Source organism: Chiloscyllium punctatum, chromosome 45 (assembly GCF_047496795.1).
Source record: "Chiloscyllium punctatum isolate Juve2018m chromosome 45, sChiPun1.3, whole genome shotgun sequence".
Taxonomy (NCBI): domain Eukaryota; kingdom Metazoa; phylum Chordata; class Chondrichthyes; order Orectolobiformes; family Hemiscylliidae; genus Chiloscyllium; species Chiloscyllium punctatum.
Genome location: NC_092783.1, coordinates 10,254,615 through 11,408,047, shown reverse-complemented (window position 1 = coordinate 11,408,047; position 1,153,433 = coordinate 10,254,615). Strand labels below are relative to the sequence as shown.

Here is a 1,153,433-nt window from a genome sequence, read left to right as displayed (position 1 = left end):
GCTGGAGAAATCTGCATTCATCCCTTGTTGTTGGAGGGTTCCTAGGCGGAAGATAAGGCGCTCATCCTCCAGGCATCGTGTTGCCATGGTCTGGCGATGGAAGAGGCCGAGGACCTGCATGTCCTTGGTGGAGTGGGAGGGGGAGTTAAAGTGTTGAGCCACGGGGCGGTTGGGTTGGTTGGTGCGGATGTCCCAGAGGTGTTCTCTGAAACGTTCTGCAAGTAGGCGGCCTGTCTCCCCAATGTAGAGGAGGCCACATCGGGTGCAGCAGATTCAGTAAATGATGTGTGTGGAGGTGCAGGTGAATTTGTGGCGGATATGGAAAGATCCCTTGGGGCCTTGGAGCGAAGTGAGGGGGGAGGTGTGGGCGCAAGTTTTGCATTTCTTGCGGTTGCAGGGGAAGGTGCCAGGAGTGGAGGTTGGGTTGGTGGGGGGTGTGGACCTGACGAGGTAGTCGCAGAGGGAGTGGTCTTTTCGGAACGCTGATCGGGGAGGGGAGGGAAATATATCCTTGGTGGTGGGGTCTGTTTGGAGGTGGCAGAAATGACGAAGGATGATACGATGTATCCGGAGGTTGGTGGGGTGGTAGGTGAGGACCAGTGGGGTTCTGTCCTGGTGGCAATTGGAGGGGCGGGGTTCAAGGGCGGAGGAGCGGGAAGTGGAGGAGATGTGGTGGAGGGCATCGTCGATCACGTCTGAGGGGAAATTGCAGTCTTTGAAGAAGGAGGCCATCTGGGTTGTTCGGTATTGGAATTGGTCCTCCTGGGAGCAGATGCTGAGGAGGCAAAGGAATTGGGAATATGGGATGGTGTTTTTACAGGGAGCAGGGTGGGAGGAGGTGTAATCCAGGTAGCTGTGGGCGTCAGTCGGTTTATAATAAACGTCTGTGTTGAGTCGGTCGTCTGAGATAGAAATAGAGAGGTCTAGGAAGGGGAGGGAGGAGTCTGAGATGGTCCGGGTAAATTTGAGGTCGGGGTGGAAGGTGTTAGCAAAGTGGATGAACTGTTCAACCTCCTCGTGGGAGCACGAGGCAGCGCCGATACAGTCATCGATGTAGCGGAGGGAAAGGTGGGGGGGGGTGGTGCCAGTGTAGCTGTGGAAGATGGACTGTTCCACATATCCTACGAAGAGGCAGGCATAGCTGGGGCCCATGTGGGTGCCCGTGGTTACTCCTTTGGTTTAGAGGAAGTGGGAGGATTGGAAAGAGAAGTTGTTCAGAGTGAGGACCAGTTCAGTCAGTCGAAGGAGGGTGTCAGTGGAAGGGTACTGGTTGGTACGGCGGGAAAGGAAGAAGCGGAGGGCTTCGAGTCCTTCGTGATGGGGAATGGAGGTGTACAGGGACTGGATGTCCAAGGTGAAGATAAGGCGTTGGGGGCTGGGGAAGCGAAAATCATGGAGGAGGTGTAGGGCGTGGGTGGTGTCCCAAACGTAGGTGGGGAGTTCTTGGACTAAGGGGGACAGGACCGTGTTGAGGTATGCAGAGATGTGTTCGGTGGGGCAGGAGCAGGCTGAGACAATGGGTCGGCCGGGGCAGTCAGGTTTGTGGATTTTGGACAGGAGGTAGAAACGGGTAGTGCGGGGTTGTGGGACTATGAGGTTGGAGGCGGTGGATGGGAGATCCCCTGAGGTGATGAGGTTATGGATGATCTGGGAGATGACGGTTTGGTGGTGGGAGGTGGGGTCATAGTCAAGGGGGCAGTAGGAGGAGGTGTCCGCGAGCTGGCATTTAGCCTCAGCAATGTAAAGATCGGTGCGCCAAACTCCCACCAGAATGGCAGGGATAAGGTCATTTCCCTCACCAGGATGCGAGGTTCCATTGTATGGACTCAATTACTCCAATGGGGTAGTTCCTGAGGCCTGGAAAAAGTTGAAGAAATACAGCAGGCAATTTTGTTTTACTGTAAGAGAGAGTAAAGGGCTATACTCTTTTTGATAAATTTATGATATATTTACAAAAGGTAATCAAACCTCCCTGAGACTGATTTCCTCCCTTGTGGGCTGTTGTGTAGCCTAATTGTTTCATAATTGGACAAGTTGGTGGAGTGGGCGAATAGATGGCAGATAACGTTCAATGCAGAGGAGTGTGATGTGATGTACTTTGTTGGGAAGAATGTTGAAAGACAGTATGAAATAAGGGCTACAATTCTAAATGGGTGCAGGAGCAGAAGGACATGGGTGTATATGTGCACAGAGCGTACAATCCCTACAGTGTGGAAACAGGCCATTTGGCTCATTGAGTCCATAGCAACCCTCTGAAGAGACCCATCCCATAAATTTCTACATTCCTCATGACCAGCACATCCCCGTGACACTATCGTTAATTTATAAAGGCCAATCCACCCCAACATGCACATCATTGGACTGTGGGAGAAAACCCACACAGACAGAGGGAGAATGTGTAAATTCTGCACAGACCGTCACTTGAGGATGGAATTGAACCTGGGTCTCCAGTGCTGTGAGGCAGCAGTGCTAACCACTAAGCCACTGTGCCTCCCTGTTTAAGGTAACAGAACAAATGGAGAGCTGTTAATAAAGCATGCAGTATTCTCAGATTTATAGAGTACAAAAGCAAGGAGATGATGCTGAATTTGCATATTGTGTGCGATTGTGGGTGTCACATTCTAGAAAATATGTGAATGCATTGGAGAGAGTGCAGAAGCAATTTACAAGAATGGTTTCAGGATTAAGAATCTTCAGTTCTGAGGATAGATTGAAGACGTTGGGACTGTTCTCCTTGGAGAGTAGAAGGCTGAGAGGAGATTTGAAATTATGAATGGGTTGGATCGAGTAGATAGGGAGAAGCTGTTTCTGTTCATGAAAGTAACAAGAACCAGAGGCTATAAATTAAGGTGGTGTGCAAAAGAAGCACAGGTAATGTGAGAAAAAATCTTTTCCACTCAACAAGTAGTTAGGGCATGGAACATACTGCCTTGATAAGTAGTGAGGGTCGATTAAATTGGGACATTCAAAAGGGCATTGGCTATAAATAGTGTGCAAGGGCTGGAGCAAAAGCAGGAGATTGGCACAAGCTACTAATGCTCTTTTGAAGAGCTAGTGTAGGCACAATGGGCTGAATGGATTCCTTCTATGTCATACCAACTCTATGACAATTCCTGTTGGTCCATGCAGAACTCTCGCTGCACTCAGTGACTTGGGCCCTTGGCAGCTAATTTATATTTTCAGGTGTAGCAGGTGGAATGACTTTTTAAATGTCTTCAAACCTACATGAGTTAGCAGAACAAACAAGCTTGCAAAATTCCTCCGGCAGTTCCATCCCCTTTAAAATTGTCTCTGACTCTGACAGGAAGCAGCTGAGCTATTATTAGTGTGAAGCCCAGATCTGCTTTCTTTCACCAGTCATCAAAACATGCCAGATAAAATGTTAGTGATCTAATTGATTCAACAGATGGTAATAAACTGGAGAAGTTATGAGTACTGAGAAAAAAAATGCAAAGTTTGTTGCCTAGCTCTATTTCTGAAGATGTGGTCTCAGTTACCCTAATGGTTAATGTTGTTGGGCAGCTCAGAACTATGTGAGCAAGATCATGCGACAGACTCAATGACTGGATTGTGATTGTGATTGGGTTCATGTCACACTACAGGTGACCCCACTACAATATACACACGCATTCTCACATACACGCACATACACACACACCCTCTCATAGGCTTATACTCCATCACACTCATACTCACTGTACCAAGTTTGCACACATGCAAACACACACTCTCTCACATGCAATCACACTCACATGCACATACTCACATGCGCGCACTCACTCTCTTTCTCTCTCTCATGCACGGACACACATATATAAGTCAATGGAGTGAATTTGTATTTGCAGAATTATATTTGTGGATACATTCTATTTTGCTCAAAAAATACACAATCTGCAGGCAGTCAATCCATGTAATATTTTGTAAATTCCTCTTTGGAAATAGAACCAGTCTGACTCAAGAGTGGGATACAGACAGACTCTAACCTCACACCTTTAATGCATTGTCTGAGCTGAGATGTTACTTTTTTTAATATAAACTTTTAAGTTATTTTGCGAATGTGATTTGAAAGAAGTTCTGGGATTTACACATTAATGAACCAAAACCTGCAACCCATTCTAAAAGATGAAAGACTTAACAACAATCCGGTTTTGTTCAATACATCACTTCAGTTGCATGACATTGTAATCTTTTGCTATAAATTCTGCATCTTATGGTCCTGCTCCACAACTACCTGATGAAAGAGCAGCAGTCTGAAAGTTAGTGTTTCCACATAAACCTGTTGGACTATAACCTGGTGTTGTGTGATTTTTAACTTAGATTCTGATTGGCAGACAACTTAATTTTATTTTAAAATCAGCCAGCAAACCTTGGATTGAAGAAACAACATTTTAAGAAACAACATTCTAAAATGGTGGGCTGAGAGTAACATGGATCTTGCAGATTGCAGACTGCATGGTGCTCTTGAGATTGCAGACTGACTTCTGGATTTCTTACAGTTATTACATTTCAAAAGTTTCTGATTTTTATGCACAATGCACAGTTCACATTCTGATGAGCTGCCTTCCCAGCAATAAGATTGGGACCAAAGTAGATGGGAGGACAGCAAAGACACCTCATTCTCATGGGCTGGCAGGCACCTTCTGAGACCTGGGACATTCCTCTTGACCTCATTCATCAATCCAATGAGTACAGTGTCTGTGATAGAAACATGGGGTCTCAAATTAAGATCAGGATTGGCGCAGGCAGTATCTTTCCCTCCCTCATTGCCATTTACGTTGTTCCATCTCTTAGCAGAGTGAGCTGACATCCAGGTATCCGATATATCCTGCCAAATGTACGGCAAGACACCAATGAATTACCCCCAGTTTATAACGCACTGTACTTTATAATGGCCAATGGAACATTATGCACATGTATATTTAATAGCTTTCTTTATGATTTGAAGGACACTGCATAAAGTCCTTAGGAAATTTTTTGACAGTAAAGGTAATTTTATTTGAAAATTAAACTTATTTTAGAATACTTCAGGAATCAAATTAGATGCAGATTTTGTGCTTTAGCAGAGACAGTAGATTTTATAAATTCATTCACAGTATGTGACCATTGTCCATGTCTAATTGCCCTTGAGGAGATGGTGGTGAGCTGCCCTTGCTTTTGCCTTCTTTGGGGTTGAGGGGCAACCACAAAACTGTTAGGGTGGGAGTTCCAGAAGGTTGACCCTGCGACAATGAAGGCATGGTAATATTGTTCCCAGTCAAGATGATGTGTGGCTTTGATGTGAATGAGCAGTAATAGTTCAAAACCTCTGGTTCCTGAACTATTGTAACATATCTCATTCACTTATACATCAAACTGTAATTATAAATTAGATGAGAAGTAGTTTGGTATGCTTGCCTTTATTGATCAGTGATATGAGCATAGGAGTTGGGAGGCTATGTACAGGACAATGATAAGGATTGGGATATTGCATTCAATTCTGGTCTCCCACCTTTGAGAAAGATGTTGTTAAACTTGAAAGGGTTCAGAAAGGATTTACAAGGATGTTGCCAGGATTGCTGGGTTTAAGCTATAGGGAGAGGCTGAACAGGCTGGGGCTATTTTCCCGGGAGCATCAGAGACTTAGGGGTGACCTTATAGAGGTTAATAAAATCATAAGTGGCATGGATAGGGTGAACAGCCAAGGTCTTTTCTTGCAGAGTAGAGCAATCCAAAACTAGAGGGCATCGGTTTAAGGTGAGAGGGGAAATATTTAAAAGGCACCTAAGGGGCAATGTTTTTACTTAGAGGGTAGTGCGTATCTGGAATGAGCTGCCAGAGGAGGTGATGGAGACTGGTACAGTTACAACATTTAAAAGGCATCTGGATGGATATATGAATAGGAAGGGTTTAGAGGGCTATGGCCCAAATGCTGGCAAATGGGACGAGATTAATTTAGGATCTCTGGTCAGCACAGAAACATAGAAATATAGAAGAAAGGAGTAGGAGGCCATTTGGCCCTTCAAGTCTGCTCCACCATTCATCATGATCATGGCTGATCATCCAACTCAGTAGCCTAATTCTGCCTTGTCCCCATAAACTTTGATCCCTTTCACTCCAAGTGTTATATCGAGCTGCCTCTTGAATACATTTAATATTTTGGCATCAATTACTTCCTGTGGTAATGAATGCCACAGGCTCACTACTGTTTGGGTGAAGAGAAGTCTCCTCATCTCTGTCCTAAATGGTCCACCTCAAATCCTCAAACTGTGACCCCTGGTTCTGGACGCACCCACCATCAGAAACATCCTCCCTGCATCTACACTTTCTAGTCCTGTTAGAATTTTACAAGTCTCGATGAGATCCCCCATCACTGATCTGAACTCCAGCCAAAACAATCCTAACCTAGTCAATCTCTCCTCTTACATCAGTCCTGCTATCCCTGGAATCAGCCTGGTAAACTTTGCTGTACTCCCTCGAGAGCAAGAGCATCCTTCCTCAGAAAAGGAGACCAAATCTACACACGGTATTCTAGGTGTGGCCTCACCAGGGCCCTGTATAACTGCAGCAGCACATCCTTGCTCCTGTACTCAAAACCTCCCGAAACGAAGGCCAACATACCATTTGCCTTCTTTACTGTCTGCTGCACCTGTATGCTTACCTTCAGCAACTGGTTAACAAGGACATTCAGATCCTGCAGCACACTCCCCTCTCCCAATTTACAGCTATCCAGGTAGTAATCTACCTTCTTGTTTTTGCTTCCAAAGTGAATAACGTTGCATTTATCCAAATTATACTGCATCTGCCATTGGTTTGCCATTTACCCAACCTGTCCAGAACATGCTGAAGGAACTCTACATCCTCATCACAATTCACCCTCACCTTCCCCCCACCCACCCTAATTTGGTATCATCTGCAAATTCTGAGATGTTACATTTTGTTCCAAATCATTAATATATTTTGTGAATAGCTGGGGTCCTCACACTGATCCCTGTGGCAGCCCACGAGTTACTGCCTGCCAATTTGAAAAGGACCCATTAATTCCTATGCTGTGTTTCCTCTCTTCCAACCAGTTTTTTTATCCACCTCAATACACTTCCCCAATCCCATGCACTTTAAGCTTGCACAATAATCTCTTATGTATAGACAAATTGGATTGAAGGATCTGTTTCTATGCTGTACATCTCTATGGCTCTATGACTGAATCAGACAATATTAACAATCCATTAACAATCAAATTATCTTTGACCAAGATGATTTCTGAACAAAAAGACAATTACATCTCTGTTGCAGACTGCTTGTCTTGTATCTTGATACATATGAATGACAACCTACATTTTTCAAATCATTGAAAATAAAGACAATAACTTCTGTTTCAGAACACTCTGGATGAGATACATTTTCAGGGCAATGACAGATTCTTGTATTACCTGCGCAATTTTCAAAGTTTCATTGGATTCACTCATTCAAGACTAATATTAATTTATCAAGCATGCTTTGCACCCATGTTAATCTAACCAAAAGATTTTAACAAAAATGATTCAAAATTGTGGAAAGGAGGTAGTGAACTATTTAAAAGCAAAAACGAAATGTGACAACAACAAATTGCCTGAAATACAGCAAAATGCCTGAAGACACTTCACAGGGGAGTTAGCAACAACATTTGACACTGACCCACAGAAAGAGACAAGATGCCAAAGACTTGAACAAAGTTAGGTTTTAAGGAACATTCTAAAATAGGAAGGAGAGGTATAGAGGCAAAAATATTTAGAGAGTATTTCAGTGCTTAAGATGTCATTAGCTAAGGGCATGATTATTAATGATGGAGAGATTAAAGACAGGAATGCTCAAGAGAAGAGGATTAAATTTCTCAGAGGGCTGTGAGGTGAAAGAGATTGTCAGGGAGGGGCAAATCATTTAAAACAAGGCTGATAATGTTAAAATTGAGGCATTGTGTAACTGGGAGCCAGCATTGGTCAGCGAGCAAGAAGGTGGGGGGTGAACAAGACTTTTATGAACGTGACACTTTATAAACTGGTTACGCTTTAACATTTAACTTAAAGGATAATCAAATACCCTGAGTAAAGGTGCAATGGCCTCACATTACACTTCAGCCCAGTGACAGGTCCATGTGATTTGCTTGTTAAGGGGAAAGAGGCTGAAATCTAAAGAAAATCAAGTGCCAGTTTTCATACCTTAACACAAAAGAAGAGCTGCTGGTTTTCTGGATACACAGACATTGAGCTCCAGAGAGGGAGAGACAGAGGCAACAGCTCTGAGGAAAATCAGAGTTAAAGATTATTTTAAATTACCCACCTGGCAGGATGCTGATGAGAATGGTTCCTCTGTTCAAACAAATGGAAGATTTGGGGACCAAGGAGTGACCTGAGATGCTTTGCTGCTGGAAGCTGTTTCAGAGATAATCAGACGAACAGAGCTGAACAACTTTCAAAGGACACTGGAAAACTGACTTCAGTTTGGCAGGGAGAAGGGAACTGGAGGAAAAGTTGGTTGAAATTCAGAACTTATCCTTCAAGGTACATACATGCTGAGATCATGATGTAACATAGAAACAGGTAGAAACATATTTTTGTTAAGTTATTTTGTTATTAGCTACCTCCTTCAGAATTCTGGGGTGTCATCCATCTGGTCTGGATGATTTATCCATCTTCAATCCTTTCATTTTCCCAGCACCTTCTCCTTAGTGATGGCTACTACATTCACCTCTACTCCCTGGCTGTCTTGAAGTTCTGGTATGCTGCTGGTGGTCTTGCATTGTGCAAACTAATGCAAAGTATCTATTCAGTTCCTCTGCCATATCTTTGTTCCTCATTGTTACTTCTCCAGCCTTACTTTCCAGCATCCAAAGTCCACTCTTGCATGTCTCTTACCTTTTAAATGTCTAAAGAAACTTTTGCAAACTTATTTTATATTACTAGCTAGCTTACTCTCATATTTAATCTTCTCCTCACTTATTGTTCTTCTGGTGATCTTCTGCTGGTTTTTAAAGGCTTTCCAACTACCCACTGGGCAGCATGGTGGGCCAATAGTTATCACTGCTTTTTCACATCACCAGGGAATTGGGTTCAATTCCAGCCTCAGGTGACTGTCTGCGTAGAGTTTACACATTCTCCCCAGGTCTGCGTGGGTTTCCTCCCACAGTCCAAAGACATGCAGGTTAGGTGGATTAGCAATGCTAAATTGCCCATTGAGTGGGTTAGCCCAGGGAAATATAGGATTAGGGAGTGGGTCTGGGTGGGATGCTCTTCAGAGGGTCAGTGGAGACTCAATGGACTGGATGGCTTACTTCCAAACTGTGGGGATTCTAATGGAGGAAAGTATTTTTCTTTAGCTTGGCACGTTTGTTGTCGAGCAGCAATTGTCTGTTCTATGTTGATTCTAACTTCTTTGTTACAGAACAACCTTACACAAAACATAAAAATTAGGAGCAGGAGTAGGCCATTCAACCCTTTTATCATACTCTGCCATTTAATGTGACATGGTTAAACCTCTACCTCAATGTTAAATTCCCACTGTCTCAACATACTGCTTGATGCCTTTAAAATCAGACAAAAACGATCTATTTCTTTCTTCAGTGAAACTTGTCCTGCATTTCCTTCCATCGGTTGTTGGGAAATACACATTTTTTTAAAACAATGATCACTCTCTGAGGAAATCGTAACAGCTTGGTGTGACCTGGGAAATGGGAGACAGAGTTTTTGATGGCTGCAAAATTAACTCAACATCTGAAAGAAAACTTCAACACAGCTTCAAGCTATTTTTTCTGAAGGTGGGTATGGTAGGTTGATGGAAAGGAACAGGCAATGGTAGTGACGCTGAAGGTCGAGGGAATGTGCCTGGTCTTTTCCCTGCTCAAAATAATCATCAGACAGCATCAAGGGTGGCATGCAGATTGCCTGACACTTGTCTCCCAAACCTGGATATTGATTTGGTTCTGCACCAGGCTATTGGGTAATTGCACATGAGGATCCCTCAGCAATTCTATAAACATGATTTAAATTTTAGTCAGACCAGGGGAGGTTTTCCTCCTTGATGCATTTCTGAGTGATTGCAAAACCAGCTGGAGCTGACATTTTGCTCTTCAATTGTAAAAGTGCATCAAATAGTTTGACTTTTAAAGTCAACAGCATTTGCACCAAATCCCCAGTCATGCATCAAATTAGTAATGTGGATTTCTAAACCTCTGGCTTTGAAAATGCAATTGGCAACTAATGAACTTGACCATCCTGAATGCATCATCAGCCTCTTCCAGCTATTCATGAAGCCATTTGCCAATAAAAGAGAGGAATGCCGCACACAAAATTTTGCAAATTACATGGCAATATTACCAGATGTTAATCAGACTTTACTGCCAAAGTATTCAGATTCCTGTTTGTACAAGCTTTGGACATCAAAGGGAGCTGACTTAGATATTACCATACCAGCTGTAGGAGCCCTGCTGCTTCAAAACACAGCCAACAAACTGCTTATTGAAAGATTTCTTAATGTGTTTTTCCTGTTTTGATATAGTTTGGATTTTAAGTTGTAAGTAATGATGGTAGATTAACTTGGAACAATATCCTATGCTAACCTAGCACTTTGATCATGAGATGCGAAACACCTTTGAGATTTTACTAGATCAAAGCTGCAGGTTCATGTTATTGTTATATTGGCTGATCTCATTTCAAGCTTGAGTCATATTAGTTCATCAGTTCAGGCTTTTGATGCAGACTGTCTCTTGCACATCTTCAGATGTCAGTGTTTGAATTATATTACAATGAATTATCAGGTTGTTGTGGCATGCCCTTTCTGGGGCACAAGTTCCAAGTTCAAATCCCCATCTGTCCTATAAGTGTGTCATAACGTGTCTGAACAGATTGATTAAAAATATTAAATTCATTATTTTCTGCATTTTGAAGTCTAAAATTAAAAATTCCATTTATATTTGGAATAAGTAATTTAACATAACTTCAGCTAAAATACCACATAATGGATGTCTCAACGGTTAGCACTGCTCCCTCGTGGGACCTGGGTTCAATTCCACTTCTGGGTGACTGTGTGGAATTTAGAGATTCTCCCTGGGAATGCATGAGTTTTCTTCAGGTGCTCTGGTTTCCTTCCACAGTCCAAAGGTGTTCAGGTTAGGTGGATTGACCATGGTACATTGCCTGTAGTATGCAAGGATATACAGGCTAGGTTGGTTGGCCATGAGAAGTCCAGGGATTGGGGTGGAGTGCTCTTCAAAGGGTCAGTGTCGACTTGATGGCCTGCTCCCACACTGTAGGGATTCTTTAATTCAGCCAAATGACACAAGCTTCCTTACACTATTACCTGTCAGCAGAATTTCAAAATGACCTGAATCAGAGATTCCTAAAATACACTAGTCGAATGTAATCTGAAATGTAAGAAATATACAACAGAAAGGAATACGTTCACGAAAGCTTTCTTGAAAGAATCACTTCCAACAACTAACTATTATGTCAGGCCTAAAAGTGAGGATAATTCCCTTCGGAGCAGATCGGATTTTTTTTGTGTTATTACGTTTTGTTAGGCCCACTGCAAAGGCACATGTGAGTGAAGCATCAAATTTTATGGGCAGGCAGGAAGTTCTGTCCATGCTTGGACTTTCCAGACTCTAGCTTCTGGGCATGATGTTTAAAAAACACGTGGAAAGTCAGTCGTCTTCCCTAGGGATAGCAACAACAGGCCATCCTGAGAGATGAAGGCAGTTCAATAAGAGGTGGTTGTGGACCCGGTGCCTGTGGACAATGTCCCATAACCTTGGCACCAAGACTACAGGAACATGAATGGTCAGCTGCAATCTGTCAGTGTGTGTATCACTGTCAACACAATGCTTTCTGTCTGAGTCAGCATGTACATTTGTCCCAGCAGAGGGCAGTCTCACAGGAGTTTGGGCGTCTGGCATCTCCATCAGATGCCTCATTTTCAATCAATGTCTGTCATTTTATTGCAGCTCCCAATGCAGCACCACAGTGGTACTGCCTCCCACACAGGAAAAGCTGGTGGAGATAGGTTGAATTAAGGCAGTTGAATGGGCATTGGATGATTATTTGGATACAAATGGTGTGCAAGGATATGGAGAAAAGACAGGAGGTTATCATTGGATTATAGAACTAGTGCAGCCAAGATGGGCCAAGTGGTATCCTTCTATGCTTTGACAATTCTGAGAGTCTGTGAGATCTGCCAGGGTTCACATCGAAAACACAAAAGAAGCAACAGCAGTCAGCAGCTCATGCATCTTTAGGCCACTGATCTTTCATTCAGAACTTGAACTTACACATCTGATAGCTTTTCATCAAAGGGTTACTCAGAACAAGGATACAACCACAGAATATGGACTCAGGATGAATACATCCCTCAGGCATATATATCATACAATGGTGTATTGGTTTCTACAACTGCAATTTGTTGACAACAATTTATATTCAGTTGTTGTTCCCTTTGAGATTTGGTATTCATATAAGTCTGCCCCGATGAGTAAATGATAAAAAGTTTTAACAAGTACGTCTCTTTTTCTCAGCAAAACTCAAGTTCTGTGTTACTGAGCAACTACTGTGACATAATTGATGATTACCTGGGAGAGGTGTCTTGGAAGCATTGAGGAGTATGTTCCAAAAATCATGGAAAATTGAATATATTCTGAGGTCAGGAAGCATTATGACTGCATTATAGGGATTTTCTGAGGAAAGAATCTGATGATGGAGAGAAAAGCCCCTGGTTTCCTAGGTTACAAATTAATTTGAGGAAGAAAGGAAGAGTCCGGTAAAAACGGCTTTGTGGAAAAAGAGTGGAATGAAGTGTCAGGTCCAAGGCAGATTAGATTAGATTAGACTCCCTACAGTGTGGAAACAGGCCCTTCGGCCCAACCAATCCACACTGATCTTCTGACGAATAACCCACGCAGACCCATTTCCCTCAAACTAATGCACCTAGCACAATGGGCAATTTAGCATGGCCAATTCACCTGACCTGCACATCTTTGGACTGTGGGAGTAAACTGGAGCACCCAGTGGAAATCCACGTAGACACGGGGAGAATGTGCAAACTCCACACAGTCACCCGAGGCTGGAATTGAACCTGGGACTCTGGTGCTGTGAGGCAGCAGTGCTAACCACTGAGTAATGTTACTCTTTTTCACACCATCTGACCCTAGTCCTAAAATTAGTCCCAATCGTTAGCTTTTGCCTCTGGTCTGTCTGTAGCTTTTCTTGTATGTTCCTGCCTATTTTCGTGAATGTCCACTGCTTTCGATTTTGCATTCTGTCTTGGTATGCACCCTGGGGAACAGACCATTAAAGCGATTAGTGCAGAGTAGCAAATGTACAGATTCAACTGTCTGTAAAAACAAATTTAATTTAGGAAGGGAAATCTATTTCATGCAAGACTCTAAATTTGCTTAACTTTCCACATATGAATGCAAGAAAAATTCTTTAACCATTAAAAATGTCAAAGAAATTCAACTTTACACTCAACTTTTTAATTAGTGAAAAATAAAATTATTTTTAACATTCTTTGCAGAGAGTCAAGAAGCAGAACCATTGCTGGTGATAATTAAATAGGTGTTAATAATTTATGGCTTGTTAGACTGAGCATGTTTTAAAAGAAGATTTGTTTAAATTTTAAGTGAGACCTGTCTGAAGTAAACCATTAAGAATTCAGTCTTCAGGTTTCTCGCTATTGTTCTGGAATAGGCAAAGGACTTGTAAACTCTCACGCTATGAGGGGACACATCATTTTTTAATTTCAAAAATATGCTTTATTCATAAAAATCTTTATATATAATACACATACAGTCACTAAAGCAGTTCAGTTATGTACAGTCTTAGCATATTGAGGAGAAATTAACATTGGAATTTGACTCTCCCGACAGTCCCAAAAGCCCAAGGCATTTCTTACTTAAATAAGATATATTTGAGACACTGGGAGGGTTCGATAACTGAACAGACCCTGATTAGCCTTTAGCAGTAAGACATTTGACAGTGGTCTTTCCCCAGTGTACCTTGGCTTTAATACATCTCTCAGCACACAGTCCCTGGACCTTGGAATATGCCAGTGTGCAGCACTCAGTTGAAGTCAACTTCTTATTCTGCAAGACCAACTTCTTATTCTGCAAGTTCTGGGGGCAGACCAAAGAGTATCTTTCACAGAGTTGCCTCCAGGCACAGTCAATGTTTGTCTTGGTATGCATCCCGGGGAACAGATCATAGAGCACAGAGTCCTGTGGCACAGAACTGCTTGAAATGAACCTCACGAAAAACCACTGCATTTCTCTCCAAACCTCCTTTGCAAAGCCACATTCCAGCAGGAGAATACTCAAGGGCAGTGTGCAGTGGTGCAGAGAGTCCAGGTGGACATGAAGGATCTCACAGTACATGCCTTTCTCACCACCAACCAAGTGATGTGAGAGGACACATCATTTCGTTCTTCAACTCCTGCATGACAAGACAATCTGCAAAGACAAGATACCGAAAGATGCAAAACGTAGGCATTTTTATTTGTGAAATATACACTAATAAGAATTCATTTAACATCTTATTTTAGCATGTAATTTCAGTGATTGAGGAAAAATGGGAGAACTTGTTTTGGAAGAGCATTTTTATCATTTTGATGCACTAACAGAGTTTACATTGGCAACTTCAATGTTAAATATTTAAAAGAGAAACAAAAAGTTATTCAAAGAAAGCATTTTATTTTTGGCCAGGACTCTTCTTACATGATCTTTAAGAATCAAAAGAACAGGACTAGGTGTTGTGCATTCGGGCCTTCAATCAAGTCTATTCAATGTGATTCTGGCTGAACTTCTGCCTCAGCCACACTTCATCACCTTCTCCACATTTCTTTGTTCCACTGAGAAATCAAATCTATCTATCTTGTACATGCTCGACAAAAGCATTCACAGCTCACTGGGCAGAGAATTTCACAGATTCCTGGAATGAGTTGGCTGCCTTATCAGGAAAGGATGGAGAGGCTAGGCTTGTATCTGTTGTAGTTCAGAAGAGGAAAAAGCAAGTTGTTTGACATATATAAGATCCCCAAGGATCAAGGTAGCACAGTAGCATTGCTGCCTCACAGAAACCAAGTTCAATTCCACCCTCAGTTGACTGTCTGCGTGGGTTTCCTTCAGGTGCTCCAGTTTTCTCCCATACTCCAAAGATGTTCAGGTTAAGTGAATTGGCCGTGATAAATTGCTCGTAGTGTCTAGGGATGTGCATGTAAAATGGATTAGTCATAGGGTTACAGAAATAGGGTAGTGGGGGTGGGTATGGGTAGGATGCTTTATGGAGGGTCAGTGTGGACTGGATGGGCCAAACTGTAGGGATTCTATGGAGTTCTTGAAGTGGGTCTTGTTTCAGAGACAAGAGTACCACAATTGAGTCAATATTGGTGCTGAAAATCACCCAGTACCCATGTGATTATATTTCATTAAGGGTCAGTCTCTTGAAGAGATAGTTACAGGAGAATGTGGCCTTCAACCTCAGGTAAAGGATTCTTTTATTCTGAATGCTAGAAGTCAGCCTGCCAGCTAGTCAACAAACACTGGATAAAAGAAATCTCTCACTCTGGGTGCTGCCAAACAGCCAGCATCAAAAGGAAACAGGAAAAAGAATTTCATCAATGCTGTCAAGTCAACAATCCAAAAATGGACCACTCTTCCTCATATTCCCCAACTCCCTCCCCTCAACAAAAGAAGGATTCTGGGTAATCCAAGATGGAGAAAGAGAAAAAATTGTAGCTGTCAGAGCTGTTTCTTTTTTGAGGTATTTTAGGTGTTGGACTGATTTCCTCAAATTCCAAGAGCAGTAATTACTGTTTTATAAGCTGCTGTATTGTTTTGGAACTTGCAGGAACAAAAGAGCAAAACAACAGCATTTTTAAAAGTAGGAAGAGAAACAAAGGCAGTGACCATATGGTCAGTGAGAGAGAGAGAAAGAAATCTTCACTGCTGACTGGCACAGTAATGAATCTGCATAGTTACTGCCTTTGTTATTTGAGTTCAAGTATTCCTGGACATTGGAGTGCATCTAGAAAAATTAACAAACAGCAAAAATCACAGCTGACCTTGGAAGAACCTGTATGGAAGAGCTCACAGCATAGGAGCAGATAAGTGCATGGTTTTTAAGTGTAACCTTGCTGTCCTCTTGGGTTCTTTTTGGTTACATGTTTTAATTGAGATCTGTCTCAGAATTAAAGATCTAATACATAGGTACTGTGTTAACCTGGAGCAGTAAGACTGTGCTATTTTCTGGGACTACAGATTGTTAAAGTGCAAAGATAGCCTATAGTAAAGTGATGTGTTCTTCCTGTCAGGTGTGGGAGTTTAGGGATAATTTCCATGTTACTGATGATTATGTCGGCAGTAAGTGTGTTTGGTTGTGAATCTTATCAGATCACATGGATCAGTTAGGGTGGCAGTTAGAGGCAATGAGGAATTTACAGGAGCTAGGGAATGTGATGGATAGCAATTATAGGAAGGGACAAAAACCACAGATACAGTCAGATAGATGGAGAAAGGTTGGAGAAGGAGGCAGGTAATGCAGGAGTCCCTTTGGCTAGCCTCATCTCAAACAAGTATGCTGGTTTGGAAAATGTAGGGGGTGATGGACTCTCAGGGGAATGTAGCATGACCAGTTAAGTTTCTGGTACCGAAACTGCCTCTAAGGTAATGAGGGGTACGTCGAGTTCCAAGCAATCAAATGTGATAGAGGATTATCTAGTCAGAGACATAGACAGACATTTCTGCAGCCAACAGCAAGAAATCAGAATGGTGTGCTTCCAAATCAAGGATATCTTTGAGAGAGTGCAGAATATTCTCAAAGGATAGTGGGACCAGCAGGAGGTTGTTGTACACATTGGAACTAATGACATAGGAAGGAAAAGCATGAGATTCTGAAGAGTGAATATAGAAAGTTAGGCAGGAATTTAAACAGGAGTTCCTTGAGGGTAGTAATATCTGAATTACCCAGTGCTATGAGCTAGTGAGGGTAGGAAAAGGAGGATAGAGCCGATGAATGAGTGGCTGGGGAGATGGTGCAAGGGAGAAGCGTTCACATTTTTGGATCATTGGAATCTCTTCTGGGTAGAAGTGAGCTGTATAAGAAGGATGAATTGCACCTGAATTGGAAGGGGACTAATATACTGGCAGGGAGATTTGCTCGAGCTTCTCGGGAGAATTTAAACTAGTAAGAAGGGGAGATAATGAAGAAAGTGATCAGTCTGAGACTGGTACATTTGGGAAAAGAGCCAAGTCAAACAGTCAGCGTAGGCAGGGACAAAGCAGAGAACAAGGTTGGACTGATAAATTAAACTGCATTTTTTTCAATGCAAGAGGCCTAACAGGGAAGGCAGATGAACTCAGGGCATGGTTAGGAACATGGGACTGGGATATTGTAGCAATTACAGAAACATGGCTCAGGGATGGGCAGGACTGGCAGCTTAATGATCCAGGATATAAATACAAGAGAAAGGATAGAAAAGGGGGCAAGAACAGGAGGAGGAGTGGTGTTTTTGATAAGGGAAAGCATTATGACAGTACTGAGGGAGGATATTCCTGGGAATATGTCCAGGGAAGTTATTTTGATGGAACTGGGAAACAAAACAGGGATGATCACCTCATAGGAATTGTACTATAGACACCCTCAATAGTCAGTGGGAAATTGAAAAACAAATTTGTAAGGAGATCTCAATTATCTGTAAGAATAATAGAATGGTTACGGCAGGGGATTTTAATTTTCCAAACTTAGACTGGGACTGCCACAGTGTTAAGGGTTTAGATGGAGAGGAATTTGTTAAGTGTGTACAAGAAAATTTTCTGATTAAGCATGTGGATGTAAAGAGAAGGTGCAAAACTTGACCTATTCTTGGGAAATAAGGCAGTGAAGTGACTGAGGTGTCAGTGGGGGAGCACTTTGGAGCCTGCGACCATAATTCTATTAGTTTAAAAATAGTGATGGAAAAAGATAGACCAGATTGAAAAGTTAAATTCTTAAACTGGAGGAAGGCTAAATTTGATGATATTAGGCAAGAACTTTCAAAAGCTGATTGGAGGCAGATGTTCACAGGTAAAGGGACAGCTGAAAAATGGGAAGCCTTCAAAAAGGGACAAGAGTCCAGAGACAGTATATTCCTGTTAGGGTGAAAGGCAAGGTTGGTAGGTGTTGGGAATGCTAGATGACCAGAGAAATTGAGGTTTGGTTAAGAAAAAGAAGAAAACATATGGCAGCAGAGATCGAGTGAATCCTTCGAAGAATATAAAGGCCATAGGAATATACTTAAGAGGGAAATCAGGAGGGCATAAAGGGGATATGAGATAGCTTTGATAAATGGGATTAAGGAGAATCCAAAGGAATTTTATTATTATATTAAGGACAAAAGGGTAGCTAGGGAGAGAATAGGACCCCTCAAAGATCAGCAAGGCGGCCTGTGTGTGGAACCGCAGGAGATGGGGGAGATACTAAATGAATATTTTGCATTAGTGTTTAGTGTGGAGAAGGACATGCAAGATATACAATGTTGGGAAATAGATGGCGACATCTTGAAAAATTCTGAGAACAGCAACAAGAGATCGTCATTGATTTAATTGGCCTGACTAAAGCACATGATCTCATCTTTTTGGATGTCAGTCCTGCAACTATCTTGATTGGGAGAATTGAAATAGATGCTCTCAAAACCTGGATTGATGTCAAGCACTGCTGTTTAATACCGCCAGTGCTACTTACAATCTACCACCCAGTAGTTATTCAAAGATCAACAGCCCTCTAGTATGAGTATTAAATACCACCAAGATGGAAAACTCTTCTACTTTTTTTGGTTCTGTTCCAACACTAAACTGATCAGCTTAGACGTACAGGGCCTATAGATTGTATGCGGCTGCAGAACCATTGCACACTGTACACCAGATTTGCAATTTGCTCTCAATTTCTTCAGTTCTGAATTTTAGATATTCAGCCTTTTTTGATGGTTGTCAAAATCAATATTTACATCAGCCCAGACCTGCTCAGTCATCTATTCCATTTTCCATTGTTGTTGATAGAGTGTCTCAGGAATATGTTGAACATGTTGAACAAAGTTTGCAGATCACACAAAGATGAGCAGTAGAGCAAAGTGAGCAAAGGACACTGAAAGTCTGCAGAGGGATATCCATAGGTTGAGTGGTCAAGAGTCTGACAGATGAAGTACAATGTTGGTAAATGTGAGGTCATCCATTTGGTAGAGTAACAGCAAAATGAACTATTACTTAGATGATGAAAAATTGCAAGATGCTGCTGCTGCTCATAGGGACCTGGATGTCCTTGTGCATAAATCGCAGAAGGTTGCTCTGCAGGTGCAGCTGGGAATTAAGAAGGCAAATGGAATATTGCCCTTCATTGCGAGAGGGATGGTGTTTAAAAACAAGGAGGTTATGTTGCAGCTGTAGAGGGTGCTGGTGAGGCCATACCTGAAGTACTGTGTACAGTTTTGGTCTCCTTATTTGAGATAGGATGTACTGGCATTAGAGGGGATGCAGAGGAGGTTCACTAGGTTGATTCTGGAGTTGAGAGGATTGGCTTATGCAGAGAGATTGAGTAGACTGTGACTATACTCATTGGAATTTAGAAGAATGAGGGCTATTTCACAAAAACATATATCACTATAAAGGGAATAGATAACATAGAAGTAGGGAAGCTGTTTCCACTGTCGGGTAAAACTAGAACTAGGGGGCATAGCTTCAAAAATAAGGGGGGACAGATTTAGGACTGCATTCAGGAGGAAATTCTTCACCCAAAAAGTTGCAAATTTGCTGAATTCCCTGCCCAGTGAAGCAATCAAGGCTATCTCATTGAACGTTTTAAAAGCAAAGGTAGATTTTTGAACAGTAAAGGAATTAAGGGTTATGGTAAGAAGGCAGGTAAGTGGAGCTGAGTCCTGGAAAAGATCAGTCATGACCTTATTTATTGGCCGAGCAGGCTCAAGGGGCCAGATGACCTATACCTGCTCCTATTTCTTATGTTCTTATTTCACAAAACGTGGCAACTCCCTCATTCAAAGATTACCATTGACAGAGAAATCCAACAGCAGATCAACTGTGCTAACTCATTTGTATTCATAGACTTACATCAAAGAAAGCTGATGTTTTCATAACCACTTGGTTCTGTCAATATAACTGTAAACTTGCAGGAGTTGAACTGTGATAATTATAGCTTGTGGAAACAGACATGCAGCATTAATATTAAGTCAACCAACAGTGAATTAGAAACCACCCATCTTTTGGAACTGCAGGTTGGAGTTGCCCACAAGTTTTGAGGAGAGTTTAATCAAATTAGAACTATTTTCTCTAGAACTTTGAAGGTTAAGGGGTAATCTGATCAAAGTCTTCAAGATAACAACAGGAAAAGACAGGATAGATAAAGATAAACTGTTTCCACTGACTGGGGATTCTAGAAATCGGCAACATAGTCTGAGAATTAGGGCCAGACCATTCAGGACAGATGTTAGGAAGCACTTCTACACACAAAGGGTGGTAGATTCCACCAATGGCAATGTATGCTGGATCAGTTGTCAATTTTAAATCTGAGATTGATACATTTTTTGGTAAGCAAAGGTATTAAAGGATATGGGTCAAAGGCAGGTATATGATAATCTCAGCCATGATCTCACTGAATGATGTTAAAATTCACACAACACCAGGTTATAGTCCAGTAGGTTTATATGGAAGCACTAGCTTTCAGAGCACCGCTCCTTCATCAGGTAGCTATGGAGCTACTTTGGAATTCCTACTTTGGAAACAGTTTTGTCAAGAATGTGACTTGAAAGAAGTTCTGGAATTTATAGGTTAATGAGCCAAAACCTGCAACCCATGCTCAAAAATGAAAGACTTAACAGCAATCTAGGTTTGTTCAATATATTGTATCAGTTGCATGTATGATACTATGATCTTTTGCTATAAATTCTGTGTCTTATAATCCTGCTCCAAAGCTACCTGAGGAAGGAGCAGTGCTCTGAAAGCTAGTACTTCCAAATAAACCTGTTGGACTTTCAACTGGTGTTGTGTGATTTTTAAACTTTATCCACCCCAGTCCAACACCGGCAACACCTAATCATCACTGATGGAACAGACTCAAGCAGCTGAATGGTCTATTTCTGTGCCTACGTTCCTAATCAGGAGAGTTGTGTCATTTGGACCCCTTCTGTCTCCTCAAAAGTTCAGATATACATCTACAAAAGCGCAATCATCTGTTTCTCCTTTTGTGTTTAGATTTTAAACTTAACACTTGATCTGCACCCCTGGTCTCCGTGGTTATAAGGCCCAATGGCCAACTGTGGCACAATTATTATTACTCCGTTCCTTTGAATTACAGAGACAGTTTAAAGCATAGCTACCTTGCAAAACCTCATATATCTAACACAAACAACTTTGACATGACTTCTCATGGAAAAATACCTTCTGTGAAATAGCAAGAAATGAAACACAACTTTTTATATGTCATTAAAATAAAAGCCAAGTTATGCAGATGCTGGAGATCTGAAACAGAAACTGAAAGTGCTGAAGAAACGCAGCAGGTCTGGCAGCATCTGTGGAGAGAGGGACAGCTAATACTTCGAGTCCAACATAACGGAAGAAGGGACCTAAAATTTTCTGAAGTTATCCCCAATACCTCAGACGAAATCAGATTATTTCTAAACTCTTAAGTCCTAAAAAATGCCAAATTTGACTGTATGGAGTTACATGCTGACGATTGTCTGTAACAGAGAACCACAACAAACCCAGGATAGATAGAATAAATTGCTCGGACTTTGCTGAAAGTGCCTCCTATCAGACTGCAGGTAAAAATGAAATCCGGCTGTGATTTTATTTTCTCCACAATTAGAAAGCTAGGTGAAGCTCATTAAGTAAAGGCGTTTCATGTTGCAACTATCAAAAGTGAAATCAAACCCTGAATAGCAGCTTCAGAAAGAGCATCCTGGAGATTTAAAATAAGTTCTTTGTGAGTGACCATGATTAGATCTGAGTTTACAAAGCACTAATGAAGCTTTTTTTCTGTGAGAACCACTTAGATCTTAGATTAATGCATTAACTCTGGATTCTCAGGAACTACTAATGAGAACAGCACCCAGCCTCAGGGATGAACAGCCCAAAGTGGTGAACAGAATTCAGTTAAACTGAATTAAGTGTGAACTTTCGTGATCTCAGTTCCATGGTAAATTAAATTGTTTTTCCAATTCTACTTAAAATCTTCAAAGCAGTAATGAACACATTTGAAACAGGACTGCATTCTGAAGGAACAAACATTTAACCCTGCCTTGGTTAATCTGTAACCTTTTCAGCATTTAAAATGGGACAGAATACCATGTCAGTCATTCTAAAACAATGAAGACTGCAGCATATTGCATGATCCCAGGTGTATAGTCACTTAAGTACTTTTTGAAACATAGTCCCTAAATAAGGAGCCTTGGTGAGTTTCTGCTCTTGTAGGTAGTACACATTGCTACTCCCTGAGGCACTGGATGTCTGTGGATGTAGGATCAATCAAGTTGGGCTGCTTTCTCCTGGATGGTCATAGAGTCATAGTCATAGAGATGTACAGCATGGAAGCAGACTCTTCGGTCCAACCTGTCCATGCCGACCAGATATCCCAACCCAATCTAGTCCCACCTGCCAGCACCTGGCCCATATCCTTCCAAACCCTTCCTATTCATATACCCATCCAAATGCCTCTTTGCAATTGTACCAGCTTCCACCACATCCTTTGGCAGCTCATTCCATACACATACCACCCTCTGCGTGAAAAAGTTGCCCCTTCGGTCTCTTTTATATCTTTCTCCTCTCACCCTAAACCTATGTCCTCTAGTTCTGGACTCCCCCCCCCCCCCGACCCCAGGGAAAAGACTTTGCCTATTTACTCTATCCATGCCCCTCATAATTGTCTTGAATTCTGTTGGAGCTGCACCCAAGCAAGTGAAGAATATTATACCACATTCCTGACTTCTGCCTTGTTGATGTCAGGCAGGGATTGTGAGTCGCTCGTTAAGATTCCCAGCCTGTGACCTGCTCTTGTAGTTGCAGTACTTTTCGGACAAGACCAATTCAATTTCTGGGCGAGAGTGAGGACTGCAGATGCTGGAGATCAGAGTCAAGATTAGAGTGGTGCTGAGAAAGCACAGCAGGTCAGGCAGCATCCGAGGAGCAGGAAAATCAATGTTCAGGCAGAATTCAAGACAATTGACACCATCCAGGAGAAAGCAGCCCACTTGATTGATCCTACATCCACAGACGTCCAGTGCCTCAGGGAGTAGCAATGTGTACTACCTACAAGAGCAGAAATTCACCAAGGCTCCTTATATAGGGACTACATTCCTGATGAGGGGCTTTTGCCCAAAACGTCGATTTTCTTGGTCCTTGGATACTGCCTGACGTGCTTTGCTTTTCCAGCACCATTCTAATCTCAGTTCAATTTCTGGTCAATTGTAACCCCTAGGACATTGATAGTGGGATATTCAGTAATGTTGATGCCATTGAATGTCATGGTGGAAAAGTTAGTACACTCTTGCTGGAGAAGGTCATTGCCTGGTAGCAACGTAGCACAAATGTTACCTGCCACTTTTCAGCCAATTAGGACAGGGGCTGATTCTGTGTCTGAGGAGTTGTGAATGTTGCTGAATATTATGCATTCAACAGCGAACATCCCCACTACTGACCACGTGATAGTTAGGGTCATTGATGAGGTAGCTGAATATGGTTGAGCCTAGGACATTATCCTGAGGAACCGCTGGAGAGATAACTTGAAGCTGAGATGACTGACCTTCTACAACCATAACCATCTTCCTTTGTGCTGGGTATGAATCCAACCAGCAGAGAGTTTTCCCCCAATTTCCAGTGATTCCATTTTTGTTAGGGCTCTTTGATTCCATACTCAGTCACATGCAGATCTGATGTTAAGGGCCATCACTATCACCTCATGTCTGGGATTCAGCTCTTTTCTCCATGTTTGAATAAAGGCTGTAATGAGATTAGTAGTTGAGAGGGCTTGGCAGAACCTAAACTGGGCATCAGTGAGCAGGGTTATTGCTGAGCAAGTAGGAGGCAATGGCATAGTGGTATTATCACTGGACTCTTAATCCAGAGACCCAGGTAATGTTCTAGGGACCGGAGTTCCAATCCCACTCTGGCAGGTGGTGGAATTTGAGTTCAATTTAAAGGAAATCTGGAATTAAGAGGCTAAATAATGACCATGAATCCATTGTCAATTGTCAGAAACCCATTTGGTTCATGAATGTCTTTTAGGGAAGGAAATCTGCCATCCTTACCTGGTCTGGCCTCAATGTGACTCCAGATCCACAGCAATGGGGTTGACTCTTACCTGTGCTCTGGGCAATTAGGGATGAGCAATAACTGCTGGCCTAGCCAGTGATATCCTCATCCCATGAATGAATTTAATAAAAAAAAATCTGCTGCTTCCACCACTTTACTGTTGGCCGTGATTAGATTTGTCCTACTTTTTGATTAAGAACATACTTGTGCAATTTTCTATGTTGTCAGATATATGTCAATGTAATTGCTGCACTGGAATAGCTTTGCTAAGGGAGCGGCATGTTTTAGAGCACTGTTCTCATGTACTATTGCTGGAAGGTTTTCAGGAACCACACCTTTGCAATATCCCATACCACCAGTTTTTTCCTGATCTCATGCGAGTGAAAATTGTTACGAATGCTTCAGCCTTATCTCTTGCGCTGATATGGTGGGCTCTTCCACAGTACCTCAGGGATGCCCAATCTTGAGTTGCTTGATCTGTTTGAAGTCTATCCCATTTAGAATGGTAATAGTGCCACACAACTCGATGGAGAGTATTTTCAATGTGAAAACAGACTTTATCTTCAAAAGGACTGTACTTGTACTGATACTGTCAGGAACAGATACACGTATGGCAGTCAGAGTGGTGAAGATGAGGTCAAGTATGTTTTTCCCTCTTCTTGGTTCCCTCATCACCTGCTACAGGCCCACTCTAGTAGCAGGCCCACTCTAGCAGCAGGCCCAGTCTAGCAGCTATGTCCTATGGACCCAATCAGCACTGCTGCTATCGAACCACTCCTGATGGTGGACATTGAAATCCCCCATCCAGAATACATTTTGCAACCTTGCCATTCTCAGTGCTCTCTCCTAATGTTGTTCAACATGGAGGAGTGCTGATTCATGAATCAAGGGAGGACAGAATGTTATAATCAGCAGGAAATTTCCTTGTCCATGCTTTCACATAATGCCATGAGAATTGATTGGACCTGGAATCAATGTTGAGGACACCCAGGGAACTCACCCAGGGGCTGCATACTATTTTTTGTCACTTTGCTGGCCCTGTCCTGCTCAGAGGAACATAGAATCTCTACAGTGGGGAAGCAAGCCATTCAGCCCATGGAGTCCACACTGATCATCTGAAGAGCATCCACCCAGACCCACACTCCTCTACCCTATCTTCATAACCACTGCATTTACCACTGCATTTAATTCACTTAACCTTCACAAGTTTGGACCATCAGAGAAAACCCACACAGCCATGGGGAGAATGGGCAAATTGCACAAAGACAGTTGTCCAAGGATGGAATCAAATCTGGGCACTCTGCACTGTGATGATGCAGTGTTCACCACTGACTGCTGCCCCTAGTTAGTGGGACTGAAATAGTTTCCAATACAATTACACAAAATTTTGAATAAAGTTAAGATTTTTTTGTTCTCTGGCATAAAAGATATACATATTGCTACCCTCATCATCACTGCTGTCTTTTCAAAATATATAATTGTGTATAATATATATAATGTATATCCTCTGATTGATTATTTAATATATTAAAGACATTTCCAACATCTGAGGAAAGAGAAATTTTTTTTCTATTTTAGTTTGATAAAAAGGTGCAACTAAAGATGCATTCTAATTTATTCTTTGCACACTACTTCATTGTTCCTGTTTTGAAAATCAGCAGCTCAAAATCTGAGTGAATGGATAACTGCTTTGCACTACCTTGGATATGACTGAGCTGTGAGGAGTTCATTGATGGTTCTCTTGTTCGATCTTGCCTGTCAGAGTTAACTGCTGGAGATAAGATGACTAGGACAGGGACAGAATAGAAGTGTGTGATAGAATCAATCAAAACAGAAATAGGTTTTGTAACAGGGTCTGTCTACTGAGGATTCACAGCTCTTCATGAAACCCTTTGATTGTGCACTTGAGCAAACCAGATTGTATTTACTTATATCAGCCATGACAGTCAATCACTTCACAAGCAGTTGTTTTTCAGACAGATAACAACTAAAGCTAAAGAATTACATCAACCGTTTTTTGAAAACTAAGAATCCTGATTATGAGGATAAATAACACACAGTTAGGAAGTTAAATTGCAAAATGAATCTCTAGTTTTCAAGGGATTTGGATATTTAGAAGCAAAACCAAACTAGCATATCATGTAAGGATCATATTAGATTCATTAGTCAATATTACCCAAAGGCTAAATTCTCAACTCGATTTAATTGCACGTAAATTATTCTATCCCCATAGCTGAAGAGTTAAGCTGCTCAGAAGCCAGAGATTGCACAGTGGTAATTAAAATTTTATATTGAGATTCCTTGATCATCACAGCAGTCTCTATAGCTCAATCATTGGGAAAACGACTGCTAATTCTTAACAATAGAAAAATAATCCATTGGGCTTGACCAGAAGTGGTTAATAACCTTGAACTCTGACAATTAACATACATAAGAAATTTCACTCCAGATGTGACGAAAAGCTAGCTCCAAGCATTCTGACCAGTCGAGACAGATGGTATCACTGCAAAGTTGAGACTTGTTAATTAATTCGTACACTAATCACAAGATTTTATGGATTTCAAATGATCACGTAAAAATAAAGAGCAGCTGATAATTGTTTCAAAAAAATGTGATGTTGAATGCTCTCACAGTCAAGAACAGTCATGCTAAGAGAGATATTAAAATTTTATCTATAATAAACCAGAAACAAAATCGCATTAGAGCTTTCTAATCTAGCTCTAACCACAGAAATGTTGAAATCTTAGAAAATCCATTTCCTTCGAATGCTACTGGCTAAGAGTGTGATTGCTTAATTTTCATGTAGATGCGATTTTTTTTTAATAACTGTGAAATGAAAAGAAATCTTCCTCATCAATTTGTGTGAGGATAATTATTCCTGTAACAATATTTGTTTAAAGAACAAGGGATTGCAGTTTTAATTAAGCAGTTAAGAGAACTAGCCAAGTGGATCATAAACTAAATTATCTGTTGTAGACCATTCTCTGTGTTTTTCTCTCAACTATATTAGTTTTACCTTGAAGGGACAGTATTGACTCACTGGTGTACTGTAAGAGAGTAGAAGAAAGCGGGTGAAATAATAATTGAAAAAGAGTTCTGAGTGTGACAAACAAGAAGATGGACTTTTTTTTAAAGCACCTTACCATGTCACTGGAAAAGATTTCACATGATTCAGATGAAGAATCATTTTGAAGTGCAGTAAATGTTGTCCATTTTGGACTTTTGTCTACTGGACCCACAAACCGCAGATGAGATGTAAAGCCATTTAAATCTATTTGTGGCTGTCAATAAGGCGTCAGCCATGATACTGACCTGCTCTTTCTGCATTATTCAGGTAGAATATTGATCAGCCACTGTTTCAGCTGAATACAATGACAAAACCCAACACAATCAGTTCCAAAGCAGCCTATTTCTAAATTGTAGGATTACGAGCTCAAGGACAATAGCTTGTTTATTTAAATATTTGAATCGGTTCACTTTGCTTCCCTTCCAGCTTTAACCCTAAGCAACAGACTTTCCAAGCTATAGTAATTGAAATGAGGGTAGGTGGATACCATTGACTATGAGATCCTTGTTTGAGGTTGTTAACCTGGGTCAATCAGGGAGTCCTGACTGACAGATCTCAACAGGCGATTCAGAGAGTCTCCTCATCCTAGGGATTAGGTCTGAACTAGTTTGTCAGAGACTATGTACTGTGCACATGTAAATAAAGGGTGACTTGGTGATGGGATACTGATCTCTGTCCAGTTAATTTACAAGGCTTTGGGAAATTTAGCATTTAGAGGAAGAGAAGGGAGCAAGTGGAGAGGTAAATGTTTTTCCAACACTGCTTGTGGGTCAAGAGGAGTCAGAGTGCTACTTCCCAGTCTACCAAACTAAGCTGTTATCCTCTCTCTCAGAGGTTCCTACCCCACCATTTATTTCCACAACCTTGGCCCAATCTCTTTCTTTCTGAAGTCTTCTAAACACCTATCTCTACTAATCATCCAACTCTCCATACTTTGCTGTACACGACCTTTCTTATAATCTCTAGCCTGGCTGCTGAAAACCGGCATCCTCTGCGTTTCTTTCATTCTTCTGCAGAATGCTGAACTTCCTTATTGTGTTAAAAAACTAAAAATGGAATTTCTAAAAATGGAAGTGCTCAGCAAGTGAGGACAACAGCTGAAGACAGCAAAACTAAACCAATGTTTTATTAGAATGACTTCTAATCAGAAATGGAAAAAAGTTAAGAGATGTAACAGGACCCTCAGTCAGTGCTTGGACTTAAGGAGAATATTTCCTTGAGGAAATATTGAGCAATTTGGGCCTATGCTCATTGGAGCAAGGATGCAATGGCTGAGTAGTATTGTTGCTAGACTACTAATCCAAAAACTCAGTTACTATCCCAGGAACCTGGGTTCAAATCTCACCACGGCAGAAGAATTCAATTGTAAAAAATCTGGAATTAAGAGTCTAATGATGCCCATTAATCCATTGTTGATTGTTGGAAAAAAACCCATCTGGTTCACTAGTGTCCTTTAGAGAAGGAAATCTGCCATCTTTACATGATATGGCCTACATGTGACTCCAGACCCACAGCAATGTGGTTGACTCTTAACTGTCCTCTGCGTAATTAGGGATGAACAATAAATCCTTGCCTAGCCAGAGATGGCCACATCCCCATGAGTGAATCAAGAAAATGAAGTTTGAGTGGGCTTTTTTTTTAATTCACAGAATGTGGACTAGGTCAGCATTTATTGAGGATGGGTAAGAGTTAACCAACCCCTTGCTGTGGTCTGGAGTTGCATGTAGGCCAGACCAGGTAAGGAGGGCAGTTTCCTTCCCTAAAGGACATTAGCGAACCAGAAGGGTTTTTCCAACAATCGACAATGGATTAATGGTCATCAAGCTGACCTTTCCTGATGAAGAGCTTATGTTTGAAACATTGATTCTCCACCTCCTCGGATGCTGCCTGACAGGCTGTGCTTTTCCAGCACCACACTCTTCAACTTTGAACTCCAGCATCTGCAGTCCTTGCTTTCTCTCTGGATTAATAAATCAATGCTAACACCACTACACCACCACTTTTCCAATGCTCCCTGTTCAACACGGAGCTCAGGTGGTCAATCAGACAGACTTGCAGGTAAATAAATCTATTCACAAGAAAAACACTCAGACTATGGAGTTAAAATGCCATACAGTTTGGAAAAAAGTAGATAATTGTGCCCCAGCTGTTTGTCACTTACAAATTTCACTCCATAATATGAGCTTCTCAGTTTGAATGAAGGACAGCATCATCTGTTACATTGGTTGGCCATGTGAAACTGCTTATAGCATCCAGAAATGTGCAGGTTAGGTCGATGGGTCATGGGAAAGACAAGGTTACAGGGATGGGGTGGGTCTGGGTGGGATGCTCTTCAGAGGATCGGTGTGGACTCGATGGGCTGAATGGCCTGCTTCCACACTATAGAGATTCTATGATCTGATAATGTAGTCATTGCTCAATCCTACTTCAGGAAACCAGTGACATGATCTCCTTATTCTAAGTAGAGTCGATTTCATAGAATTTCATAGAATCATCTGGCAGCTCATTCCGTACAAGCACCACCCTCTGCATGAAAAAGTTGCTCTTTAGGTACCTTTTAAATTTTTCCCCTCTCACCCGCAACCTATGCCCTCTGGTTTTGCACTCACCCAAACCGGGGAAAAGACCTTGTCTATTTACCCTGTCCATGCCCCTCGTGATTTTATAGACCTCTATAAGGTCACCCCTCAGCCTCTGACACTCCAGGGAAAAAAGCCCCAGTCTATTCAGTCTCTCTCTATAGCTCAAATCCTCCAACCCTGGCAATATCCTTGTAAATCTTTTCTGAACCCTTTCAAGTTTCACATCATCCTTTCTATAGGAGGCAGACCAGAATTACACACAATATTCCAAAAGTGGCCTAACCAATGTCCTGTACAGCTGCAACATGATCTCCCAACTTTTCTACTCTGACCAATAAAGGACAGCATACCAAACACCTTTATCATTATTCTATCTACCTGTGACTCCACTTTCAAGGAACTATGAACCTGCACTCCAAGATCTCTTTGTTCAACAACACTCCCCAGGACCTTATCGGTAAGTGTATAAGACCTGCCATGATTTGCCTTTCCAAAATACAGCACCTCACATTTAGATTGAACCACAAAGTCAAAATGTCTGACTTGGGGATGACAGTGCAAGTAATGATGCCAAGCTAGTACATACCGGGGCCCTTGAGATGTGCATTCTTGCTTGAGCTCTGGTTGCAACATTTTCCAGAATAAAATGAAACACGGAACAGCTCCTGAAAATGAGGGGTAGTAATACACAAAAGAAGAGACCACAATATTCAAATTTAAGCCACATATATATTCACCATTAGGAAAGCAAGTGACAGCCAAACAATGAAGATTCTTCAAGATTCTGTGCACATCGCAAAATGACAGGTGACTTGCGATGGTGGTGTGCAGAAAGAAAATAATGATATTAAACAATCTTCCTGAAACCATAGTACTTGATTCGAAACAAAACATGTTACATAATTGCTGAGGCTTGAAGATATTAACTGAGTTATCGAACAAGAAAATTAAAGCTCGTATGAGCACTCGATAATCTAGGACCATTAGTGTGATTTGTATATTAATGAATTAATGATATAAATTTGCTCAGCTATTGTTTGTTAATACAGTCAAAATTCAATGTTAAGAAGATAAAAATTTAAAGTTCATTGATAAAAGGAAAGTTTACAGAGTGGCCATCACTTATAATCTATTATTGTAACAAGATTATGCAAAATGATGCAGGCATTGGAGCTGATAGAAAATAATGATCTTTTGTTTTGTTTGAGTTTAGTTAGAGAGTATTTCTTAATAATTTCAATATTTGATATTGCCAACAACAAGAAAGATGGATGATGTAAGTAAATACCAAGAAATCTACTGGCTTGTCCAAATATGTTAGTGTACTTTCTTGTACCAGATATGGCATCAAACAGTGTAAAGTTCTCATCCGAATCCTGTTGATTCATTTTCACTTGGGTTCCTTGATCTCAAATCCTGCCTTGCTGACAAGGCAGTCAATCCCACCTCACCTTTTAGAGTCATAGTCATAGAGATGTTAGCATGGAAACAGACTCTTCGGTCCAACCCATCCATGCCGACCAGATATCCCAACCCAATCTAGTCCCACCTGCTAGCACCCGGCCCATATACCTCCAAACCCTCCCTATTCATATACCCATCCAAATGCCTCTTAAATGTTGCAATTGTAACAGCCTCCTCCACATCCTCTGGCAGCTCATTCCATACACGTACCATCCTCTGCGTGAAAAAGTTGCCCCTTAGGTCTCTTTTATGTCTTTCCCCTCTCACCCTAAACCCATGCCCTCTAGTTCTGGATCCCAATCCAAGGGAAAATACTTTGTCAATTTATCCTATCCATGCCCCTCATAATTTTGTAAACCTCTATAAGGTCACCCCTCAGCCTCCGACGCTCCAGGGAAAACAGCCCCAGCCTATTCAACCTCTCCCTGTAGCTCAGATCCTCCAACCCTGGCAACATCCTTGTAAATCTTTTCTGAACCCTTTCAAGTTTCACAACATCTTTCCAATAGGAAGGAGACCAGAATTGCACGCAATATTCTAACAGTGGCCTAACCAATGTCCTGTACAGCTGCAACATGACCTCCTGATGAAGGAAAGCGTACCAAATGCATTCTTCACTATCCTATCTACCTGCGACTCCACTTTCTAGGAGCTATGAACCTGCACTCCAAGGTCTCTTTGTTCAGCAACACTCCCTAGGACCTTACCATTAAGTAGCTTCGAAATCGACGTTTCGGGCAAAAGCCCTTCATCAAGGGCTTTTGCCCGAAACGTCGATTTCGAAGCTACTTGGATGCTGCCTGAACTGCTGTGCTCTTCCAGCACCACTAATCCAGAATCTGGTTTCCAGCATCTGCAGTCATTGTTTTTACCTTACCATTAAGTGTATAAGTCCTGCTAAGATTTGCTTTCCCAAAATGCAGCACCTCGCATTTAGCTGAATTAAACTCCATCTGCCACTTCTCAGCCCATTGGCCTATCTGGTCAAGATCCTGTTGTAATCTGAGGTCACCCTCTTCGCTGTCCAATACACCTCCAATTTTGGTGTCATCTGCAAACCTACTAACTGTACCTCTTATGCTCGCATCCAAATCATTGATGAAAATGACAAAAAGTAGAGGGACCAGCACCGATCCTTGTGGCACTCCACTGGTCACAGGCCTCCAGTCTGAAAAACAACCCTTCACCACCACCCTCTGTTTTCTACCTTTGAGCCAGTTCTATATCCAAATGGCTAGTTCTCCCTGTATTCCATGAGATCTAATCTTGCTAATAAATCTCCCATGGGGAACCTTGTCGAACGCCTTACTGAAGTCCATATAGAACATATCTTGAGTTCAGCAATTTTATCTTAGAACAAGGCTGTAGAGGTTTGGTGGTGAGTGACGTTGTTGGGTTCCAGGAGAGCCTCAGTAAGCAGATAATTGCTGTTTAAATGCTGTTCGATAACTGTGAATGACATCTGCCATCACTTTGCTGATGATCAAGAATAGATTGATAGGCACTAATTTGTCGAGTTGGATTTCATTTGGTTTTTGTGTACAGAATATACTTCGCAATGTTCCATTGTAACTGAACTGGAACAGCTCAACTAGGGGAGCAGCAAGTTCTGGAGCACATGTCTTCATTACTATTGCCAGAATGTTATTAGGGCCACCAGCCTTTGTCGTATCCAATGCCTCTAACTGTTTCTTGATATCATGTGAGGTAAAATGAATTGGCTGAAGACTAGCATCTGTGATCTTGGATATTATAAATGTGAAGATAGAACCTTATGTCTACAAGGACTGCATGATGGTCATTCCTACTGGCACTGTCAGAGACAGGTGCCTCTGCAGCCAGCAGATTGGTAAGGGTGAGGTCGTTTGTTTTTCCCTCTTGTTGGATCCCCCACCACCTGCGACAGACCCAGTCTAGCAGTTATGTCCTTTAGGACTTGACCAGCTTAGTCAGTGATTGTGCTGCTGATGTACTCTTGAAGTGGTGAGTCATGGGCCATTTTTGACATTGAAGTCCCCGGCCAAAGTACATTGTGTATCCCCGTCACTCAGCAAGTGCGACGAAGTGCATGGCTGGGAGTAGGGGAGATAGAGATAGAGACAGAAAAATGATACCTGCAAATTACCTATAGATTTCATTGCCCTTTGTTTGACCTAATGTCATGAGACTTCATAGGGTTTGGAGTCAATGTCAAGATCTCTCAGTGAACTCCCTTCTGACTGTCTACCACTGCGCAGCCCCCTCTGCTGGGTCTGTCCTGCTGGTGTGACAGGACATATCCGGGGATGATAACGGTGATGTCTGGGACATTTTTTGTAAGGTATGATTACATGACTGTTGCTTGACTAGACTGTCGGCTATGCCTGTCTCTTCATCAGATATGTGGAACAATCAACTTTCTGTAGCTACAACCAGCACCATTCCCCACCTTTTCCTCCGCTACATTGATGAATATATCGGCGCCAACTTATGCTCCCACGAGGAGGTTGAACAGTTCACCAACTTCACAAACACCTTCCACCCCGGCCTCAAATCACCTGGACTATCTCAGACACCTCCCTCCCCTTCCTGGACCTCACCATCTCCATTTCCGGTGATCGACTCAACATGAATATCTACTTCAATCCTACCGACACCCACAGCCACCTGGACTAAACCTCCACCCAGCCCCCCCTCCTGTAAAAATGCTATCCCTTACTCCTAATTCCTCCTCCTCTGCTGTATCTGCACCCAGGAAGACCAATTCCACTCCGGAACATCCCAGATGGCCTGCTGCTTCAAGGACCACAATGTCCCCTCCCACATGGTCAACAATGTCCTGCAGCACATCTCCTCCACTTCCTGCACCCCTGCCTTGAACCCCAGCCCTCCAAATGCAAAAAGGATAGAACTCCCCCGGTCCTCACCTTCTACTCCACCAACCTCCAGATACAACACATCATCCTCTGCTATTTCCACCACCTATAGTCAGGTCCCACCACAGAGATATATTTCCCTCCCCACCTCTTTCAGCATTCCAGAGAGACCATTGCCTCCGCGACTCCCTTGTTAGGTCCACGACCACCACCAACCCACACTCCACTCCCGGCACCTTCCCCTGCCACCACAAGAGGTGTAAAACCTGCGCTAACCACCCCCCCCCCCACCCCCCGACCTCCATCCAAGGCCCCAAAGGATCCTTCTATATCCGCCAGAGATTTTCCTACCCATCCAAACACCTCATCTATTGTGCCCATTGCTCTCAATATGGTCTCTTCTACTTTGGGGAGACAGGATGCCAATTCATGGAACATTTCAGAGAACATCTCTGGGACACATGCACCAACAACCCCACCGACGTGGGACCAGACACTTTAACTCACCCTCCCACTCCACCAAGGACATGCAAGTCCTGGGACTCCTCCACCGGCAAACCTTAAATACCTGATGCCTAGAGGAAGAATGCCTCATCTTCCACTTTGGGACCCTCCAACCACACGGGATCAATTTGGATTTCACCAGTTTCCTCATTTCCCCTCCACCCCACCTTATCCCAGATCCAACCGTCCAACTGGGCACCGCCCTTTTGAACTGTCCTATCTGTCCAGCTTCTTTCCTACGTACCTGCTCCACCCTCCGCTTTGACCTACCATCATCACCCCCACCTTCACCTATCTATTACATCCCCAGCTACCTTCCCTCCCAGCCCTTCCCCTCTCCAATTTTCCCTTGGCCTCCTTGGGTCCCCCCACCCCCCAACATTCCTGATGAAGAGCTTATGCGTGAAATGTCGACTTCCCTGCTCCTCGGATGCTGCCTGACCAGCTGTGCTTTCTCAGCGCCACACCTTTTGACTCTGCTCTCTACCATCTGCTCGTCTGTGAGACAGCTGTCCCAATTATGGCACTAGCTCCCAGATGTTAGTAAGGAGGAATCTACAGGATCGACAGGGCTGCGTTTATGTTTCAAATACAGAAACTGTTGGAAAAGCTCAGCAGGTCTGGCAGCATCTGTGAAGAGAGGATGGACCTGAAACATTAACCCTGATCGCTCCTCACAGATGCTGCCAAGCCTGTTGAGCTTTTCCAGCAATTTCTATTTTTGTTTCTGATTTACAGCATCCTCGGTTCTTTTGGTTTTTATTCTGTGTTTATGGTTTATAGTGCCTTAGTCGATGCCAGATGGATAATTTGGTTTCATTTTCTTTTTATTAAGAGGCTGATTCAACTGAATGGCTAGCTAGGCCATTTCAGAATCTACCATGCTGCTGTGAGTCTGGAGTCGCTTGTAGGCCAGATTTAAGGATGGAGGTTTCAATCCCTAAAGGATGTTAAGGTTTTTATGAAAATCGACAACGGTTTTCTGGTCATCATTTGGCTTTTAATTCTGGATTTTTATTGATTTCAAATCCTACCATCTGGGATTCAAACCTGGATCCCCAGAAAATTACTTGGGTTTCCTGGATTTTTAGTCCTGCAACAATAACACTAGGCCATCACCAGCCTGTAATTTAACCAGATTTAATGTATTTTTTAAAACATTAATAGAAGCAATAGATAATGTTCTCATTCAGCTTCTTGCTGCATGCCACGTATTTCCTTCATTAGTAACTTAAATAAGGGTGCGTGATAGATTCTTATAAAACTTTAACAGTTAATCCAAATTGGTACTCATGGGATTAGGTTGAAGCTGTTCTAATATGAATGCTTCATGAAACTAATTTTCGCTCGTGCAATTTAACACTGTCAGGTCACAAGCTCCAAGTTAAAATGTGGCTATTGAGCCCACACTGCCATTTGTTGCATCAGTTGATTCAGTTTACTCTAACAGAGCCTGGCACCCAGGAGCACTGTCCTAGGCAATGAACCTCCTCATTGCTTAGGTATGTACATTGTGGTGGCTACCATGAACATTGTCTCAATCTAAGGAAAAAGACACAGAATCAATTAGTAGGGATCACACTAGAGAGAAAATAAAACTCCAACTTCCACTCAGTACCTAAAAATAGTGGCCTTCTGTCAACATGCAGCAAAATGAAAATGACCCAACATTGCATGAAATTGAATGTCTTTAAGTGTGATGTACTAATCATCTGAGATATTGGAAATAAAGTTAAATCAGCTGGATTCTTAACAATGTAAGGTTGTGGCTGCTTTTCAGCAACAGTTGGTTTGACCTGTGTTCACCTCTGTTTGGATGGTGAAAAGATTGACATGTCACATTCACATCTTCCAGGAGCTACCCAAACATTGTTCTGTCTCAATTTGTGGAGGGGAGCCATCAAAGACCTCATTTACTTTGAGAGATGCAATGATTCAGTTCCGTTGAGTAGGCATATCATGCGATTTTCTTGAATACACATTTGGGTAGCACAAGCATTAGAGCTGAGGATATCAGTGATTGTCCCAGCTCTTGTTGGCCCAGTCTTTATATCACAAGATGGCTGCAGAGAGCAAAGCTCCATTACAAGTTCTCCACTGGTGCAAAGGATATGTCCTTCATCACTGACAGGAAACTGTTAACTTGGCCTGGCGCCTGCTTTTTTCCCCAGTATCTCTACTTTCATTTTGTAAGGCCTCGTGTCTCCTGTATAGAGACAGTTTGAAAACAAACTTATCAAATGTATTTAAATAGTCCCAACAATATTCATAAATATGGAAAACAGTTTAGTAGCACTAAAATGCTATGGTAAATATTGTAAAACGAACCATGCAAACTTCGAACAATTCCTTAACTCATGAATTTGTATTTGCTCGCAATATGAATGTATACAAAGAAAATATGAGGAAACTGGTGCATGAGATAGTTTATACTTGAAAGAGTGAATTGACACCTATCATGATGGAAAGTACTGGGAAAAGATAACCAAGTTTTTGTCTTTGTTATCAATGCTATGTGAGAGTGTTTCAGTTACTTTCATGCGAACTCCCTCTTTAATTTGAGTCTGATGTCTCACAAGAAACTATCATATATCTTAGATGTGATGTAAGTAGCTATTAAATACTATGTAATAGACCTATTTACAGTTTATAAAGAATGAGCTTATCTTCTGTTGAAGACTTTGTGTGGGCATCCTTCCCCATTTGATTCCGGTGACTTCGCGTAATACCAGCAAGAAGGATTAGTGACTATGAACATACCCCAAAGTTCCACGTTATAATAGAAGCCACAGGACAAACCTTAAGCAATGATATTAGAAGCTTAGATAACAAATGCAAACACAAGCGGACAATCTTGTCTTGTGCAACACTGTAAACAAGTGATAGCAAATCAGCAACCCATAATTATCCCTCCTTTTCTTCATTTCCCATTTTATACTTTCTCACAATGTTAAAATTGTCTCTAAACATTCCAGCACTCAACGAGCAGCAAATGACAGAATTTCAGCCTGGTAGGAAATAAACACTGACCCTCCTCAGCAGTGTTTTAAATACCACTAGAGCTACCATCTTATATACATCACATCAGAATATACTGCATTCCTTCGCTTTTCTGATATTGCAAACTTTTGAGTTTTTTAATTTCAAAAGTGGAAATAAATTAAAATCAGCATAATTTGACCTTCAAAGATAGACTTCATGTTAGGAAGACATGAGTGAAATTGAACTTGAGAGAAGGATCATTACTCCTTCAAATTTTAAGATCTTGCTCCCAAGAAATTGTTCATGTCAACTGTGTCAAACATATTTGTTCTTTAAGCCTTTGGGACTGGGGTTTTTTTGGCTTATGTCTCTGTAGAGCATGGTGTAAGGGAATCATTGAATTCACAAAACAACCCTGTAGATATTGCTTTTTGCACTGTAATTTTATAGACTCTGACATTTTACATGCCAGAATGCTTGCAACCATTTTAAGCCTCATTAAGGCCCCAGACTTGATGCAAAAATATTCAAATGAGTTCATAGAACAATTTGTGAACTGAAGAGCTGATCAACAAAATGAGAAAGACAATCATAAAATAATTTATGGAGCTATTTGAATAAAATGAAAAATAATAAATGTCTGGAATTAATTACAAGACAGTACCAAAACTAGGAGATTCAGGCAGTGCCATCGACTGAGAGGAAGGCTCAAGTGCCTTATTATATTTTTTTATTTGTTGCTGGGACGTAGGAAAATTTGAGAAAGTTACCTTTTTTTTCTTAGGCGAAAGTGAGGACTGCAGTTTTTTAGATTAGATTAGATTAGATTACTTACAGTGTGGAAACAGGCCCTTCGGCCCAACAAGTCCACACCACCCCGCCGAAGCGTAACCCACCCATACCCCTACATCTACATTTACCCCTTCACCTAACACTATGGGCAATTTAGCATGGCCAATTCACCTGACCTGCACATCTTTGGACTGTGGGAGGAAACCGGAGCACCCGGAGGAAACCCACGCGGAGAACGTGCAAACTCCACACAGTCAGTCGCCTGAGGCGGGAATTGAACCCAGGTCTCTGGCGCTGTGAGGCAGCAGTGCTAACCACTGTGCCACCGTACCGCCCAGTTGCTGGAGTTGAGAGTGTGGTGCTGGAAAAGCACAGCAGGTCCTTTTTTATTGCCCAGCTTTAGTTGTCTTGAGAAGATAGTAAGAACATAAGAACTAGGAGCAGGAGAAGGCCATTCAGTCCCCCGGGTCTGCTCCACTATCTGATAAGATGATGACTGATCTCATCTAGAACTCACAACTTTCCGGCCCACTCTCCATAACCCCTCAACCCATCCCTAAGTATAATTTCCATAATGATGGGTCTCCTACTAACATCATCAAGACACCAAATGACAAAGAGTTTGCACACAGGTCTCAGAAATTCCAGCCAGTTTAGCCAGTGATTGTTCAGGATTAGCATTATATATCCTCATCAGGGTTGGTATGTGACATGTGGAGTAAAGGTTGCAATGCTGGAAGCTGACTGTTGGATAGAATTGCCAGTCCATTACACCAAATAAGTTGCTGTTCATGATGAAGGTTACAGCCACTATCATCTTCAAATTATGGAAATGACAGGGTCTGTTTGGTCTGGTATAGTAGAGGAAAACCACTACCTGGTCTAATTAGGAGAATCTCTTGTAGTTAACAAGATATAGTTTATAGCATGTAAGCAACTAGTTACTCAATACATTGATATGATAGACATTGTACAGAGACTTTACGGAGGACCAGATGGTAAGCCATTCACGATCACCAGTTGTTCTCCTCACTAATCCATATGATATCAGCACAGGATGCTGTTTATGGAGCTCCTTATTATTTATCTTTTCCCAGATCCATATACAAGTGAAGTTGAAGTAACCTTGTTGAATTGCCAGAGTGTGTACTAGAGATTGTACATACTGCACACATGGTGTCCCAATGGTGGAGAAAGTGGATATTGAGTTCACTGGCAGAGGCAATGATAAAGCCATGAGAGTGCTATGCTACTTCAGTGCTGCTATGGTTTTGCCCATCGAGTAAATGATAGTACACAATTAGTTTCCTGGTTGTAGGCGATGAGCACAGAGAAACCTAGAATAATTGGAGGTCCCACACAAGTTGGAGGTCAAAGTGAATGCTGATTGAAAAGTGTGGTGCTGGAAAAGCATAGCAGGTCAGCAGCATCCGAAGAGCAGGAGAATTGATGTTTCAGGCATAAGCCCTCTATCAGGAATGTGGGATGCGGGAAAGGGGGCTGAGAGATAAATAGGAGGGTGGGAGTGGGGCTGAGGGCAAGTTCGCTGGGAAGGTGATAGGTGGATGCAGGTGGAGGGTGATTGTGATAGGTCGGAGGGGAGGGTGGAGCGGATAGGTATGAAGGAAGATGGACAGGAAGGACAAGCCAAGAAAGTGGTGCCGAGTTGGAGGTGGTTTGGATCTGGAAGGAGGTGGAGGGGGTGGAGATTTGGAAACTGGTGAAGTTGATGTTGAGGCCATGTGGTTGAAGAGTCCCAAGGTGGAAGATGAGGTGTTCTTCCTCCAGTCATCAGGATTTGGCAATAGAGGAGCAGAATGTATGTGGGGCAGGAGCAGGTGGAAACAATACGTCGACTGGGGCAGTAAGGTTTGTGGATTTTGGATAAGCTCCACCAAACCTATCTCCTCATACCTCAACACCACCCTGTCCCTCTTTGTCCAAGAACTCCCACATACATTCAGGACACCATGCCCTCCACCTCCTCCATGACTTACATTTCTCCTGCCCCCAAGTTCTCTGTTTCTTCCTCTCGCGACAACCTAACCAGCACCCCTCCATCGACACACACATTAGATTGGCGGGACTAATCCTCACCCTCAACAACTGCTCCTTCAGATCCTCCACTTCCTCCAGACCAAAGGGATAGCATTGGGCACCCACATGGGCTCCAGCTATGCCTGTTCCTTTGTTGGATACATGGAACAATCCATCTTCCGCAGTTACCCTAGTATCATCCCCTATCTCTTCCTCCAATACATTGATGACTGTATCAGCGCCACAGTGTGCTCCCACGAGGAATTTGAACAGTTCATCAACCTCACTAACACCTTCCATCCGGACCTCAAGTTCACCTGGATCATTTCAGACACGTCCTTCCCCTTCCTGAACCTCTCCATCTCCATCTCTGGTGACCGACTCAACACGCACATCCATTTCAAATCCAATGACACCCACAGCTACCTGGACTACACCTCCTCCCACCTCCCCGCCCATTCCCCCCTAATAGAAATGCTATCCCTTACTCCCAATTCCTCCGCCTCTGCTGCATCTGCTCCCATGAGGAGCAATTCCACTCCAGGACATCCCAGATAGCCTTCTATTTCAAGGGCCATAATTTGCCCTCCAAAGTGATCAACAATGCCGGCTAGCGCATCTCCTCCACTGCCCATACCCCTGTCCTTGAACCTCACCCCTCCAAATGCAACAAGGTTGAAATCCCCCGAGTCTCGACTAACCTCTAGATACAGCGCATTGTCCCCTGCCATTTCCGTCACCTACAATCAGACTCCAAAGCAGAGATATATTCCCCTCCCCACCCCTACTTATGTTCCACAGAAACCATTCACTCTGCGATTCCCTTGTTAGGTCCATGCCCCCCACCAGCCCACCTTCCACTCCCGGTACCTTCCCTTGTTACCACAAGAGGTGTAAAACCTGCTGCCACATCTACCCTCTTACCACCATCCAAGGCCCCAAAGAATCTTTCCACATCCAGCAGAGATTTTCCTGCACATCTAAACACCTTATCTACTGTGTCTGTTGCTCTCAATGTGGTCTCCTCTATATCGGGGAGACAGGACGCCAACTCATGGAATGTTTCAGGGTACATCTCTTAGACACATGCACCAAATAACCCCACCACCCTGTGGCCGACCACTTCAACTCTCCTTCCCATTCTGCCAAGGACATGCAAGTCCTGGCCCTCCTCCATTACCAAATCCAAGCCTCATCTTCCGCCTTGGGACTCTTCAACCAGATGGCAACAACTTCACTAGTTTCCAAATCTCCCACCGTCCACTTCATCCCAGATCCAACCATCAACCCAGCACTACCCTCTTGAACTGTCCTACCTGTCCAGTTTCCTTTCCACCTATCCATTCCACCCTCCCTTCTGACCTATCACAATCACCCCACACTTGTATCTACCTATCGTCTTCTCAGTTACCTTCCATCCCAGCCCCACCCCCACCCTCTTATTTACCACTCAGCCCCATTCCTGATGAAGGGCTTATGCCTGAAACACCAACTCTCCTGCTCCTCGGATGCTGCCTGACCGGCCGTGCTTTTCCAGCGCCACCCTTTTTGACTCTGAGTCTCCAGCATCTGCAATCCTCACTGGATTATAAATACTGGACCTGTAAGGAAATGTCATGAGTCAGCACAAAAAAAAGATCAAAATGGCTAACAGAAAGCTAATCATTCTCAAGTGTGGAAGCTCTACATTTTAGCTACGCCACAGTGATAAAGCAACACTTGATGCATTGTGAGGAGTTCTGTACATTGTGGAGTTGTCAGTGAAGAATCTTATCTCTGACCAAATGACCTTAGGAAGGTCCTGAGGACATTCACACCAAGGGCATTTCCCCGAGGAATCCGTGCAATGATGTGCTGGACCTGTAATGATTGGCCTTTAACAGTCAGAATAAACATTGTGTCAGCTATGTCTGCAGGCCTGTGACCCAGAGTGATCTCAGTTATGTTAGAGTTTCATGCTGTCCATACTCAGAGGACCACCTATTGAACTAGAAAATGAGAATGATGCTTTGAAATCATTCCTATCTCCTGTTATTTTAATTTACATTTGGCTTGTGCAGTTACATTTCAGTCCCAAACTTATTTTTATCATCAATACCCTGACAAAACAAATTCTGTGGTGAGAACAAACAAGCCTTTCTGAAGAGACTTTCAAATAGAAAAATGCTCCAGAACGCTGAGGTTAGAGCTATTTTAGGAAGAGTGGTCATTGGATGTTAAGGAAGTTCCTAATGACAGGAGAGAGATGGAAGAGTTCAGGAAGATATTCCCTCTGTATAAGATCTAGGCAGATGAAGGTAAGGCAGCAATGAATGGGAGGAGGTCAGACAAGAGAAAAGGTTGAAAGAATAGTATACACATAGAAGGTAGTTTTAGGGCTAGGTGAGTCACAGAAAAATAAGGAAAGGCAGGACAATCAAAAGATTTAAACCAAATGATATAAATATTAAAATTGAAACATTAGAGATCAGAAATTAATTAAGGTCGTTTATAGGGCTGTTGAGTGAGCAAGGTTCATGATAGGGCATGAGAGAATAGAGGTTAGTGGCTGGGCAGGTGACCACTGGAATAGTCAAGAGTGAAGGTGAAAAAGCATGGGGTAGAGCAGAGACAGAGGAAGTGCGAATGGGCAGTCATATAAACATACCAAATAGGAGCACAAGTAGACCATTCAGCCCCTTGAACCTGCAGCATCATTCAATAAGATCATAACTGATCTGTGTATGTTTTGAACTCCGCAACCCCACCTCGTGTCAATTACCCATAATTCCCTTTGTCCCAAGGTCACATATATATCTGAGAGAAAAAAAATCACATAATCTCTTTCTTGAAAAGACATCTCCAAATTTTAAAACACTAGCCCCCAGTTCTGGACTTACATTCACCTTGTCAAGACTATTCAGGATATTATACATTTCAATCAAGTCACCTGATACTCTTTGAAATCCCAGTAGAAACATCTCCAGGCTGTTGAACCTATCCTCTTAAGAAAACACACTGATTAAAGGTATCAACCCAGTAAACTTCTTTTGAATTGTGTCCAATGCATTTGCAATCTTTCTTAAATAAGGAGACAAAACTGTTTGGTGTATGCAAGAGATGATCTCACCAATTCACTGTATATTAAAGTATAGCATACTTTTAAGTTCAATGCATCTTGTAATAAGGAATAGCATTAGCTTTAAATAAAGTTCTGAAGAAGGGACACTGGACTAATGCTATTTGCTCTCCACAAATGTTGCAAGACCTGCTGAGTTTCTCCAGCAATTTCTGTTTTTTTGTTCCATTGGCTGCCTTGATTATGTGCTGTCCCTGCATAGTTATCTTTAGTGATTCACGCACTAGAACACCTAAATATTTCTGCAACCCAGAATCCTGAAATCCAGTGGTTCATTATTGTAGTGTCCTTACCTCTGGACCAGAAGGTCTATGTTCATGCCCCATCTGTTGCAAAGAGCATTCTTTCAATCAACTCTGAACAAGTTGATTGAAAGAAAACTTCTTCTCCTTGTATAATTTCTTCTTATTGTGGTCACTGCCTATCTCACTTGTTTTCTGCCTTCCTCCCTTCCTGATTAGAGGTTTTATATTTGCTACTTCCCACATGGAACCTTCCTCTAACCTAGCAAATCTGGAAAATTAGCACCAACACATCCACAACCTCATTCACAATTCCTTTGAAGATCCTAAGATGAAGTCCATCTGGAGCTGAAGATCTATCAGGCCAAAACTCCATCAGTATATTTACTAATATTTATTTTAGTTTAATTTCACTTAAGGTGAGAAAATATGTACAGAACTAAGCGTTCAGAATCTCAATGTTAAAAAAGTCTTTTCAAGTTTCACCTCAAATGGTGACCTCAGAATCTTGGCATTCAACAGCCACTACCTTATTTCCATTTCATTAATGTCCAAACATGTCTTATTTATACATCACTTCCAATTTTCTGCTCTTTCCCCAAGGAACTAGCCCAGGCAAACTCCCATCAGAAAAACCAGAGCAACTAACTTGGTTGCTGCAGCTTGCCAAATGCTTGTCCCAGCCATTGTGTGACTTCACAACAACATCCCTTCATGCTGCATGACTACCATCCTCCTTAACGCTACACCTACGCAAATCACATCAATCAGCATCATCACACCTGCTCTTGGACAAACTCACACATTACTTCAAGTCTTCAACACTTTGGAGTTCAGGGATATGTCAGACTTCTATAGCTCTGCCAGGTCAACAAACAAACACACGCACATCTCATGTATAAACACATGATGCACCTTATGGCTCAGAGCTTGTTTTCCTCAAGCTCACCGACTTATTTAGTATCTGATAGCCTTTGTACACTTCACATTGATTTCTTAATGCTCCCTCACTCACTTCAGCCCTGACCTACAGTCTGCAAGCCTCCATGTGGGTCACAATGTTTTCTCTGCACACATCATTTTCAGTGCCCTGTCATAGGTGACAGCCTCTCTGCCTTTTATTGCTGTTTACTCAGGCAGCTGTCACAGGACGGGGGAAACACTGAATAATCTTGTGTACATTGCTACAGCAATGCCACACCTGCGGCAGTTACACACAGCAAAACACACAAGCAAATGGCTACATCTGAAAGTCAAAGGAGTGCAGTCCTTAGTGGGGGACTATGCTCAGTTAAGGTGTGGAGGCATAGTCAGTCAACAGGCTCATGTGATTACAGTCCAAAAGATTGGCCATGATCAGTCAGGCATTTGGCCTTGCATGAGTCTGGAATCGTCGGCCATGCAATCTGGGGTTTGGGCCTTGTCAGTGCTGCAGGTGAAGTGTGAGCAGGAACCACAGGAAGGTGAGTTGAGATGCTGGCTGCGGGGTGGGTCAGTTTGTCTTGCAATGAGACAGAGGGAGGGTTGATTATGATGGAGTGTGACTTCTGCAAGCTCCTGATTGTGGTGAGCATGTCTACTTCTCTGGTCATGTGATTCCAAGAAAAGTAACCCTTAAGCTCAGTTGCAAAGTTAATGAGATGGGCATCCAGTGGCTCAATGGTTATCACTGTTGCCCCGCAGTGCCAGGGATACAGGTTTAATTCCAGACTTCTGTGCCTGTCTGTGTGGAGTTTGAATGTTCTCCCTGTGTCTGTGTGGATTTCCGCCGGGTATTCCAGTTTCTTCCCACGTCGAAAGATACTCAGGTAAAGTGGATTAACCATATTTAAAAATTGCCCATAATGTTCAGGGATGTGCAGGCTAGGTGGATTAGCCATGGTAAATGTGGGATTTTGGGGATAGGGTGTGGCCTTGGTTCTGGGTGAGATGCTCTTCGGAGGGTCAGTGTAGACCCGATGGGCTGAAAAGCCTCTTTCCATTCTTACTGATTCCAAGAGTGGAAGACTGAGTAAGGAAAAAAGTCACTGTGCACTATGATGTACTGACGGCCATGAATAGCACTTGACAAAATACTGGCTGAACATGGAAAAATTCTACACTTAGTTATGTATAATGTGTATTGTGTTGTGGTTCTGTTCGCTGAGCTGGGAATTTGTGTTGCAGACGTTTCATCCCCTGTCTAGGTGACATCCTCAGTGCTTAGGAGTCTCCTGTGAAGCGCTTCTGTGATCTATCCTCCGGCATTTGTAGTGGTTTGAATCTGCCGCTTCCGGTTGTCAGTTCCAGCTGTCCATTGCAGTGGTCGGTATATTGGGTCCAGGTCGATGTGCTTATTGATTGAATCTGTGGATGAGTGCCATGCCTCTAGGAATTCCCTGGCTCTTCTCTGCTTGGCTTGTCCTATAATAGTAGTGTTATCCCAGTCGAATTCATGTTGCTTGTCATCTGCGTGTGTGGCTACTAAGGATAGCTGGTCGTGTCGTTTCGTGGCTAGTTGGTGATCATGGATGCAGATCTTTAGCTGTCTTCCTGTTTGTCCTATGTAGTGTTTTGTGCAGTCCTTGCATGGGATTTTGTACACTACATTGGTTATGCTCATGCTGGGTATCAGGTCCTTCGTTCTGGTGAGTTGTTGTCTGAGAGTGGCTGTTGGTTTGTGTGCTGTTATGAGTCCTAGTGGTCGCAGTAGTCTGGCTTTCAGTTCGGAAATGCTCTTGATGTATGGTAGTGTGGCTAGTCCTTTGGGTTGCGGCATGTCCTCGTTCCGTTGTCTCTCCCTTAGGCATCTGTTGATGAAATTGCGCGGGTATCACTAAGAAACGATAAGAACACAATCATACTACCAGCAGACAAAGGCAGAATGATGATCATCCTGGACAAAGCAGACTACATCCAATAAGCGCAACAACTACTTACAGATACCAACACCTACCAAAAGAGGGAGTTTGACCCCACCCCACAGCTCACCAATAGGATAAACAACACACTGAGGAACCTACAGAAAAACGGACAGATAACCAGGTCTGACCTACAAAATAATAAAACCTGAAAGCAACAACACCCCCAGATTCTATGGACTACCTAAAGTGCACAAACCAGACATCCCACTCAGACCCATAGTATCACTACCAGGGACACCATCACACAAACTGGCACCATCACACAGCAGAAACTGAAACACCTGATCAGTGGATCCAGACAATCTATACAATCAACACAGGAATTCTTGGACATCATCAGAAATATACACATAGACAAGGAAGAAACCATGGTCTCATTCGATATCACGGCACTGTTCACCTCTATCGACAAAACCCTAGCCAGAGAAACAATAGCCAACCTGCTGGACAGACATAACAGACAACAGGACAGTGAACCTATCAACAAAGACGGCATACTTAAACTACTGGACCTGTGCCTCACAACACACTTCACATTCAACAACCAAATATATGAACAAATCAACCACACACCCATGGGCTCACCGATCTCTGGACTCATAGCAGAAGCTGTAATGCAAAGATTAGAACAAACAGTCTTACCACAAATTCAACCCAAACTCTGGGTCAGATATGTAGATGACACCTTTGTAATCATTAAAAACACAGAAAAAGAGAACACACACCAGATCATCAACGCCACACTCACAGGAATCCAATTCACTAGCGAGGAAGAAAAGGACAACCAACTCCCATTCCTAGACGTGATGGTACAGAGAACACCGAATGGAGAATTCACCACAAAGGTATACAGGAAAGCCACACACACAGACCAAGTCCTGAACTATGAAAGCAACCACCCCAACACACACAAAAGAAGTTGCATCAAGACACTGTTCAAAAGGGCCACAACACACTGCAGTACACCAGAACTGCAAAAAGAGGAAGAACACCTCTACAATGTATTCGCCAAAAACGGATACCCCCGCAATTTCATCAACAGATGCCTAAGGGAAAGACAATGGAACGAGGACATGCCGCAACCCAAAGGACTAGCCACACTACCATACATCAAGAACATTTCCGAACTGACAGCCAGACTACTGTGACCACTAGGACTCATAACGGCACACAAACCAACAGCCACGCTCAGACAACAACTCACCAGGATGAAGGACCCGATACCCAGCATGGGCAAAACCAATGTAGTGAACAAAATCCCATGCAAGGACTGCACAAAACACTACATAGGACAAACAGGAAGACAGCTAACGATCCGCATCCATGAACACCAACTGGCCACGAAACGACACGACCAGCTATCCTTAGTAGCCACACACGCAGATGACAAGGAACATGAATTCGACTGGGATAACACTACTATTATAGGACAAGCCAAACAGAGAACAGCCAGGGGAATTCCTAGAGGCATGGCACTCATCCACAGATTCAATCAATAAGCACATCAACCTGGACCCAATATACCGACCACTGCAACCGGAAGCGGCAGATTCAAACCACTACAAATGCCGGAGGATAGATTACAGAAGCGCTTCACAGGAGGCTCCCAAGCACTGAGGATGTCACCTAGACAGGAGACGAAACGTCTGCAACTCAAATTCCCAGCTCGGCGAACAGAACCACAACAACGAGCACCCGAGCTACAAATCTTCTCATAAACTTTGAATGTGTACTGTGGTTTCATTTGTGCTATTGAGGACATGTATCCTATCGTTCAGAGAGCAGACTAAAAGATTATCTCGTGAGATGAGACCAATTGTAAGCCAATAAAATTATTTAACATACAAATGCACAGAATACAAATTTCATAGTAAACTTTGGTCAAATAGCTTATTGTACCCTATAACACAGAAAGTAAAAAAATTGGCAATTGGTTCTCTGATTAGATGCCAACTCACTTGGTAAGTCAGCAACATCTGAAGTGATTAGCATTAATCTTTATAGTACAACACCGTACTGTCTCACCTTGGCCCCCTTCCTCTCTTTCAAAGATTGGCCCAACAAGCTGGCGATCTTTCAACAAGTTGACCTGCAGATTGCAACAATCTGTTAACTCTTTAATTAATAAGGGAAACCTATCAACACGTAGAAATATTCGAGAAAATTTGCAAATATATGTTTTTTCTAATAATATTCCCATTGTACCAATGTACATTACACTGTTCAACCATGTATATTTCAAAAACATGACTAAACCATTACAGAAAGGCTCAAGTGAGATCACTGTCTCCACGTTCCAGTATAAAATCAATGAGGAATTAGGAACATGGGAAATTGGAGCGGGGTGGACAATACAACATATCATGGTTGAACTTTTGACACAACTCCAATTCTTGTCAAATCCCTTGGATTTCTGAGAAGCTACAAATCCGTGCACCCTCGATGTAAATGTACTCAATACTAGAGCATCCACAACCCTCTGGGGTAGAGAATTCCAAAGATTTACAACAACCCTTCGAATTGAGAGATTTCTCCTCATCTCAGTCCTAAATGATACTTTGTCTTAGACTGTGTACCCATGTTCTAGACTCCCCCAGCAAAGGAAACAAGTTCTGTGTCTTCTTTAAAATCTTGTGTACTTCAATTAGATCTCTTCATATTCTTCTAAACTGCAGAAAGTAATTGCTGAAGTATTGTCTTTGGGCTGTCTTTCTTTGAATCTGTGGTTGTCCTCAGTTCCCACATTCACCACTTGATTTGTTCCAAAAAGTAATAGATGTATGTCTCAGCTGCAACAGGGCAATGTTTCTGTGGTTCCTTAGCTCCCTTACAACCCCTACAGTGGTACGGATGATGTATGATTTCTCATGGTTCACATTGCCATGAACAATTGTACTTTCTCCATTTATATCCCTGATCCAATTGTAATGCACAGTCTGTTATGTATAATCAGATTGCCCTTTATCATGTACCATTTGGAAATCATGGAGATTTAAGCATAGAACCAATTACTTAGGCATGATAGGGAGCTAACTGTTTACCTTTCTGAAAGTGCTAGACCATGGTAGAGTAGCAGTGCTGTTTAGAAGTAGGAATTCTTCTTCAAGTGGGAATTCTTTACCAGTTCTGACCCCATACTCAGCATCCCCACCCTTAACGCCATCTCCAACCCCACCTACACCGGCACCATCACATTTGCAGGAACCACGGTGAACTTCTGACATTCTCAATCCCAGATTGACTGAAGTTGGCACTCACAAACTGTGACCTGTTGTCATAAAAGAGATGTCATGAAAAACAAAATTCTTGTGTGAGCTTGAGAAAAACTGCTTCTGCAGTCACCTTTTGTGACTTCTTAACCTCAATACATCATGAGAAGTAATTAATCATTTGAGGTAAAGACTTATAGTCAAAAACAAATCTATGTCCGCACATTCCCAAGGTCTGTTAGAGAATTTGGTGGGTGTTAAGTGTTCCCTTTGTTTTACAGCCTTCGGATGACAACTGGCAATGGATTCTTCAATGTCCCTGGAAATTCTGTTCTGCCCCCTGAGCTATTGTCCAGCACTTAGTGATTCCCATGTGTAATGTTAAAATATCTCCTATGTTTGAAATATGTATTCATGGTGAACCCATTGTGTCTTTGGAGCAGCCATTCCTGAGTTTAATATCAGCGAATGTTAACACATTCCCGGTCTCTTGATTTATTTTTGCTGAATCTGGCTTAACCAGGTGAGCCTTATTGGGCACTGCGCTGCTATGGACTGGACATATTACTGAAGTTCTCGGCTAAAGTCTACATCACAACTGGCCAAGCTATCAACCATCGATCTGGAAGGTACATCTGTCATCATCTTCCCTACATGCAAACTGTTTTGTAAGTAATTTTTATAAGATTGAAACCTTCGGAGGCATTCTTGCAAGTTCCTTCTTGCCCAGTAGAGAAACTAATATTTGTGATTCATTTCCAGCCCAATGATGTAGTCTTGTTGAGTAAAGGATATGAAATTTAATGCATTCTTGCACAGCCTCAACTGTTTCAGTTTATGTGATTATTATTTCAAGTGGTGTGTCATTAATGGCTGCCACAGGCTACACACAGAGGCATTTAGGACAGCAGAAGGGGTCACACAACTAGGTCAAGCTAGTGAGAACACTGACTTTTTTCTCCAGTTGCATATCTCCACAAATCCTTTCTTCCATATGAAAAAACTAAAAATGCATTCAGTAATATTTGCAGTGACAAATTTTTCAAATTATGGTCAACAACTCCAATAACCATGAACTAACAGAAGTGTATTAACTCCAGTCAGTTAAACCTGTCAGTCTTTGCACATGCAGATCTCCTCATGGTACATTGTTGATGGCTGTTCCTCTTGTACCAGTTCAATACTAGGGTGATATCTCTTCTCCAGGGATTGCCATTCATGTGGTGAGTGTTGTTGCTGTGGTAACCATTCCTGTTGCTCTCTTTCCATTGCTGAGGGAGAATGGAGTTCTGGGGCCAATGATCATCCTGTGCAGGAGACGATATCAATTTTTTCTAATCCACTGCCGACAGTAAGTGAAGAGCTTCTCTATCTGTCTGCATATACCTGTGGCTGCAATGATACATGCAATTGTTCACCATGGACAATCAAGGTGGCAACTGCTCTACACAAGTCGATCCAGTGGTTTTATCAAAGTAAGATTTGACTTTCGCTGTTTCTGATTGACTGACTGTCACACAAGCCTATTACTATCTCTGACCTCAGTAGCTTTTTTCACTATTGACAAGTAGTTTGGGTATCAAATGACATTAGACTTTGGATTAATTACTTTCCTATGCCTTCAATATGTGTATTTTCCATTTAAGGAATGTCTTGTCAAGTCTATGCTCGATTTGCATGATTGCTTTACAATCTCTTTGACAAGTTTCACTGTCACCCCAGCCTCTCCATCAGGGATAGTGTGGAGATGATATAAGGCGATGGATTTCCAATTCTTTATGAAGTGGCTGAAATCCTCCCTTGTACTTAAGGGCCAATATCACTCATCACATTGTCTGGAATACCATATCAACTGACTTGTGCTTTTAAATATTCTACATTCTCACCAATAGTCATTGAAGTCAGAATAGTCATCTTCAGGTAATCATTTCCTGTCAGTGTGAAGTGATCTACCCCTAGCTTCTCCCATGGTCTGTCTGGGTTGTCATGTATCATAAGTGGCTGTCTAGCTTGCTCAGCTTGGTATTCAGTCTTAGCACAGCATTGGCTAATGTGGCCCTTCCTCTCATTGCTTGTGTTTGGCCAGTAGGGCACTTCTTTTGCTTTGCTCAGACTTGACTCAATTCCTTGATGGCTTTCATGAAGACAGGTCAGTATCTCATCCCCTTAGAAATTATCAGAGAATCCCAACAGGGTGTGGAAAGAGGACATTCAGCCCATCAAGTCTGCATTGACCCTCTGCAGAGCACCCCATCCAGCCTCGGCCCTCCACCCCATTCCTGCAACTCTGTATTTACCATGGCTAACCCGCCTGGTCTGCACATCCTTGGACAGTACAGAACAATTTAGCATGATCAGTCCACCTGACCTGCACATCTTTCGACTGAGAGAGGAAACCGGAGCACCCAGAGGAAACCCACACAGACACGAGGAGAACTCCACACAGACAGTCACTCAAGGTTGAAATCAAACCTGGGTCCCTGACATCATAAGGCAGCTGTGCTAAGCACTGTGTCACCATGCCACCCATTCCTTGGAACCTATTTTCTTTCTAGAAAATGCCATCTTGGGTTACCACTTCATCTCTGTCTGTCCATTATGGTAAGCTGGTGTGTCCTTGATGCTCTTCGGCCATTTTTCCATCACAATTTGCTGCAGTACTTGGAGAATTGCACCTGTTGCTCAGTTTGTTTGATTTGAGCAGTTTGGTACCTGTTAGATTCGACGTCCCTGCTGGGTTAATAACTTCAACAGCATGTCAAACTATTGCTTTTCTTTGATCCTGGAAGATTGCATCCTCTGCTTTCACATCTTCAAATTTCCTCACAGGGAATCCTCCACTCAACAATTTGATAGTAATTTACATTTTTTTCCCTTGCTTATATTTCACAATCGCATCATATCTCTGAAAACAAAATTATGTTCTTTGCAGATGCTTTGGAGCAGATAGAAGTAGATTGAGGAAGATGCTTTGGAGTGGCTTGTGGTAAGGCTCCATTGTCATTTTGTCTCTCCTAAACAGGTCTTGCTTAAAGTTTTACCCAGCAAAGAGCCAGGCACCTTTCTCTATCTGGGAGAAGCATTGTTCAGTTTGTTTAACCCCCTGGATACAAATACAACTGGACATCTAGCTGAGTAATGGCTTCTCCAAGCCCTGTCTCCCTGGGATCACACTGCAATCTGACTTCCTCATCGACATTGTTCGACCACAGCACTGGATTGTCATTGTGAGTTGTTTGACTTTAGTGAAAGGTGCTTCTTGTTCTATGACCCAAAACCACTGCACATCTGTAACATTGAGCTTGCATCGAGGCTCACACTCAGGTGAAAATATTATTAAGAATTTTGCTTTATGGCTCACAAATCCAATGATTTATTGCACTGCTATTGGTTAGTCCATCTCTACTAAAGCTCTCATCTCAGGATCCTGCTGAAGTCTTTTGTTGTCAGTACGTGACCAACTATTTAATTTCAGGCATCTTCTATTGCATCTTTTTCTTGTTTAACGTCAGATTCATTTTGTGAACTATTTCTAGTACCAGATTCTGATTGCGATCTTTGAGTCTTTTTCCAATGTGCCTCAACATCAAAAGACTAGCAGATCATCCACAAGAGCTTCCACTCCAGGGAGATCACTCACTATCTCAGGCTGTCAGCGTTGATACTTTTCTGGAGCTTCTGCAAACATCGAATGTCATGTGCAACCATCTGTACCTCCCAAATGACGTGTAGTTAGAAATAATGGAGCAAATCCATTCGGAAGGAGCATCATACCAGATTCAAAACATTAACTCTGCATTTCTCTCCACAGATGCTGCCAAATCTGCTGAGCTATTCAACGCTTCCTTGTCCCTATTTCAGATCTCTAGCACCCACATTATTCTGCTTTTATAGAATTATTGGGAGCATGGAAGAGTTGTAATTAGCGGAATTCCACAGGGAACAGTACTGGGACCATAATTATTTGCAATATATATTAATGAGTTATACGATGAGGTGAATGCACCATCGCCATGACACATAAATACTTGGAAAGATAAATGTTAAGGATAACGCAAAGAATCCACAGAGGGATAGAACAGGTAAGGTGAGTGGGAAAAGTATTTGTTGATTGTATATAATGTGGGAAAATGTGAGGTTATGCATTTTGGCAGAAATAATAGAAAAACAGAATTTTATTTAAATAGAGAAAATCTGCAGAAAACTCCAGTACAGAAGGATTTAGTGTTCCACATATAATTTACACAAAGCTAGTCTATAAGTTCAGTAGACAAATGGAATGGTAGAGAAGCATTGCTAAACATATACAAGCCATGAAATGGATCACACCTGGAAGAAATAATGAGAACAGTTTTGGTCTTCCAATCTAAGGAAAGATACATCGGCATTGGAATCATATCCTAATGCAACTGACTTCATCAGTAGAAAAGGCTTTCACTCCATCAATTTGCATGAGATCTGTAATCATCAGTACCACCACTTACAGGCCTGTGCTCAGTACCTTGAGAGATGTTATGATGCCTATATTATTAAGAATGCTCATGTTCCTGCTTCATTCAGCCCAATGCATTACAGGGATGGTTACTGGAAGACAAGGGCTCACATCTGTACTCTGCCTGATGGATCCATTACTCAACCCTGTGTCCACTATCACTTTATATCCCACCACTGCCACAAACCACACCCCACTCCCACAACTATAGTATAAATGGTGCTCCCTCCACACAGTTCAGATGAAGAGTCATCTAGACTCAGAGCATTAGCTTATTCTCTCTCCATGGATGCAGTCTGACCCATTGTGATCTCCAGATTTGTTGCTTTCTGGTTTTTTTTTTGTTCCTCAATGAGATCTGGACTGAAATAAAACTTGTCGCACTCCTTCCAGACCGTAATGGTAGAGTTGCCACTTTGCTCAGGTTTTTAACAAAATAATAATTCCTTATATATATCACAGATTTGCCCTGAGTGTAAAGAAAATCCATATTCAGCCTTTTTATCTCCTTTCATTTCCGTAGCAATTGGATATTGAAACTGCACAATCATTTTAACTCACCCTGTAATTCAAAGTCCAATGCTTTTTTATAAAACTTCTTCCTTGCTGCTCTGACGTAGTTTGCTCTTTTGCAGCACAGAAAATCCACACACCTTCAGTTCACCGTTGCTGCCATCACGTTTCAAGTGATGAGTCTTTAATGGCTGCCATAGATTGCACAAAGGGGCACTTACAGCAGTGATAGGGGTCACATGACTACAACAAGCTAGCCAGTACATGAAGTACAAATGCATTTCCTCAAACAAAAATGTCACACATTAATATTGAGACTGGTAGGAGCATTCTAGCCCCCAGATCAATTCACCACAAGCTCCTTCTTTACCCTGACCTATCACATCACCACAGTGGATGATACATTTTGCAGCCCATCAGCCTCTTTCAGACTCATATGCATGGACAATTTTCACGCCAACAGCCAATAGAGACCAAAACAGTGCACAGTACTCCAGGGGCAGAACTTTGCAAGGGGTGACAGGCAACAGGACCAATTAATTCAGTGGTGACCCATTTGTCCCTAGTCTCAGCGATGAATGGCCATTTGCAATGTTCAGCTGGCAGGCGGAGGTTGGAGAATGCAGGTGATTTCTAGTAGTTTATTGGGACTTTGGCTGCAAAAGGTCCTTTTTCTTGATCAGAAACACCCCTTTGCATTCCCATCAAAGGTCCTGTCCCTTCTTAGAGGTGTCCTCCACCCCTACTCTCTAAACTTCATGTTCTCAATCTATTAAGATCCCAGACATCCCATCTCCAGCCAATTATTCAACTTGAAAGCATTATATAGTTGCAAGTCAGCCACACAAAGCGAGTGTTGGCTCTCAGCCGACTATTTCAGTGGTGCAATGAGAAACATTGCCTCCCCTTCAGGTGTGTGGGCTTCACAAAATCCTTGTGCAATTGTAACAATATTTCCATGTACTTATACTTCAATCCCTTTGCTATGAAGGCCAACATGCTAACTTTTTACTGTAAACACATCCTGACTTAGTGTGTTCTTTCACCAAGCATCAGGGTCTTTGTAAACATAAAGTTTCACACCTTCCAAACATATTCTGGTTTTCCATCCTTGTTTGCAAATTGACTAGGTTCACTCTTCCTTATCTTACAGTCCGTCTGCCACCTTGTTGCTAAAAACATGATTTTGGGCAGAAACCTTAACCAGTTTGACTCAATGCCACAAATTACAGTACAGGGTACTTGAAAACAGCTTATTTATCCCTTCACTCTGCTTCTGGTCCATTAGCCCATTCTCTAGCCATGACTCATCTATTGCACGCAGCTCCATTATCTTGTAAAGCTATTACACTTTTGAACGTCAGTCGCTGAAACCATTCTAGAATCTGATGAATTTTGGAAAATCATAACTGGTTCAACACCTCTCTAGTGTGTAGAACATTAGATCCTAAGGATTTGTCAGCTTTTGTTACATTAAGCTTCTGCTGATATTAATTACGTAATTCTCATCTGATGAATCCATTGATACCCTCTGTTCCTGCTATGCAGTTGCAACATTCATTATTTCCCAAGATAATTGCTTCCGTCTCTACTCTGAGGATACAAACATTTGCTGTTGCTGCTTTAAACCAACCAACAGTTACAGACGTACAATCACGGGTCAAATCGACTCTGTCATCCATTATTACCTTGTGATCTCAGTCAGACATACCTGCACAGTATCTCCACAAAGCCTTGGAATATGTGAAACAATATTCAGCTCAGATGTATAAACACAACCCATACTGGTGATCACTCTATCCCTTCCTGATGTATATTATGCCCCCTGGAAGTAATTCTTTGCATTACTGGACCGTTCATATTTACTTGCATCTCAGCAAAATACAACAGTAGCCTCTGAGATGCAAATCATGAGACCGCATACATTCTAAAATTAGCACAAGTGTGGATAAATACTTACAAGGCCAGTGGGAAAAACTGCTTATTCTATGACTAACCAACAATGCAGTGATATTTCAGCTCAAACATAGTTGAGAGCGAGCCACCCCTTTCTGAGAACTACTAAATTCAGAAAAATAAATATAAAAACATGTATCACTAGTCTCATAAATCTTAGACTAGAGGAATCCTTAATGTAAACAGACTGCAACAACATGAAATTCAACACTTCCATAGTGATCATTGGTGATTTTACAAAGGCCTTTTTAACCTAAAAGATATATTTGTACTCATTTGCGTAATTAACATTTATTGTTTCTCATTAATTTTATCACAAAATTGAGTTAAAACAGTTGTCAGGAAACTCAGATCAACACTAAAGTTATTGGAAAAATGGGATTTACAATAACATGTCCAATTTTTAAGAATCACAAATACAAACAATATCTTTCTCACGACACTCTCTCAGGATTGCTCCTTGATTCTGTACACAGTGAGCTCTTGATTACAATCACACTGCTCTGATCAAAGGCCAGTTGAGACTAGTCATTGTACCACAAGAAATGGAGGAAAATTGCTAAAGCCATTTCTTTTATCAAATACAGCATTAAAAATTTTTTTGAAGTCATTAACAGTTGGTCGGGATGTGAGAGTTGGACGAGGATTTTTAGGCCAATTAGTTTCAACGCAGCTGGAAGTTTTTCAATGTAAAATTTACTGGCCAGCAATGTAAACTATTTTATGACATTCTTTCTTAAAGCAAAAATATTTTTGCTTAGCAAATGTCTATTTAGAATGCCACTTTTTAAGGAACAGATTAGCAGTATTAAATGAAGATTAGCTGTACTTCTGTTCAAAAGACATCTTTGATTTGATAGTTGGAGGTGGTGATGGCAATGCCAATTAGTAACATTCCGTTATTCTCTTTCCCTGAGCAGCAAGATAGGAAGATGAAAAAACTCTATCTGGGACAGAGCACATACACTACTGTAAGAGCTATGTTTAAATTGTAAGGTTTGCAGAGGATACAAACGAACTCAAAATGGTCACAGTAGTCATAGAGATATACAGAATAGAAACAGACCCTTCCATCCAACTCGTCCGTGCTGACCAGATATCCCAACCCAATCTAGTCCCATTTGCCAGCACCTGTAGCCAGAACATGAGTGTTAATACCCTTGGCTCCTTAGTGGAATGGACAGAATTCATGTAATCCATTCAGTACTCAGCACATTTGTATGCAGGAGGTGTGTATTTTCTTAGCTGCATGGTATGAATCCCAAGCTAAATATCTTCAGCAGTAAGCTTTTGTGTGTTTAAAAACAAGGAAGGTTATTATTTTCATACATGTATCTGTAAAAATCCTGCACTGTTTCACTCAGTCATCTCACACACACTCTTACAAAATCTCAAAGGTTAAATATGCATATAATATTAGAGTTTTTAGTTATATCAGCAATTTCTTTCATGGCAAGGCTGTAGTTTCTTAGGTGAAATTGATGCTTTAAAATTGAAGTGAGGGTCTTGTGAAGTGAAAGACTCTCAATAAGCCACGAGATTTCCTGAAATCTAATTTCTATGTGGTCAGTTCTCAACTGTAATTGGGACTGGTTGGGAGAATCCTCTCTTTGTTGGGGTCTCCCTTTCGAGATATTGCTATTTAAGATATTACTATTAGTTACATTGCCTGTTTGCAGCTACCTCAATGCTTTTGTTGGAACTCCGACTGGAGACAGCTTCTTGCTCATTTTAAAAGGAGAAAACAAATTGTTCCCTCATCATGTGACTTTCCATATATTAAAATGCAGTTTCCAACTGAGGGGATGGTTTATCTTGGTAGCACATGCTATGTTATTGTTTAACATTTTGACAGTTTGAGACAGTCTGTGTTTGAATGGCCTATTCAATTTTACAGTATCTTTTTGGATTAGTTTCAGGAAAAGGCAAGATTCCAAATCTGTGTAGAATTTTCCTTTTGTTTCTCTTGAGACAAAGGAAATGGTTACAAACCACAAAAGAGATCAGATGGACCTCAGACATAGTTTGCAGTCTCCGGTGTTTATTTTTAAAATAAAGAAAGATCTTTGAAGTTCAGAATATACTGGAGCATGCCGTGAGGAGATCATATTTGCAAAAAGTGATTCTGTGGTGTACAGCCAAGTTTATAAGCTGTTTACTCTTCTACTTTGCAATTTATAGTTAAGAGAGGAATGTCAAAGTCATTTGCTGTAATGTGCAGCACTCCCAGAGGAGACACCAATGAAAGAATGTAAAGGGTTAGTCAATCTAAAAGAATCAAAGAAAGCTAAAGTCAAAAATCAGATGGAATATACCTTGGAGTACATCAAGAAAATTGATGGCTATTTGTTAGTGGGCATCTTTCTGAAATCCTTATTGAAGGAACTGTGCCTGGAAATACAAAAAAGGAAACATAATGGTAAGCTCTAAAATGGACAAAGGTAACCCAGGAAATGATAATCTAGTCAGCCTGATATCCATTCTAGGGTAAGGTTTTGTAGATACCTGAAGGAAGAAATGAGCAACTGAATGAAGGAATACAGATTTATAAAAGATGACTAACTTGGTGTGATTTGCAAGAGGTCATGTCTGTTGGATCTATTGAGGAAATAACATCTTTGCAGTCAGCTGTAATTCACGTGGTTAAAGATCACACAATATCAGGTTATAGTCCAACGGGTTTAATTGGAAGCACTAGCTTTCGGAGTGCTGCTCCCTCATCAGGTGGTTGTGACAACCTCAGCAAATCACTAACGGCAATATTGGTGCCTACAGGTTACATAACTGACTATGAAAAGGGGACAGAAATAAAGCTCTCCAGGTTTATATATCATACTAAATTAGAAGGAATTGCAAACAACAGGGAACAGGTTGGTTAGATACAGAAAGCCCTGATTGGATGGTGAAACTGGCTTGGTATCCAATAGATGTAATTTAGTGTGATAACAGGAAATGGTAATAAACATTGGAAATGCAAGCTACATGATATTTTCCAGGAACTAGCACAGGAGGGAGATTTATTGGGGCTCATGCGTAACTCACTGAAACTATCAGTATGTAGCAGCACTCCATTCTGCAAGTGGAATCGAGAGCTGTATGGCCAGAGAAATAGAAAACAAATCCCAGTAACGTATTTTCAATTTGTGCAGCGTGCTAGATGATTTTGTTTGAGCAATTGTGCCTGGTCTGCTTGTATTGCCATTGTTTGTATTATGTAAATTCTAAAGCCTTTTCTTGTCGGAAAAATGGCAATTATGTAACCAAAAAAAAAATTGATTAAGTAAGCACCAAAGCTATGAGGAGAGGATCAGAACTTTTACAATGGTTAACAGAGAGCTTAAAGGTGTTTTTATTTAGTTTTGATTTCTCTCCACAGATGGTGCCAGACCTGATGAGGTTTTCCAGCAATCTCTATTTTTGTTTTTATTTAAAGGTGTTCTCAAGGATAAAGGTAAGATAAACAGCAAAATGTTCATATTGCAGATATTCTGACAAGTGGCACAGTCCCAAACTTAGGAGAATGATTATAATTTTATTATTTTCCATACAGCCAAGTCTGTATGGTGCTATGGATGTGTTGTTAAGACAGAGAGTCATCAGGACTTGGAGGTGCTGGTGTTGGACTGAGGTGGACATGTTCCTTCATCAGGAACTTACAACCACCTGATGAAGGAATAGCGCTCCGAAAACTAATGCTTCCAAATAAACCTGTTGGACTATAACCTGGTGTTGTGTGATTTTTAACTTAAGACAGAGGGGGCTGATCATGTTAACTAGTTTACCAGAGTTAAGAAAATAACCCAACAAAAACATGTTATGGTGCATGCCATTGTTAAGAAAATTTCCTTTTTTGGCCTGAATGAGATTTGGGTCATTGATATATTAAATAAAGAATAGATTAGATTCCCTACAGTGTGCCCAACAAGTCCACACTGACCTTCTGAAAAGTAACCAGACTCATTTCCCTACATTTACTCCTGACTAATGCACCTAACACTATGGGCAATTTAGCATGGTCAATTCACCTGACCTGCATATCTTTTGGAACATGGGAGGAAACCCATGCAGACACAGAGAGAATGTGCAAACTCCACACAGACAGTCTCCCAAGGTGTGAATTGATCCCAGGTCCCTGGTGCTATGAGGCAGCAGTGCTAACCACTGAACCACCATGTCACCCATAAAGCTTTGATGAAGTTAAATGAAAAAGACATAAAACACCTATAACTCCCAGGAACATCCATGCTGTTCAAGATATTGATTAGGTAGGCCCTTCAGCTAGAGAGTAAACTGAAGCAGCCAGCAGAGTTGTAACAGTTTGAATCAATGGAATAGAAAGTAATTAGTGCATTTCAGTAATAGAGGCACCTTTGAAATTTGAAAACTTTGGGCAGAATGTTCCCAAAATCAGGACCACTGTGGCCAATGGTGCAGATAATAAAATATGGCGAGATCACAAAAATTAGATTCTCCCTGGTGAGAGGAAGAGTCTGATTTTCCACCCAAGCTTTTAGCGACAAGATGAGCATCGCGTTAATGACCAATGGCAGGTCTTTTTGCAAACATTAACATCTCTGAATTTAACAAGAAATTCTTGAGAAATGTCTTCCCACAGAGACTGGTGAGAATGTGGACCTCGCTTCAACAGGGAGTAGTTGAAACAAGCAGGAGAGATGTACTCAAGGGAAATGAGGTAAGCAGACGCAAAAGAGACTTGTTCTCAATTAGCTTTTTCTCACTTGAGTGCTCATCAGCTAATGTTCTGAAAGATAAGAGAAATACTCAAACAGATACATAGCAAATCATAGTACTATATATGGTGCACATTTTGAGGGAGTATGAACTGGTCAATGGCTTATCATAGAGTACACAGGAAGCATTAACAAGAATGATAAGCTACACCAAATTAGACAGAATATCCATTGCAGACCATGTAGGTCAGAAATAATATGACTTTTAATGACAAACTGAGGTATAAGGCTCTTGACTGCACTTTTATAGTCTCAAGTTCCTGTTATGGGCATATACTGAATTAAGATTCTGCAACCAAGTCTCAATGCTGTGCTTTACCATAGTCAATGAAGAGCATCTCATTGGCATCTGTGGAGAGAAGTCCATATCAAATATCAACCATCTTTACCTCTCTTTGGCCAGGTTTTTTTTCATATTCTTACATGGGATGATGATGTCACTGGCTAAGGCAGCATTTATTGTCCGGAGTCAAATGCATTGCGGTGGGTCTGGAGTCATATATAGGCCAGAACAGGTAAGGATAGCAGATTCCTTCCCTAACAGACATTAGAGAACCAGATGGGTTTGTCCAACAATTAACAATGGATTCGCAGTCATCATTAGACTCATCCTTCCAGATTTTACTGAGTTCAAATTACAGCATCTGCTATGGTGGGATTTGAACTCAGGTCCTCAGAACATTTCCTGTGTCTCAGGATTTACACTACACCATTGCCTCCCCAACAAATCAACAATACGATGACCAATTTGTGATCAATCTGAACCATTTTGCCGATAAACTCAAACTAAAATTCATCTTCCATGAAGAAAAGTGGGTCCAGCAAAACCAGATAATTTGCAATATTTTAAATTGTTAGGAACTTACTCAGAGAGGAATTTTATGGTGACCGTTTGCTCTTCTTTGGGAACACACCAATTCACTACCGCCCTCAACTGGTGAACCAGGAAATGTTTTCTCTACCAATAGAACAGACTTTGGGATGTGAAATGAAAATCAAAAATTAAACAGTTTAATGTATGGCTGCTGCTGGAAGTTCATTGAACTACGATGAGCATGTTTCAGTTTTTTGAGTTAATGTCAGAGGCCTGACCTCAACATGAAATTGCCGGGCCAAAGACATCAAAACAAAATTCTGTGTGGCAGCCTTATCATGTACCTATCCCCAAACAGAAAGGAAATTCTCACGGATTCAAGAACTTCTGCCTTTGCACCCTCAGAATTCATGTGTTCAAAAAACGTTATGGATTTTCATCTTTAAAATGTTGGATTGTTGATTACAATTTAAACTCGCAAGCTTTTAACTCAAAAATAACTAATGGGTTGAAGTTGATATTTCCATGAATGACAATATGAAGATAGATATAGATTTGGTTCAATTTCAACTCACACTTCTTCAGACTGAATAGCCAGGGAGCATATTCACTGTCTCAGTAACAAAGTGGTTGATGGGTTGATCTGTTCATCAATAAGACGGAATTGAGAGCAATGCTTGTAAAACTAGTCCTCCAGTACAAAGCCAAAAATCTCACAACACCAGGTTATAGTCCCACAGGTTTATTTGGATGCACTAGCTTCTGGAGTGCTGCTCCTTTATCAGGCAATCACCTGAACCACAGGGCTGGAAATTCCGCCCCCTGATAATGCATGGCTAATGTGATCCAGACAGCTGTTCATTACACATTGGCACCACCTGGGAGGAGCTGCTGGTAATGCACCCACCTGACACCCAGATCGCAGAGGGGCCAAAACATAGTAGAGAGATGGCAAGGCCATAATTGTAGGGTGGGAGTCGCTGGTGGGGGAGACGGCAACTTCCCACCCCTTCCCACTTGCCAGTTCCTTCAATAACGTATTGAGTGCCATTGAACAAGGGACTCTCCATGCCCTCTACCACCAACTGGGACATTGCAAAGCACTCTGACAGGTCTTGCTATTTGGACTTCTCGCATGTGAGTCCCCATTGGCTGGACTCCAGTAGTGGCAAGATGAGGCCCTGAGGTGAGCCTTAATTGGACATGTGGGGGTGAGTAGACTTTGAAACCAACTATCCCTGATCCATCAGGTTTACTCTGGATGTCAATAACCCAAGGCATTTCCAACAGTGGAATATATCCAATATTCTTTGTTAAAGCAAAGCACCTACAAAAGGTACTGCAAAATTCTTATCCATACAATGCTTACAGTAACAAGTCAATCTTCTTCCATGGACTTGTCAGATCAAGGCTGATGATCAGCCTTCTCCATCTCAATGTCCCTTCATTGGTTAATTGACCTTCCTCCCCCACCTGGCTAAATTGTTACAGTGAGGCAAACTGTTTTAGGTTCTCTCCGTACAAAGAAACTATTCATTCAAAGTCTTTAACAATATCCAGTCTCCAGAAAATGATCTGTTTGACCACTGACAAACATCACAAACATGTCATGTATGCCTTGTTGGTTTCATCAATTAACTTATTAAAAGACACTTATCGTTTGCCTTTTATAACTTTTGACATAATACTTTAGTTTCCACTCACTATTATGACATCCAATCAACTGTATGATATTTACACAGCATAATTCCATTACAAATTCAGCCGATAAATAGTTTACATGATCACATCCAATTCTCTGTGTCTGTTTTAAAGAAAACTTCAGCTTTTTCCAGAGTTACTGTGACTGTATCTGCTGATTTACAAGGTTTGGTGTAATCAAATACACATATTCCATTAGACTAACACAAGCACTTCCAAATTTTGAGACCTTTCTAATCATTAGGTCATCATCAAGTTTCATATTTCTTCTTCTCATTTCATTATAGCTTAATTTCAGCGAACCCAGCAAATTCTAGGTTAATATCGACAGACTTCACTCAGTGGAGGTCTGGGAAGGCCATTAGCAACATGAATGGAGCACAGATATATGTCGATATGCCCAGCAGTCTAACGGTGGAGTGGAAAGATTTGAAAAAATTCCAATGAAAAGGATTCATGGTGGGGCATGGGCTGCATGGCTAACAGAATAAAATGAAAGCTGAACTGTAATTTTCCAAAGTAAAACCATACTGAACAGCAACTTCCCTGTAGGAACTGTGTCCACACTTATGACAGCAGTTGATCGATGAGGATGGGTTAAAGTTGAGCATCAGCAGTGTGGAATGGCTGTCTCTGTGACTCTTGTAGAGAACACAGTTTATTAAGGTGGGACACATACAAATCCCCTTTAACAAATGAGATCAAAATCTGTCTGCAAAGAAATAGCCTCCATGTTTCAGTTACAGCAGGGGTCAAACACCTGCCGTTTAAACTTGGATTACGCTGCAATAATATATTTAGGATTATTTGAGGATTCTGTTTATACTGAATGAAAAAGGTGAATGTTTAACAAAAAGAAAATCTTACCAAAAGTGAAAGTATGTGTATTGCTTTGTTTGGTGTTTTGTCATCAGATCGTTTACACAATGCAGAATATCCAATTCAACAGATGGTGATGGAGACGCTTTTCTTGAAAGAGCTCTTCTGATCCAGAGTGTGATCCGTATAATGTTGCTGAAGCTAAGACGCTTCAGAATAAAATTGATCAACTCTTTGCACCTGATGCCAAAGACGTTTTGAGAAAGTTGGTAAGGACAAGCCAGGGAACATTAGAGGGGTGAGCTTGACGCGTTGTTGGCAAGTAATTGGAGGGAATTGTGAGGAACAGGATTTACACATATTTAGAAAGGCAAGAACTGATTAGGGATAGTCAATATGGTTTTGTGTGTGGGAAATCGTGTCTCACAAACTTGGTTGAGTTTTGTGAAGAAGTAACAAAAAGGATTGATGAGGGCAGAGCACTGGACGTGATCTATCTATATTTGGTAAGGCGTTCAACAAGGTTCCCCATGGGAGACTGGTTAGTAAGGTTAGATCTCATGGAATACAAGGAGAACTAGCTATTTGGATACAGAACTAACTCGAGGGCTGTTTTTCAGACTGGAGGCCCGTGACCAGTGGAATGCCAGAAGCATCGGTGCTGGATCCACTGCTTTTTTATCATTTACATAAATGATTTGGATGTGAACATAGGAAGTATACTTAGTAAGTTTGCAGATTTCATCAAAATTGGAGGTGTAGTGGACAGCGAAGAATGTTACCTCAGATTTCAACAGGATCTTGATCAGATGGGCCAATGGGCTGAGGACTGGCGGGTGGAGTTGAATTTAAATAAGTTTGAAGTGTTGCATTGTGGGAAAGCAAATCTTAGCAAGACTTATATACTTAATAGTAAGGTCCGAGGAAGTGTTGATGAACAAAGAGTCCTTGGTGAAAAAGTCTACAGCCTTAAAACATGTCTGTAAACATTTAGATTAAAATATAATGCTGCATTATAGAACACATTTGCTGCACACTAGAAAATAGGCAGAAAGGCTCAGAAAAAGATGGGGGAGCTCAAGGTAGGCAGAAGATACAATGTATGCACCAAGGTATGCACCAAGTGATAACTGGATGCTCGAAGGAAGTTAAGAACACTTGCCTTAACATCAGTGAATCTGTGTAAACAGGACATCAACTGATAACATTCACGACTTTCCCTTGTGAAATTAATGACAGTGTTTGATTCTGACCCTGAAACAAAATTCGGTACTATCAAAAGCCTTGTAATTGAGGGTCAGGTCCTGTCAATTATAATAGATTCTTATTACTCCTTGCAAGCAAGGCAGACACAGAAGGAAAAACATCTTTGCTGTTACAAGTCCCTAACTTGAGAGTTCAAAAGGACACTAGAGAGAGAGAGAGAGACTATTTTAATGCTGAGGCTGCTGAAGCCAGTAGAATATTAACTCTTAATGTTTACCTGCTATGGATTGAACGTAATTGCATTTTTGAGATTTTATGATGATATTGAGTAGCCATTACCAGTTATTACATACAAACTGTGTAAAAGTTAATATTGATGAAGCCTTAACTCACTTGCTGTTCTTGCAGAACACTCTACTGACCTTACAGACTTAAAAATCTAACTAATCAGATCTTATGTCTTATTAAATTTGAATCACAACTCTGAAGAGAAAGCATGTTTAATTCAAAGACATGTTTAAATGCAACTTTATGGTAACATCTCAGCCTCAGGTACAGCATGATTCAGTGCTTAAAAAGGAGTATGCTCCTAGCTTAGAAATTATTCTAGGCCTAACATTGTGTGTCAGGAAGCCATTTTAGGGTCAAAAGTTTGCCCACCTTGTTAAGAAGCCATTTTGTAAAACAATTGTATCTGACATGCGAGCTGTGCAAGGTTAACTTATGAATTCTCCAATTAGCTCAGACTGGTACCTCTTTAATGATAGGAGTATATCTCTGTGGCAGACACCTAACTCAGCTGGGTATGTTTTTCCCACCTGATGAATGGCTTAGGGCCTGTGGGAGTGATTAGTCAAGTGTATGCAGACCTGTCAATTAACTTTTTTTCCTTACAAATTATTGTGTTTCACTGTTATCTGTTTAATTAAGAACATGCAATGTTTTCTAAACTTCTGTATAAAGGAAGCCACTTTGTATCAGTACATTGGAGTAGCCTGCTGAGGCATTTGAAGAACTGGGACCCTATGCTCCTAGGTTATTAGAACCTAGTTAGTTTAGCTTAGAGGTATCAGTGTTATGTTGTAAAAGTGATGCTATTGGTAAATAAAGGGGATGACTAAAATTAAGAGGTTTTTATTCCAGACTTCCAAAGAGTACAATCTCCAGGACGAACCAAGCAAGAGAGGCTTACAGGTCTGAGTCCACAAAGGATTCACTGGGCCATCTCAAATCTGTACTTTAACATTCGAGTGCAGGTTCATAGTTCTTTGAAAGTAGAATCACAGATAGATAGGATAGTGAAGGTGTTTGGTATGCTTTCCTTTATTGGTCAGAGTATTGAGTACAGGAGTTGGGAGGTCATGTTGCGGCTGTTGGTGAGGCCACTTTTCAGAATATTGCCTGCAATTCTGGTCTCCTTCCTATTGGAAGGATGTTGTGAAGCTTGAAAGGGTTCAGAAAAGATTTACAAGGATGTTGCCAGGGTTGGAGGATTTGAGCTATAGGTAGAGGTTGAAAAGGCTAGGGCTGTTTTCCCTGCAGTGTTGGAAGCTGAGGGGTGATCTTATAGAGGTTTCTAAAATCATGAGAGGCATGGATAGGATAAATAGACAAAGTCTTTTCCCTGGTGTGGAGGAGTCCAGAACTAGAGGGCATAGGATTAGGGTGAGAGGGGAAAGATATAAAAGAGACCTATGGGACAACTTTTTCATGCAGAGGGTGGTGCGTGTATGGAATGAGCTGCCAGAGGAAGTGGTGAAGTCTAGTACAATTACAACATTTAAAAGGCATCTGGATGGGTATATGAATAGGAAGGGTTTGGAGAGATATGGGCCAAGTGCTGGTAGGTGGGACTATATTGGATTGGGATACGTGGTTGGCATGGACGAGTTGGACCGAAGGGTCTGTTTCTGTGCTGTACATCTCTATGGCTCTATGATTCTATAATGATTTTGGTGGTTTTAAAACAATTAAGTTGCGTTTAATGGTACCTTTGTGCAAATATTTCATTAAACAAACTGTGCCATTTCAAATTAATATGCATGATTTATGTTCTGCAATTTTTACATATTTCCACATGGTGACCACCCACACACACAACAGTTCACTCAGAACGCAAATTAATCACCATTTTTGGAAGGATTTTTTTGTGGTTTCAAATGTTGATTTTTTTTCACCACAATCTACGATATCCTTACGACTAAAACTCACTAACTCCTGAATGATAGCTCTATCATTTCACGCGTCTTTAATGTAAAAAAGTAATGGGTAAGTACATCATTCTCAAGTTGTTAGAGTGACTTCAGTGCAGAGCTGATTGGCACAGACTACACTAATATAACCTGTGGGGACCAGGAAGCATGCTCAGATTTCTGCACTGAACTACACATCTGCACATTCCTATCAGGTTTTCTCCATTAATATATTGATGAGCATACATCGCTTCACTGTTGTTTTCATTGTATATTCTGGGCCATCGTCTATGAGATATTTTGCTGTGATCAGGTGGAATCAAAAGCACAATATTGTATATATGAGTCATGATGTGGAAGAGCCGGTGTTGGACTGGGGTGTACAAAGTTAAAAATCACACAACACCAGGTTGTAGTCCAACAGGTTTAATTGGAAGCACACTAGCTTTCGGAGCGACGCTCCTTCATCAGGTGATAGTGGAGGGCTTGATCGTAACACAGAATTTATAGCAAAAATTTGCAGTGTGATCTCACTGAAATTATACATTGAAAAATTGATTGCCTGTTAAGCCTTTCATCTGTTAGAATACAGCGAGAGTTTCACTTCTTTCATGTGTAAATCACAAAACCCTTTTTTTTAAAGTTGCATTCTCGGGTTCGCTGTTAACAATGGTGATAGCTAGACAATATGTTGAAGGTGTTAGCCCCCTGTGTTCTCTGTCTATGACCTGATGTTTAGATTGATTCTAATCTAAAATGTGAGATAACAGAGTATTACATAAATTCATGCAGTTTTTAAGCTCAGAGTTCTACATGAATGCATGTAGTTTTTGAATAAAGTGCAATGTAACTCTGCAAGTACAAAAAAATTCACAATACAACATATATGTGTGCATGTGGGTCTTTGTCTGTGTGTGTGTCTGTCTGTGGGGTGGGGGTTATGAGTGTGAGAAAGTGTGTGTGTGTGTGTTGTGAGTGCAGAGTGTCTTAAGTCTGTGAGGGGGTGCATGTGTGGGAGTGTGTGTGTCTATAAGGGTGTATGTGGGTGTCTGTGTGCGTGTCTGTGTGTACCTGTATCCATGTGTATGTGAGAATATGTGTGTGTAGGAATATCTGTGTGTGTGTAGTGCAATGGTGGTCCCCTGTAATGTGACATGAACCCAAGGTCCTGGTTGAGGCCCTCCCTATGGGTACCGAACTTGTCTACCAGCCTCTGCTCGACCACTTTCCTCTGCTGCCTGTCCCGAAGTCCACCTTGGAGGATGGTCACCCGAAGGTCCGAGGCTGAATGTCCTGGACCACTGAAGTGTTCCCCAACTGGGAGGGAACCCTCCTGTCTGTTGATTGTTGTGCGGTGCCCATTCATCCGTTGTCGTAGCCTTCGCTCGGTTTCCCCAATGTACCATGCCTCCGGGCATCCTTGCCTGCAACGTATAAGATAGACAATGTTGGCTGAGTCACATGAGTACCTGCCATGTACAAGGTGGGAGGTGTTCCCATGCGTAATAGTGGTATCCATGTCCACAATCTGACACGTCTTGCAGCGTCCACCCTGACAGGGTTGTACGGAGTTGTCCTGAGAGCCGGGCAGTTTGCTACGAACAATGATCTGTTTGAGGTTTGGCGGTTGTTTAAAGGCAAGCAGTGGAGGTGTGGGGAAGGTCTTGGTGAGGTGCTCATCCTCATTGATAATGTGCAACCCATAGGAACGGCCTCAACCGGGTCCTTGGGTTCATGTCACATTACAGGTGATCACCATTGCACTATACACACACACACACGGACACACACACAGATATTCCTACACACACACACTCTCACATACACACGCACACAGACATCCACACACACCCTTATAGACACACACACACTCCCACACATGCACCCCCTCACAGACTTAAGACACTCTGCACTCACTACACACACACATACACACTTTCTCACACTCACAACCTCCACCCCAGACAGACACACACACACACAGACAAAGACCCACATGCACACATATATTTTGTGTGGTGAATTCTTTTGTACTTGCAGAGTTACATTGTACTTTGCTCAATAACTGCATACATTTATGTAGAACTCTGAGCTTAAAAACTGCATGAATTTATGTAAAACTCCGTTATCTCACTTTTTAGATTAGAATCAATCTAAACATCAGGTCACAGACAGAGAACACAGGGGGCTAACACCTTCAACATATTGAGGTAAAAACAATGACTGCAGATGCTGGAAAACAAATACTGGATTAGTGGTGCTGGAAGAGCACAGCAGTTCAGGCAGCATCCAACGAGCAGCGAAATCGACGTTTCGGGCAAAAGCCCTTCATCAGGAATAAAGGCAGTGAGCCTGAAGCATGGAGAGATAAGCTAGAGGAGGGTGGGGATGGGGAGAGAGTAGCATAGAGTACAATGGGTGAGTGGGGGAGGAGATGAAGGTGATAGGTCAAGGAGGAGAGGGTAGAGTGGATAGGTGGAAAAGAAGATAGGCAGGTTCGACAAATCCGGACAAGTCAAGGAGACAGTGCTGAGCTAGAAGTTTGAAACTAGGATGAGGTGGGGGAAGGGGAAATGAGGAAGCTGTTGAAGTCCACATTGTTGCCCTGGGGTTGAAGTGTTCCGAGGCGGAAGATGAGGCGTTCTTCCTCCAGGCGTCTGGTGGTGAGGGAGCGACGGTGAAAGAGGCCCAGGATCTCCATGTCCTCAGCAGAGTGGGAGGGGGAGTTGAAATGTTGGGCCACGGGGCGGTTTGGTTGATTGGTGCGGGTGTCTCAGAGATGTTCCCTAAAGCGCTCTGCTAGGAGGCGCCCAGTCTCCCCAATGTAGAGGAGACCACATCAGGAGCAACGGATACAATAAATTATATTAGTGGATGTGCAAGTAAAACTTTGATGGATGTGGAAGGCTCCTTTAGGGCCTTGGACAGAGGTGAGGGAGGAGGTGTGGGCACAGGTTCTGCGGTGGCAGGGGAAAGTGCCAGAATGGGAGGGTGGGTCGTAGGGGGATGTGGACCTGACCAGGTAGTCGCGGAGGGAACGGTCTTTGCGGAAGGCGGAAAGGGGTGGGGAGGGAAATATATCCCTGGTGGTGGGGTCTTTTTGGAGGTGGCGGAAATGTCGGCGGATGATTTCCACATCTATCAAAGTTTTACTTGCACATCCACTAATATCATTTATTGTATCCGTTGCTCCCGATGTGGTCTCCTCTACATTGGGGAGACTGGGCGCCTCCTAGCAGAGCGCTTTAGGGAACATCTCTGAGACACCCGCACCAATCAACCACACCGCCCTGTGGCCCAACATTTCAACTCCCCCTCCCACTCTGCCGAGGACATGGAGGTCCTGGGCCTCCTTCACCGCCGCTCCCTCACCACCAGACGCCTGGAGGAAAAACGCCTCATCTTCTGCCTCGGAACACTTCAACCCCAGGGCATCAATGTGGACTTCAACAGCTTCCTCATTTCCCCTTCCCCCACCTCATCCTAGTTTCAAACTTCTAGCTCAGCAGTGTCTCCTTGACTTGTCCGACCTGCCTATCTTCTTTTCCACCTATCCACTCCACCCTCTCCTCCTTGACCTATCACCTTCATCTCCTCCCCCACTCACCCATTGTACTCTATGCTACTCTCTCCCCACCCCCACCCTCCTCGAGCTTATCTCTCCACGCTTCAGGGTCACTCCCTTTATTCCTGATGAAGGGCTTTTGCCCGAAACATCGATTTCGCTGCTCATTGGATGCTGCCTGAACTGCTGTGCTCTTCCAGCACCACTAATCCAGTACCTTCAACATATTGTCTAGCTATCACCATTGTTAACAGCTAACCCAAGAATGCAACTTTAAAAAAAAGGGTTTTGTGATTTACACATGAAAGAAGTGAAACTATCGCTGTATTCTAACAGATGAAAGGCTTAACAGACAATCAATTCTTCAATGTATAATTTTAGTTATATCACACTGCAAATTTTTGCTATAAATTCTGTGTTATGATTGAGCCCTCCACAATCACCTGATGAAGGAGCATCACTCCGAAAGCTAGTGTGCTTCCAATTAAACCTGTTGGACTATAACCTGGTGTTGTGTGATTTTTAACTTAATACTGTATATAAGTTCCTTATTTTCTTTAATCACAATGGGATGATCCTGATTTGTAAATCACATTTTACTGAGGTTGTAAAACCAGAACTAAAATATTGAAGTGTTCAGGAAGAATATAAAGGTTAGAATCTAATATTCAAGCGCAGGTAACGATGATAAGGAGCTTTGCTGTGACAATATAACATCCAAAACCCCAGACTGGTGTTGGGTAGCTCCCCCCTGTTTAGCTTACTAGTTTTCAAATGATCTTTTCATGGCTGATCTTAAGTGATTTCTAGCCCAATAAACAGATTTTAATTTTTTGTCATCTCCCTCTGCTCTCATTAGGAGTTTCAAAATGCTATGACATTAAGTGACATTATCTCCCCCATAAAAGCCATTAAGTGCATTCCAGTAGAAAGCACAGAGCTAGCTGCTACTATAGTCATTAGGGCTGGAGAATGAAAAACGGTTTCATTCGATTGTAGTTTCTCTGTGAATCCATGGGTGACCAACTTGAAGGTAAACAATGAAAGTTGTTAAAAAAATATTTGCATTAGAATGACTCATTCGGGGAACCAAAGCGGATCAATTCAAATGAGCGATAGGTAACAATGCAAACTTTCATAATTTGGATGAATGAAATATTAATTATTGTGAATGATGAAACTCTAGAGCAGTAGAAAAGGCTGCTGTGCACATTTCTGTTGTAAAATACAAGTTTCGCATTTAGTAACCTTTGTTTAAGAGTTTTGTAGACTGTTTAGAAAGCAACAGGAAATTTGGCAGGTATTCATGACTACAAAGTAAAGGTCTTTCGCACTTAAGTAAATATATACTAATTATGTTCATGTTTGCACAACTCTCGGGTTGTTTTAATTCAGAACGGTTCAACAGGAGGGCATACAAGTATGTAATCACTGCCCAATCTAATTACAGTACATCACTGATGTCAATGTGTACACCACACAGGCTTATTTTAATCAGACAGAGAAATAGACTTCCATGTAGCAATTCAATGGTTGTTGATAACACCCAAATCAGCATGATGCCAAACTGAAGAACACTTAGTGAAGAAGAAACAATCCCTATTGTAAAAGATCTGTATTGTTCTTTCAGAAACAGCTTGCATGTATTTAATTATTCAAAATGCTGTTACAGTTATTCAGGCAATATTTCTAACAACCCTCCACCACCACCCTCTGTCTCCTACCATCAAGCCAGTTTTGTTTTGAATTGGCAAGCTCTCCCTGAATCCCATGTGATATAACTTTATTAACGTTACAAAGGGATAGAAGCCTTCACAAAATCTGACACATCCTCATTTAATGATGACAAAGTTTTTTCTTCGTGTAGATGCTACAAAAAAAAATCAGTTTTCTTCAGACAATGTTATAGGGTCATGTGCTGCGAAGGATGGCTGGCCTCTTTCATTCTTGCTTTTGTAACAAAAATGGCCATTGATCACACAGTCGATAATGTAAAGAACATATATTTTTAAATGTGACTTCCTTTTTATGATGCAATCCTGGAATCTGCAATTGGGATGGAGGGAACCTGTCCTGTACTGGAGGTTGTTGGTCTTGTAGTTTTGGTCAGATAACCTCAGATAATCCATGGCTAGATGACCTAGATGCAGGTTCACCCTTCTCAGCTTGAACTTCCACAGGGCTGAGGTTAGTGGGCACCTCTGGAGTGTCCTATGGGGGGGGGGGGGGGAGGGGGGGAGGAGACTTTTAAAGAGCTTGCATATGGTTCCTCCTCCAACTGGGTGCCAACTGGCACCACTCTGTCTCCTTGTGGAGAAGGGGAACCTAGGGTGAGGGCAAAGTCCCTTGGCCCCATTGCTCTACTGTTGGCACTATGCCCTAACGCTTACAGCAATGGAGTTGCAGGTCTTTGCACATATTTGGCAGATAGTGAGTGTGCTGGATCCCTAGCTCCCCATGGCAATTGTAACCCACCTATGGAGATAACCAGAGGCACCATTGTAAAGATAGTGGTGTTGGTTGGTTCCTTTAAGCTTTAATCCAGTTTTGAGAAGTGCTTCCAGTAAACCTGCCTCCTACTCCTGTATCAGCTTCTGCACATTGATAAAATCAACAATGGTCTACACGGTGAGGTCATCTCCTTCCTGGGCTGTCTGGTCTCCAGCAGCACTGAGTGTCTGCAATCTGGGCATTTCTCCCATGGCCAGCCATGGAGATATGAAGTGATGTTCTCACCAGCATGTGCCCCCAGGTCTAACCTAAATGACCTAGAGGTGACAGCTTCTGAGCTGACCGGCATTGTAGAAGACAGCCTTGCTAGCGCTTGGTCTGAAGGGTCTGTACCTTCTTCCTCAGAGGTGGAGCAGATGGTAGCTGTGGGACCTGATCTCATCAGACCAGGGGTGCAGTGTATGTCACACATGCCTGAAAAGCACAAGAAAGGGAACAAGGAGTAGATGCTTGGGCGTTTTAAGATTACATTCACAGTAGTGGTAACACAAATGCAGTGCAGCTCCTGGGAATGAATCTTCTTTGTTTGCTGGGATGGGGCACCCTCAGCGTCATCAAATGAGTGGTTAGATAGTGTCCCATTAAGACTAATGCGCTCTGCTTTTAGCGGGTGAGCACACAAATGTTGGGCACTCCACCGTCCACCTCGGCCCTCTGTCCCTGTTGTGGGCCGTGTTCTCCGGGAATGAGACAAGGGCAGTGACCGAGTAAGATGGAAGTGCCAGCACAGTTGGATGTGTAGAGACCATGTGGTATTAGGAATCTGGGAGGATGGGGTGGATGAGATCCATCAAGAAAAGATGCTTCATCCAACAATAGTAGATCCTGTGCCTTGATGGGAGGAGCATGCCTGAGCAGAGTTAAAGTGAGTGTGAGGGAGCAGAGGGAAGGTCGTGGCACTTAATCTTATGAAGTGAAGAAGATAATTTTCCTGCTTTCCACATTGTTGGGTGTCCCTCTGGGCTGTGAAAATAGGTGACCTAGAAGGCAACTTCAGATCAAGTTGGGTCTGGGGTCATGGTCTTCTCTGGCAGTCCTGAAGAAAGTGGATGACCTTTCTCTGCAATGTCTCAAACATCAGGACCTCCATTTCCCTGGTAGCATGGTGGGGTGCCAACTTCCATCTGTTGACCATCTCTGGGACATTTTATAGAGAGAATGAAGATAGGAACAGCAGTAGGCCATTCAACCCCTCACACCAGTTCTCCTATTCAATATGATGATGGACGACCTTCGAGATCAATATCTGCCCTCCGTCATATCTCTTTATCCACAAGATCTATACCTACTTCCTTCATGAAAACACATAATGTTTGGCCTCAACCACTTTTTGTGATAAATGCATTCCACAGGCTCACCACTCTCTGGGTGAAGAAATTTCTCCTCATCCCAGTCTGAAAAGGTTTTTGCCTTATCTTAAAAGTATAATCCCTGGCTTTGATCTCCCCCAACACTGGGAACACCCTTCCTGCAACTAACCTGTTTAGTCTTGTTAGAATTTAATTGGTTTTTATCAGATAACCCCTCATTCTTTGAAACTTCAGTGAATACAATCCTAACTGACTCAATCTCTGCTCATACATCAGTTCTGCCAACCCAGGAATCAATCTGGTAAACATCCTTCCTCAGATAAGGAGTGACCAAAACCACACACAATCATCCAGGCATAGCCTTACCAATGAGGAGAAAGTGAGGACTGCAGATGGTGGAGATCAGAGCTGAAAATGTGTTGCTGGAAAAGCGCAGCAGGTCAGGCAGCATCCAAGGAACAGGAAAATCGACGTTTCGGGCATAAGCCCTTCTTCAGCCTGCTGGACACACTTTCCTCATTCCTGAAGAAGGGCTTATGCCCGAAACATCGATTCTCCTGTTCCTTGGATGCTGCCTGACCTGCTGCACTTTTCCAGCAACACATTTTCAGCTCTGTAGCCTCACCAATGCCCTGTATAATTGTAATAAGACATCCTTGTTCCTGTACTGGAATCCTCTCACTGTGAAGGCCAACATACACTTTGTTTTCTTTACTGCCTGCTACATCTGCACACTTAGCTTCAGCGAGGACACTCAGGTTCTTTAAACATTCCCCTCTCTCAATTTACAGCCATTCAAAAAATAATCAGCTTCCTATTTTTGCGAAAATTGATAACTGCATGATAATGCATCTGCCAGGACCTTGCCCACTCACTCAGCCTTTCCAAATTACACTGCAATATCTCACCCTCTCACCCAGCTTTGTGTCATTGCATTAATTCCCTCATCTAAATAATTTACGTGTGAATAACTGGAATCCATGTATGGATCCTGTGGAACCCCTCTATCCACTGCCTGCCATTCAGAAAATGACCCATTTATTGTTACACTTGGTTTCCTGTCCACGAACCAATCCTCTAGCCATCTCATTGCACTATTCCCAATCCCACACGTTTTAATTTCACACATTAATCTCTTATGTGGGACTTTGTCAAAAGCCTTCTGAAAATCCAAATAAACTACATCCACTGGATCTTCCATAATGCTTCAAAGTGATGCTGTCTGTGAGGACACTCTTCCCAGATTCTTCCCATAATGCAACTGAGAAGGACTATTCCTGGCTGCCAGTGTTTAACCTGATGTACACCTGGGCTTTCAATATGGCATCGGTGGTGGTGTGGCTGCAGCGGTCATCTCTGCTGCTGGTGAGTGTAAGACAGTAAGAGAGCAGCATCATGGGAGCGTAGTGCTTACATAACAAGGTGAGCAGCACAAAACTGAGCAAAATACGTGCTGGAACTCACAGACAGAAACTCTCTGTGAAACTCCCTGAAATTGACGCTTGGCTAAAGTTAGGGAAAATTCAACCTGTTGTGTTTCATTTGAAAGGTCCTGCCAGGTGACATTGTGCAATTTCAAAGAAAAGCAGAGGAGTTCTGATATCCTGGGCAATGTTAATCTCGCAATGAAAATGAAAAAAATTATAATGTGCTCATTGTCACAATACTGTTTGTGCAAACTGACTCCATGTTTCTCTCATAGTTGTGAGTATACCTCAAAACTACTTGGCTGGCTGCAATGCATTTTGGAATGTACTGAGGACCTGAAAGGTAATATGTGAACAATACGGTTCGTAAAGTCTCAAAACATCATGCCATTTTACAGATGCCAGACAATACAATTCAAGCAATTTTGTTTCATTTTCCACCTCACAGATCTATATTTAATCCAAATATTTAGCCTATATTTTCGACTTGATCAAATACTTCATATAAATAAACTAACAGCATTTTACTATAACAGTCAGTATAGGTAGAAGTCAGTAATAGGAAAGGAGCAGTCACTTTATTGGGTGTTTTCTATATATCCCCCCAATAGCAACAGAGAGATGGAAGAAAGGATTGGACAGCAAATCTTGGAAAGGTCCAGATGTAACAGTTGTCGTTTTGGGTGACTTCTACTTCCCCAATATTGATTGGTACCTCCTTAGTGCAGACGGTCTGGATGGAGCTGATTTTGTCAAGTGTGCCCAGGAGGGATTCCTGACTCAATATGTAGATAGGCTGACAGGGGGGAGGCCATATTGGATTTGGTAGTAGGCAACGAGCCAGGCCAGGTGTCAGACCTCTCGGTGGGAGAGCATTTTGGTGACAGTGACCACAACTGCCTCACATTTACCATAGCCATGGACAGGAATAGGGGCAGACAGCCATGGGAAGATATTTAATTGGGGGAGGGGAAATTATACTGCTATTAGACAGGTGTGTGGAGTTTAAATTTGGAACAGTTGTTCTACAGGAAAGGCACAACAGAATTGTGGAGGCTGTTTCAGAAGCACTTGCTGTGAGTGTTGGATAACTGTGTCCCACTAAGACAGGCAAGCAATGGTAAGGTGAAGGAGCTTGGGATGACAAGAGAGGAGGAGCTTCTCGTCAAAAGGAAGAAGGAAACTTTCTTAAGGTTGAGGAAGCAAGGATCTGGCACAGCTTTAGAGGATTACTGGGTAGTTAGGAAAGAACTCAAAATGGACTGAGGAGAAGTAAGAGGGGGCACATAAAAGCCTTGGCAGGAAGGATTAGGGAAAACCCAAAGGCATTCTGCACATTAGTGACAAATAAGAGAATGATCAGAGAGAGGGTGGGGGCCTATCAGGAATAATGGAGGGAGCTTGTGCCTGGAGTCTGAGGAGGGAGGGGAGGACCTAAATGAGTTTTTTGCTTTAGTATTCACCTTGTTGATAGTGAGAACACTGTGGACCAGGTTAATAGGCTTGAAAAGATTGATGTTAAGGAGGTGGATGTTCTGGAAATTCTGGGAAGCATCAAGATGGATAAGACCCCGGGGCCAGACCAGATATATCCAAGGTTACTACGGGAAGTGGGGAATGAGATTGTTGCGCCTCTGGCGATAATCCTTCCATCCTCACTCTCCACTGAAATAGTACCAGATGATTGGAGGGAGGCTATTGTTGTTCCTATGTTCAAGAAAGGAAATAGGGAAACCCCTGGGAATTACAAACCAGCCAGTCCTCCATCTATGGTAAGCAAGGTACTGGAAAGGATTCTGAGAGATTCAGTTTATAACTATTTGGAAAAACATCATCTGATTAAAGATAGTCAGCATGGCTTTGTGAGGGAGAGGTCATGTTCATAAGACTTATTGAGTTCTTTGAGGATGTGGTGAGACAAGTTGACGAAGATTGAGCAGTGGATATGGTGTACATGGATTTCAGTAAGGCATTTGATAAAGTTCCCCACAGTGGGCTCATTCAGAAAGTTAGGAGGTATGGGATAGAGGGAAATTTGGCTATCTGGATACAGGGTGGCATAGTGGCTCAGTGGCTAGCACTGCTGCTTCACAGCACGAGGGACCCAGGTTCAATTCTGGCCTCGGGCAACTGTCTGTGTGGAGTTTGCACATTCTCCCTGTGTCTGCGTGGGTTTCCTCCAGGTGGTCGGGGTTTCCTCCCACAGTCCAAAGATGTGCAAGTCAGGTAAATTGCCCATAGTGTTAGGTACATTAGTCAGAAGGAAATGGGTCTGGGTGGATTACTCTTCAGAGGGTCAGTGTAGATTTGTTGGGCTGAAGGGCATGTTTCCACACTGTAGGGAATATAATCTAAAAGAAGACAGTGAGTGGTGGTGGCTATGGAAGTGAAGTGAGTTGACATGGGACATGCTGACATGGGGCACACAGACACAAAATGGCCACTGAACCATACATTGGTCACTTAGCACACAAAGTAGCCACAGAGCCATTACATGGAAAAATACAGCAAAGCATACACAGATACTGCCTGAGGCTAACAGGATACTGTCACAATAGACACAGACCGTAGGTGATTAGTTTAAGGCGGGTGGGGGTAAGAATGCACATCAGTAACGTCTATTGCCTGCTGAAGTGTCTGAGTCCAGCTACCACCTTTAACTACCTGACACTGCTTGTATACAAGTGTTAATACTTCAGATCTGCAGTAATGGAAAATGATCTTCCTTCTCAGGAAGAATGATCATGACCACTGAAACTGACAGTGATTTTGTAATGTTTTCTGAAAACAAACCATGCTGTACAAACAAAGACTCCATACTTGGGCTATTGTACCACAAAATGTATAAAATATCATGACATGTGCTCCGAGAGTGAGGGGAGGCTCACAGCTGACAGCCATGGGAACATCTCTCTCTCTCCCCTGAGCTCCGTACAATAAACTCTGTTGTTGAATCCCGATTCAGACTCTGAGACTGATGATTTTCCCCACAACAGGTAAGCATGTGGTGTTTTGGCTTTCATTAACAGGGGGTTTGAGTTTAAGATTCTCGAGGTTTTGCTGCAGCTCTACAGAGCCTGGTTATACCACACCTGGAACATTATGTCCAGTTCTGGTCACCTCATTATAGCAAGGATGTAGATGCTTTCAAGAGGGTGCAGAGGAGATTTACATGAATGCTGCCTAGATTAGAGGGCTTGTCTTATGAAGAGAGGTTAAGTGAGCTCAGGCTTTTCACATTAGAGAGAAGAAGGAGAAGACGTGACTTGATAGAGGTGTACAAGGTAATGATAGGCATAGATAGAGTAGATAGCCAGAAACATATCTCCAGGGCAGGAATGGCTGTCACGAGGGGTCATAATTTTAAGGTGATTGGAGGAAGGTATAGGGGAGATGTCAGAGGTAGGTTGTTTACACAGAGAGTGGTGGGTGCATGGCAGCGGTGGCAGTAGAGTCCGAGACATTAGGGACATTTAAGTGGCTGCTGGACAAACACACGGATGGCAGTAAATCGAGGGGTGTGTAGGTTAGATTGATCTTAGATTAAGATAAATGCTCGACACAACATCGTGAGCCAAAGGACCTGCACTGTGCTGTACTGTTCTATGTTCTATAAAAATACACTTTCCATTGAAGCCAGTTTTGATGCAATACCCAAGCAGTGCAAAAAGGTAAATAGAGCTATGGCAATGTTAGAAAAATGCTAATTCATAATTTGGGAATGAAGTCACAATTAATTAATTTTATCAGGGAACAGATCTTTGTTTTTGCCTCTAGGCCTCTTGTAACCAATAGGACACAATCTAGTCCACAGTTAGATGTGATTAATGACTCGTTCATAGTTATGCACTTCCTATAATTCTATTTAATTCTGTCTATTCACATGTTACAATCAGCCTGTGCAATGGTGCACAAACAAATTTCAGATATAATGTGTTGCAGACCTGAGGTTATTCTGCGTGATTTAAATTGTTTTCCACATTGCTGCATATACAGGATTGATGCATAAGACTGAAAGAGTTTACTGGAGTCTGAGACACAGTGCAGCAGCTGTATGAGAGGAGAATATCAACAGCTGCTGGCTGCTGAGGAGGTTAGGAGGAGCCTTAATATCGTTCACTTAACAACAAAATATAAAATCAAATGTTTCCAGTTGATAATCTTTCATCTATTCATTTTACTGCTTTCAGGTCTGTCAATCACAACAATAATGCTGCAAACACATGCCTTAGTTTCAGCATAGGATGGTTTTCAATCTTCCACCACACAGTCAGTTGCCAGTGGGATTAAGCTTCCTCCTCCTCCTCCTCCTCCTCACGATCATCACGCAGACGGCTTGGTGAAGTCTGGAACTCATCTGTAGCTGACTTTCATCAGCATCCAGTCAAGCAAAGTCACTGAGTGGTCCAGCACAGAAACAGACCCTTCGATCCAATCAGTCCATGCCCAACATAATCCCAAACTAAGCTAGTCTCATCTGTCTGTTCCTGGCCCATATCCCTCCAAATCTTTCCTATTGATGTGCTTATCCAAATGTCTTTTACACATTGTAATTGTACCCACATCCCCCACAGTCACTGGAATTCATTCCACACATGAGCCACCCTCTGTGTAAAAGATTTGCCCCCATGTATTTTTTAACACTCTCCTCTCACCTTAAAAATATTCCCTAGTCTTGAAATAGCCTGATGTATTTGTAGCTATCTGCATGCATAAAATGCCACTGTTCTGGTTGCAGTTCATTGAGCAAATAAATGTCAATATTTAAACTTATCTTCAACCAAACAAGAAGTTAATAAATATATTTAGAATACTGTACATCATCTCATTATTGAGTTCAACTCAAATTCACCACCGAGTATTGAACAGGAGCTACAAACATGTACTGAACCTTGTTAATCTAAAGGACAGTGCTACATGAGGAATATAGATGTTTCTTTCATCTGTCATGACCACATATTATTTTGGGCTGTAGAAAAGATACTGCTTTAAACCAAGGAAACTGTGAAAGTAGTTGTTTGCAGTTTAAATGAAAAACCAGTTACTGGAAATCATTGTGTGTGTTGTATCCACAATGTTGGCTCACTCAAGAAGTGGGAGAGGAGGCTAGACACTTCATCTTGGTGGTTGTGTATGCAGGGGCAGTTTTGCCCAGTGACAAAGTTTTGATTAGTTTTACAACCAGGACCAATTGTGTTTTCAGGAATGCTCAGCATAGTAACAACCTTTTGATTTGTTCCTGGATAAGTGGCTACAGCTTTGTATTTGGATAATGCAGCAGAAACATCCAGACAATGATGAGGAAAGTAACTTACTTTTTTATCTGAGTGGAGTAGTAAAAAAAATCCTGAGCAAATTGCTACTCTCTCTCTCTACAAATTCTCTTCTTGAAAGGAATAAAAGGGAAAACCATCTTCAGAGACACTGAAAGAGTGACTCATCAATGAAAGATTGAGAATATGGTTTAAGGTGTGTATAACCTGTGTCTTCATCAAAGAATCAAAAGGGACCTGAAGGAAAACAATTTATCAACGCCTGTAATCCAGACTGCTCCAGAGTTTTGCTGACAACTTCTTTTGTTCCTTCCCCAGACATAATACTTGTGTTTTGTCTCTTTGTGTGTCTGTTTGTATGTGTAGGAGAACTTTTTAAAAGGGATAGAAGTTAAGTCACTGAGAGTTATCCGTAACCAATTCATCTTTCTTTTCTGACATTGGTTAAAAATAATCTGTTTGTAGTAAATAGCAGCTTTCCTATTAAATGCAGCAACCTGACAAGTGTTTCCTTTTATCCTGGATTCATCAGTTGGGTCAACTGCGGACTTTGGGTTATTTGATTGAAGGAAAATAAGAGAAATATTTACTGGTTAAAAATTAAAAGAGCGGTAGCAATTTTTTTCTAAATTAAGAACTAGCAAAAACAAATAGAGAGCAGGGTGAGGCAATGTGTTGTAACTGCATGATGTGGGAGTTGGTGGACCCCCTTAAGGTTCATAGTGACCACATCTTGTAACAGGTGTTGGTTGCTTGAGGAACTCCAGCCCAGAGTTGGTAAACTGGAATCTCTGCTTCAAATAATACGACATATCAGGCAGGGGGAGAGTTACCTGGATGCTGGGTTTCAGGCAGCAATCACACCCCTTAGGTTAACTAACTCAAATTTAATAAGTGGTCAGGAACAGGAGGGTGTGACTACAAGCGAGGCAGATAGAAGGATCCAGGATGTAATGCTGAAGGAGCCTCAACCTAACTTGTCAAACAGGTTTGAGGTTCTTGCTCTCTTTGTGGACAAGAGTGGGACTATAAGGACATTGAACAAATTGACCACAGCACAGCGTTCAAGAGGGGAGAAAACGTAGAGAAACGTAGTTGCAATTGGGGATACTATAGTCAGGGGATTAGACACTGTTCTCTGTCGCCAGAATCGACAGCCAAGTGGGAGGGAAAAGATCCCTTTCTCATGGACCACGTTGGTACCAATGACATAGGTAGAAAGAGGAAAGTAGGGTTCCACTTGTATCATGCTGAGCCCAGAGGTGAATTGCATTACCAGAGCTATGGATAAGACTTTAAACTGAACAGTCAGGGGTGGGTTCAGTTGCATGGAAACTTATGTAAAATGTTAGAGGCCGGATGACTTAGGAGAAGTTATTAAAGATTCTAGAACAAGAAATAAGACAGACAGTATGGAGAGGGTCAAGAATCTAATTTCAGGCACAGCAGAGAAGGGGACAACTATGAGAAAAGGGACAATCAATGCAGGACTGAGGGTGTTGCGTTTAAATGAATGTGATATATGAAACATTGAGCTTGTAGTTGGCGGGTGCGATGTTGTGGGTACCGTAGAGATGCTGCTGCAAGGGGATCAGGGCTGGGAGCCAAATGTTGGGGGATAAAGCTCTATCAAAAGGACAGGCAGATGGACAGAGGGGGTGAGTTGCCTTATTAGTAACAAACTAAATTAAATAATACCAAAAACTGATTTAGAGTCTTTGTGGTAGAGTTCAGAAACCATAAAGGAAAGAAGACATTGATGGACGTTGTGCACAGGTCTCGTAGCAGTAATCAGGATGTGGGAAAGAAAATAAATCAGGAGATAGAAATGGCAAATAAAACAGACACTACTATGAGTAATCCAAGATGGAGGATGGGAAAAATTTCTGGCTGGAAGAGCAGCTCATTTTTTTGAGGTAGTTTAGGTGTTGGAGGTGATTTCCTCGAATTCCAGGAACAGCAATTACTGTTTTTTATACTGTTGCGTTGTTTTGAAACTTTGGGGAAAAAAAGTCAAAACAACAGCAGTTTTAAAAGGGAGAAGCGCAGACACAGGAAGCACATGGTGAGAACAGTGCAGGAGAGAGAGGGAGAGAGAGAGAGAGAGAGAGGGAGAGAACCTGAACAGTTACCGCCTTTGTTGCTTTAAAAGGGAGAAGCGCAGACACAGGAAGCACATGGTGAGAACAGTGCAGGAGAGAGAGGGAGAGAGAGAGAGAGAGAGAGAACCTGAACAGTTACCGCCTTTGTTGTTTGAATTCGTGTATTGCTGGACATCGGAGTGCGTCTGGGAAAATTAACAAACGGTGAAATTCACAACTAATCTTGGAGGAACTGTTGGGCGAAGTTCACAGCACAGAATCAGATAAATTAATTGCTGTATTAAGTCTGTCCAAGAGAAAGGCTGTATTAGTGAGTACAGTGAGTTCTTTCTTGATTATATATTTTTGGAGATAACTCTCTTGATTAAACTTAAAATATAAGCCATAACTATTAATTTAACCTGGGGCAGTGTTTGTAGAGGAATAAGACGGTGTTATTTTCTGGTTCTGTAGATTGTGAAGGAGCAAAAATGGCCTTTGCAGTGATATGCACTCCTTGTCAGATGTGGGAGTTTAAAGAGAGTTTAAGGGTTACTGTGGATTATATCTGCCATAAATGCTGTTGGATGCGAATCTTATCAGATCAAGTGGATCGGTTGAAGAGACAGATAGAAGCGATGAGGAATTTGCAACAGCAACAGTATGTGATGGATGGCAGTTATAGGAAGGGGGGAAAGTCTCAGATACAGTAACATAGATGGGTTAACTCCAGGAAGGGTAAGAGAGGTAGGCAATTAGTGCAGGAGTCTTTTGTGGATATACCCATTTCAAACAGGTATGCTGTTTTGGAAAATATAGGGGGTGATGGATTCTTAGGGGAACATAGCATGAACAGTCAAGTTTCTGGTATTGAGACTGGGTCTAATGCAACGAGGGGTATGTCGGCTTCCAAGAGATCAATTGTGTTCGGGGATTCTGTAGTCCGAGGTACAGACAGACATTTCTGTGGCTAGCAGATAAAAAGCAGAATGGTGGGTTGTTTCCCTGGTGCCAGGACCAAGGATGTCTCAAACAGGGTGCAGAATGTTCTCACAGGGGCCAGGGGCCAGCAGGGGGTCATTCAACACATTGGAACCAACGACATAGGAAGGGAAAAGGTTGAGACTCTGAAGGGAGATTACAGAGAGTTAGGCAGAAATTTAAAAAGGAGGTCCTCAAGGGTAGTAATATAGGGATTACTCCCAGTGCTACGAGCCAGTGAGGGCAGCAATAGGAGGATAGAGCAGATGAATGCATGGCTGAGGAGCTGGTGTATAGGAGAAGGATTCACATTTTTGGATCATTGGAATCTCTTTTGGGGTAGAAATGACCTGTACAAGAAGGACGGATTGCACCTAAATTGGAAGGGGACTAATATACTGGCAGGGAAATTTGCTAGAACTGCTTGAGAGGATTTAAACTAGTAAGGTGGGGGGTGGGACCCAGGGAGATAGTGACGAAAGAGATCGATCTTTGACAGGTACAACTGAGAACAGAAGTGAGTCAAACAGTCAGAGCAGGCAGGGGCAAGGTAGGACTAATAAATTAGCTGAATGTTCCAAGATACAAATGCTACAGGAAGGAGAGAAAGGGAGGCAAGAGAGGAGGGGGTGTGGCATTTTTGATAAGGGATAGCATTACAGCTGTGCTGAGGGAGGATATTCCTGGAAATACATCCAGGGAAGTTAGTTGGGTGGAACTGAGAAATAAGAAAGGGATGATCACCTTATTGGGATTGTATTATAGACGCCCCAATAGTCAGAGGGAAATTGAGAAACAAACTTGTTAGGAGATCTCAGCTATCTGTAAGAATAATAGGGTAGTTATGGTCGGGGATTTTAACTTTCCAAACATCAACTGGGACTGCCATAGGGTTAAAGATGGAGAGGAATTTCTTAAGTGTGTAGAAGAAAGTTTTCTGATTCAGTATGTGGATGTATCTACTAGAGAAGGTGCAAAACCTGACCTACTCTTGGGAAATAAAGCAAGGCAGGTGACTGAGGTGTCAGTGGGGGAGCACTTTGGGGCCAGCGACCATAATTCTATTTGTTTTAAAATAGTGATGGAAAAGGATAGACCAGATCTAGAAGTTGAAATTCTAAATTGGAGAAAGGCCAATTTTGATGGTATTAGGCAAGAACTTTCAAAAGCTGATTGGAAGCAGATGTTCGCAGGTAAAGGGATGGCTGGAAAATGGGAAGCCTTCAAAAATGAGATAACAAGAATCCAAAGAAAGTATATTCCTGTCAGGGTGAAAGGAAAGGCTGGTAGGTATAGGGAATGCTGGATGACTAAAGAAATTGAGGGTTTGGTTAAGAAAAAGAAGGAAGCATATGTCAGGTATAGTCAGGATAGATGGAGTGAATCCTTAGAAGAGTATAAAGGAAGTAGGAGTTAACTTAAGAGGGAAATGAGGAGGGCAAAACAGGGACATGAGATAGCTTTGGCAAATAGAATTAAGGAGAATCCAAAGAGTTTTTACAAACATATTAAGGACAAAAGGGTAACTAGGGAGAGAATAGGGCCCCTCAAAGATCAGCAAGGCGGCCTTTGTGTGGAGCCACAGAAAATGGGGGATTTACTAAATGAATATTTTGCATCAGTATTTACTGTGGAAAAGGATATGGAAGACATAGACAGTAGGGAAATAGATGGTGACATCTTGCAAAATGTCCAGATTACAGAGGAGGAAGTGCTGGATGTCTTGAAACGGGTAAAGGTGGATAAATCCCCAGGACCTGATCAGGTGTACCCCAGAACTCTGTGGGAAGCTAGAGAAGTGATTGCTGGGCCTCTTGCTGAGATATTTGTATCATTGATAGTCACAGGTGAGGTGCCGGAAGACTGGAGGTTGGCAAACGTGGTGCCACTATTTAAGAAGGGCGGTAAAGATAAGCCAGGGAACTATAGGCCCAGTGAGCCTGACCTCAGTGGTGGGCAAGTTGTTGGAGGGAATCCTGAGGGACAGGATGTACATGTATTTGGAAAGGCAAGGACTGATTCGGGATAGTCAACATGGCCTTGTGCATGAAAAATCATGTCTCACAAACTTGAATGAGTTTTTTGAAGAAGTAACAAAGAAGATTGATGAGGCCAGAGCAGTAGATGTGATCTATATGGACTTCAGTAAAGCGTTCGACAAGGTTCCCCATAGGAGACTGATTAGCAAGGTTAGATCTCATGGAATACAGGGAGAACTAGCCATTTGGATACAGAACTGGCTCAAAGGTAGAAGACAGAGAGTGGTGGTGGAGGGTTGTTTGTCAGACTGGAGGCCTGTGACCAGTGGATCGGTGCTGGGTCCTCTACTTTTTGTCATTTACATAAATGATTTGGATGCGAGCATAAGAGGTACAGTTAGTAAGTTTGTGGATGACACCAAAATTAGAGGTGTAGTGGACAGCGAAGAGGGTTACCTCAGACTCCAACAGGATCTGGACCAGATGGGCCAATGGGCTGAGAAGTGGCAGATGGAGTTTAATTCAGGTTAATGCGAGGTGCTGCAGTTTGGGAAAGCAAATCTTAGCAGGACTTATACACTTAATGATAAGGTCCTAGGGAGTGTTGCAGAACAAAGACACCTTGGAGTGCAGGTTCATAACTCCTTGAAAGTGGAGTCGCATGTAGATAGGATAGTGAAGAAGGCGTTTGGTATGCTTTCCTTTATTGGTCAGAGTATTGCGTACAGGAGTTGGGAGTTCATGTTGCGGCTGTACAGGACATTGGTTAGGCCACTGTTGGAATATTGCATGCAATTCTGGTCTCCTTCCTATCGGAAAGATGTTGTGAAACTTGAAAGGGTTCAGAAAACACTTACAAGGATGTTGCCAGGGTTGGAGGATTTGAGCTACAGGGAGTGGCTGAATAGGCTGGCGTTGTTTTCCCTGGAGCGTTGAAGGCTGAGGGGTGGCCTTATAGAGGTTTACAAAATTATGAGGGGCATGGATAGGATAAATAGACAAAGTCTTTTCACTGAGGTCAGGGAGTCCCGAACTAGAGGGCATAGGTTTAGGGTGAGAGGGGAAAGATATAAAAGAGACCTAAGGGGCAACTTTTTCATGCAGAGGGTGGTACGTGTATGGAATGTGCTGCCAGAGGAAGTGGTGGAGGCTGGTACAATTGCAACATTTAAGAGGCATTTGGATGGGTTTTTGAATAGGAAGGGTTTGGAGGGATATGGGCCGGGTGCTGGCAGGTGGGACTAGATTGGGTTGGGATATCTGGTCGGTATGGACGGGTTGAACCGAAGGGTTTGTTTCCATGCTGTACATCTCTATGACTCAATGACTCTCCAATAATCATGGGGAGCTCCAACTTACGGGTGGATTGGGAAAATCAGATTGGTCACTGATCCCAAGAAAAGAAATTTGGGGAATGTCTACAAGAATGAGTGGTAGATCCCACTGGAGAACAGGCAATTCTGAATTTGGTGATTTTTAGTGAGGTAGGCTTGATTAGGTGGCTTAGGGTGAAGGAGCACTTAGAGGGCAGTGACCATAATATGATAGAATTCACCGTGTGGTTTGTGATGGAAAAGCTGGAATCAGATATAACAGTAGTACAACTGAGTAAAAGTTAAAAGACGTGAGGGAGGAGCTGGCCAGAGTTGATTGGAAGGGGAGTCTTCCTGATGAAGGGCTTTTGCCCAAAACATTGATTCTCCTGCTCCTTGGATGCTGCCTGACCTGCTATGCTTTTCCAGCACCACACTCTCGACTCTGATCTCCAATGTCTGCAGTGCTCACTTTCTCCCAGTCGAGCAGGGAAGACAGTGGAGCAGCAACGTCAGGAGTTTCTGGGGGTAATTCAGGAGGCACAGCAGAAATTCATCCCGAGGAAGAAGAAACATACTAAGGGGGATGATGGGGCAACCATGGCTGACAAGGAAAGAAGATGGACACATTGAAGCAAAAGTAAAGCAGACAATGTGGTGAAGGTCAGTGGGAAACCAAAGGATGGAGAAGCCTTTAAACACCAGCAGTGGATAAGCTAAAAAAAAACAATAAAATGGGAAGAAGATTAAATATGAGGGTAAGCCAGCTAGTAATATAAAAGAAGATTGCAAGAGTTTTTTTTAGACATCAAAAGGTAAGAGAAAGGAAAAGGTAGACATTGGACTGCTGAAAAATGAGGCTGGAGGAATAGTAATGGGGAACATAGGAATGGCAGAGGAATTGAGTAACTACACAAGAGGTGGTGCTGGAGGTCTTAAAATGATAAACCCCCAGGACCTGATCAAGTGTATCCCAGAACTTTGTGGGAAGCAAGGGAAGAGATTGCTGGATCCCTTGCTGAGATATTTGTATCATCAGTAGCCACATGTGAGGTGCTGGAAGACTGGAGAGTGGCTGATGTGGTGTGATTATTTACGAAAGGTGGTAAGGAAAAGCCAGGGAACTATAGATTGGTGAGCCTGACATCACTGGGGGGTAAGTTGTTGGAGAGGATTCTGAAGGACAGGATTTACATGTATTTGGAAAGGCAAGGACTGATTCAGGTTAATTTCTGTGCATGGGAAATCATGTCTCACTAACTTGACTGAGTTGTTTGAAGAGGTGAAAAAGAAGTAAAATGAAGGCAGAGCATCAGACATTGTCTATATGGCCTTCAGCAAGGTGTTCGATTAACTTCCGCATGATAGACTGGTTAGTAAGGTTAGATCACACGGAATCCAGGGGCAGCTAGCACTTTGGATACAAAATTGGCTTGAAGGCAGGAGACAGAGGTGGAAGAGGGTTGTTTTTCAGACTGGAGGTTTGTGACGACAAGGATTTGTGCTGGGTCCACTGTTGTTCATCATTAATATAAACAACCTGGATGTGATTATAGGAGGTTTGGTTAGTAAGTTTGCAGATGACACCAAAATTGATGCTGTAGTGGACAGTGAAGAGGATTATCTTAGACTACAGTGGGCCCATGGTCAGATGGGCCCATGGGTCGAGGAGTGGCAGATGAACTTTAATTGTGATAAATGTGAGGTGTTGCATTTTGGAAAGGCAAATCAGGACAGGACTTATACTCTTAATGGTAAGGTCCTGCGGAGTCTTGCCAAACAAAGACATCTAGGGATGCAGATACATAGTTCCTTGAAAGTGGAGTCACAGGTAGACATGATGGTGAAGGCAGCATTTGGCAAGTTTGCCTACATTGGTCAGAATATTGAGTAAAGGAGTTATGATGTAATGTTGCAGCTGTACAGGACTTGGTCAGGCCACTTTTAGAACACTTTTCAATTCTAGTCTTGTTGCTATAGGAAAGATGTTGTTAATTTTGAAAGGATTCAGAAAAGATTTACAAGAATGTTGCCAGGATTGGAGGGCTTGAGTTCTTGGGAGAGGCTGCAGAGGCCGGGGCTTTTCCCTGGAGCATTAGTGGCTAATGGGCAATTTTATAGAACATAACAGCTCAGTACAGGCCCTTCGGCCCTCGATGTTGCCCTGACCAATCTGAAGCTCATCTATCTTACACTATTCCAGTTGCATCTATATGTTTATCCAATGACCATTTAAATGACCTTAAAGTTGGTGAGTCTACTACTGTTGCAGTGTGTTCCACACCTTAATACTCAGTAAAGAAACTCCCTCTGACATCTGTCCTTTATCTATGACCCTTCAATTTAAAGCTATGTCCCCTTGTGCTAGCCATCACCATCTGAGGAAGAAAGGTCTATCCACGCTATCTCATCCTCTGATTATCTTGTATGTCTCAATTAAGTCACTCTCAACTTTCTTCTCACTAATGAAAAAAGCCTCAGGTCCCTCAGACTTTCCTCATAAGACCTTCCCTGTATACCAGGCAACATCCTAGTAAATCTCCTCTGAACCCTTTCCAAAGCTTCCACATCCTTCCTAGAATGTGGTGACCAGAACGATATGCAATGCTCCAAGTGCAGTGCACCAGAGTTTTGTACAACTGCAGCATGACCTCATGGTCTGAAACTCAATCCCTCCACCAATAAAAGCTAACACACTGTATGCTTTCTTAACAACCCTATCAACCTGGGTGGCAACTTTGAGGGATCTATGTACATGGACACTGAAATCTCTCTGCTCATCTACACTACCAAGAATCTGACCATTCGCCCAGTACTCCTTATTCCTGTTCCTCCTTCCAAACTGAATCACCTCACACTTTTCAACATTAAACTCCATTTGCCACCTCTCAACCCAGCTCTGCAGCTTATCTATGTCCCTCTGTAACTGGCAACATCCTTCAGCACTATCTACAACTCCACCAACCTTAGTGTTGTCTGCAAATTTACTAACTCATCCTTCTGCATCCTCATCTAGGTTATTTACAAAAATAATAAAAAATAGTGGCCCCAAAACAGATCCTTGCGGTACACCACTAGTAACTGAACTCTAGGATGAACATTTCCCATCAACCACCACCCTCTGTCTTCTTTCAGCTCGCTAATTTCTGATCCAATCCACAAAATCACCCTCAATCCCATGCTTCCATATTTTGTGCAATAGCCTAATGTGGGGAACTTATCACATGCCTTACTGAAATCCATATATACCACATCAACCGCTTTACCCTCAGCCACCTGTTTGGTCAAAGAACTCAATAAGGTTTGTGAGGCATGATCTACCCTTCACAAAACTGTATTGACTATCCCATATCAACTTATTCTTCTCTAGATGATTATAAATCCTATCTCTTGTAACATTTTCCAACACTCTATCCACAACCGAAGTAAGCCGCACTGGTCTATAATTACCAGTGTTGTCTCCACTCCCCTTCTTGAACAAGGGGACAACATTTGCTATCCTCCAGTCTTCTGGCACTATTCCTGTAGACAATGACAACATAAAGGTCAAAGCCAAAGGCTCTACAATCTCTTCCCTGGATTCCCAGAGAATCCTAGGATAAATTCCATCCGGTTGAGGGGCTAAACTATTTTTACACTTTCCAGAATTGTTAACACCTCCTTGCAAAAAATCCCATCTAGTCTAGTAGCCTGCTTCTCAGTATTCGCCTTGACAACATTGTCTTTTTCCAGTGGGAATAATGATGAAAAATTAATTTAGTGCTTCCCCTACCTCCTTGAACACCATGCAAAACTTCCCATTACTATCTTTGATTGGCTCTAATCTTTCTCTATCATTGTTTAATTCCTGATATACCAATAAAGCTTTAGGGTTTTCCTTGATCCTACCTGCCAACAACTTCTCATGTCCCCTCCTGGCTCTTCTTAGCTCTCTTTAGGTCTTTTTGGCTAACTTGTAACACTCAAGCATCCTAACTGAGCCTTCATGTCTCATCCTAACATAAGCCCTTTTCTTCCTCTTGACAAGAGATTCAACTTCTTTAGTAAATCATGGCTCCCTTGCTTGACCACTTCCTCCCTGCCTGACAAGTACATACTTATCAAGGACACGCAGTAGCTGTTCCTTGTATAAGCTCCACATTTCAATTGTGCCCATCCCCTGCAGTTTCCTTCCCCATCCTATGAATCCTAAATCTTGCCTAATTGCATCATAATTGCCTTTCCCCCAGCTATAACTCTTGCCCTGCGGTATATACCTATCCCTTTCCATGGTGAAAGTAAACATAACCAAATTGTGGTCACTATCACCAAAGTGCTCACCTACCTTCAAATCTAACACCTGGCCAGGTTCATTACCTAGTAACAAATCCAATGTGGCTTGTCTACATACTGTGTCAGGAAACCATCCTGCACACTTTGGACAAAACCTGACCCATCTAAAGTGCTTGAACTATAGTATTTCTAGTCAATATTTAGAAAGGTAAAGACCCCATAATATCGACCCTGTTACTCTCTCTCCTATCCAGTTATCTTCGCTACCCTTCCCTCTATATCTCTGGAACTATTCAGAGGCCAATAGAAAACTCCAAACAGGGTTACCTCTCCTTTCCTGTTTCAAAGCTCAGTCCATACTATCTCAGTAGATGAGTCCTCAAACATCTTTCCTGCCACCGTAATACTGTCCTTGTCTAACAATGCCACACCCCACTTCTTTTCCCATCTTCTCTGTTCTTACTGCAACGTCTAAATCCCGGAACCTGCCACAACCATTCCTGTCCCTGCTGTATCCATGTCTCTGAAATGGCCACAACATCAATGTCCCAGGTACCTACCCATGCTGCAAGTTCACCCACCTTATTCCGGACACTCCTGGCATTGAAGTAGACATATTTCAAACCACCTTCCTGTTTGCCAGTGAACTCTTGCGACCTTGAAACCATATCTCTGACCTTAATACTTTCAACCTCCTGGACACTGAAACTACAATTTAGGCACCCATCCCACTGCTGAACTAGTTTAAATCCTCCTGAGTAGGATATTGGTACCCCCTGGTTCATGGGTAGATCATTCTGATTGTAAAAGTCCCACCTCCCCAGAATGAGCCCCAATTATCCAGGTATTGGAAACCCTCTCTCTTGCATATCCCTATAGCCACGTGTTCAACTCCTCTTTCTCTCCCTATTCCTCACCTCGCCAGCACGTGGCACGGCAACGTATCAGAGATAACATCTCTGTTTGTTCTAGCACTAAGCTTCCACCCTAGCACCCCAAATTTCTGCCTTAAATCCGTTAGTATCTATGTGGGCCAGGACCTGGGGCTGCTCCCCCTCACCCTCAAGGATCCCAAAAACACGATCCGAGGCATCACAAACCCTGCACCAACCGTGAGTCTCTCTCGTTCCCACAGAATCTCCCATCTGTCCCCCTAACTATGGAGTCCCCAGTGACTAATGCCCTGCTCCTCTCCCCCCTTCCCTTCTGAACAACAGGGACAGACTCTGTGCCAGAGACCTGTACCCGATGGCTTATCCCTGTTAAGTATGCCCCGCCCAAACAGTATCCAAAAAGGTATACTTGTTATTGAGGGGAACGTCCACTGGGGTTCTCTGCAATGCTTGCCAGTTCTTTTTCCATCCCCTTATAAAATCATGAGGGGCATGGATAGGGTGAATATTCAAGGTCTAGTTCCCAGGGTAGGGGAGTCCAAAACTAGAGGGCAAAGTTTTAAGGTGAGAGGAGAAAGATTTAAAAGGGTTCTGAGGTGCAACTTTTCATGCTGAGGGTGGTGCAGAGATGGAATGAGCCACCAGACGTGGCGGTGGAGACTGGTACAGTTACAACTTTTAAAAGCCATCTCAGTGGGTACATGAATAGGAAGCATTTAGAGGAATATGGGCCAAATGCTGGCAAATGAGACTAGATCAGTTTAGAATATCTAGTTGGCATGGTCAAGTTGGACTGAAGGGTCTGTTTTGGTGCTGTATGACTCTATGACTCTATAAGTACTTTCCTTCATGGTGGAAGGCATACCTGAACTTCAAGAGAGTCAGGGAGCAGAGGTGAGTGCAGTGGTTATCAGTAGGAAGAAGCTGCTGGGAAAGCTAAAAGGTCTGAAAGTAGACAGATCACCCAGAGGAGATGGACTACAGCCTAAGGTTCTGAAAGGGACTGCTAAGGAGATTGTAGAGGCATTGGTGATGATCTTTCAGGAAACACTGGAGTCAGGGAGGATTCCAGAGGACTAGTGAATGACTAACATAACACCCCTGTTTAAGAAGGGTGGGAGGCAAAAGACAGGAAATTATAAGCCAATTAGTCTGACCTTGGTCATTAAGATTTTAGAATCCATTATTAAGGATGTGATTGTGGAGTGTTTGAAACTCTGCAGAGCTTTGGTGGGGGTGGTGGGGAGGAGGCGCATGCCTGAGAAATCAGTTGGAATTCTTTGAGGTAATAGCAAGCAAATTAGACAAAGGAGAAATTGTCAATGTGATTGATTTGGATTTAGGGCACGTATACAGGATGACTGAAAGAAGGCAGAGAGTACCTTTTTCAGAATGACAGCCGGTGACTGGTAGAGATCTACAGAGGCCAGCGTTAGGACTATTCACATTATATCTTAACAACCTGGGTGAAGGAACTGAGGGCATTTTGTTAAGTTTGTAGATGACTCAAACATAGGTGGAAGGACAGGTAGTGTTAAGGAAGCAGGGAGGCTGCAAAAGGACTTGAACAGACTGGGAGAGTGGGCAACAAGTGGAATATGGAATACATTGTGGCAAAGTGTGAGATTATATTCTTTGGTCAGGAGAATAGAGGTATAGACTATTTTCTAAATGGAGAAAGGCTTTGGAAATCTGAAGCACAAGGGGACTTGGGAGTACAAGTTAAGTATTCTCTTCAGGTTAACATGCAGATATAATTGTCTGGAAGGCAAATGCAATGTTAGCATTCATGTTGTGAGGACTAGAATACAAAAGAGCAGAATACTGCTGAGACTGTATAAGGTTCTGGCCAGGTCACATTTGGGATATCATGAGCAGTTTTGGGTCCCCTTTATTAAATAATGCGCTGCCCTTGGAGGTGGTCCAAAGGAGGTTTACAAGAATGATCCTGGAGATGAAGGGCTTGTCATATGAAGAGCGGTTCAGGACTCTTGGTCTGTGCTCATTGGAGTTTAGTAAGATGAGAAGGAAACTCATTCAAACTTACAGAATAAAGTACTGAGAGGCCTGGATAGAGTAGACATGGAGAAGAGAGACTAAGACCTGAAGGCAGAGCCTCAGAATGAAGGGACAAACCATTAGAACAGAGATCAGGAGGAACTTCTTCAGCCAGAGGGTGGTGAATCTGTGGAACACATTGCCACAGAAGGGTGTGGAGCCAAGTCACTGAGTGTATTTAAGACAGAGATAGATAGGTTCCTGATTAGAAGGGGATCAAAGGTCACAGGAAGAAGCCAGGAGAATGGGGTTGAGAATCATATCAGCTACATCAGTACTGTAGATGGAACAATGGTTCAGCAGACCCAATGGCCTAATTCTGCTCCTGTATCTTATGCTTTTAAGGTAGTGCTAGGTGGTGCATGAAATGCCTGCCAATATTTGGCCAATAAAGATTGCAGTTCTCTTCAAATTACAGAAGTACACAATCAACACGTTTCCTACAGCATTTTGCTGCAGTAACACTGGTTTGCAAGTTATAGCTGTTCATTCTTTGGACGCAGGGTTACTCTGGACAAATAAGGTGCGCCTTTAAAATTACAAGTAGTTATTGATATAGGCTCAGGAGTGGCTTTAAAACAAAATAAAGGTAGTGGCCTGGTGCTGTTATTGCTGCACTGTTAATCCAGGGACCTAGGTTCAAATTCTGTCTTGGTAGGTGGTGGAATTTGAACTCAGATTTTTTCTTAAAAATCAGGAATTAAGCCTTTAATATGACAATGAATCTATTGTCAGACAAACCCATCTGGTTCACTAATGCCCTTTGGGGAAGGAAACTGCCATCCTTACTTGGGTCTGGTCTACATGTGACTTCAGACACACAGCAATTTGGTTGACTGTTACTGCCCTCTGGGCAATTAGGGGTGGGAAATAAATGCTGACCTGGCCAACAATGCCCCCGCACCCCAAGCATGAATGAAAAAGAACTAGCCGCTTCGTGACTGTGGGCTGCTCCAAGACCTGCCAAAGCCAATTGCTCCTTTCTAACACCTGCCAAAATTGATTTAAATTGCCCCAAGGCAAGAGGGTGTCGAATCTTTACACTGGGTAAATCCTGTGGATACATTTGTAATCTGCAATAGCTGAAAATGGAGTTCCTAAATGCTAATTAGAGACTTCAAAAAACTTAAAGACTAAAATAAGACACTTGGATAATTTCATCAGATGTAAATTGTGAAACTCCAGCACTATAACAATGGCCTGAATCTCAGAAGGAGTGTATGGTTTTGCCATTATTGTATTTATACACCCAGCAAGTCAATGTACCTCTGATTTTGATGTACATGGACATTCTGCAAAGGGAACTGACGCTTGGAAAAAAAACAAAAGGCATGTAGAAGTGCTTAGCAGAATTTAGTGAATTCATTATGTATTAGTCACAACCAATTGAAAGACATATTATAAAGTTATTTAATCTCATTGCAGCAAATTTGTTCACTGGTAACATACAAACATAGTCCTTAGAGAATAGCTGTGTACAAAATTAAAGGTTACACATGAAAGACACAGTGCAAGGAATTCTTCTTTTGTACAGAATGTTCCCAAATAATACAAATACAATAAATTCTTACCACTAGCAAAATAACTTCACACATTTTTTGAGAAGATGGCCTTTCAGCTGGTCCACCTTGTCCTTTACAGAATACCACCACACTTACACAGGAACCTTTTCAGACAATTAAAATCCAATTAAAATGTGGTAAGAATTATGTCATATACAAGATTTCACACAAACAATGTACATTAGTCACTGCTTATGTTCATAATGAAATTAATTTGCACATTAAAAATGAATGTGTTAAAGTAGACTATATGAAACTGCCTGCATATTCTCACAAAAACATCATATTAATCCACATGTAGGATAATGGCACTAATGAACAATCACTTAAAGATAAAGGTAAGATTCTTTTAAAATTTAAATTACTTGCTTGTTACATCTTGTAAAATAATGCAGGAATGAACATCCTGTTTGGGTTTATTTAGGAAATAATATCTTTAATAACTATAGTATTTTTCATAATGAAGTGATCAAATCTTGAATTAAAATCCCGAAATTGGCTTTCTCTGTAACATGTGCTTTATTTATTGAAATTATGTGCTATTATGTATGGGTGGTTATTCAACACACTAATACTTTACATATTATGTTACTGCTCAATATAATGGCATGTAAGATTATTGCAACAGACTGTGGACGGAATCTTTGAAAAGTCTTTTTTAATACAGACTCAGTGCTAAGGATTCATAGAGTGAGTTATGGCCTCTCTATGAATTTGAGTTACAATGTTAAACTGTACCCTGAAAGATGATAAAGCTTATGTTCATGATATCGCTATTTTTAAATCTTTCACATTGGTTTGAATTTCTAAGACAAGAAAGAGAGGTCCACTAGTGCGCAACTAGTTGATTTCTGCTTTCCAGATGCATATATTTATTTGCGATTTCCCAACAATGGATCAGCTAGAATAAGTACTTTCCAACAAGGGACAAAGATAAGGTATTGAAACAGGGTTCTATGAGTGATCAGGCAGATATGATGGAATAAAAGAAAAACATATATAAAGTCAGATAAAGCAAGAAACATGCCAAGTTGCAACATTTGTGAATGAATATGAAAAGGAAAATAAGATTGGTAGCAAGTAGTAGGGAGGGAGTTCAACTAGGGACAAAGTGGGTTGTATATGCTTAGCCGTAGGGTAGAATCATTAACGAGGACTCTGTTCAATGTTAACTAAGAAAGTTATGCTGACAAAATATCTGTAGAAGTAGAGGCAGTAGAACATGGCACCTTTACACTGCTCCTTTTCTTCTATTGGAGGACATGGCCTAATTGTTTGTCCGTTGAGGCCTGTATGAAAAGGTCGGTGCTCATTCTGCCCAATGAAGGAAGTGGAAGGAGGGTGTGTGTTGGAGGGGGGTGTTTAGGGGTGGGTGGGGAATGTGGAAATGTGGGAGGGGAATATGTGGCCATGGTGAGATTTGAAGTTAAGGACATGGATATGGGAGTTGGTGAATGGAGATGGAAATCTGAAGGTTGTCGAAGACAGGGGAAACATGGAGTAGTGAGTGAAGGCAGAAAGAAATTCAATTCAAATCCTCTCACTTCTCTCTGCTCCAACTGAAGCTCCCCTACCTCAATTCACTCAACAACTAAAGGTTCCCTGCAATTCCATGCAACAATACAATCCACCCAACCATTCAGCTTAGGTATCACAATGTGAAAACTGGGGAACACCAGGAAGAATGTTTAAGAAGCCCTCTGGTTGAGGTACTAGAATCATAGAATCCTTACGTTGTGGAAGCAGGCTATTCAGCCCATCAAGTCCACTTGTCCCTCTAAAGAGCATCCCACTCCTCTATCCTTTAACCCTGCATTCCCCATGACTAATCCACCTAACCTACACATTTTTGGACTGTGAGAGGAGACTGGAGCACCCAAAGGAAATTCCACACAGGCAGTCTCCAGAGGCTGGAATTGAACCTGGGTCCCTGGTGTGGTGAGGCAGTAGTGCTAACCACTGCCACAGGTAAGATGAAAATTGATAGGCAGGATGAAACTGGCTGTGCTTAAAGCGGATGAGCTGCCTGGTCTGGGTGGCTTGTATTTGTGATTGCTAAAGCAAGCGGAAGCAGAAATGGGGGAAGGACTTGCTATGATCTCCCAAGACTCACCTAGGCACCAAATCAATGAGGAGGAAATGTGGGCAAGACTGAGGAGGTGCCAGGTACTGGGGAGCAGAGGTTGTGACACTCTTATTCAGGAAAGGGTATAAGGGCCTAGTGAATACAGGCCACTCGGTATTACATTAGTATTGTCCACGATGTGGGTAATGAACAAGCAAATGGAGGAGTTTGAGAGTAAACATAGATTTGCATAAGCGGTATCAAGATGTACTAATCTAACTGATGATGCAAACGCTATGAACTTACTGATAAATTTGTGGAGAATGAAGAAGGGAATGCAATGGATGACATCTGTATGGGTTTTAAGAAATTGTTTAAATCATAACTAAAAGGCTTGTTAGTGAAATGGAGCAGGAGGGTGGATGTCAGCTTGAATCAAAAATTGGCTTCAGGACAGGAAACAGTGAGTCATGGTACATGATTCTTTTTCAGACAGGAGAGTGATGCATATTGCTGTTTCCCCAATGGGTAGTGTTGGGACCACTGCTTTTATTGAAATATAGAAAAAAAGTGTCAGAATTGCCAGTGGCGCTAAACCTGAAGAAATGTCAAAAAAGACATTTGTGTAGGTACCTGAATAGGAAAGATTTGGAGGGATATGGGCTAAACGCAGGCAAGTAGGACTAGTTTAGTTTGGGAAATTTGGTTGGCATGGACTGGTTGGACTGAAGGCTGTGTTTCCTCCTGTATGACTTTATGACTCAATAATGAGAATGTTTCAATTGGCATCAAAAGGCAGACTAACAGAGGGATCTAGATGTTTGTGTGCACCAATCATTGAAGGTGGCAGTGCATATTGAGTCAGTAGTTATCAAAGTAAGTGGAATCTTCAGCTTCCTCAATCGGGATATTGATTATTAAAAGAGGGAAGTTATGCTGAAGCATATAAAACTTTGGTTAGGCCACAATTACAACTGCATCAGGTTCTGGATACCACACATCAGGAAGAGACCATAAGACCATAACACATAGGAGTGGAAGTAAGGCCATTCAGCCCATCGAGTTCCACTCCACCATTCAATCATGGCTGATGGGCATTTCAACTCCACTTACCCGCATTCTCCCTGTAGCCCTTAATTCCTTGTGACATCAAGAATCTATCAATATCTGCCTTGAAGACATTTAGCGTCCCGACCTCCACTGCACTCCGCGGCAATGAATTCCACAGGCCCACCACTCTCTGGCTGAAGAAATGTCTCCACATTTCTGTTCTGAATTTACCCCCTCTAATTCTAAGGCTGTGTCCACGGGTCCTAGTCTCCTCGCCTAACGGAAACAATTTCCTAGCGCCCACCCTTTCCAAGAGCGTGAATTATGCCACAGGAATTAGATTAGATTCCCTACAGTATAGAAACAGGCCCTCTGGCCCAACAAGTCCACACCGACACTCCAAAGAGTAACCCACCCAGGCCTATTCCCCTAGCCTATATTTACCCTTGACTAATGCACCTATCACTATGAGCAATTTAGCATAGCCAATTAACCTGACCTGCACATCTTTGGATTGTGGGAGGAAACCCAGAGCACCTGGAGCAAACCCATGCAGACAGTCGCCCGAGGCAGGAATCAAACCCGGGTTCTCGCGCTGTAAGGCAGCAGTGTTAACCACTGAGCCACTGTGCCACCCTGGATCTTAGTTGGTTAGGCTGGAAAAGCTGAAGCTTTTCTCCTTGTAGAAAAGGAGATTGAGTAAAAAAGTTCTTTGAGATATAGAAGATGATGATAGGTTTACATATGGTAGACTGTGATTCCCATGACCACATCAAGAGACAGAGATTTAAGGTTTTTGTGTGCAAGTGAGACATGAAGAACAATTTTACAAAGTGAATGATAGAGGGGATGGAAACAACAGTGATCAATGAATTCAGTCAGTCGGGCACTTGAGGGAAGTAAGCTCACATGGCTCTGCGGAAAATGGAACTGATTGGATTGCACTGCAAAGAGCTAGCACGGACTTGAATAAAAGCAAAATACTGTGAATGCTGGAAATCTGAAACAACAGACACAAGAAATGTTCAAGAAACTGAGCAGGTCTGCGGAGAGAGCAACAGAGTTAATATTTTCAGTCCAGTATGACTCTATTTTCAGAACAGAGCCACACCTCTGTTTCTCTCTCTACAGATGATGCCAGAGTTGCTGAGTTTTTCCAGTAGTTCCTCTGTTGATGTCAGCATGGACTTGATGAGTTAAATCACCTGTCCCTTTACTGTGACAATGACTTAAGTTCATCTATCAAGTAAATGAATCATACCAGCCAGGAAGGACCCAATCTGTGCTGTGTTAGATCTTAAACGGACACTAATAGAAGTGTTACATTTCTGCTGTGCAACTCTGGTTTAGGAAAAAAAAACAGCTCAAATTCCTACATCCACTCACTATGGGCAAGCCAAGTGAGAAGTGGATTGTTGCAAAGAGCAGGCTTGTTCCCTACAAATTGTACTGTCACAATTCAAAAACTCTTCAATATGCATTGTATGAATCTGACAATCTAAACCATTACCTTACAGATGCTGAATTATGGGGTCCACATTTTTGTTAATTTAATGTATAATGAAGTAAATGCACAGCTTTGTGTCTGCTTTGTCTTCACCAATTAGTTTTGAGATAAGGGATAATTGGAACTTGCAGTATTACAGTGGAATATACTACATCTTCTAATACCTTGTCCATGGCATCACAATTGAAAGATAACCGCTGGGGAGTCTGCATGTAGTTGTTTGCAGTGTTTACAAGGGCACAGCATGGCATTTACACAGTACAGCAACTCTTTCCGAAATTTAGGTTGTGTACATGCATATAGGTACATATTGATAGCCATATTGGTCAAGTCAAGCATAGACCCAATATCAGCAACAACGTTAATGGTTTGTGAATAGTCCGTCCGGTCAATATTGTAATATGTTATACGGAGGATAAGCTGTGTGACTAGTCTTGTTGCACACAAGAGTGCGAAACTCATTGAGACTGTGATCAGGAGGACAACAGATTTCCTTTTCTGAGCCCTGAAATAAAGAGAACCTGCTGAATTGACCTTTCCCTTCACTGCACAGGAATGGTGCACCTTATTACTTTGCATAATTAACCTAAGTGTCAAGCCATTCAATGTGAAAATAATTATAAGTGGAACAATATAATCTAAAATTGTTTGAAACCACACGAGACTGTGCACAAACAAATGTGAGATATTTCGTTTGTAAACACATACATATAGAATTTCAAGGGTCTCAGTAACATTGTTAGAAATCTGTATAGCCTGGGAATGATTGGACCAAAAATATGGCACAGCCAGCAAATAACTTAAGACAAAAGTGAGACTTATAACCATGATGGTGCATCGTGCTGTACATAACTTAGTTTTGAGTCTAAAAGTACTTATAGCGATGAAACGTTCAACTGTGAAGGTCACTATAAGCCAGACAGAAGCATTATATGCACCATAATTAAAAATGTCCCTGATAGCACACCATGGATCTCTTGCCCAAAATGGTTCAAGGATGTGGAATTTGAGGACTAGCTCAATTATTACAATAGAAATAAGCACCAGGGTGTCTGCAACTGAAATTGCCATCAAGTAATAAGTGCTTGATTTGGAAAGCATACAGTTTCTTTGCCAGAATGTTAAGAAGGTCACAATGTTTGCTGAAAAATATAGAAAATATAAAAATTAACACAATATTTAACACTATATCACAAATCTTACAGTTCAGATTTTAAAAACACTTGTCAAATCTGCAGTCCTAAATAATTTAATTCCGATACAGTACTGCACTACTAAAATCACATTCCTATTAGGAGACATTAAACTGAGACTCTGCCTATCCCACGTTAATGCTTCAGGTGGGAATGAAGATGCTAGACCCAAGTTAAAGAAGATAAAGGTTCACTCGGTAATACAATACTGACCAATATTCTTACCTCAACACTAACAAGTTTCAACATATTGATTTTTATTGGAATTGACTATCACAAGAAAGTAAATATTTGCTGTGTTCACCCAGAGTAAGAGAGTCACTTTATGATACCTCCAAGAACATGGTAATGCCTGGCATAAATGTAAGTCTGCAGGACTTTGTAATGATTTCCCTTTTGTCAAAATTACTACCTATTGATGAGCACAAAATCTCATGATTATATATAATTACAATTGGAATAATTATGGGACGTAACTGGAATAGTGTTTTTATTGAGCATTCAATTATAGCCTGTGAAGGAGAGCAATCTGCTAGTTTGCAGAATACAGATTAATTTGTTTAAACTCATAATAATCTTTTTAAAACCATAAAAAAAAGGTTATATCAGTTTCAAGTAGTGTAATTGGTATTTTCTGTTGCTACATTGAGTCATTTTACCATGGAAGCAATACGTATAAATATGAATGTCAATAATGTTTCTTGTGAATTAGTCTTGATTAAAAACTACTTTTGGTATGATCCATCTTTGATGTGGTACGTAGAGGCATCACTACTCTTTAGGAGGGACAACCAGAGGGGACACAGTGAAAAGGACATCCTCAAAACATCACAAAGATTCAATGAACGGATTTCTCATTTCTAACAGTACAATACTTGAAAAGTTTGTGTTACAATACTTGAAAAGTAGTGGAATACATCTGTAATGATTTCAAATCCTCTTCAAACACTAATTACTTTTTAAATCCTGCTGCAGTATCACTTCCAGATTTATGTATCAAAAGCATCTCAGGTATTTTTAGAGAATGGCCTTCATTTAGCTGAGCTATTTGATTCATGCAGTTTATTTAACATGGTAATCATACCCATTAGTATTGAAGATTTATCATGGTGACCGAATTAACTTTACCCAAAAGACAAGTTAAACTTTAAATAGCTGCAAAGGCACTGGAGCACCATATTGCTGAGTTTGCTGTTGTGTTAATGCTTTGAAAAGCAGGGAATAGTTAACCCCCAACTCCAGATTCTCGCTGTGAAGCTGGTGGATTTGCCGCATATGGAAAACGACTGTTCAGCCCTGCATCCGTTTCAATGGTTCACCCACGCTGTAAATGCGCTTTTTCTAAATAAAGGTAAAAATGAATCAGCCTGGGCTGCAGACATTTTTGCAAGAGCTATTATGTAATTGCATGGTCATGGGGGTCACAGTGGTCTATAGCCTTCTGCCTATTGCATCTTTGTGGCCAGAAATAAACACCTAATTATTCTAATCTCATTGCAAACCTATCAGTTGCCTGAATTGTCTACATAAAAGGTACCTACAAAGATACAGCATTATTTTTGTAACAAAGCTAATTACATCAACATTTTCCCAGGCAGACAGATACTTACATGGAATTCCAATCAAAGCAAGGAGAGGGTAGAAGACTTTTTGCAGGTTTATCATCCAATGTTGCTCATCCATTTTTAACAATAATTCTCCCAGTTTTGAGAAGGCACGTGTATGTTCAGTGTTCCTCTACAACCTTGTCATTTTTGATATTTAAGACACTTTATTGCTTTATTTCATTTTGTCATTTCTCTCAGTAAACAGAACAATGTTAGCTTTAATTTTGATACCTGCACGTAAGTAATGGGCAGTCATCTGTGAATTCAAATGTTAATGATTACCAGGATAATCATTAAATTCGACAACTTAATGTAAGATTTCCAATGTAATTATATCATAAAGTTCCTCTTGATTAAATTCACTCAAACTGTGCCATCTTCTTATTGCTGAGTATTCCTGGCTACAGATGTTGTGGTAATAAATTGCATATTGTGTGTCTTTCAAACAATTTCCTTTACTCTGGCTTTATTTTTCAGTCTCTCCTCTACTTTATTCCGGATATTGAAAGTTCAGTTTTCAAGTAGCCAAGTTACATTGTACAATGGCTCACTGAAACACGATAAACATCTCCAATAATGAAGAGAATGAATGAGGTCACTTTTAAGAAGGTATCTGTATCGAGATGGGAAACAGGTTGCTTTTCATGCATCTACTGGAAACTTCTAGAGGAAGACAATTATTTGGGTTAAAGACAACTGTTTCAAATTTCAGAATCATAACGAAATTCACATCCTCCTCAGTCAAATACTTGATTACTTACAATGATGCTGTGTGCAATTATTGTAATTTATAGAATCCCTGCAGTGTGGAAGCAGGTCATTTGGCCCATTGAATCCACACCAACCTCTGAAAGCATCCCATCCAGACTCATCCCATCCTTGTAACCCTGCATTTCCAATGGCAAATCCATTTAGCCTGCAGATTCCTGGACACTATAGGCAATTTAGCATGGCCAATCCACCTAACCTACACATCTTTGGGCAGTGGGAGGAAACCCACAGAGACAAGGGGAGAACATGCAATCTCCACAGAGACAGTCACCCACGAGGCTTTGTTCTTCGCAGCCTGCAACACATTATCAATGAGGATGAGCACATCACCAAGACCTTCCCCACACTTCCACCGCTCGCCTTTAACCACCAAACCTCAAACAGATCATTGTTCGTAACAAATTGCTGGCTTTCAGGACAACACCATGCAACCTTGTCATGGTGGAAGCTGTAAGACGTATCGGAATGTCGACACGGATACTACCATTATGCGGAGGGACACCTCCCACCATGGACGTGGCAGGTATTCATGGCTATCTCATACACTGCAGGTAAGGATGCCCTGAGGCATGGTACATTAGCAAGACCAAGCAGAGGCTACAGCAACAGATGAATGGACACCGCACAATTATCGACAGACAGGAGCGTTCACTCCCAGTTGGAGAACACTTCACTGGTCCAGGACATTCGACCTCAGACTTTCGGTGACATCTTCCAAGGTGGACTTTGGCACAGGCAACAACGGAAAGTGGCCAACCAGAAGCTGATAACCAAGTCTGGCACCCATGGGGATGGCCTCAAATGGGACCTTGGGTTCATGTCACACTACAGGTGACCCCACTGCACTATACACACACACACACACAACACACACACACACACTCACACTGACACTGACCCTCTCTCATATGCTCACACATACCCTCCCACACTCACACGTGCATCCTCTCACAGACTTATACCCCTTTACGCTCTCACACAGACATACACTCTCACAGACACCATAACCACCAGCCACCACCTCCTCCCCCGCAGCCCCCCCCGCCCACCCATATGCAGACATACATATATAAGTCTGTGGGGTGAATTTGTACTTGCAGAATTACATTTTACTTTGCTCAAAAACTGCATGAATCCATGTAAGATTCTGTAAATACATCTTTTTAGATTAGAATCAATCTGCCCATTGTGGCACAGACAGTCTCACACAGGGCAGCTCACAACCTAAATGCATTATCTGGGCTGACAATGACACCAATTGTAAAAGTTCACTTGAGAATGTAACTTAGAGTCATAGAGACATACAGCATGGAAACAGACCCTTCGTCCAACCCGTCAATGCCGACTAGATATCACAACCCAATCTAGTTCCACCTGCCAGCACCCGGCCCATATCCCTCCAAACCCTTCCTATTCATATACCCATCCAAATGCCTCTTAAATGTTGCAATTGTACCAGCCTCCACCACATCCTCTGGCAGCTCATTCCATACGCTTACCACCCTCTGCATGAAAAAGTTACCCCTTAGGTCTTTTTTATATCTTTCCCCTCTCACCCTAATGCCCTCTAGTTCTGGACTCTCCAACCCCAGTGAAAAGACTTTGCCTATTTATCCTATCCATGCCCCTCATTATTTTGTAAACCTCTATCGGGTCACCCTCAGCCTCCGACCCTCCAGGGAAAACAGTCCCAGCCTGTTCAGCCTCTCCCTATAGCTCAACTCCTCCAACCCTGGCAATATGCTTCTAAATCTTTTCTGAACCCTTTCAAGTTTCACAACATCTTTCCGATAGGAAGGAGACCAGAAGTGCAAGCAACAATCCAACAGTGGCCTTAACCAATGTCCTGTACAGTCGCAACATGACCCCCAACTCCTGTACTCAATACTCTGACCAATAAAGGAAAGCATACCAAACGCCGCCTTCACTATCCTATCTACCTGCGACTCCACTTTCAAGGAGCTATGAACCTGCACCCCAAGGTCTCTTTGTTCAGCAACACTCCCTAGGACCTTACCATTAATTGCATAAGTCCTACTAAGATTTGCTTAGGTGAGGAGATTGGCTGAGGCTCCATGTGCCTGCTCGAAGATTCCATGCAGGGCAGTTACCCAACATTCTGGCATTTATTCTGTCAACCAGCATCACAAGAATAAATTATCAGGTCATTATTAAATTGCTATTCCTGGGAATTTGATGAGTGCAACCACATCCTTCTTAACAGTGTGGTGACCAGAGCTGCACACAGTACTCCAGCTGTGACCTTACTAACATTATAAACAACTCCATTAGACAGCTCCCTGCTCTTTTATTCAATGCCTTAACTAATAAAAGCAAATAACCCATTTGCCACCTTTAACCCCCTTATCTACCGGTCCTGTTGCCTGCAAGGATCTATGGACATGCACACCAAGGTCCCTCTGATTGTCTGGACTTCCTAAGGTCCTACATTCAATATATACTCCTTTTCCTTCTTAGTCCTCCCAAAATGAATTACCTCACACTTTTAGAGTCATACAATCATACAGCATGTAAACCCTTCAGTCCAACTCATTCGCATCAACCAGACAGCCCAATCTGACATCATTTTGTTTGCCTGCACTTGGTCCATATCCCTCTAAACCCTTCCTATTCACATAGCTATCCAGATGCCTTTTAAATGTTCTAACTGTACTAGCCTCCACCATTTCCTCTGAATGATCATTTCATTTCATAGACACCTCACCCTCTGCATGAAAAAGTTATCCCTCTGGTCCTTTTTACAGAATTAAATTATTTTTCCACTGTTCAGCACATCTGTCCAGCCCGTCTCTACTGTCCTCTGGTCTAAGGCTTTCCTGCTCGGTTTTTACCACATCACCACTTTTCATGACTGATCATAACTCGTAAATCAATGTCTAAATCATTAATATACAGCAAAGCAGCATCTCCGGGACACCCACACCAGTCAACAACACTGCTCCATGGCTGAACATTTCAACTCCCCCTCCCACTCAGCCGAGGGCTTGCAGGTCCTGGTCCTCCTCCACCGCCACTCTCTCACCACCCGACGTCTGGAAGAAGAATACTCATCTTCTCTTCGGAACACTTCAACCCCAGGGCATCAATGTGGACTTCATCAGTTTCCTCATTTCCCCTTCCCCCACCTTACCCCAGTTCCAACCTTCCAGCTCAGCACTGTCCTCATGACCTGTCCTACCTACTAACCTTCCTTCCCACCCATCCGGTCCACCCTCCTCTCTGACCTAACACCTTCATCCCCCCTCCATATACCTGTTGTACTCTTAGCTACCTTCTCCCCAACACCATCCCTTGCCATTTATCTGTCCACCCCAGAGGCTCCCTGCCTCATTCCTGATGAAGGGCTTTTGCCCGAAACGTCGATTTTCCTGCTTCTCGGATGCTGCCTGACTTGCTGTGCTTTTCCAGAACCACACTGATCTTGAAAAGTGCAACAATGCAGGCTCTCTGGGCCATTTGTCAACGAACAAATGCAACATGTCAGAGGCCAATTGGGAGATGCCACTCACGTGGCCAGGTGCAGTTTGAAAGGAGCGAGTGGCAAGGAAGTTCAATCCTGTGGTGATCTATAGCACCACAGCACTTCCTCCAATACTGCATGGCTGCAGACCTGTCTGCAGAGGGTGTTAGGGGAAGGCAATAGTGTCCTGAGCCCTGAGAAGCTGCCTTTCATATTGGCACTCACTTATCTGCAGGTAGCTACTGCACCTTCAGTCGAAGCTGTCGTAGATTGCTTGAAGGTGCTGAAGACCCTGGGTCTCCTCTCCGGGCACTGCTCAATGCTCCACAGCTAGAACGCCCTGAATCTCGGATCTCAGTATCTGTTATTCTTGGCCATCCTGTCTCCTTTCCATCCTCCTTCTCCATATGCTGACTCGGAGTCAGTATGGCTGCGGGACACAGCTGGCCATTCACTTTGCATTGAAGGAGGGAGTTGTCAACAGCAGGAAAGAGACATCCTGCCTCCAACATTTGTACGCATCTTCAACTGAACTGATAACTTTAAAGGAGAAACTTACTGTACAGTTATCTCAGTTAACAATATGAAAGTGAAAAAATGACAACTGAAGTGACAATACATTTGTTTAAGTTTTTTTTCAGTTTAATGTTGTTTTCAATAGACTTCACGCAGGGTAGCCCCTACTCCCATGTTCCTCATGCCTCTGCTCCCACATTCAGTACTCGTGGCTTTCCTCTGGTTCCTGACTAACCTGATCCCCAGGCTTCTACATTCCGCATTCTCACTTTAAATGTTTCGCTTGTCTGCTTTCTCCCTGCTGCTGTTCTCAACTCGCACTGAAGTTCTGCGGTCCACCTCGTGGCCGAATTTGATCTGTGCAAGTCATTCTACCCGCATTGACCAATGTCTGCCACTAGAGGGAACACGACCAGTTAAAATATCATCATGAGAATTTAAATTTTATATATAGTACCTACATCAGCTGGATTGTTTGTAAATAGCCAAGTTCTGTACACATGGGGATGGCTTCAGTTGGGACCTTGGGTTCATGAACTATACACTCATTGACACACACTCCTTCAGATCCATGCGCTCACACAGATCCTCTCTCATACACAAGCTCTCTCTTATACACTCTCATACACACCCACACATGCGGCCTCTCTCAGACTTATGCCCCTTTACCCTCTTACAGACACTCATACTTCCTCTCCACCCCAAACACACACACAGGTTTGTGGGTGAACTTGTACTTGCAGAATTATATCTTGGTTAAAAACTGCATGAATCCATGTAAGATTCTGCAAACCATTTTTTTAAGAAATAAAATCAGTCTGAACATTGGAGCACAGACAGCCTCACATAGCGCATCTCACACCTTCAATGCATTATCTGAAACAACATGGTACCTATGGGAAAGTTCATTTGTGAATGTAACATTAAAAAAAAGTTCTGCAATTTACATATGAAAGAATTGAAACCAATATGGTCATTCTTAAAGATGAGAGACTTAAACAATCCAGGTCTTTTTCAATATATAATTTCAGTTGCAACACACTAAACTTTTGCTATAAATTCTGTCTTGTGATCTTGTACTCCACAACCACCTAATGAAGGAGCAGCGCTCCAAAAGCTAGTGCTTCCAAATAAACCTGTTGGACTATAACCTGCAATTTTCATCTAATAATGCTACCCATTATAAGTTTTATTTCTCTGTTTTATCATCATCCATCCCTTTGTCTGCACACCTGTTCTTTTTCTTCCCCCTGCTGGTCTCCATCTCTACCTATCATTCACTTCTTGTCCTCCCTGCTCCCCACCCAGTCTTCAGCATAGGTGCCATTGCCTCTTGACAAATCTGAAGAAATATCACAACCTGAAACATTAACTCTGCTTGCTCTACAGATACTTACCAGCAATTTGTTTTGTTTGTGATTTCCAGCAGACCCAACTCTTGATGGATCAAGCAGCAAAGGGATCTGGCTGTGTATGTGCACATGGCATCCTAGACTTGGTTATTAGGGGCACAAAATACAAGATTAACGTTAAACCTATATAAAAAACCAGTTGACCTCAACTGGAATATCATGTTCAGCACTGGGTACCACATGTTAGGAAAGATACAAAGACATCAGAGGCAGTAAAGATTCATGAGAATGGGTCCGGGAAGGAGGAACTTCAGATGTGTCAAAAGATTGACTGCGTTCCTTGGTAAAGGTCAAGAAGAATTTTTAGAGGTATATAAAATTAAACTGCTCCCATTGGTCCACACAGAAGCAGTGGGGTCATATGAAAAACGTTTCTTCTAAAACTCAGATCACGGCTCAGCTTCCAGCATAAACTGTGGGAATGCTGCACACTCTGCTTCACAGAAACCCGGCTCAACCTATCCATTCCTGACTGCGCACTTCAGGCTGATGGTTTTTCGATCCATCATATGGACCGTACAGTGTCCTCTGGTAAGACAAAGGGTGGAGGGATTTGCTTTTAACTCAACAACTTGTGGTGCACAGACATTGCAACCCTGGGCAGCCATTGCTCCCCAAACCTTGAATTCCTCACCATCAAATGTCATCACTTCTACATACCACAGGAATTTACCACTGCTATACTAACTGCAGTGTACATACCGCCACAAGCAAAGGTTGAGGAAGCTCTGAATGTGTTGTATTGCACCACTAATACCCTGGAGACAGAACAGCCTGAAGCCCTGTTTATTGTAACTGGCGACTTCAATCGAGCCAGTCTAAGGAAGGTGTGTTGTCCAAGTACCACCAGAACATTACCTGCCACACCAAGGACCCAAACATGTTCGGCCACTGCTACACCACTGTGAAGGATGCCTACCGCTCCATCCTCCCACCCTCATTTCAGGAACTCCGACCACAATGGAGTGTTTCTTCTCCCGACTTACAGGCAAAACCTTAAGCAGGAGATCTCCTCGTGGATATAGGTCCAGTGCTGGTCGGAGGAGGAGGCAGAAGATCAACTCTGGTGCTGTCTGGAATTGGCAGATTGGGCCTTTTTCAAACAGGCCGCAGGTACATTGGATAAATACCACACCACTGTCACAGACTTTAACAGCAAGTGTGTGGAGGACTGCATACAGAGGAAGTCAATCCGGGTGCTCCCCAACAGGAAACCCTGGATGAATCAGGACACAACAGAACCTGGTAAAAACCAGGCATGAGGCCGTCAGATCAGGAGACCCACTCAAATATAACGAATCTAAGTATGACCTTCGCAGAGCCATTAAGCCAACCAAGGAACAATACTGATCCAAACTAGAGACGCCCGGTGACTGTGGCAAGGATGGAATGATATCACAGGTTCTAAAAAGAGACTGTACAAGATAGCAGATGATGACACACCCCTCCCAGATCGTCTCAACGCCTTCTATACCTATTCCAACAAGTCCTATCCCAACAGTCACTGCATCAGAGGTCAGATTAGTTTTCCTTCGTGTGAATCCAAGGACAGTGATGGGATCAGACGGAGTACCAGGCCGTGGACTCGGAGCACGCACAGATCAACTGGCAGTTGTCTTCTCAGACATCTTCAACCTCTCCCTGAAGTAGGCCACCTGGTATGGTCCCTGGTATGTTTCAAGAGGGCCAACATCATCCCTGTGCCTAAGAAGGCGAATGCAGCATATCTTAATGACTACCGCCCAGTGGCCCTAACTTCGGTGGTCATGAAGTGACTTGAAAAACCGGACATTGCATTAATCAACTCCGGCCTCCCCACTACTCTTGACCCACTCCAATTTGCCTATTGGACCAACAGATCCACATCAGATGCCATATCACTTATCCTTCATGCCTCCCTAGAACATCTTGACACCAAGAACAGCTATGTAAGAATCCTAATCACTGACTACAGTTCAGCCTTCAACATTATTATCCTCTCAAGACTGATTATAAACTTAGTGATCTCTGACTAAGCCCCACTCTCTGCAATTGGATCCTCAGTTTCCTGACCCACAGGCCACAAACAGTGAAGATTGGGAGCAATATTTCATCTTCACTAACACTCATCCGGAGCCCCCCAAGGGTATGTACTCAGCACCCTATTGTATTCGCTGTATATCCATGACTGCGTCACCAAATACCAGACTAACGCCCATTTACAAGTTCACTGATGACACCACCATAGTCGGTTGAATTTCAGATGGTGATGAAACAGATTATAGACGGGAAGTGGAAGACCTGGAAATATGGTGCAAGGAGAACAACCTAGCTCTCAATGCCAGCAAAACCAAGGAACTCATTATTGACTCTCAGCAGGCTGTTACTCATGTCTCTCTTCACATTAACAGCACAGAGGTGGAATGAGTGTCAAGCTCCTACGAGTGGTCATCAACAACAAGCTTCCTTGGACTCTTCATGTGGACGCACTGGTTACAAAGGCCCAACAATGTCTTTTCTTTCTCAGACAGCTGAGAAAATTTGGCATGATGGCGAATACCCTTGTCTACTTTTACAGGTGCACCACCAAAAGCATTCTATCTGGATGTATCACCTACCTGGTATGGCAACTGTACCATTCAAGATCGGAGACTGTTACACAGAGTGGTGAACTCGGCCTGGACAATCACAACGGCCAACCTCCCATCTGTAGAATCCATCGACCAGGCCCGTTTGTCAAGGAAAGGCTGCCAGCATTCTCAAAGATCCATCCCACCCTGGCAATGTTTTCCTACAACCTCTACAATTGGGGAGAGGATACAGAAGCCTGAACACATGCACCAACCAGTTTCAAAACAGTTTCTACCCTACTGTTGTTAGAAAACGAAATGGACTCAAACTCTTAGCATTTGCCTGTGCCTGTGTTTTTGCCACTGTTTACTATTATTTACCTATGCTATTTAACTATATGATTCTCACAAGACAATGCTTTTCACTGTGCCTTGGTGCACATGACAATAAATTCAATTCAATTCTAAGTGGCATGGATCTAGAAATGCACTGCCTGAGTGTGTGGTGCAGAAACAGTCAATTGAGGTTTTCAGAAAGTGAATTGGCTTATTTATTTGAAAGAAAAAAGTAGCAAGACTATGGGAAAAAGACCAGGGTGTGATAAGGTGAATTCTTCCTTCAGAGAAACCAGTACAGACATTATTTGTCTCCCTTCTGTACCATAACCATTCTGAGTATTGCTTCATATTTGTAATTGCTCATGGATGCAAATTTGAAGTTAAATCTTCAGAAACAATATTTAGGTTTAATCTATTGAACTGAAGTGAAAAACAGTGAGAAACAATGCCATTGATTATTGTGCTTACAAGATTGCAAGCCAGAATTGATTACATACTCTTTTTGCTGATGAACACTAAACCAACCCAACCTTAAAAATACTTCAGAAACAAATTACCAAAATACCTTTGTATTTGCAATCAACATTCTAAGAAATACACACGGATTAGAAAAAATGTAGTTTATAATACGGCTATTGATTCATGTCAGTTCACAAGAAGCTGTGATTCTTTAACAGAGATCTTCTAAACGCTTTCCTTTAAGCAGTAACTTCAAATTCTTGTTTCTGAACTTTACTAACAAATGATGTCAAATTTTGCAATACCTGCTACCATGCAGTGCCTATGCAAGTGATAATTTCCATCAGCATGACGCGACTGTCAGCCCAAAAAGACCTTTTGCCTGCCACACAATTGAGCAAGACTATGTATGATTAGATTACATTACAGTGTGGAAACAGGCCCTTCGGCCCAACAAGTCCACACCGACGCGCAACCCACCCATTCCCCTACATTTACCCCTTACCTAACACTACCGGCAATTTAGCATGGCCAATTCACCTGACCTGCACATCTTTGGACTGTGGGAGGAAACTGGAGCACCCGGAGGAAACCCATGTGAAATATAAATTTCTCATAGCATATAGATTGCACATCTAATCAAATCAAACAAACAGTCTGTTACTTCTGTTGCTCATAATAATCACATCGTACTTAGTCAGCCTGCACTTGCAAAACCAAAAATACGCTATTAGTTGTGACTGAACAATTGGGCAGCATTTACTGAACAATACTCATTGCATCAGTAGCTACAATACCATAATTTAAGACGATCAGAGATCATACTGTGGCTGATTTACATTTGCGAGAACATATTAATATACAAGTCAGGAGCAGCAGCAGGCCTTTCAACCCCTCAAGACTGCTCTGTGTTACACCTCAACAAGGTATCACATTGGAAATCAAGTCCCACTATTCCTGGGTTCATCACAAACTTTAAAAATTTTACAGAAGGTAGAACGTAGCCCAGTGAAGAGCACATTGAAATAGAGGTAATGAAGGCATGAATACAGGATTCAGCAAAAAAATAAGCTACAACTGGGACAAATGGGGACAATACGGGGGGGTGGAGGAAATAAGCAGGAACACAAAGACAGGCTCATCTTGAGGGTGAAAGGGACATTAATGGTGCAAACATTCACCATAGCGTCCAGAATTGTGCAGGCTAAATGGAATAGCCATGTAAAATGCAGCATTACAGATATAGAATAGGGGTTAGGTCCGGGTGGGATGCTCTTTGGAGGGACAGGATGAGCCAAGTAGCCTTCTTCCACACTGTAGCATTCTATTCAATTATTTTATGCTTTAATACCAGATTGATGCAGGAAGTGACAGAGTCAGTAATTAGGGAATGCAGTTTGAAGAGGGGACTAAGAACACTGATTGAACATTGGATTGTGTTGGTATCAAGGCCTTGGTCTTGAATAAGCCCACTGATCACTTGCCAAGCATTAACTATATAAAAGAATAAAACTTGCATGAATTTCACAGCAACTTAATACTACCTGTACATCTATTGGGTATGAGGTGACTGTACTTCAGACTAGAGAAACTATATATGAGCAGATGGCCATATTAGTTCTGTGGGTGTGTTGTGCTACACAGCAATAATCCCTCATTAATTGGCTGTCCTCTGAAATCTTTCAGTAAAAACAAAGTCAACAAGGTCCTACCAGATATAGGCTGCTCTCTCATTCGAGAGATAACTGATGGTGGTTAAACCAGAGGATCATTATACCTCAAGAGGAGAGGTTGAGAAGAAGTATGCTTCATGGTAACCTTAGCCAGTGCGGGAATTGTACCCACGCTGTTGTCATCTCTCCGCAGTGCAACTGTGTTAACTGACCCCAATCTTTCAAGAAAGCAACTATAAAATCAAATTTTAAAATCTATAGATGACAAGGTATTGGAAACAGTACCAGTCTGCCATCTAGGGATCACTTTAACTGATCATAAATTGTTTATTCAAACACGTGTACTTATAAAACTACTGAAATATTGTTTCATACTGCTATTGAAGGCAGTGTGATGAATTTCCTCAATAGCAATCGAATTAAAGAAAATTTACATGCTTAGATTTTTTTTCTCGAAAACTTGAATTTTCTCTCCCATTTTCATTTGAAGGAGAGAACGGATGTTGTCAAAAATTTAGTGTTAACAAGAAAACAAATAACTTGTTAATAAGATGTGGTCCCGATATTTGTAAACCTGATGATTTTTCCCCCCAGTAGGGAAGCAGGGCTGCTTCCATTGAAATGTTGTGCTCCACAGTAGTAGACAATATATTGTAACAAAAGTAAAAGAATTTACAAGCTCACACAATCTTATGCAAGCTTTATTAGGCTCATGAAATTGTACACAGTGTAAAAATGCAATCTATTCCTTCTGAAAATGATTTAGTTTTGCACAGAAACAGTTCAACTTTTGAAAAGTGTAACTTATTTTAAAAAAAAATGAACAGTAGGTTCACTGACTATGAAAGAAACAAATCCAAGAAATGATTTCAGGCAACCAAGCTCACTAGATGACAACCTACATCAAGATAAACATTTACTTAAAGTCCAGTTGAGGGAATCAGGTTATACTTCAGTAGATTTTACAGTACAGAAGCAATACATTGTGAGCAAATTGAACAGGTTGATCAATTCATGGATTCTGCCTCACTTATAAATATGTAGTGCTGTATTATTCGATGTTCAACAACTTAGGTCTACAAAGTATTTTCCCCACATTTGTTTCTATCCACCGAGTATATTCATTAAACATGAACTTACAGCAAGGCAACTTATTGAAAGAGACTATTTCCATTGGTGTGAAAATCTCAATTTTAAATGGGCATAGGCATTAAAATTAACTATCCAAAAATCTATTGTAGTTATTTTTAATGATCATACTTACATTCCTCCAATCAGCTCCCCTCACCAAGGAAAAGTGAATGAGTGTTTTATGTTTTTGAAAATACTAAATCTCAACTCAAATGCCAAAGTGGCAGAAAACCTGGAATGCTGTATCACAGAAAATTAAAAATACAAGTATGTCCTCTTGTTACCTCAAAATGCACCACCACCATGTAAGCTGTAAAAAAAAAAATTCATGGCTACAAATTGTTAAATTGAGCCTTGCTATTTGAAGTGCAAAAATGGATGAGCACAAGAATATTCAGATTAAAAAGACATCTTATCAAAGCAACTGGAAAATTTCTTCAAAAAAGCAAGTTCCATGTTAAATATATTATTCAGATAACTTATTTGAATATCTTGAAGATAGTGTTGCACATGGGGACCTGGTTCTCATTTAACTTAAAAATTCAATACTTGCAAGTATGAGCAATCAAACATTTCATCAAAAATGAGTTCCACTACGTTTCAATGTTTAGAATGCTTACAAGAAAAATTTAAATAACAAGAATTACATTGTTGGCAGAAACTTCACATTCATCAAGACTTTCAGCAGTTTTCAGCTATGCTGTTTTAATCGATCAATATTTTATCTTTCCCAGCAGAAAATTGTATAGTTTAATTGACAGTCTATGCTTTAAAGGCTATCACTTAAAAATAAGACTGTTATTGATATTTTCCCCTATTCACAATGCAATAATTTAAATGCCAGTCTCAGGGAACTTAGTTTCAGTAACAGAAAGAGAAATCTGAGTCAAGTGATAAGTAGAAAATTGGCACAGTAATTTTAAGAACAGGTTCACTGATTTTAAACATAGCAAAGGCCAAATAGTTTCTCCTAAAGAGAGAGTCTTTAAACATGGGCATTAACGTATGCACGTTTGTTTTGAGACCACTATTTATAATCAATCCAGAAATTAAAATTATCTTTCAGCATGCTGTTTATGCATATTTAATGAGAAATAATGCTTTAAGAACAGACGCAGAAACTACATTGGCTCTAACACAAATAACAAACTCAAAATAATTTAACTCTTAAGTTTTCACACATTGGTTTAAATGTTCATTTGGGATAAAAATGTTACTTTACGTTTCAGACTACACTGAAACATTTATATTATTAAATCCAAACAAGCTGAAATTCGTCTGTGTATATATTGGTTTTGCTTCGGAAAACAATTTTTTTTTGTCTTCAAATATTAACAAGAAACAATTATTTTCATCCATGATACTGCCTTCAATGATTATCTTTGAATTCCATAATTCCACACCTACAGAAACAAAGCCTGTTTACAAATGTAATGCCAACTTGGAAATTAACTTATTTTACTTCATTTATGGCATGTCAAATAACATTCCAAATTAGATAATCAGAATATTAATGTGCCATTACGCATTCATGTTTTAGTCTTTAGAGGATTTAAAACAGGTTTTCTGATTCAAACAATGAACTGCACCAAGCGACTATTTTGTAGTTGAAATAAGATTTGCAACCCACAAGCTTAGTTATTTTTAGAGATCTGAAAGTGTAAAACAAAAATCAGCATTTCTCAGATTGTGTATATATCAGCCACTCTTGATAATTCCTGCCCAGTGACAGTAAATAAAACTTGACATCTAACCTTTCTTTCTGAGCAAGGATCGATAAATATTTATCACTGCTCCATACTACCTATAATATGATAAGACAATTCATCTGTCAAATTACTCTACACAGCAACTAAACTGCTGATGGATTATGAAACATTCCTCCACTGTACTTGATGGAAAGTAAGAATAACTATGCCATTTTTTTTTGAGTGGGTAATATGAAAGTTTACTTCCTTACAATTAAATTTTTTTTTGAACATTTCTAAATAGGAGGGTGACGAACTAATTGCACCTTCTCCAGGTGTAATCTGGTGAACACTCCATCACTTAAACACTTGCTTTCAATTTCGTTCAATTCTGACTCTTCAGAATTAAAATGGTAGGTTGGGGGCGGGGCGCGGGGTTGGAGGGCAACATGGTCTGAAATTGAAACAGTGCTCATGCAAGAATTTTCTCAACAATAAATTGACTGCAAAGACTAATTTTTCTTGTGAGTCATAATAATCTGATACAGTGATTTTAACCTGAGTTAAATTTAATGCTCTCAGCAAAAACTCAGCTCTGTTTCTAGACAGTACTGCAACCTATTTTACAACAGTCTTTAATGGAACATTTTACAAACAGAATATTTTATATTGGCCGTCATTCAGATAAATATATGTAGTGCATTGAATGAATGCATTCTAAATGAGAGGCAAATATATGTAAGCAACTGTCCTGCCCATTGTAAATTACCGCAAGTGTTTGAAAAACAACTTCATACATTCAAGTCAAAAGTGGTCTGCACCACATCTTAGATATTCTGCAATATAAAATAAAAGCAAGTTGTGGTGTTGAACTGTGCCTTTATCTAAATTAAGATTACTTTTCTGTTTCTCAGATGTCATACTCCAATTAGTGTCAACACTTGAGCTTTCAACTTTTAGACTTCTGTTGCTAATCTTACCTTTATATAACAGAAACATAGAAATCTCAAAAAGCATTAAACTGTTGTTCTTAAAACTGAACTCATTTTCTGTATCTACCATGCAAAGCACTTTCCAGAACCCATTTTGTGTCAGCAGTTTCATATGATGTTGTGAAACAACACTAAATGCTGGCAGAAAAGGGAAACTGTGGATGCCACCAGTCCAGTAAGCGCACACTATGCACAGGGTCCAAAACAACTTGGAGTCCTTGGTCCTTTTTTGGCTTCTTTCCATGTGGAAGTGGAGAATCTTGGAACAACATCCTGACACGGTGGTGCCTCATATCAGTACTTACACTTATTGTAAACTGCAAGAGAAAAGAAAATAACACAATCTATCATGCTTTTCAAAATTTCAATGCCCCAAAGTGCATAACAGTCAATTAATACCCTGAGGCTGAGTCACTAGCGTAATGCAAGGAAAATCTGTATGACTTGTCATATTATAAAAGAAAGATAGTGTTCCAATCCATTCTGCTGAATACAAGTTTCGTAAAATAATTTCAGATGCAATGTGACTATCCTTTCAAAACATAAATCAAATGCTGACATTTGGCCTTCCATAGCTGGTTTCTCTTATGAATGGCATAGACGTCGACTCCAATAAGATGATTATGCGTCCTAAATTTGGAGGAACCATAAATATCCTGGCAAAGCGAGTCCTAAACAAATAAGGAACCTCCAATAAGCTTATATCATTGTTAAAATAAGACAAATTTGTTGAAGCTTTTCATCTTGCACTCAGCAAAACCATTTGCAAGAATACCAATGTAAAGAGGTACAGCAATTTCATACTGTACAAGAAAATGTGTTGATTCATTGGAAAATAGGTTCTGATTAGTAGAGACATTGCTATGAAGAATGCACCAGTTAGAAGATGAATGAGAGTTAACTGCTAAGGCTTTTACTTTGACTAAGTAATGTGGGCGGCATGGTGGCACAGTGGTTAGCACTGTTGCCTCACAGCGCCAGAGACCCAGGTTCAATTCCCGCCTCAGGCGACTCTGTGTGGAGTTTGCACATTCGCCCCGTGTCTGCGTGGGTTTCCTCCGGTTTCCTCCCACATTCCAAAGATGTGCAGGTCAGGTGAATTGGCCATGCTAAATTGCCCGTAGTGTTAGGTAAGGGGTATGGGTGGGTTGCGCTTCGGCAGGGCGGTGTGGACTTGTTGGGCCGAAGGGCCTGTTTCCACACTAAGTAATCTAATCTAATCTAATTCATTCATTCCTCAGAGTAATAATAGGATGCTTGTCATCTATTTTGTTCAATTAAACCAGGTGTCATAGGTATATAATTTCTTAAACACATCAGTATGCACTTCTCATACAAAACAAAATTATTGTTTGTTTACATTGGTATGCTTAGGAATTTTCTTGATGAGTAGAAAATGTGTCTTTATCAGCAGTATATAAATTCTGTACTACCAAATGACAATCTCAGATTAGGGTGTAGCTTTGCTCGCTGAGCTGTAAGTTTGATATCCAGACATTTCATTACCTGGCTAGGTAACATCAGTGGTGACCTCCAAGTGAAGCGAAGCTGTTGTCTCCTGCTTTCTATTTATAATCTTTCTCCTGGATGGGGTTCCTGGGGTTTGTAGTGATGTCATTTCCTGTTTGTTTTCTGAGGGGTTGATAGATGGCATCTAGATCGATGTGTTTGTTTATGGTGTTGTGGTTGGAGTGCCAGGCCTCTAGGAATTCTCTGGCATGTCTTTGCTTAGCCTGTCCCAGGATAGATGTGTTGTCCCAGCCGAATTGGTGGTTTTTTCCCTGCGTGTGTAGGGCCATGAGGGAGAGAGGGTCGTGTCTTTTTGTGGTGAGCTAGTGTTCGTGTATCCTGGTGGCTAACTTTCTTCCTGTTTGTCCTATGTAGTGTTTGTGGCAGTCCTTGCATGTAGACGATGTTGATTTTGTCCATGGATTGTACTGGGTCTTTTAAGTTTGTTAGTTTTTGTTTGAGAGCGTTGGTGGGTTTGTGTGCTACTAGGATTCTGAGGGGTCTTAGTAGTCTGGTTGTCATTTCTGAAACTTCTTTGATGTATGGTAAGGTGGTTAGGGTTTCTGGCTGTGTTTGGTCTGCTTGTCGTGGTTTGTTCTCGAGGAATCTGCACACTGTATTTTTTTTGAGTATCCGTTCTTCTTGAATACGTTGTATAGGTGGTTCTCCTCTGTTTTCTGAAGTTCGCCTGTGCTGCAGTGTGTGGTGTCTCGTTGGAATAGTGCTCTGATACAGCTTTGTTTGTGTGTGTTGGGATGGTTGCTGGTGTAGTTAAGTATTTGGTCAGTGTTTGTCGGTTTTCTGTATACGCAGGTTTGTAGTTCTCTGTTGTACTTTCTTTTGACTGTGACGTCCAGGAATGAGAGTTTGTTATCGGTTTCTTCCTCGTTGGTGAACTTTATGCCTGTGAGGGTGTTGTTGATGATGTTAAACGTCTCTTCTATCTTGTTTTGTTTTGTGATGACAAAGGTGTCATCTACGTAGCGGACCCAGATTACAGAATGTAATCTCAGATTACATTTAGGATTTCTATTTTGTATCATTATACAAGATAAATTTTAGTCACATTGGATGATTTCCATAGCAGACTGAAGTGACAAACAGATTAATTCTCTTTAATGATTATACATGAATAAAAGTGATACACAGTTGTTCAAATTAGCTTTAACAAAACAATATTTCAAGAACTTGGGTGCGCTTGACATCTGTTAGCCATTTAATGTTCTTTTCTTAATCCTTGTATGTTCACAGTCGATAAAAATGAAAACATTTTCCAAGTTTGCAATTCTCAAATCCGTTTTGATAGGACATCATTCTTTAAAAAAGCTTTATGAAATTTAGTATGAAGAAAGAAGCCATAACATCTAGAAAATAAAACTGTCACATGAAACAAAACCTTGAAAAGTTAGTATGAATCAAGTACTTTCAACTCCATATATAATGAAGTTTTTCTACGATAGGAATTTGTTATTTTCCTGATTATCTCATAACCTCAAGAAAACACGTGTGAAAGGTTTTCATTCAAAGATTTGGACTAAGTGATTAAGAAGGACGACATATCATTGAAAAATAGCCAGATTCCCCTGTAATAATTTTCCTTCCACAAATTATCCTTGAAATTGTAGTCAGTTTAATATGTTCTTTAATAACAGAAAGATGAAAGAAACAATACCAATTCTTATTGTAAAAAGTTTTATCATGCAGATTATTTTGTTTTGGAATATTAAAATGCTCTTACCAATGCTAGAGTCATTCCCATAACCACTGGCGTGAAGATGAAATTGAGAGTGGTTATCTGCAGCAAGTAGCAGTCTTGGTCAGGATTTGTGTGCACCTCTTTATACTGTCTTGGAAATTGAAGCCCATTTCGAGACCCATTTTTCAACTTGGGAGACTGAAGGACATAAATTAAGATATATACAAGTCATTTAAAACCAAATTGTTCCCATTGAAAACTCTAGGTCATGTACGGTAATATGGGAATCAAAGGTTTGACAGCAAATTTTGGAACATAAAACCAAAACCTCTCTGATCTGGTGAAACAGAAATAGGAATTTTGTGGATGATTTTTCCTCCTAGTCCGGGAGTGAAGAAACCAACAGTAAGATCTTACAGTGAGGTCAGCTAATACTTTGCAAAGTTGGATTGTAAGTCTCAGGCACGCATTGCATAAACCCACTGATCTAATGGGGAACTAGAAAAAGTTATCTGAAGTTCACAAAACAAGACAGTTTAGGATTTATACACAAGAACAATCTACCAATCATCAGAAATTGAGGTCACAGAGTCATAGTGTTATACAGCATGGAAGCAGACCCTTCCATCCAACTCATCCATGCTGACGAGATATCCTAAACTGCTCTAGTTCCATTTGCCAGCATTTGGCCCATATGTCTCTCAGCCCTTCTTATCCATATACCCAATGAGATGCCTTTTACATGTTGTTATTATACCAGCATCCAACACTTCTGCTGCAGCTCATTCCATATATGCACCATACACTGCATGAAAAGGTTGCCCCTCAAGTTCCTTTCATATCTTTCCCCTCTCCCCTTAAGCTTACGCTCTCTAGTTTTGGATTCTCCTCTCTTGAGCAATTCACCCCATCCATGCCCCTCATAAACCTCTATGAAGTCACCCCTCACTCTATTCAGCAAAAGCTCCCCCAGCCTATTCAGCCTCTTCCGAGAGCTCAAACCCACCAATCCCAGCAACAACCTTGTAAATCTTTTCTGAACCTTTTCAAGTTTAACAACACCTATCCCAAAGCAGGGAAACCAGAACTGAACACAATATTCCAGGAGTGGCCTAACCAATGTCCTATACAGCTGCAACATGACATCCCAACTCCTGTACTCAATGCTTTTAAAACTGAATATTTCAAGTATTCCCTATGTAGTTTGAAATATCACTTAACTGTTGTTACAGCAGGAACACAGAAAATGAAAGATTTAGAAGAAATTAACCATTAAAAACAAAACTTTAAAGGCATACCTGCTTTTTGAATTTGTAGTTGAATTCCCATCTTTGGTCTGATCTATTTCCAGTCCCCTTCTTGCACCAGTAGAGCAAGCACTGAAAATAGAACATATGATGTGCTTCATGACAAAATGTTGGATTCACATGTTAATCACATACAAACTTGTATTTTTAAATCAAAAAAAATTTGTAACTGCACAATAGTGTGCAAACTGTATTAATGTTATGCATTAAGAAAATCATTAAAAAATAGATGCTTTGGTCTTAAAAGATGCGTTGAGCTTGGTGGTTAGCTTTTGTGAATTAGCAAACTTCTGTAACCAATCGGTACAAGAATTTGTATAACTTAATTGGCCCCTTTTACTACAAGTTAGCCCTGCATCAAAAGTTTGCTTTAATTAAAACGTAAAATGGATTTGTTTTAAGTTTCAACAAATCTTTCAACAATACAGAAAAAATGTCTCATTCATGAATAAAAGATTAAGGAAGTAGTGTAATTTTAAAAATGCATGTCATAAAACTGTTAATTATTCAAAGTTCAGTACTGACTGCATTTGGAAAAGTACAATTTAGTGATTTTTTAAAAACCTAGCTCACAATTAATTTCCTCTAATGTAGATTTTTACGAAGAATATAGAGGGAATGCACAATTTAATACATCAATCACTTCATAGATATTTTTTGTAATTGCAACATTTAAATGCTATTTTAATGCATTTTTTTTTCAGTATATTAACTTCTAATAATTAAACTTCTTCAAGCAAAATAATGTCATTTCCATAACTAGATCTATCAGAAAAATGCAAAATCTGCATTTTGCAATATATTGTTAAACTAACCTAATGAAGAACACCTTGGAGTTCTTTTTAAAATCACAAGCAAAAAGGTTTAATTTAGTTGATCAGCGTTCACTGTATCAAGCAATAGTAAATATCAAAGGATTAAGTTTTGACTTACGCTACAATTCTGTAATGTATTTGGAGTTGACTCAGGAATTGCAGGTTTTTCTGATATGCGCATACGAAATGGCTCATACATGTGATACAGAGAACGGATCACACAGGCACGCAGTGAACCCAACTTTCCTATGACTTCGCGTTGCAAACGTACAGGCAAGTAAACATCTGAACAGTAGTACCTACACAAGAAGTACATTTGTGGATCAGTTAAGTGAAAGCATAGCAAAATGTCATGTTTAACTGACGTTAAAATGTAGATTCTTAATATACATATATATTGCTTAATAAACAGATACTCACCAAATAATTAATTGGTAAAATGTCTGGGAGGTACTCTGAAACAATGACTACTAAATTCTAAATTGTAGCCTTCAATTAGAAAACATTTTTTAAAAAGCCTTCAGAATAAGTCTTTTTATAACCTGTAACATGGAAAATATACATCTGCACAAACTAATTTTTGACACAAATGACTTTTGCACAATAAGCAAAACAGATCCTTTGATCCTTGGGACCAAATACTAACACAGCTCTATCTCAGGGACAGAACTTTGTTTTCTGCAATTATAGATACTAACTAGAGAACAGTCCATTTGACAGAATTTCTTTTAAAAATAGCAGATACTACAGCAATTTTGAGCATAAAGGTATGTGAAAAGACAGCTGATGATTCTAAGGAATATTTAATTTATGTTCATTCTAAAACTTAGTGCACAGTTAACCATTAAGATGGAAAAAATAGCACTTCACTATATTTTCTTAACCAGAGACCAAACAATCCAAAGCTTGTATCAACAAGTCCCTACTTATGTCCTAATTATGTTAACAAAAATTGCTTCCTAACAACTGCACTGAAATCCAAAACATTAAATTTCTAACAATCACTTATATTTCTTAAAATGTTCAGAAACATCCCTTCAATGCAAAGAGATTTTTAAGCAAATACTTCTTTAAATAAAACCCACAAGTCTGGAATGACAGCACAAAGCACATGTCCTGTACCCACTGAACATGATGCTTAAAACCTCCAATAGAATTGTTGATTATTCAATTAGTCAGTAAGGCCATCAGTCAAAATGAATTTAACTGGCAGAATGTATGTGGTAGTGATTCAATCAACTATTTAATGTTAAAGGGGAAGGGAAATGAAAATGTAATCTTATTAAAAATGATGATTTGGTTTAAATGCCCTCATCACTCTGACAATATATTTCCAGCACATTCTACACTGGGGGAAAAAAAAGGAAGCTTGATTATACTTAAGTTTGTAAAGGAACATTGGCTTCAATTGGTCCAAAGCAAGACAGTCCATAATCACCCTTGTGGGTGAGTACAGAACTATGGGACAATTTAAAAATAAGAGATCACCTGTTTAAAGTGGAAATACAGAGAAATCTTCTGAGAGGTGTTTGTCTGTGGAATTTGTTTCTCCAGACAGTGGTGGAGCCAGAGTCACTGAATATTTTAAAGGCTGAGTTGCTAACGTTCTCTTACGGATAAGCCAGTCACCATAAATATAGAGGGGCATATTCAGATCAGTCTTGATTTTATGAAATGGTGGAACTGGCTTGAGGGGCTGAACTTGCTCCTAATTCATACATTCCTATGCAACTATCACTGAAAGTTGTGCAGCTGCAGAATATTAATAATTAAAATAGACCAATTAAATCCATACAGAAAATATCCTGGGTCTGACCTGGATGAACATATTCAGTTTTAAAAGTGTCAAACAATGTATTTCAATAAAGAATTGGGTAAAGGTTATACTGCAAGCGATCAACACAAAAATTAAATTTATTTGCAGAACTCAGTTCAAATCTGCAATCACAGTCCCTGGAAGTTCAAAGCATTCTAAAACAGAATCGATTAGTTTGCGTGCAAATCAAAAGATGAAACGTGACCAAATATTTAAAATTTTGATGACCTAATCTTAAAATAGTTAAAAATGTATAAGAGCATATAAAGAATTGATTCAACTTGTAGCAAAACATTTCTTAGTTTGTAGGTCCATTGAGGTGTACTAAACATAGGGATATTATTCCCTCTAACAGCAAAGATAAATAACTAAAAGATTACACATATCCGAAATGCAAGTTTCACAAGAAACGGGAAGCTGCATTTACAGTCATTCAGACAATGAGGATTCCAAGATAACCAAACAGATGGATATGTTTTGATATGGATTTTTTGCCCTTTGGACCATTTCACGGAACTAGCCCTGATTTGTCTTTTTGCACACAAGACCTCAAGAAATAGGAACAGAAGTAGGCTATTTGACCCCTTAAGCCTACTCTGTCATTTAATAGGATCATGGCTGATCTGACATTCCACACATCCACTTTCCTGCCTTTTCCCTGTAACCCTTGATTCCCCTACGGATCACGATTCTCTCTGTCTTGAATACATACATAAGTTCTGCCCCCACAGTTTCCTGTATCAAGGCATTCTAAAGACTTACAACTCTCAGAGAATAAATTCCTCCTTATCCCTGTCTTAAATGTCACCCTTTTATTTTGAGACAACACTCTCTGGCCCTAGACTCTCCCATGCTCTCCCAGCATTTACCCTGTCAAGCCCCTTAAGAATCTTACATGTTTCAATGAGATTAACTTTCACTCTTCTAAATTCCAGTCAGTAGAGCTCCAACCGGTTTAATATTTGGTTATAAGCTAATCCCTCCATAGCAGGGATCATCCTCGTGAACATTCTCTGAATTGCCTCGAATAAAATGATATCTTTCTTTAAATAAGGGAACCAAAAATGATCAAAGTATTCCAGATGTGATCTCACCAGCACCTTGCAGAGTTACAGCAAGATTTCCCAAATCTAATACTCCAAACCTCCCTTGAAGTAAGATCCAACATTCTTTCACCTTTCTGATTATATCACCACTGTGCGCGTGGTTGGATGTTTAAGATGGTCCAAGCATCTAATTAGACAATTTGATTTAGATCAATTGAATTTGCCCTATTGTTGAAGAAAATTCTAATAAAAAATTTAAAAAGACAATATTCCACAAAGATAAAATTTGAGATACTGAGCCCTTGTGAGAAAATTGAAAGGAGACTGAAAGCTAGATCAAGCATAAAGCTTTTCTGGATATTGCAAAAGACAGCAGGAGAAGCAGAGAGGAAAGGGAATTATGGGAATAGGTTGCAAAGAATAGTGCCGAAAGGTTGCTTTGCCACTGAAAGTGGAGGAAAGACAATGGTGATGCACTGAAGTTCAAATGAGCTTTGTGTAAAGGGACAAAAACAGAAATCATGGGAGAAACTCAATAAATAGTAAACCCGAGAAGGAGAAAAGCTGATAATGGGGACCACAAGTACTTGAAAATGGATTGGCTGTGCTAAAAGCAGCCCATGGCATGCCAGGGCCTGGCTTGTGGGGGTAGATGGAGAAAATGGAAAGAGGTGTATCAAGCATTCACATTATTGAACTCGATACTGAAACACAAAAACTGCAGGGTCCTCTAGCAGAAGATGAGATGCTGTTCTTCCCGCTTGTGCTGAGCCTCACTGGAGCAGACACAAGACTGAAATCTGGGCCAGTGAACACATTTGCACATTGAAGTGGTACGCAAATGGAAACCTCAGGCCAATTTTATGGAAAGAACACAGGTGTTCTGCAAAGTAGTCACCCATTCTGCACTTCATCTCCCCAGGGTAGAATACATCACATTGTGATCAATGAATACAGTAGAATAGATTTATTGAAGTGCAGATAAATCATTGCTTTACCTGGACGGTGTCTGGAGCCTCTGCTACATTTCCTGCGATGGCATGGGAAGATGCCATGGGATTAGTGGTCCACTAAGTCCCAGAGGGAAGAATCTCTGCAAAATCGTGATAAGGGAGGGAGGAGAGTATGGGTCAGGTGGTGGCATGTACTGGAGGTGGTGGAAATGGTAGCTTATGACCCTTTGTATGTGGATACTGGTGGGATGGGGAATAACGATGAGAGATTCTATCGATGCATGGGAGGGAAGAGAAAGAATGAGGGCAGGAATGCAGGAAATGGGTCAGACAAAGCTAAGGGCCCTGTCAGCCAAGATGGCAGGGAATCCTTGATGCAGGAAAAAGTTGGACATTTCCGAGACCCTCACAGAAAGTGGAATTATCAGAATAGAATGGATTCCGGACTCAAAACATTAACTCTTTCTCTACAGATTCTGACAGACCAGAGTTTCTCCAGCAATTTGTTTTTGTTTCAGATCTTCAGCATCTGCAGTTCTTTGTTTTATTCACGTAAAGTTTAGAGGGTTGTGATCAGAATGATTTTAAATTCTAGATGTTCTTAAGAAAAGAAGGTCAGTAAGGATTGGACTTGACAGTCATGGGGCAGTTAATGTTGTTTAAAATGCAAAGGCAGGGTTCTCAGCATGTTGGAAATTTGGAGGGAATGCACACCAAGTAAGGCACTGGAGAAACCATCTGGACAGAGTCATACAGTGCGGCAACAGTCCATGCCAAATATAATCCCAAATTAAACTAGTCTCACCTGCCTGCTCTTAGTCTATGTCCCTCCAAACCTTTCCTATTCATGTACTTAACAAAGTGTCTTTTACACATTGTAACTGTGCCTACATCCACTACTTCCTTAGGAAGTTCATTTCACGTGCAAACCACCACCTGTGTAAAGAATTTGCCTCTCATGTCTTTTTTTAAATCTCTCTCCTCCCACCTTCAAAATGTGGTCCCAATCTTGAAGTCCCATCCTAGGGAAAAGACACTTACAATTAACACTATTGTAGCCCTCACGATTTTATAAACCTCGATAAGGTAACCTCTCAACCTCCCCCATTTCAGTGAAAAAAGCCCAGCCACTCTTTATAATTCAAACCTTCCACACTCAGCAACATCCTGGTAAATTTCTTCTGAGCCCTCTCTAGCTTAGTAATATTATTCCTATAACTGGGAAACCAGAGTATTCCAGAAGAGGCCTCAGCAACGTCCTGCGTAACCTTAACATGACTTCCCAATTCCTGTATTCAAAAGACTGGGCAATGAAGGCAAGCATGCTAAATGTCTTTTTAACCATCTTGTCTATGTGATAGAAACTTCAAACAATTATGTATCTGAATCCAAGGTTCCACCATTAATTGTACAAGCCCTGCCCTGGTTTGTTGTACCAAAATGCAAAACTGTGCAATTATCCAGATTGAATTCCATCTGCCATTTTTTCATGGGACACGGCTTTTGGCAGCAGTAGTTGAAAATTGTGAAGGTGTTTGTGATCTAGGATTCGAAATTCAACTTTGTACTGAAGGAACTGGAGCTGCAGTTTCTCACAGATTAGTTCAAATAATCATGTAAAAAAACTACAAGGGTATCCGGTATTGAGGTTGCACTGACATTTAGGAGAGGACAAAAAGGGATAGGCTTTAGTCTTGCCAATATGCCACCCAGAGAAATATTTATTCATCAACAACAGTGTTTGATAATTCACCCCCACAACAATCTTAACATTAAGAAAATGGCGGAAAAACAGAGCTGGATGTCTCTTCACTGTGGTTTGCACTTATAATTTCAAGTACATTATATTCAGAAACAAATTGATGCAAACAATTTACAAATGTACCTGAATCTTCAACATGATTGGTTTTGTAAGTCTGTGATAAATGGTTGTAGTTAGTGAGTTTTGAGAAAATTTGTAGCTCGAGTTGAGGTTCTGGATGTAGGGTTGCTCACGAGCTGGAAGATTTTCTTTCAGATATTTCATCACCATACTAGGTAACATCTGCAGTCAGCCTCCGGATGAAGCACTGGTGGTATAGTATGCTTTCTATTGATATGTTTGAGTTTCCTTGGGTTGATGATGTCATTTACTATGGTGACATCATTTCCTATGGTGATGTCATTTCCTGTTCTTTTTCTCAACAAACGCATCGAATTGGATCTCATTTACCACCCCTGAGAAAAAGAACAGGAAATGTCATCACCACATTAAATGACATTGGAATCCAATGAAACCCAAACACATAAATAGAAAGCGGGCTACACCACCAGTGCTTCATTCAGAGACTCGCTGAAGATGTTACCTAGTATGGTGACAAAACGTCTGAACACAAACCTTCCAGCTCAGCGAGTAAACCTGCATCCAGATGGTTATAGTTGTTGTTCACATGGTGTACTTAAAATCCAACTTAAAAAGCAAATTTTTATGTCCTTTCTTTGTGCCCCTGTAATAACAACTTCAAAGATCATCTCAGCAATTAGCAACAGTTCTCTCAACACGAAGAAATCAATGCATCTTACCTTCTGTATAACCTGGTCCAAAATGCAGCAGTACAGGTAACAGTCCAGGCATTTTTACAAATGAGAGCAAACTTGGCAACGTCCTCAGGTCGTATGTAGGATGCCAGAAATAACCAAATATCTATGGGGTACTGCTGCCCACAGTCTTCAACATTCTCTATTGGGGAAGGGAAAGAAAACATCAGTTCATTCCAGCAAGTAAAATCATATTACTCAGTGATGTCACAGCAATCAGGTGGTACAGCATGCTGCAACATTTTCTTGCATTTTGCTCCGCACAAGATCAGAGTTCAACTGTTTTTCATACTGCATTACCGTACGTCTGACAACAGTAGTCAACAGTCATTTGGAGATTAAACAATTTACCTGCTGTGCCAAACAACCACTTTTGTTCAATACTGCCTCTCAATTATGATGGAAGTTTGAGCATGCTACTTGAATTACAGGTGAAGTCCAATGGACAAGAAAACGACTGCATAGATTTTAAAAATTTTTGAAATGGATATGCATTAAAGCATGAGAACTTCCAACAGTGCAAAACTGGGAATCTATAGTCTATGAAATACCAAAAATCTTAAATAATATTGTCTGCTATCAGGATTTGTATAGCACAGCTGGTTTTGATTTGGAGGCATGGGATAGGTTGAAGACCTCATCAAACTGAACTGCATAAACCATAACTAGTCAATGGTTTAACCAGCTGCAGGGATGGAAAGACAGAAGGAAACATAGGGAGCTGCCTGTGAGCAAGGAATTAATCAGGCTTCACTTCAGGTACCTTTTATGCAATGAATGCCTGTGCAAGGAAATATGCAATTCAAACAGTGACCACAGTAATTGACATATGACTCTAGTATTAAGTGTAACAAATAAGAGAGGAGAGTTTTATTGCCCTTATTATAAAATGGACATTATAATTTGGGGGAAACAAGCTTGTCTTGGGAGGGTCTGGAGCAAAAATTATAAAATCTTGAGATATAAATATTGATAAAAGGGAACAAAAAGTTGAATCTTTTTGTCTTACACTCAACAGAACTAATATGCAAGAAATAAACTTGAAAGGAGAGATATACCATTTTATACAGCATGAAAAGAGGGTGCTGACCAGTAAGGATGCTACAAAATCTATCTTATTGGCGACCTCGTGAATAATGCCTTTGTAATTTGTTTACTGTGTAAACTTATCAATGAGATTGTACACATCAGGATTATCTCTCTCTGACGATACCTTGATCAAATCTTCACTTGTTTATTACGAAAATGCTAGAAAGGACCTATACAATTACTGTTGGCATTGACCGGTGCCCAATCTACCTCAGATTAAATTGGAAGGGGAAGATGTTTCAAAAATCTGAACAACAGGTGAAGCTTGGTGTCTCAAGCTGCTACTCTACAGGGTGTGCCTTTCTCCACGAACAGCATGCTGCTGTCAAGCCAAAGTATATTTTGCCTTTCACACAAATGAGTTATGTAACAAGAGTTTCCGTGCTGGTGTGATGCCAGATATGCAGACTGTACATCCCAGTTGGTGGCCGACCAAAACAAAAATAATAATTCTCGTTGACCATTCACAGCTGGCAACCATTCATGATAACCAGCCGTGCTTGCAAGTCACAGAAAAGTACATCTGCCATTAGACGCAATTCTGCTCTTGAAAATCATTTACTAAATAATCCAGACTGTGCTAAGAGTTACACCAGAAACCAATTTAAGATCATCAGCCTACAGCTTCCTATGCTAGAAGTTATATACATCAATAGTCAGGACTCTGTTTTATGCAGGCTAAAGGAATTTGCATATACATCATATCTTTTTCCATAAGAGAGGTCAAGGAGAGAGCCAGACTCTGCAACATCCCCATGTCATCACCCTGACCAATCAGAATCTACCTGCCTGGTCTGAGAATCAAGGCTGATAGGTTAACTATTCTTGCTTCATCTCCATGCCAACAATGGCCCAACTAATCAGCATACTCTTTCTCATGCTGAAAAAAGGAACACCATTTTATATCAGTCTGTTTCTTGGGTCCTAGTTGTAACAAGTACAAGACGAGTTAAAGCTTCAATGTCTTGTCTCCCTGAGGTAGTTTAAGTTTGTTACTACCAAGTATTTGTTTATTTTGTACTCTGTCACAAAGTGGTTAGACAAAGTTATCTGCGAAATGTGTGTTTATCTGAGGCACAATGGATGACAGAAAGGAGGGTTTCCAGGGCTTGTTAGGTAAAGAGAAAGGAACCCCATACTCCATGGAATGATATCCTAAGCTGCATGAATAAAGTGTGTTCCCTATGTCTGTTGATTGCCAGAAGTGTGTCGCAAGACCAAAGCAGAGGAGGAGACTGATGCAAATATAATTTGTGCAACATACACAATAGTGCATCAGGAGTTTTGGGCAGTCAATATATTGCATTCAGTGTATGACAAGGGGAAAATCTTAACTTTAATTGAAAATATAGCATCTGGACTTTCAGACAAATTTCTAGCTTTGTTTACAATTTGTTGTTGCGATATGAGAGTGTATTACCTTGCTGTCTTTTGCTTTTCTTCTTCCTAGAAACCTTCAAGTCATTTGAGTGACCATCAACATCTACTTCATCACTGCTGTCACAATCCAAATGATCCACAGAAACAGAGGAAAGAGCCTCTTCTGTCACAGGGACTTGAGAAGCTTCCAAACCACATAATAACTTTACTGAAATAAAACCAAATGAAATATTAGGAATCACTCATCAATGAACTATAAAAACATGAAATTTCCCAGGGTTTACAAATTTTATTTCATGCAAAACATTTTTAAATGTACGTGATCTAATTAAAGCTAGCAGTGTCACCAATATTTCAGTGATAAAGACAGTATTAATTTTTTTGTGTCTTATCCATATTGACTCTGAAAGCACACAAGGGTATACCTATAGAGGACCCTCTCTAGTGCCCTTGTCTGAGTCTGCAAAGAGAACCTTGAAAATACCCAAGATGCTAAAATTTCAGAGGTTATAGGACAGTCACCAACATTTGATAGCACAAATTAAACATATTATATTTCAATAGAAGGAGACTTATTTGTATACAATTTTTTCTAAGGAATTCTGATTCCAACTTAAATAAACATAATTCTATACAGGAAACAATCACAAATTAATCAAAATTGGCTGATTTTATTTATTTAAAACATAAGACTTAAAATGCAATCTTATACAAGTATTGTCACAGCTGTTAGCAAAATATACATTCAAATGAAACTATAAATGTGTACATGATAAGGCACTTTAACTGATATTTTCAGTGAACTGAAATTTAACAATTTCACTTTACAGTAAAAAAAACTGTTACGATTTTGAGAGAATGGCAAATAAAACTGTTTTCCAATCTTTTGTTCAATACCAGATTTAGTTCTGTAGATCCAAGCCTACAAATAAAGAAAATCCTGAAAGATACCTACTTAAGCCATACATAAAACGTCCAGCCACTCAACAGGAGCTTATCAGCAGGTTTACAGCATGTCAAGATAAATGCAGGATGTTCGCAATGACCGAGGAGTTCCGAGTTGGGGAACTACGGTTTAAGAATATGGATTAGGCTATTTAGGACCGAGATGTGAAGAAATGTTTTCAGCCAGAGTGGTAAGCCTGTGTATTTCTCTGCTACAGAAATCAGTTGAGGCGAAAGCACTGAATGTTTTCAAGAAAAAGAATCAGCTATTGCTCTTAGGGTTAAAGGGAGCAAAAGGTCTGGGGAGAAAGCGGGTAGAGGGAACTGAGTTGGATGATTAGCCACCATCATATTGAATGGCCCACTCCTGCTTCTATTTTCTATGTTCCTATAAGACTTTTACCATTGAGTGCACTATCAACCTTAAGTTGCACAAATACTCAGGGCCTTTTGCTGAAGTGTACTATGAATTTGAAACAACAACCATAAGCTTAACTCTGACAAGAGCTTTGTTACTTTCTTTAGTTACCTGGCTAGAACAGAATTTGACTATTGCTGAGAAAGATATGCTGTGGACACTTTTTTTTCTTGCTTTCATCAGGATATATGCAAGAGTTCTAAATTTCAAAGGGAATAGCAAATATATCCATGAGAAAAAGCTCCTGATTGGTTGACAGGTTGGTTCTGATTGGTTGAGGTGTCAACATAGAGAACATGCTAGAGAACAGATATCTGCCAACCTTTTGCTTAAAAATCAAAAAAGGAAAATCAACATGGGGTGGTTAAGGTTCTGCCGTGAGGAATTTACCAGGGAAATATTGTCCACATGTTGTTGTTTAACTGAAAAAAGACAATGCTTCGACATATTCATTCTGTTTGCAGAAGTACACATTGTACCCAACTATCGTTTGTTTGTAAAAGCCCAGAATATGGTACCCAACATTAATTGCAACGGTGTGATTGGGTAACACTGACTGAACACACCAGTTAAAACTGACACAGTACTAACACCTAATTTAAGATTATCAGTTTGGGTTTACACTGGATTCACTTACACTTGGTAGATTCCTTTCCCACGTGGTTGAAGACGCCCTCCAATGCATCTCGTCCACATCCCGCCCCTCCGCCCTCAGATCCCACCCTTCTAACCGTAACAAGGACAGAACCCCCCTGGTGCTCACCTTCCACCCTACGAACCTTTGCATAAATCACACCATCTGAAGACATTTCCGTCATCTCCAAACTGACCCTACCACCAGGGATATATTTCCCTCCCTACCCATTTCCGCTTTCCGCAAAGACCATTCCCTCCGTACCTACCTGGTCAGGTCCACGCCACCCAACAACCCACCCTCCCTTCCTGGCACCCTCCCCAGCCACCGCAGGAATTGCAAAACCTGCACCCGCACCTCCTCCCTCACCTCCATCCAAGGCCCTAAAGGAGCCTTCCACATCCAAAGTTTTACCTGCACATCCACCAATATCATTTATTGTCTCCTCTACATTGGTGAGACAGGATGCCTCCTAGCAGAGCACTTTAGGGAACATCTCTGGGACACCCGCATCAATCAACCACACCGCCCTGTGGCCCAACATTTCAACTCCCCCTCCCACTCTGCAGAGGACATGGAGGTCCTGGGCCTCCTCCACCGCCGCTCCCTCAACACCTGACGCCTGGAGGAAGAACGCCTCATCTTCCGCCTCGGAACACTTCAACCCCATGGCATCAATGTGGATTTCACCAGTTTCCTCATTTCCCATTCCGCCATCTCACCCCAGCTCCAACCTTCCAGCTCAGCACCACCCTCATGACCTGTCCTACCTGCCTATCTTCCTTCCCACCTATCGATTCCACCCTCCTCTCTGACCTATCACCTCCATCCTCACTCCCATTCACCTATTGTACGCTATGTTACTTTCTCCCCACCCCCACCCAGCTTCTATTCCTGATGAAGGGTTTTCGCCCGAAACGTCGATTTTCCTGCTCCTCGGATGCTGCCTGACCTGCTGTGCTTTTCCAGCACCATTCTAATCTAGACTTTGGTTTCCAGCATCTGCAGTCCTTGTTTTTACCTAGTGCTACATATATTTAGACAGAGGACCCAAACACTGCAAACAGCATGTGTCTAGGCATTAAGCCTTTTTCAATTAAACAAGAGTCTCAGGAGTAACTGATCTCTTACGCATTCCCCATGCCAGTAGCTCAACCAGTGCAAATATTCTGTGGCAATACTTCAACCAGAATCTATCTACCCACCAATCAACACACTATTCACATGCAGTATTGATTTAGTATTCTTGTGTCAGTCCTGATAAGTATAAAATGAAAAGCTTCAACAGGAGTCACTTTATTATGAATACAACTTATCAAAAGAAACCCAAGATTAGCACTCAGATAATATGTATTAAGATAATATTCCCTCCTTCAAATAATGTGTTCACATTTGTTGAGCAATTGCAATCCACAAAATTAGATTCTTCACCTTCTGATTTTTAATTTTTTTTTGTATGCCATGTGAATATCACTGGCAAGGAAAATATTTGTTGTCCATCCATTTCAGAAGGTAATTAAAATAGTGTATAGTTGAGACCAGGTAAGGATAGCAGATTTCCTTCCAAGGAATAATATTGAACCAAGTGAACTTTTATGACAATAGTCAGATATGTAACGTAAACTATTACTGTGACTAACTTGCTTTTCTAAAATTTTATCAATTGAATTTAAAGTCCAGTAGCTACAGCATTAGCCTGAGTCTCTGGAATTTGATCCAATCATCTGATTCTACCACTATGCCACTGTCTTCCTATTTAATTCTTACACTACTCATACACACCTAGAGCTTCTGGGTTTCATATGGATAACTTACGAATTTAAACTACACACAGTGGACCACTTCTGTACAGGAGACCTTCTCTTCCACTGTCAAACTTCAACAGCCCTCTACATGCTCCCAACTCAGCACATCGCTGACTCAATCATTACAAGGGGGGGGGGAGACAATGGCCTACCAGTATTATCGCTGGACTGTTAATCCTGAGACCAAGGTTTGAATTCTGCCATGGCAGATAGTGGAATTTGAATTCAATAAAGACTAAGGTGCCTGCATCGCGGACTGCTCAACAAGCAACAGAACAATAGTTAATAATTTACATAAACCACTATGATACGCCCTAATACACTGAACACAACCATTGTGGTCTATGCCAGGAATTCCTAGTTTTAACATTGTCCTGGAGGGAAGGAACAGCACAGCAGAACTACAACCTATTCAAGTATAACCACTGAATTAAGTTGATATGATTTTAAACAAACAGTGAACTACACTGGTCATTCAACAATACCAAGAGTATATCTATCCAAGTCACAAGACCATAAATTCAAGCCCAATCTAGAAGCTTCAGAACATTGTTCAGGTTAACATTCAACCATAAAACTCAAAGTACTACATAATTGCCAATGTCATGCTTCGTATGATATATTAAACCCAGGATCTAACTGTCTTCTTAGGTGCATACAAAAAAAAACCCAAGGCAGTATTTCAGGAGGAGGCGGCAATTCTCCTCATGCTGTGGTCAATATATCATGCACAATATAAATTACAACAGGTTATGCAGTCAGTCATTCACATCATGGCTCTTTGTCGAAGCTGGTTTTATGCAAACTGGCTGCCAGATTTCTTTCTCACCAAAGTGACATGATAGAATAAAAAAAACCTGTTAATGTATCACATTAGAACATTTTAAGGTTGTGAGCGATCTATATCAATAAAGTTCTTTTCTTTTAGGCTATAACATATTTTTGACAGAACACTAAATGATATAAATTTCATTTGGGGGGGAAAATGCCTCTCTCTTAAATGGTGAGGACTAGATAATTCGTTCACTTTTACACATATAGCTTGTGATAACTTATTCAGTTATCAATTTTAACCAAGTTTAATGAATAGAAGCAGAATGCAACTAGAAATATAAAACTACAAATTAAAGAGTTAGAAGTTTTACAAAATCTTAAATCATGCTTTGAAAAATATTCATACAAACCAACCTTCTTTCTGAATTGCATTCGCTACAGCTTTCTTTATTCTACCAGTCTTCACAATAGCTGGATCTGAATCGGCATAATCTGCCACAGTAACTGCAGTGGGAAACAGAAGCTAAATATTTAAACTGTAATAAATTAATACAGGAAATGAAAATGCTAAATCAAACACTTCCTGCTGAAAATACAATTACAAGTGTAATTGAGGCTCTCAATGAAGTTTGCAGAATAGGAGAATACATTTGGCAGGCTACCAATCTTACTACATTTTCCCAAGTCTCATTTGGTTCTGTCAAATGGTCTGTTACTCATCTTTTCTCTTCTGGATACAAACATTTGGAATTGGGCAGACATGCCAAATATCTCTCCCTCAGGTTAGTGAAATTGGTATTCATTTCTTAAAAGACAAATAAATGTGGAGGCATCATTAACAAGAACTAGTTGACTGAATTGAACACCATAGGAAATGAAAACAATTTTTTGCATCAAAGACATTGAATCAGTCTATTACTGACAATCCAGTATTCATTGATTATGCAGATCACCTTAACCATAATCTAGAAAATGCCAGTACTTAACAGTTTTAATAGTTGCAATTGCAGGGATTCATTTTAAAGTTACAATAAAACTACCCTCTCCATCTATTTAAACAGGATCCAAACCACTGCTGCGATCTTTTACTATAGAGTAAAATAAAACGATCTAAACTGAACAGTTCACTATTAAAGGGCAAAGTTAAGAAAACATAGAAGACCACATTCAATGAGGTTGATGTTGATTATAAAAATTAAATTGAATCTTGTCTGACTACATCAATACCACAACCTCAATCTTCATTCCAACAAAAAGCATGAAACTAAAAAGGTATAAACCGAATGTAATAGAACTGTATTAAAACAGAGAATATCAGTAGTTCAGAAACACTGCTTTTATATCTTTGGCATCAGAACTCCTTGACTGTGTAAACAATATAATTCAATTAACAGAGTATACATTATTAATTAGCAATGGACTGTGGAGTTGGTCTGTAATTAATTAATAATAAATTATAATCATAAAACATTTTGATCTTATTTGTGTCTCTCAATATAGAAATGTTAAGTTATCCATTTTCAACACACTACCTGAGAGCACAAAATGGTGTTGGGTTAGGTAACCATAAATAAAGTAGCCAACAATATACAGCACTTTTAATGCAATAAAAGATCTCAAATTCCTTCACGGAAGCCTTATCAGAAAAACCTTGAGAGAGATATTAGGATAGGAGGCAAAAACTCATCTCTGATCAAGTTTTAAGGTACGCCTTAAGGAAGGGAGAGATTGAGAAAGTAATAAAGGGACAGATATCCAGAGTATAGGTCCTAAATAGCTCAAGGCACAGCCAAAATAAACAAAAGCAAAAACTGCTGGAAAAACTCAGCGGGTCTGACAGCATCTGTGGAGAGAAAACAGAGTTAACATTTCAGGTTTGATGGCCCTCCTTCAGAACTGATTGCAGCTAGCAATAGGTGGTAAATGCTGAACATGGGTGGGGGATGACAGAGAAAGAGAAAAACAGAGCCCAGAGGGAGGCAAAGACACTTGGGGAAAGGGATGAATAATGCTATGTCAGGGAGAAAGAAAAGCTGATAATGAGGACCATAAGCAAATAAAAATTGATTGGCTATGCTAAAGCCAGCCAATGTCATGACAGGGCCTGAGATGTGGGAAGTGGGCAAAGGACAAGCAAGCTGGTGTTCAGGTTCTAAAATAATTAACTCAATATTGAGTCCTAAAGTCAGCAAGGTAGCCAAGTGGAAAATAAAATACTGTTCTTTCAGCTTATACTAAGCCTCACTAGAACACTGCAAGGGGCCAGAGACAGAAATTTGGTCAGGGAACACTGGTGTATTGAAACAGCTGGCCACTGGAAACTCAGTCATTTTTGCAGTCAGAAAATAGGTGTTCTCCAACACCGAAGGGCCCTAATAACCACAATGATGGGGAATACACAGTTGAGGAAAAAGGTGGACATTTCTGAGGCTTCTGCTGCAGAAAGTGGCATCATCAGATAGGTATGATGATGGAGAAACTGGGAGAGTGGAAAGGAGTTTTTACAGGAAGCAGGATGTGAAGATGTATAGTCAAGCATCTCTGGGAATCAGTTCATTTGTAGTTGATATGCAGCCAGCCTATCCCCAGAAATGGAAACCAAGACGTCGAGAACAGAAAGAGCAAAGTCAGAAATGGACTAGATTAAGATGACAGCCGGGTAGAAATTGGAAGTAAAATTGATTTTTTTTCCAATTCCGGAGAAGAAAGGGAAGCAGCACCAATTATGTCATCAATACACCAGATAAACAGTTGCTGGGAGGGAGGTGAGTAAAATTGGAAGAAGAATGTTCCACATAACCTACAAAAAGACAGGCACAACTGTGGCCCAGAGGAGTACCCACAACCACACCTTTGATCTGAAGAAAATGAGAGGAGTTAAAGGGTAAATTGTTCAAAGTGAGTACATACTCCACCAGGTGGAGGAGAGTAGAGGATGATGGGGACAGTTCAATCCTTTTATCCTGGAAGAAGCAGAGACCCCCCGGACCATCCTGATGGCATTTGGACATGCAACGGTATTACACATCCATGGTGAAGAGGAGACAGATGGTGCCTGTGAACAATAAATTCTGAAACTGATGTAATGCATCAGAGGACTGGACAAAGGGAAAAAGAATTGAGTCAATGTTGGAAGAGGCAAGTTCCTGGAGCAGAATAGGCAGAAAAAAAACAGAACTGTCTATGCAGTTGTTTGTGGATTTTGGGAAGAAGGCAGAAGCAGGCTGTACAGGGTTGATGTAATACATGTTTGGAGGCTGGTGGTGGAAGTGGTGGGGTCCCCAAGTAAGATGGATGACCATCACAGACACAACAGCCTGTTGTTTATTAATGGGGTCATGGTCCAGGGCACGATAGGAGGTTGTATTCAAGAGCTGGCATTCAACCTCCGTAATGTAGAGATCAGGGTTGGATCTGAGAGCATGAGTACAGTCAGAGAGAGGCAAGTTCAAATGGACAAGGGAGGCTGAGAAATTCAGGTGATTGATGTTGACAGTACTCAATAAACAGGTTGAGTGTAGACAAGTGGTATGGGGAAAGAGACCTTTTGTCCAAAAAAATGAGGAAAAGGCATTGGAAGTGTTCAACATTGTCATGCCCAAAATTCACTGAAGTGGGGTTGCAGAGGGATGAAACTAAGACCGTTGCTGAATACAGAACATTCAGCATCAATGAGCAGTACACCAGGAGGGACAGTAAATATCTGATAAGTTGTGAGGTGAAAAGGGAATGGTCAAAGAAAAGTTGGGTTTTGAAATCGGTCATACTTGATAAACTGTGGAACTAACAGGAAGCTGTGGTGCTGGGAGATCAGAGATATGCAGGATTTGAAATAAAGATAAGAATTTTAATATTGAGGTGCAATGGGACCAGGAACTGTTGGACGTGTGTGACCTGTGAGCATTAGCATTTAGAGCTCTGGATGAGTACAAGTTGCATAATCTAAGGAAAGTAAAGCAAAGCAACAATAACAGAAAATGTTGAAAATACTCAGTAGCGCAGGCAGATAATGAAAATAAAGTTGATATTTCAGGAAAAGGGCTTTTTAACAGAACTGGGACAGGTTAGAAATTTAAAAAGTGAAAAGTGGCAGTGTTGGATAAAGAACAAAACAGAGATCAGATGGAAGAAAGAAGGAAAGAATCACTACTCCATTCCCCCCCCCCAACAAAGTGGAAGTTACTGTTTGTAATTCTGCTTTTGTTTCTTTCAGCTCCTTGAAATTCATGCTTTGTTCCTTTACTTAACTCTCAGAAAACTGACAGGCCTGAAGACAGAGAACATGAAGATGATGTTTCCACTGAGATAAGACTAGGACCCAAGGGCACAATACTAGTGCAAAGAGAGGACCCTCTCTTTGGTTACAGGGAGAAGACAGGAGATTAGAGTTGTGAAACATATCAGTTACGACAAAACGGCGAGGTAAACTCGATGAACCAAATTGTCTAACTCTTCTCCTTTATATATGGTTTCATTACCATTTTCGTCCGCTTTGCCCGATCAGATTTGTGCCATTTCATTTCACCTAACATTCCCTCCATCATCTTCTTTCCACAGATGCTGTCAGACCTGCTGAGCATTTCCAGCTCATTGTGTCTTTGCGAAACTACGCCTGCCTCTCTCCTCAAAAGGTTTCTTTCGTGCAGATTGCACAATCAGGCGGGCAGTTTCACTGTGGAGCATTTCCTGGCAGAAGGACAAATCATTTACCGATGATACCTGCTTGCTGGCTCGGAGTGTCGTTGTTTCTCAGACCCATGAGCACAGCAGGAACCTGTCTGTCCCAGGCTTTACAACCAAAGCAGCAACCGAACTTGACAAGGGGGGGGGGCTCAGCTCCCTGACTGACGGCTCCTCTGTCCAATCGGAAACTTCAGAGAACAATGGACACCAATCCCAACCAATCGGGCTACGCTTTGTATAACCCCGCCCACCCCGCGCCAACAGGTTTGGATGCACTTGCAGCCGCCGCCCTCCCCCTTGAATCCCATCCCCGTTTCAATTCGCTTTCTCTCAACCTGTTTCAGAAGAAATGTTTCCGCGGTATTTCAGCCGTTTTCTGTTCCCTTTCTTTGGCATGGCGACGACAACACGAGACCGAAACACGCTATCGAGAGTTCTTCCATGTTGCGGAACCGGCAGGAGAAAAGGAAAGAAAAGAGAAAGTGATTGAGTGAATAAAAGTCACTCCCCCGGGATCTTCAGCCATATTGGAACTGAGCCTCCCGTCAGCCACCGCGCCACATCCACGGCGCCTGCGCCGAGCACCGCTGACGTCACTCGGACAGTCTCCCCTCACTGCAATGAAGATGTGCGTTCGTCTAGCGCCTGTCAAGTACTTTTGAACACACCAGGAGTAGTAGGAGCAAGAGAAAAGTATGTGGCTCCCGCTGTGCCAGTCAATTAAGCGAAGAACCACAGGGGCTGGAAATCTGAAATAAGAACAGAAATTGCTGGAGAAACTCAGCAGGTCTGGCAGTATCTGTGGAGAGAAGGAGAAAGTGAGCACTGCAGATCAGAGTCGAGAGTGTGGCGCTGGAAAAGCACAGCAGGTCAGGCAGCATCAGAGTAGCAGGAGAATCGATGTTTCGGACCGGAGCCCTTCATCAGGAAAGGAGAGAAGACAGAGATAAAAAGACGAAAGCGAAGGAAAAAGTAGTATTGTTGCTGAGGACAGAGGATGCATTTCTTTCTCTCTCTGGGGCTCAGTCTCCACCTAACTGCTTATAACCCACCCCTCACCCCCGCCCCCCCCCCCAAAATTGCTAAAGAGACTCAACAGATCTCACAGCATCTGTGAAGAGAAAACAGAGTGAATGTTTGAGTCTAGTAACCCTTCTCCAGAATTGATAGCATCTAAAAAAATGCTGTATTGATGCTGATGACTGGCGGGGGTGTAGGGGTGCTGGTGGTTAGCAAATAGGTGGATCCTGAATTCAAAGACAGTGGGGGAAAAGGAAAACACCTGTGTCATTAGCATCAATATCACATTTTTCTAGATGCTGTCAGTGCTGAAGAAGGGGTTGAAACATTGACCTGGTTTCCTCTTCCACAGATGCTACCAGTCCTGCTGAGTTTCTCCAGAAATTTCTGTTTTTGATCACTGTTGATGTTGGCCAAGGTGAGGGAAGAAGCTTTGAAATTACCCTCGGATTGTGTGATGGCAAGGGGGCACTATCCAAGTGTGCAGATGTTGAAGGGAGCAAAGATTGCTGGTGAGCTGCTGCATCTGGATGTGGATGAAGAGAGTCCAGAAAGGAGAACGCAATCCATGGGTATGGAAATTAAAGATCGCCAAAAGAGAAGGTTCACAATGATTAGATCAGGGAATCCCTACAGTGTGGAAACAGGCCGTTAGACCCAATAAGTCCACACCAACCCTCCAAAGAGTATTCCACCCAGACACATTCCCCTATCTTTTAATTTATATTATCCCTAACCTACACATCCCTGAACACTATGGGTAATTTAGCATGGCCAATTCACCTAACCTGCGCATCTTTGGACTATGGGATGAAACCAGAGCACCTGGAGGAAACCCACACAGACATGGAGAGAATGTGCAACTCCACATAGACAGTTGCCTGAGGCTGGAATTGAACCTGGGTCCACTGTGAGGCAGCAGTACTAACCACTGAGCCACAGTGCCATGATTATTCTAGCAGCAAACATCCTGGGATGGCCTCAAATACTTGTAAAATCTGGCATGGTTGATCAGCCTGATCATGGGCTTCATTTTCTAGACACTCCCTAAGTCCTTTGATTTAGAGTCATAGAGGCTCAGCATGCAAACAGATCCTTTGGTCCAATTCGACCATGCCAACCAGATAACATAAATTAATCGTGTCCTATTTGCCAGCATTTGTCCCCTCTCCTCCTAAACCCTTCCTATTTATGTGTCCATCCAGATTCCTCTTCAATGTTGTAAACTGTACTAGTCTCCACCTCCTCCTCTGGTAACTCATTCCATTCACACACCACCCTCTGAGTGACAAAGTTGCCCCTTAGGTCATTTTATGTTTCCCCCTCATCCTAAACCTACACCCTCTAGTTTTGGACTTCCTTACCCTTCAGAGGCAAAAGAAATTCATCTCAGCCTTAAATATACTCATGTATTATACATTGTCAACTCTCTGGAGAGAGAATTGTAGTTTCATAAACTTTGCAAGAAGAAATTTCTCTTCATCTCAGTCCTAATGATAGGGGCTTTATCTTGGAACCTTGCCCCATTGTTCTCGATTCTCCAGCAAGGGCAAGCAATATCTCAATGTCTAATCTGTCAAGCTCTTTATATTCTTGAATGATTTAGAAGTAGGTCACCCCTCATTATTCTTGTCTCCAGAGAATGTAGATTTAATTTAGTCAGCCACTTATAGTGAACCTTCATTGTATTGTCTTCAAATATATCCTTCCTTATGGAATCACAATATTCCAGGTGTCATTTCACCAACATCCTGTACAATTGTACTCCGGTCTTTTTGAAATAAATATCAACATGCCATTTGGCTTTCTAATTGCATAGGTATATCCCAGTGTCCTGGAACATGAACATTATGATCATGTAACCTCACCCTTTCCCACACGATGCTCCATCTGCCACTATGTTACCTGTCTGTATCTCTTTGCATCCTCTTCATAGCTTGCATTCCTACCGAGCTCTGTATCATCAGCAAATTTAGATGTATTACTCTCTGAGTGTGTTTGGATATTTTCTAAGCAATCTGCTCAAACATGTTATTACACACTTCTGGAGCAAATGAGACTTGAACTCAGGATTCCCAGCCCAGGAAATTTAGATGTATTACTTCCTGAGTCCGTTTGGATATTTTGTAATCAAACTGTTGAAACATGTTATTACACACCTCTGGAGCAAGTGAGACTTGAATTCAGGATTCTAACCACTTCACCACAAGAGGGCCTGCTTGTGTCTGTCTAAGTCATTAATGTAGACTGTAAACAGCTGATATCCCAAAACAGATCCTTGCAGTACTCTGTCAGGAACGTTTGCTAATCTGAAAATGCCCATTTTATCGTTGCACTCTGCTTTCTGTCTGTTAACTGATCTGCTTTCCATGCTAATGTACCACCCCCAAATCCATAAGTCACTTTAACCTGCATATTAACCATTTGTGTGAAGATACAAAATGACTGTACGGCTATTTCCAAGTTCCCCATAATTTCTTCCAGTTCTGCTAATAAAGAACCAACATTTATTTTAACTATTCTCTTTCATTTTATATACTCTTAAAAGCTGTAATACCATTTTTATATCCTTAGCTAGTTTACTCATTCCATGTTTTCCTATTTTATAAATTCTTTGGTGGCCTTTGATGGTCTCCAAAACATTCCATATCCTCATATTTACTTTCTGTGACATTATAAACTAAATGTAATACCATCTTTCATTTCTCTCAAGACATGGATGAATCTTTATTGATTCAAATTGTTTCTTCAAATGTTTCGTACAATTCAGTTACTGCCATATTTTAAAGTCAATTTACCCAATAAATATTAGGCAGTTTCTCCCCCATACCTTTTTAGTTGCCTCCATTTAAAATTAAGATTATTGTAGTTTACATAATGTTGTAATGTAGGAAACATGACATGCAATTGGCACACAGCATTGCTCCCACAAAAGCAATGTGATAATTTAGATAATCAGTTTCTGTGACGTTGATTAAAGGACAAATATTGTCCAGGATGTGTATTTCCCTGCCCTGATTATTTGGCCCTTCAGTGCCCTGATTGGCCATTGGTCAAATGCTCTAATTGGCTAATCAGGGGTTCTGGGGATGTGCTCAGTTTGAAAGTGTATTTGTGTACGTGCATGGCATTGGTGATGTTAAAAAATGTATACCTTTTACTAAACTCTGTCACTTTGGAAAATTAGCTCAAAAATCGCTTGGAAAGGGAAGGTGAACTTGAACATAAAATGTTTAATGAATTAATCAGTGTTAGTGGCACTGCTGGTAATTATTGTAAATCACACAGGTTTAAGGCATAGGTTTAAGGTGATAGGGGAAAGTTTTAAAAGGAACCTAAGAAGCAACGTTTTCACACAGAGGGTGGTGCTTGTATGGAATGAGCTGCCAGAGTAAGTGATGGAGGCTGGTACAATTATAACATTTAAAAGGCACCTGGATGGGTACATGGATAGGAAGGATTTAAAGGGATATGGGACTAGATTAATTTATGATATCTACGCGGCATGGATGAGTTGGACCGAAGGATCTGTTCCCATGCTATACATCTCTATGACTCTAATTACTTTTTTATATGCTGGATCTGTGAGTCGCTGGGGTGGTTTGTTGGAGTTGTAACAATATAAGAATTATGGGTGTAACCCTATGGGAGCAGCTGGGGCTAATCATATAAGGGCAGGAGAGAGAGAGTGAGAGAGGCAGAGAGGGAAATGGAGATGGTGGGAGATGGGTTTGGAAATTGTTTGGGTATAGAATCAATTGTGCCTTGTGTCTTTGCAGTTGGTAAGCAGCTGCAGTGAAGCTTGAGGATTTTGGAGATAGGGTTTACATTCAGTCATGTTCGAGGAGATGGTGCATGTCTCTCTTTAAGAGATGGAAATTCATGGATAGGATTTGCCTGAAACATTTTCTCATTAAATATGGTTTGTTTCTTTCTCATTATTCTTTAAAAAGATTTTACAAGATTTTGAAACACACAAAAGAAATGTTAACATCTAATTTTCTTTTGTTTTACTAATAAAAGAAAAATACTGTCAAAGCTTTTCATCTTGCACTCGTCAGGACAGAATAACAAGAGTACCAAAGCTCAAATGAAACAACAATTTGAAAGGGAACAACAATTAATCCTCCATAAATTGTTTCAGAACCATTACTTTATACAAAAGCTCTCTCCAAATGTTTTTCCCATAGTTATCAATTATATATTAGTGCATTTAATTACTTTTACAATCACCATTCATCCATCTTCCCTAAGTTTCTGACTTCACTAATGAAGGCAGTCTTCAAGTTACCCAATTCTTCCAGAATTCAATTCTTTCTGACATGGAAGATTGGTAAGCTTTTGGTTTGAGGATTATTGATTCTGATTTTGATGTTTTCCAAATCGCTTATGCACTGGAGGATCTTTTACGTTGGATGACTTTTATGGAGGATGTTGTTCCGGCTGAACCCAATCATTTGCCCATTATTTGAAGAAGAGTTGATTTCCTGATTTCCCTTTGAAGGTGAAATCTTACCTGTTAGCTAAGTTGGTTCTTCCATAACATCACCTGGTGGATCTTCTGTAGCCAAAACAGATGATTTTACATTTCTTCAGGATAAAATGGATGTTTTCCTGCCTTTCAAGCTCTAAACATAAAACACACCCTTTACACTTTTTTTTAAAAGACTAAACATCTATGGCTCTACTTCAGTTAAACTCTTTCTTAAAATCTTTTGACTTTGCCCTTTTAATTTTGTTGCGTGGTCACCAGTAGACTCGCTTTTTATTCCAGATTTTCACAGAATTCAAATATTAGCATCTCCTATGGTGACATCCAAACAGTCACTGAATTAAAATCCACAGTTTTTCCATAGCAATCCTCCTTTTAAAAAAAAGCACATTTTGGAATTAAAAGTTAAAAACAATGCCTTAGAACATTAGCTTGGGGTTCTGGATTCACTAGTATAGTGATAACACACTGCACCATTGCCTCCGCATTTGCAATGGCGATTACTGGCAGAGCTGACATTGATGGATGAACAGATGGTTTCTGGATTCTTTGGTTTGCAGATGGATTGAAAATCTTTACTTTTGATGCCTTTGGAGTGTGATTTGGAGCTAGAAGCGGTTCTTTGCTGTTATGTTTCTTTTTTAAATGGCTTGTAGCTCGAGGAGTAAGAGTCTTTATTAGCAACATAAGGATTAGTAAGGAATCATTTTTCGACTGTGACCTCGACAGCATGCAAATACTCGAATGCAGGCTGATACATGCAAGAGTATTCAGTCGGACTAGCCCACTACAGTAGAGTTGAAACTGGCTTTTTAACCTCTGTCCTTGTGTATTCTTCAAAAAGAGAAACATCAAATGTGTCTGCAGTTGGGTCATAATCTGCAGGGTGTGGCTTATTGTTGACCAGAGGATCGCCTGCCCATTGCTATCTTTGTGTTCACAAGAAGTAACAGCCCAGTCTTTTTGATGCTTCCCTGATGATTACATGGGCTTCAGATGGGACATAACCAAACAGTCACTGAATTAAAATCCACAGTTTTTCCATAGCAATCCTCCTTTTTAAAAAAAGCACATTTTGGAATTAAAAGTTAAAAACAATGCCTATTAATATTCATAGATTATCATCCATTATCTTAACAAGAAGAAACATTTCCCCTTGAAGGAGGGATCATTGACCAGGCGGCATCAATCTAGTGTAAGCGGCAGAAAGGTTAGAGATGAAAGGAAAATGGGAGATGGGAATCTGGGACTCTGCCTGTAAGGATGGTAGAAGCATAAACCTTCAAAATGTTTAAGAAGTATTTCAGTATGTACTTGCAATGCCAAGGTATACAAGGCAATATGAGCCAAGTGTTCAAAAGTGAGATTAGAATAAATAGAATTGTTTTTGACCAGCAGGGATAAAATGGGCTGAAGTGCCTAATATGTGATATAGATCTCTATGGCTGTATGATAACAGCAAGCACTCCCTTTTATGTCTTCTCTTTTCAGAATTGTTCCAATTGTCTTTGCACCATTGTCCTCAGGGATTTTTAAATCTACTCCTGGAGTTTTCATTTGCTCCACTGTTTCCCTCGCGCACACTGTTTTCCTTGCACTTCTTACTAGCTTTGAGATGAAGCTAGTCTTCTGGAGTACTTCTTTATTCCTGTTGCTGCTCTCACGAGTACTCATGACTGCTTGTGGTTTTTTCACATTTTTGTTGCTCACTGTCTGTGTCTTTTTAAAGCAGACTGTTCTTAAGTGTTCAATTCACATATCTTGATTTTTTTTCTTCTGGGTCAAATGGATTGTCTCCACTGTTGGCACCCTGGCAGCTGATAAAGGGAGTTCACTGCCATCACTCCTCCTTTCTGAGCTGAGTCTAAGAACCGGTATAATTATCAATGGCACAGAATAGGTTACTAAAAAAATTTTAAAAAGAAAAGGCATTTGACTTATATAGCAAGTATAGTTTATTGCATGATGGCTATAGGTATAAGCAACATGAGTGAGTCAGTCAAGAGGCAGTTAAATCATATGTGTCTCTGTCAGGACCCTTGTGCAAAACTAACTTGCAACAGGGCCATTGTGGAACAGCTTTTGAAAGCTGAGTTTCAATGCCTTTACTGATCAGGCCATATCATGTAATCATCCCAAACAGGGTATCTTCCATCATAGTCGGATACTGTCTCCACCACAATCTCAGATCCCAAATTAGGCAATGTATTGGCTGAGGAAGAGATGTAGGATATTACAATTAGTCCCTGAGGTTCCCATTATTTGGTACTGTTCTAAATGGGATAACCCATATCATTAAGTGAGGACGGATGAACTTCTTTATCTTGTTCATTCACCAACTCTCTCAGTCGGTCACAAGATTAAATTAAACAAGAATCTCTTATCTTGTGGATATTTCCCTCCCAGTTCAAAGGAATTTATGTTTTAACAGGAGTCAATTTAACCAGACAGTTTTGAGTTGACAAAATGTGAGTTTCTTTGTTATGAAACATGAGATGAAAAAATAACACAACACACAAGCACAAAGATTGGAAAGCAAGTGCAAAAGCACATAGATATACAATTCTGTCTCTGAGTCATTCATGAAGAGTGGGTTTGATATAGGTAGGAGATAGTGAGGACTACAGATGCTGGAGAGTCAGAGTTGATGATGTATGGCACTGGAAAAAGCACAGCAGATCAAGCAGCATCTGAGGAGCAGGAGAGTTGCCATTTTGAGCAGGACACCTGATCAGGACTGTTATAGGCTGCATTGGTAGTTGAACAGTCACTTTCAAGGTTCTTGGCTTTGCAGGTTAATTTAAATTCTTTTGTTGTGGTTTCTTTTACAGCGGCAGGCTGGCAGCATTCAGAATGAGAGAGAGACTTCTTTTCCTTTTCTTTGCCTGCAATAAGTTTATCAGTCTCTAAATATGATAAGAAATAAAAACACAATACACATTCATGCAGGTTAGAAATAAGAAGTGTGTCCAAAAATGATAAATTTAAAGAATATATAAATCAGTCATTGGGTCATTCTTGATGAGTAGATAATGGAACACTGATAGTTGAACAGTCAATTTTAAAATTCTTGGCTTTGCATGTTAGCCAAAGTTCTTTTATTGTGTTTCCATTTGAACTGGTTTACTGACTGAATGGCACTCAGAATGAAAGAATCCTTTACATGTAACATAGGAGTGACTTATGGTTAGCTCACCAACTGTGACTTTCACAGCACAACGTCAAATCCAAGCTACAAATACCTCAGCTCGCCAGCTAAAAGAAGTACTTCAGCCCACCAGCAGGCACAGATCAGTGTTGAAGTTCATTTCTAACCCCTGTCTAGTGTATTCTTGAAAGGGGAAAATGCAAATGTTTATCCTCCAAACCCCTGTACAATATTCACAGATATTCACAGAGTTCAGTTTGTAGTGCATTTCTCTCTGTGAATCTTCATTGGCAACTAAAGGTGTGAACTCCATAATTCCTCTCCAGATTGCCAGTATAGTCATTATTTGGCTGTGTCTTTGCTTTCTAAAAAAAACACATGTTGCAATTAAAAGTTCAGTGTGTCTATGGATGATATTTAGTCATGATCCATGAACATGACAAGGAGCTAAAGAAAATCTCTGACGAGGAAAATTAAGCTGGAGGTCCCTGAGACGGGCTAGGATAACCATTAAACACAGGAAGACAAGACAATGGTCCAGAAGACTCGAGAGGCCACCTGCTTCCAGGATGACTGAGCTGGGTTGAGATTCTCTCTGTTCCTGTCAGAATTTCATTGTGTTTTGGCTTTCAGCCTACTTGCTGTATGACACATTCCTTGAGGATTGAGGGTTTCATTTAGATTTATATATGCAATGAAACGACTTTTCCTTTCAACTGTGATTCTTATCTCTGCTGTAAAAGCTTAAAGTGTATGTTCAAATTATGCTTTGGACTAGTGAGAGAGCTAAAGCAGTTGTATTGAATCCTTTCTAACCACATGCATTGAAATGATTGCATTAAAATGGGTCTTTGATTCAAAAACATATGTGTCACATTAGAGATTTCACTCTCTGGTGAATACTACTAAGTTGTCCCACATCCTGAGACTGCTTATTATGTGCCTTATGCCCTCACTATCTCTGTAGTGCTGCAGAATGCCATGAGTCTTCACTATTCAATGAGCATCCTCACTGACAATACCTCCGCTACTAAAGGCTATAAAGCTTTCGATTTCTTCAAGACTTCTGGCTTCCATCTTCCTCCAAAAAGTGCAGACTGCAACCTTTGAACATCTCAGGCTCTTGTTACTCACCTATTGTTGCCCTTAGTGTCCAAAAGACAGAGAGCAGAATTAGGCTATTTGGCCTTTTTTCACAGCTGATCTGTTTTTCAACCCTATTCTCCTGCTTCCTTCTTACCAATTAAGAGCTGATCCATCTCTCACTTAATACACTAAAGTACTTGGCCTCCACAGCCCTCTGCAGCAAGCCATTCCACAGATCAACCACCTTCTGGCTGAAGAAATTCCTCCTCATCTCGGTTCTAAAGACATCTCGGTGCTGTACCCTTGGGATGTAATCTTTCCTACTAATGGAGACATTTTCTTCATGTCCACTCCATCCAGGCCTCTCAGTATTCAATAACTATCAATCAGATCTCTCCTCATCCTACTAAACTGCATTGAGTAAAGACCTAGAGTCCTCAACCACTCCTCACATGACAAGCCTTTCAATGCCAGGCTTATTCTTATAAGCCACCTTTGGATATCCTCCAATGCCAGCACATCGTTCCTTAGAAATGGGGACAAAAATTGTTCACAATATTCCAAACTGGTTTGACAGAGTCTTATACAGTCTGAGCAGTATATTTCTGCCCTTGTATTCTAGCCCTCTTGAAATGAATGCTAATGTTGCATTTGCCTTCCTAACTGCCAACTGTACCTGCATGTTAACCTTAAGAGAAGCCTGAATTAGAACTCCCAAGTCCATTTTTGCTTCAGATTGCCAAAGCCTTTCCTCATTTAGATAATAGTCTACTCCACTATTCTTCCTACCAAGTGCATAACCTCACATTTTCTCATGTTGTCTTCAATCTACCAATTCTTTATTCACTCTCCTAGCCTATGCAAGTCCTGCTGCAGTCTTCTCGCCTCCTCAACACTACCCATTCCCCCATCTATCCATTTATCATCTGCAAACTCAGCAACAATGCCCGCAGTTCCTCTGTCCAGATCATTAATGTATAACATGAATAGTTGTGATCCCAACATGGGCACCTTTGGTGTTCCAATAGTATCGGTGGCCATCAAATGGCCAATGGGCTGAGGAGGGACAAATGGCATTTAATTTAGATAACTATGAGGTGTTGCATTTTGTGAAAGCAAATCTTAGCAGAACTTGTACAATTAATGGTAAGGTCCTAAGGAATGTTGCTGAACAATGAGACCTTGGAGTGCACGTTCATAGCTCCTTGAAAGTAGAGTCACAGGTAGATAGAATAATGAAGAAAGTGTTTGGTATGCTTTCCTTTATTGGTCAAAGTATTAAGTATAGGGAGGTCATGTGGTGGCTGTATAAGACTTTGATTAGGCCACTTTTGGAATATTGCATGTAATTCTGGTCTTCCTACCAGAAGGATGTTGTGAAACTTGAAAGAGTTCAGAAAAGATTTACAAGGATATTGCCAGGGTTGGAGGATTTGAGTTACAGGGAGAGGCTGGGGTTGTTTTCCCTGGAGCATTGGAGGCTGAGGGGTGACCTTATAGAGATTTATAAAATCATGAAGAGCATGGATAGGATAAATAGACAAAGTTTTTTTCCTGGGGTAGGGCAATCCAGAACTAGAGGGCATAGGTTTAGGGTGAGAGGGAAAGATAGAGATCTAAGGGGCAACTTTTTCACGCAGAGGGTGGTGGGTGTATGGAATGAGCTGCCTGAGGAAATGGTGGAGGCTGGTATAATTGCAACATTTAAAAGGTCTCTGGATGGGTATATGAATAGGAAGGGGTTGGAGGGGTATAGGCCGGGTGCTGGAACATGGGACTAGATTAGGTTGGGATATGTGGTTGGTATGTATGAGTTAGACCGAAGGGTCTGTTTCTGTGCTGTACATCTCTATGACTCTAAATTACTTTCACTGGCTCTACTCTGTCTAACCTGCTCATTACCTCGTCAAAGAATTCTAACAGGTTTGTCAGGCATGATCTCCCCTTGATGAAGCCGTGGTGACTTCACCCTATTCTACTGCGCACTTCCAAATACTCTGCAATCTCACTCTTAGTAATGGATTCTAAAATCTTACCAACAACCAAAGTCAGGCTATTCAGCCTATAGTTTCTTCTTAAACAAGATGTTGCATTAACCATTTTCCAGTATTGTGGGACCCTCCCTGATTCCAGTGATTACTGAAAGATCACCACCAGTGCTTCTACAATCTCTGCAGCTATCTCCTTCAGAACTGTTGGGTCTAATCCACCTGGTCTGGGTGATTTATCCACCTTCAGAGTTTTCAGCTTCTCCAGCACTTTCTCCTTAGTGATAGCCATTACACTCACTTCTGCAGCTTAACTCTCTTGATTTTCTGGTACACTATTATCCACCATGAAAACAATGCAAACTATCTAGTCAGTTCCTCTGCCATTTCTTTGTTTCCCTTTAGCATTTCTCCACCCTCATTTTCCACTGCCCAATGTCCTCTCTTGCCTCTCTCTTACATGTTAGATAGCTGAAAGAAATCTCCTGTAATTTTTAAAATATTAATAGCTAGCTTGCTCTCATATTTCATCTTCTTCTCCATTATTGCTTTTAAGTTACCTTCTGCTGGTTTTCAAAGGCTTTCCAATCCTTCAGTTTGGCACTAATACTCACCATATTGTATGCTTTTTCTTTTGCTTCATGCTGTCCCTGACTTGCTTTGTCAGCCATGGTTTCCTCATCCTCTCCTTAGTATGTTTCTTCTTCCTTGGTTTGAATTTCTGCTGTGCCTCCTGAATTACCCCCAGAAGCACCTGCTGTTACTGCTCCACTGTCTTCCCTGCTGGATTCCCCTTCCAAACAACTCTGGCCAGCTCCTCCCTCATGTCTTTGTAGTTACGTTTCCTCAACTGTACTACCATTACATCTGATTCCAGCTTCTCCCTCTCAAACTGCAGCGTGAATTCTATCATAGTATCATCACTACTTACTACTTAAGCACCCTAATCAAATCTGCCTCATAACACATCACAAAATCTAGAATTGTCTGTTCCCTAGAGGGCTCTATCACAAGCTGCTCCAAAAAACCCATCAATGACATTCTATGAATTCCTTTCCTTGGAATCTGAAACCAACATGATTTTCCCAGTCCACCTGCATATTGAAGATGCACATGATGATAGTAATCACGCCTTTCTTACATGCCTTTTCTATCTCCTTATTTAATTTCTTTCCCACATCCTGACTACTGCTAGGGGGCCTGTACATAATTCCCATCAGGGTCTTCTTTGCTGTTCCTCAACTCTACTCACACAGATTCTATGCCTTCCGATTCAATACCACTTCTTGTTACTGATTTAATTTCATTTTTTTTAAACTAACATTTAAGCCTGCACTCTCTGCCTATCTGTCTGTCCTATTGATAGGATGCGTATCTTTGGATATTTAGTTCCCAGCCCTGCTCCCCTTGCATTCATATCTCTGTGATACCTATAACATCGTACCTGCCAATTTTAATCTGTGCTACAAGCTCATTTACCTAGTTTTGCACTTAAGTACAACACCATCAGTCCTGCATTGACTGCTCCCCTTCTTGTAGTTTTTCCCTCATCTGCTGAGCCTGAAGATAGTTTCCTGACCTATTACTGTTCTGGAAACTTTAATAACCTCTGCTGAGGCCTCCCCTCTTTTAACTTTTTCCATAATATTCCATGCAATTGAACCCACCCATCCTATGTCCACCCCCATGTCCCCATCCCACTCCCCACCTAAGACTAATCTGCATCATCTTGACTAAAGTCCTCAACTTACAGGTGCATGTTCCATGAGTGTTTCAGGTGATCTTACATTACCTACTTTTCTTCTTATAAGAGATCCTTGCACATCCTTTCAGTTGTGAAAAATGACAGGATTTTCCACTTTGTAGAACCTTTGCATCTCGTAATGGTAAAATAATACTAAATAAAACATTAGTATATAAAATTGACAAAAGTGCAGACTATAAACAATGAACATCCATACTCAGAAAGTATTCATTTCTTTGCCCTACCATTATGTCGACATGTCTGCAGCTGGTTGGAGGGAGCCTGCTGACCGGTGACTTTGAAGACTTAGGCAGGTGTTCATTGCCTTTGACTGGTCCCTGTGTTCTGAACTTCTTCAGCTTTAGCCACTAGAGACAGTGGGTCAACTGGCAGAGTGACGTCAGACTGTCCTGAGAAGAAGTTGCTGTGGTGCCCATCACTCTTCCTTCATGTCTCTGCCTGGTGGCATCACCCCATCTCCTTAAGAAGAAGAGTCACTTCAATTGAGATTAAGGTACTTTTTCTTTTCTTGTCTTGCCATTGATGCTAAACACACATGGCTAGAGCATGGGAGTGCAGAACAGAGCACTTATCTGGCACATTGAGTATTCTGTCAGACCTGGGTCTCCAAAGCAGCTGACATCTTTTTCATGGAAACAGTTGAGCACTTGCATGCCAGAGCCACCACAGTAAGGAGAGATCCTCCATCTTTCCAGCTTCAATGCCCCGATGGACCCTCTTCAGGTTCACCATGTCACTAATGGCCAAAAACTGGGTCTCTGCATGGGGCTGTGTAGGTACCAGGTCTCTAGCTGTCCTTTTGTGCCAGAGACCTCCAGTATTTCTTCCCCAACCAGCAGCCAACACATGTCAGCGCTTGCTCCTGTTCAATTTAGCTAACGTACTCACTGAGGTGACTGTCCCTGTGCTAGTGGAGGATGCAGGTGACCACCTGGCAGTAGATTTTGTAAGGGTAAGATATTAAAAGGGGTATGAAAGTTAAAGTGAGGACATATTTCTATTGTGTGCATGGGTTCCTTCAAGTCAGATGAGATCTAATATGGATAAGGAGATCCACATATAATCCTTTCTCTCATTGCAGGACAAATTAGCACACAACTGTGTGGAGGGGCCAAGACGAACAGAGACATAGCAGACATCAATATCCTTACCCCTTTGAGAAATATGCTATCCAGTTGGCTCAGGATGACCACGACAATTCTTGTGACAATGGTGAGACAGTAATGGGTGAGGAACCCCATAAGCAACATTACCCTCTATTCTTCTCAGATGTACATTGGTCTGCTCCAGCTATTTTGCATCTTCACTAATTAATACTTCTTTTTCTCATCTGCAGCAATAAGACTGAAATTATCAATAAAGAATGGATGAACCATTCTTAAAAGCAATTTGCACCATATTATGCATCCAGAAATGGATTTGGTGTAAAGTCCTTTGGGACATCCAATGGTCACGAAAAGCATAATATAAATGAAAGTCTTTCTTCCTGTTATTCTAGGGATATTATGTAGATGTCATTCTACCCAGTGATGCTCCTTTCAGGAGGCATTTGTGTTAATCTTAAAACCTGCACGTTTGTCGAAACATAACTTTATGAATGTCCATTTGCAACAGTCCAAATAATTCTGAGAATTCTGCAAGGAATGTTTCTTGAAAGGTTACCTACAGATACTGATGGCTCTATTCACAAGTTTTTTGCCAAGTGTGCTCCTGAGTCATAAGGGCAGGTGTCTCAGTTTAGTTGTGTTACTCCACAACTGAATTTCTTGCTAAAATTCTCTGTTGAGGTTCACACAAAAAGGATGTCCAAGTGAAAGAGGTGCAGAAGGAAAGATGCCAAGTTCATTGTCAATAGATATCATCAAGGGAAGGGATGGGGGTATAATAGTTAGTCGTAAAGATCTTCTCTAAATATTTTCCAAAGCCAAAATATCATGCACCATATCAGGAGATCAGAATTTCACAAAACATACTACATGAAAACTAACCAAGGACAAAACACCATATTTGGTTTTATACTCAATTGTCTTGTGAATGCAACTCAGTATCTTTCAATATCATGAACTCTGACACCAGCTCCATAATCTCCCTATTCTCTGTAAGCGAAATCATATTGGGCTGTCCACATGGAAAATGCCTGAATCATCTGATTTAAGTTGGAATCTACCTTTTTGACTTAGGTCTGACTTTCCTAACATTGGAGTACCTGGAATAGAGGTATTGGGTATACATAAGAGGGGGCAACTGAGTGTCCAACTGAGGAGGATGGGAGAGGGCCTTTGGGAGTGCTCAGCAGTGCAAATCAGGGGAAGTTGAGCGTGCAGTGTTGGGGTTGGGATGGAGATGGTTTCTGTCTCTGCAGAAGGAAGTGTGTGTGAGATCCCAGTGGAGGGATTGGGTCTGTCTTAAAGGTGGGGTGTTGGAGTCAGCATGAATGAATGTGGTGTCAGCAGGATAGACTGAGGGGTTAGCTTTTTGGTTAGCAGTTACAGCAGGTTTTAAGCTTCTCCTTTTAGAGCCTTACTACTGAGGTAAGCATGTCAGAAATACCCCCAATCCTCTGATGCGAACTCAGAGGTTGCGACCTTTTCAAAGAGCTCCAAGCACAGGAGAATTGCCAACCTGATTTTTGAATTTTCTGGGCAGTTACCACATAGTCAGTGCATCAGGGATACCAAGAAGTCCCAATGTGCATCTTTCAGGTTCCGTGTAGTCACCAGTTATCTGGAAATTGCAACATTTGGGCCAATTTTTAAATTCAGACATTCCCCTAGCACACTGAGGCCAATCTGTAGTGTTACAGAAATCTTTCTACCATCTGCAAACCTACAGATTATGCCCAAAGTATATTTTTAGGTCATTTATAAACATAATAAAAGCATTTCCCTCACAAAATATAATTGTAATACTTCTAAGTATGTAACAAATTCTTAATCCACTGCACGGGCTTCACAAAACATATCCATTGCATCGCACTAAATGAAAGGCTTTCTGAAAATCCAGATAGATTATACCCATGTGGATATTCCATCTACCAATCTAATAACATCTTCAAAAGATTTTGTCAAACTTGTTAGACCTTTCTAGAGGGTCTTTTCCATAGGCCCATATTATAGACTCCTCTTTGTAGATAATAACATACCAATAATTCTTGTGTTCTCTAATTACATGTCACTATTGATGAAATAATGAATACTTGAAGAATCTATCTTACATTCTTAGTATTATAAATATTCACTTACCATTGCCAAATGTAAAAAACCTTAAATTACTTCCTGAAAATTGGTTTCAATGATCAAATATGACAAGATATCAAGTAAAACTATTTAAATGCTCTTGATATTTTGCAAAGTCTTGCTTTTATAGAAGACTAATTTAAACCATAAAAAGCAACTAAATTGTTAGTGTTTCTGAAGATGTGATCTATAAAATCTCCTAAATAAGCTCACAACCGCTTTCTTTCACAACCGATCACATACAATGCAACTAAAACTATCCTTCATTTCAGAATAGTCAACTTCATTGCCTATTGAAATTTCATCACTAAAAAGAAACTACTTATGAGGTCCTGTGGGAAAATTACCATTGATTTAAAATAATTATTCTCTCAATATTCTCAAGTTGTGTAACACTATTCATCATTAAAGTAATCAGCATTTGTTTTTTTTCAAATAACCATAGCATAACTGATACTTGTAAATGGCACAAAGCAAATGTACTATGTACAACACTGTTCAGTTGCATTGACTGTAATAATGAAAATATCAACCTTGATAGCACTCGCAGTGATAATGAGAAATGAAATAGCTAATGCATCACCTGCTTAAGAATGACACAGGAATAAAATACTAAATCAGCACAATATTAGAGAACACAGGTAGGAACTGTCCTTACCACAAGAACAATTATCCTTCATTGTGAAATTCGGGGCATTGCCCTAATCCTAACCCTAACCCTGAATTTCTTTGCAACTTCTTCTTTGCAAAGCGCCACATTTGACTTCTGTGGGATCTCAGGGTCCCCATAACATAGCTGCATCCAGCAAGTCATTGACGTCTTTCTTCCAGAGTTGATGATTTGAGCTCCTTTGATACAGACAGAAAGGGTGACAGCATTTGCCTCAGCCTCAGGAATACCCCAGATGCTGAGTGCAATTGGTTGCATGCACATTGTAGTTTTGGGACTACACATGAATGCTGAAAGGCATGTGGATTCTAGTGTGATGTAGGGTATCAATCATTGGTGGTTTGTGGTTGGAGTAGAATGCTGCTATCAGTCCTCTTTCCCATAGTTGGTTTAAGTTCAGGTTTCAGTGGCTTGTGATGGAGGATGGACCACAAATAATCAAATGTAATTTATTACATTATAGTAATAATATATAAACTATGTTATCTCCTTGGTGTTTTAATTTTAACAAGAAGTATAGAGGACATGAGAACCTCCATCAGGAGACTGCCTGAATGCAATTGGTACTGCACTCTGAGCTCACTTGAGATTAAACGCTAACCCTTTTTCAGAACCACTGCCTTATACATCATGTGCACCCAAGCCTTTATTTTCTCTTTGTCAATTCATTCCATAATTATGCATGTAATTATGCTACATTCACCACTACCTCTGCTTCAACAACACACCTCAAGTCTCAAACTTCTCAAATTCGAGTGTTCTGGATTTTTCAAAATTCTTCCAAAATACATTCATTTTGGACTTGAATCATTTGTTTTAAGGGTTGCTGACCTTGACTGTCATGTTTCTGTAATTTCTCTACTGCAGGATCTTTTATCTCATGGATGTTCTCTGTAGAGGAAGGACATTGTTCTTTGTAGACATTGTCATTTGTTCATTACCTTATCTGGAGGATCTTCAATCTTGTGAATGCCCATCATGGAACAGAGTTGTGCTGGTGAAACAAGTATTCTCTTCCTTGTAGTTTCCTGGATTTCTGAATCAGGCAATCTATTTCTAATTGAAAAAGGAGATTTCTTTTTTAGCAGTGTCCTCGATGATTAGCCTAGGCAGCTTCTTCTTTTGTCCAAAAAAAGGAAGCTAATGGATGTGGGTTTGCTCGGTGAACTGGAAGGTTCCTTTTCAGACTTTTCATCACCATACTAGGTAACATCTTCAGTGAGCCTCCGGATGGAGCAGTGCTGGTGTTTCCTGCTTTCTATTTATGTTGGGGTTCCTTGGATTGGTGATGTCATTTCCTGTGGTGACATAATTTCCTGTTATTTTTCTCAGGGGAGTGGTAAATGGGGTCCAAGTCGATGTGTTAGTTGATAGAGATCCAGTTGGAATGCCATGCGTCTAGGAATTCTTGTGTGTGTCTCTGTTTGGCTTGTCCTAGGTTGGATGTATTGTCCCAGTCGAAGTTGTGTCCTTCCTTATCTGTATGCAAGGATACCAGTGAGAGAGGGTCATGTTGTTTTGTGGCTAGTTGATGTTCATGTATCCTGGTGGCTAGTTTTCTGCCTGTTTGTCCAATGTAGTGTTTGTTACAGGTCTTGCACGGTATTTTGTAAATGACATTAGCTTTGCTTTTTGTCTGCATAGGGTCTTTTAAGTTCATGACCTGCTGGTTTAGTGTGTTGGTGGGTTTGTGGGCTACCATGATGACAAGGGACCTGAGTAGTCTGGCAGTCATTTCTGAGATGTCTTTGATATAGGGGAGAGTGGCTAGGGTTTCTAGATGCGTTTTGTCTGCTTGTTTGGGTTTGTTGCTGAGAAACTGGTGGACTGTGTTCATTGGGTACCTATTCTTTTTGAATATACTCTGTGTGTGATTTTCCTCTGCTCTGCATAGTTCTTCTGTGCTGCAGTGTGTGGTGGCTCGTTGAAATAATGTTCTGATGCAGCTTTGTTTGTGGATGTTGGGATAATTGTTTCAGTAGTTCTCTTCCCTAGATCTCCTCTAGCCTCTCTCCCCTACATCAAAGATATCTCAGAAATGACTGCCAGACCACTCAGACCCCTTAGCATCATGGTAGCCCACAAAACCATCAACACACTAAAACAGCAACTAATGAACTTGAAGGGCCCTATACAGACAACAAGCAAGTTATTTACAAAATACCATGCAAGAACTGTAACAAACACTACATTGGGCAAACAGGCAGAGAACTAGCCACCAGGATACATGAATATCAACTTGCCACAAAGCAACATGACCCTCTCTCACTAGTATCCTTACATACAGATAAAGAATGACACCACTTCAACTCGGACAACACATCCATCCTAGGACAAGCCAAACAGAGACACGCCCGAAAATTCTTCGAAGCATGGCATTTCAACCGGCACTCAAAAAACAAACACATTGACTTGGAACCCATTTACCAACCCTGAGAAAAAGACAGGAAATGACATCACCACCAGAAATGATGTCACTGCAGGAAATGACATCACCAACCCAAGGATCCCCAAACATATAAATAGAAAGCAGGAAACACCAGCAGTGCTTTGTCTGGAGGCTCACTGACGATGTTACCTAGTATGGTGATGAAACATCTGAAAATCAACCTTCCAGCTCAGTGAGTAAACCTACATTCAGAACCTCAACCTGAGCCACAAATCTTCTCAAAACTTGATATGCAGCTTATGTTTCTCAAGTTGCTGATCATGCTGGAAATCTTCAGTCACTCTTTGTTGTTGTTGTTAAACTGGTGAAGTAGAGCTTTTCAGATTCTTAATCATTTTACAGGAGGCTAACTGTTCACTCAACACTAACTCTTTCACTGTAATTGACTGTTCTGTTGTATCAACATGTTTCACATGCTGTTGTGTTGTTTGGAAAGCTTTGGTTGAAAGTTTCTCTTGTGGATATGAAACAATTCTATTATGCCAACATAGGCAATCTTCAGCAGCAGCTTTATTCAGACACCAATATGTGATTTTTGCAGCTTCAGTCTTTTTAGAGTTAGCTATTAACCTTAATAAGCCTATGATGTATTCCAATTTTTTTTTATGGTTCATTGGGTTTCTGAAACAACTGTACTTGTTGACTCAGTTTTGTTTTTATTGACTCATGGGATGTGAGTGTTGCTGGTTGACCTGCATTTCTTGCCTGTCCTAATTTGCCCCTGAGAGAGTGGTGGTGAGCTGCCCCTGGTTCGAGAAAACTTGAGATGTTTAAATTGATTATGCAAGATTATAATTTAAAGGAGGAAAACATGGAATTGAGTTACCACCATTAAGTGAAGATTCAGTTTAGAATAAAAACAAACTTGAGTTACAGGAAGCAGAGAAGGGGTGAAACAGTTGAATTGAAAGAAAAAGAGAAGAAAAGAGCAGTGGAAAGAGAGGAGAATGAAAAGAGGAATGGAAATAAGAAAGCTTGAATTGGAAAGAAAGGTGAAGTAAAACCAAGAGTAATAGAAAAAAGAAAGAAAATAAGAAAGATCATTGGAAATAATTTTGAATTAAGAAAGCATGGACTGCAAAGGATAGGAAAATCACAAAATGCACTTAAGGTAGAGAAAACCTTGGAAAAAAAGGAAGTAGTGACTCAGAGGAAGATTCTGATTCCAATGAGGGGTTGGATTTCACTAGAAATCTGTGTGCAGTGCCTAAATTTAAAGAGGATGGAGTTGAAAAATATTTTGTTTAATTTCAAAAGATAGCTTAGCTTAGAAAATGAAGTGGCCTAAAGATAAATGGACCTTAAGATTACAGAGTGTTTTGATGGATACAGCTATAATAAGCACACCAACTAGTCAGAAAAGCAATCTGCAAACAAGGAAAATGGTGAAAAGACCAATCCTCAATGCTTTTGAGTTTGACTTGTAAGTTTGTCAATTAAAATTTAGAACTATAAGAGAATCTGAATCAGACATTTATACAACATGCAAGAGAAAAAAATATATGCTATAGGTTCGGTGCTTTCAATCAGTAAAGTAAAAAAAAATTTTAAGAATGTGAGTGAAATTATGATTATGGAAAAATTCAGAAATGGCATTCTGGTAACTATTAAGAATTATGAAGATGAGGATCAATTATCAAAGATCTGAGCAGCAGCAATTCTGTCAAATGCGTATGGTATCTCACACCAACAATGTAAATGCTGTGCTATAACATAAGTTGTAAGACTGGGCACAGTAAAGGTAGTTGTTGGAAGCTAAATGGGAGACTGATTACTGTAGTAGGAATGGCTAAGGCATCCTCAGAAAAGTTTGAATATGGCAAGGAAGTGGGTATTAAAATTGTAACAGTGATACAGATAGCGTATGTTCCCTAGGCGAAAGTGAGGACTGCAGATGCTGGAGATTAGAGTCAAAATTAGAGTGGTGCTGGAAATGCACAGCAGGTCAGGCAGCATCTGACGAGCAGAAAAATCGGTGTTTTGGGCAGGAGCCCTTCATCAGGAATAAGGCTGGAAGCCTTGGGGGTGGAGAGATAAATGGGAGGGGGTGGGACTGGGGAGAAGGTAACTGGGAGTGCAATAGGTGGCTGCAGGAAGGGGTAAAGGTGAGAGGTCAGAGAGGAGGATGGAGCCAATAGGTGGGAAGGAAGATTGACAGATGGGACAGGTCATGAGGATGGTGCTGGGCTGGAAGTTTGGAACCGGGCTAAGGTGTGGGGAGGGGAAGTGAGGACACTGGTGAAGTCCACATTGATGCCCTGGGGTTGAAGGATTCCGAGGCGGAAGATGAGGCCTTCTTCCTCCAGGTGTCGAGTGGTGAGGGTGTGGTGGTGGAGGAGGACCAGGACCTGCATATCCTTGGCAGAGTGGGAGGCGGAGTTGAAATGTTTGGCCACGGGGTGATGGGGTTGATCAGTGCAGGTTTCCCGGAGATGTTCCCTGAAGTGCTCTGCGAGCAGGCGTTTAGTCTCTCCAATGTAAAGGAGACCGCATCGGGAGCAACAAATACAATAAATGACATTTGTGGAAGTGCAGGTGAAACTTTGGATGTGGAAGTCTCCTTTGGGACCGTGGATGGAGGTGAAGGGGGTGGGGGTGGGCCGTGGGCGCAGGTTTTGCTTTTCTTCCCACATATGTTCAGGACACCACCCTCGAGGCTTCCAGCTTCATTCCTGATGCATGGCTCCTGCTCCTTGGATGCTGCCTGACCTGCTGTGCATTTCCAGCACCACTCTAATCTTGAGCGTTTGTGCCCTTACAACATAGTACGAAAGGAGAGATGACTTACGACAGTTCAGAACTCCACTGGGAACTGTGAATATTTTAGTTTGAAGGGACAGTGATTTCCCAAAGGAGGTGGTTATAGTAGTAGAGATAGCCTGAGGATGATGTATTAGAGAAATGTTGGCTGCATTTATACTGACAGAGTGGAGAAGAACTTTCTATTGATAATGCTATACATTCCTCCAGGTGGCTGAGACTGACCTATCCCAGGTGGCATCCCGAGACCAGACTGGCATGGCTTAGTGTCGTGAATTCTACTACTGGTCCTGATGGAAAAGGAAGTCCCACCTCTGAACCACCCCATACACAGGACTTCCACATCCCTGCCCACAAAATGGGGTGCCAGTTTCCCTCTGTCTATCATGTCTGGGACAAATGTTAGGCAGCGTGCAATACAGCTATGGAATGAAATGTTTGTCAGAATGGACAGCGGCCTTGTTTAGATGACCGGGGTGCGGGTGCAAGGGACGCCTGTGAATTATAGGATATCCGCTGAGTAGTGAAACTTTCTGGGAAGGGAGCATGATGAGAGTGGGTCAGAATCAGATGCCATGGGTTGGGTAGGACTGAGCCAGCGATTAACCAGGGTAGGACTGGACTCCGTGACTGAGCTTCCACAGTCTTCTGGAATAGATGATTCCAAACACCCTCTGAGGGAAAGAATGTCTCCTCATCTCAGTCGAAAATGGCTTGGCCCATATTCTCAGACTGTGCATCTGATTCTGCATCCTTAATCCAGGAGAAACATCTACCCTGTCAAACCTTCTAAGAATATTGCATCCTTCAATGAGATCACGTCATATTCTTATGAACTCCAGAGACTAAACTAATTATATAAATAAAGTATATTAATTTAATCTTTTATCATAGGACCATTTCATGTTGCTTTATTTTTAAAAAAGCTAATCACAAAATTTAAGAACAAAAGTATATCTGAACATAGGAATAATAAAAATGAATAATCTAATAAATGAAATTTAAATAACTTAAATAATTTATATCATTTTCAGATAATTAGATTTTAATAAAGCATTTTCTCTTTGGACTGCAACACTGGGACCATCCAATGTTATGAAAATAAAATAGTTGTCCAAAGCCTACAAATGTAAAATGTATGGCATGTGTACAATATTCATTTGCAAAATTAATTTTAACATTGATATCCATAATTCATTTAGCAGCAGCACAGGTTACAATTGTAATTCCAGTGAGTTATGTCATCTAATAATGAATCATATTGTGTTTTTAGCTGATCCACATAAATTATCAAAGACATGTTATGCATTGAAGTTATTAGCCCAGTAACTGACACATAACTGAGCTTGTTAATTGTGTAAATGGCATATAATTCATTCACATCATATTTGTGATAAAACTTTGAAATTTGCCTTGCAGGTCGCATAACTTCAGTAATTATCTGGAAGTGTTACAAAACACCATGTACTGTCTGAGTGCTGATGGTTTGCAAAATACAAAAGAAACTCTGGTATCTTTTTAAAACACCCATGGATCTTTGAACGTCTAGGTTGCTCTGCTATAATGCTACAACTGTGTTCCTCTGTGACCCCGTGCTGTAGAAAATCGTGCTGTAGAAAACCACTGTAGAAAATTGCTCTGTACAAGATTGCTATAGAAAATCGCATTATCGTGATATCCAAAAGGCATCCACAATTCATCAAATGCATTCTAGCCAATTTGTGTTAATGGAATGCAGGTTATTACTGGAATGACATGTAATGTTCACATGGTCTAAGGTCAGATATCACAGGCTCCAGTTTTGTTTCAGGTCCAGACTTTGGCTTCCAACCCAAGAACAGAGATCCCACCCCCACCACAAGCACAATGGCCCTTGCACGAGCACACAAATCCCCTAAAATTCCAGGCCATAAGACATAGGAGCAGAAATTAGGCCACTCAGCCCATCAGGTCTACTCTATCATTCGATCATGGTTGATAAGTTTCTCAACCCTATTGTCCCGCTTTCTCCCCATCACCCTTGATCCCCTTGACAATCAAGAAGCTACTTGGATGCTGCCTGAACTGCTGTGCTCTTCCAGCACCACTAATCCAGAATCAAGAACCTATCTATCTCCGTCTTAAATATACTCAATGACCTGGCCTCCACAGCCTCCTGTGGCAGTGAATTCCATAGATTCACTACTCTCTGGCTGAAGAAGCATTTCCTTATCTCCATTTTAAAAGGTCTTCCCTTTACTCTAAGGCTGTGCCCTCGGGTCCTACGCTCTCCTACTATTGGAAACATCTTTCCAACATCCAAGGTATCCAGACCATTCAGTATCCTGTCAATTTCAATTAGATCTCACCTCATCCTTCTAAACTCCATTGAATATATACTGAGAGTCCTCAAGTGTTACTCATACGTTAGGCGCTGATTATTTGGCTTTTTGGCACCATCCACTCTGCCCCAATGCTCACCATCAAATGTTGAAAGCCTTTATACCTTTTAATCATTCACAGGATGTGGGCATTGGTGTCTGGGTCAGCATTTATTGCCCATTCTCTAATTGCCCTTGAGAAGGTGATGGTGAGCTGCCTTCTTGAGTCATTGCATTTCTTCACTGTATGTAGACCCACAATGTGATAACGAAGGGAATTCAAGGATCTTGTCCCAAAATGATTTTGGCAGTGAAGAAACAGTGATATATGTCCAAGTAAGGGTGGTGAGTGGCAAGGAGGGGAACTTGCAGGTGTGCCCATCTATCTGTTTCTCTTGTTCTTCGAGATGATAGTAGTCACTTGGTGAATTTCTGCTGCACATCTTGTCGATAAAGTGTGGCACTGGAAAAAGCACAGCAACATGGGTTGAAAAAGAACATAATAGGCCATTCACCTCTTTTAAAATTCAACTTGGATTTATTGGAAGCTATAACTTCATGCAGATTTCAAATAAGCCAATACATAAATAGCAATTTTAATATTTAATTTTCAGCTATACTTATTTTGTTTTTCTGGAGCCCTTTTCTAAAGTCTTAACTTCTACACAGAATACACTGCCTCTTCAGAGGTCAGTTTCCACTCTTGGTAAGTGGAGATATAATTGAAATAAGTGAATTCAAGATAGTGACAAAACATACTCGTAAATATACCTGGTTGAAAATGCTAACATTAAAATAAACACTTGATCAATATATTTAAGCTATAGGGAGAGGCTGAACAGGCTGGGACTGTTTTCCCTGAAGCATCGGAAGCTGATGGGTGACTTTATAGAGGTTTTTTAATTTTATGAGGGGTATGGATAGGATAAATAGACAAAGTCTTTTCGCTGAGGTGGGGGAGTCCAGAGCTAGAGGGCAAAGGTTTAGGATGAAAGGGGAAAGATATAAGAGGCAACTTTTTCACTCAGAGGGTGGCACGTGTATGGAATGAGCTGCCAGAGGAAGTGGTGGAGGCTAGTACAATTGCAACATTTAAAAGGTATCTGGATAGGTATATGAATAGGAAGGGTTTGGAGGGATATGGGCCAGGTGCTGGCAGGTGGGACTAGATTGGGTTGGGATATCTGGTCGGCATGGATGAGTTGGATTGAAGGGTCTATTTCCGTACTGTACATCTCAATGACTTTATGACTCTATAAGTCAGGCAGCATCTGAGGAGCAAGAAAGTCGATGTTTTGGTCTTAACCCTTCATCAGGATGGCAATACTAGGTCCATCCAATGTTATGAAACATCTTGTGCACAGTGCTGGTACTGAGCATTGGTGATGGAGTGAATGTTTGAGGATGTAGTGACACAGTGGGTTGCTTTGTCCTGGATGATATTTAGGTTCTTGAATGTTGTTGGAGTTGCACTCTTCCAGGCAGTGGACAGCATTCCTGCCTTGTGCTTGTAGATGGTGGACAGCTTTGAGCAGTCAGGAGCAGTTGCTTGCTCATTACACATTTCTAGTCTCCAACCTGCTCTTGGAACACAGTACATAGAACAGTACAGCACAGGAACATGCTCTTTGGCCCAACATGTCTGTGCTACCCTCAACTTATGTCCATCTTTATCCCTCTGTTCTCTGCTTGTTCATGTGTCTGTCCAAAATGCCTCTTAAACTTTTCTGTTGTGTGTGCTCCTGGAGCAACTGTATTTAAATGGCAAGTTCAGTTGAATCTTTGGTCAGTGGTAACCCCCAGGATATTGATAGTGGGGGATTCAGTGATGGTAATGTCATTGAATGTCAAGTGATGAGGGTTAGATTTTATATTGCAGGAGATGGTCATTACCTGGCATTTTCATGGTGTGAATGTTACCTGCCACTTGTCAGCCCTAACCTGGATACTGTCCGGTCTTGCTGCATTTTGATGTGGACTATTTCAGTATATGAGGAGTCATGAATGATGCTGAACATTGAGCAATCATCAGTGAACATCCCCGCTTCTGCCCTTTTGATAGAAGGAAGGTCATTGTTGAAGCAGCTAGAAATGGTTGAGCCGAGGATACTATCCTGAGGAACCTCTACAGACATGCCCTGGAATTGAATTGACTAACCTCTAATGACCACAAACATCTCCCTTTTGTTTCAAATATGACTGAAATCTGAAGAAAGTTTTTAACCGCTGATTCCCATTAACTCCATTTTGCCAGCTCTCCTTGATGTCACACCTAATCAAATGATGTCAAGGCAATTAGTCTCACCACCATCTTGAATTCAGCTTCTTTGTCCATGTTTGAATATGGTCAAATGATGAGATCAGGAGCTGAGTGGCCTTGGTGGAACACAGAATGAGCATCAGTGAGCAGGTTATTGCTGAGAAGGTGCTGTTTAATGGCACTATTGATAACAACTTTCAACTCTTTACTGACGATCTAGAGTAGTCTGATGGGGACTAAATTGCTTGCCTTGGATTTGTCCTGCTTTTCGTGTGCAGGATGTACCTGCAAGTCATGGCTACACTGGAACAGCTTTATCAGAGGTGTGCCAAGTTTGGGACACATATCTTCAGTACCATTGCTGGTATGTTGTTGGGGCCTACAGCCTTTGTAGTACACAGTGGGTTAAGCCATTTCTTGATATCATGTGAAGTGAATTGAATTGGTTGAAGACCAGCTGGCAACTGTGATGCTGCTTGGCAGTTGTGGCTGAATATTGTTGCAACTGCTTAATCCTTATCTTTTGCACTGTTCCCCGTGCTTCATGTGGTTGATACACAGCATATTGCATCTCAGGTTCAGGCTGAAGTCTTTGAATTATTTTTGTTCCACTTCCTGTGTGGTATCATTGGAGCTTATACCAATCAATACAATGGGAATACCACCATCTTCCGCTCTACGCCAGTCACCATCCTATCTTAGAACAAAGAAAATTTACAGCCTAGGAACAGGTCCTCCAAGCCTGAGCCTATCCAAATGTACTGTCTAAACCTATTGGTCAATTCCTAAGCATCTGTACCCCTCTGCTCCCAAACCTACTCATACATCTGTCCAGATGCATCTTAAATGAATCTACTGTGCCTGCCTCTACTACCTCTGCTGGCAACACGTTCCAAACGCCCACCACCCTCTGTGTGAAGTACTTGCCATGTGTATCCCCCTTAAACTTTCCACCTCTCACCTTGAAAGCATGATCTCTTGCTATTGAATCCTTCAGCCTGGGAAAAAGTTTGTCTCTATCTACTCTGTCTATACCCTTCATAATTTTGTAAACCTTAATCAGGTCCCCCTCAATTTCCTTTTTTCTAATGAAAATAAACCTAACCTACTCAACCTCTGTTCATAGCTAGCACCTTCCATACCAGGCAACATCCTCGTAAACCTTTTCTGCACCCTCTCCAAAGTGCCCATATCCTTTTGGTAATGTGGCGACCAGAACTGTACACAGTACTCTAAATGTGGCCGAACCAATGTCTTGAACAATTTTAACATGACTTGCCAGCTCTTATACTCAATACCCTGCCACTGAAGGCAAGCATACTATATGTCGTCTTGACCACTCTATCCACCTGTGCAGCAAACTTCAGGGTACAATAGACCTGCACTCCCAGATCTGTAAGTAATCTAATCTAATCTCTCTGCCCATCAATTTTTCCCAAGGCTCTTCTGTTCATTGTATAATTTGCTCTAGAATTAGTCTTGCCTAAATGCATCACCTCTCATTTAACTGGATTGAAAACCATCTGCCACTTGTCTGCCCAACTCTCCAGTCTATCTATATCCTCCTGTATTTTCTGACAGTCCCTTATGCTTTCTGCTACTCCACCAATCTTCGTGTCATCTGCAAACTTGCTGGTCATACCAACAGTGCCCTCTTCTAGATCATTTATGTATATTACAAACAACAGTGGCCCCAACACTGACCCCTGTGGAACACCACTAGTCACCCTTCTCCATTTCGAGAAACTCCCTTCAACTACTACTCTCCATCTCCTGTTGCTCAACCAGTTCTTTATCCACCTAGCTGGAACACCCTGCACATAATGTGACTTCACTTTCTCAATTGGTATACCATGGGGAACCTTATCAAACGTCTTACTAAAGTCCATGTGTCTGACATCAACAGCCCTTCCTTCATCTATCAACTTGGTCATTTCCTCGAAAAACTCTATTAGGTTGGTAAGGCACAATCTCCACTGAACAAAACCATGTTGCCTATCACTGATAAGGCCATTCTTTTATAAATAGATCTTATAAATATAAATAGATCCTATCCCTCGGTACCTTCTCCAGCAACTTTCCCACCATTCACATCAGGCTCACTGGTCTGTAGTTACCAGAATGTCCGGCACCTCACCTGTATTTAAGGATGCCACAAAGATATCTTTCCGGCCTCAGCTATTTCCTCTCTCACCTCCCTCAGCAACCTGGGATAGTTACCATCCAGTCCTGGGGAGTTGTCCACCCTAATAAGTATCTCTCGCCTCCCCAACACATCTTCCCTACTTGTATCAATGTGATCCAGACTAATCAAACTTCTATCTCTAATCTCAACGTTCATCATGTTCCTCTCCTCAGTGAACACTGATGCAAAGTAATCATTCAGAATCTCACCCATTCACTCAGGTTCGAAACACAGCCTTCCTTCGTTATCCTTTAGTGGACCAATCCTTTCTCTAGTTACCCGCTTGCTTCTTAAATAAGAATAAAATGCTTTGGGATTTTCCTTAATTCTGCTCACTAAAACAATTTCATGACCCCTTTTAGTCTGCTTGATTCCTTGTTTAAGACTTGTCCTACTCTTCCGATATTCCTCCACGGCCTGTTCTGTTCTTAGCTGCCTAGACCTTATGTACGTTTCCCTTTTCATCTTGGCTAGTTGTACAATTTCTCCTCTCATCCATGGTTCACAAATCTTGCCCTTCCTATCCTTTGCCTTCAATGGGACATGCCTATCCTGCACCATCTTTAACCTATCTTTAAAAGCCTCCCACATCTCAAATGTGGACTTCCCTTCAAATAGCTGTATCCAATCCACATTTCCGAGCTCCTGCATAATTTTGATATAATTGGCCTTGGCCCAGTTTAGTACTCTTACCTTAGGACTACTCTCTTCTTTATCTATGAGTATTCTAAAACTTACAGAATTGTGGTCATTGTTCCCAAAGAAATCTCTCACTGCAACTTCTACCACCTGTCCTGGCTCGTTCCCCAGTACCAGGTCCAATATGGCCCCTCCCTCGTCAGACTATTGACATACTGCTCTAGAAAACACTCCTGGACGCTTGTTAAAATTCTACTCCATCCAGATCTCTGAAACTAAGTGTATCCCAGTCAATGTTGGGAAAATTAAAATCTCCCATCACCACTACCCTATTGCCTCTATGTCTTTCCATAATCTGTTTACCTATTTGTTCTTCTACCTCACGCTCACTGTTGGGAGGCCTGTAATACAGAGCTTAAAAATGTGTTGCTGGAAAAGCGCAGCAGGTCAGGCAGCATCAAAGGAGCAGGAGAATCGAAAAGCGCAGCCTGACCTGCTGCGTTTTTCCAGCAACACATTTTTAAGCTCTGATCTCCAGCATCTGCAGTCCTCACTTTTTCTCCTAGGCCTGTAATGCAGCCCCAACAATGTAACTGCACCCTTCTCATTTCCCAGCTCCACCCATAATGCCTCACTATCCACGATTTCCATAATGTGCTCCTTTAACAGAGCCGTGATATCGTCCCTGACCAGCAATGCAACTCCACTCCCCCCCCACTTTTTGCTTCCCTCCCTGTCCTGTCTGAAGTGTCTATATCCTGGAACATTTAGTTGCCAATCATCATGCCCTTCCTTCAACCAAGTCTCTGTGATTGCAATAATGTCAGACTCCCAGGCACCAATCAAAGCCCTAAGTTCATCTGCCATACACCCTATACTCCTTGCATTAAAAAAGCTGCATTTCAGGCCACCAGTTTTTTTGCGCTCATCTGCTCTCTGCCTCTTCTTCCCTTTATTAATGCTATCTTCATAATTCTTAGAGTCATAGAAATGTACAGCATGGAAGCAAAATCCTTCGGTCCAACTTGCCCATGCCGAACAGGTATCTGAAACCAGTTTAGTCCCATTTGCCAGCATTTGCCCCATACCCCTTTAAACCCTTTTGATTCATATACTTCTCTAGATGCCTTTTAAATGTTGTAATTGTACCAGCATCCACTACTTCCCCTGGCAGGTCATTCCATACACTCACCACCCTCTGCATGAAAAAGTTGCCCCTTAGGTCCCTTTTAAATTTTCCCCCTCTCACCTTATGGGGCAGCACAGTGGCTCAGTGGTTAGCACTGATGCCTCACAGCACCAGGGTCCTGGGTTCAATTCCAGCCTCACCTACCTAGCTCTGTATACCCTTCAGCCACATGGCCTCCTGCCCCCCTTGTCCATGTTGCATCTTACACCCTTGAACAACCTGGCACCCTGTTCGCTCACCCACCTGTCAACTTTCCCTCCTTATCCCTGACCCACATACCTGACAGCTGATGTCCACACTTACCGACATAGTTATCTTTACTCAGTAGCTGTTGAAGTGGCTGCAGGATATTTAAACCGCAGAATATGAAATTGTTACAACTGAAAAGGCATGGGTGATTTCCCCACGGATTTTCTCTCCTTGCTGGCTGCAGGTATTCCTGGATTGGTTTTTTTTTGTTTTACAGGACAAAACCTGGAAGTTAAAGATTATAACTGATCAAAATGTAAGTTTTTTTTTGTCTGATTTCTTACCCAGTATCATTGCACTGGATAATCTGGTATGGGGTCTTTGGAAAAAAGTAATATTAGAGCTTGGATGTACAGTGAGAGATGTGATTAGAGTTTCAGGAGATTTGGGGCTCTGACAGGGTCGATCGAGGGCAAAAGTAAAATAAACGTTCCCAGCATTTCCTCTGCAATGAGATGAAGGAAGTCCAAGATAAGAAAATGCATTTTGAATGAGGAGACACTGAATGCAGTGATAGGAGGACAATTTAATTAAATACGAAAAGGTATACTTAACAAAATAGGGCAGTCAGTATCCTAGTTCATGCAGTTCTTACTACCTGATGTCTCTACAGACAGGTTGAGACTTCTGTCCTTCTCTCTCTCTGTTTTCAATTTTCTTGCTGCTCCAAAATTACTGTTGTAGTTTATTGTTACGATTCATATGTCAATGGTTACAACCTGAACAAGATGTCTTCAACACCAAAACAGCCCACTGTTAATTTTTTTTTCATATGCTGTACTTTATAATCTTCTTACACATATAATTATAGCTTCAAAGTCTATTGATCTATATATTGCAGAACATGTTATTTAATCACAACTGGCAACATCTTGACCAACTGTCCCTAATTCCTTTTTTCTAAGTTCCACTATCAGATCATTGTATTTATCCCTGTTACTCTCTGATTTTGGTTTCTCAAGTCACACAGACAAAACTCAGTGGAATATACATCTAAGCTGAACTGTTCAGCTACCAGGAACTCATATAAGATATTTTAAAAATACAAAAAGTACAAAAGATACAAAAATATTCACACTTCTTGCACAGCACCAACAGTTGTGATGTAGTGAGAGGGACTGATGATCGGGAATTGTGGACCAAATAGTTAATTCAGCTTTTTTGACTCCATTTCAAGAAAGTGGTTTAGAAACGTTTGGTGCTGAGCTTAGACAAGATCCCCAGTGAGTAGTGACTCAAAGATGGAAAGAGAAGTTTTTTGTGTGTGCTCACAATATGGGTATAATGAGTTTGTGTAGTTATTTTTGATGTATGCAATTCAAGTACAGGTTACCTCAGGTAAAAGCTACTGATTGAGTCACCATTGCACAATTCCAGAGTCCAAACTGAGTTGGGAAGTGAGATGGGATCTATTTAAAAAAAAACCCATCAGAAAGAGTGTTTCATTGTACATTGTGTGCTACACATTTCCAAATTATTTATAAAAATGGTGGATAAAGGACCAATTTTAATGGAACAAAACTTCCCACCCAGTAAAAATTATCAATTACAGGATACTGTCAGTGTTATAAAATTAGTAACGTTTAGATATGATGAATCCTTCCAGAATACCTCCATTGGAGAGATAGACTCTTAAGACTTACAGCTGATTACAGCTCAAATTAGCCCATCATGTCCATACCATCAACAAACTTATGCACTAATCCCATTTCATACCTCTTGTCCTAAAGCTCTGAGGTCTATGGCAATACAATTGCATACCTAAGAATTACTTAAATATTTGGACAGTTTCTGTCTCATGCACTCTTTCAAATATTGAAAAGAATTGGAAACCAATTCTGGAATCCTTCTTGATATCCATATCAGAAATTTTTGAGCCCCTTCAGTACATAACAGAAATTTAAACAAGGGGAGATATGTTCATTTTAAAACAAGATATACTCCTATACCCAAATAATGTGGCTCTCTTATTCCTACCTAGACTTGAGGCATTCTATAATCAGTTAGCACAGAAAGTATTGTGGACACCAAAAGCAATATTATTGTTTAATTGATGTCATTTTTGCTATTGCATTTCAAACCTATTATTCAATCAGATTCCTTTATTTGTGTGCTCTTGCGTTATTGCTGTTACTGATGCTTCTTCTTGACATTAAGGAAGTTTGATGCCAGTCTTTCGGGTCAATGCACAGAAGAGTCCCAGTGAAGATCGTGACTCATAAGACTATAAGACAATAAAGCACATGATCAGAAATAAGTATTCTGCCCACCAAGTCTGCTCCACCATTAAATGAGATCACTGCTGATCTGAGAATCCTGAATTCCACTTTCCTGCTTTTTTCCATAAGCTCCAATTTCCTTATTGATTAAAAATCTATCTATACCTAATGACTCAGCCTCCAGAGTCTTCCCTGGGAAAAATATCCACAGATTCAATACCTACTGAGAAAAGAAATTCCTCCTTGTCTCTGTGCTAACTGGGTAATCTTTACTCTGAATTTTATGTCCTCTGCTCAGAGACTCTCCCACAAGGAGGCAAAAAAACCTCTTCACATCTTACCTGTAAGAGTGTTGTATGTTTCAACAAGGTTACCACTCATTCTTCTAAACTTTGTGTACAGGCCCAATGGACTCAAACCTCTCCTCAAAGAAACCCCCTCATACCTGGGAACCTAGTGAACTCTCTGTGGACTGCTTCCATGCCAGTACAAAGCAAAACAGAACTCTTCACAGTTATCTATGTTTGATGTAATTAATGCCTTGTACATTTTTATTAATGTTTCTTTTATTTTATCCTCCATTCCCTTTGAAATAAAGACCAATATTTGAATTCCCTTCCCTCTTGCCTACTGAACTTGTATCCAAGTTTTTTGTGACTTATTAATGATGACTTCTAAATCTCTTTTAGCTGAAGCTTTTCAGTCTTTCTCCATTTAAACAATATTCTATTCCTCTGTTCTTCCTGACAAAGTGCATAAGCTCACATTTTCCCACATTATATCCCAGTTGCTCTACCTTTGCACACTGCCCTCTCCCTCTGTAAGTTCTTTGTGTCATCCTCACTACTCGCCTTCCCATTATTTTTGTGTTGTCTGCACACTTGTCTGGAGTACATTTGCTTCCTATATCCATGTCGCTAATATAAATTGTAAATAACTGACGCACCATTAATTACAGGTGACTATTTTGAAAATGCCTTCCTTATTCCAACTGTCTGTCTTCTATTAGTTGGACAATTCTTAATCCATTAATATACTACCTTCAACATAATGAGCTCTTCTCTTATTAAGTAGCTTAGAATACAGTACCTTATCAAATGCCTTTTGGATATCCAAACATATTATGTCTACTAATTTGCCTATTTGCATACTGCTTGATACTTCTTCACTGAATTATAATAAATGTGTCAGACATAATTTCCCTTTCAATGAATCTATGCTGTCTCTGCTTGATGACATTATGTGGTTCTACATGCTTTCCTTTGTAATGGAACATTTTCCCAATGCCAGATATTTAGCTATTGTGGTTCTGTTCGCCGAGCTGGGAATTTGTCTTGCAAACGTTTCGTCCCCTGTCTAGGTGACATCCTCAGTGCTTGGGAGCCTCCTGTGAAGCGCTTCTGTGCTCTTTCCTCCGGCATTTATAGTGCCTGTCTCTGCCGCTTCCGGTTGTCAGTTCGAGCTGTCCACTGTAGTGGCTGGTATATTGGGTCCAGGTCGATGTGTTTGTTGATAGAGTCTGTGGATGAGTGCCATGGCCTGGACACATCGACCTGGACCCAATATACCGGCCACTACAGTGGACAGCTCGAACTGACAACCGGAAGTGGCCGAGACAGGCACTATAAATGCCGGAGGAAAGAACACAGAAGCGCTTCACAGGAGGCTCCCAAGCACTGAGAATGTCACCTAGACAGGGGACGAAACGTTTGCAAGACAAATTCCCAGCTTGGCGAACAGAACCACAACAACGAGCACCCGAGCTACAAATCTTCTACCAAACTTTGAAGATATTTAGCTAACTGATCTATACAGTACTTAACTGTTTTTGTCTCCTTACTTTTTGAATAAGGGTTTACCACTAGCAGTTTTCTAATCCTTCAAGGCTTTTTCAGAATCTATGGATATAGAAGATTACTACTAGACTATCCTTTGTCTTTGTAGCTACTTGCTTTAATATCCTGGGATGTATCCTATCAGTTCCAGAGGACTTAATGGATATACTTTTCTAGTATATTTTCTCCAGAGATAGTTATTGTGTTTATTTCCTCCCTACTTTTGGCCATGACTATTTTAGTATTTTTTGGAATGGTATTTGTGGCTACTATTATGAAGACTGACGCAAAGTATTTATTGAATTCGTCTGCCATTTTTTAGTTCCAGTACTATCTTTTCAGCCTCCATCTGTAATGGACCAATGTTCATTTTAGCACATAGAACAATACAGCACAGGATTTTGGACTCCCTCTTTTCTTTTTATTTACTTAAAGAAGCTCTTGTTGTTCATCTTCGTATTACATTATTAGCTTACCCTCAAATATTATTTTCTCTTTTTAAAATTGTTTTTTAGTTCATTTTTAAATCTTTTCAATCCTCTGGCTTACTATGAATCTTTGCCACATTGTATGCTTTTTCTTTCAATTTGATGTTATCCTTAATTTCCCTGATTAATCTTCCTAGAATCCATCTTTCTCACTGGGATACAGATATCCCCCACTTTTCAAAAGTTTGCTTTATGCAATTTCGCTTTTACAAATGACTTACATTACTTATTTCTGCAAATCTGATGATGATATTCCCTTTAACAAAAAGTGGCGATACTTTTTTCCATATAAATTATGGACCTTTGCCTTACGAAAGGTTTCCTGGGAATACTCCACTTTCGGATAGTGGGGCTACCTGTATTGTGAATCATGAACTGTTTTAATAAATATTTGCTGTTGTTTCTCAACCACCTTTGCTGCTAAACTGCTTTTTCAGTCCACTCCAGTTAACTCCACTCTCATTCCTTTGTTATTACCCTTATTTACGTTTATCACAGTTGTTACTAACTCAGGTTTCTCTGCTTTATACCAAATACGATCTATTGGTATTACTGATACTGGGGGATCTCTTACTCTGAGATAATTTATTAAGCCTCCCTAATTTCAGGTTTAATCAAGGGTCTGAGTAAAAGCTCCCCAAGAGATAATTTTGTAACACAATGATGATATCCCTACCTCTGAGCCAGGAGACCTGAGTTCAAATCTCACCTACTCTAGAGGTGAACAGGTTGATTTAAAAATAAGTACCGAACATTTCTCAACAGCTTGAGTCAATCATGTCAAATCAAATCTAAAATCTCCTCTGATATAGCTGTTGGGGTGCAGTGGCAGTGTCCCCACCTCTGAGCCAAGAGGCCAGAATTCAAGTGCCATCTGCTCTAGAAGTGTATTATAAACACTTCAGAACAAGTTGATTACAAATGTATGAGGTCCTGTGGCAATGCTCCTATTTCTGAGACAAGAGGAGCTGGGTGCAAATCCCACATCCTCAAAAGGTGTGACATAACATCTCCAGAACATGTTGAGAGAATGTTGAGAAAGCTCCCTGAAGGTGAGAGGTAAAGATAGGGCCACAGTGAGAAGGAAGGGGCGAGGCTAGGTCAAGGCATTCTGAAGAACAATCACCGGACCTGAAACGTTAACTTTGATTTTTCTGCACAGATGCTGCCAAACCTGCTGAGCTTTTCCAGCAACCTCTATGTTTGTTTTGGACAAATAGGGCAGGTTTAGAGGGATATCGGCCAAGTGCTGGCAAATGGGACTAGATTAGTTTCAGATACCGAAGACCATATGGGCAGCATTTGTGTCACATGGCCCAGACCAATACAGTTAAAAATCTCAACTCCAGGTTGTAGTCCAACAGATCTCATCTGTGCTGTGCACCTCAATTAGCAGAATTTCCCTTCCCTGGAGATGGCAAACAATTGTGTGAGGTGGTCCTGTTGTAAGGCAGCAACCCCACCCCCCCCCCCCCCCCTCCTCCTTTGCATTTCACTAATTCAGTTCTGAGAGGAAGGTCCATTGAGGACTTTCTTGACTCATTACAAACTAAGGTCTCTGTGGTAAAATACTGCTCACTGAAGGGCCTGAATTCACTAACTCCCCAATTACTACTTTCTTGATAGGTCAGAATCATAGAATCTCTGAAGTGTGGTAAATTTGGCCCAACAAATGCACACCAACTCTCTGAAGAGAAACCACCCAGACCCATTCCCTTACCCTATTACTCTACATTTACCCCTGACTAATGGACCTAAATTACACATCCCTGAACACTATGGGCAACTTAGCATGACCAATTCACCTAACCTGCACATCTTTGGATTGTGGGAGGAAACCCACGCAGACATGGGGAGAATGTGCATACTTCACACAGATAGCCACCCAAGGCTGGAAACGAAACCGGGTCCCTGGTGTTGAGGTAGCAGTGCTAACCACTGAGCTGCCCCAAAAGATGGCTAGTTTCCCAACAATGTTAAGGGAGTAGTATATTCATATTTTGCTGTATTTCTTTTGTATCCTGTAATGCTGTGTAGCCCTTGCCATATGCGACGGGAGTCTGTCTAGTAGGTTTGGATCTCTAACTTTGTCTGGTTCTGCTTCTTGGTATCTCTGATGGATTTGTGGAGGTCTTATCTGGATTTCCTGAATTGATCTGGGGCATTTGACATGGATGCTGCCCATTTGGTCTTCAGTAGAATGAGAAGTTCCTGGTTCATCCAAGGTTTATGGTTGAAGAGCACTGGGATTGACTTCTTTGCTAAGCAGTCCTCCACATATTTGTTGATGAGGTCTGTGATGGCGGTGGCGTATGCGTCTGTGTTTTTGCTGAGTACTTGAATACATTTTAATCCACCAATTCGAAGCAATTCTGGACACGATCTTCCACACCAGCATTGTACTTCCTTTTGTGAAGATCCTCCTGTTTCAGCTTCTGCTTATAAGCTGGGAGGAGAAAAACAGCGCTGTGATCTGATTTTCCAAAGTGTTAGCAGGAGATGAATGGTAGGTATGGTTGTGTAGCAGTGCTCCCAGATGTTCAATTGTCTTATGGGGCAGGAGATACTTTGGCAGCACTCAAAGGATCAGGACAGGGTCCTCTGCTTTTTGTCATGTAGAGATGATCTGGATGTGAACAGAGTAGGTACAGTTAGCAAGTTTGCAGGTGACACCAAAATTGGAGATGTAGTGGACAGCAAAGAAGATTACCTCAGAGTACAATGGGATTTTGATCAGTTGGGCCAATAGGCTAAGGAGTGGCAGATGGCGTTTAGTTTAGATAAATGTGAGGTGCTGCATTTTTGATGGATATATGAATAGGAAGGGTTGAGAAGGATATGGGCCAAGGGCTGGCAAATTGGGCTACATTAATTTAGTCGATCTGGACTTCATGGACCAGTTGGACTACAGGGTCTGTTTCTGTTCCGACATCTCTCTGAATCTATGAAAAGGACACGAATAGGGTGAGGAGGGGGCGAGGGATATGACGAGGGGCGGAGCGAGATGATGGAAGAGGCGGGGCTATGCGGAGGGGGCGGGGAGAGGTGAAGGAGTGGATGAGACAGATGTGGAGGGGAGGGGCGGGGTGGGAACAAGGAGGGGTAGGGGGCGGGGCGAGGTGGTGGAAGGGCTGAGTTATTATCGAGTCTGCGCAGAGCATCGTGGTGACGCAAAGTTGGCTTTTGGGGGCGTGCATGAGGGACGATGCGCAAGCGCGGGTAGGCGAGCCCGAGCGCATGCTCAGTGGCTGCCGGCTGAGTCGTGGAGCAGCGCGAGCGAGGCTCACGGTGAACGGTGAAGCTGAACTGAGGAACCGGCTTAATTGATGTCGAGAGAGCCACGGGGATTATCGATACTGCGTTTTTTTTAATTTCTGAAGCGGCCGGGTTTTTTTTTAATTGTGTGTGTGTGTGTGGAGGAGGAGCGGGGTCGCTGAGGGAGGATGATGTGCGAGGTGATGCCCACCATCAGCGAGGACACCCTCACCCAGAGGGGCTCCCAGAACGGCGCCGAGGACGCCAATTTCGAGCAACTGATGGTGAACATGCTGGACGAGCGGGACAAGCTGATGGAGACCCTGCGGGAGACCCAGGAAACTTTGTCCCTCACTCAGGAGAAGATGCAAGAGGTAGCCCACGAGAGAGATCTGCTGCAGCGCCAGTTGAATTCAGCTTTACCTCAGGTAACGGTCCGGGGCGGGCGGCTTTCTGCTGCCGCCGCCGATGGCACTTCATTTATTTTTACTCTTTTTTTTTTGGCAAAAAATATAAATCACCAGCCGCAGCAAAAATCTTGCAAGGGGGAAAAATTGCAGCGTTCTGGGATGACAACTAGGTGCAGAGACCGCAAGGGAATTATTTTGTTATTTGTGCATTGCCTCATTATATAACGCTGAAATGATGCTATGTTGCAGCACCGAGTGTGTGAGCAATATGGGACCATCAGTGATCCATATGAGTATTGAGCAACAATGTTCAGTATATTATATGGGTGATTGCACCTCTTTTCTCGAGTCTATTTTGATTAATGGGAATCTGTTTGTAGGTGATTTGTGTCAGCTTTCTTAGACTTTGTCGGTCTTTTTTATTTAGATCAGTGTAGGAATCTCTAAAGGTAGTCTATTGTGTTTTGCACCTGTCTTCAGGTAAATGAGTGGACCAAGGGGACTTGACCTAACGGATTTTAAACTATTAAATACCTGTCAGTGGCATGTCTTCACGCTACCACTAGGGGGCTGGAAGTAGAACAAGATTTGTTTGTGAATGCTACAAATCATTATTTCCTTTAAATTTATGTTCGAATTTCACTTTGTCAGATTCAGCAATTTAAAGAATTGTTATTGTTTTCACTCTGGCTTTAAATTAATTATTTGTGTATCTATGTAATAGAAAATAAGTTAAGGTCCATTCTATTGATCATATTGCAGTGTTGTTTGTCTGTGTATATACAGATGTATGTACTCAATACAATAATTCCTATGCATTTTCAGATAGGAAGTGAGCCTAATATCAGTAGACTGTAAAATAGCTTACTTAATTTTTATTTTCAATAAAACTGACTTTTTGTTGAGCAAGAATTATTTTGTAAAGGATTGCTTTATTGAAAGCAAAACCTATTAGGATATCATTTTGACATGGAGCACCATGTTCCCAATGAGTCCTTGGTGGTAGCTCATATCATATGGAGAAGCAACACCAACTGAGGAGTGATCCTGGAATACAATAAAACCAATTGCATCAAATTAGAGCAATAAAGATATAATATGGAAAATGATGAACATTTGTGACTGTTGTCAAGGTTAGAACATGTTTCAGGTTACATAAACTGTGTACTGCACCAATTTGTCCTCTCATGGTCTTGGATGAAAGAAAGCTCTCTTTCTTTTCCATCATTTCATTGTTGTGTATGAAACTGTCATGTCTTATGCTTGTATTGGATTCAACTGAGGCAGAACACAGCATGGGAAATGTTCTGTGACTGTCCTCCAAAGTGTACAAGAGAGAATACACAACATGAATTTCCTAAAGACTGACACCTTTAACTGATACTTAAATATAAAGAAAAGACAGCAGTTCATCTGAAACTCAATCATCTGTGGTATACTGTCTTATTAGCAGCAAAACTTTGGAACTATAGATCTTGACAGTCACCTGCATACTCAGTGGAACTCTATCAAGCAGCCTAGTTGATGAACATGGATATCTTTTCCTCGAAGGAAGAAGATCTGGATATAAATTTGTGACAAGCTTAAATTGACTCAGTGCAAATGAGAACCTAAGGTACTTGTGTTCATAAACAGACATTGAAAATAATTGAGGAGATTAATGGAAACTATGAAGATTTCATGGCTGGGAAAATAGCGATCTCTTATACCACTCGTTCAATTCATCATCTTGAACATTTTATGTTCAATTTAATGCTCTTGATTAAGCCAAGTTCTTTGTGTTCCTAACACACACTTTTTATTGTCGCGTCTTTGTTTTTAACACTTCTTATTCACATATATGTATATCCACTTGAATGAGTGGTTAACAATTTATTTAGTCCTGGTTTCTAGCCCACATGCTCATGCATATCTTCACCTTGACAGCTATTTATTTTATGATGTATTTTGGTTTGGCTCCAATTTCTGTCTGCCTTTCTATTGCTGTACTGCTTCTCACCACTACTGACCACCTCCTTCTCCAAAAACAAAATTCTGGTTTTGATTCATGTTGCATTGTTCCTCATACTTTAATCCTGATACATATGTGAAAGTATGGCTATCATATAGGTAGTCATTTGGTATTACAAAACCTTTTAGTATTGTTAAAAATAACGCTTCTGTCAAAGTTTTTCATATTGCATTTATCAGGGCTATATGTAAAAACACCAATGTGAAGGAAGACGACATTTAGGCTGTATGAGAGGTGACTGCTTGGCAAGTGAACTGCAGAAATTTGTCATGGAGAATATACCAGTTAATGATAACTGACAGATGATTGCCAAAATTTGTTGACATTTTAAACAAGGTAGGCTGACTGTCAATAAAGCATTGTCGCCTACTTTGCATTGTTCGATCAGAAACTGTATATTAATGTATGTATCTTCTAACGCTTGCAAATGAATTACAATGAGTCTGACTAACAATCCTAAATTGGTTTCAGGTTGATTCTTTGCACACTCAGAATTATTTAGCAAATGTTGTTCAATCACAGAATTGCATCTGATGTTTAGACACTGCTTTGAGTTTTGCAAACATTGGCTGATTAGATATGGTCAGTATCTCAGCTGTTCCTAACATTCTAAGTGATGTGCTGTGTCATATGATCCACCAGTCTTTGGAACATACAGCTTACATACCTAGAATCATATAAGCACTGACGTACATATGCCACAACTAATTTGTATGAAAGGCAGAATGTCTTTTTTTTTGACTTGGCAGCAGAATCACCACTTGTTAGGGACTGTGGTAGCATTCTCACACTGCTAGCTTCACAGCATCCATCCTTTTGAGACAGCATACGCTATGGTACTCTGGGATAGATTGCCACTCTCCAGTGTCAGTCTTAGGACTGTTTATGAGTTTGGTAGAGAATTTCATGGCTGATGTTCCAGGGTAAATGATTCCTTAACCTTTTCCAGAACCATGCAGGAATTATTGATGGCACTGAAATGTACACAGATCATATATCAGCAAGGAAACGGACCCGTCAGTCCAACTCATCAATGCTGACCAGATATCTGAAATACGTCTAGTCCCATTTGCCAGCACTTGGCCTACATCATGTACCCATCTTATTCATGTACCCATCCAGATACCAGCCTCCACCACTTCCTCTGGCAGCTCCTCCCATATACACACACCACTCTCTGCATGGAAAAGTTGCGCCTAAGATCCCTTTGAAATCCTTCCCCTCTCACCTTTAAACCTACGTCCTCTAGTTTTCCCAACCCAGGGAAAGACCTTGTCTATTTACCCTATCAATGCCCCTCATGATTTTATAAACTTTTGTAAGGTTACTTCTCAGCCTCTGCTCCTCACCCTCTTCCTATAGTTCAACCCAGGCAACACCTTCCTTTAATCTTTTCTGAACCCTTTTCAAGTTTCAGTTTCCTTCCTGTAGAAGAGAGACCAGAATTGCACGCACAATTCCAATAATGGTTAATGAATGCCCTGTACAACTGGAATAAGATCTCCCAATTTCTATACTCAGTGCAAGCATATCAAACATCTTCACTATCCTATTTACATGTAACTCCACTTTCAAGGAACTATGAACCTGCTCCCCAAGGTCTGTTTGTTTGGCAACACTCCCCAGGATCTTATTAAATGTAACTTGGAAATTCTCCCCAATCTGCCACATCCAACAGAAACAGCATCACTCTACTGAAGACCATCTTTGCACCTTAACAATTTACAGACCCAGAAAATAGCATAGTCTTATTGCTCTAAAAACACTGCTTCATGCTAGATTAATACCTATGCTTTTATAGTTTTAAAGTTTAATCAAGCGATCAATCTCAATATATAATCAAAAAACCCCACTCTACTCACGACTATAGATTTAGAAAACTAGTAATGTTGCACTAGAAAAAGCTAACTTCACCTGGTTTGTTTAAACTTTTTGATGTACCTTGCCATTCCAGGATAATGTGAGGTACACTACATATTTGTTAGAACCAAAAGAGATGGCCTTAGGCCTGTTTAGTGAGTTTGTGATTACACAGCAAGAAATTTATTGTATCAAACGGCATATTTCTTTGTGGCTGTTCACAAAGGTGGAAACTAATATCAAAGTGACAAAGCCAGCTGAGCAGTGTGATTTTCAGGTGATCGCAAAAACCTTGTCAATTGGTGGGGTAAAAGGAGTGCTGATGTAGATTACAGTAAACTTCGCTGAGAAGTTCAGACATGCCAGTAAGGAAAATGGCGAAGGTGAAATGTTTTCAGAACTTTCCAATTAGTATACTGTTGGGCAGGGAAAAGAAATGTGAAGAGAGAGACTTTATTGTTTAGCACTAAGGTATTACAGATACACAATCCTTTATCTGAAATCTTGAGATCTGAAAAGCTGCAAAATCCAAAGTCTTTTTCATGATGGTTTTTTTTTCTCCATCAGAGTTGTTTAGCGTATAAACACTTAACCCAACTCCACACCCACTTGACTCACGCAGGTGTCAATTCTGTCTCAGGGCTTGTAGTACTCACAGGTGCATCTGCTGTTTGGTAAGATTTTTAAAAATTTCACCGTGAAACTGTCACTTATTCCGTAATCTGAAAATTTCCAAATTCTGAAAACTAGCTGGCCCCAAGTGTTTCTAATAAAGGATTGTGTACCTGCACGTGCATTTTATGATTAAAAATGTATAGATGTTATTTTTGTAATTTGGATTTTTAAAATCGAGGCAGATGGATTTTGGGTTCAGTTTTGTGAAGATGAACTTTTTTTAGGATGTCAAAGTGTTAGAAGGTTGGAGGGAGATATTTAACCAGATCTAATCCAGTCCCTAAATAGATGCTTTGAGATTTTCACTGCATGTAATCTTCTAAGTTCAGAAAAGACCTCTTCTTACTCCAAATCTCATTGATTTTTCTCCTGAACATCGTTCCAATCCTAAATGTTCATAATTTAAACATGTGTCTACTAATGTCGAAATTGTCTCTGCGAAGAATGGTCATGCTTTTTTTAAAAACAGACTAATTAAAACATTTTGAAGTAGTTCAGAATAGTTTAGAGTAGTTTAGTAGATGGTTTTGGAATTGTGGTCTAGAGTTCGTGTGGTGATCTGCTGGCCTCATGTACGGTGCTTGTCGTGAAACAAAACATCTGGGAAAATGTACAGCTTGAGTTTCTAGCTATTTAATTTTCAGTGACAAATAGTATTCATAGAAACATCAGTAAAATGGTCACCCTTGTTAATGTTGATGTTAATGAGTTGCCATATCATCGTTTAACTGTGATTAAATCAAAGCCTGCATTGTCACTTATGTTTTGCTTTTTAAATGTTTTACAGTAAGTCATTCAATTCCTGTAGCAAGGCATTTTTAAAAAGGTTTTTGAGAGTTTTAGGCTTTGCTAGCATGGCTGGCATTTGTTTCTCATCGTTTGATTGCCCTTGAATTGATTTGAGATGGCAAAGAGAGCTGGGGTAGTTTAAAATCAACACATTGCTGTCGGTCTGGAGAACAATATAAGTCAGATCAGATAAAGGCAGTAGGTTTACTGCCCTGAAGGATGTTGGTGAACCAGATGTTTTTTTGACAATCAGTAGTAACATAGTTGCTATTAATGAATCTCTTCCAAACCTGTCATCTCTGCATTTATGAGAATGATGGGGAAGAAAATTAAAATTTGGGGCGACACGGTGGCACAGTGGTTAGCACTGCTGCCTCACAGCGCCGGAGACCTGAGTTCAATTCTCGCCTCGGGCAACTGTCTATGTGGAGTTTGCACATTCTCCCCGTGTCTGCGTGGGTTTCCTCCGGGTGCTCCGGTTTCCTCCCACAGTCCAAAGATGTGCAGGTCAGTGAATTGGCCATGGTAAATTGCCCATAGTGTTAGGTGAAGGGGTAGATGTAGGAGAATGGGTCTGGGTGGGTTGCTCTTCGTAGGGTCGGTGTGGACTTGTTGGGCCGAAGGTCCTGTTTCCACACTGAGTAATCTTAAAAAAAAATCTGCAATAAGTTTTGCTGTTAAAAATTATATTTTTATTATACAACTATTCATGAAGTATAACCTTTTGGAAGTATGTCAATGCACATTTTGATAAGTTTCTCATCTAAAATTACTTGAGCCCGTGGTGTTGGTGGTAACATATTGGCACATTTAGAGAATTGGCTTATGAGCAGGAAACTGCAGTTGGGGATCAGGGTTCATTTTCGGGTTGGTAACCTGTGACCAGTGGGGTTCCCTAAGTATCAGTGCTGAGACTGCAACTGTTTACAATATATATTAATAGTTTTGAAGGACGAAAGCAAATGTACTTTAGCCAAATTTGTAGATAGCACGACAATAAGTGGAAAGGGGATACAGTTTACAGAGATATTGATAGGTTAAATAAGTGGGCAAGACTTTGGCAAATGAAGTATAATATGGGAAAATGCAAAGTTGTTCATTTTGGAAGGGAGAACAATAGAACAGAATATTATTTAAATGGAAAAAAACTGCAGAAAGCAGCAACATAAAGACACTTGTGATATAACAGCTTGCACACAGGTGCAGCAGGTAATCGGGGAAGCACATGGAATGTTAGCTCTTATTTAAGGGAGGGTGAGAGTATAAGAGTAGTGACATCTTACTGCAACTACACAAGGTGCTGGTGAGACCAGATCAATAGTACTGTGAGCAGTTTTGGTCCCCATATTTTAAGGAAAGGTATCATTACATTGGAGACATAGTCATAGAGATGTACAGCATGGAAACAGACCCTATGGTCCAGCTTGTCCATGCTGACAACCCAACCCAATCTAATCCCACCTGCCAGCACCCGGCCCACATCCCTCCAAACCCTTCCTATTTATATACCCATTCAAATGCCTCTTAAATGCTGCAATTGTACCAGCCTCCACCACGTCCTCTGGCAGCTCATTCCATCCACGTACCACCCTCTGCGTGAAAAGGTTGCCGCGGTCTCTTTTATATCATTCCCCTCTCACCCTGAACCCATGCCCTCTAGTTCCGGACTTCACGAACCCAGGGAAAAGACTTTGTCTATTTATTCTATCCTTGCCCCTCATAATTTTGTAAACCTCTATAACTTCACCCCTCAGCCTGCGACGCTCCAGGGAAAACAGCCCCAGCCTCTTCAGCCTCTCCCTATAGCTTAGATCCTCCAACCCTGGCAACATCCTTGTAAATCTTTTCTGAACCCCTTCAAGTTTCACAACATCATTCCGATAGGAAGGAGACCAAAATTGCACACAATATTCCAACAGTGGCCTAACCGATGTCCTGTACAGCTGCAACATGATCTCCCGTACTCCTGTACTCAATACTCTGACCAATAAAGGAAAGCATACCAAACTCCTCCTTCACTATCCTATCTACCTGCATTTCAGAGAAAATTCATTAGGATTATCCCAGTAATGGAGAGATTGTCTTATGAGTGAAGATTAAACTGATTGGGATTCTACTCATTGGGGTTTACAAGAATAAAGTGTGATCTCTTTAAAATATTCTTAAAGAGCTTGACAGGGTAAATGCTGAGAGAATGTTTCCCCTTATGGGAGAGTCTAGGACCAGAGGGTATAGTTTGAGATTAATGGGGTGCCAATTTAAGACTGAGATATGGAGGGTTTTCTTCTGAGTGTTGAGAGTCTTTGGAACTCCTTGCCATAGAGAGTTGTGGGGACAGAGTCCTTGTATATTTAAGGCTGAGATAGATTCTTGATCAGTAGGAGGAAGAAAGGGTTTTGGGGGAAAATGCAGGAAGGTAGATGTGAGGAATGACTGATCAGCAGTGATTCTATTGAATGGTGGCACAAGCTCAAATGGCGAAATGGCCTGCTCCTGTTCCTATTTGTGGTCATTTTAGGCTAACTCTGTTTCTCTTCACAGATGCTGCTGGACCTGCTGAGATTTTCAGCATTTATTGTTTATTTTCATTTGAATTTGAAGTTTTTCTTTTCTTTGGGTTTGGAATTGAATTTTCCAATTCCTGACAGTTGTTTTTGAATATTTAGATTAGAATTTGGTACTGTGACTGCAATATGCATGTTGGAATTAATTTTTATACATTTTCTCTCTTTTGTTAACCTTCAGTTCAGAAGGCATCATTCAGCTGAATTCAGATCAGTTTTAGAATTATGTAACTCTTAACGATATGAATTTAACTAAATGATACAGTTTTGTACAAGGCTCGATTCCCAAAATTCTTCATAGATAGCAGGACAAGTTGAAAAGACAGCTCAAAAAGTTATAGGAATTGTTAACTTTAGACAGACAGAACAAAATGTCTGAAGTCATGCTAAACCTTTTCAACATTGGTTTAGCTCCAGCTAGAGTATTGTGATTAGTAAAGTAGCTCCAGCTACTTTAAGAAGGACCTCAAGGCCTTAGAGCAGGTGCATATGAGATTTAGTATAATATTTAACCAGAGAGGAAAATTGTCAGCTATGTGGAGAGAAACGGAGTTCTTCTCTTTGGAGCTTTGAAGATTATGGAGGCATTTAAGAAATTCAAAATCATGAGGGGTTTAACAGAATAAGCAGGAAAAATTATTTTCACTGGCCTGGAGATTGGTTTAAGCTAATTGTCAAAAGAATCAGAGGTGGGAGAAAGTGAGGACTGCAGATGCTGGAGATCAGAGTTGAAGAATGTGTGCTGGAAAAGCACAGCCAGTTAGGCAGCATCTGAGGAGCTGGAGAATCATCAGGAATTCCTGAAGAGCTTATGCTCAAAATGTTGAAGGACATCTGCTTGAAACGTCGATTCTCCTGCTTCTTGGATGCTGTCTGACTGGCTGTGCTTTTCCAGCACCAAACTCTTCTAAAAGAATCTGAGGTGACAGAGAGAAAAGATCTTTTACACAGCAGGTATGATTTTAACTTGTGGTAATATAAAGAAGTCAATCAATTTTCAAATGACAATTGTATAAATACTTCAAAAATTGAAAGAATTGCATGGTACGAGAATAGGAATAAGGTAGCAATTAAATAACTCATCTAGGTGAGGTCTTACTTAGGGTCCATGAACTGAGGTGTATTTCCTGACTTTGTTATCCTAGCTCTCCTAACGTTGAGGTTCTGAAAGCTGTTGTGATAGTCTAGATCTATAAAAGCAGTCAAACTTTTATTTCTCCACAGGTCCTTGTGTCTTCATTTAGAAAATGTTCTTCTATATCCGATTTGGATCCAAAGTGGTTAAACTGCATTTCCTGACATTGCTTCATTTTAACTAATCTATTTCCCTTCATAATTTCCTGATTCCAGTTATTACTTACTGTGTGTTCTAAATTAATGTCATCAGCAAATTTGTTATATGATTTACCACATACTTATACATTGAAAAGCTGAGAACTCAGTGTAGATCCTAGGAATCATTGTAATCCTGTCCATCTATTCCTTCCTTTCTACCATTTTCTTAACCATAACCAACCCATGTTATGATGTGATATTCAATTCCAAACTTTTTTGATTTTTTTAATGGCCCTCTTGGGCTTTTTGAAGCCCATAATGACAATAGGCTTAACATTTCTTCATCTATCATGTTAATCACCTAGTCAAAATAAAATTGACTAATTAATCAGCCATGATTTACCATTTAAGGAAGAAATCAATGCTGACTCTTAAATCCGCTTCTACTTGTCTGTTGCTCTGTCTCTTCTGAGAGATTTCTGCAACTTTCTCACAAGTCATGTTTAATTGATGGTCCTTTAGGTACTTAGGATTTTCTACACTCCTTTTGAACATTGGAATAACGTTTGTAACCTTCTAATCCAAAGGCACTTCCTAACTGTGAAGGTTAGGGAAATTATGAATAGTACATCAACAATTTCTTCATACATTTCTTTCTAGGATCCGAAGAATTAACTTGTCAACCCACGAATCTAAATTGAACAGTTGGGAGCATCAGTGATTTCATGGTGGTTAATAGATGAAATTTACCACAGGTGATTTGATAGTGGGAAATGCTGTTTGGTTGTGTGACAGCACTTCCGTACATAAAAATAAATGAACAGGAGGCCCTGGTTCAAGTCCCACTTGCTTAATATTTACCTCCCTTGGTATTCATTTTTGTGTTGGAGAAAGAGCATAAAAAATTGGTGTTCATTTAATAAATCTAACATACTCTCATTGCCTATTTAGCTGGTCTGCACCTGTTTACTGCTCAGTATTTATAAAGATTTTTGCAAAAAGTTTTTAATTTATTGAGCATACCTTTTATTACATTTTGCCCCTATTACTATGATAGCTGCATAAAGAGAGAGCACGATACCAAAAACACAACATTTTCCACATATGTCAATAGCTTTCAATTTTGCTGCTGCTTTGGACACTCCTTCACTACTCATTTGTCATATTGTTTGACATTCAGTACTTGATGAGCAGAAATTGTCTTGGAGCTGCAACACAAACTGTTTCCTTTCCACTGTTCCTTAAACTGACATAGATCGTTTAGTTTGACTTTAAGATGGCTTCATGTGCCTTGCCATTAACTTTCCAAGCCTTCTCCAGTACTTCCGGCCTTTGAGGTCTTAGATTTGTGCTTCTTTTCATTCTTTATTTCAGTTGCATCACAGTTGTCAGTCAGTTGACTAGGCCTTGAACTCAGGAATACACTCCCTGTCTTCCCTTTTCTCTCCCTTCCTTTTAGATTCTCCTTGAAGACCTATCCCATTGATCAAGTCTATGATACCTCCTAGTTTTTAGTGTCAGAATAAGAAGTGCCTTTATTAATATTGCTCTTGTCCAAGTATCTTGGGGCATTTTGAAATGAACGATCTAAATGTGAGTTTTATCTGTGCTTTCTTCAATTGTTTAAGGATTTTTTATTTTTATTGTAGGCTAGGGAGTTGAGTACAAGAAATCACAGTCTGAGAATGACAGGTCCGTCATATAGAATTTAATCAAAATATTTCCTCAGAGTTGTCTACTGTGAAGGGTATTTCCATCTATTTAAGTCAGAGATAAATAGATTTTTGGACATTTGGAATCCAAGGGATAATGTTGGTAGGTGTAGCTGAGGTAGAAAATTAGCTGCAATCTTAGAATGGTGGGACAGGCTTTTGGGGGACTTGTATTTCTTTTTTATCTCTCCTCGTCCAGTCCACTAAATTTCCATTTTCCTTTGCATTTTTCAGCTATTTTTAGCTTGAAGCTGTGGCTCACATTATTTGTTGAGCAACATTGCTTAATTCTGTGAACCATCTGCCCTTTTAAGGATATGCAATGGTTTTTGGTATCATACCTTTACATATTCAGAGTGTTTTAGGTTTACTTTGATTGCAGGTTTGCCCTACCCCTAGCTATCAGCTCAGTTCATTTTAGTAAATAAATTTCTTGTCCTTCAGATTTTTTTTGTAAATTTAAAACTCTCAACTGTCCATCCATCTGCCAAACTTATTAACACATTCAGTCATATTGCTTTTTCCTGATTTAAGACAAAGAATTGAACAATTTCAAAAATCGAGTGTAGTCTATTTCCAAGCATATTAATTCTGCACACTCTCCTGAGTTTTATACTTGTACATCTTCTCTTTGACTTAACAAGCAAAAAGGAACTTGCACCTTTTTGCAGTTTTATTTGTACAGTTTTCACTGCTGTCATTGTTTTCTGTAATGATGCTCATCTCTCCCCAGTTTCTTTGTCCAGTTGAAAGATACTGTTAGTTCCCAGCCATGTAATGTGCAGTTACATCTTCAAAAACAAACAATATAGTCAAAGACTCATCTCACCTCATTACACTCTCTCACCCTCTTCCGTTGGGCAGAAGATATAAAAGTTGGAATACATGTTCAATCAGATTCAAGAACAGCTTTTTCTCCGCCGTTACCAGACTTTGGAACTGACCTCTCAAATGTTAATTTTAACGCTGCTTCTTTCTGCACCTTCACTGTGCCTGTAACACTGCATTCTGTATTGCGCTATCTGCCTGTATTGTATGCAAAATAAGACTCTTCGCTATCTTGTTACATGTCATAACAATAACTCAAACTCAAATGATCTGGAGATGCTGGTGTTGGACTGGGGTGGACAAAGATAAAAATCACACAACACCAGGTTATATTGCAATAGGTTTATTTGGAAGCACTTGCTTTCGAAATGCTGCTTCTTCGCCACCTGATGAAGAAGCAGCGCTTTGAAAGCTAGTACTTCCAAATAAGCCTGTTGACTATAACCTGTTGTTATGATTTTTTAACTTGGTCAAACTCAAATAATAGCTAATACCTCATAATCTTTAAGATGAATATGGACTTCTAACTATTTAATTTGTTGTGCAAAGTGAAAGCTGTCCCCACCGAGCTAATACATTGCTTTTTCTCCCCCTCACTTCTGACTTGCACTTGGATTGTCCCTGCGACAACAGAATTTTTAGTTCGGTCGAGTCAGAACTAAAATAATAAATGTAGATCACAAAGTACGGAAAGTGGACCGGGAGAGATGTTTGAATATGTTGAGCATGAGACACTGGTGGAAGCAGTATGTCATTTCTCTGCATAAAAACCGACCTTTCGGTCCAACTTGTCCATGTCAATCAGATATTGTAAATGATTCTAATCTACCTCTGTTTGCCAGCATTTGGCCCATTTCTCTCTCAACCTTTCCTGTACTAATCCAGATAGCTTTTAAATGTTGTAATCGGATCACCCTCTACCACTACCTCGGCAGCTCATTCTTTACATGCACCCTTGCATGAAAAGGTTGCCCCTTAGGTCCCTTTTAAAATCTTCCCCTTTACCCTAAACCTATCTTGGACTCCCTTATCTTGGGGGAAAATTCTTGTCTATTTACCCTATTCATGCCCCTCATGATCTTATAAACCTCGGGTCATCTCTCAGCCCCTGATACTCGATGGAAAATAGACCCAACCTGTTTAGCCTCTCCCTATAGTTCAAACCCTCCAACTGGAGGAACATTCTTACAATCTTTTCTGAACCATTTCAAGTTTCACAACTTTTTCTTTCTTATAGCAGGGAAATGAGAATTGAATGCAGTATTCCGAAAGTGACCTAACCAATGACCTGTACAGCCACAACATGACCTTCCGACTCCTATACTCAACGCATTGACCAATAAAGGCAAGCGTAACAAACACCTTCACGAGCTTCTCCATTTTTGATTCCACCTTCAAGGACCTAAGAACCTGTATCCCATGGTCTGTTTGTTAGGCAACACTTCGCATGACCCTACCATTAAGTGTATATGGCCTGAGCAAGAGTCACCGGACCCAATGCATTAACTCTGATTTCTCTTCACACATGCTGCCAGACCTGCTGAGCTTTTCCAGAAACTGTTTTGTTTTTGACTTACAGCATTCACAGTTCTTTCAATTTTTATGTCCTGCCTTGATTTTTCTTAGCAAAATGCAATACTTCACATTTATCTGAATTAAACTCCATCTGCTACCCCTTGGCCCATCTGTTCATGGTCCCATTGTATTCTCAGGTAACACTTCTGACTGTTCATTACAGCACCAATTTTGCTGTCTACTGCATATTTATGAATGATACCTCCTATTTTCACATTCAGATTGTTTATATGAATGATAAAAAGCACTGGACCCAGCACTGATCCTTGTGGCACACCACTGGTCACAGTCCAAAAAGCAACCTTCACCACCACTCTGTCTCCTACCTTTAAGCCAATTTTATATCCAAATGGCTAGCTCTCCCAGGATTCCTGATGATCAACATTGCTACTGAGTCTACCATGTGGAGTCTTTTAGAATGCTTTGCTGAAGTCTATATAGACTACGTCCACCGCTCTGCCTTCATCAACCAGCTTTGTCACTTCTTCAAAAACTCAAATCAAATTAGTGAGACACAATTTCCCACACTACAAGCCATGCTGATTTATCCCTTATCAGTCCTTGCCTATCCAGATGCATGCACTATAGTATAATCCCAATGTAGTGATCATCCCTTTCTTATTATCCAGTTCAACTCTGATAACTTCACTGGATGTTCTTACAGGAATATCCTCCCTAAGTACAACCCTAACCAAAAATGCCACACCCCTCCTCCCTTGAAACCCCCCCCCCCCCCCCCCGCCTCACACGCTCACTATCCATCCTGTAGCATCTATACCTCGGAACATTTAAGCTGCCAGTCCTGTCCATCTCTGAGCCGCATTTTTGTAATAGCCATGATATCCTAGTCCTATGTTTCCAACCATGCCAAGTTCATTTGCCTTGCTTGTTAGGTCTCTTGTATTGAAATAATATCAGTTTTCTGGGCCTCTGGCCTTTATTTACCTATGGATTGTGATGTGCGTGAGAACCAAAGGTCTTGGTAAAGAGGATGCCAGTAGGCACAGCAGCATCTTTTGAAGACATACCAATATATCACCAAGCTCACTTTCCTTCACCTGGATTTTGCAGAGATAAAAGCATCTCCAGCCTCTTCCGAGGAAGCCCATGATGTCTTAAAGGTTTTTGTGGGAAATATTATAAGGGATTCTGTCCCCTACCATGAAAATGCTGTTATTCATTGTTTCCCTGGATGCAGCTTATTTCCTCAAATGCCAGGAATGAATTCTCTAGATTCAGTGGTTGAAAACGTGTTTTAAGAATAAATTGCTGGTTCAGTTGTACCAGCAGATGGGGCTATAGAACATGCTTATCCCAATTTGCCTGCAGTTGAAGGCTATGCAGTTGTGAATAAATTACTTTGGCCTTTTTTCCTAGTTTAATTTGACATTTTTATTTATCCCTTTTGGAACAATTTTTGCAACCTCTGATCTGAATTGGTGATCATAAGTTCTATTTGTTTTACATCATAATAAATTTGATTTCTGTAATTTGCAAACAGCATTTGAGGCCATTTGTATTCGTTTTTCCTGACCTGACTTCCCTGTACACTAACACTGTTAAAAAAAGTTATTTGTTCTGAACTAAATGCCATAGCTCCATATGTAATACAACACTGCTTCCAGGGAAGATGGACAGTGAGCCTCATTTGTACATCAGCTTGTAATTTTTCTTCTTAAAATGTACTCTATTCTGTTGTGAATGAGGAGAAGCAAAAAAGTCTAGTGTTCTAAAAGTAACATGGCACAGAGGGGAAATTTACCTGCACAAGTCATTAAATTTGGCAGGATGGGCAAAGCATACTAAAGCTTCTGAGTTTTATGAATATGGTCTTGAGTACAAAAGCAAAGAGCGTTATTTGTGCACATCACTGGCTAGGCCAGCATTTATTGCCAGTCCCAAATTGCCGAGTTCCACATGCAATAAAATGCTGGTTCAGTCTAAACCAGAAGTTCTGACTAATTCTGGGCACCACTACTTGGATATGAAGGAATTTAAATAAGAATGGTTCCATGGATGAGAGATTTCAGTTACATGGTGAGATTGGAGAAGCTGACTTCTCATTGAAGAAAATATTTGAGGGGAGCTTTGATAAGAGGTGTTCAAAATCGGAAGTCTGGTGTGGGTAGATGGGAAACTGTTTCTAGTTATGTAATAGTTGAGAGCGAGGAAAATGATTAAAGGTGAGGCCAAAAGATCCAAAGGCATGTGAGAAAAACTTTATGTAGTGTGCAGTTAAGATCTGCATGCACTTCCTGAGAGCATGACTTTCAAAAGAGAATTTGATAATTATTGGAGGAGAAAATAATTGCAGGACTACTGGATGATACTAGCTGAGTTCTACGTGGAGAGAGCTAGCACAGAGAGTAGACCAAATGGCAGCCTGTGCTGTAGTTGTTTGAGATTACTCACGATAGTTGTCAATCCTGACATAGTTTCCAGTGCAATGTAATGGAAAAGCCAGCCAACACTTCACTCTTTGAAAACCTTTCATAATTGTGGAAAAAAAACCCTTGTCGCAATCCCCCTTAATAATCTGTTTCTTAAAGTTTTAATTGTTTTGTTATTTTTTTTGTAACTTGTCATTAACAACATCCTGCTGTTTGGAGAACCTGTAATACTTTAATCTTTTCGTAAATTTCATAACATTGCCAGGATGATTTGCCTGTAATTGTAAAAGTTACATGTTAAAGTCGTCAAACAAGTTAACGAGTGGGCAATGGTGTAAAAGGTAAACATGAAAGTGAACAATTCATAGCTCAATATGTTGAATGAATTTTAAGCCACGAATTGCTAAGTGGCCGCTCCAAATCTAGATGTTTGGAGTTTCATGATTGTGGATTATGTAAAGCAGAGACATGTCAGAGGACATGAAGTTTAAAGTGATCTGTTAAGTTATCACTGTTGCAAGTGGATGAGCAATTGGTTTTGCAGTGGTATGGATCAAGAATATCAATCATGTTGCTTCTTTCTTCCGTCTGTACCCAGCACGTTGCATGGGCACATCTTCATATCGGAGGTGATGGACACCAACAGGTTTTACAGTTCAAGGTGAAACAGTTGGGTTGAAAGCGCTGGTGTTGTCAGCTTTGCAGCTTCTGCTACTGGCATATGAAATGTGAGAATGAAGGCATTCCACTGTTCAGCTCTGATATCATTTATGATGCAGTGTTATAATGTAACTACAGATAGGCATCAGTGATGTAACGAGCCACAAAACTTTGAAAATCTGAAATCCTTGAGCAAGGATGCTTTTTTTTATATATTTACTGTGGGTCATAATTGTAAAAGCATTTAATTTTGAAAAGTGAGCATTCATGGCCATTTCTTTAAAAAGAGTTAAATTTGTGGTTTACAACTATTGAAATTGTTCACATATAATGAATGGGATTGGAAAGTATTGGTGCACATTTGATTTTGTTTTGATATTTTTGTAGCAAGCTTTTTGTTTTCTTGTCAGTAGAAATTAACTTACTGCGAATCCTCTTCAAATGATGCCTACCTTGAAGAAGTTCTCTTGTCTCTACAAGGATCTCAGTGAGTCTCTCACTGCACCCCCAGGTCATCTCCTCTGCCCTGAAGCTCTTCAATCACGTCCTGAAACAGACTCGCTACCACAGCTGCATTTCCTTCCTCAGGGTTTATTCCTGATGAAGGGCTTTTGCCTGAAACATTGATTTTCCTAATCCTCCAATGCTGCCTGATCTGCTGTGCTTTTCCAGCGCCACTCTAATCTTGACTCTAATCTTCAGTATCTACCCCCACCCATTGTCTAATGTAGTCTACAATCACCATCAGTCTGGCCCAAAACAGCAGCAGCAGAAGCATGCAGACCATGGAATTATAATCTTAACTGGTTTCCACCCTGAATATACCCATTAAGTTGCTGAGATCAACGTTTATTTTTCTGTTTGTCAGCTTTGAATTCTGCAAGATAAAATTAGTAATTTGAATAATTTATGTAAAGCATGCCAAAATTGTTGAAAGCAAATGTCAAATGGATTTTTTGATGGTAGGGAAGAGTGTAAACAAGGTGAGAGAGAATTTGAGTTGAGGTGGCTGAAGGCTGTGCTGAAATCTGTAGTGTGAGTAAAACCTCCATAGAGCTAACTAAGATTATAGAAATAATGACCAAAGGTATGGATTAATTTGAAAACCATGCTAAAGGTTTTGATTCATGTACTGGGAATGACAAGGACTTAGAACAAGTAGGCAAGCATGGGACAGTGCCCATTGCAAAGTTTGTGTTTGAAATATGAGTAGTTTGTGCATGTTTAGATATTACATTGCCTTGTGCAAATTAGAATTTGTGTTGGATTGAATTAGGAAGGCTATCTTGGAAGGAGATAGTGAAATTAAGCTATGGGTGAAAAGGAAATACTTCTGTTGTATGAGACTTTGCTCCAGTGTATACTTAGTGGTCACTTGCAATCTGTTCAGTGACTGATTTCTCTGAAACTGAAGATTGGGAAATTGGTTGGCACACTGAAATGAGCCTTATTTTTAATCTGACCATTCCACTCGATTTGGTCACTTTTATCGTTGCTTTCTATGATTTATTGATGTTTTTAGATTTTCTTCCATTTGCTCAATAATGGCAGGCTATGCTCAGCATTACACAAATATCGGGCTATACTGCATCTAATAATGGTTAATGAGTTTGCAAAGTGGGTGTTTGGCTGATTTTACCCCCTGTCTCTCCCAATCAGCCATTTTACAGCAGTGTTTGAGAACATACTAAAGACTTCCGTTATTTGCTGCATAGCAGCTTCTTTTAGAAAAGGCTGCTGTAGTCTACACTCAAATTAAGCATCAGCTAGTTAGTGATTTGCTTCTGCTATTATCAGAAGAACTGTGATGTTCCCCTGAACCTCATTTTCCAAGCAATCAGCCCTTCACATTCAAAAGATTATCCTCATTGCTTTTGCAACCTGTAATGTGATGACATTATTAAATACACCTTCTCTTTCAGCATTTCAAAGAGACCATTCCCTCCAGGGTAATCTCTTCCGTAGCATTCCAGTGCCATCCTCTCCCACGATGCCTTTCTATGTAAGTACAGGTGATGCAACCCTCCCCTTTTACTTCCTGTCTAAAGCCCAAATGCTCCTTCCAGGTGCGACACTGAAGTAAGAGATGTCACATCTATTCTATTTGCTGCAAGTGATGCAGTCTTCTCTACTTTGAGAAGAACAAATACATAATGAGTGGATTTACTGACCCTAAATTATGACAGAGGTCGACCCAAAATTTAACTCATTATTGGGACCTTTGCTACATTTAGATTACATTTAAATTTAGAACCTCAGCAAAACTTATTCACATTTAGAGAAATTCTAGAATCCAGGGAGCTAGCCCAAAGAAGCTAAACAGGGTGACTGGTTCATCAATGGAAAATGTGATTGAATAAGTACATTTGATGTTGAAATAGCTGATACACTCACTGGTCATAAATAGCACCGACTTCAATACTGTCAATCCAGTTTGTTTGCTTCCAAGGCTTGTGTCCAACCTCTCCTGGAATCCAGGTCTTGAGCTCATCATGTTTAAAAAAGCAATGCTGCATTTGCATTTTATAGTTTATGGCCATATAATCATGCATGTAAGGTGTTGAATGCACAATGAACTAAATGATAAATTCTGCTATGGATGTGCATATGTAGAGTTGATCCATTTATGATCTACATTTTTGCAAATTGTTGTAATAATTACTGAATTGGTTCTAGTTCTATTTAGTATGTCTTGTAGGGAATCAATAAAAATCAGTTGAGGAGAATAGATGTCATTGTAATTATTTTTGATTTTTGGATTCAGATTTGGGTAATATTAAGTTATTACATCTAACCCAAGTCAGAATGTTGAGCTCTCATTGGCTGTCATGACCATGTCATGATTGAAGTGGGTTTCCTCTGGGTGCTCCGGTTTCCTCCCACAGTCCAAAAAATGTGCAGTTTAGGTGAATTGGCCATGCTAAATTGCCCGTAGTGTTAAGGTGAAGGGGTAAATGTAGAGGAATGGGTCTGGGTAGGTTGCTTTTCCGAGGATTGGTATGGACTTGTTGGGCCGAAGGGCCTGTTTCCACACTGTAAGTAATCTAATCATAAACTCAAATGCAATTTGCCTTCTATGTTTCCAATTGTTGAATTCTTTTGTTATTGTATTTTTGCAGAGGGACTCTTTGTAAATTATTGTGACAGAAAGAAAAGAATAAAAACCTGAACTATGTTCTTATCAACTGTCGATAAGAAACAAATATGAATTAAATCTGAAAAGACATTTAGTCTTTCCTTTTTAAATCTGCTTTGAAGTGGTCATGAAATCCAGTTTCATTAGTAGTTAGGAATGCTGAGCAGGTGTGGTGCATTCCTGAAACTGAGATTACTCAATAGGTACTGCTAGATCTACTGAGTATGTCCAACATTTTCCATTTTTATTTAAGAATATAGATTCATTTCCTACATGTGCAGCTTAATAATCCCATTTCAGATCTCTTTCAAATCATTGTTTCTAACTGGCAACTAATGATGCAATAATACTCTTGATGTCCTGAAATTTGATGCACTAAGCAGGTCAAGATGTAGGCAAGAGGTCAAGGATAGAGTCTCGATATCATTGAAGCAATATTTGTGTCATCTTGACATATCCAGTGAAGGTAATGGTATGAGAAAAGGTATTCTGGTTGTATTTTACAGGGCAGAAAGAGGGAAGCCATTCAAATGATTGTATGCATGCTGGCTTTCAGAAGGCCAGCAATTTAAGAATCCTTTCTCTTGCCTTTCTCTTGCGTTCCTGTTTAAAATAAACTATTCTGTTTGATGCATGCATTTGATAGTTAGGAAGGTGTCTTAATCTCAATTTATCTAAAGTTAATTAGATTGCAATTTATAGTAATCAAGTAGGAAGAGTAGCAATCTTCAGAGTTAACAGCAGGACTAAGAGTGGTTTCAATAGCAATTATAATAGAGATGACTGGTCAGATGGTGTGCTGCATTGGCAGCTTCTGGACAAGAAGGTGATTCACAGTGAGCACATCTGCAGAAGTGTTTGCAGTTGGAGAGACTTCAGTTCTGTTTTGAAGAGCTGGAATCTGAGCTCCAGTAATTGCACCATATAAAAGAGGAAGGAGGATTACCTGGTTATTTTGGTCTCTGAGACAGGCACATCCTTTAGATGAGGTATTTCAAACTTTGCTATGATCAAGATTGGGAGGGCATGGTGATCAAGGGGGCAGCTCTTAAGTTGAGTCCTTGCAATTGTCCAACAATAATGAGATTCCTGCCACATGTGTGGATGAGTGTGCGAACTGTAGGGAGGATGAATGATCTGACCATAGCATTAGTACAGGGAGCTATTCAAGTGGGAGAAGAAATAGGAATGTAATAGAGGTAGGAGACTGTGTGGATGAGTGGATGGACACTTTTTGTTCTACAGCCATTGGTTTGTGTTCAAAGGTTATGCTGTCTGCCCGGTGCTATGGTTAAGGACATCTCCTTGGGATTGAAGAAACCTTGGTTTGAGTGGGGAGGGTGCTGTTCTTGTCCACATTGGTACTAATGATAATGCTAAGACTGAAAGAGATTCTGCTGAGAGATTGTGAACAGTTAAGAGTTAAACTTTAAATACCAAATCTTGAAGGTGATATTCTCAAGCCTAGTACGTGAGTTACAGGAATATTTGCATAGCATTTTAAAAAAAAGTCAGAGTTAATTGCATGCCTTTAAGGTTTATGTGGAAGGAATGGGTTTTAGTTCATAGAACACTGGTGTCAGCCCTGGGATAGAAGAGAACTGCTCTGGTCAGACTGGCTTTGCTTGAACCATGTCAGGACCAGTGACCTGGCAAGTTGAATAACTTGGCTTGAAACAAATTCAGAGACTAGGATTTAGGAGAGGCAAAACATAGGCTTTTAAAGTGAAAAGGTTATGGCAGCATTGTAGGGCAGCTATTTTGATGACATTGAGTGTACAAGCATTAAATCGATCAGAAAATAAGGTCAAAGTGGGGAGAAAACAGTAAAAAGCAAAATTAATGGCTCTTCACTTGAATGGACACATTATTCAGAACAAAATAAATGAATTAACTTCACAAATAGACCTTTAAATAGGCATGATCTTATAGCCATCATGGAGACCAAGTTGCAAAGAGATCAAAGCTGGGATTAATTAAATAAAGCAATTAAATTAATTAAATGTTCAGAGGTTTGTGACCCATCAGGAGGTAGCTTTGTTAGTATGATATGGAATAAGTTTGTTGGGAAGAACTGATTTTTGGACTGAAGAATGTAGAATCCTTCATGGATGGAGGTAAGGAATAACAAGAGGAAGAAGACACTGGTTGGAGTAGGTTATAGGCTCCCTAACAGTAGCTATTCAGTAGGACTGAGAATAAATCAGGAGATGAGGACATGCAAAGGAGGCAGTACATTAGTCATGGGTAACTTTCATCTCGTACTTTGGAAAAATCAAATTGGCAGAGGTAGCCATCTTGTGTATTTGGATCCAACCAGGCTATTTTAGATCTAGTAATGTGTAATGAAGCAGATTTAATAGATGATCTGAAGAGAAAAATCCCCAAGAGGACAGTCCATAACATGACACTGTGTTTTGAGAAGGAGAAACTTAGGTCAGAAACCACTTAAATAATGTAGTTACATGTGAATGAGGGCAGAATTGTACGGGGCTGACTGGGAAAGAAGTTTAGCAGAAAAAAACATAAAATTGCCATACTTACTACAAGACTACTCTCTTCTTAAAGAAAGATGATTGGTGGTGGTTTAACCTGAGGGTCACCATGCCTCAAGTGAAGGGAGAGGTTGAGAAGGAGAGTCCTTCATGATAAATTCAATTCCAACAATGACTGAGGTTATGCTGTTTGGCATAGCAACATGAACCAGCTGACCAGCCAACTGAACTAACAATCCCTTCTTAGCAGAAAAGACATTTGAGGAAGAATGCCAGATGTGGAAGAAAATAGTTCATGACTGACAGCAAAGACATGCCCCAATGGGATAGGAGGATTCTAGGAAGGGGACAAAACAACCATGGTTAACCAGGGAAATTTAATAATAGTTTCACATTGAAAGAAAACAAAATGTGGTAAAAGATTAATAGTAAATCAGAGATTGGGAATGTTTTTTTTTAAAACCAGTAAAAGGGGTACAAAATAAATGGAGAAAATAAACTGAAGGCAAACTAACTGGTAACACAAAGTTTGATTTTTATCTTTTGCAGTAGTCTTCACAGTCAAGGACAGTAATAGTATTCCAAAAATTCTGTATTCACTCATGGACATGGCTGTCACTGGTTGGCCAACTTTTATTGCTCATCTCTAGTTGCCTTTGAACTGAGTGGCTTGCTAGGCCATTTCATAAAGCAGTTGAGAGTCAACCATACTGATGTGGATTTGGAGTTGTGTGAGCCAGACCAGGGGAGGATGGCAGATTTCCATCCCTGAAGGACATTAGTGAACCAGATGGGTTTTTCTAACAAATAACAATGGTCTTCAGTCTGTTTTTAATTTTGGATTTTATTCATGGCTGACAAGGCAAATTAGGGATAACAATAGATCCAAGGAAGGGGCGTACAAATGGCCAGAAAAAGCTGCCGACCTGAGGATTGGGAGCAGTTTAGATTTCAGCAAAGGATGACAAAACAACTGATTCTACAGGAGAACAGTAGAGTATGAAAGCAAGCTTGCTGGGAACATGGAAACTGATTGTAAGAGGTTCTATAAGTAAATAAAGAGAAAAAGATTAGTGGAGATGAACGTAAATGGGGAAACTATAAAGAGGAAACCAAAGAAATGACAGACCAATTAAATATATACATCAGTTCTGCCTTCATAAAAGAGGCAACTAATGTATGAAAAATGTTGGGAATACTGAATCTAGCAAGAGGGAAGAACTGAAGGAAATCTTAATTATTGGAAAAATGGTATTTGGGAAATTGGGAATTAAGGTGGTTAAATCCAGGGTCTGATAATCCAGAATACTTGAGGAAATGGCCCTAGAAATAGTTGATGCATTGGTGGTCACCTTTACAAGATTCTATAGACTTTGGAAAGTGCCTACAGGTTGGAGGATAGATAATGTTTCAAAATGAGTTAATAATCTCACTATTTTAAACATGAGGTTGTGAAAAAATAGAACTATAGACCGGGTTAGCTTATCATAATTAGTAGTGCAAATGCTGGAGTCCACTTATTAAAGGTTTAAAACCAAAGCACTTGGGGGAAATAGTGACAGTATTCAGCAAAAATTTGAGAAATCCATTTGGTTTGACAAATCTACTGGAATTTTTTTGAGGATGAAACTAGTAAAATTGATAAGGGGAGCTACTGGATGTGGTTTAGTTGGAATTTGATAAGAGATGCGTATGCAAAATTGAAGTGCATGATGTTGGAGTAGTGTACTGACATGGATAAAGAACTTCACTCTGATTTGGACAAGTTGAGTGAGTGGACCACCGCATTGCAGATGAAGCATAATATGGCTAAGAGAGGAAAGTGGGATCTCATATCAGCCACTTTCTCATTGGCTCAGTGGACTGAATGGACATCTTATCCTGTGTCTTCTGGCCTTGAAAGACATATTAGCTGAAGCTACTTACGAAGCAAATAGTTAATCAGTGCATTGCTCAATGTTAAGGAGAAATATTAGAACTGTTAATTTTTTATTATGAAATGAATTCTAGTTTTAATCTTTATATGACTGAAACCTGTCCTATGGTAATCTCTATTGTACCACCTTTTTATATCTTGAATGTACTCTTTATGTTCTTGATAATGTCTTGTGTTGAGTTGGTTTGATATGTCTAAAAGAATGTCCTTGATAAACAGAAACAAAGGGAATGATATTTTATACAAGCTTTATTAAAAAGAGAATGTAGATCTCATTGTTATTTGGCTAAATAGGTTACTTTAATAAAATATGCTTACACGTTGGAATTAGAAACTATCACCGGATGGCCACATACTGTTACTTTTTCATTTTCCATTTCTGTATGTTATCCATGTGTTTTCTTTTAAATTACAAGACAACCTTTACTGATCAGTTCCAGTAGAGACTCGACAATATGTTGAATTCTCCATCATCTCTGGAACCAAGTAGGAAAGCAGCAGAATTACCAGCAAAGAGCTCGAAGAAGGATGTCATAGATCATAGAGATGTGCAACATGGAAGCAGACCCTTTGGTCCACCTCATCCATGCCGACCAGATATCCTAAATTAATCTACTCCAATCTGCCTGTACTTGGCACATATCCCTCTTAAACTTTTCCTCTTCATGTCCCCGTCCAGGTGATTTTTAAATGTTGTAATTGTACCAGCCTCCACCACTTCCTCTGGCAGCTCCTTCCAAACAATCATCACTCTTTGCTTGAAAGTATTGCGCCTTCCCCCAGGGAACATACCTTGTCTGTTTACCCTTTCCATGTGTCTCATGATTTTATAAACCTCTGTAAGGTAACCCCTCCGCCTCTGACACTCCAGGGAAAACAGCCCCAGCCTATTCAGCTTCTCCCTATAGCAGAAACTCTCCAACCCTCGTAACATCCTTGTAAGTCTTTGCTGAAGATTTATTGGAAGCAAATGACCAATGGCAGTAACAGCTGCTATGTGTATTCTTTGTCAACAGTTAAGTTTGCAATATGCATGCAAATGTGAATTGTTTTCATGCTGGTAAGGACATTAGGGATTTTTCAAAATGCTCTTCTTCAAAATAACATAGTGGGACCTTACACAGCCCTATTGGGGATGTATCATCTCCCATCTGAAAGGCAGTACCTTGAACATCATCATTTTCCTTCAGTATAGAGGTGTTGGTGTAGATTGTTCTCTGGTCACTGGAGCTAGACTTTCATATGATTTCAAAGCTCTAGCTGTATGATGACACTTTACTAGCAATTTCATATCAAGATGTATGAATACTCTGGTTTTACATTTACAGTATTTTCATTTTATTCCACAATAAACTGTCATTGACTTGATAGGTTGAATCTAGTTTAATCTTAGATATTTGATTTAACCCAACACAACAACTTTAGTGGTTTATTATGTGCAATGTATGAATTAACCGATTATAAATTAAGTACATCACAATACAATTTATCTGTGACCTGTGTCAACTTGTCAAAAGAAACCTATAAACTTAATGAAGCAAGTTGCCAAGGAAAAGATTTTACACTGAAGGAAATGCACTGCACAAGCATGCCATATGGCTCTAAATTTCAATAGAGTAGCTGAGTTAGGTACATCAAACTCTCCAGCATATGGAGTTCATCCAGCATATGTTCACCTTCACCCTGAAAGTCCCAGCTTAACATTGTTTCATTATGTTTAATAAGATAAGATTGATAGACTACATTCCAAGAAACTTTAATTTCAAGGAACTAGAAAAGCCCCAAGAGATTTTGAACTCTCAAATGAATTCCCTTCCAACTGTCTAGATTTTTCTCCCATGTGTTGTTCTACATCACACTTGCCTCAAATCATTGCTTCCTTAATTAAATTGATTTACAACTGCACAAATCAACAGTTGTAGCATGTGACATTCCTGTCTTGAGGATTGGAAGGAGAACAGCATTTTTCATTTTAAAGTGCAGTGCTAGTATTATAGAGGATGGTTGTCCTTGAACAATGTAGGATATTGTATACATTCTTGATTCCACCAACTGCTGGCTACAGAAGTGGGCAATCAAAATGCACTACTTTTCCAACCCTCAGCAAAATTTTATTATCCAAATCCTGCCATATGTTTTAATATTATTGAACAAAAATGTTTTTTTTAATGAGATGTGCAAGGTGGTTTGCATTGTGAATGCTGCAGCATCTTTATGCAGGAATATCTTTCCTTTTTTTTAGTTGACAAGTTCCTAGCCATTGACTGTAATTTAGATTGATAAGACTAATTCAAATGAGACGTTGAGTTACTGCAACAAATACTTAATTGGCTTAACAGCCTGTATGACATGAGGACTTGTGCTCATTTCATCAAGCTACACTTGGCAAGGATTCCTAGTTTGTGTCAGGTGACAGGCACACACACGCACACGCGCGCTTTTAGCGAAATTAAAAAAGATGCTGCATTATCAGTTTTAAGCTTTAGTACATGTCAGTGGGGAAAAAAAATGCTAAAGGTGGGATAGTGGCCATTGGCAAGTAATTTACATCTGTCTGGTACACCTATTTTGAATGGCATTTGTTCAGGGTAAATAGTAGATGAAGGGATTTTACTTTGTATGCAAAGGAGTCTACACTTACCAGCATCAAGTGGAGTTTGGAACTTCAGTTCCATATGTTTTCTTGGACTAGCAGAACATTTTGTTGAATTTTCAAACTTTCTTTTCCAAGCTGGTTGGTGATCTATCAGTTTGCTAAATAGTAACATTAGTCATGATATTGTTGTCAACTGTGAAGGAATATTATTCTTTGCACCTTGTGCTGAAACTGCTCTTTTTAAATGGTGTCTTGATGTCATTGAGTGACAGATCTGATGATCTATGGCATGTCAGGATTAAAAAATAACATTGGTCTTGAACCTGTTAGATTGAAGTAAGATGTAATTGGGAGAGAGAACGCTGGATGAAACAATAGTTAAACAGGGAAGCCAAGATGCTACTGTCTTAGTTACTCAATAGTGAACACTGAAACCCTCACTGTTAGTATTACCCTACAACTCATCCTAGTGTTTTTGACATTGAATGGAGGCTAGAGAGTAATGTTTTGGACTGTTCAAAGCTTTGCACCATTTATTTAAAGGTTTAAACTGAAGATGCATCTTTGATATTGATGACATTGTTGCTCCTAATACCAATCGGTGTAAATTGATCTCCAGTGAATGCTGGAATATCTTGTAATCGAATCAAACTAAAGTACCAGAAAACTTTAGGTGGTTTTGCATGAAGGTTGCTGTACCTGCTTAAAGCGGTGTTCATCCATCACCAAGCCCAGAGTTGGATAAATCCTTTTCTGAAAGAACTAGCATTGCAAGGTAGTTAGAGCAATGCTTTGAGTTTTTTTGGTTACAGCCTCCTTTATCACTTGAAAGTTAATGTGACCTTGGTTACAAACAAAAATCATAATTACAGTATTGTGACATTCAGAAGATAATTATCAAAGTTTTCATATTATGGAACAATGTATCATACATCACACTAATATGAAAATCTTTTGAAAATCCAAACCCTCAGTGACTGGTGCTGCCAGTCATTGAACTTGTGTCTGTCTCTGCTGCTGCTGCTCTTGGAACTATTTGATTATAGGTGCATAATTATATCACATTATGCTTCACTAGATCCACAGTAGCCAAAGTGTCCGATGCCAGCACTTGTAGTGGGTTGAAAGCTCCCTTTGCTGCTGATTTAAAATTATCTTATTCGTTATGATCCCATTTGTTGACTTGTTATTCTAACTGGGATTGCGTCGCATAGTTTGGGAACATCTGAGTTAGAGTAAAGTTGAGCGAGTACAATATTTATTCTCTACATGACCTGAATTTGACATATGATGTGTAGATAATACTAACCCTCATAAAGCATAATGGTTAAATTTAATGAGGTAACTAAAAGAATAAAGGATTGAAATGTTATTTGTAAGTGGGTCGAAATGGTATGAGTATATAAGGGATCTGACTAAGAGTTATAGTATGCTAGAAGAACGGTGAACGTATTTAGTCAATGATATTGATCAAGCTGATGCTGAGGTTAAAAGAATTCTGGGTCTGATAGATTGTGCAGTCATTTGTAAAGTAACAATCAATAAAGATAACACCGTGCTGAGCCAAATTTAGAGAGTATGGTGAAGTCGCCGAGCTAAGGCTGCCACGAAAACTGCTGGAACTCAGTACATGATAACTTACTTATCAAGACTGAACATTTCAATGTTGGGTAAGTTAAAATCCTTATCTTCACTTTGTAAGAAAATGTACTGACTTACAGTTACAGATAACTGTAACTTTAACAGTAAATTTAAAATAAAATCAGACTTAGAAATCAAACGCTGAAGCACTTTGAAGAATAGTTTATACATGATTTGTGACTTAAAGAAACAGAAGAAGACATCAATTTATATTGAGCCTTTTGTGTCATCAAGCAGTCCCAAGTATGTACTGGTCAATAAGTTAATGTTGTTCTGTCTTATTTCTTGATAAACTAACGTGTGGTGAAAGCTTGCTTGTGAAATACTTTGTGTTGTGGGTGTTATAGTCATTTGTTGCTTTTGTTATGAATTGATCATTTAAACCATGATACTGAGGAGCCCAGAAGATGATCAATGGATGAAGAACTGTCCTCATGCTGTCTAATTATAGGCATTGTGCTAAATTTTGATCACAAATTCTCTATGCTGATTTAAAGTTGGAAATTGTTTGGTCCATGAAGTTTTTAATGACCAGGATATTTTCACTAATTGCTGGTATCTGGCTTATTAATCTGGAATTTAGTAATTTTTGTGATAGAAAACAAATTTGATTTTATGCTTCAATCATCCCTATTCATGTTGCTGAAGTTTTAACTCTTTCACCAATCTGCAATTAGGAAAACACATGAAGTAATAATCACTTCCAGTATGTTCCTGTAGTTTAAGTTACTGACTAAAACTGGCAGTATAAAGGTTACAACTGAGTTAATACAACACCTGGGCAGTCCTTGTATTTAATATGTTAAAGGTGAAGAACTGTTCTCTAATATATCTTTATAAACAGATATAAAATTACAGTAAGAGTTTGACTTCAAGTATAGCTACCCAACTTGGCACAAACCACTGAACCATTAGGTGAGACATGAATACATGGAAATTGTGATCTATTTATTTTAACAGCAGAAACATACTAAATTGGACGACATCTAAAAATGTGAGGATATAGACTACAATTTTTTTCATTTCATGCTTAAAGCTGCTCTACATTGTCGTGCTGTTTGAGTGGGATGGTGGTGCATTTATCACTTATAAGTAGTTAAAATGTGAAAAATGAACCAAGGAAGATGGTGCATCTGTGAAAAATAGCAGTACTGCAGTCATCTTCACACCTTGTGTACAATTGCGTAGGTTGAAATATTCATGGATTTTTAATTTAGAAAATGCATTCACTTGATAATGAAGAAGAAACCAACTGGATGTCTAATATCATTGCAGGAACACACACATTACAACCAAAGTGTGTTCTAAAAGCATGCCATGGCATGAGTACTGTACCATGGTAACCTAAACTTGAGACTATATTTTTGTGGTATTCATATCATGTAATTATTTAGCCAATCTTTTTGGGGGGTGTGAGCTGAAAAATAGTCTCCACTTCCCAATTAATTCTTCTGAATTAAACTTGTGCCTTTTTGCTTCAATTTAGAGAGATAGAAGACATTGTAAATCTGGTCCAATCAGTTGAAATATATTTGCTGTTAGCGAGTTTTGAGAAGATTTATTGCACAGGTTGAGGTTCTGGATGTTGGTTTGCTAGCTGAGCTGGAAGATTCATTTCTAGACATTTCATCACCATATTAAATAACCTCTTCAGTGGGATTCCTGCTTTCTATTTATATGTTTGAGTTTCTTTGGGTTGGTGGTGTCATTTCCTGCAGTGGTGTCATTTCCTGTTCTCTTTCTCAGGGGGTAGTAGATGGGGTCTAACTTGATGTGTTTGTTGATAGAGTTTTAGGAATTCTCGTGTGTGTCTCTGTTTGGCTTGTCCTAGGATGGATGTGTTGTCCCAGTCGAAGTGGTGTCCTTCCTTATCTATATGTAAGGATACCAGTGAGAGAAGGTCATGTCATTTTGTGGCTAGTTGATGTTCATGTATCCTGGTGGCTAGTTTTCTGCCTGTGTCCATTGTAGTGTTTGTTACAGTCCTTGCATGGTATTTTATAAATGACATTTAGCTTTGTTTGTTGCCTGTATAGGATCTTTCGAGTTCATTAGCTGCTGATTTAGTGTGTTGACAGGTTTGTGGCTACCATGATGCCAAGGGGTCTTAGTAGTCTGGCAGTTGTTTCCAAGATGTCTTTTGATGTAGGGGAGAGTGGCTCGGGTTTCTGGATGTGGTTTGTTGCTAAGAAATCGGCAGACTGTTCATTGGGGACCCAGTCTTCTTGAATACACTGTGTAGGTGATTTTCCTCTGCTCTGCATAGTTTCTCTGTGCTGCAGAAATATTGTAATTTAATATTTGGTCTGTATGTGTTGTTGTTCTGTAGACGCTGGTTTGAAGGACCCAAAGACACACACACCAAATACCACTAACTTCATCAGCAAGGACAGTATCGTCAAGCTAGTGCACCTATGCCTTACCACACACTTCGCCTTCAACTACAAAACCTACAGACAAACCAACTGAACACCCATGGGATTTTCTATATCAGGGTGCTTAGCAGAGGTAGTAATGCAGAGACTTGAACAAACAGCTGTGCCAACCATCCAACCCAAACTTTGGGTCCGCTATGTGGATGACACCTTTGTCATCACTAAACGACACAACTTAGAGGAAAACCTTCAAGACCCTCAATAATACTCTAACTGGCATAAAGTTCACCTAAGAGGAGGAAAATAACAACAAACTACCATTCCTAGATGTCACAGTAGAGCAAACAGTCAATGGGGAGCTTCAAACCAGCATCTACAGGAAAACAACACGTACGGACCAAATGTGGAACTACAGAAGCAATCATCCCAACATTGACAAACAAAGTTGCATTAGAACATATTTCAATGAGCCACCACACACTGCAGCACAGAGGAACTACGCAGAGCAGAGGAAAATCACCTACACAGTGTATTCAAGAAGACTGGGTACGCAATGAACACAATCCGCTGATTTTTTTTTTCTCTCAGCAACAAACCCAAACAAGCAGACAAAGCACATAGATTAGATTAGTTCCAGTGTGGAAACAGGCCCTTCGGCCCAACAAGTCCACACCGCCCCGCCGAAGCGCAACCCACCCATACCCCTACATCTACCCCTTACCCAACGCTACGGGCAATTTAGCATGGCCAATTCACCTGCCCTGCACATCTTTGGACTGTGGGAGGAAACCGGAGCACCCGGAGGAAACCCACGCAGATACTGGGAGAATGTGCAAACTCACACAGTCAGTCGCCTGAGGCTGACTGTGTGGAGTTTGCACGTTCTCCCCGTGTCTGCGTGGGTTTCCTCCGGGTGCTCCGGTTTCCTCCCACAGTCCAAAGATGTGCAGGGCAGGTGAATTGGCCATGCTAAATTGCCCGTAGCGTTGGGTAAGGGGTAGATGTAGGGGTATGGGTGGGTTGCGCTTTGGCGGGGCGGTGTGGACTTGTTGGGCCGAAGGGCCTGTTTCCACACTGGAACTAATCTAATCTAATCTAATCTAATCTAATCTAATCTAATCTAATCTAATCTAATCTAATCTAATCTAATCTAATCTAATCTAATCCAGAAACCCTAGCCACTCTCTCCTACATGAAAGACATTTCGGAAGTGACTGCCAGACTATTCAGACCCCTTGGCATCATGGTAGCCTACAAACCTACCAGCAACTAATGAACTGTTCTTCCTGAGTGGGTAACTCTCATGGAGTAGTGTCAGAAGTAGGACCTTTAACTAGTTCAGCCCTGTCTCCTGTGTTAACTTGGTCAACTTATTCTTTTAGAGTGCTGTTTGCTCTCTCCAGTATTCTGGCTGCCTTTGGATGGTGCATGCAGTGGAACTGTTGCAATATAGAGACAGCTCTTTGCAGATCTCCTCGTTTATTTTAGCTACAAAGTGTGGTCCATTGTCCAAGCTTATTGTTTCTAGAAGTCCACAATGGGGAATAATTTCCCTCAATATTTTTACCACTATTGTAGCAGTTGGGATTGCTTCAGTCCATCTACTAAATACATTGTTAAAAGTATTATTTACTAATAGTAATGTACTGTAGGTAATTCCATAAAATCAATTTGGAGACAAACAAATGGCCCATTAAGCAAGGTGGCAATTTCAGAACCACAGGGCATCCCTTTTCCAGCATTAATCATTTTACAAGTTAGGCATGCTTTAGCTCATTTCTCAGTTGCTTTCTGGAAATCTGCGTGCCACCAGGTTTGTAATATGGTATTAACCATTCCTTTCATGCCCTAGTGCATACAGTTATGCACATAATCAACTAAGATTGGTCGGAGCAAAGAAGGAACACAAACTTGTCCTGCAGCGGTCACCCATAGCTCGGTTTGAGTGTCAAAGGAGCACCCAATTGGAGTCCATAGTTTGTGCTCCTCAGCAGGGATGTCCCCCTGTAATTTCTGTTTTTCGCCGAGGGTTTGGCATACCTGTCCTGATACTGTTTCTAACCAGGTTTTGCCAGGAACCCAGTGGAACCACAAGTATGCAGTGTAAGGCCACCTGCTTGGCAGCAGTGTCTACCTCCTCATTGCCTTTGGAGACGGTATCTGTTGTACCAATATGAGCCGAACATTTGATTACTGCTGGACTGGTTGGCAGTTGCAAAACCTGCAAGACCTTATGCACAGAAACCACATTACTAACAGGTTATTCCGTGGATGTTAAAAATCCTCTCTGTTCCCACAAGGCTCTGTAATCATGGTCCACACCCAAAGCACAACGAGAGGCAGTATCTATATATTTGCTGATTTTTCTCTTTGCTAAGTTAGGGCAAACAAACTCAGCTTTCTGTGCTGTCAGCAGAGTTTTAAAAGTTGCTTGCTCAACAATCTCCGAATCGGTAGAAGAAAGTGAGGACTGCAGATGCTGGAGATCAGAGTTGAGATTGTGATGCTGGAAAAGCACAGCACGTCAAGCAGCATCCGAGGAACAGGAGAATTGATGTTTCAGGCATATGTAGTGATGAAGGGCTAATGCCCGAAACATCGATTTTCCTGCTCCTCAGGCGCTGCCTGATCTGTGATTTTCCCGCACTACAATCTCCGAATTAGTGGTAACTGCATATTCTGAACAACAAGGTCCTTTCCTATGGAGGGCAAAAAGTTCAGTAATACTGCATTAATTTGGCAGCTGGACACGCTGTCGCGCCAGACAAGCATATCGTCCACATATTGTACTACTGTCAATCCCTGCGGTAGTTCCAAGGTCATGATAAGGACACTTGGCTGTCCAATGGCCATATCTCCCACAGTTAAAACAAGGGCCTGCCATTTGTCTCTGGGAGGATTTCACTGTCTTGTTCTCAGTCCTTAAGGTTCAGTACTGGGGCCTGCTTGTCCCACTTTCCAGGGTCCCCTCAGGAAAGGATTACTCAGCGGTGGTTGCTGGGCGGCATCTGCAGTAGGTTTCACCCCCAGTGGGTATCCTGGTTCCAGTCAACCTCCGTCGGGGTTGGCACACTGCATATAGGGATCACAAGGTTGCTAGACATATTTACCTGTAAGTTGGATTGTACTTTGGGCTTGTTCTGGCATCCAGTAGAGACCACTGCTGGCCTCATTTACGATCTGGAAGTCCTTGAACCAGTCCTAATTGTTTGTTCGGATCATGTCAGCGATACCAGAAAGATTACAGCGTAAAAGCATCATGTTAAACAGAGGTGAGTCACCTTCGTAGTTAAAGGCTTCATCACCTGCAAATGTTCTGTAAAAGACATCAAACCGCTCCTAATAATCAGTTCCCAACTCTCCAAGGTTTGGTTTGCATTCCAGTGCTTTACTAATGTTTACAGGTTGTATGGCTCATTCTAATGACTAGATTAAGTGGTCTGCCTGGGCATCCTTGTTAGGGAATCTCTCCTTCAAGTCCTCATAACTACGGACTGGCCCCATGCCATCCTGGCCCATCTATTCTTGCCGCTTGATAACTACTTAGGATAGGATCATACAGCAAAGAGCAAACAAGTCCTGAGGAGTGGCATTCTACATCTGTGTTGTCCTTCAGACTTTTTGAGCAAATTGGGCTGGTTTCCTCTTGTGATCAGGGGCTTGGTTCATTATCATTTCTTGAGGTTTCCAGGAGACACAAACTCCAATTATTGGTTTCTGATCATGAGCAGCAGCTCTGAGCGTTGGTAACTGTCGTATTGGACACTGCAATTGGGGTCCAGACTAGAGTCTACTAACCCTAGTACAAAGATCAGACTGGTCCTCCTCAGAATCCTCATGAGAGGATTTCTTTCGAACCTGTTTTCTGGGGTTTATTTTTACCCGTTCGGCCACACAGGATCCCTCAGGAGCCTTATATGGTGGTGTGGATGGTGCAGTATGTATGGGCGGGTAAACGTATGGAGTGGGCATTCTAGGAGAACATACCCATTCCTTATCTCTATTGGTATCATCCCTCTCATCAAAAAGGGTCTTTATGCCAGACATGGCTTTGGGATCTCGAGAAGAATTGGATTCATTTTACAGCACTGCTGCTTTGATCCTTTTACCTTGCTCACCCTTAGTGTCTTTACTCTGTTTCTCCTTTTCCCTTTTTCACCTCCCATCTACCCATTCACACTTAGCTTTTGGGGGAGTTCCATCTGCTGTACACACCTCTGTCTACCTATCACATGCATTATTCCTCCATCTGGCCAGTAAAGTCTCTTTCCATTTACTGTCGGCTTTACCCTTCCATTCTTTAATAATTTCCACTTTTCTCACAGTTTTTCTTCCAAATTAGGTTTACCGCCTGTTCGTAAGAGGCCGCAACCCAGGTTCCTAGTTTCCTGACCTATGCAGAGGATACAGAACCATTGTTTCATGCATGGTTACAATCTGTTTACAATAGCACTTAAAAGGATGGGTGTCTTCGTATCTCCTTCAATACTTGAATATTGTTCAATGTCACCCCCACATCTTCATCAGTTTTCTCAGATTTTAGAACATTTACCAAAATTTAATTCAAACAGGATTGCATTTCCAAAATTCCAATTTTCACGAAGTACATTTACAATGAGAAAATTGTATCATTCGGAATTAAAGATTAGCTTCCATATCAAAACAGTATTTGGAAACTCACTCCAGCCAAATGTACAAATTTCCAAAATGTACACTTAATTCAAAACATTCTGGAATCTAGAGTTCCAGGGGATAAAACTAAACAAATATCATACAAGGCCACATGTAATCACCAATGAAAAAAAGTACATTCAAGATAGATCGCAAGGAGTTAACACTTAATTCAGTGAACGAAACATCAATATCTCTCGCTCTCTCGCTCTCGTGTGCTCTCCCTTCCCCACCCCTTGCCCCCTCCCTTCCCCCCTCCCTTCCCCCCTGCCCTCTTTCTTCCCTCCTCCACCCCCCTCCCCGTGTGTTTCCTTTGCCTTTTTGCTTTACTCAAAATTTCCACCAATTGTTTTATGCCATCACAATTAAATGTACCATCACGTGGAAATGGCTTCTCAGTTCTTTGTTTCCATTTCACCCATCTCTCCCTCTTTCTGTCGCCCTCCCTCTCTGTCTGTCTCGTATATGGACATCACAATCATGCAACCATTCAAACTGGGTGTCATTTCATTCACATATTACAATTTACCAAAATGTCCAATTTCTCAGAAAGACCTCTAACCTCTATAAATCATTTTCCTCATTAGGTATTCTCTCACACATAGTCTGAAAGGTAATCCTGTTTCCAACTACATAGAACGACTGTCCCATTGTACCTTTATGACTACTTGTTCTACTATATATAAATTTTCAACTGGCTATATCAATACTACGGAGTGAGAATTTTACCGAGCCTGCCTCCTTTTTTCCATAATCTCATAATTTCTATCACCCAGATCCGAAGGAGGCAGCTCTCTGAGCCAAATCCATCAGATAGTGACGACCACCTCGCTGACTGGGGTCCCCAGTCCTAACTCGTTACAGATACTCAAAAAATACAGTGCGCAGATTCCTCAAGAACAAACCACAACAAGCAGACCAAACACAGCCAGAAACCCTAACCACCTTACCATACATCAAAGAAGTTTCAGAAATGACAGCCAGACTACTAAGACCCCTCGGAATCCTAATAGCAAGAAACCACCAATGCTCTCAAACAAAAACGAACAAACTTAAAAGACCCAGTATGACCCATGGACAAAACCAACGTCGTCTACAAAATTCCATGCAAGGACTGCCACAAACACTACATAGGACAAACAGGAAGAAAGTTAGAAAGGATACACTAACACCAGCTAGCCAAAAAAAGACACAACCCTCTCTCCCTCGTAGCACGACACATGGATGAAAAAAAACCACCATTTCGACTGGGACAACACATCTATCCTGGGACAGGCTAAGCAAAGACATGCCAGAGAATTCCTAGAGGCCTGGCACTCCAACCACAACACCATAAACAAACACCTAGATCTAGATGCCATCTATCAACCCCTCAGAAAACGAACAGGAAATGACATCACAAACCCCAGGAACCCCATCCAGGAAAAAGATATAAATAGAAAGCAGGAGAAAACAGCTTCGCTTCACTTGGAGGTCACCACTGATAATGTTACCTAGCCAGGTAATGAAACGTCTGGATAGCAAACCTACAGCCCATTAGGAAGCACTGTCTATCAAAGGTAACTTTTCATGTGAAACCTACTTGCAGTAAAAAATAGGAAGACAACCCAGGGCGATCAGCAGCCTGAAGATTGAAGACAGTGGGGAAGACAGAGACTGTGTGGTTTTGAGATTCAGTTAATGTAATGTTTAATACGTGTGCTATTGGAGCAGCATTTTATTTGAGCTGGGGTCAGATAGTAAGTAGTTAAGAAAAAGGGGGCTTGGATTTGTGAATAGTTGTTGTTTAGTGCTCCCCATTAGAGCTTTAAAAAATTGTTACTTTGCTTTAGTGGAATTTAGGAATTCTCTGTCCTCATACGAACAGATTACGAGGTGAGGCATGCTTTTCTGGGTGTCTGGTTTAATTAACAGAAGGATTCGACTTTGGCATCGTAACACAACACTTTCTACATTAGCTATCAGTTGCTATGTGTCCACTCATTCTGCCAGCCTGTCCCTTGTCTTGCAGAATATTACAGTGGTCTTCACAGCTCTTCCAAGTTTTATGATTTGCAATTTTGAAATTGTACCTGCTACTCTTAGGAGTCATTTAATTATAAATTATGGACCACAGTGGAACTGGTAGTAACCCTGGGGGATCCTCACTGTTAACTTGTCTACGGACCAAACATTGATTGTTCACCATGACTGTTTCCTGTTACTCAGGAAAAATTCTATCCATGCTGCCACAAACCCTGTAATTCATTGGTTTCAAATTTGATAGTAATTCTATTATGTGGCCCCTTATCAAATACCTTTTGGAAATTCATAGGCTGCTCATCAACCATCTTTGTTAATTCATCAAAAAATTTAATTAAATTCACTAGAAGTGTGACAATGGTAGTGAAACTGAACTAACAATATTCAACTTCCATCATTTCACCTTAGGCTTTCAAAAACAAAATGTGGCTTTAAAAATTATGTTGATAAAACCTGTCTGCTGTGTCCACCTGACAAGCCAGAGCAGTCCATGTAAAAATTACAAAATCAGTGGCCTTTGATTACCATTTTGCCGTCCCCTAGAACTGATACTCTTGTGAATTGATGCGTGTGAAACAAAATGTCTTTTTTCAGCAATGTTCAAATTGAATTTTATCAAGGGGCACTGAAATTCAGTAGAACATCAAGAATTCTGCATCTCTTATTTACTTACACTTGTATGATAACCTCCACAGTCGAGCTAGATGTGAAACATACAAAAGAACCATATTTCAATTGCTTGCTTGGATCTACAAAGCAAGGGGGTAAAAAAGCAAAAAAAGCAATGTGGACTGATGACTGCAAGGATACTGGAATTCCTTTTCTCCCCCTCTCTATCGTGTAAACCAGCACCATTGATAAAGCAACCTGGAAGCATCTTCATTCATTGATAACTCAAGGTCTGCAAACTTCATCAGTGCTGCAGAAACAAGATAACAGTTAAACAATTGGACTTGTGCCTTATCATTCTCACAATCCAATGGACTATTAAAGAGCTGGAACTGCATTTTGCCTTTACCTTCCTGTCAGAACTAGACTCCCTTCAGTATTACCACCCATTGTTCCTTTGTAGTTTAACCTGCAAGTCCTTCATTCCAATTAAACTGGGACAGATCTGTTCCCAACTAAAATGAGCTCTCCCCTGCAAGTTTTTAAATATAATACAGATTGCTCCTTGTGCTTTTCCATAGGTAGTCCAAATTTTGTAAAAATTTAGAAATCACACAACACCAAATCACAGTCCAACAGGTTTAATTGGAAACACAATAGCTTTCGGAGCACCACTCCCTCGTCACAACCACCTGATGAAGGAGCAGGGCTCTGAAAGCTAGTGTGCTTCCAATTAAACCTTTTGGACTATAAACCTGGTGGTGTGTGATTTTTAACTTTTGTACACCCAGTTCAACACCGGCATTTCCAAATCACAAATTTTGTAAGTGTGACTGATGAGTAATCCTTACATGTTCCCTAACTGATATTTGATCCATTTAACCAACTAGATCTGCTTCTGGGGAATACTGTACCCCCTTTCTGTTAGGCTACAATACTGGTCAAGGAAATTCTCAATACATCCATGAAATTCTTCTATCCATTAACTTTTTAAAAAAACATTATTCGTTCATGGAATATGGGCATTTCTAGTAAGGCAGTATTCATTCTGCATCTATAATGACAGTCCTATTTCTGTGGGTCTGGAGTCTTATCTAGACCAGACCAGGTAAATAAATCACGTTTCTTTCATTAAAAGATATAATTGAAGCAGATGAGGGTTTAGGGCAATTGATGGTAGTTACTTGGCTGTCATTAGTTTAGCTTTTCATTCCTGATTTTTAAAAAATTTGCATTTCTCTATCTGTTTGAGTAGTATTCACACCCAACTATGATCTCAGTCTGAATTAGGATAATTAAACTCAGCCATCTTCACCATTGTTCAGTTTTGTAATGACTCTGCAACTTTGCCCATTATCATTCTGAATAGTTAAAGGCCTATAAAATAGACCCAGTTGTGTAATATCTCTACTGTTCTATTAGGTCAAGCTAAATAAATTCTGCCCTTGACCCCTTCACAATGTCTCCTCCCTCCACTGCTATATTCTCCATAAATAATAAACTGCTACTACCTCTTCAATCTTTCCTTTCCTATTTTTCTTGAATATTTTACACCTAGGGATATTTATCACCCTGCTGCTGCTTTTTTAAAAGCTGAGTTTCTCTTATTGCTACAGGAGCATATTACAGTGTCATGCACTTATTTGCACCTAATTCTCAAGCATTATTCACCACACATATATTTCAAACATGCACTGTAAATTTTGTTTTGCCATTATTGCATTCCCTCTTAATTTGACCCTACCTAATTCATGCATCTGCTTTAGTACAGTTTAATGAAGTAACCAAGGCTTTGAATTGCATTCATTTGTTTTTGATAAAAATAAAACATCTTACAGTTTCCTACTCTAGTGCTAATCCCATACATCTTGTTTCTCTTCCATAATGCTTACCCTCAAGCTGGAAGGCAAAATGACAGCCACATATAAATTGTGCAAAAGAATTAATGGTATGGGGGGAGGGGGAGAAAGAGGGAATATGTGTGTAAATGTAATGCAGTAGGAACTGCTGGAGTGTCTACTTGCCAATTTTTGAAATAAAATTGGTCATTTGTGCCGCTATGAGTAGCTGTTGGAAACTCACTTAGCCAGCAGCATTTATGATTAATGACTAAGAGTTAAGTTGTTTCTTGGAATCTTTATTTTGAAAACTCAAGTAATGGATTTCTATATGAAACCTTGATACTCAATCGATTCAAGCGAATATTTTGCTTTTTACAGAAACCTGACTTTGGTAATTTTTCAAAAGTTACAGGCATTATGTTGTAGTTGGCAGCATTGATAAATATGATGTGGAGGAGCTGATGTTGGATTAGGGTGGACAAAGGTTAAAAATCACAAACACAAGATTATAGTCCAACAGGCTTGTTTGGAAGCGCTAGCTTTCAGAGTGCTGCTTCTTCATCAGGTAGATGATTGGAAGATGGCTGTTGTAACCCCCTTGTTCAAGAAAGGATCAAGGCAAAAGATGGAAAATTATAGGCCAATCAGCTTAACCTCGGTTGTTGGTAAAATTCTAGAATCCATCATTAAGGATGAGGTTTCTAAATTCTTGGAAGAGCAGAGTCTGATTAGAACAAGTCAACATGGATTTAGTAAAGGGAGGTCATGCCTGACAAACCTGTTGGAATTTTTTTGAAGAGGTAACAAGTAGGTTAGACCAGGGAAACCCAGTGGATGTGGTCTATCTAGACTTTCAAAAGGCCTTTGATAAGGTGCCACACGGGAGGCTGCTGAGCAAGGTGAGGGCCCATGGTGTTCGAGGTGAGCTGCTGGGATGGATTGAGGATTGGCTGTCTCACAGAAGGCAGAGAGTTGGGATAAAAGGTTCTTTTTCAGAATGGCAACTGGTGACGAGCGGTGTCCCGCAGGGTTTGGTGCTGGGGCCACAGCTGTTCGCATTATATATTAATGATTTGGATGAGGGAACCGGGGGCATTCTAGCGAAGTTTGCCGACGATACGAAGTTAGGTGGACAGGCAGGTAGTACTGAGGAAGTGGGGAGGCTACAGAAGGATCTAGACAGGTTGGGAGAGTGGTCCAGGAAATGGCTGATGGAATTTAACGTGAGCAAGTGCGAGGTCTTGCACTTTGGCAAAAAGAATAAAAGCATGGACTACTTTCTAAATGGTGAGAAAATTAATAAAGCCAAAGCACAAAGGGATCTGGGAGTGCTAGTCGAGGATTCTCTAAAGGTAAACATGCAGGTTGAGTCTGTGATTAAGAAAGCGAATGCAATGTTGTCTCTTATCTCAAGAGGGTTGGAATATAAAAGCAGAGATGTACTACTAAGACTTTATAAAGCTCTGGTTAGGCCCCATTTGGAGTACTGTGTCCAGTTTTGGTCCCCACACCTCAGGAAGGACATACTGGCACTGGAACGTGTCCAGCGGAGATTCACACGGATGATCCCTGGAATGACAGGTCTAGCATATGAGGAACGGCTGAGGATACTGGGATTGTATTCGTTGGAGTTTAGAAGATTAAGGGGAGATCTAATAGAGATGTACAAAATAATGCATGGCTTGGAAAAGGTGGATGCTAGGAAATCATTTCCGTTAGACGAGGAGACTGGGACCCGTGGACACAGCCTTAGAATTAGAGGGGGTCATTTCAGAAGAGAAATACGGAGACATTTCTTCAGCCAGAGAGTGGTGGGCCTGTGGAATTCATTGCCACGGAGTGCAGTGGAAGCCGGGATGCTAAATGTCTTCAAGGCCGAGGTTGATAGATTCTTGTTGTCTAGAGGAATTAAGGGCTACGGGGAGAACGCTGGTAAGTGGAGCTGAAATGCGCATCAGCCATGATTGAATGGCGGAGTGGACTCGATGGGCCGAATGGCCTTACTTCCACTCCTATGTCTTGTGGTCTTATGGTCTTATGTGGAACTGGATCCTGCTCCACAGCTACCTGATGAAGGAGCAGTGCTCCGAAAGCTCATGCTTCAAAATAAGTCTATTGACTATCTCCTGATGTTGCGTGATTTTTAGTATTAAGAATATTATTGTTTGAAGATCAGGATAATGTGTGCAGATCCTATGCAAGAACATTTTAACATGACATTGGCTTCAAAATCTCCAAGGGATCAGAACTGGATCAGCAGAGAACTGGGTTACTCAGATTCTTAACATTGTGAGGATGCATTCCCAAAAACATTGTTGGCTATGAGTTAGCCTCTCAACCAAAATCCTAGCATGTAACATGCTATCCTAAAGGAGAGGGAATCGGTATAGAAGGAAAGCTGAAATAAAACTGAGATTGCACTAGACTTTGGCTTTAAACAGGAATTTGAAAATATTTTGTGCCAGTTTTTCAATCATTCAGGATAGATTATTGATGAATTTTGTTAAGTAAGCAGAACTAGCTAAAAACTTGCTGATGTCAAGAAAGCGCTAGTCAATGTTACTCGGACTGAAGAAGGATACTTCTTCCCTTCCAAAAATATTTTGCAGCTGGATACTTAATGGCTGTAAATCTTCCAAAGTTTATGATCGCATGTGCTTTGTGGGCTTTGTAAAGAGGGCCTTGAGTTCAATGTGCTGTAATTTTTTTCCCTTTGAGTGCTATGAAATGTTAGGAATATATACATAATATTACGATACCAAAGAGAGAGGTTCAGTGAGCTTGGCTATAGGCAGTTAATAAAACTAGTCAAAAAGGCTATATTGCCAGATTGCTGCTATGCAATTCCAGTTTGATATAGTTTCTTGCTGGAATTTCTGCTTCAAGTATAATACATGTAACATTTGCTAATCAGAGCACATGAATCACTGCAGTTTTAAGAAGTGCTACTTGACCTGAGACAGAATGGAAACGGAAGAAAACAAGAGTGTTTCTGCACAGTTCTCCATGTAAGAAAACACTTGTGCAATGTCTGGTCTGTTATCCACACCTGTGAACATAATGTTTGACAAGTAAAGCAGCAAGATTTTCTTGAACTTGTATTCTGGGCACGTTGTTGTTTATTGACTTGTGTTGGGCAATCTATTTTAATGTCAATTCAATAAGTTGTTAAGCAGGGTATTTAACAAAGTCGTCTTTTACGCTTTGGATCATTGCGCAATAAATCAACAACCAGTCAACTTTGAATTTTGTGTTAAAGAATTTAAGATGCATTTGAAGTAGATTCAATGCTGCTGCATCAGGCTGACAATCATGATGAATAATCAAATAATTTTATTCAGTCTGTTCAGATATGTTTAGACAAACGCTTGGGGCAGGTAGGACCTGAACTTGGGTGCCATTTTTCAGGAGGTAAATAATTAGTTAATTACTTAGTTTATTCCCTGCAGCTATGCTTGTTGAGCTGTCAGCTGGGCCTCGTAATCGTGTAACATTCAGCTTTAATTGGGGCTCTTATGGTGCATTGGTAATCTCCCTATCTCTGGGCCAGATAGTCCTTAGTTCAAGTCCCAGTTGCTCCAAACATGTGTCTGAACAGGTTGATTAGAAAATATCTGGCTTTCTAAGTGTGAGTGGTTGTTGATTATTAAAATCATTACTTCTGAGAAGCTGGTGTTTCAGATACAAAAACTGAGCAGTGTAAATGTCGAACTTGTGTGAAGTTAACATATAGTAACCTAAATCTCTGTCAAATTCTGATCAAATTCAAAGATTTAAGGTAAAGGGGAAATGTAAAGGGGCAATTTGTCTCTCTCTGCTCCTGTCTCCGTCTTTACATTCTCAGGCAAGTAGGAAGTACTTTCTCATGTAGCAGCAGTGGTTCAAAAAGCCTAATCTGGAACAGTGATCTCAGGACAGCTTTAGTTTCTGTAATAGGAGTCAGCATGCTAAGAGTCACCAATCCTTAAAAAGAGCAGAGGTGCAAAAACGTTGGTACCAATAAAAACTGCCTTGGAGAGTGAATCGAGTTTGAATGTAGTTTTACTGAAAGTTAATATCATGTTTATTGAGGGGTTGCTGAAAAATGGAGAGGTTGGATCTTGGCATCAGATGATACCAGGTTATCTTTGACCATAGATTGCTAAAAGAAAGGGATGTGCTCAATAATACCCTCATCCCAAGCACTTCATACTGCACAAAGTGACTCTGTCATGACGTCTTCTACACTCTTTGGGCTTTAACATCAACTTAATATTATTTACTGCAAACTGAGCAGTTTCTGGCATGGATAAAAGCCCAGACAGAACTGCCAAGTGTACTTAACATGGACTCTTGAAAATGCTGTTGAGTCTGTCATCTGATTGAATGAATTTCCACTGTGATGGCTGACTAATTTAGAGCATCATCGACTATAACGTTTTGCCACTGCCACCACAAAGTGTATCATTTCTCTCCTCTTTCAGTATTCCAAACCGATCAAGTCCCTCGTCTACTTCTCAATAACCTCTAACATCTCGCCTCTATTTGTATATTCCCACATAAGGACAGAACTTGCAACAGTGGTTTTTGCACCATCCTCCTTTTTGTCATTGGGTATCATTGATCGTAACAATCAAAAAGTTCCTGGGTGACAAGGGCTGAACTGGCTCGTCTTTACTTATCTGCTCCCTTGGTTAGTTGCAACAACATTAACTTGAAAAAGATCCCTTTTCTTATGGGTACCTTTTCCCAGACCAGTTTAATTTGTTTAAAAAGGAAACCAATTTAACCAGGCTTTCTTGACTGTACAAGAGGGGGAATTTTAGTACTAGATATGAAAGAAAGCACTGTTCAATCTTGCAGATTAGGAATGAAAAGTGGGTGCAAAATAAAAGATTAAAATTTGTATGGATCAGTTTCCCTGGGTTGTTTGTGAAAAGTCAATTACAATGGCCATTGGCTCATCACGCCTGCGCCGGTTCTCTGCACTTGGTGCCAATTTCTTGTCTTTTCCCCATAAGTCTGTATGCTTTGTCTATTTAAAGTATCAATCAATATAAACTTGTATTCCTCTTGATTCTCAAATGTATTTACTGTGTCATAAGTACACTTTTTTCCTTCTTTTTAACGTTTCACTCCTTTGTCCTCCCTTTCATATTTGAGGAATTAAACCCTGATTACACCATTGTTCAGCTACTGGTTTTCCCACCAGCCTTGGTTCCAGGCAGTTTTGTTCTTGCCTCATTGAAGTTGGCTGCTGGCCTGTTGATTAATCCTCCTCTCGATTGACCAATGTTATTTTCAACTATCCTCCTAAACCTGTGATACAATGATCATTGACCGCTAAACCTTCCCCATGCTAACTTTGTCGACATCATCCACCACTTTCCCAGGAGCCAGGTCTATCAGTGTCTCCTTTCTAGTTGCACCTGGGGGGACACTGCTGCAGAAATTTTCCTGAACGCTTTGTAAGAATGCCTGACCCTCACTGCCATTTGTGATACCATGATTCAGTCGATATTTGGATAATTCAGGTTTCTCACTTATAACTGCTCTATGATGTTCACATTTGAAACTCCTGGCAGATCTGTTTCTCTGTATCCTCCCCACTAGCTGGTAATCTTTATATTGCACCAGACAATGTAATAGTTGATAACGTATGGAGCTGGAAAAAGCACATCAGGTCAAGCAGCACAGAGGAACAGGGGAGTTGGTGTTTCTGGTCGGAACCTTTCATCAGGTTTCATCAGTCCTGGTGAAAAATAGCTCTAGCCAAATTGACATGATCTTTGAAGTGTCCTATTTTTTTTTCCACAATTGCAATACTTTCCTTAATCAAAAATGCAACTCCATTTTTTTTTCTTCCCCTTCCTGAAATTTTTGGAACACTGCCTAACCAGGAATATTTAACATGCAGGGCTATCTTCCTCAACCAGGTATCTGTTATGGCCACAACCATCCAATCCGACATAATTTTGTGTCTGTAATTCCCCAATCTTACTAACTCTAGTCCGTTCTCTACTACTATGCATGCAACCCTAATTTAGATTTCAGTACTTTTTCCTGTACTCTGACTCCACTTATTAACTTATTGCTCCAATTTAAGTGCCATCCGCGTCTCCAGCATTTTGTGCACCATGGTATTACTTTGTAATATTTCCTCTGGTTCCCACATCCCTTTTGAGTTTCTTTAAGCCCTCTCCATAGTTGTCGTCATCAGCAATTATTCACCAATGAGTATGATTGTTCACCTCAAATTCTGTGTTACTGGTGGGTTCTGTGGGTCCTTGTGGCTGATGAGCCCAATCCAAGAGCCATATCTCTGACCATGCAGTTGGCAGGTCCTTCCAGGCGGTGAGAGATAATTGACCGCCCTTTCTCCAGTTCTTTTTTTCTATAGTTCTACCTCGTAACAAATGTCATTAGACTCATCTGTGGCATCAGGGGTTGGAGCGTAGTCACTCATGACTATTATCTGCTGGTTCTTGGCAAGCTGCAAACAGACAGTCATGAAGTGATTGTTGATGCCAATAGGGAGATCAGAGAGTCAGTTGACAATTTCATTTTCGGTAGTGAATCCAGTTCCACATGTCCTGGATTGATCCTCGGGTTTTCCTTTCCAGAAGAAGGTGCATCACCTTTTCCTTCAGCTGTCTTTGCCAAATCTTTGATGTCCTGTAGCAGATTTGATGTTGAAGTGCCTGAGCTCATGGGTAACAAGGACAGTTCTTTGTTCTGAATAATTGTTTTTCTCCATATCTGTGAGGGTTTGTACATTCCAGGTTTGGAGATTTGACTGGTCTTCAAACCACAGGTAGATGAGCCTGCTGAATGTGGGTTTCCAGCCAGGTTGGTGACAGAACAGATTATTTTAGGGCACCTTTTCTCACCCTATGTCGGGTGGGCAGAGTGAATTTTGACGAGGGCGGCTCAGTCATGAAGTAAACTGCTAAAATAGTCTTCTGCTCCTATTCTAAGTGGGAAATTACTGAGTGAGTCAAACTCCACCTTGTATATGCTGGTCTGAATCTAGAAATTTCAGATCTCTTGATCACACTGTCTTTTGTTTAATTTCAAAAAAATATACTTAAAAATATTTTGATCTGTACAATTGGTCATGCCATACATACGTAAACATTTCATTTCTTTGCATACAGCGATAGAGTAATCATTCATATATACAGATCTGTACGTTTTACTGTCCATATATTTAGCTGAGGTGTCAGCGGAGCCCATTTACTGTGTGGGCCCCCTGTTCTTTGGCAGGCGGATGTTACACGGTGGTCTTTCCCCACCGTGCCTTGGCAGCAGCTGCTCCAAGCTTCAGCGTGTCCCTCAACATGTAGTCCTGGATCTTGGAATGTGCCAGTCTGCAACACAGTCGGGGTCAACTCCTTCAGCTGGAAGATCAACAAGTTTCGGACAGACCAAAGAGCATCTTTCCCCGAGTTGATGATCCTCCAGGCACAGTTGATGTTTGTCTTGGTGTGCGTCCCAGGGAACAGACCGTAGAGCACAGAGTGTCACATCACGGAGCTGCTCGGGACGAACCTCGACAAACACCACTACATTCGTCTTCAGACTTCCTTTGCGTAGACACGTTCCAGAAGGAGGTGTGTGACAGTCTCGTCCTCTCCGCAACCGCTTCGTGGGCAGCGTGCGGTGTGGTAGTGTGTCTGGGCTTGCATAAAGGATCTCGCAGGAAGAGCCCTTCTCACCATCAGCCAAGCCATGTCTTGATCACACTGTCCCTGTTGGCAATCACTACAGGGCTTGTTTTGTATTTGTGTGGTGGGTGGATTGAATTCCTCTGGGTAGATGTTTGTGTGACGTCTTTTAACATGAGAATACTGTCACATATTAGGCAGACACATGGTCCTTCACTGAAAGTAAATTCAGTTTCTGTGGCAAGGAAACTTCAACAATCTAGGAACTGTTTCAGAATGTTTCAAAGTGATCCAAATTGGGTTTAACTGAACATCTGCAATCTGACTCTCACCACGAAGGTTTCAGAGGAGACATTACCACCAGCTACAGAGACCCACACTCACTCTGTATCATCCATTTGTTTGTCCTCTGGGACTGGGACGATATGACTCAGTGACAGCTAACACACAAGTCAACCTATACATAGTACACACACTCTCACACATAGTATATAATCAGCTCTCTTTCATACAGACCAATTTACAATGACTAATATATACACATGCATAACAACTACAATCCACTTGCAGTATTGGGAGAGTGAGAGACAGACTGCCCCACACAACCCCAGTAAAACATCCCCTGAGGCAAAGATTTCACGTTACCCAGTTTACAAAAATTCCCCTTCTCACCCCTGTAAGAGAAGTTTAAACCATCACTGTCAGCCTGGGTAAGAAAACTGATATCCTTATTTCCTGTTCCCTAATGGTTGCAAGTTCTCCCTGCTGCATATTGCCCCTTTGTCAAGATGGCAACATTTAATGCAGATCTCCTATCAGCATGGGAATGAGAGGCATTGAGTAGAAGGAAAAATGAGCGAGGTTGAAATTATTTTCTTAGAGAAGACTGAGAGGAGATTTAATAGAAATTTTCAGAATCATGAGGGATCTGAACAGAGTAGGTGAGAAACCAGTCTGGCTCATAAATGGATCAGCAAATAGAGGGCACAATTTGAAAGTGTTTTGCAAAAGAAGCAAATAAGAGGCGATAAGAAACATTTTCACGCAATGTTTATTTCTGGTCTGGAATACATTGCTTGGAACTGCAGCGGCAGCAGATTTATTTGAGGCGTTTGAGAGGGCCTTAGATGTTTGCTTAAGTAGGCTCAATGTGAAGGGTTCCAGAGAAAGGGCAGGGGACTCGAACGGATTGAAAGTAATTGATTGGAGGGCCAGTGAAGCCAAAATGGGCAGAATATCCTTTTCCTGCAGTAGTTTGTTCTGAAAATTACTTTCCTAGCTTACTGACAGTTGTTATAAAGAGTCAGCAGACTATAAACGTTAACTCTGTTTTCTTTTACAACAGATGCTGCCAGATCTGAGTATCTCCAGCAGTCTGTTTTTGTTGTCTGGGATTTTGGGGCCGGCCTGGATAAATCAGGTGGAGCGTTTGGTTCTCCAGAGGTGTGATTGCACTTCTGACTCCCTAACAAAGAGTTGACAGAGTAGATGGGAAAAATGAGGAGAAAGTCAAGAGGGAGAAACAGCACAGTGTGGTAATGGAGCCCGCATGGACTGTGAGGACTTACAAACACTTGGTGGGTGTCCAGACACTAACTAGATGCTACAGGTTCCCATTTGTGACAAACATACTATTTTGTATTACTTCTATCATTAATATAGGCACTGTGGTATGGTTACTTAAGACTTTTCACTGTATTTATCATGTAAATGTACGTGTGACAATAAATTCCTATTCTAATCTGTTTCCTTACTGCTACAGCCTTCATCAGCCCTTGATATCACATGAATATCTTTCATCTGGATTACTGTTAAGGCACTTTGTCTGGTTCCTCCCATCTGACCTTATCCGTCATGGTGCCCCTAGGAGTTGAGAAAGCCTGATGGCATCACTTTCGGGATCAACCAAACACTCGAGTCAAGGTGGAAAGGCTTCTGTAGTGAAGGCATTGACAGTGGCACAGTTGATTTAGGGACTCTTAGCTTTTGCAACTTAGCTGAAATCTTTTGGTCAAGATTAGAGTGGTGCTGGAAAAGCACAGCAGGTCAGGCAGCATCCGAGGAGTAGGAAGATCGACGTTTTGGGCAAAAGCTCTTCTTTTGGCGGCTGGTAACGCCACTCAGCAAGTGCTTATCTTGTCCTGTTTCCTTCTGACTGGTTTCTAGCTGATTGACATCTGGCGCACAGACCAGTGAAGTAATTTTATCTGTGAGGCAGGGATGACCAGCATTCCCTCAAATTTTCTTTCAAGGTGTTTGCGCCTCTTAAGGTCCATGCGTGGCAGCAACTTCCAGAACCAGTAGTCAATGCCATGATTGGCGTATTAATGCCAATCGGCAGGTATGGAACTTAGAGGGAATGTTAGTGATGAGCAGTTCTTCAACTATGACCTTCACACATGTTACTAATGCTCAAATCCTGTTTAGAACACCTGGACCTCTGTTTTCTTGTGCATTCTCTCTGAGCATACCACCTCTTCTGCTCTGCAAAGACCAGGGTTGTCAGCATTTAACTTTTTTTTTGCATATTTATGGAAGGTGTAAGAGACAGTGTCTTTTTAATTTCTGAATTAAGGACTGAAAATGAGAAAATTGAGCATTGCTTTTGAGGTTGTCTGATATATTTAAGACAATGTTATTTTTGGAGACATTAAATGCAAATAACGTGACATTTTTGTTGAGGGACCAGGAATGTTCAACAGCAATCACCTCCTGGTCTGGCTGATATTTAACCCTGTGAGGAAATTGAAACAGTGAGGCACAGTGTCATTTAGAAAGTGACTTGCATGTATATTTTTCTCTGCAAAGTTGCTCTCTCCACTTGGAAAGAGCAGAAAAGTGACGTTCAGAAAAGCTGGAAGAAATAATTCTAAAACCCCAAGACAAAATGACCCTAGGTCCAAACAAGCAATCTTTGAACTACAGACTGTTTGTTGCTGTTCGGACAGCATTGAGACGTCCACAAAAGAAATGAAAGGTTTGGAGACCAATTTATCTAGTTTTGTGATTTGAACTGGTAATAAATCTGTGTTCTCCTGACTTCCCCCTCCTTTACTCATTGTTTTTGTGCTTTGCCTGTTTTTTATTTTTATTTACAAATTTTAAACGTGGAAATGTTTAAGATGCGTAAATTGTAATCCTGTTCTTTTACACTTCTTATTAAAGTTAGGAGTGTTTCAGTAAAATTACTTTTGATGTTACTGATGTAACCTGGTGTAGTTTATATTGATCTGTTGTAGCAGTCAGAGGCAAATTGACATTTTCATTCATTTTGTAAATTTTCAACATTTATGGTGACTTTGGGACGAGCGGAACTTGAAATGTAATTTATAAGTCATAATTTATTATTTTTATAAAAGTTATGAAATGTTATAATTCTTTGAACTTTATTTCCCAGTAACTATGGACTTGACTCTTTATGCCTCTAGATCATTCAAAAGTCTCTGAAATATGAATCCAGTCACACAAACACTATGGTGCTAGATCTAATGTGACTCATTGCATTGATGTGAACTGATATTCATAACATGTTGCACCTAATGGCATGCTTTAATTATGAAATTCCAACCACGACAATTCAATTCTTCTTGCCCTTTCAGCCTTTCAATTTTTTTCTGAAGACATGTCACACGGTCAGTTGCACTGTGGGCATTGTTTTGAGCTTGGATATGAAGCACCTAGTGGAATTTTCAGTTGGCATCAGCTTAATGTAAGGCTTGTGTGAAGAAACTAACTAAATTACACAGCTAAACTGAAGTATTGATCAACATTTTGAATTTCTTTTAAAATTTTTAAAGGGTGTTAAAAATCCTACCAGTTAGTTAACAAAAAAAAATTGCAGGTGTCAATTAACTATCAATTAATTACCTGAATATAGATCTAATTAACGAACTCAAAAATATACTGTACTTGCTGAACCACAAAGTACTTTTTGTTGCACAAAGATGTCTTTACCTTGAATCAGAATCATTGAGGATGGAGGGTGGCAAAGACATATGGAGTCAGGGTTGGAGTGGGTGGAGTGTGTAGGGGCAGTTGATGGAAGGATCTAGACTATTTGCTGTGGACGTCAGTCGCACTTTGTAGAAAAGTTCAGTCATAACAATGTTGGAATTATTGATAATGTTGGAAAGGAGACCTAGTTGGGATAGAGAATGAGAATCCACAGAAACTGATTTTTCCATTGCTCATAGGTGGAAGCGATAAAAGCATGGAAGAGAGGAAGTGTAAAATATCAATTTAGAGAATTCAGGAATTAGGGGACCGGTGAGGTCATTTGTAAAAGGGATATAATGTCCCACATGATAGAGCTCTTGTAATGCAATAGTTCTGACCCTACCTCTGAGCTAACAGACCTGGGTTCAAGTCCTACTTGCTGTTGAACTGTGTAATAACATTTCTGAACATCGAAGATTTAAAAAAAAATGTCCCACATGATCTGTTCCCTTTCTGGGTATTGAAATGAAGCACTGATTTGTTAGGATCATAAAGATGAGGGAATCAAAATTTGTTGTTTTGATCCATGATAGAATTAAAAACATAGAGAAGAGTGTACAATGGATCTTGCTTTGAAAGTAGCAGGAAATTAAGAATATTGTAATTTCTGGATTATTAATGTATAAATTAACAATGGGATAAACACATTTGAGAGAAGAACATTTGGCAGAAAGATTCGGAAAAAGAGGGGCTCCAGGAAAAGGCAGACTTGTTGATGGAGGCACTGGACTTTCCAAGGAAGTGGAGTAAACCAGAAAAGAACAGCAAAATAACTAATCAAGAAAATAATTATGCTAAACTGTTCAAATCCTAATGCCAAGCAGGTCGTAAACCAGGGTTTCAAGAGTGTAGGTGAGACACTTCCTAGTTCCCTTTTAATTTTTTAATAGCAAGCGACTGGGCATGTTGTAAATCTTAAATAACTACAGGACATTCTGAAAATTTTCAGATGATTGGACAACATCTTGGGAAATAGAAGAGATATTTTTGTATAGATGTAAAGTCGCTGAAACATTAGTGCTGTTTCTTTCCTCGTACATTCTGCCTGACCTGGTGAGTATCTCTAGCACTTTGTTTTTATAATTTTCCAAAGTTTGATTTTTGTGTTCTACCTTTAGATTGGAAAATTTCACCATTTAACTAAGGCAAAAGGAACAACCAGGTAATTATAGATCAGTTAGCCTAACATCTGTTGTCGAGCGTAATTTCCAGCAGGAGTCTATAATTAAGAATAGAGTGGCTGAATACCTTAAATTTTCAGCTGCTCAGAGAGAGACAGCATCAGTCTATAAAGGGTTTGTCATGCCTAATGAAATTGAATTTTTTTTTCCCAAGAGGCAACTGATGTTATGTTTATGCACTTCCATAAAGCATTTGACAAGATTCCTCCACGAAAGTTGACGCTCATGGGATTGAATACAAATTATTGACCGAGCAACAGGAGACAATGTTTTTTCATTCATGGATGAGGGCATCTCTGGCTAGTCCGAGATTTTGTTTTTGCTCATCCCCAATTGCCCAGACGGCAGCTGAGAGTCAATCACATTGTTATTGAGTCACATGTAGGCCAAACCAGGTAAGGATGGCAGATTTCCATTCCTCCGTGGCTTTGGTTCACTAATGAGCTTTTCCTAACAAATGGCAATGGTTTCATGATCATCGTTAAACTCTTAATTCCAGATTATTATTGAATTAATCTAATATAGTGGGATTTGAACGCAGGTCTCCAGAAGGTTACTTGGGTCTCTAAATGATTGGTCTAGTGACAATACCAAATCGACCATTGCCTACCCTGCTTTTAAGCAGATTCAGCAGGTACCCAGGCCAATAAGATGTGACTAGTGTACTGAAAGGATTTATGTTCAGTCCTCAACAATTTACATAGTTTTATATGAACTGAATAACAATAGAAAGCCAAATGTACAAATTTACTGATTTCAAAAATAAGTGGAGTTGTAAGTCCTTCAGATAGAAGCATAACATTTCAAAGAAATGTTTATGGATTAAGTGGGTAAAACTGGAAAATGGATTTCTAAGTAGGTAAGCTGTGACTTTGGACATAAGTGAGTGAAGTACATTTATAATGAGTGTAAACTAGGAAAAGTTTTGGCTCAAAGAAATTTGAAGGTCTAGATAGATGAATTATTTAAATGTCGTGAGTTGGCACAAAAATAATTTTAACAAAGCTAATGGAATGCTGGCCATTATTAATGCTGGCAAGATCGTAACTAGAGAACCTGAACATTAGCATTGGGAGGGAATGCAGTGTAGAGACTTGGACTCCCAAGAGTTAAATTTTGAGCAGATTTTACACAAGTGTTCTACTGTTTGGAATTCAAACACTTAATGGGAACAGATAGGATACAGAGAGAAATTATTATTGATACTTTGGGAATCAAAGTCAGAGTCTCAAAGTTCATGCTGAATGTTTCAAAAATGAAATTGTGGAACACCTCTACATGTAAAATGAATGTTACCCAGAAATGGTCAGAAATACTCTAGGTCAGTTGTAAATTGGTACACTATAATGATACAGCATTAATTTAAACATTAAACAGATTTATGACAAAAAATTTCATTTCATTGAGCATGAAGTTTGAATTAAATGGCGATTGTTTGTTTGTACAGTAAGGCTGTATCTGACTTAGTTTTGAGCTTTAATAATCGTCTGGATTTGAACACGGAGAATGTGGGGCAGTGGACCAAAAATCCAGAAACTTTTTTGCAAATGTCCTGGAGACGTGGGTTTGAATTCCACCATGGCAGCGTTCAATAAAATCTGGACTTTAAAACAAAAGTTAGCCTGATGGTGCCCATATAACTGCTGTTGATTGTGAAAGCTTATATGGTTTACTAAACTTTTTTTTGGCTGATGGGATTTACTTTAGAAGATTAACTTGGTGCCACGATACTGTTTGGGAATCCCTTTCTTCAGGCTGAGAAGATGACTACATAATCCTCCTAAATAAGGCTTGCTACGTGAGAGTATCAAGCACTGCTGTTGAGAGATTTGCACTGATAACAATCATAAAATGGTGTAGAAAGTAATTTGTGAAGTCTTAATAATTGTATTTGCACTGCTAAGTTACCACTATTCTGTTGTTCTAATTCATTTTAATTCTAATTTATTCTATTTTCATAAAATGCTGATTGTTCAGCCAGTTCGTGAAAGAATTTTACATTTGTGCTACTTCAGCTATGGCATAACTATTGCATGAATGACATGAACTGATCCATATGTAATGTGAATTATTTTAAAACGGGGTGATGATGCAAATGGTAAAATGTATTTCTGATATCAGAGGCAAAACAGTGAAAGAAGTTGAAAGATAATTATTTTCAAAACTTAATTGAAGCATTTAAGGTGCTCTGGGAAAGTGGAGTGAAAGTAGTTTAATTACTAAAAATAAGTGACTTCTTTGTTTTGTTGGATTTGGAAAAAAATCCTGCTTATCACTACTCCATAGTAATTTAATCACTTGCATTTGACTGTGGTTGAATAATATTAGTGCAGAGAGTATTTCTTAGCTTGGTGAATTCTTCATAAATATCTATATACTTCAAAGTAACCAACTTGCACCAGATATTGTATATGGTGCGTGAAACACAATGAGAATGTCCCACTTTTTTTGGGGGTAGGTTGATCATGCTTAATTGTAGAACCTGAGGATTTTCAGACACAACGTAATTTAAGGAACGCCTCATCTTCGCCTCGGAACACTTCAACCCCATGGCATCAGTGTAGATTTCACCAGTTTCCTCATTTCCCTTTATCTCCCCCCACCCCCCCACCCCCCCACCTAACCCCAGCTCCAACCTTCCAACTCAGCACCATCCCCATGACCTGTACTACCTGCCGATCTTCCTTTCCACCTATCCACTCCACCCTCCTCTCTGACCTATCACCTCCATCCACTTATTGTACTCTCTGCTACTTTCTCCCCACCACCACCCCCCTCTCATTTATCTCTCCACCCTGGAGGCTTCCTGCCTTTATTTCTGATAAAGGGCTTTTGCCTGAAACATCGATTTTCCTGCTCCTCGGATGCTGCCTGACCTGCCGTGCTTTTCCAGCACCACTCCAATCCAGACTCTGGTTTCCAGCAACTTCAGTCCTTGTTTTTACATAATTTAAGGAACAGCAAGTAATATGAGAAAAATAACTTGAACTTTTACTCAGGTTGTGAAAGGAATTTTCACCAGTAGATGTGTCAGCACCATCTTATTACACAGAATACAGCAAACTTTTGCAAACCATTTTCTATCTTTAGGAGTTCTTTTGTTATGTAAAATCATTTAGTTATTTCGAAATATCCATGTTTTCTGACCATGTCAGTGCCACTTTGTGCTCCAAATCTCATCTTGTTTCTTGCCCTTGCTCCCCAACTCATTAGCTTCCTTCCTCCTCTTAGCCCGCCCCCTCAACATACTTGATGAAAGTTAATTATAGAATTTTGGTTGACTGCTTAACCGCCTTATAAAAACATTTTGATGTGACCTAAATTAGTTATGATTTCAGGCTGTTTGTACCAAATTTTACCTTTGTCTCTTTCATATTGTGCAATATCCACCAGAACGACAAACAAATGAAGCGCAGACAAATGGATTAGGCTTCACAAATGCACAGCCTAGACATCTGAACAGGATTAGAAACCCTATTTTCAATCAGACTCAAATATGTAACATAACTTTTGATGGTGTCCTTCATGCAAATGGCAGGGGGATTCCCAGTTAAGGCAGTCTAAATGAGCTCAGACATCCATGTAGACGTATAGATTGGCATTGAAACCACGTGCCACTTCTGACATAATGCTGTATTCCAAGGCGGAATGGTCCAGCCTCATTTTGACAACAGTTAAAAGGGGGTAAGTGATCTGGTGGGGGAATGTTGTAGGGTGATGGCAAGTGTGTGTCTGATGGATGACAAGTTGGTGGTTAGGTGATGGGTAAATGGCTGAGTACACAGGTAGGTTGGGGTGGATCAGGTCATTGAATGGTTCTGGGGACTGGAGTGAGGAATTGGGTCAGGTTGGATGTTAGATGATGGGCAGGTCGACTTGAGTTGTGGGAGTTTGCGCTGATGAATCAGAGTGGCAGGAAGTTGTGGGAGCAATTGAATGATTGGAATGGCTAATTGTGTACACCAAGAGTTAATGGTGGTTTACTACTAATATTTCCTGACAAGCTATCCAGGTAAGTGAAAACACAAATGCTAGAAATCACAGTGGGACAGACTAAATCCATTGCGAGAGAGAAACCTAATGTTTTGAGTCGAGATGGCTCTTCGTCAGAGCTGAAGAAAGTGGGTAAGTGAGTTCGAACCCATAAGTCTTTGGCTTTAACACAGAAGTGGTGATATATTTGGAAGTTTGCAAACGATAGGTAATTTCCCTTTGGAAGTTTTAACTTCCTATGTTTTCAGTGTTTGAACATTTTTTGTGATCCTGATGAGCATTTCCAAGTTATTTCCAAGTATCTGGAGGCTGGAAGCTTTCAGCTATAATTTCTGTCTGAGAAGAGATGTATACTAGATGGAACAATGTAGCTGGTGGAAATTCACTTTTCTTTGCCGTAAAGGACTTTTAATCAACCACAGAAAAAGCAGCATTTGGACCTAGTTTGCCATACAACATCTGTTTTGTAGTAAACCTAATGAAGGTTTTAAACAATTATATCATTCTTCCTTTTGAATCAATGAAGTTAAACTGTCTTGAGTGCATAAGAATACTGTCAGACAAGGGTCAGAGAGCTTGCTGCTGTTGTAGCATTTCGACTCTTAAAAAACATCTTTATTGGACCTGTTGCAAGGCCATATAAAGATCTAGAGTAGAAGTGCATCAGCTGTCCCACTAGTGCAATTGATCTAAATATATTGTGCTGTAAGATTTGAGTGACAAAAGCAACATCGGTCAGATTTGGGACTGTTTTATTTCAGTCTGTCAGTACTACATGGACTAATATTGGCACTAGGAGTTGATAGCAATTCATGGAGAACACAGATCGAGACGATGTATCCAAGCGGCAACAAAGTCATCGCTATTTCCAGGTTTGGCTATGAACTAATGATTAAGTGTTCAGTATGGGAAGATTTGTTTAAAACTCGTAATTCAACATTGCGATGATAAATTGTCTAAACAAATGGAAATTCTAACCAATATGAGCACCACCTATAAGGAAGTGGAGAATACCTTTGGCATTTATTCCTCCTTCAGCCATGAACCTAATTACATTACTAACAGGCAAGTAGTGGTGGGGAAAACAGTAACCGTTAGTCACAGGTACTCTGCGAGAGTACAGGATCTAAATAGAATTGAAATAAATACTGCATAAAAGAAGATAATGAATTGCTATTCTGATTTAAAAAAGATCTTGTGATGTAATGTTGAGATTGAAATAAGTCTAAATACATTTGACCAATTCATTGCAGTGGCGAAGAAAAAATTATTTCTTTTAAATTCAGTGGTGTGAAATTGTTGTCTTTGATTAGTGGTTGCAAAGCCAAATGATTGCCTCCCTTTTTGCTGAGTTTTAAAGTGTTTAGTCCACTAGTTAGTCTGTATAAGGGACACTCCTTGGTAATGTGCATCATTTTTGTCTGCACAAGTGCATAAGGGTTTGTACTGAAGTCTCAGCTATGGGTTGAGTGCAGAGGTGCCCTGACCTGTCCTCAACCTGTTTAGCAGGGACCACCCCAACCATTCTCATTGAATTGATGCAGTAGGATTATTTGGTCTAGTTTATCTTGATATGGATTCAAAGGGAGAAAAAAGAAATATCTTTAAAAATGTGCAGAGACTTGCTCAGTTCATTGCAGTCTCGAATCCTGCTGGCGAAAATTTCAATTTACGTCATGATTTCTACAGTTGGGAAAGATTTGTTGTCGTGTAGCTTTTGCTGATAATGAGGCTGGGCAGACTTGTTTCTGCGCATTGAGTGAGGCTAGTGAAGGTGTTTCTGCCTGTTGAATAAGAGATATGGGAGGCTGTGCCCTTGGTGTGAAGGGGATGCTGTAGGTAAAGGCAAAAATATTGCCTTCTTATGCTCTGAAAGGAAAAATTGAATATAGCTGAGTGGCTGACTCAGGATATTGTTAATACTATTCTCTTAAGAGCTGTGGATGGAGTAAACTTCCCTAGTGCATTTACCAGACCAGAAGTTCATAGCACAGCCTTACAAAGCTGTAAAAATGGTTGTATACTATGCAGGTCTTGAATGTTAAGTTTTAATTAATTGGACTTAAAGATAAAAATGAAAGGCCCATTCCCAGGGTTTAAATTCCATGGTGGCCTCCATCTGTGTTGGTAAGGTGCTAATTCATTTTGTTCTCTAATATTATGACAGAATAACCTTTGGTTGTCTGAACATAAGTTGTCCGAATAAGATCTCTGGGTCCCTGTGCATGCGTTTCAATTCAAGTAGGAAAATTCCATTCCTTATCCATTTAGTGCATTGTTTTGTAAATTTGAACAGTAATATAGATGCAAGTATGCTTTAATAAATAATTTAACTTCAAATATATACTTGAGATGTGACATTAGAGTTAAGTCTTAAACTTTTTACAAAGGCTGTCTGATACTTATTCTCCCCAATGACAAAGGTTTGTGACTGTGAACACAGAAGAACAACATATATGCAAGCCCGAGCTGTGCACACTGACTGCAAAATTCCCTCTCAACATTGACTCGCTATGTTTTGCAAGACCAACAATTTTTTTCCTCCACTCGTTTTCTGGAGAGTTAAGTCAAAAGCTTTTTCGTTTCTGTTGCTTTTTCCTCCCATAGTTCCATGACAAACAAAAAGTAGTTCAATATCTTTGAGCTGACACGAAAATTTAATGTAACTTTTTTTGATGGGGAGAGCAAATTGTAGTGAGTTAGTACACGTGAAAATAAACAGGAAAATCTGAGAGGAAGAAACATGAGGGAAACATTATCTACCCCCCCCCCCCCCCCCCCCCCCCACCTCCCTTTAAAAAAAAGTTGATGGGAGGATGGAAACTGAAGTCAATGAAAAAGTCTTTCCCCTTCTCTTGTGTTCTCCCTGTATTTTGCACCTCCTGTGTCTAAGAGCTCAGTGGTCACTGAGAAGGGTGGGACAACATTTGGTTAATGTGGATGGTGGGACGCCACCGAACAAAGATGATAGCTGCTGCTGAGGACCGGGATAAAACGGAGGAAAATGGCAGTGAAAAATTTCACTTATTTCAGACAAATTCTAGTCAAAAAGTGATTTTGTTTGTAAAATGTCATGCTTTTTAGTAATATCCAGTGTTTGTACACATTTTGTCGATTGAATTAAATAAAACTCTGTAACCGTGCTTTTTTATGGAGTTATGTTCAGTATGGCTTCCTTTTGTTAATGATCAAATCAGTTATCTGAACAAAATACTTGCTATCCGCCTCGTTTGGATAATAGTGTTTGTTCTATAATTTTTATTTCATGAACAGAAAAATGTCCTTAGCAAGCTGACTTGGACTTGAGTTAAATGCTAGTAGAAAGTGAGCACTGCAGATGCTGGAGATCAGAGTTGAGAATGGGGTGCTGGAAAAGCACAGCAGGTCAGGCAGCATTCATGGAGTGAGAGAATCGACGTTTCGGGCATAAGCCCTTCATCAAGAATTTTTCCAGCACCACACACATCGACACTTAAGTTAAATGTGCCGAAAGCAATTTGTTCTACCTGCAACAGTCTGAGACTGGGATTGTTATGCACAGTTTTTAACACTCCTAACAACTAATGAAATTTAAAAGAAAAAAAGTTAGCTTTGTCCCTGGGTTTTAATCAACTTCAGAGCAAGATGGGGTTGGGGAGTATATCAGCAATGATCTGATGGCAGAGCAGACTCGGTGAGCCAAATGGCCTAATTCTGCTCCTATATGTGGGCGGCACAGTGGTTAGCACTGCTGCCTCACCGTGCCAGAGACCTGGGTTCAATTCCCGCCTCAGGCAACTGTCTGTGTGGAGTTTGCACATTCTCCCAGCGTCTGTGTGGGTTTGCTCCGGTTTCCTCCCACAGTCCAAAAATGTGCAGGTCAGGTTAATTGGCCATGCTAAATTGCACGTAGTGTTAAGTGATGGGGTAAGTGTAGGGGAATGGGTCTGGTTGGATTGCTCTTCGGAGGGTCAATGTGGACTTGTTGGGTTGAAGGGCCTGTTTCCACACTAAGTAATTTAATCTAATCTAATCATATCTTAAATTATCCAGGGGCTGACTAATAGGTATGGAATTATTTCTCTCTCGACTCTGATCTCCAGCATCTGCAGTCCTCATTTATGCCTATGGAATTAGTTAAGCAGAGCTCCATGCCCTTGAGAACAGACTGAAATGCTTTTGAAGAGAAAGACCTCATACATCTAGGTAAAGTTACCGAACATTCTTACTGGTGAGTGTTTAGATGCCCTGAAAATGACTTAGCTGCAGCTAACCTGGACAGATGCATGAGTAGGTGGGGAGCAGAGGAATACAAATGCTTAGGAAATGGGTGACAGGTTTAGACAGTGGATTTAGATCGGCTCAGGCTTGGAGAGTTGAAGGGCCTGTTCATGGGCAGTAAGTTTTCTTTTGTTCTTTAACGTTTTGCTAATCCTTCATTACAGAGCAGTAATATCAGGTGTTTGGAGTTCTACCCTTTTTGGCTTAGATTCTTTCTGCAATCTCTGTTGCTATTGCAGTTGGAATGTCCCTGCTCTGGTTAGAATTCACTTCACCCTTGTGACCCCTGTCGCTGAGGACATTCACCCCTGTTCCTGCTGCAGTAGTTAGAACGCCCTTGCAGTTCCTGTTGTGGTTAGAAACCTCTGCTCGCTGGTTTCCAGGAGAAAGTGTGGTTGATCCAATTTCAGCAGAGGCAGCAAAACTACCTTTGCGTATGACCATGTGCATACAATAACCATGGAAATGAGGGCACCTAAATTAGAGTCTTACAAATGCAAGAAAAATGAAACAGCTGAATTAATCTATTGAGCCATTTAAACCTGCTCCACCATTCAGCAAGATCACCCAACTTTATCTTCACACATTATCAATTCCCTTTGCATGCAAATCTGTTGCTCTTTCCCTTTAATATACTCAACAGAGAGCATCCACAACTCTGTGGTAAAGAAAGGGAAACTTGCACCTGTGGCTTTGAAGAACAGAATGTCCCAATGTGCTCTACGGTATTGAGATGTACAGCATGGAAACAGACCCTTCGGTCCAACCCATCCATGCCGACCAGATATCCCAACCCAATCTAGTCCCACTTGCCAGCGCCTGGCCCATATCGCTCTAAACCCTTCCTATTCATATACCCATCCAAATGCCTCTTAAATGTTGCAATTGTACCAGCCTCCACCACTTCCTCTGGCAGCTCATTCCATACACGTACCACCCTCTGCGTGAAAAAGTTGCCCCGTAGGTCCCTTTTATATCTTTCCCCTCTCATCCTAAACCTATGCTCTCTAGTTCTGGACTCACTGACCCCAGGGAAAAGACTTTGCCTATTTATCCTATCCATGCCCCTCAATTTTGTAAACCTCTTTAAGGTCACCCCTCAGCCTCCGACACTTCAGGGAAAACAACCCAAGCCTGTTCAGCCTTACCCTATAGCTCAAATCCTCCATCCCTGGCAACATCCTTGCAAATCTTTTCTGAACCCTTTCAAGTTTCATAAATCTTTCCGATGGGAAGGAGATCAGAATTGCACGCTATATTCCAACAATGGCCCTAACCAATGTCCTGTACAGCCGCAACATGACCTCCCAACTCCTGCACTCAATACTCTAACCAATAAAAGAAAGCCTACCAAACGCCTTCTTCATATTAGGTATGTTTGCACTGTGTATCTCAGTTTTACAGCCAAGAAATAGACTTCTCAATTCGAGCAACATTGAAACTCATGTTTCTTTTCAATGTGCATCTCCTCCCAGTTCCCTTTTACCTAACCCCATCAGTATATTCTTCCTAAGACACTATGATATTTAGCTTTCTCCTAAATGCACCAATGCTGTTCACCTGAACTACTAATTGGGCCAGTATTACCACATTCTAACCATTCTTTGGGTAAAGAGGTTTCTCCTGAATTGCCAATTAGATCTATTATCACATTTTAAAAGTATTTATAATCCTTCACTTTGCTTTGCCCCGCAATTTGATACAGTTTTCCCGCATTTGCCCATCAAACACCACCTTGAGTTTTATGATCTATTAGGTCGTCATTCATTCTTTTTTCTGGTATAACGTACCGTAACTAGATCATTTTTTTTTAAAAATGGAAGTGCTTGTTCAAATAGGAGGCCTGTGACTAGCAGCATGGGAGTTTGGGCAGCATTTGTTGGATATCCCGAATTGCCTTGAAAGGATGGTGATGAGATGATTTTAACCACATGTACCATTGACAGCCTCCGGTGAGGTGCTGCAAAACTGGAGGAGAGCTAATATTGTGCCATTATTTTTAGAAAGGCTGCAAGGAAAAGCCAACGAACTGTAGACCAATGAGCCTAATGTCAGTAGTGGGTAACTTGTTGGAGCTGATTCTGAGAGAATCTACATGCATCTAGAAAGGCAGGGCTGATTAGGGATAGTCAGCATGGCTTTGTATGTGGGAAATCGTGTCTCACTAAATTGATTGAGTTTATCGAAGAGGCGACATGAAGATAGATAGATGAAGGCAGACCAGTAGACATTGTTTACATGGGGTTTTAGCAAGGCCTTTGACGAGGTTCTGCAGGGGTAGACTAGTTAGTAAGGGTAGATCACAGGGCATCCTGGGAAAGCTAACCAATTGGATACAAAATTGGCTCGAAGATAGGAGACAGATGGTGGTGAGAAAAGGTTGCTTGTTCAAATAGGAGGCCTGTGACTAGCAGTGTGCTGCATGGATTGGTGCTGGTTCCACTGTTATTTGGATGAGAAGATAGGTGTGGTTGGTAAGTTTGCAGATGATTGTATAGTGGGCAGTGAAGAAGTTGCCTAAGAGTATAATGGAATCTTGATCAACTGAGCCAGTGGGTCCATGAATGGCAGATGGAGTTTAATTCAGATAAATACGAGGTGTTGCATTTTGGTAAGACTGACCAGGGCAGGGTTTGCGCAGCTAATGGTACTGTTATTGAACGGAGTGACCTGAGTGCAGGTACATAGTTCCTTGAAAATGGCATCACAGATAGATAGGGTGGTGAAGAAGACATTTGGCATGCTTGCCTTCACTGATCAGTGCATTGAGTATAGGAGTTGGGACATCATGTTGTGGGTGTCCATAACATTGGTTAGGCCACGTTTGGAGTACTATGTACAGTTCTGGTCACCTTGCTACAGGAAGGGTGTTGTTAAATTGGAAAGGATACAAAAAGGATTTGTGAGAATGTTACTGAGACTGGAGCATTTGATTTGAAGGAGAGGCTGGCACTTTTTTGCCTGTAGTGCAGTCGTCCAGGGCAGTGGGTGACTTTGTCGAACCTTGTGAAATCATGAGAGGATCAGATCAGGCCTTTCCCCTTGGGTAGGAAAGTCCAAAGCTAGAGGGCTTAGGTTCAAAATGAGAGGGGAAAGATTTAAAAGGGACCTGAAGGACACTTTGTTCACACAGAGGGTGGTGTGTATATGAAACTTGCTGTTGGAGGAAGTGGTAGAGGCAGTTGCAATTACAACATTTAAAAGACATTTGGGCAGGTACATAATAGACAAGGTTTACAGATATGGTATAGTTCACTCTCACTCTGTTGTTAGGAAGGGAGCTCCAGGAATTTGACAGTGACGGTAAAAGAACTGTAATATTCATCTTTGTGATGAATATAACAGTCCACTCTAGAACATATAAAAACAAAATATTGTGGATGCTGAAAATCTGAAGCAATCACAGAATGCTGGAGAAACTCAGCAGGTCAGGCAGATCTGTGGAATCAAACAGTTAACATTTCCAGCAGTCATACAACATTGGAAGCAACAAGTCGATTTCTTTCTACAGATACTGCCAGACATTTTGGTATCATCTTTGCATTTGTATTTACAATGCAGTTATAAGACTCCTTTACTTTAAGAATCAACTGTTCGTTGCTTTAGAAAGTTGGTGTCCCCAGAAGCATTACGTAATATTCATCCACTGATGAAATACAGAATCACTGATTTTAAGATCTTTTTATGAATAAAGACTGTAAAAAAAGACTGATTTGTAATTTAGCTGCAATTTATTTTCAGATTTCCAATTGATAGCATATCCAACTGTTTGGTGCTTTCAGTAGTCAAAAAAGAATAATAAAACATTTGACTCTGCATTCAGATGCCCTTTGTCTCTGATGTACATTTGACCTGAAGTAAAGCTGATCATTCTGTAAAAGTGCATATTACTTTTTAAATAGATGGAGTAATCTCAAGCTTTCCGGCTGCCAAGCCTGTGTTCATTAGATGTTCTCCTGAAAAAGAATTTCCTCTCTACCGTAGGGGTGCATAGTGTGTACAGTATATAGGCTAGAGGATGAGTTTTGTGTTGTGTACACACTAATACTGTATGATATGTGATCTGTCTATAATACATAATGAGATCATATGACTTTGAGCTTAGAGGTCCCATGGTGAAAACTGAATACATGTGCACAGCAGGCAACAGTCTGAAAGGGTGGAAAAGCAGTAAAAGGTTTCAAATTCTTAGTTTTGTTCATAGGACAGTATGTTTGCTTTCTTCACAGCATTGTACAGTTTTGCATTTCATCTATACATTGAGCAAAAATGGTTTTATTTTTTATATTTTAATAAGCCCTGATTTTTAAGATTGATAAACTAATGGCATGGAAAACCAACATTTACATTTATATTGCTAAAGTTTTATTTTTCAATTTCGTTTACACCCTATATGCTACAGTTGGTGCAATATCAAGTAATGCTTAGTTGTTTGGTAATAAGAAACTTGAGCATTCCTGAAATAAGGCTTTTTGAAGCTTTTTGTCTTGCATACATCAAGAGACTTCATTTAAAAATATCAATTCAAACATTTAAACGTTCAACCAAACATATTGCATGAGAGGAGAATGCTGATTGCTTGTCAGGTGGACTCTAGTGGAGGCTATGGAGAATACACTGATTAATGATTGCCAGGTAACTACAGATGTTTCAATTTTAATGCAGGCAACTTGTGACGAGTCGGGCATGTTACTCTGAGAAATGATTTGGCGAGGCTTGACAAATATGTGTTTTTTCCCATCAATATTAAAGTTTTAGTGCTTGAAACTGGGCTGGGTTAAGGGTATTTTTTTCGCTTGCGAGCTTTCAGCCCAAATTGTGGGAGGAAGGTGATGTGATCTACTTTGTCCATGTGATAAATAATCATTCATGTACCACTTGCATTGATGGTCTGTGGTGGTGCCTCTTTGTAGTCATTTTTTTACAGTAGCTAAGTTTCAAGTACCCAGCTCTGCAATTGGATCCTCGGTTTCCTGACCCACCCACCACAATGAGTGAAGATTGGGACAATATTTTATCCTCACACTTGACACTGGAGCCCCCTAGGGTGCATACTCAGCCCCCTACTGTACTCACTGTATACCCACAACTTCATCGCCAAATACCAGACTAATGTCATTTACAGGTTCGCTGATGACACCACTATCGTCAGTTGAATCTCAGATGGTGATGAAACAGACTACAGGCAGGAAGTGGAAAACCTGGGAAAAATGGTGCACTGAGAACAACCTAACTCTCAATGCTGGCAAAACCAAGGAACTCATTATTGACTTTCAGCAAGATGTTATTCATGTCCCCCTACACATTAACAGCACAGAGGTGGAACAAGTAGAGAGTGTCAAGCTCCTGGGAGTGGTAATCCACAACAAGCTTTCTTGGATTCTTCATGTGGATGCGCTGGTTACAAAGGGCCAAAAACGCTGCCGCCTCAGGCCGTTGAGGAAATTTGGCATGATGGCGAATACCTTTACCAACTTTTATAAGTGTGCCATCGAGAGCATTCTGTCTGCATGTATCACTACCTGGAATGACAACTGTACCATTCAAGATCAGAGAAGGTTACAGAGAGTGATGAACCCAACCCGGGCAATCACTAAGGCCAACCTCCCATCTATGGAATCCATTTACCAGGCCCGCTGTCAAGGAAAGGGCGCTAGCGTTCTCAAAATCCATCCCACCCTGGCAATGCTTTTCTACAACCTCTACCATCAGGGCAAAGATACAGAAGCCTGAACACATGCACCAGCTGGTTTCGAAACAGTTTCTATCTTACTGTTGTTAGAATACCAAATGGACACTCAAACTCTTAATGTTTGCTTGTACCTATATTTTTGTCTTTGCTGTGGTTTACCTATTATTTACTTATCTATGCTACCTAACTCTCTGATCTGCTTGTATTGCTCGCAAGACAAAGTGTTTCACTGTGCCCTTAGTACATGTGACAATAAATTCAATTCAGTTTACAAATGGAAATCAGTATGCTTCTCTAGCTTTTTCAGAACTTCTTCATATTTTCCTTTGCAAGATAAAAAAATAAAAGAAATTGTGTAAATCTAAACTGTAATGAAAGTTTCAGTACAGAATGCTATGATTAGAATATTAGAAAGGTATTACAGAACTTGAAAACCAAGAGCTGCATAATATTGAGCTGTGCACTAGTGTTATTTTATGGAAATTCTAAGAGGGATCATTTCAGACTGAACAGCACCAAGTATCTTTTGAGTTAAGGAAAATTCTGCTCAGCAACAGCCCTCTGAGCTACAGAGTATTAATAAGTTGTGTGTGCCAAGAGCAGCAGAGTTAAAAACTTTCAGAGCCATTAGACAGAAAGCGTCTGTCTGTCTGTCTATCTGTCTCTGTCTCTGTCTCTGTCTCTGTGTCTGTCTGTGTCTGTCTGTTTCTCTCTCTCTCTGCCTCTCTCTCTCTGCCTCTCTCTCTCTCTCTGCCTCTGTTTCTCTCTCTCTCTGCCTCTCTCTCCCTCTCTCTCTCTCTCTGCCTCTGTTTCTCTCTCTCTCTGCCTCTCTCTCTCTCTCTCTCTCTCTGCCTCTCTCTCTCTCTCTCTCTCTCTCTGCCTCTCTCTCTCTCTCTCTCTCTCTCTCTGCCTCTCTCTCTCTCTCTCTGCCTCTCTCTCTCTCTCTGCCTCTCTCTCTCTCTCTCTCTCTCTCTGCCTCTCTCTCTCTCTCTCTCTGCCTCTCTCTCTCTCTCTCTCTCTCTGCCTCTCTCTCTGCCTCTCTCTCTCTGCCTCTCTCTCTCTCTCTCTGCCTCTCTCTCTCTCTCTCTCTGCCTCTCTCTCTCTCTCTCTCTCTGCCTCTCTCTCTGCCTCTCTCTCTCTCTCTGCCTCTCTCTCTCTCTCTCTGCCTCTCTCTCTCTCTCTCTGCCTCTCTCTCTCTCTCTCTGCCTCTCTCTCTCTCTCTCTGCCTCTCTCTCTCTCTCTCTCTGCCTCTCCCTCTCTCTCTCTCTCTCTCTGCCTCTCTCTCTCTCTCTGCCTCTCTCTCTCTCTCCTCTCTCTCTCTCTCTCTCTCTCTCTCTCTCTCTCTCTCATCTCTCTCTCTCTCCTGCCCCTCTCTCTCTCTCTGCCCCTCTCTCTCTCTCTCTGCCCCTCTCTCTCTCTCTCTCTGCCCCTCTCTCTCTCTCTGCGTCTCTCTCTCTCTCTCTCTCCGTCTCTCTCTCTCTGCCTCTCTCTCCGTCTCTCTCTCTCTGCCTCTCTCTCCGTCTCTCTCTCTCTGCCTCTCTCTCCGTCTCTCTCTCTCTGCCTCTCTCTGCCTCTCTCTCTCTCTCTCTCTCTCTCTCTGCCTCTGCCTCTGCCTCTGCGTCTCTCTCTCTCTGCCTCTGCCTCTGCCTCTCTCTCTCTCTCTCTCTCTCTCTCTCTCTCTCTGTCTGCCCCTCTCTGGGCGGGTGGGGGAGAGAGAGAAAAAGATAGATAGAAAGCCCAAGACAGCTAAAAAGACCATTCATGCAAGACCCAAGTTCATTTGATCCAGCATTGAGTCAAAGGATGTCTGTCACTCTATAGGCATCCTGAAGAAGGGTTCCACCCGAAATGTCGACTTCTCCACCTCCTGATGCTGCCAAGTCAGCTGTGTTCTTCTAGCCTCCTGCCTGTCTATTTTGTCACTCTACAGAAAACAGTGTATCATCATTTCAAAAAGACTCTCAAAAATAACTTTGTGCTTTTGACATTTGATCTTCAGAATTTTGTTTAGCTTGTACATGCTCTGTTTGCTCATTGTATTTGTGCTAAACTGTCTTTTGTCTGTCTAAATCATGATTGAGTTTGTGCTTTGGGATTTGAAGGTGTAATACAAATGCTTGATTTTCACTGCTCTTGCTAAAGTATGTTACAATGAATTATTACTTTTACTGTTACTAAAGGAACCTGGTGTGAAATGCTTTGACCTGAGTTGTCGTTGGTCAGGTAAATTATTCATTTTGGTGGTGGAATTGAGATGTTATATATTTTGGCATGGCTTGTGAAAATGCAGAGCATGATCATTGGTTCACTCTTCCCAGTTAAATTGTGACAATCCTGCATTTCCAAAACATCAATATAAGACAGAGTACAGGTGAATGGATAGCTTGGATGGTTACCAGTGTTCCTTTGTTGTCAGTATCAAAATCCTGGAATTCTCGCATTGAGCATATTGTGGAAGTGCCTTCACTACTGTAGTTCAAGAGGTGGCGCACTATGCAGACAAAAGATAAACAAAAGAGCTGGTCTTGCTATGATCCAGAGTGTTCTCTTAAAAAAAAATGAGAAGATGAATGGAAATCTACAACAAAGCATCATCGATTCATTCTGGTATCAAAAAATGATTATTTTTTCATGACATCCACTGAGAAGGTGATTTGACCTAAATCTTTTTGATTACCGCAGGAGTTATTTTGACTGATGAGAGTAATACTTGTCCAATTTAACAATTTCATTTTTCATTTGGTGTGGATTTTATATATAATATGTGGATTTGTCAGAAAGTTAACAAAAACACCCGAAACATAACAGGCTACTGGTTAATGAGTGATGCTGCACTCTGAGTGATTGCTAAGTAGAGCTTTTAGATGCATCTGGGCTCTTGACTAGTGACAATGATGTGTATGTAAACTAACTATATTTTTACACTCCCATTTAAAGTCGTATCTTCTGTCCTTGTGTTTAGACTTTCATCATAAATTTGGATATAAAGACATGACATTTCCTTGTAAAACTACAGACTCGGGGAGCATCTGAGGAGCATGACAGTCAACGTTTCAGGCATAACCGTTCATCAGAACTGGATGAAGGATTATACCTGAAACATCAACTCTCTTGTTCCTCAGATGTTGCCTGATCTGTGCTGTTTTCAGCGATACACTTTATTGACTCTGACTTCTCCAGCATCTGCAGTCCTTGCTATTTCTTCGACTACAGACTCTCATGTAATTGGACAATAGATATGATATGACTACACTTTTTAGAAAGCCATTGGGGAGAAGTTTACAGATGCCTGGGAGGAGGCATAGGCGAGAGCACTGAAGTGTGTGGGTTGGGGTGTGTCTAACAGAGCAGATCTGTACCTGACAAAATCAATATGCTGAGCCCAGACGGTGGGGAGGATGGTAAAAGTGATTGTATGAAGCGGTAGGGTGATCAGAGTAAAACTGGGGTAACAGTGATGGGGACTGGTGAGGGGAGTGGTGGGTGAAGTAAAGCCGTGGAAGAGAGGGGTTTGGAGGAAAGGGAAGAGAAAAGGAGGAAAAAACTGGGATGGGATGGGAGTACAGTGAGCAAATTGAAATTATTTTCTTAGCATAATTCTTATCATTTAAGAATATTGGTTTCTGACCCAATATTCAAAAATTGATATAACTGTGCACTAACTATTTTTTAAAAAAAGCAAGGTCTTTTGTTTTAGACTGACAAAGGATGCATGTCTGTTTGTACATAATATATATTATGCACAAAATATTTGTGCTGTTGTCTTCCACGTCAGAAAAGTGTACTTATTCTGGAAATTTAAATTTATGTCCAACATACAAATAAATGACGGGTCACTTGTCAGATATTATGTATTAATAAAATGGCAACGGAGCCACCATATTTAAAAGTGGGAATAAAAGTTTGCATGTAACCTATGTATGAATAGTTTAATGTTTCCATTAAGCCAGTGTCTCAATTTGATAGGAGTTGCTGGTTAACAATGCAATCAAAATCTGTTTCTAATGTTTTAACAGACGTTTATATATTTAATTCTGAAACATGTTAATTATCTTTTAACTGTTTAAACTATATTATTCAAAATGTTTACCTTGAACATTGAGAGTTTGCCTAAATATTTGAGCAACTTTTATAATGATCCTGGCTGATGTGAGATTGTTACGTTGCCACACTATTGAGGTCGGGAATGGCCCAGTGTTATTGCTAGGCTATTAATCAAGAAACTCAGCTGATGTTCTGGGGACCCAGGTTCAAACCTGCCAATGCAGGTGGTAGAATTTGAATTCAATAAAAAAAATTCTGGACTTAAGAATCTCCTGATGACCACGAAATCATTGTCAATTGTCGGAAAAAAATATCTGGTTCACTAATGTCCTTTAGGGAAGGAAATTTGCCATCACCACCTGAACTGGCCTACATGTGACTCCAGATGCATGGCAATATGGTTGACTGTCAGCAGCCCTCTGGTTTGCTAGGTCACTTCATTCAGTTCTACTCAATCGCTGCAAAGCCTCAAATAAATGAAACTAGATGGATCACCTGGCATCTACCTCTGCACTGGAAAAGACTATGGCAGAAACAGCCCTTTCGACCCTGCATAGTCGTCCTCACTGCCATCTGAGGGCGAATGCCAACATTGGGAGAGGTGTCTCGCACACTAGCCAAGCAACAGACTAACATAGTCATACTCAAGGAATCATGCCTTACAGATAATGCCACAGACACCATCAACACCATCCCTGAGTATGTGCTGTCCCATCGACCAGACAGACTTGACGAAAGTGGTGGCACAATGTATATAGTCGGACAGGGGTTGTTCTGGGAGTCTTCAATATTGACTCAGGACCTCCTGAAGTCTCGTGGCTTCAGGTTAAACCCTCCTGCTGATTACCACATACTCAGTGTCATAGAGATGTACAGCATGGAAACAGACCTTTCGGTCCAACCCATCCAGGCCGACCAGATATCCCAACTCAATCTAGTCCCACCTGCCAGGACCTGGCCCATATCCCTCCAAACTCTTCCTATTCATATACCCATCCAAATACCTTTTTAAATGTTGCAATTGTACCAGTCTCCACCACTTCCTCTGGCAGCTCATTCCATACACGCACCACCGCCCATGTGAAAAAATTGATCCTTTGATCTCTTTTTTATTTTACCCCTCTCACCCTAAATCTGGTTCTGGACTCTCCGACCTCAGGGAAAAGACCCTGTCCATCTGTCCCATCCACGCCCCTCACAATTCCGCAAACCTCTACAAGGTCACCCTTCAGCCTTTGACGCTCCAGGGAAAACAGCCCCAGACTGAAGGAAGAATGAGGGGTAACTCGGCAGGTGTACAAGATGATGAGAGGCATAGATAGAGTGGACAGCCAGAGACCCGTTCCCAGGGTGGAAATGGCCATAACGAGGACGCATAATTTTAAGGTGATTGGAGGCAGGTTCTTTGCACAGAGAGTGGTGGGCGCATGGAATGCATTGGCAGCAGTAATAGTAGAGTCAGATTCTTTCAGGACATTTAAGCAACTCTTTGATAGGCACAAGGATGACAGTAAAATGTAGGGTATGTAGATTAGTTCGATCTTCGAATAGAATAAAAGATCAGTACAATATCGTGGCCAAAGGGCCTGTACTGAGCTGTACTGTTCTATAAACTGCTTTTTTACTATGTCACACCATAGCTACATACAAGACATTTGCCACAAGGCTTCTAGTGGCATATTCCTATATTCTAATTGCAATTTGCGGTGTAAATTTGGCAGTGACACATCTGAATGAACATCAGATAAAGGGAAAGACACCACAGAGGGTGATAGAGTTGGATTCTCCTTAGAGAGACACAACTAGTATTGAATTCAATCTGAGGGGCCCCATGCCTTGGGTGAGGGGAGAGATTGAGAAGGCGGGTCTTTCATGGTGACCTCAGTGCCGCCTTTGTGGGCGGCACGGTGGCAGAGTGGTTAGCACTTCTGCCTCACAGCGCCTGAGACCCGGGTTCAATTCCCGCCTCAGGCGACTGACTGTGTGGAGTTTGCACGTTCTCCCCGTGTCTGCGTGGGTTTCCTCCGGGTGCTCCGGTTTCCTCCCACAGTCCAAAGATGTGCAGGCCAGGTGAATTGGCCATGCTAAATTGCCCATAGTGTTAGGTAAGGGGTAAATGTAGATGTAGGGGTATGGGTGGGTTACGCTTCGGCGGGGCGGTGTGGACTTGTTGGGCCGAAGGGCCTGTTTCCACACTGTAAGTAATCTAATCTAATCAAATCTAATCTAATTGAACCCGTGCTGTTGGCCTCGCCCTGCATTTCAAACCAGCTGTCTGTGAGCTCAATGACTCTTATAAAAATTATCATCAGCTGCAACAAATTCTGGGCCATTATGAGCATGTGGAAATTAGTAAATCAAGACAACTATGTCACAGATCATAATTGGTATTGCTCACAGTTTGTTGGATATTACATTTTATTTATGACTGAAAGTTATATAGGACCATGCTAAGAACAACCTGTGTTTAAATGGGCCTTTGAGGCTAAAAGTTCTCATTGATGTATCTTAGCAGCTCCAGGCTTATCTACAAACTTCAATTTCCACAGCTAATCATGTGTAATTGGCCTCAGCATGAAATAATTGCCTTTGTTTCTTCTTTTTTAAACACTTTTTTTTGTAGTGTGATAGATACTGTCAGAACTTTTAAATTTAATTAAAGAATCTTCCAGGACATTGCCTCATGATTAGTCACAGAATATACTATTTTATAACAGCAGGAATATTACAGCATAAGGGATGCTATACTGTGGAGCTATGTGTCACTGCCAAGTCCCTTTAGAAATCAAGGAGTTGCTGGATGATAAAAGACCACAGGTTCATCCAGTTCCTTCTCCCATAAATCGTAGCTGCATGATTCAGTGGTAATGAAGCTACTGACTAATCATAGCAATAAATCTCAATCAATTTAAAAGCACAATCTCTATTAATTAGTCTACAAGGGAAGTGTAAATGATGTAAAGAAAACACCAGTGAGAGGGAGCTTTGGAAACCCATGTATCCAAAGGTACCTGTTCCTCTCGAGCATGTAACACTTACCATTTGTCATCTCTCGAATTACTCGTATTATATGCCAACATATTACTTTTTGAAACAGAACTATCCAATTTGCAATTGAATGAATCAAAACTAATTCCTTCCATCAACTCTGTCGTCCTCCAGCTGATGAATCAGTACTCTTTCATGTTGAACAACACTTAGTGGAAGCACGGAGGATAGCAAGGGCACAAAATATACTCTGGGTAGAGGATTTCCATGTCCACCACTAAGTGTGGCTTAGCAACAGCACTAATCATTGAGCTGGTCGGGTCCTAAAGGACATAACTACTAGACTGGGACTGCAGCAAGTTGTGAGGGGACCAATAAGAAGGAAAACCATGCTTGACCTCATCCTTATCAATCTGCCAGTTGTAAATGCATTTGTCCGTGACCATATCGGTAAGAGTCCACCGCACAGTCCTTGCGGAGAGGAAGTCCGCCTTCACATTGAGAATAACCTCCATTATGTTGTGTGGCACTATTACTGTGCTAAATGTGACAGTCTTTGAACAGATCTCGCAACTCAAGACGGCATCCTTGAGGTGCTGTGGACTATCAACATTAGCAGAATTGTACTCCAGCATAATCTGTAACCTGGCATATTCTCCACACAATCATTACCATCAAGCCAGGGATTAACTCTGGTTCAATGGAAAGTGCGGGAAGGCATGCCAGAAGCAGCACCAGGCAGATCTGAAGTTGAACTGTCAATCTGGTGAAGCCACCAAACAGGACTACTTGCATGCTAAACAAATTAAGCAGCAATTGATAGCAGAACTACGCAATCCCATAACCAACGGATCTCCAGTTATGAATGGTGCTGGATAACTAAACAACTCACTGGAGGAAGAGGCTCCACAATTATCCTCATCCTCAATGATGGTGCGGCCCAGCACATCAGGTAACACTGAAGCTTTTGCAGCAATCTTCAGCCAGAAGTGTCTACCTCTTTCAGTGGTCTACAGCATTACAGATACCAATCTTGAGCCAATTTGAGTCACTCCACACATGATATCAAGGAATGGTTGGAGGCACTGGATACTGCAAAGGCTATGGATCCTGACAACATTCCACAATAGTACTGAAGACTTGTGCTCTGGAACTTGCTGATCCCCTAGCCAAGTTGTTCCAGTATAGTTAGAATACTGGTACTACCCAACAATGTGGAAAATTGCCCAGGTATGTCCTGTACATAAAAAAACAGGAAAAATCCAATCTGGCCAATTATCACTCCATTGGTCCACTTTCAGTCATCAGTAAAGTGTTGGAAAGTGTCATCAACAGTGCTATCAAGTTGCACCTGCTCCGTGACACCCAGTTGGTTCAGCAAGAGCCACTCAGCTCTGGACCTCATTCCGGGCTTGGTCCAAATGTGGACAAAAGAGCTGAATTCCAAAGATGAGGTGAGAGTGATAGCCCTTCACATCAGGGCTGCATTCAACTGAGTATGGCATCACAGAGCCCTAGCAAAACTGGAATCAATGGTATCAGGGGCAATCACCCTGGTGGTTGGAGTCATACCTGGCACATAAGATGATGATTGTGGTTATTGGATGTCAGTCATCTCAGCTCCAGGATGTCTCTGCAGGAGTTCTTCAGGATAGTGTCTTAGGCCCAGCCATCTTCAGTTGCTTCTTCAGTAACCTTCCCACATCATAAGGTTGGATGTGAGGATGTTCGCCGAAAATTCCTCAGTGTTCAGCACTATTCGTGACTCCTCAGATACTGAAGCAGTCCATGTTCAAATGCAACAAGATCTGGACAATATCCAGGTTTAGGTTGACAACTGGCAAGTAACATTCATACCATACAAATGCCAGACTATGACTGTCACCAGTAAGAGACAATCTGACCACCATCCCTTAGCATTCAACTGTGTTACTGTCACTGAAGTCCCCCACTATCAACATCCTGGGGGTTATCATTGACGAGAAGCTCAAGTGAACTCACCACATAAATACAGTGGCTACAAGAGCAGGTCAGAAGCTACAAACACTGCAACGAGTAACACTTATAAAGATAGGAGCAAAAGGCCATTTAGCCCTTCGAGCCTGCTCTGCCGTTCATCACTATCATGGCTGATCATTCAACTCTATAGCCTAATCCTGCTTTCTCCCCATAACTCTTGATCCCATTTGCCCAAGTGCTATATCCAGCTGCCTCTTGAATACATTGTGTTTTGGCATCAATTACTTCCCGTGGTAATGAATTCCACAGGCTCACTACTCTTTTTGGGTGAAGAAATACCTCCTCATCTCCGCCCTAAGTGATCCATCCCAAATCCTCCGTCTGAGACCCTTGGTTCTGGATGCACCCACCATCTAGAACCTCCTCCCTGCATCTACCCTTTCTAGTCTTGTTTTTTGAGTTTTGATGAGATCTCTCCCTCACTCATCTGAACTCAAGCCAAAACAATCCTAACCTAGTCAATCTGTCCTTTTTGCATCAGTCCCACTATCTCTGGAATCAGCCTGGTAAAGCTTTGCTGTACTCCCTACAGAGCAAGAGCATTCTTCTCCTCAGAAAAGACTACCAAATCTGCACACAATATTCTATGTATGGCCTCACCAGGGCCCTGTATAACTGCAGCAGCACATCCTTGCTCCTGTACTCAACCTCCTGCAATGAAGGCCAACATACCATTTTCCTTCTTTACTGTCTGCTGCACCAAAATGCTTGCTTTCAGCAACTGGCGCACAAGGACACTCAGATCCTGTGGTGTGCACCCCTCCTCCCCCACCTTCCCCAATTTACAGCCATTCAGGTAGTAATCTGCCTTCTTTTTTTTGCTTTCAAAGTGAATAACTTTGCATTTATCCAAATTATACTGCATCTGCCATTGATTTGACCACTTAACCAACCAGTGCAGATCATGATGAAGGACCTCTGCATCCTTGTCACAGTTCTGAGTTCCACAAGCCATAACCCAAGCGGAAGTAGGCCGTTTGAATAATTCAGCAGCCTTGATAGGCCAATGGTATCATGGCTTATCTGAGAATCCTCAAGTCCACATTCGTATTTTATCCTCATAACCTTTGATTCCATCACTGATTGATTTAAAAATATGTCCATTCCAGCTTGAATATATTTAACAACCCAGCTTTGACAGCCCTATGGTAAAGAATTCCAGATTTGTTACTCTTTCAGAGGAAAAAAAGAAATTGTCCTTGTATCTCCATTTTAAATGGGTAGTCCTAGATCTCCAACAAGGGGAAACAGCCTCTCTGTATCTACACTGTCAAGTTCTATAAACACCTTGCATGTTTTGATAAGGTCTCCTCTCAATCTTCTGAACTCCATGAGTTCAAACACAACTGACTCCCCCTTTCCCTCATAAAACAGTCCCTCCATACCTAGGATCAAACGCATGCCCAGACTCCGAGACCTCCTACTGTGCTCCCTGCTCTGCATCTGGATCCCCAACTTCTTGACCAGATAAATTTGCTGATTACACCACTGTAGTAGGTCAGACCTCAAATAGCAACAAGGCAGAGTACAGCGATAGTCAGCTTAGTGGCATGGTGTAAAGACAGCAACCTCTCCCTCAGTGCCGGCAAAATGAAAAAGCCGTTTGTTGATTTCAGGATGTGGAGAGAAGGATGTGCCTGTATCAATGGTGCTGAGGTGGAGGTGGTCAAGAGCTTGAAGTTCCAAGGAGTAAATATTGCCAATACTTTATCCTGGTCCATCCATGTCGACGCTACAGTCAAGAAAGTATACTAATGCCTATACTTCCTCAGAGGGCAAAGGAAATTCAGGATGTCCACAATGACTCGCCAATTTTTTTGATGCACCATAGCAAACATGCTATCTAGATGCATCACGGCTGGTATGGCAACTGCTGTGCCAAAGACTACAAGAAATTAGAGTCCTGAATTCAGTCCAGTCCCTCATGAAAACTTGTCTTCCATTAATTATTTTTTTCCTACACTTCCTGGTTTCTCAGGAAAGCAGCCAACATAATCAAAAACCTCACCGACCCTGGTTATACCCTCTTCTGTCATCTTCCATCAGGTAAAAGATACAAAAGTTTAAAAACACGTAATAATGGATTTGAGAACAATTTCTTCTGCATTGTTACCAGATTTGAGTGGACCTCTCACATATTGGCATTGATCTTTCTCTGCACCTTTTCTGTAGCTGTAAAACTATATTCTCTGTTCTGTTCTATTACTCTGATGTCCTTATGCAAGATATGATTTGTCTGGGTAGCATGCAAAACAATACTTTTCACTGAATTGCAGTACCTTTGACAATAGTAAATCAAATTAAATCAAAATGAGCCTTCTGTGTACTACTTCCAATGCTACTATCTACCTCCTTAGACAAATGGGCCAAGACTATTTACAGAATTCCAGGTGTGTGCTGACTATTACCTTGTAAAACTTTAGCAAAACCTCCCAGTTGTTATCCTGCATTCATTTTGACACAAAGCCCACCTTTGCATTTGCATGCCTTATTACCCACTGAACCTGGATGCTAGCTTTCAGTGATTCATGAACAAAGACACCCAGTTCCCTCTTTGCTGTAGCTTTGAGGCTTTCCCTAGTTATATAATATTCTTCTGTTCTATTCTTCCTTCCAAAGTGCATTATTTTACATTTTCTCAAGTTACAGGTTGCCATCCGAAAATGCTCTCTTTTTAGTCCAACTCTACCTTTAATGAGTTAGCCCAATTCTGTCCCTGCATAATCATCCAATACATCACCTAAACATATTCAGTTCTTATTTATTAAGTTGCTTTTTGTGCTGTACCATATCCTATGCCTTTTGTAAATCTAGACATATAAAATTTATTGGTTTCCCTTTATCCTGCTTCTTAGCTTTAGACAGAATTATAATGAATTTGTAGGGTATAATTTGTCCTTCAAGAAGCCATGATAATTTTACCTGATTTTAGTATGTATTTCCAAATGCTGTGCTATTACATCCTTTATAATAGACTCTGACATTTTCCTAATAAAGATGTGAAGCTAACTGGTCTATAGTTACCTGTTTTATGTCTCCCCCTTCCAAGGTTGCTAGATTGGCATTTTTCCAATTCTCTGGAATCTTCTCCAAATCTCGGTTCAATGGTAGACAGTCTCAGTTGCTGCCTTTCTTGTAATGTTGTGACTTATTGGATAATGAAGTCGGGTTTTGACCTTGTGATCTGAGATGTTGGTGCAAGAATGTGAGCCATATAGCTGGGTATGAGACATTCCTTTCTACTGTTGCTAACAGCATTCTTTAGGATTGAGATTTTGCTGGGTTACACATTATACTGGTGTAGTTTGCGTGAAATCAGTCAACTTGGCACAAAAGATCGGGGAATTTTAAACATGAGTGAGTTACATGTTCTATTCTCAGTGCTGTTCAAGATTCAGCTAGCTTAGGTCAGGTGCCACCCACAAAACTGGCCACGTTGCCCAAGTCAACATTGTGAAATTTAGCAACAGTGCGTCGAAGAAAACATTGTAATTTTGTTCTTTTTTAAGTGCAGGGTGCAAAAAGTCAGTGGTTAGTGGTGAATGGAGGTGTTGGCATCATGATAATGTCACTGTGTTATTAATCCAGACACCCAGACTCTGAGGATACAGGATCAATGGCTTTATTTTTAAAGGAAAATAAAAATAAGGAAAGAGATATTGAGAGGAAACAATATTGGACTTTATTCTGACTTTATTCTGTGCCATGTGATGTCATTCCTTCCTCTATGCCACTGGAATTTTTGAAAGAGAATGCAAACATTAAATGAAATGCAAATTGAACTGCCACATAGGATGGATAGATTCGTGACCAAGTGATCAAGTGCCTTAATCTGTCAATGAGTTGTAAGACTAAAATTTGATCTAGTGGTGACGTTTTTTTTGTGTTCAGCTTTGCAAATCCATATTCACCTTGCTCTCAGCTCCCTATTTCCTTTGCTGTACCGGTCTCTCCTGATACTGATGTAGTCCTTTTAGATAAATTGTCCCAAGATTTTATTGTATAGTTTTTCATCAAATGGACACAAGACAGAAGTTAGGAAATGGTAAACAGGAAAGATTGTCGTAGAAGTGTGAAATACTTTTGATAAGGAAAAAAAAAACACTCAACCAATTAATAAACTTGCATCTGAGACACATTTGTATTGGAGAAAAGGAAGAAGTTGTATTGTACCAAAGCAGAAAGACGGAAATGTCAACCATGATTTTAGTGAATGAGGGGCAGAATAACATATTTCTGTTTCGTGTGTTCTTTTATGAAAATTGTTAAAACTAACCAAGCATGACTCCATCTTGCAGTATATAGTATTTCATTGCTCAGTAAAAGGAAGATGAAGAATTGAGGAAAAGAACAGTTCAAAATTGTCTTCTGACATGATTCAACAAGGTACGTATTTGATGTGACCTCTCTCACACTCCACAAATAGCAGCAAATGGGATGGAGTGTTGTAACACCAAGGAAGCTCTGTTTACTTGTGTAATTATAAAATTAGATTAGAGCAGTGCTGGAAAAGCACAGCAGTTCAGGCAGCATCCGAGGAGCAGGAAAATCAACGTTTTGGGCAAAAGCCCTTCATCAGGAATAGAGGCAGAGTGCCTGCAGGGTGGGGAGATAAATGAGGAGGGTGGGGGTGGGGAGAAAGTAGCATAGAATACAAAAGGTGAACGGGGGTGGGGATGGAGGTGATAGGTCAGAGAGGAGGGTGGAGAGCATAGGTGGAAAGGAAGATAGGCAGGTAGGACAAGTCATGGGGACAGTGCTGAGCTGGAAGCTTGGAACTGAGGTGGGGGAAGGGGAAATGAGGAAACTGGTGAAGTCCACATTGATGCCCTGGGGTTGAAGTGTTCCGAGGCAGAAGATGAGGCGTTCTTCCTCCAGGTGTCGGGTGGTGAGGGAGCGGCGGTGAAGGAAGCCCAGGACCTTCCAGTCCTCGGTTAAGTGGGAAGGGGAGTTGAAATGTTGGGCCACAGGGCGGTGTGGTTGATTGGTGCGGGTGTCCCAGAGATGTTCCCTAAAGCGCTATGCTCGGAGGCGTCCAGTTTCCCCAATGTAGAGGAGACCGCATCGGGAGCAATGGATACAATAAATGATATTAGTGGATGAGCAGGTAAAACTTTGGATACGGAAGGCTCCTTTAGAGCCTTGGATGGAGGTGAGGGAGGAGGTGTGGGCGCAGGTTTTGCAATTCCTGCGGTGGCAGGGGAAGGTGCCAGGACGGGTGGGTAGGTTGTTGGGGGATGTGGACCTGACCAGGTAGTCACTGAGGGAATGGTCTTTGCAGAAGGCGGAAAAGGGTGGGGAGGGAAATATATCCCTGGTGGTGGGGTCAGCTTGGAGGTGGCAGAAATGTCGTCTGATGATTTGGTTTATGCGAAGGTTGGTAGGGTGGAAGGTGAGCACCAGAGGGATTCTGTCCTTGTTACGGTTGGAGGGATGGGGTCTGAGGGCGGAGGTGCAGGATGTGGATGAGATGCGTTGGAGGGCATCTTTAACCATGGGGGAAGGGAAATTGCGGTCTCTGTGTTATTGTCCGAAATATCGATTTTCCTGCTCCTTGGATGCTGCCTGAACTGCTGTGCTTTACCAGCACCACTCTAATCTAGAAACTGGTTTCCAGCATTTGCAACCCTTGTTTTTACCTAGTTGATTTTAACCTTACTGCGAATCTTCTTGCAAGGATGCCTGCCTTGAAGAAGTTTTCCTCCTCTCTCTACAAGAATCTCAGGGAGTCCCCCTCCCACTGCAACTCCCAAATCATTTCCTCTGCCCTGAAGCTCTTCAGCCATGTCCTGAAACAGAGTCGCTAGCTCAGCCACATTTGCTTCCTCAGTGCCTGCCTCCATAACCAACTCATCCCTCACAGACTCTGGACCACCTTTAAACCAGCAGAGTTCGGATCCAAACAGGACAAACCGTACAGACTACGGATTCAAAACCACCAGAAACGGTTCTCCTTCAAGATGCTTTGCTCCATGCTCGCAGTAATCTGCCGGCACCTAACCTCTCTACAGTCAGCCCTGTCTCAGCTGAGGGCCACACTCTCTCAGAATAGCAAAAGACCCCTCCTTTTACTATATTCTCAGGATAATTCATACTCACAACAAACGGTATTTCAACACCATCCCGAACATCAAAAACTGTAAGTACAACGAACTTTTATCTGCCCACCTCCATAACCAGCGCTCTTCAAACCTTCCAGCAGATTCCCCCGGCCTCTGGAACTGCTCTGACGCCATTAGCCATGTGGCTGGTGCAGCTACCACCCCCACGGTGATCTATGACGTCACTTCTGCCCATCATGGCCGCTTCCATAGCCACTTCCGCCCCCCTCAATTCCTCATGCACCACACGTGACATCACTTCTGCCCCTCACTTAATCGCTGATGTCACACGCTCAGTAACTTCCGCCCCCCCCCCACTGCCGTGTTTGCAACCACTTCCACCCCCACCAACGCCACTCACTTGCATTCTGCTAACACGCCCCCCACAGATTCCACTGTCACCATCCCCGCCCCCCAGAACCCTGAGGGGAACACCACCCCTGCTCAAGACTCCACCCCCATTTCCCCCACCATCACACCCACTCCAGTTACAGGCTGCACCCCCACTCCCAACTCCACACTCGCACCAGGTCCCAGCTCCCAGCCCTGCCGAGTTTTCACCATCCCTCCAGACCTCCCTTTCACTGAGGATGAACGATCAGTCCTCCGCAAAGGACTCACCTTCATCCCCCTCTGCCCACGCATCAATGAATTTAATACACATTGAACACATTTACAATCAGGACTCCCGCCCACCTTCCGAGGACCCCTTCGCCTGCCTCCAACACGCTCCATCCACCTGGACATCCCGTGCTGGCCTATTACCCGCCATCAATCTCTTTATTTCCAACTGCCGCCAGGACATTAACCACCTCAATCTGTCTACCCCCCCTACTTCACCACCCCTCCAACTGTAACAAGGACAGAACCCCCCGGTGCTCACCTTCCACCCTACCAACCTTCGCATAAACCAAATCATCCGACGACATTTCCGTCACTCCCTCACCACCCGACGCCTGGAGGAAGAACGCCTCATCTTTCGCCTGAGAACACTTCAACCCCAGGGCATCAATGTGGACTTCACCAGTTTCCTCATTTTCCCCTTCCCCCACCGCACCCCATTTCCAAGCTTCCAGCTCAGCACTGTCCCCATGACCTGTCCTATCTGCCTATTTCCTTCCCACATATCGACTCCACCCTCCTCCCTAACCTATCACCTTCATCCCCACTCCCACTCACCTATTGTACTCTATGCTACTTTCTTCCCACCCCCACCCTCCTCTCATTTATCTCTCCACCCTGCAGGCACTCTGCCTCTATTCCTGATGAAGGGTTTTTGCCCGAAACGTCAATTTTCCTGCTCCTCGGATGCTGCCTGACCTGCTGTGCTTTTCCAGCACCACTCTAATCTAGAATCTGATTTCCAGCATCTGCAGCCCTTGTTTTTACTGAATTATAAAACTACTGTGGGAACTTTCATGGCAGATTTTGTATATAGTCACATTGTTCCAACCCTTTCTTATTTATTTGTTCTTTGGTTTCCATAATTGATAACAACACATGCTTGAAAGCCGTAATATTGAAGACCAAGCAATGATGGCAAGATGAAATCTTATTTTCTACTGATACAAGTCTCTAACTTGGTCCTTTTTACTTAAAATAAACTGGTGACACTTCTATCTGCTGCTGTAGAAACAACATTTTCAAAAATTGATACTTCATAGAAGTACATCATGGGGCCAATTTACTATTTTACAATTTAGTGGCTATTTGGGGGCTTGCTAAATGTGTATTCATTCCAAAGACAACTATACACATGACCTTGGCATTGGTTTCAAGCTACCTGCCTCTTGCTATAATTATCGCAGGCTGACAATAGAAGAGTTAGAACTGGGGCTTCCACAAGAGTGTCGGAACTGGCAGGTGGTGTGACAATTTCCACTTTGTTGATCACAGCAGAGAAATGTCTGGTCAAGCTGAGGGGCAAATATGTTTATATTCCTAGCACATAAAGCTGTAGTGTCTGAAATAATCTATTAAATATCGAATTGCAATGTGGTGAGGCTATTACATTTTCACATCATTTTACTCAATTATAGGGATATTTAACTTATCCTCATTTAGAACTTGTAGTAATATTTTCATCTGTAGCTGCCTCAAAATACTATTGGATTATAATGTAATTCAAAAATGGAAATCAAAACTTCTATTAACAATAGATGTTTATGCTTTTTGGGAAGAATAATAATCAATAACTCTGCACACTTTTCAATGTGGGAAATTCATGCAGGGAAGATTCAATACTTAAGATCCCTTTCAGCCACAACTTTGCATTCGACCTGCCTGAGGTGGAGTGCCAGTGTTGGACTGGGATGGGCAAAGTCAGAAGTCACAAGACACCAGGTTAAAGTCCAACAGGTTTATTTGAAATCACAAGCTTTGGGAATACTGCCCCTTCACCTGATGGAGCAGTGCTCTGAAAACTTGTGATTTCAATTAAACCTGTTGGACTATAACCTGGTGTCATGTGACTTCTGACTTTGCGTTTAAAACTAACCATTTTAGAAAAAAACATCATTCTTCCATCAAACATTTCCTAAAATTTGGTCTTGTGATTCTTACTAAGATCAGACTTCTAACCAAAACTTGAACTCTTGACAATGGATCCTGTCCATTTCTTTCTTTGGGTTGCTGTCTCATTTCTGCTCAATTTATGTTATTGTCCCGTGCTGCTTGCCTGCAGTCTATATCATAAGTTGTGTCATGGATATTCCGTTCTTTTTCTTCATGCTTTCAGCCACCTGGTGGTTTGCAGATGGAATATCAAATTTTCATCTCGTCTACACCCCTTTTAATATTATATGATTTCCTCATGGACTGCTGAGAATTGTTACTCATTCTATAAACCGTCCAGTGGTTTGAAATGTTGGATGCTGTTCTGATATGATTCTGAGGTCGTGCAGTTGTAAAATGCCTATCAACTGCTTGGCTAGGTTCTGCTTCAGATACACTTGTGATGAAAAAAACCTGAATGCCTTCTCAAAGCATTACCCTGATCTGTTTGTATTTTTTTAATACTTTGCCTTGAAAACCTTTTTCATAGTATAAATGGATGCATCGCTTATTTTTCTGATTGTCTCAATTCTGAAAATTCAAGTAAAAGGAATTACTTATATTTTTTTCAGGGGATGTGGGTGTCACTGGGCAGGCCAGTATTTATTTCCCATCCCTAATTGCCCTTGAGAAGGTAGTGGTGAGTTGTCGTCTTGGACCATCACCAACCATGTGCCACATGTAGACCCACAATGCCATTAAGGAGGGAGTTCCAGTGGCACTGAAGAAAGTGATTTATTTTCAAGTCATGATGGTGAGTGACCTGGAAGGCAAATTTCAGGTGGTGGTGTTTCCATATATCTGCTACCCTTGTCCTTCTAAATGTAGTGGTGTGGGTTTGGAAGGTGCTGTCTAAGGTGAATTCCTGCATGCATCGTGCTCGTGCACAGTTCTGGCACTCCGATTACTGGTGGATGGGGTGAATGTTAATGTGGTGCCAATCAAGTGGGCTGGTTGTCCTGGATGGTGTCAAGCTTCTAGATTATTCTTAGAACTACATTCATCCAGTCATCTGGGAATTATTTCATTACACTGCTGTCTTTTGATAGTAAAGGATTCAGTGACAGTCATGCCATTAAATGCTAATGGGCCATTGTTGACTCTCCCTTGTTGGAGATAATCCTTGTCGAGAGAATGGAGCTGAAAAAGCACAGCAGTTCAGTCAGCACCCGAGGAGCAGGAGAATCGACGTTTCGGACATAAGTCCTTCATCAGGAATTAATCATTACATGCTAGGTGCAAATGCTATGTGGTACATGTCAGCACAAGTATGGATATTGTATGGGTTTTGCTACATTTGTGCATGGACTGCTTCAGTATCTGAGGAATTGTGAAATGTATTTACCTTATGATGGATTGAAGGTCATTAATGAAGCAGCCAAAGATGATTGGGCCAGGACACGACTCTGAGGAACTCCTTGGAGCTGAGCTAACTGAGCTCAATCACTACAAACATTGCCTTTTGTATCAGGCAACCAGAGAAGAGATTTAAGTCCTGCTCCAGAGACTTGGAGTCAAGTTTTACCGGAGCATCAGAAACCAAAGCGTAACTGTTGGAACCTTTGGAAATTATGATGCACAAATCTATGTGGGAATTGCCCAAGAAATTTAAACATCAATGGGAACTTCCATTGTTCCCTGGGACCATTTGGAAATGTTTCAGACTTGAACTCAAAGTAAGAAACTTGAGACAGCTCCGTGTACTGAGATTAAAACCTAGCCTAAAACATGGCAAATATACAATTGGCTCACTAACAGCACGTTGAACCCAACCTGATGTGGTTACCCTTTCTGACCACCTAATTCCCCTCCAGACCAAAGTATCTCCTCCAGACTCACTGACTGATCTTGTGAAGAAATCTGACTTAGCAATCACCTTCAATCTGACTATCTGCTCCTTGATCTGATTACGCTTCACAACCACAAGATTCATCTCATGACCTGATGAACCATTGACTCAAGAATTATAACTTCTCCCCACTCTGCAACCCCTTCCCATGCACCGTTTGAAGTGACAGTTGGGTTTATCACAAGAAAACTGAGCAGCAGTGAAGGATGGGGAGTTTGTAAATGAAGCACCAACCTACCTGCTGTTGTCATTGCTCAGAAGGTTTGGCCATGTGCTCATAATCTAGGCTCATCTTTCAAGGAAAGACCCTGCTGTGTGTGTGTGTGTGTCATGCAGTTTGGACTTTTCAAAGAAATATTAATCCTAGCCTATCTGCTTGGACATAAGTAGAGATATGAGATTTCTTTGAAGGTTAGCAGGATAATTCTTTCTCTTTTCTAGCCAAAATCAATCCAAATCACAAACAGATTGTTTTGACATTTATTTAATTGTTTTTGAAGTCAGATTGCAATATGACTAACTTTATTTTATGGACTCACAAAACAGAAACCTTTTGGCACATTAATATTGTCAAAGTTTCAATATAAATGAGTATGAGTATGATTGTGCATGTTTTCAGTATTCACAGATTGTTTGATGCCTTGGAAATGAGGAAGAATGGCAGGCATGGTCAGTGACTCAAGCAGAGTCATGGAGATGTACAGTCCAACCAGATATCCTAAATTAACCTCATCCCATTTGCCAGCATTTGGTCCATATCCCTCTAAACTCTTCCTATTCATTTACCCATCTAGATGCCTTTTAAATGTTGTAATCATACTAGCCTCCACCACTTCCTCTGGCAGTTGATTGCATACACGTAGCATCGTCTACGTCAAAAAGTTGCCCTTTAGGTTGCTTTTAAATTTTTCCCCACTCATCTTAAACCTATGCCATCTAGTTTTGGACTCCCTACTCTGGGGAAAAGACCTTGACTATTTACCCTATCCATGTCCCCCATGATTTTATAAACCTCGATAACATCACCCCTCAGCATCCGAAGCTCCAGGGAAAATAGCCCCAGTCTGTTCAGCTTATTCCTACAAGTCAAGCTCTCTAATTCTGGCAACATCCTTTTAAATCTTTTCTGATCCCTTTCAAGTTTCACAACATCCTTACCAAAACAGAATTGAATGCAATATTGTAAAAGTGGCCTATCCAATGCCTTGTACAACCACAACATGACCTCCCAATTCCTATACTCAATGCAACGTTGACTGGAAATATTGAAAAGAAATTAGTTGGACCCTGATTTCCTTAATTGTTCCAAGAGAACTGACATAGTAATTTATTTGCACAGTGAGAAGTCTCGCAAAGAATAATGTCACGTTTTCAATCATTAAGGGGAGAAATGAACGAACTAGTCGAAGATTGGACTGACTATGCTGTGAGGTCTTCAATACCTCTGAATAAATAAGCACAAACATTTACTGAAGTGGAGGTGTTTTTTGATTTTTGAAGTAAGTGCAGAAGCTCATGCAAATAATATGACCTAGAGCAACGAGATGTTGGCACATAATACTGAATGTGTGTGTGTGTAAAAGGAAAGCCTGATCTGAAGAAGCAAGTAACTTTCCAAGCGAATTCCATTAATAGATTAAACTTCATTATGTTGTAGATTTGAATTATCACCAACTAACTGCCAGAGAATTATTTTAATATCAGTATAGTGCTCTGGGATTCAAATAAGTTAACTGGCCCAGTTGAACTGGTTGCAAACTGGAAATTGAGACAGCTGTCCCAACTGAATTAGATTAGATTACTTACAGTGTGGAAACAGGCCCTTTGGCCCAACAAGTCCACACCGACCCGCTGAAGCGTAACCCACCCAGACCCATTCCCCTACATTTACCCCTTCACCTAACACTACGGGCAATCTGGCATGGCCAATTCACCTAACCTGCACATTTTTTGGATTGTGGGAGGAAACTGGAGCACCCGGAGGAAACCCACGCAGACACTGGGAGAATGTGCAAACTCCACACAGTCAGTTGCCTGAGGCGGGAATTGAACCTGAGGCGGGAATTGAACCCGGGTCTCTGGCGCTGTGAGGCAACAGTGCTAACCACTGCTGCCCACTAATTGTTCCTAGTTACCCATTGAGCTGATGAAATCCTCACCAATTTGTGAAACTGAAAACCCCGGTGACTTGTTAAAATTGAACTGGTGGTGATTTGATAAAAAGAAAATCTGGTGATTCTCATAATTAGATTTTAATCAGATGGTACTTTACAGAGAGTGAATCATGCACGATGCAATGCATTCTGTGATCTGAAGCTTGTGTCGAGAGCAGTCTGGTAGTGAGTCATGGGGATTGTGTGTTTCAGCATGATTACATTTTCATGTGCTACCCACGTGCTGCTCACTGGGAGTGCTGGATCATAGGATCACTTCTGATTTGTAGAATGTAACTGAACTGTATAGAGTAATGGCTATCATTGGTTTTTGGGTCAGCATTTGTCATGATGGAAATATATAAGAGTTTCAAAGGAAACTGAAAGCTGGAACTGCAGAAAAGTATTGTGAGATCTTGGGTGAATATCCATTGTTCGAGCGGGTGGAATTGTTTAGTCTAATAAACAAATTACAGAGGAATCTGTGTTATTTGGCATTCGATTAACCAAATTTTGGATTATCTGAACCAGGTTGCAAGGTCCAATGTTATCCGGCACTCGGTTATTCAGCATTCGATTTAATCGAACGATATACTCCTCGCCCGTATCCTTTGGATGACTGAGGTTGCTCTGTAATCATTATTGTGCATTTCCATGAAAAATGTCCAAGTGTTTACTATTTTGTGGTTTATCTAGTTGTGGGTTGGCAGTAGCACAACATCAGAGCAAACCGAATTCACAGGCAGTAAAGTCTTTGATTTTCACTAAGTAAAAAGAATCCCAAATTATTTAAATTTACATATACTGAGAAAAATCTGTTAAGTGCAGGACCTTAAAATGCATAAAGAGAAGAAAATATATGCTCCACATTTTCAATATAGATGTATGTGAATTAGCAAATTATTTGTCCAGTGTATCTCATCTCGAGGACTCTGTCACAAGCCTTGGCTAATTCCATCGAAAGACAAATTTTTAAATCTTAAAAACAATTCTCTGAACTATTGGTTTGCAGTTTTTAATGTTGCAATTGCTACTTAAGATGAATAGTTTTTGAGTTAGGATTTTACAGAAATTGAGTGTGCTGTTGAGTATTTAGGCAACATCAAAGGTACAGGAACTGAATGGGAAATATAGCTCCTTCACCTGTTGAATGTTATTTGTCACACTCTGAACTCTTTATCATTGCCATCTACTGATCTGGCCTTCTGTTTCCCTGTTGTATCTGAGGAAGTCTTCTGCCCTTGCTCTGACCTCTTATTTCTCTATCAAATCTGAGAATCCAACTTCAGTGCCAAGTACAATGTGTTCCACTCTTTTACTGAGTCTGAAGAAAGTGTGTTCCCACTGCTCTTCGTTGTTATTTGATCTACTTAATATTTTGAAGATTTTTTCTCCTCTTGGATCCTGCTGTGTTCAAAGCAGCACGACGCACATATGCAGCTAAATTCCTGAGGTTTATGTGACAAGCAGATGCTGTTCCAGTTTAGTCTTTCAGTCAACACTTCAGTGGCACCTTTTAAGGTGATGAGATGATTTCCATAAGTGACTCTGCTATGGATCACAAATGTCATACTGTCCATCTATTGTACATTGTTTAAGGTTTCCCATCTGAATCCTAATTTGTTAATTTTCCAATCATGCTAAATTGAGCCTTTTTGCAATTAACATTTATTGAAATAGTAGCTTTTTTTCAACTATGTTACACTCTTTCGCTCCCCCATCAAAAAAGTGCTTTGAAATGTGATCTACTTCAATGTTGATAGTTAGCTTTAGTGAATAAATCACTTGAGATAAGATTGTACAGACTATAAAAGTTCTGCCCCTAATCTGTGCGACCTTAGCTGGTCTCTGAATTGATATTTAATGCCCTTCAATAGTTATAGAATCATACAGCCTTTCATGCAAAAGTTTCATTTGCCTACGTTTTGCCTATTTCCCTCTAAACCTTCCCTATTCATGTACCTGTCCAAATGTCTTTAAATGTTGTAACTGTACTTTCATCTATCACTTCCTCTAGTAGTTCATTCCATATATGCACCACACTCTGTGAAAAAGTTGCTTTTAAGACCCTTTTGAATCTTTCACCTGAAATCTATACCTTCTCGTTTTGAACTCCCTTACTCTCGGGGAAAAAGACCTCTTCAATTCACCTTATCTATGCCTGTCATGATTTTATAAAACTCTACAAGATCATCCCTCCTAACTCCAGGGGAGAAAATCCAAGCCTCCCCTTTTAACTCAAACACTCCGGTCCTAGTTAAATCCTTGTAAATCTTTTCTGCACTTTTGTCAATTTAATAATACTAGCTTTGAGAGGGACATAAGAATTGATTTGATTTTTATCCACTAACTTTGAGAAATTTCACTTCTACGAATAATTCACTCTCCACCACCCCAAAGTGAAATGATCTCAAACTGCTTGCAAGAGGAATTGATCTCCTGAGAGGCCTAATAGCTTGACATATTGTGAATAAACATGTACTTTGTGTAATTGATAGATCTGTGGCCCTGTTTCTAATATGAAATAGAACCCTATCAGTTAAAGGCAGACAATGCGATAGAAGATCTGTTAATGGTCAGCTTTTTAAAGTCAAGTCCATTACGTTGCACCTGTTCAACATGTCATTTGCTTTGAAATAATTTACATAATGTAGTGAGCTGTTTGGAAAGCTGAAACTGTTGAAAGTGTATAAATGACTGATTGCAGTGCTGTGCTCTTTCTGTTGGGAACGCAGGCAGCAGAAAGTTATCATGGAGTCCTAGAATTGCACAGCATGGAAATAGACTCTTTGGGGTCAAGAGTGTGGTGCTGGAAAAGCACAGCAGGTCAGGCAGCATCCAAGGAGCAAGAAAATCAACGTTTTGGGCAAAAGCCCTTCATCAGGAATGATGCTGGCAGCCTCGGGAGTGGAGAGATAAATAGGAGAGGGGTGGGGCTGGGGGGGAGGTGGCTGAGAGTGCAATAGGTGGATGGAGGTGGGGGTAAAGGTGATAGGTCGGAGGGGAGGGTGGAGCGGATCAGTGGGAAGCTAGATAGATGGGACGGGCCATGAGGATGGTGCTGACCTGGAAGTTTCGAATTGGGGTAAGGTGGGGGGAGGGGAAATGAGGAAACTGGTGAAATCCACATTGATACCATGGGGTTGGAGGGTCCCAAGGCAGAGGATGAGGCGTTCTTCCTTCAGGCGTCAGGTGGTAAGGGAGTGACGATGGAGGAGGCCCAGGACCTGCATGTCCACAGCAGAGCGGGAGGGGGAGTTGAAGTGTTTGGCCATGGGACGGTGGGGTTGATTGGTGTGGGTGTCCTGGAGATGTTCTCTGAAGCACTCTGCAAGTAGGCATCCTGTCTCCCCAATGTAGAGGAGACAGCATCTGGAGCAACGGATTCAGTAAATGACGTGTGGAAGTGCAGGTGAAACTTTGGATGTGGAAGGCTCCTCTGGGGCCTTGGACGGAGGTGAGGGGGAAGGTGTGGGCGCAGGTTTTGCAATTCCTGCAGTGGCAGGGGAATGTGCCTGGAGGGTGGCTTGTTAGGGGGCATGGACCTGATGAGGTAGTCACTGAAGGAACAGTGTTGACGAAAAGTGGATCGAGGTGGGGAGGGAAATATATTTGTGGTGGGTGGGGTCTATTTATAGGAGGCAGAAATGTCAGTGGATGATGTGATGCATACAGAGGTTGGTGGGGTGGAAGGTGAGGACCAGGGGAGTTCTGGTCCTTGTTGCATTTGGAAGGGTACGGTTCGAGGGCGAATGTGTGGGATGTGGATGAGATGCGCTGGAGGAAAAATTGCAGTCTTTGAAGAAGAAGGCCATCTGGTGTGTTCTGTGGTGGAACTGGTCCTCCTGGGAACAGACTCTTTGGTCCAACTCATCCGTACGTAACGGATATCCTAAATTAATCTCGTCCCATTTGACATCATTTGGTCCATATCCCTTCTCATTCATGTACCCATCCAGATGCCTTTTAAATGTTGTAATTGTACCCACCTCCATTACTTTCTCTGGCAGCTCATTCATGCACATCCCTCTGTATTTTCCCTTGGGTACCTTTTATATCTTTCCCCTCTTACCTTAAACCTATGCACTCTAGTTTTGGATTTTCCTACCTGTGGAAAAAGACCTTGGCTATTCACCTTATCCTTGGCCCTCATGATTTTATAAACCTCTATAAGGTGTCCCCTCAAACTCGGATGCTCCAGGGAAAATAATTTCAGCCTATTCAGCCTTTCCCTCCAGCTCAAACCCTCCAACCTTGGCAATATCCTTGTAAATCTTTTCAGAACTCTTTCAAGTTTCACAACATCTTTCCTATAGCAGGGAGACCAGAATTGGTTATGCGACTTTTGGGATACTGCATTCGATGTCCTATACAGCTGCAGCATGACATCCCAACTCCTATGCTCAATGCACTGGCCAATAAAGACGAGCATACGAAGCGCTGCTTTTACTACCCTGTCTACCTGCGACTCCACCTTAATGGAACTATGAACCTGCACCCCAAGGTCTTTGTTCAGCAACACTCTTTACCATTAAGTGTATAAATCCTGCAGTGTCCTGGCAGTGCAGTTTTATAATTCTGTTCATCACTTTTTAATCTACCTGCACAGTCTGGGTTCAGGTATTAACATGAGCATCCCACCTTCCAACCTCTCCCTTTTGCCTGAGGTGTGGTGACCATCAGGTTCAACTCCCCAGCAGTCGTCTCTCTCGCTCTGTCTCTCTCGCTCTGCTCTATGTCCTGAATTTGGGAGAGCTCATGCTGTCAAGAGAATGTTAATGTATGAGAGCGACATTGTGATTTCCTGATGGTGGAATAGCTAGCTAATCCTAATCTTCAGGCATCACCCATATATCTCATCCAATTGCTATGATTCTGAGACTGACCACAGCACATGGAGTTATATGGGATAATAATTCAGGCGGGGAAGGCCAACATAGTATTCGGCTCATTAAACTTGAGTTTGCCAGAATGTAGGGCTAAACTGAGTCCTTATCATTTCCAAAACAAAATGCACCATGAGGTGTAAGTTTCATTTTAATACATGGACGTAGGGACCATTATTATTAATTCATGATCTGTTAATTTCATTTTGGCTTTTGGGTTGTGGAAAACTCTGCTTTTCAGGAGCTGGGTAATGTTTCATTTCTTATTATGGTACATATGGATTTGGGAACTAAAATCCACAGTGGGACTCACCATTCCTCGGTGATATTTCTGTTTCAAAATTGGTTTGTCTCTCTATTGACATTGTGGAAAATGTTAACATTGGAGATTGAGTGCAACCTTGCAAGAAAATAAATGAGTTTCCACCTATTCTTGACATATTGAATCTCCAATAGCCCCTTTGCCAATTTTGCTTTATTCTAATCAGTTTTCAACTACATGTACTTCCATTGTTTTGTTTTGAAAAGAAATGTTTGACCTTCAATTTTTTCTTTCAAACGTGTTATTGTGAGATTTGTTTCTTGTGTGAATAATGAAGTGTTTGACCCTGGGGAGATTTAATAAAGTCTTAGTAGTTCATGCCAAGGCTTTTATTGGGCTCTTAAAGATGAACATAACTGAACTTTAGAATTGAATTTGAAATAAAATATTAAGGACTGTGCACCCTTGCTATAACAGAGCAGCTGACGGGCAATTACAGAATCCAAGTGATATTGCCTTTTGAAAACAAGAAATTCACTGTTCATGAACTGCAGTTAAGGCAGTTTATGTAAAGCTTCACCATGCATTAAAATGTTGGTTTTTAATATAGCCTGTATAATAGATGTAGGTTTGCTTGCTGAGCCGGAAGATTCATTTCCAGATGTTTCATCACCATACTAGGCAACATCTTCAGTGGGCCTCCGGGCGAAGCACTGCTGATAATTCCTGCTTTCTATTGAAATGCTTGGGTTTCTTTGGGTTGGTGATGGCATTTCCGGTGGTGATGGCATTTCCTGTACTTTTTCTCAGGGGGTGGCAAATGGGATCCAAGTCAATGTGTTTGTTGATAGAGTTCCGGTTGGAATGCCATGCTTCTAGGAATTCTCGTGCATGTCTCTGTTTGGCTTGTCCTAGGATGGATGTGTTGTCCCAGTCCAAGTGATGTACTTCCTTATCTGTATGTAAGGATACTAGTGAGAGAGCGACATGACCCTCTCTCACTAGTATCCTTACATACAGATAAAGAAGTACATCACTTGGACTGGGACAACACATCCATCCTAGGACAAGCCAAACAGAGACATGCACGAGAATTCCTAGAAGCATGGCATTCCAACCGGAACTCTGTGAACAGACATGTTGATTTAGACCCCATCTACCACCCCCAAGAGAAAAGGAGCAGGAAATGACATCATGGCAGGAAATGAAATCACTAGCCCAAAGGAACCCAACAAAGAAACAGAAAGCAGGAATTATCAGCAGTGCTTCGCTTGGAGGCCCACTGAAGATGTTACCTAATATGGTGACGAAATGTCTGAAAATGAGCCTTCCAGCTCAGCATGCAAACCTACATCCAGAATCTCAACCTGAGCTGCTAGGTTTGCATAATAATTGACTTGCCATGTATTTTCAATTAATATTTGTAACTAACATTGTGTATGTGCAATTTATCATAACCTCAAACAGTAGTATTCTTCTTCCTTTCTATCACCATTAAGGAAATATTTCAACTGGTTTGAGGTTTACTGCTTGAAACACAGATTTATAATTTGTCACTCCCACACCATGAACCATGAAAATCATTGTTAACTTAAAAGTGGCAATAAAACTTAGTTGATGTTAACAGTGATACAGAAAAAAAGTATTTGAAATGGAAGACCCACTGGGAAATTTGTGGGCAGGTGAATGTAATTAGACAAGTGGGATATTATATTTGTTTGTGATAAATATGCAGTATTATAAATCATTGGAGCGTGCTCTTAGCTGCATTATGAACAGAACTGAATTACAGAAAAGAGAGCTTAGAGAAATTGTAGGCTCTGGCCTTCTGATATCCGGATAATCCAGAAAGTAATTGAGGTATCTTTAATGTTCACATATATATAGCCAGGGCAATAAAGTATGATAGCCAGCAAAAGTCATGCGTTTAGTGACTGTGCAATTCACAATTGAAATCCTTGACTCTTAAAGTTCAAAATCATTTGATATATTGAATGTGACTTTCTTCTCCAGAGAGCTTTACACATTTTTGCTTTTCACTTCTCACATTTGTTGTATTTGGGGTTGACTACCAGTTCTAAATTGACAGAGCAATTGCAAAACCTATATACAGCAAAACACTCCAGCTAAGTGTGAACGTATCCTGAGAAAGTTGATTAAACTTGGTTCACCACAGTAAGAATACATGAACTCGAAAACTACAGAGAAAGACAACAGTACATTCTTGGTGGAAAGGGTTCAAACTATGGAGAAGCTTGTAATTTTCAACTTTACTTATTGGAAGGGTGACTTATCTGGGTGGAACAATTTCTTCAGTGAACATAAAACATTAAATAATGTAAGTCTGCTGTGATCTTTTGTTCAAAATGCACCAAAGTGGACCAGAGGATATGATTGAAAATTAGAAATGCAAAACATCATTTTAAAAAAAAAACAGAATTGCCTTTACTCAAAATTGAAAAATAAAATCTAACTGGCCTGGTAGAAAAAGCAAAATTATGATTGCTAAAATTTAAACTTGGGCATTCACTGCTTTTGTGGATATAAGTCATTCTGTGGTGCTTCCAATGTCTTTTGATATGGACTGGCCCAGACCCCCTCAAAAAAGGTACCCTAGACCATAGCGTTTTCTTGTTTTAATGGCAAACGTAAAGTGCTGTATTCCAGATGCAATTTGGTTGGTCAAACTGCTCGACGTTAAGCAGAACACAATTTATTCAAACACCTAGAGACCCTATAACCTATAGAGTTATAGGGTCTCTATGACTCTATAACTGCAGTTGAAAATACAACAGAAGAAATAACTTGAAATAACTTAACTCTGTTGGAAAACTTAGCAGAACAATAGATACTCTAACTGTTACTAAGTAACTGTTCCATTATAGTTGCCCCTTTGTTCCTTTTTATATCTTTCCCCTCTTACCCCGAATCTATGCCCTCTAGTTCTGGACTCCCCCACCCCGAGAATAAACTTTATCTTTCTATTCTATCCATGCCCTTCATGATTTTATAAACCTCTATAAGGTCACCCCTCTGCCTCCCATGTTCCAGGGAAAACATCCCCAACCTGTTCAACCTCTCCCTATAGCTCAAATTCTCCAACCCAGGGAACATCCTTGTAAATCTTTTCTGAACCCTTTCAAGTTTCACAACATTCTTCCGATAGAAGGGAGACCAGAATTGCATGCAGTATTCCAAAAGTAACCTCAGCAATGTCCTGTACAGCCACAACATGACCTCTCAACTCCTATACTTAATGCTCTAACAAATAAAGGAAAGCGTACCAAACACTACCTTCACTGTCCTTGTGCTTAAAATTATTATTTTAAATTTAAAATTATTTTTGCCAGATATTGTCCAACTAAGCTAGTATAATAAAGAATTCTTTTTGCTTTCACTGAACAGTAGTAGGTCAAATCCTGAAGACTTCATTTGCTTGGGCAGAAGTGATACTGTGATGAAAGATATAAACAAACAATGTTTGGGGTTTTAATTTAACAGCAGAATATTGTAGAGCTTGTCATGCTATATATTTTTGCTTATTTTTCACATTTCAGATGTATTGCATGTTTGCATTAGTGAATTTCTGCACATGATTAAAACATGTATGTAAATTTTAGCTGATCATATCGGAAAGGTATAGCTTTATACTTACATTCCAGATGCACCAAGATCTGTACAATATCAAAACGTGGGCTGGAAAGTGGCATGTAACATCTGTGCCACACAAATTACAGATCTCCAATAAGAGAAACTCTGATCACTGACCGTTGACATTCAGTAGTGTTAACATCACTGGATTCCCCACTATCAACATCCTGCAGGTTACAATTGCCGAAAAACTGAACTGAAAATGTGTTGCTGGAAAAGCACAGCAGGTCAGGCAGCATCCAAGGAGCAGGAGAATCGGCGTTTCGCGCATGAGCCCTTCTTCAGGAATGAGGAAAGTATGTCCAGCAGGCTAAGATAAAAGGTAGGGAGGAGGGACTTGGGGGCCTGCTGGACACACTTTCCTCATTCCTGAAGAAGGGCTCATGCCCGAAACGTCGATTCTCCTGCTCCTTGGATGCTGCCTGACCTGCTGCGCTTTTCCAGCAACACATTTTCAGCTCTGATCTCCAGCATCTGCAGTCCTCACTTTCTCCTTAAAAACTGAACTGGACCAGCTGTGTATATTTTGCAGCTCAGGGGCTAGGAAGCCTGCAACATGTAACTGTCCTACGTCCACAAGTCAGAAAATCAAAAGTGTGATGGAATACTGCCCACTTGCCGGGGTGAGTGCAGCTCCAACCACATTCAAGTAGTTTGATACCATCCAGGGCATTACAGCTGCTTGATTGGCATCAAATCCACAAACATTCACTTCTACCACTGACACTCAGTTATGTTGTATGTACTACCTGCAAGATGCACTGTAGCAATTCACCAAAGATCCTTAGATATCGCCTTCCAAACCTATGACCACTACCATCTGGAAGGATAAGGGCAGCAGGTACATTGGGGCACCCATACTTGAAAGTTCCTCTCCAAGCAGCTCCTCATCCTGACCTGGAAATATATCACCATTCCCTCGCTGCGCTGTATCAAAATCCTGGAATTCTCTCCCTAACAGCATTGTGGTCTACCTACGGCACATGGACTGCAGCGGTTCAAGGACAACTGCCCATGTCCCATAAGTGAATTTTACAAACATGCTGTGTTAGAACTAATAATTCAAATTTTGTGGAAGCAGGCCATCTTGTGGCACACCCCATTTTGATTTTTCTTCCTCCTCTTCAGTTTCACTAAGTTTCTGAAAGTGCAAACTGGAAAGTAAAAAGAAAAATAGTGTTCGAGATTTAACTTTAACAACTATGCACTCTGAGTTGTATTGTCATCCATGCTATGTGTTACCTTGATTTTTAAAAAAAAATCATGTTTCTGGACTTCTCGAACGGTCTGCATTGAGTTTACAAGGTTGCCTGACAGCATGCTATCGCCTTGCAACCTGCATACACAAAGGAGTTGTTTTCTTTAGGCCTATTTACAATTAATCTGTTTTACAATTTTTAAATAAACGTACCCACAGAATTAATCAATCCCTACATGATTGATCATTAGAACATTATAATTAACATGACCTGGTAAACAGTAGTTGGAAAATATTGCTGATGAGACCTTTCATGCTTGAACAGTCAGCAAGCATGTTGACCCACAGGTAAAACACATTCTGTTGACAGCTTTAAATTGTTCTGAACTGCATATGACAGCCTTTGATGTCTTTGTCTTTGTTTGTTGTATTATTTTGAAGTCACAGCTTGCTGATAAGCAAATAAATAATTTATCAACAGACCAATCTAACTCCTGTGAGAAGGACCACATATAATGCATGTGATAACCAGTTGGGGGAAATCAAAAGCATTTTATCAGAATGTCCACTAAAATTTCCTTTGTGGGTAAGTCGCAACAAGTTACCTTATTAAGAAAACACACAGACAATCAAGTACTGAAATAACAGTTTAAACTTTGTTGTATGTAGCAACCAAAATAAGACCCTGCAAGGAAGTAAATTAAGCCCCTGAACCCAACTTGACTATTAAGTGTTTGGTAATGGAGCTTCGCCATGATTCCACCTACAGTGTCTGTCTCTGGAAGTGTCCAGGGTTCAATACTTGTGCAGTGTTCTGTGGAGTTCTCCAAAAGGGGGAGTTCTAATGTTAGATTCTTATACAGATTTTCATGCTTCAGGTTAATGTGATATATTGATGGTTTTGTGAAGTCCTTCCATTCAAATTATTGCAAGTTTGCAGCTTGCCTTCTTATCAGAAGTAGTTTTCTGGTGCCTTGTTACACTTGGCATTGACTGTGTGTTTGAAGACAGAAATGTCCTGCAATTAACTCGTTAAATTCTTCTGCAGGGCAATCCTTGTTCTTGTGGCAAAGAACAGTCAGTTTATCAAGCAGGTGTCAATGCAGTTTTGTTCATATAGTTTTGACTTCCAGACATGGCAAATTGCTTTCAATTTCTGTCTAGGTTTGTTCCCATCCTTCTTAGTTTATTCTAGACAGTTGTTATTGCTGCTGCATTTTATGTATAACAGTTTATCTTTTGTTGATTCATTCAATCAATGAACAGTTATTAAAGTTCTGAAGTCTATAATGTCACACTTTTTAAAATGAGAACACAGCCAACATCGGAACAGAATTTAAAATGTTTGAACAGTGTTTCGAGCTATGGTTTTAGATTTGGATGGCTCCACTGCAGGAAAACAAGATTTCAAAGTTTGCTAGGCAATTGGAGATGAAGTCTTAACGTGTCGGGGGTCCCCAAAAGATTTTGATCACATTAGAAGACCAGTACAGGGTCAGATTAAACTTCATTGACTAGAATTAATGTTCTTTGGACAGAAGCTGACAGAATTACTAAACCGCTTTGTGAGCTGATGGAGAGAAAATGGCTTAGTGATTTTTTTTAGATTTGGAGTTAGCAAACAGGATCGATGAGTTTATGGCAGCATCAATCCATGTCAACATTTCTCAGAAACAAACTGAGACAAATGAGACAAACTGAATGCTTACTGCATCAACAAGTTACTGAAGAATTGACCTGAGTATGAAGTGATCCTCTCAGGCTGAAGCTTACAGGTCTTAAGTACAGACTTGATGGCTGACAAAATCACTCAACCCCCAAACATAATAAGATATGTGGAAGTTGTGATTTTCCGCATATACGAAGGAAATTCCCTGCCTTCAATCAGCTTTTCAAGATGTGGCAGAAAAGGCATTGGCAGAGGCATTACACTTGAGTAAACACTGATGCAGCTACAACGATCTGTGCACCAACACACCGTGCATGAGAGGTGCCTTCAAGCAATAATGAAGACCATAAAGCGATCGAAAAACCAGAAACTGATGACATACACACTGAGTCAAAGAGAGATGATCATGTATTTCATGGCAGCTGTCAATGTCATCACATCGTTTGAAATGTCTGTTTTAAAAAAAAATCAAATGTTCTCTCCTTATAAAACATTTTGGCATTCATTTTTGGCTAAGTTTGACGTGGGCAAGTGACAAAAATGCTACACCGGTGAATTCTTTGAAAAGATGTATCCGCTGACATAGGAAGTTATGATGAAACCAATGAATGTTGAACTTTTAGTACAGGTAGAATTAGTGAACTGATGTGCAGGATCAATAGTGTCAGAAGTACAGTCAATCTGCCTAGTCACTGCAGATGCTCGACATCATAGACACTGCTGGACGAGCAATGACAGTGTGCTGTGATCTAACGCTTACCACCTGCCCGTGCAATCAGTCCGATATCAGTCAACAAATCAATTTCTGAAACTTCACCTTTCACTTCAATTTGTAACTTAACATCAAGTATCTGGAATGTTAAAAATAAAATTAGCAGTTTCAATTAAGCTGCTACATTGGGTTGCTCTTGTGTTTTTCAATTACAATGACATATGATTCAAGTACAGTGTTACTTAAAAGACAAATTGAGGATAATGCTAAATGCAATGGAGCGAGGTACAATTGTTAGATTACGGGGGCACAGAGACTGATGTAGCTCAATAGCATGCATTAGAAGAATGTCTTGACTCTCAACTAAACTGTAGCAGACTAGTTTTAAAAATGCACTTGCTGAACTAAATATGAAATAAGAATGAAATACACCTTTCTTTTGAATAAGGAGAACTTTGATCTTAGCTTTGTGACATGGAAAAAATATGGTAGTTCAAGAAGGAAATGTTGAACTACTGGAGTCCGATGTACAGCACGGAAATGGACACTTCAGTCTAACTCCTCTATGCTGACCAAATATCCTAAACTAATCTAGTCTCACTTACTAGCACTTGGCCCATATCCCCTAAACCAGTCTTGCTCTGATTTTTGCCTTTCCAAAATGCATCATCTCACATTTCTCTAAATTAAACTCCATCTGCAACTCGTCAGACAATTGTTCCACCTGATCAAGATCCCATTGCACTCTGAGATAACCTTCACTGTCCACTACACCTCCAATTTTGGTGTCATCTGCAAATGTACTAACTATAGCTGCTATGTTCACATCCAAATCATTTATGTACACAATGAAAAGTAGTGAACCCAGCGCCGATCGTTGTGTAACATCACTGGTCATAGGCCTCCAAAGACAGCCCTCCACCACCACCTTCTGTCTTCTACCTTTGAGCAAGTTCTGTATCCAAATGGTGAATGCTCCCTGTATTCCATGTGATCTAACCTTACCAACCAGTCTGCTACAAGGAACCTTGTTGAACACCTTACTGAAGTCCATACAGATCACGTCCACGACTCTGTCCTCATCAATCCTCTTTGAACATTTTGAAGAAGTAACAATCAAGTTAGTGAGATAAGATTTCCCTTGCACAAAGCCATGTTAACTATCCATAATTAGTCCGTGTCTTTCCAAATACATGTAAATCCTGTCCCTCAGGATTCCATCCAACAACTTGGCCACCACCAATGTCAGACTTACCAGTCTATAGTCCCTGGCCTTTCCTTACCACTTTTCTTAAATAGTGGCACTTTGTCAGCCTACCTCCAGTCTTCTAGCACCTCATTTCTGACTATTGATGATTCAAGTATCTCAGCAAGGGGCCCAGCAATCACTTTCCTACCTTCCTGCAGAGTTCTAGGGTACACTTAATCAGGTCCTGGAGATTTAAGACATTCAGCACCACTTCCTCTGAAATATGGATGCTTTTCAAGATAGGGTAACCTGGAGGTTTATAAAATCATGAGGGGCATGGATAGGATAAATAGACAAGGTCTTTTCCCTGGGGTGGGAGAGTTCAGAACTAGAGGGCATAGATTTAGGGTGGGAGGGGAAAAATTTAAAAGGGACCTAAGGGGCAACTTTTTCACGCTGAGGGTGGTACGTGGAAGGGGTGAGCCGTCGGGGGAAGTGATGGAGGCTGGTACAATTACACCATTTAAAAGGCATCTGGATGAGTGTATGAACAGGAAGGCTTTAGAGGGATATGGGCCAAGTGCTGGAAAATGGTACCAGATTAGTTTAGGATATCTAGTTGGCATGGCCAAGTTGGACCAAAGGGTCTGTTTCTGTACTGTACATTTCTATGGCTCTGTGACTCTGTAATGACTCTGGACTCTTGTTATCTCATTTCTGAAGGCTTCCCATTTTTTAGCAGTCCCTTTACCTGCAAACATCCGCCTCCCAATCAACATTTAGAATATTGTGTCCAGTTTTGGGCCCTACACCTCAGCAAGGACATACTGGCACTGGAGCGTGTCCAGCGGAGATTCACATGGATGATCCCTGGAATGGTAGGCCGAACATATGGTGAATGGCTGAGGATTCTGGGATTGTATCAATTAGAGTTTAGAAGGAAAGAGAGAGGCCTTCCTCTGGCTGTGTGGGGGCCTGCTGAGGGAGACAGAGTGGGAAGAAGCTGCTGCGGGACATTCTTGTGGTTAGCAATCCTTTGAACACTGATGGAAATTCAGTTCTTGGCTTCTGTTTCCCGCTGTTTGTTGCGAATAGACTTTGAATCTTTGGAAAATAACGGACAGTAGAAACAAATGTGATAATCCCGGAAAGGCTTAACTATAGCAGTCTGAGGATAAGCGTCTCAAAAGTGTTTGAAATCATGCCCAGTGTTAGTCTTTTAGCAGTTAGTGTGTTGGGAGCTGGATATTGAACTGTGTAACCATTCCGTTTGTGGAGCTGTGCATATATTGGTTAGTTTATGTTAATCCAGGTAAAAAGCTTTAAAATTTCGCAAACAGAAGACGACTGGTAGGAGCCCAGGGCTAGAGTGGAATGAGGCTCCGCTCTGTTCACCTTGCCTTGTTTAAAAATAAAGAATTATCATGGTCATGATCTGAATATTGCATTGATCATTTGATGTGACTGAGGTATCAGTGGAGGAGCACTTTGGGCCCAGCGACCATAATTCTATTAGATTTAAAATAGTGATGGAAAAGAATAGGCCAGATCTAAAACTGAAGTTCTCAATTGGAGAAATGCCAATTTCGATGATATTAGGCAAGAACTTTCAAAAGCTGATTGGGGGCAAATGTTCGCAGGTAAAGGGATGGCTGGAAAACGGGAAGCCTTCAGAAATGAGAACACGAGAATCCAGAAAAAGTATATTGCTGTTAGGGTGAAAGGAAAGGCTGGCAGGTATAGGGAATGTTGCGTGATGAAAAAAATTGAGGGTTTCGTTAAGACAAAGAAGGAAGCATATGTCAGGTATAGACAGGATAGATTGACTGAATCCTTAGAGTATAGAGGTAGTAGGAATATACTTGAGGGAAATCAGGAGGGCAAAAAGGGGACATAAGATAGCTTTAGCAAATAGAATTAAGGAGAATCCAAAGGATTTTTACAAATACATTAAGGACAAAAGGGTAACTAGGGAGATTCTGGATTAGTGGTGCTGGAAAAGCACAGCAGTTCAGGCAGCATTCGAGGAGCAGTAAAATCGATGTTTTGGGTAAAAGCCTTTATCAGGAATACAGGCAGAGTGCACTCTGCCTGTATTCCTGATGAAGGGCTTTTGCCCAAAACGTCGATTTTGCTGCACCTCGGATGCTGCCTGAACTGCTGTGCTTTTCCAGCACCACTAATCCAGAATCTGGTTTCCAGCATCTTCAGTCATTGTTTTTACCTGGTATCTAGGGAGAGAATAGGGCCCCTCAAAAATTAGCAAGGCGGCCTTTGTGTGGAGCTGCAGAAAATCGGGGAGATACTTAACAAGTATTTTGCATCAGTATTTACTGTTGAAAAGGATATGAAAGATATAGAATGTAGGGAAACAGATGGTGACTTTTTCAAAAGTATCTTTATCACAGAGGAGGAAGTGTTGGATGTATTGAAATGATGAATGTGGATAAATCCCCAGGACCTGATCAGGTGTACCCTAGAATGCTGTGGGAAGCTAGGGAAGTGATTGCTGGGCCTCTTATTGAGATAGTTGTATCACGGACAGTCGCAGTTGAGGTGCCAGAAGACTGGAGGTTGGCTGACCTGGTGCCACTATTCAAGAAGGGCGGTAAGGACAAGCCAGGGAATTATAGATCAGTGAGCCTGGCGTCGGTGGTGGGCAAGTTGTTGGAGGGAATCCTGAGGGACAGGATGTACATGTATTTGGAAAGGCAAGGACTGATTAGGGATAGTCAACATGGCTTTATGCATGGGAAATCATGTCTCACAAAACTGAGTTTTTTGAAGTAACAAAGAGGATTGATATGGGCAGAGTGGTTGATGTGATCTATATGGACTTCGGTAAGGTGTTCGACAAGGCTCCCCATGGGAGACTGATTAGCAAGGTTAGATCTCATGGAATACAGGGAGAACTAGTCATTTGGATACAGAACTAGCTCGAAGGTAGAAGGCAGAGGATGGTGGTGGAGGGTTGTTTTTCAGACTGGAGGCCTGTGACCAGTGGAGTGCCACAAGGATCGGTGCTGGGTCCACTATTTTTCATCATTTACATAAATGATTTGAATGTGAGCAGTTAGTAAGTTTGCAGATGACACCAAAATTGGAGATGTAGTGGACAGTGAAGAAGGTTACCTCAGATTACAACAGGATTTTGATCAGGTGGGCCAATGGGCTGAGAAGTGGCAGACAGTGTTTAATTCAGATAAATGCGAGGTGCTGCATTTTGGTAAAGCAAATCTTAGCAGGACTTATACACTTAGTGGTAAGGTCCTAGGGAGTGTTGCTGAACAAAGAGACCTTGGAGTGCAGGTTCATAGCTCCTTAAAGTGGAGTCACCGGTAGATGGGATAGTGAAGGTGTTTGGTATGCTTTCTTTTATTGGTCAGAGTATTGAGTACAGGAGTTGGGAAGTCATGTTGCAGCTGTAAGGGACATTGCTTAGGCCACTGTTGGAATATTGCATGCAATTCTGGTCTCCTTCCTATTATAAAGATGTTGTGAAACTTGAAAGGGTTCAGAAAAGATTTACAAGGATGTTGCCAGGGTTGGACATTAGGCTATCGGGAGTTGCTGAACAGGCTGGGGCTGTTTTCCCTGGAGCGTCGGAGGCTGAGGGGTGACCCTATAGAGATTTACAAAATTATGAGGGGCATGGATAGGATAAATAGATAAACTCTTTCCCTGGGGTCAGGGAGTCCAGAACTAGAGGGCAGAGGTTTAGGATGAGAGGGGAAAGATGATATAAAAGGGACCTAAGGGGCAACCTTTTCACGCAGAGGGTGGTACGTGTATGGAATAACTGCCAGAGGAAATAGTGGAGGCTGGTACAATTGCAACATTTAAGCGGCGTTTGGATGGGTATATGAATAGGAAGGGTTTGGAGGGATATGGTCCAGGAGCTGTCAGGTGGGATTAGATTGGGTTGAGATATCTGGTCAGCATGGACGTGTTGGACCGAAGGGCCTGTTTCCATGTTGTGCATCTCTCTGACTCTATGACGGTAAATCCATATGCTGTATGTATACAATATTGCAAAGCTGCCTATCTGTCGGTTAATTTGCTGTGGGTTCGTAAGTTGAACACAACTTAGTTGTTTGATGTTCGTTTTATAATTTTATAATTGTTATGGATTATAAATGTTAAGAGTTAATTAATCCATAATGAGCAATTATTATATACCATTATTATATAACACACTACATTGTGTTGCTTTCTGGGCCATAGGCATTGAATAGTATTGCAGGAGCATATGTCTCCTTTCTGAAATGGTACTTAGGCTGCTAAATGCATACTCTCACATGAATTGTGAATGAGAGTTAGAGTTGTTCAATTTTATGAAACTCATGGCAGGGTTGAAGAGAATTTCTCATCTTTTGTGAGGCTTATAGCAAAACAGCAGAAAGAGTCTTGAAATGTGGCAATTGGTAATTCATGGAATATCTCTTATGGGACACAGGTTGGTGGATGATGTTCACGAGAATGTCAGTTGCCTTTAAACTACTTCACTTCAGGATATAGGTTTCTGTGCAGGTGTTTAAATGACTGGTGCTGGAAAGAATGTGATTCTTTAAGAACTACTTTGTATTTCAATTGGCCTTTCATTTATGAATTAGCATGGCAAAGTATTTGTTGAATAGCATCTTAAAGTCACTTTTAGTTCCCTGTTGCACAAATGTCTTAATTTTGTTTCAGATGAGAATTAAGATTACTGTGCTCTAGGTTATCCTCATGCTGCAATCATTTTTTGTTTTTGATATAATGGAGACTCTGACTCTATAAGCATATTGAACAGTTTAAATGAAAACTTCAGCGTATTTTGAAAACTGTTTTAAAATTGATAGATTATGCATGCTGTCTTTAGCAACTAATTAGTTTTGTTAGTTCACCAAGGAAGGGCCAACAAAAACATAAAATAATTTATGTAAATTAGTTGCATTGAAAGAACAAATTAACATTGCTTTTTTTTCCCATTTCAATTGAGAATTGCAATACTTGATAACTAATAAATTCTTGTTGGCTTGTGTTACAAGATGGTTTATCTGATTTTAAAAAATTACCTACATATTTTAATGTTAGAGTATAGGTGGTTAATTTGTGTTTCTGATGCCAATATCAGTCCAACTTCATTAGAGATCTTGGCCATTATGTATCTGCCAAACTAGAAAAACGGACTGAACAGGATAGGATGGCATATCCTCAAAGATCTGGCAACTAAAGAACACCCTTGATTATAAGCTTATAATGTGGAAACATAGTCCCTTAAGTATTTGAGCTGTCCCAACAGGTTGTTACAATCTCCTGAAGCAGAATACAAGTACAAATGGAGAAATTCAAATGCAAAAGGCATAAAATTGTTGGGAAGTACCTAAGGTGTTTGATGAAGGGTAGAGGAAATCTGGAACCCTTTCCCCAAAAAGGAAGTTAGAGCTAATATTAGTAGATTCGGTTTGGCAAGACTGCAGAACCAAGATGAATACATGGAGACCACAATAAACTGTGATCTAATTGTGTGGAGGAACAGTCCTAAGGAGCTAAAAGACTGATCTCTTGTTCTGATCAAAAAAGTCACCTTCTGTTATTTTTGTTCTTCTTTGAAATGTGGGCATCACTGGCGAAACTAGCATTTGTTGTCCATCCCTACTAGCCCTTGACCCGAATGATATGCAAAACTATCTCCGAGAATAATTAATCAATCATTTGCAGTGGGCCTGGAATCATTTTTCGGCTAGTCCAGGTGAGGATGACATCAGTGAACCAGATTGGAGTGTAAAATAACCAGTGTTTCCTTTGGGTGGCACAATTACTGAGACTGGTATTCTACTCATGAATGATGGTGGTGGGAAGAAAAAACAATTCCTCACAATGTTCCTATCTTCATTGGTGAGACAATCAAGCATGTAAGTGCAAATGATAAGGCTGAAGCATTTGCAAACATTTTTAGCCAGTGGGTACCGAGTTGGTGATCCCTCTCTTAGCTTCCCCCTGAGGTCCCAGGCTTCACCAACACCACACTTCCAACAATTCAATGCACCTCATGAGCTATCATAAAATGGCAGAAGATACTGGTTTCTGCAAAGGCAATTGACCCTGGCAACATTCCAGTAAAAACACTAAAGACATGCTTCAGAACTAGCCAAGCTGTTTCAGTACGGTTACAATACTCGCACGTAACCAGCAATGTTGAAAATTGTCCAAGTACATTCTACTCATAAAGAGGTCAAACCCAAACCAGCCAACTACGACCACATCAGTCTTTTGTCAATCGTCAGTAAAGTGATGGATGGTGTTATTGTCAGTTCTGTGAAGTGGTACTTAGTGAATTAACAAGAAAATAAATCCACATAATATTAGTTGAATATAAATTCCATTTGTTGGCACAGTGGGATATTAACTTGCATCCCCAGCACAACCAACCTATTCTCACGTACTTATGGTCCCCATTATCAGCTTTTCTTTCTCCCTGGCAGACTATCATGCAGAACTTTGTCTCTCTAACTGTCCAGTCTGTCTGGGCTCCATTTCTGTCTATCCACTCACTCCTTTCTGCTGCTTCTCCTCCAAAGACACTCTCTTCACTATATCTAGCTACTATTAGTTCTGAAGAGATTCACTGCACTCAAAAGATTAATTATGCTTTCTCAATACAGATTCTCCCAGATCTGCTGAGTTTCTCCAGAATTTTTTGTTTTTGTTTCGGATTTCCAGCATTCACAGTTCTTTGTTTTATTTAATGATCCCAGGCAACCTGTTACCCCATTGTTTTGAAGCTGCCCTGTGTGTTCGCTCCTTAAAAGCACACACAAGTACTTAAAATATTCTGGCCTGGCAGCATCTTTGGAGTTACAAATAATGTTTCAGTTTGAACACTCATTTATCAAAAATCTTGGAAGCATTGCTTCTATTTTTATTTCAGAATTGCAGCATCCACTGTCCTTTTCTCTTTCCTCCTTATTGCAACAGTGACCAGCGTTCACAACTACCTGATTAAGGAACAGCGCTCCGAAAGCTAGTAATTCGAAATAAATCTATTGGACTACAACCTGGTGTTGTGATTTTTAATCCTTCTTTCAATAGTGGCAGCTTAATTAATTCATAAATCTTCAACTTCCACAAGGCAATTTTTCTACATTAATCCAAAGCAACACAAACAAAATGCCACACACAATTAAGTGTAGCACAAGTCAAGTTTCTGCAATCTTGTTTGCCAGTTTAAAAGTGTAGAGAAGCTGGCTGTGCCCACAAAACTACTCCATGCTATCATGGAGATTGAATTAATAATTTCTTCAAGTTTTTAATAATTGTGTTGCCTTGTGGGATTTGAGGTCGACCCTTAAAACTGAAATGCAGTTTTATTCGCTTAGGTGCAAGACCATTAATGGACTCTTCAAAGCTTTTCAATAAAAGTTTTTTTAAAATTTTGTTAAATTCATGACTCTACAACAATATAATAGAAAATTACTCCATTTAAAAAAATTGATTTCAATTATTTAATTTCAAATTACTCGCATATATAGTTGGTTCTGATATAATGTGATAATTCCATTCTTGTGCGATTTTATAAGAAAATTGAGCAGTAGCCGCGCCATTTAAATTAATGGGACTGTAATCGTATAACAGGCAATACAGGTAAGGAAAATTCAAGTTCGAAAATAACTGCCTAAATTATTCAATCATGTCATAGCCAATTTGCATTGAAGAAATATGCGTTATAGCAGAATCTGTTGTCGTGGAATGAAGCTAATTCTTTAAAAAACCCATTTCCAGTTCTCTGATCAAAGTGCAGCAAGTTACCGTGTATATGTCACGAAATATTTTTCAAACAAAATTGAAATTAAAATTACATTCTAAAAAGCTGATGGCTCTCAACAAATTTTCCGGTTGATATGCAAATGATCTGGAATCGTGATCTCAAGAAAATTATTCATTAAAAGTGGCTCAATTTTGGATGAAATTTAGATCTAGATAATTAATTGTGCCTTTAAAAAAGGTATATCAACCACTGTGAATTGCAACCAACTGATCATGTGAAATTAAATTGAGAGTAGTGCTGACTCATTAAGCACTCATGAATTTAGTGGTTGGAGTGACTCAGTTCTCAGCAATCAACCTTTACTGTCAGTTGTCCATAAAACTAATGAACATGCAGAACAAATCTGAGTATACTTGGCACTTTCCTTTAGCCTCTACTTTCACCTTGCAATATACATATAAATTTAGACTGGGAACATGGTTTGCAAATGAAAGAAATTCTCCAGATGAGAGTTACCCACTTTATCACTTGTGCCCTTTGGTACAGGGCTGTGTGCATATTGATGAACATGATGCATATGTGTGTGAGAGAGACCCCTCTCTGTTGGTTTTTCAAAAAAAAGCAAAGGAGAATGTAGATTGAAAGCAGCTATCTTTACTATACCACACAGAATATGTACAGAAACCAGCCATTCAACCCACTGATCTCTGCTGGTGCCTGTGCTCCACATGAAGCTACAACTTCATTTCAAAGTAACATCATGTCATTTCGACTTTTTTTTCTCCTTTGTGTTTGTCAAGCCGATCCTTAAATGTATTTATACAATATACCTCAATTACTTTGTGCAGTTACAAGCTCCACGTTCTCTAGGCAAAGACGTTTCTCCTGCATTTGGGTAATTCACTGTACTTATAGTGAATTTTAATTGAAATGGTGCCCCTTTTTCACTGCTGCTTGGCAACGGTTGTATGGCATAGTAATATTATCTGAATGAATTTGCATTTGAATTACCCATCACCCAATGATTTCTCTTTTTCACTGTTGGCTAAAAACGAACAGAACTGTTAACATTCCATTTGCAGTCTGTGGAGTTTCCTCATTGTGTAATGCTCTATTTTGTTACAAGTGCACTGTCATACTATGTTACCCTATGATTGGAAATTGAAGTTATGCAGTTGCTAAGTACTGGGTTTGCAACACTTGAAATACATTGCTTTTGGTTTGAAAGTCTGAACTGCTTTACTTGCCAGAATAGTGAAAAATGTATCAAATAAATGTCAAATAAAATCTATCTTGGAACGGTTATCCTAGCTCCTCGCAAATCAAAAGGCCCTCATGAACCATATCCCTTCCATTAATTTCTACATACACAACTGCTGCAGAATATGCACTGGTGTTTTATTGACCCATAATAAAGTAATGCTATGTCAAACATACCTCCAGTTTAAATGGCGTGATGTTCTTTCCCCGTAGTGTTTATACTTTATTCACATCAGGTTCACTGTTTTTATTTTTGCTTTTGGTCAATGTTTACATTTGGTAAAAACGGATTAGTTTTCAATCATTGTAGCTTTGTACTTTTTTTTAAACTCACAGGAGACCCATGTTGGTCAATTATAATGGGGTTAACAAAAGAATAAACTGAAAATGATGTTAAAAAACCTGAATGCTTCCAGTGATGATGCAGTGTGTGTTTGCATCCTTTAAATGTGGAAATTATTTCCAATCCATTTAACTGTACAGATCTTGATATTTATAGCTGATGGCATGTTTCTGCAGAGCTAAATAACCATTTCATTTGGGATTTCAGGGCCAAGAATATGTACGACAGCAAACCTCATATACAATATTGCAGTATAGTATGGAACAACAAGTTTTCTTCTCATTTACTCAGATTATGCAATTCCTTTGGGGAGCAAATGTGTTAACAGCTGAATGCTTTGGAAACTGTTCACTTTATCATCATGCTTTTGCAACAGCTGGTCCAACTTTAAAATAACTGGTTAAATTTAAGACATGAATTACAACTGTTTGGTGCCTGAATAACATAAGGAAGTTGCTCACAGGCATTTCTGGGATATGGGTTAACCTGGTCAGCTTCCGGCAGGAAGGCTACATTTTATTTACGTTATTGTTGGGCAGTATGACTTGTAACAAACTAGGAAGGTAAATGCAGCAATAATTTGAGGGTCAAAAGATTGATAAGATTGATAAGCTTGTGATCCCTGCCCAGTTTATGTGTTGACAACCTTATTTGGGGTTTGGTCAGCTCAGTTGGCTAGATGGCTGGTTTCTGATGCAGAGTGACTCCAACAGCGTGGGTTCAATCCCTGCACTGACTGAGGTCACCATGATGGCCTTTCCTTCCCAACCTCTCCCCTCACTTGAGGCGTGGTGATCTTCAGGTTAAACAGCACCAGCCGCGTGTCTCTAATGAATGAGAAGCTGTAATTTTGAATACTTTTGGTAAGAGAGCTTTGCTTATACTCTGGGTTGTGTAATTTTTGTTACATGAACTTCAGTAAACTGGCTAAAGAATGCATTCCTAGACATACTAAGTGAATTAGTGTCTCTCTGAACTTGGCTAGCTTTCAGATTTATTTAAGTTGCTTTCCTGTATCCATACTGATCTCAAGAGAAGGATTCCAGTTTTGGTGTTTCCTGAGATGATTCTCCCAACCCAACATACTTATGGATATGAATAAATAGCACTCATCAAACCGCCCAATCAATGACTGGCAATTTTTTTTAATCTGACGGAAGAGCAAGCTATAATAATGATGGTGACATTCCTTTCAGTGTTTGGAATTTGGTAGTGTCTCAGGTTTAAATTTAGTTTTCCAGCTGGTGACAGAGTCTAATGTTATTACTATCATCTCTTCATGGGATCACTTCGCCTAAGAAAACAGGACTGGACAATCAAGAATCTCTACCAGTGCCTTAACCCTAATACATATTTATTTTTGTTTTATATTCCTTGAGTCAAGTTGTGTTGTTGTTGTAAAGTCATGTTTTATGTCGAAAGGCTGAAAGCAGCAGCTAAGTATCAAGACAGAAAGCAGTATTTAAAAGGTTGCATCTCCTGACACCTCCAAAAGGTTCATAATTAAACATGCAGTCTTTGTAAAGCAGCCTTCCAGTAAGATGTGGTGGAACCCAAATAAGCACAACGGTTGAGTGAATGGGGTAGGATGATGACACTCTCAGTACAGGGAAAGTGAGTAGAGGTGTTTTATGCAGGCATACTGAACATGTTTCGGGTGTGTCAGTAGATATTCTGTATTCAAAAAAGAAATGACTCGTAGTAACTTGAAAGGAGGTTGAATATTTTCCTCTTATAAAATCTGAAGTTATGAAAATGGAGTCAGGCTTTCTGGAAGAATCTAATGAGAGACAAACACCTCGAATGTGAATGACATGTCTTATGATCCATTCACAAACCGTCTAAGCAGCACTTGTGTGTCCAGCTGTGTGGAACAAGCTGTTAAGTGTAAGCACTTCAGACAATTGGCAAGAAAGGAGCTCGTCAAACCACATGATCATGCCTAAAACATGGACCTGAAATCAACTTTCTGCATGACCATGTTTGAAAAGCTGTGAAGTTTGGAGAGAGAATCAATTGATTAAAGTGACTCTCTTGTTTTTGTGTTTTAGGAAAGTTTTTTTTCCCACTCTAGGCCAGTCGGAACACAAAAAGAAGACCCAGAAGGAAGATCATGAGCTGACAGACAACCTTTGTTTCTTTCTGTCTCCATCCATCTTGCAAATTTGAGCCCTGTCTGTTGTTTGACCAACCACCTGCCATGGGCAGTGTTATTTGAGGGGAAAAAAAATCAACCCGACAGTTGCTGACTCCAGGGGATCAAATAAGAAGCATACATCAACTTGTTTGAATCAACTTGGTGCAGAATTAGGATAGTCCATTGAACACAGTCTATAGCCATTCAAGGCATCAATTTGGCAAATCCACATACCACTGATTTTGTTTTTGATATTTAATTATTGCCTGTGTAGTTTAAACTTAGTTGTGCATGTGAACTTTTGAATGTACGTGAGAGAAAAGGTTTTTTATTACTATCTAGATCGGGCATTATGTACAGTAGATGCTATGTATTTTAAAATGTACAAGAAGACTTGTCTGTACGTTTACTTTAGTCACAACATTTAAACAATAAAACACTCCATTAGTAATGATAACCTGTTGTGATCAAACAATAGATAGAAGGATGAGAGCTATGCTACCACTTGTCATCTGATCATAAAAGTGTGCCATTTCTGATGATGCTATTTTATTTTCTTGGCTAAGCTTTAGTGCTCATCAAAGTGAGCAACCTTATGTTAAGGGCTAATTGCTAGTGTCATTACAGCATATGACTGGGTCATATACAATATGGGGTTGTGTGCTCTTTGCTCTGACACCTTAATCTTGCTTTATCTTGGAGTATTCTTTAATTTTGTTCCTCTTTGCAGCCTACCTGCAATCTATATATTGTGAAAATAGCTCCTCCACTAAGAAATACATTAAATTTCCCACACATTTCACAATCCTTACAGCTCCGAGGATGCAGAAGAGTCTTTACTCCTAACTTTTACCCTCATCTCCATCAACCCGCTTGTTTTAAGTTCGATTATCACAAGTAATCGGAATGAATTAATCATTGCCAAGTGTGCATTATTGCTAAAGAGTAAGTTTGATTTATAGTTATGACATGGAGGAAATTTGGTGATGTTAGAATTGCAAAGCAGCTACTCCAGCACAGTTTTGTGTGTTATCTGGCAATGTTCAACAGTTGGACAATCCCATAAAATGTTCATGTAAGCTTCAACTACATAGAAAACAAATTATACTGAGCAGCCTGCAAGATTTATTTGATGCACTCTGCTACTGGAATAGACTCCTCTTCATTTTATAAAATGAAATTCTCTTTTTTTTCTTGATGCATCCTTTCTAGAGGTCTTTACCATCCATGGATTGAAAGAATAGGAATGGAACAAAGTTCGTAGCATTCCAGGCTTCTGTCACCTTGTGGAGTTCACACAGAATATCCTGTGTTGTTGCCTCAGTCTGGCCCAATTAAGTTGAATATTTGGTCGGTGCGCTGTGTAAACCACTAAGCTCTGTTCTTGCTGAATGGGTTTATAGTAAGCATAACATACAGGCCAGAAGCCTATACTTTGTCATTCCACAGCCAATATTCCCTCCTAAAATTAAATTGTTGCTGGTGGCCTTTTTTGTCATTGTGCTATCCCACGAAAAATGGCCTTCACAATAGCTTCCAGACTGCTGCAGGTCTGCGTTCTCCAAATGGGGGACTTTGACTGTAGCAGTCGGTAGTAGTATAGTGAATACCAATGTGACCATATCCTCTGCACTGTAATTTTAGCTTATGTTGGTGGATGTGCTAAATTAACACAACTTCCTTTTCAGAATTAGGACTGAGTCAATTAGAACATTGGTATTTACACATTTGAGGGCTGGGGAAATTAAAATATCAAGGGAGGAAAATCACATTTCCAGTTAGGGCGGCACAGTGGCTTAGTGGTTAGCACTGCTGCCTCACAGCACCAAGGTGCCAGGTTTGATTCCAGCCTCTGGCGACTGTCTGTGTGGAGTTTGCACATTCTCCCAGTGTCTGCGTGGGTTTCCTCCCACAGTCCAAGGATGTGCAGGTCAGGTGAATTGGCCATGCTAAATTGCCCACAGTGTTTAGTCCATTAGTCAGAGGGAAATGGGTCTGGGTGGGTTACTCTTCCGAGGGTCGGTGTGGACTTGTTGGGCCAAAGGGCCTGTTTCCACATTGTAGAGAATCTAATCTTCAGTTTCCTCTTTCCAGTCACATTACCAATAGGTAATTTGTATCTCACTTCAATATTTCAGTGTTAAAACTGTATATTAGACAGTCTTAAACTCTACAGAAGTATACACAACATGAAAGAAACGTGTGCTAAAAATGAACCTTTTTAAAACTGAACAACGTGGAATAGAATCATTTCGTTTCTTGAGTTGCCAACTTTCCAAAAGAGTTAGCTGTGTAACTTTACCATTTTAAAAGTTACGGATTCTATTTCTGTCATTGTTTCTTATAGAGTGTTCCATTTTCTAACAATTCAATTTTATTTTATTCATTCATGGTATGTGATCATTGCTAACAAGGCCAGCATTTATTGCTCATTCCTTACTGCCTAAAGTGTGATTAAGAGTCACCCACATTTTGCTGTGCGTTTGGAGTCATATGTAATTCCAACCAGGTAAGGACAACAGTTTCCTTCTATGAAGAACATTAGTGAATCAAATGGTTTTTTTGCCCAATGATTGACAGTGGTTTTGTGCTGAGCATTAAACTCTCAATTCTATATTTTTATTGAATTCAAATTCCAACATTTGCCATGGTTAGATTCAAACTCAGGTTCTGAGAGCATAACCTGTGTCTCTGCATTAATAGTCCAGCAGGCCATCACCTCCCAAAGTGTGCACTATAACAATTGAATTTCTTGTTGTCTTTCAGTCATGATTAGCTTGTGCTCGAGCTGCAAACTCACCAACCAGTGAAATAACTTCCCATGATTTGATCCAATGTAAAAATTCCTCAGGTTTGAATATCTTTTTCTCTGTTTTCTCATTTTCTTCTCCTTTTCTTACGAGTCTACTTATAGCTACAGCCCCTCATGTCTGTTATATTGAAGCTTCAGTTCCCTGTCCTTAGCTTTCACACAATTCCAAAAGTAAAATGCCAGATACTGAGTGCAATACTCAATCACAATGAAGAAAATGATTTACATTAATTTAATTACACTTCTGTGCTTTTGCATTCATTTTTGTTAAAAAGCTGAAAATCTCACATGCTTATTTGTTTTGAACAGTCTTGTTTTGGCCGAATAAATTTTAAAAATATGCTGTTATGCATGCTGTGCTTCTGTTACTTTTGTATTTTTATTTTGTTATTCAATCGTAGGAATACATCCATTATTGTTTTTGAGAAGATGTGACACCACATGGACTGCAATAGTTTGATAAAAGGGATAAAAATCACACAACACCAGCTTAAAGCCCAACAGGTTTAATTGGAAGCACTAACTTTCAGAGCGCTGCTCCTTCATCAGGTGTCCACATCATCTGATGAAGGAGCAGCGCTCCGAAAGCTAGTGCTTCCAGTTAAACCTGTTGGACTATAACCTGGTGTTGTGATTTTTAACTTTGTACACCCCAGTCCAATACTGGCATCTCCAAATCATTGATAAAAGGACTTATCAGCAACTCAAAAGCAATTGGGTGGACTAACAAACTCTGGTCTTGCAGGTGATGCTGACATCTCATGAATGAACCAAAGATCATCTTGAATGTTATGGGTTTGGAATGTCTTGTTGCAGTAGGCTAGGCGAGTTGCTGCATACATCGTGTACATGATGCACATTCTTGTCAATGGTGGATAGGATTGCATTCAGAGGGGCTGCTTTGTCCCGAATGATGTGGAGCTTCTTGTGTGTAGCTGAGCTTCATTTGTCAGGGCAAGTGGAAAGCATTCTTTTACGCACCTGACTTTTGCCTTGTAGATGGTGGACAGGCTTTGGGGAATCATAGTGAGAGTTGCGAGGTACAAGACTTCCAGCTTCTGATTGTTGTTGTAACCATTGGTATGTGTAGGCTGGTCTACTCATGTTTTAGGTCAGTCGTAACCCTCAATGTTAATAAGGAAATCAGTAATGATAATACTGTTGAATGTGAAGGGAAGATGTTTGGGCTGTCATTAATTTGAAGTGGCCTAGTGGTGGTGTGGCACAGATGTGTTGCCACTTAGTGTCTGAAACCTGAACGTTGATCTGATCTTGCTACATGTGGACATGGGCCACTTTAGCATGTTTAGATGTGCAAATTGAACTGAATACTGCAATTATCAGCAAATAGCTCCAATTCCAACTTAATGTTGAAGGAAAGACCATTGGTGAAGGAGCTGAACAATATTTAGTCTACAACATCACTCTTCAGAACACCTGCACTGACTTGGGGTTGAGATGATTGGCCTCCAATAGTCACAATTACCTTCTTGAATATGATTGCATCCAGTGGTGAATTTCACCCTTACATCCACTCTGACTTCAATTGCGCAAAGGCTTCTTGATGCCAGAGGCAATCACTGTGAGCTTACCTCTATAATTCAGCTGTTCTGATCATGCTTGGACTGAGATTGCAAGAAGGTATGGTACCAAGCTGTTCAGGCAAAAACAAACTGAGCATGAGTAGGTGAAACAGTGCTGTGTGGTGGCCATTAACGATCAATAATACTTTCCATTACTTTGATGATTGAAAATAGAACAAAGGGGTGATGTTTGGCTGGACAATGAGTCCTTTTTTTAATGATCAGGACATATATAGACTGTTTTCCAGATCAATAGATTCATGCCAGTATCGTAGCTGTACAACTTGGCAAGTGGGCCCAGTTAGTTTTGGAGCACAAGTGTTCATTAGAGTCACTGGAATGTTGTCAAGATCCATTACCTTCATGATATGTATGCATTTAGCTGTTTCTTGATATCATGTAAAGGAAATTGAATTGGCTGAAGACTGGCACCTGTGGTGTTGGGGGTATTAGTAGTAGGCGGAAATGGGCCTTCTGCTTGATACTTTCAGCTGAAGTAAATGTCTTTTGAACTCTCATATTGCTGTCAACATCCATAAATGGAGCTGGTAGTATTGCAGAGCTTGGAACAGATCCGTTCATTGTGGGATTCCTTAGCTATCTATAGAATGCTGTTTCTGCTCTTCAGTCTGCACGTAGTTCAGAGTTGAAGCTTCATCAGCTTAATTCCTCATTTTTAGTAAAGTCCAGTGATGCAACTGACATTCTTTCCTACATTTCCCCTTTAAACCAGTGTTGCTTTCCTGGCTTGGTGACACTATTCAAACGAGAGATATTCTCAGATGCAGGATATACTTGATGTTGACTAAAATTCTGTTGCAGTTGATGATTCAAAGCACTTGTGATGACCAGTTTTCATCATTAGCTCTGCTTTGAATCTATCCCATTTCACAGTATAGTACAGGTAGGCAACACTTTATCTGAAATCTGAAAAGCGAATTTCTTTTTGTGAAATTTTTTTCTCATTTACAAGGTTGTTTGGTGCGCAAACAGTGAACCCAACCCCATATCCACTCGATGCGTGTCACTCAGATGCGAAGTGGAGAGAGGTGGCCCAGTGCTGGCAGGCTTCAATTCTGTCTCGGGGTGCGTAGTACTCAGTGAGTCTGCTTTTCAGTAAGAATTTTTAAAATTTCACCATCAAACTGTCACTTATTCAGAAATTCAAAAAATTCCGAATTCCAAAAACCAGCTGGTCCTGAGTGTTTCTGATAAAGGATTATGTACCTGTACAACCTCAACGCAATAAAGAATACAATGTCAAGAAGAGGTTTTATCTCCACAAAGACTGTGTAATGATTGCCCTTGTCAATACAGTAATTGACATATACACTTGGTGAATTAGTGAGGTTGAGGTCAAGTAGGTTTTAAGCCCAGACTGTAAGCTGTGTCCTTCCGGACTCAGCCAGCTCAGTAATAGTAATGCTATGGAATCACTTCTGATGCTTTTTCAAGTTTTATGACCATATTTAAATTACATCTTTACCTCCTCCCAAAATTGTACACTGTTGATACTGAGCCTTGAATGTCACCTGATCTGAATCTGCTCAATCTATTGTGGTATTTGTATTTTCCTTACAGTCCACATTATCAACAATCAACTGTCTTCTCCACAGTGTCTTTTGTTCTGAGTGTTTAATTGCAATGTGACTCGTTTACATCAGTTTCTCCAATAAATGTAGACATGGAATTAATGCAAACTATCAATGGGAATTAAGCACAAACTGAGCAATGTTAAAATGTCCTTGAGTGTGCAGGGCAATGGTTCCAGCACAGATCCATAGAGTACATCTGATTGCATCATCTTGCCCCTCTGTGCACGTACTCGTCCAAACAAAATTAACAATTATTATCCATCATCATATCCTTACTGTTGTACCATTCTTTTAAATGTTGTGTGTGGTTTCAATTTTATCAAAATCCCTTTTGAACCTGTGAATAACATGCATGATATATTATTTAATACAATCCAGTGTTTCCTTTGGGGACTATCTTAAATATATCAGCCACTATTTGCTTTTCACATCCATATTGCTGTTTCCTAACCCACACATATTAGGCTGGCTGTTTTACCCATTCCTGGTGGATAGAACTTTAAATAATTCTGGGCTGACCTCTTTCACTCTTTCTGAACAACAATGCTTGACTGACAATTCTTCAGTTTTCTGCCACAACCTGTTTATCTCAGGTTGTTTGAAAGATTATAACCAAGCTACTGCTTTTTACATTTGGCGCTTTCATGAGATAGATGCCACAAAGGTCTGGTGAAGCACTGCTTCCTTATCCATTTCAGCTAAGTGTTCTGCACCCTACTCTTCTATCCTTTCATTTCTAATGCTGAACTCTTCTTGAATGTCAATTTTTCATTGTTCTTTTAATTTACTTTTCAACCTTCTGTTGATGTTTTAACATTTGTCCTTCCTTTTTTATAATTGGTTTGATATTTCTTTTGTAGTGACTGTACTTCTGTCGAGTGCCATGTTTAAAACTCATAATCATAATTTACTAATCCAAATAACCTTTTATTTGTGTGAAATCCAGCCTATCCCCTGTTCGTGATTTTTCTGCATTGCAATTATTTTACTGGTTTTTTCATTCCTAGCTTATTTGTATGCCCAAGTGCAAGGTATTACTGGGTTCAGGAATTGCTGCTTACCATCAGATCACCAGGCTGGGCGATTAATCCAGACTAATATCCCAGGATGAGAGTTCAAATTCCACTGTGGCATTCTGACATGCCTGTTTGTGAGCACCATGAAAACAAAACATAATAAAAGTATTTCTTGTGTGGGCCAGTGCATCACACCTTTTTGGTGATTTTCAGCATTCAGTTTTTTTTTGTTTATGGTGCATCTGTCACGCATGTATTTCATAATGTGTCCATGTTTGAAAATAATGCAACTTGATACCAAACCCAAGATATGCACACAGTTCAGGCGACAGACAACTTGAGTTTTGAAAATGGTAGCTCGTGGAATTTCTGATTCCAAAAATTATTTGCTCAAATGACCTGCAGGAACAGAGTAAAGCTGAAAAGTGAATAAGTGTTTGGGAAAGGTTTGAGACAGCCACCACTTGTGCTTCGATTCATTTCCACCTCTTTTTGATGTACTTGACACTTGGAATTCAACAAGTGTCCAGTTTATTACACTAAGAAACTTCGTACAGATTATGTAACTTTTCAGTTTGAATGCTTTTCTCATTAAAACTGGTAACATGTGCATGATCCAAGTACATGGAGCAAGTAATATATGCTATGACCGTGCTTGCATAATTGGGTCATTTTTCTTTTGGGGCATTATGCATTCCAAAAAAAGGGAGAGATGTAGTTGGATCATTTTCTTGCCAGAAGACCCATCTCATGAACTGTCTTGTGCTGCAACAGGTACAATTATTTTAATGAGAACTTATTTCTTCCACCACTCCTCATGCTCGATACTTATGTCACATTTCATTATAATTTTAGGTTTATTATCTTGCATGTGGGGAAATATCTGCTGTAGAGTTCATTGGCAAAGTCGATTTAGATTGCAATCCCCTACGAGTTTCTTTTATCACAGAGAATCAATATTCAGATCAGTCTTATCATTGTCAGTGCTACAAGTATCTTGCTGTCATTGTTTTAAATCACCTAATGAAGATTAAATTTAATGCACCTGAAATAAAACTTGTCCTAATTACCATTTAAATCTTCAGATTGTAATCTCTCAAGCCATATATATTTTCCACAAAACCTGATTGTTTCTAAGTTTGTACATGGCTTGTAATTGTAAGGGAGTTTGTAAGTTTGTGTTGTGATCTATGTACCAGTGTTTCATGTACCAGCTTTATGAATTGTATTAATTTTAATTTTTTAAAGAAAGTGTTTGTTGTTTATGGGCAATGTGGCACTATTGGCTTTCCTAGCATTTATTGCTATCTGCAATTGCCAAGAAGGCAGTTAAGATTCACAGGTTAGCCAGACTAGGTAAAGATGGCAGATTTCTTTTTTATTCCAGATGTTTATTGTATTCAATTTTAACCATCTGCCACAGTGGAATTTGAACTCTCTTCCCAAAATATTAGTCTGAATTAATCATCCAGTAACATCACTACTTCACCACCCCTGAATGGATTACATAGCACATTTGGCACCTAGCCTATCCATTTTGTTGTTGATAACTTGCTTAACACATTTTCCTATTTCTTTAAATAGAATGTGACAAGGATAGTGGCATATTAGATACATTGCACGCGCAACAATTAGCTGAATGATGAAACATGTGCAGTGCATCAGATCAAGAATGCTGAACAGATTGATCCATGCTATTTAGCAATAGACCCATCCAAGTTTGCATTTATGAATGCAGTGCATGAACTGGCCTTGCATGGTGTAGGTAAATAAATCAGGAATGCATTAGAACTGTCATGGTTCGCAGAGGCAGCACCTTGAGGATAATTATGGATGGGCAATAAATGCCAATAATGCTCACATTCATGACTGATAGAAAGAAATTAAGTGCTCCAGTTCTAGTGACAGTACATTCATCTAACACATTTATTCTGTGCTAAATTCACATGTTCTCCACAAATTTGTTCATGTTTAGCTTTTACCCATTTCTTGAAAACACGCTTTAAAATCTACCTTTTGTATAATTTATATGCCTCAAAAAGCTAGTTTGTGTATGTGCAGTAACTTTATAAAATGAATTAAAATGTCAAGTCCCCACTGAAACTTTAGTTCCAGCTTTTTTCACAGTTTTGTTTATTTTTTGACTCCACAAATCTGACATGGTGAGTATTAACAACAAATAGTTCCATCATATGAGCCATAATCATAGAGACGTACAGCACAGAAACAGACCCTTCGATCCAACTTGTCCATGCCGACCAGATATCCCAACCTAATCTAGTCCCATTTGTCAGACTTGGCCCATATCCATCTAAACCCCTCCTATTCATATACTTATCCATGTGCCTTTTGAATGTTGCAATTGTACCAGCCTCCACCACTTCCTTTGGCAGGCCAATCCATACACGCACCACATTCTCAATGAAAACATTGCCCCTTTGTATCTTTCCCCTCTCACCCTAAACCTATGCTGTCTAGTTCTGGACTCCCCCACCCTAGGGAAAAGACTTCATCCTATCCATGACCCTCGAGATTTTATAAACCTTTATAAGATCACCCCTCAGCCACTGAACCATTAAACACAGGTTCAACATTTGTCCAAGTATCTCCTTTGTTTCTTGGTATCAGTTTTTGTTAGCATTCCTGTAAAATGCAGTTTTGCCATTTTAAAAGTGCCGTATAAATGCCAAGTTTTTGTTGTAAAGTCATTTTTTATTCTCATCTAATGTGATCGGATTTTTAGACTCGATTTGAACTTACTGTGTTTTATGTATCACAAATGTGAGTTACAATCAGTCCTCTGATCTAGTGCCTTGTCTGAAAATTAGAAACAAGCATTTGAACTTCTGTTAATAAAGTGCTCTACTTAATGTAACTTTGATTCGTTGGGAAAGGAGTTAGTCTTGGATCTTGTGAGTTAGAAACGATGGCTGTGTTTAACCCTCTCTAATCTGGTTCTTTCTGCTAATTTCTTTGAAACAAGGTCCTCAGCTGAAAGGCACTCTAACTGTCCTTCTGGCACTTCTATTTTTGATTCTTAGTCCAAATTATTTAGAAAATTTGAATAAAGGCAAAACAGTGCAGATGCTGGAATCTGAAACAAATACATGGAATGCTGCAGAGACTCAATATTGGCAGCATCTCTAAAGAAATACTTAGTACTTCAAGTTGAGTATACTCTTCAGCACTTGAAGAAATATCATTCTGGATTGGAACCGTTAAGCCTGTTTCTTTCTCCACAGCTGCCCTCAGTCCTGCTCCAACATTTTTTGTGATTTTAGAGCATTCTTCAGAGGATTTAGAATGCAGGGCATTCTGGAGGAGGTGGTAAAATAACAGAGGTCTATCTTGATACCACTGACATGGGTACAAAGAGCTGGATGTGCTGGAAGTAGTATATTGGGAGCTAAGAAATAAAAACTCCTCAAAGGTTGTAATCTCAGGAATACTTACAGTTCAATATTTAGATCGTTCAGGCATTGAGACTGATTTCTGGGAAAGGTGCAATCTGTCTAAGCTGAACCCGTAGGAGGATTGGGATCAATACCTTCAGTATCTTCACTAGTACTTTGGAGAGAGTTTAGATTAGAATGGAAAGTGGATGGAAACCCGAGTGGGAGGCAAGATTGAGGGGAAAAAAGATGGAAATGAACGAGAGAAAGATGGAAATGTAGGTGAAGGGATGAGGAAATGAGGGCCATAGTGTAAAAATGTCAAAAGATATATCTAAAGATACCATATTTGAAAGTGCAATGAGGTAGAGAAATTAGCAGTGACATGGATATAAATGGACATGATGTGTTTGCAATTATGGAGATATGATTGTGGGGTAACCAAGTCTGGAACTATACTTCAAAGAGTTTTCAATCTTTCGAAAGAATATGCAAAAATGAAAAGGCGATGGGATGCTATTTGTTGAAAGCTTAAATCAGTGCACTAGGAGCAAAGGTATTGAAGATGTTCAATCAGTTTGAAACCATGAAGTGACAATGAGTGAAGACTAGAGTTGGGGTTATCTTGTAGGCCTGCAAACAGTTATGGTAAGGTAAGATAAGTGATGGTATTAAATAGGAAATAAAAGATTCTTTCAACAAGAGTACGGCAGTAATCATAGGTGACTGTGATTTACATCTGACACACTAAAAATAATAATGTGTCAGATGAGGTCTTGGAGTGGATACAAGACTTGTTTTTTAGACTAATACATTGAGGAGCCAGCGACGGAACAGATTTTCCTAGATTTAGTTGTGGTCAATAAGAAGAAATTAATTAATTTTTTTGTTGCGTGAGGTCCTTTATGAAAAAGTGACCATAACATGATATTCTTTAGTGGGATAGAAAGCGAATCAGTCCAACCTGCAGTTAGGGCCCTAAATCTAACGAAAATAAACCATGAAGGTATGAGGGGTGAGTTCACTGCCTATCCACTGTCAAACCTCTTAATAATGTTCCCTGGTCTACTGCAATGGTTAATATTTAAGGAGCACATGCATGCATTGCAACAGTTATACAGTCCTTTTAGGTATAAGAACAGAAGAGAAAAAGTGGTCCAACCATAGCTAACAAAAGATAGTATTATATCCAAAGTGGACTTCTATAAAGTTGCTAAAGAAAGTAGCAATCCTTAGGACTGGGAATCATTAGAACTCAGCAAAGAAGGACCAGAAGTTTGATTGAGGAGACAAATAGAGTATGAGTCAATTTGAATAAACATTAAAAGCTGAATGTAAAGCTTCTATAACTACGTAAAGAGAAAAAGATGAATGAATACAAATGTAAGTCACCCAGAGTCAAACAGGCGAATTGATCATGAGCAAGGAATGGTAGGGAAATTAGATAACCATGTTAAATTTTACTTGACAGAAGACAAATACTATGAGGAATGCTTGGGAAGAAAGAGTCTTTTGTGAAGGAGGATTTTAAGGAGATTAATATTAGTGAACAAATGGTGCCTGAGAAATCAATGGGACTGAAAGCTGATAAATCCCAGGGTCTGACAATCTACATCCCAGCCTCCTAAAGGAGGTGGCCATGGAAACGGTGCATACGCTGCTTGTCATTTTTGAAATTTTTGTAGATTCTGGAATAGTCCTCGCAGATTAGAGGCCAACACATGTAAAGCATAGTACCCCTCCCCCATTTAAATATGGAGGAGGGAGAAAACTAAAAAATACACACCAGTAAGCAAAATATCGGAGTTTATTGTAAAGTGTGTGAAAGCAGAAAACAGCAATGAGTTTGCACAAAGCCAATGTGAATTTATAAAGGGCAATATTGTATTTCATAGAATTACTGGAATTTTTGAGAACATTATAGGTGAAGGATAACCAGTGTATGTGATGTATTTGATTTTCAGAAAACTTTTTGAAATTTCTAAACTGATTAGTTGGAAAATCAATAAGGTGGCAATATGCTTGGATTGAGAATTAGTCAGCAGACATGAAACTGAAAGTAAGAATAAATGTGTCATCTTCAGAATGGAATGTCATGACAAGTGTGCTTGGCTTCAGCTTCTTATAATAGGTACCAAGCATTTGGAGGAGGAAATCAAATGTGATATTTTCATATTTGGTGATGATGCAAAAGTAGTGATCATTTAAAGAGGCTTATGGGTGATTAATCATGAAGTTTAGTGAGTAGGCAAATACACAGCACATGGAGTATTAGATGGATAAGCATGCAATTATTAATAGATGAGGGTGTCCTTGTACATTATCGGCAAAAGCGAGCATACTGGTGCAGCAAAAAATTAGAAAGGTGAATTGTGTGTAGGCTTCATTACAAGAGGGTTGAGTATAGGATTAAGGAAGTTTTAGTCAGCTGTAGAGGCCTTGGTGAGACTACACCCAGAGATTGATGTGCAATTTTAGTCTTATTACCCAAGAAAATATATACTTGCTGTAGGAGTGCGGTGGAAGTTCACCAGACTGATGCCTGGGATGGCAATCATGTCAAATGAGGAGAGATTGGATCAACTGGATCCATATTCACTGGAGTGTAGAAGAACAAAAGGCATCTGATTGAAATATAAAATTCTGACAGGCCTAAGTAGGATCAAGGATGAGATTTTCCCTGACTGGGAGGTTTAAAAGGTGACAACCTTGGGATACATGGTAGATCATTTTGGACTGGACTATGAGAAATTTCTTCACTCAGACAGGGGTGAACCTGTGAAATTCTCTACCACAGAAGCCTGTCGAGGCCAGGGTATAGAATACGGTTAAGCAATCTATTTTTTGAGGCTAATGGTGTCAAGGGGTATGAGGAGAGAGTGGGAGTATGGACTGAAACAGACAATCAGCCATGAATGCTGGAGCAGACTTGATGAGCCAATTGACCTCCTACTGCACCTGTTTTCTGTATTTCTAAATGTCTAATACATAAGCTGAACACCATGTTTGAATCAATCATGAAGCAATAAATCATGCTAGTATCAGATATTCAGCACTATTTTGAGTGAAATGGTTCACAACTCTGCCAAATTGGGAACACAAAAATGAAAAATCAGCAAGGGTTGTAGCATGAGATTCACTTTTTCTAAACTGAAATTATGATTTTCATCTTGAGGCATCAAAATTCACGTTTCCTTTGTTATTCACACTTGTATAAAATTTCACATAGTTGGAGATGAAAGATTTTCCTACCAGTTAACCTGATTGGAAAGAAAATGAAGCTTAACTCCAGCATCCACATTGAAGTGGATTTCGACCATTGCTTTATGAGCAGCACATCAGAAATAAGAGATAATAAACCAGTGACAGTGAAAGCTAGACTTGTTTTGTCCATGCCTATTTTTCTCACCATCCTGAAATATGGTATTCAGTGAAAAAGCAATTGATGAAAGCAACCATTTCACAGAGAGGAACAAAGAACAATACAGCACAGGAACAGGTCCTTCAGCCCACCACGGCTGCGTTGACACATGACGCCTCTTTTAAACTAAAAACCTTTTGTTTCTACATAGCCTGTATCCCTCCATTCCCTGCCTATTCATATATCAGTCAAGATGTCTTTTAAATGTTGCTGTTGTATCCACCTCCACTACTTCCTCTGGCAGTGCATTCCAGGCACTTACCACCCTCTGGACAAACAAAAAACCTGCCTCTCACATCTCCTTTTAACTATTCACCTTAAACCAATGTCCCCGAATAGTTGACATTTCTGCCCTGGGATAAAGGTTCTGACTATCCATTCTATTCATGCCCCTCATAATTTTGTAAACTTCTTTCAGCTTACCCCTCACCCTATGAAGTTCAGTTTGAAACAAACCAAGTTTGTTTAATCTGTCCTCATAGGTAATACTTTCCAAACCAAGCACTATCCTGATAAACTGTTTCTGTACCCTCTCCAAAGCCTCCAAATCTTTCTGGTAGTGTGACGACCAGAACTGTACCAACATGCCAAATGTGGCCTAAATGAAGTTCTGTACAGCTGCAATATAACTTGCAATTTTTATTCTCTGCCCAGAAAGGTGAAGGCAAGCATGACATATGCCTTCATTATCACCTTATCCACTTGTGTTGCCACTTTCAGGGAACTGTGGACCTGTACATCTAGATCCCTCTGTATGTTGATGCTATTAAAAATACTGACATTTATGTATACTTGTCTTCTGCAATACATCTTCCAAAATGCATCAAACTCCATCTGCCATTTCTCCTCCCAAGTTTGGACCCTATCTATATCCTGTTGTATCTTCCAGCAATCCTCCTCACTGTCTGCAGCTCCCCTCAATCTTTGTGTTGTTTGCAAACTTACTAATCAGGCCACCTATATTCTGCTACATTTTACAAATAACAGGGGTCCTTGTGTTGATCCCTGTGAAACACCACTGATCACAGATCTCCAGTCAGAAAAAAAAACCCTCTACCGCTAAACTCTCTTTTTGTGACTAAGCCAGGTCTGAATCCATCTTACTAGCTCACCATGGATCCCATGTGATTTCACCTTTTGTATCAGCCTCCAATGAGGGACCTTGTCAAAGGTCTTGCTAAAGTCCATATTGACAACATCTATCACTTTGGTCTTATCTATTTTAATGCTTTTTAAAACGCCCAACATCAGCTTTTTTTATATTGACATAGCTTCCTGAGACTCACCATCCACCATGTCCTTCTCCTTTGTGAATACCGATGCAAGGCATTCATTAAGGACTTCCTCACACTCCGTGCATAAATTCTCTGATTTGTCCTTGAGCAGATCTGCTTGTTCCTTAAATATGTATAAAATGCCCTGAATCTGTTTATCAAAGACATTTCATGGCCCTTTCTCGCCTTTCTGATTCCTTATTTGAGTTCTTTCCTGCTGTCTTTGTATTCTTTTCAGGGCTCTGTCTGCTATGCTTATCCTTCATTTTCACAGGAACGTGCTGGTCTTGAACTCTAGTCAACTGGCCTTTCAAACATGCTAGATGTGGTTTTACCTTCAAACAGCTGTCCCCAGCCTGCATTCCCCAGTTCCTACCTAATATTGTGATGTACAAAGCTAAAAATCTCTCAACATCAGGTTATAGTTATGAAGGAGAGGCGCTCGGAAAGCTAGTGCTTCCAATTAAACCTGTTGGACTACAACCAGGTGTTGTGTGAATTTTAATTTTGTACACCCCAGTCCAACACCGGCATCTCCAAATCAATATTGTGATGGTTAGCCTTCCCCCAAATTAGTACTTTCATCTGAGGACTGCTCTTGTTTCTTATCCAGAAATTAACTTAAAGCTTACAGAACAGGAGCTTAAAGCTTAAAGCTCACTGTTCCCGAAGTGCTCCTCCAGTGAAACTTCAATCACCTGACTGGGCTCATTCCTTAATATCAGCTCTAACATTGCCCCTACCCTGTTTGGATTATGTACAACTGGTTTGAAAAACTATCCTGAACATACTTAACAAATTCTCCCCCATCCAAGTCCCTGGCTCCAAACTATTCTCAGACAATATAGGGGAGGTTAAAGTAATCTATCACAGCAACCCTGCTGTTTTCATATTTTCCCGTAATTTGTCCACATGTCTGGTTGTCTATCACCTGCTAGCTGTTGGGAGGCCTGTATTACAATCTGATCAAAGTGATTGTCCTCCCACAATACAGGTGTGATATTCTCCCTAATCAGTAACTTAACTCCCCCACCTCTTTTACATACCTCTCCATCATTCCTGGAACCTCTCAATTCTGGAATGTTAAGCTCCTAGTCTGGTCCCTCCCTCAGTTAAGTCTCTTTAATTTCACAATATCACGGTTATATGTATTAATCCAAGCTTGAAGTTCGTCTGCTGTTACTCTGGTTCTCCTCACATTAAGACAAATACACTTCGGCCTGCCAGTCCTGCTGTGTTCAATAACCTCTCCCTTTCTGTTCTTTTTTTCCATCTTACTGGCCTTAGTCTCAGGCTCCTTGGTTGTTTAGCTTGCTGACTACAGCAATGGTTCCTTTCTTCCCCCCCCCAACCTCCCCAACACACTTCCAAGTGGCACTAGCAAACCTCTCAACCAGGATCTTGGTACCACTGCAGTTTACGTGTGACCCATTCTTCTTTTACAGGTCCCAGCTGCCTTAGAAGGCATCCCAATGATCTACACATATGAAGCCCTCCCTCTAACACCAACTCTTTAGCCACATATTAACTGTACTATCTTCCTATTTCTAGCGTCACTGGCATCTGGTAAAGGGAGTAATTCCTGAGATACAACCCTAGATACCCTGCCTTTCAAAATCCTGCTTAACTCTGTGTCATTAGTATCAATATAGAGCACAACATCTGGCTGCTCACACTCTTCCTTTAGAATAACCTGTATCTATTCAGAGATATCTTTGACTCTGGCACTCAGGAGGCAACATACCATCCTGGAATCCCTTATGTGGCCATGGAACCACTTATCTGTATCCGTGATTATAGTCTCCTATCGTGACACTCACCTACTCTTCGATCCTTCCTGCTGTACAACAGAGCCAGGTCATGGTAACGCAGCTCTGGCGGCTGCTTTCCATTTCCATCTAGCACATGAAGTAAACTTTATAGGTTGCTGCTGCACACTATTCCCTCTCCCTGTTTATGTGCCACTTGGGCTCACCTTGGCATTCTGATTTGTTGCAAGGTAGTGAGGGATCTCCCATGGAGGACTCTGTGGGAGTCCTCCCAAACTCCACTGGGGACCTGGGGTAGAGGATATTGTACGCAGCAGTCCTGCACAATCATAGATTGAACCAGTTTATGGACTCCCAGCCCACTTGCTTATTTTACAGTTCTGTGGAGTCTGTGGTTGTGAGCCATTGCGCCCCCTTTTGTTTTGTAACTTGGCAGATGTTCTATTCTTTTGGTTGCCATTCAGCCCCATTCTCTTGATCTTCAGGCACTTGGTGTGGAGGGAGGTGGGCAAGCCAGTGGACCTCCTCATGGTCGTCTCCGGGGCCTGGCCAGGGTAGTCATTACCAGGTTCAGGCACTGTACAGTTGTAGGGGAGTCATTGTTCCTGATTGCGTGGCCTTCTTACCCGCCTATGTGCGGACCCAGGTATCCTTGGAAAAGAAGCACATGTCTACCAATGTGCTTAATGCTTTTTGAAAGAGATGGGCACCGTGGGCGGTGGAATGCCTTCTTTCCTCCTTTGGCTCAATTTTAGTTTAATCCCTTCCCCTCTCCCTTTTGTCATTGCACTGCCCTGACAGGCTTGGCATGTCAATTGGTAAGTGAATTAGAATCACGTATGCTGTAGTTCTGGATGATGAAGGAAAGAAGTAAAATGGGAGATTTGGCTGTGGGAAAAGCATTCAGTGGTATGGAAATCATGTCTGGATATATATATAAAAATGTAGCAGTGGCAATGATCATGGCTTCTGAGTAGTCAATCTTAGAAATTGCTTCCAGCTGATTGTCAATTCATTTTAACTTGCCCCCCCATGGCCACTTCAAGCAGATGGGTTGGTAATTTTCAGCTGGATAGGTTTGTAAAGATGGAAGATGAACAGTAAACATCTGAAATCTTGTCAAGCTAGACCATTCTTGTTGAAAAAACGAACGTATCACGTTTACAAGAAACAATATAAAGGTGAGCTTTCCCTTTTTCACATGGTTTCTGGAAGCTGTGTGGGGTATATAACCGCATGTGTTTTTTATAGACCTTACTTTGTTAAAAAACAGTACAGATTCTACCTGCACTCACTCTCTTGTATTGCTTATATCAGAAACAAGACTGTAGGGAATAGTACTGCATGCTATCTATATGATAATGTTCTGTGCCCTAGCAGCTATTCTACTGCCATTATTTCTGAGGTGAAACTGTCTGAATAGTTGAGATCCTGCTGATTGCTACAGGAATGTAAAACCTATTCTTTAATTCAAGAACTGTATGGTGTAATAACCAGTAAATGCACTCTTCAGCTACTGTCTTTGATATAATATAAGATTTTTGACAAGGGTTGCAAATCTTCCATGTTGAATTTGATTGACTTGGCTGAACAAAATTGGTGTTTGGTTCATGCGGAACCTTCTATGCATACCCTGCAGTTATTTATCATGTTTCTTTAAATATATATGTGACCTGCAGCCTTCTGAAGTGTATAAATCTTGCAAATGTTGGTACGTGTATATTAACCTTTGCTGAGCAGCTTTATTTAGTATCGAATTGCAGTCTCGTTTAAGCCTCTATGCTAGACGACTTGTCATGGCTTGAAAATGTTATGCTAAGTTCAGTGCCCACCCCTGTGTCCTCTTCTAGCTGCCACCATTTCCTGGTCATGGATTGAGTGAATTAACCCACGGTTCACTTGAAATTGATTTGAATTTGGCTGTACTTGCCAAGAAACCTGCAAAGTAGTTAAGACAGATGGTAGAGAAGGAAAAAAATGCCACCTTTCTGCAATAGTGTGATTTGTTTGAGGTTTATGTGAGTACAAGGACTTGGGGAAGAATTTTAGATTAAAGTTTTTATCGAATCTACTACAGGATGACATCATTGGTTATGAGGCAAAGAGTTTTTTTTAGCTTATGAAATATACACTAACAACTGAAATGTGATCAGGATGCGTTTTCTACTGGACGATCAGATATCATCACATTTCAAGTGTTCCAGGAAATATCTTTTTTATTCCATTTTATCCCTGTCCCTCTCCTGAATTCAGAAGTATGTTTTGATCTGACACTGACCCAGTCTCAGTGCCACACTGTTTTGAGTCCTGCTGTCTAGTCCAATTTGTTCAACACTTTGAGTCCGTGGTCACATTGTCACTTCTGGAAAATACTGCACATTGGACTAAAAGAAGGAATTCTTGTTATGCTGAGCATGTTTTTGAGTCATTAGATTATACTTCACTGAAGTTTTACCTTACAGCATTTCTTTGTTTGGCTACACCTATATATTCCTTGTATTTCTCCATTAAAAACACAATGTAGGCAGTCCAAAAGAGATTCCGTGGACAGATTCCTGGATGATTGAATTAATTTATAAAGAATGGCTAAATGAGTTAGACTTCTGTTCGTTAAGACTTTTAGAAGCATGAGGAGTGCTCTTATTTGAAACGTAAAAACAAAACTGAGGGGACCTTACATGCCAAATATTGAGAAGATGTTCCCATTTATGGAGAAATCTGAAACGAGGGGACATAGTTACAACAAGAAAACACTCAAATGCATAATGGCAACGGCAGCAGCTCTGCCCAGGATGGTAAGAAACTACAGAAGATTGTTTGCATAGCCCAGACCATCACAGAAGTGAACCTTCCATCAATGGATTTCATTTACACTTGTCATTGCTGTAAAAAGGCTACCAACATCATCAAAGACCCCTCTCACTCTTTAATGCTCTGTTCCAACCTCTTCTGTCAAGCAGAAGATGCAGAAGCTTGAACATGCACCAACAGGTTCAAGAACAGCTTCTTCCTTGTTATTAGACTGCTGAATGGACCTCTGTCACATCAAATAATGTTGATCTTGCTTTGTGCACCTCCTGTGCAGTTGTAACGTTGAATGCCTTGCTCTGTCTAAGCACTGTATGATCTGTATGTCTATGTTTGCTATTGAGGTGATGAGAATCCAGAGAAAGTATATTCCTGTTGGGGTGAAAGGAAAGGTTGGTAGGTTTAGGGAATGCTGGATGACAAAAGAAATTGAGGGTTTGGTTCAGAAAAAGAAGGAAGCATATGTCAGGTATAGACAGGATAGACTGAGTGAATCCTTAGAAGAGTATAAAGGCAGTAGGAATATACTTAAGCGAGAAATCAGGAGGGCAAAAAGGAGACATGAGATAACTTTTTGGCAAATAGAGGTAAGGAGGGTCCTAAGGGTTTTTACAAATACATTAAAGACAAAAGGGTAACTAAGGAGACAATATGACCCTCAAAGATCAGCAAGGCAGCTTTTGTGTGAAGCCACAGTATTTTTCATCAGTATTTACTGTGGAAAAGGACATGGGAGATATGGAATGTAGGGAAATAGATGTTGACATCTTGCAAAATGTCCAGATTACAGAGGAGGAAGTGCTGGATGGCTTGAAACGCATGAAGGTGGATAAATCCCTAGGACCTGATCAGGTGTACCCTAGAACTCTGTGGGACGCTAGTGAAGTGATTGCTGGGCCTCTTGCTGAGATATTTGTATCATTGATAGTCACTGGTGAGTTGCTGGAAGTCTGGAGGTTGGCTAACATGGTGCCACTGTTTAAGAAGGGTGGTAAAGACAAGCCAGGGAACTATAGATCAGTAAGCCTGACGTCAGTGGTGGGCAAGTTGTTGGAGGGAATCCTGAGGGACAGGATGTACATGTATTTGGAAAGGCAAGGACTGATTCGGGATAGTCAGCATGGCTTTGAGAGTGGGAAATCATGTCTCACAAAGTTGATTTTGTTTTTTGAAGAAGTAACAAAGAGGATTGATATGGGCAGAATGGTAGATGTGATCTATATGGACTTCAGTAAATCGTTCGCCATGGTTCCCCATTAGATCTCACGGAATACAGGGAGAACTAGCTATTTGGATACAGAACTGTCTCAAAGGTAGAAGACAGAGGGTGGTGGTGGAGGGTTGTTTTTCAGACTGGAGGCCTGTGACCAGTGGAGTACCACAAGGATTGGTGCTAGGTCCACTACTTTTCATTTATATAAATGATTTGGATGCGAGCAAAAGAGGTGTAGTTAGTAAGTTTGCAGATGACACCAAAATTGGAGGTGTAGTGGACAGCGAAGAAGGTTTCCTCAGATTACAACAGGATCTTGATCAGATGGGCCAATGGCCAATGAGACGTGGCAGATGGAATTGAATTCAGATAAATGCGAGGTATTGCATTTTGGTAAAGCGAATCATAGCAGGATTTATACACTTAATGGTAAGGTCCTAGGGAGTGTTGCTGAACAAAGAGACCTTGGAGTGCAGGTTCATAGCTCTTTGAAGATGGAGTCGCAGGTAGATAGGATAGTGAAGAAGGCGTTTGGTATGATTTCCTTTATTGGTCAGAGTATTGAATACAGGAGTTGGGAGGTCATGTCGCTGCTGTACAGGACATTGGTGAGGCCAATGTTGGGACATTGTATGCTATTCTGGTCTCCTTCCTATTGGAAAGATGTTGTGAAACTTGAAAGGTTTCAGAAAAGATTTACAAGGATGTTGCCAGGCTTGGAGGATTTGAGGTATAGGAAGAGGCCGAACAGGTTGGGGCTGTTTTCCCTGGAGCGTCGGAGGCTGAGGGGTGAACTTATCGAGATTTACAAAATTGAGGGGCATGGATAGGATAAATAGACAAAGTCTTTTCCTTGAGGTAGGGGAGTCCAGAGCTAGAGGGCATGGGTTTAGGGTGAGAGGGGAAAGATATAAAAGAGACCTACGGGGCAACTTTTACACACAGAGGGTGGTACGTAAATGGAATGAGCTGCCAGAGGATGTGGTGGAGGCTGGTACATTTGCAACGTTTTAAAAGGCATTTGGATGGGTATATGAGTAGGAAGGACTTGGAGGGATGTGGGCCGGGTGCTGGCAGGTGGGACTAAGTTGGGTTGGGATATCTGGTTAGCATGGACGGTTTGGACCGAAGGGTCGGTTTCCGTGCTGTGTATCTCTGACTCTATAACTCTATGCTATTATCTGCCTGCGCTGCTTGCAAAGCAAAACTTTTCACTGTACTTAGGCAAGTGACTACAATCAAATCAATTAAATCTGAGCTGTGATGGAATTGAATGTCTTAGAGGGCAGTCATGATTCGGAGATGCTGGTGTTGGACTGGGGTGTACAAAGTTAAAAATCACAACACCAGGTTATAGTCCAACAGGTTTAATTGGAAGCACACTAGCTTTTGGAGTAACGCTCCTTCATCAGATGACAATCACCTGATGAAGGAGTGTCGCTCCGAAAGCTAGTGTGCTTCCAATTAAACCTGTTGGACTATAACCTGGTGTTGTGATTTTTAACTTAGAGGGCAGTGATTGTCAGAAATTCTTTACCTTGGAGTTGTGAAGGCTAGATCACAAAGTATTTGAAGAGGAGTGAGATAGTTTTGAAGTGTTGATGAGTTGAACACTGAGCTAGCACAACAGAGGAATTGAAGCCTGTGGCAGATCAATCATGATCATATAAAAAGGCAGAGCAAGTTTGAGGAACTATTAATGCACTCCTGCGGCTATATCTTAGATTCCTGTGAAAGATTTGAGAAGGATAAAAAGAGAAATTTATTAGAATGGTTCCATATATGAAGGGTTATAGTTTGGTCCACAGATTAGCAGAGCCCAGGTTTATTTTGCTTGCAACGTACTTTCTAAGCAATAGCGAAAATGCAGAAGACAGAATTTTTCTTGGATATTTTAATTGGAATTTCATGATGCTGCTAATGTGTGCATTGGAAATGGGTATCTGGCAGCATTTATACTGTTAGCTATTGTTGAAATTCTCTGTAGTATAAAATTGAATTGGATTTCAGAAAAATACAGGATTTGAATGGAACTTAGTGCATTTTGTTGAATATAATTTATATAAACATTGAATAACATTCTAAAATTAAAGCTTAAACATCAATAGTGCAGCAACCTTCACATTTCAGTTATTCAGTTAAACATGCTTTATTGGGTGTATTGTTTATGGTGACAGGACTCAAAAGTTGGAACAAAGTTAATTATTCATTCACTTAGAGGCTAAGATATGAAGTAATTTTGAAAATGCACAAGATGTGAGTAAAATTTAAGATGCTATTTCAATCTGGCAAGGTTACAGTAGGATTAAACAGTAGATACCCACAATGTGTGACTTTTGTATTTTTCCCTTTCTTATGTACAATCACTTTTTAAACCATATTCTCCAATGCCGATACGTTCTTTTTTAAAACCGGGACCAACTCGACACAGTACTCCAAGTGCAGCCTCACCAACACCCTTTGACAAGACTTCGCTAATTTTATTCTCCAACATCCCCTATGAATAATGGCCAAAACTGCTGCCTAAATCACTTGTTGAATCTGCATGCTAACTTTGTGTTTCACGCACAGGAACACTCAGACATCCCTGTGTGCTGCCACTTTGTTTTGGCATCACTCCATTTAAATAATAGTCAGCTTTTTGATTATTCTTACTGAAGTGCAAGTCCTCATGCACACTTACATCAAACTCCATCTGCCATATTTTTTGCCCTCTCTCTCCACCTGTCTTGTAGGTTCTTTACAGCTTCATTACAACATGCCATCCCACCTTTTTTTTTGTTATCAGCAAATTTGGAGAAATTACGCTCTGCCTTGTCTTCCAAGTTATGACTGTAAATTGGAAATCATTGATTCTTTAGAACTGATCATTGTGGTACTCCATGAGTTATGTCTTTCAAACATGAAAAAGACCCATGAATCCTCAGTCATCTTCTATGTTGACCAACTCTTAATCCATGCTAATGCCGTATCCCCAGTACTGTGAGTTCCTGTCTTTTCCAATAACCTTTTTTGTGGCACTTCACTGAATGCCTTCTGGAGTTCCAAATATACTGTATCGACCATTTGTCCTTGATCAATTCTGCGTGTCCTATCCGCAAGGAACACCGGCAAATTTATCAAGCATGACTTCCTTTCATAAAATCATGCTGACTCTGATTGCATGAGCTTTCCCAAACATCCTGCAGCTTCAGCATTTCCCCAACAACAGATGTCAGGCTAACTGTCTTATAATTTCCTGATTTCTGTCTTCCTCCCTTCATGAACAGGGACATCACATTAGCAATTTTCTAAACTGCTTCAAATTCCCAGAATCTAGTGAGTTCTAGAATATTGCAACCAATGCTTCCACTATCTCTGAATGCACTTCCTGTAAACCCCTTGAATGCACGCCACTTGGTCCTGGCAATCTTTGTGCCTTCAGTCCTATTAGTTTAAGTAGTTGCCTCACATTGATAGAGATTGTTACAAGATCTTTCCTCCCAAAAATATCTTGTTTATCCTTGTCTTCATCATGAGGACCACTTCAAAATATTGATTTAATTATCTGCCATTTCAGAGTTTTTATAAAGTTACTGTTTAATAATTCTGACCAGTTTATTTTCACCATCAATTTTCTCAATTTTTATGAAGGTTCCTAAAAACATTCCCAATTCTATCGCCTACCGTGAATTTCAGTGCTTTATATGCTTTAGTTTTTGATTAGATGCTTCACTTGGCCACCTTTATTAACCTTGTCTCAACAGGTCCTCCTTTTTGGCTGGAATACATTTTTGCTGAGCTTTCTAAAATATCTGCTGAAATGTCTGCCACTTTAGTGTATTTTCCCAGCCTGATTTGTACACATCTTCACACTTCTGAAGCTATCTTTATTTAAGACACTGCTTTGAGACCTAAGTTGCTGTCCTGCAAACTGAGTTTATAATTCTACTGAGAATGTGTATAGGGTATAAGCAAGCAGGGAAAGAGTTAAGTTCAGAGTTTTGTGAAACAAGAGGTTCAGCTGAGCATGACTCCGATCAGATAAAAGCTTACAGTTAACAATGGAGTGCTGCAGGGAAGGGTAATGGGTTAACAAGGTGGAAAGCTGTCATTATGTAGAGCCATTTCACAGTATTGAAAGCATGAAATGTCAGTTAACAAGGTGAAAAGTATTCATTATGTGAAATCAGTTCTTCATTGTGTAAAAGCAGATGGCTTAATCTTTACTATTGACATGTGCTGATTGTATTGGTCACTCAATCAATGAGTATATTGCCTTATCTGGATGCTCCTCTCTGTAAAATGACTATATAAGTTCATTGAGAAACTGCTGTTCCAGAGAAGACTGAACACATGGGCGATCATTCTCTCTCCCTCCAGGGCCCGTAATAAAGATGAGGGAGTTAAAACTACACTCTGTCTCTGAGCATTTTGCTTCAACTGAAGAGGGAAATGAGATGACAATATTGGCGTAGTTGGCAGGATACAAACCAATAGTACGATCAGATGGTGTCAGCGGCCGCTGGAACATCAATGTCTCGAGATGGGAGGGCCCACAAGATAAGATTTTACACCTTTGTCCCTCTTGATATTCCTGTGCCCAGAGACGATCTCCTAGCTCAATCACTCTCTATTCTACAAAATTCCTCGAATGGTAATTAGTTCAGTCGAGAGACACAGTTTCGCAAGCGCGCTGGCAGGTGGAGGTTCGAGTCCTTTGTGCTGCATTGCGGGTACAGGGGTGTAATTGAGGTTCGAGTCCTCTGCGCGATTCTGGGGTTTGAATCCCCTGGGTGGGTGTAATTGAAGTTCGACTCCTCTGCACAGTACTGGGATCGAGTCCCCTGGGGTTGGTTTGGTTTAAGTTTGAGCCCTCTGTGAGGTATTGGGGTTCGAGTCTTCTGGGTGGGTTGATTTGAGGTTCAAGTCCTTCGTGCTGTGCTGAGGTTTGGGCTTTCTGTTTTTTAAGTGAACTTTGAGCTCTGTGTTTAAGCGAGGTTTGAGCTCTCTGTTTAATTGGGGTTTGAGTTCTCTGCATTTAAGTGGGATTTGGGTTCTCTGTTTCATTGGGGTTCGAGCCCCTGTGAGGAGTAAAGTGAAAAAGGGGTTAAAGTCCCCGAGTTGCAAAATTGAGGCTCAGCAAGTCTGTGTTCTGGGGGAAGAGAGTGGCTTGGATTGCGATGCCATGTGGTCCGTTGTGAAGGCTTTCTCTTTTGAAAGTGTAATTTCAGTTAGAGTATGCAAAAACAAAATGAAACGAAGGTTGTACTAATACTTTGGTTGAAAAAGGAAAGTTTCAATGTAAATTGTGCTATACTGAGAGTGATGTTTTAAAATTTTGGTTTGTTAAAATCCTGGTTCAGGAAATCCTTTTATGTAACTGTTTTGCCTTGTTTGAATTAGGATCTCAATTCAGTATGTTTTGTGGGCTATATAATGGGGCAGATTTTGTTTTTACATTGATTTTGTACACATTATGTCATTTTTAAAATGATCAAACTTGTAACCTTAAAGCAAATTGATTGAGTGCCTTGAGCCCCTGATTTGTTTGAAATTCTACAATGCCTGTTTAAACAAAAAACAGTTGGGTTAGTGGTCATGCTTTAGCCAGATGACAGTAATGTAATAAAATATCTTTGCTGTGTTTCTAATGAAGAGTGTATTTTTGAATTTAATGTTTTAAGATTCAAGAGAATATTAGAACTTGAGGCTGACCTGTTTCAGTTCTTCTAATTATTGTTGAGATTTCATTGGCCCCCTTCATATTGCAAATTCAAAGCATGTCGATCTTTATCAAAATTGCCACCATAATTTCGACTGTTTTATTTGGGGAGTTTCATTTGGAAAACATATTTTAAAATATTCAGCATTTGTTTTCCACGAATATTTGAGATTTAAATCTGAACTGAAACTGTCTCTTCATTTGCTAAAGCAGAGGAAAGATTTTGTTTTCTTACTGTTCCAGACTTTTGAAATACTTTTTCTGACAGCTGTCACATTAGCCAAGTATCAATTTATTAAAGGAAAATAATTGTTGAAGAACCTGAATGGGGTCCCCCAAGGGTTTAATTTTAGGACCATTGATTGTTGTTTATAATTGACTGAATTGTTTAGGCAGTACAATTTAGAAGTTTATGGATTGTATAAAACTTGATAATGTCATAAATAGTGAACAGCATAACCGACTGCAAGATTTCAAAGACTGTTGAAATAGGCAGACACGATTTAGTGTAATTAAATGTGTCACTATCTTGATATTGATAAACACCTTGGTAAGGAGGGAATGAGAGAGGAAATGCAAAGATACTTTCAGTAGCGAACATCGTCTCTAGAGTTTCTCCATTCACAGGTAAAGCATGCCTTCAGATCGCTACCCACCCCTCCACAACCTGATCCAACAGATTCAATCAGATCCTCAATCATGAGCATGAAAAGTGAAGAAGCTAACAACAGTGAAGAGTTTGGTACGCTTTTTGTTAGAGGCCTTCCTACAGACATGAAACCATGTGAGCTTTATCTTGTCTTTCGATCATTTAAGGGATATGAAGATTTCACTGACCCGGCTAATGTCATAACCACCACTTGTTAAATTTAACAGAACAGTGGGAGCAGAAATAGCAAAAATGCTGCATTCACCTAGCCTGAAGTTGCAGCTGCTGCACTGCGCGCACAGATGCACTGGTATCCTCCATCTGAAGCATCTCTGGAAGAATGGAAGTCTTGTCAGTTTTGTGAAGCATTTAACTGTCCTTATCCAAGAATTCAGATTTCTCCGTGGAGTGGTGTACAAGGACAGACTGAATTTTGTTCAGAGAACTGGCTCATTTCCACTCCACTTGGAGTGAAAACTTCCATTTTACCTTTGGTCTTGTGTTTTGATCGTCAATATGCAGGTTACCCCTCTCAATTGACTCTCAATTGCCCTCTGAAATGGCCAAGCAAAGCATTCACTGGTACCAATTGTTACAAAGTCTCAAAGAAGTGAAACCAGATGGATCACCTGGCATTGACGTAGGCACCGGAAAATACAGCAGAAATGGCCCTGCTGAACCTGCAAAGTCCTCCTCTTTAACATCTGTAAGCTTCTACCAAATTTGGAAGAGCTGTCTCACAGACTAGTCAACCAACTGCCTGACATAGTCATACTCTCAGAATCATACCTTAGAGACAAGGTCCCAAACACAACCACCACCATCTCTGGATATATCCTGTCCCGCTGGTAGGACAGACCTGACACAGGTGGTGGCACAGTGGTGTATAGTCGGGAGGGAGTTATTGTGGGAGTCTTCAACATTGACTTAGGACCCCATGAAATCTCATGGCTTCAGGTTAAACATGGACAAGAAAACTTTCTGGGCCGAGAGTGTGGTGCTGGAAAAGCACAGCAGGTCAGGCAGCAATAAGAGGAGCAGGAGAATCGACATTTTGGGCATAAGCCCTTCATCCATTCCTGATGAATGGCTTGTGCCTGAAACGTCAATTCTCCTGCTCCTCAGATGCTGTCTGACCTGCTGTGCGTTTCCAGCACCATACTGTCTAGTCTCCAGCATCTGCAGTCGTCACTTTCTCCTACAAGGAAATTTCCTCCCTCAGCTCATAAATCAGTACTCCTCCATGTTGAATAACACTTAGAAGAACACTGATGATGGCAAGGGCACAAAAAGTACTCTGGGTGGGAGATTTTAATGTCTATCACCAAGATTGGCTTGGTAGCAGTACTACTGATTGGGTCCTAAAGGACATAGCTGCTAGACTGGGTCAGTGGCAGGTGGTGAAGAGCCAACAAGAGTGCATAACATTCTTGACCTCATCTTTACCAATCTGCCAGCTACAAATGCATCTGTCTACGACAGCATTGGTAACAGTAACCATTGGACAGTCTTTGTGGAAGCAAATTCTTGTTTTCACATTGAGAATGACCTCCATCATATTGTGTGGCACAGACTTCAAAATGGGATAGACTTGAACAGATCTAGCAATTTAAGACTGGACATCCACGAGGAGCTGTGGGCCATGAGCAGCAGAATTGTCCTCCAGTGCAATCTGTAACCTCATGGCCCAAAATATCCCTGTGCAACTACTACCATCATTCCAGAGGTTCAGCCTTGGTTCAATGGAGAGTGCAGGAGTGCATGCAAGGAGCAGCGAATAAAGAGTTGAGCTGGAAAAAGTACAACAGGTCAAGCAGCATCAGAGGAAAAGTGAGTCAACATTTCAGGCAGCACCAGGCATACGTGAAGATGAGGTCTCACCTTGGTGAAGCCACTAAACAGGACTGTTTGCATGCCAAACAGTGTAAGTGGCAAGTGATTGATAGAACTAAGCAATCCCATAATCAGTGGATCTGATCTAAGTCCTGTCACATCCAGTCATGAATGCTGGCAGATGATTAAACAATTCACTGGAGGAGGAGACTTCACAAATATCCCCATCAATGATGGAACAAAAGGTACGGCTGAAGTTTTCACAGCAATCTTAAGCCAGAAGTGCTGAATGGATGATCCATCTCAGCCTCCTCCCCAAGGCATTTTGGGCATAAGCTATTCATCAGGAATGGATTAAGGGCTTCTGCTCGAAACATCGATTTTCATGCTCCTATTCCTGATGAAGGGTTTATGTCCGAAATGTTGATTCTCCTCTTTGGATGCTGCCTGACCTGCTGCGCTTTCCAGCACCACAATCTTGACTCTGATCTCCAGCATCTGCAGTCCTCACTTTCTCCTCCTCAAGTGGTCTCCAGCATTACAGATAACAGTCTTTAACCGATTCGATTCGAACCACATGATATCAAGAAACATTTGGAGGCAGTAGATACAGCAAAGGCTCTGGGCCCTGACAATGTTCAACAATATTATTGAAGATATGGGCTCCAGAAATTGCTGTTTCCCTAACCAAGCTGTTCGAGTGCAGTTACAACATTGGTAGCTACCCAACCATATGGAAAATGCCCAGGTATGTCCTGTGCATAAGGCAGATCAAATCCAACCTGGCCAATTACCACCCCATCAGTTTACTGTCGATTATTAGTAAAGTGATGGAAGATGTCATCAACAGTGCTACCTAGCAGCACCTGCTCAGCAATTACCTTCTCAATGACATCCAGTTTGGGGTCCACCCGGGCCACTCAGCTGGTGGACTTCATTGCAGCCTTGATTCAAACATGGACAAAAGAGGTGAATACCACAGGTGAGGTGACAGTGACAGCTCTTGATATTAAGGCAATCTTCGACCAAGTGTGGCATCACAGATCCCTTGCAAAACTGGAATCATTGGGTATCAGGGAGCAAACTGTCCAGTGATTTGAGTCATACCTGACACAAGGAAGATGGTTGTGTTGTTGGAGATCAGTCATCTCCGCTCCAGGAGTTCCTCAGGGTAATGTCCTAGACCCAACCATCTTCAGCTGCTTTGTCAATGACCTTCCCTCCAGCAAAAGATCAGAGGTGGGAATGTTCGCTGAGGATTGTACACTGTTCAGCATCATCCACGACTCCTCAGACACTGATGTAGTCCATGTCCAAATGTGACAAGATATGGACAATATCCCGACTTGGGCTGACAGCTGGCAATTAACATTTGCACCACACAAATGCCAGGCTATGACCATCACTGATAAGAGACAATCTCACCAGTGCTCCTTGACATTCAGTGCTGATGGCATCACCGAAACCCCCACGATCAACAACCTGGGCGCTATAATTGATCAGAAACTCAATTGGATTCACCACATAAACGTAGTGGCTACAAGAACAGGTTAGAAGCTCGGAATACTGTGGCATGTAACTTACTTCCTGACTCCCCAAAGCCTGCCCACTATCTGCAAGGCATGAATCCAGGGTGTGATGGAATACTCCTCACCTACTTGGATGAGTGCAGCTGCAACAACACTGAAGAAGCTGGACACCATCCAGGACAAAGCAGCCTGCTTGACGCTATATCCACAAGCATCATCTCCCTCCACCAACGACGCTCAGTAGCAGCAGTGTGTACTAGTTACAAGGTGCACTGCAGAAATTCATCAAAGATCCTCAGTTCCAAACCCACGACAACTCCCATCTAGATGCACAAGTGCAGTAGATATTATGGGAACACAACCACCTTCAAGTTCCCCTCTAACCCACTCACCATCATGATTTGGAAATCTATCGATATTCCTTCACTGTTGCTCGGTCAAAATCCTGGAATTCCCAACCTAATGGAATTGTGGGTCAACCTGTAACAGATGAACTGTAGTGGTACAAGAAGGCAGCTCACCACCACCTTCTCAAGGGCAACTAGGGACGAGCAATAAATGCTGGCCAGCAAGTGAAGCTGACATCCCACAAAATGAATTTAAAAAAACCTGTCTATCATGTCCCCATCTCTTGCATTGTGTTTCTTCTTGGTTGTCTGTTATCATTTATATCTCTGTCTACATTGTTTAAGAAACTAAGAACTTTTGTATGATCTGCATAATACAAAATTGTGACTGTCCTTGTAGACTATTCATGTGTAAATATTGGTCCTCATGTTGAACCTTGGGAAATGATGCTCCTATCCAAAAAATCTGTCATTCACCACAACTGTTCTGTTTCCTTTCGCTGATATTCTTTATGTTGTTGCTTCATCTTTTTATTTAGTTTGGCTTGTGGGCAAGATTTAATTCGAACACCTGATATGTTATCAGACACCTTTTGAAGGCCCTGATGTTCAATTGAGCTACACTTGCCCACCCTTGCTGTTAGCTCATCAAAGAAGGAGAAAGGAAAGCAAGTTGGAATAGCAATGCAGAAGTCACTTGTTCTGCTCTGAATTGGCCAGTATTCTTTAGTGTAGGTTCTCCATGTTGCCTGGTGCTACAAAGGATTTTGTCCTGAATTAAATGTTTCTGTTCTGTTTTTACTGAGTGCCTTTCAGAGGATTTTTATCCATCACTCCTGTACTCAAATGCTTAATGTTCTGTTTTATCATCCATAAAAGGATGAGTGTTGAATCTTGTGGTTCAGCAGTGAAATTTCTTTTGGGAGAAAGTAAAATAAGGAATAATCCAAAACATTAATACAGAACAACCTTGGTTATCCACACGTCAATTATCCACATTTCAGATTATCTGAACAAGATCGCCATGTCCTGTAAATGCTTCCTTTGCTTATAATCAAATCAGTTAACTGAACAAAATACTCCCTGCCTGTCCCATTCGGATAATCGAGGTTCTGTATTCTCCATTTTCACAAAATCTTTGGCTGTACATTTTGATGCCATATGTCCTGGTCTGAATGCAAATGATTGCATTAGTTCCCTGTTGATCATGCTTGAGGACCAGCCTCTTGTAAGTGAATGCTTTTGATTTTATGTACATTATTGATTCAACATAGCTATCCTTCACATTCATCATTTTGGTGAAAAAATAATCTTGTTTTTATTGGAAAATTTATTGTGATTTTTGATGTACAGCCGGTTCTGCTGTAATGTGTATTTCTTCAATGCAAATTGGTTATAGTATGATTGAAAAATTTAGACCATTATTTACAGAATGCAAATTTTACTTGCCTGTATTGGGTATAACTCGATTCCGGACCCATTCGTTTAAATGGTGCTCCTATTCTGCAATTTTCTTATAACATGGAATCACATGCAATTAGAACTATCACGTTACATCAGAGCCAACTGTATTCTGTAAGCTTCTCCCTACCTCAGATCTATTGACTGACATTCACTGTGGGAACAATATTTCAATCAAATCTATCTTGGTCAAATTATACATTTCCTGATGAAGGGCTTTTGCCCGAAACGTCGATTTCACTGCTCCTTGGATGCTGCCTGAACTGCTGTGCTCTTCCAGCACAACTAATCCAGTATTAGGTTTTCAGCATCTGCAGTTATTGTTTTTATCTCTTAGACATTTAGTGTGTTGTGTGTGAATAGAATGCTGTGAAATCATGCAGATTGAGTACTGATCGAAAATAAGGACCTTGAATTCAAGTGTGTTTCCAGGAGTACAGAACTTTACGAAATATATGAATTATTGGTTTTAATCATGCAGCCACCAAGTTGAAACTGTGGAAAAGTAGTAATACCAGTTAGGGAGCTTGCAAATTCATTACCAAGATTTCAATTTGGTTCCTCAGGCAATGAAGTGGATTGGAAAAATGCCACAATAGTGGATCGTTTGTAGCCCAATTATAGACTTGATTGAGGAGCTTATCATTCTGTTGTCTTTCATAATATCCAACATCTCAAGTGTGCTCAATTACCCAGCAGTCACTATATAACAGGGAAATATCCGAGCAGTGAGTTGACAGGTGGAATTAAATCTTAGCAATTCAGTGGTCATTTATGTTATTTGTCATGCATATGTAATTGTAATCCTGAAACGTAGTTATCCACAGTTAACTGAAAATCCTATCCGGCCTGGGGCTGACTTTTCAAATCATTTGTTTCTATTTGCTAATAATTCTCCTTGGAGCAAAAAGAAAATGTTAACTTGAGTTTGAATTTACATTGTTGTTCAGTTTTATGCAGGGAAATAGAACAGATGAACGTCATGTTTCTAATTGGTCTAATGTTTGTAGACCAGGGTATACCTGTATAACAATAAGCTGCACCAATCTCCATACACATATCTATCTCTCAAATATAAAGCCAATATGCTGTTTTGCTGCCTGTTGGGATCTAGCAAGGAAATGGCTTTTTGATTATGTCTTCAATGGTGTTGGCTCTCGGTCCTATTTGATGCTTCTGTGCTGCTGACAATTCATGGTCTAGAGGTATAGAACAGAAATTGCTATGCAGTACAGGAGCTGCACCAAGTTAAAGTCCATCTAAGCTATATCGCCTAGAAGAGTAAGAAGGAAAGATGATGCTAAAGGAGCTATGCTGGAATGGAGGGTGGAATGTAATGGTATATAATTAAATATCACAAAAAATTGCTAGACTGATGTTGACAGTCAGGAGAAGCACACACTGAGACTCCGAGGAGCAGAACAGAAACACTATTGAAAAGCTTTGTTCTGTATAATGTATATGTTTGGGAATGAGAATTAATCTAATTGAAAGATGAACTGAGGATGCAAGATACTTAAAACATAATTGTTTTAGTGAGGGAGTACAAGTTGTGGCCATCCAATGCCCTATGTGGCCAAGAGTAAAAAGAATCCAGAAAGGGACAAGCAGCTAGCAAGAGGCTTAAGAGTCGCACAATCCAGAGACTCAGCTACAGCACTCTGAGGCATGTTTGCTTTGAGATGTCTCAAAGCAGAAGCGATGAAGAAGTGAACAAGATGGAGTGATAGAGGTGCTATATGGAAAATGTCCATGTGAAAGACAGTGATATTCAAACAGATTTTATCAAGCAGTGTTCTGTTTAATTTATTGAATGTGAATGAACCTAGATTTAAAAACTTTGAAACCATTAGCTGTGAGAAACACTTGTAAATTAAATTGAATATGTGATAAACGTAATTTGCATTCAGCAAGGAAGGAGAATGTGGCTGGAGAATGCACAGTTCTCAATTTCCTATTAGCTCCCCTGTGTTCATGATGCTGTATGATGAGCGGTAATACAGCAAACCGGTAAAAACAATGACTGCAGATGCTGAAAACCAAATTCTGGATTAGTGGTGCTGGAAGAGCACAGCAGTTCAGGCAGCATCCAACGAGCAGCAAAATCAATGTTTCGGGCAAAAGCCAAAGGGCTTTTGCCCGAAACGTCGATGATGCTGCCTGAACTGCTGTGCTCTTCCAGCACCACTAATCCAGTATACAGCAAACCGGTCATACATTGCATGTTATTCTATGTACAATGTTGAGGTTGTATGCTGCTCTGAACGCATTGTTCAAGGTTAAATCTAGGTTGTTTGAGGATTTTCTCATACAAGTGAGTGGTTTAGTGATGTTAACAGCTAAGAACTATTCATTTGCGTTCAGAAAATGTGTGAACAGTATTGTACAACACTTCATTCTGAGGCCTTACTGCAAGCTCCTGCTGCTATGGAATCTCTGCTGTTTATATTTGAATTCTGTGGCATTGATACCTGTAGATACAGAAGTGAATCCTTTGATTCATTTGGGCCTCTGTATCCTTGTACTTAAGGGAACAGCATCTCTTGAGCCTTTATATTTATGTGTGACCCACTGGATAAGGCATTCTCTTCTGAAAATTCTAGTGTTAATTGTGGGATTTAAATCTTTTTTCAAATATTTATTGAAAGTTTGGGTTTCTGGTTTTTGAGTTAGTAACAGGTAAATGTTCTGTGACTGAATTAACTTGTAAGTATTCCTTTACCAATGTTGATTTTTGTTGAGGGTCAGCTTACAGGTGAATGGCTTTTGTACATCACTGATGGACCTTTCCAGGGTCGCAAAAAATTGTAAAATAAACATTATAAATAATGTGCCCTCAAGGATTGTTTGAGATTTCTAAATCTCATTCTCTTTATGATTAACGAAAAAAATCTAGTTCAGAGTGGTGGTGGTGGGGTGGGGCACTTTTGGTTTCAGCTATTGCTTTGAGTAGAACATAAGACCAGAAGGCATAGGAGCAGAATTATACCATTTCGCCCAATGAGTCTGTTTTGCCATTTGATCATGGCTAATATGTTTCTCAACCCCATTCTTCTGCTTTCTCCCTGTAACCCTTGATCCCCTTACTAAACAAGATCCAATCTATCTCAGTCTTCAATACACTCAGTGACTTGGCCTCACAGCCCTCTGTGGCAATAAGTTCCACCTTCTGAAGAAATTCCTTCTCATATCAGTTCCAAAAAGTCATCTGAGACTGTGTTCTCAGGCCCTAGTATCTCCTGCAATTGAAAATAGCTTCTTGGTGACCATTCTATCCAGGCCTCTTAGTATTCTGTAAGTTTCATCAGATTCCACCCTCTCTCTCCCCCCCCCCCCCCCCCCCCCCCCCCAACCTTGTGTTTCTAAACTATATCTAGTACAGACCCAGAATCCTTAGCTGCCCCTTATAGGTTAAGCCCTTCATCCCCAGGATTGCTCCTGTAAACCTCCTCTGGACTCCCTCCAAGTTAGCACATCTAATCTTAGGGCCCAAAACTGTTCTCGATATTCCAAATGTGGTCTGACCAGAACCATATACAGCCTCAGCAGTACTTTTCTGCTGTTGTATTCTAGCCCTTTTGAAATGAATGCTAACTCCTGATTTTGATTTCCTAATTGCCAACTGAACCTGCAAGGTAACCTCAAGAGAATCCTGAACTAGGACTTCTAAGTCCCTTTGTGCTTCAGATTTTCAAAGCCTTACTCCATTTATAAAATAGTCTCATTCTTTCTACCAAAGAATGCTTAACCTCACACTTTCCCACCTTGTATTCCATCTGCCATTTCTTCATCCACTCTCCCAGCCTTTCTAAGTCCTTCTGTAGTCTCCCTGCTATCTCAACACTACCTGCCCCTCCACCTATATTTGTGTCATCTGCAAACATAGCAACAATACATCAGTTCCTTCATTCTGATCATTAATGTATAAAGTGAACAGTAGTGTAGGCAATGCCGACTCCTGCGGAGCTCTACTAATCACTGGCTGCCATCCTTTTTGCCTACTCTCTGCCTTCTGCTAATCAAACAATTCTCTATCCATAACAGTACTTTGTCCCCAACACTATGAGTTTGATTATATTTAGTAGCCTCCTATGCAAAATCTTGTCAAAGACCTTTGGATAATCCAAACATATCATGTCCATTGGCTCTCCTTTGTCTAACCTGCTCTTGCCTTCTGAACGAATTTTAACAGATTTGTCAGGCATGGCCCTCCCTTGACAAAGCTATGCTGACTTCGCCCTATTTTACCATGACTTTCTAGTACTCCGCAATCTCATCCTCAATAATGAACTCTCAAACCTTACCAACAACTGAGGTCAGACTAACTGGCCTATAGTTCCCTGTCTTCTGCCTCCCTTCCTCCTTAAACAGCAGTGTTGTATTAGCCATTTCCAATCCTCTGGGATTTTTTTCTGCTTTCAGTGACTCCTGAAAGATCACCACCAATGCCTGCACAACCTCCTCAGCTATCTCTGTCAGAAGTCTGAGGCATAGTCCATCTGGTCTGGGTGATTTATTACACCTTCAGACCTTTCAACTTCCCCAGCACCTTCTCCTTAATGATAGCTACTGCACTCTGACTCTCTCAAACTTCTGGAATGCTGCTGGTGTCTTGCTCAGTTCTTCTCTAAATCACTTAATACTCACTTCAAATACATGCTCTCTGGTCTGAGACATGTAAGCCAAAATTTGTAGCTTTGTTTGCTTGTTTCAGTGAGATGCCACTTCATTAATACTAAAACAAATCAAAAGATGATCTATCAAGCCTGAAATCTGACTTGTCTGATAATAACATCAGCTGGGATCAGAACACAATTAGCACCTTAGGGACATGTGGATAAGTGTAAAATATTCCAAATGCTGGAAATCTGAAAAGCAAGTAAGTACTGCAGAAACTCGGTAGATCTGTTGAGGGAGAAACAGAATTAATGTTTCCAGTCCACTATGACTCTTCTTTGGAACTTTGAATTTTCTCTTTCTGCTTCAGTTTTTCCTGGGGAAATGGAAACCAAGTCTGGGCTGACGGTCCATTTCAGTACTGAGTCAGTCCTGCACTGTTGAGGTATCAGCTGCTGGATGATGTGTTAACTGTGGCCCTGTCTTTTCTTCTTAGGTGATGGTTTAAAAGTAAAGGAATGTTTTGAAGAAGAGCCGGGAATTAGTCCACAGATTGGGCAAAAATTATTTCTCAATCGAGGTCATTAACACAGATTAATTGATCATTATCATATTGCTGTTTATGGGAGCTTGGTTTTCCAGATTGGCTACTGCATTTCCTCCAGAACAACGGTGACTGCATTTGAAGAAAATAAACTACAAGGCTGTCAAACACTTTGGGAAATCCTGAGGCTGTGAAAGGTGATGCATAACTGCTGAATCACCATTCACCACCCTACGGAACTGCACAATATTATCCCTTGCTCTAGACTTTGAATAGTTATGACAGCAGGAAAGAAAAGCTAAAGGCCTGTCAGTATTATGAGAATGGACCGTGAGGAGAATGATTAACTTCACACAGTGAGACACTTCTGTGTGCTGGTTGAGGAATGCATTTTTTGGAGGCTGACTTATTATCCTTGTAAAACTTCGTCCATCAGCAAACTACTGATGAATGTTTGCATGTGTAGTTCTTGATATTAATATAGAGTTGCACGCAATGTTATTTTAAATGATATTATTGTGGATTTCACTGCACTAATTTGCTTTCTTTTCCCTCCATATCTGTCCTTCTGCCTGGCTGATTCCAAAACTGAATTGTTGCCTCTGTCCGTCTCATTTTCCATTGGGTTTCAGGTACGTGTCATCTCATAAAAGAATACATTTTTAACACATGCCCTGTATGAATGTTTTTTTAAAAGACGCATTGCTCATCAAGGTCTAATGCTCATTTTCATTGAAATTCTTGGCGTGCAAGACCTTTGAAGTTTGCTGTATTTGCATTCGATTACTGAGGTGTGAAACTGTAGTGTTGTAAATGTACTGGTTCACTATTAAACACACAGTATCTCCATGTTTCATCCATGAAGATGGAAACTAGTTTCAATTCTTTTCTTATTGATCTTTTGGAGGAAGGAGCTTTGGAAGTGACAGCAAGACAATTTGGTAACATTGGAGAAAATTTTCTGTTTGTGTTAATTCTGTTATAGTCTATTTGATCTAATTAATTAAGAATGCACTCACTGGGCTGCTTGCTGATCAAGTATTTTCAGCACATTCCTTTTATCCCCCAATTCTTACAACGTTCTCAACCGCAGCCTTGTGCTTTAAATGTAATTCCAGACCTACAGGAGATAGGTTACAAGAAATCTGTATATCACCTGACAGATTGCTATTCATTATTGGACAGATGATGGGCGGTTCACCAATTCACAACATCTGGGAAATTTGAATTCAGTTCATGAAATAAACATGAAAGAAAAGAATTGTATCAGTACTGGTGTCCATGAAATTGCCAGATGATCTCTTCAATACAAACTGGTTCATCAATGTCCTTAAAGGAAGAAAATCTGTCATGCGAGATCACTCTAGATCTGCATCCATATGGTTGATGCCTAAATTCCCTCTGGAATAAACCAGGAATTCACTCAATTATTGCAACTGTTAGAAAAAGCTATTATGAGAATAGCATTGCACTTAAATCAACAGATGACCAGCCACAGCCAAAGGTCACACATAGACCAGTCTAATGTAATGTTGCCCTTATTTACAAGTATAAAAGAAAGGCAGTGATGCTACACCTTGACAAATTATTGGTCAGACCACATTTGGAGCTTTCTGTCCTGTTCTGGGCACCGTATTTAAGGAAAAATGTTAAAGCTCTGGAGAGAGTTCAAAGGAGGTTTACTAGAACGATACCAGGAGTGATGGATTTTAGATACAAGGATAGCTTAGAGAAATTAGGTGTATTCTTCTTGGAGCAGAGAAGATTAAGACGTGACCTATTTGTGGTAATTGAAATTCTGATTATTATTTTGACAGGGTAAAGAAAGAAAGATATTCTCTTTTCACTAGTTGGTAGGTCAGCAACTAGGGGTTGTCAAGCAAGCACAGTGAGATGAGGAGAAATGTCTTTACTCAGTTGTTAAGATTTGGAATGCACTGCCAGGGAGATTGATGGAGGTAGATTCCATAAGAGGTTTCAAAAAAGAGCTGGATATATATATATTTAAGTGATGAATTCTCAGGGCTGGAGAATGGGAATAGCTGGCTATCTGTTTTGGGAGGTGGTACAGACATGATGGGTTGAATGACCTTTCAACCAATGTCCCAGCCTCTTCATTGACCGTTTTTATATATTTCCTGGCCACTGGCAGAACAGACCCAATGGGTCCATGTGGGAGTGATTACCCCTGGGCCTTCTCAGCATTCACTCCAGATCCTGTTCATTCTTGGCATCAGGTTCAAATGGGAACAAAGGACCCTTGGAGTTTCCTGCTAAGTATAATCTTCTGCCCTCCTTCAGGTGATCAATGAGTACCCCTCCACTCTGCAGCTCCACATGGGCACAGAATAGTTGCTTGCTGGTGGGGGCACTTCAATTCTCATCACAGTATGTGGTTCTCTAGCACCATGACTGACAGAATTGGATGAATCCTGAAGGATTAGGTGAGTGGCAGGTAGTGAGAGAACAACCACAAGGTCAAGACCTAAGTGACCTCATCCTCACTGTTGCACCTGTTGCAGGTGCGGTCTGTTTCTGATGTTCATATTCAATGTTGCAGTGTGATAATAATATGGTGCTAAATAGGATATATTTAGATTAGGTCATCCATTAGGTCATCCATCCAGTGGAAAGGGCATCCATAAGTTGTTGTAATAGGTGGATGCAGGTAGGTGTTATTATGATTAGTTAGTGGGAAGGGTAGAGTGGATAGCTGACTAGGAAGATGGACAGGTTAAGTTAGGTCAGGTAAGGGAGATGAGGGTGAAGGCTGGACATGGGATAAGGCTGGCGGTGGAGGGAGTTTGAAACTGGTGAAGTCAATATTGAGGCTGTTGGGCTGTGAGCTACCCAAGCGTAATATACTTATCAGCATTCCACCTACCCTACCTTACCCTACCCTCAGCCCCACTCCCCTCCCTCTATTTAATTCTGGGCTCCCCTTCCCCTCCCTAGTCCTGACGGAGGGTTTCTGCCCAAATGTTGACTTTCCTGCCCCTCTGATGTTGTCTGACCTGTTGTGCTTTTCCAGCTTCACATCTATTGACACTGGCTTCCAGCATCTGCAGTCCTTACTATCTCCAAGTTGCAGAGAAGCTAAATGTTTACTTTCTGTTTGTTTTCAATGAGAAAGATACAAGAAGTTTCCTAGGATTAGAGATCCAATTGCCGAAAGAGAATAAGGAGTTGAAGGAAGTTGCTATTAGTAAGTACATTAATGCATGTGTCAGCCCACTATTTACAAGGGTGAGAAGGAGAAAACTGGGACCTACAGACCTGTTAGCATGACATTAGTAGTAACAGGTTGAAAGTGAGGACTGCAGATGCTGGAGATCAGAGTCAATAGTGTGGTGCTGGAAACGCACAGCAGGTCAGGCAACATCCAAAGATCAGGAGAATTGATGTTTCGGGCATACGCCCTTCATCAGGAATGAGGCTTATGGGCCGGGGGGAGGGGGGAGTTGAGAGATAAATGGGAGGGAGGTTGGGTTAGGGGGGGGGAAGGTAACTGAGAATGCAATAGGTAGTTGAAGGCGAGGGAGAAGGTGATAGGTTGGAAAGGAGGGTGGACCGGATAGATGGGAAAAGTGATGGACAGGTCGGGAGGGCGGTGCTGAGTTGGGGGCTTGGTACTGGAATAGTGCGGGAGTGGGGGGGGGGGGGAATGAGGGAACTATTGAAATCCATGTTGATCCTGTGTGGTTGCAGGGTCCCAAGATGGAATATGAGGTTTGGCGATGGAGGAGGCCGAGGGCTTGCATGTCCTTGATGGAGTGGGAGTGGGAGTTGGAGTTGAAGTGTTCAGCCACAGGACGGTGGGATTTGTGGGTGTGGGTGTCCCAGAGATGTTCTCTGAAACGATCCGCAATAGGCGTCCTGTCTCCACAATGTAAAGGAGACCTCATCGGGTGCAATGGATACAGTAGGTGACATTGGTGGAGGTACAGGTAAATTTCTGTTGAATGTGGAAGGATCCTTTGGGGCCTTGGACGGAGGTGAGGGGATGGTCTGGGTGCAGGTTTTGCACTTCCTGCAGTGGCAGGGGAAGGTGCTGGGAGTGGAGTGTGGGTTGGTGGTGTGGAGGGAAATCTATCTCTTGGTGGGATCCGTTTAATGTGGCGGAGGATGATGCAATGTATCCGGAGGTTGGTGGGGTGGAAGGTGAGGACCAGGTGGTTTCTGTCCTTGGTGTATTGGGAGGGGTGGTGTTCAAGGTCAGTGGTGTGCTGGAGGGCATCGTTGAACACGTGGGAAGGGGAATTGCGATCTTGGATTGTCGATCACGTGGGAAGGGGAATTGTGATCTTGGAAGGAGGAGGCCATTTGGGATTTTCTAAGGTGGAATTGGTCATCCTGGGAATGGATGCGGTGAAGGTAGAGGAATTGAGAATAAGGGGTGGCGTTTTTACAGGAGGTAGGGTGGGAGGAGGTGTAGTCTAGGTAACTGTGGCAGTTGGTGAGCTTGTAGATGTCAGTGTTTAGTTGGTTGCTGGACATGGAGGTGGAGGGGTCCAGGAAGGGGAGAGTGGTGTCCAAGATGGTCTGGGTGAATTTGAAGTCGTGGTGAAAGGTGTTGGTGAAGATGATGAACTGTTCAACCTCATCGTCATCGATGTAGCGGAGGAACAGGTGGGGAGGGTGTGCCGGTAACTGCGGAAGATGGACGATTCCATGTACCCAACAAGGAGGCAGGTATAGCTCGGTTCCATGCAGGTGCCCATGGCTACATGTTTGGTTTGGAGGAAGCGGGACCATTGAAAGGTGAAGTTGTTAAGTGTAACGACCAGTTCAGCCAGGCAGATGAGGGTGTCGGTGAAAGGGTATTGGTTGGGATGGTGTGAGAGGAAGAAACGGAGGGCTTGGAGGCCTTCGTTATGCCAGGTGGATGTTTAGTAGCAGTAAGTGCTTGAATCTATTATAAAGGATTTGATAAGTGGACACTTGGACAAAAATAATTTGATTGGGATTAATCAGCATGGATTTGCAAATGGGACACCACCTTTGACAAGTTTGTTGCAGCTTTTGAGGCTCTTACTAACAAAATTAATAAAGGAAAGTTGATGGACAGAATACTTTCTGTTAGCTTTTGCTAAGGTCCCTCACAGGAGGTTGTTAGCAAAATTGAAGCACATGGCAACGGCGTTGACGTACTTGCATGGACAACAGCTTGGCTGACAGGCTGAAGAAAGCGAGTATAAATAAATGGGTCATTCTTACATTGGCAAGCTATAACTAATGCGATGCTGCTGTTCATAATTTATATGTAGGAACCAAATATATTTCTGTATTTGAGGATGATGCAAAGCTAAACAAGTGAGTGTTGTGAAGAAGATATAAGGAGGATTTGGAAAGGCTTAACGAATGAGCAAGAGCAAAGCAGATAGAATTGAAAAAATGACAGGCTGTGCACTTTGTTGGAGGAACAGATGTGCATACTACTTAAATGAAGATATGCAAAAGGGCATAGGTGTCTCTCTTAATAAAACACGGAAGGTTAACATGCATGTGCAGGAAGCTATTAGGAAGGCTAATGGAATAGAAGATGGGTTAGGAGCAGGAGTAGCCCATTAGGTCCCTGGAGCTAGCTCCACCATTCATTACCCTAATTCCATCCTCCCCACGAATACCTTTGATGCCCTTAGCCACAAGAGCTGTATCTGCCTCCTCCTGAAAAAGTAATATTTTGGTCTCAACCGCTTTTCTGTGGTTTATCAATTTCACAGGTTCACAACTCTGGGTGAAAAAATCTCCACATCTCTAAACAGTTTGCCCTTATCCTTAAACAATGACCCCAGTTCTGAATGTCTCCACCACGAGGAACAGCCATCCTGTATCTAACCTGACTACTTCTGTCAGAATTTTATAGGTTTCTGTGAGATCACCCCTCATTCTTCAAAACTTCAGTGAACACACTCCCAGCTGACTCAATATCTGCTCATGTGACAGTCCTGCCATCCCAGGAATCAATTTGGTAAACCTTTGTTGTATTCCCTCTCTAACAAGTACATTCTTCCTCAGATAAGGAGACCAAAACTGCACACAGCATTCCAGGTGTGACCTCACCAATGCCCTGTATAATTCTGTAAGATACCTTTCTTCCCAAATTCTCTCACTACGAAAACCGACATATAGAACAAAGAACATAGAACATAGAACATAGAACATTACAGCGCAGTACAGGCCCTTCGGCCCTCGATGTTGCGCCAATCAAAGCACACCTAACCTACACTAAGCCACTATCCTGCATATACCTATCCAATGCCCGCTTAAATACCCATAAAGAGGGAGAGTCCACTACTGCTACTGGCAGGGCATTCCATGAACTTACGACTCGCTGAGTGAAGAACCTACCCCTAACATCTGTCCTATATCTACCCCCCCTTAATTTAAAGCTATGCCCCCTTGTAATAGCTGACTCCATACGTGGAAAAAGGTTCTCACTGTCAACCCTATCTAACCCCCTAATCATCTTGTACACCTCTATCAAGTCACCCCTAAACCTTCTTTTCTCCAATGAAAACAACCCCAAGTGCCTCAGCCTTTCCTCATAGGATCTTCCTACCATACCAGGCAACATCCTGGTAAACCTCCTCTGCACCCGTTCCAGTGCCTCCACATCCTTCCTATAGTATGGCGACCAAAACTGCACACAATATTCCAGATGCGGCCTCACCAGAGTCTTATACAACTGCAGCATGACCTCAGGACTCCGGAACTCAATTCCTCTACCAATAAAAGCCAGTACGCCATATGCCTTCTTCACTGCACTATTTACCTGGGTGGCAACTTTCAGAGATCTGTGTACATGGACACCAAGATCCCTCTGCTCTTCCACACTACCAAGTATCCGACCATTAGCCCAGTACCCCATCTTTTTGTTACTCTTACCAAAGTGAATCACCTCACACTTAGCTACATTGAACTCCATTTGCCACCTTTCTGCCCAGCTCTGCAGCTTCTCTATATCCCGCTGTAACCTGCCACATCCTTCCTCACTGTCTACAACTCCTCCGACTTTCGTATCATCTGCAAACTTGCTCACTCAACCTTCTAACCCTTCCTCCAGGTCATTTATAAAAATGACAAACAGCAATGGTCCCAAAACAGATCCTTGCGGAACACCGCTAGTGACGGCACTCCAAGATGAACCTTTGCCATCAACTACTACCCTCTGTCTTCTTCCAGCCAGCCAATTCCTAATCCAAACCTCCAACTCACCCTCGATGCCATATCTCTGTATTTTCTGCAGTAGCCTACCATGGGGGACCTTATCAAACGCCTTACTAAAATCCATATATACCACATCTACCGCTTTCCCCTCATCTACCTCCTTAGTCACCTTCTCAAAGAATTCAATAAGGTTTGTGAGGCACGACCTGCCCTTCACAAAACCATGCTGACTATCCTTGATCACATTATTCTTATCCAGATGTGCATAAATCCTATCCCTTACAATTCTCTCTAAGACTTTGCCCACAACAGAAGTGAGACTCACTGGCCTATAGTTACTAGGATTATCCCTACTCCCCTTCTTGAACAAGGGAACCACGTTTGCTAGCCTCCAGTCCTCTGGCACTACTCCTGTAGACAAAGAGGACACAAAAATCAAGGCCAACGGCTCTGCAATCTCCTCCCTTGCTTCCCAGAGAATCCTAGGATAAATGCCATCAGGCCCAGGGGACTTATCTATTTTCACCCTTGCCAGAATTTCCAACACCTCTTCTCTACATATCTCAAAGCCATCCATTCTACTTATTCGTACCTCAGTATTCATATTGACAACAATGTCCTGTTCCTGAGTGAATACTGATGAAAAGTATTCATTCAGTGCCTCCCCAATCTCTTCAGCCTCCACACGCAGCTTCCCATTACTATCCTTGATTGGACCTATTCCTACCCTAGTCATTCTTTTATTCTTAACATACCTATAGAAAGCCTTAGGGTTTTCCCTAATCCTACCAACTAAGGACCTCTCATGTCCCCTCCTTGCTGCCCTTAGCTCTCTCTTCAGGTCCTTCCGGGCTACCTTATAACTCTCAATCGCCCCTATTGAACCTTCACGCCTCATCTTTACAAAGGCCGCCCTCTTCCATTTAACAAGGGATTCCAATTCCTTATTAAACCACGGCTCCCTCACACGACCCTTTCCTCCCTGTCTGATAGGTACGTACTTATCAAGGACACTCAATAGTTGCTCCTTGAACAAGTTCCACATATCAATTACGCTCTTGCCTTGGAATCTACTTTTCCAATCCACACATCCTAAGTCATGCCTCAACGCATCATACTTTCCCTGCCCCCAGCTATAACTCTTGCCCTGTAGTACACACTTATCCCTCTCCATCACGAGTGTAAAAATCACCGAATTGTGGTCACTGTCCCCAAAGTGCTCACCTACCTCTAGTTCTAATACCTGGCCTGGTTCGTTACCCAGAACCAAATCCAGTATGGCCTCACCTCTTGTTGGCTTATCTACATATTGTGTCAGGAAACTCTCCTGCACACATTGCACAAACACTGACCCATCTAACGAACTGGAGCTATAGCTTTCCCAATCAATATCAGGAAAGTTAAAGTCTCCCATAACAATCACCCTATTACTGTCACTCTTCTCCTGAATCATCTTCACAATCCTTTCTTCAACGATTCTAGGACTATTAGGAGGCCTGTAAAAGACTCCTAACAGGGTGACCTCACCTCTCCTATTCCTAACCTCAACCCAAACTACCTCAGATGGCAAATCTTCGTCCATCTTCCTTTCCACCGCTGTAATACTGTCTTTGACAAGCAAAGCCACACCCCCCCCTCTTTTACCCCCACCTCTGACCCTACTAAAACATTTAAACCCTGGAACCTGCAACAGCCAATCCTGTCCCTGATCTAGCCATGTCTCCGTAATAGCCACAACATCGAAGTCCCAGGTACCAACCCACGCTGCGAGTTCACCTACCTTATTTCGTATACTTCTGGCATTAAAGTATACACACTTCAAACCACTCTTCTGTTTACAGGCACCCTCCTTTAAGATTGATGCCATATTCCTAACCTCCCTACACTCCAGGTCCTGCACCCTAAAGCTACAGTCTAGGTTCCCATGCCCCTGCAGAGTTAGTTTAAACCCCCCCCAAGAGCACTAGCAAACCTCCCCCCAAGGATACTGGTGCCCCTCAGGTTCAGGTGCAGACCATCCTGTTTATAGAGGTCCCACCTTCCCCAGAAAGAACCCCAGTTATCCAAGTACCAAAATCCCTCCCTCCTGCACCATCCCTGTAGCCACGTATTTAACTCTTCTCTCTCCCTATTCCTCGACTCTCTATCACGTGGCACGGGTAACAAACCAGAGACAACAACTCTGTTCGTTCTAACTCTGAGCTTCCAACCTAGCTCCCTAAAAGCCTGTCTAACATCCTCAGCACTCCTCCTACCTATGTCATTGGTGCCAATATGGACCACGACTTCAGGCTGCTCCCCCTCCCCCTTAAGGACCCGGAAAACACGATCAGAGACATCACGTACCCTTGCACCTGGGAGGCAACATACCAAACATGAGTCTCTCTCGTTCCCACAAAACCGCCTATATAGTTTGTCGTCTTTCCTGCCTGCTGCACCTGCACCCCTACTTTCAGCGACTGGTGCACAAGGACTCCCAGACCTCATTGAGCATTCCCCTCTCTCAGTTTACAGCCATTCAAATAATAACCTGCTTCTTATTTTTAGGACCATAGTGGAAAACTTCACATTTATCCATACATTGCATCCGCCAGGCATTTGCCTACACACTTAGCCTGAACAAATCATGCTGCAACATCTCTGCATCCTCCTCACAGTTCTACCTTCCACCCCACTTTGTGTCATCTGCAAAATTTGAGATAATACATTTAGTTCCTTCATCTAAATCATTAATACGCATTGTGAGTCGCTGGGGTCCTCGTACTAATCCCAGTGTTACCTCATGAGTCACTGCCTGCCAATCGGGAAAAGACCCATTTATTCCTCCTCTTTGTTTCCTGGTTGCTAACCAATTTTGTATCCATTTCAGTCCACTAATCCTAATCTGATGCACTTTAATTTTACACATTAATTTCTTGTGTGGGACTTTGTTGAAAGCCTTCTGAAAGTCCAAACATACCACATGCACTTGCTCCCTCTGATGAAAGCATCTGTCACAAGAGGATTTGAGGACAGGCATAATGGATAATGAATTCTTGCCTCAGTTGTAAATCGCCAGAGTCTTACCAGAACACTGAATTGCTGTCTCATTAGAGAGAGATAACTGGTGGTGGTTTATCCTAATGTTCACCACACCTCAGGTGAGGGGGTGGGTTGAGAAGGAAAATCCTTCATAGCAGCCTAAGTCAGGGTATGCAACCACAATTGTACAGAAGCTGTTCAGACTGCACTTTGAGTACTCTGTGCAGTTCTGATCACCTTATCTTAGGAAGGATACTATAGAGGATGTGCAAACAAGGGTCACTGGATCTATTCCCAGGAACATGGGGCCTATGAAGAGAATTTGACCGATTCTGGATTGTTTTCTGTAGAGTTTTGAGGAATGAGAGGTGATCTCATCAAACCTATAAAATAAATAAATGGTACATGCAGATAGCAGGTCCCCGCTGGTACTGGCATCTAAAACCAGGGGGCACAATTTAAAAATAAGGAGGGTGCCTCTTACGATTGAGGGATGAAGAGAATTTGTTTTATTATTTTGGAATTAATTGGAATTCTCTCCTGTGGGCTGTAAAAACTCAATCACTAAGTTTGTTTAAAGTAACAATTGACAGATTTCTGATCAGCAATGGTATGTAGGCTTATGGGGATACTGCAGGTTAAAGGTACTGAAATTTTCAATTATTCGCGGTCATTGTAAATGGTGGAGTAGCTTTAACAGGCTCAATGGTCTACGTCTGTTCTTTAAATGCTGTCAACCTCATAGCAAAGCTCTGATACCATTCACACGTGAGATCAGTGCAGGCCTACACTTGAGGGAGAACTCCTTTACACAATGCTTTTCTTTTTTGCATTACGTTTTGGCTGAACATTTGCAGATATGTGACCGTTTTAGTGAATGTCATCTTGTGCAATGAAATTCAAAGATTTGAATAGTTGCCACTATCCGTCTGTTTAACTTGACAATAAGTGGTTATCTTCTGAAGCATGGTGTTGAGAATGCACTAATTGGAACAACTGTTATCATTTGAGGTCTTTTTATTCAATTTTTTCCTGTGGAATTTTAAATATGGTAACTAACATTTCAAGGGAGTAGCTTTCTCTACACATTGACATATCTGTTTAATCTGCTGCATTGGTACAGCAACTTGCAGCTTTTGATATTTAAAGGATGGTGAGTCATCCATTTCTGCTGAACTAGCTTCAACACATTTCTGCCATTCCTATGGAGCAGAAGAAGCACTGTTAATGAACCACCTATGGCTATTTGAGAACTGAAAGTACATGAGTAATTGTATAGAACTACCATGAATGAAAGCCAATATCAATATTTTTTCCTTTGTCAAATCAAAATATTTCAACATCTGCAAGATTATTAAAACTTTGGACCATTTAGTTTATATTACTGGTGGCAAGAAAATTTGAATTATAATTCGTTCTTTCATTGTGAACAGAAATGCACTCATGTCTCTGTTTTATTTCCTTTGAAAGCTTGGGAAAGGATTACATTTAAAAAACTTCGAGAAATTTGACATTTCACGCCAGCTGAGAACCTGGGCCTAAAGGCAAACCATCCCACCAGGCTGTTTGATCACTGGCCTTTTGTTTTCTTGGCGTACTTAAGATTTTGGGCAGTGGATATGCCCTGGATTTTTTATGCTTGGAAAACCGTATGGTTTTAATGTAAAACCTGAAGTTATACCAAGGTAACCATCCTTTCCATAGAAGCATGCTTGTTTTCTGCCTCATGTTTTGAATAAATGTTCTCTGTATTCCTCTGGAATGCTCTTCAAAATGATTTATTTGGAAAACACTCTTTGCTCTGGTTGTGAACATGGATTGCTCACTAATGTAGCTGGTTCTCTTTCTATGGAGTCTGTCTGGGGCGGCCTTGAGGAATTTTGTTTGCATGATTTCTTTGGGTAATTAGATCACAGAGGATGTGACTAAGAAGATATAGTTGTCCACTTCTGCTCCATCTGTCTGTCCAATATTGAAAGTGGCCAGGCTGATGAAATGATGAGGCTGATTATTTTGCTTAATGTCAAATTCTTTATCTTTTGTGTTGATTTTGCATCTTGCAGTGTTTGAGCTGACTCAAAAACCTTATTTCATTGTAACGAAAGAATTGCAAACAACAAATTTTATATATATATCAATATATATTATATATATAGTCCACAAAAATGCTTTTTATAATTGTTACCATGGAAACTGTCCATCAAACTCTGGAAAAAAATGCTGATAATCTTCAGACAGCCATGTTGCAAGTATGTTCCAGAATGTTAATTAGAAACCTATGGATGGTTCAACTATCTGTGCCATGTTATACTTGGTCCCACAGTATCCTGATACTTGACCAGCGTATGGGACTCCGAAAGACACTCAACCTTGAGTTACTGTTCTGGCTATGAACTAAATATTGCCTGTGGTGACAAAAACATATCTCAAATATTGGTAATAGAGGGTGCATCTTTTTTCACATTACTTTCCTGACTTGCTGTGTGTGTTCACTGGCAGAAGGTGTCCTAACAGTCCTGCTCGACCTAGCAGTGATTAGTGCCATTCACAACTAAACGGAGGAAGGGCTGATCACAAGTGTGAGTGATAAACCGTATATCAAGTAAATTGGATTTCCTAAAATTAAATTGGCAGTTTCTTGGTAAAATTTCTGTTAACAATTGTGATAATTAAAGAACACTGTTATTTTACTAAATGAGGGTGGTTTTGTGTTTTCTTTACTGTTGCTATGGAAATGCAGTTTCTGGTGACTAACTGTAATGGTTCAGCTGAATCTGAATCAGTGTGGTGTGTAATGTTAGCCGAAATGCAGCTGCTGTACACTGTGACATTAATTACTGGGCTTGCATGTGTTGAACATCCTGCAGACTATTGGAATCTAGGTCAGCGCATGCACACCATAAGCAGGTCGTTGAGATATTCCAACTGCTGCATTTCAGATGCTACATCATTGACCAGCCTTGACTACAATAAAAAAAAATCTGATCATGGCTTCAAGTAAAATTAAAATTAAAATCTGTTACCAGCTCCCAAAAATATAACTTTATTCAAAATGGACCTCATTGTGTAGAATAGAGATCTTAACTTCTGTTGTACCTACACCTCTCCACATTAACTGCTGTTGAACAAAACCCTGCTTAATTCCTGTGTATGTTGTATCAAGGGTCAGCCTTTCTGCTGTGCAACCTGTCTGGTAGAATGAGTTTGACCAGTTCTTACAATTCCCATTTCTCCAAATTGTCTTCACAAACTGTATATCACCGCAAACCATGCAACTGAAAACTGTGCAAAAAAGAACCCATTTCTGTCACATGCCCAGAATATCCTGAAAAGCTCTACTGCTGGGATATCTTTGAAGTTCTGTGACTGCTAAGCAGGCAAACATTGAAACCGCTTCTGCACATTATATACAACAAGCAGCAAGGAGATGAAAGACTCAAGTACTTAATCTGTTTTGGTGTTGATGGTTCAGAGAGAATTGTCTATTCTAGAGAGTTCCTGTTTTTATCAATAGTCAATTTTAATTGTTCTCTGATCCACATAAGCTGATGTGGCCAAGGGTTAACATCCGATGTTATGCCACAAAACTGTATTGTCAGACTAGAATTTGTACCTGCTGTAGAACCGATATTTGTCTGATTCTAAGGCCAGTGTGCTACCAATTGAGCTGAATTGACGATAGGCAGCCACAACTTCTGGAAAAAAAAAGCATTTTGATCATCTCTTGCTATGGATGATGAGTTTGCATTAAAATGATAAAAGTGTCTTGGCAAGATGGCGGCGATTCAGTAGAACCGCTGTGGACAGCTCTGGAATACTGGAATTTTTTGCCATCCCTGGCCAACTTATGTGGTGGAATTATTAGTTTAAAACCTTATAGAACACCTATTTGTTAATATGTGGGAGTGGGAAGGATGCCAAAGGGAAAAGGAGCAAGCAAACAGCAGCAGGGAGGACACTCCCCTGCAGCACCTACCACACCAGGGACTGCAGCAGCAGCCGCTCCTGAGCACCCCCCCCCCCAACCCACCGCGGACCTGACATACTCACAGAAATTGGCTGTGGCAATGGAGAGACTTACCTTGAAAGTTGGGGCTGTGATTGAGGAGATCTGCGGGGAGATTCGTGTCCAGGTCCAACCTATTGCATCCATACTACAGAAGCATGAGCAGGAGATCCAGGGCCTCGGGGAGAGGCTGGAGGAGGTGGAGGATTGAAGTAAGGCCTCAGAAGCTGCGATGGAGTCCTCGTCCAGTTGGATCCAGATGCTGGTGCAAGAGGTGCAGGCCTTGCAAGACTATATCGATGACCTCGAAAATCGAGGTCGGAGGATAAATATCCGAATTGTCAGGCTCCCTAAAGGTGAGCAGCCAGTCAGCTTCTTTGAGAGCTGGCTGCTGAAGTTTTTGGGCCTTCACATCGAGTCCAGCAGGCTGCAGATTGAAAGGGCTTATCAAGTTAGTGTACAGGTCAGGCCCAGTCAGCGCCCCGCTCAGTCCAAGTGCACTTCCACTCATATAATGACAAGCAAAAAGTCATAGAAGCTTCCAGATCCCTGGGAAAAGATCTGCAGGCACTGCTGTACAAGAGGTCAAAAATCATATTTTTCCAGGATTTCTCTGCAGCTGTAATTCGAAAGAGGAAGTCCTTCGATGAAATTAAAAAGAGGCTGAGGAACCTGGGCATCCAGTACTCCATGAGATACCCCGCAGTGCTCCATTTCAGCCACAAGGACTCAGTTTATACATTTGACTCAGCGGATAAAGCTAAAAACTTTGTAGACACTTTAAAGTAGAAGGATTGGCCTGAAGAATACAGTTAATGTTTGTTCCGTTTTCTATCTTTCCCCATGTTTTCACTTCCTTTTTTTTATTCCTTTCTTTCTCCCTAATAATTTCCTTTTTGGAAAGTGGGGGAAAGACCTTGGAATAAGTTGTTCCTTTTTTTTAACAACTGGATTTTCTGATGAGAAATTTTGTGGATATTCTTTGTTGTCTCTTCCCCTTTTTGTTTGTTCTGTTTTTCTTTTAGTCACAAGTAGGGGTGACATGAGCCAGGGATGGGTGGAGAGCTCAAGCTGACTTTGTCTTTCTTCTGTTGATTTAAGGATCATCTCCTTGTTTTTTTTCTGGCCTAAGGCTGGGGCACAGTCCGGGTTTGAAGCAGCTGTGAAGGAGGGGATTGGATAGGGTGAGTGCCCCCTATGGGCAGGGGGGAAGAGTGTTCTATTCAAGGTTTTATAGTTGGTTTTCTTTGTAGTTTTTTGGTAGTAATAGTTGTTTATAGTTATGATAGAGTAGTTTTTAGTTCTTCGACTGAGTCTTTATTTACTTACGCTCGGTGCTTTGTACGCAGGATTCTCCCTCTGAGGGGTTCAAGGGTCACTCGAAAGGGGATATGGCTAAGTGTCTTATTAAATGGTGCATCTGGAACATTAAGGGAAGTCATTCGCCTGTTAAAAAGAAAAGAAGTGCTTTCTAGCCTTAAGAGGGAAAGTGTTGATATCGCTTTGTTGCAGGAAACCCATCTTGATGATGCAGAACACCTGAAATTACAAGAGGTGAGTTATGACTGGGTATTCTTTTCATCCTTTACTGCTAAAAGTAGGGGAGTGGCGGTACTTATCCAGAAAAATCTGCCGTGCACATTATTAGAGCAGGTGAAAGATGAGCAGGGACGGTTTGTGATACTTAAAGCCCTGATACATGGGGGTCAGGAATATGGCATTTTAAATGTCTATTGTCCTCTGGCGCATCCCCTCAAATTTTTGATTAGTGCCATCTCTAAGTTGAGTGCTTTTGGAACACGGCACATTATTATAGGGGGGTTAATTGTCTTTTGGATCCGACAGTGGACAGGATGCCTTGTGAGCCCCCAACTATTTCTTCGCAGGCCAAGCAGGTGGTTGACTTATGCGAGGAGTTGGGGCTGGTAGATATTTGGAGATGTCTACACCTACTGGGAGGGACTTCACCTTTTTTTTCAAACCCACATAAATGTCACAGGAGGATTGACCTCTTTCTGGCTCCCTCGGCCCTTCTGGATTCAATTATGGGTTGTAAAATTGGGAATGTAGCTATCCCTGATCACGCAGCAGTATATTTGGAGGTTAAGGCCAAGAGTGAAGGGCTAGGTTTGTGGCACTGGCGTTTAGACTCTTTTCTCCTTAAGGATTCCAAATTCGTGGAATACTTTTTGAAGGAGTTTCAGGAATTCTTGACTATCAACTCAGGCACGGCTAGTGTTCCGTCTACACTATGGGAAACTGCTAAGGCCTTTGCTAGGGGATTAGCTATTTCCTATTCGGCTAGCCGGAAACAACAGAAGGAGGAACAGCAGCGTCTACTTGAGACATGGTTGAAAGCTGCTGAGGCAGCACATATTGCGTGGCCTTTGTTGACTAAGATACAGCGGATCACGGTCCTCCGGGCTCCCTTGAATTCAATACTGACACAAAACGCAAAGAAAGAACTTGCTTTTGCTAGACAAAGGCTGTTTGAATATGGGGATAGGCCAGGGAAGTATTTAGCATACCGGACTAGGAAAAAGCATGCTCCCCAATCCATGATTGCAATCAGAGATAATGCTGGGGTCCTTGCATGCGATGCTAGAAAGATTAATGAGGCTTTTCAAAGCTTTTACTCTGAATTGTATCAGTCTAAAGGTTGCGAGGGCAGGAGGGCTAAGATCGAGACCTTTTTTTAAGGACTTGGACCTCCCAGGGTAACCTTGGAACAGGCCTCTCTCCTTAATGCCCCCTTGACAGTTCAGGAAATACAGGACGCAACTAGGCAACTTCAGAGTGGGAAAGTGCCTGGGATTGTGTCAGGGCCGATGTTGGAGATGTACAATCACTCCTATATGCATGAATACCTACCACCATCTTTGAGAGAAGCTAATATTTCCTTAATCCTTAAGTAAGGGGAAGGTTCCTAAGGAATGTGTCTCATATAGGCCCATCTGACTATTAAAATCAGATTTCAAGATTCTGTCCAAGATCCTGGCGCTGAGATTGGAAAGGGTATTGTCCCATATTATTAAAGACGACCAGACAGGCTTTATAAGGGGCTGTAGATTCTCTAATAATATTAGAAGGTTGCTGAATATGGTCCAAGTTTGTCAGTTACGATCGATTCAGGGATTGGTGATTTCCTTAGATGCAGAGAAAACATTTGACAGGGTGGAATGACCATATCTTTTTTATGTCTTAGAACAGTTTGGGTTGGATGGGGTCTTTGCTAGGTGGGTGGAGGTTTTATATCGCCACCCTCTGGCCGCAGTCATCACCAACTGGGTGAAGTCTGGGAATTTTAGGATTGGTAGGGGTAGTCGGCAAGGCTGCCCTCTCTCACCGCTGTTGTTTACATTGGTGATAGAGCCGCTGGCAGAGGCCATTCATCACAACGTCCACATAACTGCTCCGGAATTGGGATCGAGGGTACACAAGATTACACTGTGTGCGGATGATGTCCTTCTGTTTTTATCAAACCCGATGACCTCTGTACCCCATTTGATACAATGTATCAATTCATTTGGGGCTATTTCAGGATATAAGATTAACTTTGCAAAATTAGAGGCTATGCCTTTGGGGAACCTTAAGGATGTGCCAGAAGTTGAAGGTGGCCCAAAGTTCCCTTTTAAGTGGTCACGGGCAGGGTTCTGATACCTAGGCATTTTTATTACCCCCAAGTTTGATCTGTTATTTCAGACTAACTTTGCTCGCTTGACAATATTAGGCACGATCCCGGAGATGGGAGGCTCTTCCAATTTTGTGGCTGGGCCGAATATCTCTCATTAAGATGAATGTTCTTCCTTGTTTGCTTTATCCCATGCGTGTACTCCCTATAATGTTTCCCAGGTCAACGCTGCGGATGCTGATGGGTGGTTAGGTTCCTTTGTTGGGCATGTTGGGGGGCCCCTCATCAAACTTACTAAATTGCAGTTGCCTCAAGGAAGGGGAGGAGTTGATTTCCCAGACATCAGGAGGTATCGTTCGAGTTCCCTGCTGTCCTTTGTCTGTGATTGGGTAGGTACCGATCCAAACTCAATATGGCTGGATATCGAGGCCTCTCCGGCAAAGTGCCCTCTTATTAAAAGCAAATTACTACGGATGCTGGAATCTCAAACCAAAGGAGAAATGCTGGAAAATCTCAGCAGTTCTGGCAGCATCTGTAAGGAGAGAAAAGAGCAGATGCCTCGAGTCTAACTGACCCTTAATCAAAGCATTGACAAAGGGTCAGTTAGACTCGAAACGTCAGCTCTTTTCTCTCCTTACAGATGTTGCCAGACCTGCTGAGATTTTCCAGCATTTCTCTTTTGCCCTCTTATTAACCTGTTGTTCATGGCTAAGATGAGGACAGTTATGGACCACTGCCGAAACCCCATTGTTATTAATACAGTCGAGGCATGGAGGGCGATGCGTCAGAGTGAGGGTTGTTTATCCAAGACTTCGCCACTTACACCTGTAGTTGGCATGCCAGAGTTCAAAATGTGTTGCTGGAAAAACGCAGCAGGTCAGGCAGCATCCAAGGAGCAGGAGAATCGACGTTTCGGGCATGAGCCCTTCTTTAGGAATGAGGAAAGTGTGCCAAGCAGGCTAAGATAAAAGGTAGGAAGGAGGGACTTTGGGGAGGGGCGTTGGAAATGCGATAGGTGGAAGGAGGTTAAGGTGAGGGTAATAGGCTGCAGTAGGGGTGGGGGCGGAGAGGTCAGGAAGAAGATTGCAGGTTAGGAAGGTGTTACTGAGTTCGAGGGTTGGGACTGAGACAAGGTGGGGGGAGGGGAAATGAGGAAACTGGAGAAATCTGAGTTCATCCCTAACCAACTTACCATGCCAGAGTTCTGACCAGGAATGGTGGACTCAAGGTTCAAACTATGGGCAGCAAGAGGAGTTTTTAGTTTGGGAGACTTGTTTGAGGGGGAGGTTATGATGTCTTTTGAGCAACAAAGCCGCAAATACGGTTACCCAGCAGAGATCTTTTCCGTTTTTTTTCAGGTTAGGGATTTCATCCAGAAGAAAACTACGCTTCTCACTAAGCCCTATAAGCCCGATACAGAGAGGATGTTGCTTCACTCCACAAGCACCCTTTAGGTTAGTGCCCCCTATCGCCTGCTGGGTGGCAGGGCCTGGCAGGGTATTAACTGGTTATGTGAGGTCTGGAAGCAAGAGCTAGGAGTGGAGATCTCTTCTGAAGCATGGGAGAACATATGGGAGAATACTCGAAAGGTCTCAATCTGTAATAGGACATGCGCTACGCAGTTAAAAGTTCTGCACAAAGCTCATCTGGCACCAAACCATCTGGTGAAGTTTAAAAAAAAAGAGGCATCTTCAGTGCCCTCCAAATGTAAATTTAAGTGTAGGTACTCTTACACATTTTCTTCTGGACACGCCACAGGCTCTGTGTTTATTGGAGCACTGTGGCGGGAGAGAGAGGATGGGTATTGAGGACTGAAGTCAAAGTAGACCCGATATTTCTCCTCTTAGGTCTACCAAATTTACTATCTTTTTAGATGGGCATGGGAAGAAACTATTTAATATTCTTGCATACTGTGCATGGAAGAATATTCTGATGAATTGGGTGTCTGACAACCCTCCGAGCTTGCTGGGAAGGCAGAAATTAATTATGGGGCACATTTCCTTGGACTTATTTGCAAACAATGGTGCACCACACAACAGACCATCTTTTATAAGACATGGCAGCCCTACTTGAGTTATTTGGATATATATTTGTCAGTCATCTTAACAAGGGCATTTGTTTAACCAACATGGTAAGATTTGCCAAGCCCTGGGCCTTGGAGGGGGTCTCCTGAGTTAATACTGGTATATATACAATGCTCCCATTCCTTTGTTTGGGATCTTTGTGCCGAGCATAGCTGTTCTGTATTTTGTGGTTTTTTTTAATGTTGCTTTGCACAGTGTTAGGGTTTGTTTTGTATTATAGGGTAGGTTAGTAGTTAGTAGACAGTAGTTGTATTGTAATTTGTGGTTTTCTTTTTATTATACTGATATTTGCTATTGATTGTATTTTTCAATAATTTTATATGTTTGTAAAGTTAACAAAATTTGCTAATAAATATATTTACAAAAAGTGATAAAAGTTATGATAATTCAGAAGGTGTTGCTCTGAGACCTTGTTCTACACTTTAACTTGATGTGCAATGCTCTTTATCGTGCATTATAGACACTATTTCAATTTTTTGCTTTAGTTTGTGTTAAGATATTTTCATCGAAGCACTGCTTTCAAGGATTTTCTATCTAGGATTCTGCAGTGAAGTTTGATATCCAGTGGGGATGGTTGGGGTTGAGTTCACAGAACTTGTAGTGCAACACTTGAGCCCTTTTTAACTGTGATTTCACAAGCACACCGAGCTCTAGCTGTCATGCTATCAAGCTGAAGCAGCATGAGGCAGCTTCCCTGAGGCAATTCTGCAACAGTTGCTTGGATTCAGAGCAAGAACTGTTTCTGAGTGGAGCAGCTCAATTCCATCGATTTCACTTTGCTGCAGCAGGAAATTGATGCTCAATTGCATTTGGGGAGTGGGGGCTGCAGGGAAGGGATGTTAATATTTCCCTAGGTTAAGGATTATTTTTCCTTCAGAATCTAAGACTAGCATTGACAAAAATTAAAGCCAAGTTTACGCATGTTGTTAGTGAGCCTCCATTTTCTTTGACATTTCTGATTGATAAAGGAAAACAGAATGTGACTTTACCATCAGATTTCCACTGAGTGAGGTAGTTATTTTCTGTAGCCTACCTTCAGTTCCAGACTGAACTGGATAATTACTTTGGGGTTCATGCTCTTGGTCCTTTTTCTTTCTTTCACTTGCTTAATTCCTTGACTGAGACAGTTACCGTGATATTTGGAACATATGATACTTCACAACTTCTGTTGAATATTTTTCCAAAGTGTTTAAGATGGCCACCCGACGGGACCACCTTGTCAACACAATCACAGCAAGATTTGGATGGAGTGAGATTCGTTTGCTGATGGCAGCAGTATTCAGCTATGTGATGAATGGGCTAATGAAACCAATGACAATCTCAAGTCAAGCCAAAATAAGCTCATTTTTATTCCACTCTGTTGTTTCCATGTGGACCACACTGGCAATCTTTTCCCACAAGCAAGCTAGCTTATTTTGAATATGGATTGCTGTTTTACATTTCCCTGGCATGAGGTTTGGAGCCATGAACTTATGACTTTGAGACGAGAATGCTACAAATAACACACACATCACATCAAGCGTAAAAATCACACTGTACATTTTTTATGTTACTTTTCCTGAAATATTTTATCCTCCGCACCATCTCCATTCACCCTTCCATCACTCCCATGTCTCTGAGCTCCATTTCCAATGTATAAGCCTGTCCTCCTTAATTCCACTGTTTGGTTGTAATAGAATATCATTTTGGTTGGACTCTGGACTGCTTTAAACCCAGGGCATTCGGTAAGAGAAGTTTTTTTAGTTTCATGAACAGGTCACAGGAGCACATTATAGATAAAACTCAATGTTACATTATTGAAGCAGTGAGGGAGTATTCCAGACAGAATGGCACCATGTGTGTTAGTTCAGGGCAGTTTTGCTCAGAGACAGTCTATAGATTGACTATTCAATTGGGACCAGTTGTTGTGAGTTCAGAAGGACTCAACATAGTAAAAACCACTTGATTGTTTCCTGGGCAGATGGCCACTGCCTTGGGTGTGGACCATACAGCAGAAACATCCAGCCTGCCTTTCTCTTTCTCTCCCTCTTCCTTCTGAGTGGAGAAAATCCTTTGTAGCTTCCCCTCTCCTTCACCTTTCTCTGTAAATTGTTCACTCTATTGAAAGAAAGAATGAGAAAAAACCTTCAAAAGCAGTGCAAGAGCAAATCCTCAACCTGTAAATGAAAGACTGTGAATCAGTGTGTCCATAACTTCGTATCATTAGCAAAGAGCCTTAAGGAATCAAAAGGACCTGATAGAAAACAAAGTCACCAATATCTCTGATCTGGACTGGTGCCAGAACTCCCCATCTCTGACATTTTTTCCCTTCACTACCCATTATATTTGTGTCCTGTCTATACGTGCCTTTGTTTGTTTGTATGTATCAATGTGGGAATTTTAAGAAGAGGGTAGAGTTTAATTTATCGACTAATAAGTTAGCAATTTGTGTTTTGGTTTTGCCATTGCTTTTAAACAGTTTTGTTCCAAGAAATCTTCTTGATGATAGAAAACTCTGGTGTGTATACTCCAGAATTGATTAAGCATAGGTGGTTGAATCAAATGTTCACATCTGTGCCAACAGTGGGAACAGAGAAAGCAAATTACTGCAGATGCTGACATTTGAACTGAAAACAAAAGCTGCTGTATAGCATAACAGGTTGGGTAGCATCCATGGATAGAGAGAGAGCAAACTAACATTTTGAGTCTAGATGACTCTTCATTTGAACTCTGGGGCTCTTGATCAAGACTCATCTAGACTTGAAATGTTAGTTTGCTCTCTGTCCATGGTTGCTGCCTGATTCACTGTGATCTCCAGCATTTTTTGTTTTCAGCATGGGAATTGTGTGGTTTAGTTTCTAGCACACTATCCTGCTGAGTCACAACAGTAATCAGAGCATTGACAGCAATGACCTATCTTCCTGATCCTTCACTATTTTCCCTCTATAATGTCACCCCTCAGCCTCTGAAGCTCCAGGGAAAACAGCCCCACTCTATTCAGCCTCTTGCTACAGCTGGGACCCTCCACCCCTGGCAACATCTTTGCAAATCTTTTCTGGATCCTTTCAAGTTTCACAACATCCTTCCTATAGGAGGGACACCAGAATTACACCAGAATTCCAAAAGTGCCTTAACCAATGTCCTGTACATAGCTTAAAAATGTGTTGCTGGAAAAGCGCAGCAGGTCAGGCAGCATCAAAGGAGGAGGAGAATCGACGTTTCGGGCATAAGCCCTTCTTCAGGAATAAGGAGGGTGCGCCAAGCAGGCTAAGATAAAAGGTAGGGAGGAGGGACTTGGGGGAGGGGCGTTGGGAATGCGATAGGTGGAAGGAGATTAAGGTGAGGGTGATAGGTCGGAGAGGGGGTGGGGGCGGAGAGGTCGGGAAGAAGATTGCAGGTCAAGGAAGCGGTAAAACCGCATACTTGTTTGAGATGGAAATAGCCACAGGAGACTCCTGCACTACCTGCCTCCCTCTCCTACCTTTCCTGGAGGTATCCCATCTACCTGACTATATCTGTGGTTTTTCTCCCATCATATAACTGCCATCCATCACATCCCTTAGCTTCTGTAAATTCCTCATTACCTCAAACTGCTGCTCTAACCAATCCATGTGATTTGATAGGATTCCACAACCAAACACACTCACTGCAGACATAATCATTAGTAACATGGAAACTCTCCCTAATCTCTTACATTTGACAGGGAGAGCACTCTACCAAAGGCCAGCTTTGTACCTTAGTCTCTGATTTGGTTTGTTTCCTACCTAGGTCATCTTTATCATCAACCAAACCATCTGTTGGAGCTATATTGATCATAACCTATTGGGTATGGAGCTAGCTTCCAACATTTATTCTTCCCAAGAGAAAAAAAATCACTTGCACCTCCGGTGTTATCTACCTTCTTCCTCATTAGGATCTTTCTTAAACTAAATACATCATTCATTCTCCTCCATTTCCTGTCTCTGAACGCTCCATGATTATTATATCTGTACAATAAATAGTTAGTGCTCAGGAAGCTTTATCCTTTTGATCGGAAGCTGAAAGTCGATGTCACATTCAGAAGACTAAATATCCATTTTGTTTTTGAGGCTTGGAGTGAAAAGATAAAATTAAGATGAGACTTAATATCTCATTACTCTTGAGTAGAAATTATGTTTAAAACACAGCTGGTGCTGTGAAAGACCTGAGCAATTCTGAGTTTGACAGTGTACTTCACCATCTTTGTTCTCTTCAGTGGTTTTTTGAATAATTGCACTTAGAGATGTTTACAATAGCAATATCAGAGAAAGTTATGGTTTAAAATTAAGGTAATCTGGTAGAATTATGTAATTTCTGCAGCAGTTATAGTTTGTGTCAGTTGTGAAATGGGTTTAGCTCAGCATCAAAAATTGTGTTGCCTCACCGAAGTGTCACAGGTTTGAGAGGGAAATACTGTTCTTTAACTGTTACATTATAGACCTATCCACTTTGGAGTAAGATTAAAGATTTCCGGGCTGTCAGTAAGATGCCCTGACAACTTAATAAAGTTGCTTTTAATATCAGACATGACTGGTGAGCCTCTGGTCTCTGAGTCTGTCACCCATCCTCACTGCCACCTCCCATTGTCTCAGTGAGTGTTGAGTCTTGTAGTACAGAACTTTGCATCACCTCTTCCCCCATCTCCCCCTACACAGCTGACCAAATCTTAATCTGTGCTTTATAAAGTTGACTTTTCTAGAATTCTTCTGATAACTTCAACCTTATTTTACACAAGTTACATGTTGTTCAAATGATTGCAGCCTTGATTCTTATGAAATACCAAAGTCGAGCATTATGTCACTCATTCTGAGCTTCAGTTTTTCCCTGTGCTATAAATTTACGTCGTCCTTTTTGAATCCTTTATGGGCTGATCTCACACTCCCTTAATCTCCTCCAGACTTGCAGTGCATACAATGTCATCCAGACTCGAAACATTAGCTTGCCTTTTCTCCATGGATGCTGCCTGACCCACTGTGATATCAGCATTCTTTATTTTCAAGGTGTTCTTATAATTGTCACTGTCCTTAAGTCCACTTTTACCTTCAGCTTTAATGCTCATGATGTGAACAAACTGTACCCAGTTCCCTTCCCCTCATCCTTTTTAGGCATCTCCATATCACTACTGCCACTCTTTCTGGATGCTTGAGTTCTTGATGTGAATCAAAGGGCTAACATGTCCTCCTACAACTGAAGAAAACTGTGTGCTGTAATTTGGTTATTTATCAGAATGGTTTGCAGTATTATACCTTGTTTGCAGGGCATAATTCCAATGGAAAACCAGTATGAATTGGTCTTTATTCTTATGATGAATGTGAAAAGTTTAAACATTTTCGTTCTTTCGTGTATCAGATCTATTCAATTTCTTGTGAGCCCACATGATTGTTTTTGAAGTGGAGAGTGAAGAAGTGGCATAAATGTAAGTCTTTTGTTAAAATTCTTTCCTCTGAAGTAGAAGGATTAGGATTCAAGCCTCATACCATGTACAGAAATCAAAGCTGATGCTGTGGTGTAGTACTGCTGTGAGTCTTTTGCATGGGAATGCTAAACGGAGGTTCCAGGTGAATGTAAAATATCCCCCAGTGTTATTTTGAAGATGATATCCCCAGTGTCTTGCCCAATGTTTATCACTCAGTCAACATAACAAAAACAGACTATCTGGTCATTATCGCATTGCTATTTATGGAGCTTGCTGTGTGCAAATTGCCTGTTGCGTTTATGTGTTGCAATAATGATTATATTTTGAAAGTACTTTACTGTCTACAAAGTGTTTTGAGATGTCCAGTCATTGTGGAAGTTGTACAAATAAGTTTTTTATTATCAATGCTCCACAGTGTGGAAACAGGCCAGTTGGCCCAACAAGTCCACACCAACCCTCTGAAGAGCATCTCACCTAGACCCATCCCTGTACTGTTTAATCATACCAGTTGTGCCTAGTTAGACGTGGGAAATGTTAAATGCTGAGTTTTCCCAGTGGCGCTGTCGAGAAGGCTGGGTTGTTGTGTACCATCTGCTTCTGTATCCAAAGAAGCCAGGCATACCAATCACCCAGGCATTCTACATGAGAAGTTTGTCATGTAAAAATAGCACAGCAAATAAGCAGAAAGCGAGGATGTTATTTCTGAAATTGATGTAATTCCTCCAGTGCTGCTCATAGTGTGCAACACATTCACACTTTGTTCAATATGCAGTGGCCAGAGTCTGCAAAAAGGCAGTTATGCCAATTATGATAGTTGCAGTGTTCTAACTACAGTGTGAAATAGTTTGCATGCTCACCAAACCATTAACTATCAGTTTGAGTTGGAATTTTATTACAAGTAAGGCACTAGGGAGACCAGTTACTTCATTTGCTTGCACTGTGTGAACCACACAGGAGTTGAACGTTGTGTTTGAGCAATGAAGCAACACCAATGCTGATTCTTTCATCTGAGAACAATGTAATTCATTCTCAGTTCTCTCCCACACAACCTCACATTTAACAAAAAATGCCCTCGTCTAGAATTGGTAATTCCAATGTTAACTGAACATCCCATTGATACTTATGTCCAATAAACTTTAAAACAAAAGGGCTAATTTAGCTTGAACTAGCAAGAATAGTTGAATTATTCAGTTGAATGCAGAGCTCTACTTTGGCATACTGATCAAGCAATCCACATTTTGTCTCGAATGTTCTGGTAATACACACCTTTTTAAAAGTTCATTCATGGAATGAGGGCATTGCTGGCTAGGTCAGTATTTATTGCCCATCCCTAATTACCCAGAGGGCAGTTAAGAGTCAACCACATTGCATGAGTCTGGATGCACATGTAGGCCAGACCAGGAAAGGACATTAGTGAACCAGATGGGTTTTCTTGACAGTTGACAATGGATTCATGGTCATCATTAGGCTTTTGATTCTAGAGTCTAAGAATAACTGCAAAATCTCAATTCCAGATTTTTCTGTTATTGAATTCAAATTCCACCATCTGCCATGGTGGGAATCGAACCTGGGTCCCCAGAACATTCCTGGGTTTCTGGATTAATTGTCCAAAGATAATACCACTAGGCTATCGCCTCCCTAATGTTGTGCAAGTGCAAACTATTTTCTAAATGAGGAATTCCTGCATCACAAAATAGTTCAAGACCAATAAAAATTCTCATTTGGAGAAGCTGGTGTTTTCAAAATGAAGAAGGTGAAATTTGTAATTTTGAGCATCGTGCTGGCATGGAATTAACTGAAAAGAGTAATTTATATTTAATAGTTTGAAGATGCATTTCAGTGAAACACATTTTCCCGAGATAAACTAATTGTTTTGATTTGAAGGAAGGTATTAATAAACTTATGAACAATGAACAGCTTTGCAGAACTGTAGACATTGTCCCATTCCATTTTGATTACTTTTATTTGTCAGATTTGTGCAAGGTGTTGGTGTGCAGCTGCAGGCTATAAGCAGAGGTTCAGAAGTTGATTAAAACGGATTTTGAGAAATGGTTGGACAGTGTAGTTGTCCAACTGTGTATTGTCATTGGTTTATTGTTTTTAGCATTTTGAAAATACAATAAAATCTAAATGTAATTGAAGATTTTGTGCTGGTCAATTCACCTTGAGCAGAACTGCATGGTGTTGGGTCGGAAGATCACTGATAGCAAGCAACAACAAGTTATATAAATATATAAATGCGTAACCTCATGTTACTTACGAGTACACTATTTTAACAACAGGACAGGGTTACATGTGTGTCTCATGATCAGAAAGAAAAGCTTTCAATAAGTATTGCAAACCCACTTGATGGATGCACTCTCCAATGTGAAGTTTGAGAAGGAAATCCTCAAATGGATCCAAGTACATCAATATCACTTATGCATTTTCTGTCGATGGATGGGAAGAGGAACGTCATCAGATCCATCTTCTATTTTATTTGGAAATCAAAAATGGGCTGTTTTCGGGGAACAAAATGAATAAACCTTTGGATAGAGGGAGTGAAAACCTACCCAATATTGCTGTCATTCTGATGCCTTTGTCTGCATGCTTGTATGCACGCATGTGTTCAAACACTAGGTATCACTATGTATTGCGATTGTGTATTACCAGAACATTCGAGACAAAATGTGGATTGCTTGATCAGTATGCCAAAGTAGAGCTCTGCATTCAACTGAATAATTCAACTATTCTTGCTAGTTCAAGCTAAATTAGCCCTTTTGTTTTAAAGTTTATTGGACATAAGTATCAATGGGATGTTCAGTTAATATCCATTATGGAAAAGTTTATGCAGGGAAGCACCTTAGACTATAGTCCATCAGGCAGTGTTCCACAAGTAGCGAGAGCCTTGAAGTCCTGCAGAAAAGGAAATGGTCGATCCTGGATGATTCCCAGCGCAGACTGTTGGTCATTTGGAAGACTGTCATGGTCAGAACTAAGAATTGCTAAGCTTCAAGATGAGAAAGGCTGTCCTCGTCAGGTCCCTCTTGTCCAGTGAGAATGTCACTACCTCTGCAAGCTGCCTTCCAGATGACTGCAATAGGCAACGGGCCATCCCCTGTCTTCATCTGGAATGGCCTTTTGGAAAGCAGGTCTGGAAGAGATGCAGTGTTGCTGTGGAGATTCATCACAAGCAGCTCTGCAATGCAGGTCTTATTGCATTTAAACAAACATCAACTGCTATTCGAGGGCCATCAACTCAGTGAAAGATGCAGTTTGATCTGTCAGAGGTTTGCTGGTCTTCCAGTGGCAGGAGCTGTTCAATGACCAACTGTCGTAGACTGGCACATTCCAAAGTCCAGGGTTACATACTGAGCAATATGCCAAAGATTGAAAGAGTAATTTCAAAGGTTCAATGGGAAAAGACCACTGTCTCTGGTGTGGCGAAAGACTGAAATTCATGAAAAACCACAGCATTTGAGAATGATTATCCTGAAATATAAATGCGCACAGTAAGTGTATCTTCTCCTTTACTGAACTGTTATGCTACTTCTAGAAATTTTTGACTGAAGTGTTTTTTAAAAAAATGCAGGTTTGCTTAGCTCAGCTTTTGAAAATTGTGCTGGAACAATTAAATCTGATAGAAAGAGGCAACACCAGGCAAAATATTTGCTGTGACTATTTTAACCTTGTTCACATGCACCTTACTGTAGTTTACATATCTGTGTGTAATGCTGTTGCCAGTGTCTGTACATGTTAACCAACCATTGCAAAAACACAGATGGTCTTTCAGATTTTTTTTTGAAACAAAGACAAATAATACAATGAGGCTTATTTCTGGGGAAAATACGTTACATTATTTCCAGTGTCACCCACCCCACTAAATCCAAAACTGCTCAACAATTGTAACTAAAATAAGCTAATTTCTGTCCGCATATAAACCGTGCTGCATGTGCAGTTTTCAAACCGTAACGTGCACCATCTTAATGATGCAGTTTCTGCATCTAATTAATATGAATTCATGTTTAGATTATCGTGGATTTGCAAGTTGCCAACCTTATACCCCTAATCATCTGTAATTATTCCATATAAATTGTCCCTAATGTAAAGGAGACCTGTTTAATCAAGGCTAATTAATGGCAAGACATAAGGGATAGCCGTCTCTTTCTTCAGCCTTGATGTCCTGCTGAATTGAATTTACTGTGGAGTAATGGTGGACACCGACTGAGATTGTGACAAATTAACAAAGAGCCAGGCAGAGCTAGAAGCCACAGATGGAAAGAGAGGGCAAGAGCCACATGAATGAATGAAAAATTGTGCATTGTTAGTGAAGAAGAACTATCGGTAGGAATCAAGGGGCACAAAATCAAAGTTGATGAACCTGAGTATTGCATTGGACTCAAATTGACAGTATCAAGAAGATGAGGTGGAGACATAGGAGACACACGTAAAAAGAGTGAACGTGGAAACAATGGAGGGGAAAGAGTGAGACACATACCGTATGTTTATACATAAATACATTTATATATTCTATCTATTTGTAAGCTGGACAATTATGATCAAAGATGGAGTGATTGTCAGTGTAGTTGTTAAAAAGTAAGCTGCTTATAAATTGCTGTTGACTTAGGGACATTCTCAACATTTTTAATTGTTATCAGGAACCGCCTTAGTTCTTTGGTTGACAATGTAGTTGCAGATAGAAGGCAATCTTGTTAATAGCCAGTATAATCATTTTACCGGTCTTAGCTTGGTTTGCTATTTGTTTTTGTAATTCTTTCCCAGAAAGAGCAGATGAATGGACTGCTGATCAGTTTGTGAATGGCAGTCACTGCTTCTTTCACTTGAGTATGACCAGTTCAGTTTTATGAATATTAAGAAAAAGCCCATTCTGCCAATGATGGGCCTCAAAGTTTTTACTGCAGTGATTTTATGTTTGCATTGCCACAGGTTAGTTGTTAATTACACAGCTGCGGGCTTTCAGATATGTCAGAATTTCCATTGGCCCAACCACATTGATTCAAGGAGTTCCAGGATGTGGAGGAGATTGTCTTCTTAATTACTTGAACCGGATGTAACTTGATCCTTTACGCTTGGAATCATCCTGGCCATCTTCTTTGAACTCTTCATAATGCACCTATTTCCTTTTGGAAATTGCACAGCCAAAAATGTATCTTTAAAACTACATTCATCATTATTTGTTACATATTCAATGCCTTTCATGACCTAACTTTTACATGTTAATCATTGTTATGAACTAAAATCTGGAATTTTTGAGAAAAAAGGTAGTTTAATGGCAACCATGTAACCATTGTCAATTGTTGTAAAAACTCAACTCATTCACTGAAGTACTTCAGGTACTGAAATCAGCCATCCTTACATGGATATGCCTACCCGTGACTCCAGGCCAACAGCAATGTAGTTGACTGTTAATTGCTCTCTGAAGGCCATTTCAATCAGTTCAAGGGAATGGGCAACAAGGGATGAATCTTGCCAGTGATGGCCACATCCCACAGATGATTCAAGAATAAAAACAAAATTAGATTTGGAAGCAGAAAGTCATTCCCAAATCTATTTTGTCTTTTACTTGGTAACCTCATTATGACGTAGCCATTTTTATTATTTCATACTTGTGTGTGCATAACCTACATTTATCCCATCTTAAAATCTGCAGTGCTTCAGCTCACTTACATAACTGCCCTTCAAGCTTTAAGAAAAAACCTTCTCACTTATTTCTTCCTGCTGTCAGAACTTTGCATTATCAAATTCAATTGTCCCACAACAAGTACTGTTTCCCATTATTCATAAATATTGCTGCCAATCAGGGTTTTGGAAAAAGTCCCTTTAAGTGTCCCTGGTTACTTTTCCCCGAGCACAGCATTTATATTTATCACAACTCTCTGTCTTCTATTGTTGAGTGAATTCTCAGCACACCCAAACTATTTATCATCTATTTCATGAACCATAACCTTCTCCATTCACCTCATATAAGAAATCTTGTATAAATGCCTTTGAAAATCCAAGAAAGTTATAGCTACTGGATGACCCTTAGCCACTGGCTTAGTTAGTCCCTCAAGGAATTCAAGGAGTTGTGCAAAACATGACCCATTAATTCTAAGACCATGTTGAACGCTCTCTCTTGTTATGGACCAGGTCAGACCACATCAAAACGTTTCAAGAAGGTAGTCCAACCCTAACTTTTCTAGTTGTTTTAAGCAGGTGTAACATGGCTATTCCAGGAGTGATGCAGCTGATCAAACCACTCAGTTTTAAATAAAACAGAATTTATTTATAGATTACTGACTGAAACACAAACAAAAGAGAACAGAACATAGAATAACTTAACCTAACTGACACAGCATCCCCTGCAACTTAACAAAGGGATATTCTGATTTCCTGCAATATCCCATAAACATCCCCTTCGCAAAAAAGGTAAAATCAAACACAGGTTCTAACAGGACAGATGTCAGAGAGAGAGAGAGAGAGAGAGAGAGAGAGAGAGGGTCAACCAAGGATCACTTGCTGAAACATGGAACCTCTTCCACTGCAGCTGTTTCTCCAGGTCCCCAACAGAAAACTAAATCACACAAGGAAGAAACACCTGAGCTGATAGAACTGGCCACTCCACTTTCATTGTACAACTGTTTTTTTAAAAACCCTAAAGGCTGCCTCAGATTGTTAACTTAGGCACTATCTGTTAGCCAGTTGAGACATATCAGCATCTCTCTCTTTACGAGCCCCTTGAAAAAAAACAAGGGCAAAATAACCTTGTTCAAGGGACAGAACCATCACTCTCTGATATTCTTCAATATTCATTTATAGTGTGCTGTGGAATGCCCTCATTACTTTTTTCCCTACTCTGTATGTTACCTGAAATGACCTTAATTGTCATGTTCATTTATAGACTTCTAGAGTCACACATAGTTTGGTTAGTGCGGATGAGTTGGAACAAAAAACTCAATCTGACCTAGTCCCATTTGCCAGAATTTGGTCCATGTACCTCTAAACCTTTTCTATTCATGTATACAGCTAGATCCCTTTTAAATATTATAGTTGTACCCACCTCCACCACTTCCTCTGGCAGCTCGCTCCATGCACACACCATCCTCTGGAAAAAAATTGCCCCTCAGGTCCCTTTTAAATCTTTCCCCTTACACCTTAAGCCTAGGGCCTCTAAGTTTGGACACCCTAGGAAAAAGACCTTGGCTATTCACCCTGTCCAGGACCTTCATAATTTTATAAACCTCTGTTAAGTCACCTCTCAGCTTCCAATGCTCCTGGAAGAGAGGTCCCAGCCTATTCAGCCTCTCCCTATAACTCAAACTCTCCAGTCCCGGCAGCATCCTTGTAAATCTTTTCTCCACCCTCTCAAGTTTAACAACATCCTTCCTATATTAGGAAAACCAGAATTGTACACTGTATTTTAAAAGTAGCCCCACCAATGTCCTGAACAGTCACAATATGACATCCCAATTCCTATATTCAATTTTGTCTCTGATGCAGGTAAGCATGCCGAACACCACCTTCAACACCCTGTCTATCTGTGACTCCACTTTCAAGGAACTATGCACCTGCACTCCTAGATCTCTTTCTTCCGCAATGCTCCTTAGTACCCTCGCATTAACGCTTTTGCCCGAAACGTTGATTTTACTGCTCCTCGGATCCTGCCTGAACTGCTGTGCTCTTCTAGCACCACTAATCCAGAATCTGGTTTCCAGCATTTGCAGTCATTGTTTTTACCCTGTATAAGCCCTGTCCAGGTTTGCCTTACCAAAATGCAACACCTTGCATTTATCTAGATTAATCTCCAACTCCTTGGTCTGTTGGGCCACCTGAACAAGATCCTATTGTACAATTTCATCAATGTGTTTGACTATTAAGACTCCAGTTGCTATTTTATGCTCAGGCCATTCTCTAGTACTTATGGAAATCATCATTAGTTTTATCCTCCTACTTTGTATTTTTAAAACTGGAATATTTTCTTACTGTTAAGTAAATTCCACTTTATTATGCTTTGTGCGTCTGGATGGAGCCCATAACTTGACTCCAAATTCGATTAGTTTAAAGTATTTCAAAAAGAATTAGATGATGTAATGTGTTAGCAAGGTTAGATCTCACGGAATACAGGGAGAACTATCCAATTGGATACAGAACTGGCTCAAAGGTAGAAGACAGAGGGTGGTGTTGGAGGGTTGTTTTTCAGACTGGAGGCCTGTGACCAGTGGAGTGCCACAAGGATCGGTGCTGGGTCATTTCTTTTCGTCATTTACATAAATGATTTGGATGCAAGCATAAGCGGTACAGTTAGTAAGTTTGCAGATGACACCAAAATTGGAGGTGGACAGCGAAGAGGATTACCTCAGATTACAACAGGATCTTGACCAGATGGGCCAATGGGCTGAGAAGTGGCAGATGGAGTTTAATTCAGATAAATGCGAGGTGCTGCATTTTGGGAAAGCAAATCTTAGCAGGATTTGTACACTTAATGGTAAGGTCCTGGGGAGTATTGTTGAACAAAGAGACCTTGGAGTGCAGGTTCATAGCTCCTTGAAAGTGGAGTCGCAGGTCGATAGGATAGTGAACAAGGCGTTTGGTATGCTTTCTTTTTATTAGGTAAAAACAATGACTGCAGATGCTCTTTGCTACCTTCCCCCACCCTCCTCCATGACCTATCACCTTCATCCCCACCCCCACTCACCTATTGTACTCTATGCTACTTTCTCCCCACCTCCACCCTCCTCTCATTTATCTCTCCACCCTTCAGGCACTCTGCCTGTATTCCTGATGAAGGGCTTTTGCCCGAAACGTTGATTTTCCTGCTCCTCGGATGCTGCCTGAACTGCTGTGCTTTTCCAGCACTGCTCTAATCCAGAATGCTTTCTTTTATTGGTCAGAGTATTCAGTACAGATGTTGCGACTGTACAGGATATTGATTAGGCCACTGTTGGAATATTGCATGCAATCTGGTCTCCTTCCTATCATAAAGATGTTGTGAAACTTGAAAGGGTTCAAAAAAGATTAACAAGGATGTTGCCAGGGTTGGAGGATTTGAGCTCTAGGGAAAGGCTAAACAGGTTGGGGCTGTTTTCCCTGGAGCGTTGGAGACCGAGGGGTGACCTAATAGAGGTTTACAAAATTATGAGGGGCATGGATAAGATAAATATACAAAGTCTTTTCCTTGGGTTGGGGGAGTCCAGAACTAGAGAGCATAGGTTTAGGGTGAGAGGGGAAAGATATAAAAAGGACCTAAGAGGCAACTTTTTCACGCAGAGGGTGGTGCGTGTATGGAATGAGCTGCCAGAGGAAGTGGTGGAGGCTGGTACAATTGCAACATTTAAGAGGCATTTGGATGGGTATATGAATAGGAAGGGTTTGAAGGGATATGGACCGGGTGCTGGCAGGTGGGACTAGACTGGGTTGGGATAATCGGTCGGCATGGACAGGTTGGACCGAAGGGTCTGTTTCCGTGCTGTACATCTATATGACTCTGTAAGTGCTGCTCCCATTCCTGAAGGTATTTGGTTGCTGCATATGGAGGTTGGAATTGTTGCACTCTCACCGATTTCTGTATTTGCTGGAATAGTGCAAAGAGGAAGAGAACAGCTAGTAGAAGAGAAGGAATGAAAGGTGAAGAAAGGTAAAACATGAGTGATGAAAAATGGCCAGATTTAACTGAGTTAAATTTAAATTTAAAGTTATATTTAACTCATATTCACCAATGTGAGTGAATCTTGGGGCTGCCCCAGATGAAAAGAAAGAGTGCTTGTATTAACTAATGAAACATGCAAATATGTTGACTTGAATGGATAGACTTCATCAGAGGAAAATGTTGTTCTTTATTCTGACTGAGATGAGAGGAGTGCAGTACTTCTGTCTCGTCCCACAACATAAATGTCATTATTTTACCTGGTTCCTGATATGGCCAATCATTTGCTTCCTTTGTATGAGAATTAGAACAAAAGAATCCACCAGCCAGATTTCCAAAATAAAGGAGATGTTGGCTCAACTAATATGCAAAATCTGGATAATGATATTACCTTTCAGTCTCTAATATGAAAATATAAATGTACACCCTTTAAATAAGGAGAAAGTGACAACTGCAGATGCTAGAGATCAGAGTTGAGAGTGTGGTGCTGGAAAAGCACAGCAGGTCAGGCAGCATCCAAGGTGCAGGCGAATCGACGTTTTGGGCATATGCTCTTCATTAGGAATCTCCTTTAAATCACTCAAACATGCTTTCGTGAACATCCATGCATGCGAGCATACACATATGAATACACTTAACAGTTAAAGGAAGATAAAATTGATTTCCCTCTCCACAGATTCACTTTTGAAAAAAAAAATCACTTTTGACCAATACAACTTGATACTTGAAAGCAAAAGAATAAAGTTTGAGATGATTTCGTGCTTAGAGACTGATGTTGCTGAATACACAGCAGTGTGGTTGACTGTGAACTGCCCTCTAGTAATTGTGAATCAGCAATAAATGCTGGCAAGCCAATATCCCATAAACAGATTGAAGAAAAAACATGCAGATGTCATTGTGGACTTTTGCAGATATTGCCATTCAAGAAATATTGACTGGCTGTTTCAGGGGCTTTAAATATGAGAACAGCTGGACCAGAGCTTCTGGTATCAGATCTGTCTCACAGCAAGGGCTTTTCCAGAGACAAAAGAGCTCAACTGGAAAGCTCCTTCAGGCTGGTTAGCAAGCACTTGCAACATTCACCGAGCAGAATGGTCTGTCTCCCAGTCACAAAAACTGTCATGTGCTTTCCCTGAAGTGAGTTCAACAATTACCTTAAACCAAGAAATGACTCGTTTTAAATAAATTCAAATTGGTCAGTTTTTCTTTCATAAAATAAAAGTTCAGCTGACGACTAGAGATCATGTAAGTAAGAGAATGATCAACGTTTATTCCATTGGTTACAAACTGATTGAGCAGACCTTATTTTTCAGTTGCAACACATGGTACTATCCCACTTGTTCCTCTTCTGCAGGAACTGACAGTGATTGAGGGACATTGCTGACACCTCGTCCGATTTGCCACTATGAGGCTAAGATGTTGTCAGAGCCCTTTTGATTGATAATAAAGGTGATAACTCAGCGACAGCCATTTTCCCTTCTGCCTTTTCCAAACTTGCAGTGTGCAACAGAATTCCTTGCAGAAATTGGGAGCAATTAATGCATTTTCTATTGGAGTAAACCCAGTAATGTATTTGCACTGGATGGGAGAGTCTCTTACAGTTTTCACTTACTCAAAGAAAACTTGAATGTGCAGTTCCCACTTAAAGTAAATGGCGAACAAAAGATGGGCATTGTGCCTTTAGATTTCTCTTGTCAGCCCACTCCATGCTCATCAATAATTAAACTCCTCCAAAGACTGAAATCTGTATTCCGATAGCTCAAACTCTGCTTTCTCTGGCACTTCCTGCTTTCCTTCGCTTGGGTATTAGCATCTGGGCCTTCAGTTTACAGGCCATGAACTCAGGAATTCATCAGTCAAACTCCTATTTTTGCCATTCTCCCTTCCTTTAATAGTTCCCTTAAAATAACGTACTTAACTTAGTTTAGATCAATCTTCCTAATAGTTTCTGCTCAATTACCTTGGTAATGGCCTGGGGCGCATGTTTGTGTGCTACATACACAAGAATGCACATATACCTGAACTGAATACTCATGAAGTGATGAAGGTAGAATATATATGAGAATCTAGTCTTGCTATTATGAGATTTAGGCCTGTTCACTGTAAGATATGCAGATAATGAGACTGCTGGGTGGGCATTGTAATGTTTGAACAACCTCTTGTGGTCAACTTGAGTACTACAGGATTTTAACTTTTTCTTTCCCCCTCGAGTTTCTTCCCCTTTTCTGCATGACCAGACTCTGCCTTGGGTCTTGGCAGATGCCTGGCTCCAAATGCATGCATTTTATTTTGTGTTGGATATTAGGAATGCGGTAATCTGTTTACTAGGGCAACCCTGCCTAATTTGCTTCCATTGTGACATTGAGTAAGACTAAAGGTTCTTTATTGTTGGATCTCCATCACTCCATGTTCACTTTCCGTTCATAATAAGCACAAAATCAATGTCGATTCTTGCTTTGTCTCTAGTACAATGAACTGCATTTGTAATATCCTTGCAATGCACAAACATGACCTAAGGCACTTCGCAGAGGTAATGAGATAAAAATCGAGTTCCTGAATTTTAAAATTCTGAATTCATAGTGGTGCAGCACATTCCAGTAAATAAGGTGTTGAGAGTTGATGTTACTTATGCTCAAGCTTCAGAGCTTTAAATAATACACAAGGGAATATAGTACTGCAAACTGCTTGATTCATTGCATGGCAGGGAATGCTGACTGGACACTGATGGGGCATATCAGTGAAATCGCTGAGACAGGCGAGAGTTTTGAATTAAGAATTTTTGTGGCGAAAAGGTGACATCATGGTTGGCTGTCTGCCAGTTACCATGGCAATATGCTCGTAAGCTCGCAGCTTGTCTTCCTCTGACAGAAACTATCTTAGTCTCTTGCTGATGGACTGAATGAAGTTCAAAAAACACATTAGCTCAATTAGTGTTGAAGATTTCTGAGCTGGGGCAAAAGGTATCATGGTGCTACTAAACAACTGATGTAATCAGATTAGTATAATTTGAACCAGAAACGCAACATAAGAGGTCAGCAAAGATATAAATAAAGAACTTGTTTGTGATTATCCTACCCCTTCTTTTCCTGAAGTTTTCTTCGTTCTTTTCTTTTTTTTATCATACAATGTTGAGGATATCACAATCTCCTCTCAATGAAGTGGCCGTTCTTCATCTGTGAGCTGAAATAATGATTTGCTGTTTGACTCAGGGAAGTTCCTGTTTTTGCATGGGATGTAGGTAAACATCCGCTGGCAAGGGTGGCATATCTTGACTGCTCCTGATGCCATTGAAGGGATTGGCTCTCAGGACATTTTGGAGGGTAGTTGGGAGTCACTTGGTATCTGTGCATCTGGAGTCACGTGCCAAACTGGGTGAGGATGGCAGATTTCCTTTTTGTGGGGCATTGGTGAGTCAGATGAGTTTCTGTGATTGGCAGCAGTTACACTAGGAGAAAGTGAGGACTGCAGATGCTGGAGATCAGAGCTGAAAATGTGTTGCTGGAAAAGCGCAGCAGGTCAGGCAGCATCAAAGGAGCAGGAGAATCGACGTTTCGGGCATCAGCCCTTGATTCCTGAAGAAGGGCTGATGCCCGAAACGTCGATTCTCCTGTTCCTTGGATGCTGCCTGACCTGCTGCGCTTTTCCAGCAACACATTTTCAGCAGTTACACTATCACCATTAAATTAGTATTTTTTTTAAATTCCAGATTTTATTGCAATTGGAACCCATGTCCCTGGATCTTTAGCCTGGGCTCTTGACTATGAATCCAGTGATATTTTCAGTACACTACTGCCATTGTCTCCCTGCAATGGAGACTGATCTCTTGCCTCCTGATGTTTGCATACTGTATATTATTCAGGGAAGTTGCTGGATGGAATTCAGAATTGATGTGTTTGATAAACCATCATTACACATAAGCCAGCAGATAAGCTGCAGAGCTGGGCTGAGAAGTGACAAATGGAGTTTAATGTGGAAAAGTGTGAGATGATTCACTTTGGAAGGAGCAGCAGGAATAAGGAGTACTGGGCTCATGGTAAGATTCTTGGCAGTGTAGATGAGCAGAGAGATCTCTGTGTTCATGTACAGAATAGAAATGGTTGAGTCAAAGTGGAAAAAATTTGAAGTAAAAAAATTCTGCATTAACTATGCCTTGTGTGTGTAGGATTGCAGAAATAGGAATGCACCAAGCATGTCACTTGGTGTAATGAAGAAGTGCATGAATAACTGATGCTGGTTGAAAGTGTGTCCTTTATTCTCTCTTGTTGGATTTAAAAGTAACTTTGTGTAGCTGGCAAGTTTCCCAGTAACTGGGATTTTCAAGCAGAAATGAAACTTGATATATGTAGAGATGATGTTCACAGGTCTTTTTGAGCTACAGAAAACATGATAGTCTTGGGTGAGAGCGAATAGCTCTGTGGTAAAAGGCTCACTAATGCAGGAAGGTGCTTGGAACTGACCTTTCCTTTGCCAGCAAACTTAAATCAGTGAATTCTAACTCTATTGCATGGTTCCATTCCTGAGTACTTCCTCAGCAGCTACACTTTGTGACACAAAATGATTCATGGTGTAGAGGACTCCTTACGTTTCCCCATCTGGTTTCCCCATCCCAAGCAATGACCATCTCCAGCAAGAGACCATCTAACTGTTGCCCCATGGCATTTAATGGTGTTAACATCACTAACCCCACACTGTCAATATCCTGGGAGTTATCTTTGACCAGAAACTGAACAGGACACCCACAGTGGCTACAAACACAGGCCATAGATGTGCGTCACTGCAAATAGTAAATCGCCACCAGGTTCCCGAAGCCTATCCACCATTTACAAGGTACAAGTTAAGACTGTAATGGAATAGTTCCCACTTGTATGGATGAGTGCAACTCCAACAACACCCGAGAAGCGTGACACTACCCACAGTAAAGTAGCCCGTTTGTTTGGCACTATACAAACATCCATTCCCTCCTCCACTGATGCTCAGTAGCAGCAGTGTATACCATCTTCAAGATGCACTGCAGAAATTCACCAGATACCCTCTGACAATATCTTCCAAACCCACGACCATCTCCATCTACACGGGAGCACCACCTGCCAGTTCCCCTCCAATCCTGACTTAAAGATATATTGTTGTTCCTTCACTGTTGCTGGGTCAAGATCTTGGAAATCCCTCTCGAATGGTGTTGATGGTCTACCTGCAGCATATGGACTGCAGCCGTTCAAGCAGTCAGCTCACCACCACCACCACTACCACCACCTCCAGGGCAACCAGGTATGGACAGAAAGTGTTGGTCCAACCTGCAACGCCTATGTTCCACTAGTGAATTTTTTAAAAGTCAGATTCATTCACTGTTTGCAAAATTTAATTGAACAAATACAATAATGTAAGTGAATTTTAAAAGGTAGAAGGCTTGATTTTCCTCTGGGGTAAGGATTATTAGCAGAGGTGAGTTAGTTCCACCAATATGATTCTAATCCACCTTGAGAGAGGGATCTCAGCATAGGTTGTGGAAGACCCCCAGGGGTCTGTCCGTCTGCCACTGCTGAACACCTGCTGCACTGCTTAAAATGAGCAAGAGACACCGTTCAAAGGATTCCTTCTTTTAATTGAAAATGAAATTTTAGTTGGAGTGCAGAACTTTCAAAATCAGGGACGAAGACAGGCCAGCGAGAACAGTGCCCACTTTGTCCTGCTCCCCTCAAGCATTTTGCAGGCTAGCAATTCTTGTTTGATTAAGGCAGTGATTGAAAGAGGAAGATTTCTGATGATGATGATAGACGTCAGGATGGTGTAGTCAGCTTCTCTTCCCCTGCCCCCTTCTCTGATTTTCCATTCTTGATGGGTCATGTGGTCATGTCCAATCTTGCTATTGCAATATTTAAGCAAAAAATTTCTAGAGCTAGAGATATTATTTAACTTCTTGTAGCAAATTAGAAATCCAATGTCCTGTGTCTCAATATCTGGAGCTACTAGTTAATAAACATTCTTGAGAAAACTTAGCTTTCATCATTTAAGTCAACTCTGACATGCTGAACTGCTCTTCTATCCTGATTGTATCTGCTGTCCAATCTCAGAAAATTATGTTATGCCAAGGAATGACCATTGTGCCAGCATGTGAGTGTTTTGCAAACAATTTGGAAAAGGATATGTTTAATTATGTTGGTGAACTACTGATGACATTTCTAATTAGACCTTTGCTTTCCTTTACCACTGAAAATACCTGCTGTAAGAGTGGCTCAAATACATCTCATCACTTGGTACAGAAAAGATGCCCAACTCTGAACAGAAAGTGATTCAGCTTGGTGAATTAATTCCCTTCAGAATGTAGACACTGTAATTCACATTGACAGGAGTACTATGTTGGTAGATGACATCTTACTGAGTGTTCCAGAGCTTGGCCAGGTTGCTGTGAGCACAGACACCAGAACAGTGATGCTCCCCACATGGAGGATCTATTACAGGCAAGTCAAACTATGCATGCAAAGCCAGTTTTGACAGGACATTGAAAACTTTTGGGACATGGTGCTGTTTTGCCACTCTAGGCACTGTTGTTGGCACTCTTTGGACACTGAGGCTTTGAGTGACGATTGTAACACCTTCTGTGATAACCACCAGAAGGCCCATGGGAAATCCTAGTAGAGCTCATTGAGTATGGGATCCCCCAGTAAACAGGTCTGCTCAGCTGGATCTCATCACCTGAGCCCTTTGGGGATCATATCTGCCAATCATCCACTTTGTAACTTTGTGCCCATTGTTTTTGGAGAGACAGCAAGTGGTGTTCATCAATGCTCTGAATGCCTTAAGAGAGAGATGGGTATAATGGGGGATACAGTGCTTTATTTCCTCCTCCAACTCCATTTTGAATTAGCCCCTTTCGTCTCTTCCTACCCCGTTTTTTACTTGTGATGGTTTGCATTGCTTGTAATGGTCTTTGTTTGTAAACATTTAATTGGCCACATGGATTACTGGTGGTACTTAAATGAAAAAAGAACAAATGGATACAGCAGACCCTCCTAATGTTTCCATAGTGTCGTGGTTATCACAATTTTAGGGGCTTTTGTGGTTTTGTGGTAATGTTTCCTAACTTTGAATCAGGAGGCCAGCTTCAAGTTCCACTTCCTCCAGGGGTGTGCCAGTACATCTTTGACCAGGATAATTAGAAAATATCCATAATGCGCACTCAGAGTTCTTCTGGTGAAGTGGTTGAGTCCCTACAGCTGAACTGGGAGACTTGGGTACAAGACCCATCTGCTCCATAAATGTCATCGAGTCATAGAGCTGTAAAACATGGAAGCACACCCTTTGATCCAACTTTTCCGTACTGACGAACTATCCTGAATTAATCTAATCCCATTTGCCAGCATATGGCCCATATCGCTCTAAACCCCTCCTAATCACGTACCCATCAGATGCCTTTTAAATGTTGTAATTGTACCTACCTTCATCATTTCCTCTGACAGCTCATTCCATACATGCACTACGCTGTATGTGCAAAATTTGCCCCTTGGGTCTCTTTTAAATCCTTCCCCTCTCATCTTAAATATATGCCTTCTAGCTTTGGACTCCCCATCACAGGGAAAGGACTTTGTCTATTTATCTGATACATGCCCCTTATGACTTTATAAACCTCTATTCAGTCACCCTCAACCTCTGATGCTTCAGGGAAAATAGCCCCAGCCTATTCAGCTTCTCTCTTTATAGCTAAAACTCTCCAACCCTGGCAATATCCTTGTAAATCTTTTCTGAATCCTTTCAAGTTTCACAACATCCTTCCTGTAACAGGGAGACGAAAATTAAATGCAGTATTCCAGAAGTAGCCTAACCAATGTCCTGTGCAGTCACAACGTGACCTCCCAACTCTGATACTCAATGCTTTGACCAATAAAGGCAAGCATACCAAATGCCTCCTTCACTATCCTACCTACCTAAGGCTCCACTTTCAAGGAACTACAAACCTGCACTCCAAGGTCTCTTTGTTCAGCAGCACTCCCCAGGACCTTACCAGTAAATGTATAAGTCCTGCCCTGATTGCCTTTCCAAAATGTAGCACCTCACATTTACCTAAATTAAACTCCATCTGCCACATCTCAGTCCTTTGGCCGATCTGATCAAGGTCCCATTATAGTTTGACGTAACCTCCTTCGCTGTCCAGTGTACCTTTAATTTTGGTGTCATCTACAAACTAACTAACTATACCTCATATGTTCACGTCCAAATCATTTATATAAATGACAAAAAGCAGTGGACCCAGCACTGATCCTTGTGCCATGCCACTGGTCACAGGCCTCCAGTCACCACCACCCTCAAACTTCTACCTTCGAGCCAGTTCTGTAAGCATATGGCTATCTCTCCCTGTATTCCATGTGATCTATGTCAAAACATCTCTGAACAGGTTGATTGGAAATTGATTTTTTTTTACAAAAAATCTGCAGAACTGTTTGCCCTTGTCTGGGGCAAGTACTGTATACCACTTTGGTGTTCAACAATAAGCAATATTCCTTTCCAGTCAAGCTTCCTGAGTTATTACATCAGTGATGAACCTGGTAAGACTGTGATGAGGAAATATTGGAAATGATGCTGATTGGCAAACAGAAACTTTCTGATGTCAGTGTAGAGGATTGGCTGCAGTGCATCAGAGGATGCAATACTTTATTCAGCCCAATGGGATGAAAGGGGGTTGCTGTCAAAAAGTAATTCTCCTGACCGCTTGTGGGGCCCCGACTTTCACCATCAGAAAGAGTATGGTCTACTCGGCTACCCTAGAGCCAAAATCCTTTGGTGAACTGATAGATATGGTAATGGACCACCATGACCCCCAAACTGTGCTATATTGTCATGGTGCAGGTTTAACAGGGCAAATAGATTTTCTGGGGAACAACATATTGAATACTTGATGAGATTGTGGAAATCAGCGGAACACTGAGTTGGGCAGCACTTCGGGAAATGTTATGGGTTGCTTAGTTTGTGGAATTAATGATATTACGCCCAAAAGGAAGAAACTAACTAAACTGGATCTCAACCTCTGGAAAGCCAAAGAACTGGCCTTTTCCTGTGCAAACGGGCAAAAAGGGGCTTCGGAGCTTCATAGGTCCATAGACGGGACTGTCCTCATCCTTGGGATGACCCCATTCATATAGCCAAGTGCCCAGTTGATAATGCTCATGGCTCTTGTTTGTTGCCAAGGATGGATGATTGGAATCGGAGGCTCCAAGATTCCAGAACATGACAGAGTTTCTCCACCTCACAGTGAGGAACAAGAATGATGGGCATGGACCAGACAGAGATTTTAAATTCGGAGATACAGTCCATGTAAGAAGCAATGATAGCTCTCCATGAGACCACAAAAAAGCACATAGACCCCTCAATCAACAGCAACTCTCCATAAAGGTTATTGTTTCGACAGGTCATGCCACCATCAGCATCCTGCTGATGGGAAACACCACCCACTAAAAGCTCGAGAGCTAGTCCTGAGAACTTGGGTCCCTGAGATGGAAACATTGGCGGTGGAAGCTTAGTAAGAGATTGTTGGAAGAGACATTAATCTACTTGTTATATATCTCAAGTCTTTAGTCTTTGGAAGTGATGTTTATCGACTTAGTATACAACCCTCCCCATACCCCAGAGTCTGAAAGCAACAGAAGTGGGGCCATGGGTACAGCAACACAAGAAGTCCCTTTGTGTCAGGAGCCGAGAGGGAGCCCTCAGACCTGGAGGGGGCAGGATGTGATAATTTCTTTAAGACTTACAGGGAATTGTGAATGGGTGTTCTCATGGAGCTCATTGAGTAGAAGTTCCCTTGGTAATGGGCCAGCCCAGCAGGAGCTCATCACCTGAGCCCAACGGGGCATTTCACATGGCTGTTAACTGAAGGGTTGGTGGTTCCACACATCCCACGGATTGAACTGTCACTATTTAGGGGTGAGGTGATGGCCTCACTGGTGCTTTCACTAGATTACTAATCCAAAATTTCTAGGTTTCAAATCCTGCTTGCAGTCGTTCTTGTGAAGCTGCTGTAGGGCACTGTGATTGTATAGTGGTTAGGGAGCTCTTGTGGTGTGGTAGTATCCCTATCTATCAGCCAGGAGGCCCGAGTGTAAGTCCCACCTCTTTCAGAGTTGTGTCATAACATCGTTGAACGGGTTGATTTGAAAGTAGCTTTTTAAAACCAATAAAACCAATAAAGGATGGGTCTGCAGAACTGTCTGCCCTAAGCTAGCATTAACTTCTATTGGCCATGAGTAGTGGCTCTATTTTGGTGCTTAACAATAAACAATATTGCTTTCCAGTTGGGCTTGCTGAGTTATTATACCTTTCAACCTCTTTTTATATGAGAAACAATTGAATAATGAATGGTGTAATTATGGAATGCTTTTCATTCATGCCACTGCTTGGATCTTGTATTTTTATCTTGATTTCCCAAAGTTTGTTGCAAAAAGGAGTAAGCTGCCACTATCCTCAATTCTAACTCTAAGTTTTACTTCAGTCATTGTGAATGTGCTCACTGATACTGAGGGAAGAAGCTGCTTTGAGTAGAAATATCCAGTGAGATGTACTTTGCTATGGTCAGTACCATATATTTTAAAAGCTCTCTGACAATAACGGGAGAGAGGAAGGTGATTATGAAGGTGAAAGTTGCCCTTTACAAGTATATCTGGATTCGTGGTGCTGGAAGAGCACAGCAGTTCAGGCAGCATCCAAGTAGCTTCGAAATCGACGGTTCGGGCAAAAGCCCTTCATCAGGAATAAAGGCAGTGAGCCTAAAGCGTGGAGAGATAAGCTAGAGGAGGGTGGGAGTGGGGAGAAAGTAGCAGAGAGTACAATGGGTGAGTGGGGGAGGAGATGAAGGTGATAGGTCAAGGAGGAGAGGGTGGAGTGGATAGGTGGAAACTGCTGTGCTCTTCCAGCACCACTAATCCAGACTGCTGTGCTCTTCCAGCACCACTAATCCAGAATCTGGTTTCCAGCATCTGAAGTCATTGTTTATACCTCGTTGATTTTAACCCTACTGCGAATCCTCTTGCAAGGATGCCTGCCTTGAAGAAGTTTTCCTCCTCTCTCTACAAGAATCTCAGGGAGTCCCTCTCCCACTGCAACTCCCAGGTCATTTCCTCTGCCCTGAAGCTCTTCAACCATGTCGTGAAACAAAGTCGCTACCACAGCCACATTTGCTTCCTCAGTGCCTGCCTCCGTAACCAACTCATCCCACACAGACTCCGGACCACCTTTAAACCAGCAGAGTTCGGACCCGAACAGGACAAACAGTACAGACTACAGATTCAAAAACACCAGCAACAGTTCTCCTTCAAGATCCTCGCTCCACGTTTGCAGCAATGCACCGGCACCTAACCTCTCTCCAGTCAGCCCTGCCTCAGCTGAGGGCCACACTCTCTCAGAATTGCAAAGGACCCACTCTGTACTACATCCTCAGGAGAATTCATACTCTCAACAAACAGTATTTCAATTCCATCTCAAACATCAAAAACTGTAAGTACAACAAACTTTTATCCACCCACCTCCATAACCAGCGCTCCTCAAACATTCCAGAAGATTCCCCTGGCCTCTGAACCTATTCCACCATTAGCCATGCGGCTGATGCAGCTACCACCCCCACGCTGATTGATGCTGTCACTTCCGCTCCCATCATGGCCACTCCCACAACCATTTCCACCCCTCACAATTCCTCATGCATCACACCTGACATCACGTCTGCCCTTCACATCATTGCTGATGCCACACGCTCAGTGACTTCTGCCACCCCTACTGCCGTGGTCACCACCACTTCTGCCCCCACCAGCGCCACTCACCTGTATTCTGCTGACATGCCCCCCACAGACCCCACTGTCACTATCCCCACCCCCCCCAGAACCCCGAGGGGAACACTACCCCTGCTCATGACTCCACCCCCATTCCCCCCACCATCACACCCACTCCAGTTACAGGTTCCGCCCCCACTCCCAGCTCTACACCCACACCAGATCCCAGCTCCCAGCCCCCAGACCTCCCCCTCACTGAGGACGAACGATCAGTCCTCAGCGAAGGACTCGCCTTCATCCCCCTCCGTCCACGCATCAATGAATTTAATACAGGCCGTGACGTCGAACAATTCTTCCGTCGCCTCCGCCTCCGAGCTTACTTTCACAACCAGGACTCCTGCCCACCTTCTGAGGACCCCTTCGCCCACCTCCAACACACTGCATCCTCCTGGACACCCCGCGCTGGCCTATTACCTGCCCTCGACCTCTTCATTTCCAACTGCTGCCGGGACATTAACCGCCTCAACCTGTCGTCCCCCCTCCCCCACTCCAACCCCTCACCCTCACAACGCGCAGCCCTCCAATCCCTCGGCTCCAATCCCAACCTCACCATCAAGCCAGCGGATAAAGGGGGCGCAGTGGTAATCTGGCGCACTGACCTCTACACTGCTGAAGCCAAACATCAACTCGGACACCTCTTCCTACTGCCCCCTCGACCATGACCCCACCCCCCATCACCAAACCATCATCTCCCAGACCATACAGAACCTCATCACCTCAGGAGATCTCCCACCCACCGCTTCCGCACTGCCCGGTTCTACCTCCTTCCCAAGATCCACAAGCCTGACCACCCTGGCCGACCCATTCTCTCCTGCCCCACTGAACTCATCTCTACCTACCTCGACACTATCCTATCCCCCCTAGTCCAGGAACTCCCCACATACGTTCGAGACACCACCCACGCCCTCCACCTCCTCCAAGCCTTCCGTTTCCCTGGCCCTCAACGCCTCATCTTCACCATGGATATCCAATCCCTCTACACCTCCATCCGCCATGACCACGGCCTCCAAGCCCTCCGTTTTTTCCTCTTCAGACGTCCCCAACAGTACCCTTCCACCGACACACTCATTCGTTTGGCCGAACTGGTCCTCACCCTTAACAATTTCTCCTTTGAATCCTCCCACTTCCTCCAGGCCAAAGGGCACATGTATGGGCCCCAGCTATGCCTGTCTCTTTGTTGGCTACGTAGAGAGGTTGATCTTCCATAATTACACCGGCACCACTTCACCTCTTCCTCCGCTACATTGATGACTGCATTGGCGCCACCTCGTGCTCCCGCGAGGAGGTTGAGCAATTCATCAACTTCACCAACACATTCCACCCTGACCTTAAATTTACCTGGACCATCTCTGACACCTCCCTCCCCTTCCTGGACCCCTCCATCTCCATTAATGACGACCGACTTGACACTGACATTTTTTACAAACCCACCGACTCCCACAGCTACCTGGATTACACCTCTTCCCACCCTACCTTTTGCAAAAATGCCATCCCATATTCCCAATTCCTCCGCCTCCGCCGGATCTGCTCCCAGGAGGACCAGTTCCACCACAGAACACACCAGATGGCCTCCTTCTTTAGAGACCGCAATTTCCCTTCCCACGTGGTTAATGATGCCCTCCAACGCATCTCGTCTACATCCCGCACCTCCGCCCTCAGACCCCACCCCTCCAACTGTAACAAGGACAGAATGCCCCTGGTGCTCACCTTCCACCCTACCAACCTTCGCATAAACCAAATCATCCGCCGACATTTCCGCCACCTCCAAACAGACCCCACTACCAGGGATATATTTCCCTCCCCACCCCTTTCGGCCTTCCGCAAAGACCGTTCCCTCCATGACTACCTGGTCAGGTCCACGCCCCCAAACAACCCACCCTCCAATCCTGGCACTTTCCCCTGCCACCGCAGGAACTGTAAAACCTGCGCCCACACCTTCTCCCTCACCTCTATCCAAGGCCCTAAAGGAGCCTTCCACATCCATCAAAGTTTTACTTGCACACCCACTAATATCATTTATTTTATCCGTTGCTCCCGATGCGGTCTCCTCTACATTGGGAGACTGGGCGCCTCCTAGCAGAGCGCTTTAGGGAACATCTCCGGGACACCCACACCAATCAACTACACCGCCCCGTGGCCCAACATTTCAACTCCCCCTCCCACTCTACCGAGGACATGGAGGTCCTGGGCCTCCTTCACCACCGGTCCCTCACCACCAGACGCCTGGAGAAAGAACGCCTCATCTTCCACCTCGGAACACTTCAACCCCAGGGCATCAATGTGGACTTCAACAGTTTCCTCATTTCCCCTTCCCCCACCTCACCCTAGTTCTAAACTTCCAGCTCAGCACTGTCCCCATGACTTGTCCGGACTTGTCCTACCTGCCTATCTCCTTTTCCACCTATCCACTCCACCCTCTCCTCCTTGACCTATCACCTTCATCCCGTCCCCCACTCACCCATTGTACTCTATGCTACTTTCTCCCCACCCCCTCCCTCCTCTAGCTTATCTCTCCACGCTTCAGGCTCACTGCCTTTATTCCTGATGAAGGGCTTTTGCCCGAAACGTCGATTTCGAAGCTACTTGGATGCTGCCTGAACTGCTGTGCTCTTCCAGCACCACTAATCCAGAATCTGGTTTCCAGCATCTGCAGTCATTGTTTTTACCTCCTCTCCAAGTATATGTTGTGTTTCTTTGGTTCAGCACTGTTTAGTGGCAGGAGCTGGCCCATGTGCTAGAAAGAGGTGTATTCACTTTGGAAACTTGATTTATTATATAAAAATTTGGAATTAGGAGTCTAATGATGACTCTGAATCCATTGTCGAACGTAGGAAAAACCTATTTAGTTCATTGATATCCTTTAGGGGAGGAATCTGCCATCCTTAGCCAGTGTTGTCTACGTGTGACTCCAGACCCACAGCAATGTGGTTGACTCTTAACTGCCCTTTCAGGAAGGTTGTGGTGAATAAACCCCCTTACTACCATCATTGCAAGTAGTCATTAAAAACATTTCATAAAAAGCAAAGTTTTCAAAACTTCTCTTGTGATTCTTCTCCATCATAGAGCAGCCCCTTCCACCAATTCTTTTTTTGCAGAGCGGTGTAAAGTGGATTCTAAATGCAATCATTAAATGAAATTCTAGCGTTGTCTGAGCATCCCTCCTGATCCCATTGTAAAATGTTGAATGTTTCAGTTAATTTGGTTGATTTTAGAAGGTTTTTGTTGTGGGAATCGTTTACAGAGCTATCTTTAGATGCCATCAATCCAGAGGTGTCTGACTGATGATCTGTTTTGTTGACTTGCTGTGAAGTTTCACTGAGGTGAATTTTAATAAATTATGGTTTGTACATTCTGCTTGTGAGGCTGAATTGTGTTACAATACACTATCCAATATATGCGTGCCCAGAAGGAACATCTCGTAAACTGAAAAAATAAGACAAACTACTGCAATTTGTCTTGTACACAGCAAAATGGAATTCCAGCCTGGCAGTATCTCTGTTTCCAAGTATTGCTAGTTTCTTACTGGATCTTTCCTTTAGGAACTTTGAAAGAATTATTTTGGTATGAACTGACCAAAAGACATTGGAGCAGAGTAGACCATTTAGCCCATTGAGTCTGCACTACCATTCGATGAGATGGATGATCTGATAATCCAACTCCTCTTTCATGCCTTTTCCTATAACCCTTACGGATTAAAAATCTGTCTTTTGCGGTCACAAGACAGAGTTGCCATTACTTAATCAAGTTATCCTGACAGTGTAGCTGTATATGTTGTACTGAACCACATTTGAATGGATATTTTGTATATCTCAATGTGCTAAAGTCTGGCTGTGACCTAATATAGTTCAAGTCTGGTGAACTCTCTAAATAAGTTTGCTGACCTGTGTTAATGATGCACAGTTGTAGCAGCATACCATCTACAAGATACAGTGAAGTAACCTACCAAGCCTCCTTTGACAGCACTTTCCAATCTTGTGACCTCTTCTACACAGAAGGATATTGGTACAGATACGGGGAATACCTTCAGCTTCCAGTTCCCCTTCAAGCTGCACACCAACCTGACCTGGATTGTTGTTCCTTCACTCCTGGGTCAAAATCCTAGAATTCCCTTCCTAACAGTATTGTAAATGCCCCAGTGATCTTTGAGAGTCACTGAATATTGGGAACTGACTTGTCAATTAAACAGTCTGGTGTAGCTTCCAAATTCAACCAAGAAGCCAGGTTCTGGCAATTCCATGATCATTGGATCTCAGTGAGACCATCGCTACGAGAACAATCGTGGATTAAAATTGTGATCTTAATTTTGAGAAGCAGTAGTTCATGGCCAGTTAAAGGTTTTTTGCAAAAGTGAATTGACAACTTGGGTCAATTACCAAGTGTCATAGATATGTACAGCACAGAAACAGACCCTTTGGTTCAACTCATCCATACTGACAAGGTATCCTAAATTAATCTCGTCGCATTTGGCCCGTATCCATCTAAATTCTTCCTGTTCATATCCCCATCCAGATGCCTTTTAAACATTGTAATTGTACCAGCCTCTACCACTTCCTCTGGCAGCTCATTCCATACATGTACCACCCTCTGAGTGAAAATGTTGCCCCTTAGGTTCCTATTAAATCTTTCCCTTCTCACCCTAAACCTATGCCCTCTGATTCTGGACTCCCCCACCCTGGGGAAAACACCTTATCTGTTTACCGTGTCCATGCCCCTCATGATTTTATAAGCCTCTATAAGGTCACCTCTCAGCCTCCGACGCTCCAGGAAAAACAGCCCCAGCCTATACAGCCTCTCCCTATAGCTCAATCCCTCCAACGCTGGCAACATCCTTGTTAATCTTTTCTGAACCCTTTCAAGTTTGACAACATCTTTCCTACAGCATATACATTGATCTTTATATTTGCCAGTTTAAATTCAAGTTGATCCTTAAATCCTCAATTTGGTACCCACAAGAAACTGCATCATTTAATCCATTTCTGCTGAAACACTTCAGACTATTAATCATGCGCTGTGAGACTGAGGACTCTTGTGGCACAGTGGTAGTGTTCCTACCTGTCCCAGATGTGTCGCAACATGTTTGAGTAGGTCAATTAAAAAATATCTGTGCTGTGCAATTGTTTACTATGGCACTGGCTGAAATTCACTCGGGAGCAAGGATTAATCCTTGCTGCTTTCTTTTGATTCAGATCCACACTGAGAGGTGTGATGATTGGGTTGGTTCATTTTTTTTAAAACTGTAGATGCAGATTATGGTGCAACATATTTTGTTACTCATGATGTCATTACCCGGGAGTATTATAAGAAATGTGTATGTTGTGTGTTTGTGAGTTATCTCTTGAATAGTGGGTCCAAGGTAATTTCATGTTTGAACAAGATGTTGAGGCTTTGAACTACTTTGGATTGTGTGGATGGGGATGGACAAGTTGGGGGTACTTAAAGTGCAGCAAGCATTTCATGTTTTCTTTTTATCATTAAATTGATAAGAACAGATATTATTACACTTGATCTTAGCCAATGTTGTTTACTGCAAAAAAAGTTCCATTATCCTGTGTTGGAAAGTGAGTGCTACCTCCATCTGCATGCACTGATAAATTTTTGAAAATGGGAATTGTAGGTGGACAAATCTTTTTGCAATTACTGTATTTCTTGGTGTTCACTCTCGACCCACTATCCTATGGGCTTTCCTACTTAGTCTTTTAAAGCAGCTCTTGCTGTCTGCACCATCGATTTACATTTCCTTTCCACAATATTTTGAGAATCCATTTCCTGCAGGACCTGTAAAAGTCTTTCCACCGCAGTGCTGCAGCACGAATCTCTCAAGGGGGATTTCCTGAGGGAAGTTTATTAAAAGATCTCCTCTGTCAATTTAAGAGTTTTGCTTAATCTTGCAGAATCTGTGATAACTTGTATTTATATAACACCTGAAAGTAGTGAAATGCACTTAGTACATCGCAAATAAATGTTTGATAAAATTGCTTGGGTCACTTAAGAAGGTCAAAGGACTGTGTAATAGTTTCAATACAGGAGGAGACCATTTAGTTCATCTTTTCCATGCTGGCTCTTTGCAAGAATATTGTAGCTAACTGGTACCCCATATTTTCTCTCTAGACCAGCAAATCTTTTGTATTCAGTTAATTATCTGATTCCCTGTTGAAAACCATGGCAGGATATAACTCCGTCTCACTTTTGGGCAATGCTTTTCAGATCCTAACATGATTCTTAGTAATGCTTCTGAAAAACATTTTTCTTCCTCATGTAACTTTGATTCTTCTTTGAATCACCTTAAATCATTGTCCACTTATTCTCAGCCCTTCTCCAATAGGAGCAGTTACATTCTTGCTACTCTATCCAACCATGTCACAAGTTGGAATACCCCAATCAAGTCTAACCTTAACTTTGCCTTCTTGAAGGCAGGTAGCCCAAACTTCCAAAGTAGCCACATCATTGAAATCCCTTATCCCAAGAACCATTCTCATAGATTCCTGTCAGCACATATGAAAAGATTTGATCAAAGAGATACATTTTAAGATGCATATTAAAGGAGGAGAGGGGAGAACTTTGGTTCATAGCTTGGGAGTCAAGGCAGCTAAAGGCTTGGTATGTGACAATTGTGCAATTGAAGTTGATGATACGCACCAAGCCAGAGTTAGAGTAGCCTGGCGATGTCAGATCGGTTTTAAGAATCATTCAGGAGCTGTGTTAGCATCTTTACTGCAATGTGTAGCCTGCTCAAATTTAAAAGGCCTGTCTGTGACTGTTTCTGTACATAAATAGTGTACCACCATTCACTCTGTGTACTTGCGTATGATGGAGAGAGGTGTTTTGATTGCAACAGACTTGAATGAGGAGATGCATAATAGAGATATGGGATTAAAAGTGATGGAGTGCACAAATAGAAAAATAAATATGGCTGTGATGGTATGAATTGTGAACAGTATGTGTTTCTATGGAATGGATATAAGATCCACATTCCAATGGAAATTTACACCACTGTTTGACCAGTGCACTGTGTGGATTACTCTGTTCAGCATGGATACTGTGGAAGTGTGTGAGGTAGTTAATATTGGAAACTCCATACAAAAGCATTGCAACATCAGACATATAATGTTAATAAGAAGAAAATTAGCATGCCTTGTGAAAATTGCAATTCTGAGTAATAAATTATGTATGATTGACCAGTGCTGCTACTTTCTCAGCATCGGTACAAATTACTACCTCAATAATTAAGCACTCAACTCAACAATATTTTTCCAGAGAATTTGTAAATTACTGCTTGTGTTTGGGATGTAAGTCTAGAAAACAAGTTCTTTCACTAACTTCTTGAAAAAAAGTGGCAAAATTGTGGAGATCTGTAACAGCCTTGTTGGTGTATCTACCACCTTCTCAAGAGCAAGTGGGGAAGAGCACTGGCCTGCCAGTGATACGCACACCCTATGAATGAATTAAAAATATACATTTTTGTGCAAAATAGAAACTAATACTATTTTTAAGAGGAAGCAATTGCTTCTATTTCGTTGCATCGATTGTAATTGTCATATAGATCCAGCAGAGGGTGCCAAAGACAATCTTAACATCGACTTTCCATAGTTTAACTCTGTCTTTCTCCTCTTATTGTTGACTTTTCTCTCTTGGGGGAGCCTTAGGTTATTCTTGCAAGCATTTTATTTTAAACCAAATGGACTGTCTGGTATTTAATTTTTCTGCCATTTGAAGTTTCATTTTTAGATACAAAATAACTGCAGATGTTAGAATCCAAAGAAGGCGAGAAGGAAGCTGGAAGAGCACAGCAAGCCAGGCAGCATAAGGAAGAGAAGAAGTCAACCTTCCATCAGGAATGGAGATGGGAGTAGGGGGAGTTGCAGATAAAGAGAGTGGGGTAAAGGTTGTGGAAGGAGAGAGGGATGGAGTGGTGAGGTGGTGATAGGTGAGTATGACCTGGTTGGTCGATAGGATGAATGAATCCAGTTGGGGGTTGGAAGGAGAAGTCAGTCAGAGGGATGGGGGGGTGGGGCGGGGCTGGAAAGGGAGTTTGGGAATTGGTGGGAAGGTCATTTGAAATTGGAGAAGTCAATGTTGCGTCCTCGAGGCTGTAGGCTACCCAGGCGAAAGATGAGCTGTTCTTCCTACAAATTACGGTCTGATTCACTGTGCCTTTGGAGGAGGCAGAGGGTGGTTGTATCGGAAAGAGAGTGGGAAGGTGAATTGAATTGAACCGGGAGGTCAGGCTTGCTCTTGTGGGCCCAGCTGAGATGCTCAGTGAACCGTGCCCTTAGTTTCCACTTGGTCTCACTGATGTTGAGAAGACCACATCGGGAGTATCAGATACAGTAAACTAGGTTGGAGGAGAGGCAGGTGAAGCTCTGTCTCACCTGGAAGGACAGTTTGGCCCCATGGATGGAGGTGAGGGAGGTGATGTGCCAGCAGGGGAAGGTCCAGGGGTTTAGTGGGGGTGGTGGTATGAACAAAGGAATGGTGAAGGGAATGGTCCTTCTGGAAGACAGAGGGCTGGGGAGGGGAAGATGTTCTTGGTGGTGGGGTCTCATTGGAATTGGCAGAAGTGTTTGAAGTTGAAGTTTCATTGTGGGTATTTTCATTATTCATTGATCGGGGTGATGATGGTAGGCTGTTTCATTGAATCCACACTGCCCTTGAGCTGATGGGTAGCTCCAGGGTGGTGCTGAGAGAGTTCCTTAATTTTGGTTTTGAGATGATCATGTTATTTTGGAAGACTTGTATTTAGTCCTCTCTGACACCTGACATTCTGGATTTTGTATTTGACTTGACTTGCTGCTTTTCTCCTCTTCACCATTAAACATCTAATTTGAAATTGAAACAGGATCTGAATCTGTTGTTGAGACTGTTTTCCATTTCCAATGTAAATGAGGACTCCATGAAATCCACTCTTTGTGTTGCAAGAAGTAACCAGGAACTGTGACCTTAACCTGATTTACCCACCACCATAAGTTGTACTGGTGTTGAAAGTGGAGTTGATGACAGCTTCCAGTCTTGAGTTCTCATGCACCCTTGCTAATGATGTAAACTGTGATTTCTGTCACTTTCTGGATCATAGTGTAAGAATGCAAAAGAAAGTTGAACTCTGCACATGTAAACGTTGTGACATATTTGCTTAATGATTTCCAGGTCACTTCTTTAAAAAGAGCTGTAAGGGGAGTCAGGTTTTGTGTTATTTGATAGAGAGGGGTCTTTACAAGTGTGTCAGACATAGAAACACCGGTGTATCCGAAGGGTTCTGGAACAGTGTCCACACTGTCAGGCTTTGTGTTGTTTTGTTTCACACTTTCATCTGGAATAGGAGAAAAGGAAGGGACAAGACATGTGGCAAAACTTCAACCCCTCCCTTCTATGAGCTGAAGTCCCCGCCTGCCTCAAGGGCAACACTATCATCCCAGTATCAACGAAAACTCATGCAATGTGCCTCGGTGACTACTGCCCAGTGGCTCTGACCTCCATAATCATGAAGTGCTTTAAGAGGCTGGTCATCAACTCTAGCCTCCCAGCCTGTCTCAATCCCTTGCGATTTACCGACTGACAAAACAGGTCCATAGTGGCTGCCATTTTCCTCACCCTACAGTCAAGCCTGGAACATCTGGATGATAAGGATCTACATCAGCCCCGTAGTCATTGACTATGGCATTGCCTTCAACACCATTATCCCCTCCTGACCTAGGTCTTGGCTCTGCCCTCTGCAACTGGATCCTTAGCTTCTTGATCCACTGACCTCATTCAATGAAAGCAGACAACTGCATCTCCTCCACGATAGCCCTCAACACTGGAGCCTCCAAGAATGCGTTCTGAACCCTTTACTGTACTCCTTTTACACCAATGACTGGATTACCAAATTTCAAATAAATGCCATGGAAAGGTTTTCTGTCAACACCAGCACGATGGGACAGATATCAAACAATGAGTGGGAATACAGGAAGGAGATTCAGGGCTTGATGATGCGATAACAACCTCCCTCTCGATTTTTGGCAAAATCATTGACTTCAGGATGAAAGGAGGAGGGCACTCCCCTAGCTACCTCAATGGAGCTGGGGTGGAGAGTGTCCAGAGTGTCAAGTTCCTTGGAGTGACAATAACTGGCAATATGTTCTGCATCTCCAACGTAGATGCGATGGTCAAGAAGATACAACAACGCCTTTTCTTCCTCAGTCAGCTTAGGAAATTCGACATGTCCGTAAGGACCCTCACCAACTTTTACGGATGCACCACAGAAAGCATGCTGTCCGGGTGTATAATGGCCTGCCCAGAACCAGAAGAAACTACAGAAGGGTATGTGCACAGCCCAGACCATCACTGGAGCCAAGCTCCCATCCGTGAACTCCATTTACCCATCTTGTTGCTGTGGAAAGTCTGGTAACATCATTAAAGACACATCCCACCCTGGTAATGCTCTCCTACAACCTTTTCCATCGGGCAGAATTTTATAGAGACTTGAACACATGCACTGGCAAGTTCAAGCTTCTTCCTGCTGTTATCAGATTACTACTGAATGGATCTCTCTAACTTGAAATGATGTTGGTCTTGCCATTCATGATCTTGCTTTGCACATCTGCTGAACAGCTCTAACCTTGTATGCCTTGCTCTGTCTAACCACCCTATGATCCGTATATTTTTGTTTGCTATGATCTGTCTGTACTGTTGTAAAACAACACTTTTCACTGTACTTTAGATACATGAATTTACAATAAATCAAATCAAACTTGTGATGTGGGATGAAGAGGAAGTGAGGGGCACACTTTTCTTCCTCCATTCTTCCCACCGAGCAAGGACAAAATTAAGTGTTTTTGCATTGGACTTGAGGTATTAATGGGTTAATTTTCTGAGAGGCAGCTATGTACATTAGCAATTGATCAAATTTACAATTGAGTCAAGATGGCAATGACCAACGGCATTGCCTACTGATTTAGAACCAGTATTCTAAAGCCATCTGAAATATTGAAACGGTATTGCTCAAGGGTCAGCTGTATACGTGCAAAGGGAGGTTCAAGGCTGGAAATTCTATGGTGAGTAACTCTCATCCTGACTCTGCAAAGTCCCTTCACTATCGTGAGGGCATAACTTTTGAGTGTGATGGAATACTCTCCACTTGTCTGGATAAGAACAGATTCCAAAAACACTTGCAAAGCTTGAAACCACTGTGGACAAAACAGCCCGCTTGACTGACAACTGATTGACCATCTTAAATGTCACTCTCTCCACCTCCTCTGTCTAGTGAGGGCAGTCCATAAGATGCACCACAGCGCCTTCCCAAAGGTCTTTTGACGTCACCTTGCAAACCTGTGACTTCAACCATTCATCAGGACAAGGTCAGCAGGTATGTGGGAAAACCATCATCTGCAGGTTCCCCTCCAAGTTCCTTCAACATTTGAGTTAAAATCCCAGGGCTTCCTTCCTAACAGCGTCCGGGTGTGTAGCAGAAGGTCCAATCATCATCATCTCAGTAACAATTAGAGTAGGGTAACAGTGCTTAACCTTGTTCAAAACAAATTTAATGTGGTGAACTGCAATTAAGACGTTGTTCAAAACCAAAACAAATAAACCCTTGGTGGCAAGGTGACTCAGTGGTTTGCACTGCTGCCTCTCTGCGTCAAGGACCCGGTTCGATTCCATCTTCTGGCAACTGTCTGTGTGGAGTTTGCATGTTCTCCCCATGTCTACATGGGTTCTTTTTCCGCAGTTGAAAGATGTGCTCGTTAGGTGGATTGGCCATGCTATCCACCTAACTTGCCATAGTGTCCAGGGATTAGCTATGGGAAATGCAGAGTTACAGGAATAGGGTGAGTGGACCGGTGGGGATGTTGGGTTGGTGCAGACTGGATGAGCCAAGTGGTCTGTTTCCACACTTTAAGGATTCTGTGTCTCTAAGCGTTTGTGGCATGTGTGTTTGTGTAAATATATAGTGTAGTTGGTGCCATAACATCACATTTTTCCCATGTTGAATTTCCCTGTAACATGATGGATGCTTTTGGCGATGCAGGGCAACAACCTCAGCATCTTCCTGATTTCTGCTTTTGTGTTTGATAGACTTTGTTGTCCGATTTACACTTGATTAACAATAAGCTTTGACAGCTTACTTTTCCTGCACAATTTGAGCCTAGAGTCTGTTACCACCTTCCTTTTGTAATTTGACCAGTAGCTGGCGCTGGAGGACTGGAAATCTGCTCTGTGATCACTTGGATATAAAAGTGCGACTCCATTAGAATTGACTGTGGAACCAATAAAACAGGTGCAGTTCAACTGATACCTACCGGATGTCACACTAGGTTGATACCCTAGTCAGAACTTCTTCATTAGCTGGCAAGTGTCAAGAGAAACTAGTCAGACACGTCGAACGATGGAGGCTATTTCTGGTATCCTGCTGAAGGGTGTTTCAGAATTAGACTTCATGACAGAGTTGTGCAGCTTTAAACAAACTGACTTAGTGAAACATTTTGCTTTGTGACCTCTGTTCCCATACTCATGTTACAGGTCAGGTGGAAGTTGGCTTCTTGTGGTGCAGTGATGGTGTCCCTTCCTCTGAAATGGGAGACCCAGGTTCAAGTCCCACCTGTCCCAGACGTGTGTCATAGCATCCCAGAACAGGTTAATTTGACAATACCTTCAGGTTGTGTGGATAGTCGGTCAGGTGCACATTCGTCCATCCATACAGATGTGTCCTTCAATTCTTTCCCACGTCCAACTCCAGCAAATGATTTCTCCTTATGATCCTGTCTGGACTTATGATTCTTTCTTTCCAAGTAAAGAACTTGCTAATAATCTAAATTTGTACCCACTTGAGAATGTGGCTCCCAGGCTAAATGTTGGAATTCGCATCCACATGCCTGATTGATTTGTCTCTATGTTTTAGCAATCTTTGAGTTCTGTCAAGTAACTCTCATCTGTTTTCCATTACATTTATTCATAGTGCAGTTCTCTGCTGTTAAAGTTGAGCAGAATAGTTTTTTGCAGCTGTTCCTGATGTTTGAATGGACATTTGTATCTGGGGTTGGGCATCATGTTTATGGTCTTGTCTGACCAGAGTATCACTAAAATTCAAGGATTACTTCCTGTGATTTGTGTCTTACTAATCTCATTACTTGTCACAGTATTTTCTTTCTCTCTCTCTCTCTCTCTCTCTCTCTCTCTCTCTCTCTCTCTCTCTCTCTGTGGAGTTGTAATTATAGGACAGGCTGAGTGGCAGGTTCAAGAATGCTCCTTTAAAGTTCAGCTGAGCTGTTTCAGCACAATTCCTTGACAACTGGGTCAGTGTTATTTTCTATCTGCACTGCTTCACGTTTGTTCTTTCTCATTAAATTTCATCTGCCATCATTCTGCCCATATTGTATTCAGAAATATTAGGGGTTCCAAGCCGATTATTGAATCACTTCATTCAGAACTTGCTCTCCTCCTGAAATGCATTGCCAGGAAGCACCTATTCCTTCACATGTAACTGATTACCCACTCATTTTCAGTTTTTAACATGAATTTTCTTGTGAACAAAAGATAAAATAGTTAGTTACCTTTGGTGTGGAACATATCAAGAGTATTTTCAAATTTCTAGTCCACTGTCTGAACTGTGCTCACTCATTTATGCAAAAGACATGAAGGAGAGCCAGGAGGAAAGAACATGGGTGTGAGATTACTTAGATAGCTCTTTCAAAAAGTAGCAGAGAGAGCACATTGAAATGAAGAACCTCCTTTTCTGGTCAGTTTGAATTGCATCCTCTCACACCTCTCATGTTTCATGCTGTCAGATTATTATTATTACAAGCTATCACTTTTTCTCATTGAATTCCATTATTTTTACCTAATGTTGATGAGATCAATCAATCTATAGTTGACTTCATGTCGTTCTTGTGAAAGTAGGCGCCACATTAACTTGGAAAGATCTTTTCATTTTCTAACCTTTAATGCTGAGAAATATGTTTAATGTATAGTTTGAATGTTGCACTTTGCGAGAAGTTCCTGAGTTCCAGTGTTTGATAGCTACGTGATTGTGGAAATATTAGACAGATGAAGATATAATGAAATTTCCAATGGAATCGATAATGGCACAGTGCATTAGAAATGAGGCACCTGGTTTTCACAGCGCAAGACAGTTCATTGCAGGTGTGATGTTTCTTAGTTGAGTTATTATTTTGTCTGGATGAACATCTTGAAAGCACAGAGATTTTTTGTTTAGCTGCAAAGCTTCTTGTCGTGAATGTGCCAAGAGATGAATTTCTCAGGTTAGAGAAGAGAGTTTTCAAGATTTTGCAGTCAGACATTTTTACTGCCTAGCAGACTGCAGAACTCCCACTATTTGTGGGAATGTCTTTCTGATGGAATTCTCTTGAAAGCTATTTGGGTTCTGATTCTTTTAGCAGAAAGCAATTGTGGCCAGTGTATCATGTGATATTGCATGAAGTACTGACTCATGGTCTAAATAAGCGATATGGTAATTCAGTCAGCAGTTTGCATTCTTCTCCCAAAGCATTTGGTGCTTGAAATTGCAAATCATATTTGTGCAATGCAGGGTTGACGAGCCACATGTATGCCCTGGCCTACTTTCCAGAGAGTCACAAAGGTTTCTGAGTCCTGTTGAGAGATTAGACATCACAATCCACAACATTGTTCTCTGAAGTCATCTTGGCTTTCAGACTTTTTAAAATATAATTTTTTAAGAAGTATTTTAGAAAGTTGCATGATATTGTAAACTGGTGCTGATGTGACACTGCTCTTGCTTACACAACAATCGTGCTTCAGAAGTACTTGATTAGTTGTAGAGTGCTTTGGGATGTCTGGAGGATGTGCAAGTTGCTAATAAAAGCAAATTTAATTCTTTATTATCTTGCTCTCTGTTAATAGTGAAACTTTTGGGAATTTGTTCAAATGGATATTCAATGAAGTGCACTTCCTATATGTCAAATAAACGTTCTCTGCTTTTATCTGAAACTATTTTCCTTGGCAATGTATAACAATATTATGAGAAAATTACTGCAGGTTCAATTGGTCTCCAGCCAGATCTCAACAAAATAAATCTTGTAATCCTTGTATGCTATGGGGAAATGATCAGCGTGATATAACACGCATTGTACCCACCTGCATAATGCTTAATTAAGGCCAAATAAGTCATCTTTGTGCAAATGTTCAAGGTTTCAGTTCACTGCTTTAGTCTTACGTCATTTAGTTTTCATGGCTAATCACAGTAACTATTTATTTGCTGCAAAGGAAGAGAACCTTTTAAATTCAATTCTGATGAAATGTCACAAGTTGAAACTCTTTTTCTCTTTGCACAGGTTTTGCCAGACTTGCTGAATATTTGGATCTGCTTCTCTTTTTGTTACAGATCTCACAATTGTGGTGTTATGTTTTTGGAAATCTATTAATTGATCAGTGCTGTGACATTACTGTTATAATCTGGGCATCTGTGCATGTTTTGGATATGGTAGGAGCGTGTATTCAAGATTTGGTTTCCTAACTTGTTGGATGAAAATATCGGGCACCAAGATTCAATTCTGCCGCCTCTGGTGATAAGGACAACAGGAGTGGTAACCTTCACTGAGATCCTGTGGTATTGCTAAATGATTCATGACCTTTACTTTGAAGTTGAAGTCTTATTCCACTTGACCACAAATTTGGGGGCTGGTACCCACTAGTCTTAAAATCTCCACCCCAGGGAAAAGACACTTGCCGTTCACCTTGTTTCAAATTAAGCATTATACTGAGGCGTTTGCGTATCTTGAACTCATGAAGACTTGCTTTCTTGCACAACACTAATGTCAGCAGTGGTGTGAGAACGCAGTGTATCCTAATGATAACTTTCTTCAGAAAGGGTGGCAAGGTGACTCAGTGGTGAGCTCTGCTGCCGCACAGCACCAGGGACCCAGGTGCGATTCCAACCTTGGCTGACTATTTGGAGTTTGCACATTCAGGGATGTGTTGGTAAGGTACATTAGCCACAGGAAATGCAAGGTTGCAGGGGTGGGAGTGGGTGGGTGGGGATGGGTTTGTGTGGAATGCTCTTTAGAGAGTCGATGTGGACTTGTTGGGCTGAATTTCCTGTTTCCACATTGTAGCGATTCTATGATTCTACCAGTTTTGTCATATAGATTTTTTGAATTATTTAAAATCCATGCTCAAAATTTTCATATTTGGGAAAATTATGTTTTGAACATCAGTAATCATTGAGAAGCAAGTTGAGGATTGAGGTTGTCATCTTGATGCTCAAGTCACCGTTACAACAATAACATTGCAAGGCTCTTGACCAGCACTGCCTTAACAGGGAGTCAAGTGTTAACATTTCTTTCGTAAATGCTGGTCAAATAAAAAAAAGCAACATGGGTTTCTTTGGCTCTAACAGTCAGAGATTTTGTCTACTGTGACAGAGTATATATGAATAGTCCACTTTGATGAATATACGGAACTCAAATGCCTTCAGCTCATATTCTGGGTAAAAGAAGCCTAATCTATCACTCTGCTAGACTTTCTTTCTTGTCCCTTTTAGTTCAAAATAGTTTAATGCGATAAGTTGCTGGCAATGCAAATTGATATAATCAAGCTTCTATATAATTGGAAAGGACTTCACTACTCCTGTACTCATGATCTCTTGTAATGAAGGCTAACATTCCAGTAACCTTCCTAATAGATTGTTGCACCTGCATGATTGTCTTCAGTGACTAATTGACAAGGGCATCCAGGTCCCTTTATATGACCATGTTTTCCAACCTCATACCATTTAAGAAATATTCTGTACATCTGTTCCTTCAGCAAAATGCATAACTTCACATTTTTCCACACTTAATCCATCATGCTCATTCATTAAGCCTGTCCAAACTCTTGAAGCTACGTTCCATTTTCCTCACAACACAAATTCCAGCTTTAGCATTCTATCATCTGCAAATTTGGAAATCTTGCATTTGTCCTAATATCCAAATTAATTATATATATTGTGAACAGTTGGGACTCTGTTATTGATCCTTATGGTCATAGAGTCAGTCAGTATGGAAATAGACCCTTTGTTCTAACCAGTCCATGCCAAACTAAACGAGTCCCACCTGCCTACTCCTGGTTCATATCCCTCCTAACCTTTCCTATTCAAGTACTTATCCAAACGTCTTTTAAACTTTGTAATTATGTCCACATGCACCACTTCCTCAGGAAGTTTATTCCGGACACAAACCACCCTATGTGTTTTTTAAAAAAAATGCCCTTCATGTCATCTTAAAAATTTCTCTCCTCTCACCTTGAAAAGAAATGCGTCCCAAGTCTTGAAATCCCCTATCCCAGGGGGATAAAAACTACCATTAGCTCTATCTATACCCCTTATGGTTTTATACACCTCTCAACCTCCTATGCTCCAGTGTAAAAGTCCCAGTCTGACCAGCCTTTCTTTATTATTCAAACTTTCATACTCAGCAACATCCTGGTAAATCTCTTTTGAACCCTCTTCTCCCTTAATAGTATCCTTCCTATAACTCGGCGACCAGAACTGAACACAGTTTTCCAGAAGAGGTCTCACCAATGTTCTGTATAACCTCAACACAACTTCCCAACTTCTATACTCAAAGGACTGATCAACGAAGGCAAGCATGCTAAATGCTATGTGTCCCACTAATCATAGTTGGCCAACATAAGCATGACCTATTTATTCCTACCTTTTGTTTTCTGCCTGTTAACCAATATTTAATTCGTATCAATATAATATCTTTATCCCATGTGATTAAATTTTACTAACCAACCTCATTAGGGACATTATGAAAAACTTTCTGAAAATCCAACTATTTTACATCCACCAATTACCCTTTATCAATTTGTTTGTGATGTCCTGAGCAAATTTTGACAAATTACATATTTACATATCCATGCTGATTATGCTCAATCAGATCATTACTGTCCAAGTGTCCAGTTAGCACATCCTTTCTGATAAATTCTAGCACTACCTCTACTACTGATGTCAGGCCAACAGATCAATAGTTCCCTGTGCTGGAGATCACACTGGGTCAGACAGCATCCACCATGAGAGAGCAAGCTTAACATTTGGATAACGCTTCATCAGATCTCCGATGAAGGTTCATCTTGACTTGGAATGTTCGCTTGCTCTCTCTCCATGGATATTGTCTGACCTGATGTGATCTCTAGCATTTGTTATTTTCAGTACAGATTCCAGAATCTGCAGTAATTTTCTTGTACGATAGCTCCCTGTGTTGTCTGTCACTGCCTTCTTAAATAGTGTGGTGACATTTGCTATATTTGAATCCTCAGGAATCATTCCAGAATTTATAAAATGATAAAAGATGATCAGCAATGCATTGACGAGCTCTATAGCCACCTTTTTCAACACACTGGGATGTAGGATATCAGGCCTCAGAGCCTATTCATCCTTTAGCCTCATCAATTTATCTAACACAGCCTTATAATGAATACTTATTTTCTTCTCCTCGTTCTTCCAAGTCAATTCTGGGAAATATGTCCATCTTTCTCAGTGAAAATAGTTGTAAAGTAATAATGTATTTTTTGTTGCCATTCTCTCTCACTCATTATAAATTCTTCCAACTGCCTAATTTGAAGCCTGTCATTTCCTTTTTACATACCCATAGAACCCTTTACAGTCTGTTTTCATGTTTTTGCTTGATTGTATTCATGTTCTATTTTCCCTTTCCTTATCAGTTTCCTGCACCACCTCTTCAGTATTATAAAACCCTTACAATTTTCAGATTTACTATCATTTCTTGCAAATTTATAAGTCCTTTCAATCTTATATAATCTGTAGCTTTGTCAGCCACATTTTACTGACCTTTTTGAATTTTTGCATTGTAAACCATGCGATAGTTCCTTAAAGAGAATCTATTGCTTACATGCAGTCATGCATTTTAATGTATTTTCTCAATCCACCTGAAATTTGAACATAGAAATCTGAATGTCTGGCAATAGTCAGCAGATCTGGCAGCATCTGTGGAGAGATAACTAGTCAGTTCCTCAGGTTGGTGTCCCATTGTTAGAGATGGTTCTGTTACTTATCCAGAGACTAAGCCTAATGATCCAAAGACATAAGTTCAAATCTCATAAAGGCAGCTGGGAATTTAAATTCAATAAATTAAATTAGTTCAGTGATTAAAATACTAGGTCTGGATTTTGCTATAGCAAAATCTCAAACTGCAAATTTGGGAATCCTCATGTGCACTGAATAATGTATCACAGCATTTTCTCTGCAGCTGTAAATTGGAACAAACTTTCAACCCTACGCTGTCCATCTCTGCAACCTCCCCTTGAAGTTAAACATTTTAACTGAATTGTAACTGGAATTAAATAAGGTGCTAATTTTTTTAAATACTGTTTGTGATCTTCATTGGTTCTGAAAAAATTATTTTACATTTGTGGAATGTCAAATTCTCCTCAAACATTCCACAACTTTAAAAGTGTAATTTTTATTCTTCAGAGCTCAGTTTATCTTGAAATCAAATATGTACTTGTACTTCCTGGTTTTCTATGTGTGAATGCAGCAATTTGGTAGTGGACTTGTTTGCAACACTGCTGCTACATGCTAAGACATCTCCTCAGCAGTTTAATTCTGAAATAAAGCTGAAGGAGGAAGAAAATCCTCACCACAGACCACTAAATCTTTGTGATCTGTTGTCCCATTAGGCTATCATCAAAAGCCAGGTGATTAAATAAAATGGATATCTTATCTGGTCTGGCCTACGTGTGACTCCAGACACACAGCAATGTGGATGGCTCTTAACTGCCCAATGGCCAATGATGGCTGGTCTAGCCAGTGAGGCCCTCATATCATGTATGAATTAAAAAAAAGTCCTATCTGGTTCGCCAAAGTACTCAGTTTGGACTCCAGACCTACAAACACTGTGGTTAATTCATAAGTGCTTTCTGAAACATTCTCACAGCCAATTTAGTTTTATCAAACAGTACAAAAACATTGAATAAAAATACAAGTGGGCTGACTGTCATCCCGCTATTGACTGCGATACTGTGAAGGACAAAGGCACACCAGCTTAGTCAATCCTGTAAGGCCCTCCTCACCAGCCCATGGGAACATTACCAAATCAAGGAAGAGCTCTGCAGATTATTCAAGCAACAACCTTCACAGTTACTCCTATTATCTATGACTTAGAGAAAAGATTCCAGTCTGTTCTATCACCATCCTGTGGTGTACATTGTGCCAATGACAGGGCAGATTCAGCAGTTGTGGCAGCACAGTTCTATACAGTGAGGTGGGAGTGTGCTGGGAGTCCTCAGAATTGATTCCAGGACTCTTGACATTTCATAATATCAGGTCAAACATTGAGCAAGGTAAACTCCTTTTGATCATAATCAATTAAGGTCACTCCTGCCACAACCTTTTTCTCCCTAAATATGCTGAACATCACTTGGAAGAGCACAAAGGATGGCGAGGACATGGGGCGGGGGGGGGGGGAACCTGAATGTCCAACACCAAGAGGGCCAGCATACCTGGCCTTATCTTCATCTTCCTCAGGGCATAATTTCATCTATTCACCATATTGCAGTGAGGAGTGACTCTGAGGAGATCAGTTCCCATTGTCGCACTGAGAAATGCTCCATCATGCTTTGTGACATTGCCATGTTCTAAATGTGTGGGATTCAGAACATGTCTAGCAGTTCACATTAGAGCATTCCTGAGGTACTTTGGGACATGAGCAACAGAATTGTATTTCACTAGCTGCTTTAACAATGTAGCCTGGCGGCACGGTGGCACAGTGGTTAGCACTGCTGCCTCACAGCGCCGGAGACCCGGGTTCAATTCCCGCCTCAGGCGACTGACTGTGTGGAGTTTGCACGTTCTCCCTGTGCCTGCGTGGGTTTCCTCCGGGTGCTCCGGTTTCCTCCCACAGTCCAAAGATGTGCCGGCCAGGTGAATTGGCCATGTAAATTAGGTAAGGGGTAGATGTAGATGTAGGGGTATGGGTGGGTTACGCTTCGGCGGGGCGGTGTGGACTTGTTGGGCCGAAGGGCCTGTTTCCACACTGTAAGTAATCTAATCCAATCTGGCACATTTTTAGTCTGTCATTATTGTCAAGCCAATGGGGTAGACATTGCTCCTGGCATGCTTTCTTACATTGGCCTTGCAGCCTCATGTAGGGTTCACCATGCTGACCTGCATGCAGACGTATTGAGCAGACGTTGCTGTCACGCACAGACCTCAGAAATCCATGCAGGATAGCAGAAGTTAGAGGGAATATAGTCCAGGAATAGAATAGTGTAGTTAAAAATAACTGTGGAGCTACAACACAGGGCTATATGCCATGCTGAACAGAGCAAGCAGCATGCTATTTAAAAAAAGTAGCACACAAGTAGCAGATCAGATCAAAGCACCACAGTCCTTTCACATCCAGGCATGAAAGGCAATAGACAGTCCAAACAAGTAACAGGATAAGAAAAGTTCATTTTGTGTTCCTGCTGAATGACAGAGTCAATTATTTGAATTCAAAGAAAAGTTTGAAGTATTGTCAATTCTGGCTGGAGAAATTTACAGTGGTTGATTCATCTTGTGCTCCAATGTCATAAATAGCAGTCCCTAGTCAATTCAATTCAGAGCATATAGAGTTATCGAGTCATAGAAATGTACAGCATGGAAACAGACTCTTTAGTCCAACTCATCCATGCTGACCAGATATCCAAACCTGACTCTTAACTACCTAATGGGCAGTGAGAGCTGGTCTAGCCAGCGATGCCCTCATATCTTTTTTTTAATTGATGCAAGTCCTATCTGGTTTGCCAAAGTACTCAGTCTGGCTTCTAGACCTACAACACTGTGCTGAATGCACTGGACACAGTAAAGATAATAGTAAAAACAATGACTGCAGATGCTGGAAACCAAATTCTGGATTAGTGGTGCTGGAAGAGCACAGCAGTTCAGGCAGCATCCAAGGAGCAGCGAAATCGACGTTTCGGGCAAAAGCCCTTCATCAGTAAAGATAATATCCTGGCTATAATGGTGAAGATTTGTAATCCATTTCTCACTGTACCCTCTCCCAAACTGTCATAGTGCTACTGCAACACTGATCTCTACCTAACTCTGTGAAATATGTGTTGATCATGCAGTGTTCAGTTCCATTTGCATCTCCTCAATATTTCTTCTTGTGTTCAAATGCAGCAACTTGGACAACATTCAGCATTGGACTGGTATGTGGTAAAAGACAGTTGTAACACAAGTCACCGACAAAATCCATTTTCAGTGTTTAACCAATGTTGGGATTCAATAGGATTAGTATTGTTGAACTGCCCACCAATAACATCCTTGGGGTTACCATTGACCAGGAACTTAACTGTATCGGGCACACTTCTATTCTGGTGATGACAGCAGGTCAGAGACTGGGTATTATATGGTTAATCATTCATTTCCTGACTTCTCCAAGCCTTTCCATTGCCTATAAGGCATAAGTTAGGAGTTTATTGGAACACTGTCCATTTGACTTGGTGAGAGCATCTGAACAACACTCAAATGTGACTATTCTATGCATGGTTTAGGGAATCAGTGATGTTGGCATCTGGATTTCTGCACATGCTTATCCTTTTGGAAATTGTTTCCTAACCACTGGCTCTGTTTCTCTCTAGACCAACTACCTGAGCCTAATGCAGTCTATTTCCAACCTTGATGTTGTATTTGACAGAGAAATAAGCTCACAATCCTGTTACTATTTCATTAAGACTCCTTCCCTCCACCTCTATAATATTATCCAGCTCTTTCATGTTTCAGCTTTACTTATGCTGGAAATCTCATTATTTCATAACATCTAGGCTTGAGCTTTCCAATCATAGAACATAGAACATAGAACATAGAACAATACAGCGCAGTACAGGCCCTTCGGCCCTCGATGTTGCGTCGATCAAAGCCCACCTAACCTACACTAACCCACTATCCTCCATATACCTATCCAATGCCCGCTTAAATACCCATAAAGAGGGAGAGTCCACTACTGCTACTGGCAGGGCATTCCATGATCTTACGACTCGCTGAGTGAAGAACCTACCCCTAACATCAGTCCTATATCTACCCCCCCTTAATTTAAAGCTATGCCCCCTTGTAATAGCTGACTCCATACGCGGAAAAAGGTTCTCACTGTCAACCCTATCTAACCCCCTAATCATCTTGTACACCTCTATCAAATCACCCCTAAACCTTCTTTTCTCCAAAGAAAACAACCCCAAGTGCCTCAGCCTTTCCTCATAGGATCTTCCTACCATACCAGGCAACATCCTGGTAAACTTCCTCTGCACCCGTTCCAGTGCCTCCACATCCTTCCTATAGTATGGCGACCAAAACTGCACACAATATTCCAGAAGCGGCCGCACCAGAGTCTTATACAACTGCAGCATGACCTCAGGACTCCGGAACTCAATTCCTCTACCAATAAAAGCCAGTACGCCATATGCCTTCTTCACTGCACTATTTACCTGGGTGGCAACTTTCAGAGATCTGTGTACATGGACACCAAGATCCCTCTGCTCTTCCACACTACCAAGTAGTCTACCATTAGCCCAGTAATCCATCTTTTTATTACTCTTACCAAAGTGAATCACTTCACACTTAGCTACATTGAACTCCATTTGCCACCTTTCTGCCCAGCTCTGCAGCTTCTCTATATCCCGCTGTAACCTGCCATATCCTTCCTCACTGTCTACAACTCCTCCGACTTTCGTATCATCCGCAAACTTGCTCACCCAACCTTCTAACCCTTCCTCCAGGTCATTTATAAAAATGACAAACAGCAATGGTCCCAAAACAGATCCTTGCGGAACACCACTAGTGACGGCACTCCAAGATGAATCTTTGCCATCAACTACTACCCTCTGTCTTCTTCCAGAGAGCCAATTCCTAATCCAAACCTCCAACTCACCCTCAATGCCATATCTCTGTATTTTCTGCAGTAGCCTACCATGGGGGACCTTATCAAACGCCTTACTAAAATCCATATATACTACATCTACCGCTTTCCCCTCATCTACCTCCTTCGTCACCTTCTCAAAGAATTCAATAAGGTTTGTGAGGCACGACCTGCCCTTCACAAAACCATGCTGACTATCCTTGATCACATCATTCTTATCCAGATGTGCATAAATCCTATCCCTTATAATTCTCTCTAAGACTTTGCCCACAACAGAAGTGAGACTCACTGGCCTATAGTTACTAGGATTATCCCTACTCCCCTTCTTGAACAAGGGAACCACGTTTGCTAGCCTCCAGTCCTCTGGCACTACTCCTGTAGACAAAGAGGACACAAAAATCAAGGCCAATGGCTCTGCAATCTCCTCCCTTGCTTCCCAGAGAATCCTAGGATAAATCATCTACTGGCCAGCTTCCCATCTACCAGTGTAATCAAAGTTTCTTCCTAATCTTTGCTGCCTGTATTTAACTCACACCAAATTGCCTTTGCTTGTCAGTTCTATTCTGTTAGTTGCTTTGGCTTTCTTTTTTTTTGATACTTTCTACTTTTGCTCTTGTTCTTATTGTTTCTTTTTTCTTTGATGTATAAATACATATGACAATACATTATTATTCTGTTCTAACTGCTGCTCGCTTTAATTTATTCCTTCATGGGATGTGATAGGCCAGTATTTATTGTTCTTGGGAAAATAGTGGTGAGCTGACTTCCTGCATTGTTGCACTCCAAAGATGTACGTACATCCAGGTCATGTAAGGGCCCTTCTGTCAATCTTCTGCTTCTGGTGGTAGGTATGTCTTTGGGATTTTCAGCTGCACGAAGCAGAGATATAGTTGTGTGTGGCAGACTGACTTTGTCTAACAGAGCAGAGGGGCTGTTTGGGTAGAATTACAGTCTCTATCTTCATTTTATTCCATTTAATAAAAAACATGACATTTGCTTACCTCTTCTTCCTCACATTGCATTTGACTCTCAAATCCTAACTCTGCCCCTCTCAAACCCCTACCTTGCCAAAGCAACATGTTCGCTCTCTGTCAAAGTGAGGGGAAGGAGCTGTGCGTGCTCCGGGAGGAAGGAGTTTTGTGTTTAGTAATGGCAGGGTTATCTGATGTCAGTCAGTGTTACTGAGAGAGTGCTATTTGTGAGTAGATCAACAACTACGCCAGCCCTCCAACCACTGCTTGTCACCGATGGATAGATATTGGAGCAGCATTCACACCTAAATATAACACAGCATTGCAGATTGCCTATTTAAAAAAAACACCTATTCAAAAAGCGTATGAATAAATGAGAAGGTTGCTAGGTAGTGACCTACATATGCAGTGCAGCATAAAACCTGTATAATGCACAGTGTTTGAAGCTGCTGACCCTGTAGGTGTAAATCTTGTTTTATAACACTTGGCCAAGTCCCAGATGTATGGCATAATGCATATTGCAATGTCCTAGCATCTGGAAATGGTAAGGTTTGAGCAGCTTTGCTCCTGAAGGGTATTAATAGACATAACTACTACTGTTTGTTGTCAGTAAATCTATTTGTAACAAAAATCTGAATTTTTCCTTCATATCTAATTTAGCTATGTACGTATGGAGGAGATGGCTATGATCTTATTGCAGCTTCGAGCTGTGATTATGCCAATAATGCGACAAATTAAAAATCAGTAGTAGACAACACTTGGAAAAAAGATAATTAAGGAAGGATCATGTGGTAAATTGGAATATTTATCACTTACTTTTCTTTAAACTCAAAAATTGGAACACAGGGCTGCCTTAAAAGTGGTAAGGTTCAGGTACAGACGGGGTACATTCTGCAGGGGGATAAGCGAGGGAAACAAAGCCAAAGCTTCCTTGATAATAACAGTGAGCGAGTAAACTGAAACCGAGAAAGGATGTGTGTGACAGTGTCAGATTGATAATACAAGTGAAAGAACCTAGTTTCTTCTGAAAAGCAGGGGAATTAGGAAAGGAAATAAAAGAGGCCAGAAGAAGACAACAGCAGACTGGCGGCTCACATTAAAGGGAATTCAAAAGTCATATAAATGTGATATATTATTTAGTTTAGCAGGATGGCTGGTTTCAAATGCAGCACAGGTTCAATTCCCACACTTGAGGTTATCGCGAAGTTTCTCCTAAACCTTGAACTGTAGTGAGCCTGAGATCTCTTTCTAATGAGATATAGTTGGCAATTTAACTTGTTGACATGTAAATTGGCATAAATCATAACAAGGAGGAATGGGATCCATTACGAACTGCCGCCTTTACCAAAAATCATTTTAGAACATAAGGTAATTCGGATACTGGATAATTTTTTAAAAAACGATGCATGGCATATTAGATTGGCTGTATTTATAGGTTATTATGGCTTAACTTCCTGCTTTTTCCCAAGAGCATTACATAATTCTCTTTCATACCATCTGCATGTGATTCCAATATTTGTAATTTGCTATCCTCCATGTCTTAGTGGTAGTATCCCTACTCCTGGACCAGGAAGCCCAGATTCAAGTCCCACCTGCTCCTAAAGTGTGCAGTAATATCTCTGAACAGGTTGATTAGAAAAATAGGTTAAATTAAAGAAAAATTCTCCATATCTTCCCTTTGAAGAGATGGTATGGAAGCCATTCTGAATCCTCCCTTACCCGTTTGGAAATAAGTTGTTTTGATTGTATCTTTAAGGTGAACGCTGAAGTATTGATCGGTCATTTAATTCTCTGGTGGCCATAATCATATGAGCCAAAATCCATGTGATTTTTTTTTTTAAAAAGCAATATTTAATGTCTTCTATCCTGGCTGCAGTAAAGTGTTGGAAGCTGCCTGGCCACATGACACACACACTGGCACAGCACCTAAGCTGCAGGGCTGCCTATAAAAGGGATTAGAATTCAATGCATGTTTTTTGCAGGCACCAATGTCAACCAGTATGTCAAGAAAATCTTGGCTTGCATAATTTCCATTTCATTTCTCTCTCTGATGTGTAAGTGTTCATTCAAATAGAAGGCTTCTGCCTTTTGTTTCCTTTATTGAAGTGAGTGACATGTCAGTCATGCAGTTGTACAGGCATTTAGGCAGTCGACAGAGCAGAGTTGTCATTTAATCTGACAGCGAGCCTGACAGTGTCCTCCAATTTTCTGATAGATAGAAAATCCCACAGTTAACGGCACTGGGCTTACAAATACTCTTATCTAAATCCCTTTTTTAAGTCTGGCAGGGACTTTATAATTTCGAAGGTCAGATTTGATTAATTCTTATCATAGCTTTGTGAAGATTCTGTGGCACCAAAATGATGGCTATTTCAACATGGCACACTACCTGCTTCTGTTCAGCTGTTAACCTGCAATATCAGAAGGGATTTACTTTTAGATCACTTGTAATCAAGGTTACAGTTGACTGGCAGCAAGTTAAAACCTGAAGTCAGATCAAGGGCACTGATGATGTAAGAGCTTCAGGTATCATGTGATTAGTATATGCGATCTCTCTGCCCTCCATGCATACCTTCAAACCATTTCAAACTCTCAATCTCTTATCAACCTTCTTATCAGAAGGGCAAGAGCAGCAGATAGATGGGATCACTGCCACTTCATCACTATGGCAGGGTCAGAATCCTGTAACTCACCACCTGACGTCACTGAGGGACAACTTGCATCACATGGTCTTCAGGATGTTGTCTCACAGTCTGAAAGCTGTAATATTGCAGGGTGTCATCAGCACCACGAATTTACTAATATCATGTGGATGTGCAAACAAACATTAGGCTCTCAATGAAGTGAGACATATATCACTTTGTCCTCAGTCTCTGTAACAGTGTCAATCCTGATCAATGTAACCTGTAACTTGTTGATGATATGCAGTTATTTATACCTTGTTCACAACAAGTGACTCTTCTAGTTAAACCAGGGCAACATACCAACTAGGCTGTATAGTTTCCTAAAACGGATGATGGAAGCACTCTTCATCATGCAACTCATACAACATAATGAACTGTCAGACCTATACAACAAGGTAGGCAGTAATGCATGTAGGCATGTGATATTCAGGCTCAACTTTACATCACCTGTTCATTCAGCACAGGGTAAAAAAAACCCTATGGAACACTTGTGGCAATCCTCTGCAAAGAAAAATAAATACTCTAGTGAAAACTAGAAGAATCACAGGTATGATAAGAACTCTGCAACAGGAGAATTAGCCCACCACCACCTTTTTAAGGGCAGTGAGGGATGGGTAACAAATTATGGCCAGCCAGCAACATCCACGTGTCACTTGTGAGTATAAAAAAAACTCAATGGAGTGGGAGAATTAATCACTCGAAAGCAGATTCAGGCTGTAACACAAGGTGGTCATTCGTGGGAGTTGTCGTGAGTCAGAGTTCACCAAAATAAAGAAACTGACTTCAGCAACTCCATGAATAAAGCTTAAAATCCTTTTTGGGGCAGGGAAGATCTTTAAAACAGCACAGTAATACAGGATGGTAGAGAAAGATGTTTGGAGCTCAGATTGAGGGCTGCTGCTGTAGTAAGTGGGCACCAAGGGAGACAACTACCAAAACTGAGGCAAAGGACCTCAAAAGAAGTACACCAGGCACAACACAGAGCCTGGTAACAAAAGTAATAACATTGGGCAGAATAAAAGCCTAAGTATACTTTGGCCTAATAGGGAAAGTAAGTCGGGAGACAGTTTTGAGTTCAAAAATGGAGAACCAACCCCAGAGCCATAATAAAGACAGGGATCATTTATATAAGTGAGGCATGGCAATTATTCAGTGAAACTGTGGTAATACCCATTTTAATCCAAGTCACAGTGGTAGTCATCCAGCCAAACCATTAAAGAAGTGGGAATCATTCATTAAGTTATGAAAAGTGGGATTCATACAGTAAAGCTGTGGAATTAATATTGATCCTCCATTTTAGCCATGAAGGGCAGGAGAACCCTCCGATACAGTAGCAAAGAGCTGCAATCATAAAACAGTACAGTACAACACAGGAACAAGTCTTTCGGCCTGTCCATACCGAACAGGAAGCCCAAATGAAATTAATGCCTTCTGCCTGACCTTGGTCCATATCTCTCCAATCCTTACATATTCATTGCTTATCTAAAAGTCCTTTAAATGCTGTTATTGTATCTGTTTCCACCACCATCCCTGACAGTGCATTACAGAGTCCTACCACTCTCAGTGTAAAAAGGCAGGCCCCTCTTGTCTTCCTGCTCACCTTAAAGTATACCCCCCCCCCCCCCCCCCCCCCCCCCCCCCAGCATTAGACTTTCAACTCTGGGGAAAAAAACATTTTGACTATCAACCCTATTTATGCATCTTATAATTTTAATGACTTCTATCAAGTCTCACCTCAGCCTCTGCTGCTCAAGAGAAAACAAACCTGAGTTTTTTTTCTCGCCTCTCTTGAAAGCTGATACCTTCTAAGCCAAAGTTGCTATTACTGTGAAACAAATGCCTTTTAAGTGATAAAAATATATAATCACATCAGAAAGGCATGACATATGAAATAGTATTGCCTGGATGACTTAATTTCAGAGATGTACCAACCATAACACAGAATTGAACATATTGGAGTAAACAATTTAGAATGCAGAAGAGCTTCTGAATTAGATACTATGTTAGAAGGTGAACAAGTAAAAACACTTCTGTACATGATTGCCATATAGCTGATTTTTTTCTTAGCTTCCCAAAGGGTATAAGAATTGCTGAAAGCTGTTGAAAATTGCTTCAGAATTAAAAAAAAATCTCAATAGCAACCTTTAACAGGGAAGTTCTCCATCTCAGGAAATCATGAGATGAATTGCTAAATGTTTTCTACAGATTCATAGAAAGATGTACCGGGTGGCTTAATGTCAAAATTCAAGGGGCAGTTGTTGTAGGAATTGCTGATGGGTCTTGGTCAGATTTATTATAGTACAAAGAAGACCTGACTCAAAGGAAATCTATTCAGATGGCGAATGAAGCAGAAGTCTGAAAGCAGTGCGGATCAATTCTTAGAAGAAAACCCTTAGCACGGAGGTCATAACATCCATTAAACGCTGAAGTACAAAACCTTAAACAGCAAATGATAAACATGTACAGTGATTAAGACAGGCACCAGACACTAAATATCCTTAACAGTGTTAACAGTGTTGCAGAGACAACAAGTTTCACAGGCATGCATGCACAGTTTCCAACTATTAAAATAAATAGCTCTTTAAGCACACAAGCTTACATTCAGAAAATATACAGATTTGGGACATAATTTCAGAAAGCAAGAATAGCTACCCACAAAAGAGGTTAATAAGCTAGAACAGTCTACACCAGAAGAAAAACCTAATTTTTTTTAAAGGAAATCGGTGCGCTGGCTTGCCCATTTAACAACCACCATCTTCTCAAGGGCAACTAGGTATAGGCAATGAGTGTTGGCCGAGCAGGAGATACCCACATCCTCTGAAAGAACTTTTTAAAAAAAAGACTAGTGTTAACATTGATTTTTAAGATGCTGGCAAGATCTTTCTTTAGTCCTTTTAGTCTTGATATTGATTAATGCTTGGCGTACAACTCCAGGGGCCTTCGCTGCCGTCACGCTTGGTAACTTGAATTTTGTTTTACATAACGTTATGGCATTGAGTGTTATCGACGTGCCCTATAGAGATCATTATACAAAATGAGTGCATTCCTACTCTGATGATCCAGTGTTTTCCAGCAGGAACTTCTGGATTTTGGTCAGGGAAAGAAAATATCTTTTTGTTTGTCCAGGGTGAGATTCAGACAAGCTAAAAATTTTCCAGGTGAGTTCAGACAATTGTGTTACCCACAACTTGAAACTGACTCAGTTTCAGATAAAGATTATAATGGAATATCATGGAACAGATATTTGTCCTACGGTTGTGATTCCATTTCACTCTGTGCATTAATTTTGATTGTATATCGCATTTGTCCCTGAAAAAGCATGGTATCTACCTCTGCCATTGTCCAGTTCCATGAATCACTGACGACTGTTTTTACTGCACTGAATACACAGTAGTTTCAAATCAAGGGGCTGAATTTCCCCAACATTTGGATAAGAATCAATTTCAGGAAGTTTCATGGACTGTTTCTCTCCATGAGCCCTAGTGATTTTTCTCGCGATTCTATGCTGATCACCTCAGCGAGAGCATATCATGTCTCCATGGCAGCCTTCTCACATCAGTTTGTGCTCAGCAGTGGTGGAAGCACTTGCCATTGTTGGTACTTTACAGCATTCATACTGTGGGCACCGTATTTAAATCCCCAGTTCTACACTGTGTAAAACACTGCCAGTCTGGTCTCAGGTAGCCTTCCAGGCAGTGCAGTATCCACAGTCCGGAAGAAGGTATAGTAGTGTCTCAGGAAGGTTAATGATCTTCAATGTTCTTTTCATATAATTACCACTCTGTTCTGTCTACTACCTCACACTCACTCTTGAGTCTGCCATTGCACCTGTTTCTGACCAAAGCTATTGGTCTACCATTCCAATATTGCTTGCATTATCTTCCCTCAATGAATCTTACCCACCCGTTCCCCTAAATTATTAGCTCTTTCTTCCCTCTATTTTCCTACCTGGTTACTTGAGACACTTAAGCAATTTTCATAACTGGACAGAGCAGTCCCCTGACTGACTGTAGTTCCATACCTTGACTAATAACTGTTTCCCTAAGGCTTTCAGATATAGCCTTTGGTTGAAGCAGATGGAATGCATTTGTTGCAGAAGCTGCTGCCACATGCACTATGTGTGATGTTAGTGTAACATGGTGCCATACAGCAGCATCTCCACTTCCTTAACCGTTCATTACTAGCAAACATGTCTGTCTGCCTTTCTGTTTGCACGAAAAGACAAGGTAGCGATGCAGTGCACAACCAGGTGAGCACAAAGTGAGTGAACATAAGATAACATGGTATGATCCCTAAGGTGTATTCTATTCTGTTGCATCAGATGGTGCCTGGCGTTACATGCAAAGCAACCTGGCAACAGCATTGCAATAGAAGATATCAGTGAGCTGCAGAATGCAGTACTGAGGTGATGAACTATCTCATAATTGTTGATGATGTACCATTCTGATTGACGATGCCACGAGCAGTCAGCGGAGGCTGCGGTGGTCACTGCCCATGGATTATGCCCTGAGGTGGTGGGGAGTCCAGGCAAAGATGCAGCCCTGGAGAATATAGCAATGAGCTTTGCTGTATGTAATCACTCTGACACTCAAATCAAGGATTGGTGCTCTCAAGTTTCTCTCTGGATGAAAAGTAAAGAACACTTTGGTCTCAATGCCTTCTCGGTTCAGAAGGAAAACCCTAAGTTAGTTTCCTGTAGTGACAAAAAAAAGCCCATTCTGATTGCAGACAGTTTTTATATAGAATGAAGGTGAGCAATGTAGAAGACTGACAGTGGCACCTTCAGTGTCAACGTGGCAGAATATTTGGCAGAGAGTCATCAGAAGAACATTTCAAGACTGTTGAAGAAGGTAGCGTTTGTTCAGTATGAGCAGAGATGAACCATTTTTAGCACTCTGTGCACCTTCATTTGTGACAAGAGGAAATGATTGATGAACAGTAATTGCAAGAGCAGTGAAGTTTCAGCACCAGTCTGGAGATTATGAATCCTTTTCAATCCTCTCATTGTTTTTTCCCTTGTCAACTGTGGCTGTTGACACTGAAACAAACACAGAAATCTGGTGATGACCTGGTACTTGCTCCTGAGCCATAGTGAGGATTGAAATTGAGTATTCTGAGCATGAGATGATTTCTAAAGGTCAACAGTAATCAGTGGCAAGAATGCTTTGTAGGTTGGAAACATTGTATTTTTTTTTACTTTTCAAGCATCATGCCCATAATTGATTCAGATATCAGAGCAGTGTGTTGTACAACTTGATTCAGAGGCTCTGTGTTTTGATCAGTATAGCACAGGCCTGTAAATTGGTCAACGTGGGTTCACAGGATATAATGATCCTTTGAAATCTGAGTGTTGGTGTATATTCCTAATTTTAATATTACCTTCCAAGAAATAATTCTATTTCAGAGGATTAATGTATTTTAGTGATTTGGAAATAGAGCCCATTAAAATAGTTAAGGAAAAATAATGCCCTCCTAGATTGAAGGTGCTGCCAACAGTAAATGCTCGTATTTCTTTGATCTTTGATGGATTTTCAGATATGCAATATCTGTAAATGCAGAATAAGAACACATACTGTGTGTGTGTGTGTGTGTGTGTGTATCTGAAGAATATATAGTTGGCTTTGAAATCAAATATATTTTATTCCTGCATTTGAGGTGTACATTCATAATTTCCTCCCTAAAGGCATTGTGGGTCAACCTGCAGCGCATGGACTGCAGTGATGGAAGAAAGCAACTCACCAACACCTTCCCAAGAGCAACTCTGGATAGGGAATAAATGCTGACCAGTCAATAATATCCATGTCTAACAAGATGTTGATAATAAAATAAAATCATGAAACCTTTGATAAACTATACTTGATTTGATTAGATTAGATTACTTACACTGTGGAAACAGGCCCTTCGGCCCAACAAGTCCACACCGCCCCGCCGAAGCGTAACCCACCCATACCCCTACATCTACCCCTTACCTAACACTACGGGCAATTTAGCATGGCCAATTCACCTGGCCTGCACATCTTTGGACTGTGGGAGGAAACCGGAGCACCCGGAGGAAACCCACGCAGACACGGGGAGAACGTGCAAACTCCACACAGTCAGTCGCCTGAGGCGGGAATTGAACCCGGGATGATTTTTTTAAAATTCCCTTTTCTTGCCTTTAGTGCTCCTGATTAGCTCTGTTTAGTTGTTGATTTGAAGGGCTGTTAAGCTGCTGTTAGAAAGATTCATTTCGATTCTAAAGGTGAAGGGATTTGCAGGTGTACAGCACTGCAATCTAATCATGTTGTTCAAGCTTTTCTTTTCAAAATAGAAGACTGCACAATTAAATGAATTCATTCCTTTAGAAAGAAGCTGCAAAGATTGAGCAGTCAAATCATTGCTATGGACTGAGATGATAACATGAAGTACTGTATAGATATGATAATGGCTACTTTGGATGGGAGCTTTGGGCAGGCAGACCATGTATGGCTAGTGGAAATGGATGAATCATTGCTGCATCATTTCAATTGTTTTGTTTGATTCTGTTCAGGAAGTAGGTCTGTAAAATTAAGGAGTTTAATTAGTAAGGTAGAACTGGTGGTAGGGCAAAATAGGGTTAGTGGGCGGCACGGTGGCACAGTGGTTAGCACTGCTGCCTCACAGCGCCAGAGACCCGGGTTCAATTCCCGCCTCAGGCGACTGACTGTGTGGAGTTTGCATGTTCTCCCCGTGTCTGCGTGGGTTTCCTCCGGGTGCTCCGGTTTCCTCCCACAGTCCAAAGATGTGCAGGCCAGGTGAATTGGCCATGCTAAATTGCCCGTAGTGTTAGGTAAGGGGTAGATGTAGGGGTATGGGTGGGTTACGCTTCGGCGGGGCGGTGTGGACTTGTTGGGCCGAAGGGCCTGTTTCCACACTGTAAGTAATCTAATCTAATCAAATCAAGTATAGTTTATCAAAGGTTTAACAGGCCATGTAACCTTTTCCTTTGTGCCTAACACAGTGTACTTTTGCTTTATAATGGGACTCAGTTGCAGGACATTATGAAATTTGTTATGTTTTACATGCACTCAGCAGCTGCTGCTTCATGAACACCAGGCACTGGCTGAATAGACTGTCCTTTTGGTAGGAAGGCAAGACCGTCCAATGTTTGGTAGTGCCATAGCCATGCCAGGTATGGTTTCTCTACCTGTGTGCTCCATGTGTCACCTATAACTGTGTTACCTGTAAAAAGTGTTACCTATAAACACCTATAAAAAGTGTTACATTCTCCCAAAATCAAGTGCATTTTGTTTTGGAGCAATGAATGCAGATTTTAGTGCTTCATTTGAAAGAAAATGTTGCTGTTGTAAAATGTGAAGTTATGGTGATTAAAGCTCAATCATGCTCCCAGTCATGGTTAACAGTGATTTTTTTTTTAAAAAGTGCCAATTTTCAATTCCTTATGGGAAAGCTCTGAAATCTTGACCTAACTTTATCTTATTTCCTGAATTTGGGGGACATATTTGAGATTAGATGATAGTGAAAACTGCAGATGCTGGCGAGTCAGAGGGGGTAAAGAATTCACCTGGAAAAAGCATAGCAGATCAGGCAGCATCAGACTGGAAGGGGAATCAATGGTTTAGGTCAGAACCTTGTGAAACACAAGATGCAATGTTATTTCTGGTCTCCTTTCTACATGAACCAAACAAAGAAGAAGATTAGTTGCATTTCGAGTGTTATCTTTTATGGATTGCTCAGAAAAACTGAACTGCAGTAGAATGGAAGGCAGCATCAACCCAACAAGTTAAGTGTTGAAGTACTAATTGAAACTGCAGAGAGCTCACACCATAAATGTTGCAGCATTTGTACAGTGGCTGTCATCTTCCTCTTCTTCCAAGGGATTGATGTATTCACATCATCTAGATGTGGCTGAAACAGCACTCAGGAAGCTCAATGCTATTGAAGCTCGAGGCAGGAGATGGGGGCGATACTAAACGAGTATTTTGCATCAGTGTTTACAGTGGAGAAGGACATCGAAGATATAGAAGGTGGGAAAATAAATAATGACATCTTGAAAAAATGTTAGTATTGCAGAGGAGGGCATGCTGGACGCACTAAAATGTTTAATGGTGGATAAATCCCTGGGACCTGATCAGGTGGATCTGAGACCTTTAATGGGAAGCTGGGGAAATGATTTCTAGGCCACTTGCTGAGATATTTGTATCATCAATAGTCACAGGTGAGGTGCTGGAATACTGGAAATTGGTGAACATGGTACTAATATTTAAGAAAGAGATGGTAAGGAAAGCCAGGTAACTGTAGACTAGTGAGCCTGATATTGCTGGTGGGCTAATTATTGGAGGGAATCCTGAGGGACAGGATTTACATGTATTTGGAAAGGCAAGGACTGATTAGGGACAGTTAACATGGTTTTGTGCATGGGAAATCATTTCTCACTAACCTGATAGAGTATTTTGAAGAAGTCCATATGGACGTGATCTATGTGGACTTCAGTAAGATGTTTATCGAGGTTCTTTTTGGTAGACTGGTTAGCAATTTTGGATCTCATGGAATATAGGGAGAATTAGCCATTTGGATACAGAACTGTCTCGAAGGTAGAAGACAGGGTGGTGGTGGAGGGTTGCTTTTCAGACTGGAGGCCTGTGACCAGTGGTGTGCCACAACGATCGATGCTGTGTCCACTGCTTTTCATTATTTATATAAATGATCTGGATGTGAACATGGGAGTATAGTTAGTAAATTTTAGATGACACCAAAATTGGAGGTATAGTGGACAATAAAGAAGGTTACTGCAGAGTACAATGGGATCTTGATCAGATAGGCCAATGGGCTGAGGTGTGGCAGATGGAGTTTAATTTGGATCAATGTGAGGTGCTGCACTTTCGAAAGGCAAATCAGGATAGGACTTAGATACTTAATGGTAAGGTGCTGAGGAGTGTTGCTGAACAAAGAGACCTTGGTGTGTTGGTTGATAGTTCCTTGAAAGTGGTAATCAGTCGATAGGATAGTGAGGGTGGTGTTTGGTGTACTTTCCTTTATTGGTCACAGTATTGAGTACAGGAGTAGGGAGGTCATGTTGCAGCTGTACAGGGCATTGGTAGGCCATTTTTGGAATATTGTGTACAATTCTGATCTTCCGATTGAAAAGATGTTGTGAAACTTGAAAGGGTTCAGAAAAGATTTACAAGGATGTTGCCAAGGTTGGATGGTTTGAGATACAGGTGTCCCCACCCCATATCCCCTGATGATGCGTTCCAAAACCTACCACAGATGCCCGAAAGCGCAGATAATAGCAAATCCTACCTTTTAAACGGCAAACTTAACTCCCCGGCAGCCCCTGGAATTATTTCTGGAATGTTCCATGTAATATATTCAGGCCACATAAATTTCTGATAACTGAACAAGCCGAAACCAAATCTGCAGATTGGGCTGCTCTACTGTTTAGGGAGAGGCGGAATAGTCTGGGGCTGTTTTCCCTGGAGTGTTGGAGGTTGTGGGGTGACATAGAATTTATACAATCATGATGGGAGTGGATAGAGTAATTAGACAAGGTCTTTTCTCTGAGGTCGGGGAGTCCAGAACTAGAGGGCATAGTTTTAGGGTGAGAGAGGAAAACTTTAAAACGAACCAAAAGGGAAACTTTTTCACGCAAAGAGTGGTGCGTGTATGGAATGAGCTGGCAGAGAAAGTGATGGAGGCTGGTGCAATTACAACATTTAAAAGGCATCTGGATGGATCCGTGAATAGGCAGGGTTTAGAGAGATATGGGCCAAGTGCTGGCAAATACGATATCTGGTCAGCATGGACAGGTTGGACCAAAGGGTCTGTTTCCGTGCTGTTCACCTCTATGACTTGGAGATTAGGTCAGCCATTAAGTGGCATTCTATTTGCCACTCCCTCCCTCCCTCCACTGATTCACAATGGCAACAGATTAGGTGAATGGGCAACACTGTGGCAGATAGTTTTTCATACAAGCAAGTGTGAAGTTATTCATTTCAGATGGAAAAAAGATAGATCAAGGTATTTTTAGAAGGCAAAAAGTCAAATACAGTGGATATCCAATGAGATTTAGAGGTTCAGGTACATAGCTGTTTAAAATACCACAAACAGGTGCAGAAAGTATCAAGAGGGCTAATGGAATGCTGGCGTTCACATCTAACGGGCTGGGGTATAGTGATGCAGACATTATGCTGCAGTTATACTTAACCCTAGTTCAACTCTAATGAGAGTACTCGGAGTAGATCTGGGCACTGCATCTCTCAAAGGGTGTGATTGCCCCTGGAGGGAGTTCAGCACTATTTTACAAGGATGATACTTGGACTTCAGAGGCTAAAACGTCTTCAAGATATTAACAGGGGAAGACAGGGTAGATAAAGATAAAGGTTTCCACTGATTGGGGATACTATAACAGGGGAAATTGCCCAAAAATTAGGATGAGGCCATTGAGGAGAGATATTAGAAAGAACTTCTACATACAGAGAGTATTAGAGATTTGGAACTCTCCTAAAATGGTGGTCGATGCTAATTCAATTGTCAAATTTAAATCTGAAACTTCTTTTATTAAGCAAGAGCATCAAAGGATATGGGCCCAAGGAAGACATGTGGAGTTAGGCCACAAATCAGCCTCAATCCTATTGAACTGAAGAGCAGGCATGAGGGATTGAATGGCCTACTCCTGTTCCTATGTATGATATACAAATGCACTGTGCAGCTTGCCAAGGTACCTTTGACTCTGAATTTGAAACCCATGAGCTCTACCAGCCAGAAAGACCAGGGCAGCAGATAGATGGGAAAATCGCTATCTGTAAATGCCCTTCAAGCTACATGCATTGCTGACATGGAAATATATTGGTACCTTCTGAAGAGAAATTAGGAACAGGAAAAAAAAATGCTGGATTTCTCAGGAGTACCCACATTCTATGAAAGAATAACAATAGTATGCAACACATGGAAAGCATCCATTTTTAAATGGTATCTGTTCTAGAAACTGCAGGTTATAAACAAAAGACAAAGATTGCATACTCTGTGTCGCTGGTTGTTATTTTAGTCAGAATGGATTAGGATATTGAAGCCTGTGCCAAATGTAGGAAGAATACATTTGTATTCACAATCCATAACCATGCTTCACTACGGATGGAATTTCTTAATAATTACAACAAGGTTTATTTTATTCAGCAGGAAAGCCTAATGCAGTTATTGAAGCATTTGCCTTTTAAGTATTGAAAGCCTTTGGTGAGACATAAAGTCTGACAAAATCAAAAGTTAAGAATTCAGAAATTCTTGTTTCATTGGACCAGTGAACAAATAACAGTAATTGCTCTATAAAATTAATAGACTCGCAATCCAGGCTGTATCAAATACTTCAAATACACAACACAAACTCACTGTGTTCATGCAATAGCATGATGTGGCTCAGTAATTATTTTCACAAATATCCAGAAGTGGGTGGAATACTGTGTAACTGAATGAATGTAGTTTCACCAATAACTTATCCAGCTTTATGCACTTCTGATTAATTTGTTAGCATGGAAGCATAAAATATTTGTTGGCACTAATGATGTAAGAATACAAAAGGATATTTTCATTTTGAAAATGTGATCAAAGGAAGCTATGAAGAGAAAGAGGAAAAACAGTCAGTGGAAATTATTGAAAGCTTCAATGATGGTAAAACTGAATGCTCTTTCTTAAAATCATTTATGGAATGTGGGCATTGCTGATTGGCCACTATTATTTTCCATCCTTGGTTGCCCTTGAGGTGTGGTGGTGAGCGGCTGCCCTTGAACTGCTGCAGTCCATGTGCTGTAGGTTGACCCACAATAACATTAGGGTGGGATTTTGACCCAGTGACAGTGAAGGAACGGTGTTATATTTCTAAGTCAGGATGGTGAGTGGCATTGAGGGACATTTGCCGGTGGTGGTGATGTTCCCATGTATTTATTGCCCATGTCCTTATGGATGTAAGTCGTTGTGTGTTTGGAATTTGCTGAGTCAAGATCTTTGGTGAATTTCTTTAGTGCATCTTATACAAATTACATACCACTGCTACTCAGCATTAGTGATGGAGGGAGTAAATATTTGTGGATGTAGTGCCACTCAAGTGGGCTGTTTTGTCCTGGGTGGTATCAAACTTCTTGAGTATTGTTGGACCTGCACCCATTCAGGCAAGTGGAGCGTATTCCATCACACTCCTGACTTGTGCATTGTAAATGATGGACAGGCTTTGGGGAGTCAAGAGGTGAGTTACTATATTCCTAACCTTTGACCTGCTCTTGTAGCCGCTGTATTTATGTGGAAAGTTCAGTTCAGTTTAGTTTAGTTTTTGGTCAGTGGTAACTCCAAGGATGTTGATAGTTTGGTATTCACTATTGGTAACACTCATGAATGTCAAGGGTTGGTGGTCAGATTGTCTCTTATTGGAGATGTCCATAGCCTGGATTTGTATGGAATAAAATTTCCTACCCAAGCCTGGATATTTTCCTGATCATGTTACATTTGAACATTGACTGATTCAGTATCTGAGGAGATGCGGGTGGTGCTGAACATTGTGTAATCATCAGTGCACATTCTCGCGTCTGACCTTATGATGAAGGGAAGGTCTTTAATGCAGCTGAAAATGGTTGGGCCAAGAGCACAACTCTGAGAAACTCCTGCAGAGATGTCCAGGAGCTGAGAATGGAGAAGCCACTTCCAAGAAATAGTTTAGCTGTGTTCATCAATTGTAATATCCTTTAACAATTGTTCAAGTTGCTTTTATGTCATTTGTATGAACATTCTGACAGGGAATAGCGTCAGCTGTGTAACATTTCCAAATGCACAGGTCAGTCTCAGTATAATATGTAGTAATTGGAATGATGGCTCTCACCAGGTGAAAACAACACATGCTACAGAGTGGATCTGGGATTCAAACTGTTGGGTCCTTAGATATGAAAGGATGACCCCATGTCCTAAAGAACTGACGACCTGCTAATTTAACAAAAATGCAAGTTCTGAATGTAAAACAGTGTGTTGCAATTTTACTTTTATAATATTATTCAAAGTCGTGAAGGGAGGAAAATGGAGGCAGAGTCATTGAATATTTTTGAGGTAGATAGATTCTTGGAAGGAATGTGGAATTGTGGTCACAATTACTTCGCCATGATCCTATCAAATGGTGGAGCAGAGTCAATAGCCGACCCCTGCTCCTAATTTGTATATTTTCTCTCAGTTCGGATGTTAGCTTGGGATGATATGTATTGAAAGCCCTTTACAAATTATTGATCTTGAGTAAATTTATACTGCAGTGTAAAGTAGATCAAGAAGGCAAGAGGTCAGGATTGTCCTCCCCATTTATCTCTTCGGCACACTTGCCTACAATACTGAAAAAGTGATGATTAAAAATAGGCTTTTACAGATTGCATACTTTATGCGCAATTTTCATATTTATCTTGGAGTAACAATAGAGCTTTCTTGCACATTGTATCAGAACTGCTTTGAAAGATTTATTCTGGTCTGTCAGAAATCTCCTAGAATTGGAAATTAAGAATGAATTTGTTCTTGTCCAGTAGATGTTACATTAATTTGCGTGCATGGTGCTAGTTTGAAGCCCTTCAGATATTCAGCTTATTCGTTCTCTTGGAAATCAGTCATGTTTTCAAAAGCACTCCAGACCAGAGCTTATAGGCATCAACTTGATGCAAGTTGTGTCAGGTGCTTTAAGCTGTCATTGCCCATCAGTTGGTAAACCTGCTTAAGTAAGCAATTTAGTCATGTCAAATTGGCATTTTATTGTTGAATGCCATAGGGAGTAAGAATATTGAGGAGGATTTTGTAATATGTAGTGATAGATGATTGGTTATAAAGTCCTGTTCCGTATCCTTTTCTAACTATTCTTTGTGTTACTCCCAGCACAGCTCAGGTGCCCCTCCCTGTGGAAGTAAACATGATTTCACAATGTGTCTTTTGGGCCCAAGTCCATGGTTTATTAGTTCTGAATGTTTTATGATTAGATTCCCTACAGTGTTGGAAACAGGCCCTTCGGCCCAACAAGTCCACACTGACTCTCTGAAGAGTAATCCACCCAGACCCATTTCCCTCTGACTGATGCAACTAACACTACGGACAATTTAGCACGGCCAATTCACCTGGCCTGCACATCCTTGGAGTGTGGGAGGAAACCGGAGCACCCGGAGGAAACCCACGCAGACATGGGGAGAACGTGCAAGCACCATACAGACAGGTGCCTGAGGCAGGAATTGAACCCGGGTCTCTGGAGCTGTGAGGCAGCAGTGCTAACCACTGAGACACCTGCCGCCCATTACGTTCCATAGCACTATTGTCATGAGTCATTTTGGGGAAAGAGATATTAAATTAATCTGGAAAGACTAACTGGCATATTTATCTTTGTGCTGTCAACAAGGGAGGACATTTGAATCTAAAATCTACAAAGTAAGCTCGTGTTAAAGCAATGAATTAGTCTCTTTCCAAGATTTAATTAACTAATAGCAGAAATAAATTAGATTACTTTGTTTTTACCTTGAAAACTGACAATGCTATGCCAAACTCTGACAACAATGACTGCAGATGCTGGAAACGAGATTCTGGATTAATGGTGCTGGAAAAGCGCAGCAGTTCAGGCAGCATCCGAGGAACAGCAAAATCGACGTTTCGGGCAAAAGCTCTTCATCAGGAATAATCGGGCTTTTGCCCAAAACGTCGATTTTACTGTTCCTCGGTTGCTGCCTGAACTGCTGTGCTTTTCTAGCACCACTAATTGTCAGCTTTCAGTCTTAAAACCCAAGTGAATAGGTGCTTGACTTGGCCTCAGGTTTCCTGCAGTAAAATAAAAGTGAGGTTAGATGTTGAATGCAAACCTTGACCCAGAATGTAAGCATGTGTCCATACCTAGGGAGCGGGTGCAAGGGAAACTTTATCCAGGAAATTGATAGTTTATGTTGATCTGACCTTTACAAGACAGGGGAGTTTGGAAATGGATTAATGTTTAAATTAAGTTATTTATTTCAGTAGGCTACAGTTACTGAGGGAAAGAATTTATTTGACCAAGCATTGAAAGTATGTATTGCAACAAGAACAACATTTTTGTTAAATTATAGGTCAGATTTCAAGCACCAGCCTTTGATCCATTTAATGTATTTCCTTTGGTGCAGGTTTAATTTAAATGAGGTTTAATTTAAATGAGCACACCAGTGTGCTTGATTCTTAACCATGGTTAAGAAATGGTTTCAGGGTAATGAGGGTTAGGCAATAAATGCTGAGCTATCTTACATACAAGCATATATATATGAAAAACACCTGATCATAACCAAAACATACACTGTCTTAGTTTAAATCGGTGGAGTGAGTTGTAAAATTGGCCTTATGTGCAGTATTCATATATTGTAGGGAAAACTGAGTATGGGAATAATTTCAGGAAGATGTTGTAGAACACTTCATTTAACAAAATAACAATGTCTGATAGAAGGAATTTGGATCCCTGAGCAAACATGATGAAATAACTTCACGGTGACCAGTATCCAGTCACCAAGTCACCCTTTCTTTACATTTGCATATTAGTTGACATTGTTTCGGCTTCCTCAGAGCCAGCTCTCAGAGTGAACAGAATCTCTGTCACTCGTATTTCTGTCAGCCAAGATTCCCTGATCAGGACTGTTAATCTGGTCCAATCAGGGAACCCATATTCTATGAAGTCCAGCTGGCTGACCTCGTTCCAGTCACTACACACGAGGTACTCTACTCTCAAGTAAATGACATCTTATGACACATGAATAGAAATTGCTGGAAAAGCTCAGCAGGTCTGGCAGCATCTGTGGAGAGAATCAGAGTTAATGTTTTGGGACAAGTGACCCTCAGAACAGCATCCTCAGTTCTTTCAGTTTTTATTTTATGTAAAATTTTGTATCGTTTTGATGGTGATGGGTTGAGGCTGGAGAGTGTTGTTGTAAATGCAGTGATATTCTGTATTCTGTGTTCTCCCTTTGCTGAACTAGATTATTGATTTATCTTGTTTAACCTGTGTTTTTTTTTGTACCTGTTTAATTCCTAGCAGCTACATTCTTGCAAGCTGGGCTTTGTGCCCTGGGCCAACACGGTCAGTTAGCACCTCACCATGTTCAGATTGTAAGCTGTTAAGTGGTGCAGCAGCAATAACACAACATCACATTTTATTTTTATCTTTGGACAAACTGCCTCGTGCATAACTTTCAAATTAAGCTTTTTTGCTTTTTCTCTTGCTGCTGGTTTGCAGAGCTGAAAAATTGGTTACTCTGTAAAGTAGTGGTTGCCTTTTACATTGACCATAGCTTGCCTAAAAAAAATTGCAGGCAATAATTTAACCTGTCCTTATCCTACTTAATTACAAAAATTGATGTTTTTTTGTTAAGATTTGCCAAGTGTAAACCATTCCAAGTTCTGTCAATGAACCTATTGATTTGAAATATTGTCAAGTATTGGCAAACATGGAAGCCACTTTGCAAGCAGTCCCACAAGAAGCAATGAACTCATGACCTGTACGTTTGATTTTGGCCATTGTGGTTGAGGGAGAATTACTGGAAGAAATAATATTTGAATATCTCAGTGGGATCTTTGAAGTCACTTCACAAAGTCAGACAGCACCTTGGTTTATGAACCCAGAGTTTCTAATCAGGTTCAGAAACACTCTTTCTGGTCTTGATTTGACAAGAATGTACATGTTTACGCTGAGAGGAGTTTTACGTGTGAATGTTTCGGCCAGTTGCTTGCTCAGTTGAGGTAGTCTTGTCCAGGTCAGGATCCTACACTGCCAGAGTCAAGTGGATCAGTGTGGAAAATCACACCTCTTTCTTTTTCGTACCAAATTCCTGCCATATTTCAGGATTTTAAGGACCTGCAGCAAATTTCTCAGCCATTGAGAGAAGGTAAGCACATGGGAAGGTACGCTGTGTGAGATTAGGGTGACAAGTGGGTGAGCTCTAGCTGCCTGACAAAGGAGCAGCGCTCTGAAAGCTTGTACTTTCAAATTAACCTGTTGGACTATATCTTGGTGTTGTGTGATTTTTAACTTTGTCCACCCCAGTCCAACACCAGCCCCTCCACATCAATTTTATCAGGAATGACTCCTTCCTTTACATTTGACACCATTTCAAAACTCAAAGAAAGGTTACTGTAAGTTAGGGATTGGATCCTAGTTTTATTAACAAGGGTCATTCAGGCAATAATTGTAGACAGCAAATGTACAATTGTGCACATACTCTGTAAAGAAAGTCCCCATCTAGTTTGTTAATTGGTGATGCTTTTATTTTGGGAATGGGGTCAACTGCTTCTAAAGAAAACATTTATGTTTCATTTTAAACACATCTTTGTTTATCTGGACAATTATTTTAAAGCCTTAGGTAGTACTGAAGAAAAGAGGGAAGAAAGCAAGTGACATTTGTGTTTTCACCAAATGATCACTTCCCCTGAGAACTACCTGAGTAAAACTGCTGTTTTGCCTACTACATTGAAATGCTGTTTCTGGTATTTGACCCAAAGTCATGTTCACATTTATGTCATTACATCTTCACCTAACCTCTGGCACTTTCCTTCCCGGTAACCCTGCCCCACACAGTTCACCGAAGCACTACCTCTCCAAAACCTACCAATTTACCACAATACCCCTCCAGTCCTCTTCTCTTGCTGAAAAACTCTTTTCCTTTTAGCATCAGACCTTTCCTGACATTGACATAAATTCCACTTTCTTTAACCCTCAGCCAAATTTAGCAAATTTCTGCGTTGCCCCTGCAGGTGCAGAATTCTTGATTTTGTCAGCGGCATTCAATGATTTGTTTGAATAGCAAAAATCAGGAGGCAGAGGTGAAGTAGAGGACCAGGTAAGGTAGTGGCTTTCAACTGGTGTGCCACGGTGAGGTGAGAAGTGTGCGGCACTGTTTTTTGGAGGCTGCACTGTTTTACCTGAGCATTGAAGACCTGTCTGTGGTTCTGATCTCCTGAGCCCTGTGTATCTCTACTATTGAAGACAGCATCTGCTGCCACCAAGTACCTCTATCAATTGCGCATGTACAAGTCTCTAGAGTGTTGCATGTGTGGACTCCTGATACCGCACATGCATACAAAGTAAGTGGGTGACCTGTGGAATTGCTTGTCTCATTAAAGTGTACCTTGATATTGAAAAGATTGGGAGCCGCTGAGGTCAGGGGTCTGTGCTAATTTTAATTCTTGTCAACTATATGTTGCCCTGAAAACACTGAGAGGAACCCTGAAACACTGCTGTTTCCTAAAAAGCAAAATCTTCTTTCACTACTTGGTTTGAGGATATCCAAATTGAATTGTTTGCATGTCAATGTCTCTCGGCCATGTAATGATGGGCACACTCAACAAAATATGGCACCTGAGCTTGTGACTTACCTTGCTAAGGAGAAGGGCTTTGTTGATATAGTGGAGCACAAGCAACATGCCACATCTATTCAGATATGTTTTCTGTATTTTTTGATTAAATAATCCGCTTTATCAATGAAAAACTGTTCATTCCTGTTACGGTGTTATAAAGCTAAGTTGTGTGTGTAACATTCATTTTGTGGAAAGAAACAAGAGAACCATTAAAGGTTCATTTGTTTGGCAAGAGAGGTTTTCCATTTTTGTTGGAAATCTTATAGCATCAACACGTCCACCCTGGAACTATGTAACTGGAGTTACAGGGTCATAAGAGATGTACAGCATGGAAGCAGTTTCTACTTGTCCATGCTGACCAGATATCCCAGCCTAATTTAGTCTCATTTGCCAAAACTTGGCCCATATACCTCAAAACCCTTCCTATTCATATGCCCATCCAGATGCCTGTTAAATGTTGCAATTGTACTAGCCTTCACCACGGTGGGGTGACACGGTGGCTCAGTGGCAAGCAGTCGTGCCTCATAGCGCTAGGGACCAAGGTTTGATTCAAGCCTTGGGCGACTGTTTGTGTGGAATTTGCACGTTTTCCCCTGTCTGCATGGGTTTCCTCTGGGTGCTCTGGTTTCCTCCCACGATCCAAAGATGTGCAGGCTAGGTGAATTAGCCATGCTAAATTGCCCATCATGTTCAGGGATGTGTAGGTTGGGTGCATTAGTCATGGGTAAATGTAGGATAACTGGGTAGGGGAATGGGTCTGGGTGGGTAACTCTTTGGGGGTTAGTGTGGATTTGTTGGGCCGAAGGGCCTGTTTCTATACTGTAGGGATTCTATGATTCATTTCCTCTGGCAGCTTATTCCATACACACACCACCCTCTGTGTGAAAAAGTTGCCCCTTAGGTCCCTTTTATATCTTTCCTCTCTCACCATGGTTCTGGACTCCCCCACCCCAGGGAAAAAACTTTGTCTATTTATCCTATCCATGCCCTTCATGATTTTATAAACTTCTATAAGGTCACCCTTCAGCCTCTGACGCTCCAGGGAAAACAACCCCAGCCTCTCCCTGTAGCTCAAATCCTCCAACCCTGGCAATGTACTTGTAAATCTTTTCTGAACCCTTTAAAGTTTCAAAACAACCTTCTGATAGGAAGGAGTCCAGAATTGCATGCAATATTCCAAAAGTGGTCTAACCAATGTCCTGTGCAGCCGCAACATGACCTCCCAACTCCTATGCTCAGTACTCTGAACGATAAAGGAAAGCATACCAAATGCTGCTTTCACTATCCTATCTACCTGTGACTCTACTTTCAACGAGCTATGAACCTGCACTCTCAGGTCTCTTTGTTTTTCAACACTCCTTAAGACCTTACCATTAAGTATGTAGGTCCTGCTCTGATTTGCTTTTCCAAAATGCAGCACCTTGCACTTATCAAAATTAAACTCCATCTGCAACTTCTCAGCCCATTGGCCCATCTGACCAAGATCTTGTTGTAATCTCAGGTAACCTTCTTCGCTGTCTACTACACCTCCAATTTTGATGCCATTTGCAAACTTACTAACTATACCTCCTATGTTCACATCCAAATCATTTATGTAAATGACTAAAAGTAGAGGACCCAGCACCAATCCTTGTGGCACTCCACTGGTCACAGGCCTCCAGTCTGAAAAACAAGCCTCCACTACCACCTCTGTCTTCTACCTTCGAGCCAGTTCTGTATCCAAATAGCTTGTTCTCCTTGTATTCTAATCTTGCTAACCAGTCTCGCGTGGGGAACCTTGTCATTAGCCTTAACCAAAATCAGCCTTTGCTGTTCTTCTTGGTTTATGAACGAAGCGAGCCCTTGAGAATTAAACTGCCCTAATCATGTACTTTGTACTGGCGCAACTAGGTCAGTATCTTTGCCGATAGTAGTTTGAAACAGTTGGCTAACAGTATTGACCAGGATATGTGCTGGCTTCAGGTAGCCTTGCTGCGGTATATTGACTTCTGTTGACAAATACATCTAAACTAATTATGGTCAACTGTATGGAAAGAAACCAACCCAGGCATGTCCATAATATCTTCTCTCAATGGTGCAGCAAACAATTGAATGTTTACTCTTCTGTAATGTTGTCAAAACCTGGATAGTTAACATTGTAGTGTTCTAAACTTCTTAGACTCTTACAAGCTTTTGAGAGTTGTGTTCCATCAGCTCTGTGAGCCTGTTATTTACTAATAGCCAATGGAATGGGGAACTCTGGATGGAGTTGTATCTCCTTGAAGCTCTGGAATTTCTTTCCTAAACGTTGTTACCTCTCTGCTTCATTAACAACATCAATAAAATCTGCTACTTCAACTAAACTTTAGGTTTCTTCTCCTCATGTTATCACCTTTGGATCTGTGTCAGTACTTGTTTGATTGCTGGTGATTTGAGGCATGAGCTCCTGTGAAACCCACAAGTGCAAGTTTTTATTTGTCATTATTTATGAATTTGTGCAAATAAGATTGCAATATTCTTCCCTGTTATGAAGTAAAATTCTTGTGTTCTTACGTTACAAAAGAATTGTAGTGATGATTTTCTGTGAAATGTTTGGTTTGTCCAATAGCATTCAATGTGCATTAAAGGACATATTCCAAAAGATTGTTTGTCATCAAGACAATTTTTTTTATTTCAAAAATATACTTTATTCATAAAATGATTTGATGGTCTGTACATTTGATCATGCCATACATATGTCCACATTTACAAACACAGATTCGAATTTATCCTTGTCATTTACAATCCTGTGCATTTTTCAATCTTGTACATATATTTGGCTGAGGCATCAGCAGAGCCCAAAAAAACGTCCGCATGGGCCCCCTGTTCTTCTTTAGGCAGGCCGATCTTACACGGTGGTCTTTCCCCACTGCGCCTTGGCGGCAGCTGCCCCAAGCTTCAGCGCGTCCCTCAACACGTAGTCTTGGACCTTGGAATGTGCCAGTCTGCAACACTCGGTCGGGGTCAACTCCTTCAGCTGGAAGATCAACAGGTTTCGGACCGCCCAGAGAGCGTCCTTCACCGAGTTGATGATCCATCAAGACAATTGGATGGGTAGGAGTGAATTCTGGGACAGTAAATCAGCTTAGACACTTGGTTATGTTAGGTGAGTGTACAATTCACAGACACACAGTATCGTCAATGAGACTTTGGTGCCTGACACCTTCCATATCATGTAATTAAAACCTTGGACTGTACAACTTTCTTTATCAGCCAACCAACTGAAGAGCCTGGACTAATATTTCATAAACTGTCAAGATAAACAAAAGTAAAGCAAATAGTAAATTAAATAATCATGATTGTAGTCATGCAAATGTGGCTCTTAATGCCTTAAGGTAACAAGACAAAGGGAATTCTGCAGGAGCGATGTTCCATAATTTTGAGATGATGTAATAAGTGTTGAATACAAGGGATGGACTTGGCTTTATTTTGAGTGTTCTTTTGTGGATCAACATGCTTATGCAAGATTTTGTTTTAAAAATTAAATTCCTATTAATATAAAATGTTGGCAGCATTAATTGACACAACAGCTAATTGAATATTTGGGTGTCATTATCATTTCCCATTTTTTATTTTCCTCCCTCATTGAAACATACTGCCTGAGAAGATGGGTAATGGTAGAAATTGGAGTGGTAATTCAAGTGTTGGAAGATGCCCCAAAATATCCTGGATATTATCCTCCAAACTGGTTTTCTCTCCCTGACATTACACATTCCTATTACTTAGACCTAGCCCTCTGGACGCTGCAGTACAAAGCATCTAAGTCATGAACAATTCAATTACATAGCAATTTCAAACACAATAATTTGATAACTGTTTGGTTAACATAATCATGTTAACTAAAAATATTAACACTATTGGTAAAGAGGTTTTTACGATTAGCTAATGTTAGCTTCGCAATACTGAAAATACATTTGGAAAACATAAATGCAGAATACGTTGGGAAGATCATAATAGCACACCTTTCGTTGTGCAGATCAGGTATTGGAGCTTGGAAACCAAGAAGAAGAATTGTGGGAGGTTGGACTATGGTGGAAGATGAAGAGTAACAGAGAAGTTGGTCATAGATCTTCAAATGTGTTTGCTGTCAATTGTAATGAGCTACTTTACAGAATTGGCAAAAGTGGTTGTTCCATTACTAGATCGTCTTCCAATGGTAGGGCCCGACAGGGACTCTTCCATCCACTGTTGAAGTTCACCAGACTGGCCCTGGCAAAAGATCTGAACTTTGGTTCTCATGTTGTTCCATTGGAAACCATTGTTGTAGAATCCTGTTGTGTGTATGTTGTCATGTTATGCATTTAGTATGCATTAAAGAAAATAGAAATTAAAGAGATTGTTTTTTATCAAGACAAATAGATATTGGAGTGAGTTATAGAGCAGTAAATCAGCTCAGGCAAACAGTCATGTTATGTAAGTGTAATATTTAAAGCCACGCAAGTATCATCAGTGAGGCTTTGGTGTCTGGTACCTTCCATGTCATGTGATTAGAACCTTGGCCTGTACAACTCAATTGATTTTCATGTTATCAGTTGACTTGAAATGTGCAATCTGAAGAAAAGAGACATTAGTTGCATATGGACTGTGAACACATCTTGCAATGTTTTAATGTGTTCACTTCACTCCTGCAACTTGTACTGTGACATGCAGAATTTTTTTTCATGTGCAGTTTTACTTTGTACAAATGACCTTCTTCCAATTTCTGAGTATATATCTCTTCATCTTGTCCAAGTGAAATTCACCTGTGAGCTAAAACAGATCATTGCGTGTTTTTCAGTCTTTTTGGATAATGAATTGAAATTGATATAGTCAGTAAAGCAGAACATGAGTTAAAGTGACCTTTACCAGTGTTTTGTCCAATATGATCTAACAGATGGCAAACTTTTCTGCTTCTCTCCATGTATGTTGCAAAATGGGTGTTTTTCTGATTTTGTTAACAACACTGTGTGATGTTGTTAGAGCTTTTTGATCTCAGGCCAAAGTTTCTGAACAGCTCCATCTGCTGTATGAGCTTATATTTCATTTATTTTGTTTAAATCACAGTTTCAGCTTTGGTAGACAGTGTAGTGGGTGGATCTGAAATTTCTCCTTTCATCCTCTTCAGGCCTTCCAATTGGTGCTGAGTTGGACTTCAATTGTCACAGTCCTTAGCTAATGAACTCCCTCCTTCAGACTGTTTGCCTCATGACCATGCTCCCTTTTAAAGTGTCAGTTGAAAGCCTCCCTCTTTGTCCAAGCATTTGGTCACCTGGTTGAGTAACTGAGAGTTCCTTGGTGCTCAATTTTGACTGATAATGTTGTGAGGGAAGATTTTAAGAAATTAAACGTCCTGGCTTGTCATTGGAAATATTATTATGTTGGAAATGACATAACTGCAAAGAAAAGCCAAAATAAATAATATTTGAAATAAAAGTGGAGAGTGCTGGCAGGTGGGACTAGATTGGGTTGAGATATCTGGTCAGCATGGACGGGTTGGACCGAAGGGTCTGTTTCCATGCTGTACATCTCTGACTCTATGATTCTTCATCATGTGCAGGTTCCTTCATGTTCTGGGTGATTCTAGGAGCCTGTGTCTGTGCTGGGCTGGCTCAAGCAGTCAGCAGCACTGAACATTGCAGATGCTTGCCATGGTCAGCTTGTCAGCCTGTTGTGCAGGAGTGTGACATCCAGGCTCACAGAACTGAAAGCTTAGTTACATGTCAGCAGTTTTTCAGTCAAGCAATCATATATTGGAGGGTGGGCAATAAATACCATCAATAACGCTCCTGACCCAAGAATAGTCCAAATAAAAATGCATTTACTCATTAACATTTCTTCTGCTTATTGTTTATTGAGTTCTGTGGACATTTGATCTTTCTGTGGTGACAGGAATTCTCTATGGGTGCTGTGTCAATGCATATATAAGCAGGATTCTCTGAAAAGCCTATTGGCCCAAATGTTTAAGTCTCTGGATTGTTGAAACCCTTTGGAGGTCTTGAAGGACAGACCAATGTGGGAGTTCCCCAGGAACTTTGAATGTCCAAAGAGCAATGTCTCTTCTCCCGGGATCTTCTGTGCCTCCAACTATGGATTAGAGACAGTTCCAATATGTGTAGCTCTGTCGTTACTCAGGAAACGTTTGGTAGAAAAAAACCTAACTCTTAAATCTTGAATAATTCCATAACTGAAAAGTGCCAACACCACCATCCCCCCCAACCTTCCCAACTACAGTCCCTGACCGCAATGATTGTCACACACCCCACAAGCTCACTAGATTACTGGTCATGTTCAACTACTGTCTGCCCTCTGGCCACTGCTGAACTGGGCACTTCTGATTGCACTCCCCTTCTTAACCCCTCAAACCCCAAAATGATCACTCACTGCTGGGGCCACTCTCATGGTCTCCCATCCCCTGTCTGTTTCCCCCAAACCCCTGACTGTTTTTCTTAGCACTCCCCTCGGCCTGCTCCCTTGACCTCCCTACCTGCTTCACCTGGACAACCCCTCTCTCCCCACCTACTTCCTACTAACTCTCTGCCTTTTTCCAATATACATATTCCACAATATAAATAGTGAGTTATGAACCAAATGCACTCCATGCAAGTGTGGAAAATGCAGTTTCAATAATTCACAAAAAGACTTGTAGTTATGGAGCAGGTGGGACTTGAACCTGAAATTTCTAGAATAGAGCACAACCACTGTGCAACTTTTTTAAAAAATCAGCATGACATTGTATAAATAGTTGAAGTGATAAAAAATTGAATGGTAATTAGAAAAGTTTGGACATCTCTAATAAAGAGCTGGCATGGACATGATGGACTGAAAATTCTCCTATTATGTATCATTCAGTGATTCTGTGAAAGAATAACTAAATCTGTGTTAAATAGCCTTGATCTGAAATGTTGTATAAGATTGTTGTGTTTTGAGAATATCTCTTTAAGATGAAGTGGAGGAACGAAGAGTGTTATACTTTAAATTGTTTTTAAATTCCCTGATAGATTGAAGTTGGATTCTACAGAGTAGTAAATTAGTATTTCGACCTACAAGACCCATGTAAGTCACATTGAAACAGAAATTGGTTTTAAGAGGGGAAGAATCCATAACACATGTAGGATTGATTTGCAGGTTTTCCTAAAACATATCTGAATTTCATGACAGTTCTGCATAAAGCTGCATGAATCTGAGTGAGAGCAGAGAGATTGAGCAACAGAGATTTGTTGCCTGTACATGCAGAATGTGGTGGGAGATTGCAGAATGTAGTTGAGAGTTTAGATGAAAGATAGTCTAGCTTTGGTGAAAGGGAGCTGCATTTTGTTCCTCCTGGCATTTGGTAGGCTTTCCTTTATTGGTCAGAGTATGGAGTATAGGAGTTGGGAGGTCATGTTGCGGCTGTACAGGATGTTAGTTAGGCCACTTTTGTAATATTGTGTGCAATTCTGACCTCCTTCCCATTGGGAAGGATGTTATAAAATTTGAAAGGGTTCAGAAAAGATTTATGAGGATGTTGCCAGGGTTGGAGGATTTGAGCTATCGGGAGAGGTTGAATAGGCTGGGGCTGTTTTCCCTGGAGCGTTGAGGCTGAGGGGTGACCTTAGAGAGGTTTATGAAATCATGAGGGTCATGGATAGGATAAATAGAGAAAGTCTTTTCCCTGGGGTGGAGGAGTCCAGAACTAGAGGGCATAGATTTAGGGTGAGGGGAGAAAGATATAAAAGAGACCTAAGGGGCAACGTTTTCACGCAGAAGGTTGTGTGTGTATGGAATGAGCTGCCAGAGGAAGTAGTGGAGGCTGGTACAATTACAACATTTAAAAGGCATTTGGACGGGTATATGAATGGGAATGGTTCAGAGGAATATGGGCCAAGTGCTGGCAGGTGGGACTAGATTAGGTCAGGATATCTGGTTAGCGTGGACGATTTGGACTGAAGGGTTGTTTGCATGCTGTACATCTCTATGACAATGACTCTGATGTGTCACAGATTGGAAATTTGGAGTTGCCTACCTTAAGGATAAAGAAATCAAGCCCTGGTATGCTGAGAATCCACCTTGGACTCATTTCTGGAGAATGATGACTTAAGAGATAAAGTATGACTGCAGAGGAGGATTTTTGATTATTTTAGAAGTTTATGGGGAACTATTTTGTAGTTCAAAATATAAAGCCTACTGAAATAGTATTTAATGTTTCTTTTAGTTTTTTTATAGTTAAGAGTTTTAAAACTTGAAATCTTATTATATGATTCTTTCAGCGAATTGCTGCAAGCTTGGGTCTCTTTTTAAACAGCTGTTATTAGTCTCCATATTAATCAACACTGAGCCTCAGTTCAGCTTTTAAATGGATCACTGTTAGCTGTTTGCAAATTTAAAAAAATTAAACTTGTGTGAATTGTACGTTTGTTGCTCAATCCTGCTGGTTGTTTGAATTGCCTTTGGCTGGGCATTTTCTTATTGATGAAGTTGTTAAATTATGACCTGTTTAAGTGATATCGTAGCAGATGGAGAGTTTTGCAGTTTATTGTTAATATACAACAACAGCAATGAAACGTAGTAATAAAATGCAACTAAAAATGAACTACTGACGTTCAGAATTAATAATGAGAAGCTTGTTCATAGTGTTCATAGAAAGTAAATTTAGATCTATCTGTTACAGTCTGGTTACTATTTTTGCATTATATGTGACGATTGGCAGTCATTTGCATATTCCTGTCAGAGGTGTTAACTGAACAAATATTCACATAATTTTCTTTGTATCCCATGCAAGCATGTTAATTCTCATTTTGTTTTCTGATGAAGTTTCTGGCATAATGACAGGCAATTGCATTGAGTGAATATACGCATAACGTGTCCTGTTTGACGTTGAGATTGAGGCAAATAGGCCCAGCAATTGTATTCTGAGTTCAGGACCGTGCAGTCCTAAGTCATGATGATCCACATTTTGATGCTGATGTAAACCTGTTTAGCTGATAGCATTCTGGCTTGGCAGGGACCCTGAAAGAATCGCCCTGTTCTTCACTTTTCAACCTTGAGAGAAGAGGCTTCTTGTGTCACTGGATTTGATTGAACTTCTTGAAAGTCTTGAGAAACAAACTAAATACTCAAGGATTGTGAGAATCCATCTGTCATGGTTTTAAAGTGCTATAGTGTTTTTATTTCTGTAGGAATGGGTATTAGTAGACTGTTAAATTTCATTATTCAAGACCTTTCTGAGTATATAAAATATGGAGCTGCTGCAGGACCTGGATGCATTTTATTTCCAGGGAAAAAAAATTGACTGACGTGACTTGATTATTCAGTGGTTTATTGCATACTTAATATAGGACTGTGTATATTTTTGGTTTGACGAATTCAGATGTATATTCGGACTGTGTGTTGCTCCTGATGCTTCTAAAAATATGGAAATCTACTCTTACAGTAAAGCCTTTTGAATCCCTCGACCTGAGATGCGATGTGTTTCTGCCAGAGCAATGTGTTTCAGTGTCAATGTCCTTCTGTAGAATTAGCAGCGTTATGGGAGCAGTTAAACACAGAGCTCGACGGTAATGTTTGAAATGAACTGTCACTCTGCTTGTCCCAGGCTTCATTAGAGCCTGGACCATGGGAAAGGAGTGTCAGTGGGCTCCATTGACCGGCTGGAGAAAGGCAAGGGGCAGTGTCACGTTACCGGCTGCTGTCACGTTTCTCTGTGCCCACGCTGTCTCGGTCCCTGCCATGGGGAATGTGATCAGTCACCTGGCTGTTCTGAAGGCATGTGATTATCAGAGGAAGCAGATGGGCAGCTCCAGTGTGCTCTGAATGCTTCAATGTGACACGCTCTTTTCTGATCTCTGTCCCAGCTATAATTTCCTCATGTTTTACATCAGCCGCCTATTCAACAGGGGACTGTTTCTCTGTGGCCAGACAGCTTATTGGCTGGCTCCAGCAAAAGCGAGCCCACGCTTGTGGGAGTTCAAATTTCCCTTGATTATTCTGCTCCAACTTGGGGAATACAGAACAGTTTCTGAGAGATTCCCCCACGTACTACAGCAGGGAAGGATTTAAGCTTCGCAACTCTGTCATTTGTGGATTTGTTGCTTGCAGTTGTGTCTGAGTATGATTTTCTGCGACATGAACTCAGGGACTAACTCCATAAAGATTCAGCTGCAGAATGGAATCCGCTTTAGCACGTATCAGGTAAATACATTTACTACTTGTATGGTTCCGTGGTAGGTTTTTTTGGGGGGCGGATTTAGTCCACAAAATCTATCAAGTGAAGTGCTCATTCTGAAACGCTCTTGGTCGTGGATTTCTTAATACGCCGCAGATTTAGGTGATGTAGCGATGGAAATTAAAAAAATGCTTCTGTGCAGTTTTTATTTCCTGCAAAGTAATTCCTAGACGAGTCGTTCCTGTTTTATAGGGCTGTCGTAGAAGGGTAATGAGAGATTATCATTATTTATGACCAGAAATAATTGTTGCAGAGGCAGCCTTGTACTTAGAGAGGGGAGTCTGTGAAGTAGAATGCAACCGAACTGATTTTATCCAGTCTGAGGTGTCGTAGAGTTGCAAACTAGCACCAAATCTATTTGACCTGCGGCATCGGGAGACTCTCAGATGAAAAATAAACGGTCTACTAATTTAAGGAATTTAAAAAAAAAGCCAGCACTGAGGTGTACAGAGTATGTTGTAATATAGAGATCATTCTAGGATTTGAAAATGCTTTAATGCTGATTGTTTTTGGAATAGGCTTATTTTAACTCATTTGTTGATTTTGAATGGTCGGATTACAAGGGATTTGACAGCCAAGTGATTTCAGACGAGTTTGGATGTGACAGAAAGTAAGAGAAATTGCTAAATATGCTTTTGGTAGCTGGAGTAATTATTCCTTCAGTTTCGTTTCATTGTTTCATGTGATCATAATGTCTATTGTTTCACTGTAGCATGATTTATTTGCAAATTTTGTTTTTGTGTATTTTTAGCCTTTGTGTTTTGAAGTCCCCACAAAAACCTTTCAGAGACGTTTTGTTCTGTCAGCAGAGACGGGGAATGACTGCAGTTCGTCACTGAAATGAACCTGGTGGCAGCATTGCTTCCACTGTGATTTGCAGAACAGAGATGCTTCTATTTCCTCTAACAGCATACTTAAACGAGAGAGTGTCTACAAATTGTTAGAACAATTGTTTAGATCTGAAAATATTTAGACAACAGATCCCTTTCTGTGACTTGCTGTTGTCAGAAGGTTTAATTTTAAAACCTGAGAGGAAAACAGAAATTTGTTCATCTACCATGCATGGTATACACTTTATTAAAAAAAAACTTATTGTAGTTTTTCTGAAGGGGCGCTTGTACCAAAACTAATTTACCAAGGAGGCTGAGTGGGAACTGAAGGTGTGTTTATTTGTTTTTGGTTTGACTGAGATATTGCTGCTGGGATGAGGTCAGTGGTGTGCAAACTTGTCAATCTCCACGTTCATGTACTTAGCATTGGCATGGTACTAATGTTTTATCCATAGGTACTGGCATCCTATTGCTCTTGACTCATTCTGCAGGTCTGGAATGCAGTGGATTTTGGGCCTATAAACCAAGAAATGCTGGTTAGAAAAAACTTAAGGATTGAATCATTCTAATTGCCTTCACTTAACTCATCAGATTTACAATGCAGAGGTGAACTCGTTCAAGAATTTTAGTGAGTGAGGCTGCTATTAACTGAACACAGTATAATTTTTACCTTTAAATTTACTGTCGGAAGCAATTTTCCTGCAGTAACGTTTCTTATTTGTGTGGTAAGCTGGAGAAAGTTATTATTAGGTTCTATGAAAGAGTCTTTGCCAAATGAAGTAAAATTTATATAACTCTGCAGCATAATCTTTTAAAAGGGGCAGTAAATGTTAATAGCAAACGTCTCATTCCTAAATGTACAGATATGAACAAAGGTAAGTTTATTTGCTGTACTTGTAATTTATCTACATATTTCATTAACACTTGATAATGCTCCAGTTGTATAAAAACCCTAAAATCAAACTCATTAACAAAATTTGTAAGGTATATTGTTGTGGTGGGAGTGTTTTTGGTGTGGGACTGGAAACAGTGTTGTTTAGCAATCTAATCTGATATAAATCTCAAACACTTTTATGAGATCCTTCACACTGTGAATTGCAGAAAGGTTAATGGTGAAACCATTTCTGAGAGAGAGGGGGAGAGAGAGAGAGAGAGAGGTTTTGTAAAATCTCCTTTCCAGCATTGCCAACCCTGTACTTAGTAATTCTACTTTTGCAGATAGTTATTGACAGTTTCTTGAGTCATGATGCTGGCTAGTCATCTAAACAGTTAGTGAAATTGATTGATTTTGTTGTTGGAAAGGACTCACAAAGAAGTCCCATTGAATATAATTGGGTTAGCTGAGGATGTAGGTGAAGGATTGTGGATATTTTTGAAAGGCTATTGCCCATCCCAAAAGTCCAGTTGGACATGTTCCCCCTTAGTAAGATGGTTAGTCTCCTGGGTGACACTGTGTTCATGGTCATTTTGTGTAGTTGATGGTGGAATGTGTCTGTGCAGTTTTTCTGATATTGTTAATCAGATTTATAATACTCCTTACCTGGTAGTGCAGAAATTTCAGTACAAGGAACCAATCACTTTTGATCTTCTAAAAGATTGTCAATTATGGAGAATACACAATTGCACTACGTATAATAGTGCTCAAAATACACAGAGGCAGCAATTGAATTCTCCCACAAAAATTCAGTCACAGGGCTGATGGTTCAGAGAAAGGTGTTACCATTTCTGAATACCCCACTATTAACATCCTTGGGGTTACTGTTGATCAGAAACTCAACTGGGGGGAGGCATGGACCTAATGAGGGAATTGCAGACGGATTGGTCTGGGCCAAATTGTGATGAGGTGGGGAGGGAAATACATCTCTGGTGGTGGGGTCTGACTGTAGGTGGTGGAAGTAGCGGAGGATGATGTGTTGTATCTGGAGATTAGTGGAGTTGAAGGTGACCGATAGCCTTCATGGTGGTTTTGGCAGCAGTGGTTCTGGCAGTGATTACAGAGACAGTGGTCCTGGGGGCGATCGCAGAAGCAGTGGCTGCAGTCTGTGGGATGACGAGAGCGGCAGTGACATCATCATTTGCTGCAGTGGAGGTAGCTGTCGCAGCCATGTGGCTAATGGCATCCGAACGTTCCGGAGGCAGGTTTGGGAATGATCGAGGAATCCCGTGTTTGGAGGTAAGTAAGTGAGAGTTTGATGTACTTAAGTTCCTTGATGTCTGATAAGCTGGAGAAAAAGCATTTGTTGAATGTGTGAATCTTTCTCAGGATGAAAAAGGGCAGAGGTCCTTTGCAGGTCTGGGAGGGTGTGGCCCTGAGCCGGGTCGGGGCCAACTGCAGGGAGAGTAGGTCGTGACACATGACTGCGAGCATGGAGTGGAGGTTCCAGAAGAAGAACTGTTTTTGGAGGTACTTGTACGTAGTGGTTGTCCTGATCAGGTCCAAATTGTGATGATCTGAATGTAGTCTTGAATCCATGCGGGATAATTCCGTTGATGTGTGATGGAATACTTCCCACTTGCCTGGATAAATGCAGTCCCAACAACAGTCAAGAAGCTTGACACCATTTAGGACAAAGCAGTCTGTTTGATAGGTATCACTACCACAAACAACCACTCCCTCCACCACTGACATTCAGTCACAGCAGTATATACAATCACACAATGCACTGCAGAAATTCAACAAAGGTTCTTAGACAGTACCTTCTGAACCCATGACTACTTCTATCTAACCCTGGCCCTATCCTGATCGATGGAAACGACACCACAGGGCAGAGCAGTGGATGTGATCCATATGGACTTCAGTAAGGTGTTCAACAAGGTTACTCATAATAGATTGGTTAGCAAGGTTAAATCTTGTGGACTACAGGGAGAACTAACCATACAGAATTGGCTCAACAGAGGGTGGTGGTGGAAGGTTGCTTTTCAGACTGGAGGCCTGTGACCAGTGGTATGCCACAGGATCGGTGCTGAGTCCACTGCTTTATATCATTTTTATGCATGTGAACAGAGAAGGTATACTTAGTAAGTTTGTAGATGATACCAAAATTAAGGTGCAGTGGACAGCAAAGAAGAAATCACTACACTGGGGTTTTGATCAGATGGGCCAATGGGCCGAGAGTGGCAGATAGAGTTTAATTTAGATAAATGTGAGGTGCATTTTGAAAAAGCAAAATCAGAGCAGGACTTCTACACTTAATGGTAAGGTCCTGGGGAGGGTTGCTGAACAGAGAGACCTTTGAGTGCATGTTCAAAGTTCCTTGAAAGTGGTATTGCAGGTCATTATGATAGTGAAGGCAGCGTTTAGTATGCTTTCCTTTCTTGGTCAGAGCATTGAGTAAAGAGTTGGGAGGTCAAGTTGCAGCTGCACAGGATATTGGTTAGGCCACTTTTGGAACATTGTGTGCAGCTCCGGTCTCCTTCCTATCAGAAAGATGTTGTGAAACTTGAAAGGGTACAGAAAAGATTTACAAGAATGTTGCCAAGGTTTTAGGATTGAGGTACAGAGAGAGGCTGAATAGGCTGGGGCTGTTTTCCCTGGAGTCTGAGGGGTGACCTAAAGGTTTATAAAAATCAGGGGCATGAATAGGGCAAATAGATAAGGTCTTTTCCTTGGAGTGGGGGAGTCTGGAAGTAGAAGACCTAGGTTTAGGGTGAAAGAGGAAAAATTTAAAAGGGACCTAAGGGGCAACCTTTTCACGCAGAGGGTGGCTGTCAGAGGAAGTGGTGGAAGCTGGTATAATTGCAACACTTATACCCATCCAGATGCTTTTTATGAATAGGAAAGGTTTAGAGAGATATGGGCTAAGTGCTGGCCAGTGGGACTAGTTTAGCTTTAGGATATCTGGTCAGTTTGTCATGAGTTGGACCGAGTGGTCTGTTTCCGTGCTGTACATCTGTGACCTACAAGTTCCATTCACTATTCTGGTTGGAAATACTTCACTGTTGCTGGGTCAAGTTCCCTCCCTCATGGCACTATTGGTCTCGAAACAGCATATGGACTGCAGTGATTCAAGAAGGTAGCTCATTACCACCAACTGAATTGCAGCTAGGGTCAGACAATAAATGCTGTCCAGTCAGTGATATTCATATTCCACACATGGTTAATAAAATCATTATATCTGTTGTCTTGTGCCAATTTACATGGGATCCTCAATTATCCAAATATCAATTATCTGAATTTCAGATTATCTAAAAAAGATCTCAAGGTCCCAATAGAAACATTACTAAGATGTGTTTCCAACACTGATTGTGTCTTCTATTTGCAATGATTAAAAGTGAAGTCAACTTACTGAAATATTGCCGAGAACAGTCCTGGACATCGATGGGAGCATAGGCACTGTCTCCAAATGTCTAATCTCCCACTCTCTCTCTCTCTCTCTCTCTCTCTCTCTCTCTCTCTCTCTCTCTCTCTCTCTCTCTCTCTCTCTCTCCTCACACTTTCCCTGGAGTTCTACACAGGGCTGTACCCTAAACTCCCCTTCCCCAGATAATCTCTCTAACATTGTCCTATACAGGGGAACATCGATTATCCGAATGAGATGGGTGGGCACTATTTCGTTCAGATAATCGATTATTCGGTTAATCGATTAAATGCTTTTCCTCTGGGGCTTGGAAGTCTGCTCCCGATTCAGGAGACTGCGGCAACACGCAGCGCACGAGTCCCTGCCCCCAATCTGGTCCAACATCGTCCCCCGCACGCCCACAGAACCCCATCCAACACTGCACCCCCACCCCCAATTCCATCCAACCCTGCCCCCCCGCCCCTAACTGCATCCAAGCCCCCAATCCCACCCCCGCCCTCAATCCAGTCCAACCCTACCGCCTGCTGCTCCCTAACCCCGCCCCCGATACCATCCAACCTCAACCCCATGCAACATGGCCCTGCCTCCCTCGCCCCCTCTCCGGGGCAGCGGGACTGTACACCAACAACATGACTACTGCTGCCTTTGTGTGGTAAGTCTCCAACTTGCGCGTGCGCGCACGCGCGCGCACACACACACACACACACCCCAAGCCACAGCCATACACACAACTTTTTACTGCAACTTTTTAACAGATTCCATGTTTGTCCTGTACTGGACAATGTTAGAATGATTATCTGGGGATGGTGGGCAGGGTTGGGGGGGTTTAGGTACACTCCTCTGCAGAACTCCAGGGCAAGTGTGGTGAGAAAGAGAGAGGGGGAGGGCGGGAGGTCAGTCATTTGGAGAGGGTGCTTGTTTAATCACTGTAAACAAAGGCGCAATCACTGTTGGAAACACGTCTTTGATGTAATGCTTCTGTCAGGACCTCAAAACCTCCTTCGGATAATCTGATTTTTGGATAATTGGTATTCAGATAATCGAGGTTCCTCTGTACAGGGCAAAGGTGGAGCCTGTCAAAAAGTTGCAGTAAAAAGTTGTGCGCGCGCACTGTTTGGAGACTCACCTTCAAAGGCAGCAGCAGTCTTACTGTTGGTGTCCAGTCCAGCTGTCCCACAGGAAATGGGGGGAGAGGGGGTGCATGCATGTGGAGTGCTGCTGCCTCATCCCTTGAACCGGGAACAGACTTAACAGAAAATTCTGAGCCCCAGACTTATCCAAATGAAATAGTGCTCACCCATCTAATTTGGATAATCGAGGTTCCTCTGCGTATAGTGTTCAGGAAATCACTGGCTTGTGCTTTAAGTTGAGTAAAAAGGTGATGAATTTGTCTAATTCTGCTTCTGTGAACCCAACTTCTTCATGTACCAGCATCAATAAAGATGTTATTGCTGCATGTGTGTATCATTTACTAAATGAGTTGATGAGAATGGGAAAGGAGCCCCTGAAACACCAAAAAAGCCCTCAAGGCAGGGTGAATGGAAATACAATTTGACTCCTGCTATTAAATCACAAATTATTCGTTCATACGAGAATCATTATTTCTGATTGAGGGATAGCTTTGCCTATGCATTTTCTGAAATAGTGAACAAATATGCTTGCATCCTATGTGATCAGATCTGTGCATACACAACATACATTGTAGCTTTTCTTGTTTGTCTAAAAGCAAAGCGGGATGTTAAACAGGAGGTGAGGTGAACCACTTACTGCTTGTTTGTGGCTTTTTAAGCAGCTTTTGGGTCATGTTATGCTTGGAGGGCAGGAAACAAAGATCCTACATTGTTTTCTTGTTTATCTGCCCCTTATCTTGTATAATTTCTTTGCTGAATTCTTGCTGGATTTTAAGATGGCTTCTCTTGAATACAAAAGTGATTAAGTTAATACTTTCAGAGGTTTCAAACAATTACCAGAACTAAAATAAACTCATTACCTCAATCACTGTGACCACACTTTCATCCTGTGAACATTGAGTTGATACAAAGAGCAGTTAGGCAAAATGCCTACTTTAGCCAGTTCTGAACAAGGGAACCAATCAAAGCTCATTAATACTTGACTTCATGCCAAAGTCTTGACAACTATCTGCTGCAAAACACACTGACTTCTGATGAAGGAGCATTACCTGAAATAACTGCACAGAGACCTGGTATCCCATCATCAAGTCATCCTTTATTTATAGGTGTACCGTACACTGGCTGTGACTTGCCAGCTCAGTCAGTCCTTGACATGAGAGACTCTCCAAATCCCCTGCTTAATTTTTATTTTATTAGACAATACAGCTGTATACAGAGAACAGCGATTTTACACTGGAGAGGAGCAGCAAAACCAGGCCCCAAACCGTACTGTTCAAACAATTTTTGGGAAATGAAGACGAACTCCGCACAACCCACCAGTCCCTCCCACCTTCCAGCCACTAAGGCAGCCTGCCCCTATGCCCCTTCCAGTTCTCGGTCCTCCGACACCTTCCAGCCACCTCTAGGACAACCCGACCACTTCCCTGCGATGACAGCGTGTAGGGCAGCCCACAAGCCTTCCTGATCGCACCCTGCCCCTATGCACCTTCTGGTGCTTGTCCGGTCTGACACACCTTTAGGACAGCCTGTCCCGATCACCCCTTCTCAGGACGACACCGCTCAGAATAGTCTACCCACCTTCCAGCTCTCAGGGCGACCGGCATCAGGGTAGCCTCCGCACCTTTGCTTGATGACAGCCTACACACCCTCCGGCTCTCAAGGTGACAGCTTCAGGATGTCCTATGAGCCTCCCAGCTCACAGTAAGGCCTGCCAGACCCAGGGACACAAGACAGTGCAGGTGGTAACTTAAGCACCAAGACAGTCAATTACCAACAAAACAGAGTCCTTTTTGGTACACCGAGTCCATTGCCATAAACAATTCTCTTCAAAATGTAGAGTCCATTACTAGGAACAGAGTCCACTCCAGGATGCAAAGTGCATTGTCAGAAACAGAGTCCACTCCAAACTGCAGAGTCAGTTGTTAAAAACTTCAGGAGTCCACTCCTGAGGGCAGCAAATGCACAGCCCACAGCACACAGGTGTTCAGTCTCTATAGAGTCCTGGCCCATCCTTGGAGAATCAGGCGCACAAATTAACTCGCAGGGGTCTGGTCCATCCCCAAAGTCAGGGTCTACTCTGGAACTCCAAGATGCAGCAAGTGCTCACCTCCCAGCACACACACAGGTCTTCCTTCAGTCTTTGCAGAGGCCTAGGCTTAGGGTCAGGCCTACCCACAGGAACAGCTCATCTGGAAAGGTGTATTTTCTCACAAGGGCTCCATCCAAACACCAAAAAGAAGTGAGGACACGTACAAAAAACAAAGAAAGCGTGATTGCAAGTGCTAATCCTTGCCACAAAAACATTATCCTTTTCTCAAAGTAAAAAAGAAAAGAGTAGCACACAGGCTGTAACCAGCCAGTGAAACAACAATCCCCTCGTGAGAACTGAGTTACACCTGAAACATTGATTGTGTGTATTAGGCAGTTTAGAAATCAGTCCTCAATAAAGAAGGAATACCAGTTAACAAACTGGCTAAACAATTCAGCCAGTTCAGGAATTAGTTCAATTCACATGAAATAATTCTGGTATCTTTAATTTTGAGAAGTTTGTAATTTATAAAATGCCGTTCTTTTGTTCTTTCATACCTGTGTGAATGCATGTTACAAGCTATTCCTCAAGCTTTGAATGCAGTAATACACTTTTTCTTTGTGCCGAAATAATTTGTTGTGGGTAATTCCCAAACGAGATTGGGATAACATGTTCTTGCCTCTATTTTTTAAAAGGAAGAATAAAATTGAAGTCCTCTGGTTTAGATTGGTGAGGTAGGCAGTAAAATTCATTCAGTTTCCCTCTCCTTGCCCATGACAGTAAAACCCCAGGGAGCACTGCAGAAACCTTATTGACAATGAGATACATCTATTGAGCTGACATTGGCTTAATGATCAAAGCAGGATGTCTGTTCAAGATATATTTTACTGCAGTTTAAAGTGAATATTTTTATGCTGTGAGTACAGGATCACAACTTAGCAAGAGTGTCATCTCCCCTGAGTACTGTGCATCCATCCATCAAAGTAGAGTTCTCAGACAGGCTTGCCATCCTCACCTGAATCCACCTTAATCCACTGACCAAAAAAAAATTGACTGATCAAAAAATTCCTCCGTTTAATCTTCCCTTGTTTGCTTCTTTAAATTACTAGGCAAAAGGAAATCAGGAGTAACCAGGACATTAATTTAGTATTAGAATGAGCTGATTTAAAAAAAACTTGAGTTACTCTTTTCTTCAGATTTCATAACAAAGTTTTGTTTTTTGTGCCATGTGCGCTCAAATGCTCAACCAATTCCAAGACTGATGTCAAAATCTGGAAATAACTGTGTCGCTGAATTGGGCCATATACATGCAGTGCTTCGCTGTAACACTCGAGTTTCCTGCCCATCAGAGCTGGATTAACATCCTTGAATGTCAAACAACTGGCCACGTGACGGCGCATGTGAAATCAGCTTCACTGTAGCCAAATCCTGACTGACTGATTTCTGTTGGTCAGATGAAGAAAAATCCACGAGGCCATCTCACCCAGCAGAAAACTGAAGTAATTAGCATTTCTGCTTCAAGCTGCAAGCTTTAGATTATTGTTGAATGTTCACTGGTCCAGGAGATGGTGGAAACAAAAGTTGAATTTTATGCTATGTTTTTCTTCTATCAGAAGTTTTACATTTATTTCAAATATATGAATGTTTTTGAACTTTATAATTGTCTTTCTAATAAGCACACCTATCTGTAGCAAACTACAAACCATAAAACCACTTGTGTATATATTTGTGTCTGGGTTGGAGGTTGAATTGTAGCCATGATTACTTGGTTTAATAAAACACAGTTTGTCTTTAGTTGTAAACATTGCTCGAAGCCATGTTGGATTCCTTTCAACTCCATCACTGTTGTTCTTGACTTTAGAACCATTGAAATGAGAGAGAAGGCGGCCATTTGGCCCATCTTAGCTTTGATGGCTACATTAGAATGTAACAAATAGTGAAAATGCACGAAAGTAACTTGGACCTTGTTAACTCAACTATAGTAGACATAATGTGAATTGTTACAGAGACTACCCAGCACAATGTATTACATTACTATTTAAGGGTCATTGTGTTTCGTTTTCCTTTGCAGATAATATGAAACCAGATTTCTGTTAACATACTCCTTTAACTGGACATTGGGACTTTATCCCATTTCAAAAACATATTGTGACAAAACAGAAATTTCTGAGCAGAAAAGTCAAGCAGAAAACATATCTCAACTAAATTCAAGGAAGTTAAAAATCACACAACACCAGGTTATAGTCCAACAGGTTTAATTGGAAGCACACTAGCTTTCAGAGCGACGCTCAGGTGATAGTGGAGGGCTCGATCGTAACACAGAATTTATAGCAAAAATTTGCAGTGTGATGGAACTGAAATTATACATTGAAAAATTGATTGTCTGTTAATCCTTTCATCTGTTAGAATATAGTGATAGTTTCACTTCTTTCATGTGTAAATCACAAAACCTTTTTTTTAAAAGTTGCATTCTCGGGTTAGCTGTTAACAATGGTGATAGCTAGACAATATGTTGAAGGTGTTAGCCCCCTGTGTTCTCTGTCTATGCCATGATGTTTAGATTGATTCTAATCTAAAATGTGAGATAACAGAGTTTTACATAAATTCATGCAGTTTTTGAGCTCAGAGTTCTACATGAATGTATGCAGTTTTTGAGCAAAGTGCAATGTAACTCTGCAAGTACAAATTCACCCCACAAAATATATGTGTGCATGTGGGTCTTTGTCTGTGTGTGTGTGTCTGGGGTGGGGGTTGTGAGTGTGAGAAAGTGTGTGTGTGTGTGCGCGCAGAGTGTCTTAAGTCTGTGAGGGGGTGCATGTGTGAGTGTGGGAGTGTGTGTGTCTATAAGGATGTGTGTGGGTGTCTGTGTGTACCTGTGTCCGTGTGTATGTGAGTGTGTGTATGTGTGTAGGAATATCTGTGTGTGTGTGTGTGTAGTGCAATGGTGATCACCTATAATGTGACATGAACCCAAGGTCCCGGTTGAGGCCCTCCCAATGGGTACCGATAGGGAGGGCCTCAACTGGGACCTTGGGTTCATGTCACATTACAGGTGATCACCATTGCACTACACACACGGAGACACACACACGGAGACACACACACGGACACACACACGGACACACACACACACTCCCACACTTTCACATGCATCCCTTCACAGACTTAAGACTCACTATACACACACACACACACACATTCTCACACTCCCAACCCCCAACCCAGACAGACACACACACACACAGACAAAGACCCACATGCGCGCACACATTTTGTGGGGTGAATTTGTACTTGCAGAGTTACATTGTACTTTGCTCAAAAACTGCATATATTCATGTGGAACTATGAGCTCAAAAACTGCATGAATTTATGTAAAGCTCTGATTCTAATCTAAAAAGTGAGATAACAATCTAAACATCATGGCACAGACAGAGAACACAGGGGGCTAACACCTTCAACATATTGTCTCGCTATCACCATTATTAACAGCTAACCCGAGAACGCGACTTTTAAAAAAAAAAGGTTTTGTGATTTACACATGAAAGAAGTGAAACTATCAATGTATTCTAACAGATGAAAGGCTTAACAGACAATCAATTTTTGAATGTATAATTTCAGTTACATCACACTGTAAATTTTTGCTATAAATTCTGTGTTACGATCGAGCCCTCCACAATCACCTGATGAAGGAGTGTCGCTCCGAAAGCTAGTGTGCTTCCAATTAAACCTGTTGGACTATAACCTGGTGTTGTGTGATTTTTAACTTTGTACACCCCAGTCCAACACCAGCATCTCCAGAAAATTTCAGAATGGTCATGTCAGATTTTTTTAACTTAAGGCTGATACTTGCAAGCTTAAATAGTGCTATTCATTCTTGTGTAGCATTTTGGTTATGTTCCTTCTGTCAATTATCAAACCAAATGGTGCTTGTTCCAGAATAGATTTGTGCTTGGAATTGAGGCAGGTTGGTCAGGCACTATTTATTGTCTATTATTCATTGTCCTGAGAAGGTGATTAGGTACTTTCTCTTTAACCAGCCGTCTTTGTGAAGGTAGCACTCATGTTTTGATGTTAGATATGAAACCTGAGGCTATTAACCCAGTGATCTTAGTATGTATAAGTTTTGATAATATATAACTTGCAAATGATGGTGTACCCCAAATATGACTGGTCCTGTGTAATGGACTTTACATTTTTGGGAGGGAAGTGCAATTGAAGTAACCCTGCTGAATTTCTGTAATGATATTCCATATCACAGACACTTTGAAATTATAATGGGAGCAGTGAATGGAGAGACACTGATCAAGAGAGTTGTCCTGCCCTGTATGGTGTCGACTTTCTTTTTTGTTGATAGATCTGCAAGCATCCAATTGAATAATGTTAGATATTGGAAATCTTTGAGGGTTGACGGAATGAGCCAATCCATGTATAGGGCCTCACCTTTGCCATTGTTATAGTATGATTTTGATACTGTTCACCCAGTTAAGCTTAGTCACTGTTGTCTTCTAAGAGGTTGTGATTAAAACTCTGGTGGTAACAGCCAGGTAGATAGAGATGGCTGGTTTTGCTCTCGTATAACATGGTCAATACTAGCACTTCGCTGACATGACATACTTCCACTTGTCAGCTCAAGACAAGTATTACTTGATCCTGCTGTAGACTAACATGATCATGTTCGATTTTCTTGATGTTTACAGAAAACATATTTTTGGGCAGCCTGCCACAATGCATTGTAAATTGTGGTATAGTTTCTAAACTGGAATTTCTTGGCCTCAGGAGTGGCTAGTCTTGATGCACAGGTTTTAAACATTTGAATCAGACATTTGGCATGGCATTTGCAATGTGCGGTGCACTTAGTCTCTCTTATGTAGAAAGGCTTAATTGTAGGAGATGGAGAAGGGGGGTAGAAGGCTGTTTGTGTGACTGAAGACTGGTGTCCAATGGTGTATCACAGAGATCACTGCTGGGCACCTTGTTGTTCATTGTATACTTATAAGCAATAGTCACATGCATGTTGGGGAGTCATAACAAGTTTGTGGATGACATGATTCGTTGGGTAGTTAATAGTGAAGAAGGAGATCTTGGGCCACAGGAAGATAGAGATGAGTTGGTCAGACAGGCAAGTCAGTGGCAGATGAAATTTAAGTCTGGAAATGGTGTGTAGTGATATACTTTGGAAGAAGGGAGTACTCAATGAATGGCAGGACACCAGGAAGCTCAAAGGGATCTTGGAGTACTTGTTCACCAATCCTTGAAAATGGCAGGACACATTACGTGAGTGGTTAAGAAGGCATATGGGATGTTTGCTATTATCCAGTTGTGGAGGTAAGGGCAAGGAGGTAATGGCTAACTTTGGTTAGGCTACAGCTGGAATACACTGCAGTTCTGGTCACCAGATATGATTACAGTGGAGGAGGTGCAGCGGAGATCCACCTGGATTGGAGTAGTTGAGCTATGAGAGAGGCTGGATTAGTTTGGTTTGTTTTCTTTAAATCAGAGCAGGCTGAGTTGGTTCCACTGAGTTCTATAAGATTATGAGGGACATGGATAGAAAGCAGCTGTTCCCATTACTTTAAGATCAATACTGAGGGAATGAATTTTTGGAGAAGGTTTAGAGACAATATGAGGACAGTCTTTTCACCCAGAGGGGTTGGGGTGTCTAGAATACACTGCCCAGGAGGGTAGTAGTGGCAGGAAGCCTTTTAAACGTATGTGGATGAGCACTTAAAATGTCAAAATATTCAAGGTTATTGGCCAAGTGTGGGAAAGTGGGATTATTCTTGATCGATACTGTGTTTTCTTTCTCTGTGCAGACTTGATGAGCCAAGGGGTCTCTTCTGCAGTTCATGATCCCACAATTGATTCTCTTGATAGCTTTTTCCCCAAGATGACCACCACTAAAGTTAAGTAGGATCGACCACTTGACATTCATGACTAAAATTGTTGAAAATATTTCAACCTTTGACTCTTATAGTTATTTAATTAAGGATAGGGATATTAATACACTTTTTTTTTCTTTCAGTTGTTATCTATTTTTGCCTACCAAGTTCATGTACGCTGTTACCAGAACCAAAGTATTTCTTCCAGCTTAGTAGTGCCAAGCAAATAAAGAACGTTTGAGGATACATGGTTACAATCCTGCTGTTAGCCCACAGAGCTCCATGGATGCCATTCTTCATATATCAGAAGTGTCTTGTTTGTCTTAATTAATTCAGTATTTGTAACACATTGCCGCAGTTAGGACATCCTTATTGTACAATGAGACTTTGCCTTTATAAAGGATGTTGGTTAGCTCTGATAGGCAGGCTGGTAGCAAAGTATATTATGTGGTGCATGTGCAATACCTCTTAATGCAAAGCCAGTCTTGCAGCTGTGCCCTTCAAGTCTTTGTTAGTTATCAAAATAATTCTTGAAGAAGATGGATAGCCTATTTCACCAGAGTTGCTTCAAGTGATTAGCAAGCTAGGATTCCATTTTTTTGTTTAGTTGGGAGAAAGAATGGCAGTTTCTTTGATATTGACCTCAGAGCATGGGATTTTGTGCAATCCATTGTCAATGTTAACACCAAGTGCTGTTTCTACATGGCTCTATTATCTACCCTTGTCTCTAGATTCTGTCAGGGTGGGACAGGACATATCCAGGTTGGTGATGGATGCTGGACTATTGACCATTAAGTGATCGTTCCAAATACGTTAGGCTGATAGTTCTCTCAACTCACTTCAGTACCAACATTTTGGTCCACTTGAATCTGTGACGTTTTCCCTATGAATATTGCCCAGATCTAATTTGGATATTATGTTTAGATCATTGCCAGCAGCCCACCTGAACTTGATAATAGTTTCCAACTGAGTGACTTGTTTGGCCACTGAAAGTGAAAGCTAAGAGTCAAGATATTTTCTAATCAACCTGTGCAGCAATGTTATAATATGCCTTAGGAACGGATGGTGTTGAACCTAGGCTCTTGGCTCAGAGGTAAGCTAAAAGTTAGTCATTTAATTGGATTGGATTCACTTGGTACCTGACTGGTAGGAGTGACAGAATCTTTCCATCTAAACATAGAGTCATAGAGATGTACAGCATGGAAACAGACCCTTCGGTCCAACCTGTCCATGCCGACAAGATATCCCAACCTAATCTAGTCCCACCTGCCAGCACCGGGCCCATATCCCTCCAAACACTTCCCATTCATATATCCATCCAATTGCCTCCTAAATGTTACAATTGTACCAGCCTGCACCACATCCTCTGGCAGCTCATTCCATACACGTACCACCCTCTGCGTGAAAAAGTTGCCCCTTCGGTCTCTTTTATATCTTTCCCCTCTCACCCTAAACCTATGCCCTCTAGTTCTGGACTCCCCGACCCCAAGGAAAAGACTTTTGTCTATTTATCCTATCCATGCCCCTCATAATTTTGTAAACCTCGATAAGGTCACCCCTCAGCCTCCGACTCTCCAAGGAAAACAGCCTCAGCCTGTTCAGCCAACCTGTTGGATTTTTAACGTATTTTCTAAACAATCCATTCAGAGATGTTATTACACATCACCTGATGCCAGTGGGACTTGAACCTGGACTTCCTGGCTGAGTTCAACAGCCACTGCATCATCAGAGCCCTTCTGTTGGATCTTTAATGCAGTCTAGAGGTTTTCATGGATAAGATGAAAAATCCTGGGGTATGGAACATAATATAGTTTACTTATGCAATTTGAGAATCTATCTTTCTCCAATATCTTTGGTGCTGGTATGAACCATCTCAAACTTCAGGCAACACTCTAAAAAGACAGAATGTATTGAAACTAGATTTTGATAGTGAGCATTATCCGCTCACTGTTCATCTGATGAGAGGTGGACAGTGTGGAGAGTCATAGTGCCTTTAATCTTTGTACCTCTTGGATATGAGAGATGATTTATGTTATACAAGGACTTTCTGATTGAAATATTAATTATCTCCTGAATAGATGAGACCTGCAATGCTGCAGATTTTGCATTCCAAGCCCCCCTCATAAATCTGGTTCCAATTTTAAGTTTATATCCCTTCAAACAAGATGAAATAAGATTACACTAATTTGTTAAATTTTAATTTCTGAAAGTTGTATTCAATCTTGATCTTATCTGCATCAAGAGAAATGAATTTGATATCACAGGTTTCCAATCCCTGACATTATCTACAATCTAATGCTTAATCTACAATCTGTGCTCTCTACGACTTCAATGCCCTCTGTCCTTTTGTATAACGGAGCACCCAAAATTACATGCATTCTTTTTATTATGTATCTGAACCAAAGTTTTGCAGAAAAAAAATTGCAATTGCTTTTTTTTTTGTGTTTTCTGCTGCTGTCAGCTTGATTTGGAGACTTTGACTCAAAGTCGCGCATTCAAACCTGATGGTGGAAGTTTAGATGTATTATAACCCCAAACTTGTACATATTAAAGAAAAACCATTTACAGACCCTCTGGGCCATGAGCACCAGAATGGGATTTCTGGATACCTCTGCAGGCAGAGTGCACCAAATAGCCTGCCTTGTAATTGTTTGATTTGAAAGTGTGAGTATTGCCTTACAAGGTATTTTTAGGTAACATATTTAACAGAAGTGTAGCTATACTCAGGTGGAAGTAAAAGATTCCATGGCATCTTGACTAATAAGGCACATTCTCTTTCAGTCAATGCCAAAACAATTGGTGAACTGGTTATTAATTTAATTGCAGATCAATCACTACATTTGCCTAACTAATGTATTTGATTAGTGATAACGTGATTTTTACAGAAATGTGACTTAAATGCAAGATGTTTTTGGTTTTTCTTTAATTTTGTTACATCCATTCTGATTTAGTTTGTTTATATTCCTATGGCCTCACTTTCAAAGAATTGTTAAATCTCTTCATAAATTCAAGCCTCTGGTGTCATTCCATCGAGTGTATTGTTCTATTTCATGTTTTGTCTCTCAAAATCTATCATGTTACAACTATCAGTAGCCATAATAACTTGTATTTATATGGTGCTTTTGTAGGAAAACCTTCCAAAATGCTTTGCAGGAGGATCATCTGACACACTTTGTCTCTTTTATTGGCTTTATGTCACTGTGATTTCCTCAATAATTAACTTTCCATCTGTTGATCTGTTCTTGCAGCCGGTCTGTCTTTCTGAAGTCTTTTTTATAATTCTGTTCACTTTGCCAAATATCCTACTTCAGTGCTATGATTTAAAAAAAGTTATGGAATCTTTAAGCAAGTTAATTTGCCTTTTTATATCAAGAGAAATGTGGACTTGGTATTGACCCCTGGATGTGTCACTTAAAGCCATTTGTCAATCTGAGGAACATTCATTTACTCAAACAGCTGTTTTTGGATGTTAACCAACTTTCAATCCATGTTGCTGCATCTTCATTGCTAATAAAAACATGAATGTTTAGTTATAAACATCTCAGAGCTTTATTAAAAGCCTTCTGCTTTGCTGTCTTGGAACAGAAACCGAATTGGTGGCAGAAGTCTCCAGTAAGATTTGGATATACTATAGGCTGAAGATTAAATATTTGCTATATGTTTTCTGTTCAGATTATATCTAGTATTTATTAGATTTGTAATTCTGAACAAAGGATGTTCTATTGCAAATGACTAAAGCAGGACATTACAGAATATTCACAACTGAAAGCTCATCCAACACTACCACTTCATGGTTATGTGTTGAACATGAACTCTGTTCCTGGAAAAATTGACAGGATTAATAATATTGTAGCCTATTAAGAGTTGATTTGTGTTGTGATATTGAGTCACATTGGTGTTCTCCTTCAAAGTTTAAAGAGATTCTGTCGCATGCAGGAATTTTTACTTTTTTTATTGCCAAGTTTACAGCCAAGTAATAAACTTGAGTTAATTATGTCTGTGCTCAGAACCCAGTAAATGAAACAGGTTTCTGAATAGATATACTTTTAAAAAATGATGGCTACAATCTGCAAAATGGTTTATCAGATTATGGACATTGGGTGTTCTACTGCAAATGACTAAAGCAGGACATTGCAGAAATTAGGATGAATCCCCATTATAGTTGTACTTAAACAGGTCTTTGCCCTTCATCAGAGTTTAGTATTGCTAAATTTGAGGCAGAAACACATGAATTATTAATATATCCTCCTCATTAAACAGAAAAGCATGTAGCAGAGCTGAAGCAAGTGTGCCTCAGTCAAGTTGATGTACTTTAATATAGTTCAACATAATACGTCTGTATTGGAATGTATCACTGCATGCAAAGAAAATGGGAAGGAAGTATGGGGGACAGAACGTGGGGGTCCTCTTCTTGCCTCTCAACATTGTCACCAATGTAATAGAATTCCCCAGTGTGCAGCTGAATAAGAAGTTGCAAGTGTTGTAACAGGAAATAATTTAAACTTCTGACTAATTGCAATTTGTCTGGGTCCTCAAATATGTTGAAACTTCTGACCACCACCTGTTCTTTTCTTCATTCAATCAATAGGCTTTTGGTAGCTCAAGCTTGTCACCACACAATCATGATTGACTATGCTACTTTTATCAAACTTAGTGACATCCTGTAATGCAGCTTTAGTCTTTTACCTTTATTTTATGAAAACAAAATCTGTTTTATCATCAGCTCCAGGTGACTGAAAATATCGGTTTACCACCTCTGAGACAAACAGGAAGAAAATATTACCTTGGATTTTTTTTAGGAAATGCTATTATTAAGCATCCCGCTCTAATTGACAAATTATTAGTTAGCAATGACCTGGTTTTGATTTTTGACACGGTGCCTATACATTTAGAGGTTTTTTTAGTTTGTGAGAATTTGTCCTGCAATCTTTTCCGAATAATACGATGATGCTGCACATCTCTATGACTCTACAATGACTGCTAGTTATGTGCAAGATGATGACTGGAATAGAAGGATAAACTCATAAACTTGGATGAAGCAGGATGGAACAAAACTTGTTTGGGGGACAAGCACTAACAGAAGCCCATTGAACCTAATGGTCTGTCAATTCTATGTAGAACAAATGCTTTAGTCCTGACTTGAGAGTTTATTTAGACCAGCTTGTAAAATTATCTGTTTTTGACCTCCTATTGTATGATCAATTAATTCGCAGCGCAGTTGAGAATCAATACACTTGCTTTTGCACAGAAATCAATTCTCCATTTAAGCCACTTCAAGGGGTCCCGAGATTTATTCTAACCTCTCGATGTTAGATGTATTTTTCTCATGAGATGTCTTTACATGGACCACATGCAACCCAATAAAGAGAAGATACAGGACAGAAAATGAATTGCTCTAAAGCTATAACCATCTTCCTCTGTAGCATTTGAAACTCAAGTTGCTATATAAAAGCGTTGCATGTGATTTTGACATTTGAAGGTGGGTGTAGAATTACTGCAGATTTTTTTTCTGAATTCCTGTTGCAAATTGGCATTAAAAAAAATTAGAGTCGAAAAGTGTGGTGCTGGAAAAGCACAACTGGTCAGGCAGCATCCTGGGAGCAGGAGAGTCAATGTTTCGAGCATGCGCTCATGCTCCTGATGAAGTTATAGTGGGAGATCAAATTCATGGAAATTTGTAGGCTTTAGTCTATACCGTGGTTATTTGTGTCTCTCATACAGCCTTGTAAGTTGATTGATGTATTTATCAGTGTGAGTTGTACATGTTTTAGGTTATTATGCTTAACGTTGTTTTCAGATATTTTATTAAATGTGAAAAAATACATAGGCAGATTGTACAAGGGTTTTTGTACATTTATATTTAAAATATTAAGACCAGCTTTGAATCCCGCACGTGGAGAACCTGAACAAGGTGCAGAGAAAGTTGGGCAAAATGATAGCCTTCTTCAGTGATCTTAATTATCCAGTTAAATTTCATGAATTAAGACTATTGTTTGGCAGGAGCAATGGCTTAGAGCAAATTTGTAGAGGTTTCTAAAATTAGGAAGGGATTAAGTTTGATCTGGAGTGTTAAGGATTGTAAAACTAGGGACCTGCATGTAGACACGATAGGCTGGTGGTTTAAGTGAGATGCAGAAAGTATTCTTTTGCACAGAGTCATTGTTTTGCAGCAGACTTCCTCTCCCTGGCAGGGAGCCTGCACTCACTGCTGCTCCTCAAAAAGAAACACAGATTCTGGAGTAATGTTAATATTTTTAGGAAGGGAGGACAAATTGCTCATGCTTGAGTTTGAGTGATCAAGGATGGAATATGTGGCACTGAAAGTGTAAATATGTGATTGAGTGGAGTTGTCATCACCCACTGTGATGACGTCATGATGATTTGGTCAGAGTAAAAAGAAGCTGGTCGGAGGTGCACCTGAGGTCGTTGTAGTAATGATGGACATGGTCATGTTATATTCAAATAGTTGCAGGAATGCAATAAACCTCCTATAGTTTACTTAATAAGGCTCCCTTAGTCAGATGGAAAATATGACTATCCTCATCCATGCTATACAACTTTGGAGTTTGAAGAAGTCCACACACAAAGCAATGGAGACCTCAATCACTTGGGACTTTTGCACTAACTTTCCCAAAGGTTTCCACATTCCAGAAATTCTTTTCCCTCCAGTTTGACTTTCCTTAGCAGTTGATTGTATACAAGGTGTTATAGGCAATAATCTGATAAGAATCACATTATATGGTATGTAGAACCATACAGTAAGATAGCTGTCTAGACTCATTAATTCATGATTTAGGATATTTTTGCTGCAGTTTCTGCAAATTTTATTTGGTTCCAGTTGCTGAAAAATGTGCAAAGCTCATGACAATAGATGCTGCAGTGTGACAAAGCAAGTTTAGTACAAGAGCTAGGAATAGAAACTGCTTCTGTCAACTGCCAGTTTTGTGGCTGTTGCTGTCCTAAATGAAAGCTCCAGAACTGACTTCTTTCTGTACACATTTGCGACGTTGGTGTCATCTATCTTTTCCTTGTCAAGATGCTCAACTGGTAAATTCACTGACTCCAATTTGCCACTGAATTCTATAAAAAAGGCTGTGTTTATGTTTGATTCCAGCCCATACTGATTTGCCTTACCTGAACGAAGATGGCAAATAGGCCACAACAAATTAACGTTGATGCTTCTGGGCTAGGGAAGTATATTTCACCTTCTTTTCCCACTCCTGGTACCATTCAAAACAACTGCTTTCAAACGTGTTGTGTTAACATATCATGCCTTTAATATTTGAATATTAATGATCTGATCTGAATTTGTTCTTGAAAGATAGCTAGTTTGGATGGACAATGTCTGTGAAACTGTACCTCACCATTGGTGAGCACCGCTTGTAAGGGGATACATGTAAATGCAATATTAATTGCTCCCTACACCAATGTTTTTGATCTTTTGTGTGTGAGATCAGTAAGCTTCACCCAGCCAGGAAGGAGAGAACAAGAGTCCAGAATCATACAGTCAAACAGTCAAGTCAGAGTAGTGCAATTGTATTAATTTTCAAGGGAGTAAGGCAAGGCTGGATGATCTTTAATGTCAAGAGTATCACAAGTCAAAGGGATAAGTTAAAGGTGATGATTGACATATGAAAGCGTGATATAATAGCTATCACAGAGACATGGTTGAGGGAAGGGCAGGATTGGCAGCTCAATATTCCAGGATGTAGCATGTTCAGACAAGATAGAAGAGGGTGGAGGCATTGCATTATTAGCTAATGATTCAGTTCCTGCAGTTAGGAGAGATGATATCTTGGAGGGGGTATCGAATGAAGCTTTAGAGTTAGATCTTAGGAATTAAAAGAGGCAGCCACATTGCTAGATATTTATTATAGACCCCCAGAGACTCACTGGGAAATTGAGAAACAGTTTGTGTGCAATTCGCTGACGTCTTTAAAATATTAAAGAAAGGTAACTATAGTAGGTGATTTCAACATTTCCAATGTTTACTGGGCTTGGATGGAGTGAATTTCTTAACATGCATAAGAAATTTTTTTTAAAGCAAATATGTAGAAGGTTCAATATTGGAAGGAGCTGTTTTGGGCCTAATTTTGGGGTGTTTGAGGTGGTAAGGGAGCACTTCAGTGATAGCAATCACAGCATGTTTCTCACAATGAGCCAAGGGCCTCTTGTGCACTGTATAATTGTGTGACAGCCTGAGTGGGTACTAAGTTCAGGCTCTTTGGAATAGAAATTCAGTGCAGAGGGGAAGAGGTGCTGCTTGTTTTTTTTTTGGCTCATAGTTTGGAGGTTTTTGATAACAGTATAAATTGAAGCCCAGGATCAGGGGCCGCAGCACAAAAGAGTGACATCACAGCTAAACTGGTTGTTGATAGCTACTAATCTGACTATCTGTTGTAGGTTACCTTGAGATTAAAGGTGAAATATTACAGGCTACAAACTAAAATACCAGTACAAAATTTTCGGACATCAATTATGAGCAAAGTCATTAAAACAGAGATGCAAGACCAGGCAATGTGTAGTAACTGTATGGTCTGGCTGCGGTGAGCCCCATTGTGGTTTATAGTGCCCACATCTACAGCAGGTGTTGGTCGCTTGAGGAGCTTGGCTCAGAGCTGATGAGCTGGAGTCTGAGCTTTGGATTCTGCGACACATCAGGGAGAGGGAAAATTATCTGAATGCTGTGTTTCAGGAGGCAGTCAGATCTATTAGATTGCACATTCTCCCTGTGGGTGCATGTGTTTCCTCCCACAATCCAAAGATGTGCAGGTTAGGTGGATTAGCTATACTAAGTTGTCCATAGTATTCAGCAATGTGTAGATTAGGTGTATTAGTCAGGGATAAATGTAAGGGAATAGGTCTTGATGGGTTACTCTTTGGAGGGTTGGTGTGGACTTGTTGGGCCGAAGGGCTGTCACTGTAGGGATTCTATGTTCTATGTTGAAAAAGGTACATCCATAAACTGAATCAGAAAATTTGCTTGTGCACACCTAACAAAGTCCTCTCCATCTAAACTCTTCGCGGTGGCACGGTGGCTCAGTGGTTAGCACTTATTCCTCACAACGCCAAGGACCCAGGTTTGATTCCAGCCTTGGGCGACTGTCTGTGTGGAGTTTGCACATTCTTCTCATGTCTGCATGGGTGTCCTCCCACAGTCCAAAGACGGTCAGGTAAATTGGCCATTCTAAATTGCTCATAGTCTTAGGTGCATTAGTCAGAAGGAAATGGATCTGGGTGGGTTGCTCTTCGGAGGACCGGTGTGGACTTGTTGGGCTGAACGGCCTGTTTCCACACTGTAGGGAATCTAAGCTAATAAAAAAATAACTACCTTGAATTTGATGAGTGATCAGGAACAGAAGGGTGTGACCTATGAGTGATGCAGGCAGGGAGACGCAGGAGGTAGTGTTGAATGAGCCTCAGCCCAAGCTCATCTGACAGGTTTGAGATTCTTGCTCCCTGTGTAGCTGAGAGTGGAGCTGAGCAAATTGACCATACATAGAGGCATTCAAGAGATGGAGAAAAGAGGCATGTAGTTGTAATTGGGGATCATGTGGTTTGGGGACTAGGGTTCTCTGTGGCCAGGGTTGACTACCCCAAAGGCCTAACAAGTCCACACCAACCCTCCAAAGAGTAACCCATCAAGACCTATTCAGAATAACCCATCTAGCCTGCAGAGGAACTTGGTGTGGGAGGGGAAAGATCCAGTTGTTGTGGTCCACTTTGGTACCAGTGAGGTAGATAGAAATAGGCTAAGGGAATATGAGCAGCTCGGGGCTAAATTTTAAAGCATAACTATGAAGGTAATCTCCGGATTACGACATGAGTCACATGCTCAGTGTCACAAGGTTAACAGAATTAAAGAGGTAGATGCGTGGCTCAAAGAAAAGGCAGGAAAATGTTGTTAAGAAACATATTGGTCATGATCAAATAGCAGAGTAGGCTCACTGGGCTGAATGATGTAAATCTGCTCCCATATCTTATGGTTGTATATCTTATGTGCAGTTGACACATTGCAAATCCTAATTAAAAAGAATAGTAGCTGCCTTGAGGAAATTCAGGTTTAATTACAGCATTTTATGTCATGTTTTACAAAGAACATAAGCTGAAGAACTTGTTTATCTGCAGGTTCCTTAGCATCATGCAGAAAGGCAAAGCTGCCGATGAAACTCTCCTTTCTAGAGCAAACATGCTAGCGCTTATCAGGCAGAGGAATTGTCATTGTACTAGGTATGTATGCAATATAGAAGGTGGCCTCATCATTGGAAGATAGGAATTAGGAACAGGAGTAGACCACTCAGCCCTTCAAGCTTGCTTCACCATTAATAAAGTTCATTGCTAATCTGATTGTAATCTCAACTCCACTTCCTTATTGCTCCTGTTACCCTTGACTTCCTGGACTATCAAATATCTAACTAAATTAACCCTGATTAAATTCAGTGCCAAGTAGCCTCCACTTCTTTTTGTAGAATTAATGACCATCTGATACAAGGGACCTCTTATCTTCAGAATGTTTCCCCTAGTTCTAGGCTGTCCTCCAAGAGTTATCCCCTGAGGTAGCCCATACCAAGAAACCACTGGGATGCTTAAAGGTCTGATTGAAGAATTACGGCAAAAGGAACATAAAGGCTCTTGACATCAATTGTGACAAGCAGGAAACTTGAGCAAACGGGGGCCCTCATTGAGGGCAGAAATTTACCCCCACAACTTGCGGTTTGAGAAGCTCCAAAACACATGCCAGCCTTTCAAATAAGGCATCAACAGAGATCATCCCCACACCATAAAGGGCGACATCATGTGGGACAGCATTATCATCAGAAAATAAGTGTTTTTATAAAGCATGCCCATATTTGTCATTCCACAATCTTAAAGTCCTTTAGTCGAGGCAGAGAGGTTTTTGAGTAGTAATTATGAACTTATGAATCATAGACCTCACTTATAACAATGTAACTTTTCAAGTTTGCCCTCTGAGAGTAACCACTTTTGTCAACTTTTTATCAATTAATAGATTTCTGATTGATTGTCATGTCTGAAATTTGGGTGGATAATTGTGGTTGCTGTTGTTTTCAGAGAAGTGATGACAGCATACACAAATAGTTTCAACACAATTCGATCACTGGGTTGGTTCCTGAAAATTAAGTAATACTGTCTGGTATTTAAAAGAATGAGAAAGAATCTCAGTCAAACATATAAGATTCTAAAGGAGCTTAAAGAGTGGGCACCAGAGATTCTTTCTCCTTGCTGGGGTGAGTAGAACATTGCATCACTATGTCAAGATGCTTAAGTGATTGATCACTGAGGAGCAGGATGAGAAAATGTTTGATTTGAACTTGATCATTATTAGAATTCTCTATCCCAGAAGGTCGTAGATATTCCATTGTTGGGCATCTTCAAGACTAGAACAGAGAGAAATTTGGTGTCTTAGGATACCAGGGGGTGAGCTTTTGACAATATAGGGAGCAGAGCAGCAGATGCAAAAGATGAATGGCCTACTCTTCCTGTATCATATGTCTTAAAATGTGTCTTAAAATCATGCCAGCAAAATCCAGGCCAATAATTTTAAAAGATTCAAATCCCATCCTGAACAGTTGGATTTGCATTTTAAACAGTGTAATATCTTGACAGACAGTAGTTATATCAATCATGGAAATATTCACTGTGGGAGAGCCTGCTTTTCCTTAATGAAATAAGAGGAAACTACTGTCAACCAGCATAAAATTTGCAATCTTCGCAGTAATTTTTTTTCAGACAGACTTAAATGCTACAATTTATTCTATTTGCTGTTTATCTCGAACTGTAGACACCGCTTAGTTGCAAAATTATTCAAATCTCTCCCCTCTAAAATTCCATGATTTCAGGTTTCAAGTCATACTGCAGGGCTTGAGTGCGTAGCAACCAGTGCTGACACTCCCATGCAATACTGAAGGAGCACTGCACTGTTAGATATACCAACGTTAAATTGAGATGGTAAATCAAAGTCTTGTCAGCCAATTAAGATGGATTAGAAAGATCCCATGATTCTATTTGGAAGAGTTACCCTATTGTCCAGGACAATATCTATCCCTCAGTCACTATCACAACAAAAGGTTGTCTGATTGCTTTGATATAATTCATTTAAAAATTAGAAATGTTTTCAAAATATAGGTGTTAGTCTTTGACGTTGTCTAAACCAAAGCAGAATTTGTGAATTAAAAATATCAGCCCCAATTTTCTGATGGCAGAGAGTTGTTTCTGTAGTGCAGACTAGAGTTGTGTGTCAGGGCCCTGCAAAAATCCCATATGTAGTAGACTCTGAAGGAACTGCATAGGGAACTGAAGATTTTATTGGATAATTCCACTGTGCCTTCAAAAGTATCCATTTAGGTCAGATAATTTGGAAGGTTCTGCTACAGTTTAGCTATTAGCTTTGCAGGAAAGTTAAATGATTAAAAACTTAGCTTAACACCCAGATAATTATTCTACTGATTTTCCCTGGCCAAACCTACCATTCACCCCCATCTACATCACTCTGACCCCTTGTACCAAATAAAAAACCGGAATAACTCCAGATGCTGAAATCAGAAACAAAAAACATAAATTGCTGGAAACAAAACTCAGCAGGTCTTGCAGCATCTGTGGGGAGATAATGTTTTGAGTACAATGACCCTTCATCAGAACTGGACTTTGTTTCTGATGCCTACACCCTCTGGACTGGACACTCACTCAACCCTCTTTCATGGCTGATGGGCCAGATATCCCCTCCTTCATCCCCACCCCAAAGCCTAGGACCCAACACCTCCCACTCCCTGACATCTACCCAGCCATTGCTTGATCCAATACCCCTCCTCCAACCCGAGAAAGTGAGCACAGATTTTTGCTCTGATATCTATTTTTCCACCCTGGGCATCCCCCGCCCCAGGTGCCACACCTGACAATCTAACTGTAATGTCCCCCACCTTTTCAACTGCTCCCAGTGCCCACCAGAACACAACACAACCCCTTTCCCACTGGCAGTACCTGAAGCCATCATCTGTCACCTCTCTTTCTGCCTCACATGACCCCTCTCCCCAGACCACATACCCCACCTGCCCAATCATCACACTTACCTGATGCCCTTCCTAAATTACACCCTGGATTTCCATCCAGCAACCACCCTGTTACTACTCATTCAGCAATTTAACCTCATGCTTATTTGAGGTCCTTGTCCTTTCACAGGACCTGTCAAAATAGCTGTCTGTGATCCTGTCTATTTAAATCACAGAATGCAGCAACTATGTTTGTATAAAAGGGGCTGTGTTTGCCTCCCCTGATGTTACATGATCAGGATGTGGTTGAATTGAAAGTATGCTCCACATTTCTGCAGATTCAGTGATTGGAATCTTCTGCCAGAAATACAGTCCTCTTTCCTCACATAATAAAAGTGGGAGCAGAGTGACAATTTGACTCTTCCTCAGAAAATTCAATCCAATGTTTCCATCTTTTTGATTTTCTCTCATTTTTTGTCTAAGTAAATAGAATGGGGAAAATAATGGTTCTGGGCTCAAAGAGAAACCCTTTTCTTTAAAGAATGTGTTTGTACATTAGGAATGCTTAAAAAATCAGGTAAAGAACTTGAAAAATAATATGCAGTCAAGCTAAATCTCAATCCAGTGAGTGAACACACCAATTTTATGGTAATTTTCTCTCTCTCTCCGACACCCACATACAACACCAGAAGCAAGCTCTGCATCATGTTTATGAAGCGGGCAAGCAGCGAACTCTGAACAATGTTATGTGCACCCCACTGTTTCACAAACAGAGATACTGCAAGCGCTTCCTCTGATTTCCGGCAAACTATTTGCTTTGTTCATGGTGACTGCAAATGATTTACATCTCACCTTTCCATCCCTGAAGATTAAAATCACTTGGGCCTTTCTTCCAAATCTTAAAACCTGAATCTAAGCTGGAAATGCAGACAGGGCAATTACTTGATTCTCTTCTTCAGCATCTGGTGAATTCACCTGCAACTTGATGCAAAACTGACGACATTGTTAGTGTGTTGCATTATGAAAATTAGAAAGGTCATTGCACACGCGAAAGCTATTTGTGTTGAATTGTGTCAGCTTAGTCAATTTATTCTTAGGATTTCAACACTAATTATTTTTAAAATCACCATGTGAAGCCAGTGTGGCTACTTTCATAAGATTGTGTTTCAAAATAGGCAACAAAATTGATAGGTCAGTGAACAAAATGGTACAGATAATTAAACAATGAAAATATTTTCATTGATATCAGTTCAACAAAATGCTCGACACAAGTAATAAAGTACCTGACGTTTAATTATGATTGACTGCATTTAGATCGCTTTGTAATACTAAGTGCATTATTGTTGAAGATTATTGGGTAGTTGGCAGTGAAGACCTGATCAAAAGTGATGTGATATCTCCATTAACTAATAAGAGTCATAGAGCCATGCAGCATGGAAACAGAGCCTTCAGTCTCACTTGTCTGTGCCGACCCGATATCCCAATTTAACCTAGTCTTATTTGCAGCATTTGGTCCGTATCCCTCGAAACCCTTCCTTCTGATGTCTGCATCCAGATGCCTTTTAAGTGTTGTAATTGTACCCACCTCCACCACTACCTCCTGGCAGCTTGTTCCATACATGCAAATAAATTTATAAGTAACTGAAACATTGGACAAAAAAAAAGCTCAGTAGAATTCCATGGTCAATGAAGAGTTATTTGGACTTGGTTAGATTATTGAAAAAAAATGCTGCAGGGCTCCATTCTTACTTTGCAGGTTCTTCTAGCATGGCGCTGAGTACAGTGTGAGTGGGAGTGAAGGTAGAATTAGGATTGGATTTGTGGTCACATAGCCTGCATGCACTGTGAAGAATGGGCTCCTGATGAAACATTGCATTGCTTCTGTGATACTGTAGTCCACAGGAGCCAATTACTTAAGGGAGGAAATTGACCCCAAATTTTTTTTAAAAATCAATGAAAGGCTCAAGAAGCCAACTAAGTACTTGAGTTGGAAGGAAGGGGACAGTATAATGCTACTTTGTAAGAAACGTTTGAACAGCCTGATTAAAGATCATGTTAATATGTAAATACTATCATTTCATAATACTGTATAGAAGTTTCAGAACAAAGTCTGCTACAAGACATGGTGTGATGATGCTAGTTGAACTTTGGAGTGCCAGTGTATGTTCCCATTTGCAGCAGTTTGTGAATTCCAATTTCATAACACTGATCATAAAATTAAACACAAAGGCTTAACAGAGAACTCTAAGTAGTACGATTCTAAACTGCCCCATTGAGCACAAAGAAGATTCCCCTTTGAGTGTTTTGTTAATAACTTTTCATCCGCTTTGATTGAAACTTGCTATTATTTGGGATCTTGAGGTTGAAAGTTCAAAATCTTAATATTGTGAGTGGGAAACATTGTAGAGATATGGGAAAGGACTAGGAGGGGTGAGCGAATGTGTTCCATTCTGAGATTGTGTAATGTAGTTTCATGAGTTACCTGTCCATCCATGTACCTCCCAGCTGATCCTCAAACCCAGGGAAAGAATAGGGGAAACCTTGAACCAACTTTGGAGAAATCTGCAGGAAAGTCATCTTGAGTACCCAAAGACAACCATACAGTCTCCGTTATACAAGTGAGGATTACTATCAATCAATCCATCTGCTTTGTTTAACTCAATTATTCAAAAATGAAAAGCAACCTGCTTTCAGATGTAATGACTTGAATTCAGTGAGTGTATTCTAATAGTTCAAATCTGTTGCCCAGCTAAGAACAGAAATAGTTTAAGACCTTAAAATGAGAAAAATAATATTGGAAATGTTCAGTTGATCTGGTAGCATCTGTGGACACCTTTTAACTTGGCTTGTTTTGCCACTAATGCTCATTTCCAGAGAATGCATTTGGAAAACCTGGTAGACGTACTGAGTACCTCTTAGTATTCTCCATTTCTGTTTCAGATTTCCAGCAACTATTTTCACTCTATGAAAGTTTTGGGAATCTGAAAATCATTGAACATTCAAACAGTCTTTCAGAAAGAGAGAATTTGAAAATTAGAATGGTGCAAACAAAATGAAGAATTCTGAGTTCAGGGTTTGAAAAATATGTGCAAGCAGTGGCGGATCGAGCTGATATGATCTTTTATTGCTGTCCCTTCTGATTTTGAGAGCAGCTATATATAATACTTGTTAAATTATGATTGAATGCAGTGTATAATTTAATACAAATCATATTGGACTCCTGGTATCGATGTAATGTTAATGTGATACCAGCAGTGAGAGGATAAAGTCATAATGAGAGACAATAAGAACTAGTAAATCACATCTGAGGTTATGTTCATTGGAGGGGTTTACTGTGTGGATAGTGTGGATGTGAAGTGCACTACCTTACAGCATTGTAGATGCTGACTTTGTAGAGGGATTCAAACAAATTGGATGAATGCTTGAAGTCGAGAGACAAAATGACAGGGATTCAGGGACAGAATGGGTAAGTATAACTAACTGTATTGTTCTTCCGAAAATCTGCCGTGGATTTGATGGGCTGATTGATAAACTTTTTATGATTTTGGTTGTTTACTCTTTTTTTCCTTTGATGCAATGCTGCACTGTGGAGTGTCTGCAAGGGCAAATAGTCTAAGATTTCAGCTGGCTGGTGATCTATATCTGGGGAGTTTTCAGCTTTTGTTCATGTTGAAAATAAATTGAATAATAAAACAGAAAGATGCTTTAGAGCTTGACATAATACATTCCAATTCTAACTTCCTCACTGGAGCTTTCTGCTCTTGTTTCTTTCCCTGTACCCTGTTCAATTTTTCTCCAAATGTTTAATTCCTACTTACATGCCCTGATTGACCTGACCTCAACAGGTATTAGTGTAAAACTGCATCATAACACACACCCTGCATGATTAGGATGTTTGTTGATCTGCCATGTATCTCATTGGACGAGATGTTGCATGTAATTTTCAATACAAAATGTATCCAGACTATATTTCATTAAGAATTTGAACAGGATGAGATAGAATGGACACATGCTTCAGTAAAAAAAGACCAGACAGAATTGTTGAGCGGATATAACTGCCATTGGGAATCACAATGTTGCAGGAACAGATGTGTAACTTTATGCAATTTAAAACCATGGTCATAAAGAATTGGCTGTAAACTGAGTTTTTGTGAGTTCTATATGACTGGAGATTGAGATTATCAGGTGCACAACAGTTGCACATCTATAGGTTGAAAAGCAGTGAATGGTGCCTTCTCATTAGGTGTAATCTTTCTAAAGTTGTCATCCTGCACACAACTAGTGAAACTAAGAAATGGGCAGAGCTCTGTATGGGGCAAAAAAAATGAGCTTGAAGTTATTACTCTCTATTGTTTATTTTAAATATAATCACAATGTAGTCGTTTCCTCAGTTTCTTTTGTGAATTATGTTAAAGACTGCAATACTCAAATGTGCTTCACCCTAGCAGGAAAATGGCTGTGGTTATTGGAGGTCAATCATCTCAGTTGTAAGTGATCACTAGGGATTCCTCTGGGTGATATCTGAGGTTCAGAGACTTTTACCTGCTTCATTTTTGTTGTAAGGGATGTTCACTGACAATCTATAAATTGTTCAACATTTTTGTGACTACTCAGATACTGAAACAGTTGTATCCATATACTGATGGATCCAGGCCATCAAGACCCAGACAAAATTCAAGTTTGGGCTGAAAATCTTTCAGTTAGTGACAAGTAATGTTTTGGTCACACAAGTGCCTAACAATGACTATCTCCAACAAGAGAGAATTTAAACATTTCCCCTTAACAATCAATGTTATTAGCATCACTGATTTGCCGCTAACAACATTCCGGGGTTATCATTCATATCCCATGAATGAATTAATACATTTTTAAAAATGTCAACCAGATGTGGGCATTGTTCGGACCAGTGTGGGAGGTGGTTTGAAGTATTTGATGGTTTCTGCCAGCTAGGTCTATGCTGGAACCAAGTTGGAAGTGATTTCAGATGATCTGAAATTGACTTTATAGTCATGTGTACTGTGGCATAGTGAAAAGCTTTGTCTTGTGAGCAATACAGGCAGATCACATAATCTGAGGGACAGAGTGTACATGTATTTGAAAAGGCAAGGACTGATTAGGGATAGTCTACATAGCTTTGTGGGTGGGAGATCATGTCTCACAAACTTGATTGAGTTTTTTTGAAGAAGTAACAAAGAGGATTGATGAGGGCAGAGCAGTAGATGAGATCTATATGGACTTCAGTAAGGCGTTGGACAAGGTTCCCCATGGGAGACTGGTTAGCAAGGTTAGATCTCACGGAATACAGGGAGAAATGGCCATTTGGATACAGAACTGGCTCGAAGATAGAAGACAGAGGGTGGTGGTGGTGGAGGGTTGTTTTTCAGACTGGAGGCCTGTGACCAGTGGAGTGCCACAAGGATCGGTGCTGGGTCATTTCTTTTCATCATTTACATAAATGATTTGGATGCAAGCATAAGAGGTACAGTTAGTAAGTTTACAGATGACAGCAAAGATTACCTCAGAATGCAACAGGATCTTGATCAGATGGGCCAGTGGGCTGAGAAGTGGCAGATGGAGTTTAATTTAGATAAATGCGAGGTGCTATATTTTGGGAAAGCAAATCTCAGCAGGACTTATACACCTTAATGGTAAGGTCCTAGGGAGTGTTGCTGAACAAACAGACCTTGAAGTGCAGGTTCATAGGTCCTTGAAAGTGGAGTCGCAGAGTATTGAGTACAGGAGTTGGGAGGTCATGTTGCAGCTAAATAGCACATTGGTTAGACCACTATTGAAATATTGCATGCACTTCTGGTCTCCTTCCAATCAGAAAGATGTTGTGAAACATGAAAGGGAGTTCAGAAAAGATTGACAAGGCTGTTGCCAGGGTTGGAGGATTTGAGCTATAGGGAGAGGTTGAACAGGCTGGGCTGTTTTCCCTGGAGCGTCGGAGGCTGAGGAGTGACCTATAGAGATTTACAAAATTATGAGGGGCATGGATAGGATAAATAGACAAAGTCCTCTCCCTGGGCTGGGAGTGGGGTCCAAAACTAGAGAGCATAGGTTTAGGGTGAGAGGGGAAAGATATAAAAGAGACCTAAGGGGCAACTTTTTCATGCAGAGGGTGGTACATGTATGGAGTGAGCTGCCAGAGGAAGTGGTGGAGGCTGGTACAATTGCAACATTTAGGAGGCATTTGGATGGGTGTACGAATAGGAAGGGTTTGGAGGGATATGGGCTGGGTGCAGGCAGATCGGACTAGATTGGGTTGGGATATCTAGTTGGCATGGACGGGTTGGACTGAAGGGTCTGTTTTCATGCTGTACATCTCCATGACTCTATGACTCTAAATGGCATAGATAAATAAATAATGGGTAAATGGCTGCAAAACAAAAACACAGGTACAGGCAAATACTAAGAGTTTGCGAGTCCATTCCATATTCTAACAACAGTAGGGTAAAACTGTTTTGAAACCGACTGGTGTGTGCGTACCTTCTCCCTGATGGTAGAGGTTGTAGAAAAGCATTGCCAGAATTGGATGGATCTTTAAGAATGCCAGCGGCCTTTCTTTGACAGCAGGCCTGGTATCTGCTGCAATGCAGAATGAGCGACATATACTCCATGACTAGAGTGTTCAAGGATAAAAACAGAGTGACTCTGTGGCTCCAAATGTTTACTATTGAATTCCTGTTGTTGTGGACCAGGCTAGACCTCATTAAAACATTTCAAAAAGTTTCAGACCCTAAGTTTGCTAGTTATTTTAAACAAGTGTAATACCGATATTCCAGGAGGGATGCAGTTGGTCAAATCACACAGTTTTCGACAAATCAGTTTATTTATAAGATACTGAGTGGAACACAACCAAAAGAGAACAGCATAACTAAATTTATCCAAAATCCAACAGATTATCCCAACTTAATGATACTGTTCCAAATACTTGCAACAATCCTCATAAATTTCCCTTGACACAAAAGGTACAATCAAACACAGGGTTTTTATAGGAGGTAAGTCAGAGAGAGAGAGGTGGATCAGGCTGCTTCTTTGGGGTCCAGCAGCTTTTTCAATGCCACTGCTAAAAACCAAACCAAACCAAACCAGGGAATAGCTGAGCTGGGAGGAATGATCACTCCCTTTTCATTGTCCAGGTATTTTTTAAAACTTAAAAACCTTTTGCTTGAGGCAGTATCTGTTAGCTATAATCAAAAGACCCTGAAACTCCTCAACTTAGACTTTTCGGAGTCTGTGTCTTTTATGACCTCTTTGAGAACAAAGCTAAGGACAGCATAACCTTGTTAGAGGAGCAGCATCATCACACTGAACCTTTCTAACCCTCTTGTTAAAATACACCTCTAAACTATAATTTCTGTTTTTGTTTCTGTTTTCCAGCATCTGCAATACTTTATTTTTTTTTGTTAACCTTAAATCCTACTTCAATAACCAGGCTTAATATGATTCTGCCGTTTCATAATGTGGCTCAGTTTAAGATCTTGTTTCATATCTGCTGCCATTATGAAGAATCAAGGAAATTTAGAATTTATTATAGATGTGAGATTTTTTGGTCAATTGGATGAGGGTATTGCTGGCTGAACCAGTTATTGCTCATCCCCATTGCCAGAATGCAGTTGAGAAGCAACCAAATTATTATGGGCCTAGAGTATGTAGGCCATAGGGAACCAGATTGATCATAATTGACAGTAGTCACCAGCTTCGAAATTCCTTCAAATTTCATCCTCTGCCATGGTAGGAGTCAACTCATACTGCCAGATTATTAGCATGGGGTTTTGAATTACTGATCCAGTAATGTTATCACTGCAGTACAGCCTTCTCCTTAAGTTTTAAAGATCACGTACTTCACATTGGACTTCAACATTGATATCTGTGAGTAACACACTGTAGTAACAGAACACAGGGATGCAGTTAGATCGGTATATTGTATTGACTCGTGGTTTCAAATAGTGATTGAAAGAACATGTTGGAAGAAAGTGAACTGCAGATGCTGGAATCAGAAACAACAACAAATTGCTGGAAAAACTCTGGGTCAGAAACCATCTGTGGAGAGAAAGAGTTGATGTTTTTGGTCCAGTGACCATTCTTCAGAACTGATTATAACTAGGAAAAGATTGGGATAGATCCTGAATGTGGGTTGGGGAAGGAGGAAGAATAAACGATAGTTGGAGATGGAGTCCAGAAATAAACAGTTGGACAGAAAAAGAAATGAGTGGTGGTCAACCTGAGAAAATCAATACCTGCTAATGGGGACCATTAGTAGCTTACAATGGGTTGTTCATGGTAGCAGCCCATGTGATCACAAGGTCTGATACATCAGAGGAATGGGGTAGGGACATGGGAGAAGTGTCTCTGGCCCTAAGATTATTGAACTCGATATTGAGGCCTGAAGGCTCCAGGGTTCCCTAAACGGAAAGTGAGATGCTGTTCTTTCAACCTGCACTGAACTTCATTGGAGCACTGCAGCAAGCCTAAGACAGAGATTTTGGCTAGGGAACAGGGTGGTGTCTTGAAGTGGCAGGCAACAGGAAGCTCAGGGTCATCTTTGTGGACACGACATGGGTGTTCTCCAAAGCAGTCACCCAGTCTGCATTTCCTCTTCCTAGTCCAGAGCATACCATATTGTGAGCAGTGAACCCAGAAGACTAGATTGAGTGAAGTGTACATTAATCATTGGACACCCAAAGCAATAGACATTTTCTTATCAAACTGTTCAGAGATGTTATTACACTCCTCTGGAACAAATCGTTCTTGAGCCCAGGTCTTCTGGCCCAAATGTAGGGACATAAGCGTTGTACTACAAGATTACCATTGCATCTATCAAGGCAGGTTTGACAAATGCCTTTAAACTCCAAGAACATGTTAAACTGGACTGATGAGAGAGCTCCTTATTTGTCACAATAAATTAATAAGTTAAATGCATACAGTCATGTGCAGAGCTTCATCCAAAATTCCAGCCAAGCAGGCATTAAGCCACGTGAGCAGGGTTTTGTCATGTTGGAGCCTGAGTTAGGCCAGGCGAATTATGTAAGTACATTTGAGAGTTATCAGTGAGCTGTCCATTGTTCTGAATGAATTATATTTTGTCTTTGCTTAGCTGAGCACTATACATCTTCCTGGCGATGTAGAAAATGTGTTAGAAAAGAAAAGAACACTACCAAATCAGCCAATCCCTTATGTCTGTTTGCAGTCATCAAAAAAATGATGCAAAGAGCTGTTGACATTGCTATTAAGTGGCACTTTGGCACCAGTAACCAATTTGGGTTCCATTAGGACTATTTAGTTCCAAATCTTTTTTTTATCATTCCTATAGGGAATGTGTGCATCATTAGAAAAACTGACATTTGTTTCCAATGCCTAGCTACCCTTTATGGGATTGGGTATCTATGTCATTTAACGGGGCAGTTATGAGTCAACCACATCAATGCATGTCTGGAGTCACATCTAGGCCATTCAAGGTAAGGACAGAAGATTTCCTTACCTATAGCACATTAATGAACTAAATTAACAATAGTTACATGGTCACCATTAAATTAGTTTTCATTTCAGACTTTATTGAATTAAAATTTCAGCAGTTGTTTCTTGGTGAGATTTCAGTATATGTCTCTTGGACATTAGCCTGGATCTCTGGATTACTTGTACAACGAGTACAACTATGCTGCTCCCTCCCCTATGCTGATAGCCTTGGTTAAAGCATGGGCAAAAACATTGAATTTTAAGATGAGAATGATTATCTTTGATAACCAGATAGCATTTGTCAGTTGGTGGCATCAAGGAGTTTGAGCGATTATTGAAGTTAGTGGGAATCAGGGTACAGTTCCCAACTAGCTGAAGGCATATCTAGCACCTAAAAAGATGATTATGGTTGTTGGAGACCAACCATCTCAGTCTGAGGACTTCACTGCAGGAATTCTTCAGGGTAGTGAACTTTGGCTCAAGGATCTTCAGCTGCTTCATCAAAGACCTACTATCATAAAGGCAAAAGTGAGGATGTTCCCTGATGACTGCACCAAGTTCAGTTTTGTTATCGACCTCTGGGCTAATGGAGCAATCTGTGCCCATGTACAGTGAAACACTGGACAGTATTCAGCTGAGCTAGTAAGTGGCAATTAACATTTGCAGTAGACAAATGCTCAGCAGTGACCATCTCAAACAAGAGAAAATAAACACCTCCCTTTTAACATTGAACAGTTTCGGTGAGTACCCTACTATTAATGTTCTGAGTGTCACAATCTACCAAAAACGTAACTGAACCAGTTGATACTTTGACTCCATGAGTAAATCGGGCACTGTGTGCTCTGCATCAAGTCATTCACCTTTTGACTTCCCATAGCATTTTTTTAATTATCACTACACATTGACTGATGTACTATCTAAATGTGCACTGAGCAACTTGCTAAGGCTTCTTGAGCAGCAGCTCCTTACTTTTACCACTGAGGAAAAGGGCAGTTGACACATCAGAAGAACACTGCCTGCAGCTTCCCTTCCAAATCACTCAACATCCTGAGATCGGATTATATTGTCATTCCTTTATTGTGCCTGAGCCACAACACAGCAATGTGCAAAGGCCAACACTATGGACTGCAGTGCTTCTGGTAGGTGTCTCCCTACTACTTTATTGAGAGCAATGAGCGATGGGTAATAATTACTAGCTTCTCAACAATGGACCCTTACCCTGAACACCATGAAGAAAAAACAACTTGTAAACCCGTAATGGTATAATCCGACATCCTTAACCAGACTTCCAAAAGTATGAGAATGAAAGGAATTAATCAATGATGGAGCTTTGATCACAGAGGGTTGTGAGTAGTTCTTTGTTGTATGTTCTCATCAATCTGTTCAGAGATGTTATTACCTTTGGAGCAGATGAAACTTGAAATCAGGCCTCCCAACTTAGAAGTAGGAATGCCACCACAGAACCAAGAGCCTGTTATTGGTGTGTTCAACCTATGCTTGATCAGTTAAGCACATAAAATGAAATAAACGAAAATGAAATGAAAAGAACTTTAAACATAAAGTTAAACATTTTTTTAGCAATGACAAATCCAATATAAAACTTATTTATCTCTTCCCGCTGTGCTGTGCTGGGAGTATTGAGGAGTTTGAGATCTTTAGTTATTACAGAATCTATGTAGGAGGAGAAGCTGTGTTGTTCATGATGTTTCATTTACCTTAGTTATCTTGGCAATTAGCAACTATTCTGTGCGTATTTGACTGATTGGACAGTTCTTCTAAGAATTCACTTGAAGAATCCACCTACATATGGAGTTTTTCATTAAGCATAAGTGTATCAAATTAAACTCATTAGCCAAACTAGTTATTCCATGTTATTATTTTCTGGCACCCAACTGTATTTTGTGGAGCTGCTGCTGAAAAAATGAAATCCAGGTGGTACCTTTTTAATAATCTAAAACTCCTTTCAAGTGCTGATAATGTTTGACAGGGTTTCTCAAAGTGACTCTTATCTGGCAATTCAACTAATTAAACCTCTCTGTATATAATGTTGTATGATTTTATTTGGTGAACACAACTTCTTAACAATGATTTGTATGAAATTATTTCAGATGCTTCAGATGAATGCTTTATTCTTCGAAATGCTATATATTAATTTTTTTGAAGGTGATGTTTCCCAAATACTCCCCTTTTATTCAGTCCATCCAGATCAACAAATATTTTTATTCCATGATGTTTTGCTGGATTCCAAAATGGATACTAAATCCAATGTGGCATTTGAAGAGTCAGGTACATGAGGTGTTTAGAGATTAGTATGCTCTCTCCAATATTTCAGTTTCATCTCTGCGCCTCTGTATCGTCTTTCTGCCTTTCTGAATGAAGTTTCTCCATTTTGGACATTCATAATCCACGTGGTAAAACCAGGGGACTCATTTAAAAATAAGAATCTTCCCACTTAGAATGGCGATTGATACTTTCACTTTAAGTGTTCTTGGATTGTAGAATTCTCCTTCCTGTGGGTGATGGAGGAAAAGACATTGAATATTTTTAAGTGTGACTAGATTCTGAACGAATAAGTGAGTCAGAAGGTAATGGTATAAATAGGAACGTACAAACCATTATTAGATCAACCATGATCTTATCAAATTGTGGAGCAGACCTGAAAGACTGAATGGCCAAAACTGATCTTCATTCAGATGATTGTGTGAATATATGGAGATGTTTGATTCCATCAAATGCTATTTAGAAGTCCTTGAAGAATTTGTTCTCTTGGGAGTCTCCAGTTGCAAATGATTCCAGATCAGTTGCTTTGGGAGTCTGGTGTCAGGCAAAAGAATGACATTATTTGAACTGCTGTGGATCATTTGTGAACTTGAAAATTCCATTAATGTGGTGGTATTGACATGAAGGATTGAAGAGCTTGCTGATGTCTGCTAGTGAAGATCTCGACCCCCGGGAGGGGTCTCTCGGTTCTGCGATTGGTCAAATAAACACGAGCAGCTTGGTCTGGTTCAGGAAGATTTCACACTTTATTATGATGGCCGGACTTAGGTTATCCAGCAACACTTCAGGTTAAACACCTCTATGTACCCTGTATAACTGTGTGCTTAGCTTAAAACACAGACAATTTTTATAGGTCTGTTCACAAAAAGTACAGCCTTAATTTCATAGTTAATCCAGTATAATGAAATAAGATGATAAATAGATATAAAATTGAGCCAATGATATTTCCTGGGAACTGACTTGTTTTGCCCGTTTTTATCTCTTGCCACCTGAATCCCAAGGCCAGTTAGAATTCTTTTAATAATATCATATCTTGCATAGTTAATTCATACTATGAAGAAGACATTATTTACTAATCTGTTTCAATTAGTTCAGGGAAGCAGCTTTCAGCAAAGTTAGGTGCCATTTTAAACATAATTGTTCATTTGCAACCTAGAAGCCATTTTGTTATGTTACTTTGTTACTTGCATTAAGAAGCCATTTTGTAGCTAATAAAGGCATGCATTAAATGGTTGCTCCTGACAACAGCCTAAATCCAGATTTTAGATCCTCATCTCCCCCCTTTGGTCATTCCATGACCATATCATAGGATGTGAGGGCATAGATGAGATCAGTCCAGTCGAATGAATGCCAGAGACTGCCATACTTCCTTCTCCGGGGAGGAAGTAGGGTTGGCAATTGCACCTCCTCACTGTCATCTGAATGGAGAAGAAGCATTTTCTGGGGGCAACTGATGCTGTCAATAGAAGTTAGTAGCTTAGCAATAATACATTTAACAATAGCAATCCCAAGAAAAAAGACCAATTTAAAACAATAGTAGCATGCATAGACATTTGTATCAGCCAGCTGTACCATGAGCTGAAAGGGTGTTGCTGGAAAAGTGCAACAGGTCAGGCAGCATCCAAGGAGCAGGAGAAACGACGTTTTGGGCATGTGGTCTTCTTCAGGAATGAGGAAAGTGTGTCCAGCAGGCTAAGATAAAAGGTAGGGAGGAGGGACTTGGGGGGAGGGGTGTTGGAAATGCGATAGGTGGAAGGAGGGTGATAGGCCTGAGTGGGGGTGGGGGCGGAGAGGTCAGGAAGAAGATTGCAGGTTAGAAAGGTGGTGCTGAGTTCGAGGGTTGGGACTGAGACAAGGAGGGGGGAGGGGAAATGAGGACACTGCAGAAATCTGAGTTCATCCCTTGTGCTTGGAGGGTTCCTAGGCGGAAGATGAGGCACTCTCATTCGTTTGGCCGAATTGGTCCTCACCCTTAACAATTTCTCCTTTGAATCCTCCCACTTCCTCCAGAACAAAGGTGTAGCCATGGGCACACGTATGGGCCCCAGCTATGCCTGTCTCTTTGTTGGCTATGTAGAACAGTTGATCTTCCGTAATTACACCGGCACCACTCCCCACCTCTTCCTCCGCTACATTGATGACTGCATTGGCGCCACCTCGTGCTCCCGCGAGGAGGTTGAGCAATTCATCAACTTCACCAACACATTCCACCCTGACCTTAAATTTACCTGGACCATCACTGACACCTCGCTCCCCTTCCTGGACCTCTCCATCTCCATTAGTGACGACCGACTTGACACTGACATTTTTTACAAACCCACCGACTCCCATCGCTACCTGGATTACACCTCTTCCCACCCTATCTCTTGCAAAAATGCAATCCCGTATTCCCAATTTCTCCGCCTCCGCCATATCTGTTCCCAGGAGGACCAGTTCCACCACAGAACACACCAGATGGCCTCCTCCTTTAGAGACCACAATTTCCCTTCCCACGTGGTTAAAGATGCCCTCCAACGCATCTCGTCCACATCCCGCACCTCCAGCCTCAGACCCCACCCCTCCAACCGTAACAAGGACAGAACGCCCCTGGTGCTCACCTTCCACCCGACAAACCTTTGCATAAACCAAATCATCCGCCGACATTTCCGCCACCTCCAAAAAGACCCCACCACCACCCCTTTCCACCTTCCGCAAAGACCGTTCCCTCCGTGACTACCTGGTCAGGTCCACATCCCGCTACGACCCACCCTCTCATTCTGGCACTTTCCCCTGCCACCGCAGGAACTGTAAAACCTGTGCCCACACCTCCTCCCTCACCTCTATCCAAGGCCCTAAAGGAGCCTTCCACATCCATCAACGTTTTATCTGCACATCCACTAATATCATTTATTGTATCCGTTGCTCCCGATATGGTCTCCTCTCCATTGGGGAGACTGGGCGCCTCCTAGCAGAGCGCTTTAGGGAACATCTCCAAGACACCCGCACCAATCAACCAAACCGCCCCTTGGCCCAACATTTCAACTCCCCCTCCCACTCTGCCGAGGACATGGAGGTCCTGGGCCTCCTTCACCGCTGCTCCCTCACCACCAGACGCCTGGAGGAAAAACGCCTCATCTTCCGCCTCGGAACACTTCAACCCCAGGGCATCAATGTGGACTTCAACACCTTCCTCATTTCCCCTTCCCCCACCTCATCCTCGTTTCAAACTTCCAGCTCAGCACTGTCTCCTTGACTTGTCCGGACTTGTCCGACCTGCCTATCTCCTTTTCCACCTATCCACTCCACCCTCTCCTCCTTGACCTATCACCTTCATCTCCTCCCCCACTCACCTATTGTACTCTATGCTACTCTCTCCCCACCCCCACCCTCCTCTAGCTTATCTCTCCATGCTTCAGGCTCACTGCCTTTATTCCTGATGAAGGGCTTTTGCCTGAAACGTCGATTTCGCTGCTCGTTGGATGCTGCCTGAACTGCTGTGCTCTTCCAGCACCACTAATCCAGTATTTGGTTTTCAGCATCTGCAGTCATTGTTTTTACCTTACTCTTCCTCCAGCCGTCGTGTTGCTATGGTCTGGCGATGGAGGAGTCCAATGACCTGCATGTCCTTGGTGGAATGGGAGGGGGAGTTGAAGTGTTGAGCCACGGGGTGGTTGGGTTGGTTGGTCCGGGTGTCCCAGAGGTGTTCTCTGAAACGTTCCGCAAGTAGGTGGCCCCTCTCCCCAATATAGAGGAGGCCACATCGGGTGCAGTAAATCATGTGTGTGGAGGTGCAGGTGAAAAAGTCCGCTGCTCCCGATGTGGCCTCCTCTATATTGGGGAGACAGGCCGCCTACTTGCGGAATGTTTCAGAGAACACCTCTGGGACACCCGGACCAACCAACCCAACCACCCCGTGGCTCAACACTTCAACTCCCCCTCCCACTCCACCAAGGACATGCAGGTCCTTGGACTCCTCCATCGCCAGACCATAGCAACACGACGGCTGGAGGAAGAGTGCCTCGTCTTCCGCCTAGGAACCCTCCAACCACAAGGGATGAACTCAGATTTCTCCAGTGTCCTCATTTCCCCTCCCCCCTCCTTGTCTCAGTTGCAACCCTCGAACTCAGCACCACCTTTCTAACCTGCAGTCTTCTTCCTGACCTCTCCTCCCCCACCCCCACTCCGGCCTATAACCCCCACCTTATCACCCTCACCTTAACCTCCTTCCACCTATCGCATTTCCAATTCCCCTCCCCCCAAGTCCCTCCTCCCTACCTTTTATCTTAGCCTGCTTGGCACACTTTCCTCATTCCTGAAGAAGGCCTCATGCCCGAAACGTCGATTCTCCTGTTCCTTGGATGCTGCCTGACCTGCTGTGCTTTTCCAGCAACACATTTTCAGCTCTGATCTCCAGCATCTGCAGTCCTCACTTTCTCCTAGTTGTACCATGAGCCAAAACCACAATCTCCCCATCCCAGACCTTCAGTCATTTGGCTAACGAAGGTGCGGATGTTATATACATGCTTGGTAATATTCTCGATGAGGTCAGTGACCCCCATGCTACATTTGCCTTTGAGTATGGTGCAAACTCCATTCTCCTTTGCAAGTGCATAATTGAGGGTCTACCGGTTTGGGGAAAATAGGCACAATTCTGAAAGCATGTCCTTAATTCCTGCCAAGGCAGCAGCCATCTCATAACCCAAGAGGGTGAGACCGCAAATGAGATAATTTGGATTCTGATGGCTCATAATTCCTGCAGACCCTCCTACAGAAACAAAAAACTAAGAAATGCATACCCCAGAGAGTGAGCCTTAGTGGTGTTCAAAATCTTCGGATTCCTCTAATTTGCACAGAAATCAGTTGAGACTGAACTTTTGACAGGGAAACTCCAATCCCATTGCCAAGTAATTGGACGGGCAACAGTGGTCAGAAAAAGTGTCCCTATAGCTACAACATGGGGAGTACCTATTTCATTAAGGGCAAGGATCGAAGGGACATGAGATAAAAACAATAAAAGGGACATGAGAAACGGTGTAAGGCCACTAAGGTTGAGGAACATACACACAGGGTTAAAGCAACAATACTGTAAAATAAGGAACTTAGATTGTCAGTTGCATGAGTTGTGTTTTCCATGGATTTGGAATTGATTCAATAAAGGTATGTGTGCATTGTCAAAGTGCTGTTTTATAAAAATGAATGGCTTCCTGTGTTCATTTGTAAAAGTGAGTCGAACTGTGAAATCTTCTGAGAGGCTGTAAATGTTTTTCAACAAACGCTATTCATTGATGTATTCTCAACACATTGGATTTATAATGGTTATTATGATGTACAGTGCAGCAACCATTTTATGTAGTACTCTCTGTATGATTTGCCTTGAGATGAATGTTACTTCGGATAAATGAAAATGAATCTTTGGTGCTTGAAATAGTTTATTAGGATAAGAGCAAAACAATTATCAGTCACATAATTGTTTGGATCATGGAGATATTTTGTCACCAGTGTATTATGTTTGAGTGGGCAAAGTTGTTTCAAAACTAGCATGACTGATGATATTGCTGGTCTTAAATGGACTTGGGCATGATCACTAGCAGCTAATGGAGTGGTATTTATCATTTTGCCTTGATAGTGCTAAAATTTGAATTCCCAGTTTTCAACTTTGATTATCTGATTTTAATACTTGAGACCTTCATGGACAAAAAATGATATTTATAAAAGATAGAAACGTGAACCCAAATGGCTATGATGATCACTTTACCAGGTAGAGGCGTGTTCAAGGAACCAATGTTGAATAAGCAAAATAGTCTGAACTGAGATTACCATTTTATTTCAAGATGTGAAAACTATTCATATGAGTCATTGGTCAGAAACTTACATCTCCTGTTTTAATTTAGACTTTTATAAGAATTGCACATATTTGACATGAAAGGTTGACTGTAACGACATGGAGACAGACCTTCCTACCTCTATTCGTAACACAGTAAAGTTAAAACTTTCGAGACACTCAAAATTGATGCCAATGATTTGTAATTAGCCTCTTTGAATAACCAATCCGAGTCTGTGTGGATAATCAATCTCGTCACTGGTTTGTAGATTAAACAAATTATCAATTTATTAACCATACAATAACTTCAGCAGAACAAAATTAAATAGCAAAGTAATCTGATTGTGTTTAAAATCATAGACACAATAATCTTTGTTTCTCGTGCAATTACGGATAGAGATGCAACTGCAGGTAAGGGATAAGTAAAAGAAAATAACAAAACTAGACCAATTACTTAAGCGGCTTTCCCAATGCATTGTTCCACAGACATGTATGATTGTTTCCTGGTTGATTTTCTGAAGGTGTCAATCAATGCCACCTTTTCCAATTTGCGATAATTACGTCAATGATGCTTATAATTTCAATTCTTTAACTTCTAATATCTGATAATTGGAGGTTACTAAGAAAGCTTTTAAATCTTGATGTTTTAGCTTCAACAAACAAACTCATCCTCTTGGAAACACAGGACCGAAAACCATTTTAAACTCTGGCTCCTCTCTTGGTTTGACAGTAATCTTTCCTTCCAACTTGCTGGCACCAGTTTTCAAGTAGTCATCTCACTAATGATCAAACATGTAGTACGTGGCAAAACATATTAGTTCTCCAACAAACCAATACCCCCAATTCCAACCCACCCCCACCCCACCACCACAATCACGACTGTGTGTCGAGGAGTCAGTGGAATCCTTCTGATCAAGAACCAACCTGAAATTAATCTTCAGGTCTGGCCTCACAAGCAACTTGTTTTTTTTTGTTTCAACACATTTAAAGGTCACCTTTACCTCTCAGTTCTCCTCTGTTTACAGCTCCAAACCAAAACTGATAAAAGAATAAAATGAAAACAATGAAAAATCAGCAAGAGGTCTCACACCAACAAGTATTCACCCTTGAAAGATAATAGAACCAGACTCAGAAATGCACAGATAGGCCATATAATAGTAGCTGCTTTAACAGAGAGAGAGAGAGAGAGAGAGAGATGTCAACAATGTGTACCATGTAAAAGCTACAATGTAGAAATTCACCAAGGCTCCTTCAATACACCTATGACTGGCATTTAGAAGGACAAGGGCAGCAGATACATAGGAACATTACTTGGAAATACATTGTCATTCTTTCCCTAACAAAATTGACAAAGATGGCTTTCTCAAGGGGAAGGTCAATAAATGTTGGCCCAATCCCTTGAATACATTTCTTTACAAAATCACTTTTAATTATGTTAATTTGAATCTTGTCTCAAATCTCTGATCTCCAAGCACCAGCAACAGTGCTGTCATAAAGTGAGGCAGTCATCCAATTATATTGAAATTCTGGCATCTCACAGACACCAAACTAGAAACTGAAGTGCTCCAATTATCCAGAATTTAAAAAAAAATTTTGGAGAATGACGTAATGGTTGGGGAACACAGAATCAGAGAATTCCTGCAGTGCAGAAAGAGGCTATTCATCCTCTCAAGTTTCCACTGACCCTCAGAAGAGCATCCCCTTCACACTTGGGTAGAAGTTGGTCATCATTATGCATCTTTTGATAAAAATTAGAGTTCTTTAATGGGAGTTTTTTTTTCAGTTAAATCATTAGATTACAATTTAAAAGATGACGTCCTCACCAATTTAATGATTATTCAAAGATTGTTGCCCTTGAGGATGTCAACATCCTTCAGAAGAGCAGGGAGTTAGTTACAAGCATCACCTGGATTTCTGCATTTATAGATACTTGTTGATGTCAGAAATTGATGCTAGTTTCACAGCATAACAACAGTTTCACTACTAACCCAAATTTCTGTCATTGTTGCAGTTATTTTCTTCAGTAAATGGATCCCCTATTGAACTGGAGTGTATGCACAGGTGAAGGAATTGGAAATACTCTTTCAAGACTGGGATAGTTGAGTGTATAACAATAGATGTTCACTGCTCCATTTCTTGTGCATGTTTGCCAGTTTCATCATCTTTTGAGCATATGGTGCCAAATGAGAAGATTAGAGTCAATGGTTATATTCTGTCTATGATGTTCTGTTGCTCATCATGTCGCTTTCAATTACTTCGGCTGACGAGGTAAATGAAAAAGCACTCATGTGTTTTTGGAAGTCTGTGATTTAGAATTGGTTGTTCCAATACAATTTTGAACTATAAAATAAATTGAGGATATGATGTGTTTTAATTTAGATTTTTTTCTCAAAATGTAGTTAGGACATTTTCCTACATTTATGAAATATGGATATTAAACAATACTCCTGGAGGTGGGTTGGTTGGTGAATGTAATAAGCGTCTCCCGTTTTCATTGCAGTGTCAAATTGAGATTTGAAATCTCGCGGTCTCTTTCTCTTGTCATCAATGTAAGGTAGCAACAAACAGTGCAATGAAGATGATGAACTCATGATATGGAGAATCATGATCCATGCACCCAAGTCGCATTGTTCAGCGTGAAGCAAGTTAGAGTGCCAGTGGACACTGCCACTATTGCTTAACAGTATTTTCTCACTGAAGCTGTCTGGGGAGAAAGATTTCAATTGAAGTTGTTTAAATAGCAAGTAACTGAATGACACAGGATGCTGTAACTATGTTACGTTTTCAAAACAATACTTGGCAAATATAGCAGTTTATGATGGAGTATTGTTACCAATAGAGGAATATTTAGTGAAACAATTTTTGAGACCTGGTTAACAAAGTCCTGCTATTGCCATGTTCAGTGTCATTGCTGTTTCTGACTCTTATCAAAGCTTGTTTTAATGATTGTTTCCAGATGGTGGTTTATTCTGCTCTTGCTGAGGTTGTGACTGATGCTCATACACAAACTGTGACACACAGCCATTGCAGTGATTATTCTAGTTTGCACTCCTGGGTTGCAGTATGAAATTGGGAATAACTCCACAGAGGCCGGTATCTCAACATCAAGTCATCCTTTATTTACACGCAGATACTTTGAGGCTCTAATACAGCTTCCTCAGAGCCAGCTATCAGAGTGAACAGGATGTCTGACTGTTCTGTATATATCTGTCAGCCAGGGCTCTCTGATTAGGCCAGATTAACAGCCCCGATCAGGAAACTTGTATTCTCAGTGGTCTATCTGGCTAACCTCATTACAATCATTACAAATATAAGATATGCTTTAGCAATGCTTAGTTCCTGTCTGTGGATTGGTGCAGGGAGGCTGTTGGAAACTGACTTCCATTTTTCAGATTGTGTAGTTTGAAAGGGTCAGGCTTCCTTTTTTCAAAGGAAATTAGATCTTCCACGATCAGTTCATGAGGTGACCAAGTCAAATTGGAGGTGGTAGACTTGGTACCCCATTCCCTCATTGCCATGAAAGCCAAGATGCCCAATAGAATCCAGTGGGAGGTTTATTCGATGGATTGAGCTTCCAGGGCTACCTAAGCCCATGGTGCCTTAAAAGGTCTCGACAATATTTACTCATCCACGTTTATTCCCAGAGAGAAAGTGAGGACTGCAGATTCCGGAGATCAGAATTGAAAAGTGTGTCTCTGGAAAAGCTCAGCAGGTCAGGCAGCATCTGAGGAGCAGGAGAGTTGACGTTTCGGGCATTACTGATGAAGGGCTTATGCCCGAAACGGTGACTGTCCTACTTCTTGGATGCTGCCTGACCTGCTGTACTTATCCAGTGCCACACTTTTCGACCCACATTTATTTCCAGTCTAGCAACTCCATGAATTTAAAATCCTCGTGCTTGGGTCCAAATCCCACTGATTACCAACCTATCTCTGCAACCTCCATCAATCCTACAATGCTCGAATATCTGTGCTTTGTCAGTACTGGTCTCTTGCATATCCCTAATTTCTACCCTTTCCCCCAATAGTGGTTATGTTTGCCTTAGTCTGGGCTGAAGTACTCTAATGCTTTTCCCTGAACCTCTCTGTTTTTCTGATACTCTGTCCCTTTCTCCATTAAGATGGTCCTTAAAACTAACTTCTTAACCAACTTGTTCATCGCCTGACCTAATGTTTCCTTGCATGACTCCGTGTCAGATTTTATCGGACATACCTGTGATGTTGAGCTATGTTAAATATACTATATCAATGAAAATTGATGTTGGATGGAAGTGAACATTGTTCTGTTTAATGAAATCTGATTTTTTTTTTTAAAAAAAGCAAACTATTGTTTTCGTTGGGCCAGGAGCAGTCGGAGAATCCTGTGAATGTCCCCCATTGTTTACCATGCTTAATCAGCAAAATAGCTAATGTGGTGGACCCTGCTTTGACCGAGTTGACAGTATTTGTGGAATTATGTAGGTCAATCTTTGCAGTAAAGAAGTCAACTTCTGAAGGGAAAAGATGTAATGTGAAAACTCCTCTGATTTGCTAACTCATCCTTTATGTATCAGATAAGCTAGCTCAAGTGAGATGGTTTAAAGCACATCAAAAATTACATGGTGCTGTAATTTTTGTCTTGGTTTGGTGAGTTTCTTAAAGGGTTTTGCAATTGAGGTTTTTTTTAACTGGAGTTGAATTCTATTTTGTATGTCCATTTCTCAGCGTTTCCAAGATTGTAAATGTAAAGCAGCAGCTTTTAAAATTTACAACCAAGGCCTGTTCTGACAGGAAGATTTTTGTATTTTACTAGAATGAACAAACATATTGCGTAACATAATTCGGAAGAAAGCCATTCAGATCACCTGGAAGTTGATGAATAAGAACTATTTAAATTATAGTAGTAAGCAAACTAAAATAAGCACCAAAATCTCAGGGCTTCAATGGCTGCTGCCTTTGGCAAACAAACTCTTCAGAAAATGTTCTCTTCCAAAACATATGCAAAATCTTTTCTTTTGGGATGGCTCTTTTTTGTAAATAATGTTTTTGTGACACTTAACAAGGGAAGAGTTAAAAGCATTTTTTTATTGTGTATCCCAAACAAATCTATTGAGTTTTTTTTTGTCTTCAGCATTTTATCTAGAAATTACTTTTTGTATTAGTGCACATTTTCTGGTGTCAGCCTCTGTTAAAGTTGATGATTCTGCTTGGTGAATTGGCCATGCTAAATTACCTGTAGTGTTAGGTGCATTAGTCAGGGGTAAATATAGGGGAATGGGTCTGGGTGGGTTGGTGTGGACTTGTTGGGCTAAAGGGCCTGTTTCCACACTTTAGGGAATCTAATCTTAATCTTGTCATATCTCCTTACATTGTTATAATATTATGCAATAGCTATACTTTTTACAGGGATGCTACTGGCAAAGTGGTAATGTTGCTAGACTAGTAATCTTGAGGTCCAGGCTCATGTTCCTGGGAGATGGGTTCAAATCACATTGTGGGTGATGGTGACATTTAAATTCAATTAGTATATCAGTTAGTCTCAGTAATGGTGACCATGAAGCTGTTATCATTTGTCATAAAAACAAATTTGGTTTATTAATGTCCATTAAGGAGGAAAAAGGAAATTTGCCTGGCCCGCATGTGACTTCAGACCCATAGAAATGTGCTTGACTCTTCATTCCCCCCTGAAATGACTGAGCAAACCATTTATTCAAGAACAGTTAGAGGTAGGCAACAAATATTAGTCTTGTGGCAACACTCACACCCTGTGACAGAGTAAAGAAAGAAATGTTTAGGTTTATCCTTGCAACACGAGGTAATGCCGTAGCTTCATCCACCATCCAGTTTTCAAGTGTGTTTTGCTTCCTGTAGGTTAACATGTTCCAGTTTTCGTAGGTAATTTTAGTCACACAGACAATTTTCAATCAGTTTCTCTGTCCGGCACCACGATTTTATGCAGTTCATTTATTTATTCACCTTTTCTGTGCTGCTCTATAGAAACATTGACAGTCAACCCAACTACTTCCATTGCATCCCGAGACTTTGCACCTTTTTATAGTTATTACGACATGGGGTAAACCCCTTTGCTAAATTAAACCCAACACACACACAAGCTCACCTTGAGCTGTAATCTGTTAAATTTCAAGAGGCAAAAAACTATCCCAGAGGTCACTATTTAAGGTAAAATTTAACAATTTTATTATTTAAGTCCAACAGAGAACATCAAAACAACAGCTATTTACAACTCCTTTGTCTTAAATCTATCTTTTACCTCTCACTCGACAATACTCGTCTGATGAAAAAAAAACCTGATTAAGATTTACGAAAAGAAATCACGTTTCAAAACCAGTCAGGTTTATCAATCTTCCTCTGTAGATTTTTCTCTAGGTCGGTTTTCATGTTCTGCCGCACAAATTTCTTATAGACAGGTACCTTTCAGAGAGCTCTTCATCTAGCAATGTATATTTGTTGGCGTCTTTGGGAGTCTCTCCTCCTCCCACCCCCCCCCCCACCAAGCAAATTGTTCGAAATGTCCAGTTTTATACCCCATAGCATCGATAATTTCATTGGTTTTGATGTTGTCAAAATACTAAATTCAAATTTGATTGGATTTTGGTATCTTGGGGCATAATTTAAACTGACCGAATTTGTTTTTGTACCATGGCAGCTCAGTTGCACTGTTAGTTTTTCAGTCAAATGTTACATTTTAACTTCTTTCAGTACGCTCTAAGTCCGTGCCAGCTTCCAGTCTCTCTTAAAGGTACAGTAACATGTTCACACTTTCATAACATAGTACCACAGGAATAAAGTACACTTCGAGCAAAAATTGTCTATAAATTATAAAGTGAGGATTGACACCATTGTGGTAGCTGTAATTTGAAGGTAAGATGAAACTTGGAGCAGGAAAATGCAGCGATAAAGTCGTTAAATGCAGCAAACAGTCTTGTTCTCTTTACAGTAAAACAAATACTAAGATGCAGAAAACCTGAAATAAAAACTAAAAGTACTGGTCCAACCCTTTTCAGCTGTTTCATTATTGTTTCTTCAATGACCGTTCCTCCATCACAATATTCATCACCATTTGCAATGTCTCAAATACGAAGCACTCACTGTCAAAATGCAGCAAGATCTGGACTCAATTCACATTTGAGCTGGCAAGTGATTGGTAACATTCATGCACCACAACTGCCAGGCAGCAACATCTGGGATGAAGCAACCTGCTCTATCATCTTGAAAAGGCACTCACTCAATTCAGTAACAGCAGTACATATTCTCTGCGCAATGCTTTTCAACAGCTCAACAACGTTCCTTCAACACTATTTTCCATACCTCTACAGTTGGAAAGACAAGGGCAATATATGCATAGGAGCAGCACGAGGGAGTCATAGAGTGCACAAGAGGCCTTTCGGCCCCTTGAGTCTGCACCAGTACGAAAGAAACTCTTGACCTTCAATCTAATCCCATTTACCAGCACTTGTCCCATAGCCTTGAATGTTGTGAAGTGCCAAGTGCTCATCCAGGTACTTAAAGGATTTAAAGCAATTTGCCTCTACCACTCTCTCGGGTAGCACATTCCAGACAGTCACCACCCTCTGGGTAAAAACAATATTTCTGACATCCCTCCCAGACCTCCTGCCACTCACCTTGATCCTGTGTCCTCTCGTGACTGACCTTTTACCTCGGGGAACAGCTGCACCTTATCCATTCTGTCTGTGCCTCTCATATTCTTTACACCTCAGTCAGATTGCCCCACAGTCATCTTGCTCCAATGGAAACAACTCAGACCTATCCAAGCTTTCCTCATAACTTAAATTTTCCATCCCTGGCAGCATCCAGATGAGTCTCCTTTGCACCCCCTCCAGTGCAATCATGTCCTTCCTGTAATGTGGTGACCAGAACTGCACCCACTATCTCAGCTGTGGCCTCACCAAACTCCAACATGACTTTCCTACTTTTGTAATCTATTCCTTTGTATAATAACAAAAAGTGTCTCATGGTTTTTTCACCACCCTTCTAACATGCTCTTCCACCTTCAGAGATCTTTGGACAAACACTCCAACGTCCTTTTGTTCCACAGAACTTCCGAGTATCCTGCCATTCATTGAATACTGCCTTGTCAAATTATCATCCATTGACTAAGGGTTGCAAAATGGTGTGGTGGTACTATTAAGTGACATATGCAATAAAACACCTCTCTGATGCCCAATTTGAGTTCTGTCAGTTCCTCTTGGCATCTGATATCATTACATTGTTGTTTGAACTCAAGAGGTGAATTGAAAACAATTACCAATACTTGATCTTGTGTAGCAAGGTAATGATTTCAGTCTTCCTAATATTTCAATGAAAGATGCTTCTGTTTATCCAGGACTGGATTTCAGACAAGCAACGTGACAAACTAAAGATGATGGAGGGAGATGCTGGTGAGGTAGAGCTAAGCATCATCAGTGTCATTAACCATGCTGTCTTACTTTTGTTTTTGGATAATAATCACATTTACCAATGTTCAAATCAAAAATAAGATGTCCCCTTTATTTGCCACTATATACATTGCTTTCTGTAGGTGATATAAAAAATTGCAAAACCAGGACATAGCATTTTGAAAATCAAAAGGGAGATTGTTAGTTTAATCGTTTCATAATTATGATGTAATTAACTATGCAAGAAATTCCTATCATATTCACTTTGTTTTCCAGAAATTGAGGGGAAAAATAAGCTAATTCCGGACTAATTCTCCAACTTCTGCTAAGAAAGAGTTTCCTCCAAGTTCGAAGTGAAACGGTGTGTGATGAAAGGTCCAAATAAGCAGAAGAAAACTAACCTAAAAGTAGAAATTAAATGTTGCATTATGTAACTTAAAAACCTAAGTACTTCACTGCGATGAGTTGCTCACCTCTGGATTTCCCAAAACCTATCCATCATCTACAAGGCGCAAGACAGGAGTGTGATGGAATACTCCCCACTTGCCTGGATCGGTGCAGCTCCAACAACACTCGAGCACACTTAATTGGCATCACACCTACAAACATTCACTCCGTCTACCACCAATGCTATGTCCTGGGGACATGGGTTTGAATTCCATGATGGCAATTTTTGGATTGTTTGATCTGGTGTTGTCTAATGTGAAATGTTAAGTTTTGGAAGAAAAAAAATCATCCAGTGCGACCTGAAAATAGCTGAAGCAAGTACGCTTGTAACATTGAAGAAGTATCTGGATGAATACTTAAAATGCCAGGGCATTGGAGTCTTTGGGCCAAGTGCAAGTAGAAGGGATTAAGATAACTTGCTCAGCATTGACCTGGTGGGCCGAAGGGCCTGTATCCATGCTGCGTGACCCTGTTGATCTCTCTATCTCTGCTTTTGTGATTTTCAGATTCATGTTTATGGTGTTTGTGTGAGACCAATTGTGAAATGTCAGATTGTCATGGAAACCTTGCTGGTCTTTTAAGGGAGGGACAATGGCTTGAATTTTGGATGCTATATGGCACTTGGAAATTAAAATGAAAGGAACACACTGTATTACTTTAGGAGTCACCTGAACTGGAAGGTTGGATAGCTGTGTAAGGGCAGTAAGAACAGCCTATGTTTTTTTTTTAAATCTTTAAGATTAAATCTGTTAATGTTATTTTAGACTGAGACATAGCACCAAGTGGCAATTATTATGTTTAATGTGTTCAAATGGTTTATGAAGGCCTCAGTGACTGTAGAATGTCGTATCTGTTTCCTTTGTCAAACTGCAGTAAGTTTGAATCTCACTCAGAATAAATGAAAATTAAATCAGCACTTGAGTTACTTTGTTTGTCAAAAGCAAGATGCAAACACATCATGCAATCAGCATCTCAACTGCTAAAGTAGTTGATGTAATCCCGACGTAGATTGATGCCACCTAATGAGGGCAGTGACGTTTTCTAACACACAAGTTGCCATTGTGTTGAGTGTTTGAACAGAGTCCCAGCTGTGCCTTATAACTTTCCAGCAGGCTTCCATTCTCAACTAAGCTGTTAAAATGAGGCATCAAGCTGAGGTGAGCTGCCTCCGTCTGTATCTATAAATGGTTGTATGGTCAGTGATCAAATCGTGTGGAGATATACTCACTCAATTTAGTTTAATCTTTGTTTTAAACTAAAATAAAGAAAAAAAAGACATGACAGAAAGCGAAACTTCGCAGTATGCTGCTGAAGTTTAAGAACTTTCACCCTCTGTAAACCAGGTTCAAATCAGACTCTTGTGGGGGACAAAGTATCTGCTGACGACAAATAGTTCAGAGGCCCATATACTTCACCATATGTTGTCCTTCCTCATCAGTTTCCCTCATGTAAGATTAATTCTCTTTATCAACAACAGGGTAATGAAAGTGCTTTAGAGCAGCTACAATTTAGAAATCACCACCCAGGGGAATTACAGGATGGAACTGGATACTGTAGTCACAGCCAGGTGATGAGGTCTCAGCTCAACATCTCTGACAAGCAGTGCATTCATGAATGCTATTATGCAAATCAGTCCTTCACTGCTGCTGATCGTGGCTTGTGCAATATGGTTCTGTCTCTTTCTTGCATTCATACTGTTTTTTTTTAACTAAGACCAACAATATCTGATTGTTTTCTGTGCTCTTTATCAAAATTTTAATCTGCTGAGCTGAAATACATGAATTGTAAATTATTTCATGGTTTCTTGAAGTGACAAAAAATGCTGCACAAACATGACCAGAGATTTATATTGATGAGCGATTTCAAGGTTATGCAGTTAAATTTGCTGAACTAAATTAAGAAGTGTATCATGCCCTTTAAGCTTTGCACTAGCTATTTTTTCAAATGCAAAACATTCCTTTGAGATTCTGTTATAAAGTCCTCTAACCCACTCTATCAAATGCCTTTTGACTGATGTAGAATTCTTGAATTATGTTCATTTATACTGTATATACTCAAGTAAAAGTTGATCTCATATAAAAGTCAACCCACTATTTTTGGCCCAAAAATCTGGAATTTTCCATATATCTAGTGTAAATGTTGACCCTAATTCTTCACAGATAACAGATCAACATTTGTGAGTAAAGGTATTATCCTGTACATGAATGCTACGATGAGGAAATTAATTTTTTTTGTGCTATTATGTGTTTTAGTGTACAATTTACACCAACATTAGGCTACGGATTTCTTATGTTCATTATTCAATGAGCACTATAATTAATATAATTGGTGTGATACAAAGTTTATCATACCATCATTTCCTACATAAGATAGGCCTATACGCATCTACTTCACTATGATTACTGTGCAACTGTTCATGATCACTCATGGTTACAATGATCAGTGAGACTGTATTAAGAGTCAAAAGTTCGATAATTTTTAAAATCAGAAATAAAAGCTTATAATGTTGATTTGAAAAGCTAAAACAACAGTAGAGGAGATAAAACTGAGGTATAAAGAAGAATTTGGCATGAAAGTTTAAGACACATCAGGTCCGAGTCAGGTGACCACCTCCCTTTGTGTGCAGCACAGCTGACCTCAGTTCCCTGTCGCACTCATGGGATTACTGTAATTTGTTGTGCATGAATTTCAGCCCATCAAAAGTAGCATCCTTGTTACAATCGACCCCATAAATTTAATCTTAAAAAATAGTGTAAAACATTCAACTTTTACAGGTTGAGGTTCTGGATGTAGGTTTGCTCACTGAGCTGGAAGGTTCGTTTTCAGATGTTTCATACCATACAAAATAATATCATCAGTGAGCCTCCAGATGAAGCGCTAGTGGCATGGCCTACTTTCTATTGATGTGTTTAGGTTTCCTTACGTTGGTGATATCATTTTCTGTGTTGATGCCATTTCCCATGGTGAAGTCATTTTCTGTTCTTTATCTCAAAGGGTGGTAAATGGGATCCAAGTCAGTATGTTTGTTGATACAGTTCTGGTTGGAATGCCATGCTTCCAGGAATTCTTGTGTGTGTCTCTGTTTGGCTTGTCCTAGGATGGATGTGTTGTCCCAGTCAAAGTAGTGTCCTTCCTCATCTGTATGTAAGGTTACTAGTGAGAGAAGGTCACACAGGTTTGTGGTTAATTGATGTCATGTATCCTGGTGGCTAGTTTTCTGCCTGTTTGTCCAATGTAGTGTTTGTTATGGTTCTTGCATGGTATTTTATAAATGACATTAGCTTTGTTTGTTGTCTGTATAGTGTCTTTCAAGTTCATTAGCTGCTGTTTTAGTGTGTTGGTGGGTTTGTGGGCTACCATGATGCCAAGAGGTCTAAGTAGTCTGGCAGTCATTTCTGAGATGTCTTTGATGTCGGGGAGAGTGGCTAGGGTTTCTGGATGTGTTTTGTCTGCTTGTTTGGGTTTGTTGCTGAGAAATCTGCGAACTATGTTCATTCTTTTTGAATACACTGTAGAGGTGATTTTCCTCTGCTGTACATCCGAAATAAGTAAGAAGAATGCATATTGGTTTCTCACTTTTAAAACAAAACTTCTTGTGTATTAAAAGTAAGAATATTGTGATAGGAAGAAAGGTAGTTTCATTGGAGGGGAAAGTTAGATGGGTTTGCTGTCATGAAATTCCAGGAATAAGTCCAACCAGGAGGGCATGAATTTTATTCGTGTAAAAATACTTAGTGGCCTTGAATCCTCCTCCTTTTATAACACCAAGTTCAAATGTGATGAAGATCCTCACCTATGACATACATTATTCTGTTCTGAACTGAAATTCTGTCTGAATCTGCTGAGCATTTTCTGGGTTTCTGTGTTCCCTTTCAGCGTTGAGGATGACATTTTGTCTCCATCTGTGAAAAACCCTCTCTAAAACCTCGTATAATACATATCCAGAAATGAACTGCTAATCTATATGACAAGTAATGTGTTGTTGAAATCTCGAAATCCCTCCTGCAAGTCATTTAATTTTGGAAGAGTGACTATCTAATGACCCAACGATATTGGGTAAAGTCAGGAAATACTTGCCGTTGTATACAACTGCCTCTCATCCCTGAGGTGTCTTAGAACACCTACCTTAGTGAATTAGTTTCACAATGCAGTGCTGTAATTTTTGCTTCAGTATTACCGAAGCATGACTATGCAGTTGCACCATTCCATGCTTCTGTTTCTTCACCTGAATCTCTCTGTTGACTAAGGTAGGCAAAGAATTAAGGAAGGTTACTTTTTTATTTATAATGGGGTTCTCTCTGATGGCATCACTGATTTTCTTTGAGATCTGGTGCAAGCTCGTGACTTCTAGCTGTTTACCTGGCCTATACCTTTAAAAGACTATATTAGGATTGCCCTGTTCAAAAGTGGACAAATGGGCAATTCTAGATAACTGTCCATTATATCAACATGTGCATCATTTTAGTTTGTTAACATTTATGTGGTGGAGAACAAAAATGCAGATCCTGATTCGCAAGGGATTCATCCTGTTATGCAAACTGCAATCCAACCGTGAACATACCATTGTCAGGAAACAGCCAAATAGTTATATGTGATGCTCTGATACATCAGACTGACTAAACTCACACAGGAACATCACAATTCGGAATGCACAGACAGCTAATTAATCAGAATAATATAATTTGATTATTTGCTTATTTTCAGTTGAGTTACTTAATAGAACAATGGGAAAGATTTGGACTGTCCACTTAATGATCAGTAAGGATTAAAGAATAAACTTGATCAATTGCACTCCTACTCCATCTTCAATATTGTGTTGTAACTTGGCCTGAAGAGACTTCATGGCATTTTGAAAATAGAAAGAGTCAAGTCATAGGCGAGAATGAAAGTCCAAGAGCAGCATTGCAAAAGATTATGGAGACCTCTATCACTTACCTCAAATGTGATTTTTATTGTGTGCAAGCCTTAATGCTGCATGACTTTAGATTAGATTAGATTACTTACACTGTGGAAACAGGCCCTTCGGCCCAACAAGTCCGCACCGCCCCGCCGAAGCACAACCCACCCATACCTCTACATCTACCCCTTACCTAATACTACGGGCAATTTAGCATAGCCAATTCACCTGACCTGCACATCTTTGGACTGTGGGAGGAAACCGGAGCACCCGGAGGAAACCCACGCAGACACGGGGAGAATGTGCAAACTCCACACAGTCAGTCGCCTGAGGCGGGAATTGGACCCGGGTCTCTGGCGCTGTGAGGCAGCAGTGCTAACCACTGTGCCACCGTGCCGCCCCTTGTGTCAATAGAGTTAAAATGGAGGACTTCATTGAACCTTTGTATGTCTCTGAGAGCATTCACTCGATATTGGCACTTTTGGAAACGGGATGCAGAGTTGATCAATATAGAATTTGTTATGATGGAGATTTTGCAAGATGCTCATACACACTTCTGATCCTCACAAGCATGATGACTCTTTGCTTAGAAGAATTTCCCACCGATATTTTTGTGACTTCAGTTGATCCATTGCAGGAGAAATGTTTGAGACAGTGTGCTATTGGAAAAGGAAAACTGATTTGCAATGTCTGATGACCCCTGGTCGATTGATACTGCAAGTTAACATCTCTATGATCTTAATGGACTCCAACTACATTCTGGTTTGACTGATCAGTGGCAAGTAATTAATCACACTGTGTAAATGCCATGGAATGACCATACAATTAAGACAGACTATAACCAATGAATCCAATTAAGACAGACTATAACCATCACCTTTTGACAATATGGCATTGCAATTGCTAGAACCCCCATTACCAATATCTTCGAGGCCACCATTGACAAGAAACTGAACTTGTTTCACTATATAAATACTGTGGCTACAAGAGCAGTTCAGAGGTTAGGAAGTCTGTGGCAAGTAATTCACTTCCTTTCTTCCTGGTGTCCATCATCTACAAGGCACAGGTAAGGATTGTGTTGCAGTTGATGAATACAGCAATTAGAGATGGACAATAAATGGGCACCTTTATACACACATCCCATGAACAGTCCTAAAATAACATCCTCTTGGGAATCTTGAAGACATGAACAATCCAGCTATTCGGTCGAACTTTAATTTAGGATGCTGAATCTTTTTGCCTTTCTGCATCACTTTGCTTATAAATCACAAAATCTCGGAATTGTATTAGAAAAGTGTGTATCTATTTTCCTTTAATTTGCAAATTGTTTCAGGCCATAAGAGATAGGAGCAGAAATTAGGCCGTTCAGCCCATCGAGTCTGCTTCACCATACAATCAACCCCAATCTCCTGTTTTCTCCCCATAATCCTTGATCCTCTTAATACTCAAGAACCTATTTATCTCAGTCTTAAATATACTCAAGGACCTGGCCTCCACAGCCTTCTGTGGCAATGAATTGCATAGATTCACCACTCTCTGGCTGAAGAAGTTTCTCCTTATCTCCATTCTAAAAGGTCTTCCTTTTACTCTGTACCTGTGCCCTCGAGTCCTAGTTTCTCTTACCAATGGAAACAATTTCCCAACATCTACTGTGCCCAGACCATTTAGTATTCTGTATGTTTCAATTAGATCCTCCCTCATCCTTCTCAAATCCATTGAGTACAGAGGCAGAGTCCTCATATGTTAAGCTTTTTATTCCTGGGACCATTCTCAAACATGCTTCAGGGCCAGTATTTCCTTCTTGAGATGTGGGTGCCAAAATTACACATACTACCCCAAATGTGGTCTGACCAGAGCTTTATGGAGTCTCAGAAGTACATCCCTGCTTTAATATTCAAGTCTTCTCAATGCCATCATTGCATTTGCTCTCCTAACTACTAACTCAACCTGCAAGTTTACCTTGAGAGAATCCTGGACAAGAACTCCCAAGTCTCTTTGCCCTTCACACTTCTAAAGTTTCTCCCCATTTAACAAGTAGTCCATCTCTCTATTCTTCCTACCAAAGTGCATGACCTCAGACTTTCCCACATTATACTCCATGTGCCATTTCTTTGCCCACTCTCCTAAATTGTCAAAATCATTCTACCTTCTATCATCTGCAAACTTAGCCAGAATGCCCATAGTTCTTTCATCTGGATTGTTAATGTATAAAGTGAAAAGTTGTGGAATACTATTTGTCACTGGCTGCCATTGTGAGAAGAACCCTTTTTATCCTCACTCTCTGCTTTCTGCCAGACAGTTAAGTTTCTATCCATGCTAGCACCTTGCCTGTGACACCACGGGCCCTTATCTTACTTGGTAGTCTCCTGTGCGACATCTTGTTACAGGCCTTTTTGAATTCCAAGTAGATAATATCCATTAGCTCTCCTTGGTCTTACCTGTTTGTTGCTTCCGCAAAGAATTCTAGCAGATTTGTCAGGCATGACCTCTCCTTGATGAAACCATGCTGACTTTGCCATATGTTACCATACAGTTCCAAATATTCAGAAAACTCATCCTTCACAATGGATTCCAGGATCTCACCCACAACTGAGGTTAGGCGAATCAGTCTGTAATTTTCAATCTTTTGCCTTATTCCCTTTTTAAAACAGGACTGTCACCTTAGCAATTTTCCAGTGCCCTAGAACCCCTTGTGATTCTAGGATTCCTGAATGATCACCACTAATGCCTTCGCTACCTCTTCAGCTTTCTACCTCAGAACTCTGGGGTGTAGTCCATCTGGTCCAGGTGATTTATCCACCTCCAGACCATGCAGTTTTTCTAGCACCTTCTCCTTGGTGATGGCCACCATACTCAGCTCTGCCCCCTCACTTTCTTGAATTTTTGGCATATTACTTGTGTCTTCTACCGTGAAAACTGACGTGCAGTAATTATTCAGTTCCTCAGCCATTTCCTTGCTCCCCACTAGTATCTCGCCAGCGTCATTTTCCAGCGGCCCAATGTCCAATTTTACCTCTCTTTTGCCCTTTATATATCGAAAGAAACTCTGACAGTCTTCCTTTATATTGTTGGCTTGCTTACCCTTATCTTTAATCTTCTCACTCCTTACTACTTTGTTTGTTGCCCTCAGTTGGTCTTTGTAAGCTTCCTAATCCTCCGGTTTGCCTCTTCCCTTCACCACACTATATGCTTTCTCTTTTGCTTTTATGCTGTCCCTGACTTCCCAAGTCAGCCACAGTTTCCTTATTCTCCCTGTACAATGCTCCCTTTTCCTTGGGATGAATCTCTGCTATCTCTCCTGAATTACTCCGAGAAACTCCTGCCATTGCTGTTCCACTGTCTTTCCGGCCAAGCTGCTCTCCCAGTCAATTCTACCCAGCTCCTCATTCATGCCTCTGCAGTTGCCTTTAGTTACCATCGCATCTGATTTCCACTGTCTCCCTCTCAAATTGCAGAGTAAATTCAATCATAATTTTATCAATGCCTCCTAAGGATTCTTTCACCTTAAGCTCCCTTATCAAGTCTGCCTTATTGGACAACACTGAATCCAGTACAGAGGAACCTCGATTATCCCAATGAGATGAGTGAGCAGTATTTCGTTCGGATAGTCGATTATTCGGTTAATTAATTTGATGCCTCTCCTCTGGGGTGTGGAGTTTTCTGAAGTTTCCTTTTTCCTCACTCTTCTTGCCTTGTTCCCTCTCTCTGTCTCAGGGTTTGTTTCTGAGGTGACACACACTTGTGTGTAAGGGATCTGCAGTATTTGCTAAGTCCGCTCCCTATTCAGGAGACTAGGCAGCAGCATACCATGTGTGCCTTGCCTATGAGGGCTAATTCAAAGAAGTGGACCATGGGTCACAGGATGATGACCTTTGTTGTATGAATTAACAATATACCAATGAACAGGTACGTTTTTGTGCAGATCCTTCATGAACAGATTTGCAATCTGCCATGAGTTGGAAAGTGCAAAAAAATGCTAAGGACTTGACCATCTTGTCTCCTGTCCATTGTGTAATATCTTTCCTGGTTTAGTTGCAGTGTATCCTTTAATAGTGAAAATTACTTTATTTCCTTTAGTTCTGCTGGGGACATAGTAGCTTATGATTCTATTCAACAATTGTCCTTCAGATATTGTACCTCCATTTAAAGTAAAAGCCTTAATGTCTGTGGTTTATCTTTTTAAAAAAAAAACATCTTTGGTTTCCAACGTAACTAGCAGTCTCTTTCAATGTGACTAAAGAAAATTTTGAAATGGGTTGTAGGCATCCTTTTGCATTACATTAACATCCTGCATGGATATGATTGTCCAGAGATTGATTCTCTCTGTTATGTTAGAGCGCAATGCCAGCATTAGAGGAAAAATCCCAAACCAGAATAATTACTAATGTGTGTCATGTGGAGGAAAATTCCAGATTGAGACCATGTGCATTTTGAAGGAAATGGCTGAAAACAGCGATGATTAAGAGTGGGATTGGTGGAAAAAAATTGCTGCCTTCTGGGTTTTTCAATACTAGTCACATTTACAGATCTGTCGTTAATGAATATCTTGGCATGGTCTGATCTCAGGAGAGGGTCTCTTCTAAATGCATCAAATTGCTCCAAATTGACCACTATTACAAATACAGAGTGGCTTTTTATTCAACACTAAATTGTGAAGCTGTCATTACTTTTAATGTATCTGCTTGTTACCAGGATGAAGTGTGATGTTTCTATTTTTCTGACTTCAAACTGTGGAATGCTGACACAAAGGGAGATTCTTTTTTGAAACTGTCTAAAGTTTAATTCCAGATGTGTAATTTGTAGGTTAGTTGAAAAATAAACAGTCTTTTTACTGGATTCATTAATGCCTTCTCTGATATAAAGCTGGCCCATGAATGTTAGCCTATTAAATGGATGACATTCAAAATGTTGTTTTTAAGCTTTTACAAGACTTGAAATGATCCTCTGTTCCCCAGAAACACTGCTCAGTAACATTGCTCACATTGGCCAGAGATTTATAGAGTCATAGAGATGTACAGCACCCTTCAGTCCAACTTGCCCATGCTGACCAGATATCCCAACCTAATATAGTTCCATTTGCCAGCACTTGGCCCATATCCCTCTCAGTCCTTCCTATTCATATACCCATCCAGATGCTTTTCAAATGCTGTAGTTGTACCAGCCTCCACCACTTCCTCTGGCAGATCATTCCATACATGTACCACTCACTGTGTGAAAATGTTAGAACATAGAACAATACAGCACAGAACAGGCCCTTCAGCCAACGATGTTGTGCCGACTGCTGATCCTCATGTATGAGGACCTCAAATTTCTGTGACCATATGCATGTCCACTAGTCTCTTAAATGTCCCCAATGACCTTGCTTCCACAACTGCTGCTGGCAACAGATTCCATGCTCTCCCAACTCTGTGTAAAGAACCCACCTCTGACATCCCCTCTATACTTTCCTCCAACCAGCTTAAAACTATGACCCCTCGTGTTAGTCATTTCTGCCCTGGTTCCAACAAAATATTGCCCCTTAAGTTCCCTTTAAATCTTTCCCCTATCAACCTAAACATATGCCATCTAGGTCTGGACTCCTCCCCCCCCCCAGGGAAAATACCTTGTCTATTTATCTTATCCATGCCCCTCCTGATTTTATAAACCTCCTATAAAATCACACTCAGCTTCCGACGCTCCAAGGAAAACAACTCCAGTCTATTCAGCCTCTCCCTCTAGCTCAAATTCTCCAACCCTGGCAATATCCATGTAAATCTTTTCTGAACCCTTTCAAGTTTCACAACATTCTTCCGATAGGAAGGAGACCAGAATTGCATGCAATATTCCAAAAGTGGCCTAACCAATGACCTGTGCAGTTGCAACATGATCCTCTCCCCCCCCCCCCCCGCCAACTTCTATTCTCAATGCTCTGACCAATAAAGGAAAGCATACCAAACTCCTCCTACACTATCCTATCTACCTGTGACTCTACTTTCAAGGAGCTATGAACCTGTACTTCAAGGTCTCTTTGTTCTGTAACACTCCCCAGGACCTTACTGTTAAGTGTATAAATCCTGCAATGATTTGCTTTTCCAAAAAGCAGCACCTCGCATTTATTGAAATTAAACTCCGTCTGCCATTACTCGACCCACTGGCCACCTAATCAAGATCCTATTATACTCTGAGGTACCCTTCTTTGCTGTCCACTGCACCTCCAAATTTGGTGTCAGCTGCAAACTTGCTAACTATACCTCCTACGTTCACATCCAAATGATTCATATAAATGACGAAAAGCAGTGCACCCCGCACCAATCCTTGTGGCATAGCCTCCATTCTGAAAAGTCACCCTCCACCATCACCCTCTATCTTCCATCCTTGAGCCATTTCTGTATCCAAATGTCTAGTTCTCCCTGTATTCCATGAGATCTAACCTTGCTAACCAGTCTTTCATGAGGAACCTTGTTGAATGCCACTACTGAAATCCATATGGATCACGTCTACTGCTCTGCCCTCATCAATCCTCTTTGTTACATCTTCAAAAAACTCAATCAAGTTCACGAGCCATGATTTCCCACGCACAAAGCCATGCTGACTATCCCTAATTAGTCCTTGCTTTTCGAAATATATGTAAATCCTAACCCTCAGGATTCCTTCCAACAACTTGCCCACCACTGATGTCAGGCTCACTTTTCCTTACCACCTTTCTTAAATAGTGGCACCAAGTTAGCCAACCTCCAGTCTTTTGGCACCTCACCTGTGACTACCGATACATCTATCTCTGGAAGTGGCCTGATAATCACTTCCCTAGCTTCCCACAGTGTTCTAGGGTACACCTGATGAGGTCCTGTGGATTTATGCACTTTTATGCATTTCAAGACATTCAGCATCTCCTCCTCTCTAATATGGACAATTTTCAAGCTGTCACCATCAATTTCCCCATGTTTTATATCTTCCCTGTTCCTCTCTACACTAAACACTGATGCAAAATACTTGTTTACTATCTCCCCCATCTGTTGTGGCTCCACACATAGGCTGCATTGCTGATCTTTGAGGGGCCCTACTCTCTCCCCAGTAACATTTTTGTACTTAATACATTTATGAAAACCTTTTGGAATCTCCTTAACCCTATTTGCCAAAAGCTATTTCAAGTCCCCTTTTTGCCCTTCTGATTTCCCTCTAAGTATACTCCTACTGCCTTTATACTCTTCTCAGGATTCATTTGATTTCTACTGTCTATACCTGACATATGCTTCCTCCTTTTTCTTAACCAAAACCTTAATTTCTCTAGTCATCCAGCTTTCCCTACACCAACCAGTCTTTCCTTTCATCTGAACAGGAGTATACTGTCTCTGGACTCTCATGATCTCATTTTTAAAGACTTCCCATTTTCCAGCTGTCCCTTTATCTGCGAACATCTGCCCCTCACCAGTTTTTAAAAGCTCAAAACTTAGCCTTCTAGTTTTGAATTTTAACTTTTAGATTCAGTCTATCCTTTTCCATCACTATTTTAAAACTAACAGAATTATGATCACTGGGCCGAAAGTGCTCCCCCCACTGACACGTCAGTCACCTGCCCTGCCCCATTTCCCAAATGTGGGTTAAGTTTTGCACCTTCTCTTGTAGGTACATCCACATACTGAATCAGAATTTTTTTTTGTACACACTTAAAAAATTCCTCTCCATCTAAACCCTTAACCTTATGGCAGTCCCAGGGTCGTGAGTGTGGTGCTGGAAAAGCACAGCAAGTCTGGCAGCATCTGAGGAGCAGGAGAATTGATGTTTTGGGCATAAGTTCTTCATCATGAATGGCAGTCCCAGTCTAAGTTTGGAAAGTTAAAATCAACTTTTAACTTAAATCAACAAAACCAACGCAACACCCATGGACAGTAATGCAGAGACTCAAATAAATAGTTCTGCCAACCATCCAACCCAAACTTTGGGTCCGCTGTGTGGATACACCTTTGTCATCACTAAACAAATGAGAGGAAACCTGCAAGACCATCAATAATACTCTTATTGGCATAAAGTTTACTAAAGAGGTGGACAACAACAAACGACCATTCCTAGATGTCACAGTAGAGCAAACAGCCAATGGGGAACTTCAAACCAGTGTCTACAGGAGAACAACACATAAAGACCAAATTTTGAACTACAGAAGCAATCACCCCAACATTCACAAACGAAGCTACATCAGAACATTATTCCAGTGAGTCACCACACACTGCAGCACAGAGGAACTACACAGAGCAGTGGAAAATCACCTGTACAGTGTATTCAAAAAGAATGGGTACCCAATGAACATAGTTCGCAGATTTCTCAGCAATAAACCCAAACAAGCAGACAAAACACATCTAGCCACTCTCCGCTACATCAAAGACATCTCTGAAATGACTGCCAGACTACTCAGACCCCTTGGCATCTTGGTAGCCCACAAACCCACCAACACACTAAAACAGCAGCTAATGAACCTGAAAGACCCTATACAGACAACAAGCAAAACTAATGTCATTTACAAAATACCGTGCAAGGACTATAACAAATACTACATTGGATAAACAGGCAGAAAACTAGCCACCAAGATACATGGACGTCAACTAGCCACAAAGCGACATGACCCTCTTTCACTAATATCCTTGCATATAGATGAGGAAGGACACAACCTTGACTGGGGCAACATGCCCATTCTAGGACAAGCCTAACAGACACGCACGAGAATTCCTAGAAGCATGGCATTCCAACTGGAACTGTATCAACAAACGCATTGACTTGGACCCGATTTCCCACCCCTTGAGAAAAAGAACAGGAAATTACATCACTAACCCAAAGAAACCCAAACATATAAATGGAAAGCAGGCATCATCCGCAATGCTTCATCCAGAGGCTCACTGAAGATGTTACCTGGTATGGCGACGAAACATCTGAAAATGAACCTTCCAGCTCAGCGAGCGAACCTACATCCAAAAGTTAAAATCCCCTACCATGACCATCCTATTATTCTTACAGTTAACTGAAATCTCCTTACAAATTTCTTTCTGAATTTCCTGCTGACTATTAGGGGGTCTATAATGCAAATCATATAAGGTGAACATCCTTTTCTTATTTCTCAGATCCACCCAAATAACTTCTCTGGATATATTCCCAGGGATATCCTCCCTAATTACAGCAGTAATGCTGTCCCTTATCAAAAACCCCACTACCCCTCCTCTCTTGCCCCCCCCCCCCCCCCACTTCTGTCCTTCCTATTGCATTTGTATTCTGGTTGCATCATTATGCTGCCAGTTCTGTCCATCCCTGAGCTAAGTTTCTGTAATCGATATGATATCCCAATACCATGTTCCTATCCATGCCCTGAGTTCATCTGCCTTCCCTGTTAGGCCTCTTGCATTGAAGTAAGAACAGACAGTGCATGCCACTGGTCACAAAAAATGCTGACAACACCGATATAGAGATCTCTGTATGGCTTTCCTATTGATAATGTTGGTTTCAACCTGACATCCAGTTTGGAGCGTCATGAGAGGTAAGTGCAGTGATACTATTAATCAACCGTCAGATTAAGGCATTCTTGGACAGCTAACCATGAAGTCATCTGTACCAATTAATTATTTTGCTCTGTTAAAATTTCACTGAGAGTGAAAATAATTATTGGGATACACGAGGAATAAAGCTAAAATCTGAAATATTATAAATTGTATATTTTAAAAAATATGTAGAATCTTTTTCCATGAAGAAATTTGATACTCCACAGATTATACAACTGTCTTTTCAACATGTGACTCTCTTTTTTAGCAGTAATCAGAGCTTATTATGTAATTTAAAACCTTATTCAGTAAGGTGTAACTTTTTCAAGGATTGTTACAGCAAGATTAATAGTGCATTAGGACAATTTCTCATTAGTTGATTGCAGTCTGCAGGGATTTAAACAATGCACCCTATGGAGAAGCATAGAATCGCAGCCTGCATTTAGATTTATGTTTTATCTGCCTTTGTACAGACTCCAGAATTACAGTACATTTTAGTCGAATAATGACAGAGAACACTGACTTCTTGTAAGTCAATAAAATGAAAAAAACTGCACCATTCTCTGTGACAGTGTTTAACATTTTCTTCTTAAACTTTGATTCTATAACTCTGAGATGAAATACAGAGAAGCTGTGTTCACGATGACCTAAGTTGTTTGTCATCAGGCAAGATTATGGAACAGAAATTAATTGACTTCTGCAGAATTTTCTTGTGTGCTGAATCTAATGAGAGGAATCTCTGATGGCTGTTACTGATGTCTAAATCAAAAGTGTCCTTTTCCTCTCTATTAGCAACTCCACTTTAATGAGCAGTAAGTTCTCATAACTTATTGGAAGAGGAAAGCATTGAGAAGGATGTACCTGGTGTGGCTGAAGTCATGCCCATTGGACATGGGTAACAGGTCAAATTATTTCAAAGCTGCTACTGATATAAGTGGAATATACAGTCCAGCACATGCTGTTTTTTTCAATTGCAGCTTAGTCTCTGAGTAAGCCTATTCGTCTAATCCCCTGTGCCTATCGACATTCAGTTCACCACTGTTTGTACGGTAGCAAATTATAATTATCTTACCCCAGGATATGAATATAAATGTAATCCATGCAGAATTTGCCATTACCTGTTAAAACCATATTAGTGAGTGGTTTTCTACTTGACTTCTGTTAAGCACTTAGTACAAATTCCATCAATAATTGTGTGTTGCTGGCAAGACCAGCAATTATTGCACGTTCCTAATCACTTAAGAAAGTGGTTACCTTCTTGAATGACTGAAATCCATGTTGTGTCGGGGCATTCAGTGTCATCGGTACACCACAGTACTGTTAAACAGAGTTCCAGTATTTTGACCCGTTGGAGAATATGGAACAGTGGTATATTCCCAAGTTAAGATGGAGTGAGACTTTGAAGGGAATCTGCATGTGGAGGTGTACCATGCTCCTCTTGTCCTTCGAAGTGATACAAGTCACAGGTATGAAACATACTATTGAACCTGCCTTGGTGAGTTGGTGAAGTGTATCTAGCTGATGGTACACGCTATTGCAACTGTGCATCTCTACTGAAGGAACTTGGTGTATGAAGTGTTAGATAAACAGATACTGTTAAGCCTTTTCAATGTTATTGGTGCTGAGTTCATCATAGCAATTGGAAAGGAGTATTTCAGCACATGCCTGACTAATGCCTTACATGTGGTGGGCAGATTTCGCAGAGTCTAAGGCAATGTTGCTCACTTCAGAATATTCATATTCCCTGCTTATTGTCAAGAATACAGCATTTATGTGACTGGGTTCTTCTAAGCTGTGGTCAATACTCACCCTAAGGATATTAGTAACAGTAAAAGCCAGTAATAGTTCAATACTGTTCAATGTCAAGGGATATTTATACACCCTCAAGTTGGATTTGGATCTTGCCTGGCAGTTGTCGTGCAAGTGTTAATTGACACTTGTCAGGCCAACCCTGAACGTGTTGTAAGCCTTGTTGCATGTTGCCACCTGTATCTGAGGAATTACTGTTGGATTGAATCCTATATCATCAGTCAATACTCCATTCTTGCTGAAGTAGTTGAAAATGGCTGGGGTAAGGCAGTTCCCTAAGAAGCTTCTGCAGCAAAGTCCTTTGGCAGAGATGAATGACTTTCAGTAACCATTGTACATCATTGATCTGATGGTTGAGAGTAAAGTTATGGAGCAGTAATAGATGAGATCAAATTTGTCCTGGTTTTGATGGATATAACTGGACCATTTTCTATAACTTTGGGTAGATACTGCTTTTTGACTATATTACTGCAGCTTGTCAAGAGGCACAGCTAGTTGTGGAATATTGATTTTCAGTATTACAATTGTGATGTTGTGAAGCTCCATTGTCTTGCCATTATGTAGTGTACTGAGCTTGTTCCTTGAAATGAAGTCACTTGTGTATCTTGGCCTATGCCATATTGAACTGTTCTCCATGAATGAAGACCTAAATTTTTGATCTTCAATACAGCCATTGATGCATTTCTGCTTCATGAATGAACAATTGAGGCTAACATTCAGCTTTAAATTTGTACCTATTACTAACTATTGACTTGTTTAAATTATTTAGCTCATAGACTAATTTACAGGGCGGCACAGTAGTAGCTCTGGTGCAGATAATTAAAGATCCCAAGGGCTTTTTCAACAGTTCTCTGTCAATTATGACATATTTGTTGCCTATGCCAATAATGAATTCCTTTGCTAGCCTCTCTTAACAGTTTAATAGCATTCAGAGTGTTGTATATCATTAATAATTTGATGCTTTGGTAATTTTAAGAATCAGAAATTAAACTATGCTGCAGATAATTTTATCATGTCTATAACCAATTTATTTCATGCTTGTCTTAGTATATTAATTTAAATGCAAAGTTGTAGGTAATAAATGATTCAAAAAGATTAATAATCACTTAACAAGAACAAGTCTCACATTTAAATCCAGATTCTTTCCTCTCTGTATCTTGGAATCTTCTCTTCTCACCACCTTCATCAGACAAAATGGACAAGGTGGTTTTAATCCAGAGATTTCAAAACCAATCTGAAAGTTACCACAGTAGTGTGTCTCACTTTGCAACACTACGGAGACCTAACTGGGATGACAGCCATCAAAACATATTATCAGGAATTCTCAAATCATCTCCTGAAGATACATGATGTTAGTATCTTAAGTGCTAAAGGCTAATTCAGATAGTGCTTGGGTGGAATAACTTGTGAATTTTAGGCCTGATTTCAAAATATGTTCAATAGTTTGGGGGAGAAATCAGGCAAATGAATAGTTTTTAATAAATAAAGGTGATACCACTGAAATAACTTTACGAAAGCCAGTATCCTGTCGCCAAGTCACTCTTTATTTGCACTGGCATAATGCATGCGCTGGTCCACCTAGCTTAGAGTGAGCAGAACCCCTGACACACTTGTTTATATCCATCAGCCCGTTCTCCCTGATTAGACCAGGTTAACAATCCCAATCATGGAACTCATTCTCTTTGGTCCTGGCTCAGCTCATTTCAACCACTACAACCACATGAATGTCAGAAAATCAGAACACAAGCAGACCATTCTGTGCCTTGAACCTATTGCACAATAAATTACAGCATGGCTGACCTGTACATTTACTTTATTATGCTTTACAGGAAGTATTCATTGCTTTCTTAGCCGGCATTAGTTTTTGATCCTTTATTGCCTTAAGAAACAAAGTTTTATTTTTGTAATTTTGCATTAGCAGAAATGTATCCATCTCACTTTTGAAGTTTTCAATTGATGCGTTCCAGATTTTCATTCCTTTATGTAAAATAGTATTTGCTATCATCCCTGATCAGTTAAACTCTAATTTTAAGGTTATTCCCCCATGTTCTGAACTATACAATGAGAGAGAATAATTTAGCCAACTACCCTATCAAATAATTTATTGAACACCTCATTTGGATCACTCCTATCCTTCTAGAATCTGTAGTCCTCAAGTCTACAACATGTCCTCATGATTTGAACTCTATAGCTGTGCTTACTTGGTGTAGATATTGGGTGGTGCAAATTATATGTTGTGAACTTTTGCACCGTAATAGCTGCACAGTAGTATAGAGTATAAATGGACATCAAAGGTACTCTCCATTTCCGGAAAGTGCTGATAGCTTTGTATGGAATGTCATATAAATGAAGGGATTTATTTTGTATGTGTTTATTTAGTATAATTCATTGTAAGTTTGGGTTTCTGGTTTTTGAGTAAGCAATCTGTGAATTTTATGGGTGTCTGAAGTTGCTGATTAATGTGCAAGTTTATCTGCAGCTGTGGTGATTTTATTTTGAGACACGTTTTCAGCTTTGAACATTTGAGTTCATGGCTTTAGAGTGCATCGGTTTGTGTGCACTACTGATAGTATTGCAAAATAAACAAAATCTTTATGACCTAACAAGATAATTAATGGAGCTTTAAGGTTAGTTTTTTTTTAAGCTTAAGCGAAATACCCGCAGTTTAAAGAGGGGGAAATTTTGGTTTCAGTTTTATTTGGAGTTTTAGAGAGTTATTTCAAGTCCTTGGAATGTGATGGCTGTGTAGACCAGTGCTCCTGAGAACAGAAGGGTGTAACGAACTAGATTATCTTCGAGTAAAAGGTTAGTGTCAGTCCCAAGCAAGAAGTAAAATAAAACCCTGAAGAGTTTACTTGAAGCTGAGGTGTATGATTGATCCAGGAAGAAGATATCTGGCAGTCTAAAAGTTGAAGTCATAAGTGGCTTTTAACTTACCGAGGAATTAGATCCAGGCACTTTGGTGTGAGTATTGTGCAAATGGTATTTTAGGGACTGCCTTGTGGGTGTGTTTGGGATACCATACAGAAGCTCTTGTGTTTCGTTTCAATTTATGCTGTAAATTTTAGGATTAATGTGATTATAGTTTATTGCATTTAAAGACTTTTAAAGTGGTATTATACAGGTGGATGATTTGGTTTATTCTGTATTATCTTCATTTCTTATGGTAATAAAGTTCTGTTCTATCGATTCATAGAAGATTCTTAGAATCTGTACAGTGAGAAGGCAGCTATTCAGTTCATCGGGTTCACACCATTGCCTTAAAGAGCACCAAACCCAGATCCGTCCTGTGACCTGCATTTCCCATAGATAATCCACCTGGCTTGCACATTCCTGGACATTATGGGAAATTTAGCATGGCCAATCCACCTAACCTACACATCTTTGGACTGTGCGAGGAAACCTGAGCACCCTGAGGAAACCTGCACAGACGTGCAGAGAATGGGCAAACTCCACAAAGACAGTCGCCCGAGGGTAGAAGTGAACACAGATTCCTGGTGCTGCGAGGCAGCAGTGCTAACCACTGAACCACTGTGTCGCCAGTTAAAGCAGAATCTTCAGCTTTATGTGCCTATGTTTCAGCAAAAAAAACTTTATTAAAGCCAAATCACAACAAAATATCTAAGAAGCCAGGTTTCTGACTTGCACCTGACATGGTTGATATTAACGTCAGCTGAGATCATAACAGAATAATATCAAGAGAGGGATGTGATCAGACTCTTGGGGAATCAAGTGTCATCAAAAATGAGCAAATAATCCTTAAATTGGGTGATGGCATCCAAAACCTGCAGATCATGAGTCTGAGCAATACGTTACAAATAAATGACGGAAGCAGCTGCAATAATTGTCAGATACTGATAATTAATTCTTTGACTTTAAATTAAGATCAACTATAAACACATTAAAATGAGAATATGGCAGCATGTTTAATGTGGCATGTATTATGTATTTAAAATGACCAGTTAATTGATGGAGTAGAATTGATTGTGGGACAGAGAAATTAAGCTGGTCTTGTCCCGTGCTGAAAGAAATCAATTTGTTAATAATAGTCAACTTTTCATTTGAATGCTAGCTACTCAGGTTTAACTGAAGAATCTTTTTCAAATTTTAGTCTACCAATCCAACATTCTGGCCCAGAAAGTGAAATAATATCATGTGGAGTCTCACTCCTTTAGGGTGTAGTTGCTTTATAAAAGTTTTGTTTAAATTTTCAGTTCTTTTTAACTTTTCAGCTTTTCAATCTTTCTTTCCGTATCTCCCTGCCTGTGCTGTTGAAATTGTCAATTCTAATTCTTCCTCCTGCAGTTCTTCCATTGCTTAATTCTCAAGTGCTAAACCCTGTTCTGAAAGAGAAAACAATGATCACTAATCAATGTGTCTTCCGACTCCTGCTCTCACTACCCCATCCAGCCTAAGTATGAATGAGCAATTCTATCCAGATTTGAGCAAATACCTTCCAATGACACCTCCCTGAGCTACTGGAGGATCCCTATGTACTCATATTTTGCTAGCCATTGAGATTAGATCTACTAATGTACAGTTTAGTATTTCCCATATCCTCTAGCAGTGTAGCTTTACCATTGAACTTTCAAGCTCTGACAACCATTGCATGACTGTGAATTGAGCCAGTCAAATGTGGACAGATTTTATGATGGCGGCTCAGAACCATTCACCCTCTGTGTAAAATGCAATCCATTGAGGTATTAATAAAGCTTTACATAACTCTAGGTCTCTTGTTTTTCTTGATGTATATTCCAGACTGTGTACATATCACTGATGTTGGAAGTTCCTGCTTCTGTTAGATACAGAGAGTAACTGCTTAAATCTTTTGTATCTGGGAGCTCATTTTCCCAAGTAGAGTGCTGGGAATTATTAGCTGGTTCAACAGCAGGGAGATTCCAGTCCTCCGATCTGTTTTTAATATGAAGCTTTTCAGTTCTGTTGAATCATGGGAATTTTGTTCAAAGCTGCTGTCCGAGTTTGATTGCTGCCTTGGTCCGTGATTTTCACTAAACAGTCATCTGCTCACCTTGGATGTTTGTTTCTTCCACAACATATGGCCCAATCAACACTCTTAAAGCATGGTGAGCAATGTACAGTATGAATCATAGAATTCCTACAGTGTGGAAGTAGGCCATTCAGCCCATCGAGTCCACACCGAGCCTCTAAAGAGCATCCCACCTAATTTTATCCCCCTCCAATTCCCTGTAACCCTGCATTTCCCATGGCCAAACCACCTAAACTACACATCTTTGGACTGTGGAACGAAATCAGAGCACCCAGAGGAAACCTGTGCAGATGGTGCGAGAATGTGCAAACTTTACACAGGCAGTTGCCCGTGTAAAGGGGCTGGAATTGAACCCAGGTCTCTGGTGCTGAAGGACAGCAGTGCCAGCCACTGAGTCGCCATACTGCCCTGATTTGAGGAGTTTACCCACATAAGGGCCACAAACCTAAGTCCAAGTCTGAAAGTGACCCTTGTTTTTGAATTATCTTTCATAGCTGGTGCATGTTAGCTTTTAAATTTGCCCGTCTTTGCTTGCTCTTCAAAGACAAAGTATTTAATTGTTTAAAAACTTTTGGGGGTAGCTTGAGGCCATAAGACACTATATGACATGAGGAGAAATATCTTGAATTCTCTGCCACATTGAGGCCTGAACATTGAATACCTTTTAGAAGGGGTTAGATATAATTCATAGAGAATGAAAGGGTATGGGGAGAAAGCGGGAATGGGTGCTTGAGTTGGTTAATTAGCCTTGATTGTATTGAATGATGGAGCAGGCTCAAAGGACTGAATATTCTACTTCTGGTCCTGTTTACTGTGTTTTAATACATTTGAGTTATTTCTTTTAGTGGGATAGAATGATACTATCCAGTTGAACTTTAAAAGTGAAATGATGCAACTGAAATGCTTATGCATCAAGCTCATCCTCATTAATTATCATTGAACAGTTTTTAAACCTTTCAGATTGCTGACGATCATACTTTGAGAACTTAATTGCCTGGAAGTGAAAGATGGGCCATTTCCCATCTATTAGTAGCCTACCTATGATTTTGCAAAGCTAATTCAAGTTAAGAGCACTGGAATGCTCAAATACATTATTGTCAGAACTTAAAACTTGCTGTTATGCAAGCAAATAAGGGTATCAATAAAATTAAAGTGCTGGATTTCTGGCCAAATATTCTTTAAATACATAAGCTGGTGAGCTCCAGTCAGAATCTAACCAGAGCTTATTGGTGGCGTTTGTAATTTCTGTTAGAGAATTTGTTTTGCTGTGATGCTAAGAAGATCAAGATTATTATTTGGCTGGCTCAAAACTCAGCTTTACTAAATCTTGGTTTTGGAAAGATTTAAGTTATTTATGCTGATGCTCAGGGCAGTCACAGGGAAATCTAACACCAGTTCTTTATGTAATTTGGATCAATAAACTCCTCAAACTGAAGTGGTGATAAATGGGGTGACAATTGATTGGGTGCAGTTGCATTTCACCGCCTAATAATGAACTGATGAGAAATGGAAATTGTGACATCATAAAGATTGTGAATTGAGAAATTAAGACTTTTAAACACATGTTGCTCAGTAAAATATGATACATGCATGGTACCAACTCCTTTGTACAAAGATTATTTGAACAGATTACAAAGGTATCTTTAAATCACTGCAGACCTTTATTTGAAGAAGAGATGATATACAACAACAAGTTTTTTTTTACAATTTTGTTGAGCATTTGTTGATCATTCACACAGTTTATTTTTGAAAATCCAAGATATGTCAAAGGATTCAGGGCAGCGTTTTATTCTGTCATTTGCTTCCATAATTGTGTTGATTGATTTAACTGTATGATGAGGATGATATTCCTATATTAGCAACAGCCCCAAACTGTGATATCTATATCTGAGCTATATTAAAACCTCTCAATATTATATGCAAAATTGCAAACGCTTCTGATTATCCTACTGTCTGCATTTACCATCCTATTTTAATCGTTTTCAGTTTGTATTTTGACCCTTTGCTTGTCCAATTTCTGTCTACTTGCTGTTGCTAAGCATTTAGTAGTATTGTTTTTCAAAGAAAGGATTTCCACAGATGAACCAAGCTTTAAATGCTGCCTGTTGAACAAATAGAAACATTTAGTTGGAAAGAGTGATGAAATATTAGATTTAAAACTTGGATAAACCCCAGGGAATCCTTAACCCAAAGAGAGAAAATGTTGGAAAATCTCAGCAGGTCTGGCAGCATCTGTAAGGAAAGAAAAGAGCTGACGTTTCGAGTCTAACTGACCCTTTGTCAAAGCTTTGACAAAGGGTCAGTTAGACTCGAAACATCAGCTCTTTTCTTTCCTTACAGATGCTGCCAGACCTGCTGGGATTTTCCAGCATTTTCTCTTTTGGTTTCAGATTCCAGCATCCACAGTAATTTGCTTTTATCCAGGGAATCCTTAATGTAGACTGGCATGATACTTGCCCAGAAACAAACTAGTTGATGAGCAAGTAGTCCTGCAGTGAATAAGCACATAAACAGTACTTAAAGAGTTAATATAATTTAAGGCACTTTGCTCTTATACTTTTTCGCCTGTTGAGCTATGAGTTTTATTATTCTTGGCTCATTAGTGATAAATTAGTTAAAATCAAGGAATGTATTCACCATCTATAAATGTAGAACAATGACTGCAGGATTGAGAACAATGATATCTCTGCTTCAGGTATGTGGAGATGCTGAGGGCCTTTCCCAATGGTTAAACTATATAGAAATATGAATATTAAATGTTAGTCCCTCAACAACAAAAAAAATTGAATTCCTATTTATAGATGTGAGAATACCAGTGGAATATTTGAACAATTTCATTTTCCCTGTGTATTGGAAAGTTGACAGAAGGGACCACAAATAAAATTCCCACACAAGCTAAAGTGACACTTAATGCTGTTTAGTCTGAAGTTTCCATGCTTGAATAGGCAGCTATTTTTAATCTCAATGAGAGGTTCTATTAAAATCGCACTCCAAGTCTGAAGCATTTATTCAGTTTGTAAGATGAAACTCAAACCAAATTGTTTAATTTAAATAGAGCAAAAAAGCAAGACAAGTAAGGTTGGACTTTATTTTCAAAAGCATAAAATACTGATGAGAGCTTTGGCTGGTGCACTGGCACTAATTCACAACACGATCTTATTTATCTTCCATCAAGCTGTTTCTTTGTAATTGCTTCAGAAATACAGGCTGGACAATGTTTGAGGATTGATTTTAGTCCAGTTGTGCACTTGATATGTATTGTGTATCTTCAACTTGGTTAGCTGCAGAGAACGATCCCATGTTCCTATCTCATTTGTCCATTTTACAAACTTCATTATCACAGCAGATTGCTTGACAAACAGTTGGAAGAGATTATCTTCTGGAACTTAACCTAGTTTTTTCCACTACTGTAGCTGCCATGGAATAATATTCCTCATGACTCTGTCCCCTTCTACCTTTTCTTTCTTTGCTTTTATATTGTTATTGTTCCTCTCACCCCTCTTCCTGCCCCAGTTTCCATACTGTTACCAAAATTGCCAAATACAAGACAATCATTTTTGTTCATAGCTGGTCATCGTTCTCATGCCTTTTACAAGTCTCCAGCCAAAGCTTTTGCCTTTTGCTGCTTTATCTGGAAACCAATTCAGTTCACACTTGGCATGAAAGCCATTCTTTGTAAAATACTTGATGGAGAACTGGTGGAAAACAAACCAGTTCCTTAATTTGACCAGTGAGTAATTCAGTGATGTTAATGTATCAGTAAAGGGGAAAATTTGATTAAAAAGCCTCTTGACTCTGTTAAAAAAGGTTGAAATATTGAAAGGCTTGGAAGATTTTGTTTTAATTTAAGATATCTGCAAATTATAGGAATATTATAGTTTAAATGCTATACTTTGACAAACAGTTTATGAGCTATTGGTTGCATTGGAATACTATTACTTGTAAATGCTATACATTAAGCACTTAAATTGAACTGACTGTACTTGATGGATTTTATTGAATTGAGGATAGTGAACTTTTAAGCAATTGCTGTCATATTTTGTATGTTTTATGAAATAACTGTTTCAGCATGTGGTGCACTTCATTTCTCACAGCTGTCTATATTTTCCAGTATCCTACCACAGACATTTCAACATGAGCTATGTGATGCTGAACACCTTCAAGTATGGGTACTATTATTATGAATTTCAGATTGACAAATATATCATGCAGAATTGCTCTATTAACTGCAGTAACTCAATTTGGCTTTTAAACAGCTGCAGAGATATGCAACCAAAGATTTCAGCAAGAAGGAATTAGCAGATCAAGCCATTTTTGTAATATGCAATGCTTCTATTGTTAGTATGCTGAGACAACCTGATGGAATTTGAATTCTTTGTGATATTCATCTTTATCAAAGAGTTTTGGTTTTGACTTTTTTTCTGTTAGGAATCGTAAGTCATGGTGTAAATATCTCCAGGACGTTAGATGACTTTGGGACACATTCTCGTGCTTCTGAGTTAGAGTTCCTCTCTATCAACTTGTGTTTTTAATTTAGGCTGATACTCCAGTGTAGTACTAATGGACTGCCACACTGTTGGAGGTGTTGTGTTTTTAACACTTTAAATGTCTTTAAATTGACATTCCAAGGACATAACACGACCTGAAAAAGTACCAATATTTGTCTCCCGACCAACATGTGTAAAGATTACTGGGAAATCACTTTACTCTTTGTGAGATCTTACTGTATACTGATAAGCTGCTGTGTGTCCTATCTTGCAAAGATGACAACACTTCACTTGTGCTTCGTTGACTGTCACGTACTTTGGAACATTTTGAACATCTGAAAAATGCTGTAGTCCTTCCATAATGCTAAATTTTAGTTTTGGAAACTTGGAGATTGTCAGAGAAAAAGAAGTCAAATAAAGGTGAGTTACTACCACCCACTATTCTGTATAACGTGAGAAACTAAGAAGGCAGTGATTGGCATAACACATAAGTATTCTTCCATTACATTATGGCAAAGGAGTCTTTATGATTCTCTGTTACAGGTTTTATAAAGAAATAAGAAAGACTTACATTTATATTGTACTTGTCACAACCACTGGATATCTTGGAGCATTAAGTATTTTTTTAAATGAAGCCACTATTGCAGTTGTTACAATCGAGACTTGAAGGAGTGTGTTCCTGCTTTAGTCTTACTGCACCATGGATTACAACTTGAAATAAAAATGTTTTTTTCCTGTTACCAAGCCGACCATTTAAATATCTTGCCTATACCATGTTTTAAGCTAATAGATCTTTCAGTCAGCATTGTTAATACATACAATCATGGGTTTATTAACAAAACAAACCAACCAATTATTGCATCTTTACTGAATAATATACACAGTGTATGGAAGTGTAAAAGTTTATCCATATAAATATCCCCTCTACACAAAACAAAACCTTCTACAGAGATTGAGTCATATCCCTCTAAACCTTTCCTATCCGTAAACCTGTCCAAATGTCTATTAACTATTGTAATTCTACCCACTTCCTCTGGCAGTTTATTCCATACACACATCAACCTCTGTGTGAAAAGCTTGCCCCCTCCCTCACTTTTAGATCTTTCCTCTCTTACCATAAACCTACATCCTCTAGTTATGGACTCCCATATCTTGGAGAAAAGACCTTGGCCATTCACCTAATCTATGCCCCTCATGATTTTATAAACCTCTATAAGTTCACTCCTCAGCTTCCTACACTCCAGGGAAACAAAAGGTCTCAGCCAATCCAGCTGCTCCTGTAACTCAAATTTTCCAGTCTCAGTAACATCCTTGTAAATCATTTTTGCACACTTTCCTGTTTAATGACATTCTTCCTATAGCAGGGCAACCAGAATTCTACACAGTAATCCAAATGTGGCCTTACCAATATCTTGTACAGCTGTAACATGCCCTGTCAACTCCTGTACTCAATGCTCTAACTGATGAAGGCAAGGGTGCCAAATGCCGCCTTCACCACCTGCTCACTTGTGGTGCCATTTTCAAGGAACTGTGTACCTGCACACCTAGTCTCCTTGTTTGACAACACTCCCTGGGCCTTACCGTTTACTGTATAAGTCCTGAACTTGTTCACTTTACCAAAATGCAACACCATACATTTATCTAAAATTAAACTCCATCTGCCAGTCCTCGGCCCATTGGCCCAGCTGATCGAGATACTATTGTACTCCTTAGCTTTCTTCACTGCCGACCAAATCAGTATGAGTTGGTGCATGTTTGATTCTCGGACCATCCCTCATGCAGCTTCAGCAGATTACTAATGGGGAGAAGACTCCACGCCAGGTCAAACCTGATATTCCCGAAAGGGGAGAAATGGCATCAGGAACACCAATGCCGGACACAAAACTCCTCAAAGCAAGAGAGACAGTTTACTTCAGGAAACAAAGTTTGGTGTTGAAACCAGGGGAATTGCCCTGCATGAGTAAGAGGCATGGTTTACATTAGATGAGGTTCTGTGACATACAATACCCAGGTAGGTGAGGCAGTCCTGAACAAGCAGGTGAATCACACGAAAGCTGCAACCTTGCAAACAGGGCAGGAGCAAAACATACCCAACCCCTGATAACATCTGGCAAGGCTGTCAGAACCCATTGGTTTTACCCCTCTGCCTCGCAGCAAAAAAAGCTCTTGAGGATGAGGTTGGCAGATTTTGCAGCTTCCGTGCCATTATGGTCTGAAGGAGATGACAAATTTCGGCTGAGACACGTTGGGTGCAAGAGGTGGGCTACAGACACATGCTGCCCATATCCGAAGCAGAGTTGGAGGAACTTAAAGCCAGTGTGAAAATGCTCCAGGAGAAGCTACAGAAAGCGAACAGGCCTTCGTCTCAGGATTTAGAGGGGGGAGGGATGTAATGATTGAAATGACGTCAGCCAGTGGACCTCCGTAGAATATGAGTTCCCTGATTAGACAAGGTTAGCAGCCCCAATCTGCGAGCCCTTGCTGACACATATAAACAGGAATGTCAGGGGTTTTGCTCACTCTCGGAGCTAGCTCTGAGCTAGCTGGGTCAGTGTCTTTACTGTGCACATGTAAATTAAGGGTCATTTCGTGACAGCATACCACCTTTGTGGAGTCATTTCAACTAGTTTATCTGTTTTTGTAATGTTCATTGTTCAAGAACAATTGGCCAGGATACAGAGGTTAACTTATCAACTCTTCGTTGAAATAGTGACATGAAATCTTTTGCATCCACCTGAGCAGTTAGATCGGTCTGTGGTTTAACAGTCATCAGAAATACTGTACCTCCAAGAGTGCAGCCTACTTGCTGTGCTGAATTGATTGCTGAAGTCTTGAATATTGCACTACCACCACTAAAGGTTAAGATTCTATCAACTGAGCCATGGTTAAAAGGGAAAAGTGATCTTGTTCCCTTATCTCAAAATAAGATCTTTGTTTGGTATTTTGTTTGATTTGGGAGGAGGCTAAGTAAATCTGATTATGGAGACTTGAAGTACAGAATTTGAAACTTTGAAGTTATTGATTTGCAAATTTAAAAAAAACTGAATGAGAATTCTGACAAGTATTAATATGGTGATGCATTATTCTGTGGCATAAACTAATGATATGATAATTCCCTTTCCTATATATATCTGTTAATTTTGTAAAACCATTTCCTATAGTGTCCCTTGTAATTTCCTTTTCTTCCCTGTGTTATAATCTTTACATTTCCTCCACCTCTGTTATGATTCTTGATCTTACTTACCATATATTTTCTTATTTTAAATTAATTCAGCTCCTTTCAAGCACTAGATCCAGTCAACAATATTCTCAACACTTTGTCATGCACAGTGTTTTCTTCCTCTTTTGTGATTCTGGTTTGTATGGGAAATGTCTACGTTTCCTTACCCTCAGAATGATTTTTCTAATTGAAATGAATTCAGCAGAAAGCTTTTCATGAATTCAAATATAATGGTATGCGTTGTTACACACTTGCCTCCGATGTCTCAAAGAAAGGATATCTTGCTCAACTAACAAACTATCATTCCTACAAAGATTAGGGAAAGGAACAATACAATCGCATTGTATAATTATCTCTGTATCTTTCATGGTAAGCCTGTCCTTTTGTAGAGTTCATGTTTTATACTTGTAATGAAATCTTAAAAAGGGGAAGATGCTCAGTAAGCTGCAAGGAATCGTGGAAGCATTTTCAAGTAGTTAAGTCATTGGTGTGTTTGAAATTGAAACAGGTGAGGTTATGGGGAGCATTTCTCCCACTGTCAAGGTGTTACCTTTGCTGCTTGATTAACTTACACTTGGTTTGATAGTTTTCTTCTGGGTGCTGTTTCTGCAATTTGCTGTTGTATTTTAACAGCAGTTGGAAAATATGGACATCTCATTTGACGTCTGCAGGTTCCAATTCCTTTTTTCTATAAGATGGGTAATTAAGTCGTTTAGTATCCTTTGATGTATTCACAACTTGAGAGTATGAGAGCCACGGCCAATTTTTCAGAATTAGCTATTCAGTTTGAGATTATCCTTTTGAATACCTTTCAGGAACAGACATTGAGTCAACATTAGTTTACTTCCTTTTGTTTCTTGTGGATGTAGGGGCAATAAGTTAGATCTAGCTCAAATTGGTCATCTTTTTACAGCATTTCATGGTCAAGAGTAAGTATCCATAATGTCAAAATGTCCCCCGTGCATGCACAGACACAGCCTATGACATTAACTAGCAACAATATGAAAGGTTGCAGGAAGCATTTGCTCATATAGCACTGAGGTTACCATGTTCCATACCCAGTGATGCCAACATCTGCACATGCGCTGCAGATGAGGAAGGTGAGGCTGAGGCAGATGAAATGGAGCTTCCCTTCCCCAGTAGTAGCAGTAGCTAAGGCCGATGCCTGGGAGTGGGAGCAAGGGGAACCCAACATCAGGACTGCCTGGGTGGGGGCAAGGGAAAAGGGGGTTGCTGCTTTGGGAGCTAGCCTACATTATTGGGAGTGCAGGGATAGGCCAGCACTGGAAGCCAACCTTTATTTTTCCACTTGTGTGCTGTTTTGGCTTGGCAATCTGGGTTGAAATCCCACTTACCCTGGAGATGTATCATGAGATGTCTGAACAGATTAATTTAAAAATTGGAAGCATTGAAACTTAGCACAGGAATAGGCTATTCCAGTCCTTCGAGCCTGCTGTGTCATTCAATCTGATCATGGCTGTCCTCTGTCTCAAAACCATAATTCTGCTTTCTCCCTAGTCCCTTAATGCCTTTTAAAATCTCAAGGTTTATCAATTTCTTTCTCGAATATAATCAGTGACCTGGCCTTCAGAGCCTTCAATAGTCGCAAATTCTGCAGATACACTACTCTTTGCGCAAAGAAGCTTTTCCTCTCAGTGGTTAAATGATTTATCCTGCATCCTGAAACTCAACATTTAGTTCTAGACTCCTCAATATAGTCTTGTCAATGAGTTCTCATTCCACACCAATAACCCATCCCATGTTCTTTAATTTTGCCCTTTAACCTCTTATGAAGGACCTTATCATGAGCCTTCAGAAAATTAAAATGCACCACATCTCTTGTTTACCATAGTCTTGTTTACATTTGCCGACTTTGTGAAATCCCATTAATGCTTTCCAAATGTTCTGCTTTCACTTCTTTTATAACAGACGCTTGCATTTTCCCATACTTATGTTAACTGGTATGTAATGCAATTTAATAATATTTGCTTGAAACTGCCACTGCCAGAAAGAGTTTTGAGATTCAAGTTAAACACGTTTGTTTAAAAAAAATCAGAGATATATATGAAAATGGTAACTCTGAATAGTTTCATTAATGCAAAGTAAGCATTTCATATTGTCTCTATGACCTTGACCTGTAAGTAACCTAATTTTAAATATATAAAAGTGACTATAAGTGATTATACTGAACTATTTATGAGTTATATTACTGGACACTCATCACTTTGTTAATAGATAAAACAAAATTAAACCGATCCAGTTCTGGGGAAGGATCACTGAGGATGAAACTTTTGATTTCTCTCCATAAATGCTGGCAGATCTGCTGACCTTTTCTAGCAATTTCTGGTTTTGTTTCTGATTTCCAGCCTCCACAGTTCTTTCAGTCTTTAAGCCCACCTGTGCCAAAAAAATCTTAATTTTCGGAGCCCCCTTGAATGCCCACACGTAATTGCTAGAAGTGTACCCTGATGATTATTTTGATTTGAGATTGTGACCAGCTCTGTCAGGAAGACAGACCCTCCAATGGAATACTTTTTAAATTTGCACAAAAATGGTGAAGATGTGATTTGCGTTGGAAGTAATTTGCTCTTAAAATTTTACGTTCTTTAGTGCTGGTCTAGCTGACTTCTGAAGATCTGTGCTGGAAAGGCTAGCACAACTGAGCAGAAATCTGTGCTGTCATAACAGATCTGTTTCCCTGGTTCACGCCCTGTGCTTTCTTGGCAGTGATGTGCTGCTCATGGCATGTTTATTATTTCTAGTCTTCTGCTTTCACCCTTGTAGTGAGGGCTGACTGCTGGTAATATATGCTATTAATGCAATCTGAATCTGAGGTTCTGTGCTATCAGGAGGCACAAATAAGAAGCTTTTGCCTTCTACTTTCAATTGAAAGCACCTTAAGAGCCTCAAAGCTACTCTTGACCTAAAAATACGTTTAAAAATCTAACATCTGTGAAGCCCAGTGCACAAAACCATAAACCTGAATCTTAAATTCAGTTGCCAACATTCATAACAGCAAAGAATGCACGTGACTGGAAAAGACCACCGCAGCCCATCTGACTGGGTTTCTTAAGATAGTCTATTGTTCTTCTAAGGATATTTGATTGTGCTTTAATGCTGGAGATTGGTTTCAACATTTGTCTCCTTGATGGGTTTGCGTACTATGAAAACCACTCTATTTACATTGAAATGAATGGGAAATAACTCCACAGAGGCCAGTATCCCGTCACCAAGTCACCCCACACATGGAGGCCTTGACACTGATCCAGCTTCCTCTGAGCCAACTCTCAGTGAACGAACCCTCTGACGCTCCTGTTTTTTTTTTATTTCCCCAGCACCCATGTTGTGTGTGAGCAGGTGTAGGACACAGTAAAGAGCAACAAGTGCATAAATCTTTCTTCATATTCGACCACCAGGAAGAGAGAAAACAGCCAAGTGACCAGTGATAAACATTGGCCTCCCCAACAAAGAGCAATGCTGAGTGATCAAAAAAAGTGTAGAATAGGACAGGAATTAAATCAGAATAGAGTTGGAGGGGGGAATAAAACACTCCACACCCTATGGTGCCCAACTCTCACTGAACACCTCAATTTTCACGACTTGCTTCTCCAGGGACACCTAGGCTTGAACGTAACTGCAGAAGATGGGCAGGCAATTGCAAGTGGCCATAATGACCCCCTCCATGGCCTGCTGCCTGGACCTGGTAATGGCCAGCCTTGTCAGGCCCACGAAGAGATCCACTGACCAACACCCCCCCCACTGCGTGCCCAAAGATCAGGAAACATAAAAGAAGATGCTTAAGAAAACTGAAAAGGGAGGGCACTCCTCTTCTTATTTGTCAGCTTGGGCTCCTTGATTGGACCAGATTAACAGCCCCAGTCAGGGAACTCCTAGTCTATGAGGTCCACCTGGCTGACCTTGTTACAATCACAACAGAATATTCCACAACAGTGATGAAAGAAGCATTTATGTTGCAATATTCAGTGGCACCACCTGATTTCAGGCTTTCTTAATAGTGTTAAATTTCTATCCTTGGTAAACTGGACTTGTAAATGGAGATAATAACACAGCAGATAATGAAAAATAAGCGTGAAATGTACAATGGTTGCTAAGTCTAGCTTGACATGTTCTAGGAGATTTCAACATAATTTTTGACCCCATGATATTATCTCATGAGACACCACATAATGTTTAATTTCATGGCATTTGATCAAATCATGCTTTCTCACTATTTACAAATATTATTACTTTTACCTCACTTGAATGTTTAATGTCTGTTAGAATACCAGAGGACAGTGCCAAATTTATGTTACAATCTGATTAGGGACAAGGAATTTTTTAAAAATGTAGACAAAGTATGAGATCCAAGGTACGGACTTAGAGAATAAACTCAGAAGGGTCTACAATTTTTAAACAACCAAAATAAATTATCCAAGGATAGGAAATTAAAACAATTTATGTACAAACTATGGTCTAACATCTAGACTTAAAATAAGGTAAGCGTGGGTAAATATACAAAACTGTAGTTGAATACCCACACTACACATCAAATACCAGACACAGTCAAGCCAATTGTCATGGATTGCTCAGCAACCCATCCAGATGGTAGTAACGCTGTAGGTTATTTAATCTCATTAAAACTTCAGAAGCATTATCCAGTCCTCACTTTCAAAGATCTTACCCTGAATTTCCTCTCATACTAATCTCATTTGATCTGCCTTAATAATTGCTTAACTCGCAGCAATTCAATTGCTTCTCCTGAGGCTGCATTCCCTAGGAATCATGAGACTTCTTGCTCATGCCTACACACCAACTCAACTTCACACTTTTATTAAATCAAACAGCTAAGTTCACTGAGTTGGTCCTGCCCCTAGATTTCCCTGAACACCTCAGTGTTTCTTTTCAACTGAGCTCACCTACTTCTGAAACTCCTACTGTTTTAGCAAGGCTGTACTCTAGGGTCTAAACTCAGGCATGACGCCAGCTCTATTGCTTTCAGTAACTGTTCACCTTTCAGCTACTCAGATTTTTCTCCCTAGACTGGCTCTTAAAAAGCTGTCTTGAGCATCTTATCACTGGCACACTTCCAGTTCCCTGGCCATTCTAAGTGCAATCCTGCTGCCCACAGTTTGTGCTTTGCCCCAGTTGATTAAAGCCAGTTAACGCAGCTTAAAGAAATCAATCATTTTTTCTGACTTTGTATCATTGATAAATTGATCACTGGCCCCTTAAACTGTTTTGAGTGATGTATTTAAAAAAAACTTACAGCAAGCCCCACCCTTGTTATTAGGCAGGATCAGATGTAAGCAACAGTTGAACACCCTGTGTCTTGAATGTTATTATGTTGAAAGGTTGCTGACTTACTCAGCACACTTAGATTTTAAAAATGGCTTATCCCAGTACAAAGTCCAAAATTAAATATGACTTTGTAGTGGGATGAATAACAATTAGTTAATCAATGATAGAACTCAAAGGAATAGAAAGACCAGGGTGGCTAAAATTTGAATAAAACCTCTGTGATATTTCTTAAGTGTCAGCCACAATTAGAAATGCCAAATAAACGCCACTGACGCAATAAAATAATTGATCTAATTAACATTTGACTGAAGTTTCTGTGCAACCATTATGTTTTGCAATGATCTCAATTATAAAATGATAAAGTCAAAATAAAACACTGTTCACTTCATTGACTCCTACACTGCACACCTATATTCAGCTTCAGGAGGGTGAAACTCAATTGTCAGTGAGAAATATCCAAGCAGTCTGTTGCCTCAAAATGTGATATGACTGTGTGCATCAAAAACTGACTTGAACTGGCCCTGCACCAGTTTGTTTTTCTCTTCTACCATTTGCTGTTTTGTTTTCTTCTCCCTTCCCCAATTTGTTTTCCTTTCCCAGTTTTTCTGTACTTTCCGTGCCCAGCTTCTTTCTCTTTTCCAGTTTTTCTGTCCATCCCTTGTTTCTCTCACTCTCTGTCTTTCTGTTGCTCTCTGTCTTTCTTCCTTCTGTTCCCTACTCCTCAGCCCTCTCCCCATTTTGATTTCTGATGTGCTGTCTCTATTCCTGTTCCCCATTTTTGAATATTGTCTCTATTTCCTTACCCCTGTCATTCTCTCAGTATTTGCAGAGTTTTCAAGTGATTGCATTAACCATAATGGTAGTACATGGGATTAATAGCTGCATGCTAATGGTGATGTAACTTTACATGAGACTGAACTCTGAAGAAATATTAGTCCACAACTGATACCTATGCACATAATGTAAATTGTTAATAAATGTAGGTTCGTAATAGCATGGGCTTCAGTCCTCATCCATCTAAGGCTCATAGAAACTGTTCATAATATTTATACAACAATATCTGAGCCTCACAGCCAGCAATGGAGTTGAGATCTGAATAACAGAAGGACCAGCAAGGACTAGACTATGGCGTTTGGGCATAAGTTACGATGTCAAGGCTATGGCACGTACGTGACCTGCACATACAAAAAGAGTTACTTTACAGTTTGGGGCTTTTTTTTTGTAGGCCCCTGTTACTATAAGAAGGGTGGGAAACTTAGGATGCATTCCTGGAGTATATTGAAGGCATACATTCCGAATGATATTTATTTGTTTAAGAATGGATTAATTGCTTCCTGAAGTTTGTCAAGTTTGATCCTTAAGTAGCAACTTTACTTTATGGACTAATTTGGACAGTACTGTATTATAGTTAAAGTGGTTATGAAACCAAAGTCTGTGTCTCAGTATTGTGGAATTCTCCCACGGATGGCATTTAATGGATTTGCCAATTGCAAAGTGAAACATGGCAGAAACTGAAATGATCACAGGTAACAAAAGAGATGAATGGAGATGAGACCATAAAATATAGAAGCAGAAGTAAGCCATTCAGCTCATTGAACCTGTTCTGCCAGTCAAGGAGATCGTGGTTGATTGGATACTCGTCAGCCCTAACTTCCTTCCTTATCTATGATTTCCTTTCCTGAATAACAATCTAACTATCTCACCCTTGAAAATTCTTGATGACCAAGGCTCAACAGTCTTCTGCAATAAAGAATTCTACAGATTAACTGTCATCTAAGCCAAACAAAACTCTTCCTTCATCTCTGTTTTAAGTGGATGGCCCCATACTCTCAGATTATGCCCTTTGGCCTGAACTGTCTCACAAGGGGAAAGAAAAAAACTCTCGACACCTACTTGGTCAAGCCCCTAAGGATTTTGTATGTTTAAATAAGGTCCCCTTTCATTCTTCTAAATGCCAATGGGGACTGACCCAACTTACTCAACTTCTCCTCATAGGACAGTCTGTCCACCATTAAGATGAACCCAGTGAACCTTCTCTGGTCTGCCTTCAATGTTAGTACTGTAAAGTTTTCTTAGATAAGGGGACAAAAACTATTCACAGTATTCAAAGCATGGTCAAACGAGTACTTTGTGTTGTTTTAGCAAGATATTCCATTCCTGTTGAAATAAAGGCCAACATTCCATTTGTGTTCCATATTATTTGCTGAACTTGTATGCTAGTTTTTTTGTAATTTGTGCACACTTGCTCCTAAATCCCGACATGCTTTTGCTTTCTGAAGTTTCTCACCATTTAAATAAACTTTACTCGTCTATTCTTCCTGCCAGAGTGCATGACTTTGCATTTTCATACATTATATTCTAACTACCAAATGTTTACCCATTCACTTAACTTGTCTATATCATATTGCAGACTTTGTGTAATCCTCACCACTTGCCTTCCCATCTATTAATGTATCATCCAAAAACTTGATAATAGCACATTCACTTTCCTCATAACAAATAGCTCCTAGATGTTGTAAATAACTGTGGCCCTAGCACTGATCCTGATGGCACACTACATACCTTATCCCATTATGTTTATGAGCTGGCCAGTCCTCTATCCATGCTAATATACTACCCCAACACCTTGGGTTGTTATTTTATTAAGTAGCCTAAGGTGTGGTATGGGGGAGGCAATGGCCTAGTGGTATTACCGCTGGACTGTTAATCCAAAGATCCAGGTAATGTTCTGGGGACCTGGGTTTGAATCCTGCCATGGAAGATGGTGGAATTTGAATTGAATTTTTAAAAAATCTGGAATTAAGAGTTCTAATGACAATGAAACTATTGCTGGTTGTGAGGAAAAACCCATCCAGTTTACTAATGTCCTTTAAGAAAGGAAACTGCTATCTTTACCTGGTCTAGCCTACAGGTGACTCCATACGCCCAACAATGTGGTTGGCTCTTAACTGCCCTCTGGACCATTAGGGATGGGCAATAAAAGCTGATCTAGCCAGCAATACCCTCATCCCACAAATGAATTTTTAAAAATCTTATTAACCACCTTTCAGAAATCCAAACATTACATCTATTAGTTTCACCTTTATGTAACCTGCTCATTTCCTCCTCAAAGAATTCTAATAAATTTGTTAGACATGATTTCTCTTCACGAAGCTATTGCTGGCTCTTCTTGATTGTATTATGTATTTCTTAATACTCTGCTATTACATGCTTTTTAATAGTCTCTAGTATTTTCCCAATGACTATTGTTAACCAAATAACCTTTAGTTACTTGTGTTTTTATTTTTTTTTCCTTTTTGAATAAAGGGTGTCATGTTGGCAATTTTCCAGTCCTCTCTGACTCCCTAGAATGTAAAGATATTGCAGAGTGGTTACTCAAAACAGTTAAAGCCTCTTTTCCAGATGCGAATCCCCTTTGATTTCAGTCTGAAGTTCTGATTGAATTCTGTTTCCTTGAGCAGTTTAATTTCCTGTCATTTCTGCGTGACCCTGAGCTTAAGTTACATTTCATTTTAATTCTTTGTCATACTCTCATCTCATCTGTCTGTTTTTTTCGCTCCTATGCTGTTTTAATTGGTACTTTACAACTCTGCATTTAATGGTGATTTCAATACCTTAAGATCCATATTCCATTTTGTTACCAAAAAGTAGTTAGTGGTTTTCTGTAGATATTTTCAACTTCTCTCCTTTTGTTTCTTTGTTTGTCCGATTACCACCTTCACATTTCTCCTGGCTTTTACTCTTTTACTATCTCTCATGTACTCCTCTTACCTCCATGCTGCCTTAAAAGCTTGTAGCTGACATTTCCATATTTAACAAAGGAATGATAGCCCTAAAATATTAACTGTGTTTCTCTTTCTGCAGACATTGCCAGATCTGCTGAATATTTCCAGTATTTTTTGTTGTAATTTCAGATGTTCTGAATCTGCAGTAGACCATAACACACAGGAGTAGAAATAGGCCATTCACTCCATCAAGTTTGCTCCACCATGCGATCTTGGCTGATAGGTTTCTCAATTGCTATTTTCCTGTCTTCTTCCATAGCCCTTAATCCTCTGACTAATCCAGAACCTATCTGTCTCTGTCTTAAATACATTCAATGACTTGATCTCCACAGCTTTCTGCAATGATCAGTTCCACAGATTACCTAGAAGAAATTCCTCCTCATTTCCTTTCTCAAGGGTCTTCACTGTGAAGCTGTCCCCTTTAGTCCTAGTTTGTCATACCAGTGGAAACATTTTCTCCACGTCTATTCTGTAAGTTTCAATCAGATGCCCCCCAAACCCCATTGTATACAGACCCAGAATTCTCAATGATTCCTCATATGACAAGCCCTACGTCCCTGGGGTCTTTCTTGTAATCCTCCTGTGGGCTCCCACCAAGGCCAGCACCACCTCCCTTGAATACAAGGCCCAAAACTCAAGTTCCAAATGCGTTTTGACAAAAGCATGATGCAGCATCATAAATATATCTCAGCTCTTGTATTCTATCTCTCTCAAGATGAATGCTAATGTTACATTTGCCTTCCTAACTGATATATGAACCTGCCTGTTAACCTTAACAGAATTCCGAAGTTGGACTCCCAAATTTCTTTGAGCTTCAGATTTCCAAAGCTCGTCCCCATTTAGAAGATAGTCTGTGCTTCTTTTCATCCTATCAGAGTGCATAACCTCACACTTTCCCAGTTGCATTCCATTTGCAACTTCCTTGCCCACTTTCCTATGATGTCCAAGTCCTTATGCACCCCCCTCAGCACGATCTGTTTCTTCCATCTATCTTTGTGTCATCTGCAAACATAGCAACAATATCCTCAGTTCCTTCATCCAGTTCATTAATGTATAACATGCATAAATGTGGTCCCAGAGCTCCAGTATTCACTGGCGTCCATCCTGAAAAAGGTCCCTGAATCTCTACTGTTTGCCTTCTGCCAATCAGCCAATCCTTTATTCATGCCAGTACCTTGCCCCTAACAAATAGGTCTTTTCTAATTTTAACAATCTGTCAAAATATTTTGTTTTAATTTCCTAAGCTGATAAGCCATTAGTTGATCTACATTGGGAGCTATCATCATGTGGATGACTGACCGTACTGTCAAAGTACAGAGTCGAGAGTGTGGTGCTGGAAAAACACAGCACGCAGGCAGCATCCCAGGAGTAGGAGAATCAATGTTTGGGCATAAGCCCTTCATCAGGAAGCACAGAGCCCATTGTACCAAGTTGTTGATTGTATTGATCATTTAAGGGCTTTTGAGAATGTCATCTTTAGTCTGGGTATAGATTTTTGAGTCAAAAAGTGTGATTAGATTAGATTAGATTTCCTACAGTGTGGAAACAGGCTCTTCAGACCAACAAGTCCACAGTGACCCTCTGAGCAATAACCCACCCAGACCCATTTCTCTCTGAATGTTGCACCTAGCGTTATGGGCAATTTAGGATGGCCAGTTCACCTGGCCTGCACATCTTTGGATTGTGGGAGGAAACTGGAGCACCTGGAGGAAACCCACACAGACACAGGGAGAATGTGCAAACTCCACACAGTCACCTGAGACTGGAATCGAACTTGGATCCTTGCTGTGAGGCAGCAGTGCTAACCATTATGGCATTCGAAAAGCAGAGCAGGTCAGGCATATCCAAGGAGCAGGAGAGTTGACGTTTCAGGCATAAGCCTTTCATCAGGAATCGAGAAGGGGCTGTGTTTCTGTTTCTCATTCACATGCTGCCATAGGCATTTTTCATTTGGAGGCCAGAAATGTGTGTATCACTCAAAAAGCGTCCCAATTCTAAATTAATTTAACCTTTCTGTTTTTCCAGCCCCTTCGAAATGAGCCACTTTGTTTAGGTCTTCTTATGGCCTAATTAATCAAGAATTGCTCCTAATCATGATTTGTGTATCGATACTCCTCGATTCCTTTACTGTTGTGCCCTATTCAGATTCCTATTATCCGAAGATTGTGTGACCTTCTTATTCTTCTTGAAAAATTAAAATAAATTTGCCAATTATGAGCATAATCTGTAAGCTTAATAAGATTTGTATTTTGCTGCATTATTATTTTGCAGTAAGCATGATATCCTCAAATTTTGAAATTGTTGTACCAGATGCCCTGATTAAACAACAATTATTGCAGTGATTGTTGCTTTTGTAATAGCCATTCGTTTAGTATGTAGGTTAAGCAGTTGAGGAGTAAGCCTGGGTACGTGACATTAGAAAGGTGACAGCACATCACAGGCTGTCCAGTATATAGCCTTCTAATAATGTTAAAGGTTTAAATGTGTGGTGTAGCTGAATGAAGGAACTCTTTGGGTTAGAATAAAAACTTTTGGTGAACATTACTTGGAGGTTACATTTAAGAAATGTAATGCTGGGGGATCTAAGATGGCGGCGATCTGAGAAGATCACACTGCAGAGCTTCACATCACAGCAGGAGCAGGATGGTCCTTTAACCCATCCAACCCAGGTTATCAGGATTTCTTGGGGCGTTGGAAAGATTGTGGAGCCCCAAGAAACATTTAACAATTGACTTACCTGAAGCATGAGCAGCAGCTGGGAGACCTGGAGAAGAGGACGGATGAGGTGGAGCACAGGGTCACAGTGGTGGAAGCCAGTTCATTCAAAGAAGAGATCCAAGCCTTGAAGTCGCAGATTCGTAATTTGCGTGACCAAGTGGATGATCTTGAAAACAGGGGGAGGAGGAAAAACATTCGGATCATCGGTCTGCCTGAGGGTAAGGAAGGTGAGTGGCCTGCGGAATTTATTGAAGATTGGCTTCCGAAATTCCTTGACTTGGAGACTGGCATAAGAGGATTGAAGATAGAGAGGGCTCACCGGGTCGCAGCACGGAGGTCGGATATGGGTCAACGCCCTCGTCCTTTCCTGGTGCAGTTCCATCATTACCGGGATAAGGAGAGAGTCATGAAGGCTTCCAGACTCCAGGGGAAGGATCCAAAGGCCCTAATTTACGAGGGGTCTAAGATCATGTGTTTTCAGGACTTTTCAGCGGCGGTGGTCCAGAAAGGAAAATCGTATGATGGTGTCAAGAGAAGATTGAAGGAGCTTGGGAGTCAGTACTCCCTGAGATATCCGGCAGTGCTTCGGATCACCTTAGATGGATCCATGCATCTCTTTGACACATCAGAGAAGGCAAGAGACTGTGTGGACAAACTAACCTGATTTAAACAATTGTAGTATGTATGAATATTGTTGCTTGGGTATGCATGTATCATTCTGTAAAAGAAATGGAGGAAATCTGATTGGAGCTTTGTTTTTTTCCCCCCTTTTTTTCCCCTCTGTTGATAATAATTTGGTTCAAACTATGTCTGGCGGTGGTTAAGATGTACATTTTAAATTTCTAAATTAGGGCATACCAAAGGATGGGTGGGGTATTTATTCCCCTTTTTTTAATAACTTTTTTTTATTCATATTGATATTCTGTGGGGTGTTTATTCTTTTTAGCTTGTGCTTGCGATGCAGCTCTAGCTGGGAGAAGTGAAGGTGGTTGAAATGGTTAGATGCCTATTTATGGGCAGTCAGGGACGGGTAGTTGCCCCCTCCGGGCAGGGGGTGAGTTCCCCTAATCAGTGCGATTGCCGCTTTATATGTTGGTTTGTTTTCTGGTTTTTGTTGTTTTTTATTTTAAAAATTTTTTTATGTTTGTTAAATGTAGTGGTTTTAGTTTATGTAGATTTTATATTTGGTGAACAATGCGACACTAAGGTTCAGCAATTTGTAGTTCGGGTTCCTCCTCTCTAATTTAAATGTAATTGCAGAAGATTATGGCTAATGATTTGATTAAATGGTGTACCTGAAATATCAAGGGAAGTCACTCACCAATTAAGAGGAAGAAGGTACTCTTGAGTCTTAGAAAGGAGGAGGTGGATATTGCTTTGTTACAGGAGACACCTTTGGATGACAAGGAACATCTGAAATTACAGCAGAATGGCTTTGACTGAGTTTATTTTTCATCATTTAATACCAGAAGTAGGGGAGTGGCTATATTGGTAAGGAAAAATCTCTCATTTAAATTGTTGGAATGTGTTAAACACACATACAGGAGGTTTGTAATTCTTAAAGTCTTGATAAATGGGGAAGAATATGGCATTTTAAATGTTTATTGTCTCCCAGCTCATCCTCTTAAATTCTTGGTAGATGCTTTTTCTAAACTGATAAGTCTCAAGTCTCGGCACATCATTATAGGGGGAGATTCTAAGTGCCTCATGGACCCCACAGTAGACAGGTTGCCTAAAGGTCCCTCGATACCCTCTGTACAAACTAAACAGTTATTGGGTCTATGTGTGGAACTATGGTTGGTGGAGGTCTGGAGGTGTCTCCATCCTACAGGTAAGGATTTCACGTTTTTCTCCAATCTGCATAGATGTCACACGAGGATTGATTTTTTTTCTGACCCCTGCGGTAACCCTGGATCTGGTGGCATCCTGTATGATTGGTAATATTGCCATCTCTGACCATGCTCCAGTGTACCTCATGGTTAAAATTAGGGATGTTACAGTGGATTCAAGGTACTGGCGAATGGACCCCTTTATTCTCATGGACAGCAAGTTTGTGGAGTATTTCTACAGGGAATTTCAGGCATTCCTAGACATAGGCTTGGTTGATAGCTCATCTGTTCTCTGAGAAACTGCCAAAGCTTATGCCAGAGGGTTAGTTATTTCATATTCCACAAGTAGGAAGCGGCAGAAGGGTGAGCAGCAACGTCTCCTTGAAGCACGGTTGAAGACAGCCGAGAAGGTCTATTTTGACAGATCCTCGTTGGTCAAACTACAGAGGATTACGGCACTGCGGTCTACACTAAATTTCGTGCTCACGCAGACGGCAAATAAGGACCTGGCTTTTGCAAAGCAAAGGTTATACGAACATGGTGACAAGCCAAGCAAATGCCAGAAAGAGAAGTGCCCCACAAACTATTACAGCGATTAGGGAAGTTTCTAACATGTGATTCTAAAAAGATTAATGTGGCATTCCAGAAATTCTACTCTACGTTATATCAGTCTGAGAATTGTGAGGAGGGGCAGGCCAAAATGGAATGCTTTTTTAGAGATCTGAAGCTCCCGGGTGTGACTCCCGAACAACAGTCCTTTCTCAATGTCTCATTATTAGAGCAAGAAGTGCAGGAAGCTGTGAGGCAGCTTCAGAGTGGAAAGGCGCCCGGTCCTGATGGACTTCCCAATGAATTCTATAAGGAATTTATAAGTATACTGTCAGGCCTGATGCTGAATATGTTTAATGATTCATACAGTCATGATTGTCTCCCACCATCTCTGAGAGAGGCCAATATTTCACTTATCCTTAAAAAAGGGAAGGATCCGGAAGACTGTGCTTCATACAGGCCCATCTCGCTCTTAAATGTGGACTTTAAGATCCTCTCTAAGGCTCTTACTTTAAGGCTGGAGACTGTGTTACCCTCTATTATTAAAGAGGATCAGACGGGCTTCATAAAGGGTCACTGATCCTCCAATAATGTTAGGAGGCTGCTTAACGTAATTCAAGCATGTCAACAGCAGTCAATACAGGGATTGGTGATTTCTTTAGATGCAGAGAAGGCATTTGACCGAGTTGAGTGGCCGTACCTTTCTATACTCTAGACCGGTTTGGTCTGGGCGAAGTTTTCATAAGATGGGTAAAGGTTCTCTACAGTGTACCTCTCACTGCGGTCATTACCAACGGGGTACGATCAAGCAATTTTAATATTTCTAGGGGCAGCAGGCAGGGCTGTCCCCTTTCACCATTACTTTTTACATTGGTGATTGAACCGTTGGCAGAGACCATTCATAGGGATCTCAATATATCAGCTCCAGAAGTGGGGTCAAAATTACATAAGATCTCGCTGTATGCAGACGATGTTCTAATTTTCTTGACAAATCCAGCAGTCTCAGTGCCTTGTCTGATACAACGCATTCACGCTTTTGGCACTTTTTCAGGGTATAAGATTAATTTTGCTAAATCAGAGGCTATGCCTATGGATGGTCTTACAAAAGAGTTGGCTCTTGAGAGTGACTATAGATTCCCATTTAGGAGGTCACGGGGGGATTTTGTGTATTTGGGTATATTCATAACTCCAGTTCTGGATTGGCTGTTCAAAGCCAATTTTACTCAATTATTTGAAAAAACTAAACAAGATCTCCAAAGATGGGAGGCACTTCCAGCGTCATGGTTGAGTCAGATAGCACTATTAAGATGAATATTCTCCCTCATTTGCTATACCCTATATGGATGCTCCCCCTGATTTTCAATAAACAAGCACTCAGGAGACTGAACGGTTGGTTCAGCTCCTTTATCTGGCACCATTAAACAGCCCCTCATTAAATTAGCCAAACTGCAGTTGCCTCACAGATTGGGGGGAGTAGACCTTCCGGTCATTAAAAATTACCAATTAAGCTCACTTTTGACCTTGGGTTTGATTGGGTTTGTGGGGACCCTCTTTCAATATGGCTAGATATCGAAGTCTCCCAGGCAAGGTTCCCCCTTACCAGTTTGCTGTTTTTGGACAAAGTGAGGACAGTTGGGGAATATTGCCATAACCCAATAGTCATCAATGCTGTTAACGCATGGAGGCTAATTCGGCAGAGGGAACGTATGAGTGTTTTGTTTGGCTGGGTTGAGTTATTACTATTTATTTGTTTGTTGTTAGGTATTTGTTTTGTTAGTTAAATAGCTAGTTTAGGTTTTTTTTTAATTTTATACTTCTCTATATATGTTTGTACATTCGTTTAGGAGGATGGGTTGGGGAATTTTTTTATTATTTGGGTTTAGTTTTGTACTATTTTTGGACTGTTTTGAATTGCATTGTTTTGTATTTGTTGTAATATTTAAAAATCTATTTTTTCTTAATAAAAATATATTATATAAGAAAAGAAATGCAATGCTCATCCTAACCATACAGCACAGAAATAACATCTTTGTTTACACCTTGAGTGGGTATGCCGCGTTTTCAACCAGGTATGATAGATTCAGGATTTAAACGTTGGGCAGCGAAGGGTATATCTTGCATGGGTGATTTATTTGAGGGAGATGTAATAATGTCCTTCGATCAGTTAGTACGGAAGTACAAGTTACCTAATACCTCTTTCGTTTTTTTTCAAGTTAGGGATTTTATTCAAAAAAAGTCCACACTTTTGACCCCTACAAATTTGGCATAGAAAAGGGGTACCAAGGGCTAAGAGTGTACACTCTGTCAGTACTCTATATCACCAATTGGGGGGTGCCACCTTAGATGAGTCTGATCGACTCTGCAAGATGTGGGAAAGAGAGCTGGGTGTTGAAGTTTCTTCAGAGGCATGGGAGGATATTTGGAGAATGCAAGGAAGATATCAATTTGCAATAGGACCCATGTTTAGAGTTGAAGATTCTCCACAGGGTCCACTTAGACCCAGACCGTTTGTCAAAATTTAAACCAGGGGTATCTTCAGCATTTCCCAGGTGCAAGGTCTGTATGGGTACTCTTACCCATTGTCTTTGGTCTTGTGACAGGCTTCAAACATATTGGAACGCTGTGATGGGTGCAATGGAGAGGATTTTAGGTGTAGGGGTGGAGAAGGACCCTATTTCGCTCCTTTTAGGCCTACCCATTGTATTTCCTGCAGACTCGCATAAGGAAGAACTTTTCAATATTCTTACATTCTGTGCAAGGAAGAATATCTTGCTAGGTTGGATATCAGAAAACCCCCTAGGCCTGTCTGGTTGGCGGAATTGTTATGCTCCATTGTTATGGAGCATATTCCCCTGGATTTTCTCACAAATATGGTACACCACAACACTGAGAACTTTTACAAGACATGGCAACCCTTTTTGAAATACCTGGACACAGATTTATCTGCTATACTAACAAGAGCTTTTATATAGCCGTAAAATTGTGTTTCATGAGTCCAATATCCAGGGAGGAGGAACTGTGAATGTATGAGTGTTTTGTTTGGATGGGCTGAGTTATTACTATTTATTTGTTTGTTGTTAGGTATTTGTTTCGTTAGTTAAATAGCTAGTTTAGTTTTTTTTAAATTTTATACTTCTCTATATATGTTTGTACATTCGTATAGGAGGGAGGGTTGGGGAATTTTTTTTATTATTTGGGTTTAGTTTTGTACTATTTTTGTACTGTTTTGAATTGCATTGTTTTGTATTTGTTGTAATATTTAAAAATCTATTTTTTCTTAATAAAAATATATTATATAAAAAAAGAAATGCAATGCTCATCCTAATCATACAGCACAGAAATAACCCTTCTGTTCAAACAGCTGATGCCAGCCATAATCACAAACTAAACTAGTATCACCTGCCTGCGCTTGGCCCATATCCCTCTAAATATTTCTTATTCATCTGCCTATCTAAATATTTTAAGTGTTGTAACAATACCTGAATCCACCACATACTCTGGAAGTTCATTCCACACATGAACCACTCTGTGTAAAAAAAAACCTTGCTCCCATGTCTTTTTAATGTCTTTCCCCTCTCACCTTAAAGATATGCCCTCTAGTCTTGAAATGCGCCACCCTAGGGAAAAGACATCTGTTATTCACCTTATCTACACTCCTGAGAATTTGAACACGTACAGCTCAGTTTTGCACCTCTAAGTGGTGGAAATACCACTTGATCGACTATGGTGAATATTTGTTCTGTGGGCAGGCTAACAGTAGTGGTAAATTCATAATTAATAATGCACAGTGCTGTTCAGAGTGTAACGTTTGAAGAACTAACAGTTCTTTTAAAGGTCCTGCTGAGCAAGGGCTCAGACTTGTATTTGAGAATTATCAACTGACCATCTCGTGGCTACTACTCTAGAAAGGATGGGAGAGGAAGCAAACTCCCTTAAGGTTGTCATTATGTTGGCTGTGCTAGCCTTTACTGAAGCTCACTTGACTTATGTAAACAAGTTGTGTTGTCCTTGTTGATTTTTCGGTGTGCCTGACATTTGGTTAACCATAACATCCTCTAAAATGGCAAGTTTTGTGATGGACCAAAGAATAACAGAGAGGAGTCGCTTCAGTCAGAGCACAGCACTAAGAGAGGAGGCAACACATTTAAACAAACCTTGGAGAGTGAGAATGGATTCATTCTAAACAGTGCAGTAAATGGCTATATGTGGAATAAAATCTAAATGGGATGTCACGTGCCATCTGTAAGTTCATTACTTGGTGAGAAGCTGCTGTTAGGGAACAGTTCTAAATAGCTGAAAACTAAAACAAAATATGTATTAATTACAAAGAAGGGGTAGCTAGTTGGATTTCAGAAAGGAACACTACCAAATGGTTAAATGTGAATAAAGTAGAAGGAAAATAATAAAACAAAAGGAAGATCAAGCATTAACGATATGCTTTTATAGTAAGTTCAGGGTAGCAAATGGTTTTCAGAGTTAAGGGATGGCAAGTCTATGGGGATAGTTAGAGTATACACCCTGCAGTATATGTGAAGGCATGGATATTTTGTTTACCCTAAACAGTGTCACCAGCTGCACAAGCTTGAGCTGTGGATTTTCAACTTCAGCAGCGACTGTTGAGCATTTATAGGGCAGAGGACTATGTGGGTTGAACATATAGGAAGGTAGTTACACAGAAAATCAGAAAAATCCAGGCAGCAAGAAAGTGGATGGCCCACGTGCAGCTTAAGAAAACCAGGTATGTAGTGCAATTGTACCTCGGGGAGTGCCTAAGACAAGACATTGCCACCAAGGGTGTCACAGCTCTACCAGGGGAGGGAGGGGGATAGATGGAGAGGGTGGAGAATGGGAGGGAAATAATGATAGGGAAGTCCATAACCAGGGGATCAGGCAGATGTTTCTGCAGCATGAGCTATCATTCCAGGATAGGTGTCTGTCCTGACTTCCTGGTACCAGGGTCAATGATATCGCAGCATCTATAAGATACACTGAAGAAATTCACTAAAGGGCCTTAGAGAGCACCTTTCAAACCCACAATCACTTTCATCTGAGAGGACATGGGCAGTAGATAGATGGGAACACCACCACCTGCACGTTCCCCAACAAACTACACACCATCCTGATTTGGGATTGTATCGTCATTCCTTCACTATGGCTGGGTCAAAATCCTGGAATTCCCTCCCTAACGGCATTGTGGGTCAATCTGTAGCTTGCGGACTGAAGCAACTAGATTATGGGCCATATTTGGATGATCTGTAGTTCATAGTGTATGGAAGATGAACAGTTGATCAGTGAGCATTGCAGTCTCGTTCAGTTTTGGGGTGGCAATGGCATAATCAGGAATTTCTGCTGCAGCTGAGTTGAGGTGGATGATGTTCAGTGATGGCGGAATAGAGGACATGAGATTGGAAGTCCATTTGGACTTGAAAAGATTCCACGCTATAGACTGTCTAATTAAACTTGAGACACTTACTTGAGAAACATGTGGAATTGGTGGCAGGAGCATGGGGTTTGTGGTGGAGACCAAAGACAATGATATCGGTCTTTCCAATGGTTAATTGGAAGAAATTGTATTTCATACAAGACTGGATGTCTGACAACAGAGGGTATGACTGAAAAAGTGGGGTGGGGCATGGGGGTTCAAAGGGAAGCTAAGACCAAGAAATGGTATCTTCTCACTTGCATCCTCAACCTCCCAACCACATCATCTTTCATTCCTTCCTTTAGATAATTTACTCCTTGCAGTTACCCCCAACTCATTGCTACACCTCTGTCTTCCTAATACCTCACTGGATTTAATGTTTATTTTCATAGATTAAATCAGCACTTTAACAATACACGAAAGAAAATTATATGCTTAGAATAAGAGAAATTACTATAATGACCCAGTCATAACTTGAAATGCTAGGCTGAGGATTCAGCCTATAATTAAACTGTCACAGTACTGATAGCAACCAAAACTCTTTAGAGGGCCAAACTGTATTGTTGAATCTTGCATAAAAGAAATTTCAAGCGTTTGATTTATTTGCTTATCCCCAGGATGGTGACAAATAATCTGTAAAAGTGCTCCAGCAATTTGGTTCAAGACCTACTCCAGTACATAAGCATGTAAGCTGGGATGGTAGTACTGTAGTCAAGAGGGAGTTGTCTTAAAGCAGATGTCTTTATTTGAATGTAACATCAGATTATTCCTGTGGTAAAGTGGAGGAAGAACAGGATGTTCAGGTTTTTCTCGTGATCTTCAAGCAACAACATCAAGCAGAACTGGAACTGCTCATTCATCTTTTTGCTATTTTGGAAACGTCTTCAAATACAGCACAACTCTTTGAAATGACAACTTTTTAGCAACTTTTCTAAGGCATGTAGTAAGGTGGGTATGTAAAGCCCTATCTTTTTATCAATGAATGTGGTTTGCAGCAGTGTGTGTAGGCAGTTCCTTTTTGCATTTTCAAGCAGTTTGAAGTCAAGTGATATTTGTAATGTGCTCATTGAATGTCTCAGCCCTAAATTTGCAGTCCTGGAAATGCTGAGATTGTTGGGCACTTGCCATTATTACTGCACAGAGCTGTCAGAAGAATCTCATCTCCACATGTGCACATTTAAACACGGAAATTAGGAAGCTACTATTAGTGATTTTCTGCTTGTCTGCAAGATGCATTGCTGCTGCTGCCTCAGATAGAAACATTGGAAATTGTTGATTTGCCATGAACTTCAGCTTTTTACTCTGTGTTCTCGCTTGAATAAAAATTAATGTTTTTAATTTTTAAAATCAGAACTGTGTGTTTTTTATATTGGCAAGCAAGGTGATAATCATGCTGCTGAAAAACTAGTGGACCTGAAGAATTAATTTATAAGTGCTGAATCTCATTCCCCCAGAGGCATATATATAATTTGCAGACTTCTAATAAAGTAAAAACATTTTAGAAAGCATTTTTGTTCTGACGCTAATATTTCACTTTTAGCACCATATGTATATCCAAATCTTTATTTTGCTTCCTGGGTAATGATTTAAATGAGATTTATATTTTTGGCTTTACTATATGTGGAAATTCTTCTGTGCAATTTTATTGATAAACCTGTCTGGGGGGTTGCTTGATGCCAACAATTCCTGTTAGGCAATGCCTTGAGAATGACTGACTGAGACTGACATCGGAAATGGCAAGTCTATGATGTAGATCCGACTGAATCCTTGTGGACAGCCTTATTTGAAGTCAGCAGTGAGCACTGCCTCTTTGCCACTGTTGGTATTTTTAACCATGCTTAAATTTATCTGAACTATCCCACAGCTTCAAAAAAAAAGGCAACCAATTACTAAAGTGTAACATAGACATTCTGTGTGTATTTTAAATGTAACAATCATGAAATGCTCATAGGAAACAGAAATCAAATACAATGGTTTGATTGAGATTTATCTGTAACAGATTGCACTGTCATTCTAGGTCATTGGTCTTGTATTTGATGAGAAGTATCAGTTCTTGTCCTGTCTGACTTCTGCCACATGCACTGATCCTACTTAAAGCATTGATGTGCCAGGTAGTTTCCAACATGCAATGCTTGTTCAGAATTAAGCTATGGCCTGTCTCTATCTATAGTCAATCATCCAAAAATGAACAGGCAAAGACCTGCAGAACAGTGCACTGGTCATTTTTAATGGCATTTGCTCAACCTTTCCTTTGGGTTTTGCATTAGCTCAAAAAAAAATTGTGCTTTTTGTATGGTCATAGGGGTCTATCGATCAGGGAAAAGGCACTTTGGCCCATTGTTTTTGATTCGCGCAGATGCAATCACCTAACTATTCTAATTCCATTTTCCTACATTTGGCTCATATCCTTGTATACCTTGGCATAGCAGATGCATATCTAAATACTATTAAAATGTTATGAGGGTTTCTCTCTCTCCATCCGTACAGGCAGTGAGTTCCAGATTCCCACTACTTTCTGTGTGAAAAAGTCTTTCCTCTAAACCTTCTTCCCCTTACCTTAACTCTAACCCTACCTTAAATCGATGCCCTTTGGTCATTGCTCCCTCCATCCAGAGGAAAAGTTTCTTCCTGACTACCCCAGTCCCTCATAGTTTTATACATCTCAACTATATCCCCTCTCAATCTCTTCTGCTCCAGAGAAAACAACCCTAATGTATCCAAACTCTGTTCATAACTACACCTCTCTAGCCTAGGCAACATCCAGGTCTGCACTCTCTTCTGCACTCTCTCCAGTGTTATTACATCACTCCGATAATGTGGATTCTAGAAATGTACACAATATTCTAGCTGTAGCCTAACCAACAATTTATACAGTTCCAGCATAATCGCCCTGCTTTTAAACTATTTGTCTCGATGAATAAAGGTAAGTGTACCATATGTCTCCTTGACCACTTTATCCACCTGTCCTGACACGTTAAGGGACTGGTGTAAAGCACACCAAAGTCCCTGTGATCCTTGGTGGTTCCCAGGGTCCTCCCATTCAACATGTATTCTCCTACCTTTTTTGTCTGCCCAAATATGTTAATGCACATTTATCCAGATTAAATTCCATTTGCTACTGATCAGCCTATCTGACCAACCTCTCAGACTATCCTCCTCACCATTTACCACTTCACCAATTTTTATATTGTCTGCAAACTTACTTATGGTGGCTTTCGACTATGGCAATAAACCTTTTTTGACCGGAAGCACCTGTGATGTTGTTTGTCAGTGAATGCTTATGTTGTGTCAAGAGACAACAGCAAGACACACCAGAAGAACATTATAGCAAAAAGGGTATGCAGTTTTTATCTTCAATAAGCAGTGCTGCATTGTTTGCCTATGTAAAGCTGTTGTCCAGTATTGTGATGTTGTTGTAGTTGTGTAAATGGTCATTGTTACTAATTGGGTTACATGGGAGGCACACTAGTTTGGATATCATAGAAAAGGCATTATTGCCACTGTCTCTGACAATATTATATGCTCTTCGTCAGAAAACCCTGGAATATTGAATCAGCAAGGCATTGCCTTTTGCTCACTCACACTTTAATAAGTCCAACAGTTATGCTGTCAACAAGAATGAGATAAGTGCAGTTGGCAACTTGCAGATGCATAGCAGGAACTTCAGCAAAATTCATGAAGACAAATTGAACAAATAAATATACTCTGGCTGTCACTTAATGTCAGTTCACTGCCCTTTCTGGCTCTTTTTCCATTTTTATCTGGAGTATCATTTATTTTTTGTGTGTAGAAGTGTGGATTCCTTATCGTTGGTCTTTTGAATTCCCATCTGTCTTCATTCCATTTTGCATGTATAAATACTTCATGTCAGTGGATGTTGCTTTGAAATGGCCCTTAAATCATCACTTCTATTAAACTGCTAGTGTATATAAGCTCAACTTATTTCATAAAGATTTTATTGGAAAATAGCTTCCTTCAAATTTGTCTCTGAGGAAAGGATGCATGTAATCTTGGTGATTGCCTTTGACTATTGATTGTTAGGTTTCTGTGCGGGCAGAATTAAAGCAGTAGGAATCATGACTTTCTGCAAGATAGGAGCTTTGTGTCACTGTTTCAATTCCCAATCTGTAAGCTAAAAGAATGGTGCATTCAAGAAGGATTTCTGCACCTGCAATATTCACACATTTAGCACTGGAGTCTCATAGCTTTGTCTAAATGAATAGTCAATCTATTTACATGTTGCCTCCAATTCCATTTCCTAATTGCAGAAATGGCCTGCATTGTACCAAAAAAGCATACATGTGCCTTTTTTCACTGTCGGCTATGGCTCAGTCAGCACCTAAACCATAGCAGTTTAAAGAAGGTAGTACATTTCAGAAAGTAGTCAATACCTGTAACTTGGTTACTTGTGCAATCTTCAGCATGCCCATGCTGGTTCTTTTGCAAGAACCAATCCATTTGTCCCATTCCTTGGCTGTTTCACCAGTAGCCCTGCAAATTTCTCCATTTTGTGTCTATCTCCAATTGTTTTCTGGTAGTTATTCTTCTCCTTCTACTTTCCCTGTCATGCATTCAAGATCTTTAAAAACTCTAAGGCATGAAGAAAATGCCTGATTTCCCCCACAAAACAGATAGTTTGGCCATTTATTTCAGTCTTGTAAGTGAAATTTGTCAAGGCTGTCTCACTTCCCTACTTTACAACAGTGACAATGCTTCAAATGTGATTCATTGGCAATGAAATGTTTTGGGGCTTTTTAGAGGTTAAAAGTGCAATTTGAGGTTGGCATGGTGGCTCAGCGGTCAGCACTGCTGCTTCACAGCACAAAGGGTCTGGGTTCAATTCCAGCCTTGGCAAACTGTGTAGATTTTGCATATTCTCTATATGGTTTGCTTTTCAAAGGGTCAGTGTAGACTCTAGGGGCCGAGTGGTCTGCTTGAATATTGTAGGGATTCTGTGATCTAAATACAACTTCTATTTGTTTGTTTTCCATTTACCTTAATTTCTCATGTTGCTGTTACCTGACCTGCTCTTGCCATTTTTCATCTCCTTGAGTATTGTGTGTTATCTTCCCCTCTTTCTGCATCAATCTGTTGCCACTTTCATGGAAAATTATTTTTATTGTAAATACAACTTTTCTCCTCAAAAATCACAAAAATAATATAGCTAATCAGAAGGATTTAGTGCATACCTGTTGCCAGTTTTGTTAATAAGGTAGGAACCATAAATCATGATTAATCATTTAGGACTTGTGCATATGTAAATCTAGTTTAACATTTAAAATGCAGTGTAGTTAGAAGCGTTGCCCTTTGGTGTATGTGTGAAACTAAGCTCCTGTTTTCCTGACAATGACTGTATCCTCATTTGATGAGAAAAGAGGTGGTGATGAAGGTTTGTGGTGCTTTCCTCTGGTTGTCACATCCCTGCAGAGATATCACGTACTTGTTTTCTTGTGATTGTGAAGTTACTAATTTGAAATGGCTGTCTTGTTTACCTATATAAATCTCCATTAACATGATTCATTGTGTGAACAGCTTTGAGATGTTTTGCTGCAATACCATATAAATGCAATTACTGCTTTTAATACCTGCCACCAATATGCTATGTTCAGAATGTCGTGACCTAATAACATGTTTTTTAAGGTAGCTTTTCCCTGCAGTCTTGGCAGATAATCAATCACTCAACCTTGTGCCACAGGTCAGCAAGACCATGAACAAAAATCACAATCTAAACACTGGGCCTTATTGCTCAGGAGATAGCACAGTGGAAGTTATACTCAAACTGTATGGAGCTTTGGTTAGATCACCCTTACTGTAGCACGTGCACATTTACTTGCCATGTTATCAAAAGGATTTGGAGACAATGGGTTGGGTACAGGGAACATTAGGTGGATATACGGTAATTGAGAATGGTTGACAGGCTGGGTGCTCTTCTCTTGTGAAAAGAAAGGTGAACAGCGATCTAGTAGCTGTCTTTAACATTATGTAAGGCTTGGACACTCTGCAATCAGAGCTATTAAGTTGGTTTTTCCGAGGAATATCAATCTCACCTTTTTTTTACAAAAGCAGGGATTTCTGTGTTTCTGTGGGTTGATTCTGTGCAGTGTTCCCTCAGAAAGGCAGAGCTGTGCTTCCATTCTGACAGTTCTTTCAGAGTGGAATCACCTTTTTATAGCAGTCAGCTGCCATATTCTGAAATGTAGGTAAAAACAATGACTGCAGATGCTGGAAACCAGATTCTGGATTAGTGGTGCTGGAAGAGCACAGCAGTTCAGGTAGCATCCGAGGAGCAGTAAAATCGACGTTTCGGACAAAAGCCCTTCATCAGTAATTCTGAAATGTAATTGTCCTGACAGTAACTTTGACAGCTGCTGTCAAAAAGTAAGTGCAGAAGGTAAGTATGTTGTTAGGATACGGAGAGGGTAGGGGTAGGATACCAGGTTGGTAAGGTGACATGCAAGAAGGGTGCCAGCTTGGGAGAGCTAGAGGACCAGGTAAGTAGGGTACAAGATGGTTATAATCAACTAGGAGAAAGTGAGGACTGCAGATTCTGGAGATCAGAGCTGAAAATGTGTTGCTGGAAAATCGCAGCATGTCAGGCAGCATCCAAGGAGCAGGAGAATCGACGTTTCGGGCATAAGCCCTTCTTCAGGAATGAGGAAGGTGTGCCAAGCAGGCTAAGATAAAAGGTAGGGAGGAGGGACTTGGGGAAGGGGCATTGGAAATGCGATAAGTTGAAGGAGGTTAAGGTAAGGGTGATAGGCGGAGAGGTCAGGAAGAAGATTGCACGTCAAGAAGGCGGTGCTGAGTCTGAGGGTTGGGACTGAGATAAGGTGGAAGGAGGGGAAATGAGGAAGCTGGAGAAATCTGCATTGATCCCTTGTGGTTGGAGGGTTCCTAGGCGGAAGAGGAGGCCAAGGACCTGCATGTCCTTGGTGGAGTGGGAGGGGGAGTTGAAGTGTTGAGCCACGGGGTGGTTGGGTTGGTTGGCGCGGGTGTCCCAGAGGTGTTCTCTGAAATGTTCCGCAAGTAGGCGGCCTGTCTCCCCAATGTAGAGGAGGCCACATCGGGTGCAACGGATGCAGTAAATGATGTGTGTGGAGGTGCAGGTGAATTTGTGACGGATATGGAAGGATCCCTTGGGGCCTTGAAGGGAAGTGAAGGGGGAGGTGTGGGCGCAAGTTTTGCATTTCCTGCGGTTGCAGGGGAAGGTGCCGGGAGTGGAGGTTGGGTTGGTGGGGTGTGTGGACCTGATGAGGGAGTCGCGGAGGGAGTGGTCTTTCCAGAACGCTGATAGGGGAGGGGAGGGAAATATATCCTTGGTGGTGGGGTCTGTTTGGAGGTGGCGGAAATGACGAAGGATGATACGATGTATCCGGAGGTTGGTGGGGTGGTAGGTGAGGACTAGTGGGGTTCTGTCCTGGTGGCGATTGGAGGGGCGGGGTTGAAGGGCGGAGGAGATGCATTGGAGAGCATCATCAATCACGTCTGAGGGGAAATTGCGGTCTTTTAAGAAGGAGGCCATCTGGGTTGTTCGGTATTGGAATTGGTCCTCCTGGGAGCAGATGCGTGGAGATGAAGGAATTGGGAATATGGGATGGCGTTTTTATAGGGGGCAGGGTCGGAGGAGGTGAACAGTTCATCAAAAAAAAAGCTCCCACGAGGAGGTTGAACAGTTCATCCACTTTACTAACACCTTCCACCCCTATCTCAATTTACCTGGACCGTCTCAGACTCCTCCCTCCCCTTCCTCGGTACTCCATTTCTATCTCGGGTGACCGACTCAACACGGACATTTACTATAAACCGACCGACACCCACAGCTACCTAGATTACACCACCTCCCACCCTGCCCCCTGTAAAAAAAAGCCGTCCCATATTCCCAATTCCTTTGCCTCCGCCCAACTCATTGAACTCATGTCCCTGGCATTGTGAAGCAGCAGTGCTAACAACTGAGCCACTATGCCACACCTTAGTTACTTAGAAATCAGACTACGTTTTCCGTAGTCTAACTTTTCCTGAGTAACTATTATATTTAATTTCATTGGAACCCTCCAAAATCTTGAATTATTTGGAGAGATCCGGAGTGTTCCAGACAGAGGGGAAATGGTCAGTGCAATCTTCTTTTTCCTGGGCAATTCCTTTGGAGTCTGCTACGATGGAGATTCTATCGGGTCTTCCTGCACACGTCTGGCATAACAACTGTTTGGCTGTCAGAAAATACAGGCTATTGTTCTCCGTTCTGGGAAAGAGAATAATTATAATTGAAAAATCGTCATTAGGGAATGCAGTGGGGAATTGAGAAGAACCTGTTACCGCAGGGAGTGGTTAAGATGAATACTTTATATGGAATTAAGGGTAGCTGGATGGTAATGATGATAGATTTGGATGGAAAAATAGGAGGAGGCTCGATTTAAGCATGTGTACTGGCATGGGCTGGTTGAGTAATGAATAACCTGTTTCTGTGCCATTTATCCTGTGTTTTTCAGGAGAAGAATAACAATAATGGTCATGGTGTTTAGAGTCTCCTCACTGAGCCATCTGTTACCTATCTGAAAATATATGTGACTGACAGATGGGGAAACTATTGTTTCAAGCTTCAATTAGTTACCAATATAGCAGTCACTGCTCAAAAGCTTTTAAAATGAGGAATTATGCTGGACAAATCTGAGTGGTTTCTCTGTTTTGAAGATTGAAATGACACACTGAACTACTGAGATTGAGAGAGAGGCAGTAAAAGTGTAACAAATTATGTGAATATTGCAGAGGCGGCTATGATATTAACTTGAAAAAAAATGTAATGCTTTTTTTATTTCATCCTTTTATTTCTGATCTGTCTTTTTGTCTATTGTGTTTACTCTTACAGGTTTTTTTAAAAGAAATATGCATCTTTTTAAAGGGTTTTCAAATGCAATTTGCATTTTAATTGAAGCAGGTTTGGTATTATGGTCACGGTTGAATTATGAACCACATGACCAAAAGACAAATTGCAAGACTGTGGTGGTATGTTGGCAGTAAATATTGATAATAGCTTTTTTATGAACATGGATATGTCGCCATCCATATATTTTATTTTCCACCTTTCCCCTTCCTAGTCCCTAAATGTCTTTACTTAATACCCATTGTAATGGTAAATCCGTTAAGAACAATTAGAGGATGATCTTGGCAGTAAAGATCCCAACCCATGTTTTACTGCATGGAAAAAATAAGTTCGAGTGCCTTCTTGAAGAAGTGACTGCACACTGAAATTGAACAAAAGGAACATTATGAGATGAAGTTAATTGCTTAAAGTGTCTAATTTCTTCAATTCCAGTCTTTAGTTTTGGAGGAGAAAAATAACTGTTTATGCTGTGACTGCTTAGGTCTGGAATGTACTGTCTGAATGTGGTGGAGACAGATTCAATCATGATTTTGAAAACAGAATTGGATAATTAACAGAAGGTTGAAAATTTGCAGGATACACTGAAAATGCCAAACTCAAATACTCCCAGAGAACTGTTATGGGCATGATGTCTCAAATAGCCTCCTCCTGTGCCATAGTGATTTATGGCGTAGGGCAGCACTGTTGCTGAGTGGTCAGCCTTGTTTCCTTACAGCACCGGGGACTTCTGTTTGATTGCACTGTCGGGCAATGGTCTGTGTGGGTTTCCTCCAGGTGTTCCGGTTTTCTCCTGCAGTCCAAATGAACAAACAAGGGTCAGGCTTATACATTTGATGGTCGGGCCTTGGGTAGTGTTGGAGAACAGAGGGATCTCGGGATGCAGATATACAATTCTTTGAAGTTTGCATCATGTATGGACAGGGTGGTTAAAAAGGCATTTGGTACACTTGCCTTCATTGTTCAGTCCTTTGAGTAAAGGAGTTGGGAAGTCATGTTGAGGTTGTACAGGACGTTGGTGAAGCCTCTTCTGGAATACTGTGTCCAGTTCTGGCTGCCCAGTTATAGTAAGGATAATATCAAGCTGGAGAGGGTTCAGAAGAGACTTAACCAGGAGGTTACCAGGTGTGGAAGGTTTGAGTTATAAAGAAAGGCTGGGACATCTTTCACTGGATTGTAGGAGTTTGAGAGGCGACCTGATAGAAGTTTGTATAATAATGAAATGTTTGATATAGTTATTGGTAGTTGTCTTTTCCCCAAGATGGGGGATTTCAAGACTGGGGCACCTCTTTCAGGTGAGAGGGAGAGATTTGAAAAAAACAGAGGCAAATGTTTTACACAGAGTGTTCAAGTGTAGAATGAACTTGCTGAGGGAGTGGTGAATTTGGGTACAGTTATGACATATTAAAAGACATTTGGATAGATACATGAATAGCAAAGGTTTGGAGAGGTAGGGGCCAGGAGTAGGCAGATGGGACTAGTTTATTTTGGGATTATGTTCAGCATGGACTGGCTGGACCGAAGGGTCTGTTTCTGTGCTGTATGACTCTGTCTTAATTACTGTATGTGCAGTCTAGGTGGATTAGCCATGGGAAATGCAGGGTTACAGTGATAGGGTAGGAAGTGTGCGTCTGGGTGGGATGCTCTTCAGAAGGTCAGTGTGAACAGGCTAGAACGGATGGCCTGCTTCTACATTACTGGGATTGTATGATTCTACGATCATATGTGAGAGCATGCAGTTCTTTGTCATAATGTAGATCCCAGGTGTTTTTCCAGGTTGTAAGTCTCTGTTACTTTATTGTCCAGGTACAATTTGGTTGAAATCAATCTGAAATATCTCAGTTTGCCATGAAATAGGGCACATTGTTTCCTCTTCTTATTGGGGTGTTAGGATCTTCCAGTTGACTCAATTTCAGATTCTGTTCAATAAAAACATTTTATTTTGTCTTCCTATTTACAGGAGGCTATTATTCCATGAGATCTCCCTTCAGATTCTCTTTTTTTTAAAATACTGAGGGGAAGATTTTTGAGAGGTTTGCAAGTTCAGGATGGAGGATGTTTGTTAGCTTTTCTTTGGAAGTTAAGCAAGATGATTCTCTAAACTGGGAAAATGTTGCTTATTTGCATATTATTGGAAATGCTTTTTATTTCTTTGTGGATGTGACCATTGCTAATATCAAATTATGGTATAGAGGTACCGGTGTTGGACTGGGGTGGGCAAAGTTTAAAAATCACACAGCACCGGGTTATAGTCAAACAGGTTTATTTCCAAATAAAACTGCTGGATGATAACCTGGTATTATGTGATTTTTAACTCTCAAATTACCCTCAAGAGGAAGACAGTGAACTGTATTCTTGAACTGTTGTAGTCCACCTTGTTCTGCAGTAGATCAACAATGTCATTTGGAAGATAGTTCCAGGATTTTGAACCAGATAACGAACTTGAAGATGTGCTGAGCACCATTATTTTCACTTGTTGTGAAATAAAGCAGTCTCATTGTTTATATCTAGTCTAGTATAGACAAATGCTTTTTTGATCTATCTTAACATGGTTGGTAAACCAGAATGAAAAATATTCTTCCCTCGTTCAGATCATGACGATGTGCTAAAAATGTGCTAACCACTAAATGCCAACTATTCTGCCTGTTTATAAGAGTGACTAATACTAGTAGTTAATTAATACTGACATAAGGCAAGACCCTAAACCTGCACAATGATTTTGCACCCTTCAGTTTATATCTAATAAAATGTAACCTAACATTATTTTCCACTTGTAACAAATACTGTTGCTATTTTAATGAGATATTTTCTTGGTAATGAGATGACATAAGCACAATTTAGGGAGAGAAAATTACTTTAGAAAGGAAAAGCATCAAACTATAGTTCACATTCAGCAAGATCTTCTTCCGAGAATTTTGTAAATTCACTCACCAGGAGACAGAACCAAAGGTTTATTGGAAACATCAATATCCTGTATTTCTATCAGAATCTTTTTATCATAATTATTTTTAAACTCTAATTTCAGATAATTCATAAGACAATCAAAGGTCAAGTTATATACATGCGCACATATACCTAATTTTTGTGAGACATTGATCCTCAATGTTGAGTGTTATCAATATTAGTCTAAGTTTTGTGCTTAAAAACAAGAGTAAGATGAACAGCACTAGTGGCTGTTATGGAATAAGTTGGACAGCACTTCCAGAGTCTGCACATGTATAGTTAAATGCTGAAATTAATAATTTGCCTTTCTCTTCCACATTCTTAGTATACTGTTACCTTGTTGACAGAATGCTGTTGAGAGTGCAAGTGTAAAATTGCTCTGCTTGCCCACTAGTTATGCATTAAGCATTCCAGAATAAGTTGGAGTTTTAAGTGAATGCTTAATAGGTTTGAATTTTAATTTTTTGTATGTGGAATGTCATTGCTGAAGAATTTAATTATTTTTGGAGTTGTTGAAAAAACGTTAATAAAAAAAACCTTTTGCTTTTACAGAACGACAGAAGTGGTATGGTGAAAAATGTAGCTATTTAGCCCACCATGTCGATACCGGCTCTCCAAATGAGCAACATGACATGGTATTATTTTCCTGCTTTTGTTTTCCATACCCTTGCACATTGTTTATATTTAAATAATTATCTAATCACAGAATTGTTATGGTGCAGAAGGAGTCCATTTAATCTAGTGTACCTGCACCAGCTTGTTAAATGAACTTCGCTACAGCATATCAACCTCCTGCTTTCAAACCTGTACCTTTGCACGTTAATTTTATCCAAATCATTTTCCACTGTCCTCTTGAAGCCTCAGTTGAATCTGCCTCCATCACATTTCCTGATAATGCATGCCATACCATTTGTTGAGTGAAAATGTTTCTTCTCATACCAACTTTCTTTTGTTTGTTACATCTGTGCCCTCCCATCAATCATTTATGAGCAGGAACAGCTTCTCCCTATGTCCTCTATCCAGCTGTTCATGATTTTGGAAACCTCCATCAAATCTCCTCAGAGCCTCCTTCTCTCCAAGGAGAACAATCCTAATCTTTCAAATCCATCTGCTTAACTGGAGTTTCTCATCTCTGGAACCATTTTTGTAAATCTCTTCTACACTTTCTCTGTTATCCTTCCTACTGTGTGATGCTTAAGCTGGTACACCATGTGCCTGCTAAAGTCTAACAAGTGTCTTGTACCAGCATCACCAACTTTCTGTTGCACTATAAGCTCCTATTAATCAAGCCCTGAATACTGTCTGCTTTATTAAATGCTCTTGCCACATCTCCTACAATATTCAATGATCCATGCAAACTTACTCCAGTCCCTCTGCTGTCCCACCCCTTTGCAATTGTACCTCCATGTGCTCTCTATAAAAAATGCACCACCTCACACTGCTGTGTTAAATGTCGTCTCCCACCTATCCATCAACTCTATCAATCTGTCTATGTCATAGAGTCTTACAGCATGGAAACAGGCCCTTCAGCCCAACTCATCCTTGCTGACCAGGTCTCCTAAACTGAACTTTGTCTGCATTTGGCCCATATCCCTCTCAACATTTCCTATTCATGTACCTGTCTAAGTGCCTTTTAAATATGGTAATTATACTCTGCATCCTATCACATCTCAGTTATTGTATCCACATTGGTATTTTGTTTACCATAACCTAAAACTTTTCTCTCAAAAGCTGCAACTCTGTGTCTCCGTTCTTCCTTCTGTTTACACTATTTTACTTTTATTTTGCAAAAATTAAAGAGTTTATTTCACTATTTGGTTTATACTTTTTTGCACCATTCTGATTAAAGGGCCACAGAGGAAATGAAAATTTTACTGCAATTGTGCATGGCTTTAGTGAGACCACATCTGGAATACTGTGTGCTGCTTTGGCCTCCATATTTCTGGAAGAATACTTGGATTGGAGCCAGTACTGGTGTGGTTTACTGGATTGGTTCCTAAGGTGAGGGTTGCTTATTGATGAATTTGAATCTAAAAACTGAAAGAATTGCAGATGTTGTAAATCAGAAACAATAACAAGTTGCTGGAAAAGCTCAGCAGGTCTGGCAGCATCTGTGCAGAGAAATCAAAGTTAATGTTTCGGGTCCAGTGACCCTTCCTCAGAACTGAATTTGAATCTCTTGTGGTTAGAAGAATAGAGGATGATCTCAAAGAAGCATGCAAAGTTCTGAAGAGGCTTGACACCAAGAGATGGTTTTGCCTGGTTGGGATGCAGTATATTGAATTGACAATTGAAAATTAACAGTAAGTTTGATTGAATGATGAATGGTTGCCCAATTTATCATTTTTAAAACTTCTTGTGGACCAGTATTTATTTCCCATTTCTAGTTGCTTTTGAGAAGATGGTGGTGAACTGCTATTTTGAACTGCTGCAGCTCATGCTCGATAGCAGACCCACAATGCTGAAAGGGAGGGAACTCCAGGATTTGGACCCAATGACATTGAAGAAACACCGATATGTTGAGTGACTCAGAGGGAAATTTGCAGGTGATGGTGTTCCCGTGTATCTGCTGCCCTTGTCCATCTCAGTGGAAGTGGTCATGGGTTTGGAAGTGCTGTTGTCTTTGTCTTTCCTTAAAACAATTTAGACAATTCCAATTGTGTTATGAATGAATTTGTCCAGGTGTCCTACAATACCAAAGCAGTCAAATCAATACATACACAAGCCATACCAATCCAAAGCAGTGTTGAAAAGGGTCAGGTAGCATCCAGGGAGCAGGGAAGTTGATGTTTTGGGCATAAGCCCTTTATCAGGAATGTGGAGGGGAAGGGGGATGAGAGAGGGTGTGGGTGGGGCTGGGGAGGAAGGTGACAGGTGGATATAGGTTGGGGGTAATTGTGATAAGTCGGTGGGGAGGATGGAGCGGAAAGGTGAGAAGGAAGATGGACAGGTAGAACAGGTCAAGAGGACGGTACCGTTTTGGAGGATTGGATCTGGGATAAGGTGGGGGAGGGTTCCAAGGTGGAAGGTGAGACGTTCTTTCTCTGGTTGGGAGGTGACTTTGATTTGGCGATGGAGTAGGCGCAGGATTTGCATGTCCTTGGGGGAGTGGGAGGGAGATTTGAAGTGGTCAGCCACAGGGCAGTGCGGTTATTTGGTGTATGTGTCTCAGAGATGTTCCCTGAAACGCTCCATGAATTGGTGTACTGTCTCCTCAGTGTAGAGGGGACCACACCGTGGTGGATGGATGTGCAGGAAACTCTGTTGGATGAGAAAAGATCCTTTGGGCCCATGGACAGAGGTGTGGACACAAGCTTTACACCTCGTGGCGGCAAAGAAAGATGCTGGGTATGAAGGGTGGGTTGGTAGGGGGTGTGCACCTAACATGGAGGGAATGGTCTCTGTGGAACGCAGATAGGGATGGGGAGGGAAAAATATCCTTGGTGGTAGGGTCTGACTATAGATGGTAGAAATTGTCGAAGATAATGTGCTGTTCTGGTGATTAGTAGGGTGGAAGGTGAGAACCAGGATTGTTCTATCCTTGTTGTGGTTGGAGGGGTGGGGTTCAAGGGAGAAGATATGAGAAGAGGAGGATGTGCACTGGAGGACAATGTTGATCATGCGGGAGGAGAACTTGCGATCCTGGAAATAGGAGGCCATCTGGGATGTCCTGGAGTGGAATTGCTCCTCCTGGGAGCAGATATGACTGAGGCGGTAGAATTAATATCAATACAAAACTGTTCCAATTTTATTAAGAACAGAGCAACAATATTTTTTAATACTAAACATGGTATCTCTAATCCTATTTGCCTCTTAAAGTTATCGTGCTTCTTGTGTTTCTTGTAAATTTATGCAGTTGTTGTCGCTCTGGCTCTGTCTTTGGGTTTGCGAAGCTGCTTTCTTCCTGTCTCGCTCTGGATGGTCCGCTGATCTCTGCCTCTTGCCATGCTGGTCTCCTCAGAACGCCTCAGACAATTCCAAGAGCAAGATTTGCAGATGTTCTTAGAACCTTTAGATAGTTTTCTGGAAATTTCTATAGTTCTGGCCAACCAAGGAGCACACTTAATAGTTTGAAATAAGAGTCAATCATTTAGATGCTATGCTCCTATTAATTTCTTTGTGCAGCAGGGCCTGGTGCCTTTTTGTCTGTGCTCTCCTTTGTTTAGTGGATAAGTTGTTGGGGGTATGTCTGTCCAGGAAAACTATTGCCTTTTCCATTATGCTACTGTGACAAACAAAGCTCACTCACTTCAATAATTTCAGTCCGAGACAAGATCTGAAGCAATCAGTATGTTTATTATACGCTTGCAAGCGTGGTGCCTAAAATAGACACATAGAGTTTAGCAAGTACATATCTTGTATAGGATTCACTACTCCAAACCCGGTGCCCATTACTATTGTTTATCTCTTGCCGTATCCGGCCTTGTGCATAACAAAGTACAGGTTTTACTCGGCCATTTCACCAGATCCTGCTGTGGCCCATTGTTAGGTATATCCTTCTTCATGATTATCTACTTCCTCCACATGTGCGATTTCCTCCCTTTGCCTAACCATATTGATCCTTATAATTGGGGTTTGTTTTTGTGTTTTTGCAAAAGTGGGAAACAGATGCTTATAACTACTGCTTACACAGGCATATCTGGCTTAACCTACATCCTCACAGCACCTTATCTATTTGTCTACCATTGTTAGCAGGCACGTTTCATTCTTGCATTCACATTTTAGCTAATACAAAAACAATTATATATTTCCCCTACATAGTTTTCATTCTTGTTGACTCAGCTCTTGGGTTGAAACAATTGTACGAGAAAGTGAGGACTGCAGATGCTGGATATCAGAGCTTAAAAATGTGTTACAGGAAAAGCGTAGCAGGTCAGGCAGCATCAAAGGAGCAGGAGAATCGACGTTTTGGGCATAAGCCCTTCTTCAGGAAGAAGGGTTTATGCCCGAAACGTTGATTCTCCTGCTCCTTTGATGCTGCCTGTTGAAACAATTATACACTGGTGTGAGTGCATTTACCTTGCATGTGTAATTATGATTGCAGAAGTAACACGACTTTACGTATATCCTACACTGATGTCATTAGCACCTGACTGCTGAGTGTACAGCGTGTCTGATATGTGGATTTTGTCAGTTCATACATGGATGTTATCCAGATCTGTTGCAGTTGAACATGCACTGCTTCAGTATCTAAGAAGTCGTAAATGGTGCTGAACGTAATGCAATGTTTGGTGAACATCCCCACTTCTGATCTTAAGGAGGGAAGGTCATTGACAAAGCAGCTGAATATGGTGCAGCCTCAGATACTACCCTGAGGAACTGCCGCAGAACTGTCCTAGAGCTGAAATGACAGACCTCCAGCAACCATTTTCTTTTGTGCCAGGTATGTCTCAATTGTCAGGTTGCGTGGGATTAGTATATGCAGTCATGATTGGTGTCATCAGTAATGATGGCAACTGACATGGAGAACTTGTGTATTATTACAATGTGGATTTGCAACATTCAAGCTGCTCCAGCTTAAGTGGGTTATAAATAGGTAGCCTTAAACAGGAAGCTTATTTGCATCTGTTTTCATGCAATATTTTAAAGAAATAGCAGGCCAGATTTGACTTGCTTTTTCTTGAGCTAGATTAGGGAGAATTCTGATTCTGAGCTTTTTGTGTTTAAAGTGATGTTCACAGAATACAGCTGCCAACTGTGTGCTGAGTGCCTGCTGGGTGTGAATCTACTGAGTAGAGTTTGCAGTCTTTTTTTTTGCAGATCCTAAAAGTTATAGCAGAGAATTGAAGGAAGGGAAACAGTGCAATTTTCTGTACTGAAATAGCGTTAAAGCTATTAAAGCCACAAATCTGTTGATGAAGAAGGCCATGTCTTCAGTAAAGTTCAGGCACAGAGAAATATTGTTTCCCCCTCACCAGTGGAGCTGATACATTGGAAAGATGTACAGTACATGATAAAGGATTTAGAAAATTAATAACTAAGAAATTAATTATGAATTGAGGTGGAGAGGGAGGGAAAGAGTACAAATACTTCAGAAAGTAGAAACATTATAAAATGCAGTATGGAAAAGTAATGTCTGCAATAGCTCAGTTGATGAATATATGTTTTATTGTAGCACTGAGATGCATAGACCAAGGAATTGAATTTATTGAATTCAGTCAGGGAGAGGTTTGGAAATTTTCATGATTTTTGTTCCTGATCACATTCAATTAACCCTCCTGCCCCTTTTGTGCTGAATGGAGGATGTTAGGAATACATAACGTTGTGCATCACTTTGTATATTCTGTTGGTCACTGCATAGAAGCAAAGGACAGGAATGTGCAGTCAGCACGTCAACTGGGAGTCTCCAAGTCAGAAGGTTGTGGTTTCAAGTCCCACTGTTAGGGCATAGGCGCAAAAATAAATTCCTGATGCTCCTAAAGTATAGCATCCTTACTTTTATGTAAGATTTTGGGGAGAGCACATTGCAAATAATGTGGCAGTTTTAGTCTTTTTATTTAAAGAAGGATGTAAATGCATTGAAGGCAGTTCAGATAATGTTTACGAGATTGATAGCTGCAATGAATGTTATTTTTTATTCATTCATGGGATGTGGGCATTGCTGGCTAGGCCAGTATTTGTTGCTTATCCCTAGTTGCTCTTGAGAAGGTGGGGGTGAGCTGCCTTCTTGACTTGCTGCAGTATCCGTGCTCTAGGCAAACCCACAATGCTAATAAGGAGGAGGTTTCTTAGAATTTAGACCCAATGGCAGTGATGGAATGGCAGTATATTTCCAAGTCAGGTTGGTGAGCAGCTTGGCTAGAAAATTGCAAGTGTCAGAGTTCCCATGTATATTTTGCCCCTGTCTTTCTAGGTGGTAGTGGCCATGAATTTGGAAGGTGCTGTCTAAGGAACTGGCTTGCACAAGATGAACAGTTTAAATGCCAGTCTCATCTTAAGCATTAAATAATAGTGGAGTTGCTGCACCAAGTACAACATAAATTAAATAATAACAGAAAATGCCAGAACTGCTAAGCTAATAAATGGCATCCTCTATGGAGAAAGAAATCGATTTTAATATTTCAGGTTGATGGCCTGTCATGAGAGCTTTGGCAGTAGATGAGCTAAGGTGGGGTGGAGTTAGACAGTATCACAGAAATGGCTTTCGTGATGGCATGGTTATGTGGTTGCTAGCACATCTCAGGGCCAGCGATGACACCAAGCTGGTTCTCGATGGAGGGAGGTGAAGAGAGCGCGTTGTTTGTGCTGGGGAGAAAAGACAATGGCTTCAATCTCCCCAGTATTTAGTTGGATGAAATTCCAGCTCATGCAGCACAGGCATTGTATGTGCCACCTAATGGTTCCAAGACATTAATGCGTTTAAGTGAATCATGTAGACCTTGGTGTCATCAGTGTGGCATTCAACATTGTGTTTTCAGATGATGCTGCTGAATGGCAGTGCAGAGAATCGTGAAAGGTGAGGGCTAAGGATGAATTCTTTGGAAGTGTCAAAGCTAGTGGTGTGGGAGTTGGAAGAGAAGCCATTGCAATTTATAATTGGATAGAATAGAATGGAACAGCATGACTGCAGTCCTATTCAATGGATGAATGAGGAGAGAACTTGGAGAAGTATGACATGAAAAATCTCAAAATCTACAAGCAAGGTGAGGAGGAATAATTTACTACTTATGCACAAGATGTTATTTATGACTTTGGAAGTTGGTCTGGTATGGTACGAGGCAGAAAAATGATTGGATAGATTCCAAACCTCGAACTGTAGGCCCTGGACTTTAGTATGTTCTCTCCTTCATATTCTGCGATTGTGTCAAGCTCAATATCTACTGCCCCTTTCTAGCATCAAGTTTGTTGTTTCCTCCTTTGCTGTCTCAACCTCTCTCTTCTGAATTGCTAAACCTAATGAAGCTGTTCTTGCTCCTCAGAGTATCTGGTTATCACTGTGTCATGATTGGAACTTGGTGGATCTCATTTCTTTGAGATCCTTGAATGGGGTTGTTAACCTGGGCCACTCAGGGATCCCTGGCTGATCAATATAAACAGGGGATTTAGAGCATCTCCTGACTTCAGAGACGGACTCTGAACTGACTGGTCACAACTATTGCACATGTAAATCCACTGATGTCAATCTTCACCATCAGTTTCCCTCAATGCTGTGACCTTTTGTCATACTTGAGCTGCTGCTTTGAGATCTCAATTTTTTCTTCCCTGTGCTCTGTTTTGATCCGCACAGTCCATTGACTTGACTGTTCACTTCCTTATGAAGGTTCTTTAACAAAAATAAGGCAAATGCTTAAGAGTGGTGTTTGATCTTAGTTTCCTGCAATAATTTAAATATGTTATTACATCTATTATTATGTACCATGGTAAAAATAAATATACTTCAAAGCATTGTAGAAACTCTTGAAAGATTATTGCTTTGAGTACAAAGTAAACATGCGATGAATGTTGGAAGAGAAAAATTGTTTAGAAACAGATTGATGTAAGGGAAAAACAACCTAATTCAAATAATTAGAGGATAAATTTATTTTTAATCTATTTAAATTATGTTTATCAGCTGGGAAATTTTCTGGATAATATTTAAGTTTACTTGTGTGCTTGCACTGTTGCGAAGTACATTTTAAAAGATAAGTTTTTCTACATGATTACAGCAGATCTTTGAATTTAATTAGTTGGATATGCCTAATAGCTCTGTAATCCATCATGTGATAATTATATTTTAAAATAAGGTCAAAGCCTAATCAAACGGAATGCATTCTGTTTTGTTTACCTGCAGTCAGGCGATTCCAGCTGTTCAAAGAAAAGTGAAGCATTAAAACCAGCAATATTCAGTGTTGTTACCTTTCACATAAATTGAGAGATTTCAAAATTTCAATTACTTCAGATCTGAAAAAATAGAAATGGCTTAGACAGGAATATCAATTGGTTGTGTTACATCCATTAAATTATCCAGATGAGCAGTGCATTTCTATGCTCCAGTAACAAAATGCACTTTATATGCGATTGAGCTCATGGTATATCCGTGATTTGTGTAAAATTGGGATTTATGAATTTTTAAAAAACCCTTTTGCAACATTTAATCCATACTAGATCTCCTGAGCTGCTTGAAAAATTTCAAAGTCAGTGTTCAGTCTTGCTTCATGAATGTGTGTCAAGTAAGCTGCCCCTTCCACAGACATGAAACTTGAAATTTTTATCTGGCAGCCTTCATCGGTGCAGCATACAACGTGCTGATGTACACCTGTCTCCTAATGTTGAAACTGGTTACAATAAGATGAAGGTACAAACACAGTTATTCATATGAAGGTCGCATTTCATGCTATTAAATGTTTTTTGGACTCCGTATTCATCATCAATTTCTCACTACTTCCTTCCTCCCCTCCCTCAAACTGTCTTGTTTTTGTTTGCATCTTCTAATAGTATTTGAACATATTGTCTTATGACCAAGATGACAGATGTGCACTAACTTTCTTTAATCCCACTACTCTGTGGACTATAGTTCAATCTTAAAGCTAGTTCAATCCAGTTCTAATATGGACAATCATATGCTTTCTCTCTATTGGACTTTAAATGATAAGATTGATAAATCAGTTTTATTCAGAAAGCATAAAAATATTGAGTTATTGCAAAACAAAATGTATCCAATAAAGGTGCAGAATTAGTTGACACACAATGTCATATCAAGATATAAATGTTTATTCCTCTAATTCATCCAATACGCACACTTATCTTTTGCTCATAAAGGAAAAAACAAATTATTTTGTCTTTAAAAGATTAACATAAAAAACGTTCTGGGCAGTGCTGGCTGTGTTGAAGGACAAAGGATAAGGTATAGAATGTTTCAATGACCATTGATCAGATGGTCAACTGGTGGTCTTGCAAAGATTATTAATCATGTGTGGTTGTTACTGTGGTCTTGGCAGACACAGGTTGCTCAAGAAACAGAATATTGGTAAGGTATTTCAGTCATTCTCTTCCAAAAGAACAATCATGTTTCACTCAAATGATCAAAAATCTGCTTCAGAAATAGGAGACAGGAGCTGGGCAGCTTGTTCTTAACAGGCTTTCCTTTAACAACAAAACATAAACTCCAAATGTGCAAACACTGTTCCAACAGGACAGCCATAAAACCTACTTGTAAAACAGTCAGGAATTTTTCCTGAAGTGAATTCAAGTTGCTAAAACCAGCAGTTATCATAAGTCACATGATTTCTTGTTTTTAAAAATGGTCCAATGCTTTTCACTGACCTTTATTTTAAAGAAAAAGCATTCAAGCATTGCCACAAGCCTTCGAGCACAAGTTATCAAAGAAATATTAATTATAACGTTGCTTCATAAAAACTGCAAATCATGCCCTTGGTCAAAGTAAGCATTGAGCTGAGTCTTGCAGGTTTTCTTTTGTCTTAAGTATCAGTTTGGTCGAGTTTCAGAGGGTTTATTTCTGCAAAGTTTTGTGAGTTTTCTTCTTGCATCTGATCAAACTAGCCTTAATAACTATCAACTGTGGTGCTCACTAGTCTGATTCTCGCCACATTCCACTACCCGCCATACCTGGAACAATTTGCCGCTCCCCGGATATTGGCTGAAAGAATAGCATTCCAGGTGTCTGTGCTATCTTTAAAATGCTGCTATGCACCTGGACCATCAATGGCAATGTGGCAACATTATGACATACCAGCCACAAAGTCATGCTGCACACATGGCTGACACTCCCTCACAACCCCATTCTCTCAACCATTTAACCAGCAGCTGTTAAACACTGTCTACCTGACCTTAGCCGCATCCAACTAAACTCACTCTATCTATCAGCATTACTGGGTTCCCAGTGCCTGCTTGCCATTTTTCTGTTAGGAAACATCACGTGCAGGCAAGCAGGTAGACAGTTCCAAAGATGGGCCTTTGTTGGCAGCAAGCAAGCAGAAACTAAACCAATAGAAGCTGTAATTTACCCCACAATGCAGATCAACTACTATTTCCATTCCTTGATTATTGTTGCATGCAACTCTCAACTACTGGAACCAGGGTCAATCAGATCCCATCTCGGCTACCTTCCACCAGCCCCATCAATGTGGTCTCCTCTACATCAGGGAGACAGGACGCAACTTTTCAGAGAACATCTCTGGGACACCCGTACTAACCAACCCCACCACCCCGTGGCTGAACACTTCAACTCTCCCTCTAACTCCACCAACTCTCACCTGGGCCTCCTCCATCACCAAACCCTAACAACCTACCTCTTGGAGGAAAAATACCTCATCTTCCACCTTGGGACCCTTCAACCACATGAGATTAATGTGGATTTCACCAGTTTCCCCATTTCTGCTCCCTCCACCTTCTCCCAGCTCCAAACCTCCAACTTGGCACTGCCCTCTTGATGTGTCCATCGTCTTTCCCATCTATCCACTCTGACCTCCTCTCCGACCTGTCACCTTCCCCTTCCCCCACCTTCAGCTATCTATTGCATTCTCAGCTACCTTCCCCTTCGCATTTATCTCTCAGCCCCCCAGGCTCCCAGCCTCATTCCTGGAGGGATTATGCCCGAAACATTGATTTTCCTGCTCCTCGGATGCTGCCTGACCTGCTGTGCATTTCTAGCACCACATTCTCAACTCTGATCTCCAGCATTTGCAGTCCTCACTTTCTCTCAGTCAGGTCCAGCCTGGCTCACAGTGCTTGATGCACATGAGCTCTGTCAGACATAAGGAGAGGGTTGTCTTTTTTTGGTGTCCTCAGACTGCCCTCATTCCCCAGTTCCTCAGGATCTCGCACACTATCTTATTGTCTGTAGCAGTTGTGCAGAGCATAGTGCTCCAGGGTGTTGTGGCACACCTGACCTGACTAGACTAGATGCAAAGACTGGAGATTGAAAGGAAAATTGAGAGATACTAGGTGTTTGGGTACCGAGTATACCAAACAGAAGCATTTCATATTCTGTTGAGTGCCAATTTGATAATAACTTTGAATTCATTTGTATCTCCACATATGCATCCGTCCATTGAGCAAAGTTGCCCTCCAGCTTTGGTTTGAGTTAAATGCTGAGTGTGAGCATTGGTGATATGTTGTCTTTACCTGAGATCTTGCAACATAATCTGCCGAAACTGCTCAGTGTTCCAGTACAGCTTCCAATGTTTCCCCAGGTGTAGCAAGATGATAGTCACACATTAAAGAACAGTGCTAAGGATAAAGATAAATCAATATGAAATACATTCAACTGAAGGAATGGCAGTGTCATCAATTAAAATGAGTGACTGGAGTAATTCTGATTTCAAAGCTTTGCTCAATCTTCACGTAATAATCATGACTATTCAATTAACATTTTAACTGCATATTTAGTGCAACTTGGTTGTACAGTAGTAAAAAAAATTGCATGTTATGAGTTGTCACAAGATGGGATAATATGGGAGAAGTAAGAGTAAATAACTGGATTGTACAATGTAATGGTTAGTATGTTAGTTATAGAAATGGGATGTAGACTGTGAACTGAAAGAAATTGTGGCCTTTTCAATTTCATATTTTTATGAGTGCTTTAGTTACAATTTGATCGTCTGATGTACTTAATTTAGTTTCAGTGTGTGGGATTAAATGTAATCAACAAAAAGCAGGTAAATATGAAAGCACAGACACTTTTTGCCTACATTAAGGAAAAACATTTCTTAATTGTTAATGGTTTCCATCTTGATAAGGTTTTTGAGATTTATTGGTTCAGAGCTGCAGGTTTCACAGTTATGGTTAATTACTTTTTAATGTCTCTTGTCTCATCCGCCCCAGAAGATAGCTGGTACATAAAATCGGCCATCCAAGAAGGAAATTTTGCAAGTCTTGTAGGAGCAGTGATACGTGCTTCCTCATTCAGAATAAGAACGTGAGCAATATTTGCTGTCAATTTGTAGATGATATGTTTGTTTACTGCTGGGTTTGATGTAAAGGTAGATGCATGCATTTAATGCAGTTGTGGCTGATTAAAAAGGCCAGGTGGAAAAGTATGTAGATCTTTGGTTAAAGGAAAGGAATCACAAAATCTTCCCTCGATAGAGACCTTTGTTTACTATATTTACATTTCAATTGCATTTCAGTGTCCAATTATAATAGGAAATGGTGAGGTTTTTCTTAAATACTCAGACAACTAACAGAGCAAAGGCTTTCTCTGTTTTGGAACATTTGGGTGATACACCTGATAGCTCAGTTAAACTGACAGAGTTTTCTTTTTTGTATATTTTAATCAGTTATATCAATAGCAGCCAGTGTGTAGCCATGTATTCATGATAGCTACATTGAGATACTGAAGGAACTCCAACTGATGATATAATTTGTCTACAAACACCTCAATTTATAATATTGAATGAGATGCATATTTTGAGTTATGATACTGACCAAGTTCTTCAAGCCTCGATGTTGTGGTAGTCATGTTATGAAAGTGTAAGCGGTACTATACCTTTAAGAGAGGTAAAAGCTAACAGAACTACCTGACTCAGCACCAGGTGTTCTGAACAAGCTAACAATGTAACATTTGGTCGAACAGCGAGAATAGCTGGGTTGTCTGCAGACAAAAAAAGCAAATTAAAATTTGGACAATCAGTTTAAATTATGCCTCAAAATTCCAAACTCCAATCAAGTTTGAATTTAGTATTTTGACAATATTAACACCAATGAAACGATCCAATGTTTTGGGGTATAAAAACTGAATAAACATTGAACAGTTGGAGGAGAACTGCCAAGCCACCAACATGTGCAGGCTGTCTGGAGAATAGCTCTCTTAAAGGTACCTTTATCAATAGCTTGTGAAACAGAAATCCCAAAGAAGAAAAAAAGGCAACCGGAAGATACAAAAAGAAGACTCGACAGCTGACTGGTTTTGAAAACTGAATGTTTTGGTAAATCTTAAAGGGGGGTTTTATTGTACCAGTATTAGAACATAGAACGTAGAACATTACAGCGCAATACAGACCATTGGCCCACGATGTTGCGCCGACCTCTGAAATCAATCTGAAGCCCATCTAGCCGATCTATTCCATTCTTGACCATGTGCCTATCCAATGACCATTTAAACGCCCTTAAAGTTGGTGAGTCTATTACTTTTGCAAGCAGTGCATTCTATGCCCCTACTACTGTCTGAGTAAAAGAACTACTTCTGACATCTGTCCTATATCTATCACCCTCAATTTAAAGCTATGTCTCCTCGTGCTAGCCTTCGCTATCTGAGGAAAAGGGCTCTCACTGTCTAACCTTCTGATGATCTTATATGTCTCAATTAAGTCACCTCGCAACCTTCTTCTCGCTAATGAAAACAGCCTCAACTCCTTCAGCCTTTCCTCATAAGACTTTCCCTCCATACCAGGCAACATCCTCTGAACCTTTTCCAAAGCTTCCACGTTCTTCCTATAGTGCAGTGACCAGAACTGTACGCAATATTTCAAGTGTGGCCTCACCAGAGTTTTGTACAGCTGCAGCATGACCTCATGGTTCCAAACCTCAATCCCTCTTCCAATAAAAGTTAACACACCATATGCCGCCTTAACAACCCTATCAACCTGGGTGGCAACTTCAAAGATCTATGTAGCTAGATCTATGTATTGTAGAGAGGAAGGTAAAAGATAGGTTTAGGTCAATGAGTTGTAAATAGTTGTTAGTTAATTATTCTCTGTTAGACTTTAAAAAATTAAAGTTATTAATTTTTACTTTGAATAGTGACTTTTGGGATAGTTCTTAGCCTCTCAAATTTTCACAAATTACTACATGGGTAAATCTTTTCTGTGTTGCTGGTTTAAATTAGCAGAGGAGTTTACCCCATGTCATAACAGTAATGGCATTACAATTTGAAATCCTACAATTTGAAAAATGACAGCAACTTCTCAAGTCTCCATTTGAGGAGAATAGTGTCAAAATCCAGAGGTAGCATTTGGTGATTTAGTCTTCTTCTGAAGACTGCAGTCACTAAGAATTGGTGAATTGATGAAAACTTCCAGTTATGCTATTAGTTTCCCTTGAAAATGTTATACCTTTATATAAAGTATAACTAGGTTTTCAACGGGATTGAGTTTATCACCACTGCTAAATGCCATTCTAAATACCCATCACTGTTGGGTGTTAAATTGTCCGTAAAAATAATAGACATTTTTTAAAGTTGACATTTAAATGTTTGTTTATTTAGCTTATTCTCGGTAAGTTCTAAAGTATTCTATTCATCACTTATTTTGCTCTTTGAAAATTTAAGTTAGAAATGTTTTGAACTTCCTAGTTTGCTGTCTGTGAGAATATTTCAGTGACTAGATGTCTGCCCTGCATATTTGATAACACTGCTGTTAGATATCTGGAGATTCTCTTATTTGACACCTGGATCAAGCAGATATTTAGTAAAACGTTGCCCATGCAACAAAAATGGACTAAATCTTTGTCTAGTTTCCCCTAAGAATAATGCAATTGCTTTACTGCCTGACTGCAGAATCCAACCCATCTTTACTTGTGCCATTAAAAGAGTACAAAGGTAATGTTTCACTCAAAATGTGCATAAGGATTGATTGAATTAAATTTTGTGCAACAATCAAATATGCCCTATGAGAAAACCAGTTCTGGTGAAGATGTAAGTCGAGATCCAAATCCTGGAAACCTTATTAAAGGTTTTAATATTCATAAACTGGTAAATTAACTTTTTAGTTCGAATGTTGGGGGTTGTTTCATTTAGGACGTTGTTAATAGTTTGGATTGTGTCGGCTGATGTGCAATAATTTGTCACAGCTGTCATAATGTGAGCAGAGTTTTCAGAGCAGTGTTTTGGATGTGAACTAATCTGAAGCTGCCTCAGTGAAATGGACCCATTAAATGAAAAGATTTTGTTTTCAGCTTTGAAGCCACAGAGTCTCATAAATATAGGGGAAAGTCTCAAAGAAAAGCTACATAATTTTCATAACATCAATTTATCATATTGTGGTAGAGATTTGCACCCAGTTGAATTCTCTCTACTTATGTTATGTGTGAAATACAAAATGTTACTGTGCAACCTGGTAAGGTAAAACAGTAAAAGAGCCATTCTCTGAGTCAATAAGAATATCCATGCTTTAACTTAGAAAGTGGTCGTAAGATTTAACTTAATTCACATTGGCTGGTGAAACATATAGCTATTTATGCAGCAAATATTATTTGCTGCGTTGTTTGAGCTGATTTACACAAATTAAGTGTTTTAATATTTCATATAATCTTCCACACTGGTTGTTTGACTAATCTCCTTTTCATTGTGTAATTTTGTAGGCATGTGAACATATTAGAAAATGTGGTATATTAATATATATAGCTTAAATTGTAGAATATATTCCATCAGCCACATTAAAGATGATCTCAATAATTTATTTATGCGAATCCACAAACAACACATGATCTGTGCTCCAAGGCATTAATAATGAGGCATCAATTGTCACAGTATTCCACAATTAAAACAAAACAAGTATTTGCTGCCAGTTACTGTTACAGTGTGAATAACCAATCATAGAATCGCTACAGTGTGGAAGCAGAACATTTAGTCCATCAAGTCCACACTGTCCCTACAACGAGCATCCCACCCAGACACCCGTCCCCTACACTATCTCTGTAAACCTGACTTTCCCATGCCTAACCCACGTAGCATGTACATCACTGGATACTGTTGACAATTTTCATGGCCAGTCCACCTAATCTGCATACCTTTGTACTGTGGGAAGAAACTGGAGTACCAAGAGGAAACCTAGGCAGACATGGGGAGAATGTGCAAACTCCATACAGACAGTCACTCAATCGAACCTGGTCCCTGGCGCTGTGAGGCAGCAATGCTAACTACTGAGCCACTGTGCTGCCCGTGATGATATTTAAACTCTGAAACTAGTCGATCGTCATCTTATATCTGTGATTTTATTTCAAGAAGCCTAGATTGATTTTTATATAGTTTTGAGCATGGGAGTAAGTTACAGACACAATTCTCACTTTACTGTAAATGATATATTTTGGTATTTCACAATATACTTGAAGAAAACCTGGAAATGCATAACAGCTACCAACTTCTGATTAAATAAAAAAAGGCGTTTGTTTCACCAGGAATGTTAGGTTTGTCTAGCCCTGGGCCCTGGAGGGGATCTCCTGAGTTAATACGGGTATATATACAATTCTCCTGTTCCTTTGATTGGGAGCTTTGCACCGAGCATAGCTGTTCTGTATTCTGTGTTTTTTAAAAATCTATTAGTTATTTATTTATTTATTGGTGTTGTTTTGCACAGTGTTAGGATTTGTTTTGTATTATAGGGTAGGTTAGTAGTTAGTACACAGTAGTTGTATTGTAATTTGTGTTTTTTTTCTTTTTATTAGAATGATATTTGTTACTGATTGCATTTTTCAATAATTTTATATGTTTGTAAAGTTAAAAAAAGTTGCTAATAAATATATTTACAAAAAAGGGGCAAGTTTATGTTTAGTAAAATTGGCCACACCTAAAATGTTAATCTATCCATCTCTTTTAAATCCTGATATAGTTGCCATGCATTTCTCACATTTTCTGTGCTTTATCTGTTTGAATTTGTGTTCTGTAGTCTTGCCATGCTAAGAGTTGAAAGTTTGGTGCTGGAAAAACACAACAGGTCAGGCAGCATCTAAGGAACAGGAGAATCGACATTTCGGGCATAAGCCCTTCTTGAGGAGTGAGGCTTGTGAGCCAAGAGGTTAGAGAGATAAATGGGGGGGGGGGGGGGTTTGGGGGAGGTTTGGGGGATGGTAGCTGAGAGTGCAGTTGGTAGATGAAGGTGGGGTAATGGTGATAGGTCAGAGAGGAGGATGTAGCGCATAGGTGGGAAGGAAGATGGACAGGTAGGACGGAAGATGGACAGGTAGGACAGGTCATGAGGGCAATGCCGAGTTGGAAGGTTTCATCTGGGATAAGTTGGGGGGAGGGGAAATGAGGAAACTGGTGAAATCCACATTGATCCTGTGTGGTTGAAGGGTCCCAAGGCAGAAGATGAGGCGTTCTTCATCCAGGCATCTAGTGGTTAGGGTTTGGCGAAGGAGGAGGCCCAGCACCTGCATGTCCTTGGTGGAGTGGAAGGGGAATAATAGTGTTCGGCCATGTGGTAGTGGGGTTGCTTTGTGCATGGGTCCCAGAGATGTTCCATGAAATGTTCTGCAAGTAGGCGTCCTGTCTCCACAATGTAGAGGAGACCACATCTATATGGTCTCCTCTACATTGGGGAGACAGGATGCCTACTTGCAGAACACTTCAGAGAACATCTCTGGGACCCATGCACGAAGCAACCCCACCGCCCCTTGGCCAAACACTTTCAATCCCCCTCCCTTTCCACCAAGGGCATGCTGGGCCTCCTCCATCACCAAACCCTAACCACCCAACACCTTGAGGAAGAATGCCTCATCTTCCACCTTGGGACCTTACCAACCACACAGGATTAATGTGGATTTCACCAGTTTCCTCATTTCCCCTCCCCCCACCTTATCCCAGATCCAACCTTCCAACTCAGCACTGCCCTCATGACCTGCCCTACCTGTCCATCTTCCTTCCCACCTATCCACTCCACCCTCCTCTTTGACCTATCGCCATTACCCCCACCTTCATCAACCTATTGCACTCTCAGCTACCTTTCACCAGCCCCACCCCCCCTCCCATTTATCTCACTACCACCCTTGGCTAACAAGCCTCATTCCTTAAGAAGGATTTATGCCCGGAATGTTGATTCTCCTCCTCGGATGCTGTCTAACCTGCTGTGTTTTTCCAGCATCACACTCTCGACTCTGATCTCCAGCATGTGCAGTCCTCATTTTCTCCTTGCTGTGCTAAGAATCAACGACAGTCAACAAGGTAAATGAAATTTGTCAAACATTTGCTTTGCTGCTTAGAAGCAGTTCCTAAAGTAGCAAACATAGAAAAAACATAGCTAATGTGATCTTATTATAGCAGACTAATTTCACGGGAGGGTGGCATAAGAGAATTATTTTTGTGGTACTAATGCAAGATTATAGAAGAATGATGGTTTTCCTGTAATTATAATGCAGTCATTGCTTTTGGATACATTTGAGTTTGGTAGAATCTTGTCTTGCTTTCAATAAGGCAATGCAGCTGCTGTATAGTTTCCATCATTTTGAGAGATGCATGTGAAATTGCATTTGACTTCATCAAGTCACAGAAAATAATTCCCAAAGATATATTTAAAACCATCATTGCATTTACTATAAGTGAGAAGTTAAGCTCAAGGTTTAAATGCTGTTGCGAACTCCAAGATTAGCAGCTTAATATATTTTGAGTCTTTCTCTTAATTAAAGGTCAAATGAAGGAATGAAAGTGAGCATGCTGAATTCTGACTGACAACAAATCTGGATTGCTTAGTTCTTAAAGGGGAGCTCATTATGCCTTATTGCCAAGAATTGTTGGATATTCACATCTGTAAACAGTTGTAAGAGAGGTTATGTGGACTGCTATGGTGTTAGTTTCTAAACTTCACAGGGAGGTGTTAGGAATGCTAGGTATTTTAAATTGTTATACTCCAGACTGTCTGTGTAATTCCAAGATAAAATGGAATTTTGGAGGTGGCTCTCCAGTTTAACGTACTGAGCATTTCTAGCTAGATACAAGACCCATGTGATTCACATTATGATGAATATAGGTGAAAAGTCCGAAGTAAGACATTCTACTATCAGATAACAGATTTTTTGAAGATGTTATTGAACCTTCTAGATCTGTGTCAATCTGCAAGAATCTGGAAGAGACAGGTACAGGTTGTTCTGCTACAATGTGACAGTTGTGTTGCTCTGTAGCCTCGTGCTATAGAAAATTGTGCTGTGGAAAACTACTATAGAAAATTGCACTGTAGAAGATCACGAATAGAAAATTGCTATACCCATTCAGTTGAAAGTTCACGTTATCCAAACAATGTCCACAATTCGTCAATTGTATTCTAGCCAATTCACGCGGACAAAACACTGGTTATAACAGACTGACCTGTAGCTAGTCCTGCGTCTAAAGCAGAGAAATACTGATCCTGTTGTTCAATACTTGGAATGTGGGTGGAACTCACATTTGGATTGAATTCATGAGGATTTAAAGAAGGCAAGAACATTGCATAGCCTGGACTAGAGAGAAGGAATCTCCAATGTACATTTCATAATGGAAGTCACTTCTGAAATTAAAAATTGCCGAGCAAAAGAAGGAACAAAATAGCAGACTATGAGGAATGGATATTGCTTTGGGCTGCTTTCAGGAAAACCAAGTGTCAACTTAAGGGATAGCATAAACTATAACTGTGGCATGGATTGTTGGTTCTGACTAAAGGTAAATTGAGGTTTGTTTCCTCAGTTAGAGTATAAATTAACATCTGAATGGTGGGTAATATGTTGCTTTTTTTTTGTTCAAGTAAAAGTCTTAACTTGAAAGTTTGTTGTTATCTGCTAATCAATCATTGGAAATTTAAGCTTTTGTTTAAAAGCTGTCAGTCTCTACAGGGAACATAATGTACTTAGGAATATTGTAGTCAGTGCACAGCCTCTTGTAACTTATTCATAGACTGCTCAAGTTGGTGGGCTTGAGTTTCTGCAATACTATATACCTTTTTATTCTCAAATCTACTTCCAGTTTTCTTCTGCAACTCCCTTTCAGTTTTCAGCAAATGTTTCAGTACATTTAAAGTGCATGTTCTCCTGTATAAACACAGGGAAAGGCAGAGAATATTGTTCAGTACCCTTGTAGAACGGCTCTTCATGCCTGCAAGAGAGTACAATAGGATGTTACCATATATTATAGTCTTAAGAGATGCCTGAAACCTAGTGGAAGGAGAAAACAGGTCACAGATATATTGATTAGGTGTTTGTTGCATATGAAAAGTTTGTATGAAAATGAAGAGCTACTAATCAGTGCAGTGTGAGTAATATGGAATGTGAATGACTTAAGTAAAATGGTTGAGGAGTCCATTTACATATAGGCATATCTATGGTAAGTAGCTTTTTAAAGTCACGATTGTTAGTACAGTGTCCAAGTTGTCAATCCAAATGTTCCCAAAGCAGAAACCATGGATGAACCAGAAGATCCATTGCCTCCTGAAGTACGGGTATGTGACGTTCAAGTCAGATGACTCAGACCTTTACAGGAAATCCGAATGGGTATATGAATAGGAAGGGTTTGGAGGAATATGGGTCAGGTGCTGGCAGGTGGGACTAGATTGGGTTGGGATATCTGGTCGGCATGGACGAGTTTGACTGACGGGACCTTTTCCATGCTGTACATCTGTATGACTCTATGCGTAACACTTTAAGGGCATTGGAGATGCTAAAAGGCAATACTGGACTAAGCTAGAATCCCAAACTAATCACACCTGCCGGTTGTGGCCAGGCCTATAGGACACAAAGGGCTACAAGTGAAATAGAGCAGAATAGTCAACAAAAATACATCCCTCCCCAATGTGCTCAAAGCTTTTAATGCTCACTTCAAACAGAAGGGCAATGAAATGGTGTCACCTGCCCCAACAGCCTCAGATGCACCTGTTCCCTCAGTCACTGCTGCATACCTCAGATCAGCCTTCTTGAAAGTGAACCCACAGAAAGAATTGGCCCAAACGGAGTCCCAGCCGCACACTCCGATCACATGCAGACCAGGTGGTAGGACTGTTCGCTGCCTTTTTTAATCTCTCCTTACGACGATCTAAAGTCCTCACCTACTTCAGAAAGACCACCATCATTCCAGTACAAAAGAAAACTCATGTATCGTCCTCAATGGCTACTGCCCAGTGGCTCTGACCTCCATAATTATGAAGTGCTTTGAGAGGTTAGTCATGACTTCTATCAACTCTAGCCTCCCAGCTGGCCTTGATCCTTTGCAATTCACCTACTATCACAACACGTCCATGGCAGATGCCATCTACCTGGCCCGACACTCATCCTTTCAAAATCTGGCTAACAAGAATACCTACGTCAGGCCCTTGCCTATTGACTACAGTTCCACCTTCAACACTATAATTCCAACCAAACTAACCTCCAAACTCTGTGATCTATGTCTCTGCTCCTCCTCCTGCAATTGGATCCGCAACTTCCTGACCCACAGACTGCAATCAGTAGGAATAGACGACAGCATCTCCTCCACAGCAATACTCAACACTGGTGCCCCACAAGTACGCATCCTCACCCTTTATTATACTCCCTGTGCACTCATGACTGTATGGCTAAATTTTGTCCTGATTCCATCTACAAGTTCACTAACGACACCACCACTGTAGGCCAGATCTCAAACAATGATGAGATGAAATACAGGAAAGAAAATAGAGTGCTTGGTGGTGTGGTGTAAAGATCATGATCTCTCGGTCAACATCAGTAAAACAAAAGAGCTGGTCATTGACTTCAGGAAGCAAGGTGGAGGGCACACCCTTATCTACATCAGAAGAGCTGAGGTGAAGATGGTCTATGCATCGAGTTGCTAGGAGTGACGATCATCGATAATCTTTCCTGGACCATCCACATTGATGCAAGAGTCAAGAAAGCACATCAGTGCCTTCACTTCCTCAGGAAGCGAAGGAAATTTGGCATGTCTGTAAAGAATCTTAACAAATTTTTATAGATGCACTTATAGAAAGCATTCTATCTGGATGCATCACAGCTTGGTATGGCAACTGTTCTGCCCAGGACTGTAAGAAATTTCAGAGTTGTGAGAGAGCCCAGTTCATCATACAAAACAAGCCTTCCATCCATTGCCTCTATCTCTATTTCTCGCTGCCTCAGAAGGGCAGCTAACATAATCAACAACCCCTCTCACCCTGGTTATAATCTCTTCCATTGGGTAGAAGATTACATCTCGTCATTGTTTGAGATCTGTTAGATGTCCTGGTTTAGTTTGATCTGGACAATTGTTATTTCCTGATGTAAACTTTCTCACTTGGGTTTGTTCTTGAATGTGAACATGTGCTTGCAGTGCAGCTCCTCTTTTTGCCCCATATACATGGGAGATTTAAACTAATCCCAACTGGACGGGTGTCATTTCCACTACATTGTTAAATGAAGCATGGTGTATAGCTTCAGTGTAGAAATCAGGATCTGTAGTTAACTGGTTATTTCTAAACTTTACTGATTACTGACTAAAAAAATTGATTTTATTCTTTTTGTACATTATATTGATGGGAACATCAGGGTGCAATAGGTCAGAAAAATTATCAATATAATGGTGACTGTGTTGATGAAATGTACTTAGTTAGACATCACAGGGATTACATATTTGTCCTGATCTAGGATCACAGAATCCCCACAGTGCAGAAAGAGGGAATGATTTGTTGTCTGATTTGTATGTGACTTCAGTTCCACACCAATGTTATTCACTTTCACACTTCTCTGAAATAGCATGGCAATCTCTCCTTTGTATCAAACTCACTTTACAGAGGGTGGAGTAGTTTTTAGGGAAACTGGACTGAGACAATAAATGCCAACTTCAAGAGTGAAGTCGACATCCTTGTACAAATTTATATGAAATAATCAGCATGAGTAAGGCCATTGGTGACAAAGACCCTGTGAACAAGGCATCCGGGTAGCATTTAGGTGATACTTCCTTCATTCTATCAATTTTCGTAAGATCTTAACAAGCTTGACAAATTGTTATGACCCCAGTTTTAAGAATCCAGAACAAGCTGGGTCTTTGTGATCTGGCTTGATAGACCAGAAGATTTTAACGAGAATAATGTGCGGAAGAACCAAGACTAAGAAAATAAGCAGCAGGATTTCAGGTTTGAATTGAAGTTCTCAAAAACATCTTGACTTCATAAACTTGAATAAAACACACATGGGCAATAATGATGAACTAGGCATACTGAACAGATGACAATGTAAAGACAGTATCTTTTTACTTCCCTATATTTAAATTGTTAACTGAAAAGGGAAAAAGGTGGTTTTAGAAACCAAGGATTTTTGAAAGTTTGTTGCACTTTTTAAGAAGTCACACATTGAGTCCTATTCACACAGCTATTTGTTCAAACAGTTGTAGAATTTTTTAACCTATTTTTCTAATAAAGCTGTTCTGTGATATTAATATACACACACAGTAGGGAATCTAATCTAATCTAATCGCCTCTGGAACAGGTGGGACTTGAATCCTGATCTCTCTGTCCAGGAGTAGAGACGCTACCAATGTGCGACAAGAAGGCCCTTTAATGAGTTGGGGTGTTTTCAGACTAGTATAGTGGTAGCCTACCGGTCGTAGAAATCGATATTGCAGATGAGCTGAAGCTGAGGGCTATGTACAAATGTAGATTTAGCTAACAACAAGTAGCTGATTGCAATGTGGAGTGGACTCGTAACCAGTGATAATTGACAAAGGCCTTTTATCTGCCAGCAATTATTTGATTGGCTTCCAGTTAACAGAACAGCTTGGGGTTGAGAATTAAGATAGGGAGAAGCTGTCAGACATCCGAAGGCCAGGAATTTTCTCGCTTCTCTGTAGTAAAAAGCGTCTCAATTCTGAAGATAGCCAGTTTTTATTCCCTCAGCAGTTGGCTGTAAGCTGTGGCTCTTGACTTTGATATAGTAAGTCAGAGACTTCGCAAACGTAACTCTGCAAGCACACAAAAGAAAAGGAGAGAGAAGATTATGAAGCAGCAAACCAAAACATACATTTCAGCGCACCCTGTAAACTGGGGCCATTTAACCACCTTCCAATTCTTTCCCTCCACACAATGCACCAATGTTTTCCTTCCTGTATGTGTCAGTCTGTATGGGTGTGTAAAGGGAGGTTTATGGAGTTTAGTACTTTAGAGGAGTTATCTGCCCATGGTTCATAATTGTTAATCTGTAATTCGAATCTATGTTTATAATAAATAGTAATTCTTATGCAGAGAAACCTGATCCATGCTTTCTGACCATCTGAGACCAGTAAATTGGGAAATTGTGCATACTTTATAAAAAAATGTTTAGTGTTTGTGATAACTATGGGAATAGTGTAAGCTGATTTCCAGTGTGGTAACCCAATGAAGCATAACAATAATGTTTCTATATATACAACTACCACAATAACATTCAAGGTTATCATCAGGTAAATGAGTTAACAGGCAAAATGTGGTTAAATACTGTAATATAAATGGCTGATATGTCCAGAGATCCCAGCCAGACTTTACTGACATAGTATGTTATTAAATCTTATTGAAACTTTGTATCCTTTCCAAGGGATTATAATACACCACTTGTTAAGATTTGACTTTGGAACGTCCTCAAAAGCCTCTCTGGCTTGGACTGCTTCAATAACTGCAGTTCAATGTCTTCCAAAACTGAGGTCTCCAGGACTCCCGAGATTGCTCCAAAGTGTCTAATTGTGAGCACAATTTCAGTTTTAATCAAAGACCTAGCTAGCTTCATGGAGCTGCAGTCAAATTTCTCCAAACTCCATTTTTTCTCAGCTGCATCGTGCAAATACTGCATGTGGGCTTCCATCGCCCACAAACTGGGCTTCTTTTCAGCCCTTTTTATCTGTGGCATGCAGCCACCATTCCCTGGGATTTGGCCTTAACCTTAACTGCCTGGAGTCTGCCAACATCAGCATTCTTCCAGCTTCAAACTGCAGCTGATTTCTCACAAAAACTCACTTCTAGATAAATTGAAACATGAGAATTTTTCTAGCTCCTGTCATCTCCATGACAACATAGCCTGCTCTGGCTATCCTTTAGGATTGACTGAATGTTTCAAAGTTAATTTATCTTTAAATCTCCCAGGATAGTCATTAATGCAGGCATTGCAAATATCACATTTCCAGTTAAGTAAGCCACCAACTGTTTACAAAGTCGCATCTCTTTTATTTTAATTCTATGACACAAACATGACTCACCTTCTGAACTACCAAGCTGTGCTAACAATCGCTAAAACTCAGTATTTTAACAATAAGGGGTCCGTGCCTTATGAACTTCTGACTTATGAATGCTCATATGTGCGCGATCTCATGTATGTTTTAAATTTTGAAAACCTGACATGCAACCATTTCTTGTATAGTATTTACTAAAAGTTGCTTTCCAGTATCCTGCATTGTGTCCCAACGTGCAAATGAATATGCAACCCTGGGACGACATGTTCTTTATATTCTGAATTGTTACCTTCCTCAGGCTACCTGATTCTAATCTTTCAAGTATGCTAGACTTTGAGGTACTTCTGTTGCATTTATCCCATTTTCTATTTTTAGCTTTGTATTTCCAAAACTAACATTTGTACACTAAAACAGATGAACCAGCAAACAGATGTTCACAACAAGCTGTATCTCAGTCTGACTCAAATAATTTTGAACTTTGATGTGCAGTTTGTCTCTACGTTCATCTTCCTTTCCTTTGCAATTGTTAAAAGACCATTTTGTTTCATCTCTGTAAAATTTTCCAGCCTCCTTCCTCCTGGCTGCTGAAATCCTCATCTGCGGCTTGTTTATCTTGAGTTATATTTGTCACAATCCTTTCTAAATTGCTTCACCTGCATCACTGAGTTTTAACTTATTTAATAAAAAAATGTCCAAAGAACTGCAGATGCTGGAAAGCGAAACAAAATCAGAATTTGCTGCAAAACCTCAGCAGGTCTGAAGAAATGTTACTCGACCCGAAACGTTAACTGCTTTTTCTCTGTAGATGCTTCCAGACCTGCTGAGTTTTTCAACAGTTTCTGATTTTGTTTAATCTTTGTCGTCCATGATGTCAATGACATAAATTCCAACATCTCTATCACCCTTGTTATCTCCAGTTGCCTATTTCCTCCATTGCCCCAGTAATATACTTTCAAATCTCGCCCTGCCTTTATAGCCTTCCAGTTAGGTGCGATTTTCTCCAGCTTTATTTTAGTTTATTTAGCTCATGGTGACTGTCTTCTTCTTTGGAGGTTCACGAGACTGACTCCTGAGATCAGTCCATTATCTTATGGGAAGTGATGGAGCTGACTAGTTTGCTATGTTTCCTGCATTTAGAAGAATGTGAAGTTATTCCATTTAACATGCACACAGTTGTCAGGATGTATCATACAGCAGTTGTTGAAAGGATGGCTCCCTTTCCTATGGAGAAGTCTAAAATTAAGGGTTGCTATCTTAAAATAAGAGGTCAGCCATTTTAAGATGAGGAGAAATTTCTTCTCTTGGTGAGTTATGAATCTTTAGACCTCATTACCCCAGAGGGCTGCAGTATTCAAGTGAGAGATGATCAGATATTTTGGTGCTGGGGAATCAAAGTACCTCAGGAACTTTGGTTGACATAGAGGATCAGCCATGATTTAACTGAATGATGGAGCAGCCCAAGCAGCCATAAAGCTTCTTCCTGTTCCTATTTCTTGATGCTCATATGTCCTGATCATACTCTTCACACCTGGACTAAAGGACAACCTTCATTTCCTTTTCCACTATTGGTGATTGCTTGTTCAGCTTCTGCCATAGGCATACATTGCTTTTGTTTTCACACTTTATACATTTTTTATCTATCATGTCTTTTTTCTCTTTTCTACATTTTATATTAATGTGATAGATATGGATACATCCTCTTGCATTGAAAAGCATAAGAGAATGAGAGAAATAAAAGCTCCAATGCTATAGGGCAAGCTTTATGATAATGAGGATGAAATTTGTTGAGTAATCATCAATGCAGATAAATAGTAACTTGAGCCTGTTAAAGAAGGCATAATTTAAATTGCTCATGGGGAGAGTACAGTTGATATGTCTCTATTTCATTATTATGTATTTGTTAATATTTGCAAGACAAATAATTTGAAATATTTCTTATTTCAGTTAAAGTTCTTTATTCCTTGAGCTTGCAGAATGCCTCAACAATTTATTTGCATTGCTGTTTGTGTTGGTATAGGATGAATTCTGCAAAGCCTTTTTTCCTTGACCATGGTATCAAGGATTGTAATAAAAAGTGATCAATTTATTCTTTCTTAGGACTTAACTGAAGTGAGTATCCTTTTCCTTTAAAAGCTTTCAATTTCTTACCGTGGTGCATAAACTGATGTCAAACCACTGAGCACATTGTACTTTAAAGATGTTAGGGGCATGCCCACATGGTTAACCATAGGCTGATTCTTGGAGTTTCAGAACCTGACTTGAGAAAATTAATATTTCGACTTCAGGCCTTATTTGAGGTAAGCAGGAAACAAATCAGGTGTTCTACCTCATTTGTTAAAGCAGATTCTTTGCTTTACATCAGGCAACTTTGAGGTTATTATTTTAGTGTAAACTGGTATGAAATTGGAGATTTATTTTATCTAATGGGTTCCATGCTCCCAAAAACTGGTATAAATCAGCAACATTCCTGATGAAGGGCTTATGCCCAAAACGTCAATTCTCTTGCTCCTTGGATGTGGCCTGACCTGCTGTGCTCTCCCAGCACCACACTCTCGACTCTGATCTCCAGCATCTGCAGTCTTCATTTTCTACTAATAAATTAGCAACCCCTCAGTTGCTGGAAGAATAGATCTTTACCTCAATTATCCGATAATATTGATCCTTGGTTTGTTTATTCGGTAATCTTCTCTACAACCCAGTCCCCATAGTAGACCTGACAGTAATAAGTGTTCTTTCTTTTCAACTTAGATATACCAATGCTTTTCTGACTGCATATCACATGGGCAGCATTCATTATAGCAATGTTTTCTTTTACCTTGGCTATTATCTCATTTTCCCTGTGATGCTTTCTGCTGATGTTCTTTTGTTAAATCCCATTATTTTTGTGTCGTGCAGCGAAAATAGCTCTTTATCCAGGAAAATTTCAGTGTACCTTTCACAAAATTGTCAGCTCCTTTTCTGCTTGACAAACTAATTATCCTGGTTATCATGATAAATGGAAATGATAAGTAATGTAACTTCCAAAATTTGTGTTGCCAACAAGGGTAATTCTAGCCATCTCCCCTTGACTTCCAACAGCATTGCCATTATTGAATCTTCCATTGACAACATTTTGCAATTACTAACAAAATTTAACTAGATCAGTCATTTAAAACTGCAGCTACAAGAGGAAGTCAGAGTCTGAGTATTCTGCTCACTTCCCAAACCTTTCCACCATCTATAGAAGACAAGTCAGGAGTATGATGAAATAACCTCCACTTGCCTGATTGAGAGCAGCTCCAACAGCATTTGAAGGTTGATACCATCTAAAGTGAGCCAATACATTTGAATAGCATCCCAACTACCAACCTAAACATTGACTTCTGTCTTTGGCACACAGAGTCTTGGAGATCCACAGCATACAAAAAGACCCTGGTCCATTGCATCAGCACAGGTCAAAATCAACCACCTGACTATTCTAATCCCATTTTCTACCACTTGGCCATAGTCTAGTATACCCCTTACCTTTTATCGCATTCCCTTTACCTTAGATCTGTGCCCCCGAGTGATTGACCCCTCCATCGAGGGGAAATGTTTCATCCTGTCTAATCCAGCCATGCCCCTCATGATTTTACACATCTCAGTTATGTCCCCTCTCAATCTCTTGTGCTCTGAGAAAAAAAACCCCATCTCTTTTCATAACTGAAACTCTACAGTCCAGGCAACATCCTGGTCACTCTCCTCTGCACCTTCTCCAGTGGTATCACATTCTACCATTAATGTGGAATCCAGAACTACACACAATACACTAGTTGTATCCTCACCCGCATTTTATACAGCTCCAGCACAACCTCCCTGCTCTTAAACTTTCATCATTGTTGGGAATCACTTGGTTTTGGTTGTAGGTATTCATGAGCCCAATCCTAGAGCACATCTCTGACCACACATTTGGTAGATGGTTCCAGGAGGTGGAAGTGCCCTTTGGGTTTAAAATTGTCGGCATTCCTTTCTCCGATTCCTTTTCCATACTTCCTCTTACTGACAGGTGTTCTTGAAACATTTTGTCCCTTCACAGAAGCATTTGCTCCAAGTCAGTTTCTTCTGAACAAGGGTCTCCCAAATGACTCACCAGCCTTGGGAGAATGAAAGCCATGTAAAGTGGTTGATGTTGTTCTGGCATTGCTGTTGGAGTTGTTGAGCACTGAAAATCACAGTTTGGTTCGAAGCCATGCTGGCTTTCACGAAAGATTTCCTCAAAGACTGAGAGAAGGCGCCAAGTACAGATTTGGGTGATGATCTTCCCAGCGATAGAGAGTACGGAGATTCCTCAGTATTTCCCATTGTCCACTTTGTCTCCTTTCTTGAAATTGATGGTGATGGTAGCATCCCTGAGAATGGCAGAGATTTTGATTTTCAGGAATAGTTGATGGAAATCACTGATAAACTCTGCTCCTCCAAATTTGAAAATCTCTGCTGGAATTCCTGCAGCTTTTCCATTCTTCATATGTCAAATGGAGGCTTAAACTCTGTGCCTTAGCTAATAAAGACAATTATATCGAGATCCAAGATGGCGGCGACGCAGCAAGTCTGAGTCTATAGTTCTCCTCCCAAGACCTAGGCAGAGTGGGCCACCTGCCTCCACCACACTCACCAAGTCATTTAAAATAGTTTTTACTTAGTGTAATTAGTGGTTCAGTACTAAATTTAAACAGTTCGGTCTCCTGTAAAAATGACTAGGAGGAAAGGAGCCCGCAGCTCTCAGCAGGCAGGAGCCCCTCCCCCACCCTCCCCAGCTGCAGCAGAGGCGTCAGCAGCCGCCCCGAGGGGCTTACCTACAGTGGCGAGCCTCACGGAAGTAATCTCCAAACTCGATGCGAAGATCGATGCTTTCATTGAAGAGTCCCGAAGTCGATGGAATTCACTCTCGGCCACGCTACAAAAGCACGGCTGAGACATCAAAGAAATTGAGCGCCGAGTTGGAGGGGCAGAGCTAAAGGCCGCGACCTCCGAGGCCATTGCAGAATCGGCTGTGGATCGGGTCCGGACTCTCGAGCAGCAAGTCTGCACCTTAGAGAATCATATTGACGACCTCAATTCTCGAGGTCATCAAAAAAAATATTCGTTTGCTGGGCCTTCCTGAATGGGAAGGAGGACAGCTTATAATGTTCCTTGAACAGTGGCTTCCACAGCTGTTAAATCTGGAGGCTGGATCAGGCCAGGTAAGGGTGGAATGGGCCTATCGGGTTTGCAATACGTGGGCCCGGCTCGAACCAATGCCCCCGCCCGGTCCTTTTCCGGCTGCAGAGCTGTAGGGAGAGGCAGATGCTCTTGGAAGCCTCCAGAAATCTTGGGAAAGATCCCCAAGCCATGATTTATAAAGGATCCAAGATTATGTTATTTTAGGACTTTTCCCCAGCTCTGGTCTGAAAGAGGAAGGCATTTGATGAAGCGAAGAAGCGTTAAAGGGATTTAAACATTCAATACTCCTTGCGCTACCCAGCTATACTATGCTTCAGCCATGAAGGGGTCTGTGTATAACTTCGGATCACCGGAGAAGGCCAAGGAACTTTTGGACTCTCTTAGATAAATTATAAGAGTTAATTGATGTTGTTTTGCCCTACTCCCACCCCGGTTTACCCCCCTTTTGTTTTCCTTTTCATTACCTTACTGTTTAATATTATCTCCAGGGGGGTGGGTTTAAGGGATTATTTATTCATTCTTTACTTAACGATTTTCTTTCCCCCCTTTTTTATATATAGGCCAGGGGGTCTAGTTAATGTAGACGGGGGGAAGATGACTACCTTATCCTATTTTATCTTTGTCCTTGGGAGCGTGGTTGTTTTCCCCTGTTATTTTGTATTATTATATTTAATTATTATTTGCTGAGACTGTAATTTTATAGTTATATATGTTCATATATGATATTAACATTACCAAATATATCCAGGTGTTGGTGTGGGTGGGGGGGTGGGGATGGAGAATAGGGTACTCACTGTTAGTTCTAGTTCAGTAGTAGACTTGAATTTTCTTTATCCTATCGTGGGGTGCCTGGGTCAAGGGTGGGGCACTGGTTGGGAGAGGTTATGATGGGTTTTTTGGAAAGGAAGTGATGCCCCCTGGGAATACGGGGAAAGATCTCCGTTTAAATACGTTTTATATTTTTTTAAAATTATGTTGATCTGAATATATTAAAGAGCTTTTATTTTTGTGAATTTTATATGCTCTATGCTCGGGATGTTTTGGATAGGGTTTCTTCTCCCGGGGGGGGTCTCAGACTTGCCCGGTGATTATGGATGATCTCTCCATTAAATGGTGCACCTGGAATGTCACAGGGAGTAATTCACCAATCAAAAGGAGGAGAATATTATCAAACCTCAGAGATTATTTTCCACTCTCCCTTTCTGTGCAAGGAAAAACATTTTGGTAAACTGGGTGGCTGAGGACCCTCATGGACTTTCGAGTTGGCACAGAATAATTATGGAATACACTCCCCCGGCTTCATTATAAATTTGGTGCACCAGGAGAAAAACCAAATTACTCCATAAAATGTGGCAGCCCTCCTTGAATTACACAAATACAGATATCTCGGTCATCCTACAAGGGCCTTTATTTCATTGAGAGGGTGAACCTGGCTGGTCCGGGGCCCCCTGGGAGAGGAATCCCGCATGAATACGGGTTTTGTTGTGATCTGATGTTAACACATACCGAGCATGTATATCACTGCTCAATTTATGTGTTATCCTTTGGGTTTTTTTCCTCTTGAATAATGTAAGAATTTTAATGATACACTCTGGTCAGTTGTAAGTTAGATGAGTAGTTAGTTGAGTCTTTTTTTTTCTCTTGGTATTTCTTTTTTCTCATTTGACAGATTTTGGTTATCATTTATTTAAGATTTAACTGTAAATCAATGTTTATACTTGGGTTTTTTTAAGTTTTCTTTTGTACATGTGTAAAAACATGTTAAATTTTCAATATAAATATCTATATTAAAAAAAAGACAATTATGTTAGAAGTCATCTTAACCATTTTATCCACCTGCCTTGATAGCTTAAGGGGCTAGTGTACATGCACACCAAGGTATCTTTGATCCCCAGTGCTTCCCAGGGTCATACCAGTCATTGTGTATTCTCTTGCCATGTTTGTTCCGACATGCAAGATGCACTGCAACTTGCTGAGGCTTGTTGAAGATCATCACTTAGAAAGACATGGCATAGATGTGCAAGTGCCATTCCAAGTTGCGCACTATAATATCTTGGAAGTAGTTAGCCATTGTCAATGGATCCTAGAATTTGCTTCCAATTTTCCACCCAGTATTATGGCTCAACCTATACCATATCATCTACAAGAAGGATTATAAGTTTAGCTTTGTATCCCAAAGTATTTTCACAAACTTTCAAATCATCATCACCAGTCTCAACAAAGGTTATGTTTTCCTAATAAACCAATTCAGAGATGTTATTATATGCCTCAGGAGCCAGTAACTTGAACCTGGACCTCCTGGCTCAAAGGTACAGACATTTACTATTGTACCACAAGAGCCCTTAATTTAGAAGGTTTATATGTTGTAAAATCAACCTGTTCAGTGATGTTATTATAAACCTCTGGAGCAGGTAGGACTTGGACCCAGGCCACCACAACCTAGAGGTGGAGACACTAGCACTGTGTCTATTTATCATCTGTGTTTTTATAATCAACCTGTTCAGAGATGTTATTACATATTTCTGGAGCAGGTGGGACTTGAACTTGGGTCTCCTGACCAAGAGCTAGGACAACACCCATGCCCCACGTGAGCCTTTCTAGAAGGGTTAGCAAGCCAATGGCCCACTAATTTCTGCTGTGTCTCAATAAGAGGATTTCTGCAAAATCAAACCTCCCTTCACAAAGCAATTAGACTCCAATTAGTCTCAAGATATGTCTATTTACAATGCCATTTCGCTAGGTGTCATTATGCAAATAGATTTGATTTGTTCTGCTTCAGTTACATTTACGTGTATTGACCTTTCAAAATGTAACTAGATTTGAAAACATCTTTCTTTCAATTAGCATTCTTGTTTTTGTCCATTGATTATGAACCAGAATTTGATTAATATGCAATCAAATCTTGCAATATGAAAGAGACTGAGTCTCTATGAGTTACAAGTCACCACAGATTTGTGCTGCTCTGAAAACTGCATCTCAACCTTAACATTGCTGTTACGCTTTCATGTTAAATTGTACAGTCATAGAGAGTTATTGAGTCATACAGCACAGAAACAGGCCTTTAGGCCATATCCGCCTATGCTGATCAGATTTCCTTAACTGAACTAGATTCATTTGCAGATGTTTGGCCAGTATCCCTCCCACATCACTCCCACATCCCTCTCCTATCCATGAAATTGCTCATTGAATTCACCTTGGATTAATTTTAGTAAGAATGAGACCAAACCTCATCTTGCAAATGTGATCATTATTCATGGCTCCTACCAATCTCTGTGACCCAGAAACTGAATTGAAAGTATAGAACCTCATTCCTTCAGGTAGTGAGTGAATTGTGGTGGTAATAATAGCAAATTTACATTCATGTTAATTCTTATTTCTCCTTTCTCCCTCAGTCTAATCTTTCTTTCCCCAATCCACCTCCATTCCCTGTTCCATTACTCTAAAGCCTCCTCTCCCCAAAACTCAATAACCTACCATCTACCACACCACCGGTCTCCACATCCAACAAAAGATCCTTGAATACTTACGTCAATTCCAACTAGACCCCACCACCAAGAACTTCTTCCCTGCCCCACTCCCTCTGCCTTCCGCAAGGACCGTTTCCTTCGCCAATCCTTGGTTTCTGCCGATTTTAATTACCCCCTCCCATTCCCTTTTTGGCATGACCATCCTTGGCCTTCTCATTTGCTACAACAAATCAAACCACAAATTAGAGGAACAACACCTTGTCTTCCACCTGGACAGCCTACAGCCCAGAGGACTCAACTGAGTTCTCCAATTTCAAATAATCTCCCTTCCCAGTCTCTCCCTATCTCTTCCATTCCTCATCCCTCCCATCAACCAACCAGGTGGTACACTCTACCTGTCTCCACCTATCTCCATCCTACCATCCACCCCACCCCCCACAAACCTCATTGGCGGCTCTCCTTACACCCAACCCCAGTCCTGAAGAAGGGTTACATCCGAAGCATCGACTTCTCTACCTCCTGACACTACCTGGCTCGCTGTGTTCTTCCAAATACCTGCTTGTCTACCCTGTATTAGAAATAGGCCGCTAATTTTCTGGACAATTCACTAAACTGATAGAAACACCGTAATATATTTCAAAGGCACATGGAGTGTAGTGAATGCAAATGAAAATGCATTATATTGCACTGAAAGTTTTGTTTCGAAACCGATGTTAACCCTAAATCATTCTCTTATTTCTGGGAAAAAAGTAGCATAACAGATATATAACTTTGGCAAGGAGGATGAAATCTTGGGATAAACTTTACACTGTTTGTATGCTCAGAATATCTGCATCAGTCTTTGTCAATAATTTCATAAAGCCTGTTGTAGGTTGTGGTACTTGTTAACCTTCAGGATTGGGGTGAAACCTGCTGTGCCTGGAAGTTTCAGTCAGTTTTTTGCAGTCAAAGAGTGTGGTGCTGGAAAAGCACAGCCAGTCAGGCAGTGTCCGAGGAGCAGGAGAGTCTGTGTTTTGAGCATATGTTCTTCATCAGGAATGAGGGGGTGGACTAAGGGAGCTGAGAGATAAATGGGAGGTGGTTGGGGGTGGGGCTGGGGGGAAGGTAGCTGGGAATGTGATAGGGGTGAAGGTAATATTGTCAGAGAAGAGGATGGAGTGGATAGGTGGGAAGGAAGATGGACAGGAAGGACAGTTCAAGAGGGCGGTGTCGAGTTGGAGGGTTGGATCCAGGATAGGGTGGGGGGGGGGGAATGAAACTGGTGAAATCCACGTGAGGTTGGAAGGTGCCAAGGCTAAAGATGAGGCTTTCTTCCTCCAGACATCGGGTGGCTAGAGTTTAGGGGTGGAGGAGGCCCAGGTCTTGCATGACCTTGAGGGAGTGGGAGGGGTAGTTGAAGTGTTTGGACACAGGGCGGTGAGATTGTTTAGTGTGTGTGTCCCAGAGATGTTCTCTGAAATGTTCTGCAAGTTGGCGTCCTGTTTCCTGAATGTAAAGGAGACCTCAGCAGATGATGTGTGTGGAAGTATAGGTAAATCTCTGTCGGATGTGGAATGATCCTTTGCGGTCTTGGACGAAGGTGAGAGAGGAGGTGAGGGCATAGGTTTTCTATATACACCAGGGAAATATTTGCCTGGTGGTTGGGTCTGTTTTGTAGTTGGCGGAAATGGCAGAGAATGATGTGTATCTGGAGGTTGGTGTGGTGAAAGGTCAGGACAAGTGGGATTCCAGGGCAGAGGTGCAGGGAGTGGAGGCAATGCACAGGAATGCATTGTTGACCACGTGAGAAAGGGAATTGCGGTCTCCACCGCATCTGCTCCCAGGAAAACCAATTCCACCATAGAACATCCCAGATGACCTCCTTCAAAGACTGCAATTTCCCTTCCCACGTGGTTGACGCACATTCCAATGCATCTCCTCCACTTCCTGCACCTCTACACTTGAACCCCACCCCTCCAACTGCAACAAGGACTGAACTCCACTGGTCCTCACCTTCCACCCACCAACTTCCAGATACATCACATCATCCTCTGCCATTTCCGCCACCTACAAACAGACCCCACCACCAGGGACATATTTCCCTCCCCACCCCAATTAGTTTTCCAGAGAGACCATTCCCTCCACAACTCCCTTGTTAGGTCCACGCCCACCACCAACCCACCCTCCACTCCTGCACCTTACCCTGCCACTACAAGGGCAAAATCTGCACCCACACCTCTCCCTTTACCTTCGTTCAAGGCCCCAAAGGACCATTCCACATCCGTCAGAGATTTCCCTGTACTTCCACACACGTCATCTACTGTGCCCGTTGCTCTCAATGTGGTCTCCTCAACATTGGGAAGACAGGGCGCCAACTTGCAAAATGTTTCAGAGAACATCTCTGGGACACACATTGGGGAGATCAGTTGCCAACTTGTGGAACATTTCAGAGAACATCTCTGGGACACATGCACTAAACAACTCCACTGTCCTGTGGCTGAACACTTTAACTCCCCCTCCCACATGCACGTCCTGGGCCTCCTTCAGCAACAAATTCTAACCACCTGACACCTGGAGGAAGAACGCTTCTTCTTCCACCTTGCGACCCATCAACCACACAGGATAAATGTGGATTTCACCAGTTTCTTTATTTCCCCTCCCCCCATCTTATCTCAGATCCAGCCTTCCAACTCGGCACTGCCCTCTTAAACTGTCCTACCTGTCCATCTTCCTTCCCACCTATCCGCTCCACCCTCCTTTCTGACCTATCACCTTCACCCCTATCTTCATCTACCTTTCGCACTCTCAGCTACCTTCCCCCCCAGCCCGACCCCACTCCCATTTATCTCTCAGCTCCCTTGGACGACCATCTCATTCCTGATGAAGAGCTTATGCTCGAAATATCGACTCTACTGCTCCTCGGATGCTGCCTGACTGGCTGGGTTTTTCCAGCACCACACTCTTTGACTTTGATCTTCAGCATCTGCAGTCCCCACTTTCTGTCAGTTTTGTTGCAGCCCAGTATTTACTTCAAGCTATTTTACAGTAATAGTACTGATTTCCTTTTAGACAAAAGGGGAGAGTATATCTGAAAAAACATAAAACCTTTCATCCTGAGTGATGTGGCAACTTGAGCTTTGCAAACCAAAATTTAAACCTTAATATGATTTGACAAGAGTGGAATACACCCATTGGATGCACATTACTTTGATTTCTGTAAGCACTATTAATCAAACATTACCATAATAAGTTAGAAGTAACATCATTGTCATGAAGTATCCTATTAGTTGCATGACAGTTCAAACAAAAACGATCATCCACTACTGTAAGATTATTCATTTAAAAAATGCCCTTAATGATCCAGCTTGTGATTAATTTTGGAAACCTATATCTTTTAAACTGCTAAGCTAAAGGCAATCAAGTGCATTTATTTAGATGTTTTGTAAATAGGTATTTTTGTGTGTTCTTTTGTTTCAACATGTCCAGGGTTCTATGAGATCAAAGCCCCTTTGGCCACCGATAAGATCAATACAGATTTGAATTTGTAATGAAAGAAGTGGAGACAGTGAGGCTTGCTGGAACATCTTCTCGATGTTGCGTTGAAGTACTAAAACCTTCCAAAATGTGCTTGCTGGAGTATAACGGGCATTCCCTCAGCGAGCATTCTTGTATTTTTTCTGTGCACTGCTTTCACACCTTCTGTCCAGTGAAGTGTTACTCTGTAAATGAAATAAAAGAAGTTAGTTTGATACAATTGTCAAGTTTGTATGTATCTGGAATTGCAAAACACTGACCATTCTATGCACACTGTACCTTCATGAGCGGTGGTCTTTGTACCTGCATCTCTACGCTGTCACAGTTGGTTGAGTTGATAAGGTTGATTGAGGTGTGGACTTTGAAGAGATAGTTAAGTACTTTCAGTTGCATCACCCAGACCCATCACCCTGCCAGCCTGCTTGTTGACCAAATTCAAATTTACAGTGAGTGCTGTATCACTGATTTTTGTTTTGCTTTGTTATCCGAGATTCAGTTTCTAACTTGAGCCAATCAATTTGTATTAAGTTGATGTTGTTGATTGCTGCTCTTTTATTCAAGGTATTTTTCATAAAAATTGTAAAGGAACTTGCAATAAAATGTTAAAGGACACATAATTAATCCACAATATCTTCTGTAAAGTTTACTTTAGCAGTTTGAAATGTTGATCTCTCGTTTCATTGATCAGAGTTTGGCTGTCCATAAGTTCCTCTTTCTCATAGTGTGCTGGTTCAATGTTGAAACTACAGATTGCTTCCTCACTGCTTGAGAGCAAACATTTTCTTTCTCTTTAGTGTTGCAGAGAAGTGTAAATCAAACGGCCTTCACTAACCCAACATGCCTCTGCATTTCGCCTGTTGGATGTGTTTGGCTTTGGGCCATATCAGTATCCTGATTTTATGGTCAGAGAAGATGCAAAGCATCTGGAATATACAAGCAAGAATCATTCTTAAATGTCATTGTTTTTGCAAACGGAACATTAAACACTGAACAAAAAAATCAGCTGAAAACTTAATTCAATATCCTTGTGAAGACTAAGTCAAGTAGGAGCCTCACCCTTTTGATTGGATGGAGAAGTTTTGCCTGTCTGCTGTTAGGAATCCTTGTGTAGTCATACTCTAATTCTTCATGGGTCTATCTCTGCAACCTCTAAAATATAAGCTGACTTGGGAATGCTTGCTATTGGCACTTGGAGCACTTACCCTTTTAAGCTACAGTTATTCAGCTTAGGTATTCCACGTGTTGACTATGAAAACAAAGGGAACAACTGCCAGTGTTATTTGTAATGCATTTCCTGGAATGTGGTAATCTCACTCATGAAACGATTTAGTATTTGCAATTAATTCTGTAAAGTTAATCCTAGTCAAGGCAAAGGCAGTTCAGGTTTTCACCTGTAATTACTTTTTTCCCTACAGAAAGATCCATCACATCTTATTCAATTAGTGGCTGTCTCCAAATGTCTGTAGGAATAAATCGGAACTTTAACACTGCAGCATTATCACACAGAGCCAGTTTAATGCGATTTCTCCACCTGATGACATTCATTAGTAAAGGTATGCAGAGTAGACTCTTCACAAATGAAGTTATATTCTCTAATGCGTGGGCCTTTAAGAATAGTTACATGCATATCAACTTGTTAATGAACATGAAGGAATTGAGATGAGTGTTGCTGGAAATCATGAAGTTCTTCTGAGTAGGGGAGGGTAAATGTTGGAGGGGGGGGGGGGGGGGTTGTGAAACTATTGTCCTTCAGAAAAATCAGTTTGAGGTGAGGGCCTATTAATAAATATGTCAAGATTACTAATGTAGAAATCAGTAGGCTGAAAAGGCTGGCTGATTGGGTGAATTATAAATACCTTGTGAAAGAAGAGCATGTACTCGGTTGAATTATCTTGCTTTCTTCCATTCTTAAAATTTTAAAATCAAGTGGGGAACACTTACTCTCATTGCTTTGAAGACCATTCATGTCTCTAGCCAAAATTCTCACACAGAAATGATCTATGAAAAATACAATCTGTCCAAGTGATAGGCTAAGTTACAGAGGTGAATTACACTGCTGCACACACATTGAAAAATATATGACTAATACATATTTTACAAAAAGGTTGTACTGATTTTGTTTACAGTAATCAGAGTAATAATATAACCATCATTTTGATCATGCAGTATCTTAAATTTCTGATTGTTTCCAGCAATAATGCTGCAGTATGTACTTTTGTGCTTAACCTGAAGCCATAAGACTCCTTGGATCTGGAGTCAATGTTGGAGCAAAGGATGTGGACTAGTGCAGGTAGTGGAGTGAACAACTGTAGGATTTGAAACATTGCAATAGTTGTCTGAATCCAGTGCCAACTGCAGTGGGCAAGTGATGTATTTGTTGTAAATATACTAATTTGAGAAGGAAATGTTTTGTTTGAAGATGTTTATTTTAGAACATGCTGACATTATCTGTGTTGCCAGCATTCATCTATTCACATTTAGTAGGGAAAACTAGTTACCCAGGGGAGAATGGATCTCTATGACATTAGATAAACTCTGTGTTGGTGAAGAATTGATTTGTCACTGTGTGTCATATGTAGCAAAATGTTGTGTAAAATATTTTCTTCTTGGCTACCTCCGAGGATAATTTATCCTTAAGAATGGCAATAGGTGAACTTTGGTTCTGTCTCCATTTCTTACATGAACAACGTATGGGCAAACCATTGGGATGTACTTTACTTTTAGAGAAGCATTTAGAAAAGCATTTCTATTGCATCTTTACTATGAAATAAATGGGAAAAATTTCCATTGTTGTGTCACAGAAAAGTCATTTTTGTGTATTGAAACTGATGTGGTAAAATATTCTGCATCTCAAAAGGATGATGCGTCAGGGTTGTGTTTTCGTATAAGTAGCCTTGTTGTTTTTATCCTTTTTGTTTAAAGTGAAGGCATGTTGAAATGTTAAGTAATTATAAAATTGAAAAATGTAGTTTTTTTAAACAAAACGAAATACTTCTCCTCGATTGATTGGGTCATGATGCTGACTGCACCGCCCAACTTGTTCTCCTTACTTATGAATATTGGGCAGTGCTAAAGGATTGTTCTTTGTGTTGGATATTAAAAGTTGGCTAAGGAAAGTTTACCAAGATATGTGGTGTTTCAAGTGTTAACCATCTTACCTTGATTTACCACCTTTTGAATGAATTTTGTCAAGTAGAGGGGTGTTATTAGCATCAAAATGTTTAAAGGTAGCAAGGGACAAATCCTTAAGAGCTAAACCATAAACACCTTATGCTTCATGAACATTGCCTTTTTTATTTTTCATGAAGAATGACTTTTGATAAAAAATTCTTTTAATGTAAAATAATTTTTAGACTGAGGCTACAGATTGGTGAACATCTGTACTGCTCTATTGGGTTTTAATGTGTAGTTGGGGATTTTTAAGTCCTGATTTTCAATATTTATGTGATGAAAGATCAAAAGGAATAATGTACCGGCTGAGAGCCATTGTCGTCTTGTACCACATTTGTTTTACGCAAAAGTAGAGCTTTCTAGATGGTTGTAAAAATAGTACAGGACATCTTTACACAGACTATTCACACTGGCACTTCATTAATCTACAAATGTGTTGATGTCAGGTAGTCCACATTAGGAGTGGCTGTATTCTGATGCATTACTGCTTAGGAAGTCCATTGTGCAGGTGAATTTGATGTAATAAAATACCAATTCTATTTCTACCTGTTGAAATGTGAATAATAACATTTTCTTGCCTTGCTTATTGTGACAGTTTGAAGGAATTGTTTTTGCTGTTTATTTCCTGCATATTGTGCTAATTATACTCATATTTGTTTCTGAATGTGGTCCAGGTTTTGTCATAGAACCAACTAAAGGTGATCACCTTTTCTGTATCTTCTGATTTGCTTTGTCTTTTTATACAATTTTAATCATGCCTTGTTTAGTGCATGTTAGCAAGCCAGATTTCTGAATGGAAAGATATTTTACATTTTACATCTGCTCGTGGCCCCTGAGAGCTATAGGCGAAGTTTAGAGTTGGCTAGAAAATGAACTCCGGAGAACATCAGGAAATATGCTTTCACTCCCCCATCTCTGGTTGTCACTGAGGTGGAGTGGTCTCCCTCCTCTCCTGCTCCTTGGTTGATTGTAAGGGAACATTTGGATTTTTTAAAAAGAACATATTTGCCAATTCAGTTTGTATTGATTGGTTTATGCATAGACCCAACCAGACAGGTTTTCTTTTGACTGAAACAAGCCTTTGCTGTTTTGTTGTGCTAAAATTAATACAGGTAAATAAAATATTAAAAATGTAGAAACATGTCCCCTGACTTTGGCAACTCATGCACGAACACACATTTGAACCAGACATGCAGAAGTACAAGTTCAAGTAGAGAAAGTTAACTTTGTCCAAGTTACAGTTCAATACATTTCAAAATGAGCAGTAACAGTTCATCGATTGGAGGAGGCTGTCTGGTCTAGCTGTAGCTATCCAATGCCTTGGTCCGCAACTGCTAGTTTAATGTTACACATAATGTTTTCTCTTTCTTTAGAAATGTAACTGCAGGATTGATGTTTTTTTTTAAAGGTTCTCTTTCCGTGTGTTTTAGAGGAATGCAGGCATAAATCCAGCCAACAGGGTGCTCTATTAGATAGAATCGTGGAAACAGTATTTTGGCCCAACAAATCCACACCGACCCTCCAAAGAGAATTCCATCCAGACCCATTTCCCCTGATTAATGCACCTAAACCACACCTTGCTGAATACTATGGGCAATTTAGAATGGCTAACATTATGTGTAACATTAAACTAGCAGTTGCGGACCAAGGCATTGGATAGCTCCAGCTAGACCAGACAGCCTCCTCCAATCGATGAACTGTTACTGCTCATTTTGAAATGTATTGAACTGTAACTTGGACATTTTGGACTGTGGGAGGAAACTGGAGCACCCAGAGGAAACCCACGCAGACACAGGGAGAATGTGCAAACTCCACACAGACAGTCTCACAAGGCTGAAATCGAATTCTGGTCCCTGGCGCTGTCAGGCAGCGGTGTTAACCACTGGCCCACCGTGCCAATGGAGAGGGGTGTGGGGCTTTTCCTAACTGCCGGTGGACTATTCTGCCAGCCCAACACTCCATTTTTACACTCAAAACTTGGTTAGTCTCATGACTTCACTCGAATTGTCAAGACTCTATGACTCTATAAAAGTTCTAACATCGATTTTATGCTCCAGAGGCTAACTTTGGTTCCAGAGGCTCGCATCTGCACAATCATTCTAAGAAGAATCAAAGGTTCTTTATTCCAAGAAATTTCTTTTGCATGGCTTCCATTGCTTTTTCATGCTTCAAATCTCCATTTTTGATGAGGGAGGACAAAAGTTGCTTACTAAACAAAAATGAAAAGAACTGTAAATGCTGTAAATCAGAAACAGAACCAGAAATTGTTTGAAACGCTCAGCATGTCTGGCAGTATCTGTGGAGAGAAATCAAGATTAATGTTTTGGGTTTATTAACTCTTCCTCTCTCTGGTATGGTCTTTGTAACTCATGCATTTCTGTCCCAGTAGAGTGTGATGTACATTGCATAGTAAGCTCATTTGACAGCTATGTTTCTTGTTTCAGTTTAAACATTTTTTTTAAAAAGTGCAATCACTGTTCCAGCTGATTAATTAAAAACACGAATTTGAAATAAGCATGTTTTTGTTAATGATATGGAGGTTTGAGGGCATTTGATTACTTTTCAGAGGTTGGAAAAGAATCCTTTATAGTATGGAAGAAGTAATGCAAATCCTTGTTGGACTAGAATTTCTGAATCTTTGGGCATGTTTGGTGTGAGGACCAATAGAGACTGTTCAAAACAGTTTGTTCCTTCCTAGTATTCTACTGCATCCAGAAAACTAAAATTGAGGTTTTTTTAAAGATGGGTTTTGTTCCTTATCAATTTGAAGGGTTGTGGTGAAATGTCCCATTTTGAACAGTATGAAGCCAGATATGTCACAATATGACTAAGACTCAACAATTTTCTAAAAAGGATTGACATAGTAACAAATCCTTTAATTCTGACATTCTATATAATTAAATAAGATGTAAGATATTATATTTGAGCTTAATTGATACCTTGGTTAGAGATGTTAATTTATGCTCAAGACATTTCGTTTTAACATAAATGTTATATATGATATATTTAGTGCTAAAAAATTATTTTGATTCTTCTTGATTTTGATTTTGATTACTTTGTGAAGCATTATTGAACCTTGTGTGTTGGTAGCATCGTCATCTGAGTCAAAATATTCCACTGTATCAAATTGATTCCAGGGTGCTGTCTCAGAGGGGAGTTACCTCTGTGTCCTGCCTGATACTACCCTTCAAGTAAGACCATGAAAAAAAATCTTTTTGTCCTTATTAATTTGCTACTTCTGGGAGGTCACTGTTTACAAATTGTCTGCCATCAATCCTACATTACAACAGTGACTATACTTCAACAGTCCTGATGGAGTTCACCCTAGGGTCTGAAAAGAATTTGCCAATGGAGCAGAGATAGTGTCGATAAATGGCATTTGAAGTGTTATTGCAGGCATTGCCATCTTAAATGGCAGAGCAAGCTCAAAAGACCGAGTAGCCAATTTCTGTTTCCGTGTAGCAGATGCTTTGATGTTAATTTTCCAAAAGTTATGAGTTTCTGAAAAGGTTATATCAAAATGAGAAATAACACATAACAAGCCCCTTTGTTCAAGCAGTGAAGAACACAGGAAACTATAGGACAGTTAGCATGATGGCTGCTGTGACGAATGTGTTAAAACAATCATTTAAGAGTTTTTAACTGGACACTTGGAAAACCCAAGGTGATCAGAAGAGTTGGCAAGATGTGACAAGTGCAAGGGTCTGAGCTGGACCATCAAACATTTTCAGTTCACATCAATGACTTAGATGAGGGGGTTGAAATTTGCCAATGACACAAGGTCGGAATGAATGTTGTGAAGAAACAAAATGCTGTTCCTGATAGGTATAGACAGCTTTAATGAATAGGTGGAGTATACTGTGGGAACATATGAAGTTGTTCACTTTGGATGATTACAAAAGAGTAGTATTTAAACAGAATGACTGCAGAATTCTGAGATGCAAAGGGAACTAGGTGTTTGGATATATGAATCACAAAAAGTTAGTATGTAGTACAGCAAGTGTTTAAGAAGGCTAATTAAAAGCTACTGAGAGGAATGAAACATAAAAATAAGGATGTTAGTTTTGTATATAGAGTGCATCAGTAAAACTGCATTTCAAATACTGTGTGCAGTATTGGTCTCCTTATTTAAGGAAGGTTTTGATGAGATTTACTGAATTGATATCTGGAATGAGCCTCTTGAACAGGCTGGGATTGTTTCTACTGGAGTTTAGAAGATTGGAAGTAACTTGATTCAAGAGTATAATGGTATTGGCAGATAGATGTGGACAGGATGTTTCCCCTTGTGAGTGAATCTAGAACTGGGAGTGGGGTGGGGGGGTCACAGTTTTAAAATTAGGGGTCCTCCTTTTAGGGCAGTGATGAGGGGACGCTTGTTTCTCTGAGGTTTGTCCTATTTTGAAACCTTCTCCTTCAGCATGTAAGGGAGGTGGAACCATTGGACATTTTCAAGATGGTAGTAGACAAATCCTCATTCGGAAAGGGAATCAAATGTTATCAATGGTAGATGAGAATTTCAAACTCAAAACAGATCAGTCGTGGAACAGACTTGATGAACCAAATATTCTACTTTTGCTCCTAATTTATATTTTTGTATAATTGTAAAACAGTTAGAGACAGCTTATCTGTTAGGAACCTTTGATATTTAAAAAAGAAACCTGAACACCCAACACTCCACAAGACTTTACATTTTTAAACAAAAAAACAACCTTTATTGCAGGTAACAAAAATTAAACAAGCACTGTTAATTTCACAGAATAGTTGTAAGTACTTATGCTGTGAACTCTACTTCATATTTGCCTCCAAGAATTATATTATTGAAGTAATCTTTAATACTCTTTCACTGTTTAAGGAGTCAGTCTCGTGGTATGCTATGCAGCCTTCCAGAATTTATTTTAATCCTCCTCTGTATTCTAGCTTTCATGATACATGATTTATGGGGATCTGTTCATTATTTTTCACTAAATGATCCTCCACATAGTCACACTTTATGACTATGGATGTTTCATAAAATCGTAGATTCAAACAGTACAGAAAAGGCCCTTTAGCCTACGGAATCTGTACTGCCAAAAAAATAATTGCTATCTAGTCTAGTCCCACTTTCCTGCAGTCGATTTGCTAATGGATACCCAACTGCCTTTACTGAAATTTGCTGATTGCTTGCTGCGCTGAGGCTGTGTGAGAACTATGGTGGATTTCTTTCACTGTCTGCAAGCTCGAAATCTTCCAGCTGCTTTTCCCTCTTTAAGTGCAGCTTGAGCTCAAGCCCCACCAGAAGTCCTTATGGTAAATGATACAGTGATTATTTTCTCATTCAAAATCCACAATTGCCTCTGTGTTCCCAAACTGAACTACTTGTACCTGCTTCTCTCAGCAAACCTACATGGATAAATTAAAAGAAATTTTAAGCAAGGCTCCATCCTGAATCATTCTCTCTCCGGCATGTCTTGGGGCACATCCTCCAATATAAATGTAAATTAATTATTTTACCTTCAACATGGCTGTTTAATTCCGGACTCAATATGAATAATGTTAATTTTGCTTGGCTATACTTGCCCTCGCTCCAGATTCCATTGCTGTGTTTCAAGTTTAGAAATGAATCAGATATTGTACATTCTTTATCATTATTAGTTCTTACCTTGCAAAAAATACAGGCTACAATTCAAGTGTAATAAACTCAGGCTTATTAAGTTGTATTTAGCTCAGAATTTTAAAAAATCAGTTTCTTAACAAGATGCCCACTTTGCTCACTTTTAACACTTTGAACTTCCAACTTGGAGGTTATATTGCTGAAACTAAAAGTTATATTCGAAAATACAGACAACAAACTAGAGTTTTGCAACACAATGTCTGTCTGTTTTTCCTTTTCTTTAACCAAAACAGTTTAAATAGAGATGGTCAGATAAGTTTGGTAGATGATGGTTAAGTTAAAAAAGCAACTAAAGAACGTTACTTACATCATGGATTGGCATGTTATTTGTGTACTTGGAATTTTCTGGTACCTGAGAAACAGCTAATTACTCTTGTTATACAGTAGCAGTTTGCTTCTGATGCCCAATATCATTTTGTACCTATGCTTAGAATCTTACTTTGGCTTCCCTTATTCAGGTGTCTTGGATTGCACTGGAGACTGACCCAACAAGCACAAAGAGTGGACTAATGCAAAATGTCTCTGTTGGTGCATCCTCTCTAGGTGCCTAGACACAAGTAAATTTATCATCTGATTTGTTCTTAGATCACAGTGAAATATTTTCTCCCCATATTATTTGCTATACTTTTTTCCAAAGAGGACAATGGTCTATTTATGATCTGACCAAACAATGTTAATCTCATTTTACAAAGCATGACCTACCTACATGTCAGAAATTGCTCAGTGTGTTGAGGGAATTTATACTAATCTAATATTTCAACATAAATTGCAGTTAGAGCAAAGCTGATCAATGTTATTGAATCTGAATGATATATGAACTGAGTAGTTATGATTATCTGACCATTTGCAAACTTAAAATCATGTTATATGCTCCATGTTTCTAATATGTGCTGCACAGTTTCTGGTTCATTTTTATTTTCCAGTTTGGGGCTATTCATTTTGTTGCTGTTGTGGTTGATCCTGTTTCCACTGTGCTGTAATGTACTGAATGTCTGATAATGTCTTTGCAATGTTTACCCTCAGACTGAGTTGACTTTTCTTCCCACAAGCATAGTTTCAAAATCTGGTTATCTATGGATGATCTCTCTTAAAGGCACTTTTTACTGTATACATTGGAGTCAAAGAGAGAAAGTGAAGCACAAGTTTCTCTTTCATGTATCTTTACCAACTTTAAATAAATTGAACCATCTGGGACTTAAGTCATTTGGCTGTTTTGTGAATTGTCAGACATACTTCAAATTTCTCTTCATTCTTCTCAGACCAATTGATGCCCAAGTTTATCAAATGTGAAACTTTATATGGGACTGTTCCAAACATGTCCTTATGCATAGTCCTTTGTGTCCATGAACAGTAGTTCAGTGCAGAAATATTCTACATAGAGCAGTATACAGCATAGGAACATACCCTTCGACCCATGGTGTTGTGCCAAATTAAACTTCTGCCTGCCCTTGGTCCTTATCCCTCCATTCCTTGCATTTTTGTGTGCTTATGCACTCCTCATTTTTGTTTTTTGAGCAACAAGAATTCGAGAAGTGACAGAGAGAATGTTTGAGGTTTCAAGCACAGAAACAGCAACATTTTTCATAGGACATTTGGTTTAACATTGGTAACATTTTTCTACTTATCCTTCCACTCTGCTCACAATGACTCAGTCTTTGTCTTGAGTAGCAAGGTTAGGGTACCAGTTCTCCTCCAGAGGTCTGATTTCTCAATCTAAAATAATGGTTTAGTACAGTATTGAGAGAGTGCTACAGTATCATTCAATTGAAATGTTAAGCTGAGATCCAGTCTCAGATGAGCAAAAACAATTTAATGGCATTATGTTGAAGAAGGGCAGAGGAATTGTACTCCAATATTTAGGACAATGCTCAGCCCAAAGTCTGAAGGACAATGATGAAGATTATTTAGCTGTGATCTCATTGCTGTTTGAGATCTTGTTACAGGCAGATGTCTGTGGTGTTTCCAAATTACAAATGGCTATGCTTCAAAAGTATATTACTGGCTATAAAGTGCACTGTGGGACCACTTGAGGTTATGCAAGAGGCTATTTAACATCTTTGACATGTAAAATGTCCAAGTGGGTCCAGCCTTTGGAGTTTTTCCTTTTCCTCTATGTGTTTGTCAGCTGCTTAAGATTTTTCAACGTTCTTAAAGATAGAGAGGTTCTGAAAGTTTTCATTAGTCAGCAGATCCATTTCATGACCTGAATACCCCTTTCAGAATTTAAACTCAACCATTGTCCTATTCAGCTGAATGCAAGTTCAAAGTCAGAATGAATTAAACAGCTTTGCTGTGATCATGGTACAAGTAGGTTGCTTTGATGTTGTCTGTCGTGATTTTCCCTGGAGGTTTGCTACTGATTAAATCCATTCTTTTTTATGTTTAGAGTCCTCTTCAGAAAAATTATACTTTATCTTCTTTGATTTTAATGCTGTTTAATAATGAAATGCAGTAAAGTGGTTGCTCCAAAGATTTTCTTCTCCATTTTACTGCCATGTCACTCTGTTTGTGACTAAAGCTCAAGTGTTTATGCTACTGGTCGAAAATAAATCAGGGAATGACATGCTGTCACTATCTTCATAAAAGTTATCTGTGCAGTACATATAGAGTCAAGATGTTGTCCTCCGTGTATTGGAATAGTTCCAAAACAGGCAACCTACAAGCAGTGGGCTTCAAACAGTTTGAAGATATGCCAGGAGCACTGTAACTGCTGGCTGAGATCTCTGAACAGCTTTTGTGCCAGAGTTACTTTTATGTTTGCAGACGCTAGCGAGATGCTGTTTTTGATAACTTACATTACCAGTGGAATACCCGAGATGTGACGACACAAAGCACTTTTTGCTGAAGGATATGACTATCCTTGTCGTATCAATGTCAGCAGCTGGTGTCGTTTGCCTGACTTAGGAAGATGCACATGAGTAAGACTGGAGCTTGGAACTGTGTGAAATGTGCTTTATACAATGGAGATTAGAGATTAGAGTCCAATTTGATGGTTGTAATGGAGATCATGTATATTTCAAAGTAGAGTGTATTTTCGTGTGTCTCATGTTTAAAAATAAATGTAGCTTCATTCAACCAACAAGCACCCTGGAATAATATTTTTATTTTATATTATGTGTTGCATGGTCACTGGACTTGCCAATGTCAGTGGCTAAGTATAGCTGCCATCAGGTTTACTCAGTGGACGTTTCTTAGCAGTGAGAGTAATTGTTTGGATTGTACTACAGCTACAGCCATAACCTGGTGACCCCACTGACGCAGGCTGGGAACTGCTGTGACCCCTCGACTAGTCCAGAAGTGATTTAATAGGATTCCTCCATGGGATTTCAAAGCCAGATGGGGAAGCAGTGTAGTCTGTGATGAGGGATTGATTGCTAGTGAATATTGTCTCCTGCCAATCACTCTGCCCTAGGTCTTCAGCTGCTAATGTTTGGTACATTAGGTTTAATCATATGAGGTGGTGTGAAGGAAAGGTGTTTTGCTGGTAATCTGATTTTTTTTTCTTTTATTCATTCATGAATGAAGGGTTAGGCAGCATTTATTATCCAGCGGGCAGTAAAGAGTCAACCACATTGCTGTGGATATGGAGTCACATGTAGGCCAAGCCAGGGTAAAGATGGCAGTTTTCTTCCCTAAAGGGCATTAGTGAACCAGATGTGATTTCCAAGACAATCGACAATGGATTCATGGCCACTATCATTCTTAATTCCAGATTTTGTTTATTGAATTCAAATTCTACCATCTGCAATGGCGAGATTCGAACCCGAGTTCCCAGAACATTATCAGGTCTCTGGATTAACAGTTCAGTCATAATACCGCTAGGCCATCACCTCTCCATATATGAACAGATTTGAGATGGAGTGATAATTAACTTGCTGCTATGTGTGGAGTGAGCAGGAAGAAAGGGGCAGGAGGTGCAGTAGTGTTGCTCTGGATTGGGGATCACAAGAAATGTGTTTTTGGATGAATGCCTGCGATCATTCATTGTTGTTGTATTGAGTTGAACATCAGTAGGTGGTGTGGGCCAATTTGTACCACTTTAAGGGCCAGTATCCCATAGTCGGGGGGTGTGATAGCAAGAGCAGGTGTCTTGAGGTTTTGGCTTATATTCTCCATGAGGTATTGACCAGTTTATTGAGGCAATGGTGGAAATTTTACATTTTCTGTGCTGTCTTGATGAAGCGGGGGTGCTGCCAAGGGTGACACCTAGATAAGCCAGGTGGGAATTGGGCTTCGGTTTCTGGCATTCCAGCATGACGTTCAGTTGCCTCATAGTGCTGGCATTGTGAAGGTGGAACATGCCTTGGTAGTAGTTTGCCAGATTTGCAATCTTTTATTACATCTGCCAGATTAGGGAAAGTCTTTGTCTGTATCCTATGGACAGATGTTTTCTGAATGGATAACTGGATACGGATGAAGGTAAGTCATTGGTGTACAAATTGAACAGAGTTGCAGTTAAGACAGACCCCAACACAACCAATCCATCTGTTGACTCCAGGCACTGAGCATGTCGCCCAGATGCACTCAGAACAGTTTGTCTCAGAGTCATGCTTCATTAGCATCCATAACCCAGGGAGAGAAATTTTGACAAATTGGCCAGTGTGCCACACATTGAGGTTAAAATTCGCGGAATTTTGAGATTTATTTAAAAGTCATTTTCAATGAAAGTGGATGATGTGAGGATCTGATCACATGAGTTTCTTCCTTATCAAAAGCTACTCAGTCTTCTCTTGATTTGTTGATAAGATCAATAATTTCCATCTTCATTCCAGGCTCCACATTAGAAGAACTCAAGAAGAATGTCTCTTTTTTTAAGTTTGGTCTGCGTTATTCGAAGTTTGCGAATGGAGTGTAATTGAACCTGTGTTCAATAAAACATATACTTTTCTATATACATATTTATTGCAGATGGTTAGTGACTTATCTTGATGTTGTAAGGCAATATTCAAGATTTGTTGTATTAAGATGTCATAGATTTATGCAAAACACCCTTTGGCACATCAAGTCTGTGCCTGTGTTAAGTGCTTAACTAATCTAATCCCATTTCCTATCACTTGGCCCAGTTGTTGCTGGAAAAAATTCAGTTGTGTGTGGCCAGCAAGTAATACTTTGTTGCTCATTCATCATTTCACTTTTCAGAAGTGATTGCTGAATCCATTTTTATAGGTGCATATACAGCGAGTCCACTAACTACCTTAACTAGTAATAAACATGGATACTAGGTCTGATAAAAATAATGGCCAAGTCAGTTTGCCCTTTCACATCCCTCTACTATTTCCCCACAACTTTTTCTGCATTATCTGAAGTATTTCGGTGCTTTCTGATCCGACAATTATCTTATGAACTGATAGTGCTCAGTAGTTTACCATTCAATCAGCTCTTTTCTAGTGAGTACTTTTAATTGAATTTTTAATAAGGAATGAGAGCTTAATTGAGCATCACACTAAAATTCATCTTCGCTTAAAGATCCAAAAGATCAAATGTTGTGTTTTTAACTACTTCATACTGACACTTAAAATTTAGTGCCTAATTAAATGGGATAATCTGTAGATGACCGTGATAGATATCTTAATTCCATGGTAACTAGGTATTTATTTTGATAGTCATTTTGGGGCTAACTCATCTATTATATATCATTTGCTGAATAGAAAGCTCACTAGTAAGCTCGCGAGTAAAATGTAATAAGTGCCATTACAGCTGTCACAATGAACCCAAAGGCCCACAGCATGGTGCACACCATTCCACTGGGATTTCCGAATCTAGTATACACATAGACAAGGAAGAAACTATGGTCTCGTTCGATGTAACGGCACTGTTCACCTCCATCGACAAAACCCTAGCCAAAGAAACAATAGCCAACCTGCTGGACAGGCATAATAGACAACAGTATGTTGAACCTATCAACAAAGACGGCATACTTAAACTACTGGACTTGTGCCTCACAACACACTTCACATTCAACAACCAAATATACGAATAAATCAACGGAACACCCATGGGCTCACCCATGTCAGGACTCATAGCAGAAGCAGTAATGCAAAGGTGAGAACAAACAGTCTTACCACAAATTCAACCCAAACTCTGGGTCAGATACGTGGATGACATCTTTGTAATAATTAAAAACACAGAAATAGAGAACACACACCAGATCATCAACGCCACACTCACAGGAATCCGATTCACTAGAGAGGAAGAAAAGGACAACCAACTCCCATTCCTAGACGTGATGGTACAGAGAACACTGAACGGAGAATTCACCACAAAGGTTTACAGGAAAGCCACACACACAGACCAAGTCCTAAACTATGAAAGCAACCACCCCAACACACACAAACGAAGTTGCATCAGGACACTATTCAAAAGGGCCACAACACACTGCAGCACACCCGAACTACAAAAAGAGGAAGAGGAACACCTATACAAGGTATTCGCCAACAACGGATACCCTCGCAATTTCATCAACAGATGCCTAAGGGAGATACAACGGAACGAGGACATGCCGCACCCCAAAGGACTAGCCACACTACCATACATCAGGAGCATTTCTAAACTGACAGCCAGACTACTGCGACCACTAGGACTCATAACAGCACACAAACCAACAGCCACTCTCAGACAACAACTCACCAGAACGAAGGACCCGATACCCAACATGAGCAAAACTAATGTAGTGTACAAACTCCCATGCAAGGACTGTACAAAACACTACATCGGACAAACCGAAAGACAGTTAACGATCTGTATATACGAACACCAACTAGCCATGAAACGACATGATCAGCTCTCCTTAGTAGCCACACACACAGACGACAAGTAACATGAATTCGACTGGGACAACACTACCATTATAGGACAAGCCAAACAGAGAACAGCCAGGGAATTCCTAGAGGCATGGCACTCATCCACAAACTCTATCAACAAACACATTGACCTGGACCCAATATACCGGCCACTACACCGGACAGCTCAAACTGACAACCAGAAGCGGCAGAGACAGGCCACAATAAATGCTGGAGGAAACAGCACAGAAGCGCTTCACAGGAGGCTCCCAAGCACTGAGGATGTCACCTAGACAGGGGACGAAACGTTTGCAAGACAAATTCCCAGCTCGGCGAACAGAACCACAACAATAGCCCTTCATATTTAACAGAGAATAGTACAGTACAAAAACAGGGCCTTCAGCCCACAATATCTGTGCTGACCAAGATGCCATTCTTAACTAAACCCATGGTGATATTGAAACTTTTGGAAGTCCTAAAGGAATTTTAATGATTTCAACTCTAGCAGGGGATACATTTGTTTAGAGAAAATATCTGAATAATGGACTAATTTTCTTGGAAACTGTATTTCATTTGCCCTTGGGTTTTGGCATGTTTGAAATTGTTGATCGTTCTTCAGTTATGGTATTATATGACAGAGATTTAGGTGAAATTTCATTTGGGAAAAAATATTTCATTTATAATACTTTTCATAACCTAAGATTTCCAAAGCGGTATTTTATAAAGTATAGTTATAGTGTGGAATGAGACAGTGCATCAAGTTGCATGCATCAAGTTTTGACCAACAGTGATTAGGTTAGAAGGGGTCAAATGGCACCCCTCTTACCCCATACCTGATTTGACCACAACAGGATTTGAAGAAGATGCATGTTCATTCAATGAGTGTTTAATGCTTTGTATGGTGGCTATAAAAGTCAGGTTTAAAACACAGGTTTTCTTGCGTTTTTTTGAAAATAGTATATATTTTACTTAAACTGGTTAAAGTAAAAATAATCATTCTCACCTTTCAGATGCACAGACCAATAAGTTACAGGCATAGAGAACAGGTTAAATGATACATTGAAGTCTAAGTAAGATTCAAGTATATGGTTCTTGTACGCTGATGAGTCAATCCAGGCTGAGTCTAGTTGGCCTTCTGGATTGGCATTGAGTAGGTTCAAATATGTAGATGGATGATTCATCTGTTTTTCTGGTTATAGCAGGTTCCAATTAATCAACTGAGCCCAAAATTTGCAACTTGCATGGAGAGAGAAAGAGGGAACCCACTGAGGAACTTGCTTCTTAAGCATCTCTTTTGCTGGTCTTCAATAAAAATAAACTTGTATAACCAGAAAAACATCTAGCTTTCATTGTCACGTGTCCCTCTCTTCCCAACTTCCCAGTGATCCGTATGTGGTGATTGCTCGTACACCCTAGATATATGATTGGATTATATCGGAGTAGACTCCTTTCATATGTAGGGTTCTCCTATCAAAGTGGCTTCATCTAATGCCTTTTCTCCACCCTGCTGTGTATCTAGGTGATTGTCAAGGAGCTTTCTTCATGGGGTAGGAATGTTATCCTGCTTGAAGTTAATTGCTCCTAATGGGGCTTTGCAGACAGGCTGTCCCTATTTCAATGACATTGGATGGTGTAAGGTAAAGATGTAAGTGTTCAGCCACTATTGACAATTAAATTTCACATTAATGGAATGTGGCCTCCATATTTACAAAATAATCAATTTGTCATTTCAACCAGTAAACTGTGTCTTTTTTTTTGAAGCATGGCTTCGTAGCAAGCATGCTAATAATCCATTTTTCTGTCTTAGTGATTTTGTTTGCAGAATGAACATTGGTCAGAAAACCAGAGATAAATTAGGAACCTAAGAACAGGAACAGGTCATTCAGCTGATCGACCCTTCCCCACTATGGCTCAACATCTCATCAGTATCAGTTTCCTGTACTATCTCCATATTTATTCTCATTCATCTTTGAAACCTATCCTTTTTGTCTCAAAGCTTCTCAGTGATTGAACTTCTACCACCCTCTGCAATACCATCCTCGATCTCAGTCTTAAACAGTCTGTCCCTTATCATGTAGTTAAAAGTCACATGGTTATAGCCCAGAAGGTTTATTTGGAAGTACAAGCTTTCGGAGGGCTGTTCCTTCATGAGGTAGCAAGTGAGGTAGGATCATAGAACTCAGAAGTTATAGCAAAAGATCATAGTGTCATACACTTATGCGATCTATTGAACAAACCTAGATTGCTGTTCAGTCTTTCATCTTTTAGAATGAGTTGCAGGTTTCGATTCATTAATATGTAAATCCTAGAACTTCTTTCAAGTCATATTTCTGAGATAACTTAAGATTTTACAAAAAAGATGACATCTCAACTCAGACAATACAGTAAAGGTGTGAGGTTAGATTCTGTAGGTATTCCAGTTTTGAGTCAGACTAGTTTTATTTCCAAAGTAGCAATTTATAAAATGTCACATGGATTATAAAAAATATTGACTGCCTAGATTGTGTATTTTTTGAACAAAATAGAATGTATCTGTAAATACAATTATGAAAATACAAATTCACTCCATAGACTGATATGTGTGCATGCATGTGAAGGAGAGATTCACCCCATAGACTTATAAGGAGAGAGAGAGTGAGTGAGTGTGTTTGTGTGTGTGTGAGTGAGAGCGAGTATGATGGAGTATATGCCAGTAAGAGGGTGTGAGTGTGGTGGGTGGGGGTGTGTGTGTGCGTGCACACCTGAGCTTGAGAGAGTGTATGAGAGAGGGTCTGCCTGGGTATGTGAGTATGCATATGTAAGAGTGTGTGTGCGTGAGAGTGTATGGTATAGTGGGGTCACCTGTAGTGTGACATGAACCCAAGGTCTGGTTGAGGCCATCCTCATGGGTACCAAACTTGGCTATCAGGCTCTGCTTAGCCACTCTGCATTGTTGTGTATGCCAAAGTCCACTTTGGAGGACAGTAAACCTGAAGATCCCATGCCGAATGTCCCTGACTGCTGAAGTGTTCCCCAACTGGGAGGGGACATTCCTGTCTGGCGATTGTTGTGCGGTGCCCATTCAGCTGTTGTCGTAGCGTCTGCTTGGTATTGCCAATGTGCCATGCCTTGGGGCATCCTTGTCTGCACTGTATCAGATAGACAACATTTGCAAGTCACATTAATACCTGTCGCGTACAGGGTGGGTGGTGTCCCCATGTGTAATGGTAGTATCTATGTCGACACTCTGACATGTCTTGCAGTGGTTGGTATGACAGGGTTGTACAGCGTTGTGGTCAATGTTGTCCTGAAGGCTGGGCAGTTTGCTGTGAACAATGGTCTGTTTAATGTTTGGCAGTTCTTTAACGGAGAGAAGTGGAAGCGTAGAGAAGATCTTGGCGAGATGCTCATCCTCATCGATAATGTGTTTCAGGCTGGGAAGAACATGGTGTAGTTTCTTTGCTCCCGGAAGTACTGGGCAACGAAAGGTACTCTATCAGTCACATCCCCATGTCTGGTACCGTGTCAGTACTTCCAAATAAAACTGTTGGACGATAACCTGGTGTCATGTGATTTTAATTTTGTCCATTCCAGTCCAACACCGGCACAGACACATCATGGATACCTTATCATGTAGTTATGTCCTCCTTAGTTTTAGAATCACCAGCCAGCGAAAACATCTTATTATTTCCACCCTGTCACGCCATGTTAAAAAAAAAGTTTCCTTTTCAAACTCTGAAGACTATGGATCCAGTTTCTTCAACCTTTTTCAAGGGATAATCCCACCATCCCAGGACTTAGTCCATTACACTCTTAACTCACCTGCCTCTTTTCAAATTAATACAATGGGATCTTTTCTATGCTCTTGAGGGACCATGCAAAGCTTCTTCAGTTTAAAACCTAATCCAAAAGAGAGTACAGCACTCCCTCAGAACTGTGTTGGTGATGCTTGTCTGAACTTCTGTTCTCTCGTGTCTGAAGGAAAATTTGGACTCAAACAAGAATTCTGCTACAACAGAAGGCTTTGCAAAAAACATGTCTCCTTTCACATAAAATGTCTGAAGTCTCTTCACAGGAATATTCTGTAGCTAAATGGGGCACTGGGCCACACGAGGAAATATTTGAGTCAGATCACCAAAAACCTAGTTGGAGGGAGAGAGAGGTCTTAAGGAGCAACTTGGAAGAGAAGAGGAGGCGGGAAGGGTACCAATAGAGTGAATTCCAGAGTTTTTCGCAACTGAAAGGAAATGGTTGAGTGATGAACATCAGACCTGTTTGAATCTGTGCAGCGTGCAAATCTTGAGATCAATATTTCAAAGAATCACATAGTCTTTTGTGGAGGAAGTCATGTCATTACATAAGGAAACCCGTCATGATGTGTGGTAAATTACTTCGATTGAGAACAGTTATACCAACCATGTTGTGCTGCAAGTTACAGCAGAATTGTGTTTCACAGTGGTGTGTTACTTTGTGGCTCGGCATATTCCTCACGTTGCCATTGCAATCAGATTACAGGATCGCTTGTGTTTTAAGTGAGGAGTGAAAGCAGGAGAGACAACAGGAGTATCTACAAGTGTGACACCAGTGTAGTGAAGCTAGGGCTAGTCCAGGAACTCCCCACATACATTCGAGACAGCACCCATGCCCTCCACCTCCTCCAAGACTTCCGTTTCCCCGGCCCCCAATGCCTCATCTTCACCACGGATATCCAGTCTCTCTACACCTCCATCCGCCTTGACCAGGGCCTCCCACGACCTCCATTTTTTCCTCTCCCGACAGTCCCCAACAGTACCCTTCCACCGACACTCTCATTCGTTTGGCTGAACTGGTCCTCACCCTCAACAATTTCTCCTTTGAATCCTCCCACTTCCTCCAGACCAAAGGGGTAGCCATGGGCACACGTATGGGCCCCAGCTATGCCTGTCTCTTTGGCTACGTAGAACAGTTGATCTTCCGTAATTACACCGGCACCACTCCCCACCTCTTCCTCCGCTACATTGATGACTGCATTGGCGCCACCTTGTGCTCCCGCGAGGAGGTTGAGCAATTCATCAACTTCACCAACACATTCCACCCTGACCTTAAATTTACCTGGACCATCTCTGACACCTCCCTCCCCTTCCTGGACCTCTCCATATCCTTTAAATGACGACCGACTTGACACTGACATTTTTTACACAAACACCGACTCCCACAGCTACCTGGATTACACCTCTTCCCACCCTACCTCCTGCAAAAATGCCATCCCGTATTCCCAATCCTCCACCTCCGCCGTATCTGCTCCCAGGAGGACCAGTTCCACCACAGAACACACCTGATGGCCTCCTCCTTTGGAGACCGCAATTTCCCATCCCACGTGGTTAAAGATGCCCTCCAATGCATTTCATCCACATCCCGCACCTCCGTCCTCAGACCCCACCCCTCCAACCATAACAAGGACAGAGTTCCCGGGGCTCACCTTCCACCCTACCAACCTTCGCATAAACCAAATCATCCGCCGACATTTCCGCCACCTCCAAACAGACCCCACCACCAGGGATATATTTCCCTCCCCACCCCTTTCCACCTTCCGCAAAGACCATTCCCTCCATGACTACCTGGTCAGGTCCACGACCCCCAGCAACCCACCCTCTCATCCTGGCACCTTCCCCTGCCACCGCAGAAATTGCAAAACCTGCGCCCACACCTCCTCACTCACCTCCATCCAAGGCCCCAAAGGAGCCTTCCGCATCCATCAAAGTTTTACCTGCACATCCACCAATATCATTTATTGTATCAGTTGCTCCCGATGTGGCCTCCTCTACACTAGGGAGACTGGACGCCTCCTAGCAGAGCGCTTTAGGGAACATCTCCGGGGCACCCGTATCAATCAACCACACCGCCCTGTGGCCCAACATTTCAACTCCCCCTCCCACTCAGCCAAGGACATGGAGATCCACGGCTTCCTTCACCACTGCTCCCTCACCACCCGACGCCTGGGGGAAGAACGCCTTCTCTTCCGCCTTGGAACACCCCAACCCCAGGGCCTCAATGTGGACTTCACCAGTTTCCTCATTTCCCCTTCCCCCCCAGCTCCAAGCTTCCAGCTCAGCGCTGTCCCCATGACTTATCCTACCTGCCTATCTTCCTTTCCACCTATCTACTCCACACTCCTCTCTGATCTATCACCTTCATCCCCACCCCCATTCACCCATTGTACTCTATGCTACTTTTTCCCCACCCCCACCCCCCTCTCATTTATCTCTCCACCCTGCGGGCACTCTGCCTCTATTCCTGATGAAGGGCTTTTGCCCGAAACATTGATTTTCCTGCTCCCTGGATGCTGCCTGAACTGCTGTGCTTTTCCAGCACTGCTCTAATCTAGAATCTGCTTTCCAGCATCTGCAGCCCTTGTTTTTACCTACATGTTTACTAAATAATGGAAGCAGCTTACTTTAAACACGACTAAATGATTTCCCATATCTGATAAATTTAAGCTCTGCAATCCTGCCATTACCACCCTGAGGTGTGGAGTGAACATTTCCAACATTTATCAATGTTCCTCAGAGATCGGGGAGTTACTAAATGAGTGTTTTGCATCAGTATTTACTGGAAAAGGACATGGAAGATATAGAATGTAGGGAAATAGATGGTGACATCCTGAAAAATGTCCATATTACAGAGTGCTGGATGTCTTGAAACGCATAGATGTGGATAAATCCCCAGGACTTGATCAGGTGTACCCTAGAACTCTGTGTGAAGCTAGAGAAGTGATTGCTGGGCCTCTTGCTGAGATATTTGTATAATCGATAGTCACAGGTTATGTGCCGGAAGACTGGAGGTTGGCTAACGTAGTGCCACTGTTTAAGAAGGGTGGTAAGGACAAGCCAGGGAACTATAGACTGGTGAGCCTGACCTCGCTGGTGGGCAAATTGTTGGAGGGAATCCTGAGGGACAGGATGTACATGTATTTGGAAAGACAAGGGCTGATTAGGGGTAGTCAACATGGCTTTATGTGTGGGAAATCATGTCTCACAAACTTGATTGAGTTTTTTGAAGAACTAACAAAGACGATTGCTGAGGGCAGAGCAGTAGATGTGATCTATATGGACTTCAGTAAGGCGTTCGACAAGGTTCCCCATGGGAGACTGATTAGCAAGGTTAGATCTCATGGAATACAGGGAGAACTAGCCGTTTGGATACAGAACTGGCTCAAAGGTAGAATACAGAGTGTGGTGGTGAAGGGTTGCTTTTCAGACTGGAGGCCTGCGACCAGTGGAGTGCCACAAGGATCGGTGCTAGGTCCACTACTTTACATCATTTATATAAATGATTTGGATGGGAGCATAAAAGATATAGTTCGTAAGTTTGCTGATGACACCAAAATTAGTGGTATAGTGTACAGCGAAGGAGGTTATCTCTGGTTACAATGGGATCTTGATCAGATGGGCCAATGGGCTGAGGAGTGACAGATGGAGTTTAATTTAGATAAATGTGAGGTGCTGCACTTTGAGAAAGCAAATCTTAGCAGGACTTATACACTTAATGGTAAGGTCCTAGGGAGCTTTGCTGAACAAAGAGACCTTGGAGTGCAGGTTCATAGCTCCTTGAAAGTGGAGTCGCAGGTAGATAGGATAGTGAAGAAGGCGTTTGGTATGCTTTCCTTTATTGGTCAGAGTATTGAGTACAGGAGTTGGGAGGTCATGTTGCGGCTGTACAGGACATTGGTTAGGCCACTGTTGGAATATTGCATGCAGTTCTGATTTCCTTCCTATTGGAAAAATGTTGTGAAACTTGAAAGGGTTCAGAAAAGATTTACAAGGATGTTGCCAGGGTTGGAGGATTTAAGAAATAAGGAGAGGCTGAATCGGCTGGGGCTTCCCTGGAGCATTGGTGGCTGAGGGGTGACCTTACCGAGGTTTATAAAATGATGGGCATGGATAGGATAAATAGACAAAATACTTTTCCTGGGGCGGGAGAGTCCAGAACTAGAGAGCATAGGTTTAGGGTGAGAGGGGAAAGCTCTCAAAGGGACCTAAGGGGCAACCGTTTCACGCAGAGGGAGGTACGTGTAGGGAATAAGCTGCCAGAGGATGTAGTGGAGACTCGTACAATTGCAACATTTAAAAGGCATTTGGATGGGTATATGAATAGGAAGGGTTTGGAGGGATAGGGCTGGGTGCTGGCAGGTGGGACTAGATTTGGTTGGGATATCTGGTCGGCATGGACGGTTTGGACCGAAGGGTCTCTTTTCATGTTGTACATCTGTATGACTCTAAGTGTGGGTGGCTGAAGAAGAGATAGGATTGTAGTCTTGGAGAACCAAAGGAAATGTAAGATAGGGAGGGATGAGGCCATGAAGCGATTTGAAAACAAGAATGAAAATTTCAAAATCAACATGCTGCTTCATTAAACGCCAGTATAAATTAGTGAACATGAAGCAGATGTGTGCAGGACTTCTTGGAAGTTAGGACACGGGCAGCAAAATGTTTCAGTGATCTTTAGTTTATGAAGGGTCGGAATGAGAGGCTCCCCAAAACTCTTTAGAGCAATGAAGTTGATAGGTAAGAGTGGCATGGATATTGTTGTAACTGAAGTTTTCAGGAACACATGAGCTGAGGCATATTCAAAGCAATGTAATATAATGGAGGTGAATGTAAGCAGTTTTAGTTAGAATAAACATAATGCCTAGGTTATGAATAATCTTGGTTAGCCTCAGACAGTGACAGGGAAAAGGATAGAGTGGGTGGCTAGGAAGTGAACTTTGTTATTTGGTTTGAAAATAAATCTTCTGCCTTCCCTATAATTAATTGAGGAAATCTTCTGGGATACTGAAATAACGATATGTTTGAGCCTTAATACAACTCTTTTTTTTTTAGAGGGCTTTCTGTTTCATTTTAGTTGCTTTGTGACTGCTATAGTTGATGTGACTCCTGTAGAAAAATGATGTATCTGAGCAGATTTTAAAAGGTTTGAAGAGGTCATTTGTTGCACATATTGGTAAATGACAAATTGGTAATATGGCAGTACAACCACCTCATCTCACAGGATAACTGATGTTGCCCAAGGTATTCTGTGAACTTTGAGCTTACAAATATTATTTGGGATGACATGCTTGAAAATAGGTCAAGCTCTGTATAGTGATAGGGAATAAAATGATGAGCACTGGAGTTGAAAAATAGCTCAGTGAGTGTCTAAAAGTGAAAGACTTATTAAAATTTGATTGGACCTCTTCAAAAGAGCACATAATCTACGCGGAACCTTTAGGATTAAAAGGAGGAGATCAAAGCAGTCTAAAAGTCTTCATGCCTGCTTCAGGTTGTGTAATCTGCTGAAAACTTTTCTGCTTTTCATGTCTGCAGCTGAAGACTTGGAATGCACACTTAACTTAGTGATCACTTTATGTAGTAGGTCCTTGGCCTAGCCCAGCCAGCCACGTCTCCCCCACATATTCAGTTCAGGCAGAAGCCAGTTTATATCATCATTGGTGTACATTGGTGGAATGTGCAAAATAATCAGTGTCATTCAGCTACATAATTTGTACCAGAAAGGGAAAGGGACCTATGCAATTCAGCATCAAAGATAACTTAATTAACATCTGACACAGAAGCAAACTTATTGATTAAATTTAGAAGAAGCTGGTCATGATTACATTGGTAATTTATCCAATCATGTCGGAAGTGCATGCTCAGTCAATAAAAAAGGATGGTGCAGTGTTCTGCATTTTAACCTGACATTCCATTGAATTGAATCTGTATTCATGAAAAACCTTTCCAGCACTTTAATATTGTTTCAGATTCAGGATGTCATTGTTAGTGTCTATGTGTTCATTCTGCTCCTTTAATATATCATTGTCAAGGTGTTGATATTTTTAAATTACTCATGATCACCTTGGTGCCAAGCCTTTTCATATTTTTAGCATTTGTTTTAATGGTTGCTTAATAAAACAGTAAACTGTCACTTCCCAAAAAATGTTATTTCTTGTAAAATACCTTCATGTCACAGAAATGCTTTTGTTCTCCACCACTCATCCATAATTTTTCCTTGCAATTGTTGATCAGTTAATCTGTTTTTTTCGACTCAGATATAAGAACATAAGAACTCGGAGTAGGAGTACGCAATTCAGCCCTTTGAGCCTGCTTTACCATTTGATACAATCGTGGCTGATCTCATCTTGGCCTCAATCCACTTTCCTGCCCACTCTCCACAGCCCTTCAATCCATTAAATTAAAATGTCTGTGTCTCATTTCTCCTCAAATTTATTCAATTTACTGCATTCTGGAGTACTGAGCTCCTCAAATTCACGACCCTTTCAGAGAAGTAATTTCTCCTCATCTCTATTTTAAATTTGCTACCCCTTATCCTAAAACTGTGACCTCTTGTTCTAGATTGCCTCATTAAAGGAACCATCATTTTTGTATCTATTTTGCCAATTCCCTTTAGCATCTTATGTACCTCAATTAAATCTCATCTCATTCTTCTAAACTGCAGCAAGTATATGCCTAATCTGCTCCATCTGTCTTCATAAGACAAACTCTCATCTTTCGAATCAAACTAGTGAACCTCCATTGAAATGCCTCCAATATAAGTCATCTCTCCTCAGGTAAGGGGATCAGAATTCTACTTAGTACTCCAGATGCACTCTTATTAATGTTTTGTACAGTGGCAGCAACACTTCTCTACTTCTATACTCTATTCAATTTGCCTTCCTCATTACCTGTTGTACCTTGTTTTCCATGATTCATTCACAAGGGGGATACCCAGAACCCCCTGCACCAAAGTGTTCTAAAGTTTCTCTCCGTTCAGATAATAAATTGCCTTTCTATTCCTTTGACCAAAATGGATAATGTCATAGTTATCCACGTTAAACTTCACCTGCCACATTCATCTAACCAATCCATATCCATTTCTAAATTTCTTATTTCTTCATTGCAACTTACTTTCGATCCCCATATCCAAGTCATTGCAAATAGTTAGGGCCTGAGGACTTAATCTTGTGGCAACCCACTGGTTATGTCTTGCCAACCAGAAAGAGGCTTTTTTATGCTGACTCTCTGCTTTCTGTTGGTTAGCCAATCCTCTACCCAAACTAAATTACTCCTAACCCTATGTGATCCTACCTTTTGTATTAATCTTTTGTGCATCACCTCATCAAATGTCTTCTGGAAGTCCAGATATACGACACCTACAGGATCACCATTATCCACATTGCTTGTAACATCTTCAGAGACCTCTAGCATGATTTATCCTTCAAAAAACCGTATTAAATCTGGTGGATTGTATTTTGACTTTCCAAATGTCCTGCAATTAGTTTCTTAATAATGGACTGTAACAATTTCCCAATCACACATTAAACTAACCATTCTGCAGTTTTCCACTTTTTGCTCCCCCTTTATGAATAAGGCATGTTTCCAATCCACTGGAACCTTCCCTGTATCCAAAAAATATTATAACCAATGGATCTACTATTTCTGCTGCCACTTCTTTTAAATCCCTACGATGTAGGCCAGCAAGCCCTGGGGATTTCTGCGCCTGCAATCCTGGGGCAGCACAGTGGCTCAGTGGTTAGCACTGCTGCCTCACAGCACCAGCGTCCCAGGCTCGATTCCATCCCCGGGTGACTGTCTGTGTGGAGTTTGCACATTCTCCCTGTGTCTGCGTGGATTTCCTCCGGATGTTCCGGTTTCCTCCCACAGTCTAAAGATGTTCAGGTCAAGTGAATTGGCCATGCTAAATTGCCCATAGTGTTAGGTGCATTAGTCAGAGGGCAATGGGTCTGGGTGGGTTACTCTTCAGAGGGTCGGTGTGCACTGGTTGGGCCAAAGGGCCTGTTTCCACACTAGGGAATCTAATCTAATCTAACCTAATCTAATAGTTTGCTCAGTACTTGTTCCCTCATGATGATGATTGCTCTATGTTCCTGACTGTCTTTAACTTTTGCTGTAGCTGTTACTATTGAGATGATTCGGAGATGCCGGTGTTGGACTGGGGTGTACAAAGTTAAAAATCACACAACACCAGGTTATAGTCCAACAGGTTTAATTGGAAGCACACTAGCTTTCGGAGCGACGCTCCTTCATCATGTGATTGTGGAGGGCTCGATCGTAACACAGAATTTATAGCAAAAATTTGCAGTGTGATGTAACTGAAATTATACATTGAAGAATTGATTGTCTGTTAAGCCTTTCATCTGTTAGAATACAGTGATAGTTTCACTTCTTTCATGTGTAAATCACAAAACCCTTTTTTTTAAAAAGTTGCATTCTCGGGTTAACTGTTAACAATGGTGATAGCTAGACAATATGTTGAAGGTGTTAGCCCCCTGTGTTCTCTGTCTGTGACCTGATGTTTAGATTGATTCTAATCTAAAAAGTGAGATAACAGAGTTTTACATAAATTCATGCAGTTTTTGAGCTCAGAGTTCTACATGAATGTATGCAGTTTTTGAGCAAAGTGCAATGTAACTCTGCAAGTTCAAATTCACCACACAAAATATATGTGTGCATGTGGGTCTTTGTCTGTGTGTGTAGTGAGTGCAGAGTGTCTTAAGTCTGTGAGGGGGTGCATGTGTGGGGGTGTGTGTGGGTGTCTGAGATGGTACTTGTATCTTTCACCGTGAAAACTGAAGGGCATTATTGATTTAGTGTTTCCACCACTACTAACTTCACAGTCTCATCCTCCAAGAGACCAACATTCACTTTAGCGACTCTCTCCTCTTTCATATACTTCGTAAAGTTTTTTGCCTGCTGTTTTATGTTTTGTGATAGGTTTATTTCATAACTTACCTTTGCTCTTTTTAGAACTCTTTAGTTGACCCTTTGTTGATCATTAAAAGTTTCCCATTCACCCAACCTTCCACTCACCTTTCCAATATGGTATGCCTAGTTTTTGTCTTAATGTTACCTTTAACTCCTCGCTTAACCGTGAATTTTTTTTTCTCCTCTCTCAATCTATCTTCCTTCATGGAATATATTTTACTTTGAAACAATTGAGTATCTCCTTAAACATCAGTCATTGTTCAACTTTTTCGTCTTCCTGCCCAGTCCACCTAGGGCCAGATCTGCCCTCATGCCTATGTAATTAGCTTTGTTTAACTCTAGAGCACTACTGTGGGACTGCAGTTCCTTGACCTCAAACTGAATTTGTAATTCTAGCATCCTTTAGATATTTCCAAATCAGCCAATTCTGAGAAGTTATGACACACCTTTGGAGCAGATGGGTCTTGAATCCAAGCCTGTGGCTCAGAGATAGGGACATTATCACCACACCACAAGAAGATCCTGTACTTTGTGTAATTGCATGGGCTTAATTAATAATCACAATGCCAAATTCAGAGTAGCTTGGCTCCAAAATGGCTCCAAGAAACAACCTCTAATATATTCAATGAATTGTCCCTCGAGGCTACTCTTGCCAATTTGATTAATTCAATCAATATGTGTACTAAAATCACCTATGATTATTGCTGTATCTTACTTACAAGCCCCTAGTATTTCCTGATTTATATTGTGTTCTCTGCAGGTCTATTGTTTTGGGATCTATAGGTTACTCACCACAGGGATTACTTTGCCTTGTTATTTCTCATTTCCACTGAATTGATTCTACATCTTTATCTCCAGTGCTGATCTTATTTCTTACTGGAGTACTGATCCCTTCCTTTACTAACAAAGCTACACCACCATCTTTTTTCTTCCTGTCTGTCTTCCAAAACACTGTGTACCCTTGGATAGTCAATTTCCAAACTTAGTCTCCCTGCAACAACGTCATTGAAATACCTTCAAACCATATCTATTTTTCTCTATTTGCAATTTTATGTCGTTAATCTTATTCTGAATGTTTCATGTATTCAGATATAAAGCCTTTAAATTTATTCTGTAATCAAATTTCCTGACTTTTATTGTATTTTTTAATGATATTTCAATTCACAAATTCTGTTCCATTTTATTTTCTGGTAACAATTAGACTCCTCACTAATCTGCACTCCTGCCTTCTGCTTTAAGTTTGATTTTCCAATTTTCCATGCAACTGTACTCTTCTTTCCACTATTTAGTTTAAAGTCCTATGTACAGGCCTTTTTATGTGATTCACCAGGGCTCTGGTCCCAGCATGATTCAGGTGAAGCCCATCCTAGCAGAAGAGTTCTCTCCTTCTCCAATACTAGTTCCAATATCTCATGAATTCAAATCCATTTCACCCACAGCAATCTTTGAACAACACATTTACATCTTAATTTTATTGACAATTAGCTCATAGCATAGGTAGCAATCTGAAAATTATTACCTTTTTGGTTGTGCTTTATGATTTAGCACCTACCCATTCATATTCCCTGAGCACACCTTTCTTGGTTCCACCCATATTGTTGATACCTACATGGACAATGACAACTGGATCTTTCCCCTCCTACTCGAAGTTCCTCTGCAGCCCAGATTAGATGTCCTGAACTTGGGCACCAGACAGGCAAGACAGCCTTCAGGACTCTCAATCATGGCCAAAGAGCATGGTGTCTATTCTCCCAACTATACTAACCCTGTTTACAAGTCAATTTCTCTTTTCTCCCATCACTTGAATGGCTCCCTGTATCATGGTGCTATGGTCAGTTTGCTTATTCTCCCTACCAACCACACAGGGAGCAAGAATCTCAAACTTATTGGATAAGGACAGAGTATGCCTCAGCACAACTCCTGGATCCATCTATGTGCCTCACTTGTAGTCACATCCTGAGCTGGACCACAGACTGATTCAAGGTGGTTAATTTCAAGGATGTGACTGCCTCCTGAAATGCAGTGACAAAGTAATTCTTCCCCCTTCCTTATGTGCTGCAATGTTCGAAGCTCAGATTCCAACTCATCAACTCTGGGTTAGAGTTCCCGAATTAACCAACATTTGCTACAGATTAGATTAGATTAGATTAGATTTCCTACAGTGTGGAAACAGGCCCTTTGGCCCAACAAGTCCACACCAACCCTCTGAAGAGCAACCCACCCAGACCCATTCCCCCACATTTACCCCTTCACCTAACACTATGGGCAATTTAGCATGGCCAATTACCTAACCTGCACGTTTTTGGACCGTGGGAGGAAACCGGAGCACCCGGAGGAAACCCACGCAGACACAGGGAGAGTGTGTAAACTCCACACAGACAGTTGCCTGAGGCGGGAATTGAAACCGGGTCTACCTGGATTAACTATGAACCACAATCGGCTCCACCAGCTCCCACAATATGCAGGTGCAACCCATTGCCTGGCCCGACACAATTCTATTTCTAATATAAGTCGTCTTTCTGTGTGTTCTTGTGGATGAATAATTAAGAAAATAAATAGCTGCATGGATGTAGGTCTTTTTTGGGGTTCAGCAGATCTATGTTCGGTGTTTATGCTTCAGGTGTACCTCCTACTGTTTTTTTTCATCTCACCCTATCAGCATACCTTCCTGCTCCATGTACTCTCTAGTTTCTGCTTAAATGCTTATATTTAACATCCTCAAACAGTCATGGTGGTAGCAAGTTCAACTTTCTAACCATTCTCTGGCTCAAGAAACTGAAATACATTTCAGATCTTGATGAGATTTTTAAACCATTATATCCACCACAGACGCAATTAGAAGAGAATGCATCAGACAAAATTTGGACGGTTTTTGAGTAAATTGTTTTTCCCCCTAAATGGAGATTATATTGCTCAGCACTACCAAGCTAACATATTACTGGAAAACGGAGAAATAGTTAATGAGGCTTTCTGACTCCTGTAATACTTTTGTACTTGCAGCAGAAAGGTATAGCTGAACCAGAACAAAGTATCTAGTATTGGTTCTCTTCCCTTTAAGGTTCAGTGTTATTTTGCCAGTGTTCTATTCCCTCATGTGTGTTTTTGAATGCATTGTATGGCCTGGAAGTGACACTGATAACTTCGATGTGGCATAATAATTTTGGTTATCAGACTGCATTGCCTGTGGACCTGCATGGATATTCCCACCTACCTACCAACAATTGAATGTATCAAAAGTACCAAGAATATTGTCACTTTGGCTGAAAGGGTACAGTTTTGCCCAATATTCAAAACACTGGAGTTGCTATAGTTCAGTGTTGTTTTTAGAAATTGAACCTTCAGTTTGGTGCTCATCCGCAGAAGCTCAGCTGCTAAAGTATTAAAAGTTGTATGACTACTGCTACACATCTATCTTGTATCTCGCTAGGCTTTAAAAAAAATTAATTCATGAGATGAGGAGGCCAGGCCAGCATTTATTGCCCATCCCTAATTGCTCAGAGGGTAGTTAAGAGTCAACCACATTGCTGTGGGTCTGGAGTCACACGTAGACTAGACTCGGTGAGGATGTCACTTTCCTTCTCTAATTGACATTTGTGAACCGGATGGGTTTTCTGACAATCGACAATAATTTCATGGTCATCATTAGACTCTTAATTCCAGAATTTGTTTGTCTAGAGTTCAAATTCTACCACCTGCTCTGGCAGATTTGAACCTAGTTCCCAAAATCTGGCTCTCTGGATTAACAGTCCAGCAGTAATATTGTTAACAGTCCAGCCATCTCCTCCCCTGAATTGAGGTTAACTGTGACATTTTAAGATGAAAACATGACTTGCAAAAGGTTACTTTTTTATTAAAGCTTCTAATTTGGATGCTGGGCGTTATGTGAACTGAGAGTACTTTGATTCCTCTGCTGACCAACCCCCTACTCCCACCACCCTCTCCACCCCTTCCTTTAGACACTATCAGTTTGGTTTTACTCTCAATAGGTTAGAAGCAATAAGTTGCAGGAAGGAGATATTTTTATATCCACCAGTTAATAGGATTTGCTATCATTGTTGATGCACTCAACCTAGCCTTTAGACTGTTTATTTCAGGTTTTAAGTTCGTTGGTGTCCGAGAAGCAATGATTGATGGCTACATTAAGTATGAAAAATGGAGCACGTAACTACCATTAAAAAGGTAAATTTAAAGTATTGCTGTCTTAAGGCATTGAAAACTCATTCTGCAGCTTGTGTGTCACAGGGAATGACTGCTATGCTATAAAAATTGAGCCAGTAAATAAATACTGCCCAGTAATTTTCCAAATGGTTTGATGGGGACCAGGTTTTTTACTCCCTCTTCTGATGAACAGTTACAATATTAAACTGCTCGTTTTAGCTCATCTTTCTGACTGCCTGGCGTGCAGTTACTTTACATCAAATTGGTTTTTAAGTTCTCTGGTAATAATGTTTCTGTGGGCAGCAATCTCCATTGCCTGATCTCCAAGGGAAGCAAACAAGATTAAGGCTTCAGCCCTGCTATCACATTTTACTTGAAATGTTGCTTTTGTAGTTAGGGTGAAGTATAATGCCAGAAACATCTTGGGGTTTGAGATCCTTACCTCGCAGTTCATCATTTCTAATACATTATGTCTTGCTGTTAGCTGAAGTTTAGGAAATATAAGTAGCTGCAGAATACCATCAGAACACTGGGTACTGAAACCAAACGTTCAGTCCCACTGGACTTCTGCTTTCAGTACCGCTGACTCCAGCCAGTTGTTTACAGGGTAACCTGCTTCAACCTCACCATTTCACATTAAATGAGGGATCAGGGAATCTCGCAGAAAAAAAGCATAACTAACTTCAATCCAATGTTGCGACAGAGCACTATTGAACTACAGAGCAGCAGAAGTAAAAAATTGGCTTCAAGTTTTCCAATGACCCAGGACAGAGGTATTGAAATTGAAGCCTCAGAAATTGCTGGGAGTGGGATGTTGAGAACAGCAATTATTGATTTAAGATAAACCATTCCCAAGTATATCATGATGGCTTTGAATGTTCCTAAATCCAAAGTTCCACCACACACCCAGCTGAGTTAATACTGGTTTTATTTCACACTGTACTGACCATAACAGAGAAGTAGCAAGTTGCAAACTTTGCATATGTCCACCATCAAATCCCTGTGCTGTCACAGTCCCCAATTGTCTGAGCACACTTTGAACAGATACTACAAAACATCCCGAGGAAACAAAAATGAAGCCTCCAGTAAAAACAGAAAATGGTGACAGTACTCAGCGCGTGAGGCAATAATTGTGAAGACAGAGAGAGAGAGAGAGAGAGAGACTCATTTATCAGGCAGTGATCTTTCATTTGAACTGGAAACAGTTAGAGATGGAACAGGTTTTTAAACCAGTGCAGAGGCAGTGAAATGGGCAATAAAAAAGAACTAAAGAGAAGATGTCAAGGTTCAATTAATTGACAAATTAAATGAAAAAGTGAATGATGATGCAAGGTGAATGAAAATGCACATGAATAAAGAAACAACGGATGGGCCCAGAGGAGATGTGAATATTGTTCATGGAATCACTGCCAGCAGCTGCTATCTGGAATAAAGAGAAACTGGACCAATACTTAACGATCTGAAATTGTTCCACTCTCTGTTCAATGATGTCTGTAAAATGCCTTATCGATAGTTGAATGTCCTGTTTGTTGAACTTTACTGGAACACAGCTAGATGTCAAAGTCAAGATTTTAGAGTGAGAATGGGAGAGAGAATTAAAGTGATTAGCTCAAGGCCACACTTGTACACTCAGCAGAGATGCTTTGCTAAGTACATGTGGTCTTCCTATTATAAACAGTAAATGTATTATACAAAATTAGATTAGATTTTTGAGTTGATTAGATTTGATTCCCTACAGTGTGGAAACAGGCCTTTCGGCCCAACGAGTCCACACCGACCCTCCGAAGAGCAACCCACCCAGACCCATTCCCCTACACCTAACACTCTGGACAATTTAGCATGGCCAATTCACCTAACCTGCACACCTTTGGACTGTGGGAGGAAACCGGAGCACCCGGAGGAAACCCACGCAGATACGGGGAGAATGTGCAAACTCCACACAGACAGTTGCCCAAGGCGGGAATTGAACCCGGGTCCCTGGTGCTGGGAGACAGCAGTGCTAACCACTGAGCCACCGTGCTGCCCGTTTTAATAGGAGTGACAGCAAACCACCACTTCACCTGACTTGGAGCATTTAGTTCTTTGGCAGATGAGAATGGAGACGGTATGTCCTGGAATTCTTCTGCTTCAATAAAACAGAAAACATAGGAGTGGGATTAGGTCATTCATTACGATCATGGCTGAACAGGAAAATATTTTGGGAAACGGGCAAGATTTGGCGCCAGTTTAAGACCGGACCTCCGTGTTTGGGGAGAAGTGTGGTGGTGAAAGTGAGGACTGCACATGCTGGAGATCAGAGTTCAGAAGTGTGGTGCTGGAAGAGCACAGCCGGTCAGACAGCATCCGAGGAGTTGGAGAGTCAATGTTTTGAGCATAAGCTTTTCATCAGGAATGTGGGCAGGCCCAAGGGGGCTGAGAGATAAGTGGGAGGAGGATGGGGCTGGCTCAAGGTAGCTGGAATGTGATAGGTAGATGGAGGTGGAGGGTGATGGTAATATGTCGGAAAGGAGGGTGAGTGGATAGGTGAGAAGGAAGGTGGACAGGTAAGACAGTTTAAGAGGGTGGTGTTGAGTTGGATGGTTAGCTCTGGGATAAGATGGGGAGAGGGAAAATGAAGAAACTGGTGAAATCTACATTGATCACGTGTGGTGGGAGGGTCCCAAGGTGGAAGATGAGGCATTCTTTCTCCAGGCATCGGGTGGATAGAGTTTGGCGGTGGAGGAGGCCCAGGACTTGCATATCCTTGGCGGAGTGGGAGAGGGTGTCAAAGTGTTCGGTCACAGGATGGTGGGGTTGTTTAGTGTGTGTGTCTCAAAGAAATTCTCTGAAACATTCTGCAAGTTGGCATCCTGTCTCCCCAATGTAGAGGAGACCACACCGAGAGCAAAGGACGCAGTAGATGACGTGTATGGAAGTACAGGGAAATCTCTGTCAGAAGTGGGGAATGGTCAAGGGAGAGGGTATAATGATGCTTTGGTTTGGGCTCATGTTGGAGATTGACAAAAAGTGGAGCAGCATGATCCATTGAACGAGGAGATTTGTACAGTAAAGGTTAAGGACAAGAGCAACAGTGTGATGATTCTGAAAGGGAGAGAGAGTGGGTGCAAGTGAGATGCATAACTGATATGGCTGATGACTCTATCAACCATGTAAGGAGAATATAGTTGATTGGTGAAAAATAAAGACACTTGTAAAGCTGCATTGACAGAATGGGTACGAGAGAAATGGGGAAGCTGGGAGAATGGAGAGCTTTATGGCAAGAGTGGTAGAAGTAGCTATGGGATGTGCTGGGCATAAAGTAGATTATCATTGCCAAGTCATCCCAAACAAGAAAGATAGAAAGGTAGGGGAAGGGAAGTGTTGAAAATGATACCCTTCAACCTGTTATTATAGGTTATATTATTATAGAAGAAGTGTTACTTGACCCGAAACGTTGACCTCGATTTCTCTTCACAAATGCTGCCAGAGCTGCTGAGCTTTTCCAGCTATTCTATTTTTGAACCTAATATTACAACCTTACGTACTACTGTTGTGAATCATTAAAGAGTATGCTCATGCTTCTGAAGCCTGTAATCTACTGCAAAAGATTGTTTAACCCCTCATTTATATAATCTAATGCAGGAATAACAAAGGGGCCAACAACGAGGGGGCATAATTTTGATATGAAAAGCAGAAATATATTTTTCGCCCAGATGGTGGTGACAATCTGGAGTGCACTGTCTGGAAGGTAGTTCAGGTGGGTAACCTCACAAACTTAAAAAAGTACTTGGGTGAGCACTTGAAAAGTCTTAACATTCAAGGCTATGGACCAAGTAATGGGAAGTGGGAATGGTGTTGACTTAGAACAGTTTTTTGTCAGTGCAGATTTGATGAGCTGAAGGGTTTCTTCTATACTGAATGATTCTATGAATATGCAGCTAAGCATTTTATAATAGCTAAAGAAGATGTTTTACTGTTAGAAATGCCTGTGTAATAGAATAAACTATGAATTGTGATCTGAAATATATTTGCTGTTGCTTAGGGAAAATTGACTTGCAACAGAGTGTTCCTTGACATTAGAGTGAGTACAGAATATGACGATAGAGTGTGGAAAAGGTTAAGTGATAAGGAGAGGATATGCAGAATAAGCTTGTATTACCGGTGTTTTTGAGGTGTTGAAGGTGATTAAAGGATTTGATGGGGTAGATGGCATAGAACTCTTCCCTTTGGTTTATATGTCCAGAGCAAGGTAACTTTAAAATTAGTTGTGTTCTCATGAAGCCATTCTGACATTGGAAAGAACTGACACAAGGAAAAGCAATTAGAAGAAACAATATGGTTAGAATTGAGGAATGAGAGGTCTCAAAAACAAATGGAAGTTGTTCTCCAGTTTCAAGATAGCAGTTGTATTATTTTAGACATTAGAGAACCTTGTAGCAAAATCAATGTTGTTTTACTGGGAGATTTTAATTGCATGCAGTTACAAAATGCATTTCTGATGCAATATGTTTGTTCTTGAAGTACCTTGAAACAGGCTGACTTGGAATTATATTGTCATTCCTTCATTGCCGCTGGGGCAATGTCTTGGAAGCTCCATCCTAACAATGTGGCTGTGTTTACATCATGCTCACGCCCAATTTCTCTGGGATAATCGAGGATGGGCAATAAATGCTGGGCCCAGTCAATGGATCATATCTCATAAACACATAACCTTAAAAAAAGCAGGTAGATTTAGTGATGTGAAATTAGTCATCTTTAGTTAACTAACAGGAGGGCAATATTTATTTATTGGTAATCATATGACTGATAGCTTTGAAAGTTGGACTATAACCTGGTGTTGATTGATTTTTAACTTTTCAAATTAGATCATCTTTTGAATATCTCCCTGGTTTCAATAAAAAACAATGTTGACCAATGTTGTCATCAATCTATGTCATTCACATTAACCTTACCAAAATCTAGAATCTTAGAAATCATTTTATATTGCTCACTTTCAAAGCTATCAGTCATATGATTACCAATAAATAAATATTGCCCTCCTGTTAGTTAACTAAAAATGACTAATTTCACATCACTAAATCTACCTGCTTTTTTTAAGGTTATGTGTTTATGAGATATGATCCATTGCAGACTGGGCCCAGCATTTATTGCCCATCCTTGATTATCCCAGAGAAATTGGGCGTGAGCATGATGTAAGCACAGCCACATTGCTCCAGCGGCAATGAAGGAATGACAATATAATTCCAAGTCAGCCTGTTTCAAGGTACTTCAAGAACAAACATATTGCATCAGAAATGCATTTTGTAACTGCATGCAATTAAAATCTCCCAGTAAAACAACATTGATTTTGCTACAAGGTTCTCTAATGTCTAAAATAATACAACTGCTATCTTGAAACTGGAGAACAACTTCCATTTGTTTTTGAGACCTCTCATTCCTCAATTCTAACCATATTGTTTCTTCTAATTGCTTTTCCTTGTGTCAGTTCTTTCCAATGTCAGAATGGCTTCATGAGAACACAGCTAATTTTAAAGTTACCTTGCTCTGGACATATAAACCAAAGGGAAGAGTTCTATGCCATCTACCCCATCAAATCCTTTAATCACCTTCAACACCTCAAAAACACCGGTAATACAAGCTTATTCTGCATATCCTCTCCTTATCACTTAACCTTTTCCACACTCTATCATCATATTCTGTACTCACTCTAATGTCAAGGAACATTCTGTTGCAAGTCAGTTTTCACTAAGCAACAGCTTAGTCCAACACCGGCATCTCCAAATCATAATTTGAAAAGAAGTCAGGATACTAAAAGAGGAGACAAAATTGCAAAGGTTAGTTTAGATCCATGGAAATCATAGAATCCCAACAGCGTGGAAGCCAGTTATTTGACCTGTCAAGTCCACACTGACCCTCCAAAGATCATCCCACCTAGACCCACCCCATCACCCTATCCCTGTAACCCTGCATTTTCCCATGACGTATCTAATCTAGACATGCCTGGACGCTATGGGTAATTTAGCATGGCCAATCCACCTAAGCCAGACATCCCTGGATTGAGAGGACCCAGAGCACCTGGAGGAAACCCATGCATACATTAGGAGAATGTGCAAATTCGTGAGAGTGGAATTGGTGTTAACCACTGAGCCTCCATGCTACCCTGAGAGAGGGATTAAGAATATCGAGGGAAGATGTTAAAAAACTGCCAAAAGGAATCCCAAAATAAACTTTTGAAGGATGTTCAAATTTGTAAATAAGGTTGGTATGATTATGTTAGATGAAAGAGTAGTGAATGGTAATTTGGTCCTTTTAAAAATAGATACAGACATCATTGTAAATGAAAACTGGGAAGTGACAGACGTTTGAAATAATTGCATTGCCAGTTTTCACAGCAGAAGATGATGTACTCACCATTCCAAGGAAACCAGTAACAAATCAATCAGTCAAAGGCTGGAGCTTGCTAAAGTTAATAATAGCTTAAAACCATATTAGTGAAAATGATGACACTAATGACTAAACTTCTAAAGTGTTCCTGATTCAGTAAAAGATCCCTTCAATTGCAAAATATAAATGTAACTCCATTATTTAAAAACAGTGAGAGAAGAAAACCAGGAAATTGTAGACTAGTTAGTCTAACAATAGTTGGTGGGACGTCATTGGAAGCTATAATTAAAGACACAGTGTCTGATCATTAGAGAAATTTAAGTTGCTTAGGAAGAGTCAACATCAATCTGTAAAGTGTAGATCATGTCTATCGGACCTAATTGTTTTGGCAATGTAGCTATAGTAATTGTGAAACATCTTTGAACGTAGTTGATGTGAGCTTTCAGATGTCATTCAAAGGCATGAGAGAATTTTAGCAAAAACTAAATTACATGAAATCAGAGGTAAATTATTTACCTGGTTCGATCATTGATTAAACTGTGGAAGACTGAGTGCAGAAATAATGGTAATGTATCCAATCAACTTGCAAGGAATTTATTGTGGTGTCACATGAGTTTGGCTTCAGCTATTCACAATCAAAAATCAGATATGTGACTCTTTCTTGTACTGTCTAATTTTGGAAATGATTCAATGATCAGTATCATTGTAAATAGTGTTGACAAGAACATAAAATTGGAAAGATAGATTAATGAGTTAAGTAATGTAAAAAGGCAACTGGAATGTTAGCTTTTATATTTAGGAAGCTCAAACATAAAGGTGAAAAAGTGTTACTACAGTTATGCAAAACGCTTATTAAGACTAAAACTAGAATATATTTCTGAGCACTGCTTCTTGGAGCAGGATATGTTGGCCTTGGAAGGAGGACAGTGCAGATTCACCATCTAAATCTGGAGCTTCCAGGGTAAATTACTGGGAGAGCTTACACATATATAGCTTGGGTTCTGCAGAGTGTAGAAAGTTAAGTCATGTGATTGGTGGGGTTTGCTGTTTTGAAAGAGATTGATAGGGTAGGCAAACCTCTGCTGTTAATGGAGTTGAGTAAAAAGATCAAAGCCTTAAAATTATAGCCAGACCATTCCAGGAGAGAATTAGAAGAAGCACTTCTTTGCATAATGGATGGAGTAAAAGTATACAACACTTCCCCCCCCCCCCCCCCAAAAAAAACTAGCTTCTAGTTCAGTAATTAATCTGAAATCTAATATCAGTAGATTTTGCCATCACAGAATTTTAACATATATGAAGCCAAGCCACATGGAGACAGTGGGATACAGATCAGCCATGATCAAACACAAGTTTGAGGTTTTGAATGACCTCCTACTGATCCTGAATTGGTTTTCTGTAGCCTAGTTGCCACCCCTAGATTAATTGTGTGCCTGTGTGTCTCAGGCAGATGAAAGTTGTGAAACTGTCTGCAGCTTCATGTAGAGAGGTGAAGAATTGGGAAAGCTCAATACAAATCAATGAGTATTACATATTCAGGCAATTTTGGACAAGGAAGAGTTATGGTAGAAATGTGTTTGGTGCACTGTTCCGTCATGTTGAATAATTCCAATGAATATGAATAGTTCTAGCTGTAAGTTGCTATGTTTATTTACAGCAGTTTAGTTTAATTCTTGATCCAAATTTGTCTTGAGCATTTTTGAGACACTTAACTTAGAGACTATATACTTGCAACAACTTTTGTTTACAATTGTGTAATTTATATACGTGGTAATTTGCTTATTTAACTGCTAATATATTTTATTTACTTTAGGACCACATCAGTACTTCAAGCTTTCAGATCTATCCATTTGCCTTTACCTTCTCAATATCAGCAAGCTGGCCTTTTCCTTTCCTAAATGCTATCCGTATTGTAATAACATGTGGAAGAATTGCATGAAACTTCCATAATGTACAAGTAGAAAAGAACTATGTCTATTGCAAAGTTGTATTTCAATCATTCTTTGCATATTCATGTATGTTCCTTTTTTAAATCAAAAGTATGGTCTGGACTAATGCAGATTCCTTGTACTAGATTCTACTTTTGAGATCATTATAACAGAAGCACATGGGGGAAATTGAACAAAACTATAAGAGATCTTAATATGCTGGATGGATTAGAAAGCAGAGGACACAGGTTTAAGATGATTGACAAAAGAATCAGATAAAAAATGGGAAATTTTTCCCATTGTGCAATGATTTTGGGATGCACTGTGTGAAAGGGTGCTGAAATCTTAAAAAGCCTATCATGTATATATTTAAACATGGAAGATTTGCAGGACTGTTTGGAAAATCTAGAGACTGGGCAAATTGAATATTCTTTGCCGAGTTAGAACTGGCATTATACACTGAATGAGCTCATTCTGTGTTTGAAAATTCATGATTCTTAACTCCTGGAACCTAAGTAAATGTTGGTCAAGTATCACTCTGATAGTTACTGTTGTTAAATGGATTCCAGAAAGCTTATTCTAATAATTATTACATTGATGACATAATTATTGTAGTTATTAATTTTGGTGGTTTGTAATGTTTTGTATTTGGAACATTACTGATAGAATTTAATGTCTTCCATGCTGAAAAGCCATTTAGTATCTATAATCAGCAGTTTTGTTGGTATGCACGGTGAAATGATGTTGGACTACCCTTCAGCTGCTTGGTCATCTGACACAGTTTATTTCATGCAAAATAGTACTAGCCCTGCAGTTCCTTCATTGGTACAAACTTTGACAGTATTATCCATTGCACTTCTGGGTCTTTATTTTAAAAGAGAGAGAAACCTCAGGACAGGTAAAACATATCTGTTATGAGTGAAATATGTGAAGGGTATTTTTAAACATTGTGCACTGGTGACAATATGCATTTGAAGCAAAAGATAGTGCCTTCAGATTTGTAGTTCATTTCTGTACACACTGTAGGGTGTAATTGTCGTGCATGATGATAGTTTTAGTTGGAATTCAAGGCTGTTTATTTAATCAAGTTCAAAATTATTAGCAAACCATCATTTATGGCAATGTGAAGGCCCTGTGCTACATACTTAACATTTAATAAAAGCTTTAACTTGGATACAGGGGAGATGATTATTCAGAGAAGCCTGAAGGATTCTTCAGAGACATTTTGAAGATATATTTCAGTCACCTATCATTCATAAGGAAAGAAGGCATATTGCAATAAATGATATACAATATATTTATACATTTCTGCTGAAGCCCAAAATTCATCATTTATGTGACCTTCAAATATCTAATTTTAAGTCTAATATGGTATTGTAAAATGTTCTCAAACATGTTCTCAAACTGCTGAAAATAAGTTTATTGTGCTGTTCTGGTGGGCACTTGATATAGAATGACTACATAGATGCTCAGGGCTGCCTAATTCTGCTGGGTCTGCTTTACTGTCACCATTTTCATTGCTGAATAAAGAACCTGTGGATAAGTGAAATGGGCTTGGGCAGGCTGATGTAGTTGAATAATTTGGCACCTTTTCTGCAACGGAATAACATGCTTAAATAAATGCTCTGAATTTTCACAACATTTTCAAATGCTAATGAGTGACCATGCAAATCTTTTGCACTTCAATAAATGTTATAATTTAATTGCAAGTGTCATTTCCTTAACAAAAATATTTTTTTTGTTCAAGTTTCTTTGTTTAATGAATTTAGATTGGAGTGTTATTTGATTAATAGCCTGGTTGTTGAGTATCAGTATTTTGTCCTTTCACTGAGCTGCTGTTGCAATCATTTTCAAGCCAACAGAATAAACATGGCTGAAATTTTAAGTCTTACGACTGGGCAGTGTTATGAAGTAGTAAACATTTCAACTTTCTCATCAATCTAATGATCTCTCTGTTGTGGAGGAGAAACACAAATATTGCAGGTGACTTGTTTTGATCTTTCTGCCAGTGCCACTTAGGTCCCAGCTGTTAAAGAGGCATAAAAATGGCCTGGGAATGAGTTTGCTGCTTCCCCAGTCCTGTGGTACAGCAGCTCACCACAGAAACATAGTTGTGGTGTAGACTATCACTTTATGTCCCTTCAGTGACACTTCACATTCATGCTCCAAATTGCTGGTCTTTTATTAATGTTGAGCTTTGTTCTGTCTAAAAATTCCAATTAAGTACATTGCTGGTTTATTAATTCTAGGCAGCTTCACATTATGTTGCACAATCATTATTTCAAACTACTTTTGTTTTAGAAATCTGATCACATGTTTGGTACAAAAATTCTGTAGATTACAGGCAGTGGGGAACTTTTGCCCCAACTGTCATCACTGGCTTTACGTTCAATATGTAGCTGGACCATTAAGTTTACACTATGATCCAAAATGCCAGATATGTTCTTTAAAATAGATAGCTTTATTCTCCGCTGCTTCTCCAATTAATTTATGCCTTTATAGAATCATGTATGAATACCATTCAGTTGCAGTTCTGCTGTATGTGTAATGCCAACTTACCATTTGTAGTAAATCTTTAATGTTTTGAGGCATCCTTGCTGCATATTTACGGGAGGCACGCTGGCTCAGTGGTTAGCACTGCTGCCTCACAGCAGCAGGGTCCAGAATTCGATTCCAGCCTCGGGTGACTGTCTGTGTGGAGTTTGCACATTCTCCTCATTTCTGCGTGGGTTTCCTCCCACAGTCCAAAGATGTGCAGGTCAGGTGAATTGGCCATTCTCAATTGCCCATAGAGTTAGGTGCATTAGTCAGAGGGAAATGGGTCTGGATGGGTTGCTCTTCGGAGGGTCGGTGTGGACTGGTTGGGTCAAAGGGCCTGTTTCCACACTGTAGGGTATCTAATCTAATCATATTAGTATCTAGTCACCAGATTCCTGAATTATCAGTAGGCTTGTTTTTTCTGCAAATCATGGCAGATACATTATTATTTGAATTAAATTTTTCTTTCCATTTTGTATGTTTGCTTCTTTCAGAAAATAACGGAATTTTTTAACCATATTGTGGCTTACTGTGTAATTCGGTAAGATTTTCTCTTCTTTTAATGTTTATAAACTCTCTGAAGGGAACAACTGGATTTATGTACCGTAAGACTAGTTGTCTTGCTGAAATGTTGCTGCAGTATTTACTTATATTAAGTGTGGATCAAGACACAGATGTTTGGTAAAGAAAGTTTTTATTAATCTTTATATCACAAGTAATTTTTGCTATGAACTATTATTTGATAAATCTATCAAATTTTGGTCCAAAAGCGATTCAGGGCTGCAATTCACAACCTGTCTCTTCTGGACCCCTGCAAAGCTGTCAGTTGCACCTGTGGAATTATTCCATGAATTAAAGCTTTAATCCCAGAAAGTACGCTTTAGAAATAAAGCCTTCATTTTAATCTAACTTCTATTGTACTTTTATTTACAGTATCTCTAAATTTCTCTTTATTAAATTGTAACAGCATGCCAAGATACAGAAAGCATTTAATCCATTCAGCATTTGGTCAGTCTTGGGGTGACTGGCCAGGAGCTAGCTTGCCTGCACCTTTCGCATACAGTTTAATTCCTCGCGTTGTCCTTTATCCACATTGTTCAGTGAAGATTTGTTTTCTTCTTCCTGAACATAGCCATGCAGGAAGTTTCTTTCTGTCCAGCTTTGCAGTGCATGGTGAGTCATATTGTGAACATAAAGTTTCAAAGATGCTTGGCCTCGTACCATTGAGGAAATGCCCTTTAAAATGCAAGAGCTAATTTCCATTATCATCGCTGAACATTGATCCCCTTAGGGGCCACCATGCTTCGATACATTGCACAAAGTTTCACCTAACTGTACATGGCTAGGGTAAATTGATCTGTGCACTGGAATCCCGTGACAAGCTGACATCCCTAGCTGTTTATGATGTATGTTGGTGTTTGACTTGTGATAGAGTTGCAGTAGGATGGATTAATGCTTGCAGCAGTTGGCCCTGATTGACCATTAAACAACTTGCTCAATACATTTTTTTTTGCGTCACAGATAAAGGAATGTACTTCTGTGTGAATAGCTTACATTTAAAACATGATTGTACCAAGGACAACCTACAGATCTTTTCCATTTATCATCAGAATGTGGCTACTGAATAGAATGACTGTTTCTGTAGCTGGTGATAGTAAACCCAAGTGTGTTCTATAAGGTCTATGGAGTATTGTAGTAGGAACAACATGTTTCCATTGATTAATTGATATTTGAATATTTAAAGGGGGAAGATTATGGCTATTACCAAATATAGATGTGTCCTCACCTAAACTGGGCACTAGGCTGGTATGGACAAAGGGTGCTTCTTCTGTCATGGCCCTTTCAATTATATTACCATGTTTCACGTATTAGTATCTTACATCCACAATGGATATATCTATATTTAGTCAAATGGATGCAAAGGGTAGAGTCATAGAGATGTACAGCATGGAAACAGACCCTTCAGTCCAACTGGTCTATGCCAATCAGATATCCCAACCCAACCTAGTCCCACCTGTCAGGACCCGGCCCACATCTCTCCAAACCCCTCCCATTCAAATACAACATTTAAAAGGCAGCTGGAAGGGTAATTGTACTAGCCTCCACCACTTCCTCTGGCAGCTCACTCCACACACGTACGACCCTCTGCAAGAAAGAGTTGCCCCTTAGGTGTCTTTTATATCTTTCCCCTAAACCTATGCCCTCTAGTTCTGGACTCCCCCACCCCAGGGAAAAGACTTGGTATATTTTTCCTATCCATGCTCCTCATGATTTTATAAACCTCTATAACGTTACCCCTCAGCCTCCGAAGCTCGAAGGAAAACAGCCCCAATCTATTCAACCTCTCCCTATAGCTCAAATCCTCCAGCCCTGGCAACATCCTTGTAAATCTTTTCTGAACCCTTTCAAGTCTCACAACATCTATCCGATAGGAAGGAGACCAGAATTGCACGCAGTATTCCAAAAGTGGCCCAACCAATGTCCTATACAACCGCAACATGACCTCCCAACTCCTGTACTCAGTACTCTGACCGGTAAAGGAAAGCATACCAAATGCCTTCACTATTCTATCTACCCGCGACTCTACTTTCAAGGAGCTATGAACCTGCACTCCAAGGTCTCTTTGTTCAGCAACACTCCCTAGGACCTTACTATTAAATGTATAAGTCCTGCTAAGATTTGCTTTCCCAAAATGCAGCACCTCGCATTTATCTAAATTAAACTCCACCTGCCCCTTCTCAGCCCATTGGCCCATCTGATCAAGATCCCATTGTAATCTGAGGTCACCTTCGCTGTCCATGACATCTCCAATTTTGGTGTCACCAGCAAACTTACTAACTATACCTCATGCTCACATCCAAATCATTTATATAAATGAAAAGTAGAGGACCCAGCACCAATCCTTGTGGCACACCACTGTTCACAGGCCTCCAGTCTGAAAAACAAGCCTCCACCACCACCCTCTGTCTTCTACCTTTGAGCCAGTTCTGTATCCAAATGACTAGTTCCCGCTGTATTCCATACGATTTAACCTTGCTAACCAGTCTCCCATAGGGAATCTTGTTGAACACTTTACTGAAGTCCATATAGATCACATTTACAGCTCTGACGTCATCAATCCTCTTTATTACTTCTTCAAAAAACTCAATCAAGTTTGTGAGACATGATTTCCCATGCACAAAGCCATGTTGACTATCCCTAAAAAGTCCTTGCCTTTCCAAATACATGTGCATCCTGTCCCTCGGGTTTCCTCCAACAACTTGCTCACGACCGATGTCAGGCTCACTGGTCTATAGCCCCCTGGCTTGTCCTTACCGCCCTTCTTAAACAGTGGCACCACATTAGCCAGTCTTCAGTCTTCCGATACCTCACCTGTGATTATTGATGATACAAATATCATAGCAAGGGACCCAGCAATCACTTCCCTAGCTTCCCACAGAGTTCTAGGTACACCTGATCAGATCTTGGGGATTTTACCCACTTTTATGCATTTCAAGACATCCAGCAATTCCTCCTCTGTAATATGGACATTTTTCAAGATGTCACCATTTATTTCTCTACATTTGCTATCTTTCATATCCTTTTCCACAGTAAATACTGATGCAAAGTACTCATTTAGTATCTCCCCCATTTTCTGCAGCTCCACACAAAGGTGGCCTTGCTAATCTTTGTGGGGCCTTATTCTCTCCCTAGTCACCCTTTTGTCCTTAATGTATTTGTAAAAACCCTTTGGATTCTCCTTAATTCTATTTGCCAAAGCTATCTCACGTCCCCTTTTTGCCCTCCTGATTTCCCTCTTAAGTACACTCCTACTGCCTTTAGACTCTTCTCAGGATTCACTCGATCTATCCTGTCTATACCTGACATATGCTTCCTTCTTTTTCTTAACCAAACCCTCAATTTCTTGAGTCATCCAGCATTCTCTATATTTACAAGCCTTTCCTTCCACCCTAACAGGAACATACTGTCTTGGACTCTCGTTATCTCATTTCTGAAGGCTTCCCATTTTCCAGCCGTACATTACCTGAGAACATCTGCCCCCAATCAGCTTTTGAAAGTTCTTGCCTAATAATATCAAAATTGGCCTTTCTCCAATTTAGAACTTCAACTTTTAGATCTGGTCTATCCTTTTCCGTCATTATTTTAAAACTAATAGAATTATGGTCGCTGGCCCAGAGTGCTCCCCACTGACACCTCAGTCACCTGCCCTGTCTTATTTCCCAAGAATAGGTCACGTTTTGCACCTTCTCGTGTAGGTACATCCACATACTGTGTCAGAAAATTTTCTTCTACACACTTAACAAATTCTGCTTCATCTAAACCCTTGACACTATGGCAGTCCCAGTCTATGTTTGGAAAATGAATATCCCCTACCATCACCACCCTATTATTCTTGCAAGTTATTGAGATCTCCTCATAAATTTGTTTCTCAGTTTCCCTCTGACTATTAGGGGGTCTATAATACAATCACAATAAGGTGATCATCCCTTTCTTATTTCTGAGTTCCACCCAAATAACTTCCCTGGATGTATTTCCAGGAATATCCTCCCTTGGTACAGCTGTAATGCTATCCTTTCTCAAAATCACCACACACCCTCCCCTCTCGCCTCCCATTCTGTCCTTCCTGTAGCATTTGTATCCTGGAACATTAAGCTGCCAGTCTTGCCCATCCTGGAGCCATGTTTCTGTAATTGCTATGATATCCCAGTCCCAGCTTTCTAACCGTGCCCTGAGTTCATCTGCCTTCCCTGTTAGGCCTCTTGCATTGAAATAAATGCTGTTTATTTTATCCGTCCTACCCTGACTGTTTGAGTTGCTTCTGTTCTCAACTGTACCAGTTTCTGATTGATCTCTTTCCTCACTATCTCCCTGGGTCCCACTCCCATACCTTACTACTTTAAATCCTCCCGAGCAGTTCTAGAAAATCTCCCTGGCAGTATATTAGTCTCCTTCCTATTTAGGTGCAATCTGTCCTTCTTGTACAGATCACTTCGACCCCAAAAGTGCTTCCGATGATCCAAAAACATGAATCCTCCCATACACCAGCTCGTCAGCCGTAATTCATCTGCTCTATCCTCCTATTCCTACCCTCACTAGCTCATAGCACCGGGAGTAATCCAGATATTACTATTTTCGAGGACCTCCTTTTTAAATTCCTGCCTAACTCTCTGTAATCTCCCTTCAGAGTCTCATCCTTTTCCTTTCCTATGTCGTTGGTTCCAGTGTGTACAATGACCTCCTGCTGGGCCCTCTCCCCCTTGAGAACATTCTGCACTCTCTCTGAGACATCCTTGATCCTGGCACCAGGGAAGCAACACACCATTCTGATTTTTCACTGTTGGCCACAGAAATGTCTGTCTGTAACATGGACTAGAGAATCCCCTAACACAATTGATTTCTTGGAACTGGATGTACCCCTCATTGCATTAGAGCCAGTCTCAATACAAGAAACTTGGCTGTTCATGCTACATTCCCCTGAGAATCCATCACCCCTTACATTTTCCAAAACAGCATACTCGTTTGAAATGGGGAAAGCCGCAGAAAACTCTTACACTCCCTGCCTACCTCTCTTACCTTTCCTAGAGTGAATCCATCTGTGTGAATGTATCTGTAACTTTTCTCCCCTCCTATGACTGCCTTCCATCACACCTCCAAAAAGTAATGGTCTTGTAGGCTCCAGAAATAATGAACATCAAAAGGAATTGGCATCTTGCTAATGATGAAGTGAAAGTCAGACCAAGGATGGAACCTTCTAAAAGCATGTTATTCAGCTTTCCCCAGCCTCAAGTGAAGTGTAGGTTTTTGGGTGATGTCAGATGTTCCTGACAGGATTTTGTTTTATGGATCTCTGATGGCCTGAAAAAAAATGATACTGATCAAGTGTCATGAGTATCACCCACCTTTGATGACATCATGAAAAATATTGAGGGAGAGTAACTAGGGATCTTGAAGAATCAGATGTAAGGCCAGATCATCCTAATAGTCTCTGTAATCATGTATACAATACTTGTGTAACATGTAAATAGTTGCAGGGATGTAGTAAACTATATCTTGCTTATGTCCAGAGATTCTTTTACATTCATACTAGACCAGGTAGGCCCTGGGAAAACATTTACTCGAGGGTATTGATGTTGCACATTTAATAAGCTGTTTAGCCTCCCAATAAAACATGGTGAGAAACAGTGGTGATCTGAAGATTTGCTTCAGCTGTACATTTCAGCAGGTTTGAGATACATTTGCTGAACTGATCATTCTTATGTCTGTCGGGAAGGTAGCTTCAAAACAGGCCTTTTGGATCACGTTGTTATTAATCAGAATTGGATTTATTTACTTCTGGGATACTCCCTTGAGTTACAGAGGAAACAGGCTCATGGTCCTTTGAAGCAACTTATCTGGATTTAACAACAAGTGGATTTTGTTCTCACTGGCAGTAATGGAAAAGTTATAATCCTATATCTTTAACATATTAATTTGAGTTTGTATGTATTTATTCTGATTAGATTGTTACTGATGGTGATTGTGCAGACTTTATTTCAACAGCTGAGACCTAAGAATTTGTAGACTGAGAAGCTGCTCTTCAGGGAACTTGTCTAATATGAAAAATTGAACATCTTTGAGAAAAGGGATTATTTGTTTGGAAATACTCTATTGGCATGAAAGAAACTTCCATTGCCTTCCTCTGCCCTAGTTACGTAAATTAATGATAAGGAATTGAGTTGCTGGGTAACTCCTTAAAGCTCAAAATATTAAGTTTGAAAAGACTGAGAATAGAGTGGAGGTATTCAGTTTTGCAATTTGAACATGAATTCTTGAAAGGTGGTATCTTCTGCCAACAGACTGGAATAAGAGGTAATCATTGTCCATCTGTACTTCACTGGAATTGGACATTGGTGCTGCTGACATTGCTATGTGTCTGTCATTGCTGCCTGTCTCATGCTGATCCGTTTGCTGCCCCCTCACTACTTCCCATAGTGCTCTCTTCACCACCACCCCTCACTTGCTACTCCACTGAGGGCATGGGACATGAGTGATTCAGGCAGATTTCTGACAGAATCTCTGGCCAATGGTTCTGCGAATTGTTTCAAGGGCAAATTTAAAGTACAAATTGATTTAACATTTAGCCTGTGTTTGACAGCTCCTTGTATCTAAAAATTACCAATGCAAGCATTTTAAAATTATATCATGTCAACCATTATGCAAGTCCTGCAGTGTCAATAACAGACATGCACCAGGCACAGTGACTGAATGGTGGTGAGTGCACCTCCTGCAGGTTATAGTGACAGTAAACGCAGCCTTCTTAAACTTTTACTTCTGAATGTCTCTGCTGGAGAGATCTTGGGCTGTAACAGACTCTGCATTTGTTGCAGAGCAAACATGTACTCCGCGTGTGTGTTATTATTCAAGTAGAGGTAAATATAGTTTGAACTTGCAAATCAAGGACCACAGTTTTACCTTATCCTCTTTGCAAAACATGATATCTTGAAGCAGATTAACTGTAGTGGCATCACCCTTTGGTGCATTTATTATGTTGATGGGGAGAAAAATGGATGGCTGTTAAAATGATTAGACTATAACCATAAGACAATAAGAATTATTGTCAGAATTATGCCATTTGGGCCATTGAGTCTACTCCACCATTCAATTATGCTGATGTGTTTCTCAACCGATTTCCCCCTCTAACCCTTCATTCCCTTACTAGTCAAGAACCCATCTCTGTCTTAAAGATACCCAATGACTTGGCCTCCACAGTCTTTTGCAGCAATGAGATCCACAGATTCATCACCCTTTGACTGCAGAAATTCCTCCATATAACCTTTCTAAAGGGTCGTCCCTTGACTCTGAAGCTGTGATAAGTGAAATATTTCCTGCAAAGAACATTCTGTGATGATCGTAACATTAGCATTAAATCAATGTGATATGGGAACCAACTCTTTCTCGATAAACTTGGGGCACTGATGTGTCTCTGCACCTGGTTGAGGAAGAAGTACCCTGGTTTCCTGACAGTTAAAGGACTGCCAGAGACCAGACAGCTGCTCAGCCCCAGGCAAAGGACAATCCCATTGTCTTGGCCATGAATGAATGTGTCAAAATGTACACGCAGGGTACAGGAACAGCAAGCAGAGTCACAGGGATTTCCTCCAACAACAACTTTTTTGACCCACCATGTTGCATTCTGCCAGCTTCTCAGCAGAGCTGCCATCTTTAATCCTATTTCACTGCTTCATCTCCATCAGTTTAAACTTTCTTCTGTTGTTTGGCAGCTTCTTTCGTCAATATTAGCTCAATAGCTACTTGTAATAATGTGCTTCATATCGTTCTAATCCTTAATGTAAGAGCCTTTCTTCTCACATTCTCTACCAGACATCTTGTCAAATAAAATGTGCTCCAGGCCTTCTAGGAACTGCATATTCCTGAGTTGAAGTTGGCTCTTGGCAGTACCTTTCCTATGTACAATGATAAATGCAAACCGGTAAATTGACCATGAATTAGCTTTATTGAATCTGGTACTTTTTCATTTGTGGCTTCAATCGCATTGACTTTGTACATCATACACTCTGAGGTCGCTGTCGCTAACATCCCGTAGGTTGTTTCAGTCGACAGCATTCTGCTGATAAAAACAAGCCCAAAGACTTGAGCTGGTATGTTTTCAGTTTGCTTACGGAAACCTAACCCTGAAATTTTGACGTTGATTTATGAGCACATATCCTATGCCATTCATGTGTGAAGTTATATTCCATTTCATATTACATTTTTGTTTCTTTCATGATTCTTGGGAATGTCTTTATTTAGTGTTCTGAAGAGTTGTAATGGACTTCAAACATTAACTTTCTTTCTGTCTCTACGGATGCTACCAGACCTGCTGAGTTTCTCCAATATTTTCTCTTTACTGCTTTATTTAATGTCCTTGCCACTCTGTGCCAAGTATTTCTTTCTTATTAACATAACAGGTCAATCTAATGCTCCATCCATCCAAACAGGCATCTGAATCTTTATTTGTGTTGTTGAAACCTCTGAAAGAAATGAGATGATGAGAAATGAAGTGCCATTTCCCATCTATGATCTCTAAAGTTCAGTCATGCATTTCTCTTGTTGAGTTTGGTGAGGGAGAAATATGACTCTGCTTAACAGTAAGATCCCAGTTGGGATTGTTCCTACACTATGGTGCCAGAGATAAGGGACTTCTCTGAGAGGTTGGGGAAATTGATATTGATTTCTTTGAAGCAAACTGTGTCCGGGAAGATTTAATAGAGGAGTTCAGAACTGTGAAGTGTTTTGTTAGAGATGATAAGAAGAAACTGCTTCCACTAGCAGGATAGTCAATAACTCAAGGAGATAGATTGAAGACAATTGGCGAGAAGGTCGTTGTGGAGATGAGTTTGTTTTATGTAGTGAGTTGTTATGATCTGGAACACAATTGTGTACGCATTTTCAATTGTAGCTTTTGAAGAAGAATTGGAAAAATGTTTGGTAAGTAGAATTTTTTAAAACTTTGAAGACAAAGGCAGGAAACCATGGTTAATTGGACTGTTCTTTCAGAGAGTTATTTCTGCACAGATAGAATGAGTTTATCTTATGTACTTCTCGATTCAGTACAGTTTCTGAAGGCTAGAGACACAAATGTTCACCTTAGTTGCTGATTTCACATAAGACAATTAAATTTTCAACAAATGCTAATTTGTTCCTTAGCCAGAGCATACAGAGTCTGCTGTAACAGAATGTACTAAGAAGCAGCCTTTCCATTGAGCATTGCATAGTAGCACAAGATCATCAAGTTGAATGAAAATTTTTTGGGAAACTGAAAACAAAAATGCTAGAGATCCCAGTGGGTCAGGCCGCATCCATGGAGAGAAAGGAAGCTAACATTCCAAGTCTAGATCACTCTTCTCAGAGCTGAAGTCAAGTGTGGAGGCGGCAGCATTTATGCTACAGTGGGATGGGGGTGGGAGTTGGAGTGCTGAGGAAGAAAGGATTTGATAATTCAGATTAAGTGATCGGAATATAACAATGGCAGAACAGTGTTGTGTGCCTAACTGCCAGACTGGAGAAAAACAGACAGCGCCACTGGGTTAAGGGGAGTGGGGGAGAGGGAGAGAGGGTGACAGACAATGTAACAAGCAAAGTTAAAAGAAAGGGAAAGAATGGGTTCACAATTTGAAGGTGTTGGACTCAATATTAAGTCCAGAAGGCTGTAAAGTGCCTTGTCTGAAGATGAGATGTTGTTCCTCCAGTTTGCACTGGGATTCACTGGAACACTGCAGCATGCGAGCAGGGCACTGTTTTAAAATGATCAGCTACAGGAAGATCGGGGTCCTGTCTGCGCATGGACGGGAGGTGTTTCGCAAAGCTGTCACCCAGGAGAAACCAATGTAGAGTAAGTCCCATTGGGTCCAATGAATACAATACGTAAGACTGAAGGAGGTACAAGTGAAATGCTGCTTGTGAAAAGACTGTTGTGACCCTTGTGGAAGTCATGATTTGGAGATGCCGGTGTGGAAATTGGGGTGTGCAAAGTTGAAAATCACACAACACCAGGTTATAGTCCAACAGGTTTAATTGGAAGCACTAGCTTCTGGAGCGCTGCTCCTTCACCTGATTTTTAACACCTGAGTTGTGTGATTTTTAACTTTGTAGACCCTTGGATAGTGAGTAGGGAAGAAGTGAAGGGGCAGGTGTTGCACCTTCTGTGGTTGCACAGGTCGGTGCCATGGGAAGTGGGGCTGGTGTTTGTGGCTGATGAATGGACTAGGCTATCCCGGACCAACTGATCCCTACAAAATGCAGACAGGTGGGGAGTGAGAGGATGATGTGATGGCATTCTGAAATAGCAGAAAGCAATCCTTTGAACATAAAGTCTGGTGGAACGAAGAGTGGGAAAAGGGAAGACCTAGTCATTCAGATTCCAGCATCTGCAGTAATTTGCTCCTACATTGTAGAAAATCTCTGAGTCTTTGGGTTCTGAGGAAACTTTGCTTGTTTTTTTTGTGTCAACAGACCCAGCTGTGAAAGGTCTAACCTCCTTCATTTATCGCCTTAATCAAAGATTGAAATAAGGACAGAGACAATATTGTAGGCAAGACTAAAAAAAAACAAATTGAGCAGTGCAGTGCCCTGTTTAGTTCTGAATGGAACATAGGTTGATCACATTTTCCTAACTGTGTTCATTCATGTCTTGGTCTTGTCTTCAGTTCTTGTTGATATTTGAGTTTGAACATGTGTGCCACAAATGCTTCAATTCCCTGTTCAAGATGAATTATACTCAATCCAGGCAATAGTTTATGTTTCCAAGAAGCCTTAGTAATAGATCTTGGAATATGTCTAGAATTTTGTGGACAACAAGAGCCCCTTCTAATTGAAAACAGTAATTCAAAGAAATTCCTGTAAAGACAAATCATTTCCCCAAGTTGTAACTGGAAAAAATGTCCTTGATGACCCTCTTCGGAGGGTCGGTGTGGACTGGTTGGGCCAAAGGGTCTGTTTCCACACTGTAGGGAATCTAATCTAATCTAGTGTGCAACCAATCGTCACCATTATTCACTTTGGATTAAGTCTCTCATTTTCATCCGAGTACCTTCAGTAAGAAGGGTGTTATATCAAGTCCTGAAGCTTCAATCATTTTAGTTAGACATTATTGAAGAACATGAGACAAAACCTTGAGTTCTTGCTATTCTGTGATATGTTGTCTACTGATCTACAAGAAACGTGTTGATCTCCAAAGAAAACAGGATGTTTCAGAGATAAACCGATGTTTTTGGAACTAGTATTGAGCACACTGCTCTTTATGTATTTGGTCCATCTTTTTGTTGTACTTTTCATTGTCCTTCATCCTTGTCTTAGCCTGTAGCCTTTACTCACAAACAAAAATAGAAAGTGCAGGAAAAGCTCAGCTGGTCTGGCAGCATCTATAGAGAGAAATCATGGTTAATGTTTCTGGTTGAGTGACCCTTCCTTCGAACTTTTGACCGAAATGTTCTCTCCACAGATGCTGCCAGACCTGCTGAGCTTTTCCAGCAATTTCTGTTTTTGTTTGTGATTTACAGGATCCACAGTCCTTTGTTTTTTTTTGTAACATTTACTGTTACATAGATTGCCCCATGACCCACAGTACAGAAGTCACTTCGATCTCTCATAAATGATACCCTCTGTGACTGTGATCTGATTAATTATCTATCCTCATTCATTAACATCTCTTGGATGGTTTTGATGCTATTAACAATTACTAATTACTTTCTGTAACTCCAAGCTTTGATTTTTGTGATTTTTTTCACCATTTAGATCATCTGTTTTCTCTTCCTACCCAAATAGACAATCTTTCATTTCCCACGTTATATTCCTATTTGCCCTACACTCTTTTTCAGTCTCCTTGTGTCCTCATCACAATTTATTATCCTGCCTTTACTTGTGTCATCAGCAAATTTGATAACCAGCCTTCAGTTGCTTCATTCAAGTTATTTACATACTCTGTTAAAAGTTGAGGGCTCAGCTCTGATCCCCAGGACACTTATCTTACCAACCAGAAAACAACCAACCTCTGCCTATTATTTGTTTCCTGTCAGCTAGCCAATCCATCCATGTTACCCCCACAGTGAGCTCTTACCATATATACTCGTGTATAGGTTGAGTTTTGAAGACTGGTTTTTTTTAAGGTGGGATTAGGGATTTGACTTCTACACGAGGTATTGTTTTTGAGGGGATGAAATTCATACTTGGCATGAGTCAAAAAATGGACAAACAAGAGCTAGATGTTTATATGAAATAATGAACAACAAAAAGAAAAAGAATTATGGCCATTGTTGAATGTCTATCTCCAAAATAATTGACATCATTCTGCTTGCTACAGTAGAACAGTACTGTCGTACCATATTCCAGTTACAAAGAACATAGAACATAGAGCAATACAGCGCAGTACAGGCCCTTTGGCCCTCGATGTTGCGCCGATCCAAGCCCACCTAACCTACACTAGCCCACTATCCTCCATATGCCTATCCAATGCCCGTTTAAATGCCCATAAAGAGGGAGAGTCCACCACTGCTACTGGCAGGGCATTCCATGAACTCACGACTCGCTGAGTAAAGAATCTACCCCTAACGTCTGTCCTATACCTACCACCCCTTAATTTAAAGCTATGCCCCCTCGTAATAGCTGACTCCATACGTGGAAAAAGGTTCTCATGGTCAACCCTATCAAAACCCCTAATCATCTTGTACACCTCTATCAAGTCACCCCTAAACCTCCTTTTCTCCAATGAAAACAGCCCCAAGTGCCTCAGCCTTTCCTCATACGATCTTCCTGCCATACCAGGCAACATCCTGGTAAACCTCCTCTGCACCCGTTCCAGTGCCTCCACATCCTTCCTATAGTATGGCGACCAAAACTGCACACAATACTCCAGATGCGGCCGCACCAGAGTCTTATACAACTGCAACATGACCTCAGGACTCTGGAATTCAATTCCTCTGCCAATAAAAGCCATTACACCATATGCCTTCTTCACCGCACTATTTACCTGGGTGGCAACTTTCAGAGATCTGTGTACATTGACACCAAGATCCCTCTGCTCATCCACACTACCAAGTATCCGACCATTAGCCCAGTACCCCATCTTTTTGTTACTCATACCAAAGTGAATCACCTCACACTTACCCACATTGAACTCCATTTGCCATCTTTCTGCCCAGCTCTGCAGCTTATCGATGTCCCGCTGTAACCTGACACATCCTTCCTCACTGTCAACAACTCCACCGACGTTCGTATCATCCGCAAACTTGCTCACCCAACCTTCTAGCCCTTCCTCCAGGTCATTTATAAAAATGACAAACAGCAATGATCCCAAAACAGATCCTTGCGGATCATAAAGTACATGTAAGTCTACACATATGTACACAAGTTAATAGGCATACCAGCAGGTGGTCGTGCCATCTACTGAGGGTATTTGTACAACACATAGTTCTTAAAATAAAAACAGAGGAGCAGTAAAAACAAATAAAGACTGGTAGTATTTTATTAGAAAAAAGACTGCATGAAACTGTTAATAATATATGATAAACACTTTATATCAAAAAAACTGATATTCACAGCAAAAAGCTCTTTTCACCATATATCAGAGATATTATGGGATACTCAGGAAGAAGCCCCTGAAAAACTAGGATCGACTTATATATGAGGTATATGAAAAATACCTGATTTTTGGCCAACATCAGGAGTCAACTTATATGTGAGATTAACCTATACATAAGTATATATGGTATTTTCTATGATAACCTTTGATGTGGCACAGTATCAAATGCCTAGCCAAATTAAAATGAATGAAATCTTTTAATTGTTTAGAATATGAAGATTCAGCAGTCAATTTGCATGCTGCAAACTTTCATAGCAGTATTGTGGTAATATCCAGATAATTTGTATTTATGATGTTAATTGACGGGTAAATTGGCCAGGTCAACTGGAAGAAACTTCTTCAAAGTATTATGATAGGATTTTTTGCATCTCCTTGAGCGGACGCATCAAGGTGTTGATTAATTACTTTATCCAAAAATCAGCAGGACATTCTTAGCCTAGCTTCTTGTGCTCAGACCTTGAAAAAGACTTGGATCATCTGACACAGACAAGAATCCTACCAATGAGGCCAAGGTTGATAAGCTTGCCTTAAGAGGCTGGCTCTTTCTCCTGATGCCTCTGATCCCCATCTTACTATTGTCCCTCAGATTCCACAGTAGTTGATGAGTAATTCTTCAGAGCTTGTTGAAATTGTCCATTGTCCCCTGGACTTCAAACCCACTGTACCTGTGCTTAAATAAATGATGGCAATAGCTTCTGGAAACTTCCATGAATCAAGAAACAGCTGAGTATTAAGCTGCCATGTAAACAGCCACCGGAAACACTGATGACCTATTGAAAGACTTATTGGTGACAAAACTGTGAAATGAGAAATGTTGAATAATTAGGCATTGTACGTTGTGTTAAAGGGAGTAGCTCTCAACTGATGAGATGTAAAAGGTGAACTTGCAAAGATACACCTTTGACAACTTTCTTAAGTTATCATATTCTTCTAACAATTAAGATCATTACAGCAGTGGTAAAAAATTTTTTATTTCACTTGGCTCAAAGATTGACACAAATTAAATACAATTAATAATAAGGTATTTTCAGTTAATTTACACACCGTTCTGTGAATTTGGTTGAATTATGTTTAGTTTGGATTCAAGTCAATTTTAACATTTCAAAAATGCCTGTTCAGACACATGTACGGGGAAGCAATACATTTGTACATGAAACTACTCTTTCCCATAAACAGCTGACTTCCAAAATTTGCCATCAATGAAGTTTGTCCCCTCGGTTCAGTGGTTAAAAGGGTGCATCTTTTTCTAGTGTTCTGTTGATAGGCTGACTGGAGGAGATCTCATATGTTATAGAATCTAGGTATATGACCCATTGCTGTTCATTTGTGATCAAAATGGCGGTAGGGTAAGATGCTCCAGTCGGAGCTCCTCTGTTCATTTCCTTTTCCTTTTTCGTTCTCCTCTTTGCTGTACCTTTTCTTATCCTCCTGCCCCTCATCTTTTAACTGCCCCTACCTAGAGAAAGGAGTCAAGAGTGACATACATGCCCGAAAATAGGGTGGGTGTTGAGTGCGTGGGCCGTGCCCCACAGTGGCAACAGAGTGAGCACAGACCGAGTTTTGGTCAAAATCCCAGAACGACAGCAGCAGAATGAGCATGGGCTGGGCTGAGTCCCAGAGCAACGGGCAGGCCGAAATCCTGGAGGGCTGGTAGCTGGGGAATTCCAAGTCCCAGTACGATGGCAGCAAGGGGAATTCTGAGTTCTGGAGCAGCATATGGTGAAGTGAATCCCGGAACAGTGCAACTTACCTTGTTGCTGCTGAGTGTTGGTGAGGAGCAGACTGGAGGCTGGAGTGATGTGGGACAGCTGTTGGACTTGGGCCTGGCACCAAATGCTGAGCTACAGCTGTTTGGAATTGTTTTACCAGACTGTAATGTATACCCTTTTCACAATGTTATAACTGCCTCATTTCTAACTCATTCTCAGACACTGTAAATAATGCTACTGCTTTCCTTTTAATCGACTTTTGTATAACAACACTATTTATTTTACTCTAAGACTTGTACCTAGCTACTTGTATCTAAGATGGTGTCATTAAAAAACAACCATTGTAAAAGGTTTTCACTGTACTTTTGCATTGGAGTACAAGTTATAATAAACGATATTTAATATTCAATTCAATTCAATTTAACCCCATTCTCCTGAGCTTGGACTATAATCTTCAAATTTTTTTTTCAAATATTTACCCAATTCCTTTTCAAATGTTTTTATTGAATTTTCTTTCACTCTGTTTCTGGTAGACAATTCCCTCTTTTGCAATTCTCTGTGTAAATTTTCAACACAGCTCTCTAACCTTCAACTTGTCCATCACAGTAATAATTTAAGTTTCTCTATTTTATCCTCATAATTGAAGCTTCATAACTGCCTTCTCATAGTGGATTTCTTTATCCTTTCCAAGGACATTCTTTCTAAAGCAGGGTGCGCAAAAGACTTAAGAGCAGATCAGCCCATCAAGTCTGATCCACCATTCAATGAGATCATCTTCAACTCCACTTTCCTGTCTTTTCCTTAGAATTGTTAGCACAGTATTCAAATTGCAACATTTAAAAGGCATTTGGATGGGTATATGAATAGGAAGGGTTTGGAGGGATATGGGCCGGGTGCTGGCAGGTGGGACTAGATTGGGTTGGGATATCTGGTTTTTTTTTAGATTAGATTAGATTACTTACAGTGTGGAAACAGGCCCTTCAGCCCAACAAGTCCACACCGACCCGCCGAAGCGTAACCCACCCATTCGCCTACATTTACCCCTTTACCTAACACTACGGGCAATTTAGCATGGCCAATTCACCTGGCCTGCACATCTTTGGACTGTGGGAGGAAACCGGAGCACCCGGCGGAAACCCACGCAGACACGGGGAGAACGTGCAAACTCCACACAGTCAGTCGCCTGAGTCGGGAATTGAACCCGGGTCCCTGGCGCTGTGAGGCAGCAGTGCTAACCACTGGTTGGCATGGACAGGTTGGACCGAAGGGTCTGTTTTCGTGCTGTATATCTCTATGAATCTATTTGTAGTCTCAGTGGTTTATATATGTCTTGCAATCTCTGTTTGATTGGGCTCTCGACACCCCGATTAAAAACAACCAACAATCCTGGAATTTTTCCAACTTCACATGCTTTAAGCAATGCACACTCACTACTGGGATTAACTGGGCACACATGACAGTGTTGTTTTAATCTGCTTAAGTTGGTCAAGTGCCAGCCTTTTACAATTAATTTTCATATAAAATAATCAACTTTTAATGATTGATCCTAGCCTTGCCGAAGAGAACAAGGGGCAGTCTTGAATCTGAGAGTTCATTAGTTATTCATGGTTTCTAGAAATAAACACCATTTTGGTACTGACTAGCATAAAAAGGTATAATATGGTGTACGTGTATTAATATAGCACACACATCCCAAAGCAATTAACAGGTGCTAAATTAGGTAATATTATGGTCAAACAATGAAAAAGTCAAAGTAGTAGATCTCAAGGAGCTATGAAATAAGGATACAGAGGTAATGCATGTTGAGGAAGTTATTCCAGAGCTTAGGCTCTGGGCAACTCATGATACAAGAATTAGACAAGCGTTAGTGCACCCTATAGAGATTGATAACTTTCAAAGAGATTTGAAGTTTCCAGTTATTAATTGAAAGAAAGACGCAACAAGATCTCACACCATAATAACATGATGACATGTTATTAGTCTATAGTAACATGACAAATCAAAGCATCATTGAGTAAACATTTTCCTTTTCCTTTGGCAACTTCTACTTTAAACTACAAAAAGTGATATTCTCCTGTTAAACGCACATGATACTCTACATAATTACAATCCTTTTAGCAACCAGTTCACAGTTGCTTACAGCTTCTACTAAGTTTCCATATCCATGGTTTGTGGAGCACTGTGCTTTCCACAGTGTTAAGAAAGCTTGTTAACTAGCCAAAACAGCCTTTTCTTTATGTTGGTACATACAACCTCTGCTTCGATTATTCATTGGTTTGTAAGAATGCCTGTAACCTGATCTCAAAACAAGGCTTCCTTGGCCCTGTTGCCAATGGCAACATGAAACTTGTTAACCATGTGTCCAGTTACAAATGCCAACTATCTATCTTTGATCCCAAACACCTCCAGTCCTCGAAGTAAGTGACAGTTTCCAGCACAGCTCTTATAATTGATACAAAGAATACTTATCTGGCATTTTTGAGATTATTAATTGTAAATGCAGAGACAGTTGCCATTGTTTCCAAGTTTAAATTATCTTGCACCTTCTTCTCAGTAAAACAATCTCTGCCTTCCTTTGGTTTCTAATAATCAAATTGCCCAGACCAATCAAAGCAAAATATAGTGGATGTTGGAAATCTACAATAAAAAGCAACAAGTGAGAAACTAAGCAAGGCAGACCAATTTTTTTTTACCCTAACTTAAAAATAGAGTCCTGAAACATTGTAATTATAGCAACTCAAGTATTAGAAAAGGCCATCGAGTGGGGGAGATGGAGCTAGTGGTGGAGGTCGGATTGGGTGAGAACACAGAAATTTTTGAATGCACAGGTGACCATTTTAATTTTTGTTAATTAACTTATTTTTCTAATCAACATGTTCAGAGATGTTATTATACACCTCTTGGGCTTGAACCCAGGCTCATGTTCTAGGATTAGGGACACTACCACTGTGCCACAGGAGGACACATGGATGACCATTTTACATTCATTTCCAGATAAGCAACTCCTTCAATGTAGTTTAATAGAGACAGGGTTGAATGAAGTCTGTTGAGAGTTAGTATGTGAGCAGTAAAGATTTGAATTACATTGAGCAACAGAGATAGAGTGAAGAAGGCAGGCCAAGAGCATGTTGGTCGAGTCGAGAGGAAACAAAGATGAAGAGTTTGGTATCAGATGAGCCTGAGGCATGTTGGAAGTTGCAAAGTTATGAAATGGATATGTGGTCAGATGCTCATCTTTGGGTTGAATATGATGACGAGATTGCAAAAAATCTGGTTCTGCTTCAGGTAGTTGTCAAGGAGAGGGTTAGAATCGGTGGCTAGGGAAAAGAATGTGCAGCAGGGACTGAAGAGAATGAATTTCGTCTTCCCCATACTCAACTGGAAGATATTTCTTCCCTTTCAGTATTAGTCGGGGAAAATGCTGAGGCAAGATTAGCTAAGAGTTATTGTAGATGCAGTGACATGACATGGAACAGGAAGAGCCTTCAAATGTGATAGCCAACTGTTCTGTATGAGGTGGATATCTTGTTCAAACTGATCCAAACCTGCCTTCCAATTTCTTCAATTTAGAAACAATGTTTAGAGCAAATTGGAACTTTTGAACCAGTTGAATAGAAACTGATTCTTTCTCCTCGAAGACATTTGAAAGTGAGGACTGCAGATGCTGGAGATCAGAGCTGAAAATGTGTTGCTGGAAAAGCACAGCAGGTCAGGCAGCATCCAAGGAACAGGAGAATCGACGTTTCGGGCATAAGCCCTTCTTCAGCCTGCTGGACACACTTTCCTCATTCCTGAAGAAGGGCTTATGCCCGAAACATCGATTCTCCTGTTCCTTGGATGCTGCCTGACCTGCTGTGCTTTTCCAGCAACACATTTTCAACTTTCAAACATCTGCCAATAACATCTTAAACTTTGTACAGTGGTTTCTGAAAAAAAAACTCTTTGTACCTGGCTGACTACCATGGCCAACAAGGTAAACAAGCCATGATGCTTTAGGCACTGGGACAAGCCAGAATCAGAAATGTGTTCTCAGAAACACTGCTTGATAATGGCAACCAGACTACTGTTCATAGACTTCAGTTCTGTATTTCACACTATTGTTTCTCAGTACCTGATTGGAAAGCTGAGTCTGCTGGACCTAAATAGCTCCCTTTGTAACTGGATCCCGAACTTCCTGACTGGGAGACGTCAGTCAGCCCGGATTGAGAACCATCACACTGAGCATGGGACCCCCTAGGGCTGTGTGCTAAGTCTCCTGCTCTTCACCCTGTGACACACGACTGTAAGTGATGCACAGGTTGAATCACATCATCAAGTTTGCTGATAATAGGACTGTAGTAGGTCTCATCAGCACGAATGACGAGTCAGCAAACAGAGAGGAGGTGCAGCAGCTAACGGACTGGTGCAGAGCCAACAACCTGTCTCTGAACATGGACAAGATGAAAGAGATGACTGTTGACTTCAGGCGAGCATAAAACGACCACTCTCCACTGGACATCGATGGTTTCCCCATGGAGATCGTGAAGTGCACCAAATTTCTTGGCATACACCTGGCAGAGAATCTCACCTGGACTGTCCCCACCAGCTTCATAGCCAAGAAAGCCCAGCCGCATCTCTATTTTCTGCGCAAGCTGAGGAAAGCCCATCTCTCACCCCTCCATCCTCGCCACATTCTACAAAGGGTTCATTGAGAGTATCCTGAGCTGTTGCATCACTGCCTGGTTTGGGAATTGCACCGCCTCTGATCGTAAGAGCCTACAACGGATAGTGAGGACAGCTGAGAAGATCATCAGGGTCTCTCTTCCCTGCATTACTAAAATTTACACTATACACTGCATTTGAAAGACTAAGAGCATTGTGGAAGACCCCACATACCCCTCACTCAAACTCTTCTCCCTCCTGCCATCTGGCAGAAGATACTGGAGCATAGGGTCTCTCATGGCCAGACTCTGCAACAGTTCCTTCCCCCAGGCCATCAGGCACCTTATCACAGTATGATTAGGTTCTTTCCCATCTGAAATTCTTTGCATGACTTTGAATTGCTGCTAGAAAATGTCTATTATTCATCATTCTTCTGTAACACTGTAACTTGTGTGTTTTGCACTTCTTATGCACTTTATGCCGTGAGCAATTGTGTAGTTTGTGCTGTCAATATAGCACCCTTGGTACTGGAGGAACGCTGTCTCGTATTACTGTATCAGTTGTATATAGTAAAAATGACAAATAAAAAGCTACTTACTCAAAGCAAACCAATTCTTTGCTCAAAAAGCAAGTTTTGCAGTGTGCTATTACTCCCAGTCCTGTTTTCATTTGCAATTAATGGAAGCAATGATGTTACAGGGTTCATTGCAAGACTTAATAACCTACACAGGTCTTGAGACGTGCAGAGCTTTTCAGAATGAAGTATCTTGCTTTCAATAAAGTGTCATCAAGGGACACGTTAGTGAGTGGCAGTCGTTCAGTTGTTATAATTGAAATTCTAGTCGCAATAAAGTGCATGTACTGAACATTTTTGCAAGAGGCAAAGGGTTGAGACAGTACTTTTATAGAATCTAATTTTGATTCAAGTATTTATATCTTATCCTTTTTTAATACAAAAAATACAAAACCAGTGAATGAATATGGTTCCTTTTGGAGTTTCTGTATGTAATAAGACCGTAAGGTGTAGAAGCAGAAGTAGGTCATTAGGCCGCAGAGTCTTCTCCCCCAGTCAAGGAGATCATGGCTGATCTGATAATCCTTAATTCACTTTCCTGCCTTTTCCCCATAGACCTGATTCCTTTACTAATTAAAAATTACTCCCAGGACTGGGAGTAATAGCACACTGCAAAACTTGCTTTTTGAGCAAAGAATTGGATTGCTTTGAGTAAGTAGCTTTTTATTTGTCATTTTTACTATATACAACTGATACAGTAATACGAGACAGCGTTCCTCCAGTACCAAGGGTGCTAAAAATCTGGCTGTCTCAGCATTGAATGTACTTAATGATCTCTGCGGTAAAGGATTACACCGATTCATTACCTCTGAGTGAAGAAATTTCTCCTTAATTCTGTTTTAAACTTGTGACCCTTCTCCTGCCTTCTGGTCCTAGACTCTCCCACAAAGGGAAACAACCTTTCAGCATCTACCCTGTCAGGTCTTCCAGGAATTTTGTATGTGTCATTCTTTTATATTCCCATGAATATAGAGCCAATCCATTCCACCTTTCCTCATAAGACAGTCCCTCCCTGCCAGGCATCAGCCCAGTGAACCTTGATGCCAGTATATCTTTCTTTAGATAAGAGTCCCAAAACTGTTCACAGTATTCCAGCTATGGTCCAATGAATGCCCGGTATAGTTATAGCAAGATCTCCCTACTTTTATACTCCTTTTCTTGAGAAATAAAAGTCATATTCCACTTGCCTTCCCTATTCACCTGCAGAACTTGGATGCTGGTATTTTATGATTCATGAGCAGCTCAGTTGAAGATTCGGGCTACTCTGGTTATCAGCAGGAGTCAAATTCATGCTGGTTAAATATACTTCACTCCAAAGATATTAAAAGTAGTTAAGTATGAATTCTGAACAAGAATCAACAATTCGCCAACATAGGCACTGGGGAAAGACCCATTATTTGGGCTTTATTACTACAAAAACACATTAGTTGTGTTTGATCCACAAATTTAAAACACCACATCGTGTGCTATTCTGTGTGACAAGAGCAAAACATTGTAGATTCTGGAAATGTAAAGAGAAACTTTACAATGAACATTCTAATTCAGTCAAAAGATCATCAAGTTGGAATATTAACTCTTTCTTTCTTTCTCTCTCTCTCTCTCTCTCTCTCTCTCTCTCTTTATCAACGCTGCCTGACCTGTTAGTATTTTCAAGATCTTCCTCATTACTTAGCAAATAATAGTGGACACAATGGATCACTTGATCAATGTGATCAATTAAACAGTGAGGACAAGGTAAGAAAAGCGAGGTAGGAATAAGGAAGCAATAATCAGTATGTTAGAGGAAGGGACTTTGTGTACGGCATATGTTCAAATACTGCATTTTTTGGACTATATCCTGGCTTGGGCTGACAAGTAGCAAGTAATACTCTTGCCACACAAATCCAGGCAATGACCATCTCCAGTAAGAAACAATCTAACCACCTCCCCTTGACATTCAGTGGTGTTAACATCACTGAATTCCTCCACTAACAACATCCTTGGGATTACCACTGAACAGAAACTCAACTAGATTTGCCACATAAACACTGACTACAAGAGCAGATCAGATACTAGGAGTCCTGCGGTGAGTAACTCACCACCTGACTTCCCAGAGCCCACCTGCCATCTACAAGGCAGAAGTTAGGACTGTGATGGAAAACTCCCCACTTGCCTTATAGGAACAACTCCAATCACATTGAAGAAGCTTAACAACATCCAAGAAAAAGCAGATGCTTGGTTGACACTACATCCATAAGAATCCATTCCACCACTGACACTCAGTAGCAGGAGTGTCTATCATCTACAGTACAGAAATTTACCAAAGATACTCAGACAGCACCTTCCAAACCCACAACCATTTCCATTTAGAAGGACAGGTATAGCAGACACATGGGAAGAACAACACCAGCTGCGAGTACTCATCCAAGCTACTCACCATTCAGATTTGGAAATATAAATAAATATTATGATCTGATATCCATTACAGAGATGTGGCTGCAGGTGGCGTTGAATATCAAAGGGATCTTTTACCACAGTTGTACAAGGCAATAGTGAGACCACATCTCAAGTATGGTGTACAATTTGTGTCATCTTATTTAAGATAGTATAATTGCATTAGAAACAGTTCAGAGAAGGTTCACTGTACTTATTCCTGGGATGAGAGTATTATCTTATGTGGAAATGTTGGGCCTGTATTTATTTAGTATAGAAGAAAGAAAGGTGATTTTATTGAATCACTAACTTGTCTCAAGGAGGAGAGACTAGAACGAGGGGAAATAGTTTAATTATAAGAGGTCTTCAATTTGAGATGATGATTAGGAAAAATGCTCACTCTCAAAAGGTTGAGAGTTTGAGGAAAATTTACCATCTTGAGAGTGGTGGAGGCAGGGTCACTTAAGATCTTTATGGCAGAGGTAGATGTATTCTTGACTAACAGCAGACTTAAAGGGATTGGGGACAGCAGGAAATTGGAGTTCTGTTCATGGTTAGATCAGGTGTGATCTTATTAAATGGCCAAGCAGTTACAAAGAGCCAAATAACCTATTTCTGCTCTGTTCACATCTAGATGAAAGTCACTAAGGTAATATGCAATCTGCGAGCCTGTGTTTCAATGGAATGTGCAATCCTTCTTGGCACAGTAGCTCAGTGGTTAGCACTGCTGTCTCACAGTTCCAGGGACCTCGGTTTGATTCCAGCCTTGGGCAACTGTCTGTGTGGATTTTGCACATTCTTCCTGTGTCTGTGTGGGTTTCTTCCTGATGCTCCAGTTTCCTCCCACAGTCCAAAAATCTGCAGGTTAGGTGGATTAGTATAGGAAATGCATGATTACAGGAATAGAATTGGTGGGAGGTCTGGGTGAGATGTTTTTCGGAGGGTCTGCGTGGACACAATGGGCTGAATGGCCTGCTTCCATACTGTTGGGATTCTATGATTCACATTCCACCATTCACATAGGTGGGTTATTTGTGGGGTCAAATGTTTTGTCAAAGGTTGTACAAAAATACTGCAGCAAAATAAACCTTGTCTTCTCTGTATGGCTGCAGCTTTTGTGACATGGGAACAGTTTATATCCTGGTGGTTGTGTTGTCAGTGACACTGTGGTTTTGCTGCTATATTTCTTTGGACTTGAAGGCAGCTGATGGAAAGATGGTTGTTGAGAGAGCTGAGCTCAAGCCTGCCACTTGAGCTTCACAGAGCTGTGTTTGAGAGATGCTGCTGTGTTCTCCTTTCAGGTTGCTAAGCCGAGCTGAAAGTATTGTCACTGAAGTCAGTGTTTGGAAATAATATTGTGGCCACCCAGTCGGGGATGTTCCTGTTAATAATGTGATTTCCACTGCCATTGAAAGGCTCAAAAATAGAAAACCTCCAACTCGATTTTCACTTCGTGCTTCACAGTAATGTATGTTCTGCTGTTCTGTGTTGCAGGAAATTAATTGAGACTTCAGGTTTTTCTGTATAAATGGGCATTCATCAAATTAGATTGAGGCCATCCAACCTTATTTCTAGTAATGGACTTGAGATTCAAAAGCACAATTTCTTAATGTGTGCACAACCCAAATGGAGGACACGGCTCATAAAGAGAAAGAATGTAGCAACATATAAGAAGCCATAAATAAATTTGCTGAATGGATTTGTAATTGGAAAATTATATGAATGTTATCCAAGTGTGAGATATTGCATTTTGTTAGGAAGGATATGGAGGCCACGTTCTAGTGGGATAATGAGAGTTTTCATAGTGGTAGAGAAATAGATGAATGTAGGAGTAGCTCTATCGCTGTCACTGCAATGCAGGTTAACTGAAAGATAAAAAATCAAACATTGCGCTTCAGTTCCATGGGAATGAACTTGAAAACCCTGAGATAATCTTAAAGTTGTATAAAACCTTGGGTTAGATCATTCTTAGACTGTAAGATTTTTGTCTTCATAATATGAAAACTATTTTAAGGCTCTCAAGAAAAGTTTCATACTTAAGGTATCAAAACTGAGAGGTTATAAGAATCAGGAAAAATTGAACAGATGGTGCTCTTTTCGTTGACAACAGAAGTTTCCTCAAGGCCTTTAACTTGATGAAAAGGTTTTGAAAGATAAACATTTGAGAAAATGTTTTCTGCTTGTGAGGAGGCCAAAGTTAGGAGTCATGTGACTTTGACTATTATTAAATCCAACAGGGAATTCTGTTAGATTCCATGGATGTGTATCCACCAATCCCAAGGACCTGATAAATCCTCATCTCCTCATTCTTCCCCACTCCTTGGCCGAACAGCATCCCTGTGAAACTGCACCAGAGGGAAAAAGTCAATTTTTAGTCTAATGGGAGTTAGAAAAGGAATTCTGACCCATATGGAAGGTAGTAATCCAAAGCTGCTACTCTAGCAGCATGGGTTCAAATCCCACAATGACAATCAGTGGAATTTAAATTTAATAAGATCTGTGATATAAATTTAATCACAATCATGTTGACTCTGAAGCTGCCATCAACTGTTGTGAAGACCCATTGGGTTCAGTAATGTCCTTTAAGGAAGGAAACTGGTCTGGCCTAAATGTGACTCCGTGGTTGTGGTTGATTCTTAACTGCCTGCTGAAAATGGCCAAACTAACTATTCAATTCATGGGAATATCCCATTCGGGGATGGATACTAATGTTGCCCACACCCCAAGAATAAATATAACTTTAAAAAAAAATGTAAAAGAGAACACTGATCATGTTGGGCGAAGAATTGGGGAAGACTTGTGTGGATTATCCATGCTGTCACAGACCTGTTGGATCGAATGGCCTATTTTTCTAATATGGTCTTACTGTAATTAATCTTGTTGAAGCCAGTGGTGGGCAAGTTCTTATTTTGAAAAATAGGTCTTAGCAACATCTGTCACTTGTCACTGGCAGCAACTATCACAGTTTGGAGCAAGCGTCACTTGACAAGTAAATTTTCTGGACTAAGGAATTTCAAAATTGCTTACAGTCTTCAAAATTATGGGCAGGGAAAGTAAATAGTTGTACATTTGATACATTTTCATCAGAAAGTAAGGGTTCAAATACAAAACAATGTGAAGTTCAGTGGTGGGTTCTCTCCGTAAAAAAGTGGCTAAAGCATGAAATTCTCAATTGCAAACCATTGCAGAAGTAGTCTGTAAATTGGTTACTTACAAAGGACAAATGCTGAAGGATGTGAAGAATGAGTAATTGCAATTAGGCTGGGTATCTCAAAGGAAAGGAGGAAATTAACTAACTGTCCATCTTCCTTCCCACCTCTCTGTTCCACCCTCCTCTCCGACCTATCACCATTACCCCCACCTCCATCTACCTATCACACTCTCAGCTACCTATCCCCCCCCAGCCCCACTCTCCCTCCCGTCTATCTCTCAGCCCCCCCCCAGCCCACAAGCCTCATTCCTGATGAAGGGCTCTTGCCTGAAATGTTGATTCTCCTACTCCTCGGATGTTGCCTGACCTGCTGTACTTTTTCAGCACCACACTCTCGATCTCTCAAAAAAAAGACATCAGTGCAGACTGAGTTGTTAAGTGGAACTGTTATTGAAGAAAACGTATATACTTGTGTGTTCTGGAGACAGTAGTAACTGAAGCAACACTATTTTATTCATTCTTGAGCCGCACAGAATTATAAGGTCCAGTTGAAATTATGTAATTGAAAATGCAAGTTCCTGGCTTTCACTTGTTCAATCAAGCCCAGCTATATTTCTTTATATTGTCCTGCTGGAGTTCCACCTCTTCTGCTCAAGCAGAGAACTTCATCCGACTGTGATTGCGCACATTCACAAAGCTCATGTCCCAGCAGCTACATTTTACATGTTCAGATAATCTGTACGCTCATAACATTGACTTAAAGTTTGGGAGATTTGGAGGCACATTTGAAACTCTGCTTTATCCTGCTTCAAATTGATTTTAATGCTGTAGATTGATTGAGATGAATACCAATATAAGTTGATGACTGACTTCATACCAGGGAAAGGAGAAAAAAGAGCTATTTTTCTTTATTGTTTCTCTGGTAAATTATTTGTGAGATGGTTATGCCAAAAGGCTAAAACAAAATCTTACACATAATTAAGAATGCTGTGTTGCATATTTATATGACGATGCATCTTTTGAATGGGGATTTGGTAAGAGTTTACTGACCACAATTAATTAATTATGTTGTTGTGGCTGCCCTCGAATTGATGATGACATCTGCTCAGGATTATGTGCTTTTGCAGTGGGTCTTCATTAAACTGAATAAGCTAGTTTTTGACTCTCTGGTCATTGGGAACAAGGGGCAGGATGTTTTATGAAATCCAGAATGCAAGATTCAGTTCCTTTTCTTCATGGTCTGCCACCAGTCTGCCTTACTGATAAGAAGTTGCAACTGAAAGCACAATGCAACTTGATTGATGAGTCACCATTTTGCATAATTGATGACGAGAACATCCTAGTTGATAATCACGATTCCACAACATTTCAAGGAGAGAGTCAGAGTGATTCAGGAACAACCTTATGAGACTGATCATTTCAGAGATGGGGAAACAGGGCCTGGCAAGTGAAGTAGCTATCTTCCATCTGTTCAATCAACATTGATTTTGCGGGGGTTTTGCCTGAATGCATGTGGAACTTGTTTCAGGAAGGACATGAGCCTAATGGGACCTCCAGCAGCAAGAGGGCACTGAGCAAGGAAACTGAATAGATCTGTTGGACCTCCACCAGCAGGTGGCCACAGTGAGGGCAGTTGGAGCAGTTGAATGGACTCTCACGAGAGATGAAGTTTATCTTTGGTGGAGGGATGGGAGACATACCCAAGAATTGCTCAGCCAATGTAGCCTCCACTGCCCTCACTTGTGTATTGTGTATATCATTCATGTTTATCCTTAATTTCCCTTCTGTCTGCAGTGACTTGATGCCATGGAATTAAAAAAAAAACACTGCATTGTGATTTTTAAGCTGCACGTATGTTCAGATTTCATGCTACACAAGTAGTTGTTCAATGATTCTCCTGTTTAAATTTGGATGTGGTGGAAACATAGCTGAAATGATTTCATGAGTACTCTTCTGTGTCACTGGTGAGCAGTCCACATCACATTGTAGTACTGGAATGTGGTGTCAGCAACTGCTCTGAACATTAGCATTCTTTTTCATTTGTCAAGGTGTTTATTGTCAAAAGCTAACTACTATGGTTTGTAAGCTGTCACAGCTGAGTGGTATTGGAACTTCTCACCAAAGGTTTGAGAAAGGCAATTGGTAAGGTATGGGAAGTGCTCACTGTATTCACGTTTCTCCACGTTAGTGTGCCACATATTTGGGTGATCAGGTCTGCATTGTTATGATTTTTGTGGAGAGGCAGAGAATGCCATATGCTAAATTGAAGCGATTAAGAGTGACTAAACCAATCTGGTGTACAGTGACAGCAACTCTGGATCCACATACAGTGGATCATGTACATCTGTGGTGGTCAGCTTAGCTTTGGCATGGAGGCAACTAAAGTTAAAGGGCTTTCCATCCAGATAGTATTTTACACTGACGTCAGGTGAGACATTTGATCTGTGAGGGAAATGAGTACTGCTAGTAAATTGTAAATATTAAGGGGCTATCATGCAAACTTCCTTAACTCCAACCTGCATTTTGAAGCAATCTCTTTCAGAACTACCATTCAAGACAGTTCAGTCATATCACCATGAGGTATTTGAAGGTATTTAATTGGATAAGCACCAATATAATTTATTACACGGTCTTACTCGTGAAAATAAAAATACTTCAGCAATGATTTTGTAAAATCTCACCACCGTTTCAAGGCTTTTATTTGCAATTATAAACAAACCACATAGTTAATAACAAATATTTAATTTTTATTCCATAGTTAGACTTTCTGCCATTTGTGAATCTCTTAATTTCATGTTATCAGCTCATTTGCTGTTCTACTATTTCCTTATCAATTATTCTATTCTGCCTGCAATGTATAGCAAACACTTCCATCCAAAGAAAGAAGAAACATACTAAGGGGAGGATGTGGCAACTGTGGCTGACAAGGGAAATCAGGGACAGCAGTAAGCAAAACCAAAAACAGTGTGATGAAGATTAGTGGGAAGCCAAAGGACTGAGAAGTCTTTAAAAAACAGCAGAGGACAATTTAAAAAGCAATAATGGAGCAGAAGATGAAATGTGGCATAAGCCACATGATAATATAAAAGAAGATTGTGGGAGTATTTTTAGACATATGAAAGGTAACAGAGAGGCAAGAGTGGACATTGGACTGCTGAAAAATGAGGCTGGTGAAGTAGTAATGGGGAACAAAGAAATGGCAGAGGAATGGAATCAGTACGCTACATCGATCTTCACGGCATACCAGAACTTCAGGAGAATCAGGGAGTCGAGGTGACTGTAGTGGCCATCACTAAGGAGAAGGTGCTGGGGAAACTAAAAAGTCTAAAGTTTGATTAATCACTCAGACAGGGTGGACAACCCCCAGGGGTTCTGAAGGAGATAGCTGAGGAGAATGTAGTGGTATTGATGGTGACCTTTCAGGAATTGTTGGAGTCAAGGAGAGTGCCGGAGGATTGGAAAGTCACTCGTTTAAGAAGAAGGGAGACAGAAAATGGGAAATTATTGGCAGATAGCCTGACCATGATCGTTGACCATGATCTACTATTAATGATGAAATTGCTGAGTACCTGGAAGTGCAGGGTAAAATCGGAGGGAGTCAGTACGGCTTCATCAAGAAGAGATTATCCCTGACAAGTCTGTTAGAATTCTTTGTGGAGGTAAGGAGCAAGTTAGACAAGGGAGCGACAGTGAATGTGATGAATTTGGATTTCCACCAAGGCCTTTGACAAGGTGCTACACAGGAGACTGCTAAATAGGGTAAGAGCCCATGGTATTAGGGGCAAGGTATTGGCATGGATAGAAGATTGGCAGAAGGCAGTGTATGGAAAATAAAGGGTTTTTTTTCAGGATGGCAGCTGGTTAGAGGTAGAGTTCGATAGAGGTCCATGTTGGGATCGCAACTATTCACATTATACATTAAAGATCTGGACGAATAAACTGAGAGTATTGTTGCAAAGTTTGCAGATGGCACAAAATAGGTGGAGGTTTCAGGTACTGTTGAGGAAACAGGGAGACTACAGAAGGCCAGGACAGGCTAAGAAAGGGAGCATAGAAGTGGCAGATGGAATACAATGTGGGAAAGTCAGAGGTAACACACTTTGGTAGGAAGAATAGTGGCAGAGCCTATTTTCTCCATGGGGAAAGGTTTTGGAAATCTGAAGCACAAAGAGACTTAGGAGTCCTATTTCAGGATTCTCTTACAGTTAACATGCAAAGTCAGAACTCATACAATACCAGGCTATAGTCTAACAAGTTTATTTGAAATCACAAGCTTTCAGGGCGCTGCTCCTTTGTTGGGTGAAGTGACCAACTCCTCTCTCACTTATCCACGATTGAATAGGCATCTTTTTTTTAACGTTAGAGTGCCTGCCCTGTTCTCATACACCGTCCTTATATCCCTTCAGCTTTATAACTTCCCAGCTGCTTTTACCTGATGAAGGAGCAGCACTCCAAATTGTGATTTCAGATAACCCTGTTGAACTATAGCCGGGTTTCGTGTCACTTTTGACTTTGTCCAGCACTGGCACCTCTGCATCATAGTTAACGTGCATGTATGGTTGACAATTAGAAATCGAATGCAATGTTAGCATGCATTTCAAGTGGGCTAGAGTACAAGAGGAGGGATGTCCTGCTGAGGCAGTATGTGGCTCTGGTCAAAGTGTTTTTGGAATATTGTGAGCAGTTTTGTGCCCCATATCTAAGGAAGGATTCGCTGGCCTTTGAGGAATTTCAGGGAAGGTTCACAAGAAGGATCCTGGAGATGAAGGGCTTGTCATATGAAGAGTGATTGAGGACTCTGGTTTCTGACTTAGAGTTCAGAAAGTTGCAGTGGGATATCTTAGAGAGTATTGAGAGGCCTGGATGTGGAGAAGACATTTTCGTAGTGAGAGAGACTAGGACCTGAGGGCATGGCCTCAAAGTGAAGGAACAACTCTTTAAAACTGAGATGAGGAGGAATTTCTTCAGCCAGAGGGTGTTGAATCTGTGGAACTCATTGCCGCAGAAAGCTATGGAGGCTAATTCATTGTGTGTCTGTAAGATGTAGATAGCTTCTTCATTATTAAGGGAATCAAGAATTACGGGAAGAAGAAAAGAGAATGGGGTTGAGAAACATATCAGCCATGATCGAATGCTAGAGGAGATTTAATGGGTCAAATGGCCTCGTTATGCTTCTCCATCTTATGTTATGGTCTAAGATAATGGGTTCAAGTTGTACTCTGATGGATTGTGCCATTGAATTTCATAAGTTTAGTAATTTGTCACTTAATTCCTGAAGAATAGATCCTAGTTACTTTATTATCAAAGTCAGACTGGTTCACTCAAGTCCTTCACTGAAGGGAGCCGATCTGTTCATGCCACTAGTTTGTCACAATGTGGGTTGATTACTGGTTGGAATAACAAAGGTAAAGAAAATGACAGCTTTCTGTTGTTTTGCTACGGGTCTCTGAGTCCTTTTTTAATGAATGATCTCATAACTGTCTTTGTCTACACTTCCGAATATTCTACAGTCAGAGACATAAATCGTCTTTTAGTCATTGCCATTTATTTACCCCTATGGTGCTTTTCTGCGATTGTTTGCAAAACATTTCTTGTTGAGGAAGAATATTTCTCTGAATTGTTGTTTCACCACTACTGATGGACATGTTTAATGAAATAGTATGCAATGAAATGCTTTACATGGGTAATATATCTGAATTCCAATAGTGAAACCAGTATGCCTTGGGTGACATAATCCTGTGGTTTCTTTTGACACGTCTCCCTGTGAAATTCCTTCACCAGCTGAGCACTGGAACAGCAGAACTGAGATTTCGAAGTTTCCAATACAGTGGCTTTGTGTGCTTCTGTTCCTTCAGCATAGTCCAACCAAAACCAAGGCAACTGTGACAGTTTGTTGAAACTCTGTCACCTCACTCAAATAGCTTTGTTCTAAATGGAGTTCTCAGATCTGAAGCTGGCCTAGAACTACCTATTGTACTCTCCAGCTTATACAACAATAACTGTACAGAATGAGAACAATGTTCTTGGAGACTGTTGCCAGGGCCACTCTTCACATTCTGGAAACTGAATTGTCTTAATTCCTTCAGTTCCTGATGGTCGTGACTGTGTCATAATAAAAAAGAAATTAAGAGTGCTGAAAAGATAGTTGTTCAACTCATTTTGCAGACATGTTTCTCATGGGGCTTGGCATTATTGGCTCCCTACAAGATTGGTGCAATTTTATTGTATGTATATTTCCTAATTTTTTAATATTCAATTTAATCTTAAGTTTATTGGTTCTGGCAACTACCTTCTAGATTTGTGATGCTCCTCAGCTTTTTGCTGTCTGCTCCATTTCGAAGTTAATGCACTCCTCATCTAAGAGATGTTTGTCCAGACCATCACCGAAAATACTTGATAAAACAATGTCCCCTCACAGGTGTCATGTTGTTGGCTTGACTTTCACATTTCTATTAAATATGCATGTTTTTGTGAGTTGATTTTCTTTTGTGCCACCTAGTTTTGTCACCTTTTCTCTTGACAGTGGTGATTTTACTTTGAAGGCTTGATCCCAACTTATGTAAAAAAGTGCTGTTTCAGCAGTTCAAATAATTTCTGCAAGCAAACTTTTTTCTTTTGATGATGCTTTACTTTTTGAGGAAATTCTGATTTCTCCATTCTGATCTCCATAAGCATTTTTCGTATGTGGCCTCAGAGAGCAAATGTCAAAAATCTTCTGAAGCTGAAGACATCATGGTAGCCCCAAAGATATCCGCACTTGCACATTATGACATGTAATAACAAGCTCCAAATCTGATTCATTCTTCCATGACGTTGCCAGTGCTCTATTTCTATATACCTCACTCCTCTAAACCTGGAAATATTTATTCCAATGTTTTTGCCCTTGATCTTGACCCAAACAGAGACTGAGCAGAGATGAAACCTATCTGGGCCTGTGTGTCTCACTACATAGCTCAGCACCGAATGGTGGATTTTCCAATCAAACACTGAAATAGAAAAATCCAACACAAAACAGAAAAAGCTACATGTTGGAAATCTGAAATTAAAACAGCAAGTGGTAGAAATTCTCAGCAAACCAAGTGGCATTAATGGAGAGAAGAAAAAGAGCAAATGTTTAATTTCATGATCCCTTCATTGGTTTCGATCCTTGGTGTGTGACCTGTTCCTGACGAGAGATTCTTTCCAATTATCACCATCATTAAGATTGCCTTGGAAACATCACATGTCCTTGCCTTTCCCGCTTCCTCACTGCAGCTCAATTTTACCTTGAGGCTTCAATTTAAAATGCTGTAAAAGTCAGCTTCCCCATATCCATCTCACTAAATTGTAACTCATAATGTCACTTTTTATTGAAAATCATCTAATGCTATTATAGCTGGCTACCACTGATTCCCTGCATGCATTCAAACGAGTACCAAGATTATTCTAAGCATGTTGCCATATCTCTGGTCTCTGCAGTTCTGATTTGTCTACTTCGCTGTTCTGGCAATGATCAACTCCTCTCTCAATCTGCACAATTGAATAGGTATCTGTGCTTTTCTTTTAATGTTACAATGCCCTCTTCTCAACACTGTCCATGTATCCCTTCAGCTTTTAACCTCCCAACGGCTTTCAAAAGCCTTAAAAAAATACTTTTTTTGCTCTTTCAATTCTGATTCCAATTTCTTCTTTTTCTCCTTCCTGCCCAACCCAATAATAAAGTTTGTTTTCTAGACCTACCATTACATTACATTACATTATAGTGTGGAAACAGGCCCTTCGGCCCAACAAGTCCACACCGACCCGCCGAAGCGCAACCCACCCATACCCCTACATTTACCCCTTACCTAACACTACGGACAATTTAGCATGGCCAAATCACCTGGCCTGCACATCTTTGGATTGTCGGAGGAAACCGGAGCACCCGGAGGGTGCTCACGCAGACACTGGGAGAACGTGCAAACTCCACACAGTCAGTCGCCTGAGGCGGGAAATGAACCCGGGTCTCTGGCACTGTGAAGCAGCAGTGCTAACCACTGTGCCACCGTGCCGCCCACAAATACCCTGCAGTATTGAACTGTAAAATATAATTTCAGCTCTGACTTGCAAAAAATATCATTTTGAAGTTGCAGTCCAAACAGATTTAATAAACCTTTTAATAAAAACCATAAACACAAATGAAAGTGGCTAATCTTTTTGTTTACAATTGTCCTTATATAGTTTTGGATGAACATTATTTTTTATTTTTGCCCTGCTTTCATGTGACTGCATGAATACATGTTGTCATCTGCAATGGTACACTCTTACTGTCCTCCCAGATTATCATCTCTTGGCCATTATTATGTTGTCCCCATATTAATAATGTGAACTGAATTCTGTACTCTGGAATTAGAAGCAAGATGACCCCAATTTAGTTTTCACCTGCCAAGTGTATTAGTATTTTGATTTTTGACAAAACAGCACCATGTTTCACCTGGAACAGGTAATTCCTAACTTCAAGATGTATTTTCAATTGCATTGAGTTTATTTGAACTCATATATTATATTGAATTATTACTAAATACGTGGCAAATTTTTTTTCCTTTTACAGGAGTTTGCTGCACTAACAAAGGAGTTGAATGCCTGCAGGGAACAACTTTTGGAGAAAGAGGAGGAGATCTCTGAACTGAAAGCAGAGAGGAACAATACTAGAGTAAGTAGACCAATCAATTCCATTTTGCAGGCTGAGTTGAGGAGACCCAGTTTCAAGATTCAGCTGAGAAGGACATCGGCAGCAGTTTCCAAAAGTCTGCATTGAGAGAAGTACATGAGAACAGTTCACCTTAATTTGTTAATGTGTATGTGGCTGCTCGTGGCTGCACGGCTGTGAATGTATTTATTTTGCATGCACTAAGGAATTTCTCTACTTTCTGTGGTTTGACCTTAATCTTTAAGGATTGAGTAGTAAATCCATTTCGTATTGATTTTCATTTGCTCCCAGAATGCAAGTTTATGAATGGCATTCACTACTTCACAGAATAACTGAGGTCAGGCGTGTGATGGGTGATGTATTGAGTTGGTGCTCTGCAGCTCTGTAGGGAGGTATAGCTTTTCTGTCTAAACATTCCACCCCTGTCTTGCTGATGATGCTCTCTCAAGGTCTGGTAAAGATCTGTGAGTCCCGTTTCTCCAAGTAGTTATTCCTGATGGTTGAGTCAATTGGTTACTTGTCTTAAGAGGGAGGCTTATCGCAACTAATGTCAATACTACCTGCACTCAACATTGATCCCATCCCCCCCAGACTCTTCACAGGCCAAATGGGACAATTTTCTGCCTTTCAAGACTTAATAAGCAATTCCTTTCTTTTTACCTGACCTACAAACAAATCCTCTATTTGAAGCCTTGAAGATGAATCCCATTTTGATTAACATATTTCCTCAAATAATTTACACTTTCTGCAACATGTCTAAGAATGTACCTTGCCAGACCCTTTTATTTAAAATTCTCATTTATTTTAACAGCTTTCCAAATGAATTCCAGTTTCTTCAATCTCAATAAATTCTTCCCATCTTTACCAAGTTTCAAGAATAGGCCTCCCACTCTTATTGTTCCCTCACTAGTCTCCTGACTTTTTTCTTCGTTTGGACTGTGTATGCCTAGGCTTCTAAATTGCCCTGATATCACTTTAATTTTGGCTTTGAGATGTTTCTGAAGCTGTATCCCTTGCTTTAAGTTACTTGCATAGCCACCCACAGTGACAACAACATTTGTTCTGAGCTGTTAGCTCTTATTTCTGTTTCACCCACTTACTGCACTTCATTTCTAATGTTCTTCCCTGCCCAGCAGGGATTTTAACTGAACTCACAAACCCTCCAATGTCCATTCACACTCTGTAGTTGATCCATAATCAGGCCCTATGGTTTTTTTGTCACCCTTTGAAGTTTGTAGCTGCCAATTGTAATGATGATTCTAGCTTGCACTTGCTTCTGCTCTTCTCTAATCGGGTCTGGTGCTATTTCTGCGATGGCCAAATCTTGCCAAGAGTTTGTCACTGTTTAATTGTTTGCAAGAGTCACTCTGAAAGCTATGACTAGAAATTTCTTATGGTTTACTGGAATTTATTCAGTATGTCTAAACTGAATTGTATCTGCACCACTGCCTACCATGTCATATGAACATGTGATACCAAACACTGCTAGCAAGTGTTTGGGTAAGTGGCTGCAAGTGCTCAGTTTCTGACTTGGTATACATGAGTTACTTGGTCTGGAATGAGAAAGAAAAATCATTGGTTAGTTTAACAAAAAGAGGCTCTTATCTTAAACAAGATGTATTTTATTTCATGATGCAAGCTACATTAGTAAGATGGACATTGTTACGAAGATGGGTAGGTCTGTCTTCCTTGAAATCCAGAGCATTGCTGTCTTTGCCAACCCACGATCTTATGAGGTCATGAGATTGGGTGGAGTTTAATACAATCTTCAGCATTAATCCTTTCAGAACCATTGCTTACCACATGAGGCAGTGAATTTGTGCAATGACAGAAATGTAATTGAAATTATTTGGGATAAAAGTCATATTAATGTGCTGTTCTATGGCCAACTCTTGATGAAAGCTTTGGAAAAGTTGTGTTATGTCGTGATCTCATCCTAGCATCTAAATTGGAAAAATTGTCAGGTGACCTTGCAAAGCTAACTACTGAGATACTTTCAGGGAAAATTCTAACCCTGCTGTTTGTTGACAAACACTTCTCTTCTTGATCACCAGTACAGCTTGAATGATGATGACCCTGAAGATCAAAGCGTAACTGTTTGTTCCTCCATAGATACAAGTTTTATACCACACAACAGCTGTGTTTTTGATAGAAGCACATTTAAGCTGGCTCTAATGTACTGTTAAAAATCTTTAACATGTGCCATTGTCCACTTTATTCCTCTCATTTATTTCTCCAGTTTTTAAAAATCTGTTACTTTAAAATCAGAGCTTCTGCATTCATTTGCAATTTCTTTTTTCCTGGCCTATGATATGCATTTGAACTTATTCACAGTTTTCTGTATTTCTGAAGCTCTTTATCTTTTCTTTTTTTCTGCCTTGGGTGGATTACTCAACAGTGAATCATTTCTGCTCTGTTCAAAAACTAAAGAGTAAACTGTAACTGCTTAAAGTCAAGGGTGTGATGCTGGAAAAGCACAGCAGGCCAGGCAGCATCCGAGGAACAGGAAAATTGACATTTCGAGGAAAAGCCATGCAGAAAAGCCCTGATGAAGGACTTTTGCCCGAAACATCGATTTTCCTGCTCCTCGGATGCTGCTTGGTCTGCTATGTTTTTCCAGCACCACTCTCTTGACTCTGATCTCCAGCATCTGCAGCACTCACTTTCGCCTAGTTGAGTGTAACTGCTTAAATTCCAGTGCAAAAACAGAAATTCCAGTAATTTATTTTAAAAAGAAACAAAATGTTCATACTTAAAATTTAAAACTCATTCTAAACCTGAAAAGCAATGACAATCTTTTGTGAAGTAGAAGAGCAAAAAGCACAGAACAGAGGCCAACAGATCAAACAGTGTGCAACTTGCTTAATTGATAAACAGAGACCTATTAAGTAGTGTAGAATATCACTGGATAGAAAGTTTACTGTTACATAGTGCCTTTCGCAACCTAACAACTCCCATTGGTTGTGAAGCATAATTAAATGGAATACTTTTGAATTGTGATCACTGCTGTTATAGAGTCAGAGTCATACAGCATGGAAACAGATCCTTCAGTCCAACCAGTCCCACCTGCTTGCTCCTAATCCATATTAGTCCAAACCTTTCCTATTCTAAATGTCTTTTAAATGTCGTAATTGTACCCATATCCACCACTTCCTCAGGAAGTTCATTCCATACACGTACCACCCTCTGTGTAAAAAGAAAGTTGTCCCTTGTATCTTTTTTAAATCTCTCCCCCCTCACCTTAAAAATGTGTTCCTTAGCCTTGAAATCCCCCATCGTAGGGAAAAGGAAATTACAATTAACTCTAACTATATACCTCATTATTTTATAAATTTCACAACCTCCTACACTCCAGATAAAAAAGTCTCAACCTATCCAGCCTTTCTTTATAACTCAAATCTTCCACACCTGGCAACATCCTGGTTTCTGTCTTCTGAATCCTCTCCGGTGTCAGGAAATGCAATAGCCAAATTGAGCATAGCAAATTCTCTTAACACATTATTTGTTTTTTAAAAAATGTTTTTATGTCAACGTTGGTCAAGGAATAAATGTTGGCTAGAACCAACCAAAGAGAACCACCCCGATCCTCAAAGTTACAGTGCCATATGTTCCTTTACCTCTACCAGGGTCTTAGATTAACTTCTCACCTGACAACAGGCAGTTCGTACAGTGCAGCGTCCCTGATTATCACACTATGCTATAAACCTGGAGGCTGTAATGCCATCCTCTGCAGTGAGACTGGTAAGAAGTAAGGGTGATCCCACTGAGCACAAGTGAAAAAAAAACAAAGTACAGAGGAACCTCAATTATTTGAATACCAATTATCCGAATATTGGATTATCCAAAGGAGAGCTCGAGGTCCCGATAGAAGCATTACACCAAAGATGTGTTCCCAACAGTTATCGCGTCTTTTGTTTATAATGATTAAACAGGCACCATCTCCAAATGACTGACCTCCTGCCCTCTCTCTCTCTCTCTCTCTCTCTCCCCACACTTTGCTTGGAGTTCTACAGAGGGGTGTACACTAATCTCCCCTTCTCCAGATAATCTCTCCAACGTTGTTCTGTACAGGGTAATAGCGAAACCTGTCAAAACGTTGCAGTAAAAACTTTTGTGTGTGTGCGCACACTATTTAGAGACTTACCTTAGAGGACATGAGATAGTATTGGCAAATAGAGTTAAGGAAAATCCAAAGGGTTCTTACAAATACATTCAGGACAAAAGGGTAACTAGGGAGAGAATATGACCCCTCAAAGGTCAGCAGGGCGGCCTTTGTGTGGAGTTCCAGGAGATGGGACAGATACTAAATGAGTATTTTGCATCAGTATTTACTGTAAAAAAGACACGGAAGATGTAGAATGCAGGGAAATAGGTGGTGACGTCTTGAAAAATGTCCATATTACAGAGGAGGAAGTGCTGGATGTCTTGAAATGTATAAAAGTGGATAAATCCACAGGACCTGATCAGGTGTAACCCAGAACTCTGTGGAAAGCTAGGGAAGTGATTGCTTGGCCTCTTATTGAGATATTTGTATCATCCATAGTCACAGGTGATTACTTACAGTATGGAAACAGGCCCTTCGGCCCAACAAGTCCACTATGAGGTGCTGGAAGATTCGAGATTGGCTCACGTGGTGCCACTGTTTAAGAAGGGTGGTAAGGACAAGCCAGGGATGTATAGACCAGTGAGCCTGACCTCGGTGGTGGGCAAATTTTTGGAGGGAATCCTGAGGGACAGGATGTACATGTATTTGGAAAGGAAAGGACTGATTAGGGATATTCAACATGGCTTTATGCATGGGAAATCATGTTTCACAAACTTGATTGAGTTTTTTGAAGAAGGAACAAAGATGAGAGTAGAGCAGTAGATGTGATCTATGTGGACTTCAGTAAGGCCTTCGACAAGGTTCCCCATGGGAGACTGGTGAGTAAGGTTAGACCCATGGACTACAGGGAGAATTCGCCATTTGGATACAGAGCTGGCTCAAAGGGAGATGACAGAGGGTGATGGTGGAGGGTTGTTTTTCAGATTGGAGGCCTGTGACCAGTGGAGTACCACAAGGATTGGTGCTGGGTCCACTACTTTTCATCACTTACATAAATGATTTGGATGCGAGCATAAGAGGTATAGTCAGTAAGTTTGCTGATGACACCAAAATTGGAGGTGTGGTGGACAGCGAAGAAGGTGACCTCAGATTACAATGGGATCTTGATCAGATGGGCCAATGAGCTGAGAAGTGGCAGATGGAATTTAATTTAGATAAATACGAGGTGCTGCATTTTGGGAAAGCAAATCTTAGCAGGACTTATACATTTAATGGTAAGGTCCTAGGGAGTGTTGCTGAACAAGGAGACTTTGGAGTGCAGGTTCATAGCTCCTTGAAAGTAGATTCGCAGGTCGATAGGATGGTGAAGAAGGCATTTGGTATTGTTTCCTTTATTGGTCAGAGTATTGAGTACAGGAGTTGGGAGGTCATGTTGCGACTGTACAGGACATTGGTTAGGCCACTGTTGGAATATTGCACACAGTTCTGGTCTCCTCCTTATCGGAAAGATGTTGTGAAACTTGAAAGGGTTCAGAAAAGATTTACAAGGATGTTGCCAGGGTTGGAGGATTTGAGCTATAGGGAGAGGCTGAACAGGCTGGGGCTGTTTTCCCTGGAGCGTTGGAGGCTGAGGGGGTGACCTTATAGAGGTTTATAAAATCATGAGGGGCATGGATAGGGTAAATAGACAAAGTCTTTTCCCTGGGGTGGGGGAGTCCAGAACTAGAGGGCATAGGTTTAGGGTGTGAGGGGAAAGATATAGAGACCTAAGGGGCAACATTTTCACGCAGAGGGTGGTACGTGTATGGAATGAGCTGCCAGAGGAAGTGGTGGAGGCTGGTACAATTGCAATATTTAAAAGGCATTTGGATGTGTATATGAAATGGAAGGGTTTGTAGGCATATGGGTCGGGTGCTGGCAGGTGAGACTAGATTGGGTTGTGATATCTGGTTGGCATGGATGAGTTAGACTGAAGAGTCTGTTTCCGTGCTCTACGTCTGTATGACTCTGTGGCAGCAGCAGCAGTCATGTTGTTGTCCAGTCTGGCTGCCCCGGAGAGGGGGCGTGGTTTGACGGGGTTGCGAGCTGTACGGGCGAACGGGAGCAGTGTTGGATGGGGGTGGGGAGACGGGGAGAGTGTTTGGATTGGGTTGGATGAGTGGGGGGTCGTGTTGAATGCGTGGGGAGAGGTGGGGTGGTTGGGGCTCACGCATGGTGTGCTTCGTCTCCTGAACAGGGAGCAGACTTTAAAAAACTCTGAGCCCCAGAGGAAAGGCATTTAATCGATTAACCGAATAATCGATTATCTGAACGAAATACTGCCCATCCATCTCGTTCGGATAAATGAGGTTCCTCTGTATGTGTAAATAAGCACAAATTCACATAAAAATGATTAAAATGGTGAAAACGGAGAATTACTGAAGAAAAACTAATTGACACATTGGGGTTTTCCCCATTCTGTCTCTCTAAGTTTGGCACTCTTTGAAGTAATGTCTCCATTTTCTTCCATTCCATTCCATCTTGCTGGGATTTACTGCACATAGAACTTATAAAACACTTTTTATATAAATGTATAAACGTTCCAATTATTACCTACAAATAAATACCTCATTATCATTAAGAAGAGTTAGAGGCAAGGTGCTAGCAATGATAGGAATTTGGCTGCCTTGCAGAAAGCAGAGTGTGGGCATGAAAACGTCCTGCTCAGGATGGCAGCCAGTGACCAGCGGTGTTCCACAAGGCTCAGTTTGGGACCACAATTTTTCACTTTATACATTATACGTTAATGATCAGGATGAAGGAACTGAGGGCATTATGGTTATGTTTGCAGATAATACAAAGATAGGTAGAGGGACAGATAGGATTGAGGAGGTGAGGAGGCTGCAGACAGATTTGGACAGATGAAGAGAGTGGGCAAAGACGTGGCAGATTGTGTACAATGTGGAAAGTGAGAAGTCATGTATTTTCATAAGACTAGAGGCGTGGACTATTTTCTAAATGGGGAAAAATTCGGAAGTTTAGAGTGCAAAGAGACTTGAGAGTTCTAGTCCAGGATTCTCTCAAGATAAACTTGCAAGTTGGCATTGAAAGGACTTGGATTCAAAAGCAGGGATATACTTATGAGGCCCTATAAAACTCTGGTCAGACCACATTTGGAGTATTGTGTACAGTTTTGGGCCCCATATCTTAAGGAGGATGTACTGGCCTGGAGCATGTTAGGTAGAGGTTCACAAGAATGGTCCCAGGAATGAAAAGCTTAACATATAAGGAATGTTTGAGGACTCTGTATCTATACTCAATGGAATTTAGAAGGATTGGCATGGGTGGGGGGAATCTAATTGAAATACCCAGAATACTGAATGGCCTGGACAGAGTAGTTGTTGGGAAGATGTTTCCATTGGTAGGAGAGACGAGGGTCCAAGGGCACAGCCTTAGAGTAAAGGGAAAACCTTTTAGAACGGAGTTAAGAAGAAACTTCTTCAGCCAGAGGGTGGTGAGTCTATGGAATTCATTGCCACAGAAAGCTGTGGAGGCCAGGTCATTGAGTATATTTAAGATGGAGATAGATAGGTTCTTGAGGATCAAGGGCGATGTGGAGAAAGTGGGAGAATGGGGTTGAGAAACGTATCAGCCACGATTGGATGGCAGAGCAGTCTCAATGGGCTGAATGGCCCAATTTCTGTTCTTATGTCTTATGGTCTAAGGGAACAACAGTTTGTTTTTGTTTTTGTCCTTGTGCAAAAAGGATCATGTTTAGCGTAAAATAGCTCCGTTTTGAACATTGTCAATTTCTTCGACCTCAGTAGCTAAATGATCTTTCCCTTCCCTTTTATAAATCTTCAAATGTATTTGCATAAAATTTTATTTCATTCCCCACCTTTAATTATACTTTTTGTTCAGCTGGCTATTCTCCGCTACTTATTCCAACTGCCGCTTTAAGCTTCCAGCACTAAGTTTCTTATCATCCAGTTCATCAGTGGAATGGCCATCTTCAGTCACTGTATTCATCCTTCTTACAAAATGGCTAGTTTTTTTTTAAGCAAAGGCTTTGATTTATTAAAGCAACCCTTTACTTTCCCACTTTTAATCAGCCTAGTTCAAAAACAACCTGCCCGCTCTACCACCAGTTTGCCTGACATGCTGATATGCATGGGCAGCACTGTATTTGGAACAATTTTCTGGTTCACAAGCTCAGTTGCATTAATTATTTATATCACATTAGCAGTCTGCCAGGTTTGCAGCCTGTCTGTCTACAATGTAACAGGAGTGAAATTGGGGTGTGTGAAAAGACGATTGGTCAGCTACCCATTACATTCTAGGTGCTCCCTTGCTCCTCTTTGCTGAAGATGTGGCTGAGGGTTGCGGAAGAGCTGTAAAATCCAGCCAATAGAAAAATTGCCCATCCTGGTATTCTGTGAGGGAAATGTATTCGAACATTTGTGTATTGCAGCATGACTCTGTTAATCCCATCTCAATTTTCATCCATTTCAATTCATCAATTTCTCCCTTTAACTACTCTTCAGCTAGTGGTTAATTCAGCTTCTTCTCTTGTACTTCCATCATCTCCTGTCAACAATGACTTCTAATTCAATTACATTACTATTCTTTTAGAGTACCAAACAAACTAAATTTTACTCACTCCAGTTCATTTATAATTTGGTTCATCACCATATACTTTAATTTACTAAAAGGTAGATGAACCTGCTATATGCTCGAGGTATTCATTTGAAGTCAGACATTGACTACAAAGTGTGACTAGAATTAAGAGAGGGAAACCAAATGCAAGACAGTTTAATTTGCTTATTTGCCTGTGTGTCATAGAGTCATAGAGATGAAGAGCATGGAAACAGACCCTTCGGTCCATCTCATCCATGCCAACCAGACATCCCAACCCAATCTAGTCCCACCTACCAGCACCATATCCCTCCAAACCCTTCCTATTCATATATCCATCCAGATGCCTTTTAAGTGTTGCAATTGTACCAGCCTCCACCACTTCCTCTGGCAGCTCATTCCATATACGTACCACCCTCTGAGTGAAAAGGTTGCCCCTTGGGTGTCTTTGATATCTTTCCCCTCTCACCTTAAACCTGTGTCCTCCAATTCTGGACTTCCCCACCCCAGGGAAAAGACTTTGTCTATTTATCCTATCCATGCTCCTCATGATTTTATAAACCTTTATTAGGTCACCCCTCAGCCTCCAACGCTGCAGGGAAAATAGCCCTAGCCTATTCAACCTCTCCCTATAGCTCAAATCCTCCAACCCTGGCAACATCCTTGTAAATCTTTTCTAAACCCTTTCAAGTTTCACAATATCTTTCTTATAGGAAGGAGACCAGAATTGCACGCAATATTCTTACAGTGGCCTGACCAATGTCCTGTCCAGCCACAACATGACCTTTCAACTCCTGTACTTTGTGGATAAAATATATCCAGGAATGGATCCAGAGATGGGCAGATCATCCTCCAACTGCCGAACATTTCACCTATTCCCACCTTTTCCATTTTACTAACTCTTCTGTCTTTGCACACCATCTCTATTCTCGCTTTGCCTGCCTCACTATCATTTTGCTGTTCTCCCTCAGCTTGACACTGTCTCTCTCCTCTTTTCTCATTTGCTTATTCTCCCTCTACTATTGCTAATAAGACCGCTGCACAATCAGCCAGTTTGCCAAATTTCATGGGCCATGTTTGCTGTTGTGCCTGCCTTTTTCCACACACTTAATGTCGCTCAAAGAAATAAATTGCAATCATACGTAAATTGGATGATTTTTAAAACAACTTGTTTCACAGAAATGAAATAGTAGCTAAAGTCAGAATTTAATCTAAACAAATTCTCAACAAAAGGTCAAATGTTCAAGGATTGGTGGCCAAGATATGGTTGGAACCAATTGGTCTGGAAAGTAAGGGTGCAAGATGAAATGAAAAGCTTATATTTATATCAGGCTTTTCATGACTGTCAATGTGCTTTACAGCTATTGAAGCACTTTTGAAATGTTGTAGGAAATACGACAGTCGATTTGTGTGCAGCAAACTTTGACAAACAGTAATGTGTTAATATTCACACAAACTGTTTATGTGATATTGATTTGTCTAAATATTAGACAGGAAACTGGTGTTAGGAAGGTACTTCATTATTCAATTTTTATTTTAATGATTAGTGTTGAAAAGATTATGGGCACTGAGGGGATACCTGGGCTGGTGGTTTTTGAAAAGAGGTGATTAAAATATCTTTTCAAAATAGACTTCTTGGAAGTCAATGGTTGAGACTAATTGCTTGGATTTAATAACTAGAAATCACATGCCCTGCTTTTTTGGCTGTCATGCGTCAGTTTTTGTTTTGGAGTTCAGTTCGGCTATAGCCTGGTGAGAGAGAGAGAAAAGAAACTACCCAGTTCATCCTACAAGTGGCAACTCCCTGTGTTTATTGTCGCTGTGAAAGCCTGGGAACATTTCATATCCTTTCGTTTCTTTCCTCCAAAAGCTAGCAATTATTGCTTTTCTCTCCTTTGCAAAGAAAATCTTTCCTTTTTTTTAAAGAAGCCTGGTGATTGTGTCTGTGTATTGGATTATTTAAAATGGTGGCTATATATTCTTTTATGCTTCAAACTGTGTTAATTTGATTTACATCTTTGTCTATTGAATCTTATTTTATAATGAATCACTAATTTTGTTTATTGAAGAAGCCTAGTTGATGGTCTTTTAGTTTGAAAGCTAATTTAGATAAAGTATGTAAGTGGCTATATTGGTAACATGGCATTTAAATTCATGTTATCACTGGAAAGAGAGAGTGACAGTGCACTTTTCAGCTTTTGATCAAAACTGGGAGAATGTTCCTGCTATTTTTTGAAACAATGCCATACGCGCCTTTATATTCACCCGACAGACAGAAGGAGCCTCAGGTGAAGTCTCATCCAAAAGGTAGTTATCTAGGAAATGTTGACCAGAAAACCAAAACTTATTTAACTCCTGGGTATTTCTACAACTGACTACCCTTGCTGACATGCTAATTGCCATCTATCTGACCTGGCTAGGCCCCGTCCTGACGACACACTTTACAATTCCATACTGACATTCTCTCTGTAGTCTTTCAGAGAAGTTTAGGACATTTAAAATCTTTATTTACCAGAATGCAGCGACTAGTTCTATAAAATGTGGGCATGGCTTCTTTGCCATTTCTTTGCATTGCTGCTTCTGATCTGCACTAAATAGTTCTGAAGGATCCTGCAGCAGAAGATTGCTCAGAAAAATCAGAGGTTTGTTTTTTTTCTGATTAAGGCCTGAAGAAAGGTTTCGGATCCTGATCAGAAGATCTGGGTCTGTGTTTTCAACATTTTTTTGATCATTGTTTCTGCAGAGACGTTAAAGAGGATGCATGTTCAAGGACACATCTGTTAAACTCCTCCTCCTGGTTCTGACTCTCTATTTTCAACCATTGCTGCTGCTGCTTGTCTCGTACAGATTTTGTATGAATGGATGCTCTCTCTCAACTGCTGCTATGTCAAAACCTTAATCCAAGCAACAGGTGGAATTTTTTTGTTTTCAAGAGCAAAAAGAATTCCTAAACTATGGTCACTCATTACTTTATAATGTTCATTATTTCATCCATCCCTCTTCTCCCTGGAATCCAAACCAGTCTTTTCCAATGTAGTTGTGCATCTTTCACCCACTCTCTTGTACAACTCTCAGCACAACCTCTGCATGGCAATTGTACAACGTTTTATGAAGGGCAGATCATTGACATGCATTTGGCTTATATCTTGGGTTGATCATAATTGTTTTCATGAAATCCTCTGACCATGCTCCTGATAAGTAAAATATCTTTGCAAAGCCTAATAAACATTGATATTAAATATTCTCCCACAATTCAAACTGTTTCTCTGTGTCTCACCAATTTTAGCTACTTTTCCAGTTTCTTTTAATTTGCTGTCCTTTTCTCACTCTCCAATTCCATTGAACAAAAAATACTAATATCGACAGTACTCTCTTGTGGCTCAGTCATTTCAGGTTTTTCATTTTTTTTAACATATATTTCATCAATACACTGTTTTCAACTCTTTATTTCACCAAAGTTTGTTTAATAAACACCTTCCTTACTCTGCATTGTTCTCTCTAATGTTTTCTGACTAAAGGAGATCTGCTTCTCATGTCTTAATTTGTATCAATTAACAATCCTCTATCAAAGTAGCTAATCTGCAATGTCTCCCAATTAAGCAAGATTTTGACTTTAAAATTCTATTATTTGTTTTTAACTCCCCTTTGCTCTTCACTCTCCTGACTTGTGTAGTTTCCTCTAGTCCCACAACTCTCCAACTCTGTATTCTTTTACATCTGGCCTCATGTACATCTCTGATTTAAATGTCCTCACTCTCGATGGCTATACCTTCAGTTACCTCTGATCTAAACCTCTGGAACATCCTCCATTGCACCTCACTGTTTCATGTTCCTCTTTTCAGATACTCTTTAAAACCAATCTCTTTAACCAAGTTTTTGGTCACCTGCTTCTATGGCTTGGTATGATTTTCTTTTTGTAATGCACCCATAAAATTCGTTGAGACTTTTGATTGTATCAAAAACATTACCTAAGTTGTAGGTGATTGAAAAACTTTGTACAGTATCCCACCAGAGTGGTGTCTGCCACCCAACAACAAAAGACCCAGGAAATTAGGACCAAATTGAGTGGAGTTTAGAGTTGTCCATTAGCAACTGGACCACACAATAAAATGGCTTGCACTAGCTTGACTATAATATTAAGGTGACTTCCAACCAGATAACTTTTCCATTGTCCAAACTTCCTACTTCCCGATCCATAAAATCCTAACTCTGCCCTGCCTCAGCTCACCTCCCAACACTTTCTGGCCAACCTCACATTTTCCACTCTCTTTAAACGTGAGCTTATGCTAAAACTCAGCTGTCTCTGTCCTACTCGCAGCAAATTCCAGTCACCCGTTTTTGCTATGCTTGCTGACCTATATTTGTTCAGTGTTAAAATGTCATCCTAGCATTCTAATTCCTCCCTTTCCTATCTGTGGAATTTCCTTGACCCTACAGCTCTCTGGTATCAATGATTCTAAATTATAGGTTAAGTCTTTCTGCATATCCCTACTTTTATCACGTCACCAAGCCTTTAGTGAATTAGATCCTCAGTGTTCTCATCTGGGAAACCACTTGATGTAAGGTCATACTGGAGCCAAACGTTACTTAAGTTTGCATTTATTTAGAGTGAAACTTTATAAATATATACCCCCTAACTCAAGTAGACCACAGTTTCATTAAGTACCTTTATCTATGTGCTGAAATGAATCCACAATTAGTACCCTTCACTTGCATATAATTAAACAAAATTGCTTCATAATTAACACTAACTTCTTGAATTTTTTTTCCAGGCCTTTGTACTTCCTTCAAGATTACTTCTGCTACCAAACTCTTTGATCAAACCCTTGAACAATTTGTTTTCACCTTTCCTTATGAGTTTGAAATAATTTCCAAGATTTCCCAGTGAAGCACCTTGAGCCATTTTACTGAAACAATGTGCTGTATTTCTTATTGCTGTCATGAATATATTAATTTAAAAACACATCAAAATATTCTTGGACATGTGAGAAGCTTGACCAGTATTTGTGCTGGGATGTTTGAGCAGCAAGTTGTAAATATTGAACGACTTCGTTTTCAATGAACTTGATAAAATGGTGAAGTCAACTAATGCATTATACCATGTTTATTCAACAGCTATTACTTGAACATCTGGAGTGCCTTGTGTCGAGACATGAGCGATCTCTACGAATGACTGTGGTCAAGCGGCAATCACAATCTCCGTCGGGTGTGTCCAGTGAAGTGGAAGTTCTAAAGGCACTGAAGTCATTATTTGAACATCATAAAGCTTTGGATGAAAAGGTGAGAATGTAATTAGTGGCACAGGCAACAAAGTATTATAACAGAGGTTCATTTTTTTGTGAACTCAGGCAAACTGTATAATAGTTAGCAAGGTTAGATTAATGCTTTGAGTGACTGTTCTTTAAATACTTGGGGCCAGAATGTTGTTTACTGTGTATCGATTTATTGCAAACTTGAACTTGAATTCACTGTCTCCCAATGTGATTTGTGACTTTGGGTTTTCACTGAATTTGGCCAAATGCTGAGAAATGGAAAGATCTGATGCTGTCCCTGAATGTGAAATGCTTCACTTGTAACTGGGAATATCTTACCTCAAGGATAGCAAAATAGAAATTGAATATCTGTTATTTGACAAGTGCCAAGTGGCATTCTGCTTATCTGTGTTGAGTTTTCATTATGTGTGATCCACTGTTCATCAACCTTTGCTTCTAACATAAGTACTGTGGCCTTCAGATTAGAGTTCTGTTGTGGTATTTCCCTGCATCTGAATGACAATAACAATGCTGCATAAAAGAAAAATGGTTGTTGTAAATATGGATTCGTGTAATGGAATTTCATTATTTAATTACTCCAATTGTTTCTATTTTCACACGAACATGATCATTTCTGTTAAAATTGATTTTATTCTAAAGCGATAAGTTTCTGTAGTTCTTCTCTGCAGACCTGTATCTATGATACTTTTAGCCAATTACACAGTTTGCCAAAAGGTGCAGCACTCTGCTGCATCAGCTGTTCACTATTTGGCAAACTTTACATATTCCACATGAAGTGGGCTCTTGTGATACAGTAGTAGTGTCCCTGCCTCTGAATCATGAGATCTGGGTTCAAGTCCCACCTGTGTCATAGCATTTTTAAATTTCTAACGCTTGTGAAGACATTGCTTTAAACCTTTCTTAGAGTCATAGAGATGAACAGCACGGAAACAGATCCTTCGTCCAATTCGTCCATGCTGACCAGATATCCCAACCCAATCTAGTCCCACCTGCCAGCACCTGGCCCAGATCCCTCCAAACCCTTCCTATTCATATACACATCCAGATGCCTCTTAAATGTTGCAATTGTACTAGTCTCTACCACTTCCTCTGGCAGCTCATTCCATACATGTACCACCCTCCGCATGTAAAAATTGCCCCGTAGGTCCCTTTTTATATCTTTCCCCTCTCACCCTAAACCTATGCCCTCTAGTTCTGGACTCCACCACCCCAGGGAAAAGACTTTGCCTATTTATCCTATCCATGGCCCTCATCATTTGTAAACCTCTATAAGGTCACCCTTCAGCCTCCAACGCTCCAGGGAAAATAGCCCCAGCCTATTCAACCTTTCCCTATAGCTCAAATCCTCCAACCTTGGCAACATTCTTGTAAATCTTTTCTGAACCCTTTCAAGTTTCACAACATCTTTCCAATAAGAAGATCAGAATTGCACGCAATATTCCAACAGTGGCCCAACCAATGTTCTGTACAGTCGCAACATGACCTTCCAACTCTTGTACTCAACACTGTGACCAATAAAGGAAAGCACACCAAATGCCGCCTTCACTATCCTATCTACCTGTGACTCTCAAGAAGCTATGAACCTGCACTCCAAGGTCTATTTGTTCAGCAACACTCCCTAGGACCTTACCATTAAGTGTATAAGTCCTGCTGAGATTTGCTTTCCCAAAATGCAGCACCTCGCATTTATCTAAATTAAACTCCATCTGCCACATCTCCGCCAATTGGCTCTCTTCTTTGGTTTCAAACTTCTGATCCCTTGTTACCCAGTTAGTGAGCTTGCTAATATAGTCTTTCCTTTTCAGTTTTTAAATTTGGCTTATTCTTTACAAGAAGAATCTGTGTTAAATCTCCCATTGGTTTCTCTGCTCAATGAAAATTGTTCCAGTAGCTGAAGTCTGTCCTTTTAGTTACCCCCAACATCTCGCTCCCAACATCCTTATTATTAAATTATTAAAACTCTATGACATAAGAACATAAGATATAGGAGCAAGTGAAGCCATTTGGTCCTTCAATATGATCAGACCTAATCCAGGCCTTCACTCCTCTTTTCTGCCCACACCTCATTGCCTTCAGCTCCTTGATAATTGAAAAGTTTTTCATCCTCCTTATTAAATACTTTGTGATCTTCCTTTACCCTTGACTACTCTGAAGCAGAGAATTCCAGACATTCACTACCTTCTGAGAAGAAATTCTTTCCACCTCAGTTTTAATTGTGTGTCACTTATTCTGTGACTATATCCCCATTCAGTAGAAATGTCTTCTCAACATCTACCCTATCAAACTTCCTCAGAATCTTGAATGTCTCAATAAGTTACCCCGTATTCTTCTAAACTGTAATGAGTAAAGACCTCACCTGTTTAGCTTTTCTTGGTAAGTCAATCCTTCATCCCAGGAATCAGCCTCGTGAATCTCTTTTCAATCCCTTTCTTAAAAACAGAGATCAGAACTGTACATGATACTCCAATGTCACCAATATCCTGTAAAGTTGTAATAAGACTTCCCTGTTTTTAACCTCCAACTGCCTAGTAGTAGGGGCTGAAATTCCATTAGCTTTTTTAAAATTATGTGCTGTATGCAAACCTTTTGTGTTCCATGTATCAGAATAACCAGATTGCACTGTGCTGTACATTTTTAGAGTCGCTCCATTTAAATAATGGTCTGCCTTTTGATTTTTTCCCACCAAATTGCAAGCTTTCCTATGTTAGACTCCATGTGCTTTAGTCAAAAAGTGTGGCAAGTTTCAAGTTTCTTCAAGTGTTTCCTGATTGGACCAAATTACCAACAGCCCCAGTTAGGGAACTTGTATTCTATGAGGTCCACCTGGCTGACCTTCTTACAATCACCACATAAACTTCCAGTTCTCACCATTCTTGTCCTTCACTAATTGCCTCATAATTATGTCAGACAGTAACGAGTTGAAGCACAATTATAACAAGAATTAAAAAATCATTAGATTTATTTGCTACAACCCTTGTTGAAGTTGAGCAGGAATGAAGGACTTATGTCTGAAATGTCGACTCTCCTCCTCCTCTTTGGATGCTGCCTGACCTGCTGTGCTTTTCCAGCACCACACTTTTTGACTCTGATCTTTAGCATCTGCAGTCCTCACTTTCTCCATGTGATATAGCTCTGGGGCTTCTACAAAGTAATGCCTGAGACTGAACGCAATACCCTCATATTTTATGTGAGTATTTTCTTAACAACCACATGTGTATGGTGATGATGAGTTGGGGGGATTGTCAAATTTTAAAAAAGAGAGAGGTTAGTTTTATGAATCTAAAATCAAACTGGGAAAAGGTAACAAAAATATGTTGTGGCTTTTGTGCAAGAACACAAGCATGCATACACTGCTGCACTGGCTCACTCACTCACTGACTGACTCATTCTCGATGTTCGCACTCACCAAACAACAGATAAAGGGGCGGGTCGGGGGGGTGGGGAGGGAATTGATTTGGCTAATTATAGCCTATAAGAATTAACTGAAGTTCTCAGTTCAAAGTTTCGGGTCTTTACTGGCTGCAGGTCGAATCCAGATTTCAATGCAAAGGTGGTTTAAAGCTATGGCTGTGACTTCTCTCCTAGTGGAGCTACAGCTGTGGAACTGAATTCTCTCTGTCAAGAAGTTTCTCTATGCAATGAAACAGAATTGAATTATTCGACAAGTTTCAAGTTTGTTACAGTCAGAGAGAGGAGTTCCATTTAGCTCAACTGTTATCCATTTTGTCCAAAACATATGCTTGTCAGTAACTCAAACATTATTCTATATTCCACTTATAACTTCTTGACCCTGTCTGGAGAGTTATCTTAAAAATTAAGATCTTTTTTGTCCAAGCAATTAACTTTTGAATGGTTTCCCTTCACCAGTTGAATTCTCTTGGTGATTTCCATAATACCTTATCAATAGGTCTGAATGGAAGATTTTTCATAACCTCCAGTTTGATGAATTTTGCAGACTCCTGTCTCATCCACATGTGCTGGAATGTGAAATATACAATGTGTTCGTTTGTGTCAACCATATTGATATAGGTTGATCTCACTTTAGTCGATTTAAAATATAATCTGTATTTTAAAATGCCCCAACTTGTCAAAAGCATGTTGAGGTGTCACTTGACTCTTATAGTCTATGATTCTATTTATAAAGCTCAATTATTGTTTGTTTTGTTAATCATTAATAAACATACACTAGCTTCTTATTTGTGTAAACTGAAATAACTTCACAGAGGCTGGTAAACCATCATCCAATCACCCTTTATTTTCACATGGAGAGTTCTGGACACCGATCCAGCTCCCACAGAGTCACCTGTTAGAGTGAGCACGATGTCTGACACCCCTGTTCTTTTTTTTTCTTTTTCTTTTTTTTTCAGACATTCTCCTTTTTTTAGGGTGTCTGACACTTCTGTTCTATTTTTGCTGCTTTTCTTAGCAGTAGTGCTTATTTTCCCCGCACCCATGTCGTGTGTGCAGGTGTCGGACACAGTGAAGAACAACAAGTGTGTAAATATTTATTTATATTCCACCACCAGGAAGAAAGGAAACACTCAAGTGGCCAGTGACAAGCAGTGGCCTTCTCAAAGGGCATTGCTGCGTGATCAAACACCCTTGTTCTTGTCTGTCAGACAGGGCTTACTGATTGGACCAAATTAACAGCCCCAATTAGGGAACGCACATTCTATGAGGTCCATCTGGCTGACCTTGTTACAATCACTTCATAAACGTCCAGTTCTCACCGTTCTTGCCCTTCAGTATTTGCCTTATAATTATGTCAGACAATAGTGAGTTGAACACAATTTGGATTGATTTGCTACAGCTCATGTTGAAGTTGAGCACGTTACTTCTTTTGATGGGGAAGTTATGATTTGGAAAAGAGAAATATTAGGGAATGGGCAGTGGAGGAAAGATAACCTGACTAGCAGTCTAATCTTGTGAGAATTGAGAACTTAGAATTGATGGCTGAAATGGAGCATTAGTATAGAAGTTGTTCTGCGTTTCAATGGACTTGGGAGCATTTTCAATTAGGTTCCTTCCTTAAGTTTTGTTATTGTTTAAAATAAATAACTTCCCAGACTCCGTGTCCAAGAACACATTTCCTCTTTCTGTTAGTAATCGCCATAGTTCCAGCCGGCCATACGGCTGCTCTCTCATTAGAGAGAGAGAGAGAGATAATGTCAAATTTAATCTAAGGGTCACTACACCTTAGGATGAGTAGGCCACTGTGTGGATTAAACCTGTGCTGTTAGCATCACGTCACTTTGCATCTCAATCTAGCCAAACGGGCTAACCAACTCTTCTAATCCTTAAAAATGCCACATCAATAAAATTAATTAAAAATGCAAATCTCTTTAGCTGTTGAGCTATTGCTTCATATGTAAGACAGATTTGATTAATAAACTGTGAATAAAATCTTAAAAACAAGTTAACAGAAACATTTCATTCAATCTTGTGTTGGTAAGGATATTGTTGATGTAAAATTCAGATTTGCTGGAGATAGCATTACAAACTTCATTTCTACAGTTAAGGTAATTTCTCTGGCTAAGTCATTGGAGTTGTTTTGGAAGGTGTTGTGATGAGTTCCAGAATTTGGTAAGGAGCATTGCTGCATCATTACAAGGAGGGCAAGGAATTATATGACCCAGGCTCCAACAGGTATTGGGTTGCAGTTACAGCGGCTATGGGCCTGTAACAAGTTGGAGAGATGAAGCAGTGGATATGGGGAGAGGAGAATCTACACATTCTCACTGGTAACATGACACATGACCTCAATGTTGCTTAACCAGAGCAGTCTGACAGACCAACCAATTCACCAATCTCAACAAACTCCTCATCTGAGCCCTAAGTAGCAGAACCCATTCAGAAAATGGACCAAGCTTTCACCACATACTTTTACTTGCTGATTCACTCTAAATCACCCTCAAAGATACATGTAGAATTGGTATCTGACCCAGTGGCTGCAAACCAAATCAGTTGATGGGCTCTCTTCATGAGTCTTGTGCTGTAGCTCTTCATCTTTGGGCTACTATAGTTGGCGAGATAACAGTCTTCAGTATTTCAAAGCAGAAAATCGGCAGAAGGCTAGTCAATGAAAAGGGTATGGAGTGAGGTCCGTGATTATGCCGTCTGCAATTTCCTTCATTTCAATAGCTTAACCATATGGACCAACAGATTCAAGCACTGATTCTTCCCCACCATTATTGGTCTTCTGAATAGACCACTCAAATTTTAAATTCAAAGTTTATCTCACTTTTTATGCACCTTCTCTGCAGCTGTAATATTGTATCCCTTGGCTCTGTTCTGTTACTGTAAAGCACGGTATAGTATGATTTGCCTGTACTGCACACAAAACAAAACTTTTCAGTGTATCTAGGTACGTGTGACAATAATAAATCAAATCAAGAATATGTGTGTCAGATAGCAGGATGAGGGTGAGACAAAAACATACTGTCATCTTGAATGTTCTTAATGACATCCATATTCTCTACTGGTCTGCTTTTAAAGATTGCCTTGAAGAGCAGAAGGCTAGCTGCACCATGTGTTTTCTGCAAATTGCTCAGCTCCCTCATGTGCAAAAGCAACTGGTATTGAAAAGGATGTATCGTCCTTCTCCATAATAATAAATGATAGTCTTAAATTTGAGTGCTGCCTGTCTCTGTCAGAATTGACCTGGGCAGTGACAAATCACAACAGCCATGATTTGAAAATGTCCCAGATAGGTCTTCCATTACATATTGCTGAAAGTGGAATGTTCCCAAGTTGACAGTTGCCAAATTGGGATCTAGTGACGCAGTGCTGTAGAACCGAGGATTGCTAGATTTATGTCTGCAGTTCATAACATAATTAATTCCAGCTTCATGTCCTTTTGAAGTGACTCCCATAATGACATCAGTCATGGAGACAATCAGCATGCTGATTCCATTAATGGCTTGGTTACCTACCAATGTGAAAGTAACCCAAAACATCCATGTGTATTCCATTTGCTCAGGTTGCTAATATATCAGAAACTTGGCATGATTACATAGAGAAAGTTGAAAATATGCCATAGAAGAGAGAACTTGGAAAGTGACAGATAGCTATGTTTGTCAGTATGAGATTTCACATGAACTGCCAGTGACACCTAATTGTTAAAATTACTTGGTGCTTATTGAAGGATCACTGCGGAGCTTGAGAGCACAATAGAGTCCTTCATTGCTTAAGGAATGGAGTTCCAAAACAGGGAGGTTATGCTGCAGGGTGCTCGTGAGGCCACACCTGGAGTACTCTGTACAGTTTTGGTTTCCTTACTTGAAAAAGGACTAGCACGGGAGGGGTGCAGAGGAGGTTCACTAGTTTGATTCTGGAATGGAGAGGATTAGCTTATGCAGAGAGTTTGGAGTAGATTGGGACTAATGCTCATTGGAATTTAGACAAATGAGGGTTATCTTAAAGAAACAAATGTATTTATGAAGGGAATAGTTAAAGTAGAAGCTGAGAGGTTGTTTCCAATGGCGGGTGAAACCAGAACTAGGGGCATAGCCTCAAAGTAAGGGGGAGAAGATTTAGGACTGAGTTGAGGAGGAACTTCTTCACCCAAAGGGTTGTGAATCTGGAATTCCTTGCCCAGTGAAGCAGTTGAGGCGACTTTGTTAAATGTTTTTCAGGAAAAGGTGGATGTTTGAACAGTAAAGCAGTTAAGCGTTATAATGAGTGGGCAGGTAAATGGAGCTGAGTTCACGAAAAGATCAGCCATAAACTTACGGAATGGTGGAGCAGACTCGACGGGCCAGATGGCCTACCCTTGCTCCTTTTTTAAATGTTATATTCTTATGTTCAGAAGCAGCCTGTTTGTTACCACATGTCACAGTATTTTATTTAAAGTCAAGTGGTACTCACTATCCATTGCAACTAATGGTACTGATCAACTTATTAATGATCTGAGCAAACAACAATTCAGCTAAAGGGAGATTGTTTATACCCTGAGAAAGTAAATCTCAGTGATTTTTCTATACTCTGTCCATAGAATGACTTTACATTCTCCACATATTTCCTTGTGATCCTTTTATTTCCTGAGATATAGTCAGAATTCAGACCTTTATCAACAATGACTGTGTTTGAATTATTCCGAAAGCTTTCATTGTCACAAGCCCTATTGACTTCCCTTTTGAATGTGCTTGCTATCATGCTGACTATTTAATGAGAAAACAGTGTCAATATGAGCAGTTTCTGTCTCCGTCTCTCCTTCCTGCTTTCCCAGCAGCACTGCTAGCTCTGCATACAATTATTTTGCCACATTTAGATCACACAAAAGTATTTTCTGTTTTAGGGATTGCTGGTGTTATATCTGTGTTATATCTGTGGCATTCAGTTGACCTTGTCTCTTACTGCAGAACAGGATTGCCAATTTATATTTGTTGCTGTATTTTGTACTGGAGTTTCACATGCTCGCGTTTCTGGTCAGATTTGTAGCAAGCATGCTGTTCAGTGATGAATTTTGTTTTGTAATGTGGCAAAATGTTGATGCCAGATGTACCACCCATTCAGAGGGTGCAAACCCACTCGAGAATTATCAACTGAATTAAAAGCAGAGCGCACATAGAGACCCATGTCTTTGCAATCATTAAGCACTTGAAAATCAATTTCTCTCTCACCATAGTGGGTAATATAAAACCACACCCTAAGAGACTGCTATTCTCAATTCCACATAATTTGATGATTGCTGGGGAATTATGTAGCCCACTCTGCTTTGACCATGATACTCCCTCTCCCCACTATCCTCCACCCCATTCCCGTTTAAACCCACAGGAGCGCAGCACAACAAGGAAATGTAACCTATATATAATAGTGCACTTCAGTCGTCCTGTTCTTTGGTATGCATTGCACCACTACTGTGCTGCTCTAATCCTAATTTCAGTTTTATTAGTTTAATCTATAAGGATGATTTGCAAAGTTCTTGAATGCAATTTCCTGTTCTTAATCTCTCAAGGTTCGGGAGCGTCTTCGAGTTGCATTGGAAAGAGTATCGACACTAGAAGAACAACTGTCTTCAGCCAATCAGGAGGTAGGATTGCAAATTACAAACTGTATTGCTTGTTTTCTGTCATTTCGAGCATACTAAAAAGTTTAATTATGAATGAGTGTGGGTGCAAAGTTGAAATTTATTGTGGTGAACTTTTTTTTTGTACAGTTTAGTCTGGAATGTGTAGACCATATGACATTCATGCTGCACACATGCTCATTCTAGACACCTAGAGACTGATAATGTATTCCTCAATTCATTCTCTGTCTTCGATTTATTTGGTGAGCTTGAACAGATTGAGTTCACTCATCTTTAGTAAATAAACTCATGCCATAAATTTAGTGTAAAAATGCAATTTACATTTCTGTAAGCTGAAATAAAGTATTGCATCATTCACGTACTCTATCACCTTGTCTGTCTTTGGAGTGGGCGGTACAGGTAATTCTGTATTTCAAAATCAAAGTTTGCTTTTTCTTTTCTCAATTTATGTTCCCTGTCTTTTCAACAGTAATTATTAAAGCCATCTGATTTTCACTAGCACCTTCTTGAACAATGAGTTTGCTCAACTCTAGCTGGACATTACAAGAGATTTCATCACATGACTTTCCAATTGATCTTTCTTCTCTGTTTTTTCCGTCCAGTTTCAATGATTTTGTAGCTGAAATAAATGTGTACAAAGAAAATGAATAATGCACCTCCTTTTTGTTTGATGCTGTACTACACTTTTCCTTGGTTACTTGTGGCAGCATCAGGTGATTATTCTTCAATTACTAAAGGAAGGTTGGCAACCCTAATTGCACCCAACATTTTCCCCTTTTGTCTTCCTAACATTTGGTCAGTGTGACTTGTTTAAAGGCTGTGTCCCTGCTCACATATCTTATACATTTCTGTTGAGAGAGATTGTTGAGAACAAGCCAAGTGTGTATGCATAAAGGGGTTCTTATCTGTGAACTAGTGAAACAGCTGCAGTTCTACTGTGTGGAAGGTATAAATACAAGGTTTGATTTCCCATAATACTGAAACTGGTAGCTGAAGATAGCCTTCATAGTTTTATTTACTTGAAAAGAACTGTATGCAGTATTGTACCATGATGTAATGGCACACAGCACCACCATTCGCATTTAATGCAACAATTAACTTTTTAGTGCATGCTGCTGCAAAAAATAGGCTTACTTTACAGGAGTCTTAACAGACTTCTTGATTTTATTGTGATGAAACAAATGACAAGATGAAGTGGATAAGGTATTAAGAACAGCTGTTATGTCAACATTGAGGACAATTAGATTTTAGAGTATTATTAAAACAATTAGAGTATGAGTGTCTCAAATAAACGGTTCAGAAATGGTGAGTTCAGCAGCACTGCTTTAGGGTTTACATGCTGACCGCAAACTAATTAGTGAAAACCAAACATGAACCATGTTCCAGTGGTTTTGGTAAGTACATGATATTAAAAAAATTGTAGGAATGAAACTAAATCATTAAATGAATACATTGATTTAGACGCAAGAGTGGGGTGCTGGAAAAGCACAGCAGGTCAGGCATGATCTGAGGAGAGGGAGAATCATGTCTAAATCGTATTGATTTAAACAGTCTTGTGTATCTTGAAATGATAGTCTAGAATCTGTTAGAAAGCACTGATAGAAGTTCAAAGGAATCATCCTGGGAATCTAAAGCTCAATTGAGTAATTGAGATTAAGATTTGATGGAGGTTTCAAATTGTCAGGGTTCTGGACAGAATAAATAGGGAGAGATTATTCCTGTTTGCGGTTAGTTTAAGAACCAGATGATATTGGAAAAAGATGCAGTGGTGACCTGTTTAAACAAAAAAGTTTATGTTCGCAACTGGTTCAGATTTGGAATGTGCGAAAGTGAGTACTGCAGATGCTAGAGATTAGAGTCAAAGTGTGGTGCTGGAAAAGCACAGCAGGTCAGGCAAGATCCAAGGAGCATTCCTGATTAAGGGTGTTGATTTTTCTGCTCCTTCGATGCTGCCTGACTTGCTGTGCTTTTCCAGAACCATACTCTTGACTCATGTTTGGAATGCCCTGCCTGAACTTGTAATGGAGGCAAATAGAGTTGATGCCTTCAAAAGGGAACTGATTAAGTGTCTAAAGTGAAAATATTTGGAGGGCTATGGGGTAGAGGAGGAATAGGACATGGCGATTTGTTATCTCAAAGTCAGCACAGGCATGACTGGCCACATGGCCTCCTTCTGTACTATAGCCATTCTGTGATTCTGTGAATTCTTTTGGAGTGTTATGTCTTCAAAGCTGTTTAAGCTGTCATTGTTGTTGAGATTGCATTCAGGAACGTTTAGAGATATTTCCAAGGAGATTATTTTACTGATGCCATTGATAGGTGTCTTACTAGATAATAAGTGGACTCATCCTGCGCTACAAATCTTCTCAAAACTCACTAAGATGATAAGTGAGTTGACATCATAGTAAGTTTCGTTTTATCAAGGTTTATGCCATGGCAACATGGTGGCTCAGTGGTTAGCACTGCTACCTCACAGCACCAGGGAACTGGGTTCAATTCCAGACTCAGACGACTGTCTATGTGGAGTTTTCTCTGGGTGTTCCAGTTTTCTCCCCAGATGTGCAAGGGAGTTTAGTCCCTGTATCAAAGATGTGCAGGTTAGATGGATTGGCCATACTAAGTTCCTCTGCAGTGTCCCCATACTAAATGCAGGGTTACAGGGAAAGGGGAGGGGGGGGGGGGGGTGGGTGAAGTGGGGAGGTGAGTGAGGTCTGGGTGGGATGCTCTTCAGGGGGTCGCTGTGGACCCAATGGGCCAAACGACCTGTTTCTGCAATGTAGGAAATCTATAATGCTATGATCCTAAGGTTTAAGAGGATTGTGTAGTGTACTTTGTACAATAAATAATGTCAAAGCCATAATTGCAAGATGGACATCAGTTTATTTGTTCCATTAGGAGTTAGTCAGTTTATGCTTTGTTTTTCTAAATAGAATGAAAAACTCAACTGTTTCTTAACTCCTTTTTCACTTGGCAGCAGGAATTCAACCAGGTTTTTTGTTATAACTTTGTTTACCAGAAAACGCAATCAGTGAAATGTCTGTGGATATGTGCCCTGGCTAAAGGAGTTGGCAATGCTCAAAAAGAGGAGAGGAATTTCTGTCAGCTTTTCCAAACTTTCTAATTACAGTGTGACAATAAATACCCATTGTTCTCACTACCATTTGCAGAGTGGATGAAGTATTATTTTGACCAGTGAAAATCATGGGTATGCAGATGTGAACTGGGTACAAAGACAAACTTAATTCAAGATATATTCAGGCATCAAAGAACCCAAACATAGCTGAACTCAATGGGAGTCAGGAGAAAATGGTCCATTGGTGGGAGTCATATCTAGCATAAAGGAAGTGCATTGAGATTGTTAGAGATCAATCATCTCAGTCCCAAGAGTTCTTTTGAGCAGTGCACTGAGCCCATTCCAACCAGTGGGCCATTTTCCCCCAATTTCTATCGCCCAATTTTGCTCCGGTTTCTTAATGCTGAGTTGCTCCTTGCATTATTGTTGTAAAGTGAAAGGTGGGTAAACATGCCCTGACTAAACTTGACAAGTTTGCAGTAACCCTTTTTAATGTAGGCATGTTACATGGTGAGATAGACAAAGGGACAGGGATCGGGGAAAGACCCAACACCACTTTATTGTATGCTTTATCAAGGAAAAACAGTATTTATCAGACTCTACCAATGCTCTTTGATTAAACTGTAACAAACTCTATCAATCTCTTCACAGGATTCTTCAATAAATAGTCTTAAATCTCTAAGTAACCAGTCTGAAATCTACATTAGCTAGATTCTGGCCTGGCCAGTCCATGAGGGATTGCACAGACTCACCACTCCCCAAGTGATATACTTGTTTGCACAAGGGAGACAGCTAGGCACATAGCCACGTTTCTGTGATCTGGGAACACAATGCTTGACTTCTCTCTTGATTGAGTGCTTTCCTAGGTGCAAGAGATTTGAAAGAAGAGCTAAGCAGTAAATAATGGAGCCTATAATAACCTGAAAGTTGAAACCCTTTTTGGTTTTTCATTGGTATGTAGCAGCGTTTGTAACAGGAAACTTTCTTCCCTTGTTCCTTCACCAATTTTAATATAGCAAAATCATCTCTCGAGATCAAATGGTAAACCCAGGTGCATTGATCCTTTGCTGAGGAACAATTCTGAGAGAAGTGTTTAGAAACCAGCAAAGGGATACCAAGAAAGTAGATAAAAAGATGGAAAGGAGAACAACAGAGCAAACTAATCAGGAATATAAGAATAGAGTGCAAAATCTTTTACATATATTTAAAAGGAAGCAAGTGACTAAAGTCATCATTGGTCCCTTAAAAGCAGAACTGAAAATGTGTTGCTGGAAAAGCGCAGCAGGTCAGGCAGCATCCAAGGAGCAGGAGAATCGACGTTTCGGGCATGAGCCCTTCTTCAGGAAAGCCCTGAAGAAGGGCTCATGCCCGAAACGTCGATTCTCCTGCTCCTTGGATGCTGCCTGACCTGCTGCGCTTTTCCAGCAACACATTTTCAGCTCTGATCTCCAGCATCTGCAGTCCTCACTTTCTCCCTTAAAAGCAGAGACAAAATAAATTACTATGGGCACGATGATATGCGCAGACCTTGAACAAATATTTGTGCCTGTATTCATGGCCTAAACATTGAGGACTGAAATGAGATTGTTTTTTCCTCAAAGCATTGTGAATCTTTGGAATTTTGCAGCTTAGATGTCAGTGGATGCTGTGTTGTGTACTGGATCTAATGCTGGGATAGATAGATTTTTGGCAGTTTAGTGAATCAAAGAAGATGGAGATGAAATTACAAACTAAATGCTTACTTAGAAACTAAAAAAAAAGAGGCACTTATTTAAGCATGGAAAATAAGCTGGAAAATCCTAAGGAAAAAACGTACAAAAAAAATTCAAGGATATGATGGCCTACTTTCTATCGTTATAAATGGTACGGATGCTCTGGCTATGATTTTCTAAAATTCCCTTGATCTTGGAACAAATTCAGCAGTTTAGGAGTTAGCAAATGTAATGTCACTTTTCAAGAAAGGCGAGAGAGAGAGAGAGAAAACTAGGAACTTTCTACCAATTAACTGTCAGTTATTAGGAAAGTGTTGGAATCTATGCAGCAGGATGCCTGAACAAATCACTTGGAAAATAATATGATCAATCAAAGTCAACATAGGTGATCAGAGATCAATGCGGAGACACCAGCTGTTTCCCAGCTACATTAATGGCTTTGACAAAGAGACTGCGAGGAGTATATCTAAGTTTGTTGAGATTATCAGACTAGGTAGAAATGCAAATTTGATGGAGGACACAGGCTGCAAAGAGATATGCATAAATCAAGTGAATAGGCACTAAGGTGACAGATGGGATATAATGTGGGAAGGTGTGAAGTTATTCTCTTTGGTTGGAAGAATTGGTTATTTTTTAAAAGACATGAAGCTTGTAAATGTTGATGTTAGAGAGATTTCTGTTATGACTATGTGCCAGGTGAGGTTCCAGATTACAGTTCCAGATGGGGATATGTTGATCTCCAGGCTGAAGCAAGGTAACCTGGCCCCACTTCTTCAAATCCAGGCAGGTACACACAAGAGCATTTAGTCTAGTAGTACACTCCAATAGAGTTGAAACTGGTATTTGTAAACCTTTTCCTTGTGTCATCTTTCAAAAGAAATACACAAGCACATGTGGTTTGGAGACATAATCCACAGTGGGATAGTTTGCTGTTGAGCTGGGGTTTTAGCCTCTTGTTACCTTTGTGGTTACAAGTACAGTGTGAGACAGAGTACAACCTGCTTGAAGTTTTTTTGACACTTCAAGTGTTATATTCTCTCTCTCTCTGGTTTGGACACATTAATTGGTCAATTTTGGCTCGATCAGCTTTTTCTTTCAAAGAAACATTTTGAAATTGCAAGTTAAAAATTGTCACAAGTACTTTGGGTTTCTGGTCTGTCATTGTAACAACTCAAACGAGGAGCAAAGAAAATCACGCAGATTCAACAAGCAATTCAAGAAGTTCAACCTCGCTGAAGGCAAAGTTGGATAGATTTTTGAATAGTAAAGGAGCTAAGGATTAAGGTGAGCAGGTGGGAAAGTGGAGCTGAGTCTCTGAAAAGATCAGCCATGATCTTATTGAATGGCGGACCAGGCTCGACAGGCCAGATGTCCTACTGCTGCTTCTGTTTTCTATGTTCTTATGGCTATTTAGTTTCTATTGTAAGGGTATTGGAGTACAAGAATAAACTAGCTTTGCAGCAGTTGTACGGGAATTTGATGACACTACTCCTGGTATAATGTGTATTGCTTTCCTCTCCATATTTAGGGAAGATTTAGATGCTTAATGGTACACTGAATAAGCACTAGATTGTTTCCAGGCATGGTGGGTTTGATATCTGAGGTACTAAAAAAATAGGGTCTATACTCCCTGGAGTTTATAGGAATGAGAGGTGATTTCATTAAAACATCGAAGATTGTGAAGGTGTTTCACAGGGTGAGGTTGCTTCTACTGACTAATGAATTTCAAACATATGGATCTTCTTTGGATATGGCCTAAAATATTAAGGACTAAAATTAGAATGTTTTTCTGTCAAGGTTTTGTGAATCTTTGGAATTCTGCATCCTGGATGTCTGTGGGTGCTGTATTGTGCACTGGATCTAACATGGAATGGGCAGATTTTGACATGTCAGTGTATCAAAGGAGATGGAGATGAAAAGTGAAGCTGAAGCCCAAGACCAGCCTTAATTGTATTGAATGATAATGGAGACTCAATGGGGCATGTAGTTTCCTCCTATTCCTCTGTTTTGTGTCCATTTTGGTTGATCATCCAAAGACTGAGGAGTTGGGGAGAAACCTATGGAGGGCTAAGAGGATAAGAATGAAGGTCAGTGCAGAATATTGTAATAAATTCTTCCTTATTTCTCTCAAATATTAAATTTTAAACCGCCAAATATTTAAATACAGCCATCGCAGCTTACATCATACTTACACAAGGCATTGTCCAACTTGTCTGATTTGGGCCTAACTCTGCAGGTTCCAAAGGATTACTGAACCCCTTACTTATAAAGTAAGTCTCAGCTTCAAACAACAATGTTCACATTATAGCAAAGAATGAATATGTCAGAACTGTACATAGTTTATAATGCTGTACATTTCCTAATTTTGGAGTAAATTTAAACAATCTTCATTAAATTTGATCTGAGGTGCTTTATGTACTTCTGTTCACACCAACTGCACAACCACTGAAACATACCAGTGTCACCACTCAAACTGTGAGGAGACCATCGGAGCTACAAAGGGACTTAGACAAATTAAGTGAATGGTCAAGTACATAGCAAGTGGGAATTGTGAACTTATCCACTTCAGTAAGAAAAGTGAAAAAAAAACAGTTTAACTTTACTAGTGAGAACCTAGTTTATGTTGGTATTCGCTGGGACTCTTCTATAGCAAACAGCAGGAAGTTTCACATGCAGCTGCAGCAAGCAATTGGGAATGCAAATTTTATGTTAGTCTTCATTACAAGAGGATTGGAGTAGAAGAGTAAATAAGTCTGCCTACAGTTATGCAGGGTGCTGGGGAAACCATGTGGAATACTGTCCGCAATTTTCTTGTTTTCGAGGGAATGCAATAAAGTCGTTTCACAGGATTGGTTCCTGAAATGAGGTGATTATCTTCTGTTGAGATTCTGAATAGATTGGGCCTGAGAATTTTGAATCTAATGGAAACATGATATTCCTAAAGGATTCATCAAAGATCCTTAGAGAATTGGCTTGAGAATTAGAAATCACAGTCTGAAAATAGAAACTCAAGACCAGCCTTAATTGACTGAATAGAATAGTCCCATGTAAAATGACATATCTTTATATTGTCTAAACCCCCATACTGTATGTACTAGCTACGAGAGGCATTAATTTGCAGTAGATACATAGATGTCCTACAGTGCAAGAAGAGACATTTGGCCCATCATGTCTGCACTGACTCTTCGAAGAGCATCCCACACAGACCTAGCATCCCACCCTATCCCGTGGGATAGGACTGAGGAGTTTTTTTTTACTTAACAGGTTGTGAACGTTTGTAATTATTTTAACTGCAGAATTGGTAAGCTAGTCAGTTATTACATTTTTAAAAGACTGTTAAATGGAATCGTATGTACGAAGGAAACTGAAGATTGTGAGGGTAGTGTGGGAGGGTGAATTTTAAGGCAAAATTAAACAAAGATGGTGGTGATCTGAAGCAAAAACAAAAAGTGTTGGAGAAATTCACCAGGTCTGGCAGTGTCAAGAGTATTTTTCTGCTGATTTTCTCTAATACCTCCTGAATTATAAGGTAGATGGCCCAGCCCTGTTGATAATAAATAATGAAGCAGCCTCAAAGGGCTGAAAAGCCGGCCTCTTCTATTTCCCATGTTATTTAATGTTTTCTCATGTAAAATGACGTAGCTTTATATTGTCTGAACTCCCGTACTGTCTATGTAATCACTATGAGAGGCATTAATTTTCAGTAGAAGCACAGAAGTCCTATAGTACAAGAGGAGGACATTCAGCCCATCATGTCTGCACTGATCCTCTAAAGAGCATCCCATGCTGACCCAGGACCCCACCCTATCCCCATAACCTGACATTTCCCATGGCTAATTGACCTAGCCTGCACATCAGTGGGCACTATGGGATAATTTAGCATGGCCAATCCACCTAATCTGCACATCTTTGGACCCTAGGAGGAAACCCATGCAGACATGGGGAGAACGTGCAAACTCCACAGAGACAGTTGCCCGAGGGTGGAATTAAACCTGGGTCCCTGGCACTGTGAGGCAGCAGTGCTGTCTGAGCTCATCACTGAGCTGCCATGCTGCCCTACAGTAGATGCAGAAATTGGGGTTTTACACATTTTGATCAAATATGGTGATGGCTTGTTAAATGTTAACATGTCAGATATTCTTGAGGTGCATTCTGTGATTATAGTATTTTTGTTACGGCAACTGCTTTTATCTTCCTCTCCACTTAAAGTAAATGGGAAGTGTCTATGGTATTTGCGGAGTGTGAAGTGCGATAAATTCTTTGTGATAGCTCTTGTCTCTGGAGAGTAATTACGGGTATTCCGACACTGATCATGATGCTTGATCTAGGTTTAAGTGACTGGACTGGTGCCTTGGGCTCTGGCAGAATAAGATTGGGCAATTATTTTTAATTTTAATGATATAGATCAGAACTGTAGATCATACACCCTTATCTTGTCAGTATTTTTTATTTTGATCTGTATCATTTTGGGGAAATAGTCAGTCTTGTATAAAGTTTGATACCAAAATCTTCAGGTAACCAATAGGTTGTGTGTGTTGCTGCACAACTATTGAGGAGTTTATTGCGCTTCTCATGCACTCAAGATGGTTTATTGTTGGTGTTTACTCTGCCTCTGAGCCAAGTCAGATTTAGTTTCAGCCAATAAAGGCTGACATCAGATGATAGAATGTGCCAAATCTTGGTCATTGTTGCCATTGAAGAGTGAATATTGAGACTTTTTGAGGCTTCAGAAAATGTTAAATGGGAAATTGTTTTGCCAACCTGGGGACAAACCCCCGAAGCTTTGAATTTTGTGATGTTTTCCTCTGTGAGGATTCTAAACTTTGATGTGTCTGAATGCCTCCTCCCCCCATTCAGGTGGTATAAATATTGCATGCACCCCCCCCCCCCCTCCCCCACCCACTTCCAAACAGAAATCAAATAATTTTTCCCTATAAAAATCCTCCCAAGGCAGCTGCCATTCATCAGGATGTTGCTGCTGTTATCACAACACTACAGGACGAGGTGGTCCCATCACTACATCCCCTCCCTCCCTCCACTTGCTTCAAACTCCTGATAACCCTCCCCCTCACCTTCTGTCTGAATGCTCACCTCTCTCATTGACTATTTCCAGTTTATCAGCCTTACCCAGTCCTCTAATTGATCATCAGTCAAATAACCCTTTTCCCCTCAACTCTAATGCTTTCAGAAGTGGTTAACAAAAATATACATGGAAACAGCAGCCACATAATAAAGAATATCTAAGTGACTTTGCAAACTGTGTTAGTTTTGCTGGTGGTAATTGTCAATCTGATGGTTGTCTAATGTTGATATATTTCACTCCTCTTCCTCCAGAAAGGTACTAATTCGTCATTTGACTCTATGTTAGTCTCTTCACGTGATTGACAATTATGACAATGCACATAAAAACAGGACAGAGAGATTGAAATGAAAAACAGAACTGTATACATGCTGTGAGCTGCCATTGACTGATTTCAGTCTTCATGGTATACTTGAATTGGATGGATTATGTTTGCCACATCTCCTCCTCCTCAGCCAGTGGGGACCGAGCATTAGAGCAACCATCTAGTTTAAGTGTCGGATGACTTCTGAAGTCATCATACATGCTAAAGGAGGTGAATAGAGGTCCACATTGGCACCAAAGCCACCAGTTTGCTGACTTCAATCAAACCTTTTATGCCATGGTATTTTTTTCATTTTCAAAACTTTTTGAAAACCAGAATTTATTTGTGGCTGATCCATTAAGTGTCCTTCACAGACCCCTAGTTGTAAACTTCTTCAACCTACTGGATTCGTGGAGATTTTTGCTATGATCATGAAATAATCTCAGGTAGAATGCTCCTCAGCTGTTGAATATCATTTTTTCACCAGTGTTCACCTAGTGACCCTGATCTGCTGAGGTTAAATAATTTTTGTGGGCAGTTTGATTCCGTATTGGATCCAGACATTGCTCAGGTCTTTCAAATTTTTGAATCTCATAAGTTTCCATGAACTAACTATATGAACCATGCTTTAGCGTCCTTTGTTTGTTAATGGTGAGACAATGGTATATATAGATCACTCAATGTTTTGAATGGTTTGCTTTGGAGGGTGATGAGGGTTTATCATTAGTCTTATAAAAAGCATTGGAAATGATTTCCAAGCACGGTTTTAAGGCTTAAGTTGCTTCGGCTTGATTAGTAATGTGGGACTAATTAATCTGATCGGAAGACTTGCGTCAACTGTTGCCAGGCAGTCTTTTTGTTTTGTTTCGTCCTCTGGATTTCAAAGGAATGATGATCAGTTTCTTCTGTAGTGTGTGACAAATAGTGAGCTCAGTCATTGTAGCAGTTTCTTGATGGTATATCTTGCCCTGCAGCCAGCTGGCTGGGTCACTTCTTTTAACTGTTCCTCTACCTTGAGCATTTCTGTTTCATTGCATGTTTTTCCTTTCTTGTTCATTTTACTTTTCAGAAGGACCAATTTAGTTCTTGAAATTAGCTCACTTAGTAACAATGGTTACATTTCATGAGTTTGAAGATTAAAAGCATGTTTGTTTCATTCAAGCAATGTGTAATCTCTCTGAACCTGAGCTGTTGTGTTTTCACTTGAGTGAACTTTAACTGTGCGTCTTTGTGTTTTGCTAAATGGATTGTTTTGGGTTACTTCATTGTCTGACTAATCTTTGATTTCAGTCCCATCTGTTTATGAGTTTGAGCTCTGGTGGTATATAGGCACTTAGGTGACAACCACTTCTCACAATGTGATATTGGTTGTCATATGAACTACAAGATTTCATCTCTGACCAGGATGTTCTCTATCTTCTCCCTTTGTAAATAGCTTTGCAGTTATCTACATGCATTTCTAGGTGGGTGTCCTGCAGATTCATGTTTTACAGCATCATTTTCCTGCTTGTTTCATGTCTGACATTTGGAATTGAGCTATTTCACTGCAGCTGCTGAACTCCAGTAAGACTCACCATTATAGTGGAGTGTCATGGGCCATGTCTTCATTGATTGTCTCTGCAGGTTTTTGTTTTGCAGATTCACTGCATGCTTTTGAACAGTGACATCAAGGGTCATTCTGACAGCCAGTTTCAAGCAAGAAATCCTTCCTCTCCTTAATGTTACAACATCAGCCTGTCTGATGTCTGTTATATCAAAGGCAGCCAGAAAGTTTTTATTTGGTCGATCCAATTTTTGTCAACTGAAGTAATTTGATTTGATCGATGTCCTTCGAAATCAGCAGCATTTGGCACACATTCATTGCAGCAGAAAAATGCAAGTTTCTGAAAGCTATTGTCAAGTTCTTTGCTGCCTCAGCTAATTGCTTACCACAGCTCCCATCATTTTTGTTCCTTATTCAGACGTTTCCTTTCTTGTATGTCCAGTCGAACCTGCTTGTTCTGGGAGTCCTTGCGTTGACAGTGGACAAAGAAATGCAGTGGATTAATATCTAGTAGCCTTGTTTATGCTTACCACTGCTGCTTTCAGATCAGAAATTTGAGTACGGGGAATTGACAGATTATCAAGTTCATGTTGCATTTTTTTTCTCTTGAGTGTATGCATCTCTGATCACCAGCTTTACCAGTGAAATGTGGTGATAGAAACAGCTTGAGTCCAATCAAGCATTATAAAAGTTAATACAGAATATGAATGTAAAATTCCATGTGAAACTAAAGGAATGAGGCCACCCCTTTCAGTATTTACTTAGATTTGTACGGCCCTACTTTGCACCCAAATTATTTAAATATAATTTGATCCCAGTCACTTCACTGCAAATTAACTTGCATTACTCAGTTCTTAGTCATCATGGTGCTATGATAAAATCTTGGGCTTAAGACTGAAATTTGAGCTGTGAGTTATAAAGTAAAATAAAATCATTCTATAAAGTGGTATCCTCCACACATTCCCTCCCAACCCATAAATAAACCAAACTTCAGATTGTGAATGAGCATTCCACGATGATGCACTGCAGGGTGTTATTTTAAACAGAAAATCTTTCTTTTGCTCAATGTGTATCTGTCTGCAGGCAACCTTTCAATTTGATTTTATTACCTACAGAAATTCATGCAACCAATATAACCTTGACAAGCAGCTTAGTTTCCTGTCAATGACTAATCGCAGGGTGATCTGCCATGAGCAAAACCACCCACACATCTTTTCAGAGGCCTTAAAAATGCTTGAATCCTTGAGTCAGGTTACTGTTGGAGATGTAAATGAGGTTCCAAAAGATCTACAGTCTCCATCGTCAGAGGATGCTAGCTATTTATTCTCAAATAACACCTCCCAAAATGCTTGCATTGAATATTTTTGGAAACTTTTAGACAAAAGATTTTCAAAAGCAGTATATCACCTTCAAAGTGCCAGGTCTGTTCTGCAAAGCGCAATGCAGCTAGATACCCAGCTAAGCAGAGACAACTGTGGTGACAGAATTTTATCACACTGTTACCACCAATTCTATTTACAGAAGTGCCACATTTGGAAATACGTGCTTTAAAAAGGGTTGCTATTTTGAAAGAAGACTATTCCATTTATAAGCCAAAGTGTTGCAACACTGTATTTGCAAACAAGACCATTTTAGTTAATTTGCAGTGACCTGTATCACAATCTCTAATCTTGCTTTTTATGGGTCCATTGCAAAAGGAGAAATGGAAATACAAATGGAAATAATCACAGTTGACAGTACATAACTAGACCATTTGGTTCAACAGATTTTAGGTAGTGTTTAAGCTCCACACAAGCTGCCTCCTTGTGATGATCCCAGACCAGAATCTTGTATCTTTATTATGATCCTGAAAAAGCTGACCACATTATGTTACAATCTGGTTAGGAACCGAAAGCCTTGACTTTTAAAGGTGAAATCCAGGGGACTTAGTAAGAGAAAAACATAAGATTCTTCAGTTTTGAACAATCAAAAATACTGTACAGGTTAGAACAATGATGGAATCTAGAATATCTGTATAACTTATTTCTAGCACCAAGAATTAACGTGGTAGACATGGATAACATACGGTGATCGAACACTCCATAGTGCACAAAAGCACCCACTGTATTCAGAGAACATCTGCAGATCTCTCAGCAATTCCCCCTGACATTAATGACATGGAATCATGAAATCTCATTCATTGGATCACAAATTTTCACTTCACTTATCCAATCTTGAAACTGCTACTCAAAGGCCACTATGATGAGGACTGGTTCCTGTTCTAGTTGATTACTCTCTCATTCCCCTGGATTCCAAAAGTGTACTCCAGCACTCGACCACTAGGATAACTTCAGTTTTTCACCAACAGCTAGCTCCACCAAGCCAGTTCTGCCTCTGGACTTCTCCCAGACAGCCAGTCTTACTCATTCCATTGAGCAAATACTGCATGTGAGCTTTACACCCCTCCCTTTTTCAGCTGCACCAATGTATTAATACTGGCAAGCTTCTTTCAAGCCTGTTGTGTCCCCATCACACTCCCCGTGACCATTCCACTTTCTGAACTTCCCAGGGACTTATTCTGAGTCCTAGCTCCAACTCTTAGACGATTACTATTCCCTAGAATTTCTTCCTGAGTTAGTTCATCAAAATAGCATTTTCCCAGAACTGTTTTTCTGTGACCCATACTGTTGTGAGTGACCTCTTGAAAACCTTGCAATGAGGCCAGCACCTTTTGCTGGGCAGAACTGAAAGTTGCCACCTAATAACCATGGAAGCGAGTAAGCTCTGAATGTTATGTTTCACATGCTTTCTTGAGATATCAACTACAACTTGCATTTATGTGGTGATTTCAACCTTCTGTTAGCATGGAAACAGACCCTTCGGTCCAAATTATCCATGCTGACCAGATCACCTAGTCCCATTTGGTCGCATTTAGCCCATATCCTTCCATACCCTTCCTATTCATATACCCATCCAGATGCTCCAGGAAAAATAGCCTCAGCCTATTCAGCATCACCCAATAGCTCAAACCCTGCAACCCTTTCAAGTGTTTGAAACAGAAGCCAAATCCAGCCAATGCTGGTAGGTAATCAACAGCATGTAGGCCCCCATAATCCCTTCGAAAGACAGGTGTTCCAACAATTAAAGGCAATAAAACCTTCTTATTCCAGAAAGTGTCTAAACAGGTCGACACTTTCCAGATTTCTCAAGAGATGCCCAATCAAATGGAATCTCACATTGAGTTACACTGGGGTAGGATTTTGGGACAGGTGAATTAATGCTTGGTCAGAGAAATTTATTTTCAGGGCTGTCTTAAAGGAGCAAAAGAGGTAGGGGTGTGCAGAAGTTTAGTGAGAGAATTCCAGAGCTTAGAGTGAAAGTGATTGAAGGAATGGCACACAAAGGTGGAGAGAAGGCAGTTTGGAATACAAACTACAGTATCTGTTTCGGGCTGGCCATATGCTGTCATTGATTGAGATGTGGACATGGACGTGGCTTTAGTGGGCAGCTTGTTATCCCAGGCAAAGCAGATACTGAATCACTCCCGTCGATATACAATTAACTTTACAGTGTATTTTGAAGAAGAATAATTTGTGTGATTGTTCATGAAGAACATTTTAATTTCACTTGAGTTTTGCTTTTATCCAAATTTCCTTTGAGCCACAAATCTGAACAAGAACTTTTAAGTTCTTCAACCTTTGAAAATTTTTAATGTACATTTAAAACTAATATTATAAGTTAATGGAGTTTTAAATAATATGTGTTGCTGTGGTCTCTCTGCTAGCTCCATGTGAAGATTATCGGAATATTCCAGAAAATTAATGAGCTGACATTAAGAATAAGATTTTTTTTTAGAAATGATCCAACAAACTCTAGTGTTTTGAAGTGAAACAGTGTAACATGGTTACAACAGCATTTTGCAATCAACTTCTTCACAAATTAATCTTTCCTAATTAGGCTAAACATTAAAACCTTTTTCTGCGTCCAGGTATGTAATCAGCTTGGGATAGATGATGTTTTCTCCACTGTTAAAGAATATGGCTTATAGAGTTGGCAGGAAAATCCTAAGTTATTTTACAATCATGCTAATGGATAACTAGAGAGAGTGTAGGGATCATTAAGGACCATAGTAATTGGGAGCACGGTGGCTCAGTGGTTAGCACTGCTGCCCTGCGGCGCCAGAGACCCCGGTTCAATTCCCGCCTCGGGCAACACACTGTGTGGAGTTTGCACATTCTCCCCGTGTCTGCGTGGGTTTCCTCTGGGTGCTCCGGTTTCCTCCCACAGTCCAAAAATGTGCAGGTTAGGTGAATTGGCCATGCTAAATTGCCCGTAGTGTTAGATGAAGGGGTAAATGTAAGGGAATGGGTTGCTCTTCGGAGGGTCGGTGTGGACTTGCTGGGCCGAATGGCCTGTTTCCACACAGTAAGTAATCTAATCTAATCTTCCATCATTCATCTACAGAGATTCATATTTAAATAATTGCTTTTAAGCTATACTTTCATTACAGCATTGTCATTAATTTCCGCTGCTGACAATGTTTCTAATATAAATTAATATATTTATAGAGCCACAGAGTCAAACAGCACAGCAACAGACCTTTCAGCCTAACCAGTCCAAGTCAAACATAAGCCCAAACTAAACTAGTCCCACCTATGTTCTCCATATTCCTCCAAACCTTTCCTGTTCATTTACTTATCCAAATGTCTTTTAAATGTTATAATTGTACCCACAGCCACCACTTCCTCAGGACATTCATTCCACACCCTCTGTGTAAAAAGTTTGCTCCTCATGTCTTCTTTAAACTATCTCCTCTCACCTTAAAAATGAGCCTCCTTGTCTTGAAATCCCCTATCCTATGGAAAAGACAACTACCATTAACTGTACCTATGCACATCGTGATTTGATAAACTTCTATAAGGTCACCTCTCGACCTCCTACATTTCAGTGAAAAATGCAGTCTTTCTTTAGAACTCAAACCTTCCATACCTGGCAACATCCTGGTAATTCTCTTCTGAACCCTCTCCAACTTAATAATATCCTTTCGATAAATGGACGACCACAGCTGGACACAGTATTCCAGAAGAAGCCTCACCAATGTCCTGTATTTGATGAAGCAAACTGGTCTTCAAGAGGACCTTCTCACCATACTACAAGAGGGTACAGTAAAGTTAACAACAAGCCATCAGACTGCCTGATGTGAGGCACTGCCAGCTAATTAACTCTGAGTGTTTTTGATCACTGCGCAATGATTGAGGCTATAACATTAGTGATTGGAGCTCCAGAACTGGAGTAATCAATCCTCGTGTGTAGGGGGTCCACATTTCAATTTCCTTCTCCACTCACATGGTCAATGAGCTAATTTCAAATCAATAAAGAATCAGAGGTTTAGGAATAGGAATATCTACTGGACATTCAGCCCCTCGAGCCTGTTCTGTCACTCTGTTAGATCTTAGCCAATCTGTTCCACAAAGTCATGATGTCCTTCTCTGATAGAAGACAATGGCACACTCAGTCTTGAAGGTTCCAAGTATCTCCATGTCCCCAGGCATTTGGACGAGTGAGTTATAAGTTTTCACTATTATGTGATAAAGAAAAGCTTCCCTTTATTCACTCCAGAACAGCTCCAATTTACCCAAACAGCCTCCCACTCACCCTGTGTTATAAATTCCCCAGGAAAGAAAATCGCTTCTACACCATACTGTCCTGTCAAACCCGTTTGATTTAAAAGCTCGGCAGTTATATTTAGATCCTAGAGAATCTGATCAATTGCTGCTGGTCTCACTAAACATTAGTTCATAAATCTGGATAGGCTGTTTCCACTGAAGGCTTTTTTAAACAAATTCATCAAAGGAGCTACATAACTCAACAACTACATAACCAAGATAAAAGATAGTACAGTGGAAACTACTGAATTAATGCTTGATTAGCAACTGAACGATTGTTTAACTGGCAAAGTCACAAGTAATATACATAGCTGTCTTGTTTATTCACAACTTGATATGCTTGTGTTTTTCCCTCCTGTGATCTCTAACTGCATGCCTGGCATATACCTTCCACTTTTATAACACCAGTTTATTCCTCATGTTCGTTTCGTCAATACCAGTGACTCATTCTAACTAAATTTTTGATCGACTGATAATGTTACTCTGAAGCCACGTAGGTAGGGTAGACAGGGTAGTTAAGAAAGAGTTTAGCACATTTGCCTTCATTGCTCAGACCACTGAGTGTAGGAGTCGGAACATCATGTTGAGGTCGTACAGGATGTTGGTGAGGCCACTTTTGGAGTACTATGTAAGATCTGATTGCCCTGTTACAGGAAGGATATTATTAAATTGGAGATGATTCAGAAAAGATGAACCAGGATGTTGCAAGGACTGGAGAGTTTCAGTTATAAGGAGAGGCTGGATAAGCTGGGATTTCTTTAACTGGATCATAAGAGGTTAAGGGATAACTTTATAGCGGTTTATATAATCATGAGGGGCATAGTTACAGTGAAATACAAAAGTCGTTTGCCGAGGGTGAGAGAATTCAAGACTAGAGGGCATATTTTTAAGGTGAGAGGAGAAAGATTTAAAATGACCCTGAGGTGCAAATTTTTTACACAGAGTGGTTTGCATGTGGAAAAACTGCTAGAGGAAGTGGTAGATACAGATACAATTACAACATTTAAAAGGTATTTGGATAGGTACATGAGTACATATGGTCCAAATGCAGGCAAGTGGGACTAGTTTAGTTTGGGAAACTTGGTCAGCATGGATGAGTTGGACTGAAGGGTCTTTCCTGTGCTGTACGTCTCTAGGTCTTCATGACTGTAAGTCTGGAATTACATTCCAAGTACTACAGTGGTTTTTGCATCTCTCAACACTTAGGATGATGATTGGACCAAATATTGAAAGTGTTTTGATTTCAGGCCATTAACTAAACCCATTGCTTTGTCCTTCTACTGTCACGTTGTCATAGTGACAGTCTGTCTTGTGCTGTACTATGTTACCTATAAAAAAAGTGAGGAGATTTCCTTGCTAGGTCTTTCTCCTCAGAGATTTTGAACCACACTGAATATTAACATCTGCTCTCTCAATGCCTTTTCCTCCCATCTCAGCACCCCTCATCCTAGCACCTCCTTGTAGCCGTTTCCCCACTGCCTTTTCTGCCCCGGCGGTTGCAAAGTCAATGCCACTCCTATCCTGTAGCTTCTCTCTCAAATGCTCTCCACCCTGTAGCTCTACACTCAACAGCTCTCCTGCTCTGTAGCTGCTCCCTTGCTACTCTCTTACCATGCTCACCTGCTCTGTAGCCACTTCCTCACTGCTTCTCTCAAACTATAGCTCTTCCCTTACCTCACCCCTGCCTTGTTGCCAATCACACGTCAACACTGCCTCACTGCTTCTTCCCTGTGGCAACTCTCTCGCCAACATCCCTACACTGCAATTATTCTTCAATATGTGTCTCTTCCTTGTAGCTGTTGCTTACGCCCCTTTTCCTGCCCCATAGTCACTCCTTTCCGTCCTTTCTTGGACTGTAACCATATCTTTGCCCCTGCCTGCAGATTCTTGTTCCTACTGCGGCTGCACTAGTCCTCTTGCCACTCACGTTTCTGCAGCTTGCTGCTCTGCCAATCAAAGACTCTTTCTCTCCTTTTCTTGCCTCCTTTTATTTAAAAACTATACTATATTCATAAAATATCTTTTATGCATAGTCACTAAAGCAGTCAAGAATGTATTGCTAGAAAAGCAAAACAAGTCAAGCAGCATCTGAGGGGTAGGAGAATCGATGTTTCGGGCAAAAGTCCTTCATCAGGAATGAGGCTTGTGTGCTGGGGGCTGAGAGATAAATGGGAGGGGGTGGCGTTGAAACAATCTGCAAGAAGGCATCCTGTCTCCCTGATGTAGAGGAAACCACATAGGGTGCAACAGATGCAGTAGATGATATTGGTAGAGGTTCAAGTAAATTTCTGACGGATGTGGAAGGGTCCCTTGGGGCCTTGGATGGAGGCGAGGGTGTGGTGTGGGTGCAGATTTTGCACTATCTGCAGTGACAGGGAAGGTGTCAGGAGTGGGGTGTGGGCTGGTGGGGGGCTTGGACCTGATGAGGGATTACTTCAGAGAACATCTCTGGGATACCCGCACCCACCAACCTACTGCCCCGTGGCTGAACACTTCAACTCCCCCTCCCACTCCATCAAGGACATGCAGGTCCTCGGCCTCCTCTGCTGCCAAACCGTTACCACCCGACACCTGTAGGAAGAACGCCTCATATTTCGCCTTGGGACCCTGCAACCATTCAGAATAAATGTGGATTTCAACAGCTTCCTCATTTTCCCTCCCCCACATTATCCCAGTCCCAAGTCTCCAACTCGGCACAGTCCTCCTGACCTGTCCGTCACCTTTCCCATCCATCGCTCCACTCCCCCCTCTGACCTATCACCTTCTCCCTCACCTTCATCCACCAATAGCTTTCTCAACTACCTCCCCTCCCTCCCAAACCCACCCCCTCCCAATTATCTCTCAGCCCCCAACCCACAAGCCTCATTCCTGATGAAGAGCTTAGGCCCAAAACGTTGATTCTTCTGCTTCTCGGATGCTGCCTGACCTGATGGGCTTTTCCAGCAACACACTCTCGAATCTGATCTCCAGCATCTGCAGTCCTCACTTTCTAATAGTCACTAAAGCAGTTCAGTTCTGGACAGTAGCATAAGAAGAAAACAAACAAACAGTGGAGTTTGAATCTCTCCAACAAACGAACCAAAGGCATCTTCTTACTTGTACAAGACTATACTTACATGCATTTGAGACATCAGTGGGGTGCGCTGAATTATCGCTGAACATTGAACACCACCTCACTTGCGGTGAGCGTTAATTGCTGGGAAAAGGTTTCCACATTCTGAGAAAGAATCTAAGAGCAAAAAATGAGAGGAGAGGAGACTTAAGTAGCCTGTTTTCTCATCAATGATGCAACATTTTTGACAACAGCTCAATAATTCGGAGGAACTAGATGTGAAACAAGATGAAGGAAGTCAATATCTGCTCTACTTCGATTCAGTAAAGAAATGTCAGATGGTTTGGTGAGGTACAAATGGAACAAGTGTTCACCTTTATCAGTGTAACTGATACATGCTGCAGCTTGATTTTTGTTTGACAGTTATTTATATTCACTCATTAGCTATTTGCAATCTGTCATTAATAACCTCCCTTTTGTACCTGGCTGTAATATAGAAATATTAGCATTAGGATTTACTGGAAGCTTGGGGGATAGACAGAGTTAAGCACAATCTTCTGACTTGCCATAGAAGGTTAAGAAATTATTTATAATTTCATTTTTCTTCTGTACATCTTCCTTGGCTTTGACAATTAAGAACAGCTTGTCTCTTGCTTAAACAACTTGGTAGATTATTTTATCTGCAGATGTAATAGCGTTCCTATTTAGATAAAGGCTTATATTTATTATGATTTTGGAATTTGGATTTTAAACTTGAGGTCAATGGATTTTTGGTTTTAGGTCTGTGCAGATGACTTTTTAAAAAATCAGTAATTTTTGAACAGTGAATTCAACTATCATTTCCAAAAAAGTATGTAACTTAAGCTAAATGACTAAATAAGCTACCTGGGGAGTTAATGGCTGAATGTTTCTGAAGTTGTGTTTTACAACCTACAGAAACACAAATAGTCAGCAGTAGGTTCAGTTGAGAATTAAAAATTCATATCAGCAGAAGGGCAGTGAATTTGTACAAGTCTCCAGATTGCAAGCAATTAATGATCAAAGTCTCCAGGCTATCAGAGACGTGTAGAAGTCTCCAGGCCATCAGAGACGTGTAGAAGTCTCCAGGCCATCAGAGATATGTGAAAGTCTCCAGACCTTTGGGATTGTGTATAGTAGATGTTTCCATTCCATCAGAGACATGTAAATGTTTCCAGACCTTCAGAGACGTGTAGAAGTTTCCAGCCATCAGAGCTATAAAGAAGTTGTAAGCTGTTTTAGAAATCTAAGTAGGAGAATTGAAAAGTATATGATTTAGATTAGATTTATTTGTCTCTGGGAGAGACCGAGAGAATCACATTTGGTGAATATGCAGAAAGTCAGTTAAGTTGAAGTACTTTCCCGGGGTTGAGTATCTGTGAAGGGTATTGTTAGAAAAAAGGCTGAATCTTTCTTTTTGCTGCTTATATTAAAGTCTGCCTAAAATGTCAAACATATATAGAACTTTATTTCTTTGACTTCTGTGTCATAAACTTATAGCCTTGTTAAAGCCCATTTATAGCCAAGTGTGGATTTGTTCAGTAAATGACGACCATAGTAACCAATCTGCAAATTAAAACTGATGATCCATCAAACCAGGTTTCGCTCTGGGATGACCATCAGGCGGGATCAGAACACAAATTAAGAATTAAAGAAAAACCTTGGAATTTACAGTGCATCTCTAGCATGCGGAAAACTATTGTAGTCCAAAGAATTATAAACCATATTGTTATACACAATATACAGCAGGTTTTATCTGTTGATGTTCTTAAATAGATTTATTTTGATTGATGGACACTACAAGAATTTCCATTGTAAACCTACAAGTGGTAATGTGATAGCTAAGGAATTACATTCATTTGTTTTCGCTCAAATATGGCCCTTTTTTTCCTCCTGGAGATTTTGGAGTCCATTGGAGGAGTGGAAAAATCTTGAATAAGTTCATTGGACTTCTTTTCCTGATATTTTTCTGTCTTTGACTGCTTTTCCCTAGAATGCTAATCTAATCTGCAATGTAGAATCAAAGCAAGGCCAATGTAGCATCAATTAACTGTTTTTTTCCATATTATTGGCATCTTGTGGGAGATGCAGGGGACCCCTGCTGTGTCTATAGGTTGTTTCCTTGGAGGAAGGCAAGAACACAGTTGGAGATTGGAGCAACATGAAATGAATATGAAGACTGAACTCGAGAGGAGAATTTCAGTTTCATCTTCAGACAAATCTCCAGACATTGAGACCTGTCTGCTGGTTTCAGCTTTGGTCATGTATCTCACCCTTTCCCTTTTTACTCACTATTCACTTGTATGACTGTTGATCAACCTCCCCTGCTGCCACTTTAGTCCTCTTGTATCTCATACCGACCCATTATTCCATAGACCATATGATATTGGAGCAGAAATTAAGCCATTTGACCCATTGAGTCTGCTCCACCATTTGATCGTGGCTGATATGTTTCACAACCTCATTCTTCTGCCTTCTCCCTGTAACCTCTGAACCTCCTACTAAATCAATAACCTATCTCTGTCTTAAATACACCCAACAGCATTCTGTGGCAATGAGTTCCCAGAGATTAACCAGCCTCTGGCTGAAGAAATTCCTCCTCATCTCAGTTCTAAAGGGTCATACCTTGTGTATAAGGTTCACTCAGTTGCTGTGCCCTCAGGTCCTCGTCTCTCCAACTAGAGGAAACATCTTCATCTCCCCCTGTCCAAGTCTTCCAGTAGTCTGTACGTTCTAATCAGATGCCCCTCATAAACTTCATTGCTTACGCACCCGGAATCCTCAGTCATTCCTCATATGACAAGCCTTTCATCCCCAGGAATCATTCTTTTAGAATCCCTCAAGTGAAGCACATTCTTTCTTAGATATGGGTTCCAAAAATGCTCATAATATTTCAAATCTGCACTGACCAGACCCTTTATACAGCCTCAACAGTACATCCCTGCTTTGTATTCTAGCCCTCTTGAAATGAATGCCAACTTTATATTCACCTTCCTAACTACCAACTAAATCTTCATGTTAGTCTTAAGAGAATCCTGAACTAAGACTCCTAAATCCCCTTGTGGTTCAGATTTCCAATGCCTTTTCCCATTTAGAAAATAGTCTACACTTCTCTCCTTCCAATCAAAGTGCATAATTTCACATGTTAACACATTGTGTTCCATCTGCTGTTACTTTACTCGCTCTTCTAGCCTGTCCAAGTACTTCTGAAATCTTCCTTCCTCTTCAATGCTACCTGTCCCGTCACGAGTCTGGGTCATCTGCAAACTTAGCAACAATGCCCTCTGTTCCTTCGTCCACATTGTTAATGTATAATGTGAATAGTTGTGGTACCTACACTGAACCCTGCAGAACTGCACTAGTCACTGGCTGCCATCCTGAAAAAGATCCCTTTATCCCCATTCTCTACCTTCTGCCAGTCAGTCAATCTTCTATCCATACCAGTACATTTCCCTTAACACTGTCGGCTTTATTTAGCAGCCTTCTGTCTGACACATTGTCAAAAACCTTCTGGAAATCCAAATAGAACACACCCACTGACTCTCCTTTATCTAACCTGGTAACAGGCTATGACCTTTCGAGCAGGAACCCATCACTTGAGTCCTTTATAAAGTATATCCAGTCCCCATTCAACTCTATTTTGAGTTAGCCCCTTCCCAATCTCCCTATCTCCCCCTCACTTTTGATCATTTGCATTTCCCTTAATGGGCTTTGCATGTAAATATCTAATTAGCGATATGGATAATTTGCAAGTGGTAGTTAGTAGCTAAAAACAAAAGAAAAGTCAGTGATGGAAAGAAAAACTATTGAGTTGTGTGTAAGAGCACTTCTGGACATAGAAACAAAAAAGTGAGTAAAGCAGACCCAGGGTAATGACTCTGTCTTGGTGTACAAAAGTAATTGATGTTCATTTCCAGTCATGCTTCCTGAGTTCTTAAACCTCCTCAAAGAGTTCAAGCAGATTTACCAGGTATGATGGGGCTATTTTCCTTGTCGCGTCGGAGGCTGAGGGGTGACCTTTATTGATGTTCATAAAATCATGATGGACTTGGATAGGGGAGATAAACTAGATATTTTCTTCCGGGTGGGGGAGGTCAAAACTTAGACGGCATGCGTTTAAGTTGAATGGGGAAAGATTTAAAAGGGATCTAAAGGGCATCTTTTTCACACAGAGGGTGGTGCATGTATGGAATGAGCTGCTAGAAGAAGTGGTGGAGGCTGGTACAATTACAACATTTAAAAGGCATGTAGGTGGGTATATGAATGGGAAGGGTTTGGAGGGATATGGTCCAAATGCTAGCAAATGGGACTAGATTTATATTGGATGTCTGGTCAGCATGGGTGAGTTGGACGAAAGGATGTGTTTACATGCTGTATATCTCTGTGACTGTATGACTCTTTGACCTCCCATTGACAAAGCCATGCCTACTCTGCCCTATTTTACCATGCGCTTCCAAGTACTCCTAAATCTTGTTCTTCATAATAGACTCTAAAATCTTATCAGTGAACAAGGTTCGGTTAACTGACCTTTTTTTCCCCATCTTATGCTTCCTTTTTCCTTAAGTGGGAGTGTTATATTAGCTATTTTCCAGTCCTCTGGGACCATCACTGACTCCAGTGATTCCTGAAAGATCACCACCATTTCCTGTATAATCTCCTGAACTTACTCCTTCAGAAGCCCAGGTGTAGTCCATCTTGTCTGGGTGATATGTCCACCTTCAGTTCTTTCAGCTTCCCCAGCGCGTCCTTCTTAGTGATGGCCATCACAGTCATCTCTGCCCCTGACTTTCTTGAAGTCCTGATATGCTACTGCTGTCTTCCACTGTGAAGATTGATACAAAGTACTTATTGAATACCTCTGCCATTTCTTCCCCATTACTATTTCTCCCGCTTCATTTTTCAGCAGTGTATGTCTGCTTTCGCCTCTCTCTTACCTTTTAGATATCTTAAAAAAAACTCTTGCAATCTTCTTTTACATTACTAACTAGCTTACCGTCATATTTCATCTACTTCCCCTTAAGGCTTTTTCGTTGTTGTCTGCTGGATTTTAAAAGTTTCCCAATCCTCTGGCTTCCCAATAATCTTCACTATATTAAATGCATTTTATCCCTAATTGAATAGTGCTCCCAGAGGTGCTTTCTTAATTGTTTACTTCTGAAAAGATCATGCTGAAAGGTGCACATTTCGTACAAGAAGGGTTTAGAGTGGACAATGGTCCTGTTGCACAAAAGCTTTTCCATACTTAACACTTACTGGGTCTAATCACATAAGTGTCTGTTGAGTCTTGATCAAGTGATACACATGTAACTATGTTTTGCGAGAGGGATAATCAACACATTGCCTTGGATAGCTGTAGTTTGGCAGCTATAGCCAGAATCTATTAAAGATACCAAATCCTACAGTTGGGTAGGAGGGTCATGTTGATGTAGACTTATGGAAGTAAAGGGTAGTGTCCATAGTGTTTTAAAGTCTTGCATTGCCTTTCTGGAATTTTTTAGGAAAGCTTTATTCTGGATCATTGGGTTTCAGTACATAAGTTTCAGTACCCACCTTTTCAAAGCACAAAATGTTATGTTTTTTCAAGATTTTTGCTTCAAACACTGGTGTAATGCTGATAGTAGGGACTATGATTTTCAATCTCCACTGTTGTAGGTTTTCTGTGTTGAGCAAATTCCTTTAAAATTCAACTAATATCCACCAAGTTAGCACTGGATGAGACTCAATAAATTTCAGATATAGGAAGAACCTTAAACTATTCTAGTAGGACCCACAAAGCTATTTTTCTTGTGGTTTTTGGAACGCTGAAACATAGATGGGGATGAGCAGGATTCAGATCAGAAACAGCAAATACTTTTCAAAAGACACAAATGGCCTTTGCGGTGAAACTCTTTATCATTATTGTTTCTGTGAGAGAGTAAGCTGAAGAGTTGCATCAAGCAGTTATCAACATTTTCTGAAACCTTCTATCCTTCTGTGGGTGAATGAGTTTCTTTATCTGTGAAAGCTCAGATCTTCTCTAATATCTGCACATTTCAGTTGATACCTAGATCACAGGAGCCCCACTGATTCCAGTGCTATCACGTCAAGTGGAAAAATGAGATATAAAAGAGCTAGCTCTGAAAGTTATTTCCTGTGGATCTGTCGTTTCCAGGGCACTTGTATCTTGCTTACCTGGTGTTATTTTTATCACTCGATGATGCCAGTTATCAAGACAAGTAATTTCTTTGCAACAGTATGCATATCTCATTAAATAAAGTGAATGATTAACTATGCTGGATCCTAAAGTTTCTTGAAATAATATAGGAATGGCAAAGTGCCATAGAAAGGTATCTGTAATGGCTACTTTCCATACGGTCAACTTTGCTGTGTGAGATGGTAATACATTTTCCCCTTTATATGTGCCCATCGCTAAAGTCACCTTTTGGAGAACTAATTGAACTTGTGATCTGACCTTATTGACAGCCATTTGCTTTCTGTTTTGATTTCAAGAATTGATTTTTCTTCAGTGTACCTAAACTCCTCCATCTAAAATAGCCAATATTCCAGTCTATCCTCCTCATTTTTCTCTTACACATTGTGCATGGAAGTTCATTCCATGTATTGATTGCTTTCTGTTGATATCAGTCCGAATTTTATAAGAATTAACATTGAACCATTAAAGTGAAGTTGGGTTTCAGTTCAGCTTCTTATATACCACGTATTTCATAGACACATTTAAGATCCACCTCTTAAGTCTCATTTTGCAGGTTTATAATGATCACATGTTTCCATTGCATTATCACAATTGAGACTTCTGATAATAAGGAATCAGTCTAGTAGCTCTCTTCTGCTCTCTTTCCTACCACTTGAATCTTTTCTTTCAATAATTAGAACTGTGAACAGTACTTAAGTCATCCTGACCAGAGCATTTAATGATTTAATGAGAACTTCAGACTTCTAATATTTTGGATAGGTTATTCAAGTATTCTGTTGGCTTTATTGACTGCCGCACTATTGATTGGGCATGTTTTCAAAAAATATTTAGAGCATAGACACATGTCTGTGTCAGTGTTTATATTCTACATGAGACCTTCACCTTTCTTAATTCTAACCCATCCAATCTATCCTTCAGTTCCTTTCTGCATCATCTGCTTATTTCACTTCTCCTCACTCCATCTATGATTCTCCCATGTTATGAATTCCACATTCTAATCACTTACCTTTTCAAACCATTTCTCATGAACTCCCTGTTGGAATTATCAGTGGCTACCTTGAATATGTGGTCCTGTGTCTTTGCCTTTAAATGGAAATCATTTTCCAAATCTAGCCTCCTAGGCTCCCTCTTATTCTTAGAAATCTCTATCAGGTCACTACTCAGCCTGCAATCTTTTTGAAAAACAAGACCCAGCCTGTTCACACAGGAAATATTAGTATAGCCTCTTGATATTGAGTATTGTGTCTGCTAGTAAAACTAAAAAATAACATATGGAGCAAATATCTCACTCTTTCTCTTTCTACCTCTGTGCAGTATGTTATGTTTGTTTGTATAAAATTTCATCTGCCATCTTTGATTTGTCCACCCTTCATGTTCTGTCATCACTGAGCTTCCACAACTGATTCCACTATACTTTCCTCTACGGTACAAGCTCAAATTTAACAGTTTTGTCCAAGGCATTTATTAAAATTCTCTAGTGGTCACAAATAACCTAGACCAGGATTTCCCAAACTGGGGCCAGAGCCCCTAAGTGGGGTCACAAGTTAGAATTTTGGGGGCGTGAGATCTGAGACAGTTTAAGGTGTAGGTTTGCTCACTGAGCTATAGGTTTCATATCCAGACGTTTCATTACCTGGCTAGGTAACATCATCAGTGACGACCTCCAAGTGAAGCGAAGCTGTTGTCTCCTGCTTTCTATTTATAGCTTTCTCCTGGATGGGGTTCCTGGGGCTTGTGGTGATGTCATTTCCTGTTCGTTTTCTGAGGGGTTGATAGATGGTATCTAGATCTATGTGTTTGTTTATGGCGTTGTGGTTGGAGTGCCAGGCCTCTAGGAATTCTCTGGCATGTCTTTGCTTAGTCTGTCCCAGTCGAAATGGTGGTTTTTTTCCTCCATGTGTAGGGCTACGAGGGAGAGAGGGTCGTGTCTTTTTGTGACTAGCTGGTGTTCGTGTATCCTGGTGGCTAACTTTCTTCCTGTTTGTCCTACGTAGTTTTTGTGGCAGTCCTTGCATGGAATTTTGTAGATGACATTGGTTTTGTCCATGGGTTGTACTGGGTCTTTTAAGTTTGTTAGTTTTTGTTTGAGAGTGTTGGTGGGTTTGTGTGCTACTAGGATTCCGAGGGGTCTTAGTAGTCTGGCTGTCATTTCTGAAACTTCTTTGATTATGGTAAGGTGGTTAGGGTTTCTGGCTGTGTTTGGCCTGCTTGTCGTGGTTTGTTATTGAGTATTCTGCGCACTGTATTTTTTGAGTATCCGTTCTTCTTAAATACATTGTATTCTGAGACAGTAATGACTGCTGTGGAGTTGGACAAAGATACAACCACCGTACCACTCTAACAGGCCCTGTGCACTCAGTTCTCATTGAGGTGTTATGACAATTTTCGTATTTGGAAATGGGGTTACAGTGGAAAAATGTTTGGAAAGCAGCGATGTAGCCATCTGTTCAGCATTTGATACTAGCTTACTGAGTACTCCTGCCTCACTAATGTTCTCCTTCATCAGTCAACATAAGATAAAAGATGAATAATGTAATGCTACAATTAGCTCACTTCCAAATAACTAAATTAGTTTCGTTTTCCACAATTATGAACTGCCTTTGCTGTGATCCTGTCTGGATTTGTTCAGGTTATTAACAGCACAACTTCTGTTTCCCAAGCATTAAAATATACCATCAAAGTTAAAAACATTGATTTGTGCAGTTTCCTGATTATAAAGTAGAGGAAATGATATCCTGTCTGTATAAAATTGGAGTGTTTTTGATTGTAATCTGATAACAGCCAATTTGATAACCATTGAAGTAATCTTGCTACCTAATCATTAAAGAGACTGCCTAACCAATACAGCAGCTTTCTTGTGGAACACGTGTGGAGAAATGCTTCTCCTGGTAGGTTTACCTCTTGAAGAAAATAGACTTTCTTCATAGTTTCGATAAAGTTAAGGATAATTCATACGCAGCTTAAAACATACAGCCGTTTATAATTCATGGAAATGTACAGTACTAATATTAGGTGAGAGATATAATTCCCAGAACTGAGATTTAGACTGAAATCAGCGATTGTTTGGAAGGATGTCTGAACTTTGGAGGTAACCCATTATTGTGGAGGAGATCCTGACTCCATTTACCCCAAGAAGGCCAGACTTATACCCAGACTTCCTGAGGGAAATCTATCCCCTCTTGACTTCATTAAAGATTGCTGATCCTTCCTGGCTTTGTCTCTGCTAAGTGGCAAAGAAAGACGTTGTATGGGCCTGGTATCTTTGACTGAGGGAGCAATGAGCAAAACAATGAGACAATGCAAGTTAAGGATGCTGTGAGTATTCGGGTAGATTCAGAGTTAGTGGGTGAAAAGCATGGAGAATGCAGCCAGATCCAGTTCATGAACTAGCTGAATATCCCTGAATGTGGCATTACAATGATAATTGCCGATGCTGCATTGAAGTACAGAGGCATCTTGTAAATTGATTGAAGATATGCCATGATAGTTCTCAGAGGCTGGGACATATCAGATACCAAGTCTGTGGATGTGGGATGTATGTGGCTGGTAACCATAGATGTGCCCTGAGGTGTTTGTGCCCAGAGTCAATCGTGGAGATCTTTCAGAGCAAGCAGTGAGTTGAATCTACCAGTCACACTTTCTGGTTTCTGGATTGGGTTTTCTTGACAACTACGCAGCACTCTTCGGGGGGGTTTAAACTAATTTGGCAGAGGGATGGGATCCGGACTTGTAGTCCAGCAAGTAAGCTAGCTGTGTGTCAGGATGTCCAAGACTGTAGGGAGGCTGTGGAGAAGGTAGTACTGACAGGGAATACTTGCGGACACAGAGATGGGCTCAAGTGCGTATACTTCAACGTAAGTAGTATCAGAAATAAGGTAGGTGAACTTAAGGCGTGGATCGGTACCTGGGACTACGATGTTGTGGCCATCACGGAAACGTGGATAGATGAGGGACAGGAATGGCTGTTGGAGGTTCCTGGTTACAGATGTTTCAGTAAGATTAGGGAGGGTGGTAAAAAAGGAGGGGGGGTGGCATTGCTAATTAGAAATGGTATAACGGCTGCAGAAAGGCAGTTTGAGGGGGATCTGCCTCTGGAGGTAGTATGGGTTGAAGTCAGAAATAGAAAAGGTGCAGTAACCTTGTTGGGTGTTAACTATAGGCCCCCCAATAGCAGCAGAGATGTGGAGAAACAGATTGGGAAACAGATTTTGGAAAGGTGCAGAAGCCACAGGGTAGTAGTCATGGGCGACTTCAACTTCCCAAATATTGATTGGAAGCTCTTTAGATCAAGTAGATTGGATGGGGCGGTGTTTGTGCAGTGTGTCCAGGAAGCTTTTCTAACTCAGTATGTAGATTGTCCAACCAGAGGGGAGGCCATATTAGATTTGGTACTCGGAAATGAACCGGGACAACTGATGGGCTTGTTAGTGGGTGAACATTTTGGTGATGGTGACCACAATTCTGTGACTTTCACCTTGGTTATGGAGAGAGATAGGTGCGCACAACAAGGTAGATTTTACAATTGGGGGAAGGGAAATTACGATGCTGTAAGACAGGATTTGAGGAGCATAAGTTGGGAGCATAGGCTGTCAGGGAAGGATGTGGTGGAAATATGGAACTTTTTCAAGGAGCAGATACGACGTGTCCTTGATATGTATGTACCTATCAGGCAGGAAAGAAATGGTCGTGTGAGGGAGCCTTGGTTGACGAGGGAGGTTGAATGTCTAGTAAAGAGGAAGAAGGAGGCTTACATAAGGTTGAGGAAACAGGGTTCAGACAGAGCAGTGGAGGGATACAGTATAGCCAGAAGGGACCTGAAGAAAGGGATTAGGAGAGCTAAGAGAGGGCATGAAAAATCCTTGGCGGATAGGATCAAGGATAACCCCAAGGCATTTTATGCGTATGTGAGAAACCTGAGAATGACGAGAACGAGGGTAGGTCCGATCAAGGACAGTAGTGGGAGATTGTGTATTGAATCAGAAGAGATAGGAGAGGTCTTGAACAAGTACTTCTCTTCAGTATTTACGAACGAGAGGGACCGTTTTGTTGAAGAGGAGAGTGTGAAACGGACTGGTAAGCTAGAAGAGATACTTGTTAGGAAGGAAGATGTGTTGGACATTTTGAACAACTTGAGGATAGACAAGTCCCCCAGGCCTGACAGGATATATCCTAAGATTATGTGGGAAGCAAGAGAGGAAATTGCAGTACCGTTGGCAATGATCTTCTCGTCTTCACTGTCAATGGGGGTGGTACCAGGGGACTGGAGAGTAGCGAATGTTGTGCCCCTGTTCAAAAAAGGGAATAGGGATAACCCCAGGAATTACAGGCCAGTTAGTCTTAATTCTGTGGAAAGGGTACTCTGGGATAGGATTTATGAGTATCTGGAAAGACACTGCTTGATTAGGGACAGCCAGCACGGATTTGTGAAGGGTAGGTCTTGCCTTACAAATCTTATTGAATTCTTCGAGGAGGTGACCAAGCATGTGGATGAGGGTAGAGCAGTGGATGCAGTGTACATGGATTTTAGTAAGGCATTTGATAAGGTTCCCCATGGTAGGCTTATGCGGAAAGTCAGGAGGCATGGGATAGAGGGAAATTTGGCCAATTGGATAGAAAACTGGCTAACCAGTCGAAGTCAGAGAGTGGTGGTAGATGGTAAATATTCAGCCTGGAGCCCAGTTACAAGTGGAGTTCCACAGGGATCAGTTCTGGGTCCTCTGCTGTTTGTAATTTTTATTAATGACTTGGATGAGGGAGTCGAAGGGTGGGTCAGTAAATTTGCAGATGATACGAAGATTGGTGGAGTTGTGGACCGTGAGGAGGGCATTTGTCGTTTGCAAAGGGACTTAGATATGATGCAGAGCTGGGCTGAGGAGTGGCAGATGGAGTTCAACCCTGCCAAGTGTGACGTTGTCCATTTTGGAAGAACAAATAAGAATGCGGAATACAGGGTTAATGGTAGGGTTCTTAGTCAGGTGGAGGAACAGAGGGATCTTGGGGTCTATGTACATAGATCTTTGAAAGTTGCCACTCAGGTGGATAGAGTTTGTAAGAAGGCCTATGGTGTATTATCGTTCATTAGCAGAGGGATTGAATTCAAGAGTCGTGAAGTGATGTTGCAGCTGTACAGGACTTTGGTTAGGCCACATTTGGAGTACTGTGTGCAGTTCTGGTCGCCTCACTTTAGGAAAGATGTGGAAGCTTTGGAGAGGGTGCAGAGAATATTTACCAGAATGTTGCCTGGAATGAGAATAGGTCGTACGAGGATAGGTTGAGAGTTCTCGGCCTTTTCTCGTTGGAACGGCGAAGGATGAGGGGTGACTTGATAGAGGTTTATAAGATGATCAGAGGAATAGATAGAGTAGACAGTCAGAAACTTTTTCCCCGGGTACAACAGAGTGTTACAAGGGGACATAAATTTAAGGTGAAGGGTGGAAGGTATAGGGGAGATGTCAGGGGTGGGTTCTTTACCCAGAGAGTGGTGGGGGCATGGAATGCGCTGCCCGTGGGAGTGGTGGAGTCTGAATCATTGGCGACCTTTAAGCGGCATTTGGATAGGTACATGGATGGGTGCTTAATCTAGGATAGAAGTTCGGCACAACATCGTGGTCCGAAGGGCCTGTTCTGTGCTGTATTGTTCTATGTTCTATGTTCTACCTGCCTTGGTAAGATAGGAAGCTGAATATTAATAACATAGCTTGGGCTGGCAATAAGACATTTAAGAATAATTCCCCATAATTAGCAATGAACCTCTGCTTGATAAGAAACTTGCCACATCACTTGTAAAAAGTATAAACATGGCCCAAAATGCTCCTAACATCAAGATGGACCTTGGCACATCTGTTGTCCAATTCTGCCATACGTCTGACTACAGCCCATTTCACTCAGACCCCTATAAGATTGCACCTAGCTGTTTTTAATTTGAAAAAATTGAAACGAGGAAGTGTAAACCAGCTGGGAGACTTTTCCAATCATTTGAACAGGTGGACATGAATAGTTTCTCTGGTGTTTTACCTTTGGCTATCAAGTACCTTTTCATGTTTGTAAAGGGACAATTCAATTAGAGTCAAAAGACAGATGAAGTAGCTGACGTGGATTTGGTTTCTTCAGCACAATCACCTCTGGATAGAAGGATGAAGTACATCAACCTGACAACATCAGACACAATGTGAATAATGTATCTTTACAATGTTATGCATAAGTGGCTGAAAGTCACCTCAGGACTTCAAATCATGACAGTGCTGCCATAAATTAGATAGAAGTGCCAGAACAAAGCATGCAAGAGAACAATTCTATAGATGGTAGTTCACAAAGAAGAGCAGTCGAGCCTGCGTTTTTGTTTTTTTCCGGACAACTTTGATTTTTGGCATGGCAGATGACTCTGTTATTCAGATTGGTTGATGAATGCATATATACAGTCTCTGATACAGGACAGCTCAATATTGCAGAACTTGTCTTAGTGGATGTCCTAACAGAGGATGCCTGTTGTGGCCAAAACTCTAGGAGGGCTTGAAATATTTAGCTGTGGTCTCTATGCATCTAAACAGGTAGATTTCACACTGGTATCATTACTCACCGAGGGAAAGTGTTTCATTAACAGATTACAGTGAGTGGCATCTTGCTGTGCCAAATTGGTGACTACTTTTCTTACATTTCAACAGTAACGCAGCTTCAAAAGTACTTAATTGATTGTAGGGGGTTTTGATCATTTCTGGCTTTGTGAAAGTTGTTGTCTCATTGCAAGTTTTTTTTAAGATGGGTCTAAAGTGAGAATCTTGAGGTCAAAGTCAGTGTGTTGTTCCTGATCTTAATGCTTTTGACTATCATGAGAGCATCACATGGAGAAAGCCATACAATTGATGCATTTGGATCTGACAGTCAGATGCTCCTTTTAAAAAGCTATCCCTTCTAGGAAGGAATAGGGTTATATTTCATTCTGTTAATGGTACTGTAATAGGCATTGATGGGTGTCACTGACTGAAATGAAGTCATGTTGAAATTCTCAGCTTGGTGTCTGTAGTTTCAGAAATAGTTTCATCTAGAGGGAGAAACAATGCTTTTTTTTAACAGTAACAAAGTAATACAATGGTTGAACTAGAGAGTTTCTGAAGCAAATAGAACCGTGCCGCCTCAACCTCCAATAAGTGATCTTCAGCTCCGCGTGGAATACTGGTTAATGCAATGATAATCTTCCATATTTCTCCGAAAGTATGTGAACGATATTTCAAGTGGGCAGTTAAGGACAAATCAGGTGTGCAGAGTAACCCTGCTGAAAATAAACCTAAATAAATACTTAATAAAATCGACAAGATGTATTGTGCTGGTGTCTAAATATCAGTAAACTTCAAGTAATTCAAGAATTCAAATTGCTTTAATAGGAAAGCTTGAAAGCTTTTTTTTAAAATCTGAAAATAAGCTGGTTGAAAATATAGTTGCACTGTTCATATGAAAATCAGGACTAAAGGAAACAATAATGACAAAGAGGTTCTGTTTTGGGGTTATTTTAGTGTTCATGTGCAAACCGCTCTCATTTTCAGACCATTCTTTTTGGTTCAAGGTTTCATTTCAACTTCTTTACATATTTCCAAGTATAAAATCTTGCAGGAATCAATGCAACTGGGACACATTTTGGAATATAATTAGAAAAGAAGTGAAGAACAATTATTGATTTGAGTGGAAATTTGAACATTTATGATGCAGCTAAAAATGGTTTATCCTGAAAAAGTAGCATTTGTAATCTGCCCATCTAATCCACCACTTGTGAGCAGCCTGATTTGAAATAAATTTAAAAATTTGAAATTAAGAAAAATATATTTATAAAAACTAGACAATACCGTTCACTTGTTGTATTGGTGAACAAGAGCTGGTTTATTAGTCTTGCATTCTTATTAGTCCCTGCATCTAAAAAAGACAAGCTTAAATGACAGCATGTCAGAGACCGACAATAAATGATATAGACATTAGGAACAGAACTAGGCCATTCAGCCATTTCAGTCTTTGTTATTCATTAATTGTAAGATTGTACGTTCAAATTCATATCCCCACCTAGCCCTTATAACTTTGAAACACCTTACTTAAGAAGAATTTGTCTATCTCTGAAAGTAATCATTGACTCTGCTTGCAATATCTTGCCATGAGAAGAATTCGGAAGACCCATGAACCTCAAAGATTTTTCCTCATCTGTTTTAAATAGGTGACCCTAAGGCTCTCCCCCACCTTCCCGTTCTGTTTCTTCCAGAAAAGTAAACATCATCTCCATAAACACCTACCAAGACCTCTCAGGGTCTTGTATGTTTCAGTTAAGTCATCTCTTATGCCTGTAAATTCCAGCAGATACAAACCTAATCTTTAGTCCAACCTTTCCAAATATGACACTCCTCCCCCACCCACCTCAACTATTCCAGATATTAGTGAAGTCCGGTTTCTCTGAATTGTCTCCAATGTATTTGTATCCTCCCTTAAATGAGTTAACCAATACTGTGCATAGAACTCTAGATTTGGTCTCACTAGAGCCTTAAATTACTGAAGTATTTCAAAGTTAATGAAAATGTAAATAGCAGAAAATGGTTTTGATCCATTCAGTGGTGAGTTATGGGTCTGTGCAGTCCCACTGCACCACGTTACAAAGGGTCACAATTATAAAAGTAACTCGCTATTTTTGTAGGTTGGCTAACATCCAACTCACTTTGTTTTAATCAAGCGTACAAAAGGTTTAAAGAGGACATGATGACCTAGTGGCATTACTGCTAAACTATTAGACCAGAAATTCAACTAATGTTCAGAGGACTGGGAATAATCTCAAATTGAGAATCGACTGATGACCATGAAATCATTGTTGGTTGTCAGGAAAACCCATCTGGCTCAGTAATGCCCTTCGGAGAAGAAAACCTGCCAACCTCACTTGGTCTAGCCTACATGTAACTCCAAACCCCAGTAATGTAGTTGATTCTCAACTGCCCTCTGAAATGGCTTAGCAAGTCACTCAGTTGTATCAATTGCAACTAAGTCTCAACAAAGAAACGAAATCAGATGGACCACCTGACATTGACTTAGGCACCGGAAATGACAGCAGAAGAAACAACCCTGCTGACCTTGCAGTGTCCTCCTTGCTAACATCTGGGGGCTAGTGCCAACATTGGGAGAGCTGTCTCACAGACTCGTTCAAGCAACAGCCTGACACAGTCATACTCACTGAATTATACCAGACAATGTCCCAGACACAATAATCATCCCTGGATAGGTCCTGTGCCACCTGCAGGGCATACACAACAGAAGTGGTGGCATAATGGCATGGGGGGAATCCTCAACATTGAGACCGGACTCCATGAAGTCTCGTGGTTAACTGCCTGCTGATTACCACATACTGTCATCCTCAGTAGTCCTCCATTTTGAACAATGCTTGGAGGAAGCACTGACGGTGGCAAAGGCACAAAATGTATTCTGGGTGGGGAATTTCAATGTCCACCACGAGGAGTAGCTTGGCAGCCAAATTACTCTTGGGAAATAAGGCAGGGCAGGTGTCAGTGGGGGAGCACTTTGGGGCCAGCGACCATAGTTCTATTCGTTTTAAAATAGTGATGGAAAAGTATAGACCAGATCTAAAAGTTGAAGTTCTAAATTGGAGAAAGGCCAATTTTGACAGTATTAGGCAAGAACTTTCAAAAGCTGATTGGAGGCAGATGTTCGCAGGTAAAGGAATGGCTGGAAAATGGGAAGCCTTCAGAAATACGTTAGCAAGAATCCAGAGAAAGTATATACCTGTCAGGGTGAAAGGGAAGGGTGATCGGCAATGCTGGATGACTAAAGAAATTGAGGGTTTGGTTAAGAAAAAGAAGGAAGCATATGTCAGGTATAGATAGGATAGATCGAGTGAATCCTTAGAAGAGTATAAAGAAAGTAGGAGTATACTTAAGAGGGAAGTCAGGAGGGCAAAACGGGGACATGAGATAGCTTTGGCAAATAGAATTGAGGAGAATCCAAAGGGTTTTTACAAATATATTAAGGACAAAAGGGTAACTAGGGAGAGAATAGGGCCCCTCAAAGATCAGCAAGGCGGCCTTTGTGTGGAGCCACAGAAAATGGGGGAGATACTAAATGAATATTTTGCATCAGTATTTACTGTGGAAGAGGATATGGAAGATATAGACTGCAGGAAAATAGAGATGGTGACATGTTGCAAAATGTCCAGATTACAGAGGAGGAAGTGCTGGATGTCTTGAAATGGTTAAAGGTGGATAAATCCCCAGAACCTGATCAGGTGTACCCAAGAACTCTGTGGGAAGCTAGAGAAGTGATTGCTGGACCTCTTGCTGAGATGTTTGTATCATCGATAGTCACAGGTGAAGTGTCGGAAGACTGGAGGTTGACAAACGTGGTGCCACTGTTTAAGAAGGGCGGTAAAGACAAGCCAGGGAACTATAGACCAGTGAGTCTGACCTCAGTGGTGGGCAAGTTTTGGAGGGAATCCTGAGGGACAGGATGCATATGTATTTGGAAAGACAAGGACTGATTCGGGATAGTCAACATGGCTTTGTGCGTGGGAAATCATGTCTCACAAACTTGATAGATTTTTTTGATGAAGTAACAAAGAAGATTGATGAGGGCAGAGCAGTAGATGTGATCTATATGGACTTCAGTAAGGCGTTCGACAAGGTTACCCATGGGAGACTGATTAGCAAGGTTAGATCTCATGGAATACAGGGAGAACTAGTCATTTGGATACAGAACTGTCTCAAAGGTAGAAGACAGAGGGTGGTGGTGGAGGGTTGTTTGTCAGACTGGAGGCCTGTGACCAGTGGAGTGACACAAGGATCAGTGCTGGGTCCTCTACTTTTTGTCATTTAATAAATGATTTGGATGCAAGCATAAGAGGTACAGTTAGTAAGTTTGCAGATGACACCAAAATTGGAGGTGTAGTGGACAACAAAGAGGGTCACCTCAGATTACAACAGGATCTTGACCAGATAGGCCAATGGGCTGAGAAGTGGCAGATGGAGTTTAATTCAGATAAATGCGAGGTGCTGCATTTTGGGAAAGCAAATCTTAGCAGGACTTATACACTTAATGGTAAGGTCCAAGGGAGTGTTGCTGAACAAAGAGACTTTGGAGTGCAAGTTCATAGCTCCTTGAAAGTGGAGTCGCAGGTAGATAGGATAGTGAAGAAGGCGTTTCGTATGCTTTCCTTTATTGGTCAGGGTATTGCGTACAGGAGTTGGGAGGTCATGTTGCGGCTGTACAGGACATTGGTTAGGCCACTGTTGGAATATTGCGCACAATTCTGGTCTCCTTCCTATCGGAAAGATGTTGTGAAACTTGAAAGGGTTCAGAAAAGATTTACAAGGATGTTGCCAGGGTTGGAGGATCTGAGCTACAGGGAGAGGCTGAACAGGCTGGGGCTGTTTTCCCTGGAGTGTCAGAGGCTGAGGGGTGATCTTATAGAGATTTACAAAATGATGAGGGGCATGGATAGGATAAATAGTCAAAGTCTTTTCCCTGGGGTCGGGGAGTCCAGAACTAGAGGACATAGGTTTAGGGTGAGAGGGGAAAGATATAAAAGAGACCTAAGGGGCAACTTTTTCACGCAGAGGGTGGTACGTGTATGGAATGAGCTGCCGGAGGATGTGATGGAGGCTGGTACCATTGCAGAATTTAAGAGGCATTTGGATGGGTATATGAATAGGAAGGGTTTGGAGGGATGTGGGCCAGGTGCTGGCAGGTGGGACTAGATTGGGTTGGGATATCTGGTCGGCATGGACGGGTTGGACCGAAGGGTCTGTTTCCATGTTGTACCTCTCTATGACTCTTCTGATCAAGTTGGTCAGGTCCTAAAGGACATTGCTGCTAGATTGGGTCTGTGACTGATGATGAGGGAACCAACGAGGAAAAATATACTTGACCTCATCCTTTCCAATCTCTAGCTGCAGGTGTGTATGTCTATGAAAGTATCAGTAAGAGTGACCATCACACAGTCCTTGTGGAGATGAAGTTCCATTTTCACACTTTCACCCTTTCCTGTGTTGTATGGCACTGTCACTGTGCTTAAATGGGTTAGACTTCAAACAGACCCAGCAATTCAAGACTGGGCATCCATGAGGCGCTGTGGACCATCAACAGCAACAGAAGCATGCTCTTCCACAATCTGTAACCTCATGGCTACCATATTCCCCACTCAACCATTACCATCAAGCCAGAGGATCAACCCTAGTTCAATTGAGAGTGCAGGAGGGCAAATGACCATCTCCAAAAAGGGGTAATCTAACTACTGCCCCTTGACATTCAATGGTGTTTCCATCACTGAATCCCTCACTATCATCATCCTTAGAATTACTATTGACCAGAAACTCAGCTGGACTTGCCATATAATCACAGCAACTATGAGAGCAGGTCAGAGGCTAGGAATACCGTGGCGAGTAGCTTCCCCCCTGACTCCCCAAAGCCTATCCATCATCTCCAAGGCACAAGTCAGGAGTCTGATGGAATACTCCCCATTTCCCTGAATGTGTTCAGCTCCAAAAACACTCGAAGCTTGACACCATCTAGGGCAAAGCAACCTGCTTGAATGGCACACATCCACAAGCATCCACTTCCTTCACCATGTTCACTAGCAGCAGTGTGTATGATCTACAAGATTAGATTAGATTAGATTACTTACAGTGTGGAAACAGGCCTTTCGGCCTAACAAGTCCACAACGACCCGCCGAAGCTACACTGCAGAAATTCGTCAAAGATTATTAGACAGCCTCTTCCAAATCCATTTCCATCTAAACAGGGCAAGGGCAGGAGGTACATGGCATGCTATCACCTGCAAGTTCCTCTCCAAACCACTTATCTCCTTGACTTGGAAATATATCACCATTGCTTCATTGCCAATGAGTCAAAATCTTGGAATATCCTCCCTAAGGGCATTGTGGATCTAGCTTCCAACGTGTAGACTGCAGCAGTTCAAGAAGACAGCACACCACAATCTTCTCAAGGGCACAAGAGATGGGCATTCAATGTGGGATTGCCAGCAATGCCCTATCTCATGAATGGTTGAAAATAGAGCAGCTTGATTTTCACTGCAATGAATTTGGGTTTTTTGGGGAAAATTGCACTTTGAAAAGACATTGCATCCTCATGGAAGCACAAGCACAATGGCTTAATGGTGTGGAAAAGAGTGACAAAGTCGCGAAGATAATACTAAAGACTTTGAAGGACACTTGGGTTGCAGGATTGACAGTGAGATGTCAGTTATGGAATGTCACTCACTTGTGCAAAGAAACCAGTTGTTAGATTTTTAATGGCAGGAACAGCCTGTTTGAAATGCAAATGTATGAAGATTTACAGGCATTAATGTAGTACATACTCACTGATAATTATAAAATCTAGTCTGGAGGAAAATATTCTTGAGAAACTGCAATTTCCAATCATGAACATACCACATCTCTAGTGTAACCAACATCTTACTTTCTTGATTCAGAATTTATGGCTTTATCTGTTAAGAAATTTTGAAACAATTACATAGAGCCAATTGCTAGCCTTCTATTCTGACATGAGGAGCTGGAATGTGTATTGTTCAACAGCATGTGATCTGAAGGTCAATGAAAGGCATTGAATGGATATTGATGACTGGATAAACGCAGCAGTTACTTTGGTGCACAGCAAACTCCCATGAACAGTGAAAAGATGAATAAGCACTTCAATGTTGGTTGGAGGAGGGCTTTGTGTTGCGATAAAAGGAGAATTGCTCTCTCAAAGTAAACTAAGAAGTCTTGAATATCTACCTGAACCATGAAAATGTGGAGCGGTGAGCTTGGCTCAACATCTGATTCAAAAGACAATATTGCCAAGAGTGTAGCATTCCTCAACAGAGATTGTGGACTTGAATGCTGAAATAGGATGTGCTTGAACCACAAGTTTGTAGTACAGGGGCAAGATTGCCATGCCATTTGGCAAATTGAAATGCACAGGTTTAGGCTAGGTTTCTAGCTTTTAACAAAATCTGTCCGCATAATGCAGATGTTTCTAAGGCCAGTGTTTATTGCCCATCCTGAATACCCTCTGAAGCTGATGGGGAACTGCCTTCTTCAACTGCTGCAGTCCATCTAATGTAGGTACACCTACAGTGCTGTTAGGAAGGGAGTTAATGGCAAAGTCTTTCCAAGTCAGCATGGTGCAGATATGGGAGGGGAATATGTAGGTAGTGATTTTCCAGGCAACTGTTGTCTTTGTTCTTCAAAGTTGTAGAGCTTGTAGATCTGGAAGGTGTTGTTTGAGGAGCCTTAGTGAACTGCTGCAGTACATTTATTATGTAATGTGTACTGCTGCTGGCTGTAATGTATAATGTGGTGGGCATGGGTTTTTAAGCAATGGAGTATGATTCAGTTGGGCTGCTCTGTACTGGATGGTGTCAAGGTTCATCGGGGTTGTTGAAGCTACACTCATGTATGGTTGTAGAACGTATTTCATCACAATCTTAATTGTTGTCTTGTGCAGGGTAGACATTTCTTGCAGAGTCAGGCATTAAGTTACCCACCTCAGAATCCCCAGGTTGGCACTGTGGTGGCTGAAATGGATTAGTCCCTCCACCCCCAAAACTATTTTGACTTCGTTCCCTCCTTTGTTGTCACCACCATTTTGATATTTATTCATGCCACACTAGCCCTGAAAGGCAATGTTTATAATTGGCCAATTTGGCGGTAGATTCCCAAAATAAAAAAAAGTCTGGCTTCTTCCCCGCATGCAGTTTTTGTTATTTGTTCATTTGTTGATTAGGAGAAAGTGACGACTGCAGATGCTGGAAATCAGAGTTGAAAAGTATGGCGCTGGAAAAGCACAGCCAGTCAGGCAGCATCCAAGGAGCAGGAGAGTCGACGTTTTGAGCATAAGATCTTCATCCCGATGCTCGAAACATTGACTCTCCTGCTCCTCGGATTCTGCCTGACCAGTGGTGCTTTTCCAGCAACACACCTTTTAACTTTTGTTGATTAGGTTTATTTAGAGAAAAATAAAGAGATGGGTTCTTCCTCAGTGGGGTGTTGGTTTCTGGAGAAGGAAATGATCCAGAAGGGAAAGATTTGAAACTTGTATTTGTAATAAACTATAGACTTCTATTGAAAGCTTTGTAAATCTCTAAAGTCTTTTGCTGTCTAATTCAACATATGAGTATCAGTCTTCAAAACGATCAGGCTGATTCCTTGATGATGATGGTAGCATAAGTGATAGGTCAGATCACAGGTTTCAAATTGGAGGCAAGGTTAGTGTTAGTTTCAGATCTGGCCAATTAGTGTTAATAACAGAAACCCCAAGAACTACTCTTGTTACATGTCAATACTCTGCCTTAAAATGAAGTTTAAGTATGAGCAGTTCTCACGTTGCTGTCATAATTACAACCTTCAATGCTGTTGACTGTTGACTTGAACATTTTCCAATTAGATCTATTGACCTTTAAGACCTGCAGATGGGATTTCTCTAAGACGTGAATATAGGCTAAAGATGTTTCATTACTGAGAACAAATTGATTAAAAATAATTTTTGCAGCACAGAAACGGTTCACAGCATGTGAGACAATTCTTGGGGATTGTCTACTTGATCCCATTCTGCTATGCTTCCTTTTTTATTTACAGAAATCTCTTATCTGTTCCCCTTTTGAAATCTGTTAGCAAGTCTGTACCAAAATCGGTTTTGATATTGCCTGTCCTAACAAAATAATTGATCATAACCTCTCCAGTTATTTTTAATGACTTTTTAAATCCCTGCTCTCTACTTAACAGCAAACTCGCCAGTGGGAATAACTTTCCTTGTTTACCTAATCATTGCTTTCATTATTATAAAATGCTGAAAGCTGCCTTCTAAGAGTGTTTTTTTTTGCTGACGTCTTTGCCACTTGGCTACCTTAGAATTTTTAAAATCCGATTATAAAGTCAAGAGGCTGGAGGCTTCTAACAGAGAAGGTTTTCCCTCCTTTTTGAGGAAAAGTAAATATGAAATTCAGTGGGTCATCATTCACAGAGGCAACATTTCTGTGTTGAAAATAACAAATCAATTGCCTGTCACTGTCCAATTCTATCTCACTACCCTTGTATTTTTAGGCCACTATTGGTCTTTCCATTCTTAATGAGACAAAATTGCTCTTGATGATATCCATCAATTTATTAGAGAAGGTGAGAAAGGCTGGAAACCATGTAAGATAAGGAAGAGGAAATGAAGTGTGTCATGACTTATCAATCAGGCAAGCATAGTATTTGGTTTTGATCGATTAGCCAAAGAAAACCATAATGCACTGATGATTCTATGTCTGAAGTCTATTACAACAAATACATTGCATAGAAGTAATATTATTGCAATTGAATGCATTATTTGCATATGGATCAGGCAAAACCGCATGGTCTAATGTATGCACAAGCAATTTATAAATAAGTATACCTTGTAAAGGTAATTAAACTTCAAAGTAGTTGCCGAGCTTAGTTCTATTTGACCCTGTTGAAGACTATTGTGAAAGATGCCCTTTGCAAAATAAAAGTAGTAGGTCTTGTTGTAAGAACTAGATTGTTCAATTGAATATTAATTGTATGCCTTAAATTAATTACTATTATGGACTGGGTTGGAAGAGTTAATCTAAACAGTTCTTTCAGTTGTGACTTGCCTCCAAAGGTTTCCTCGAAATTTCTTACATTTAGCGTGATGAGTGCAGAAGAGTGATACTTGATAAAGGCAGTGAGATCAGTTGATTCATTTTGGGACACCAGCTCAGGATTCCCAAGGAAGAAGAATCAGATTAGAATCAACATTAACTCTGTTTCTCTCCACAGATTGCTCCAGCATTCTCTGTGCTCGTTAACTCAGGACATCCAGCTAACCAGGAGCTTGACTCTGTTTTGTTCTGTTGCTGACATCTATTTTCTTTCTTCTCCTTTTGCTGCATGATAGGCTGCGAACAGTCACTGTTTATTAATATTTGCTCGATCCAATAGTGACCTCCTGAGTTCTGGTTGTCTTGCCACTGCATGGATAAAAAATAATTAGTCTGTCTGATATGCGATCAATTTCTGACTGGTTTGTCAGGGGTGATAGTCATATCATATCTGGTCATCTCCTAACTGGTTCCGTAAAATGTTGGTTACTTTAAAATGGCACAACTATTTTTAACAGGATATTTACAAGTATTCTCATTAGACCATTCCACATGAGTACAAAAGTCAAATCTTCATACTATGTGGGCGGCACGGTGGCACAGTGGTTAGCCCTGCTGCCTCACAGCACTAGAGACCCGGGCTCAATTCCTGCCTTGGGCAACGGTCTGTGTGGAGTTTGCACATTCTCCCCGTGTCTGCGTGGGTTTCGTCCAGGTGCTCCGGTTTCCTCCCACAGTCCAAAGATGTGCAGGTTAGGTGAATTGGTCATGCTAAATTGCCCGAAATGTTAGATGAAAGGGTAAATGTCGGGGAATGGGCCTGGGTGGGTTACTGTTCGGAGGGTCGGTGTGGACTTGTTGGGCCGAATGACCTGTTTCCACACTGTAAGTAATCTAATCTAAAAAAAACGTAAGCTTGAAAAGGGATCTAGACAACGACAACAGAAATTGCTGGAAAAACTCAGCAGGTCTGGCAGCATCTATGGAGAGAAATCAGAGTTAACGTTTCGGGTCAAGCCACCCTTCCTCAGAACTTGACCTGAAACATTAACTCTGATTCCTCTCCACAGATGCTGCCCAGACCTGCTGAGCTTTGCTCGCAATTTCTGTTTTTATTTCTGATTTACAGCATTCACAGTTTTTTCAGTTTCTTTTATACAGCCTAGGTTGACTTAAAAGAGATTAAAGGCAAGATAATTTTTGAAAACAAACTCAATCCTACACTGTTTCTGCTCCCTGATCATGGAAACACTTGATACGTTGCAATGTGTCAAGTTTGTATAGTTTCATGTCTGTCAGTGGGGAAAAGATAAAGAGATTTGCAACATCTTCAAGTCACACTGAAGAGTTTTCAATTATTACTTGACTTTGTAGCGCTAATTATGTTAAGGAGAAGGGAAGGAATGTTTTTGTACTTACCCTGATGTCACCATGAAACTTTATTTCTGTTATATAAGTCATGAAATATTGTACATTTCTGTGCTTAAAAAAAACTTCTTGCAGATAACATGACTCTGAGAAAAGTAAGATTTATGATCAACACAGTGGTTAGTATTGCTGCCGTGCAGCACCAGGGACCAAGATTTGATTCCAGCCTCGGGCAAATTTCAGTGTGGAATTTGCATGTTCTCCCCATGTCTGCGTGTGTTTCTTTTGGGTGCTGCAGTTTCCACCCATAGTCCAAAGATGTGAAGATTAACTAATCCAGGTTAGGTGGATTGGTAGTAGTAAATGCGCGGTTTTGGGAATAGGGTGGATGAGAGGGGGGTTGGTAGTAGTAGTAGGATACTCTGCTGAGCGTCAGCTCAGACTCAATGGATCAAATTGACTCTTTTTGCACGTAGGGATTCCATGATAAGTGTGTCATGTTTCCGTGTAAATTAAGCTTTACAGTATGAAGCAGACTGTTTCGTGATTGTTAATAAATGTGTTTGTTAATAATAACAAAAGGCTTTTTTGGCCATTTAGCTTTATTTGACTGAAATAATTTTAGTAGAGAGCAGATAGGCTGTTGCTGGATGAGAAGTTTAATTGTTTCACTTATTAATGTTCAGTTATCTCAGCCAGTAAAGTGCATTAGTGGCAAGCTTCACTGTTTATTTTGGCAAACAACACTTCAGTCTTGGGGAGCATTATTTAATACATTATTTATTGAGTGAGTTTGTCTTGAAGATTGAATAGAGAGGGCTGGTGACACTGATATGCTTATTATGGTAAAGTGTTACCTGTATTGAGCTACCAGTCTTATTGGTTGGTTTGATATAGTTATAGAGTCATAGAGTCAACAGCAGGGAAACAGGCCCTTCGGCCCAACTCCTCCATGCTGACCAAGTTTCCTAAGCTGAACTAGTCCCATTTTCCTGTGTTTGACCCTGATTTTTCTAACCTTTCCGATCCATGTATGTATCGAAATGTGTTTTACATGTTTTAATTGTAGCTGCCTCTATTATGTCCTCTGCAATGACCTTTTTTGATCCATTGCAATCCCTGCTCTCATCTATACTATCAATCCACAGGAAAACCATTTTTCCTTCCTTTCCTTCTTCGTTATGTTTTCTATTTTGGATATTCATATGTAAGATGTGTATTAACATAAAATGGGTCAATTGTTCCTGATTTGTGTTTAGATCATTGTTCCATAAGCAAATGAGACGATCCAATAAAAGCATAATGCTGCAATTGCTGGAGATCTGACATAAAGCCAGCAAGTGCTGGAGAAACTGGGGTGGTCTGGCAGCATCTGTGGAGAGAGAAAAATAATGTTCAAGTATTGAGTCCAATATGACTTCAGAACTACTCTCCGTTGTCTGCCCATTTAAAATTCTTTATATGAGAACCAATGAGAGGTTTAAATGTGGAAGACATCTCAACCATGCTCCTTTTCTCACCTTCACTGTTTTGCTTGCTCAGCTTAGACTGAAAACCAAGATTGAAATCTTTTTGATCTGAACGTCAATGATGTATTCTTACCGAAAGGTCCATCAAAGGTGTTGAATGGGTTGTAAGATAGTTTTGATAAGTAATATTTGTCAGCAGAATGTAACAAATTTATTTAATTACTTGTTACATAGTTGATATCTAAGACTCAATAATTTCCTTCCAACTAATTTACTGCATTCTCTCGTATGTTTGAAAATGCTTTAAACAATTATGGCCTAGTGGGCCATTGAGTTGTACCAATTGCTGCAAAGTCTCAAAGAAATGAAACCAGATGGATTACCAGGAATCGACCTAGGAATCCAAAAAGACAATGGCAGAAACAGCCTTGTTGACCCTGCAAAGTCCTCCTCACTAACATCTGAGGTCGAGTGCCAAAAGTGGGACATATCCCTGGCTATGTCCTGTGATATCACAGTGGTATATAGTTGGGAATGAGTTGCGCTGGGAATCCTCAACATTGACTCTGGACCCCATAAGTCTCATGGCTTCAGGTTACACATGGGCAAGGAAACTTGTCTTTGTCCCTCAGCTGATGAATCAGTACTCCTCCATGTTGAACAACACTTAGAGGAAGTACTGAGGATGGCATGGGCACAAATTGTACTCTGCGTGGGGGATTTCAATGTCCACCAATAAGAGGGGCTCAGCAGCAGTACTATAAATGAAGCAGCAGTACTACTACATCAGGTCCTAAAGGACAAGCTACGAGAATGGGTCTGCAGCAGGTAGTGAGGGAACTAACAAGAGGGAAAACATACTTGACCTCTTCCTTACCAATCCCCAGCTGCAGATACATCTATCCATGACAGTGTCAATAAGAGTGACCATCACACTAAATCCCTCCTTCACATTGAAAATAACTTCCATCGTGTTGTCTGGCACTATCACCGTGCTAAATGGGACAGACTTCAAACAGATGTAGCAACTTCAGACTCGGCATCCATGAGGTGCTGTGGGTCATCAACAGCAGCAGAATTGTACTTCAGCACAATCTGCAACCTCATGGCCTAGCATATCCCCCACTAACCATTACTATCAAGCTAGGGAATCAACTCTGATTCAATGGAGAGTGCAAGAGCAGCACTAGGCATACCTGACGATGAGCTGTCAACCTGTGAAGCCACCAAACAGGACTACTGTATGCCAAACAACATAATCAGCAAGCGATAGATAGAGCTAAGCGATCCCACAACCAATGAATGAGATCTAAGCTCTGCAGTCCTGTCACATCCAGTTGTGAATGGTGGTGGACAGTTAAACAACTCACTGGAGGAGGAGGCTCGACAAATATCCCCATCCTCAACGATGGAAGAGCCCAGCACATTAGTGCAAAAAATAAGGCTGATGCTTTTGCAGCAATCTTCAATCAGAAGTGCTGAAAGCATGATCCATCTCAGCCTCCTCCAGAGGTCCCCAACATTACGGATACCAACCTTCAGCTAATTCAATTCTGTCCACATGATATCAAGAAATGGTTGGAGACACTGGATATTGCAAAGGCTACAGGCCCTAACAACATTCCAGCAATAGTACTGAAGGCTTGTGCTCCAGAACTTGCCACTCCCCTAGCCAGGAAGGAGGCTGAAAGAACACAACAAGCCAGGCAGCATCAGTAGGTGGAGAAGTCAAGGTTTTGGGTGTAACCCTTCTTCAGGACTGGGGGTGAGTGCAGGGGGAGCTGCAGATAAAGGGGTGGCAGAGGCAGGATGGCGAAGTGGGGATAGGTGAAGGCAGGAAAAGGGTATGACCTGGTTCGTCAATGGGAGGAATTAATCCGCTAGGTGGCTGGGAGCAGTGGAAGGGAGGGGTAGGGGCTGGGAAGAGAGTCAGGGGATGGGAAGGCAAGCTATTTGAAGTTGGAGAACTCTATGTTGAGTCCTCCAGGCTATAGACTGCTCAGGCATAAGATGAAGTGTTGTTCCTCCAACTTGCGGTTTGGTTCACGGTGGCAATGGACGAGGCCAAGAATAGTCATGTCGGAAAGGGAGTGGGAAGGGGAATTAAAATGGGTGGTGACTGGGAGGTCTGGTCGGCCCCTGCAGGTCTGGCTGAGATGCTTGGCGAACCATTCCCTCCGTTTACGTTTGGTCTCTCCATAAGCGATAAGGTAGGTTGGAAGAGAGGCAGGTGAACCTCTGTCTCACCTGGAATGACTGTTTGGGGTCCTGGATGGAGGTGACAGGGGTGGCGAAGTACAGTTACAAAACCAGTATCTACCCGACAATGCGGAAAATTGCCTAAGTATGTCCTGTACATAAAAAGCAAAACAAATCTAACCCAGCCAATTACTGGCCCATCAGTCTACTCTTGATCATCAGTATGTGATGAAAGGTGTCATCAACAATGGTATCAAGCAGCACCTGCTCAGCAATCACTGCTTAGTGACGTCCAGTTTGGGTTCCGCCAGGGCCACTCAGCTCCTGACCTCATTACAGCCTTGGTTCAAACTTGGACAAAAGAGCTGAATTCCAGAGAGTAACCCTTGACATCAAAGCTGAATTTGACTGAGTGTGGCATCACGGAGCCCGAGCAAAACTCGAATTAATGGGTATTAGTGGAAAACTCTCTGGTGGTTAGAGTCATACCTGTCACATCAGAAATTAATGGTGATTGTTGGAGGTCAATTATCTCAGCTCCAGGATATCTCTGCAGGAGTTCTTCAGGGTGGTGTCCTAGGCACAACCATCATCTGCTACATCAATGACCTTCCTTTCATCAACAGGTCAGAAATGGGGATGTTTGCTGATGATTGCCCAGTGTTCAGTGTGATTTGCAACTCTTCAGATACTGAAACAGTTCATGTCCAAATGGAACAAGATCTGGATGATATGAAGGCTTGGGTTGGCAAGTGGCAAATACATTTGTGCCACACAAATGCCAGTCTATGACCATCATTAACAAGGGACAATCTAACCACCACCCCTTGACATTCAATGGTGTTACCATCACTGAAGCCCCCACGATCAACATCCTGGGAGTTATTGTTGATCAAAAACTCAACTAGACTCACCACATACATGCAGGTCAGATGCTAGGAATACCGCAGCGAGTAACACACCTCCTGAATCCCCACATGCCTGGATGAGTACAGCCCCAACAATACTCAAGAAGCTTGATACTATCCAGGACAAAGCAGCCCATTGATTGGCATCACATCCACAAACATCCACTCCCTCTATCACCAATGCTCAGTAGTAGTAATATGTACTATCTGCAAGATGCACTGCAGAAATTCACCAAAGATTCAGACAGCAGCTTCCAAACTCACAACCACTTCTATCTGGAAGGACAGGATCAACAGATATATGGGAATACCACCACTTTCAAGTTCCCCTCCAAGTCACTCACCATCCTGACCTGGAAGTGTATTGCTGTTCCTTCACTGTCGCTGGGTCAAAATCCTGGAATTCCCTCCCTAATTGCATTGTGGGTAAACACACAGCAGATATACTGTGGCAGTTCACCACTACCTTCTTGAGGGCAACTGTGGATGGGCAATAAATGCTGGCCAGCCAGCAAAGCCCACCTCCCACAAAATGAATAAGTAAAGATGTAACATCCAGTTATTAAGCTGGCTTGGACTAACTAACTCAGTGTTACACATAATGATGGATTACAGCTTGTAACCAATGATTCTTTACATGGGAAGGTATCATTGGCTGAGAGAAAGAAAGCTGAAGAAACCTGTTTATACGTTATGGAATGATGGGTAGCAAGGATGGGTGGGATGGAAGAGAAGAGAGGAAATAATTTGGAGGATATATTAGTATTTTCTGTTGTTTAACTGTGAGAGGTGGAACTAGTTTGTAAGTGATTTTCGCTTGGTCCTGTTTGTTTCTATTAAGCATTTAATATCGAGAATCTCATTATGCTACATATCAAATGATTGAAATATTTGTATTTAACTTTATGATAATAATACGTTGAGTTAATTTGTCATCCAGTAATCCTTCTGACATTTCAGAGTGACATGGTGGCTCAGTAGTTAGTTTTGCCACCTCACAGGGACTGGGTTCAGTTCCAGCCTCGTGCAACTGTCTGTGTGTGGTTTGCACATTCTTGCTGTGTCTGTGTGAGTTTCATCCAGGTGCTCTGGTTTACTCCCAAAGTCCAAAGATGTGCAGGTTAGGTAGATTGATAGTGATAAATTGCCCATAGTGTCCAGAAATATGCAGGCTAGGTGAATTAGCCTTGGGAATATCAGGTTGCAGGGACAGGTGGGCAGGCAGGAGGGGAGATCTGGGTGGGATGCTCTTCAGAGGATCATTGTGAACTCAATGGGCTGAATGGCCTGCTTCCACACAGTGGGGCTTCTATTCTATGATTTAGTCATTCTTAGGTGTACTACAACTATCTTCAAACATCAGGCAAGATGCACAAAAAAAAACTCTTGTTCTTGATGAAAAATTGGACATCTATTTCTTTAGCTCCAATTAAAATTAATTTTTGATTTGACCCAGTGTTGATAAATAATTAGTCTTGGGCATCATTCATTATCCAATATCATAAATTGTTTCAAGCAACACCTTAGGCAATCTGCCCTTTTATATGTTTTGTGGTTTGTTGTTAAATTTTATTTGATAATACGCCTGTAAAGAGTCTCAATTACACAAAAGATGCTATACAAGTTGGACATCCAAAATCTGGAGGCCTGAAAGCTTGAAATAAATGTTTACTAAATGACTAAAGGGGGTTAAATTAAGCTCAAGCATTTGTCAAAATACTGGAACAAATCAACAAAGTCCTAATTCTCAATGATGCACTAAACTGATTATTGATTGGGCGGCACGGTGGCACAGTGGTTAGCACTGCTGCCTCACAGCGCCAGAGACCCGGGTTCAATTCCCGCCTCAGGCGACTGACTGTGTGGAGTTTGCACATTCTCCCCGTGTCTGCGTGGGTTTCCTCCGGGTGCTCCGGTTTCCTCCCACAGTCCAAAGATGTGCAGGTCAGGTGAATTGGCCATGCTAAATTGCCCATAGTGTTAGGTAAGGGGTAGATGTAGGGGTATGGGTGGGTTGAGCTTCGGCGGGGCGGTGTGGACTTGTTGGGCCGAAGGGCCTGTTTCCACACTAAGTAATCTAATTTAATCTAATCTAATTTCTCCACCTTGTTTACAGTGGAAGGTCCAGAATCCAAGCCAACTGACCTGAGTGTTCAAAATCTAGGTAAATCTGAAAATCGGCACATTCTTGGTCTTGGGGATACCAGATTTTAGACAATCAGCTTATATTTTTTGTCCACAATTGTAATCAATCCATCATTGGTGCTTGTGCCTTCAGTTTTATGGGCGCTGAACTCTTCATTCCATCCCTAAATCTCTCTACCACTCTAAGTTCTCTCCCTTCCTTTAAGACATTCCTTACAAAATCCTCTATTATTGAATTTTCTGTCATCTTTCTTAAAATATACTTTTGTGGCTCAGTGTCAACATCTGTACAGTAAAACATCCTTGTTTGACTTGCAGTCGCTCTCCAAATTCAACTCACTGGTCTTTTTTTGTGTACTTTGGTTTTTGCCTGTGTGGTATTTTCACCCTGCAGGTAATGAGTGGAATGGATTTCAAAGTATTTTGTCTTGTCTTGACCACAAAGCCACAGTCTTATTCCAGAAGCTCAAACACAAAACCCTGACATTTCAGTGTACTACTAAGTGAATGCTACACTTAGAGACTCAAAATCTTTCAAATGAAAGGCATTGAGGGTGAGTTGGAGGTTTGGATTAGGAATTGGCTCTCTGGAAGAAGACAGAGGGTAGTAGTTGATGGCAAAGGTTCATCTTGGAGTGCAGTCACTAGCGGTGTTCCGCAAGGATCTGTTTTGGGACCATTGCTGTTTGTCATTTTTATAAATGACCTGGAGGAAGGGTTAGAAGGTTGGGTGAGCAAGTTTGCGGATGATACGAAAGTCGGAGGAGTTGTAGACAGTGAGGAAGGATATGGCAGGTTACAGCGGGATATAGAGAAGCTGCAGAGCTGGGCAGAAAGGTGGCAAATGGAGTTCAATGTAGCTAAGTGTGAAGTGATTCACTTTGGTAAGAGTAATAAAAAGATGGATTACTGTGCTAATGGTAGACTACTTGGTAGTGTGGAAGAGCAGAGGGATCTTGGTGTCCATGTACACAGATCTCTGAAAGTTGCCACCCAGGTAAATAGTGCAGTGAAGAAGGCATATGGCGTACTGGCTTTTATTGGTAGAGGAATTGAGTTCCGGAGTCCTGAGGTCATGCTGCAGTTGTATAAGACTCTGGTGCGGCCGCATCTGGAATATTGTGTGCAGTTTTGGTCGCCATACTATAGGAAGGATGTGGAGGCACTGGAACGGGTGCAGAGGAAGTTTACCAGGATGTTGCCTGGTATGGTAGGAAAATCCTATGAGGAAAGGCTGAGGCACTTGGGGTTGTTTTCATTGGAGAAAAGAAGGTTTAGGGGTGATTTGATAGAGGTGTACAAGATGATTAGGGGGTTAGATAGGGTTGACAGTGAGAACCTTTTTCCACGTATGGAGTCAGCTATTACAAGGGGGCATAGCTTTAAATTAAGGGGGGGTAGATATAGGACTGATGTTAGGGGTAGGTTCTTCACTCAGCGAGTCGTAAGTTCATGGAATGCCCTGCCAGTAGCAGTAGTGGACTCTCCCTCTTTATGGGTATTTAAGCGGGCATTGGATAGGTATATGGAGGATAGTGGGTTAGTGTAGGTTAGGTGGGCTTTGATCGGCGCAACATCGAGGGCTGAAGGGCCTGTACTGCGCTGTATTCTTCTATGTTCTATGTTCTATGAAATAAGGCATTATCTGCCCTTTCAGATGGATATAAAAGGGCCTATGGCAAAAATGTAAAGAAAAGCAGGGAGGTATTACAGTTTCTTCCCTAATATTTAGCCATCAATTAACAGCTTCTAAAATAAAAGCTTAATATCACATTGCTGACTGTGAGACCTTGCAAATTTGCCACTGTGTTTCTTCCTCTACAACAGTGACTGCACTTCAACGATACCCTATTGGCTGTAAAGCACTTTGCAGTGACCTTCGATTTTAATGTGGCGCAGAAAAATGATTTTTCTAATAAAACAAGAATAAGCTGACACCTCGATTGAAATGCTGACAGTGAGCTTAAACAATGATGGATACATGTGGCATCTGTGCTAAGTGAGCAGTATTCAAAGTATGGATAAAGTGAGCTCCCTTAAAACTCTGCCAAAACATTTGGACGACTTTTGATAAAACTTTCAATAATTTTAAATCCGCAAAAAGAGAAAGCAAAAAAAAAAGCCAGTGACGTATTAAAAAGTCTTCATTCTTCAAATGTAGTTTTTTCCCACATTGCATGTGATGACGAACAGGTATGGGAGGTGCTAACCCTGGAGAATGGAGCAGATGATGAGGTCAGTCCAGGAACCATCTGGAGAGAGCATTTATGAAACTTCCCCCAACAACTTTACACGCACCTTTCATTTTCCTTGGACGTGACCCATCATTTTGAAACCCCCTTGTTATTTTTTGGCATAATTTGATGACCTGGACTTTACAGCCAATGTCAAAGCGACAACATGCAGGTACTAATCTGAAAAAATGACCCACAAAGATTACGACAGTTCTCTGGTGTGGATTTAATCTTTCTCAACATTAATTTCATCCCAGCACCAGCAGTAGCGGATCTCTGGTGTCTAGGGATAGTAATGTCATCAAGTGGGGGAAGCAGATGGTCAAATTGAAGAACTTTCACTGGCAACATAGCAGCAAGCAGAAAGTATTTATTATCTCTCATTATTTTACAGGAAAGTTAACAAATGAGGCATGTACGTGAGATTAAGGTAGAGACAAAGTAGCTTAACTGCTAACAAAAACAATTCAGTGTAGATCTCTCTGTTCTATCATATTTGGAGATAGTTGACTTTGCACAAATATAAAATTATTTTCTCTGGACCAGCAGTAATTACGCCATTAATTGCATTTATTTCTTCCAATAAGATGCATCTTTTCAAAGGCTTTTACAGAAGGAGTAGTGTAAACACAATTTGAAGTCCATTTAATTGATTTTCAAGACTTCTATCCTCAGGCTGAAATAGCACACGCTGTTGAAGACTGGGGAATCATTGATGACTACTTCTTTATTTAACTGGTCATGTGGAAACTTCAGAAATTGTTGAGTTTCATAATTGTACTATTGATGAATGTTGACAGTTTCTTAGCATTTTGTGCGCTGTTGTCTTTTTTTTAACCATACAGAGAGGTTGAGGTGGTGGGGTAGTGCCACTTGACTACTAATCCAGACAGCCAGCCTAGTCCTGTTCAAACCAAACAACAAATGGGGACTTTAAATTCAATTAATGATTGAACCTAGGGTGGCACTGCTGGTTAGCACTGCTGCCTCACAGTGCCAGAGACTCTAGTTTGATTCCACTCTCAAGCGACTGTCTGTGTGGAGTTTATACGTTCTCTCTGTGTCTGCGTGTGTTTCCTCCGAGTGCTCCGGTTTCCTTCTACACACAATAGATGTGCAAGTTAGGTGGATTGGCCATGTTAAATTGCCCATAGTATCCAGGGGATGTGAGGGTAGGTGGATTAGCCATAGGAAATGCAGAGTTACAGAGGTATGGTAGAGGTGTGGGTCTGGGTGGGATGCTGTTTGGAGGGGTGGTGTGGATTTGTAGGGCCAAATGGCCTGTTGCTGCACTGTAGGGATTTGATGAATTCTGAATTTCAAAACCAATCTCAGTGATGGTGTCCAAGAAACTATCTCTATTGTCATAAAAATCCAACTAAAATGATAGAAATTTGCCATCCTTACCTGGTCTGACTTAAACCTGCTCTCTGAAATGACTTTGCAAACCATTCAGTTCAGAAACATATAGGGATGGACCACAGATGATTGCAAGACCAGCAGTGTTGACATCACACAGAAGAGTTTTTTTAAAAATAATTAAAAGAAACTAAATGATGGGACTTTTTCCTCACTGGTCTCTAATGTCCTGGCTATGCCTTTACCTTCCTGCTGAGTTTCTGTCTTATTTGCTCCATTGCTAATATTAAGACAGACAATGACTTACAGGCAGAGATCTTCTGGTCCATACGTTTTATCCAACACAATTGTGATCAATTGCATTTTGCAATATGTGCTTGCCACCTAAAACCAGGTAATCTTAAAGGTGAAAATCTAGACTAAAAATCCTGCTTTAGTTGAGCAAAATCTGATATTTGACTCCACTCTCTTTAGTGTTCAGAATTTATCGGGAAGATCACTTTAGCCCCAGCTAAAGGTCTGTCTCTTGCTTGGTGTTATGCACTTTGATGTTATCTGAATTGTTGCTATGGAATCAACATGCTTCGTTCTCCCACTGTAATTCTGGGTATACTTGTGTTACAATAGAATAATATAGTATCTGAATAAGGCATATATTGTTAATTGCCTTGCATCTCATGGCTGTCACTGCATGTTTCCTGTTACAGATGACTATACTGAGGCAACAGACTGTGCACACGCAAAGGAAAGCAGGAGCTAGTGAGCATGCAGAAGACAGACAAATTTCAGACAGCAGTGAACCTACTCAGAAACCAACATGGAAGGTAAATAATTTGAGTCATTAGAAACTCTGGTACTGTATGCAATTTTCATCTTCCAGGCAAGGATACAAGGAGCCTTTTTTGATTATTCCCAGAACCACTCAAATGTTATAGCAAAGAAGGTGGCTTTATGGCAGCATCATGTCTGTTCTGGCTTTCTCAATTAGCAGGTCACTTTGTGCCATCTCCCGTATTTTCCCAGTAACTTTGCACATTGTTAGTTTTCAAATAATTACTTATTACCTCATAATATTGAACTCCCTCTCTTTATACCTCAACTGAACCTGCCCTCACCACATTATAAGGCAGTGATTTCCAAATGTTTTTCCTCCTGTCACCAATTACTTTAAATCTGTTCTTTCTCCAGAGTACTGCCAAAAAAAAGCTTAATTTAATTTCTAGTTTAGCTATCATGAACTTTTCATGAACTTAATTGAGAAAATAATACAGGAAACATTGAGGCTTGTTTTGTGGTAATGTTTTTTTTAAATGATCAAGTTGTGATCCTAGCTGATGATACTACTGGACAAGTCAGATTCCAGAACAAAATATGGCTTGATAAATTATATGTTTAATGTTTCAATAACTTGCTTAACATTCTGGTTAATTACTGAAACATATTCGAACTAGCTCGAAGGTAGAAGACAGAGGCAGGTGGTGGAGGGTTGTTTTTCAGACTGGAGGCCCGTGACCAGTGGAGTGCCACAAGGATTGGTGCTGGGACCATACTTTTCGTTATTTATATAAATGATTTGGATGTGAACATAAGAGTTATAGTTAGTAAGTTCGCAGATGACACCAAATTTGGAGGTGAAGAAGGTTACCTCAGATTACAATGGGATCTTGATCAGATGGGCCAATAGGCTGAGGAGGGGCAGATGGAGTTTAATCCAGATAAATGCGAGGTGCTGCATTTTGGGAAAACAAATCTTAGCAGGACGTATACACTTAATGGTAAGATCCTAGGGAGTGTTGCTGAACAAAGAGACCTTGCAGTGCAGGTTCATAGCTCTTTGAAAGTAGAGTCGCAGGTAGATAGGATACTGAAGGCAGCGTTTGGTATGCTTTCCTTTATTGGTCAGAGTATTGAGTATAGGAGCTGGAAGGTCATGTTGCGGCTGTATAGGACGTTGGTTAGGCCACTTTTGGAATATTACGTGCAGTTCTGGTCTCCTTCCTATTGGAAGGATGTTGCCAAATTTGAAAAAGATCAGAAAAGATTTACAAGGATGTTGCCAGGATTGAAGGATTTGAGCTTTTGGAAGAGGCTGAATTAGATTGGGCTGTTTTCCCTGGAGCGTTGAAGACTGAGGGGTGACCTCATAGATATTTAGATAGGGTAGATAAACAAAGTTCTTTTCCCTGGGGTGGGGGAGTCCAGAACTAGAGGGCATGGTTTAGGGTGAGAGGGGATAGATATAAAAGGGACCTATGGGGCAACTTTTTCACGCAGAGGGTAGTGCATATATAAAATGAGCTGCCAGAGGAAGTGGTGGAGGCTAGTACAATTGCAACATTTAAAAGGCATCTGGATGGGTATATGATCAGGAAGGGTTTGGAGGGATATGAGCCAAGTGCTGGCAAATGGGACTAGATTAGGTTGGGATACCTGGTCGGCATAGATGAGTTAGACCGAAGGTCAGTTTCTGTGCTGTACATCCCTGTGACTCTATGAGTCTATATGAGAATGCAGATGTTTTTTTAACAACAGAGCCTAAGTTTATTAAACAAAAGAAATAAAACAGACAAACCATTACACGATTAGAAGGATCTTGAAGCAAGCATTGTACAACAACATCCAATACAGTCTTTAAATTTCTATTAAATTGTTCTCTATGTTTCTGTTTTTGGAACTATGGTGACCATTTAATGGTATCTCGTGAGTCTAATGGTATGCACTTTTCATAATTCATTGAATCCCCACACTTTGGAAGCATGCCATTTAGCCGAAAGAATCCACATCGACCCTCTGAAGAGCATCCCACCCAGACCCACATCCCTACTGTATTTCCATAACCCCACCCTGGTCACCATGGGCAATTTCACATGTTAATCCACCTAAACTGCACATCTTTGAATTGTGGGAGGAAGCCGGAGCACCTAGAGGAAACCCATGCAGACATGGGGCGGCACGGTGGCTCAGTGGTTAGCACTGCTGCCTCACAGCACCAGAGTCCCTGGTTCAATTCCAGCCTGGAGCGACTGTCTGTGTGGAGTTTGCACGTTCTCCCCGTGTCTGTGTGGGTTTCCTTCGGGTGCTCCGGTTTCCTCCCACAGTCCAAAGATGTGCAGGTCAGGTGAATTGGCCATGCTAAATTGCCCATAGTGTTAGGTGCATTAGTCAGAGGGAAGTGTGTCTGGGTGGGTTACTCTCTGGAGGGTCGTTGTGGACTTGTTGGGCTGAAGGGCCTGTTTCCACACTGTAGGGAATCTAATCTAATCTAATGTGCATACTCCCCACAGATAATGCCCAAGGATAGACTCGAACTCGGATCCCTGGAGCTGTGAGGCAGCAATGCTAACCACTGAGCTATTGTGCTGTCCTTCCAATGGCCTAAACATTTTGCAAATCTAACAATCTGAATATGTCTATCCCAAGCTCTTCTAGCTTGGAAACTTCACAAACCAGAAATAAAATGTTGCTGCTGTAGTGACTGATTTTTCTCTAAACTGAGCTGAACTAAAACCTGAAAAGTTGCTTCTGAACTTGATTTCTGTCTATTCTTCTCAACTCTGATTCTGATTGTGGTTTTGGAGAAGATTTGCAGCTCAGGTTGTGGATCAGATTGTATGTTTCCTTGCTGAGCTGGTAGATTTGTTTTCAGACGTTTTGTCACCATGCTAGGTAATACCATTAATGATCCTCTGCTGAAGTGCTGGTGTGCTGTCCCGCTAGCTATGTATGTGTCTTGGTCAGTTGTTGTGGATGATATCCCTTCTGGTTCTTTTTCTGAGAGATTGGTAAATGGGGTCCAAATCGATATGTTTGTCAGTGAGTTCCAATTTGAATGCCAAACCTCGAGGAATTCCTGTGCATGCCTTTGTTTAGACTGTCCCAGGTCGGATGTATTGTCCCAGTTGAACTGGTGTCCCTCTTCATCTGTGTGTATGGATCCTCGTGGTAGTTGGTCCTTTAACAAACATATCGATTTGGACCCCATTTACCAACCTTTCAGAAAAAGAATTGGAAGTGATATTAACCACTACAACAGACCGAGATCCACAAATAGCAAGTAGGACAGAACACCAGGACTTCATCGAAATCTCACAGATGATGTTATCTAGCATGGTGATGAAATGTCTGAGAACAAACCTATCAGATAAGCAAGCAAAATTACAACCTATAATTATGATACTTTTTGGTCTGAATTGAAAAGAAAATAAACATTCAATCATATTCACATGAGGCTGCAGATATTTAGTTTATTGCACAAAGAAAGAAAACAGACAAATAATTGCACAGTTCAAAGGATTTTAAAACTACCATTGAAAGTTGGATAAGCTTAGTGTGGTATAAACCCAAAGTATAAACATCATATTCCATTAATAATCCAGGGCTTCTGTTAACCCCTTGATTACAGTTTACGTGTCTTCCTGGAACTGGTGCATGTTTTGTTATTCCAAAATGACATCTGACCTTTTTAAACAATAAAATTCCCAGCACTGACCACATCAATGTGCCCTTCTTTTTAAAACCATCAAAATTTCAAAAATGAGTATAAAATATTCTATAGACCTTTCATCATACTCAGGAAGGGAATTTAGAGCCTTTCAGTCTTGAAATTCTTGTGAATTAAAACTCAGTGCACTGTAATACAATCTTTTCTCCACATTATGAACAGTTTGCTAGAGAATCGCTTCCATCATTAATATTCCTTTTGAATTAAGTTTGATGGAAAAGGAAACTCATTTTGAAGAAGATATTTGAGATGCTTGATTATCGTGCAGAAATCAGAAAAATGATTGTATTAGAACCAAATTTCAAAGGCAAAAAAGCCTCGCTTTTGTATAAAGACTTACACTGAAAGAAGACATTAACACTTAAATGACTTTATATTAGAAGTAATTATTTCACTATAATTAAATTATTAATCTGTAGAATTGAACATTTTAGAGTTAATTAAAGTAAAATCTGTGATTGGCAAAGCAACGTCACATTTACTGAATTAATGAAGTAACCTAACTAACTGCTGACTATGATATTACTTTATATTTCCATTCATGAAATAAAAGTCCATATTACAATATCATCAATCTCTATTCTATGGTTAACAATTATTCCTTTTAAATAAGAGGAGGCAATTAATGATGGTCCTTCCACTTGATTTTCTTTCTGTCTGTCAATCCAAAAGACTCATCAAAATTGCTTTATCAAAAATGCAAATAATGGTATTTTGCAAGTGTCTTTCGTCAGGTCATAAAAAAAGGAAAGGAATAGGGCATTCTGCTTGTATCTGTGTAATAAGTCAGTTTGATTGTGTAATAATCTTATGTTCAGGTGGGAGTGTAGGATGCTAGTAACAGGAAAATTGTTTATGGTGCAGTATTCATCTTACTAAATCATCCTGAACTGAGAAATGTACTGCTTCATAATTCATTTGTCACACCTGGGGATTTGCATCCAACTTCAGCTAGAAGTACCAAGTGGATGCTCCATCTGAGCTTCCTCCTGAGGTCCATAGCTTCACAGTTGATAGTCTTCAACAAATTTGAATCAATGCACCTAACATCAAGAAAGATCTTGAATACTGCAAAGGCTATAGACCCTGACAATATTCTGGCAGAAGTACTAAAACGAAAGAAAGAACAAAGAAAATTTACAGCCCAGGAACAGGCCTTTTGGCCCTCCAATCCTGAGTCGATCCAAATCCACTGTCTAAACCTGTCACCAATTCCTAACCATCTGTATCCCTGTGCTCCCCACCTACTCATGCATCTGTCCAGATGCATCTTAAATGCATCTACCGTGCGTGCCTCTGCTGGCAATGTTTCAGGCACCTATCACCCTCTGTGTGAAGTACTGAAGACTTGTGTTCCTGAACTAGCTGCATCTCATGCTAAATTGCCCATAGTGTCCAGTGATGTACAGGCTAGATGAATTAGCCATGAGAAATGCAGGGTTACAGGGATAGGGTCGGGGTGGGGGTGGGGGTGGGGGGTCTGAGGCTTGGTCTGGGTGGGATGCTGTTTGGAGGGGCAGTATGGACTTGATGGGCCGAGTGGCCTGCTTCCATATTGCAGAGATTCTGTGATCCTAGCCAAGCAGTTCCAATAAAACAACACTGTTTTCACCAGACAAGGTGGAAACTTGTCCAGATATGTCCTATGTACAAAAGTAAAATAAATTTAATCTATCCAATAACTGTTCTGTCAGTCTACTCTTGATCATCAGCAAAAGTGTGGAAGAGATCATCAATACTGTGGTTGAGTAGCACTGGCAAAGGAATAACCTACTCACTGGTGCCTAGTTCAGGTTCCTGAAAGGCCACTTAGCTCCTGCCCTTATTACGACTTTATCTCAAACATGAACCAAAGAAGTGAATTCCACTGGTGAAGTGAGAGTGACTACTGTTGACATAAAGGGCACATTTGACCAAAGTGTAGAATCAAGTATGCTTAATAAAACTAAAATCAGTATAGATCAAGAGAAATGTTCCACTGGTTGGAATAATACTAGGCACAAAGGAAATGGTTGTAGTTATTCGAAATCAATTCTCAGTAGTAGGAGTTCCTCAGGTCCAACTATCTTTAGCTGCATCATCAATTCTTTCCATTACAAGGTCAGAAGAGGGTTTTTCACTAACAACTGCATAATTTTCAGCATCATCAGATACTGAAGCAGTCATTATCCACATTCAGCAACACCTGCACAATATCCAGGCTTGGCCTGACAAGTGATGAGTAACATTGCCTGGCAAAATTGTGTGAAATAAGTGACCACTTCCAACAAAAACCATCCCCCCCCCCTAACATTTAATGGCATCACCATCACTGAATCTCCTATTATCAAGATCCTGAAATTGAATTGGACTAGCTATATAAATATTGTAGTTACAAGAGCAAGTTAGAGGCTGGGAAATCTGCAGCAGGTAACTCACCTTTAGTTCTACAAAATCTGTTCATCATTTCCAAGACACAAGTCAGGAGTCTAATGGAATACTGTCCAGTTGTCCAGTATAATTGATCAGAAACAATTATTGACCTAGGCTTTGTTTGTGCCACATGTTTTAGGTGCGGCTCTAACAGTACATAACAACAAAAATAGAAATTGATGGAAAAACTCAACAGTTCTGGCAGAATCTTTGAAGAGACAACAGAGTTAAAGTTTTGGGTCTAATGACCCTTCTTCAGAACAAGAAACTTGACACTACCGGGACAAAACCACCCAATCTACCACATTCAACACTCACTTCCTTTTACAACAATTCACAGTGGCAACAATGTGTACCATCTGCAAACTGTATGGCAGTAACTCACCAACGATTCTTTATCGGCACTTTTTAAAACTGAAATTTTTGCCACCTTGAAGAACAAAAGCAGCAGATGCGTGGGAACACCAATTCTATGACTTGGAACTATATTGCCGTTTTTTCACTGTTGGTGTGTCAAAACCCTGGAAATCACATTCTAACAGCACTATGAGTGCCCCAATCCCCTCCCAAGTCAGTAGCAGTTCAAGAAGACAACTCACCACTACCTTCTCAATGGCAATTAGGGATGGGCAGTAAACTTTTAAACACACATTCCATGAAAACATTTTAAAAAGGATAGTTCACCAATATGAACATTGAGAAAGCTGATCAAAATACTTCCATTTTCCTCCCAGTTTAAGATGCCAACAAATTCTCCTGTCAATGAGAGATGATAGGATGAATAACATTAAGATGAGGCAAATATAATTCTCAGTAGCTCTTTGAGAAGCAATCTGGTCTTCTCCCAATATACAAGAGAAACTTGGCTGAAGCAAAAACGGAAATTGCTGATGAAGCTCAAAAGACGATGAAGAGTCACTGGGCACCCACCTGCTGAGATTCACCAGCAATTTCTGTTTTTATTTCAGAAACAATGATTGCAGTTTTTTGTTTTACTTTAGTATAAATTTGGTGGAATATTTGTTCAGCAGCTCATGTACAAAGCCTTGAAGCAGGCAATCTAAGCACAACCACATGACAGGAGAGGGTTCAGTTCATATTGCATTTGAAGGAATGCTCACTGCTTTGAAGATTCTGTCAAGTGTTTTCTGTGCATACTTAGCCCAGTTCTAACAAAACAGGGTGATTTTGTTATAATTGATAATAAATAATTATTAACCTAGACTATGTTTTTGCCGCATGTGTTGTGTTGCCGGCATGTGACCAGTTAATATTGGAGTTGTACTTGTATCTTAAATTGCTTTTCCTATCACAGAGGCTAAATGTTAGCCTGGGCTGGACTGTCAAGAGTATTGTGTATGTGTGTGCAGCTATTTTTATAAGATAAGTAATGCAATAATGTACCAAACCAACTACATTAGAATAGTACTGAGCCATACATTTATTTAGACAGTGTAGGTGGGAAATGAAGTTTAGCACTATCAGTTATATCTCATTACAGCAAGATAAATGGACTGTTGTAGTTTATCTGTTAATTTCCCATGGCAGCACTAGCACTTTCATATGTTTTGAATGTTTTTTTCCTTTTTATGAGTTCCTTTGGAACTCCTGTTTTGCAATAGATCAGGAAGGATTAAAACAAAAAAGTGAAATATAAAAAGTTGAGGAAAAGAAACTGTTTGAAGATTGAGAAATGGAATTGCTGAAATGGCATGCAAAGCTATTAGATCTGTTTCAACTTGGTGAGAAGGGGCGAACTGCTCCCCTTTGTTCCTCTTCTGCACTTGGTCAGTACAATGATTTTGTTATTTTTAGCATAAGGCTATACCTCCCTCCAAGTAAGATCCTATCAATTAATAAGTTGCAATAAACTACAGTGATAAGATCAGTCCAAGTCAGCATGGATTCACTAAAGGGGAATCATGCTTAACAAATCTTCTCAAATTTTTTGAGGATGTGACCAGGAGAGGGAGTAAGCGTAAATCAATGGATGTTATGTATCTGGACTTTCAAAAGGCTTTTGACAAGGTCTCACGCAAGAGATTAGTAAGCAAAATTAAAGCTCATGGTATTAAAGGTAATGTATTGATTTGGAGAGGGAATTGATTGGCAGACAGGAAGCAGTGAGTTGGAATAAACAGGTCCTTTTCAGTGTAGCAGGTGTGATAGGTGGGGTATTGCAGGGTTCAGTGCTGGGACCCCAGCTGTTCACAATGTATGTTTATGATTTAGAAGAAGGAACTGAATGCAGTATTTCCAAATTTGCAGACAACACTAAGCTGGGTAACAGTGTGCACTGTGAAGAAGATTCTAAGAGGCTGCAGGGTGACTTGGGTAGACTGGCTGAGTGGGCAAATACTTGGCAAATGCAATGTAATGTGGGTAAATGTGAGGTCATTCACTTTAGTGACAAAACAAGAAGGCAGATTAGTATCTGAATGGCTGCAGTTTAGGAAAAGGTGAGGTGCAATGAGACCTGATTGTCATGGTGGAACAGTTACTGAAGGTTGGCATGCAGATACAGCAGGTACTGAGGAAAGCTAATGGGTATGCTGGCCTTTACAGTGAGAGGGTTTGAGTATCAGAGGAAGGTTGTCTTGCTGCAGTTATTCAGGGCCTTGGTGAGGCCACTCCTTGAGTATTGTATGCAGTTGTGGTCTCCTATTCTGAGGAAGAACATTCTTCTGATTGAGGGGGTCCAGCGAAGGTTCACGAGACTTTTCCTGGGATGCCAAGACTAATATATGAGGAAAGACTGGATTGACTGGGCTTGGACTGGAATTTAGAGGGAGATTTCATAAAAACATATAAAATCCTGATAGGACTGAACCAGGCTGGATGTGGGAAGAATATTCCCGATGTTGGGAAAGTCCAGAATAAGAGGCAAGCCATTCAAGACTGAGATGAGGGGAATTTCTTCAGTCAGAGAATTGTGAACCTGTGGAATACTCTACCACAAAAAGTTGTTGGGGCCAGTTCATTAGATATATTCAAGAAGGAGCTGGACTTGACCCTTGCAGCTAAAGGGATCAAGAGGTATGGAGAGATAGTGGGAGTGGGATACTGAAATTGCATGATCAGTCATGATCATATTGAATGATGGTGCAGACTAAAAGGGCTGAATGTCCTATTCCTGCACCTATTTTCTATGTTTCTCTGCTAATTACTTTTACTCTAAGCAATAAGGAGCCAATCACAAAGTTTTCTGAAGTGAAAGAAAATTTACATTTTCTGAGAAATACCTGACAAAGATAAGAAAGGTATCATATGTCTTATCTTTGTGCGATCAAGTAAGCATGCTAACCCCTCACTCCCACCCCACCCCATATCTCCCCACAACTTCACTCACTCCTCTCTCTCTTTCTCTCTCTCTCACACACTCGCACACACACTGTCTTTATCACACCCAGTACGTAGCAGAGAAAGTAAATGTTTAGAATCCATTGGCTGTCCTTGAGGCCAAGCCTGATTAACCAGTACCTTAGATGCTTGGTTAACAGCAGCTTTTGATGTTTTTCAATTTTCTAGCTGTTTCTGTAGGAACTGGTTGAGTTTCTTAGAGGAAGAGAAAGAAAGAGACAGCAGTTTCTCTTTCAGTGATATCCCAAAAACATTCAGAACTGCCTTTGAAATACTCATTCTAGTGAGCATTTTGAAGAGGTACCTTTCAGTGTGTCTGTCATGACAATCATGATGCAAATATGCAGCACTTTGCATTTTATTAATGTCTCCTTTAGACTGAAATAGATTTTGGTTGTCTGAATTGTAGAGTCTCTCACCACATCCCAAAGGACAATTTGACTTTATTTCCCTCGCCTTCACCTCAATATGGCTTTACATTGTTAAACAATTTCCTTGTTTCAGTTCAATTTGCTAGCGAGTTCAAAAATCGTAACTTCAAAAATAAGGTGGTCTGGCTCTTCATAGATGTGAAAGAGAAAAGATGCTGTGGTTTTCAGAGAGGAAGGATTGTGTAACATCTCTGTCGATAGTGAAATGGAATGTCTTTTTCTTCTAGTGCGGTCTGCGTTATGTTCTACACTTGTTTTGCCGTTTTGTTCTGATATATTTGTGCACAGCTGCATGTAGTGTCTCGGTTTGCTGTAGGCAGTAAAGTAAGGACAAGTCAGTTGTTAATCAGTCTATAAAATTACATGGCTCGTCCATTATTTTGTAGAGCTTGCATTGGTGAAACTCGGTCAATGATTTTAATTCACTTCCCTTGTAAATAAATGGAATGCAATCTTCTCATGAAATTACTAGTAATTATGATAAAAAGCTGAAGGCTACACATCCATAACTAAACCAGTATTTGTAGTGAAAGGGATAAAAGAATATGAGGGACAAGCAGAAACAGGCTATTGAATTGGATGATCAGCCATGATCACAATGAATAGCAGAGCAGGCTTGAAGGGCTGAATGGCCTACTCCTATTTCCTGCGTTTCTGAGGGAAATTTACTGTTTTTCATTTCGGTGCGATCTTGTAAGTTAGAGAATTTGGGGAAAAAAGTAACTAATAACTAAAAAGTAAATCTAAATAAATAATTGCCTTGTAGCACAGAACCAACAAAGATGCCTGCCACTCTATCCCCCTTCACCTTTTGGGAAGTCAGACCACAGTACTGTGCTCCTCCTCCTCATCCCAGCTTACCAGCAGAAATTGAAGCCATTGAAGAAATTGAGGACCCGGTGCAGTGTCATCTGAGGCAACAGAAGGACTTCTACAGGGCTGGTTAGAGTCCGTGGACTAGTCCATACATAAGAACTCAGCAGCAAACCTAAACGAGCATGCCGATAATGTTACAGACTTCATAGTCGGTGTGTAGAAGACTGCATGCTGAAGGACTTAATCCAAATATTCCCCACACGGGAACCATAGATGAACCTGGAGATACACTCCCTATTGAAGTCCAGGTCTGAGGCTTACAAGTCAGGCAACTCTGACCTGTACAGGAAACCCAGGTACAGCCATTCCAAGGCCATCAGAGATGCTAAGAGACAACACCAAACTAAGTCTGAGACCCAGACCAACCACATGATCACCTGTCATTTGTAGCAAGGCTTACATGACATATCAGGTTACAAAGCGAAGTCAAACAGAATCGCGGGCAAAGCTACATCCCAACTTAATGAGCTCAATGTATTCTATGCGCACTTTGAACAGAAGGGTAGTGAAACAATGTCACCTATCCCAACAGCCTCAGATGCATCTGTACCCATGGTCACCGCAGCAAGCGTTAGATCTGCCTTTTTGAGAGTGAACCCATGCAAAGCAATTGTCCTGGGTGGAGTCTCGGTCCATGCACTCAGATCCTGTGCAGACCAGCTGGTGGGAGGATTCACAGACATCTTTCACCTCTGCTTACTACAACGTGAAGTCCCCACCTGCTTCAAGGAAACCACCATCACCCTGGCGCCCAAGTAAATCATATTGTGTGTCTCAGTGATTACTGCCCAATGGCTCTGATCGCCAGAATTATGAAGTGCTTCGAGAAGTTAGTCATGGCTCACATCAACACTAGCCTCCCAAACTGCCTTGATCCTTTATAATTCACCTTCTGATGCTCCAGGTCCACAGCAGACTCCATCTTCTTAGCCCTACAGTCATTCCTGGAACATTTACCTATGTCAGGCTCCTATCTATTGACAACAGTTCCACCTTTGACACCATCATTCCAAACAACACATCTCGAAACTCTGAGACCTATGTCTTGGCTGCCCACGCTAACTGGATCCTTAATCTCCTGACCCATAGACTGCAATCAGTAAGGAAAGACAACAACACTTCCACCACTGTAATCCTCAACACTGGTGTCCCACCAGACTGTGTACTCTGCCCCCACTATACTCCCCATACACTAACGGCTGTGTGGCCACATTCCACCCCAACTCCATTTATAAGTTTGTTGACGATACCACTGTTGTAGCTCAGATCTCAAACAATGACAAGACAGAATACAGGAAAGAGATTGCATACTTAGTGATATGGTGTAAAGACAACAATCGCTCCATCGATGCCAGTAAAATGAAGGAGCTGGACACTGACTTCAGAAGGCACAGTGGAGGGCACACATCTGTCAGTATCAGTGGTGCTGAGGTGGAGATGGTTGACAGTGTCAAGTTCCTGGTAATGATGATCGCCAACAATCTGTATAGGTCCATTCATGTTGATGTGATGGTCAGGAAAGCACAACAATGTCTCTGCTTCCTCAGGATGCTAAGGAAATTTAGCATGTCCACAAGGACTCTTATCAATTTTTATGGATGCACCGTAGAAACCGTTCTATCTGAATGGTATGGCAACTACTCTTCCCAAGACCATGAGAAACTACAGAGTTGTGAACACAACCCAGTTCATCACGCAAACCAGCTTTCCATTCATTGACTCCATCTATACTTAATAAATGTTGCTGAATAACAGAATCTCATGGTGAACATTGTGTTGTGAGGCTTGCAAGTCTCAGAAATTAAATACTTTGGAAGTTCTCTATTAGTACCAGGTGCCACCAGAATAAAATTTAATGTTGCCGTCCTAATGTGGTTTAAAGAATCCCTACCAGGTTAAAATCTATCTATAAAATTCAATGTTCTTGTCAAATTTTGCATAATGAGTAAGTTTTAATTTGTTTCAGCATCCATTCTGATTTTTGTTCAATTTCAATTTTACAGTTTGCTTCCTATTTTATATGAAATTTAGCATGTTATACGTAAATTTGATTTTCCTTTTAGCTGTTGGTCTCCATTTTGGAGGTGGTTTGTTAACTATGTATCTAATGTTTAATTGAGTACAGCTAGAGGGCATTGTTTGGGTTGTGACTTGGGCTGGTATGCAGGGCCACTCATTGAAAGAAGGCTGTGTTTTACTTAGGTGGTGCATGTTTGTAATGTTTCACTCTGTAAGTAAATGTTAGACTGAGTAAAGATTGACTCCAGTTCTGTCTTCACCAGTTGTTTTTTTTTAAATATAACATAGTGATGGTGGTAAGGGTTGGGCAGGCATAGTATGACAAAGGGCAATTTCCATTCCTGTTGTGGAGCTTTTTCTTTCCTGTTTTCTCATCCATTCAAACCCCTGGATTTTGAAACCCAGTGTGCTGATTTCCCAGGACTGCTGAAACCTATCTCTGAGGTACTCAAACAACTTCAAACCCAGAAGAACTGCTGCCTTCGCACGTTTTCATCACTGCATCTGAATTCCATCATTGCCTCAATAAATAAATTCTCCCACAGTGTTCTGAGCATTTCCCCTCAGCTGTGCTGCAGAGGTAGTCAGAAGATTGCAAACGTGACCTTGATTTACTCAGCAGCACCCACATAAAGCAAACCAATACAGTGTGTTCAGCTTCCATAAGTGTTTGGGGCTATTAGATTTTCCTGCAGATTAAAATCTTACATACAAGTCATTCCATTTGAATTTCTTGTGTTACTTACTCTACAATTGATTTCTTTCCTCTTTCACTTGGCCTCTGCTTTGGTGAATTTATGTTTAATATAATTCTTCCATTTCACTTTCAGACCCTGATTAAGTGAAATATTTTCACAGACAACCTGTTTATTTTGTCCTGAAATTGCTCCTTTCTCTCAGAGTTGCATATTAGTTAGGGCAGATTTTAATATGTGTTGTTGGTCTGGTATCATTATGGGGAAACGTTAAAGTCATAGAGTTTAACAGAGCATATTCACTGGGAAATTGCTAGGATGTGAAACTGTGCTCATGAAGGAAGTTTGAGGGCATGTGGACTATTTCCATTGGGGTAGGGCAAAAGTTTGAAAGGAAATTTACTTTTGAAATTATGGAGGATTTTGATGGAATGAATAGGGGAGAGACTTTCTCTATGCAGAATATTCATGTTGAGAAGTCATCTGTATTAAATTGTTTTTAAGACAGCATGACGAGAGGTTAGGAGAGAATTTTACAGTAGGAAGATTGTTCAAGTTCCTTGCTCGTCACTGAAGCTTATGGGAAAACTGGATCACCATTTAAACAGAGTGAGCTACATGACAATTGGAGAGAGGTCAGGTTTGTGGGAATAAAATCAGGTTATTGTAGAAATGATGGGTTGTTGTCACCAAATGTACATCTCTGGAGGATGACACCAGAATGAAGATTAAAAAGGTTTCTGGAAATAGAATGGAAATGAAATTAATTTCTACCCAGTTTTCGGCAAGAGGATCTGCCACATCAGAATGTACAGAACTCATCCTGAGTGATGCTGATCTTTCAACACCAAGAATGGACATGTTCACTTTAATACTTGTTCAAAGCTCAGATCAGGTGATGTTATTAGCAAAATGTTACATTGCATCAAAATGGCCTCAATCTGCTCACTGACATTTGTCAAAAAGTAGTCATTCCATAGCACTAACTTACTTTGACTCAAACGAGCACAAACGTTTACTGTTTTCCAAAAAAAAGTATTGATGTATATGAGCATGTGTCAGTCATTATCAAAATTCACTGAACTAATTACAAATATCAATGATACATGCATTTAGTTTTAGAGAATCACCAAGGAAACATCTTAACTCCTAGCTTTAAGCACACAGTTATGAATTCATTTCCCATGTTATAAAGCCAGGCATTATATCAAAAATAGCTTTATTTATTGAATTCAAAAGCCAACGTGATTTTAATTTTCAAAGACTGGACAACATTTAATTAAATAATTTTAAAAACACCTTCTAAGGTGGCTGAACATTCACACAACTTCATTATAAATTTCAAAGCTAATAACATATCTAGAAGAATCCATCAGTGACTGTCACTTTGCAGGAACGTGATTCACTCCATCTACTGCACAATTCACAAGTCATCGAGACAATTAACTGTATATTCATCTGGGCATAAGATAAACCATTATATGAAATTACTGAGTGTGATATAAGTTATTGCATGCAATTACTTCGGACAATGCATGTAGCTAAGAAATTAATTCCTCCAATCAAAATCTAATCATGTCTCAGCCATGGACCTAGTATCAACTGCTATGACTATGTTTGAGTAACTGGTCACTCAGTGAGAAGGGATCCTGTAATAAGTGAATGAATTTTTTTGATGTTTTAAGAATCTGATTCTCTCGCAAGTGGATAGGATAGTGAAGAAGGCATTTGGTATGCTTGCCTTTATTGGTTAGTGCATTGAGTATAGGAGTTGGGAAGGCATGTTGCAGCTGTACAAGACATTGGTTAGGCCACTTTTGGAGTATTACTTGCAATTCTAATCTCCCTGCTATAGGAAGAATGCTGTGAAGCTAAGAAGAGTTCAGAAAAGATTTATAAGGATGGTGCCAGGCTTGGAGGATTTGAACTATCGGGAGAGGCTGAATAGTTGGGGCTATTTTCCCTGCAGTGTTGGAGGCTGAGTGGTGACCTTATGGAGGTTTATAAAATCATGAGGGGCACGGATAGAGTAAGTAGACAAGATCTTTTCCCTCAAATGTGGGAGTCCAGAACTAGAGGGCATAGGTTTAGGTGAGAGGGGAAAAATTTAAAAGGGGCGTAAGGGGCAACTTTTCACGCAGCAGTGGTGCGTGTATGGAATGAGCTGCCAGAGGAAGTGATAGAGGCTGATACAATTACAACATTTAGAAGTTATCTGGATGGGTATATGAATAGGAAGGGTTTAGAGGGATCTGGTCCAAATGCTGGCAAATGGGTCTAGATTTATATGGGATATCTGGTCAATGTGGACAAACTGGATCGAAGGGTCTGTTTCTGACTGGTCAGAACAGAAGGAGACTGGAAAGAAAATCTCTTTAATGGGTGCTCTGTCACTTTCCATCCTATTTTCAAGCTCAAATTCTCTCTGTTTTACTGTCCATGTGCCAGAGGCTGTAGCTTTAAGAATCAGTGCAGTAGTTGCTGACTCCAGGAAACCAGACAAAAACTGTCCATCAATATTTTTAAATGGCCTTGTTACAGAATCCAGAACACCCCTTCAGCCCAGTCTGAACACATCCAAAGTATCAATCTATGGAATTCGTGCATAATAGACTTTTTTGGATATTTACCAGCTACTTAATCCATTGTCCCACTTTATACTTTGACTTGTTTGTATCTGTGTGTGTTAGGGACAATGTTTGTATGTATGTGCATGAGAGAGACAGAGCATTTTGTAATTTGTACTCTGATCTTTATTACTTTCAATAAATTCTATTTTATTTTCACAGCTTTGAAGAAAACCTGTGCATGTGCCTTTTAAAGACACTGCACTTAAACAGTTAATCGTTCAGTGAATTGGCGAATGTGATATTTTTAACATTGTGGTCAAACAGGAGAAGGAAGCCATTGGATGTTCAGAGGCCTGAGTATAACAGTCTCTGAGCATGGGATTTGAGCTGACATTGGATTACACTGCTAGAGCTGTGTCTAGTGGGTGATGCTGAGAACTGAGGTGTTGTCTTCCTGGTCCAGTGCTTCAGGTAGACATAGAACATTCCACAACAATGTTCAGGGAAGAACTGGGAGATGCCATTGTAGCTAGATCAAGATATTTCCCTGATCTGAACTCACAAACAATAGAGAAACTGAACCTTCATCTCATTGCTGACTGCAAGGCCTTGCTGAGCACAAAGCACCTACTACCTTTATAATCAAATGTGACTGCACCTCTAAAGTCAAAAATCTGACAGCACCAGGTTATATTCCAACAGGTTTTTTTGGAGCAAATAAGCCTGTTGGACCATAACCTGGTGTTGTGTGATTTTCAACTTTGTACACTCCAGTCCAACACTGGCACCTCCAAACCTTATGTGCCTCTAAAGTAATTCAATAGAAGATAAATTAATTAATCAATAAATAGTTGACACTTTGGAATTCCTTTCTGAAGCAATTGTGCAAATATTACTTCCCTAAAATATACTTCTTTCTTAAGATTTCACATCTGCTCAAAACAAAAGGGCCAAGTCTCTGTGACAAATCATCTTACGTAGCATTTTAACAAGAGCAGATCCTCTCGATGAAAATGAACCTTCCACTCAGCGACCAAATCTACATCCAAAAGAGCAGATCCAGTGAGCATACGCTAGGTGTTACACATATGGGATTGCTAATTTTAATTGAATACTGTTCCTCTAAAGAGAAAAAAACATCATCAAATAATACGGAAAAGTTAAGGAAATAAACTTTCCATTACAGATCTTCCATGAAGGTTTGGTGATTTCAAATATCATGTTGATTTGACAACAAATGAAAATCTGTGAATAACTGGTTAAGATAGATTGTTAAATCAAAGATAATATCCAGAAATGTTCATCAGTAATTTACCATCACAGAGTTAGAGTGCTTTATCTTAATTAACATCAGCTCTGTACAAAGTAAAGATCTTCTCATTGCATGCATCATTTTCACCTTTTGTAATTCAGATATCTATTTATATACTAATTATATAACTTCTGAGGGTAAAAATAAGCCTGCTGTTTGAATTGAAAGTGGCTGCAGGTATTCTGATGTTGCTTTCCAGCTACTTCTAATTAGTGCTTCGTCACAACTTTAAGCTTCATCAATTTCTGTTTGACTGTTATCGATCTACAAATCTGCCTTTTAAGCACAGATGAAATGTTGTTTGCAAAGTGCAGATCATGCATAATGTTGAAATAAAGTGTAAAATAGCCTCATTAGTTAGTTTTATAAGGAGGTAACAAAAATACTACGTACTGTTATATTTGATATTAACTACTTTAGACTCTTATTTTGTATCTTTGCTTTTTGAATAGACCTACTAATTTTCATAGTGGCCACAATGTTGAGCGTGCAATCTAGGAGAAAAATGTTGCTGATGAGAGTGATAGTTGTTTGGTGACTGCAGCTAAAACCCTGATATGGCACCGTAGCCACTCAGCTGTACAAGGAATAGAGGAGGAAGGTCGGGAGTACAACAGTGACAAGGGATTCTTTAACTGGGAAAAAGATAGGTGTTTCTATGTCCAGAGATGTGAATCCAGGACAGCATGATGCTTCTTGGGGCCAGAGTCAGGGAGGTCATTGGATAGTTTCAGAACTCTCTGGAAGGACAAGATGAACCATCTGAGGTTGTGGTCCATATCGGTACCACGACTGAGGCAGAAAGAGCAATGAGGCAGATTTTAAACATCTAAGAAAGAAAGTGGAAAACAAGAGCTCAAAAGGAACTAGAATAACAAAATAATCGGGCATTAGGTTGGGTCCAAGTAAGAGGAAATGTAACAATGTCTGTATTAAGTTTATAATGAATGTGTGGCGTGTGTTTAATAAGTTTGTTGAGCTGCAGGCACAGACAGCCGTGTAGGAATAGGATGATCCAGTATAACCTGATGATCTGCCTTAATAAAGGACAATATTGGGTTTTAAATGTCATTGAATACAAGATAGTCAGCAAAGTTTGGGACTTAAAGAAGAGGTAACAGAATTGATCAATGACATGCTGGAAAGAGGATCTCAGTGGGATCAAGCACAAATTCTGTTTGGTTTGAGATGATACTTCTACCAGAAACCAATCAGTGGGATAGTTATAAATGAAAAGCAATTGCAAGGAAACTACAGATTAGTTACAATATTGGATTTTATTTTATCCTAATATAGACTGGAATAGTAAAAATTGAAAGGACAGAGAAGGAGAAAAGTTGCTGAAGTGCATTCAGGAGATTGTTCTCGATCGAAATATAGAATATCCTTTATTGTCATGTGTCTCCAGTACAGGAGTACAGTGAAACATTTTTACAATGGCTGCCTCTAATGGCACCATCTTTGGTACAAGTACCTAGGTATAAATCTTGGATACAAATGAGGAATAAAAGGAAAAGTAGTAGCATTAATTACAGTATCTAAAAGGATTGACATGACAGTCGAATAAAGATTTTCTAATAGCAGCAGCCCAGTATGTGGTCTGACGACCTGCGCCAGGCCCTAGTCCAACAACTGCTCTGTTCCGCTCTAAATCTCTAGTTCGCTCCACACAGGCACTCAGCTGCACCAAGATAAATTGAACTGCTCTGGGCCTTGCTCACCCTCAAGCTGGCCCAGGACTAGTTTCCCCTTGTGCTGCTCTGGGACTGCTAACAACAAAAGAAACAAAAAGAACAGGCGGAGCAGAGGAGCTCCAGGTGGAGGATCCTATTCTGTCGCCATCTTGCTGATGGAATAAGTTAGTGCAATAAGTAAGGAAGGACACATTATTTGCTTTCTGGGGAATGAATCAGGACAAATGTCATCAGGGAATGTTCAGCCAATAATCACCAGAGTATCCAAACGGTTGATTTGAGCTATGAAAAAGGACAAGAAGAAGTCAGGCATAAAAATACTTGGGACAGACAAATTTCAGTGGAGTGGTTTGAAAAAAACAATAGTACTGGTATTATCACTGTGTATTCCCATGAAGGGGGAACAGTGAGGTAAACAAAGTCAGAGTTCCCTGGATAATGGCAAAAGTTAGAAAGTAAAGTAAGGCAGAGAAAGGGAGCATATGACAGATGTCATGTGGATAATACATTGAGAACCCAACTAAGTAGAGAGAGGAATTCAGAGAGGAACTGAAATACCGATAAGTGTAGCAAAGAGAAAGGATGAGAAGAGACTGGCCTTCGAGTACAAATGTTAAATTTTCTAGAAGATTATGAATAGTCAAAGGAAGAATGGAGTTGATTAAGACGCTAAAAAGGGGTTTTAAATATGGAGGCGGAAGCAAAGTTGCATTCCTAATTAATACTTTGCATCTGTCTTTAACAAAGAAGAAGATTTTGCCAAAGCTGTACTAGATGGGCTGTAATTTAATAAAGAGGAGGTACCAGAAATTTTGTCTGTGCTTAAAAGTTGATAAATCACCTGGACTAAACAAGATTACTCCAAGGATACTGAAGGATGTAAGAGTGGAAATTTTGGAGACATAGGTCATAAAGATAATTTTTCGATCCTCCTTGCATACAGAGGTGGTGCTAGCTGTTTGAAGAATTGCAAGTGTTAGGCTGCTGTTCAAAACCAGGATGTAATGAGAAACAGAATAATTACGGGCCCATCAGATTAACCTCAGTGGTAGGGGAGCTTGTAGAAATGATTATCTAGGTCAAAGTTAATCATCAGTTGGAAAAATATGGATTCATAATGAAAGCCAGCATGAATTTGTTAAAAGGCAAATTATGCTTAACTAACTTGTTTCAGCTTTTTGATGAAATGACAGAGAGGGTTCATGAGGGTAATTTGGTTGATGTGATTAAGCTTTATTAATAGCTTAGGCTTGAGTGTACAGAACACAATTTCAACATTTGCTATTAATACAAAACATAGAAGTTTTGTGAACTATGAGGAGGATACTGTTAAACTTCAAAAGACATATACAAACTGATGAAATTAACATAAAACACACTGATTTTGAAATGATCTCGTTATTGAGATGTGGGAGTTTCTCATTTGGTCCCATTGAGGCCAATGGTTCCTCTGTGCAAACAATTGAATTAGAATCCTACAAACAGTTATCTCCACAGGCACTTCAAACCTGAGTTAGGCCTCACCTATGAATAATACTTGATTTTTATTAATATGCTCATTTCTCTACTTTTCAACTCTAAACACTTTGCTACTTCTCCCAGATTTCTTGAATAATTGAATTCTTGAATAATTAGAAATCCTTTACAATTAAATACAAGATTGTCGACAAGAACTAATGTTCTACTTGCAGCTACACTGACAACCACTCAGAAAAAGTCAACTGCCAGGAGAAAAACGTCAAAGTGGAATTCTGACCGCCAACTACAACAAATTCATAGAACTCATAATTTGGAGCAATCAAAATGATTTAATATTTTTGTTGTCCTGAACTTGTCCTGTTTATACTGAAGGGTGTGTCCACCAGCAATGAGCGATTAGATATGCACATTTACATATTTGGTTTTATCACTGTAGGCAAAATATTTGCTGAAAGAACTGTGGATGCTGTATTTCAGGAACAAAAACAGAAATTGTTGTAAAAGCTCAGCAGGTCTAGCAACATCTGTGAAGAGACATCAGAGTTAATGTTTCACTGACCCTTCTGCAAAGGACCCAAAGCGTTAACTCTGATTTCTCTTCACAGATGCTGCCAGACCTGCTGAGCCTTTACAGCAATTTCTGTTTTTGTAGGCAGAATATTGCTTATTTTCAGGAAGGTGTTCTGTCCAAGCCATTCGTGTAAAATCCTATTGTTGACCAGTACTTTTTTTTAATTGTTCATTTATGGGATGACGGCATCGGTGGCTAGGCCAGCATTTATTGCCCCTCCCTAATCACACAGAGAGTAATTAAGACTCAAACACATTGCTGTGGGTCTGGAATAGCTTGTAGGCCTGACCAGGTAAAGATGGCTGTTTCTTTCCCAACGGACTTCAGTGTAGCAGATGGGTTTTTCTGACAACTGACAACAGACTCATAGTGATCATTAGACTCTTAATTCCAGATTTTTATTTTTCTGTATTTAATTGAATTCTAATTCCACTATCTGTCATGGCGGGATTTGAACCCATGAGCCCAGAACCTTACCTGGGTCTCTGGATTAACAGTCCAGTGATGATAGCATTAGGCCATCGCCTGCTCTCAAAGTTTAAAACGTTATCTGCATTTAAATTAAGATCTATATTTTATCTGAAATAAAAACAATGAATGGTGAGAATATTTAGCAGATTAAGCAGTATCTGTGGAGAGAGAAACAAGGTGACCTTTCATCAGAACTGGGAAAAGTAAAAGATGAAATTGATTTTTTAACAAAGGGTTCATGAAAGGGACAAAAAGAAAAAGAGAAGGTATGTTGTAATTGAATGAAGTCTTAATAACTCAGTATTAAACTATGAGGGGCAAACATCTAATATTTCTCTCCTTAGTCTCATAATTGTGTTGTTTGATAGGTAAAATGACAAGAGAGAAGGAATGAAAAAAGAATGTGAGGACAACAGATGCTGGGGATCAGAGTCGAAGAGTGTGATGCTGGGAAAGCATAGCTGGTCAGGCAGCATCCGAGGAGCAGGAAAATCTGATGAAGGGGCTTGTGCCCAAAACGTCGACACTCCTGCTTCTCGGATGCTGCCTGTCTGGCTGTGCTTTTCCAGCACCGCACTCTTCTGGAAGGAAAGATAGAGTGAGTATTCCAAGGCCAAATAAAAGATGAACCAGAGCTGGGAAAATAAATGAGAAATTGCTAGAGAAATTCAGCAGGTCTGGCAGCACATGTGGGGAGGAAATAGAGCTAATGTTTTGAGTTCTGAATGTTTCTGTGTGGTTATGATGAGTCACCGGATTCAAACAATAACTCTGCTTTCTACCACAGATGCTGCCAGAAGTGCTGAATATTTACAACAATTTCTGTTTCACTTCCAAAATGTCCAGCATTCGCACTTCTTTGGTTTTATTTAAATGTACCCAAATCTAATGTGCTGCTGACTGCAAACAAAAATGCAACATAAAGCAAACAAAACTGGGATAGAGATTAAAGTCTACTGTAGCTAAATAGTGGCTGCAAAATGCCTGATAAAATGACGCGGTGCTGTTCCTCAAACTTACATTGACCCTCACTGGAACCATGCAATGGGCTAAAGATAGGGATGACAGTCTAAAAGCAAGTTGGAGAATTAAAATTATAGGCTGTCAGAAGCTCAGGGTCAGGCTGAGTAGTTTTTATCTGTACTGTTTAAAGGACATCTCTGACTGGTAGGAGGAGTAAAAACATTTTGCTGTCCTTTTACAGAACTAGCACAAATACTAATCACTCGGTCTGCCATAGGCTGTGCACTTTGGGTAACTAAACATTGTGCATTGAACATTTTCTGAAAATACCACAGCATTAATCAGGACTAATTTTCATAATTTTGTTGGTGAGAAATTTATGACTTATTGTTTTGAACAAATATCTTTCAGTTGCGGTTAAGTTTCTCTTGCAAATTAATTTATTGCATGTTGTAATTGAATGAAATCTTAATAACTCAGTATTACACTGTGAGGGGAAAACATCTAATATTTCTCTCCTTATGTCTCATAATTGCATTGTTTGAATTTTCAAAGTGATTTATTAAAGATGATGTAAAGGATTTGGATGTCTTCAGGTTAAATTAATTTCGACATGAACCTGTAATGAGAACCTGCTTATCAGTAAAGATGACTTAAGTATAGCTGAGTTGGTAATTGGAAATACTTCATTATTAAGCTGGCTTTATTATGTGATGTTACACTTTTGTCTTTAAAATTGTATCTCTTAATCATTATGGTCCCCAATGTTGACTGTACATAGAACACCTTGTAGATAATGCCTGCTGTTCTGCCATTAACATTGCAGAGACTTTCAAATGGATCAATTGATCCCAACGATGAGGTCAGCCAGGTTGTGGAGATGCAGGATTTACTGGAGAAACAGAACTTTGAGGTGACCCAGATGAAAGAGCGTGTGTCTGTCCTATCAGCACGTGTGGCAGAGCTGGAGGAAGATCTGGACACTGCCAGGAAAGATTTGATCAGATCAGAGGAAATGAATAACAAGTACCAGCGAGACATCAGGGAGGTGAGGTGTGATCTCATTGAAATGGTCTCAAATGCAAATAATTAAAATGTACCATTTTTCTGTACATCGTGTGAAAAATGTTTTTGTCTGAAATGTGAACAAAGTTTTATAAGTGTTTGTATTTGCCTGATTGTTCGTATTTTGAGTATCAGGAATCTTCAGTGTGAAGATTTTTCACAAGTATTTATGGAAGCTGCAATAATTTATTGTTGAGAATTTTTCCCCAGTAATTCTGTGTCTGGAAATTGGGTCAAACTATGATTAAACATTCCATAAACCTCACAGATATACTGGATTCCATATCGCTGCATGCAAAAAATTGCTGCCTTTAATTACTAAATGATTGAAGATATTCTGTATTTTACTTTTCCCCTGCCATCACATTTCTTTGATTACCGTCATTTGCTGGGGCAAGAGTGACAGGCCTTTTATTCTGAGTCTGATGAGGTAATTTTGAACAGGTTAGAATAGAGGCATGACAGTGGTAAAGATTCACTGTCCATAAGACCATAAGACATAGGAGTGGAAGTAAGGCCATTCGGCCCATCGAGTCCACTCCGCCATTCAATCATGGCTGATGCGCATTTCAGCTCCACTTACCAGCGTTCTCCCCGTAGCCCTTAATTCCTCTAGACAACAAGAATCTATCAATCTCGGCCTTGAAGACATTTAGCGTCCCGGCTTCCACTGCACTCCGTGGCAATGAATTCCACAGGCCCACCACTCTCTGGCTGAAGAAATGTCTCCGCATTTCTGTTCTGAAATGACCCCCTCTAATTTTAAGGCTGTGTCCACGGGTCCTAGTCTCCTCGTCTAACGGAAACAATTTCCTAGCATCCACCTTTTCCAAGCCATGTATTATTTTGTACGTCTCTATTAAGTCTCCCCTTAATCTTCTAAACTCCAACGAATACAATCCCAGTATCCTCAGCCGTTCCTCATATGCTAGACCTGTCATTCCAGGGATCATCCGTGTGAATCTCCGCTGGACACGTTCCAGTGCCAGTATGTCCTTCCTGAGGTGTGGGGACCAAAACTGGACACAGTACTCCAAATGGGGCCTAACCAGAGCTTTATAAAGTCTTAGTAGTACATCTCTGCTTTTATATTCCAACCCTCTTGAGATAAGAGACAACATTGCATTCGCTTTCTTAATCACAGACTCAACCTGCATGTTTACCTTTAGAGAATCCTCGACTAGCACTCCCAGATCCCTTTGTGCTTTGGCTTTATTAATTTTCTCACCATTTAGAAAGTAGTCCTTGCTTTTATTCTTTTTGCCAAAGTGCAAGACCTCGCACTTGCTCACGTTAAATTCCATCAGCCATTTCCTGGACCACTCTCCCAACCTGTCTAGATCCTTCTGTAGCCTCCTCAGTACTACCTGCCTGTCCACCTAACTTCGTATCGTCGGCAAACTTCGCTAGAATGCCCCCGGTTCCCTCATCCAAATCATTAATATATAATGCGAACAGCTGTGGCCCCAGCACCGAACCCTGCGGGACACTGCTCGTCACTGGCTGCCATTCTGAAAAAGAACCTTTTATCCCAACTCTCTGCCTTCTGTTAGACAGCCAATCCTCAATCCATCCCAGCAGCTCACCTCGAACACCATGGCCCCTCACCTTGCTCAGCAGCCTCCCGTGTGGCACCTTATCAAAGGCCTTTTGAAAGTCTAGATAGACCACATCCACTGGGTTTCCCTGGTCTAACCTACTTGTTACCTCTTCAAAAAATTCCAACAGGTTTGTCAGGCATGACCTCCCTTTACTAAATCCATGTTGACTTGTTCTAATCAGACTCTGCTCTTCCAAGAATTTAGAAACCTCATCCTTAATGATGGATTCTAGAATTTTACCAACAACCGAGGTTAAGCTGATTGGCCTATAATTTTCCATCTTTTGCCTTGATCCTTTCTTGAACAAGGGGGTTACAACAGCCATCTTTCAATCATCCGGGACCTTTCCTGACTCCAGTGACTCTTGAAAGATCTCAACTAATGCCTCTGCTATTTCCTCAGCCACCTCTCTCAGAACTCTAGGGTGTATCCCATCGGGGCCAGGAGATTTATCAATTTTAAGACTTTTTAACTTTTCTAGCACTATCTCTTTCGTAATGGCAACCATACTCAACTCAGCCCCGTGACACCCTTTAATTTTTGGGATATTACTCATGTCTTCCACTGTGAAAACTGGCGCAAAGTACTTGTTAAGTTCTCCTGCTATTTCCTTATCTCCCATCACTAGGCTTCCTGCATCAGTTTGAAGTGGCCCAATGTCTACTTTTGCCTGTCGTTTGTTTCTTATGTACTGAAAGAAACTTTTACTATTATTTCTAATATTACTGGCTAGCCTACCTTCATATTTGATCCTCTCATTTCTTATTACACTCTTTGTTATCCTCTGTTTGCTTTTGTATCCTTCCCAATCTTCTGATTTCCCAATGCACTTTCAATGCAGAAGAATTTTCATATTGCGAGTTCACATTTGGCATTCTTATTGTGGTGAATAGAGAGAGAAGGAGGGATAGACTCCCTCAATTGCTCCATAATCCTGATTATTGAACTCAGATTTTTCTAGCTTCTTGGTTTTGGGTCCTTTGATTATTACCCTTAGTGCACACACTGTTATACTGTATGTGGAAGCAGGAAGCTGCTTTATTGTTTGTGCCTTGACTAGACCACAGCTCTTTAATCAAGTAATAGAAAATGTATGAGCAGAGTCTAGATGACCCGCAAACGATTATTCTACTATCTGCAAGATCTTCGGTTTAACCATTTCCCAAGAAACAAATTCATACATGCAAAGCTGAGATTGGGAACTTATCATGAGATAAAGTTTCCTCTTTCCTCTAGGTACAGAGAAATCATAAGCACTATAAAATCTTGCTATATCTGATTATTACCCCAATTTTAACTTATACAAGAGCTTTACAGCTGTAGACATGCTCAGAACTAAGTACCTGTGTGGCCAAACCACAGTTTAGTTGCCTGACTGTCCATGTCAGACTTTGACTCACCTTTTAGATTCCAGGGCTAAAGCAAAAAACTTTGGAGTTGTGGGTCTCCAACCATAGAAAGTTACGAAGGCAGGGAACAAGAAATAAGTGGTGTTGAGGTTTGACTTGAACTGTCCAGTCTACTGGATGGCAATGACGTACCATGACCTAACTGATGTTGGTGGGCTTGAACATCAAATTTCATTTTCTCAGTTCCGCACTTCTAAATGAATGACAAAATTTATCAGCTGAATAATTTTGGAGTTTTTAAGTTGTTGATTCTGAATCACAGGTCTAAAGCTGGTAAAGAAATTTCAGACTGTCCCAGCATGCTGCACAATCAAAAGAAACTTTGTGTCTGAAGTGCATGCAGTGTTGTTATTCAGATAAACATGTAGCAAGGTATCAGTGAGCCATGAGATGAATTCCAGTTAGTTTTTTTAATTGTGTTGATTGACAGAGAAATATTGGCTCAGGGACTAGGGGGAAAGTGCCTCAACTTCTCTTTATATGGTACCTTTGGCATTTGTATGTCCAGTTAAGCACAGCTCTGATAATGCAGAACCAAGCTCATTACTGCACTGAAGTATCAGTCTTGATTGTCAAAGGATTTGAATCCACAACCTTCTGGCCTGAGATGAGAGTGTCCTGGTGTTAATTTAACATATACTTTTGTTGGTTTTAGGCAATGGCACAGAAGGAAGATATGGAAGAAAGAATCACAACACTTGAAAAGCGTTATTTGGCTGCACAGAGAGAGTCCACGTCAGTGCACGATCTTAATGACAAACTTGAAAATGAACTTGCAAATAAGGAGTCTCTACACCGCCAGGTAAAATGCTTTTAGTTGATTTTAAAACTTTTTATTTTCAAGCATGGAACAATGAAATGACCATCACTCCAAGAATTGGGCATGTTTTTGGTGAAATGTTCAGGGTAGCTGTTTAAAATAGAATGCTCAGTAGATGAAGCTGTTATAATACATATGCACTCAAGAGAAACCATTTCTCCTCTTGCTCTGCTTCAATACAAACAGGGCAATGACTTTCTTGACAGCTTTTGTAAGTAATTTGCACAGGGTGAGTTAGGTTAACTCTACCCCTCAGTGAAAAACGCGCTTGTCCATTCTCTGATAACCTGCCGAAGATTGAAAATGCACTATATAATAAATCTCTTATTTTATCATATGTTCAGCCACAGTGCATTAAAGTACTCACCTATATCATGAGGCTGACTAGTCAGCAGCACTTGTAATGAAAGAGTGCCCATGTCAGCGGTGAACCGCATATTCCTGCATGATGAATGTGATCCAGGGGTCACAGTCTAAGGAAATGGGTGAGGCCATTTAGGACTGAGATGAGGCAAAATTCCTTCACCCAGAGAGTGGTGAGCCTGTGGAATTCACTGCCACAGAAAACGGTTGAGGCCAAAACACTGACTGTTTTCAAGAATTTGTTAGATATAGTTCTTAGGTCTAAAGGGCTCCAAGAGTTTGAGGCAAAAGTGGGAGCAGTATACAAAATTGGATGATCAGCCATGATCACGTTGAATGGAGAACAGGCTCAAAGGGCCAAATGTTCTTATTTTCTATGTTTCTATGAGTGAAACAACCAACTTGGAGGTGTGGGGTCAGTGACAGAATTCAACCAATGTTGTGGCTTAAATCTTTAGTCTCTTAATTGCTATACCCTGTTGTTTATCTTTTTTAAATTGCCACCACAAATTGTTTCTGAACTACTAAACATTTTGATTACAAAGCTACAGGAGGACTGTGTTGGTGCGTTAAGATTCTGTCATGTGACTGCAGTTGCTCACTGCATGGTTTATGCTTGGGATGAGGAGGTAGTCTTTGGTCATCTGAGAATGAAGAAATTCATCTTCTTTGGTGTTGTCTAGATTTTGGATCGCTGATGTTGACTTCTTTCTGGTCCAGTACTGCCTACCTGTTTTCCCCCTAGATGTCGTATAATGTGTTCAATGGGTATATCGAGTGGATCTGTAAGAAGTTGTCCAAGATCAGTTTTTATCTCAAAACAAAGGGAAAATGTCATTTGTCCTATTGGCATTTCAGATGCAAATGTAGTTTGCATAATTCCTCCCTACTTACAGCATCAGAAAACAAATTATCATTGTTAAAAATTATAGTATGTTGTTTGGAAAGAACAATAGATGGAGAACAAAAATGAAACAGGTGGCAGTATAGACATGCTATTTTAATCATTGAGAGATATTTTCCTCTGTCTGCTAATTTTAATCATTGAGAGATATTTTCCTCTGTCTGCTAATTTTAGTTGTCGAAGTAAATGCAAAGTGTTGTACTTTGCTTGTCAGCTCCAGGCTGTCTCTCCAGTATTCATTATAAATTGATAGATAAAATTCAGAATTTAATAACACCAAGTTGCACTGCAGGATTTAATGCTTATGGTTTCCAAATGTATAATAAATGAATTGACTAACTTCATTTAACATCCTTCATCTATTAAAAGGGCATGAAATGCAAATGATGATGAAATGCTAGTGGTGTAAAAATAGCCATATTTTTGCTTCTTTTCAATTTTTACTCAGCTGTTTAATGTACAGATAATGCAAGTTAAGAGACATATAATTTTTTTTTGTTTGTTTCATCTTCAAATGGAATGGAAAAAGACGAGGTGAGAGGGCTGGAGGTGAACCATGCTGGTTGAATGCACCATGTGGGTACATTTTTACTCTCTCAATTATTGCTTAGTTCAGGATCTATGTGTCAACCAGATCTTGAAGCTAAGCAAAGAGCCCAGTGCTCCACTCAAGAATAAAGGTAAAACTGGCATTAATTGGTCCAGACTCTGACAGATCACCAGATCCGATTAAGTAACAATGTTTGCAAATGCTGAAGGGGAAATTTCTAGTCCCAGACTCAGTTGTAGTGAGTCAGAGATGAAATGAGAAGCAATGGTTTAGGGTATAATTAAATTTAAAAATGCCTTGTTTTAGTTCTATGTACATTAATGAAAAATAACCTAATTTAAACAATACTTTGTAGAGTAGTTTTAATACAAATTTTCAAATTAAAATTAAACTTCAAATTGATTTGTATGATGCAAATGCTTGATGGATTCAAATAATGAAGGGATTGACTCAGGTGGTTGACAGAAAGTGGGCTATGTTTTTTTTCTAAGTACTTCCTACCCCCTTGCAGAAAAGGAAAAGAAACTTCAAAACATCTTCCAGCAGAATGCATGTTACTGTAGCACTCGTGTACTACTAACGCATTGTTCTCTTTTAAATAGAGTGAAGAGAAGAATCGACATATCCAAGAACTGTTGGAGTTGGCTGAGCAAAAGCTACAACAGACGATGAGGAAGGCTGAGACATTGCCTGAGGTGGAGGCTGAACTTGCACAACGGGTTGCAGCTTTAACCAAGGTGTGTGCTGTCAGTGTGGTAACCAGTTTTCAAATAGGCAGGGAACTCTCCGAATGAAGCCTATAAAAGCATTTTTTTAAACCTTGATTCAGTTTTTTGTTATTTACACCAAAAGATAAATGTTTTTGAATGGAGTCCAAAACCTTAGTTCAAGCTATATTTCAGTTAACCACAATTTATAGAACTCTTACATGACTGATTAGCAGCTCCCCATATTTAAACAGCCAGTTTTCACCCAATTAACCCTTAAACAATATATCAATCACCTTAGGCATCCTTTTAGATCTTATTAGATGATAATATTTTTCATCCCTCTTTTGAAAAGATTTTTGAGTTTGTGTTTGTTGATTTGGGATTTGAAGTATGAAATCTTATGACCTACTTGAATAGTTTGAGAAAAAAAAGTTAGAAAAAGAGTACTGTGGTGATAAAGCACAGCTCTGGCCGTGATATTTCATTCTTCATCTGAAGGTTAGAAACTTAACTAATTAACGGTTTGTCTGTCATTTTGCAGTAGTTACAGCTGCAGAGCTTCACTTCATTAAATTTTCTAAGAACACTTTTGTTCTGATTGACTTTAAACTGTCCATTTAAAGCTCGTTGCAAATATCTGTACATGACAGACCATGTAATGCTTAACACCCTTAGTGGAGACATTTTCCCATCTGCCTTCATTTTGTTCGATCTCTATACCTTTATTAGAATTTCAGCTCAGAATAATAACAATTTGATTTCAGCAATTGAAGTACTAAAGTACTATCATTCGTAAATTGATGCTAATTTACAACTTCATGCAATGCTGTTGATGTTGCCCAGCTTGTAGCTACTCCTACCAGGAAACCTACTGTAACATATGCCATGTTTGTCTGGCTTGCACCATCCTCACACACTCATTGTAGATAGTCTGCAACTATTCTGACATTTGTCATTTAGCTACACCCTTTTTCTATTCCCTTTTTCTATTCCCCTCCACGTTGTCCTCTAGCAGAGATCTCTGTAGCTTTCCAGCTCTGATCAGTTGGCCAAAATACTGACATTTTATTTCCTGGATGCCTCATTTTAACATTCCATTTGCTCATGCGATTTCAAGTGCCTTGGTTATAGTAGGGGATATTAACTTTCCAAACATAGACTGGGACTGCCATAGTGTTAAGGGTTTAGTTGGAGAGGAATTTAAGTCTGTACAAGAAACTTTTCTGATTCAGTATGTGGATGTACTAGAGAAGGTGCAAAACTTAACCTACTCTTGGGAAATTAGGTAGGGCAGGTGACTAAAATGTCACTGAGGGACTATTTTGGGGCCAGCGACCATAATTCTATTAGTTTTAAAATAGTGATGGAAAAGGATAGACCAGGTCTAAAAGTTGAAGTTCTAAATTGGAGGAAGGCTAATTTTGATGGTATTAGGCAAGAACTTTCAAAAGCTGATTGGGCACAGATGTTTGCAGGTAAAGGGACGGCTGGAAAATGGGAAGCCTTCAAAAATGAGACTCGATTAGATTTCCTACAGTATGGAAAAAGGCCATTCGGCCCAACAAGTCCGCACTGACACTCCAAAGAGCAACCCATCCAGATCCATTCCCCCACCCTATATTTACCCCGACTAATGCACCTCACACTATGGGCAATTTAGCATGGCCAGTTCACCTGACTTGCACATCTTTTGGATTGTGGGAGGAAACGAGAGCACCCGGAGGAAACGCAGGAAGAATATGCACACTCCACACAGACAGTGCCCGAGGCAGGAATCGAACCCGGGTCTCTTGCACTGTGAGGCAACAGTGCTAGCAACTGAGCCACCATGCCGCCTAATGAGAGTCCAGAGACAGTATATTCCTGTTAGGGTGAAAGGAAAGGCTGGTAGTTATAGGAAATGCTAGATGACTAAAGAAATTGAGGTTTTGGTGAAGAAAATGATGGAGGCATATGTCATGTATCAACAGCAAAGATTGAGTGAATCCTTAGTAGGTAATAAGGAGTAGGAGTATACTTATGAGGGAGATCAGGAGGGCAAAAAGGGGACATGAGATAGCTTTGGCAAATAGCTTTAAGGAGAATCCAAAGGGATTCTATAAATACATTAAGGACAAAAGGGTAACAAGGGATAGAAAAGGGCCCCTCAAAAATCAGCAAGGCAGCCTATGTGTGGAGCTGCAGGAGATACTAAAGCTATATTTTGCATCAGTGTTTACTACGGAGAAGGGCATGGAAGATATAGAATGTGGGCAAAGAGATGGTGACATCTTCAAAAATGTCCATATTACAGAGGAGGAGGTATTGTATGTTCTAAAACGCATAAAGGTGGATAAATCCCCAGGACCTGATCAGGTGTACCCTAGAACTCAATGGGAAGCTAGGGAAGTGATTGCTGGGCCCCTTGCTGAGATATTTGTATCATCGATAGTCACAGGTGAGGTGCTAGAACACTGGAGATTGCCTAACATGGCACCACTATTTAGGAAAGTTGGTAAGGAAAAGCCAGGGAACTATAGACCGGTGAGCCTGACGTCGGTGATGGGCAAATTATTGGAGGGAATCCTGAGGGACAGGATGGACATCTATTTGGAAAGGCAAGGACTGATAGTCAGCATGGCTTTGTGCATGTGAAATCATGTCTCACAAACTTGATTGAGTTTTTTGAAGAAATAACAAAGAGGATTAATGAGGGCAGAGTGGCAGATGTAATCTATATGGACTTCAGTAAGGCATTCGATAAGGTTCTTCATGGGAGGCTGGTTCACAAGGTTAGGTCTCACTGAATACAGGGAGAACTAGCCGTTTGGACACAGAACTGGCTCAAAGGTAGAAGGCAAAGGGTGGTGTTGGAGGGTTGCTTTTCAGACTGGAGGCCTGTGACCAGTGGTGTGCCACAAGGATCGGTGCTGGGTCCACTGCGTTTCGTCATTTATCTAAACAATTTGGATGTGAACATAGGAGGTATAGTTAGTAAGTCTGCAGCTGATACCAAAGTTGAAATTGTAGTGGACAGTAAACAAAGTACAACAGGATCTTGATCAGATGGGTCAATGCGTGGAGAAGTGGCAGATGGAGTGTAATTGGGACAAATGTGAGGTGCTGCATTTTGGAAAAGCAAATCAGAGCAGGACTGAGTGCAGGTTCATCATTCCTGGAAAGTGGAGTCGCAGGTAGATAGGACAGTGAAGAAGGCATTTGATATTCCTTCTTTCTTGGTCAGAGCATTGAGCACAGGAATTGAGAGATCCTGTTGCAGCTGTACAGGACATAGGTTAGGCCACTTTTACCTGCAATTCTGATCTTCTTCCAATTGGAATTGTGAAATTTGAAAGGGTTCAGAAAAGACTTACAAGGATATTGCCAGGGCTGGAGGATTTGAGCTATAAGAAGAGGCTTAATAGGCTGGGGTAGCTTCCCTGAAGCGTCAGAGGTTGAGGGTGACCTTATAGAGGTTTATAAAATTACGAGAGACATGGATAGGGTAAAAAGACAAAGTCTTTTCCCTAGGGTGGGGGTGTCCAGAACTGGAGAGCAAAACATCTTCACAAATTTACATATGGCTATTTTGATCCTTCTAACTTCTGCATCACGTTTGCACTCTTCTGTTGTCATTTCTTATAATGGTTTATTTTTGTCTTATGTTTGAGCCGAATCTATATTCTGGACATGTCGGTTTATTTGATCAGTGATATTTTGATTCTGGTTATATTCCCAGTGCACCTTAAGTGTGCTGTGTACTTGTTTTCAGCTTCTACCAGATCCTATTCTTTGACTATCTGTCTGTGTGCAGATTGAATACTTTCAACAACTGTGCACAGCCTTGTTGTACACCTCACTTTGGTTAATGTATGTTTGATTCACTGTCTTGTAGCCTGTTGCGTCCTACTTTGTCCCACTAGAGACTCAGGAAAAAAAATTACATCTTTCTTCTAAACATCACAGTTCAGCAACATGTTTCTTTGAGATATCATCTATGAAGCATATCTAAATATTCTTATTCACTTTGAGGTAGTTACCCTTTTTTTAAAAAGTAAGGATCAAGTATGAATATTTCAGGATGGATAATCAGAATAATCAGTTATCAGAACAAGAAACAGAGGCAAATGAAATATCTTGAAAGAAGCATACAACATGTTGGAAAGGGAACATTGGGAAAAGGAGAAAATGAAAGCGCTGGATGTTTCATGAATCCAAGCAATGATGCTCGAGAAGAAATACACCTGAATATGATAATATTGAAAATAAAGAATATACAAGATGCAGGCTAAAGATACAGGGTGTTATGGAGTGTGTAATGTAGTATTGGGAATGAAAAGAAATCACAAGATGAGACATATGTATGAGAAGGTGAAATTTTGATGGAAAAAAGAGAATCAGAAAAGGTAATGCGTGTCTAAAAGACAAAGATAGCAAAGTATTGTTTGAAAGGGCTGCAGGAGCAAAACAATGACCAAGATATATGAGAGTTGTGCAATGACTCAAATGAAGGGAATCCTCAAGATATAGAGGCAAATGATGGACAAAGCATAATGATATTAGAGGTAAGGAATGCTTTGAACTTGTTGAGTGCCAGAAAAGCTCTCCAATAAATTAAATCACAATAGAACATCTAAAAGCCCTTGGAGAAACAGAATTGGAAGTGATGACTCAAATTTGTGATCTAATTATATACCAAAGGATAAATTCCAAGTGACTTCAGGCATTCATTATTCATTATGTTACTTAAGAAACCCAAAGCAATGGAGTGCTATCATTTTCGAATTCTGAGCTTAATGAGTCATCTCATTAAAGTGACTTTGAAAATCATAATAGAAAGAAATAAAACACATTTGAAGTAGAGATTTACAAACAGTATGGATTAGGAACAAGAAAGCGAATACTTTACCTAATAACCATTGTCAACAAATATCAAGAACCAAACAAGAATGTTTTTATATATATATAAAAAAATATACTTCATTCCATACTCGGCGAATAGAAAAAGCTTTAAAAAATTCCCTTGTGAACTTTATTTCTATGCTGATTTGGGAAATAGTTTTGATTTTAAAAGGAAACTCCCCTCATATCCTGCTATCTTTTATAGTTGTCTCTGCAAAAAATAAATCAGATGTAGCTCTTAACAAGTACTTGCCAGCTTCAACATTGCTCACAGTACAAGTGGCATTGAAAACTGCAGGGGTAATTCACATGTAAAGTTCATTATTGAGCTAGGTAGTTAACAGTAAAACAGTAGTCCTGTCATTATTTTGGTGCTCTGAAGTTGACCCATTTGCCCTTCCTTCCCAAGAATGATGAAGGCAAGTTGTCTAGTATTGTTTATGTTGCTTAAATCTCTGAACTGTCTGTGAATGTCTTCCAATTTACTTTCTCCAAAGGATGGATTAGATAGTTGCTGGATGTATGAGAAAGCAATAAATTGTATGCTGAATAATGGGGACACAGCCATAAAGCATGTGTTGTGGAGAGATGATTGGTAAAATCCTTTATCTGTGAGAGTTATAAAATAAGAGTTCTATGATGATGCATTAAACAGTTTTCTTGTAATGAAAGGAGAAGTTTCAAACATTTTCTTATTGTAAATTAGCTAAGCTACTAAATTAGTCAATACCAGGAATTAACATTACAATGAAACTCCTCTGCCTTCACTTTTTTTTAAACTTCCATTTTCTACTCCTCTTCCTATTTCAGCATTAACATCATTTATTCTTTTCCTTTAAATTGCCATGATAATTTACTTGGCAATCCACCTTCCCCATCCACATATTATGAAGGAGGAAGAAACTTCAAAAAACAAAGCTAAACTAGCTTTAATGTCTGCTTTTGTCACTAACAAAAAGCCTAATCAAAAATGTTGGGTAGTCACCAACATTTCGTGTAAGGTTTTGGTTTTGTGCAAGCTTTTTTTCCTTGCATTGAACCTTTAATTAGTTTTGTATGGGAGCCCATGTAGTGTTCACTCTGCAACAAGCTCTGCGTGATAACATGGCAACAGGTTATTGGACAAAATTCCCTCTTAGCTTAGAGGGAATGCCAGTGGTCAGGCTGCCAGATCAATCTTTGCAACAAAGATTGTGCCACAGCAAGGAAATGTTTTGCTGTAAATGAGTGAACTCATCAGCGATATGTGCTGTCAGCGTGCTATATTGCAGCAACACAGCAGGAAATTTTGCAGCAGTGCTTCGCGAAAGCCCTGATCACCTCCATCAGAAGCGTAAGGGCAAATCGTACACCACCCTGGCTTAAATACGTATCAAATCCTGGAAATAGTGACGGAACCATGTTGTGGCCCTTGTATGTGTCACTCCACAAATGCAAAAGTACAGGGCAGTTAGTCTCCTTTTTCCCAAGGACAATTAGGGATGGCCAATTAATGCTTGCCTCACCAGTGACACTTGTGGCCTGAGAAATAACACTGAAAACATGTTTAACAATATTCTCAAGGATAAGGTGCTAGTTTCACAGTTTATTTGATATCTTTAAGCTGACAGATTCTTAACAACGTGTTATTAATTGTGTTTGGGACTATTGCAGTATCTAAAACCTGTAGAACATTATTGTCAAGAGACTTACAATGACGTTCAATTTTCAAATATACCGGATTTTCCAATGGCTAGATAGTTGTTTCTGCAGGTGGAAATTGTGCTTTGGGATCCTCTAGAATTCCCACTCTATTTGACTCTGAGGGAATTGCCTGGGAGTTGAAGACTCCCCTCGACAATTCTTAAAACCCTCCAAAAGTATCCATTTAATCAGAGAATTCTGAGAGTTTTACTGCAGTTGGTACTTACTTGGGAAAGGTTAGACAATTAAAAGCTGAGTTTAAATATCTGACTAACTTAATTTGACCCTCCTCCAACTATTCCATGCCACACCTTTCCCACTCCAACTGCACCTCTTCCTAAATCCTTACACTGTCCAGACCCTGACCTGAAATCTGGGCCCAACGCCCACCTTCTCCCCCATCAGGACCTGACACACTCTGTCTCCTCTCAGCACCTAATGTCCTGTGTAAAATCACAGAATATGGCAACTACTGTTGTGGATAAAGGAGGAGAGGTTTGCCTCTCTCCAACTATTCTGCACTATGTGAACAAAGAGGACTAAGGCATACTGCACATTTCTGTAGGATCCATGATTGCAATCTCCTGCTGGAAATGCAGAATTCATTCTTAATGTATAAAAGAGCAGAATGGCTATGTGACCATGAAAAATCCACCCAATATTGGTACCATTTTAATTTAATTTTCATTACATTTGTTGTTAATTCATTGACAAGAAATATCTGTGTGTGGGAATAAGTGAAAAGAAGTTGTCGTTTTTGTTGATCATTTTCAGACCAGGAAGTTTCACACTCGGAATTCCAACAAGCACTTTTATTCTAAGGTTGAAATGCTTGTTGTTCTTGTGCTGGTGCCTGTACCGTTGCTGTTACATGGACATTAATTTAAATTTCTAAAATGGTATCTGTCTAAAATGGATAACTCTTCAAAGAACTGGCACTGGCATAATTGCCTGAAAGATTTTCTTCTTTCCAAAGCATACAATGCTTCCATTAAACCCATTTAATCCAGTCATGGTCTTAGTCATTGCTGTTTGGAGCCGTGTTAATTTAACCAAAGTAAACACATCTATATTCATCACGGAAATTGATTTGTACAGCTTTCATACATCACTTATTAGTAATGCAATCAATTCAACTTATTTTCTTTCTACTTTTGAAAGATGTTAGTATTGATCCTGGGCAAAGTCAAATGCTTGAGGATAACCAAAGACTTGGGAAACATTCAATGCTCACTCAGTACCTGTGGGAATAGTGGACAAATAGAAGAATTTGCACGGTTATGTTAACGCTTCCTCCACAGCTGCTGACTGATAAGGTCAGCAATTTCAGCAGTTTCTGTTTTTACATTTATAGCTTTTACAGCAATTTATACTTGTTCTCCTTCCTGTTCTGTAGAGTTTGGATTAGATACCTGTCATTTCTTATTTCCTATTTTGCTTTATTTTCAAAATCATTATTGGTCAGTGGACAGGAAGAAATGCAAATGTTGTGTCCATTTAGAACAGAACATAATTTCTTGGGAAGCCAGCAGAGTTTTTAATAACGTGCAGAAACCATTACCAATGTAAAGTGTGATTTTGCATTGATGTAATTAATTTATATTTAAGCACAGAAGATTGTTATAGACCAGGCCAAACCCCCTGAAAATATATGAAGAAGATAACCGAGATCCTAACTTTTTCTTATTTTAAATGCAAGTGCCAAGTGTTGTGTTCCAGGAGCAATTCAATTGGTCAAACTACCAGTCTTGAAGCAAAACACACTTTGTTCGTACACTGTAGTTAAAATAGAACAAAAGAAAGAAGTGGAATAACTTAGCTCAATGGGAAAACTTAACAGAATAATAGATCATTTAACTACTAGGCAGTAACTGTTCCAATCTAGGGAAGATGGTTCCATTGGTGGGAAAGACTAGGACCCAAGGGCACAGCCTTAGTGTAAAAGGAAGACCTATTAGAACAGAGATAAGGAGAAACTTATTCAGCCAGAGACTGGTGAATCTATGGAATTTACCGTTACAGAAAGCTGTGGAGGCCATGTCATTGAGTACATTTAAGATGGAGATAGATAGGTTCCTGATTGTCGAGGGGATCAAGGGTTACAGGGATAAAGCAGGAGAATGGGGTTGAGAAGTTTATGAGCCATGATTGAATGGCGAAGCAGACTCAATGTGCTGAATGGCCTAATTTCTGCACCGACGTCTTATGGTCTTATCCCATAAACAAACCCTTGGCAAAGGCAAATTCAGTAAAAAGAATAGATTGTCTCACATGCAATTCTAGCAGCTGTAAGAGAGAGAGGAAAACCAGCTTCCATATTCAGCTTCAGGACCCTATCAACTGCAGAATGCTAAAACTAAAAAAAATGCTCGCTCAGTGGAAGCTTGACCCCTACCCATTCAGGCTGCTTCTATTGTTCCATTTAAAAATAAAACAGCCATGGCCCCGCAAAGTGTTTACTTTATTAGCTCTGGTGCAGACTGCTCGTCATCCCTGTCACAGCCTTTTCTCATTAAAATGAATGACCAAATACACCACCAAAAGCCATAGTATCATCACAAGATGTTTTGTCAAACTATGAATTCCTTGGAAGTCAGCAAGATAAAATTCAGAAGAGGAAATGCAGATGCCCTATTAAAACATGATTTCCATTATTCTCTTTCAAGACTTTGTCTGCCAGTGTATCTGTGCATAGTAACCTTAAGTGGGCAACATGTACCTTGCAATTTTCAATACACTACTGTCGAAAAGACAAAGGAAGTTGTGGAATCTTTGTCAAAAGTGACCAGTGAAAGCTGTAGTCATTATTCTGCAAAAGTCAGGAACGTTACATAGGGATATTATTGTTTGGTAAGTGGTGATTAGGGTTGGGGAAGAGGTTATAATTCTATGAAAGAGTGGACAGAAGGTGTGCATTTTTAGTGTAGCAACATTATCACTGCTGAGATCAGATGTATTTATCTGTGATCTCCGTAAGGGCATCTATTTGTGGGTCTTCAGATGACTGAAGACGCCAACGGGGATTCACAGATTCTATTGCAGTGAGGGCAATGGGGAGGTGATAGTGGTGGTTGGAGGTGATGGTGAGTGGGCCTTCCTGATGTTATAGGCAGAAGCGGGTACTGCAGATGCTAGAGATTAGAGTCAAGATTAGAGTGGTGCTGGAAAAGCACAGCAGGTCAGGCAGCATCCAAAGAGCAGGAAAATAGACATTTCGGACAAAAGCCCTTCATCAGAGACAGAACATCCTTCCTGATGTTCTGTCTCTCCTTGCCCAAGAGACGCTTCTGTTCAGTGGCACGGCAATAGTTGATTCCATGGTTTCCTGCTGGATAATGTTTCTTCGTTGATTCTGATTTGTAGCCATGTCCTCCTAGTTGTTGATATTGATATGGAGTTTCTTGAGATTTGTCCAGACATTATCTTGAAGCATTTCATTTGACCACCAGATGCACCCTGACATTCCTTCAGCTGGGAGTGCATGATCTGTTTCGGGAGACATGAATTAGGCGTTTGGATGGCATGGCCGATCCATCGGAGTTGTTGTTGAATTATGGTGGTTGTGATGTTGAACAGCCTCCCACCCATACAGGAAATGATTTGAATTCCCTTTGGCAGGTTTTGGCCAGTGGGATGGAGGATCGCAACAGTAAAGATGCTGATCAGGGTGGGTGCGATGATACAGCCCTGCTTGACCCTTATCTCCACAGTGAAAGGTTCAGACTCCAACCTATGGTTGCTAAACTCTGTCACAGACATGTCATCATGCAGCAGTCTCTGCATCCTGGCAGCCAAATCGTGACTGAATCCACCAGAGAGCCCGTCGGTTCTCTGTGTCAACTGTCTTCATTAGGTTGATGAAGTCAATGTAAGGCCATTGTTTCTGTTCCTGATGTTTTTCTTGTAATTGATGTGCAGTGAAGATCCTATCTGTTGTTCCTCTGATTTCAGGGAATAATGCCTCAAATAACGGCAGAAGTCTATTGGCAAGGGCATATGCAAGTACTTTGCAAGTGGTTGACCAAAGGGAGATGCATCTGTAATTCCCACAGTCAGCCTTGTCATCTTTTGAAGATTGAGAAAACTTTAAAGGTCAACAGAAAACCACAAAAATAGCTATAAAGAAAAATAAGATGAGAATGAGAAGATAGAGTATGAGAAGAAAACTAACACAGAATATAAAGACAGATAGCAAAAGTTTCAAAATATATATAAAACAAAGAAGAGTGTCTAGAGTAAATGTTGGTCCTTTCGAGAATGAGAGGGGACAGTTAGTTATGGGATATGATGAAATGGCTGAAGCATTTAACAGGTAATTTGCATCTGTCTTCACAGTAGAGAATACTAGTAACATGCCAATCAGTGACAAAGAGACAAAGGTAGGTGAGGTCCAGGAAACAATTATTAATACGAAGAGCTAGTGTGGGGTAAGCTAATGCAGCTAAGAATAGATAAGTCTCCTGGCCCTGATGGAATGCATCCCAGGGTACTAAAAGAGATGGCAGAAGAAATCGCAGGTGGGCTGGCAGTAATTTTCCAAACTTCACTGGACTTTGGTGCAGTCCCAGCAGATTGGAAAATAGCAAAAGTGACGCCACTGTTTTAACAAGGGAAGTAGGCAAAAGGTGGGGAATTATAGACCAGTGAGCTTAACCTCTGAAGTAGGGAAGATGCTTGAGTCTATTATTAAGGAAGAAGTAGCAGGGCATCTCGAAAGAAATTGTCCCATTGTACAGGCGCAGCATGGGTTCATGAAGGGCAGGTCATGCTTCACAAATCTTTTGGAGTTCTCTGAAGATATTTCAAGCAAGGTAAACAACGGTGACCCAGTAAATGTGATGTATCTAGATTTCCAAGAGGCCTTTGACAAGGTGCTGCACAAGAGGCTGCTGCATAAGATAAGGAAGCATGGTGTTAGGGGTAGAGTATTAGCATGGATAGGGGATTGGTTGACTGACAGGAAGCAAAGAGTGGGAATAAATGAGTGCTGTCCTGGCTGGCAATCAGTGACGAGTGGTGTGCCTTAGGGATCGGTGTTGGGACCACAATTATTTATAATTTATATAGATGTTTTGGAGTTGGGGACCACGTATATGGTGTCAACATTTGCCGATGACACTAAGATGAGTGGCAGAGCAATGTGTGCAGGCGACTGAAACTTTGAAGAGGAACACAGATATATTGAGTGATTGGGCAAAGCTCTGGCAGATGGAATACAATGTTAGTAAATGTGAAATCATACATTTTGGTAGGAGTAACAGCAAAACAGATTATTACTTGAATGGTAAAAAAGTGCAGCATGCAGATTTGGAGAGGGACCTGGGTGGCCTTGTGTAAGAATCGCAGAAGGTTGGTCTGCAGGTACAACAAATAACTAGGAAGGCAAATGGAATTTTGTCCTTCATTGCTAATGGGGTTAAGAGGTAATGTTACAGCTGTACAAGGTGCTGGTGAGGGCGTACCTGAAGTAGTGTGTGCAGATTTGGTCTACTTACCTAAGAAAGGATGTACTGGCACTGGAGGGGGTGCAGAGGAGGTTCTCTAGGTTGGTTCTGGAGTTGAGGGGATTGGTTTATGAGGTGAGGCTGAGTAGATTGGGATTATGTTCATTGGAATTCAGAAAAATGAGGGGGGATGTTATAGAAACATACAAAATAATGGAGGAAATCAATAAAATAGAAATAGAGAGGATGTTTCCACTGGTAGGTGAAACTAGGACAAGAGGGCGTGACCTCAAGATTAGAGGAAGCAAGTTTAGAACTGGACTGAACTGAGAAGTAACTTCTTCACTCAGAGAGTTGTAAATCTATGGAATTCCTTGGCCAGGGAAGTTGTTGACTCTACTTCAGTAATCGCTATTAAAGCTAAGGTAGATACTTTGTTGAAAAATAAAGGAATTAAGGGATATGGTGAAAATGCAGGTAAGTGGAGTTGAGTCCACGAAAAGATTAGTCGTGATCTTATTGAGTGGCAGAGCAGGCTCGAAGGGCCGGAAGGCCTACTCCTGATCCTTGTTCGTATGTTTTTATGTTCTTTTTGAATATAGTCACAATCAGAGCATCCCCGAGCTCCAAGAGGAGTTCTTCTTTGAGCCAAATCTTCAAGAGCAAAACATGTATCTGTTCATGGAGCTGTGGGACACACTCCTTTAGGATCTCTGCAGGAATCCCATCAGGTCCAGCAGCCTTGTTGTTTCTTAGGCTCCTTATGGCACCTTGTACTTCGATTGCTCTAGGAGGTTCTCCCAAGTCACCTTACATGGACTGCTGAGGGATTTAGTTGATGATTTCCAAGTTAACATTGATATTACGTTGAGGCGGTATTAGAAATGCACTCTCCAGCAGGGGTTTGTTGTCTCATTGTCCTTGAGTGGTGTTTGTCAGTCTTTAGAATTGAGTGAGTTTAGACCATGGTAGCCTGGACTGTGTACTGCCTTGGTGGCACTAAAGAAGCCTCTTGTGTCATCAGCATCTGCTAGCTGCTAGATTTTCAAGGCTTTATCAGTCCATTTGGCAGAGAGAGATGGATCTGGGTGGGTTACTCTTCAGAGGGTCGCTGTGGACTTGTTGGGCTGAGGGCCTGTTTCCACACTGTGGGGAATCTAATCCATAATTTGTTTGTGAGCTCCCTTCTCCTCTTTTGGACAGCAGCCCTTAGCTTTGACATAGGCCCTTCTTTTGGCCTTACAGTTGATTTCATTCTGTCAGTCTCAGAAGGCTGTCCTTTTCTTGGAGATGAGCTGTTCAATTTCCGCATCATTCTCATTGAACTAGTCCTAATGGTTACTAGACTTGTACCTGAAAGTGTTACTGCAGATACTGAGAATGGTTGATTTAAGCAGACTGTGTCACCTAGGCTCTTGGTGTTGAATCTCAACAAAATCTGCTTCTACTGAACCTTCCTCTTTGTGTACTCTGATAGACCTTGTGAAATGGATGTGATGGTGATCAGTCCAGCAGTCATCTGAGTCAATCATAGCCCTGGTGACATTCATGTCCCAATCATCCCTGGAGTGAACAATGACATAATCAATAAGATGTCACTATTTTGGGAATGGGTGCCTCCAAGATGCTTTGAATTTGTTTTTTTTCTGACGTCAGTGTGTGTTTATGATGGTGAGGTTGCATTCAGTGCGTTTTGAAAGAAGAAGGACTCCATTGGAGTTGATGTTGGCAATATTTTTCCCTCCTATGGTGCCATTTCAAAGGTTGTGATCTGAACCAACCCTCTCCTGTCCTCCATGGGGATGCTTGACAACAGTGTGTCAAGGTTGGCATAGAAAGTCTCCTTTACTTCCTCGTTCGAGTCAAGGGTAATAAACACTCACAACTTGTAGCTATCTTGTTGTTGGTGACATCAAGCAGATGGTCTCGAGTCAGTTGTTAATCCCCACGGGAAGTTCAACTGGGTTCATCAGAGTTCTTACATCAGCAGCAAATCAATCTTCCAAGGTTAAGCAATGATTGCAGACTTGCTCTGTTCCTGCCTATTTCTGGGCTAACAAAGTTAGCAATCTTGTTTGACATACCTGTAAATATCAAGCTTTTGATTTTAGATTTTTAGGGCAAATATAGAACATTAGCTTTACATGAATAATAGTTTCAAGAAGTTGAAATCCACGCTGGTTTGTTTGAGCTACCAATGCAGCTAACCACTCTGAAAATAAGAAATACTAGAAATCATAGCAGGTCAGGCATTATCCGTGGAGAGTGAGCAAGCAACTGTTTGGAGTCTAGATGACTCTTCATCAGCTTATCTGGACATGAAATGTTAGCTTGCTCTCTGCACGGATGCTGCCTGACCTGCTATGATTTCCAGCATTTTTTTTAGTTTACAGTGCAGAATCCATCATCTGGAGTAATTTGCTCTGAGATGTTGCTAACAATGCTGCCTCAGTGGTTGCTGACCATGGTTCTGAAATCAGGAGGCAACAGCTGCCCCAACCTGTGCATTTCTGATGGTTTGTAAAAGGAATGGGCATTTGTGCAAAAGACTCACTGGTCCAGCCCCGCCCCCAAAACTAGCATGAGGTTTACGAAAAACTAAAGCTGTTATGGCCAACACTTAATAAAATCAGCTATTACTTGAGTGTATGCCATAGTTCAAAATCATCATGGTTGTTATTTTTCCCTTTCTGACAGAGAAAATAAGCTTTTCATTTGGAGAGAATGGCTGCACTTGCTTGATTATAAGAAGAGAAAGTGATATCAGTTTGTGATTAAGATGGAAGGATGTCATATCTTTAAATTTAAAATTCAGGAAGTGGTATTTTTAGGGTATAGTACCTGAGTAATTTGAAACATGCTGTTTGGTAAGCATAATATTTTTAAGGGGAACAGATGACTTTGGCTCTCCTGTTTCCATGACAGGTTCACCTCACCTGATTCTATGTTTGTTACCAACTTGTTGATAATTGACTAAATGCTGCAACTAGTCAGCAATTCTCATTGTACCATGTTACATTCAAAATTATTAGAAAACATTCTAGGTATGTCTTAATCCTCTTCTATTTGGCAATTGCAGTGTTCCTGCATAGAGCTGTGTACCTTCCTCCACAGCACAAGTGTAAGCTAGACCAAAAGCAGTTCTAGCATTAGTTTAAGCCAAGGACTGTCCTCAGAGTGGAAAATTTAAAGGGTTCTGAGTGCACATCACTCATTTAGTTGGAGTGTGCCTTCTTATACATGAATAATCTTCAAAATGAGTATACTGATATACTAAAAACTTCTGTTCCTTTCATCCAAGAATATTAGCTCACCTTCAAATCAAATAAACATTAGATAGTTTTAAAAAATCCATGATCTAACTTGCTGTGCTCTAATGCAGTTTGACGTGACTAAACTTATTCTCAAAAGGTGAGTGATATTTTGAAATAATTTGGAAGTCCTGAAAATTTAGTAATGTGTTGTAAATTGGATAATCTGTCTGAAAATGCATTTCCATTGACTACAGATTGCTAAGTTTTGATTTGTCGGTGTTGTCTTGAAGTCAAGATCAACTACGGTCATATAGCACCTCCAAGTTCAGTATCAGGCATTGTTGACAAAGTAAAACAACTATATGAATCAATAATAGCCTTTCACTTCCCTTTCTGTTAGGCAGAAGAGAGGCATGGGAGCATAGAAGAGCGCTTAAGACAACTGGAGAGCCAACTGGAAGAAAAAAACCAAGAACTTGGAAGGGTAAGTCTTCTATTGTTACTTATAGAAGGGTATGTAATATGTAATTTGAGCAGAAAACGCCTTGAGGAAATTTGGAAGTAAATTAGGTGAAATCTTCTAATGAGTTAATCACTGGCTGCCTACATATATCAGTTCTTTCAGTACTTATTTCTTTGTTTTATGGCAGATTGGGGAATAAAATATAACAATCCATTTAGTGTAAGGTTGAGATTTTTGCTGTAAAAGAAGATAATACAGATCTTGATGGAGCATCTGACCATTTTAAAGACATGAATAGTTTTGCTCGTCTTGTACAATAGTCTGTAGTTAATGCTACAGTGACATGAAACGTAGGGCCATATTGGTGAGCTCTACAGACAAAAGTTGCACAGTAAGTGTGTAAGTTGTAGTCTGCAATATTTGATACAAGGATGTTCCCAAGTGGGATAATTTGATGCTCCCACATCAAATCTGTACTTTGAGAAGATGCTAATAAATTGTGACTTACTTTGCAAAAGCAGAATAATATTGATTGGGAATTGAATTGTACGTAACAGTGTGCTGGTAAATTAAAGAGTTGGAAACTTAGAAAAATTGAATGCCAGGGTTATCAAAGTGAGCAAGAATTTCAGTATAACACAGAATAGAATATTCAGCAGCTTCTGTCTGAACAAGACAATCCACCTGATTGTTATTACCTGAGATAGTCATCATTCTGAGAGTCTTTACCATGGTGTCCTCATCCACATCAAATTCTTTCTTATACAATGGTTTGCAACTCAAAGCTTTGAGGGAACAGGGTTGGGAATGAAGAAGCTGAAAAGTAAGGAAGAAGTGAAGAAATTTAGTGATAAACGATAAAATACATACATTGTATGGAATCGACTGAAGCAAGGTCAGAATATATTCACTTCCCTCATCGAAGTCATTGACATATATTGTAAATAATTGTGGTCCCAGCATTGATCCCTGTGGCACTCTGCTAATCACAAGTTGCCATCCTGAAAATATCTCCCTTATCCCAATTCTCTCTCTTATAGGAGATATGCAATTCTCTTTCCGTAATGCTTCTAATACTATGTACTCTTCTCTTACCAAGTAACCAATATGTAGTATCTTTCTGAATACCTTTTGGAACTGTACCAGTTCCCCTTTAACTATCCTGTTTGTAATGTAAAATGTAAATTCTGTTTTTCCACTGAACCACCTAACATTTTTAGACTTGCTTCCACATCCAAAATCGAGAGACATAACCAAGAAGGAAGGAAAAGAAATGTGTTTTTACTATTGATTAATAATATGGGACAGAGCATGGACTGCAGCAGTTTAAGAAAACTGCAGGGGAAATGTAGAGACAATTGCAATGTGTAAAAGACACTTTGACAAGTACATATATAGAAAAAGTTTCGAGGGATATGGGCCAAACACACGCAGTTGGAACTCATTCAATCTAGGAAACCTGGTTGGCGTGGATGAGTTGGGCCAAAGAGCCTGTTTCCATCCTGTATGACACTATGATAGGTTACATTAACAAGAGAAAAGTTAAATTATCAGGAAAAGCAGAAGAAATGAGAGGGAAACAAATAAAAATAGGTGACATTTTATTCTTTAATGGGTTATGGATATTGGTGGTAAGGCCAACATTTGTTGCCCATCCCTAATGTTTTTGAACTGATTAAGCCATTGCAGAGGAGAGTTGAGTTAACCATGAATTAACAGGGCATGGAGTTATGGATTAGTTTTCTAGTGAGATTACCACTCTATCATCCTCTTTTCTGAGAAGCAGAAGAATTTTTAATTTTATTAAAATAAAGTTTTTGTACTGCTAAGGTGGGTATTGCCTTAATCTAGCTACACCTAAATTTATAATAATTTTAATACTATTAACATACTGTTTTTGTAAAAGATGCAGTAACATGGTGTTTATGATATTCAATTTAGTGAGTTCAGGTCCCACCATGGTAAATTGTGAAGTTGAGTTTTATAAATCTGCTCATTTATGGCTGGTAACAGAAACAGATTGTTGTAAAAACCCAATTTATTCTCTAGGAAGATATCTAGCAAAGTAGGCTTAAGGAAAGTTAAGTATTGCTTATAATTGCTCATGGTTCTATTTGTGACCGTAGGCTCGCCAACGGGAAAAGATGAACGAAGAGCATAACAAACGCCTGTCAGACACAGTGGATCGACTGCTCTCGGAATCAAATGAAAGGCTCCAACTCCACCTGAAGGAGCGAATGGCTGCTCTGGAAGAGAAAGTAGGTGGAGGTAGTGCTCAGTATTCAGGGAGGAGAGGCTGGTGAATGAAGAGATTGTAGGTGGACATATGGTGATCCATGTGATCTGTATTATGGGGGGGCTGGTGGATGGAGGGAATGTAGGTAGACATGGTGATCCATGTGTTCAAGAAAGCTGGTGAATGGTGGGAATGTAGGTGGGGATGGTACTCTGTTCCCAGTGTTCAGGGATGCTGGTGAATGGAGCCTAGTCAAAATATGAAATAGATCACGTGACTAGAAAGAAGGCTTTCCTTTCAAAATTGCTCCACGCAAAGTCGAAGGGCAAGCTTAAAGTGAATATAAACCAAAACAAAATCACCATTTCACACACGTATTGCATGTAGCAATTGTTATCTCCATGAAAAGAGAAGCAAGCTGTTTTGTGGAGATGAGCATTTTTAAGCCAGGAACATGCATGGGCTAATGCAAATAATCTGTTTTAACAGTGGAAACAAATACATGCAATGACAATAAATCAGTGGGATTTTCCCATAGATTTGACAACCAATATATTTAGAGCTGCAGGACAGTGAAAATTAGATAGATTAATATTCAGTCTACTGTGCAATTTCTGTTTGTATTCTGAGCCCTGCTTCCCAGATCTATACAGTTTATAAACAACATTTGATGTGGCCAGAGGCAGCACTCAGTATCTGGCAATGCTCGACTTGTAAAATATCATTGACATTGAGTCGTCAAGTTCAGAATGACGACGGTGTCATCCACAACAGCAGGAGCACAATCCTTATAGTTTGGGGAATACTGCAGTGAATTGACGCCATGAAGCCAGGACCTTGTGCTTCACAGGGTTTGCAATGAAAACATAAGTAGTTTATTTGACAAGCATTGTTTGTCATAATTAGGTCAGAAACATTCTTCATTGTTTAAATGCATCACGTCCAGATCCAGGACTAGTAATGGCATATGGCATCTAGTGGTTATATTGTGATATTGCGAGTGGTTCCTCAGTCACAATATAGAGTTTAATGTTAAAATTTGAGTTTGATGACAGAAAATTATTCCAGAAAACATCAGAGCTTTTTAATGTTTTGGGTATGTTTACATTCAGTGGCATCAGTTTTATTAATAGGGACCATCAAGTCTTCATATCATTCTCTTAAACCACCTTTTGACATGTGAAATGTAGTCTCAATCAGATTACAGAGCACAATAAATATTATTGAGACAGTATCAATCAATGGTGAGACATGTCCTAGAGTATCAAGCACAGTTTTGGATTGAGTGCTCAAAGAAGGAAAAGAAGGGTTAGTGAGATGAGGCAGGCTTTCAAAATAATAAAGGGTAAAAGTGAACAATCTATTTACATAGTGAGGATGACAGAACAGGTCCAAATTCTATCAGCTTTGAGAGAGATTGGAGATTAGGAGAAGATCTCCTCAGGACCTAATACATCTGGAGCTGGCTTTGAGTAATGACCCATGACTCAAGGTCAGTTTTTATGTCAAAAAAGGGGGCTGGATCAATAACTGCTAAAAAGGAGGATAGTTAGTTGTAAAGGTATTGATAGCATTGTCTGGGCATCCTGTTGGAATGAATTTTTGGATGGAATTTGATGTGTTTTTATTAAAAGGAAAGGTCAGTTGCTGATGTGAGATATCTTGGACCTAAAAGTTTGAAGGTTTCCCATTCCAGATGTTATTAGCTTACATTTCATTGAACCAGGTTTCTCGGAATATTGTTGACTTTGTCAGTTTGGTGATAGAGTTGGTCTCATTAGCAAACTTTATAAGAAACTAGATACTGTCAATCGATAAATTATGAATTGTGATGTAAATTGCCTGCTTTGCAGCTTATTTTTCCTGTGAACTGCTATGTTCTGTTTCCTTTTAATCAAGCCAGTTCACAGTTAGTAATTTTCTGTTCATTCTATTAGTTTAGCCCTGTTTTATTTGCATGTGTGAAAAGTCATGCAAATTATATTTGCCTCCCTAAAATATTCCCTACGGTTAGCATCATTGAAGACGGTTTGTTGTTCCCCACACATGGATTGATGAATTGCAAAAGCACATTTAAATAGTAAGATCACATTATGATACTTGGCATTCATTTCCACAATCCAACCTCATTCCATATCGAGTTCTTCATCACCTCTAATCCAGACTGGTGATAAACAAAATACTTAATTTGAAAGTGTGGCACTGGAAAAGCACAGCAGGTCAGATAGCATCCGAGAAGCAGGAGAGTTGACGTTTCGGGCGTAAGCCCTTCATCAGGAATGTGGGGGGAAGGGGGCTGAGAGATAAGTAGGAGGGTGGGGTGGGGATAAGGGGGGAAGATAGCTGGGAAGACGATAGGTGGATGCAGGTGGGGGGTGATTGTGATAGGTCGGTGTTGAGGGTGGAGTGGATAAGTGGAAGGAAGATGGACAGGTCAAGAGGACAGTATTGAGTTGGAGGGTTGGATCTGGGGTGAGGTGGTGGGTGGGGAAATTTGGAAACTAGTGGTCAATGTTGATGCCATGAGGTTGAAGGGTCCCAAGACAGAAGATGAGGCATTCTTACTGTAGTCATCAGGTGTCTTGGTTTTGGTGGTGGAGGCGGCCCAGGACTTGCATGTACTTGGCGGAGTGGGAGGGGGAAGTGAAGTGATCTGTCACAGGGTGGTGGGGTTATTTGGTGCGTGTTTCCCAGAGATGTTCCCTGAAACGTTCCGTGAGTTGGTGTCCTGTCTCCTCAATGTAGAGAAGATCACATCTAGGGCAACTGACACAGTAGATGAGGTGTTTGGATGTGCAGGAAAATTTCTGCTGGATGTGCAAAGATCCTTTAGGGCCTTGGACAGAGATAGGGGGAAGGTGTGGGCACAGGTTTTACACCTCTTGCGGCAGCAAGGGAAGGTGGACAATGGGTTGTTGGGGGTTGTGGACCTAATAAGAGAATCACAGAGGAAATGGTCTCTGCAGAACGCAGATAGGGGTGGGGAGAGAAATATATCTCTGGTGGGGCAGATATAGTGGAAGATAATGAGCTGTGTCCAGAGATTAGTGGTGTGGAAGGCGAGGACCACAGGATTTCTATCCTTGTTGGAGGGGTGGGTTCAAGGGCGGAGGTGCAGGATGTGGAGGAGAGGAGCTGGAGGGCATAGTTGATCACGTGGGAGGGAAAATTGCAGTCCTTGAAATAGGAGGTACATCCAATCAATCTTTTCACATCCAAAGAGTGTGGTGTTGGAAAGGCACAGCCAATCAGGCAGCATCCAAGGGATGGAGAGTCAACATTTCAGGCATAAACCCTTCATCTGATCTGCGACTCTGATCTTCAGCATCTGCAGTCCTCACTTTCTCCTAATCTTTTCACATCTGACAGAGATTTTCTTGCACATCCAAACAATCTTTTCACATCCGGCAGAGATTTTCCTGTACATCCAAACACCTCACCTACTGTGGATTAGTGGTGCTGGAAGAGCACAGCAGTTCAGGCAGCATCCAACGAGCAGCGAAATCGACGTTTCGGGCAAAAGCCCTTCATCAGGAATAAAGGTTTTGGTTTTCAGCATCTGCAGTCATTGTTTTTACCTCACCTACTCTGTCAGTTGCTTTGGATAATGTTGGGTTTATATAAAAAGGAGGATGGGATGCCAACTCTGGAAGTAACAGAAGCATGGAAAAGGCAGGAACAGAAATATTATGGAGGTAGAAGTAAGTAATCTTTCTGCAATAAAGGGTATGAAGTTAGGAAGTTGGCTTATGTCAAAGTTACAACTAATCTGGTTCAATGTAAGACAGTGAGCTAGAGTGGAGTGGAATTGAAGGTGAGGCTCAGGCATTTTCAGAAAGAGCTGAAGAAAGTGGCTTCAGTCTTCCCAATAGTTAACTTTAAGAAATTGTGTTTTATCCAGTAAGGTACCAGGCAAGCAAATTCTTAAATCAAAATGGGCCTAGTAGAAAGAATAAGGTCAGAGAGGGATTAGAAGAGACAAACTAATAAGAAAGAGTTTATGGGTTTGAGGACTGAGTAGAGGAGAACTTTAGGGCAGGTTTTACCAGCTGGTCAAGGAGATGGGGGTACATATGATAAGCATAGCTTATCTGGTGGTCTTAAATTTAGTGACATAGAAGCCCTTTGACATTTTGGTTTTGGAGGTAAATTATTTTATTTTTCACCCTGTACTATAAAGGATACATTCCTGTTGGTAAAATTAACAGATACAACAATGATGTTTTAAATATATACTTAGCAATTTTCTATTAATTTCAGTGCAATGATCAAACTGCCCAACACTGCAGGGTATATTCCAAATTGTTGGATGTGCTTGGACAGCGTTGGTTCTTTTCTTTGTTTGATTTTGTTCTCTCATAATATTAGCTTTCCACTTAAATGAACATTAGACACAGTCTAAGATAACTGTGTTGATAGCAAAGCTTCATCTCTTAAATTCTTTTATCTTCTTTTTCTCCGTTCAGAATACATTAATACAAGAGGTGGAAAGCACAAGAAAACAACTAGAGGAATATCATCAGGACAAGGTACAAATCTCTGCGATTCCTTGGGTAATAAGGACATGTCAATGATTGCCTTTTGACTAAAAAATCTAATGTTCCTTGTTTTGCTTTATTTTCAAAAAGATCATTCATGGAATGTGAAGATCATTGGCTAGGCTTGTATTTATTCCCTATCCCAATTACCCTCAAGAAAATGGTGATAAGCTGTCTTCTTAAACTGTACTATCCTTGGAATGTAGGAGTACCCACAGTGCTGCTCGGAATTGACACAGATTTTGATGTAGCACCAATGAAACAGCAGAGATGTAGTTCCATGTCAGGCTTAGAGGGGAATTTGGAGGTGTTGATGCTTTCTCATAGCAACTGCTCAATCCTTCTAGGTTACAGGGGTTGGTGGTTGAGGGAATAATGCACAAGATGATGGATGGAGTGTCAATCAAGTGGGTTACTGTGTGATGAGTGGTATTCATTGAGGCAAATGATCCATTGCATTGCACTCTTGTTGATGATGAACAGGCATTGGAATAGTTAGGTCAGAAGTAAATAACTGCATGACTGAAGGGTGCACCAGAAACAGATCAGCTGAAGGAAGATGCAGCAGGATAATGTTATTTAGGGAGAAAGGAGTGATGATGTGTGTGTGTGTTTTGTCAATCATCTTGTGGCTAAACATGGGACCAAGGGTGAGGATAGTTTGATTTAATCTCAAACAGTTGCTGAGGAAACTGATGAAATCAATGACCATATAACAAACCTGTGGTGGCAGCTGAAAACAATGATTTCAGTCTTCCACATATTTGGTTGAAGTAAACATTTTCTAATCCATCAGGCTGAAAAATTGGTGACAGTGGATGAGTCAAGAGATGACAGGGAGGTCAAGCTAAGTGTCATCAGCATAGATATGATAACTCTTGTTCTGTCTTTGGACGATATTGTTGAAAGACTGCATGTTGCTGAGAAGTTGGAGGGGGGCCAAGATTAGATCATTAGGGTACCACAGGTATTACAGTTCAGGAGTGTAAGAGAAGCCAATGCAGGTGACGTTCTGGCTACAATGAGATTAAATAGGATTGGTATCAGATGAGTGTAGGAGAAAGTGAGGACTGCAGATGCTGGAGATCAGAGCTGAAAATGTGTTGCTGGAAAAGCGCAGCAGGTCAGGCAGTATCCAAGGCGCAGGAGAATTGACGTTTCAGGCATGAGCCCTTCTTCAGGAATGAGGAAGGTGTACCAAGCAGGCTAAGATAAAAGGTAGGGAGGAGGGATTTGGGAGAGGGGCGTTGGAAATGTGATAGGTGGAAGGAGGTTAGAGGGTGGTTGGAGGGTTCCTAGGCGGAAGATGAGGCGCTCTTTCTCCAGCCGTCGTGTTGCTATGGTCTGACAGTGGTCTTGCGGAACACTTCAGAGAACACCTCTGGGACACCCGGACCAACCACCCCATGGCTCAACACTTCAACTCCCCCTCCCACTCCACCAAGAACATGCAGGGGCTTGGACTCCTCCATCGCCAGACTATAGCAACACGACGGCTGGAGGAAGAGCGCTTCCTCTTCTGCCTAGGAACCCTCCAACCACAAGGGATGAACTCAGATTTCTCCAGTTTCCTCATTCCCCCTCCCCCCCACCTTGTCTCAGGCCCAACCCTCGAACTCAGCACCACCTTCCTAACCTGCAATCTTCTTCCTGACCTCTCCACCCCCACCACCACTCCAGCCTATCACCCTCACCTTATCACCCCACCTTAACCTCCTTCCACCTATCGCATTTCCAATGCCCCTCCCCCAAGTCCCTCCTCCCTACCTTTTATCTTAGCCTGCTTGGCACACTTTCCTCATTCCTGAAGAAGGGCTCATGCCCGAAACATCGATTCTCCCGCTCCTTGGATGCTGCCTGACCTGCTGTGCTTTTCCAGCAACACATTATCAGATGAGTGTAGTCCCACAAGTTGACGGAGGGGCATTGGGGGAGGAGGTCTGGCCAACTGTGACAGAGGTTATAGATGAATCAAGAAGAGGAGCAAGGATTGTTTACTTTTGTCCCACTCATACAGGATGTCATTTTTGACTTTGACATGAAACATTTTAATATGGATATATTCAAGGACTTTGGAAAGGAAAGGGACACTGGAATTAGGGGTGGTTTACAAAGAAAAAATGGTTGATTCAGACAAGAGCAGTGGCAATGGTAGATTTAAAGGAGAAGGGGGTCCCAAGGAAACAAAATTATGAACAAGCCCATAACAGCAGAGCAACTGAGTCTGCCTTAAAGCCAGTGTAATGCATAACCCTTGCAGTTCCTGAAACTCTTTCTTTATAAAGTGACACTACTTTCAAGAGGTCTTCAATAACCTGTTGGGATCTGTCACTGTATATTTCAATGTAAAATAATTCCTTTTGACATCCAGTTAGCTGAAATAATCTGGCTCTTAAAATCGTCTATTTTTATTTTCTGTAAGGTGCCATAACTCTGATTTTGAAAATATATTAATTTAATATTTGGACAAAGAATTGAAATGCATAGCTGGGTCTCCAAACCCATTAACCTTTGGTGTGCTGATGTAGCAAGTGTAAACTAGCAGCCTTGAGGTACTTTTGATTTTATTTTGAGTTACAGATTGGTTTATAATTATTTTAGATTGACTGCAAAGAGGAAACAGTAGGCTTCTATTCACAATGCTAACCCTGATAACATAAATCAGGCAAACCCGGGAAATCAGAATAATCAAGCTGAGATGCATGTCACTGTTAGGGAGCTATTTTAAGGAAAACATCCTTTTTTTTCTGTGCTACTGTCTCATCTGGCATATACTAAATGGTCAGTTAATGTCTTGAATTCACTGTGATTTGTCTCTGATGGAAATGTTTTGGAAGGTTACACAAAGTACATTTTTCGACATGGCTATGTGCATCCATACACCTTGGCATTTAAAGGCTGCTTGTGCTGCCAGTGCCATTTTTGAGCTCATGCTGCACCACCAAGTGTGGTCACCATATGTGACCACCAAGTCCAGTGCCACTTTTATTCACCACCCCCATCTTCAGTGATCAACAAGGGCATGTTTTCACAATCTCCATTTTCTTGGCATTTTTCAGTGACAGCCTGTTTGCAGCCATATCTTTCATCTGTCAGCAAACGCGTGTTCAAAGTCTCTTCTGATGAACCATATCATTACCACTTCTGTTGCCTAATTTCTCTGGCTTTTCCTGTACAATGGTGCAGCTATGACAAGACATCTAAAGAAGAGAATTTTCAAGAGAAATAATATTGTTTATGTGATAGCTAACAGTTCCACGTATTAATGTTAATCTGGTGAAATGGTACTGGACATCAAAGATTTTTGTCCACAGGTTTCTGACAGTAATATTTAACATGCACATCTTTGACTTACACAGGAGAGACTGGCAAATGAAATCGGCAAGTTAAGGGCAGAAGTGGAGCAGCTGAAACTGAGGACAGGAGCATTTGCAGAAAGTGTGCATCCACGGTAATTACGCTAACATTGATCCCTGATCTTGCAAAAATGATGTTGTCATTGTTATGTTTGAGGATAGTTGGGATATTCCAGCATGAAAACCTTTGTTCACCAACTTCTCTTGGCAAGAATTGTCCTCTTCTATTGTTAATATCTGTGCAAAGTTTTATTGAATATGTAGCAAGTGGTGTTATTTCATGTGACCAGTCAAGACCAGCTGATTGCATTTAAGACAAAAAGTACACAAACTTCATTGAAAAAAAGATTTAAAAGTCGCCACTAAGATTGTCTTTCTATCATTCAGAAATAATTAATCAACACAAACAAACATTTTAAAATAAGAACACTATAATTGTGTTAGAAACAAATGAACAGTAAATGTATGTTTATTCACAAGCGACGCTTCTACAGGAAAGATTGAAGGCAGCTTGTTCATATGTCACCCTTTAATAAAAAGAAGAATTCAACATCTATTGCACCCATCATAATCTCATAAAGCTCCAAAACACTTTACAATCAATACAATACTTTGAAGCATAATTGCTGCAATGTTTAAACTATCTAAGAATACACATTTTAAAATTAGTTGAGAGAACGTGGATGTTGCTTACAAGGTCAGTATTTGTTGCCCATCCCTAATTGTCCTTGAACTGAGCAGTTTGTTCGACCATTGCAGAAAGGGTTGGCTCTGTATGCATGAGTCCTCCCACTTTCCATTGGTGACCTGGGGTGGAGGTTGTTGCATGCAGCAGTCCCATGTAACCACAGTTTGCAATGAATCATGGACTTCCAACCCAATGGTCCATTTTATGATACTGTGGAGTCTTTGGACCATTTATATATTGATTGTGGGTGATTGTAACCCCTCTTTACATTCTTTGAAAAATCTTTTGTATTGTATTTAGATGCATTTCAGCCCTATGCTTCTGATCTTTGGGCATCCAATGCGGAGGGGTGTGGGCATATCATGGGTCTGCCTCTGGGCCTGGTCAAGTTGGCTGTTAACAGACCCAGGCAGCAGCAGTGAGGTATTCACAGCTGCCAACTGTCTGTCCTTCTTCTGTGGCTATGTGCAGGTTTGGAGAGGGAGAACACTGTATCCACCAATACCTCCAGAGAGAGGTGGGAGCTGCAAAGGGTAGAGTGCTTTATCTCTTCTAACTGCACATTGGTTTCACTCTTCCTATCTCTCCCTCACCTTTGATAGTCTGCATTTCCCTTAATGGATCTGCAGGTAAATGAATCAATTGGAAAACACAGGTAATTTACTGGTGGTGGCTGGTGGATGAAAAGTATACAGTGATGGGAAAAAAAGAACGTTCAGTTGTGTGTAACAGTATTTTTGGAGATTAAAAAAAGTCAACCGCAATGATTTGGTTCAGATAAAAAGTGACTTCAATCAAAAATTACTGTTGGAAAACTGAAGTGCAGCTTCCATATTTATGTGCATGTGAGATATATCTTTGATGTCAAATTTGCAATACAGAAGCAGGCCATTCAAAGTTTATGGTGTTGCATTATCTCCTGTTGTATTTGTTTCAAATTATTATCAACATTTCCTTCTATTTATTTCTTCTTCACACACTTAGCTAGGTCTATTAACTAAATCTAAACTATTTTCTAAAATCGCTCCTTCTGGTTGTAAGATCCACATTCTTGCTATGCTGAGTAAAGAAATTTTAATGATGCCTTCTTTTTAGTGCCCAGAGTTTTGAACTTTCCTGCAAATAAAAGTATCATCCCCACATTCAATAGAATTGGGGGTTAAAATGAGTTGGTGCTTGTGCTGAAATTTCAACCATGGATTGCCATTCACTGGAAGTTAGGTGAAGGCCAACAGAGAGCTTGGATTTAGAATGACACTTGTCACTGGGGCTGGTCGTGAGAGCTGAATAAAGTGACTCACATAAAATATATTTCATGCGAAAACCATTGATGATCGTGGCCCTACAAGGTTTCAGCTCACTGTCTTTAATTCTAGTTGGAAGTGGTCAATCAATAAAGTGCCCATCACTACACTTCTAATCTCATGTCTTGAGCAGTTAAAATGGTTTTTGGGAGAAGGCGAGGGGATACAAAGAGTTATGAAAATGTCAGCAAAAGATGGACACTCTTTCCAGCACCCTTTTTTTCTCAACTTATGAAACCTCAGCTAGATGAAATTAGTGATTTATGAAAATAGCTTCCAGTTGGCCTAACAGGATGTGCACATGATCTGAAATACTGAGAAACATGTTTGAATGAATTGAAATTAATAAAGTATGCCCTTTATTTACAAAGAGTAATCAGAATGCTTCCTTTTAGATCTCACTTGGGCAGTTCAACAGATCTGAGATATCCACTTGGTTCTGTCGTAGAAGCACCCTCTGATCATTATGGGACACCAACAGTGCTGCGGCGAGCTCAGAAAGGGCGTTTCACACCTCTGCGGGATGAACCTACCAAGGTACAGAGAGAACTTCTTTGACAATTGCAGAGATTGGAAGAACCTTTGCTTTTAAAGTGTTGAAAATTTCTGAGTACATCTTGCAGTTTACATCATTTTGCCATTGAATCTGTCCTTCAAATGTTGAGAAGTCCCGATGTCTTGGTCTTTGTAGTCCTCAGAAATGTATCCAGATATATTACACATGATGAATAACTGTTAAAATAGATTGGAAAGTGCAGTAAGTGGGTGATTCTGTACAATTAGGGAAGTTCAGATGAATTTGAGCTTGTCTGAGTTAACAAAAACAACTAGTATAATGGATCCGAGCTGAGAAATATTCAGAGGAAGTATGTTCTTAGAAGTCCTGTATACAAATATATTAGTCACCGTTATCTTTTGCAGGTTTATTTAACACTACTTGCACCAGAAAATTATGGTATTCCCCAAATGTCATTGCATTTTGTAATAATGTGTTTAATTCTTACCTCAGGTTTGATAATAAACCTTTAACTTGAAATTATTGTTTTCAGGTGTTGAATCCAAAATGTTTGTTTTAAAATATGGACTTCACTAAGCATGTGTTTATTCTAATAATTTTCATTGTGTGTTTTCCTTTTTTGTCACAACCCCTTTGATATTAAGCAAGGAATAATTCCTACCTTCTAATTCCATTTAGATTAGATTACTTACAGTGTGGAAACAGGCCCTTCAGCCCAACAAGTGCACACTGACCCGCCGAAGCGCAACCCACCCAGACCCATTCCCCTACATTTATCCCTTCACCTAATGCTACAGACAATTTAGCATGGCCAATTCACCTGACCTGCACATTTTTGGACTGTGGGAGGAAACCGGAGCACCCAGAGGAAACCCACGCAGACACAGGCAAACTCCACACAAATGGTTGCCCAAGGTGGGAATTAAACCCGGATCTCTGGCATTGTGAGGCAGCAGTGCCAACTGGAAGCTGTTTTCATAAATCACTAATTTCATCCAGCTGAGGTTTCATAAGTTGAGAAGAAAGGGTGCTAGAATTTGTTCATCCAATCTGAGCAGATTGATGATTACCTCCCGATAGGCTTTCTCCAGTATTTCTCTGAACCAAGTCAGCAGATATATAGGAACACCCCTATCTAACTGAATACATTACGGTTTAATTCTGCAATTCGTATCCCTCTATTGGAGAGAGAGAGCCAGCAGCAAATGGATAACTGTCCCAGTAAGAACGTTGATAGTTTAGAAAAAATAATGCTACTTCATTTTTGTTTTACCCAATTTCTTCTCTCCTCTACTAAAATTCTACAAAGCTTTTCAGTTTGCTTACCAAGGGTTTGTCATTTTATCAAGTGCTAAGCCTCTGGGGAATTGTGTTCCATGTAAAGGATCTAGTTTAGAAGGCATATTTTTTACTGTAAATAAGTACCTTTTGTGTCTCAGATGGTAATTGCTGCTGTTTTGTAATGAGTCCGAAGAAAACTTAGGAAGATCTCAAGCTTTTGTGTGTTAAAGAATCTCTTGGGTAAAAGCATTTTGGTAACTACATTTTGGTAACTAGCTGAATTATATCTCAGTTGTATCTCCTTAGATCTTGGGGAAACCCACACTTATGAGTGATAGACTAACATAAAGTTGTATAGCAACAAACTCTTAACTTCCACAATCTTTCTACCTGCCAATGGGTTATATTCTAGTCTTACTAATCTATTTGTTTAACTGGATACAGAACTCCTACAAGAAAGGACAAGAGGTAAAACGAAAAAGAGGACTGAAGAGTTTTTGTGTCAAAAACTTTTAATTAGGAATTATTTTTAAAAATTGTAATTATTGTGCAGTTGGCTAACTGGAAGGATGTACACCCAAGCAATAAATAGAAGTTTACTTGTGTCCTAAATACCCTCACTGTCCCATCCCACGCCACTTCCCCTTTATCCTCAATTAATGTAAATGCTTTGAAACAGTTCAAAACTTGCAGGTTTTTTAAACAGAAAGCACTGATTGGATAACGCTGATGTGTTTTCCTAATCCATCTTGTATCCTTAATTTCCAAAGAAGCCTCCATAACCTGACCAATCTGTGTGATGTGAGACAAGAGTCCCCTTGTTCTGGTACTAATTATCACACGCAACTCTGGTTACTCCTTATGAATTTAAGCCAATGAAGCAGCTGGACACACTAGATCACTCACAGCCCTCCTTCCCTCTCCAGATTGTTAATGCCGGTGGGATCATATGTAGGTCCAGATGAAACTGAATATTATTATGTCCACTCTTACCAAGCCACCTTCAAGCTTGTTGTTTTGATGGCTTGTCTTCCTTTATGAGTGAACAAAGTTATGTTTGTGTCAGCTTTTACGTTTCAATTAATATCGGCTATTTCCTTTTCTTGCATCGTCAGTTGAAATATTCCGCATTCCTTTTTCATCAAACAGATTAATTTTAAGTTCATGCATTCCATATTTTCCTCATTAGCATCTAAAGTATTCTGAGAGATTAGTTTAGGCAGGCAACTACCCCCCAGACCACTGCCAGTGTTGTAAAATAGACCAATCATGAGAAAGCTCTGGGTGAATCTTCCTTTCCGTAAAGTGACATACAGCTTCTAAGAATCTTGTCTTACATTGGACTGAATGGCGATTAGGACACATCAGCAAGCCATTTAATCTGATCAGTGCATGTTCAAGTTTATCTTCTATTCAAGTATTGTCCTAATCCCATGTGCTTGCCTTGTTTCCAGATTGTTTTACTCCTCAGCCATCTATACTGAAATGTTCTCTGCCTCAACCGCTATATACTTCTAAGATTTGTACTTTTAAAAAAAAAAATTCCTTATCACCATTCAAAGTCATTTAAATGCAATCTGTGTTGCTGTATTCTCACTGATGTGGTATACACTGTGTTCCTAACTTGAAAATGTTTACCAATTTATCATTTCATAATCTGAAATACAATGAAAACAGTCATAATTATCCCAGTCTTTGAAGTTGAGATTCCTCAAATAGGCAGTGAACTAATGAATGAATATTTGGCTGTTTACTTTCTATATCATGGATCCAAAAAAAACTGCATACATTATTCCAACTGTATACGTTCTAGATTTGGCATCAAATATTGAATTTAACGTTCTATGTCTCTTGACAAATACTAACTCTTCCATTTACCTTTTTCTAGCCTTGTCTGTTTGAGAAGCAATGTTTAATGTTTTGTGAACCCATGCTTACAAATCCTTGTGTTTGATAACATTGTCTAATCTTCCATTTAAAATGCTCATTCTTTTTCAAAGCTAAATTTAGCACCCCTCATTCACAGGCTCTGAACTTCATGTGAGAGTTGCTCTTTATATCCCACCATCTTATCAATAACCTTTTGGAGCTTTCACTGATCTGCAGTTACCAAATTGCTTAATTTGGTATTATCTCCAAATTTGAGCACCATTTCTGCTAGTGCTGTCTATTCCTTGCCAAAGTAAAGCCCCTACATGCTGTGAGCTCTGGATGTTAATAGAAATCCTGGGATTTCATGGAACAAGATGCTGTGATGACTTTTAGCGTAAATCTAAATTCAAACAGTCTAACCCAGTTGCATCATAATCATAAATTTACACCAAGTGGTGACACTTTGTGACTGACTGCTATATTTATGCCAATGCAGATTCCGACTCTAAATGAGCAGGACTGGGAATGTCCTCAGCAGGCAAACATAATGACCAGTGTGACGCACACCTTTGAAAGTGACCCAGAAATGTCTGATGTTGATGATGAAGATGGAGACACCATGTTCGGTTCAGCAGACCTGCTTTCACCTAGTGGACACTCAGATGCTCAGACTCTAGCCATGATGCTACAGGAGCAACTTGATGCCATCAATAAAGAAATCAGGCAAGGCAGTTACTGAGCATGACAATATCACAAAGTCATTGTGAGCAAAGCTTTGTCTTATCACAACAAAGCAATTGCATCATGAGTAATAACATCAAACTTACTTTATAAGCTAGTTGGAATATTGCATTTTTTTTGGTATATGTATAATGTCATTGCAGTACTTTGGTATAACAAAATCTTAGTTACATGAAATGGTATTATAACCTATATCAATGGAGACATTCAGTTTATTATTGAGTGGTTTTGTATGTAGTTGTATCATACTTAAATTATCATTGCCCTTGTATGACTAATCTGACCAAGTCTTTTCCATGCCAGAATGATCCAAGAGGAGAAGGAGTCCACTGAGCAACGAGCTGAGGAGATAGAGTGCCGTGTGGGTAGTGGAAGCATGGATGGGCTAAATTTAACACGAATTCGAACAGGGACCTCCATTCCAACTTCTCTCACTGCCCTATCTCTTGCCAGTTCTTCGCCACCTGTCAGTGGGCGCTCCACACCCAAACTTACTCCACGCAGCTCCTCACATGACCTGGACCGGAAGGGCATCATGACACTGGTAAGTGCTGCACTGAATGAGAAAGGGAGAGTTGAGTTTTGCAGGAGAATATATGCGTTTGTGCTAGTATCTAACCTGTGCTTTCAAATTTTTGTGCTATGTGCAGGAAGTCATAACCAAACTGAAGCAAACCACTCAAGCCAGTTAAATCTTGGTACCAGGTTAAGGAAGAAAGGAGCAACTGCCTTTCTAGTTGCTGTTTAAGAAATTATTCTGGAATTTGAAAACTAAACCCATCTTATTCATCATCTTGATGCATTCAGGACAGGGCTTATGATTGAGGGTGGATGTGTACAATGCTTATCTCTCTAGTTCCACTGCTGCACTGGCCACCACATGCAGTACATGTAAACATTCCACTCTGTTATCAATGGGGCCAGCTATGTACTTCATTGGTATTAGTTTCAGAATACAAAGAAGACCATCAACGAAGTTACCTTAATAAACAACAAAATAATTAACATGACAAGATTATTCAATACAGATGCAAAGCTGTTTAGCACACGATTTGAAATATGAAAAGATAAATATTAACCTTTCTAACCTAATTCTCTCTCTCTCTCTCTCTCACACACGCACACACACAAATGAAAGAAAAAAATGCACTTTTTCTACAAAGATTAACTATTCGAAGCAACATCTTTTTGGGTAAATAATTGTTAGCTCTTGAATAAATGAAAATGATCAGATATATAATCCAAATGACTTTGAGTCTGGAGTCCTGGTACATGTCGATGGATGTTACTGGACTCAACGTGACTTTTACTGTGACCTTTTCATTAGTCCATTCAAGACTTGTTGAGAGGAATTCTTCCAGAAGCTTCTCAGGAAAATTGCTGGCCCATTTTCTCCAACTTTCACATTGTTCTTTGTGAAGAGTTGCCTCAAAAAAGTCGGAGAGGATGAGTTGTACAGCTTCTTTCTTAGCAGGCTGCATTCTGACAGCTTTTTCCAAACAAAACCCCAAAATATCTAGCAGCCAAAAACCAAGCTTGTAACTTCTTTGTAAACCAGACCAAGCAGTTTCACTCTCTATAAGATTCGACAGTTTATTTAGCTTAATGTTCTCTTCCAGTGCGTGAGGTTTTAAAGGAAAAGTCCAGTGTCTGTACAGTATTTGTTACTTAAAAAAAAACCAGTTCAGGCATCTCCCAGTCTTTCAAATGAAACGAGTTTAACAATCTTTCTATACAAATCTTCCAAAAATTAATTTGTACACACCTTCATATCACAAAGTTACAAAATCATGACGAAGTAGATATTCATGAAATACTTTAGATAATAAGCACAATTTTCAAACACTAAAATATTTCAAAGGTTTTTTTTTGGCTAATTTACTTATACAGTGCACACTGATTAAGCTAAACTATTTTGCATCCGATATTTATTCATTGCCCAGCATTGACACCTGTGGCTGATTACTGAACACTGTTCAATCTTGAAAGCAGACTATGTTGCTGGGGTGAAAATCAGCCAATATCTATTTGACCAGCACTTCAGCTATCAGATTTCTGAATATCTAAACATTTATCATTAACCACTCATGCTAATAGGTCAAATGTTTATTTAAATTGCTCTCAGTAACCACAAGCAATATGGCTTTGAGGGTTTCCTGAGGTGAACAACATGATACAGCTGAATTATCTTCAGTAAAAAGATCCATGTTCCCAGAATGCACCGGTGTTTCCAGTTTGCCCGCACTGAATTCCTGTTTGCTGTTGTGATTGCTGTTGTGGGTCTTCAAAAGCAGGAGTATTATAGTTTTAGAATAAGGAGTAACAGATTTAAAACACAATTGAGGAGAAATTGCTTCTCTCAAAGGGTTATGAATCTGTGGAATTTTGTATCCTAGAGTGTGGTGGATGCTGAGACATTGAATAAATTTAAGGAAAAGATAGACAGATTTAGTAATGGATTAAAGGGTTATGCAAAGTGAGCAGGGAAGTGGAGTCGAGCCCACGATGAGATCAGCCAAAATAGTACTCAATGTGGAACAGGCTCGAAGGACTGAATTGCTTACTCCTGTTCCTAGTTTTTATGCTCCTTGTTTAAAATCAATTTTCAAAGCACTTCCATCCGAGAAAAATATAGAAAGCAGAAGTGATCTGTGACAAATAGTTTGGAATTAAGAACTCAGCAAGCTGTTTTCAAGAAAACATGCTGTCTATCCAGATGCCAAATGTTTTGAACTTTAGACCTTTGCTATCTCATGTTTTATGTTGTATGGTTGCAAACTGAATGCTCAGCATCAGTGCTGACTTGAGTGAAAAATTGCAAAAACAGCATTAATTGATGAGCAACTTTGCAAATTGATTAACAAACAGCCTGAATTGGTGAATTTATGTATATTATATCATTGATCTCACTCTCTTTAGTGATACCTCTGATGGGGGATCCGATTGGGCTATATTATAGCTTTCCCTTCAAAACAATGCCTATCATTTCCTAACCTGAGCTGATGCACTTGTTCCTTATTGACTGTTTTTCTCTCCTTTCTCATGCGGCGGATGCTCAGCCGAGTGATTTAAGGAAACACCGTCGGAAGGTAATTACAGTGGATGGGACATATTTATACGAGCTTTCCCCTTGTGATTTATTTGCTTCTTATTTTTCCATTCTTCACTTCTGGTGATTCATAATGTGATACAACTCTACAGAAAGTGGCAGCCATTTACTGGCAACCTCACTGAATGACCATATTTCATGTCTGAACCTAAGGAAATGAAAGATATTTGGGAATGAGTGCTCCATTCTGTCTTCACCCAGCACTATCCATTCCAATGCTCAGCAGTTAGCAATGGGCAGCATGGTCCAAGACCAACATTTCCACTTCTCCTCAGCCTGGAACATGGCAGTGTCCTAGAGTTACCCAGTCTGATATTAGTTAACTCTGTTGTTGTGGTTCTGTTCGCCGAGCTGGGATGTTTCATCCCCTGTCTAGGTGACATCCTCAGTGCTTGGGAGCCTCCTGTGAAGTGCTTCTGTGATCTTTCCTCCGGCATTTATAGTGATTTGTATCTGCCGCTTCCGGTTGTCAGTTCCAGCTGTCCGTTGCAGTGGTCGGTATATTGGGTCCAGGTCGATGTGTTTATTGGTTGAATCTGTGGATGAGTGCCATGCCTCTAGGAATTCCCTCGCTGTTCTCTGTTTGGCTTCTCCTATAATAGTAGACTGCACAAAACACTACGTAGGACAAACAGGAAGACAGCTAATGATCTGCATCCATGAACACCAACTAGCCACGAAACGTCACGACCAGCTATCCTTAGTAGCCACACACTCAGATGACAAGTTACATGAGTTCGACTAGGACAACACTACTATTCTAGGACAGGCCAAACAGAGAACAGCCAGGGAATTCCTAGAGGCATGGCATTCATCCACAGATTCAATCAATAAACACATAGACTGGTCCCAATATACCAACCACTGCAGCGGACAGCTGGAACTGACAACCGGAAGCGGCAGAGACAAATCACTATAAATGCCGGAGGAGACAGCACAGAAGCGCTTCACAGGAGGCTCCCAAGCACTGAGGATGTCACCTAGACAGGGGACGAAACGTCTGCAACACAAATTCCCAGCTCGGCGAACAGAACCACAACAACGAGCACCCGAGTTACAAATCTTCTCACAAACTTTGAATTAGTTAACTCTAGTCAGACCAGAGACTTTGATGATCCCCCTGCATCTGTGTTAGCTTTATGGTAGACCAAGCCTTGTTTATTTTCCTCTCTCTGTTCTCTTTGTTTTATCCTTTTTCACTAACTTTCTCTAATTGGTGGGATGGAACAATTAGTTATTCTTTATGAAATGTCTTTTATGACAAACAAGCGTCAGTAGCAATCCGTACCAAACCATTGGGAGGCTCAAGAGGAGAACAATCTGATGCATCATTTTTAAGTTGACGGGATGTAAGAACTGCCAATCTATTGCAAAGCACTTCTGTTTCAGTTGTAGCCATTTCCCAAATAATGTTCTGTTTCTCTTTGGTGTTTGTAGATTGGTATCAAATTGTGGGGAGTGATCATTAGACACAATTGCAAAGAATTTGTGATTATTCAATGGATCAGGTTAATGAAGGAAAAGGTCAAAGATTGGTTCATGTCATCATCAGTAATTGTGCCCCGGATTTCACAGTCTTGGACAAATAAGGATGCTGAGTCTGCCTTCACTAACCTGGACATTCCAGTCCACATTCCTGCTATTTCTCACTCCATGTCTTATCACTTTGAGTCCTTTTTCATGAGATCTAAAATAGGACAACAAATAGAGAATTGTGGCTCTGATTCGTTGTATTATTGGGCCCTTATCATCTAATAAAACCAATGCCAGCTGACCTAGCCTTTCCCTCACGCCTTGCTGGGAAAGTCTGGAGGCAAATGGACCTGTCGGGAATCCACTCTTTTTTTTATTCCCATTGTTTCTATTGTTGAAATTAGTTAACTTGATTGGTGAAATCTTGCATTTTAACCTTGATTGAGTAGTATGTTATGTTTTGACCGAGTTCAATTAATTAAAAATTCTTACGCTAGAAACTTATCCTTAGCTGTGATTTCATTGACCTTGTTAAAAATCACACGAAACCAGGTTATCTTCCAACAGATTTATTTGGAAGCACAAGCTTTCAGAGCACTGCTCCTTGAGTGCTCTGAAAGCTTGTACTTCCAAATAAACCTGTTGGACTATAACCTAGTGTCAGGTGATTTTTAACTTTGTCCACCCCAGTCCAACACCAGCACCTCCACTTCATTGACTTCAACATCTCAATATTGCAATTGACATTGGTTCCATACAAAATATGAATCATCTCATTAAAAAATGTCGTTACTTTCGAAATATTTCCTGTTCCACTTGATGGTACTTTAAATGGGGGTCGGCATTCTGAAATAGTTTTCAAGCTGCACCATTTTGACCTACAAATGTGAAGATGTGATCTGTACACTGGTGTGAGTATTCACCTGTTTAAAATTTATGGGTATCATATTAACAATTAGCACCTACTTGAGAAGGAGTGAAACACAAAAGGCATAACTAATTTTCTTTTTCTCTCTTAACTTACTGTGTTTTCTAGAACTTCTGCTTTCAACCTTAAATGTCCAGAATTTAGTTTTCTTTTTCTTTTAAGTGTATATGTTGTAATTTGCAGCAAATACAACTGGATTCAGTGTTTTTCCCAAGATTTCCCACTACAGTTAAAAACTGAAAAGTTTCAGCTCATGGCCTGACTCTCTTGGCCAACAGTGTGTCCTTAATAAATTAATATACTTCTCTTGTTAATTCTGTTCCTCATGTCCTAATTTAGATTGTTTGTTACTATGCTGTGGCCTTTGATAATATTTGTACTTAAACCAACAAATACTTTTTCACATCTGAACCTTGGTTTTGAATGTTGGGAAAGCTATTCAACTATGGCAGCCTTCACAGTTAAGTCCAGTGTTGTGCTTATACAGGTCATATAAAAGATCTCGGGTGTAAACCGATATCAAGTGCCCTGAAGTGATTGTAATGGGATATTTGGTAGACCTTGTATTTACCTTGTGGCACAGAGCCATTTCCTCAAAGCCAGCAAGTCAATACAAACTGGCAAGCCATCCTTATTCTTTACTGGGTCTGAATGGATCAGCTGCCCATTGTTTAAACTTGCTGACCATAGGGTCAGGAAATAAAAATGTGAAGGAGCATTACTCTTGCATTAACTACCTTTGCAGCTGGAGATTGGTTTAGCTCAGTTGACTGGACTACTGGTTGTGATGCAGAATGATGCCAGTGTTGTGGATTCAGTGCTCACACTGGCTGAGGTTACCATGAAGGATTCTCCTTCTCAACCTCTTCCCTTGCCTGAGGTGTGTTGACCCTCAGGCTACTGCCACCTGTTGTTTCTCTAATGAAAGAGCAGTCCTTTGGTCTTGTAAGACCATGTCAACTTTACATTTACCTTTTATCTTACAATGACCACTGTGTTGTCACACTGTGGATGATCTAGACTTTGGTTCGATTTGATGTTGTTGATTCTCCCAATGACAAAATGTCTGTGCCATTTCCCTGAATTCAGTCGTCTTTCCTGGCTCAGCTAAACTGAGCAGTGTGTAATTTCATATCATCCAGTTTTGGTATTATTCACTCCAACAATGAAATGATTTTCAAAAGTTTCATTGCTTCCAAGCTTCACCCATTTTTTCTCACTGTTTCACAACTCCATTGGCACAAACTCCATTTCAAAACTCCTTTGTCTATTTGATGCTCCACACTTAGTTGGCTCGCTATTGCTGCAATCTCAATCCATCCTGGTTCCCCAATTTTTCAAATTCCCATTTCAGAAGTCTCACCTTTGGTTTCACATTTACCCTGGTCTCTCTTCACCCTGGCCCTACAAACCAAGTCTGTGCTATTTTGAACTCAAGCCCCAGGCATCCCATCTCTTTCATTCAACCATTCCATTATGTAAATCTTATTATTTACAATTCCATCTCTGAACCATTCCACTTTAGTAATCTCCTCCTCAACTTCACAAAAGCTGTAGCTGCAACCTTGCTTTTAAGTATCAGTTTTGTGTCATCTACTACTGTCAGGTACCTTGTGATGTTGTCCAAATTACAAATGCTTTATCTATGTGTGTTGTAACCTGTGCACCCCACAGTATTAAGGCAATCTGTATTGTACATAGAAAGAAAATAACATAGGACTGTTTGTGTTGAAAGTGCTGTCACTTTCCTGCTTTTGATCAATTGGACTGTGTTGTCAGGACAGAAATTCTGTCACCACGCTCAGTTCACCTTTCATTTTGTGATTTAGTCTTCAATAGCAAGGGATGACAACCGTGAAGATAAAACCACAATAAGATGTGAAACATCCCCTCCTTCCTCACCAAGGACCATGAGGTTGGAAAAGCTTGCACACACACTCCAATCAACCAGTCAAGAAGAAGGTCGAGGGTAAGGAAACTTAGATATTTTCATACTACTTTTCAGGTTTTTTTTAAAAAACACAATCTCCTGAAGCAAGTGCATTTTAAGGTGTATAGATGTCCTGGACTCAGCATGCATTTGTCCCAAATTGATTTGTGGTATCAGCCAAATATAGAGAGCAAAATCCTCATACATCGTTTGCGCCATGTGACACTTATCCAGGCAATCTTTGTCCCGTTAAAAAAAGACTTGAATTTTATAGCACCTCAATAGGACATCTCAAAGCACTTTGCAACCAATGAAGTACTTTTGATGTGTTATCACTCTCTAATACAGGAAGTGCAGCAATATTCTCACTCCAAACTTCAGCAAGCATTAATGTGGTAATGAGCAGATAACATGTTGTTGTGATGTTTGGGAGATAAGTTTCAGAAGGATGCCAGATAAATCCCCGGCCTTTGTCTGAAGTAATGAAATGGGATCTTTTACAACCACCCAGACACCTCAACTGAAAGACAGTCACCTCTGACAACGCCCTCCCCTCTGTACTCCATTGTGGCATCAGTCTTCACTTTTAGGCTCAATTCTGGATAGGGACACAAGCCCAGAACCGTGTGACTTTGAGACAAGAATGCTACCAATTGAATCATGTCTGATATGATCATCTCTTAAAGTGATTCTGCTTCTCTATCACAGACTGTTGTTAGTTTCTTATTCATAACATGTTATTTGCATAATTTATTCAGGTGTGAGGACGAGCAATAATTTTCTTCTCCCGTTAGACCCAGGAAGTGCCTCTGAATTCTAAAATAGTCTTTTAACAGTTTGTCACAGTTTATCTTGGGGGCATTTTAATTGCAAATAGATCTTAAAATCAGCATTTCAGGAAGGAAGCAACAGTAACTACTTGCATTTATATAGGCTCCTTAAGCATAGTAAAACATCTCAAGGCACTTCACAGAAACATGTTTCAACAAACAAAAAGCAAAGTAAGGAGTGCTTTCGTAGTTGCTTAAACATGCATTTGGTATTTGGATATGCAAAGGGACAGTAGGAATGAAAGTTACTTGGGTATAAGTGACAAGTTATTTGGGGATAAAGTTGTCAGCCTTTCTGATGATACTGATTAAATTCCCATGTATTTAGTGTTTCTGACTGTGTAAGATCTCTGAACATCAATCTTGTATTGCTGGGATCTCTGCCCTCTTGTGCTGCCATGTTAGTTTAAGTTTAATATTGCTTCCTTGGTTTACAAAGGTGTGAAGACCTTGTCTGTCTTAATGAAACCTGTCCCATCACGCAGACCAGCCTTCCATCCATTGACTCCATTTATACTTCTCACTACCTCAGGAAAGCAGCCAACATAATCAGAGACTCCTCCCACCCTGGTTATACTCTGTTCCACCGCCTTCCATCAGGCAGAAAATATAGAAGTATGTATACAAGCACAAATTCAAGAACAGCTTCTTCCCTGCTATTGTTAGACTTTTGATTGGACCTCTCCAATTTTAATGATGATCTCGCTCTCTGGGCACTTTCTCTGCAGCTGTAACATTATATTCTCCCCTCTGTTCTATTAGCCAATGCACTTTGTATGGTATGATCTGCCTGTACTCTACGCAAAACAAACCACCGCACCTAGATACATGTGACAGTAATAAATCAAATCAAAAAATTTAGCAGGCATTTACTTTTCCCCAAGTTGTAGAGATTTGAATTTCATGTATTTTTCTTCTCTCTCTTGTGGGCGGCATGGTGGCACAGTGGTTAGCACTGCTGCCTCTCAGTGTCAGAGGCCCGGGTTCAATTCCCACCTCAGGCGACTGACTGTGTGGAGTTTGCACATTCTCCCCGTGTCTGCGTGGGTTTCCTCCGGGTACTCCGGTTTCCTCCCACACTCCAAAAATGTGCAGGTTAGGTGAATTGGCCATGCTAAATTGCCCGTAGTGTTAGGTGCAGGGGTAAATGTAGGGGAATGGGTCTGGGTGGGTTGCGCTTCGGCAGGTCGGTGTGGACTTGTTGGGCCGAAGGGCTGTAAGTAATCGAATCTAAAATTGGGTGAGTGTCAAATGTGGATCAACTATCTGGCTGCCCTGTTTCATTGCATTATTTCATTGGGAACTGGCAGCAGAACTCACCTTGTTACTTCGAAAAGGCCCCTCATTGCAGTGAGCTGGTTTTCCAATTCGGTTTAATAATGGCATGGTTCCATATTCCTTTATATATCTCCAACATTATTTTATCACGTTTAGTTTTCAAGGCTGAGAGTTGCAGATTTCCATTGACAATCCCCATATGGCCTAACTCTAATTTCAAAGTAATGCCCTTTGTTCTGGACTCCCCACTGGAGGCAGTAATTTCTCTCTATCCATATTATCAAATTGTTTAACCATTTTAAATGCCTCCATTCGAAAATCACTTAATCTTTGTTGCTCAAGTCTAGCCTGTACAAGCTGTTATTAAATTTGGCCCTGATATCATTTTGATGATTCTGCATTGTTCTTCAAGACTAATTACATTCTTCCTGAGGTGCAGTGTTGACTCAGACTTAGAACGTGAACTGCAACTGGCACCTACTATATTAACTTGTCTCACATTTTTAAGAGGTCTATAAAGTATTTCCTGTTTTAACAGCAGTCTAGGTTGGGATAAAGTGAAGAGCAACATAAAGTAAAACAACATTTGATGGCAGACATTTTGGAACAGAATCTATGAAAAGTGGAAGCAGCTTATCCAATATTATTACTTGCATTGAGAGGCTACCTTTCAGTATGTAATGTGTCCTCTTGTGATTATTTTATTTTTGATCACTATTGTGGTGGTTGCTTCTCAGCGCATTAACAGCCGAGGAATTGGCTAGCAATCCCAGCAGCAACAACAGCAGCCAGGACTCACTGCATAAAGCCTCAAAGAAGAAGGGCATTAAATCATCTATAGGGCGCCTGTTTGGGAAGAAGGAGAAGGCACGACTTGGCCAGCTTGGGAAGGAAATGGCTTCAGTTCACGGTATGTCCGACTAGTTTCACAAAGTGAATTAAATCTCCTAGGGCTCATTGAATTATTTTTCTGTGTCTAACTAAGGAATCTGAATGAAATCAGTTCTTTTAGCCAAATGGGGCATTCCTATAGTACCAGCCAGTGTTCCTGCTCTAGCTGGAAGCGTACCACATGATATTATGCTCTCCAAACAGTCACATTTGATGAAACTTGCTATTATCTGGATAAAGGACAGTGGGCACCAGTGGAATGGTATATCAATAAATAGACTCTAGGCCAAAAATGGAAAGGTGAGGTAAGAGTATTTTGACACCAAAATAGCAATCAATCGTGTATGTCATCAACGTCAAAGAGCCCCAGCAAAACTGAACTCCTGGGAATCAGGGAAGAGTCTCTCCACTACGGGGACTCGTGCTCAGCAAAAAAAGAGGCTGATTGTGGTTGCTGGAGGTCAGTCATCTCCAACTTAGAAAATTACTATGCAAATCACTTTCTTCCTCAGGGTAGTATCCAAGGCCCAATCATCTTAAGCTGCTTCATCACTGACCTCTCCTCCAATTATAAAGACAGAAGTGGGATGTTTGCTGATAACTGCACAGATATTCAAAGGCATTACCATCAATGAGTCCTACACTAACAACATCCTGGGGGTTACCATTTACTACAAACTGAAATAGACTATTCTTACAAATACTGTGGTTAAAAGAGCAGGATAGGAAATCTGAGAAACTCACCTCCTGTCTCCCCAGTGCGTGTCTTCCATCTATAAGGCACAAATCAAAAGTATGATGGATTACTGTTCATTAGTCTGGATGCACACAACTCCAATAATGCTCAGGTTTAACATCATCCAGGGCAAAACAGTCACTTGATTGACATTTCATCCAAAACCTTCAATTTCCATCCTCCATCTATTGATGCACAGTGACAGCAGGGTGTACCATATACATGATGCACTGCAGCAACACAACAACATTCCCCCGACAGTACCTGCAACCTTCAGAACCTGCGGTGGCTACCATCGAGAAGAGCAAGGGCAACAGATGTATTGGAACACCACCACCTACAAATTCCTCTCCAAGCCATCCACCATCCTGACTTGGAACAATATTGCTGTCTCTGCATTGTGCCTGGGTCAAAATCCTGGAAGTCCCTTCCTAACAGTACAGTGTGTGTCATTATACCTCAAAAACTTCAGTCGTTCAAGAACATAGCTGACTACGACTTTCTCCCGGGCAGTTATGGATGGGCAATAAATGTTGGCCTAACCAGTGATGCCCACACCCCATAAATAAATGACAAAAAATAATATTTACAGCGAGTAAATTAGTTTTGCTCATCCTGAAACTAATATTGAAGTAATGTCGAGACCACTCAGATGGGGAACAGTGGACATGCCAAGCAGTTTGCTGGAATATTATTATTGGATGGATATGGGGTGTTGTTAGTTTAAAATGCTAGAATTTCACAACTGTGACCTTTTACCCTTTCTCATGTTAAGTTGTTCTTGGTTGTAGCCTTTGCTTTTCATGGTATGTATGACACTTGTGTTTTAATACACCTGTTCTCAGCTGCCTGAGAAACAAAGTTGGACTTGTTTTTGAAAGACGGAAGTGGGGGCAGGGCACTATATTTAATTTGACTTCCCTCTTTTCCATTGCCTTTCACTTAATGAAATTCTGAATTTTACTTTACAGATTTTATAGTTATAAGTATAAGCCACTTGTCAGAAAATTTTCATTTTTACTTTGCTAAAGCAAAACTATCCCCCAAAATTCATTTGCACATAAGAATGCAGTTCCCAATTCACTGAGTAAACTGTTAAATGGTCTGTCATAGTTTGGAACAAACCTGCTCAGTTTTGTAACTTGGAGCTGTTTAAATGTGCCCCTTCCCTGGAATACTTGAGCACAATTTCCCCCTGGCAAAGAAGATGGTGGAAAAGGCAAATAATTGGGCAAACTGGCCACAGAGAGATATTTGCCCCTTTCTTGTTTCCTCAGCTGTTAAGTGCTGGCAAGAAGGGTCACTGGGGACCTTGATGACAGCAATTAAAGCCCTAATTACTTGCTGTCATGCCAGTAGCTCGTTTCTCAACTTACCTGTCAAATTGGGACTTGGCTTCTATTTACCCTAAAATTTGACCCATTGAGGACCAGCATGGGCCCCCTGGATGGCCACTAACAGCCACTCCTCTGTACTGCTCCAATCCTCTTCTCCCCAAAACCTCTATCCATGAGGTTGAAAGGAAAAGACCTGGTTTTTTGCTGTTGATGCCCCAAAAACTAAGCCTCCAATGATGTTCTCCAGGACCCAGAAGCTGATAGACTTTGATTGGTTGGCATTGTCTGACAAGATTGGACTTCAAAGTTGACACAAGTGTTTCACATTGATGTGATTCACCAAGACCTTTGCCTATTGTACCTGTAGAATTGCTCCCATTTTTTCTTCCTCTGTTTTATCTTGATGTTTTCTGATCAGTTCTGGACTAGCTGATTGGCGCTCAATTTGTTGAATTCTTTCATTAATTCGGGCAGAGTGTCAGTCACCGCTAAATATGCCTGCCCTCATACTTTGGAGCTTGGTGCAGTCAATATCTACCTCTATCTTGTTTAAGTAGAATTGCCCACATGCAAGCTAACATGTTTGCTAATATGTAAAGGTTAGTGCAATGAGTTAGTTACAACAATTACATAAGTTGCATACAGATGCACAGTACACTGAATATATCTTACTTTATATTGTAACATGGAAACAGGACGACATTATTCACTGCCTTGAGTCTCCTTAGTGCACAAGGATATAAGGGCCAGAAAAAGAATAGAACCTATGACATCTCAAGTCAGCTGTGCCAGTCCGTATTATCATAGCTGATCTTCTACTTCAGCTCCATTTACCTGCCCTTCCTGATGTCCTTTAATTTCAGAAATGTATTTATGTCATTCTTCAATATACTCAAGCAGCCAAGACCCTTGGGTTGGGAGTTTCAAAGATTCACAACCATCTCAATGAAGAAATTTCACCACTACTTCAGTCCTAAATGATCAAATTTCACCATGACACTGTGTACCCACGTTCCAAATTCCCCAGCAAAAACCAAAATTGCTGAAAAAGCTCAGCAGGTTTGGCAGCATCTGTGAAGAGAAATCAGAGATCACACTTTGGGTCCAGTCACTCTTCTTCAGAACTCAAATTCTCTAGCCAGGCCCAGATATTTTGGTCTATCATCAGAGGACAACCCTTCTCATCTCAGGAATAGATCTAGTGAAACTTTATTACACTGCCTCCAAAGTAAATAAATCCTTCCTTAGAAAATAGACCAAATCTTTTGAGCAGTATTTTAGTTGTCATCTTGCCAAAACCCTTTACCATTGTAGCTACATTTCTGTATTCCTGTACTGCATATTTCTTTTCAACAAAGACCAACATGTCACATGTCTTCCCAATTGTTTGCTGTGCCTGTATACTAACTTTGTGTTCCTTGTATCATTACACCAAGTCTTTTTGAACCTCGACAGTTAGAAGTTTAATGTTACTTCAACAATATTCTGCTTTCTTATTCTGTTGTCCATTAATAACCTGTCCATATCTCTTTGCAGTCTCTTCTTATAATCATAACAATTTGAATTCCCGCCATATAGTTTTGTCTACCAAAAATCATCAGTCTCTGTTTTTGAAGTGTTCACCTAACCTCCTCAATAAATTTTTGCACTGATCACTTTCCAGTCCTGTGCCTATCTATATTTTGCTAAGCTGCTATGCTGCTGATCTTTGTGATTTTAAGCAGTGCAGGAGAGTGAGCTCTCTAATTCTAATCCATTTATGTTGAATTAACTGACTTCAGCTGAAATATTGAAGTTAGTATTGGTTTTTGCTTTGCTACATTAGGGAGGAGTAACCATTACCAGAGTGTCCACCCTGACTATCATTCAGTATACTCCATTGTAAAGGATGCAGGGGTGTACATGTGAGGTGATGTGGTCATGATAACTGTGATGCTTTTCACAGCTGAATGGACCATCAGTCCCCACAATCAATATTCACACTTGAGGATGGAACGAATAAACCGTCTTTAGAATGGAATGGAATGCCATTAATAATATGCAATAATACTGAGCTTTGATTGCACTTCTACATCAAGAATTAAATACTGTATTATTTTAAAAAGCACTTCAGAATTAAGCTGTTAAATTTGCACATGAGTAAATCTACATATTGTTTTCTTTCTCTCTCTTGTCATAGGATATGGATACTTTGGTAAGTAGAAACATTGTAAGCGATCTGTTTAGTGCATTCATCATTTTCTGTTGTTAACAATTTAAATGATGTAGTCTGCGCTTGAGCTTGAAAGGGAGAGATGTGGTTATAATCTGTGAAATGATATCTTTTTAAGATTTTTAGTAAAGGTTTATGGGGATGTAATAGGATACTACAAGAATCTAACATATCCTTTATTGCTGCTATTAGAACCTTTGTTTTGACGATTGGAATGAACATGATGAGAGCTAACGAGACCTAAAGGAGTCACTTTTACTCAGAAAAGTCTCTGGTTATATTTTTTCAATTCACCTGACAAGGACTGATTAGTATTTGTGACTTTGTTTGGACTGTAGAAAATTTAAGCTTTCCCATTTTGTAGGCCCTCTCTCTCCCTTGTTCAGTCACGCTTCCACCCCTATTCATGCTGCCTATCTAAATATTAAGAAAAGCAGCCTGCCTGTTGCCAGGGTTAATGTAGGAAGGCATTGATCCTGTTCATTTTGATTTCTAACCTTCAAACAGCACAGTGCACAATATTGCAGAGATAGAACATGGGCCACATTGAGAGTTGTGTGTGAAGCCTGTCCTATTAGTGAGGTATAGACGCATCAACATCTTCTACTGCTGCGTTTTATTGCCTTTGCAGTGTCATATGTCGAGTTGCAGTGACATCTTTGTTCTCTGTTCCATCAGTTGATACAGGAATTTTGAAATAATTGGAGCTTAAATTAAAATGAGAATAACATAACTGTTTTTCTCAGTATTCCTGTATTGTTAACTAGGTGGCATATTGGACACAGAAATGGGCATCCAGGACTCCCTTACTCTGGGCAAACTTGGAACACAAGCAGAGAGGGATCGAAGGCTAAAGAAGAAGTAAGTTTTAAGCCAGTTTAAAGAAGTGCACATATCCTTATCATGTGATTGTTTTCATTGTGAATTGAATAGAATTCATTTATTTATTTCTAGCGAAAGTCTAATAAACCCACTCTTGAGCACGTTCTTCCTCCTCTTGATCCACCCCCTACCAGAAGTATTCTTATTTCTGCTGGCATGGGTGGTATGTGGTTTATTACATGGTCACTGAAACAGCTTCATCAAATAAAAATTAAACAGCTGGGGGGAGATGTTGATGTTCATCATAGGTGGATAGAATCATAGAATCATAGAATCCCTACAATGTGAAAGCAGGCTATTCAGCCCATTGGGTCTGTACAAACCCTCTGAAATTCATCCCACCCAGATCCATTCTATCCCTATAATCCTGCATTTCTCATAGCTAATTCACCTAGCCTGCACACCCCTCAACACTATGGAAATTTACCATGACCAATTCACCTAAGCTGCACATCTTTGGACTGTGGAAGGAAGCCCATGCAGACACTGGAAGATTGTGCAAGTTCCACACAGACAGTTGCCCAAGAGTGAAATCAATCCCTGATGCTGTGAGGTAGCAGTGCTCGCCACTGTGCTGCTTCAAATGTTTTAATATTTATAAGCATTGGCTGTTTGGCAGTCACCTTTTTTCTTGATTTTGCACCAGTATTGTTTTTTTAATACCAGCTAGCAGAATATATGCTGATATGATTTTCTTTATTCCTTCATTCAATCATCCCATCCCATCAATCCACTTATGAACAGCTCTAGATAAACTATGTTTGGAGTATGTTTAAATTAGATGCATTTTTCTTCCTCACCTTCATGACCTCTTGCAGTTTTGTTAAAAAGTGTTAATAACAGGCTGGTTGGTTGTTTGTCTGAAGAAGTTCAATGCATCTTGGAAATCCAAACTAGGTCATGTCATAGAGTTGTACAGCTCAGAAACAGACCATTAGGTCCAACTCATCCATGCCAACCAAACTAAACTAGTCTCATTTGCCTGAATTTGGCCCATATCCCTCTTAACCCTTCTGATTCATGGACTGTCCCAAGGTCTTTTAAATGTTGCAATTGTACCTGTATCTACCACTTCCTCTGACAGTTCATTCCACATATGAACCAGTGTGTGTGAAAAGGTTGCCCCTCAGATTCCTGTAAAATCTTTTCCCTCTCAACTTAAAACTATGCCCTCTAGTTCTGAAGTCCCCCTACCCTAGGGAAAAGACCTTTGCCATTCACTTTACCTATGCCCCTCATGATTTTGTATGAGGCCGCCTCTATAAGGTGATGCTTCAACCTCCAATGCACCAGTGAAAACAACAACTAGTCTACCTAGCCTCTCCTTATAAATGAAATCCTCCAGCCCTAGTAACATCCTTGGGTCAATCTCTCAAAATCAGTGAAAGTTCTGCTCTCTTCGCTTCTTTAACCACTAACTAAATGCAAAAAAAAAGTTTAATCCTTCTCTAACTTACTGTGACTGCCCTAAAGTCAGGCATATTCTCTGCCAGTGAGCATGCATCAGAGCAACTTTGTGTTGTGTCACCTTCTGTCCATGTTTTGAAGTGTTTAAACTTGACTCAATATCTTTCCCAAGAACATATTCTGTTAATTGAACTACAATTGTTACTTATGTTCTACTATCCTAAATGCTAATAATTGCCCAATGATATAGATCAATTTTATTCAGTGTCTGGGAGTGAGACTTCTCGAGAACTTTAACAGTACCTTAATATGCACCAGGAGTCAGACAGATTAAAGTTAAATTAGAGCTCTTTTTGCCACTCAAATTGGCCATTCTGTGTGTTTCAATAGACATTAATGTTGTATTAGTCCTTTGATTTTGGTTTGCTACAGAATTACCGTTTGTCTTCAAACCTGCATGTCCTCTTAACATTTGCATGAATTTTGATTTGAGGAAATCAGTGTTTAGATTAGTGTTGACACTTTGCACTATCCTAATCTGAAAAAAAACTTTCTTTTGGAATCAAAATGCCTTTTCAAGCAAGAGAAAATAATCAAAATACTGATTAGACACATTTGTGAATTGTTTGGCCTATGTGACAGTGCAAGACTGACAAGAATCACATTCCTGAAATCTCCTCAAATGTTAAATCCTACACCTGCAGTGCTAATTCAGCAGATTGCCAACACCTGACTCCCTATTGCTTTGATTCTATTTACATACAAGATATAACTTGAAAGAAGTACTGCTTCTGATACTTTGTGATGCAGGTGAGTTGTTAATTTCTTATTGTGCATACCAATGATGGATTCAAATGAAATCCTCGGGTTTACTTCAGTTTTTGAGAATGTGGTTTTATTTCCACTCTCCATTCCATTGAAATATTCCTAAATGTTTTAGCTTGCTGTTCCTAATTCTTAAATTTCTATAATAATTATGATTCCTCTTTGCAATAAGCAAAACAAAAAACAGATGAGAATCAACATTATGAAGTTATATTTCAGGGCCAGAGAGGTGGTGTAATAATCATCACTTAGAATGCCAACATTAACTCCTGAATCTTTCTGAGCCATTTTTAGCATGAAATTAATGGGTAGATATTCCAAGTACAGACCATAGCAGTCATTTCAAATCTGAAATATCAATGAGGACCATGCCAGTGTGCCTACTGGAGAAACAGCCGAAAAGTCTGCCTTTAATCAGACTAGAAGTTGTTTTCCTGCTTACCTTGTAATAATGGAGTGTATGACAGCTTCACCATTGCTATTACAATAAAATCTAGACTGTTATATTTTGTTGACTATTATTACAAAAGGATTTGTGCATAGGAGTAAAATGTCATCTTAGAATTGTATGCAGCCTTGATGAGACCACACCAAGACTACTGCATGCAGCTTTGGCCATCTTCCTGACAGTGATATATATTTGTCATAGGGAACTACGCAATCAATCTGAGAATAAGGGAAAGCCATCTAGGATTGAGATTTGAAGGAATTTCTCCACTGAGCAGGTGGTGAATTGTAATTCGGTGTCCCAGAGAGCTGTGGTGGCTCATTTGTTGGTCTTGACCTGCAATCTTCTTCCGGACCTCTTCGCCCCTACCCCCTCTCCGGCCTATCACCCTCACCCTCACCCTCACCTCCTTCCACCTATCGTATTCCTGGCGCCCCTGCCCCAAATTCCTCCCCCTTTTTTTTTATCTCAGCCCGCTTGGCATACCATTCCTGAAGAAGGGCTTATGCCCAAAACGTCGATTCTCCTCCTCAGATGCTGCCTGGCCTGCTGCGCTTTTCCAGAAACCACACTTTTCAACTATGGGGATAATGCCAGAAAATGATATTGAGGTAGAAGATTAGTCATGACTATGATCTCAGAGCAGACATAAAGAGCAGAATTGCCTACTTCTGCTCCTGTTTCTTATGTCCTTATGTTATCTTGCAGCTCTCTCAGAGATTTATATCCTAACCCAGCATGTGACATTCAGCAAGTCATTAAACAAGGGACGTGATGAACTGATCTTAAATATAATTGCATTCTAGGCATGAACTGCTGGAAGATGCTCGGAGAAAGGGTATGCCATTTGCACAGTGGGATGGACCAACAGTAGTATCATGGCTAGAGGTAAGTGCCACAGAGCTGCATCCATGGAGTTCTGACAATCTGATCATTATGACTGAGAACACAGATGTCTTGTTGGCTACAGGGTGGCATGGTGGCTCAGTGGTTAGCACTGCTGCCTCACCATTACAGGGACCCAGTTTGTTTCCATCCTTGGGTTACTATCTGTGTGGTGTTTGCACATTCTCGCCATGTCTGTATGGGTTTCCTCCTGATGCTCCGGTTTTCTCCCAAAGGTTAGGTGGATTGGCCATGGAAAATACAGGGTTCCAGGGATAAGTTTGGGTGGGGTTGGATCTGGGTGGGATGCTCTTTGGACAATTGATGTGGACTTGATGAATTGAATGGTCTGCTTCCACACTGTAGGGATTTTACGATATTTATTACCCAATTCTTAACCTAAATTTTTCTCATCTGCAATTCAAATGAAATTCTGTTGCAATTCAATGGGTTTTGAGATAATTACAAATGCTCATTTGTATTTTGGACTACACTTTCCAGGTAAGACTGCAATCAAAGACCTGGCAATTAATCGAAGATGCCAAGAGAAAGAAAAAAAAATTAAATCTAATATTGTCTAAACCTCTGTGTGGATATTAAATATCCCTAAAAAGAGAGACAGAGTTAAAACCCTTTAATCATGTACTCATCAGGATATATTCTGACTGCATTAAGCTCTACCTTAATTCTCGTGTCTTTGTGGATTAAACTGAAATCCAACTCGAGATCCTGATGGAGGCAAGTGGTGTCACCGTTCCCTGATATTCTTAGTTATTATGTCAAACTATCCAATGAGACTTTTACCTATTGCTGTTATGCCATAAACCGGTTAAGACAAAGACTCTTCTCATTAAGATTCATCAGTATTTATCTTCACCCACTTTTAATTGAATAAGCCCTTAGACCCAACAGAAGGCAAAATTCCCCACCGGGAGTTATCATGCCTGATTAATGCTTTGTTTCAAAAGTATAGAAAGAAGGATTGATTTATGATGTGTAGCAGACCAGAAAGGAGGATTGGATGCATTGCCAACCCTAATTAATATTGGGATTCTGTGATTTTATTGTATGATTCTAATTGTGATATTTTGATAAGTGTCTGTTAACTTTTTGGTTTTATGTTACAGCCCCCACTTGGGGCACTTTGAATCCCTATAGTACAGAAGCAGGCCTTTCAGCCCATCGAGTCTGCACTGCCCCTCTGAAGACCATCCCACCCACGTTCACCCCCCTATCCCAGTAACTACCACAGCCAACCAACCCAACCTGTACACCCCTGGACACTATGGGCAATTTTAGCATGGCCAGTCCACTTAACCTGTGCATCTTTGGGCTCTGGGAAGAAGCTGAAGCACCCAGATGAAACCCATGAAGACACAGGGAGAATGTGCAAACTCCCACACAGAGGGTACAATTGAACTCAGGTCCCTGGCGCTGTGAGGCAGCAGTGCTAACCACTGAGCCACTGTGTCACCTCTTTAATCCTGTTAGTATTTACTGATTTGGAAAAGTAGAGAGGAGGACTGGCGGTAGCAACCCAATCATTGATTGGTTGTAGCTAGATCCACACAACAAGAAATTCATACGATGCAGGAGGTCATTTCAGAAAGGGAGAAACAATTTATACAGCATGGGAAGATGCTGCTGATTGGTTGCCATGGAATTTCAGCAGGGACTGTTGACTGCCAGGCTTAGCTGATTGAACACAGACTAGGCAGGCAGACCGAGGTTGATCAAGGCATTTCCATGAGGAGTGCAATAGGATAGGCAGAGTATGCAGCCCTTTCCTCACTGAAAAGGATGCAATACATGGACCCACAAAGAATCAGACTTGTGTATGACTGTAAGTAACATTGAACACATGCAAAGTAATCACACTGATAGCCCAACTGATCAACATTACTTGGTTTTCAGTGCAATTCTTAGCACAGTCAGGGTTATTTAATAAATACTGACCAATAAGCAGAATCACATTTAATGTTTGAAGAATCAAACCTAATGATTGCAAAGTGAAAGATTTGACAATATACTAATGTTTTAAGTTTTGAACGACCAAACAATTGCAGGTTATTAATGTTTCTCTTCCCAATTAGTTAATTAGAGATGGATGCTCTGTAGAAATAACTACTCATCCCAACTTCATTAATTTCTCCAAGAAGGTATCCTTAATACCTTGTCTTCCTCCTGGTCCTTCATCACCTGCAATCACTGGGACAGTTTCCACATGTATATGAGAGAGACTCCAAGCTCTATTTTCTGTGCTATGAGAATGCTTGTTCAATTGCATAAATCTTAAATTCCATCTACCCCTGCTTCACATCCCAGCTAAATGTTGAGAAAATCAAAGCCATCATTTTTGGTTCCCATCAGGGGCTCCAATCTTTGTCAATGACTCCATTCCCCAGTGATTATCACAAACTCTTCAATCTGCTTGATCCCAAACACATTTTCTGACTCTATATCATTCCAATCAGAAAGACCACACTTTAACATTATCCATGTCCATTCCATCCCAGCCTACTCAGCAATAAAACCATCTGCAGAACTTCATCATTTACAGACTCAATTACAAAGGTATGTAGGTCTTCCATCTTACACTCTCTTTACATTTGCAGCTCATAATAAACTCTGCTGGTGTCAACCCATCCTGCATGAAGTCCTGCATATTTATTGCCTTCATTCTCTTTGACTTGCAATACCTCTAATTGAAAAAATAATATTCTCTCCTCACTGAATCTTCAAACCCAGTCTGCCTAACTCACTATCCCAGTTCATTGTAACCTCGCTTTAGCTATGCCTTTCTCATTTCTTTCCATAGTTCTTGCGTTCCTCAATTCTATGGGCTGCATTTTCCAAGAATTGTCAATCAGGTGCTGATTATGACCCGGTCTCCTTTTTCGCGAAATGGAAGAACTCCACATTTGTAACAGGAGATTCCAATTAGGCCTCATTCGGAAAAGCAGAGCTATTCTTTCATTCTGACAGATCCCACTTTGTACGTGGGGGAAGCAAACGATTTTCACAGTAGCTAGTTGCTGTAGTCTGTGATTTCATAATCCAGCTTCATAGACAGCCACTTTGACAGTTTCTGTGACAGCATAAGGAAATTAGTTAAGTGTATAGTTAAGGTGCCAGATAGGTAAGACAAGTGTGCCAGGTGAGTAGGAGTGGGAGAATGTGAAGAGAGTCATGTGCCAAGGTACAAAAAAAAAATGTGGCAAGGAGGCCAGGCAAGTAATGGAGTGGTTAGCGTAGCTCAGGGTCTGATAGAAAGTTTTGGGGGTCGTGTCAGATGAGGATGTGATCAACAAGACAAGGGGAGGTGTAGCTGTGTGAAGTAAGTTTTGGATCAGTTGCATAATTATCTAGAAGTTAGACAAAGTATTTAACAGTCTAACCTTTTCCAAGTAACTATTTACTTAACTGCAGCAGAGCCCTCCAAATTCTCCAATTTTGGAGTGTTCCTGGCCGAGGGAAATTGCCAAGTGGAATCCTCAGATTCACAGGCAGTTCCTTTGAAATCTACTAGGCGGGGATTCCACAGGGTCCTCAGGCACAATCCCCATCCATGCTTCAGAAACCATTGGAAAATCCAGACTTCCCAATTTTTGTGTCCTTTTAAAAACGTCCTTATAATTCACCCCATCCCACCTAATCTGATGTAAAATTAGCACTGAAATGTGGTTCTGTCACAAAGCTGCCTTGTCAATATAACTGACATTGTTTTTGAATTTCCTTTTGTTTGTCCACTGCAACAATTGCTTCAGTTTTTAACATGGCATTCTCAGGGCTCAAACAGTCTGTTTTAGATGCGAGAGCGATAAGTCTACAATGAGAAGTTTTTGTTGAACCTTTTAATTTGCGAAGGTAGAATGGGCAGAGGAACTACGAATTATTTCTGATAGATATCCAAGTCATGTATTGGTATGAGTTGACATTGCTCAGGTTGGAGTGTTTATAAGAAAGCAAAACACAATCTTTGGAAACCATTTTCATTATGAGTCAGATGATATGTATATCCAGTTTGCTCTAAAGTATGCTTGAAATGGTAAGCTTCCAATATGAGAAGCTAGCTTGTTTGCTTTTTATGCCATTTGTAGGCTAGCCTAAAATGCAGCAATGAGGTTTTGGATGTAGGTTCGCCCGCTGAGCTACATTTCCAGATGTTTCGTTACTTTAATAGGTAACATCTTCAGTGGGCCTCAGGCAAAGCAATGCCGAAAAGTCCTGCTTTCTATTTATGAGTTTGGGTTTCTTTGGGTTGGTGATGTCATTTCCTGTGGTGAAGTCACTTCCTGTTCCTTTTCTCAGGGGGTGGTAGATGGGTTCTAACTCAATGTGTTTGTTGATAGAGTTCCATTTGGCATGCCATGCTTCTAGGAATTCTTGTGCGTGTCTTTGTTTGGCTTGTCCTAGGATGGTTGTGTTGTCCCAGTCGAAATGGTATCCTTCCTCATTGTATGTGAGGATACTAGTGAGGGGTATGTTAGACTGAAGCCTCATAACCAACTGAACAGAATTTTTGGGGAGAACATCCTGAAAGATGTGTTGTCCTCTGTGCCCAAGTTGAGGCTATGCAAGTTTACAATAATCATTATTGCAAAAGGCCCACACAAATATCACTGTCTATTCTCTTGCCATATCAATAATAGTAATTTAAATTTTTCTTACAACTGGACTGCGCCAAAATATAATGCATTTTGTTTAAGAAATAGAGGTTTCTACTGTATAAAACTGGAAAATAATGTTAATTTTCCATGTTTGATGTAACATTAAACAGCTGTGGGTGGGGATGCCAGCCTGGTACGTAGCTGCCTGTCGAGCCAACGTGAAGAGTGGTGCTATCATGTCTGCCTTGTCTGACACAGAGATACAAAGGGAGATTGGAATCAGTAATCCCCTTCATCGATTGAAACTCCGACTGGCAATACAGGAGATGGTGTCATTAACAAGTCCATCAGCACCACCCACATCAAGAACGGTAGGTTTTTGGCACTCCTTTGTGTTTTCAAAATGTTTGGACAGATTATAAATATTGTGAATCATGTCAAGTTATTGTCTTCTCTGGATAGACAGTAGGTAATATGAATTCTTGTCAAAAATATTCTACATTGGAATTGCAAGGCAGAGTGACACTTGAGTGCTTTGATCAGTTTAAGTTTCCCAGTTGTGTATTAGATATTGACGAGAAATTTTGTCCCAAGCTGAATTGCAACGATGACTTTACAGCTTTCTGATCACTACTATTAAGATTCTACTTTAATAGTCCTTTTTGGAAATACTCCCAGATGTTGGCCACTGACATGACTGGATTGGAGTACTCTGTGAATGTGGAGATGCTTATGGTGACCTATCCTGTTTTCACAATATATACATGGCAGTGATGAATAGCAGTGCTTGCACTGAAAAAGATGTGATGCTAAGATAATGTGAAGGTAAATGTAAAGCACTCACTGTAATATGTCATACTGTGGGTGTTAGATCATCATCACTTTATCATTATGTTGTATTTATATTTCCCATACATAACAGATATTTCAATTGTGAATTTTACAATCAGTTACAATTGGAGAATACACTATAAATGTTGCTGGGACAGCAAGTGAGTCTCATGCATTGTGAAATTAATATATTAATAATTTTAGACCGTTTTAATTGACACACACAATTGGCATACCAAGACGGGTAGCTTGAGTGGAGAACTTTCCTGACTTGGAAGGCTAATTTTTTTTAAAGAGCCCCAGAAGTCTGAATTTTCACTTCAACAAGGCAGTAACAGGATAGATTCTGGGCTGCCAAACCAATTCCTCTTCCCACTCCCTTTCCGACATGACCATCCTTTGTCTGTTCCATTGCCACAACGAGTCAAACCACAAATTGGAGGAACAATCACCTCATCTTCTGCCTAGGGCAGCCTACAGCCCAGAGGACTTGATATTAAGTTCTCCAATTTCAGATAGCCTCCCTTTCCATCCACCGACTCCCTTCCCAACCCCTCCCCCACTCTTCCATTCCTCTCAGCCACCTACCGGATTCATCTCTCCCATTGACCAACCAGGTCATACTCTCTAACCTTCCCCACTTCACCACCCTGTCCCCACCATCCCCTTTATCTGCAGCTCACCTTACACCCTCAGCCCTGAAGAAGGGTTACATCCAAAATTTCAACTTCAACTTCTCCATCTCCTGATCCTGCCTGGCTTGCTGTGTTCTTCCAGCCTCCTGCTTATCTGACAAACCTAGAAGCAGATAGTGGGAAACAAACTGTTTAGAAGGCCCTTCGGTATTCTGGCGCTTCATCCCAGTTGTTTCAAAAGATCTGAGCTTCTCTTGCCCTCACCCCCACCCACCCCCATTATCTTCAATGCCAACTCAAGAACTCGTGGTCCTCATTAACCTGTATCACCTTCATAGGCAGTCATCCAGTATCTCCCATGGAGGGACTTCTGTGTAACATGAAGGTGAAAAACAAATCTAACAATCTAATGTAGATTCAGTCATGCCCTCATGCTCCTGGCCACCATTTTTAAAGGTTTGTGGAATCTTGTTGACTGCATTTCCAACCCCATGTCTCTGTATTGATCACTAAACATTCCAGCTCAGAAGCATGGCTGTAATTATATTGCAGTTATTAATTGCATATCTGGTTGTAGTGAGTGACTTGCTCAAACTTTTATGTTGGAAATATTACAGTGTTCAAGTTAACTTATGCCCTCGTATTAATTAATACATTTAGAACCATATCAAAACAAACATGTTCATGTTTGAATTCAAGAATACTTGAACATTTTTAAACTACTGGACTGACTCTGATGATCAGCTTATCAAAATCAAAACCAATTGTGTTCATCCAGCTGCATTGCACAGTTGGAGAATGCAAATAGGGGACAGTTTTAAATTTTTCCACAGCTTCAGTGAATTCAATTGTGCTGATTTTTTTTTTGCCAGTGCAAGTTCTGAAGGACACAGTGATGAAAAGTTCATCCCCTAGGTCTGTCAGTGCTGAAAAAATATTCACAAGCCCGAACACTATGTGACATGGGATTGCACTAACAAAAAGGCGACATCTGCCTGAGAGTTCGGATGTGCCAAATAATTGAAAGCCTTCTCTTTAAGTGTTGGTCAGAGGAGGTGAATTTGTGAACTATTTATGTGCTGTCATTGAACAGCACAGAGAAGTCCAATTGGTGTTTCTTTTGCTGATTTGCTCAAATGATTATAAAGCTTGATGTACTGAGTTAAAATGCAGCCGCATTTAAAGGAGGGATGAGTGCTCTGTGTGGTTGGTTTTAAAGAAAAATATTACTGGAAGCTGAATTTGGAAGGAGAGAATGGTAGCTCATACTTGATCTAGAACCAGCGTGGTGATATAAGTATCAGTGAAAACGGCATCCTTCAAAGGAATGCTCCTCAATTGGTATCAAAAAACTTGTTCAGATATTTAGTGCTTAACAGAGAATAATGGTGATGTTTAAAATTGATCTTTTATTAAAAACAAAAGTGTGAATGTCCTGAAACTGACTGCTGATTTTAAATCTTAACCTAATATTCAATTTTCTTCCTTCTTTCAATGCAGAAAAGTCGAGCCCCTTTCTTTTAGTTGCTCTTATAGTTTTATTCACTTACGTAGTTAAGTGAGTTTTTCACACTCTTGATCCTTTATGAGCTACTTTTGGAAGTTCTTAGCCAGATGGTTGGGGTAGAATTCTCTCTGGAAATGTAGTGGCCCTTAGGGGGAAGGAGGCAGAGAGCCACTCCCAGCCTGTGAATTTGCAACTTCTGCTAATAGATCAGGAAGAGTATTCATAGATTCAAGGAACGCAGCACAAACTCTCCTGCCTTCTCCATTGCAGAAGGAAACTAATTAATGGGTGTGGGGTCATCTATTTTGAAGAGAGTAATTGTTAGTGAATCCTTGAAACTCTTTACCTGTATAGTTTTATGGCATTCATTCAGGCAGCAACAATGCATGGAAAATGTGTTATTAATAAACTATCTCTTGCTTCACTTCTTCCTTTGTGTAATACTTTTCTCCTCTAACACTGCTTACTGGACTGTCCTTGTGCCTTCCACATAGTCCTCTGGAAATGTTTGGGTGACTCATGAGGAAATGGAAAACATGGCGGCTTCAGCAAAAACGGTTAGTCTATCCCTGTCCACCTTTGTTGTGCTTCATTGAAGAGTTTCTTATGAACATTATTTTCGTTAACATTTTCAAACCCTCTTCTTTTTACCTATTTGTAAATATTAAGCTGAATTTGTGAACTACAATAAACAAGTATTCAGCAGCGTTACATTTTTAATTGTTTTATGATGAGATGAATACCTGCTCATTTCAATGAACCTGAATCAAACTTAGCAATTGTGAAACACAATTTTCAGGCACAGAATGAATTTTAGTAATGTGAAAACATGATAGATCAATGATGTTCAATTAATGTTAAAAACAAAAACCTGGTTAACTGTTTGTTAATGATAGGGCACTACTTCATAACTTTGGAATTCTTTGTATCGGAGAGTGAAGGCTAGCTGCTTACCCAACAGGAAAAGAGGGGCAGTTAAAGGAACATCAACAGTTATTGGTTCAAGAATAGTGATGGGTGGAAGAGAGGAAAAATTACCTGTGTATCATCATAGAATGATGTTGAGGTAATCTGAAAAATACAGGAAAGTACTGATTTCTGCACAAACTACAGTGAACTTCTTTCACTGCATCAGTAAGGCAAAGACGTAAAGTGCTCAACGTTAAAGTTTTCAATCAGTTTACTAGTACCGACTTGCAGAGGAGGCTGAACAAGTTGGTGTTCCAACCCATTGTCCAGCCATCTCTGTCACTTCACTGTGTTATGGGTAAACAATAATATTTCATCCCATGCTATCAGTGATACTCCAGAATTTCGGATCAAGTCCTAGATTGATGTGTTAGAAATCTCATCAGACTCATGGATATAGGGGTGGTTTTAGCATTCTCAATTAGAATTGCTCATTAAATTCAGCAGCACAGAATCTCAGTGGTTAGCACTGCTGCCTCACAGTGCCAGGGACCCGCATTTGATTTCTGCCTTGGGCGACTGTCTGTATGGAGTTTGCACATTCTCCCCATGCCTGTGTGGGTTTCCTCTGGGTAATCCGGTTTCCTCCCACAGTCCATAGATGTGCAGGTTAGATAACTTTGCCATGCTAAATTTCCCTTAATGTTCAGGGATGTGTAGGCGAGGTGCATTAGTCAGGAGAAGTGTAGAGTACCAGGGTAGGGGAATGGGTCTGGGTGGGGTACTCTTCAAAGGATCAGTGTGGACTTGTGAGGCCAAACAGCCTGTTTCCACACTGTCAGGATTCTATGATTCCATGAACTGCCAGACAGTGGATTGTAAGTTAAAAAATCTGTTGCTTGGGAAATTATGTTAAATAGCTTGGGGTTCAGTATGTTGCTGAACCACTATGGAAAAATGTTGACAGTGCATCAAACCAATGCTTTTCTTGACTCAGGCGTGTTTGATTTTAACATTGACTGAATAATAGGAAATGTTTGAAATTCCTTGTAATCACCTGGCTTGGTCATGACTCACCTCAGCAGTAGGTGGGTCTTGAACCTGCATCTTTTGACGCAGAGGTAGGGACACTATCACTGAACCGCAAGACATCTTCTAGAGAGTATTTTATTCTGTCAATTAAAACATTTAAATGAATTAGAAGGAATTTAATTGTGGAGTTTGAGATTTATTCTGGTGTTTGAATGAGGAGATTATGTTTTAAACAGGATGTAAGTGGATCATTTCACCATGGGTAGGTTTATGCACATCTGTTGTGCAGCACTTCCTTTCTTGTTTTGCCATTTGTTTTATTGTGATGGCAAGCGATTTTAGCTCTTGTTATGTATAATTCATGGTACTTGTTTGCAGGCTCAGTAATTTCCAGTGAACTGATTTTCTGGAACAGGAATTAAAGAGAACATTTTTCTGTGGGTGATGCTTGAAATAAACTGGTTGATACTTGACTTAACATAATGCTGACAGGAAATTGATACAGTGCCCAACACAGAATATACTGTCAAGACTGTAATACGTAATTTCAATAAATTCAGGCATAATCTATTTTGACGAGGTTCTAGTGGAATTAAGCTTTTGATAATACAGTCTAAGTGAGGGTCTCCTAGTAATAGACTTAATGAGGGTTGACAAAGGGTACTTATCACACAACTAGAATAGACTACTGCATAAGACTGTTTTTGGGAGTGAGGTTTGACAAGGGGTGTCTGCACTGAAGGGGAACGCTTTCTGCAATTCTTCCTAAAGCTACATCTTAATAAGCAATATTGTCAGGGAGTACATTGTCATATCTTTCATACAGGCTAGTCAATTCAACTCTTCAATAATATTTCTCCCCTTGAGCTGAATTTGCTATATTACTGTAGATGATAAATGTTTCAAAACCGCATACGTTCTTAAGATCATTCATGTCAGAATCAAAGAAAATTCTAATTTGGAAGGAAACCACTTTAAGTTGTTATCAAATTCCCTTTTACAAATTTATTATTGAATCTCCTTCCACAAGCCTAACAGGCAGTATTTTCCAAGTCATCATTACTCACTGTAATTCGTTAAGTTGTCTTTGATTACTTAAGCAATTACATTATATCTGTATCCTTTTGTTACTGGCGCGATATCCACAATAATATTTTTGTCCCTGTCTAGTCTGTGGATCACTTCATAATATTGTACACCTCAAACAAATCTTCCCTCATCTTCTCTGAGGAGTGTGGCACCTCATCTCTTTACATCATTGAATTGACTCATCCTTGGTACCATTCTGGTACACCTGCTGTGTGCACACCCTGTAAAGGCCAAGGCATCACTCTTCAAATGCATTGCACAAATTGGCCGCATACTTAGCTGAGGCCAGGCCACTGTTTTAGCTTAATTTCCTTGATTTTGTACGTAATGGCCTGGATTATCAAAAAGACAATTAAGATTGGTTGCAGGAAACAGTTCTGGGATTCCCACTCCCATTCCTGGTGCTCCCAATTTTAGTTGATGTTGGATGAGGATGCTGGTATTAAGCCTGACCTCCTAACCTGGCTGACTCCATTTGGGGGCACCATTCCCAGCACTCTACAATTTTTGAGTATTTGGGACCACTTCTAGATGACAGGTCATTCACGTCCTCTCAGAGGAATCTAGATTCAGGAAATTTTGTAAAGCAAGTTTGAAAGATCTTACACATGCCCACTGATGATTCCTTTCTGACTTTAAAATAACTCTTTGTCATTGTTCGTTAATTTCCAGCCCCTAGACAAAATCGTAGTTATTTTAATCAACCTGTTTGGACATGTTTTGACATACCTCATAAAATTTCCATTAAAAGAAACCACATCCATCTATTATTTTTTTTTAAGAATCCCTCGAACTCCAATTTTATTAAGTTGTATATTACACAGTACTTTATTAAACAACTTTGAAAATCAATTTACACAAGATTACCTGTATTGCCCTCATTAACCTCTAAGGAGTTCCCTTCCCTATTGCCATGGTTTATAAGATAACCAATATCTCTGCCCCATTGCCGAACTGAGGGCGAAACCCTTACTTTTCTAGAGATTGGTTTGACTGCACATCATTTATTAATATTTAGCCAAGCATGTTTACCTTGGTGAGTCCAATCTCTGTCTGATTTTATTTTTGATTGCAAGAGATTTTATTTTTGATTGCAAGAGATTTTAAGGTAATGGAAAATTAACAATTTTTGTTCTACAGTTTAACCTGCTGATGCTCACTATGTTCAAACTGGAATTTCCATACAGAGTCTGATTTGCCTGAATTATTGAGGTGTACTGTATAGACCTAACTTGTATTTTGCCAAATATATTGATGAGGTGAAGTAATGTTCTAGCCCAGCAATTTAGGCATATTGAATGATCTAATCAGAGTGTTCTTTCATTTCTTCTTTTCTATCAATGCTTGTACTAACTTGCTAACCTGTTAGGAGAATGAGGAAGGCAGTTGGGCTCAGGTGAGTATAGAAACATTCAAATATGTTTGAATCAACAGAATGATTACAGTGTGTGTTTCGTAATTCCTTCTAAAATGACTGTCATTGATGGAACCCATCTAGCCTCCACACTAAGGAAATTACTCTTCAAATCTCTTCTTCATTCTGACTTTTCTCCCCAACTGCAAGATCCCACTTAATGTCTACTTTATTGAAAATAATTGTACAATTGCACCATGTAAAATTTGCTCTGAAAAGAACACTTGATACCTTCAAAGAGTTCCCCAGGTCAGCCTTTAGGTTTTGATTAGCCTATTGTACCCATTGCCTTGCAGAATTACTGGATTAAATGAAAGTCATTCTGTATGGTAGAAGATGGGAATATGGATGGTTTCTTCCTGCTGACTGGTCAGTCATTTATGTTGATACATACTAACATTCTTATTGCTGAATGGTCAGCTATGCAAAATGGATGGTAAGGGATTTCTTGAGTAAGAGTAACCTGTTGTGACTGATGAGTAGGCCACTGTCTTGGGGATTACCCTGGTGTTAGTGGGTATTGATGGTGTGCCTGACACATGTCACATGTAAGTGTGTGATAGACAAGTCTAGGCTTGGAACATTAGATGAGATGCTTACTAAGTTGAAATTTTTGATGATAGATGACCTGTCCCATTCACTGTATTTGAAACAGGTTTGTTGTTCCTTGAGTCTAGTGCATAGGCTGCCACCTATTCTCCTCATTGCACCTTGCTCTCCCCCCAGTTCCCCTGACTTCAGGATCACATGGTTTGTTGTAAATTGCTGCTTTATTGTGAGGTGGATTTGGAGGGTTAAGTGGAGCTTCTTCAAAGTCAGACCTTTATGCCCTTTGATTCAAGTACGTATTGTAATCAATGTGAGTGGAACCAGTATATGAGAGAATTTTGAATCTAGTGTTCATGAAGAAGCTGCATTTGAGCATGTAACAGTTGAACATGTGAAGCGAATCAATTGAGTTTGAAGTGCTGGCTTACTATGGCAAAATTCTCACTGTGGATGCTTGTTGCTGCTGAAGTAGGTTTTTCTGATAAGAGTATTGGAAATTGATTAGTAGGTGGAAGGATCACGGAAAGATTCAGGTATAAGCAGGAAGAGTACTAACTGCTCTTACTACAGCAGACTTTACATAGTATAACCATAAACCATCTCATTCAATGTAGTCACTCTCAGAATGGCAGAATTATTACAGCTGGTAAGAAGCCATTCAGCCCATCATGTCTGTGCTGACTCTCCGCATAAGCATGTTCCTTACGCCATAATTTTCCTGTCTACTTCCTTTAACTTTGCACATTGCTGCTTTTTCAAATAATCATTTAATTCCCCTGTAAATACCTGGATTGAACCTGCCACGGTCACACTCTCAAACATATCATAACCACTCACTACATGAAAAGGTTTTTCCTTGTAGCTTTCTTGATTTTACTAATTACTTCAGTGATAGCCATGATGTGGTGATGCCAGTGTTGGACTGGGGGTAACTGCACCTGACGAAGGAGCAGCACTCCAAACGTTTGTGATTTTGAATAAACCTGTTGGACTATAATCTGGTGTTGTGTATCTTCTAACTTAATTAGTTCAAACCTCTGCCCTTTTGTTCCTGATACTTTCACAAGTGGGACTGTTTTCTCCCTATTTACACTGTCCAAGCCTCTCATTATTTTGAATGTCTGAGTCAAATCTCCTCTCAGCCTTTCTTTTTCTCCTGGGAGAATTTATAATTTCCAAACTTTTCTAATCCATCTTCAAACCTGAAATTCCTCAGACCTGAAACCAATCTCATAAACTTCTACACGCTTTCTAATGTCTTCACATCCTTCCTCATGCACAGCACCCAGAATTAGATGCACTATTCCAACTGAGGTCTGTCAAATGTCTTATTCCAGCATAATTTCCTTAATCTTGTAATCCACACCCCTATTAATAACTTCTAGGATATTGTATGTTTTATTAACTGCAGTCTTCACCTGTCCATTAATGACTTATGGATATAATCACTGAAGTTGCTCTGCACCCCCTTCAGAGTTGTACTCTTTATTTATACTGTCTCCCCATGTTCTTCCTACAAAATATATTACCTCACACTTCTCTACAGTGAACTACATCTGCCATCCAACTGTCCACACCACCAAATGCCCATGCCCTTCTGAATGAAAATAGAACACTGTGGATGCTGGAAATTTGAGACAAAAGCCAAAAATGCAGGAGAGACTAACAGGTCTGATAGCATCTGTGAAGTGAGAAACAGAGTTAACCTTTCATGTTCAAATTGATGATTCTTCAGTGAAGAAGAAGATTCATAGTGAAGCTGCTACTTTAACTCTTTCTTTCTTCAGAGCTGATACCAGACCTGCTGAGTTTCTATAACATTTTCTCTTTTATGTCCTTTTGAACTTCTACACTGCCTTATCTCAGCTTAGAATGCTTGCAAGCTTTGTATTATCCTAAAATGTTGACATGGTGTCCTGTGCACAGTGGTCTAGATTGCTGATGTAGATCAGAAAAAGTAAGGAAGCGACTTAATAGCTACCTTTTCAATAGCACCTTGTTGTCACTGCCCTAAATTAATTCCCAAGACCCTGTGTCTTAATACAGAATGGTGTAACACGGCAACAGGCCGTTCGGCTCACCATGTCAGTGCTGACCATGACATCATTCTAAACTCATCCCATCGACCTGCACGTGGTCTGTATCCCTCTATTCTTTGCCTATCCATGTGACTGTCTAAATGCCAATAATATATAAAAACAACAAGGAATCTTTGGTGGAAACTCCAGTTTATTTTTCAGTTTCATAGTCAAATTATTACCATTGATACACAGGAGCTGCTCTCTGAAATCACTTGAACATTTGTACTTAGTTTCTGCAGGCAAGTTATTTTGTGGAGTTGACAAAGATTAAATATTGCACCAAAAGTGTGTAATTGAATATCTTGGGGGTGGGATTTTGGGACTTTACCCCTAAACATGGGCAGTTTAGGGTTGGGTGGAAGCTTGACATGTTAAAAATCGAAGTCCAGTGTCCACCTTGAATGTTCGTTAAGATAGGACTATGCAACCAACACACTCTCAGCTGGAGATTTTAAAATTATAATGAGGTTATGGATTCTACCATCATTTTAAATGAAACCATTGTCACAGGTTTTCAGGGCCCAAAAAGTCCAAAAGCTGAAAAAGAAGGCAGAGTTTGCTGGATCCAGAAGTTAAGTACAGGTCTTCTTACCTGTTGGATCAAGGTTACTTGATTCACCAACACACCCGTGGTCAAGTCCACTGATGCTTCTGATCTCATCCTTGAGGCCTTTGATCCTTCTGATCTCCCCCCATCCTGGTCAAGGCTCCCAATGATCACTTGCTCCTGCCATTCTGATCTTACAAGCTCCGGATTCCTATCTTCCACTGAGGCCTGCCACCTCTCTTTTATCCGGTGCTGAAAGATCTATCTGCCAGGCAACTGCTGAATTTGACCAGCTGCATCTTGGAAACTGAGGGGATAAACTGGCACTGCGATATTTTCGCTAAATTCAGCATGCCCTGCAGAAAATCTGTTCTTTCCAAGTTTCCTGGCCTCAGACAGTCTGTGTGCACTCCCTCCAAGTTAATAGCTTGTGCTTAGTGTCAAAGCCTATAGACAGAAGATGGGCACTTGAATAGTTGTAACTTAGCTGGTATCCATGGAGACAATTCTTCAGAGAGCTGTGAGAGGATTCTGGTTACAAAGCGTATGTTATGCATTGTCTTCCTACCCTTATTAATGGAAATGTGAAACAGTGTGCTGCAGTGGCATCTGTGATCAATGATTTTGTTTGCCATGTAATACCTCTATGTGTACTGAGGCAAGAGTACCATCTAACTGCTGCAGAAATATCTTAGCTGCAGCTTCAGGGCTTCAAATAGTTGACCCGTTCACATTAATAAAAGGCTGCTTTAAACTCTGAGGGGAGATTCAGGAGGATGAGAACAGCTGTCACTGTCTGGCTTTAAATCTGAATTTGCAGCCTCGCAGTCAGCCTCACATCCTGACCGCCTGATGGTCATTTTTCTTTTCTGACATCTGCCCAAAAGGATAAAAGCCAATAGCAGTTGCTCCACACGAGTTATTGCTGTCAGTGCTGCAAATGTTTCCATTTTACCAGACGTTTTGCACTGATGGTTTCACTAACTTTATCAATCGACACCCATTTATTTCCTCAAAATAATGTTGAGCTATCTCCAGTGCTTTGCTCCCAAGATGGTCTAGAACATTGTATTGTTTAAAAACTCTTTCTGCCTGTGGCCTTAAGACCACTGCTCTTTATAGAGGTAGGGAAGATGGTCTAAATATGTTCTCTTGGCATCTTTCCCTGTATTGACAGGAACTTAATAAGTCTGCACTAGCAAGAGTGAACTTACATTTTTATAAATTTCTCCCCAAAAAGACTTCTTTTTTAATTCATTCACAGGATATGGCATTGCTGGCTATGCCAGCATTTATTGCCCTATCCTAATTGCCCAGTGGACAGTTAAGAATAATTATGTTGCTCTGGGTGTGGAGTCACATGTAGCCTAGACCATATAAGGATGACACTTTCCTTCCCTAAAGATTAGTTTTTCTGATAATCAACAATGGTCATCATTAGATTCTTAATTCCGCTATCTGCCATAACAGGATTCAAATCCAGGTCTGCAGTACATTACCTGGATCTCTGGATTAATAGTCTAGTAATAAATCAACAAGGCCATCACCTACTCCATTGCAATGCGTGACCATTCTATCGAATATGAGATATCTGGAGACTGGTAAACATTTCCAAAACCTACATAAAAATAGATATTTGAACAAGAATAATACCTAATCTGTTTATCACTTCCACCAGTTTATGAATATGAATTCCAGTATGTAAGTGATCAAGGGAAGTCAGCCCCTGACCTAAGAAGGCAAGCTGAGTGTGTTCCTGTCCCCAATTATTCTATCTGTCCTTCTCACCAGACTTTGGCTTATGGAGACATGAACCACGAGTGGATTGGTAATGAATGGCTTCCCAGCCTTGGGTTACCCCAGTATCGCAGCTACTTCATGGAATGCCTAGTGGATGCACGAATGCTTGACCACCTCACCAAGAAAGACCTGCGGATGCATCTGAAAATGGTTGACAGCTTTCATCGGTGAGCTCTTGCATTATTGGAGGCTGAGTGCTGTTATGGACCAGGCCAGAACCCTCAAAACATGCCAAGAAGATAGCCCAGACCCTAACTTTGCTAGTTATTTTAAGCAGGTGTAGAGTAGATATTCCAGGAGAGAATCAGCTGGTCAAAGCACCTGGAGTGTCGGAGGCTAGGGGAGACCTTATAGAAGTTTATAAAATCATGAGGGTCATGGATAGGATCAATAGGCAAAGTCGTTTCCCTGGGGTGGGGTTTGCAGTCCAGAACTAGAGGCATAAGTTTAAGGTGAGAGGAGAAAGATATAAAAGGGACCTAAGGGACAACCTTTTCATGCAGAGGGTGGTGCATGTATGTAATGAGCTGCCAGAGGAAGTGGTGGGGGCTGGTACAATTGCAGCATTTAAAATACACCTGGATGGGTATACGAATAGGAAGGGTTTAGAGGGATATGGGACAAGTACAGGCAAATGGGACTAGATTTGGTTTCGGATATCTGGTCGGCGTGGATGAGTTGGACTAAAAAGTCTGTTTCTGTGCTGTACTTTTCTATGACTCTGTAAAACAATTTATTTACAAGTTTACTGAATGAAACATGAACAACAGAGAACAGAATAACTTAACCTCTCTGAAAACCCAACAGATTATCACAATTTAACCATGCTGTTCGAATACTTGCAACAATCCCCATAAACGCCCCATGGCACAAAAGGTAAAATCAAACACAGGTTCTTACAGGAGAGAAGTCAGAGAGAGAGAGAGAAAGTACCAGCCTGGACCTACTTCTGGGTTTGGCAGCTTTCCCATTACTGCTTTAATAAAAAAACAAACCAGAGAAAAGCTGAGCTGGGAGAACTGGCCATTCCCCTTTCATTGCACAAGTTTTTTTTAACTTGAAAGCCTTTTTTCCTGCAGCAGTATCTGTTAGCTCTTACCAAATTGGCACTAAAACCCTTCAACCTCCAGACTTTTCAGAATCTGTGTCATTTACAACCTCTCTGAAAGAAAACACAAGGACTGCAGAGCCTTGTTAAAGGAGCAGCTTCATGGCAGTAAAAATGTATTTGCGAGAAGGAAACATTTTGTCAAGTTAACCGGCAAAACTGTAATCACTCAGCATGTTAAAATGTGCAAATGCAAAGAGATTTTAGAAAAAGTATTATTTGTTTTTTCAAAATCTATATCAGTTGCCCTCTTCTGAATAATCATATATAGATATTTCCTCTCCAATCAATCCAACTTATAGCTTTCTACTCCAGTGCTACAGTATGACAGGTACCAGCTTACAATCAGTAAATGCTAAGGCTGATATGGAGCCTGCAGATCTGTATTGTTTTAGAGCTTTCCATGCATCAGTTAATTACAATTTCACTTTAAGTGAAAAGACTCTCGTGAAAATTGGTACGGAAATTGTTTCTTTTTAATTATTTTGTAGCTATGATGAAAATCCCTCTGAGGTTGGTGATTATGAACTCATTCCTATACATGCCCTGAATTACAGTTGGGGTGGCACAATGGTTCAGTGGTTAGCATGCTGCCTTACAATGCTAGGGACCTGGGTTTGATTTCACCCTCAGGCAACTGTGTGTGTGGAGTTTACACATTCTCCCTATGTTTGTGTGTTCTCCCACAGTCTAAGGATGTAGAGGTTAGGTGGATTGACCATGCCAGAGTATCTGTGTAGGCTAGGTGGATTAGCCAAGGGAAATTCAATGTTACAGGGATTGGGTAGGAAGTTGGGTCTGTGTGGTGGCTCTTCAGAGGGTCAGCGTGGACTTGTTGGGCTGAATAGCCTGCTTCCACTCTATAGGGGTTCTACGATTCTGCAATCGATTCTACAGTCAACAAGGTGAAGTTAAATATGATTAGATTAGATTCCCTACAGTGTGGAAACAGTGTTCAGGCCCGAAGAGTAACCCATCCAGACCCATTTCCCTCTGACTAATGCACCTAACACTATGGGCAGTTTAGCGTGGCCAATTAACCTGCACATCTTTGGATTGTGGAAGGAAACCGGAGCACCCAGAGGAAACCCACGCAGACATGGAGAGAATGTGCAAACTCCACACAGACAGTTGCCAGAGGCTGGAATCGAACCTGGATCCCTAGTGCTGTGAGGCAATGGTGCTAACCACTGTGCCACCCACGGTCTAGATTGTGAACAAACAAATGATCCAGTAGCCTCTGTAATCTGGTGTTGGATGACACAGTCAATACTAACATAGAAAACATGTTGGTATCAATCCGACATATTTATTAATTAGCAAAGTCCATCTAGGGCAGAGTGGAAAATACTGGAATTTTGAGGCATGTTGTTGCCTGGCTTACAGTTCCTTTATTAAACTTACTCTCCCTTTACAAGTGCTTCGGCACAATTGTCAAGCAATCATTATTACATTTTATAAATTGAGGAAAAAAAAAGTTCTCACTTTTAGCTTCTGTTTTCTAATCCATTTCAATTTAAATGATTTTGTTTCTGATTAATATCAGTTCCCTGATCCACCCTGTTCAGAGTGTAACACACAGTAACAGCAGGTTGCCAGAGCTTGGAATTTAATTTGCCTTTTGTATCGCTGCATTTGCAAAATGTATCTAGCTCTTACATCAGCACTATGGCTAAACAGACTATATTCAGTCTAATGTTGGTAGTTCATTATATAAATAGTCAGGGGTATGTTTGAATTTCACAAAAAGCAGGTTTTAAAAAAAATATTGAAATGTGCATTTTGATGCCTAAAGCCAGCATTTTCCAGTATGAAAGAACTTGCATGTATAAGGCATGACCTCAGACTGTTTCGCAGCAATTTATAGTCAAAGAAGACATTTAAAATGTAGTTATTGTTGTGTTGAAATGAGACATGCAAAATGCACCCCATAAGATCTCTTTTAACAACAATAAGATTAGTTACAAAGTAATTGATTTTAATGGTATTTGAGAACTCAGTACTGGTCAGAGTAACAGGAGAACTCAGCTGTTCTTTACTCTGCATCTGAAAGAGCAAATGGGCTTAATTTTAACACCTCGTTCAACAGACATAATCTTGAACAGGACAATACTGTGTTCAAGTGTTGACCCAGACTGCATGGTCAAGCAGGCCTTGAACCCACAACCTTCTTGCTCAAAGGTGAAAATGCTACTCTTGAGCCAAGGATAATACACGATGAAAACTCCAGAGACTTTTCATAAGTTACATTGAATAACGTCTGTCTTGATTCCAGCACTTGTTTACATTACGGCATCATGTGTTTGAAGAGATTGAACTACGACAGGAAGGATCTAGAGAGGAGGCGAGAAGAAAGCCAGCTTGAAATTAAAGGTTGGTTTGAAAGAAATGTTGCTGTTAGTTTCTTGATTAAAAGACAAAATTGAACTTTAAATCCTAGCAACTAAAATGTCAGTTTTATCTTTAGTTTTTACGTAAATGTGAGTAGTTGTGTAATTCTGGGTTCCTTCCTTCACCATTCTACATTATGACCAGGCCAGAACTTATTTTAACATGGCGATTCATATTGTTCCTCCTGCAAAGTACTCAGGGTGCTATCAATGCTTGGTCAGTAGCTTTTACACGTAAAACCCCAGTGAGTCCAACAGTGTTCCTGTTTTGCCTTTGAGAAAGAGCTGCTCAGGACAGGAACCTAACTCCATTACTCTGGCTGGGGGAGTGATTTCAGACTTGCACTGGCCTACATGAGAATCTCACTGAAGTGAATCAGTTTGGAGCATAGTGTCACTTTATTCCTTTCTCACTCCCCTTCCACCCCTGATAGTGTTTAAAAGCTAGCGACATTGATTTTAATAGGTTTCTAATATGGAGACATTTCCCTTCAAGTTGAAACTGTTTAACTGCTATGAAGAAAGTTGAACCACAATTAATTATTAGTTGGTCAAAATATTTTATTAATGATAAAGTTTTTATCAATTTTAAGTTCACTTGGTGGGGACCAGCATTACGTTTACAGTAATTAAAGTGTGTATTTGTAGCTGTCACAAAGTGCGATGTGATAAATGATGTCATATACACACTATCACTGAATGTAGGGATAATATATATGACAGTTGAAGTTTGATCTCTGAAATCACAATATTGCATCGTCGAACTGTAATTGATGCTCGTTTGGCCGGAGAGCTAGTTTGTGCTGCCAACAGCATGGGTTCATTTCCCATTCTGGCTGAGGTTACCATGAATTAGAATTAGAATCCCTACAGTGTGGATACAGGCCCTTCGACCCAACAAGTCCACACCAACCCTTCAAACAGTATGCCACCCAAACCCATTCCCCATTACTCTACATTTGCCCCTGACTAATTCACCTAACCTACACATCCCTGAACATCATGGGCAATTTAGCATGACCAAGTCACCTAACCTGCACATTTTTGGATTGTGGGAAGAAACCAGAGCAGCCGGAGGAAACCCACACAGACGCAGGGAGAAATGTGCAAACTCAGCACTGTTGCCCAAGGCTGGAATTGAACCCAGTTCCCTGGGACTGTGACGCAGCAGTGCAAACCACTGAGCTACCGTGAGAAGGAATTTCCTTCTCAACCTCTCCCCTCGTTTAAGGTAAGGTGCCCCTCAGGTTAAAGCACCACCAGTCATCTTTCTTTTTAATGAGTGAGCAGCCCTATGGTCCAGTAGACTATGGTGGGTCTGTTTTTTTTTAATTGTTGCTACAATCAGTAAAATTCCATCACTTGTGCAGCAGATCCCCTGAAAGTCAACTACTTTGGGTGGAATATAGTAAATCTATGGAACTCAGGATATGAGTGGATAGGATTATCATGAATGGTCTGGTAATCTCTTAACTAAGATTAACAGAGGATTGAGAGTATGCCAGCACCCCTTTCTTCTTATGGAGCAGTGCTTTCTTCATAACGTGGCACTAAGTAAAAACATTAGCTTTAGTAAAAGATCCAATATTTTTGTAGCATTAATAACCATGAATTTTAATCAGCTGTTTGGTATTGGTCAGTGAGTTCAGTAGCATGTACACTGTTCGAAAATATTAGTAGGTTGAGCAAAGTGATTATTTGTAGTGTTAGTCACCTTAGCTGCTTTTGAGATCAATATGAAACCACAGCTTTCATAGAGGGTATATGTTTTACAAAAAGAAGCTAGTCTTTTTCTTATCTCACATAGTAACCTGCAATTTAGTGAGGATTTTTGTTGCTTTTGAACCTGAACCATCTAAGCCTTTGTTAGCTGAGATGTAAGTTATTGCTGTAAGGTGAACTGTTAGATAGAAATCCCCACAGCAAGCTTTGATGATTACTCAGAATGCTGACTCACCCACCATAAGTGGAGATTAAACTTTTCTAGCTATGCATGAAGATCTGAAATGATGAGTCTCAATGGGGAGGAAAATGGTTTATTTGAAAAACAAATCTTAAGAGCAGACATTTTATTGAAATATATATGAAGAAGATTTGTGCTGCCTCTGAGCTCCTATTTACTGTTTCAGTAATGCATAAGCTTAACCTATTACATAACTAAAGCCTATTTATACAATCCCAACATAATTTGAGATGTTAGTATTCTGAACCATTCTCCTCATCTGGCTTTTACCGTTCTCTCCCTGAACCATAGCTTCTAAAGAATGTGTTGAGTTTGTGAATCATTAAGAACTGCCACTGTTATTGCCGACAGTTCTGGCATGCTGAATAAACAGAAGAAGCCTGGAATTTTCCAGAATTGAAATAATTCTACAGTCTGACATTTTTTGACTGTGATATAATGTTTGATTCGTGCCTAGATGTGTTGGTGTGGACTAACGACCAAGTCATTCACTGGGTGCAGTCTATTGGACTACGGGAGTATGCCAACAACATTGTCGAAAGTGGGGTGCATGGTGCCTTGATCGCACTGGATGAAAATTTTGATTACAACAGTCTAGCTTTATTGTTGCAAATACCCACACAAAATACACAAGTAAGCTCCATAATCAATGTCTTTGTTTCTGCCGTGAGTTTGATTTCTAAATAATTAGAAAACTGCTAAAGTTAAAAATAGATTTTAACTATGATTTCTTTTACAGGCAAGACAGGTCTTGGAGCGTGAATTCAACAACCTGTTGGCCTTAGGAACTGAGCGGAAGTTGGATGATGTAAGTATTGGGCATCCATTTATACTTCTATTGAGGAAAATGTAGGTAACATCCTGACCATGTTTAGTTGTTTTAAGTGCTTGCTGTGCATATGCCAGAGGCTGGATTTAGGGAAGGAAATCCTTTTCAAATCAGAATGGCTGGGGCTGGACACTATGTTACATAATCTTCCTTATCTCCAACAACTTTGTAACATTTGATACGGTCAACTGTTCCATCTTCTTCTGTTGACATATGCTTCTTAGCACTGTTTTTGATTTATTTCACTGACGAGCATTTCTTCTTCAGTGACTTATCCATTCCCCTGTCACCCGCTGTTCTGAAACCATTCTGATTTACTCCCAGCAGAACCCCTGAGCCACCATTCCAAGCTACATCTCCCTCAAAGCTATTGACTCAGACTGAGCCCAGTTCTATAATCCCATCACCCAAGCAATCTGGTAGCTCCTTTACAACATCACTCACTGACATCCTTTCTTCAGTGCTATCTTTGTCAACTCTCAAACTGTAAGCTACATCGATTGAACCTATCAAATTTCATCCCTCTGTAACAATTTCACAATGGCTGATGACTGTGCTTTCCATCATACTGAATCAATTTGAATAAAAGGGATGAATTTAAATGGAGATAGGAAATGTTTAAAAACTAGGAGCAAGTTGATTCTACTTTAGCCAGGTGGTGAAACCACCATTGGCCTAATGGCCTGTCTTTGAGCTATAATATTCTGTTGTTTCTCTTCATGTTCTGATGTCTTCTTATCTTTGAGTTTGACCTACTTTACTTAGCATCCTTCTCCAGCACATACCTTCCACTTGTCTCTGACACTGACCCTCTGTGCTTCAAATTATTGTACCCTTCCCTGAGAAACCCTCTTGCTTATTGTCTTTCTTCTCATCCTGAAGGATATTTTAAAAAGCTATATCTTCATCCATACTGTTTATCACTTGTCCCATTTTTTATTGCTGGTCCTGTCATTCACTCCTGATAAAATCTTTTGTTTGGGTCTAGTTTGTGGTCAGAAATTGCAAGCTGTGAGAACGCAGTTAGAAATGAAGATTGTGAATAGCTATAGGATGTTCCCATGAGCTCCGTGTTCGATGCTGCCAAAGGATTGTGATGAGGTTTTCAATAAGGTCAATTAAAGTTGTTCAAGACTGACTGAACAGCAGTTCAGCAGTCACTTTTAGTCAACAAGAGAGAGTCAGAGAAGGTGACTGCATGTTGGTTGAAGGTAGTCAAAGCAGAACGTTGAGCATCTTATTAAAGAAATTGACATCTCAACTTTTGTCATTTTTGAACGTAAAAGTGTGACTAATCCCTCACCACACCATCACTTAATTCGGTGGACTGGGATTGTCTCACCCTTATTCAGACTTTACTATATTACTTACCTGATGCCTCTGTAATTTATAATGGTGGCAGTGATGATACCATAATCAGTGGACCAACTTTTGCTTTTAAACATAGAACAATACTGCACAGGAAGAAGCCCTTCAGCCCACTAAGCACATGTTGACCATGATGCCATTCTAAACTAATTCTATTTGCCTGTAAATCATCTGTATCCTTCTGTTCCCTTCCTGATCCTGTGTATTTCCAAATACCTCTTAAACATTGCTATCGTATCTCCTTCTACTACTTCCCCTGGCAATGTGTTCCAGGCATCTATGACTGTCTGTGTTTAAAAAAAAAATCTGCCTCACACATCTCCTTTAAATTTTCCTTCTCCTCATAGCTGTGCCCCCTTGTATTTGACATTTTCACCCTGGGAAAAAGATTCTGACTATCCACCCTATCCATGTCTGTCATAATTTTATACACTTCAATCATATCAGCTCTCAGCCTCTAACACTAGTGAAAACAATGTAAGTTTGTCCAACATCAGGAGAGAAGTTGTTTGAAAGAATGGGTGACAGAACCTGAGGAGATAGAACTTGTAGCAATATCATTCAATACAGTGGCTGTGGCTAGCTAGTTAGTAAGAGAGCAAGCACTGGGCTTTGTGCACATGATGAGCTTGGCGGGGACATGGGAGAAGATGTGAGAAAAAGTGAAGTGTGAAGCATGGCTGAGGCAAGCCTTCCTTGTTTGAATTCCATATTCATTATCAAGTGAAAAAGGAAGAAGCAGCAGGTTTGGGGGTGAGAAAGGAAGAAGCAATGGAGGAATAGGAATGAAGGACAGAAGAAGACTAAGAAATGAAAAGCCTGATAGACATCATGGGTTTTGGAACAGAGTGGCAGCTGAAATGTGGACACAGTAAATGCTGTCAAAGATTGTATGTCCTAGTCAGAAATGAAAGTCAAGGAGAGTGCAACATGAAAGAATCCAAATTTCATGAAATTCTCCAGAATGTGTATATTGTACTGGCTTCCTAAAAAAGTGTCTGGAATTTCAGCAATCTGTATTGGTATTGAAGCCCATAAACCACAACATAAACAGTTGAGGTAGAAGCAAAAACAGAAATTGCTGGAAAAACTAAACTGGTCTGGCAGCATATGTGGAGAGAAATCAGAGTTAACATTTCAGGTCGAGTGACCCTTCCTCAGATCACTTGACCTAAAGCGTTAATTCTGATTTCTGCCCATTGATGCTGTCACACCTGCTGAGCTTTTCCAGAAATTTCTTTTTTGTTTCTGAATTATAGCATCTGCAGTTTTTTTGGTTTTTAGTTCAGATAGAAGCTTTGTTTAAGATCACGGATTAAGCCCACATTTCTTATAACTATATTTTTCTTGAAACAAGATTTTGATTTTTTTTACAAAATTATAAAATTACTACGAATAGTATAACAATCTTATAATATAACAACAGTTACAAAAGACAAACTACTACTCTACTCCATAAACAGTTTAAAAGAAAAGAAGTTTTAAAATCTACTCATACTACAATAAATAATTAAACAAAATAAACTAAATTAAATTGAATTAACTTACAACACTCAGCACAACCCCACCAAAGCTCCCATCACCGGAAGCATCAGTTGGCGTACCTGTATTTATTAGGGATTCTTCCTCTCAGGGCCCCCGGCTCACCAGACACAGCCCTTGCAGCTACAAAAAGGCCCTAATCAATATAGCTGACAAATCTGTGTTCATATATTTCAAAAAGGGCTGCCATGTCCTATAAAAAAGTTCAATTTTCAGGTGCTCCATACTTGTAAGGAAGTCTTAGGAGACATGTTCCATAATTAACCTATGCAATCCCAAAATCCTGGGGAGTTTTCCAAAATCCAGCTCATCAGAATGTTCTTCCTCGCACAATATGAGAGAATATTAAACAGTTTCTTCTCATGTACATCTAAAGAGAGCAGATTCGGCAGACCCAAGAGGAGGAATACCAGATCTACCTTGACCTCGGTTCCCAAGACCCCTTCCAAAACAGTTGCTATAGTGCCCCAATACCTATGAAGCTTGTGTCATGACTGTAAGAGTGCCTACATTTGTTTTACATTTGGGACACATTGGAGATACTCCTCTCTCAAATTTCACAAGCCACTCCGGTGCCAAATAAGCAGCATAGAGAACCTTCAGTTGCATAGTCTGAGTCCTATTACAAATCAAAATCTTCCTCCAAATATATGGATATTTTTGTATGGTGCAAAAATATCCTCCCATGCCTCTGATGAGATCCCCACCCCAAATTCCTGAGTCCAGATCTCTCAAAGCTGCTCAATGTTCTTCGAGACATTATCTGCTAATAAATGGTAGAGGGTTCTGATCGAGAGAGTCCCTGTGAACCGAAGTACTCTCCTCTCCACATCAGACTTCTAGGGATAAACCAGTAAATGTAGTCTTTTTCTATATAAAGTCCCGAATCCGAAAATATTGAAAGAGGTCCCTACTAGACAGTTCATATTTCTGGCTCAGTTGATCGAAAGACATCTTGACCTCCCTCTCTGTTGTCCCATTTCATCCCTCAGTCAAAGCAAAACGCTCAGAGACAGTGTAGTTTTACCTTTATTTCTTTATTTCAGGTCCTGGAGGGAGGGAGAATGATCGCCCATGTACACAGAGTCATGAGTACACAGTCTTCTCTGGAGCAGCAGTTTCTCAATGAATTTATTTAGTCATTTTACAGGGAGGAGCATCCAGATATGGAAACTCACATATTAATTGGGTGACCATTACAATTAACGAGTATCAATAGTGAAGATTAAGCCATCTGCTGTTACACAATGAATAACTGGCTTCACATAATGAATACTTTTCACCTTGTTAAACTGACCTCACATGCTGAATGCTTGCAATATTGTTAAATGACTGCTTTTCCACCTTGTTAACCCATTACTCTTGCCTACAACACCCCATTGTTAACTGTAAGTTGTTATCTGAGTCATGCTCAGTTGAACTTCTTGTTCCACAAAACTCAGAACTTAACTCTTTCCCTGTCTGCTTATACCCTATACACATTCACACCTCAAATAAGTCTCCCAAACAGGAAACTCCTCTTGACTCCCAGAACCTAAAGCCAGAATTCATCAATCCTGGTCGAAATCCTGACATTCCTACAATGGGAGGAAAAAGGGAAGTTTTAAATAAATTGCTCTCGCTTTGTCGCTTCATTCTCCATGCTTTAACCGTGTTAAGGACAATCAGGTTTCTGCAGTGCTCCATGACAGTCCTTATCTTGTCCATAAACAACAAATTAATGAGGGGACATTTTGCCTGGGAGGCCTCGATGTCCAGCCAAATTGACCTCAGGTCCTGGCACGCACAATCAGTCACATAGGATAATAGGAAATTTAATTGATATTTCTGGTAAGTCCATACCCCCCCTCCCCTGTGGAAGTTGCAGTTTAGCAAGCTTAATTAGACATTACCTATGACGTCACATGAAAGAACCGAGCCAACTGTTAAGCCTCCATTGTACTTGCCTGGGTAACATCAGAGGGAACTTCGCATGGGTTATAATAAATGAGGAAGAACATTCATTTTAACCAGACGTATTCTACCCAACCAAGATATTGGAAGAGCCTCCCAATGCTAAAGGTCCTGTCTTATCTTCTGCAGCAAACTGCACAATATTAGCTTTGTATAATTGATGAAAGGCCGGAGTAATAAAAATGCCTACATACAGGAAACCTCCTGGTGACCACCTGAAAGGGAATCAGATTCCACCCCCAAGATCAGGTACTCTGATAAGACCCCCCACTTGGCCTCCGACTTCATAAAATTGATTTTACACCCCGAGAAAGAACCAAATAAGTTAATAATTTGTATTAAATGGGGCACAGACATTGTTGGGTTAGTTAGAAAAGCAATAATGTCCTCTAAGTAAAGGGTGATATTATGCCATCCTGACCCCACCTTCAGAGCAACTATATTGGGGTCCCTCCGGATAGCCTCTGCCAACGGCTCAATCACTAATATAAACAGCAGCGGTGAATGGAAGCATCTTTGTCGGCTGCCTCTACCAAAACTAAAATTATACCATTAGTGAGAACTGTTGCCTTAGGGCCACTGTATTATACTGCCACCCACCTGGTAAAGACTCACCAAAGACCAAACCGGTCCAGGACATAAAAGAGATGTGGCCACTCCACCCAGTCAAATGCTTTCTCTGTATCCAAGGCAACTGCCAAACCCAGAATCAACTTTTGCTGGCACACCTGGACCATATTCAGTACTCTTCTAATGTTGTTCGCGGACCTACAACCCTTAATAAAACCTGTCTGGTCTTCCTTTACAATGGAGGGCAATACCTCCTCCAACCTCAATGCCAGCATTTTCGACAAAAGTTTGAAATCTACGTTTAATAGCTGAACCCTCTCTGGTGTAACTTTAAATATTCCTTATTGCCTAAATGTGTTTCTTGCAGCATGGCTATATCAACCCTTCCTTTTCTAAGGCTCAAAAGTATCTTCTTTCTCTTAATCAGCAAATGACTGCCCTTAATATTCCAGGTGCACCATTTAAACAAACAATTAGCCATAGCTGTCCAAGACAGCCCGCGATTCCCCGAGAGAAAGAACCCTACCCATAATGTACTGACTGAAAACAGTAAAAGATTTGTATAAACTAGAAAACACAACTACAAAATCTACGAAGCACAATCCTCCAGAACTTTCCCTCTCTTGAGAATAAGGGAGACGTTAGCTTCTCTCACAGAGGATGGGAGGCAGTCCTGACTCTGTGAATAATTGTACATGTCCAACATTGGCCCAGCCAACATGGTTATAAATTCCTTATAAAACTCGCTCTGAAATCCATCTGGGCTGAGTGCTTTATCACTCTGGAGCTGCCTCACTGCCTCTTGTATCTCTTGGATTGTCAGAGGGGCATTCAAAAGGGACACCTGCTCCACAGTTACATCTGGGAGGTCCAAAATCTTAAAAAAGGACCCCATCTTTGCCAACCTGTCCTCACAGCCCTCAGAATAGAATTTCCTAAATGCTGCGTTAATCTTTTTGGAATCACAAGCGAGAGTACCAGCACACTCTCTCATGGAGGTGATAGATTGAGGGGGGAGGGGAGGCACTCTTCTTCCTGGTCAGACATGCCAGGTCTACCTGGCTTATCACCATACTCAATTAACTTCTGTTTCGCAAGAGAGATCTCCCTCTTTGCTGTCTGGGTGAGCGCAGAGTTCAGAGCAGCCCTGAGAGCTGTAATTCACTGCAACTTGGTCACAGTCAGCCTATCAAAGTATGTCGTCTTGGTTCCCTTCAGCCGAGCATTGAGCATATGCTGCTGCTCTCCCATCTGCCGTTCCAAGGTCGCCGAGTATGAAAAAATCAAACCCCTTGCGTCAGTCTCAGTAGTCTCCCAGAGCACCGACGGGTTCTTGGCCATACCCGAATTAATATCCCAAAAAATTTTAAATTCCTGTGAAAAATATTCAGTAAACTTACTGTCCTTCAGGAGGAAAGGATCCATGCGCCAACACTGCAAGCCTGTCCAATTGCCTCTGGCTTTAACCACCAGATACACTGGCGCATGATGAGAAATAGCTATGTTCCCAATTCTACAAGACAGCACCAAATCCAAAAAAGCCAGTGGAGCAAAAAACATATCGATCCTAATGTAGAACCTGTGTGGGTTAGAGAAGAAGGTAAAGACCCTACCCTCAAGGTGAAGATATCTCCATATATCCATCAGCAACTGCTCCCCACTCAGGTCCACCAGTTGTCTGGATTGCAGGATATGCCCGCGAGACCCCTGAGCATCCTATCCACCTCGGGGTCCATAAGATGATTGAAGTCTCTCACTGTATCGTGTGGCGCGCTCCAAGGGCCATCAACCTGGAAAGTGCATCCGTTAAACATTTGAGGGGGTGTGGCAGGGGGCAACATATATTCAAAATCCTGTACTCCTCTCCATGTATTAAAGCTTTGAGGATCACAGACCACCCATATTTGTCCTTAATCTGGTCTAACAGCTAAAATGGGAGATTCTTCTGCTTGGATTCAGCTACTCCTCTGCTTTTAGAATTAAAGGACAAGTAAAACACCCGGCTCTACCCTCTCTGGTGTAACTTTAAATATTCCTTATTGCCTAAATGTGTTTCTTGCAGCATGGCTATATCAACCCTTCCTTTTCTAAGGTTCAAAAGTATCTTCTTTCTCTTAATCAGCAAATGACTGCCCTTAATATTCCAGGTGCACCATTTAAACAAACAATTAGCCATAGCTGTCCAAGACAGCCCGCGATTCTCCGAGAGAAAGAACCCTACCCATAATGTACTGACTGAAAACAGTAAAAGATTTGTATAAACTAGAAAACACAACTACAAAATCTACCAAAGTAAAACTTCTAAAAGTTACTTCTACAATGAACCAACACATAAAACAAATAAGAGAAGACTTTCCCCCTTGCCCACAGGGGGCTCTCACACAACCCACTATCCCCTTCATGGCTGCTCCTAGCTGAAGCCAGGCAAAACTAAATTTTAAAAAAACGTATCTTATAACAGGAAAATTAGAAGTGGACATTCAACCATCCCACCTATACTTTGACCCCAGTCAGTACTGATTTAAAAAAAACCCATAACCCGCCCTACATCTCAGACCAAGAAAGAAAAAAAGGGAATATTAGAAAAAAGACAAAGGGAGGGGAGAAAGAAGAGATTCCCACATATTAAAAGAGCAATACCAGGTAAACAAGATAAACCACAGGAAAAACAAAGGAAACACTATTATCCATTTTATTTGAACCAGCCAGTCTCTTTTAAAGTGTCCAGGAAGTCCTTTGCTTTTTCTGATGAGTCAAAATTAAACACAGTCCCTCCGTGGCTGAAACATAACACTGCTGGATATCTTACAGAGTACTGAATATTCAAGTGTCTCAGCCTCTTCTTTTCCTCATCAAAGGCCATCCTCTTGCGGATCACAGCCGCACGAAGTCCTGGAAAAACATAATTTTTGGTCCCTTGCAGATCAGGGTCTGTAGACCCCTCCCCAGTGTTCTGGAAGCTTCCAACACCATTTACTTATCTCTGTAATGCTGGAGGTACACTGGGACCGGGTGGGGACGTTGGTCCGATCCAGGTCTGCGCACTACAACTTTGTGGTTCCGCTTGACTTGAGGCCTGCCCTCAACCTCTAGCCCCAGAACTGTGGGAAACATTGCTCCAGAAAGCTCCTGTTCCGGCAGCCCGATCACATAGTTACTCTTCTGATGGCCTCGATTCCCGAGGTTGTTGACCTGCTCCACTAAGTCCTGTACCTGCCTCTCCAAGGCCTGTATCTGACCCACCGAGGATTCTGCTGCGGTCTCTGAAGCCACAGTCTGCTGCTCCACCTCCTCCACCCGCTGGATCTCCTGCTCATGCGTTTGCAGCATGATCGGTTCCAGCCTGGTCTGGGTCTCCTCCATCACTGAATCGATCTTCTCTCTGAGTTTCACAGACTCCGAAACCAGGCCATGTTGCACAGGTAGGTCCAAAAGGATGTTCGCGGAGGCCATGCTGCGGCCACGGGCGTATCTGTTGCTGCAGGGGAATGCCCTGCTTGTTGCAATCCACATGGCCCTTTTCCCTTAGTCATCTTTCCTGATCACCAAAACTAACAATTCTGAGGACCTAACATTACCGATTTTTGCCACAATAGCTGAAACAGGGAGGGTAAATGCACCATCTTGCCTGGGTTATGGTGCAGAGCTATGAGATCACCGCCATCTTGGATCTCCTTAATCCCACTCTTAAATATCTCAAATTCCAGCCGTCCCACAGCTGTTATTCTTTCTGATATTACAGGGCGATGACAAAAGTTTTAGACGGGCACCGTCATGGCGAAAGCGTTTTCGACCACGAGAAATCCACGGTATCACCATGATGGCAGGGTCTACAGAAACACTGCCTGCAGGGTTCAGGGTTACAACAATGTCCAGCCCAGCTCCATCAGTACAACCGAAGAAAATTCAACCAGAAGGTAATTAAATCCACCTTTTACCAGCCATCAGCTGCAGTTAATTCAGTCAGTAAATTATAATGTGCAAAAGTAAAGTCATCAATTCATTACATAAATAAGGTCTATGTAGGTATCTGATGAGAAATCAGTTTATTACAGTGGTACAATAAAGGTAGAGGTCAGAGCTAGTTCTGGTGCATCGCAAATAAACTAACTGACAATTAGCTGTGTTGCAGTGATATAAACTTAAAGTGCATGAATTGGAACTTCATGATATAAATTAGATGAAGTATTTTATATTGGGCAGTATTTTCAAAACAAAAATATCAAATTTCAATGTTAAAGCCATAATGAGTGAATTGACAATCCTAACAAAACATTAGTCTGAACTCAGCTTTGAAAAAAACGTTCATGGTACATGGGCTTCACTGGCTAAGCCAGCATTTACTGTCCTTCTCTAACTCCCCTGGATTAGGTGCTTGTCAGCTGCCCTCTTGAACTGCTTCAGTTTATTTAATATAGGTAGACCCACAATGTTGTTAGGGAAGGTGTTTTATGAATTTGACCTATTGTGTAATATTTGTAATTTGTTCAGCATGATTTATATCTAATGCTCCAAAAAACATGAATCATAAAATTTTGAAATAGTAAATGTTAATCAAGCTCTCTAACTTCATTTCCTGTTAGTCAATTGTTCGTCATTTGTATTCTAGGGGAATTATGAAAAGAAATCAATTTACTTCATTCAAGCAGTCTTTAGTATTCCTGCACTCATTCATTGGACATCATGCTACCACTAATATTATTTTCAATGATTTTTGTTATTTTCTCCAGAGCAGTCCTAACTCTGCAAATATGCATGGAGTGCTAATAAGCATGGTGAACCTTTTACTTGACATTAACCCACTGCAAATCTGCATGTACGTTAAGAGACAGATTGGCAGCAAGAGAGAGCTGCGATCCACAAACTCTGCCCAGGGCAAAATGCTGACATTAGCATCTCTTTGTGGTTCAGATGGTTAAAGTGCTGAGCACTGGAGATCCTGAGACTGGACTGAGTTAGATTATCTCAACTAGGCCTGCACCGTGGGGTGAGGTAAAGCAACTTCAGGCAAGGGTTCCAACAACTACTGCTACTGCTGTGCAATTCTGAATATCAGATTAATTTCTCTTGAACTGAGTCACTTGCTCAACCATTTCAGAGGGCATTGAAGAGGTAATCTGGTCTGGAACCGCATGGAAGCCAAACTGGCTAAGCTTCCTTTAGGAAAGGAAAGGCAGTGGTGAACCAGGTTTTATGACAATCATTGACAGATTCTTGGTTACCATTATCAAGACTAGGTTTCCATTCCAGATTTTAAAAAATTCTGTTAAATTTCACTGGCTGCAGTCATGAGAGTTGAACCCACATTCCCAGTGGGTTTGCCTGGTCCTCTTGGTTTCTAGTCCGTTGATAGTACTACTCTGCCACCATTTTCCCTGGTTTGAAGTTTCGCTTTCTATGTTTGTACTAACTTGCAAGAATGATTTGTAACACTTACTGCATGCTGTGTGTTTTCTTGTCATTTGTCATAAATGGAACATAGTCGGCACATCAGGGACACAGAGGTTAGACACATCAACAGTCCGCACTTACTCCTGCTGACAGCCAGGTCAGTCAGGGAGTCAGCAGTCATTACCAGTGAGTATGCAATTTCTACTTACTGTTTTTCCTTGTTCTGTGCATTGAAGAGAGAATTTGAGATAATTTTGTTCGCTGTAAAGGAGTGCACAATAATAAGGTTTGCAATCTGAAATTGAAAATTCATAATGTCGAAGAATTTTAGTCCTGATAACTTGTATTTTTTATGTGGCTTGTACAAGGATCAGTCTGTTTAATCTGTGACTTTATTTGCATGGTATTAATGTTGCCAACTTGTGCATAATGAGAACATGCCTTCACCAAAGATATCAATTGCCTGAAAAAAGTGTTATTATTTATAGATAAATATTATTACTAATTGTCAGCCTATTTCATTTCTAAGTATAAACAGCAAGTAAAATATGCAGTGGATTTGATTATTGGACTCGGTGAAATCAGTTAAATGATTCAGCGCCCTGAAAATGAAGGTCAGTCTATATTCAGGCATCATTTTTGATACATGTCCCAGGCAATGACTATGTCCATCAAAAGAGAGTCTGGCCATTACCTCTTGATGTTCAAGGATGTTAACAAACACTGAAACCCTTACAACATTCCATGGGTTACCATTGATCAAAAACAGAACTGACTAGGCATATAAATATTATGACTACAAGAGCAGGTCAGAGGCTAGGAATCCTGCAGGGCAGGACTCATAAAGTTAGTGGTAGGGCTCTGGGATATGTTGCTGAACAAAGAGACGTTTGGGTGCAGATGCATAGTTCCTTGAAACTGGCGTCACAGATAGATAGGGTGGTGAAAAAAGCATTTGACATGCTTGCCTTCATAGAATATAGAACAATATAGAGCAGAACAGGCCCTTCGGCCCTTGATGTTGCACTGACCTGTGAACTAATCTAAGCCGATCCTGTACACTATCCCATCATTACCCATATGCTTATCCAAGGACTGTGTAGATGCCCCTAATGCGGCTGAGTTAAGTATATTTGCAGGCAGGGCATTCCATGCCCTCGCCACTCTGAGTAAAGAATCTGCCTCTGACATCTGACTTAAATCTATCACCCCTCAATTTGTAGCTATACCCCCTTGTACAAGTGGACGTCATCATCCTAGGAAAACGACTCTCACTACCCTCCCTATCTAATCCTCTGATCATCTTGTATATCTCTATCAAATCCCATCTTAGCCTCCTTCTCTCCAATGAGAATAGACCCAAATCCCTCAGCCTTTCCTCATAAGACCTTCCCTCTGGACCAGGCAACACCCTGGTAAATCTCCTCTGCACCTTTTCCACTGCTTCCACATCCTTCCTGTAATGGGTTAACCAGAACTGTACACAATATTCAAAGTCTGCGTCCGAGTCATTTATAAAAATGACAAACAGCAATGGTCCTAAAACAGATCCTTGTGGCACACCCCTAGTAACCTGACATCAGGCTGAATATTTTCCTTCAACCACCACTTGCTGCCTTCTTTCAGAAAGCCAGTTACTAATCCAAGCTGCTAAGTCACCCTCAATCCCATGCCTCCGCATTTCTCCAGTAGCCTACCTTGTGGAACCTTATCAGAGGCTTTACTGAAGTCCATGTACACCACGTCAACTGTCCTACCCTCTTCCACATGCACGGTCACCTTCTCAAAAAACTCTGTGAGGTTTGTGAGACATGACCTGCCCTTGACGAAACCATGTTAACTATCTGAAATCAAATTGTTGCTTGCTAGATGATTATAAATCCTATCTCTAGTAAACTATTCCAAAACCTTTCCCACAACAGACGTAAGGCTCACTGCTCTATAATTGTCTGTGTCATCACTACTGCCGTTCTTGAACATGGGCACAACATTTGCGATCCTCCAGCCCTCTGGTACTAAACCTGTAGACAGTGACGACTCAAAGCTCAAGGCCAAAGGCTCTGCTATCTCCTCCCTAGCTTCCCAGAGAATCCTTGGATAAATCCCATCCGCCCGGGGGACTTACCTACTTTCACACCTTCTAGAATTGATGACACCTCCTTCTTACTAACATCAATCTTTTCTAGCCCATATCTCTGTCTTCTCCTCTACAATATTCTGCTTTTCCTGAGTGAAAGTGGATAAGAAATATTCATTTAGCACCTCTCCCATCTCCACAGCGTCCACACACAACTTCCCACTTCTGGCCCTATTCCTACCCTAGTCATCCTTTTATTCCTCACATAGCTATAGAAAGCTTTAGGGTTCTCCTTTATTCTACCTGCTAAATACTGCTCATGTCCCCTCCTTACTCCTCTTAACTCTTTCTTTAAATCTTTTCTAGCTAATCTGTAACTCTCCATCGCCTCATCTGAACCAACTCATCTCAATGTCACATAAGCCTCTTCCACTTAACAAGAGATACAATTCCTTTAGTAAACCACGGCTCCGTTAACTTATCACTTTCTCTCTGCCTGACAGGAACATACCTATCAAGGACATGCAATATCTGTTCCTTCAACCAGCTCTACATTTTTGTTGTCCCCATCCCCTGCATTTTGCTACCCCTTTCTATGCCTCCTAAGTCTTGCCTAATTGCATTATAATTGCCCTTACCCCATCTATAAATCTTGCCCTGTGGCCCCTTTCCATCGCTGAACTAAATGTAACCGAATTATGGTCACTCTCTCCAAAGTGCTCACCTACCACTAAATTAAAAACCTGGCCCGGTTCGTTACCAAGTACCAGATCCAGTGTGGCCTCCCCTCTTATCGGCCCTTCGACATACTGTGACAGGAAACTTCCCTGCACACATTGGCCAAAGACTGATCCATCTGACATATTAGAGTTATTGCATTTCCAGTCAATGTTGAAGAAGTTAAAGACCCCATAATGGCCACCCTGTTTCTTACACTCCTGCCCAGAATTGTTTTGCCAGTCCTCTCCTCCGCATTCCTTGGTCAGTGCATTGAGTATAGGAGATGGGACATTATGTTACGGCTACACTGTTGAGGCCACGTTGAGAATATTGCATTCAACTCTTGTCTCCCTGCTTCAGGAAAGATGTTGTGAAACTTGAAAGGGTTCAGAAAAGATTTATAAGGATGTTGCCAGGGTTGGAGGCCTTGAGCTATAGGGAGAGGCTGGGACTTTTCTCTCTGAAGCATTGGAGGCTGATGGGTCACCTTATAGAGGTTTATAAAATCGTCAGGCGCATTATTATGGAGAAAAGCCAAGGTCTTTTTCCAGGGAGGGAAGTCCAAAGCTAGAGCACATAGCTTTAAGGTGAGAGGGGTCAGATTTAAGAGGGACCTAAGGGGCAACTTTTTCACGTAGAAGGTGGTGTGTGTATGCCAGAGAAAGTGGTGGAGGCGGTTACAACAACAACATTTAAAACATCTGGATGGTATATGAATAGGAAGGGTTTGGAGGGATATGGGCCAAATGCTGGCAAATGGCATGAGATCAGTTTCAGATCTCAGGCTGTCATGGAAGAATTGGACCGAAAGGTCTGTTTCTGTGTTTTGTAACTCTCTGACTCTATGAGTCACTCACCACCTGACTCCCCAAGCCTGTCCACCATCTGCAAGGCAGAAATTAGGGGTGTGATGGAATACTGTCCACTTGCCTGGATGAGTGCAGATCCAACAATGCTGAAGAAGCGTGACACTACCAAGGATAAAAGCAGCATGCTTTATAAGCACCATATCCACAAATGTTCACTCCCTCCACCACCAACATTTAGTAGCAGTGGTGTTTACAAGATGCACCGGAGAAGTTCTCCAAGGCTCCTCAGCCCATGACCACTATCATCTAAAAGGAGAAGGGTTGCAAATACATGGGAATATTAACACCTACAAGTTGCGTCCAAGTCACAATTCTGACTTAGAAATATATTACTGTACCTTCAGTGTCTCTGGGTCAAAATCCTGGAACTTTCTCCCTCATGACATTGTGGATGTACCTACACCAAATATCCTGCAGCACTTGTGGATGTACCTACACCAAACATTCTGCAGCACTTGTGGATGTACCTACACCAAATATCCTGCAGCACTTGTGGATGTACCTACACCAAACATTCTGCAGCACTTGTGGATGTACTTACACCAAACATTCTGCAGCACTTGTGGATGTACTTACACCAAACATTCTGCAGCACTTGTGGATGTACTTACACCAAACATTCTGCAGCACTTGTGGATGTACTTACACCAAACATTCTGCAGCACTTGTGGATGTACTTACACCAAATATCCTGCAGCACTTGTGGATGTACTTACACCAAACATTCTGCAGCACTTGTGGATGTACTTACACCAAACATTCTGCAGCACTTGTGGATGTACTTACACCAAATATCCTGCAGCACTTGTGGATGTACTTACACCAAATATCCTGCAGCACTTGTGGATGTACTTACACCAAATATCCTGCAGCACTTGTGGATGTACTTACACCAAATATCCTGCAGCACTTGTGGATGTACTTACACCAAACATTCTGCAGCACTTGTGGATGTACTTACACCAAATATCCTGCAGCACTTGTGGATGTACTTACACCAAACATTCTGCAGCACTTGTGGATGTACTTACACCAAATATCCTGCAGCACTTGTGGATGTACCTACACCAAACATTCTGCAGCACTTGAAGGCAACAACTCACCAGCATCTTCTCAAGGACAACAGGAATGGCCAATAAATGGTAGCCCAGACAGTGACAAGCACATCCCATGAATGAATAAAAATAAAATTCTGTCTTTACATATATGCTTAAGTGGAAGATTGAGGGTCGTAACTATTTTCCATGATGGACTTGTCTATTGTCATGCCTGAGCTCAGTTAATGATGTCAGCTGTTTAACTGCATTGCCTGGCAACGGTACTCTCAAGCCGCAGTCAACAAGTTAGGGATGTCCATTTTATCAAGGGCAACAAGTAAAGTAGTTCATCTTTTGTGGTGTCTGTGTGTAAGAATATCTGTCCTTGGGATGTGGCCATCACTGGCTAGGCCAGTGGTTATTGGCCATTCTGAATTGCCCTTGACAGTAACCTAACTGTGCACTCGTGAGGAACAGTATGGTAAATATTACATCAATCATGACATTCCTTAGAAGGTTTTACTTGTCTGCAGTCTGCATCCATAGGCATTTGTCATGACAGCTCGAAAAATATTGTTGTTAATGATCAAATTTTCCTTTTATGGCTACTGTAATCTTAGCAACTCTTTAGTACATTAAGCTCAATACAGTTTGCAATCATAAAATGATATTTTCAGTATTCAGGCAGCTCTCTCACACACTGCAATCAAATTTCTTTTCTGCAGAATTACATCTGATGGTTTCAACCCAACCTCTATTTCATCCAACTTAGTATTCATAGGTGCTCTTGGGGGCATGATTCTAACTATTCCATACACATCTCACCATCATTTTATTTTGAACTTATAGCCTTCAGTTTTTCTGAAGGAATTTGACCATAGCAAATGAGATGTGTAATCATCTTCCTAGTCAACTGCAAACACAACATTTCACTGAATATAGTAGAGTGTCCGCTAGAAGACGTGAGAATAGAAAACAAATTGTTTGATGACTTTCCATGATCTTGGGATATTACTGTGGGCACTTGAGTTACTTCTGATGAATGTTGTGACTGGATTTTAATTCACACGGAAGACAGTTTTATTCTTCAGTCTGAAATTATGAGTTTTAAAGGTTGTCTGAATCCAGCTTTGAATGTGTTTATTTACCTCTTTAACATTGTATATGTATAATTTAGAATTTGGAATGAAGAATAAATCATTTTTAAAGCAAAACAAGATGTAATTCAAACATAATTCAGATTGCAAACTTCTCAAGTGCCTGTCTTCCTTCAGAGTCTTGGGTTATTTGGTGTGGTTCTGAAATATTCTGAATCCCAGGAGTCACAGATTATATCGAACAGTTTTCCACTAGTAGAATGAACTGTTGCTTCAGATTTCACAATTAGGTTTGATGATTCTTTCTGATTCTTTTGTCCACCACCTCCTCTCTACTGTTACCATGTCTGAAATTGTTAAAATGAGATTTTGGGCATTGATCACATAACTGCCCCAAAAAAGCAAAATCAGACTGACTGGCAAGGAAGGAAAAGAGCCATAGAACTGTACTTTGCAACTAATTTTCCACATCTCTCACTTTTATTTTGAAGATAAAGGGAATTTTGTGTTTAAGAAATTTGAAATCTGGTTACTTAGAAGATAGAACATAGAACATAGAACAATACAGCACAGAACAGGCCCTTCGGCCCACGATGTTGTGCCGAACTTCTATCCTAGATTAAGCACCCATCCATGTACCTATCCAAATGCCGCTTAAAGGTCGCCAATGAATCTGACTCTACCACTCCCTCGGGCAGCGCATTCCATGCCCCCACCACTCTCTGGGTAAAGAACCCACCCCTGACATCTCCCCTATACCTTCCACCCTTCACCTTAAATTTATGTCCCCTTGTAACACTCTGTTGTACCCGGGGAAAAAGTTTCTGACTGTCTACTCTATCTATTCCTCTGATCATCTTATAAACCTCGGATCAAGTCACCCCTCATCCTTCGCCGTTCCAACGAGAAAAGGCCGAGAACTCTCAACCTATCCTCGTAAGACCTACTCTCCATTCCAGGCAACATCCTGGTAAATCTTCTCTGCACCCTCTCCAAAGCTTCCACATCTTTCCTAAAGTGAGGCGACCAGAACTGCACACAGTACTCCAAATGTGGCCTAACCAAAGTCCTGTACAGCTGCAACATCACCTCACGACTCTTGAATTCAATCCCTCTGCTAATGAACGATAATACTCCATAGGCCTTCTTACAAACTCTATCCACCTGAGTGGCAACCTTCAAAGATCTATGTACATAGACCCCAAGATCCCTCTGTTCCTCCACCTGACCAAGAACCCTACCATTAACCCTGTATACTGCATTCTTATTTGTTCTTCCAAAATGGACAACCTCACACTTGGCAGGGTTGAACTCCATCTGCCACTCCTCAGCCCAGCTCTGCATCATATCTAAGTCCCTCTGCAGCCGACAACAGCCCTCCTCACTGTCCACAACTCCACCTATCTTTGTATCACCTGCAAATTTACTGACCCACCCTTCGACTCCCTCCTCTAAGTCATTAATAAAAATTACAAACAGCAGAGGACCCAGAACTGATCCCTGCGGAACTCCACTTGTAACTGGACTCCATGCTGAATATTTACCGTCTACCACCACTCTCTGACTTCGACCGGTTAGCCAGTTTTCTATCCAATTGGCCAAATTTCCCTCTATCCCATGCCTCCTGACTTTCCGCATAAGCCTACCATGGGGAACCTTATCAAATGCCTTACTAAAATCCATGTACACTACATCCACTGCTCTACCCTCATCCACATGCTTGGTCACCTCCTCGAAGAATTCAATAAGACTTGTAAGGCAAGACCTACCCTTCACAAATCCGTGCTGGCTGTCCCTAATCAAGCAGTGTCTTTCCAGATACTCGTAAATCCTATCCCTCAGTACCCTTTCCATTACTTTGCCTACCACAGAAGTAAGACTAACTGGCCTGTAATTCCCGGGGTTATCCCTATTCCCTTTTTTGAACAGGGGCACAACATTCGCTACTCTCCAGTCCCCTGGTACCACCCCAGTTGCCAGTGAAGACGAGAAGATCATTGCCAACGGTACTGCAATTTCCTCTCTTGCTTCCCACATAATCCTAGGATATATCCCGTCAGGCCCGGGGGACTTGTCTATCCTCAAGTTGTTCAAAATGTCCAACACATCTTCCTTCCTAACAGGTATCTCTTGTAGCTTATCAGTCCGTTTCACACTCTCCTCTTCAAAAATACGGTCCCTCTCGTTCGTAAATACTGAAGAGAAGTACTTGTTCAAGACCTCTCCTATCTCTTCCGACTCAATACACAGTCTCCCACCACTGTCCTTGATCGGACCTACCCTCGTTCTCGTCATTCTCAGGTTTCTCACATACGCATAGAATGCCTTGGGGTTATCCTTGATCCTATCCGCCAGGGATTTTTCATGCCCTCTCTTAGCTCTCCTCATCCCTTTCTTCAGGTCCCTTCTGGCTATCCTGTATCCCTCCACTGCTCTGTCTGAACCTTGTTTCCTCAACCTTATGTAAGCCTCCTTCTTCCTCTTTACTAGACATTAAACCTCCCTCGTCAACCAAGGCTCCCTCACACGACCATTTCTTTCCTGCCTGATCGGTACATACATATCAAGGACACGTCGTATCTGCTCCTTGAAAAAGTCCCACATTTCCACCACATCCTTCCCTGACAGCCTATGCTCCCAACGTATGCTCCTCAAATCCTCTTACAGCATCGTAATTTCCCTTCCCCCAATTGTAAAAACTTCCTTGTTGTGCGCACGTATCTCTCTCCATAACCAAGGTGAAAGTCACAGAATTGTGGTCGCCATCACCAAAATGTTCACCCACTAACAAGCCCACCACTTGTCCCGGTTCATTACCGAGTACCAAATCCAATATGGCCTCCCCTCTGGTTGGACAATCTACATACTGCGTTAGAAAAGCTTCCTGGACACACTGCACAAACACCGCCCCATCCAATCTACTTGATCTAAAGAGCTTCCAATCAATATTTGGGAAGTTGAAGTCGCCCATGACTACGACCCTGTGACTTCTGCACCTTTCCAAAATCTGTTTCCCAATCTGTTTCTCCACATCTCTGCTGCTATTGGGGGGCCTATAATAAACACCCAACAAGGTGACTGCACCTTTCCTATTTCTGACTTCAGCCCATACTACCTCCAGAGGCAGATCCCCCTCAAACTTCCTTTCTGCAGCCGTTATACCATTTCTAATTAGCAATGCCACCCCCCCTCCTTTTTTACCACCCTCCCTAATCTTACTGAAACATCTGTAACCAGGAACCTCCAACAGCCATTCCTGTCCCTCATCTATCCATGTTTCCGTGATGGCCACAACATCGTAGTCCCAGGTACAGATCCACGCCTTAAGTTCACCCACCTTATTTCTGATACTCCTTGCATTGAAGTATACGCACTTGAGCCCATCTCTGTGTCCGCAAGTAGTCCCTGTCAGTGCTACCTTCTCCACAGCCTCCCTACAGTCTTGAACATCCTGACACACAGCTAGCTTACTTGCTGGACTACAAGTCCGGATCCCATCCCCCTGCCAAATTAGTTTAAACCCCCCCGAAGAGTGCTAGCAAACCTACCCCCCAGGATATTGGTGCACTTCTGGTTCAGGTGCAACCCGTCCTGTTTATACAGGTCCCACCTTCCCCAGAATGCAGTCCAATTGTCCAAATATCTGAAGCCCTCCCTCCTACACCATCCTTGCAGCCACGTATGCAAAGTATGCATCCTTGCATACTTTTAGGAATGGTATTGCTTGAACCACAATGGATAATAACACTTGTGAATTTGATGTGCATGACAGATCTCTAAAGATGCAACTCTACCAATAAGCTATGAACTACAAAGTGAATGTTCAGAGCTAGATAACACTACTGACATCGAAGTAAACATTCAAGTTTGTAAACCTCTTGGACCAACTCTACCCTAATTTATTTTGTTTTAAAGAAACGTATTTTTCTTTTGTCATTCTCTTATAAATCTGGGTGTCACTGGCAAGGCTAGCATTCATTGCCCATCCCTCATTGTCCTTGAACTGAGTAACTTGCTCGGCCGTGGCAAAGGGCAGTTCAGAGGCAATTACGTTGCTATAAGCCAAAACAGGTAAGGACAACAGATTTCCTTCCCTAAAGGATATGAGGAAGCCAAATAGATTATTATGGTAATTGATAATTGTTTCTTGGTCACTGTTACTGAGACTAGCTTTTTTTTCCAGATTTAATTTATTGAGTTTGAATGTGGTAGCGTTTGAACTCATGACCCCAGTATGAAGATCACAAATAATAATGACAATGCTGCCAATAAAAATAATTTTGCTACCTCAAAACAAAAAAGCATTGCTGATCTTTAGTGAGAGAGCAGGAGCAGCATTTAGAACAACTGACCTCAGTATCCCTGGGCTGAGGGGTACTTTTTTTAAGAAAAGAACAGCTCAGGTTCTTATCTGTCCTCATTATCCAATAACTCACTCACTGCAATGTGTAAGGACATGGAGGCTAAGAGCGGACAGAATTGTGACAGCTTTGAGGCCTCCCACAGTTGAATAAGCTGCTGAAATTTACATGTCCGTGCAGTTCTTGGGCAAAGCATGGGTCTCTAAAAAAGTTGCCCTGTTCACTCTAGGAAGCAAGTACCTCTAGGATAGGTAGAGGGAAAGCTGATTTGGAAAGTATATAATTACCAGTTAAGAATTTTTCTTTCTCTCTTCCAGTCCATTCCCACTACCTGTATGGACACATGCTGGCTGCCTTTCGGGAATAATCCACTCCATCTCTGTGAGATCAACAATGGATGTCAAAAGCTGCTGCACACTAAATGAAATGGCACAGATGGTTCAGATGTACATTGAATATAAATGGGCAATAGTTTACTTCAGTTCAGAAACAAAATCTTAAACTTATCATTTTATTTATCTAGTAATGACTTCCTTTATGAGATTATACTTTACAAAGCTGGTAGAAAATTCTAGGGATCCATTTTTGAGCTATTTTATTGTAATATTGTTCTAGTACAGTCAGTAGTAAGTTCTGTCAACTTTTAACCTCAAGTACCATTGTGGTTTCATTGGTTGTAGTAAATTTTCTCAAGTGTATCATACCTGCTGTATGTAACTGTATGGCCATGAAGTAATGCAAGTTTTTTATGTAAATGTATATAATACGGCTGACTGTAACAGCATTTTTTAGATAATTTAATGGAAATCGAAGTATGTAGACTCAACCTAAATGCTGTCTTAATCATTGTTTCTGCCATTTTTATCTTGCCAATACCTTTTACAGGCATCCTGTTCCATTCAATGAGGAATTGTTCGTTTTCAACGAATGAAGTGTGCAATTACTTGTCTGCCATATTAGCTGTAGCATAACATGTGACTGGATGGCTTGAATCCTGATTATTTTTAGGTTGTTGTTGAAACACAGAGGTGAAACAGACTTCTGTGTATGTAAGCATTGAATCTCTATTCAATAGCAATTCCTAGTTCTGGGCGACACTTGCTCCACTGAACATTTTTAAATAAGAGATACTGAATAGTACTTCAAAAGGAATTTAGCTCAGCCTTGTGTCTGCACAAAGGGTTTGTTTCCTTTATTTTTGCCTCATGAATCCTTGAGTCTTACATATAAAGTCTTTTTAGTTCATTTTCCTCAAGTGCATCTGGAATGCTTTTCTCTGCTCCACATCAACTCTCTTTTTTTCCAGCATATGTGGACCTGGTTACAAAGGATATTTTTTAAAAGTATATGTACACTAGAAATATTACATCCATTTTTATGAAGCTGCAAAGCAGCACAGCATCCAAAAGATTTCAGCTTTCAATGCTGACCATTCTAATTTCTGATATGATAGTCATCACTGATGTTAACGGAGCAATTTTGAAGTGGACAGTTTCTATTGCAAAATGTTCTTTAAATATTCTGTAAGATATATGGTTACTAAAAACTTTGCTTTTTTTTTCCAAGTGATGCCTTGTAATCTTTAAACAAGGTACCTCCTCTTGTGATTTCCCACTTTAAGTGTGGCCTCCAAAACCAGAATCAAGGCATTTTGCCTTTCCCCCTCTTTTTAAATGAATATGACAATCTAATTGTAGTTTAAGAGAATATTATGAGGCAGATGCTCACTGTTAAAGTGGCCATGGCCATTATACCTAGGATGCAAGGAACTGATTACATGAAGTTAGTTTCAAGTTAACACTTACTTCAGCTTGTCCAGTTATTTCCTGAGGAATTTAGCCAGGTTCCTTTTAAAGTGTGTTAAAATGGCTAAGCACTGGCACTTTCTGTTCCTCAAGTCTTTGTGACTATTCCTTGAAAAATATTGAACGTTGATATGAGGATTGATGAAATGTTGATCATGTTTTATAAATTCATTTTTAATAAATTGTTATATAGTCCATCTAAGCTAATGAAGGATATATGGTTTTAATTCAGCACCTTGTGGGGAGGTTAAAATAATTCTTGAACGTGAACTATTTTACAAACACTATAATTAAATATTCTCAGTAAAGAATTTTAATTCCCAAGTGCCACAAAGAAAAAATGCTATAATTTCTTCACAAATCTTATTTAATGAATTAAACATCATGCATAGAATGAATACAGGACCACAGATTGAACTGACACTGAGTTGTGACTGTGAAGGTCAGTGTTATACATTAAAGCCCAGAAAAAAATAAGAAATCATAAATACGTATTTTAATAACAGCTGAAATGTTGTCACCCAAAGTTTTATCAAAATTGTTCAATAAATTTAGGAAATGTCATTGGCATTTCCTAAATCCAATTTCCTTCTGCCTAATAAATTTATGAACAGCCCCCACTTTGGTTATTAGCTCTCAAAAGCCAGCATGATTAATAAAAGTGCATGAAATTCACTTTGTCTAATCTTGGGAAAGCAAACATGTTGAGTAGCTGGTATTGTCCCTTCATATTTCATAATCAAAATAATTAATCAAAAGGCTAGATTTCCAAAGTTATTCAAATGATTTAACTTGGAGTGTTTTTAAATCACTTTTTAATTATGTTGAACAAACATTGTCTCTGCCTTATCAACTTCTCCCCTCTGAAAATATTAGTAGTATGTGAGAAACATCTTTTTTAATGAAATTTATTGTAAATACTACACTCTGAATGAACTCATTGCTTGTTTTAACCTTCATTTAACTAATTAAATTGTGTTTTAAAGGTATCCAGTAGTATCTTGTGGCAATTCAGTTTAATCCATCTGATTGTTTTTATTGGCTTTCTTTGTGAAAGAATTTTATTGATGCATTTTGTGTCAGAATACATACTTTTCAAATTAGATTGCAAAGATGTGGTTCAGGAAGTGTGCTGTTCAGAGTTTTGAAAGTGATTAAATTATTCAGTTAAGATGGAGAAGGGCTCATGCCATCTTATCAAAGTCCAGCTCTGCTCTATTTAAAGACATGGCTTACTATCACACATACTTACACAACCCATTTACTCAAATGCCATAGACATAGTTTAAAATCTGTTTGATATATCAAGTGCATTTGTAATATGATCTGGCTCTGTACTCCTCCATCTGCCTCTAAATTATGGTCATATTTAATTCAGTCTAAGTTAAATTAGTAAAGGACTTTCCTTTCACCTTTGTAATAAAATCCTCAGCTCATTATATAATTAATGGACATTCTGTTTCTTTAAAAAAACACTTCTTTATTTTGTCTTTCAGGCAGTGATATTGTACTCAGTCATTGGTTTTGCACTTTCTTTTATTCTCGCCAAGTTTGCCTTGTCACGTGGTAATTGTCATTTTACCAAATGTACTAACTCAAAGAAAAAAATGTACATAAACTGATGAAACAGTGAATGATAACTGTCAACTCTACTGTTATTTGACTGTACAGCATTTTTGTTTCTTATTGCCTGTTTTTTTAATGATGAACATTTCTTCTGAGTGTGCTGGGATAATGATGAAAACTTTGGTGAATAGACCTTATCCCATTTTTATTCTCCAACACATGGGTTGGGGTGTTTCATGTGGTCGATCATACATAGTAATTTGCCTGTTTACTTATGTGTTAATACCATGTGTTTTTGTTTTGTTTGTAAATATTGCAGTTTAAAACATTTGTATCTGTAAGAGTCATCACTGGAGTTGTATTTACCATAAAAGGTGGGAGCAGAACTAAGCCTTTAGCCCATCAAGTCAGCTGTGCCATTTGATGAGATAATAGCTGATCCGATAATTCTACCGATAATCCGATAACTCTACTTTCCTGCCTTTTCCCCATAACTCTTGGTTTGCTTACTGATTAAAAATCTGTCTTTCTCAGCCTTTAATATATTTAATGACATGACCTGTACGGCGCTCTGTGGTAAGGAATTACACTGGAAAAAAAATGCATATCTCTCATTTAAATGGGTGACTCCTTTCTCTGAGATTATGCTTTTTGGTCCTGAGATTTCCCTCAAGGGGAAACAATCTCTTCACATCTTCTCTATCAAGCCCACAAAGAGTGTCGCATGTTTCAATCAGGTGCTTGTCATTTTTCTAAAGTCCAATGAGAACAGGCCTAACCTACTCAACCTCTCCTCATAAAGAAAATCTCATCATACTCAAGATCAACCTTGTGAACCTTCTTTAAACTGCTCCCAATATCAGTGTATCTTATCCTGGATATGTAGACCAAAGCAAGACAAACTTACATTGGAGACAGTCCAGAGAACATTCATGAGGTTGATCCCAGATATGGAGGTATTTTCTTATGAGGAAACCCTTAGAATTCAGTAGAATAAGGTTCAATGGGTGAGATTGGGCCAACATAAAGCAAGGCGATTCAACTGGGAATCATCTACTTTTCGATTATAATGATGTTCATTGTTACAAAACTTTGGACTTTTATTTTAAAAGGAAGAGATTTCTATCTCCTCATCATATCTGGATGTTTTGTTACGTCATCCAAGAGAATAAAAAGCTAGAATCTTGAGAGCTACAAGCAAGTCTTTCAAATATGAATACACTTTGGTAATGTCTTTAATACCTTGATTTGATCTGGTGGAGAATTTCCAAGAATGTTTCGAGATCTTCCTCATGTGACACTGCAGTAATTATGAAATGTTGGTGCACAGGTAACATTTACAGTTCAGATATCATAGAATCATAGAGCTATAAAGCATGGTAACAGACCCTTTGGTCCAACTCATCCATGCCGACCAGATATCCTAAATTAATCTAGTCCCATTTACTAGCATTTGGCTCATTTCCCTCTAAACCCTTCCTATTCATATACCCATCCAGATGCCTTTAAATGTTGTTATTGTACCAGTCTCCACCATGTCCTCTGTAGTACACAGATTATTTTTGCTGCGTGACTACATGCAGCTTATAGGAACTAATAAAGACATGTGCTGACATTTTATTTAAGGGACCTTGTCATCTAATGAGTATTTGATGATGCAGCTTATGACAATATCACAAAATAACTGGTCATGACAACCAGAAAAATAAACATTGAAAAGAAGGTATGCTGTGTAAAAATTGGATCAAGGGCTGGTAAAACAGCTGTGACTGCATAAACGTGGCAGAACTTATATAATTTTCCAAGGCCTTCACTCACCGATACTGTCTGGCTGAATGATCCCTATAAATCATGGTGTGACTGGCCTGTTGGTGGCTTGACAGAAAAGGCTAATTTTGTGCAGTTTTGTGAACAAACAACACAAATACCACCTTTGCTTCTGCTTCAAAATACCTCAGATCTTTGACATATGACAACTTCCTGCTGCTCTAGTATTGTGCTGTGTTGATATATGTTCAACACTTGCTGCAACTACTACCTGTACTGACATTCCACCTTCTTGAAGTATCAAATATGCCATCAGTGTTTGCCTTGCTGCTTTATGAGGTAGAGTACTTCTTCTCCAAAACTCCAACCTTTTTGATTTTATTGTTTTTTGGGAAGAGAAATTCATTTATGAAGTATGTAAATTTATAATTCTTGTAGCATGTGTCGGATGGCTGGAATACATAAATGATGGTCATCACACCACTTAAAACCTTTAACAATTCAGAGATAAACAAAAGAAATACTATCTACATTACATTATAAGCCAAATAGCCAAGAATGGCATGCTTTGAAATTTCCATTAATAGTCTCATTGCCAACATTACCAACATTTAATTTATAATGTAACAGATACCACGTTGGAAAATGGCTGAACAGGAGATGGGGGTTTGTTTAATAAATGGCAATAAATGTCTACACGTGGTTAATATGTTGAAACAAAAGTTTTGCAAATCCAACTGATTTTATTGGACATGAGGTGATATATAAACCAGGTGCTTCAGCAAAATATTTAATTATAAATCTGGTGAACAGCTGGGCATTCATCCAATAATAATTTATTTGACACACAAGTATCTTAAATATTAGATCAAATATAATTATTATCTACATTTGAGGAATACTTATGCCATTGTCAACTTGTTTTGTTTTGCTAATGTGAGCTGTCTAATGCAGACTGCTATGAATCAACTAACAAGTTTTGCTCTAGAAGGAAGGTGAAAATTTTAATTTTAAGTAACAATCAGTTTGTATTGTGGTCCAAAAATGATAATAAACTGGCTTTGACATTGTAAATGTAATTTTAATAATTAACTTATATGATGAATGAAATATGCTTGTGTGCAGTGCACTTTTAATTTGGGTCAGAATAATTCTGAAGGCTGGTTATATGTTATAATCGATGAGTTACTGATAAAATTAGTCGCTATCAGTCATTCAGAAGTTAAGATAACTCAATTCAATGAAATGCATTTCTTCCAGCAGTAATAGTGGTCTTGCCTTTTGGTTTAAAAAGGACGTGGAACTGATTTTTGGAAAAATCAGCATTTAAAAAATAATTGCTGATAAGTAATATCTAAATTATACAATAATGTCCTGTTTGTTCTGGACTATATTATAACCTTGTATTTCATGAGCAGCCTTGGATATTATCCTGTTCTTAAAATACAAATGTAATTGTTATTTTTATCCTGGAATGGTTATAACTCTAGCATCAATAGACATTGCATTAAACCTCTTGAGGATTCCTCTCACATTATACACTTCATCCATTAGCCAGTGATAATAAGGAGCAATTAATATATTTTTGATGATGGACAGTCAGTATGATGCAGGAATTATTCATCATTTTAAGAACATCAAATATTTGAAATTTTGGGGATAATGACAATCCTGAATTCAGCCAGTTGAATAGTTCTGAGCTGGAGTTAGTGCACACTTAGAAAGACATGTTCATCTGTGTCTAACAATGTGGTCTTCCTTTCTGTTGCATAAGGGAATAAAATATAATTGTTTGCAAGTTTCAGTAACCAACTGAGAACACAACATTGTGGTATTTGCACTTGAAATGCTCTTGTTTTGTACAATATATCCAAATCTTTTGTTTCTTTTGTCACAGTATTATTGGTTGCCTGGTTCCAGTGGACACTAGAACTGAAACAATTATTTTCCACTGCCAATAAAAAAAATTGTAAAAGTTTAATGTGTTCTGCTTCGTCCTTTGACTTTGAATGACATTCTTTCAATCAAATATGGAATCTGGTGTCCTGTTATAAGGAACCATAGAAAACATAAATAGCAGTAGGCCATTCAGCCCTTCAAGCCTGCTCCAGCTTGATCATGGCTGATCATCCAATTCACTACCCTGTTCTCACAGTCTCCCCATACCCTTTGATCTCTATAGACCTAAGAACAACATCCAACTCCTTCATGAAAGCAATCAATGTTTTGGACCCAACTGATGATAACTGTGGCACTGAATGTAACAGCTCACCACTCTCTGAGTGAAGGAGTTTCTCTTCATTTCAGCCTACATTGTATTCTTAAACTGTGACCCCTCATTCTGGTGTTTTTTCATTTTCTTCCTTGACAGTTTTTAAATTCAGACTTAATGGACATGTTGACCCAGCCAATATATCCTAATGGGGTCAAGTGATTTCTCCCCCACTTCCAAATCCTCAGGTTTATTTATATATATGCACTTGTCACCCGTGCCACACATAAGTCACTAAACAAAGATGGAGGGAGCCTACTAAAGGATACACATAGGTTAAGTAAATGGTGAAAGATCTTGCAATAGAGTAAAATGTAGAGAATTGTTGAATTGTTCATTTTGATGTGAAGAATGAAAAAGCACATTATCTAAATGATGAGTGATTGCAAAGCTCTGAGATGTGAAGGAATCCATCATTTGTGTGCAGGTACAGGACATAATGAGGGAAGCTAATTGAATGTTATGATTAATTGCAAGGAGAGTGGAATGCAAAAGTAGAAATGTTATGTTTCAGTTACATGTGGAAAGATGAGACCTCATCTGGATTATTGTGCACTGTATTGGTCACTATTTAAGGAAGGATGTAAAAGCTTTGGAAGTGGTCCAAGAAAGTTTTACCAGATTAACACCTGGATGAGACTGTTATTTTCTGAGAGAGGCTGGGCTGACTGGACTTATGTCTGCTGGAATTAAGAAAAATAAGAAAATTGAAACATAAAAGATCTTGAGGGATCCTAGAAGAGGAGCCGGTCCTTGAATAAATCTCAGGGGTGGCCCATTTAAAACAGAGATGAAATGTTTTTTTTCTCTCTCACAGAGAACTGAGTGCCTTTGGACCTGTCTTTCAGAAAAGATGGTGGAGCAGAGCCCTTAAATATTTTTAAGGCAGTGTACGTTGGATCCTGATGAGCAAGAGGTTGAAAAGTTATCAGGGCTAATTGGAATGTGGATTTGAGATGTCAAGCCGATCTGCATGATTTGGTTGAATATTTTTATTGAATGTATGTTCATATTTATTGCCCATCTTGAGTTTAGATGATTATGGATAGCACTCTTGCTCATTATCTCTGTGACTGAATGCCCTTTATGATGATATCAGGCAGACTTAAAGGTGAACAATGTCCTGTGGGTTGAGTGACGAGGGATGGTAAGAATCCTTTCCCAAAAGATGTTCACAAACCCACTGATACTTCATAGTTGCTTTATTCTGATGCCAATCCACACGGTGACTAGATATATTCAAATGAAATTTGAATAGAATGCAGTTGGAGTATTGTTCATCTGTTCAATAAACATTGCATCCAGATTATTTGTAAAAATTATTTAGCATGTAATGGTATCACAGAAATAGATTCATGATACCAGTGAAGGTCATAAAAATGTAGATGTCAATCTGGCAGCTCAAGACTTTGGTATGACACTGCCTCATGGTTATATCATTAATGATCAGGATCCTGGGTATGCATTGCTAATTTGCAAAAAAGTTATTATTTGTCAATGGGAGCAGGTACCATTCAATATAGGAGCAAAAGCAAATATTCTGTAGGAGCAATTCGCTAGAATCTGAGAATGTCCCTTGAGTTTTAATGATGGACATATCATTCTCATTTTCAAAGCAAACAGCAAGTATAATACTAGGATTTGATTCCTAGCCAGGGAATGACGATTCATTGCTCTGATGTGAATTGCTGAATAAGATGAATGTCTTCCTGCTTGAAAGATGAAAGCAAAAATTAGCTTCATGTGAACAGGTAGTGTGCCTACTGGAGATCTGAGTTCAAGTCCCACCTGCTCCAGAAGTGTGTCACAACAAATCTGAACAGATTAGAAAATATGACACACACTGACAAAATACAAGGAACTATTGGCTCATAATCCAGGTTAGTCCCTGACACTGTCTAGTAGACATCAGGAGAAAGATTTGTGTATGCTGTGTCCATTTTTTAGGTGTAAACATTATCAATGGGATGGCTAGTAACCAGTTTCTGCAGGCTTTCTGACCCAACTATGAAATCCAAGGGACTTGTTTTTTTTAAGCACACGAAAGACGTGCCTGAAATAAACATTAGACCTTTCAGTATATAAATTAAGAGCCTAATGCTTCTTAAGGGATTCCATTTCAAACTCAGAATGAGCTGACTCTACAGTCTCCTCTTGATAACCTGGCTGAAAGTTCTGAATTTTCCATCTGATAAGTCTGTCCTCTCAATTAGCTGGATAGTCAGAAGCCTAGGTATATATCCAAGAGCAGCTTGGGAGCTGAAGTAGAATCTGGAAAATGTCAGGGATAAAAGCCCTGAGAAGGGCCACTAAAAGTCACATCTGTCAAGCAAGGAGGACAAATCAGCAGATGGAGTCTGCCAAGAGCTGGTAATTACTGCTCAAAATGTGAGTGATGTCGATGAAACAGCAGTCAGAGAGTTGGAAAGAATACCCTTCTGCTCCCAGATTCAACTGCAGCTGTTGCCTTACATTCCTTCGCTGCATTTATTGAATCAAGACAGCTCATTACTGAGTTTAAATTAGCCAGCACATATTCTTTATAGTTCAAGATCAACCATCATTTACAAAGCTTTTCACTGAAGCTGATTGTGCTGCCAGGACTGTAGGAACATTTGAAAGCTGCATCCTCACCTGAGATAGTAGGAGAAAGAAATATAAATAGTTTAACAGAGTATATACTCTGTTTTAAACAGCAATCCAGTGTCATTCTGCTTATAGCAGTGACTAATATAACCATGTTACTGAACCTGTCTTTTCATTGGGCTGACTGCTTCAGTTCATCAAATCACTATCCTTCAATTAGAGGTGTCTGGCTTTGAATATATCTTAGAATAATAGGTTTAAAGACTTCTAAATTAAGGCACAGGACTGAATTTTGCAATATTTTGGCTCAATCATTATTGTCACATTTCATGGAGGGTTTCTCTATGCAAGGTCTAATGGGATTTATGCACTACCCTCTAAATCCTGGCTCATTAATGCTAGCCCAATCCTAGCCAGAGTAACTCACCACTGTTGGGTTCTTCTGAAATAGACTGTCATCTCTGGAGCTAGTACATTATTAAAATACTGTTGCCCACTCAGACAAACAATGACAAGCCAGAGCCATGCTACACAGTTTGTGATGTTTCCCCCTAGATGTGACAGAGAAGCAGAAATTGGCACCTTGCTTTCTGGACAGGGACCTGAAGGTCCTGGTGGATGGGTTAGTGCAAAGAGGCGTGCCAACTCTTTCCCAGGAGATGGGGTCATGACACCAGACACTGCCAGCCTGATCAGAGGTATCAGCCAATGGGAAATACGTCCACCAACGTAGGAGGAAAGTTGATGACCTTCTCTGTTCTGCCAGGGTAAGCACAACCGTCTTCTCTCTGCTACCTCACACTCATGTTATCTCTGTAACTGTATCCACCTCCCATCAAAGCTAATGCTTCACTACACTCACTATTGTATGCAATATCTTCCCTCACTCTTACTCGTGCCAAACCCTGACCCCACTAACTCTGCATTGTCTCTGCACTTCCTACTCATTCACTTGGGTCACCGCACAACATCAACCCCACCTGTACCAACACTAACAGTTGCCCCACCTACTTTCATCACACTCAAATCCTCCCTTTCTCTCAGCTGAGGAGAAAGCAGCCAATAATAGGGCAGAAAGAGCCAAGATGGGTGGACAGATGCTTGACCAGACGCTTTGGGTTCTCACCTCCTAAGAGGTGATGAGACCTGAATCTGACCTCCATAAGCAGCTGTCTTACTGTAGCCAAGCCCGAGGACAGCTTTTGGAGGCCACACTTGAGTTACTGTGCTAGAGCCCCCCAGAATGATGTCTCCCTTGTCTCGACTGAGGACATCTGCCTGGCATTGAGACACAGCCATTTGCTTGAAGCACACGCAGTGTGTCTGCAACACCACATGGTGCAGGCATAACGATGACTTAGAATAGAGAGGTGCAGCAACATGTCTACTCCCTAGACTGATGACTGCTGATGAGCGTGACAAGCTGTGCTCACTAAAATGCAATGAGCATCCAAGTACAAGCAAGACTAGCAAGCGCTAGGAGAGTTAGCAGAATGCTTGTGATGCAGTCTCCCAATCTATGAGCTGAGTGCCTGTCTCTAACCATAGAGTCTCCTTGCAGTAATGTTGCAATGAGAGGTGATATTACACTCTAAAGTGCAGCATTAGAATAAAAAAAGAGTATTGTCAGTGGATTGGAGATGTGCCATGATGATGCAGAGAGGCTAGCATATGTCAGATGCCAATGTTCATAGTACATGCAGCAGCATGTTTCCAAAATGGCCATCCCGAGGAGCAAGTACAAGCTTGACTCACCAGGTACTGCTCAGACTTTCACATTGGGCAATCGTTAATGTCTGTTTTCTGTCTGGTGGATGAAAGAACAAGACCCTTCATATTAATGAAGTACAATTCGGTGTCAATGAGGATGAGAGTCAATAGTATTCCCCATGAATGGGCAACTGGTGATAAACTGGTTGAAGCCCAGAACTCCGATGGAAATCACAACTTGTAACTCCAATTGGAAAGAAATGACTCATCTACTTCTCATGTGATTCTCCTAGGTATCTTGCCACAGCCCAGATCATTCAAAACTTCATAAGTTTACTTCCACAGCTCTAGGCTGCATCCATGTACAGCCACACTGATGTTCTGAGGATGGCATTCGGTGTTGATGCATTGACCATGGCATTGACTTGCGATTCTGAAAGTCCTCACAGCACAACCAAGGAAGACGATTAGAAGGAGCACGAGCCCAGAGTTTCTAAACTTGTGTGTGTAAGTGCATGTTACTAATACTAATTATCAGTGTTGTGTGTCCAGAGACATATTTGTTCCAGTGGAGTTAGAGGTCTGCAGTGGTTTTTGTTATTGATGAGTAAAGAGAGTTTTACTTGGTACATAACACTGGTTGTTCAGGGCTGTTAATAGATAATAGCACCAAAAAAAGAATAAGTACATTCCTCAATGGAACATACCTGACTGTGATCACAAAATCTTGGGAAAACATTGGGAGTTAGTTTCATAGAATCCCAAAAGTTTGGGAGTAGGCCATTTGGATCCACACTAACCCTCCAAAGAGCACCACACCACACCACACCCAGCCCCTACCCTTGTAACCGTGAATTTCTTATGGCTAATCCACTTAGCCAGCACATCCCTGGACAATTTTAGTACGGCCAATCCACCTAACCTGCACATCTTTAGACTGTGGGATGAAACCAGCACACCCTGAAGAAACTCACACAGACACAGGGCGAATGTCTGTGTGGAGCTTGCACACTCACCTGACAGTGGAATAGAACCTGGGTCCTTGATACTGTGAGGCAGCAGTGAACCACCTTGCCACTCCAGCAGCAGTTAGTTTATAAACCATTATTTGGGGAAAAATGATGCACCTACTGCATTATATTGTTAATTTGCTGACAGCTTGATCAAAGAAAATGCTGCATTTGGAAGAGTTTTTGCTGTGGAAAATGAAAAGCTTCCAGGGAAGTGGGCATAATGGTCACTGGACCAGTATTTCAGAATAGCAACCTAATGGTCTGGGGGCATGAGTTCAAATCCCACCATGGCTGATTATGAAATTTGAACTCAATAAAATGTGGAATTAAAAAGCTAGCCTAATGATAATTGTCATTTTAAAAAAAACTAATCCTCTGGTTCACTTATGCCCTTCAGGGAAAGAAATCTGTCCCTTTCTGGTCTGGCACACGTGACTCCAACACACAGCAATGTGGTTGTCTTTTAAATGCCTTATGACATGATCTAGAGATCCAATCGGTTCAAGGGCAACTAGGGACAGGTAACATATATTAGCCTTGTCAGTGATGCCTGCAACCCATGAACAAATGGAAAATAACATTCAATTCAGAGTCCAACCAGTGACTTGCCTGAAATGAAAGCAGAAAGTATTGAAAATACTACTTACAGTGTGGAAACAGGCCCTTTGGCCCAACAAGTCCAAACCGAAGCGCAACTCACTCAGAACTATTCCCCTATATTTACCCCTTCACCTAACACTGTGGGCAATTTAGCATGGCCAATTCACCTAACCTGCACATTTTTGGACTGTGGGAGGAAACCCACACAGACACAGGGAGAATGTGCAAACTCCACACAGACAGTCGCCTGAGGCGAGAATTGAACCCTGGTCTCTGGCGCTGTGAGGCAGCAGTGCTAACCATTGTGCTGCCCAATGGATTCTTGGGGGAGAAACAAAATTAACATTTTTAAGGTTAGTGGTTATACTGTATTGTGTGAAGGAATATTGTTACTAATGTAGATAAGAACTGGAGAAGGTTATTCAGCACCTTGGACCTGCTCTGCCATTCAATTAGATCATGGCTGATCTGTGTCCTAACTCCATATATCTAACTTGGGCCCACATCCCTTGATTCCCTTACTTAATAAAAACATGAATAACTCAGATTTAAAGTTAACAATTGAATTAGTATTGACCATCATTTGAGGAAGTGTGTTCCAAACCCCCATTACTGTTTGCATGTCACAGTACATTCAAGCATCTGTCCTGAGTGGCCTGGCTCTATTCTTAGACTATGCTCCCTACTTCTAGAATTTTCAACCACCAGAAATAGTTTATCTTTATCTGCCCTGTCTTTCCCTGTTAATATCCTGAAGACTTCAATTAGGTCACCCCTTAACCTTTTACATTCTGGAGAATAAAGGTCCAATTTGTCTATTCTTTCCTCATAAGGTAACCCCTAAAAACCAGATACCGTCCTAACATCCCTGCATTGAACTGTAGAACATCCTTCCTAAGGTGTGGTGTCCAGATCTGCTACAAATAGGGTCTAACCAGGGTTATGTATAACTGCAGCATAATGTCTGCATCCCCTACACTCCAGCCCTTTAGATATGAAGGCCAGCATTCCATTAGACATCTTGACTATTTTTGCACATGTTTATATTTTAAAGAGCTAGTTACCTGAACTCTCAAATCTCATTGAACATCCACTGTAATTTATTTAGTACCTTCTAAAAGGATATCCTGATCTATCCTGTTTTTTGCTTACATTAACATCCATTTGGCACAGCTTTCCCCAATCACCTAATCCTGTTATATTTTTATGCTATCCTCTATAGTTTTGGCAGTACAGTGGTTAGCACTGTTGCTTCATAGCACCAGGGATTTAGGTTCAACTCTACCCTTGGACAACTGTCTGTGTGGAGTTTACATGTTCTTCCTATATCAGCATGGGTTTCTTTTGGATGCTTTCATTTCTTCCACAGCCCAAAGATGGGCAGTTTAGGAGGATTGGTCATGCTGCATTGACTCATAGTATTTATGGTTGTGCAGGTTAGGTGCATTAACCATAGTAAATATGGGGTTACTTTGTCTGGATGGATGCTTTTTGGAGAGTTGGTGTAAACAAATGGTCTCTTTCTGCACTGTATGGACTCTATGATTCTAACACTGAGTACAATACTGTCTAATTTTGTGCCATCAGCAAATTTGGATTTTTGACTTTTTAAGCTATTATCCAAGTCACTACTGAAAATTGTGAGTTATAGTCACGTCCTACCAATCTGAGGATTTGTCACCACTCTGACTCTGTTTCCTGCCATTCACCAATTTCCCATGTCAGTAATTTTAGTTCAATTCCATGGGCTTCCACCTTAGCTAACAGTCTGTTGTATAGGACTTTATCCTAAGCCTTCTTGAAGTCTATATAAACAACATCCATCGACGTATCTCTGCCCACCACCGTTGTGACAAGATATTCAATTTAATTTACAAGGCAATCCTCTATTTATGCTGTGGGTCCAGTGGGAAATTTTAATGTATTTCAGATCATTTCACCATTTAAATGCAGCTAGAAGGGTTTGGGTGTTCTATTGCATGAAACCGGGGAATCAGGGAATTGATTTATCAAGATCAGCTAATGCCTTTCCTTTTTCAAGTTTGGAAGAACAAGGGGTGATCACATTGAAACATACAGGATTCTGAGAGGGGTTGACAGGGTAAATGTTGAAAAGATGTTTTCACTCATGGGGGAATCTTGAACTTGGAGATGTAGTGACAGAACATGAGGGGACCCATTTAAAATTAAGATACAAAAAAATGTGAAAATGCTGGAGAAACGTAGAAGATCTGGCAGCATTAGTGGAGAGAGAAAAACAGTTTATGTTCCAGTCCTATATAACTTCTAGGATTGTTTTAGGTATAAAAGATCCTTCCTCTGATGAGATTATATTTTCAATGCATAGGATTCAACTTCGATGTATCACTACCATCAAATTCTGATCAAGAGTTTCTCTCTCTCCCCCGTGCTCTGATTCTGAACACGTAGCCCTCATAAGTAACTTTACTAGGATGTTCCAGGTATGTATTCAAAGCCTTGAAAATCTGTCCTGTTAGGTTTTCTATTCATCAACGAATGAAGAATAGGCTGCAATAGAACACGTAACATTCTTTCCTCAGTACTTATTACAGGATTGCTTCTCTTGTTGTAATCCTTTCTTATTTACTCTACAGCCGTTTCATGGTTATTCCACTGAAAGTAAAAAAAAAAATCCAATTTTGTTTCATATTACCATTTATTTCCACAGTAGTATTGAATAGAAAATTTGCAGCTATTCAGACTCAACCTATACTTCAAAGCTGTAGACTGTGGTTTTAATTCTTCTTTGTGGTTTTATAGTAACTAGTTCTCTTACAGCTCTGGTGAAGATCACTTAATATCAGCTGGCCACTGATGACATCATTTTTCAAGTAATATATTTAATGGCTACCACAAGCAAAAATGAAAACAAGTTACAGCAGCAGTAGAGATCACATGACTACAGCAAGTTAGACAATACACTATGTTCCAATACATTTCTCCAAACAATTATAATACTATCATACTGTTGTTGATGGGGGTTTGCTGTGGAGATATTGGCTTCTGGGCCTGCTACATTACAACAGTGACTACACTTCAAATGTAGTGTATTGGATGTAAAGCACTTTGAGACATCTACTGGTAATAAAGATGCTGTATGTAAATGCAACTCTTTTATTCTTGACCGGTATGTGCTGACAAAATTCACTCTGTGGCCTCAATTGGCTTGAGAATGTGTGTAAATGCAATTATTAAATAAGCAATTGATATCAAAATTAATTATTAAATTAGAAATCAGAAATCCAGATGCAACATGATGCAGGAATTAATCTGAAGGATGTTATAAATGTTATCTTCCCTTCGAACCATCAACACGTTTGTGACACAAAAAAGAATATTTGTGTTTGATTCTTGTTCAGATTCTTTATTGTTGAACACGTGGAAGATTAAGGTCATCACTGCTAAACTGTTTTTGCAAGTTTTATGAATAATGTTTTTAAAAAGTCATGATGTAGAGGTGACGGAGTTGAACTGGGGTGGACAAAGTTGGAAATCACACAGCATCAGCTTATAGTCCAACAGGTTTATTTGGAAGCATTAGCTTTCAGAGCACTTCTCCTTCATCAGGTGGTTGTGGAGTATAAAAATTGTAAGACACGGAATTTATAGCAAATGTTTACAGTGTGATAAAACTGAAATAATATATTGAAAAAGACCTGGATTGTTTGTTAAGTCTCTCATCTTTTAGAATGACCACGTTGGTTTCAGTTCTTTCATACATAAATCGCAAAACTTTTTTAAAGTTACATTCTCAAGTGAACTTTAACAACTGGTGTCATGTCAGCCCAGATAATGCATTAAAGGTGTGAGGTGCTCTGTGTGAGACTGTCTGTGCCCCAATGTTCAGACTGATTCTCATCTAAGAAACAGATTTACAGAATCTTACATGGATTCATGCAGTTTTTTAGTGAAATCAAATGAGATTCTGCAAGTACAAATTCACCCACAAAGTTCTATATGTATATGTGCATGTGTGTGTATGTGTTTGTGGGGGGTGGGGAGCAGGGAGTGGGGGGACGGTGGTTATGAGTGTCTGTGAGAGGAGTGTGTGAGTGTGAGTATAAAAGGGTATTAAGTCTGTGAGAGGATGCGTGTGGGATTGTATGTGTGAGTGTATGGTCTGTAGGGGTGTGTCTGTAGAGATCTGTGTCTGTCGGAGTGTCTGTGTGTGTGCATGCGCATGTCAATGGGGTCACAGGTAGTGTGACATGAACCCAAAGTCCCAGTTTAGGCCATCCCCATGGGTACCGAACTTGGCTTTCAGTCTCTGCTAAGCCACTTTTCGTTGCTGCTTGTCCTGAAGTCTGCCTTGGAGGACAGTCACCCGGAGGTCCAAGGTTGAATGTCCTGCACCGCTGAAGTGCTCTCCGGCTGGGAGGGAACACTCCTGTCTGTTGATTGTTGTGCAGTGTCCATTCATCAGTTGCCGTAGCCTCTGCTTGGTCTCACCAATGTACCATGCCTCAGGGCAGCCTTGCCTGTAGCGTATGAGATAAACAACATTGGCTGAGTCGCATGAGTTCCTGCCACATACATAGTGGGAAGTGTCCCCTCGCGTAATGGTGGTATCCATGTCAACACTCTGACACGTCTTGCAGCGTCTACCGTGACACGGTTGTATGGTGTTGTCCTGAAAGCCAGGCAGTTCTCACAGACTTCTACCCCTTTACACTCACACACACACATACAAATGCTCTGTCACAGACACTCATAACAACCCCCCCACATAAGTTTGCGGGGTGATTTTGTACTTGCAAAATTACATTTGATTTTGCTCAAAAACTGTATGAATCCATGTAAGATTCTGTAAAGCCTTTTTTTAGATTAGAATCAGTCTGAACATTATGACACAGACAGTCTCACACAGGGCACCTCACCCCTTCAATGTATTATCTGGGCTGAACTGACACCAATTGTTCAAGTTCACCTGAGAATATAACTTAAGTTCTGCGATTTACAGATGAAAGAACTGAAACCAACATGTTCATTCCAAAAGATGAGAGACTTAACAAACAATCCAGGTCTTTTTCAACATATAATTTCAGTTACATCACACTGTAAACATTTGCTCTAAATTCTGTCTTACGATCTTAAGCTCCACAGCCACCTGATGAAGGAGCAGCGCTCCGAAAGCCAGTGCTTCCAACTAAACCTGAAGGATATAACCTAATGTTTTTAACTTTTTACAAAAGGTTATGGGCAATCTAGTAATGAAGAAAGCAGAATATCTTGATCTGCAAACCATAATTCACCTCAGTACACATGAATAGGGAAGCATCTGACAAGTTATTCATTTTTTAAACAGATAAATTATTCAAACCAATGCATTTGACTTCAATTTTATTACATTGACATAGTGTTCTGAGAAGAGCAACAAAGGGAATAGCTTTGAACCTCTCGGTACATTACAGATGTACTTTGTTGACAAATATCTTGTGTAATTTCGCAGCAGAGAGCAGTGGGAGCTGGGTGGAAGTGAAGTCGGAGTGCAAAGCCGGTCAGGAAGGTAAGTGATTGTTATTTGAGTGGGTGTGTTCTAGACCCTAGGTCCTACAAAGTAGGGCCTCCCTCCCACCCTCCTCCTCTAACCTAAATTAAGAGTTCACAGACTTGCCACAAAAAGAGGGTCTAAGGAAGTTTGGATCGAAGAGTGAGGCTTCAGCTCAGGAGTCTTTGACAAGGAGGTTGAGTGAAGTGATTACGCCACAGCTGAAGAGGGTGAAGACATGACTGCCCAGCTGGTTCAGTGCGCTACGTGCTTGATGTGGGAGGTCAACGACTCTGGTGTGTCTGGCTCATATATGTGTGTAAAGTGTGTGCACATTCAGCTACTGACAGAGCATACTGCAGCACTGATGAAAGAACTCGAGAACCTTAGGCTCACCTGAGAGAACGAAATCTTTCTGGACAAGACCTTCAAGGTTATTACACCGACCATACCAGAAAAGAGCAGGAGAGCAGACGATGAGGAAGGCAGAGAGGACACAGGTGCAAGAGACCCTCGGGGAAGTACCTGTCAGGAACAAGTTGAATCTTTTGGAAATAGTAGAGACTGATGACACTGCCAGTCTGCAAAGCAGCCAGGTCTGTCAATCAAATGTTGGCGCAGAGGCAGAGCGGAAGAGTCGGACATCGCACAGAGCCGTGGTAATAGGGGACTCCGTAATGAGAGGAACTGACCGGGGCTTTTGTGGCAGCAGACGGGATTTAAGGATATTGTGTTGCCTTCCTGGTGCCAGGGTGAAAGACATCGCGGACAGAGTGCAGGAAATCCTCAAGGACGAGGGTGAAGAGCCAGAGGTGGTGGTACATGTTGGCACAAATGATGTCGGGAAGAAGAGGAGGAACATACTACAGCGGGACTTTGGAGAACTAGGAAGAAGGCTGAAAAGCAGGACGTCCAAGGTGGTTATCTCCGGTTTGCTTCCAGTTCCTCAGGCTGGTGAGGCCAGAAACAGGGAGATAATGGACTTGAACAAGTGGCTGGGGAACTGGTGCAGGAAGCAAGGATTTAAGTTTCTTGGATCGCTGGGGTATGTTTTGTGGTAAGCATAAATTCTACAAGAGAGACGGTTTGCACCTTAATAGGTGAGGGACCAGCATTCTGGCAGGCAGGTTTTCTACTGCAACACAGCTACGTTTAAACTAAGTAGTGGGTTGGTGGGGGGGGGGAGGACGGGACAAAATGGATGTTTAAAAAGGAAATTGAAGGGAAAGTTAGAACAAGAGAAGTCAAGAAATACAACTGTATGAATGAGGCAGAAAACTCAGAAAGGGATCATGTTGTAAGGTTGAGTGAAATAAGGGTTGATGGGAAGGGTGAGAGCAGTAACAAATTAAAAATACTATACATGAATGCACGAAGCATTAGAAATAAGATGGATGAGCTTGAGGCTCTTTTGGAAATTGGCAGATACGATAGTGTGGGGATAACTGAGACGTGGCTTCAAGTGGACAGGGCCTGGGAAATGAATATTCAAGGCTACACGTGCTATCGTAAGGACAGACTGACGGGCAGAGGGGGTGGTGTGGCCTTGTTGGTAAGGGATGATATTCAGTCCCTTGCACGGGGGACCTAGAGACAGGGGATGTAGAGTCAGTGTGGATAGAGCTTCGAAACACTAAGGGTAAAAAGACCCTCATGGGAGTCATCTACAGGCCCCCAAACAGTAATCTGGATGTCGGATGTAAGTTGAATCAGGAGCTGAAATTGGCCTGTCGCAAAGATGTTACTACAGTTGTTATGGGGGATTTTAACGTGCAGGTAGACTGGGAGAATCAGGATGGTATTGGACCTCAAGAAAGAAAGTTTGTGGAGTGCCTCAGAGATGGATTCTTAGAGCAGCTGGTGCTGGAGCCGACCAGGGAGAAGGCAATTCTGGATCTGGTATTGTGTAACGAACCAGAATTGATCAGGGACCTCGAAGTGAAGGAGCCATTGGGAAGTAGTGACCATAATACATTAAGCTTCAGTCTGCAATTTGAGAGGGAGAGGGTACAGTCGGAAGTGACAGTACTTCAGTTGAATAAAGGGAACTATGGAGCTATGAGGGAGGAGCTTGCCAAAGTTCAATGGTGCAATACCTTAGCAGGGAGGACCGTGGAGGAACAATGGTGGATATTTCTGTGTATAATGCAGAAGTTGCAGGATCAGTTCATTCCTAAAAGGAAGAAAGATCTCAGGAGGAGGCATGGGCGGCCGTGGCTGACGAGGGAAGTTCAGAAACATATAAAGTTAAAAGAGAAAAAGTATAACATAGCAAAGATAAGTGGGAAAACTGAGGACTGGGAAGCTTTTAAAGAGCATCAGAGGATTACTAAGAAGGAAATACGCAGAGAAAAAATGAGGTACGAAGGTAAACTGGCCAATAATATAAAGGAGGATAGTAAAAGCTTTTTTAAGTATGTGCAAAGCAAAAAAATGGTTGGATTAAAATTGGGCCCTTGAAGACAGAAACAGAGGAATATATTACGGGGAACAAAGAAATGGCAGAAGAATTAAATGGGTACTTCAGATTTGTGTTCACTGGGGAAGACACAAGCAATCTCCCTGAGGTAACAGTGGCTGAAGGACCTGAACTTAAGAGAATTTATATTTGCCAGGATTTGGTGTTGGAGAGACTGTTAGGTCTGAAGGTTGATAAGTCTCTGGGGCCTGATGGTCTCCATCCCAGGGTACTGAAGGAAGTGGGTCAAGAAATCGTAGATGCGTTGGTGATTATTTTCCAGAGTTCGATAGATTCGGGGTCAGTTCCTGAGGATTGGAGGGTGGCTAATGTTGTACCACTTTTTAAGAAAGGTGGGGGAGAGAAAGCAGGAAATTATAGACCAGTTAGTCTGACCTCAGTGGTGGGAAAGATGCTGGAGTCTATTATAAAGGATGAAATTATGACACATCTGGATAGTAGTAACAGGATAGGTCAGAGTCAGCATGGATTTATGAAGGGGAAATCATGCTTGACTAATCCTCTTGAATTTTTTGAGGTTGTAACACTGAAGATGGACGAGGGAAATCCAGTAGATGTAGTGTACCTGGACTTTCAGAAAGCTTTTAATAAAGTCCCACACAGGAGGTTAGTGAGTAAAGTTAGGGCGCATGGTATAGGGGGCAAAGTACTAGATTGGAGTGAAAATTGGTTGGCTGATAGGAAGCAAAGGATAGTGATAAACGGCTCCATTTCGGAATGGCAGGCAGTGACCAGTGGGGTACCGCAGGGATCCGTGCTGGGACCGCAGCTTTTTACAATATATGTTAATGATATAGAAGATGGTATCAGCAATAACATTAGCAAATTTGCTGATGATACAAAGCTGGGTGGCAGGGTGAAATGTGATGAGGATGTTAGGAGATTATAGGGTGACTTGGACAAGTTAGGTGAGTGGGCAGATGCTTGGCAGATGCAGTTTAATGTGGATAAATGTATGGTTATCCACTTTGGTGGCAAGAACAGGAAGGCAGATTACTACCTCAATGGAATCAATTTACGTAAAGGGGCAGTACAGAGAGATCTGGGTGTTCTTTAACATTAGTCAATGAAAGTAAGCATGCAGGTACAGCAGGTAGTGAAGAAGTCTAATAGCATGCTGGCCTTCATAACAAGAGGAATTGAGTATAGAAGCAAAGAGGTGCTTCTGCAGCTGTACAGGGCCCTGGTGAGACCACACCTGGAGTACTGTGTGCAGTTCTGGTCTCCAAATTTGAGGAAAGACATTCTGGCTATTGAGGGAGTGCAGCATAGGTTCACAAGGTAATTCCTGGAATGGCGGGATTACCTTACACTGAAAGACTGAAGCGACTGGGCTTGTATACCCTTGAATTTAGAAGACTGAGAGGGGATCTGATTGAGACATATAAGATTATGAAAGGATTGGACACTCTGGCAGCAGGAAACATGTTTCCGCTGATAGGTGAGTGCCGAACCAGAGGACACAACTTAAAAATACGGGGTAAACCATTTAGGACAGAGATGAGGAGAAACTTCTTCACTCAGAGAGTGGTGGCTGTGTGGAATGCTCTGCCCCAGAGGGCAGTGGAGGCCCAGTCTCTGGATTCATTTAAGAAAAAGTTGGATAGATCTCTCAAAGATAGTGGAATCAAGGGTTATGGAGATAAGGCAGGAAGAGGATACTGATTAGGAATGATCAGCCATGATCATATTGAATGGCAGTGCAGGCTCGAAGGGCAGAATGGCCTACTCCTGCATCTATTGTCTATTGTCTATTGTAATTGACGAGCTGTAAAGGCTGTTAACTTCTTGTAATTAAGAGAGGTATAGCTGTCTCCCTTCAAAGGATGTTAAATTACCTCAGTGGGCCTGACTTTATTCTGATTGTCAATTATTCCAAACGCAGTGGGGAGACTGGGAAAGATCAGTAACAGTTTGTTTTGCCACATAGGAACTGGCTGTGTTTTGAGAGATCAATCTTATGTTGCCAGATAGTGCCTGCGACCTGTGTTGATTCGGAGTTTCAAGGATGATAGCAAAGATTGAAACTATCAGAATTGAATCATTTTATAGAATATTGTTTTACTCGTTATCTGTGGACCCTGTTGGCTTTTAGCTTGCATTTCAGTTTGATAAAACATACATTCGTCTGCCTATGGAAGATTAGTGGCAGTTCATGGCTTCTTCTAGAAGCAATATTACAGTAACAAGGATTCTTTATGCAGTACCTGAGACTTATTACATTTATCTAGATACTGGTCAAGTAAGGTTTGTAGGAACATTAGTTTGTAGAAAACATAAGATCTGTTTACAACAGACATAAAGACAACTGATATAGCATAACTTATGTTATTGCGCAGATCTCAAAAAGTCACTATATCTTTAAAACAGCTAGAGGAGATCACAAGATGTGATATCTTTATATAAGAGATCTCTATCTATCTTATTCTCCAGTTAATTTGTTAATAAGCAGGTAAAAACAATGACTGCAGATGCTGGAAACCAGATTCTGGATTAGTGGTGCTGGAAGAGCACAGCAGTTCAGGCAGCATCCAAGTAGCTTCGAAATTGACATTTCGGGCAAAAGCCCTTCATCAGAAATAAAAGGCATCAAGCAGTCAATTGGAAAGCCAAATAATCATCCAGTCGGTCATCATCTTGTAAGTAAACATATAACTAAGAGTGTATGTGTAAATCTGAGTTAATATATTAGCATATGTAATTAGTTTCTAATGCACTTCAAATATCTCCATCAATAGGAACCTGAAACTCTCTGGTATCTGTTCATGTGAGCTAGTATATAGAGCATCACAAACATATCAACGCCGAGTATAAAAACTTATGAATGAACAATGTTAAGCATCAATATTCTTTGCAATTTTTTCTATTTCCTTAATAGTTCAAAGTACAGAAGTATTTGGGCCAAAGGATGACAAATTAAAATTCATTTTGAGTTTTGTACTGAGATGAAACTGAGCACTTATGATTCTGAGGGGTATGGACAAGATGAATAGCAAGCAGCTGTTCCCCTTTATCAAAGTAACAAGGGAGCATAATCTTAAAGTGAAAGGCAGGAGAGTTGGAGAGGATTTTAGGCAAACATTTTTTCACCCAGAGTATAGGGGATTCTGTAGGGGAGGTTAGTTGAGATGGGAACTCACAACTTTTGCTAAGTACTTGGATGAGCACTTGAAATGTCACAACATTTAAGCCTGTGGGCTTAATACAGGAAAGCAGGACTATTGTAGATAGTTGTGTATTTTGGAAATATAAATCCGATGGGCTAAAGGCCTCTTCTCTGTAATTCTGAGTTGCTACCTTCAATATGGATGCAAAATCTGTGAGACCATTTTCAAAATAGAGATTCTTATGAAAGCAGCTTGTACAGTGGGTATGTTTCAAATTATTTTCAAGAGGTCATACGTGGCTGAGCTAATCACCACCTAACAACTGAGGTGAGGTTAAAACATGTCCCTATAAATTTTTTTAAAATGGAATTAATTTGCATATCTCATCCATTTACAAGTGAATGCTACTAGATACAGAACTGGCTCAAAGGTAGAAGACAGAGGGTGGTGGTGGAGGGTTGTTTTTCAGACTGGAGGCTTGTGACTCGTGGAGTGCCACAAGGATCGGTGCAGGGACCTCCACTTTTTGTCATTTACAGAAATGATTTGGATGCGAGCATAAGAGGTACAGTTAATAAGTTTGCAGATGACACCAAAATTGGAGGCGTAGTGGACAGCAAAGAGGATTACCTCAGATTACAAGAGGATCTGGACCAGATGGGCCAATGGGCTGAGAAGTGGCAGATGGAGTTCAATTAAGATAAATGCGAGGTGCTGCATTTTGGGAAAGCAAATCTTAGCAGGACTTATACACTTAATGGTAAGGTCCTAGGGAGTGTTGCTGAACAAAGAGACCTTGGAGTGCAGGTTCATAGCTCCTTGAAAGTGGAGTCGCAGATAGGTAGGATAGTGAAGAAGGCATTTGGTATGCTTTCTTTAATTGGTCAAAGTATTGAGTACAGGAGTTGGGAGGTCATGTTGCGGCTTTACAGGTCATTGGTTAGGCCACTGTTGGAATATTGCGTGCAATTCTGGTCTCCTTCCTATCGGAAAGATGTTGTGAAACCTGAAAGGGTTCAGAAAAGATTGACAAGGATGTTGCCAGCGTTGGAGGATGTGAGCTATAAGGAGAGGCTGAACAGGCTGGTGCTGTTTTCCCTGGAGTGTCGGAGGCTGAGGGGTGACCTTATAGAGGTTTACAAAATTATGAGGGACATGGATAATCTTTTCCCTGGCGTCAGGAAGTCCAGAACTAGACAGCATAGGTTTAATGTAAGAGGAGAAAGATATAAAAGGGACCTAAGGGGCAACTTTTTCACACAGAGGGTGGTGCATGTATGGAATGAGCTCCCAGAGGATGTGGTGGAGTCTGGTACAATTGCAACATTTAAGAGGCATTTGAATGGGTATATGAATAGGAAGGGTTTGGAGGGATGTGGACCAAGTGCTGGCAGGTGGGACTAGATTGGGTTGGGATAGCTTGTCGCCATGGACGGGTTGGACCGAAGGGTCTGTTTCCATGCTGTACATCTCTATGACTCTATGATTCTACAATTAAAACAGAAATTGCTAGAAAATCTCAGCAGGTCTGGCAGCATCTGTGGGGAGAAATCAGAGTTAACGTTTTGGGTTGAGTGACACTTCCTGAGAGGTTTCTAGAATAACCTTTCTTATGCTCGACTTTTTACCATGTTTATATTTGAGCATTTAGAACCTCCCATTTAATAATGGTGTTTTACCAGGATTTCCTTCCTGTTAGTATTGCTTAACTTTTTGTGTTGTCTTTTAGGTAACACATTATATTTTATCTTGAAGTTAGAGCGTTGGAACATTTTGAAGACATATACTCATGTTATCATCATTATTCATAGCATGTGGCCTGAGAGTATAAATATCTCATAACTATCTGAACTTAGTTCACTTGAAACGTGACATGCTGATGGAAGCATACTACTCTTTGGAACTAAATAGACCAGACCAGACACACACGTCTGTGGATGTAACATTTAATTCCACTCCACTATTCTACAAGTTGTCATAATTGTGAGTTATGATCAATGTAATCTCCCAGATTAGTTGTGACCATTATCTAAGATAAAAGAATCTGCACCAAATTAAATCAATAAACAAAAAAAACCAAAAACCTATTTATTACAGCAAACCTATAATCTAATAAAAACAAAATGGACCTATTCATTACTATATGCAAACATAAATTATAACTTCTTTAACACCAAACATATACACCCTCAATCACAAATAGGATGGACAGGTCAATCAAATATTATTTGTAGGAATATCATTGGGGAAAATATAGGCCAAAAAAATCACAAAATCAGTCCACCAAAGCCCAAGCTAAAAGGGGTGAAATGAGATGACTTTCTGTTTTTGGTAACTATGTCATTTTTTTATTGACCATGGTAATCCTCTGTTTGGTAGCTGGTAAGTTGAACATAGGTCTTGAGTTGAATTAGCAGTTTTTTTTCTTGTTTCAAAGTATTTGTTATTCTTTCCCCTCACAGTGAGTGATTTTGCTTGCTGGCATACTTGACAGTCTGAGTTTCATCTGTTCTCACTCCTCTTAATGCTTTGACAAACTGCCTCTTACAGCCAGGCCAAGCCCCTGTTGCCTTGGCTGTTAACGTTTTCAGAGACGACAGAGGCCAACATATCCTGCACAAATATCAAAATCCAGGTTCCAGAAAAATTGTGTGCTCTTGTGTAAACGTCAAATGTTCTGTTTTTCTTTGAGTTGTTAACACAAACTAATAATCAAAAATTCCATTTTCTGGCTTATATTTTGAATTAAAATATATGTAGTTCCTTACATCCCTGCGCCCTTGGAGAGATGAAATATTGCTTTTAAATGCATTTCATCACAAAGTAAACACAACATGTCACAAATAAAGCACGAACATTACATTCATTCACCCTCAATCTTTGCCTGAGAATTATACAATTTCTTGCCATTATCAACCTATTCTAATGTTTTTTACATTTTCGATAATGTGAATCTAAAGGATTGCTGACCAGACTTTGAGGAAATTGATGCAGGGTTGGGTCTTTGTATCAGCAGACAGTTGAATTGACAGCAAAACAAATGAAGTGACTGAAGGAAAACTAGACACTGCCCGTGCAGAGCAGGGTACAGGTAGAGCACCTGAAATTTATGCATCACTGTCAGAGGAGTTTCTTTGGATGATGATGGTGAAAATGGGCTGCTCTGGGTACAGAAGGGTTAGTTCCTGAAACTTACAGGCAAAAGTTCCAACATTTAACAAAAACACCCTCAACATTTTCAAATGGCACAAAGAATGGATCCACATTATTTTCCTTTTGTTTTGGTAGGGCCTATGTGAATTTAAGCATTTCCTTTTTGATCTTTAGATTATATCTAAAGCTTTTTTTTCCATCAAAATCTCTTTATATGTCTAAGGCTTCTTTTTTAGCCTGCTGCCTTTTAATCTGGTATTCTTTATCTTGTTCCCATCTTTTATTTTGTTTGTTGAAATTCAAATTCTGACCTTTTCAATTATTTTTATTTATCTTTCTCCCTCTCTGAAGTTCAGTTCTTTTCAACTCGATCTCTATTCTTGTCAATTCAAATATTCTTTCCTTCTGTACCTCAAACAACATTGTTTATATTTTGATGTTCAAGCTTGCTTGAATTGAAATTCAATCATTTCTACCTCTGATAGCTTTTTTGCTTGGAGTCTCTCATCTCTTCTCATTTTCCACTAATCTCTCATACAGTGTGAATATTTTAGTTATCTTTCCCTTCTCAGCTTTTTCAGGAAATTCCATTTTAACTTCTTTGACATTTCTTTAGCCTTCATTAAATCTTACAAACAAATCAAATCTATTTCCTCTACCTGTAAGATAGCATTGGCAGCTGCTTAATCGATCTTATTTTATAATATTGTATCTGATCATTCCTTCTCTTTCTCAATTAACCTTAATTCATGTCCAATCTCTCATTGTCCCCATTCAAAGATTCCATGAATAGCCTTCAAGCTTTGACTTTGACTCTGGGAATGGTATTGAAGGGTGTGGTGCTGGCAAAGCGCAGCCAGTCAGTCAGCATCCAAGGAGCAGGAAAGTCGAAGTTTCGACCATGAGCTCTTCATCAGGAACCATTCCTGATGAAGAGCTCAAACTCGAAACATCGTGTCTCCTGCACCTCAGATGCTGCTTGACTGACTGTGCTTTTCCAGCACCAAACTCTTCGACTCTGATCCCCAGCATCTGCAGTCCTCACTTTTTCTTCTGGGAATAGTGTGCTGCAAATCAAGTCCCACTGTGAGTTGTCACAATGTGAAGTATGACAATATTATCTCTAGGATGGTTCATGCCTGAATGTGACCCCTAATTAACCTAAAAGAGGCTCACGTTGGTTTACATCAATAAATAAGAAATCCCAGGTAGCATTTATTGAAGTAAACTTATTCTCTACCATATGACAAAATGGATTATTAATCACCAATATGCAAACTTCATCACACACATTCATTAACAACTTGGATAGGGAAAGCAGATGACATAAACAATTTTTGCAGTAATATTGTGGGTAATAAATATAGTTGGAAAAGAAAATTCCAAGCCAATAAGTGTCAAATGGGGTGATTGTCTCAGTTTTGTCTTCTTCCCTCATTTTTGGTAATGGTATCATGTTGTTGTCGATTGCAGTGAGACTTAACTACTCAGTTGGACATATGCCTCGGTGAGAACTAGCAGTTCTTTCAAAGTCTTTGCACTTCATTTCTTCCACTCAGTGTGTGTGAGAGAGACAGAGACAGCAATTTTGCTTGCTGGCAGACTTGAAGGTCTGAATTCCGATTATTCTCTCTCTATCTCAGGACTGTGACAAACTGCCACTTGCAACTCATCCAAACTCTGTTGCTGGCATGTTACGTTTGTTATTTCAAAGATGCTTGGTACCAGCGTGTCCCACAAAAATATTAAAATCCAGCAATTTAACCATTATATGACCTTACGTTTCCACAAAGAGGGTTGGACTTTAATAAAAAAGTGAAAGAACTGCTGATGTTGGAAATCAGAAACAAAAGCAGAGGTTGCTGGAAAAGCTCAGCAGGTCTGGCAGCGTCTGTGGAGAGGTCAGTGACCCTTCCTCAGAAACATGCTGAGCTTTCCAGTAGCTTCTGTTTTTGTTTTGGAGTTTAATAGCTGGATGTGTGAAGCCTGAAAGATTATGTAGTGAAGCAGATGAGGAGGTGAATGTGGGTCTGTAAATAGCATGTATCTAATTTCAATATAGTTGTGGTGGTTCTAACATAGAACTGAGTGTTATGTACAGAGGAGGTGGGGATTGTTTGGACTGAGAAGCAATGTTGATGGGTGATTATGGAGATGAAGATGGGTCATCTCAGAGGAACAAAAGATTAATGACCTTGATTCCATCTGCCATTGATAACTGGGTGGCGTAAGAAGGATCATATTGCAAGTGTTCATTTTAGTTATATGGAGCTTCCCCACTTCCAACATGGAACCAACTTCCATTTCAGCTTCTTCACCACAAATTCTCCTTGGCTGACATCATTCGATAAAGACCACAAGCAAACTTCTTCACTCACTTTATCGAGCACACATTAACCCTTGTGCAACCTCTAAGTGCCTGTCTTACAGGTGACCTTTCCTGACCTCATGCTCTTGTGCAGCCTTTCACTAATAGTTGCAGGTGGATGGCTACTGACGTTCACTGAGAGACTGCAGATGGCCTTGTGAGTGTTCTCAATCAGCACTGCTCCTGTGAAAGACCAGATTTGCACTGCATCAATTTAACATGGGCAGCAGTTGGCTGGGATAGTGAGCTGAGAAGCTACAGTAAACTGGATGAGCATTAATTTGCACACTAATGCTGTTAACCTGCAAGACGGATCATGCGCTGTGATGTCACTGCCATAGAAGTATCGGGTCTAATACCACAGGCCCAGTACCATTTGAAGCTGAGTCCAGTCACAAGCCTGAATGAGCTCCCATGGAAGATCAAAGGCCATGAGATCGAGAGCTGCTGGTATATAGGCTCACACCATGGCTGCAGATCCCATTGCTGAACTGGGGAGACAAGCTCTCGCAGCAGCCCTGGAATCTATGCTTTAGAGGATGAGGATAGTGGAGAGACCACCACGTACAATGGGATCTGCAATCACGGTGTGAGCCTACATACCAGCAGCTCTCGATCTCATGGCCTTTGATCTTCCATGGGAGCCCATTCCAGGCTTGTGAATGGACTCAGATGGGTATATGAATAGGAAGGATTTGAAGGCTACGGGCAGGATGCTGGCAGGTGGGACTAGATTGGGTTGGGATATCTGGTCGGCATGGACGGGTTGGACAGAAGGGTCTGTTTCCATACTGTAAATCTCTATGACTCTAAGACTCTATAAATGGTACTGGACCCGCGGTATTAGTCCCAATACTTATATGGGCTATCTTTCATGGGCACCAAGTGGAAAGCAGGCACCCTGATCCTCCAATGCAGTCCAGTAGGATTCCCATTTGTTGGGTGCCACCCTCTCCAATAAGAGAGCAGAATGTCACTGACTGTGTGTCTTGTAGCTGGATGTGCTAGCTACAGCTGTTTAGCTGCAACTGCGGAGGCACATAGAGGAATATGTGTGTGGGTCAAGTAATCTAAGATTGTTAGGGATGAGCATCAAGTGTCAGAGCGTGCTGCTGGTTGAGTGATGGGACTGTGGTTCAGTGTGAGATAGAGATGACTTAGTGAATCTGAGATTTCATATACCTTCTCCACCCAAATGCTGCCATTACCTTCCTCTGCCCCATGGCGTGGGTGCAACATGTCAGGCATGAACTGCCCTTGCATCCTGCTTCCATTCATTTCCGAGTTTCATTTCTGCCCCCATTAGGAAGATGATCTATTTTCTGGCCTCCACTTTCCTGACGAATGCCTCTGGGGTGGGGGGTGATATTGAAAACAGAATCTCTTTCTTTGGCAGGATCCTCCTTGTTTCTCGGTGTTCCAATATTGATACCCAGCAACCTGCACGTCTTTTGTAAAATTTCCTCCTTTATAAGGACAATGATGGTATAAGGAGAGTTCTACCTGCAGCGCATTTGCTTTGAACATGTTCTGCCTTCTGAGGTACACCTCAGCTGCTGACCATCTTTCAGGGAGTAGTTCACCCTGGGATCTGTTGCTAATATGGAGGGAAAGGGTCCTCTTACAAGAAATGGTTATGTCTGTACCCACAGGAGTTCAGAAAAATTAGATATATATGGTCCTGAACGAAGGTGCCAAGCTGGAGACAGGGCTTGTAAATGAAGGGCCTCCCATTTAAGAAGGAGATGTAGTATGTACCTTTCTATCGATGATTTTGTGGAAATCTTTTCTTAAAAAGTGGTGGAGGCAACTCCTTTTTAAAAGCAGAGATGGATTTGTTAATCAAGAACGTTAGGATAGCAGGGTAAACAGGAAAGTGGAGTTGAGGGCACAATTAGATTAACCGTATCAATTCAAGTTCAAGCAAGCTAAAGGGGTGGAATGACCTACTCCTGCTTTTAATTTGTCTGAATTATAATTTATTCAGATCAAATGTGCTGCCCACCTCATTCAGAACAACACAACAAGATTGCAAATCACAGACTCTTACTCTTAAAATGAGGGCTGAAGGGCCTGTGCTGTACTGTTCTATGTTAAACATTTTTGAATACGATATCTAATCCTGAAATAATGATTTCCACACAGCATGCTGCCAATGAATATGTATGTTTCTCGTGAACACAGACTGCCATACCTGCTTTGTAATTTTCCCCCAGTGCTATGGATTCAAGGGGAGTTCTGTCCATACGCCCTCTCCAGTTTCATAGTGAAGGTTGTAGAAGCAGCAAACTCTGACTGACTGCTCTTACAATTAACCAGCTTCTGCAGATAGCGTGGGCTCTGTAAACCTCAAGTGGTAGCATCTTGTCTGACCCAGTTTGCTAATGAGACCTGGAGACAAAAATAATTGCAACTGGGAGGGTTTTGTTGTAAAGTATGTACAGTACATTATGCTCAGAGAAGCAAGGGTTTTTTTTCTATCTGTAATTAATTTTGACTTCTTCTTAGCACTCCTTTGAGCAGAGAATACTTACTTTCTCCAACAAATAACATTTTCAGAGACTGTGTGCAAGGACAGGAGAGATTTGGCATTCAAGAATCATTCAAACTGATGTTATGGAGCTCCTTAGACTCAAGTACAACATCTTGTTAAGTTTTTAAGATTTTTTTTGACCATTTTCTTCTAGGAACAATTTAGAAATTTGTTAAATTTTATGGTACTGCTCATATAAAAAGGAGGCAAATTATAATTCTCTTGCAGTGATGCGCCTTAACAATAAGCGTAAAGAAGGGATTATAGGTTAATGGGCCAGGTTGATGAAGATGTCACTACACAATGGTGGAGAACAATGGTTAATGTATATCTTGTGGAAGGTATCAGGTTTAACTTCTTTGTTTAAGTCCAGTGAGGTTCACTGAGCAACCATGTATTGTGGTGATGGATAGCTGGTTTTATTGACAGTACTCACAGCTGTTGTCAGTGATGATCAATATTGAAATTCCATGATCTTCAAAGTTTGTGAGAAGATTTGTAGCTCGGGTGCTCGTTGTTGTGGTTCTGTTCGCCGAGCTGGGAATTTGTGTTGCAGATGTTTTGTCCCCTGTCTAGGTGACATCCTCAGTGCTTGGGAGCCTCCTGTGAAGTGCTTCTGTGATCTTTCCTCCACCATTTGTAGTGGTTCGTCTCTGCCGCTTCCGGTTGTCAGTTCCAGCTGTCCGTTGCAGTGGTCGGTATATTGGGTCCAGGTCGATGTGCTTATTGATTGAATCTGTGGATGAGTGCCATGCGTCTCGGCACACACGCAGATGACAAGCAACATGAATTCGACTGGGACAACACTACTATTATAGGACAAGCCAAACAGAGAACAGCCAGGAAATTCCTAGAGGCATGGCACTCATCCACAGATTCAATCAATAAGCACATCGACCTCGACCCAATATACCGGCCACTGCAACGGACAGCTAGAACTGACAACCGGAAGCGGCAGATACAAATCACTATAAATGCCAAAGGAAACATCACAGAAGCGCTTCACAGGAGGCTCCCAAACACTGAGGATGTCACCTAGACAGGGGACGAAACGTCTGCAACACAAATTCCCAGCTCGGCGAACAGAACCACAACATTCCATGATCTGTTTTAATATCTCAGCCTTTCTTGGGCTAAGGTGACCTTTTAAAGGACAAACACTGATTCAAAATGGCCGATGTGATCACCCACTGACAGATTGAGGCAAGCTTTGTCAAACCAATGTAAGGTATACAAAATTTGTTACTATTTAATCCAAAAACAGTGAAACCAGACAACTGTTACAACTCACTAGGGTAGCACAATGGCAATCAAGACCTGCTATTCGTGTCGTCACAAAAATGAAAGGTTTTTTAAAAATGCGCAAAGTTCTCAAATTTATCTAAATTTCAGACTTAAGCAGATAGAAAGCACAGACCAAGTTTCTCTGCTGAACAAGAATCACTATTTAATACAAGGAATTAGATTATAGATATATGTATTTCCACATGGCAAGGTGCTGCATAGGAGACTGTGAAATAAGGTAAGAGCCCATGGTATTACAACAAGCTATTGGCATGGATTGGCTGACTGGCAGAAAGCAGACAGTAGGGATAAAGAAGTCCTTTTTAGGATTAGTGGACTTCCACAGGGGTCTGTGTTGGATCTACAACTAATTATGTGATACATTAATGATCTCGATGAAGGAACTGAGGGCATTATTGCTAAATTTGCACATGACACAAAGATAGGTGGAGGGACAGTAGTATTGAGGATGCAAGAAGGATGCAGAAGGACTTGGATAGGCTAGGAGAGTGGGCAAAGAAGTAGCAGATGGAATATGGGAAAATGTGAAGTTATGCACTTTGATAGGAAGAATAGAGGTGTAGACTCTTCTCTAAATGGGGAAAGGATTTGGAAATCTGAAGCACAAAGAGAATTGGAGTGTCCTAGTTTGCATGGGCAGCATGGTGGCTCAGTGGTTAGCACTGCTGCCTCACAACACCAGGGACCTGGGTTTGATTCCAGCCTCAGGCGACTACCTGTGTGGAGTTTTCACATTCTCCCCGTTTCTGTGTGAGTTTCCCTCAGGTGCTCCAGTTTCCTCCCACAGTCCAAAGGTGTGTAGATTAGGTGAATTGGCCAGGCTAAATTGTCCATAGTGTTCAGGGATGTGTAAGTTAGGTGTATTAGAGTGAATCTTCGAGGAGAAAGTGAGGACTGCAGATGCTGGAGATCAGAGCTGAAAATGTGTTGCTGGAAAAGCGCAGCAGGTCAGGCAGCATCCAAGGAACAGGAGAATAGACGTTTTGGGCATAAGCCCTTCTTCAGGAATTCTGCTCTGTATTAGAGTGAATGTAGAGTAATGGGGTTGGGGAATAGGTCTGGGAGAGTTACTCTTCGGAGGGTGTGTGGACTTGTTGGGCCAAATGGTCAGTTTCTGCACTGTAGGGATTCTATAATTCACTTTAGGTTAATATGCATTTGCAGTTAGGAAATATTCATATCTCGAGTACAAGAACAGAGATGTGGTGCTGAGGTTGTATCAGGCTCTGGTCAGACTGCATTTGGAATATTGTGAGCAGTTTTGGGCTCCATATTTAAGGAAGGATGTGCTGGCCTTAGAGGGGTTCCAGAAGAGATTGACAAGAATGACCCTGGGGTAAAGGGATTGTCATATGAGGAGTGGTTGAGGACTCTGGATCTGTACTCAGTGGAGTTTAGAAGGAAGAGGGGAGATCTGATTGAAACTTGCAGAATACTGAAAGGCCTGGATAGAGTGGATGTGGAGAAGATGTTTCCACTAGTAGGAGAGATTAGGCCCTGAGAGCATAGTCTCAGAGTGAAAGGACTGAAATAACTCCATAGAGGCCATATTCCATCACCAAGTCACCATTTATTACCATGTGGAAAGTCTTTGACACTGATCTAGTTCCCTCAGAGCCAGCTCTCAGAGTGGACAGGATGTCTGACACTCCTGTTCCAAATCATAAATCATAGAGTGGTAGAGTCCCTCCAGTGTGGAAATAGGCCATTTGGCCCATCGAGTTCACACCAACCCTTTGGGGAGCATCCACCTAGAACCACCCCTTAACCTATCCCTGTAACTCTGCATTTCCATGACTAATCTATTGAGATTGCATATTCCTGGACATTATGGGCAATTTAGTACTAACCTGCACCTCTTTGGACTGTGGGATGAAACTGGACTACCCAAAAGAAACCCATGCAGACACATAGAGAGTGTGCAAACTCCACATAGCTGCCAGGGGCTGGACTTGAAGCCTGGTCCCTGGAGTTGTGAGGCGGCAGTTTGGTTTTGTTCTCTAGAAACTCTGACACTCCTGTTTAATTTTTTTCTTTTTTGTTCTCAATGAGCAGAAACTCTGACACTCCGGTTAAATTTTTTAAAGTGCTTATTATTATATGTTTTTCTCCCCCAGCACCCATGTTGTGTGTGTGCAGGTGTGAGACACAGTGAAAGACACAAGGTGCACGAATCTTTATTCAGCTTCCACCACCAGGAAGAAAGGAAACACCCAAGTGTCCAGTGACAAGTGATACCCTTCACATCAAAGGGCAATGCTGTGTGATCAGACAGTGAAGGGGAGGGCAGGGATTAAATCAAAATAGAGTTGGAAGGCAGCAGTTTGTATCTGTCAGCCAGGATTCCCTGATTGGACAAGATTAACAACCCCAATCAGGGAACTCATGAGGTCTACCTGGTTGACCTTGTTACAATCGCTACAGGAGAACTGAGAAGAAGACAAATTTCTTCAGCCATGATGTTGGTTAATCTGTGAAACTCATTATGGCAGAGGGCTGTATTGAGAGAGAAATGAGTAGGTGCTTGATTAGTAAGGGGATCGATGGCCTAATTCTACTCCAATATCTTAAGGTTTTATGGTAATCAGTTATAACATAATGCTACCAATTCAAATTCGAATGCTCTTACAAACTCCCCTTTACGTATACACATACACACAATAAAATAGTTTATAGGCAGCAGTGAAAAACTGGTAAGGCAGTTGAATAGTCTTTGTTCCAGATTCTGTCATTGAGATAGTCCTTATGACAGTTTTGCTGACCTGCATATTGCTTCAGCCATCTTTCTCTAATTCCTCCTTTTGTTGGTAAGAGACACAAGGTGTGTGAGTTACTTGTAAAAATGATCTGCCATACAGTTAAAACTTATGGCATACAAGTATTACAGGCAAGATTAAACTAATTTTATTTAGGGGTTAGAGTGAGTTTTGACTGCAGAGAACAGAATGACCACTCCTGAGCTGAGGAATAATTGAACACTACATTTTTTCTCTCTTTCATTCTTTCTTTCTCTGTTTAACTTATTCCTAGCTCCAAGCTTTTCTGTGACCTTAAAACATAACACATAATTGTTAGCAGGCAAAACGATTGATAACTGGTCACTAGTCCATAAACTAATTAACTTGTATTCCCAACAAGAGCTGCATCTGGATGTCCCCTTTGGGCCAAACCCGCCTGCAACTCAAACTGCAATTAATATTTCTTCAAACAGTTATTTATTCAATGTCTAGTACGTTCAGATTAACTATCAAGACTGCAGGCAACCTTTTAAACACCTTTATTTTACGAACTTACAACAAGGAACATAAATAGGCCACTAGGCCCTTTGAACGTAAAAGTTCCATCCAATAAGAACATGGCTGATCTGATTTTAACCTCAATTCTACATTCTTGCATATCCCCATAATCTTTCATTCCATGGTAATCAAACATCTATCTACCTCTGCCTTAAAAGTATCTCAGTATCCTGCATCCACTTCCTTTTGAAGAACGGAATGCCAAAGATTTCTAACACCCTGAGAGAAAATAAACCTCATCATCTCTGTCCTAAATGGGTAATGAATTATTTTTAAACTATGAGCCTTAGATCTGGATTCTTCTACAAGTCCCCTCAGAATCTTTTATGATTCACCTAAATATCTCTGATTCCTTTAAACTCCAGAGGATACAGGCCTAGCCTATTTGGTTTTCCTCATAAGGCAATCTGCTCATTCCAGGTATTAGCCTAGTAACCATTACCTGAACTGCTTCCTGTGCATTAGCATCCTTCCATAACTACATTGACCAGTATTCAAACAGTACTCCATATGTAGTCTCACCAATGCCCTGTATAACTGAAACATAACCTCTCTATTCTTGTATTCACTTCCCTTCACAATAAAACATAGCATTGTATTAGCTTTCTTGATTACTGGCAAACCTGTCTGCTAACCTTCGGTGATTCATGCACTAGATCGTCCAAGTCTCTCTCCATCTCAGTGCTCCGTAACCTTCCCTCCCTATAGATAATATTCTTTTTTATTCTTTTTCCAAAAATAGACAGTTTCTTGCTATCCCACAATGTCTTCTATTTGTTATCTCTTTGCCCATTCACTTAACCTATTTGCTTTGTAGGCTCCTTCTGTCCTCTTCACAAATTACTTTCCTGCCTATCTTTGTGTCTTCAGAAAATTTAGCTACCATGCCTTCAGTCCCTTCCCACAAACCATCTACATCAATTGTAAAGAGTTGAAGCCCCAAAACTGACTGCTGTAGCACACCATTTGTGACATCTTGCCAGCCTGAAAAAGACCTGTTAGCCAGCCAATTTATTATTCATGTTACTTCATGCACTGTGAGCTTTTATTTTCTGCAATAACCTTGAATATGGCACCTGATCAAATCACTGCTGAAATCTAAGTACAATACACCCATTAGATCCTCTTTATCCACAACCTCTTCCAAGTTACTTCTTCAAAGACCTCCAGTAAATTTCCCTATGACAAATCTATGTTTATTTTGTTTGATTACTTTGCACTTAACCAAATGCCCTATTATAATGTCTTTAATAATAATATTTCTCATTTTCCTATGACAGATATTGTTAACTGGTCTGCTTCCTGCTTTCTGCCTCCCTCCAGCTTTGTGTAAAGACTTACATTAGTCATTCTTCAATCTAAAGGAACATTCCCCAAATCTAATGAGTTATGATAAGTTAAAAACAATGTATTAACAATTTCATTAACCTACTTCCTTTAAGACTCTTGGATGAAATCTGTTAGGACCAAGGAACTGGCCAACTAGCAGTTTCAACAACTTACTCAGCACTACTCCCCTGGTCATTGTAATGTTTTGGAGTTCCTCCTTGCCATTCCATTCCTGAGTTACAGCCTAGAACATAGAATGTTACAGTGCAGTACAGGCCCTTTGGCCTTCGACCTTGCGCTGCCCTGTGAAATTAATCTGATGCCCATCTAACCTACACCATTCCTTTATTGGACATATGTATGTCTAATGCCCATTTAAATGTCCTTAACGTCAGCAAGTCTACTAATGTTGCAGGCAGGCCATTCCATGCCCCTATTACTCTCTGAGTAAAGAAACTACCCCTGATATCTGTCCTAAATCTATAACCCCTCAATTTAAAGCTATGTCCCCTTGTGTTAGCCTTCACTGTCTGAGGAAAAAGGCTCTCACTGTCCACCCTATCTAACCCTCTGAATATCTTATACATCTCGCTTAAGCCACCTCTCAGGAGATCCAAGATGATGGCAGTCTGACTGGTCTGCTGTGCTGGGCTCTGTGCCATACCCTCTGGCAAGGTGGACCTTTACACCCCTCATTAACCACCCCTAGGAGAAGACAAAATGGCTAATATAAACTTCCTGCACAGCTGGAGCTGCTAAAATTGTGGTCTGACAGCTTTAAGACCAGACTGAAGACAAATAAAGAAAAGGAGCCAAAAGGAGTGCAGCAGGACAGGACACTCCCCTACAGCATCGGGGGGGGGTGCCTGCAGCCATGACTCAAACTCCTGGGGCGGTCCCTTTGGATTTAATAGGGCAGCAGCAGTTACTCTTGGAGTTTGCCAAACTCCGAGAAAAGATTGAAGCAGCGGTGAAGCCACTATCTGCCATGCTGAAAAGGCATGAGCAGGAAATTCAATTGCTGGACGCAAAAATAGAGGCAGGGGAGGAGAGGACCATGGCTGAGGTCTCAGGAGGAAGGATTCAAAGGCTGGAAGACCAGGTTTGGGTCCTTCAGGAGCAAGTGAATGACCCGGAAAATAAAAACAAAAGAAAAAACTTACTGCTCATGGGTCTTCCGGAATGCAAAGAAGGCGAAGACCTTGTCGGCTTCCTAAGAAATGGCTCCCAAAGTTCCAGGGGTTGGAGCTGGATTAGTGGTGCTGGAAGAGTACAGCAGTTCAGGCAGCATCCAAGGAGCTTTGAAATCGACGTTTCGGGCAAAAGCCCTTTATCAGGAATAAAGGCAGTGAGCTGAAGCGTGGAGAGATAAGCTAGAGGAGGGTGGGGGTGGGGAGAAAGTAGTATAGAGTACAATGGGTGAGTGGGGGAGGGGATGAAGGTGATAGGTCAGGGAGGAGAGGGTGGAGTGGATAGGTGGAAAAGGAGATAGGCAGGTAGGACAAGTCCGGACAAGTCACAGGGACAGTGCTGAACTGGAAGTTTGGAACTAGGGTGAGGTGGGGGAAGGGGAAATGAGGAAACTGTTGAAGTCCACATTGATGCCCTGGGGTTGAAGTGTTCCGAGGCGGAAGATGAGGCGTTCTTCCTCCAGGCGTCTGGTGGTGAGGGAGCGGCGGTGAAGGAGGCCCAGGACCTCCATGTCCTCGGCAGAGTGGGAGGGGGAGTTGAAATGTTGGGCCACGGGGCGGTTTGGTTGATTGGTGCGGGTGTCCCGGAGGTGTTCCCTAAAGCGCTCTGCTAGGAGGCGCCCAGTCTCCCCAATGTAGAGGAGACCGCATCGGGAGCAATGGATACAATAAATGATATTAGTGGACCCACTGGATCGCAAAGCGCAGGTTCGTTCAGACCCACACCCCCGTGCGGTCCTAGTTCGACTCCTGCATTGTAAAGAAAAACAGTTAGTTATTGATACAGCAAGAAGTCTGGGAAGAGATCCACAGGCTTTCATGCACAAAAGCTCAAGAATGATGTTTTATCAGGATTTCTCAGAAGCCATAATTAAGAAGGGTATTTGATGACGTTAAGAGAAAATTAAGGGATCTGAACATTCAGTATTCCTTGAGGTACCCAGCTGTGTTGCGTTTTGCTCGTGGAGGGATGGTATATAATTTTGATTCAGCAGAAAAGGTGAAGGACTTGGGTTGGGATGGGGGGTGGGGGGAGGGGGCATCATTATGGATAAGGGTATGGGTTTTTTATTTTTATTTTTTATTGCCCCTTCGTTTCTCCTCTCTCCCCTTTTTTGTGGTTATCGGCTTTGTATGTACTGCCTTGATGTTAAATCAGAATGATTTCATATAACGGTGGGTTTGGTATTTTTTGGGGCTTTCTTTTACTTGCTGTCCTTTTGTTTTGGATTGGGGGTGGCTATACCTATGGTTAAAATGTGTGTGTGGGGGGGGGGGCATCCATTGTTAATTGTCAGAATGTAAATAACAGGTTTTCTTTATCTGTGAATTGCCTGGAGCTAGGGCACAGCTGCAGCTAGAGGGAGTGGGATGGTAGCAAGGATTGGGAGGAATGCCCCCTATCGGCAAGGGGGGAGCTCTCTAGTGAATTGGGGGTTATTTGGGTGTTTGCTTAAGTTAAATGTATTGATTAGTTTTTTAGTTGTAGTAGTTTTTATAGGAGTAGTGTTTAGACTTTATAGAGTGTATGTTTTTGTCGCTCGCGGTACCTCAGATAAACTTCCTCCTCTTGGGAAACCACGGGCTGCCCTGGATGACCATGGCTACTGATCTGTTCAGGTAGTGCACCTGGAATATAAAAGGGAGCCATTTCCCCATCAAAAGAAAGAAGGTGCTGTCAAGCTTTAGGAAGGAAAGGGTGGACATTGTCTTGCTGCAAGAGACGCACTTAACTGAGAAGAAACATTTGAAACTGCAGCAGGGGACTTATGGCAGGGTATTCTTCTCCTCCTTTTGCTCTAAGAGTAGAGGAGTGGCTATACTGGCAAGAAGGAACCTCCCATTCCAGGTAACTGAACAAATTAAGGATGAACGTGGAAGGTTCATCATTCTTAAAGCTCTAATACATGGAGAAGAGTATGGCCTCCTGAATGTGTATTGTCCCCGGTGCACCCTCTTAAATTTCTAATTGACGCAGTTGCTAAATTAATGAGTCATGGGGTGCGCTGAATGATCATAGGTGGGAATTTTAATCGCCTAATAGATCCCGAGGTGACAGGGTGTCATGGGGCCTGGTGAGTATGCCCAGGCAATCTAACCAGTTGGTGGACCTGTGTGAGGAGTTGGGATGAGTGGATGTGTGGAGGTATCTCCACCCTAATGGAAGAGACTTTACTTTCTATTCCAACCCACACAAGTGCTTTATGTGAATTGACATTTTTTTAATGCCATCAGATTGTTTAGACATAACACTAGTGTGCAAAATTGGGAATATAACTATCTCGGACCACGCGCCAGTGTATTTAGATGTTAAAATCAAGGATGGTGGAATGGATGCACAGCACTGGCACATGGACCCGTTCATGTTAAGGAATAGCGAATTTATTGAGAACATTACAAGACAGCTCCTGGTCTTCTGGGATATCAACTCGGGTACAGCCAGTAATCCAGCAATGCTCCGGGAGGCTGCAAAGGCATATTTATGAGGCCTGATTATTTTGTATTCAACAACTGGAAGGAGGCAGACGGAGGAGCACCAATGGATGCTGGAGACCCGGCTGCAGATAGCTGAGGTAGTACGTTACAATAGGCCCTGTTTGGTCCAGCTGCAGCAGGTCATGAGCCTCCAGGCGGCTCACGAATCATTGCACACACAGATGGTGAAAAAAGAGGTCTCCTTTACTAAACAATGATCGTTTGAATTTGGAGATGAGCCAGCTAGATATCTGGAGTATCTGGCTAGAAAGGAAAATGCTTCCCAATCTATGATGTCTGTTAGAGAGAAGGCTGGCACAGTTACCTGTGAGTTGAAGACGATCAATGCTAGGTTGAGAGAATATTATATTGGTTGGAGAGCGGCGTACAGAGTGCAGCGAGAATGCTGTCCTTTTTGAGAACCTAGACCTCCTCAGTATAAATGCAGAACAAGGTTCTCTTTTGAGTGTGCCTATAATAATACAGGAAGTGCAGAAAGCAATAAAGTATCTCCAGGGTGGCAAAGCGCCGGGACCAGATGGATTCTCAAGTAAATTCTATAAAGTATTCATAAATGTGTTAGTGGAGCTGGGGATATATAGCTATTCATATGCATGGGATTGTCTTCCACTCTCACTTAGGGAGGTTAATATCTCCCTCATTTTAAAGAAAGGGAAAGACCCCGAAATCCAATTTCACTGTTGAATGGAGATTTTAAAATCCTATCCAAGATGCTGGCCCTGAGGTTGGAAAGGTGTTGCCCTATACTATTGGGGTCACTGCTGTTTGTCATCTTTATAAATGATCTGGATGTGGGTATAGAAGGATGAGTTAGTAAATTTGCAGCCTCCCCTTCCCAACACCCCATGGGCACCCAGACTGACTCCCACAGCTATACCACGGCCCTAATTAATATTGCTGATAAGTCTGCGTCAATATAATTTAGAAAGGGCTGCCACGTCTTGTAAAACTGCTCCATTTTGTGATGCACCATATTTGTGAGGTAATTTTGGGGTAATGCTCTACCACCAGCCTGCCACTTCCCATAAGACCTGGTTCATCAAGGGCTGTAGGTCCTCCAACAATACCAGGAGGGTACTGAACATCGTACAGGTATACCAGTAAAGATTGATCCCGGGTTTGGTGGTCTCCCTAGATGCAGAAAAGGCATTTGACCTGATAGAATGGCGTACCTGTTTGGGGTCCTCGAGCGTTTTGTTCTGGAGGACCCTTTGCTAGGTGGGTGGTGGTATTGTATAATGATCCTAAGGCAGCAGTCATCACACTACATCAGACAACTTTAGTATTGGGAGAGGTAGTCGACAGGGGCATCCTTTGTCACCACTGTTATTTACCTTGGCAATTGAGCCATTAGCTGAGGCTATCAACAGGAATCCTGAAATAGTGGTGCCAGAGGTGGGAACGGGGGAGCATAAGATCACCCTATATGCTGATGACGTCCTTTTGTTCTTGGCCAATCCGGAAGAGTATTTTCCTCAGTTGACTCAAACAATTAATTTATTTGACAGTTTTTCAGGCTACTGGATCAACGTTACAAAATTGGAAGCCATGCCGGTGGGGGGGGGGGGGGGGGGCGGTGGAGGGCGTGGGGGGGGGCGTGGGGGGCGGTGGGGGGCGGTGGGGGGGGGGGGGGGGGGGGGGAGGGGGAGGAGGTTAGTGGAGGTGCCTGATCCGAAGGATGGAATACAGTTCCCGTTTAAATGGTTGTCAAAAGGTTTTTTGTATTTGGGTATTTTTATTACCCCTGCCTTCTACCAGCTGTAAAAAACTAACTATGTGCAATTACTGGAGAGGGTCAAACAGGATTTGCGGTGGTGGGAGGGGTTATCATTATCATGGTTAAGCCAAATAGCCCTGATTAAAATGAATGTTCTTCCTCGCCTATTGTACCCCATGAGAATGCTCCCATTGTTGCACCCAGATAAGTAGCATAGAGGCTCAATGGTTGGCTAGGTTCTTTTACTTGGTGTTGCAGCCACCCCCTAATTAAATTCACCAAATTGAGGCTTTTACAAGGTGAGGGAGGGTGGATATTCTGGACTTGAAGAGATATCAAATAAGCACCCAATTAGCATATGTTGGTGACTGAGTATGGGGGGATTCGGGGTCGATTTGGCTTGACGTTGAAACCTCACAGTAGAAATGTCCCCTAGTTAATCTTTTATTTATGGATAAGACGAAATCCGTGACCGAGCAGTGTAAGAGCCCAATCATTTTAAATACAGTGAAGGCTTGGAGGATGATGAGACAAGACGAGGGCAACTGGCTTAACATCTCACCATTTACCCCATTGGCGGGAGCCCATGGATTTAAACCTGCGGCAATTGACTCTGGCTTTAAGTATGGGAGTATAACGGAATCTCTTGTAGAGGAGGTTTATTCGAAGGGGAAGTCTTGATGTCATTTAGCCAGCTAAGTCGGAAATATGGATTGTCTAATAGGGACCCTTTCCAATACCTTCAGATAAGGGTAATAAACAGAGGAAGACCACACTCCTGGCTGTTTGCAAGTCAGATGTGCAGAAAAGTGTGCTCCGGTATAAGGGTGCTCTTTCAGTTATTTACAGAAGGGACGTGCCTTAGGGGTGTGAAGGGATTCTGTCGGACATGGAATTGAAAGCTAGAAGAGGATATCTCATTGGAGGTATGGGATGATATATGGGAAAATGTAAGGAAAATTTCAGTATGTAACAAAGCACAGGCCGTGCAATTGAAGATTTTACACAGGGCTCATATAGCACCAGAGAGGCTCGCTAAGTTCAAGAGAGGAGGGTCACCAGGGTGTCCCAAATGTAAAATTACTGTAGGCAGTCTCACACACTGCTATTGGTCAGGTTGTAAGATCCAGAGATACTGGAGTGCTATAGTAAGAGATCTAAAGGACATTCTGGGGATTGAAGTTAAAGTGGATCTAGTATTTCTTCTTTTGGGGGTTGCCAAATTTGCCCTCTGAGGGAAGATGGGAAGAGATTGAGTAACATTCTTACCCACTGTGTGAGGAAGAACATTTTAATGAATTGGATGTTGGAAAAGCCACCAGGTCTTATGGGGAGAGGCAGGCTGGTGGTAGAGCATCACCCCCAAGATTACCTCACAAATATGGTACATCACCAAATGGAGTAGTTTTACAAGACGTGGCAGCCCTTTCTAAATCATATTGACGCAGACTTATCAGCAATATTAATTAGGGCCGTGGTATAGCTGTGGGAGTCAGTCTGGGTGCTCATGGGGTGTTGGGAGGGGGAGGCTGCAAATTTACTAACTCATCCTTCTATACCCACATCCAGATCATTTATAAAAATGACAAACAGCAGTGACCCGAAAACAGACCATTGAAGCACACCACTGATAAGTGAGCTGTAGGATGAACATTTCCCATCAACCACCACCCTCTGTCTTCTTTCAGCTAGCCAATTTCTGATCCAAATTGCTAAATCACCCTCATCCAGAAACTCTGTATTTTGTGCAATAGCCTACAGTGTGGAACCTTATCAAACATCTTACTGAAGTCCATAAACACCACATCAACCGCTTTACCTTCATCCACCTCTTTTGTCACCTTACTGAAGAACTCAATAAGGTTAGTTAGGCATGACCTACCCTTCACAAAACCGCTTTGACTACCTCTAATCAAATTATTCCTCTCCAGATGATTATAAATCCTTTCTCTTATACACTTTTCCAACACCTTACCCACAATCAAAGTAAGGCTCCCTGGCCTATAATTACCAGGGTTGTCCCGATTAACTTTCTTAAATAAGGGAACAGCATTTTCCATCCACCAGTCTTCTGGCACTATTCCTGTCGACAATGATGACATAAAGATCAAAGCCAAAGGATCTGCAATCTCCTCCCTGGCTTCCTTGAGAATCCTTGGATCTTTCAAAATTGCTAAAACCTCCTCCTTATCAACTGCAATCCCATTTAATCTAGTAACCTATATCACTGTATTCTCACTTACATTGCCTTTTTCCAATGTGAATACTGATGAAAAGTATTCATTAAGCGCTTCCCCAATGTCCTCAGATTTCACATACAATTTGTTAGAGGTGAATTCTACTTTTTCTTTCCTCTGAGACCAGATGGAACACAAGTTTCTTTTTTGTAAGTTTATTCATGCACAGGAAAAATACGTCAAGAAAATGATGCACAGCTCAAATCATCACGAGAACGAAGGTTTCACACTACTCTTACAATAAAGAAACTTCTAATCAATTATTTCTGCAAGTAATACCATCTATTTTAAGCCTTGCACACTTGTGAACTTTTATCAGTGTCCAACCCTGGCAAGGTAACTTGCATGGTAATGTACATGGTTATATTATCCAAGCCTATTCAATTAACATGTGATTGCATGTGCACATCTAATATTTTAACATGTATTTCCTGTTACACCAAACCTATATTGCTTATTTCTCCCACCTATTTATCTCTCCTATTGCCTTTACTGTCCATTTTCCATTTTGCAGCTATTTCTGTGATTTTCCTGCATCCTCTCTAGTGAAAAGAAATGCAAAATATCTGTTCAATGTGTCTGTCATTTTTTTATCCACCAGTACCAATGGTCAAGACTCATTTTCTCTAAGGCCAACATTTACTTTATTAACTGCTTTCATTTTAAATACCTGAAAAAAATTTTCCCATTTGTTTCTTTATATTTTTGGCTAACTTTCTCTCGCATTCCAGTTTTATCCGTCATTGTTAATTTCTGTTATTTCTTTACTGTTCATTTTATATTTTGTTCATTTTTCTGACAGGTCGCCTATCTTTGCACAATTTTCTCTGACTTTGATATTATCTTTGACTTTATTAGATAACCATGAATAGCAGGTCCATTTTGTGAAAATTTTCTTCTTTGTTGCAATGTATCTTTTCTGCCATTTCTGAAATATCCTCTGCATACACTGCATCTCTGTAATCCGATCCCTTAAACTAAATTGCTATTTCACTTTTGCAAGCTATGCTTTCATGGCCTCATAATTACACTTAATTAAATTCAAAATAGTTGTCTTGGACCTGCACTTCTTTTTCTTAAACTGTGTATGAAATTCTAATATGTTATGGTTGCTGCTACCTAGAGGTGATTTCACTATGAGGTCAATAATTAATTCTATCTTGTTAATCAAGATCTAATAGAGCTCACTCTATCATTTGTGCCATCACATATGGTTTAAGAAATTGCCCTGAAATTTATTGAACTCCTCATCTTGACTACTTTCTCCCATCTGATTTTTCTAATCTGTACATAGATTCAATTCCCACATGATAATCACTAGCATTTTGACAGGTTACCAGTATTTCTTCTTTGATACCTTATTCTACCATTTGATCATTGCGAGGGGGAGGCCTACAACTCCTACAAGTAACCTCTTGCCTTTATCATTCCTCATCTCTATCCAGACTACTTCAAAATTGTGGTTTTCTGAATTTAGGTTATCCCTCTCTCAGGGCTAAAATTATCACAGTCTCTTTAACATTTCCCACATGAATTCCTTCCTCTTTTGCCTTTTCCCCACTCTTTAATTATAGAGTCACAAAGTATTAGAGATGTACAGCATGGAAACAGACCCTTCAGTCCAACACGTCCATGTCGACCAGATATCCCAACCCAATATAGTCCCACCTGCCAGCACCCGGCCCATATCCCTCCAAACCCTTCCTATTCATATACCCATCCAAATGTCTCTTAAATGTTGCAATTGTACCAGTCTCCACCACATCCTCTGGCAGCTCATTCCATACACGTACCACCCTCTGCGTGAAAACGTTGCCCCTTAGGTCTCTTTTATATCTTTCCCCTCTCACCCTAAACCTATGCCCTCTAGTTCTGGACTCCCCGACCCCAGGGAAAATACTTTGTCTATTTATTCTATCCATGCCCCTCATAATTTTATAAACCTCTATAAGGTCACCCCTCAGCCTCCGATGCTCCAGGGAAAAAAGAGCCCGGCCTGTTCAGCCCCTCCCCCCATAGCTCAAAACCTCCAATCCTGGCAACATCCTTGTAAATCTTTTCTGAACCCTTTCAAGATTCACAACCTCTTTCCAGGAGGCAGGAGGCCAGAATTGCATGCAATATTCCAACAATGGCCTAACCAATGATCTGTACAGCCGCAACATGACCTCCTAACTCCTGTACTCAGTACTCTGACCAATAAAAGAAAGCATACCAAACGCCTTCTTCACTATCCAAGACAAAAGATGGAAAATTATAGGCCAATTAGCCTAACCTCGGTTGTTGGTAAAATTCTAGAATCCATCATTAAGGATGACGTTTCTGAATTCTTGGAAGAGCAGAGTCTGATTAGAACAAGTCAACATGGATTTAGTAGGGGGAGGTCGTGCCTGACAAGCCTGTTGGAGTTCTTTGAAGAGGTGACAAGTAGGTTTGGCAAGGCAAACCCAGTGGATGTGGTCTATCTAGACTTCCAAAAGGCCTTTGATAAGGTGCCACACGGGAGGCTACTGAGCAAGGTGAAGGCCCATGGTGTTTGAGTTGAGCTACTGGTATGGATTGAGGATTGGCTGTCTGACAGAAGGCAGAGAGTTGGGATAAAAGGTTCTTTTTCGGAATGGCAGCCGGTGACAAGCGGTGTCCCACGGGGTTCAGTGTTGGGGCCGCAGCTGTTCATGTTATATATTAATGATCTGGATGAAGGGACTGGGGGCATTCGAGCAAAGTTTGCCAATGATACAAAGTTAGGTGGACAGGCAGGTAGTACTGAGGAAGTGGGGAGCTGCAGAAGGATCTAGACAGTTTGGGAGAGTGGTCCAGGAAATGGCTGATGGAATTCAATGTGAGCAAATGCGAGGTCTTGCACTTTGGAAAAAAGAATACAAGCATGGACTACTTTCTAAACGGTGAGAAAATTCATAAAGCCAAAGTACAAAGGGATCTGGGAGTGCTAGTCGAGGATTCTTTAAAGGTAAACATGCAGGTTGATTAAGAAAGCGCATGCAATGTTGTCATTTATCTCAAGAGGGTTGGAATATAAAAGCACCATTGTGCTACTGAGACTTTATAAAGCTCTGGTTAGGCCCCATTTGGAGTACTGTGTCCAGTTTTGGTCCCCACACCTCAGGAAGGACATACTGGCACTGGAGCATGTCCAGTGGAGATTCACACGGATGATCCCTGGAATGGTAGGTCTAACATATGAGGAACGGCTGAGGATCCTGGGATTGTATTCATTGGAGTTTAGAAGATTAAGGGGAGATCTAATAGAAACTTACAAGATAATACATGGCTTGGAAAAGGTGGACACTAGGAAATTTTTTCCGTTAGGCGAGGAGACTAGGACCCGTGGACACAGCCTTAGAATTAGAGGGGGTAAATTCAGTACAGAAATGCAGAGACATTCCTTCAGCCAGAGAGTGGTGGGCCTGTGGAATTCATTGCCGCAGAGTGCAGTGGAGGCCGGGACGCTAAATGTCTTCAAGGTCGAGATTGATAAATTCTTGATGTCACAAGGAATTAAGGGCTATGGAGAGAATGCGGGTAAGTGGAGTTGAAATGCCCATCAGCCATGATTGAATGGTGGAGTGGACTTGATGGGCCAAATGGCCTTACTTCCACTCCTATGTCTTATGGTCTTATGGTCTATCTACCTGCAACTCCACTTTCACGGAGCTGTGAACCTGCACTTCAAGGTCTCTTTGTTCAGCAACACTCCCCAGGACCTTACCATTAAGTGTATACATCCTGCTAAGATTTGCTTTCCCAAAATGCAGCACCTCGCATTTATCTGAATTAAATTCCATCTGCCACTTCTCAGCCCATTGGCCCATCTGGTCAAGATCCCATTGTAATCTCAGGTAATCATCTTCGCTATTCACTACACCTCCAACTTTGGTGTCATCTGCAAACTTACTAACTGTACCTCTTATGCTCACATCCAAATCATTTCTGTAAATGACAAAAAGTAGTGGACCCAGCACCAATCGTTGTGGCACTCCACTGGTCACAGCCCTCCACTACCACCCTCTGTTTTCTACCTTTGAGCCAGTTCTGTCCAAATGGCTAGTTCCCACTGTATTCCATGAGATCTAACCCAAGTTCCCATGGGGAACCTTGTCGAACGATTTACTGAAGTCCATATAGATCACATCTACCACTCTGCCCTCATCAATCCTCTTTGCTACTTCTTCAAAAAACTCAATCAAGTTTGTGAGACATGATTTCCCACACACAAAGCCATGTTCACTATCCCTAATCAGTCCTTGCCTTTCCAAATGCATGTGCATCCTGTCCCTCAGGATTCCCTCCAACAACTTGCCCAACACCCATGTCTATAGTTCCCTGGCTTGTCCTTACCACCCTTCTTAAATAGTGGTACCACGTTAGCCAACCTCCAGTCTTCCGGCACCTCACCCGTGACTGTCAATGATACAAATATCTCAGCAAGAGGCCCAGCAATCACTTCTCTAGCTTCCCACAGAGTTCTCAGGTACACCTGATCAGGTCCTGGGGATTTATCCACCTTTACATGTTTCAAGACATCCAGCACTTCCTCCTCTGTAATTTGTACATTCTGCAAAATGTCACCATCTATTTCCCTACAGTCTATATCTTCCATCTCCTCTTCCACAGTAAATACTGATGCAAAATACTCATTTAGTATCTCGCCCATTTTCTGCGGCTCCACACAAAGGCTGCCTTGCTGATCTTTGAGGTGCCCTATTATCTCCCTAGTTACCCTTTTGTCTTTAATGTATTTGTAAAAACCCTTTGGATTCTCCTTAATTCTATTTGCCAAATCTATCTCATGTCCCCTTTTTGCCCTCCTGATTTTCCTCTTCAGTATATTCCTACTGTCTTTATACTCTTCTCAGGATTCACTCGATCTATCCTGTCTATACCTGACATATGCTTCCTTCTTTTTCTTAACCAAACCCTCAATTTCTTTAGTCATCCAGCATTCCCTATACCTACCAGTCTTTCCTTTCACCCTAACAGGAGTATACTTTCTCTGGACTCTCATTATCTCATTTCTGAAGGCTTCCCATTTTCCAGTGGTTCCTTTAACCTGCAAACATCTACCTACAATCAGCTTTTGAAAGTTCTTGGCTAATACCGTCAAAATTGGCCTTTCTCCAATTTAGAACTTCAACTTTTAGATCTGGTCTATACTTTTCCATCGCTATTTTAAATCTAATAGAATTATGGTCGCTGGCCCCAAAGTGCTCCCCGACTGACACCTCAGTCACCTGCCCTGCCTTATTTCCCAAGAGTAGGTCAAGTTTTGCATCTTCTCTTGTAGGTACATCCACATACCGAATCAGAAAAGTTTCTTCTACACACTTAACAAATTCCTCTTCATCTAAACCTTTAACATTATGGCAGTCCCAGTCTATGTTTGGAAAGTTAAAATTCCCTACCATAATTTCCCTATTATTCTTACAGATAGCTGAGATCTCCTTACAAGTTTGTTTCTCAATTTACCTCTGGCTATTAGGGGGTCTATAGTATAACCCCAATAAGGTGATCATCCCTTTCTTATTTCTCAGTTCCACCGAAATAACTTCCCTGAATGTATTTCCAGGAATATCCTCCCTCAGCACAGCTGTAATGCTATCCCCTATCAAAAACGTCACTCCCCCTCTTCTCTTGGCACCCTTTCTATCTTTCCTGTAGCATTTGTATCCTGGAACATTAAGCTGCCAGTCCTACCCATCCCTGAGCCATGTCTCTGTAATTGCTATGATATCCCAGTCCCATGTTCCTAACCATGCCCTGAGTTCATCTGCCTTCCCTGTTCGGCCCCTTGCATTGAAATAAATGCAGTTTAATTTATTAGTCCTACCTTGTCCCTGCCTGCCCTGAATGTTTGATTCACTTCTGTTCTCAACTGTACCCGTCTCAGATTGATCTCTTTCCTCACTACCCCCCTGGGTCCCACCCCCACACCTTATTAGTTTAAAACCTCCCGAGCAGCTCTAACAAATCTCCCTGCCAGGAAATTAGTCCCCTTCCAATTTAGGTGCAATCTGTCCTTCTTGTACAGATCACTTCAAAAGAGATTCCAATGATCCAAAAATGTGAATCCTTCTCCCATACACCAGCTTCTTAGCCATGCATTCATCTGCTCTATCCTCCTATTCCTGCCCTCACTAGCTTGTAGCACCGGGAGTAATCCAGATATTACTACTCTCAAGGACCTCCTTTTTAAATTTCTGCCTAACTTGCGGTAATCTCCCTTCAGAATCTCAACCTTTTCCCTTCCTATGTCGTTGGTTCCAATGTGTACAATGACCTCTTGCTGGGCCCTCTCCCCCTTGAGAACATTCCGCACCCTCTCTGAGACATCCTTGATCCTGGCACCAGGGAAACAACACACCATTCTGATTTTTCACTGCTGGCCACAGAAACGTATGTCTGTACCTCGGTTTAGAGAATCCCTTAACACAATTGATCTCTTGGAAGCTGACATACCCCTCGTTGCATTAGAGCCAGTCTCAATACCAGTAACTTGGCTGTTCGTGCTACGTTCCCCTGAGAATCCATCAACCCTTTTTTTCCCCAAAACAGCATACTTGTTTGAAATGAGTATAGCCACAGAAGGCTCCTGCACTAGCCGCCTACCTCCCTTACCTTTCCTGGAGTTAACCCATCTATGTGACTGTATCTGAAACTCTCCCCCCTTCCTATAATTGCCATCCATCGCATACTGTTGCTCTTCTAAATTCCTCATTGCTTCTAACTGTCTCTCCAACTGATCGTTTCGATCTGATAAGATTCCAAAGCTTTCCAAGTTTGATCCCTTGCCACAATTATTTCATTAAAAAAACAATCTTCTTCCCTAGTTTTGCAGTTCACAAGAACACACATCCCAATGTGGTAAAGGTGGAGGCTGTTCCAATGATACCGATCCTACATTCCCAGTATTGGTTCTGTGTCTCAACAACTGGAACCCATGTTAGAACCACTGTGAGTGTCTCTAACGCTCGCCTTTGACAATGCTGCTCCTTTAACAAGGTTATTCTGTCCTTGATTTTTATTCACAAGGCGTCATAAAGGCGGAGGTTCCGATATATCTAGAAGTATCTACTTGAAAAGACTTCTAGTCTTTCTTTGAAAATGCTTGCACAATGAAACAGGAAAGGCCAATTCTCTCAGTTCAGGGCTTGGCTTGGTTTGGTTTTAACAAGCAGTCTGTTTGCATTGCTGTTCAAGGTTTTAAGCTGGGAATGCAGGACTCCAAGAAACAGCTCCATGTTGGTCCCTCTCTCCCTGCAATCTCTCTCCTGTAAAAGCCAGTGTTTGAACTTACCTTTTTGCCAAGCGAGTGTTATGGGATGTTGCAAGTACTTGGAACAGCGTCATTAAGTTGCAATAGAGCCAACTGGGTTTTCACATAGGTTAAAGTTATTCTTAAGTCAGTTCTCACTTGTTTGTGTTTTATTCAGTAGTCTGAAAATAAATTCTGTTTATTTTAAAACTGAATGGTTGGGCCAGCTGCGTCACTCTGGAATATCCGCTTTACACCTGCTTAAAACAACTAAAAAGATTAGAGTCTGGGCTACCTTCTCAATGTTTTGAAGGGGTCTGGCCTGGTCCATAACGCACCCTTTTTTTTCCCCTCACTCCTCTTTTTTTTTCTTTTTTTTCTTCTCCACACTACTGCCTGATAGTGGTAGTGCTTATTTTTCCCCCACACCCATGTTGTGTGTGTGCAGGTGTTTAAAACAATGAACACACCTTTTTTTTCCTTTTTTTCTTTTTATTATTTTTTCTTCTGGAGAGTTCTTGACACTGATCCAGCTCCCTCAGAGCCAGTGTCAAAGTGAACAGAATGGCACGGTGGCACCAGTGGTTAGCACTGCTGCCTCACAGCACCAGAGACCCGGGTTCAATTCCCGCCTCAGGCGACTAACTGTGTGGAGTTTGCACGTCCTCCCCGTGTCTGCGTGGGTTTCCTCCGGGTGCTCCGGTTTCCTCCCACAGTCCAAAGATGTGCAGGTCAGGTGAATTGGCCATGTTAAATTGCCCGTAGTGTTAGGTAAGGGGTAAATGTAGGGGTATGGGTGGGTTGCGCTTCGGCAGGGCGGTGTGGACTTGTTGGGCCGAAGGGCCTGTTTCCACACTGTAAGTAATCTAATCTAATCTAAAAACGTTTAACACTGATTTGTTTTACCCCCACACTACGGCCTAACTGTGGTAGTGCTTATTTTTTTTCCCCAGCTCCCATGTTGTGTGTGTGTGCAGGTGTCGAAAACAGTGAACACACCCTTTTTATCTGTCGGTCAGGGCTCCCTCATTGGACCAGTCAGGTTAACAGCCCCAATCAGAGATCCTATATTCTATAATGTGCAGCTGGCTGAACTTATCACAATCTCTACAGCCAGACTCTGAAGTTTCACAGCAGTGGGATTTAAATTTCTTTCACAGAATTGACTTGAACCAAACAGGGCTCATGTAAATTCAAAGAGAGACCTCAACCTCTGCCCTTTTTCATTTCCCATGATCTTGGGTCAGCCCATTAACACATGCTTCAGTGACAATGGAGCAGCTGCTGCTGCCCTGATGACCACAAGATTAGCTTTGGTTCAGGTTAAAGAGCTGGTGTCAACAATTTCAGTTTTTTGGACACCCACCACAGTTCTTGGAGAAGAGAAGCAATTCACATTTCATTGCAGCCTCTGGGATACTCCTTCCAAAATCTCCATGGTATGAAGAATTATCCATATTCTTTTGCTCAAGGACATGATCTTTCAATTTCATTTTCAGATCCTGCAATTTTTGCTAGTTTACATTACACCTTCATGTATCAGTGTTTTAACAGATAGACTGTGTCTTCTTTAGAGACCGCAATTTCCCTTCCCACGTGGTTAAAGATGCTCTCCAACGCATCTCGTCCACATCCCGCACCTCCGCCCTCAGACCCCACCCCTCCAACCGTAACAAGGACAGAACGCCCCTGGTGCTCACCTTCCACCCTACAAACCTTCGCATCAACCAAATCATCCACCGACATTTCCGCCACCTCCAAAAAGACCCCACCACCAGGGATATATTTCCCTCCCCACCCCTTTCCGCCTTCTGCAAAGACCATTCCCTCCGTGACTACCTGGTCAGGTCCACACCCCCCTACGACCCACCCTCCCATTCTGGCACTTTCCCCTGCCACTGCAGGAACTGTAAAATCTGTGCCCACACCTCCTCCCTCACCTCTATCCAAGGCCCTAAAGGAGCCTTCCACATCCATCAAAGTTTCACCTGCACATCCACCAATATCATTTATTGTATCCGTTGCTCCCGATGTGGTCTCCTCTACATTGGGGAGACTGGGCGCCTCCTAGCAGAGCGCTTTAGGGAACATCTCCGAGACACCCGCACCAATCAACCAAACCGCCCTGTGGCCCAACATTTCAACTCCCCCTCCCACTCTGCCGAGGACATGGAGGTCCTGGGCCTCCTTCACCGCCGCTCCCTCACCACCAGACGCCTGGAGGAAGAACGCCTCATCTTCCGCCTCGGAACACTTCAACCCCAGGGCATCAATGTGGACTTCAACAGCTTCCTCATTTCCCCTTCCCCCACCTCATCCTAGTTTCAAACTTCCAGCTCAGTTACTGTCTCCTTGACTTGTCTGACCTGCCTATCTTCTTTTCCACCTATCCACTCCACCCTCTCCTCCTTGACCTATCACCTTCATCCCCTCCCCCACTCACCCATTGTACTCTATGCTACTCTCTCCCCACCCCCACCCTCCTCTAGCTTATCTCTCCATGCTTCAGGCTCACTGCCTTTATTCCTGATGAAGGGCTTTTGCCCAAAACGTCGATTTCGCTGCTCGTTGGATGCTGCCTGAACTGCTGTGCTCTTCCAGCACCACTAATCCAGTATCTGGTTTTCAGCATCTGCAGTCATTGTTTTTACCTCTGGAGTACTGTGCCCAGTCTTATTTCTTGCACATGTTGGATGATATAATAAACTTAGAAGAATCTCCAAGAATGATTCCTAGCATAAAGAACCCCAGCTACTCAGAAAGTGTCAGAGGCCTTTGTTTGTTTTCCTTAGAATAGTGTAGATATATATGACCTGATAGACTTCTAATAAAAAGGATGTAAGGGAGAAGATATGCTAGAGGAGAGAAAGATTGATATGTTTTCCTTTGGTATGGTATGGTCTAAGCCTTCTGAACCAGCCAATTTGTTCCTAATGATCAATTTTGTTTGTACATAGTTGTGTAATGTTCTGTCTACTTTATGAGGCTTTAACACTATCACTTCAAACTATATGCTTTATTTCAATTGTGTTAAAAATAATAGAAATCAATATTATTGTTTTATTTTATATTGTCAGGCTGTGTGCCTTCAGCCAACAGGTTGATTGAAGTGGAGGCTTACAAGGTTCCATGGAGTATTTCTTTAAATTGATTCCAACAAAAATGAAACACGCGTTTTCATTGTAATTTTGAAGAACTCTGTGGGTAAGCACCAAACCATGATTACATTCACCTATACTATAATCTTTGTAGTAACAAAATAAATTAGATTTATGACTCCAAAAGTAATCATGCCATCAGCAGGAGCAAGGTGCAGGCAGAGACAGCAAATGGAATTCAGACATTAAGTTCTAAGCACCATGAAGGATCTTAAAGGCTTGTAATAGTTGAAGGTTTCTGCTATTATTTCCATGCTGTTACTTTGAAAACAATCTCTACACAGTTACATCATGATGATTAACAGAATACAATAAGTCTAATTTCACATCACAATGTGACCTCATTTTTTAAAAATTCCTTGTGCATTTCAAACGACTGTAATGTTTTGGTCTTACAGAAGAAGACAATGAATTGCTAATACTCCACCTTTGTTTTTAAAGAAATTACAACCAAGCAGGCTCCATTGGACTCACTATCAAGGATGCAGAGAGGAAAATACTGTTACCCAGAAAGTAGTGATCATTGTTAACCAAGGTTTGATTTTAAACCCGTAGCTTATCAGTGGAGAGAAAGGCTAGAAGGAGGAAAAGAATTTCCAGGATAGGTTAAGCAATATGTTAGAATAGAAGAGTGGTCTTTATTTTACCAAGGGGCATTTAGGTAACCCACATGCAATATATGTAGAGAGCTGTTATTAAAGGCTTTGATAAAATGAAATGAATCAAAAACGGAATTTAATTTTTCACTGTTTCAGTAGTTCAAGTAATTATTAAAGTTTACATTTTTGTGATACGTGGTGTTGGAAATTATTGAGATCGCTCTAGCCCACCCTCAATGAAATGACAATGTTTACTGTGTGGCTGCAATAAACTAAAGGGACAAATGTCAAGATCAATCCACGGCCAATTTAAAGAAGCATGCTGCAGGTTTTCACCAGAGTTGGTTAGTTCAGTTGACTGGATGGCTGGGTTTTGATGCAGGGTGCTGCCAACAGTTTGGATTGAACTCTTGCACTGGCTGAGATTGCCAAGAAGATCCCACCTTCTCAACCTTGCCCGTTACCTGAGGTATGGTGACCTCAGGTTAAACTGATCACCAATCATCTCTCTCTCTGTCTCTCTAATGAGAAGGGGGGAGAATGTGGTGACTTAATTTTTTTTTGAACAGTTCTCAGTGTGTACAAGTATTTTGGGCCTCATTCTAAACAATATAAGTAAACAAAAAGTGGTAGAAGGAAAGTCAGTAACAATACAATAATCTCTACAATACAGTAAAATGCTATTTTGTGATTATGTATAGAATCACTTACTACATATTTTAGTATCTCTATTTAATACATTTCTTGGTTGTTTTAGGGAGGATATTACAAGGATAATTGTCCAACTCTTTAGCTTTCAACTTACAAGACAAACCAATTCCAGTAACTGAGCCAGAGCTGAAAATGTGTTGCTGGAAAAGCGCAGCTGGTCAGGCAGCATTCAAGGAGCAGGAGAGTCGACATTTCGGGCATGAGCCCTTCTTCAGGAATGATTACTCCTTGAATGCTGCCTGAGCTGCTGCGCTTTTCCAGCAACACATTTTCAGCTCTGATCTCCAGCATCTGCAGTCCTCACTTTCTCCAGTAACTGAGCCAGTCTGTTAAGTACTTTCTCTCAATAATGCAGCATTTGACACATTTTATAACAATAACTTTATTGTAAAAAGGAAAATAATTTAGCACAAAATCCAAGTAATAAATTCACTCAAAAGAAATTAGTGGTAAAAAGGAGAAATGTATATTTACAACAGTTATTTTTGACTCTGGTTACAAAAGCACACATTGGTCATAAAGCTCCATAAAAAAATGATTGGCCATTTTATGCAGCTTTAAGAATTAGGAATGACTTATTTTCTCTAATAAAGCAACCGTTTTGACTCAACAAACCTTATGCACAACACACATCAAAACTGTATAAAAATAAAAAAAAGCTTCAATTATAAAAAAGACAGATTGGAAAAGCCAAAGGTTATCATTCAGTTTGGGGTGTTGTCCTCTAGATAGCTGGGTGAGTCCTCTGGTGTGATACTGTCCACTATAGAAGAGAGAGAACACAAGCTGGTATTTCCAGATGACTGGGCCTTATTCACAGATAGTAAGTGATCTACAAAAGGAATGACATAGATAATGTATCAGTGCCGCACAACACTTATTGATCAATAATCCAAAATATCCTAAAGTGCAAACACTGGTGTTTAAATTCTGTCAATTAGAATGTACGTTCTAAAAAAAGTGTTACAGTTCATGTCATTATAGCCTTTTGAAAGGTAGTGGGGCAAATTAATTCAGCATAAAAGTCAGAAATTTTGTTCCTATATGAATGGAAACTTCTTGTTTTGGAGTTTTAACCTTTGATCAGCCTTAATAATAAATGTCATGACTGACTGGACTGCATTATCCCTTCTTTACCTCCTTATCCTCTCTATAGTCTTTGGTTTGGTATACCCTCCACTGCCTCCTTGCTATGGCCTACATTTCTGACATTACTCCTTCATGATCTGATTAATACTCATTCTAACATACTCAATGCATCTCCAGGAATGACTTTTATTCCCATTCCCAACATTTCATCCTTAGCCCCTGCTTATTCCTCAACTACATGCATTAGCCATCAGCATCTCTTCAATCCAGCTGTAACCTCTGTAAATACCATCCACAATTGTTTCTGTGCCACTCAATTGCTTAGTTGACATCAAGTTCCTTCAGCCTGACATTCAGATCCCACCAAAATCATTGTACTACAGGCCTCCTTCATTACTTTCCTTTCCTGGCTGGCACTGATGGTATTGCCCAAACTCCAACTGACACATATCCAATCCTCTACCACCAACATCCTATCCATACTAAATTCTATCACTTTTAGTCATCCACTGAATCCTGTCCTTCATCACTATATTTTAATATATTTGTCCATTTTTACAAATGATTTAAAAATCCAACTCCAGCCTATCTCTGTAAGCTCCTTCAGTCCAATACCCAGGTCTTATCATCAGTTAGTCTGACCTCTGTTGACTGTGTTTTCTCCCATTACTTCGATCCGCCAGTAATCACTCTGCCATCAAACTGTGAAATTCCCTTCACTACATCTCTTTCTAGCTTCAAACCTCCCATTATAAAGCTATCCCTTTGATGACACCATTGTCCACCTCTTGGTCTTGCTCTCCAGTATTTGATTTTGTCCCTGGTGAACTGCCTTGCAAGGCTTCATTATGTTAATGGCAATGCAGATCATTATGTGATTCTGATGCATTGTGTTGCAGTTCTGAGAACTCAGGTATGGTGTGTTTTCTTTGGATCCTCTTAAGAAAGTTAATTTTATTGATTCCAAGCTGGTGATTATGCTAGGGAATGGTATCTGCTGGTGCTGTGGCTCACTTTCCAGGCTACTGAAGCCTGCTTCTTGGTGGGCTGACCAAAGAATGTTGATGAAATCTATGCCAGTGGCAGTAAGTTGGCGCTGACCATACCCATAGTGCTATGGAAGCATTACAACAGTTTTGTCCATGTCTTTCATGCAAAGATTTTGCACAATGACTTTTAACACTTTGCAGCTATCATTTGAAAAGTACTGAGTGAAGAATTAAAAGCACATTACATTAAATGGTGACCTTACTGAGGTTTATAAAATTATGAGGGGCATAGATAAGGTGAATAATAAGGGTCATTTCCCTAGGGTGAGGAAGTTCAAAACCAGCAGCATATTTTTAAGGTGAGAGGAGAAAGATTTATAAAGGATGAAGGACAACTTTTTTTTTAAGATAGGTTTATGTGTGGAATGAACTGCCAGAGAAAGTGGTGGATAGATACATTTAAAAATATTTGGACAAGTTCATGAATTGTAAAAGGTTTGGAGGGATATAGGCCAAGTGCAGGCAGGTGGGACTAGTTTGGTTTAAGAAGTTGGTCCACGTGGTCTGTTTGGACCAAACAGTCTGTTTTCATGCTGTAAACCTTGACTGATTCCTGAGTATGACTCTACATTTCTTTAGAGAAGACAGTGTGTGGGTAATTCTTTAGAAATGTACCTTTTACGACCCGTGCTAGCCACAGGTGGGAAAAGTGCAAATTGCATTCCTACTTCATTGATTCATTCATTAAGTCTGTATAAACAGAGTTAAAAATCACACAACACCAGGTTATCGTCCAACAGGTTTAATTGGAAGCACACTAGCTTTCGGAGCGACGCTCCTTCAACAGGTGAGCATCGCTCCGAAAGCTAGTGCTTCCAATTAAACCTGTTGGACTATAACCTGGTGGTGTGTGATTTTTAACTTTGTACACCCCAGTCCAACACCGGCATCTCCGAATCATGTAAAAACAGAATGATTCACAATATGAGGAGCTCTCATTTGCACTTGCCTCACCACGCCAGCAGTACCTACCTCTGGGATTGTTGAACGAAGTGTTGCAATGGTCAGAGGAACTGCTCCACTCCGGACTGCAGGAGGCGCTGTTTGATCCACACTCGCTGGGAACTCCGACCTACAATTGCAGTAATGGAAAGAATGACCAGGGATGGGTGGGATTTACACAAAGTATTTATAGTGGAAGTCGAGCTGCTTTCGAAGCTACAGCGTCCTAAACTTGCAGAATGACAATATTTCAAGTTTATTGTTTTATTTCAATGGTAGTTTCAAAAGCTGCTCAAAACACCTGTTTTATGTGTGGAGCTTCGGGAAAATCAGTTTAAAATTGCACAACCCTATATCGCCTCACGTATAAAACGGTGAAGACCTCACCCTTACACAGATAGATGGCAAAATCATTAACACAGTGTCCACGTGCACGTGCTAGTTCATTCTACTGTTTTGGTCACATTCTTTCAATAATGTTACATGATGACTATAGCTATCGGCTGTAAAACACAGGGGGGCTGGACCTGAGGGTGTGAAAGGCACTACAGAAATGCAACTCTTTTTCTGCCCTTCTCGTATGCCAGAACTTTAAGATTTTCAAATTGCATTGAAATGAATTGAAATGAAATGAAACGAATCAGCTTTATTATCACAAATTTCTGTTTTTGTCCCGCTGTCATTTTGAATTATTTGAGCCAAATCCATAAAAATTAAACTCCAATAAATTTAACCCATCCAGCCTTCTGTTATATCTTTCCATGTATTTAGACACAAAACCACGATGATATTAACATCATCCATAAACAGAACAGAGCTGACATAAATAACGTTTGATTGGACTACAGTGAGGGACTGCAGCTCCCAGAACTTGCGGAGTTTCCTGAGCAGAGTTTCCTATTTACACCACACTGGTAAAACCAAAAAGTAGTCATTTGGTTATGAAGGGTATTCTGGGGTTGGAAAAGGCGCACCATTGTGCACTGAAAGATTCACTTTCTAACTTTACCAGATAGTAGAACAAAGCTTTTTTTTTTGAAAATCCAGCAAGAGACAAGGCTTTTCTCTGAGAGAAACATGTTACAATCCCGGAGAAGGTACCAGAGCAAAACTAGATGGTGAACAGGAGGTATCAACTCATCACAAAGCATTGAGTAATTTCCAGCCCATCATCTGCTGGGTTTGCTCTGGACGAGACTCCAGGGTTGTAAGGTTGGCTGGACTGGCTCCTGCAGTATCTAGGCTGGACTGTGCGGCCCAGTGCGGGATACTTGCCGCTTGACGTGTGTTGCTGCCGCTGTAGTGCAGTTTGTCCTGTTGGTTCAAGGTACTGAGGAGAGCTTGGAGCCTCTCGATGTACTGGATGGCGCTGCGGAGAATCTCCACTTTGGGCAGTCTCTGGTTGGGGTTCAGCAAAGTGCTGCGCTTCAGAGCCTCGAAAGCCTCGTTGACTTTCTTCAGCCTCCTCTTCTCCCTCAGGGTAGCCGCCTTCCTCCTGTCCAAGGTGACGGATTTCCTCTTGCAGGTCTTGCACGCCCACAGCAAGCACTGGCCGGGGCAGCTCTGCTGCTGCTGCTGTTGTTGTTGCTGTTGCTGCTGGAGCTCTGACACCGAGTACACGTGCTCGTCCAAGCGGCCTTCCAGAGACCTGGCGTCGGTACACAAGCCGTTCCCCAGCCGCTCCTGGTAGACGGTCTGCTCGAACCCCTGCAAGCGGGAGGGGAACACATTTTCGCTGTCGAAAAAGCGTTGGTCTGTAAAGTAATAAGGGTTGGTTTCGAAAAGCTCCATTATCAATGGGGCTTTTTAGTCTGAAGTTATCTCCAGCACCAACTGCAGAGGAATATGTCGACGCCAACTGTTAGGTGGCATTTAAAGTCTCCGCTGACATGAAATCACTGAGATATATATAGAAAGCGCAGAAATTCTATCCAACTCTTAGCTGTCGTTGTGCATCAGGACTTCAATCTGATTTCACTTATTCCCAAGAGGAACTGGAAGCTGCGGCGAACTCACTAAAAGTGATGAGACCACCCCCCCAACCCCCCAACAATTATTTTTGTTATTCTTTTTTTCCCCGAAAATAAACATACTTTTGTTTTTCTAGGATATCACCTGCAGAGGCGAGATTTGCAAACTCACGGCGCTTTCTTCAGCGGCAAACAGTGAGACAGTGCAATAAATGTGTCCATGGTTTCGGAAAGTTTCCGCTTGGACTCGGCAAATTTCTGAATCGGGCAGCACAGGGACTAACTTCCTGGTGGTTGACTCCCGCCAGTTCCTAGATCCATGGGATCAGGTGGGAGAGCTATTGTTTTGTCTCAATGTGTTTGTGAAACTATTTAATCTCAAGAAATAATAATAAAGACTGTTTATTTCCTGGAGGAGATGGGTGGGATTTTTTTGGTTTAAATTTAATGTTTTAGCCGTCACTTCCAACACAATTAACTCTGTTTTGCAATCCTGCTGTTGTATCACCTTTGGAGATGGATTTTGGAACATCCACACACTCAGGGCCAACTAAATGGAATAGACCCAGGGGGTGCTATCTGAAATGCTCTCAGTGCTGGGATGTATATTTCGGACACTCGGCCGGCTAAAGGTCAGCTCTGACCCGTTTTCACTTGCAGCCACAGCCTTCACACCTTGTAAACTTTCTCAGAAAACGCCCAACTATTCCGGGCTAAGCATCAAGTTTCCACATTACTGCCGTGCCCCGAATAGTCTTCATGCGCTCCAATCAAGAACTACTTCTTTTCAAACTCTTTGCAATTCATTCCCTGCCTGAGGATTAGCTCTCTATGATGCCCGGTGTCAAGTTAAACAGTGATGGATGATGGCGAATGTTAAAATAACACAAAGCTTCCATTGTGTCGGTTATTAATGATGAACGTGGTGGAATCAGTCAGAGAGTATAAGGACCTGTCTGCCAAACAGTGTTCCCTTTAACGAGGGCTTTGAACGAGTGCTACCATTAACAGACATACAGCATATGACAACATATCTACTCGCAGCACAGAGACAAACTTCACAACATTGCATTGCTCAAAGTTTTATTGAATTGCTTTTGTTTTCCCGTTATGCCTTTTAAATTTTTGCTTTCATAGCAATATTGTCTTCAAAGTTACTAATTCAATACTAAGCAGAGACACAATGTAAATGTGAGGCTTTGCAATTTATAAAGAGTTAGTTATTAGTTTGAAACATTTGAAATTACTCTAGACATTTTGAACCTGTTGACATCAGCCCTTGAGCTGAAGTTTTCTTAAAATCAGCTAAATTTCAGTTCTGTGGAGGCTTTCTGTCATTGAATCCTAGCCTGTTTCCTCACCGCTCTCCACAACTCACCTCATTGACCATGTACCATGCTCGTACTGCACTACATTTGCTCTGTCGTACCCTCAGTTATGGCAGAATAATTCACCACTCCCGGGATCTCCCAAGATTCCCGGGTAAGGCACCATTTTTATAGCCTCGCCATGAAGGTGGTCACAGGCTGACAGTCAGGACACAAAGTGGGAGAGGGACACAAACAAGAAAAAATTTCTGAGAACTTATAAGTGGCACAGGCATTACCTCATTGCAAATTCAAGTTTATGTTTGTAACTGTTTGCTATTTTACATTAGCTTCTGACTATCATTAGAGCTGCAACTACAAGAATCAAGCTTCATCCTTAGTGCCATGCCATCCAAGAACCATATCCAAGGGTGTTCTCCTCTTTCCACAGTGCCCAGTGTACTAAAATATTGAAAAGCTTTCAGACAGCTGAAAATTTTTAACTTTTAATCAACAAAAGCACAAGCAAAGAGAAAAGAATGCATTTGCTTTTGGGTACGAACGGGGTTTACTTGCCTTTCAAACAACAACAAATTTATGGTCAATGAATGATCATAGCACTGTGGCTGCAGCAGTGATAATTCCTGCCATGGCAGGATGAATTGGCCACATTTCCACTGAACCTGTATGGAGAATATCAGAAGCAGTACAGGTCGTTAGTAATGTGAGAAGTCAGCATTAACATCACACACCAATGACAGCTTAGCATATTCCTCCAACAGTGGAATATGACAACCAGGAAGGCCATGGAATGCCCCTACATGAACCTTTGACATAAGAAACCTCATTCTAATATATTTGGCAGAAATTATCCAAATACAGTAGGAGATAGTGAGTGGAGTAGAATTACTGATACTGATCCCCATTTCACCAAAGAAAGGCAGCATTGCATCTGAAAATATGTTGAGAAATACATACATTTCAAGGCGAGAGGAAATCAGCTCCATGCCCCAGGCAGCCTATGAGACCTTGAATTGTCTTTATGAATTGTAACTTTTAAAGTGCCATCTGTGACCACATCAGCTTTTGTAGAAATGACAATATTCAATTTGCAATAATCAATGACATGGCCAAGATTGCTTGTGACTAGGATTTGTATCCCATGCAGTTGGCCACTGCATCCATTTCACGTGAGGTTACTATGATTACAGCCATCATGCCTGATTAATGCAATTGTCCCCTGAAGGATCTCACATTGCTCACAATTAAAGCCCACGTTCAGACAAGGGAAAGCCATTTACTCTGCTCACTCCAAGTATCGTTGTAGCCATTTTCCAAATTCCATTGGGCATTTACAATTAATATGAGAATGGAAGACAGTGCAGTTTGTATTCAGCATGAGGTTCATCCTAGTAATGATGAACGTCCCCTAAACCTACATGTAGCTTTCTTCCAGCAGTCCCTTCTGAGTTCATCAATAATGAACGTCCACACATTTCCATAAAAATCTTTTATTTACATTTTCACCTCCCAAAATTACCCCCAAGCCTTAGGTCTGCAGCTTAGTCATCTCAGCAATTGTGCTGTACTGTTTCCTTGTGAGGATCAGGATGAAAGTGACAGTCAATGAACCTTCCTCCACAACCTGTGTCCGACAATGGACTATCATCTACCCTTATATGTTGCACTGCCACCTTTCACCATCATTGTTCTTCAGCATCCCAGCATGCTGCCTCCAATCCCCACAGTCAACTTATACAGCAGTGGCTTTTCCAAACCCCCTTGACTTTCATTGAACTGACTCCCCAGACCGATTGTGGCCCACCCTCATGGCCAACTTAGAAAGTCAGCCTCAACTAATGAGTGGCCAAACCCTGACTGATTTCTAAACATTTCTCAATCTCTCCTATTGCAAATTCCCAGACTGGTCACACTGGACCTGCAGCACTGATTGTGGCCCACTCTCCAATGTATAATGATATGGACCGTTTGATCTTGACCACTCCAAATAGCTGATTTATCACACCCAATCCCCTGGACTAAGAATGGATTCCTCACTTGACTGACTGCAGTGGGACCCCCTGACTGATGACAGTCCCCTTGACTTGACTGAAGACTTAGAGACCTTAGAGACTTAGACATTGGGCTGAAGAACGTGCTGTGTGTTTGCTGCTGGTACGTGATGCAGATGTGGCAATGATGCAGCAAGGTGCCATCTTCGTGACTGATCACTGCTGAAAATTATGACAAGCTGCCTGGCTTTGACTCTGTGAAAAATGGGAAGGGAATACTGTGAGCATTTAAGGCCAGAATGAGACAATGAAGCACAAAAAGGCAAGACAAGAAAAAATGCTGTGATCATCCGAGTAGGCACAATGTGACTGAGTCCTAAGAGAGCAAGCAAGGAAGTATCAGATGCACCCCGATCTGATCCATGACATGAGTGCTTGGCACTGTGTGCAATGTACACTGGCAGGAGCACGTCAATCAAAAGTGAACTCGAAAGACTGTAAAAAGTAGGAGCAGAACTAGGCACCTGCACCCCCCCAAAGAGATGGGGGGTGTGCAGGGGTGCTGCTGGTGGCTCATATCACTCAATATAAAGTAAGATATTGATAACTGCTGCCTAAGGAGCAATAATTGAGGCTTCCAGGTACCTTCTCTCACTCTTAAACTGGAAATTGTCATGCTCCAGTTTCTATCTGGTGTTAAGGTAATTAGAAAACTGCATATCAATGAGGCAAGATTAGATACTAACAACTTGCAAATGCTTGCAAATAAGCCTCTTGCTGTTAACTGGCAAGATTCTTGTTTTGCCATTCAAAACTTATTTACAGAATCGGATATAATATTCTGGATGGGAAGTTATTACCATTAAGAACAGGGACAGAGTGTTTTAAGAAATTTGATCTATTTAAAGAGAATCAACATGGATTTGTAGATGGTAAGTCATGTATTATCAACCTATTAGAATTTATTAATAATGTGACGGATGAGAGAATGCTTATGGATGTAACTTAGAATAAACTTTCAGACAGTATTCAGTAACATTTCACATGAGAGAATGCTAACTAAGATTAAAACTGGAACTGACTTGTTCTAGAGATTAGAAGAGGTGATAGAAGACATGAAAGATTTATGCTATAAATTAGAAAGTATTTAATGATGCTACACAAGAAACTCTAGTGAGACGTCAATTCATCAATGTATTCATAGAGAATAGAGAGCCATATATCCAAGTTTGTCAAATAAACAAAGATGGGTGGCATACTAAATAGTGCACAAACAAGCATAATATTACAAAGCCAATGATAGATTAAGTAAATGACTAAAATTGCTTTCGGTGGATTTCAATGCAGATAAATATCACTTCATCTAGTTTGGATCAAAGGAAGTATAGAGATGATTTTATTTTTTAATGCTGTAAACCAGGTGCTGCAGAAGTACGATGCAATATAGGAATCCATGTATACAAAGCATAACAATGTGACAGTCAGATACAAAAATGGAAATAAAGGCTGGTGGAATGTTTGCTTCTATTGCAAGGTGGCTAGAAACTAAAGAGGAGGAACTTTGACATCAGACATGCAAAATCCTGGTTGGATCATGTTAGCAAGTTAAGATATGGCATGATTAAGAGTTTACAATTTTGAAAATAGTTTGTAGGAATGGACAATAAAAAACATAACCAGCAACACTGACAGACCGCGAATGAACTTTTAAAAAAGGCAATTGCGATGGCACTTTTCCTATGTAATCGCTATTCATCGGTTCCAGGGAGATAATGAGGAAAGAGATCAATCTGAGATTGGTACAGTTGAGAACAGGCGTGAGTCAAACAGTCAGGGCAGGCAGGGACAAAGCAGAGAACAAAGTAGGACTGATAAATTAAACTATATTATTTCAATGCAAGGGGCCTAACAGGGAAGGCAGATGAACTCAAGGCATGGTTAAGAACATGGGACTAGTATATCATAGCAATTACAGAAACATGGCTCAGGTATGGACAGGACTGGCAACTTAAAGTTCTAGGATACAAATGCTACAGGAAGGATAGAGAGGGATGCAAGAGAGAAGGGGGAGTGGTGTTTTTGGTAAGGGATAGCATTACAGCTGTGCTGAGGGAGGATATTCCTGGAAATACATCCAGGGAAGTTATTTGGGTGGAACTGAGAAATAAGAAAGGGATGATCATCTTACTGGGATTGTATTATAGACCCCTTAATAGTCAGAGGGAAATTGAGAAGTAAATTTGTAAGGAGATCTCATCTGCCAGGGTTGGAGGATTTGAGCTACAGGGAGAGGCTGAACAGGCTAGGGCTGTTTTCCCTGGAGCATCGGAGGCTGAGGGATGGCCTTATAGAGGTTTACAAAATTAGGAAGGGCATGGATAGGGTAAATAGGCAAAGTCTTTTCCCTGGGGTCGGGGAGTCCAGAACTAGAGGGCATAGGTTTAGGGTGAGAGGGGAAAAATATAAAAGAGACCTAAGGGGCAACTTTTTTTACACAGAGTGTATGTGACTGGAATGAGCTGCCAGAGGATATGGTGGAGGCTGGTACAATTGCAGCATTTAAAAGGCATTTGGATGGGTATATGAATAGGAAGGGTTTGGAGGGATATGGTCCGGGTGCTGGCAGGTGGGAGTAGATTGGGTTGGGATATCTGGTCAGCATGGACGGGTTGGACCGAAGGGTCTGTTTCCATGCTGTACGTCTCTATGACTCTATGACACTATCTATAAGAAGAATAGGGTGGTTATGGTAGGGGATTTTAACTTCCCAAACATAGACTGGGACTGCCATAGTGTTAAGGGTTTAGATGGAGAGGAATTTGTTAAGTGTGTAGAAGAAATCTTTCTGATTCAGTATGTGGATGTACTTACTAGAGAATGTACAAAATTTGACCTACTGTTGGGAAATAAGGCAGGGCAGGTGATTGAGGTGTCAATGGGGAAGCACTTTTTATAATTCTATTAGTTTTAAAATAGTGATGGAAAAGGATAGACCAGATCTAAGAATGGAAGTTCTAAATTGGAGAAAGGCCAATTTTGACGGTATTAGACAAGAACTTTCAAAAGCTGATTGGAGGCAGATGTTCGCAGGTAAAGGGACAGCTAGAAAATGGGAAGCCTTCAGAAATGAGATAATGTGAGTCCAGAGGAATATATTCCTGTAAGGGTGAAAGGAAAGGCTGGTAGGTATAGGGATTGCTGAATGATTAAAGAAATTGAGGGTTTGGTTAAGAAAAAGAAGGAAGCATATGTCAGGTATAGACAGGATGGATCAAGTGAATCCTCATAAGAGTATAAAGGCAATAGCAGTACACTTAAGAGCAAAATCAGGAGGGCAAAAAGGGGACATGAGATAGATTTGGTAAATAGAATTAAGGAAAATCCAAAGGGTTTTTACAAATACACGAAGGATAAAAGGGTAACTGGTGAACGAATACGGCCCTTCAAAGATTAGCATGGCCACCTTTGTGCGGAGCCGCAGAAAATGGGGGAGATACTAAACAAGTATTTTGCATCAGTATTTACTGTGGAAAAGGACATGGAAGATATAGAATGTAGGGAAATAGATGGTGACATTCTGAAAAATGTCCATGTTATAGAGGAGGAAGTGCAGGATGTCTTGAAATGCATAAAAGTGGATAAATCCTCAGGAACTGGTCAGTTGTACCATAGAACTCTGTGGGAAGCTAGGCAAGTGATTGCTGGGCCTCTTGCTGAGATATTTGTATCATTGATTATCTCAGGTGAGGTGCCGGAAGACTAGAGGTTGGCTAATGTGATGCCACTGTTTAAGAAGGTGGTAAAGACATGCCAGGGAACTATAGACCAGTGAGCCTGACATGGGTATTGGGTAAGTTGTTGGAGGGAATCCTGAGGGACAGGATGAACATGTATTTGGAAAGGCAAGGACTGATTAGGGATTGTCAACATGGCGTTGTGCGTGGGAAATCATGTTGCATGAACTTGATTGAGTTTTTTGAAGAAGTAACAAAGAGAATTGATGAGGGCAGAGTGGTAGACATGATCTATATGGACTTCAGTAAGGTATTCAACAAGGTTCCCGATGGAAGACTGGCTAGCAAGGTTGGATCTCGTGGATTACAGGGAGAACTAGCCATTTGGATACAGAACTGGCTCAAGGGTAGAAGATGGTGGTGGAGGGTTGTTTTTCAGACTGGAGGCCTGTGACCAGTGGAGTGCCACAAGGATCGGTGCTGGGCCCACTACTTTTTGTTATTTACATAAATGATTTGGATGTTAGCATAAGAGGTACAGTTAGTAAGTTTGCAGATGACACTAAAATTGGAGGTGTAGTGGACAGCAAAGAAGGTTACCTCAGATTACAACAGGATCTGGACCAGATGGGCTAATGGGCTGAGAAGTGGCAGATGGAGTTTAATTCAGATAAATACGAGGTGCTGCATTTTGGGAAAGCAAATCTTAGCAGGACTTGTACACTTAATGTTAAGGTCCTAGGGAGTGTTGGTGAACAAAGAGACCTTGGAGTGTAGGTTCATAGCTCCTTGAAACTCCTTGAAAGTGGAGTCGCAGGTAGATAGGATATGCTTTCCTTTATTGATCAGAGTATTGAGTACAGGAGTTGGGAGGTGATGTTGGGGCTGTACAGGACATTGGTTAGGCCAGTGTTGGAATATTGCGTGCAATTCTGATGTCCTTCCTATCGGAAAGATGTTGTGAAACTTGAAAGGGTTCAGAAAAGATTTACAAGGATGTTGCCAGAGTTGGAGGATTTGAGTTATAGGGAGAGGCTGGGCCTGTTTTCCCTGGAGCATCGGAAGCTGAGGAGTGACCTCATAGAGGTTTACAAAATATGAGGGGCATGGATAGGATAAATAGACAAAGTCTTTTTCCTGGGGCTGGGCAGTCCAGAACTAGAGGGCATAAGTTTAGGGTGAGAGGGGTAAGGTATAAAAGTGACTTAAGGGGCAGCGTTTTCAGGCAGAGAGTGGTGCGTGTATGGAATGAGCTGTCAGAGCAAGTGGTGGAGGCTGGTACAATTGCAACACTTAAGAGGCATTTGGATGTGTATATGAATAAGAAAGGTTTGAAGGGATATGGGCTGGGTGCTGGCAGGTGGGACTAGATTGGGTTGGGATATCTGGTTGGCATGGATGGGTTGGATCAAAGGGTCTGGTTCCATGTTGTACATCTCTATGACTCTGTGACTCAAATTAATCACCTATATATTTAAGAATGATATCTGCTGTAGTTTTATTGGTACATCGGAAATGGTTTATCATAAAATAGAAGCATTTGTATGAGTGTCTTTATTCTCAATTGTGAATCATCTGAATCAGAAAACAGCTAAAAATACTCAATTACTAACTAGTTTATTTGGTATACATTTATCCGTTTCTTCATAAATTAAATCATTTGAACATGTAAAAACTTATTTGAATGTGCTCCTTAGTGTCAATGGAACTAAAGAAAATGAGTTAAATTTGCAGACGCACCTCAAATGGCCCGAGTCTCATTGTTTTGATTTTACACCACAACCATTTTTGTGGGAGTTACTGACTTTGGAATAAGTTATTTTAAAAGCATTGTTAAAGATCGCAGAACCTTGATTTATGTTTGACGTCTTTTACTTGTGAATCTTCCCCATTGGTTTGATTAATGTTACTTTGGCTAATAAAATTAAAAGGGAAAAGAAAGTGAGGACTGCAGAGGGTGCTGGAAAAGCTCAGCGGGTCAGGCAGCATCCGAGGAACAGGAGTTTAGCTGAAAATGTTTTCCTGAAGAAGGGCTGATGCCCGAAACGTCGATTCTCCTGCTCCTTGGATGCTGCCTGACCTGCTGCGCTTTTCCAGCAACATATTTTCAGCTAATAAAATTAAAATGCAAGTTAGCAAAAGTTCTACTCTAGGACTTTTGAGTGGTGAAGATTTATTTTTGGAAGATTTATCTTATCCAATATTGCTCTCCTTAAAGTTTGGTAGAAGATTTGTAGCTCGGGTGCTCGTTGTTGTGGTTCTGTTCGCCGAGCTGGGAATTTGTCTTGCAAACGTTTCGTCCCCTGTCTAGGTGACATCCTCAGTGCTTTGGAGCCTCCTGTGAAGCGCTTCTGTGCTGTTTCCTCCGGCATTTATAGTGGCCTGTCTCTGCCGCTTCCGGTTGTCAGTTCGAGCTGTCCACTGTAGTGGCCGGTATATTGGGTCCAGAGATTGCTACCAGTCTAGGAATGGGAGTTGGTTGTCTTTTTCTTCCTCTCTAGTGACTCAATGTCATGTTTTACAATTTCAGAGAATGAACATCTTCCTCCATGATCATTATCCACCCATACATCCCAAGGTCCTGTTCTGTATGGGTTGCTCCTAGCATAGCCAACCCACTTTCAACTACTCACACTGCCGCTTAGCACTGATTCAGCATTGACTTCCATCTCAGCCTATTATCAGCAATCTGCTTCTCTTCTTTACTTCCCAACGCCCCCCACCTCATTCTTTGGGCACTTTCTCCATCTATTCTACTCACCCTTTTTTCCTTCTCTTGAAGGGTCACTGGACTCTAAATGTTAACTATTTTTCTCCTCTCCCTAGATGCTGCCAGCTCTGCTGAGTTTCTCCAGCACTTTGTTTTGTTCAAAGACAATTGGAGGATTTCCCTAATGAATCAACAGGCTACATTAATGGCATGAGAACAATGTAGACAAGGATGTTCTGTAACATGACCTGGACTCGTGGCTCAGTCGTTAGCACTGCTGCCTCAAAGTGCCAGGGACCCAGGTTCGATTCTAACCTCAGGTTAATGTCTGAGTGGAGTTTGCATATTCTCCCCATGTTTGCATGGGTTTCCTCCAGGTGGTCTGATTTCCCATAGTGTTCAGGGATGTGTAGGTTAGGTGCATTAGTTAGGGGTAAAATGTAGAGTAGTAGGGAAATGGGTCTGGGTGGGTTGCTAGTCGAAGGGTTGGTGTGGACTTGTAGGGCCGAATGGCCTGTTTCCACACTAGGGGTTCTATAAATAAATTCTATAAATTCCTGTGAGTGTGGCGTTGATGATCTGGTGTGTGTTCAATAGCCAACCTGCTGGACAGACATAACAGACAACAGGATGTTGAACCTATCAACAAAGACGGCATACTTAAACTACTGGACTTGTGCCTCACAACACACTTCACATTCAATAACCAAATATACGAACAAATCAACGGAACACCCATGGGCTCACCGATCTCTGGACTCATAGCAGAAGCAGTAATGCAAAGGTTAGAACAAACAGTCTTACCACAACTTCAACCCAAACTCTGGGTCAGATACGTGGATGACACCTTTGTAATAATTAAAAACACAGAAATAGAGAACACACACCAGATCATCAACGCCACACTCACAGGAATCCGATTCACTAGAGAGGAAGAAAAGGACAACCAACTCCCATTCCTAGACGTGATGGTACAGAGAACACCGAACGGAGAATTCACCACAAAGGTTTACAGGAAAGCCACACACACAGACCAAGTCCTAAACTATGAAAGCAACCACCCCAACACACACAAACGAAGTTGCATCAGGACACTATTCAAAAGGGCCACAACACACTGCAGCACACCAGAACTACAAAAAGAGGAAGGGGAACACCTATACAAAGTATTCGCCAAAAACGGATACCCTCGCAATTTCATCAACAGATGCCTAAGGGAGAGACAACGGAACGAGGACATGCCGCAACCCAAAGGACTAGCCACACTACCATACATCAGGAGCATTTCTGAACTGACAGCCAGACTACTGCGACCACTTGGACTCATAACAGGACACAAACCAACAGCCACTCTCAGACAACAACTCACCAGAACAAAGGACCCGATACCTAACATGAGCAAAACTTATGTAGTGTACAAACTCCCATGCAAGGACTGCAGAAAACACTACATTGGACATAAGGAAGACAGTTAACGATCCGTATACACGAACACCAACTAGCCACGAAACGACACGACCAGCTATCCTTAGTAGCCACACACACAGATGACAAGCAACATGAATTCGACTGGGACAACACTACCATTATAGGGCAAGCCAAACAGAGAACAGCCAGGGAATTCCTAGAGGCATGGCACTCATCCACAGACTCTATCAACAAACACATCGACCTGGACCCAATATACCGGCCACTACAGTGGACAGCTCGAACTGACAACCGGAAGCGGCAGAGACAGGCCACTATAAATGCCGGAGGAAACAGCACAGAAGCGCTTCACAGGAGGCTCCCAAGCACTGAGGATGTCACCTAGACAGGGGACGAAACGTTTGCAAGACAAATTCCCAGCTCGGCGAACAGAACCACAACAATTGCTCTCCTTAATTTGATTAATTTCAATCAGCTCAATGTGCCATTTAGTAGTTTCACTTTAGCTTGGTAAAGTCTTCAACCATTTCAGGAAAAAGCAGAATTCTTGACAGCAATTTTTAAAAAGAAGTTTATTTAAATAAGAAGGCTAGTAAAAATCTTTCAGACAGACTTCATTTGGTTTATCAGGTTGGAAAAATGAAAATATTAAACTGACTCTTTAACAGCAATTTCTTGCAGAATTCTGCTCAGAAAGGTTTTAGTATAAAGCTAGCTAATAAAGATGCTTTTCAAAACCACACTCTTAACCCTAGATTAGCATTACCTTATCTCAAATTGAACTCTTGTAATTTAGCAATTGATTAATTTCATTATTGAAATATTTTCATTGTATTTATCCACTGAATACGTTATACCATCAGTGGAAGTGATGGAACTGTCACAGTACCTCTTCTATCTAATTTTGTATAAGCCTCCATTCATTTCTTAATCCTCGCCTCACCTTATTAGAAACAGGAGGGGTTTCAAGTTAACATGCAGTATCTGACTGCATGCTGTTCCCAAAGACAGAATCTTACAACATCTAATTAGTACTATTAAAACAAATTTATAGACTTTCGAATATAACTCACCTCAAAATTTTAACAACTCGATTGATTACTAATTCTTCACTTGCATGTTGCTTGAGATACATGACTTAGTCAACCAACCATTTCTAGCTGCTTATTAATTAATTGGCACTTTTTGATTAATACATTTGAGTGATTATGAAGTACAGAATACAAAGTAGCTTTTTCGGTTCAATATAAGCATAACATGGCATCTTGACCTTGTTAATTGTGACAGAAAATATCCTAGAAAATATTCTACATACGTTCAAGTTACTGTAGAAAAAAAATCAATTGTCATTCTATTTACAACAAATAAGGAGGATGGTACCATGGAATTATTGTTGCTGGAATGGAGTGATTGGATTAATCACCTGGCAATCACACAGAGATATAAGTGACTGAGCTTTTGCATATGTTATTATCCTCTCTGAATTTGGCTTAAGAAATTATTCTATTTTTCTCATGAGACTTTGCTGCAGTTTTGACCATGAGTTTGTTTCCTGCAGTTTGTAGATATTTCTGAACAGCCGATTCACTGAGCAAATGAATTGTTTGCTGTGGTAGGCTGTGAAAATAGAATGTGTTTGTTTTTTTTGCTTGATACATTGAATATCTGCTGCAAAGTGAATGGTGTGCTGTGAATCTTGCCAGAGATTCTAGCATGCCTCCAACATGATGGCTGCCACAACGGTACCAATTGGTGACCATAGTCATGTCATCTAAGTAAAAATAAATGACTGGCTCTGCCGTAAAGCAGGGCATGGAAATGTCCAAATGAGCAATTGTGATAGGGCACAGATAGGTCTTTCTGCAGCTGTGAGTGACTGTCCAGGATGATGTGTTGCCTCCTTGGTGCCAGGGTCAAAGACATTTTGGAGCGGTTTCAGCAAATTCTCGAAGGGGATTATAAGCAATTGGAGGTTGTTGTTCACATTGGGTACCAATGACATAGATAGAAAAAGGGATACGATCCTGCAGAGGGACTATACAGAGTTAGGCAAGAGGTTAAAAAAGAAGACCTCAAGGGTAGCAATCTCTGGATTATTCCAGTGCCACATAGTCGTAAGAGTAAGAACAGGAGACTCGTGGAGATGAATGTGTGGCTGAAGTGTTGGTGCAGGGGGCAGAGATTCAGATTTTTGGATCATTGGGATCTCTTCTGCAGTATGGTAACCTGTACAAGATGGACGGGTTGCACTTGAACTGGAGGGAGACCAATATCCTGGTGGGGAGATTTGCTAGAGCTACTCGGGAGGGTTTAATCTGGTCAGGCAGTTGAGTGGGAACCTAATCAGTAGTGAGAAAAAAAGAGGAAGTTGGAACTGGAAGATATAAGAAGAGGATGATCGCCTTGATGGAATTGTACTATAGGACCCCCAATAGTCAGCGAGAAATGGAGGACTAAATACAGAGATATAATAGTAGAGGATTTTAACTTCCCAAACAAAGACTGGGCCTGCCATAGTGTTAATGGCTTAGATGGGGAAGAATTTGTTCACTGTGTTCAAAAAAACTTTCTCAATCAATATGTACATGGCCCTACTACAGAAAGGGCAAAACCTGACTTCCTCTCTGGAAATGAGGCAGGGCAAGTGACTGAGTTGCAACGGTGGTGGTGGTGGTGGTGGGGTGCAGGTTTCGGGAGGCACTCTGGGATAAGTAACTATAATACTATAACTTTTAAAATAATTATGAAAAAGAATAGACCTGGTCCACAAGTTAATGTTCTAACTTGGAGCATGACCAATTTTGGTAGTAATAGAGAGGAACTTTCGAAATTTAATTGCGGAGGCTTATTGCAGGTGAAGAGACGTCAAGTGGGAGGCTTTCAAAAATGAGATAATCAGAGTTCAGGATCAGCATGTTCCTGTTAGTGTGAAGGGCAAGGCTGGGAGGGGTAGGGAACACTGGATGACCAGAGGTATTGAGACTCTTGTTGAGAAAAAGAAGGAGGCATATGTCAGGTACAGAGAGCTGGGATGAAGCGAATCTCTTAAGACATACAAAAGGTGTAGGAGTACACTTAAGAGAGAAATCAGGAGAGCAAAAAGGAAACAAGATAGCTTTGGCAGATAAGGTAAAGGAGATTCCAAAGAGATTCTACATATATTAAGGGCAAAAGCATCACTAGGGAGAGAGTAGGGCCCTTAAAGATCAAGAGATTGTCTCTGTGTGTGGAACCACAGGAGATGGGGGAGATACTAAAGAAATATGTCTCATCAGTATTTGCTCTGGAGAAAAACATGGAAGCTAGGAATTCTTGAGGAAATAAATAATGTGGGAAAGGCGATTATGAGGTGATTAGACAAGATTCAGGATGCATAGAATGGGGAAGGAAACTCAGGGAATGGGCACATCTGAAATGTGGAGCTTGTTCAAGGAATAGATACTGTGTGTCCCTGGTAATTGTGTACCTGTCAGGCAGGGAGGAAGTGGTCAAGCGAGGGAACCGTGGTTTACGAAAGAAATTGAATCTCTTGTCAAGAGGAGAAAGGAGGCTTATATAAAGATGAAGTGTGAAGGCTCAGCTAGAACGCTTGAGAATTACAAGTTAGCCAGGATGGATATAAAGAGAGAACTAAGAAGAGCCAGGAGGGGACATGAGAAGTCTTTGTCAGGTGGGACCAAGGAAAACCCTAAATCTTTCTAAGGGTACATCAGGAATAAACGAATGACTAGAGTAAGAGTAGGGCCATTCAAGGACAATAGAGGGAAGTTGTGCATGGAGTCCGAAGGGATAGCAGAGCGCGAAATGAATATTTTTTGTCAGTATTCACACAGGAAAAAGACAATGTTGTCGAGGGGAATACTGAGATTCAGGCTATTAAACTGGATGGGATTGAGGTTCATAAGGAGGAGTTGTTAGCAATTGTGGAAAGTGCAAAAATAGATAAATCCCCTGGGCCAGATAGGATTTATCCTAGGATTGTCTGGGAAACTAAGGAGGAGATTGCATAGCCTTTGGCTTTGATCTTTATGTCATCATTGTCTACAGGAACAGTGCTAGAAGACTGGAGGATAGCAAATGTTGTCCCCTTGTTCAAGAACAGGAGTAGAGACAACTCTGGTAATTATAGACCAGTTAGCCTTCCTTTGCTTGTGGGTAAAGTGTTGGAAAGGATTATAAGAGATGGGATTTATAATCATCTAGAGAGGAAAATGTTGATTAGGGATAGTCAACGTGGTTTTGTGAAGGATAGGTTGTGCCTCACAAATCTTATTGAATTCGTTGAGATGGTGACCAAACAGGTGGATGACGGTAAAGCAGTTATATGGATTTCAGGAAGACATTTGATAAGGTTCCCCATGGTAGGCTATTGCACAAAATATGGAGGCATGGGATTGAGGGTGATTTCACGTTTTGGATCACAAATTGGCTAGCTGGTGGTTGATGGGAAATGTTCATCCTGCATTTCAGTTACTAGTGGTGTACAGCAAAGATCTGTTTTGGGTCTACTGCTGTTTGTCATTTTTATAAGTGACCTGGATGAGGGTGTAGAGGGATGGGTTAGTAAGTTTGCAGATGACACGAAGATCGGTGGAGTTGTGGATAGTGATGAAGAATGTTGCAGGTTACAGAGGGACATGGATAAGCTGCAAAGCTGGGCTGAGAGGTGGCAAATGGAGTTTAATGCGAAAAGGTGTGAGGTAATTCACTTTGGAAGGAGTAACAAGAATACAGAGTATTGGGCTACTGGTAAGATTCTTGGTAGTGTAGATGAACAGAGAGATCTTGGTGTTAAAGTTGCCACCATGGTTGATAGGGTTGTTAAGAAGGCATACGGTGTGTTAGGTTTTATTGGTAGAGGGATTGAGTTTCAGAGCCATGAAATCATGTTGCAGCTGAACAAAACTCTGGGGTGGCTGCACTTGGAGTATTGCATATAGTTCTGGTCATCGCATTATAGGAAGGATGTGGAAGCATTGGAAAGGGTGCAGAGGAGATTTATCAGGATATGGAGTGAAGGTTTTTAGATTAGATTAGATTAGATTACTTACAGTGTGGAAACAGGCCCTTCGGCCCAACAAGTCCACACCGATCCGCCGAAGCGCAACCCACCCATACCCCTACATCTACCCCTTACCTAACACTACGGGCAATTTAGCATGGCCAATTCACCTGACCTGCACATCTTTGGACTGTGGGAGGAAACCGGAGCACCCGGAGGTCTTATGAGGAAAGGCTGAGGGACTTGAACCTTTTTTCATTAGAAAGAAGAAGGTTAAGAGGTGAATTAATAGAGACATGCAAGATGATCAGAGGGTTAGATAGGTTGGACAGTGAGAGCCTTTTTCCTCACTTGGTGATGGTTAGCACGAGGGAACATAGCTTTAAATTGAGGGGTGATAGATATAGGACAGATGTCAGAGGTAGGTTCTTTACTCAGAGTAGTAGGGCATAGAATGTCCTGCCTGTAACAGTAGTAGACTTGCCAACTTTAAGGGCATTTAAATGGTTATTGGATAAATATATGAATGAAAATGGAATAGTGTAGGTTAGTTGGGCTTCAGATTGGTTTCACAGGTCAACGCGCCATTGAGGGGTGAAGGGCCTGTACTGCACTGTAATGTTCTGTTTTGTATATTTTCTATGATGTCTTGAAAAGAGTACACATGACAGAAGAGGAGGTACTGAAGGTCTTCAAGTGCATAAAGTAGATAAATCCCTGGGATCTGATCAAGTGCATCCCAGGACATTGTGGGAAGCTAATGAAGAAATTGTGGGGCCCCGAGTACAGATATTTGTATCATCAATAGCCACAGGTAAGGTGTCGGAAGATTGGAGGGTGGCCAGTGTTGTGCCATTATTTAAGAAAGACTGCAAAGAAAAGCCAGGGAACTACAGACTGGTGAGCCTGATGTCATGGTGGGTAAGTTGTTGGAGAGGATCTTGAGACACAGGATCTACATGTATTTGGAAAAGCAAAGACTGATTAGGGATAGTCAGCATGGCACCACTTCTGGTTACCACTTCCTTGGATGCTGCCTGACCTGCTGCGCTTTTCCAGCAACACATTTTCACCATTTCTGGTTACCCTGTTATAGAAAGGATGCTATTAAACTGGAAAGGGTGCAAACAGGATTTATAGGAACGTACTGAGACTGGAGGGTTTGAGTTGTAAGGCGAGGATGGATAGGCTGAAACTTCACTGAAGGGGTGGCACAGTTGTGTTAAAGTTGCAAATAAGACCATACGAACAGGAATAGGCCATTCGGCCACTTGAGTCTGCTCTGCCATTCAAAGAGATCGTGGCTGATCTGATAATCCTCACCTTCACTTTCCTGCCTTATCATCAGAGCCCTCAATTTCTTTACTGATTGAAAGTATATTGATCTTGGTCTTGAATATATTTAATGATCCATATTCAACCACACTCTGCATTAAAGAATTCCACCGATTCACTACCTTAGGGGATCACGTTCCTCCTCACCTTTGTCTTAAATGGATATCCTGTTACTCTGAGATCTGGACCCCGTCTGATCCTAGATTGTCCCACAAGGGAAGCAGCTTTTCTGTACCTACACTGTCACGTTCCCAAGAAATCTTGTGGACTAGCCAAATCACTGTACCTGTAAATTCCATGGTATTGTATTATCAAAACCCTGCTTTCATTTTTCCCGATTTGGAGGTGCCGGTGTTGGACTGGGGTGTACAAAGTTAAAAATCACACAACACCAGGTTATAGTCCAACAGGTTTAATTGGAAGCACACTAGCTTTCAGAGCGACGCTCCTTCATCAGGTGATTGTGGAGGGCTCAATCGTAACACAGAATTTATAGCAAACATTTGCAGTGTGATGTAACTGAAATTATACATTGAAGAATTAATTGTCTGTTAAGCCTTTCATCTGTTAGAATACAGTGATAGTTTCACTTCTTTCATGTGTAAATCACAAAACCCTTTTTTTTAAAGTTGCATTCTCGGGTTAGCTGTTAACAATGGTGATAGCTAGACAATATGTTGAAGGTGTTAGCCCCCTGTGTTCTCTGTCTATGACCTGATGTTTAGATTGATTCTAATCTAAAAAGTGAGATAACAGAGTTTTACATAAATTCATGCAGTGTTTGAGCTCAGAGTTCTACATGAATGTATGTAGTTTTTTTGAGCAAAGTGCAATGTAACTCTGCAAGTACAAATTCACCCCATAAAATATATGTGTGCATGTGGGTCTTTGTCTGTCTGTGTGTGTGTGTGTGTGTGTCTGTCTGGGTTGTCATAGCCTGGATGAATGGGCACCGCACAACAATCAACAGACAGGAGGGTTCCGTCCCAGTTGGGGAACACTTCAGTGGTCGAAGACATTCAGCCTCGGACCTTCGGGTGACCATCCTCCAAGGTGGACTTTGGGACAAGCAGCAGAGGAAAGTGGCCGAGCAGAGGCTGATAGCTAAGTTCGGTACCCCTAGGGAGGGCCTCAACCGGGACCTTGGGTTCATGTCACATTACAGGTGATCACCATTGCACTACACTCGCACACAGATATTCCTACACACACACAAACTCTCACATACACACGGACACAGGTACACACAGACACGCACACAGGCACCCACACACACCCTCATAGACACACACACTCCCACACATGCACCCTCTCACTTACTTAAGACACTCTGCACTCACCACACACACACACACTTTCTCACACTCACAACCCCCACCCCAGACAGACACACACACACAGACAGACAAAGACCCACATGCACACATATATTTTGTGGGGTGAATTTGTACTTGCAGAGTTACATTGCACTTTGCTCAAAAACTGCAAGTATTCATGTAGAACTCAGTTATCTCACTTTTTAGATTAGAATCAATCTAAACATCAGGTCATAGACAGAGAACACAGAGGGCTAACACCTTTAACATATTGTCTAGCTATCACCATTGTTAACAGCTAACCTGAGAATGCAACTTTAAAAAAAAGGGTTTTGTGATTTATACATGAAAGAAGTGAAACTATCACTGTATTCTAACAGATGAAAGGCTTAACAGACAATCAATTTTTTTCAATGTATAATTTCAGTTACATCACACTGCAAATTTTTGCTATAAATTCTGTGTTACGATCGAGCCCTCCACTATCACCTGATGAAGGAGCGTCGCTCCGAAAGCTAGTGTGCTTCTAATTAAACCTGTTGGACTATAACCTGGTGTTGTGTGATTTTTAACTTCACTTTTTAACTTCACTTTTTAACTTCACATGGAATGCCCTGCCAGTAGCAGTAGTGGACTCTCCCTCTTTATGGGTATTTAAGCGGGCATTGGATAGGTATATGGAGGATAGTGGGTTAGTGTAGGTTAGGTGGGCTTTGATCGGCGCAACATCGAGGGCTGAAGGGCCTGTACTGCGCTGTATTCTTCTATGTTCTATGTTCTATGTTTTCCGTAAGCATTTTGTAACCTTTTACAGCAAACCAGTCTGCCTCTGTTTTAATAATTATGGATAGGACAGGAAAGCCAAAATTAGGAAACTAAGTTTAAATTGTCCATGCAGCGTTGGTTATATGAACCAGAAGGAGGAGAAGCCGTTGAATGAATCAGCGAGATGCTAATGTTACCCAACTCCATCTAGCTAGTGACAAAGGGCTAGAGGTGGCATGGTTACTCAATGGTTAGTACTGCTACCTCACAGCATCAGGGACCTGGGTTCAATTCTACCCTTGGATAGCTATCTATGCAGAGTTTGCACATTCTCCCCATGTCTGCAGGGATTTCCAATAGATGCTCTGATTCCCTCCCACTGTCCAAAGGTTAGGTGGATTGTCCATGCTAAAATTGCTCATAGTGTTCAGGGATGTGTAGGTTCGGTGCATTAGCCACGGGAAATATAGGATTACTGGGAAAGGAAAAGGGGATGGGTCTGGGTGGGATGATCTTCAAAGGACTGTTGTGGACTTTTTTGGCCGAATGGCCTGTTTGGCATGTGGGGATTCTATGGAAGATGCGCTCTGTCCATGAGTGCAAGGTATGCAACCATTAAGAAGCACTAGAAGGGAAGTTTGGGAAATGAACAAAGGATACTAAAATTGCAATTTAGAAATTATGTTTCATTCTCCATATGTCTACAGTTAGATTAGAATCCTCTCAATGTGATCAACTCTATATATAATTGCGACAGACACAATTTACATTTCCTGTTTTATTTTCAGAGTTCTGCCAGATTATTAGTACATAAATCAAAAAGATGCCTCTGCTGTCATAATTATTTTTCATTCACAGGAATTCTTTGGAGATGTCCTTGAGGATGTGATAGTGAGCTACCTTCTTGAGCTGCTACAGTTCATGGTGAGGTAGGTACATCCACAGTGCTGTTTGGAAAAGTGTTCCAGGATTTTAATACAGTATCGGTGAAGGAAAGGCAACATAGTTCCAAGTCAGGTGGTGTGAGGCTTGGAAGAAATTTGTACATGAGGTGCTTCAATGTAACTATTGCTGCCTATGTCTTTCTAGCTAGTAGATGTCATAGCTTTGGACTGTGCTGTCAAAGGACCCTTCGTGAGTAGCTGCTGTGTATCTTGTAAATGCAACGCAGTGCTGACATATTGTCTTAACAGTGGAGGGGGTGAATGTTTAATCTAGTGCCAATTAAGTGGGCTGCTTTGTCATGGGTGATATTGAGCATCTTGAGTGGAGTTGGAGCTGCATGCATCCAGGAAAGTGGACATTATTCCATTTATGTCTTGAGATGGTGGAAAGGCTTTGAGGAGTTAAGAAGTGGGCTAGTCACCCCAGAATTGCCAGCTTCTGACTTGTCCGATTGCCACATATTTCTATGGCTGATATAGTTCAGCTTCTGGTCAATGGTAACCCTCATAATGTTGATTGTTGAAGGTTCAGTGGTGGTATTGGCATTGAATGACAAGAGGAGATGGTTAGATTGTCTGTTGTTGACATTGATCATTCTATGACACTTGTTTGGCATAAATGTAATCTTGAAGAAATTGAGATGCTGGAGATCAGAGCCGAGAGTGTGGTGCTGGAAAAGCACAGCAGGTCAGGCAGCATCCGAGGAGCAGGAGAATCGAAGTTTTGGGCAGGTTTCCTGATGAAGGGCTTGTGCCTGAAATGTCGATTCTCCTGCTCCATGGATGCTGCCTGACCTGCTGTGCTTTTCCAGCACCACACTCTCAACACAAATGTAACCTTGTCCATCATCAGTCCAAGTCTGTGGATATTGTCTAGGTTTTACTGTGTATGGGCATGGATTACTTCATGTCTGACCTTATGATTGAAGGAAGATCATTAGTGAAGCATCTGAAGATGCTTGGATCTAGTCACTCCCTTGAGGAACTCCTGCAGTCCCAAATTGAGATTAATGACTTTCAAAAACTGCAACCATCTTCCTTTATGCTAGGATATAATTCTAAACAGTGGAATGTCTCCCACCAGCCCAAATCTCATTGATTCCAAACTTTTGCTAAAACACACCTGGTGAGGTACTACCTTGATGTCCGGGGCAGTTGCTATACTGACTGTTGCAAACAAACCCAGAAGGACCTTTCTATTTAGGCTTTGATTAGATTGCTCCTTTCGACTTTTACACAGACACGTGCATAAAACTTTTAAAAATTGCAAGAGTGTAATATGTGGCTAAACTCAGTTGATGTTATGAAGCCTAATTGTGAATCACTGTCATCTAAATATGGAGATGCATTATCACCTTGAAATAAACTGCTATGTGATGTAAACTGTGTAGTTTATATGTATTTGTAAATAGCATTTAATTTGGGTTTTTGAGTTTTTGAGTTTGTAATGTATGGATTTTGTCTGTGTCTGAACTCAATCAGAAACTCGTAAAGATTTCTATAGCAAGTGTGATTTCTTTTAAAACCCTTTTTGAGGCTCTGCTTTAGAGTGAATGGGGTTTTGTGTATGTTGATGGGGTTTTGCCACAGAACAAGATAAACAAGCTCTAGTTTAAAAGGTCAGGAGACATGTCTTTAAGCCTAAGGGTAACACGTCATAGCTTCGAAACAGTGAGAGGTATGCTATTTTGGAGCCTTGCTTTACATTTTGTACATCCTGAGAAGCCTTGGATGAAGGTGGCTGAATAGACTAGTGATCCTGAGAAGAGAAGGGTATAGTGAAAATAGATTATCTTAGAGTAAAGATCCAGATGAGAAGTGCCAGGATAAAATCCCAAAGTAATTACTTAAAGCCTAATATGCTTAAACTCAGGTGAATAATAGCTCCAGGAGGATACTATCTGTTGTTCTCATTGAGAAGTTAAAGTCACAAGAGACTTAAACCTTTTGAGCTGTTACAGACAGGGACATAGGTATGAATACTGTGTGAATGTTGTCTTTGGGTACTATAGAAACAGTATTTCAGATACATAACGAAAACTGTTTTTTTGTACCAATTTATAAAGGAGTGGTTTGGGATTAAAGTGATTATACTTTTACTCTGTGAAACTCTGAATTAGTTTTCTAAACAAATCATTCAAATTATTCTATTTTATCTTCTTTTCTTTTGCAAAATGAACTTCAGTTTTATTGTAAAACAAAATTGGTAACATGAATGACCAGTGAGTGGTCATCTCATTAAAATGAGCACAAAACAAAATATGACCAGGTTTCAGTATGGGATCTGACTCATCCAGTAATAAGATAAGCTGGAATCATTACACCTGTACAACATAGAAAGTGAATCCTTTCTGACAACTTCTTACTAAATAGACTATTCATTTGTAACATGTAATATAGAAATAGGAAAACCTTTTCAACCATCAGCTTACTGCTGCAACTTCAGCTCCTAAAGCTATGTTGTGTCCAAGATTCGTATTATTTTTATCCTTAAATTTTATTTCAAGCAATATACAGGCTGATTGGATGCCCTTATATCTGTTAATAAGCAGGTCTTGTGGCACAGTGGGTCAGTCTGTGTTCTTGCCTCTGAACCAGCGTTTCAAGTTTGACTCCTATTCCAAGTCTTGATGGCCAAGAAAGATATGTTTCACAATTCAGCAAAACGCTGTGTATCAGCCTGCCACTTCTTCTGACACAGAGAAATGACGTTCAGTAAGAATAGGAGAGATCCTGACTGGCAGCATGATGCAAAGCAATTTGAAACCTCTACCATCACTATCCTGAGTCCAAACTATAACGTGCATGTACAAGTGGATGTTACCACAGATACTCAGACTCTGAGTGATCTGAACACCAGCGTGGCCACTGAATCTATGAATATATTATCCATTACATACCCAGGTCCATCACATCAGGAAATGGAAAGTACTTGTAACATCTTCATTTCATTGTTTGACGTTTGACTTTCCCACCCACAGCAACAACTTGCATTGGACAGTATCTTTAATCCAATTGAATGTTTTATGGAGGTTAAACCAGAAATTAGTAACTGAAGGGAGAAGATTTAGGGGAAGTGACCAAAGAGATAGGTAATAGTCTATATTATGAGATAGATTGTCATTGTCTCAGCACACCAAGCAGCAATTCATTTTGACAATTTACATTTGAACCTAGGCAAAGAACTTTGACTATAGTGGAGCAAGGGCTCTCACTTTCTAAGCTGTTGTTGCCTGATGCTCGAGGTGAGGAATGTGATGGAAGAAAATCAGAGCCTTTACTATCATTGTCCATAACTCAAGATATAATGTGCAGATAAAAGTGTAAGTTGCAGTTGCAACTTTGGCTCTTTGGGAGTCATAATAGATCAGCTCAGTACCAAAAACTTGGGGTTCCATCCTCTATTAATCAGAAGTGGTTTTGTGACCTGCCCCCATGCTGTATCCATGTTAGAAATTGTGGGATAGGTCTGTCTTGAGAGGAAGAGAGGCAAGGAAAATCTCAGGTGTCCAAGTAGCTTGGCAACTGCATCACTATGGGGCAAGGTAAGGATATAAGCCTTAGAGGTAAAAACAATGACTGCAGATGCTGGAAACCAGATTCTGGATTAGTGGTGCTGGAAGAGCACAGCAGTTCAGGCAGCATCCAAGTAGCTTCGAAATCGACGTTTCAGTGAAGGGCTTTTGCCCGAAACATCGATTTCGAAGCTACTTGGATGCTGCCTGAACTGCTGTGCTCTTCCAGCACCACTAATCCAGAAGGATATAAGCGTTGCCAGGAGAGGAAGTGATCCTACAGCATTACCATTATTGTATGCTACACTCCGAGTCAATCAGCTGACCTGCCTGTAAAGGTATGATTTAAAAAATGGATCACAGAATTAAAGAAGTGTTACAGGGCAGAAGGAGATCTTTCGACCCATCATAAACGTACCAGCTCTTCAAATGCGCGTCATTACCAATCTCCCTCATTGTCCCCATATATTTGCATATTATTTCTTCTTTTTTAATTTTTTAAATTGTGAAATCTTTTCTTTACAAAATTATAAAATTACAAAAATATAACAATTTAAAATTATAACAATTACAATAAACTAACTATTACCCAACTCTACAAAACAAATCAAAACTACACTCACTACAAATCGCTAAATTGATAAATAAATAAATAATGCCATTCAAAGCAACCACAACGAGGTTCCCAATCTTTGGAAGCAAAAAAGTATTACACCTATATTTATTCGGGATTCTTCCTCCCAGGGCACAAGGCTTACTAAACCTAATCATCATGGCTAAATAAATGCCCTAATTAAAATGACAGACAAGTCTACTTCCAGGTAATTCAAAAAGGGCTACCATGTCTTATAAAAAAAAGTTCCGTCTTATGGTGCACCATGTTTGCGAGGAAATCCAAAGACATATGTTCTTTAATTAACTTGCACCACCCCTACAGACCCGGAGGGTTCTCAGACAGCCAACTTATCAAAATATTCTTTCTCACACAGTTTGTGAGAATATTAAATAGCTTTTTCTCATGTGTGTCTATGGAAGATAAATTCAGGAGGCCCAAAAGAAGAGAGACCAGGTCTACCTTAACTTCGGTCCCCAGTACCCTCTCTATTACTCCCGCCACAACACTCCAGTACTTGTGAAGCAAGGGGTATGACCACAAACAATGAGGGAGAGTACCTGGGCTTATTTTGCGCTTGGGGCACATTGGAGCTACTCTTTTTTTAAAATTTTGCAAGACAATCTGGGGCCAAGTGAACCCTATGAAGAACTTTCAACTGCTTGGCGTGTGTTCTCTTACAGTTCAAGATCTTTCTCGTATTCTCCCAAATGTCCTCCCATGTCTCTGAGGGAGTCTCCACTCCCAACTCTTGCTCCCAGACTTCACATAGTCGCTCTCTATCATTCAAGGCACTGCACACCAGTAAATGGTAAAGAGTACTAACTGATAGAGTGCTTGTGGCATGAAGCACTCTCCTCTGTGTCAGACCTATAAGTTTTGGTCAAAAGCATAGTCTGTTTTTTTCGATGAAGTCCCTAACCTGAAAGTAACAAAAAAGATCTCTGCTGGGCAATTCATACTTGCAGCTCATTTGACCTCCCGTCAAACAGGTCTCCCAAACAGGATACTCCCCTAGTAGCCCACAGTTTGAATCCAGGGTCTATCATCCCTGGCTGGAATCCTGTCATACCAACTGTAGGGGTAAGAAAGGACCTTTTCGATAAACTGCCCTTGCTTTGTCGCATTGCTCTTCATGCTTTGACCGTATTAATAATGATTGGATTCCAACAGTATTCCATAACTGTCCTCATCTTATCCATAAATAACAGACTAGTAAAGGAGCATTTTGCCTGGGAGGCCTCGATATCTACCATATTGATCTCGGGTCCTCACAAGCCTAGTAACTCACAAAGGACTGAAGGGAGTTTAGTTATCTCTTAATATCTGGAAAGTCTACTCCCTCAGCCCTTGGGGTAACTGCAATTTGACAAGCTTAATGAGGGGCTGCCTGTGATGTCAAATAAAAGAACTAAACCAACCAGCAAGTCTCCACAACGTTTGCCTCGGAAACATTAGAAGGAGCATTCGCATGGGATATAACAGACGAGAAAAGACCAACATTTTGATAAGGGCAATTCGATCTAATGAAGAGAATGGAAGGGCCTCCCATCTTTGAAGGTCTGGTCCAATCTTGTCAAGCAACTGAGCAAAATTAGCCGTAAATAACTGATCAAAGGTGGGAGTAACAAAAACACCTCAGTAAAGAAACCCCCCTGTGACCACTTAAAGGGGAAGCATAATTCACCTTCAATATTAATAAGACACCCTCCTCCCCAGGGACATAGCCTCCGATTTTGCAAAATTGATCTTAAATCCTGAGAAAGACCCAAATAAATTAATATGTTGTATTAAAATGGGGTATAGAAACTGCCAGGTTTGGTAAGAAGAGGAGAACATCATCTGCACATAACATAATCTTATGTGCCCTTGATTCCACTTCCGGGACAGCTATGTTACAGTCCTTAGGGATCGCCTCTGCCAGCGGCTCAATCAGTATAAATATAAGGAGTAGCAGTGAGGGGCGACAACCTTGCCGACTGCCCCTACCGATACTGAAATTACTAGATCTTACACCATTGGGGAGAACTGCAGCTAGAGGGTCACTCCACAGGACTTCCACCAATTTGACAAAGACTTCACCTAGACCAAGCCATTCCGGAGAATATAAAACCTATGGCCACTCCAAGCGATTTAATGCCTTCTCTGTGTTGAAAGAGATCACCAAACCCTGAATCAAATATTGCTGACACACTTGAACCATATTCAGTAATCTTCCAATATTATTGGAGGACCTACGGTCCTTTCGAAAACCCATCTGGTCCTTCTTAACAATACAGGGCAACACTGTCTCCAATCTCAATGCGAGTCTTGGATAAAATTTTAAAGTCCGAATTTAACAGTGAAATGGGCCCATGTGAAGCACAGTTCTCTGGGGTCTTCCCATTCTTGAGAATGAGAGAGATGTTAGCCTCTCTCAGGGATGGCGGGAGGCAGTCATGACTGTACAAAGAGTTGTACATGTCCAATATCGGCCTTGATAGGATATTGAGAAATACTTTGTAAAATTCACTCAGGAGACCATCAGGGCTGAGCACCTCCCCCTTTGGAGCTGTCTTACTGCCTCCTGTACCCCTTGTACTGTCAAGGGGGTGTTAACAAGAGACGCCTGTTCCAAGGTCATACCTGGAAGATGCAGGTTCTTTAAAAAAGTCTCCACTTAGCCCATCTATCTTCGCAGCATTCCGACCGATATAGTTCAGAGTACAATCTCTGAAATGCCACATTGATCCTTCTAGAGTCATACATGAGAATCCCAGTTCCTTCTCTAATTGATGTAATGGATTGAAGAGCACTCTTTATCCTGGCCAGATATGCCAGGTATTTGCCTGGTGTATTGCCATGCTCAAACAGCCTTTCGCTTTTGATTGAGCCTGGAGTCAAAGCAACTCCAGGGCTGTGACTCACTGCAATTTAGCCATTGACAACCTGTCAAAATGTGTTGTCTCGGCTGCCTTCAACCGTGTCTTGAGCAGATGTTGCTGCTCTCCCTTCTGTCTCTTCTGGCTAGCTGAATAAGTGATAACTATCCCTCAGCATAGGCCTTGGCAGTCTCCAAGAGTATAGACAGGTTACTAGCCGTACCTGAATTGATAGCCAAGAACACTTTGAACTCACTCAAGAAGTACTCGACAAACTTACTGTCCTTGATTATAAAAGGATCCATCCGCCAATGCCTGGAACCTGTTCTGTTGTCCTTAATCTCAACCTCCAAATACACGGCTGTATGATCGGAAATGGCTGTTTCCAATTTTATAGGACATCACAGAATCCAGAAAACTGAAGGTGCTAACAAAATGTCAGTCCTGAACACTTGTGTGGATTAGAGGAAAAGGTGAAGTCCCTACCTGTAGGGTGGAGATATCTCCAAATGTCCACCAGCCCCAATTCTACGCGTAAGTCAACCAATTGTTTGGATTGTGGAGCGGCACATGGAGGATCTTTGAGCTTTCTATCCAGTGTCAGGTCTATGAGGCGATTAAAATCTCCCCCTATGATAATGTGTTCTGTTCCAAGGGCAATCAACTTAGAAAGTGCATCCATCAGGAATTTGAGGGGGTGTGCTGGGGAACAATAAACATTTAGAATGCCATACTCTTCACCATGTATTAAAGCTTTAAGAATTACAAACCACCCATATTCATCTTCCTTTGATCTAATAACTTAAATGGGAGACTTTTCTGGACAATAATGGCCACTCCCTTGTTTTTAGTGTTAAAGGAGAATAAAAACACCCAATCAAACCACTGTAACTTTAGGTGCTCCTTATCATTAAGATGGGTTTCTTGCAACTGGGCAATAACAACCCTCTCCTTCCTGAGACTCGAGAGCATTTTTTTTTCTCTTGAGCAGTGAGTGACACCCCTTAATATTCCAGGTGCACCATTTAAGGAGACACTTAGCCACATCGCTCTATAACAACTGTTGAATCCCTGAGAGTAAGAATCCTACTTACAGCACGCCAAATGTAAATAAGTAAATGAGGATCACGGCTGCAAAAAAGTCCTGAAAAAACAATCTTTGATCCTTATAAATCAGGGCCTGAGGATCCTTTCCCGGCAATCTGGAGACTTCCATTACCTCTTGTTTGTCTGTCTAGGACTGGAATCGCACTAGGACCAAGCGGGGGCATTGGTCTGAACTGGGCCTGCACACTGCCACCAGTAAGCTCTCTCAATCCGCACCCAGCCTGCCTCTGCCTACCAGCGCAGAAATTGCGGCAACCATTCTTCAAGAAAACTGGTTGGCTGCTCGCCTTCCCCTCGCTCCCGTAACTGGACTACCTGGATGTTTTTTCTTCGACTTTGATTTTTGAGGTCATCAAACTGTTCTACTAAGGCCTGTACCTGCTTCTACAGGGCCTGGTTACCACCCACTGAGGACTTGACTGCGGTATCTGACATCGCAGCCCACTGCTTGACCTCCTGCACTCGCTTCCCGAGACTCTGCAGCTCCTGTTCATGTTTCTGCAGCATGTCCAAGATCAGTTGCATCCCGGCGTGACTCTACAATCGATGCCTCGATCATCTCCCGAAGTTTCGCGATCTCCACAGCCGGGCCTTGTTGTGTAGGCGAGTCAATTGGGATTTTGGGGGAGGCTGCAGCTGCAGCCGCAGGCATGTCCGATGCTGCAGGGAGTCTCCTGCCTGTTGTGATTTATTCTGTCCTTTACTTCTAGTCATCGTTCCTTACTGAAAAAAAGGAATGTAGCACTTCTTCTAATATTAAACTGTCAATATTAAACTCTGGTGCAGAGCTCAGCAAGGCAGACCTGTTAGATCGCTGCCATTTTGGATTTCCCCCCATACACATTATTTCTATCCAAATAGTTGTCCGATACCCTCTTGAGTGTCTCAGTTGAACCTGCCTCCACCACATGTGCTGGCAGTGAATGCCATACCCTAAGTACTTGCAGACTGAAAAGGGTTTTACTTCTCACATCACAATTCCACACATCTTTTTAAGATTATGCTCTCTTTTCTTTTCCCTTTTACAAGTGGGAACAATTTTTCCCTATCCATTGTATCTAGCTTGATCTTAATTTGAAAACCTATATCAGATAATACCAGAGGACTGGAGATCTGCCAGTGTGACACCCCTATTCAAAAAAGAAGGCAAAAAGCAATTAGCTATATGCCGATTAGCCTATCTATTGCTGGAAAAATGTTGGCATTATTAAGGAAGTAATAGCAGCACATTTGGAATTTTATACTCTAATCAAGCAGAAACAGCATGGCTTCATGAAAGGGAAATCATATCTGACTAACTTATTAGAATTTTGTGATAAATCCTCAACCAGAGTGAGTAGAGGGGAGCCAGTATTTGGACTTCCAGAAGGCATTCAACAAGGTTTCTCACAAAAGGTTGTCACAAGATATGAGCCCATAATGTTGGAGGTAGTATATTGTTATGGATAGTGGATTCGCTCATGGGCAGGAGTGGGGATAAAAGTTCTTTTTCAAATTAGTGACCTGTGACCAGTGGTGTTCCTCATGGATCACTGCTGGGACGGGAACTGTTTATAATATTTATTAATAACTCGGAGGAAGGAAGGGAATGTACTGTAGCTAAATTTGCAAAGTAGATGGAAAGGCAGATTACAAAGGGAATGCAACTTGAAAAATTTTAATAGATGAGGTAAGTGAGAAAAAAGTTGGCAAATGGAGTACAATGTGAAAAATTGTGAAGTTGTTCATTGTAGAAGGGAGAAAAAAAGAACAGTAATATTTAAATGGAGAAAAACTGCAGAAAGCTGCAGCCTAAAGGAAGTTGGGAGGTTAGGATGGAGGTACTCTCACAGGAAAACCAGAAGGCCAGAACACTAGTTCTGTAAGTAATCAGGAAGGTTAATAGAATATTGGCCTTTATTTTAAGGAGATTGGTGTATAAGAGTAGGGACGTTTTACTGTAGCTGTACAAGATGCCGGTGAGACCACATCTGGAGGATTGTGAGCAGTTTTGATCCCCTTATTTAAAGAAAGATGTCATTTCATTGGAAACAGTTCAGAGAACGTTCACTAGGCTGAACATTTCTATGGAGGACTGGTTGGGACAAGGTTAAATAGGTTGGGAATCTACTCACTGGAGTTTAGAAGAATGGGATGTGATGTCATTGAAACACAGGATTCTTAAGGGACTTGACAGGGTAAATGCCGAGAGTATGTCTCCCCTTATGGGAAAGTCTAGGACCAGAGGGCATACTCTCAGATTAAAAGGGTGCCAATTTAAGACTGGGATAAAGAGGAATTTCTTCTCTCAGAGAGTTTTAAGTCTTTGGAACTTCATGCCACAGGAAGCTGTGGGGGTGAGTCCTTGCGTATCGTTAAGTCTGAGAGAGATAGATTGTTCATCAGTAGGGGAATCCAGGGTTATGGGGAAAAGGCAGGAAAGTGCACTGAGCAATATCTGATCACCCATGATCCTACTGAATGGCGGAGCAGGCTTGAAGGGCCGAATAGCCTACTCCTGTTCCTACTTTTTATGGTCTTATGGTCCCAACCTCTTCAATATGTCCTCATAACTGAAGTTCCTCATCCCTGGAACCGGTCTTGTCAATTCCTTCTGAACTTGCTTCATTGAGTTCAAATCCTTCCTATATTGTGGCAGCCAGAACTAGATACAATACACCAGATGAAGTCTAACAAGTGTCTTGTTCACGTGCAATATCACCTACTTGCTGTTGTACGTGGTATAAATCTAACAAAGGATATTTTCTTTACCTGTTCTGCCATCTTCGATCATCTATGCCCATATAGACCCGGGCACCTCTGCTTCTACACTTACTTTAGACTTGTACCACCTATTTTATGTTATCTATCAATGTTCTTCCTTCCAAAATGTTTGACCCTCCAATTTCACTGCATTGAAATTAATCTGCTCAGTCCACCAACTTGTCTATGTCCTTTTGCAATTCTGCACTGCCATTATCACAGCTTAAAAATCTTATAAGTTTTGTATTAGCAGCAAACTTGGAAACTGTGTCCTGCACATCAAGATCCAGATAATTAATATATTTCAGGCATAGCAAGAGTCCCAAATACTGATGCTTGGGGAACTCCACAATAAATTTTCCTCCAGCCCAAAAACTATCCATTGACCTTTACTCACTGATTCCAAACAGTCTGCCAAATTCTGTATCTGACTTGCTACTGTACCTTTTATTCCATGACATGAAAAGTTTCACATAAGTCTGTTTGTGTGGCACTTCTGTATCAAACTTCTGGAAGTTGAATTATACCACATTAAAAATGTTACACTCATTGAACATCACTGCTACATCCAGCAAATTAGTCAAGAACAACTTCCCCTTCAAAGTTCTGTGCTGACTCTTCCTGACCAAGCTCTCTTCTTCCATGTGACTATTAATTCTATCCCAGATAATTGTCTCTGGAAGCTTTCCTGCCACTGATGTTAAACTGATTGTTCTGTAATTGCCAAGTTTATCCTTAAAACCTATCTCGATCAAGTTCTCTAATGTTTGTAATTTGCCAGTCTTTTGGCACCTTTCCCAAATCTAAGGAAATCCGAAAGATTATGGTCAGTGTCTCTAAAGTTTCCACTCTTACTTTTTTCAATATCCTTGCATGCATCTCGTCCGGTCCTGGTACTTTGTTGACATTAAATACGTACAGTCTATTCAACATATTCTTTGTCATTACAAAGTAACAGAGTTTCCTTTTAGAGATTTTAAGGAAGTTTGCGAAAAATCCAATTTTGTTAGGAATGGCCAGGAGCCTTGACAGACAGCTTGCAGGATATTTAGTAAAGAAAATGGTAAATCAATCTTAATAAGCCTTTATTCAACATAGGGTTCATATCTATCTCAGCTGTTTCAACTTGTTGAGAGAAAGTGAGGACTGCAGGTGCTGGAAATCAGAGTCAAAAAGTGTGGCACTGGAAAAGCACAGCAGGTCAGGCAGCATCTGAGGATCAGGAGAATCAACATTTTGGGCATAAGTCCTTCATCATCGGGGTCTCCTCTACATTGGGCAGACAAGACACCAACTCACGGAAAGGTTCAGGGAACATCTCTGGGACACATACACCAAACAACCCCACTGCCCTGTGGCCAATCACTTTAACTCCCCCTCCCACTTTGTCAAGGACAAGTAAGTCCTGGGCCTCCTCCACCGCCAAATCCAAACCACCTGATGGCTAGAGGAAGAAAACCTCATCTTCTGCCTTGGGACCCTCCAACCACATGGCATCAACGTCAACTTCACCAGTTTGCTTATCTCTCCTCCTCCACCTCATCCCAGATCCAACCCTCCAACTTGGCACTGTCTTGAACTATCCTACCTGTCCATTTTACTTCCCACCTATCCGCTCCACCCTCTCCTCTGACCTATCACCATCACTCCCCATCTTTATCTACCCATCTGTATCTACTCATGACTTTCCAAGCTACCTTGCCCCCACCCCACCTCCACCCCCTCCTATTTACCTCTCAGCTCCCTATCTGCTATTACTACCTTCCCCACCCCCCTCTCCCCACAACACACACACACACACACATTTCTGATGATGGGCTTATGCCTGAAACATTGATTCTTCTGCTCCTTGGATGCTTCCTGATTTGCTGTGCTTTTCCAGCACCAGTGTTTGACAGTGTTTCAACCTGTTGTTTTGTCACTGCTTAATAAAAGTGCCTTTTATTTTCTTACAGAAATTTTGCAAGTTTTCCAGTGCATTGAATGGGAATGAGGAACAATTTTCTGTGTGAATCTTTTGATTGAATATAGAACAGGCCAGATCCTTCTACTCACTTATAAAGTGGAGAAGGGACCATTGAGTAAATCAATGAGATGCTGCTGTTCCACAATATAATATTTGGTCTTTTCTATACTGCACTACTTCGAATCTTTGGCTCATCATGGGATTTGCTAGAGTTCTTTGGATGGGTGCCTTTTTTTCCACTCCTTCATGGGATGGGCACATTGCTGACGAGCACAACATTTTTGCTCATCCCTAACTGCCCTTGAAAGAAAAAGGCTTGCTGGGCCACTTAATTGGATCTGGAGTCACATGCTGGCCAGACTGGGTAAGGACGGCAAATCTCCTCCTCGAAAGGACTTTATTGAATTGCATGGGTTTTTATGATAATTGAAGGTGGTTTCTTCATTTTTATCACTGAGAATAGTTCCAAATCCAAACATTGATATCAAATTCCATCAGTGCTATTTGAACACTTGCAGCCAGATTGCTGGGATCTCTGGATTACCACTCCACTGACATTACAACTATGCCACACCTAAACAAGAGTAGATTTTACTTGTCCTATCAAAGAACCATGAGATGGATAGATGGAGTAGGGTTTATCAGTTCATATTTTTTATTCATTTCTGCAATGTAAAGATTATAATGATGTAATGGAAAAAGAAATCTATAATATGATATATAATTATAGCACATCACACGACCATAGAAATAACTGACCTTCCAACTTGCTTTGGACTAAATGATTAACGGGCACATTATTATGTAGTTTGTATGTTTCAGTATTAAGTTCCATATAAATTAATAGCTGTGATATGCTGTTAAAGGAATCCAAAGTGTTTCTGGGATGTGCTGTAGCTGTAAAATAATACATAGCCACCACTCAAACTATGCTGGATTTGCATTTCTGAAGCATCAGGTATCACAGCATGATAAAATCTGGTAATAGGGCACTGCTCCATCATCTTGTTAAATATTTAAATTTATGGACAATGTTTACCACCTTTAATTCTGCATTTTTAATATAAGAAATATGTATATTTGCTTCCTTGTACTTCAGTCTTAAATCTCTCTTTCTCATACACGGATTGAGAAAGCAAACCCTTTCAATATATTGGTGTAATGTGACACAAAAGTGTCAGTGTAACTCTGGCGTCAGGTTCTCAACTGAATTGAACACGAGGACGCGAATACGCGATTTAATTCCTCGAGCAGTTTCTTTCACTTAGATCTTTATCTTAGTTCCATCTACTCACATAGATGCCCTACTCTTGCCAATAATTCTGTTGTGTAGAGGCCTTTGAATTTTCAAAAATCATTTGATATGGTGAATCACAGTCACACAGTGTGGAAACAGACCCTTCGGTCCAATTAATCCCTGCTGACCATGTTCCCAAACTAAACTAACCCAACTGCCTGTGCTTGGCCCATATCCCTTCCTATTCATTAACTTATCCAAATGTCTTTTAAACATTGTAACTCTACCTGCATACATCACTTTCACTGGCAGTTCATTCCACACATGAACCTCTCTGTGTAAAAAGGTTGCTCTTCACGTCTTTTTAAAGTCCTTTTCCTCTCACTTTAAAAATTTGCCTACTAGTTTGGAACTCCCCCACCTTCTGGAAAAATCCCTTGTCATTCACCTTACCCTCTGCCCTAATGATTTTATAAACCTCAATAAGGTCACCCGCCCCCCCCCCCCCCAAACCTCCAGACAAAAAAAGTCACAGCCTTTCCAGTCTATTTTTATATCTCAAAGCCTCCATTTCCAGCAATATCCTAGCAAATATTTTCTGCACCCTCTCCAGTTTATTAATATCCTTCTTGTAACAGGGTGTCCAAAACTGCAAACAGTATTCCAGAAGGGGCCTCTTCAATGTCTTGTACAACATCCCAACTCCTATACACAAAGATCTGAGCAATGAAGACACCCATGTTAAACACCTTCTTAACCACTCTGTCTACCTGTGACATGAATTTCGAAGAATTATGTCCCTGAACCACTAGGTCTCTCTGTTCTATAAAACTACTCAGGGCCCGACCATTAATTGTATAAGTTCTGTCCTTGTTTGTATTACCAAAATATATTACCTCACATTTATACAAAATTAAACTCCATCTACCACTCCTCAGCCCATTGACTCAATTGAACGAGACATCTTTGTAATTACTGTCCACTATACTACCAATTTGGAGTGATCTGTGAACTTACTAACCATCCTCCTATATTCTCATCCAAGTCATTTATATAAATAACAAACATAAGTGAATCCAGTGTTTGTGGAACACTGCTGGTCACAGCCCTCCAGTCTGAAAAACTCTTCACTACCACCCTCTGTCTCCTATCATAAAACCAATTTTGTATCCAATTGGCAAGCTCACCCTGAATCCCATGTGATCCAACTTTACTATTTAGTTTACTATGCAGGATCTTGACAAATACTTACTAAAGTCTAAGTAAACAATGTCTACCACACTGTCCTCATCAACCTTTTTAGTTACTTCATTAAAAAACTCAATCAAATTTGTGAGATGTTATTTTCCTCGCATACAACATGCTGACTATCCTTAATCAATCCTTGCCTCTCCAAATGCATGTAAATCTTATCTTTCAGACACACCTCTAACAACTTACCCATCATTGATGTCAAACTCATGGGTCTATAGTTTCCAGGCTTCCCCTTACAAACTTTCTTAAGCAATGGCATAACTACCCCCCAGTTCTCCAGTACTTCACCCGTGTTTGTAGATGATACAAATATTTCTGCTAGGAGCCTCGCAATTTCCTCCCTAACTTCCCACAATGTCTTGGGATGCACTTGATCATCTACCTTTATATTTTCTAAGATCTCCAGCACTTGCTCTTCTATAATGTGAACGCTTTTAAAAACATCTTTATTCATCCATTGCTCACTAATCTTACCAGTCTTACGTTTCACTCTAATTCTAATGCCTCTGAATACTCGTTATCACACTTTTGGTGCAACTCAGCAGGTTGGTGCATAAGATTATGGCTCATAGAATGCTTAAAATATTAATTGGATTGTGAATTTGCCAATTAATAGACAACAGACAGAGCAAATGAAGGGAACACTTTTAGGTAGGTGGGCTGTCACCAGTGAGATAACACAAGAATTTGTATAGACTCATAGAGTCATAGAGATGTACAGCATAGAAACAGGCCTTTTGGTCCAACTTGTCTATGCCGACCAGATATCCTATCTAGTCCCATTTGCCAGCACTTGGCCCATATCCTTCTAAACCCTTCCTATTCATATACCCATCCAGATACCTTTTAAATGTTGTAATTGTACCAGCCTCCACCACTTCCTCTGGCAGCTCATTCCATACACGGACCACACTCAGCGTGAAAAGGTTGCCCCTTAGGATCCTTATATTGTTGCCCTCTCACCTTCACCTATGCCCTCTAGTTCTGGACTCCCCCAACCCAGGGAAAAGACTTTGTCTATTTATCCTATCCATGCCTCTCATGATTTTATAAACCTCTATAAGGTCACTCCTCAGCCTCCGACGCTCCAGGGAAAACATCCCCCGCCTGTTCAGCCTCTCCCTGTAGCTCAAATCATCCAGCACCGGCAACATCCTTGTAAATCTTTTCTGAAACCTTTCAGGTTTTACAACATCCGTCCGATAGGAAGGAGACCAGAATTGCACACAATATTCCAAAAGTGGCCCAAGCAATGTCCTGTACAGCCACAACTCCTGTACTCAATGGTCTGACCAATAACGGAAAGCATACCAAATGCCTTCTTCACAATGCTATCTACCTGCAACTCTACTTTCAAGGAACTATGAACTGTACTCCAAGGTTTCGTTGTTCAGCAACACCCCCCAGGATCTTACTATTAAGTGTATAAATCCTGCTCTGATTTTGCCTTTCCAAAATGCAGCACCTCGCATTTATCTAAATTAAACTCCATCCGCCACTTTTCAGCCCATTGGCCCATCTGATCAAGATCCCGTTGTACTCTCAGGTAACTTTCTTCGCTGTCTACTACACCTACAATTTTAGTGTCATTTGCAAACTTACTAACCAAAAAACCCAATCAAGTTTGTGAGACATGATTTCCCATGCACAAAGCCATGCTGACTATCCCTAATTAGTCTTTGCCTTTCCAAATATATGTAAATCCTGTCCCCCAGGCTCACTAGTCTATAGTTCCCTGTCTTTTCCTTATCACCTTTCTTAAATAGTGACACCACATTAGCCAACCTTCAGTCTTCCGACACCTCACCTGTGACTATCGATGATACACATATCGCAGCAAGCGGTCCAGCAATCACTTCCCTAGCTTCCCACAGAATTCTAGGGTTACACATGATCAGGTCCTGGGGATTTATCCACTTTTATGCATTTCAAGACATCCAGCACTTCATCCTCTGTAATATGGACATTTTTCAAGATGTCACCATCTATTTCCCCACATTCTATGTTGTCCATTCCCCTCTCCAGAGTAAAGACTCATGCAAAATACTCGTTTAGTATCTTCCCCTCTCCTGCGGCTCCACACAAAGGCTGCCTTGCTGATCTTTGAGGGACCCTATTCTCTCCCTAGTTACCATCTTGTCCTTAGTGTATTTATAAAATCCATTTGGATTCTCCTTAACCCTATTTGCCAAGGCTATCTCATGTCCCCTTTTTGCCCTCCTGATTTCCCTCTTGAGTATACCCCTACTGCATTTATGCTCTTCTAAGGATTCATTCATTATTCAGCATAAAACTTTATATTCAATATTGATAGCTTATATGAGAGGACTGAGTGTGTTGGATCCAAGTTTGGTAACGATACAACATTAGGTGGAAACTAATTAGTAAGAAGTATGGAAAGAGTTTGCAGTGGAGTTTAAATAAGTTAGATGAGGGGACACCAACCGGACAGATAGAATACAATGTAGTGAAGTGTAACGTTTTTCTGCATTGTTAGGCAATATATGTTATGGACCAAGCCAGACTCCTCTCAAAACATTTCAAGGAAGTAGCCCAGGCCCTAACTTTGCTAATTGGTTCAAGCAGGTGTACAGTGGCTATTCCAGGAGTGATGCAGCCGACCCACTCACTTAGTTTTAAACAAAACAGAAGTTATTTGCAAGATTGCTGATTGAAACCCAAACAAGAGAGAACAGAATATAGAATAACATAACCTATCTGAAAATCCAACAGATTATTCCAACTTAATGATGCTGTTCCAAATTCCTGCAATAATCCCCATATACAGCCCTTTGCACCAAAGGTAAAATCAGGTTCTTACAGGAGAGATGTCAGAGAGAGGGAGGATCAGCATGGCTTCTTTGGGTACAGCAGCTTCAAAACTGCCTGACTGCTTTTAATGAACAGCCAGACTGCTAAAGACCAAACCAAACCAGAGAAAAGCTGAGCCTGGGAGAACTGGCCATTCCCTTTTATTGTACAAGTGTTTTTTTTTAAACTTGAAAGCCTTTTTCCTGAAGCAGTTTCTGTTAGCTACAATCAAACTGGCCCTAAAACCCTAGACCACCCCAAGTTTCTGCATTTACAAACCCTCTGAAAAGAAAAACCAAGGACAACATAACCTTGTTAAAAGAGTAACATCCTTACATATAGTAAACAAAAACCCCAATATCTTTTGCATAGTGAGAGACTGGAAAATGCATTTAGGGAGATCAGGGATGTCCTTGCACCCGAGTCACACAAAGTTAACCTATAGGCACTGAAAACATTGGGAAGGTAAATGATTACAAAAGTAGAGTTTAAGAGTAAAGAAGTCCTGGAGCATTTGGAGGCTGAGGGTTGATCTTATGGAGGTTTACTAAATCATGAGGGGCATGGATATGATAAATAGACAAAGTCTTTTCCTTGGGGTGGGGAGTCCAGAACTGGAGGGCATAGGTTTAGGGTGAGAGGGGAAAGATATAAAAGAGACCTAAGGGGTAACCTTTTCATGTAGAGGATGGTACATGTATGGAATGAGATGCCAGAGGAAGGGTTGGAGGCTAGTACAATTACAACATTTAAAAGGCTTCTGGATGGGTATATGAATAGGAAGGGTATGAAGGGATATGGGCCAGGTGCTGGCAGGTGGGACTAGATTGTGTTGGGATAGCTGGTCGGCATGGATGGGTTGGACCAAAGGGTCTGTTTCCGTGTTCTACATCTCTATGACTCTATTACAATTATATAGTGCGTTGTTAAGACCACGCCAAAAGTACTGTGAACAGCATTGGTCTCCTTACCTATGAAAGGGTATGTTTGCTCTGGAGGAGTGAAATACATTTTATTAGAAGGTTCCTGGTGTGAGGAGATTGTCCCGTTAGGAGGAATTGAGTAAACTAGACCTATATTCCTCAGATTTTAGAAGAATGAAAGGTTATCTATTTGAAACTTATCCAATTCTTAAGCAGCCTGGCGGGTTAGGTGTAGATAAAATATTTCCCCTGCTTGGGGAAGTTAAAACAAATGGTCACAGTCAAAGAAAACTGGAATGACCATTTAGTAAACATGGAAACATGGAAAATAGGAGCAGGGGTAAGCGATTTGGCACTTCAAACCTGCTGTGCCATTCAACTTTTATAGATGCACCATAGAAAGCATCCTACCTGGATCCACACAGTGTGGTATAGTAACTGCTCTTCCCAAGACTGCAAGAAACTACACAAAGTCATGAACACAGCCCAGTCCATCACACAAACCAGCCTTCCATCCATTGGCTTCATCTATACTTCCTGTTGCCTCAGGAAAGCAACCAATATAATCAAAGAGCCCTCCCACCCTGGTTATACTCTCTTCTATTGGGCAGAAGATGTAAAACTTTGAATACACGTATGAACAAATTCAAGAACAGCTTCTTCCCCACTGCTGTCAGAATTCTGAAAGACTTCTCAACTTATAATTGTGATCTCTCTCTCCCTGCACTTTCTCTGTGTTGTAACGCTGTATTTTGCACTCTGTTCTGCTACCCTGATGCATTTTGAATGATATGATCCGACCGTAGAGTCTGCAAAACAACACTTTTCATTGTGTCTCAGTGTATGTGACCACAATAAATCAATCAATCGATCAATGTGATCATAGCTGATCATCCAACTCAGTACCTCGTTCCCACTGTCTCACTGTAACCTTTGTTTCCTTTAGCTCAAACAATATCTAACTCCTTCTTGAAAATATTCAATTTTTTGGCCTCAACCATTCTCTGTGACAGAGAATTCTACAGACTCGCCACTCTCTGGGTGAAGAAATTCCTCCTCATCTCAGTCCTAAATGGTCTACCCTGTACCTTTAAGCACTGGCAGTGCTGGAGTGGGGAAAAGTTTCTTCATTCTGTGGTCACAAATCTTTGGAGTTCTCCACCCATGCAAGTTCTTGATGTTCAGGCATTGAGAATATTCAGGGCAGAGGTAATTAATCTTGGGGCATTTAGGGATTTTAGGGATATGGGGATAGTGGAAGAAGGTTGAATTTTGGCAGAGGATCTTGTTGGATGATAGAGCTGGCTTGTAACACTGTGTGATCTATTTCAACTCTTATTTCCTATTTCCAAATCTGCATAATATTAACTTCCATATACTGTATTACCACTACATCTTACTCCTAGTCAGACTGAGGTCTGTCTGCAATAAAAGCTGGGTATGTGCCTATTTCAGTCAGGAGACATGAGTCTCATTTCAGTATCTGTAATGAACAAATTGTATTTGTATACAGCCTGGTTGCATTCTTAAGATTTTGCAAATTAGCACCCAACAATGTCGTGCCTCAAAGTGCAATTTGTAGCTAAGTATAATTGCAACTTTAATTGAATCCTGCATAAACCACTTTTGACATTCCTTAGTTTTCTCTAGGAGAATAAATGTCAGAATGAAAGTAAAGCAAGCTCAGAGATTGAACAGCAGCAAATACATTTCAACAGAATCAGTGTTATCCATGCTCAAAACCAGACCTTCATTAAGAATGCATGGAAAGTTAGCTTGAAGATATATTTGGGTTCCCTCCATCCTCTCTGCACAATTGTGTGCTCACATCCCCACACCAGCACCAATACACTACTCCAAAAGTTTCTAGAAAACCATTCACTGGGTATTTCTCTTCTGCTTGCAAATCCTGACAGCACCTTCCATCTCTCTGTTTACAAACTTCTTCCTTCACACTAGGGGTATGCATTACTGGAAATATGAGTGTGTCCTCAGCTGTTCCCCTTTACATTAATGATTTGGATGAAGGAATTGAATATCCTCTCTCCAGATTTGAAGATGACACTAAGCTGGGTGGCAGTGTGTGCTGTGAGAGAATGCTAAGAAGTTGCAGGGTTACTTGCACAGACCTGCTGAGTGGGCAAACACTTTTCAAATGCAATATAATGTGGATAAATGTGAGACTATCCACTTTTGTCACAAAATCAGGAAGGCAGATTATTATCTGAATGGTGACAGTTTAGGAAAAGGTGAGGTGCATTAAGACCTGGGTGTCATGGTGGAAAGTCACTGAAGGTTAACATGCAGATGCAGCAGGCAATGAGGAAAGCTAATGGCATGCTCTCATTCATAGTGAGAGGATTTGAGTATTGGAGTAAGGATGTCTTACTGCAGTTATACAGGGCCTTAATGAGGCCACACTTTGAGTATTGTGTGCAGTTTTGGTCTCATAGTCTGAGGAAGGACATTCTTGCTATTGAGAGAGTCCAGCAATGGTTCAGCAGACTGATCCCTGGGATAGTAGGACTGATATTTGAGGAAAGACTGGATTGATTGGACTTGTACTTGCTGGAATTTAGAAGAATGAGGGGGGATTTCATAGAAACGTATAAAATCCTGATGAGGCTGGATGTAGGAAGAATGTTTCTGATGTTGGGCAAGTCCAGAACAAGGGCTCACAGTCCAAGAATAAGGGGTAAGCCATTCAGGACTGAGATGAGGAAGAAGTTCTTCACTCAGAGAGTTGTGAACCTGTGGAATTATCTAGCAGAGGAAGCTGTAGGGGTCAGTTCATTAGATATGTTCAAGAGAGAGCTGGATATGGCCCTTGTGGCTAAAAGGATCAAGAGGTATGGAGAGAGAGCGGGACTGGGATACTGAAATTGCATGATCAACTTTGCTCATATTGACTGGTGGTGCAGGCTTGAAGGACCAAATGGCCTACTACTCCACCTATTTTCTATGTTTCTAAGGCACAGGGATCCTCTACATTTAAGCAACTAACACTCCACTAAGCATCTATTTCCAATCACTGCCTGCCATTGATATAATTGGCAAGCAGCAGTATTTTAGTTTTTGGTGAGCTGTGTTGATGGGATCGTTGATGGGCGTCTGTTATTTGGCAAGGACTTTTGGATATGGTTGGATAAGTCAGACGTGAAGAAATTGAGAAGTCAGTGGGGGTACCTGGCAACCTCAACTCACCACTAACTTTAAAGCATCTCTGTGGGTGGCACAGTCGCTCAGCACCAGATACGCAGGCTCCATTCCAGCCATGAGCAATTCTCTGTGTGGAGTTTGCACATTCTCCCCATGTCTGCATGGATTTCCTCTGGGCGCTCTGGTTTCCTCCCACAGTCCAAACATGTGCAGGTCAGGTGGATTGATCATGCTAAATTGCCTCTAGTGTCCAGAAGTGTGTAGGCCAAGTGCATTAGTCATGGGAAATGGTTTACAGGGATAGGGTAAAGGGGCTGAGTTTGGGTGGGATGCTGTTTGGAGCGTTGGTGTGGACTCGATGGGCTGAATGGCCTGCTGTTACACTATGGGAATTTAATGACCCTATGTTGGTCACTGGACACCAACATCACATTCCATGGGCATTGACCACATACATATCACATCCATATACACTCGGATATGTCATATGTGACTCCCTAAGAACCCTCATGACCTACCTGCACTTCACTGCTACATCTTGGGTTGCACAGACAACTGCGATTGTAATGCTGCAGCAAGGACACTGTTCACTCAATGACACAGCTCATGTTCAGGACCAGGCTGCAAATCCAGACTCTTCACTCACTGTCATAGCTCTCGCTCAAACTAATCCTCCCTGAATGCTCACAGCATCCCTGCCTTGCCTTGCTTTGCCTCCTCAGCCAGTGATATACCAGGTTCACAGTGCTGCTACATTGCCTTGTCATGCAGCTCAACCACAAAGGCCTCAGTTAAATCCAGTGGGATTGCTTTCAATCAGGGTTTTTAAGCACAGTAGGGTCAAAGGCAGCAACCTAGAGCCGTTTAGGCACTTGGACACAATCAGTCAGCCACATAGGACTGTCAGAATCAAGATCTTCTCCACATAAAGAGTGAAGGAGCTGAACATCAGAGAGCCCACCATCTCTCTTGACCCTTATACCCTCGAGGAGGCTGTTTTCCTCCTGAAATAATAGAAAGGCAGTTATTAAAGGAGAGGAAAGTGAGCGATACAACTGTTATATTTTGTGTCAGATAGAGGCATGCTGACCGGATGAATGAATGCCACAGAGGGTTAGCAGTTATGGGGCATCAGAGCAAAGCAATAGAGAGAGTGGCAGTGGGAGATGGGTACTGTAGCAGAGATGGAGTAAGTGTGAGGTAAAGGAGAGAAGATGGGAACACCACTGTCTGCAAGCTTCTCTCCAACCACATGCCACCTTGACTTAGAATTATATCGCTGGTCTTTCAATGTCACCAAATCCTGGAACTCTTCCATACAGCACTGTGGGTATCCTTACATCCCAAGGACTGCAACTGTTCAAGAAAACAGCTCAACACCTCCTGCTGGGCAATTTGGGATGAGCAATTAATGTTAGCTAAGCCATCCCACGAATGAATACAAACAACATTGAGAATGACTGCCATTTCAATGGTTTGTATGAGTTCTGTGAAATGGGAATGACCGGCATTTGTTTGGGACAAGAATTTTCATACAATGAAAATGGCTGGGGTTGGTTTATGTGTTAGAGGAAAGTACAAGATGAATGATTATAAATTGATTGACATGGGAATCCATTTAAGTGTTTTGACAGTATTCTCTGATTCTATCTTTCGATACAAAGGCTCTGATTTCACCTTTGAGTTTCAATCTGAGCAGTGGAGAAAGAGGGGTGATGGTGGAAGTGGAAGGGAGGTTAGTGGTGAGCATCCTGCAAGTATGGGTTTCCTGAACACTTCCTGAACAAGCAGTGTGTTTGCTGCATAAAGTGCTCACACACAAGGGAAGCTTGAACATAGCACATCTTGATAGAGCAAGATGTTTGCCCCTCCTCTGAAGTTTGGTGACCAATAAGGCAAGCTGCCTGGTCATGTGATTCCACAAAAAGACAAGACAAGGCAAGGCAGGAATGCTGTGAGCATGTAGGTAGGTGCTAATGAGCAAGCGCTAAAACAGCAAATGTGCATCCTAGAGATGCAGCCTGATCAAATGCTCCTTGCAGCCAGCTGATGTCACTGGGGCCCCCCCTTGGACTTACATGGTGGGAATTTGTGACGTCTGGTTTGCTCACAGGATGTTGCGCATTAATGAGATGAAATGAAGAACTAAAAAAGCTGTCAACAAGCAATAAATGCATGAATAGAGAAGGAATTGCTCCCTCATGAGAATCTCACCTCTATCTTTGGAACTTAGTTAAAAGATACAGCGAGTTGTCCCCCAAATCATGACAGGTCTCACTGGACTTCTTAAGCATTTCTGAAACATTTCTCACTAGAATCCATGTCTTTCAGATCCCGAAATATTTCTGTCCTGTGGGTCTTTGCTGGGATGTGATTCAATTGGCAGCCACATTCCAGTACCTCAGCAAACTCACCAACATTAAATCATGAGACTTCACACTGAGGCTATTTGATCACAGGGTATATCATAGTTGAGTCTGACCCTGCACTTACTAAGATCCATCCACGTGCCTTCCCTAATCAGGCCACTGGATAGAATGAGCAATGGAGTGATGGCTTCTTTTCGTGCATCCTTGCCGTCTTGCGTACCATTTTGGTTGCACCCTAATCAGCAGCACTTTTGTAACATAGCATAGGGTTAACTTTCTGACATCAGACAATATATAATGAAAATGGCAGGTGTATGACCCAGAGTTTTCCATCCATTGAATTCAATAGACATAATCCCGATCAGCTTGCCTACAATTCTCTGATAATCACTGCTTGTGCTTAAGACCTCACCGGCAGTGTGGAATCTTGGAAAGTTTGCCCTGAAACCTGATTTGAATTTCTATTAAAATGTTCACTTTCATTTATAGCATGCGAAGCAGTGTATTCTAATGTCAGTTTTTGATTGACTATTATCGATCCCTTTCAATTTAATTAAGCAACTGCAATAAAAATCTTGTCAAGCTCCCCTTATGGGTTGGCTGGTAACTTCCCTGTCCAATGGACTGATTAAAACTGATTAAGGAAGTCAGATCATATTCTCGGGCCATACTGAACTTGCTGACCTCAGCCACCGTGATAATCAATGCACAAGAATTAGCCACGGCGGTCAAAATTGTATTGAACTAAGTGAAATGTACAGCACACAAGGAAGCCACTTGACACAATCAGTCCCTTTTTGGTAATTGTTTTTGTAATCTTGTGGGCCTGTCATGCTAATTTCCTTCACCAATCAAACCTATTTTTAAATGCTATCTAGTGATAGGGTCTCTGTTTCAATCAGTACTTCAGTAAAACAGTTCATAGCTTCAGAACAATCTTTCTAAGATTGTTTGTGCTGCTTGCTGTAAGTATGTTACATTTCACTAGTCTGTGTGCCCCTTTGTCAAGACCCTTCAATTACCACTTTCAATATACTTGGCCCCCACCTCTACATAATTCTAAACACTTTTAACAAGAAAATCTGTCATCTATTCTGTTTGAACGAAAGCAGCAGTGTTTTGTTTTAGGTGATTGCTTGCATTTCTTCATTCCAGTCACTATCTTAGAGGTAGGATCCAAAATGAAATTCTGTGGATGTGTGAAATCTGAAATAAAACAGAGGCATGTTGGAAATACTCAGCAAATCAGGTAGCATCTGTGGAGAGAAATGTTTCAGGTTGATAACTGTTCGTCGGATCCTAACATTGGAAGCAAAACGTTTGTTGTCCTTGTTGTTCCAAGATCATTTGGACCCTAGCAAGACCCAGAGTGTTATATCTCCAATCTTTATAAGTCCACACAGTCAGCTGAGGATGGAATCAAACCTGGGTCCCTGGTGCTGTGAAGTAGTCACTGATAACCACTGAGCCACCATGCAGTTCCATTGTACTATTTTATTATTATTTACTATTAGCTGCCTTTGGTCTTTGGTCTGACTACTGTTTTTATATTGTTTGGTATTAATATTTTCTGAAAAAGCTGCCCTCTATCTGTTTATATAATGATCCAATGTTGGCTTCTCTGACCTCTGGCTGAACTCCTCTAGCTGGAATGTTGAGAACAATTGGATATGGGCATTGCTGGCTTGGTCAACATTTTTAGCCCAGAGGGCAATAAGAGACAACTACATTGCTGTGGGTCTGGAGTTACATGTAGGTCCAGACCACGTAAGGTTGGCAGCTTCCTTCTCTAGATGACATTAGTGAGCCAGATGTGCTTTTCCCCATAGTCGATAATGATTTCATTGTCAACATCAAACTCTTAATTCCAAATTGTTTGAAAAATTGATTTTTAAATTCCACCATTTGCCATGGCAGGATTCAAACCTGGGTGTCCAGATCATTACTTGGGTCTATGGATTAATAATCTAGTGATATTACCAAAAGTTCATTGGCTCCCCTTAATGTGTGTGATATAGCCCCATGACTACCTAGCTGGAACTTATGTACACATAATAAGTGGTGATTCAAATAAGGTATCTGTGTGTGTTTGTCATCTGATCTCCAAGCCCCAGTTTAGGACAGGATCTATAGGAGATGAATTCAGAAAATATATTATCAGGCAGCTAACGATAATAAGAATCTACAGCATGTCCTTATGGCAAGTACAACATGTTTTCCCATAGTCTACAGACAATTTATGTGATTTTTGGGCCTGGAGAAAATATCTGATAAATTTAACAAACTAAAACAAACAAAAAAGGATTAAATGGAACAAATAAGTAATAAATACGTAAATCTTTTTGGTTAAATTAATCTTGAATAGTACAGCAAAGTAGATGAGTGTGGGTTGTGAACTTATCAGATAAAAACAACAATCAGATGGATGTACCAGACACGACTAATTACCATTCACTCTTTAAAGCAAAGAATTGCTAAAATACAAGACACCTTTCAGTATGTGGTAAGTTTCAATACACGAATGTAGCCGTTAATTTTCTGCATCTGAGAAATGTGATGGTCAAGAATGAATGATACACCAGTAAACTTACTTTGAAAATGAAGGTAACATGTTCTGAGTTCTTCATGCTGCTGACTTTTTAATTGCTCTGTTCAAATCTTTGCCAGTGACATACAGCAGCAGACTTTGAGCAGCTGTGCACTGAATAACTTATTGTGAAGAAATGCCTAGAACGTGGCCACATTAGCCAAGGAATGCATCGCATCCATATCTTACTTTGCGCCTAATGCCTAGAATAATAACAGTTTCTCCACTTACTAACTGCCAGAATGAGCTTCTGTATTTGTTCTCTGGGACAGGTGCTGCCTTCAGTGAGATGTTGTTGGGTCTTTCTGACCAGTGCTTCTAAGTTTTTGCTCTGATAGTGGATTAATCTTTTGATGAGATCTCAGCGCCTATGAAGGGATTTAGAAAGCTATAAGCACTTTGGCACTTGAAGTGTGCAAGCAATTGAACTCTGAGCATTAATGATTTCACCAGGGAGAAAACCTAAGGATCCTTTTAAAGAAGCTGCTGGGTTCGATTACCAAGTTTTCACAATACCATGTCTTGTATCCCAGCTGCTGGTATTTCCCTGATAATAATATGCTTCAGACTGTTCCAAACTAAAACAGTGAATTCATGCTGAGTCCATTTATTGCACTAATAAATGGCTGATTTTCTTTTTCTAATGCTAAGCACCTGGTGAGAAAGCACAAATATCTGAAAGTGTAGAAAGTCTGACACTTGGGAAAGAAACAGAATATGTGAGAAATATACAATAAATTGACAGCCAGCTGAAATGAGAAAAGGTGTGCTAATACTGTAGGTGTGTCACAAGTTGTCAGACTGGAAAAGAAAGATGGGAGTCACTCATAAGATGAAACATATGAGAGATCTCTCTTAGTTTTCTAATGTTAGTGAAAGGTTCACATTCAAAATCTCATTCACAAGCTGAGGGATTTACTGTGTCTCTCTGTCTGCATAACAAAGTCGAGCTAGCATAATATTCATACTGATGTTTAATATTCTGTCTCAAGAATGCTGTACATTTCACATCTCTAGCAGTCTCAGACTGCTGCACTCAGATGCTTGCAATGTTGAATTATGAAGTGATTGATTTTTATCCCAGTACACACTGTCATCTTAATCTCTTGATAAAATAAGTACATATTTTGAAGTGAATATTCCCCTCTTCCTGATTCATTAATAATCCTGTCAACAAACAATGATGGATTGCTCTGCTCACCGAGATTCAAGGGCAATTCAAGGTTTCTCAACTTGCAATTTCTCCTGTCAGAAAACAACCCCACCTCTGACTAGTCATGTGATAATCTAGGACGTAAATACTGTATTCTCACTGGCCATCACTGAATGTTAACACATTCCTTCAGTAAACTATGAAAGCAAGCACCAGTCGCCAGAACCATTGAGAAATGCGTTCTATGAACCAGTCACTGTTAGCCTTCTCATTTAATCAGCTTACTTAATTCACTTTTATGGCAAAATTATTCGACTGCTAATGACATTTGCTTTCAGTTGCTGTGCTTTTAGATGGGCATTTTTGCTCTTGCAGTCAATAAATCCATATTCAAACACACCAAAGCCATGGCTTGCTGGTGTCAGATCAACTCAAACTCTGTTCTTTTTTGTGACAGAGCTGTTTCATTTTCACAACATGAAGGTCACAGTCTGAGGATGTGGAGTAGGCCATTTAGGACTGAGATGAGGAGAAATTTCTTCACACAGAGTTGGGTGAGCCTGTGGAATTCTCTGCCACAGAAAGCAATTGAGGCGAAAGCATTGAATGTTTTCAAGAAGGAGTTAGATATAGTTTTTAGGGTGAAAGGGACCAAAAGGTATGGCCAACAGTGTACTTAGTTAGATGATCATACTGAATTGCAGTACAGGCTCAAAGGACTCAATAGTGCACTCCTGTTTCTATATTCTATATTTCTATAACACTGTATTCGCAGGTCAGTGAGCAACAGAACATTGAATTCTACTGCTTATCATCCACAATGATTGAAAGAATACTTGAAAGCACAAAGTCAACTTCATATGCCTATGGGCCAGTACCCCCTTTGCATTCTAATGGAATAAGCTTAAAATACATTTGTCCCCTCCATTCAGCTTCTGCCGCTTCCAGTCATCAACAGAATTGACATTTGCCCAGATATAAAACCTGATTTTAAATATGAAACGTGGAAGAGGTAATTGGAAACATGTTAATGTTGTTAAGGCTAGGTCAGAAGGGTCACATTTGAAGTCGAGGTCCCACCTGATGCTAGTGAGAATGATGAGAAAAGGTGGCAGGTGAGAGTGTGAGTTGAGATGGGAGGTAGCCATTCCCACAATCCTAATGGAATGGGCCCCAGTATTAGGGGAAGATGTCTGACACAGTCACCAGTATGGAAAAGGAGGCTTGAGGATAGGTGAAGTAATAGACGTAATAGAAGCCATTCTGTGAATGTCGATCCTTTTTGAATGGGCATTAATAAAGATTAAGAGCATTGAGCATTGAGTCACACAATGACCATCGTGCAGCATGGACATCCTTGCTCCTCACTATGTTGTGGAGAAATGCCCGGCCTTGTTCCTGGCCACTGACTCCAAGGGCTCTTCCTTAGCAACAAATGGGAGCCACAAGGATTATCCACTGGGGACTTGGCGTAATGCTACGGGGTCGTCCAAGGATGAGTACATTCACATGTATGGACCCCTGAAGCAACCAAGCCCATTTTTCTAATTTTTCACCAGAAAGGGCAGGTTCTTTGGCTTTTGTGAGGTCTAGATCTAGTTCAGCCAGTTTCTTCCTTTCAGTTGCCATATTATCAATTCCACAAACTAAGCAATCCGTAACGTTTCCTGAAATGCTGACCCAACTCAGTGTTCCACAGATGTCCTCAGTCTAATCATGTATTCAGTTACTCATTCCCCAGGATGTCTATTTGCCGTGTTAAACCTGTACCTTGCTGGTGTAGTGTTTGTAACCAGGTCAGCCAGGTGGACATATAGATTATGAGTTTCCTGATTGTGCTGTTAATTGGGTCCATTAGCCAGCCCTGGCTGATAGATTTAAGCAGGTATGTCAAATATCCTGTTCACTCTGAAAGCTGACTCTGAGGAAGCCAGACCAGTGTCAGGGATTCTCCACCTGTAAATGGAGGGTGACTTGTGTTTGGGCTACCAGCCTCCATGGAATTATTTCAGTGTTGATGGGATCAATGATGTAACCATGCAAAAGTGTCCAATAGCTGAAGCCCAACTGGACTTCAAACAGGCAGTACAACTGGCTTTATCATTGGCAAACATGGTAAGTAGAAAATTTGAGTTGCAGGGTATTCCAAGTGGACACCCTTGCTAGTCCAACTGAGCTTGGGGGACACCACTTGAGTGAAGGCAATTGCATAGCCTCACTCAGGCAATATCCTGTACAGAGAGACTCTCGGTCAGTCCACTGCAAAACCCCAAAACAAAGCCAAGCCTCGGCCAAACTGTTAAAAGTTTCTTGAGGATTCAGGTCAGCATGCCATTATAGTTGCTGCTGGAATGCAAACTTGAGACAGCAAAAGAATCCCACTAGACTTAAAGTGAGTAAGCGAACTCATACGCTGCTATCCAGGAAAGTGCACATCCTGGAAAGTCCACCTACATCTGGTTTGGAACTGTTACATTGCTTAGCAACATCCAAATCAGAGCCAATGAAAACGAACTGCTAGTTAAATGGTTACGAGGTTCTAATGGAGGTTGATACCAGAATGGCTGTTTTAATGATCGCACAACCAGTCTTTAACAAAATTCGTTCTGGGCTCCAAAGTTAACGTTTGCTTAGGACTTCAGCTAGACTGAGAACCTACACTGGGCAACCTTTACAGATTAAGGGTTCAGCTTTGGTTCTGGTCTCTTATGAGAAGTGCCTGGTTCAGTTCCCACTCACTGTAGTATAAGGCTCTGGCCAAGCCAGATGGGGTGAAATTGGTTGAGAAAGATTCACCTGGATTAGCTCTATGTTTTTGATTAGGAAGTGGCTGTCTGAGTGAAATCCTAATTAAATGCCAGGAAGTTTTTCAGGAGGGTCTAGGGGCTATCAAAGTAGCCAAGGCCACTTTGCATGTTGGCCAAGAACAATTGCACAGTTCTGCAAGACCTACCCAGTGCTATGTCTTACGGGTGAAAATAGAAGTGGGTAAGCAGAAAACGAGAAAACGAAGGAATCAGCAAACCACTGCAGGTGACAGATTGGGTAGCACCTTTTGTACCAATTGTGAAGTCCAACGGGTCTGTTCACCTTTGTGGGGCTTTTAAACAAATGATAAACTGCTTTTTGCAGATAAATACCCAATCCCTCACATCAAGGATTTATATACAAAGCTGGAGGGTGTAGGCTGTCCTTTGTGAAGCTGGACATGAGCTATGAGCACTTGTAATTGCGGTTAGATGAGGATTCCCAGATGTGTGCTACAAATGATATTCATAAGGGTTTGTGTCAATGTATGAGACTGCAATTCAGGGTTTATTTCAACATGTGCAATTTTACACTGGACTATGGAGAACATTTTGCAAGATCTACCCCAGGTCGCCATTAATCGAGATGACGTGCTAATGAAGACTAATATGGAGCACCTAGAGAACTTAGATATAGTCTTTATTCATTCTTCCAGACAGGTGTATGCCTTAGATGGGAAGAAAATATGTGTTCCAGGCATCTACAATGTCCTCAAGACCAGGTTACATTCATTGGAAGATAAAATGAGGGTGATCAAAGGTGACCCAGCTCTCATGTCTATACTGGAGCTTTCCTTAGGCTGGTGAATTATTATCAAAAATTCATATATAACCTGCCCTCAATCCTGGCACTTTCACATCAACTCAAAAAAGGAATTGGTCATGAAGGCAGGCCGCAGTCTTTAGAGAAGTGAAGAAGTAACTATCATCCTTTAAGGTGTTGCCGCACTATGATCCCAAGTGAGATTTGGTATTGACATGTGATGCCTCTCTGTAAGGCATCAGGGTAGTATTAGCTTGTAGATGGTCCAATGGAAACAAATGCTCAATAGTGTATGCTTCCAGGACTTTGATTAATGAAGAGTGATGAAGGGCTTTTGCCCAAAAAGGTTGATTTTCCTGCTCCTTGGATGCTGCCTGACCTGGCTGTGCTTTCCCAGCACCACACCGATCTAGACTCTGGTTTCCAGCATCTGCAGTCCTTGTTTTTACCTAGCAGAGTATAAATATGTCTAGATAGTGAAGTAAGGTTTGGCAGTCATGTTTCTAGTAAGAAAGTGAGGCATCAGTGCTAACCGTTGAGCCATCATGCTGACCCAGCGGTCATAGAGAACGGGTCATTGTCTACCAGCAGCCAATTTGAGTATTTCCTAAAGTCGGATGGTATTCATCATATAGGGACAACTCCATACTGTCCATTATCCAATGACTAGCAGAAAAAGCAGTCCAAACTTTAATTCAAGCTCAAAGTTACTGCCTATAGCTTCACTTGATACCAAGCTGTTCTGGTTCCTATTTGATTATAGGATCGCCCCCTCACACATCTACACGGATAGCTCCAGCAGAGTTGCTGATGGGAAGAAAACTCCATCTGACCTTCCTGGCGTGGAGGCGGGAAGGTGAAATGCCATTAGGAATGCCAATGCCAAACACATGCTACAAGAAAAAGAACCATCTTATGTGCTCAGAATCAGAGGGTAAGGGCTGTATGATTTTAACAAGATCAGCTAGGTGGACCTCATAGAATATGAGTTCCCTGATTGGTGCTATATACCTGATCCAATCAGGGAGCCCTGGCTGACAGATATTAACAGGAGTGACAGATGTTCTATTCGCTCTGAGAGCTGGCTCTGAAGAAGCTGGATCAGTGTGAAGGACTCTCCGTGTGTAAATAAAGTGTAACTTGGTTGCAGGATACTGGCCTTTACAGAGTTATTTCAGTGGGGGTTATCAAAAGAACATAGCCCATAAGAGATGATCATCCACTCAAGGGACATAAATAGATTGCCTTAATTGCACATCTGTCTTTGAGGTTTTGCTCTTTGCAACTTCCTTAGCATTCTTTAGAGTGCAATATTCCAGGTTTCACACAATGAATCCTTCGGCAGCCTAGCTTGCCCTGCAGTCTTTGTTTACAAGAATAGGTAAGATCCAAAAGTTCTATATCTTTTTAAGTGATACACGGTTCTGATTGATCATCAAGACAAAACCTGACACTTACTATTACCATTAAAAAGAATGCCAAGTGCTGGACATCTGAAATAAAAAAAAGGAAATCCAAAGGCTCATAAGTCACTGTTTATGGGGAGAATGATCAAGTTAGCAGTCAGCTGATGACCCTTCGTCAGTTCACCTCATGACCCGATGAAATTCAGTTAGTTTTCCAATCTTTTTAACTTCAATACTGTCTTGAATTTTGGGGTTGGGTGTTTCACAAGGATTTCTGAATATTTCAAAAAGTTGTTTCTCCCTTTCACTTCTTGATAACAACTATTTGCTTTCATTTCAATAGACAATTCATTTTTCAATTTATAACATGTTTTCCTTGGAATAATGAGCTATTACTGTAAATATACAACTCTAGCAAGGGACTTTACTTAGTGTTTATGGAAGTCATAATTTATAAATTCAATCACAATATTCCCTTTTCTTGATTACTTCAAATCTGAGAATACTCAACAAACTTGTGTCTTATTGTGACCTCGTTGATGTTGATATGCCAGCTTTAATTTTCAAAGATGCTCCTGAATTGCCTTCCTTACTACTGACAGCAACATTTTTCAGAGTACAATTCTCAAAAGGAACAGCTTATATTTCCCAAGTCCATGTGTTCGACCTTTTCCAAAGACTGCACTCATGTGACTTATTTTCCCAACTGCAATCAAGTAGCTTTCCAACCTGCTTTAGCTACAGCACAAATATTGTACACCTTCTGTCATTTGATATTCTTGTGTGCATTCTGTCAGACCTTTTATGAATACTGAATCTGCCTCAGATAGTTTAACAATAGTATAAAAGCATCATGTGGGATTTTCCAGTGCCTTCCATGGTCAGGGTAATGATAGACTGATGAATCTATTTGGGCAAGAGACATTAAAATCAGATGCGTGTCCATGAGAAAAACTTCACTGATTAAGTTTTCCACGTTTAGGTGGCAGCTTGAATATGTTGTCAACAGCTGACAAGAGGCCTTTCTACAATCATTTGCTCCTCATTAAAACATAGTTCACTAGATTTGACTGTCCAGGTTAACTTCCAATCGATAAACCCCACACTTCAGAAACTTGATACTAAAAACAGGCAGTTACTTTGTGAGTTAGTTTTCTTCCTCAACTTCAATATAAGGACTTGCTGCATTACCCAAGTAGTGAGACAGCTTTAAATGATGCACATAGTGACATATGCTGGCTCTTCTCCAAGTGCTGGTGACACATCCGAGAGGAGCAAGAAGGTGTATGGCACACTCATTGCTGAGACAGTGAGACATTCAATGTTATTGGGAAGGGTGACATCTCCTTGTAATGGGAGAAGATGCCCCGCACTTTTCACTTCAGGCAGCAGAATAGGCATCCTGTGGCGTAAGTCCAAGTCCAGCAAATGTTAAAACAAAGCCATTGAATATATATTTGTACGTGTAAACTTTTTAATACATTACTGAAACACCATTGAGATAAAAGTACCTTTGAAAGGATTTCATCTACCTTTGCCGACCACTCTGTCTAGATGCAGGTCGCACATCCACACCTGGGTGGGAGAAGCTGGTATGCCATGATGATTGTGAAGACTTAGGTGCGTATTCCTTATGGGCTCAGGGCTTACAGGCTTTGGACTAGTGAGAGTCTCCTGCATAGATGCAATGCACCCTTCTCAGTCTAACAGAGCAGAGGTGAAGTGGTATGGCATCTCTTGAATGTCTCGAGATAAAGTTTGTGGTGTGCCCGTGTGTTATGCCTACTCTACATGGCCGCCTGATGCCATTACCCTGCTGCCTTAAGATGAAAGGGCACCTGTAGGGAAGTTGAGCTGCTGTCTCCCCTCTCACTCTTCCATTGATGCTGGGCACCCATCAGTAGAAAGATGGAGTGCAGTCCAAGCACATACCTGACAACCACTGAGCATTCTGGCGGATCAGGGTCTCCAAGGCAGCTGCCACCACTTTTGTTGATTGAGGTGGACAAGTCACACAATACCAGATTATAGTCCAACAAGGTTATTTGAAATCACAAACTTTTGGAAGACTTCGCCTTCACCAGGTGATGAAGGGGCAGTGCTCCAAAGACTTGTGATTTCAAATACAGGTAGTTCTCCTATAATGCCAGACTTGTGTTCCAGCAAAGTCTCGCTTAATAGAAAATCACTTACTAGAAATAAAGGGGCCTATGGGAAAAGTGGGGTGAGGGGCAGACCAGCAAAAAATATCACTCACAATTGCTCAAACATCACCCAAAAGTCTACACAAAGTATAGCACAGCCTGAATGAAGGTTGAAATCATATTTATGAGTAAAACAGAAGTAAATTTAACACAGTACATTTAAAAACTGTAAGAAAGCTGCTCGCTGTACAGTATCTCTCACAGAAAGCTGCTCTGCTGGCATTGAGCATGTGCAGAACATCACAGAGATTTCAGTGCATGAGCAGAACGACATGGACATCGGCTCGTATTGGCACATGCACAGAATGAAGCGAGCGAGCTGATCCCCCTTGGAGGTAAAAACAATGGTTGCAGATGCTGGAAACCAGATTCTGGATTAGTGGTGCTGGAAGAGCACAGCAGTTCAGGCAGCATCCAAGTAGCTTCGAAATTGACGTTTTGGGCAAAAGCCCTTCATCAGGAATAAAGGCAGGGAGCCTGAAGTGTGGAGAGATAAGCTAGAGGAGGGTGGGGGTGGGGAGAAAGTAGCATAGAGTACAATAGTGAGTGGGGGAGGGGATGAAGGTGATAGGTCAGGGAAGAGAGGGTGGAGTGGAGAGGTGGAAAACGAGATCGGCAGGTAGGACAAGTCCGGACAAGTCACGGGGACAGTGCTGAGCTGGAAGTTTAGAACTAGGGTGAGGTGGGGGAAGGGGAAATGAGGAAACTGTTGAAGTCCACATTGATGCCCTGGGGTTGAAGTGTTCCGAGGCGGAAGATGAGGCGTTCTTCCTCCAGGCGTCTGGTGGTGAGGGAGCGGTGGTGAAGGAGGCCCAGGACCTCCATGTCCTCGACAGAGTGGGAGGGGGAGTTGAAATGTTGGGCCACAGGGCGGTGTGGTTGATTGGTGCGGGTGTCCCGGAGATGTTCCCTAAAGCGCTCTGCTAGGAGGCACCCAGTCTCCCCAATGTAGAGGAGACTGCATCGGGAGCAACGGATACAATAAATGATATTAGTGGATGTGCAGATAAAACTTTGATGGATGTGGAAGGCTCCTTTAGGGCCTTGGATAGAGGTGGGAGGAGGTGTGGGCGCAGGCTTTACAATTCCTGCGGTGGCAGGGGAAGGTGCCAGGATGGGAGGGTGGGTTGTAGGGGGATGTGGACCTGACCAGGTAGTCACAGAGGGAACGGTCCCACATCCCGCACCTCCACCCTCAGACCCCACCCCTCCAACCGTAACAAGGACAGAACGCCCCTGGTGCTCACCTTCCACCCTACCAATCTTCACATAAACCAAATCATCCGCCGACATTTCCGCCACCTCCAAAAAGACCCCACCACCAGGGATATATTTCCACCCCTTTCCGCCTTCCGCAAAGACTGACTTGTCCTACCTGCCTATCTCGTTTTCCACCTACCCACTCCACCCTCTCCTCCCTGACCTATCACCTTCATCCCCTCCCCCACTCACCCATTGTACTCTATGCTACTTTCTCCCCACCCCCACCCTCCTCCAGCTTATCTCTCCATGCTTCAGGCTCTCTGCCTTTATTCCTGATGAAGGGCTTTTGCCCGAAATGTCGATTTTGCTGCTCCTTGGATGCTGCCTGAACTGCTATGATCCCCCTTGGAATCGCGCTATTGCCAACTGAGGCAAGTGTTCTCCAAATGCTGTTCCCTAATTCTTCAAAAACACCATAGCCAAATCGTGCTGTTGAAATGCACATTATCCCAGAACTACATGTTGGACAATAATATGGTGTTGTGTGACTTCTGACCTTTTCTGTAGAAAGCAGTCAAGTGCTTGCAAGCCACAACCTCACAACAGACAGAAGATGGATGGTATTTCGGACAGTGTAGATGTATCTATACCCACTCCCTAAGATTCTAGTATATATGTCTGACAAAATATTACTCTAATTATTCTATCATGCAATAACATTCTTGTCATCTAAGAACAGTGTGTCTTCTGTGGATACTATGGTTTTTAATTCATTCATGGGATGTGTGCATCACTGGCATTGAATGGCCATCCCTAATTACCAAGAGACAACCACATTGTTATGAGTCTGGAGTCACATGATGGCAGTTTCCTTCCGAATGAGATTCACGGTCAACATTCAACTATTAATTCCAGAATTTTGTTAAATTCAAATACCACCATATGCTGTCCAGCAATAATACATCTAGACCATTGCCTCCCTTTAATCTCAATATAAATTGTATCCTTTATCTACTAATCACTAGGTAGGCTCAAGACAAAGCAAAGACAAAGGAAGTCTGGTGACAGCAAACTACCTTGAGAGGGCCTGTATCACATATCAAGAGAGGTAGTGTGCATGGTCATCTGGGAAAGAGAGATTCATCCTGTCTTTTGCTCCAGTCCAATGAGGGCTTCTAGGATTCCTGCCCATCTCTACAGATTGACCTTGTCACTCATAACGAGGTACAGAGGTTTGTCCTATGCATAGGTTCATTAGGTGCCTGGCTTTGGGCAGTCCTTTGAATATCTAGTGGACAGCTCAGAATGTGAAGCTAGTCACCAGCTAGTGGGCACCAATAGAAACATTGATAACAAGGCCCTCTTTGATTGTAGTTGGGTGGGCCTTGTTGTCTACAGCCTCACCAGCAATATTAGGCCCATGTGTAAAGTGTGTACAACGTGATATGATCTTGTTTCCATTGTATCTTACTGGGCTTGGAATTTGTCAGCAACATAAACAACATATAATACTCTGAGGTTCCTTTAAATAAAATACTTTTTCTGAAAAGTCAGTTTCACAAACAAAATACCGCAGATTTTTTCAGCTGTCAGGGAGCTCAAGCTGCTGAACAAGTGGTGTCATGTTGAGGTAGGAGGCTATAACCCTGGAAGTTTAGCAAATAATCTAGCTCATGTTACTGTACCACACAGACCAGTGTAACATTAGAACAGGCTGGACAGACCTCTTTACATTTTCACTGAATTGCCTCTGTTTGAAGGGCTGGTGCAAGGGATATCAAATCTCTTCCTCACACAATTGACTTAGTCTTTTTCCCCTTCATTAAGTTATAGTGAAAACTGTTATCACTTTGTAATAAGCAAAAGGATCTGTTAATCTTCTGTTAAAAATTACAGATTTATTTGGATTAATAACTGTTTAAACTAAGGGTAAGTGATAGAAAACATGAGATAGAAGTTTACATTTTGCTCCCTGTAACTATAGAATTTGGTAAGTCAATTTACTTCTGTCTAGAAAAGACAAATCAGAACAAAATGAAACGCAACACACTCTATAATGAAGTGTAATTGTGATACTTTTTTAAAATTATAGCTTGGTATAAAGCATGATTGAAATTTACAGAAAAAATCTGTCATTGTTGCTGTGCTAAAATATAATTTGCATTGAAAACAATTTTGTTGCAATCTGATGATATCTATTCTTTAAATGTTGCACATTAATCATTAATGTGATACATTCATTTGTATCTGGCAATATTATATGTCATTTTGTTAACCTACAAATATATAAAAAGAACTGATAACCTGAGTGAGTTATAAACATGATTAACTAGAGTAGTTTGAACAGGTCATTGTCAAATTACAATTTGGATATCACAATTGTTCTTGTAATCTGAAGTAAAATTAAATCCATTAGAAAATATCCTTTCAGCCAAACTCAACAAAGTGAGACATCATCAAAAACTAATGTTTGATTAAAACATTCTTTACTTACAAATGTATTCCTCAGGAAAGTAAAGGATGTTCATAGTTGGGGTAGGATGGTTGATGAAGGAATCTTTTCCAAGTTAGCATTCCCAGCACTTTTCGCCTCCTTTGTTGTCTGACTTTGTACCTACTCTACAGCATATTCTGCTCAAATCTTTGTTTATGCCTCTATTGCCTCTAGAGTTGACGAGTCCATTAATTTCTTGGATGGCCACCCGTTCCACTGTCCATAAGCATAATCTCAACCAACACTTTTTTTTTGCCAGCTTGCTTGAGGAATTGGCGAGGGCCCTGGAAACAAGATGCAGGAGTTCAATATAGCTGGGATAGTCTGCTGCCTTCAGGAGTGCGGCCATTTTCTAGATCCAAACATACCCAATTCCCACTTTGAATCTTGATGTTACATTAATTTGTGAACTAACTAAATCTGAATCTTCTCCTTTTATATATCTATTCGTATAATTGATTAAGATTTTCTGGTCTCAAATTAAATCAAGGTAGTTTAACCAAAACCAAAAAGACTTTTAAAAGAATAATCTAGCCTGTTTGATAATCCCCATAACAGGGACTTTTGTCAACCGGTGCTACAAAACAAGACATACTTGAGGAAATATGCGTATTTTGATTAAGTCTAATCTTTAACAACATTTACTGGGAAAGAATTAACATAAACTGTACTATATTAATATTTATTTGGGATCAAGGGATCTTTCAAATCCTGGATTGTTATGAGATGTGATCTGACATTTCTCTGATCCTTGTATGATTTTTTGTGACAGACCGACAGCTGTTGGTTGCAGGGTATATGTTGCTATGACTGATTAATGTTGACCTGAATCTCAAGCATAGTGTGCCTGTCATTCATTTCAACCATCTATCATGTTTCATTGTACATCACATTCTTTAATCAACTGGATAATGTGAGAGCTTTAATTTATTTTCCTAAATTAAAAGACCAAACGTTGTAAAGAACATGACCAGTTTTCAAAGTCAACCAAGAGGGAGTCCTGGTGCTTTTCAAACATGTGTCAAGAGGCTGTTTCTCTTCACACCTGCCATTAGCACCTGTACTTCTGGTAGGAGTCAACAAGGCTCTATCAAATATACCTCTCAATTCCCTAACCTTTATTAGCCAGAAGAACAAGGGAAGCAAGCACTTGGGATCACACCACCTGTGCACTCCTCTCCAAGCCACAAAAAGTCCAGATGTGGAAATATATTGCTGCTCTATCACTGTCGTTGACCCATTCTTGACCTGGAGATCTGTGTGTATAGCGCTCTGTGGCTTGGAGTCCAAGAAGGCAGCCCCCTATCACTTTCTCAAAGACGATGGGCAATAAATCCTGACCTTGTTGGCAATGCCTACGTTATGCATAGAATTAAAGGGGATTGGATGGCCCTCTTGAATGGAAGCCCAGTTTGATCTTCTCCCCCTAGTTTAGGAACTGTGGCATCTCATTAAGTGCCTCTGTTCTTGTTAAAGCTAAAACTTTTCCAATTCAATATGAATCAGGATTAGTCCTGAGTCACTGCTTGGTGTTTTTACTCAATGAGATATGCCAGAATCATGGAATCACAGAGTTGTAACAATGCAGAATGAATTTGTTTTGTCCATTGTGTCTGCACCAGCTCTTTAAAGATGCATTTTTGCCTAGTATCAATCTCCTGCCTTTTTCCCTATAACCTTGCATATTATTTCTATCCAAATAATCAGCAAATTCCCTCTTCAATGCTTTATTGAACCTGCCTCCACCACAGTTCCAGGCAGTGCATTCCATACCCTGTTTACTTGCTGTGTGAAAAATCTTTTTATCGTATATTCCTTTCTTCACTTGCACATTACTTTAAATCTATGCCCTTTCATTTTTGTTCTCTTTACAAGTGGGAATTACTTCTTCCTATCTGCTGTATCCTGGCTGTTCATGACTTTGAAATAAAAACTGTATGAAGTCTCCTCTCAGCCTTCTTGTTTCCAAAGAGAACAGCCCTAACTTATTCTTGGAACCATTCTTGTAAATTGCTTCTGTACTCTCTCCAAAGCATTTACATCACTTTCAATAATTCTTTTCTGCTGAAAACGAACTCTATTTTTATTACCTGCAGGTCTTCCCTTCACTGTTATGAATCAAACGTTTCCTCCATGATTCAGGTCAATATATTGTGTGTTTATTGATGGGAATATTTTACAAACTTTTTAGACCAAGATGATAGGACGTCATGAATTGGGATGAATCAGAAGCCATGTTTGCTCAAAGAGGCCCTAATTTATTTGAAGGATGGGTTGAAAAATGAACAGGGTTTTCTGTGTTCTCTTCCATTCCAATAATGTAATTCTGGGAATGAAAAACGAGTGGCTGCTTAATTTAGTGGAGTCTGCTCTCAGACCTCCCTGTTATTGTTTTCAGGATCACTGGGACAAAACATTTTAACAATGTCCACCTCAAAGAGATGGATGGTTCATTGGAACTGGGAATATCCTACATGCCAATTCCTTTAACTAGTAAGAAGGGGTTGGCCATCAATCACACATATGAGTGTCTATGGTTGATAGTTAACAATAATTATATGGAAAATCATGGAGAGGAAACTATGACATTAGGGGGAACACATTTCAGTCATTCAGATGAGAGGTGAGTTGTCTATTTGGCTGTTCTGCTCCTATATCAATACTTCAATATTTTGCCTGGTGGAAATCTCCAATTTGAAGGTTTGGTAAAATAGATGGAACAATAGTAGAAGTATCACACTGGCCAAGTAGTATTCTATATGTTCACCTGATGGTGTACAAGTTCTTCAGCAGGCAGTGGTAGTGTTGTAATGATTATTGTAGACAGAGATCTTTCTGATTGAGGGAGGCTGGGACAAGAGATCCAACGACACCATATGGATACCTTGATGTCTGGCCTGTTGCATGCAGAAAGATCTTTGCATGTAATAATCATCACAGGTCTACCTCTGTCTGCCGAAGAGCTTGTATACCTCAAGTGAACATACAGAATGCTACTTGGCTGATCTGACACATCTGCTATTATTCCATTGCTTCTTCCAAAGCTTCAAACAGCGATTCCACCAGGCAAAGTATTAAAGACAAGAATATTGTCAGGACAAACAAATATACAACTCAACTCTCATCTGAATGACTGAAATGTGTTTCCCCTAACATCAGGATGTCCCTTCCATGATCTTCTAAATATCAACTGCTAACTATGAACTTTGATGTGATTAATGGCTGACTCCTTCATACTAGTCGGGCCTTCGGAAATGCCATGCTGGATGTTATGACCATAATGGTGGGCTTGCTGAGGAGCAACCCAGTCATGCTGGGATCTCGCTCTTCAACTTGGCTGAGTAATTAATGGTAACAGAAAAGTCTTCAGGACTAATAAGATCATGCAGGAGCAATAGGTAACAAAACAAACTACCTGCCCAAGTTTAGCAAAATTCAAAATGTTTGGCTGATTTAGAAAGAAGGCGTGCATTTTAGTAAAATAAAATGACAATTGGCAAGCTGATATTAATACAGAGAAATCACGATTTTCATTTGACTCTACATAGCACTATTAAATATTGATAAAGATCTAAGTTCTTTGGTATTGGCACAAAATCTGTATTTCTTTTCATTTTGGTGACAGACAAGCCATGTCAAACTGCAAATAATGTGCAGTTTCTGTCACTTCCTTTTGTAAAAGCAACTAACTGTGTACAAGTTTAAGTTGTGTAATATCACGAGTCAAGGCACTGGCAGTTATCAGCTTTACTGTGTTATGGATCTGGTGAATTTTAAAAGATCAGGAACTGACTTTGGCCTAACTTGTTGTTCAAGACCAGGCATTCTAAATAAATGACATTTAATCACAACAATTCTGTTGGAAACTACTCATCAATCTTCTTGTCACAAATCCCCTGCAGTGAAGATTTTAAGTTCATAGAGTCATCGAGATGTACAGCATGGAAACAGACCCTTCGGTCCAACCCATCCATGCCGACCAGATATCCCAACACAATCTAGTCCCACCTGCCAGTATCGGCCCACATCCCTCCAAACCCTTCCTATTCATATATCCATCCAAATGCCTCTTAAATGTTGTAGTTGTACCAGCCTCCACCACTTCCTCTGGCAGCTCATTCCATCCACGTACCAACCTTTGTGTGAAAAAGTTGCCCCTTAGGTCGCTTTCATATCTTTCCCCTCTCACCCTAAACCTATGCCCTCTAGTTCTGGACTTCCTGACGCCAGGAAAAAGACTTTGCCTATTTACCCTATCCTTCCCCTTCATAATTTTGTAAACCTCTATAAGGTCACCCCTCAGCCTCCAACGCTCCAGGGAAAACAGCCCCAGCCTGTTCAGCCTCTCTCCATAGCTCAAATCCTCCAACCCTGGCAACATCCTTGTCAATCTTTTCTGAACCCTTTCAAGTTTCACAACATCCTTCCAATAGGAAGAAAACCAGAATTGCACACAATATTCCAACAGTGGCCTAACCAATGTCCTGCACAGTCGCAACATGACCTCCCAACTCCTGTACTCAATACTCTGACCAATAAAGGAAAGCATACCAAACACCCTCTTCACTTTCCTATCTACCTGCGACTCCACTTTCAAGGAGCTATGAACCTGCACTCCAAGGTCTCTTTGTTCAGCAACACTCCCTAGGACCTTACCATTAAGTGTATAAGTCCTGCTAAGATTTGTTTTCCCAAAATGCAGCACATCACATTTATCTGAATTAAACCCCATCTGCCACTTCTCAGCCCATTGGCCCATCTGGTCAAGAACCTGTTGTAATCTGAGATAACCCTCTTCACTGTCCACCATGCCTCCAATTTTGGTGTCATCTGCAAACTTACTAACTTTACCTCTTATGCTAGCATCCAAATCATTTATGTAAATGACAAAAAGTAGTAGCCCCAGCACTGATCCTTGTGGCACTCCACTGGTCACAGGCCTCCAGTCTGAAAAACAGTCCTCCTCCACCACCCTCTGTCTTCTACCTTTGAGCCAGTTCTGTATCCAAATGGCTAGTTCTCCCTGTATTCCATGAGATCTAATCAGTCTCCCATGGGGAAACTTGTTGAATGCCTTACTGACGTCCATATCGATCACATCTTTGATCACACCTTTTAAAGTTATTGATGACACAAGCCAAATGTTTCATAATAAAGCTTCATAATGCTAGTCCTGCTACAATATTTTATTTGGTAACTCTGCATTCACTGTACTTGAAGGCCATTGAGAAAATGCTAAGCTGCTGCAGAGTGTGGGAGAGAGTAAGTACGGAGGTGAGAGGAAGAATTGTAGTATAATAGGATTCATGTATGTAGAGGTCCTAGTGTTGGACTGGGGTGGACAAAGTTAAAAATCACACCATACCAGGTTATAGTCTAACAGGTGAACCTGGTATCGTGTGATTTTTAACTTTGTCCAGGATTCATGTAAACCATGAAGATTTGACTGGTCATATCACTCTAGCATCTATTAGGGAGAAAACAAAGTCTGGAATGAGCATCTGAAGAAAGATGTCTCAGATTTTATACCAGATTTGTGAATGTATTATGTACAAATGTAAATAAAGGAGTGTTACTGCATATAAGTAGTTTAAGACTATTATTTACAGATAAAGTGCAAGCAGCCACAAGGACAGTGTAAGTGCAGATATTCCACATCAGCATCTCAAAGTGTAGGCAACAGTATTGGTTGAAAGCACAAGATAAAACAGTGTATCAACAGAGGGGAAAAAAAACACCTCTCTAAAATCAGGATCTGAAGTTAAAACAGAGACCAAAAGATACTGCTGTTGTATAGGTGCTTCAGGACCCTGGAGCGACCTTGTGATTATGTAACAGAGCTGAACCTCACTCAGCATAAATAGCAGTGTGGGTGGAGTTAGACTATATACATGGACGCTAGAACACTTTAGAGAGTTTAGACTGAGAGAACATTTGGACATGATCACACAAAGAAGGGAGATTAGTTTCAACCTAATGTAATTCTCAGTCAGAGCCTGGTCTACCCAGGATTATCATAATACCATAAAAAAGGGAACAAGAGTAGGCCATTTGGCCACTCAAACCTGCTCCACCATTTAATAAGGTCATAGCTGATACGACATTCCTCGCATCCATTTCCTTGCCATTTCCTCTTAATTGTTGATTCCCCTCTTGATCAACAATCTATCTCAACCTTAAATATAGATAAGGACTTTGCCCCCATAGCTCTCTGTGGCAAGGATTTCAAAAGACTCTCATTGTCTGAGAGAAGAAATTCCTCCTTATTTCAATCTTAAATAAGTGCCCCTTTATCCTGAGATTATGCCCTCAGGTCCTAGACTCTCCCATAAGGGGAAATACCCTCCCAGCATTTACCATATCAGGCTCCTTAAGAATCCTATATGTTTCAATGTGATCACCTCACATTCTTTTAAATTCCAATGAGTAGAGTCCCAACTTGTTTAACTTTTGTTCATATGGCAATCCTCCATACCAAGGTTTATTCTTATGAACATTCTCCAAACTGCCTCCAATGAAATGATATCTTTCCTTAAATAAGGGACCTCAACTGCTCACAGTACTTCAGATGGGTACCACCAGCACCTTGTACAGTTTCAGTGAGACTTCCTTACTCTAATACTCCAACTCCTTGAAATAAGGACCAACATTCCATTAGTGTTCCTGATTACCTGCTGCACCTGTGTGCTAGCTGTCTGTGTTCCATATACAAGTACTTCCAAATCCTTTTGTGTTGCAGATTTCTGAAGTTTCTTTCCATTTAAATAATTCTTTTGTTCTCTCTTGCACATTGAACAACTTCAAATCTTTCCACATTATATTCCATTTGCCAACTTCTTACCCACTTATTTAACACATCAATGTCTCTTGTAAGCTATTTGTAGCCCTCTCACAAACTGCCTTTCCACCTATTTTGGTGTCATCTGCAAATTTGGCTAAAGAATATTCACTTACTTCTTCCAAGTCTTTAATATATATTGTAAACAGTTGTGATCCCACAGCTGATCTTTGTGGAACCTCTCTGGTTACCAGTCACCAACTTGAAAAAGAACCCCTCAATCCCACTTCCTGTTTCCTGCCTATGAGCCAATTCTCTATTCATGCCAATATACTATTTCAACACGACAGGTTTTTATCTTGTGACTTAACCTTTTGTGAGGAAGTTTGTCAAATCCCTTCTGGAAGTCCGAATGATGTACGTCTTCTGGTTTCTCTCTATGCACTCTGATTCAGACTTCGTCTGAAAATTCTAATAAATTAGTTAGATATGATTTCCCTTTCATTATGCCACATTGATTCTGCTTGATTAGATGAAGATTTTCCAAAAGTTCTGCTTTTACATCCTTAATAATTGATTCCAATACTTTTCCAACAATAGTTGTTAGGCTAATTGGCCTACAGTTATCTGCTTTTTTGCCTCTCCCCCTTTTTGAATAGGGTGTCACATTTGCAGTTTTCCAATCCTCTTGTACTTCTCCAAAATCCAATGATTTAAAAAAAAATTACAGCCAATGCATCCACTATCTCTGTAGGATCTCTTTTAGGATCCTGGGATGCAAGCAGCAGGGACAGGGGACTTACCTGCTTTTAGCTCCATTACTTTATCTAAGACTACTTCTTTAGCAATGGCGATGGTGCTTATTCCTCCACCATATTCTTTAGTAGTAATGGAATGCCTGAAGTATCTGCTACAGTAAATGCGATGCAAAATATCTGTTTAGCTCCAAAACACTGTCTCTCCAGACCGACTTTGATTTCTCACTTCCTTTTTATATATTTAAAAAAGCTCTTATTGCCAGTTTTATACTCCTTACGAGTTTGCCCTTGTAGTTTATTTTCTCTGTCTTTATCATCTTTTTAGTTCTCCTTTGCTGGATTGTGAATTTGCCACAGACTTTGATTAGGCTTCCTGAAATGGTTTTTATTTGTTCGCGAGATGAGGACATGGTTGGCTAGGCCAGCATTTGTTGCCCAGCCCTGATTGCCCAGAGGACAATTAAAAGTCAACCACATTGCTGTGAGTCTGCAGTCACATATAGGCCAGATCCGGTAAGAATGGCAGTTTTCTTTTCTAAAGGACACGAGTGAACGAGATCGGTTTTTGTGACAATCGACAATAGATTCACGGTCATCACTACACTTTTAATTCCAAATATTTATTGAGTTCAAATTACACCATCTGCTATGGCAGGATTCAAACCTGGGTCCCACAAACATTACCTGGGTTTCTGGATTAACAGTCCAGTGATAATATCACTAGGCCATTGCCTCTTCTATAAATATATGCATATATGCTTTTTCTTCCAACTTAATACTCTCTACTTTCTTGGTTAGCCAAAGTTGTTTTAACCCTCTCTTAGAATCTTGCCTCCTTTCTGGGATATATTTTTGCCAAGAGTCATGAGTTACATCCTTAAACACCTGTCATTGCTTGTTTACCGTCATTCCTGTTAATCTTTCTGTCCAGTTCACTTAGCTAACTCTATTCTCATTTAACTGTAATTCTGTTTATTTAATTTATATGTGTATATCTATATTTACTACTAATGTATGTCAAAATATTACTTTGAACTCTAACCTGAAGACAATTCTTGATTTTTCCCATCTCCTTGATTAGCCAGTTTTGAACCCAAATGCATAGTGTGGCATTAAACCACACGAGAAAAGAACACTGAAAAGGGAAGACTTTAAGTGCAGGTGAAGACTTCGAAAGGTTTTAAAATGTAAACTGGAAAAGGAGAAGATTCCAAAAGATAGAAAAAATGTCCTCAAAGGATATTGATTACAGGACTACAGAGCAGGCAGAGTCCATAGGGCTGGAAAAGGAACCTTGGAAAACTTCAAATTCGAGAATCAAACCGATCATACTCTGGAGAGGAAAAGCACAAGATCGGAGCACTTCAACAGCAAGAAGGAAAAACCAAAGTACTCAACCAGGTCTGTCAGGCACAAAAGTTTGAAGGGATGGGAGCTCTGATAGTGACCTTGTCATTAGCACGAGCATTTGATAAGGTAGAAGGCCCAAAATGAGGTCAGACATTGGGCCTCTGTTTCTGTGCTGTAGAACAGCGTCAGGCTTCCATCTAAAGAAGCCACACCATTACATCAGCATGTTTTAACTTATGGTCCAAGAGCTGGTGATGTTCTGGACAGAAAAATTGTAGATGTTGTATGCAGTGTGATGCATTGATTAACGTGCTTGATGTGTACTTAACCTCCAAAAAACAATTTAGTTACAGAGCACCTGAGGTTTAATCAGCAATTTCTGAATTTGTCAGAGTTAATAATGGCAATAATAGGCTTTTTAAATGATAGATATTATCTAGCAGCTTGCTGTATTTGGAGATTGGAAGGGTGACTTAATCAGAAGCAATATTATAGATCAAAAACTGAAATTGTCTGAGAAACTCAGCAGGTCTGGCAGTATTAGAGTTGTTGTGAGAGATAAGAAGCTATCAGACTTCCTTCAATTCAAGGAATATTTCAGACTAGTATAGACATCTCATTTGCTATGTAGGCAGAAAACAGGCCAGAAAATTGGCAAGTACTGTAAATAATTACCAGGGATTCTTCTGATATAGTTGCATGGCTAAGTTCCAAGATGGCATCATCAATTCCTGAATGCTTGCTGACATATCAATAGAACATCATTGACTGCAAAAGTGATTCCTAACAGAATCACAAGTGTAATAAGTATCCAGCAGATTGAGTTGATTTCCAGATGTATGGCCAAGTGGGACACTTTAAAAAAGTTCACTGCACTTACATCACCTTAGAAACAAAGAAATTGATCATGTGAAATGAAAATTGACAGAGAAATAGAGTTGCCACAGAAATGAAAGAAGTGGAGATGACATTCCTAGGGTAGGAGAAAGGTAATCCAAACACATTTTCGACCATCAGTTCGAATATATAAGTCTTTAAAACAGAATTTAAACTCAAGAAGAGCACTCGTATACAGCTTTCAATGTTTGGAGGCTGTGAGTGTCAGGATACTTCAAGCATTGAGCAGAAATGTCTATTTTCACCTCGGTTTCTAAGTGAGACTGGGTACGTTCCTTCAGAATGAAGATGGGAGAAAATTTCAATAAGAATTTCCAAACGTATTCAAAGGTTTAAACATATTGAAGCAGGAGTATCACATTACTCCTGGTGGGCGGCACGGTGGCATAGTGGTTAGCACTGCTGCCTCACAGTGCCAGGGACCCGGGTTCAATTCCCGCCTCAGGCGACTGACTGTATGGAGTTTGCACGTTCTCCCCGTGTCTGCGTGGGTTTCCTCTGGGTGCTCTGGTTTCCTCCCACAGTCCAAAAGATGTGCAGGTCAGGTGAATTGGCCATGCTGAATTGCCCGTAGTGTTAGGTAAGGGGTAAATGTAGGGGTATGGGTGGGTTGCGGGTCGGTGTGGACATGTTGGGCTGAAGGGCTTGTTTCCACACTGTAATTTAATGTAATTAGATTAGATTAGATTAGATTAAATTACTTACAGTGTGGAAACAGGCCCTTCGGCCCAACAAGTCCACACCGACCCGCCGAAGCGCAACCACCCATACCCCTACATCTACACCTTACCTAACACTACAGACAATTTAGCATGGCCAATTCACCTGACCTGCACATCTTTGGACTGTGGGAGGAAACCGGAGCACCCGGAGGAAACCCACGCAGACACGGGGAGAACGTGCAAACTCCATACAGTCAGTCGCCTGAGGCGGGAATTGAACCCGGGTCCCTGGCATGGCCAATTCACCTGACCTGCACATCTTTGGACTGTGGGAGGAAACCGGAGCACCCGGAGGAAACCCACGCAGACACGGGTTTCTATCTCCCAGGAAAGTTCCTCATCCTCTGATGGGAAAAGTAAAATCTCAGTTAGACAGCATGATTGAAATCAAGGGCCATATCATCAATGACTGAAACAATAGAATGGTGCTCAGGACTACTAACCTTTCCTTAGAGAATGAAGAAGTAAGGGTGTGTGTGGATTGCATTTAGTTTGACAAAGGAGTAAGAAGGATAATCCATTCCATTTTGTCTGTCAACAATAACTTTGTAAAATTGGCAACTGACAAGTTTTTCATGAATCTGGATGTAAATAATAGATTTTGGCAGGTATTGTTAGACCAAGTATTAAGATTCTGTCTATATTTTGCCATTTAAGAAATATTGCTTTAGACATCTATGGTTTGAGATCTGCTCTGTGCCAGAGATTTTCCAAAGGGCAATTTTTAGAATCCTGGAAGAGAAACAAGGAATTTTTCTTTACCAAATAGATGGCATGGTGAAATGAAAAAGAAACATTGCCAGAGCTTTAGGGATTTGTTAAAGGCACTACAGAATGAAGACCTTACAGTAAGTAAGAAATGGTAATTCTTTAGAATGGTGATTACCTCAGTAGGACCACTTATCCAAGATGAAGGCATCACACCAGATCCAAGGAAGGCAAAAGACATCTGTGCATTTCTGACAGTGAAGCATTAAATGAAGTACAATGCTTCTTAAATATGTGATTAAGTGGGGAAGTGTTTTTTTCTAATTTAGCCAGTCTTATTCAACCCATAAGAGAGCATTTAAAAAATGCCAGTCTTGTTTTTGTGGTATGAGCAACTGGTGTCTTGTGGTTGGGGCCGAGTGCTGCCATCAATCCTCTGTTGTATGTTGTATCTAAGGGCCTGCTGACTTACTTGTGGCAGAGGATAAATCATGATTGAGTCTTCACAACAAAAGGTCATTTATTAATAGCAAGATGTAGCTCAATGCATGATTACAATGTGTACTAGTTAGGCATAAATACAATGATTAGCAGGACCGGAGACGACACATCTTTCTCCATTATGATCTCATGCTGGATCGAAGTCTGTGTGAGATCATCAGATTGAGTGGAGCTTCATGCAGCTTCAGTATTCCCTCTTTTGGAAACATTGTTTTATAGAACACCTTCATTCAATATTGTTCCTCATGGTTATCATTTCGACATTCAGATATGTGATTACATTTACTTTTACCACAACTCCATCCCAGACTCTACCTGCAGAAACTCAAGCAGCCTTATGATTTCACAATTCTTCCACAGTGCTTCCTCTTCTGATTTTGAAGGTCTTTTGCTTGAGGACTATTGACTTTCATTCTGATCTTGATCTTAGTTGTTCTGTGGACTTTTTCTTCTCTGGAGGATTTTTCATTTCTTTGCAGAAGATGTATAATTCATGCTAGACCCAGTAGTCTAGTCTATCACCTTATCTGTAGGATCTTTAATCGGAATTCTTTTCATTGCTAACTTAGATAATTGTCCCATGACCTTATCTGGGGACCACTTATCTCATGAATGCCTTTCATGGAAAATGTTTTATTGAAACAAATACTTTCTTTCCTGGAGCATCCTGGATGTTTAGACCAGATCATTTCTTCTGAATTGTGGTCTGAATCTTTGGATTTTGGCCTGACTTCCAAGAAGTCATACAAAGCTGAACTCCATTTTGTGCAAGTCAGTCTTTACTCGCAATCTACTGATCCATCTGTGTCGATGAATGGAAGCTCTTAACTTCAACTTGTTGATTATGTTGAACATTATCATACATCCTTTGTGGCTGTCTTATCAGTGAAACCTTTGATCCTTGGTCATAGTACAGAATGACTACTGCTTTCTCAGTGTTATCTTTGTCCCTGGTACTCAGAACTCACCTTTGGAAGTCAAGGAATTGAAATGTTGCTTGAACACATGCAACTCTTCATCTGGCATAAAAGTCAACTGGGTTGTATCAATTTCTTTGGTGGTCTTGTTGCTGTCTGAGCAAGTTCAGATAAAGATTTTTCTCGATGAATTCAAATGGATTGTACTGTTATTGTTCTCAATCTTTACTTCTTTTGGCTGATTTTTCTCTCCTGATCGATCTTTAGTGCTGATAGGAATGGAAAATGTTTCCACCTGTCCTATAAAAGCTGCAGCTTCTTGCCTGTCGAAAGTATGAAATAAATCTCTTGTGCCAACACAGGTGATCTCAAGGGATTTTTCTTTGGGTTTCACTATGTGTCTAGGAAGACCAATGAAATCTTCAACCAGTTGCACTTTGGCCGGTTGGTCAACAATACTTTATGCTGAATCAAATGTACTCTTGGAATTGGTTGTGTACCCTTTGCTACATTAAAGATGTTGAGATCAAGACATGCATGAACTCTGAAAAGTGAGGAGCATTGATTGCAAATTGTATACAAAGTTTCAACACTCTTCTGCTCTTTGTGTTGCAATGTTGCGTGTAATATTGAGAGTTATTTCACTTGAAGCATAAAGTTCCATCTTTCTATACTGTAACTTCTAAATCTTCATGGTATTTTGTCTGATGGGACAGTATTCTTATGTATAGCTTAACATTACCAGGATATCCATTGTCCCACACAAATTCTGTCCAATTCAAATTGGTTAAATCACCAATTTATTGTAGGAAAGCTTCTCAATATTTTTTCATGTTGAGCTCAGTTTGTTGAGTTGTATCCTTGTGTAGCCCCAAATACATTTGCTGCTCTGAAAATGTGTCCTACTTCTGTACTTTTTTTTGCAAATGACCTATAGTTTTATAATGTTAATTGCTCATTGGAGCAGAGGTGACTTGATAGAGGTGTACAAAATGATGAGATGCATAGATAGAGTGAATAGACAGAGACTTTCTCCAAGGGTGGAAATGGCTACCATGATGGGGCATAAGTATAAGGTGATTAGAGGAAGGTTTAGGGGAGATGTCAGAGGTCTGTTCTTTACACAGAGAGTGGTGGGTGCGTGGAATGCACTGCCAGCAGTGATGGCAGGTACATTAGGGACATTTAAGTGACTCTTGGATAAGCACATGGATTATTGTAAAATAAAGGGTATGTAGGTTAGTTTGATCTTAGAATATTGTGCTATACTGTTCTATGTCTTATGTTCTCCATTCAGTCAGGCAAATAGTTCATCTTGGTGATCTAATTGGGACTTTGCACATCATTATGACGGGTGGCAAACAATAGTGCATGATTATTGCCACACACTTCTCAATTTAGTCTTGACAAACCAAGCACCTTTTGTCTGAACTTTGCACAAACTAAATGAAATAACTTATTGCAGGAATGCAACAGATATAAGTTACATTGACTAGTTAGGTCTAATTACAAAGACTATCAGGAACCACAGTTGGTATTTCTATCTATACTGGGATCTCGTGCTAAACTGTCTCGCAACAACCAATGGATTGTAGGACATCACCAGAATGGGTTGAACTTAGTCAGCTTCAACATTAACACTTTTCAGAACTATTAACTTAACCAGCAGCCAGCAATGGTATTGGGGTCTGGACAACCTGCCACTTTTGAAATGATTAACAGAAATTATTTTCGATTGATATATCCGTACATTACAATCCTGATATATTCATCATAGTCGCCATGGATGCATTATTCAAGACCAAATTAATAGAACACAATAACCAGTCTAATTTAAATCAAAAGCTTTGACAAAAGCTGAAAAGATATAGAACTACTGAAAGTGAAGTGTTAGCTAATACTTGTGGGTGTGAAAGGATCACAGACTATCATTGGGGACTTTAATTTCAGGATGAGACAGATCACAAGCCTTTGGTAGAAATATGGTGATAGAAACAAATGTCAAAAATACCTCTGCTTATACAATTCTAGATTCTGCTCATGAGATATGACTATGGAATAATCTACTTTCCAGGTAAGGTGAAAACAATGGCATATATTCTCTTGAGGGCAGCAGTGGATCAAGCAGCTTTATTCACAACTGAGGGCGAACACAGAGAACTGTATCCGCAAGAATGGTTGAAATATGGCCCAGCAGACCAAATACTCAAGAGGTACTGCAAGCAGTAATATCACCTGACAACAGCAGAAGATTTATTGGTGTCTGTCCATCGAATGGTTACCCCAAAGTCAACATGAAGAAAAGTTCACAAAAATGTCACAAGGAACATTTTGCCTACTTAAAGGTTTCAGTGGGATTGTCATCTGCAAGTTCTCCTATCTCAGTCTTCAGCGGTTTGTGAGTGTGTGTGTTGTAAACTGCCTCATATACTAATCAGTGTTCATATTGAATACAATAGGAGAACTTATACAAGGGCAAAACATCTGTTTGTCTAAAGGATTCTTCTGTTGGCTCCTTTTCAGTTTTTCTCATTTAAATCTGGTAACTATGACTCTAAAACAGGAGCAAATGTACAACAAAAATCTCTCGTAGAAAGTAACAGAAGGAGCAAAACAACTCTCTGTCGTGATAACCTTCCCCCACCTCCTCACAATCTCCTGTTAGTTTCTGTGAAGTTTGGAACAGCTGCAGACAATGGCGATGACATACGGAGCGACCGAACTTGTTACAGAGGGTTACATCAGAGGACCTTCTCCTGCTGAACGGCCAACACAGGTGCAGTATGTCGTCCAGACACACTCGGTGCCTAGAAATCACCCAACAGGCAACAGATGCACACGGGGAGAGGCAGCACTCATAAGACCTGACAGCAGCTTGAACCGCAATGATTAACTAGTTATTAATTGTGGTTAAGATCAATGTCTACCCAATGCCTGAAAAACTGAATGCTTGGAAAAGTCTTAAATATGGCAGCATTGGTGAACAAATACATTGAAATAATGTTAAAGGGATAACACCTCCAAAAAGTGTTCAACAATATTTGTTCTATTTTATCTCTGGAGATATGAAAAGCTAGATGCTATTTTGTCATTGCATCATATGTATGTGTCACTATGATGTGTTTCAATTTGGTTTCAGAACAAAGCAAGTATGTGTATGACCAATGGAGAGGACTTTGACAAATGCACTTTAGGTGTTACAATGTCCTGATAAAGGAAAACATCAGGCATCAGTGTCCCTAACTTCACCAAAAAAAGTTATATTACAAAAATGAATCACTAACTTCCTCTTGTTCTCTATTTCCATTCCTGACAGGTCAGGTCTGTTTAAAATACCTCATGTTGATTATGCCAATGATAATAGCATGAATGAGTCACTAATCTTGGTGTCAATCAGCTGAACTGATATTAGTAGAGTTTGAGTTATTGGCTTGAGGAATAGTGTGTGGGATTTAGAGATAAAACCAACCATATTTATTATTTATTTGCTTTAGTATTGTTGATCTTTAGACTTGGATTTTCAAGCTCGTTCATCCAATGGCATTAGTACCTAACATACGACTGTAATAACTTAAAAAATGACGAAAACAAAAATATGATCGTTAAAGATTGTGACTCAATGGTTATTAATAGAAACGATGGTGAGACTGTCACTTACAACATTGTTTCAAAATCTTATGATTATAAATATATAAATACATTTTACTGGAAGTCAGAGAAAAGTAACTTGACAATGGATGCCAGAGAGCATGTTACAAATCAATAATTTATCATTCAAATAGAGCAATAAAACATCATAGAAAATATAGAGTCGATGCTCATAATTAACACATTCCTTAGTGCCTCATAACTTTTTACAATATACTTTGAACGGTGTATATTTGTATGTGGGGGAATGTAATCAGATTATTCTAGTTCTTCCTTCTGTATGCATTCTCCTCTAGATTCTGCATAATCCTCTAATTCTCATCTTCTGAACAACATCTATTTTCAGTGTTCCACTACTTGTGCCCGTTTTATCTTGTGCTTTAAGGCATTACTGCTACCTGCACATTGAAATACTGACATTGATTACCTTTGGGCTCTGTCTGTAGATAAACTATCCCAGGGACTGCGTGTTTTTTATCTCTCGGTAGGATTTTTCCACACCCCATCCAATGTAGCATTCCTCTATTTATTTTGTATTTAGTAGCTTCTTAAGTACAGTTCTCGAATGTAATGTCAAAACTTCTCACTTTATAAACATGTTCTAGACTGCAATCCTCTTTCTTACTGATGTTGAGTCATATGCTGAGTTGCATAATTGTGATTTCCATGAATTTCATTGTACCACATTTCTCCCTATGTTTCTTTTCACTGAGTCTACTTTATTCCAATAGTTTATTTTTGCTTTCACAGTCTTTATAATCATTAGTAACATCATCAATGAGGCTTACTGTCCTAACTTTACAGTTAACAGTTTTCAACTTATGTGTAGGGTTATGAAAATCTGCTTGTCTTTGCTGTGCATTTTCTCTAGTTGTTTTACTTTGTCATGGTCTGGTGTGGTTGAATTTGGCTTAAGGTTGTGTTCTAAAACTTTGCCTCATTAACAATTCCACTGATGAATGCCCATTATTCCATAGTGTTGCTTTAGAACTGATTTGAATTAATTCATAGTCTGGATTCTTATAAATCAGTGACTTCACAGTTTCCATGACTCTCTGACTGCTTGTCCCTTGTTCAGGACTCCCTCACAATTAGTAACTGATTCCAAATCTGTAAACAGACCACGATGATTGCATCAAGTATGGACAGTGCTGCAACCCTACCACTAGGCAAGGAAGGCAAGAATGCTGCAGTGTGTGCATACCTGTCTTCTAGTTTTGCAAGAACAGTGCCTGCAATGACAAATTGCCAATTCAGAGAGACTCCTGGGCAGCCCAGAATACTTAACATTACTACCTGAATGCAGTGTTGAAATAGGAATAGGAGTGAGCTATTCATCCCCTCAAGCTTGTTCTGCCATTCAATTAGATCACAGCTGATCATCGACTTCAATGCCATTTTCTCCCATTATCTCCTTACATCTTGATGTCATTAGCCTCCAGAGATCTATTGGTCTCTGTCATGAACATTCTCATTAACTGAGTCTCCACAGTCCACTGAATGAAGAAATTCCTCACAATCTCAGTTGTAAATAGTCCACCTCTTAGATTGAGATTATATCCCTTGGTTCTAAGTTCATTAGCCAGGGTAAGCATCTACATCTGCCCTATCATGCCCTGAAGAAGTTTGTACATTTGACTTTTCAAACTCTGGAGAACACAGGCCTACATTTCTTAATCTCTTTCCATAAAATAATACCGCCATCCCAGGGATTAATCTGGTGAACCCCTGCCACATTCCCCCCATGGCAAAGATAATTAAATTCATTGGCTAAGGAGACAAAAATGGATATAATATGCCAGGTGCAGTCTCATCGAGGTTCTATACAATTGCAGGAAGACATAATTATTTGCGGTGCTTAAATCCCTTTTGAAATGAAGGCCAACATACTATTTGCATTTCTCATTGTTTTCTGCAGGTTACCTTTTAAAATGTCAACTCATGAACAAGGACCCCCAAGCCCACTTAGACACTAATATTTTCCAATCTCTTGCAACTTCAGAAGTTTTCTCAAGGTATAATCTAATCAGCAATGTCTTCCAATAAATATGTAGATAGTAGTTTCAATCCATCCCAGTCCCAAGTTGATGTTATAATGTAAAACATGAATAGGCTGTCCTTTTGTGGAATATTTTTGGTGGCGGATGATGAAGACTGGTGGTATGCTCACATTCGTAGACTTATTATAGCCAGCTGCTGACTACAAAAACCAGGACCTGCCCATGCCTGTGAAAGTTATATTTAGCCTTATGAAAGCTCATGGAAGCACAACTGTACACTCTGTGGGGAAGGATGTCGGAAAATATTCAACTTTATTTTAGAACTTGGCTTTAAATAAAACAATGTGATGATCCATGGAATACTTATGGAGGGAAGAAAAGCATGATGAACCAACACTTGCTTTTCTGGATTTACCTGTGATTGGTTTGAGGTAGATGGGCTATTGAAGGTAGAAGATAACTGAGGAATTAGATTAAACAAATTCACTTCATTTAGTGCATGCAACCTGAAAATAAAATTCAAATATGCATTTGTTGTTGCACCAATTTGACTCATGTTTAGCAATGCCCATGTATCCTTCCAATCTTATTGGAATATGTCTGAACACAGAATGAGTATAAGTTTGCGGAAAGTAATATTCAAACATATCGTCTGCAGCAAGTTTAATAACCTGCAAGCAGTGGGGCTTTTCACCTATTAATACAACTTATGTTACAAAACAGTGCTCAAAAGAAAAAGAACGAGCAATTCTCAGTGAATGTACTTTTTTTTAACAAAAGCATAAGTATAGAGTTGATAACATGATGACAATAATTGTTTTTTAAAGTCAAATAAAGCTGCCTTATTTACAGAATTCGCATGGAAAATCTTAGTTGTTAGCTTTAATTTATTTGGAAAATGTATGTTTTTAAAATTATTTTGCTTTGGTACAAATTGAATGTTGGCAGGTAGTGCTCAAATTGGGGAAGAATGGAATATGGGAGCTGGAAACTAACCCATTATTTTGAATGCTTTCATTGATTCTGTATTTTGTTTTAAAAATAGTTGCTTCTGCTGTCTGATCATTGTGACAACTGCCTTCAGTAGTTTCTCAAGGACATTTATCTAACTGCCCTTCCAACGTTTAAATCAGGATATTACAATTCGTTGGAAAGTTATAACAAAAGTGTGAAGGCAAGGGAACTGAGAAGACGCTGATTGTGGAAAAACTATAACATGAAGTGAAGGGGTCAATGGCAAAGGGTTTGCAACAAATTGTGCAGAAACTCATCAGAAGTTACAATCGCAGTGTAATCAATATATTAGCAGTTATCTATGAGAGTCAATGTAACAAGTATTAAAAGAATTGAATTCCAGATATGAGGTGAGAGTGACAGCATTTGACATCAAGGCGCATTTGACTGATTTTGGCACCACAGAGCCCTAGAAGAAGTGGAATCAATGGGTACTGGGGGCAAACTCTACACTGGTTGGAGTCATACCCAGCACAGTTGTGTTTGTTGGAGGTCAGTCATCCCAGTTCCAGGACATCACTGCAGGAGTTCCTCAGAGTAGTGTCGTAGGCCAAACCATATTTAGCTGCTTCATCATGACCTTCCCTCCATTGTAAGGTCAGAAGTGGGGATGTTTGCCAATGATTGTACAATGTTCAGCGCCATTCACGACTCCTCAGGTACTGAATTAGTCCATGTTCAAATGCAACAAGACCTGATTAGTATCTAGACTTTGAGTCATAAATTCATACAACATCGAAACAGACTCTTGGTCCAACTTGTCCATGCCAGGCAGGTATCTGAAACTCAGTTAGTCCCATTTGTCTGCATTTGGCCCCTATTCCTCCAAATCTTTCATATTCATGAACCTGTCCAAATATCTTTTAAATATTGCACTTGTACCTAACTCCACCACGTTCTCTGGCAGCTCATTCCATACAAGCACCACACACTTGAACTGACAAGTGGCAAGTAATGTTGGTGCCTCACAATTGCCAGTTAATGACTATCTCCAATAAGAGACATTCTGACTACCACTCCTTGACATTCAAAGGTGTTACCACCACTGAATACCTTGCTATGAACATCCTTGAAGTTACCATTGACATAAACTCAACTGGACCTGCCACATAAACACAGTGACTACAAGGACAGGTCAATGGCTAGGATGCGGTGAGGAACTCTCTTCCTGACTCCCCAAAGCCTACCTATCATCCACAAGGCACAAGTCAGGAATTTGACAGAATATTCTGCACTTCCCCAGATCAGTGCAGCTCCAGAGCACTCAAGAAGCTTGACATCATCCAGAATAGAGCAGATCATTGATTGGCACCACTTCCACAAACATCCATTCCCTCCACCACTGACACTCAGTAGCAGCAGTGTGTACCATTTACAAGATACACTGCAGAAATTCACCAATGATCCTCAGAGAGCACCTTCCAACCCTATTATCACTTCCATCCAGAAGGACAAGGGCAGCTGATACATGGAAACAGCACCATATACAAGTTCTCCTATAAGTTACTCACAATCCTGACTTGGAAATATTTCGCCATTCCTTCACTGCCACTGGGTCAAATTCCTGGAATTTTCTCCTGAATGGCTTTGTGAGTTAATGTACAGCATGTGGACTGCAGTGGTTCAAGAAGGCAGCTCAGCACCACCTTCTGAAGAGCATGTCGCTTAAAGGAATATTACACAACAACGGTGATACATAATGCAACCACATTAATTAAACAAATGCTACCGCTATTGGGAGGATTAATAGCTGAAAAAGGATCATACCTGGTTTCTTTTCATCTCTACTATTTCCTTTAACATACCTTATTTATCTGCATCACCTTCCCTTCTAAGATGTATAAGGGTCGCATGTATTTCCTGGAAAATTAAAACAGTGGTAAAATTATCAGCTGCCTCTGCTCCCTTTGCTCACCAAGCCAAACTTTTCCAGCTCCAATAAAAACAAAATACTGCAGACACTGGAAGTCTGAAATAAAAACAAAGTGCTGAAGAAACTCAGCAAATCTGGCAGCATTAGTAGAGAGACGATCAGAGTTAATGTTTGAGCCCAGAATGACTCTTCTGATGAGTCCCAAAGAAAAATAATTCTGAATTCTTTTTCTCTCTCCATAGATGATACCAGGCCTGCTGAGTTTCTCCAGCATTTTTTCACCCAACTCCACACAGGCTAGCCCCATCCTTGCCTGGATCATATTTTTCTCTATCTTCCATTCCCCATATGCCCTTTCTGAACTTATTTTGCCAGTGAGACTAACCTCCTGCTCCTTTGCCTTCTATTCCCATTAAACCACTTTATTTCCTCGAGTACTGGCACACTCACTTTTGTTATTCCTGTCATCCAAGACTCATCATCAAATATTAATATTGGATGCTCCCATTTTATGTCCTGGTACATGTTATTCTTTTCACACTAGTTTTCCGATTTAGCAACAGACAATTTTGTTTTTGCAACTGGAGCGCACCTTTATGATTTGAAGTCTGTCTTTTTGTTTTGCACCTTGGTAAGGTTCCAGAGAATAGCAATTATTCCAGTCGAAGTATTAGCACAGGATTAAACACTGTATTATGTTGTACAGCCAGACTCAGTTTGATAGATGGGAAAAATTATGCAGAGGTTAGAGATTTAACAGGTACAAAACATAGTGAACTAAGCTAATTATGTGAGCATAAGGGAGCTTTGATTTATATACAACAATTAGTTCATAAGCTTCTTCACTAATCCTTCTCTAGCGGTTAAAATACTGCTTTGAATGAGGCAATAAAATACCTGAGAAAGATCGGATTAATTATTAATGTGATGTGATTTTTAAAAATAAGGCATCAAAGTAAAGCTTCAGCAGATTTTGAAGATTAGCTCTGCTGTAAAATGTTTACTGATGCACAAGAAACTTTGCGAGGCAATATTCTTTACAATCAGTATAAACGTTATGGATCAAAATTTGTCATGGACCATGTTGTGTCTGATGCTTATTATATTCCCCATTTGTTATCAGTTCAGTTAACGTCCGGTGTAATGGGGGAGTTGCTGTGACATACCCCTTCCAGTTTAATGTCACTGTCGAGATTGACTTAGCATCAATTTGGGGGACTCTTTTGATCAGCGTTTCACTATATGTTAAACTACAGGCACAAATTCAAATCCTAGTAATCACTGCCACAAAGCAATGGACTTTCAAAACACTGGACCACCATGTGACCAAAGGTAATATAACAGAATCTCCAGCAGTAGGCGACAGCGAGATAGGGCGACTGAAACAGTCATACAGACTCTTGCTGGAGAAATGGATGTCTTTGTCATGGGAAAAGAAAGCAGACAAATAAAAGATACCTTAATTCATTGTGAACCATAGGCTTCATCCATGGAAATCCTGTAAATATTTCCTTATTTAACCTTAATGTTTGCAATGATCTGATGCTAATGGAATAAATAATCCTTATTTGATGATCTTTGTGGCAGCCAGGTGTTCATATTTGACATTAAAATTGTTTAATCTCTTGAGGAAGATTGATAAATGTGGAAAAACTTTAAGGAAGAGAGAATTCGCTTGGTCAGAGTATTCAAGGAGGTGCCAATAGGTGCACACTATCAAGGTCAATGAATGCACCTTCACGGAGTATTTCTTTTCCACTGCTCCATTAGCCTTCTTTCTTTTCAATATACTCCACCGCTACTCCAGCCTTCACCAACCAGCAACCTCTGGAGTCGCAGGTAGATAGGACAGTGAAGGTGGCGTTTGGTATGCTTTCCTTTATTGGTCAGAGTATTGAGTACAGGAGTTGGGAGGTCATGTTGCAGCTGTACCTGGCATTGGTTAGGCCACTTTTGGAATATTGCGTGCAATTCTGGTCTCCTTTCTATCGGAAAGATGTTGTGAAACTTGAAAGGGTTCAGAAAAGATTTACAAGGATGTTGCCAGGGTTGGAGAATTTGAGCTATATGGAGAGGCTGAACAGGCTGGGGCTGTTTTCCCTGGAGTGTCGGAGGCTGAGGGGTGACCTTATAGAGGTTTACAAAATGATGAGGGGCATGGATAGGATAAATAGACAAAGTCTTTTCCCTGGGATCGGGGAGTCCAGAACTAGAGGGCATAGGTTTAGGGTGAGAGGGGAAAGATATAAAAGAGACCTACGGGGCAACTTTTACACGCAGAGGGTGGTACGTGTATGGAATGAGCTGCCAGAGGATGTGGTGGAGGCTGGTACAATTACAACATTTAAGAGGCATTTGGATGGGTATATGAATAGGAAGGGTTTGGAGGGATATGGGCAGGATGCTGGCAGGTGGGACTAGATTGGGTTGGGATATCTGGTCAGCATGGACAGGTTGGATCGAAGGGTCTGTTTCCATGCTGTACATCTCCATGACTCTGGCAATCAGGACTCAGTCCTGATATCCAGAAAATTTACCTCATCTTCACCAATACTGCCAGTCTCACGTCTGCCTCTCATTGCCTTCTCATAGCTTCAGCTATTCAACTATAGTAAGTACATCACAAAACACAACGCAGTGACATTCTTCCCTCTCTCATAAATAAGGTAGCCCAGAATCAAAGGAAGCTGAACAGACCCTGCAGGTAATCTGCATCTCCTAAAACTGATGGCTTTTAGACATCCAGGAACTGCCACCGTCCTAGCCAATGCACACCCAGGAGTGGAGAAAGCACCTGCTTTATCTCACCTATGTTCAAGCCTCTATACTGAGTTGGTGGCTGCAAGTGTCACATTAAATGATAGGGCTTCTTCATCTGTAGACTCAGATGAAGCTGATGGCCATGTTCACTGAGATTCTTGTTACAGTGACTGGCCCAGCCAGATCGCCTGCTCTCTCTCCCTCTCTCAGACATCGAGGATTGAAGCGCCAAAGCCCAGGTGACAAAACCTAGTATAGTATACAGCTTACCCTCTTTGCAGCCACTTCTCCAACTCTCTGATATGTTGCAGACTGGAAACAGCACAACTGTTGCCTGTATTCCTGGTATAGGCTCAGTGCAAATTTACCTGTAAATTGGTAGCCAGCCCTTTAAGTGGAATGTTGATTTTTTTTCCCTCCTGACCTGACAAGTTCATAAAGTGGACTTGTATTGAGCAATGGCCGATGTAACAGCTGGTTAGGCTGTGTGACATCAGGGGATAACACCACACCAGCTACTTCCAGTGTACATTGGGGACTCCTAGATGGTTGCCCTTCTCATGTTGATCACGCTGAAGTGGCTGTCAGTGCTGTACACACCCTCTGGAAGAGCACAGGAAATGTTCCCATCTGCTTCTCCCTTCTCATCCACATTCACCTTTGCTAAGTATGGTTCCTATGTTCTCATTTTGAACAGATATAACTTATTGAATGCCTCTTGGAAACTCTTCCTGTAGTGTTTAAATGTAACACTGTTTCATAGCAACAGACAATTTTTAATATTAAAATAAATCAGGCCTGTGCTAATAACGCAAATAATTCTTTGAAAATTGGAAAGACCATTCAGAAATTTATACATTAAAAGAGAAATGCTCCAAAATTATTGTCTTAATAAAAAAGATGTGGAAAGCATGCCTTTAATTTTGAGAATGTGAAAAACGCCAGCCATTCACTGTAAGCAGACAACAGGGACATATGGTTTACTCATTACTGAAGCTCCTAAACAATGAGGTCATGTAACTAACAAGCAACTGCTCGGGCTTAATGCCTGTGTGAGGCGGGGTTGGGCTCTGCATACTTTCATCAAGGATTCTCACTTGTTGGAAGGTCCTGCATAGTGAACAAATCAGTGCAGTGTCTCAAAACAGAGGAAATTGCTTCACTCTTACATAATGTCGACAGTTTGAATATTGTGTAACTTTGGCAGTTTTAATTGGAAGAATTTGCTTGATATAAAGTCCAAACTTAACATGCACGTTTATTTCATCAGTCTGATGTCTGAAATCTTTTGTTAAATCAGGAGTAAAATTTTTATCCACTCATTGAACATCCAGCCACCACCGAATTCACTGAGGCCACTCGAAATTTACCACTGCTCATGAACATTTAAAGTCGTAGTTTACTGCCCAGAGCACATGTATTCTTCTGGATTAGTGCACAGCAGTTCAGGCAGCAACCAAGGAGCTTCGAAATCGATGTTTCGGGCAAAAGCTCTTCATCAGGATGATGGGCTTTTGCCCGAAACGTCGATTTCGAAGCTCCTTGGATGCTGCCTGAACTGCTGTGCTCTTCCAGCACCACTAATCCAGAATCTGGTTTCCAGCATCTGCAGTCATTGTTTTTACCTAAATGTATTCTTCTTCCCATCGATTTGCCTTTCTTTTGTAGCATTCTTATTCAATGTAGCATTTTTATTCTCAAATTTCTTAATGGGGATCCAGTATGTAAATTAAGTTGAGGATACTGAAAGAGTAAATGATGTGCAAAATTAGTTTGCTGGAACCATTTCATTACTGAATTCAGTTGGTAGGTATTTGGTTGATCAAATCAAAAATCCTCTAACACCCACATGCAGTGGGCGGCACGGTGGCACAGTGGTTAGCACTGCTGCCTCACAGCGCCAGAGACCCAGGTTCAATTCCTGCCTCAGGCGACTGACTGTGTGGAGTTTGCACATTCTCCCCGTGTCTGCGTGGGTTTCCTCCGGGTGCTCCGGTTTCCTCCCACAGTCCAAAGATGTGCAGGGCAGGTGAATTGGCCATGCTAAATTGTCCGTAGTGTTAGGTAAGGGGTAGATGTAGGGGTATGGGTGGGTTGCGCTTTGGCGGGGCGGTGTGGACTTGTTGGGCCGAAGGGCCTGTTTCCACACTGTAAGTAATCTAATCTTATATACAGTTGTATGTGTATGAATCAACTGATTATTTATCAATTTTTAAGATCAGTTGTTGCACAAAAAATTAAACAGTCAGATTAGACCATGAATAAAATTATTATTATTCACAATGTCTTCTTCAAGCCTCTTTTCTATTTAAAAAATAAATACACAGTAATGCTGATGACTTAATTGGAAATTTCCAGGAAAATGCTGAATTCACAATCATAAGCTTGGTCCTGAAAAATGTTGAGTCAAAGAGTATGGTGCTGGAAAAGCACAGCCAGTCAGGCAGCATCCAAGGAGCAGACAATCGACGTTTTGAGCACAAGCTCTCCTCCCTGAAAAATGTTAGAGTGGAAAGAGGTTGGAGCTGGAAAAAGCACAGCAGGTCTAGCAGCATCAGAGGAGAAAGGGAGTCACGTTTAAGGTGGGAATTTTTCATCAGAACTGGGAAGGGGTAGGAGGCTGAGAAATAAATAAAGGGAGCGGGGTGGGCTGGGGGAAAGGTGGTAAGGATGGCGATAGGTGGATGCAGGTAGGAGGTGGCTTTGATAGGTCAATGGAAGGGGTGGAGTGGATAGGAGGGAAGGAAGATGGACAGGTTGGGTCAGGTTAAGTGGGCAGGATAGAGAGGGAGGGCTGGGTCTGGGGGCTGGGGAGATTTGGAAGCTGGTGAATTCCATATTAGGGCAGTATGGTTGTAAGCTCCTGAGGCAGAAGATGAGCTGTTCTTCCTCCAGTTTACATGTGGCCTTGTGTTGGATGGACATGTTGTCAGGGAGTGGGAGGGAGAATTGAAATAGATGACCACTAGAAGGTGGAGTTGATTGGAGCATATGGACCATAAATGTTCCCTGAACCACTCCGGGGGTTGGTGCTCAGTCTCTCCAATGTAGAGGAGACCACATCAAGAGCAATGGATACAATTAATCAGGTTAGAGGAAATACATGTGAATCTTTGCCAGACCAGGAATGATTAGGATGTAAGTTAGCACGCTGAACTTGCAGGTTTGTTTTGAGATGTTTCATCACCCATACTGGGTAACATCATCAATCAGAGTCTCCAGTGAAGCACTGGTGGTATGTCCTGCCTCTCTTTTTTTAGGTCTTGGTTTCTTATGGTGGATGATGTCACTTCCAGTTCTTTTTTTTCAAGGGAAGGTAGATAAGGTCTAAATCGATGTGCTTATTGATGGTTTTATGGTTAAAATGCCATACCTCTAAACATTCTTGTGCATGTCTTTGTTTCGTCTGTCCTAGGTTGTGTGTGTTTTCCCAGTCAAAGTGGTGTCCTTCTTTGTCTGTATACATGGAAACTAGTGATAGCAGGTCATGTCTTTTGGTAGCCAGTTGGTGTTCATGTATCCTGGTGGCAAGTTTCCTGTTGGTTTGTCTGATGTAGTGCTTTTTTACAGTTCTTGCAAGATATCTTGTGTTAGTTTTGCTGGTGGTATCTAATGGATCCTTTAGGTTCATTAGTCGCTGTTTAAGTGTGTTGATAGATTTGTGGGCTACCTTGGACACAAACCCAAACAAGCAGGCACAATGCAACCAAAAACTATAGCCACATTACCTTACATCAAAGACATCCAGACTACTCAGACCCCTTGGTATCATGGCAGCTGTGTGAGTCAGTGGGTTTGTAATAGATATCAGTGCTGAGTTGGTTTCCAGAGAAGAAGACAAAGAGGTCCAGGAAAGGGAGGGACATGTCAGAGATGGTCCAAGTGAATTTGAGGGTGGGGTGGAAGGTGTGGGTGAAGTGGATGAACTTTTCGAGCTCCTCATGGGAACATCAGGCAGAGCCGATAAGTCATCGATATAGCAGAGGAAAAGGTGGGGGATGGTAGCAGTGTAGCTGCGGAAAAGGGACTGTTCCATGTACTCTACAATGAGGCAGGCATAGCAGGGACTGATGTTGGCCACCCCTCTGGTTTGTGGGACGTGGGAGACTGTGAAGCCTCTACCAAAGATGCCAAACTTGAAGAAGGTTTCCTCTTCTTCCACATACTGTGAAGCCTGAACAATGTTGGGCAGAATAACTCCTGATACCAGTTCTCAAGCAATTTCACCAGCTAATATAAAGCATACAGAAATAGTAAAAACAGAAAAGGTACATTTTATAACTCGTTCCTTTACAAGTGGCCTCTATGATTGGTATACGTTGAGGTATTAAGGAGTATTTCATTTTGCATACCTAAGTATTTCTTCCTGACCTTTGGGAGCGATGCTATTGAAATAGAATTATTACTATTTATTTGGTATGTTGCAATATATTTTAGTGCAAAATTGAAAGAAAGTAAGACTTGCAATTTTTAAACATTTTCTCCTTTTTTATTTATCTATTTATGTGGGATGAGGGTTTTGTTGGCTGGCCAGCATTTATTGCCCGTTTCTAGTTGCCCTTGAGAAGGTGGTGGTGAGTGTCTTCTTGAACCACTACAGTCTACCTGCTGTGGGTTTACCCAAAATGCCATTAGGGAAGGAATTCCAGGATTTTGAACCAGCAACAGTGGAAGCAATATATTTCAAAGTCAGGATTGAGTGAGGTGGAGGGGTACTTGAAGGTGGTGATGTTCCCCTATATCTGCTGCCTTTGTCCTTCGAGATGGAAGTGTTCTTGGGTTTGAAAAGTGCTATCTGAGACTCTTTGGTGAATTTCTGCAGAGCATCTTGGGGATAGTACACATTGCTGCTCCTGAGTGTTGGTGGTGGAGGGAATGGATGCTTATCAATGTAGTGCCAATCAAACAGCTGCTTTCTCCTGGATGCTGTCAAGCTTCTTGAGTGTTGTTGGGTCTGTACTCATCCAGGCATGTGGGGAGTATTCCAGTGCATTCCTGACTTGGGCATTGTGGATGATGGACAGGCTTTCAGGAGTCAAGAGGTGAGTTATCTGCCACAGTAGCCTCTGACCTGCCTAACCTCTGACCTACTCTTGTAGCCACTGCGTTTATGTGGTGAGTCCAGTTGAGTTTCTGATCAATGATAACCCCAGGATGTTGATAGTGGGGGATTAGTGATGGAGATACCATTGAATGTCAAGGGACAGTAGTTAGATTGTCTCTTATTGGTGATGACCATAGCCTAGCATTTATGTGGTGTGAATGTTATTTGCCACTTGTCAGCCCAAGCCTGAATATTGTTCAGATCTTGTTGCATTTAGACACGGACTTCTTCAGAGTCTGAGGAGTAACAAGTGACACTGAACATTCTGCAATCATCGGCAAACATCCCCACTTCTGACCTTGTGATGGCCATCATTGATGAAGCAACCAAAGATGTTTGGGCCTAGGACACCACCCTGAGAAACTCCTGCAGAGATGTCTTGGAAGTGAGATGACTGACTTCCTACAACGATGACCATTTTCCTATGCGTCGGATGTAACTCTATGCACCGGAGAGTTTACCCCTGATACCTGTTGCTTCCAGTTTTGCCAGGGCTCCCTGATGCCACACTCGGTTGATGTCAAGGGTTCTCACTCTCACCACCCACCTGGAATTCAGCTCTTTTGTCCATGTTTGAACCAAGGCTGTAATGAGGTCAGGAGCTGAGTGGCCCCAGCAGACCCAAACTGGACGTCGTTGAGCAGGTGCTGCCTGATAGCGCTGTTGATGACACCCCTCATCACTTTACTGATGATCCAACATAGACTGATGAGGCAGTAATTGGCTGGGTTGGATTTGTCCTGCTCTTTATGTACAGGACATAGTTGGTCAATTGTTCACATTGTTGGGTAAATATCAATGTTGTAACTGTACTGGAATGGCTTAGCTAGGGGAACAGCAAGTTCTGGAGCACAAGTCTTCACTATTATCACCGGAATGTTGTCAGGGCACATAGCCGTTGCAGTATCCAGTGCCTCCAACTGTTTCTTGAAACCATGTGGAGTGAATGAATCGAATTGGCTGAAGCTTGGTATCTGTAATGCTAGGGGCCACAGAGGGAGGCCGAGATGGATCATCCACTCAACACTTCTGGCTGAAGATTGCTGTGAAAGCTTTAGCCTTATCTTTTACACTGATGTTCTGGGCTCTTCCATCATAGAGGATGGGGATATTTGTGGAGCCTCCTCCTCCAATGAGTTGTTTAGTTTCACACCACCATTCATGGCTGGAGATCTGTTGGTTGTGGGATTGCGTAGTTCTGTCTATCACTTTGCTGCTTGTGTTGTCTGGCATGCAAGTGGTCTTGCTGGACTGCTTCACCAGGTTGACAGCTCAATTTCAGATATGCCTGGTGCTGCTTCTGGCATGCCTTCCCGACTCTCCATTGAACTAGGGTTGATTCCTGCCTTAATGGTAATGGTTAGTGGGGGATATGCTGGGCCATGAGGTAACAGATTGTGTTGGAGTACAATTCTGCTGTTGATGGCCCACAGTACCTCATATATGCCCAGTCTTGAGTTGCTAGATCTGTTCAAAGTCTGTCCCATTTAGCAGGGTAATAATGCCACACAATACGATAGAGGTTATTCTCAATGTGAAGATGGGACTTTGTCTCAACGAGGACTGTGGTGGTCACTCTTACCGATACTGTCATGAGCAGACACATCTGCAGCTGGCTGATTGGTAAGGATGAGGTCAGGTATGTTTTTTTCCTCTTGTTGGTTCTCATACCACTGCCACAGACCCAACCTAGCAGCTATGTCCTTTAGGTCCTGACCAGCTCGATCAGTGGTACTGGGGCCGAGCCACTCTTGGTGGTAGACATTGAAATCCCCCACCCAGAGTACATTTTATGCTCTTGCTGTCCTCAGTGCTTCCTCTAAGTGTTGTTCAACATCAAGGAGTACCGATTCATCAGTGGAGGGAGGAAGCCATGAGATTTCATGGGATCCGAAGTCAATGTTGAGGACTCCCAGAGCAATTCCATACCAAGTATACCACTGCACCATCACCTCTGGTGGGTCTGTCCTGCTGGTGAGACAGGTTGTATCCAGGGATGGTGATGTTAGCATCTGGGATATTGTCTGTGAGGTATGATTCCGTGAGTATGACTATGTTTGACTGTTGCTTGACTCGTCTATTTGATAGCTCTCTCAATTTTGGCAGTAGCCCCCAGATGTTAGTGAGGAGGACTTTGCAAAATCAAAAGGACTGTTTCAGCCTTTGCTTTTTCCAGCACCTAGGTCGATGCCAGATGATCCATTGCGTTTCACTTTTTTGAGACTTTGTAGCAATTTATACAACTGAATGGTTTGTTTGGCCATTTCAGAGGGCAATTATGAGTCAACCGCACTGCTATGCTTCTGGTGTGAGGTGCTGCATTTTGGGAAAGCAAGTCTTAGCAGGACTTATACACTTAATGGTAAGGTCCTAGGGAGTGTTGCTGAATACAGAGACCTTGGAGTGCAGGTTCATAGCTCCTTGAAAGTGGAGTCGCAGGTAGATAGGATAGTGAAGAAGGCGTTTGGTATGCTTTCCTTTATTGGTCAGAGTATTGAGTACAGGAGTTAGGAGGTCATGTTGCAGCTGTACAGGACATTGGTTAGGCCACTGTTGGAATATTGCGTACAATTCTGGTCTCCTTCCTATCGGAAAGATGTTGTGAAACTTGAAAGGGTTCAGAAAAGATTCATAAGGATGTTGCCAGGGTTGGAGGATCTGAGCTACAGGATGAGGCTGAACCAGCTGGGGCTGTTTTCCCTGGAGCATCGGAGGCTGAGGGGTGACCTTATAGAGGTTTACAAAATTATGAGGGGCATAGATAGGATAAATCGACAAAGTCTTTTCCCTGGGGTTGGGGAGTCCAGAACTAGAGGGCATAGGTTTAGGGTGAGAGGGGAAAGATATAAAAGAGACCTAAGGGGCAACTTTTTCACACAGAGGGTGGTACGTGTATGGAATGAGCTGCCAGAGGAAGTGGTGGAGGCTGGTACAATTGCAACATTTAAGAGGCTTTTGGATGGGTATATGAATAGGAAGGGTTTGGAGGGATATGGGCCGGGTGCTGGCAAGTGGGACTAGATTGGGTTGGGATATCTGGTCGGCATGGACGGGTTGGACCGAAGGGTCTTGTTTCCATGCTGTACATCTCTATGACTCTATATGTGGGCCAAACCAGGTGAGGAAGGCAGATGTCCTTCTCTGAAGGACATTAGTGAACCAGATGGGTTCTTCTGACAATTGGCAATGATTTAATTGTCATCAGTTCCAAATTTCTTTTCATCGAATTCAAATTCCACCACCTGCCATTGTGAGATTCGAGCCACAGAATATTATCTGAATCTCTGGATTAATAGTCTAACGACAATAACACTAGGCCAGAGGTGGGGAACCTTTTCATTTGGAAAGCAGCATTATGTTAGTTGTAATCTAATAAGGCCGCATCCAAGAAACTTCAATTATATATTCTTCAAAATTCACATTATTTTGTAAAAATCTAATTACTATGTACTAACTAAAAATAAGAAAACAAATCTTAATTCTAAAGTTAACTAACCTTTTAGTGACTTTGTTGTGACTGCTCTTTGTAGGAAAGCATTTGAATATTTGGTTGCAGCATGGAGGTCTGCAGTTTTAGCCCTTATGACTTACTAATTTTTTAAATGAGATGGTCAGTCTGTGAGGATTATTTCATTGAATTTTCTTTTACTTTCTGGTATTTTAAATACATTAATTTTAAGATTAAAATAAAAATATTAAAGGATGAAAAAAACATATTAATAAAAAATGAAATATATGTTCTGCAAAATTTGGATTCATTCAAAAGGTCACACAAAATGGCCTAGAAGGCCGGCCGCAGATTTTCCACCCCTGCACTAGGCCATCACCTTCCTTGAATTTTTTACCACCTTTATTGGCTATGGTATGCCCCACAACTCTTTATTATCAGCTAAATACATTGTTTTTCAAGTGTTGCAATTTACACTCGAACTGCTCCAACTAGCACAACATGATAATGATCAGAAAATGTGCCTTAGTGATGTTAGTTCAAGGGGAAATATTGGTCAGGATACTAGTTAATTTCCCTGCTCTTCACCTACATTGATCTGTTACATCCAACTGAGATTGTAGATTGGGCTTCAATTTAAATCTGAAAAGTAGCATCACTGGGAGTATAACAGGCTCTCAGTTTTGCACTGGAATTTCAGTTTAGACTTCTGTTTTCAGGTCTCTTGAGTGGATCTCAAATTCATAAACTTTTGAGCAGAGGTGAGAGTTCTTCTCATTGAACCACAGCTAACACTTAAATAATGTTATATTTTATAGCTTTATTTCATACTGCAAATGGGTTACAAAACATATTAGTTTCTGATGTGATAAAGATCAAATATGTCTTTGAATAGTTGGCTAAGGGCTTAATTTAATGCTCAAACTCCCTGACAAATTGCTTCCTTTTCCATTTTCCATAGGTTGAAGGTCCTTCAATGGAATGTTCCAGTGCTCTTCCGATTGAGATAGCTCGATGTAATTCTATACATCTATCTGCTCAGTCACTTATGATATTAACAACCTGTTTATTTCTACTCCTTGGCACCGAGGAACTCAACTTTCTACTTTCTGAAAGGATAAGTATTAAATAAGGAGAAGTATGATAAAATACGAATTCCTGTCTTATATATTCATCACAGTCTCTTAAATACACCATATAATGTGGTATTATGAATGAATGCTGCTTTATATACATAATATACATAGATAACACATCACATCATAAACATTCAATATGTATCACATATCGTAACACAAGCACTACAATTCCATATTTATACAACATTTCACTTCCTCTAATATATTATTAAACACCAGAGTTTAAAAGGTTGGTTAAACAGAGTCCAAGGTATTAAGGAGGGGTTATCTTGGACTTGAAATGTCAACCATGTTTCTCTCTCCACAGATGCAGCCAGACTAGAGTTTCTCCAGTACTTTCTGTTTCTATTCCAGGCATATAATTTCTGGTCAGAGGCTCATCTCAAAACACCAGCATACTGATTACTTATTCCCCATTTAAATTATTTTTAATGAATCTGACACACTTCCAGTGCAGGTGGAACTTGAACCTGGACTTTCTGACCTAGGGGTAGGGAGATGATTCCTGTGCTACACATATATACCAGTTCTCACCCAAATATTCCTTCATTAACATATAACAATCTAGTTTGTTTTGGTCTTAGGTATCTCTGACAGACCCTAATCTCTTTAGTCTTTTAAATAAATATATATGTATTATAATAACAATGAGAAACAAATAAACAAAAAATACAGCATGATAACATATTGTGCAAAATGGCAATGCATTGTGGTTCGTCTTCCTTAATGGGTGGTTAATTAAGATTGCAAATATGATTTCTCCTGTACGTCCAACAGTTCCTTCAAGCTGCTTCTCCTTTGTAAAGCGATCAGCTAGCTAAATGCTATTATCCACCAGTTTCCATTTTGCAAGTTCTGTAATATCCAGCATCTATCCGCAATATTGACATTCACACATGATCTCACAATGATTCAATGGATATTGCTGTGGAATCCCTTTTTAAGAGTTTCTTTCAATATTTTTTGCTTAGAAAAGTGCCATATCTGCCAGCTAATCAAGAATGAGTATTTCTGCCACAAAGGTACTTTTTAACTATTATTCTCATCTGTTCAGCTTCCTGAGTGAAAGGACAACATTTTACAACAAGATATCGAACCCTGCAGTATTGATCACCTCTCATTAGTTGCCCTTGAGAGGTGATGGTGAACTGCTTTTTCAAACCATTGCTCCCTGCCAATTTGAAGTGGAACCAACAGCAAATTTCTTTCTGATAATGGGATGGGAGGGGTGCAGTTTCCTATTGATATTTTAGATGTACACTATGACCCTAGTTAGGTATGGCAGTGTGCAAGTCAGATCACAGAGTAAAACTTTCCCTTACTTAGTCATCATATTCTTTGAAAGGTTTACCAGAATGGTAATACATATTGCCTGAAACTGTCCTTGTCTGATAACCACACTCATCAGTATACAACCAGGTATAACTAGACAAAGAACTATAGAATTAACTGTGGAATTACCCTAAGACTACAGATCTCTCATAGTGGGCCACACTTATTTTCTAGCTTTGTAGGATAAGGCATCAGGAAAGCTCTGTTTAAACTTAAAAATCACAACACCAGGTTATAGTCCAACTTCTCAAGTGAACTTTAACAATTGGTGTTTGTCAGCCCAGATAATGTATTGAAGGTGTGAGTTCCCCTGTGTGGTACTGTCTCTACCACAATATTTAGACTGATTCTAATAAAAAAAAAGAATTTACAGAATCTCACATGGATTCGTGCAGTTTCTCAGTGAAGTAAAATGTAACTCTGCAAGTTACGTTTGCATATTCTTGCAGGGTTACATTTTACTTCGCTCAGAAACTGCACAAATCTGTAAATTCATTTTTTTAGATCAGAATCAGTCTAAACATTGTGGCACAGATAGTACCACACAGGGGAACTCACACCTTCAATACATTTTCTGGGCTGACAGACAGCAATTGTTAAAGTTCACTTGAGAATGTAAGTTTTAAAAAAGAAGTTTTGCGATTTACATATGAAAGAACTGAAACCAACATGGTCATTCTAAAAGATGAGAAACAAACAATCCAGGTCTTTTTCAATATATAATTTCAGTTTCATCACACTGTAAACTTTTGCTATAAATTCTGTGTTTTACAATCTTATATTCCACAACCACCTGATGAAGGTGCAGCGCTCCAAAAGCTAGTGCTTCCAAATAAACCTGTTGGACTATAACATGGTGTTGTGTGATTTTTAACTTTGTACACCCAATCCAACACCGGCATCACCAAATCCTGTTTAATCTTGTCAGTACACTCACTGCGAAAGACAAAATGTGTGGTGCTAGAAAAGCACAGCCAGTCAGACAGCATCTGAGGAGCAGGAGAGTCAACGTTTCAAGCGTAAGATCTTCAAAGGGCATGTGGGTTGGGCCCAAGAGGGCTGAGAGATAAATGGGAAGGGGGTGGGGCTGGGGGGAAGATAGCTGGGAATGTGATAGGTAGATGAAGGTAGGGGGGTGATGGTGATAGGTTAGAATCGAGAGTGGAGTGGATAGGTGGGAAGGAAGATGGACAGGTAGGACAGTTCGAGAGGGCACTGCCAAGTTGGAGGGTTGGATCTAAGATAAGGTGGGGAGGGGACACGAGGAAACTGGTGAAATCAACATTGATCCCGTGTGTTTGGAGGGTCCCAAGGTGGAAGATCAGGCATTCTTCCTCTAGGTGTCGGGTGGCTAGAATTTGGTGGTGGAGGAGGCCCAGGACTTGCATGTCCTTGGTGGAGTGGAAGGGGGAGTTTAAGTGTTTGGTCACAGGGTAGTGGGGTTGTTTAGTGCGTGTGTCTCAGAGATGTTCTCTGAAACATTCAGCAAGTTGGCGCCCTGTCTCCCCAATGTAGTGGAGACCACATCGAGGGCAACAGACACAGAAGATGAAGTGCAGAAAAGTCTTTGTCGGATGTGGAAGGATTTGCACTCACTGCAAAAACCAAACAGACATAGGAACAGACATCCACCATAGGGTGAACAGAAATTTCCTCCAATTAACTAAAGAGAAGGTGGGAAAGCCATTACCCTCAGTCTTCTCAGTGTTTCTTTATTCCTTCCACTTCCAATGGTCTGACTGCTCATTTGACATTGAGATTTGCTTCCAATTCTCTGCATCACCAGGGCTGCTAATTTCCACCTCTGTAACCTGACCCATCTCGGTTTCTCTGCGGCTGAAATTTTTGTTCATGTTTTTGTTGCTTCTAGACCTGACTGGTGCAATACACTCCTGGCTACTCTCTCATGTTCCGCAATGTAGAAACTTAAGTGCATCCAAATATCCACTGTCTGTATCCTAACGTAAACCTTCACTTCTGCCCTTGCTGGCCTACTTTGCCTCCCAGTTAGCAACGCCTCCATTTAATAAAGAATCCCCTGTCTTTCAAATCCCTTTATGCTCCTATCCTCCTCATACCAAAGTCTATGAAGTATTTACAGCCTTCTAATTCTGCCCTCATTTTATATCCGTCCACTGTTGCTGGCTGCTTTTAGCTGTTAGAGCCCTTAGTTTTGGAATTCCTACCCTAAATGTCTCCATCTTCCTACCTCTGTTTCCTTCTGTAAGATGCCACCTCTTTGACCACAATTTGGGTCATCTGCCCTAATATTGACTTGTGTGACTCTGTCGTATTTTGTTAGGTAACGTCTTGTGAAGTGCCTTGAGAAGTTACAACATTATAGGTGCTATATAAACACCAATCACAAATGTCTGTACATTATTGACAGCAACAATCATTTAATTACAGAAATAATGCAAATGTTGGCATCACAATAGTTTTGAGGTTTGTGAACCATTTAAAATTACTCAGTCTGTGACTTTAGCAGGATCAAGAGATCTGACACATCTCTTGAGCTCTATATTGGAGTCACTGAAATAATTTGTTGTTGCATACTTGTTGCAGTTTTGCCTGTTTGCCACAACACACTGCTTTTAAAGCGTTATTTGAGATTTAAAGATTTAAAAAATCATGTGTGACTTTCTTTGTGCCATCTGAGGACTTAAAAAAAGACTTATTTCTGAGCATGAAGTATATATAAATGACTATGGAGCACCACAAAGTGGAGATCAGTGGTATTGCGGCTAAGCAGTTCATTTCTGAGGGATGCATTTAACAGGAATGATGAACTCCAGAAATGCAGAGCAAGTCTGTTTGCATCAAAAAGATGCTGATTAATATTTTGATGAAAGATACTCAAATACAAAATTAACCTTTTAGGTAGGAAACAAAATTGTCAAGAGGTTATAAGGATTCTACAGTGGGACGAGGACAAGTTAAGTGAGTGGGCAAGAACTTTGACAGAGAGAGTATAATGTTGGAAAACATGAACTTGCCTACCTTGGGAGGAAAAAAAAGAAAGAAACAGCATTTTAATTAAATGCAAAGAGATTGCAGAACTCTATGGTAGAAAATGATTTGTGTATCCCTGTACATTAATCACAAAGAAAAGTTAGTATCCAGGTACAGCAAGTAGTTAAGAAAACAAATGGAATGTTGTCATTTATAGTGAGGGTAATGAAACAAAGAAAATGGAGGTTTTTCTAAAGTTGTACTGGGTCTTAAGGAGACCTTTATCTAGAGCACTGCGTACAGTTGTATCAAGATACTTTTGTACCTAATATGGCACCATAAGTGGCAATTTGTAAATTTTTCACTGTACACATGTGAGTATGTAAACCTAATTCAATTCAGTTTTGGGCTCCTCACTTGAAAAAGGAATAAAGTTACATTAGATGCAATTCAGAAAGGATTCATTGGACTGACTCCTGGCATGAAAGGATTATCTTATGAAAATAAAATGAACTTGTTGAACTTATACAGGTTAGAAAAATGACGGATGATCTTATTGAAACATAAAAGATCCTGAGGGAACTTAACAGTCCCACTTCAGAATGAGATTGGAACTCAGGAACACATTTTAAAAATACGGCATGTCCACTTGGGATGGAGATAAGGAGAATTAGTGAAAGCGGTTACTGATACCAAAACAAAGAAGGGAATCGAATGCAAAGGGGAGCAGGAGAATGGGACAAGAAAGTGGTGTTGAGACCACAATCAGATCAGCCATGATCTTGTTGAACTAGGAGGAGCATATAGCAAGTCAGTATCATTGTAAAACAGAATGGGAGGGGTACACAGTAAATCAGCATCACTGTGAAACAAGAGAAAGTAAGGACTGCAGGTGCTGGAGATCAGAGGCAAAACATGTGGCGCTGGAAAGCACACCGGTCAGGCAGCATCTGAGGAGCTGGAGAATCGATATTTCGAGCATATAGCAAGTTAGTATCATTGTGGAACAGTCTGGGAGGGACACACAGTAAGTCAGCATCACTGGGAGGTGTATTCAGCACATCAGCATGACTGTGAAGCAAACTGGAAAGGTGAACCTGTGTGAGATGGCCAGTGACAGTGGGACATTAAAAGCTAGAAAGACATAACTAGTGGAGTGCAACAAAGATTAATCTTAGGGTTTGAATTATTTACTATGTATATTAATGACCTGGAGGAGGAGGAGGAGAAGAGGAGGAGGAGGAGGAGGATGAGGCAAAGTGTAATATATCTAGATTTGCTGGTGAAAAATAGAATAGGTGGGAGGACATGCTGTCATGAGAATGTAGATGGGTTGAGTGAGTGGACAAAATCTTGTCTTATGAAGTTTAATGTAGGAATATGTAAGGTCATGCACTTTGGTTGGAAAAAGCAAAATGCACACTATTATTTAAATCGAGAGTGACGTCCAAAAAAGAGCAGTACGGAGTGATTTGGGTGTTATTGTGCATGAAACATGAAAGGGATAGTATGCAGGAGCTTAAAATAATTACAAAGGCATTTTTGTCCCAATATTGCTGGGGGATTAGAGAATAAATAAAAAAGTCTTATTAGAACCATATAGGTGATGAGACTGCACCTGAATCATGGAGGTCAGTTTGGTCCCTGTATTTAAGGCAAGATATTGTAGCATTGGAAGCAGTTCAAAATAAATTCATCAGGCTGATTCCTGGGTTGGAGGATTTGACTTATCAAGAATGGCTGAACAAGCATGGTGGTACAGTGGTTAGCACTACTGCCTCCCAGCGCTAGAGACCTGGGTTCAATTCCTGCCTCAGGTGACTGAATGTGTGGAGTTTGCACATTCTCCCCGTGTCTGTGTGGGTTTGCTCTGGTTTCCTCCCACAGTCCAAAAATGTGCAGGTTAGGTGAATTGGCCATGCTAAGTTGCCTGTAGTGTTAAATGTAGGTTGTGCATCGGTGTGGACTTGTTGGCCCAAAGGGCCTGCTTCCACACTATAAGTAATCTAATCTTTATTCATTACAGTTTAGAAGATTGAAGAATGGTGTTATGGAAAAATACAAGATTCTGAGAGGAGTTGGTAGGATAGATGTTTCCACTAGTTTGGGAAATCTCAGACTCGGAGATAATTACAGGATAAGGGGCCATTTATTTAAAACTGGGGTCCAAATGAATTTCTTCTTGAAGAATGTCTGGAATTGTCCATTCCAGAATGTTGTAGAAGTTTGGTCACTGAAAGTATTTTGAGGATGCAGTTAGCTTTTTTGAAATATTGAAGAATTAGCATGAAAGAGGAATTAAGGCCTGGGCAGATCAGCCATGATCTTATAGAATGGTGGAGCATGCTTAAGCAGCTGAATGGTCTATCCCTTTTCCCACTCCAATTCATATATTGTTGCCATAGAGTCATAGAGATGTACAGCACGGAAACAAACCCTTCGGTCCAACCCGTCCATGCTGACCAGATATCCCAACATAATCTAGTCCCACCTGTCAGCACCTGGCCCATATCCCTCCAAACCCTTCCTATTCATATACCCATCCAAATGCCTCTTAAATGTTGCAATTGTACCAGCCTCCACCACTTCCTCTGGCAGCTCATTCCGTACATGTACCACCCTCTGCGTGAAAAAGTTGCCCCGTGGGTCTCTTTTATATCTTTCCCCTCTCACCCTAAACCTATGCCCTCTAGTCCTGGACTCCCCGATCCCAGGGAAATGACCTTGCCTATTTATCCTATCCATACCCCTCATCATTTTGTAAACCTCTATAAGGTCACCCCTCAGCCTCCGATGCTCCAGAGAAAACAGCCCCAGCCTGGTCAGCCTCTCCCTATAGCTCAGATCCTCCAACCCTGGCAACATCCTTGTAAATCTTTTCTGAAGCCTTTCAAGTTTCACAACATCTTTCCGATAGGAAGGAGACCAGAATTGGACGCAATATTCCAACAGTGGCCTAACCAATGTCCTGTACCACCGCAACATGACCTCCCAACTCCTGTACTCAATACTCTGACCAATAAAGGAAAACATACCAAATGCCTTCTTCACTATCCTATCTACCTGCGACTCCACTTTCAAGGAGCGATGAACCTGCACTCCAAGGTCTCTTTGTTCAGCAACACTCCCTAGGACCTTACCATTAAGTGTATAAGTCCTGCTAAGATTTGCTTTCCCAAAATGCAGCACATCACACTTATCTAAATTAAACTCCATCCACCACTTCTCAGCCCATTGGCCCATCTGATCAAGATCCTGTTGTAATCTGAGGTAACCCTCTTCGCTGTCCACTACACCTCCAATTTTGGTGTCATCTGCAAACTCACTAACTGTACCTCTTATGCTCGCATCCAAATCATTTATGTAAATGACAAATCTAGAGGTCCTAGCACCGATCCTTGTGGCACTCCACTGGTCACAGGCCTCCAGTCTGAAAAACAACCCTCTGCCACCACCCTCTGTCTTCTACCTTTGAGCCAGTTCTGTATCCAAATGGCTAGTTCTCCCTGTATTCCATGAGATCTAATCTTGCTAATCAGTCTCCCATGGGGAACCTTGTCGAACGCCTTACTGAAGTCCATAGAGATAACATCTACTGCTCCGCCCTCATCAATCTTCTTTGTTACTTCATCAAAAAACTCAATCAAGTTTGTGAGACATGATTTCCCATGCACAAGGCCATGTTGACTATCCCAAATCAGTCCTTGCTTTTCCAAATACATGTACATCCTGTTCCTCAGGATTCCCTCCAACAACTTGCCCACCATCGAGGTCAGACTTGGTATTTAGTTACTGTGTATTTAGTTAAATGCTATCTTCTTTAATATCTTCTTGGCATTTTCCATTTGTAATTTTAGTTTCTCATTTGAGATAAAACTTCAAAATTCATCAACTGTGCAACATCTGGGAAAGCCCCATATAGTGATTGCAATGAGGTCAGTCATGTAGACATCCTGGAATATGAATTCCCTGCTAGAGCTGAATATCTTTGGGACTTCTATCATAGAATCAGATCTGCTTCTTCTCATCCAAGATGTATCTACTAAGCTGAACTTGTTGTTTGGCATATCTGTGTTGCACTGTAGTATTGCAATTGTTCAAAGTGCTCATTGAGAGTCCATTTACTCTGATGGCCAATACAGTACCAATCATCAATGAATTATAAAATATATTGTCCTGTGAAAAAAAAACACAGTTGAAATTGACATTTAACTTTCCAAATGAATTTTACTGTTCTGGGAACCTGGCTTCAAATCCCAATATGGCAGATCGTGGAATTTGAATTTAATATAAATCTGGAATTAAGAATCTTCGGATGGTCAAGAAACTAATGCTGATTATCAGATACACACTGCTCTTTGGGAAAGGAAGCTGCCATCCTTACCCATTCTGGCTTACATGTGACTCCAGACCCACAGCAGTGTGATTGACTCCCATGTGTCCGCCGGACAAATAGCAATAAATACTGATCCAGCTGTTAGTGCGTACATCCTCTGAATGAAATAAAAACATCAGTCCAGGGCTGTTTTTGTTTTGCAAGATTATGTTACAAACTGTAAATTCTTCTTAAAAAGATAGCTAATTATTACCTTTTAATATTTGTTCTTGGAATGAGGCTGTTGCTACAAGATCAGAATTTCATGCCCATTCATAATTACCTTTGAAAAACTGCTAGTGAACCACTTTCTAAAACTGTTGCAAACCCTGTGCTCCAGGTACACCCACTGTGCAAGTTGGGAGAGAGTCTTTGTTGATCATGAAGAAACAGTGATATAGGTACAGGATAGAATGCATAAAAAAACATAAAGACCCAAACTGCTGAACAGTCACACTATTTTCCAATGCAGCACATAGTTGCACATGAATGCAGAGCAATTGACATTATTGAAAAAAGTGACGTTACCCATGTTTAAACTGATTTATTCTGGAGGCCAGTGATTCAATAATTCAGAGTGAAGTAAATAAGAACTATATACATGACAATAGGAAAATATTCAGATAGAATGCAGAAGGAAGTTAGGCATATCTATTTTTATTTCATGATAAACTGAGGTCATATTCAACAAACATACTGAAATTTTAGAGGATATATAGTAATAATTGCAGCAGCATAACTATAGAGATATCCGATAGAGGTATGTAGAATACTGAAAGGATTGAATCATGTGCCAAATGATAAATTATTTTAGTTTGACAGACTGGAGAGTGTTGTATAAATGTGCAAGGATGTGAAAGCTTAATGCTGTGCAATGCCTTAAGCAGCACCCACTGTGGGAGGATTGGTGGAAACATAGTTTTGAAGCTCAAAGCAGTAAGTCTCTGTAAGAAAGTTTATCACATCAGTGTAACCTGGATTAGTTGTTCTCATCATATTAAGCTCACATCATTCCACCACTACCACCAACACCCCCCCACCCCACCCCGGCAACAAGATCATCTTCTCCAGACCATTTATACTCCCAGAGCCCGACCTGACACCTTTGGTATCTGACACCCTGCCCCACACTGGGTCATTCCCTCCATTCATGTGGTCTTTATCTGACCCCTGGGAGCAGACTTCTGTTCATCCATTCTGGACCTGCTCCCTACCCTTAGCTGCTCAGCACTGAGAAAAGCCTTCTTTCCCAGCTCTGGACCTAAACTTTCTTCACCCCCTTCCCCAGGAACAACCACCCTTCACTTACTCTGGCCTGAAACCCCTTCACCCCTTGGGAACCAACCCCACTTGACACGCTTTGGATTCACGTCCTCTCCCATCACTGTCCCTTTTCTGTGCTTCAGACCTGGCCTGCTCCTAGACCCTGAACCCCCTTTCGCAACCACTGGATCTGACACCAGCCTAATACCCATGTTTCCCCATCCCATTGGATCTGATTTTTCTTCCCACTACCATCTCCATCCAACCTCCCCAAAACAATGCATCACTTCACTCACCCCCTTGCCACCTTGCACCTTGGCAACATTCCCATGTGGAACCATATTCCCCCCTCCACCAACTCTTGGAATTCTATCTCCTGCGCAGCTGGATGTTTGGAGAATTCCAATTGTACTTTGTCTACTGGTTGGTTTGTGGTAGTTATGTGACTTCTACCTCTGCTCCATGTGCCAATGGTTGCTGTGAGGCATTAAATACATCACTCAATATAACGTAGGTACAGTTAATCTTATCTTCTAGAATCCTTTGATTGTCTGAGGTAAAGTGTGGTCTGGGGGAAAAAAATCTTTTCTGTCTGTTAACTGTTGGCTTTTCCATGTGATTTCTTTTCTTTGTCCAGGGGATTGCGTTCCTATAGGGCTTTTGAAATGGTGCAAGAACAATAGTCAGAAATACTGAGCAGCTTGATACAGCAGCTTGCCTTTTCCCTGCCTGTCATATTTCTACTTTCATAAGATTTGAATAGGTAACTAACCTTCAGACTGAATTTCAGATTGAATTTATTAATATCTCTCTCATTAACCTAGGGCTGAAGATGAAACTTTCTGAGATAAAGTGGCACTTAAAAATTGAGTAATGAACTTGTTCAACCTGAGGGTTTTCCAACTGTCAGAGACTTGGACCTGCTGCAGGTCTGTGCTGTCAAGCCCTGCAGTGAGACATGAACTTATGACTTTCAGGTGATGAGATGGCAGACACTAACATTTGGAAATTCAAACTGGCAGCCCCAGTAGCAAATCAGTGTTATACGCTATTTGTCTTCATGCTTTGCATGCTGTCTTGGATATTAGAGGCCTGTGCACCAAAGTATTTGGGAGTATTTTTGTGTGGTCTTAGCATCACCATAGGGTGGCACAGTGCCTCAGTGATTAGCACTGCTGCCTCACAGCACCAGGGACCCAGGTTCAATTCCAGCCTTGGGCGACTGCGGAGTTTGCACATTCTCCCTGTGTCTGTGCAGGTTTCCTCCAGTTTCCTCCCATAGTCTAAAGATGTGCAAGTTAGGTGGATTGGCAATGCTAAATTGCCCATAGCATCCAGGGATGTTCAGGCTAGGTGGGTTAGCTGTGGGGAATGCAGATTTATAGAACTGGGGTGGGGTGGGTCTGGGTAGAATGTTCTTTGGAGGATCAAATGGCAAAACTGTAGGGATTCTATCACATTCAATGCTTAGGATCTTAGAATGGAACAGCTGCTAACAATTCTGATTTTGCCGTTTGTATCATTATCTTAAGGGGCAAGCCATTCAGGACTGAGATGAGGAAGAATTTCTTCACTCAGAGGGTTGTGAACCTATGGAATTATCTCCCACAGAAAGCTGTTTGGGACAGTTTATTAGACATATTCAAGAAAGAACAGCATGTGTCCTTTTGTGGCTAAAGGGATCAAAGGGCATGGAGAGAGAGAGGGAGTGGGAATCTGAGATTGCATGATTAGCCGTGATCATATTGAACAATGGTGCAGGCTCAAAGGGCCAAATGGCCTACTCTTGCCCCTATTTTCTATGTTTCTTCTATTTCATGGGTCACTATTATCAATCGTTTTTAGAGCTGGGCTGATTGAACATTATCAGCAAAAGCTATTAAGGAATGACCACCCTTCAGAGTTAACACATAACTCTACACCTTATTAACGATTGCTATACTTTCTAGTATCATCTTTGTTCCATTTTTGCTTCATGAGTTGACATGGGCCTAAGAACAGGAACCTTATATAGAACTCCCATGACCTGCCCTCCAAAGATTCCATGGCCTTCATTCATATACAAGTATGAGTATTGTGTCACAAACATTGCCTTTCCCATTCCAGGACTGGGAACCCAAAGAACAGAGTGAACAAATGAGGATCACAGAACTTTCCCCTTTTATATAATGGCTTAAAATCTCCCTTCTAGATAACATTGAAAAGTGGTCCCCTCAGTGATTTTTATATCTGAGATATTTCAATACTGACGACAAATGTGTTCTACCCCAAAGTGAGTGCTATTGAAGTTGCTGCCTTTCCTCAGACTGCAGATATAGGTCTTTAAAATACAATGCCTTTTTGAGTTCTTAATTTGTTGAACTTAATACCCCCAAAGGTCACTTTTTATTGCACTCCAGTGCTTATTCATGTGCACTGAGGAGGACGAGAGTTTAAATGAAGCGTAGTGGAAAAGTGGATGAAAATTTTAACTAATTTAAAAATGCCTTGCAGCCTGAGGATAATATAATCAGGATTGTATGTGTCAACAATTATCGGTAGCTCTGAGTAAGTAGCTGATGACTTTTGACATTTTGTTTTTAAAAAGGATTTTTGCATTGAGATGCTACAGTCTGTTCCAACTAGGATCAGCTGCTCCTTTTTTTGTATTCTGTTTGAAGTGATTCTTTTTCTCTATTTTTGTGCACGAGTCTGTTCTTATGTCAACTGTGCATCATTTGAATTTTTGGATGATTTATTTTAAGCACAGAAAATGGACTCTGATTCATCAGCATTAGACTGCTTTTCAAATTGTGAGCAAATTCTCATAGGCTTTGGTCAAGTGTTATTCTTCACGGAGACCGTAGGGCGTGCATGTGACTTTCTGGGTGACCAAGAATCTCTTTTATCAAAGGGGTCACCTGCTTTTTGTCCATCATTTCTTCTTGATCATGTGGGCAAAGTTGAGAGTTTGCTTCACAACTGGGAGTCAGAACCTAATTTCAAAATGAATTTGATATCCTTTTTGTGATGTTTCACAGGCACAGGAAATAGAATATTTACACCAAATGTATATTAAGAATCTGAACAACCTCCTTCAATAACACAACAGCTATGGTAATTCGGAATCACAAAGTAACTTTCTTCTGAGTGATCAGCAGCCTTTGCCTGTGGAACAAGCATCAAATCTTACTGTCAGTTCCAGGACAGAATATAATTACAATATAGCAGTGAAGCAATAAAACAGCTAGCAAAAAGCTACTCTTAAAATGGTTGTCATTGATTTATTTTAGCTGAGTACTCATCAAAGAAAACTTGAATAAACTAGCTGTTCGAAACCAAAATTAATGCTACAGAATACGCAGTTGAAACCCTTATGAAAATTAGCAGATTATGTAGCCATGAGCTCCATTTAACCAATGGATCTCTCCTCAATATAGGATTCTTGAGGGATTCCCAAGGATTTAGTTGGCAGATCCATTGCCAGTTTTTAACTAAGGCAAACAGACCAGGAGGAAACCAGAGCAAAGTGGGATTGGCATCAATTAAAATTTCAATGCCTTAGCTGAATTGACTGACATGTGATAGTAGTTCCACATGGCTGAAGGTTGTATGAGAAAAAGATTATGTTTGACTTTAACAGCTTGACAATACTTGCCGTTTGTGTTTGGGCATCTCAACAGAATACTGAGGAAATATAACTCACTGAAAGTCAGACCAGAAATCGAACACCCACCAAATAAAAGTTGCAGATTAGTGATAGGTGTTCCAAAAGAAATGTGCGGCTGAACTTTTCCAAAAGCTGACTAAGTTTCAGTTTTGGGGAGTTTAAAGGTGGATTCCTTTTTGTGAGCTCTAATTTGTTATCTGACGCAACTTAATGCTGCTCACCAGATCATGTATGCACCAAAGCCCTACAATGTACTATTGTGTGTGTCACTAGTGGTGGAAGTATTTCATACCTTTCAGGATTTGCACCACTGGTGCAAATTTAAGGACCAGATGTGCACCAGGTCAAACATTGCCAACCAGAAATGGCCCAGTGGAAGGAAAATAAGAAAAAGAAGATTCTGAGGGCACATGGATGATCTCTAGAAATAGAAACTCACGATCATAAAGGTATTGCTACTTTAGATCAACATCTGTCTGATAGACTGTTGTATTAATTGCATGTAGAGAAATAAAGTTGCACGAATTACCCATTCTTAGCACCGTACCATATTAGACATCCATCTGAAGGAGTCCTGCTCTTTCTCCACCTCTTTCCCTGTGTGGCATAACATCTTGTTAATGTTGAATGCACTACAGTCACTTAAGCAGTGCAGGTGTGCAATATCTGTAGTTGTTTGTCACTATGGAGATTTAAATCAATGATTACTGCAACTGACTTGTGCAAAAGGGGATATGGTTTGCATTCTCCTGACTATCTTGTACTCCAGGGGTGCTATCAAAATTAAAGTACACTTGTCATTTCGAAAGGAGCCCTGATTGGAATTGCCTGTCAGAAACATGGAGCTTTTATGTAAAAAGAAGGAACAGATTGGCAAATTACATGTGTATGCAACTTTTTGCAAATGTTTTTATTCAATGGACTTCTCCTGAGTAACTATTTACTGAACTGCAGTGAAACCCTTCAAATGCTCAGGTTTAAATGGATACTGTGAGATATTTCCAGCTGTCAGAGAATTGCCCAGTAGAATCTTCAACTTGGAGTCTGCTGCACTGGAGATTCCCCTGATCCTGTGGCACAACTTGCACCAACGCTGTAGAAACAACTATCAGGCCATTGGAAATTCTGGTTCAACTGTTTGAGTCTAATGTGACTTGTCTTTGTAACTGATGAGAAAGTGTTCAGCAGGAAAAGATGTATTTGATGTGAAACATTAACTCTGTTTCTCTCTCTCCAAGTACTGCCAGACCTGTTGAGTTTTCCAACATTGGGCGAGACCATTCAGCAGAGATGTTAGGAAGCAGTCCGACAAAGGGTGGGAATGGTTTGGATCTGTCTTCGACAAATGGCTCTGGATGCTCGATCTGTTGTGAATTTCAGATCTGAGATAGGGTTGAATGGCCAACTCCTGTCCCCATGTTCCACGATCCAATCTGTATCATTCAAGCAGATTAATTTTCTATTAGGAAATAACAAAAGTTGTGACCGAAAATGTCCAAACATCCCCAACAGCTGGCCAGTGAAACACAACTTTTCAAAACTGAACAAGGAATAGACTAGATTAGAAGGGAGAAAGTGAGGACTGCAGATACTGGAGATCAGAGTCGAGAGTGTGGTGCTGGCAAAGCACAGCAGGTCAGGCAGCATCCGAGGATCCCATCATCAGGACGGGCTTTTGCCCGAAACGTCAATTCGCCTGCTCCTTGGATGCTGCCTGACCTGCTGTGCTTTTCCAGCACCACACTCTAGATAGACTAGATCAGTAATACTAGTTATTGGCAAACTTCCAAAGACTAAAGTATAAGTTACAATTATCAATTACTTAAAAAAAATTGAGTAAGAAGACAAAATTAATCGAGAACAATATGGATTGTAGAAGTTGCATCTGAACAATTTATGCATGTTTTTTGAGGAAACAATAGAACAATATTGATGAATGCAATGAAGTGGATGTTATAAATTTGAATTTTTTAAAGCTATGTACCACGTGGCTTATTGCTAAAGTGCAATGTTAAAAAGATGCCAGTTAGCATGAATAAAAAGTGGGTTGGGAAACAGACTGATTGTTAAAGGAAGATTTTCTGTGTACGACATATAAAGACAGTCCTGTCCTCCAGAGGTCAGTGTTGGACCAATGCTATATATGTGTTAATCCAGACTGCAATACCAACATTTGCAGAGTGACTGAAGAACAGGGAATACGGTTATGAGAAGATAAATGGATTTTGATTGGGCAGAAAAAAAAACATTTCACATTTTAAAAAATGTGAGTGGTTAAGTTTGGGGGCATGTATATATGAAATGATAAATTTGTAAAGTAGAGAGCAGCAGAGACATAGGCATTGACATACAAAACTGTGGAAGATAAACAATGGTTGATTCACATATGTTGTAAACAGAACACATGGAATTAATTTTTGATAAACAGAGTATAAAGATAAAGAGTTAATACTTGACCTCTGACATGAAACACAGGAACAAGGCTCTTTGGCCCATCATGTCCGTGCTGATCATGATGCCATTCTGAATCTACCCAGATTGGTCCTGTACATGAAAAGCAAATTGTTCAGCCTTTTCTTGTAGCTAATATAATCTAATCCAAGCAACATCCTGGGAAGTCTTCTTTTGCACCTGCTCCAAAACCTCCACATCCTTCCTATACTGTGGTCACCAGAATTGCACACAATATTCTAAATGCAGTAGGACAAATTTAATCTAGTCAGTTACTACCCCATAAATCAACTCTTAATCATTAGTCAGGTGATGGAAGGTGCTATCAAGCAGTTCTTACTGAGCAATGACTGCTCACTGACGCTTAGTTTGGGTTTCACCGGGTCCACTCACCTTCTGATTTCATTTCAAACATGGACAAAAGAGTTGAATTCCAGAAACAGGGTGAGCGTGACTGTCCTTAATATTAAGGTCATATTTGACTGAGTGTGGTACCAAGGAAACTAACAAACTGGAATCAGGGAAAATCTCTCCCACAAGTAGGTAACATACCAAGCACAAAGGACAAGAGCTCAAGAGCTGCCAGATCTGTTGAGTTTCTCCAGTACTGGACCAGATTGTTCAGCAGAGATGTTAGGAAGCAGTTCTTCATACAAAGCGTGGCAAAGATTTGTGAACTGCACTTGATGCTAGATTTGTTGTTAATTTATGAAAAGTGGTGTTCTACTGGCAAGTTGTTGAGAATGCATGGAAACTTTCAATCACAGCATTTGTCCTTTGTGCTTATGCAGGTCAATCATCTCAACTCCAGTGTCCTTGGCTCAACTATCCTCAGCTGTTTCATCAATAACCTTCCCTCCATTGTAAGGTCAGAAGTAGGAATATTCGCTGATGATTGCACAATGTTCAGCACCATTTTCAACCCTTTGGTTTCTGTACAAATGCAGCAAGTCCTGGATAATATTCAGATTTGGGGTAAAAAGGGCAAATAGCATTTATGCCACACTAATGACAAGCATTGACCATCTCTAACAAAAGCGAAGCTAACCATCACTCCTTTTCATCAACAATGTAATTTTCTCTAAATAACCCTGCCCCCCCTCCCCCGCTCCCCCCCCCCCCACCCCAATCCACATCTTTGGCACCATCATTGACCACAAACTGAACTGGATAAGTCGTATAGACACTGTGGCTACAAGAGCAGGTCAGAGGCTAGGAATCCTGCAGCAAGTCCCAGACACTCTGACCCCTCAAAAGCCTGTCCACTATTTACAAGGCGCAAGACTGGAGTGTGATGGAATGCTCCCCACTTGCCTAGATGAGTACAGCTCCAACAACATTCAAGAAACTAGACAACATCCAGGACAAAGCAGCCCACCTAATTGCCGCCACATCCACTCCCTCCACCATGATGCTCAGTTACAGCATTGAATACCATCTATAAGATGCTCTGCAGAAATTTATCAAAGCTCATTAGTAAGTGCAGCAGATACATGGAAATACTAACATCTGCAATCTTCCTCCAAACCACTCACCATCCTGACTTGGACATATATATATCGCTCCTCGTTTACTATCCTGGGTCAGAATCCTGGAATTCTCTCTCTATGCATAGTGGGTCTTCCTACAGTGCATGGGCTGCAGTGGATCAACAAGGCTGCTCACCACCATCTTCTTATTGGCAACTAGAAATGGCCAATAAATGATGGCCCAGACAGCAGTGCCCATATTCCCTCAATAAGGAAAAACATAAATACTTATGTCCACCTAATTTGGCTCTCTTCAGCATTCCCAATTTCCGATTGTAATATCTGTGACCTTTCTTTGAGCTGCCTCGGGTCTAAGCTTTGGGATTCACTTCCTCTCCTGACCTGTCTACTTCGCTTATCTCCTTTAATATGTTCCTTGAAACCAACTCATCTGACCTGATGAGTTCATATTTGGCTTTTAGTGTTAGATCTTGTTTGATAAGTCTCCTGTTAAACACTTAGGAGTTTTCAATGTGTTAGAGGTGCTACATACAAGTTGTTGTTGAATGAATAGAAATATTCTCCAATTAAATGTTCCAAAGCCTAAAACCAGTATTTCCAGTCTCTAGACCAAATTTTATTCAATTGTTACTGGCCCATTTCTTCTGCCTGTCTGACATTAATGCCAAATAAAAACTGAAAGAATTGCAGATGCTATAAATCAGAAACAAAACAGAAGTTGTTGGATAGGCTCAGCAAATCTGGCAGCATCTGTGGCGAGAAATCAGAGTTAATGTTTCAGGTCAAGTGACCCTTCCTCAGAACTGAGATGAATACAGTCTGTTCACAGCCTTAGTGTTACTTTTTACTCTGAGTTGAAGTTCATATTTGTGCTACGTCTAAGGCTGTCATCACTTGAATTCATCCTTGTTTCAGCTAGACTGCTGTTGCAATCCTCAACCACGTTAGCAGTTAGGTTAAAGGTGAATCAATGGATGCAGTGTATTTGGATTTTCAGAAGGTTCTGGAGGAGGTGAAGTAATAAATAACCACAGGAGGCTATTGGATGCTGATAATATACTGGCATGTTCCTGGAAAGAAAACAGACAGGAAAAATAAATGAGATACTCTTGGGTTGGCAGGCACAATGAGTAGGATTCCATCAGGACCAGACCTTCAGCCTCAGCTTTTCAAAATCTCTTGTCAATGATTTGGATATGGAGACCAAGTGTAATAATTCCATATTTGTGGATGACACGCAAATCTAGGTGAGGATACGTATTGTGAGGAGGATGCAAAAAAAGGCTTGAAAGGGATTTGGAAACAAGGAGTGAATGGATAAGAACATGACAGATAGAATATAATGTGGATAATTGTGAAGTTATCCACTTTAATAGGAGGAACAAAGGTGCAGAGGGCTTCATAAGTGGTGAGAGATTGGGAAATGTTAATTTCCAAAATGTGTCTGTCACAAAGGAAGTTAAAAAAGTTCATATTTGCCTATATATGTATTTATTAACCATTTTAAAAAAAACAGCAAGCAGGCCAACAAAGATGGCTGCAAATATCATGTGCATGGACTTAGCGATAACATTCTGAAACTTGTCTGCAGTCAACGACTGCCACAATACCAACATCCAAGTATTTCCTGATGTGACTGAAATGGTAAGCATAGAATTATGCTCTGCCCTAATAGTCAGAGGGAAATTGAGAAACAAATTTGTAAGGAGATCTCAGCTATCTGTAAGAATAATAGGGTAGTTATGGTCGGGGATTTTAACTTTCCAAACATCGACTGGGACTGCCATAGTGTTAAAGGTTTAGATGGAGAGGAATTTCTTAAGTGCGTACAAGACAATTTTCTGATTCAGTATGTGGATGTACCTACCAGAGAAGGTGCAAAACTTGACCTATTGTTGGAAAATAAGGCAGGGCAGGTGACTGAGGTGTCAGTGGGGGAGCACCTTGGGGCCAGCAACCATAATTCCATTCATTTTAAAACAGTGATGGAAAAGGATAGACCAGATCTAAAAGTTGAAGTTCTAAATTGGAGAAGGCCAATTTTGACGGTATTAGGCAAGAACTTTCGAAAGCAGATTGGAGGCAGATGTTCGCAGATAAAGGGACAGCTGGAAAATGGGAAGCCTTCAGAAATGAGATAACAAGAATCCAAAGAAAGTATATTCCTGTCAGAGTGAAAGGGAAGGCTGGTAGGTATAGGGAATGCTGGATGACTAAAGAAATTGAGGGTTTGGTTAAGAAAAAGAAGGAAGCATATGTCAGGTATAGACAGGATAGATCGAGTGAATCCTTAGAAAAGTATAAAGGAGTATAAGAGGGAAATCAGGAGGGCAAAAAGGGGACATGAGATAGCTTTGGCAAATAGAATTAAGGAGAATCCAAAGGGTTTTTACAAATATATTAAGGACAAAAGGGTAACTGGGGAGAGAATAGGGCCCCTCAAAGATCAGCAAGGTGGCCTTTCTGGAACCACAGAAAATGGGGGAGATACGAAATTAATATTTTGCATCAGTATTTACTGTGGAAAAGGATATGGAAGATATAGACTGTAGGGAAATATATGGTGACATCTTGCAAAATGTCCAGATTACAGAGGAGGAGGTGCTGGATTTCTTGAAACGGGTAAAGGTGGATAACTCCCCAGGACCTGATCAGGTGTACCTGAGAACTCTGTGGGAAGCTAGAGAAGTGATTGCTGGGCCTCTTGCTGAGATATTTGTATCATCGATAGTCACAGATGAGGTTCTGGAAGACTGGAGGTTGGCAAACGTGGTGCCACTGTTTAAGAAAGATGGTAAAGATAAGCCAGGGAACTTAGACCGGTGAGCCTGACATGGGTGTTGGGCAAGTTGTTGGAGGGAGTCCTGAGGGACAGGATGTACATGTATTTGGAAAGGCAAGGACTGATTAGGGATAGTCAACATGGCTTTGTGTGTGGGAAATCATGTCTCACAAACTTGATTGAGTTTTTTGAAGAAATAACAAAGCAGATTGATGAGGGCAGAGCAGTAGATGTGATCTATATGGACTTCAGTAAGGTGTTCGACAAGGTTCCCCATGGGAGACTGATTACCAAGGTTAGATCTCATGGAATACAGGGAGAACTAGCCATTTGGATACAGAACTGGCTCAAAGGTAGAAGACAGAGGATGGTGGTGGAGGGTTGTTTTTCAGACTGGAGACCTGTGACCAGTGGAGTGTCACAAGGGTCAGTGCTGGGTCCTCTACTTTTTGTTATTTACATAAATGATTTGGATGCGAGCATAAGAGGTACAGTTAGTAAGTTTACAGATGACACCAAAATTGGTGTAGGTGTGGGTGGAGGTGTAGTGGACAGCGAACAGGGTTACCTCAGATTACAACAGGTTCTTGACCAGATGGGCCAATGGGCTGAGAAGTGGCAGATGGAGTTTAATTCAGATAAATGCGAGGTGCTGCATTTTGGGAAAGCAAATCTTAGCAGAATTTATACACTTAATGGTAAGTGTATATGGGACTGTTTCAGTACAAAGAGACTTTGGAGTACAGGTTCATAGCTCCTTGAAAGTGGAGTTGCAGGTAGATAGGATAGTGAAGAGGGCATTTGGTATGCTTTCCTTTATTGGTCAGAGTATTGAGTACAGGAGTTGGGAGGTCATGTTGCGGCTATACAGGACATTGGTTAGGCCACTGTTGGAATATTGTGTGCAATTCTGGTCTCCTTCCTATCGAAAAGATGTTGTGAAACTTGAAAGGGTTCAGAAAAGATTTACAAGGATGTTGCCAGGGTTGGAGGATTTGAGCTACAGGGAGAGGTTGAACAGGCTAGGGCTGTTTTCCCTGGAGTGTCAGAGGCTGAGGGGTGACCTTATAGAGGTTTACAAAATGATGAGGGGTATGGATAGGATAAATTGACAAAGTCTTTTCCCTGGGATCGGGGAGTCCAGAACGAGAGGGCATAGGTTTAGGGTGAGAGGGGAAAGATATAAAAGAGACCTAAGGGGCAACTTTTTCACACAGAGGGTGGTACGTGTATGGAATGAGCTGCCAGAGGATGTGGTGGAGGCTGGTACAATTGCAACATTTAAGAGGCATTTGGATGGGTATACGAATAGGAAGTGTTTGGAGGGATATGGGCCGGGTGCTGGCAGGTGGGAGTAGATTGGGTTGGGATATCTGGTCGGCATGGACGGGTTGGGCCGAATGGTCTGTTTCCGTGCTGTACATCTCTATGACTCTATGCTGTAGATATGATTCACTGCAAGAATAAACTCTTACATGTTGGAATTATAATCCATGCTATCCTTAAATAGCCTGCAGATAATTGGCTTTTGGCAATGCAAACCTTTGTCGCAAAGGTAACTGCTTCTCCTCCCCAGGCAGCTTGATCACAAGACTCCACTGAATTGAATCCAAGAACCTTTTTAACTATATATCTTTGAAACAACAAACTATTAAGTGGTCAGTGCTGCTCCAGTGCTACCTTGTTTTGTCAAAACGGTGAACAGAAATTACATTTCAGTAAAACTTTCTCAGAAGACTTTTAAACATTTTTTTCTCAGGAGATGAAACTGTTTAACTGCTAACTAGCCAATCAAATCAACCCCATAAAGGATTTCCAGCCTGTTAACTCCAACGTTAGAATTGGGGGCTCCATTTTAAAAGCATGGATATGGATAAACTGCTACACCTTGGTTATTTGCAATTTAAATTGCTTTTAATTGAATAATTTCATTATCTGTTCTGATTCCTTGTACATTTGTAAGTGTGCTTCTGTTACAAGGTTTCCCTTGCAACTAAGGAAGCGCAAAACAGATCTACTTCTGGTTAGACTTTATAAAAATGTTCTGAGGCCCTTGCAAAACCAGAGCCCATGAACATTACAAATGAGGAAATATGCCCACATTACCTTTTTTAAAAAAGGGGAAAATGAAGTATCAACTTACTTATGGACAGGTGGTGAGTTTTGGGAGGGATATTTATTTTTAAAAATTCACAATCCATCCATAACAGAAACTGGGGCCTCTTATCCAAGATAAGATAAACTGAAACAAACCAAGTATTTGACATGAGAGGACCTAGCTAATGGAAAGTGATAGAGAAAACTGCTCTGTTGCCAGTAACAGTCTAAATCTTCCTACCCCAAAACTAAATTTCTAAACCCTTAAATGTACTAGGTTCATTCCTAAAATTGGAGAGGGCAACGTTTAGTACTTTCTCACCAGTTTTGAAAGGCATCAGGCCAATTAAAATGGCTACAAGGAATGCAATCCATTACCATTCAGAATCACTTAACAGGGAAGTTATTAATAGAGAGGTCTATTCCATGCCAGCATTTATTGATTGAGTGTTTATTGACTGTGAGCAGACAGAAGCTGTCATCCTTGGTGCAACAGTTAGTCCCACGGCCTTATCACTGGCAATTCAAAAGAAAAAAAATCCATTCTGACTAATTGGGATGTGAAAGCAGGTCATTTTTGAATGGTGGCTCTGATGTATAAAAATATGATGCAGCTGTGATGAATTGAGCTAATATGGCCGGATGAACAAAAACAGATGCCAACTCCCAATCTGAGAATGCACTTCAAGGAGCAGAGACTCCTCCGAACAAAAGGGGCCATGGTCACTGCTGATAGCTGGGATTTCACCCATTAGCCTAAGGACTTTCATAATCACCCGAACATCAATGGGATGGGAGTACAAATGAGAGTGTCTAAAGTCCACTCCTAGGTCATAAGATGAAAAGATGAAAACCTGGAGATTTCTGTATTCCCACTGTATTGGGCAGCACGGTGGCTCAGTGGTTAGCACTGCTGCCTCACAGCGCTAGGGGCCCAGGTTCGATTCCAGCCTTGGACGACTCTCTGTGTGCAGTTTGCACATTCTCCCTGTGTCTGTGTGGGTTTCCTCCCACAGTTCAAACATATGCAGGTTAGGTGGATTAGCCATGCTAAATTACACCGTGATGTTCAGGCTAGGTGGATTAACCATGGTAAATACAGAAATAGGGGGGGAATGTAGGTCTGGTTGGAATTCTCTTCAAAGAGTCGGTGCAGACTCAATGGGATGAGTGACATCTTTATGCACTGTAGGGATTCTATGATTCTAGAACAAAGTAGGCCTGACTGCTGGAGATTAAACAGGAAACTGATAGGATTAGTCTTATGCACCTGTCCCAGGCGAGATATACCACACCAAGAGGCACAAGGACCTTTCTGCAGGATCCCGCCACTTGGATGAGTAGCCAACATAAGCAAGCTTTTTTGAAAGGGCTGCATGAGCTATTCCTCCAAAAACAGTGTCCCCATATCCCTGTCCAAAGATGAGTAGGCATATTGCTTTCAGAAACACCCCAGGACTACCAAATTGCTAATGTCAAGGATGGTTCTATACCTTTCCTTCAAAGACTGCTCTGAAAGGCAAGGCCTCGATCAGAGAAATGGGTGGAGGTTACATTTTTGTACCTTCCACCAAGATCACCTATTGTGTGGTTTATTCTCTATCCAAGTGATCAATTGTCCCTGAACTAACAATGGCAGCAATCGGCTTCCTGCTCAGAAATGACCTGATCAGCAATGGGATTGTACCAACCCCAAAAGATCCAGGCTTGACAGGCATCACAAGGGAGATGAGCAGCCACAGAAACTAGGGAGGCCATGCTCGAGCCTATTAATATAACTAGTGTCAAGAGAGGACCCAGAGGAATTAAACAAGATAAAATGGGACTCATTGAACAATAGGGATTCACCTGGCTCCCAAACAAAATAAAGCATCACTTGAGAATATATCACTTTACAAGACTCTGTGAAGTTGCAAGGGTAAATAGCCCTAGAGGGGAGCAGTAGAACCAAAAAGAGTTTTGACAATTCAAGTTAAACCTTTAGAAGTTAAAAGAGTTCAACTCAGACTTAACAGAGTTGAAGGGTCAAAAGAAACCAGGATACTAAGGCAGATGTAGCAGAGGTTATGGGAAGTGTGGCCAAAATGAAACCAATAGAGTCCTTCTGTCCAGAGTTAACTAAGGCCTTGGAAAGTTCCCAGACTAGGTTGATAAACGTAGGCAGGAAGAAATATACATCCTCACTGGCTAAGCAAGAAATCAGACCAACCATAATCTCTTCTCATATCGACAAGAATAGAGTGAAGGAAGCACCTTACCTAGTTGAAGAGCTATAGTATGGGTACAGGTTGTGGACAGCCTATATTCCCTACAGCTCTCTGCCTCTCTACCATACTTTGCTTCTTTAAGAGAATCCTTAACTTTCCTGTTTGATCAAAGTCTATTTGTCTGCACTTTGCATGCCTCAGCATCATTTGTTGTTGTACAATCCTTTTGCAAAGCAATTTGAAATGTCCCAAGTATGTGGGTTATATAGGCACAAATTGTTGTGATAAATCAATAACTCAGGAACATACAGTAACAGAATATAGAAGAAGGTAACGTTGTTTCTTAAGTTAGGTTGTTAGGACGTGCGATACCTTACCAGAAATATCCAGGGAAGCAAAACATAAATACATTCAACATTGAAGGAGGCAAATATGTGAAGAAAGAAGGGATGACCAGCATCGATAAAATGGGCTGAATGATCTGAAAGGGATTTTTTTTAACATTAGATTCCCTACAGTGTGGAAACAGGCCCTTTAACCCAACAAGTCCACATCAATCCTCTGAAGAGTAATCCACCTCCCCACATTTACCCTTGACTAAGGCACCTAACACTATGGGCAATTTAGTATAGCCAATTTACCTGGCCTGCACATCTTTTGGATTGTGGGAGGAAACCCACGCAGACATAGGGAGAACGTGCAAACTCCACACAGCCAGTCGCCCAAGTGGGGAATTGAATCCAGGTCCCTGGTGCTATGAGGCAGCAGCACTAACCATTGTGCCACCTCAAGTAAGTTGCTATTTACTTTTCATATGTGTATTGTATTTTTGGTAAAATTATGTAAAAATATTATTTTTATTGACATAAGTCATTTACTTTTAAATCATTGAAGTATATTGGTGATGTAAGAATGGTGCATTGACCTACTAACTTGTGAATAGGACATTAGTGCAATAATAGGTTTCAGCATCATACTGTAGGAATGACATTTTAAAAAATTTTTACAATACACTAGGACAAGATTCTTTTTGGCTGCTGTTGGCTCAAGTGTTAACGATAAATTGTTTTCGTTGTGATTAATAGCTCCTGTAGAAAAATAGAAACTACTTTTTGTTTGACCTCTGTGGAATAAATTACACAGGTTAATTTAGATGAATGTGGAATTGGTGGCATTGTCAGTGCTGATCAGTGTTTTCCTTCAATAGTTACAAGTTCCTTGATGTTCATTCTGTTCAAGGCTGTGGCCTATCACTGTGGCCATCTGGTGGTGGACTATTTAATGCTTACTTTGAAAATAATGTTCTGTCTAAAATTTTGCAAATTCTATTAAATAATTCAATATTTAGGAAGGAAGTCAGGGCAAAGTGCAAAATATTGAACCCCTGGTGATAGAATTTCACGATCAGGATCCAGATCAGAACCAGACTGGGAAAGTGGATGATATTATTGTTAGAGGCTTCCAATTGACCTTTAGGTGAACTTGTTGTTATGAAATAGATCACTGCCATCTCAGCTTTGGTTGTTGGTTAAATTCTGGTTCAAAGTGAAAGATGTGAAAGTCTCCCAACTGTTACCTTGATGTTCTCAGGAGCAATGAGTTCAGATAGTTTATCAGTGAGCCTGGAGACCTGGGTTCAAGTCCCACTTTTTCCAGAGGTGTGTAAGAGCACCTCTGAACTGGTTGATTAGAAAGTATAATATCAGTGAGCCTGCAGCTAATTTGACACAATAGCCCCAGTGCAACCTAAAATTGGGTTCTGAGTGGAAGGATATTGTGATAACTGAGAGACAGCATGGAACCTGGGAGAGAGTCCAAAATGCCAAAATTCCTGATTTCAATATGATAAAATAAATGTAATTTTGACTCTATATTTTGTATCTCTAGTGAGGTACACTAGTAATTCTAACTGCTAAAAGGACCAATTCATAGGTGAAATCTGGTGTGGTTGCAACATTTTTGAAAGTGATTCCAAATATAAAGGATTGACCCAAGATGTTCAAAGACATTTTTCTATTCATTTAAGGGTGCTGAGTTTTGATACCCTGACCACCATTTGTTCCCAATGCTTAATTGTGAGCAGTGGGCTCTCTTCTTTAATTGGCATAGTCCATGCACAGTGGCTCAGGGGTGGCATGGTGGCTCAGTGGTTAGGACTGCTGCCTCACAGGGACACGGGTTTGATTCCACCCTCGGGTGACTGTCTGTGTGGAGTTTGCACATTCTCCCCATGTCTGCGTGGGTTTCCTCCAGGTGCTCCAGCTTCCTCCCACAATCTAAACATGTGCAGGTTAGGTGAATTGGCCATGCTAAATTGCCCATAGTGTTCAGGATGTGTTGGTTTGGTGCATTAGTTAGGGGAATGGGTCTGAGTGGGTTATTCTTCAAAGGGTCGGCGTGGACTTGCTGGGTTGAAGGGCCTGTTTCCACACTGTAGAGATTCTATGTGGACCATATCATACCACAGTTTAATGATAGTACTCATGATAGTACTTAATTTGAAGTGCTGTGGAATACATGTAAATAAAAGAGGAGGCAATCTTCCCTAGAGATATGAGAAAGAAATCTGATGATGGGATCAAAAAGTGTTTTGGCTCAAAAGTATATTGATAGGTCAGTAGCAGGAATATCGTGCTCCATACCTGGATCCAGTGCTGTGAAGTGCTTTATTATTTCCCCAAATCAGGAAACATGAGTACATTTACAGAATTATCCACTTCCTGTAATGCAAATATCCTTCTCATTCTGCCTTGTCAAGTGTACCCCATCTCACACTCTTTATGTAAACTTAAGTTTAAAAGTACCCATCATTTACTTTCTATGCATTTCCTCACCCTAATCCAAATGGCGTCTGATGTCTCTGTCTGATGGCCATCCTGATGGAATACTCTGCATTGATCAGGCAAAGACATGCTTTCCGTACATTTCTGGTCTGTTCTCTGAGGAAGGAGGCTAGAGTGCAAGAAACAAGCAGTAGGAGAGGACTACAGGATGCCAGCATTATGTTGTGTAGCTTATGGAGGAGGAGGCTGTACAGATCAGTGGTATAACTGCAACATTGATAACTGGAAATGGAGAAACTGGGGATTTGCAGGTCCCTCATGACAGCATTAACTTTCTCCTCTCAGATCTGATCCAAAACTCAATGATGTTGTTGCAATTTCTGCGCAAGGTGAAATGTGATCATTTTAGTTGTGCTCATAGCAACATTTTTACTGTTCTGAATTCCTTAGCACTCCTTCTGCGTCCCAGGGCTTTTATGCAAAAGACTGCAATTTGTGGACATTATGGACAACAATTACCCAGAAAAGCTAATTCAGTCTGAAGGAGCTTCATCATAATATCCATGGATCAATGCAAACACTTATGCTTCAATGCAGATAGACTGGTAATTGGATTGACTGTGAGAAAGTGAGGACTGCAGATGCTGGAGATCAGAGTCGAGAGTGTGGTGCTGGAAAAACACAGCCGGTCAGATGAAGAGCTTATGCCCGAAAAGTCGATTCTCCTGCTCCTCTGCTGCTGCCTGACGGGCTGTGTTTTTCCAGCACCATACTCTCGCCACTGGTAATTGAAGTAACACCTTGTGATGCTTAGTTTATAAGTGAACACAAGAAAAAGGTTGTGCCTGGAAGAGTTCCCATTGGAGGACAGCCCTTTTCAAAGCTGAAAATGTGTTGCTGGAAAAGCACAGCAGGTCAGGCAACATCCAAGGAACAGGAGAATCGACATTTCGGGCATCAGCCCTTCTTCAGGAATGAGGAAAGTGTGTCCAGCAGGCTAAGATAAAAGGTAGGGAAGAGGGACTTAGGGGAGGGGCGTTGGGAATGTGATAGGTGGAAGGAGGTCAAGGTGAGGGTGATAGGCTGGAGTGGGGTGGGGGCGAAGAGCTTTTCAAACGTCTGAACTTGTGGTGTTAATGATAAAATGAACAATGTCACAATGGTGATAAAATGTGGACTATTGAATTTTGGTTCCATCATCTGATTCTAATGCCTGTGATTCGCATGGACTGAAATTATTTTTCCAAAAAGCACGAAAGACTTATAATGGCCAGAGAAATCAGCTGACCTCACAGGTTAGCCAAGCTTCATGATGCCAAGGTGGTGCAACTGTAAACATCTGAACTGAAATTAATTAGCATTTTATCAAAAGACATGGAACCTAGTCAATCAAGTCCAATGTGAAAAGGCTTTCATCTGTATTTTGTTTTGCATCTGCACGAGATGTTTGACTTTTGAGATGAAAAACATCAGTCTCAATAATCCAGGGTTGAGACCATGATGTCAAACATGGTAATGCACAACCTGACTGTATTTCAGTGAGCTGCTTTTGGCAGAGCAGTGAGTTGGGTGTTTCACTCCAGAGCTAGGACCAGCTGGACAGAGTGTTTTTCCTGCCTTTCAAAAAGGAAGAGTTCTCAGTACAGAATTGAAGACAGAAATGCATCAGGACATCAATATTTCAAAATGGAATTCTATAATATTCACGACAAGACACCAGATTAACAACTGTTGTTTCGAGTTAACACTTTATGCCTCCAGGACATTAAAATGTATATCCCTTTCATCTTCCTTTTGTATTGGATACAAGCCATTTTAACTTTGTAGCTGTTTGTGTAGCTGTGTGCTTGGCATCATGTCTTTATCATTTTTCTCTGGATTAATGAAGAATAGAATTGTTCTTTCTTTCACTCAAGGGAATCTTGTAATTGACGTCTTAATGCTATTGTAGAAATCCATGAACTACATTTTAATTGGAGAGAAATTTAGTCTTGTGCTAAAAATAACAAACCTTTGTTGCGGCAAACCTGGGAAGTTGAAAAGAGAGGAGCTGATTCATCCCTCCTCACCTAATCATAACAATAATGGTAAGGCAACAAATCTGAGAGTCACTGGCTCAACTTGATGCACACTGTCATCAGTATAGAGGGGATAGAGGAGTTTGACTTCAGCGTTTGTGGACTCTATTCTTGGGGAAGTATTCCTCTGTGGAAAGATCTCTCCTGTGGATCTTTAATCATGGAATTGAAATGGGTCCATGTTGCAGACATGATCACTGCCTTAAGCAGATATTTTAACCTTGATCTTACATCAAGCTCGTTCCCTGCAGTGCTACATATGCTGCAGGCCCAGCAGGGGCTTAATAATGTAGTGCACAAACCTATTGAAGCACATTGTGAATTGTCAAGGTTATTGGCTAAGAAGGGCCATGGAAGGAAATTAGCTCATTGGCACAATGCAACTTATGTCTTCTGATGTTTTTGAAGCATGTCATTTGCATTGATGTGTTGTTAGCATTGCACAAGTTAATTCCCAAACCATAATCTGTGGATATATTTCATCCATACAATTACATGGAAGATTTTGAAATATATGTCAAGCTGCCTCTATATTCCCAGTATGAATCATATGTTCAAATTATCTTTGTGAATCATAAACTTTATTAAAAAAAACTTGCATGACTCATGAGAGAATCACAGATATTGGCAGTGCTTCAATAAGAGCTATGTCTGTTTTACTATACAGTACGTGATAATAAATTTAACATGTCTTCTTCAATGTGTGGCAAAATTGCATTTAAATTAAGTAATAAATTAGGCTTCATGGTTTCATTCCAGATTGAAGATCTGAGCCAAAATTGCACTTTGCAAAGAGCTTGGAGTAATCAATTTAATGAAGATTAATTAAAGGAATATTTTATGATTAAAATATGGACATTGCAGCAAAGTTATGATTGTTTAAATGCAACAGACACATTACTACAATTGGGAGAATGATGAAGTCAATAGTTTACAGAATATCCTTTTTAAATTAGTGGGGAATTGTGTTAAAATGAAAACATATTGTTATAATATATATTGCATCCCTGTGCATATTAGATTTAAAGTGACTGTTGGATGATAGGATTGAAAAAATGTTTACTAAATTTGCTGATGGGATAACATAGGAAATTAAGTGTAGTGGTCAGCCAGGTGGACCTCATAGAATATGAGTTCCCTGAGTGGGGCTGTTAACCTGGTCCAATCAGGAAACCCTATCTGACAGATATAAACAGGAATGCCAGAGGTTCTGGACCAGTGTCAAGTACTGTGCATTTGTAAATAAAGGGTGACTTGGTGACAGGATACTGGCCTCTGTGGAGTTATTTCAGTGGCAATAAGAGAAAAAAATGCATTCTGAAGACATTCACTCACAACAGTTGTGTTTAAATTAGGGCAAGCATTTCTGGCATCATGTCATTATTTTGGAAAGCTTGGCTCATTTGATCCTGTTGTCAAAGATTGGCCCAGTATGCAGAAAGAATGTGTTTTTTTTTCAGGTGAATTACATTGGGATAGAAGAAAAGCAATGAGTCATTTTCTTGAAAGCTTGTGGATCTGCAGCCTTTTTGGTTAATAGGAGGCTGACTTTTCCTGAAGCACCAGATACCAAGTCCTTTTAAGAGCTGACACATTTGACTAAGGAATATTACAGATCCAAGCCTCCTCTAATTCTGAGATGCCATCAGAATTTTACTTGACAGTTCAAGAACCAGGGGAATTTGTGTTGGGATGTTTGATGAAGGTAAAAGGACTGGCAAACAAGTGTGACTTTGGTTTAACCGTTAATGAGAAACTCTTTGTCGTGGGATTAATGATGTAATCATGTAAAAGTGCCTACTAGTTGAAGCCCAACTGCACTTCAAACAGGCATTGCAACTTGCTTTGTCATTAGAAAATGCAACAATGAAGCATATGAGTTACAGAGGATGCTGATGAAAGTGAACACCCTTGCCAACCCAAATGAGCTTGGGGGAAACCACTTGAGTAAAGGCAATTGCATGGCCTCACTCAGGACATATCATAAACAGAGGGTAAAACCCCAAAACAAAGCCAAGCCCCGGCCAAACATTTTTGCTAGGATCCAGTCTGGCAAGACATTGCAGTTGCTGCTGGTGTGCGGATTCAAATAGCAAAGGTATCCCACTAGGCCTGAATTGAGTAAGACACCGGTATCCAGGAGAGTGTGCACACTCTGGAAAGCACACCTACATCCAGTTGGAACAGTTAAATTGCTTAGCAACATCCAAATCAAAAGCAATCAAAATAAACATTTGATAAAATGGATCCGCCCCCGTTCTAATGGAGGTTAATAACAGTGTGGCTTTAACCAGTCTTTAACAAAATTTGCTCTGGACTCCAATTCTTCAACTTGTGTAAGAGCTTGGTGGACTGAGAACCTCCAGTGGAGAACCTTTACAGGTTAAAGGTACAACTTCAGTCTCGTCTAATAAGCAATGAGGAGAGAGTGAGGACTGCAGATGCTGGAGATCAGAGTCAAAAAGTGTGGTGCTGGAAAAGCACAGCTGGTCAGGCAGCATCAGAGGAGCAGGAGAGTCCAAGCATAAGGTCTTCATCAGGAATGTTGGGGGGCCAAAGGGGGTTGAGAGATAAATGGAAGGTGGGGTGGGGCTGTGGTATCTGGGAATGTGATAGGTAAATGAAGGTGGGGGGGGGGATAGTGATAGGTCGGAGTGGAGGGTAGAGTGGAGAGATGGGAAGGAAAATGGACAGGTAGGACAGTTCAAAAGGGCAGTGCTGAGTTGGAAGGATGAATCTTGAAACGGTTAAAGGTGGATTAATCCCCAGGACCTGATTAAGTGTACCCGAGAACTCTGTGGGAAGCTAGAGAAGTGATTGCTGGGCCTCTTGCTGAGATATTTGTATCATCGATAGTCACAGGTGAGGAACCGGAAGACTGGAGGTTGGCAAATGTGATGCCACTGTTTAAGAAAGGCAGTAAAGATAAGCCAGGGAACTATAGACCAGTGAGCCTGACATGGGTGTTGGGCAAATTAGATTAGATTAGATTACTTACAGCGTGGAAACAGGCCCTTCGGCCCAACAAGTCCACACCGCCCCGCCGAAGCGTAACCCACCCATACATCTACATCTACATCTACCCCTTAACTAACACTAGGGGCAATTTAGCATGACCAATTCACCTGACCTGCACCTGACCTCCCACTTTGGACTGTGGGAGGAAACCGGAGCACCCGGAGGAAACCCACGCAGACACGGGGAGAACGTGCAAACTCCACACAGTCAGTCACCTGAGGCGGGAATTGAACCCGGGTCTCCAGTGCTGTGAGGCAGCAGTGCTAACCACTGTGCCATCGATGTACATGTATTTGGAAAGGCAAGGACTGATTCAGGATAGTCAACATGGCTTTGTGCGTGGGAAATCATGTCTCACAAACTTGATTAAGTTTTTTGACGAAGTAGCAATGAAGATTGATGAGGGCAGAGCAGTAGATGTTATCTCTATGGACTTCAGTAAGGCGTTCGACAAGGTTCCCCATGGGAGACTGATTAGCAAGGTTAGATCTCATGGAATACAGGGAGAACTAGCCATTGGATACAGAACTGGCTCAAAGGTAGAAGACAGAGGGTGGTGGTGGAGGGTTGTTTTTCAGGCTGGAGGTCTGTGACCAGTGGAGTGCCACAAGGATCGGTGCTGGGTCCTCTACTTTTTGTTATTTACATAAATGATTTGGATGCGAGCATAAGAGGTACAGTTAGTAAGTTTACAGATGACACCAAAATTGGAGGTGTAGTGGACAGCGAAGAGGGTTACTTCAGATTACAACAGGATATTGACCAGATGGGCCAAGGGCTGAGAAGTGGCAGATGGAGTTTAATTCAGATAAATGCGAGGTGCTGCATTTTGGGAAAGCAAATCTTAGCAGGACTTATACACTTTATGGTAAGATCCTAGGGAGTGTTGCTGAACAAAGAGACCTTGGAGTGCAGGTTCATAGCTCCTTGAAAGTGGAGTTGCAGGTAGATAGGATAGTGAAGAAGGTGTTTGGTATGTTTTCCTTTATTGGTCAGAGTATTGAGTACAGGAATTGGGAGGTCATGTTGCGGCTGTACAGGATATTGGTTAGGCCACTGTTGGAATATTGCTGGAATTCTGGTCTCCATCCTAACAGAAAGATGTTGTGAAACTTGAAAGGGTTCAGAAAATATTGACAAGGATGTTGCCAGGGTTGGAGGATCTGAGCTACAGGGAGAGGCTGAACAGGCTGGGGCTGTTTACCCTGGAGCGACGGAGGCTGAGGGGTGACTTTATAGAGGTTTACAAAATTATGAGGGCATGGATAATATAAATAGTCAAAGTCTTTTCCCTGGGGTCAGGGAGTCCAGAACTAGAGGGCATAGGTTTAGGGTGAGAGGGGAAAGATATAAAAGAGACCTAAGGGGCAACGTTTTCACGCAGAGGGTGGTACGTGTATGGAATGAGCTGCCAGAGCTTATGGTGGAGGCTGGTACAATTGCAACATTTAAGAGGCATTTGGATGGGTATATGAATAGGAAGGGTTTGGAGGTATATGGGCTGGGCGTTGGCAGGTGGGACTAGATTGGGTTGGGATATCTGGTCGGCATGGACAGGTTGGACCGAAGGGTCTGTTTCCATGCTGTACCTCTCTCTGACTCTATCTGGGATAAGGCGGGAGGAGGGGAGATGAGGAAACTCATGAAATCAACATTGATCCCCTGTGGCTGGAGGGTCCCAAAGTTGAAGATGAGATATTTTTCCTCCAGGCTTTGGGTGACTACAATGTAGTGGTGGAGGTGGCTCAGGACTTGCATGTCCTTGGCAGAGTGGGAGGGGGATTTGAAGTATTCAGCCACAGGGCAGTGGGGTTGTTTGGTGCTTGTGTCACAGAGAGAAGCAACTAACACAGTTACTACCAATTATAGTAAAAGGCATCAAGGCTACGACATCCACTGCGACCATCTCAGACCCCAAGATTTCTTTGATGCTAATGAAAGAGGGAAACCCACAGATTCTAACAGTATTTTTGGCTGTTCTGAGAAGGTGGGCTTGTTTTGTTCCTGCCCCATTTGTGAGTTTTCAGCTTTCATGTGGTCCACATACTTGTTCAGTCCTGCCTCACCGACCCACACTTTGTGCATCACAGGAACTGACCTCGTGTTGACCACCTATCTTATAAAAGTAGGGCCATTTCTGTGGTTTTGGCACGAAGCCTTATCCCCTGAAGTAAACTGCTCTCTTGCTTAGAGGAATCTTGTTTCTGGTATTGGTATTCTTGATACCATTTTATTAAGGTCTGAAGAGCACATAAGAAATTACAAAGAAATTCAAGTAGATTAAGCGAGCAGATGCAAATTTGACAGATGGAGTATAATATTGGAAAATATGAACTTGTTCATTTTGGCAGGAAGACTAGAAAAGCAACATATTATTTAAATAGAGAGAGATTCTGTGATACAGAGGGATTTGGTAAGCAGACATATAAATGGTAAAACAGTTTATAAACAAAAGTGAGTTGGAGGGCAACTGGAATGCTGTGTTTATCACAAGGGGGATGGAATATAAGCATTTTGCTACAGTTGTTCAAGGCATTGGTGAGTCTACAACTGGAGTACTGTGTATATTTTTGGACACGGATTTTAAAAAGGACATAATTGCATTTCAGAGAATTTCACTCAACCGATTTCAGGGATGAATGTTTATATTATGAAGAAAGGTTGGATAGATTGGACTTTACAAGAAAGAGTGAGATCTTGGCAGAGTGCGTGCTGATAAAATGTGTCCCTTTGTGCAATAGGCTAGACCCACGGAACTCAATATTAAATGAAAGGGTATCCCATTTAGGAATGACATTAACTGTATTTTTTTGTCTCAGAGGTTATTGAGGTATTTAAGAGGGTGACAGAGACTGAGTCATTGAATATTTTTATGGCAGAAGTAGGTAGAATTTTGGATTACAGGGTAGTGAATGGATATGGGGGTACTTAGGACAGTGCTGTTAAAGCCACAGTCATATCAATCATGATCATAATACACTCCAAAAGCTAGTGTGCTTCCAATTAAACCTGTTGGACTATAACCTGGTGTGATTTTTAACTTTGTACACCCCAGTCCAACACCGGCATCTCCAAATCATGATCATAATAAATATTGGAACAGATTTTAGAGCCTGAATTGCCTACTCCTTCTCCTAATTTGTTCATCTTTTCTCACCTTGTTATTAAATTGCATGGACCTAAATGCACAACATCCATTTGTCCCAACAGATCATTTTGTATGTGCTCTCCAAAAACCTTTACCTCTCTTGATCTTCATCTCACTACATCAACAAATATTTCTCATCTGTTCTCCTCCATCCACTTATCTAGCTCTCTTTACATGTATCAATGTTAATGGTCAACTATTCCATGTTCTAACAAATTTTACCTTCTAACCACTTGCTCAAAAATTAAGATTCTCCTGAATTTCATATTGGATTTAGTGAAACACTTTCCTTTATAGCTCTACACTTTCGACTCACTGAGAGTAAGGCTTGGCTATTTAGAATCTTTAGAAGCCAGAATTTCAGCTTCCTACATGTACGGTGAGGAACTGAGAGACAAGTGGAACGATGACAAAGTGCTAATGTTCAATGCTGTTCCAAATCAAGAGGAAACAAGTTCAATATTTTTGAATCTATGGGACTGAATCTTAATATATTTTGACAAAGTGTCATTCCTATCAAGTTTCATGGACACTGTCTCTTTGCACGGCCTAATGCGTTTTTTGCCATTGTCCCATTAACCACCTACTCCACTCCTCTGGCATCCTGTTTGTCTGATACTAGCTCAGTTCAGCATTGTTGGGACATTCTGACATATACTGGGATCCCTGGTGCGAATGCCATAACAAACAGGCTGTGGCACACCTGGACAAGCATTGGCATTCCAGAGTTTCTGCAATCCCTGGATGGGCTGCACCGGGCCCACAGGGCTGACTGTGACTCACTCTCCTGATACCAAACATGTAAAACATCCATTAAATCAGATTGGCCCAAACGGATGCCTGACCATGTCCAAGCCTCTGGATTAATATTCATACAATTCGGTTGACTTTCTATGTTGTGCCTCGCAGGACTTCACTGAGGACTGCTCCCATTCAACTTTGAGACATGGTCACCTGCTTGCTACATGTACATTAGCTGCTGGCACATAGTGCAGGTGTGAGAATTACATAGCAATGAGTCATTTAGCAAAACATCCATCCCTTTGACCGATGACTACTGACAAGCTTTCTGGCTTCATATCGCCATTAAAGGCAAGGCCATACTGCTGTACTGTTAGCCTATACACTCTGGCCAATGGACCAAGGCTTAAGAAGGCAAGGTATGTATGGTAAGGGAGCAATGCTGTGAATATCTATGAAAAGTGTAAAGTGAATCTGCCACTAAGTGAGCAAACCAAGAACCCCAAGATGCTCCATGGTCCAATCCATGAGCTGGGTGTCCATCCCTGAATGCAATATGTCCTCGCAGTAGCATTGCAATGATAGTCATCAGTGCTCTCCAATGTGCAGCATGAAACACACTATGTATAGATTACAAATGTGCCATGATAATGCAGTTAGAATGGCACCTATTGGATGTCAGTGTTTGTAAATATGAGGTCATATGGCCATTGCTCTAGTGTGTGCTCTGAGATGTGGGTGCTAGGTGTCCAAGATGGTTGTCGGAGGAACAAACAGCAAGCTAGAATCGCCGGGTATCCTCTTTGGGTTTCATGCCAGGAATTCTCAGCAGCTCGATTCCATTTGGTGTGTGGTACAATAGCAACCTGCATATTAATGAGATGAGACTCTATACTATTGAGGGTATTAGTGAGCGATAACCCCCAATGGCAGGGAGAATCTTGACTCGATGCCTGGACTTCTGATAGAAAATGTGAATCATTGCTCCTGACTTTGAGAAGCGTGTTGCTGGACCTTTCACATGATCTCCCTGATTTCTCATCAGAGTCCATTGTTCAGTGCCTCGGAAGATCCTGCCCTATATTTCAAACTTGAGTGGAATCACAAGTTTCCTTCACAATAAATTGGTTTTTCAATACTACTGCAGCTGGTAAAAATGCAATTGTACATTTATTTCTGAGACTTTGTACCTTTGATACTTTTTGTACCTAAGATGACATGAAGGTGTTTGTAAATATGAGGTCATATGGCCATTGCTCTAGTGTGTGCTCTGAGATGTGGGTGCTAGGTGTCCAAGATGGTTGTCGGAGGAACAAACAGCAAGCTAGAATCGCCGGGTATCCTCTTTGGGTTTCATGCCAGGAATTCTCAGCAGCTCGATTCCATTTCTTTATTTTTCTAATTTATTCCTAGGAATCTGTACCTAGGTACCTTTGTGCCTAAGATGGCAGCATAAGCCAGCTTTTTCCTTGTAAAGATGTGGTGCTTCTGGTTAGACTTACATATAGTCATAGAGTTATAGAGATGCCTCATTGATAGTTCAATTGGCTGAATATCAATTTAATTATTTTTAAAAATGTGGCATTCTAAATTCCAGTCAGTTTCAGCTGCTCCCTAATAGAGTAAAGATGATTAATGTGGCAGTTAGTAGTCCTTTGTCAGGAAACCTACATTTTTATTAACAGTATTTTTCTCCATGTATTTTGTGAGAAGAGCCTTGATTTATGTTCACTTAGTTGCTTGAGAACATTCATGTTTTTGGAGCAGGCTATTTACTTCTTGGGACTGATTCTTGTGCAAGTGAGTCTCCATGTTGCTAACAAGGACCTCAGCTCAAATCTTCCTTTACATTGTAAGCTTAATGCTGTTGTATTGAGGTATGGAACTCTGTCTCAACCCTTGTGTTGAAATGTTGAATTGATCAACTGTCTGAAGCAATTCATTAAAGCTGCCTATTGAATTGGATGGTCACTTTTTCTACCATTTTGTGAAATGTAAACACTGTGTATATAGTTACACCCCTCATTTATGCTGTTTGCTGCTCTTAACACAGAATTGCAAGTACTGCTCTACAATTGCCCCCAACGTACCTGGGTTGTGAAGGGTGAGAGCAGCCACAGCTTAACCTGTCAACTGAATGAACAAATACTCCTGTTGAAGGCTTATTTGGACATTAATTGAGATCAAGATGAGCTCAGATATGCATAGTCTGGCAATTGATTAGTTTTCGAGGAGAAAGTGAGGACTGCAGATGCTGGAGATCAGAGCTGAAAATGTGTTGCTGGAAAAGTGCAGCAGGTCAGGCAGCATCCAAGGAGCAGGAGAATCGACATTTCGGGCATAAGCCCTTCTTCAGGAATGAGGAAAGTGTGTCCAGCAGGCTAAGATAAAAGGTAGGGAGGAGGGACTTGGGGGAGGGGCATTGGAAATGCGATAGGTGGAAGGAGGTCAAGGTGAGGGTGATAGGCCGGAGTGGAGTGGGGGTGGAGAGGTCAGGAAGAAGATTGCAGGTTAGAAAGGCGGTGTTGAGTTCGATGGATTTGACTGAGACAAGGTGGGGGGGAGGGGAAATGAGGAAACTGGAGAAATCTGAGTTCATACCTTGTGGTTGGAAGGTTCCGAGGCGGAAGATGAGGCGCACTTCCTCCAACCGTCGTGTTGCTATGATCTGGCGATGGAGGAGTCCAAGGACCTGCATGTCCTTGGGGGAGTGGGAGGGGGAGTTGAAGTGTTGAGCCATGGGGTGGTTGGGTTGGTTGGTCCGAGTGTCCCAGAGGTGTTCTCTGAAACGTTCTGCAAGTAGGCGGCCTGTCTCCCCAATATAGAGGAGGCCACATTGGGTGCAGCGGATGCAATAAATGATGTGTGTGGAGCTGCAGGTGAATTTGTGGTGGATATGGAAGTATCCCTTGGGGCCTTGGAGGGAAGTAAGGGGGGAGGTGTGGGCGCAAGTTTTGCATTTCTTGCGGTTGCAGGGAAAGGTGTCGGGAGTGGAGGTTAGGTTGGTGGGGGGTGTGGACCTGACGAGGGAGTCACGGAGGGAGTGGTCTTTTCGGAATGCTGATAGGGGAGGGGAGGGAAATATATCACTGGTGGTGGGGTCCGTTTGGAGGTGGCGGAAATGACGGCGGATGATACGCTGTATATGGAGGTTGGTGGGGTGGTAGATGAGGACCAGTGGGGTTCTGTCCTGGTGGCAGTTGGAGGGGTGGGGCTCAAGGGTGGAGGAGTGGGAAGTGGAGGAGATGCGGTGCAGGGCATCGTCGACCACGTCTGGGGGGAGATTGCGGTGTTTAAAGAAGGAGGCCATCTGGGTTGTACGGTCTTGGAACAGGTCCTCCTGGGAGCAGATGCGGAGGAGATGAAGGAATTGGGAATATGGGATGGCGTATTTACAGGGGGCAGGGTGGGAGGAGGTGTAGTCTAGGTAGCTGTAGGAGTTGGTCGGTTTATAGTAAATGTCCGTGTTGATTCGGTCGCCCGAGATAGAAATGGAAAGGTCTAGGAAGGGGAGGGAGGAGTCTGAGACGGTCCAGGTGAATTTGAGGTCAGGGTGGAAAGTGTTGGTAAAGTGGATGAACTGTTCAACCTCCTCGTGGGAGCATGAGGCAGCGCCGATACAGTCATCGATGTAGCGGAGGAAAAGGTGGGAGGTGGTGCCAGTGTAGCTGAGGAAGATGGACTATTCCACATATCCCACGAAGAGGCAGGCATAGCTGGGGCCCATGCGGGTGCCCATGGCTACTCCTTTGGTTTGGAGGAAGTGGGAGGATTGGAAAGAAAAGTTGTTCAGGGTGAGGACCAGTTCAGTCAGTCGAAGGAGGGTGTCAGTTGAAGGGTACTGGTTGTTACGGTGAGAAAGGAAGAAGCGGAGGGCTTTGAGTCCTTCGTGATGGGAGATGGAGGTGTACAGGGACTGGATGTCCATGGTGAAGATAAGGCGTTGGGGACCGGGGAAGCGAAAATCATGGAGGAGGTGGAGGGCGTGGGTGGTGTCCCGAACGTAGGTGAGGAGTTCTTGGACTAAGGGGGACAGGACCATGTCGAGGTATGGACACCCCGTGGCTCAACACTTTAACTCCCCCTCCCACTCCACCAAGGACATGCAGGTCCTTGGACTCCTCCATCGCCAGACCGTAGTAACACGACAGTTGGAGGAACAGCGCCTCATCTTCAGCCTGGGAACCCTCCAACCACAAGGGTTGAACTCAGATTTCTCCAGTTTCCTCATTTCCCCTCCCCCCACCTTGTCTCAGTCAAATCCCTCGAACTCAACACCGCCTTCCTAACCTGCAATCTTCTTCCTGACCTCTTCGCCCCCATCCCACTCCGGCCTATCACCCTCACCTTGACCTCCTTCCACCTATCGCATTTCCAACGCCCCTCCCCCAAGTCCCTCCTCCCTACCTTTTATCTTAGCCTGCTGGACACACTTTCCTCATTCCTGAAGAAGGGCTTATGCCCGAAATGTCGATTCTCCTGTTCCTTGGATGCTGCCTGACCTGCTGCACTTTTCCAGCAACACATTTTCAGCAATTGATTAGTTTGCCCACTCTGCTGACATGTGATTGCTAAAATCTTGATTATGGCAATTGAGAGGATGTGATGCCTTACAAATCATGCCCTGCACCAAGTCAGTTATTACAAAGGAAGCAGATTGGAGAGAAAAATAGTCAGGAAATGACTAGGTGAACTTCAGAGTAAAGAGTTGTAACAGCAAAATAAAATCAGAAAGCTAGGAAAGTTTGCAAGCTGGAAGAATATTATCTTCTACGGCAACTTGGTGATTTCAAATGTTTTGCTGGTGATTTGAATCTATGATCGTCATACGATGTTCGCTGTGCTATTAAAGTCCTGTTGCTTACATCTCAATCACCAGGTGCAGATCATTGTGAACACTGATTTGTAATAGGGGGTCATGAAGGGCACTTGTGGTGAAGTGGGAATGAGGCAGGTGAACTGGGCCCAAAAGCTGTATAATAACATATCTGAGTGGGTTGATTCTACAGTGTAAGGATTCTATGATTTCATGATTAGAAAGTACATACATATGTATAGGGGCTGATCAGATTGATTTAAATAAAATGTAACGAGGGCTCTACCTTCCAACTCCATTTTGATTTAGCCCACTCCCTCTCTCCCTCCATCTCCCTCACCATTGGTTAACTGCATTGCTCTTAACCGGCTTTGCACATAAACTAATCACTTGGAAAATATCAATGATTTATTGGTATTGATTAATAGTTTAAAAAAATGGATGATTTGCTGGGATAGGAAACAATGCATTATGTAAATACATTTTTAAAAAATACATGTAGTTGGGGTTCTCAGACGCTTGTGACACAGTGCTAGTGTCCTTCTTTGAGCCAGGAGTTCCAGGTTCAAGTCCCTCCACTTCCAAAGGAGTCACAGCGTGGTGTCATTGTTGGTTTGTTGGGGGATCTTGGACTTAGATCATATCTATCTATTAGAGCTAATGGGGAGAATTTATCTGAGCGAAGACTGGAGAAATATTGTAATAATGTAACAGTTCTGAGGAAGGGTCACTCAACCTGAAATGTTAACTCTGCTTTCTTTGAGTTAACTCTGAGTTTTTCTGTTTTTGTTTCTGATTTATAGCATCTGCAGTTTTTTTTCGGATTTTACTGTGTTAAAATAGACTGGAATTAGAACAAAACATTCAGAGCACATAGGATAAACACACAAACAAGATGGATGAGCTCTTAAATAATGTAGCAATAAGATTAGAGACTAGCATACTACCATATGTAGTATGAATGCATAACAAGTGGTGTTCCCAAGAAGTCTAAGCCTTACATTCGCTCTTGACTTTGGCTTCTCCTCAACTGGTCTTGTCATAAATCCAAATTCAAAGTGTGGCATAAAACCACATGATGAAAAGCCGACTGGAAGAAACCAAAATACGTAACAGTTAGGAACTCTTTAATCATTCAAAATAATATTTGAAGACATAGTTTGAGAAAAACCTCACTGAACTGGGCAAGGCACTCCTCAAGCAGTTTCCAACAGATTCTTGATGACAGTAGAATTGCCGAATAAATTGAATTTTCAGAATGAAAATAAAAATCACTGGAGAAACTCAGCAGCTCTGGCAGCATCTGTGAAGTGAAAGCAGAACTGAGGAAGGGTCACTGGACCTGAAATGTTGGCTTGGACCTCCACAGTTTCTGCCAGACCTGCTAAGTTTCCGTAGCAATTTCTGCTTTAGTTTTAGATCTCTAACATCTGAAGTTTTTTATTTCAATTTCCAGATCCCACTTTATGTACTAACCCTGTTAGCTGATCTAGTTAGATTATAACCTCAAAAAAAATCAACTAATTTATCTGGATACTTAATTGGTGTGTGGGTTTTGCTTTGGCTTCGTTACAGATATCAATTCTTCATGATGTATTCCTGCAGTCATTATGAAACAGTCATAATTAAAACTAGATGTTTATCAATGATAATTCTATGGGAAACTGCTATTTCACTTGAATGTTTACTGACAATAAGATCTCCAGCAACGTGGACCCTCCATGCTTGCCTTAGTGGGACAAGACAAGCAGGACCTGTGAAGGATGACAAGAATGTTAGATTGCATTTAGGGGATGCAATGGCCTCATGATATTATCTCTAGAATATGAATCCTAAGACTTTGTTAAAGATTTGGATTTGAATCATGTCATGGCAGATGGTGGAATTTGAATGTAATTACAAATCTGGAATTAAGAGTCCAATGGTGACCATGAAACTGATGCTGATTGTTGGGAGAAATCCAACTGGTTCACTAATGTCCTTTAGGGAAGGAAACTGCCATCCTTACCTGGTCTGGTCTACGTGTGACTCCAAACCTACAGCAATGTGGTTGACTCTCAACTGCCCGTTGGGCAATTAGGAATGGCAATAAATGATAGTTTAACTGGTGATGCTGATATTCCATGAATGAATAAGAAAGAAATATCAAAATATTAATGCATCTCAATGCATCTATTGTCTCAGTTGTAACTAGACAATAGATGCATTGTGGGCGGCACGGTGGCACAGTGGTTAGCACTGTTGCCTCACAGCGCCAGAGATCCGGGTTCAATTCCCGCCTCAGGCGACTAACTGTGTGGAGTTTGCACGTTCTCCCCGTGTCTGCGTGGGTTTCCTCCAGGTGCTCCGGTTTCCTCCCACAATCCAAAGATGTGCAGGTCAGGTGAATTGGCCATGCTAAATTGCCCGTAGTGTTAGGTTAGGGGTATGGGTGGGTTGCGCTTCGGTGGGTCGGTGTGGACTTGTTGGGCCGAAGGGCCTGTTTCCACACTGTAAGTAATCTAATCTTAAAAAAAAACTAAAACAAAGAACTTCTCAAGTCATAGAGTAACACTGCATGGAACCAGACCCTTCGGTCCAACTTGTCCATGCTGATCAAATTTCCCAAAACTAAACTAGACCCACTGGCTCATTTCCCTCCAAAACCATTCCTATTCTTGTACCTGTCCAAATGTCTTTTAAATGTTGTAACTGTACCTGTATCTACCACATTCTATGGTAGATTACTTCAAATATGAATCAGCATCTGTGTGGAAAAAGTTACCCCCCCCCCCCCCCCCGGTCCCTTTTAAATCTTTCTGCTCTTACCTTAAAAATATAACCCCTAAGGAAAAGCCCTTTGCTATTCACCTTATCTAAGCCCCTCATGATTTTAATAAACATTTTCATTTTCTTACGCTCTAGTGAAAAAAGTCTCAGGCTATCCAGCTTCTCCTTATAAGTCCAGGCCTGTAGTCCTGGCAATATCCCAGTAAATGTTTTCTAAAAGCCTTCCAATTTAATAAAATCCTTCTTATAGCAAGGTGACCAGAGCTGTACCCAGTACTCCAAAGGTGGCCCCACCAATGTCCTGTACAATCTCAACATGACATCTCGACTATACTCAATGGTTTGAGCAATGAAGGCAAGCTTGCTAAACACCTTCTCAACTATCCTGTCTACCTGGGACACAACTTTCAAAGAACTATGTACTTGGATTCTATGGTCTCGCTGTTTGACAACACTACCTAGGGCCTTACCATTAACTGGTTAAGTCCTGCCTTGTTCATTTTACCAAAATGCAAAACTTCCCAATTATCTAAATTAGACTGTATCTGCTATTCTTCAGCCTAATGGGCCTTAAGGAGTGTTATGGAACAGAGGGAGTTTGGAGTTCAAGTTCACAGTTCTCTGAAAGTGGAGTCACAGGTGGACAGGGTAGTGAAGAAGGCTTTTGGCACACTAACCTTCATCAGTCATATTGAGTATAGAAGTTGGAAAGTTACGTTGCAGTTATACAGGATGTCGGTGAGACCACAGTCAGAGTATTGTGTTCAGTTTTAGTCGCCTTGTTATAGGAAGGATGTTATTAAACTATAAAGAGTGCAGAAGAAATTTACAAGGATGTTGCCTGAACTCAATGATCTAAGTTATAGGGAGAGGTTGAACTTTTTGCTTTCGAGCATAGGAGACTGCGGGGGAACTTATAGAGGTGTTTGAAATCATGAGAAGCATGGATTGGGTGAATGTAATCAGTCTTTTTTCCCAGGCTTGGGAAATCAAGCACTAGAGGGCATCAGTTTAAAGTTAGAGGGGAAACAATAAAATGGAACCTGAGGGGCAACTTTTTTACACAGAGGGTGGTACACATGTAGATTGAGCTGCCAGTGGAAGTGGTTGAGGCGGATACATTAACAACATTTAAAAGGGACTTCGACAAATAAATGGATAGGAAAAGATTAGAAGGATATTTGTCAAGTGCAGGGAGATGGGGTTAGCGTGGATGTACATTTTGGTCGGCACGGACTAACTTGGTCCAAAGAGCCTGTCTCCGTGCTGTAGGATTCTATGACTTTATGTCTTTGGGCTGACAAATGGCAAGTGACATTCATGCCACAGAAGTGCCATTTAGTGACCATCTCCAATCAGAGACAATCTCGCTAACGCCCCTCAACACTCAATGGTGTTAACATTACTCAGTTTCCACTATCAAGGTCCTGGAGGTTTGCCATTGACCAAGAACTCAACTGAACTCACCATTTAAATACATTGGCTTTAAAAGCAGGTCAAACACTAGGAATCCTGCTGTGAGTAACTCGCCTCCTGACTCTCCAAAGCCTATCCACCATTTACAAAGCACAAGACAGGAGTGTGATGGAATGCACCCCACTTGCCTGGATGAGTCCAACTCTAACAGCACTCAAGAAACTTGACACTATCCAGGACCATAACAGCTCAATTAATTGGCATTACATCTAAAAGCGTACACTCTCTCCACCAATGATGCTCAGTTGCAGCAATGTGTACCAGATGCACTGCAGACATTTGCCGAAGATTTTTAGACAACACCTTTCAGACTTGTGACCAGTTTCATCTCGAGGGACAAGGTCATCAGATACATGGGCACCACCTGCAAGTTCCTATCCAAACAATCCTGACTTGGAAATATATCATTATTCCTTCAGTGTTGCTGCATTAAATCCTGGAATTCTTGCCCTAGTGGCATTGTTGGTCTACCTTCAGGACCTGAACAGCTGTCATTCAAAAAATTAAAAATCACACAACGCCAGGTATAGTCCAACAGGTGTGTGTGATTTTTAACTTTGTACATTCCAGTCCAACACTGGCATCTCCAAGTCAATCAAAAAGGCAGCTTACTACCACATTCTCAAAGGCAACTAGAGATGGGCAATAAATGCTGGCCAGTCAGTGATACCCACGTTCCATAAGACATAAAGTAAAGTAAGCTGCTTGACTTCTAGGCTTATGGAGAGAGAGTAGGTACTGATATGAAAGGACTCAGGATGGAGCCATACTTCTGAATCAGTCATTACCTTCAGGACAGTTAAAACCAGGACAACATTGGAGATGCACTTAGAACAATATAACATGCTTCCGAAAAAAAGTTGTGGTTAAGACTGCAGTCAGTCAGTAAAGGATAAAATCTTTATCAGTGCTCACTGCCTTGTAATGCTTGGATGTGACAGCAGTTACATTTTCCAGATTATGTGCAGAATTCTGCAGTTATCTTATATCATTCTTCACCGTAAAGCAAGACAAGTTGAAAGTCTCCACCAAATAAGTTCCTTTTAGTTTTCTAATTGTTATTCAATGTTACCACAGGATGGCAGCAAACAGTTGAAATCGAGTAATTCAACAATAATACTTTCATTCTCCATTTTCAGTGTGCACTATGCAGTTCTTCTGTCGTACTGAAACTCCAAATGTGCTGCGTATTCCATTGACTAGTCTTGAAGATGATACGTAACAGTGACAAATGGTGAAGAACAATATGCCACATATATATCTACTCCATGGACTATATTATAATATCTAAAATTAAGCTGAGAGTCATCCAAGAATCTTAATAATGTTGGTCCTGTGGAAAATGATGTGGAGCCACTGGTGTTGGACTGGGGTGGACAAAGTCAGAAGTCACATAACACCAGGTTATAGTCTAACTTGAAATCACCAGCTTTCAGAGTGCTGCTCCTTCATCAGGTGAAGTCACTTCACTTGATGAAGGAGCAGTGCTCTGAAAGCTTTTGATTTCAAGTAAGCCTTTTGGACCATAACCTGGTGTCATGTGTCTTTTGACTGTGGAAAATGAGTCACTTGACTTAGTAATTGAGGACAAAAGTGATGACAGGCAAATCAAAGATATATTTTCTGTCAGTCTTCACTAGATAGGATAAAAGTAAAATCCCAGAATTAACTGTAAATCAAGAATTGAAAGAAAAGGTGGAACTGATGAAAATTACAATTACCAGGGAGGTAGTACTGAATAAATTATTGGAACTGTGAGTAGACAAGTCCCGTGGCCCTGATGGATTTTGTCCTGGGTCTTAGCGGATGTAACTAATGAGGTAGTTGATGAATTGGTTTTAACTTAATAAATCCCATTAGAGTCAGTGAAATTTAGTTTAAATTAGAAAATAGTTGATGTAAATCCTTTATTCAAAAATGGAGGAAAACAGGAAATCACAGGGCCAGTTAGCTTAACATCTGTCACAGGGAAAATGTTAGAAGCAATTATTAAAGATATTCTAACAGGAGACTTGGATAATTTCAAGGTGATCAGACAGGCCCAACATGGTTTTGTCAAAGATATATCATGTTTAAGAAATCTTTTGGAGATTTTTTTAAAGTACCTTGTGCTGTGGCAGAAGGGAAACCAGTAGATGAATTGTACTTTGATTTCCAGAAGATATTCAATTTATTATGGAAAATACAAACCCATGAAGTTTGGAGTAAGATATTGGCATAGATAGAAGATTGGCTGGTTAACGGGAAGCAAAGTGTTTGCAACAGGAGTAAATGGGCAATTTTCTGCCTGGAAGGATGTCATGGGTGTGCCACAGGGATCAGTGCTGGGGCCTCAACTCTTTCCAATAAATGTAAATAGTTTAGATGAATGGGCCAAAAGGTATATGAGCTAAATTTGCTGATGGCACAAAGATATCTCCAAAGTTGAGTTGTGAAGAGGATAGAAGGTGTCTACAAAGGGGTTAAGTGAATGATTTTGATTTTGTTTTGATTTATTACTGTCACATGTCCTGAGATACAGTGAAAAGTATTGTTTTGTGTGCTAACCAGACAAATCATACCTTACATGAGTACTTTAGGGTAATAGAACAAGAATGCAGAATATAGTGTTACAGCTACAGAGAAGGTGCTGAGAAAGAGCAAATCCAGTATGTGAGAGATCTGTCCATATGTCTGATAATAGTGGGGAAGAAGACATTCTTAGATCTGTTGCTAAGCATCATCAAACTTTTGTCTCTTCTGCCCAGTGGAAGAGAGTATAACCGTGGTGAGAGAGTTTTTTGATGATGTTGGCTGCTTTCCTGAGGCAGGGGCAAGTATAGACGAAAAGTCAATGGAAAGAAGGCTGGTTTTTGTGATGGACTGGTCTGTGTTCACAATGTTCTGTAATTTCTTATGGTCTTGGATAAAGCAGTTGCCAAACCAAGCTATGTGCAGCCAGAAGGATGTTTTCTATCAAGCATCTATAAAAATCAGTCAAAGTCAATGTGGGCAGGCCACATTTCCTTAGACTTCTGAGGAAGTAGAAGCATTAGTGTACTTTCCTGACTGTGGCATGACATGCATAGACCAGGGTCATGGCTGGTCATTGATGATATTTATTCCTAGATGCTTGAAGTTTTTGACGACCTCCAGCTAAGCACTGCTGATACAAACAGGGACAGTTCCTCCACTCTGCTTCCTGAAGTTGATGATCAGCTCTTTTATTTTTGCTGACATTGAGGGAGAAATTGTTATCTTTACACCATGCTGCTAAGCAATCTCTCCCGCTCCTCGTACTCTATCTCATCATTGATTGAGATCCGACCCACTACAGTGATGTCATCAGGAAATTTGCAAATGGAGTGGGCAATAATCTGTCAAATGGAGTGTCATATGATAAAGTGTGAAATTGCTTATTTTGACACAAAGAATTGTAAAGAAGGATATTATCTAAATGGTGCTTGGAGATGGCAAGAGATCTAGGTGTCCTACTGCATGAATTGCTAGATGTCAGTATTCAGGTACAGATTGTGGTGGAGTAGCAGTGCTGAGTTTGGGTTCTTGGCCTGGGATTCGTCTGCTTTTATCTGCTTTCCTTGTTTCATTTTTTCTCAGGAAAGCTAAAAGAATGTTATGGCTTATTATGAGGGGAATGGATTTTAAGAGTAGGAAGATAATGCTTCAGTTATATGGGGCTCATTATAAGCCCACGTTTGGAGTACGATGTACTTTTCTGGTCACTGTACTTACAAAAGGGCATTAATGTTTTGGAAGTGATTTAGAGAACATTGACTCGACTAAGACCTGGATTGAGTACATCGCCCTATCCGGAAAGGCTAGACAGGCTAGATCTGTATCCTCTGGAGTTTAGAACTGTCAGAGTGACTTAAACTAAGCCTACAAGATCCTGAAGGGACTTGAGGAAATGTTGAAAGGATTTTACCTCCTGTGGGTGAATCTAGAACTTGGAATCATAGTTAAAGAATAAGGAATCACCAGTTAAGGATGAAATCAAGAAACAAAGGCCTTGAACAGTTGTGAATCATTGCAATTCCCTTCCACAAAAGACAGTGGATGCAAAATATTTGAATATTTTTAAGGCAGTGGTAGATAGATTCTTGCTAACGAAAAGGATGGAAGATATGCACGAGTGTCCAGTTGAGCTTAAAATAAGATCAGCCATGATCTTACTGAATGGCAGAACAGTCTCAAAGACCCATCTGGCTTTTTCTTGTTCCTATGGTTGTCATGGGCTTGATGCTTAAAAACCCAGTTTTCTACTTTTGTTATTTTAAAAGCCACTCTCAATGTTAATTCTTTGCCATAATTGTCCTTTTTAACATTGAAAATTCTGATGAAATTAGAAGTTGTATATTATTCTTGGCTCTCTGTTCTTGGATTCAATTTGAATATATTGGCTGGATTTTCGGTGATTTGGAGAGACTTTTACAAATGACGGATGGTACCACATTCTGCGATTCCTAGCCTTATTCTAGGCATCCTCACCTTTTGTTAGCGTGGGCACAGGTCACAAGCCCAGGCCCTGTACTTCCTGAAACAAAAACAGAGGTTGCTAGAAAAGCTCATCAGGTCTGGCAGCCTCTATGAAGAGAATCAAAGTTAATGTTTTGGGTTCAGTGCTATAGGTTCAAAGTGTCCATTGGGTTGAGTAGAAGGCATGGGTTGGTATGGGGGGTTTGTTTTGGGAATGTTGAGGTACTATAAGTGATGAAGGCTCAGGGCCTTGTATTAAATTGAACAAAGTCTCAGAGCATGTCAATGATCTATTAACAAGTCCTCTTCAGCAGTTTGTAGCCCCTGTAGCTGCTCCACATTATTTCTATGGACATTGGACCCAAGTCCAGGTAGCAACCATACACCCAGAACAACAGCCTTATCTTTGCAAGCTTTTTGGATCCTGATGGCACATGGTGCATGCATTCAGTTGGCAAATTTCCCAACCTCTTTGAATGAAAATCCAGCCCATTATGTCCATTTGTGTTGATAAGTGTAGTGATTGAAGTGAGAGCAGCCAGGCAGATCTCATAGAATATGAGTTCTCTGGGGCTGTTAACCCAGTCCAATCAGGGACCCCTGGCTGACAGATATAAATAGGAGTCTGGATTAGTGGTGCTGGAAGAGCACAGCAGTTCAGGCAGCATCCGAGGAGCAGCAAAATCGATGTTTCGGGCAAAAGCCCTTCATCAGGAATAAAGGCAGAGAGCCTGAAGCGTGGAGAGATAAGCTAGAGGATGGTGGGGGTGGGGAGAAAGTAGCATAGAGTACAATGGGTGAGTGGGGGAGGGGATGAAGGTGATAGGTCGGGGGCGGGGTGGAGGGTGGAGTGGATAGGTGGAAAAGAAGATAGGCAGGTAGGACAAGTCATGGGGACAGTGCTGAGCTGGAAGTTTGGAACTAGGGTGAGGTGGGGGAAGGGGAAATGAGGAAACTGTTGAAGTCCACATTGATGCCCTGGGGTTGAAGTGTTCTGAGGCAGAAGATGTGACGTTCTTCCTCCAGGTGTCTGGCGGTGAAGGAGGCCCAGGACCTCCATGTCCTCGGCAGAGTGGGAGGGGGAGTTGAAATGTTGGGTCACGGGCGATGTGGTTGATTGGTGCGGGTGTCCTGGAGATGTTCCCTAAAGCGCTCTGCTAGAAGGCGTCCAGTCTCCCCAATGTAGAGGAGACTGCATCGGGAGCAACAGATACAATAAATGATATTAGTGGATGTGCAGGTAAAACTTTGATGGATGTGGAAGGCTCCTTTAGGGCCTTGGATAGAGGTGAGGGAGGAGGTGTGGGCCCAGGTTTTACAGTTCCTGCGGTGGCAGGGGAAGGTGCCAGGATGGGAGGGTGGGTTGTAGTGGGGCATGGACCTGACCAGGTAGTCACGGAGGGAATAGTTTTTGCAGAAGGCAGAAAAGGGTGGGGAGGGAAATATATCCCTGGTGGTGGGGTCTTTTTGGAGGTGGCGGAAATGTCGACGGATGATTTGGTTTATGTGAAGGTTGGTAGGGTGGAAGGTGAGCACCAGGGGCGTTCTGTCCTAGATATAAATGGGAGTGTCAGGGGTTCTGCTCGTTCTTGGCGCCAGCTCTGTGCTAATTGGATCAATGTCCAGTACTGTGCACGAATAAGTAAAGGGTAACTTGGCAACGGAATACTGGCCTCTGTAGAGTTATTTTAATAAGATGCTCAAATGACTGTTTTCCCAACTGCGCTACCAAATTTAATCATATCCAGGTGATAATTAAATGATCAACTTGGTCAAATGAGCTGTACTCAGCCTCAGAAGAGTTTATTCAGTTGAATCAGAACAGTGACACATACACCAACTGATACTACTCCTGAGTGAACCATTATTGACCACTCATTGAAGTAACATTTCAAATAAACACAGCAGCCAGTTCAGAAATACCCTAATAAATACATCCCTCGCAATGATGGTGTGCGCTGTGCGGAATATGCCCTGTGGTGTTAGTAGGGATGTAATATTAGCTACTTTTAAGGTACTTTATTGCACAAAAATATTTTTTCAACATGCATGTGACAGAAAACTGAGCTGGCAAAGCTTGAGGCAGGAAGTAAATGCTATGCTAGGTTGAGCAGCCTATGATCTAGATACTTCCAAGGTGAACTTCCAAGGTTTTAAGCACTTCACATCCATAGGCAGTTGTCTGAATCACTTTCATTCTGGCCAACATTCATTTTAACAGATTACATTTTTATGATTTTAAATTATTTTTGTTTTTGTAGCACTGATAGTAAATTATTGCTTTCACGACTGTGCATCAACTTCCATTTCTTATTTAAACACAAAAATATCTAAATGTAATAGGTAAGCTGGTATCTAATAAAACAGCTAAGTAAAAAGTAACCTCATTTATGACTCCTTATCTGGATATTTTCCTTTGACCTTAAATAGGACTCTATTGGCATTCTCTGATGCCCTCCGTCCTATTGACAATTTCCAGTTCCCTGACCCTAACTGCCTCCTTTTCACCATGGATGTACAATCCCTCTGTACCTCCAATTCCCACCAGGATTGTCTGTGAGGTCTAGGCCTCTTCCTCAACCAGAGGCCTGAACAATCCCCATTCATCACCACTCTCCTCTGCTTGACTGAACTTGTTCTCTCACTGATCAATTTCTCCTCTAATTCATCTCACTACTGACAAGTCAAAGGAGTGGCTATGGGCACTGGAATGGGTCCCAGTTCTGCCTGCCTCTTTACAGCGTATGTGGAATGATCTTTGTTCCAGTCCTACACTGGGTACCTCCCACAATTCTTTCTTTGGTACATTGATGACTGCTTCGGTGTTGGTTCATGCTCCTACCTGAACCTTGAAAAATTTGTTAATTTTGCCTCCAATTTTCACCCCTTTATAACTCCATTTCCAACACTTCCCTTCCTTTCCTTGACCTCTCTATCTCCATTTCAGGGAATAAACTGTCCACTGCCATCCACGCTAAAGCCACTGACTCACATAGCTACCTTCACTACAACTTGTACAGCATACTCCACATATTGCAAGGACTCCATCCCATTTTCCCAGTTCCTTTGCCTATGATGCATCCTGTTTGGATGATGCAACTTTCCAAGACAGGGCTGCTGACATGGCTTGCTCCTTCAATAACCATGGCTTCCCACCCACTATGGTTGACAAGGGCCTCAACCACATCTGACCTACTACCCGTGCTTCTGCCCTTGCCCCTTCACATCATTCATAACAGTGTGATTGGGTCCCCCTTGTCCTCACTTTTCATCCTACCAGCCTCCACATTCAAATGGTCATTCTCTGCCATTTCAGACAACTCCAGCAGAATGCCACCACTAAACACATCTTCCACTCAATCCCCCTGTCTGCATTTCACAGGAATTGTTCCCTCCAGGCACCCTAGTCCATTTCACAAGCACCATGGCACCTTCCCATGTAACCGCAGAAGGTGTAACACCTGCCCCTTCACTGCCTCATTGCTCACTATGCAAAGGCCTGAGCAGTCTCTCCAGGTGATGCAGCATTTCACCTGTCCTCCTCCAATCTTATGTGTTCTATTCGCTGCACCCAACACAGCTACTCTACATAGGAGAAACCAAATGCAGACTGGGTGGCCGCATTGTGGAACATTTCCGGTCCATGCACAAGCAGGTCCCTGACCTTCCCGCAGCTCATAATTTTAACACAGAGCCCTGCTCACATGACCGTGTGTCCTTCCTCGGCATGCTGCAATGATCCAGGGAATCAACAACATCTCACCTTCAGACTAGGCACTTCACTGTCTTCTGGATTTAATACTGAGTTCAACACCTTCAAATTGTGAACCAACTCTCATTTCTTCCCTTTCTTTTAGCTTTACTTATTACATTCTTTCATTTTTTTCTTTTAACTTCATTGCTGCATTCTCTGTCTCCATGTCCTCTCTCCCCTCCTTACAACCCAGTGGGACTATCTGCTCTTTCAAGTCTGGCAGGTAGATGCATCATTCTCACATTCTGATTACTTAATCTGAACGAACAACGTATTTTCTCCACCAGCACCCCTTACCCACCACCCTCAACTATAGCATAAATGCTGTCCTTTCCACACTTCACTTCAGCGCTGATGAAAACTCATCTAGCCTAAAAATGTTAGCTCACTCTATCTTCATGGATGCTGTCTGACTTGCTGTTCTCTCCAGCATTTGTTGTTTTCAATTCTATTGACAAAATTACTGTTAACAGGCTTTGTTTCATCTTTGATGCTGAGCATCTTGACAAGTAAAATCCAAGTCTGCTGGAGGCTTAAATTCTGCTTCATTGTAGAGATCATTCATCCATGGACAGGAAAGAAGAAAAACATATCTTCTCTCACCTCTGCATTCCAAGCTTCCTGGCTCTCTATTCCAAATGTTCTTGTCTCTCTTTTTCAATTGTTAACCTATATTACTTGCTCATTGACATATTTCTTCTTTTACATCCAAGCTGCAAAGAACCCATTTCATGACATTTATGAAAGTATGACATTTATATGCTTTTACTGCAACCCCTTGAAATAAGGGCCAACATTTCATTGGCCTTCCTGATTACCTACTACACCCGTGTGCTGGCTTTCTGTTTCATGCACAAGTTCCCAAAATGTTGCAGCTCTCTGCAGTTTTTCTACCTTTAGAACTCTGTTCTTTTCAAAATGCACACTTTAAATTTTTCCACCTGATTCTTCATTTGCCCATTTAGTGCATCAAGATCTCCCTGGAAATTGTGTATTGTCTGCAAATTTGACTGTAGAACATTCACTTACTTCCTCCAAGTCATTGAATATACTGTAAACAGTTGTGATCCCAGCACTGATTCTGGTGGAAACACACTGGCCCCATGTTACCAACTCATAGAAGAATTCTTATTCCCACTTGCTGATTCCTGCCCATCAGCTAATTCCTTATCCATGACAATATAGTACTCCCAACTAATGCCTTATGTTATGACTTAACCTTTTGTGAACGACCTTGTTGAACATCTTCTGAAAGTCCAAAAACAACACATCAACTGGTTCCCTCTCTTCCCTCTGATTGAGATTTCCTTGAAAAATGCCAATAAATTAGTCAGGTTGAATTTCCTTTCATGAGCCATGCTGACATGGCTTGATTAGATTATGATTTTCCAAATGTTATGCTGTTACTTCCTTAATAACTGATTCCAATATTTTTGCAACAATAAGTGTTAGGCTAACCAGCTTATAGTTCCACACTTTTTGCCTCTCTCCTTTTTTGGATAGGGGCGTCTCATTGGTAGATGTCCAATCCTCTAGTACTTCTCCAGAATCAAACAATCTTTGGAAAATTACAACCAATGCATCCACTGTCTCTGTAGATACCTCTTTTAGGAAGCTAGGATGCAAGGCATCAGGTCCTGAGGAATCTAGCCCCATTCATTTGTCTAATGCTGCTTCTATAGTGAAGGAGATGGTACTTAATTCCTTTCTAGTATTCCCCATAATGTACATAAATGCAAGTCAACTGCCTATTTATGCATAAAACACAAAATTTATTCAATGTTCAGAAAAGTTATCTAACTGTTATTTGATTTCCAAAATGCATTTGGCAGTTTTATGAAAAAGCTATTAATCAAACTCAGACCTGGGGCATTCAGGAATGAATAAGAAGCTGAATGAAATGCTGCAAGTAACGAATAGAGAAAATAATGGGATTCCTCTCCAGATAAGTATGATAGCCTCTGTGGAGAGAAGTAAAAATCACACAACACCAGGTTATAGTCCAACAGGTTTATTTGGAAGCACTAGCTTTTGGAGCGCTGCTCCTTCATCATGTTGTTGTAGTGTATAAGATTGTAAGACACAAAATTTATCGCAAAAGTCTACAATATGATGTAACTGAAATTATATATTGAAAAAGACCTTGATTGTTTGTTAAGTCTCTCATCTGTTAGAATGACCACGTTGGTTTCAGTTCTTTCATATGCAAATCGCAAAACCTTTTTTAAAAGTTACATTCTCAAGTGAACTTTAACAATTGCTGTCTGTCAGCCCAGAAAATGTATTGAAGGTGTGAGTTCCCCTGTGTGGTACTGTCTGTGCCACAATGTTTAGACTGATTCTAATCTAAAAAAAATGAATTTACAGAATCTTACATGGATTAATCCAGTTTTTGAGTGAAGTAAAATGTAACTCTGCAAGTACAAATTCACCATACAAACTTATATGTCTATGTGTGCATGTGGGTGGGTGTGTGTGCGTGTGGGAGGGGTGCGTGTGGGTTGTAAGTGTTTGTAAGAGAGTGGGTGCACATGTGTGAGTGTGAGTATAAATGGGTATAAGTCTATGAGAGAGTGCATGTGTGTGTGTATATATAGGAATATGTGTGTGCATAGGAGTGTGTGTGTATGTGTGCGTGCATGTGTGTGTGTATGTATAGGAATATGTGTGTGCATAGGAGTGTGTGTGTATGTGCATGCATATGTAGGAGTGTGTGTCTGTGTGTGGGTAGGTGTGCATGTGTGTGACTGAGCAGAGGCTATGGCAATGGATGAATGGGCACCGCACAACAATCAACAGACAGGACTATTCCCGCCCAGTCGGAGAACACTTCAACAGTCCGGGACATTCAACCTCGGTCCTTTGGGTGACCATCCTCCAAGGTGGACTTCGGGATAGGCAACAACAAAAAGTGGCCGAGCAGAGGCTGATAGCCAAGTTCGTTACCCATGGGTATGGCCTCAACCGGGACCTTGGGTTCATGTCACACTACAGGTGACCCTATGCACACACACAGACACTCCTACACACACACACTCCTACACACACACACTCACACTCCCACACACACACACACACACACACACGCGTGCGCACACACAAATCTATGGAAAGAGGAATGTAAGGTTAAAGTTTCATGGTGAGGTTCTTTCAATGGAAGTGACAACAGTTTGACTAAATGAGATAATAGTAGAAATTAGAGTTCAGAAAAATTAAAGAATATAACAGACTAGGAAACCTGCAGGGCACAAGTCTCTTCCCAGCTGTACCTAGACCATTGATGTTGTCCAGGCGAAAGTGAGGACTGCAGATGCTGGAGATTAGAGTCGAGAGTGCAGTGCTAGAAAAGTATAGCATGTCAGGCAGCATCCCAGAAGCAGGAGAATCAATGTTTCATGCAAAAGCCCTTCATCATGAATGAAGCCACCTTACTCCTTTGCCCTCACTGCTTCTCTCCTTATAAACCAGTTACCTGTATCATCTCAGAGGTAATCGAATAGAGACTTTAACTTTATATTCCCCTGAATGTTTCCATCTTTGCTTAATTTTATTTCAGATTTCCAGAATTTACTATTTTAAATTTATTTTACTGTTAAATAACCAGAATATTTTGAAAAATTGCCAAGGTGGGATTACTGAGTGGGGCTGAGGGGTCCAGATAGTGGTGGTTGGAGTCACTGTTTACAATTTCCATGGAAAAATATGAAATTTTGAAGTCAACTCAATTCTGTTAAATTTGCATATGATAGCCACCCAAGGTTATCATATGTAATTGGACATCACTGTTCAGAAAAATAGACTGAGTTAGGATGTTTAGTTGAGCAAAACGATAGCAGTTGAAAATTAATGAAGACTAATGCAAATTATGACATATTGGCATTTTCTAATAAAAACCATGCATGTCTATTTCAGAAATCTGATGAATAATTAGGAACCTTAGTAGTCATATGCCCAATTTAGGACAGCAGTAAACACAGCAGAATGTTGAAGTACATAGAGTCACAAAGCATAGAAACAGACCCTTGAACAACAAGTTCAAGCCAAACAGAATCCCAAACTAAACTAGTCCCACACTCCTGTTCCTGGCCCATATCCCTCCAAACATTTCCCACTCATCTACTTACCGAAACGTCTTTTAAGTATTGAAATTGTACCCATACCCACCACTTCCTCAGGAAGTTCATTCTACATGTGAACCATCCACTGTGTAAAAAATTTGTCCCTCACATCTTTTTAAAATGCCTTTGCTCACACCTTAAAAATGTGCTCCCAGTCTTGAAATCCCCCATCCTAGGGAAAAGACAATTACCATTAACCCTATCTACACCCTTTATAAACTTCTATAAGGTTGCCTCTCAACCTCCTCGGCTCCAGTGGAAAAAGTCTCACTCTACTTAACCTTTCTTTATAACTCAAACTTTCCATACTTGACAACATCCTGGTATACCTCGTCTGAACCCTCTCCAGCTTCACAATATCCTTACTGTAACTGGGCAACCAGAATTGGACACAGTATTCCAGAAGAGTCCTGTATAACCTCAGCATGACTTCCCAATTCCTACAATCAAAGGACTGAGCAATAAAGGCCTTTTTAACCACCCTGTCTGTATGTGACATCTCTAGAAATGTAGAAAATATAATCTGAAGGAAGCAATATCCCAGCAATATATTCACAATGACTGTTCTGTTCAGTTCTAGTTGCAAGGCTATTCAATCACTAGTTGCAATGTCATTCTAAGCCACAATACTTACTCATGCATCAGATTAGATTACTTACAGTGTGGAAACAGGCCCTTCGGCCCAACAAGTCCACACCGCCCCGCCGAAGCGTAACCCACCCATACCCCTACATCTACATCTACATCTACATCTACCCCTTACCTAACACTACGGACAATTTAGCATGGCCAATTCACCTTTGGACTGTGGGAGGAAACCGGAGCACCCGGAGGAAACCCACGCAGACACGGGGAGAACGTGCAAACTCCACACAGTCAGTCGCCTGAGGCGGGAATTGAACCCGGGTCTCTGGCGCTGTGAGGCAGCAGTGCTAACCACTGTGCCACCGTGCCGCCCATATCAATAGTCACCAATTTGAAAATAAAACTAGTGATGGCTACAGTAAGATACATACTTTGCAGAAGAATGGAAAAGGTGGATCAAAAATATTAGTTGAGATACTGGTATAGAAAAATTATTTTTGAGCTCTTAAAATAAACATGCATCCCATCAATGTCAAGTTCTGTGGATGGATCCAGTGAATTCTCCTTTCCTTATCTCTCGACTTCCTCATGTCTGGATGATATACCCAACCATAGTCCTGGACATTTTGGTTGCAATGGTGGGATGCTGGAAGATTGCCTTCTTAAAACCCTACTGTTTCTGGACATCTCAATTTTGCTTAGAGTTGCTACTGATTTGACAACCTCTGGCTGCTCACCATTCTAAAAATATTGGAAGTGCAGCAACTTCTTTTCCAAAAAATTGTTAAGCGTTGGTGTCAACTTTCTTTAAAAATCACTGTGTTAGTGTATAGCCCTCAATCAGTTTGATCAATCATCTAGCCATTCCTGATTTGACCCTTATATAGCAACAAGGTAGTGAAACCATTATCAGATTAGAACTTGGCTATCCAGCACTGCCTTTCTGCTAACTTAAATATTGAGTCCATGCCCTTTGCTTCAGGATTCTGTCTCTGTTCTGTGCTGGGCATCTACTGTCTACAGTAACCAAGCTTCACTGACTGTTGTCAGGATTTAGAGTAATTTTAGTATGGCATTTGCAGTACACCACTTTATCTGAGTTAAGTCAATTTTTCTTATTCACATGAATCATTTCTCAGATGTGAACACCAATCTGGAAACTTAACCTTTTCCCTTTCGCTCTGATTGTGCGTTTCTCACAGGGCCACATCAGCTTCATCGCTTTATGATTTTTATTCTGAATTTTAATTTAAGCGTGGTATGTTTTTCTTCTTGAAGATTTGCCCCAACAGTAGACCTCCACCCAAACAGTAAATGAGAACTTCACAGTGACGTTGTCGCATATTTCTACTTCCCACGCTGATCATCATGTGAGCTTCAGTGATATTGCTAATTACTGCTAATCTGGGGAATTGCATTTTGATAGCCCAGTTTCATTTTGTAGGTCAATTGGCAGGAGCCTGAGTTGTATTTTAACAGAAAATACAGGAATCAAAACCCACAGCTCCCCTCATGGTGATCATTTCTTAGCATTTAGAAGTGTTCCCTGCCTATTGGTCATATCACCTTTCCCCAGTGCTTGCTCATTATTTTTAAAGTAGAGCCTAAGCATATATTAATATAATTTTTCATCTGTAAATTCTTTCAATTAGTTATGCTACAACACTACATGATTAAGTTAAAAAAACAAAATTTAAATAAATCTTAGACCATTTTGTAATGTATTTATCTAGATGCATTATATGACATGTCCTTGAAGATGTAAAGCACTCTGACCCAAACCAATGAAGCTCTAATTGCCAACAATTTATGTCACATCACAAAAAAGACAATCTGCATTGGTTTGCAAAAAATGAGCATTAGCCTGTCTTCAGCTTGAGAAAAAGACGTTTCCCTGCGTATTTCAGTCATTAGATTAGGTTGATTTGAGGTGCATATAGATCAGAGCAAAATATTTTAAAAACAATTCTAAGGTGCAGTGGTGCAGTGGTAGTGTCCTTGCCTCTGAACCATGAGGTCCAGATTCAGGTCTCAATTGTTCCAGCGATGTGTTATGACATTGCTGAACAGGTTTGTGAAAAAAACACCCTTGAAAAATAATTCTGTAAGAGAAGACCAGGTAGGTGGAGGATTAAAAACAGTGTCACTGGACTAATAATCTAGAACACAGGCTCCAGTTCCGACGTCATGGATTCAAATCCCACCAAGTCTTCTACTTGAATTCAATGAATAAGATCTGGAAGTTAATGTTGGTCTATAAATGATTACAAGTGCTGTTGATTGTTTTAAAAAATCTCAACTGGTTCATGAATGTTCTTTAGTCAAGGAAATCTGCTGTCCTTACCTGGTCTGGCTGACATGTGACTACAGAATCACAAAGTCTGAAAGAAACAAAACTAAATAACATTGACTCCAAGGCACTGGAATCAACAGCTGCAAACCTAGCCCTGTCAACCCTGCACCTTACCAACATTTCAGAGTTTGAGCCAAAACCCCGAGAGCTGTCCCACAGACTTCTTAAGCAGCAGCCTGCTGGAGAGTTAGGGTTGGGGTTAGGATTAGAGTGAGACATAGACATATGCACAAAACCATACAGACAATACCTTACTAATAATGTCCCAGTCACAATCCTTACATGCATGCCATTTCACTAGCAGAACAGACCCACCAGAATTATGGCATAGTGGTAAACAGTAGGAAATATGTTTATCTGGAGTCCATAACATTGGTTTCCAAACTCATGCAATCTCATGGGATCAGGTCAAACGTGGGCAAAGAAATCCTTCCTGCTGGCTACTACCTATCACCAACACCTCCCTACCATCAATAGTCCCAGCAATTATCTACACCTCCATTGATAGATTAGATCAGTGTTCCTCCATCTTGAAGATGAACTGTAAGTAGCACTGAGGGATGCATGCTAGTGAAGGAGTTCAATATCCATCACCAAGAACTGGCTTGCTGCACCACTACTGAAAAAGATGGCTGAGTTCTGAAGGATATAGCTGTTAGACACATCTGCATCAGGTGGAGAGGGAACCAAAAGCCAAAGGGATTTACCCGATCTCATCCTCACTAATTGACCTGTTACAGATATATCTGCCCATGACAGTATTGGTAAGGGTAACCACTGCGCAGTGCTTGTGGAGACAAAGTTCCGCATGTTACTCTCCACCGTGTTAAGTGGGATAGGTTTCAAATATATCTAGCAACGAACCACCAAGCATCTACAAAGTGCAGCAAGCAAGGAGCAGTGGGAGAATTGATTTCAAACACAGTCTGTAATCTCATTCTCCCAGCATGTCCCACAATTTTCCAAGATGGAGTATCAACTCTGCTTCATTGAAGAGTGCAAGAGGACATGACAGGAGTATCTGAAAGTCATCTTGGAGAAGCTACAACAGAAGGCTCCTTGTAAGCCAGTTATCAGAAGCAGAATGCAACAGGCAGACCTAAGCGATCCCACAACAAACTGATCAGATTTAACTATTTTAATCAGATACTCTGCAGTCCTGCTATATTCACCCATGTATAGTGATGGACAGATAAATAACTAAGAGAATGAAGCTCCACTAATATCCACAACCTTATTGATAGGGAAGACCTAGTATATCAGTGCAAATATCAGTGTAGAAGTACTTGTGTCCTTCTTCAGTCAGAAATGCTTAGTGAAGATCCTCTTTAACCTCTGCATGAGGTCCTTAGCATCACAACTGCCAGTCATCAGCCATTTTGAATTGGGAATACCACCACCCGCAAGATCTCCTCCAAAGCGCACACCATCCTCACTATGAACTATATCAGCATTCTTTCACTGGCACAGGGGCAAAATGTAGAACTCCCTTTCTAGTTTCTGCAAAGGGATACTCGCATCAGATAGACTACAGCAGTTCAAGAAATTGATGTACCAGCACTTTCTCTAGGACAGTTAGTGATAGTTAATAAATGCTGATCACTCCTTGAATGACTTTAAAAATATAGATTTAAACAGATATGGTTTAAGGATAAAGTGAATAAAATATCCATAATTGAAATCTAGTTCTATCCAATGTATTGTATTTGGAAGTTCCTTAACAGTATTTTTCTTCAATACTAATTCATTTGTGTCTGAGATGATGGATTAAGTGGTATTTTATTGTGAAAGATATGTTATTTAATAGAAATAATCACTTGTCTGTTCTCAAATGGAGATTAGTTTTGGAGCTTAGAAGAATGAGAGGTGATCTTATTGAAATATACAAGATTCTTATTGAGCTTAACAGGATAGATGCAAAAAGGTTGTTTCCCTTTGATTAAACCCTCTACGACCAGAGGGTTTAATCTCAATATAAGGAGTCATATATCAAAGATAAAGATAAGGAGGATTTTTTTTTCTCCCAGAGGATAGTGAATCTGTGAAATTCTTTACTGCAGAGGCAATAGAGGTTGGGCCATTAAGTACATTCAAGGTTGAGCTACACGGACCTTTAATCAGTAAGGGAATCAAAGGTTAGGGGATAAAGTTAGGAAAGTGGAATCAAGGGTTATCAGATCATTCATGATTTTATTGAATGATGAAGCAGACTTGATCTGACAAAAGGCCAATCTGCCTGGTTTTATATTTTTGACCTTGTCTTGAATTGTCAGTGCTTAATGGCTATGATGTCTAACTTTACTTTGATGCCTACAAGGAAAAGCTCTATTAATTTTACTGACATCTGCAGCAGCTTATATTAATAATGTGAATATGTCATAATATCTACATGTTCAGAAATATGTAGATATTACCCTTAAATTCAGAAGACTAAAGTCATAGAGATGGAGAGAATGGAAACATATTCCTCCAAACCCTTCCTATTCATATAGCCATCCAGATGCCTTTTAAATGTTGTAATTGTACTCACCTTTACCACTTCCTCTGGCAGCTCATTCCATACACGTACCACCCTCTGTGTGGAAAAAGTTGCCCCTTAGGTCCCTTGTATATCTTTCCCCTCTCACCCTAAACCTAAGCCCTCTAGTACTAGACTCCCCACCCCAGGGAAAAGGCTTTGTCTATTTATCCTATCCATGCCCCTCATGATTTTATAAACCTCTATAAGGTCGTCCCTCAGCCTCCAATGCTCTAGGGGAAACAGCCCCAGCCTATTCAACCTCTCCCTATAGCTCAAATCCTTTAACCCTGGCAACATCCTTGAAAATCTTTTCTAAATTGTGGAACAGGTTGAAATTTGGAAAGACTTCATTGGTCATAAGACTAAAGTACTAAAACTCATTCATTTATGGATTCCAAAACCTATTGGTGATCTTTTCTTCATTAATCAGTCTACAAGACTACATTAGATTTTACCATTAGTCTTAATTGAGGTTTTTATTTCCATTTACATCCACTTCACTTACATTGACTTCACTTGGTCTGTTCTTAGTCTTTTCAAATGGTTCAAATATTCCATCTTTCAAACAACTTTACAAATCTACAGAAAAACTTCTTGCCTTTCAAGATGTTAGAGAAATCTAAGCAATATCTTTCTTGACCTTGTCTTTACCCAACCCTGTCCCTGTAGATACTTAGCTTCATTTTTATTGGAACTCCCGCACTTGCTCCATTTTTAAAAGTCTATGTGAGAAATGTGGTACCATAAATACAATTGCTGTTTACCTTTCAACATCCCTTTTCTCTTGCGTCACCTCTCTCTATTTTGTTGGTCAAATCTTTGCATCTTTTTCCTAAATTCCTGAACACAATGCAAAGAAATAATTTTTTGATACATATTTTGCAAACAAGATGTTTTTTTGAGAATTGTTTACTGGTGCCCTGGTTTTATATTTTTGACCTTGTGTTGAATTGTCAGTACTTAATGGCTATGATGTCAAACTTTACTTTGATGCCTACAAGGAAAAGCTCTATTAATTTTACTGACATCTGCAGCAGCTTATATTAGTAATGTGAATTGATTTAACACACTGTTTGGATTGATGCACTCATACTCTAAATAAATGAAAACTTGCCATATTGAACAAAGTTTTATAGATACTTCCTAACCTCCCTGTTTAGAGATGCTATTACACACTTCTGGAGTAGAATCGCACCTGAATCCAGGCTTCCTGGCTTTAGCATCTCGAATGGGAGAAAGTGAGAACTGCTGATGCTAGAGCTCAGAGTCGAGAGTGTGGTGCTGGAAAAGGACAGCAGGTCAGGCGACATCTGAGGAGCAGAAGAATCGATGTTTCGGGCACAAACCCTTCATCAGGACCTAGAGGTAGGCTCCTGGCTTTAGAGGTAGGAATGCTACCACTACACCGTAGTAATAGGATAACTTCTGTGTGAATAGAGATTTAAAAAACACAGTTTATCAACAAATCCTTAAAGCACGAATGATAAATAAGTTAGTGTAGGAAAGTACTGTAATGGAAAATTAACATTTATTGTGAAATCTATAAAGGCATGGGGCAAGTATTGCAGACAGACAGAAAAATGTAAAGGCAAACCAACCTAACAGCAAACTTACAAGGCCAGTTAAACTACCATATCAACAGTCAAGGAATGAGAAAAACAACTCCATATATGGAAAGGAATGCTAATGTTCCAGGCTCCTGGCCTTGAGGTGTTGATAAGGAGAAGTGAATTATAATATAAAGGGAATATGGGAAAGCTATCGGGTGCCCCTTATATGAGGCGACTTGCCAATGTATTGGCTCCCTTTGCAGAGGTCAAAAATAAACTTTTTCTTTGCTCTTGCTAGCATTTGAGTTGAGTCGATTTAATTTCCACGACAGCACATAAGAAACTGGAAAACTAATGGAAATCTGGTCCTTCTCCTTCCTTGAATTACAGTTGAGAGTGTAGCATGTGACAGATTTCCATGACCTCCTTACTGGAGCAGACACCTGACACAAAGATTCTTTCTGAGGTCCAAGTCGGATTATTGTTCTGAGAATGTTTGGCTGATAAAACCTCCTTCTGACAGACTTTTTCCCTTCCCATCATCCTTCTCATTCTTCCAGCAATCTATCCTGTTCATTGTTCCCTCAGGTTATTTTCCAAGCCATGCTGTATTTAAAAGGAATGCCAACTCGTGCTACCAAGGCTGGAAGCAACTAGTTTGTGCAGAATCCATGAAGTCAGCAGAAACTGCTTCAGCATCTGTCAAATTGTAGATGTTTGCAATTTGAAACAACTGTAAAAAGCATCAAAAACTTGTAGACTTGAGGCAGCAGCTAGAAGAAATTAACCTGAAGCAACCTGTAGGAAACGTATTTAAATAACATTGGTTGGTGTGGTGATTGGAACCAGGTGGATCTTGTTGACTATGAAATCTTTGATTAAGGTTGTTCACCTGGGCCAATCAGGAAGCCCTTGCCGACCAAAATAAATAGTGGATTCCATGGTTACATTCAAGTGCGGGTGTTCCTGGAGACGAAGAATGCGATGTACACCAACACTCTCAAAGCCTTTAGGGAGATGTGGGTACCGTGGCAGTTAGACTTTATTTCGCCCTTCAGCTCTACTTTGATTTGCTCCCCACCTCCCCTTCACTTTCTTCATCTAAGCACTGCTTGTTCCAAGCTTTGTCTTTTTTACTGGCTCCCTAGGCACATGGGTGCTTTTCCTACTAGTGGAAATGTTGAATAAAATTCTCTTGCTCGCTGTGTTTTTTACTGACTCCTGCACTTACACAGATACGAATTGGGTGCTATGGGAAAAAAAAATAAGTACTCCTGTTGTAAGGACGTAGTGTAGAGGAGAAAAGAAATAAACAGGGGATTTTGAATCTCCTCAGTTTAGGGAACTGACACCGAACTAGCTGACTATAGCCAGTGTACTGTGCACAAGTACATAAAGGGAGACTTGGTGACAGGATACCAGCTTCTGTGCAGTTATTTCAATTGGGTTCCTGTTCAGGTGTGTGAAATTGTTGTCAGTTGGAATATTGAGTTCTAAATATAGTCCAGCATTGCGTAAGGCTCTGAAAGGGTTATGGCTAAGGGATGCATCAAGTATTATCCAATGTGATGATGTCACAGACTCAGTCAGTAAAATAGCCTTGGATCTCCAAAAGCGAGATTTAATATTGAAGCCTCCCAAGTAGTCCCAGTCTTATCATAGCTGGTACAATTTTCACCGAACTACTACCATTCGATAAGCCATATGTTCTTTAAGAAAAGAGGCCTCCTCATGTTAGACCACCAGATTGTTTTTCTCTAGGACACTAGACTAAGCATTGACCAGCAGATCCCTGCCAAGAAAGAGGATATTGGCAATACGTCTACCAGATAGATTTTTCACCTTGAGGAGCTGTGGTAAGGATTCAGCTTACAAAATCCACCAGGCATAGAATCAGAGTTGTCTGCTGGCTGGCATAATGATTTGTCTCCTCTATATGTGAATGGTGACAATTTGCTGCATTAATGTTTGCACCCATAATGGTGCTCTACTTGGCTTGCCCCAAATATGTGAAAGTACTTCTTTGGTTATAAAGCACATTGGGATGCTCTGAAATTGGTAAAAATGCTTTAGTGATGCATGTTCAAACTGCATAAATGCAGGTACCGTTTTGGGAGACTAATGGCATTTATAATAAATGCAAGTGATCACAGGTTTGCACCATGAAATATTTTTTGCTTTGAAGTTTCTCTCTTATATCACGTCAAGTTGATATCCTTTTGCTTTCTTCTGTCTTCACTGCCTTTTACTCTATTAAAGACAGCATCATCTCAAACTAAAAAGGTTGCCTGATGAGGATGAAGATGAGGAAGAAATTGTTCATTCAATGGGCAGTGAACCTGTGGAATTCTTTACCATAGAGAGCTGAGTCATCAAATATATTAAAATTTAAGATAGACACATTTTTAATCTGTAGGGGAATCAATGGGGAAAAAGCAGGAAGGCGGAGTTGAGGATTATCAGATCAGCCATAAGCTCACTGAATGGTGGAGGAGACTCAGTTGGCTCAATGGCCTTCATCTTCTCCTGTATCTTAGGATCTTATAGATTCTTCGCAGAATCCAAGTTTCATGGTCGTCAGCAAATGCATATTTTTTTCCTCAAGGTGCAACGAATTGCAAAGGATATTTCAACTGAGATGATAAGCCGGATAACTTTGTTCTTGTAAAACTTCAATGTTGTTGCGACATTACCACTTATACCAATGAGGATACATCAATCTATCAGTTATTAATATTTAAAGTTGGCTGTGTCAGCTTATTTGGACAGACTTTGGTTCTGCTTGGAGGTAATATTCTTTGAGTAATTAACTCCTTGATGAAGACATTGGCTCCGCTGTATTATCTTCATTGTAATTTATGTCTGAGCTTTGTTTCCAGGAATGTAGGATCTAATTTGACAAGCTTACTTGTGAGATTATTGAATGCTACAGGGGCACAATGCAATAAACTAAAGCCAATCATGCGCCTATCATATGTTAATAAGTCAACCTACTTCCTGTGACTTTGCTCGACAAGTTAAATTTGTTTTTGGTATTTCTGCATCTTTCAGTAAGTGATTTGTTGACTAATATTTTCTACTTTATTTGGGTCAAAGGGTAATGATGTGACAGTTGAAATGTCAATTCATACCAATTCAATTATTAAAAGCGGGGGGAATGAAATGGAATGTTGGGTAGTCATCTTGTAGAATATCATGTGAGTGGTAGATGATGAAAAAAAAAGATGCAGTCTGAGCATGTTGAAGTAAAACTGATTGCTAGACATAAAAGTTAGAAGATGTACCTATAAAGTACTTTTTATGACTTCAGAGTGTCCCAATATGCTTCAGAGCACATAAGCAAAGTATTTTGTTTGATACAGTGCTACACAGAGATTTGTAAGGAAAACCGTTGGTATAAGAATGACGGGAACAACAGGGATACATAATTGACTGAGTGAGAGGAAACAGAGAGTAATAGTCAAAGGATATTTTTCAGGCTGGAAGATGGTTTGTTGTAGAGTTCCCTTGCTTGGGTCCCTTGCTTTTCCTGATATACATTCTTGATCTGGATCCTGGTGCAGGGGACAATTTCAAAGTTTACAAATGACGTTAACTTGAAATAATTATAAATTGTAGTGAAGATAGGTAAGTGACTCAGTGTTATTGACTCAGTGTTCTTGTTTTTGGAGACAAAGTGTAGAGTCATGGCAGTGCAGGCGGTGGAATGTTCCTCCTGCAGGATGTTTGAGGTAGGGGTGACCACCGATACTCCTGCCGACTTCGTCTGCAGGAAATGCAGTCAGATCCTGATCCTCACCGAACGAGTTAGGGAACTGGAACTGGAGCTGGATGAACTGAGGATTATTCGAGAGGCTGAGAGGGTGATTGATAGAAGCTACAGGGACATAGTTACGCCGGAGAACAGAGGTAGCTGGGTAACAGTTAGAGGTGGGAAGGGGAAGAAACAGGCAGTGCAGGGTTCCCCTGTGGTCGTTCCCCTAAAAAATAAGTATACAGCTTTGGAAACTGTTGGGGTGGACAGCCTTGCAGGTGTAAGCTGCAGTGAAGGGGTCTGCAGCTCTGAGACTCAGAAGGGAAAGGGGGAGAGGAGGAGAGCACTAGTTATAGGGGACTCTCTAGTTAGAGGGACGGACAGGCGGTTCTGTGGACATGGGCGAGACTCTCGGATGGTTTGTTGCCTCCCGGGTGCTAGGGTCCGAGCCGTCTCGGACCGTGTCTTCAGAATCCTTAAGAGGGAGGGTGTGCAGCCAGAAGTCGTGGTACACATTGGCACCAACGACATAGGTAGGAAGAGGGGTGGGGAGGTCATTCAGGAGCTCAGGGAGTTAGGCTGGAAGCTAAAAGCTAGGACAGACAGAGTCGTCATCTCTGGGTTGTTGCCAGTGCCACGTGACAGTGAGGCAAAGAATAGGGAGAGAGTGCAGTTGAACACATGGCTACAAGGATGGTGTAGGAGGGAGGGCTTCAGATATTTGGACAATTGGACTGCATTCTGGGGAAGGTGGGACCTGTACAAACAGGACGGGTTGCACCTGAACCAGAAGGGCACCAATATCCTGGGGGGTAGGTTTGCTAGCACTCTTCGGGGGGGTTTAAACTAATTTGGCAGGGGGATGGGATCCGGACTTGTAGTCCAGCAAGTAAGCTAATTGTGTGTCAGGATGCCCAAGACTGTAGGGAGGCTGTGGAGAAGGTAGCACTGACAGGGACTACTTGTGGACACAGAGATGGGCTCAAGTGCGTATACTTCAACGCAAGGAGTATCAGAAATAAGGTGGGTGAACTTAAGGCGTGGATCGGTACCTGGGACTATGATGTTGTGGCCATCACGGAAACGTGGATAGATGAGGGACAGGAATGGCTGTTGGAGGTTCCTGGTTACAGATCTTTCAGTAAGATTAGGGAGGGAGGTAATAAAGGAGGGGGGTGGCATTGCTAATTAGAAATGGTATAACGGCTGCAGAAAGGCAGTTCGAGGGGGATCTGCCTCTGGAGGTAGTATGGGCTGAAGTCAGAAATAGGAAAGGTGCAGTCACCTTGTTGGGTGTTTACTATAGGCCCCCCAATAGCAGCAGAGATGTGGAGAAACAGATTGGGAAACAGATTTTGGAAAGATGCAGAAGCCACAGGGTCGTAGTCATGGGCGACTTCAACTTCCCAAATATTGATTGGAAGCTCTTTAGATCAAGTAGATTGGATGGGGAGGTGTTTGTGCAGTGTGTCCAGGAAGCTTTTCTAACGCAGTATGTAGATTGTCCAACCAGAGGGGAGGCCATATTGGATTTGGTACTCGGTAAAGAACCGGGACAAGTGGTGGGCTTGTTAGTGGGTGAACATTTTGGTGACGGTGACCACAATTCTGTGACTTTCACCTTGGTTATGGAGAGAGATAGGTGCGCACAACAAGGTAGATTTTACAATTGGGGGAAGGGAAATTACAATGTTGTAAGACAGGATTTGAGGAGCATACGTTGGGAGCATAGGCTGTCAGGGAAGGATGTGGTGGAAATGTGGAACTTTTTCAAAAAGCAGATACGACGTGTCCATGATATGTATGTACCTATCAGGCAAGAAAGAAATGGTCGTGTGAGGGAGCCTTGGTTGACGAGGGAGGTTGAATGTCTAGTAAAGAGGAAGAAGGAGGCTTACATAAGGTTGAGGGAAACAGGGTTCAGACAGAGCAGTGGAGGGATACAGGATAGCCAGAAGGGACCTGAAGAAAGGGATTAGGAGAGCTAAGAGAGGGCATGAAAAATCCTTGGTGGATAGGATCAAGGATAACCCCAAGGCATTTTATGCGTTTGTGAGAAAGCTGAGAATGACGAGAACAAGGGTAGGTCCGATCAAGGACAGTAATGGGAGACTGTGTATTGAGTCGGAAGAGATAGGAGAGGTCTTGAACAAGTACTTCTCTTCAGTATTTACGAACGAAAGGGACCGTATTGTTGAAGAGGAGAGTGTGAAACAGACTGATAAGGTAGAAGAGATACCTGTTAGGAAGGAAGATGTGTTGGACATTTTGAACAACTTGAGGATAGACAAGTCCCCCAGGCCTGACGGGATATATCCTAGGATTATGTGGGAAGCAAGAGAGGAAATTGCAGTACCGTTGGCAATGATCTTCTCGTCTTCACTGGCAACGGGGGTGGTACCAGGGGACTGGAGAGTAGCAAATGTTGTGCCCCTGTTCAGAAAAGGGAACAGGGATAACCCCGGGAATTACAGGCCAGTTAGTCTTACTTCTGTGGTAGGCAAAGTAATGGAAAGGGTACTGAGGGATTGGATTTACGAGTATCTGGAAAGACACTGCTTGATTAGGGACAGCCAGCACGGATTTGTGAAGGGTAGGTCTTGCCTTACAAGTCTGATTGAATTCTTCGAGGAGGTGACCAAGCATGTGGATGAGGGTAGAGCAGTGGATGTAGTGTACATGGATTTTAGTAAGGCATTTGATAAGGTTCCCCATGGTAGGCTTATGCGGAAAGACAGGAGGCATGCGATAGAGGGAAATTTGGCCAATTGGATAGAAAACTGGGTAACCGGTCGAAGTCAGAGAGTGGTGGTAGATGGTAAATATTCAGCCTGGAGCCCAGTTACAAGTGGTGTTCCGCAGGGATCAGTTCTGGGTCCTCTGCTGTTTGTAATTTTTATTAATGACTTAGATGAGGGAGTCGAAGGGTGGGTCAGTAAATTTGCAGATGATACGAAGATAGGTGGAGTTGTGGACAGTGAGGAGGGCTGTTGTCGGCTGCAGAGGGACTTAGATATGATGCAGAGCTGGGCTGAGGAGTGGCAGATGGAGTTCAACCCTGCCAAGTGTGAGGTTGTCCATTTTGGAAGAACAAATAAGAATGTGGAATACAGGGTTAATGGTAGGGTTCTTAGTCAGGTGAAGGAACAGAGGGATCTTGGGGTCTATGTACATAGATCTTTGAAGGTTGCCACTCAGGTGGATAGAGTTTGTAAGAAGGCCTATGGAGTATTATCGTTCATTAGCAGAGGGATTGAATTCAAGAGTCGTGAAGTGATGTTGCAGCTGTACAGGACTTTGGTTAGGCCACAGTTGGAGAACTGTGTGCAGTTCTGGTCGCCTCACTTTAGGAAAGATGTGGAAGCTTTGGAGAGGGTGCAGAGAAGATTTACCAGGATGTTGCCTGGAATGGAGAGTAGGTCGTACGAGGATAGGTTGAGAACTCTCGGCCTTTTCTCGTTGGAACGGCGAAGGATGAGGGGTGACTTGATAGAGGTTTATAAGATGATCAGAGGAATAGATAGAGTAGACAGTCAGAAACTTTTTCCCCGGGTACAACAGAGTGTTACAAGGGGACATAAATTTAAGGTGAAGGGTGGAAGGTATAGGGGAGATGTCAGGGGTGGGTTCTTTACCCAGAGAGTGGTGGGGGCATGGAATGCGCTGCCCGTGGGAGTGGTAGAGTCAGAATCATTGGCGACCTTTAAGCGGCATTTGGATAGGTACATGGATGGGTGCTTAATCTAGGTTAGAAGTTCGGCACAACATCGTGGGCCGAAGGGCCTGTTCTGTGCTGTATTGTTCTATGTTCTGTCGTGTTGTGTTCCGAAAGGACATTGACAAGCGGATGGAGTGGCAGCTGAGGTTCAATGCATTAGAGAGTAAAGTGGTGCACCTAGATCGAAAGAACATTGAAAAACAATGTAAGATAGAGGATACAATTCTAAAGCAGTTGCAGGAGCAGAGCGACTTGAGTGTATATGGACACCGATCATTGAAGGTGTTGGGCGGTATAGGGAACAGCCAATAAAGCATACCATGTTTTTGGCTTTATGAATAGGGGTATTAGATTACAAGGGCAAGGAGATGATGCACATGGTGCCCTTCAGACCTCAGTTGGAGTACTGTATAGAGTTGTAGGCATATGAATGCATTACAGAGATTGCAGAAGTGATTGACAGGAATATTTCCAGGTATGAGAAACTTCAGTAATGAGAATAGACAGAAGTCGGCACTGTTTTCTTTGGAAAGAATAACTGCTCCAATCATGAACAGGACAGACAGTAGATAGGGACAAAGAGTTCCTGCTCACTAAAGAAAAAATGAGTGTGTAGGTTTATAGTGTTGTGCAAATAAAGCACAAGTGCTCTAAGGAAAATTTTTTTGACACAGTGAATAGTTAGAGTACGGAATGTACTGACTGGAATTATGGTGAAGAAAGATTCAATTGAGGCATTCTTGAGGGCATTAGATGGTTATTTGGATAGAAATGATGTGCAGGGATATGAGGAAAAGGCAGGACATTGGCATTAAGTAGTACAACCTGTATAGGCGCAATGGGCCAAATGGCCTCCTTCTGCACCATCACATTCTGTGATTTTATAATGCAGCCACTTTTTTGATGTAGTGCAGTACTCCTTGTAATGCTCCACAAAACAGCAATGTAAAAATGACAAGATAATCTTTTCGAAAGATGATGTTATTTGCGGGATAAATATTGGAAAGCCCCAATCGATAACATGGCTGCTCTCGAGTGATTGTATCATTATTTTACACTCGTGTTTCCCCTTGTATGAATTTCCTTTAACTTAATGGAGGGAGTTTCAAAAACAATTATAAATTGTTACAAGTTAACTGATTGCAAGCTATTCACCATCTAATGGCTGCTCATAAAGAAGCAGGCAATGGTTATGATGAATGCAGAAAATTGTCAGTCCATGAAGAGTTAAATGTGACAGCTAAATCTTTGAATAGTCTAGTCATCTTTTACAGCACCTAATGCCCCTCACTGGGGTCACGCACTGAAAATCAATCCTCGTTATTTCTGGAGACTTCACTAAAGCTAAAAGTTTATAGAAGTACACAAAATTCTTCAAAATATCTGATCTTCTAACATACATTGACAGAAAACATTGTTTCTGTATCTAACAAGAATTACATTTGTCAGGCATAAGTGCACGTTTTGATCCTTATCAAATTTCTTAGCCAACAATCATTGTTGCATGAGATTGAACCCCTGAAGTCTTTGATGCTAACTCAGAGTTGTAAAAGTTTTGGAAGGGTTTCAGAAAATTTCCTATTTTAATCTACAATTAAAACTGCAGAACAATGGAAAGACATGGTTGTTATCATAAAACCATTAAAAAGCACAGGAAGTTGATATTTGATTTCTTGTATTTATGCTTTATGTTTACATGCTCCAAAGCTAACAGAAATAGCCCACCCTATTCTATGTGCCCATGCTAGTCTTTGCTTCAACAATATGTCCAGGTTTCCTTTGAATAATGTAATACTTTATCTTAAAATTCATCACATTTGCAGATTACCAATTAGCTGTCTTTCATTTTCTGTCATCAATGAGGGAATGCTCCCTGTTCTACAAATTAAATAATTTGCTTCTATTTAATCATGCTTGCAGTAGTTTTATTAAATGAAGCAAAAGGCCTAATAAATATGGAAAAATGGCAAACTTCTGACAGCACTCCACTACAATGATGCTTTTATTTGGTTCTTGAGTTCCAGGCAAGTATTGCTGTAACATTATTCAATGGGATTAATTTGTTGTCTTTCACTATCAAAAGCTGACTTTGTATCCTATGACATTAAATGGGAAATTAAATGATAATTCATAATATGGTTAACATTTTCAATGTTGGTATCCAACTATAACAACTTAAGAGTTATGTTATAATCCTCAAGATTGCACAGCTGTTACCATTCATCATGCAGACTTTCTAAGAGCTGTTCAAATTTCATTTTTCAAAGGGTGCAATATTTAACATTTGAGAGAGAAAAGATTTGGAGAGACAGATAAATGGGAGGGGGTGGGCCTGGGGGGACAAGGTAACTGGGGATGTAATAGGTAGATGAAGGTGAGGGTGAAAGTGATAGATTGGAGAGGAGGGTGGGCATCACTTGCTGGCTGGTCAGCATTTATTGCCCGTCCCAAGTTGCCCTTGAGAAGGTGGTGGTGAGCTGCCTTCATGAACTGCTGCAGTCCACCTGCTGTGGGTTGACCCAAAACACCATTAGGGAGGGAATTCCAGGATTTTGGCCCCGGTGACAGTGAGGGAACAGCAACGTATTTCCAAGTCGGGATGTGAGTGGCTTGGATGGGAACTTAAAGGTAGTGGTGTTGCCATATATCTATCCTTTTAGACAGAAGTAATCATGGGTTTGGACGGTTCTGTTTGAGAACCTTTGGTGAATTTCTGCAGTGCATCTTGTAGATAGCACTGCTGCTACTGAGCATGGTGGTAGAGGGAGTGGACGCTTGTGGATGTGGTGCCAATCAAGTGGACTGCTTTGACCTGGATGGTGTCAAGCTTCTTGAGTATTGTTTGAGCTGCACTGATCCAGGCAAGTGGGGGGTATACCATCACACTCCTGACTTGTGCCTTGTAGATGGTAGATAGACTTTGGAGAAGTTACTTGCTTGCGACACCTCTAGCCTCTGATCTGCTCCTGTAGCCATTGTGTTTTTGGGGTGAGTTCAGTTGAGTTTCTGGTCAATGATAACTTTCAGAATGCTTATAGTGGGGGAATCAGTGATGGTAACACCATTGAATGTCAAGGCATGGTGGTTAGATTGTCTCTTATTGATGATAGTCATACCCTGGCATTTGTGTGGCTACCTGTCAGCCCAAGCCAGGATATTGTCCAGATCTTGTTGCATTTGACCATGGACTGCTTCAGTATCTGAGGAGTTGTGAATGGTGCTGATCATAGTGCAATCATTGGCAAAGATTCCCACTTCAGACCTCATGATGGAGGGAAGTTCATTGATGAAGCAGCTGAAGATGTTTCAGCCTAAGACACCATCCTGAGGAACTCCAGCAGAGATGTCCTGGAGAGGAGATGATTGACCTTCAACAACCATGACCATCTTCCTATGTATCAGATGTGACCCCATCCACTGGAGAGTTTGCCCTCTGATACCCATTGATTACGGTTTTGCCAGAGCTCCTTAATGCCACACTCGGTCAAATATAGCCTGTCACTCTTACCTCCCCTCTGGAACTTAGCTCTTTTGTCCATGTTTGAACCAAGGCCGTAATGAGGTCAGGAACTGAGTGGCCCTGGCAGAATGCAAACTGGGCGTCACTGATCATGTTATTGAAGAGCAGATGCTGCTTGATTGCACTGTTGATGACACCTTCCATCACTATACTAATGATCAAGAGTAGACTGATAGGTAGTAAGTGGTCAGGTTGGATTTATCCTGCTTTTTACGTACAGGACATACACATCACCTTGTAGTAACCTGTATTGTCTATCAAGTCTGAGCCTATCTTTTACTGAAGACTTCGTATGGGCATCGTTTCCTATCCTTTCCCTACCTTCCTTTGGTATCAGTAACTTAGACTAACACAAAAGAAGCATTATTGGGCAGGATCTAACCAAGGTATCACAAATGGTTCTAGAGAACATTACACTATATGATATAGCCAGCTCTGGTTGCCTGAAGATCGAATCTCATCATATGTGAAATATTAAGGAAATGGCAATACATTTCCACTTATCATCCTGCTTGGGCATATACCATAATTCCTTCGCTGTCACTTGTAGAAAATCCTGGCACTCCCTCCGTAAGAGCATTGTGGGTATCCCTATTCCCCAGCAACTGCAGCAGTTTAAAAAGGCAGCTCAGTACCATCTTTCCCAGGACAGTTATGGATAGACAATTAATGCTGGGCTACCCAGTGATAACCGCACACCCTAAATCAATATAAAAATTATTATAACATTGTGACAGTCATGAGGATTTTGAGAGTTAGCAGAATTCTGATCACAAACTGTGCTTGATACCCTGAAACACAAATTCTTCCTGACAGAAGTCATGCCCTATTTTGTATCTAGGTACTTTTGAACTCAAGATGGTTCCTGGTTTTGGAGACATTGTACACTTTTCACTGAAGTCCTGTACTTTTGTACTTGAGTACATTTGACAATAAAATCTAACACTAATTTCCTGTGTAAACTCCCCTGCTTCACTATCTTTCTCTTTCTCATTTAAGACTTGCTTTTTTAACTTCTTTGACCAACCTTTTTCTTCACTCATACAAAAATCTTCCTCTTTGGTTCATTGTCTGGCTTTGCCTGATTGTCTCCTTGAAGCACTATTTTTTAAAATTTTGAAGACATTATGCACATTCCAACATATTTTATTGTTGCTATTTTCCAAAGTAATCATCTCCCTTATCTTTAATTCATATCTGTTGAGTGGAACACCTAGATAGGGGCTGTGTTTAATATCTCAATGGAAAATGATTCCTTTAAAAATAGGCAGTCCCTTCATTCTGAACTGAAGAGTTTGGGGAATGAGTTTTGAAAAGAGGTGAATGGTGTTGTAAAGATGAAAATAAATTATCTTGATAGCAAGAACCGACATGGGGGAGAAAGTTGAATTGATTAATGACTTTTTGATTTGGTCAGCATATGGTGGCTCAGTGGTTAGCACTGCTGCCTCACAGCGCCATGGACCCCGGTCCGAGTCCAGCCTCAGGCGACTGTGTGGAGTTTGCACATTATCCCTGTATCTGCGTGGGTTTCCTCCAGGTCCTCCGGTTTCCTCCCACAATCCAAAGATGTGTAGGTTAGGTGAATTGACCATTCTAAATTGCCTATAGTGTTCAGGAATGTGTAGGTTAAGGGTAAGGGTAAATAGGGTAGAGGAGTGTGTCTGGGTGGGATACTCTCAGAGGATCGGTGTGGATGTGTTGAATCAAATGGTATGTTTCTAAGTGCATCTGCCAGAAATATTGAAGCACAAAGGTCAAAAGTTCAGAGCTATTGGGAGGAGCCAGGGAAAGGATTCAGTTTTACTAACACTAAATTTCAGGAGATTTAACCTCATCAATACTTTAATAACCCTGGCTTTAAGAGATAATATTAACATTAACACTTCTTGCAATTTGCAGTTTGCAATATCTTGAGATATTTCAATTATATTTTATGTCTTTTCTTTAATGCTATTCATTTAGAAATGGAGGTTCATTTATAAACTGTATTAATTGGAAAGTCAGTGCATTTTCACCAGCTAGGTTATACTTCAAGGTCAGATATAAGCTGCAGGTACTCCATAATCAAAGAAAAGGTGGGTGGATGGCATATTGTTGGCATGGTTTTATATACAATTGCAAAATGCATTATTGACAAGAAAGGAAAAATCCTGTTTTACATACGTCATTTATGGAAATTCTAGTTCCCATTGTTCTGATCTGCTGAACCATAAAATTTAATGGAATGAGTGACTAGGCCTTTTGCCAAATTTACTTTGTGACCTGAAATGAAGATAGAAGGTCACAGTTGTTACTAGTTTCAGTGGGGATGGAAAAATCTCTTGCTGAATCTGACTGAGAAATGGTATTTTGGTCCAAATGTGTAATTTCCGACATGAGATAGAGTGCTGAATTTTAACGGAAGTTGGCTAAGTCAATTTTAATGTGTTTCCTGATGGTGTTGAAGGGGGTGGGAGGGTTATCTCCATGACCCCTAGTGAGAATCCTGGAATTCTGGAACTTGTCTTATTACCTGTGCCAGCCTGTTTGTTGTAATTTCCTGCTTGATGTAAAGAAACATGCTTATCACTGTTGGGACTTCCTGAGATTCCTGGCACTAGTGCCATCTTTAACGGGTAGATGTGCTGCAAGTTGGCAGCCTGCAAATGCCCTGAATTTGTTGGACAGATGAAAAGTGGCAACCCAGGTTGCTGACTGGGACCAGAATACCCTGGTAGACAGGGTGGTGCAGAAGAAGGTTGTTCTCTTCCCTCAGGACTGACTGAGGAGACCACACTACCAGATCTTGCTACCCGATTCAATGCTGCACGCACAGCATGGAGGAGCACACAGCAACACAGAAAAAGGATTAATGACCTCCATCTGATAAAGGCAATGCATCCATCATCTCCCTGCTACCTCACACTCCGCCTGTGCGACTGCAGCCAACTCCTTCTAAAGCTCATAGTCTATCATTCTCACTTATACATGCAACAAGTCCCTGACTGGCTGTCAGCCAGCCGATCTCCCAAAATACTAACCCTGCATGTCCTCTGTACTGGCAGCTCATTCAATCAGGACACTTCTTCGCTTTTTCTGCTGTGTCAGCCCAAGGAGCTGATCCAAACTGTTTCAAGGACAATGCCAATGTAGTTGGCCCAAGCCACTTCTTGCATGTAAGCCCATTGACAGAGTGGTGGCTGCCCCTGAAGAAGTCAAGTTCATTACACTTGGGTTCTGCTGGATATACACAGACCTACACTCCCTCATTCTAGCCACTAGAGTTCAGCACCAACAGCAATGCAATAGGGAGTGAGGGGGAAAGAAAGCAGCAAAGACCTTGATTTCAATCCAAATGCCCTTTCCTCACAGGGAGACAGGATGGTATCAGTCAGCACACAACCAAAGGAGAAACCAAATATACAACCACCAGACATTGGCTCTCAGGAGTCTACAGGAGTGGCCATGTCTTCCATCTGCATCCTGTCGACCATTTTCAGCCTTGTCATCTGCATCCTGCCTTTGGTAGGACACACTCTCGTGTCTGGACCATCTAGGCATTAACACCTCCCCGGGGTCGTCCAATCTAAACTCCAAGACCAATGGACCACAAAGTGGGCCATGCTTCCGCCACCCCTTCTCCAGAGCCTGTGACTGCACTGAGATATTCTGGGAGGAAAGGAACAGATTTTTTTTCTCTAAGGGCACAAAGGTGGAAAAGATGACTTTTTGTTGTAAATATATTCCCACATTTATAAATATATGTTCACTTTTTATAACTGTGCGAGCAAATGTCAATCTTGCTCCTTTGACAATGAGGGGAAGTCATTGCCACATGTTGGACTGATTAATTTGATGCATGATGTTGCATGAAGTGCAGAAGACCATTTGGGAATACAACTTGGACTCCATACATTTGGTCAATGTATAAGGTTCATGTATAATATTTGGTTTTCACAGGTGTCTTTCTCCTGGACTGTCTGGGTGTCTGTTTAATGTTGTTGTCCTTTGTCACAAAGCTGGTCCCTTTTTTCTGAAAGCTGTTCCTTCTCTCAAGGATACTGTGTCCTTGTTTTTGTTTTCTCAGAGGGTTCATAAAGCAGCTTCTGGTTCTGATTAGACTGGCTTGGTACAGAGATTAAAGAGTATCGAGATGCCTTCTGTTTATATGTAAACAGATGAGACTTCAGGCCAAAGTGGACATGTTTTTGAAGTGACCTGTATAATGAAAGGGGATTAGTCAGCTGAGCAGTTCAGTCCAGGGCTAGTTAGGGGTACAACAGTGAGCTGTGTGGAAACAGACTCTCTCTTTCTGCCTTTCTAACTTCAACCCGTAAGCATTTGTTCCATTTTTTACTGTGTTTTAAGGGGCTATGCTTAATGGGCCTGTTGTGTATATTTGGAACAGCATAGTTAAGTCTAGTTTGGATAGACTGAGTTCTGTAGGGGTTCTTTATTCTGTTCTTTGTGTTACATTCTATAACTTTGTGAATACATTTTTGTCCATTTGAAAACCAAATAGCCAACCTAGCTATCTTACTCAGGGTAATTTTCACTGTACACTTACCTAAACAAATTGCAAACTGATGGTCTGTGCTGGCTGCTTAAGAATGTTTTGAGTGGTCTGGCCTAGTCCACAACACACTGGTGACATTTTGCGGGATTTTAAACAGTGAACAGTAGGTGCCAGTTTCTTTATTTCAGGTGTTGGTTTGGTTGGGTAGACAAAGCCTGGGATAGTAATGGCTCTTTCAGTCACCGAAAGCTTTCTGGATGTGGATGCGGTGACTTTGGAAGTTTTGCAAAAGGTGAATAAGACCAAGCTGCCGGAATTAGCAGACCAACTGGGATTGGATCTACCTGCTTCTGTGAGGAAAGGAGAGATAATTACAGCAGTAGCTCAGCATTTAAACTTGCTGGAGAAACTGTCAGAATCTATAGAGATGGCAAAAATTCAATTGCAAGTGAAGCAGCTTGAGTTCAAAATGAGAGAGAAGGAAAGGGCAGAAGAAATGAAACAGTTTGAGTTACAGTTCAAAGCAGAAGAGAAAGATAAAGAATGAAGGGTTTTAGCAGAGGAGAAAGAAGAGAGAGGTTTTGAACTTCAGAAACTGACACTTAAGAAGGAAAGTCAGCGTAAAAGAATGGAGATAAAAGCTGAAGTTAACCTTAGTGAGGAAGCAGTGCAAACTCATGTGGAAGAACAGAGAGTTAAAATGACAAGATTAGCAGCTGGAGTGGCTGGTGATTATGAGTTGGTCCATAAAAGCAGTTTGGCTTCCAGAATTACTTTCAGTCCATGAGAGATGGAAATTGGGGCAAAGAGAAATCCTCACGTGGAAATGGAAAGGTAGATCTCAGTGAAGATCATAAGAACAACTTACCACCGGGTAAAGAAGAAACCTTTGAGGGGGACAAAGAAGATAACCAGCTCCGGTGTTTTCATTGTAATAAAATGGGCCACACGAAATCACAGTGTTGGTGCACTGTTCCCCCGTAAAAGCCAGGGTGATGCTGACTGTCGATCACCACATCCCCCTTCTGCATTACCACTTTCCCTCCTATGATCTATCTTCTCCCTCCCCCTTATATGTTGTGTTGCCTCCTTTCACAATTGTTATTCCCTCTGCATCCCAGCATGTTGCCTCAAAACCCCACAATGAACTCCCCAGCTTCCCTCATATAGCAATAATAGCCCCCACCATAACCCATCATGTGACCTTTAGTGGAAGGATCCCCTCCAGGACTGATTGTGGCAAAAAACCCTTTACTATTTACCAACTTGGACGGACAACCCCAACTGATGATTAACCGATTCCTTTCTTATCTCTGTGCAACTCTGCAACTGACTCACTACAGCTCCTCAGGCTGGTATCTGCAGTTACAGTATCGACTGTTCGTCCATTGCCTGGATGGAAGAGATAAGGATGGTCAGAGGTTGACCACCCTAAGCAGTCAACTGATGTGTCCAGGCCTCTGAAAGATATCAGAAGCTCCCTTTAGAGTTCGAAACCTGGCTATTTGGTTAAAGCACAAGCAGCGTGTATGCTGGCATATAGTGAAGGTGTAAGATTGATGTAGCACAGGGGCATACCACTACATATCCGCCCCCGTGGAGTGATGAGCACCGACAACAATGACAAGCTTCCTGGCTTTGTGTCTGTGCTGAAAGACAGGGCAAGACAGAAGTACTGTGAGTCAGTTAGCACAGAAGGCAGGAATAAAGAGCAAAATGGCAGCAACACCGTTAACATTGAAGGAGGCACAAAGTGAGTGTGCACGAGAAGAGTTAGCAGAAAGTGGTGAGGTGCATCTTGGTGTAATCTATGAGTGGTGTCCCTGCCCCTGCATGCAAAATGTTATGACAGCAGCATTCCAGGAAGTTGTGACACTGAAGTGCAGAACCAGGTTGTAACTGGGTAAGAGGTTAGCCATGATGATGCAGCGAGTCTGGTATATAGGTGATGCCAATGTCTGTGGATGGGATGTGTGATCACTCACTGCCCGTGGAAAGCAAGTCATGAGCTAGAGTCACCAGGTACCCACTTTGATTTTCATGTCAGGAATTCTTGGTGTCTAGTTTCTAGTCAGTAGATGAGACAATGGGAAAATGCATATTAATGAGACAAGATTAACAAATAATGAGATGTTACTACATGCAAATGGGTGTAAATCAGCTTCTCATCATATGCTAGCAAGATTCTCATCCTGTCGCTTAACACTTAGTTGGTATATGGGATTTTTTGCTCTTGCCATCAAACATCTCTCTACTGTCAAGCTTATAAAATTTTCCCAACTTTCTCAGCAATATCTCTGTCATTCAGGGGGAGAAAATAATCTGACCTTGGTTTTAGTTTGACCCATTTGTATTCAGCAAGGGGTTTTGGCTTTTCGGGGCATATAGTTCTGATTCTGTACTGGAATTGAAACTACATACTTGATCATGTGGAACATTCAGCTCACAGAGGAGAGAGCATGTATTTAATATTTATGTGGCCTCTTTATTATCATCATTTAGGCTTGCAGCCAGGAATCTTCAATACTATGCTATAGTGGGCATTCTGGTGCTGCTTAAAGACAATCAGCACTCTCTAAAGCACAGAACAAAAATCCAGTAAAACTTACAAATGTCACATACCGGTCTGATGATACCCCACACAATGGAACTCTAGTACACCCAGTACATTCATTTCCAAATATTACTGCTCTGCCCCACTCATAAAGGAGGCAAAATGTGGCAACATACAGAAGGAAAACATGATATTATACAAGGATGACAACACCAAGCCTGAACACTGAGAGCACTTAGAAAGAGAAGCTGCTAGGACACAAGGTTGGTAGGTAGGGAGCAGGATATTGGATTTTGTGAATAAACCAGAAATCAACAAATTACTAATGTCTAGTTTCACACTTCCACCAACTAGATTGAGGTCAAAATAAACCAAATCTTTTCTGGTGTTGCCTTGGAGCTTCTGCAAAATTGGAGGCAGAACTTTTAATCCGGAAGGAACAATGTCACTGCTGCCAATGGGAAGACATCTGAGGGGAAATTAATGGAAAGAGCTTACCTCTGAGGATTTGACTGCAATGAAGAAAGATGTTCAAAAATGGGTCACCTTACAGAGGTTTATAAAATCATGAAAGGCATGGATTGGGTAAATTGACATGATTTTTTTCCCTGGGGTAGGGTAGTCCAGAACTAGAGGGTATAGGTTTAGGGTGATGGAGGAAAAATTTAAAAGGGACCTAAAGGGCAACTTCTTCAAGTGAAGAGAGTGGTGTGTATGAAATGAGGAGCCAGAGGAAGTGGTGGAGGCTGGTACAATTACAACATTTAAAAGGCATCTGGATGGGTATATGAATAGGAAGGGTGTAGAGGAATACGGGCCAAGTGCTGGCAAATGGGACTAGATTTGTTTAGGATATCTGGTTTGCTTGGACCAGTTGGACCGAAGGGTCTGTTTCCGTGCTGTATATCTCTATGACTCTGTAACATGAGCAAATTTATTTAGCTTTATTTTCCCATTGTCCATGCCTCTACCACCTTCAATATCCCTACTCATAATTATCCCCTTCAGCACTTGGTTTTACTTAATTACAGTCACTGCTTTGCACTTCAATATGCCTCCTCTGATCCAGCCCACATTCACCATTTGCAAGACCCACTTGCCTAAGCATAATCTTATATATTTTGTCCCAGAGTCTTGAACAAAGCATGTGATATTATAGGCTTTTCTAAAAGAAAATTATGACTCTTAATTGTACACAACAAGCTAAAAATGATTGTTACAAGTTATTACATGACTGTACAGTTACATACACGATGTGAATTGCAGAGAGACATACACAGACATGTAAAGACCTTCGAAATACCACAAGTTTGCAAACAGACAATGGACATGTGAGAATTCAACCTTTGGAGAAAGCAGCCAGTGTCCAGAATTCCAAGAAGCTGGCTTTGACAGGAGATCTTCAGGGGGAGTATCAACCGAGGGAGTACAAAGATACAAAGTAGGCAGAAACTAATTGCTGTTCTGCTGAAGGAAAGTCAGCTAGCATGAAAATGCTGGATCCACAGAATTAGTGAAAAAACTGGAATCTTGTCTTAAAATCTGCTTATGGTCTACCGACACAAAAAAAATAAACCATTCAATTAGGGAAGTAATCATGGCTGGCAGAATGACTTTCAGTATTAACCTCTCCACTTCAGCAGCAAGGAGCTCAAACAACAAGCTCAATGGTATACCACAGAGACTAATTGGAACTTCCTTATTATGCGTATTCTTGTGTATTCTCTGTACTTGATTTAATCTTGGATTATGTAATTTATTATCTAATGTTTTTATTGCTTTATCCATAGGGAACCTTCAGAAAAAAATTCTAATAAACTAACCGTCAAAACAAAATTGTGACTATTGGTCTGCTTTAACTTGAATGATTACAACTAAAACTATATGTTCACAACCATACTGGCTAGTCATGATACCAGTACAATCAACACAGTCCCTAAATACTTGATAAGACTCACTAGCTGTCTCCATTCTTTCCTGCAGAAGATAATTATGCAGAACTCCAGACAGGCGACTGCTTATTCTGGCTAACAGGTAGGAACAGAAGTAGGCCATTCAGCCCCTTGAGCCTGCTACACCCTTCAATAAGATTATTGAAATGACTTCACAGAGGCCACTATCCCATCACCAAGTCACTCTTTATTTACACATGGAAAGTCCTTGACACTGGACCAGCTCCCTCAGAGCCACCTCTCAGAGTGTCAGAATATCTGACACTCGTGTTTTCTTTTCTTCTTCTCTTTTTTCTTTTACTTTTCGTTTTTTTTTCTTTTTTTTATTAGTGCTTATTTTTCCCCAGCACCCATGTTGTGTGGGTGCAGGTGTGAGACACAGTGAAAGACACAAGGTGCACAAATCTTTATTAAATTTCCACCACCAGGAAGAAAAGACACACCCAAGTGCCAGTGAAAGCAGAACTCTTCACAAAAGCCTACTGCACCAGGCAGTCTCCCATCCAAGTACTAACCTGGCCTGAGTCTGCTTGGCTTCTGAGGTCAGAAGCTTTCAGACTAGCATTTCCACAGGTGACAGGCTGGTTTTTGTGTGTCAGCCAGGGCTGATTGGACTAGGTTAACAATCCCAATCAGAGAACTCATATTCTATGAGGTCAACCTGGCTGACCTCACTACAATCTCTACAGCCATGACTGATAAGTGATCTAACTCTATATGCCTGGAATTAGCTCCATATCCTTTGATATTTTAGCCTAATAAAAATTTGTCTACCTCCGATTTAAATTTAGTAATTGAATTAGCATTTACTTATGTATGAGAAAATGAATTCCAAATCTCCACTATTTTTTGTATTAAAAGTGCTTTCTAACGTTTCTCTTGAAGGCCCGGCCCTAATTCTTAGGCAATGCCCATGGTTTACAAATTTGATTAGATTAGATTCTCTACAGTATGGAAACAGGCCCTTCAGCCCATCCAGTCTACACTGACCCTCTGAAGAGAAATCCAACCAGACTCATTTCCCCCTGACTAATGCACCTAACACTATGGGCAATTCACCTGACCTGCACATCATTTGGAATGTGGGAGGAATCCCACACAGAGAATGTGCAAACTCCACACTGACAATCACCTGAGATGGAAATTGAACTGGGGTCCCTGGTGCTGTGAGACAGCAGTGCTAACCATTGAGCCGCAGTGCCACCAATCTTCAGTCAGTGGAACTATTTCATCTTTGTCTATCTTGTCTTCCCTTGTTAATATCTTGAATACCTTGATTATATCAGCTCTTAATCTTCTAAATTCTAGACAATACAGGCCTAATTTGTCTAATCTCTCCTCATAACTTTACTCCTGAAGTCCAGGTATCATCCTTGTATCCCTGGCATTGAACTCCCGCTGGGGTCAAGACATCCTTCCTAAGATGTGGTGCCAAATCTGCTCACAGAACTCTGTGTGGAATCTAACTGGGGTTTTGTATAACTGCAGCATAATGCCTGCATCTCTATGCTCCAGCCCTTTAGATATGAAGGCCAGCATTCCTTTTGCCTTTTTGACTGTTTTCTGCACCTTTTGGTGGCATTTTAAAAAGCAATGCACCTGAACCCCTAAGTCTTGTTGGAAAGGATAGAATCATAATCATGGTTTACTGAGTTTCTTCGTGTTTTACTGGTTTTTTTTGTAATGCTGTGTACAGTGTATAATAAACTGAAGATGTTTTCCCAAGATAGCTTTAATGAGTTAGTGTTGATAGATATTTTGGGCAAACAGAAGATATGACCTATACAGTTCAATTTCAGTCAGTCATCCAATGTAAGTAAGGATTGTGATGTGTGTTGTTTGGGGAGAGGGTAATGCGTTGGGGGTGGCAGCACTGGTTCAGGTGAAGCACTCTTGGATGACAGCTCTAGGAGCTTAAAGCACTGGTGATTGAAATCTCCCCTGCACTTGCTCTTCATGTTCTACCTCTTGTAATTTGTCTACCGATGTAACAGGTCCACAGCGAACACCATTTCCCTAGCCTTGCACTCATCCCTGGAACATCTGGACAACATGGTCAGCTGTGTCAGTATCCTGCTCATTGACTACAGCTCCGCCTTTAGCACCATTATTCCCTCCAGACTGATTTAAAACTCTGAGACCTAGGTCTCGGTTCCACACCCTGCAAGTGGACCCTGAGCTTTCTGACCCACAAACCGCAATCAGTGAAGTTAGACAACAGCACCTCTTCCATGATAACATTCAACACTGGAGCCCCCCAAAAATGCAAACTAAGGCCCCTACTGTACTCCCAGTACACTCGCAACAGTGTAGCCAAATTCTGAACAAATGCCACTTACAAGTTTGCTGATGACACCACTATGGTAGGATGGATATCAAGCAATTAGGAGAAACTGAGGACTGCAGATGATGGAGAGTGAGAATCGAAATGTGTGGTGCTGGAAAAGCACAGCCGGTCAGGCAGCATCTGAGGAGCAGGAGAATCGACATTATGGCAATAAGCTGTTCATCAGGAATTTGGAAGGGGAAGGGGACTGAGAGATAAATAGGCGGGGGGGCTGGGGGGAAGGTAGCTGGGAAGTCATGATGAGAGAGTATACTGAAAGTAAATAGAGAACTTGGTGACATGGTGCAATGATAACAGCCTCTCTCTCAATATCCACAAAACAAAAGAACTGATCATTGACTTCAGAAAGAAAGGAGGAGAACCCGGCTCCATCTACATCAATAGAGCCAAGGTTGAGAGGGATGCGAGCATCAAGTTCCTAGGAGTGACAATAACTGACAACCTCTGTCCTGGACTTCCCACGCAGATGCAACAGTCAAGAAGACACAACTGAATTGAATTGACTTGATTTTATTGTCACGTGTACTGAGGCACAGTGAAAAGCTTTGTCTTGCAAACAATACAAGCAGATCACAGAGTTAAGTAGCATAGATAGTAAATAATAGGTAAAGAGCGGCACAAACAAAAACACAGGTACGGGCGAATGTTAAGAGTTTGTGAGTCCATTCAGTATTCTAACAACAGTTGGGATGAAACTGGTGTGTGTTTAGGTTTCTGTACTTTCTTCTCGATGGTAGAGGTTGTTGAAAAACATTACCAAGATGGGATGGATCTTTAAGAATGCTGGCGGTCTTTCCTTGACAGCAGGCCTGGTAGATAAGAGGTTGGCCTTTGTGATTGTCTGGGCTGAGTTCACCACTCTCTGTAACCGTCTCTGATCTTGAATGGTACAGTTGCCATACCAGGTACTGATATATCCAGACAGAATGCTCTCAATGGCGCACCTATAAACGTTAGCGAGGGTATTCGCTGTTATGCCAAATTTTCTCAGCTGCCTGAGGAAGAAGAGACATGGTTGGGCCTTTGTAACCAGTGTGTCCACATGAAGAATCCAAGAAAGCTTGTTGTTGACCACTCCCAGGAGCTTGACACTCCACTCGTTCCACCTCTGTGCTATTAATGTGTAGGGGGGGTATGAGTAACATCCCGCTGAAAGTCAATAATGAGTTCCTTAGTTTTGCTAGCATTGAGAGCTAGGATGTTCTCAATGCACCATTTTTCCGGGTCTTGCACCTCCTATCTGTAGTCTGTTTCATCGCCATCTGAGATTCAACCGACAATGGTGGTGTCATCAGCGAACTTGTTAATGGCATTAGTCTGGTATTTGGTGATGCAGTCATGGGTATACAGTGAGTACAGTAAGGGGCTGAGTACACACCCCTGGGGGGCTCCAATGTTGAGTGTTAGTGAGGATGAAATATTATCTCCAATCTTCACTGATTGTGGCCTGTGGGTCAGGAAACTGAGGATCCAGTTGCAGAGAGTGGGGCTTAGTCTGAGATCATTAAGTTTAATAATCAGTCTCAAGGTGATAATTGTGTTGAAGGCTGAACTGTAGGATTCTTACGTAGCTGTTCTTGGTGTCAAGATACTCTGGGGAGGAGTGAAGGGCAAGTGATATGGCATCTGACGTGGATCTATTGGTCCGATAGGCAAACTGGAGTGGGTTAAGAGTAGCTGGGAGGCTGAAGTTGATTAATGCCATGACCAGCCTTTCAAAACGCTTCATGACCACTGAAGTTAGGGTCACTGGGCGGTAGTCATTGAGACATGCTGCATGAGCCTTCTTAGGCACAGGGATGATGCTGGCCCTCTTGAAACAGGCAGGAACAGTGATCTGCTGCAGGAAGAGGTTGAAGATGTCCAAGAAGACCTCTGCCAGTTAATCTGCACATGCTCTGAGTGCACGGCCTGGTACCCCATCTGGTTCCATCGCTTTCCTAGGATTCACTGCAGTGATTGTTGGGATAGGTTTGTCAGGACTTGTTGGAATAGGTGTTATCTCTCCGCCGAAATTCTGCTCAAAGTGAGCGCAGAAGGCATTCAGATGATCTGGGAGGGATGTGTCATCGTCTGCTATCTTGTACAGTCTCTTTTTAAAACCTGTGATATCATTCAGTCCTTGTCATAGTCACCAGGTGTCTGTCTGGGTCTCTAGTTTGGATCTTTATTAGTCCTTGGCTGTCTTAATGGCTCTGTGAAGGTCATAGTTGGATTCCTTATATTTGAGTGGGTCTCCTGATCTGAAAGCCTCACGCCAGGTTTTTAACAGCTTCAGTGTGTCCTGATTCATCCAGGGTTTCCTGTTGGGGAACACCTGGATTGACTTCCTCTGTATGCAGTCCTCCACACACTTGCTGATAAAGTCTGTGACGGTGGTGTGCTACTCGTCCAAGGTACCTGCGGACTATATGAACATGGCCCGATCAGCTGATTTCAGACAGCACCAAAGTGATCATCTGCCTCCTCTGACCAGCACTGGACCTATATCCACGAGGAGGGTATCCTGCTTGAGCTTTTCCCTGTAAGCAATGAGAAGAAGCACAGCATTACACCTCTTCTTCCTCAGGCAGCATAGAAAATTCAGCATGCCTATAAGGACCCTCACGAATTTTTGCAGATCTACCATAGAAAGCATTCTATCTGCATGCATAACAGCCTGGTACGGCAAATACTCTGCCCAGGGACTGTAAGAAACTACAGAAGGTTGTGTCACAGCCCAGGCCATCCTGGAGGGCAAGCTTCCATCCATGGACTCCATTTATATTCTGCGTTGCTGTGGAAAGGCTGCCAAAATCATCAAAGATCCCTCCCACCCCAGGAATGCTCTCTTACAACCTCTTCCGTCAGGCAGTGGATGGAGAAGCTTGAACACATGCAGTAATAGGTTTAAGAACAGCTTCTTTCCTGCCATTATTAGACTTCAAATAATGTTGAACTTGCTTCTTGCACGTTCTGTGCAGCGTGACTCTGTCCAAGTTTTTTTTTCACCCTATGATCTGTGAGCCTTTGGTTACTATATCCGCTGCACTGCTCACCAACAAAGCTTTTCACTGTACTTAGCATGTGTGGCAATAAATCAAATCAATCACATCAATCAACCAATCAATCAATACAGCACCTTCTTACTGCCCAAGTGATGGGAAAGCTATCCTTCACAATGGCAATGTTCTGGAACATATAGCAGACAGACAATCGGCACAGAGCTGTACCGATCATCTGAAATGTTCCAGACAGTAGGCCATTGTCTCGAGACCTTGATTAGATCACCCCTTCAACCTTTTAAATTCTAGAGAATAAAGGCCTAATTTTTCTAATCTCTCCAGGTAACTTAATCCCTGAAGTCCGAGTATTCTGTTATTTTGTTGAATAATTTTTTGTATGGTATAAGTTTTCTCATATGCCTGTGTTTGGATATGGTTCATTATCCCTGTCAGGACCCCAAAAATGCCTCTCCATCGGGGATAGAGACATTTGCAAAGGTCATGGCATAGTGGTAATGTGGTAAGGACACCACAAAAATAAAGAGCATGAAGCTATTTGTGGCAATTAAATAAGTGTAGTTGATTGTTTTCAAAACCCCTCTAGTTTGCTAATTTCCTTTAAGGTAGGAAATCTTCTAGTCTGCATGTAAGTCCAGGCCCACAGTGATGTGGTTGACTCTTAAGTGCCCTCTGGCAAGTAGGAGGGACCATAAATGCAGGTGTAGTCACCAATGTCCATATCCAATCAATGAATAGAAAACAAGCCACATTATGTTTAACAAAGGGTTTAAGTTAAGGGAATGAATAATTGCTTGTGTTATTAAATAGAATCTTGTAGGTGGTTTATAATGGCTGGAGCAAGTCGCACTAAGTTTTCTGTGTTTTTGTTGGATAGAGTCAGAGTCATAGAGATATACAGCATGGAAACAGACCCTTTGGTCCAACTTGTCCATGCCAACCAGATATCTTAACTTAATCTAGTCACATTTGCCAGCACTTGGCCCATATCCTTCTAAAGTCTAGATTAGAGTGGTGCGGGAAAAGCACAGCAGGTCAGGCAGCATCGAGGAGCAGGAAAGTTGACGTTGCGAGCAAAAGCCCTTCATTAGCTCCCTGCCTCATTCCTGATGAAGGGCTTTTGCCCAAAATGTCAATTTTCCTGTTCCTCGGATGCTGCCTGACCTGCTGTGCTTTTCCAGCCCCACTCTAATCTAGACTTTGGTTTCCAGCATCTGCAGTCCTCACTTGTGCCATATCCTTCTAAACCCTTCTTATTCTTGTACCCATCCAGATGCCTTTTAAATGCTGTAATTGTACCATCCTCCACTACTTCGTCTGGCAGCTCATTTCCAGAGGGTGCTCTGTGTGAAAAGGTTGCCCCTTAGCTCCCTTTTAAATCTTTCCCATCTCACCCTGAGCCGATGCTCTCTAGTTCTGGACTCCCCCACCCCAGGGTAAAGACCTTGTCTGTTTATCCTACCCATGACAACATCCTTGTAAATCTTTTCTGAACTCTTTCAAGTTTCACAACATCCTTCCAATAAGAAGAAGACGAGAGTTGTACGCAGAACGTGTTTTATATTTTGTTTTTGTTACATTATAATTTTTGAGTTGAACAATCAGTGAAGGTCCATACATCAGAATACAAAAAGAGCTTTGAGAAGAAGTACCAAATTGTTAATTTGAGTTGTAATTAGCTCAGACTTAAGTACCTGCAGATAGGTAATGAAAGGAAGTTTTAAAATATATAAACAATTACCAGTTCGAAGGCAAGAGTAGAATGAATTTAACTGGGTGATGTCATGGTGAGTCTTAATTGTAGCACTGTCAAATGTTTCAAACACTGTATATACTCAAATGATGATCAATTATTTTGTAAGTTAGGCTCCACATTTTCAACTAAAAATTCCACACTTTCATGTAATCAACACCTATGCACATCTGAAGTCAAGTTCACCCGGGTTCAAAGCTACTCATAGAATCATAGAGTAGCACACCATCAAAACCAAAGTCCGGCTGTTTGTGTCTGTACACATCAAGGCTTCTTTTATGGATTTTTTAGGAGCAGGATTGACCTGGAAACGTTGCAATAGTAGACAATAGAAGAAGACGGATTTCAACCCCTCAAAACTACTACTTGTGTAATAGTCAGCCCCCAAATCTTTGGTGAAGGAATTTATCATAGCAAATTGACTTTTACAGAAATACATATGATTAAATTTTTGCACGTTTAAGGTAATGTGCAAGTTTAGAAAGGATACATGTGAGGTATACATTGATACACTTAGTTCTTATACTGCGACCAAAGTGAATCAAATATTTGAAGCAATTTTTAAAATTATTCCAATCATTCACTTGATTTGAAAAGCTTTCATGTGGTCATGGTCAATCCAAAGTTAAAAATCGCATGTGACATTTTACAAATTCCTACTTTGGAAAATAGAACCAGTCTGACTCAAGTTTGGAAGATATATCGACTCTAACCTCACACCTTTAATGCATTGCCTGAGCTGAGATGTCACCTTTATTTTATAAAATCTTAAGTTATCTTGGGAGTGTGACATGAAAGAAGTTCTGGGATTTACATATTAATGAATTGAAACCTGCAACCCATTCTCAAAAATGAAAGACTTAACAGCAATCTAGGTTTGTTCAATACATTGCATCAGTTGTATGACACCATGATCTTTTACGATAAATTCTGTGTCCTATGATTCTATTCTACTAGCTATCTAATGAAGGATAGCTAGTGTTTCCAAATTGACAGCTAGTGTTTCCAAATAGACTTGTTGATATATAACCTGGTGTTGTGTGATTTTTAACTTTGTCCACCCCAGTCCAACACTGGCTCCTCCATATCATGGAATCCAAAGCTAGTGAAACTTTGAAAATTAAAGATAACCTCTTCTAATAGAAAATGTCAAAGCAGACATTAATAAACTTTTGTTTGGTAATGTAATAAAGGGCTATGAAATTATTGTACATGCAGCAAATTATGATAAAAATTAGACATGATCTTGGCTTCCAGACTTGAATGTCTCACGTCTGTTCCTATGGCCTGCTCATCATAGTCTTCAATTGTTCAGTTGGCCTATGGTTGATAATATGAGTGTATTTGTGATTGCTGCTCATTGAACTTTATTTGTTAAATGGGAGAGTATATTCAGAGAATAGTAAACAAACTTGTAGAAAGAAGAGGTAGCCAGAACTGAAGCATGTGAGAAACATTTTGAAACTCTGTGAGTCAAGTCCCTGCCGTCATGTGAACTGGAGTCTCATTGATATGAGTCTGCGATGTAAATTACACAACATAAGTGGTCACTGACCCTGATTGTCTGAATTATTAGTTCCCTTCCTTTCTCATTTGGTGAAGGACATTGCAATTATTCCAAGTAGTCCTCTAAATACAAATAAATAAAAGGAACATTCATGTGAAAATTAATCTAGAATTATAAAACTGTTATATGAAATGGTGCAGAGAAATCCTCATTTTGGCTGGTGGCTTTTGTCACATTGAGGTAAAGATTAAGTTCTCCTGTCCTGCCAGTTCCTGAATGAGTAGGCAGAAAGATTGCTTAATATTCTGCCTGAAATCTCATTCAAATTACAATGATGAAGTACCTAATTGGTATTTTGCTGATGAAAAAGATTTGATTATTAGATTGCTACGATGCCAAGAAACCTTTAGGTAAGCATGATTAAGAAGAGAGTGTAGTCAGGTCGAAGAAGCAATCAGACAATTGGAGGGGGTTATGATTTGGAGATGCTGGTGTTGGACTGGGGTTTGCAAAGTTAAAAATCACACAACACCAGGCTATCGTCCAACAGGTTTATTTGGAAGCACTGGCTTTCGGAACGTTGCTTCTTCATCAGGTGGTTGACCAGCGCTCCGAAAGCTAGTGCTTTCAAATAAACCTGTTGGACTATAACCTGGTGTTGTGTGATTTTTAACCTTGGAGGGGGTTGGCATTGATAATCGAATGGTGGTGATTGGGGCTTAAGCAGGAAGAGGAAGGGCCTAGGTGAAATATTATACAAGACAGAATTCAACTGTACAATTTTGAAAGCACATCTTTCATGGAATGACTTGTCTATGTCACATAGCTGCCTCAACCTGAATTGCCCTGAGCATTGAATGGTAGATACAGTAGGACATTCAAGTCAAATCTTGACAAGATGCAAAGAAACAATTCTTCAATTATTAATGAACTACTGTTTCACTTTTGAGAGAATTCATTTAATATTAAGAGCTTCTAATCTTGTAAATATTGCCTGGCCTTTTTACTTTGTGTGCAAAGGAAATGTAATGAATTGATTGAAGATGATGTCTGAATGAAACATGCACAATCAATTATGTAACAACTCTTCATGTTTGAAAGTTTTATTCTATGTCTTGATGCTTTCTTAATTTCATTTCTAAATAACAGATCATATATTTTGATCTTAATGCAGATTGACTCATTGATTTTAAATTGCTATCAGACATATATTAAAAAAGATGCAGGATTTGCTTGTCAGCAGTTATCCATTATGTTCTTTTGTCAATTTTGTCTTGATGGGATGTCTTTTTGGAAACATATAGATAGAGTAAAACCTTGCAGTAGCAAATATATTATTCTATCTGATCAGTTCAAGGGAAACAGGTCCATTTTTATTCTCTAAATTTTATTCTGAGTTGAATTGTAGATTTTCAAAATGTGCAATATTGTTTTTATGCAACTGATTCAACCTTAAGGGAATAAATAGTTAAGAGTTCACTTGGGATTTGTTGCAAATTCACTTATATAACACCTTTCCTGTTACAAAAGCTTTTTGGAACTGGATAGAGAAAATTAGCATTTCGCAGAACCTCATAGGCAACTAATTAAAATAAACCTGTAATAGTTTGTTGCATGCTCCCCTTTGACAAAAGGAAAGTGAGTTATTTAGTGTGAACATTTCTGACAGGAAAGATTGTGGTGCCTGAAGACAATGTCATTGGTAATGAGGAGAGGTGTTGGAGTATCTAATGAAAAAAGAACGTTCTACATTCACCTTGCAGCAATACTCAGGAACTCTTAAGCTCCAACATCTGGCTATACTCTCTTCACTTTCAAAATCATCAATGAAAATTGCTTAATTAATGTCTTCCCAAAATTTCTTACGGTCTCTCTTAGTTTAGGCATTCGGCTACGTAAAAAGCTATAACATAATTCTTGTCATAACTCAATCAAGTAGAAATGGAACCTAGAACGAGGCAACAGGATAGAGATGGTTCATGGAAGAAGCTAATTACCTCAATAATCACAGAGGATAAAGAAAATAAGACACAATACTATACCGTAGTTGTAAGATTATGGCATTATGGGCTGAATGAGACATAATTGAAAGGCCTTTAATAAATGACACCAGATATATCCCTAGGCGTAACAATTATCAATTATTTTAGGAATAAATCAGGTTTCAGCTTCATGTCTTCTCTGAAATTAGTTTGATAATGCAGCAGAAGGTTCAATTTAACCCCGTGATTATTTTAACTAAGTAAAACAAGTGGTTTTTTTTCATTCACTCACAGGATGTGGGTGACAGTGACCAGACCAGCATTTATTGCCCATCTCTACTGGCCTAGAAGGCAGTTATGTGTCAACTAAGTTTCTGTGGGTCAGGAGTCATGTGTAGGTCAGACCAGTTAAGGATGGCAAATTCCTTCATTAAACTATTGCCAATGGACTATGAAATGAGGTGGAGTTTGCAAACCCATATTTCATGCATTTGCTCAATCAATGTCCGAGAGTCTAGCAGGTGTGGATCCTGCGAGGGGCCCCAATGCAGTAAGTCAGGGGCAGCCTCCAACCAACACTATATATATAAAACACAATATATATAAAACACTATACAGAAGGTACATTGACAATATTTTCTTCCTCTGGACCCATGGTGAGGAGTCATTGAAAAAGCTACAGTGATATCAACGAGGTTCATCCCCCCATCGAACTCACCATGGACTACTCTCTACTGTCTGTCTCATTCTTGGACACATGCATCTCCATCAAGGATGGGCACTTCAGCACCACGGATAATGAGTGATGCTACACTTCTCCAGCTTCCACCCAAAACATATTAAAACAACCATCCCCTATGGACAAGCCCTATGCATACACAGGATGAGGAGAAATGTGACTGGCACCTGGAAGTACTCAAGGATTCCATCATAAGAACGGGCTATGTTGCTCAGCTCATCGACTGCCAGTTCTAATGTACCACAGTGAGAAACTGAAATGACCTCCTCAGGAGACAGACTGACAGGGGACCCTTCAATGTCCAGTACTTTCCAGGAGCCGAAAAACTATGCCATGTTTGTCGCAGCCTGCAACACATTATCAGTGAGGATGAGCTTCTCGCCAAGACCTTCCTCATGCCTCCATTTCTCACCCTTTAAACAACCACCAAACCTCAAACAGATCACTGTCTGTAGCAATCTGCCGGCTTTCAGGATAACACCATACAACCTTGTCACGGTGGATGCTGTCAGACATGTCGGAGTGTCGACACGGATACCACCTTTACGCATAGGGACACTTCTCACTGTGTACATGGCAGGTATACATGCGACTCAGCCAACCTTGTCTATCTCATTCGCTGCAGGCAAGGATGCCCTGAGGCATGGTACATTGGTGAGACCGAGCAGAGGCTACAGCAACAGATGAATAGACAGTGCACAACTATCAACAGACAGGACTGTACCCTCCTAGTTGGAGAACACGTCAGCGGCCCGGGACATTTGACCACGGACCTTCGGGTAACTGTCCATCAAGGTGGACTTTGGGACAGGCAACAACACAAAGTGGCTGAGCAGAGGCTGATAGCCAAGTTTGGTACCCATGGGGAAGGCCTCAAATGGGACCTTGGATTCATGTCACACTACAGGTGACCCCACTGCATTACACACACACAGACAGATGCACACACAGAGACACAGATGCACACACAGAGACACTCCTACACACACACACTCCTACAGACCCATACACTCACGCAGCCCCTCTCTCATTGACAAGCTCTCTCTCATACACTCACACATACACTCCCACACTCACATGTACACATGCATCCTCTCACAGACTTATACCTTTTTACACTCACACTCACTCGCATACACACACTCTCACTGACACCTATATCCCACTCCCACTCCCCACACGCACATCCACATGCAGACACATGCACACATATAAGTTTGCAGGGTGAGTTTATACATGCAGAATTACATTTTATTTTGCTCAAAAACTGCATGATTTCATGAGTAAGATTCTGTAAATCCATGTTTTAGATTAGAATCAGTCTGAACATTGGGGCACAGACTGTCTCACACAGGGCATCTCACACCTTCAATGCATTATCTGGGCTGACATGACACCAATTGTTAAAGTTCACTTGAGAATGTAACTTTATAAAAGTTCTGTGATTTACATATGAAAATACTGAAACCAACATGTTCTTTCTAAAAGATGACAGACTTAACAAACAACTCAGGACTTTTTCAATATTTAATTTCAGCTACATCACGCTGTAAACATTTGCTATAAATTCTGTGTCTTACAATCTTATACACCACAACCACCTGATGAAGGTGCAGCACTCTGAAAGCTAGTGCTTCCAAATAAACCTGTTGGACTATAACCTTATGTTGTGTGATTTTTAACTTTGTACACCTCAATCCCACCAGCATCTCCAAATCATTGTACCAATAAAGTACAGTAGCATATTGTAAGTGAATCAGAGATGTGCCATGATAATGTAGAGGGGCTGGCTAATGTCTACTTCCAAGATTTGTGGATGTCATGTGTGCACTCACTGCCCATGGAGTATGCCCTGAGATGCTGGTATTGCATGTCCATGCTTTGGTCGCAAATGGCGAGCAGAATGTTTCAAGTTCCCTCTCAGAGTTTATGTCAAGATTTCTTGGCATCTAATTTGCTCAGAGCAGGCGGTAGGATAAAGGGCTGCATACTAATGAGGTGATATCTGCAGTTAATTAGGCTGACAACAAGTAATATGAGCTTTAAGGATAGTCTGGAACTTTTTTTCCTTGGAGCATTGGAGGCCTAGGGGCGACCTTATAGAGATTTATGAAATCGTAAGGAGCATAGATATGGTGAATAGCCAATGTCTTTTTCCAAGGATAGAGGAGTCCAAAACCAGAAGGTATAGGTTTAAGGTAAGAGGGGAAAGATTTAAAAGGCACCTGAGGGGCAACTTTGTCACAGAGGGTGGTTCGTACATGGAATGAACTGCCAGAAGAAGTGGTAGAAGTGGATACAATTACAACATTTAAAAGACATTTGGACAGGTACATGAACAGGAAGGGTTTAGAGGGATATGGGCCAAATGCAGGCAAATGGGACTAGTTCTGTTTAGGAAACATGGTCAGCATGGACGAATTGGATTGAAAGGGTCTGTCTCCATGCTCTATGACTCTATGACTATCTGACTGCTTGTGATGGCTACATAGGACTGACCATTGCCCACTCCTTGTTCTGTAATTGGGCATATCTTCTGACCATGACCAGACGAGTAGTCGAACAACTCTGGACAAGCCCTTAGACTCTGCGCAGACTGTGCTTATGACTGAAGATACTGGAACCCCTCACACCTCACCAACAGTTGGTTCCTTCTAGACTGGACTGTGGACTATCCCTCACCCCGTTCCAATATGGGCACTTGCTTGAGTAAATATGCATGTTTTTTTTTGCACAGGCACCTGACAAATGTTATGGGTGTTAGATTGTGTCTCAGGTGTGCCATACAGCAAGAGGTACCATGAGCCTCATACCACCCTGGACAGATCCCTAATGACATGTCTGCACAGAAGTGTACATCAACACAGCAATACCAATAGACTTTAGGCTCTGGCTGAAGCACCTCCGTATTAACAGGTTTGGCACGGCAGGATTAGGGAAGATGATGCAAGGCATGGATGCTGTGAGCATGTAGGTTGGCACTGGGTGAGTGAGCAAAGGGGCAATCTGGGATGCAGTCTGGTCCAATCTGTGAGCTGTGTGCCTGCCCCTGCACACAATGTATCTCTGCTGCAGCCTTTCAGTACTAGGTCTGGTGTTACTTGCATTGCAGGTGGGTATTTCCTTAGGATCATACCCTAAGTGGATCTATGATGCACTATAATGATCACGAGGAGTTGATAAATGTCAGATACCAATTGTTATGGAATAGGCCAGAGCACTCAAAACGTTCTTAAGCAGGCAGCCCCAGACCATAACTTTGCAATTTGTTTTGTTAAGTGTACAGTGAAAATTACCTGGAGTAAGATAGTTAGGTTGACTACTAGATTTTAAAACAGACAAAAATGTATTCACAAAATTACACAATGAACCACAAAGAATAGAATAAAGAACTTCTACAGAACTTAGTCTACCAAACTAGACTTAATTATACTGTTCCAAATACACACAACAGTCCCAGTAAGCAAACTCCCTTTAAAAACCAGTATAAATGAACACATGCTTACGGGTTGAAGTTAAAGGGCAGAAATGAGAGGCAGTTTCCACACAGCTTCCTGTTGAACTTCCCAGTTCAAGATTGAACTGAAACCGCTCAGCTCAGCTAGCTACCTAGAGAGCTGACTACTCCCCTTTCATTATACAGGTCACTTCTACAACATGACCACTTTGGCCTGAAATCTCATCTGTCTACATATCAACAAAAGCCTTCTCAAAATCCTTTTCATCTCTATACCAAACCAGACTGATCAGAGCCCGGCCTGGTTTACTGCCCCTTCTGAAAAAAAAAACAAGGACAGAGTCTCCTTGAGCTAAGGAACAGCTTTTAGAAGAAAACAAGTACTAGCTTTGTGACACAATGTCCATAGATGAGGGGTGTGCGTGGTAGGTATTGATGGAGCATGCCCTGTGATGTTGTTTAGTGCAGCCAGCAGTCAGCTGAAGTCACCTCGTATCGCTCTGACTTCCATGTTGAGAATTTTTGATATCTGGCTGGTTTGGTGTATTTGATTAAGAAAGTGAAGTTGAATGTTAATGAAGCGAGTTATGCAGACATTTAACAAGCAATAATCACCCTTTACTTGGTAACTCACTGCTGCCTAGTTTGAAACTCAATTTGTTGCCTGGCAGATGCAGGAAAGCTGTAATGAGTTACTCCAGACAGAGACCTTGCTGGATCTCCCATGCAATTCTGCCATAAATCTCACTGTAGCCCATGTTGTTCAGGCCCTGTAAGATTCCCTGTTATTTCTAATCAGATATCATCATATAGGTGATGCTTCAATTATGGATTCGTGTTTCACAAGAGTTCGAATCTTTCTGTCCTGAGCATTGGCAACACATAAGAGATAGTGATGACAGAGTTCTATTGTCAGGATGCTGTGAATGAATAACAATTCCCATGTGTGTGTTTTCCACCCACAGATGAATTGATGTCCTATGTCTTACAGCAGTTAAAACACTGTTCAATTCCGAACAATTACTTATCATTGTATAATTGCTTATCATTGTAAAGGTATTGCAGTATTATATTGATAGCATTATACTCAACATCGTGATAATTTCCGCAAGTCAGTTTGGCCTTCTATTACAATCATTTGTTTTCATTATACAACATGATAGAAGTTTATAAAATACTGAGAGGTATAGGTAGAGTTAATGGTAGTTGTTTTTTCCCAAGGATGGGCGATGTCAAGATTAGGCAGGAGGGAGATTTACAAAAGATATGAGAAAAAACATTTTTACCCAGACTGTGGTTCACGTGTGGAATGAACTTTCTGAGCAAATGGTGAATGCAGCTGCAATTACAACATTTAAAAGACATTTGAATAGATCCATGAATTGGAAACGTTTGAAAGGGTATGGGCCGGGGCAGGCAGGTGGGACTCGTTTAGCTTGGGATTATGTTCAGCAGGAACTGGTTGGACTGATGTTTCTGTTTCCATGATGTATGGGTTGACGATTCTATATAATTGTTTGGTTTTACATTTTAACAATTTAAAGGTTAAATGAGGCGTATTTAAATGAAGGCCCGTCATTTATTGGAATGTATTTGTCAAATCAAAAATTGAACAAACACAGATAATTTATCGTAATGATGCTCCTATTATGTTTTCTTTGGTCATAATGATGTTCAAAGTTTCTGCTTGAAAGCAAGCCAGCATTGTTTAGAATCAACAAAATATGGCAAATATCTATTAAAAAGGTACTCACTTAGAATGTCAATGGGGGGGGCGATCCAAGATGGCGGCAGTCTGAGTGGTCTGTTGTGCTGGGCTCTCTGCCATACCCTTGGGCAAAGTGGACCTTTACCCCCACCCCCCATCCCCCACCCCACCACCCTTTTTTAACCACTCCAAGGAGAAAAAGTATTAAGTTAAACTTACTGATTATTTTGAGCTGCTGAAATCACCTAAGACACATTCAAGCCAAAGGAAAGGGGCCTAAAGGAGGACAGCAGACAGGGCACTCTCCTACTGCATCGGGGGTGCCTGCAGCCAGTACTCAGTCTCCCCAGATGGCTCCTATGGATCCAGCAGGACAGCATTACTTACTCTCGGAGCTTGCTAAACTCCAGGAATGGATTCAAGCAACAGTAGAGCCACTTCCTGCCATGTTAAAAAAAAACATGAGCAGGAAGTGCAGCTCCTGGAACAAAGACTGGAGTCAGTGGAGGAAAGGACTGCAGCATCGGAGACCCTGACTGAGGTCTCGGGAGGAAGGACTCGAACGCTGGAAGACCAGGTTCTAGTCCTTCAGGATCAAGTCGATCAAGTCCAGAAAATAAAAATAGAAGTGAAGACTTATGGATTGTGGGCCTCCCGGAACATGGAGAAGGCGAAGATCTTGCTGACTTCCTGCAGGAATGGCTCCTGAGGTTTCTGTAGTTAGAGTTTGAGTCGGGTCTGGTAGGTATTGAGCAGGCCCACTGGATCACAACACGCAAGTCTGGGCTAGAACAGCCCCCCCCCCCCGTGTGGTCCTATTGCAGCTCCTGTATTATAATGAAAAACAGTTAATAATGGAAGCAGCAAGAAGATTAGGAAAGAATTCACAGTTTTAATGTATAAAGGTTCAAAGATAATGTTTTTTTCCAATATTTTTCAGGATCCCTAGTCAAGAGGAGAAGAACATTTGATGATGTTAAAAAAGAATTAAGGAACTTAAACATCCAATACTCCATGAGGTTCCCAGCCGTCTTGCGTCTCACCCATGGGGGAGCGGTATATAACTTTGACTCCCCTGATAAGGCGAGGGACTTTGTGAAATCTCTGAAATGAAGGACCTTAGTTGGGACGGGAGGGAAGGGGGCATTATTGTGAACATTAGTTTGGGGATTTTTTTCTGAATTACCCCCCTTTCTATTTACTTTCCCCCCTTTCCCTCTTCCCTTTTTATTTTTGCGATTATTGGTTGTACATGTATGGTTTTGTTGTAAATTTGTTAAATTGGATCTATTTTATATATCGGTCAGCCGGGTAATATCTAGGATCCATTGTTTTAATGCTGTTTCTTTGACTTTGCATTTGGTGTGACTATATTTCTGACTAAGACGTGTGGTGGGGGTGTGGGGGTGGAATGGGTATCCACTGTTTCAGAATGTAAATAACAAGTCTTTATTATTTGTGAATTGCTTGCGGCTAGGGCACGGCTGCAGTTAGAGGGAGTTAAGATGGTAATAGGGATTGGAAGGGTCCCCCTCCGGGGGGGGGGGGGGGGATCCCGAGCGAATGGTGGATTATTTGGGTATTTGTTTCAGTTAAATGTAGTGTTTGTTTTTCTAGATGTAGCTATTTCTATAGGAATAGTTCTTAGTTTTCATAGAGTTAGTATCTTTGTAACTCGTCACGCCTCAGATAAGTTCCTTCCTCCCGGAAAACCACGGGCTCTCCTAGATGACCATGGCTATTGATTTGTTCAGGTGGTGCACCTGGAACACAAAAGGGAATCATTCTCTTATTAAAAGAAAGAAGGTGTTCTCGAGCTTCAGGAAGGAAAGGGTAGACATTGCCCTGCTGCAAGAGATGCACCTTACTGACAAGGAATATTTGAAACTACAGCAGGGGGGTTATGACAAGTTGTTTTCTCATCCTTCAGTTCTAAGAGTAGAGGGGTAGCTATACTGATAATAAGGAACCTCCCCTTCCAAATAATGGAGCAGATTAAGGATGATCATGGAAGGTTTATTATTTTGAAAGCCCTAATGCATGGAGAAGAATATGGTGTTCTGAATGCATATTGTCCTCTGGCTCACCCTCTTAAATTTCTAAGTGATGTAGTGGCTAAATTAATGAATCTTGGGATTCGTCATATGATTATTGGAGGAGATTTCAATCGTCTTATAGATCCAGAGATCCAAAGGGCCTGGCAGGTGCGCCCACACAGTCTGAACAGTTACTGGACATGTGTGATGATTTGGGATTAGCGGTTGTATGGAGGTATCTCCAGCCTAACAGAAGAGATTTCACATTCTATTCCAACCCACACAAATGTCATATGTGAATTGATATTTTTTATGCCATCTGATGATCTGGACAGAATGTTTGCATGTAAAATAGGAAATATAGCTGTTTCGGATCATGCGCCAGTATACTTAGATATTAAAGCCAAGGGCAGTGGAGCAAATGCACATCACTGGCGCATGGATTCATTTTTGTTAGGGGATAGTAAATTTATTGAATATATTACAAGGGAATTCAGGAACTTTTGGGATATTAATTCAGGTATGGTTAGTAATCCAGCAATACTTTGGGAGACCACTAAGGCATATTTACGAGGTCTGATTATTTCATATTCAGTGACTAGAAAAAGGCAGATGGAGAAGCAGTAGGAGGCCCAACTGAAGGTAGCTGAGAAAACATATTATAACAAACCGTCATCGGTTAAACTTCAGCGGGTCACAGCTCTCTGGGCTACCCTCGACTCAATACACGGACAAGTGGCTAAAAAAAAGAGGTCTCCTTTGCCAAAGATTGTTCAAATTCGGAGGTAGGCCTGGTAAATATCTAGTTTATTTAGCTAGGAGGAAAAAAGCCTCCCAATCTATTATCTCTGTTCAGAAGAAGACTGGTACGCTTACCCGTGATTCAAAAAAGATTAATGCTAGGTTTAGGGAATATTTTGAAGAGCTATATTGGTCGGAGGGGAGCGAACATAGCACAATGGGAACGCAGTCCTTCTTTGAAAATCTGGACCTCCCCAATGTGAGTAAGGAGCAGGCTTCCCTTTTGAATGCAACTCTAACAGTACAGGAAGTACAGGAAGCATTAATACATCTCCAAGGTGGCAAAACGCAAGGGCCAGATGGAATCCCAATTTTATAAGGAATTCATAAACACTTCTGGGGATGTACAAATACTCTTACACACAGGATTGTCTGCGATCTACTTTTGGAAAGCTAATATCACCCTTATTTTAAAGAAAGGGAAGGGCCCCGAAGAATGTACTTCATATAGACCAATCTCGTGACTGAATGTAGATTTCAAAGTTTTATTGAAGATGTTGGCTCTGAGGTTGGAGAAGGTTTTGCCCGATATTATAAAAGAAGACCAAATAGGTTTTATTAAGGGCTGCAGTTCCTCTAACAATATTAGGAGAGTGCTGAATACAGTACGGGTATGTCAGCAAAGATTGCTTCCAGGGTTGGTGGTCTCCTTAGATGCAGAAAAAGCCTTTGATCAGAGAAAATGGCCGTATCCATTTAAGGTTCTGGAGTGTTTTGGTTTAGGGGGATCCTTTACCAGATGGGTAGCAGTTCTGTGTAAGGATCCTAAGGTGGCAGTTATCACAAACGGTATTAAGTCAAACAATTTTATTATTAAAAGAGGTAGTTGACAGGGGAACCCTTTATCACGGATGCTATTTACCTTGGTGATTGAACCATTAGCCGAATCTATTAGAAGAGACTTTGAAATAGTAGCACCAAAGGTAGGAATGGGGGAGCATAAGATTACCCTATATGCTCATGACGTCCTTTTATCCTTGGCTGAACTGGAGAAGTCTATTTCCCAGCTGATTCAAACAGGACGGCATGGTGATACAGTGGTTAGCACTATTGCCTCACAGCGCCAGAGACCTGGGTTCAATTCCCGCCTTGGGTACGTGCCTGTGTGGAGTTTGCACATTCTCCCCTTGTCTGCAGGGATTTCCTCCGGGTGCTCCGGTTTCCTCCCACAGTCCAAAGGTGCTCAGGTTAAGTGAATAGGCCATGCTAAATTGCCCATAGTGTTAGGTGAAGGGGTAAATGTAGGGGAGTGGGTCTGGGTGGGTTGCTCTTCAGAGGGTCGGTGTGGACTTGTTGGGCCGAAGGGCCTGTTTCCACACTATAAGTAATCTAATTAATTCAGATGGTAGTTTTTCCGGTTAAAGGATCAATTTCACAAAATCGGAAGCCATGCCAGTAGGGGGCCTGGTAGAGATGCCTAACTTGAAGGATAAAATGCAATTCCTGTTTAGGTGGTCACCAAAAGGTTTTCTGTATTTGGGAATTTTTATTACTCCTTCCTTCCACCTGCTATATAAGGCTAACTTTGTACAATTACTAGAGAGGATAAAACAGGACTTGCAGCGATGGAAGGAATTACTGTTATCATGGCTGAGCCGATTATCTCTGATCAAGATGAATGTCTTTCCCCGATTGCTATATCCCATGAGAATGCTCCCTTTACTGTTATCTAGACAAGTATTATGGAGGATTAATGGTTGGCTAGGGTCCTTTATTGGGTGCCGTAGATGTCCTCTAATTAAATTCAGTAAATTACAGCTTTCGCAAGCTGAGGGAGGGGTGGATCTTCCGGATTTGAAGAAATATCAAATAAGTACTTTGTTAACATATGTTGGTGACTGGGTATGGGGGAATTCAGAATCGGCATGGCTTGACATTGAAGCCTCATGGACGAAATGTCCTCTATTTAATTTATTATTTATAGACAAGATGAAATCTGTGACCCAGCAATGTAATAGTCCAATTATCTTGAATGTAGTGAAAGCTTGGAGGATAATGAGGCAAGACGAGGGCAATTGGTTTAAGACTTTGCCATTTACCCAATTGGTAGGAGCCCATGGATTTAAACCTGGGGCAATGGACTCTAGCTTTAAGACTTGGGAGAACAAAGGAATTCTATGTTTGGGAGATTTATTCAAGGAAGAGATCCTGCTGTCATTTAGTCAGTTAAGTCAGAAATATGGATTATCCAATAAGGACCTTTACCAATACTTCCAGATAAGGGGCTATGTACAAAGGAAGCCCACACTCCTGGCCCAATGTTATAAATCAGATGTGGAGAAAAGGGTACTTCGGTGTACGGGTACTCTTTCACTTAGTACTTCATATCATTGACAGAAATGCCGTGCTCTGGGGGATATGGAAAGACTCTGTAAGATGTGGAACCGAGAGTTAGGACAGGACATTTCACCAGAGATATGGGAAGATGTCTGGGGTAATGTAAGAAAGATTTCAGTATATAACAGAGCACAGGCTATGCTATTGAAGATCTTACACAGGATTCATATGGCACCAGAAAGGCCAGCTAAGTTTAAGAGAGGAGCATCACCAGAATGTCCCAATTGTAAAATTAATATAGGTATTCTCACATATTGTTATTGATCATGTTGCAAGATCCAAAGATATTGGAGTACTATAATAAGGGTGTTAAAGGACATTCTGGGGATTGAAATTAACATGGATCCAGTAATTCTTCTTTTGCGGCTGCCAAATTTGCCCTCTCTGGGGGAACATGGGAAGAGACCGTGTAATATCCTTGCCCATGGTGCGAAGAAGAACATTTTACTGAATTGGACGTCAGAAAAACCACCAGGTCTTATGGGGTGGCGTAAGCTGGTGATGGAGCATCTCCCCCAAGATTTACCTCACAAATATGGTGCACCGCAAAACGGAGCAGTTTTATAGGATGTGGCAGCACTTTTTAAATTATATTGAAACTGAGTTGTCGGCAATATTAGTCAGGGCCGTGGTATAGCCCTGGAAATCTTAATGAGTGCCCGTGGAGCCCTGGGAGGAGGACACTGGAAGGAAAAGAATATGGGTACTGTAATGGGTATTCCCAGGGATGGGAGCCTCAATGGAGGTGTGATGAGTAAGACAGAATAAAGTAGTAAGACACTATCTAATTTAAGTAATTTGAATGTAATTTAAGCTAGTATTTATTCAATATGCTTGTAGTTTAGTTTTAGTTAAGTAGATAGATTTGTTTTGGTAGAGTCACTTGCCGTCACTTCCTCTGCTGCTCCCACTCAAATGACCGTTGGTGATTAAAGGGTGAGTATTTATACTCACTGTTCGCCTTCCCGGCTGCCCCTCTGCTTGCCGTCACTTCCTCTGCTGCTCCTGCTCTTTCTGTGAAGAGAGAGAGAAAAAAAAACACCGCTGCCCGCTACAGGTAAGTAATTTTAAAACAAACTGTCTTACCTTAGCTGTAGTCTCCCGGGTTCGCTTTTACTCGGCCGCTGCTCCCACTCAAAATGTTAATTTTTTTTTTCGGGCACCGCAGCTGGGGCGATCCACAGGAAAGGGCCCGGCTTGTAGTCCAGCAAGTAAGCTAGCTGTGTGTCAGGATGCCCAAGACTGTAGGGAGGCTGTGGAGAAGGTAGCACTGACAGGGACTACTTGCAGACACGGAGATGGGCTCAAGTGCATATACTTCAACGCAAGGAGTATCAGAAATAAGGTGGGTGAACTTAAGGCGTGGATCGGTACCTGGGACTACGATGTTGTGGCCATCACAGAAACGTGGATAGATGAGGGACAGGAATGGCTGTTGGAGGTTCCTGGTTACAGATCTTTCAGTAAGATTAGGGAGGGTGGTAAAAAAGGAGGGGGGGTGGCATTGCTAATTAGAAATGGTATAATGGCTGCAGAAAGGAAGTTTGAGGGGGATCTGCCTCTGGAGGTAGTATGGGCTGAAGTCAGAAATAGGAAAGGTGCAGTCACCTTGTTGGGTGTTTACTATAGGCCCCCCAATAGCAGCAGAGATGTGGAGAAACAGATTGGGAAACAGATTTTGGAAAGGTGCAGAAGTCACAGGGTCGTAGTCATGGGCGACTTCAACTTCCCAAATATTGATTGGAAGCTCTTTAGATCAAGTAGATTGGATGGGGCGGTGTTTGTGCAGTGTGTCCAGGAAGCTTTTCTAATGCAGTATGTAGATTGTCCAACCAGAGGGGAGGCCATATTGGATTTGGTACTCGGTAATGAACCGGGACAAGTGATGGGCTTGTTAGTGGGTGAACATTTTGGTGATGGTGACCACAATTCTGTGACTTTCACCTTGGTTATGGAGAGAGATAGGTGCACACAACAAGGTAGATTTTACAATTGGGGGAAGGGAAATTACGATGCTGTAAGACAGGATTTGAGGAGCATACGTTGGGAGCATAGGCTGTCAGGGAAGGATGTGGTGGAAATGTGGAACTTTTTCAAGGAGCAGATACGACGTGTCCTTGATATGTATGTACCTATCAGGCAGGAAAGAAATGGTCGTGTGAGGGAGCCTTGGTTGACGAGGGAGGTTGAATGTCTAGTAAAGAGGAAGAAGGATGCTTACATAAGGTTGAGGAAACAGGGTTCAGACAGAGCAGTGGAGGGATACAGGATAGCCAGAAGGGACCTGAAGAAAGGGATTAGGAGAGCTAAGAGAGTGCATGAAAAATCCTTGGCGGATACATTTTATGCGTATGTGAGAAACCTGAGAATGACGAGAACGAGGGTAGGTCCGATCAAGGACAGTAGTGGGAGACTGTGTATTGAGTCGGAAGAGATAGGAGAGGTCTTGAACAAGTACTTCTCTTCAGTATTTACGAACGAGAGGGACCGTATTGTTGAAGAGGAGAGTGTGAAACGGACTGTTAAGCTAGAAGAGATACTTGTTAGAAAGGAAGATGTGTTGGACATTTTGAACAACTTGAGGATAGACAAGTCCCCCGGGCCTGACGGGATATATCCTAGGATTATGTGGGAAGCAAGAGAGGAAATTGCAGTACCGTTGGCAATGATCTTCTCGTCTTCACTGGCAACGGGGTTGGTACCAGGGGACTGGAGAGTAGCGAATGTTGTGCCCCTGTTCAAAAAAGGGAATAAGGATAACCCCGGGAATTACAGGCCAGTTAGTCTAACTTCTGTGGTAGGCAAAGTAATGGAAAGGGTACTGAGGGATAGGATTAATGAGTATCTGGAAAGACACTGCTTGATTAGGGACAGCCAGCACGGATTTGTGAAGGGTAGGTCTTGCCTTACAAGTCTTATTGAATTCTTCGAGGAGGTGACCAAGCATGTGGATGAGGGTAGAGCAGTGGATGTAGTGTACATGGATTTTAGTAAGGCATTTGATAAGGTTCCCCATAGTAGGCTTATGCGGAAAGTCAGGAAGCATGGGATAGAGGGAAATTTGGCCAATTGGATAGAAAACTGGCTAACCGGTCGAAGTCAGAGAGTGGTGGTAGATGGTAAATATTCAGCCTGGAGCCTGGTTACAAGTGGAATTCCGCAGGGATCAGTTCTGGGTCCTCTGCTGTTTGTAATTTTTATTAATTACTTAGATGAGGGAATCGAAGGGTGGGTCAGTAAATTTGCAGATGATACGAAGATAGGTGGAGTAGTGGACAGTGAGGAGGGCATTTGTCGTTTGCAAAGGGACTTAGATATGATGCAGAGCTGGGCTGAGGAGTGGCAGATGGAGTTCAACCCTGCCAAGTGTGAGGTTGTCCATTTTGGAAGAACAAATAAGAATGCGGAATACAGGGTTAATGGTAGGGTTCTTAGTCAGGTGGAGGAACAGAGGGATCTTGGGGTCTATGTACATAGATCTTTGAAAGTTGCCACTCAGGTGGATAGAGTTTGTGAGAAGGCCTATGGAGTATTATCGTTCATTAGCAGAGGGATTGAATTCAAGAGTCGTGAAGTGATGTTGCAGCTGTACAGGACTTTGGTTAGGCCACAGTTGGAGTACTGTGTGCAGTTCTGGTCGCCTCACTTTAGGAAAGATGTGGAAGCTTTGGAGAGGGTGCAGAGGAGATTTACCAGGATGTTGCCTGGAATGGAGAATAGGTCGTATGAGAATAGGTTGGGAGTTCTCGGCCTTTTCTCGTTGGAACGGCGAAGGATGAGGGGTGACTTGATCGAGGTTTATAAGATGATCAGAGGAATAGATAGAGTAGACAGTCAGAAACTTTTTCCCCGGGTACAACAGAGTGTTACAAGGGGACATAAATTTAAGGTGAAGGATGGAAGGTATAGGGGAGATGTCAGGGGTGGGTTCTTTACCCAGAGAGTGGTGGGGGCATGGAATGCGCTGCCCGAGGGAGTGGTAGAGTCAGAATCATTGGCGACCTTTAAGCGGCATTTGGATGGGTACATGGATGGGTGCTTAATCTAGGTTAGAAGTTCGGCACAACATCGTGGGCCGAAGGGCCTGTTCTGTGCTGTATTGTTCTATGTTCTATTTATGTTCTAGTAGTGGGTTGTTTAGTAACAATGGTACTATGTTATGGCCTTGTTCTTTGTACTGTTTTGTTCTGTTTTGATGGGGCTTTTTACTTTATATATAAATGTTTTGTAAAAGATTTTAAAAAGTAAATGTTTTGTAAAAGATTTAAAAAAGCTTTTCAATAAAAACATTTATTAAAAAAAATGTGAATGGGTTTTGTTGAATAGTGAATGTTTGTGACTTAACCTCTGTTACATTACTTTAGTGGCCATTCACCGATAAGCTTTCTAGATTAGTTATGTATTGCTGACCTACGGATTTAGCTGGGAGAGCCATGGGGGAAATATATCAGAGTGGGAGATTCATCATCTCGGGTTTTTTTCAAAAAATAAATCTGTCGCCTTCATTTCCACCATCTCTATAGTTGTCAGATGTAATCAAAGTAGCTTCTGTTGGATTATTTCTGCTTTACAATGCAAGGAGGGGCACATCAGGTTCCAAGCGATTGATTGTGATAGGGAACTCTCTAGTAAGAGGCACAGACAGATGTTTCTGGGGCCAGCAGTGAGAAATCAGAATGGTGTGTTGCCTCCTTGGCGCCAGGATCAAGGATGTCTCAGAAATAGTGCAAAATATTCTCAAAGGGAAGTGGGACCACCAGGAGGTCATTGTGCACATTAGAACTAATGACATAGGAAGGAAAAAGATGAAATTCTGAAGGGAGAATATAGCAAGCTAGGCAGGAATTTAAAATGGACATCCTCGAGGGTAGTAATATCTGGATTGCTCCTGGTGCTACGAGTTACTGAGTGTAGGAATAGAAAGCTAGAGTATTATGGATGACTAGAGAAATAATGAAGAGATGGCTGAGGAGCTGGTGCAGGGGAGAAGGGTTCACAGTTTTGGATCACTGGAGTCTTTTCTGGGGTAGGGGTGACCTGTACAAGACAGATGGATTACACCTGAATTGGAAGGGGTCAAATATATTGGCAGGGAGATTTGCTAGAGCTGCGTGGGAGAATTTAAACTAGTAATATGGGGGAATCCTAGGGAGATTGTGAGGAAAGATTCCAATTTGAGACTGGTAGAGTTGAGAATAGGAGTAAGTCAAACAGTCAGGGCAGGCAGCAACAAAGCAAAGAACAAGGTAGGACGGATAAATTAAACTGCATTTATTTCAATGCAAGAGGCCTAACAGCGAAGGCAGATGAACTCAGGGCATGGTAAAGAACATGGCACTGGAGTATCATAGCAATTAGAGAGATGTGGTTCAGGGATGAACAGGACTGGAAGCTGAATGTTCCAGGATACAAATGCTACAGGAAGGTTGGAAAGGGAGGTAAGAGTGGAGATGGAATGGCACTTTTGATAAGGGATTACATTATGACTGTACTTAAGGAGGATATTTCTGGGAATACGTGGAACTGAGAAATAATGAAGAGATGATCACCTTATTGGGATTGTACTATAGATGCCCCCAATAGTCAGCGGGAAATTGAGAAACAAATTTGTAAGGAGATCTCAGTTATCTGTAAGAATAATAGGATGATTATGTTCGGGGATTTTAACTTTCCAGACATAGACAGGGATTACCACAGTATTAAGGGTTTAGATGGAGAGGGATTTGTTCAGCATGTACATGAAAATTTTCTGATTCAGTTTGTGGATGTACCTACTAGAGAAGGTGCAAAACTTGACCTACTCTTGGAAATAAGGCAGGGCAAGTGACTGAGGTGTCAGTGGGGGAGCACTTTGGGACCAGCGACCATAATTCTATTAGTTTTAAAATAGTAATGGAAAAAGATAGATTGGAACTAAAAGTTAAAGTTCTGAATTGGAGGATGGCCAATTTTGACGGTACTAGTCAAGAACTTTCAAAAGTTGAAAGAGGGTCGATGTTCGCAGGTAAAGGGGTGGCTAGAAAATGGGAAGCTTTCAAAAGTGAGATAACAAGAGTCCAGAGAAAGTATATTCCTGTTAGAGTGAAAGGCTAGACTGGCAGGTGTAGGGAATGCTGGATGACTAGACAAATTGAGGGTTTGGTTAAGAAAAAGAAGGAAGCATATGTCAGATATAGACAGCAGAGTTTGAGTAAATCCTTAGAAGTGTATAAAGGCAGTAGGAGTATACTTAAGGGGGAAATCAGGAGGGCAAAAAGAAGAAATGAGATATCTTTGGCAAATAGGGGTAAGGAGAATCGAAAGGGATTTTATAAATACATTCAGAACGAAAGGGTAACTAGGGAGAGAGAATAGGGCCCCTCAAAGATCAGCAAGGCAGCCTATGTGTGGAATCACAGGAGATGGGGGAGATACTAAATGAGTATTTTGCACCAGTGTTTACTGTAGAGAAGGGCATAGAAGATTAGAATGTGGGGAAATAGATGGTGATATTTTGAAAAATGACAGGGAGGAAGTGCTGGATGTCTTAAACTGCATAAAGGTGGATAAATCCCCAAGATCTGATTGGGTGCACCCTGGACCTCTGTGGGAAGCTAGTGAAGTCATTGCTGGGCCCCTTGCTGAGATATTGACATCATCAATAACCACAAACAAGGTGCCAGAGGAATGGAGGTTTGCTAATGTGGTGCCACCATTTAAGAAAGGTAATGAGGAAAAACCGGTGAATTTGAGGATGTTGTTGGAGGAATCCTGAAGGACAAGATTTACATGTAGTTGGAAAGGCAAGGACTGATTTGAGATAGTCAACATGGCTTTGTGTATGGAAAATCATGTCACATTAACTTGATTGAGTTTTTTGAAGAAGTAATGAAGAGGATTGATGAGGCAGAGTGGTGGACATGATCTATATGGACTTCAGTAAGGTGTTCAAGAATGTTTGTCATGGTAGACTGGTTAGCAAAGTTAGATCACATGGAATATAGGGAGAACTTGCTATTTGCATACATAGCAGGCTTGAAGGAAGAAGACAGAGAGTGGCGGTGGAGAATTGCTTTTCAGTCTGGAGGCCTGTGACCAGTGGTGTGCCACAAGAATCGGTGATGGGTCCACTGCTTTTCATCATCATTTTATAAATAATTTGGATATGAGAATAGGAGGTATAGTAAGTTAGTAAGTTTGTAGATGACACCAAAGTTGGAGGTATAGTGAACAGTGAAGAAGATTACCATGGAGTACAACGAGATCTTGATCAGATGGACCAAAGGCTGAGGAGTGGCAGATGGAGTTTAATTTAGATAAATGTGAGGTACTGCATTTTGGAAAGGCAAATCAGGGTAGGATTTCTACACTTAATGGTAAGGTCCTGGGGAATGTTGCTGAACAAAGAGACCTTGGAGTGCAGGTTCATAGTTCCTTGAAAGTACAGTCGCAGGTAGATAGGATGGTGAAGGAGGCATCTGGAATGATTTCCCTTATTGGTTAGAGCATCAATTATCAGGGTTGGGAGGTCATGTTATGGCTATACAGGACATTGGTTAGGCTACTGTTGGAATATTGTGTGCAATTTTGGTCTCCTTCCTAGCAGAAGAAAGTTGTGAAACTTGAAAGGGTTTAGAAAAGATTTACAAGGATGTTGCCAGGTTGGAGGATTTGAGCTATAGAGACAGACTGAATGTGCTGGGGCTGTTTTCCCTGGAGCGTCGGAGGCTGAGGGGTGACCTTACAGAGGTTTATAAAATCAAGAGGGGCATGGATAGGGTAAATAGACAATAGACAATAGACAATAGTTGCAGGAGTAGGCCATTCAGCCCTTCGGGCCTGCACCGCCATTCAATATGATCATGGCTGATCATTCCCAATCAGTATCCTGTTCCAGCCTTATCTCCATAACCCTTGACTCCACTATCTTTAAGAGCTCTATCCAATTCTTTCTTAAATGAATCCAGAGACTGGGCCTCCACTGCCCTCTGGGGCAGAGCATTCCACACAGCCACCACTCTCTGGGTGAAGAAGTTTCTCCTCATCTCTGTCCTAAATGGTCTACCCCGTATTTTTAAGTTGTGTCCTCTGGTTCGGCAGTCCCCCATCAGCAGAAATATGTTTCCTCCTGCCAGAGTGTCCAATCCTTTCATAATCCTATACGTTTCAATCAGATCCCCTCTCAGTCTTCTAAACTCAAGGGTATACAAGCCCAGTCGCTTCAGTCTTTCAGTGTAAGGCAATCCTGCCATTCCAGGAATTGACCTTGTGAACCTACGCTGCACTCCCTCAATAGCCAGAATGTCTTTCCTCAAATTTGGAGACCAGAACTGTACACAGTACTCCAGGTGTGGTCTCACCAGGGCCCTGTACAGCTGCAGAAGCACCTCTTTGCTTCTATACTCAATTCCTCTTGTTATGAAGGGCCAGCATGCTATTAGCCTTCTTCACGACCTGCTGTACCTGCATGCTTGCCTTCATTGACTGGTGGACAAGAACACCCAGATCTCTCTGAACAGCCCCTTTACCTAATTTGATACCATTGAGGTAGTAATCTGCCTTCCTGTTCTTGCCACCAAAGTGGATAACCAGACATTTATCCACATTAAACTGCATCTGCCATGCATCTGACCACTCACCTAACTTGTCCAGGTCACCCTGTAATCTCCTAACATCCTCATCACATTTCACCCTGCCACCCAGCTTTGTATCATCAGCAAATTTGCTAATGTTATTGCTGATACCATCTTCTATATCATTTACATTTACATATATTGTAAAAAGGCCTTTTCCCTGATGTCAGTGAGTCTAGAACTAAAGGTTTAGAGTGAGAGGGGAAAATTTAAAAAGTGACGTAATGGGCAACATTTTCACACAAAGGGTGGTGTGTGTATGGAATGATCTGCCAGAGTAAGTGGTGGAGGATGGTATAATTACAACAATAAAAGGCATCTGGATGGGTATATGAATAGGAAAGGTTTAGAGCGATATGGACCAAGTAATGGCAAATGCGACTAGATTAATTTAAGATATCTGGTCGGCATGGACGAGTTGGACTGAAGAGTCTGTTTTCATGTTGTATATTTCTATGATTCTATGACTTTATTATAGTTTGTTTAGAATACTAGGTCAGTTCCAATTCACTGCCTTCAACATAGTAGTCATAGTTTTATGACCAGATGACAAAGGGTGAATCAGTTCCCCTCTTTTCAACCTTCTTGATTGGCCATTACAAAGATTTAATGATTTTGTTTTTACCTCACTTCAAGAATAATGTAATTAACTACTAAGCTGGAAATAATTGAGGAGCCAATTGTAAGGTTAGCTTGAGTGACAGGAAAAGCACTTTCATTACTTGCTAACCTGAGGTAAATCATAATATAAGATACACACACACAGGAGAAAGTGAGGACTGCAGATGCTGGAGATCAGAGCTGAAAATGTGTTGCTGGAAAAGTGCAGCAGGTCAGGCAGCATCCAAGGAGCAGGAGAATGGACGTTTCGGGCATCAGCCCTTCTTCAGGACTTCATTTCCTGAAGAAGAGCTGATGCCCAAAACGTCGATTCTCCTGTTCCTTGGATGCTGCCTGACCTGCTGCACTTTTCCAGCAACACATTTTCAGATACACACACACAGACCCTGTATAAAGTTTAAAAATGGAAAATGTTCGGTATATGAAGGAAGATAAAAGAATGTGCAGTTTAAAGCTCTTGGGATGCCGTTGAGCTGACAGATCCTAACCTGAGATCTCAGCATTTTCAGAATGTGGATTAATCTATGGTGAATATCACAGATTTTGCAATACTTAATCTGATTCTGAGTTTGAGAATCCTGCATTTTAGAGCTAATCTCAGATTTGTACTCCCAAACAAGTATGAGGATCATTGTTTCGCAAGATTCAAATTTGCATTGTTTAAACTGTTCAAATATTTTATTAGATTAAGGAAGTGTTAGATAAAGGTTAAACACTAAAAACGGAAACTTTTTGTGTAATTTATGATCATTTTACATCATTTCCGTTTTTCTGCAATTTATCTTATCATTTTGTGTTTTGACCTTCAAGAGATTGAGAAAAAAACATGGAGACTGTAAAGGGGACTTCTGATGTACACTTACTAATTCACTCACTCATTCCAAAGCAGTTTCTTGAAATACAGTTCATTCATGTATCCCTATGTTTGGTTTTATTGTCTTCAAGCTGGATAGTTATTGGCAATATTTATGTCCAACATATGATTTATGATGAAGTGTGAACAAAACAAGACAGAATGATCTTGTTGATTATTTTCAGTCTCTTTTGATAAAGATATTAATTTCAGTTCAGATTGATTATTTATGATGATTTTATGAGTCTTGGCCTAACCTGTGCTCAAGTAATCACTGCCAATTTTAGGTCAGCGTTTTTCCTTTTCGAAACCAGTTCAGCTCTTGAAAGACTCAGGTATGGAAATCAGATGATGCATAACTAAAATCGATAGTAAGTTTGCAGATAACACCAAAATTGGAGGTGTAGAGGACAATGAAGAAGGTTACCTCAGAGTACAATGGGATCTTGATCAGATGGGCCAGTGGGCTGAGGAGTGGCAGATAGAGTTTCATTTGAATAAATATGAAGTGCTGCATTTTGGAAAGGCAAGTCATAGGATGATTTCTACATTTAATGATGAGGTCTTGGAGAGTGTTGCTGAACGAAGAGTCCTTAGAATGCAGGTTCATAGTTCCCTGAAAGTGGAAGTACAATCATGACAACAGGCATTTTGGTTAAAATCCTGGAATTCTTACCCTACTGCATTTGATTTTGGGTTGGCAAGGTGGCTCCACAGTTAGCATTGCTGCCTCACAGACCCAGGGAACTGAGTTCAAATCCTGCCTTGGGCGATCGTCTGTGTGGAGTTTATGCATTGTCCCCATGTCTGCGTGGATTGCATCTGGGTGCTCCAGTCTTCCCACAGTCCAAAGATGCACAGATTAGCTGGATTGACCATGCTAAGTTGCCCATAGTGTCCAGAGATGTGCAAACTAGGTGGATTAGCCATGGGAAATGCAGGATTATAGGGCAGGGACAAGGGTTGGAATTGGATGCGTTTCGGAGGGTAGATGTGGCCTCAATGGGCTGAATGGCTTGCTTCCACACAGTAGGGATTCTATGGTTCTATGGGTCTACCAATAGCACATAAACCACATAGTTCAAGAATACAGCTCACCATCACCTTCTTAAGGGCAACTAAGTATGGGCAATAAATGCTGGCCAGCCAGCAACAAATGAAAATAAAAATTGATTTGGGTAAACTTTTAGTAACAAACCTAAATAGTGAAAAGAACAATTCTTTTGTAAACTGACTGTAGCTGATTATAATGTTCTCTTTTGAAATCTGTGCTGATTAATCATTAATCTACTTTTGGTTTCTAGTTTTTTTTACACCTTCGAACAAATGTTCCACTATCCTGTCAACAACCAACTTTCTACAACAAGATAACTTCAATTTTCTGCAAATAACATATACTCAGTGACAGTTCTGTGGCACTAGTCAAGTGTGTATAATCCATATATGACCCATAGTTTACATGAAAATAGTCACTCTGATATACCTCTTTTTGCTTCTTTTTATATGTGTAAATGCAAGCATTTTCTGTAAGTGCAGGGATGATAATACATTCTTGAACTTCTAAATAGTGCAGTTTCACTTCAATACTGGTCAGTTTCAAGGCATATTTGTGGAGTTCATAATTCATAGTTCTATAAATTTATACCATTGCTGAAGGATCTTGTTTGTTGTACAAATGTAAAAAAGACAGTGACTCAAATATATCTTGTCGATATTTGCGATGAAGTTATTTGAACAATATCCTCCAGGGAGCATTACATGTCACAATGTTTGATGAATACATGTGAAGATGTTCTCCAGTTATTCACTTCTGTTAGCTAGCAAAAGGACAGACATGAACATACGCACAGGAGGCCAATGCAACAATTTCATTCTTTCGAAGCAGCGAATGAAAGTAAAGAGTATCCTTTAAAAGAATGCATTTCAGAATTTCAACTGTTTCCATCTGTCGTTATTAACTAAACATTCCCAATTTTTTAACTGACTCCAAGTCCCTTTGTGATTGATTCAATCTCAAGTCAACTTGAAAGCAGTTTGTTTTTCTACCCTTGACAACCACCTGATGAATGAGCAGCGCTCCGAAAGCCAGTGCTTTCAAATAAACCTGTTGGACTATAACCTGGTGTTGTGTGATTTTTAACTTTGTATACCCCAGTCCAATATGGCATCTCCAAATCGTTGTACCTATAAAGTGCAGAAGCATATTGTAAGAGAATCAGAGATGTGCCACGATAATGTAGAGGGGTTGGCTAATGTCTACCTCCAAGGTTTGTGGATGTCATGTGTGCACTCACTGCCCATGGAGTGTGCCCTGCGATGCTGTATTACATGTCCAAGATGGAGAGCTTTGGTGGTAAATGGCGAGCAGAATTTTCCAGGTCCCCTCTCAGACTTCATATCAAGATTTCTCGGCACCTAATTTGTTCAGAGCAGGCGGTAGGATAAAGGGCTGCATACTAATGAGGTGAGATTTGCAAGTAATTAGGCTAGCAACAAGTAATATGAGTTATAAGGATAGGCTGGAACTTTATACCCTGGAGCATTGGAGGCTGAGGGGTGACCCTATAGAGATTTATGAAACCATAAAAGGCATAGATATGGTGAATAGCCAATGTTTTTTTTCCAAGGGTAGAAGAGTCCAAAACCAGAAGGTATAGTTTAAGGTAAGAGGGGAAAGATCTAAAAGGCACCTAAGGGGAACTTTGTCACAGAGGGTGGTTTGTACATGGAATGAACTGCCAGAATAAGTTGTAGAAGCGGATACAATTACAACATTTAAAAGACATTTGGACAGGTACATGAACAGGAAGGGTTTAGAGGGATATGGGCCAAATGCAGGCAAATGGGACTAGTTCGGTTTAGTTGGCTTCAAAATTAGTTAGTATCAAAGCATATTTGTGCAGTTCATAATTCAAATAGTTCTACAAATTTGTACCATTGCTGACGAATCTTGTTTGTTGCACAAATGTAAAAAAGATAGTGACTCACAAATGTTTTGTCAATATTTGCGATGCAGTTATTTGAACAACATCCTCCAGGGAGCATTACATGTCACAATGTTTGATGAATACATGTGAAGATGTTCTCCAGTTATTCACTTCTGTTAGACAGCAAAAGGACAGACACGAACATACGCACAGGAGGCTAATGCAACAATCTCATTCATTCGAAGCAGAGAATGAAAGTAAAGAGTATCCTTTAAAAGAATGCAGTTCAGAATTTCAATTGTTTCCATCTGTCGTTATTCACTAAACACTCCCAATTTTTTAACTGACCCCAAGTCCCTTTGTGATTGATTCAATCTCAAGTCAAATTGAAAGCAGTTTGTTTTTCTACCCTTGACAACCACCTCATGAAGGAGCAGCGCTCCGAAAGCCAGTGCTTTCAAGTAAACCTATTGGACTATAACTTGGTGTTGTGTGATTTTTAACTTTGCACTCCCCAGTCCAACACCAGCACCACCAAATCATGTTTTTCTACAAACTGAAGTGAATTTATAGAAATGAATTATTTTCAGTCAAATTTATATCTGAAGATTTATGTTCTTACTTTTGCTATGTTCACTGCCAAAGACAACAGTAAATGTCAAGTCTGAGAAAGCTCAGTAAACATAGGGTGGAGAAGGAAATGGTGGCATGGTGGCTCAGTGGTTAGCCTCACAGCATCAGGGTCCCAGGTTCAATTCCAGCCTTGGGTGTCTGCCTGTGTGGAGTTTGCACATTCTCCCTGTGTCTGTGTGGGTTTCCTCCGGGTGCTCCACTTTCCTCCCACAGTCCAAAGATGTGCAGGTCAGGTGAATTGGCCATGTTAAATTGCCCGTAATGTTAGGTGCATTAGTCAGACGGAGTTGGGTCTGGGTGGGTTACTCTTCAGAGGGTCAGTGTGGACATGTTGGGCCGAAAGGCCTGTTTCCACACTGTAGGGAATCTAATCTAAAAAAAGGAAATGACAGTTTTAGATAGAGTAGGATGAGAGGAAACTTGAGTTAAGCACAAACATCAGTATGGATTAGTGGGCCAAATGGCCTGTTTCTGTGCCTAATATCTTGTGTACTCTTTTATGTGGTTCAGCGTGTGTATTATTTTAAAGTCATTATAAGAGTAAACCTTGGTGTAGTTTCAATTCCACTTTGTTGAGATAACAAGTCAAGAACAATCAATAAACGACAGCAAATGCTGGTTTTTAAAAGCCTGCACTGTACAAGGCAAGCTGATGAAGGAAATAGCTTTCATAGTTTCAACAGTTTAGAAACAAAATGCAAAAGGCACAGCATTGAATCATCACTATATTATTATTTTGTCCTTTCCTTGTTTTCCCAACAATATTGCCCAGTACACTCAAAAGGATCAATTGCTCTCTGGCTAATGACTCCTTAATTAAGCTTCTGTTACCCATGTGATCAGCAGTATGTGTGTCTGACCATTCTACCATTGCAAATCCAGTACTTCACCACTTACTCTGCACAAATGTACTCAGGCACAAATTGCTCAATAATAATCAGGATGAGAAAGTCCTGGATAACTTGCTGTTTATTTAACTCATTATTTTAATTATTGCAAACAGAAGTGGAAGGCCATGCACAGGTGAAAACAGACAACTTCGGAACAAGCAAAATATATGGATAAAACTGCAATAGGTTTGGTTTTTGAATGCACAGTAATCCCCTAAATTCTAAAGCACAATGGTTCAAAAGAAGGATTATGGTAATAAACCAAAGATTGAAAACAGCAAAGACAAGCGAGTAAGTCTCAGTCTCAAACTGAGCTCCAGCAATGCATAAGACTTCCAGGTGGTTCTATTATTGTGATTCAAGTTTCTACAGTGGCTTTGGGTTTCCAGAGCAATCTGAGTAGCTTTGCACAGTGACGTCATATGAGTTTTAATATATAAGAATTTTGAATTTCTGTAGCAATGCTAATTTATAAAAAGTCATCCTTGAATATCTGCACGATGCAGATTTCATGAATTCAGATAATGTGCTTCTTTGTGAGGACAGAAATGCTTTTACTATTCAATGCACAACATATTTCTCACATTAAAGTACATAATTTGGAGCTCCTGATTAATAACATTGAAGGTTCAATATAAGTGTCGTCCTCGGAGAAAATTACTGCAGAGGCTGGAATCTGTACTGAAAGCAACCAATGCTGGAGATCACAGTGAGTTAGACAGCATCCATGGAGAGAGAGCAAACTAATGTTATGATTCTAAATGACTCTTCTTCAGCTTTGATGAAGAGTCAGAGGGTCATCTAGATTCAAAACGTTAGCTTGTTCTCTCAACATGGATGCTGTCCGACTCAAAAAATGTCTTCCAAAGTTGGAGATTGATTACTGTTTTCAAATTTATAAGCCTCTCATTTGGATGGGTTATTTGGGAAGTGCTTCAAGACAATGAAGTCCTTTTTAAAAGTATGATAAAACAAAAGCACATCATTCTGTTTCCAAGTACACAACTGGAAGATGTTACAGTAAATGCAACAGACAGTAAATATAAAAGCCTAGGCATTCTGATGGGGTGCTGCAGCTTAGACCGAAGTTGCAACTCAAGCCCATACAGGGGAATGAGCTAACCCCAATCTGACCTGAAACCTCTGGACTCGAACCCTTGATCTGATCATGACCTGACCTACAACCTGACACTCTTCTGGCCCAGCCAGGTCAAACCCATCCCGTCTCTCTCCACCCAGCCACACCCAGCCCTGACAGTGCCCAGAACTCCTCAAACCCAACACCCTATGATCGAACCTGATTGTCTTGAGGCATGAAGGAGGAGAAAGTGAGGACTACAGATTCTGGAGATCAGAGTCAAAAGTGTGGCACTGGAAACACACAGCACGTCAGGCAGCATCTGAAGAGCAGGAGAATTGATGTTTCGGGCATAGGTCCTTCCTCAGGAATCCCGATGAAGGGCTTGTGCCTGAAACGTTGATCCTTCTGCTCCTCGGATGCTGCCTGACCGGTTGTGTTTTTCCAGCATCACACTCTCAACTCTGTCCCGAGACATGATTCAAACTAATATCCCCAACAGCTCAACATCCCTGGACACAAGCTGTCAGCCTCCCCACCCAACCTGACATCCCCGGCTCCATGCCCTTATCTATCTAAAGCATTCATCTACATATCTGACATCCAAACTATGTTACCCTCCTGGCTCCTAGCATTCTCCACTCTCCCTACCTTCTCACGTATGTACTTGCTGTTTCACAGGAGCTTTCAAAGTTTCTGCTGGACATTCACTCTTCAAAATACTGCACTTGGTGTCTCAAAACGTGGCTCCTACCATCATCTCCTCTGTGGCCTGACCCAAGGATTCTTGAACAGGTTCATAATAAGAGGATCCTTTCCAAAAATCTCCAGGCTAGAAATAATTGAAAGGTTTAATTGATTATAAATCGGATTTTAGTTAATTCCAAGTCTCACGGTGTGCTGCAGGGTGTGAGATTCTCTGTGGTTAATTTTCTCAGTTTGTTTTTGAGGTTCTGGCCATGACATCAACATTGACTGCAAAATGAAAATGGATAATGAATTACACACTTGTGTAACAATCTACTCAATTCTGAAGTCATCCTAATTTTTCAGGCTCAAAACTAGTGCCAAGCATTTAATAATGTGTGGCTACACGCAATTTGTACTGAAGGAATACAGTCTGCCATCTTGGTGAAGGTAATAAAAGTGTATTGTCTGCTACATGTAGTTTGGAGTAAAAATACAGAAAGTATAATGATGCAATGATGATGTCAGCATCACTTGTTTATGTAGAGCTCAGTTAGGTCTGAATTACTTCAGAGCTTTCATCAAGATCAGTTAGGCATTGTAGAGTGTCAGTGTGTTAGTCTGGGATTTCAAACTCCTTGCACAATATTATCCACAAATGCATTTCATTTGTGAGGAGCACCCAAGTGAATCTTTATTCCATCAAGGGCCATGGGAGCACAAGGGAATGAATTTGTTCTGTGTTCAAAGGCAGGATCTTTATTGTTGTCAGAGATTACTTCTTTAGATGTTTAGAGATAAACCATAATCATGATTATGGGTGGCACAGTGTCTCAGTAGTTAGCACTTCTGTCTCACAGTGCCATGGGCCTAGGTTTGATCCCATTCCTCAGGTGACTGTCTGTGTGGAGTTTACACATTCTCCTTGTGTCTGCATGGGTTTCATCTGGGCACTCTGGTTTCCAACCACAGTCCAGAGCTGTGCAGGTTAAATGGTTTAGCTACGTTAAATTGCCATAGTCTCCATGCATGTACAGACTAGCTTGGCTAGCCATGGTAAATGCAGGGTTACAGGGATAGAGTAGGGGTGCGGGTCTGGTTAGGATGCCCTTCAGAGGGTCAGTGCAATGGGTTGAATGCACAACCCTTTTTCAGATACCCCATGTTCTGCTCTATACTGAAATCAAGAGGGATTCCACTCACAGAACATACAGCTGGTGTGTCCATTGGCAATGAATCATGTCTGTGATCCTGGCAGTTCTGATGGCTTCATTTGATGGTGGTCTGCTGTGTTAGCTCTATTTAGGCGATGGCAACAAATTATTGATGATGCAGTGAAGATGGCTGAAGACTCCGACGAATAACCCAGGTCTTCAGGGTGTCGATCGCCACAGCTATCTGCTCCTACTCCAGTACAAACACATTTCTCCATTCCATCTTCCCCATCAATTAAATGATTTCCTCTGCAGCTTCTTAAAGCCTTGCAATCTGTTGTCTCCTGGGATGTGTCATTTTACAACGTCTGCCAGACCAGATTGACTTCCAGCATTTTAGCTGCAGTCTCAGAGCACATTCCCATGAGAGTTGCCTCCTAACTTCATGTGGCTCTTCCTGCCTTATATTGAACAGGCATAGATTAACCAAGCTTCAAGATTCCCATTCCCATTTTCAGGATAATATTCAATTTCCACCCCCTCCATATTTTATTTCAGGGTGGTGTGGAAGCAATGTTCATTAGTTTTATTCCGTTGCTTAATGAGTAAATTTCTTGGAAATCATTGCCTGTTTCAGTGACAATTTGAGTCTGCGCTACCAGTTTTGAGTTGTGCCGCACACTTCAGTTGCTTCCAAAAAGTACATGCATAATTTATCAGAAAATGACACTTTTCCCGAAATAGCTACAACTGCAGCTTTCCATTCAGTGGTTGGGTA

The 1,153,433-nt window shown here is 40.9% G+C and overlaps 3 protein-coding genes and 2 long non-coding RNA genes across 10 annotated transcripts; 3 read left to right on the top strand and 2 right to left on the bottom strand.

Annotated features, from left to right (window-relative positions):
* Positions 1 to 61,638: 61,638 nt before the first annotated feature.
* On the top strand, positions 61,639 to 64,622 carry LOC140467100 (uncharacterized). The gene is made up of 3 exons (XR_011955343.1): positions 61,639 to 61,692; positions 62,154 to 62,265; positions 64,553 to 64,622. It is a non-coding gene; the product is annotated as an uncharacterized lncRNA (long non-coding RNA).
* A 52,392-nt stretch (positions 64,623 to 117,014) lies between these two features.
* tmem183a (transmembrane protein 183A) lies at positions 117,015 to 144,076 on the bottom strand. The gene is made up of 8 exons (XM_072563255.1): positions 143,923 to 144,076; positions 139,319 to 139,408; positions 134,369 to 134,536; positions 131,845 to 132,001; positions 125,586 to 125,766; positions 124,644 to 124,724; positions 123,388 to 123,543; positions 117,015 to 120,457 (listed from the first exon to the last, which is right to left on the bottom strand). The coding sequence occupies exons 1-8, from the start codon at positions 143,981 to 143,983 to the stop codon at positions 120,272 to 120,274; spliced, it is 1,080 nt and encodes a 359-aa protein (XP_072419356.1). The 5' UTR covers positions 143,984 to 144,076; the 3' UTR covers positions 117,015 to 120,271.
* Positions 144,077 to 144,103: 27 nt separating this feature from the next.
* Positions 144,104 to 177,876, top strand: LOC140467153 (uncharacterized). The gene is made up of 4 exons (XR_011955353.1): positions 144,104 to 144,280; positions 157,333 to 157,579; positions 158,168 to 158,298; positions 177,705 to 177,876. It is a non-coding gene; the product is annotated as an uncharacterized lncRNA (long non-coding RNA).
* A 4,970-nt stretch (positions 177,877 to 182,846) lies between these two features.
* ppfia4 (PTPRF interacting protein alpha 4) lies at positions 182,847 to 879,693 on the top strand. Of its 6 annotated transcripts, none has more exons than XM_072563248.1 (31): positions 182,848 to 183,308; positions 667,123 to 667,224; positions 680,996 to 681,160; positions 690,110 to 690,184; positions 746,802 to 746,918; positions 770,275 to 770,496; positions 774,179 to 774,325; positions 776,763 to 776,897; positions 792,533 to 792,616; positions 794,722 to 794,853; positions 799,298 to 799,360; positions 802,729 to 802,820; positions 805,113 to 805,254; positions 808,884 to 809,110; positions 809,432 to 809,672; positions 812,188 to 812,217; positions 816,468 to 816,607; positions 819,414 to 819,586; positions 823,820 to 823,834; positions 824,620 to 824,713; positions 828,221 to 828,302; positions 833,080 to 833,280; positions 836,377 to 836,439; positions 840,282 to 840,308; positions 845,295 to 845,470; positions 848,687 to 848,784; positions 851,222 to 851,397; positions 851,504 to 851,572; positions 860,769 to 860,943; positions 862,509 to 862,603; positions 872,896 to 879,693. In XM_072563248.1, the coding sequence occupies exons 1-30, from the start codon at positions 183,069 to 183,071 to the stop codon at positions 862,565 to 862,567; spliced, it is 3,762 nt and encodes a 1,253-aa protein (XP_072419349.1). In that variant the 5' UTR covers positions 182,848 to 183,068; the 3' UTR covers positions 862,568 to 862,603; positions 872,896 to 879,693. The 6 variants fall into 6 exon arrangements, with proteins under 6 accessions (XP_072419350.1, XP_072419349.1, XP_072419351.1 ...); XM_072563252.1 differs by lacking the exon at positions 182,848 to 183,308 and adding an exon at positions 436,497 to 436,802; XM_072563249.1 differs by lacking the exon at positions 862,509 to 862,603 and having other exon boundaries at positions 182,847 to 183,308.
* A 51,021-nt stretch (positions 879,694 to 930,714) lies between these two features.
* myog (myogenin) lies at positions 930,715 to 935,436 on the bottom strand. Its single transcript, XM_072563247.1, has 3 exons — positions 934,713 to 935,436; positions 933,468 to 933,567; positions 930,715 to 931,189 (listed from the first exon to the last, which is right to left on the bottom strand). The coding sequence occupies exons 1-3, from the start codon at positions 935,226 to 935,228 to the stop codon at positions 931,062 to 931,064; spliced, it is 744 nt and encodes a 247-aa protein (XP_072419348.1). The 5' UTR covers positions 935,229 to 935,436; the 3' UTR covers positions 930,715 to 931,061.
* Positions 935,437 to 1,153,433: the final 217,997 nt, after the last annotated feature.

Coding starts and splice junctions, on each gene's coding strand:
- tmem183a (XM_072563255.1), bottom strand. CDS start 143,983: ATGCCAAAGAAAGGGAACAGAAAACGGCTGAAATACCGCGGAAACATT. Junction 125,767..131,844: donor TGGACCAGGTTATACAGAAG/GTAAGATGCATT, acceptor CTTCTTGTGTAG/GTACTACTGTTCAGATGTTT. Junction 123,544..124,643: donor ACTACAAATTCAAAAAGCAG/GTATGCCTTTAA, acceptor TATGTCCTTCAG/TCTCCCAAGTTGAAAAATGG.
- ppfia4 (XM_072563248.1), top strand. CDS start 183,069: ATGATGTGCGAGGTGATGCCCACCATCAGCGAGGACACCCTCACCCAG. Junction 667,225..680,995: donor CAGAGAGGAACAATACTAGA/GTAAGTAGACCA, acceptor TTTATTCAACAG/CTATTACTTGAACATCTGGA. Junction 681,161..690,109: donor ATAAAGCTTTGGATGAAAAG/GTGAGAATGTAA, acceptor TAATCTCTCAAG/GTTCGGGAGCGTCTTCGAGT.
- myog (XM_072563247.1), bottom strand. CDS start 935,228: ATGGAGCTTTTCGAAACCAACCCTTATTACTTTACAGACCAACGCTTT. Junction 933,568..934,712: donor GCAGCAACACACGTCAAGCG/GCAAGTATCCCG, acceptor CTGCAATTGTAG/GTCGGAGTTCCCAGCGAGTG. Junction 931,190..933,467: donor TTCGTTCAACAATCCCAGAG/GTAGGTACTGCT, acceptor TTCCTTTTGTAG/ATCACTTACTATCTGTGAAT.